The sequence below is a fragment of the Cervus canadensis genome, chromosome 25 (genome assembly GCF_019320065.1).
Source record: "Cervus canadensis isolate Bull #8, Minnesota chromosome 25, ASM1932006v1, whole genome shotgun sequence".
NCBI classification, from domain to species: domain Eukaryota; kingdom Metazoa; phylum Chordata; class Mammalia; order Artiodactyla; family Cervidae; genus Cervus; species Cervus canadensis.
In genome coordinates, this window is record NC_057410.1 from 32,729,184 (window position 1) to 33,631,502 (window position 902,319).

At 40.0% G+C, this 902,319-nt stretch overlaps 3 protein-coding genes, 2 long non-coding RNA genes and 2 other non-coding genes across 9 annotated transcripts; 5 read left to right on the forward strand and 2 right to left on the reverse strand.

Annotated features, from left to right (window-relative positions):
• The first annotated feature begins 110,112 nt into the window (after positions 1-110,112).
• On the forward strand, positions 110,113-233,022 carry EEA1 (early endosome antigen 1). Of its 2 annotated transcripts, XM_043446262.1 has the most exons (30): positions 110,113-110,360; positions 144,847-144,939; positions 151,346-151,471; positions 155,788-155,912; positions 159,957-160,011; positions 160,097-160,162; positions 162,169-162,208; positions 163,132-163,245; positions 163,870-163,991; positions 165,104-165,259; positions 170,748-170,864; positions 181,352-181,690; positions 187,769-187,918; positions 188,897-189,016; positions 198,458-198,661; positions 201,374-201,574; positions 202,632-202,745; positions 205,042-205,197; positions 208,483-208,622; positions 212,093-212,423; positions 213,496-213,597; positions 215,428-215,622; positions 218,331-218,513; positions 223,548-223,733; positions 225,057-225,188; positions 226,276-226,461; positions 227,606-227,844; positions 228,099-228,219; positions 228,778-228,876; positions 229,570-233,022. In XM_043446262.1, exons 1-30 carry the CDS (start codon positions 110,337-110,339, stop codon positions 229,690-229,692), a joined length of 4,359 nt encoding a protein of 1,452 aa, XP_043302197.1. In that variant the 5' UTR covers positions 110,113-110,336; the 3' UTR covers positions 229,693-233,022. The 2 variants fall into 2 exon arrangements, with proteins under 2 accessions (XP_043302197.1, XP_043302198.1); XM_043446263.1 differs by lacking the exon at positions 151,346-151,471 and having other exon boundaries at positions 110,114-110,360.
• On the forward strand, positions 174,026-174,132 carry LOC122427886. The gene has a single exon (XR_006265583.1). It is a non-coding gene; the product is annotated as a small nucleolar RNA U13 (small nucleolar RNA).
• Positions 233,023-233,860: 838 nt separating the features above from the next.
• Positions 233,861-324,370, reverse strand: PLEKHG7 (pleckstrin homology and RhoGEF domain containing G7). The gene is made up of 18 exons (XM_043446476.1): positions 324,300-324,370; positions 319,906-320,644; positions 319,348-319,370; positions 304,240-304,367; positions 301,632-301,672; positions 285,435-285,533; positions 284,388-284,531; positions 280,775-280,870; positions 279,818-279,919; positions 276,339-276,452; positions 252,909-253,083; positions 251,271-251,386; positions 250,826-250,919; positions 246,075-246,154; positions 243,568-243,721; positions 236,590-236,687; positions 235,488-235,639; positions 233,861-233,918 (listed from the first exon to the last, which is right to left on the reverse strand). Exons 1-17 carry the CDS (start codon positions 324,368-324,370, stop codon positions 235,532-235,534), a joined length of 2,382 nt encoding a protein of 793 aa, XP_043302411.1. The 3' UTR covers positions 233,861-233,918; positions 235,488-235,531.
• On the reverse strand, positions 280,405-280,508 carry LOC122427853. Its single transcript, XR_006265558.1, has one exon. It is a non-coding gene; the product is annotated as a U6 spliceosomal RNA (small nuclear RNA).
• Positions 324,371-325,830: 1,460 nt separating the features above from the next.
• LOC122427079 lies at positions 325,831-494,258 on the forward strand. Of its 2 annotated transcripts, XR_006265349.1 has the most exons (7): positions 325,831-325,948; positions 339,920-340,043; positions 373,606-373,680; positions 375,494-375,571; positions 454,861-454,958; positions 493,522-493,576; positions 494,202-494,258. It is a non-coding gene; the product is annotated as an uncharacterized LOC122427079 (long non-coding RNA). The 2 variants fall into 2 exon arrangements; XR_006265350.1 differs by lacking the exon at positions 339,920-340,043 and having other exon boundaries at positions 325,848-325,948.
• Positions 494,259-501,320: 7,062 nt separating this feature from the next.
• LOC122427078 lies at positions 501,321-629,086 on the forward strand. The gene is made up of 3 exons (XR_006265348.1): positions 501,321-501,433; positions 543,614-543,733; positions 628,813-629,086. It is a non-coding gene; the product is annotated as an uncharacterized LOC122427078 (long non-coding RNA).
• Positions 629,087-832,846: 203,760 nt separating this feature from the next.
• Positions 832,847-835,587, forward strand: BTG1 (BTG anti-proliferation factor 1). Its single transcript, XM_043446395.1, has 2 exons — positions 832,847-833,320; positions 834,276-835,587. The coding sequence occupies exons 1-2, from the start codon at positions 833,173-833,175 to the stop codon at positions 834,641-834,643; spliced, it is 516 nt and encodes a 171-aa protein (XP_043302330.1). The 5' UTR covers positions 832,847-833,172; the 3' UTR covers positions 834,644-835,587.
• The last annotated feature ends 66,732 nt before the right edge of the window (positions 835,588-902,319 follow it).

Below are 902,319 nucleotides of genomic sequence, written 5' to 3' on the forward strand. Positions count from 1 at the left end.
CCTCTTCTCCGCCTGTAGAACCCAGTTTTGAGTAGGGTGTGTTCAGTGTGTTCAAGGAAACTGAACCACTGTGACTGGTCTAAGATGATACTGGCAGTCTCATTCCTCTTGTCACCCATTGGTTTAAGTTTCTGTAAGTGATTTGATCCTGGACAATGAGATGTGGGGGAAATCTGGACAGACCTTCTGGGCTAGGGTTTCCCAACCAATAAAAAGAGACAAGTAGGAGGTGTACTTTTCTAGATTTTGAGATTTGTGTGTGGCATCTGGTATCATTTCAGTTTTGCAACCACAAGAGATGTTGCCTGCATGCCTAGAATGTCAGTGTTGGAGGATGGATCCTCCAGGATGTTGTTTTGTGGCTCAGCCAAACAACCCTGGAACCAGCCACTCTTTACCAATGGCTATGAGATAGGAAACCCCTACAGCTTAAGCACATTTTGGTTAGGTACTCTTAGAGCTGAAAGCATTCTGATGGGCACGGCAGGTAATGCCCTGAGCATAATGCCTAATATGTAATATGTGCACAAAAAAAGGAAACTACCATTATCACCATCATCATCATTAACAGAAATGCTGGACTTCTTATCTGTTAAATTTAGGGCAGGGTTTATAGTGCTGATCCTATTGCAAGATGTAGATACTCAAAAATAGTTACTGAAAGTTTGCATTAATTCTCCTTGGTTTCCATTCTTTGTTTCAACCTATTGGAATCATGGTGGTTCTATTATATGATGTTATGACTATATCTGCTCTCCTTCCCAGCCTAGAGTTTGTCACGAATTTGACAAATTTTTCAGCATTTAAAATTTTCGCTTAAATTTGGCCTCCATTGAAAGATCGTCAGGATTTGAATAGGAGAGATAGGCTTCCATATCAATAGGAGCACACTATGACTAAGAATTATTTAATAATAATAAGAAACAAGCCTAGTTTCATGATTTGTCATGGGTGGTCCCAAGTTAACCCCTGTGTAGGCATTTGGAGGGCAGCTTGTGGAATGTAAGGAGTTGAAAATTTGTCCCATGAATCCCTGGAGTTTTTTGTCTCATGAGGCATCTGGGGCAGTTAGCTGAAGTTAGGTGCCCTGCCCAAGGTCATTCAACGATGGTGTGACCAAAGAGGAATTAGAATTCATGGTCACAGTGCCTGGGATTCCTGTACGTGATGTTGCTTGGGGGCAGCAGCAACTATTGTGGCAACAGTATCTCCAGAGAATGAGGGGAGGGAAAATGGTGGAGTCAGTCTCATTGACTCATAGAATAGTACAAAAGCCAGAAACCTCAGGAACTGTCTGATCCAACACTCATTTTACAGAGGAAGAAACTGACATCCATAAAGGTCAAGTGACGTTTCCAAGGTTACATGGCCAACAAGTGGCAGAGCGGAGATGAGGACTTCAGTCTTGTGATGCTTGGCTTCCTGCTTTTTCCCTGTATCATTTCTGCAGAACTTATTTAAAAACACTCTTTCTAGAGTTTCCTGACATGAGAACTGCAAATATGTGGCAACATTGTAAAGCAGATTGCGTTCTCTTATTAGAGCCATTGCTTAATTTTAATTTATTTTACTGTCTAGATCAAAACTTCCTGGATTTCTTCTGAATTCCTAGCAGTTGTGCTAGGCAAGTACTTACTTGCATGACTGCTTTATCAAGCCATATTTGTGAAAAGTGTCCATAATGTAAAGAGGTAACCCTTTTGTGGCTCTAGAATTTAGTGTTCTTTATTTAGTGTTATATTTAAATGGCATATATGAAAATTGGAGAATTATTCCTTATGACTAGATTATCGTGGAGCACCAACTACATGTTAAGAATTGGTCTTGACACAGCACATATCATAATATGTCATTTTTATCCTTTTAAAAAAGTCTGAAGAAGTTTGTGCTCCTATGGCAGTTTTACAAATGAGAGAAGCAGGGATCAAGGTCATATAGCTTAAAACGGTACAGGTAGAATAAGAGGCCTGGTCCACTTGAATCCAGAACCCTTGATGGATTTGAGAAACAGAAGGAAAGGGAATTCTGACAAAGAAGTGATTTGGGGTCCAAGGCACAGACCACAGGAGACAGTGTTGGGAGTAGAATCATCAGGGTCATCTGTAGCAATGAGAACACTGAATTCCAGGAAGAGCAATCACCAGAAATCAAGAGGTTGGCATATTTCACAACATTGCCTGACATTGGCCCTGATTCTGAATATCTATCAAAAATATGTTTGGTTTGGAAAGCAACCTGGCACTATCCACCAGCCAGTTGGACATGCCAACTAGGAATTGAGGTTTTCAGACTGACATTTCATTAGCAAAGGAATTGTGTTATTGATTCTGTATTATGGGGAAGAAGGAGTCTCATCTGGCTTTGGCAGATGCAACATAGGGTGGGAGCTTAGAACACGGGCTATGGATTTAGACTTGATCTGTTTAGTGGCAGGTCACCAGTTACCAGGAATGTGACCCTGGACCAGTGACTTTCACCTGTAAATTCTCACATCTGAAACAGGGTAATAATAGCACTTTCCTCAGAGTCGTCTTGTGCGGTTTCAATGAGACAATGCACGTAAAACACTGGGGCACAGAGTCAGAGTCAGGCACGCAGTAAAAATAAGTGTTCACAGTTCCCACCATCATCGATGTTGTTACTCTGCACTAGGGGAACCAGGAGAGCAGGGCTCTACTTTTTCACTTCCTCTCCAGATCTACATTCCTGCTTTCTTCAGGAGGTCACACACGTTTTCAGGGCTATAGTGTCATGATAGAAAGTCAACAACAGTGTGTGCTTCCTGAGGCTTCACTGTGCCGCGTCAGAAGTAAGGCAGAGAGGAAGAGAGTGCCTGGTTACCATCGTGGGCTGTGTGTTATACGCACTCATGATAATTCTGTAAAAGTAGATTGTCTCTGAGCTAGACTTAAAGTCAAACTTCCATGTTTCTAAAATGACAAAATTTCATTATCTCATTTGTGCTCTGAAACAAGCACAAGGGTGGGATGATTTGGGAGAATAGCGCTGAAACATGTATATTATCATATGTGAAACAGATCGCCAGTCCAGGTTCAATGCGTGAGACAGGGTGCTCAGGGCCAGTGCACTGGGATGACCCTGAGGGATGGGATGGGGAGGGAGGTGGGAGGGAGGGTCAGGATGGGGAACACATGTACACCCGTGGCGGATTCATGTCAATGTATGGCAAAACCACTACAATATTGTAAAGTAATTAGCCTCCAATTAAAATAAATAAATTTACATTAAAAAAAAATAAATAAATAAAAAATGTAATCTGACAAAAAATAAATAAAACAAGCACAAATTCACTAAGGTGACTGGGTGATGACATGGAGATGCCGATACCACTGAAGAAGAATTTATTACTTACATTTCCTGAAAGAAGTGGCCATGCCTTGTCACACAGGGCCATATAGGGAGCACCAGGTTTGTCAGGAGGCAGAAAGGAGCCAGAGGAAAGCCTAGGCCAGAGCCTTTACTGGGGCTTCAGCAGAAAAGACACGACAAGGCAGAGTGAACAGTTGAAATGGGCGAGTTTGACTAATTCTGGGGGGCATGTGGCTACAGGGTGGTTGTAGCCCCTGCAGTTGGCCCTGGAATGATTTTGGGGAAAGGAAATATTGTCTGGGTGTGTGAGAGTTAGACAGAGGAGCTGATTGGAGGATATGGACTCAGGATTGGTTCGTTTGCATGTGAACATTGTGTTTATGGGTAAGATGTTATATGTAGAATTTAGCTAGTCCTGAAAGGGGCACTCTTTCTCTCCAGGTCTGTATGGTCCCCCAAATCTCAAAACATCTTTATATACACACATACAAAACATAATTCATACAACCATTCATGTGTTCCCTACTTTTGTTCCCTGGTCCTTCAAAATTCAGTGTTCTCTGAAAAATAGTTAATAGATGAAGTCACTTCATAGGCATCAAGGTCAGGTTAAGCAGTTTTTGGTTAAAAAAAAAAGAAACTCTTGTATGCTCTGGTAGATAATGCTAAAAGTAGCCTTGTAGTTCTCTCAGGTTCGGGGTGTCATGCAATTTATAATCTGTTTATAGCCTGCACAGAGAAAAGAAAACAAAAGGCAACAAATTCAGAGGAAACCTATGGCAGCCCCCTGAATCTTTTGGTAATGCTCCCAGGCAGCCAGCAAGTTTACATCAACCCTGTTGCTGGTTTAGAATCCTGTTTTCCATTTTAGAAAGCAGTCTATGTTATTACTGCAGGTTTCGCCACATAAAATGAGACAAAGGCAAACACCACTTAACTCCCACCTGCACAAGAGCATTCATGTTGTGAATTATTCACTGTGTCTGATTTTCTTTTATAGCAGCTATTTTTGCAGCAGGTGTAGAAGATTTAAAAGACTGAATCAAATCTCCTAGTGTAGTGTTTTGTAGGAACTCATTAACTGATGCACATATTCCCAAGCCTTGAGCATATTATAGAATTATGTTTCATGTATATCCACATTTATTGCCAAATAAACTGGAAACCTAGGCTTTGGGCCTACTTTATTATCACAGACTCATACTCGTTTCCAAGATGCTATTTCCATTGTAGTTTATCTTGCATGTGTTCGTGGGTGACTTGCTGATACAGGTCGTCAGGTTTTTGATGCAGTAAAACAAATCTTGAGAGCAGAGTGTTGACAGCATTGGATTTATTCTCAACCCTGCACAAGAGCAGTTTCGTTTTGTCTAACAACACTACTCATATATGTTGCTTTGACTTTTAATATATAATACATGATCTTTCTAAATATTTATTGAGCACTTACTAGATTATAAGGGCCTGTTCATATTTTTATACCCCTCTCACAGCAGTTAATTGCATTAGGCACATACTGGAAGCTATTGATAAAATGAATGCTTGATTAGATTATTGTCTTACTCCAGTGTTTCTCAGGGTGTTCCTGGTTGTCCACTGAAGGTCTGAAAAGATTCATCTGATGGGCATTGAATGAATTAATCAAACAACGAACGAATTAATCAAACCTTTCTATTCTAGAGTTCCCGGCTTTTCACTATTACATACTATGGCCTACCTAATAGTAAATAAGTGAGTTTATTAAAGGTGTCTAAAATTAGATGTTCATACCTTTATTGGGTTTGTCAGATATCCCACTAGAGAATTCTAGAATAGATTGCATGTTGCACTAAGACAGGCTGGTCATGTGGAATATTTCTCGACATTGCAAACTCCCCTTGGGTGCACACACATGCAGGCTGGTGGAAGGACTCTCCGGTTTATTTGGGAAGGGTTTTTGTTATCAGTGCATCACAGATTCTGCCTTAAGTTGGTTATGCTTTTCATTTGCTATTATCCTTGATTTAACTAACATTTTCAAATTTTTGTTTTTGTAGTCTTTGTATTAATTGAGTTTTTTCCTCTGGGAAGTAGAATTGAGTGGAATATACAGACTATAGAAACTTTGGCCCTGTCTAAGCTGTCCCTGGTCAAAAATGTGATGAGCTACAGTTCTGGACCTTAGTTTCTCAAGTCATAATTGATGGGATTAACTCTGAGTTGCAGTACAACATGGCGCTAGTGGTAAAGAGCCAGCCTGCCAGTGCAGGAGATGTAAGAGATGCAGGTTCGATCCTTGGGTAGGGAAGATCCCCTGGAGGAGGAAATGGCAACCCACGCCAGTATTCTTGGCTGGAGAATCCCAGGGACAGAGTAACCTGGCGGGCTATAGTCCACAGGGTCATGAAGAGTTGGACATGACTGAAGCAGTCTAGTGTGCCCACACAGTACAAATAAATCATTACTTCTAAAATTAAAATACCAAGTGGGTGAATGATTTATATTTTATGTATAAGTTAAGGAAGACTTAGGGTTAATCACGAAATAATCCATTTCTTGCTTTATTGCCTTGGATGTGCTTTCCTGGTGTTCTGTAGGAGTTGTTTCACATGAAGATGTATTTTTGATGTATTTGTGGGGAGGAAGGAGATCTCCACATCTTACTCTTCCACCATCTTGAAGGTCCCCAAGATATGCTTTCTTAAGTGGGAAAGATAGGGGAGAGAACTGTAAACTGGGAATTATATCTAACCTGAAACTACCTTCTCAAAGCCACATGCTGCAGTGAGTGACTTGCTGATATTCATAATAGTGACAATTACCATTTACCGAAGTGCTTATGAGCTGTGACTTTATGCCTTTTTCAAGTTTTCTAAAAAACTTCTTTCTCCCTGAATATAAGATATAAGTTGCTGAGGGCTTCAAGAATGTTTCCATGTTCTGAGCTGAATTGTAAATTTCATTTTGGCATGTGTATTCACGAACACACAAGCTCCATTTTCTTTTTAATTCTATCCATGAACAAATCTGTAATAAAGAAGAGGGCAAGAGAACTACAATGATTTCCTAGAACTGAACAGTCATAATCACCAAACTGCAGGCCCCCAGAATGAGATTGTGCCTGAAAATTCACGCCATCGTTTTTATTATTTATCAAAAATCTGTGCATAGGACACTTTCCCTTTTCAACAATACTTTCTGTATGTTTATTTTTAAATATAACTTATTCATTAATGTAACAAATTTTGGTTCACACATTATGTGCCAGACATAAAATTGTCAATGAGGTAGTCGGGGCTTGTCTCTTCTGAAACTTGTATTATGCTGGAATGTTGGGACAGGGGTGGGGACAACAAAATTGGGTGGGAGTGAGGGATGGGGGGGTAGAGGGATAGAGATAAGGAAACAGGCAATTGCAGTATAAGAGCCTTGGTAGGGTAAGTTTAGGATCCCATGGGGGCACATGGGGAAGGGCATATGGCCCCAAGAGAGGGAGTCACAGGGAAGCTTCTAAGAATAAAGTTATATATAAGTTGAGATGCAAAAACACACGCACACATACACACACAAAATAAAAATCATAAGAAACATAAGGGAAAAGAAAAATATATATAATCATGATAAGATATATTATCATTCCTCTGGGGCTATTTTATCAAGTGCAGAAAAAATAAGAATAGGAGCATCTTGAATGATGTCATTAATAATTTAAATATAATAAATTTCTCTTTATATTAATCTTATATCCTACACAAACATATTTAAAATTTTGTACTTCATATGTTGTTATTAGATAAAACAAATTGACATGATATTACCTCTCAGAGTAGAAGTCTAGGAAAAAAAATCAACGTTCTTTTTTCAAAATACAGCATTGAAACATGTATATTATCATATGTGAAACAGATCACCAGTCCAGGTTCAATACATGAGACAGGTGCTCAGGGCTGGTGCACTGGGATGACCCTGAGGGCTGGGATGGGGAGGGAGGTGGGAGGGGGGTTCAGGATGAAAGAAAAATAAAATTAGAAAAAAAATAGTTAAAAATTTAGATTTATTTTGGTATTTTCTTATAAGATATATATTCCTTTTTGAGAGCTTTATAAGAGATCTTAAAATGGCTGATTTCATTATTCACATGTTTGCAAAATGCTTCTAAATTCTACACCCCATTCTCATCTGTATCAAAATGGCACTATTTTATTTATTTATTTGCTAAAGTAGAAAAGGATAGCTTTATTGCTTAGTCAGGCAAGGGGGACACAGTGGGTTCCTGCCTCAAAAAACTATGTGTTGCAACCCAGGAGGATTTGATAGAGAGTTTTATAAAGAATACTTCCCATGGGTGGGGTTGCTGAGAGGACTAGAGAGTGTGAAGGGTCTCAGATTGTCAGGTTTCCTGATGTTGATTCTCCAATTCCTTTAATCTTGCCTCAGATAGTTCCTTGGCTGCTTCTCCCTTGATTAACAAGTGTTCAAATATCCCTTTGAACTCAGGAAAGGTCATGGAGGCTGGAGTCTTGAAAATGGCTCCATTTTTTTTTTTTGCCAGAAAATGCATTTTAAGATTTGCCTGATCTGTATATCCACCACAGGGGTGTGCCCTACTTGAGAAAACACTATCATGTGTATCACAGTGAGAAAAGATTGAGATTTTTTCACTCTATATTGATTATTTACTTGAGTGCTTACTATGTACCAGGCAGTATTCTTTCAGCTGGAGATATAACAATGACCAATGAAATGTCTAAGACTTCAGAGTACTCACATCTAGAGGGGAGGATAGAGAAAAATAATTTAATGTATAAAATGTCAGGTAAGGATAAAGTTAAAGTTAAGTCACTCAGTCGTGTCCGACTCTTTGTGACCCCATGGACTGTAGCCCACCAGGCTCCTCCATCCATGGGATTCTCCAGGCAAGAATATTGGAGTGGTTGCCATTTATCATTTTAAAAGACAGGTAGGGAGTGATGGGGTTGAAAGATGTTATTTTTGATAAGGTCTTTGGAGAAGATCCTACAATGAGGCGAGACGTTAGCAGAGACCTGAATGAAGTAGAAGAGTGAGCCACACAGTTTTCTGGAGAACATGTGTTCCAGGAAGAGGAATAGCAAATGCAATGACTCCGAGGTAGGAATAACCCATATTTAAAACTGGCTGCCCAGAAGACAGGTGGAAAGTGATGTGGTAGAACGAGGAATAACATTTGAGCCTAACATTTTTAGGAAAAGAAATATTTGCATGGTCTCTTAATTCTCAAAGGTCTGTAAAGGAGCTTCAAGATTATGCTTTAAAAAAAGTAACAGTTGTGTCCAGAGTCTAAATCATTGGTTCATATAATCCAGAGTATTTTTATTAATATTTCTGATATTTTATAGACCTAAAATAGTCCTCATCTTTTCTTTTGTTTCTTTTTCCTGAAGAGACAATAATAATAATAATTTAAGACTAATGTCAAAGAGCATACTACCTATATCTTCTTCTAGGATTTTGTGGTTTCAGATCTTACATTTAAGTCTTTAGTTTATTTTGAGTTTAATTTTTGTATATTATGTGAGAAAGTAGTCCAGTTTTAATCTTTTGCATGTAGCTGTCAAGTTTTCCCAACACCATTTATTGAAGAGGCTGTCTTTTCCTCATTGCATATTCTTGCCTCCTTTCTTGTAGATTCTTTGATCATATAAGTGCAAGCTTATTTCTGGGCTCTCTACTCTATTCCATTGATATGTGCCTGCTTTTGTGTCAGGACCATACTCTTTTGATTACTATGGCTTTGTGGTATAGTTTGAAATCAAGGAACACGATATCTCCAGCTTTGTTCTCCTTTCTCAGAATTACTTTGGCTCTTTGGAGTCATTTGTGTTTCCAGGCAAATTTTAGAATTCTTTGTTCTAATTCTGTGAAAATGTAGTCAATATTAATATAAACGATCATACAGAAAATTTTTTTGGAACTATAGGAAAAGAGAATCTGTCTTATACCTAGAACTGTTGAGAGGATAACATGTAGCTCAAGAGCCAATAGACACTGTTTTGTTATCATAAGAAAAGCATGACCTGAGATGGAGTCAACTCAGAGGTGAGCAGCGCTGTGATGTTGGTTGAGAATATGGAGCTGGCCCAATGTGCCTCTCTTTTCAGTTATATAAGCCAAAAAATTTCAAGTAAAATTCACATTTCTCTGTGTTTAAATTTTTTTTCTTTGCTTGGGATGGTTAGATTGGGTTACTGTTACTGTTGTAAGTGAAAAAGTATCATTTATTTGACTCCATGCTCACATGTCTCAACAGGATACTATAGCATCCAAAGAAGGAGAGAGGATGCAGGAAATCTGTACCCCTCAGCTGCCAAAAGGAAAAATGTGAATGCTGGATATATAATAGGACCATCTACAGCACATGAATCAGTTAGGTCAGTTTTGTGAGTTATTCAGTTCAGTTCAGTCACTCGTTCATGTCTAACTCCTTGAGACCCCATGAACCACAGCACGCCAAGCCTCCCTGTCCATCACCAACTCCCGGAGTCCACCCAAACCCATGTCCATTGAGTCAGTGATGCCATCCAACCATCTCATCCTCTGTTGTCCCTGTTTCTTCCTGCCCTCAATCTTTCCCAGAATCAGGGTCTTTTCAAATGAGTCAGCTCTTCACATCAGGTGGCCAAAGTATTGGAGTTTCAGCTTCAGTCCTTCCAATGAACACCCAGGACTGATCTCCTTTAGGATGGACTGGTTGGATCTCCTTGCAGTCCAAGGGACTCTCAAGAGTCTTCTCCAACACCACAGTTCAAAAGCATCAATTCTTCTGAGCTCAGCTTTCTTTATAGTCCAACTCTCACATCCATACATGACCACTGGAAAAACCATAGCCTTGACTAGATGGACCTTTGTTGACAAAGTAATGTCTCTGCTTTTTAATATGCTATCTAGGTTGGTCATAACTTTCCTTCCAAGGAGTAAACATCTTTTAATTTCATGGCTGCAGTCACCATCTGTGGTGATTTTGGAGCCCAGAAAAATAAAGTCAGCCACTGTTTCCACTGTTTACCATCTATTTATTACATTGTTCATTTTTCTCTGCTTCAACTATGATAGGACAAAATTCCTCCATGTCTAATCTGAGTCCTGATGTCCAAAAATTTTTACTCTTACAAAGCCAGTGTTAAAAGATATCTTCCAAAGAAAATACATAAATTGGACTTCGTTAAAATTAAAAATTTTATGTATCAAAGGACACTATCAACAGAGTGGAAAGGTAACCTATGGAATGTAAAACAATGTTTGCAAATCATATATACAATAAGAGATTAACATCAAGAATGTGTAAAGAACTTCTTCAACTCAACAATAAAAAAAGTCAACCCAATTAGAAAAATGGGCAAAGAACTTAAATAGACATTTCTCCAAAGAAGATATTCAAATAGTCAATAAGCTCATAAAAAGATGCTCAACGTCAATAATCATTAAAGAACTGCAAATTAAAACCACAATTAGATACACTTCACACCTATTAGGATGACTATCATTTAAAAAAAAAAAGTGTTGATGAGGACATGGAGAAATTTATATGCATTTGTGTACAAATACTTGCCTTAAGCAAGTAATTACAAATATAATGTACACTACCAAGAAGACTTAATCTCATTTGGAGAAAGTGATATTTAAGCTGAGAACTGAGAGACTGAATCAGATACAAAAGATGTTGGTCAGGCCTCTCACTTGAAGATTTGGGAACAGGTGGAGGCAAGGTTGTGTCTATGCTTTCTGGAATTCCTCCAGCAGTACTCAGCATCTTGCCCTGAACAAAGTCTTCAGTAACAAGTGTTTCTTTACTCGGTTGTAATAAAGGTATTTAGTTTCTTCCATACTGCTGACTGCTTCTGATAGAAATCTTCTTTAGTAACTATTTGTAAATCAAAGTCTTCACAGTGCCTGTGAGGTCACAGAACCAAATTCTCCTTTCAGTTACCTAAAAGTGACAGCCACTAATTTCAGTGGAAGCCACTTGTGTTTACTTGAAGGGGGAATTTGGTCGATGAGATATTGCAGAGTAATTAATGACAATTCTAAGCCCTTCAAATGCACATCTCATATCTCTAATCATTGTTTAAGAAGATTACATGCCACATGAATTAGAGGTTGTGGAGTCTGAGCCATCTCCACATTTTAGTAGTTGCTCATTCCTTATCCTGTTGCCCAGTCACTTTCTTTCTCATATTAACTCCAGGCTGTTTTTATTTTTTCTAACACCTCATTTTCCAGGTTTAGAAATAAGAACTAAAGCTAAAGAACTTTTTTAAAAGATGCAAGTCCTTTCTGAATTGAATTAGTAGGGGGGAAAATGCCAAATGTTTTTCCTAAAGATCTTTCCAAATTGAAAAGATGGTCCATCCAGAATTGACCAGCTGGGATCTGTCTGCTGTGGACCCCAGGGATCTATTCTGACATTGTGAGTCCATTCAGTATTTTCTTAGCACCATACTCAGGAAGGAAATGTTGTCCTTGCCTGCTTAGCCTGTGGTTTGGGATCTGTGAATCATCTGGGTAACCCTCTGTGTGTTAAAAAGTATTTCAAAAAAAAAAAAGTATTTCAAACAAAGAAAGAACTTGTAAATATTTAGCGACAGGAAGCTACAGGCTATAGGCTGCAATGTATCAAAACAAAAGCCTTTTTTAAAAAATCCTCTAACAATATTCTTATATACCTCCTATTGCATTTGCTTTGTTCTCCTTTCATTTTCTTCTCTGTCTCCTCCACTCACATGATATATTAGAAAAGTATTGGAAACAAGTTCTGGATGCAGTTCAGCTATTGACTTTGGTGCGTGCATGCTAAGTCACTTCAGTCGTGTCCAACTCTTTGCAACCCTATGGACCGAAGCCCACCAGGCTCCTCTGTCCATGAAATTCTCCAGGCAAGAATACTGGAGTGGGTTGCTACGCCCTCCTCCAGGGGATCTTTTCAACCCAGGAATTGAACCCACGTCTCCCGCACTGGCAGGCAGATTCTTTACCACTAGAGCCGCCTGGGAAGCCCGTTGACTTTTGTATCAGAGACAAGTCACTGAACTTCTTTTGAGTCTGATTCATTCTTCTGTTCATTGTCCATTGTACATAAATTATATCTCAATAAAACTTTAGAAACTGTTCATTCAGAATAAATGCTTGGAAGTTATAGAAAACAGCACATCCTACACAGCCATATTTGGCAATTACAGAGGACAAGGGAGAAGTTAGTTATCAATAGGAGAATTTGTGAGGTTCATTCAGGAGGAACTTCCATTTATAATGGAACCTCAGAAATCCTAGGCAGTATAGCACCTGGCCTGGGGTACTGTCTGGAAGCACAGGCAGAAATGTCAGGCACCAGAAATAGGTTTCTTATCACCCATACAGAAATCTGTCAGAGGCCACAGGCTGTGGCTTCACTGCTTTATCTGACTAGATAAGCCCTCAAGGGTTTCTCCCCATCTGCTCCCTGGAGGCCTGGAGGTGAGGGCAGAAAGTGTGGAACTGCCCTGTCTTACTGGTCTGGGTTAGAGTCACTGAGACGCTCTGTGCTCTCTTCACCGTGGACTTTCTGCAGCCTCCAGCCACTCACGCTCCCTCTGGTTAGAATGCCACATTTCCATCACTGCATGTTCTCTCTGGGACTTAGGTGTTTCCTGTGGTGCTGATTTCTTGAGGTCGTCAACACCCCAAGCTGTTCAGAACCAAGGTTCCACTGAGTGTCCTTAGCAGGAGACCTTCCAAACTCGGCTTGTCTCCCCTCCTCCACCGCTTAACCCGATTCTCTGCTCCTCTCCCAACTTTCTTCCCTTCCAATGTTCAACCGACGGCGCTCTCTCAGGGGGTGTTGAAAGACATGATTTCTCCCTGAAACCCTCCTGGTCTGAACAAGCATCTGAGAAACTCACTTATTTCTTCTTTCCACATACATGGATCTGTAATATCACACATTGCTGAATCATGTCTGACTCTTTGCAACCCCAGGGACTGTACCACATCAGGCTCCTCTCTCCATGGGATTTCCCAGGCAAGAATACTGGAGTGGGTCCCCATTTCCTTCTCCAGGGGGTCTTCTCGACCCAGGGATTGAACCTGTGTCTCCTGCATTGGCAGGTGGATTCTTTACCATTGAGCCATTAGGTAAGCCCCAATAGCACAAATCACTAGATCTAAAAAGAGTTTATAGGAAAGCTGGACCGCTGTTCTCCAAATTATCTTCCTCAGAGCTGAGAGGTGCTAATAGAGATGCTCAGTGGAATATAGATTTTATGACCAATACATTTAGTCAATGTCAGTTAAACAGGGTTCCGTACACTGAATACCACAAGAAGTTTCAATGTGCTCTCTTTGATAAAGAGCACCATGAAGTAGGAAGGAGTGGGGGTGGGGGGGAGGGGAGATGAGGGGCAGGGTGTGGGGGGGTGGTGAGGGATGTGATATAGAGTGATGTGATCAGAGAGACTTCTCTCAGATTATAGAACTGCACTATCAAATAGAAATATCCCGAGACCCATAACTGTAGTTACATACATAATTTTAAATGTCCTGGTAGCCACAATTCTTCTCTGGTGTGACTTCCCTTGTGGCTCAGATGGTAAAGAGTCTTCCTGCAGTGCAGGAGACCTGGGTTGGGAAGATCCCCTGGAGAAGGAAATGGCAATCCACTCCAGTATTCTTGCCTGGAAAATCTCATGGACGGAGGAGCCAGGAAGGCTACAGTCCATGGGGTCACAAAGAGGCGGACAAGACTGAGCAACTTTACTTACTAGCCACATTCTTAACAGTAAAAAGAAACAGGTTGGCCTAATTTTTTATATAAAGTAGTTATTTATCATTTTTAGTGCTGTTTTAGATTCACAGCAGAATTGAGCGGAAAGTACTGAAGGTTCCCATTTACCCCCCTGCCGCCACAACAACCACAGCCTCCCATACTATCTTAATTTTATTTTTTTTTCTTTTATTTATTTTTTTTTCCAGTGGGTTTTGTCATACATTGATATGAATCAGCCATAGATTTACACGTATTCCACATCCCGATCCCCCCTCCCACCTCCCTCTCCACCCGATTCCTCTGGGTCTTCTAATAGCATATTTTATTTAACCCAATATCTAAAACTATTATTTCAACATTAATCAACACAAAAAGTATTAATGAGATACTTCACATTTTTTCTATACACTGCCTTAGTTTTTACACTTTATTATTTTTCTTTTTTATTTTTTGGTGTTCCCTTTGTTCATTCTCTGTTTTCCATTTTAAGTTTATTTATTTATTTTTTTGATTGCCCTGGGCCTCTGTGGCTGTGCTGGTGCCTTCTCTAGTTCTGGTGAGCGGGACTTTCTCTTCGTTGCGGTGCACAGGTTCTCACTGTAGCGGCTTCTCTTGTTGTGGAGCAGAGGCTCTAGGCGCACAGGCTTCAGAAGTCGCAGCACTGGGGCTCAACAGTTGCAGCTTGCGAGCTCCAGAGCGTGGCCTCAGTAGTTGTCGCACAAGGACGACACATGGAATCTTCCTGGACCAGGGATCAAACCCATGTCCCCTGCATTGGCAAGCGGATTCTTGTCCACTGTTCCATTAGGGAAGTCCCTCTCTCTTCCTTTCTTTCTTTCTTTCTTTGGCTATGCTGGGTCTTAGTGGCCACACCCGGGACCTTAAATCTTCGTTGTGGCACGCGACATCTTTTTTAGTTGTGGCATGCAGGATCTTCAGTTGCAGCATGTGAACACTTAGTTGTGGCATGTGGCAATCTAGTTGCCTGACCAGGGATGGAACCCATGGCCACCACATTGGGAGTGCGGAGTGTTAGCCACTGGACCACCAGGGAAGTTGCTTTACATTCTAAAATGTGGCCCGAGCTACTATCCAGTGCTCAACAGCCACACACGGCTAGTGGCTACCCTATTAGAGCTGCTGCTGCTAAGTCACTTCAGTCGTGTCTGACTCTGTGCGACCCCATAGACGGAAGCCCACCAGGCTCCCCCGTCCCTGGGATTCTCCAGGCAAGAACACTGGAGTGGCTTGCCATTGCCTTCTCCAATGCATGAAAGTGAAAAGTGAAAGGGAAGTCATTCAGTCGTGTCCAACTCTTAGCGACCCCATGGACTGCAGCCCAGCAGGCTGCTCCATCCATGGGATATTCCAGGCAAGAGTACTGGAGTGGGGTGCCATTGCCTTCTCCAACCCTATTAGAGCAGATGAGGTCAAATGTCCCAAGGCACATAGTTTAGGAAATGCTGATCTATTCACACCCACCCACTGTAGAGATGAAGCTGAAGAGCACTGAAAGTCTGTCATAACTTTCCTGAGTTACAGACCCAATTAGTGTCAGAGGTGAGATCAGTACCCAGGTTTCCTGACCCTGACGGGGTAGCTCTTTTACCTTCCTCATGACTCAAAAAAGTCTTTTCCTTGGTAGGAGGGAGATTTCTAACTTCCTTTCTTTGCTCTGCAGAACTGTCTTCTGTTCCTTCTGGAGTGAATTAGAATGGATCTTAGTCTAAAGAAAGAGAGGCCTGAGTTTACAGTGACTATCCACTGCCTTTCATTCCCAGAAGCCTTTCATGCTTCTGGGAATCTCTGTATAGTCTTTTCTTAGGACTTGAACAGTATCCATTCTTATTCATGTCAGAAGTTCTTTGGGCCACAGTAGGCTAGGATCCCTTACCTCAAGATCATGGGGCCCTGGATTGAGGAGGGTGGGAAGAGTCTTCCATTCATCATTGATTCAACAAATACTTACTCAACACCTACCATGTACCAAGCCCTGATCTTGGTACTGGGGACACGCCAGTGAACAAACCAGGTCATAGGCCTCTGGAGTTTGGATTGTAGTGATGGGTGACAGACAAAACAAATATGTAAATATGTGACACCTTAGATGGGGGTTAGTGTTTTTGAAAGACTATGAGCGAAAAGAAGGGAAAAGGGGTATAAAGAACAGAGCTGGGTTGAAGAATGGTGGATTCTTTAAAAATTTTCTAGCCATGATGCTTGTAGATGGAAAGGGGGAATTGATTTAAAGAAAACATTCTTCTTAGCCTATATTATTAGTATATGTTTAAATGCCTTCAACCTTCTGTGAACATACAGGTGCTCTTAAGTAAATAATGAAAATATTTATTAACAACTAAAGCACATGGTATTCACGAGGCACTGTGTTGAGTACATGACACGCGTTTAGCGGTTTAATGAGAAATCAGGAGTCTTTGCTGCTTAGTATTCATCCTCTAAATGTCTCTAGTTAAGAGGTGTCAGGAAAGCAAAAATTGTTATCATGAGCTGGCCATTTTAAAAATTGGTCTTCAGACCAGAAACTATAAAACTCCTAGAGGAGAACATAAACAAAACACTCTCCGACATAAATCACAGCTGGATCCTCTATGACCCACCTCCCAGAATATTGGAAATAAAAGCAAAAATAAACAAATTGGACCTAATGAAACTTAAAAGCTTTTGCACAACAAAGAAAACTATAAGCAAGGTGAAAAGACAGCCCTCAGAATGGGAGAAAATAATAGCAAATGAAGCAACAGATAAAGGATTAATCTCAAAAGTATACAAGCAACTCCTGCAAATCAATTCCAGAAAAATAAATGACCCAATCAAAAAATGGGCCAAAGATCTAAACAGACATTTCTCCAAAGAATAAATACAGATGGCTAACAAACACATGAAAAGATGCTCAACATCACTCATTATTAGAGAAATGCAAATCAAAACCACAATGAGGTACCATTACACGCCAGTCAGGATGGCTGCTATCCAAAAGTCTACAAGCAATAAATGCTGGAGAGGGTGTGGAGAAAAGGGAACCCTCTTACACTGTTGCTGGGAATGCAAACTAGTACAGCCGCTATGGAGAACAGTGTGGAGATTTCTTAAAAAACTGGAAATAGAACTGCCATATGACCCAGCAATCCCACTTCTGGGGATACACACCGAGGCAACCAGATCTGAAAGAGACACGTGCACCCCAATGTTCATCGCAGCACTGTTTACAATAGCCAGGACATGGAAGCAACCTAGATGCCCATCAGCAGACGAATGGATAAGGAAGCTGTGGTAAATATACACCATGGAATATTACTCAGCCATTAAAAAGAATTCATTTGAATCAGTTCTAATGAGATGGATGAAACTGGAGCCCATTATACAGAGTGAAGTAAGCCAGAAAGATAAAGACCAATACAGTATACTAACACATATATATGGAATTTAGAAAGATGGTAACGATAACCCTATATGCAAAACAGAAAAAGAGACACAGATGTGCAGAACAGACTTTTGGACCCTGTGGGAGAAGGCGAGGGTGGGATGTTTCAAGAGATCAGCATCGAAACATGTATATTATCTATGGTGAAACAGATCACCAGCCCAGGTTGGATGCATGAGACAAGTGCTCGGGCCTGGTGCACTGGGAAGACCCAGAGGGACTGGGTAGACAGGGAGGTGGGAGGGGGGATCGGGATTGGGAATACACGTAAATCCATGGCTGATTCATGTCAATGTATGGCAAAAACCACTACAATATTGTAAAGTAATTAGCCTCCAACTAATAAAAATAAATGGAAAAGATAAATAAATAAATAAATTCAATTTTAAAAAATAAATAAAAAGCTTTAAAAAAAAATTGGTCTTCATTCAAATATCTCTGTTTTACTTTAGCATCTGTCCTGACTAGTGGGTCAGTCACTTTTATTGGTCTTTATCAGATATCGATAACACAAGACTCTACAATGAAACTACAAAGCAGAAAAATTACATATGGAAAAAAATCACAGTCTGCTAAACATTTAGAATTTCATGAAGTTGATGAACGTGATACAGGAAAACTGCTAGAGTTACCTGCAAAGCCATTGGCAAATGTGGATTTGGCAAGATTTATGCTGCAAAGAGGAGGATACAACACCAAAGGAATTGGAAAGGTTGCTGGAAACCAATTAAGCCCCAGAATGGTTTCGCAAAATGTACATCCTGTTACTGTTTCTTTAATGGTCAAATATACAGTGAAAGATGTATACGTGCTATCATGCAGTTTTCTTTGAAAGTTTTAACAAAAATCTCCTGAGTAATTTGTCCTTTTCTGAAAATAACTATATAGTTGAACCTTTAAGTTTGGTTAAATGTCAGATAATTTTAATTTGTACTATTTTTTAGTTCATTTTCCAAGGAAGTGCTCTAATTAACACCTATTTTTTCAGCGACATTTTGGTGCTCTTATTGTCGGTGTGTTTCCCAGGTAACAGTTTGCCCTTGAGTGATAGGAAATACTCTGTGCCATTTGTGGCTCTATTTTTCAGGTGACAAAACCGAGATATGAAGAATTTTAGTAATCTCCTCAAGGTCACATAGGTAGTGAAGGTAGAGTCTTCTAGAAACCCAGCTGAGCTGAGTTCAGACCACGTCTCTACTACACAACACTGCCTCCTAGAGGGGTCACGCTGGTTTAGCTCGACAAAACTCAAACTAAAAGCCTTGCATAAAAAGATGTTTAGTACCCATTTCTTGTGGACCTCACAGGTAGGAATGATTTTAACATTAAATATTTCATCTCAAAGTGGTTTTGAGCAGTAAGTGAGCACATTATCCATTGTCTCGCCACCATAGTTTATACAGTCTAAAAGGTTTGAAGTCTAAACCACCTAACTGCTAGTTAAAGTCTATTATGTTTGTGTTTGCCTAACCCTCTGCAGGACATATCAAGGAAGTTCAACATGTCTGTTATAAATGTTGGGTATCTAATTGCCTTACCTTATAGCTCAGCCAGAAGGCAGACACTAAATAAAGAAAACCATCCGTCTCAGAATGACATACTGTCTTTGTACATTTTTTAAGCAGAGGAAAGATAATGGCCATGTATGATTCTAGGCAAGACTGCTGATTTGCAGTCTCTTCAGGAAATTGTAGTGTTTCCGAGGACAATATTCCTAGTCAAAATAGATTAAGCCTTAAGCCAAAGTGATGACCACAGTCAAAGTTAATGATACTGCAAGTTTGGCTGGAAACAACTGGAGGAAAAATAAGTTATCATAGCAGACGATCCACCCTTTCATCCCTCTTTATTCTCTGGCTCTTATCACCAGGCGGACAGAGGAAAGTAGTTTTCTGTCTGAGTCCTTTGCATTTGTAGGTAGGGCAGAAAAGCTCTTCACTGTGATGAAATGGAGTCTAGGGTAGGAGGAGATATGTTTTAGTAGAAGCTTTGCTCTTAGCCAGTTTCACATTTTTAAAGACTGAAAGGCGACCCTACGACATTGTCAGAGACAAAGAAGGGGGATGGGGGCTGCCGTCTGGCAGCCACAGACACAGCAGCCTGACAGAGGAGACGGGAGAGAAAGTCCACTTTCATAATGCTGAGAAACTGTCAAGGTCTACTGACCACCTGCAATTCCACTTCTTGGTATACAGCCCCAAGGATTCTACACAGGAGCTGGAAGGGGCACTTGAACACTCATGTTCATAGCAACCCTGTTCACTATAGCCGAAATGTGGAAACAACCTACAATATCCATTTACTGAAGAATGGATAAACAAAATGCTGTAAATGCATACAATGGAATATTATGCAGCTTTAAAAGGAAGGAAATTCTGACCCATGTTACAAAGTGGGTGAATCTTGAGGACAGTAAGTTAAATAATCTCGTTGCAAAAGGACAAATACTATATGACCCCACTCGTGTGAGGTACTTAACGGTAGTCAAATACATAGAAGCAGAAAGTGGAATAGTGATTGCCAGGAGGTGAGGGGAGGGGAGAGAAATGGAGTTATTGTTTAATAAACTTGGGGTTTTAAGCGATTGAAAAAAATTCTGGAGGTGAATGGTGGTAATGGGACACAAAAGTGTGGCTATATTTAATGTCACTGAACTATACACTTAAAATGGTTAAACTAGTACACCTTTTGCTATTGATATATATAAAATATATAAATGTAATATATAATTAATACATATATATTTTTAGGGGGCCATGAGTGGTGAAGGTGGCGCTATCAAAGGTGATGGTGGTAAAAGTAATGAAAAAGAGCAAAGAAACACAGCTATAAGATTATTCCCACTGTATTATGGCATGAAAATGATTTAAAAGAGCATCTCACCAGGTGCTCATAGTAATACTTTATTGAGTGTTCACTCAAGGATTTACACTAGGGATTTTACATGAATTAACCTATGTATTCTTCACAATGACCTCATGAGGGTGGAAACTACTGTTATACTCTTTTGAGATTTAGCAAAATTAACCACCTGATTAAGCCATGGAACCCATGAGTGCCAATAGAGTTAGCTTCCAACTCAGGATGCCCTGTGAGCCCAGGGGTTCTCAAACATCAGCGTACATTAGAATCACCTGTAGGGCTTGTTAAGCCAAGATGGCTGGGCTCAATCTTCAGAGCTACATTGGTTCTGAGATGGGCCCAAGGGTATTTGTATACCTAATAACTTCCCAGATAACTCATGTGGTTGGTTGGGAACCATACTTTGAGAATCAGTGTAGCAGTTTATCTTTTAAATTACCGCAAGGTAATAGTAGAAGGACTGGTTCTGTCCGAGAGGATTCCTGGATAACTGATGTGTTGGAAGGACAGGTAGGCAGGGTAAAGGAGCAGAGTTCACTACCCTTTCTTGGCTGTGCCTCTCTGCTGTAACACAGGTGGTGGTTTAGCCTAAGTCGTGTCCAACTCTTGCAACTAATCCACCACAATTTCTTGGCTGTGCCTCTGTCTTTTCTATAACACAGAGGCAGCTGCTAATGTCTGGTAACAAGATAGGAGTTTTAAGGTGTTTTTCCCTGAAAAGCATTAGCAAAGACTGACAAAATCATACGTCCTCATTAGTCTCCTTCCTCTAGTATATCCAAATACTCTACATCCTTCAACCTCAAGATGGTACTCCATCTAAGGTTAATCTCTTGGTTTTCACAATTCTAATTACTTTTAGACTCACTCTTACACAAGTTAGAGATGATTAATCTCTGATAGACTTATCTTGTCCATTTAGTTTAAAAGTTTTTGAGATTGAGGATAGTGGCTTACATTTATCTCAGGCTCCCAATGTGGTTAAACAGTCTTAGACTAGCTGTATAATCAATGATTATTGACCAAAAAAATGGTTTAATTAGATATTACCATTACATCAAAGTTAATAAAAATTAGAATGAAATACATTAAATATAATGAAAATATTTCATAGTACTAAATGTTGGTTAGAAGCTGGCAGTCCTGCCATTAGTCCCCATGATGATTTTGGAGGAAACAGAGGCATCTCTGTTCAAGACATCTAACTGGCATCCACACAAATGTAAGAAGCCTACAAGGGGATGGTGAACACTGGAGCTGTGCAATATACACCTTGCACAACTCTAAGACATGGCCCTGTATATCAGATGACTCATGAAGGTTCACTGCTCCCTTCCAAGGCAGATGACAGTCTTAACAGATATTAGTCCAACAGTTCTCCAGTCGTACATTGTACATAAATCTATAACTGGATTCACAATATTCTACAGTGTTCTATCCCTTGGTCTTTCTCTATTATTTTATATAATGACTATCCTAAGTGTAAGAACTGTGTCTTTGTATCCCTTGTGTCTAGGGAGGTATACTGCATGTCATACACCTTCACAGTAAACGTTTGTTGAATGAAGTAATAAGTGAATAAACATAAATTGTCATTGTCAAGTTATGTAAAGATCTAGATAAGATAATACAGTAAAATGCTTTGGAAATTGCTTGGATAAATAGCAAGACAATAGGCAAGCTCAAGGGAGAAAAGGTTGATAGTGCCCTCTGAGTTTTGGTGGTTTACTTTTGCAGAGTCCTACAAAGAGTTTTCCTAGCATTCTCACCAATAATCCAGACAGCGAGTGGATGAATAGTTTCTTCCTCCTCCTACACATGAGAAAATTGCTCTTGTCCCAGTTATATAAATTCCATAGTTTTTTGGTATTACAATAAATCCCCTACATATGAATGAGTTTGGTTCTAAGAGTGCATTTGTAAGTCCATTTTCTTCGTAATTCCAGTTTGTTCATAAATCCAACAAAGGTCGCCTAGGTACCCAACTAACACAATCAACTATATAGTACTTAACTATAATAGGTTTATAATACTTTTCACGCAAATAATGTGAACATAAAAAGCAAACACAAAAAATAAAGAAAACATTTTTAATCTTGAAAAGTACAGTAAAGTACAATACAACAGCTGATGTACAGGGGCTGGCACACACATTCGCATCTCTAAAAGTTTGAAACTTGAAGGTTCAGACGTAGGGGACTTATCTGTATTTTCCCTTGATGATGTTGTCAGGTCAGGACACCTATTTCTTCAAACAATTGTGATGTTCATGTTGAAGGTCTTTATTGGGATATTCTATCTGATAGATTACTGTGGAAATAAAGCAAAGTTCCTAAGTACCTTATTCTCTTGAACATACTCCTTCATGACTCCTAAAAATTCCCACTTTTCTCTTGGCCTTTGTGTTAGTCACCAGTGCTGTTTATCAGGTGTTCTCAATACCCTATCTTCCCTTACCAGCATTTGGCCAGACCTTACTTCCCTGGAAGTTAGGTCGGCCACGTGACTTTCTCTGGCCAATGAAATGTGAGTAGGGGACGGTACGTCACTTCCGGGTGGAAGCTTTAGGAGCCAGCGGTCGATTCCCCACTTTATCCTCCTCATTGTGCTGATGATGGGTCAAATTGAAGCCTCCATCAGCCCAAGGTCTCTGAGTAGTTTCTGTGAGTAATATCTTCATATTTATTATTAATGAGAAGTCAGAATGATCAAAGGAAATGTTTCTTTGAAGTGCCTTAGTGAAATAACTGGCTTAGAAGTGTATGCTTCAATTTCCCCCCTTTTCTTTGAAGACGTTACTTCATAGTGCATTATGATTTGTGTGAGCGAGGGCGGCTTCAAAGGCCTGTGCAGGGTCAGCAGTCCTTCCCAGAGTAAACACGAGTCTGCAGTGTCTTTGATTGGGGCCTTTCACAGCCATCAGTCCCTGTCATTGTTAGGGACCCCAGACTCTCAGAATTACAAGTTTTACTCAAAAGACAGACATTTTTAAAATTTTAGTTTATTGAGGTATAGTTGATTTACAATGTTGTGTTAATTTCTGCTGTACTGTAAAGTGATTCAGTTATATATATGTGTATATATATACCTTCTTTTTCATATTCTTTTCCATTATGGTTTATCAAAGGATATTGAATATAGTTTGCTATGCTATACTATAGGGCCTTGTTGTTTATCCATCTTACATGTTTGTATCTACTAACCCAAACTTTGGCCCTTCCCTCTCTCTCCCCCTCCCCCATCCATGGAAACCACAAGTCTGTTCTCTGTGAGTCTGATAGAAGAAAAGCGTTTATTTCTCAATCCAAAGAATTAACTGAGAGTTGTCTCTGTTCCTTAGTCCTTGCTACTAGGCCATTTTTTTTCTCTCTTTTGTTCTTGATTTTTCCACATTAGCTCCATGCACAGAAGCCTACTGCTGTCTTTGCTTTGCCTGTATCTGGGGCTGGGCTATGAAGGATTCTCCTAAAGTACAGGTGACTGGCTAACCATTGGACTTTGTGGCTGCTGGCCTTGCCTTGTCCCCTTGGGTTTAGAGCCAGGGCTGAGCTTAGACAAAGTATTTAGTAGGTTAGCATTGTTCTCAGGCTCACACACCCCTGTTCACACTTGGGTGACAGCACTGTTAGGCTACTGGGAATTGAACATTACGCTGTACTTACTAGCAGTACAGCCTTGAGCAGATAAAATCTGTAAACCTCAGTCTCCTGATCTCTTAAGTGTTGGTATTAGTCCTGATCTCAAAAGATGGTTGTACTGTGGTAAATATACACCATGGAATATTACTCAGCCATTAAAAAGAATTCATTTGAATCAGTTCTAATGAGATGGATGAAACTGGAGCCCATTATACAGAGTGAAGTAAGCCAGAAAGATAAAGAACATTACAGCATACTAACACATATATATGGAATTTAGAAAGATGGTAACGACAACCCTATATGCAAAACAGAAAAAGAGACACAGAAGTACAGAATAGACTTTTGAACTCTGTGGGAGAAGGTGAGGGTGGGATGTTTCGAAAGAACAGCATGTATATTATCTATGGTGAAACAGGTCACCAGCCCAGGTGGGATGCATGAGACAAGTGCTTGGGCCTGGTGCACTGGGAAGACCCAGAGGAATCGGGTGGAGAGGGAGGTGGGAGGGGGGATCGGGATGGGGAATACGTGTAACTCTATGGCTGATTCATATCAATGTATGACAAAACCCACTGAAATGTTGTGAAGTAATTAGCCTCCAACTAATAAAAAATAAAAAAATAAAAATAAAAAAAGATGGTTGTAAAGATTAAATAATGTAATACAGATAAATGCTTAGCACACTATACTCTCTCAATATATTTTCACCTTTTCTTATTGTTAGTAGTAGTAGTACTGCTATGCTGTGCTCAGTTGCTCAGTCGTGTCTGACTCTTTGCAACCCCGTGGACTGCATCCCGCCAGGCTCCTCTGTCCATGAGGATTCTCCAGGCAAGAATACTGGAGTGGGTTGCCATGCCCTCTTCCAGGGGCTCCTCCCCAGTGAGGGATTGAACCCAGGTCTCCCACATTGCAGGCAGATTTTTTTTTTACCATCTGAGACACCAGGGAAGCCCAAGAATACTGGAGTGAGTAGCCTATCCCTTCTCCAGGGGATCTTCCCTACCCAGGAATCGAACTGGGGTCTCCTGCATTGCAGGCAGATTCTTTACCAGCTGAGCTAGCTGAATCTTAGGGAAGCCCTAAGATTCAAATGACTGACAGGGCATGCACGTGCACCTTTCGTGCGGTGGGGTGCCTGGTATACAGGAGGCCATGTGTGTCCAGAGAGAACATTGGTGACAGCAGAGCATGGACACCTCCTCTGAAATAGTAAGCACTTCATTTCTCAGTGAGAACAAATGTCTTTTTCTTCTTTTCAAACTTCTTATTTTGTATTGGAGCATAGTCGATTAACAAGGTTGTGGTAGTTTCAGGTGGACAGCGAAGGGACTCAGCCATACATATACATGTGTTCATTCTCCCCCAAACCCTCCTCCCATCCAGGCTGGTAGATAACTTTGAGCAGAGTTCCATGTGCTATACCATAGGTCCTTATTGGTCATTTTAAATACAGCAATGTGGACATGACCTTCCTAAAGTCCCTAACTTTCCCTCCGCTCTGACAACCATAAATTCATTTTCTAAGTCTGTGCAAGTCTCTTTCTGGAAAACAAAGTTTTAAAAATGGTATCAGTTGGTGCCAGGAGTACAAATAAAGGAAAAGTGACGAGCTCTGTGAAAGTGATGGTTCTTAGAAAATCATCAGAAATTTGGGATCAGTGCAAAGTGGGACGTTCAGCGGGGCCTTACCCAGCACTGATGAAGGAATGAATCCACCACACACACTCTGTAAAGAAAGGAAAATGTGGTTTGTGAAACTGGTCTAGTAAGGACTCCAGCTAGCACAATAATTGCTTATCAAGTAAGACACAAAACTGTAGGGAAGGCTGGGAATGCAGGAGTGGCGTGAGACTGTGTGCAAAAGCTGCGAGTCTTAATAAAACTGAGACGTGGAAGAAAGCGATAGGCCTGTTCACAGACAGGGATTCATGTTAAGTGTCAGGCATGCTCCTGTCCAAGGGTCAGTTTTACTTCGCTGGCTTGTGTCTGCTTTTGCATTGGCCAGTGGGCTGCTGAAGGGGAGGATTCTGTAGGCATCACTGTTCTCTCTCCAAATCTAGCCTGGTGCCTGGTGTGCAGTAGGTGTTGAGTGTTGCATAAGTGTTCAGTGAGTGAGTAAACGAGTGGATCCATCTTGGGAACAGGTTCTAGAGACTAAGCAGAACCAGCAGAGAGAAAATTTGTGGTCGATTTTGAACAGCGTGGGTGGAGGCACCTGGAGTAAGTGGAGCCCTCCGTGAGCCATTCCAGGTGAGAAGTTTGGAGTTCTGCACAGACCTTGAATCCAGCATTGCAGAGGTTTACCGGTTGCATTAATGAAGATGCTGGAGAACGTGGCCTGGAGACCTCTGGCAGAGCCAACCAGGAGATTAGAGGATACCCACGGCTCTGTGGGAAGCATGGAGGCAGCCTGGTGCCCAATCCTCTCCTGAGAAGGATCCTTCCCACATTTTGCTTTGGGGATTAAGTTCTCCATATTTAGAGTAAATTTTAAAACTCCTTGGATGAGATACCCAAGGCTCTTACCTGGATATGACAAGGACCATTTATTGAGTACCTCCATTATGCTAAGTGTTTTCTTTACCAAATTTAATTTGTGCAATAATCCCAAAGGTGGGTACCATTGCTCTCATTTTAAAGATGAGAACTGAAGGTTAATAAAGTTAAGCAACTACTATACCATAGATCAGAGATTTCAAATCCATGATTATATGACTGCAAATTTTCATGCCATCAACCAGTAGGAAAATTCCCAGCTTTATTTTTAGGTTAGGGTGTGTGAGTATGTGTATAAATATAATACAAATATCCTCCCTCATTTTATGGTTCTCCTACAAACATTTGCTTCTGTAACTTCTCAGCCATACCCTTAAATTTTTAGGGCTGGGGAGATATTGGCTGAAGCAGAGAAGCTTTATGGTGGCCTCCATGAACTCTGCCTCCTAATGCTCTCACCCACATATAATCCCTTCCCCTTGAGTGTAGGTAGGACCTGTGACTTGCTTCTAACCAATGGATGGTGGCAGAGGATGGCATATCACTCCCTTGATTGTGTTAGGTTATGTAAGTTCATCTTCCCGGTAGACTCACACCGAAGTCCCTTTCCCTCTCTCTCTTCCTGACTTTGAAGAAGCGGCTTTCCACGAATCCTATAGTAACAAGGAAATAAATTTAACAGCCTGAGGGAATTTGGAAGTAGATCTGTCCCCAGTTTAGCATCTGATGAAAACTCAACCTTAGCCAACACCTAGATGCAATCTCATGAGACCTAAGCAGTCAGGACCTAGCTCAGCTGTGTTCAGACCCCAGACCCACAAGAACTGGAAGATAATAAGTGTGTGTTGTTTTAAGTCACTAAGTTTGTGTTAATTGATATCCAGCATAGAAAACTAACATAGAGATCGTTGCTTGGGGGAAGGAAATTCTTGCTGTTTGATGACTAAGTAAACATGTACATAGGGTTCAGAGGATGATGCAAACCCATTCTTGGGTTTTTTCCGTTGATGGAGATCAATCCATAAGAGTCCTCCTCTTCGGTGGGTGACAGGGGCCTGTGTCTCTGTTCTACCCCCTGTGCTCTCAGTCGGCCCTCTCCTTGGCAGTGGTCCCTTGGGAGAGACCTTGCTCTCAAGCACTCAGTAGAGCCGGGCAGTGGAGGGAGGGTCTCTTCCATCTTGCCCCCTGGAGGGTCATAAGAGAAAATGGCTTGCCTGGTGGCCTCAGAGTGGAGCATCTACAAGATGAGCATTTTTAATCACTTATTGCGCATTTTTTCTGCATTATTACGCTAGAAGATTCTCTTTCTCCCATGTTAGCAAAACCCGCTTTTATTGTTTTAGATGGTATAAATCAGAGTCCAAAGGAGCTGTGAGTTGATGACCTCACCCCACAGGGGAAAAAAAGAAAATTCCACCAGGCTTCCCCTCTTGTCCAGGAAACGGTTTATATTACTGAGAGTAGGCAAACTGCAGGTTAAAGGCTAAATTCTTTTGACAATAATGTAATAATAAAACCTTCTTTTTTTTAAAGGATCAAACAAAGCCTGTGCTTAAACCAATAGCAGGTGCAAATACAATTGCTATCCTTCTCGCTGTGACATGTTTGTGCTAGCTGAACTCTGAAGTATTCTAAGACTGAACTGCACAGCAGTTTGGGTGGAGGGCTGATCCTGAGCAGAGAGGGCAGGTGACCTACTGACTGCCTTCAAATTCCCTCCCTGCAAGCAAAACATTGGTGCCACCTTCATTCCCCCAACAGCTCAGTCAAGGGGCAGTGGGAGAGTGTGTGTTTTGCCTATTTTGTTGCAAGGAGGAAAGGGAGTGTTGCTCTGTCCTAGATAAGGAGGCAAAGGTGACATTCCTATATTTTTGTTGGATCTCTTTGCATGAACAACCTCACCTGTCAAAACATGATGAAAAATGGAATTGGAACAAAGGAGAAAGAGGCAGGAACCAGTGAGAAGATGGATTGAACCAACCAAGGCCTTAAAACACCATCTGTAATTTCACTTTATAGCTACTGATCTTACCATTTTTGGCTAAGTTGTATTTGTATATGTGCGTGTATGTTCATATATTTATCTTTTATGACTAACGATAGAATCATTGTATCTAGGCCAATGGCTATCCTAAGATATTGTTGTGGGTGTGTAGATGTAATCATAAATGAGTAACTTCTAGACTATGGTGGAGAAGGCAATGGCAACCCACTCCAATACTCTTGCCTGGAAAATCCCATGGATGGAGGAGCCTGGTGGGCTGCAGCCCACGGGATCGAGAAGAGTCGGACACGACTGAGCGACTTCCCTTTCACTTTTCACTTTCATGCATTGGAGAAGGAAATGGCAACCCACTCCATTGTTCTTGCCTGAAGAATCCCAGGGACTGGGGGGCCTGGTGGGCTTCCGTCTATGGGGTCGCACATAGTCAGACACGACTGAAGCGACTTAGCAGCAGGAGCAGCTAGACCTTGGGGATCAAACATATTAACTGGATTTGTGCAATGTCTTTGGCCACTTGACTATATGTATCTAATAATTCCCAGATTTTCAAGAGGCAATTTTGTAAACAAAGTGTTTTCATAGTTATATCGTTATCTTGTTCAGTGGCCTGAACATTTGCTTACCCTCTTCTTTTCTGAAAATTGTTAGTCATTCAGTCATGTCTGATTTTATGCAGGACTATAGTATGCCAGGCTCCTCTGTCCACGGGATTTTCCAGGCAAGAATACTGGAATGGGTTGACATTTCCTTCTCCAGGGGATTTTCCTGACCCAGGGATCAAACCTGGATCTTCTGCATGCAAGTGAATTATTTATCATCTGAGCCACCAGGAAGTCCTCCTCTGAGGATGGCCCTCAGAGAAGGGCAGAACTGCTTCTCTTGCTTCCAGGCCCAGTCCAACACTTGTCTGTCCCTTAGGATTTCATGAAGTCTGTCCCTGTCTGTCTCTTGGGCTCTCCTGTCCATTTGGACACCAAGCTCTCCCCACTCCCAAAACTTCTGGGACTCTGCAGCTGACCCTCCTGCCCCTCACTCTGTGATCAGCTAATGCAACATTTTCTCCAAATATTCCTTTGCTCTGTTTGCCTTAACAGAGACCCAGAAGTCTCCTGAGGACATTTCTTCCCCTACAGCCTCTTCCCAACAAGTTTTTTGTTTCACTTATTGTTTTTTGTTCTTTCTTTCTTTTCTCCCTTCTATCTTAAGGCTGAGAAGAAGAAAAAGCATCCTCCTGGCTCCCTGTTGGTGACTGCAAAGCATTTGTTTCCCTCCCTCCTGAAATTACCCTCTCTCACCTCTTCCTCCCACCTTGGACCTGTCATTTCCTTGACTTATCCTTACTCCTGCTCCCTCAAGAACCTCTTAGAACACCTCTTGTAGAAATGACCAGCTTCCCTCTGTAAGGTAGGGAGGGCCATAACGGTTCTGTCCTAAGAGTGAGGAGCAGTGACTAGTGGCCATCCTTATTTCCTGTGACCCCAGCTACTCATCTGGTCTTCCTACTTGCCCACTGTGGCCAGGTGGAAGACAGGGCTTAGAAATGTGGGAGCTATTGTTCCGTAGCATCTTGGTTTGTCTGGACTATTTCAAATCAACTGAAACAATTTTAAGACTGATTTCATTTTTAAAATTCATTTTGTTGAAGTACAGTTGATTTACAATGTTGTATTAACTTCTGTACAACAAAGTGACTCAGTTGTACATATATGCATCCTTTTTTGTGTTTTTTCCATATGGTTTATCATAGGATATTGAATATAGTTCCTTGTGCCTTACAGTAGCCTCTTGTTGTTTATCCATTCTGTATATAATAGTTTGCATGATATCATTTTTGCTTATATCATGGTGAATTTTTGATAGTGGTAGTGATGAATATGAAACAGCAGAACAAGTTTCACTCTTCCCCCTGGGCAAAATGAAATGCAGGTGTATCAAATACATACAATGCTACCAAATTAAAAGAAAACCTATCCCAAGGAAACACAACATAATAAAATAAATTTTAATGTTGTAAATGTTTCTGTATTTTCATAAAACTATAAATACATCCGTTTAAAATAATCTCTGGTTAACAAATAGTGTTTTTTGGGACGAGCTTTCTTTTGTCTGAAATTATGAATTTCCTACATTTTTGGTGTTGAAATTTCCTTTCCTTTTTGAAAGAATGGAAATGGTAGCTTTTTGTGATTGTTGTTTTTGGCAAAATGAACAGTTTGGCAGCTCTGTTAGCTCCCAATTGCTTTGGGAAGTTTTATCCTCCTGAGAAAGTTAAGTCTGGGAACCACTAATCTAAAAATGCTATCAATTATGAAATACAAGAGGACTAAAAAGACAGAAAGAAAAAGAATTCTATGTAAATTAAGAATTCAGAAAATTTGGCTGATTTCATAAGTGTATTTCATATAATATAATGTATAAAATTTCTCTTTCATCTGCCATTTCTTTACTAGGTTATTTTTATAAACAACAAGTCTTAAAAAGACTTAAAATGGTAGAAATTGAAATATAGTGTAGCTACATAGTATTTCACAATGCTTTAGAATATATATTGTTCAAGGATTAATATGTTACAAAGGATTTTTTATAATTATATTCATTTTTTTAATTGAAGAATAATTGCTTTACAATATTGTGTTGGTTTGTGCCAAACATCAACATGACTCAGCCATAGGTGTATCTATGTCCCCTCCCTCTTGAACCTCTGTTATAAAGGTTTTATTTTGATTGTTTTCATCTGTTGTTGGTGTGTGTGTGTTTGCTTGGATAGTTCTGCTCTTGCCATTATATGAATCCTACACAATAGTGAAGATTGCAAAAGTTTCTCTGTAATGGTCACAGTGGTTTCTTATGTTTATACCCCGACCCCCAAAATTAAGCTGATTAAAAAAAATGAAATGCGCTTCTGACATTAGTCATTTTTCTCACTTTACATTGTATAATTTAAGCAATATGACCATTCCATGAATACTGAAAATAATTTCCTCATGAATTTTGTATCCTATTGGGACATTTTGAGTATGGGTGTACTTTTGCTCTGCTCAGGCGCTCAAAGACTTTGTAAGGATGTCAAAACTGGGGCACTGATTGGATTTTCTGTCCGTGTCCCAGTTCAAATGAATTACATTTTGCCTCATTAGAAAGCAGATCCTTTTACTCCATCCCATCCTATCTCCATTTCAATGAGCTGTAGAAGGAAAACACAATTTCCATGACACTTGTGGTTTCAGAATGAGATCATTTGCAGAGGTTGAATGTTTCATCCACAGCAGGTAGTTTTACAATAACCTGTATTAACAGCAAAGTTGGAAAAGGTAGCTTGTAAGCAGCTCCCTCTCAAGCTGGAGGTGGAAATATGCCACATTGTGTCCTCTATTTTTCTTTGAAAGTTCTTTCCCCTTTGGATTACTTGGGTGTTCCAAAATCTACTTGGACTATAGTCTTTACTGTTTTTATTTAGAAACAATTTAACAATGACTACTTAGAAATAAGGTGTTGCAGTTATCACAATTTAATTACAAATTGGTTTTTAATACAAGTAAGTAGAGGAAAAGTCTTAATTTGGGTAGCTCCTTATATCCAAGTAGACAGCAAATTCTTTATTGGTGTCAAATTCTTTCAAATCTTGAAATATCTTATGGATATTTCTTTGTAAAAAAAAGTGATTTAGGAAATACGAAAATATTGGTGAGGTTGAGGACAGTAAGAAAATGAGATTAAGATCTCAATGATACAGGGACTTCCCTGGTGATCTAGTGGCTAAGACTTCACACTCCCAATGCAGGGGGTCCAGGTTTGATCCTGCTTGGGAAACTAATACCGCATGCTGCATGGTATGGCTTAAAATAAAAACATTTTTAAAAGAAAAAAAAGAATAATTTTTAAAAAGATCTCAATGATAATGCTACATGAAAATATGAGATCAAGAACATTTGGAGACAGGAGATCAAGTTTGGAGATTTGAAATAAATATGTAGAAAATCACTGTAAGACACCAAAATTCCCAAACTTTCACATGTATGTATTAAGTTCTCACTAAAGAGTAGAAGGGGTTAATATTTTTAGCAGGAAAGAACTCTTAGCAAATTCACAAATTATACTCTTATTTATTCTTCCATTGTGAAGGATACATATTTGTTGGCTTAAGTAAGATCTCCTGCCTTATACAGTTTCACTGTGGAAAAAATAATATTGACCAAGCCTCTGATCCTGCCTGACATGAAATTGATACAGACTTAGAATCATGGAATTTTTCAGCTGGAGTAAACCTTTGGATGAAATTTAAAGGCATTAAATAACTTTGACCTTCACCACAGTTAACATTTGCAAGAAGTAATGATACATGTCACAAAGACAGAAAGTTGAGATAATTATACCGAACAATAGTACTCAAGGGGTCCTAGTTAATGAACTTGAGAGTTCTCTTTCCTACTACTGGGTAAAGCCCTTGCAGAGAATTCTAAACTTTTTGAAGTGGGCAACAGTTTGGAGATGACAGCCTGGCTGTGCGCAGAGAAGGTAACAGAAAAGAGAAAGACTTGACAACACGAAATCTCAGAGCCACTTAGAGATAAAGCCAAGTTCAGCAGAAGGAAAGACCATACGTAGCTTTTCTGCCCATGGAGAATGAGGGCCCCTAACCAGGGAAGCAGCCTCCTGCCATACATCAGGGGAGGTGCTGAGGAGGGCGAGACAACTCTGAGGAAGTCCAAGAAACCTAGAGATGAGGAACCCAGCCCAGACTTTGAAAGGCTCTTTGTTTGTTGATCATCTCCTTGGTGAGAAAGACTGTCAACTTATATCAGAAACTGCCAGACCATGATTTATAGCTTGCAGTATACAAAGGAACTTAAATTAGCTGTTTGGAAGCCTGGAGATAGTGTACTTAAGTGGTCAGGACCTTGGGCCCTGAGTGCCAGCTGTCAGGGTTTGTCTGTAGGGTGAGAGAGAGAGAGGAAATGCCGTGCTAGTCTTTGTAAGTCATGCCAAAGATTCTTGGTTTTAATCCTAACAGCATTGAGAAACAGTTTCCAGCCAAGAGTTTGAAAGTGGAGAAGGGTGTGTGTGAATTTGAACCTGAAAAAGAGTCTGCAATTCCTACTGCTGTCCATTACTAGTTGTGTGAATTGGGGTGAATTATTGATCCTGCTGTGCCTTGGGTGTTCCATCTGTAAACCGGCCCTCATCTTTTACTATTGATGTGAGGATTAAAGGAGACCATGCTTTAATGCTTTAGTGCCTAAAGCAATGCCTGGAACACAGCAGGCTCTCAACGGATGACAATGGCATTCAGCGTGGTCCGCATTAGGACCGAGTGGTCATAAAACGTGGGAAAAAGAAAAAGGCCCAAGGGGAACAGAAAACTTAGTGATAGAGTGAGAAGAGGAGAACATGAAGAGTGTTCTCTGGACTTGTTCAGAATTAGTGATAAGTGGGAGACTTAGAGGGGGGACACGCTGGGTTTTGAAACTGGACTTCAGAGAACTCTCACCTTTCATCCACAGCCCTTTGAACTACTGAGTCATCCATAAAGAGCATCCTTTTGCTCTTCAGTGTTGATAAGTTTTCAGCAGCTCTACTTTGAACTGGGCTGTTTTCTTGGAATGTCTAGTGGCCCATTTATTCTCTCAACTATAACAATAATCGGAAAACTCATGTGGAGGAAAGACTCTCTGTTTGGCAAATGAAACTTACTGAAACCCAGTTCCAACTTGATTCAAGTTCCTACAGCCCTCTCAACCCAAGGGATGCTTAATTGTATTTCAGTGGTTCGATGTTAATCCCAGGTTTCCAACATGAAGCCATCAAGACCCTTCCAATCCAGCTTCTGCCTATGTCTTCCATGTCATCCCACATACCCTCACAGCAACACTAAGGACCTGCAGTTTCTGTTCTTTCTCCTATACTGCAGGAGCATCTTCTAATCTGTGCTTTTGCTCAGAAGTGTCCTGTCTACCCTGCCTGCCTTTTCTGACTCAGGTAGTTCCCATTCCTACTTTCCTCCACCAGGAAGCCTTCTCTGATGCCTGTGACTGGCAGAGGTACCCCTCCCCTCATATCCTGCCCTCACAAATCACATTCCTGTTTTCCTCCTGTGGCTTTGAGCTCTTTATATCAGTTGTAATCAGTGCCTGGCTTAGAGTAGGCTTTTGTTACAATGAGTGCGCCCTTTGCTCTGTGCCTGATGGCCAACACTCTGTCCCTAGGCTTATCCCCCTTGTTGGTGTAAATTCCTTTCATTTTCTGGATTACTAAAACTCTTGCTGTATGTATCATGTGCCTTTTTGTATTGCTATCCATTTCACTATCTGTGAAATAGGCTGTTCTCATAAACCAAGTATTTGGAGAAAGACAGTACTTTGTATATCTCTTTATCCCAATAACTTTAATGTCCAGCTCATGGGATGCTTGGTAAGTAGTGGTCAGAGATGCTGCTGCTTTCTGTCTTCACTCTGGTTTCTGTCTTCCATCTACCAAATCCCTCTGTTCCTTGAAGTCTCCCCCTTCCATGAATTTCTGCAATGTTTACTGCTTTTATTTTTCTTTGAAACACTTAATCGTTCACTGTTATTTACTCTTATTTAGCTACTGTGTATATCATACATCTCATATGAGTTTTGTTGTTGTTACTTTTACCAGAATTGGGTCTGTGCCTCATATTCCTTTTGTAACTCTTCCCTCCCCTAATATGTAAAATCTTTCTCGTTAATCTTGTCAGATTGAGATGAGCAGGAAAGGAAACGATAAAAAAGCAGGAGAATGCCTTGTGTATACACATGTTTGGGAGAATATGATGTGTGGGTCTGGTTGGTTTGAGAATGATAATGTGTAACTAAAAGGGCTTTTTATAAAACTAAATCCTAGGATTAGTTGCTTAAATAATTATTGTCTTTATTCATGAAATGCTGAAAAGACTTCAGAAAAGTGGAATGAAACTAGTCAAAGGAAAGAAGCATAAACCATTAGTTTGGCTAGAGAAAACAGGGACACGTGGTGGGTAGAGCTTGGGCTCTGGCACCTGTCTGGGCTCCATTCCCTACTCTCCACATCTCTGTGGGACGAAGGTAAGTAATGCAATCGCTCCAAACCTCAGCTCCTTTCCTGTGTAATGACCGACCGAGAGTACCTGGCCCAAAGGATTACTGTAACAATTAAATGAGCTAACGCATACAGAACAGTTGATTTGAAGCCTGGGACAAATTAGCTATTGATGATGATGATAAGGATGAAAGATAAGGATTAGGATGCAAGAGACTGAAGGGTAGAATTATTGTTGGTTGGAAATTTAGGATGCAAGCTTCTCCTGGGACCTAAGAAGGGGTATGAATGAAACTGGAGATAATAGGGAAGAAAGATAAACAGTGAAGAGCTGCCCACTGAAGGGGCAAGTGCCTAGGGGAAGAAAAATTAAGGAGAGGAAGATCAAGATGTGCAAAGTTAATACTGGGACTTATTAGAATGGAGTTGAGGGATTCCTTAGCTGTCCAGTAGTTAAGACTTCACCTTCCAATGCAGGGGGTGTGGGTTTGATCCCTGGGTGGTAAGCTAAGATCCCACATGCCTCGTGGCCAAAAAACCAAAACATAAAACAGAAGTAATGTGGTAACAAATCCAATAAAGACTTTTAAAATAATCCACATCAAAAAAAAAAAAATCTTAAAAGAAAAGGAAAGAAGTATAAAGAGAAAAGCAGTGAACTAGGGTATGGGAAAACACCTGAACTACACAGAACCGCCTGCCACTCATTCAAGAAACACTGAGGGCGCTCTGCCCCTAGTCAGGCAGCATGAAAACCAGCTGATCCAACACGAGGTAATCCAACTAGGGCAGTGAGTCACGTTGCTATGGAGACTGCGGTCAGGGAGGCAGAGAGACAGAAGAGATCTCAAAGGTTACTTAATGACTCACCTGGCTCTGCCCTCTTACCTTTAAATCTATGCTCAGTGCTACATAAATAAACATTTCTAGTCCAGCAATTTACCTACCAACGCCCAGAGAAATAGCATTTGGAAAACACTGCAAATTCTTCATATTCGAAACAAGTCCCCTTACCATCTCTCCAAAACTCTTCAGCACCACCTCCTTCTCTATCTCGCTTAATGGTGCCAATTCTCCTAAACTCTGGCTAGAAATGTTTTCTTCATCTTCTGTCTTTCCTTCTCTCTCAGGTTTTGGCATCTGGTCAGTTGTCTCTGCCCTAACTCTCACATTCATCTTCTTTTTTCCTCTCTCACTGCAGCTCCCTTAGTCTGGGCCTGCATTTGTCTAGAACTTCGGAGCCAGAAGACACTTAACAGAGATTCACAATGGTTAAGTGACTTGCCTAAAGTCACACAGACAGCCAGTGGGCCAGTCAGACCAGTATGATGAGCCAAGCTTTCTTCCAGTTCCTGTTGTTTGAGGTGCATAGGGATATTCCCACAGCAAAACTGAGTTTGGAGACCTCAGAGTCTCCAAGGACAAGCTCGTGACTTTAACTTGTGCCTGCAGCAAGTGACTGCCGAGTCCATCCTCCATCCTGAATCTTTTCCTGGGCTTAGCTTCACATTCCTACAGCCTGCTGGGCATCTTCAATCAACTGTCCTGCCAACACTTAAAACTCAACATGTCTAAATGGAAATTCCTTACTTTCCTCCCCTTCACCCAGAATGGCAGAGTATAGTGATGAGTTAAGAATTGGGATCTAGATTTTATATCATCTCAGGCATTTACTAAGTTAACCCCAAGCAGCCTCAGTTTCTTTAGTTATAAAATGGAAATAACAATAATACTTACTTAATAGAACTATTGAGAAATAAGAAACACAATAATTATATTATGCATTTACCAAGGTATCCATCATGCAATAATTTCTTGGTAATATTAGAAAGTGTATGTTATCTTCAACGCTTCTTTCTTCCCAAATCCAATCAGTTGCTGAGTCCCATGACTCTAGCCCTGACGTATTGCTTGCATTCAGCTACTCTTCTCTATTCTTACTGCCAGAGAAATGAGAACCTTGGCTGATAATTTATGGACCTACAAGTAATCATACCTTGACTGCCACAAAAATAACTTTCTTCTCCCCCAGTTTTTCCCTCCCCTCCTCTAGTTTTCTCTAGGATGATGTGGGTTGCTCAGGTGGAAATCACATGGATTAAGTTTTATTTGAATAGCTCACCGTGTAGCAAAGTAATGACTGCACATGATTAAATAAATCAGTTCAAGTTTTCTTCCATCACAGCACTAACATCCACGTTTAATTTGTTGCTTTATGTAACACAATTCCTGCTTTCAGTTGAAAATAAATAAAAAGGAACATTGGCAGCAAAAAAAAAAAAAAAGCCCAATGTGCTTTGCTTTGCCCAACCCCATATTATATGTCAATTGTTTCATTATAGTTTGTTTATAGGGAAGCTGCCAGCATCTGAGATGTAAAGCATTCAGAACATTGTTCAGACAATGGATTTGCAGTACCTAGAATCCCTGTGACTCAGTTTTCCACAAATGTGCTATTAGGGGAAATGCTTACGGATCAGCAACTGTGCCCTTTTGCTGGCAGCACAGACATTGCTGATGTGCACAATTCCAAACTGCAAGCGGTTTCCCCAGTGGAAACAATGAGGACAGAATCACAGCATTAAACAGTTGGCAGAGAATTTTAGAGATAACTTAATCTAACCCTTTGTTTTGGACACAATCCCGCTTTAAACTATTTTGAACAGATAAAAGTCCATGCTGTTTTAATGAGTCTTCAGTAACTGTCTCCAAATATCCCTGCCCCCCAAATTAGGGAGGAATTCCTTCTGTCTGGAGCAGACAGTGTGGTTGCTTAGCCAAAAGCCTTTGCCCACTATCTCCTATTTGGAAAAGAGCCAGTTTGAAGAGGTTGCTCATTCCTTGCCTATGTGTCTCAATTCTGGCTCAATTGGGTTGAACCGGGGTTCAGTTCTGGTTAGTCTGAGATTGCCAGTGATTGGTTTGAAAGGGGCAGGTGATCTGGTTCTGTGCAATAAAATGTAATGAGAGGCCAGTGAAAGAGAGCTTCTGGGAAAGATTTCCTTGCTCCTAAAAGCACACTTCCAGGAAAATCAGTCCTTGTTTTTTGGCTGCATGTGATACTCAGAGCTGTGGGAGCTCCCTTATATCCATACAGGGAGCCAGCCAAGGTCAAGGCCAAATAGTGATAACGGCAGAGCATAAATATGGAGCGACTCTGGCTCTTCGATAATATCACTGAGATACTAACTGAATGAACCTGGGAGCCAGGTTCCAGAAATCCTACCCCAGGATTTCTTGTTATGTGAGATAGTAAGTTTTCTTTATTGTTTCTGCATTGCTGACTATAAATTGGTGGCTTTTTTGTCCAGAACTTTGCAGGAGATGGACATTCAAATCTCCATATCGAGATAAAAGTCATTCCAGAGAATGGAACAATATTTCATATGCAAGCATTTAGAGAAATGAGTGATAAACCATTCTTGGCAAACTTTGACCAAGTGTGCCAAGCTAAAATTATTTCTTTTTTTGATAAAACTTTGACTCTTTGCAATCCCATGGACTGCAGCACTCCAGGCTTTCCTGTCCTTCAGTTATCTCCCGAAGTTTTCTCAAATTCATGTCCAATGAGTCAGTGATACCATCCAACCATCTCATTCTTTGTCATCCCCTTCTGCTGCTGCCTTCAATCTTTCCCAGCATCAGTGGGCTGTTTGCCCATGAGCCAGTCAATCCAATGAGTTGGCTCTTTACATCAGGTACAAAGTATTGGAGCTTCAGCCTCAGCATCAGTCTTACAGTGAATGTTCAGGGTTGCTTTCCTTCAGGATGGACTGGTTTGGTCTCCTTGGTGTCCAAGGAGCTCTCGACAGTCTTCTCCAGCACCACAGTTCAAAAGCATCAATTCTTCATCACTCGGCCTTCTTTATAGTCCAACTCTCACATCCATACATGACTACGGGAAATACCATAGCTTTGACTATACAGACATTTGTCAGCCAAGTGATCTTTCTGCTTTTTAATATGCTATCTAGGTTTGTCACAACTTTCCTTCCAATGAACAATCGTCTTTTAATTTCATGGCTGCCATCAGTGTCCGCAGTGATTTTGGAGCCCAAGAAAATTAAGCCTGTTACTGTTCCCATTTTTTCCTGTTCTATTTGCCATGAAGTGATGGGACCAGATGCCATGATCTTCATTTTTTGAATGTTGAGTTTTAAGCCAGACTTCTTTTTTGTCTTCATCAAGAGGCTCTTTGTTCCTCTTTGCTTTCTGCCATTGGGGTGGTGTCATTTGCATATCTGAAGTTATTGATATTTCTCCCAGCAATCTTGATTCCAGCTTGTGCTTCATCCAGCCTGGCATTTCACATGATGTGCTCTGCATATGAGTTAAATAAGCAGGGTGACAATACACAGCCTTGACATACTGTTTTCTCAATTTTGAACCAGTTTGTTGTTCCATTTATAAAATTAGTAGGTAGGAAATTACGTTTGAATGAATATTTTAGTAAACATCAGATAAAACTGCTTATAATATTTTGGTCAATAGGAAAATGTTGGACAAAGGGGCAGATGTTTAAGAAATTCAAAATACTAAAGGAAGACAAACTGATTGGTAGGCAGGTCATGGTATTTTAAGGGTACTGTGACAGCAAATAGATGACCATACAGACAAGCAATTAGCAGAGAGTGATGCCCAAATCTTGGCTCTCTGTTCACCAATGCCAAACAGAAATATGGAGACAGTTAAGGAGGAGGCGGAAAGAGTGGCTTTATTTCTTTGCCAGACAAAGGGGGGACACAATAGGCTAGCACCTGAAGAACTGTGCCCCCCTCCTTGGTGGATAGGGAGAGTTTATATAGTCAGGCAGGGGTATGTGATAAGAATCAAGGCAGCAACAGTCTTGCACTCTTCTTTCTTCTGCAAAGTTTCAAAAGAGTGGGGTTGCTGACAAGATTGGGGTGCATGCAGGGTCTCACGTGGTTGGGTCTCCTAATCTTGATCAGCCTCTCTGGTCTCTTTAATCTTGCCTCAGGTGGTTTCATGGCTGCTCCTCCCTTGATTAGCATTTGTTCAAATCTGCCTTTTAGAACTCAGGGAAGATCATGGAGCCTGGAGTTTTCCCACAAGAAATGGGGGACCAAAGGGCCTCCAAGCCCGAAGCCTCACAGGGCCTTGCTTGGCATCAGGAGGAGGCTGACAAGTGTCTAGTACAAATGGTGGGACATCCTGAAAGATGGACAGTGTACTAGGAATAGGGTGAAAGTAGTCACTGGAAACCTAGGTAGGCTAGAATTGACATCACAGAAAAATTGACAGATTGCAGGCTTCCAATTTTTGTGTTGGGTTTTAGGAGGAAAAAACTTCTTATATGGGGACTTAAGGGACATGGATAAAAAGAACCCAAGTTTAACTATTTTTAAAAGATGGAAGTGCTCTAATCATAGAATAACAGGGGTTAAAAAGCAGCTCATCAAGACGGAGATTTAAGAATAGGCCACATGCAGAAGGCTAGCTGATACACCTTAGAAAGGAGCCAATACAGTACTAGGAGGAAACATGACCCAACTCTGAGTTCTAGAGCTTAAGTCTGAAGACCTTCAAATTCGTAGGATTGTTCCTAGAGACATGGGAAGGCCAAGCTCAGAAATGGAAATCGCTATAGCCTGGGCTATAGAGTAGATATTCAGAGGGATGGAATCAGGAAGGGCCTTACCCAGTGCTGATTAATTAATGGATCCGTATCAGGTTTGTGGAAAATCTCTTAATTATTTGTCTGAGACCTTTGTCCATGACACTGACCTTTTCAAATATTTTTATTATGAACTTGAATAAAAACAGAAAAGATGTGAAAATCAGATTTGTGGACAACACAAAGCTGGAAAAAAAGTGCTAATATGTTGGAGTCAGTAATCAAAAAGTGGAGTCAGTAATCAAAAAGTTGAATGTAGTTGAATTTGCATTTGGTTGGGAGCTGTTATGTGGCTCTTACCAATTTTACAATAAAATTCTTACAGTGATAGAAAAATTTTGAAAGCTCACAATGCAACATGCTGGGACCATGTCCAAGGACTGGTTCATTGTGAGAAACTCAGAGGAATTTCCATGAATTAGAAGACAAAGAGAAAGTAATTGAAGGAGGGAAGTGGTAGATCCCATGTACTTATATGGGGAGTCATCCTGATGGAAAGGGTCTCTTATCTGCATTTGTCTCTGAATAAGAAGCCCAAGATCAATTCCATCCAGAAACACAGTCCATTGCAGGTCTTTTGCTCTGTGTGTGTGTGTGTGTGTCTGTGTGTGTCTGTGTCTGTGTGTGTGTGTGTTAGACTTATAACTTTTATCTTGTCATTGGTGAGTCATTTTTCTACATACTATTTACCAGAACAATTTACCTTTTCCCTACTAAGTTTTGGTGCCACCTCCTTCATGGATCAAGATCTAGAGGTCTGTCTCTGAACTCTGTGTTCTGTTGTCCTATTTATTGTGTCTTCCTATACCACTAGTAGATTGTGTTTTTTAATTACCATGGTTTTGAAATGTGCCTTAATATATAGTGGGGAATTTGCTCCCACACATATTTTGCTCTTTTTTCTAGAGAAAAAACTTTAATTTTTTTCATGCAAATTGAGCAAATACTGCAGCGCCCAAATTTTATTGGGATTTTGGTGAGAATTACATTAAAATCAAAGGTCAGTTTGGAGAAAATTAGAATTTTTATCATGGTTAGGTTTCTCCACTTAAGCATGTCTATATTTCCATTTATTCTGTAACTACTTCCATACTGTGATATTCAAAGTGTGGTCCATGGACTAGCTGCATGAACCTCAGCTGAATTTTGAAAAGCTCACTCTTAGGCTCTACCCAGTAACTGCGAAATAAAAATCTGCTTTTTAAACAAGATCCCCCAGTGCTTTGTATGTAATTAAAGTTAAAAAAAATACTATTTTAGTAGAATTTTATAGATTTCTCCAAGAGATTTTGTGCATATTTGTTAGGATAATTCCTAGGTTGATACCAATAGTTCTAAACAGTTTTTCTGTTGCATCTCTTTTGAGTTTTCTGTGAATATTTGTATCACCTGAAATAATGACAGCCGAGCCTTTTGACTCTCTTTTCCTTCCATATTTATGCTTCTTTCTTTCTCTTGATTTATTTTAGTGGCCAACTCTTCTGATACCCTGTGGACAATAAGGGTGAGAAAAGGCACCCTAGTTTTATTCTCAACCTTAAAGGAAATGTTTCTAATATTTCTTCAATAAATATTAAATTTGCTGTTAAGTTTTGGTATATAGCCTTATCAGCTTATCTCTATTCCTTGTTTTTTAAACAGCTTTTTCAAAAGTTCAAAATTGACTTAAACTTTATTTTCTGCATATATAAGAGAAAATCTTGTGATTTTTGTCCTTTGGTCCATTAATATAAATTACACTGCTGTAATTTCTGCCTTTGAACTATCCTTACATTCCTGGAATAAATCATATACTGTTATAATTCACCCTTACTCTCTTTTATTAGATAATGTAGAATAAAGCATGTTGCTCTTCATATTAATTAAATTATAGGAGTTAAAGTGCAACTGAACTTAATTTTGCTGACTGAAAAAAAATAATTTGTTCTTATTCTCTGTCTCTTTAGTCAAAAGAACATAGGCCAATACAGACACATAAAACTTCTCAGGGAAATAAATTACTCATTTGTGACCTCAATAAATATTAGGAACAAAGGAATGAATATAATTGCTATCTTTTCCCCATGGTTTTTTGGTTCAATAATCTAGATAAACTTGGAGATTGATTCACAGAGATGAACCTTCTCATGTGCTGCTCTTTCCAAGGTATGACAAGGTAATTAAACTTGTGCTCAAGCTCCTCCTTTGCTCTTTGTATCAAAAGATGATGCTGTTAACTTCAATTACCATCTCTGTATAGGTGCGGCATGGAAGACCCAAAACACAACCCCCTGATACACTGTTCCAACAAGATCTTTTTTCTGTGGCTGAAACTGATTAATAAAGTCCAGTGTGTTTACAGTTAAGCATAGAGCGGACTGAGGCCGCCCCATTGCTGCCGTGTAACATGCCAGGCCAGGGCTGTCTGTTCTTTTGATGCAAGATAGCTGAACAAGATCCTTGGCAGTCAGGCATCGGTGGATTCTTATCTGTTGACTGACTGTAACAGTGCTGTTCCTCCCTTCCCAGTCGCTGAGTGTCTGCTTTGAGCAGGGGATCTTAATTTTTCAAGAATCCACTGGAAGCTCTTCCAGAAAAATGAAAAAGAAAAAAAAGAAAAGCACATTTTTTCTGGAAGTTCACAATCATTATTTCAGTCATGATCTGAGTAGGGGTCTGTGGGGTATAATTTAAACCCCTGAGATAGAGCCAGATTAGTAAACAAGCTGGGAGCAGTGGGGTCGACTTTTAGTTTCAGAGGAACCACTCAAAGAATATGCTTATTTTCTTGACAGTTCGGATATTTTAGGTGAGTAGTTCAGCTAAGCTGAACAGCAGCTTGCCTTGGAGTTGGCATTTGGGCTGTGGTTCGATGCCGGGAAAGATTGAAGGCAGGAGGAGAAGGGGACGACAGAGGATGAGATGGCTGGATGGCATCACCGACTTGATGGACATGAATTTGGGTAAATTCTGGGAGTTGGTGATGGACAGGGAGGCCTGGCGTGCTGCGACTCATGGGGTCGCAAAGAGTCGGACACGACCGAACAACTGAACTGACTGGGGATGTAAGAAAGTCTTCCGTGGTGGCTCAGACGGAAAAGAATCTGCTTACAATGCAGGAGACCTGGCTCAGATCCCTGGGTCAGGAAGATCCCCTGGAGAAGGGAATGGCAACCCACTCCAGTATTCTTGCCTGGAGAATCCCATGGACAGAGGAGCCTGGCAGGCTTTTGCCCATGGGGTCACAAAGAATCGGACACAACTGAGTGACTAAGTACCCAGGGTGTAAGGAGTGCAGAGTTGCACAAAATCTTATCAGGCCTTCAGGCACTTTGAGGAATAGTGCTAAGAGCCAAAAACATCCGTAACTTTTTGCAGATTTACTTTTGTACAAGCTTCCACACAATAGTCATCATGGATTACTCCTGGAAGACCAGACAAAAGCTGTGGATGACATTCAGCCTTCCCAGAACTGGGCATTGATTCTAACACCAGTTTTCCAGTCATTTGTCATATCCTGGGTTATGGCCATCTTCATTCATATGCTGACTCATATCGTCATTCATTTATCAAATATTCAGTATCACCATAAATCCAACTAAGCCTATTAATGGTGAATTTTCATCTTCTTTGCCAGGAAGTGTACAATGGAAAAAAAAAGAGACAAACCACCCTTTGGGGTGAAAATAGGCTAAAGAGAAAGAAATATTATTTCCATTTAACTGCCACAGCCAGAGTCTTTAGAGAAGCAGACAAGTACTGCAGCAGAGCAGGGTGTGGGAGAAAAGTAGGATGAAAGGTCTGCAATTCATTTTTTATGCCTGACATGTTGTGGTGGGAAGAACAAAGTAACAGTGATAAAGTGATTTTACACTTAATCCTAGTCTTAGATTTTAGATATTGAACACTTGCATAAATTTTAAACAAAGTAAAAAAAATATACCAAGGGAGAAATGCACAAGCTTTAAAATTTTGGGAGAAATAATAGAAGGGCCAAAGCATATGCCCTCAATTAGATTTTAATAAATCAAATTACGTTTTAATTAAATTCATTTCTTGTTTCAAAGATCTTAAATTAAAACCATTGAATAAGATACCCTACTATTTGTAACCTAATGATTTATACTTTTAATTAACTTCAGAGCATGTAGTTATTTTATTTGGGCTCTGAAGAGTTTTCCTACCCAGGTACAAGAATAAAACCAGTGCTAGAAACCACCACTGATTACATACTAGAAAATCCCATGAGGTTCAAATCTGATTCTTGCTTTGATTTAGTTTTGTGATTTAATTTATATGTGATTTACTAAAATCACATTTAACTTTTGAATTGAGAGTAGCTTTTTTTCCCCATTTTGGAAAGCTATTAGTAAAAGCTTTTTCAGAACTAAAGTTTGGAGGAATTTTAGAAAGGACTGATCTGTTTTTTCTTGCTCTAGAACCTTCAAGGATATAAAACTGAGATATTATACCCTCAATTAAGCTATTAATTCTACCAGTTGCTAAAATGTAATACTGTTTTTGAACCAGTTTGTTGTTCTATGCCTGGTTCTAACTGTTGCTTCTTGACCTGCATACAGGTTTCTCAGGAGGCAGGTAAGGCGGTCTGATATTCCCATCTCTTTAAAAATTTTCCACAAAAATAAAAAAATAAAAATTTTCCACAGTTTGTTGTGATCCACACAGTTAAAGGCTTTAGCATAGCCAGTGAAGCAGAAGTAGATGTTTTTCTGGGATTCTCTTGCTTTCTCTATGATCCAGCGGATTTTGGCAATTTGATCTCTGGTTCCTTTGCCTTTTCTAAATTCAGTTTGTACATCTTTAAGTCCTCAGTTCTTGTACTGTTGCCTAGCTTGAAGGATTTTGAGCATTACTTTGCAAGCATGTGAAAAGATTGCAAGTGTGTGGTAGTTTGAACATGCTTTGGCATTGCCCTTCTTTGGGATTGGAATGAAAACTGACTTTTTCAGTCCTGTAGCCACTGCTGAGTTTTCCAAATTTTCTGTCATATTTAACAGCATCATACTCTTTTTATTGAATTTCTTCAATCATGAAAAGTACTGACAAAAAAAATTTTATATAAGAAAAAAAGAGATTAGAATCGATGTGTACATTAAAGAATTGATATATGTACGCGCATGACCGATTCACTTTGCTGTACAGTAAGAAACTAATACAATATTGTAAAGCAACTGTACCCCAATAAAAATTAAAGTTTTCATTAAAAAAAAAGAAATGATGTGTACATTAGAACAATACTACCTATCATTCTCTTAGACCTGCCCTGTCTAATACTGTAGCCACTAGCCATATGTGGTTATTGAGCACTTGAAATATAGTATGAGGAAGGAAAAATTACCTCTATCCTTTTAGGTTCAGTCTCTGGGGACCTGCAAAATAATAGAAGACAGACTGATAAGAAAAAAGGTACATAATTTTACTATTATTGATGTGTACAGAAGTTCACAAAAAGGAAGTGAGATTCAAAGAAGTGGTTAGATTTGGGGGCTTATATACCATTTAAACAAAGGAAAGGGCGTTTGGATTTCAATCGAAAATAAATCATGGGGAAATGACTAGGAAATATTTGGGGGAACTAATGGAAGATAAGGATTATCTAGTAAGGCCTCTTGGTACAAATTCTTCTCCAAGTGCCCAGTGATGAGAGTTGCCCTTCTCTTCCTGATGCAGGCAGGAGAGCACCTTCATAAAAGATAGTGTGCCCTGCTTTTAGGCAGATTACAGGAGGGCAGAGAATTCACCCTGCATCTGTTGATTCTCAGGTAGCTGCCTTCAGTTCAAAGTCATTTTTTTGCCGAAGTGGCATATTTTGGAATGAGTTGAATTGTTCAGTCACTAAGTTATGTCCTACTCTTTTGGGACCCCATGGACTGTAGTCTGCCAGGCTTTTCTGTCCATGGGTTTCCCAGGCAAGAATACTGGAGTGGGTTTGCCGTTTCCTTCTCCAGGGGATCTTCCCAACCCAGGAATCCAACCCACGTCTCCTGCATTGCAGGTGAATCCTTTACCACTGAGCCTCCAGGGAAGCCCATATTTTGGAATGGTATATCTCAACCCTCTTCAGCAGAAAGTCTGAGCTGAGATATAGCTTAAGTATAAAATACACACCAGATTTTGAATACTTAGTATAAAGAAAATAAGAATGTAAAATATCTCACTGATAATTTTTTACATTGATTACAGGCTGAAATGATAGTATTTTTGATATATTGGGCTAAATGAAATGTATTATTAAATTAATTTCATCTGTTTCTGTCTCTCGTTTTTAAAAATATGTCGACTACAACCTCTACAGTGGCATGCAGCTTGCATTACTGTGAAACAGTGTTGTTCTGGACATTAAATAGATGACTCAAATTGAGGGTATATTTGGTTTTCAAAAGAGTGGCCTTCATTGCCAGATGCACAGCAGATGTTAGCTAATTTACTAGAATGACAACAGTTTAAACTCAAAATTGACTTAAACAATGGGAAAACCTCCTGGGATGCTCAAAACACTGGAAAGCATTTGTGTTACTGGGTTTGTTGGTTTGAACTTTCAGTGATATATGGGGAGTCTATTTGGGGTGACACTTTTCATGTCCACTTCAAAGTTAGCCCTCAGTTCCTTAGACTGTACGACAAGGGCAATAAATCCTGAGTTAAACGGTAGGGGTGAGATCATGTTAAACAGGAGAAGGATCTGATGAAATGTTAACTGAAGGGCATTCCTTGGTGGCCTGCATCCCTATAGAGAATGTGCCAAGGTAGAGCAGTGATAAGGAACTCGCCTGCCAATGCAGGAGATGCAACAGACCTGGGTTCAATCCCTGGGTTGGGATGATCCCCTGGAGAAGGAAATGGCAACCTGCTCCAGTATCCTTGCCTGAAAAAATCCCATGGACAGAGGACTACAGCAGGTTACAGTCTGTAGGGCTGAAAAGAGTCAGACACAACTGAGCTGAGATCCTAAGAATGTAGGTACTATGATTTTTGGGCTTCCTAAGTGGCTCAGTGGGTAAAGAATCTGCCTGCAATGCAAGAGATGCAGGAGTCGTGGGTTCAATCCCTGGATCAGGGAGATCCCTTGGAGGAGGTCATGGCAACCCACTCGGAGAATCCCATGGACAGAGAAGTCTGGCAGCTACAGTCCATGGGTCACAAAGAGTTGGACACGGCTGAAGGGACTGAGCACACATGCATGCACTGTGATTTTAAAAAAAGATTTTGCTGTGTTTGCATATATCAAAGGGACTTCAAAGATGTAGGCCATCAGCAGAGTGTTAGTGTCTTAAGAACAGTGCAGTCAGGAAGCCCTGGGCTCCAGGAAGCACGTGCCTGTCTGAGTGTCACCTGCCCCAGGGTGGGGTCACTGTCCTGAGCTTCATATTCCCCCCACTATCGGGATTGCTCAGTGGCAGGACCTGAGCCAGGTTCAACCCCAGATTTCCATCATGTGGTTCACACCATATTGAAAACATTTAATTATTTAGCATAACTTTTAAAAAGCAGGAGATTTCATATACATCTACTGACTTTTCTTGAAAAATGGGACTCAGAAACATTGTTTTGCACCTCCCCGAAGAGAGCAAGCCCTCATAACTGGCCTGCTTTGCTCATTGACATGACTTTCTGGCCTGTGGCCTTACATTGTTAACCCCGACCATGACATGGAGCAAATGCTGTTTTCATCATTTGGCTGTTTTGATGTCAAAATCAAATGCAAAGTGCTGTGCTCCCCACCCCCTGCCCCATAAGACCTCAATAATTGCTACTTCTGCATCCTTACCTGTTGGTGTTTAGGCTTGTGGGCTGTGGTGTTTAGGCTCTCAAGTATTTAAATAGATTTTCTACTTTGAGAACATGGCTAATGGTTAAAAATAACTACGAAAGAGAAGTGAGAAGTGAGTTTGAGATGAAGCAAATTTTTAGGGAAAAAGCAGCAGACTTCAAAATCTTGAAAATTTTGAAAGACAAACATTCTTTTTTAAGATTAAAATCTTAGACTGTAGCTATGTCTTCCAAATGAAACATTTAATCAATGAGATAGTTCATTGGGAAAATAGATATTTTCCCTACACTGTGCCCAAAAAACAGATTTAATTGATTTCACAGATAAATTGAAAGAGGTGGCTGATTGTTTTTACAAACTCATTCCTTGTCCTTTATTGATTTGATTTAAAATTTAACCATTGAACATTATAGTAAAGTATTTAATCTACCTTGAACTGACAAAGGCAAGGACAGTATTAATAAGCTGTGTCACAGCTCTTATAGATTTTTAAGTCCAGATTTCCTTGAAAATTCGTACGTGATCACTGAAAGCTACAGTACTAGGATTATGAATCTCTGCCTTGAGGTTCTGGACTATCAGAGCTGTCTCAAGTGTTTGTTCACTCTAGAGGGTTCTAAAGTTTTCACTGAGAACTAACTGGCTGGTTTCAGTTCCTCTCCTGAACATTTTTTATCAGATCCAAACCTTGAAGAGGCTTCTCCTTCTTACCAGGCTTCCCTGCTGTTGTTCCCACAAAGCCTACTGTGATCAAGTACATATTTCAAAGCTCTCAAGTAATTCTTCCTCCCCACAAGCTGAATCCTAAACCTAGGGTCAGTTTCACGATTAATGTGCTCAGTTAAGCAGCTGAAGGAAGACCGCTCCTATCTTGAGAGTCTAAAGGCATCTCACACCAGGCCTTTAAAGTCCTCATTTCTCAGCATGAAGGGTGGGGTGGAATTTAGCAGAGGCCTGCCAACCTCTCCTCCAAGACTTGCAACTTCTCCCAGCCTTAATATTCTCTTTCACAATATACACAGTATTCTCTACTTCTGGATATTTCTCTTAGCCTGGCTTCTCTCCTTTGCATCTGAAAAATAATGTCACTTCTTTTCTCCAGGGGAAGTCTTTGACTCCTTCTGGCATTTTCACAGATTGTTTTTTTCTTTTTTAAATTTAAACTTTGGTTATGAAGCCAAATGTGGCAAATTTAAGCATTTTATTAGCTGTTACTAAGCTGCTTCCATGCTGCTTTGTAAACTCTTTCCAGTACCCAAAGAAAGTTTCAGTTCAGTCGCTCAGTCGTGTCCGACTCTTTGTGATCCCATGGACTGCAGCACACCAGGCTTCCCTGTCCATCACCAACTCCTGGAGCTTACTCAAACTCATGTCCATCGAGTCAATGATGCCATCCGACAAAGAAAGTTTAATCACTAATATTAGTTTTCTGAAGTGAACTAGCACCCTCTGTAGGCCAACCATTTTATAAGTATGAGAAACCATATCTCACATAATGTTGCTTCTAATGTCAGTGCCTAAGGCAAAGAACACACAAGAACTGTCAAAATTATCTGTGAAAATCCCTGAAATTATCAGGCAGCGTAAAAGCCACCAGTTAACTTCTTTTGTTTATTTTTTAACGTCCTGGTTGCCTCCCTTTTTCTGGAGCAGTGGAAGAGGCAGAAAGATTAAATGAATAAAGAGATGGTCTCTTTCTCAACTCCTCTTTTTTTTTTTTTTTTTTTTATTAGTTGGAGGCTAATCACTTCACAACATTTCAGTGGCTTTTGTCATACATTGATATAAATCAGCCACAGAGTTTTGAACTCTGTGGGAGAAGGTGAGGGTGGGATGTTTCGAAAGAACAGCATGTATATTATCAACTCCTCTTTTTAAATCTCTCCTCCCTGCCACTTACTTTGAGAAATTCAGACAGCATATTCATTCAGCAACATTTATCGACTATCTCCTGGGTGTCAACCAGCATTACAGTTTCCAACACCTAGAGACCCCTGCTCTCGTGGAACTTGTATTCTAAAGAAGAGATTAAAAAAAAAAAAGTTAAAGACTAGATTTTGAAAAGACATACTTTTTTTTCTGAGAGTAAGAAGTACTCTGGGGATAATAAAACAGGAGCATGACTTAGAGAGTGATGAAGGCAGCTGGTTTTAAATAGTTACCCCAAGCTTCTAGAAGGAGGTGACTTTAAGCAGAGATTTGGATGAAAAAGCAGGTCTATAAGCTTTATGACTGTTGCAAACTATGGAGAGAGGAGTTGAAACTATCCCTCGGGCACTTTTAGCTCCCTTGTCTCTGAACGTAGTGGTTTGAGTTTGTTTGTTTACTGAATATCTTCTTCAAGTTTGTGGTACAGCTTTTCATTTAGCTAACACATTGTTGGTAACAATAAACAGATTGTTCATATTTATTTTAAATTATAGGATGCAGCTAATGATTCTGAGCTGTTCTTACCTGCAGGAAGTGAGGCATGGGAGTTAAGAGACAGGATGAGCAAGTCATCTCAGGATACACATGGTATTTCACCCTTCGGGGTGAAACAGCAAGTATTCCTTCATCATTTGTCCTCCATCCCGGGAGCACGACTCCAGGGTAATGCCCTGCCTTTGCCATTCTTGTCTGAGGAGGCTCTTCCACGACAAAGTAACAACACTGTTGTGATCTTGCAGAACCTAGGGAACAGGAAAAGTAGCAACCTATTGATGGTGGCCATTTGCAGATCTGTTCCAAATTGTGTCTCTCCAACAGGGAAGAATAGAACCCCCCAGCAGAGTGAGAATGAAACTCCAGTCCCAAGGAGAGAAGTGGCAAAAGAAGAGAAAGTGCTCAAGAGGGGAGGTAGAAATAAAACCATCAGAATGAGAATCAAGCCTCAAAGGAAGTAGGATGCTATTTCATTCATTCATTTATCAAATGTCTACTGAACACTTGCCAAGCACTGTGATATTACCGGGGATATATTACAGTGAACGAGACTTAGTACTGAATTAAAGATTCAGAAACAGTGCATGCAAAACACTGTCAAGACCATCAAGAGGTCTTCTGTGACAGTATAATCCTGAAGCTCATGTTCCCTGCCCCTAAGGCTGCTATTAGACTACCCGGGGCTCTTCTAGCTTAATGTACCTTGCCTTAGACACCTCTTCCTCGTCTACCTTCTTCTTCCGCCAAATGCTGGCAGAGAGCAGAGTGATGATTGAAAGCAGGGGCATTGGAATCCAAGGGTCCTGGTTTCCGTTTCTGACTTGGCCACTTACTGGACACCTCACACGACTTTCCACACCTTAGTGCTCTCATCTCAGCACTGAGGATTAATAACAATTTCTTCATAGAGTTTTCATGTAGACTAAATGAGCTAATTATATATAAGGCTGAACCAATTATTGGGCCCAGAGTGAGTCAGGTAGCCTTAATAATGACCCCCAAAGATATCCAGGTCTTAATTCCTGAACCTATGAATGTTGCCTTGTATGGCAAAAGCATTCTGCAGATGTGATTGTGTCCTCTTGAGATGGGGAGATTATCTTTGATTTTCTAGTGATATCTTAAATGTAACTATAACTATCCCTACATTAGGGAAACAGAGGGAGATTTGACTACGAAATTTTCAGATAGAAGGCAATCAATGATAGAAGCACTGAGAGATTTGCAAATAATGTACTACTAATTTTGAAGATAGAGGAAGGGGTTGTAAGCCAGTGAGTGCATAGAATACAACTATCAGTTCAGTTCAGTCGCTCAGTTGTATCCAACTCTGCAACCCCAAGGACTGCAGCACACCAGGCTTCCCTGTCCATTGCCAACTCCCGGAGCTTGCTCAAGCTCATGTCCATCGAGTCGGTGATGCCATCCAACCATTTCAGCCTCTGTCGTCCCCTTCTCCTCCCACCTACAATCTTTTACGGCATCAGGTCTTTTCTATTGAGTCAGTTCTTCACATCAGGTGGCCAAAGTATTGGAGCTTCAGCATCAGTCCTTCCAATGAACACCCAGGACTGATCTCCTTTAGGATGGACTAGTTGGATCTCCTTGCAGTCCAAGGGACTCTCAAGAGTCTTCTCCAACACCACAATTCAAAAGCATCAGTTCTTCAGAATATAGCTATAGAAGCTAGAAAAGGCGAGGAAATAGACTTTCCCCTAGGGTTTGCAGAGGGAACCAGCTCTGCCTGCATCATGACTTTAGCCTAATGTAACTGATTTCAGATTTCTGGACTCCAGAAATGAAACAAATTAAGTTTTGTTCATTTAAGCCACTAAATTTGTGATAATTTGTCATAGGAGTAATAAGAAATAAGCCCAGTAAATATTTGATAAATTGTAGGTATTCAATAACAGAGGATGAGATGGCTGGATGGCATCACGGACTCAATGGACATGAGTTTGAGCAAACTCCAGAAGATAGTGAAGGACGGGGAAGCCTGGAGTGCTGCAGTTCATGGGACTGCAAATAGTTGGACACAACTTACTGACTGAACGACAACAACAAGGGTATTCAACAAATGCCTATAAAAGGCAAACATGTCCCTGCAAAATATTAATAATTATGATTTTCTGAGAACATAGTATGGTCTACATACTAAGTACTTTAGTCTAAGTACTCCACATAAATTAAGCCATTCAATCCTTACAAACTTGAGTTAAATATTATTATTTTCTTTTCAACGTATGAAGAAATCTGGGGCACGGAGAGGTTAAGTAATTTACCCAAGATTACATAGCTACAATCTTTACTGAGCTGGGATATGACCACAAGCAGTCTAACCCCTAAATTTCAACTCCTAGTCTCTACGCCTACTGCCTCCTCCATGTTATATGTTTAGTTATGCCACATGAATCCCATAAAAGAAGAGATCATGGAGGACAAAAGGGTAGGGTGGGAGGAATGAGAACTAAAACATTTGGCAGATCAAATTGGTCTCTTCAAGGGCTGTTTCCAGGTTCAGAGTTGCTCATTGTAGTCATAAGGCAAAATGATTGACTGATGCCCAAAAGAGAAATGGCTTCTGGAAAGACATGAAGGTAGATATCATGTGATAAGTGATCAATGAATGGTTAATGAAGAAATACGTAAAGCATTTGGGGTTAGAAAGAGTATCTGAATTATGCCATGTCATAGGTCACACTTTCTTAAGGGTCCTTCGAAATTGCTTTTTGAATGATCAATGTTTTTACAGATTAAGTGAGAGGTTTGCAGTGGGTTGAAATTGTATGTGACTAGAGCAAAAGTTGCCTGTGAGATTTTTCAAGGCCTTAATTATGTCTATAAGGTGGGGGTTCTTTTGTTGTTATTTTTCCCCCTTATTCTTGAATGCACATAGTATGTGTGAATCATTATTCTGTTTTGAGCGCCTGTCTTTCTTGGTGATAACTATATTCCAAATTACCTAGTTTGGGTCAATTTGGTAATTGATTATTTTAATAAATAATAAATTTCAAGTTATGGAATAGGCTGTTGCTTGCCACTTAATTACCTAAATCCACCCATCTATACCTATATCTATCTATAACTCGTCAGTTCTGCTGAAAGACTTGTGTTCCTAATCTGGATGTTCTGGTTTTCTGGAGGACATCCATGAGTGTATTTGTTCAATATTGGTAGTATTTCAGGAGGAGAGCTGAACCTGTAAGTCTGTTTTTACAGATTAAGAGCGTTGATTATTTATAAGTAGGTTATCTTAAATATAATTTATGAATGTATGACAAATATGAATGATGACAGGCTTCCCAGCTAAAGTTAACACTTCTTACTCTCTCTTGCAGATGGCTATGGCTATGTGGCTAGTTTCTTGCTAACGGGATGTGAACAGGTGTTGTATGTCATTTCCAGATCACCCTTTAAAAGGCATCCCCTTGTGACCAGATTCAGCTTACACAATTAAGCAGATTCACCTCCTCTCCTCCTCTAGACCTTGCCGTTTACCCTGCTTCTGATATGTTTCACTCCTGTGGCTGTCCCTATGATCATTTTATAAGATCAGCAGTTGCTTCAACCTCCCAGGTTCTGTGGCCTCCATAGCTTTAGGAGCATCCTTAGCACCCAGATCCAAAAAGGCTTAGGTGTCTTTAGTGGTTGCCTGAGGAGGCAGTCTTCAACTCAGAAATCCAGAGGAGGGTTAACATTCCACGAGATGAACTTGACCAGTGAGAGACAAAAAAATCAGAAAGTGTTGCTAGGTAAATTGCTCGCCTCTCCTACCCCAACAGACTGTTCTAAGACCTTAGCTATGTTGCCTGGACCTGGTAGCTTATTAGAAATGCAGAAACTCAGGCCAAACCACAGACCTGTTGAATCAAATCTGAATTTTAACAGGCTCCCTGGGAGAGTCATTTGCACACTAAGGTTTGAAAAGCCTTGCTCTGAGGCTTGATCCACAAACAAAACAAACTCAGAACCTAGACACATCACTGTCAAACTACTGAAACTCAAGGATAAAGAGAAGTCTCTAGGGCAGCCAGAGAAAATAAGACCCATTAGAGATGAACGAAGATGAGCATTACAGCAGTCTCCCTGTCAGAAGCCATGCCAGTCAGAACACAAGAGATTGACATCTCTAATGCACCGAAAGGAAAGAGCTGTCAGAAATATCTTTTTAGAAATGAAACATAAATACTTTCCCCAGCAAACAAAAACCAAGAGAATGAGTTGTAAAGCAATCCCACACTCCTAAAAATGTTAAAGAGATTTCTTTAGACAAAAACAATATTCTGTCAGACAGAAACTTGAATCTGTGGAGTAAAATAGTGCTAGAAATGGCAAAAATGAAGGTAAAACAAAATATTTTAAAAGTTTGTTTTCTCCAGGAAGATTGATGATTTGTCAAAACAAAAATAGTATCACTGCAGTATGAGTATTTAGCACATGTAAAATGAAATACAGCACAAGAGTAGCACAAAAGATGGGCGAGCAGGATTTGGAAGTATACTGTTGAAGACATAATATTACTTGAAGGTAGGCTATAATTAACTAAAGATCAACCAACTTGACCTAAGTGACATTTGTAGAATGCTCCACCCCAAAAAGAATGCAAAAATATGCTTTTGAGCCACAGCATAAATAAGCTAGATGTTCATAATCAGAAAGATGTCTGGAAAATCCTTAAATACTTGGAAATTAAACAGCCCTCTGTTAAATAACCCATGGACCAAAAAAGGAAGTCACAAGGGAAATTAGAAAAAATTCTTAATTAAGTGAAAATGAAAAATATAGGAGACATGCAATCATTTTATTGGTAAATGATTAAATTATGGATATCATCCATTATCAAGGCCCTCCTGTTGGTTTCTAGGTCATTTCCTAGGTTCTTCTTTGTTATGTAGAATCAAGGTAATAGGGTAAAGGAAAGAGAAAGCTTAAAAATTCAAAGAGTCTCAGCTGATATCCACGTAAGTGAACTGAGGACAAATTAAAGAAGGTGTCAAGTAGAATTTTCTGAAATAGAGGTAGACAGCGGAGAACATGATTTTGGGAGAAGCTACTGCAAAGCCTATAAGAAAACCTGATGATGAGAAAGGTGTCTAAACTCTAAAGTATATTTCAAAAAGTTTGGCTGCATATTAAAAAATATACCCCAATTTCAATATTTCATCAAAAGACTGAGCAAAGATCTAAATTTCTTTTGATTTTAGTTTTTGGGAGATAGCTGTTTCTTTGACTGTGGATCTAAGACAGAATAACATGAGACCCAGTACAGCCAGAAATAGCCCTTCTTTCTTTCATCCATTTCAGTCCCCCCTTCTTTCACATTCTCCTTAGGCTGCAGGTTGTTCTTTTATAATTTATGTTCTTCCTGAACGCCTTTGTGGATATCCTCTTTAGCTTCCTTTAAAAAAAAAAAAAAAAAAGGAAAATCCTCCATAAGAAAGAAACCCCATGTACTTCCCTGCCTAGGAAGGATTGAATCCCGCAGACCTTCTAGGAGTGACCCTGGACATTTCACACTTACTTTGAGAATAAACAATCTTTTATTTTCATTAGGCCTCTGGATGACTTGAGCATTGTATATCCCATATGTCCTCCTCCCACCCCTCCAATCCACTCTTACCCCTCCCCCTCAGTCAAATGATGAGGACTTGACTCAAATGGACCCAGGAATTTGAAACTAGGGCAAACAGACACACAGATGGAAGATGACTGGAGCTGAGTCATTTTGCTGGCAGTCTCCAAAATGTACTATTCCAGGAATTCATGGTACTGAGATCCCTGGAGCTGCCCTGATCTGGTTCTCTCTGAGACTGGTTTTCCGCTTCAATTCTGCATTTTCTGGTATTATTTCAATCACTTAGTTCAATTACTGCTTGAGTTAGCCAGAATCAGTTTCTGCTGTTTGCAACCAAAGGCCCACAACAGAGACAAATGACAACATAGAAACGGTACTGAGTGCTGTTCCAGATTCTTCTGAGCTGAGCCCGCTTGTGTCAGTGTGGGCTGTGTGATGACTCAGTCTCCTACAAATTTCTCTACTTATTCTGCTGTGAAACCTCTGATCTTAAGAGTGGGCAGTATCTTGAGACATCATTTGTCCCTTACTTGGTGCAAAAACATGCTTTAAGTCCACATTTGTCCTTTCCTCATTGGTCTATATGTCAAGAAGTGGTACTTGACACCATAAGAAACCATTTGAGTCACAAATAACACCCCTCGTTTATAAAGTGACCATTTAAATGATCCAGAGTATATTTATATTATTTTTTGACATTATCATGGAGATGAAAGCACATTATTTAAAAAGCTTGAAGAAGTCTGCTGTGGTAGACTGTACTTTATGCTGTATTTCACAGACTTTATTATTCTCCCTGATACCTCAGTGGGGGTCAGATTCAGCCTTGACAAATGAGTCATTGAGTACCATAAGCTTAAGAAGTCAGTGTGCAAGGACAGGAATAGAAAATTCACAAAAAAGGGCACACACAGGTCATTAAGCATAGGAAAATATGTTCAATCCCTTTAAAATCCAGGATGTTTAATGCGTCAGTCAGGATGGTCTAAGTAATGCTGTAGTAACTCAGCATCAAATCTCAGTGGCTTAAAACAACAAAGCTTTATTTTTTTTGCTCATATCTGGCATGGCCTAGCTGAAAGCTTTATCCATGGAATTAAAATGATATGTCCCTGGGCCATGGGACTCAGACCACCTTCTGGAATATTGCTGGCAGCTGATAACCAAAGTCAAAGAGTTCTGTAGGATCTTGTATTGCCAATGAAATACTCAGCCCAGAGTGATGCGTGTTATTTCTAGTCACAATTCAATGACTAGGACAGGTCACATAGCCCTTACCTAACATCAAATGCCATGAAATTCAGTCCTAGTATATGCTCAGAAGGTGATAAGTCAGAAATATTTGGTGGACAGTATTAACGACTGTTGTTATTCAGTCATTAAGTCATGTCTGACTATCTGCAACCCCATGGACTGCAGCATGCCTGGCTCCTCTGTTCTCCACTCTCTCCCGGAGTTTGCTCAAATTCATGTCGGTTGAATCAGTGATGCAATCTAACCATCTCATCCTCTGCCGGCCCTTCTCCTTTTGCTTTCAATCTTTCCCAGCATCAGAGTCTTTTCCAATGAGTCGGCATCGTGTAATTAAAACAATAATAAGTTATTCTTTTTCAACCTATAAGACTGGCAACTTTGTAAAGATAATAAAACCTTGTCTCTGCTGCTGCTGCTGCTAAGTCGCTTCAGTTGTGTCCGACTATGTGCGACCCCATAGACGGCAGCCCACCAGGCTCCGCCATCCCTGGGATTCTCCAGGCAAGAACACTGGAGTGGGTTGCCTTTTCCTTCTCCAATGCATGAAAGTGAAAAGTGAAAGTGAAGCCGCTCAGTTGTGTCCAACTCTTAGCAACCCCGTGGACTGCAGCCCACCAGGCTCCTCCATCCATGGGATTTTCCAGGCAAGAGTACTGGACTGGGGTGCCATTGCCTTCTCCGAAACCTTGTCTCAGCTGGTGTGTAAAAATAGGCAGTCTTGTATATCAGGAATGAGAATTTATACATCATTTCTGGGGGGAATATACACCTATACTTACGAGTATGCTCACACACACATAGTGTGCATATATATATACACACATATATATATATATATATTCTCTACCCTACAATCTCACTACTAGGAATTCAGCCTAACCAGATAGTCACAATTGCAAAAAGACGGGTTTATAAAAACATTCATTAAAGCATTGTGTATAACAGTGAGAAATGGAAATAACTGGTAAATGCAAGGTCAGAGCTATGGCTGAACAGCTCATGTTACAATTGTTTGATTAAATATTGTGGATCCATTAAAATTATGCTCACAAAGAATTTGTAATTAAGTAATATCTTTACTTTATAATAAAGAAAGCTGAGCAATGAGGAATTGATGATTTTGAACTGTGGTGCTGGAGAACACTTTTGAGAATCCCTTGGACTGCAAGGAGACCAAACCACTCAATCCTAGAGGAAATCAGTCCTGAATATTCATTGGAAGGACTGATGATGAAGCTGAAGCTCCAGTACCTTGGCCACCTGATGTGAAGAACTGACCCATTGGAAAAGACCCTGATACTGGGAAAGATTGAAGGCAGGAGGAGAAGGGGACAACAGAGGATGAGATGGTTGGATGGCATCACCGACTTGATGGACATGAGTTTGAGAAAGCTCCAGGAGTCGGTGATGGACAGGGAAGCCTGGTGTGCTGCAGTCCATGGGGTCGCAAAGAATCCGACACGACTGAGTGACTGAACTGACTGACTTTATAGTGTTAAATGACAAAGCAGCCTATACACTTTGAGCAGAACTTCTCATTACTCTGCAAGTGGAAGAAAAGCACCTCAGAGTTCTCCCTGATGTTTCTGCCAACAATTACAGCTCCTTCAGCAGAACCCGTATATTTCCTATTAGAGACCCCAAGTGAGGTTGTCCTTCCATGGGTGACTATTAGGCTGCTTTAGAGCTGAAATGTTCAGCATCCACAGAAGCTATGCTTGGAGCAGGATGGTGGGAGCAGTCTGTGCACAGAGCAGCCTCCACTTCCCTGGAGGCTCGTTTATGCTCAGGACTTGGGAAGAGGTGGAAGACCTGACTCCATTCTCAGAGTCCTTATGGTTGGGTTTTCCTTTCCTGAAGATCCACCCTGCTTTCCAGGGATTAGCAGAGCACCCTGATCTTCTCACTTGGATTTTTCTTTTTCTTTCTTCCTCTCTCCCTCCCGCTCTCTTCCTTTCTTTATTTCCTTCCTTCCTCTTCCTTTCTTCCTTTCTCTTTCTTTCCTCTTCCTTCCTCTTTCCCTTCCATTTCCTTCCTCCCTTCCCCCCTCCCTCCCTCCTTCCTCTATCCTTCCTTCTTGTTACCTTGAAAGAAACATTTAATGAACAGTTTTAAGTTTCAGGCACTGTTTCCAGCACTGGGAATACCACAATGACCAAAATACTCTCTCTGCCCTCATTGAACATTCTATGCATCCACTAGAGAAAAGAAGGAAAAGAGGTGATTGCAGTGTATCCTTGTGATAGGAACCTCTGCGATATCTCATGACCTTCCTGGTATTCATGCTCTATGTAATCCCCTCTTCTGAGTGTTGACTGGACTTAGCAAATTGCTTCTAACAAATAGAATATGAGAGAGCAATGGGATGTCACTTCTGAGATTAGGTAATTAAAAGGCTTTGGCTTCTCCCTGCAGTCCCAGAACAATCGCCCCCCAGCAACTATTAGAGATCCATTTGGCCTGAAACAAACAAACAAAAAAAGGCTCTGGCTTTGAACATGGTTTCCCCCCACCACCGTCACTCCCCATTTTCTCTCCCCTGGCTCTGGGGGTAGCAGGCTGCCATGTACTTCACCACTGTCCTACACAATGTTATTAGTCAGAAATGGATGGTAATTGTGGATAAGTCCCTGACAGTCCAGCGGTTAGGACTCTGCGTTTCCCCTGCAGTAGGCACAGGTTAGATACCTGGTAGGGAAAGCTACAGTGCCACAAGCCGTGCAGCATGGCCAAAATAATAATAATAATAACAATAATTTTAAGTACAGTCACAAGAAAACAAAAAACGCTGTTAAATCCTAACAAAACAAGTTTGTCCTTTGAAAGTTCTAAATCTAAGATCTCCTTGCTTCCTCTCTCTGTGTCACTCTTCAAAAGAGAGGTAATAAAAACTTAGTACTAAAATGAATTTTTCTCTTTGATGTGACCTGAAGGATTAAAGAGAATTGAAAAAGGGAACCTATGATTCTATTTTAGTTACTGCTGTTGTTCACATATGACTAAAATTCATCTCTTATTCATGAAGCTCTTTGAAAACACTACACTAATCAGCTAAGACCTTAAGCCACAAGTTTGGGTCAGTGCTCAGATAGAGAAAGCTGTTTCTGTTTTTCTTTCTTTATTGAAGTATAGTTAATTTACAATGTTGTATTAGTTTCTGGTGTAGAGCAAAGTGATTCGCTTACATATTTTTTATACTCTTTTCCATTATAGGTTATTAAAAGATACTGAATATAGTTCCCTGAGCTATACAGTAGGATCTTGTTTATTTATGCACATTAGCTTGCATCTGCCAATCTCAAATTCCTAATTTATTCCCCCCCCCCGCCACCTTTCCTTTTGATACTAATAAGTTTGTTTTCTATGTCTGCTTCTCTTTTGTAAATAAGTTAATTTGTGTCATATTTTAGATTCCATCCATAAGTAATATCATATGATATTTATCTTTCTCTGTCTAACTGACCTCACTTGGTATGATAATCTCTAAGTCCATCCATGCTGCTGGAAATGGCATTCTCTCAGTCTTTATGACTGAGTAGTACTACTCAGTGCACAATTGCACTCATCTCACATGCTAGCAGAGTAATGCTCAAAATTCTCCAAGCCAGGCTCCAGCAATACGTGAACCGAGAACTTCCAGATGTTCAAGCTGGTTTTAGAAAAGGCAGAGGAACCAGAGATCAAATGGCCAATATTCGCTGGATCATCAAAAAAGCAAGAGAGTTCCAGAAAAACATCTATTTCTGCTTTATTGACTATGCCAAAGCCTTCGACTTTGTGGATCACAATAAACTGTGGAAAATTCTGAAGGAGATGGGAATACCAGACCATCTGACCTGCCTCTTGAGAAACCTATATGCAGGTCAGGAAGCAACAGTTAGAACTGGACATGGAACAACAGGCTAGTTCCAAATAGGAAAAGGAGTACAGTAAGGCTGTGTATTGTCACCCTGCTTATTTAACTTATATGCAGAGTACCTCATGAGAAACGCTGGGCTGGAAGAAGCACAAGCTGGAATTAAGATTGCCGGCAGAAATATCAATAACCTCAGATATGCAGATGACACCACCCTTATCGCAGAAAGTGAAGAGGAACTAAAAAGCCTCTTGATGAAAGTGAAAGAGGAGAGTGAAAAAGTTGGCTTAAAGCTCAACATTCAGAAAACTAAGATCATGGCATCTGGTCCCATTACCTCATGGAAAATAGATGAGGAGACAGTGGAAACAATGTCAGACTTTATTTTTGGGGGCTCCAAAATCACTGCAAATGGTCATTGCAGCCATGAAAATAAAAGACGCTTACTCCCTGGAAGGAAAGTTATGATCAACCTAGATAGTATATTAAAAAGCAGAGACATTCCTTTGCCAACAAAGGTCCGTCTCGTCAAGGCTATGGTTTTTCCAGTGGTCATGTATGGATGTGAGAACTGGACTGGGAAGAAAGCTGAGTGCCGAAAAATTGATGCTTTTGAACTGTGGTGTTGGAGAAGACTCTTGAGAGTCCCTTGGACTGCAAGGAGATCCAACCAGTCTATCCTGAAGGAGATAAGTCCTGGGTGTTCATTGGAAGGACTGATGCTGAAGCTGAAACTCCAGTACTTTGGCCACTTCATGCGAAGAGTTGACTCATTGGAAAAGACCCTGATGCTGGGAGGGATTGGGGGCAGGAGGAGAAGGGGACGACAGAGGATGAGATGGCTGGATGGCATCACTGACTCGATGGGCGTGAGTTTGAGTAAACTCCAGGAGTTTGTGATGGACAGGGAGGCCTAGTGTGCTGTGATTCATGGGGTCGCAAAGAGTCAGACAGGACTGAGCGACTGAACTGAACTGAATATTTCACTGTGAGAAGATTCCACATCTTTACCCCCTCATCTGCCGATGGGCGTTTAGATTGCTTCCATGTGTTAGCTATTGTAAACAGTGGAAGCTGTTCTGTTGTTGTTGTTATTTTAAGTCAAACTTAAGGCAGTAGTTCTGCATATTGATGTTCCATGAATTTTCATTGTGTATTACCAGATTTTGTTCAGCATATAAAACTGATTTCCACCTCCAGCCGAGGATATGTATTTTTTTGTATATGTGATGGGAGACTAACAGTCAGTTGGACTATGTGTATCCCATTCTCCATACTTAAGAAGTATCACTGGGAGGGGAGTTCAAGATGGGGAACACATGTACACCCATGACGGATTCAGGTCAATGTATGGCAAAACCAATACAATGTTGTAAAGTAAAATAAGTAAATTAAAAAAAAGAAAAAGAAGTATCACCTCTCCATGAGAGCAGTGAATTGGAACACTTGTCAGATCTCTAATTACTCAAAGGCTACATAGTAATAAAGGATGACCCAGTAAGCAGTAAAATAACTCTAGAAAGACTTTTCAAATTTCCAAAACTTGTTTTTTAAAAATCGTCATTCATCTTTTAATGCTTTTGAGCACCCTGTCCAGACTTCTAGAATTCAAAACTGTGCCTAATCCTCCCACTTTAGAGTTGAAGCCTCAACCCTAAAGTATTAAAAAAAAGTCATTACTTGAGGTCAAAGGTAGAATCCTTCCACTAGGAACCATATAAAATTTCAGAATTTTTGCAATATGGGTTATGCTTTTAGGGGAACAGATGTTTCCTATTCATTTGTTCTGTCCAGGCAATAAAATATGGCTAATGATTGCAGAGATAAAGTTCTCTCTGCAATGCTTCCTAACATGCAAATTAATATTTTTTTCTAAGATATGTTATGAAAAACACTTTAAGCTCATAAATCATCTGTTGCAAGTGACAACAGAGAATAACATTTCCTAAAGGAACAGTATTTTCCTTTCTCAGAATGTTGTAATCTGCCTGATAGATTTCTAAATAAATGGGATCAAACAGTACAGTCATGTCCTGAAAGTGCAGAGGTGGGGGAAGAGGAGGTACAGGGAAGCCAGCTGGGGGTATAGTTTCATTCATAAGAACAAAAGAAGATACCGGCTTAGGAAATTGTTATTATTTCTCCTCCAGTGCAGAAATGGGTCATATTTAGGTGCCTGAGGTGAGCTTGGCAGAAAATCACTTGCATCCTCACGCTGTTATGTTCCACAGGACTTTTTCTTCAGATTACCGTCTTGGTGAATGGGCTATTTTTTTAAACTAAATGCCACAATAGTTCCATATATCCAAATTAGAAGAAATAGGCTTTAAAAAAAAAAAGAAGAAGAAGAAGAAATAGGCTGACTTGAAATATGAAAATCCATTGAGATGTTAGACAACTTTGTCCTTGTTTAAATTTCAAAAGAGATACTTGCCTAGTATCCCCCAAATGATTTTAAATTAATATCTATCTTGAATTCAAGTCTTTGAGTCCCAGGCAGGGGAAAAATAAAAAGAAGTCACAGGAGGGGATTTACCTGGTGGTCCAGTGGTTAAGAACCCACCTTGCAATGCAGGGGACGTAGGTTCAATCCCTGATTGGAAAACTAAGATTCCCACGTGCCTCAGAGCACCTAAGCCTGTGCCATAACTCTTGAGCCCCCACGCCACGACTGGAGAGTTTGTGTGCCTCAACGAGAGATCCCATGCGTTGCAACTAAGACCCGATGCAACCAAAATTCATTTTAGATAATAAAAGAAATCAAGATAAGAGATTGAACAAATACCACTTCCTCTCTTAAGAAAGATGTAATGACTCCCCGATTACCACTTCCTGGCCCCTTAAGAAGGCGCTTTCTCTTTAATTTAGTTATGTTTTTGGCTGCACTGGGTCTTTGTTGCACGCACAGGCTTCCTCTAGACGTGGTGAGCAGGGGCTGATCTCATTGTGGTGGCTTCTCTTGTTGTGGCACGCAGGCCCTAGCGTGTGCAGGCTTCTGTAGTTGCGGCTCACAGGCTCTAGACCTTGGGCTCAGTGGTTTTGGCACACACGTTTTAGTTGCTCTGCAGCATGTGGAATCTTCCCCGACCAGGGGTTGAACCTGTGTCCTCTGCCCTGGCTGGCAGAATTCTTATCCACTGTACTACCAGGGAAGTCCATAAGAAGGAGCTTTCAGAGAAGCAAATTAAGTTCTATTTGCTTAAAAAGTTCAAAATAATAACAATTATATTTAATTGGAACATAACTGAGGAAAAAAGACAGATTATCATACCCCAGCAGGTCAGCCTTAGTGTATGTAGGACCTTGGTGAGTGACTGCTGGAGAGGAGGTGGAGGCTGGACCCAAGCTCAGAAATCATAATATGGCTGTGACTCTGACCCCCAAAGACACTGGGTGATAATCCAAGTTGATGTTCATAGAAGAATAGATGCTCATATCTCAGGGGGTCCAGTTTACAGATGGAGCATGTTAGCAATGGTCTCCATGATCAGGTGATGCTTCAAGTTAGCAGGAAACTAGTATCATGTTTATGAATGGTTCATCTTTTTAGAGTATTACTGCAATCAGCAACTTGAGGGTCAGTGAAATGACCCCAGTACCTCAGAAAGGGGAATGGTGAGATTTGTCAGTGCTCGAGTAGAACCAGGCTCTATTCATCAGAGAAACTGAGGCAGCATCTAATCACACAAACTAGACTCCTACTATGAGATTTAGGACTCAGTGAACCCACCACAGCCATTGCAGACACGAGGTATACAGAAAGTCAACTATGTCCAGAACCTACCCACTTGCAAAGGTGGGCCTAGTGATGCCAGCTTTGAAGGCAGGAACTGATATTGTTAGAAAACCAAGTGGCTTTGCTATGGCAAGGAGGATCAGCAGTATTCACTGGGCGTGAGCTTGATGATAGCTCTGGGCTACATTTCCTGGACAGAAACTGTAAAAGCATGTATAGAATCCCAAATGGCCAATGAAAGACACCCAACCTCAGTGGCAATCAGGGAGATACAAGCTAAAACCACAATTGGAACCATTTCTCACCCATCAGGTATATATAAGATTGTTACTGAAACATTATGAAAAACTACAATTACCTAAACATTCATCAATAGAACTGATATTTGATTTAGTAATGTATTTATTATAACAAATTTTGTATTTTGCAATGGAATGCTATAAAAATGCTATCAAAAAGAGAACATGAATGAACATGAGCTAGTAAAGAAAACTGAAGCACATGCATGAAATACTACAAGCTTAAATTATAGCGTACATCCAAATACCTAAATTAATACATAAAAGCACTTTGTTCCTACTTCTAACAGAACTCTCTAGGTTCTAGTTGGAAATTTTTATTTAGGTGCCCAGTCACCCAATATGACAGTTCTTTGAAGGCCAGAACCAAGCAGATTCCCATAACAGAGTAGGTGCTCAATAATGTTAGTTGAATGAAATCTTGCCATTTGCAACAACATGGGTAGACCTTGAGGGTATTATGCTAAGTGAACCAAGCCAGATGGATAAAGACAATCACTGTATGATTTCACTCCTATGTGGAGTATTTTTAAACTTTTTAAATTAATAAATTAGTAAACCAAGCCAAACAAAAGGAACACATGGATACAGAGTTGTGGTTACCAGAGGGAAAGGGGGGTGGGGGGGTAAAGTGGGTAAAGGCGGTCAACTATAGGGTGACTGATAGAAGCTAAACCTTTGCTGGTGAGGATGCTAGAGTGTAGACAGAGATCGAAATATAACATAGATTGTACACATAAAACTTTTATAACTTTTAAAAAACTTTTATAAACCAATAAAAAATAATAATGTTAGTTGAATAAATTAGTCAGTAAATGACTGAAGACTTAAGAGACACAATTGTGTCAGTTGCTTAACTGTCATTATTTAGACCCAGGTCAAAGCCATCATTGCTATTCCTTGGCCCCTGCTCCTCCTCCTTCCAATCTGGTTTTTTTCTGGAACCCCTGTCCTTCCCTCTTTTCGCATTTGTTGGACCAGTCAGGGAAGCTGGGAAAGAGATGATCTATCCCCATAGCTCACTTTCTATCCACACTTCGCTCTCTCAACTTGGACAGCTTATGACCACTCCCAAAGAGAATCAGATGTCTTTGAGGTAACCTGGAGAATAGACCATCTTTTTTCTCTGATGTCTATTTCTGTATACATGGGTGTTCTCACATGTATGTGTATAAAAGACCAGCAAGGACTGAATGAGCTTTCCTTCTACCATATTATCCCACATTTTGAGAACACACAGAGCATTCTCAGAGCATTTTGATGGGCCTTTACCATAAGATGTATCTGGAATAAACCCAAACAGTAGCATGTGCCAAGAGAGACTTTTGTTCAGTTGCTAAGTCGTGTCCAGTTCTTTACCCCATGGACTGCAGCATGCCAGGCTTCCCTGTCCTTCATCATCTTCCAGAGCTTGCTTAAACTCATGTCCATTGAGTTGGTGATGTCATTCAAACATCTCATCCTATCATCCCCTTCTCCTCCTGCCTTAAATCTTTTCCAGCATCAGGGTCTTTTCTAATGAGTCCATTCTTTGTATCAGGTGACCAAAGTATTGGAGCTTCAGCTTCAGCATCAGTCCTCCAGTGAGTATTCTGGGTTGATTTCCTTTAGGATTGACTGGTTTGATCTCCTTGCTGTCCAAGGGACTCTCAAGAGTCTTTTGGAAGGGACTGAGGCCCTTAAGACATTCTTTTAAGTATTGTCTTTTTAAATAATTTTTAAGGAGGGACTGAGGCCCTTAAAAATTCTGTGAAAGACAGTACCTAAAAGAATATTCAACCTGTATTTGAAGCAGGAGAAACAAGAAAAGAAATAAGTCCACTGCCAAGGGAATATGGTGCAGCATTAACAGATGGCATGGGAGAATGGGAAAAACCTCACTTTCATTTTGCTTTGACTTTCAAAAGCAGCCTTTCCCAAAGTGGGTGCCACAAAATGCTTGTTCTTTCATGGGTTTTGCAGAAAGAAGAGTTCCCAAATGCATTTGGGAAACGTTAGGAAAATACACAAATTTCTTTACTGCAGGACTTTTCAGGTGCTTTAAGATGCTACCGTGTTCTCTGAAACACAAAGAGAGGGGTAGAGTCTTCACTGCTACTCAGACCTACGTAATAATTGCCATTTTTAATCTGGAAGCACCTCATGGGACTTGTGCTCTGGGAAACACGCTTGGGAAACAATCTTTGAAATCAAGGGGTATGGTCTCTAACAAAAACAAGTGGAATAGACAAAGAACAACGTAGTTCTGTCTTTGAGGACATTTGAGAGGAAAAAAAGAGTATTTAGCTGTTTCAAAGATTTCAAAGCTTTCAGCCCAGAAAGTACATTCCAATGACTAAAATCAGTTTTGAGAAATAAAGGAAAATGTTAAGGTTCCCATCAGATTGGAAATAAACAAGTAATATATCCAAAGAAATGTTTTTAAAACTTGAGACCAAAATGTGATCCCCATTTAGAGCTAATAGATTTTCACTCCACTATGATCCTTCTATTGCAAGTGACAGAAACTACTTCTGACTATTTGAAGGAAAAAGTGAATGCACTCGTGGGACTTTTACTTGGAGGGAAGATGAGAGACTAGAGACTTAGGCTTGAAAACAGGGCAGGAACCAGGGAAGCCATGCGCACTGGAACCTCAACTGCCATGGCTGACATGAGTTCCTTCAAGCATTTCTTCTCTATCAGTTACTAAAGATTTTAAGTTCCAGAAGAGAGAGAGTTAGGTTGAAATCGTTTTTTCTCATGCCAATCCCTTGGCCAAGGGAGAGCTGGGCATCACGAATGCACACAATGGGAAGATGTATTACCCAAAATTAAATGGGGAGGGGAGGCAGTGGGTGTAGATGTATAACTGATTCACTTTGCTGTACATCTGAAACTAGCACAATGTTGTAAACACTATGCTCCAGTTAAAAAATTTTAAAATAAAAGGGGGGATGGTAGGAAGGGAAAATGGATGATGAGTGCCTGAAAATTAACAAATTTCCATTACATGTTCCCTAAGAACCAGCTATATCAAATTAATCTAATTGCTTGAGTGTAGTAGAACTCCAGAATGACATAGAAGAATGCTATTCGTTATGTTTAATTCATCCGTTTATTTGTAAATCTTCAATACCCAGCAAGTAAACATAAGGCACCATGGTTTACAAGTCATATTAGCTCCCTACTTAGAACCTTCAGTGGTTTACAACTTAGTATAAAACACAAAATCCCATGGCCCCGCAGTGTCTGGACCCCTGACTGTCTCCCATCCCTCTCCCCTTGCCCTGTCCTTCCAGCCCCAGTGCCCCAGGCTTCCCACACACTGTTGCATCTTCTGGGCACACTTTTTCTACTCAAACCTGAAAAAGCTGAATAACTCGTAGTCATAGTGGGCCTTGTTAAGTGTTGGTTCCTCAGAGAAGTTTTGCTAAACTCTCAGTTCGACTCTGTCTCTCCTTTTGTTCTGGTTCCTGCCTCCCTGGTTTCTTCCTTCAGGACACAATCTGTAGTCTCCTACTTTGCTTGCTGACTTACGTAATGACTCTCTTCCTCCGTAGATGACACACTTCCACAATCCAAGGACTGCATCTGTTTTGCTCATTTCTAAATGCAGCATCTAATGCAGACCTTGACCAGTGCTGGCACACACACAAAAAAACAATGTTTAATGTTTAGTGAAGATTCAGAATGAATATGAACTCTGTTTATAGGGAATCTGTACTCTAGAGACAAGAAATTATGATCATCGCTGTGGTAAGCTCAGTACTAGAGGGTTGTAGAAGGTACCAGAGGAACGCCCTGAAAAGGAGGGTGACTTAGGCCGTGAGACAATTTCACAAGGTCTCCCTGGTGTCCTTGTAGATTTGTCCAAGAGGGGGCTTGAGGCTGGTTGACCACACCAGGTGGGAAATGCACAGAGGGAGGGAGAAGGGGGAGAGGAGTTGGAGGGGTATGCCTTTAGGTGAGTGCCACAGGACCTGGACTCTGACCCTCTGGGCAGCATTTGTATCCAAGACTTGGATGAAAACAGAATAATTATGAAATCTTCACATGACACAGAATTGGGAAAAGTGTGTTGCCTTATCCTGATTTTCTATTTCATCAGGTTGGCTCAAACATGCATTCTATGCTGCATTCCTTAATGGAACATTTGCTTCCTATTAACTGGAAGTGTCTTTGTGTTTAAATACATTTGCAATTTAATTCAAATGACTTGGAAAATGGGGTTGCTAAAAGAACAAGTCAATGACTTGATATTTTTGGAATGTTAACTATGTTGCAAAGTTAATTCATGACTGGCATAGTTTAAAAAAAAAAAACAGCATAAAAACTAAGCTTAGCATTCCTTTTTCAAACTCATCCGCTGTCAACTTTTCAATTATTACCATAACATGATTTTTTATTAAACTCTTACTTTTCTTTCATTTGCGCAATTAGGCCTGAATTCAGTGTTTTAACCACACCATGAGAAGACTATTAGCCAATTTATGCTTACTCAATTGTTAAAATGAGGTAATAAAAGCAATTTCCCAGGCTGGTCTACCCTCCTGCTCTTCTTCCCCCTTCCTTCCTGCCTCTTCTGTGTTTCATTTCCTCCTCACTTCTCTCTGCCTTCTTCCTTCTACAGGAATTTATTAAGATCCTAATATGAGCCTGGGCCTCTGCTGGGTGCACACAATATGAATATATAGTACTTGGATTTAAGTACTTTTAACCAGATACAACCAGAGTTTAACATGATTTTATCAGCCTATGATAGCACATCTCCAGAAACATCTCGCACGTTTTTAAAATTCCTATTTCAGCCCAATCTGATGTAAGAGCATTGACCTCCCCCTGCACCCCTCACAATCTCAAATACATCCACTGATTCACCGCCATACAGTACTTGATTAGTTTATTGTTCACTCCAACTTCAGCAGAGAGCAAAATAAAAATGCGCTCAGCTTACTCTTCAGTGAGTCAGCAGGCCTTCTTTTTATTTCCTAATTTGAGTTCTAGTTAAGGCTGGAATAAGCAATTCTCTTCCCAGCAATTGTAATTAAACATATTTACTTTAAAAATACACAGAGACCTTAACATACCAATTAAAATGGTTAAAGGTGGTATCTAATGTAACATGGAAATCAAACAAGCACATAGCTCTACATATGACATCGACTGGGTGCATTTAATTTAGCTGATAAATCACTGTGGACCTGCTTCTCCTCTGCTGTTTTTGGAAATGTTTTCCTTTTCTTGCTTTGTTGTTTTTGGTGTTTAGTAGACCACACAGGGCTGCCTAAATAAGTACAGGAGATGATAATGTGTTTGCCTTGTGCACCGTGTTCCCCGACATCACAGTGACACATGAAAAGATGTCCTGGAGAATATTATTTGAGTTTCTCCAAATCATTCATTTTAAAATAAGCTAGGAAATTCCATGTATTTAGCAGAGTTACTTTATGAAGTTAAATTGAGGGTAAATCTTAGTAGACCTATATGGGTGTAGTCTGGGACTTTCCTGTTGATTAGAGTAAGATTCAGCCTCACTGGTGTAAACAGTAGGTAAGAAGCAGTCCCTTGTTTTAAAGAAGGGTCCTCAAGACATGTCATGGGTCCCACTATGACTTGGACATTCTGGTTCAGCAACAATCACTCCCTTAGCCTTTAGCAGAGGAAGATGGGCATGTACATCTTTAGGGGGACTTCCCAAGAGGAGGAGCATGGTGACATTTCTTCTCTGGTCTGAATGGGCCATTGTTGTTCCCACCGGGGCCAAGTGAAGGGAGGCAGTGAGAGGTCCCTTCACTCAGCACTGGAGTGCAGGCAGGAAAGGGATGTGGGACTTTCAGTCCCTAACCAGATGCTCGCCTGGCTGGAGGACTGTGTATGCTGGAGGAATGGGAGGCAAGCGAGACAGGCAAGTTTTGAGAAGCATCTGACAAGGGTCCTTTGGATTTTGAGGGATATAGAGAGATCTGCACACTAGAATCTGGCTGGAGCTGCCCCTAGTGGCTGGGCGAGGATGGAGGGTTGTAGGTTACACTTCAACCACCTGGCTGGGCAGGGACGCACAACGCTTCCGAGGGGCTGAAGCATCGCGAGTGGAAGGAAAGGCCGTGCTTGGCGGCTCTACTAGGAGGCAGCGGGGAGGAGGGTGATTTGAAATGGATGAGAAATTAAAGTTTAATTTACACTGGGCTAGAGTTTTCCGCAGCTGAAAGTGAGACTCTTCTCACATTTGAGAATGCCCACAAAGGTCTGGGATCTGCCTGAAAAGCCCTTAAGGGCACAGTAGGGAGCTCTGCTTGTTTGGAGGCAACAGAGAGAGAAGACAGGTGTTTACTGATTATAATCACTGATTCAGCACACTTAATAAATCAGTTACACAATTTATTTAAAAAGTCAGCTATTATAACACCTATGAAGTATTCTTGCCAAAGTTTAAAAAAAACTTTTTAGCTTAATTTAATCAAATCTCCTGAATTAACTAACAGCTTCCAAGACAGGAGATTCAAGAACATGTTAATATCACTAGGAGGGTACCATCAGCCAAATCCAAAACGTTAGACACTCCACAGGACAAAAGCCCACTTTTTGTTCAACACGCACATGGTGCAGAGGAAGAAAGAGAAGGGAAACTGTCATAAGCTAAAAGAAACTTAAGACTATCTGATATATGTAACGTATGTGCTGTGTTTGAATTTTTATTTGAACTGTAAAGATGTTTCTGAGACAATCAGGAAAAGTTGAACTCGGACTAGGTATTGAAAGTATTAAGAAGGGAGGTTCAAGAGGGAGGGGACAAATGTATGCTTATGGCTGATTCATGCTGATGTTTGGCAGAAACCAACAAAATTCTGTAAAGCAATTATCCTTCAATTAAAAAATAGATAAATTTTTAAAAAGGATTAAGGAATTGTTATTAATTGGGGGATATGATAATATTATAATTTTCTTTTAAGTTCTGATGCACTAGAAAAACACATTATAGTATTAGAGTGAAGGAAGATTTGTTTCAAAGCACTCCAGGATAAAAATAATTTAAAAAAACAAACATAGATTTCTTAAAAAGAATAAGTAAATAAAATATACTCCAGGATAAAAGAAAATAAAGTGAGTTCGGAGAGAGGATTGATGAGAAAAGAATAGTGAAATGGGAATAGTTGTTGAATTTGGGTTATGGTACTGTCAACTACAAACTGGCACTTAGCAAGAGCATTGCCAGTGACTGAACAACAAAGGCGTTTGCCATCTGCCTCTGTGGAGATTGAACCCCACGATGCTATAGCTGTTGACCTTCAGCAACCCTGAGGGAGGTCAGGGTGGAGTGAGGCACTCTGGGCTCCAGGGAACCTGCTGGGACAGGTCTTTAGATAGTTGGATGTTTTTAGGAACAGAGTTTATGATCTCAATCCTTGCATCTCCTCATATCTAGAGAAGCACTAAATCCCTTCATGGTGACATCAGACCCTCATGACTAACAAAAAACCTTTTGTAAATTGAGCGCTTCATGGTACTGAACTCCCCCTTCACCAAAACCTTTTATATTGACTTTCCCCCACTGCTGCTTTGGAGCAGTTTCTCAGAGCTATCTGAGATGCTGCCTCCCAGGCTGCAGTCCTCATATCGCCCCAGATAAAACTTAACTCACAACTCTCAAATTGTACATCTTTTTTAGTCAACAGTACCTTAAGGCTTTATTGTGCCATTCTTTCTATTTTTGTATAGAAAGATATTTTGTGTGAGACTTTCTAATAAGATACAACCTCAAGTAAATTGATAATAAATGTTTAAAATATAAAAATTAGGTTAAAAAAATCTGTTCAAATCATAAATATTTTTATTAAGGTCTAGTACAGTATAATGATTAAGAGTTCAAGTGCTCAAATTCAACTTAGTTTTGAATGCCGGCTATAACCATTGACCTTCAGAAAGTCACTTAACTTTATAAACCCTTTACAAACCCCATCTGCAAGATGGGAATACTGATAATGCCTCTTACTGTTGCTACAAAGATTTAACAAGATGATATATATAAAATATTAACAAAGCACAGAGTTGTTGCAGCTATTAATCATTAATCTCTGCAAGTAAGCACAAAGTAAGTGTGACTATTAGCATAGTCAAATTTAATTTTCACTTCATTCTGTTTCTTTTTCTTTTTTCAACCACTTCATGTGATGTTCAGAATGTTAGTTCCCTGGAACCAGGGACTGAACCCGTGCCCCCTAACCACTGGACCATCAGGGAAGTCCGTCTGTTTCCACCTTAAAATGCTATTTTTGAGAATGTAGTTGTCTTGTTACCTTAAGTCTGAAAGACTGTAAGGCAGAAGTGAAAATTTCTTAGAGATCCTTGGGGGTTGGGAACTGGTTTTTTATCTCCTTACCTTGAAATGCATCCAGAACTGACCTTTGATCACTTGAAAGTGAACGTGAAGGTCACTCAGTCCTGTCCAACTCTTTCTGACCCCATGAATTGCAGGACACCAGGCCTCCCTGTCCATCACCAACTCCTGGAGTTTACTCAAACTCATGTCCATTGAGTCGGTGATGCCATCCAACCATCTCATCCTCTGTCATCCCCTTCTCCTCCTGCCCCCAATCCCTCCCAGCATCAGGGTCTTTTCCAATGAGTCAGCTCTTCGCATCAGGTGGCCAAAATATTGGAGTTTCAGCTCCAGCATCAGTCCTTTCAATGAACATGCAGGACTGATCTCCTTTAGGATGAACTGGTTGGATCTCCTTGCAGTCCAAGGGGCTCTCAAGAGTCTTCTCCAACACCACAGTTCAAAAGCATCAATTCTTAGGCACTCAGCTTTCTTTATAGTCCAAGTGGCACATCCATACATGACCACTGGAAAAACCATAGCCTTGACGAGACGGACCTTTGTTGGCAAAGTAATGTCTCTGCTTTTTAATATGCTATCTAGGTTGGTCATAACTTTCCTTCAAAGGAGTAAGCATCTTTTAATTTCATGACTGCAATGACCATTTGCAGTGATTTTTTGAGCCCAAAAAAATAAAGCCTAACATTGTTTCCACTCTCTCCCCATCTATTTGCCATGAAGTGATGGGACCAGATGCCATGATCTTAGTTTTCTGAATGTTGAGCTTTAAGCCAACTTTTTCACTCTCCTCTTTCACTTTCATGAAGAGGTTCTTTAGTCCTTCTTCACTTTCTGCCATAAGGGTGGTGTCATCTGCATATCTGAGGTTCTTGATATTTCTCCCGGCAATCTTGATCCCAGCTTGTGCTTCCTCCAGCCCAGCATTTCTCATGATGTACTCTGCATATAAGTTAAATAAGCAGGGTGACAATATACAGCCTTACCGTACTCCTTTTCCTATTTGGAACCAGCCTGTTGTTCCATGTCCAGTTCTAACTGTTGCTTCCTGACCTACATACAGATATCTCAAGAGGCAGGTCAGATGGTCTGGTATCCCATCTCCTTAAGAATTTACCACAGTTTATTGTGATCCACACAGTCAAAGGCTTTGGCATAGTCAATAAAGCAGAAATAGATGTTTTTCTGGAACTCTCTTGCTTTTTCAGTGATCCAGCAGATGTTGGCCATTTGGTCTCTGGTTCCTCTGCCTTTTCTAAACCAGCTTGAACATCTGGAAGTTCATGGTTCACGTATTGCTGAAGCCTGGCTTGGAGAATTTTGAGCATTACTTTACTAGCATGTGAGATGAGTGCAACTGTGTGGCAGTTTGAGCATTCTGTGGCATTGCCTTTCTTTGGGATTGGAATGAAAACTGACCTTTTCCAGTCCTGTGGCCATTGCTGAGTTTTCCACATTTGCTGGCATACTGAGTGCAGCACTTTCACAGTATCATCTTTCAGGATTTGAAATAGCCTCAACCGGAATTCTATCATCTCCACTAGCTTTATTCGTAGTGATGCTCTCTAAGGTCCATTTGACTTCACATTCCAGGATGTCTGGCTCCAGGTGAGTGATCACACCATTGTGATTATCTGGATCATGAAGATCTTTTTTGTACAGTTCTGTGTATTCTTGCCACCTCTTCTTAATATCTTCTGTTTCTGTTAGGTCCATACCATTTCTGTCCTTTATTGAGCCCATCTTTGCATGAAATGTTCCCTTGGTATCTCTAATTTTCTTAAAGAGATCTCTAGTCTTTCCCATTCTGTTATTTTCCTCTATTTCTTTGCATTGATCGCTGAGGAAGGCTTTCTTGTCTCTCCTTGCTATTCTTTGGAACTCTGCATTCAAATGAGTAAATCTTTCCTTTTCTCCTTTGCTTTTCATATCTTCCTTTCACAGCTATTTGTAAGGCCTCCTCAGACAGCAATTTTGCTTTTTTTGCATTTCTTTTCCATGGGGATGCTCTTGATCCCTGTCTCTTGTACAATGTCATGAACCTCCGTCCATAGTTCATCAGGCATTCTGTTCTGGAGTGGGTAGCCTTTCCCTTCTCCAGGAGATCTTCTCAACCTAGGGATCAAACCCAGGTCTCCCACATTGCAGGCAAATTCTTTAACAGCTGAGCCACAAGGCAACCCAAGAATCCTGGAGTGTGGCCTATCCCTTCTCCAGGGGATCTTCCTGACCCAGGAATGGAACCAGGGTCTCCTGCATTGCAGGAGGATTCTTTAACTGAGCTATGAGGGAAGCCCTCTTTGATCAGTTAAAGTTCTATAATTCCTAGTTGCACAAACCAATTCTAAACAACATAATTGGTGGGGGAAAGGATATTTTACAGAATCAAAGGAAAATCTAAATCTCTGAAGGTAGACCCAGGGCAAGTTCAGGAACCAGAAACCTAAGAGATCTAAGTAGAGTGAAGCCAAATGATTAGCTTCTTCAGGTCACCGCAGTCAGGATGAATGAACTTTGAAGGCTGTGGTCCGTGTGATTAGACTCGTTAGTTTCTGTGATTGTGAACAGTATGAAAAGACAAAAAGATAGGACACTGAAAGATGAACTCCCCAGGTCAGTAGGTGCCCAATATGCTACTGGAGATCAGTGGAGAAATAACTCCAGAAAGAATGAAGAGATGAAGCCAAAGCAAAAACAATACCCAGTTGTGGATGTGACTGGTGATAGAAGCAAGGTCCGATGCTATAAAGAGCAATATTGCATAGGAACCTGGAATGTTAGATCCATGAATCAAGGCAAACTGGAAGTGGTCAAACAGGAGATGGCAGGAGTGAACATCGACATTTTAGGAAACAATGAACTAAAATGGACTAGAATGGGTGTATTTAACTCAGATGACCATTATATCTACTACCATGGGCAAGAATCCCTTAGAAGAAATGGAGTAGCCATCATAGTCAACAAAGTACCAAAATGCAGTACTTGGATTTAGTCTCAAAAATGACAGAATGATCTTGGTTCGTTTTCAAGGCAAACCATTCCATATCTCAGTAATCCAAGTCTATGCCCCAACCAGTAATGCTGAAGAAGCTGAAGTTGAACGGTTCTATGAAGACCTACAAGACCTTTTAGAATTAACACCCAAAAAAGATGTCCTTTTCATTATAGGGGATTGGAAAGCAAAAGTAGGAAGTCAAGAAACACCTGGAGTAACAGGCAAATTTGACCTTGGAGTACAAAATGAAGCAGGGCAAAGGCTAATATAAAGTTTTGCCAAGAGAATGCACTGGTCATAGCAATCATCCTCTTCCAACAACACAAGAGAAGACTCTACACATGGACATCACTAGATGGCCAACACCAAAATCAGATTGATTATATTCTTTGCAGCCAAAGATGGAGAAGCTCTATATAGTCAGCAAAAACAAGACCAGGAGCTGACTGTGGCTCAGATCATGAACTCCTTATTGCCAAATTCAGACTTAAATTGAAGAAAGCAGGGAAAACCACTAGACCATTCAGGTATGACCTAAATCAAATCCGTTACAATTATACAGTGGAAGTGAGAAATAGATTTAAGGGACTAGATCTGATAGACAGAGTGCCTGAACTATGGACGGAGGTTCATGATATTGTACAGGAGACAGAGATCAAGACCATTCCCAAGAAAAAGAAATGCAAAAAAGCAAAATTGTTGTCTGAGGAGGCCTTACAAACAGCTGTGAAAAGAAGAGATGTGAAAAGCAAAGGAGAAAAGGAAATATATACCCATTTGAATGCAGAGTTCCAAAGAATAGCAAGGAGAGCTAAGAAAGCATTTCTCAGTGATCAGTGCAAATAAATAGAAGAAAACAATAGAATGGGAAAGACTAGAGATCTCTTCAAGAAGATTAGAAAAACCAAGGGAACATTTCATGCAAAGATGGGCTCAATAAAGGACAGAAATGGTATGGACCTAACAGAAGCAGAAGATATTTAGAAGAGGTGGCAAGAATACACAGAAGAACTGTACAAAAAAGATCTTCATGACCCAGATAATCACAATGGTGTGATCACTCACCTGGAGCCAGACATCCTGGAATGTGAAGTCAAATGGACCTTAGAGAGCATCACTATGAACAAAGCTAGTGGAGATGTTGGAATTCCAGTTGAGCTATTTTAAATCCTAAAAGATGATGCTGTGAAAGTGCTGCACTCAGGATGCCAGCAAATGTGGAAAACTCAGCAATGGCCACAGGACTGGAAAAGGTCAGTTTTCATTCCAATCCCAAAGAATGCTCAAACTGCCACACAGTTGCACTCATCTCACATGCTAGTAAAGTAATGCTCAAAATTCTCCAAGCCAGGCTTCAGCAATACATGAACTTCCAGATGTTCAAGCTGGTTTAGAAAAGGCAGAGGAACCAGAGATCAAATGGCCAACATCCGCTGAATCACTGGAAAAGCAAGAGAGTTCCAGAAAAACATCTATTTCTGCTTTATTGACTATGTCAAAGCCTTTGACTGTGTGGATCACAATAAACTGTGGTAAATTCTTAAGGAGATGGGATACCAGACCACCTGACCTGCCTCTTGAGAAATCTGTATGCAGGTCAGGAAGCAACAGTTAGAACTGGACATGGAACAACAGGCTGGTTCCAAATAGGAAAAGGAGTACGGTAAGGCTGTATATTGTCACCCTGCTTATTTAACTTATATGCAGAGTACATCATGAGAAATGCTGGGCTGGAGGAAGCACAAGCTGGGATCAAGATTGCCGGGAGAAATATCAATAACCTCAGATATGCAGATGACACCACCCTTATGGCAGAAAGTGAAGAAGGACTAAAGAGACTCTTGAAAGTAAAAGAGAAGAGTAAAAAAGTTGGCTTAAAGCTCAACATTCAGAAAACTAAGATCATGGCATCTGGTCCCGTCACTTCATGGGAAATAGATGGGGAAACAGTGGAAACAATGACAGGCTTAGTTTTGGCGGGCTCCAAAATCACTGCAGATGGTCATTGCAGCCATGAAATTAAAAGACGTTTACTCCCTGGAAGGAAGGCCAGCCTAGACAGCATATTAAAATCAGAGACATTACTTTGCCAACAAAGGTCCGTCTCGTCAAGGCTGTGGTTTTTCCAGTGGTCACGTATGGATGTGCCACTTGGACTATAAAGAAAGCTGAGTGCCAAAGAACTGATGCTTTTGATCTATGGTGTTGGAGAAGACTCTTGAGATTCCCTTGGACTGCAATGAGATCCAACCAGTCCATCCTAAAGGAGATTAGTCCTGGGTGTTCATTAGAAGGACTGATGATGAAGTTGAAACTCCAATACTTTGGCCACCTGACTTGAAGAGCTGACTTATTTGAAAAGACCCTGACGCTGGGAAAGATTGAAGGTGGGAAGAGAAGGGGACGACAGAGGATGAGATGGTTGGATGGTGTCACCAGCTCAAAGACCATGAGTTTGAGCAAGCTCCGGGAGTTGGTGACGGACAGGGAAGCCTGGCATGCTGCAGTCCATGAGGTTGCAAAGAGCCGGACAGGACTGAGCAACTGAACTGAACCGAACTGAGTGATAGTCCTGGTGGCTTAGTGGTAAAGAGTCCGCCTGCTACTGCAGGAGACACTGGAGACACAGGTTCCATCCCTGGGTGGCGGGATCCCCTGGAGAAGGAGATGGCAATCCACTCAGTACTCTTGCCTGGAAAACCCCATGGACAGAGGAGCCTGGTGGGCTATAGTCCATGGGGTCACAAAGAGTCAAACATGACTTAAGGACTGAACACAACAACAATAATAGTCCTACCAAGACTATATCCAAAGATTGTTATCCCTACCAATATTTCCTGTCTAGGAAACTAGTTGTTCCTTCATATTTATTCTTCCCTTCTTCCATGGTGATAGGATTTTAGCTGGCTAATACCAGCTCAGATAAAGGCTATATGTCCAAGCCTTCATAGACATTCTATGTGGCCAAATGACTAAGTTATGGCCATGGGCTATCAACAGAAGTAATATATAACACAATCAGGTTCTACCCTTAATAGAATTGGATACTTCCTCCTCAAGTCTCCTTAATCCTTCTCCTGAGAAAAGGCTAGAACCTTGAACCAAAAATAGAAGTAGGACTGTGCAGTTCAGCAAATAAAAATACATGACATTCAATTACATTTGAATTTCAGATTACCAAGGAATACTTTTCTAAAAAAACAAAATATGTGTGTTCCATGCAATATTTGAACATAGAGAGGCTCAATGTATAGAGTTAAGTGAAAATAGAGCATAAGACTTATATGGTTAGTGGTCTATATGCTAGTGTTAGTATATGTTTAGAAAAAATATCTAGTTTATGTTTAAATATGAACATTCTGGCTGTGATTAGAATAGCAATTTACAGAAAAAGGCAAAAGACAATGGTGGCCCAGACCGTGTGGCAGCATTCAGAATGGAAAAGAGTAGAACTTATTACTCAGGGGATCTTCCCAACCCACTGAGCTTAGTGCATAATTAGCTCCCAGTCCCCTGGAGAAGGGAATGGCAACCCACTCCACTACTCTTGCCTGGAAAATCCCATGGACAGAGGAGCCTGGAGAACTATAGTCCATGGAGTCGCAGAGTCGGACAGGACTGAGCAATTTCACTTTCACTTTTTCAAACATAGTTGCAGAAAATGGGCAGAAGACATGAAGAGAAAAGTCCAAAAGAAACACCTATTTCCAATAAACTGAAAACATTCTACCTCCTTAACAGAAGAGAAATGCATGTGACAATTTGTTCTGCACAAATAACAACAATAACCATTATTCCTGGGTATTTAAAATGTGCCAGGAGAGTGTTAAGTGCTCACAAAGTGCTACTGAAGGGAATACTACTGTTCATGACATTATAGCAGCAAAAAACTAAGGCTTAGAAAAGTTAAGTAACGTGCTAGCCTTTCTGTATTCACATGGGTGGAACGTCTGAGATTTAAATGACTCAGAAGCACTTCATTCTTTTTTTTTTTTTACTTTTTATTTTCTTATTGCAGTATAGCCAATTGACAATGTTGTGATAGTTTAAGTTCAGTTCAGTTCAGTCGCTCAGTCATGTCCAACTTTGCGACCCCATGAACCGCAGCACGCCAGGCCTCACTGTCCATCACCAACTCCCGGAGATTGCTCAAACTCAAGTCCATTGAGTCGGTGATGCCATCCAACCATCTCATCCTCTGTCATCCCCTTCTCCTCCTGCACTTGATCTTTCCCAGCATCAGGGTCTTTTCAAATGATTCAGCTCTTCACATGAGCTGGCCAAAGTATTGGGGTTTCAGCTTCAACATCAGTCCTTCCAATGAACACCCAGGACTAATCTCCTTTAGGATGGACTGGTTCGATCTCATGCAGTCCAAGGGACTCTCAAGAGTCTTCTCCAACACCATAGTTCAAAAGCATCAATTCTTCAGCGCTCAGCTTTCTTTATAGTCCAACTCTCACATTCATACATGACCACTGGAAAAACCATAGCCTTGACTAGACGGACCTTTGTTGACAGAGTAATGTCTCTGCTTTTATTTTTTTTTATTTATTTATTTTTATGTCTCTGCTTTTAAATATGCTGTCTTGGTTGGTCATAACTTTCCTTCCAAGGAGTAAGCATTTTTTAATTTCATGGCTGCAGTCATCATCTGCAGTGATTTTGGAGCCCAGAAAAATAAAATCAGCCACCGTTTCCCCATCTATTTCCCATGAAGTGATGGGACCAGATGCCATGTTCTTAGTTTTCTGAATGTTGAGCTTTAAGCCAACTTTTTCACTCTCTTCTTTCACTTTCATCAGGAGCTTCTTTAGTCCTTCTTCACTTTCTGCCATAAGGGTGGTGTCATCTGCATATCTGAGGTTATTGATATTTCTCCCGGCAATCTTGATCCCAGCTTGTGCTTCCTCCAGCCCAGCATTTCTCATGATGTACTCTGCATATAAGTTAAATAAGCAGGGTGACAATATACAGCCTTACCGTACTCCTTTTCCTATTTGGAACCAGCCTGTTGTTCCATGTCCAGTTCTAACTGTTGCTTCCTGACCTGCATACAGATTTCTCAAGAGGCAGGTCAGGTGGTCTGGTATCCCATCTCCTTAAGAATTTACCACAGTTTATTGTGATCCACACAGTCAAAGGCTTTGGCATAGTCAATAAAGCAGAAATAGATGTTTTTCTGGAACTCTCTTGCTTTTCCAGTGATCCAGCGGATGTTGGCCATTTGATCTCTGGTTCCTCTGCCTTTTCTAAACCAGCTTGAACATCTGGAAGTTCATGTATTGCTGAAGCCTGGCTTGGAGAATTTTGAGCATTACTTTGCTAACGTGTGAGATGAGTGCAACTGTGCAGCAGTTTGAGCATTCTGTGGCATTGCCTTTCTTTGGGATTGGAGTGAAAACGGACCTTTTCCAGTCCTGTGGCCACTGCTGAGTTTTCCGCGTTTGCTGGCGTTTTGAGTGCAGCACTTTCACAGCATCTGCGCAGCAAAGCCCTCAGCATGTATCCTTTCTCCCCCAAACTCCTCTCCCTTCCAGTTGCCATGTAACATTGAGTAGAATTCCCAGTGGTGTCTAGTAGGTCCTTGAGAAACACCTCCTTTTTCACCGCTGTGCTGAATACTTTATTCAGGTGTACAATATGCCAAAGTTAACTAAACATCAAGTATTAGGCACTAAATTAGGAACTGTGGGTACAATAGTGAGCATTATAATATAGAGCTGTGTGTTGACTTCAAGAGACACACCTAAAATCAGTAGGGTACTGGAGCTGCCTCGCTGTAGTTCTTACCAGCCTTTAGGAGCAGACTATTACCGCAGCATTATTTATAAAAGCCCCAAAGGAGAAACAACCTAATGCCCATCAACTTATAAAGTATCCATAAATAAATGTGGCCTATCCATACAGCAAAATATTATTCAGTAATAAAAAGGAATAAAGTATTGATACACGCTACTATATATGGACTTTGTAACATTTGCTAAGTGAAAGAAGATAGTCACAAGAAACATACTGTTGTGATTCCATCTATATGACATGTTCAAAGACAAAAAATAAATTAAAGGTTACCAATTAGGAATGGAGGTAGTGGTTAAGGTTAGTGGCTGCTAATGAGTCTTTTTGGCATGGTGAAAATGTTTTAAAATTGGTTGTAGTGGTTGCATAATATGTAACTATTAAAACCATTTAACTGCACATTTAAATGGGTGAATTGCATGAATGTTGTTGTTCAGTTGCTAAGTTGTGTCTGACTCTTTGTGACTCCATGAACTGCAGCATGCCAAGCTTGTCTGTCCTTCACTATCTCCTGGAGTTTGCTCAAACTCACATCCATTGAGTAAGTGATGCCATCCAGCCATCTCATTCTCTGTTGCCCCCTTCTCTTGCATCTTTCCCAGCATCAGGGTCTTCTCAAATGAACTGGCTCTTTGCATCAGGTGGCCAAAGTATTGGAGCTTCAGCTTCGGCATCAGAGCTTCCGATGAATATTCAGGGTTAATTTCCTTTAGGATTGACTGGTTTGATCTCCTTGCTATCTAAGGGACTCTCAAGAGTCTTCTCCAGCACCACAGTTCGAAAGCATCAATTTCTTGGCTCTTAGCCTTCTTTATGGTCCCACTCTCACATCCATGCATGGTTACTGGAAAAACCATAGCTTTGACTGCAGTATGGTATGTGAGTTTTATCTCAATAAGTTCTTTTTAAAAAGCAAGTTGTTAAAAAAAAAATAAAAAGCAAGTTATTGTGGACATCTCCCAACTTTGCATTCAATGATATCATGTTGGTGAGAGTAGGGTTGCCAGATTTAGCAAGTAAAAATACTGGCAATGGTAATATTTGAATTTCAAATAAACAGTAAATATGTTTTTTCCCCACAATATTTCAATACTTTTAAAAAAAATTTCTATACTTTTATTTCAAGAAAGTTATATAAAGGGAACCATATAGCTTGTAACCTTTTGGGATTGGATTTTTTCACTCAGCATAATTCTCTGCAAACATATACCTGCTATTATGAGTATCAGCAGCCTGTTCCTTTTCATTGCTGAGCAATACTCCATGGTGTACACGTAGGGCCCATCCCACCCAGGGCTACTGGACCCAGTACAGAGATTAGCAGGGTACCTGCACTCATCTTGAGGGCCTGCTGTGAGCTAGTCTGTGTCCAGCTCACCTCTGGAGCTTTTAAGAAGAGGTATTTCCTGTCTCTGTGCTCCTTATAGCCCATCCAAGAAGCAAATGTGTGAAGTGCCATCATTATGGAGTTTGGAGCCAAATGAATTTTGCAAACACTCTTCTAACAAACTGCTGTATTTGCAAATAGCCATCTTTGACACAATCTGGAAAACTTGAATATGGACTAAATATTAGATATTTTTAGGGTTATTTTTGTTAGGGGTGATGACAGCATTGCAGTTATGTAAAAACCTGTCATCCGTCTTGTGGCTGGCTGAAACAATCACTAGTGACACGATGGTGCATCTGGGGTTTGCTTTAAGCACTCCAGCCTCAGGAAAAATGTGGGACAGGGAGAGCGGAAGTACAATTGACCCATGTTGACAATAGCAGAAGCTGGGTGATTGATACCTAGGGGTTCATTATACTAGTCTTTCTACTACTTCTATGTATGTTAGGATGTTTCCATTAAAAAAGTCTTTGAGAATGTGGACTCACATTCCACACCTTGAGAGAGGCCGCCTTGTCCTACCATAGTGTCTGGACTGTGGCTTCCATTGCTTTGTGTGAAGCCACAGATTCTAAATACAATGAAGATTGTATTTAGCAATCAGGGACCATGAGACTCCTGGCTAGAAACAGGGCTGTGAAATCTCCAGTTATGAATGGCATCAGCCTCGGTCATCCTGTCCTAGTGTTGTCTGGTTTGCAAGTATATTTCAGTGCTTTAGGAGGTGTCAGCTACCTCTGCAGGTCTTGGAGGATCTCCTGGGATGTGAGTGGGCTGTGGCTCACTGTAGAGATAAGGACACTAGTGGCAGAGGGCCCAGGGAATATTCCTTGGCGTGATCTCCCCAGGAGGTCCCCATTTTGGCACTGATACAACAAATATGTTTTAAATGTGTATTCCATGCACTATTTGGGATACACTTATATTAAAAATAATTAATTGTTTATCTGCAGTTCAGATTTACCTGGGCAGCCTGAACTTTATCTAGCAATCTCAGGTGGGAGTATTGATACAAAAGAAATCAATCAATTCTACAAATCAGATTCTACCTTGCCTTCCCAGAGAGCTGGTTGTTAAGCATTTGCCAGTACACCACTGTCTAAATCATTAAAAGAGAGACTAAAATGCAAAGGGTGTTAAAAAAAAAATGTACTAAAACAAATAATGACCAAAATAAAGGTGAAGTGAAGTGAAAGTTGCTCAGTCATGTCCAACTCTTTGCGACCCCATGGGCTACAGCCTGCCAGGCTCCTCTGTCTATGAAATTCTCCAGGCCAGAATACTGGAGTGGGTAGCCGTTCCCTTCTCCAGGGGATCTTCCCAACCCAGGCATCAAACCCAGATCTTCCTCACTGCAGGTGGATTCTTCATCTGAGCCACCAGGGAAGGGGCCTAAAGTAAAGATGGTATGACTATATTCACTTTAGACCTTAAAATTTAAAAAAAATGTTACTGAAATAATGGTAAAAACATTGATAGATGATTCACATCATCAAAATTTGATAATTCTAAAGTTGTAAAGGCCTCTTAGCACAACTTTAAAGGACATAAAGCAGAAACTTCCCTTGTGGCCCCAGTGCTTAAAACTCTGTGCTCTTGATGCAGGGGGGCCTAGGTGTGATCCCTGGGCAGGTGGCTAGATCCCACATGCTGCAGTGAAGGTCTTGTGTGTGTGAGACCCGGAACAGCCAAAAAAAAAAAAACAAACACATAAAGTAAAAGTTGCCAGAACTATAAGAAGAATTAACAAATCCACCAGCACAGTGGGAGATTCTGATATATTATATCAAGATTTAATCAAGCAATCATAAAAGGCATCAGTAGGAATATAGATGATTTGAAAAGTACAGTAACAAACTTCATCTATTGGTTACATATAGACCCCTACACCTGACAGCTGGATTCCATACATTCCTGTCAAGTGCCCCTAAAGCATTTATGTGAAAACTATTCAGGTATATGGCCAAACTGTTTGGGCAAGTTTGAATAAGTTTTTTTAAAAAACTGGTGTATACAGACCATATTCTTTACAAACAATGCAGTTGACTTAGAAATGCATTTTAAAAGATTTTTTTTTTAATAGTGTATGTTTGAAAATTTTAAAAAATACTTCCTGGAGAGGAAAATGCATGTTTTCAATGCTTATGTTAGAAAGAAAAGTAATGCCTGAAAGTTAATAAGCTAAGCTTCCAATCTAAGAGATTAGAAGAGAGAACAAAAGAATAAAACCAGAGATCGTGGCAGAAAGGGAAATTATCAAGATACACAGAAATGAAAAGGAGAGAACACACAAATGAACATTTAGGAAAAATTGTTAAAATGTAATCAGCATTTAAAAATCTTCTCATGCCTGCAAAGAAAATCACCAGGCCCATATAATTTTATAGGTGAGCTCTAACACACTTTCAAGGAATATAAAAAAGGGGATAGGAGAGAAGAAACCCATTTTCAGAAGTTGGGTATGTAAAATTAATCAATGAGTGAGGAGGCCAGAAGGGGGAGCTCCCACACCCTGCCACTATAGCAGAGCCCCAGAGGAGAGGAGAAGCACTTCTTTCCTAGCAAGGACTCAGCCAATGAAACGCCAGGGACTCTGTTTACTATAGCCCTCCCAACTTCCTTTCCCTCTCTTTAAAAGCATTCTCCTTCCCTGCTGCGCCAGGACTTGTACCTATCTTGCCATGGTTTCAGAACCCGAATTGTAGAAATGTAGTTCTCTGCTGATCAAGTAGAAACCCATATTTGCTGGAGGAATATCTAGCAGTCTGCTTCCTTCAGGTCAACAGGTGTGAGGGGAATATTAAAACCAAACAATTTCAGTGTAAGAAATGTAATTTATAAAAAAAAAAAAAAAGAAATGTTATTTATAGATCCCACATACTGCAGCTAAAGATGCCACATGCCTAAACGAAAATGAAAAGTCCTGCAAGCCACAACTAAGACCTGGCATGGCCAAATAAATAATTATTTTTAAAAAAAAGAATGTGAGCATGTCCATTTGTTCAGTTATGGTCTATGGCTGTTTCACAGAACAGTAGCTGAGCTGGGTAGTTGCTACAGAAACATATGACCTGCAAAGTCTAAAATATATACTATCTGGTCCTTTAGAAAGGAAGTTCTTCCAATTCCTGCTGTGTAGTTCATGTCTTATCACAATTAAAAATAAGTTCATATATAAAAATATTAACATTTAAAAAGTTATTTGAATTACTATTTTATTTTAGCAGATGCCTCTAGACAAGATTTGAATCTACAATAACAAGCTTCTAGGCTAAAGACCAAATAAAATACCCTATATGTATGGTATTTTTGAGGATGCAAGGAACAATTTAAGAGCTAAATTTTCTCTCGTGTGGTATGAAATAAGTCTCTGATTGAGACAGCAAAATGTTTGCATGTTAAAAAGATTGTCAGCTTGGATTTATCTCAATAAAGTCCTTCTTTTCATCTAGTTGTCAAATGGTTTGAACTGAATTGCGTTAATATATTACTGTTAAAGTGATTAAAGATTATTTAGGTGACAGCCTTAAAGATATCATGTTAAAAATATGACCACATTTTCAGAGTAGATGCCAACAAGGGAGGTCAAGTGGCTGGAAAATACAGGGGAGGAAAAATCTCTTCCCTCTGCCTTCTTAGGTTCAGTGGCTGGGGCCATGCACATTGAACTGGCAAGAGATAGGTTAACAGGAAAAGAAGATTTATCAAATGTGCATGTCCGAGGTCTAACAGAAATGAAGTGAACACACCAAAGGACTGATCAGACCCAAAGGCTTATATGTCATTTCAAGAAAGAGCAATACATTTGTGAAGGACAAGACAAAGGGGAAGGAGTTTGAGTTTCTGGGAATATGGAAGTCAAGGGTACTTGTGAGGTTTGTCATTTAGATTGCTCTTGGTATCAGTCTCTGGGAAGGTAAGAGTCTAGAACCATCTTCAGTGATTAAGAGTCCCTGGGGAATGATAGATTTCTTAGTACAGGTGAGGGAAACACTTTTACAGATGAAGATGTATGTTTTGCTCTTGGCCAGATGGGGCGAGGGCGAGAGGTTTTTTCCTCGTTGCTTGCTGTTTCTTAACTGCCATCAGCTCAAAATAATCCTTATGCCAAAGTGGCATATTTTGGTCCCTTCAGTAGCAAGTGGCTTTTTGAGGTGGAATTAATTTTGCTAAATTTTACAATCTGGGTCTGGTTCTTCCCCGAGCCCCAGCTCTCTTCAGAGAGGACATGGTGGTTTCATCTCTACTTTCACCTTGAGAATGTGAAGCTAGCAGATTTTCTACAGATGCTGCTTCGCTGCTTGTTTCTCCATCTCATCATATGTCATTTCTATTAATCTTTTTGCAGAAAGTTGGGCTGGAAAATTTCCTCTATCAATGCACCAATATGAGGGTTTAGCTATCCTTCAAGCAATTTAGTTTGTTCATTGTTGTTCAGTTGTTAAATCATGTCTGACTCTTTGCGACCCTGTGGACTGCAGCACACTGGGCTTCCCTGTCCTTTATGATCTCCAGGAGCCTGCTCAAACTCATGTCCATTGAGTCAGCGATGCCATCCAACCATCTCATCTCTGTCATCCCCTTCTCCTTTGCCTTCAATCTTTCCCAGCATCAGGGTCTTTTCTAGTGAGTTGGCTCTTTGCATCAGGTGGCCAAAGTGTATTCAGGGTTGATTTCCTTTAGGATTGACTGGTTTGATCTCCAAAAAGTCTTCTCCAGCACTGTACTTTGAAAGCATCAATTCTTTGGCATTCAGCATTTTTTTATGGTCCAACTCTTAAACATCCATCCATGACTACTGGTAAAACTATAGCTTTGGCTATACAGACCTTTATTGGCAAAGTGGTGTCTCTGCTTTTTAGTATGCTGTCTAGGTTTGTCATAGCTTTTCTTCCAAGGAGCAAGTGTCATTTAATTTCATGATTGCTGTCTTCATCTGCAGTTATTTTGGAGCTCAAGAAAATAAAATCTGTCACTGTTTCCACTTTTTCCCCATCTATTTGCCACGAAGTGATGGGACCAGACGCTAATTTACTCTGGACTTGGTTACTTTACACTTTTCCTCTTAATATAGCTAATGTTTTTAAAGTCAACCAAATCTTTCTTTCTTTTTTTTTTTTAACTCATTTATTCATTCAACACATATTTTGGGTACCTACCAAGGGTCAGACACTATTTTAGGTGTTGGGCATACTGCAACACACAAAAGAGGAAAGACTTTTGCCTTTATATTCTAAATGGTGGGAACAGACCATAAACAAGGTAAATAAGTAAAATATGTAATGTGATAGTAATAAATGGTAAAAGTAGCTGTAAGGGTAGATTTTAAATTGAAGAAAACCAGACAGTGTTTGACACAAATAGTGTTTTTTTAGCAATGCAGATAACTTTGTCTCATAGAGATACTTATGATTTGTGTCCAGTAAAAGAGCTTGGGTTGAAACTGAAAGATTAGTTTTATTGCCCAATGATATATTAACCAATTTTTGTGTAATTTAGTAATCTTATTCCCGCATTCTTTCTCCTCTCAATGACTGTAAATACCTTTGTCTTTCTATGCTCCATTTGAGCCAGGTTTATTAATCTGCTGGTTCTGTCATTAATAAGGTAAGCAACTAGGAGAGTCATGATTTTTATCTTTTTGAAAATTATGTATTAACATACAGAATGTGATTTATGTAGTTCTGATTTGCTAAACACCTTTAGTGAGCAAACAAACAAAAAACTGATATAAATATATAATAGTGATTTTTAAAATTCGTGGGCTGATTTTTTTTTTTTAATTTTTAAAATGTGTTTACTTTTGGCTGTGCTGGGTCTTCATTGCTGTGTGTGGGCTTTCTCTAGTTGCAGTGAGCGGGGGCTACCCTTGCAAGGACTTCTCACTGTGGTGACTTCTCTTATTGCAGAGCCCAGGCTCCAGGGCATTCAGGCTTCAGCAGTTGTGGCATACGGGCTTAGTTGCCCTGTGGCACATGGAATCTTCCCTGACCAGGGATTTAACCCCGTCTCCTGTATTAGCAGGTGGTCTCTTAACTACTGGACGACCAGGGAAGTCCTTTGGGTTGGTTTTTAACATTCTAACATTGATTTAGACATTAGAAGTGAAAATTATGAAGACCATACAGTTATAGGAGATAAAAGTTTATGAGAATGTTTTTAAAATACATATTTGGTGTTAAAAGATAAACTGAGGCATATCAGCATTTTTAAGAGTTTATTTGAACAAGTCTATTTTAATCAGGCAGTACCAAACTAGAAGTGATTAGGTGCACTCTATCAGTGGAAGCTAGTGGAAAGATTTTTATAAGAAAGAAGCAGAAGCCAAGCAAAAAATTATTTCATTAGCCATAGCTTAAGTGTTTACCTTACTTGGAAAACCATAGTTCGATGTTTATGATTTTGATTTTGATTTCTTAGCCTTGAAGCATTTCAAGCTTAAGTTTTGGTTTGGTTAGGTAGGCTGCTAAGAATAGAACCACCTCAGTCTAATGGATTCCTTATTTAAATAATTATTTTTACAATATGTAAGTAAATAAAATAATTAAACTCCTCTAATGATTGCCTATTTTACTGGTGTTTTTCTGCCAGTCCAGTAAATATTCAAATATTTAAAATCATTAAGAGAACAGGCTTTGGAGTAAGACTACCTGGCCCTACATTCTGGATCAACCACTTCTTGGTCTGGGCAAATTGTTTAAGCCTCAGTACTCTTTATCTCATCAGATTATTGGGAGGATAAGTGACATATAATAATGTAAGCAAGAAGTTCAGAACAGCACTGGTAACTAACAGCTACGTGTAACGTGTAAGCTACAAGATTTCTGTTTGCAATGAAAACTTGCAAAATAGTTCCCTGGTGGCTCAGGCGTAAAGAATCCACCTGCCAATGCAGGAGACATGGGTTCAATCCCTGGTCCAGGAAGATCTCCTGGAGTAGGAAACCAGTCCAGTATTCTTGCCTGGGAAATCCCATGGGCAGAGAAGCATGGCAGGAGCCAGTCCAAGGGGTTGCAAAAGAGTCAGATATGTCTTAGCACAATTGCAACTTTGTATCATTGTGTAAAACACTTTTAAAACAACATACAATGCTTGCAATATTTAATAGAACATTTTTCAATGTAGAAAAGGTTTACTTACTAGCAGGCTCCTTTCAAGTAAAAATGGGTTAATTCTTATCTACAAAGATAGTCCTGTATTTTGCCTTTATTTTATTTTATTTTTCTTGCCTTTATTTTATTGAACATTTTGTAGAACATTTTACAATCCCAGGTGAATTTTGTTTTCTAGTCAGACCTATGTCTCAACAGTTAGTATTTCTTTTACATGGAAAAAAAACTTTTAAACTAACTGTTGTTTGAGTAAACAACTGACAATACAAGAAAAAGATCTTGCAAACATTTATTTAGAGGATTGGAGTAAAACCATTTCTCCCAAACTTTAGTAGTTATTAATTTTCCAAATAAATGAACCAAAAAAATTTAAATACAATAAAATGGAACAAGCCAAAAATAATTGTAGTTCTTTTTAAACTGTTGGCACAGTTAGTCAAGCCAACATCTTAATCAGGGACAGCAAATACTATGCAGGCTTAAAAAATGAGTTGGCCTTTCCAAATGTACTAAGGCTTGAAAAATGGCTTGGTCTTTCTATGTGTCTTCAACTTTCCAAGTCAGAGCAAATGATACAATGGATTCTTTATTCTTTTCTACCTCACAGTATTTTAAAGTCACCAACATTCTCAAAATCGAGGGACAGGAATACTAATTTACCTAAGAATACCTACACCTTTTCAATTGTAAATTACTCCACTAAATTGGTTGTATGTGTTAAAAAACCAAAATTCAACCAAGTAAACTTGAAGATTCGAATTGGCTTTATTCAGTGAGTCGATTAATCAGGAAGCAGGCTGTGTAGAAACTAGAAGAGCACTCCAGGGAATGAGACAAAGTGGAAGGCTTTTATAGCAAGGAGGGTGGGGCAAAGAAGTTATTTCCAAAAGAAAAAGAATTATTTGGGGCCAGCACCTCTTTTTAGGGGAAGGAGAATTACAATAGCTTTTATCATGCAAATTGCTTCTTCTTCCTCTGGGGGCTAGAGGGCTCACATGACAGATGACCTCACTGGTGATGACCAGGAAATTCCAAACTGGTTGACTAAGATTACATTTCTGAGACAGAGGAAACACACACACACACAGAGGCAACTAATTTATGACAAAGGAGCCAAGAACATACCAGGGAAAGAAGGAAGTCTCTTCAGCAAATGGTGTTGGGAAAACTGGACAGCCATATGCAAAAGATTAAAACTAGATCCCAATCTTACATCATATAAAAACTGCCTCCATATGATGACTCCATCATATGAAACTGACTCCTCCAGAGACAAAGTTCCTCTGCTGAGTTTATGATTAAACTCTCTACCCAGAACTGTACTCCCTTTCTTGTCCTGTACTTATTCCTCGCAGGACAGAGGACTATCAAAGAAAAGGGGACATTGAAAACGAGCAAGAGCCTGTGAGGCTCTCCCCAGTACAGAAGCCTTTCCAGAGCTCCCCTTCTTGCTTGTAGAAAAAGTCTTTGGTCTCTAGTAGGCCTTCCCTGAGTTCTGTTGTTGTTCAGTCGGTAAGTCGTGTCCAACTCTCTGTGACCCCATGGACTGCAGCACGCCAGGCTTCCCTGTCCTTCATTATTTCCTGGAGTTTGTTCAAATTCATATTCACTGAGTCAGTGATGCTATCTAACCATCTCATCCTCTGCTGCCCACTTCTCCTTTTGCTTCTATCTTTCCCGGCAACAGGGTCTTGAGTTCTAAAGAGCAGATTTAAGCAGTTACTAGTTAGGGAACTGAGGGAATGCAGAAATAAAGAAAAATAGTCAAGAAACAGTAGTTCGGTGATAAATCAGTCCTAGTTCCTCCTTGAGGGATATACATAAGAATCTGATACATGTAAAGAGCCTCTTGATGAAGGTGAAAGAAGAGAGTGGAAACCTGGCTTAAAACTAAACATTCAAAAAACTAAGATCATGGCATCTAGTCCCATCACTTCATGGCAAATAGATGGAGAAAAAATGGAAACAGCAACAGACTTTATTTGCTTGGGCTCCAAAATCACCGTGGACAGTGACAGCAGCCATGAAATTAAAAGATGCTTTCTCCTTGGAAGAAAAACTATAACTAACCTAGACAGTGTATTAAAAAGCAGAGACATCACTTTGTCAACAAAGGTCCATATAGTCAAAGCTATGGTTTTTTCAGTAGTCATGTATGGATGTGAGAGTTGGACCATAAAGAAGGTTCAGTGCTGAAGAATTGATGCTTTTGAAGTATGGTGTTGGAGAAGACTCTTGAGAGTCCCTTGGACAGCAGGGAGATCCAACCAGTCCATCCTAAAGAAAATCAACCCTGAATACTCATCAGAAGGACTGATGCCAAAGCTGAAAATCCAATACTTTGGCCACCTGATGCAAAGAGCCAACTCGTTGGGAAAAACCCTGATGCTGGGAAAGATTGAAGGCTGGAGGAGAAGCAGGAGACAGAGGGTGAAATAGTTGGATGGCATCATTGACTCAATGGATGAGTTTGAGCAAATTCCTGGAGATAGTGAAGGACAGGGAAGCCTGGCATGCTGCAGTCCATGGGGTCTCAAAGATCAGACACCAGTGAGCGACAACAATGTATCTTTGAGATGCTCTGCAGGAAGTAGGGCCCACCCAGGTGGAAAATGGTGACTGCATCCTGAGACCAAAGGTTGATGACTGAGATTCCTGGAACATCACCCTGTTATGTCACCACACATCAATCAGAAGTCAGGTCCCCTACAGCCCTCACCCCAAATGTTGCCTTTAGAAACCTCTTGCCTGTGGAATTCCTTGGCAGTTCCATGTTTAGGACTCCTTGCTTTCCCTGCTAAGGGCCCAGGTTTGATTGGTGGTAGGGAAGTAAGATCCCATAAGCCACACAGTGCAGTCAAAATCCCCCAAAACCAAAACCAAACCAAACCAGACAAACAGACTCTTCCCAGAAATCCATCAGCGAGTTGGGTATTTTGAGCAGAAGCTTCCCACGCTCCTTGTGTGACCCTTCAATAAACCTTTCTCTGCTCCAAACTTTGACCTTTTGGTTTATCTAGCCTAACTAGGCACGGGGCACATAAACATGGGTTCAACAACAACAACAAACACCCCAGTTTAAAAATGGGCAGAAGTGACTTCCCTGGTGGTTCAGAGGTTGAGAGTCTGCCTGCCAATGCAGGGGACATGCATTCAATCCCTGGTCGAGGAAGATCTCACATGCTGCGGAGCAACTAAGCTCATGTGCCACAACTACTGAAGGCCCCATGCCTAGAGTCCATGCTCTGCAACAAAAGAAGCCACAGCAATGAGAAGCCTGTGCATCCGCAATGAAGAGTAGCCACCCCACCAAACCTCCAACTAGAGAAAGCCCGCATGCAAAAACAAAGACCCAGCACAGCCAAAATATAATAAATTAAAAAAAATTTTTTTAATGGGCAGAGTTTTTCCCAAAGAAGACATATAGATGATCAACAAGCATATGAAAAGATGTTCAGCATCACTAATTATTGGGGAAATGCAAATCAAAACCACACTGAGCTATCACCTCAAGTCTGTAGGATGGTTATCATCAAAAAGACAAGAAATAGCAAGTGTTGCAAGTGTTGTTGAGAATGTGGAGAAAAGGAAACCCTCCTGCACGGTTGGTAAGAATATAAGTTGGTGCAGCCACTATGGCAGTATCTCAAAAAATTAAGACTAGAACCACTGACTTTAAAAGCACAATGTAAAAGCTGTGAGTCAAATTTATTCAGTGTCTTCAGTTCAGTTCAGTCTCTCAGTCATGTCTGACTCTTTGCAATTTCATGGACTGCATCACTCCAGGCCTCCCTGTCCATCGCCAACTCCCGGAGTTTACTCAAAATCATGTCCATTGAGTCGGTGATACCATCCAACCATCACATCCTTTGTCATCCCCTTCTCCTCCTGCCTTCAGTCTTTCCCAGCATCAGGGTCTTTTCAAATGAGTCAGTTCTTCGCTTCAGGTGGCCAAAGTATTGGAGTTTCAGCTTCAGCATCAGTCCTTCCAATGAATATTCAGGACTGATCTCCTTTAGGATGGACTGTTTGGATCTCCTTGCAGTCCAAGGAACTCTCAAGAGTCTTCTCCAACACTACAGTTCAAAAGCATCAATTCTTTGGCAATCAGCTTTCTTTATAGTCCAACTCTCACATCCATACATGACTACTGGAAAAACCATACCTTTGACTAGACGGACCTTTGTTGGCAAAGCAATGTCTCTGCTTTTAAATATGCTGTCTAGGTTGGTCATAACTTTTCTTTCAAGGAGCAAGAGTCTTAATTTCATGGCTGCAGTCACCATCTGCAGTGATTTTGGAGCCCAGAAAAATAAAGTCTGTCACTGTTTCCCCATCTATTTGCCATGAAGTGATAGGACCAGATGCCATGATCTTAGTTCTCTGAATGTTGAGTTTTAATGTTGAGTGTCCTACTGAGAACTAAAACCCCAGAGACAGACTCTCAGATAGCTCTGAGAAACTATTCCAAAGATGTAAGCGGGGAGGTTACCAGGAAATGTCTGGTAATAAGGGTAAAATTTCTCATGCACATTTAAGTAGGTATCTTTTCCCTTGATAAGATACTTTTGTAATTTAGTCATTCAATTTGTTAATAAGGTGTATCATATTGATTGATTTGCAGATATTGAATCATCCTTGCATCCCTGGGCTAAATTCCCCTTTATCATAGCATATAATTCTTTTAACATATTGTTGAATTTGGTTTGAAGATTTTTGCATCTATGTTCATATCAGTGATATTGGTTGGCAATTTTCTTGTTGTGATAACTATCTGGTTTTGTTATCAGGGTGATGATGGTCTCAAAGAATGAATTTGGTAGTGTGGTAAATTTAAATTTTGCTTTTTGGAACCTTCTGGAATTTCTTTTTTTGAATATTTTCAATCCATGTTTGGTTGAATCTCCAGATGTGGAACCATGAATACAGAGGGCCAGTTGAATATTTATTCAACAAACCCTGAATGCCAAACCAACTCTGGGCCTTCTAACCCAAACAAGTTGGACAATATGGCAACAGTCCATCAGATATTCCCTATCCTATAAAAACTTTTTGCCTTCCACCTCATTTTGTAGTTCTCCAAAGGAGACTGTGAATCTGTGAAGCATTGAAATTTGTTTGTATCACCTAAATTATCTTCTTTGATTTTTTTTTTTTAACAGTGCTGTCTACCCTCTTTTTGTTTAAAAGCAGGGCATACATTTTCCCCCTCTATGGTACCAGCAAGAAGAAAGAAAGAAAGTGAAGTTGCTCAGCAAGAAGAGAACTATCCTTATTGCTTGTTCAAAGATATACTGAGCCATAGTAAATATTTTAAGGGTGTATTTGAGCAAAACTTGATTTGAATTGGGCAGTGCCTAATTGAAAGTAGTTAAAAACATTTCACCAACAAGAGCCAGGGAGAAGACTTTTACAGAGAGGAGGAAGAAGCAAAGCAAGGATGTTATTTGGTTAGCTACAGCTTGAGACCCAGGTTCAATCCCTGGGTTGGGAAGATCCCCTGGAGAAGGAAATGGCAACCCACTCCAGTACTCTTGCCTGGAAAATTCCATGGACGAAGGAACCTCGTAGGGTATAGTCCATGGGGTCGCAAAGAGTCAGGCATGAAAGTGACTTCGCTTTCATTTTGCCTCATAGCTTGAGCAGTTGCACTAATAGAGAAAGCCTGGTTGGCTGTTTGTGACAGGTTGTCCTTAGGTTCTGAGTTCTTAACCTGAAGGCATTTCAGTATTCGGTTTTGTGTTTTGGTTTGTTTTTAAATTTTAATGTATTTATTTGCTTGGGCTGGGTCTTTGTTGCTATGCACGGGCTTTCTCTAGTTGCAGTGCTCGGGCTTCTCATTGCAGTGGCTTCTCTTGTGCCGCATGGGCTCTAGGCACGCAGGCTTTAGCAGCTGCAACATGTGGGTTCAGTTTCGCAGCTCAAGGGCTTTCGAACTCAGGCCCAGCAGTTGTGGCCCACGGGTTTAGCTGCTCTGCGGCGTGTGGGATCATCCCAGACCAGGCATCGAAACTATGTCCACTGCATTGACAAGCAAATTCTTACCCACTGCACTACCAGGGAAGTCCAGACTAAGGTTTCGGTTTGCTTATGTGGGCTACTAGTTATTGCCTACTGTTTAATTAATTTATTAATGGTCTGCTTCTTAATTAACTTACAACGTTGGCGATGGAAAGCTGGCACTGAGATGAGTTTGCATAAACAAAACACTAAAATAACACTTATCCTCCATTCCTTCTACTCATATATTTTCTAGTCAGTTCCCCCAAAATTTATCTGCCCTAGAAGCCCAAACTCCCTTTGCTTTGTCTAGTAACTTCTCTACAATATACCACCATTTGTTAAAATGATATGTAACCCCCTAAGTCTAACCACTTCTTTGGATTTTTCACTTCTTTTTCTAGGGGGAGAGGGGGTGAAGTTATCATGCACATGTAAATATTAACATTAATAAAACTTGTATGCCTTTTCTCCTGTTAATCTGTATTTTATTAGTTTAACTTGTACCTCTGCAGGTACTTGAGCTAAGAGGGTAGAGGAAAAGGTTTTCTTTTTTTCTTTTTTTTATATTGTAGTGGTTTTTGCCATACATTGACATGAATCATCCATGGATTTACATGTGTTCCCCATCCCAATACCCCCCTCCCGCCTCCCTCCCCATCCCATCCCTCTGGGTCTTCCGGAAAAGGTTTTCTTTCCCTACAAGGTAAAAGGGAGAAGAAGGAGATGGTATTTTCCAAAAATTGTTCTTAATTTTCTTTCCACACTAATTTGTTAGCTTGTTTTTTGTCAACTAAGTATACATTTTATATATTAACCAAAATCTGTCAAGTGAAATTTATTTTTGGATCCCACTTTTAGCCAACTAACCTGTAACAAGCATGGTTCTTAAAAAAACACTTTAAAAAAGTGTACAAAAAAAAAAAAAAGTGTACAATGCATTATTTTTTATGTAATCTTGCAATGCTGACATCAAGTATACCATTGTAATATCATTTAGAAGTGATAACATGAATAAGTGATTGCCCTGAGTTATTAGGTAGATTTTTTTCTCCCTTAATTTTCTATTAAGTCATCTATGGACTTAAGCAACACACTGAATTAGATGATCTGTGGAACCTTCTATCAGTGAGTTTCTATCGAATCATAAGAGAAGATAGAAGTGCAGTCAGTCTAAATTCTATACAACTCATCTTTCTGATTATACTGCCTAGGGAGGCCAGCTGGCTAGCTGTCAAGAGACCTCAGGAAGTGTATTTACACTGGTAAATTCACTGTGGTATAAGCTCTGAATCTTTGCTTTGCAGGCCCAAAACTTGAATTTTTGTCAAACACGTTGAAAGTAAAATCTTCTCTTGGCATACTCACTTTATTCATGCTTACAGAGACTGAAATGTCATTTTATTAATTTACAATGGGCAATAAAATATTCATGTGGATTGTTCTGCTTGCCTCAACAGGATAAGTGCATTTACTCTTTAAAGACAAAACTACCTGGGAAGCCAATTATAATGGAAAACTTGAGGGGTCTTTATTCAGAACAAGAGGAGGTAGCTGAATGATGCACCTCAGGGACAGAATTTTCAAGTAGCTCAAAATGTTTTGAGTCTGTAATGTTCCCTTCTCATCCTTAAAAGGGTTGAGTACAATATGGAGATCTGTATAGACTCCCGTAGCTTAACTAGGGGCAGGGTGAGAGTTCGGAAAGAGTAGGAATTAGACAGACAAAAGGAGGATGAATGTAGCAAACATTCAGCCAAGTGGATGGTATGTCATGGCCCAGAAGTCAGGGAGAGACTGTGCTGAGCAAAAAAACTGCAGTAGTTCAGCATGCCTGAAGCATATAGTGCAAAAAGAAAATAACATCAAGTGACATGGAAGGTTTTGCAAATCACAGTTTGGGGTTTTTGTCCTCAAAATGATGGGGACTAGTGAGGAATTTTAAGCTGGGGAGTAATGAAGATCAGGTTTGTGCTTTAGTAACATCACTCAGGCTGCAGGGTAGAGAATGCATTAGATGGACGCAAGAACAAGATAGAGAGGAGTTGCTCCTAGGTCAGAAAGGAGTGACTTGAAAACCCGGATGATGTGAAGCAGAATTTACAGAACAGGGTGATTAATCAAATGTGGGCAGAAATAAAAGGAGAACAGGCAAAGATGGCAGATTTCTAGCTTGGGTATGGTGGTGCCAGCAATGGTATGGGAACCCAGGAGGTCATAGGGAAGTGAGTGAAGGGCGGGCTAAAAAGGCACGTGATGAGTCAGTTTAGAGTTCAGACGTTTTGAAATGAGCTTGAGGATTCTGTGCCCCTGCAGTGGAAACACATTCTTAACCACTGGACTGCCAGGGAAGTCCTGGAATTTGTCTTTCTCTGTCTGACTTCACTTAATATGATAATCTCTGGTTACAGTCATGTTGCTACAAATGGCATTATTTCATTCTTTCTTTATGGCTGAGTACTATATAGCAACCCACTCCAGTACTCTTGCCTGGAAGATCCCATGGATGGAGCAGCATGGTAGGCTACAGTCAGTCCATGGGGTTGCAAAGAGTCGGATATGACTGAGCAACTTCACTTTCTTTTCTTTCTTTCACTATATATATATATATATATATATATATATTCACACACACATATATATGAATAGTATATATGAATGTCATATATATGAATAGATGAACACCATATCTCCTTTATCCATTCATCTGTTGATGGAAATTTAGGTTGTTTCCATGTCTTGGCTATTGTGAATAATGCTGTTATGAACATAAGGATGCATTTATCTTTTTGGATTGGAGTTCTGTTTGGATATATGCCCAGGAATTGCTGGATCATATGGTAATTCTATCTTTAATTTTCTGAGGAACCTCTGTACTGTTTTCCATAGTATGGAAAGTAAGTATAGCTGCCCCAACTTACATTGTGCAAGTCTCTCGGTCATGTCCGACTCTTTGCAACCCCATGGACTATACAGTCCATAGAAGAAAACTGGAGTGGGTAGCCTTTCCCTTCTCCAGGGGATCTTCCCAACCCAGGGATTGAACCCAGGTCTCCCATATTGTAGGTGGACTTTTTACCAGCTGAGCCACAAAGGAAGATGGGAAGTTTTGTTGTGCCACTTCTACATGATTCTACGGTCTATTTTGTACTTTATCAGTTCTTGCTGTTGTTCACTTGCTAAGTTGTGTCTGACTCTTTGCAACCCCATGGACTGTAGCCCACCAGGCTCCTCTGTCCTAAGCTCAAGAATACTGAAGTGGGTTGCCATTTCGTTCTCCAGGGGATCTTCCTTGACCAGGGATTGAACCTGCATCTCCTATACTGGCAGGCAGATTCTTTCTCACTGAGCCAGGGAAGCCCCTACTGACTTTATTTGAGGTTTTAATGCAATAGACTTGACCATGACCATATACGTATATGAAGTGAAGTGAAATGAAGTCGCTCAGTCATGTCCGACTCTTTACGACCCCATGGACTGTAGCCTAACAGGATCCTCCGTCCATGGGATTCTCCAGGCTAGAGTACTGGAGTAGGTTGCCATTTTCTTCTCCAGGGATATATGTATATACAGGCATATATATACATACACATATGATTTTTAATACATTTTAAAACATAATTCCCTAAACCTGCTTCCAAAGAAACTCAGTGGAGACCTGATACTTTTCTTAGAGTTAAGTCAACTAGAGTATGGAGAAAATCAGTAGGGACTTCTGGAGAATTCATGTATCTCCCCACTGCTTTGAAGTTCTTGCCTTTGCCTCCCTCCTCATCCATCCCTCAAGGGTTGAAAGAAACACAAACTGATACTAGACTTCAATTAGTTGGTTCAATGATGCTAATATAATTTGTTAAAACTGAACAATGCAGTTGAGAAGAATAAAAACTAATCACTGCCAAATACCTGGTGAGTAGTCCTCTGTGCATTCCTTAGAATCCTTAAACTGTCTCTGCCTTATTTATACAGTCATCATCTGCACTTTACTTATCGTGCTGTGATTTTTCATACATTTGCTTCTACTTGGGAATGAATCATTTGGTGGTCACACATGAAATTAACAAGGAGAAAAATGGTCTGATTTACAGAAGGCAGAGAATAGGTTGTGTCTCATAAATATTGGGAAATTTTGAAGAGTTAAGAAACATGCACTCAGTCACTCAGTCATGGCCAGCTCTTTGCAACCTCATGGACTATAGCCTGCTGGGTTCCTCTGTCCATGGAAGTTTCCAGGCCAGAATACTGGAGTGGATTGCCATTTCCTTTCTCCAGGGTTAAGAAACATACATACATATATATTATACCAAAAGAAAAAAGACTGCTGAGTAGGAACAAAGATGTTGGATTGCTCTCAGTACTGTTGGCTTTGAACCACATCTTCACAAGTAGGAAGATATTAGTTTATGTACAAAGATATTAGTTTGTAAAGCAATTGTTTTGCAAATGATCATGTACCCTTCTGTCTTAGTTTAGGCTGCTTTAACAAAATTCCACAGACTGGGAGGCAGAAATCGATTACTCATAGTCATGAAGGCCAGCATGGCTGGGTGAGGGGCCACATCTGAGTCATTGATTTCTTGTATCCTCACATGAAGGAAGAGACCAGAGAGTTCTTTATGGTTTCTTTTATAAGAACACTAATTCCATTCTTGAGGGCTCCACCCTCATGACCTACTCATCTCCCGAAGGTGCAACCTAGTAATACTGTCAGTTTTGGGGGTTAGAATTTCAATATACGAAGTTTCTGTTCTGTTCACTCATTAAATTGTGTTTGACTCTTTGTGAACCCAAAGAGTTCAGACTGCAGCAAACCAGGTTTCCCTGCCCATCACCAACTCCCGGAGTTTACTCAAACTCATATCCATTGAGTCAGTGATGCCTTGCGACCATCTCATCCTCTGTTACCCCCTTCTCTTCTTGCCCTCAATCTTTCCCAGCATCAGGGTCTTTTCCAATGAGTCAGCTCTTCACATCAGGTGGCCAAAGTATTGGAATTTCAGCTTCAGCATCAGTCCTTCCAATGAATATTCAGGTTGATTTCCTTTAGGATTGACTGATTGGATCTCCTTGCTGTCCAAAGGACTCTCAAGAGTCTTTTCTAACACCACAATTCAAAAGCATCAATCCTTCAGTGCTCAGCCTTCTTTATGGTCCAGATCTCACATCCATACATGACTACTGGATAAATCATAGCTTTGACAATATGGACTTTTGTCAGTAAAGTGATATCTCTGCTTTTTAATACGCTGCCTACGTTGGGTCACAGGTTTTCTTCCAAGGAGAAGGCGTCTTTTAATTTCGTGGCTACAGTCACTATCCACAGTGATTTTGGAGCCCAAGAAAATAAAATCTGTCACTGTTTCCACTTTCCTCTATCTATTTGCCATTAAGTTATGGGACTGATGCCATGATCTTAGTTTTTTGAATGGTGAGTTTTAAGCCAGCTTTTTCACTCTCCTCTTTCACTTTCATCAAGAGGCTCGTTAGTTCCTCTTCGCTTTCTGCCATTAGAATAGTATTATCTGCATATCTGAGGTTGTTGATATTTTTCCCAGCAATCTTGATTGCAGCTTGTGAGTCATCCAGCCCAGCATTTTGCATGCTGTACTCTGCATAGAAGTTAAATAATCAGGGGTACAATATACAGCCTAAATGTACTCCTTACCAGTTTTGAACCAGTCCATTGTTCCATGTCCAGTTCTAACTGTTGCTTCTTGTCCTGCATACAGGTTTCTCAGGAGACAGGTAAGGTGGTCTGGTATTCCAATCTCTTTAAGAATATTCCACAGTTTGTTGTGATCCATACAGTCAAAGGCTTTAGTGTAGCCAATGAAGCAGAAGCAGATATTTTTCTGGGATTCCCTTGCTTTTTCTATGATCCAATGGATGTTGGCAATGGATGTTGGAATTTTCTAGTTCCTCTGCCATTTCTAAATCCAGCTTGTACATCTGAAGTTCTCAGTCCATGTACTGCTGAAGCCCAGCTTGAAGGATTTTGAGCAGTACCTTGCCAGCATGTAAAATGAGTACAATTGTGTGGTAGTTTGAACATTCTTTGATATTGCCCTTCTTTGGGATTGGAATGAAAACTGACCTTTTCCATTCCTGTGGCCACTGCTGACTTTTCCACATTTGCTGGCGTATTGAGTGCAGCACTTTAACAGCATCATCTTTTAGGATTTGAAATAGCTCAGCTGGAATTCCATCACCTCCACTAGCTTTGTTCGTAGTGATGCTTTCTAAGTCCCACTTGACTTCACACTCCAGGGCATCTGACTCTGGGTGAGTGACCACACCATCGTGGTTATCAGACTCATTAAGACCTTTTTTGTATAGTTCTTCTGTGTATTTTTGCCACCTCTTCAATCTCATCTGTTTCTGTTAGGCATGAATTTTAGTGGGGGCAGAAACATTTAAATCTTCCTTTCCTCATTCATCAAGAAATATTTATTTATTGCTAATCATGGATTGAGCATTGTTTTAATTATTGGGGATACAGCAGGGAACAAGAGACAAGATCCTTGTATTCAGTTTTCTCTGCTATACAGAGAATTAGAATGGGTAATCTGATAGATTCGAGACCCTGTTAATGACGAGGTGATCCTTGAAGATATCTCTGAGGAGGTGACTTTTAAAGTACAATATGAATGCCAAGAAATTAGTCACAAAGCATTTCTTAAATAGGAATTGTTTGAGCAAAGGCAGGAATAAGCTTTTTGCAATTGAGGAAAAAACAGTTCAAGGAGGCTGAAGCAAAGTAAGCTAAGTGTTGTAAGTAGAAGGCGGAGAAGCAGGAGGGACCAGATCAACAGGTTGTGTGAGCCAGGATGAGGTATTTAGACTTCATTGTGAGTGTGATGAGAAGCTACAATCAAGGAGGACAGCGATGTTACTTAATTTGCATTTTAAAAAAGTTGTTTCTAGCTGCTGTGTAATGAACAGATTATAGGGAAGTCAAAGGAAAATCAAGGGAGATCAACCAGGAAACTCTTCCAGTAGTTTGGACGGGAGATGAAGGTGCTGTGGACTGGGGTGATCATGGAAAGAAGTGGCAGGTTTGGTGTATGTTTTGGAGGTAGACCTGCTCGACTGGATGTAGAGAGACATGATGAGACAGACAAAAAAAAGATGATGCCAAGATTTCTGGCTTGCTCCAACTAAGTAGCTGGGGATAGGACATAATGAGACAGGAAAACTGGTGAAGGAGCACTTTTGAAGATAAAAATGAAACAGTTTTTGGTGGGCCATGTTAAGTTTGAGATGCTCGGTAGACATCCAAGAAGAAAAATGAAGCAGCTGGTTTGTCATCCAAGTCTAGAAACCTGGGGCGATTCAGCACTGGAGATGTAGACTCGGGAAAATGGATGAAATTTAAAGTCAGGAGACTGGTTGAGATCACTTCTAGGCCATGTGGGAGAGATGAAAGGAGGGGTGTTAGAACATTAAGGAGGCACTGTAAGATACGCAATAGAGAAGTCTTCAAACAAGTATTAGGAGGAATGGCCATTGAGAAGAAAAACCAAAAAGTAAACTGTCAAGGAAGTCAAGAATAAAATATGGAGAGAACAGTCTAGAGTTCTCAGTGTGAACAAGAGTCAAATAAAGTAAAAGAAAAAAAAATTTGTCACTGGATTAGGCAACATGTATGTTGTTAGTGATCTTAATATGAAGAGTCTCATCAGAGTAGATAAGAAGGCAGCGTGATTGGAGTGGGTTAAGAAGCAAATGAACAAAGACTGAAGGAAATATAGGTATGAAAGCCACCATGGGGCATCCAGAGAAAGAAGACAGGAGGAAAGCATAATAGGAGTCTGCTGGGCAATGTTGAGTGCCTATTGGAGCTCTGTGACTTTTAATGTAAAATGAGTCCAATAGTCCCAGCTGTGTGTTTGTACCTCTAGTGATATCCAGCTGCTCCTGTATGGCATGGAGTAGTTGGGCAGTCATGTTTGGGTTCTGCTAGATGAAAACAATGGAGGAAGAGAGAGCTGAAGTTAAGCATATTTGCAAAGGGTGGGGGTGCTATAAAGTTGGATCATAGGCTTTAAGTTGGGTTTTGATAGAAATAAGGATGCTAGGAAAATGGCAAATTTCGTGAGACAGTGAAGAACAGAGAAGCCTGCCATGCTACAGTTCATGGGGTCACAAAGAGTCAGACACAACTGAGCGATTGAACAAGAAGAAGGGGAATGGCTGATAGGAAGTAAGAAGGGCCAGTGAACTGGAGGTCTTGATGGAGTCAAAGAACTGGTGAAATATGGATGTAAAAGAGTTAAATTGATAGAAATTAGCAGCCAGAGGGCTTTCCAGGTGGTGCTAATGGTAAAGAATCCACCTGCTAATGTTAGGGGAAGCACACTGATTGAAACCGCCCACCCTGGCCAGGCACCATAGTAACTATTTGGATGAGTTGTTTTATGATGGGAGATCCTAAGGAACACAGAACTAATAAGCCACGGCCAACCAGAAGAGTTCGGGAAAGGTCAAAAGGAGACACCGCATGTCCGTCCACTTCCCAGAATCCCTCTTGCTAGCATCCATCTTGGCTGAGCAATGCATGCGCCACCAGGAAAGACTCTGAATTAGAATGATTGGCCAAAGACCACCAGGAAACTAATCCCATCACCATAAAATCTGAGACTGCGAGCCAAGTGGCAGAGCAGTTCTCCTGGGTTCCCTTCTCCTACTGCTCTCCACTCGGGTGCCCTTTCCCAATAAAATCTCTTGCTTTGTCTGCACATGTGTCTCCTTGGACAATTCATTTCTGAAGTGTTAGACAAGAGCCCAGTTCCGGGCCCTGGAAGGGGTCTCCCTTCCTGCAACACTAATGCGGGAGATGCCTGAGATCCGGGTTTGATCCCTTGGTTGGGAAGACGCCCTGGAGAAGGAAATGGAAACCTACTTCAGTATTCTTGCCTGGGAAATCTCTTGGACAGAGGAGCCTGGTGGGCTACAGTCCATTGGGAAGCAAAGAGTCACACTCGACTGAGCACGCACGCACTTGCTATTTGCTTGCTACGGTAAACTGGACTGTTTTGTGTGGGAAGCTGCTAGATTACAGTGAAGGATATTCTTACATGATGAAATTTCACCCACTGCTTATTTTTCCTTTGGAGTAATTAAGTTCTCTAGTATATTATTCCAGTGGTGGAGTTATCATAAGCTGCAGGGAAGAACACAGATTTTTTTAATAACCCATCTTGCTAAGCAGTAGATGAGAATCTATTATATTAGTCAAAAGAGTCCACTGGAGAATTTCAGTGGAGAAGGCCTTAGCATGTGACATCAATAAGCAGCTTTAAACTAATTTTTGAAAAGATAAAACAAATGTCACTTTAAATGTAAAAAGCTGTTTCCTTTGCTTACAACACTTGTGATGTCAAATGTGTGTTTTTTTCCATTCCAAGCAATTCTCCAGTTCTCCAGACACCACCCAGGTATCCTACAATTTAATTCACTCTTGGTCCTAACAACCCAGAGTTAGCATAGACCCCATAGGCTAAAGGCTCAGTCCCACCAAAAATGCTCCTTACTTCAGATACCACTTGAAAGTCCCAGGTTGTCACTTGTACTTTGGGCCAACTGGTTATAAATTGGGGGTTCCCACAACACTCTCCCCAGCTTATACAATTTGCTATAATCCCTAACAGCACTTCCCAGGTGTTGCTATTGGTAAAAAAACTCCCCTGCCGATGCAGGAGATAAAAGAGAGTTCGATCTCTGGGGTGGGACGATCCTCTGGAGGAGGGCATGGCAACGCACTCCAGTATTCTCGCCTGGGAAATCTCATAGACCAAGGAGCCTGGTGGGCTACAGTCCATAGGACTGAAACAACTAAACACACATACATATATAATTGCTACCAGAACTCACAGAACACTTTACTTACTCTTATTGGTTTATTACAGAGGTTACCACTTCATAACAGCCAAACAGAACACAGGTATAGGGCAAGGTATGGGGAAAGGGGTGCAAAGCTTCCCCATACCCTCCAGACAGGTAATCTTCCAACACCTTGATGTTTGTCAATCTGAAGTTCTCCAAACCTCACTATTGAGGGTTTTTATGAAAGTTTCATTATATAGGTATAATTGATTATATCATTGGCCAATGGTGATTGTCTTCCAGTTCCTCTTCACTCCAGAAGGTGGAGGGGGAATGTGGGCTCGAACATTTCAACCTTATAATCATGATTTGGTTTTTCTGTAGATCAGCGCCCATCCTAAAGCTATCTAGGGACACCCAACCATTCACTAGCATACAAAAAGACATTAAAGACTCTGGGATTCCAGGGGTCTTAGAAGCTCTGGTTTCTGGAACCAGAGTCAAAAATCAAACATTACAACAAAAGATGCTCTTATTACCCTATCACTCAGCATATTACTCAGGGGTGGGGACCAAATATATACTTATTATATCACAGTTTTATCACTTTTATGTTGGTGAAAATATTTCCCATATCATCTGGCCATAAAGTACCATTGCTTTTGTCTGTTTGCCTGGAAGTATTTAAGGGCACTGTCATCAATAGTGATTAAGAATATATTAATTGTAGGCACGACTGTTTTCTGCACTATACACACACACTAAAAAGCAGACATGTTTGGATAGAAACATATTACATCATATAATGCTTTATTTACATTTTTATAAAACATTTTTAACCTTAATTAATTGGAAAATAATATTTGCTATGTTTTGTCAAAAGATCTGTATTTTCTAATAAGCACTCCATTCACTGCTTGGTAGACTTCAGATCGGCACCCCCAGCAAGTTAATTGCATTCTTCTCTCCCCATTCCCTATTTAAGGGCTTCCCTGGTGCCTCAGATGGTAAAGAATCTGCCTGGAATGCTGGAGACCTGGGCTCAATCTCTGGGTCAGGAAGATCCTCTGGAGGAGGGAGTGACAACCCACTCCAGTATTCTTGCCTAGGAAATCCCCATGGACAGAGGAGCCTGGAGGGCTACAGTCCATGGGGTTGCAAAGAGTCTGACAGGACTGAGCGACTACACTTTCCCTGGACAGGACTACACTTTCCCTTTTTTTCACTTTCCTTATTTAAACACTTGAGAGACCCTTGGACTGCAAGGAGATCCAACCAGTCCATTCTAAAGGAGATCAGTCTTGGGTGTTCACTGGAAGGACTGATGCTGGAGCTGAAACTCCAGTACTTTGGCCACCTCATGCGAAGAGTTGACTCATTGGAAAAGACCCTGATGCTGGGAGGGATTGGGGGCAGGAGGAGAAGGGGACGACAGAGAATGAGATGGCTGGATGCCATCACCGACTCGATGGGCATGAGTTTGAGTAAACTCCAGGAGTTGGTGACGGACAGGGAGGCCTGGCGTGCTGCAATTCATGGGGTCGCAGAGTCTGACACGACTGAGCGACTGAACGGAACGTCTCCACCCCCACCCCCCACCACCAAGTCGAACCTCTTAGCTTGTGAATACTGGCAGAATGGAAGGATTTCGCAGCTGTGATTTTTGAGTGTAAATAATGATGTCGTGCCTGGAAGTCAGTTCCAGGCCCACTTCCAAGTCCACGTCCTTATTTTGGCAAACTGTTTATCTGTGACCTCATTATTTTTCCTTAATCTATGAAACAGACGCATTAAGGTCGATTCACTTCATATACATCTGTTATCAGAAGGGGATTTAAAATTCCTTAGGAGAATGGACCAAGCATGGGCTTTAGATAGTGCAACATGTTAACATCACCCCATTAAATATTGCTGTTATAGTCCAAAACAGACAACCCCAAACTTCTCTTGCTAAGTAAAATTCCAGTTTCTTCCCACCCTTTCTTCCGGCTCCTTACTTTCCCTTCGGCTGAAATTAGGAGCAGGAAGGGAGGAGAAAGGAGCCAGGGATTGGACCAGGGGAGAGAAGCCCATCGGACCGGTTAATCGTGTCTGTGATTTTCTCCTTTGCTTCCACCCAGGGACTAAGCGCTTCCAGCAGAAATGACGGTCCCTTTCTGGAACGGTCAAGGCCAGGGTCACACTGACAAATTTTACAGAGTCGTCTGAGGTGCAGTCTGGGTACCTGCCCCGAGATCCCTCTTGGTGTCGCGGTCACGGACCCCCACCGGTTCCCCCAGCGGGTACGCGGTCTGAGCGCGGCAGCGTCCTCGGACGGAGCGCGGCGTGCGCCCGGCGGCCGTGGCGTCCCCAACCAGCCGGAAGGAGCGGCGGCGGCGCCCACGTCCTGCCGCCTGTCCATCACGAAACTACCCACGCTGCCGCCGCTTTCGATTGGTCGCAGACGCGGGCCAGGCCCCTTCTAGCCCCGCCTCCCGTGGATGGACAGGCCGAGAGGGCGGTGCGGCGGCGGGTGGGTCCGCCCCGCTGTCAGTTACGGGGGAAGACCTGGCAGGCGGGCGGCGCTCGCTGGCTACCTCGTCGTTCTGTCGTGCGCGCTCCCTCTCGCAGCTTGCGGGGAAGTCTGGGCCGCCGGAGCGGCCGCCGCCACCGCCTCGCCCCGATCTCCTCGCAGCCCTCTCGCGGCTCAGTCCCTCCCGCCCGCGCACCCCCGAGTAGTGAGAGGCCCCCGCGGAAGGTTCGGAGAGTCTCCGCGGCGGCGCCGGTGGTGTTTAAACCATGTTAAGGAGGATTCTGCAGAGGGTAAGAGAGACAGCCCGTCTTTCCAGGAGCACGTGAGCGGAGAGCCGGAGCCCGGGGACGCGGAAGCCGCCCCCTCCTGAGCGCGGGCTCCTTCCTTCTTTAGGCCCCGCAGCCCGGGCGGCGATTAGGCCTCGGTCGTCTGCTCCGGGGGCGGGCCGCGGGGGCAGGGAGGGCGGGCGGGCGGGGCGGCGGCTGGGCAGCAGGCCGGGGCCGGGCGTCTGGTCCCCCGCGGCTCCGCACGCCCAGGCCCCGGCCCGGCTCTCGCGCGGGCTGTCAGTGCGCGCGGGAGGGTGTGGTGCCGGCACGTTTCTTCCAGAACCTGGAGTGGCTGTGAAAATGGAGAGTTAGTGCCTGCGGGTCCGGCCCATCATCCGCGCGCCAGGCCGGAGAACGCTTGGTAGGAGCCCGGGGGAGGCGGGCTCGCCTCTTCCCCCAGCGCCCCGCCCAGCGTGCCCCCCAACTTTCCACGACGCGCACCTGCCACACGCGGCTTCGTTATCTCAGCTGGGCGACCCCGCAGGGTGATGTGGTGAAGCCTGGCCTAGCATCGGCCCAGTGGCGGTACCGACACCTAACTGGCAAAGTCAGCTGCGAAGGAAGATATTACTCACAGTTGGCAACTTTTTTTTCTCCTCCAGTTAAAAATGCGTTTTCCTCTCCCAGCCTAGTACCTTTTTCGAGTTATTCAAGAATAAATCAGTTGTAAGCTTTACCTAACGGAATGCCCCTTTACTTTCTGCCAATTCTATGTCCTTTTCAGATCTGGAAAAGCCTTAAGATATAAAGATTGAGTATTGGAAAGCTGGAGGTGTTTTGTTTAGGAATCAGTTCCTAGAATAAGAATTAAAATGTTGTCTATAAGAGTTACTGTTAACTCAAGTGTTTGTTTTGTTTAGCTTTTTGAAAAACTTTTTGAGACTAACGGGGGTGCAACAAAAAGGTAAATGGTTGAAAATTTGGTGCCGAACCCATTAGTTGGTTCCTGAGGGAGTAGAATAACTAATTCAAGCACAAAAGGACTTTATTGAACTTGTAGTATGCAGTCCAGGAAGGTGCTAAAGAGAGTTGAGTCATCCCCTGTATAGAAAGGGAGTGTCCTTGCGCCTGCAGAGCTTTGTGAAATGTTCAAGTCTCCTGAAACTTGGCCATATATCAGGGGGAGAAATAGTTAATTTCTGTATCTGCCACCTTGTATTGACATTTGATAGTTTTTTGCAATGTTTTGTCAGTTTTTTGAAACCTTGGTAAGTGCTGTTTTTGTCAGTAGCAAGGGCATGCGCTTTACTCTGGCCATCAGTTCAGCATTAAAGACATCTGTGCATGATTTACTCTCACTGATTAGAGAGTTTTCTTTTTTCACACCTGAAGGAACTCATTTCCTCATGCCTCAGATTTTTTTCTGTCGTAATTCCACAGCTGAAGATTATCAGTAGTTTGCCTGTGGTTTGCTTTGAAGTTTATAAATGAAACAAAGTGTTTACTGACTTAAGAATAGCGTCTAGTAGTTATAGGTTAGTTTTCAGAAATGCAGCAGCTTTCAGGTTCTCTTGGTTTAGTGTTCTTAAGCATTACATTTGTATAAAGGTCATTTTGAGTGTTGGTGCATACACATCAATGGTTACAGAAGTTTCAGGTGAAACTACAAGATTGGAATTTATCTCTGGTTATTGCTGAGATGTTACAAGTCATTTGGCAACATGGCATTATTGACATTTGTGAGCAGATAATTCTTTGTTGTAGTGGGCTGTGGTTTGCATTACAGGATGTTTAGCAGCATCCCTGGCTTCTATCCACTAGATGCCATAGCACCCCCATGCCCCCCAAACCCTTACCCACTCTTGTGACAACCAGAACTATCTGAAGACTTTACCAAATGTCACCTAGGGGCAGAATTGCCCTGGCTGAAAATCACTGTCTTAAATTTATATATTCTTTTATAGGAAAGTTTGAGTTGTATCTCATAGCTTACTACGTTTTTTTCCCTTCAATATCCTTGAGTGGCAATAGATGCAAAGTATCTGCTAGGGGCCTAGGAACCTGTTAAATAAGATATGGGTCCTCCTTTTAGAATTCATGACTGGTTGGGGGAATGGCCATTTAAAAGTAATGGAAATGCTTTGTAATGGAAGAATGAATAGTGCCTGGGGGCCACTTCCTTGGAGGGTATTAGGGTGATCAGGCAAAGCTTCTGGGAGGAGGGTATATTTGCAACTCAAAAGATGGGAGGGCAGGTTGGGCTGAGGGAGCTGTGGCTGCCTAGACCAGAAGTCATAAAATGGGCATGTAATATTAAGGGGAGCTTGAACAATTAAATTTAGGTGGGCAAATGATGTGCAGGGATTGGAAGGAGGTGAGGCTGTAGCAGGCAGACGTAGAGTCCCGTGGGTGGAATTTGGCTCTAATCTTATAGATGGGTCAGTGTTAATGCTCAGCAGTTAGTAGGAGCATTTGGATAAATCGTTAAAGAAACCTTGTAATTTGTATTACTAGTTTAAACTCCACAGGTGGTATTTTTTTTTTTTTTAATATTTATTTATTTACTTATTTGGCTGCACCAGGTCTTAGTTGCAGCATGTGGGATCTAGTTCCCTGACCAGGGATTGAACTTGGGGCCCCTGAATTGGGAGCCTGGAGTCTTAGCCACTGGACCACCAGGGAAGTCCCCCTAAACTCCACAGGTGGTATTTACTGACAAGTATAACTTGAATCTTTATGTACCATGGCAACCATTTTATTTTCTCCCACCTTGATAATCTTATTTCTCAGAAGAGGTCATGAGAGATAAGATTAAAACTAAGGTGACTCAGAGGAGAAAGGGACGACAGAGGATGAGATGGTTGGATGGCATCACTGATTGAATGGACATGAGTTTGAATAAGTTCTGGAGTTAGTGATGGACAGGGAAGCCTGGCCTGCTGCAGTCCATGGGGTTGAAAAGTGTTGGACACGACTGAGCAACTAAACTGACTGAAGTGGCTTATTTAATTTGTTTGAAATAGTGTTCATGCTTTGAAATTAAATTGCATACTTTTTTAACTCTTTTACATGACCTTTTCATTTTAACTCTTGTAATTTTCCTCTGAATAGTGTACTTTAAATAGCATTTTTGAAAAAAGAAACAGTGTACATATAGTCAGTTGTAACTCAGAATCTTTGAACATCACCAATAAGGTAGCAGGGTACTTTATAGAAAATTTAATTTGTTTTTTTTTTCTTCCATTAGCTACTAAAAGGTGTTTCTTTGAGGCTTGTAAAAGTCTGAAAAAAAAAATTGAGGTAGCTCTAATATGTTTGTATTGATTGTTTTGCTTAATAGGCTTTGAAGAGAAATGTGGATTTAAAGAGCTTCATGGCTGGAAAGACATCAGCATTTAGTACTTCATGCAGTTTATATAAACTTGGTTGCCATTTCTTTCTTAGGGGTTTTACTCTGATTTAACTGAGATCTTTGAGTGTATTAGATTTGCTTTTATTGCTAATACTGCTAAAGAAAAAATGGATTTAATTCTAGAATTGTGGAAACAGAAGGCTTCTTTCATGGTTAATGAGTCTCTCTGATTTTAAAAATGAGGAAGTAGAAAGGGAGAGATTAAGTGTTTTATCTAAAGCAACACAGTAGGTGTCAGAACTGAGACTAAAGCCAAATTGTCTCAATCCACAGCCCCCGCCTCCCCCCGCCCCCCCACCTTTCATCTGCTCCTCAACTGATATGGTTAGCACTGTGCCAGTCATTGTGGAAAATATGGGGAAAATATGAGATCTAAATTCTCTCTCGGGGAACTTACATGATTAAGTGCCAAAATGAACTATATAGAAAATGAAGGCTGTAGTAGTACAGAGGAGAACTGATCAGAACGAACCTGTGTGAGTGGAGAGTCTCCTTGGAGGGGTGGGGTTTTGAAGAAGATGCTTAGCAGAGGAAGAGAGTTCCTTTCATTCTAGGAAGGAGTTTACAGTATAAACAGACTCAGAGACTGATTTCATTCTTCTGCTAGTCCTGCATTCTTTGCATATTGCCTTTCAATAAACAAATGTTTAATATTAAATAACACTGGATATGTGCTAGATACTGGAGGTACAGCAGTGAATAAAACTGAATCTTACCCTTAAGTAGCTTAAAACCAAGTGACATAGAGATAGAGGTCTGCTTACAGCAGAAAGAAATTGAGAGAGAAACTTACAAAGATTGTGTGACACCTCATCATGGAGATTCTTGACCATCCAGCTCAGCCCTGTCCAATGCAAATATGAGTCACATATGTGATTTAAAGCTTCTAGTAGCCACATTTAAAAAAAAGTGAAGAGGGACTTCCCTGGTGCTCCAGTGGTTAAGAATCCACCTTGCAGTGCAGGGTATGTAGGTTTGAACCCTGTTCGGGGAACTAAGATCCCACAGGCCGAGTAGTAACTAAGCCTGTGTGCTATAACTGCTGAGCCAGAGAGCCACCACTAAGACTCAACGCTGCCCAGTAAATAAAGATAATCACTGTCAAGGAGAGATTTTTTAAAGTGAAGAGGTGAAATTAATTTTTAAAATAGATTTCTTCTGACCCAATATATAGTCAATATAATGATCCAATATGTCTAAAATATTTCAACATATAGTCAACATAAAAATTACTGAGATACTTTAAAAATAACTGATGAGATTTTTTTTATACTAAGTTTTTGAAATCTAGTTTGTATCTTGCACTAACAGCACGTCTAGTTTTGGGCAGGCCTTATTTTAACTGTTAACAGCCTTATATAGTTGGTGGCTACTGTATTGTATTCTAGTTGAATAGATATATACTTTTAAACTTTTATTTGGAACTAATTTTAAGCTTACAAAAAGTTATAAGAATAAAATAATACAAGAAACAGCTGTGTACTCTTTATCTAAATTTGCTTATTGTTCACATTTTATCCTGTTTGCCTTACTATTTGCATGCTTCTCTCTCTGTATATGTCTAATTATTTTTTTTTTTTCCTTGAATCACTTGAGGACCAGTTACGGCTTTTCACCTCTGAAAGCTTCAATGAAGAACAGGGATGTTCTTTAACATCACTATAGTATAGTTTCCAACTTCATAAATTTACATTGATTCCATTTACTGTTCATAATTCCATTTTTTTTCAGTTGACCTGATAATGTCCTTTGTAGTATTTCCCCCTTACTAGTGTAGGGTCCAGTTACATTTATTTATTTTTTAAAAAATAATTTGTTTATTTTTGGTAGTGCAAGGTCTTTTTTGCTGTACAAGGGCTTTCTCTAGTTGTGGGTGGAGTGGCTTCTCTTGTTGTAGACCATGGGCCCTAGGCCCATGAGTAGTTGTGAAACAAAACATGTGGTGTCTTCTTGGACCAGAGATTGAACCCTTGTCCCCTGCATTGGCAGTCGGATTCCTATCCACTGTACTACCAGGGAAGTCACAGTTAGGTTTAGATATTATATGTAGTTGTTAGCTTCTATTAATCTGAAACATTACCATAGCATTTCTTTGTAATTTATGACATTTTTGAAGAATACAGATCCCCTCTTGCTTCCCCCCATCACCCCTGCTAGAGTGTACCTTATGTCATGTTGCCATTGTGAGTAGCATCAGGTGGCCAAAGTATTGGAGCTTCAGTCTCAGCATCACTCCTTCCAGAGAATATTCAGGACTGATTTGCTTTAGGATGGACTGGGTGGATCTCCTTAAAGTCCAAGGAGATCTTCTCCAACACCACAGTTCAAAAGCATCAATTCTTTGGTGTTCAGCTCTCTTTATAGCCCAACTCTCATATCCATATGTAACTACTGGAAAACCCGTAGCTTTGACTAGATGGACCTTTGTTGGCAAAGTAAATTCTCTGCTTTTTAATATGCTGTCTAGATTGGTCATAACTTTTCTTCCGGGCAGCAAGAGTCTTTTAATTTCATGGCTGTAGTCACCATCTGCAGTGATTTTTGGAGCCCACCAAAACCGTCTGTCACTATTTCCACTGTTTTCCCATCTATTTGCCGTAAAGTGATGGGGCCAGATGCCACAATCTTTAATTTCTGAATGTTGAGTTTTAAGCCAACTTTTCCACTCACCTCCTTTACTTTCATCAAGAGGCTCTTTAGTTCTTCGCTTTCTGCCACGAGGGTGGTGTCATCTGCATATCTGAGGTTCTTGATATTTCTCCCAGCAGTCTTGATTCCAGCTTGTGCTTCATCCAGCCCAGCGTTTCTCATGATGTACTTGGCATATAAATTAAACAAGCAGGGTGACAATATACAGCCTTGATGTACTCCTTTACTGATTTGGAACCAGTCTGTTGTTCCATGTCCAGTTCTAGCTGTTGCTTCCTGACCTGCATACAGATTTCTCAAGAGGCAGGTCAGGTGGTCTGGTATTCCCATCTCTTTCAGTATTTTCCAGTTTGTTGTGATCCACACAGTCAAAGGCTTTGGCATGGTCAATAAAGCAGAAGTAGATGTTTTTCTGGAACTCTTGCTTTTTCTATGATCTGATAGATGTTGGCAATTTGATCTCTGGTTCCTCTGCCTTTCTAAATCCAGCTTGAACATCTGGAAGTTCACAGTTCATGTACTGTTGAAACCTGACTTGGAAAATTTTGAGCATTACTTTGCTAGCGTGTGAGATGAGTGCAATTGTGTGCTAGTTTGAGCATTCTTTGGCATTGCCTTTCTTTGAGATTGAAATGAAAACTGACCTTTTCCAGTCCTGTGGCCATTGCTGAGTCTTCCACATTTGCTGGCATATTGAGTGTAGCACTTTCACAGCATCATCTTTTAGGATTTGAAATAGCTCAACTGGAATTCCATCACCTCCACTAGCTTTGTTCATAGTGATGCTTCCTAAAGCCCACTTGACTTCACATTCCAGGATGTCTGGCTCTAGGTGAGTGATCATACCATCGTGGTTGTCTAGGTCATGATATTTTTTGTACAGTTCTCCTGTGTATTATTCTTGCCACCTCTTCTTAATGTCTTCTGCTTCTGTTAGGTCCATACCATTTCTGTCCTTTATTGTGCTCATCTTTGCATGAAATGTTCCCTTGGTATTTCTAATTTTCTTGACGAGATCTCTAGTCTTTCCCATTCTATTGTTTTCCTCTATTTCTTTGCCCTGATCACTGAGGAAGGCTTTCTTGTGTCTCCTTGCTATTTTTGGAACTCTGCATTCAAATGGGTATTTCTTTCCTTTCCTCCTTTGCTTTTCTCTTCTCTTCTTTTCACAGCTATTTGTAAGGCCTCCTCAGACAGCCATTTTGCTTTTTTGCATTTCTTTTTCTTGGGGATGGTCTTGATCTCTGTCTCTTTTATGGTATGAACTTCCATCCATAGTTCTTCAGGCACTCTGTCTATCAGATGTAGTCCCTTAAATCTATTTCTCACTTCTGCTGTATAAGCGATTTGATTTAGGTCATACCTGAATAGTCTAGTGGTTTTCCCTACTTTTCTTCAGTTTAAGTCTGAATTTGGCTATAAGGTGATGATCACCAGGTGATCAGTAGGTATTTAGCATGTGGAACAGAATTTAATTACTGCCCTTCCCTGGATCTGAGTGCTGATAATTTATCAGCCTAAGACACATTCCAGGAATTCAGGATGATGGAGTGGGTTGCTTACTGAAAACAAGACCAAGGTCTCAGGGCTGTACACTACTGCCTAGGAATTTCTACTCAAAAGGAGGGTCAGAGTGTTCTTCTTGGAGTTGCTGTTTAAGCACTTTTAATTAAAAATAATCAATATATCAAAGTGACATATTTTAGGGTTACATATTTTGGTTTCCTTCAGGCACATAGTAGGAGTTAATGTTTGCTGAATGAGTATCTAAAAGAATGTTTTAAGAAGAAATTAATTTGTCAGTGTTGCATGTGATGCATATTATAGAACCATAGGAGAGTATAGACAGAGATCAGAGGAGATTGGTTTTAAAGTCAAAGCAATTATGATTTGCCTTATGATGATGGCAATGTGAGCAGAACAAAGAGATGAATAGGAAAGATCTGAACATATCTCCTCATACATCTTTGTGTCTACTATGTGATGTGGATGCACTTATGAGTAAAATAGACGTGAACCCCTGTGGAGCTGAGTAACCAGGGCGAACTGTGGAACTGTTCAGACAGTCCTAGTTATGTGGTCACATCCTTGGGTGAGTGATCCGAAGGAAAAGCAGAGAGCCCCTGGAGCAAACACCAGGAGGGCTCTGATCTAACTAAGGTGTTCTGGAAGTCCTCCCAGATTAGTTACGCATTTAAGTTTGATCAAGTTATTACTCATTTACTGCAGCGAATTTTGAGAAGTGGAATTTTCTCTCACTGTGTAGATTTATTTTTAGTGTGTTAAGAATAAAAAAGAGATTAAGATATGAAAGAACCAGGGCTAGAACTGTTTTCTTACATGGGTGGTCTTTGCTGGAGCTGAAGAGATAGTATAATTGGTTAAGAATCTGAACTCTGTAGCCAAACTGCCTGGAGTGGCATCTGCACTCCATTTACTAGCTGGGTAGCTTTGGGCAAGTTTCTTGAGTTCTCTGTGTCTCATTAAAATGGTCATGATAATAGTACCCTTCTAATAGAGCTGTGAGGATTAAGTGAATTAATACATGTGACACTCTTACTACAGTATCTGGCTCAGAGTAAGTTCTCTATAAATGTTAGCTGCTGTTAATGTTGTTGTTTTATTATTACCTACTCCAGATTTATTGGAGAAGGAAATGGCAACCCACTCCAGTATTCTTGCCTGGAAAATCCCAGGGACAGAGGAACCTGGCAGGCTACAGTCCATGGGGTCGCAAAGAGTCGGACATGACTGAGCGACTTCACTTCACTTCACTCCAGGTTTATTCAAGGAATGCTTTTCTTATCACTCGCTTGTTATTTATTTTTTTATACTGTGTGTGTGTGTGTGTGTGTGTGTGTGTGTGTGGTCATTTGTCACAGTGTTGAACATCTATTCTGTACTAATTACTGGATGGGCTTAGGATATTAAAATTCTTGCAGAGTTTTAATGGAGTGAGACAGATACTTAAATTTAACTAATTACAAAGCAATGTCATGTGTCAATAGATATCCAGAGGAAGAATGTGATCACAAAAGAAAAAGTAATTCTATGGTGTAAGGGGGAGGGCAAGAATACACAGAAAAACTATACAAGAAAGATCTTCATGACCCAGACAACCACGATGGTGTGATCACTCACCTAGAGCCAGACATCCTGGAATGCGAAGTCAGGTGGGCTTTAGGAAGCATCACTATGAACAAAGCTCGAGGAGGTGATGGAATTCCAGTTGAGCTATTTCAAATCCTAAAAGATGGTGCTGTGAAAGTGCTACACTCAATATGCCAGCAAATGTGGAAAACTCAGCAATGGCCACAGGACTGGAAAAGGTCAGTTTTCATTCCAGTCTCAAAGAAAGGCAATGTCAAAGAATGCTCAAACTAGCACACAATTGCACTCATCTCACACACTAGTGAAGTAATGCTCAGAATCTTCCAAGTCAGGCTTCAACAGTATGTGAAGCGTGAACCTCCAGATGTTCAAGCTGGATTTAGAAAAGGCAGAGGAACCAGTGATCAAATTGCCAACATCCGTCAGATCATAGAAAAAGCAAGAGTTCCAGAAAAACATCTACTTCTGCTTTATTGGCTATGCCAAAGACTTTGTCAACAAATTGTGGAAAATTCTGAAAGAGATGGGAATACCAGACCACCTGACCTGTCTCTTGAGAAATCTGTATGCAGGTCAGGAAGCAACAGTTAGAACTGGACATGGAACAACAGACTGGTTCCAAATCAGTAAAGGAGTACATCAAGGCTGTATATTGTCACCCTGCTTATTTAATTTATATGCCAAGTACATCATGAGAAACGCTGGGCTGGATGAAGCACAAGCTGGAATCAAGGTTGCTGGGCGAAACATCAATAACCTCAGATATGCAGATGACATCACCCGAGTGAACTGAAGTGTACTGAAGTGGGAGGGAAGGAGATAAGGAGTGGAGATGTGCAAGGCCTTGCAGAAACCTGAGTGCCTCTGGCAAGGATGAGCAAGGGACAGAAGGCATTTTTAGAGTCTGGGACCAGGCAGATGCAAAAACCTGAAGCAGCCTAGGACAGCTTAGGGAAATTATGAACAATTCTACATGTCAGTGGAGATAGTTATAAGAAATGAGACAGAAGATTTTGGATTTTATAGACAATATTTAATAGACAATATAGAGCCACAGAAAGTTCTTAATCAAATTTGTAATAAGGAAGACTCTTCAAAAATACTTTTCCCAGGTAGTCTTTATAAAAAGTAAATCAGGTGAATGAATCAGTCTTCTAAAATTTGTTGGTGACTACTCAGTGCCCATAGGAGGTGTCTGGACTCTCTATGTTGGCTTGCAAGGCCCACATTGCTCTGGTTCCTTGGGGAACAAAGATTCCATTTCACACTCATCTCCATCTACCTCTCTGTATATTCATTGACCACAGCCTCTATTTGGTGGGTTTCCCACAACTTTCTCTCTTCTCCCATCCCTTCACATCTCTCTATAAGCTCCTTATTCTGCTCCAATTTTCCCACTGTTGCTTGTCCATATTGCTCAGTTTAGGTGATATTTAGAGTTAGTATCACCTAAGAAAAAAAGTTGCTTGCTTTTTTTTTCTTCTCCCAAAGCAGCCCATTCTAACTAAGAGAATGGGTTTTTGGAATTAGACCAAGATTTCAAGCTCTCTGGTACCCACTGCTTTATCTGTAAATTGAGCCAAATATGTACTTTACAGTATTGTAGAAGGATTAAATGAAAGTTCATGAAGCACTCACCACAGAACCAGCATTCAGTAAACACTTAGTATATTATATAGTAGTTTGGGCTTCCCAGGTGGCTCAGTGGTAAAGAATCTACCTGCCAAGCAGGAGACGTGGATTCTATCCCTGGATTGGGAAGATCCCTGGAGAAGGAAATGGCAACCCACTCCAGTATTCTTGCCTGGGAAATCCCATGGACAGAGGAGCCTGGTGGGCTACAGTCTATGGGGTCAAAAAGAGTTGGACGTGACTTAGCAACTAAGCCAACCAACAATCCATATAGTAGCTTAGAATACTAAAACGCTTAGTATATAGATCTCTGCAAAACTTACTACATTGTTTTTGTGGTACTGGACTTCACTGCTAGACTGAGTTCCCTTAGGGTGGGGATTTTGGTTTTTTTTTTTTCCTTAGTGTGTAAGACTCTGATGCTGGGAAAGATTGAAGGCAGGAGGAGAAGGGGATGATAGAGGATGAGATGGTTGAATGGCATCTTTGACTTGATGGATATGAGTTTGAACAAGCTCCGGAAGTTGGTGATGGACAGGGAAACCTGGCATGCTGCAGTCCATGGGGTTGCAAAGAGTTGGACACGATTGAGCAACTGAACTGAACTGAAAACCTCTGTTAATATTTGATACTTGGTGTATTGAGTTGAACAAGACATTGTTTGGTTTTTTCCTGTAGCATCTTACGTTGAAACCTCAACAAACCTTTTGGCCAACCCAATATTTTTAATGATGTATGCTGACTTGGTAGCTGTGTAGAGAGGATGTCGCCATAAAGGGAGAGGCTGGCTAGAAGGTAGTAACTTTTTAATTCCTAAAATTGTTGCACATTGGAATCATTTGGAATCCTTTAAAAAAAAAAAAAGAAGAAAGAAAGATAGCCATGTCCCTCCATTGAATCAGAATTTCTGCATCCCAGGGATTGTCAAAAGCTTGAATCAGACGATGGCTTTGGGAATAGAGAAAGGATAGATTTTCAGGAAAGTTAAGAGAATTAATAGGACTTACTGACTTGGAAAAGGAAATGGCAACTCACTCCAGTATTCTTGCCTGGAGAATCCCATGGATGGAGGAGCTTGGTGGGCTACAGTCCATGGGGTCGCAAAGAGTCGGATACGACTGAGTGACTTCACTTTCACTGACTTGTGAGTAGTCTGGGTGGAATGGACTAAGATGAAGAAGAGAGGAGGAGGAAGAACAGCTTTGGGGAGAAGATGAGTGTGAACTAGAGGTAGGTACTCAATAGGTCCAGCACTTAGGAGACAAGTGGAGGCAAATATTAGAGACGTGAAGTCAGATAAGGATTGAAGAGTGTCCACTGATTGGAATGGTAAAGAACTCTGGAGCCAGACTGAAGCTGAATGGGTGGGTCATACCTAGTTCAGTTTCAGGAGGGTCATAGGGAGAAATGACTGGCTGGGAAGGAAAGGCACAGGAACAGGAGCCCAGACTCACTTTTCCCTGTTGTATGGAGGAGAGGAAACGGTAGCCAATTATATTTTAAATTCGTGAATGTAATCTGTCATCCTTGGACAGTATTCTAATAAGTGCTTTTTATTTTCAAGGATTATAAACTTCCTCACATCGGTCTAAATTGAAAGGATTTATTGTAAGCTTTCAAAGTGATCTAAGAACAAGAATTGCTGTACAGTTGGGTCTCTAGACAGTGGGACCTAGAATGGTGTCAGGAGGAGAGGCTTCTCTCTATCTCACACAATCTCATGGACCAGTGGCATTTGGTCTCTGCATCTCTGTGTCCATCTCCCTTGCTGTTGCTTGCTTAATATGCTCAAGACCTCAAAGGCCATTTGGCCACATGATTGTACTTGCTTTTCACCTTACCTTTGCATAGCCAACTGGCCAGATGTCTCAACTTCCATACCTCAAGAGAAGAATCTAAGATGTCCTCCTTATCTATTCTTATTGGGTCATGTGTAAGAGTCTCTGGGTGGCCAATAATAGAGATGTTTCCTCTGGGTCAGATGTTCACTGCTGGTTTAGTCAACTGAGGTTGGGAGTGGAGTGAGGTCATTTGATTCTTAAGATTCTTCCTTGTAGGAATTGTGATACCATGAAACACATCTTTTACAGATCATTCTAGACATAAGCTTTACTCTGCCTCAGAAACAGTGATTATAGTCCTGGTTAGGTTCATTTGGTGCTAGCTGATTTTCTTGACTCTCTAGTTTTTCTCTAAGAGCTTCTGCACTCTCAGGAAGCAGTGGTGTTTTGGCTGGATTATGCTCTTATTCACCTCCTGGCTGCACTGTATGTCTGTCTAGTGTCAGTTTGTGTGGCTAATTAGTCATTTTTCTCCATAGTCTGCAATTTAAAGGCCTCCGCTTGAAGTCCAGCAGTAGTTCATTCTGCACAGTGGGGTTTGATTGTTTGCTTTGTCACTGAGCCGTTTTTATTGCTTGCTAGCTGGCTTGTGGATGACTGCTCTTGGGTCCAGGTGATCACATTTGGTCCCTTGGCAGTAGACATGGGATCATGTAACCTGATTGTCTTGGACTATGTTCTCAATGTGAGCTATGGTATCGAGGATAGGGTATTTTACATTAGGAGAGATCCCTGGCCATTGCATGCACTATGATTGATATATTTAATACAATAACATGAATAACCTAGTTGCATAGACATTTGTTTAAGTATTGCATGGCTCATACCAGTAGATGAAATTTAAAAACACGTTTCCCCCCTCATTTTAATTTTTAATATTAGACTGTGGTTAAGTTTTACATATGTATGCTAATATAAATTTTTTCTAGAGTCTCAGTGATACTTTATTAGCTGAATAATATTTGGATAATGTTTTAAGAATTTCTGTCTTTGTGTAATGCCATGCCAAAATGCACTGTTGTGGGGGTCAATTAAGAGGTAAATCATATTTAGTCAGATCTCTGATAAGGAAGTATGTATTTATTTTGTTCTGTAAGGCATTAATGTTTCTGATATAATCTTACTATATGTTTTCAACTTCTAAATATTTAAAGCAATGATTTAGTTTTACAATATTTAGAAATAATAAAAGAACATATTTTCTGGTTACAAATATAAATCATGTCCATCATGGAAATCTGAGTTCAGAAAAGGAAAATTGAGAAGAAGCCTAGGGCTTGTAGCATAGTGGACTGTTTAACAGCATTTTGAAGTCTGGTGAAATCCCCTCTCTGTGCAATATTACATTTGTAATTTTTTTTTTTAAAAACATTTATTTTTAATTGGAGGTTAATTGCTTTACAATGCTGTGTTGATTTCTGCTATGGATCTACATGAATCAGTCATAGGTATACATATGTCCCCTCCCTTTTGAACCTTCCTCCCACCTCTTCCCACCCTCTAGACTGTCACAGAGCCCCAGGTTGAGCTCCTTGCATCATATGGCAAATCCCCACTGGCTATCTGTTTTACATATGTTTTACATATGGTAATTATATGTTTCAGTGCTGCCCTCTGTTGCGCCCTGTCCTTTCCCGGCTGTGTCTTCAAGTTAGTTCTCTACATCTGTGTCTCTCTTGCTGCCCTGCAAATGGGTTTCATCAGTACTATTTTTGTAGATTCCATATATGTGCGTTAATATACAGTATTTGTTTTTCTCTTTCTGACTTACTTCACTCTGTTTAACAGGCTCTAGTTTCATCAACCTTACTAGAACTGACTCAGATGTGTTTCTTTTTATGGCTGAGTCATTCCATTGTGTATATGTACCACAACTTCTTTATCCAGTCATGTTGATGGACATCTAGGTTGCTTTCATGTTCTGGCTATTGTAAATAGTGTTGCAATGAACATTGGGGTACATGTGTAGAATTGTGGTTTTCTCAGGGCGTATGCCCAGGGATGAGATTGCTGAGTCATATGGTAGTTTTATTCCTAGTTGTTTAAGAAATCTTCATTCTTTTCTCCATAGTGACTATCAGTTTACATTCCCACCAACTGGGCAAGAGGGTTCCCTTTTCTACATATCCTCTTCAGTGTTTATTGTTTGTAGATTTTTTGATGATGGCCATTCTGACTGGTGTGAGGTGATACCTCATTGTAGTTTTGATTTGCATTTCTCTTTTTTTTAATAGGCGTTGTTTATGAGTTGTATGTCTTTATCTGTATCTCTTTGGTGAAATGTTTATTTAGGTCTTCTGCCCATTTTTTGATTGGGTGGTTTGTTTTTCTGACATTGAGTGGCATGAATTGCTGGTATATTTTGGAGATTAATCCTTTGTCAGTTGCTTCATTTATAACTATTTTCTCCCATTCTGAGGGTTGTCTTTTCATCTTGATTATGGTTTCCTTTGCTATGCAAAGGACTTCCCTAGTGGCTCAGATGGTAAGGTGTCTGCCTACAATGCGGGAGACCCGGGTTCAATCCGTGGGTCAGGAAGATCTCCTGGAGAAGGAAATGGCAACCCACTCCAGTATTCTTGCCTGGAAAATCCCATGGATGAAGGAGCCTGGGAGGCTACTGTCCATGGGGTCGCAAAGAGTCAGACACGACTGAGCGACTTCACTTCACTTGCTGTGCAAAAGCTTTTAAGTTTAATTAGGTCCCATTTGTTTATTTTTGTTTTTATTTCCATTACTGTAGGAGGCTGGTCACAGAGGATCTTACTGTGATTTATGTCAAAGAGTATTCTGCCTGTATTTTCCTCTGAGAGTTTTATAGTTTCTGGTCTTATTTTTAGGTCTTAAATTTTTGGTTTTAAATTTAACCCCAGAGGCAAAGGCTTGATCTCTGGCCGTGGAACCAAGATCCCACAGGTTGTCTGTTATGGCAATTTGCTGGTGCTCAGTTGTGTCCAGCTCTGTGACACCCTCTTCATTCTTACTGGAATGGCAGTAATAGGGATTAAAACAAACAAAAAACCAAGAAATAAAAAATGTACCCCAGACAAATGGTAAATGCAAAATCAGACAAATAGAAACAAAAACAAAGGAACATACCTCCCCCACCCCCCACAGACATACACACCAACAAAACCAAAACAATCCAAAGAAGACAAAATGTAAGAGTGACCTGGTGAGCAAATGACACCAGAAATATCAACCAATTGAAAACAAAGCCAACTAAAACACAGAACAGAAAACAAGACCCAAACAGAGTGCTAACTGTGGAATAAAGCAAAGAAAACAAACTAGCAAACATAGTGAAAAAAATTAAAGAATAGAAAGCAAAAAGTTAAATAGAAGTCTATAAAAAAAAGGTTTATATAATTAAAGAACAACAAGAAAGAAAGAAAGGAAAAAAAAAAAAAAAACGGAAAACCCTGCAGACCCGCAGAAAGCCAGTATAGAAGTATATAAAGGAAATAAAACTGTGATTAAGAATAAAGTTCTTAAATGTCTAGAGACGATAATAAAAACAACCAGAGCAGCAAAGAGGAACAAATCCAGAAAAAGCTACAGAACAAATTAAAATATAAGAATAATAGTAAATGTTTTTTCAGGTCTCAGTGGTCAGTGTCCTTCCCCGCCACACCACCCCCCTCCCGCCGACAGCGTACCTCTCCACCTAGCTAGCGGGCCCTCCACTACCAGGGCGGGGCTGGTCCCTAGACCTCCTCTGGGGACAGCTCAGACTAATCTGGCCCTGCTTCTGCGTGTTCTTGCCTTGTGTCCACAGCTGCCAGATAGTAGGGTGTTTTCTTTCTACTGAGTTCCCCCTCCCCCCCACCCCACTCCCTTCCCCCAGTGTGTAGCCCTTTATACCTATCTCAGATACAAATAAGATAGATTTATTGCAGTGGACACTTTGGTGTGCAACATAGATCCCCCTTCAGGATAGAGGCACATTGTTTTAATTGCTTGGAATCATGGCTTCCTCATCCAAGTTTCTGTCCCCTTCCTGGAAGCAGCCTACATTTCATCCCTGGTTGATGTAGGGATGCAAAGAATCATCCTCTTGTCTTCGTTAGGGTCATTCCAATTCTACTACGAAGGGTCATTCCAGCTTTAGGACCCCCGGTAGGATCACTGAGACTGCTGTTAGCAACTGTGTCCCTGACCAGTACTGTTCAGCCTCTCCCTTGGTCCAGTCCTGCCTCTGTGCCCGCACAGTGCTCTTGAGGGCACATTCCAATAAACCTGCCTGCAGATTTCCGTCTCAAACTGTTTCCTTGGGAACCTGAATTACAAGTCGTCTGCTATTTGGATAGTCTTTCTCAGGGATTTTTGCATTATAAGAGATGATACTATTCAGGATGGATTTTAATTTTATGAATTTTGTGTTCTTCTTTGAAACTGACATTCTACATATCTTTTAAAACAAGAATTCATAGCCAAGTAGATTAGAATTTTTATTAGATTCTGGAATTTTACATAGAAGTTCTTCAACACATTCTGGAATTTTTGAGATGGCCAATAGATTCTTTAGGAGATTTTATTATTTCTCTTTCCTAGTTCTCTCAGGTGTTCTTTAGTCTTAAAAAATGAGGAGTGGTGCCAGATGGACGGTAGGATGGTGGTGGGAGTGTGGGTTGTGGTTGTCCCCCAGCACCCAGGAGCCCTGAGACAAGTGGGAGGGCTGTGCTGAGCCCTCACGCCTAGGGGGTGGGCCCTGGGGGAGCCGCTGCAGGTGCAGATGCTGGTGGCGGTAGCAGATATTCAGATGAGAGCTTTGAAGACCAAAGTGGAGAAGGGTTCCAATGTGAACAGCAGTTGAGCATGGGTCAGTTGGTCCTGAGAGGCAGCAAGTGCCTAAAATTAAAAAAAAAAAAAGTTCTCTTTTTAGAACTAGACTATGAATTCTTATTTTGATACATTTTTTTGTGTCTGTCCATATTTATTGAATCAGGCAAGTCTAAACTTGCTTAAAATGTGTAGATCAGTTTTAATTATATGTTAGATATTTAAAAACTGTTCTATATTAAAGTCTTTCATTTCACTTAGTATCAAGTTAATTGTTTGATGTTTGTAAACCCAATTTAGTTACAAGTAACTTAATTTGTAATTAGTTTTGATATTCTCTCTCTCTTATTGACTTGGCTACTTTTTTCCTGGCTTGACTGCTTTCATGTAACTATTGATAATTAGTAACTAAATTTTAGAGTTTTGAAAGTATCTACAAGAAAGCTAAGTATATATAAAGATTGGAAATATATTTGACTTTGTTTCTATGGGCATGCTTTTAAGTTAGCCAGTTTAGGGCCCATGTGAATCATGGAATGAGAATTTTGGAGCTAGAAGGACCCATGATCTTGTCCTATACCTATAGTTTTGTCATTGAAGAAGTTGAGATTAGAGAAGTTAACTGTCTTGATGGATATAAGAGAGATGGCCAGGAAATATTTGCGATAGTAAGGATATTGAATTAGGACTTGGAAACCTGAGTTTTAATTGTAACTCTGTCATTAGATAGGGTGGTGACTTCAGGTAAGCCAGCTCCAGTTGCTTTCTAGAACTTTGTTTCCTCATCTACAGAGTGTTGCAGTTGGATTGTGATTTCTGAGATGTTTTCCAGCTTCTAAATCTTGATTCTAGGTCTTTTTTTTTAGGAGCAGTGCTCTTAGTAATAATGTAAGTATCTACTTTTCATACTGTTCATGGGGTTCTCAAGGTAAGAATACTGAAATGGTTTGCCATTCCCTTCTCCAGTGGACCACATTTTGTCAGAACTCTCCACCATGACCCATCTGTCTTGGGTGACCCTACGTGGCATGGCTTGTAGTTTCATTGAGTTAGACAAGGCTGTGGTCCGTGTGATCAGTTTGATGGTGACTGTAGCCATGAAATTAAAAGATGTTTGCTCCTTAGAAGAAAAGCCATGACCAACCTAGACAGCATATTAAAAAGCAGAGACATTATTTTGCTGACAAAGGTCTGTCTAGTCAAAGCTGTGGTTTTTCCAGTAGTCATGTATGGATGTGAGAGTTGGACCATAAAGAAAGCTGAGCACTAAAGAATTGATGCTTTTGAACTGTGGTATTGGGGAAGACTCTTGAGAGTCCCTTGGACAGCAAGGAGTTCAAACCAGTCAATCCTAAAGGAAATCAGTCCTGAATATTCATTGGGAGGACTGATGCTGAAGCTGAAACTCCAATACTTTGGCCACCTGACGCAAAGAACTGACTCACTGGAAAAGGCCCTGATGCTGGGAAAGATTAAAGGCAGGAGAAAGGGACGACAGAGGATGAGATGGTTGGATGGCATCACTGACTCCTTGGACATGAGTTTGAGCAATCTCCGGGAGTTGGTGATGGACAGGGAAACCTGACGTGCTGCAGTCATAGGGTCGCAAGGAGTCAGAGAAGATTGAGCAACTGAACTGAACTGAAGTATCTGCTGTTAATAGTAGATCTAACAAATGCCAGGTGCTGATTTAAACATTTTACATGTGCTATTTCATTTAATCCTGACAACAGTTCCACAAGGCTGACATTATTAGTTCTATTTTGCAAATGGGAATTTGGGACTTACAGAGCTTGAGTACTTTTACAAAGCTTCTAAGTAGGTAAACTGGAAGTTGCATGTAGGTCTGTGTGACTCTAACTACTATATTCTGAACCAGTATTCCCAGATTTAGATGCACTTTTGTTTTTGGAACACTTGACATGCTATGCTGAAAGCAAGAGCCAATTGTATTTAGATAGGGCTTCCCTGGTGGCTCAGATGGTAAAGAATATGCCTGCAATGTAGGAGACGCGGAATGGATCCCTGGATCGGGAAGATCCCCTGGAGAAGGGAATGGCCACCCATTCTAGTATTCTTGCCTGGAGAATCCCATGGACAGAGGAGCCTGGCGGGTTACATCTGTGGGGTCACAAAGAGTTAGACATGACTGAACAACTAACACTTTCTCCTTTCATGCTTCTCATCCTGTTTTCTGGCATACTGTATTTATTTATTTATTTTTGAGTTCTATATCACTAGGTTAGACAGGGGGTCTTAGGATGCAGAAGTATATTGTGTGCTAGCACTTGAGAAATTTGGAGTGGGCTGGAATCTGATGCAACAAGGGAGATATAGCCTCTTAGAGACCACTTATAAAGACAAATTGAATAGGGATTGCACTCAATTTGGCATTAATAACTGAATAACATGGGTGACTATTTGCATGCTTATTAAAGTTGTTAATGACTCTAGGTTAGGTGGAACTGCTCACATTTAAAAGAATAGGACTTGTTTTCAGCTGAAAGCTGATATAAATGAATTAGGGTTAAATGTTATTTGTAAAGAAGCTTATTGTTGTACATGGATTTATGATGGATAGAAAAACATCAGTGGAGTCATATAGTGGGTTAAGGTCATATTGGAAAAGTCTGAGTAAGCCTTCTACATCAGGATTTGGTACAGATCAGGATCTATTCAATTTTAAGAAGAAGGTATAGAAATGAGAAGGAACTCAGAGGACGAAAAGTAAAGTAATTACAAAGATGAGTTGTAAGACAAGTTTAAAGGCATTAGAATTATAATGTAGATTAGAACAAAGAGTAATAGTGATCATTTCAAGGCTGAAGTTTGAGAGCAAGCATGAAAGGACTTGAGACAAATTTTATGTGAAGCTTGAGGCTGACAGGAGTTAAGGATTAGCGGCATAGAAGCTATAAAGTGAGAAGTAGAAGGTCCTTCCCAGTAATTATTCCTAATAGCTTCTTGTATATTTTTCCACAAAGTTTTAATGCAGATATATGTTAACGTTATGCGGTATGATCATACTCTTCTAAGAGTTTGACTTTTTTTTTTCCAGTTAATATAGTTTGGAGAGCTTTCAGTATCAGCACTTTCAGTACTGCCTCTTTTATTATTTGTAATAACTACATTATATTTTATTATATGGCTTACTCAAGTTTAGTCATTTCTCTGTTGAAGGACATTTAGTTTGTTTCCAGTTTTGCTGTACATACCACTGCAGTAAACATGCTTGTATACAAGATCATCTAATGAAATTGTCAGCTCGGTAATTTCCTAGCAGTGAATCAAAGAGTATATACAGTTTTGGATTTAGTTATACTTCCCCAGTGGCTGAGTGGTTAAAAAAAAATTCCACCTGCAATGTAGCAGACACAGGTTTGATCCCTGGGTTGGAAAGATCCCCTGGAGAAGTAAATGCAACTCACTCCAACCCACTCTGCCTGGGAAATCCCATGGACAGAGGATGGGCTCTCAAGAGAGTTGGACATGACTTAATGACTAAACAGCGACACTCCCACAAGCAGTATTTGAGAGTGGTGGTTTTCCAACACTCCACAAAAGAGTATTGTCAAAGAGAAAAAAAAAAATCTTTATTCAGATACCCTGAAAACTAGAGTGGCCATTTAGTTCTTCTAGTCTCTTGTCTAACTTCAGTTCAGTCGCTCAGTCATGTCTGACTCTTCGCGACCCCGTGGACCACAGCACGCCAGGTCTCCCTGTTCATCACCAACTCCCAGAGCTTACTCACACTCATCTCCATTGAGTCGTGATGCCATCCAACCATCTCATCCTCTGTTGTCCCCTTCTCCTTCTGCCTTCAATCTTTCCCAGCATCAGGGTCTTTTCAAATGAGTCAGCTTTTCATATCAGGTGGCTAAAGTATTGGAGTTTCAGCTTCAACACCAGTTGTCCCAATGAACACTCAGAACTGATCTCCTTTAGGATGGACTGGTTGGATATCCTTGCAGTCCAAGGGACTCTCAAGAGTCTTGTTTAACTTAGAAAGTTCAAAAAAGAATCTATGGAAAAGAGAATAATGTAAATCTTGGAGGAGTTAATTCTTCTTAATGTAATATGAGAAGTATTATGTAGTAAACTCAGGTGGATGCCTATATTGTGTCCTCACTAGGAAATTTGATAAATACCTGTCTTATAGGGCTCCCATCCTCAAAAAGATTCCTTTTCTTTTGTGGAGAAGATACATTATATCTGTTGTAACTAATTGTATCTGTCGTAATGTTGTTTAATTGTGAAGTGTGTCTGATTCTTTTCCACCTCATAACTGTAACCCACCAGGCTCCTCTGTCCATGGGATTTTCCAGGCAAGAATACTGGAGTGGGTTGCTATGCCCTTTTCCAAATTCTATCTGTTGCTGCATAGTAAACCATCTCCAAACTTTGGCTTAAAACCAACAGATTTTATTTGCTCTATATACTGTAGATCCACAGTTGGGGCTAGGTTAAGCTGAATGATTCTTCTGCTGGTCTCTCTCAGAGTTACTGGTACAGTTTTGATTGGGATGATACTCTAACACAGTCTGTGTCAGATTGCCAGTAGTGTTCATTGGGTCACATGTGTCCAGGGTTAGCCTGGGCTTGCATGGTGATAAAGGAGTTTCCAGCAATGAGTGAGCAAATCCCACTATGCACTCGACTTGTGCCTCATTTGCTATACTACCGTGAGGCAAGGCAGGTCTCACGGCCAGAGCCCACAGGGAGAGGATTAAGCATGAGAATTACAAGGGCATTAAAGCATAGGTGTGAGTTACTGACGGTCATTAACTGTAATAGTCCACCACCACTTTCTTCTTCCTTATATTATGAGTGTTACAGAAGTATGAATAAGAAATATAATAGGACAGAAAGATTTCTTATTTAAGGAGAAGTTATACAATAACAAGTTGGAAAGACTGATTTCATCAATAGTTGCAAACTTGATTTTCTAGATTTTTATTTCTTTTGCATATATTAGCTGATATTTTTCTGTAAAGAACGTTTCAGTTTAAACCCGGACTATCTGGTTGCCGTGAATTTCAGTGTATACTAGATGGTCAGGTTACATGCTTAATTCTTTTTCTTTAATTATGAATTTTCAGAATAAGAGTTGCTACTCCATTAGTGATCAATGAGGCTTGCTTTTTTGTCTTTTTTGTTTGAACTCATGAATACTAATCCTCATGAACTCAAGAATTTATATATATTTAGTGGGTTTCACTTAATTGAAACCATTGTGATTTTTTTCATGTGCACCTTGCCCTAGCTTTGCCTAGTGGAAGTGCATTTAAGTTGGCTTTTGTCATTTTGACAGGACCCTGTTAAGTATTTGATAACTTACTTACTTTATGGCACAACATGTCCCAGATTCATGTAGTAAAATTTCTCCTCCAGGCTGGACTCATTAGGGTACTCATTGCTTCTGTGTTGTCATTGCTTTTAAGCATTGAAGATAAGAACTAGGATATACATGCATACACAGAGATATTTAAAAAGCAAGAAAAGAGAAAATAAGCAAAACAACATGAGGGCAAATATTATAAAATATTTTCTCTTCTTTGAGTTTATATTTTTAAATTTTATCCTGAATATCTTGGCTGTTAGCCTTAACATAATTATTTTTCCTAAAATATATATATATATATAATTTTAATAATACTAGCATTGCTATTAATAAACTTACTGAATCAATTTTGCTAAATTTTTTTTAGCAGTTCTTTTTGTCGTTATACTATAGCTCACTAAGGCTATATAGTCAAAACACTGTTCTTAAAACACTTGAAATAGTTCTCTGTGTGACTATACCATTAACTTGAGATTCAGTTTTAAAATTTAAAAATTATGGTAACAAAATTTAGCATTTTTATCATTTGAAAGTGTACAATTTAGTGGCATTAAGTACATTCATATTGTTGGGCAACCATTACACCTATCTATTTCCAGAATGTTTTTATCATTCCCAAACTGAAACTCTCCACCATTATTCCCCCTACCCCTAGCCTCTGGTAATCCTTATTTTACTTTCTGTCTCTATGAATTTGATTACTCTAGGTACTCATATTTGTAGAGGTGTACATATTGCTCCTTTTGTGTCTGGCTTATTCCATTTAGCCTAATGCTTCCTGTATTCATGTTGTAGCATGTATAGAATGTCATCCCTTTGAAAGACTAGATAATATTCTGTTGTATTTATATACCACGTTTTGTTTATGCAAACATCCATTGGTGGACTTTTTCACTTTTTTTTTTTCTTTGTTTACACATTTTAGTTGTGAATAATGCTTCTCTAAACATTGGTTTATAAATATCAATTTGAGTTCAATTGGGCCTAGCCAAGGTTTTAAATAAATGAGGATTATTATTAACTAAGCTAAAGAATATAGGAGGAAAAGAAAACTTTTTTCCTGGGAGGTAAGTGGTTTGATTTTGGATATGATTCATTTGAGGTCCTTTGGGAAATCAGTTAGAAAGCAACTGGAAATGTGGTGAAGAGATCAGTTCAGTTCAGTCGCTCAGTCGTGTCCGACTCTTTGCGACCCCATGAATTGCAGCACACCAGGCCTCCCTGTCCATCACAAACTCCCGGAGTTTACTCAAACTCATGCCCATCGAGTCGGTGATGCCATCCAGCCATCTCATCCTCTGTCGTCCCCTTCTCCTCCTGCCCCCAATCCCTCCCAGCATCAGGGTCTTTTCCAGTGAGTCAACTCTTCACATGAGGTGGCCAAAGTACTGGAGCTTCAGCTTCAACATCAGTCCTTCCAATGAACACCCAGGACTGATCTCCTTTAGGATGGACTGGTTGGATCTCCTTGCAGTCCAAGGGACTCTCAAGAGTCTTCTCCAACACCACAGTTCAAAAGCATCAATTTTTCGGCACTCAGCTTTCTTCACAGTCCAGTTCTCACATCCATACATGACCACTGGAAAAACCATAGCCTTGACGAGACAGACCTTTGTTGGCAAAGGAATGTCTCTGCTTTTTAATATACTATCTAGGTTGATCATAACTTTCCTTCCAGGGAGTAAGCGTCTTTTATTTTCATGGCTGCAGTCACCATCTGCAGTGATTTTGGAGCCCAGAAAAATAAAGTCTGACACTGTTTCCACTGTCTCCTCATCTATTTTCCATGAGGTGATGGGACCAGATGCCATGATCTTAGTTTTTTGAATGTTGAGCTTTAAGCCAACTTTTTCACTCTCCTCTTTCACTTTCATCAAGAGGCTTTTTAGCTCCTCTTCACTTTCTGCCATAAGGGTGGTGTCATCTGCATATCTGAGGTTACTGATATTTCTCCCAGCAATCTTGATTCCAGCTTGTGCTTCTTCCAGCCCAGCGTTTCTCATGAGGTACTCTGCATATAAGTTAAATAAGCAGGGTGACGATATACAGCCTTGACGTACTGCTTTTCGTATTTGGAACCAGTCTGTTGTTCCATGTTCAGTTCTAACTGTTGCTTCCTGACCTGCATAGAGGTTTCTCAAGAGGTAGGTCAGGTGGTCTGGTATTCCCATCTCTTTCAGAATTTTCCACAGTTTATTGTGGTCCACACAGTCGAAGGCTTTGGCATAGTCAATAAAGCAGAAATAGATGTTTTTCTGGAACTCTCTTGCTTTTTCTATGATCTGACGGATGTTGGCAATTTGATCTCTGGTTCCTCTGCCTTTTCTAAAACCAGCTTGAACATCTGGAAGTTAAGAGTTCACGTATTAAAAAAAAAAAAAAGAGTTCACGTATTGCTGAAGCCTGGCTTGGAGAATTTTAGGCATTACTTTGCTAGCGGGTAAGATGAGTGCAATTGTGTGGTAGTTTGAGCATTCTGTGGCATTGCCGTTCTTTGGGATTGGAATGAAAACTGACCTTTTCCAGTCCTGTGGCCACTGCTGAGTTTTCCTAATTTGCTGGCATATTGAGTGTAGCACTTTCACAGCATCACCTTTCAGGATTTCAAATAGCTCAACAGGGTTCTAAATTAAGTTTCTTTAATAATCCAGGAGAGAGATGATGACATCCTGAACTGAGTTAATGACAAAGAAGATGAAGAAAGGATAGATTAAAGTTTGTGTAGGTGATTGAATTAACTTAGTGACTGGCTGTGAAGTTTAGGGAAGAGAGGAACTAAGGATAATGCTCTGAATTTAGGCAAGATGGGTGTGTGATTTCTCTGTAATTTTGGGTAGAAAATGCAAATGGATAAAAGGTTGTGAGAAAAGATAGTGAATTTGATTTTGAATAAAATGACTTGAGATATTTATCTTTTTTTTTTTTTTTTGACTTGAGATATTTAGAGGTATTTAGCAAGATAGGAAAATATATGAATTTGAAGTTTAGCAGAGATCTCGATTAGATTTCTTTAATAAAATTTTATTTTTGGTTGCATTGGAAGATAATTAAAATTAAGGGAGTAAATGAGATCACCTAACAATGAATGGTGCTAAGAGATTGAGCGTGAAAATTCCCTGCCTAGTGCTGTAGTGCTTTCCATGAAATAAAAAAAAATTGTTATTTGCAAACATACCTTCAATTAGGGCCCTAAGAAATCTCTGATTATCCATTTATTGTACAAAGATCAGGTAATGTATTTAAAGCACCCTTCTTAAGGTCTGAATATAGTAGATGGCTTTTCAGAGTTTTTGAATTTGTGAAAATATTCCTAATTGGTATTTATGATAAGCGGAGGGTGAAATAAAGTGACAAAATCAATGCTGAAAGGTGCATTTTGTAAGAAATTCTTACAGATGTCTTATAAGTCTCCAAGGTTTTGAGGTGGTTATGTCATTTAATTTCTAATACTTGTATCCTTTCCAGTTTCAGAAATAATTTTGCCAAGTATAAGGTGTATTTAGTATCCTACATTTTTCCCCAAAGATTTTCGTAAAAGCAGTAATTTATTTCTAGTCAGCTCACCTTTTCCTAGCAATTAATCTGTTAGCAAGTCAGCCTTAGCTGGTTTGCCTTGCTTCCAGTTGGTTTCAGCTAGAGAGGTGCGGCTTGTGCATTTACTTTAAATTCAGCATTTACTACATCTCTTCTGTGTGCAAAGACTAGTTATCCTTTTAGTTGATTTTAGTGCTTTGAAGATAGATGAATTTTAGAGAGGCGGTTCTTTAAGTAGCAGTCAGCTTGTGGAACTGTTATGTTCTCCGTGAAATTCTTGCCATCTTCATGCTTGAACTTCTCGGGAATGAGGTCACATGTAGCGGGTTTGGGGTGGGGGGGAGTCAGACGGAGGGAGAGAATTTTGGAAGCTCTGACTCAGTGTATCACCAGATATTAGAAAAACTTTTGTCATCCATCTACGAAATATATATACTTATATACCACTTATATAAGTAATACTTATATACTATAGGATACACTTAATATATTACTAGGTGTTTTTGATTCTGTTTTTCTTTGCTATTAGATTTTCAGTCATAACTGGAAAGCATAGTTATTGGTTGCTTTGGATTACAGCAGTGTAGTTATTTTCAATAAATAACTAGTCTGAAATAGATAAAATATGAATTTCAAAGAAATTTCATGCTGTTAAAACTTGTGTGATAGTAATACTTTCAAGGTATCGCCTACAGTAACAGTAACTTTTTCACCCCCTGGTTAAGTGCTGTTCTTAGGGCCTCCCTTGCGGCTCAGCTGGTAAAGAATCCGCCTGCCATGTGGAGGACCTGGGTTTGATCCCTGGGAAGATCTCCTGGAGAAGGGAAAGGCTACCCACTCCAGTATTCTGGCCTGGAGAATTCCAAAGGGGAAAAGGGTTGCAAAGAGTCGGATATGACTGACCGACTTTCGCTTTCACTTTTTTCAAAAGCCTGTATGTGATTTTTGAAAGCAGTTTTTGTAGAGACTGATGCTTTTTGTTGATCTTATAGTTGTTGGTAGTAGGAATTATTTCTATATTATCAACAACCTGGAGTAGCCAGTTATACTACTGGCATCTATTCTTATTTGGTTGAAATAAATACTTTAAATACCATATAAACTTTTTCCCCTATGTTTCCAAAATTTGATCTGTTTGGCTGGTGCCACTAAGCATTAGTGATAGATGTTTGATAACTATAATCATCTGGATCTTTTTACAAGCCCAAATATTTTTTAATTTAAAAAAATCTGAAAATTAAAAAAAAAGATGACTACACTAATGAGGAGATGGGCAGGTGGTTAATTAAATCAGTACAAATACTATCCTTTCAGTTACATAGGGGAAAAGCAGTAATAACAAATATAGCCCTGACATAAAACACATAGTCTCTGTGTTTGTATCTTTACATAATTGAAACCATAACCATAATATATCCAAACTTTGTATTTTTCCCCTTACAAATTCAACATTATATCACATACATTGTAATTTCTGTATATAGTCTTCACCCTGTCGCTGAAAAATTTTTTTCACCATGCTACATAGCATGTGGGACCCTGGTTCCCCAACCAGGGATTGAACCCACCGTGCCTCCTGCAGTGGAAGCTTGGAGTCTTAACCACTGGACCACCAGGGAAGTCCCCCATCCTTGTCATTTTTAATTGTCAGGTTTGTTGAGTTGGGTATGTCATAATTTAGTTAACCTGTTCTTTGTTTTGAACAGTTAGTTTGTAATTTTTCACTTAAAAAATTTAAAAATTATATAAGCTTGAAGTGTACAGCGTTGAAACTTGACATCTGTGTACACTACAAGGGATCACCACCTCAAGTATAGCTGCTGCCCATCACCATGCAGTTGATCCCCTTCACCTGTTTTGCCCACCTTCCAATCCCCTTTCCCCGTGGTAAACACTAATCTGTTCTCTGTATCTTTGAGTTTTAGTTTTTATTTGTCCGTTTGTTTTGTTTCTTTAGATTCCATGTATGAGCAAAATCTTATGGTGTTTGTCTTTCTCTGAGTGACTTCATTTACAAATGGGCAAAATTTCATATTTTTTTTAATTTTAAATTGCTTAGTAGTCCAGTGTGTGTGTGTGTATATGCCACATTGTCTTTATCCATTCATCCTTTAGTGGACATTTAGGCTTTTAAATATCTTGGCTATTGCAAATAATGCTGTAATGTATATGTGTGGATCTTTTTGATACATGTGCAGAAGTGGAATAACTGGGTCATACTGGTAGTTTTTAGTCTTAATTTTTTGAAGGCCCTCCATACTGCTTTTCATAGTGGCTGCACCAGTTTATAGTCCCACCACTAGTTTGCAGCGTTCCTTTTTCTCCCCAGTCTCTCAAACATTTTTCTTTTCTGATAGGTGTGAGGTGTTATGTCACTGTGGTTTTGATCTTCATTTCCCTAATCATTGAGCATCCTTTCATGTGCCTCTTGGCCATCTATGTGTCTTCTTTGGAAAAATGTCTGTTCAGATTCTTTGACATTGTTGAGTTGTGCAAGTTCTTTGTAGATTTCAGATATTAACCCCTTATTGGATATATGATTTGCAAATATCTTTTCCTATTCAGTAGGTTGCCTTTTTGTTTTGATGATGGTTTCTTTTGCTGTGCAGAAACTTTTTAATTTGATATAGTCCCTTTTATTTTTACTTTTCTTTCCCTTGCCTTGGGAGTCAGAGCCACAATAATATTGCTAAGACTGATGTCTAAAGTTTTCTTCTAGAAATTTCATGGTTTCAGGTCTTACATTCAAGTCTTTAATCCCTTTTGAGTTAATTGTTTCATCCTTTTGCTTGTGGCTGTCCATTTCCCCCAGTACCGTTATTGAAGCTACTATCTTTTCTCGATGGTATGTTCTTTGCTTCTTTTTCATAAATTAATTGTTTATACATGTGTAGGTTTACATTTTTATGCTCTCAATTCTTTCATTGATCTGTGTGTCTGTTTCTGTGCTGGTACCATGCTGTTTTTATTACTGTAGCTTCATGTGTGTTAGTTGCTCAGTTGTATCCAGCTCTTTGCGACCCCATGGACTATAGCCTGCCAGGCTCCTCTGTCCATGGAATTCTCCAAGCAGGAATATAGGAATGGATACCATTCCCTTCTCCAGGGGATCTTCCTAATTCTGGGATCGAACTCCGGTCTTCTGCATTGTACGCAGATTCTTTACCATTTGAGCCACCAGGGAAGCCTTGGAAGCTTTAGAGTGCGGTTTGAAACCAGGGAGCATGATACCTCCAGCTTTTTTCTTCTTTTTCAAAAGGATTATTTTGACTATTGGGGATTTTTTTTGGGGGGTTCCATACACATTTTAGAATGATTTGTTCTAGTTTTGTGAAATATGCCATTGGGAGTTTTGATAGAGATTGCATTGAATCTGTAGATTGCTGTGGGGAATATGGATATTTAAAGAATGAAATGGTGAAACCACCAGTCCATGAATACAGAATACCTTTCCATTTGTTTGTGTCTTCTTCAACTTCATTCATCAGTGTCTTAAAAAAAGTTTATGTATTTTTGGCTGTGCTGGGTCTTGAATGCTGCGCTGGCCCTTTCTCTCGTTGCGGTGTGTGGGCTTCTCGTGGTGGTGGCTTCTTGTTGCCGAGCACAGGCTCCAGGGCGCTGGGATTCAGCAGCTGTGGCCCGTGCTTCAGTAGCTGCGGCTCCCGGAGTCCAGGGCACAGGCTCAGTAGTTGTGGCGCGTGGGCTTAGCTGCTCCACGGCGTGGGGGATCCTCCCAGACCAGGGGTCAGACCCGTGCCTCCTGCACTGACAGGTGGATTCTTTACCACTGAGCCACCAGGGAAGCCCCCATCAGTGTCTTATAGTTTTCATTGTGCAAAGGCTTTCACCTCCTTGGTTGAATTTATTCTTAGGTATTTTATTCTTTTTGGTGCAGTCATACATGGGATTGTTTTCTTAATTTTTCTTCCTGATAGTTCATTATTGGCCTAGATATGCCACAGATTTCTCTGTATGTTGATTTTGTACTCTGACTTCACTGAATTCATTTATTATGTTTATTAGTGACAACAGTGTGTGTGTGTGATCTTTAGGGTTTTCTTTACAGATCATGTCATCTGCAAATAGTGTGCCAGTTTTACTTTCTGATTTGGAAGTTTGTTATTTCCTTTTCTTTTCCTTTCTTGCCTAATTGCTTTGGCTAGGAATTCCAATGCTATGTTGAAAAAAAGTGGTAGTAGCGGACATCCTTGTCTTGTTTCTTGATCTTAAGAGGGAAAGCTTTCAGTTTTCACTGTTTAGTGTGAAATTAGCTGTGGGTTTGTCCTATATGGCCTTTATTATGTTTCTTCTGTACCCACTTTGTTGAGCATTTTATCATAAATTGATGTTGAATTTTGTCAAATGATTTTTCTGCATTTATTGAAATGACCATATAATTTTTATCTTTCATTTTGTTAATGTGATGTAGCATATTGATTTTGTGGATGTTGAGCCATCCTTGCATCCCTGGAATAAATTTCACTTAATCATGATGTATGCTTCTTTTAATGTATTGTTGGATTCAGTTTGCTAATATTTTGTTGAGGATTTTTGCATCTGTTTTCATCAAGGATATTGGCCTGTTATTTTTTATTTTTATTTTTTTGTGGTTTTCTTGACTGCTTTTCATTAATGTTGGCTTCACAGGATGTATTTGGAAGGCTTCCCTGCTTTTCAGGTTTTGGAAAATTCAGAAGAATTTGAGAAGGATAGGGATTAAATCTTTGAATATTTTGTGTAATTCATTAGTGAAGCTATCTGCTCTGGGCCTTGGTTTGTTGGGAGATTTTTGATTGCTGTTTCAATCTCTTTAGTAGTAATTGGTCTATTCAGATTTTCTGTTTCTTCATGATTTAGTCTTGAAGACTGTGTTTTTAGGAATGTATCCATTTGTTTTAGGTTGTCCAGTTTGTTGGAGTATATTCATATAAGAAATCCTTTGTATTTCTGTGTGTTAGTTATAACATCTCTTTTCATCTCTGCTCTTAAGTTTGAGTCCTCTTTTTTCCCCTGGTGAGTTTAGCTAAAATGTTTGGCAATTTTTTTTTTTTAATCTTTTCAACCAACTAGATTAGTTTCATTGATCTTTTATAGTGTATGTGTTTGTGTGTGTGTATGTTTAATATCTGTTTTATTTCTCTCCTTTATTTCCTTCCTTTTACCAATTTTGGGCTTTGTTCCTCTCTAGTTTGTTTAGGTGTAAGGCTGTACTGCTTATTGGGTATTTCTTATTTCTTGATGTAAGACTGTACTGAATTTAGTCCATTTACATTTATGGTAATTACTGATAATCATGTGCTTATTGCCATTTTGTTAATTGTTCTCTGGCTGTTTTTATAGTTCCTATCCGTTCTTCCCTCTTTTCATGTTATAGTGTGAAATTTTTTTTTTTTAGTGTCTTGTTGAGATTCTTTTTTCATTTTCTTTTGTATATTTTGTGTAAGTTTTTTCCTTGTGGTTACTGTAAGGTTCACCTATGATATTCTATGTAAGTAGTAACCTGTTTTAAGTTTCCAAAGCTTTGTCTTTTACTCTCTCCTGATGACACATTTTGTTTCTTTTTATGCATCATTTAACCACTTAGTATAATTTTAGTTGTTTTTAGTACTTTCGTCTTTTAACCTTTGTGCTTGCTTTATAAGTCATTGATCCTCTACCTTTATCATATATTTACCTGTAGCAGGGAGTTTTTTTTACTTTGTCATTTTTTTTTAAATTAATTAGTGCCATTTCTTTTCAGCTTAAAGAAGCCCCGTTAATATTTCTTGTTAGATCAGTTCAGTGGTGATGAACACGTTTAGTTTTTGCTCATCAAGAGTTTTCTTGATCTTCAATTCTGAATGAAAACTTTGCTGGGTAGAGAATTCTTGTTTTTGGTTGTGCTGGGCAGCTTGTGTGATCTTAGTTACCTGACCAGGGATGGAACCGGCACCGCTTGCGTTGGAAGCGCAGAGTCTTAACCACTGGACTGCCAGGAAGTCCCCAGGTAGAGAATTCTTGGTTGGAAGTTTTTTTTCTTAGCACTTTGACTATGACATGCCACTCCCTTCTGCCTTCAGAGACTCTGCTGAAATCTCTGCTATAGTACTCTAGGGTTTCCCTTGTGCAGAACGATGTGTTTTTTTGTCTTGTTGCTATTAGGATTCTCTCTTGACCCCTTTTACGGTTTTAATTATAGTGTGTCTTGGTATGTGTCTCATTGGGTTCATCTTGTTTGGAGAATTCTCTGTGCTTCCTGGACCTGGATATCTGTTTCCTTCCCCCTGGTTAAAGATGTTTTCAGCAACTATTTCTTTAAATAGGTTTTCTGTCCCTTTCTTTCTTTTCTTTCTTGCAGCCCCTATAATGAAAATGTTACTCTGTTGATATTGCCCTAAAGGCCCTGTAAGGTGTCTTCACTTTAAAATACTATCTTCATTTTTCTGCTCTGTCTGGGTGAGTGCCATTGTCTTATCTTCCTGCTGGCTGATTTGTTTTTCTACTTAATCCAGTTTGCTGTTGAACCCCTCTAGCATATTTTTCAGTTATAACTTCTGTTTTGCTTTTGTTGAAGTTCTCACAATGCCAATTTTTTCTTCACCTGTATTTGGCTGTTGTCTTTACTACCATTCCTTTTGAACTTCTTATCAAGTAGATTGCTTATCTCCATATTGTTCTTTTTATGGGTTCTGTCTTACTCTTTAGGTTGGAATATCTTTATCTCCTCATGTTGCTTATTTCTTTATATTTGTTTCTGTATATTAGGTATATCAGCGGTCTCTCCTAGTCTAGAAGGAGTGGCCTTATTTAGGAGATGTCTTGTGGGTCTCAGAAGCACAATCCTGCCTGGTCATCAGGGGCTGTTTCTTGGCCAGCTATGAGACCCAGCCGAGGTGCAGTGCTCTCCCACTGGTGCCGATAGGCGGGGTGGAGGATTCCAATGTGGAGCCTGCCAATGTTAGTATAGCAAGGTAGCCTGAGATCACATAAGTGGCTCCTTCAGTGGATCAGACCCGTGGAGCACTCCAGCTGGTTCCTCTCTCTACAGCAGATGTTTCAAGATGAGTAGGTGAGTCCCCTCACCTGTGGTCCATACACTTTTCTTTTTTCCATGTTAGCTGTTTTATTTAGCTATTTAGTTAGCTGGTGTGTGTGTGTGTGTTTTTCCCCTTGGAATCTGTGTGGTCCATGCATTTTTCACTCTGGTGTTTTTACCTTTATTTTCAGGTCAAGTCAATCTGTATGCAAGTCCTTTAAGAGTAGGTTTTCTATTCCCTGTAGTTCTGTGGTTTTCCTGGACATACTTCACATGGTTTTTCAAAACCAGGTGTTTTGGAGGCTCATCTCTCTTGTGAGGGATTTTTTCTTCCACTTACTGGTCATGTGACTTGGAACAAGTAGCTTAATTTCCACACCTTTATTCTCTCTTGCATATGGTGAGAATAATGATAGTTTGCACTCAGTGTTTTTTGATAAGGATTATTGAGTCAGTTCTTGTACTCTGAATCTGTCTTTTACCTGATGTTATAGTAGATTTCCAGTTCCTTTAAGGTCATAACCTAAGTATAAAGAATAATAATGTTGCAGGAGGAAAAAAGACCTTTAACCCTCCAAACTGTTTCTTTGATGGTGGAATATTAAATATTGGAGACAGATTGGTAATGGTTGGCATGGGTAGTAGGTAGGTGGGTGACTAGATAATGTGACCTGTGTTGATCTTTTTAGCTCCTCTCAAATCGTAGTTCAGTTGATATAGTGGAGAGCAATGCAAGAGGCATTAGAATTACAGCATTTTAGTTCTGTTTCTTTCTGCTTTTTATTAACAGTGCAATCTTGAGAAGTCCCTTAGCTGCTTTGAATCTGTTTTCTCATCTATAGATAAAGCGTTTTCCCTGCATCTCTCAGGGGTATCACTATGATTAAATAAGATACTCTGTGAAAGTGAGGTGAAGATGATAAAGCACAATCAAAATAAAAAGTTGATAAAGGTAAACTTTTTGTTAATTTAGAAAGACTAAACCTGAGAGAATGCAGATGGAGACATTGACACAGTGTTAGGCTCAGTCTTCAATGAAGGGGAGCTTCTAGTGCCGTTTGTTACTGAGAGGGCATCTACTTTGATGTGTAAAGGCTAGCCCTGATTACTGTTTAGTTGTTAAATAGTTTATGAGTATATTGTTGATATTTACTTTGATTTCCCCCCCCCCCCCCTTTCTGCTTGTGTTTCAGACTCCTGGGAGAGTTGGCTCTCAAGGTTCTGATTTAGATTCATCAGCAGCTCCTATAAACACAGTGGATGTCAATAATGAAAGCTCTTCAGAGGTATGAGAATAATAATTTGGCAATAAGATTCAGTATTATTTAAGGAAAAATAGCAAATGTTCAGAGTAACATTTGGTAGTTTAAACTTTTGTAGCAAAAGATCTCATAAATCTTTCTTACAAATTGGATCCACACTGTAGGTAGATAATACTGCTTAGTTGTGAGACTACAAAAGTGTATATTAAGACTAAAAAATAATATTGACAATTTATATTTAATATTAAAGTCATCTCAACTTAATGAAGATTTAAAAATCTGTTTGTAAAGAATTACCAGTTAATTAATAAGTACTTATGTGTTTGTACTGTCATGAACAACTAAGCTAATGAAAAATTAGATAAGCTATGAAACTTTCATTATTTGTCTTCATTTATAATTTGTAAGAATGTTTATGTTTGATAGCTTCTTAAAAATTAATGGAGAAAGTAAGTCTAAAAAAAAAACCTCATTTTTTGAGAAGTCAGCCATAGAAGTTACTTTATTACTATCATTGTTTTTAATGAATAATATATATACATTATAGGAAAAGGAGATTAGGTGAGAGAAGAACATAAAAACCATCCGTAACTCTTCCCCTAAGAGACGAACACACTCACATTTCTGACCTGACAGTTTTTGTCAGTTGCCTTTTTCTGGGCCCAGCTGTACCACCTCCCCAGTTCCCTGTTCCCTACTCTTGCCCATCTCTTGGTTGGTGAATCTGTTGTGTGTATGTTTCTGTGAATGTCTTTTACCATTCATCTCTCTCTGTTTTGTCTCTTTTTGCCCATGTGTCTTTCATGTGTGTGTATATTAACCGTAATAAGATATAACAAGACAGAGAGTGAGAAGAAAGGTATCAGTTGAACTTTATGAAGAGCAAGTTTAAGGAAATGTCTTTAAGGAAAACATTCCAAACTGTGTTTATGATAAGCTCAACAAGCTCAATTGTAACCCTGGAAAGAAATTTAGTAATAATTGTTGACCTCATTCAGACCAAAACCAAAAAAGTCTGCAGTGGTAGTGAGCAGTGCCTGGTAATCCTGCTGTATTTTCTTATTAGGGTTCCTTTTCTACTCTGTGATAGTTGTACGCTCTTCTTTGTCCTCAAACCTTTCGTGTGTCTTACCTTATTCCTGCCTTCTCTCAGTCACCTTCTATCCCATTGAGAAAAAAGGAATCATTAGAAGAATGTTTTCATTTTGTCACTAAAACTATGCTTAAGTCTCTATTCTCTTTATCACTTCAGTATATGGAAGACAGATCTCTTTTCCTATCAGATTTCATACCTTTCTCTTGCACTTGGGATTCCATTCTCTCTCACATTCTCAGCTTGTCTCTTTTTCTGCAACTTTGGTTTTTGCCTGTGACAGAAATTATTCCCAGCAGCATACAAACAGTGTTGTAGAGGTCACTCTAACCTGGGGCTCTGTTAAATTAAGTTCCATACTTGAAATTTTTCCTATTACCAACTAGTGTAAATTTCAGCTACTAACCTAATTGAGGGCTATTAGTGATGATTAATTCTCAGAGGTTATTTTTTTCCATGCCCAGTGCTCAGGTGTTAACTGGTTAAGGTTTCAGTTGAAATCTCTCACTGTGTCTCTCAATTTCTCATTTTCTCTTAATCTTTCCCTTTTACCCTGAGGTTGGCTTCCCACTTTGAACAAATTCTAGGTTTTAACATTGTGCCCTTAGCAACCATCTAAATGGAATTTGAAATACCATGGTCTCCAGGATTTTAAAGAAATAGTCAGAAATAAAACAGTGTCCTGGTTTAGTACTCATTTATATCATATTTTATATATTATTGCACATCATAATATATAAAATAGTATCTACGTACAGGCTATTATAACAAAAATACTGAGATGCTTAAACAATAAGCATTTCTCACAGTTCTGGAGGCTGGGATGTTCAAAGGTCTGGCAGATTCTGGGTCTGATGAGGTTTGCTTCCTGGATAAAGATGGGCGTCCTCACATCGCGGAAGGGGCAAGAGAACTCTCTGGGGTCTCTTTTGTAAGGATACCTATTCCATTCATTAGGACTCCACCCTCATGACTTAATCTTATCTCCCAAAGGCCCCATCACATTGGAGGTTAAGATTTCAACATACGAATTTTGAGGGTATACAGACATTCAGTCTATAACAGATATACAATATAGATAATACATAATGTAATGGGGTATCTTATATCATTTGTTCTCATCAAGACAGTTGGTTAGACTATTTAGTGTATCACATTGCCAAAGCATATTCTTTGTTTACTCTTTGTCTCTTTCTAATCTGACGTCTATCCTTAGTACCCACTGAAGGCCCTCGGTAATGACCAGCATATAACACATCAGATTTTCAGTTTCCTGCTCAAGTGGCTAGAGAAGACTTTTCTTAGGGCTTTTTTTACTAAGTGTCCACTGAAGTTTTCAGGTTGCTGGCTTTGCCAACACACAGTTCAGAATATATGAAGTGAAAAGAAAACCCAGCATACTCACCATTGTCTCAGTCCTTGGCTCCTGAGAACTTAACTGGTCTGCCTTCTTCTCTTCACCTTTCAGCTTTTTATTTTTCTTGTTTTTTATATAATGCCTAGGGATTTCAGCTGTACTTAGCAGGTAGAATAGAGAAATGTAGCTGCTCCATTTTGTCTGAAACTGAAAATCCAACCATTTTGAGAATTGGAATATTTATCTTTATATTTTAATGAATTGTAAGAGTTCTTTATTCTCTATCAATGTTTTGACTGCTTCCTACTCATTCCATTGATGAGGGAAGGATTCCTGTTCTAGGCTTATGGGGATGGTTCAACACATAATTAGACAAATGAGATCAACATAGTTTGTTATACATACTCACAGCCCAGGGGGAGAGGACACTGTGTGCCATGCAGGGCCACACGAGAATTGCACTTGGAAACAAATTCAATAATCAGGTGTGTGACAGGCAGGCATTATGGTGTGAGGTATAAGGTATGGTATCAGGGAGGTAAGGCCCCTCCGCCCCATCCCACTCCTCCAGGAGATGTGAATGGCTTATTTGAGTAATTCCAGGGGCTGGCAGGGAGCTGAAACTGGCTGCATAGGGATAAGCAGGCCTTGTGAAGAGGAGAAGCTGTTTGGATTGAGGACCCTATCTGTGGGAACGAGTGGTGAGGGGAACTTGCAGTTAGGCCATTTGAAGCCCTTCCAGTTTGACCAGTTGTCAAAGCAGTGTGTATTGGGCCTTAATTTTAGGCCTTAGGCCACAATCAGAAATATGTGATGTGTATGTTTTTTTCTCAGTCTGTGGCTTGTTTTTCATTTTGTTAATGGTGTCTGTCAAAGAGAAATAGTTTTGTCAGCCTTTTCTTTTATGGTTTTTGCTTTTTGGGTACTACAGAATTTTTGGCCTACTTCAAGGTTGCAAAACTATCCTATGCTTGCTTCTGGTTAAAAAGAAATCAAGCAACTTGGAAATATTGTACAAGACAGGGAATATAGTCAATATTTTATAATAACTATACATGGACTGTAACGTTTAAAAATTGTGAATTACTATGTTGTAACCTATAACTTATAATATTGTATATCAAATACACTTCATTTTTATTTATTTATTTTTTTTTTACACTTCATTTTTAAAAAGACTGAAAGATGAAAAAGTCTTTTAGCTTATACATTTCAATCTTTGACTTATTTTAAATTATTGTGTATGATCTGAAATTGTGGTTGAGGTTCATTTCTTCCATGTGGATATGGAAACCACATTTTTCTATATCCTTGTTGTAGTAACCATTTGCTGAAAATGTTACTTTTTCCGCTTGAATTGAATTTTCACTTTTGTGAGAAATCTGTTGACCTTATATGTGTGGTTATGTTATATCCTTTGATCCAGGCGTAATGAACTGACTTTAAGGTGTGCCGAGTTATTTCTTATCTTTGAACTTTTGTGTGTTCTAATCTGTACGCCTTACCTAGTCTTACTTTTTCTTGGTTAACATCTGATTATCCTTCAAGTCTCATTGCAGATAATTGCTTTTTCCAGTCACCTTTCCTTGTCTCTGATGTGAGATAGATGCTTCTTCCATGTGCTTTTGTGGAAAAATATTGCCTATCCTTTTGGTAATGACTGTTATTGTGAGATTCATTATCGAATATTTATTGAAGCCAGGCACTGTTCTTGATGCTGAAGTATGGCGTGAGTGAAACAGTAAAAGAACCTTTATCCTGATGGAATTTAGATTCCACTGGGTGGAAACAGGCAAAACCCAAAACATACAGAGGGAGACAGTTGGTGTTACTGAGAAGAATAAAGCAAGGAAAAGTGAATAGAAAGTGTTTTGTGTGGATGCAATTTCAAATAGAATTTGGTATTTCAAATAGAATAGATGTCAGGGAAGACATCTCTGAGAAGGGAATAGCTCAGAAAGAACTGGATGAAGGGAGGAAATGAATCATGTGGCTTTCTGGAGCAAGCATGTTGCAGGCATGTGGAACAAGTCTCTGAGGTGAGGGCATGCCTGCCATGTTGAAAAATAGCCAAGAGGCTAGTGGCTCCAGCACAGTGAGTGGAAGGAGGTTGGGTTAGTGAGGTAATGAGGCCCACTTCATGTAAGGCCTTAGAGGCTTTTGTACAGACTTCAGTGTTTTACTCTTGCTGAGAGAGAAGTCATTGGAAGGTTTGGAGCAGGGAAATGACAAAATTTATCTACATTTTCATAGGGGTAAGGATAGAAGCAGAGACTGTTGGAAGGCTTCTGTAGTGATCCATATACACTTTGAGGGTGGCTTGGATCAGGGCAGTAACAATGGAGAGATACTCAGGTTCTTTAGCCAATCCAATAGTGCTAATAGGATTTTCTGATTAGTGGGGTATGAAGTGTATTTTCTTTTGCAACTTTTTCAAGAAGTCTGTAAGCTTAAAGGATGAGGGCTTTGCTTTATTTTACCATTGTGTTCTCACTACCATAGCATAATGATGTAGTAAATACTTCTTGAATGAATGGTTGAATGACCATGTGGAAACTTACAGTGAAGAAATAAGTAAAGTGGCAGGCAGCATAAAGTTATCACTGTTAAAAAAACCTGCATTGTTCTTTAAAAAAAAACAGATTGTTCTGTAGTTTTAGTGTCTAGGACTGTGGTTTCCAGGAATACATCCCTTTCGGAATGTGATCCCTTGCTGTGATCCTAAGGGACGTTAATGACTCAAGGAACATCTTAGCCTCCCAGTTCTTAATGTTATCAATGCCAGTGATCTTTATTACTTTTCTAGTTTCTCAAGGCCATGGCAGTACCTTCCCTTTTCTTATCAGACAGAATAGTTTTATCTGGCATGTTGAAATCCTGTCTCTGCATACCTCACACATACCTGTGTGTCAAAAACTTTCTCATAGTCATACTTCTTAACTTCTTTGGTCTTGTTGGTTATTTTAAATTTTTAATTTCTATTTTTTCTTATAGTCTATTATCCTTTCTTGTCTTCATTTCATTTACTCTCTAACCATACATCTGATGACAGTTAATACTTGTTGAGCACTTACAATGTCTCAGGCAAGGAATACACTGTAGAATACACTCTAGATGAATAGGTGCTAATATTAGCTCCATTTTATAGGTGAGGAAACTGACATTTAGCAAAAAAGTAAAGTGATTTTTTAAAAGTCACGTAGTCAGTTTTGGTTGAGACTCAAACCCATATTTATTTTTGACACCAAAATTTGTGACATAAATTTTGTAGCCTATTGTCCTTCACCACTGTCTTCATTTAATTTACTTTATCCCTGACACTCCCAACTTCTTTATTCTCTTATACTTTTACTGTTCCTCTCTGACAAAACTGCAAACCATAGATCAGTGTAACAGCCCATATTTTAAAATACAGATATTGTTAGGCTATGGGGAGTTTGGGAGATTGTTTTAAAATGATTTTACTTAGCTCATAAAATTAGAAGGGGAGGTCACTTGCTGGGAATTGTGGGTGTGGGCAAGAATGGGATCTTTTTCTGGTGGAATATGGTGAAGACTGAAAATTGCTTTCATTATAAGAACTTTTTGTTGAGAACATTATCTTACATAAAAACATATGTTAAAACTGCCAGTCATTTCTTGATCCAAAGTAAAAGCTAGCTTGGCAATACTAGCTCTCACATAAATAAGGACAGAGTATCATAAGCAAAATGAATAATAAGATTCCAACAAAAGCAACTGTTTACTACAATAAAATTGACCAATGGGAATTTATAGCATTAAGGATGGAAACTGATTTCAGAGTCCTACTTGGGATAGCAGCCTTTCACCCCTTGTATAGTTACTACTTGCAAATTTCCCTTCCATATAATAAAAAGAGATATACTAATTATTTTCCTGGTATGTCTATTTTCATTGTCTCTGTTTTGTTTCATAAATAACTTTTTGTGTATATCCTCCTAAAAGTTGTTATTTCACAGGGTTTCATCTGTCCATTATGTATGAAAAGATGTATAACTGCTATTGATTTGTCGGAGCATTACCAGAAAGTGCACGCTGAAAATGAGACAAGAGGACAGGAACTTCTTAATGACTCCAGTGTTACTGTGGGTCCTGAATATTTTGTTTTAGCAGCTTGGTTATGGGTTGCTCAAAACAGCTTTGTTTTCCCTTGCCTTGATGTTGCTTAACTTTTTGTGCTACATGGGAGTATGGATTGCTTTCATTATGCATGCTCTAAGAAGGTTCAATAAGGAAAAGATGCTCTTGGGAAGTTGGCTTGGCTGTTCTGTTTGCAGCTGTCTTTCTGTGAATCTGTAAAATACATAAAAGTTTAAGCTTATTTTTGCTTAAATTTTGCCATGAAATTTGAAATATAAAGTGAATGTTTTTTATTTCATCATTTGTAAGTTATATCTTTATTGTATAGTTACTGTTTTATTAATGAATGTATTAAAATGCTTTCAGTTAAGATGCTTTACTCGTAAAGAAAAAGAGGACCTTGCGTGTGAACTGTTACTGTCTTTATTTGGGAAGATACACAGCATTATATACAGCAGATCCAGAGTCTGGATCTACCTCTGTTTCAGTCTTTTCCCCAGACCTGTTGGAAGTTACAGAATGGTACACACTTGTCATTAATAGTGCTCCCTCACATGTTTCCCTGTAGTGTGTGAGGCTGGTGCGAATCTAAGGCTGGGAGTGGGAGCCAGTGATGGGAAGTGTTGTCCATTTTTAGGCTGGAAAAAGTTTTTCAGATGATCTTGATATACTTACTTTGAAAAGCATGACAGTATTCTAAAAACAAAGAAACATAGCTTTTAAAAAATTTCTTTTATGAATCTTATAAAAGGAAACTTTTTATTTATCATGAAAGATAAAAAATCAGACTTTTTGCTGTAAGGCAATAATGTATGAGAAAATGATCTCACCAAACCTTCACTTACTTAACATATTAATGGAGTACCTCTAATGTGCCAGGTATTTTGGTAGGTAAAGGAGATAAAAAGGTAAAGAAGATATGATCTCTATGCCAGGGAGTTTTTATTGTAGATATTTGCAGAAAGAGTGTAGTGTATGATTCAACTTGAGGGGAACCGCAGAAAAACTTGAGGGGGGGAGCAATTAAACCAGACATTCTCTAGTGTGGTAGGAAAATGAGTACATATATGAGGACACCAGTTAAACTACAGAAACAGTGTGGCCATAGAGGCATGAAAGATTCTTGGAACTCTGCTTAGTATTTTACCAGTTGTCTTTCTTCCAGAGCATATGGGTTAACTTTTCTTTATGGGTTAGCCAGAATCAAAAGTGACTGTCTTACCTATCTGTCACTTAAATAAGAACTTTTCCTTTTAACTGAAGGAATATTTGATACAATAGGGTATCATAAATATCAAGTTAAGCTAAGTTCTTTGCTACAGTAGATTTAAGAAAAGATTACAGATAACTGAAAACTTAAGAGTAAGGAATTTAATGCTTTTATTCTTAAATCAGCTGTGTGTGTGTGTGTATGAGGGAGAGAGACAGAGAGGGATAGTTGGCGAGATGTTTGGAATGATTAAGGGAAATAAATATAGCTGGCTATTTTAGTGTTTTATTGTTGCTGTTTTACTGTTTGTAAGTTATCTAGCAACCTCAATTCCCATGAAGAAGTTTAGAAAAAATAAATAGAGGAGTCTCTTAATATCCAGAATTAGCATCACAGAGTCCATGAACTAAAAGATCATGCACTCTATTCACAGGACATCTTTCAGATACTCATTCTGAGGTTACTTTATATACTTTGTTTTAAGTGAGTGATGTGGTTTTAATAAAGTTTTTCCCCTTAATCTAGTCTTCCCATCCATGTCAGGCTAGGATTGCTAGAAATACTATGTGAGTAAGTTTTAAAAATAATTCTTGAAAGATGAACAGGGTGTAAGAAAGACTAGAAAATGTGGGCACAGGAATTAGAGATTTGCCAAAATTAATACAGTGGAAGGCACCCATTCAATGATTAATATTTATGCTCCTGAACATTAAGCAAAGGTTTAATATCATCAGATTAAGAAGGTTGAGGAAGAGCATGTATATATTTTAGAATTATTTTTATCAGAAATGTCCTAAAATTGAAGATTTATTTAAACATGCCGTGTCTAATCCCATGGAAAACTCACTTAGATGGAATATTTCTGCAGCTAAAAATGTATTACTGAATTTCTAAAGCTTCTCTTTAGGGATGAATCAGTTCTTTCTGGAGTATTAACCTGATAATATTTAGAAGCGTTAAGAAGGTATGACATACCTTCATGTGATCATTAGCTTTTTGGCATCTTTTAAGTATCTAGAGACAAAACCTGAAAGTAAAGACAAGAGTCAGAAAGCCAAAACTGTGAGGATTAAATAACATAATTGGGGTGTGGATTCCCTGAGGAACAGTATTATTTGCTTTTTAGTTACTAGCAAAAGCTGAGACACAAGAGAAATGCCAAGCTAAATATTATAGGGGTTTATGTGCTGTTGCATTAAAAGCATGTTAACTAAGTGTGGTACTTTATTTACTGGGCAGAAGTTATAAGAATGCCCAAGAAAGCTTTTAATATAGAGCCATTATTAAACATGGTGGTAGATAACTGATGGCTTTCAAACAGGAGTGTAACACCAGCTAGATTAATACAGACAGTGCCGAGCATCACGTGTCTCTGGATCCTAAGGGCGTTATTCTGATGTTCAAAGGCACATCCTCAGTACCGCAGTCTTTGCTCATTTTAGGTGTTCCATAGCAGATCATTGCTTTCCTTCACCTTTAACAGTGCCCCTGCCCTTCGCTCTGGCTCTGTGATCAGAACATACCTTTGTTTTCCAAATACAGCATGACTATATTTTATACCTCTTCTATACCTTTGTTCATGCTCCCCTATTTGCTTAGAGTGCCTTTATTTTCTGACAAGTAAATTCCTATTTAGATCTATTTCTAGTGACTCATATAGACATATGTCAACATATACACAAACACATATGTATGTGTGTCTGTGGATTTTTGGGGCAGTATTAACTGCTTAATAGTCAGATTTGGATACTTCTCTTGTATTCCTATAGTTCTTTATATATACTTCTGTTATACAATTGTCTGATAATGTCATCCTCATTGAGCCTTGAATCTGCCATATAATGTGAATAAGTGATGTGAGGGTATGTTATTTGTATAGCACCCACAAAGGAGAAGAAGTAATACATTTATTTTTAGTTTTTGTGTGTCTGGAATATTTATTACTTAGCTCAGTCTATCCCTTGGAAGGTTTTATAATCTGCAACCTGTTAGGCTTTTCTGTTTGTTTTTTTTTTTCCTGCAAAGTTATGCCCTGCTAGGTTCATTTGTATTTCATTAAATAGATACACAGAGTAGAGAGTATATGGTATGTTCAAAGTTCTACACTAGTCACTAGGGAAACACAGAATAGCTTTGTTGTGTTATATTATTTGTTGTTGTTGTTTGGTCTCTGAGTTGTGTCCCACTGTTTTGCCACCCCGTGGCCTGTGACCTGCCAGGCCCCTCTGTCCGTGGGATTTGCCAGGCAAGAATTCTGGGTTGCCATTTCCTTCTCCAGAGGGATCTTCCTGACACAGGGGTCAAAGCCACATCTCGTGCATTAGCATTCAGATTCTTTATCACTGAGCCAGTCACGTGGGAAGCCTGATGGTAATGCTGGAGGAAAAAAGCAATATATGCAGAGGTGTAGAAGTGTGAGACACCATGATGTTTTCAGGGAAACATAGATACTTTAGTATAGCTGAAGCATTTTGTATAGAGTAAAAGTGTCCTGAGATTACACTGGGTGAGTCACTGGGGGACTGCAAATGTAGGACCTTATATACCATAACCATATACTAAGTTTTTAAGATTTTATAGGACTGTTTATTAACTTTAAGCTTTTATAGTGTTAATCTTAGGTTAGCAAGGGATTTACTGATTAGCACATACTCTGTGGTAATTACGGGTTATTTATATTACCTTTTTCCCTCAGTGATCAGATTGCTTCATGTTCTTAGTTTTTTGGTTGTCATTCCTGTGCAGTAGATTGTAGCAGATATTGTTTTACTGTGGGAGATATTTAGAGAGATGGAGGATCTGATGGCATGTCTTCTCAACTAGACTTCTAGGTTAGAGCTAACTTCTCAGAATTCTGTACTATAGCCATTAATTTATTCAACCTAAAAGATGGTTATAAGGGTCTTAAAAAATATTTTGTAAGCTGCAACCAGGATAGGCAGTGATGTACCTTTGCACAATACCAGAATTTAGGCTTTGCACTGTAAATTACAATTTACTTAATGGCCTTGTTGGTATGAATGTTACATTTGACTACATTTCATAACATACGAATGATTATTTTGCAATACAAAATGCTATTTTGAAACCTTTTGCTACCTCTTTCTGTAGGGTTTCATATGTCCGCAGTGTATGAAATCTCTTGGATCTGCTGATGAACTCTTCAAACACTATGAGGCAGTCCATGATGCTGGTAATGATTCAAGTCATGGAGGAGAAGCTTTGGCTCTGAAGCGGTACAGTATGCTAGCTTTGAAGTGTAATGTAACAAATGCACGTGTTACCATTCTTTAATCATGAATACTTAGTTCTTGAAGAGTAGTGTGTTTATATTTTTTGATTTAAATCTACCTTCAGTTAGCATAGTTTTCATCTTTTATTGTTATAATTTATTCAATCCTTGATAAATAACGAGCTATACCAACATCTATAGCATGTTTCAGACGTTATATTTTTAATAAAGATTGTGATTTTTTAAAAAAAGGTTAAAGTATATTTAGCATATTCTGCTTATTAAAGAATGATATGCTTTGTTTAAAAATTTGTCTTTTGTGTTCACCAACATAACAGCAAACAAACAAAACACATTCTGCCTCATAGCAATTTTACCTGACCATTTTAACAATTAAACTAAAATATAATTACTTAGAATAGGATTCAGCAGTTAACTTTGCTTTTGTTCCATTGGTGAGAACTCTTGTCTTAAATTCCCACTAAGGAAGAAAGCTTGATTTTATTCTGTTGCTATGCTGTTGCTGATTAGTTGCTAAGTTGTGTCCTGACTTTGCCAGTACATGGCCTGCAGCACTTTCCTCTCCTTCACTATCTCCGGGATTCTCATGTCTGTTGAGTTGGTGATGCTATCTAACCATCTCATCTTCTGCCTTCAATCCTCCTGCCTCCAGTCTTTCCTAGCATCAGGGTCTTTTCCAGTGAGTTGGCTCTTTGCATCAGGTGGCCAGAGTGTTGGAGCTTCCGCATCAGTCCTTCTAATGAATATTCAGGTTTGATTTCTTTAGAATTGACTGGTTGGATCTCCTTGCAGTCCAAGGGATTCTCAAGAGTCATCTCCAGCCCTGCAATTAGAAAGCATCAATTCTTTAGCTCTCAGCCCTCTTTATGGTCCAACTCTCATATCTGTACCTGACTACTGGAAAAACCATAGCTTTGGCTACATGGACCTTGTCGGCAAAGTGATATCTCTGCTTCTAAATATGCTGTCTAGGTTTGTCATAGCTTTGCTTTCAAGGAGCAGGCGTCTTTTAATTTCATGGCTGCAGTTACTGTCCACAGTGATTTGGAGCCCGCGAAAATAAAATGTGTCACTGTTTCCACTTTTTCCCCACCTATTTGTCATAAAGTGATGGGACCAGATGCCATGATCTGACTTTTTTGAATGTTGAGTTTTAAACCATCCTTTTCACTCTCCTCTTTTGCCCTCATAAAGGGGCTCTTTAGTTTCTCTTTGCTTTCCGCCATTAGGGTGGTATCATCTGCATATCTGAGGTTGTTGATGTTTCTCCTGGCAATCTTGATTCTAGCTTGTGATTCATCCAGCTTGGCATTTCACATGATGTACTCTGCATATAAGTCAAGTAAGCAGGGTGACAGTGTACAACCTTGACATACTCTTTTTCCCAGTTTTGAACCAGTCTGTTTTCCCATGTCTGGTTCTAACTGTTGCTTCATGACCTGCATACAGCTTTCTCAGAAGGTGGAAAAGGTGGTCTGGTATTCCTATCTCTTTAAGAATTTTCCAGTTTATTGCGATTCACACAAAGGCTTTAGCATCGTCAATGAGGCAGATGTTTTTCCAGAATTCTCTTGCTTTCTCTGTGATCTAATGAATGTTGGCAATATGAACTCTGGTTCCTCTGCCTTTTCTGAATCCAGCTTGTACATCTGGAAGTTCTTGGTTCATGTGCTTTTGAAGCCTAGCTTGGAGAACTTTGAGCATTACTTTGCTAGCATGTGAAATGAGTGCAATTGTCCGATAGTTTGAACATTCTTTGGCATTGCCCTTCTTCGCGATTAGAATGAAAACTGACCTTTTCCAGTCCTGTGGCCACTTCTGAGTTTTCCAAATTTGTTGGCATATTGAGTACAGTGCTTTAACAGGATCATCTTTTAGGATTTGAAATAGCTCAGCTGGAATTCCATCACCTCCACTAGCTTTGTTCATGGTAATGCTTCCTAAGGCCCACTTGACTTCATACTCCAGGGTATCTGGCTCTAGGTGAGTGAGCACACCATCATGGTTATCTGGGTCATTAAGACCTTTTTTGTATAGATTAGTACAGAAAAATAGTCTCTGCATATATGCAATATGCTTATATCTGTGTACATATAAAGAAATGTATAAATGTATATAATTACATAAATGAGCAGTTCTACATTGTCCTATACCTTTTGTTTCTGTCTGTATCTATGGATTGTTTCTTATCATTGTAGATAATTATCTTATTCTTTTTAATGACTGCATGAAATTTTACCATTCTCCTGTTGACAAGTATTCAGGCTATTTCCAGTGTTTTGTACATATAAATGTTGTGGTGGTATCTGTCCCTGTGGACATATTGTTTGCATGTATTTGATTGTATCTGGAAGATCTAGTTCCAGAAATGGGATTTCTGGATAAAGTTTCCCTTTAAAATTTTGATAGATGCTTCCTAATTTTCTTTTGTCAATATCCTAGACTGTTCGATCTGTTAAATGTTTCAGAAGATTTTCTTTGCTAGACAAGTTACTTTCAAAAATTTATTCAGTGGCACTTTTTGAAAGATTAATTGGAGTAACTGAGTGCACCCAATTGGAAGTTGAATTAAAATTACCTCCCTTGCAATTTCATTCAATTTAATATGAGCCATTCCTATATATTGTTATTAATTCATCTCTTCATCATTTTGTTTTATACATGGAGTTGGAATATTAATAAAGAGTAGGGAAAACTTAAAACCTATACACACATTTTTATACACATATTAAGACCAAGATTTCTCCAGTTAGCCTGTGGTTTCTCCAAATTGAATAAGTTCATAGGCCCACGTGGAGGAGAGAGAGGGAAGGGTGGGGACACACACAGAGAACAGAAGAATGAAAACTCATGAAAGTGTCATAGAAAGGCAAATTTTAAGAGACAAGAAAAAAACAGGAATGTATTATCTAGTTTTACTTTTGTATTCAGAGATTAAAGAGGACACCTTAAAGTTTATCTCCATCATGAAGTGCTTCTAGGTAGAAGTGATCACTATCTTTATGCTTCTGTTTTCATTTCTTTGTAGAACTAATGGCCTGTTACTCTTCATGTGTTTTCTTCCCCCATTAAACTGAATGACTTGAGAGTCTGGCATAGACGAGTTCTGTTGAATAATGAATTCTTTGCGTCTGAATGGCTTTGAAAGGTAGAGGTTCCTTCTCTACTGTTAACCATGTTTCACAGGGGAAGCTGACTTCGTGTCTTCAGCCTATCTTCACTCCCATCCTAGAGAACAGTTTTCCTACAGTATGTCCCATTATGTTTTACTTTCTGATATGCTTTGTGCTGGTGTGGACTCGGTCTGCTGCATCATTAGAACTGATCCTGTTCTTTCCCCTTTGTACTAGAATCGGTGCACGTGAGTATTCCCAGTCAGCTCACTGCAGTCTTCTACCCTGGCAGCCTGGATCAAGGAGAGTTCCTTTTTCTGCTGTTTATAATCCAAGAGGATAAGATATGTTCTTCATATCTAGGAGAATAATTGCAAATGTGTTTTCTCATGGAATCTCTGCTGCATAAGGGCTTCGAGTTGTCTGCTCAACCATTGTTTGTCAGACTATTAGAGAAGGGGAACAGAAGGTGAGGTTTTGACACGAAAGAGCATTTCAGACTCAGGAAACAGCAAGGAGCCAGCATTGCTAGAGCTAAGTGAATGAGGGTGAGAGTGGTAAGGTAGGGATTAGATTGTGCAGATTCTTATGGTCCTGGTTAAAGAGTTTAGATTTTATACTAACTGCAATAGGAAGCTGTTGATGCTTATTGCTGATAAATTAATGGGAGACCTTTTGCTTTTGTCTCAGTACTTGACAGTCAGTTTTATTGTTTCCATGATGTGTTCTTCCATTGATCGACAGTATGCTTAGGAATAAAATTATTTTCCCAAGGACTATATATATGCCACTAAATATAAAATCTATAGTATCTTTTTAAGAATTAGGAAAACTAGAATATTAATATATATTCACTAGCCATGATTTGTTAAAGCAAATTAACCATTAATTCCTTTTTTCCAATTTATGTTTAGAGATGATATAACACTACTCAGACAAGAGGTCCAAGACCTGCAGGCTTCACTTAAGGTAAAATAAAAATGATTATTCTTGTTTATTTTCAGTGTATCAGATAAGTAAAACCTTTGCTGATTAAAACCTTTTCTTTCCTTAGGAAGAAAAATGGTACTCGGAAGAATTAAAGAAAGAATTAGAAAAATTTCAAGGGCTGCAGCAGCAAGTAATTGCTTTTAAATACTTAAAGTGTGTTATTGGTTGTTCATTTTCTTTTTTTTTTTTTTTTTTTGTTCATTTTCATTGTTTTAAATTAAGTATAATGCTTTTTTGTAAACAAGTGGCATGGTATGAATAGCTTCCTAATTGTTTCTCTGTGCTTAGTAGCCTACATATGTATCCTTTGAAATTCAAATGAATACAAACCAATATAACTAATATATGGAAAGCTCAGATGTAACTCCTTAAAAGTGCTCGGGCCTGGTGCACTGGGAAGACCCAGAGGGATCGGGTGGAGAGGGAGGTGGGAGGGGGGATCAGGATGGGGAGTACATGTAAATCCATGGCTGATTCATATCAATGTATGATAAAACCCACTGCAATGTTGTGGAGTGATTAGCCTCCAACTGATAAAAATAAATGAAAAAAAAAAAAATAAAAGCAATAGGAAAATTAAAAAAAAAAAAGAAGAATCTCAAAAAAAAAACAAAAAAAAACAAAAACGTGCTCCATTAAGAATCATTTACCTATGGGACTTCCCTGAAGTGGTTAAAAACTCTGTGCTTCCACTGCAGACAGCGCAGGTTAGATTCATGGTCAGGGAACTGAGATCCCACATGCTACAGTGCGGCCAAAAGAATCATTTACCTATGGATTTGTTTTTCATACCAGGCCACATTATTCTTATTTTCTGACAATACATGTAAGTGGTTAAAAAATACAGGTTCAAACAATAGTGAAGCACTTCAAAGTACTTGTGTTTGTGACAAATTGGAAATCACTAAAATGTCTATTAGTAGGGAAAGAACTATTATTAACTGCTTATAGTTTATATTAGTGGTGATTGTTTGAAAGCATGGGAAAACTGTTGTATTCATGTTAGATTTCAAAAGACAAATATTGTGTCTTTGTACACAGATGTGTACATACCATACAACTTTAACTTCATAAAAATAATATATACAGAAAAGAACAAGAAAATCACTGTAGTATCCAAAGTGGTTATTTTGAGTGATTTCATTTGATATTTCAGATTCATTATATGTACTGTTCTTTAATGTATTTTCTAAAAAAAGTTTTAACATATTATGATTTTTATACTAAAGTTATTTTGACTTTTATATGAACATTACGTAAAAAATCATAGAATGATGAATTTTACCAAATATATATATAGTTTTCATTTCTGTGAATAAAAATGACACCCTTTAACAATAGCTTTAATACTTTTATAAAATAGTGATCCCTCTGCACATTATCTTAGACATTAAGATAGCACATGACATCTTAGCACATGACTCCCAGTCATCTTTGCCTTTTTGTCTTTTCCCCAAAATTTGTCATTTGGACTAGAAAAGAAAAATAAATGGATAACAAGATATCAGTCTTATTACTACTCAGCTTCTATAATTGAAGGTGCATTAAAGAGGGTTTTAGTAATCTAAAATACTTACAGTTCACCTACTCATGTTATAGGTGGATGCCATTAACAATCAAACATGTACTGTATTAATATTATTTTCTGTACTTGAAAACACAGGAAGTTGTTTACTACATTTGAGATGACTATTTTACCTTTATAGTAGAGACTTCCCAGATGACACCAGTGGTAAAGAACCTACCTGACAATGCAGGAGGCATAAGAGACGTGGGTTTGATCCCTGGGTTGGGAAGATCCCCAGTAGGAGGGCATGGCAACCAATTCCATTATAATAACTTATGTTATTACTGAATTTATGGAATTTAAGATGCCATGTTGGTAAAGCTCATGAAAATTTAATATGTTAACAAATTCTTAGAGGCAATGAGCTGCAGTTAAATTATTATGCCAGACAGCCTAGTGGTATCTTAGACATCTAGAAGGATGTAAGTAGGCCAAAATTTGATTTTCATTAAAATCTTGCCACTTACCTGACAGAATCTATTTCAGAGATTTTTTTTTCACACTGACAATTGTAACAATGTAGTCTTTTCCTTTTAATACATTTGTTTATGTTTTTTGTTTTCATTGAGGAGTCCAAACCTGATGGATTAGTGGCTGATTCATCAGCAGGTAACTTTACTTAAAGCTGTTTTTTTTTCATTTTTCTTCTTTGTCATCCCTTTTTTACTTCTTTCTTTTCCTCTGATGCCTGCTACATGAATTTTGTTTTATGGTTTTACTTCATGGCACTGAAACAGTGAAGGTAACAGTCATATTCTAGGTTGAGAGTGTTTATTACCTGTGAACTTTGTAATTTAATCAGTTATTGAAATCTTAATCTATTATAGTTCATTATATTCTGAAGTTACACACTTTTGAAATATTACATTAATATGGTGGTTAATGAAAGTTTAGATCTATATTAAACAGTGATGTACTTTTTTTCCTCTTGAAATTAAAAAAATGAGATTAGCATCTTTGTAATGAACTTTAACTGGAGGAGTGCTCAATGAATAATAAAAATGATATTTTGAGATTAGCTGTTGTATTTAATGTCTCTCTGAAGTTCCTTTATGAGAATGAAGTAGTAAGAACTGACTGCATATTTTAATTGATTATTTTATTTAAGACCTTGATTGTTCTTAAGACATTTCTAATTTCAAAACATTTCATCAGAGGCACAAAATACATTTTTTGGTCAGTTGACAGATACAGAAAAGTAACTGTGAAATGTGAAATTAGAATACTCTTTAAACAAGTATTTATAAATATTTTAGGTATGATTGCTAAATATTTCTTTCATTTGTTTTACATGTTTGTAAACTTTGACTTGGGCCTTAAATGTGTTGGCTGTGCTTCTTCTTTTTTTTTTTTTTTTTGAGATATGATTAATTCTTAAAATGTGAAGATATTAATTCTTAAAATGTGAAGATACTCTACTTGTAATTGGTTAGTAGATCATGTTGATTGTCTTTAACTCCTACAGTGATTATAAGTAATAACAGGTTAGGAAATGTAATTCACACTGTATTTGAATAACTACTTTTCTGTAGAACTACAGTCTTTGGAGCAACAATTAGAAGAAGCCCAAACAGAAAATTTTAATATTAAACAAATGAAAGATTTGTTTGAACAGAAAGCAGCCCAACTTGCCACTGAAATTGCAGGTAAATTAATTCAGAATTTTTTTTATCCAGTAAATCAGTCTCATTACCTTTTTGCCATTGTATTTTGTATAGATAAACATTGTATTTTAGTGTGATTAAAGCATTTGTTATATAGACTATTGTGGTGATTACTGGCATTTAATGATAAGAGTTGCTGTGTAAGTTATTTTAATTGTTCTCCCACCTCCTCCCTTTGAAGAACTGATTTTCCCTGTAAAATTCTTCTTGAATTTTAGAGAAGATGAATTTTTGAGGTATGCTTAAAGATTGACAAGTAACATTTTGAAGAAGTTAAATGATATGGTATGGATTTAACATTTGGTTATGCTAGGAATTGCATGTAATTTTTTCAACTACATGCTTTTAGGTAAAATATTATATGTGATTGAGTATACATTAAAATGCTAATTTAGTAATTGAGTGGATTTTATGTAGACAAAGACATTTGATCATTTATCATTGAATATTATCAGAAGTATAATTTTATTGTGTACATTTATGGTTATCAAAGGAATGTGAATTTGAATTAGAGTGATATTTAGATAGGCACTGGATATACAAGAATTTATAACTTATCTTCTCTAGAATTAATGTGATGTCATCTATGTAACTGTCCTTAATTAGATATAAAGTCAAAATATGATGAAGAAAGGAGTCTTAGAGAAGCAGCCGAACAGCAAGTGACACATCTAACAGAAGAATTAAACAAAGAAGCAGCTATGATTCAAGATCTAAAGACTGAACTGGTAACCATTTATTAGGATGTACCTTATTTGAAATGGATAAATGAAATACATATGCTGATGAAACATTTTTAAAAGTATAGCTTGAATAGAATGGAGGAAATTTAAAAAAATTCCCTGTAGTTTTACCACTTACATATATATATATATATAGGTGTGTGTGTGTGTGTACACTATAGATGATTTTTTTAAAGTAAGAATGGAATTTTATGATACATTATGACATTAACATTTTTATTGTTTTTGTTTTAATGTCACCTGTCATTTTTGGTAGTTTCCATATCAGCTTCTCTGATCTTACCATTCCTTGAACTTTAGTTTTGTAAATCCATCTAGGACACTTCTAAAAGGAGAAGCGGGCAGCAGAGGGTGAGATGGTTAGATAGCATTACCAACTCACTGGATATGAATCTGAGCAAACTCTGGCAAATAGTGACGGACAGGGAGACCTGGCGGGCTGCCGTCCATGGGGTCGTGAAGAGTTGAACACAACCTAGTGACTGAGCAACAGCCACAAGGACTCTTCTAATTGCATTTCCAGCTTTCATTTCAAATTCAACAAGTGTAACATTAAGTCACCATGTTCCTGTCATTGTTGCCATATGTTTTTAATCCTCTCCCCAGGCTTAACAATCTTGGATCTGTCCTTGCTTCCTTTCTGTCCTTTATTACCACGCAATAAACATATGAATATGCGAATCAATTAGATACAATCTGCAGCAAACCCTAATTATGTTTATATCTGCTCCTTCATTTTATTACCAGTTTCATAGGATAAAAAAAGAAGGGATTTAGCATTAACAAGTGATTGTTATTTGAAGTGGGTGTAGTTTGTGAAGGAAAGGAAAGCAGTTAAAACGCTAAGGATAATTGCAAATTTGCTACTTTGTACCGTGAGTGGTAATACTGTAAATATGAGAGAGAGCTCTTATTTAGCTCTATGAAAAAAGGATAAAGATTGTTGGGGGAAAACATCTGTGTTCAATGTTTGGAATCTAGTAATTGATGTTAGAAGATTGTTTTATTTTATTTCTTAGTAGTAAAACTATTTTAAAAATGTCTGTTCACTAAACAGTTTCACTGTTTTGTTTTAACTAAAATGTGTTGCTTCACAGCTTCAGAGACCTGGAATAGAGGATGTTGCTGTGTTAAAGAAAGAACTGGTCCAAGTTCAAACACTAATGGATAACATGACCTTGGAACGTGAGAGAGAATCTGAAAAACTCAAAGACGAGTGCAAAAAGTTACAAACAGAATATACTAACTCAGAGGTAATGAAATTTAGTGCACTTAAATAAGACTGATGTTAATTTGTTTAATATGCACTGTTGAGTAACGCCAGCATTTTTCTGAGTGACTCAAACACTACTTGCCTTTCTTTCATCTGGTCTCAATAATATCTGTATATAGTCACTATGGGCTGATAATATTTTTATCTTTGCTTTATGAAGTTGGACGCTTAGAGAAGAATGTTTGCATAAAGGAGTATTACTCTGTTTAATAAATAATGTATATTGTGGAGAAATATTTAAATTTGCTCCAGATTAATAAGTAGTAATGTATTTCAATTTGGTAGGGGTAAAGGAAGTATGATTTCGTTTTCTTCATTTGTATTACTTATGTTGCTTAGAAAAAATATTTAAGACTTATTATCTATTAGACTTGGTTTTCATTTATCAATTATTCAGTTATGTGGTTTAAGGAAGTCTTAAAAATCTTCTAGTCTAACACTCCATCTAGGAGTTCCCTTTATAGGTCTCTGATAAGTGATCTACAACTCTTGGTATGTGTTGTAGGGGTTGCGTATTTCTTCCTAAGTCCGCCATTCCATTGAGTTGGCATTTGTTTCCCTATAATTTACAATAACTGGTTCCAGTTCTCAAATATTACACAGAATAAATTGTTCTTTTCCACATGAAATATTTGATGACTGTTCATATTTACTCTGAATTTTCTTCTTTTCTAGGATAAACATTCTCAGTTCTTTTATTTATTACATGACTTTTGCCTGTCAATCCCTTATATAATTGTCAGCATATGACAAGTTCTAGGATATGTAGTAAATATATTTGCTTAAAAATGCTGGCATTTGTCTATCTTACTGTATCATAGGTGGTATTTTTATTATAGCTACTACTGTGTATAGTTCTTAACTCCCTTATATGATATAGACCTGTGTTTTCCATGTTTTCAGTTTAAAAGTTAAGTTATAGTGACATTTCAACTTGCATCTCAGATTTTTTCAGCCACTATTCATAATTATTAATGAGCTATGGAGTATAAATGTTATAGATAATCCATCTGTTCCTTTTATCACTTTCTCCTATGTCTTATCAGTGGAGGACTGGTGAAAGTTTATGGGTACAACACACATAGGCATGTGAGTCTTTGTAATGGTTAACATTTCAAACTCTCAAGTTGATGAACTTCAGGTGCAGATTTCCCAAACATGATCTTTGTAGCCCAGTAATAAAAGTCCCACAAATTTTCAAATAATTTTAGGGAGTTCATGAACTTATCAAAGCCAATAAAAATCTCCTAATGTGTAATCTAGGAGAGGCTGAATCAGAGAAGTTTCATGGGGAAAAAAATCCCATTCAAATGCTAGGTTAGAAATTTCTTTTAACCCTGTAAGTTAAGTATTAAGTTTGTTTTATGTTTAAGGAATCTGGGCTTCAATGAGATTAAATAGCTTGTTCAAGTTCATGCACCTAATGTAAAGAAGCTAGGATTAGAACTCAAGTCTATCTTGAAGCTTATGTCTTTCTGTATCATGTCGTGTCCCATTTTTGGTGGTCTGGTGATTGTGTTAGAAGTAAATTAGTGTTATTAATCATAAACTAATGCTTACTGTTACTACTTTTTGCATTTTGACATACTGCATATTTGTATTGAGTATAACTTAAAATACTTTGGAGTTGCGTCCCATACCATTTCCATATGAAAAAATGACTGTCTAAATATTCCATCTCATTTGTTTTTTACTGTGTTTTTAGCTTCTACTTACTCCTTAGTATATGGTGTGTATTTTATTAAAATTCAGTTTTATTTATTTTCACTTATGTTAGTGAATTATATAACCTAAAGAACTAAAAGAAAAAAAATATGTATTACTGCTTTTCTGAACCTAAACAATGACATCAGAAATAAAACAGTAAAAGGAATTAAAGAAGCTAAAAATGCAATGATTTGTTTTCTATTTCTAGTCAAGGTTCAAGATACATAATCTGATATACATTGTTAAGTATGTTCCATTCCTTTCATTAAAAATATAACTTAGGAATTTGTTGTCATTTAAAAAATCTATTTTGAAAAGCATATGGAAAAATAACTCAGTCTAAAGCATTTAAAAGTATTTTAAAATAACTTTTCTTTAGATCAGAAATTAAGGTTAATAAAAGTATTATTCCTGTAAATCTGCATTATTAAAAATGTCAGAGCTGTAACTAACATATTTGGTGTTGTCTTTAATGGAAATGATTTTTGATGAATTTTATTTATATTCCAAATATCTTCATTTGAATCCTAATTTTTAAAACTAAGAAGGTTACAAAGAGATGGAATAAATATTACATTCATTCAGGGTTATTAAAGAGAGCACTTAAATGTCTTTAAAACTTGCTAGTGTAAGCGATCAGATTAAGTGTTTGTACTTTTTATTGTATGTTCAGTGTGTACTTTCGTCAGTTTTGTTTCCCATGTTTCATCCATCATTTTATTTTTTCTGCTTTCTAATGGAGATGCTTAAACTTGAGGTAATGTCTTTATGGAAGACTTTTCATATTAGTACTGTTTTTAATGTAGTATCTTCTAGCACCATATGGCAATTTTGTGTTTTAAGACAATCTCAGAACTTCAAATATATGCTCCTTTTTGTTTTATTAATCAAGCCAAATTTTAACCATCTTTAAAATGATTATTTACTAAAAGTATTTGGCCATTAGGACAATAATTATAATCCTAATTATAGCAGGAAGTTTCAAAATATCCTTCCTTAATTATTTTGTAACTTGAAATTTTTTAGTAAAAATTCAATGTTAAATTCGGTAATGTGGCTTCAAGGAAATGCACATTATTTTATAGGGTCTTATATATTTGTTTCCATGTGCAGAGATACTGTGCAAGTATCTGTTAACTTCTGGGAGAATCACTCCTCTCTTTAGTGAGTATTTTTTGAATGCCTGAGTGATAGCAGCTGGTATACATGTGGGGAATAGAATAGTGAATATGATACAGTGCCTGCTCTCATAAAGCTTGTATTCCTTTTGGAAGCCAAACAATGTGAAATAAACCAACTCACAATAGAAAGTCAGCTAATCCTAAGTGCTATGAGGAAAAGCCAAGCAGGATATGGGCAGTAGTGGGGCTGTCAATAATGTGGATCAGTTTTAGATAGGGTGATCAGGGAAAGCTATCCTCAAAGAGGATCCATGGGAGAAGAAGGAAGTAAGCAGGAAGCAGAGTGAAGAACTGGGAGCAGCATTCCCAGGAGGAAGGAGTGCCTCAAGTGCTAAAGCCTCTGGGCACGGATGAGCTTGTCCTGTCCACCAGTGAGGACTGTCTGTGTGGCTTGCAGAACCTTCTTTGTGAATTTCACCTAAAGTGGTATCTCAATAGTGAGTGTATTTCCTTAGAAATTTTGTCTTTCTTCAATCTTAATTTTTTAAAAATAGAGCTATAATACATGATCATTGTAAAAAGTTAAAATGACTCAATATACAGTAGAGAGGGAAAGCTTCCTGTGATTCATTCCTCTTTCTTCTCTTACCCATAACTAAAATTTATCTTTAGGTGTATACTCTTCCTACATCTTTCTTTTTTATCCTTGAGTAAACTAAAAAGTTTTAAGTGCTTGCTTTTGTATTTTTAAAAATTCAAGTTAAAAAATATGTATTTAGTGTACAACAGGTACATTGTAAGATATAACAAATAATTTTGGATACATTTGCTTTACATTTTCTTTGTTTAGTTTCCTTTGCATGTTGGAATTCATCAGCAGAATAGATACTGGATATATGTTATACATGGTTAATCTTATAATCTTTAATGTGGAATCATGGTATTTTAATGAAATATACTCAAAATTTGCATTTTAGTACATACTTGTTTATTATGTGTGAAAAACTCTAGTAATTTCTTTGATAAGATAGAAGTAGAGATTTAGATATAATTTTTCTTGTGATAGGTGATTAAAGCATAGTAATTTAAAGTAGCTGGATTGTTCCTGATATTTTCATTACCATCCATAATGTTAATAGAGAATAATTCTAAGATTCAAAGTTGTTAGTCATAGCAATTTAAAGTAAACTCCTAATACATTTCAAGGTTACACAGCCAGTTTAAGACAGAGCGTTAAGATACGCTTTAACTTGAACACAGTTGAAAATACTTGAATATTTAAACATTTCCTTCTTTGAAATATGTTTTATATACATGTTTTCCTTAAAATGTCAGGCCATGAACATATCTCAGACATGTTGCCATTACCAAAAATATTTTTGAAACCTCAAAATTTTTGAAAATATTTTGAGGTCAACCTTTTTATTGACCTCAAACCAGTTTGGAAAACACTCAAAACACTGATTTCAGTTATTTATGGTTATTAAAATAAGCCCAAATGTTTGATTGTTCAGTTAGGTTGCCTTGTTTACTAGTTTTGTTTCTAAAACTTTATACCGTCATCCATTTACAGTGGATTTGATCTTATTACAGTGAGAATCCTTGAAACAACAACAAAAATATGCCACAAATCCTAGAGCAAAAGATCCCTTGGCATTAATTAGTGGCTTTCTTATATTTTTTCCTTCTACTCATTTGTAATATACAAAAGTACCCATTTGTAATATACAATATAGGTAATGCTGATGTGTTTATTAAAAATAATTAGATTTATTGTATTCATGTTATAAAATTTATTTACTAATGAAAGATATAGACAATGAAGATAATTGTAACATTAGGAATGTAAAAAGTAAACCTGATAAGCAATATTAGAAATACAGAGGTCTCTTATTAACATCACTTTCAGGAAAACAAGTCACCCACTTTTTAGTGGTTGAAGCTTTCATATATAATAAGTTTGTATTTCCAGGTTCTTTGGTTATCTTTCTCTTACCTTACTTATTAAATGATTAACCCATTGTTTTAATAATAGACATTAATTTTCATTTAAAAAATGGTAAACACATTAAAGCAAATTGCCCGGCTATTATCCATGATCATAGAGAGATCCAGGTTAATGAAACTATATATAACTTCTGTTTGACAGCTTCTTTGGCCAAATACTTTCTATTACAGTAAAAGTAAATAAATGATTAGCCACCTTCAAAGGTAATTCTGTGTTGGTTGTTTGCATTTAACATGATTTTGAAATGTGCTATAGAAGTTGAGAGAAAATTTAGATATAACTTGCATATCCTTTTTGAATTGAGAAGGATTAAATTATAGAATTTAAAGCCAGTAAGTTTAAGTTTGCAGTTTGCTGTTTCAGACACATAAAATAGGATGCCAACTTTTCATTTCATGTATTATTAAATAATGAAGTTGTAAAGTTTTGGATACATTTTGAAAACTAATTTTTAGCCAAAAAAAGATGTGGGGAAGCAGTGGGGGTAGTAAGGTAAAAAAAGAATCAAGTTGAAATTTCTAACATTATTAAAGTTTAGTGACAACAGTGACAAAAATCTATGTAACCTTAAAACCTCTGGATGCTTCCATTTCCCTTTTTGTTTTAGTTTTCTGAATTTTCTTCCTGTCTAGGCCATAATAAGCCAGCTGAGGAGTGAACTTGCCAAAGGCCCCCAGGAAGTTGCTGTATATGTGCAGGAACTACAAAAACTTAAAAGTTCAGTTAATGAGTTAACACAAAAAAATCAGGTGAGAATTTAAAAACTACATATAACGGTGAATTGATTTTATAAATTTTAAATTCTAATCTTGTGTATGTTATTTATATATTGGCACAGTACAGTATGGCTTATTTTGTGTTATTTTTTATTGCTATTTACATTCACATTGTTATGCAACCAACTTTTTTCATCTTGTAAAACTAAACTCAGTTATTATTAAACAACTCCCCATTTACTGAATCTCTGCCCCAAACCCCTTCTGCTTTCTATATCTATGAATTTACTATTCTAAATAACTCATATGAGTGAAATCATACAGTATTTGCTTTTTGTGCTTGGCTTGTTTCACATAGGATATTGTTCTCAAGGTTCATTCATGTTACAACATGTGTCAGAATTTCCTACCTTCTTAAGGTTATATTACACTTTATGTATATATCATATTATCTATCTGTTGCTTCCTTCTTTGTGCTCTTTCTTTTGTGGATAGAGCTGTTTTGAACATGGGGATACAAATATCTATTTGAGATCCTGCTTTCAGTTCTTTTGGGTAGATACCCAGAAATGGAATTGCTGGATCATACTAGTAATTCTATTTTCAGTTTTTTGAAGAAGTCATCATACTGTTTGCCATAGTGGCTGTTTCCTTTTAAATTCCCATCAACAGTGAACAAGGATTAAACATCTTCACATCCTAGCCAACATGTTATTTTCTGTTTATCATCTGTTTTTTTTTTTTAATAGTAGCCATCCGACAGAGTGCTAAGGTGATACTCATCATGATTGATTTGCATTTCCCTAATGATTAGGATGCTTGAGCATCTTTTCATATGCTTGTTGGCTGTATGATTTTAATTGGGTTGTTCATGTTCTTGATGTTGAGTTGTAAGAGTTCTTTATATGTTTTTGATATTAACCCTTTAATCAGATACATGGTATACAAATATTTTCTCATTTTTTAGGTTGCCTTTTCACTCTGTCGATTGTGTCCTTTTATAAAGGAAAAAACAGTCCTGTTTGTTTCCTCTACTCTCAGTACTGTACTACATACAGCTTCACTTCTGATATCAGATGTTTAGATGTTCCGTATTTCAGCAGTTCTGAAACACCAGCTGTGTGTCCTACCATTTAACTCAATTCTTACTATTTACCTGGAGCTGGTATTCTTGCCTGGAAAATCCCACGGACGGAGAAGCCTGGTAGGCTATAGGCCATGGGGTCGCAAAGAGTCGGACATGACTGAGCGACTTCACTTCACTTCTTCAGCATCACATTCCATGGATTCAGGGTGACGTCCTGTAGAGCTGTGCCTGAGCACCCCTCAGCCTCCCTCCCCAACAATCCCAGTTCAGATACCAACTGAAGTCCAGCTTGTTACTTGTGCTTCTAACCAACTGGTTGTAAATGAGAGGTTCCCAATTCTCAGCCTCCTGTTCAATTAATTTGCTAGAGTAGCTCCCAAAACTTGGGAAAAGTTTTTACATTTTACTTACTAGTGCTGTGCTGTGCTTAGTCGCTCAATCATGTCTGACTCTTTGCAATCCCATGGACTGGAGGCTGCCAGGCTCCTCTGTCCATGGGGATTCTCCAGGCAAGAATAATGGAGTGGGTTTCCATGCCTTCCTCAAGGGGATCTTCCAAACCCAGGGATTGAACCCAGGCATCTTGCATTGCATGCGGATTCTTTACCATCTGAGCTACCAGGAAAGCCCATGAATACTGGAGTGGATAGCCTGTCCCTTCTCCAGTGGATCTTCCCGATCCAGAAATCGAGCCAGGGTCTCCTGAACTGCAGATGGATTCTTTACCAGCTGAGCTACTGTGGTACTTACTGAACTACTTACTAGAGTACTGACTTACTATAAATGACTATAACTTAAGAACAGTGAGATGGAAGAGATGGGTGGGGCAAGATATGTGGGGAAGTGTTTGAAGCTTCCATGCTCTCTTTGGGTGCTCTCCATGTGTTCACTAACTTGGAATGTCTCAAAACTCTTTCTTTCCCTATGTGGGCATGATTGATGGAATCTTTGACCACTGGTGATTAATTCAGCCTTTTGCCCCTCTTCCCTCCTTGGAGGTCAGGGTGGGACTGAAAGTTCCAACCCTTTCTTGAAGGTTGGTTCCCATGTCAACCAACCCCCATCCTTTGGAATTTCTAAAAAAATCTCATTAGTACAAACTCAGAGGTGGTTATAAAGGGCTTCTTCTGACTAACAAAGGATATCTTTCTTGCTCTTATATCATAGGGAATTCCTGAAGTTTAGGAACCTGGATCCAGAAATGGGGACCAACTGCCAATATCACACATTTGATACACAGAAGTTTTAAATTTTATACAATCTAGTTTATCTATTTTCACTTTTGTTGCTGAGCTTTTGGTGTTATATCCAAGAAGTCATTGCTAAACTCAGTGTCTTGAAGCTTTTCACCTGTTTTCTTCTAATAGTTTTATAGTTTTAACTTAGGTTTAGGTCTTTGACTCATTTTGAATTATTTTTTTAAAGGTAAGGGTCAGTTTTATTCTTTTGCATATGAAAATCCAGTTTTCCTAGCACCATTTATTGAAAGGAGTGAGTATCCTTCCCTTACTGAATGATCTTGGCACTCTTGTTGAAAATTGTTTGACCATGTATGTGAATGTTTATTTCTGGGCTCTTTATTTTTATTCTTTTGGTCTATATATCTTTCTTTATGTCAGTACCATATTGTTTTGACTACTTTATTTTTCATTAAGTTTTGAAGTCAGGAACTGTGAGACCTCCAACTTTGTTCTTAGTCTGTGTTCTGTAAAGTTAATATTTTCCACCTTGTTTCTTTAAAGATGAGCAACAGATAATAGTTTTGGAGGTAGGGCAGATGTTAGTATTAATTTATTTCCCCCATGTCTTTACTTTTTGGTGCCAGAGGAAAGGGAGTTATTAAATCTTTTTAGTCAAAAGTATTGTGAATTTGTTAGCTTTGCCTTAACAGCTTAATTAAATAACAGGACAGATGGATTGTCATATCTGCTTTTGCATTTAAACTGTTGTGATATATTTGAAGTGTGTTAAAATTTAGTCTAACTGATATGTAGTGTAGTTGGAAAAGGGAGGCCTATCTTAATAGCCTTTTCAGATAATTGTAGCTAAAATTGTTTGATACTACACTAAAACCAGATAAAGTATAGTTTCTCAAAAGTTAATTTCAATCCTTTTGTAGTTCATGAGCATGATGATTGGGTGTTCACGCTGCTGCGTGACATGTGCCTCCCTCACTAAACCTTGTTACGACATCGGCACATTACCTGTCTGACGTGAAAAAAAAAAAAAAAAAAAGTTAATTTCAATGTAGAATCTGAAACGATATCAGGGCAGTTTTTGTACTTTGTAACATTGAAATTTTTTCTTCTGTCTTAACTTTTGAGTGGGTCTTTCCTGGGCATGATTTTGTAATATGCATTAGTCATGTGGAAAATATTGGTTCACTGAGTTATGCAAATTTTTTCCAAATATTAACACATTTCATTGTATTATGGTGGCTTAGTTGCTCAGTTGTGTCCAACTCTTGCGGCCCCATGAACTGTAGCCCCCCTAAGCGGCTCTGTCCATGGGATTTCCCAGGCAGGAATACTGGAGTGGGTAGCCATTTCCTTCTCCAGGGAATCTTCCCGACCCAGGGATCAAACCCACATCTCTTGTGTTGTAGGCAGTCTGTTGCATTGCAGGCCGATTCTTTACCAACTGAGCCACCAGGGAAGGCCATTTCATTGTATAATATAACACAAATCACATTTGTCAGTATCACCATCAATCTCAGAATATGCTTTAAGTACAAGAAGTGTCAAGCTCATGGTGATGGATGCAAGTTTTCTAAAATTCTAAACTTCCTTTGAAAGCTTGAATTTTATCATTGGCAGCCAATACTGTCAGTTCTATCCTTCCCATAGTTTGTTGGTCATTCTTGTTGTTACATTCTTTACATTAAAAATGATGTTTCATAGAAAAAAGCAACTAACTCTGTTGACAACTATATTATTTGGTATGCAGCAGAAGTGACACATATATACTTCCTATTTATTCACACACTTTTTTCTTTTTTCTTGCTATTTCAAGTGCTGGAGCTACAAACATTCACATAAAAATCTCATGCATTGGTGTAAGAATTTCTATTATATACCCTCATGTGAAATTGCTGGGTTGTGAGCTATATATGTCCTCAAATTTACTAGGCTATCCCAAGTTCAGTTCAGTTGCTCAGTCGTGTCCAACTCTTTCAGACCCCATGAACTGCAGCACGCCAGGCCTCCCTGTCCATCACCAACTCCCAGAGTCCACCCAAACCCATGTCCATCGAGTTGGTGATGCCATCCAACCATCTCATCCTCTGTCATCCCCTTCTCCTCCTGCCCTCAATCTTTCCCAGCATCAGGGTCTTTTCCAATGAGTCAGCTCTTCTCATCAGGTGGCCAAAGTATTGGAGTTTCAACTTAAACATCAGTCCTTCCAATGAACACACAGGAATGATCTCCTTTAGGATGGACTAGTTGGATCTCCTTGCAGTCTGAGGGACTCTCAAGAGTCTTCTCCAACACCACAGTTCAAAAGCATCAATTCTTCAGCGCTCAGCTTTCTTTATGGTCCAACTCTCACATCTCACATACATGACCACTGGAAAAACCATAGCCTTGACTAGATGCACCTTTGTTGGCAAAGTAATGTCTTTACTTTTTAATATGTTGTCTAGGTTGGTCATAACTTTCCTTCCAAGGAGTAAGCGTCTTTTAATTTCATGGCTGCAATCACCATCTGCAGTGATTTTGGAGCCCCCCAAAATAAAGGCAGCCACTGTTTCCCCATCTATTTGCTATGAAGTGATGGGACCAGATGCCATGATCTTAGTTTTCTGAATGTTGAGCTTTAAGCCAACTTTTTCGCTCTTCTATTTCACTTTCATCAAGAGGCTCCTTAGTTCTTCTTCACTTTCTGCCATAAAGGTGGTGTCATCTGCATATCTGAGGTTATTGATATTTCTCCCTGCAATCTTGATTCCAGCTTGTGCTTCTTCCAGCCCAGCATTTCTCATGATGTACTCTGCATATAAGTTAAATAAGCAGGGTGACAATATACAACCTTGACGTACTGCTTTCCTATTTGGACCCAGTCTGTTGTTCCATGTCCAGTTCTACCTGTTGCTTCCTGACCTGCATACAGGTTTCTCCAGAGGCAGGTCAGGTGGTCTGGTATTCCCATCTCTTTCAGAATTTTCCGCAGTTTATTGTGATCCACACAGTCAATAGCTTTGGTATAGTCAATAAAGCAGAAATAGATGTTTTTCTGGAACTCTCTTGCTTTTTTGATGATCCATCGAATGTTGGCAATTTGATCTCTGGTTCCTCTGCCTTTTCTAAAACCAGCTTGAACATCTGGAAGTTCATGGTTCACGTATTGCTTAAGCCTGGCTTGGAGAATTTTGAGCATTACTTTGCTAGCGTGTGAGATGAGTGTAATTGTGCGGTAGTTTGAGCATTTGTTGGCATTGCCTTTCTTAGGGTTTGGAATGAAAACTGACCTTTTCCAGTCCTTTGGCTATCCCAAACTATTTTTGAAAGTAACTATACAAGTCTGCCATTGTCCATTTCTCCATCACCTCTTGGTGCTGACTGATTTTTAAAATATAATCTTTTTTATGGCTTATAAAAGCCTCATTGCCTCCCTCTCTTTAAAAAACATGTTTTTTATTGGAGGATAATTGCTTTATAATGTTGCACTGGTTTCTGCCATACGTCAACACGGATCAGCCACAGGTATATATATGTCCCCTCCGTCTTGAACCTCCCTCCCATCTCTCTCACCATCCACCCCTCTAGGTTGTCTCAGAGCACTGGATTGAGCTCCCCGGGCCACACAGCAAGTTCCCACTGACTGTCTGTTTTACGTATGGCAGTGTATGTGTTTCCATTTACTCTCTGTATCCGTCCTGCCCCCTCCTTCCCTACTGTCTTCTCTTCCGCCTGTCTGTGTGTAGACAGTATCCACGTAGACTTTAATTTTATCTTTGTCTCTGTTTGACTTTAATTTCTCTGAGATCAGAGTTGACCTTCTACCTCTTGAAAACTGATCAGAGTTGTGCATGCAATAGATGTCTATGATCAGTGTAATTTATTTTGTATTTCTGAAGCATTAAGCTGTTAGTGAAGGATAATGAAGCACAGATTGTGTGTATGTGTGTGTGTATATATATATTCACAAATGCATGCATACACAGTATTAAGGAAAGTACTGTGTCTTATGAATAATACATAGAATCAAGGTGATTTAGTATGGTAAAATGGGAATAGTTTTGATTAGGGAATAAGAATTTTCTACTAATCTTCCTAATCTTTACATAAGTGAGACTTCACATTTTTTTCTTTTCAGTGTTTACCTGTTTAGAATTTTTTCACCAGCAGGTACAGAGATGCATCTGCTTTTTTTTTTCCTATTATCCTTGCTAATTGTTTCCCCCACCTCTCCTCACCCTTGTCTTTGGCAAACCATAATTGTTGACAGGGGTAATATCCAAGTGTTATGAATTTGGAAATCTTGTGCCTGGTCTCTTGAAGGCACAATGAAATGCCTTGGATACGTTTTGTGGGTCATAGGCAACATCAAGGTGGATAGATGACATTATGAAATATAATGAATTGAAAAATAGTTGCTTTTGAGTTAATGTCAAGATTTTCAGCATTAAACCTTTGTTTTTAAATTACTGGCTTTGAAAACTTAAAAAATAAGACATAAATCTTGAAGACATTTCCTTTTTGGTTTCTAGTAAGAATCACATTCTGACATTTAAACAAAAGTCTGCAGCTCAGTTTAGCTATTTCCAGATAAATTCTGAACAAAATCATAGCTTATTTAAAGCTACTAATATGATTAATATAGGTCATTGTCAGAGACTGAGTTATATTTTGGGTCTCACCTCTCACCCATTTTCCATCCTTTGTTGCTCTCCCTCTCTGCTTTCTGATAGTCTCGGATTTAAGGTGCTCATAGGCCAAAGCAGAGGCCAGTTATGGCAAGTGGTTGTATTGCTGTGTGTTACCACTGTATTGCAAAGTGGTACATTGACACAAACAGTATAGAGCAGTGGTCAAAGGCATGCCGCTGACTGGCTGTGACATGCAGCCTCCGATGTCCGGGTCCTCTTTTGCTACAAAGTGCTATTACACTTACTTGCCTCTTAGGGTGATAAGAGCACTGAAAAAAAATTTAATCGCTGTTAAAGTGCTGAGATCACTGCCTGACTTTCAGTAAGCACCTCAGTGAATATTTCTTGTTACTGTTTTTATTTATTGTGTAATTTTTGTAATGCAGAGTTGAGTCAAGAGCAAGATGGGTGTTTTCCTAACTTATTGCCTAGTAAATCAGGAAAGACTGTTGAAGACATAAATAACTTTTTAGCTTAGTCTTTAAGAATGCTTAGGTGTATATCACATGGCAGAGGGATAATGGTATTTCATTTTGAGAGCTACATATACTGAAGGTATGGGGACATGTAAAAGCACAAGATACAAGATGTTGGAGAGCTACAGGTAGCTCAGTTTGTTCTTTCTCACAAAGCTGTTTTGAGGAATAGATGAGATCCTGAAACCACTTTGTAAGGTATCAAGCAGTTAAAAATGCCATTCTTTTTACATTTCTTTTTGTTCCCTGGGCTAGAAGCATGTGAATTTTATTGTTTAGTTGCTCAGTCATGTCTGACTCTTTTGTGACCCTCAAAACTGCAGACTGCCAGGCTCCTCTGTCCATGGAATTTTACAGGCAAGAAAACTGGATTGGGTTGCTATTTCTCCTTCTCCAAGGGATTTTCCCAACCCAGGGATCGAACCTGCATCTCCTGTGTTGCTGGTGAATTCCTTATTGTTGAGCCACCAGGGAAGCTGAACAAATGAATAACACAGCCTAATACAGGGAAATTGCCCCTCAAGAAAACATGATGAAAGAGCAGTTAATAAGGAAGTGAAAAGAGAACTGGACCTTCAGAAGGAAAGAATTTAGCTTACTCAAATAATTATGAGTTAAGCTTAACATTTGTTTTATAATTTAACCTTGAATAGTATATGTTTGGGAGAGCATGAATTGACTCACTGTGTGCCTGAATTGTGTTGTGAAAAATATTTGACTTAATCATAACATGTGACTCTGCCACCTGGCCAAGTCATATCAGATTCTTTTAATGTTAACTTCTTCATCCAAAGAATAGGGATGATAATGTCTATTTCATCTTTTGTTGTAAGGTTAATATGGAATGTGCAATTATATTCTGTTTAATGGAATTCTGCTATACTTACTAAACTCAATCTTCAAAAACCTTGTATTCACTAGACTCTGCCTCAGATTCCACGAGAAGGCCATAGTAAGAATGAAAAGTTTGTGATACTAAATATAGTTGTATAATGTGCCATAACCTCTGGGTGCTCTTTTTAATTTACATATAAAAATAAATAATGTGAGTGGATTGGGTTCTTTTTATTTTATTTTTTTATTTTTTGGATTGGGTTCTTTTTAAAAGACAGTGGTTTAGGTTCTTTTAAATAAGATTTATTTATCTTTCTGTGCAGTTAAACAGACATTACTTTTTTAGGATAAGTGAATTTTAAATAGTCAATGGTTAAGTATTTTTGCTCCTTAATGAAACTGAGGGGTCATTTATGTATAGACCTGGTAGGATTACTTGATCACTTTTTAAGTAAGACTGGAGGAAGAAGACTCACTACCTCATTACTGACCTTAATTTTTGTAGCATATTTTACAGTTATATCCTCTCCAAGTTCTTAGTATTTGTGAGCATGGTTGCTTTCATAAAATTTAGTAACTTAGAATTTTCTTTAAAAAGGTGTAAGACATTCATAATGATCAATGAATAGGTTTAATTTAGCTTATGAATTTGAAAATATTATTTTCTTAAAAGAAAATGTGTAAAATTAAGAAATATGTGGAGTTACTAATGAGTAAGACCAAAAAATGCTTATAAAAAGAGAATTTTCCTAACTAGCAATTTGACTAAAAATTATTATTATTATTCTTCTGCTAGCCTTTTGGCTTTACTCTTTTGTTAGTTTCTATTGGTTGGTCAAGACACATCTCTTTGCTAGTTTTGCCATAACCCCTGGGTGCTCTTTTTACTGTATCTCCATCTTATTTTTCTTACATGTACTTTCATCACCTTTCTGACACTGTTTCTATAGTATATTTCTATTTGGTGATTTACATAGTGAACTTTTTCTTAGACAAGTGTTCGAGAACCAGGACTGCTGTCTCTCTCCCTCTGGTGCCTGCACTTACTCCTCCCCTTGAGGGAATAGCATTTGCTGTGTCCGCTTGTGCAGCTTCTTTGTCTGTTCCTTTTTGTACATGAGTCATGAATACTTATTACTTAACTCCTTTTGCCACTTTACCAAGTTCTGACTTTGTTTTCAGGTGACTGTAACTTACTAGTTAGCCCCACCGGACTTTGCTCTTTTCATTTTTTAAAAAGTTGTGCACTCAAGAAATTTAATGCAGCTTTTGTAACTAATCTGTGTTTGCTTGTGCATTATGTTTCGACTTTCTTAGAAAATGTTTTTTAAAATGTGTGTTCTTAAAGGCCAGAGGCTTTGCCTGTCCTCTACTATTTTTGTATTATCCCCTTCTAGCACACTGCATATAAAAAAGTGAGTATAATAAGTGTTCATGAATGACTCTGACTCATCAGGCATTTATAGTGGCTTCTTACCCTGGCTGTCTTTCTTATAGAATTGAGTCAGAATTCTGATCCATGCCTCATGTGTAAATATCTTAACTAAAAATACTCAATATTAATTCTAAAAACTCCACTTTGACTAGGCTTTGACATTTGATTAGGCTGACTGACCCAGATCTTTGATCAGAGGTATATTTTGTACTTCATAGTATTGAGTAAAATAACAAAATATAAGGTAGGTAAGTGATGTTTTTTAGATCACTGTTTTACACACCTAGAAAGAAATTTGAATGAGTCTTAAACTTGTGCATCTTAAAAATGTGCTCATCAAGAAGAGCAAAAATGAGGGATCAGTAGTATTAAGCATACTAGAGCAGTAAATGGTATTGTTGTGCTAAAGCTGTTACTAGCTATGAAATTGCAAAGCCAAAAATCAGAATTGCCATACTGTTATTTAAAATAATTTTTAATAGCAGAGGGATAGTTTTAATTTTTAGCTCAAATGGGAGATTATAAGTATGTTACATACCCTAAAGAATCTAGTCAGTAGATTTTAGTGTTTTCATTTTGTGCCAAAATTTTGTTGGTAACCCTTAAATTATATTAGTAGAGCTTAGTGAAGTGGAACAATAATAAGACCGTAAGTTAGTATATAACAATTTAATTTTTCTCGTTTAAAATATTTTCACTGTTTTTATACTATTGACTAAAACATTTAGTAGGAAATGATATTGCTCTAAAGATTGTTTGAATAATTGGAACAATTAAAAATATTAGGAAAGGAAAAAAATTGTTAAATTGGTATTTCAGAACTTGACTGAAAAGTTGCAGAAGAAAGAACTGGACTATACTCAGTTAGAAGAGAAACATAATGAAGAATGTATGAGTAAAAAGAATATACAAGCAAGCTTTCATCAAAAAGACCTGGATTGTCAGCAGCTTCAGGCAAGGTTATCCGCATCTGAAACCTCCCTGCAGAGAATACAGGCAGAGTTAGGTGAAAAGGGAGAAGCTACTCAGAAGCTCAAGGAAGAATTGTCAGAAGTGGAGACCAAGTACCAGCATCTCAAGGCAGAGTTTAAACAGCTACAGCAACAGAGAGAAGAAAAGGATCAGCATGGGTTACAACTGCAAAGTGAAATTAATCAAGTAAGAGCTGTTACTGTTACTTACTGTACTTCCTCCTATGGTTTCTTCATGTGTTTGATCATAATATAGTTCATTAAAAAAATTCTTTTAATTTTTTATATCCTGTCTCGTTGAGTTAGATCTCATTTCGGTTCCCCCTAAAATGATAGTATCTATCATATAGTATTGTTGTGCATTGTTTATTGGTTATATACATACAAATTGCTTAAGATGGTACCTGTCACATGGTAGGTACTCAGAAGGTATTAGTTACTGCAATAATTCATGTTGTTGATCATAAAATTAAAATTAAAAATTAAAAAAATTTTTGTCTTTTTTCTTAGTAATTTTCAAAATATACTTACTATTAAACCAATAATATAAAAATTAGATATTTTAAAAGAAAATTAGTTCTAACAGCTGTTCTTTATTAACTATTTTTTATATAAATAATATCTATCAGATGAAGTTTAATGGAAGTTTTGACTTTGCTACTAATTTATGAATTTTGTGTTCTAATTATTTCTTATAGGTACCATTAAAAATTAGTAGGCAAATGGAAATTTGAGGGAGATTAAAGTCCTCAGCCACTTTTTTTGAAAATTTTCAACTATTTTTACTAAGATGGCAGTGATACTTGCTTCTGTGGCATTAAGCCTCTTCTTAGCCTGAGATACTCTTCCTATTTCTCTTCTCCTTGATAAATACTACTTCACTTGTCACATTTCCAGAAATCTTTTTCTACATGTTGCCACTTCTCACCACCCCCCACTGCAGAGATGGCTTAAGCTTGTACATATCTCGATTACTTTACTTGTCATAGTCTAACATATTATCATAGCTTAGGTATCTTCACTAGACTCTAAACTCTTTGAGTGCAAAGACCATGTTTGTTTTTTATCCCAGCTACCTGACATATTGCTTATCAGCAGATGTTTAGTGAGTAAGTAAGTGAATGAATAAATATAGGCCATCATAATAGAAAGAAACATAGGCTTGGGGATATCAATGAATAAATTAAATATGACTTAGATATTTGCCTTTTAGTTCAAATATACAGATTGGGCATTTATGGTTTCTAAAAGATACGATACCTTGTTTATTAGAAGTTACAGAGACAGAAAGGGAAATAGGACCTACCTTAAATGATTTTGTAAATCTCATTGAGGTTAAAGGCAAGTACTATCCTACTGCAGTGAATGTGAAAATTAAAATGATTCCATATACTATGGGAATTAGGAAGAGCTCCTCTCCTGCTTTCTTTCTCCTATAGTACTTCATATTGTATAATTATTTAGCTGTTAATGTGATCAAGAAAAGCTTGCTGTGAGAAAGAGGTGGTGCTTGAAATTGTGAATATTGGCTAGGTTTTGACAAGTAGCAGTTTGAAGGTAGGAGGGTCTTCCAGGCAGAAAAATAAACTAGAGGTGTGTGTGCTAAGCTGCTCCATTTGTGCCCGACTCTGGGAGACCCCCTGGACCATAGCCTGCCAGGCTCCTCTGTCCATGGGATTCTCCAGGCAAGAATACTGGAGTGAGTTGCCATTTCCTCCTCCAGGGTATCTTCTCTACCCAGGGGTTGAACCCACATCTCCTGCATTGTCAGGCAAGTTCTTTACCACTAGCACCACCTGGGAAGCCCCAAACTAGAGGCAGGGGTGTATTATAAGAACCAGTGACAGGCGTTTGCTCTGAGGATATGGTATATGTAATATCAGTGGACTATTTTGAAGACTTTTTTATGTAGAGTCTTGAATAGCAGGCTGAGGAATTTGAGTTTCATTCAGTGAATGGAGGGGCAACAGGAATTTTTGTATTTGTAATTATTTGGTTTAGTCACATTTCTGTACAAAATAAAGAGGTCATGCTGAAGACCTTGAAGTGATACCATTTATCTTCTTCCCTTCAGTATGCTGTCTGGATTCTACCTTCAAAATGAAAGTGAAAGTTGCTCAGTCATGTCCAGTTCTTTGTGACCCCATGGACTATACAGTCCATGGAATTCTCCAGGGTAGAACACTGGAGTGGGTGGCCATTCCCTTCTTAAGGGGATCTTACCAACCCAGGGATTGAACCCAGGTCTCCCTCATTGCAGGTGGACTCTTTACCATCTGAGCCACCAGGGAAGTCCCTGCCTTCAAAGCCTGACTCAAATCTGTCTACTTCTCTTCATCGATACTGCTACTGCCCTAATCTAAGCTGCTGCCCTTGTTCACCTGGTCTACTGCATTAGCCTTTTTATAAGTGTCTTTCTTCCAGGGGCCCTCCTTTGTCTATTCTCCATACAGAAAAAGTGAAAACTGGAAGTGAGTTGCTCAGTCACGTCCGACTGTTCGTGACAACATGGACTATACAGTCCATGTAATTCTCCAGGCCAGAATACTAGAGTTCCCTTCTCCAACAGATCTTCCTGACTCAGGAATCAAACCGGGGTCTCCTGCATTACAGGAAGATTCTTTACCAGCTGAGATACCAGGGAAGCCCATTCTCCACCCAGAAGCCAGAGACATTGTTTTAAAGTGTGAAGGATGTATCTTTATTTCTCTTAACCACCTCGCATGGTTTTGGTTAGATTTTGAATCCAGATGTCGTCTTGGTCATGTAAGCATGTGTGTGTAGAATGGTCCACACTGTCTTCAGGCTCCTCTTCTACCAGGTGAAGCCATGCTGGTCTCCTTTGAGTTCCTCAAGCACACCGGCACTTCAGCAGAGAGCTTTCCTGCCTTAGGTCCTTTGCCCATGTTTTTTTCTTAGAGTGTTCTTTATTTCATTTGCTTAAGCATTGTTTCTTCAATAAAGCCTTTCTGGACCTCTCTAAAAGGTTTCTCAGGTGGGGCAGTGGTAAAGAAGCCACCTGCCAATGTAGGAGATGCAGAAAATGCAGGTTAGATCCTTGGATTGGGAAGGTCCCATTGAGAAGGAAATGGCAACCCACGCCAGTATTCTTGCCTGGGAAATCCTGTAGAGAGAGGAGCCTGTTGGACTACAGTCCATGGGGTCACGAAGGAGTAGGACACAACTGAGCATGCATGCATGCAGGACCTCTCTATTTAAATAGATTGTTTTCCATTTATTCTGGACCCTTCTTTATTTCAGCAAGCTGCTTCTTAATATTTTTTATTGTATAGTTTTTTTTATTGTATAGTTCTTTGTTTACTTGCGTATCATATACCATTCCCTTTGTACAGTAAGCACCTTAATTTGAGAAATTTGTTTTATCCTGTACTCCATCTGTCTCTATACCTAGAGTTTTTAGTAAATATTTGTTGGAAGAATGGAAATGAACCTTACTTTAAGCCTTCTTTCACTGTCCTTAAAAGAGGGTAGGGATGAACTGGCTCTGTGTTGCTCTTTGCTGCATCCTCAGCTCCCCTTTCAGTGCTAACAAAAATAGATAGCAGGCAGTTGTCAACAAAGGACTTAAAAAAAAGAACCCCATATTCTTCGTATTTGTATCTTGAGCACTTTTAAAATAGCCAATAGTGCAGATAATGTTACATAATCAAAAGATTGGATATAACGAGTTTACTCTTTTTAATTAAAAAAAAATTTTATATAATTTTTATTTTATTTTTGTTTTTTTTTTTTTATAATTTTTAAAGGTTACTTTTCATTTACAGTTACTGCGAAATACCATAAGCCTGTGTAACACCCAGTAGTTTGTATCTCCCACTTCCCCACCCATATATTCAACTTAACCTTGAAAAATTATCTAATATGCCATCTCAAATAGCATAGTGGTTTGTGAGTGTGGATTTAAGAACCGTCTCTCTGAGTTCCAGTTCTGTGGTCTACAAACTGTGTGAGCTGGGGCAAGTTATTTATTTGTACCTTAGTTTGCTCATCTGTCAAATAAGGATAAGAATAGAATTGTCTTCACAGGATTATTATAAGGATTAAGTTAGTTAATATTTGTGAACCTTTTAAAATAAGGCCTGGCACTTGACAAACATTACAGACATAATGAATAAAGTATGTGAGTTTACAAAACTGAACATACACATATATATGTATATCTCAAAATGTAACTTTAGGCTAGACAATTCTATTAATGATTCCAACATGTATTATTTTTACTCTAAACTTATTCTTTTCTGTAACACATTTACTCTAAAATGATATAGGCATTATTGGTTAAGGGATTTTGGCCTGCTTCCACTCTTGTTCAGCTTTGATTTGCAACTCATTTCTTTATTAAAAATCAGGGATTTATCAGAAATTGTAAAGCAGTGAATGGCAGTTAATTATAATATACAGTATCTCTTTTATTTACTGCTTTAGTAAATCTTCACTTCAGAGCAATAGTTACTTTTAATTTGGTGGTTCACTCTGTCTGCAATCAGAATCACCTGGGGAAATTTAAGAAATTATCTCTATCAAAGCCTCACCCTTGGCTCAGTTAAGTGATAATCTCTGGCATAGGCCCGGGTATTGGTTTTCTCTGTTATTGTACTGTGTAGTTGAGATTGAAAACTGCTGCTTTTTAAAGTGTTGCTTTTTGGCAAATGATTCCTAAACTTTCCTGAAGCTCAGTATTCTCTAATTCTGTTGTTAGGAAACATAGATTTCTGGGCTTCAGCTCAAATGTACCAAAGCTAAATTTTAGGGGACAAGTCTCATTATCTCTGTGTTAATAATGACATTGGAAGATTCTTATCCAGCAAGTTAGGAACTCCATGAGGGGTGGATGTAGTGCTTCTAAGAGATCACACATGGGGATTGGACCTACTTTTGAGGAGGAGAGGGTTTGGGTAGTTATTACAGTGCTAATTCACTGCATTTTAAGAAGAGGCAGGGGAAGAAGAAAATGTCAGCCGAAGGATAAGAATGTAATAAATGACTAACTGTTACTGATTCCTGTTTTATAACTAAAACAGGAATGGAATGTATGTTTTACTTTAGAAATTCACTTCAGTTTTCTTTTTTTTTTGCGTCCCTGGGTGGACCTGAAACTTTAGTTTTCTTTGAGTAAAGAATATATTTTGACAGTCACATGTTGTTTCATAGCATAGGAAAATAGAGGGTGTCCACTTTTCTGATAGAACTTTATTTTTTCTTTGGCAGCTGTGAATTTTTTATGGAGAAATATGAAAGTATAAAGCATATCAATGTATATATGACATAAAGGCTATAAATCCGTAATATTTTCAGATATGACATGAATAGGTTTGATTGAAAACAGCTGTATAGGATGCTTGTTATTAATCTTCAGCGTTGCCGAGGCACCTGCTGAAATTTGACTTGATGTGTTGTGAAATCGGGGTGCACTCTGACGGTGTAAACCTTGCCAAATGTCTTGCTTCCTTATCTTCCTGCTCCTCTTTTTTGTTCTGCACTCCTAGCACTTGTGCAGTAATTCTTCTAAAATTAATAAAAATTTTTTTTTTAAACTGGATCTACCGCCCCCCCCCCCCCCGCCGCCCACCCAGCCAATCCCACAAGAGAAACCAGCTGTTCTTTCTGGTAAAATTAGAGAAAATAAGGAATTCCAGAAAGTGACAGCTCTTAGCCCCCAGACAAGTTTCTTCTTTAGTTTTAGCTAGGTGGCAATTTTAAAGTTAATGAAATCACCTAATATTTTAATAAATATTCATTCCTCTATTTTAGAGATTGTGTACCAGTTTGAGGACTTGAGAATACCTTGTGCTCTATTCAGTACCTAAATGTAAGAAGTCGATTGTGGTGGTTCATGACTATGGAAAAACAAGAAGAATCATTTTGGATTTTTAAAAAACTAGTGGGAGAAAAAAAACAACTAGTGGAATAGGTCTGAGTGTGTCTTAAGTGTCTTTTAAGTTTTGTTTTAAGCTCCTCAAGTGATTGCAACAGTTATCTTTAAATAAGAGCCTCAGGCTCGCTGTGTGTGTGTGTATGGTTTTTAAAAGTGTAAAAAACCTGAAACCTGTGATATGATTAGTTTTATGTGAGTCATAGTTTATGTGATTAAAATTCAATTGGATCTTAGGTTCCTCTGAAGTACCATGAAAATTAATCTATTTCTATTGATGAAAAATAAAACATTGTTTGGAAAGTAGGTGGTAGTAGTAATGATGATCAACATGTTTATACATATATATGTACTTTTTTTCCTTTTCTGAAGTTACATAGCAAACTTCTAGAGACAGAGCGCCAACTAGGAGAAGCTCATGGTAGACTGAAGGAACAGAGACAGCTTTCAAGTGAAAAGTTGATGGATAAAGAACAACAAGTGGCTGATCTACAACTCAAACTTTCTCGTTTAGAAGAAGAGGTAAAGTCACATTTCAGATGAGTTTATGTTAGTACCTCTATTGATAGATTTGAGGCATCTTAAATGTTGTTGTGTTTAATCTTTTTATGGTCATGAGCTTTAATTGAATTTTTTTTAAGTTGGATAAAATTAAAACATCTCCAGTAAAAACATCCTGTTATTAACTACATTAAGTCATTTTTGTTGTGATTGTATTCCCTAAAGTTCTCAACAGAATTGTACAAAGAAGGCTACTCTTCAGCTTCAGGCAGGTTAAATCCTTGGGGTAAACCTGTCAGGCTGCTCAAGAGGAGTCTTTCTACCCAGGAAGGACTGTTTCCTAATGAAACTGAAAAATGAACAGCTGCTCATAGCTTTATTGACACACAATTGGTGCATATAAACTGGGTTTGCACTTAAGGATTTTCTCTTTTAAAAATTAAGCATACGATTGAATGCTATCCTAATTTTAATCTGTGGTTGCCAAAAATGGTTAACTATTATTTGGTTCAAGTAAAAGTTCATTAAACTGTGTCTTTTATTAGAATTGAACAAACACTGAGAGTTAAAATCTATAGCTGCAGCAAAAGATTTTCTCCTAGATCCAGATATTAATGTGTAGATTTTGCTGTTGTTTCCTAATAAGTAACAATTATGATTATGAAAAAAAGTAAAACATACTGATACTGTTATTTAGATTATTGTTACAAAAATTTGTATATAATTCCTTGATCATATTAGCGTATGAAAACAACAATAAACTAAATGCCAACCTGGAGAAGGAATTTTATTCTTTTCAGGATGAGAATCTATTCTTAAGGAATAATTTCTTAAATTTTGAGGTTAAAATTCTGTAAGTAATGAGATATTGCTTTTAAAGTTATAATTTAATTTTCTATTCAGACTTGAGAATTGTGAGATTTGAAATAATACCAGATGTTTATATGATAGCATTCTGCCCTTAAATTGTTAACTGACAGTCTACATTTTTTTTTTAAGTTGAAGGAAAAAGTAACCAGTTCCACAGAATTGCAGCATCAGTTGGATAAAACAAAGCAACAGCATCAAGAACAACAAGCTCTGCAACAAAACACTACGGCAAAACTTCGAGAAGCTCAGGTAAACAGCATTTGAAGTGTTAGCCTTTTAAACAAAGATGAACCATCATTATTCTTTTGTTGTGAAGTTGGATAATGCAAAGCACTTGATAATGCAAAGCAGATGATTTTTAGTATCTGGATAATTGGAAAATTCTTTTCCTTTGATTGCTGTGTTGAAAAAATTTTATAAATATAAAAATGTTACTATAAATATATCACTAAAATTTATATAAAAATTAAAATTTATTAAATTTCTTTTTAAAAAGAAATTGATACTATATTTAAGATATTGTTTAGATTGCTATTTATACATAACACATTATTTATTAAAAATGACTTCTGAAAAATTTAAAAATGACAAATACATTTCTTAGTTTAGTTAACTCAGTAAAATATAACATTCTGTATTTCCTGTGATGGAACTTACTATTTATTGGCCATGTCTTTCCCTGTCTCAGCACTGTCATATGAACATTAGAATTGTAGTTATAGGAATGTAAGTGATTGAGTTAAATTTGTACAGATTCTATAGTATAGCTCAAAAAATTAAAAAGTTAAATTTCTGTTTTGATATGGGGAGAGGAAGGTGGTACCCAGATGTTTGAAGTGAATTTGAATTTGACATTGATCTATTCTGTAGTCTTCATTAATTCCTTGAATATTATGGAACACTGTGTCAGGCACTGTAGTAAGCACTGAAATTAGAGTGCAGAGTCAGACATAGTGCCTGCTTTCTGGGAAATGGCAATCTAGTGATACGCAAGCTAATGCTGGAGTTGAAAGGAGGCAGGAAGTAATACGCCTGTCTTTCTTGTCTGTCTTTGGATAGTAGCAAGGAGTCAGGTGAATAGAGATCCAAATATTAAATTCGTTTATTTGTTCTTTCATTCAGTCAGTCAACAAATATATATTAAAGTCTCCTCTTAGCCATGGAAGTGATTTTGTGCATATGGTGGCAGAGAAAACAGACAAAAATGTCTGTTCTCGTAGAGCTTAGTGAGGAAGACAAACAGTAGCCAAGGTAAATAGGCAAAATATATAGTATGTTAGATGTGGTAAGTGGTATGGAGATAAGGGTAAGTGGTATGGGAAAAAGGGATGGGGAGTGGGAAATATCTGGAGAGCTGGAGGTGGACTGCACTGTTGTATAGGGTTGCCAGGGAAGACCTCTCTGAAAGATAAAAGATCTAAAGGAAGAGAGGGTGTGAGCCATATGGATATCTGAGAGAAGAGCATCAATACTTTAAAAGACCCTGAGGCAGGAGGAGTACTTAGGAACATCAAGAAGCCAATGGCTAGAGTGATGAGAGAGATAAAGGGGCACAGTCGTAGAGATCACAAAGGATCAGAACATGTCGAGCTTCATTAGTAATTTTAAGGATTTTATTATGAGTGAGATGAGAAATCATTGGAGGGTTCTGAGCAGTGGGATAGCATGATGGTACTTATAATTTCACAGGATTACTCTGTTGTATTGAGAGTAGACCATAGGGACACATCAGTGGAACAAATAAATGAGCTAAGAGACTACTTTAAAAATTAAGAAATGGTGTGGCTTGGAACAGAGTGTAAATAGTGTAAGTAGCGAAAATTAGTCAGATTCTAGATAAACTTTTAAAGGTAAGGCTGACAGATTTACTGATAGATTGATATGGGGCACCAACAGAGAAACCAAAGATGATTCTAGGGATTTTGGCTTGGCTGGTTGGCAGGAGGGAGGTCAAACAAGATGAAGACTGGGAATCCTTTGGATTTGGCAACATGAGGTCATTGGTGACACTGATAAAGAGGAATTTGTAAAGAGAAGGAAGGTCGAAAGCCTGTTAGAGGGAGTTCCAAAGAAAATGGGAAGAGAGAAATTTGATATAATGAATATAGATAACTCTAGAAGTTTTATTATAAAGAGTAGCAGAGAGAGAGTGTCGTAAAGCTGAGATAGAGAATTCGGCATAGGTCTGCAGCCACGTGGACTTTATAATAATGTGCCTCAGAATTAAATTTTTTCATCCAGTCACAGACAAAGCTGGGAGGGGCTGAATTAAACATTCTTAGTTCCTTATTCCAAACTTTCCAGTTAGTTATATTCTAAATCCCTGGAGAGGAATAAGAGAAGGATGCTAAAGAGAACAGGCAGAGTTCTCATGAAAAGTCCTAAAAACAAAGAGATGTGATAAGTATAGTTCTAGGTGTATATATGTGTATAAATTATTATGATAGCATAGACAGGACAGTTATCTAACTCAGATCTGGAAAAGAGCAGTTACTGAAAATTTCCTTATAAGAGCAATCTGTTGCAAAGTTTGTGTAAATGTTTCTAGGTTACAAAGATGGTGATAATGAGTAGCTCAGATGGTAGAGAGTCTGCCTGCAATGTAGGAGACCCATGTTCAATCCCTGGGTCAGGAAGATCCCCTAGAGAAGGAAATAGCAACCCACTCCAATGTTCTTGCCTGGGAAATCCCATGGATAGAGGAGCCTAGTGGGCTACAAGTACATGGGGTTGCAAAGAGTCAGACACAACTTAGCGATTAAACAGCAACTACAGCATATTCCTGGTAGAAGTTATAAGGAAAAGAATACTGAAGCTAGTATGAACTAAACTGTTAGGTTTGCTGGAGCCTAAAATGTAATTTGGGGTAATGAACTCATCTGCTAATGCAGAAGACACGGATTTGATCACTAGGTTGGGAAGATCCCCTGAAAGAGGGCATGGCAACCCACTCCAGTATTCTTGCCTGGGAAATCCCATGGACAGAAGGAGCCTAAAGGGCTATAGTTCATGGGGTTGCAAAAGAGACACAACTTAGTGACTTAACAACAACAACAAAGGTGCAATTTAAAAATGAGTTGGAGAAGAGGCCAGAGCATTAGATGTTAATAAGTTTATGAAAGGCCTTTCTGTCTATCCTTGAAGACAGAAAGGTATTGAAGGTCTTAAGATAGATGTGCCATAGCCAGATGTGATTTTTAAATAGATTATTCTCATGCTTTTGTGAAACATGGATTTCAGAGAGAATAGTCTGAAACAGGAGATCAGTTAAAGGACTTAATATATGTAGTAGATTAGATGAAAAATGATGGTCTTAGTTGAAGCAATTGCTAAAAATTACCATAGGGACAAATATGAATAATACTTTGGAGGTAAAATAAATAGGACTTATTGACTTCATCGTTGTAGGAAATGACAGAAAGGGAATGACTTTCAGACTGATAACTCTGGCTGTATGATAAATGGAGGTATTGTCCACTGTGTTAATTAACATGAGAAAGATGGTCAGTGTGATGAGTTCAGTTCTGGACATGTCTTGAGGCACCTATGGGATGTATTAATTTAAAGCCTGTTGGAAGGGACCATGTTATTTATTAGCTGTGAGAGACAGTATTTATGGGGTAAATGAAATTATTAGAAGTGGTCAACCAGGGAGAGAGTATAATGAGCAAAATAGACGAGTAGTAACACAAGACATTTAAGGGTTGGGTGAGTAGAAGAACAGCCCAAAGAAAGGGAATGATCAGAGTAATTAAGGAGAACTTGCAGAGTGAAAGCCAAAGGACTAGGGAGAGTCAGCTTGGGAGTAATCAGCAGCTGTGAGGATGTGGTGAGGACCCCCAGTGTGATAAATGAAAGATAGCACCAGATTAAGCACTGAAGAATCAGTGACATTGTTAAACATCATTTCAGTAAAGTGATAGATCTGAGTGTCTGGTTTTTGACTAGTAAATAAGAAATGAGAGAGTTGAGAAAGTAAGTATGCATTACTTTTGAAATTTAAATGTGAATTATGTAAAGACTGGGCAGAAACTGGAGTGGAACTTCATCTAGGAAGTGTTTCTTCCTAGAAAACCAGAGATACTTGAATATGTTTCCAGTCTAGGACAAAGGGACTAGTAGAGTGAGGATAATTGAGGATAGTGGAGAGTGGGGGGTGACCGAGGAATGAGGTGTTCATCAACTGTGATGTCACTGGTAACACTGGGCGGTGGTGAATTCACGCTTAGCCTCTGAAGGGTAACTGAGGAAAGGGGTGTGTGTGTGTGTGCGCGCGCGCTGTGCTTGGTCGCTCAGTCATGTCCCACTCTTTGCAACCCCATGGACTGTAGTCCTCCAGGCTCCTCTGTCCATGGGGAGTCTCCAGGCAAGAATACTGGAGTGGATTGCCATGCCCTCCAGGGTATCTTCCCAACCCAGGAATGGAACTGGGGTCTCCTGCATTGCAGGTGGATTCTTTACCTTCTGAGCTATCTGGGAAGCCCGTGTGTGTGTGTGTATGTTTTATTCATTTATTTATTGAGTATAATTGACTTAGTGTTAGTTTCACATGTACAGCAAAGTGATTCAGTCCTCTCCTCTCTCCCTCTCACTATATATATATACACACAGATACATATATATAAAATCTATAACATATAATAGATTATACATAGAGTTTATATATATGTACACATATGGTTTATCAGGGTCTTTTCCTTTATAGATTATTATAAAATGTTGAGTATAGTTGCCTGTGCTATAAGTAGGTTCTTGTTGGTTATCTGTTTTATTTATGTTGTTGTTCAGTCGCCAAGTTGTGTCTGCGACCCATTGCGACTCTTTGCGACCCATTGGACTTCACGCCAGGACTCCCTGTCCCTCGTCATCTCCCAGAATTTGCCCAAGTTCATGTCCATTGAATCGGTGATGCTGTCCAACCACCCTCTGTTGCCCTCTTCTGCCTTCAATCTTTCCCAGCAGTAGGGTCTTTTCCAGTGAGTTGGCTGTTCACATCAGGTGGCCAAAGTACTGGAGCATCAGCATCAGCCTTTCCAAATAGTAGTCAGGGTTGATTTCCTTTAGGATTGGCTGGTTTGATCTCCTTGGTGTCCAAGGGCCTCTCAAGTGTTCTCCAGCACCGTAGTTTGAAACATCAATTCTTTGGTGCTCTGTCTTCTTTATGGTCTTTCACATCCATACATGACTACTGGAAAGACTGTAGCTCTGACTATACAGATTTTTGTTGGCAAACTAATGTCTTTGCTTTTTAATATATTGTCTAGGTTTGTCATAGCTTTCCTTCCAAGAAGCAGTTGTCTTCTAATTTCGTGGCTGCCGTCAACCTCCACAGTAATTTTAGAGCCCATCAAGAGGAAATCTGTCACTGCTTCCACCTTCTCCTCTTTTGTTTCTTGACCCACATACAGGTTTCTCAGAAGACAGGCAAGATGGTCTGGTATTCCCATCTCTTTAAGAGTTTTCCACAGTTTGTTATTATCCACACAGTCACAGGCTTTATAGCATAGCCAATGAAACAGAAGTAGATGGTTTTTTTCTGGAATTCCTTTGCTTTTTCTATGATCCAGCGAATGTTGGCAATTTGATCTCTGGTTCCTCTGCCATTTCTGAACCCAGCATCGACATCTGGAAGTTCTTGGTTTACATATTGCTGAAGCCTAGCTCGAAGGATTTTGAGCATAATTTTACTAGCATGGGAAGTGAGCACAATTGTCTGGTAGTTTGAACATTTTTGGTTAGGGTTAGGGTTAGCCCTAACATTTTTGGTACTGTCCTCCTTGAGAATCAGGATGAAGATTGACCTTTTCCATTCCTATGGCCACTGCTGGGTTTTCCAAATTTGCTGACATATTGAGTGCAGCACTTTAATACCACCATCTTTTAGGATTTTAAATAGCCCTGTTAGAACTCCATCACCTCCACTAGCTTTATTGGCAGCAGTGCTTTCCAAGGCCCATTTGACTTCACACTCCAGGCTCTAGGTGAGTTCCTACACCATCTTGATTATCCAGATCATTAAAATCTTCTTTGTATAGTTCTGTGTATTGTTGCCATCTCCTCTTGATCTCTTTTGCTTCTATTAGATCTTTACCATTTCTGTCCTTTATTGAGCCCATCTTTGCATGCAATGTTCCTTTGATATCGCCAATTTTCTTGAAGAGATCTGTAATCTTCCGCTTTCTGTTGTTTTCCTCTATTTCTTTGCACTGTTTACTGAAGAAGGGCACCTTATCTCCTTGCTTTTCTCTGGAACTCTGGATTCATTTGGATATACCTTTCCCTTTCTCACTTGCTTTCCACTTCTCTTCTTTCCTCAGCTATTTGTAAAGCTTCCTCAGACTACCGCTTTACTTCTTGCATTTCTTTTTCTTTGGGATGATTTCCCTGACTGGCCTAGTGCCTAGTAGTTTTCTCTGCTTTCTTTAGTTTAAGACTGAATTTTGCTAGAAGAAGTTCATGATCTGAGCCACAGTCAGCCCCAGGTCTTGTTTTTCTGACTGTATAGAGCTTCTTCATCTTCAGCTGCAAAGAATGTAATCAGTCTGATTTTGGTATTGACCATCTGGTGATGTCCATGCGTAGACTCATCTCTCGTGTTGTTGAAAAGGGTGTTTGCTCTCCCCAGTGTGTTCTCTGGCAGGATTCTGTTAGCCTGTGCCCTGCTTCATTTTGTACTCCAAGCCAAACTCGCATGTTACGCCAGGTATCTCTTGACTTCTGCTTTAGCTTTCCAATCCCCTATTGATGAATAGGACATCATCTTTTGCTGGTAGTTCTAGGATGTCTTATAGGTCTTCATAGACCTGATCAGCTTCTTTGGCATCAGTGGTTGGGGCATAGACTTGGATTACTGTGATGTTGAATTACTTGTCTTGGAAATGAGCTGAGATCATTCTATCATTTTTGAGTTTGCACCCAAGTACTGCATTTCAGACTCTTTTGTTGATTATGAGGGCTACCCCATTTCTTCTTTGGGATTCTTGCCCACAGCAGTAGATAATAATGGTCATCTGAATTAAATTTGCCCATTTCCATCCATTTAATTCACTTATTCCTAAGATGTTGATGTTTACTCTATTGCCATCTCCCCATCTCCTTGTCCACGTCCAATTTACCTTGATTCGTGGACCTAACATTCTAGGTTCCTATGCGATACTGTTCTTTACAACATCACATTTTACTTTCATCACCAGACACCTCCACAACTGAGCATCATTTCTGCTTTGGCCCAGCTGCTTCAATTTTTCCTGGAGCTATTAGTAGTTGTCTTCTGCTCTTCCCCAGTAGCATATGGACAGATTCTGACCAGGGGGACCCAGGTTTTGGTGTCATATGTTTTTGCTTTTTTATACAATTCATGGGGTGATCATGGCAAGAATACTGGAGTGGTTTGCCATTCCCCCTCCAGTGGACCACGTTTTGTCATTATATATTATTACATTACATTATATATGAAATTTCATAGGTAAGATGAAGAAAAATCATGGTAGAGCATTCCTGAAGATAACCCCTCCCCTCCTTGGATACAGTTGGAATGGTAATGGTTTAATTTCAGGTAGGCTGAGATTATTAGAGATTAAGCTTTTAAGCTGATGTTCAGGGGTATATATGAGGACGAGAATTCCACTCAGTGACAGGAGTGAAAAAATTATTCTGAATATGTAATAGAGGTTGGAGTCTAGAAATCTGTGGTGGCGTCAATCTATGTAGGTTTGTGATTTTGCTCTAATACTACTTAGAAATGTAGGCTTGAAGAAAGCAGATTGCAACATTGATTTTAGGATTGGGGTTTTTTTGGGTGGCTGTTTTGGAAATTTGTGGGTAAAAGGAAATGGAGAATGTAGATGAAAGAATAGTTAAGGTAGTTCGTATCCATATGTGAGGTTCAGGAAGAAAAGTTGGGTATATACTAAATAAGCTAGAAGAAAATTGAGGTGAATGTCTCCTTGAAGAGCAAAAATGAGGTCATGAAATTGGAAGACAGATAGGAAGTTGTGTTCACAGAGTAGGAGAGTTGACATATTTTTATCCAAAATAAGTTCAGGTTATTAGAAGATCCTGCATGTGGGTGATTAAGTAGGATGAGTAGAGGTCCAGGAATTAAGATGCTATGAATGCTGAGGCTGTATTCTTAATTCTTTATGTATTTTGTACTTCCCAGGAAATTGGCAGAAACTGAGATTGAGAGAAAGACTAAATCAGGTCTCAAGTCTTCAGTGAATGAGGTAGGGATTCATAGATGATGGCAACACAGCATAAGATGTAGGAAATGAATACATAATTCCCGGAGCAGCTTAAAACTTTTATTTGAGGGAGAGATTAATGGCAGTGAGAAAAAATCTAGAAAAAGTCAACCTCTTTTGCTTGCCCAACAGAACAGTGCTTACATATCAGAGAGGGCTGACAGGGAATTGGCCCCTGTACAGGGAGAAACAAATTTCATTTTGGAAATAGAGTGATAGTTCTAGAAAAAGCTCAGGCCTGGAGCTGTGGTTCCAGAAGATTAGTGGATTGTGCGGAGAGGGGTCTTAGTGGCAGGAACAGAGGATGAGAGCAGAGAGGTGAGGTTGCTTTTCATTGTTTCGTGATTGAAACTTCGAGGATGAGAAGCATGTTTGAAAGTGACTGACCTCACCTGTTTTAATGTTGGCGCACATTGTTGAGGGTACCAGCTGGCTGCTGGCTCTGTCTCAGCAAGATAGTGTGGGCTGCTGTGAAGCTTGCGGAAGGGCTCACTAGGGCCTTTTCTGAGTAGAGGCTCTCTGGCTCTCTCAGAATGATTAAGGCAGAGGCAAAGACTGTGACTCAGATAGCTCTCAACATGAATGAGTGTTGTTCTGGGTGTGGTGGGCTACTGCAGGTACAACATGGAAGCCCTTGGTAAAGTGAAAAAAAGGGATCCCTTGATGTAGCTATAGAAGAGTCCAATTGGGGTGTTGAAATGAGCCTTCATGAGTGTATATGCATTAGAATTCAATCACCTATTTTTCTGTTCACTCAGTATCTTAGAATATGTGTGTCTTGGATACATTGATGAATAAAACAGACAAAAATCTTCACCTTCTTGGAGCCTACATTCTTATGACAAGGTAGTGAGAGGCAGATAAACATGAAAAATAAGCGAATTATTTAGTGTGTTAGAAGATAAGTGCTATGGAAAGAAAAACTATTTACTAGAGGGAGTACTGAGAAAGGCTGCAATTTAAAATGTAACGATCATGGTAGGTATGATTGAGAAGGTGGCATTTGAGCAAACATTTGAAGAAGAGGGAATGAGCCATTTGACTTTTGGGGAAGTGTGCCGGGTAGAAGAGATGATTAGTGCAAAGGTTCCAAGGTGAAAGTGTGCCTCGTGTGATTAGGAATAATGAGGAGTCCCATGTGTCCCAAAACGGATTAAACAAGAATTGTAGTAGACGGTGAAGCCAGAGTGTTAGAGTAAGAATGTGGTTATTTGAAGGTTTTTATTGGTTATTAAATTCTAGTTTATTATCAGTAATGTAGGTTTTATTGTTAAATATGTAGTTCTAGTTATTTAAGTTTGCCATGTTAAAACGTAGATTAGTAAAAAAAAAAAAAAAAAAACTAACACTAAGAGTTTGAGTCTTAAAATTTATTATCAGTCATTTTGTTTGAGGAATAACTTTTAAGTTCTCTATCCTTAAGGCAGTAGTTTTTGATTCTTTACAGAATGATTTGGAGCAAGTACTACGTCAAATTGGTGATAAGGACCAAAAGATCCAGAACCTTGAAGCCTTATTACAGAAGAGCAAAGAAAATATTTCTTTACTAGAAAAGGAGAGAGAAGATCTTTATGCAAAAATTCAGGCTGGTGAGGGAGAGACTGCTGTTCTTAACCAATTACAAGAAAAAAACCATACATTGCAAGAACAAGTAAGCTTGCAAGTGTATTCTGTTTCTAAAATTTACTTTTATCTCTCTAAATCTTACTAAGTGGTTTATCTAAATAATTCTTCTGTTATTTTTAGTACTTTTAAATTTATTTTGTGTTTCTGACAGATAATTCATTTACCTCAGAGGTGGGTTGCTACTGTAGTGAAAGTAAATTAACATGATTTGATGAAAGAATTCTGAGTTCATGTCCCAGGATGTGATTTATTACCTGTGTGACCATGAGCAAATCATTTCACTTTGTTGGCTCATTTGAAAAGTATAGTTAACTCATATTGAAAAGTTACTAATGATACATTCTTATCTCATGGCATTTTGTGATGTTTTGGAAAAAAGTGAGTAACAAAATATAAACTGAACTACTAGTCAAGTGTTGGTTGTTACTGTGTATTGGTTAATATCTAGGCTTAGTGGTTACCTATATTTTAATGATGTATGTTTTTGGAATACATGGCTGTTAATGATTTTGATAACTAGTTGCCTTATTCTAACATTTGTATGTTAGTTTAAATGAAGCTTATAAAATTTAGCTTAATACATTTTCAGACTGTAAAGAACAGTTGCTTACCAAATAGCCACTTTTTTGGGAAGAATTGTCCAATAAGGGAATTGTAATTATCTAAATGAGAAAGTATTAAAGAATAAGTCGTTTCAGTTTTCTAATTTGAGTATTAGAATATGACACAATTTTTTCCCCACAGATTTCAAAGTTAGCCTTAGTTACCAGTTTAGACTAGTTTTTGGTTGAAAGTTGCATACAAATTAACTTTGCTTATTATACAAAAATGATCAGAAAAGCATACACAATTTTGAAGAAAGAATAAATAAAAGTAAGTTTATGTAGTTCTGCTTTTGGCCATGTTGGAGTAACTGATACCTCTTTAGTCCTCCCACTATAAACAACTGGAAAAGTGGAAAAAACTGTGTAAAACTAGTTTTCAGACATTGTACAACAAATGCACAGGGTTTTCATCCCTGAGAGAAGAGAAGTAAGCAAAGTGAGCCTTTTGAGCATTCCAGCTTTTGACCTGGAGACATTTTTCAGACTGGTGCAAGGTGAGGGAATCCAAGGAAAACACAGTGGTCTCTGAACTAAAGCATGCGAGATTTGAAATTCAGGGAGATTGAACTCAAATTTGCAGACAGAATGTCAGAGACGAGGGAACAATGTAGAGAAAAAGGTCCAGAAATCTGGGTAGGGATTTGCTTGAACCTTTAGTTGAATGCTAACCTTTACACTCTTCAGGAGAGATTCCACGAGGCCAGACAATGACCAGTTGTTAGGAGCTGCAACTGAAAAATGATCAGAACTCAGAGAGCTTGGAAACATTCAGGTCTTAACCAGTCAGAGAAGACAGACACTTGGGGGCATTCAGCAGAAACCCCAGTAATGTCACACCTTAGAGTTAAAGCTGAATTAGCCCTAGAGTAAAAGCTAGTGTGCATAAGCATGGGAATGAGCCTGAAAAGGATCCAGGTGAACCACAAGTATATTAACTGCCTACTGGAGCAAAATTCAATATTCTTTGAAAGAAGACAACAAATTTCAGACTTGTCATAACAAATATAAAAAAAAAATTACTAGATAACACAGAGTGGAAAACATATGAGCTATAAGTAAGAGAAAAGTGATTCAATGGAAATAAAACCTGAAATAAGAGAGGATAGAGTCGTCATATAAGTACTTTAACACAGCTTTTAAAATATATGGATTTAAAGAAAAAACTATAATAATGGAAATAGAAGTGGAAACAAAAAATAGAACTGTTAGAGGTTAAAAAAATACCTAAAATGAAAATATCACTGAATGACTATATTGTGTGGAAAAAACAGTATCAGTGACCATTAAGACAAGGTAATTGAAACTGTCCACAATGAAGCCCAGAGAGACAAAAAATTGGAGTAAAAAATGAAGAGTGCCTTAGTGACCTTTAGGATAGCAACATGTAGTCTAGGATATATGTATGTTTGTGTGTGTATGGTGTATACATATGTTTGTGTGTGTGTGTGTGTATATATATATAATTTGTGTTAAAGAAAAATGTTTATAGAAATAATGACTGAAAAATTGTAAAGTTGATTAAAAATATGAAAGCACAGATTCAAGAAACTCCTGATCCATCCAGAGTACCCCAAAGAAACATCAGATGAGTTGGATTTCACCTAAATTAAAAACAGATGCTCTTCAAAAGACACCATTACAAAAATAAAAGCTAAGACACAGATGGGAGAAAATAGATGTAGGACATACATCTGACAATTGAGAAACATCCAGAATATATAAAGAACTCTTAATAGTCAGCTCAGTGATTGTCTGGGGCGAGATGAGTGGAGGGTATTGAGTGCATGAAGAAGCTTTTGGGGGTAATCAGAAGGTTTTCTTGTTTGTCTGTGGTAGTTAAATGAATGTACATATTGATTAATCCTCAAACTGTATAATTGAATTGCATAAATTATATTTAAATTATAATTCAGTAGAGTCGGTTTTAAAAATGGTAAGAATTCTGAATCTGATATTGTTTGTTATGATTCTCAGAGGTTATATTTACTTATTTTTGGAAAAATGTGAATAATTTTTCTTGAAAAAAAAAGTTGAGATAATCTATCTTAGGGTATTTTAGCATTCTTATGGGTTTCTTCATTCTTGTTATATCATTTGTGGCCTTCATAATTAGATCCCTGCTTATATGACAGGTAACTCAGCTAACAGAGAAGCTGAAGAATCAGTCAGAAAGCCATAAACAAGCCCAGGAGAATTTGCATGACCAGGTGCAGGAGCAGAAGGCACATCTTAGAGCTGCACAAGACCGTGTCCTTTCCCTGGAAGCCAGCATCAGTGAATTAAATAGTCAGTTAAATGAAAGCAAGGAGAAGGTTTCCCAGCTTGATATACAGGTAATATCGCATTGTGCAACTTGCTTGTATGAATAAAACACCAGTTTTAAGCTATCACATTTAAATTATTTTTCTCTCTTCCTCTCCATCCCCTGCCTTAATTATTAATTGGAAAAATAGAAATAGGAATTAGAGTTGTATGTGGACAGTTTGTTAAGCTTTTCTGTTTGCCTTTCTCCCTACCAGAGATTTTTACTTTTCTCTTTTTCCATGAGGCCCTTACTACTGTTTTTGAAGTTCAAAGTAGTTTGTTATTATACCGTTAGATTTCTGTTACAGATGTTTGAGTTTATTTTGAATTTGATTTTTTAATTTTACTTTAAATGTTTGATTTAAAAAAAAAAAAAACAAAACCCCCAAACTTTAGGGGATTCCCTGGTGGTCCAGTGATTAGGACTTGGCGCTTTCACTGTTGAGAGCCCAGATTCAGTCCCTAGTTGGGAAACTAAAATTCCTCAAGCTGCATGTGCAGCCAAAAAATAACTTTATATAGTACAATTATGTATTTTAATATGTTTTCCTTCAGAGGCTAATATGGAAGCATTGCTCAGTGAGTCAGTCACGGGGTGGGGGATTAAGATATATTTCTTTCTCCATTCTCATTATTGTTTTTTTATTCTGTACTACAATAGAGAAAGTTTTAGAAACATTTGTAAGCCTTAGTTTTATTTTAGGAGAATAATTCCATTAAAACCAGAAATAATATAATAACAAGTATACTATTAGAATTTGGGAAAAAGAGGATACACCTTTCTTTTTAAAATTTATTAGATGAGTTACAGATAATTCAATATGTAGATGTCCAATTTAAGAGAGAAGGGTGTACTTTGGTGTTCTATAGGGACTTTTTTTTTATCATTTATTAAAACATTATTAGAGGATTCTCCCCTATTCACTCCTGTTTGGGGGATTATCACATATTTATTTTTTAATATCTAAATCTTTGTTTTCTGCTGAAAGATTTAATTTTAAAAATTAATGAGAAAAGTATTGTACACTCATCAAGCGGAAACCAAGAACTAAATACAAATTAAATGAGTTGTAAATTTTGTTACAGGTTAAAGCCAAAACTGAATTATTACTATCAGCAGAAGCAGCAAAAACTGCTCAAAGAGCAGATCTTCAGAATCATTTGGACACAGCCCAAAATGCATTACAAGATAAACAGCAGGTAGGAGAAGTTGATGCAGTTTCTTATCATAACCTAATGTTTTGGTAGATAGATTAACTGGAAAAATATGTGAAAATGATACTTTGATATAATATTGTGATTGACTTGCTTATTCTCCTTAATTTCTCCTTGAATTCAGAACCAGTGAGTGGAATATGCAGGAATTAGACAGATGGAGATAAAATATAATCTTTGGGAATTTCCTGGCAGTCAGTGGTTAAGACTTGGTGCTTTTGCTATGGTGGCCCGGGTTCAATCCCTGGTTGGGGAACTAATAATCCTGCAAACTGTGAGGTGCAGCCGAAAAAAGAAAAGTATATCATTTATGTTCTTGATAAAGTTCAACTTGTGCAGTTGTGGTTGAGCTTCTTAATACTGTTGTTCTCCCATAATAGAGACCTTGGTGTGGTGAAATATTTACTCCTAATTTTTGAATTGTTTCTTCATCCTATTAAGTGGCAATGACTGGGAAAGACAGACAGACTTCCACACCTGTTTTAAGTGGACAGTCAGGCGGTGACCCAGGTATACTTAGCTCTTGGCAGGAAAAGAGCAGCATGTATTCCTCTTTTTTCCTGGGGGTAGGAGTAAAAGTGGGGCTAGAAAGAATACCAAAGTTACTCTTTTCAACACTTCTGATAGAATAAAAGCTTCCTACTTCAGGGTCAAGGTTAAAATGTTGGTAGATTTTTCTTACCTTTGACCAGGTAGGAATTTAAAAAATTTACTTTTTATTTGAGAAGCAATATGGTTGTTGATCCAAAAAGTTTTATTAATAATATACTAGTATATATCAAGTTAATAAAACCTTTCTCTATATTTACCTTTAACTGCAATCCATTTTTCTCCTTATATGGAAATTTTGCTTTTAGGTTTGGTATATTTCCTTCCAGACTTCTGTAATCATTGAAGAAAAAATGTGTGTGTGTGTGTATGTATGTGTGTGTGTACATACAGGTCTTTTGTTTTATACACATGGTTTCACTATGTATGTTCTACAACTTGCTTTTTACTTTGCATTATTGCTAAACACATCTATAAAGTATTTTCTAAGAACTAAATCAGTGCCAAAAAGTATAATGGAAAAAGTATTTATATGAATAACCACATAAAAGTTGAAATTTTTATTTGTCCAAAATATTACTAGCAAAATTCTAAAGCAAGCAGCAAAAGAATAGAACATTTTCTGAAGTATGTCTGATGAAAGATTGATATTTTTGTTTAAAACATTTTTACATAAGAAATAAATCTACAAAAAGAAGTAAAAGATCAAAACTATATTAGGAAATCTTCATATTCATTAAGAATTAATTGCAAATTAAGACAGTAATATGCCCTTATTAAGGTAAAATGTTTGTGTGCATGTGTTTAACACTGGAAAGGCTAGACATGGTATAGAAGAACAAGTCACTTCCACATGTTGCTTGCAGTTCAGCCTTTTGATGGTAATAGGGAAAGCTGGTTGGCAATATATTTAAGACCTTTAAGATTTTTCATATTCTTAATCTCACTTTTAGTCCTTTACTCTAGGGAAATAATCATAGTTTTAAGGATGGTGTTTGCATATCTGTTGGAAAGGTTTATAGCAATCCAAGAATACAACAGAGGGCCTTTGGCTAAATAATGATCTATATGAATAAAATAAAAATTTATGCAGTCATGTATAATGATAGTTTAGAAGATAATATCACAGTTTTATGATGCTTTGTTATAAAAACAAAGGAAGTTACAGTGAAACTGTATGTAAACTGACATCCTTTATCTGAGAAGTAGAAATAAAGAAATAGAAACTAACATACAGAAAAGTCTAGAAGGAAGGTTATCAAAACATTAATAGTATCTATGGGCAGTGGATTTCCTAATAATCTTATATTTTTTGTTCTGCAATTAGATATTCCAAATCAGTTGAACAAGTATTATAATGTAATCAATGTAATTAAAAATATTTTAAAAAATGGTATCTTGAACATTGAAAATATTTAATTATAGGATAAAAGCGTTACTTTGTTGTTAGCCTACTTAATATCCTGTTGTCTCTTTTGGCTTCTAAAATAACTCTTCCTAGAAAAAGTTATTGAGCAGTTAAGTGTATAAATGTAGTATCTCAGAGTGTGTACAACTTCAGTTCAGGTCCTTTATGTTGATGGGGAAATATAATCTCATATATATTATTAGGCTTATCTCTGGACTTACTCAAAATACTTTCTTAGAGTTTTCTGCTTTACTTTGAGCAAACATTTGGGCACTATAGTAAAGTAAACGTCACCAAAGTTGTCTTTAATTATACTTTCTATAGGAGTTAAATAAGATCACTACTCAGTTGGATCAGGTCACTACAAAGTTGCAGGACAAGCAAGAACATTGCAGTCAGCTGGAAAGTCATCTTAAAGAATATAAAGAGAAACATCTGTCTTTAGAACAGAAAACTGAAGAATTAGAAGGTCAAATCAAGGTTTGTATAAAAAACTAGCTATATTTTCTGTTGCTATAACAATGGAAGTTGATGACCTAGAAGGAATCCAAGATTTTAAATTTGCAAGTGAAGGTCAAGTTGTGATATAAAAATTATTTGTAATTTTTCATGTCTTAATTTTGAATTCCACCTTTACTTTTAATTTCTTCACTAATGGATGGCTTTACAAATAGCAGTTAATATATATACTGGTTCCATTGTAAAGTGTAAATGTTTCAGAGAGATAGTCGACTAGGTGTCTACTCTGTAATTACAGGGAATTTGTTTATGTTGTTCTTGTGAAGTCTCTTCTACCTCATCATTCCTATCTCCTTCCCTCCTTATTCCAAAATAATACTCAGTTATGGTATCTTTCTTCTGTTTTACATTTATACCCTTTGGATTTTATTTCTGATTAATATTATTAAAATTTTCACTGTGGTAAACTGTTTTTCTTTAACTCAACTTCAAGTGAAAGTGTTGATTTATATTAAAGAAATTAAATAACTACATATATTAGAGAAGGATTTTACCTGAGTCCTTTGCTCTTTGAATTAGAGCTACTATAAGTAAAACAAATTTCTCAAGTTACTATATGTGAAATTTACACCTTCACAGTCAGATGAAGCACTTCCCGTACAATTGTAGAATCATGGGCTGTGTGTATGTATAGATGTGCATAGAAGAAGAAAATTACATTTACAGTTCTATTTATGGGTTCCCTTTTCTTTATGGTCAGTAATAATAGTATGACAGATTACATGGTGTAATGATTGAAAAGAACAGAAAAAATTTTTTTTTGTCTATTTGTTTTTAGTTGAAGGGCATGTAACGAGGATTCTGTTTGAGTATCTTTTTGTTGTTGTTGTTTAGTCACTAAGTTGTGTCCAACTCCCTGTGACTCCAGGGACTGCAACATGCCAGGCTCCTCTGTCCTTCACTATCTCCTGGAGTTAGCACAAATTCATATCCGATGCTATCTATCCATCTCATCCTCTGTCGCCCCTTCTCCTTTTGCCTTCAGTCTTTCCCAGCATCAGAGTCTTTTCCAGTGAGTTGGCTTTACACATCAGGTGGCTAAAGTTGGAACTTCCGCATCAGTCCTTCCAGTGAATATTCAGGGTTGATTTACTTTAGCATCGACTGGTTTGATCTTTCTGCGGTCCAAGGGACTCTCAAGAGTCTTCTCCAGCACAATTCGAAAGCATCAATTCTTCAGCACTCAGCCTTCTTCATCGTCCAACTTTTCACGTACATACGTGATTACTGGAAAAACCATAGCTTTGACTATATGGACCTTTGTCAGCAAAGTGATGTCTCTGCTTTCTACACTTGTCTAGGTTTGTATAGCTTTCCTTCCAAGGAGCAAGCATCTTTGAATTTCATGGCTGCAGTCATTGTCTGCAGTGATTTTGGAGCCCAAGAAAATAAAATCTATCACTGCTTCCACTTTTCCCCCTTTATTTGCCATGAAGTGATGGAACTAGATGCCATGATCTTGGTTTTTTGAATGTTGTTTTAAGCCAGCTTTTTCACTCTCCTCTTTCACCTCATCAAGAGGCTCTTCAGTTCCTCTTCACTTTCTTCCATTAGCGTGGTATTATCTGCATATCTGAGGTTGTTGATATTTCTTTTGGCAATCTTGAGTCCACCTTGTGATGCACCCATCCTGGCATTTTTTATGATGTACTTCCCGTGTACATTAAAGAAACAGGGTGACAGTGTAAGCCTTGTGTGCTCCTTTCCCAGTATTGAACCATCAGTTGTTCCACGTAAGGTTCTTACTGTGGCTTCTTGACCTACATACAGGTTTCTTAGGAGATAGGTTAGGTGGTCTGGTATTCCCATCTCTTTAAAAATTTTCCACAGTTGTGGTCCACACAAAAGTCTTTAGCATAGTCAATGAAGCAGTAGTAGATGTTTTTCTGGAACTCCACCCTTGCTTTCTTTTAAGATCCAACAAATGTTGGCAATTTGATGTCTGGTTCCTTTGCCTTTTCTAAACCCAGGTTGAATATCTGGAAGTTCTTGTTTCATGAACTGCTGAAGCCTAGCCTGAAGGATTTTGAGTATAACCTTCCTAGCATGTGAATGAGCACGATCGTATGGCAGTTGGAACATTCTTTGGCATTGCCCTTCTTTGGGATTGGAATGAAAACTGACCGTTTCCAGTCCTGGACCTTTGGACCTATGGATTACAGACCTTTGTGGGCAAAGTGATGTCTCTGCTTTTTAATATGGTTTCTAGGTTTGTCATAGCTTTCTTTCTAAGGAGCAAGCATCTTTGAATTTCGTGTCTGCAGTCACTGTCCATAGTGATTTTGGAGCCTAGGAAAATAACATCTGTATCTGCTTCCACTTTTCCCCCTTCTGTTTTCATGAAATGCTTGATTGGATGCCATGATCTTTGTTTTTTGAATGTTGAGTTTTAAGCCAGCTTTTCACTCTTCTCTTTTACCTTCATCAAGAGGCTATTTAGTTCCTCTTCACTTTCTGCCATTAGAGTGATCCTATCTGCATATCTGAGGTTGTTGATATTTCTCCCAGCAGTCTTCATAGCAGCGTGTGATTCATCTAGCCCAACATTTCATATGACGTATTCTGCAAATAAGTTAAATAAACAGAGTGACAATATACAACCTGTGGTACTCCTTTCCCAGTTACAGTTATTAAGAAAATGCATTGCTTATAGATGTTCAAACTATACATTCAACAATTTGATTTTGTAAATTTGTAAAAATAGACAGTTATATGTATGTATATGAGATAGAAGTCACACTGTAAAGAATAATAATCTCTAAATGAAGAGATTATAGATGCCAAATCCAAATTTAATTGGCTTCATATTTATGGTCAAGAGGTATTAATGAGAAGGATGACATGACAACTCCATTTTAGTTTTGAATATTTATATCAATATTTATATTCAGTTGTTAACTGAATATAAAAGATTATAAATTTTAATTGGGCCCTTTGTTTTTTCATACACGAGTTAATAACTTTTATTCAAGTAATAAATATAATTATATTAAGTTTATTCTCTTATTCAGTTCATTTTAAAAGTTAAAACTTAGTGACTGTCTCATACATAAAGTCTGCTACTAGATCTTGTGAAAGAGTCCAAGGTAAATGGCTCCTTTATTCAATAATGAGTTTAGAATATGTTTTTTGTTATTAACACAAGTATTTTTGTGTGCTAGCATCAGTTTGAGTATAAACTAATGTAGTAATGTTTAGTAGATAATTGCTGACACTAAATGGTTTTATATTATATTTCTGCCACAGAAACTAGCAGCTGATCTGCTTGACGTTAGAGCCAGCAAGGAGCAAGCCCTGCAGGACCTGCAGCAACAGAGGCGGACGAGCGCGGATTTAGAGCTTCGAGCCACAGAACTGAGCAAGCAACTCGAGAGGGAGAAAGAAATGTGAGCTAAACTACTTATGGGAGAGGACTGTAAACCAAGTATTAAGTTTTTCATAAGATTTCAGTTTTTCTATCACAGTGCTTAAAGATTTACCTTGTAAACTGCTGATATTAATGTGCATGAAAAATAAAGCCATCACAATTTGGTTAAATAGGATGGCTTATATCCAGTCACATTTCAGTAGACTTTGTCTTTAAAGGCCAAATATGGAGTTGACAGATTGGATCTTTGTCAAGAGGGTGAGGGTTTTTGGCTGTCAGTAGTAAAGATGGAAGTCGATAGCCTGGGAAAGGTGCCTTTCAGGGTAATGAGATTAAAACCCATCAAAGTTGAGGATAATTAAGTTGTTGTGCACTTTCATGGTTTCATCCTTATGTTGGGAGTGATGACCGACAGTTCTGTTTTCATGTCTCGTAAATCGGGTCCTGATGTTAGGAATGTGAGGATACACAGATGCATTTTGTGCCTCAAATGGCATTTCTTGTCACTCAACATTGTAGTTTCCAGTGCCTAGGTATTTGGGGAGTATATCTGATCCTTTTTTTTTTTTTTTTTTTAATGATTTTATTTTATTCATTTATTTTGGCTCTGTTGGTGTTCATTGCTGCACGGGCGTTCTCTCGCTGTGGCGAGCGGGAGTTCCTCTCTGGTTGCAGTACTCGAGCTCCTTGTTGCGTGGCTAGTCTTGTTGCGGAGCATGCACGGTAGCCTGCACGCGGCTTCGGTAGTTGTGGGTGCAGCTCCTGGGCTCTAGAGCACAGGCTCAGTCAGCATTTGTGGCGCACGGGCTTAGTTGCTCAGCAGCATGTGGGATCTTCCCGAATCGAAAATCAAGCAGGCAGATTCTTTTCCCGCTGAGCTACCAGGGATGCCCCCCTGAGCCTTTGATCCCCTACCCAGTGATTCGTCACCTCTGGAACCAGTCATGTGACTGTGAAGATGACCTTTGAGGTGGTACTTGTTCTCTTTTCTGAGGCCCCTATGGGCCCAGTAGTTCTTTCCAGTGTGGAAACTTTCCATTTCTAGTAAGGTTTTTTTTTTGTTTTTTTTTTTTAATTTTTGCCTTTACATTTAATGCAGACATATTTTATATGGGGTCCTGCATTTTTAGGGTACCAAGAAAGGAGGACTGGGCAAACACATCTGAGGTTTGACTAAACCCCACTCCTGGTCACAGGACTCAGCCCACATAATGGGGTCCAGGGCTCCCCTTTCTCAAGGACACTGCACGCAGCTCTTTCCCTCCACTTTCCATCTTCTATTTTCATTACTCTGCAGTTTGTGTTTTCAAATATCCTTTGTGATTTTTTTTCTTTGCTCTATGGGTTACTTAGAAGTATATTGTTTACTTTTCAACTATTCAGGGTTTCTTTAGATGTCTTACTGTTGCTGGTTTCTCGTTTAATCCCATTGTGGTTATAGAACATACTCAGTAAAACTTGGACATTTCAAACTCTTATTCAGGGCACAGGGTCTGGTTTATCTTGGTTGAGTTTCCTTGTGCACACCTGTGTTTGGTTGGGTAAAGTGTTCTGTAAATATCAGTTCGCTTAAAGTGGTTGATACTGTTGTTCTAATCCTCTGTATCGTTGCCATTGTTTTCTCTGGTCATTTCTATCAGTTTCTGAGAAAGGGGTGTTAAGGTTTCTCAGGTTGTGGATTTATTTATTACTTCCTTTAGTGATGTTTTAAAAAAAATAAACTAAGTTTTATCATCACTGTGCAAACCTTTATTTCTTTATGCCTTCTTTGATTCACATAGTCCTATGATTTTATAATAATTATTTACAGGAAAGTTAAGTAGCGTAGAAAATATATCAAGTTCCAATTTTAGGGTTGCTTGACAGGGATTTTAACTATATTAAAATGATCAAGTAATAGTCATACAACAGCTTTTCTGTCTAGCCCTTTAAATATCAGTGAGGTACAGGATCCTGTGAATGTACTTCATATGTTTTAGCTACTTTTTTTGAAAATAAAAGGTTCTGGGGCTAAAAGTTAGAAAATTTCAAGGTATATATGCAGTTCTGATATTAATACCCAGCTTCAGTTATGTGGCTGGTACATCTTTTAATAACCTTTCCTTAATATATTGAATTTATAATAAAGTACATTGGAAATAGTATGCATTCTAGAAATATTACTTTGAACCTGGTTTTATTTTCATTTTAAAAAACGGTTAATCGGTTAATCTCTAATGTGTGCTTTTCTTTTGCTGTGTAATATGCATAATTTTATTCATTTTATGAAAACAAAGTCTTTAACTTTCTTAAGCAATATCTTCATTTCTTCATTTTTTTTGAGCTTCTTTAAAACTTTTTATTTTATGTTGGGGTATAGCTGGATTAACAAAAAAATGTTGTGATAGTTTCAAGTGAACAGCAAGGGGACTCAGCTATACATACACATGGATCCATTCCCCCCATTTCCTCAGTCTTACAACATTTCTGTTTTATAAAAAATTGAAGTATAGTTGATTTATAGTATAATGTTAGCTTCGGGTTCTTGAAACTTCTTAATTCATTCAGGTGTAGAAAATTTATGTTAGAGGACAAATGATAAGTCTCTTAACATAATCTACTAGGCTCTAGGATTAAAGTAAATCTTTTGTCTTTTCTCCATGTTTGTTTATCATTTGTTCTCTAACATAATTTTTCTACACCTGAATGAATTAAGAAATTTTAAGAATCTGAAACTAACATGATGCTATAAATCAACTATACTTCAATTTTTTAAAAAACGGAAAAGTTGAGGAAATGGGTTGGAATGATTTTCCTGATTGAGCTTCCCTGGTGGCTCAGACGGTAAAAAAAATCTGCCTGCAATGCAGGAGACCTGAATTCGATCCCTGGGTCAGGAAGATCCCCTGGAGAAGAAAATGGCAACCTATTCCAGAATTCTAGTCTGGCAAATCCTATGGACAGAGGAGCTGGCAGCTGCAATCCATGGGGTTGCAAGGACTCAGACAGGACTGAGTGACTAACACTTTCACTTTCATTCTTCCTGGTTATCTTATGTGTTTTGAAGTTTAGGACCTGTCAAATACACAATGTGTTTTATTTTTTCAAGTAAAGAGGCAAATTTCTTTGTCCTTGGGGGCAACATAATAAATCGGTTCTTTAGGATACATGGAACAGTATTTCTGGCTGTCAAAGACTAGATGGTTTGCTGCATGCCCAGATTTCTTTGGGGATAAACTGTGGTTAGACAAGACTGGATTAAATCATGGGCTTAGATGGTCTTGGCTTTACCACTAATTTATTTGACTTGAAGAAAACCATCCTTATCTCTTAAATGACCAAATCAGATGTTCTAAGGCATTTTTTGTTTGTGTGGCTTTATGACATTAAATTATTAGTTTTACTTCTTAACTACAGAAGAAAGTTTTAAAACTCAATTTATTAATGTGAATGGTAGATTAGAAATGATAAATTATACATTATTAAAGAAATTGTTTCTTAAATATTTAGAGTATCTAGTACAAAGTTGGATCTACAGAAGAAATCTGAAGTGCTTGAAAATACTAAGCAAATGCTTACCAAGCAAGAAGAAGAAAAAACAATCCTTAAACAAGAAATTGAAAATTTAAGTCAAGATGCAAAGATGCAGCACAAGGAACTGAATGACAAGATTCAAACAGCAGTAACAGAACTACAAAAAGTGAAGATGGAGAAAGAATCTCTAGTAGCAGAGCTTTCTGCGGCAAAAGAGAAATTATCAAAAGTTTCTGATTCTTTGAAGAACTCCAAAAGTGAATTTGAAAAAGAAAATCAGAAGGGAAAAGCTGTTATATTAGATTTGGTTAGTAGTTTATGTTTATTTTCTTAGGTAGAAATGATTTTTATTTAAAACTTATTGACTTTTCTGCTTAATTCATTGTTGACTTGTCATCCTGCATTTAAATGATCCTAACTGTTGTTATGAGAAAAGGAATGGAGATTATTTAACCTGAGAAAAAGATACTGGTGCTTGTGTGTGTAATTTTCCAATGGCCCAGAAAATTTTCAGTTGAATATATATTCTCTCTGTTGTGGGTCTGATGCTAGATTTGGGCAGGACTGCAGCACGTTTGTCCTTCGGGACATTTCTGCCGAGAATATAGCTACTAATTGAAATGTTTTTCACCTGACTATAAAAAAAAGAAAGAAGATCAGAAAGATCTTAATGACTTCTAACTCTGGTGCTATAAACTTTGATTCTTTCTTCAATTTTCTGAAACTCTAGAAAATACCATGTCTTAGAGCTATTGTAAACAATATTTAAACTATAGAGAAAAACACTTTGAGTCTCAGGAAATACTTATAGGGCAGTGTATCCTCAGAAATATTTTAACCCAGAGTAACGTGGAATAACAGCAAAAATGAAACTCTTGTGTTTTTAATATAAAGGTCAGTGAAAGTGTTGAACATAAAAAGCATGATTTTCAATTGTTACTTTTATATTCTGTTTGGAAAAAATATCTGTACATCTTCCCTCTTAAGTTATATGGGATTATTTTTATTTATTGTTTCCATACTTTAAAAAACTTCCCTCCATTTTTTTGAAGCTCATTATTCTACTTTTAAAATAGCATAAGTTAGTTAATTCTGTAACATAAAAACGTGGTTTCCAAAGTATTCTAAAATCTTGTCTAAATATTATTGAAAGTATTTATTGTGACTACTGGTTGATAATAGAAACTTTTAGCCTCTCTCCCCATTTACTGCTGTAATATTTTTGCCTGTTTTTATTACTGAAATGGATGATTCTATCCCATCTTAAATCATCAGTGATTCTAGTTTATTTCCTTTTGTGGATCTTATTAAGCTTTTAAACCTAAATTCTTAAATTTACTACAAATATTTTCTGCATAATGTAGTTTCCACTTTTTTAGGAGAAAACTTGCAAAGAATTAAAGCATCAGCTTCAAGTACAGACAGAAAGCCTGCATAAGGAACAGAATGAAATGAAAAAGTCACTTGAAAAAGAAAAGGAGGTAAGATTTTCTATAACAGAAATATGTAAAGCATAATAAGGTTTTATAGTTTTGAAATAGTTTCAACAGTAGATTCTTAAGTCAAAAAGTTTATTTCCTTTGTGTTCTACCAACTGCTAAAAGGATTTAAGCTAAATTATAATAAAAGGCCCAAAATAAAGGATTATAATTAATAATAATAAATAAATAGAGTCAACTAGCTAGAGTTATTTAATTAAATTATCAAAGTTAAGGAACATTAGTATGGATAAAAAACAGTCTTCACAGATTTTCCATAGAAATGACATTTAAGTGCTCTTTATTTTATTGACATTTATGTTAATGGAATATTTGATAATGGTTATATAACAATTAAGTGATTGTTCTGTGGTTAATGCTTCTGTTGTTTTCCATCGAAACAAATGAGTAAATAAATGGATATAATATATATATATGTTGTTATTATTCTCTGAAGACATAACCCCTAGCAGTTAGAGTCTAGGCATGTAGCTTTCTAGAGATCTGATTTGATAAGGCAGCGAAACATCATCCCAACAAGTCTTCAGTGTGATTGTGTTCTGGTTGTTGATTGAAAGAAGACATCTGTGTTTTATATGCCAGTCATAGTGGCAAAATTATGGTGATTTAGTGCCCAGGCTGTGAATCCAGATTGTCCGAATTTATATCCTGACTGTGCCAATTATTAGCCATGCTGTCTTGACTTCTCTCAGGCAGATGGCTCATCTCTCTGTGCTCCAGTTTCCTCAGCGGTAAGATGGGGCTGATAGTAGAATCTGTCATGGCATTATTGTGAGAAATAAATGGGTTAATGCATTTCAGAGTGCTTAGAATACCAACTGTAACCAAATAAATGGTTAGGGGTTAGCTATTACTTTATCATTGGTTATCATAACAATCATCAGTATTGTTAATACTACTTGACTCCTGTTTTGCACAAAATATTTCCCTTTGTATTGGAGACAAGCTGAAGCATCCATATATACATAGCACTGAAACTTTTCAAAAATAACTTTGAGTGGTCAAATGCTCAAATTAGGTCTTTAATGAAATATGCATAAAACATGAAAATATGACTTTGGTTGGAAGGGTGAGATGTAGTGTAGTTCACCTTGGCCACAGAAGCACCTCAGTGTGACTTCTATATGATGATTAATTTTGAACAGAAATGTATCCTAATAAATTATGAAAACAGGTAGTAGCAAAGTATGCCTCAAATCTCTAAATGAGGACATGATTTGTGTGGTTTAGATACTAAAGATGTTTGCCAAAATTATTTTGGTTTTATCATAGTTAATATGAAATTATCTTTTCTGATTCACTTTGACTAGTAGACTCAGTTAGCATTTTAAAAATTTTATTTTGCTTTTTTTGGCCCCACTGTGCTGCTTGCAGGGATCTTAGTTCCCCAACCAGGGATTGAACCCAGGCCTGGCAGTGAAAGTGCTGAGTCCTGACCACTGGAGCACCAGGGAATTCAGTTAGCATTTTGAGAATATTCAAGACAGTAGACATAATCTAAAGATTGTTGATTTTCCCTTTTCTATGGTATAAGAGAATACCAATCCTGTTCATTTGCAAGCTCTATCCCAATATATGTTAAAAAGGAAGGCAGGATTAAATATCGATCAGTCAGTCCATAGTCTGATCCGATAGTGAATAGTGTCAGTTATGAAAGCTCCATGAGGGCAGGGATTTTTCTTTTTGGTTTACTACTGAATATTTGTGGTCAACAGACTCAGTAGTTTCTATTTAGAGTAATGCTTAATAGGTACTCAATAAGTGTGTGTTGAATGGAGAAATGAATGCTGAACAGATTGTATTTTCTTTCAGACTTCTCATCAGTTGAAGTTGGAGCTCAGTTCAATGCAGGGACAAGTCATACAGGCCCAGAATAGTTTAAAACAAAAGGAAAAAGAAGAACAGCAGCTTCAGAGTAAAATAAATGAGCTAAAGCAATTGACTGAGCAGAAGAAAAAGCAAATTGAAACACTCCAAGGAGAAGTTAAAATTGCTGTTTCACAGAAGGTAATGATATGATATTTGTTTACTTTTTATGGGAAGAAAAACTCTGCAGTTAAAATAACCAAATGATAGTTAACACAAGTGAGTTGCAACAAAGAGAATTTTACATATATGCCCAAATTTTCTTTAAGTAAATGTATAATGTACTTAATTATCTGATTAAATATCTGTCTAGATTTCCATTCACTATAACCATGTTGTTAGATACTTATTTAAAATCTTAGCACTAATCATTTGTCTGATAGACATAAAACTTTTTATGTCTATTTTACAAAAACTTTTTGTAAAATAACATGTAACTAACAATGTTAAGAGAATAATTTATACAACATTTTTAGTGTATTAGAGAATTTAAAAATAAGTTATCCTTATTAAGGGAAATAACCAAGAACAAAAATCACAAAGATATTTAAATATTTAGTAGTATAGGTTTCATATAGTTTTTTGTTTTTAAGTTGTATCATAATGGTTTGTTTCCAAACCTATGCTAATTTATTATTAAACATCTGTCCTTCATTCTTAAGTATGTTTTAATGTCCAGACCAAGAGTTGATAAAAGTGGATTGAGCTTAATATTGGAACAAAAGCAGGTTTTTCCCAGTGTTGATATGTGCATATTAATTCATCAATGGAGAAGAGAGATATAATATCCCTAGTATGTGAAACAAAGTATATCATGTTATTAATAGTTGGTTTGTCACATTACTAGAGGGGAAAAAAACCCACAAATACATAATTTATGTTGACCACTGTTTTTATGATTATTACAGCCACTTTACAAAAAAGTAATTTTCTTATAATACAAACAGGAGTAGACAAATTTGTCTATCCTTTTTTTGTGTGTGTTATCATATATATAATCATACATCAGGATATAATTATCACAGTGTGTATTTTGTTCTCTGAGTTGACATCTTGAGGTCATTTTTCTCCCAAAATCTAGTAGCCTCATATTCAAGTTTTCTTAGACCTTCATTTCTATATCATGATTTAGTAAATTAAAAAAAAAAGTCAACAACTATTTTTAGTACATTTTCTCTTTAATTTAATTATTAGTTATAATATTTCTTCCAGATGTATAATTAATGTATATTGCCAGTACTGTGCATGGCTTTATTAAATGGTTGTTCAGTTGGTAAAGAATCTGCCTGCAATGTGGGAGACCTGGGTTTGATCCCTGGGTCGGGAAGATCCCTGGGAGGAGGCCATGGCAGCCCACTCCAGTATCCTGCCTGGAGACTCCCCATGGAGAGAGGAGCCTGGTGGGCTGCAGTCCATGGGGTCACAAAGAGTCAGACACGACTGAGCGACTAAGCACAACTCAGCATGTTAAATAACATGTTAAGGATTTTGAGATTTAGAGGAAATGCTCTTATTGGTAGTTGTCTTGCGTGGGACTGTTATAATGAAAATACCACAGGCTAGGTGGTTTAAATAATAAGCATTTATTTCTCACAGTTCTGGAGACTGGGAAGTTGAAGATGAAGGCAGCTGGCATATTGAGTGTCTGGTGAGGGCCCACTTTCTGGCTTGTAGACAGCTGTCTTCTTGCTGTATCCTTATATGACTGAGAGATTGTATTTCTTCTTGTGAGCCCACTAATCCCATTCATGAGGGCTCTACCTTAGTGACTGCCAAAGATCCCTACATCCAAATGCCATCACATTTGATCTAGGCTTCAACTTGAATTTTTGGGAGTCACAAATATTCACAGCAGTAGTTACTTGTATTAGTATATAGATGCTAGAAAAAGGAACACCTTTATAACTTGGGGAAGACAGCATTTTGGAGGAGTATTGAGTGTATAGCCAGTCTCTGTAAATTAGACTTGGAATTTGGAGTACCTAGAGAATCATTGAAAGGCAATAATAATTTGGTTTTATTGAGGAGTAGTGTACTTTCATGGAAAGAAGGTACATTTTAGAGCCAGATAAATCTTAATTCAAATTCTGTGTGACACATATCAGGTTTATGGTCACAGGAAAGGATCCATCTTTCTGAGCTAAATAAAGTGAGGTCATGGAGTTGTGAAGACGGAGATAATGTATTTAAAGTACCTAGTAGTATGCCCAGTGCCATGCAGAAGCTAAATAATTGTTGGGTGTTAAATAGAAGTATAGCAGACTATGATTGAAGAGTGTCCATGTGCATGGTAGACCATACAGTGATGGTCTATGGAAATTTTTCACTGGGCCACAGCGAAATAGGAAAAAGAATACATATATATACATTTTTTAATGTGACTGAGTCACAAAGGATTCAGCAAGCCTATAAGTCATCAGTTCCTGTACTAGGAAACCTAATGTGGGAACACAGAATGAATAGGATATGGCCTCTGTTCTCAAGTAGCCTATATAATTTAATGAGGAAGCAGATACATAAAGAAAACTCTAATAAAAAGGAGAATGAGGAAAAATTAGAACTCCGTGGGAATTTTGACTGGTTTTCTAGAGGAGCTAGCATTTGAACTGTTTCTTTGAAGATTATTATAATTTTGAAAGGTTAAAAAAGGAGGGAATTAGATATTTAAAAGGAGAGTAAACAATATTAGCCAAGTTTGCAAAGCTTAAATGCTGTTATAGATTTGCTGTTGGAATACACGGTAAGTGGAGAAGTGAGGAGAGATAAGGCTGTAGAATTGGATGAAGTCATTCTCTCTGTAACCTGTTTTTGGCGTGCATACTATTTTAAGTAACTGTTGTATGTTTCAGACAGAACTTGAGAATAAACTACAGCAGCAGTCAATGCAAGCAGCACAGGAACTTGGAGCAGAGAAACAAAAAATATCAGTGTTACAAAACACCTATGAAAAAAGTCAGGAAAATCTAAAACAGCTTCAGTCTGATTTCTATGGGAAGGAATCTGAACTGCTTGCCACAAGGCAGGATCTTAAGGTATAGTGAATTATGTTATAAAAACCAATAACTTGTTTTATAGACATTCATTAAAGGATTGATTTGAACCCAAATGGGCATTAGAAGTCTTAAGTGTTTGTGGAATATCATGCTTGTTGTTTGTTTAATTATTATTTTTGGAGAAACATGCTTTTTAAAAATTATTTTATATGATAAAATATATAGTAAATATAGGCATTTACAAATAACATCTTTAATAGCGAAATAATTTGGAAATATGCTAGTTGCTACATTAGCTTATCTAAGGACTTTGCTGCCTTTAAGAAAAAAAACTTGAGCTGTTGTTAGAAAATCTGAGTTTTAAATGTAAACCACTTGTGAAAATGCAAGGAGATTTATTGTTGCTTGTCAATATTGACTTTATGTTTGTCAACTTCCCAAGACTATTGTAATGCATAATATTAGGAGATTATAGCTCAAAGTAAACTTAAATTGTCTAAACATATATGGATACTTTGGCCTTGGCAATACAGTTGGATTAGATGAAGTAATCATTTTTACTAAAATGAAGGATATACAAAAAGGGTAAATAATTTTTATGTAGCATTATCAGTTGTCTAAGGGAAATGGAACATTTGTATTCTCTCACAGAAGGTTTAACCAGTTCTCTCTTTTTTGCCACAGTGAAATTAGTATGCCTTTTGATTCTTTCCTGTGTCTGAATGTTTGTTTCTTTGCTTAATTTAAAATGCTTTATTGAAAAATTCCATTGAAAATCACAGAATATTTTTATATATAATGTATAAATACACTATTTCTATACTTTATTCATAGGTTGCTATAGGGAAGGCTTTATGAAGGAGGTAGAACTTGCCCTGGTCCTGAAAGATAAGAATTTGAATACAGAGAGTCTGAGAAAGATCAGCTCGCTCAGGGGACACTGAGGAAAGGAGTAGCAGGGGGAATCAGCAAAGCCAGGAGGCAGTCACCATAATTGGTTTGTTAGAGCGCTGGTTTGTGTTTGGAAATTAAAATTAAAAGGGCTGGGATTAAATTGTGTGGTACCTTAGATGTCTAGCAAGGGTGACTGACTGGACTTTATGTTGAGTTGGAGGTAGCAGGGAATGAAGAGTCTAAGCAGAGGAGTAAAAGGAAGAGAATATATACTTAACCCGGAAGTGGTTTACAGATAGCTTGGTTTGGATCTGGTGTAAACTAGTGCTGGGGGGATTAATTAAGAAGCTGTCTCCCTTTCTTCCTCCAGTAATCTAGCTGTGAGTTGATTAGAACTGGAGTTAAAGAAGATGGAACAGAAGAGATTAATTGGAGAGAGAAGATGAAACAAAAGGGCTGAATAATATAGAGTGCAATGGAATGAAGGAATCAATGGTGACTAATGATCTGACAAAGCAACAGGAGATTGGGGAAAAGAATTTCCATAGGGCCAAACAGTAGATATTTATATGTATATATTTAAAGCTCAAAATTAGCAAGAGTTGTTTAAAAAAAAAAAAAATACCACCTGACATTTAGAAAGTGTCTTAACTTATTATATTCTCTTTCTTTTTTTCCCTTTACAACACTATTGAAAGTCAGGGAAGGTTGTTGAAAAGTTTGGACTTGATCCTGTCGGCAGGAGGGAATCACTGAAAGGTTTTGTTGGAATTTGTATTTTAAGCCAACGTGGCTGAATGTGGGGATGAGAGAGGAGACTGCAGTAGTCCAAGTGCAGATGATGGTAGCTTGCGATGGTAGAGTAAGGATGGACAATGTGAATGAATTTGATGGACATTTAGGTGATAGAGAAGTTGAAACCTAATGACCGATTTAAAAATCTTTAGAAATCTTTTTCTTGATATGGATGTGTTATTTACCGAAGAGCATAACATAATAACAAGACTTAGATCTTTCAGATCAGTATTTTTTCATTAAGCCAACAATTATTTTTATTATGCCTGAAAGCTATAAAATCATGTTCTAATTTTATACATGAAAGAAAAATTCAAATGTAAACATGGGTAAGAGAAAGACAGGGATAAGGCTGCTGTGGAGTTTAATGACTGTTGAGAGGCTGTGGATAGACACTGTCTACCAAAGCTTTCTTTTGCAGATGAAACTGAGGCCCCCCTTGGTTGGTGACAGGCCTAGTGTTTTGCACAGTGACAGAAGCATGACTGGGTCTCAGCTCTTCTGATTTATAGACCTTTATTCTTTTACCATCATTTCACTAGATTTTTTTTTTTTTTCATAAGATAGGATGTTGACAGATTCTATGCTAATCCTTTCAAAATGACATCTGAACTATTTAAAAAAAAAAAAATCCTCAGAAAGTTCAAGTGATATTTATAGGCCAAAATAAGGGATCAGCCATTCTTTTTCTTTTGCTTCAGTGATTATTAAATAATCTTGTGTAAAAGAGAGAAAGGGAGCGGTTCAGAACCTTGTAACATGACACCTAATCAAGACTGCCATCTGTGGGCTGATGGTGTTACCAAGACACCAGTAGAATGGAAGCTGAGCTGGCTTGATCTATGCCTTTAGCCCCATCTGCTGGATTACTTATGAAGTACCAAAGTTTGTTGACTAGATATTTTAAACTGGCTATGCTGGGTGCTATTCTTTGATGTCCAGGAAAGGTAGAAGTGGAATTTAACTAAAATTTGCACCCTCAGTGAAGTGAAAACTCTAGGATAAAAAGTTTACAATTAGGTATAAATCTTCTTAGCATAGTACTATTCCTTGTGTCGTTTCACCCAGGCATCAAGAAAACGTAATAACTAAAAATTTTAGAGGTTTATGTTGAAAGAAAAAAGGGGAAAATTGTTTAACAGACCAAAAAAAACAATAGCTACCATGGAACAGTGCAGAAAATGTTTTGTTTGCTAGACTAGTACAATGTGATTGGGGTATTCAGATCAGGGTGGTGCTTGATCTGTTCAGGGATTTGCTTATTCCCGTGGCAGTGGGTGAGTTAAAGATAACCCCAGTAAACCATCAAGTGGGAGAGGGAGTTCTCCAAGGGAAAAGATGCTAAGCAGATGAAAATAGTGCAGGATGCAGCAGAAAAGGTAAAAGGAGTGATCTGAAATGGCAGTATACTGCTGAATGTCACAGATGAATATCCAGAGGCAAGTACAACAGTGTGTCTTGGCTCAGAAAAGAGTAGTGCAGATTTTTAGCTTGACTTTAAAGATTTAGTCATTAGGATTCTGTGAGTTCAGAATTTCATAGGCTGTTATTTAGAACATGGGCATTTTGGAGTTCTTGTCCTTTTAGGCTCTAGCAAGAAGTGGTATTCTTTAGCACTAGATCAGGACCTCTGTTACCTAATTACAGTTGTGTAGACCTTATTGGCTAGGCTTTGACAAATTTTATTTTTTCCTCTGAAAAGAGTCTTACCCATTGTGATACTTAAATCAGTTCCCACATGCCCGTGGAACCTTCTTTAAACATTCCATAGAGAACATTCACATTCATTTTTCTGTGCATCTGGCACATAGCAGATGCCTGTACAACTTTGATTTTACACTCTGGTTCTGTTTTCCAGTTCACATGGCAAGCTTCTTTCAGGGCCATCTTTTACTGTCCTGTCTACCTTCGTAGTATATTCAATTAATGCTTAGCTGCTTGATTAGTAAAGGACTAGCGGCTTTAGGTCTTTACCCAAAAGGAAGGTTTATGGTTCTTAGTGTTTTACTGGATGCCATTAAAAATGGAAATTTAATTAGAAAAGACTTCTGAAAAAAAAAAAAAAAGACTTCTGAACTGAGTTATTTGTAAGGAATTATCTCTTTCAGGAAGCTTAAGTCCTTTAAATAAGGTTTTCATTCATTTTTCATCTATCCTTTACTGAATGCTTTTTTTAAAAAAAAAAAAACATTTTGTATTGGAGAATTTATTAATTAATTAATAATGTCGTGATAGTTTCAGATGGACAGCAAAGTGACCCAGCCATTGTTGTTGTTCAGTTGTGTCCAACTCTTTGCGACCCCATGGACTGCAGTATGCCAGGCTTCCCTGTCCATCACCATCTCCCTGAGCTTGCTCAAACTCAGGTCCATCGAGTTGGTGATGCCATCCAACCATCTCATCCTCTGTCGTCCCCTTCTCCTCCTGCCTTCAATATTTCCCAGCATCATGGTCTTTTCTAGTGAGTTGACTCTTCACATCAGGTGGCTATGAATGCTTACTATAGCCAACCTTAGACAACAGTGATTCCTCCTGAATTATATCTTCTGCCTTTTTTTCAAAGAAACTATATCTCCAAGATAAGAAAGATAAGTTTTTTCTAGATAGAAGAAGAACATCTTAGAATTATTTCCCTTAGCAGCTGAGAGTGGCAAAGTTCCTGCCATTTTCCATTCTCCACCTGTTACCATATCTACCCCCAAATCAAAACCTAGTATGTCAAAAAACTTGTTTTTTCCCCAGCTTCAACTTCTTGAAATATCTGGGCCTTCCTACAGTTGGTAACTATGAATTACATTAACTGACAGTGCTACTTACACCACATAGATGAGAAGTTAAGTTGGATGGGGTGAGCCTTGTCAGAAGTAGAGCCTCTGATGTCTGGTTGACTTTCCTGTTTTAGTTCACTTGGTCAGATTGGTGATTTAAAATACATTTTCCTCCCAAGATAAAAAAGCTTATCTATAAAATAAAGCTTTTAGTATGCTAAGGGTCATCATAGATCCTACAAAACATATATGTATATATAATGTATGTAACTCTTTTTAAATTGCTTTTTTCCCACATGTCTCTCCATATATTCATAACTATGTTTGATATGGTTCCTACTTATTTGCTATTCTTTATACCACTTAGCCAGTAAATACTTACAGATTATTCCTAGCAACTTTGGAATTGCTTTAGTTTTATTATTTTACAATACAGATATTTTCCATAGGCAAGAGCGTTCTCTCTCTCTCATTTTACTGAAGGGTATAACATACTATCTTTTTAAAGTATTTCTTTCCATTATGCTTATGCATAACTGTCATGTATATTAACCATTATGTTTCTGTTGAAATTTACTAAAAATGACATAATAATTTGGGGAAATTGTTTTTTAAGTCTGTAGAAGAGAAGCTTTCTCTAGCACAGGAGGATTTGATATCAAACAGAAATCAAATTGGAAACCAAAATAAATTGATTCAAGAACTGAAGACCACCAAGACTACTTTGGAGCAAGATTTAGCAAAGAAAGAACAGCAATTGAAGGAACAGAATAAAGCACTACAAGATATGCAAAAAGAAAAGGTATTTTATTTTCTGACTAAATCTAGAATCTTAAGAGTTACAATGGCTATAGAGATCTAGTCAAATCTCTCACCCAGTAGAGGCATCACCTTTATTTTTAATAGCTCTCTCAGACGGACTTCTAGTTTCTTATAAAAGAGTTTTGGTAATTGGAATTCTAATGTTAGGAAGTTCCTTGTCATTTCTGTCCATCTTCTTACTGCTTTTTAAGTTTTACAAACAAATCTGGTTTCTTAGGTGTTAGGCCCTTGGTTATTCAACAACAGATATTATAGCTCCTCAACTATTTCTCATGTAACATGTTATCCTCTGGATTTATTAATGAGGTAATAAAAGGTCTAGGAATAATTCTTAAGCTTGTTAAAAATTCTTGAAATTAAGAACCAATTTTTTCTAAGGGGAAGTAGGGGTGTATTTTGTATAAATGATGCTAGGTTATGAAGTTGAAAGCACTGTATTATGCTTAGTACATTTAATGATCAGTTAAAATTTTATATGAAAGGGAAATTCAGATTCTAGGAAATATTTTATTTTTGGTTTTATAATTGGAATCATATATTTCCATTAATTGATATATTCTAAAGTGTACAATTCCTAAAAGTTCTTGGTATATCTTAATTATGCAATTCCTCAATTTTTTTTTTTTTTTTGCTATACCAAAAAAACCTGGGCTCTCAACAGTGAGAGAGTGGAGTCCTTGAATTACCTTTAATTTAAAAATTGGATGGAAAATAATTGGGGGATATTTTTGTGGTGATGGCACTGGTGAAGCTGGAATGAAATTTATAATTGGTGCCTCAAGTTAGAAAATTCTGACACAACTGTATAGTTTAGAGGCCTTTAATTACAAGGGGTTTAGATCAAGTAGATCTTGTTTTAGTTTTTGATTCTACTTCTATTTATCTTCTCTGAGTCTTGGAGAATTAAAAAAGGAGAATTAAAAAGAGCTACCTGGTGTAGAGATTAAGTTAGATGATGTATAATATTCCTCCCTAGGTGCCCTATATAAAGACAGTGATATAAAGATAATCTTAATAAGTGTAAGATGGTAGTTTTGGCTACACTTTAGCCAGACAATTTTACAGTATTTACTATTTAATCCTTTATAACAGTCTTATTGTTTATATTGTATAAATAAGAACACAGAGGTAAGAGAAGGTAAGTAACTTGCTTAACTTAGGTCGCAAATAGTCGGACACGACTGAACGACTGAACTGAACTTAGGTAGAAAGGGGCAATGACAGTCATAAATAGAAGCAATCATTTTTGTTACATTAATTTTAAGTACTTACTTTAAAATTATATAAATCATTTTTTCTATAGTCACTAAAAGAAAAAGAACTAGTAAATGAAAAATCTAAATTGGCAGAGACAGAGGAAATTAAGTGTAGACAAGAAAAAGAAATTGCTAAATTGAGTGAAGAACTTAAGTCTCACAAGCAAGAAAGCATAAAGGTATGTGAAGATTGTTTTTCCTTTTGTACTGTATTAGTGTTGTTAAAGAGATACGTGTATGTATGTGTGTGTGTGTGTATATATATCTATATGTGTTTGTGTGTGTAGAGATATACACACGTACAGGCTGTATTTATCCGTTTATTTAGAACATAGTATGTGCCAGGCACATTTTTTTTAAATTGGAAGGTGACTGTTTTACCGTATGGCGCTGGCTTCTGCCATACACCAACCTGGGTCAGCCGCAGGCACACACGCTGTTCTTGACAAATACTCCTGCTCTCCCAGTGTTCTTAGACTGTAGTGTCTATACACATGTTGAAACCATGTTAACTTTGCTTCCAGATTATTAAATAAGGTAACCCCAGAAGTTTAAATTCTGTTGAGATGATAATCAGGAGAGTTATCCATTAAGCTTATAGATAGTAAACTTCAAAATATGTGAGTTTAGGATTAGGATTTTAAGGGATTCTGTTTTTTAAATTGTTTTTCTTCCCTAAAATCCTTTAATCTGTTATTTAGAACATTTTTCTTAGCATTAGCATGGCTGGCGTGCACTTAAAGAAATTGAATTGCTTATAATTTGCTTTTAAAGTGTTACTCATTTTCATAGAGAAAGGTTAGATTTTTCTCAGGTGGTATCATAATTACCTCTTCTATCTATCAATATACTTGCCGGTTTACTTTATAATTATCTCTTTAGATCATTATGTTCTTCTAGACTGACTTCCTAAAAGCAGGGAATGTATATAATTTATCTTTTATGAATATCCCTAGAACCTAACAGTGTGTGATGCCTAAATGTTGACCAGTAAATGCTTGCGAAATGAAGAAAGGGAAAATAGGGGGGGTAGAAATTTTTCATATAATTTAATCAAAACATAGGCATTGCAAAGCATCAGCTAAATTTGATTGCTGAGCAGCAAATACATAATCTTGCACCTTTTTAACTGTTTGAAATACTGAACTTTAAGAATTTCATAAGAGTCTAAAACTCATTGTTTGTATTGAGATAAGCTGTATAAATTTCAGCTTTTTTTTTTAAAAACTATAAAGGATGATTTATTTTGGTCTTACTTTTTCATAGGAAATAACAAATCTCAAGGATGCCAAACAGCTTTTGATTCAGCAGAAATTAGAGCTTCAAGGGAAAGTAGATTCCCTGAAGGCAACCCTTGAAGAGGAGAAGAAAACCCAGCAAATGCTAAAAGAGCAGATGAAAAAGGAAGAAGATGAGCTGAAGAAAGAGTTTATGGAAAAGGAAGCTAAATTGGTAAGTTAATGGTGGGAGGTGTGTTTTCCAATCGATTTTCTAAATTAATCCATTAAGAGAGGATTTTTCTGCATAAAAGTTATGATTCAAATGCTTACCTAACATTTTTTTAAATTTTATTTTTAATTGGAGGATAATAACAATATTGTGTTGGCTTCTGCCAGTACAGCAACATGAATCAGAATGGCCATCATCAAAAAATCTACAAACAGTAAATGCTGGAGAGGGTGTGGAGAACAGGGAAGCCTCTTGCACTGTTGGTGGGAATGTAAATTGATACAGACAGTATGGAAATTCCTTAAAAAACTAGGACTAAAACTACCATATGACCTGGCATTCCCACTACATTTTAATTTTTGATTTAAGATAGAAGATGTGGTTTGTTTAAATAGCTAACATGTGATTGGAAATGTTTATTCTGTAATTATATTTCAGTTTATATAAGTGAAAGTTCAATAAAACAATTAAAAAAAAACACTTTTAGTGTCAGAAAAACAAGCCTATAACTATGTAGACTGAGGTAGATGACATGAGTGCTGATCATGTTAAACTTGTTTAGTTAACTGAGTGTTGATGTGGGCGAACGGAAACTGCAGCTTGGCCTTAACGCCGACTAGAGTCTCCTTTTCCTTCTCTAACTTGTGCATGCCAGATAGGAAGCATCTGGCTTTCCTCTGTTGAACTGAGTCCAAATATCCCCAGATAATTTGACTGCTAAATGTTTTCAGTGAAAAATTGTAGTTTCAGGTTCATGTGGTGATTTGAAGTAGTAGTAGTATTTTTTGGCAGTTTGATAGAGACAGGAGGATACATTTGGAATTTGAGACATAAGAAAATGCCAGCTTTGTCTCCAGGGCACTTGCTATCCCTAACTATGTGTTCTTCCCCTGCTCTAGTGGGAAAAAGGAAAATCTCCATTTGCTTTACTTTAGCTTGATTTTATAAGAGGCTTGCTGCCTATCATTTCAGTCTTAAGACTTTTAAACCAGTTCAAATTATGCAGATGTTTGTGGAATCAATTTTATTAGTGCCTGCTTTCCTGTAGATTATTATTTTTGCGCCATTATTTAAAGTTCAACAACTTAAGTTTATTTTGCACTACTTTTGTAGTAGGTTTTTTACCTACTGTTGTTCCTTTTCTCAGCATTCCGAAATAAAAGAAAAAGAAGTAGGAATGAAGAAGCATGAAGAAAATGGGGCTAAACTTGCCATGCAGATTACAGCATTAAATGAAAACTTGGGCACCATGAAGAAAGAGTGGCAGTCCAGTCAACGGAGAGTCAGTGAACTTGAGAAACAGACGGATGACTTACGGGGTGAAATTGCAGTACTGGAAGCGACAGTTCAGAATAACCAGGATGAAAGGAGAGCACTACTGGAAAGGTGGTTGATGTCTAGTGAAATTAGTTTATTTCCATGCTAAGTGATAAAAAGATTGTATTTCACATTAAAAAAAATAGAAGTCTTGAGAGAAGTGCTCCTACAGGTTAAGCAGCCGTTTAAAAACTAACCCTTCCAACAATCTTATAGATGAAAGTAATGTATTATGTTTAAAGTCACTGAAGTGGTTATCTGTATACAGGGAGGGTCTGTAATGATTTTTTTTTTTTTTTAATTATGTTTGCATTCCATTTTAGGTGTCTTAAAGGAGAAGGTGAAATAGAAAAGCTTCAAACCAAAGTACTAGAATTGCAAAGAAAGCTGGATAATACAACCGCAGCAGTGCAGGAGCTAGGCAGAGAGAATCAGTCCCTCCAAGTAAGTCACCTGCTAACGTGAGGCAGTTGTTTAGCCTAGAACTTCCCTTAGTGAAAAGCGTATTTTTCACATTAAAAAAGAAAACCTCATATTTAATAATACTTTTAAATGGCTACTGAGTTGTAGCAGTACTGTAGGTGTTAATGGATAATTAAATATAAGATTTATAGAATTTATCTGAGAGACCTCAAGAAGTGGAGAGCCATGTCATTCATGAGTTGCCATTATTGGGAAAAGTCAAGAACACGAATGAATGAGTCCCTGTATGTTGAAGTGATCTCACTATATGCTCAGCGTTGCGAGGAAGGATTGCTTGATCCTTAGGATTAGAATGCATTGGAAATCATCGAAGGTTAGAAATTACCAACATCTTTGAGGAATAACATTTGCTTTACTTATTGTCATTCATTTGTAGCAACTTTTGATAATGAAAGTTGACCAAGGTATTTCTAATTTTTAAAAATGTATCCGTTTTAAAGCTTGGGCACCTAGTTAGAAATTATAAATCATTGTTTATAGCTTGGAGTACTATTTATTGAAACTTTTCCTCTTTAATAGATCAAACATACACAGGCGTTGACTAGAAAGTGGGCTGAAGACAATGAAGTACAAAACTGTATGGCCTGTGGGAAAGGCTTTTCCGTAACAGTGAGACGGGTAAATGGTTTTATTACTATGGTTCTGGATTTTATTCCTTGGTGACAGTGTTTTGACCATCAAAAGTGTCCTGCATTTGACAGACTTCAAAAGTTTTGCCATTTATTAATTTAAAACTACAAAAAATAATTAAATTTCATGCACTCTAATTTCTTTTTAGCCCATGTATTTCAATTTTAGTTTTAAATTGAATCATTGTCTTCCTACTGAGTTACTCTCTGGAATAATCATTTTCTGAACCAGTGCATTCATGGTCAACTCATGTTTTAGTCATCGCTGCGTTCTCTTAAAGGAGAAAAAAGAGATAAAAAGAAATTCTGAATAATGCCATTATGTGATGTATCCTATAGAAGAAATTATGCCCAAAACATTTTGCAAATAGGAACAGTTTTTCACTTGATAGAGGTGCTTTATTAAGTACTTTATTAAGGCATTTATTAAAATCCTCTGAAGGTGGTTCTGAGAATTCCAAGATAAATTCCATATTTAATGTTTAGCATTTGATTAAATAGGAAGCATTCAAATTAACTAAAGGGATTAAATTGATATTGAAATTTTATATTATTAAATAGTACATCAATCACTTGAAAGTTAATATACTTTCACAGTGCAAGTTTGCTTTCTTCTTATAGTCTCATAATACTTTTGGTATAGTTTTTATGCTTGAAAATGTTTAATTTTTGTCATTTACAGCATCACTGCAGACAGTGTGGAAATATCTTCTGTGCTGAGTGTTCAACCAAAAATGCCTTAACTCCTTCTTCCAAGAAGCCTGTTCGTGTCTGTGATGCATGTTTCAATGACTTACAAGGATAATGGGTTACGACAACTTCAAAGTAATATTACAGTAACATTAGATTTTTAATAAATGCACTTAATAGAGGTCCTGGACTACTACTATTTGATTTGGACAGTGGTTGCAATACTAAACCAAATTAGAATTCGTATATTTTGGAATGTCATCAAGTAAAATTCTTCTATTTTTGTGAGACTTGAGTTCATCTTTCTCCATTTACCCCTGGAACAGCTTTCATGCCAAGTTTAGAAGTAGCCAATGAAATGTAAATAAATTTTGGACGGAAAATAGCAATGTATTTTTTTAAATATAATTTCATTGTTCAGAAATGATATGAATACACTTCCGTAGCTGCTTCTTTCTCCCAAATTTAGTGTATGGAAATGTATATGGGTGATGTTACCCTATCAGATATATCGCACAATAACACATCAATTATATTAAATATTCTCATTATAAAGTCATGCACAGAACTATAAAGCTTTCTTTTTTTCTTATATATAGGTCCATAGCTCAGTTGCATTGTTACAAATTTACTACTCAAGTGTTCTAAATACAGATTATGTTTAAATATGTATTAACCATGAATTCAAACATGGTTTTTATGTTAACTATATTAAGTTCTCTTGGGTGGATTTTATGGCAATCTCTTTAAAATTAATTTGCTTATTTTATAACTATCCATATTTTATCCGTATTATGGCTATTCTCGGGTTGTATTTAAAGATTAGGGTTAATTTTTCTTTTTTGTCTTTCTAACTCATTTTTAAACTCCCACATATTCTTAATTAAAAATCCTACAAAACTTACCAGCCTCACCCCCAGTTGGAAGGTGAATAACAAATTGTGTAATGGTCCTATTCTGTGTTTAAGTAGGAAGTCTTCTGAGATTAGCTTTCATTTTATATCCTTATTTTGTCTCTCCAGCATCTTCAGGAATCTGAATTTGCTTTTTTTAATGGATCTTCTTTTTTGAAGGTAATTTGGTTTAACCTTCTCTAGTATATAGCTCAGCTTCACTGTAATTGTGTTGTAATTTTGCATCTTAAAGCTAGTAACTGGTATTGCTATAGACTTATCTGTAAAAACAAATATAAATCGGCAAGGAGATGTTAAATATCCTGTTTTATATTTTCTACTTAGCTAACAGGGAAGGGTTTTTTAAAGTTTTGAACTTGACTTAAGATTTTAAAGGTTCTAAATTTGGGGTTTCATATCAACTGTGTATCTGTTTACTTCACAAAAATAATGCTATGAAATTACCTTGAAATAACAGTTGGATAATAGAGTATCGCCAAAAACAAATGTGTTTAGGAACCCCTATATTAAAACCAGAACTGAAACAGAATGACTAATTGAGGGTAATTAAAAATTGGCTTATTTGTATGCTAAACAGTGGAATTAAAACTTTACCATAGTCTTAATTTGGAAAATTGGAAAACATCTGAAGAGTCATTAATATTTGTGTGTTACTCTGAGAAGAAATGTACAGTTATGTATTCTCAGTGCAATCATTCGGTAATGGGGGAGGGTGGGACCTAATAATTCATTAACAGTAAGTGCTTTCAGGTATCATGCTGAAATGAAATTATCATGTTATATTCTTCCTATAATGTATACAAACTAAAAGAGATTGCCATATATTCATTAATTTAAAAAACCCATTTAAGTTAATTGTTGTCAGTAGCTATTGAGGACCCTGACTGAGTCCCTGGACTCAGATAAATAACATACATCTTTGAGCATAAATATTGAAGAAATACAATGGTTCCTTATTAAAAATATGTTTGATGATAGAAACTATGCATTTTCATATACTTATAATTCAAATACTCTTAATTCTACACTTATAATTAATAAGCATGTTGGAATAACATTCACAGCACAGTTGTTCTTTTTAATGATAATGAAACTTCATGAGAAATTTCCTGGATTAGAATATTTGTTCACTTCATCTCCTAATTGGGTGCACTGAAGGCCTTTCCCTGTCTTGTTCCCCCTGCCCACATAGTCATAACAAATACATATGTGTTTGAGTATTTTCTACTTTTCATCTAGCTAATCTTACTTTGTAAGCCCCAAATAATTTGACTACATATTAAGTAGAAGTGAAACCTAAAATTTAGCTATTAGTCTCACCAACAAGGTGTTTTGGAAACAGAAGGTTTTTTTTCTTTTAATTAAAAAGTCATCCTCTTAGTGCTTACTGGTTCTACATTTTAGATGTCTACTAGTACTCTGTCAGTGATTTAGAGCTGGCACATACGGAGTCCCAGCTCTAATGCAAAGCATATTGGCATCACACGTTAGTAAATTCTAAGCCCCAGCACAGAAACGGGAGTTAATAATCAAGTCTTGCTGGGTTAGTGTACAATAAACTATACCTACGGAATTTTTAGTAGAAGACAAAGCTGCTGTTATAGGATTTATTTTGAAGAAAAAAAGAGGGAAACAAACACAAAAACCTCAACGCAGTGTATAATTTTGTTCAACTACCTCTTAATGCGGAATTAGATAGTTTAACAGTTTCCTCACAGTAATGTTAAATAGTAACTGCCAAATTTGTTAGTTCCCCATCTCTGTTGAAAATTATGATTATTTTATAGTTTGGAGAACTTTAAAGACACTTTTTTTTTTTACCTTGCATTTGCATAAAGATGTTTAGCTTTTAAGTGGAGAGCAAATTATGATCATATATTTTGATATTATTCATGACCTATTTGACTAGTTTTTTTTTTTTAAATGCACTTTGGCTATGGATGATTTGATCCATAAGATTTAAATGTGCCATTAATTTAGTATTCCTAGACATGAGCTTGATGAATGGTATTCTGTGATTATATAATGTGCCACACATTATTGTCTTAATTGCCCTTTGCCTGAATTTTAATGATCAGTTATTGTTGCAGATGTGAATATTGTGTATAAACTTACTAAATTTATGTAAAATTGTATAAAATAGAATTGGAAATAGCTAGGTTCTGTGTAGAAGTAATGAATTTATTGTAACATGACGCAGTTATGTCTATGACATTCTGTACTTTCTGAACTGGATCATATTCATAACTTCTGTAGATACTTTTGCATGAATATTTTTTCCTTTAGATTTTGGATTCATTGTATTGTTTACTATTTGTGATCATGTAGTTGTGCCTTATTTGTGAGAGAGTTTAGCTCAGTAAATACTGTGATTTCTAAACTCAGTGAGTGGAAGGTTATTGATTATAAATGTAACTGATAAATTACATAACATTTAAATCTGTATAAAGAACAATGGAAGGATCCTTTACTGAATTGTTGCTTTTTAAAAAAAAATGCTAAAGACATTAAAAATCATTTCTTTTAGTATATTCTGTGACCAAATTATTTTGTCAAATTATTTAAAAAGATAATGTAAAATGGCTAATATTTATAGACTTAGAACTTTGCACTTGGATATAGACAGTGGATGTGCTTTAATGTTCAACTTAGAATAGTAATTAGGTTCATAACTTCAAGAGAAATTACTAGTGCTATTTTGCTTCAGACATCTCCTTTTCACTCCATTATTGCAGAGAATTAGCAAAACTAAAAAATATTAAATAATATTAATCCCTTGTTTCATTGCACATTTAAATTTAATAGCTAGGCAACCACTTAGATACTTTTCTGATGGCTTAATGTACTGTTGCTTTTTACTGTCCCCCTACCCTCAGGAACCAAAGTTTTAGAAGTGATTTTTCATTTTACTCTAATGTGTTTTCCTCTGAAGAGAATGTACATATCCTCAAACACTTATCAGATGTGGTCTTTTGTGAGCTTTATAGAATTCCACTTCAAATACATAGCATATTATTCTTTTAAATTTTATTGTGGTAAGAACAGTTAGTATGAGATCTACCCTCTTTTAAGTGTACAGTACAACAGATCTCCCAAGCTCACTCATATTGCTTAACTGAAACTTTATGCCCAGTGATTGATTAGTAACTCCCCATTTCCCTCTACCCCCTGGCAACTATCATTCCACTCTTTGATTCTATGAACTTGAGTATTTCAGAAATCTCACATAAGTGGAATCATGCAGTATTTGTCTTTCTGTGACTGACTGACTTCCCTTAACATAATGTCCTCAGGCTTCATCTATGTTGTTGCCTGTTTCAGAATTTTCTTCTTTTTCAAGGCTGAATAGAATTCCATTGTATGTACATACCAGTTTCTTTATCCACTCATCAAGGTTTTTTCCACATCTTGGCTATTGTGAATAGTGCTGCAATGAACATAGAAGTGCTAAGATTTCTTTGTATATAGCATATTCTAAAGCTGTTTTACATCTTAAATAATTAAATTTACATGTTAATTTAGTCAATCTTTTTTTTCTCCCTTTGATGAGATTTAAGGGAGAAATCAGTTTTGATACATACGTGTTTACTGGCCTCATGGAACTAAAAGGAATCTTGAGAGATCACCTAGACCTACCTAATCCACTGCTCTTTTCCTAGGTTGGCTGATCTCTAGGAATCCTTGCAAGATGATTTTTTTCTAAAAAATACATAAATTAGTTTTCATCTCTAAGAACTTAAAATTTGTTCTCCTGTACCTTTGCCTTTTTTCTTTCTTAGGCACTGACAGTAGTTACTGGTTTTCCTTTCATTTTCACTTACTCCTAATAAATACGACTTTATTACACAGAGGCTGTGACCACCGCCACCCCCCCCCCCCTCCACCTTCTAATAGTGCTTGGCCCTTTAAAAGTGTTATGTTGCACTTGTCTGTACTGCCTGGTTCACATGGTGAAACGTGCATTCTTCTCCAAGAATTAAGTGTTCACATGCCTTCCCCAAGCGTTATCCTCTCTATCCCATTCTCCAGCTTAAGGAGATCAGTTTAAGTATCATTTGTCTTGCTGTCTGAGTTGATAAATATTACTACTTCCATTTTGGAAACTGTAGAAGGTACTATGTCTGAAATTGTCTAAAATGAAAATCACAAATTTCATTCTGAGAATAAACTAATTCCTTACCTGCAGTTAATAGTATATTCTATCATGATAATAATTCAACCTGCCTTTCTTGGTAAGAATTCTAATGATGTTTTCAGTCCTGCCAAATAAGATGCAGTGATGGTATTGTGCTAACTCACACACACATTCAAACCAGAAAGTTTTATGAAAAACTCCATTATTCAAAAAGTGAGATTTACAGAAAGATATGCTACTGTTTCTATGAAACCTCCCAAGTAAAACTTAACTAGTAAAATTAGAACAGATAATTGCTTTTTTCTCAAAACAATGGAATTTAGTCTTTTGGGATTTTCTCCAAGTTAAGAGTATTATAAAGTAAACCTGAGATAAGTGTTGGAGACCAGAAATTTAAAAACCGCTACTAAGATGAAGACATTATTATTCATTGCTTAGTATGTTAAAAGAGCAATCCAACTTTGTATGAGGTAGGCTTGTAGAGCAGTAAAACTGATTTACAAACCAGGTAGGAGACTTGGTTTCATTACAGATACACAAAGAATCAGATGCTAGAATTCATCTCAGACCCAAGCAGTGGGCACTGTTTCCCACCTGACACTGCAGCCACCTGATTATCCATTATGAATTCTAGTAGCCACATACTTCCCTCACCCCCTTTTCAAGCCTGCCTGAAGCATTATGAGATACTCTGGGATATCAACATGTGTATACTTAACAAGAAATTCTCAGGGTTCAAATTTGCTGAAGTCATTATTACTCTACCCTGAGGAGTACCTAGCTCAAATTCTGAAACTTCTTTAAAATGCTTATTCTAGGTCATCCCTAGGTTAAGTGCTGCAAGTTTGAATGAAAGAATACCTTAGTCCCTAATGTCTAAAAGGTGTGCCACTTGATTTAGGTCCCTAAATCTCCGAGGATTCTGCAGGCAAACTGAATGAGGACATTTTCTTGGTTTCTTGACTCTTGGTGAAGCAAGAGATTGCTGCTGTTATTTGTGCTATCCATGTTCTCTGTTAAAGAAAAAATATAGTGAGAATGTTAAACTGAAAATTTCTAACATATTTGGATTAATATTTTCCTTTGTATTTGTTGACTTGCTCTTTAAAACTGAAGACCGATGAAACATTTGCCTGTCTCCCATTTTCTGTCTTAAATAAAATGTATCATAAATACCTCCAATCACATGAATGCAATGGATTAGATGAGTATGGTATTCTGGATAAACAGTTGTGAGTAATCAAGAAACCATAATAGTTAAGGATGACTAATTACAAAGATGAGTATTGGGAATGTAAGTAGTTTGAAAGTTGAATTTCTTAAATATCCACTTTGTGTGGAAATAGAAGTTCTTAATCAGCTGGCATAACTTGAAAAGCAGGCTGAGGGAAGAAATCGAGTCCTTGAAAATAATGCAGGCTTCCATTAATTGGCCACACTGCTGTCCTGATGAAAGCCTACCAGGGAAAGACGAAAATGGAAACTTCTAAGATAGAGACACCAGAGTCAGATATAGGCAGCCGCTCTTCAGCTCCATAGCTGTAAAAACTGGGGCCTATTTTCAAAGAGTGAAGAGAAGACTTGGTGGTTCATTACTGCAGGAGCCCCTCACTTAAGCTGGCATCATACTGTTTGCATACGGGGCTTTGAAATTGATTAGAACATCTTAAAAGCATGCAATCCAAAGCAGTTTTACCCTCATTTCCTATAGGCCTCCCAGAAGTCAGAGGCAGCTCTTAAGCTGCTGCTGAAGGAGAAACAAGGGAGGCTGTGTCAACACTGGGGATATAAGAAAATGGTCAGTGCTGAGGTTTCTGAGCCTGATGTGGTTAGATACTCATGTCCTTCCTGTCCTCCCAAACTTGACAAAACTTTTCTTTCACTGTTCCTTAATGAGTTTGGAGTGAGATTTTTTTCCCTCTTACATCTGAAGAATCAAAACCTACAAACCTGAAATACCTACCTTGATGTTTTCCGTTTGGGCTTGTAATAAGAACGCTGCTATACATTGTCGATATCTGTTTTCATGTTGTATGAGGAAAGCATTTTTCAGCCCAAAGACTAGAAAAAGATGAAGGACAAGACAACAAAGCATTCAATATGAAATCCATAGTTTCTGAGCTTAAGAACTTGGATTTTTGTTTGTTTATTAATGTGTGGGAGTTTTCTGTCCTGTCTATGAGAGTGCCCACTTAACTATGCAGACCTTTTTCTTCCCTAGCCAACAACTTCCGGGACTTGATGAAATACATTTGTGGCTTAAGTGATGGAAAATGTGTTCCTCCCCAAAGAAGAAATTTAGTGTATTAGATAGACTTTGTGTAAAATAAAATACTAATATGAAAAATAATCAGTTTCTTTGACCACCCCCCGCCCCCCCACCATTCCTTTTTTTGTACTTAAAGGCAAGTTAAACATCAAGACAAGGGTTAAACAAATTAAGATGTGGCAAACATACAAAAACCACCTGAATGCTTCACAGCAATCCAAGAAAAGCAAAAAAAAAAAAAAAAAGGACTCAAAATCCAACATCCACCAAATTATGTGAAATGTAAAACAAAAACAAAAAATGTTGGCGTGGTTTCTGTGTTTGAAAAGAAATGGTCCGTTCTGTCGTTTCCTAGCATCTCTTAAAGAAACAACAGGAGATTTTCCCGGGAAAGCAGATTTCCTTTCTTTTTATTACTACAGCTGGAGCTCTTAAAATGAAAGTTTGTCCTTGAATTATTGATACAACCCTAGGGATAAAGTTCTCCAGCCTACATATTCTTCCTATAGTCAGTTTATGTCTAGGAACAAAGCCAAGCCAGGTCGCACCGAGAACTACAGAGGAGGACGGGTGCCTCTTCCTGGCTGACCGTTAAGCTGACGCTTGCTCACAGCTGTTTTTCCTGTTCCTTGAAGTTCGTGGGTTTAATTCAGACTCACTGAGGCAAGTTGAGCCTCATTTCAGAATTGAAGCAAATATGAGACTTTTATTTTCTTAACTGTGAACTACTTAACTCTTACAAACTGTTAACAGTCCATCCCTCATAATTCCTAAATTCTACCACAACAAAGCCTGACGAGGTCATGAAATTCTGTCCAGCTTTTCTGGGGTGAGAGAACTTAAACCTATTAAAATGACTTTCTGGAAAAAAGATCTGGCTGTGTTTGTTTAACTTCCTGATTTTTCTCCTTATAAATTCCCTGCAGCAAGTGAGGCTTTAAAGATCAGGTGGTTGTTCTTGGCTGGATTTCAGAATCCATTTTCCTCATAATCTGTAGTTCTCAGTTATTTAAGGTATCCCTCATCTGTTTGGTTTGTAATATAACTACTAAAGACTTCATAAGCAAAAGTATCTTGTATGGCGAGGCTTAGAAGATAAAATAAGGTGATAAAAAAATTAAAAAAGGAGTAGCTCTTTTCTCCCTGATGTTCTAATAATTAACAATAGTTGACATCATTTATTAAGCACTTACTATCACTAGGCACAGTGCTATGTATTTTTCCTTACTGTCATTTAAACCACACATCGACTTTATAAGATAGGAAAACAGCCCAAATCACCAAAACAATCTTGAGAAAGAACCACCTCGGTGCTGGAGGAATCAATGCTCCCCGAGCCCAGACTATACTGCAGTGACCGAAAGAGTGTGTATGGTACCAGCACAAAAACAGACACATAGATCAATGAAAGGACAGAAAGCCAGAAATAAACCCATGTACTTATGGTCAATTAATCTACAGCAAAAGAGGCAAAAATATATAATGGAGAAAGACAATCTCTCCAAAAAATGAGCTGGGAAAACTGGACAGCAATGTGTAAAAGAATGAAATTAGACCACTACCTAATACCATATACACACACACAAAAAAAACCCCCTCAAAATGGATTAAAGACTTAAAAGTAAGACTGGATACTATAAAACTCCTAGAGGAAAAGATAAGTGGGATACTCTTTGACAAAAATAGCAATATTTATTTGGATTCATCTCCTAGAGAAATGGGAACAAAAGCAAAAATAAACAAATGGGACCTAATTAAAAATTTAAAAGCTTTTGCAGAGCAAAGGAAACCATAAAAAGAAAACCTACAGAAGAGGAGGAAATATTTGCAAATGATGCAGCTAACAAAGGATTAATTTCCAAAATAAACAGCTTATACAACTCAGTATCAAAAAAGCAAATAGCCTAGTAAGAAATGGGCAAAAGACCTAAACAGGAATTTCTCCAAAGGAGACATACAGATGGCCAACAGGCACATGACAAGATGCTCAACATCACTAGTTATTAGAGAAATGCATATCATAACAACAATGAGGTGCCACCGCACACAGGGCAGAATGTCCCATCATTAAAAAGTCTACAAATAATAAATGCTGGAGAGGGTGTAGAGAAATGGGAATGGGAATGTAAACTGCTGCGTTCACTATGGGAAACAGTATGGAGGTTCTATAAAAAACTAAAAATTACCAGATGACCCAGCAGTCCTACTTCTGGGTATATATCTGGAAAAGACAAAAACTGAAATGATACATACACCCCAATGTTCATATCAGCACTATAGTAGCCAAGATATGGAAACATCCTAAATGTCCATCAACAGATACACACACACACACAGGAATATTACTCAGCCATAAAAAAGAACAGTGCCATTTACAGCAACATGGATGGACCTAGAGATAAGTAAAGTGACATCTTAACAGAAAGACAAATACAGTATTTCTTATGGAATCTAAAAAAGGGATACAAATGAGCTTATTTACAAAACAGACTCAGAAAAAAAATTCATAATTCTCAAAGGGGAAAGGTAAGGGAGGGATATATTAGGAATCTGAGATTAACAGATACACACTACTATATCAACATCGTGTCTGACTCTTTGCAACCCCATGAACTGTAGCCTGCCAGGCTCCTCTGTCCATGGAATTTTCCCGGCAAGAATACTGGAGTGGGTTGTCAATTCCTCCTCCAGGGAATCTTTCTGACCCAGGGATTGAACCTGCATTTCTTTTGTCTCCTGCATTGACAGGTGAGTTCTTCACCATTGTGTCACCTGGGAAGCCCCACTGTATCAACATGTGAAACAGAAAAAGAGGCCTTCCCTGGTGGCTCAGTGGTAAAGAATCCACCGGCCAATGCAGTGGACACGGGTTCGATCCCTGATCCAGGAAGACCACACATGCTGTGGGGCAACTAAGCCTGAGCGCCGCTACTGAGCCTGTGCCCAAGAGCCCAGGAGCTGCAGCTGCAAGGCCCGCATGCTGCAGCCGGCTGCAGAGCCCGCATGCTGCAGCCGACTACAGCTGGCTGCCCTGGAGCCTGTGGTCCAGCAGAAGCCACTGCAGTGAGAAGCCTGCACACTGCAATTAGAGAGTGGTCCTCACTTGCCGCAACCAGAGAAAAGCCCACGCAACAACAAAGACCCAGCACAGCCAAAGAGAAATAAAATTAAAAGACAGATAAACAAGGACCTACTACATAGCACAGGGAATTAAATTCTTCAGTACCTTGTCATAACCTACAATGGAAAAGAATCGGAAAAAAATGTGTGTGTGCGTGTGTGTATAAAATGGAATCACTGCTGCATACTTGGAACACTGTAAATCCACTATACTTCAATTTTTTAAAAAAAGTCAACTAATTCCAAATAAGGACACAGATTAGGTGTAGTTTTCTAAGGTCACACAGTTTGTGAATGATACAGCCAGGATGTGAAACTAGGTTTCTGTCACTTCAAAGCACAATCCCTTTTTTTCAGACTTTATTCTGTTTCACCCTACAGCTATTCTGACTCAGGCACTGTATCTGAACAGTTAAAATAATTTAAATTATTTAAAAATTTAAAATAATTTAAAAACAAAAATGAAATGGTCGTGGCAAATTAAAAAGTAACAAAACATGGTGGAAGTATGGTTTTAAAAAGGTATTGATTTAAGAAAGAAAAGGAAAAAAAAGGAATACAAAAGAAAAAACATGCCTCTCCCAAGGGAATCCTAGGATGTCAGGGCTAGGGATGGCGGGGCTGTGGCTGACCTGAGCCCAAGCTGCTTCCCTCTCCTGCTGGGCGATCACACGCCTTCCTCGGCTCACATCCATAAATCCTGGCAGAATCTTCTAACTACAGCCACTCTAGTAAGAAGGCTGTGTCCCTCTGAGATGCCCCTTTCTAAGCTTGCTCAGGAAGGCTCTCTGGTTTATGCAGATTTTGGCCTCTGATCTAAAAGGCCTTAAGGCCTCTCCAGCTGTTTTTCAGCAAAGCTGCTATTTCTTCTAAGTAGAACAGACAAGGGAAGCAGAAGGCTCTAGTTCTGGATGCAGGTTCCTCCCACCCCACTGGAGCCCTGCTGCTCTTGGGGAGAGTTTGGATACACTGAGGATTTAAACATTCAAATATAAAACCTAGTTGCATAACATGCTGATGTACACTGTGGCTATTACTTGTTGGTGTGTTCACGGTGCAATGTTGCCGTGCCATGTATAGGCTGGTCCCCTGCTACTGACTAGGGACCAACCAGCCCAGGGCTGCTGGACTGGGTGCTACAGGGCTTGGACTGTCGTCCCTGTCCTCTCCTCCTTGGTGCAGGAAGGCACTCCCCTCCTACTGTCTTTGCTGGTCTCCTATGAGCCTGTACCCAAGGCAGAAAGAGGCCTGATTCCTTTCGAACACTGCTGCCCTCCCACCCAGTACTAAGTCAGCCAAGATGTCCTTCAAGTCCCTCGGAGACCCAGGGCTTTCCTGAAAGGATGTATTGATCTTTCATTGTTCTGAGGACTCCATCTTTGTGACTCCGAGGCACTTAGAGAGTGCCTGGTTCTCAGGAAATGCTTGAAAAACAAAAATATATATTTCTGATCTATACACATGTGTATGTATGTACACATATTTATATGTTTATTTCTGGCATTTTTCTATAGAGCAATTGCAGTAAAATATCTTAGGCTTTCCTAGCATGTCTTGGTTTACCAGTGCTTTAACAATAACATTGGTACTAAAATGATTAACAGACCTAATAATAGCCATCATTTACTGACTGCTTTACCTGCATTATTTAGTTCTCATGACAACCAACTGGGGAAGATATTATCTTGATTTTATCAAGATGAATTATGAACAAAGCTATTGGAAATGATGGAATTCCAGCTGAGCTATTAAAAATCCTAAAAGATGATGCTGTTAAAGTGTTGTACTCAATATGACAGCAAATTTGGAAAACTCAGCAGTGGCCGCAGGACTGGAAAAGGTCAGTTTTCATTCCAATGCCAAAGAAGGGCAATGCCAAAGAATGTTCAAACTACCATACAATTGCCCTCATTTCACATACTAGCAGAGTTATGCTCAAAATCCTTCAAACTAGGCTTCAGCAGTATGTGAAGTGAGAAACTTCTAGGTGTACAAGTTGGGTTTAGAAAAGGCAGAGGAACTAGAGATCAAATTGCCAATATTTGTTGGATCATAGAGAAAGCAAGGGAATTCCAGAAAAACATCTACTTATGCTTCATTGACTATGCCCTTGACTGTGTGGACCACAACAAACCGGAAAATTCTATAAGAGATGGGAATACCAGACTGCCTTACCTCTCCCCTGAGAAAGCTGTATGAAGGTCAAGAAGAAACAGTCAGTACTGGACATGGGATGACTGACTGGTTCACACTTAAGAAAGGAATAGAACTGGACATGGGATAACTGACTGGTTCACACTTAAGAAAGGAATATGACAAGGCTATATGCTGTCACCCTGTTTTTTTAATGTATATGCAGAGTGCATCATGCAAAATGCCAGGGTGGATGAATCACAAGCTGGAATCAAGACTGCCAGAAGAAGCATCAACAACCTCAGATAGGCAAATGACAACCACTCTAATGGCAGAAAGTGAAGAGGAACTAAAAAGCCTCTTGATGAGGGTGAAAGGGGAGAATGAAAAAGCTGGCTTAAAACTCAACATTCAAAAACTAAGATCATAGCATCCAGTCCCATCACTGCATGGCAAACAGAAGGGCAAAAAGTGGAAACAGTGACAGATTTTATTTTCTTGGGCTCAGAAATCAGTGTGGATTGGTGACTGCAACCATGAAATTAAAACACTTGCTCCTTGGAAGGAAAGCTATGACAAACCTAGACAGTGTATTAAAAAGCAGAAATATCACTTTGCCGACAAAGGGCCATACAGTCAAAGCTATGGTTTTTCCAGTAGTCATGTATGGATGTGAGAGTTAGACCATAAGAAAAGCTGAGTGCCAAAGAATTTCGATTTGTAGGACTGGAGTGCTAGAGAAGACTTGAGAGTCCCTTGGACAGCAGGGAGATCAAACCAGTCAATCCTAAAGGAAATCAACCCTGAATATTCATCGGAAGGACTGATGTTGAAGCTCCATACTTTGGCCACCTGATGCAAAGAGCTGACTCACTGGAAAAGACCCTGATGCTGGGAAAGACTGAGGGCAGGAGGAGAAGGGGATGACAGAGGATGAGATGGTTGGATGGCATCACCAACTCAATGGACACGAGTTTGAGCAAACTCCAGGAAGTAGTGAAGGATAGGGAACCCTGGCATGCTGCATCCATGGAGTTGCAAAGAGGTGGATATGACTTAGCAACTGAACAACATCTGTGGCTTAGAAAATTTACATATTGAATTGGCCCAAAAGTTTGTTAGGTTTTTCCGTAAGATCTTACAGAAAAGGCAGAATGAACTTTTTGGCCAACCCAATACCTTGCACCCACAGTCACACAGTTAGCAAGGGGCAGAGCTGGGTCATCCAAGTGTTGGAAGCAAGTCCAGTACTCTTTCCATAACTAGCCTGTAGAATGAGTGATATTTAACTACATAGAAACTCAGTATTATTTTTGTTGAAGATTTAAATTGGATTCATGTCCTGCTATCAAAAAAAGGCCAACATAATACTCTGGGATGGCAAAGAGTTGAGCTGAATGATGGAAATAAGACACATACCTGACACATGGAGTGGATCGAGACCTCTGACAACCAGTCTGTCTAGTGGAATGGGCTGGTCGATGACTGTACATGAACCACCTTCTTTGATTACTGCTTGCAGCTCAGGAGTAAGTGAAGGGCACATTAAGCCAGGGTCTGAGCCTCCAAGTTTCTGAAATTTAGGGGGAAAATAATGCAAAAAGTAGGAAATAAATACTGACACACACACTTACAGTACATCCTTAAATAAACTGATTTTTAGAGACAATTGTTTGAATCCAGCTTACTGTTTTTTTAGGATCTTGAAAAGCATTTCCCAAAGTACACAGTGATTTAAAGCAGTGTTTCTGAGCCCCAAGTTTAATCACCTGAGTAAATAAATGGTTAATTCCACAGCCTGGAAACATTAAATCACCATCACATCACTGGAAAGATCTTCATTTCCAGTATCCCTCTGTAGTACTGAGTTAAATGAGTGAGAAAGAGGAGCCTCATCTAGGCCCACTCTATCTATGGGATCTTACACTAAAATCTAAATAAATAAGACTCCGTGCTCTATGATTTATAAATAACTGAAATTATTTTGAATATATATGCTAAATTAAAAGAAAAAGGATGTCAAAAATTGTGATGTACATGAAGCAATTTGTGCACTAAATAGCAAAGAGAAATGAAAAAACAACATTCCTTATTTCTTTTTCCAAAAAAAGAGTGACACCTGATGTCTTCTCTGGGTGGTTATTTCTGCTCCTGTGAAGTCAATAAAATTCTCAGATTTATCAGAGAGAAGAATTTAAAGGGGGATTTAAAACAGGTAACATTCCTTATTTCAGAATCAAGTTGTGAAGCATGGAAGCAGAATACTATAACATGGTCAGTAATGAGTCATGGGCTCTGATCTGTGCCACTATGTAAAGAGAAGGTAAGCTGTGCTTAATGTCAGGTTTTGGAAGGGGACAGAGATTTTTCGGGGCTTGACCTGTTCAGACATGCTAGTCTGGCAGCTAAAATCAGGAGGCCATCCAAGTTTCGAAACTGACTCTTAGTGTCTCCAACAGCCACTCCCTCCCCAACCACCGATCAACTATTCACAGATTGATTAATGGGTATCTATTTTATTGCTTGTGAGCTAAGTCACTTCAGTTGTATCTGACTCTCTATGACCCTGTGGACCGCTTCTCTATCCATAGGATTCTGCAGGTAAGAATACTGGAGCGGGTTGCCATGCCTTCCTCCAGGGGATCTTCCTGACCCAGGGATCGAACCTGCATCTCTTATGTTTCCTACATTGGCAGGCGGGTTCTTTACCACTAGTGCCAAGTGGGAAGCCCATTTTTTTTTTTTAATTGAATATAGGCTCTTAAATTATTTAGCTTAACTAACCAACATGCCACATTCCTGGTGGCTCAATGGTAAAGAATCTGCCTGCTAATGCAGGAGACACGGGTTTGATCCCTGGGTCAGGAAGATCCCCTGGAGAAGGAAATGGCAACCCAACTCCAGCATTCTTGCTTGGGAAATCCCAGGGACAGAGGAGCCTGGTGGGCTACAATCCATGGAGTCGCAAGAGAGTTGGACACGACTTATGGACTAAAACAATAAACGACAGAGACCAACACGCCATCTGGGAGCTTAGAGTATTAAAATATCCGAGAGATCCGGTCTCACGGTCTCAACTTCGGGGTAAGGCTAGCCACTGAGTGAAAGAGCGAGTGGGTTAGAACATTAAGTATCTCTGATGGCCAAGGAGAAACTGCAGCTCTTCCCACCTCTAAGGGCTGCAGAAAAGGCCCCTTCCTGAAAGCACTGGCCTCAGTCAGGGAACAGACTGTGAAATGGGAAAGTGGTGGACCATGAGACCCATGGCTTAACGGGGAGTAATGACAACAGTGGTAACAATTAACACTTAAAAGAGGAAAATCCCTAGTCTTAGAAGAGATTTTGTGGCTCTAGCCCTTGGTGACTCTTTTTTTCCCTGTGATGCCAACTGTACATCTGTTTGGCATCTGCAGTTCTTAACTACAGGTAGACTCTGAGAGACCAGGGCCCCTTCCCACCCGCAGCCCCCTACATCATCATTTCTCAGGAAGGAGGTGCACTTTCAAACTAGAATGCATTTGGCAGATGGTTTCAAGAGGCCCCCTGCTCTGACAACTTTCACTGTGGTGGACAATGTGGATGAGGAAAAGGCTGATATGGACAAAAGGATCTGAATTTCATTTGTTGAGGCTGGCCAGGCATAAAGTCCTGTGGCTTCTGGGACTCCCCTCAAAAGTATATGGACTTGAGTCATTCTAAAAATACACACACCCTTTGGCATCCTTATGAAATGGGACTTGCTTTTGTTACTGACGTTTTTCAGTTCAGAACTCTATGACAGAAAAAGTCAATACTTTTAAATGCCTCCATTTTATGGAGGGTAAAGTCCAATTTGAAGTACATGAATTTTTTCTCTTTTTAACAACTTATTCAGAAATATCTCCAAACTCATTCAACAGACTTATTTAGAAACAACAGATTTTTACCTTTTTGTTGCGCTTAGTTTTCGTAACTAAGAGGAAATCATCAAAGAGAAACAGATAAACATCTAGGAATCTTGTGCTTTCTGAGGAAAGAAAGAAGATGAAATTGGGGCTGGAAATGGCAAGCAAAAGTTTTTTTTTTTTTCTTTTTAAATCAAAGAAACCCTTTAGAAAACAACACAGAACAGGGATCTGGGTGTAGGAGACTCAGGGGGCTCCAATCATGTGGGTCAGAAAACTGCATTACAACTGAGCTGATTTCTACCTAAAGCAGGGACCTGATGTGAGCTCACACTTTCAACTTTAAAGATATTAGTGATGCATTTCATGTGGATCTAAGATAACTTCGGTGATATTTGTAGCGGTCTCAGTTAAGCCAGGACACATCTATTGACCAACAGTACACCAGCATTTTTGCCTCCTGACTCATCCGGGTGTCACTGGCAAAGGTATACATTACTAGAGAAAAGGCACTTTGTCACTGACGTGGACTGAACTGCATAGCCCCCTAATTCTCTGTGGAAGCCCCAACCCCCATTGTGTACTCGGAATAAGGAAGTAATTAAGGTTAGATGAAGGCTTAAGGGAGGACCCCGGTGAATATCATTCAAGAGGACACACCAAGGCACGCTCGCGCTCTCTCTGCCACGCATGGACACTGAGAAAGCTGGAAAGAGAGCTCTCACCAGGAACACATCAGCAGGTGACTTGATCTTAGACTTCCACCCTCCAGCACTGTGAGAAATAAACATCTCCTGTTTAAGCCACCCAGCCGGCAGCATTTTGTTATGGCGGCCCTAGCTGATTAAGAGTCATTAAAACAATTTGTTTCTCGAGTTTTGCAATGTGTCTATACATGTTTAAAGTCTTCATGTAGCTTTACATTTACAACCTTTTCTTTATATAACTTTTGATGATAACTGAAGGCAAATAGGCTTTTCTGCTTTTCCCTAAGGAGACAGCAGTAGAAGGGGAAAATATTGGAGAGATCGCTCCCCTTCTTGATTTAACTCTATCCCTTAGAAATTAGAAATGGTTAAATTTAAATGATTTTAGAGGAACGGACAGTCCTTTCAGAGGGGAATATGACAGGCACTTAAAGGAAATATAAGAAAAATCAAGTAAATATTTTTTATTATTCTGTTTGTTTATATTATTCTAGAAGTTCTCTCTTGTATATCCTGGAAACACAATGTCTAAGATTAAATTAATAGATACAATATCTAACACTCCCCTTCTTTAAGTTTAGAGGAAAGATACTTCCTATATTTGCCCCGAAGAGAAATTAGATATTTTATTCAATCTTGAATTATCCTTGAATATTTTTTAAGTGTTTTCCATCACTACTAGAAATTCCTTTTGGCAAACTGGGCTGTGGCACAGACTGCCGGTGGTCTCTCAAAAACAATTCTTATTTTGTAGTAATGAAATTTCCAAGTTTTAGTGGGTAGATGTTTACTGTGAACAAATACATGTGCCAACTCTCCTTGTAGCTGAATGTGACCAAGTGACTGAATTCTAACCAATGGGATAGGAGTTAGAATGCGGGCAGAATTCAGTCACTTGGTCACATTCAGCTACGAGGAAAGCTGGCACATATACTTCCAAGCAGCCACCTGTGCATCAATGATTAAGGCAGAATCTTGCCTTCTAAGAGCTTTAACTGTAATAAGAGCAGACTCATAATAAACACAGACAAGATTTGAGATAAATTCAAGAACCGACAGTGCTAAAGTAAAGATGGGATTATGAAAAAGGATGACTAAAAGAGGGACATTGTAGGCCTAAAGCCAGAGTATTCATATTTGCTATACCGGGAGTCTGAAGCTACGGGTCACACAACCAGTTCTGAGACTAACTAACTGGTGCGGTTCTAGCTCGGTTCGGTCTTTCTCTCACAGAGCCTGAACTGTGGGGTTCCCATCGCACTGCGGGGCTTCCCTGGTGGCTCAGCTGGTGAAGAATCTGCCTGCAATGGGAGAGACCTGGGTTCGATCCCTGGGTTGGGAAGATACCCGGGAGAAGGGAGAGGCTACCCACCCCAGTGTTCTGGTCTGGAGAATTCCATGGACTGTACGGTTCACGGGGCTGCAAAGAATTGGACATCACTGAGTGACTTTCACTTCACTTTATCACACCGCTAGGGGACAGAGCAGCCCCACCGGCTCACCCCAGCTCTGCAGCGGCCTGGACAATGGGTGTTCTCCAGGTGCCACAGCTGGCTACTTGGCCATCATACTGGCTTGAACTTCACTCACTTCTATTTAGAAACACCAATCTGTGGGGGGCAGTGCATCTGTGGAAGTTATGTGCTGACATGAATTCCAATGGGAAGCTGGTTAAACTTCAAAAGTTATAAAAACGTGTACCTTCTGGGAATGAGAAAATGCACTTATTTAATCTTAACACCACAGTTTTTAAGGCTAGAACAGATTCTGAAACATATTAGTAGTAGGTATCATCGTTATCACTGTTATCACCACCGTCATCACCAATATTTACAGAAGAGATTAAGGAAATTTAAACAATTTCCCTAAAGCCCACCATTGGTGCTAAAGCACCTAATTCTTGGTCCAGTGCTTTCCCCATTCAAAACAATACCCTATTTCTTCTAATATTATTACCCCCACCACATTTCCATACCAACTCTGAGTCAAAGTCCCAGTGACTTTAAACTTGATAGGACACTCCTGTATGACGCCGCCTCCCCCTCTGATGAAACCTGACTAACAGCATATACTGTTAGACAGGAGCCTGGTGTTACTAATATTTACACAGGTCTTCCTTTTTGATCCACACCCATTTCTAACATTTTAGGATAGGCTAGTGCAACTCACTCTGTTGGGGAAGTTGGTGGACACAGGGAAGAGGTGAAATAAAATCTCTGATAATTCCAGGCAGAGGCCAAATCTTGGAGGGAAAGTCATATGACTGCACACAGAACTGTGTTTTGCTTCCTTACTTTTGGTTTTGGTTGGATCTGGCTTTGTCACAATGATATAGTTATTTCTGAAATTGTAATAACATTAAAGGGAGTGTAAAACTGTTATCTTTTCAAAGGCAAGTGGGGGCAGGGGGAGTCTACAGGTGGAGAATGGTTGAGAAACAAAGACCCAGACTCTTCCCACCTCACCCTGCTTCACTGGAGCCTTCAGGTTGGTCTCTCTGCTTTGTCTCCTCCAGCCACTTTGCACACTGCTTTTCAGAACTTGTTCTTCAACAACTTTTAACCCTATTGTGTCCCTGTGTGAGGACCCAGTGGCTTCCTGCTATCTGCAGTCTCCTGGCTGGATCCCTCTGGCTTCCAAGGCAGTCCCTAAAATTCTGGAAGCCAGCTAGGTTGAGGCAGCCTGTTGGCTTGGGTCTGAATGCTGCCATTAACTTGCCAAGTCACCTTGAATGTGTTATGGAACTTCCCTGTATTTGTCCTGTGATGTGGGATTAAATGTAACTTCTCTGCATAACTCACTGGCAGGAGAAAATGCACGTAAAACTCCTTTGCTGTGAAACATCAGGCGTGTCTGAGTGGGCAGGGCTTATGTCCCAGGCTGACATCGAACACTGTCTTGAAAATAGAGCAGATTTCTCAACAGATGTGTCCTGAATAAGGACTTACTGCCCAGCAGCCCCTACCGACAAGATCTCAGACGACTATAAACATGCAATCTCACATCCTACAGGGCTTCACACACTGTAGGTGCTCAATCAAGATTTTGTGAAGCAATGAATCAATGAATGAAAGCAAATCTTACTTCAGTTGGGCAGCCTTTCTGATCATGACATTTACTGAGCGCTGATTCTCTACCAACTATTCTTCCAAGAGCTACCTACATTCAATAGCTCACTTAAAACCTCACAACAAAGAGGGGAAACTGCAGTGTGGGGAGACTGCTGAACAAGGCTCCTGGTTACAGAGACAGCAAATGTGGAGCTGGGAAGGGAGCCTGGCGGTCAGCTCGGGGCACACCCTCTAACCATGCTGGGAGCCTGTTCTTCCAGGTGGCCTCTGCCTCCAAGCCTTTTCTCGTGCTGTGCTTTTCATTTGGGATGTCCTCCCTCCTGTCCTCCCACTGACCTAACATCCTTCTATTCGCCAGAGTCCGCCCCCTCCAGTCCCAGGGACCACAGGGAGCCTCTCCGGGGCACTCCAGCATCGGACTGTCCTCCGGACTCAGACTGCAGGTCTGCTTACTGGGGCAGACCTTCTCAGCTCGAGGGAGAGGATTATCCAGGATAGTGATTCTCTATCCTGTAACCCCGGGCAGCACAAAGTGTGTTACATAACAGATTCTCTGTCAACACTGACAGTCTGACTGCCCAGCTCAATGAGGGTGGGAACGGCTGATGTCGAGTGTTTACTAGATTCCAGATCTTGAGCTTGGAGAGGGAAATGGCAACTCACTCCAGTATTCTTGCTTAGAAAATCCCATTGACAGAGGAGCCTGGTAGGCTACAGTCCACGGGGTCACAGGAGTTGGACACGTCTTAGCGACCAAGCCACCACCACCACCAGACCTTGAGCTAAGCTCTTCACCTGGACTTCAGTCTTGTAAGATACACACAGTCACCCCGTTTTAGAGGCGCCCTGTGGTCTGATCAAGCTGGAGTCTGTGTGACTCTGCAGGATGCTGATTCACATCTGCTGTCACCTCTGCCACAAGCAAATGCAGTTCCTGCCACCCTTCTGTTAGCCGCAGCTGGACAAGTTACAAGGGAGCAAAGGTGTTGGGTTTGTAAAGGAAGCAGTTATTTACCTGCAAGAGTTAACTTTCCTTCATAGAGAAGGTGTCTGTTGGTTGGTGACAGGATGTTTTCTGCCATGTGTTCTTTAAAAATGTGTTTCAGGCACTGGAAAAACAAGGGAGAAAAATCAAAGAGAAGTTAGTGATTAGAAGACAGCATGTTCCAGGAGCTAGGGCAATCCAACTCTGTCTACAAAGTTGGAGACGTTTGGAAATGCCAGTAAGTGGCCATGGGACTGGGGAAGAATAGGAAAACCTCTTAGAAGGACCAGCCCAGGAATGGCGTGATGATGCCAGCCTCCCCACCACACACAATGCCATGTGGATGAAGGCTTTACATCAGCAAGATTTATAATTCTGGTGGGCAGCTGGGGACTTTGTAATAAGATTAGTGTATTTCCACCCAAATGCCAAACGTCTGGAAAGGGACATACGTTCTAACTGATCCCTTTTGTACCTCTGGAATGAAAAACCTTTTATCTCGATCCCAAAGTGGAGGCCACACTACAATCTCCTGTAGATGTCTGAACTTCTGAAAATTGTCAAGCCACTTCACTTTTCCTTCAAGATCCCCTAAAAGACAAGACACATCCAATATATTTTAAAATGCATGAGACATTACAGCATAAAATTTAACCAAGATCCATAGAAATCATTCAGACACTGAACCCCCTGGAATCAAACTACATCTTAGGTTCATTTAACATATTTCTCGCTGTTTGAACACCTTAGAAAAACTCACTAATTTGAAATCAGCCTCTTGCAGAGAAAATGAAGTTGAACTAATTCAGTAAATTGTAAATGTGCATTTTTATTTCAATAATACTAATAATGCCCCTGGTAGCTCTCTCATATTCCCTGTATCATACAGCTGGTGATTACAGGAAGGAAAAAAAATCAGACTAACAAGGACAAGCATGTCTTTTTGTCTTAATCATAAAACACACATTCCCTTTATGGTAAAGTTGATTATTTCTTTTGGTAAGAATGTGTTTTTTCTTCAAAGGTTTGTATTAGTTTCCCAATATTTTTAAATAACATATCGCTACTGAGGTTTTCAAATGATTTTTGAAAATATGGAGGGCAAGTCGTAGACCCACAGAATTAATGGTTAGGGGAATCTATGAGAATTCACTATCTTTAAGCTCATAAACTCAGAGGAAGGCCACAGGGATGCCTTTCCTCAACAAAGAAAATTCAGATTTTATTGAGAAATTCCTGGAAGAGATGTTATTATCTTCCTCACAAACCTATCAAAATGAGTAATAATCTTCAAAATTACTTTAAAATTTAAAAAAGTCTGTCTTTAATTGAATTTTCTGTCAATCAATTTGATAAACTTAATTCTAGTTCCTTGGGTCGGTCATTAGAGAATTTGAACAAAAACTTAAAAAAGGAGTGGTCATTTTACTTTTAAACATGCAAAAGAAAAAAATATATCATTTCTGTACAGCTGATAATTATCAATTTGAATTGTTCCTTTTTTGATGCTCCCTAGGAAATCTTTTATGGACACCTATCACGGATTTCTTTATTTGGATTTGACTATACATAGCTACCCAAATAGACTTAAATTATTACAGGGCTTGCTCTTTTATCTCCTAATTTCAGTTCTAAATATTGCGGTTGGCGTTATATTTAGATTGGCCCTCGATTTCAGTGACCTAAAAAAAAAATGACAGTGGTAATTTATCCTCCAGAAAGGCTTTTCATGCTGTTTACTTCCATTGCTTTGTGTGTGGGTTCAGTATGGATGTTAAAAACAAACTGCCTTCATCATCTGGGAAGTAGAAGTTTTCCTGCCTGAACTCACATCTGAAAATCGTGGAGATGGAGCCAAGTCCTGCGTGAACCCTTAGGAGTTAAGAGTTCTCACAGGGTTGGCCAGGATGTGAGTGGAGCCCATTGTTTTGAGTGTGTTTGATTTACATTGCAAACTCAAAGTCAAATCCACATTTCCAGAGCCAGTGACCTCAACCCAATGGAATCACCTCCTAGGTTGGAAGCCCAGCTGGTTCCCAGGAGCACCAGGGCCCCCCAACTCTTTGACTAGAGCTGACACTGGGGCTTTGGGTCCCTCATTTCAGGGACTTACGGATTGACTTTTCCACCTTTTCCTTGATGGAGTAGATCATGATTTTCTCCGTAGAGTCTGTACTCCTTTTCCAGATATTCTTCAGCAACAAGGGGTATCGAGTCAGCCTGTGTAGTGGGGCCACGAGCAGCTCAGGTAAGTGAAGGCGTCTACACTGGTCATTTTGCTCACACCACTGGGGAAGGCAAAACCAGGCCCATCAGAACATCGTTTCTCCTATTGGGGCACTGAGGAATCTGGACACAAGAAAACCTTAAGAGATCTCACTCAGTAATGACATAACACCCCTGTGAGCTTGCTGGGAAAAATTATAAGGACTGAATATTCATTGGAAGGACTAGATCTTGCTTTTGAAAATTCCTTATTAAACCGTCTTAGCAAACATTTATCTACTAGTACTGAATTCAGGATCTCAAATGGGTTTTTTTTTGGCAATGTGCCTAAGAAGTATTATACACATATTCCAGCCTTGTTTACCCTTCTGACTGACTTTAGTTTTCCCTTTTGCTCTTCCCTGGCCCCTGGGGTTGATTTCTGGGTTTGCCAACTCTGCTACCACCTTTGCTACAGTGCAGTTAGGAAAACTGAGAATCAACAGTGGATGGGGAGAAAGGAAAAAGAAGGATTTTTGCTTATTGGGTGAGTTCCGTAACTCTCCTTTGTTGGAAGGAATCAGAATAATGAAAAAATGAGGCTAAAGAGGCTAAACTGATCTACATCACACAGAAGAGAAATGAGAAGAAAAAAGACACAAACGGTTGTCAATAGCGAGAGTTTGTTCAAGGAGGCGGCTGCCAGGTGTACATGCAATGGGGAAGACATGAAAGGAAATTTTAGTAAGTACTGCTACATGTTAGGCCTTACAAATAGCTGAGAAAAGAAGTGAAAGGCAAAGGAGAAAAGGAAAGATATATTCATCTGGATGCAGAGTTCCAAAGAACAGCAAGGGGAGATAAGAAAGTATTCCTAAGTGAACAATGCAAAGAAATAGAGGAAAACAATAGAGTGGGAAAGACTAGAGATCTCTTCAAGAAACCCAGAGATACCAAGGGAACATTTCATGCAAAGATGGTAACAATAAAGGAGAGAGATGGTATGGACCTAACAGAAGCAGAAGATATTAAGAAGAGGTGGCAAAAATACACAGAAGAACTGTATCAAAAAGGTCTTAATGACCCAAATAATCAAGACAGTGTGATCACTTACCTAGAGCTAGACATTCTAGAGTGTGAAGTCAAGTGGGCCTTAGGAAGCATTACTAGGAACAAAGCTCATGGAGGTGTTAGAATTCCAGCGGAACTATTTAGAATCCTAAAAGATGATGTTGTTAAAGTGCTGCACTCAATATGACAGCAAATTTGGAAAACTCAGCAGTGGCCACAGGACTGGAAAAGGCATTTTCATTCTAATCCCAAAGAAAGGCAATGCCAAAGAATGTTCCAACTACTGCACAATCACACTCATTTCACATGCTAGCAAGGTAATGCTCAAAATCCTTCAAGCTAGGCTTCAATAGTACGTGAACCAAGAACTTCCAGATGCTAAAGGTGGATTCAGAAAAGGCAGAGGAACCAGAGATCAAATTGCCAACATCTGTTAGATCATAGAGAAAGCAAAGGAATTCCAGAGAAACATCTACTTCTGGTTCATTAACTACACTAAAGCCTTTGCCTGTGTTCATCACAGCAAACTGCGGAAAACCAGACCACCTTACCTGCCTCCTGAGAAACCTATATGCAGGTCAAGAAGCAACAGTTAGAACCAGACATGGAATAATGGACCGGTTCAAAACTGGGAAAGAAGTATGCCAAGGCTGTATATTGTCACTCTGCTTATTTAACTTCTACGCAGAGCGCATTATGAGAAATGCTGGGCTGGATGAATGACAAGCTGGAATCAAGACTGGCAGGAGAAATACCAATAATCTCAGATATGCAGATGATGTCACCTTAATGGCAGAAAGTGAAGAGGAACTAAAGAGCTTTTTGGTGCAAGTGAAAGAGGACAGTGAAAAAGTTGGCTTAAAACTCAACATTCAAAAAATGAAGATCATGGCATCTGGTCCCATCATTTCATGGCAAACAGGTGGGGAAAAAAATGGAAACAGTGACAGACTATCTTCCTGGGTTCCAAAGTCACTGTGACGGTGACTGCAGCCATGAAATTAAAAGATGCTTGTTCCTAGGGGGGAAAAAAGCTATGACAAACCTAGACAGTGTATTAAAAAGCAGAGACATCACTTTGTTGACAAAGGTCCATATGGTCAAAGCTATGGTTTTTCCAGTAGTCATGTACAGATGTGAGAGCTGGACCATAAAGAAGGCTGAGCACCCAAGAATTGATGCTTTCGAGCTGTGTTGTTGGAGAAGACTCTTGAGATTCCCTTGGACAGCAAGGGGATCCAACCAGTCAATCCTAAAAGAAAGAAACCCTGAATATTCATTGGAAGGACTGATGCTGATGATGAAGCGCCAATACTTCGGCCATTTGATGCAAAGAGCCGACTCTTTGAAAAAGAACCTGAGGGCAAGAGAAGAAGGGGATGACAGAGGATGAGATGGTTGGATGGCGTCACTGACTCAATGGACATGAGTTTGAGCAAACTCTGGGAGATAATGAAGGACAGGGAAGCCGGCGTGCTACAGTCCATGGGGTTGTGAAGAACTGGACACAACTTAGTGACAACAAGAACACACATGGAAGTCACAGCCACCACCCACCACCCCATTTTGCTGGCTCCATTCTTTTCTCTGGAAGAAGAGAGCTCTTTCTCTTTCTCCCTGTCTCTTCCCTTCTCCAACTGTCCCCCTTTTCTCTCCTAGCCTCAAGCTTTGCAATTCTCCTTGTCTTCCATACCCTCCTACCCTAACAGCTAGATCACATGTCTTCTAAAAACTTCCAGGACTCTTCCTTATGGGAATTCTGCCATGCATGATCTTTCCCACTTCCCCACATACAGATGGCAGGTCAGAAAAGTGAGCCCAGAGGTCCATGGAGGATGGAGCTCTAGGGGCTAGGCTTTAAGGCTGAGGGACCACCTCCCCTCTCTGCACCTCAGACTCCTCTTCTATAAAATGGGAGTAGGTATTAGACGACTTCCTAGTTCTCATCCAGCTCAAAATGGCTGTGATCCTCACTGGGGTTGAAGGGATGCAGGAAGCAGAGACTGCAGCCATGAAAGGGCTGGGAGCAGAAAGAGTGGAGGAAAGAGGTGTGGGAAGGCCATCATCGTTTGTGGCCTTCAGTTCAGTTCAGTTGCTCAGTTGTGTCTGACTCTCTGCGACCTCTCTGTCCATCACTAACTCCCAGAGATTTAGTGGCTGATTGCTGTACTGAGTCACCGGCAGCAGCACTGCGCTACCTGCTGGTCCTTGTGGGAAGCTGGGGAGCTCCAGCAATTCACTTCTCATCAGCAGTCAGGGATTCCCTCAAAATACACAGCCCTGGGTCACTGCTCCAAATTTCCATGCCGTGGGCAACAGCTTTGGTGGCCAGCACCCACTGGTGTTCAGGGTAAATATAAAGGCACTGAATCTCCCCCAGATATCAATCAGAAAAGAAATACCAGTGGTAAATAATTTAGACAAAGATCCAGGCAGAGATACACAAAATATTTATAGTGTTTTGAAAGGTCTCAGAAGAGCAAAAAAAAAAAAAAAAAGATATTTGATAATTCTAAAAGTGAAACTATTTCTTTCATTTCTCTGTTGGCTTTACTTTTCATGTCTATTAGGGAAAGAAAAGAAACTCTCTGTCATGAGAAACTGGATATACAAGTCCTTTCCTGGATGGGTCTAGATGAGTGGAATCTGCTTCAGTTTGATAATAAATAAATTTACATATAGTTGGGAGATCAAGATCGTGGAATAGAAGGACATAGACCTCACCAACTCCTACAAGTACATAAAAAATACACCTACATGTGTACCAATTCTTACAGAATACCTACTGAATGCTGGCGGAAGGGCTCATAGAACCAAAACTGCCAGGAAGATCACCATGCAACAAGGTAGGATGGGATGGGACCTGTACTCCCGGGAGGGAGCTGTGAAAGAGGAAGGGTTGCTTGCCCTAGGAACAAATCTTGCTGTCTAGATCAGCCAGAACAGAACGGAAGCTGCAGAGGCTCAGAGAAGAGTGCAGCAGTTGGCTGAAGCAGGTAGAAAAGAGAGACCGGCACACCTGATCGCAGCCACCTTGCTGCACTCCCTGGCTCCATGCATGTGTCTGCGAGTGCAGGTCGGGGGTGGGTGCTGAATCTTGGGTTTCAGCAGACAGATTTGGGGAGAGCACTGGGGGTGGCTGTGCAGAGTCTGAAGCGGCCAGAGTGTGGACTGGGTGGCAACTGGGGCTGTGTGTGGGATGAAACTTGGGTCTGTGACAGAAGCCCTATTGTTGACGAGCACCTGAAGGGAGAGGTGGGGCCCCACAGAGTGCTCACAGAGGGCAGGGCTCTGGGAGCACGTGAGTACCTGCTGTTCCCCCACACAGAGGTGGGGTTGAAATCTGAGCTGTATCAGGAGAGTTCGGGACTTTAGTGGCTTTAGGCTGCCGGTGCCTCTGTAAGTTAAGTGACTGTGGGACATCCAAGCAGAGGACTGATGCTCCCATAGCTGGGGCAAGTCCAGAGTCAGCAGCTGCGGGTTCTGCAGGTACACATATGTGGAGGTGGGGCCAGGGTCTGTGCCCGTCCCGTAGCTCGGAGGGGGTTGAGGAGCATGACTACAGGCAGCTAAGAAAGGTCCTGGGGCCTGACTTCAGGGAATCTGTGCCCACAGATCTGAGCTGGTGGCTTCATGAGCACAGCACCTGAGGGACATCCAGCCCAACCGCCTGCACTCCCGTGGCTGAGGAGGAGGTGGGGGCCACACCAAAAACCGTGTACTCTAAGCACACACAGGGGGTGACAGACACGACGGAGCGCATTTCAGCGGACAGCTCCTGATGCGGGACACTCATGGTTCCTCTCCCAGTGGTGATGCTTCAGGACTGCCTACCCCACACCGCAGCTCAGAAACAAGATGATCTGGGGGCTTCTACTACAACTGGGAGCAGACTGCGCTCCCAACAAAGCTGTGACCGCAGACCAAATAGGAGGCTCTGCTCACCACAGGAACAATCACACTCCCTATGAAGGGGAGAACCACCAGCACACAAGGAGGAAGGACACGGGAGGCACCCATACTAAATGCAGCCCTGGCACCAAAAATATAAAGACTCACTCAGATGACACAAGGATGCTCCTACATAAAAACAGCTCTTCAAGACCATAGGAAATAACTGTTTCTCCTAAATCCAGGGGCAAAGAAATAAAACTGAAACCAAGAAGCAGAGGAACTATTTCCAAAAATAGGACAGGAGAAATCTCCAATAAAACAGAATGCTCTACCAGATTCTGAGTTCGAAAAGAAGATAAGGCTTCCCTGGTGGCTCAGTGGTGAAGAATTCACCTGCCAATGCAGGAGGCATGGGTGTGATCCCTGATCTGGAGTCATGAAGCAACTACAGAGCCCACAGGCCACAGGCTACCAAGCCCTCATGCTGCAACTACCAAACCCACTTGCCCTTGGAAGAGCTCGTGCTCTGCAACAAGAGAAGCCACCACAAGGAGAAGCCCACACATCACAGCTACACACTAGCCTCTGGTCACGGCAATGAACTCAGCACAGCCAAAAATAAATAAAATTATGAGAAGAAAGTAACAACCAACAAATTAAGAAAGGGCATTGACATAAATGCACATCACTTTAGCAAGGAACTACAAATATAAAGAGAAGCCAATGAGAATGAGAAAATGTGTATGCTGAGATAAAGGCAAGCTAAAGGGCAATAAATAACAAACTAAACAATGCAGGGTTTCCCTGATGGCTCAGCAGTAAAAATAATCTGCCTGCTAATGTTGGAGACATGGGTTTGATCCCTGCTACAGGAAGATTTCACACGCTGTGGATCAACCAAGCCTGTGTACCACGACTAATGAGCCAGTGCTCTAGAGCCTGCACATCACAACTGCTGAGCCCACACACCTCTACTACAGAAGCCCGCATGCCCTAGAGCCCATGCTTCACAATAAGAGAAGCCACAGCAATGAGAAATCCGTGCACCACACCAGAGAGTAGCCTCCGCTCACCACAACGAGACAAAAGCCTGTGCAACAACAAAGACTCAGCACGGCAATCAATCAATCAATAAATGTATTAAAAAAACAATGTAGGACAAATAAGTGATCTAGAAGACAGAATAATAAAGGAAATCAATCAGAAAAGTAGACAGAAAGTCAAATGAAAGAAAGAAAATACATGAGATTTATGGGATAATATAAAGTGAGCCAATCTACAATCTAACCTACCACTGGAAAGAAATAGAAAAAGAACAAATAAAGCCTAAAGTCAGCATAAGGAAGGAAATAATAATAAATCAGAGAGGAAGAAATAGAATAGAGATCAAAAAATAGAAAAAAAAAACAAACCCAAAATCCAATGAAACCAAGAGCTGGTTTTTTTTTGAAAGGTGAAACAAAACTGGGGCTTCCCTGGAGGCTCAGTGGTAAAGAATCTGCCTGCAATGCAGAAGATGTGGGTCTGATCTCTGGTCAGGAAGATCCCCTGGAGAAGGAAATGGCAACCCACTCCAGTATTCTTGCCTGGGAAATCCCATGGACAGAGGAGCCTGGCCAGGCTGTAGTCCACTGGGTTGCAAAAGAGTCAGACATGATTTAATGACCAGAAGAACAGCAACAAAACAAATTCACAAACCTCTGGCCAGGTTCACCAAGAAGAAATGAAAGGACCCAAATAAAACAAGAAATGAGAGAGGAAGCATAACAACTGATTTTGCAGAAACACAAAAATCTGTGACAGACTACTACAAAGAATTATATGCCAACAAACTGGACAACCTACAAGAAATGGATAAGTATTTAGGGACAGACAGCCCACCAAAACAGAATCAAGAAGAGATAAATAATTTAAACAGATTGATCACTAGAAGTGAAACAGAATCTCTAATAATAACAAAAAAAAAAAAAGGTCCCAGACTTCCCTAATTGTCCAGTGGTTAGGAATCTGCCTGCTAATGCAGGGACATGAGTTTGAAACCTGGTCTGAGAAGATTCCACATGCCTCAGGGCAACTAAGCCCATGCATGTGTTTGCTGAAACTAAAAAAACCAAAAAAAAACAATCCCCTGCAAACAAAAGTCTAGGATCCAATGAGTTTGCTGGGGAATCCTACCAAACATGCAATGGACTTATACCAATCCTTTTCAAACTCTTCTTTAAGACTGAAGAGTAGGGGATACCCTAAAGTCATTCTATGAAGTTACTATCACTCTGATACCAAAACCAGAAAAAGACACTATGAAAAAAGAAAATTATAGGTCACTATCTTTGATGAATACAAATAAAAAACTTCTCAACAAAATTCAGCAAACCAAATACAACAAGTAAAAAGGATAATAATATACACGATCAAGCTAGATTTAACCTAGAGTCACAAAGACAGTTCAACATAAGCAATACACCACATCAACAAAAGAAAGGACAAAAAACCCCCATGATCATCTCAACAGATGCAGAAAAAGCATTGGATAAAATGTAACATCCCTTTATTATATATATTAAAAAAACTCTCCAGAAAGTGGGCACAGAGGAAACCTTCCTTAACATAATAAAGCTCATATATTACAAATCCACAGTTAACATCATTCACAAAAGTGAAAAGCTGAAAGCATTTCCTCTAAGATCAGGAACAAGTCAAGGATGTCCATTCTTGCCACTTTTATTCAACTTTAGTTTTAGAAGTCCTAGCCACTGTAATCAGAAAAGAAATGGAAATAAAAGGGATTCAAATTGGAAAAGAAGTAAAAACTTCACTGTTTGCAGATGACAGGATACAATATATAGAAAATCCTAAAGATGTTACCACAAAAATGCTAGAGTTTATCAATGAATTCAGTAAAATTGCAGGACACAAAATTAATACACAGAAATCTGTTGCATTTTTATAAACTAACAACAAAAGACCAGAAAGAGAAATTAGAGAAACAATCTCATTTACCATTGCATCAAAAAGAATAAAATACCTAGGAATAAACCTACCTAAAGAGCCAAAAGATCTGTATTCTGAAAACTATAAGATGCTGATATAAGAAATCAAAGATGACATAAACAGATGGAAAGATACACTGTGTTCTTGGACTGGAAGAAGCAATATTGTCAAAATGACTATATGACCCCAAAGCAATCTACAGATTCAGTGCAATCTCTATCAAATTACCAGTGGCATTTTTTATAGAACTAGAACAAAAAAATTTATAATTTGCATGGAAACACAAAAGATCCCAAACAGCCAAAGCAATCTTGATAAAGAAAAATGGAACTGGAAGAATCAGATTCCCTGACTGCAGACTATACTACAAAGCTATAGTCATCAAAACAGTATGGTACTGGCACAAAAACAAATACATTGATTAGTGGAGCATGATAGAAAGCCCAGAAATAAACCCATGCACCTATGGCCAATTAATCTTTGACAAAGGAGGCAAGAATATACAATGGAGAAAACATAATCTCTTCAGCAAACGGTGTTGGGAAAGCTGGACAGCTACATGTAAATCAATGAGATTAGCATACTGCCTTACATCCTACACAAAAATAAACTTCAAATGGCTTAATGACTTAAATATAAGGAAAAAAAAGAGTAAATATAAGACAGGACACCATAAAACTCCTAAAAGAGAACATAGGAAAAAGATTCTCTGATATAAATTGTAACAATGTTTTCTTAGGTCAAGTCTCCTAAAGCAACAGAAAAGCAACAGAAATAAAAACAAAAATAAACCCATTGGGACCTTATCAAACTTATAAGCTTTGATAATCAACAAGGTCCTATTGTGCAGCATAGGACACTATATTCAATATCTCATAATAAATTATAATAGAAAAGAATGTGAAAAAGTATTATATATATAGGTAAAACTGAATCACTTTCCTGCACACCAGAAATACATTGTAAATAAACTATATATAATAAGCAAAAAGTAAATTTACACATAAATCTTATAATTTATAAAATTATATTGATATAATTTATGTATAAATCATTAAAAATTCAATGTGTTCAGGGGAAGAGTGAAATGGATTGAGGGACCCAAATAAAACCTCGTTCTCCAGTCGTGGTGGGATGCAACCACGGTCTTGGGCACCCATTATTCTTGGGAACTTGGGAAATTTACTTAAGTTCTCTAAACCTCATCTGTGAAATGTGGATAACAAGCGTTGCCTTAACCGGGTGATGAGAGATTTTAAGGAGATAATCCACACACAGTGCTGACAACAGTGCCTGACATGTCTTGAATATTCAGTCCACAGCAGACAGATTTGTCGGCAACTGCTAACTGAGCAAAGACTAAGAGCCCTGGTACCAGGTTCCCAGTGTCTTGTTTTCTGACTTTTCTTGGCTGTGTTGGAGTGTCTTCTTTTGGGTGTCTTTGTTGCACTGTGTGGGCTTTCTCCATCTGCGGCAAGCAGGGGCTAGTCTCTAGTTGCTGTGCATGGGCCTCTCACTGGGGTGGCTTCTCTTGTGGAGCACGGGCTCCAGGGAGCTTGGGCTCAGTTGCCCTCTGGCATGTGGGCTTAGTTGCCCTGTGGCATGTGGGATCTTCCCAGTTCAGGGATCAAACCTATGTCCCCTGCATTGGCAGACAGATTTTTAACCACTGGACCACCAGGGAAGTCCCCCAGTGTCTTTCTCTGCATCACTCTGACTGACTCTGAAAAAGTGAGGGAAATTCTACTGTTGTCAATGCCCATAAAGATAATGTACAGATATTTGCAAAAACCAGCCCCACATGGTGTAGAGAGTAAATTCACCCCAGTGCAATCAGAGCCCAATTCCAGGCAGTCCATAAAATGACAAAGATGTTAAGTGCATTAGTTGCTCAGTTGTGTCTGACTCTGTGACCCCCCATGGACTGTAGCCCACCAGGCTCCTCTGTCTATGGAATTTTCCAGGCAAGAATACTGGAGTGAGTGGCCATTCCCTTCTCCAAGGGCTCTTCCCAAGCCAGGGAATGAATCTGGGTCTCCTGCACTGCAGGCAGATTCTTTATTGTCTGAGCCACTAGGGAAGCCCACAAAGATGTAAGTTTTCCAACAATGTTTATATCAAAGCCTAGGAGAAAGGTGGTCAACTTGACAGATTTGAATCCTGCCCCTGCCCTGAACAAACTTGCTTAAAAGCAAGTTGCTGAATTCTTCTAAGCTCCTGAAAAATGAGGATCACATCAAATCCTACAGGGTTATTGTGCAGACAGAGAAATCAGGGATGATCAGCATGCAGCACAGTGTCCGGCCACAGCCAAAGCCTGCAAACTAGTCACTTTTAGTATTATCATTTTTGTATTTGTATCATTATTATTGTATGTATAATCATTATACATTATTATTATTAATTATCTGTGATGAAGTTTTGTTCTGTGCTCTGGGGCTGTGGAAGGCAGATTTGCCTCCAAGCCCTCCCAAAGCCTCTCCCTGACCCTTCAACCTTTGTTTCATGATTCTAACAGTTCCTTTGCAACAGGAAGTAGGCCTGAGGAGTTGTAAATAGTCCTGGAGTAAAGTGCACTGGAGTGTTTTGCCTGAAGACCTTTATCCAGGTTCTTTTATTGCCACCTATTGGTCCTGTGATCTTACAAAGGTCACATAACCTCTCTGAGTCTCAGGGACATGTGGGGACACAATGTAATCAACTTCACAGATTTGTGGTAAGATTTAAAAGGATGTTTGAGAAAGTGCTTGGCAAAGCATGATGCTTATAAAAGTATTACATGTTATCATTACAACAGTGCATCCTCCATTCTTTCTCCTAAATATCTTTGGATGCCATATATATCTCATACATGTAAACTTCTGTGTCACAATTGTTAACGGACTTCCCACAGTTATTTGAAAACAGTGTCTGAACCTTGTGCTGGCTTGGGAGGGAGAGGAATGAACCTGGATTCTCCCCAGTCTGGCAAGGAGTCTCATCCACCAGCTTCCAGGGACAAGTTTTGCAACAAGTTTATTCATGAAATCTAACGAGCTTTCAGGTTTTGGTTTGAGTAGCAAAGAAAACACTGAAAGGCTAAAGCTACTAAAATAGGGCCATGGCTCTTCCCAACATCATTTATGCCACACCCTGGTTTCCTGGCACATTCTGGCCGTGGCAAAGATGCTCTGATTCACAGCAAAAAGTTATTGGGAGCTCTGTGTGGTGGCTCTTCCTTCTATGGCTCTGAGGTGATGCTCTGACAGGTGCTTCTTGCAGCTGCATGGCTTTCTGGAATGGCATGGACCATTTTCTTGGGTCATAAAAAGAGTTCTGGCATAATACTGAAAGGTACAGTTCAGACTAAATATATGTCAAAAAAAAACCCCAAAAAACAAAAAAACAAACTCCAAAAAACCAGTGGGGTGGGGGGCAGGTGGTTCAAAGGAACTAGAGAAGTCGAGGACAAATTTTTCCAGTTTTGCTTATTTGCAAACACTGAAGGTCCTGAGCACAAATAATCTGTTCTGAAACGGGTGAATTTAACTCAGATGACCATTATATCTACTACTGTGGGCATGAGTCCCTTAGAAGAAATGGAGTAGCCCTCATAGTCAACAAGAGAGTCCAAAATGCCTGTACCTGGATACAATCTCAAAAACAACAGAATAATCTCTGTTCATTTCCAAGGCAAACCATTCACTATCACGGTAATCCAAGTCTATGCTCTGACCACTAATGCTGAAAAGCTGAAGTTGAATGGTTCTATGAAGACCTACAAGACCTTTTAGAATTAACACCCAAAAAAGATGCCCTCTTCATTATAAGGGACTAGAATGCAAAAGTGGAGTCAAGAAATACCTGGAGTAACAGGCAAATTTGGCCTTGGAGTACAGAATGAAGCAGGGCAAAGGCTAAGAGAGTTCTGCCAAGAGAAGGCACTGATCATAGCAAATACCCTCTTCCAACAACACACGAGAAGATTCTACACATGGACATCACCAGATGGTCAACACTGAAATGTGATTATATTCTTTGCAGCCAAAGATGGAGAAGCTGTATACAGTCAGCAAAAACAAGACTGGGAGCTGACTGTGGCTCTGATCATTAACTCCTTACTGCCAAATTAAGACTTATATTGAGGAAAGTAGGGAAAACCACTAGACCATTCAGGTATGACCTAAATAAAATTCCTTACAATTATACAGTGGAAGTGAGGAATAAATTCAAGCAGTTATATCTGATAGACAGAGTGCCTGAAGAACTATGGACAGAGGTTCGTGACACTGTACGGGAGGCAGTGATCAAGACCATCCCCCCCGCCTCAAAAAATGCAAAAAGGCAAAACGGTTGTCTGACGAGGCCTTACAAATAGCTGAGAAAAGAAGAGAAGCTAAAGGCAAAAGAGAAAAGGAAAGATATACCCATCTGAATGCAGAGTTCTAAGGAAATGCAAGGAGAGATAAGAAAGCCTTCCTACGTGATCAATGCAAATAGAGGAAAACAACAGAATGGGAAAGACTAGAGATCTCTTTAAGAACATTAGCACTATCAAGGGAATATTTCATGTGAAGATGGCCACAATAAAGGACAGAAATGGTATGGACCTAATAGAAGCAGAATATATTAAGAAGAGGTGGCAAGAATACACAGAAGAACTATACAAAAAAGATCTTCACGACCCAGATAACCACGATGGTGTGATCACTCACCTAGAGCCAGACATACTGGAATGTAAAATCAAGTGGGCCTTAGGAAGCATCAGCTCATTTCAGTTGCTCAGTCGTGTCTGACTCTTTGCGACCCCATGAATCGCAGCACGCCAGGCATCCCTGTCCATCACCAACTCCCAGAGTTTACCCAAACTCATGTCCAACAAGTCGGTGATGCCATCCAGCCATCTCATCCTCTGTTGTCCCCTTCTCCTCCTGCCCTCAATCCCTCCCAGCATCAGGGTCTTTTCCAATGAGTCAGCTCTTCACATGAGGTGGCCAAAGTATTGGAGTTTCAGCTCCAGCATCAGTCCTTCCAATGAACACCCAGGATTGATCTCCTTTAGAATGGACTGGCTGGGGGAGGAGCTAAGATGGCAGAGGAATAGGACGGGGAGACCACTTTCTCCCCTACAAATTCATGGAAAGAACATTTGAACGCTGAGCAAACTCCACAAAACAACTTCTGATCGCTAGCAGAGGATATCAGGCACCCAGAAAAGCAGCCCATTGTCTTCGAAAGGAGGTAGGACAAAATATAAAAGATAAAGAGAGAGACAAAAGAGCTAGGGACAGAGACCATCCCGGGAAGGGAGTCTTAATAGAGGAAGTTTCCAAACACCAGGAAACCCTCTCACTGGCGGGTTTGGGGGAAGTTTTCAAATCTCAGAGGGCAACCTACCCGGGAGGAAAAATAAATAAAACCCACAGATTGCATGCCTAAAAGCAACTCCCAGCAGAAAAGTACCCCGGGTGCTCTCATCTGCCACCAGCAAGTGGGGGCTGAACAGAGAGGAGCGGACGGCAGTGCTTAGGGTAAGGACCGGTCCTGAATGCCCTGAGGGCAATTGGAGGGAGCTAACGTGAGATAGCAACTTAAACTGTGGGATAGCAAGAGAGAGAAAATTAAACTGCGGAAAGTGCTAACCGAACACACTGCCGGTCTGCAGAACAAAGGAAGGACTGAGCAATTCCAAAGAGCTACCCGTTGGCGGACCGGCCCATCCCCTGCTGGAGGCAAGAGGCAGGGGGGAGGGGAAACGGGCAAACTCGGCCCCAGAGACAGCGTCCTCTACCAAACTGCAAACAGGCTCCCAATTTCTAACCAAAGACTTCCTGAGAGTCTGGATGGTTGACATCCGGAGGGAGGGTCGCAGCTAGAGTCCAGCTCCCCAGAAGAGACACAAGGCACACCCAACTGGCGCGCCTGGAAACTGAGGCCGGGACCGCGGAGGGGAGAAGGCGCACTGCACCCGGGGAGAGTGTGCCCGTCAAGCTCCTGGCTGCCTGAGCTGCTCTGGCCAGGCAAGGCACAAAATGCAGGCCCAGCCAAGTCTGTGCTTTTGTGGAGTACCCAAAAACTGGAACCTGAGCGACTTAGGCCTGAGAAGTGCATGCAATGCAGGGCCTGCTCCCTGGAGAGCAGCCGGGAGCCTGAGCAGTGTAGACGGGGAAGCACACACCCGTGAGCGGGGCAAACCCAGTGTGGCCGGAACACTGCGAGTGCTCCCCACACATGCCAGTGACATCTGCCTGCAGCGCCCCTCCCTCCCCACAGCAGGACTGAACAAGCGAACCTAAACAAGAGACCACCTCCGTCCGCCTGTGTCAGGGCAGAAATTAGACACTGAAGAGACCTGCAAACAGAAGCCAAATAAACAAAGGGAACCGCTTCAGAAGTGACCGGTGCAACAGATTAAAATCCCTGTAGTTAACACCGACTACACCGGAAGGGGCCTATAGATATTGAGAAGTGTAAGCTGGAACTGAGGAGCTATCTGAAACTGAACCGAACACACACTGCCTGCAACAGCTCCAGAGAAATTCCTAGATATATTTTTACTATTTTTTTTAACTAAAAAAATTTTTTTTTAAATGAAAAAAAAATTTTTTAAGTCCTCTATTACTACTTCATTACTCCTTAATTTTCATTTTCATAACCCACTATAACCTTGCAAAAAAAACACCCTATTTTTAAAGCAAACTTCATATGTATTTCTTAACTTTTTTTTGTTTTTAATATTATATTTTTAAGAGTCTAACCTCTAATCCAGATTTTTAATCTTTGTTTTTCAGTATTTGATATCAATTTTGGACATTTAAGAATCCAACATTCAGTACCCATTTTTACTCAGGAGTGTGATGATTACTCTCTCTTCCTTTTGACTCTCCTTTTTCTCCCCCAGATCACCTCTATTTCCTCCCTCCCCCTTCTCTTCCCAATCCAATTCTGTGAATCTCTGTGGGTGTCTGGGCTACGGAGAACACTTTGGGAACAGAGAATTGCGTAGATCTGTCTCTCTCCTCTTGAGTCCCCCTCTTTCTCCTCCTGCTCATCTCTATCTCCCTCCTCCCTCTCCCCTTTTTCATGTAACTCTGTGAACCTCTCTGGGTGTCCCTCACGGTGGAGAATCTTTTCACCATTAAACTAGAAGTTTTATTATCAGTGCTGTATAGTTGGAGAAGTCTTGAGGCTACTGGAAGAATAAGACTGAAATCCAGAGAGAGGAGATTTAAGCCCAAAACCTGAGAACACCAGAAAACTCCTGACTACGGGGAACATTAAGTAGTAAGAGACCATCCAAAAGCCTCCATACTTACACTGAAACCAACCACCACCCAAGAGCCAATAAGTTCCAGAGCAAGACATACCACAAAAATTCTCCAGCAACGCAGGAACATAGCCCTGAGCGACAACATACAGGCTGCCCAAAGTCACACCAAACCCATAGACCCATCTCAAAACTCACTACTGGACACTCCATTGCACTCCAGAGAGAAGAAATCCACCAGAACACTGACACAAGCTTCCCTAACCAGGAAATCTTGACAAGCCAATTGTCCAACCCCACCCACTGGGAGAAACCTCCACAATAAAAAGGAACCACAGACCACCAGAATACAGAAAGGCCACCCCAAATACAGCAATCTAAACAAGATGAAAAGGCAGAGAAAACCCAGCAGGTAAAGAAACATGAAAAATGCCCACCAAGCCAAACAAAAGAGGAGGAGATAGGGAATCTACCTGAAAAAGAATTTAGAATAATGATAATAAAAATGATCCAAAATCTTGAAAACAAAATGGAGTTACAGATAAATAGCCTGGAGACAAGGATTGAGAAAATGCAAGAAATGTTTAATAAAGACCTAGAAGAAATAAAAAGAGTCAATTAAAAATGAATAATGCAATAAATGAGATAAAAAACACTCTGGAGGGAACCAACAGTAGAATATGGAGACAGAAGATAGGATAAGTGAGGTAGAAGATAAAATGGTGGAAATAAATGAAGCAGAGAGGAAAAAAGAAAAAAGGATCAAAAGAAATGAGGACAACCTCAGGGACCTCTGGGACAATGTGAAACGCCCCAACATTCGAATCATAGGAGTCCCAGAAGAAGAACAAAAAGAAAGGCCATGAGAAAATACTCGAGGAGATAATAGCTGAAAACTTCCCTAAAATGGGGAAGGAAATAGCCACCCAAGTCCAAGAAACCCAGAGAGTCCCAAACAGGATAAACCCAAGGCGAAACACCCCAGGACACATATTAATCAAATTAACAAAGATCAAACACAAAGAACAAATATTAAAAGCAGCAAAGGAGAAACAACAAATAACACACAAGGGGATTCCCGTAAGGATAACAGCTGATCTATCAATAGAAACGCTTCAGGCCACAAGGGAATGGCAGGCCATACTTAAAGTAATGAAAGAGAATAACCTACAACCCAGATTACTGTACCCAGCAAGGATCTCATTCAGATATGAAGGAGAATTCACAGACAAGCAAAAGCTGAGAGAACTCAGCACCACCAAACCAGCTCTTCAACAAATGCTAAAGGATCTTCTCTAGACAGGAAACACAGAAAGGTTGTATAAACGTGAACCCAAAACAACAAAGTAAATGGCAACGGGACCATACCTATTAATAATTACCTTAAATGCAAATGGGTTGAATGCCCCAACCAAAAGACAAAGACTGGCTGAATGGATACAAAAACAAGACCCCTATATATGCTGTCTACAAGAGACCCACCTCATAAGGGACACATACAGACTGAAAGTGAAGGGCTGGAAAAAAATATTTCACGCAAATGGAGACCAAAAGAAAGCAGGAGTTGCAATACTTATATCAGATAAAATAGACTTTAAAACAAAGGCTGTGAAAAGAGACAAAGAAGGACACTACATAATGATCAAAGGATAAATCCAAGAAGAAGATACAACAATTATAAATATATATGCACCCAACATAGGAGCACTGCAATATGTAAGGCAAACGCTAATGAGTATGAAAGGGGAAATTGACAATAACACAATAATAGTGGGAGACTTTAATACCCCGCTCACACCTATGGATAGAGCAACTAAACAGAAAATTAACAAGGAAACGCAAACTTTAAATGACACAATGGACCAGCTAGACCTAATTGATATCTATAGGACATTTCACCCCAAAACATAATAACTTCAACCTTTTTCCTCAAGTGCACATGGAACCTTCTCCAGAAAAGATCAATCCTGGGCCCATAAATCTAGTTCTTGGTGAAATTAAAAAAAAATGAAAAATCAATTCCAGTCATCTTTTCTGGCACTGTGCAGTAAGATTAGATCTCAATTACAGGAAAAAATTATTAAAAATTCAAACATATGGAGGCTAAATAACATGCTTCTGAATAACCAACAAATCATAGAAGAAATCAAAAAAGAAATCAAAATATGCATAGAAATGAATGAAAATGAAAACACAACAACCCAAAACCTATGGGACATTGTAAAAGCAGTGCTAAGGGGAAGGTTCATAGCATTACAGGCTTACATCAAGAAACAAGAAAAAAACCAAATAAATAACCTAACTCTACACCTAAAGCAATTAGAGAAGGAAGAAATGAAGAACCCCAGGGTTAGCAGAAGGAAAGAAATCTTAAAAATCAGGGCAGAAATAAATGCAAAAGAAACTAAAGAGACCATAGCAGAAATCAACAAAGCTAAAAAGCTGGTTTTTTGAAAAAAGAAACAAAATTGACAAACCATTAGCAAGACTCATTAAGAAACAAAGAGAGAAGAACCAAATTAACAAAATTAGAAATGAAAATGGAGAGATCACAACAGACAACACTGAAATACAAAGGATCATAAGAGACTACTACCAGCAGCTCTATGCCAATAAAATGGACAACTTGGAAGAAATGGACAAATTCTTAGAAAAGTATAACTTTCCAAAATGGAACCAGGAAGAAATAGAAGATCTTGACAGGACCATCACAAGCAAGGAAATTGAAACTATAATCAGAAATCTTCCAACAAAGAAAAGCCCAGGACCAGATGGCTTCACAGCTGAATTCTACCAAAAATTTAGAGAAGAGCTAACACCTATCCTACTCAAACTCTTCCAGAAAATTGCAGAAGAAGGTAAACTTCCAAACTCATTCTATGAGGCCACCATCACCCTAATTCCAAAACCAGACAAAGATGCCACAAAAAAAGAAAACTACAGGCCAATATCACTGAGTGACATAGAATGCAAAATCTCAAACAATTTCTAGCAAACAGAATCTCAACAACATATTAAAGATCATAACACCCATGACCAAGTGGGGCTTATCCCAGGAAATGCAAGGATTCTTTAGATATCGGCGCAAATCAATCATGTAATTACACCAAACAATTTAACAAATTGAAAGATAAAACATATGATTATCTCAATAGATGCAGAGAAAGCCTTTGACAAAATTCAACACTCATTTATGATTAAAACTCTCCAAAAAGCAGGAATAGAAGGAACATACCTCAACATAATAAAAGCTATATATGACAAACCCACAGCAAGCATCACCCTCAATGGTGAAAAATTGAAAGCATTTCCCCTGAAATCAGGAACAAGACAAGGGTGCCCAACCCACCACTACTATCCAACATGGTTTTGGAAGTTTTGGCCACAGCAATCAGAGCAGAAAAAGAAGTAAAAGGAATCCAGACAGGAAAAGAAGTGAAACTCTCACTGTTTGCAGATGACATGATCCTCTACATAGAAAACCCTAAAGACTCTTCCAGAAAATTACTAGAGCTAATCAACGAATATAGTAAAGTTGCAGGATATAAAATTAACACACAGAAATCCCTTGCATTCCTATACACTGACAATGAAAAAACAGAAAGGGAAATTAAGGAAACAACACCATTCACCATTGCAACAAAAAGAATAAAATACTTAGGAGTATATCTACCTAAAGAAACAAAAGACCTATACATAGAAAACTATAAAACACTGATGAAAGAAATCAAAGAGGACACAAACAGATGCAGAAATATACCGTGTTCATGGATTGGAAGAATCAATATTGTCAAAATGTCTATACTACCCAAAGCAATCTATAGACTCAATGCAATCCCTATCAAGCTACCAATGGTATTTTTCACAGAACTAGAACAAATAATTTCACAATTTGTACGGAAATACAAAAAACCTTGAATAGCCAAAGTAATCTTGAGAAAGAAGAATGGAACTGGAGGAATCAACCTGCCTGACTTCAGACAATACTACAAAGCCACAATCATCAAGACAGTATGGTACTGGCACAAAGACAGAAATATAGATCAATGGAACAGAATAGAAAGCTCAGAGATAAATCCACGAACCTATGGACACCTTATCTTTGACAAAGGAGGCAAGGATATACAATGGAAAAAAGACAACCTCTTTAACAAGTGGTGCTGGGAAAACTGGTCAACCACTTGTAAAAGAATGAAACTAGAACACTTTCTAACACCATACACAAAAATAAACTCAAAATGGATTAAAGATCTAAATGTAAGACCAGAAACTATAAAACTCCTAGAGGAGAACATAGGCAAAACACTCTCCGACATAAATCACAGCAAGATCCTCTATGACCCACCTCCCAGAATATGGAAATAAAAGCAAAACTAAACAAATGGGACCTAATGAAACTTAAAAGCTTTTGCACAACAAAGGAAACTATAAGCAAGGTGAAAAGACAGCCCTCAGATTGGGAGAAAATAATAGCAAACGAAGAAACAGACAAAGGATTAATCTCAAAAATATACAAGCAACTCCTGCAGCTCAATTCCAGAAACATAAATGACCCAATCAAAAAATGGGCCAAAGAACTAAACAGACATTTCTCCAAAGAAGACATACAGATGGCTAACAAACACATGAAAAGATGCTCAACATCACTCATTATCAGAGAAATGCAAATCAAAACCACAATGAGGTACCATTACACGCCAGTCAGGATGGCTGCTATCCAAAAGTCTACAAGCAATAAATGCTGGAGAGGGTGTGGAGAAAAGGGAACCCTCTTACACTGTTGGTGGGAATGCAAACTAGTACAGCCGCTATGGAGAACAGTGTGGAGATTTCTTAAAAAACTGGAAATAGAACTGCCATATGACCCAGCAATCCCACTTCTGGGCATACACACCGAGGAAACCAGATCTGAAAGAGACACATGCACCCCAATGCTCATCGCAGCACTGTTTATAATAGCCAGGACATGGAAACAACCTAGATGCCCATCAGCAGATGAATGGATAAGAAAGTTGTGGTACATATACACAATAGAATATTACTCAGCCATTAAAAAGAATACATTTGATCAGTTCTAATGAGATGGAGCCCATTATACAGAGTGAAGTAAGCCAGAAATAAACACCAATACAGTATACTAATGCATATATTTGGAATTTAGAAAGATGGTAACGATAACCCTATATGCAAGACAGAAAAAGACACAGATGTATAGAACAGACTTTTGGACTCCATGGGAGAAGGTGAGGGTGGGATGATCTGAGAGAATAGCATTGAAACATGTATATTATCAAGTGTGAAACAGATCGCCAGTCTAGGTTGGATGCATGACACAAGTGCTCGGGACTGGTGCACTCGGATGACCCAGAGGGATGGGATGGGGAGGGAGGTGGGAGGGGGGTTCAGGATGGGGAACACATGTAAATCCATGGCATGTGGATTCATGTCAATTTATGGCAAAAACCACTATAATACTGTAAAATAATTAGCCTCCAACTAATAAAAATAAATGAAAAAAAAAAAAAAAAAGAATGGACTGGTTGGATCTCCTTGCAGTCCAAGGGACTCTCAAGAGTCTTCTCCAACACCACAGTTCAAAAGCATCAATTCTTTAGCACTCAGCTTTTTTCATGGTCCAACTCTCACGTCCATACATGACCACTGGAAAAACCATAGCCTTGACTAGATGGACCTTTGATGACAAACTAATATCTCTGCTTTTTAATATGCTAGCTATCTAGGTTGGTCATAACTTTCCTTCCAAGGAGTAAGTGTCTTTTAATTTCATGGCTGCAATTACTTTCTCCAGTGATTTTGGAACCCAAAAAATAAAGTCTGACACTGTTTCCACTGTTTCCTCATCTATTTCCCATGAAGTGATGGGACCAGATGCCATGATCTTAGTTTTCTGAATGTTGAGTTTTAAGCCAGCTTTCTCACTCTCCTCTTTTCACTTTCATTAAGAGGCTTTTTAGTTCCTCTTCACTTTCTGCCATAAGGGTGGTGTCATCTGCATATCTGAGGTTATTGATATTTCTCCCAGCTATCTTGATTCCAGCTTGTGCTTCTTCCAGCCCAGCGTTTCTCATGATGTACTCTGCATATAAGTTAAATAAGCAGGGTGACAATATACAGCCTTGACGTACTCCTTTTCATATTAGGAAGCATCACTATGAACAAAGCTAGTGGAGGTGATGGAATTCCAGTTGAGCTATTTCAAATCCTAAAAGATGATGCTGTGAATGTGCTGCACTCAATATGCCAGCAAATCTGGAAAACTCGGCAGTGGCCACAGGACTGGAAAAGGTCAATTTTCATTCCAATTCCAAAGAAAGGCAATGCTAAAGAATGTTCAAATTACCTCACAACTGCCCTCACCTCACACACTATCAAAGTAATGCTCAAAATTCTCCAAGCCAGGCTTCAACAGTACGTGAACTGTGAATTTCCAGATGTTCAAGCTGGTTTTAGAAAAGGCAGAGGAACCAGAGATCAAATTGCCAACATCTGTTGGATCATCAGAAAAGCTAGAGAGTTCCAGAAAAACATCTATTTCTGCTTTATTGACTATGCCAAAGCCTTTGACTATGTGGATCACAATAAACTGTGGAAGATTCTTCAAGACATGGGAATACCAGACCACCTGACCTGCCACCTGACCAGACCACCTGATCTGTATTCAGGTCAAGAAGAAACAGTTAGAACTAGACATGGAAGAACAGACTGGTTCCAAATCGGGAAAGGAGCATGCCAAGGATATATATTGTCACCCTGCTTACTTAACTTATATGCAGAGTACATCATGTGAAATGCTGAGGTGGATGAAGCACAAGCTGAAATCAAGATTGTTGGGAGAAATATCAATAACCTCAGAAATGCAGATGACACCACCCTAATGGCAGAAAGCCAAGAAGAACTAAAGAGACTCTTGATGAAAGTGAAAGAGGAGAGTGAAAAAGTTGGCTTAAAACTCAACATTCAGAAAATGAAGATCATGGAATCTGGTCCAATCACTTCATGGAAAATAGATGGGGAAACAGTGTCAAACTTTATTTTCTTGGGCTCCAAAATCACTGCAGATGGTGACTGCAGCCATGAAATTAAATATGCTTGCTGCTTGGAAGAAAAGTTATGACCAATCTAGACAGCATATTAAAAAGCAGAGACATCACTTTGCCAACAAAGGTCCATCTAGTCAAGGCTATGGTTTTTCTAGTAGTCATGAATGGATGTGAGAGTTGGACTATAAAGAAAGCTGAGCACTGAGGAATTGCTGCTGTTGAACTGTGGTGTTGGAGAAGACTCTTGAGAGTCCCCTGGACAGCAAGGAGATCCAACCGTCCATCCTAAAAGAAATCAGTCCTGATATCCACTAGAAGGACTGATGCTGCAGCTGAAACTCCAATACTCTGACTATCTGATGCGAAGAACCAACTCACTAGAAAAGATCCTGATGCTTGGAAAGATTTAAGGCAGGAGGAGAAGGGGACGACAGAAGATGAGATGGTTGGATGGCATCACCGACACGATGGACATGAGTTTGAATAGGTTCCGTGAGTTGGTGATGGACAGGGAAGCCCAGCGTGCTGCAGTCCATGAGGTTGCAAAGAGTTGGACACGACCAAGTGACTGAACTGAATAACGCTTGGGACCCACAGCTGCCATGCTGGACAACTTCAGGGGCAGCATTTACACTGTGTGCTATGATGTTCTCTAGGAGGCGCCACTCACGTAGAATACAATGGAAATGGTGCACCAAGCTTTTGGGCAATAGGACCTTGCTGGGACCAAATCCTACAAGACCCAGACGTGTATCACAAATAAAGCCTCAATCCTTACTTGTAGTTTTCTCACCAATTTCTTCTAAAAACAAACCAGTGGACAAATAAAACATTTTAAATCCCCAGTTAAAATGTCAGGAGGGACGTTAAGTGATACAATGTTTCCAGATAAACACTATTTAAAATCCTAATGCTGCAGTGGATGATGTGTTCCTACAGAAAGCAGGTTTGCAGTTAAAATGTATGCCTGATCACTTATTTCCCTCCTGTTCCATTTAATTTGGGTCTAATAGTTCCTAGTATCTGTTATAGCCAAAGAGTCTCAGGAAAAATATAAAAGAAAAAGGTACTTTACTTTTAAATAAATTCCAAAGTCATGTCTCTGCTTCAGGCTCTCAAGATAAAAGACAGCGGCCGAGTAGTTCAGGCAGTAGGTCTGGTGGCTCTGACACAGGCTACCTCGGAAATACTGCAAGAGGAGAAGGGCACGGGAGAGTGAATGGATGAAAAGCACAGAGAGACCTTCTCTTCACTTTTATCAGTAACCAAAGCAGGGAAAGTTGGGGACACACCATTATCAACCATGTATGCATGGAGAGAAACAGGTGATCGTCAAAATAAACACTATTAAAAAATGGTAGCCCCATAATAAACCATTAACTCCTCAACTGGAAAGCTTGATGCTGGAGCTGCAGCTCCAGTACTCTGGCTACCTGATGCAGAGCCAACTCACTGGAAAAGACCCTGATGCTGGGAAAGATTGAAGGCAGGAGGAAAGGGGGTGACAGAGGACGAGATGGTTGGATGGCATCACAGATTCAATGGTCATGAGTTTGAGCAAACTCAGAAGATAGTGAAGGACAGGGAAGCCTGGCATGCTGCAGTTCATGGGGTCGCAAAGAGTTGGACACAACTTAGTGACTGAACAACAGTAACTCCTCAGTAAATTGCCTTTTTTTGCCTGTATTTAAAAAAAAATACTATTTGGGACATCTTGATTTAATTCACCCTTTACTTGCACTTATGCTTTGTTGAGGCCTACACAGGCTGCATGATACCTGGTAACAGACATTGCCTCAGCCTGTGTTCATAGTATGTGATTAAAGTAACAACATCTAACTTTTCATCAAATCTTCTGTAAAAATATCCATAAACTGAATTCTCCTGCCAGCTTCTAAAAAAGAGTCAAATCTGGGGCACCTCATTAAATGTACTGTTTCATAGTGAGCATTTTATGTCCTTGTTTTACCTAATCTGACACTTGCCTTTCCCTTTCTTCACTATTTTTATATAATGTCTTTTTGCTATAATGACTACACATTCTTAAGCCACTTCAAATTTATATTAGAATAAGGCAGGTGGCCAGTGTCTAAGTATACACATTCACATTACCTAAATTACCACTGAGGGTAGGCCTGGTCATGGGACTTTCTGAGGCTGATGAATGTGAACAGATATGCCAGCAACTTGAAGAGTCAGTGAGCATTCTGCCTCAGTCTCTTATGTCTTTGCCCCGGAGACGTGGTGACATTGCAGATGGTGGCTGCTCCTTCAGCGGGGGTCCCAGAGTGAGGACAATGACAAAGCAGGAACACAGCGTGAGTGAGATGTGAACCAAGCCACTGAGATTTGGGGTTTCTTTCCATGGCACAACTGAATTTAACCTGACACGGGCCTTTTTAAATTTAGGAGAAACTTTTGCAGCCCACCTTTGCACATGTGCAACATATCAGGAAGCATTCATATATGGCTATCACTATAGACTTTCAGTGAAGAGTCCATGCTTTACTAGGCTATAAGGACATGTATACTATGGTCTGAACAGCTGTGTCCCCCTCAAATTCAAATGCTGAATCCTAATCCCCAAGGTGATGGTATTGGAGGAGGCGGACCCTTCCGGAGACGATGAGGTCCCAAAGGTGGAGCCTCCATGAATGAAATGAATGCCCTTACAAAAGAGACCCCGGACGGAGTTGTCTGGCCCTCTCCGCTATGTGAAGAATACAATGAGAAGCCTGTGACCAGAGGAGGGCCCTCACAACACCGGCTGCCACCGTGGTGTTGGATGTCCACCCTCTAGAACAGTTAGAGATTGATTTCTGGTGTTTACAAGCTACCCAGTTTGTGGCACTTTGTTACACAGAGCCTAAACAGACTAAGATAGACTACTTAGGTGTTTTGATGAAAAGTTGGTATTTCTTCAGACTATTCACTAAAAACTGAATTAAAAATTATTTTTAGGGGGCCAGGTCTTGTTGCTAATGTCCCAAGCAAGATGTCAGCCTTCAGATGGATACTCCCGGATATGTCTGCCACAGCATCTGTGTCCCAACAGAGAGCCGCAGCTACCCCTCACCCTTGGAGATCCTCCAAGACCAGCAGAGGAATGATATACTTGGATCTATAATGGGTGTTGATGCTCAATTGTGCTTCTTCTCATTACTATTAGAGGAGTATGGCCAGGTTAGTCCAAGGAGATGGACCAGGTCAGTCCAAGGAGCCAAGTGGAGAGAGGCTACCAGTTGTCCTAGCCCTTGATGGAGTACAGAAATTATCAAGAAAACCAAGGGGACGTCAGACCCTGAACCAACACACATCCAAACAATCATGCTCATTATCTAACTTACTAAGGGCTCTGCCCTTTGTTTAACAAAAATAAAAAATGTGTAGCATGTAATGGTCGAAAAAAAATAATTTCTGACTCTAAAGGAATTGGGAGATCCTGAGATTTTAGCTAATTTCCAATACTTGACATTCTTTCTCCTGTTTTTCAAAGCTTTTCTTATTCTAATCTACTTTCAGAGTTCACTGAAGGATCTCCCCACTTTATGCCTAGTTTTCTGCTTGTTTTGCCTTCTTAAATAGTCCTTGTTCATATCTTACCTCAAGCATCACTGCCTCAGGAAGAATTTCCTAGCTGTAACTACCTCACCATCTGCCCCAAACTAGAAGTTTCCTTTCATAATATCTATGTATCTTTTTTCCCCAGCACTGATCTCAATTTTACTATATAATCACTGGTGTCATTAGTTGATTAATTTCTTTCCCACTAGAATGAAAACTCCCCCAAAGTAAGGGGCATGTCTAATTCTGCACATTATCACATACAGGTTATCAGCCCCACATGTAAGTACTTCGTAATGCACACTACTTTTTGCTTTTCAATTTTGATACTTGCCCTTTGCAAGAACATTAAACATAAACCTGAGTATAATTTTTACAAGTCAATACATCTTAATCTACATTTTAAAAAATGGATTATAACAACTTAAATCTTGCTAAATGACGACAGGTAGAAACAGGATTCAAAAGCTCAAAGTAGGGGAGAAAGTTCAAATTATCTACTCAAGGTAAAAAATAGCATTTATCAGACCAGGGGTACAAGTCTTCCTTCCTTTCTCCCCCTTTAATACACAGAAGTCTTATTAAGGGTGCTGATGGATTTGAAGGTTTATTTTATTCCTTTCAGAAAGCCTGGCACTTTTGTTAGAACAACTACTGAACCATGTAATTAGCCTGCACAAACTATTGCTGTGAATATTGCTTTAAATTGAAGTCATTTGAAAAACAGACTTGGAAATGGCTTTTCCATGCATGCAGATTTCGTATTAATAAAACTCACACAGGAGAGATAACAATGGAAAAAGAGAATCTGCAACTTATTTTTGAAAATGTTGATTGGTGGAGAAAGGGATGGTTCCCTTGTGGGAGGGTGTTGGCAGAACTTTCCCAGAAATAACAATGATGACGACGGTCGAGGAAATATAAACAATCATCCTGAGAGGTGGGTGAATTTATCACACAGAAGCTGAGATACCCCAAAGAGGATTTTACCTTTGTGAGCACGGAAATAAAATCCAACGATGGTGAAGTCTCACAAGTGTCAATGTAGTCCTTGAAGATACGGAAAAGACTGTTCACAAAACCAAAGCTTGTCTAGGGCCAGGGAGAAAGGAAAACAGAGTAGGCACACTTGCAGGGGTAAGAAATAAATATCTGGGGAACTTCAAATTTTGTTCCTGCAGATGCTTCCTACTTCCAATTTATCTCCCTGGCAAAATTTAAAGATTTATTTTCCTCTACTCTCTAATATATTTTCTTATAAATGAATTCCTGTAGTATCTCTCTTCACTTCCTTTTTAGAGGAAAGATGGCTTTTATTTATAATACACGTGATAAAGAACATTCATTTGAGACTAGTCATTTATGATGATGGAGCACTTAGGAATATGTTTTTCTCTTTCTTTGTATTCAACATTATTTATTGAGGAAACTCATGTACCCAACATTACTTATTGAGTCCTTCTATGCACAAGGCACTATCTGAGGTCTTCTGGATAAAACGGTAAACAAGATGGGTTTCTGAGTATACACTAGAAGGTATGTACTTCTAGAAGGTGTTCCAGAACTTGTATTCTAGAAAAAACATGGAACATATCCTGAATCTGTGTGTCATTCCTGCACAGAATCCATGCTAATCTTTGTCTCATTCCAATTTTAGTACAAGTGCTGCTGAAGTGAGCATTCTGATTATTTTCTTAAATAACCACAGAAGAATTTAAAAAAAAAATGTTATTGAAGGCTAACTGATGGCTGCAATCTATTGGAAAGATTTCCTTCTTATTAACCTGAACTCCTGACCATAAGATTACATGGAGAAGAAATATGGAAGAAACCATATTCCATACGTTAACATGGAATACAAACCACAAAAAGAGACAGGCATAAATTTTCATGGTCCCCTGGTGATTTTTAAAACATGGCTACTGGAATCTTCCTACTTTGGCTCACCTGACTTAGCTCCTCCAGGTTTGCAAAAAGTCTCCATAAATCCACATCCAGGAGATATTCATGAGTCTGTAGATATTTTAATGTATTCATGAAGATCTTAAAAGAAATAAACACACATTACTTTTTGCTTTTAAATTTTGATATTTGCCCTTTGCAAGAACATTAAACATAAACCTCCTGAGTATAATTTTACAAAACAACTTAGAGATAAGTATTTTCAATGGTTAGGAATTGTGCTAAACACAAATAATGACATTTAAGCTCCACAGAACATATGGGAAATGTGCTCTTCCGTATGAAGTAGTCGTTGCCGTGTGAGCCCTAACAACATTCCTGTAGAATATAATTTATTCAAGCAAACTTTCTCTCCTCCCAGTGCCAAAGAAATTTCCAAGGTTCTCTTCTTCCCAGCAGCACTTACTTGAGACCAAAACAACATTCATTCTCAGTTTTTATTTATTCTTTCTCTGCAAAAGACTTGAATGTCCTTTACTTTCAGGAAATTGAAAAGAGAACTAATGAGTGAATATCCAATAACTGGTAAGATGTTTAGATTTGTATAAAGCCATTAAATATTAATGAAAACATTAAGAGAAGCTTTATGTTACTGTTACTTGATCGATGTTTTCCTACAGCAAGTCAAGAAAAAACTACAATCCTTACAGATAACCTGTTCCTCACTCAATAAACTAGAGAGAGATCAATTTATTGAAATAGGAATACTCTGTATCAGTATGATGAAGCATTCGGAGGGGCCAAATAAGTCAAGAATTACAGGTATGAAAAGATAGGGCTTTAGATCACCAACATTTTCCAATTCCTATTTCCATATTACTTAATCAAGGCAGTAAATGGTTCTTGAACTTGCATTAGAATCATTTAGAGGCCTCGTTAAACCAGAGATTAGCAGGCCCTATCCCAGGCCTTTCTGATTCAGAAGGTCTCTGATGAGATATGCGAATATGGATTTCTAACAAGTTCCCAAGTGATTCTGATGCTGCTGGTTCAGGGACCACACTTTGAGAACCACTGGTTTAGAGCTTCCTGCAATCTAGGGAGCACCATTTGTCTACAAATCTGTCAGTATCTAAGCATTTAAAACATATAGCAGTAAGAAACAGAAATCATGATTTCAGATAAATTGGAGACATTTAGAAGAAATCATCTTTGTGCTATGAGATTCTCTGCTTTAACTGTTTACAATAGCCAGGACATGGAAGCAACCCAGATGCCCATCAGCAGACAAATGGGTATGAAAGCTGTGGTACATATACACAATGGAATATTACTCAGCCATTAAAAATAATGCATTTGAATCAGTTATAATGAGGTGGATGAAACTGGAGCCTACTATACATAGTGAAGTAAGTCAGAAAGAAAAACACCAATACAGTATTTTAATGCATATATATGGAATTTAGAAAGATGGTAATGATGACCCTATATGCGAGACAGCAACAGAGACACAGATGTAAAGAACAGACTTTTGGACTCTGTGGGAGAAGGTGAGGGTGGGATGATTTGAGAGAATAGCATTGAAACATGTATATTATCATAGTGAAATAGATCGCCAGTCCAGGTTCGATGCCTGAGACAGGGTGCTCAGGGCTGGTGCACTGGGATGACCCAGAGGGATGAGATGGGGAGGGAGGGTCAGGATGGGGAACACATGTACACCCATGGCTCATTCATGTGAATATATGGCAAAAACCACCACAATATTGTAATTAGCCTCCAATTAAAATAAATTTTAAAAAATTCTTTGCTTTATAGAATTTTTTGCCATTTAAGAAAAATATCGAGTCTTTCAGTGAATTTGAGTTACAAAATTCCAATCTACAAGCAACTTTGGGAAATTTATATTGATTGCATAAAGGGAGGTACTTATATACTCTAAATACCAGGGAGGGGGGTTGAAAATAAACACTAATTGAATTTCTTTTAAACAGAAAATGCTAATTTAAAAAGCTTATGTAGTTGACAGTGGGACAGGAAGTTTCATCTTGTTTATTAGGGCAAAGGAAGGCCGTGGAGCTCATGCGGTGAGTGCTCTGCAGTGAACATCGATCAGTCCCCACCCAGCTTAAGTGCTCCCCTTTCCCGAACATCATCCCAGCTGTCACCTCAGTATCCACCCTTCCTCGTTCCTTGAATGTGATCGCCTTAAGACAATGAGCACCCTCCTTCCTTAACAGGGTAGCTGGTTCAACAGTGTGCATGTGACTTAAACCACTCCAAACTGAACGAAAATCAAGACTCTGGCTATGAATGTTAAGAAAAGATTTCTGTCTCTTTCTCTCCCTCCCTCCCCTTTCTATTTCTTACTCTTTCCATAGCCTCAAGGACAACAGCCACTCTGTGACTATAACAGAAGCTGGCCATAGGATGAAGCTCAGATCAGGGAAGACAGGGATGAGAGACGAAAAGAAATTTTGTCCTTGATTTTGAGCCCCTTGATCAAACCAACCTTGTATTCCCTCTCACCTCTGGGCTTTATGGTTACATGGGTCAATAATATACTGTCTTACTTAACTAGTTTTCCGTATCCTAACTGAAACAATCTCCAAGTTTTACCTTTCTAAGTGTCTTTGCTGTTTACATTTTGCTGGTAAAGTAATTAGCAATGACTGATACAATAAATATTACTTACAGTAAATAACTAACATTTGTATAGCACTTCCAAGATTTCAAAGGAAACTAATCTGGTCATCACAATGATCGTATCTTATGGCATTGTCATCCCTCTTACAGCTTAGAACAGGAATAACAAAAGACAAGCTGTGGGATAAATCGGGTCTGCTACCCATTTTTGTAAACTAGGTGTTATTTTAACACAGCCACACACATTTCTTTACAAATTATCTATAGCTTCTTTTACACTGCAACAGAAGAACTGAGTAGTTGCAATAAAGACCACATGGCTGGCAAAGCCCAAAATATTTACTATCTGGACCTTGACAGAAAGAATCTTCTGTTTAACGAAATGGAAGACTAGACTTTCTTAAGTTTACAAGGCAAGTCAGAGGCAGACCTAGGAGTTGAACTCATGTCTCCTAAGACAGTGCCTTTTCCTGGGTATGAGAGATGCCAGGATTCGAAAGTGCTTATGGGCAGACACAACTTCAGGGGCACCATTTTCCTGACAGACATCATGAACACACTGTATAATCCAAGTCCCTTGTGTTACACATGGATGGTTGTCTTGGAAATCTGTGACTGTGGCTCCATAGCTGACAAAACGCCTGGGGCTGACCATAAGGGAGTAAAAGAGCCCAAAGAGCAAGCTGATCAGAGATGGAATGGCTGCCTTGAGGGTGGTTGTGAGCTTCCCGACTTGGACAGCATGTAAACACAGGGTGCGAATCAGGCAGAAGAGATTCAAACATCACATGGAGCGCTGCACTAGTTTACGGAGAAGGTCTCACCCAATCCTCAGAGTCTATGTTTAAGAAAAGAATGGAGAGAAACCAAGTTGCAAATAACCAAAGATAAATAAAATTTCCTTAAGATTCCCTGAAAGAGGGGAGGCTCCCACCTTTCTTCAGCATGGAAAAAAAAAAAGTCCCCAAAGAACCAACGTTTTCCATCTAACAAAAATTAAAGCCAGCATTACCATCTTAAGAACTAATAAATGGTCCAAAAAATAAGTGCATTCACTCGTGAAGAGTTCCCACACAGCCTCTTGCTGCTTTCTCAAGTCTAATTGATTAGTAGGAAGTTTCTGATGCATTTCCATGACTTCATTCCAGGTCTTATCCTGTATGTGGGAGAAAAAGAGAGAACAAAATGTTTCCACCTCGATGGGCTGACCTGTTGTCCTTTCTTGGACTTGCAGTGCAGCAGAAACAAGCAATCCCTCAAATCATGATTTCCCATTGCGAGCCCCAGGCACCCCTCTGGATGCAAGTGAAAAACTGAAAGTGTTAGTTGCTCAGTCCTGTCTGACCTTTTGGGACCCCATGGACTGCAGTCTGCCAGGTTCCTATGACCATGGAATTCTCCAACTGGAGTGGGGAGGCATTCCCTTCTTCAGGGGATCTTTTCAACTCAGGGGTTGATCGTCCTGACCCAGGGATGGAACCTGGGTCTCCTGCATTGCAGGCAGATTCTTTACTGTCTGAGTCACCAGGAAGCCCATCCCTCTGGGCAGAGGCACCCAAACCACAGTTCTTTCTGCACGACTTTGGGATATCAATTCCTCCCATGCATGGGATGGACACGTTATTTACAGTTTAAAAAGAATCCCAAACCCAGAACTGGGAAATCTGATCCAGGTTCCACGAGTAACACTTGCTGAAATTAACTACTAAAGAATCATGAAATGAGAGTTTAAAGAGACCATCAGAAATTGTTTTATAAAAACCAGCTTATTTTTCAAATGAGGAAATGAAGGCCTACTGAGGAGAAGAGTTGTAACAACTATTAACATTTGTACAGGACTTCATGGTTTACAAAGTACTCTCATGTCCATCACTTTATTTAAGATAAAATGACATTCCCGAGGTTTCAATGTACTTTAGAGAGAGCAGACCTCCTTCTACCCTGGTCTGGGCTTCTCTCCTGCACTTTGCTATTATTATGAACAACACAATAATCTGACATCTTATAATAGTGATGAAAATAAAAAAAGAAGCCACATAGAAAACAAATCAGGAGATACCTTCAGGGTGTGGAACTCATAATCCCTGAAGTCTGTAATCTTCAAAGAGGACAGGCAGTCTTCCAGATCAGATATAAGCTTGTGCTTGTCTTTGCCCTGCTAAGAGATTGTAAGAACAGGATTTTCAAACTTGAATTCTTTTAATGATACACCTCTGGTAGACTCAGCATCTTTGTTTCACGGTCCCACATGCAGGAGATCAGGCTGCACATTTTGTCTATGAATCACTAACAGGTGAAAAGCCGTTTCTGAGCGAGTCTGACCCAAAGGAGTTCAGAATGTCAGATGTGGAGGAGAAAGGCTGGTGAACATGGCTGATACAAACCTCTCATTTTACTAATTAAAAAAAAAAAAGCTGGAGCCATAAAAAACAGATCGATTTCTGTCTAGTGCGCACCCTGCAAAAGCCAGTCCTTCACAGTCTAACTTTTCTGATGGACTTTACCATCAGAAGGGACCTTGGAGATCTTTGTTCAACCCCTCATTTAGCAGATGACTAAATAAAGTCCAGAGTATTAAAGGAACTTCCCAATACAGTAATTCTCAGCTGGAGAATACCAGGATCTGCTAGAAACTCTCGTTTCCTTAGAGTGGAACACCTATTTATTTTAGTTATAATTTTTATTTTTAAATAATATTAGTCAAAAGAATCAGGTTCAAAGGTGATATATGGTTTCTGTAGAAAACTTGAGAAACAAAACTACAAAGAAAATCAAAGTTACCTGTAATCTCCACTGGCTCCCCACACCCCCAGGTAACTACTGAAAACATTTTTCTTATTGTATTTATAATTAATTTTTAATGGTATCACATTCATATATCCTTTTGAAACTTACTCTATTGTGACTTTTTAATTTTTCTGACTCATTCACTATTCTCTTGCAACATCATGAATTACTCATTTTAAGAGTTCATTTTAGCAACTAAACCAGGAAGAAGCTATCAAATAACAATGTGAGGCTTTCTAAAGTCAACTTGGATGACTTTCAGATGAATGTTTATCACAAAGGACATTTTAACTTGCTGTATTGCTTCAGGGTTCATGATGCTAGCTTGGATCTAGTGGTTTGGTAGACATCATTCAACTTTAGGTAAAGGAGCCAGAGAAGGAAGGCTTATCTGCTATTGTGGGGATGTAGCTCCCTGTGTGTCAGAAAGGCAACCCTGTAACAATTTGAGAAAGTGCTAAAGGGCTATGGCTGAATTCTCTGCTAGGTTTATGGCACCAAAAGAAGAAACTTATTAGAGACTTATTAACTTCATAGTAGCAGAGAAATCTTGGAGCTGGTTGGGGACCTCCTACAGCAATTGGGACATGTGCCTTTCGTTGATGTCTGAAACCACAGTGACTGCATGTTGTGGAAATTAAAAATCAGCAGTCAGTTGGAAAATATGGAAGCTGAGGCAATGGAAGACGGACTGGACATGGGGAAAGTGGGCGCCAGCCCTCTACCTTGAAGAACACTCACTGTGGCTAAGGATCTGACCAACCTCCTGACCAAAGTGCTTGGTGGATATGATAGCGAGAAGGGAAGGGACAGTCCTCTCAAAGGAAATGCTAACTTTAGAGTTACAGACCCATTACTGGAAGTTGTGCTCCTTCCGCTATGGTGGCACTGGCTTCCGGTGGAGAGGCAATGAGAAGATGTTAAGGGTATTTGAGAGAACATAGAAGATAAAGAAAATAAGTCAAGGTTAATTCTCAGGGCTCGAATTTAATAACTAAGAGGTGGGGGGACTTTCAAGATGGCAGAGGAATAAGATGGGGAGATCAACCTCCTCCCCACAAATACATCAAAAATACATCTCCAAGTGGATCAACTCATACAGCACACATTCTGAATGCTAGCAGAAGATCCTTGACTTCCAAAAAGGAAAGCCAATCTTCTCAGAATGAGGTAGGGCAAAAGATAAAGATTAAAAAAAAAAAAAGATTTAGGGATGGGGACCAGCACTCTGGGGAGGGAACTGTGAAGGAGGAAAAGTTCCAGGACATTCAGAAATCTTCTCACAGGTGAGGACAAGGGGGAGTTTGGAAACCTCAGAGGGGAACAAAGCAACAGGTGCTCAGAAGGCAAACAGAGAGAATTCACCACAGAGTTCGTTGCCAAACAGCACTTCCCAGCTGAGGAGTGGCTTGCACTCATGCCCACTGTTGCGAGTCGGGGCTGGGGGCTCAGGCTTCAGGAGCAGGACCCCAGGAAGAGCACCAGTGTTGACTGCTCTGAAGATATTCTGAGAAGGCTAGTATGATACAGCTGAGGGAGTCCAGGGAAAAGACTGGGCCTCTCAGAGAGGCAAGAGATCATTGCAGCAGGGAGCCTCTAACTCCCTGCATTGGCGGATCACAGGAACTCACCTTCAAAAATGCCATAGGTGGGATGAGCAACAGCTGTGAATTGCCCAACCCCAGAGGCAGATATATACAGATATATACAAAAAAGGTCTTAATGACCCAGATAACCATGATGGTGTAATCACTCCCCTACAGCCAGATATCTTAGAGTGTGAAGTCATATGGGCCTTAGGAAGAATTACCATGAACAAAGACAGTGGAAGTGATGGAATTTCAACTGGGCTATTTCAAATCCTAAAAGAAGATGCTGTTAAAGTGCTGTGCTCAATATGCCACAAATTTGGGAAACTCGGCAATGGCCAAAGGACTGGAAAAGATCACTCTTCATTCCAATCTCAAAGAAGGGCAATGCCAAAGAATGTTCAAACTGCCACACAATTGCACTCATTTCACTTGCAAGGTAATGCTCAAAATCCTTCAGGCTAGACTTCAACGATACGTGAACCAAGACCTTCCAGAAGTACAATCTGGATTTAGAAAAGGCAGAGGAATCAGAGATCAATTTACCAACATTTGTTGGATCATAGAAAAAGCAAAGGAATTCCAAAAATACATCTACTTCTGCTTCATTGACTATGCTACAGCCTTTGGTTGTGTAGATTACAACAAACCATGGAAAAGTCTTAGAGATGGAAATATCAGACCATCTAATCTGCCTCCTGAGAAACTTGCATGCAGGACAGGAAGCAACAGTTAGAACTAGACATGGCTATTTAGCTTATAAATAAGAGTACATCATGCAAAATGCCAGGCTGGATGAAGCTCAAGCTGGAATAAAGACTGCTGGGAGAAATATCAACAACCTCAGATATGCAGATGATACCACTCTAATAGCAGAAACTGAAGAGGAACTCAAGAACCTCTTGATGAGGGTGAAAGAGGAGAGTGAAAAACTGGCTTGAAATTCAACATTCAAAAAAGTAACATAATGGCATCCAGTCCCATCATTTCATGGCAAATAGATGAGGAAACAATGGAAACAGTGACAGACAGGGCTTGGGCTTCAATATTACTGCAGATGGTGACTGCAACCATGAAATTAAAACACGCTTGCTCCTTGGAAGAAAAGTTATGATAAATCTAGACAGCATATTCAAAAGCAGAGACATCACTTGGCTGACACAAGTCCACATGGTCAAAGCTATGGTTTTTCTAGTACTCATATATGGATGTGAGAGTTGGACCATAAAGAAGGCTGAGCACCCAAGAATTGATGCTTTTGAACTGTGGTGTTGGAGAAGACACTTGAAAGTCCCTTGGACAGCAAGGAGATCCAGCCAGCCAATCCTACTGAAAATCAACCCTGAGTATTATTGGAAGGACTGATGCTGAAGCTTCAATACTTTGTCTACCTGATGTGAAAAGCCGTCTCACTGGAAAAGACCCTGATGCTGGGAAAGATTGAGGACAAAGAGGAGAAGGGGGTGACAGAGGATGAGATGGTTAGATGGCACTACTGACTCAATGAACATTGAGTTTGAGCTAACTTTGGGAGACAGTGAAGGACAGGAAAGCCTTGTGTGCTGCAGTTAATGGGGTGGCAAAGAGTCGGACACAACTTAGTGACTGAACAAGAGGTAGATATGCCTGGCCAAAGCCACCACCTAAGCCAGTGAGCACCAGTGGCAGAACTAGACACAACTGCAGTTTATGATCCCAGAGTGGGGAATGCAAGCCAAGTGGCCACTGCCAAAGCCACGGAGAAGGCCTGAGGTAGGGGACAAAATACTGCTACTGCAGTCCCAACTCTAGAAGGAGCAGCTGTCATCAGGCTGTGAGCAGGCACAGGTTACAACCCATACCTCCCTGGGAGCCCATGCAATTAGCTCTACTGAGAGACCCAAGACTTGGGCCAATCCCCTGGGAGAATGCATGACCCACATCAGACTGTGGAAACTTCCCATAGGCTTTGGCTGCAGCAGGCACTCCCCATCTGAGGCTTCCAAAGCCCTTCTTCTTGCCAGCCTGACTGAGCAAGTGAGTCTTAATGAGCTGCTACTTCTGCCCCCTCTGGTCTGGGTGGGGAAGACACTTGAGGGTGGCCTACAGAGGTGGGCCCCAAACCAAAGTGGAGCACCAGGGGCTGTGTGAATAAAGAGGAGGATGGGAATTCACTCCTGTATCCATAAGTGCAGCAGATTAAATCTCTGCAATTAGCCTGAGACTCTAGACTTTGGGGGAAACTGTGGATTTGGGGAGCAAGCGAGAGTAAGGTCAGATCTGAGTCTGAGCTGACCCCACAGCATCCACAGCAGGTTCAGAGACTTTCCTAGAAATACTGGAGGACTTTCTGAGCAGGCAGACTGGTGCACACCGTGTGGAGAGGACAATGGAGGACTCAGGAGGACATTCTTCTTATACCACTCTCTCCGTTTGTACTGTAATGTTCTTTATTATTCCTTTAATTTTTACTTTTTAACTTACTTTTTCCTTTTTAAAAAACACCTTATTTTTAAATAAACTTACTTTTTTTCCCTATTTTTACAATACTCTTTAGTTATACTGCATTTCCCCCCATATTTTTGATTTTGTCTTTTTGCTAGTCTAGTTTTTAGTATTCATTTCCATTTATGAGTTTCTTTATTGGCTTGACTGCTCTCTTTGTTTTTGATTCCTGTTTTTATTCTTTTTTCTCTATTCTCTTTATAAGTCTGTCAGTTTCTTTGGGTGTTCTTGGTTGGTGAGTGTTGCTTTCACCAACTGTCTTGGAGTTTTGTCTTCTGTGTGGCCTGTGAAGTCTTGGTGCTACAGTAAGAGGTCATGCTTGAATCTCCAAGTTGCAAGACCCAATTCCAGGACTTTGAACCACCGAGAATCCCCAACTCCATGAGACATTATTTGGCAAGAGTTCTCCCAAAGGCCTTTATCTCAACACTAAGACTAGGCCCCACCCAAAAGCCAGTAAGCTTCAGTGCCAGACGCCTCATGCCAACCCTTCAGCAAAATAGGAACATAACCCTGCCCATTAGCAGACAGGCTGCTGAAAGCCACACCAAGACCAGAGACACCCCAAACACACTGCTGGACAAAACAAGGCCCTTCAGAGAGACAAGGTTCAGTTCCATCCACCAGATGACAGGTACAAGTCCCCTCAATCAGGAGGCCTTCTTCACAAGGCACTGGTCCAATACCACCCACGGGTGCAGGTTCCACAGACAGGAACTATGCCCTCCAGCCTGCAGAAAGGAGGCTCCAAACACAGCAAACTACACGAAATAAGAAGACAGAGAAACATGCAGCAGATGAAGGAACATGGTAAAAACCCACAAGACCAAACAAATGAAGAGGAAACAGGCAGTCTACCTGAAAAAGAATTCAGAGTAATGATAGTAAAGATGACCCAAAATCTTGAAAATAAAATGGAGGCACAGATAAATAGAATGAAGGCATGGATCAAGAAGATATAAGAAATGTTTAACAAGGACCTTCAATGAGAAGAACAATAAGAAAGTCTTCATAAGGGAACAATGCAAAGAAAGAGGTGAAAACAACAGAATGGGAAAGACTGGAGATCTCCTCAAGAAATCAGAGATACCGAGGGAACATTTCATGCAAAGATGGGCACAATACAGGACAGCAATGGGATGGAACTAACAGAAGCAGAAGATATAAAGAAGGGCCAAGAATACACAGAAGAACCATACAAAAAAGGTCTTAATGACCTGGATAACCACAATGGTTATTACTTACATGACTCACTTAGAGCCAGACAGTCTAGAGTGTGAAGTGAAGTAGGCTTTAGGAAGCATTACTAGAAACAAAGCTAGTGGAGGTAACTGAATTCCAGCTGAGTTATTTCAAATACTAAAAGATGATGCTATTCAAGTGCTACACTCAATACGCCAGCAAATTTGGAAAACTCAGCAGTGGCCATAGGTCTGGAAAAGGTCAGTGTTCGTTCCAATTTCAAAGAAGGACAATGTCAAAGCATGTTCAAACTACTGCACAATTGTGCTTATTCCACATGCTAGTAAGGTACTGCTCAAAATCCTTCAAGCTAGGCTTCAACAGTATGTGAACTGAGAACTTCCAGATATACAAGCTGGATTTAGAAAAGGCATAAGAATCAGATATCAAATTGCCAACATCCACTGGATCATAGAAAAAGCAAGGGACTTTCAGAAAAACATCTACTTCTGCTTTATTAACTACGCCACAGCCTTTGACTATGTGGATCACAACAAACTGTGGAAAATTCTGAAAGAGATGGGAATACCAAAATACCTAACCTGCCTCCTGAGAAATCTGTATGCAGGTCAAGAAGCAACAGTTAGAACCGGACATGGAACAACAGCCTGGTTCCAAATTGGGAAAGGGGTATGTCAAGGCTGTATATTGTCACCCTGTTTATTTAACTTCTATGCAGAGTACATCATGCAAAATGCCAGGCTGGATGAAGCTCAAGCTGGAAGCAAGATTGCTGGGAGAAATATCAACAACCTCAGATATGCAGATGACACTACCCTAATAAGCAGAAAGAGAAGAGGAACTCAAGAACTCCTTGATGAAAGTGAAAGAGGAGAGTGAAAAAGCTTGGCTTAAAACTCAATATTCAAAAAACTAAGATCATGGCATCCTGTCCCATCACTTCATGGCAAATAGATGGGGAAACAATGAAAGCAGTGACAGACTTTATTTTCTTGGGCTCCAAAATCACTGCAGATGGTGACTGCAACCATGAAATTAAAAGAAGTTTGCTCCTTGGAAGGAAAGCTATGACAAACCTAGACAGCATATTAAAAAGCAGAGACATTACTTTTCCAACAAAGATTGGTATGGTCAAAGCTATGGTTTTTCCAATAGTCACGTATGGATGTGAGAGGTGGACCATAAAGAAGGCTGAGTGATGAAGAATTGATGCTTTTGAATTGTGGTGTTGAAGAAGACTCTTGAGAGTCCCTTGGATTGCAAGGAGATCAAACAAGTCCATGATAAAGGAAATCAGTCCTAAATATTCATGGGAAGGACTGATCCTGAAGCTGAAATTCCAATACTTTGCCACCTGATGGGAAGAAGTGACTAATCAGAAAAGACCCTGATGCTGGGAAAAATTGAAGGCAGGAGGAGAAGGGGACAACAGAGGATGAGATGGTTGGATGGCATCATTGACTCAATGGACATGAGTTTAAGCAAGCTCTGGGAGAAGGTGAAAGACAGGGAAGCCTGGCCTGCTGCAGTCCAAGGGGTCACAAACAGTCAGACAAGACTGAGCAAATGAACAACAACAGAAGAAGAAGAGGAAAACAAAGGGTCTGAGAAAATATTTGAGGAGACTATAGTTGGAAACTTCCCTAACATGGGAAAGGAAGCAGCCACCCAAGTCCAGGAAGTCCCATACAGAATGAACTCAAATAGAAATATGCCAAGACATATTAATCACAGCAATGATAGTTAAACACAAAGAGAAAATGTCAAAAGCAGCAAGGTAAAAGCAAAAAATAACATATAAGGGGATCCCCACAAGGCTAACAGCTGATCTTGCAACAGAAATTCTGCAGGTCATAAGGGAATGGCAGGATATACTGAAAATGATGAGAGGAAAAAAATGTACAACCAAGATTACTGTATCCAGCAAGATCTCATTCAGTTTTGAAGGAAAAATCAAAAGCTTTACAGATAAGCAAAAGAGAATTCAGCACCACCAAATTAGCTTTAGAGCAAATCTTAAAGGAGCTTCTGTAGACAGGAAACACAAGAGAAACAAAAAGCCTATTAAAAAAAACACCCAAAACAGAAAAGTAAAAGGTAACAGGATCATACATATTAATAATTACCTTAAACGAAAATGGACTAAATGCTTCAACCAAAAGATAAAGACTTGCTGAATGGATACAAAAACTAGACCCCAATATATTCTCTCTACAAGGGACCTAATTTAGACCTAGGGACACATACAGACTGAAGGTGAGGGATTGGAAAAAGGTATTCCCTGCAAAGAAAAATCAAAAGAAAAAGGGAGTAGCAATACTCCTCAGATAAAATAGACTTCAAAATAAAGACCATTATAAGAGATAGGAAGGATACTACATAATGATCAAGGGATCAGTTGAATAAGACATAAAAATTATAAACATATATGTACCCAACATAGAGCACCTCAATACATAAGGCAAATGCTAACAATTATTAAAGGAGAAATCGACAGTAACAAAATAGTAGTGGGGGACTTTAACACCCACTCACACCAATGAACAGATCATCCAGAGAGAAAATTAATAAGGAAACATAAGCTTTACATGATATGTTGGACCAGTTGGACCTAATTGGTATCTACAGGGCATTTCAATCCAAAACAGTAGATTTCACTTTTTTCCCAAGTACACACGGAACAGTCTCCAGGATAGATCATATCTTGTGTCATAAATAAAGCCTTGGTAAATTAAAAAAAACTGGAATCATTTCAAGCATCTTTTCTGACCACAATGCTGTAAGGCTGTGTTTATCAACTACAGGGGAAAAAAACAAACAAACTAAAAAACACAAACATATGGAGGCTAAACAATATGCTTTTGAATAAACAAGAGGTCACTGAAGAAATCAAAGAGGAACGACAAAGTGAAAACATGACAACTCAAGACCTATGGGATGCAGGAAAAGCAATGCTAAGTGGGAAGTTTGCAGCAATACAAGCCTACCTCAAGAAACAAGAGAAACATCAAATAAACAATGTAATCTTACACCTAACCCAATACAAAAAGAACAACCCACCCCCAAAGTTAGTAGAAGAAAGATTTTTAGAAACACATGACAGTGAAAACATGATAACCCCAAACCTATGGGATGCAGTAAAGGAGTGCTAAGAGGGGAGTTTACAGCAATACAAGTCTACCTCAAGAAACAAGAGAAACACCAAAAAAAAAAAAAAAAAAATCTAACCTTACATCTAAAAAAAAAAAGAAAAAACAAACAAAAAAAAATAAAAATTTGCATTTAAAAAAAAAAAAGAAAGAGAACAAAGCTCCCAAAGTTAGAAGAAGGAAAGAAATCATAAAGATCAGAGCAGAAATAAGTGAAAAAGAAATGAAAGAGACAAAAGCAAAGATCAATAAAATTAAAGCTGGTTCTTTGAGAAGACAAAAATAATCGACAAACTATTAGCCAGACTCATCAAGAAAAAAAGAAGACTCAAATCAATAAAACTGGAAATAAAAAAGGAGACGTTACAACAGACAATACAAAGATACAAAGGATCATAAGAGCAACTATATGCAATAAAATGGACAACCTGGTAGAAATGGACAAATTCTTAGAAAAGTATAATCTAACAAAACTAGGCCAGGAAGAAATAGAAAATATGAACAGATGAATCACAAGCATGGAAATAGAAATGGTAATTAAAAATTTTCCAACAAACAAAAGCCCAGGACCAGATGGCTTCACAGGTGAATTCTGCCAAAAGTTAGAGAAGAGGTAACACCTATCTTGCTCAAACTCTTCCAGAAAATTGCAGAGGAAGGAAGATTCCCAAACTCATTCTATGAGGCCACCTTTACCCTCATACCAAAACCAGACAACAATAACACAAAAAAAGAAAATTATATGCCAATATCACTGGTGAACAAGATGCAAAAATCCTCAACAAAATTCTAACAAATAGAATCCAACAACACATTAAAAGGATTACGCATCATGATCAAGTGGGCTTTACCCCAGAGATGCAAGGATTCTTCAACATATGCAAATCAATCAATGTGATACACCATATTAACAAACTGAAAGGTAAAAACCATATGATCATCTCAATAGATGCAGAGAAAACTTTAGATAAAATTCAACACTTATCGTTCAAAATTCAAAATTTTTATTATGATAAAAACTCTCCAGAAAGTAGGCACAGAAGGAACATACCTCAACATAATAAAGGCCATATACAACAAACCCACAGAAAACATTATTCTCAGTGGTGAAAAACTGAAAGCATTAACTCTAAGAACAAGAACAAGACAAGGGTGCCCACTCTAACCATTACTATTCAACATAGTTTTGGAAGTCCTCTCCTAGCCACAGCAACCAAAGAAAAGGAAAGAAAAGGAATGCAGACTGGAAAATAAAAAGTAAAACTCTCACTGTTTTCAAATAACATGATACTATACATAGAAAGCCCTAAAGATGCCATGAGAAACTTATTAGAGCTAATCAATGAATATAGTAAAGCTGCAGGATATAAAATTAATACACAGAAATCCTCTGCATTCCTATACACTAAGGACAAAAAATCAGAAAGAGAAATTAAGGAAACAAGCCCATTCAACATTGTAACAAAAAGAGTAAAATATCTAGGAAAAAACCTATTTAAAGAGACAAAAGACCTCTATTTCTGAGAACTATAATACATTGATGAAAGAAATTAAACATGACACAGATGGAAAGATACACCATGCTCTTGGATTGGAAGAATCAATATTGTAAAGATGACTATACTATCCAAAGCAATGTACGGATTCAATGCAATCATTTTCAAACTACCAATGGTATTTTTCACAGAACTAGAACAATAAATTTCAGTCTGTAAGGAAACATGAAAGACCCTGAATAGCTAAAGCAACCTTGAAAAGGAAAAAACAGAACAAGAGGATTCAATCTTCCTGACTTTAGACTATACTATGAAGCTACAGTCATCAAGACAGTATGGTACTGGCACAAAAACAGAAATATAGACCAATGGAACAAGACAGACAGCCCAGAGATAAACCCATGTACCTATGGGCACCTTATCTTTGACTAAAGAGGCAATAATATATAATGGGGCAAAGACAGCCTCTTTAATAAGTGGTGCTAGGAAGACTGGACATATGTAAAAGAATGAAAACAGAACACTTCCTAACACCTTACACAAAAATAAACTGAAAACGGATTAAGGACTTAAATATAAGGCTAGAAACTATAAAGCTCTTAGAGGAAAACTTAGGCAGTACAAGTAAATCACAGCAAGATTCTATTTGACCTACCTCCTAGAGTAATGGAAATAAAAACAAAAACAAACAAATGGAACCTAATGAAACTTAAAAGCTTTTGCACAGCAAGGGAAACAATAGACAAGATTAAAAGACAACCTTGAAGATGAGAGAAGGAAATGGAAACCCACTCGAGTATTCCCATCTGGGAATCCCACGGACAGAAGGGCCTGGCAGGCTACGATCAATGGGGTCAGCAAGATTTGGACACGACTGAGCACTAGAGAACTCAGAATGGGAGAAAATAATGGTATATGAAACAACTGACAAAGGATTAATCTCCAAAATATATAAGCAGCTCATATAGTGCAATATCAGAAAAAAAAAAAACCAGCCCAATCAAAAACAGGCAGAAGACCTTAACAGACATTTCTCCAAAGACATACAGATGGCCAATAAACACATGAAGACACTGAATATCACTAATTACTACAGAAATTCAAATCAAAACTACAATGATGTATCACCTCACACCAATCAGAATGGCCATCATCCAAAAACCTACCAACAGTAAATTCTAGAAATGATGTGCAAGAAAAGGGAACCCTCTTGCACTGTTTGGTGGGAAAGTAAATTGATACAGTCACTATATGTAACAGTATGGGAGATTTCATACTGATGTATGGAGAACAGCATAGGAATTTCTTAAAAAACTAGGAATAAAACTACCATATGACCCAGCAATCCCACTACTGGGCACATACTCTGAGAACACCATAACTGAAAAAGACACATGTACCCCAAAGTTCATAGCAGCACTATTTACAACAGGTAGGGCAGAGAAGCAACCTAGATGTCCACTGACAGATGAACGGATAAAGAAGATGTGGTTCGTATACACAATGGAATATTCCTCAGTCATAAAAGGAAACAAATTTGAGTCAGTTCTAGTGAGATGGATGAACCTAGAGCCTGTCATACAGAGTGAAGTCAGAAAGAAAAAAAAAATATTGTATATTAACACATATACATGGAATCTAGAAAAATGGTATCAATGAACCTATTGGCGGGGCAGAATGGAGATGCAGATATAGATAATTGACTTCTGGACATAGTGGGGGAAGGAGAGAGTGGAACAAATGGAGTGGGTTTATCTCTGGGCTGTCTATCTTGTTCCATTGGTCTATATTTCTGTTTTTGTGCCAGTACCATATATACACTACCATGTTTAAAATAGGTACCTGGTGAGAAGCTGTTATATAACACAGGTTACCCAGCTAGATGGTCTGTGATGATCTTGAGGGGTGGGATCAGAGGAGGGGATGGAGGCTTAAGAGGAAGGAGGTATATGCACAATTATGACTGATTAGCACTGTACTACAGAAACCATCACAACATCGTAAAGCAATTTTCCTCCAATTAAAAAATACCTAAGAGGTAGGTGGGATGAAAGTTTGTAGTAGACACTGGTGATATGGAACTGGAATAAATTGGTATATAGTCAGCCCTCAGTATCCTAGGGGGACTGGTTCTAGGACCTCTTCAGATACCAAAATGTACAGATGCTAAAGTCCCTTATATAAAAAGTATTTTCATATAGTCTACACACATCTTCTCATATACTTTAAATCACCTCTAAAGTGAAAGTCACTCAGTTGTGTCTGACTCTTTCTGACCCCATGGACTATACAGTCCATGGAATTCTCCAGGCCAGAATACTGGAGAGGGTAACCTTTCCCTTCTCCAGGGGATCTTCCCAACCCAGGGATCGAATCCAGGTCTCCTGCATTGCAGGCAGATTCTTTACCAACTGAGCTATAAGGGAAGCCCACTAGACTACTTACACCTAACACAATGTAAATAGTATGTATACTGTTGTTGCTGCATGGCAAATTCAAGTTTTGCTTTTTGGAAATTTCGGAGTATTTTTTCAAATATTTTTTATTTGCAGTTGGCTGAATTCAAGGATACAGAACCTACAGACACAGAGGGTTGACTGTATGTGAATATGTGGACTTCCTAGTGGTTGACTTGAATTGGTGAGGAGAGACAGGATCTTTGAGAGCTGTGAAGATGAGGAGGAGGGAGGGAGTACCCAGGTCTGGTTATAGACCCCACAGCTGGAGCAGCAATTTGGTATGGGGGCTAAAACAGATTCAGAGCAGTGCTGCCCGGGGCTGCTGAGACATATTCCCACTGTCACTTATGAGCTGTGCGATCTCAGGCAAGCTATTCAAACCTCTCTGAACCTCAGTTTCCCCATTTGCAAAATGGGGATGATAATGTTACCTACCTTGTTGGTTTGTTGTGAGAATTAATGAGCTAACATATGTAAACTATGAAATACTTAAACAGGAATATGTAAACAGAAACACTACCTGGTAACATGGTAAAAATTATATATGTGCTTGCTTTTATTACAGATATTGTTACTGATGGTTGGGAAGAAAGGAAGGAGAGAAGAAAGAAAGGTAAGGAAAGGAAGTATCTGTGATAGATTGGGGAAATACATTACAATATGGTAGTGTGTGATATTGATGTGGATTATCATTTACATAGATATGAACTGCTCAATAAAAAAGGCTAAAAAGATAGAGGAGTAGACACTAAATTTTAAGGAGACCAGACATTGTGTCCCTTTAAAAGTGGGCCTTTAAGAAATGAATTTCCCTCCATTACTGACTGAGAACATTTACTGAAACATTTTGTCATTTCACTGATTGTTCTTTGTGTATCTCCACCTCTGCCTATCCACCTCCAACATTATGCAAGCCATTTATCTAATTTTTTTCCAATTTACATGTCAGTCTGACCTTCTCAACTGTAAGCTGAGAATGAGCATCTTGGCATCTTACGTACCTAGTCCAGCATTTGGCACATACAGTTATTCAGTACATGTGGAACAAATTACTTTATGGGAAAAAAACAGATGGATCATAAAAACTTGTAAGTATATCCCTTCCTTAGGTAAGTCTTCCCTTCTGAAAGCACAATCTAGCTTCCTGCTCTGGAGGAGCCCTCAGGAGAGCTGATGGGAGATGCCCCTTCCACTCATCTTAGAGAAGGAAATGGCAACCCACTCCAGTATCCTTGCCCGGAGAATTCTATAGACAGAGGAGCCTGGTGGGCTACAGTCCATGGGGTCACAAAGAGTTGGACACGACGGCATGCATGCTGAGACCCCAGACCTGACTAACAACTGACTCTGCCTCCATTTAAATAAGCAAGGATCCCAGGAGAGGCGGCACCACAGGCCCTGCCTCAAACCTGCCAGGAAAACAGTCATATCATGTCCCTAAAGAGGGGCAAAATGAGAATGACTGGTGAGCAACAGCCCTGGTGACAAATTATAGTTTTACTAACAGTTTATGATTTTCAATTTGTGATGTTTAGACTGTGTCCCTATGGACTGAATGTTTCTGTTCCCCTAAAATTCATATATTTAAAGCCCAAACCCCTCAGTGTTATTTGCAGGTGAAACTGTTGGGAGGTAATTAGGTTTAGATGAGGTCATGACGGTAGGGCCCTCATGATGACATTAGTTTCCTTATAAGAAGAGGAAGAGACAGCAGAGCTCTCTCTCCACATGTGAAGACACGGTGGAGCAGGCCATCTGGAAGCCAGGAAAAGATCTCTCACCAGAACCCAACCATGTGGCACTCCGATCTGGGACTTCCCAGCCTCCAGAGATGTGAGAAATAAATATTAGCAGTTTCGGCCACCTGGCCTGTGGTATTTTATGGCAGCCCAATGTGACTAAGACACTCACACAAACTTTTTCCCCTTGAAAAAATGTGAAAGTCACTCATATACTTCATTATCAGAACAAGTAATGTTCCAAACCGTGGTCACAAATGATACTCTCAAAAATATGGCCAATACTGATTTTTTGCAGATGCACCCAGTGCTGGGATACACTTCAGATTCATTACTTATTTGTCACAACCACCCTATGAGGCTGGTACTATAACCATCTGCTTTTTTTTTCTTCTTTCTTAAACAGGGAAGGACTTGGAGCTGAGGGAAATGAATTCATTTGGCCAAGGTCACAGAGCATTAAGTGGAGCAGCTGGGATTGAAATCTCAGAGAGCCTTTAACTTAGCTATGGTACTTAAAAAAAAAAATCAAAGTATGTGTATCCATAGAACCTCCAAGGTAGATGTCAGCAACTGATGGCAAACTGATTGGAGAGGCCACGTGAGCAGATTTTTCTTTTGTTTTTTGACACAAGGAGGTGCAGTAACTACTCATCAGGCCCTCCTGGTGCTGCTGGCTGTGGTGTGTAGGTGTCGTGGGGTGAACACAGTCAGTTCCTCTCCTTCCTCCTCACTCCAGGACTGAGGAACCCTCCTTCCCTCTGTCCTCAGCATGTTGGCAGGGAAGGTTTCACTGTGGCCAGCTCACGTCCTAGGCAGGAAAGAATCAGGCACCGCTGATTTTCAATTTATAACTCTTCAATAATTGAGGGCACCAGGAATTAAAGAAAATCCACTAGGATTAATCCAACTGGCTTTCCCAGAAATAGAATGTATCTGTGGAATCTGTGTCTGTAATATCTCATTAATTTTTCAATGTCCCCAACATGCTCGACACTGACTGCAAACTGGGGCATACGCTTGTGCAAGTTTTCTCCATCAAGTGAGCCGTTTCCTAAGCTGTGTCAAGTTATAAATTTGGAGCTGTAAGGCATCACAATATTAGGACTGCTTTGTTTTCTTGCAGAGCTCATTAACCACTGGCAATTAGCACTGTATCACTGTACCAAGTGGCATCATTTGGCAAGTTCTGTATCCACTACTACAAACGTGATGATATAATTTAAACTTCCTGTGCCATCTGCTGTCACAAGAAGGTAAAGTATGATGAAGAGGCTTTTCAGACATTCCTTCATTTCCCAGCTACTGGCGGCTTAATTAAAACAAAAATGACAATTGCTCAACACTCACCACTCCTCTCTTGGAGAAAGGCCATCTTGGCTTTTTGGATTCTGGTGGGTGAAGAAATTAGAGAAGATATGTTAGTACTTTGAGGAACTAGTGACAAATCAAGGCAGTGCTTTACAAAACCCGCTTTTCCAAAGGAGCCAAACAGAATTTTTCCTGCTTTAACTCTCCCTCTCTTGAGAATGCACAGAATGAATATTTGTATTTATGCAGCTGAGTGAATGAAACAATGTTGCAACTGAAAGGCTGGTGTTCTATTGCTACCTTCTGGTGATACTGTCCTGTTTCAGCCTCTTTTCCCCCTACCGTTCAAGGAGAAATCTATAAAATGCAATAAAATGCTGCATAATTAATTTTAGACAGAGTTATAGGACTTTGGGGGCTGAAAGGGCTTCATTCTAACACTGGAAACCACCCTAGCATATAACCCCCAGGTGTGGATGAATGCAGACTCCTGAAATAGGGGGACATCAACAGATCAGGGGCTTATTGTCTCTACTGGACATCATCCACAGAGTCCTTAGGAGTTGCCTCAAATCGAGAAGTCATTCAGTAATACATTCTTTTGATGATCAGGAAGTAAAGAGATTAGATTGTGGATTCTTGATTTTTATGTCATTTTCATTAATTTTTAATGCAACCCAGAAAAAGCTGGGAATCATCTCTTAGGTTTAGGTAAGATGTTCTGATAATCCACACACAAAATGGATGTCTTAAAGGTTTGTCTCTGTTTCTACTCATTCATCAGGAGGTTGTGCATAATATTAATACTTCCATCAGATGAAAGCATTTACCAAAAAAGAGTGTGCTTGAGGGACTTTTCCCATTGGAACCCTGGAATCCAATCAATTACCTTGCTCATTCTGACCACCTTATTGATCTTTCTAAAGGGGAGACTAGGTGGAACCTCCCTTAGAGACAAATCTGCTTTACCACTCTCAGCTTTCAAACATCTGGAGTTAAATTATGATGTCCAAATTGAACTGCGATAATTGGTATCTCTGGAGAAGCACATGAGACCATGGTTTGGGGACATGAGGACTCTATTCTAAACTCCTGGAGATGAGGGCATGGAGGGATATGGTGAAGAATGCTCCATATCTTTCACTATGTGGCATCTACTGCGATGCCAGGCACACCCGCCTAGCAATGAACAAAGAATATCATGCAGCAATTGTGACCTTGTTCCTCAGCATAGTGGATCTCAACCTTTAGCTGGCAAAAGAATCACCTGGGGGCTTATTAAAAAACATACTGCTGGGCCCCATTCCCAGAGTTTCTAGTTCAGAAGGTCTGGCATGGGACCCCAGAATTTTTCAGACAATGCTGAAACTCTTCATCTGACAAGTACTGATTTAGTTGTTACTCAGTTTAGAGCATGTGCAAAGTATTACAGAACATGGTCTAACTCTTAAGGCTACACTGTGGTTAGAACTAGCTTTAATGTCAAGGGGCCCGGCCTTGAGTCCCTTGAGTCCACTGAATCCCTTTTTGTGTGTTCATTTGGATGGTTGTATCCTATGAGACAGATGGTCACTTGGATTGTTGTGTTATCTAAGACAGTAGATGTGAAAGGGGTTTACAAAGACTGAATGGCTCTACGAATGTCATTTATACTTTATTCACTTACAGCTGAGTTGCTTACATAAGACTAGGGCTGCCTGTACAACAGGTGGCTGGTACAGGCTGGTGGAGAGCTCACTGGGCTAGCCAGCAGTCAAGAGTCTGAATCCCGTTCCTCCGACACCAGCGGGCACCACGACCAGGTCACCCTTCCTTGCTGGGTCTCACCTGGCACACACATGGGAATGAGGCAAGAGCTGGGTGGTTTCCCAAGGATGCTGCCACAGGTGGCCCCGCGCTTCAGGGGAATGCCCTGGAGGTGAGTCTTTGGGACTCGCCCCATTTTCAAGCACTGAAACTCCATCTGGATCTGTTTTGTGGGCTGGATTTCCAGGTAAGGACTCTTCTGTAAAAAAGGGCTCTGCTAAGAACAAAGCCAGTTTAAAAACTAGCAGGGTGAATGATAATACTCAAGTATCCTTTTAGCTCTGAATGGCTACCATTGGGACCATGGGAATGTGTCCCGAACACTGCAACTGTTCTTTTTTTTCCACAACTGACTCCAAAATGCAGAAGATCCACCCTTAAGGCTGCCTCCCTCTAATCTGCTCCAACAGTAATCTGCTGTCACCAGGGCCTTTGTCTCCACGGGTACCACCCTCGTTGGAGACACTGGCGTGGGGCTGAAGGCCAGGAGCAGGGAGTGGATGACGGCAATGGCAGGGATGCTGCCCACCAGCCCAGACAGGGCATCCTGCTCCAGGGAGGTGACCATCACTTGGTGCACCTGCTCCAGGTCCTGGACATGAGGTATATTATTTGACAAGAGGACCTTTTGAGGAAGGTCCATAACTTATCCATCTCTGTAAGTGGGACGCCCAATTCAGTTGGTTCCCATAATTCACGGCTGATGCTTGTCCTAGTTGGTGAGATATCTAACTTGTTAGTGTGCATGTTCTTGTAGTCATTAAATATTCTGTAAATATCCTCTGCTTATTATAACATCCACCCCATAGTGGGCATGTAATAAAAGTTGAACGGACAGGACCTGAATTCAGCAGCAGAAGTGGATGGCACAGGTAGTCCGCGGCTCCAGCTGACACCAGAAGGTCCCCGGGGAACACCTCAAGGCCAGGTAAGTTGAGCACCACAGAACTCCTCCTGTGCTCGTAGAACCTGTGTTCAGGAGATGGAAGAGGAGTGCTTATAGCTGACATGCGGGGAGTGGTATCACTCAGACCAACCCTAGGTACTCAGAAGTGACTGCTGGCAGCTCAATTAATGCTGGCTTTCTTAGGAGGCCACTCCAGGCATGGAGGGCTGTGATGACCCACACACCCCATGTTTGACACCTTTTTGAGCCTTACTGACTGTTAATGGTTTTTGACTAATTCAAAGCAGAAGAGTTTACCTGGAAGTGTCAACACAAATATACCAGATGTGTTCTGACTCAGGAGGACACTAGGAGAAAGCCTTTAAACACAAGAGTCCTTGCAAGTTACTCACATGACCTCAGAGGGAACAGGATGCACGGGTACCACCACACACACCCCTAGATATCGGAGGCTCATTGTTTAAAGGCAACACTTTTATTTTTCCCAGGGAAAAATGGCAACTGCTGTTGGAAAAGCTTAGCCAACAGGCCTATCTACCTTCTCCTTTCTTCTACCCTATTTCACGAAACTTCCTGTCTGTCGGATGTGCACAAAATAAATGGCTGACATCAGACACAGTGCGGAGTAGCCGCAAAACCACTAGGCGTATGATCAGTGATTTCTAAGCAACAAAAGGAGTAAGGAATGACAGCATTCAATTGTAGGGATTTTTCACAGTTTCCGCATCGGAGCTGTTCAGATAGTCCTTTAGTCTATTCTGAGGATGAGGAAATGCAATTCCCTCTACTTACCAACCTATGTAATATCTAAATTCCCTTTTTAATCAAATAGCTTAGCATATCATTTACTTTATATACAGAGGAATTTTGTCTCCAACAAAAAGTATAGCTATGAATTTGCCTTGAATGTTTGGAGTCTGGGTCTGTCATGTTCCTTTGGCTATGATTTGGGTTACTGCCACGCAGCTTTCCTCTTCCAACAAAGAGGCCTTGCCTGGAGCCCCTTGAGGCTCCCTAGGCCAGTCCCTCCTCTGATCCTTCCACTTTCCCACCTGCCTATAGCGTGAGTCCTCAATGCCTTGTAGCCAAGTGCCATGCTGCTGACTTTTTTGCAGGATTGATGCCCTTTCTGCCTGTACTTTCATCTCTTGTCTCATAACTGAATATTCTTGGCTCTCATGCTCTTCTTCCTATCAATATATCTGCTGCTGGGGTCCTGCTCATGTCATGTCAGGCCTAACATGCTGTTGACCAAAGCCTGGTATTAGAATAGCCAGTGGAATTTATTTTATTACCCATCCCCAAGTCCTAACTCTTGGCTTCTGATCCAGTAGGTCTGAAGGTGGACCTCTGCATCTGCGGTTTTAAATTGCTACAAAATCTATGAGGTAAGAATGCCTCAGATTCTGAAGACAGATGACAGAGGCATAAAAGAAAGTTAAACTGTCAGTTATAAAAACCTGCTTCCTCTAAGAAGTCTCCTCTGATGCTCAAAGAAATATTTCTTCATATTTGTGTGCTGTCTGGCATCCCCTAGACCAGGTCCTCAATGGCTTCCATCTGTATTAACGCAGTTGTCTCATCACTTTTATCTTCACCTTCTGCTCCATCATTTTTGTCCCATCCCACACCCAGTCACTAAATGTAAGTTATCCAAAATATAAGTCTGGCCCTAGTCCCTCCCTAGCTTCAGATAAACATGTTTTTAAAGAATCCATGTAAGCCTTCCATGAACCGGCCCAGTAACCTTCCTAATACTCTTTACTTTGCCATTTCTTCTCTGGGAATGGATTGCAATTTCCCACACAAAATGCTTCACATGTCAGTGACTTAACTAGGAATGCTTTGTACTCTCTCTGCCCTCTCCAAACCTCTAACTCCTATTCATCTCATGAGATTTAGGGCCATGGATTATCTAAGGAACTTGAAAGGAAATTACTTAGATAAAATCAGGCTCAGATTTATTCAATTAGCTGCATTTCCTAGGGTTTAAAATTTTATTTTGACTGGCTTCTCTCTGTTCCTTTTTTTTTTTAATTGGAAAATTTTAGAATAATGTTGCAGAACTGCTAGCTATCAAGCCAATATGCCTGCCCTTGTCAAAACACTGCTTGTCAGGGGTGCCATGTGCCGAGTTAATGCACTGACAACCCCTGATTCCCTTGCAGCTAGCAGAGGCTATGTGACACAAATTTGGCCAGTGAGATTTAAACTGAAGTTTCAGGGTGTAGCTCTTGGGAAAATTTTTCAAAGGGGACAAAGGAGGCTAGATTCACCCTTTTCCCTTATTGTTGTCATGAACATGTCTTGATACCTGAAAGTATACCAGTAATCTTACAAATGAAACAGCAGAACAGGAGAAAAGAAGGGGCCTGACAGGATTGGTTATGTTACAAGAGAATATCCTTTACTTGCTTATGTTGTTTTAGTTGGGTTCTGATATGCAGACAAAGGCTGTCTTAACTGACACACATCTCCTCATCCTGAACGTCCTTCTCCAAGAATTCTGCACTCTCATTTGACTTTCTCACCACCTGTTTTTGATGAGGTTTTTAACAAAATCATTAGAGTTACAACTTTTCACAACACTCCCACTTTTGTTATTTGCCAATCTAACGTCCATGGTGGTTATGAGGATGGAGGGGTCTGAGTTAAGTGAAAGCTGGAAAACTTACAGTAATTTGAATGAGAAATACAATTCTAGTTTCTTCATTTTGCAAACAGAACACTGGAACTGATATATAATGAATTAGCAGTACACAAATCCAGCCAGGAATCTTCACAGTGCTATCCAAAAGGTATTAGGTAGCATACTGGGAGGCCCAAGAGGTCCCCTGAAAACAAGTATTAGAAGCTTCCCTATAAACTTGATACTATTCCTGATAAAGACCTTGGAAGCATATAATGAGGTTTGGTATTTATGGAGATAGAGGGGATTGGAAAAAAAAACAGTAATTTAAACAGGAAATGTAAGTTATGTAAACTTTGGGGGAAAAAGTTTAGTCTTTTGAGCTTAAACTCTACATGGTATACAATCTGGTAAGTACTATGAATTTGGCCTAAGGTTCTATAAGCTATCTTTATATTCCCTTGGGACTTTGAGAGGACATAATGAATGGTGGAATAGAAGAATCTGTCTTCCCTGGCCTCTTCCAAGCTGGCTTATGCATTTCTCTTCCATGCTTCTATAGTTCTCTAGAACAATGGCTAAGAATGTGGAGTCAAACTGCCTGGATTTTAATCTTAGCTGAGTGACCTTGACTGAGCAAGTAATCTCTCTGGTCCTGACTGCCATTTGTGAAATGTAGACAATAATCATACCTACTTTTTGTGTGAAGATCAACCGATCAACATACGGCACTTAGATCTGTGACAGGAACTTAGTAAACAGTCAGTAAACATGATTATGCTGGTCGTCGAATATACTATAACATCATGTTCTATTTATGTGTCTGTTTATCCTACTAGAATGCCATCTCCTTCTATTTAAGAAACATGTCTTATCATTTGTGTTGGTGGGTGCTCCTTTAGTACTCAATCCATGGTTACTGATGAACATGAATGAATAAAAGACTTTTCTGAGGTTGTCCTCCCTTGTGGAAGGTATCTTACTTTACAGGATAGTTATGCACATTCACTTCTTATCTACTCCTCTCTCACCCTAAGTTCCTACCTCCTGGTCTAAATCCTTGTGTTCAGTAAGGGGTCAATAAATATTTCTTGACTACATGAACAATAACCAAACCTGTGCACACCGAGCCATCGCTCTCCCTTTCTGACACAATCTTCTGCAGAATGTGTACTCCAGCAAGGGCTGACTACTCACTGTTTAAACTTACCCAGCACGTCACGCCTCCATGACTTGGCTCAGGCAGTTCCCATCTGCCTGCCTAGCTCCACTTTGCCAGGCACACATACTCAGAGGCATCGCTAAATTCTAGCTTAGATGCTCTCCCTCCAGAAATCTTTTCTAATCCACCCAAAAGAGAGCCACCTTGCCCTACTTCCTCCCACTTCCTCCCACTTTGCCTCTACAATGATTTCGCTGAAGGCTCATACTGTGCCTTATTATCACAGAATTTCAGCACCAAGTACAGAATCTGACATAGAATAAATATCCAAATAAGCTTGTTGAATAAACAGCCATGTTGATCTATAGAATGATATACAGATAGATTCCAAATGAATTTGCTCTTCCATTCTGGATCACAAATGAATAAAATTGTATGCATACATAATACACAGAATGCAATTGTGAGTTCCTCCACCTTTGAAAGTGATTCGGTTACCCGCATCCATTTCTTTCGTGTCTGGGATACCTGCTGACACGAGGCATTCTTTGGAGAGCACATCAGGGCAGGTTTTGGCCTTCAGTGTGCACACATGGGACAGGGGGGAAACAACTGCCTGGTACTAGGCTTGAGTCATGACCTTGGCCTTGTTGCCTTGGTGCCTAAGACCCAGGGATGCTCATTCTAGAAAGGTAGGCATGCCCATGGAATGGTGTAACAGAAGCTCTGATGACATTCTTGTGTTCATCAGAAGAGGGAATGGGTTAATAAAAATACCAAGAATTACAGCTGTAACCACATGGAGACCTAGGAAAACAACAAGAAAGAACATTTGCACATAATAAATGAAGAGACATGAACTGGGACAGAAAACCTGGGCCTGGCAGCAGACTAGATTTCTGGGCACTCTGCACAGGAACCCATGCCTGTATCAGCCAGAGATGCCCAGGTTATTGGGTTAGTGATGTTAATGCAATTGCAATGAATTCAGAATGACTGTGCATTTAGGTCTCATGGGGGGGAGGTGCTGGTGTTTCCAAAGTTAAAGTGTTAGTCACTCAGCCATGTCCGACTCTCGTGACCCCATGGACTATAGCCCACCAGGCCCCTCAGTCCATGGAATTACCCAGGCAATAATACTGGAGTGGGTAACCATTCCCTTCCCAAGGGGATCTTCCTGACCCAAGGATCGCATTTGGGTCTCCTGCATTGGAGGCAGATTCTTTACAACTGAGCCACCAAGCAAGCCCCACCTACTTCTTTTAGTAACTGCTAAAGGATAGTAAACTCATCACTGGCCTTATAATAGCTGTCCCCGCAATGGGGCTGACCACAGATGCGGCCCAGACTAACTGAATAAGAATCTGAATGTGTAATGTCAGGCTTAAAATGTTTTAAAAGTATCTCTTTAAGTAATCCTTAGAGCTGTATCAGGATTTTGTATCTTATTTTTGCTATTCTAAATGGGACTGCTTCTTTTAAGACATAGCATGCACACAGGGTCACTGTGTCCAGTTCTAAATTGATTATTCACTGGAAGCAATCACTGTAATAAATTCAGACTTATCTCCCTTCCCCAAATGAAATGATATGTACACGGGGTCATGGCATCCTGTGTGAAGAGGATGTGGTAGAGAATTTTTTGGTACCCAATTTCCTCATAGGAAGATTAAACTAAGGAATGAGTTGAGAATAACTGTAAAATGTTTGGGGAGTGGCTGGGCTTGCCACTGTCACTGTTAAGTACAGTATAGTCTCTTGCTATCCTTTAGTAGTTTGGAGAAGCAAACTAAACAACTATGAGAAACTCTTTTTTTTTTTTTGGTCTTTTGGTTCTGTGCTTGGCTATTCTGGCTCTTTGTTTTAACATAAAATTCTGGACCCAGAAGGTTGTATAACTAATCGGGTGTCTGACCCAGACTTCACAGTCCTCTTTGGCTTGCCAGACCCCCGCCTCCCCTGCACCCAAACCCAGACAAAACCGCACTTTCACTAACCCTGCGTTGTGATGCCCCAGGCCGGTCAGATCTGAAGGAACTAGTCCCATGGTTGCTGGAATAATCTTGTCTCCTTACTGGTACCAGAAATTCTTCTTACTGTCTTCCGCTGAAGATCTGAAGGTCCATGGTATGGGCTGGGGTGGCAACAATGTAGAGAATCCAGAGAATTCTCTCCCACAGTTGAGCAAGCCACACACCCAGGCATCACATTCAGCAATGAGCCTATGATCACATGTCAGTGCCAGAGAAGTGTCTGGCTGGTGGAAATGTGTCCCCTAGTGGACCTCAAATACATAAATTTTATAAAGACTAGATGGTTCATGGTGCATATTATTCTGACTTAAAGTCAGCGGGCACTTCCTGGGCATCAGCTCTTACTGGACATTTTGTTAAGAGCTTTACACGCACTAACATTAATTTTGACAAGTACTCTATGAAGTGGAAATTACTGTTCTCATTATAGAGCCGAGGAAAACTGAAGCTTAGAAGGACAGATAGGCAGTCACTTAAGGTCTCACTGTTATCGAACAACAGAGCAAGAATTCAATTTAAATACCCAAGTCAGACTCCAAAAAGACTGGGAAATATGAAGATGAGAAAACGGTACTATGAACCATTTAACATATTGTTTTTTTAAAAAATTGATATATAATGATGGTTACTATTTTAGATGAAAACCCACCTGCAATGAAGGAGATGTGGGTTCAATCCATGGGTCGGGAAGATCCTCTGGGGAAGGAAATAGCAACCCACTCCAGTATTCTTGCCTGGAAAATTCCATGGAGGAGGAGCCTGGGGGTACTCTGTCTATGGAATTGCACAGTCCAGGGGGTCACAAAGAGTTGGACACGACTTAGCATCTCAACATCATCATGGTGGGTTGAATGGAAACACATGTCCATCCTTTTAGCCCTGGAGCCTGTGAATGTGTTATATGTAAAATGAGTTTTTGCAGATGTAATTAAAAGACTTTGAAATTATTCTGGATTATCTGGGTGGGCTCCAAATCCCATGACATGTGTACTTATAAGAGATACACAGAGAAAAGACAGAGATGAGAGAAGGGCAAGTGAAGACAGAGGCAGATGATTAAAGTGATGGGGCCACAACCAAGGAATGTCTGCATGAAGAAGCAAGGAACAGTCCTCCCCGACAGCTTCCAGAGGAAGTGTGGCTCTGCTGACACCTTGGCTTTGGACTGTGGCTCCCAGAACTCTCAAAGTGTATAACGTCTTTTGATTTAAGTCACTAGTTAGTGGTACTTTAATATGAAGCCACAGAGACGAATAAGGGGGCAATACAACTGAGTGGCAGGTTACCTGACTTAGGATTGCGATTTCCAACCCTGATGTTCATTATGTGTGACCTCGGCATGTTGCTTCCCAAGGCCTCAGCCTCCTCATGTGGAGAGCAGCTGTGAGTGAGACCCTTTCCACTCCTTACGATTTTTAAACCAAGGCTTTAGGGTTGCTATTATTCTCCCCACCAGTGGCCAGTGGGTGGGGCAGTAATTATGTGATGATCTTTACCTTGGCAGAAATGTTTAAAGATGAATAATTAAAGCTCCTCCTTTAAAAAACAAGACAAGTACATCTTTGGCATTTTTAAAAAAAGATTCCATGGGATTAACATACAGACACCACTATATATAAGATAGATAACAGGAAGAACCTACTGTATAGCACAAGGAACTATACTCAATATTTTGTGATAACCTATATGAGAAAAGAAACTGAAAAAGAATGAATCTATGTATAACTGAATCATTATGCTGAATATCTGAAACCAATACAACATTGTAAGTCAACTATACTCCAATAAATTTTTTTTAAATTGCAGTGAAAAAAAAAGATTCCTCCTGTACAGTAGGCTTAAACCAAGGACTGCTGACCTTTAATTCCCAGGTGCAAATTTTAAAGAAAAACAAAAGACCCTAGAGAATATGAGTGGGTAGCAACTGAGGGTAGCAATTGTCCTATAGTGATATGTGTGTATTAATGGAATAAAAATCTTTTAAAGTTTAGTAAGATAACACAATGTTGTTGTTGTTTTTCTTTTATCAGGCAGGCTTATTAGGCCTTGTTTTGTCTGATACTAAAATTCATGATAAATGTACCTTTTCCAGCAGGTGGTTTTCCAACAACTGTGTGACTGGAAAGTTTCAGTTCAGTTGCTCAGTCATGTCCGACTCTTCGCGACCCCATGGACTGCAGCATGCCAGGCTTCCCTGTCCATCACCAACTCCCGCAGTCTACTCAAACTCATGTCCATCATGTCGGTGATGCCATTAACCATCTCATCCTCCGTCGTCCCCTTCTCTTTCTACCTTCAATCCTTTCCAGCAACAGGGTCTTTTCCAATGAGTCAGTTCTTCACATCAGGTGGCCAAAGTGTTGAAGCTTCAGCTTCAGCATCAGTCCTTCCAATGAATATTCAGGACTGATTTCCTTTAGGATTGACTGGTTGGATCTCCTAGCAGTGTTCTGTTTTAAGAACCATAGTATTCTACCTTATGCAAGAGATATAGTACAAACTGGAATGCTTGCTTAAAATTGTGAGTTGATTACACAGGAACAACCAATTAGAATCAGTAACAATCTTTAAAAAATCCCCTTTAAAAATAATCAATAGAGAAATGACAACTCAATTGCCACTTATGGAAGTATAGCTCTCTTGGTTAAGGTCTGTGAAACATTTTTCTCATTATGAGTTTGTCAAGATTGTTAGAATCTTTTCTTTACATGTTTGACTATAATTTCCAGTTTTCTACCAAAATGTTACCAAAATCCATATGAGAAGGGAGAACGTATGGGGAGCCTCTAGCTTACTCTCCAGGGCCTGGCACAGACTGGCCACTCGATGAATGTGGGGTGAACAAATGGGACTCATCCCAACATGTCACTTTGAACACAACAGAGACAAGCTTTGGAGTTCCAACAGCACAGAAAATACACCATGCGGTGACATCTTGGGCTCAGTCAGTGAAAGTTATTAAATCCGCATGTGCTCAGAGCAAAAGAGTGGCTGCTGGTATTGGTAACTGCCTAGAACTCTGTCTTTTGAGGCTACTACTGCCTTTTCTGGACAAGAGTCAAAATAATTCCCAGTATGGGACTTTCCTGGTGGTACAGTGCACAAAAATCCATCTGCCAATGCAGGGGACATGGGTTCAAACCCTGATCCAGGAAGACTCCACATGCCACGCACACAACTAAGCTCACATGGCTCAACTGCTGGAGCCTGCTCCCTCTAGAGTCTGTGCTCCGCAACGAGAAGCCACCACAAGGAAAAGCCCGCGCACCACAACGAAGAGTAGCCCCTCCTCTCTCTCCTCTCTACAACTAGAAAGCCCAAGTGCAGCAACGAAGACAAGGACAGCCAAAAATAAGTAAGTAATTAAATTTAAAAAATATTAGTCTGTTAAAAAATATACCACCCAGTATGATCCAACCATAGTCATACAAATCCCCAATAATCCAATGAACACTCAAAAGATGAACACAGAACTGATTAGGAAGGTGGTGGAGGTTGAAAGGAGCTGAGGGAGTTAAATTGCTGGAGGCGAAAATTACCAAAAAGGGATGATACAATTCCCCCACCAGGCTTGACCTAACCTTGACCTAACCTGACCTAACCTAACCTAACCTAACCTTGACCTAACCTAGAGCTAGAGGGAGTTAAATTGCTGGAGGAGAAAATTACCAAAAAGGGATGATACAATTCCCCCACCAGGCTTGACCTAACCTTGACCTGACCTAACCTAACCTAACCTAACCTAACCAACCAATGCATTTCTTTTTTTTCTTCCTTAAAGTTTCATTGAACATCTACGATGTGCCAGGTGGTGTTCGAGGCACTAGGGATATAGCAATGAACAAAATAGGCACAACTCCTGCTGTGATGGAGTTTACACTCTGGGGGAGCTGATGCCAGTGCAAGAATAACACATGGCTCCTGATGTGAAAGGAAGCTGCCAGTTCCCCCTCTAGCCTCCAGCCAGGTCCAGATCAAGAAGACCTCCATGACACCCTGAGGCCTCTAACTAACTAACAGTATTCACATATCTCATCACAAGGAGAAAAAAAAAAAAAAGTACATGTGATGATGGATGTGAACTAAACTTATTGTGGTAATCATTTTGCAACATGTACAAATTTCAGATCATTATGCTATACACCTTAAACTTATATAATGTTCTATGTCAATTATACCTCAATATAATTGGAGGGAAAAAGAAAACAGCAAAATATGTTATGGAGGGCTGAGATTTACAGCAACTACTAAAGCCTGTGCACTTAGAGCCTGTGCTCTGCAACAAAAGAAGCCACCACAATGAGGAACCTGCACACTGCAACTCGAGAAAGCCTGGGTGAGGTAATGAAGACCCAGTGTAGCCAAAGACAAAGCAGCATGTACATGTAAATAAAACAAAACCAACAAATGCAAACAGTGATTAAACAACCAACATGCCGTCTAATAACTGGTGGTGACTAACTTTCTACCAAGATTTCACACTTAACGGCTGGGACAGTGCCAGCTATACAACAGGTTTTAAGTAAAAGTCTGGGGAGGATTTAACATTATATTGAATTTAATGTTTAGACACATCAGATGAACTTCTTGTGATTTATCATTTCACTCTGGGGTCAGAATATTTTAGAAAGAGTAAGTCAGTGATCTGCATACAGGGAGTGCCGAATGAATGAATGACCCAGTTTCCTAAAAAAGGTAAATTTGAGTTATACTATTTATCATATCAAAAGCTTATTAGATGGGTACTATAGTTGAACAACACAAGTTTGAACTGAGCAGGTCCACTTACACGCCGATTTTTTTTTTCCATGAAATACTACAGTACTTACACCATCTGTGGATGGTTGAATCCACTGACTACTGAACCTCAGATAAGGAGCGCTGACGGTAAAGTTATATGTGGATTTTGGACTGCACAGAGGGTCAGCGTCCTGAAGCCCTGTGCGGTTGAAGCGTCAGTTGCATTTCCATCTCCACTCAACAGATGAGGGAAGCCACAGGGCTTCCCTGGTGGCTCAGGTGATAAAAAATCTGCCTGCAAAACAGGAGACCTGGGTTGGATCCCTGGGTTGGGAAGAGCCAGCTGGGCTACAGTCCACGAGGTCGCAAAAAGCTGGACACTACTGAGTGACTTTCAACAGATGAATACTTTTGAGGTTTTGAGTTGTTCAGAGACTCGCCCAAGGTCATGCTGCCAGACAGAAGTAAATACAGGATTCAAATCCAAGGAGTTGATTCCAATAACTCTTAATATTATGTTGTGCTGCCCCTGTTAAGGGCAATTCCAGATGAAACTAGCTTTAGATGACTCTCCAGATACTTTACTGGCATTCAGTATTTTTGTCTGGTCTCTCCCTTGTCATTTGGTTTTTCATGTTTTGGATCTATTTAGTTTTTTTCTGATTACTTTTGAGCACTGGAAGGTTAGTCTGTTCTCATAAATGCAGTATGTTCATTTTCCTTCTCAGTTTCAAGGCTCATTGAAAAATTAGGTGGGATAGACAGTTTTCTGGGAAGATTGATTTTAAGTGGTGTGAGGAAAGTGTGCCTGTCCACAAAATCTTCCCCATTGTTTCACAATGTTTAAACATTGTTTCACGATGTTTAAAATTCCAGTAACATGGTTTTACTGCTTGGCTTCAAGTCATATCCTCTGTCCAAATTCAAATACACCAGGGACAGGTAAGTAACACTGTAAGCCAAGCAGCCTGCCACCCCTGGCTGTCATCCTTCCATCCATCCTTTTCTTCAATAAACATTTTGGAGACAGACTCTAGCTGATTAACGGCTGTTGAGATGAAGTGTAAAGTAAGTGGTCTCGGAACTCAGAAAGGTCTTGTTTCTGAAAGGAGATGGATGTCAGAGAAACACATTTGTTTTAGATACTATGATGGAGGCATTTATGAGGTATAGGGAAACCCAAAAGGGGATAAATATACTCCTCTACTTGGAAAGATGAGTGTAAATATGCCTTAAGCTTGAAGTCCTTCACACTTTAGTAAGAATAAATTGTAAAGACTGTTTTCCAGGAGGTATATTTTGGTGACAGGAGAAAGAATCTGAAGTGAGTGTGCATTCATTGGAATGTTACACACAGACAGAGGAAACAACAGTGAGAAAGAAATTCCATAAAGAACTTGGAATCCAAGTCCTAACACTGAGCTTATTTCAGAACTGAGAGTGGATTGGGCCCTTCTCACTTACATAGCCTACCCAATTGTCAGGCTATGTGTTAAGAATTTGTAATAAAAGAAAAATTAGTTTTTCAAAAGGGCTACAAGCAAAGAAAACATTGCTGTGATTGACTGATGGCCACAGAAGCAAGCATTTCTTAACTGAATATACCAGGGTCAGCAAACCTTTTTTTATAAAGTGCTAGGTAGTAAATATTTTAGGCTTTGTGAGCCATATGTTCCCTGTAGTGGCTACTCACTTCTGTGGTTACAGTGTGAAAGCACTCATGGACAGTATTTAAATGAATGTATGTGGCTGTGCTCCAATACAATTTTATTTACAAAAACAGGTGGTGGGTTGAATTTCTGCCATAGTTTGATAGACCCTGGTTTATATCATTTCAAAGGCATAGTAAAAGCCCCAAGTTAAAGTATGTTTTAAATAAAGTTTCAGTAAGTTTTTGGAGGTGAGGGCCCCTCAGTTCCCTCAATGGACAGCAGGGCCTCATGTAAAGAGCCCTTTACCTTACACTGTCTGACAGCATGGCCTGGGAAGTAGTCCTTAGAACAAATGACAGGAATGAGAGAGAGAGTGCGCCAAAGACAGGCAGGCAGAGGATCTTTGTGCCAAAACTGGCTAGCTAGCTACCAAAAACTCATGCTTTCAGTGAATTTTGTTGGTTTAAAAAGGTACAGACTGAGTGGCCTGTGGCTGATGCAAAATTATTTCAGTAGCAATGCTTGAATATTTATTAAACATATGAGTAGTTTATAGTAACTTACTCTTTCATTTATTCATTCAAACATTGCCTACTACACGCCAAGTACTGTACTAAGTCCTGAAGAAACAATGTTGAATAATTCTGGGTCATCACCATATAGCAAGGTGTTCAAAATACTTCATCTTTGATTATCTGTTGTGACTTTCTGTAACTTTTCACTATTTTGTATGTGATGGTGACATACGGAAACTCACCCTTTTTAAGGCCTCAAGCCCTCTGACCAAGTTTTCCCTTTGAATCACTGAAGACTATTTCTGTTACTGCCTCACAAAGATTCTGCAGGTCAGTAATAGTTACCTGCACATCATCTTTTGCAAATAGTTTGGTGCACCCCATCAATTAGCCTTTGGGTCTACTAACTCCACATTACATGCAAAGTTGGACAGACTTTACGTGGTCTAGGAAGCATTCCTTGATTAAAGACTCTCAGATATAGATATCCATTCATTATGCCTTCTCTAGTTAACGACCCACTCACAGTCTCTACTCAAATGTTGCATAGGTCCTCAAATTCAACATGTTCAAACTTTCATCCCACCCACCCACATCCCTTTCTCCCCTCCAAGGTTGCCTATATCAGTGAATGGAGCCATCTGCCACCCAACAGTGCAAGCCAGAAGCTTGGAAGTCATTCTTGACAACTTCCTCCCCCTCACCCCTTGTGGTCTACTATTCACAAATGGTAGGTGGTGGTATCTCCTAATAATCTCCTGAACTGAGATATTTCTTTCTAACTCCACTGCCTTCACCAGAGCCTAATCCTCCAACCTCTCATATCTGAATATTCTAATTGTTCTGCTAGAGTCCACTCTTATCTAAATCTCATGTCTACCCTATATCCATCTGATCTGATACCCTATATCACATCAATCCATTCAGTGGTTTCACGCTGTTCTTAGGGTAAGGAACAAATTCCCTAAATACTCTATTAGACTCTGCATGATTGACTCTAATCAACATCATCTTTCCCTGAAACTATTCTCTTTTCACTTTCTCTGACACGTCTGAATTAGGTGGTCTGCACCTGTAGAGGATTTCCATTAATGGCCCCTTTCTTCACCAACCCTTGCATCCATATAGTTTGCCACATAATACTGGTGACACATAATTTCTTGCCCTTGAGTTCAGGTATGTGACTTGTTTCGATCAGCAGAATTGGACAAGGGACAGAGCCCAGGGTCCAAGAGGCCTTGCAAGTTTCCACTTATCCCCTTGAACCACCCCTTCAACATAAGAACATGCCCAGGGCAGCAATTTGGTCCCATGAAAAGATGAGGGACACATGGAGTGAACTACCCAGCTGAGTTCAGGCTAGATCAACTGACCCTCAATTAACACACAGATTTACAAGAAACAATAACTAGTTGCTGTTTTAAGGCACTCAAGTTCCAGCTGGTTTGTTACATAGCAATAACTAGTTGACATTAACATAATACTTCGCACTTGCCTATGGCTTTGTAAGTATTCTCTACCTAAGATACATTTAGGCCAACTAGCGTTAAAATCTACAAGCCAAAATCAACAAAGATTGCACAGATGGGTCTCTTGCTTGAGCAAACTCTTGCTTGAGGATTGAGGGCCAGTAATAAAACAATGGCTAATTCCCTGAGGATGACTTTCCAAATGAAATGAACGCTTTCTCACCAATCTTACAAACTGGGTGGATGAAACTGGGCTTGGATTTTTCCCTTTCTACCACAGAAGCTCTTCATCCCTGAAAGAAATAGCAAATCCACTGGCACAGCTGGGCGACCAAGCTGAAAGTCAGAGTTGGTTTCTGAAGTGACACAATCTACCTGCATTCTAGATAAAAGCCTAGTCTGTTGTTACAGGCATATTAAAGGTTGCCCTAGATTTAAACAGCACATCTTGTTCCTTTTATCCTTGTCCTCTGAATTTCTCTTTAAAAAACTGTTGAATGTTTCTGGCCTTTACATCTTCTCTACCTGACAAGAACTACTACTAAGTGGATGTTAATTAAACCACAAGGCCAAGTCATTGACAATTGAAAATGAAAACCATGGCCACTTGTGGCTGTCATACCCTACCCACAAATACCCCAGCCATAGCAAAATGCTGGGCTCTTAAAGGAGACTCTGGAAATTAATACTGTTTCACCCATAATATGAAGAGTGACTCAGGGGCTGTAAAACAAAAGTACCCTGATTAATACACCATTGGGTCTGCTATGTCAGAACAGAAGATGTAAAAGTAAAAAGTCAACAGCTTTCATAGCACTGGAGAAAAGTAAAGACACACATACCTGTACTGATGCAATTCTTCTCTCTGAAATAAATTGGAAAAATACACGTTTTAGTCTTGCTCAAACCCATCCAAAATTCCAAAGCAGACATCTTGAAGGGAGAGGTCATGAACTTCCCCAGGTATTAACGTTTTTGAGTTTTCTTTTTTGGGGGAGAAAGTTAGAACATTAGAAATTTGAATAATTTGTTCTTTCTGCCCTTTTAAACCAGCCAAGCCTGGTGGTCTTCACACAGCCTGGACTTGCAAGAGAGCCATCTTTACTCTCTAATGCCTGAGTGACCATTTCTAATTCGGGTCCTTTCTTCAAGTGCCTTCAAGGATACTGAAGGAGAAAGTGAGCTCGACCTCCATCTCCTGCCCCAAACCGCTGCACCCCTTTTACGCGACAGCCAGCTGTCCTAAAGACTCTGTGTTCCCCCAGCTCTATGACTTCCTGCGTTGGTTCCCTCAAGGAGGCGCCGCGGCCTTGCCCCCCATCCTCGCCCGTTTGGCAACCCAAGACCTAATATGCTTTGCATTCACCAAGTGAGAGGCAAGAGGCTTAAAGCTGTGTTACCTGAGGCCCGGGAGGTCCTGGGGTGTGGCTGGTGGCTGGGTGGTCTCCTCTCCGTTGAAAGGAGGCCTGAGGAAGCGACCCCTCCTCGAGGTGCTGACGCACGGGAACGGCAGGCTCTTCACCGGGCCCCATTTGGAGCTCAACCGACTCAGCTGCGTCGAGGGCCCTTTCAGAGTCCAGAGGCAATCTTGAGTGGAGTCTCAGGGGCCACAGGCAGTGAGAAAACTCCTCTGTGCTTTCACATACCTTGTTGGAGAGGGCACTCGCGGAGCCAGGCGACTCCTGTGAGACGCCCCCGGTGTGCACTTCCAAGGCCACGTGCGGAGGCGGCGCATGCGCAGTGGCAGTGCCGCGCGCACCTCCGCGCTCACTCCCGCAGCCGCGGCTCCTTAACCTCCGCAAAGTGGGCGAGGTGGACAAGCGGCCAGGGGCTTGCCGGTCAAAGTGGAGGAGGTTACCCTGGTTCTGACAGTGCTTCTTCGACAGGCTTTCCAGGGAGTACGGAGGAGAGGCGTCGCAGCCTTCAGGCTGCACCTCTGGGCGGGATGGCTCCATCTTCTCCAGGCCACTAAGAGGCTGGAAACTTACAGGCGACGTCGTCAGAGTTGCTCTTCTGACCACACTCGGGTGGTTCCGTTTCCGTCTGCAGATGCCTCTGTTCTTCAGTGTGTTTCCATCCTTTTCCAGAGGATAATTGCAAGCAAGTGGCTGATCAGTAAGGGAGAGCAGAGTGCGGAATCTATTGAAAACAAGGAGATGCAGGTGACAAAAAAGGTGTCTGAAATTTCCCATAGAAGCTTCTAGTTAGTCAGAGGAGCTAACGAATGCTACTTAACATTAGTATCTGTTATGTTTTGTAGGTAATTAAGATAAGTGAGTCCAGCCTTCCAATCTATAAATTGTTTATGTTTTGAAATTTGTTTGTTGCCAAATTAAGTCGTTTGGACCCTGCTCCCTGTCTCCTTAAGGGAGGGTTCCTTTTTTTTTTTTTTCATTGGGTTTTCAGTAGATGAATAAGAAACTCAAGCTGAGATGGACAAAGTGCAAGCTTTACTCAGTGGCCAAAGAATGACTAAGCAGAAATTGTGTTCAAAAATCAATTTCTGGCCCTGCAGGTGGGCAACAGTGATTTAAAGAATAAAAACAAAGGGAGGAGGAGTGAGGCTAATAATAGGGACACCTATGCATTAGTTTGGAGAAGGAAATGGCAAGCCACTCCAGTATTCTTGCCTGGAGAATCCCAGGGACAGGGAAGCCTGGTGGGCTGCTGTCTATGGGGTCGCAACAGAGTCAGATACAACTGAAGCGACTTAGCAGCAGCAGCAGCATGAGTTAGTTTACCCTGAAGGGTCAGGCCTTTTTCAAAGGGAGTGGGGTACCACCCCCTTTTTATCCTTTTTTGATCTTTAATGTCTGGTCCTAGCAGCCAAAAGTAGGTGTGTCATATACTAAGCTAATGTAAAATCAACGTGTGAGACTCAAGACCTGTCGGAGGTCAGCTTCATGCCATCTTAGTCCCAGCTGGTTCCATCTGCTTTCTTGTTTGTGTCTTCCTTTCTTATCTCTGGACCCTTTAACTTAAACCTGTGTGTTCACTCCTGCTAACGGCAGTGTGGAGTGAGTTGGCAGGCTTTGAGCAAGGACACTCCTCCTGTACAATGGCCACTGATGTGGTGGTGGTAGTGGTTTAGTCCCTAAGTTGTGTCCGACTCTTTGCGACTCCATGGACTGTAACCCACCAGGCTCCTCTGTCCATGGCATTTCCCAAGCAGGAATACTGCAGTGGGTTGCCATTTCCTCCTCCAGGGATCTTCCAGACCCAGGGATCCAAACCTGAGTCTCCTGCATTTCAGTGTTACCACTGAGCCACCAGGGAAACCCCCATCAGTTGTTTAGGGGGTCATAATGTCAGGCTCTCCTAATTTATTTAATTTTTTTATTTATTTATTGGGCATGGGTTTTGAGCAAAGACCTGGAGCAGCCTTGGCAACATTTATTGTTCGGTAAAGAAGTCGCCTGCAGTGCAGGAACTGCAGGAGCCTCTGGTACTATCCCTGGGTCAGGAAGATCCTTGGAGGAGGGCATGGCAACACACTCCAGTATTCTTGCCTGGAGAATCCCATGGACACATGAGCCTGGCAGGCTGCAGGCCATGGGGATATGAAGAGTGGGACGGGACTGAGGTGACTTAGCATGCATACACTTTTTACTTAATATCCCTTCTAGATTCAAACAAAAAAACTTTTAAAAACCTTGGTGATCTAAGAGATTAAGAGACTTCTTAGAAGTCACAAAGCTCATCACTTTTTAGTTCCATTTTAAGAGAATCAAATATACATTCCATTTTCCTTATATTCTGCATTTATGTATGTATGATTGTATATATGTATATGCTTTGGCATATACCAGGGATGTAAGAATAAGAAAAACAAGGCCCTGTTCCTCAAGGTTTAAACTACAAAATGAGACATGAGTTCAAAGATAGTGATGCAAAGTATTTGGCAAAACACATTTTAGATTTTATCCATCCCCATGTTTTGGAAAAATAACTTGCAAATATGAAAAAAAAAAACCCAGATGTCACTCAGATGCTCTGCCATGATTAGAGGAGCTGTCTATGGTTCACTAGTGCAGAATTACCTCCTATCTGTTCTTGTGTTCAAGCAAATCTGATTCTTTCATTTGCCAACTTGATTCATGGTGACATGCAAATGACTTACTGCTATTTCATTATTTTGTAGTTTTCCGTATGAAAAAAGTAGTTTCCTGTGGAAAAGCATCAATCCTTACCCATCTATCAACTATTACTTAAGGGTCAACTCCTGATTATTCACACGTCTGATGTGGGACTGTGGAAAGATAATATAGCCATCTTCCCTTGCCATGGGCAACGTGGGAAATGGTTTCAGATGATGCATGGCTTGTTGGTTGAGGAACATCAGTAGTTGACCACATATTCTGAGATTTCCAATAATAACTTCAGCAAGTCTGTAATCCTTTATTCTGTTGGTTGCACCATGTGGCTTGTGGTATCTCAGCTCCCGGACCAGGGATTGAATCCACATCACAGCAGTGAAACCACAGAATCCTAACCACTGGGCCATCAGGGATCTCCCAGCGAGTCTGTAATTCTAAAGCAATCTGTAACCCTTCAGGAATGGACAGCCCAATTTTAGGGATAGCTAATTTGTTCTTTTAGTGCTGTATAATTTTAATTGCATTGACAATACTTTTTAGTAGAACTTTTTCTACTGTGTATTATTTACATCCTCAATTTGATAATAGAGAATACTGCTACTGCTAAGTCACTTCAGTCGTGTCCGACTCTGTGCGACACCATCCCTGGGATTCTCCAGGCAAGAACACCGGAGTGGGTTGCCATTTCCTTCTCCAATGCATAAAAGTGAAAAGTGAAAGTGAAGTTGCTCAGTCATGTACGACTCTTCGAGATCCCATGGACTGCAGCCTAGCAGGCTCCTCCGTCCATGGGATTTTCCAGGCAAGAGTACTGGAGTTGGGTGCCATTGCCTTCTCCGAATAGAGAATACTGGATACCCGTAAATTCTTGATGACCTGTCCTGTGTTGATTGTCACTCATGAGATTAGCTAACATGCACTGTTATGACTACTGACTGTAGTTATATGGAAACTACTAAGTAATTGCTGCAGGTTTCTATAGCATATGATTGTTTACCCCATATGAAATGGCCTCACACTGATGTACTCCCAAATTTTTAGTCATTAATTCTAATTATAGTTTTGTACTTGCCTATGGCAGGTTCTTTCATTCCTTTGTTTCTTCTAATCTGTTTCAGGCATAGAAGTCCAATAATCCTGTGTCAAGAGAATTAATAGGCTCTTAGATTTACTCTTATCAGTAAACGGGAGGAGCCCAACATCATGATATTGTTATGACAATGCTGTGACATTGATTTAGGGGGACTCTGTTCTCTTACATTTATTCCCTGGCTCTCCTCTGGTTTAAAGCCAAGTGAAACTACCAGATACTGGATTTTACACTGGCGAGTTGTTTAAGAAACTACTTAGATACCAGCTGAAATTAATAGACTCTTATTTACAAAAGAAACCTGAGATTCTTAATGCTGGGTTTGCTTTAACTGACTGCCACACACTCAAAATGTTAACATTTTGAGCTGAGTCTCAAATGTTAACAGAGCTTCACATGTAGAACAAAAATGCATGAGGTACCCTTATTTGGGGGGCAAAGGGAGAGAGTAACACCTGCTAGGAAACTTCACATTCTAGTTACGGTGAGGTTGAATTGGTTTTGATTTTAGATTTTAGGTACTTTCTGGGTGATACCATCTTCTTCATAGGAGAAGAATGATTACTAATGAAAACAGGTGTATTAGGTCTCTCTTCAGGTCCTTTACTGGAGGTCCAGTTCCTCATTCTCCTGACAAATGGCTGAGCTGAGGGCTGGAGTTACAGGTACTCTACACATGTGCACAATTGGGGGATTATATTGTTTCTCAACAAAGCATTGTTCTAATTCCAGGCAGCAACATGGCTAAAGGAGTTCAGAATGTTTACATAGGCACTTGCATAATAGTTCTCTCAGAATTCTTAGTCCTTGGGTTTCTTGTATCCTCTTTCTTCTCCTTAGAGGGGTTAGGACATTGCTTCAGATTGCCTTCTAATTGTCCTGACTTAGGGTGTGGCAGTCAGTATGTGGTTATTATACCCAAGGGTCATTCAGTTCAGTTCCTCGGTTGTGTCAAACTCTTTGTGACCCCATGGACTGCAGCATGCCAGGCTTCTCTCTCCATCATCAACTCCCGGAGCTTACTCAAACTCATGTCCATCGAGTCGGTGATGTCATCCAACCATCTCATCCTTTCATCCCCTTCTCCTGCCTTCAGTCTTTCCCAGCATCACCATCTTTCCCAATGAGTCAGATCTTCACACCAGATGGCCAAAGTATTGGAGCTTCAGCTTCAGCCTCAATCCTTCCAATGAATATTCAGGACTGATTTCCTTTAGGATTGACTGGTTTGATCTCCTTCCTGTCCAAGGGACTCTCAAGAGTCTTCTCCAGCACTGCAGTTCAAAAGCATCAATTTTTCAGCACTCAGCTTTCTTTATAGTCCAATTCTTACATCCATACACGACTACTGGAAAAACCGTGGATTTGACTAGACGGACCTTTGTTGGCAAAGTAATGTCTCTGCTTTATAATACGCTGTCTAGGTTTGTCATAGCTTTTCTTCCAAGGAGCAAGCGTCTTTTAATTTCTTGGCTGCAGTCACCATCTATAGTGATTTTCAAGCCCCGGAAAATAAAGTCTCTCAATGTTTCCATTGTTTCCAAGGGTCATTAAGTACTATTTACTGGCCAGTGACTCAAATATTGGAACTAAGACAGTAGTAACTGCTGACATCCCTCACTGTGGAACTGAAGAAACTTTTGCTACAACAGAGCTTTGGGAGGCCATTGCTGAGAAGAGGAGCCCAGGCTCTAGAGTTAACCATCTGCTGGCTCTCTCTGCCTAAGCACCAGCTAGCCCTGTGACCTGGGACAAGCCCCTCTGCCTGAGTCAGCCTCCAGGCCACATTTATGAAAGGATAATAAAGTCCCTCCCTCACAAGCTCCTTGCAGGAATAATAGGTGAGGCTCCTGGGAGGCCCTCTCTAAATGATTATCCCCATGGATCTGGTAAGAAGCCAAAAGTTAACCAAAAAGTTCAAGTTCTCTCTTCTTCTTTACTTCCCTAGAAGACTGAATCAATAAATGATTATTATAAAGTAAATTCACCAGGCTTTGATCACCCAAGCTTTAAGAAGGCAGTAACTACCACCCACACTGTTGGGGAAAGCGATCTCAGTGTACCTGAAATTAAACCGCACAGATTAATGATTCACCCACTATGCTTAGACCTGCGAGACCAGCAAGACAGGACCACAAGAAGCTGGTAGCAACAGGATCTGAACAAATGAAAAATGCAAGAACGGAAGCCAGCAGCAGCTGAACGTCACCTCTGATACCTGTGAGATGGTCTGCCTCTGAAGGTGACAGTGTCCAGGTGGGTCCTGACAGGCGAGCCCGCAGACCTCAGAGCAAGCTGCCAGGCGAGGGTTCGGAAGAACAGGTTCCACGCCTGTAACAGTGAACCCTCCTGGCTGAGCACGGGCACACTTGACGGGAGCTGAAAGGAGGAACTGGCCTCTCCCCTTCTTAGAGATGTTTCTAGTTATTTGCTTATGAAAAGTTCTCAGGGAAAGCAAGTTCAGAATCTAAGACTGCCCAGGTCAGGTAATTTGTTTCTACTGAACAGTGACTGATCCAATAAAGGGAGGATGCAAATGTGGCTTTTTACTTCCCCTTTGGTGCTCAGTGAGCGTCATTGATAGCTTAGTGAGACAGTTTTAGGTATCTTATCCGTTTGCTTTTTCCAGAGTTGTAAGAAAACATTCCTTTCAACCTTACAGTGCTTACATCCTAAAACATTTTGTGTTTATTTAGTGGAATGTTTTAATAAGCATTGGCTTCCCTCATGGCTCAAATAGTAAAGAATCTGCCTCCAATGCAGGAGACCTGGGTTCGGTCTCTGGATGGGGAAGATCCTCTGGAGAAGGAAATGGCAACCCACTCCAGTATTCTTGCCTGGGAAATCTCATGGACAGAGGAGCCTTGTGGGCTACAGTCCATGGGACTGCAAAGAGTTGGACCCAACTGAGCAACTAACAGTTTGGTTCACTTCAGTGGAATGTTTGGATAAGAATTGAATAATAGAAGAAACAATCATTGTACGTGGGAACACATTTGTGAGCATTAATTTTCAAGTAATTAAAATGCAAATGGAAAACATTTGTATGTACCGGTATTCTATTAGAGCAGTACCCCAGAAAACCTTTGGTGTCTAGGTGGAGATACGGCATACAATCCCAGGAATGTGCCCAATCTTAAAAAATATTTCTGCAGACTCTTTACAAAAGCAAATTCAAACAGATTCTAATTTGGTCTAATTTACTGGTTTTCATTGTTGAGAATCATTAAAGATACTTACTGTGAAGGTTTCTTTAGGTCAGTGGTTCTCACAGTGGGCTCCCTGGGTCAAAAGCATCAGTATCACTAAAGTTTGTTTGAAAGGCGAGTTCTTGCCCCTCCCCACCTCCTGAGTCAGAATATCTAGGGGTGGGGCCCACAGTCTCCCAGTGATTTTTTTACAGATTAAAGATTTGAGAGCTGCTGCCTTAGGGGGAAAAAAGATCTAATTTATAGATGTTTGCCTTGTGATAACCTTTGCATTAGTCCTTAATCCTTTCATATTGGTCTCTTTAGAACATCATTTACTTAGAACTTTGAAAAATGACTTGACCTTCTCACTTTTACTACTGACTGTCAAGCCCAAACTGCAGTATCAAGGGCATTTCTCTATTTTGCAAGCATGGAGCCAGCATAAATAGTCTGAGCTCCTGCCAAGGCTATCTAGCAATGAATTGTTTTACTTGAGGAAGAAAGAAAAATGAATCAAGTATTTTAGCTTTTGGTTTGTAAAAACGAAGGTCGAGCTTCATCGGCAAGTCCCCTCACGCAAGCCTGATTGTAAAACTGTCTCTCCTGGGGGGTGATGATAATGGGATATTTGACACCCATCCAGAAACTTTCAACCTCTGGTTGTATCTTAAATAAGAAAATTAAGAGTCTACAGAAAGGTCACAAAGGATTATCAGGGGGGGAAAAAAGATAATTTAACCTCTAAAGAATAAAAGGGGCAGGGAGGCGTTTTGATTGGGGAAGGGTTGCCATGGTGGAGAGGGGATCCTGAGGGTCAGCTTCCCTCTCAGGACCTGGGGCAACCTCCTTGAAACAAAGGTGGGCATTTATCCCCCATTGTGATACAATACTGTGGAGGGGGCCGCTCTTTCCACGCGTCTCCCTCCTCCTCGTTGGATCAGGGTAAGTCTTGACGTGGGATGAGCCCCTTACAAAGTCTTAAAGCCTGATAAGCTCTTTGTGTATCATGAATACCTAGATCTGAGGCTTCAAGCTGTAGAATTCTGACTGGCCTTCTAGGTTTTTTTTTTTTTTAATTAGTTTTATAGAAAAAATTGGAGAATAGTTGATTTACAATTTTGTGTTAGTTTTCGCTGTATGGCAAAGTGATTCGGCTAAACATGCATACACCCACTCTTTCTTAGATTCTGTTCTCATGTAGGTCGTGTTGAGTAGCATTCCTTGTGCCCTACAGTAGCTTTCCTACTAGTTTCCTGTTTTATATATATTACTGTTTGTGTGTCAGTCCCAACCTCTCAATTTATCACCCCCCCCCCACCTTTCCCCCTTAGTATCCATGCTTGTTTTCTATATCTGTGTGACCTTCCAGTTTAAAAAAAAAATCCCACATTAAAAGTTAAGAGTTTTTGTAGAAAATTTTGGATTGCAAGGTTTTGTTTGTTTGTTTGTTTGTTTTTTGTTTTTTTGATTGCAGGTTTTATTTTTCAGTGAACCATTCTGGCAACACCACATTCCTATTCCCACACTTCCGTATCTGTATAAAAGGGCTAGAGCTGAGAACAGGCTCCCTGTTTTAGGGAGGACAAGCAGGGTCCAGTTCACTGTACTCCCAGTCTGCCGGACTCAGGCCGATGCTGGCTCTCATTGATCTTTGTGTTGACAGAGTTTTCTTTCTTCTAACAGAACCAGAGAATGGCCCTAGACTGCAAACAATCCCAATGTCTATTTTTAATAGAATGTCCGTCATCAACAAATGCATTGATGTATTAGACTTTGAGGGTGAAGGAACAGTTGCTCTCGTCCCAAACATGAAGTTCAGAGAAAGAAGCCAGACTGTATGTTTGTATTTATAATAACAACAAGAGTGGGCCAAGTTAAGTTACAGTATTAGAAGTTAGAATTGAGATTTTTATTTGGGAAGGGACAGTGGCTGTGAGTCCAGAGTGGGGCTTCTGGGATCCCTACATGTTTAGCCTCCTGAGCTGCGTGCCGGCACCTGGGTATGTTGTCTTTGTGGAAATTCATTCAGCGGTCCCTTCCACTGTGTTCACTTTCCTGTTTACATATGTTTTGCTCGAGTAAAAGTGAAAGAGCGTGTCTGTGCTAACGTTATGTCCTGGCTTGCTTTCTTGTTTACACTGACTTCTAGGCCACTATGGGTCTTCAACTGAAAAATTTCTAAAAGAGGATTGTTTTTCTAGTGCTTGAAAAGAGGTATATTTCTTTTCTTTTTTTAAAATTTTTAAAAAATATTTATTTTTCAATTGAAGTTTAATTACTTTACAGAATTTTGTTGTTTTCTGCCAGTCATCAACATGACTCAGCCATAGGTATACATCAGTCCCCTCTCTCTTGAACCTCCCTCCCATCTCTCTCCCCATCCCACCGCTCTAGGTTGGTAGAGAGCCCCTGTTTGAGTTCCCTGAGACATATGGCAAATTCCCACTGGCTATCTATTTTACACATGGTAATGTTAGTTTCCATGTTACTCCCTCCATACATCTCACCCTCTCCTCCCCTCTCCGCGTGTCCATAAGTCTGTTTTCTATGTCTGTTTCTCCATTGCTGCCTTGCAAATAAATTCATCAGTGCCATCTTTCTAGATTCCGTATACATGCATCAGTATATGATATTTATCTTTCTCTTTCTGACTTACTACACTCTATAAAATGGGCTCTAGTTCATCCACCTCATTAGAACTGACTCAGATGCGTTCCTTTTTATGGCTGAGTAATATTCTACTGTGTGAGTGTACCACTGCTCCTTTAGCCGTTCATCTGTCAGCGGACATCGAGGTTGCTTCCGTGTTCTAGATATTGTAGGTAATGCTGCAGTGAACATCGGAGTACATGTGTCTTTTTCACTTTTGTTTTCCTCAGGATATACATCTAGGAGTGGGACTGTTGGGTCATATGGTAGTTTTATTCCTAGTTTTTTAAGGAATCTCCATACTGTCTTCTATAGTGACTGTATCAATTTACATTCCCACCAGTAGCGCAACAGGGTTCCCTTTTCTCCACACCATCTCCAGCATTTATTGTTCGTAGATTTTTTGATGATGGCCATTCTGACTGGTGTGAGGAGTTACCTCATTGTAGTTTTGATATGCATTTCTCTAATAATGAGCAATGCTAAGCATCTTTTCATGTGTTCATTAGCCATCTGTATGTCTTCTTTGGAGAAATGTCTGTGATTGGGTTGTTTGTTTTCCTGGTATTGAGTTGTATGAGCTGCTTGTATATTTTGGAAATTCATCCTTTGTCAGTTGTTTCTTTTGCTATTATTTTCTCCCATTCTGAGGGTTGTCTTATCACCTTTTTTTTTATAGTTTCCTTTGCTATGCAAAAGCTTTTAAGCTTAATTAAGTCCACTTGTTTACTTTTGTTTTTATTTCCATTACTTTAGGAGGTGGGTCACAGAGGATCTTACTTTTTTTATTTATGTCATCGAGTGTTTGCCTATGTTTTCCTCTTAGAGTTTTATAGTTTCTGGTCTTACATTTAGGTCTTTTATCCGTTTTGAGTTTATCCTTGTGTATGGCACTAGGAAATGTTCTAATTTCAGCCTTTTTACATGTGGCTGTCCAGTTTTTTGTCCTGCTTATTGAAGAGGCTATCTTTCCCCCATTGTATATTTTTGCCTGAAAAGAAGTATGATTTTTTATTTGAGCTATTTTTTAGGTTTTAGGGTTAAAAAAGTGCAGTGCAGCCATGTTTAAAATGATTGATTTCAGTGTCTACAGATACATCTCAGTATGTTTGAGTTGTTTGTTCAAGAAAGTTTTTCTAGACAGTACATTTTCTGAGCCATTTCATATCTGCTATAGCATATGAATGCTGGACGTAGAATTCTTGAACTACAATATTTTTCTTTAAAAGTCTGTAGATATTTTTATAAGATTTTCAGTCAATATTATTTGTGATAGGAAGCCAATACACTTGTTGCTCTTTGGTGGGTGCTTTTTTCTTTGTGATGTATGTATTTTCTAACTATTAAATTTGTTCCTGTATTTTTTCCTTTAAAAAAATTGTTTCTTTATACTTGAAATTAGGCATATTCAGTCAGGATATGTAAGAGTGGGTTTAATTTTGCCTAGGATTTGGTATGTACTTTATGCTTTTCCCCAATAAGAAATATTTTCTGTATGATTTGACAGTCAGTTCTCTCTCTTTTGTTAGTTCTCTTTCTTTGGGGGACATCTGCTATTATCGCCTGACTCTGATATTTCATGCCTTCTCTACATTATTTTATTATTTATCTATATTATTTTACCTTCTCTTTTGTAGTTGGGGATAATTTCCTGACATCGTTCACTGTTTTGCTTGTTCCATTTTCTTCAGAGTCCAAGCTGGATTTTAACAGCTTGTGTAATAACTTTGCTTCTCAGATGGCTCACTGGTAAAGAATTTGTCTGCCAATGCAGGAGATGTGGGCTTGATCCTGAGTAGGGAAGATCTCCTGCAGGAGGAAATGACAGCCCACTCCAGTATTCTTTGTTTGGGAAAGCCCATGAATGGAGGAGCTGGGTGGGCTACAGTCCATGGGGTTGCAAAAGAGTTGGACATGATTTAGCAACTAAACAACAACATAATGATTTTAACATCCATTTTACTTTTAAGATAAAGAGGACTATTCCACTGTCACTCTTTTTTTTATTGCAAATGTTTCCTTTTCCATGATGATATACTGTAGGTTCTTGAGTCATGTTCAAATATGAATTATTTAGTGTATCATAAATGGAGGTATATGCTACATTCTGCTGTACACTTGTGATCTAAAAATTTAAGCCAAAGAATCCTGAATCAGATTAATCAGATAATTTCTGATTTTTCTATTTCTTGAAATAACTCAGTTTCAAAGAAAGACAGCTCTACTAGCCATCTCAGAATCTTTTTATTTTATTCCCATGTTGTATAGACTCTTTTAATGGGCTCTGTAGTTATTCTGTTTACTGTTATTGTAAAGGGAAGTATTTACTTGGTTGGTCTCCAATAAGCATTGGGCTGGGTTCTGATAATGTGTGGATTTATGACAAGCTATCTCAAGTAAAATTTGTTTGAAGGAAGAAATGAGAAAAATACAATTATATCATCAGATTGCTTGCTCAATGGTTTTTAAGACTAAGGGGCATGGAGAAGGATCTCGAGCTGCAGCTGCAGTCACAACTAGCTTATTCTGCCATGGCGCGCATGCAGGGCAGAGCAGCACCCCGTCGGGCTTAGTCTTCTGCTCACTGAGACTTTTTACGGGAAGGAAGTCTGAGGCCTTCCAGTGCAGCAGCTGTTCATTATTAGCTGAGGTGAGGGGGTCCTAAGGGCTGGACATAGCAGTGAGTTCCCAGTGCCCTCCTTCCTGAGTTACAGGGCAGCACCAGACGCACCTCTTCAGGGTGGGGTTTTAGTTCACATTTGTCAGTAGCCTCCCTGGATCCTTGACCTCTTCCCCTTTCCAAAGCCTTGTGACTTCCATTTAGGTTTTATGTGTTTCCATCATGTTTGTTCCATGCCCAGTTTGAAGGATGGAACAAATGACCTTTGTTAAGCCAACTATGGTTTCCAACCCCCTGGCTTTGAGGATTGTTAGGAGGATGGCTTGTCAACTAAGCCAGTCCAGTCCAGTCAACGTGACTCTTGGGAATTTTGCTGAGAATACAGAACAACTCTCTTTTCTGATGGATGTGAAAGAGGAGGTGTGTGGCATTGGAACTGTTGGCAGCTGTCTTGAAACCACAGGGTGAAGAAGCCAGTCTTAGGATATATCTGACACCAGGGCTGGGAAATTGCAGTTAGGAAAAAACAAAACAAAACTGGGCCTCAATGACGTCATTCAATAGCTGAAATAGTTGTCATTGGACTCTAGAAAGACATTCTTCTACATTTATCTTTTCCCAAGTTATTAAATTTCCTTTATTGCTAAGTCATTTGAGTTATGGAGGAGGACATGGCAACCCACTCCAGTGTTCTTGCCTGGAAAATCCCAGGGACAGAGGGGCCTGGTGGGCTGCTGTCTTTGGGGTCGCACAGAGTCGGACATGACTGAAGTGACTTAGCAGCAGCAGCAGCACTTGAATAATGCTTTCTTTGCTTGCACACAGATGGATCCTCAATAGTATAACGGCGTCATTGGGGGGTCTATTAGTTCCTCATCCTACCATCTAGAAACATTGTTCTCAGAAAGCAGGCAGCTTTCGTCATCTTTATTTGATTCAGGACCGCTTAGACTGTATTTGGAGATTAAACTGTAGATTTCTGATCTGTAAGTGGCATCAATCCTTGATTTCTAGTGGTTATGCAGATATTTTTTAATATGATTGTTTTGTTGGTCACTGTATTCATTTTCTATTACTGCATAACAAATTACCATAAGTTTATTGGCTCAAAACAGTTGACATTGATTATCTCAAGTTACTGTGGATTAACAGTCAGAGCAGAGCTTATCTGAATCTTCTGTTCACTGTCTCACAAAGCTACGATCAAGATATTGGCTGAGCTGCATTCCTTTCCAGAGTTTAGAGTCTTCAAATCTTGCATAGTTGATGAAAGAATTCAGTTCCCTGTGGTTGAAAGACTGTGGCTCTCAGGTCCTAGAGGCCAACTCCAGTTCCCTGCCATATGCTCTTCTCCACCGGCAGTTCACAACACAGTTTGCTTTGTCAAGGCTAGCGGGATGGCCTTTCTATCCAATTTGGTAACATGGAGTCTTATAGATATGTGGTGGTTTAGTTGCTAAGTTGTGTCTGATTCTTGGGACCACATGAACTGTAGCCTGCCAGGCTCCTTTGTCCTCTGTCCATGAGATTTTCCAGGCAAGAATACTGGAGTGGGTTGCCATTTCCTTCTCCAGGGGATCTTCCCAATGCAGGGATCGAACCTGGGTCTCCTGCACTGCAGGCAGATTCTTTACTGATTAAGCCACCAGGGAAGCCCATATTGTATAGCATAATCTCAGGAGTGACATTCCATCACTTTTGCCATATTCTATAGGTTGGAAGCAAATCACAAGTCTCATCTATAATAGCAAGGAGGGAGATACTCATTGTGACTTGGGGGTCACATTAGACTGTGTCCACCACACTCATTTCAGTCAATTCAGTTGCTCAGTCGTGTCTGACTCTTTGCGACCCCATGGACTGCAGCACACCAGGCCTCCCTGTCCATCACCAACTCCCGGAGCTTGCTCAAACTCATGTCCATCAAGTCGGTGATGCCATCCAACCATCTCATCCTCTGTTGTTCCCTTCTCCTCCTGCCTTCGATCTTTCCCAGCATCAGGGCCTTTTCTAAGGAGTCAGTTCTTTGCGTCAGGTGGCCAAAGGATTGGAGTTTCAACTTTAGCATCAGTCCTTCCAGTGAATATTCAGGACTGATTTCCTTTAGGATGGACTGGTTTGATCTCCTTGTCATCCAAGGGACTCTCGAGTCTTCTCCAACACCTCAGTTCAAAAGCATCAGTTCTTCATTGCTCAGCTTTCTTTATGGGCCAACTCTCACATCCATACATGACTACTGGAAAAACCGTAGCTTTGACTATATGGACTTTGTCAGCAAAGTAAAGTCATTTCAACAGTAATTTAGTTTTTTTTTTTAGAATTGGGATGTGGCTAAAATATGTCCCCAACTTTTCACACTGTACTTTGTTTGACTCTTTGACATCAGATTGAAAAATGATTTTAGGGTTTCTGAGAGAGAGAGGAGTCAATATGGAAAAGTGAAAATAAAGCAAAACTGAACATCATAGAAGCCTGCAAGAAAGGCAGAGCTAGCTATTCACTTAGGCTGCCCTGGATGTGTAACAACCCATCTGTGTATGCCAAGACCCAACAGAGGCACAGTGGGGTGTATTTCTTCTGTTCAGTTTTAGTGTGGGCTGCTTTGAATTTTACTTTGTTATTCAACAGGGGCTCACACTAATGCTCAAACTTACCTGAATGAATTTGTTCTTATGTTGACTAATCTAGAGTCAAATCCCCTACCTTGGAAAGTGTGGAGATGAGATTTAGGTATGAAATTCATTTCTGAATTATGCTAAAGTTATAAGCTGCTGTTGATTTGTCCAGCACATTTTACCCAGCTCAACTCAACCAGTTTTTAGTGATGACATTTTTTAAGTGACCAGTTTGCCTCTCTCGTCAAAATTCTAGCTGTGAAGAAGTTACTGATTACAATAACAATCTTAGAAGTAAGTTTTAAAAGCCCAGTAGAGGAGGAAAAGCAAGCCTGTGAATTTTAGTCTTCGATGTAGTGACACTAGAACAGATAATTTGGAATAAAATTATTCTGTTACTTCTTAGTGAATTAGGGCCCACTGTAAGACTTCATCCACTTCCCTGTGATCTCTGTCCCCAAGTCATAATTCTAGCATGATTATGTCAAAATTATCTCCACAGTAGTCAATTGTGGTGTTATAAACAGAGAATTAAGGCTTCAGGTGGTGAATAAGCAGAAGCAGCAGGAGTCCTAGAAACGGAGAGGCATAAACCTTCTGCTCTTCCAAAAAATGTTCCTGAAGACTGCAGAGTGAGGGAAGAGAAAAAACATGGTTTGTTACATAAGCCAGAATCATTTCTAAATGGAGGGAAGATGGATCTGATTTTCTCAAATGGTGCTCATGAAATTGTTCTCAAGCAAAGGCACTCCGTGAGATGGGTCATATTACTGTCACATTATCTATGGATGTTAAGCTTTTCAAAACACAATACATACTCTTTCCTATACCACCTACAGTCATTATATAAGATAGTCATCTTCAGACTTTTACGACCAAAAAACATTTTACCTGATTTTGTTGTCTTTGCATGCAGATATATTTCTTAGGTTACTTTCTATGGGATTACATAATCTGATACTAGTGCATGTGTAATAGCCTAGTAAGTGCATTTATTGAGGAATAATCAGTGCACAAGGCTGATACTATCATATTAGAAAGTTAAATAACCACTTGCAGTTAATTGGTTTTATTTCTGTCAGCAGAGGTTGCTGTATTCGGTGGCTATGCCTTTTGTTTAGCCCTAAGAGTGCCCTTTGTGTGTGGTTAAAGACTCAGCATGTCACCAGGTCAAATAGATTAACTCAGGAAAGATCACAGGGATCCGTAGAGCCTTGTCTGAAAAACATCAGTGTTTTATATTCTTACTTTCTGCTTTTCATAGATAAGGAGAATGTTTTAAAAATATGTTTATTTTTAATTGAAGGATAATTGCTTTACAATACTGTTGTTTTCTGCCATCATCAACATGAATCAGCCATAGGTATACGTGTGTGCCCTCCCTCTTGGACCTCCCTCCCACGTCCTACCCCATCCCACCCCCTACCCCATCCCACCCCTCTGGGTTGTTACAGACCCCTGGTTTGAGTTTCCTGAGTCATACAGCCAATTCCCACTGGCTTTACATACGGTAATGTATGTATAGCCACTTTACATACGGTAGTGTATGTATATTTCCATGCTACTCTCTCCATTTGTCCCACCCTTTCCTTCCCCCATCCCATGTCCATAAGTCTGTTCTCTATGTCTGCATCTGATAAGGAGAATTTTTAAAATATGTAGTATATTTTAATTTTAATACTGTATGTGACAAAGATTCTCCTGCTGTCTTTCTGGGCAAGATGGGGAAACTTGGGCTAAACTGGAGTTCAGGTAGGTTAATGGGGATCAGCTGTATCCCAAAAGGGTTCATGTGGAGGACAGGCTATAGAGGGGTCCACAAGTTCCTGTTTGGTCTGTGTTGATCAACGTTTTTATCAATGTTTGTGTGATGACATAGAAATCCAGTTTATCAGATTTGTCATTGCCACAATGATAGACAATGTGGTCAGTGAAATAGACAAATGAATCAAAATTATGCAAGACAACCTGTTCACTGATGAGGCTAATGAAAGAAATCCAAGAAGATGGTATATGACTGGGATACACACTGAAGAGATTTAAGTTTCTCTTTAATTTTTGATATTAAAAATGTTTAAAAGTCATACAAAAAAGTTTCTCATGCACTCACTTTCTAAATGCCAACACTTTGGCATGTTTTCTTACTTAAAAAAATGTGTGTGTATTCATGCTCATACATATAGCTCTACTGATATATTTTGGGTGCATGTAATTAATATAGATATATGTTGGCCTGTGAAAAAATATTACAGGTAAAGCTAAGTCCTGCTACAGTCTGATGTTTCCCCCCCGACCCCGCCATTCCTATGTTGAATCCTAACTTCCAAGCATGATCGTATTAGGAGATGAGGCCTTTGGGAAGGTAACTAGGTCATGACCCTCATGGTTGGGCTTAGTGTTCCTACAGAAGAGACTCCAGCATCAGTCAGGGTTCAGCGAGGACCCAGAGGGCTTGGGGCGATGGTGTGGGACTTAGAGAATGGGGTTCAGTTCTGCAGACTGCCCTCTTTTTGTCCAGGTGCTGAATAGTATAGGTCATTCTGGCCCAAGAATCTGGAGCTCTGATGCCCAGCTCCCAGCAAGGCTAAGGGCAGACTCTGTGCAGAGGGTTCAAGGGACAGGCAGACAAGGTGAAGATGGCGGGAGGATTGGTCGTCTGGGGGCTCTGACTTTTACAGATGAAACAATTTATATAAACTAAGCAGAGCTGTCAGCCTTTCCTCAAAAAAATAAAAGTCCCCAGAGAGATCCGTATCCTTTTCATCACGTAAGGACATGCAACAAGAAGGTGCCCTCTAGGAAGCAAGTCCTCAGCAAACAGTCTGCTGGTGTCTTCATCTTGGCTGTCTCAGCCTCCGACAGTGAGAAATGAGATTTCTGTTGTTCACAAGCCCCCCAGTCTGTGGTGTTTGTTATAACAGCCTGAATAGACAAGACAAGACCTCCTTGACTTTCCTGATTTTTCACTTCCCAACCTAATTCTCAAGGTTTAGTTTGCACTTTAAGAACTTTTAAAACAGGATGTGGTATTGTTTTGTATGTGGCAAAATTTATAGGGATGGCATCATACTGTATAATCATTATTTGTGCTCTTCACTTAACAGTATTTTTGAGAGATAAGCGTGGTGATGCATGTCCTTTAACTGACCGTAAAAGCCGAAGTCCTGACAAACCTGTGCTCTCCCCTCCCCGCCTGTTACTTCCAGGTCCTCAGCTTCTGTTGCATTGCCTCTCTTGCCACAGTGACCTTCTTGCTGCTTTTCGAACACGTTAGATATGCTTCTGTTAATACCAGGGACTTCACACTCTCTGCCTCCTCCATTTGGGCTGCTCTTGCATTAATATACTAGGGCTTCCTCAGGGAAGAAAACAGCGAACGATCTCAGTTCACATAGGGAGGTCTTTTCATTTTATCTAGTATTGCAGCTGAATGATGGCTTGCTGCTACTACTGCCTCCTACCAGGGATGGGATGAAAGGGAGGTCTTGCCCAGTAATTCATAGCAGCTTCCTCGAACCACCTCTACTGTGAATTCATACAGAGCCAACATGTTTAAGCATCCTCTAAGTCACTTGGAACTCACAAACTAATGGACATTCAATCAACTTCTTGGCATTTATTTTTTAATCTCCCAGGACTATGCACATGCATTGGGAGCATGCACATGCAAGTTACAAAAACAACAGTTTACTGAGCACGTACTATGTTTTAGAGTCTAAGCCCTTTCTCAAACACTCCATGAGGAGGGTATCATTACATCCTTGTTTTACAGGTGTAGAAACTGAACTGGTAAACTGAACTGAAGAGGTAAAGTAAATTGTCCACAGTCACTGTGTGTGTCCGCTCCACCATGTCTAGCTTTGTGACCTCACAGACTATAATCCGCCAGGCTCCTCTGTCCGTCGGATTATCCCAGCATGAATGCTAACATGATCTGCTATTTCCCCTTTAAGGATATCTTCCCTACTGAGCAGTTGAACCTGTGTCTCCTGCAGCTCCTGCATTTCAGGTGGATTCTTTACCACTGGGCCACCCGGGAAGCCCCCAAAGTCACTTAATTCTCAGCCAATAAATGGCAGAGCTATCATTCAAACCAGGTCTGTCTGACTTCTTAATCATTTTATGATAAACATTTATAAGAGGAAGGACATTAGATCACAGAACATAATAATGGTGCCTTTGTAATACAAAATGAATATATCCATATGGAGAAATAGATAGGCATATGTCCATACACTACCATGTTTAACTCTCAATTAAAGTCATATTGTGAGAAACATGTGAATAATATCTTGACATTTATCAGGAAAAAATCCTTCATACAATTTATTTCTGGTACTATTTCAAATGAAGTCTTGCTATTAAAGATGTGGTTAAATTTTAAAGTGTTTAAGTCCCAATATTTAAACACTAATTTGACTTCTTCATACTTTCTCATTAGCAAAATCGTGTATTTTTTAGTTTGTGAGGGAAAGAAAGAAAGTGAAGTCGCTCAGTCATGTCCGACCCTTTGCGACCCCATGGACTGTAGCCCACCAGGCTCCTCTGTCTATGGGGTTTTCCAGGCAAGAGTACTGGAGTGGGTTGCCATTTCCTTCTCCAGGGGATCTTCCCGACCCAGGGATTGAACCTGGATCTTCCTCATTGCAGGCAGATGCTTTACCTTCTGAACCACCAGGGAAGCCCTTTAGTTTGTAGGAAGGACTTAAGAGTAATTTCAGTTCAGGGTTTTCATAGAGTAAGGCTAGAAGGAGATGTGGGTTCCATCCCTGGGTGGAGACGATCCTCTGCAGGAAGGCATGGCAACCCACTCCAGCATTCTTGCCTGGAGAATCCCATGGACAGAGGAGCCTGCAGGCTATAGTCCATGGGGTTGCAAAGAGGCGGATGTGAATGAAGTGACTGAGCACGCACACAAGGCTAGATTTGCTGTTTTGTAAAGTTTTGGGTGTAGCCGTTCTTTCCTGACATTAGTATCACCCAGAGGTGAGGGACGTGGAGGTGGAGCTCCTTCGTGCTTTGCTCCTGCATGTTTCCCTTGGTTCCAAGTGTGGCTTTACTTAATGCTTTTCAGACAGTTGTTTCATTAGATGGTCCGTGGCTGTGTTATCCTAGTCTCACTATATATATTTTCTCATATTTTAACTTCTAGATGCCTTTGGTCGAAACCCCCATGAGTGCTTCTTTCTGTTCCCATGGTTTGCTTGAAGCAAAATGAGTCTCAGAAATTTCCAACCAGCAGAGAAAAAAGGGAACGGCACAGAAGAATACAGATGGTAACAATACCTGCTCCTCTTGGAACAAGTTTCTCAGGGGAACATACTTCTTAGACTTCACAGGCAGCAGAGAATCAAACACTGGGAGAAAGGTACAGAGTCACCAGGGAAAAACCCTTCATTTTTCAGTTGTAGAAACCAAGAGTATATTTGGAGTATATATGGAGTATATGGAGTGTACTGGAGTATGGAATATATTGGAGTATATGGAGAGTATATTTGACCAAGATAATTTAGCATCTTGTGTGATGCTGATACTAAAATCTGGGGTCAGTGTTCTTTCCAAAAGCTCATTGTCTACCAGGCCCTTGTTATGAAGTCATTCAAAATAATGCCAAAGAGGATGATACCACCATTTGCATTTTAAGACTTGTTCCTTTACAGAGTAACATTTCAGGAATCCTTATTTTACTTTGATATTTCAGGTCCAGTAAGGACCTGAGCACCTTATAACCGTTATCTGTGATATCAAAGAACTTAACGACAGCATTTTTTTTCTGGTGGCTTTGTCTTTGACCCTTTTTAAAGAACTGTGTATCATGCAAAGGTCTGAGCAACATACGGCGATCTTTCAAATCAGAACTGGAGCATTGTCTCAGTATCCAGCTGTGTGTAAGTCCACAGCACCTGTATTGAACCAAAGAAATGGTGAGGAACCAGGGTCTTTTGATGTGTGAGAAGCAAAATGAAGGTGCAGTCATAAAATATCTCTATTTTATAGATGTAGTTATTGAATATATCTATTTTTATTTTATGTATTTACTATTTTAAAAATTTGGTCTGGATCCCCACTTCTTTCGTTGTCTCCAATAAGCTTACCGTTCTAATTCTAATATCTGGCTCTTTAGTTATAGCATTTTGTAATCAAATCATGCCTCTAAAATACACCAGTAAAAATCTATTTTAAAAAGCATGTTTAGCTTATACTTTATCTGCTTTAACCCTTTTTTGTTGTGTTCCAGTGTTATAAGAGTTCCATATTGAAAGCAAAGTTCTACTGAAGTTAGCATACTAATTTACTAGTTCCATTTAACAAGCATTTAAATAATAACAACAACAATAGTATTAACAGCACTCATAGAGTTCTTACCTTGGGTCATGATTTAGAGGCAAACAGATGAGCAGGACATCTTGTTGGCTAAGCAGAGAGGAGGTAGAGCCCTTTTAAATAAAACTTGCAGTTGAGTCTGAACAGGGTGAGTAGACGAAGGTCATGGGCATGAAGTGGTGATCGGACAGAAGGGTTCCTGCTGCCAGGGCAAGTTCAGCAGGTGTGGGGTCAGCCAGCTCTCTCCACTGACAGGGCCAGGATGAGGCAGCACCCCGCGCCGGTTTATGTAAGGACCCCGATGCCCAGGAGAGGACACCAGGAGAGAGCCGGACGTGGCATTTCACTCCCCAGTGTCTTGGAGTAAGAAGAAGAAGATGGTAACGTTTATTTTTTGAACGTTTACTGTGTGTCTGATATTTTCCATACGTCATCTCTTTGCTTGCCAGACACATTTTAGGTATATTAGATTCCATCTACTCACACTTAACCTGGGCTGCAGTTGTATTTTGTTTGGTTCTCACAGAGGTTAATTGACTTGCTTGAGGTCATACAGCTAGTATTAATAAATAGCAGAACCAGGTTTAATACCCGGTCTGTCCATCTCCAAGGTACAAATAGTCTTGTGTACAAATAGCTAGACTGCCCTCCCTCCCTAAATATCATTCCTTAAGACACCTGCACAATTGGCTGTTCTTGGTCAAGTCTGTTCACAGGAGTGTCATTGGGCTGACATACCCTAAAACAGTGGAAAACTATCAACTGCAAAATCTTAATTAGTAGATAATCAAAATTATTGATAGCAGAGCAGACATAAGAGAGCCATCCTCTTCCCCTTGCTTCCCATCTTCTGGTCTCAGAAACTGTTAAGGAGCTTCTTAAAGGGTCAAGGAAATGGTCTGGAGAAATCTTGAACCTGAACCCCATGGTCCTCCTTTGTTCTGAATACACATTTCTTGCTATTGTGGAGAGTTATTTCTGTGCTGATAAATGATCCCCTATATTTCTTGTCTCTCCACTGAGGTGGTAAAATAATTTCCTGTTCAAAAATAGCTTCCCATTTCCTATGGAATGGAATGGAGATTTCTTCCAACCTGAACATCCTGTCTCCAGTGTGCTTTCCCAGTCTTTTTTCTTCATTTCTATCCCTTTAGGTCTGAGTCCTGAAAGAAGCGTTTTCCCCTGACATATGCCAGTAGCTCTTCTTTGCCCATGCTGTCCTCTTTGCCTGGAATGCCCTTCTTAAATCCAACCTTCTCACTTAAGATTTCATCAATATCCATAACTGGAAGTAATTCTATTCCTTCTCTCTGAAAATTTATTTTATCTTCTTGGGCTTATCAGATCAAGCTTGTAATAATACAGTTGTAGCAAGGTATTTAGTGGATTACCTTAACAGTTGGCACAGAAATAACCCTCAGAGAAGTAAACACATTGATATACTGATAAGGTACACGTGGGAAAAAATGGTTCTGGCTTCAGCAGGAACCAAGAGAAGAAAGGTGATGTTTACACTCTTTTGAAGGAGCCAATGAGATGAACATCTGTGAGCTTTTGAGGAGAAAAATGAAAGGAGAGAGAGGACAGAAAATGCAAGGTTTTTTGAGCAGTTAGAAAGAACCCCAGCAGACTTGTGCTCTGGCTAGGTTTGTTTACTTGGGGGTGAAGTGGCTTAGTTGAAGTTCCTAGATGCTTGGTTGGCTAAAAGGTATCTCAAGAGCAGAGAAACCTAATGTCTAACTTACAGTTTAGTTTGAAGTGAAATATACCAGAAGATGTTAACCTCTCTTTGGTAAATTCTGCCATAACCAGAAATCTTTTTGGTGTGAGGTCCTGCATGTTTGAGAGTGTGTACATGTTTTTGCGAAAATACCAGAAGGGGCTGAGTTTACAGCAGTACCAAACAGGGCCAGCATAGATGGCAAAGGAAGAGCCTAGAGCCAGACATAGCCATACCAAGGACCCACCGGAAGTGGCAGAAGTCTTGGGACCTGGTGTTAAACCATGGAAGGTGGCTCAGATCAGCCTCATTCAGGTCCCAGGAGAGAGTTATTTTTGAACATATTTGCTAAATGGTGTGCTCCTGGAAGGCAAAGTCCACATATGTTTTGTTCATCATGAGAATCCTAAGATGTAACATTAGGGATAATAATAAAAATAATGGAGACAGTGATACCCTTGCATCTTTGTAGACACATTGTAGTTAGATTCCATCTACTCATCACTTGCGAATGATAAAAGTGGCATGAGCTAGATTTAATCTCCAGGTTTTCTATCTTCTAGTGATGTGTCTTTAGACATTTTTTCCTACGAATCCCTGGTTTCACATCTACAAAATGGAAAAATAGCAGCTCTAGCTCATAGTTTGTTGTGAAAGTCAAATTTAGTTGTTCACTGAGCAGCGCCATTGTCACCTTCTACGTGCAGAGTTCTCCCTCCTCAGTCTTTCCTGTCTCTTTCACTGCAGTTTCCCTGCTGTTTTTCCGCTAATAATGAGGTCATGCTGTTGTCCCTCTTGACGTCACCCTGGATGACTTGGTTGTCTCAGCTTGGTCCCGACTGCTCTCTATTCCGGTGGTTGTCCCATGTTAGCAGGCGTAAGGGCTTTCATTGGAAAAGTATTGAAATATTTCTTCTTAAGCTTCCAGACCTGGTCATCACACTCTTAATTTTATCCTGTGCTCCTGAAGTTATGATCTTTGTGTTTTACCCACAATTAATGCCTGATACAAAATCTGGCTGAGCTGGGAGGAGAGAGAAGTTCAGTGACACTGTGGTATCAAACTCCCAGCTCCACCCACTGTCCTGTGTCCGCAGGACCGCTCTCCTTTTCTCAAGGACGTATGCTTTCCTTGCCTGATGTAGTGCTAGAGTTTACAGGTTGGGGTCTTTGTTCTTTTCTTGTTTGGGAGTCAGCCCCAGAGGCTAACCTTCAACTATAACCTGCCATTGTTCTTGCAGTCAGGATGATCCTTGACATGCCTGATTCCAGAGGAGTCACTGAGAAAAGGTTTCTTTTAGGAAGCTTGTTACACTGGGGTATTTGTTTTCCTTTCAATTAAAGATAATCTCTGTCGTCAGAAAGCAAAGATAATTTCCAGGTGGGTCTCTTTTCCTTAGCAAACATTTGTCGAACACTTATTTTGTCCTGAACACATTGCTGAGCATTGTACAAGGATTATCTCAATCAATTCTCTGTAAACCCTATGAATTAAGTACTCTTGGGGGTCCACGTTTTGCTGAGGGTAACCAAAGCCTAGAGAAGTTAAGCTACTTGCCCGAAGTTTCACACAGCAGAGTTGATTTGAACCCAGATTCTCTGACGCTAGGGCTCTTTAACCATTTTGCTCTTTTGCATGTGGTCCTGGGCTCTGGGCCTTTATCCACAACTCTCCAATGGGGCTGGATGTGGAGTGACAGGATTCAGCCACATCAGTGTGATGATAATCTTATGCTTGACTTGTCCAGGAATTCTATTCTGTTGAAGAAGTGTTGCAGAAGATCACGACAGAACCAGGAGTCTCTGGAGAGTTTGGCACAATCCAACTAGGGCACTTGTAAGGCACAACCTCTGACTTCATGGGCTTCTTGACCCCCAGGTCTTGTGCCTTGAATGCAGGGGCTGGATTTGAGGTTTTGGTAAGCCGTTTGAACCTGCAGCAAAGTGGACAAGGCCAGCCTAAGAGTGATGGGCTTCAGTCCTGTGGCATTACAAAGCCGTCTTGGAGGTGGCTAGGCTTTGCTGTTTTGTCGTTCTTGGTATGCATCTGAGGAACTGCAGAGCTCACAAACCCTTGGAGATCACCTGGTCCCAGCCCCCTCATTTAGCAGCTGTGCATAAGCAAGGGCAGCGTGTATCTGCACTGTATTGCCTCCTTGTTAATGGTAACCTGGCTATCTGTTTTTCCATCTCATTTGCATAGATGACTCTAATGAGACGGAAATTGCACCACATGGAAGCATTGTGAGGAAAGGGTCAATCTGGCCATGGTTTTATACACAGAGCTTGTTTCTGGAATGTGCAAATGTGATCCCCAAAGCATGAAAGTCAGTGCTTCATTTGCCTTATGAGTCTGGTATTATACCTGCCTTCTCATCTGGGGAAGTTAATGTGCTGCTCTTGGCATTACAGTCTGTCCAGCTTTGGAAAATCATTTGCATTTAGGAGGTCTTAAGCATCACCATAATAATCAGCCATGCCCTGAGAGTCAAATCCTTACGACTGTTCAAATAGTAATTGGGAAAAATACAGTTCCTTTGGGGGAAGGGATTGAGAGGGGGAGAGAGAGAGAGGGAGTGTGTGTGTGTGTGTGTGTGTGTGTGTGTAAGAAAAGGAATATACTATATTCATAGTGGTGGTCATCCTTCTGAAAGATGGGTTAATTGCCTTTTTACAGTGGGGTTAATTTACAGAGGATCCTTATTATCTCTTTTCCAGTGCCAAATGTAGTCATAAACTTTTCAGAATATGAGAGTGGAGTTTGAATAAATGGGAGAGAGAGGGAGTATTCATCTGCAAAGAGTATTTCTTTATGTGGAAAAAAATAAAATTCATAGGCGATTATAATGCAAAAGTGACAGATGCTGGAAATGACTCTTAATGATTAACTGTTTAATGATGAAATAACTCAGTGATTTTTACTTTCATAGTCTGTCAAGAGATAAATTGTTACATGTGCTGCAAATTGGCTCCAGTTCTATTTGGTAAAGCAATGCCAGTTTTTATTCCTTTTCTGCTAGAGTACTTACCATTTAGCCCCATAACTCTGTAGTCTGTGAATAGAGACACATCTTTATTAAGTATTCAATATGTTTTAATGCATTCCTGTTTGTTTATTCATATCATTTTGAGCTGACAGTTTGTGTCAATATATAAGGAAAATATATTGCATATATGTTTCTGTATGGATTTACAGGTTTAAAGAAGAGCACAAACACACACAAAAGGTAATAATTTAATAGAGGGCTTCAGATATGCAGATGTTGGAATAAGACATTAATTTGCTCCTCTTGAAGAAGCAGGTCCTGGACATTAAGGGCAGTGAATGGAGAGCTCTTTATACTTAAAATCTCAAGTGCTCAGCTCAGAAAGCCTTGCTCACCATCATATCACAGACCTACAAAATTCCACTGTTCCTCCACAGGTAATTACAAGGACAAGAGCCCTAAAAGGAAAGTCTGCTGGGATAATTTGAGGTCAGCATTTGGTGCTCATCCATGGACTTGTCTCCTAGTGTGCCTGTTATTTGTTGTGGCAGAACATTATCCCCTAAGTTAGTGACTTAAAACAACAAATGTTTATCACCTCATGGTTTCTGCAGGTCAGAAGTGTAGGTTTAGCTGGGAGCCTCTGACTCAGACCTATCACGAGTCTGCGGTCAAGGTTTGGTAAGGCTGTATCATCTCAGAGTTCCATTGGAAGAGCCTCTGCGTTCATGCTCACTCATATGGCTGTTGGTGGCCTCAATTCCTTACTCGCTGTTGACTGGAGACATCACTACCTGCTAAACAGACCTTTCCACAGGGCAGCTCACAACACGGCCGCTGGCTTCACTTAGAGCCATTGAGCCAGTAGAAGGTGAGTATGCAAGACAGAAGACACGGTCTTTTTATAACCTAGTCTTGGTAGCTCAGCTGGTGAAGAATCTGCTTGCAGTGCAGGAGACCCCGGTTTGATTCCTGAGTCAGGAATATGCACTGGAGAAGGGATAGGCTACCCACTCCAGTGTTGTTGGGCTTCCCCGGTGGCTCAGCTGGTAAAGAATCCGCCTGCAATGGGGGAGACCTGGGTTCAACCCTTGGGTTGGGAAGATCCCCTGGAGAAGGGAAAGGCTACCCACTCCAGTATTCTGGCTGGAGAATTCCATGGTCCGTGGGGTCACAAATAGTCAGACATGACTGAGTGGCTTTCAGCTTCTTGGGCGTGGCATCTCATCAGTTTTGCTGTGTTCTATTCTTAAAAGTGAAAATTACTGGATCCAGCCCACAATTAAAGAGGAGGAAATTACCCTGGGCAAGAATACCAGGAGGTGAGGATCCTTAGGTTGACCTCAGAGGCTGCCTCCTATACCTGTCGATGCCCCTCTTGCTTAATATGGTGGAATTGGAATCGGTCCCCCAAAAGCATGCAAGAGGAGAGCCCAAGGAGGGAACAGGGGCTGAGAACCGTCCCTGACTCCTGCTCTGTGGGCTCCTCATTGTATTTGCCTCTGGACATTCCAGATGTAGCAAACACGGGATTTATATCAAGCTCCTGCAAGTGGTGTCTCCAGCCCTTGGTTCTTTTTCCAGCTCTGAAGCTCACGTCAGCGGTGGCCGGGTGCAGCTGGCGCAGCAAGCTGTCAAGCAGTGGTGTGTTCCGCTCCCGCTGGTAGCAGCTGGAGCACTGTCTAGACAGCTTAGAAACGTCTCCTAGCACAGGGCCAAGCCACTGACGGCTTTCCTGGTCCCTGGAAATCAGAAGCACTGACATGTAGAGAACTTTATCTTAGAGCCTGTAATTGTAGACAAAAAAGTGCTTCTTTTAAAACTTAATTCTTACAGACATCAGACCTTTGGGTTTACATACTGGCACCATTTTAAGGCAGTGCAGCAAAGTGGTTGAGATGTTTTCAGGGTCCAAGTTGAGTTGGAATGCTGGCTTATTCACTGGGTAAATGTGAACAGGTCAGTAAACCTCACAAGGTCTCTCTTTCCTCACTTGGGAGGTAGGAATGACATCAGTGCTGCCCTCCCAGGGCTGGTGGGAGTTTGGGCGTGGTCTGTGTGAGGGCTCCGCCCTTACATCTGTGGTTGTAATAATCATGATGACGTCTGTGGGAGATGTATTCATCACCCCCCCACGTTTTGGTAGAAGGGCTGGGATTTTCACGCCAGTTCCCAGAAACAGACCGGGAAGAAACCTTCCGGTTTCTCTCTGTCCCTCACTCCCTTCCTCCTAGAGTAGGAGGCCTGGCGTCCTGACTGCCTCTGGGGAGGAGGAAGGGGCACACTGCGCTCCCTTTTGTCGGCCTCTCTTCAGAGAGAGGATTTGTTCATTAGCTCTCCATGATACTTAGAGCTTACCCAGGCAGGTTCTGCCTTGTACAAGGAAGCCATACAGTTTTTTGTTTTTTTTTTTTTTTGGAGTGGGGAGTAAATTTTTTATGGAGGGGGATATTCAGGAATTCTGTCATGGTCACACAGGCTTCCCCGATGGCTTAGTCAGTAAAGAAGCTGCCTGCAGTGGGGTTGCACATGTCAGACATGACTTAGTGACTAACCAACCAATGTGGTGACATTCTCCCATCCAGCTGTTATCAGTCATAAAAACTGTGAGTGTGACCTTAACTATCCCTATTTTAAAATTAATTTCAAACAGATGGGAGGGGTGTCACTTCTCCACTGCCCAAGCCCCCAACAATGGCCATTAATAGTGTTTAGTAAGCTGTGCAAATGCACATATATGTGAAGGTGGAAACATTCCTTTATTTGGAACAAGCTCCATCTTCCTTTGAAGGGCTTCCCTGGTGGCTCAGGCAGTGAAGAATCTTCCTGCAATGCAGGAGACCCAGGTTCCATCTTCCTTTGTTTCTCAGGAGCCCTCTTGCGGGCCAGATTCAGGGATTAAATTATCCACAGTGCTTTTCTGGGGTTCTTCTGTTTGGATTGTATAGAGTGCGTCTGACTCCTGAAGGCAGATGGTATTACTACAGGCCCGGAGGCCCTCTCGCACAGTCCCCCTCCTCCCAGGGTGGGCCTGTGGGGAGTGAGCTTGCCTGACGCTGCAGCTGGGAAGCTGGGCAGGTGGCCAAAAGGGGCTTTAGTACTTGATCATTAAATCTTCTAGCTCCTGTCTCTCCAGTAAGAGTCCTTTGAATACAGAATTATCTCATCTGTGAGCAAGCTGTCATTTCATCCCTACTTTGAGGGGAAAAAAAAAAACACTTTCTAAAATCAGGCATTCAAGTTGATCACAATTATAGCATTGTAGGGCTTCCCAGGGGGCACTACCAGTAAAGAACATGCCTGCCAATGCAGCAGATTTAAGAGATGCAGGTTCGATCCCTGGGTCGGGAAGACCTGGAGGAGGGCATGGCAACTCACTCAAGTATTCTTGCCTGGAGAATCCCATGGACAGAAGGGCCTGGTGGGCTACAGTTCGTAGGGTCGCAGGGTCAGACATGACTGAAGCCACTTAGCATGCACAGTACACATCATCTGTGAGCATGCTGTCACTTCATTCCTTCTGCTCTGAGGAAAAAAAGATACTTTCTAAAATTAGCCCTTTACGTTTGTCATCATTTTAATTACAGCATCACCAAAAGGCCACCCCTGAAGGGGCAGAGAATGACACAGAGCTTTTGCTGATGGATTTTAAATGCACCCCTCATTTTTAAAGAAAAGTACCCCCCGCCCCTTTTTAAGAAAAGTAAACAGGAACGGAAAATAACACTAGTGAAATTAATTGCTAGGAATTTAAGATTTATATTGGATGGCTTCACTCCGTCTTTGCTAAAATGACATGAAAATTTATTTTTACCTGCTAATGATCCACTAAATTCAGAGGAAACTTACAGGGAAAAAGATAAAATATGTGAAGTATTTAATGTCAGGCACCCATGGCAAATTCTCAGTAAATAGTGAATAGTAGTAATACTGCAATAGGACAGTCATTTCCATTGCTCCGAGGGAGGCAGCCTGTGAAGTTCTGTAGGAAAAGTCAGCAGGTCAGCCCATCCGGCAGGAGACTCTGTTCCTTCAGGGATATGTTTCACATATGTTAACATCTGAGTAGCACAGATCTTCTCTGGAAGAGGGGACAGCAACCAGCTCCAGCATTCTTGCCTGGGAAATCCCACAGACAAGAGGAGCCTAGAGGGCTCTAGTCTGTGGGGTCACAAAGAGTCAGACACAAGGGAGCAACTCAACAATGGCAGTGCAGGTCTTTTCTATGTTTCCCAAACTGGTGTTCCAGGGAATAATCTTTTAGAAGAGAATACATGGCTCAAAGGGGGAAAAAAAAAAGATCACGAGTTCCATGGTCAAACACGTTGGTGAAAATCTGCATCCTGACTTTTCCCTCTCGCTCAAGATTCATAACACATGTTCCATTTCTGCAGCCTTTGAGGTGTCCCACAAGAAAGGGAGCATAGTCCCTTTATTTAATCCCATTTCCCAAATTAGCAAAGACCCTCCACATTGTCGCCAGAGGGATCATCTCGAAAGACAAGTGTGTTACCCCTTCCCTGCTCAGAGCCCTGCAGGGTCTTGCCACAGCTCTCAGGAGGAAGTTGAAACTCTGCACCATGGCCCACAAGACTCAGCCTGTGTGGTCTGCACCCCCCAACCCACCCCCACTCCCAGTGCGTTAGCTTCACCTCCCTCCACACCGCCCTTTGCTCTGGGGGACACTGGCCACCTTTGAGATCCTTGAGCATGAACGTGGTCCTTCCTGCTGTTACAGAAGGGGGACCCCTTTCAGGACCTGAGAGTGGGTTCTTGTTTAGCACTTGGAAACGGATTGTCTGAGGAGACACACGTGCTGACAAAGCAAGAGATTTTATTGGTAAGGGACACGCGGGTGGAGAGCAGGAGGGTCAGGGAACCCAGGAGAACAGCTCTGCCAAGTGGCTCGCAGTTTCGGGTTTTATGGTGATGGCGTTAGTTTCCGGGTTGTCTTTGGCCAGTCATTCTGACGCAGACTCCTTCCTGGGGGCGCACTCATTGCTCAGCCAAGATGGGTGCCAGCGAGAAGGATTCTGGGAGGTGGTTAGACACGTGGCATCTCCCTTTGACCTTTTCCAAACTCTTCCGGTTAGTGGTGGCTTATTAGTTCCGTGTTCCTTCCTAAGACCTCTTGTCGTAAAATAACTCACGCAAAATGGGTACTATGGTGCCTGGCCAGGGTGGTGGATTCAGTCAGTGCGCCTCCCTTAAACTGCCATGGGACCTTCAGACAGCTCTGTCCTCGTGAGGAGGAGTTCCCTGTCCCCTCTTCACACTCCCCATCCCCCTCACCTTCCTTCCGCTCTGTGGTCACTGTCTCAGATCTCTGGTCTTCGCCTGCTGGCTTCCTCACACTCACGGTGTGCGCTCACTGCGGGTTATTTACCTGCTGCCCCCAGTACTGTAAAATGGATGAGGGGACCCCTCCTCTGAAGTCCTGTCTGCAGCTTGGAAGTGCTCTGACTCGCCTGGAGGGACTTCACATCAGGTGGGGTGGACCAGTGAACTCCTCTTTCTATTGGTTTTGTTTACTTTTATTAAAACTCTTTATTATTTCATCCTGGGAAACACTGGAGTCCAAAGTCAAATAGGATGAGGGTTCTATGGGGGTGTTATAAAAAAGCAAGGCTTTGGGGACTTCAGGACCCAGTTGTTAAGAATCTGTGTTTCTACTGTGATGGGCAGGTGTTTGATCCCTGGTTGGGGAACTAAGATTCTACATGGGGCCTGGGGGAGTTGGGGTGAGGTGAGGTGGGGCGGAGAGTGGGGAGCAGGACTTTGGATGTATTTGGGCAAGAGCACTATATTAGAAGGTAATCCTGATGACCCACGTACGTAGATGTTCTGTGGGCTGGGCACTGTTCTAAGCACTTTTTAGTATTTACACAGATAATCCTCACTGAAACTCTATGGGGCTTTTACAAATGAGGAAACTCAGGAAGAGGTAAGATGTCAAATGGCACTCTTCTTGTCAGTGAAAGAGCTGTGATCTTAACCCAGGCTGTTTGAATCTAGAACCTGCCAGGTTGATAGTAAGAATGGCTTCTCAGGGGAGGTGGCCTTTAAAGTGAATCTTAAAAATGAGATAAGATATGGATTTCAGGAGACTGGTGGTAGTTGGGAGTTTAAGATATTACAGGTGAAGACAGAGACAAACATTGGGGTCGGGGAGAGGAGAGTTTGGCTGGAGTGGAGGGTAAGGAAGGAGAGAGAGAGTGAGCGAGCAAGTATGTAGGGAATGGCTGGGGCCAGAGCCTTGAATGCTGTGTTCTTGAATGCTGCGTTAAACTCTGAATCTTTTGTATAAGCTGCATGGAATTTGAGAAGCTTCGAGAAGGTTTTCACTCAGGGTCGCACAGTATCAGAGCTCAGCTTTAGAGGGTTCGTCTGTCAGAAGGCCTGGGATCAGTGTGAGCATGTATTCAGGATAGACCCGGATTACACCTGTTGTCCCGAGGTAGTGCCCCCTTTGACTCTTCAGTGTCCTGGTTTGAATGATAAATGGTCAACCCAATAGGGCAGGGTTGGAGGTAGGAAAAGACTACTGGCTGGGAAGTAACCAAGAGCAAGGTAGGAGTTTTGAGATTAAGGGGTGGCTTGCACAAAGAGAGAGAAAGGGATGGGTTCATGAGCTGCAGCAGGGACAGGGTGATGGCGTTGCACAAATGTGTGGATATTTAGGGCAGGAGAGACTGAAGGAGCACAGGTGATTTGGGGTCTTTGTGAGGCTGAGCAGGTGGACAGTAGTCATCATAGTGTAAGTCAGCAGCATAGGGGAGCGAGCAGACTTGGATGGGCAGGTGGAGAATGGCTCTGGGCTCTGCATGTGAGTTGCTCTCAGGAGAGTTGGGTGGAGCTATTCACCAGAGACCGAGCCAGTGAACCTGGGCTGGGGGACAAAGTCCTAGGACCGAAGACTCAGGTTGGGGGATCCTCTTCACAGAAAGTTAAATCCAGGAGAGTGGTTGAGATGAAGGCCACCCTTGTTGGTTTATTTATGTGTGTGTTTATTTATTTACTCCTACTTCTTAGAAAATTGGTTTAGAGTGGCTTAAGAAGGGTGAAAAAATCCAAACCATTTAAAGAGAAAAGAGATAAATAATAAAGGGAATAGGGGAGAAGGGGATTTGCTGAAGTTGCTGATAATATGGTAGAAAAAATTAGGATCAAGAATAGAACATGGAGAAGCTCTTAAGCGGGGGTCTATGTTGGGGGCAGGGTAGGAAAGGAGCTAAACTTCTTGGAAGGTCCGTTGACCACCTCTGTCATTGCTGTTTTTTTCTCTTTAGCTTTAAAACTGCCCTCAGTTCCTCTCTTGTATTCCCCAAACACTCTGGATGGAATCTAGGCTCCCAGATCAGCTGTCTCCTTAGAACTTCGAACTTCCTCTCCAGTCTATGCTTCTGACCTCACTGAACAAGGAGGAACAGTTGAGAGTGGGGATGAAGATGATTCCCTGTGGAAAATAGGGTCAGGGCACTTCAGGGAGCAGCAGCCCTTGAAATGCATTGATTCTCATCTTTTAATTCTTATTTCGTGTCTGGCTTGCAACCCTACTTTCTCTTTTAGTGGCTGGCAATCATATCTAATACTTCATCAAGAAGCCATGACCCCTGAAATTAATATAATGCTCTCTGTCAATTATGTCTCAATAAAAAAGAAATAGAAGCCAAGTGACTAAATTGTAAGATAATTTTTGTAGAGGGTTGCCAATGGGTGACCTTGCTAATTGAAAACTTTTCTTCCTCTTCTCTCTTGCCTCCTCCTTCTCCCCCTCCTCTTCTCTGGCCTCTCTCTTCCCTCCCCCCCCGCCCCGCCCCAGTTCTGTGGAGGAAATGTGCATTGATGAAATAAACCTTACATGTTCTGTGCACCTTCCCTGCCTTCACAGTTTTCACAGGGTCTCTCCAAAGAAGAAATACATGGTCTACTGAGAGGTTGGAATCATCTTCATAATTGTGTGGTTGAGGATTCCCGGCTAAATGTCTTCAGACCCTGCAGTTTCCTGGCCAGTGCTTATAGCACAGTGCCCTTTGCAAGAGTCATTTCCGAGTTCTCCAGAAATCTCCCTGGGGTCTTTGTTTTTGTAAAAGAGGTGAGACCCAGCCAAGAACTGCCATCACAGATGGGAGTGGAGTGCCAACCCAAGCACTGAGACCAGAGTTCGTGATTTCTATCCAAGGACTCAGGGTGGTAGTGGTTGCATTTAAAAGAGCCCTCAGTGGAACATGGCACTCAAACCAAAGGTCAGAGCTAATTTCTATACAGAAGAATCACTCTTCCAGGAATTATTTGTCTTCTTGACTTAAAATAAAATCCCTCTGTGTTAAGAACATCTTTTTCCTGGCCTCTATTTTCTTTTTCTAAATTATTATTTTATTAGCTAAACTTCAGTGTTTCTCACCTATGTTGAGATCATGTTGACCAATCTAGAAATCAGAGCCTTCTGAAGCTCCAACTGGCTATAAAAGAAAACTCCAGTCAAAGGATTGCTTTCCACTTAACAAGGGAATCCATGCATCAGTATCCTCGGGTTTGGTGGTCAATAGAAGAAAAAGAAAGGCCTCCACTTCCTTCTACTACCAGAATTCATGATGATGGGGTGAAAGCAAAGATGCTCATCTGAGTCAGGTTAAGTTGATTTCGGAGATTCAGAGGGAAGGAACTTATGATTTTCTTTGCAACCACATCTTTCCTGAACTCTCATCCATCAGCTGCTGTCAACAGCATAGTGGCTGGGAGTTAATTTCAGCCTTGCTGTTACTTTCTAAAGGCTATCAATTCTTCTGACACAATAATTACATGATGGTGTGGCACCCAAGGTCAAGGCTCATCAATATCCTAGAATATATCTAGAATATACACAAGGGGGGGTCATTAATAATAATGAAAATAATAATAGAAAAGTACTGACATGTCTACTCTCTTTTAGTCTGATTTCTTTTAGGCTCTTTTAATATATTTCATAATTTAAGACCCATTAACTTATGTTAATCCCAACGTAAGTTGGAAGCCAACTTCTTGTATTTCTGAAAGTGAAAAGTGAAAGTCGCTCAGTCATGTCTGACTCTTTGTGACCCCATGGACTATACAGTCCATAGAATTCTCCAGGCCAGAATACTGGAGTGGGTATGCTTTCTCTTCTCTAGGGGATCTTCCCAATCCAGGTATTGAACCCAGGTTTCCTGCATTGCAGGCGTATTCTTTACCATCTGAGATAACTGAAATCCTAAGCAAATGGCATCATTCAAGACCCGCAAGGACAGGTGCTCTGTTGGCACCTGCTGCAGTCTCTTAGCACGTCTGCTGCTGCTGCTGCTAAGTCGCTTCAGTCGTGTCTGACTCTGTGCGACTCCAGAGATGGCAGCCCACCAGGCTCCCCCCGTCCCTGGGATTCTCCAGGCAAGAACACTGGAGTGTGTTGCCATTTCCTTCTCCAGTGCATGAAAGTGAAGTTGCTCAAGTCATGTCCGACGCCTAGCAACCCCATGGACTGCAGCCCACCAGGCTCCCCCATCCATGGGATTTTCCAGGCAAGAGTACTGGAGTGGGTTGCCATTGCCCTCTCCCCTTAGCACCTCTGCAAGTGCCTAATCAACAGAAACTAAAGAGGTTTTGCAAATGTCTATATTGTTCCAATGATTTTGTCTCCTAGCTAGTATTGAGACAAAACTTGTTTGGTGTAACAAATCTTTATTGAGTCCACTTCCCATGTGCCCTTTTCATGTACTATAATGAAAACCAAATGAAGAAGCCTATTTTTGCAACTGTAAAGGTGACAGCTTAAAAAATACTATTAAAATCCCATTAGTTCTGTAGGATATGATGTATGCAAATTTAGATGGAAGGTGAAGGAATTGAATGTCATGTTATTTAGACATTACGTTTCGATTAATAAAAGTATAGGGATTCCTGGTATTCTATGAGTTGTCAGATGTATTTATCTCCTAGATCAGTCTCAATAAAATTTCATGAGTTCTTTTGTTGATTTTTCACTGCTAACAGAGTTGGATAATCAAAACTTACACAATATGCTAATTTCCAAGATATATTTTCATAAGATTTGTTCATTCTCAATACATTCTCATGTGCAATACAACATATACAGAATAAAAAATTGGTCAACATAACAAGGAACTATTAAGATTTCCCAGTTGGAAGAGAAAACTGACATTATGGCCCAAACTAGAAATCTCTGCAGACTCAGGGTCAATATGGATGTATTAGGTGATTAGAGAAGTAATTTTACCTCTTGCCTTAAGTACTGTAACAGTTTGGCAAGATGAGTACTATTTCCCTATGTTCCCCATTTTACAGATGGGAAAACTGAGGTCTAGAGAGAATGTCACTGTAGTAAGGGTGCACAGTTAGCAAGTGGCCAGTATGAATTTAAACCAAGTGTGAATCCAAATGCCTTGCTCTTTTCACTGCATGCCTTTCCTTCTTGGTAGAGGGGGTACTGAAAATACAGATTCTTTTAACTTTTCTCTTAATTCAGTAGGTTACAGTCATAGGCCTGTGTTTTGTATGATAGAGATCTTGAGCCAGTATTACTTAAAAGGAACTCATTTGTGAAAGAAAAAAAGTGAAATCCTAAAATGATCTCCTGGTGATATATATCTTGTAAGTTGAATAAGCCCACCCCATTGAGAGTATAACCTGTCTAATTCTGGAGCTTATGAAGGATTCAGGTGGTAGATGTTAAGTTGCTTCAATGTCATGCCCTCAGCCTGTCTCCAAGCTTGGTCATATTATGCATAGCACTAGAACAGCAGCGACTGAAGGATCCATTCTGCTTCTGTGCTGTTCTTCCTATTTTATAAAATGTGTTTCCATTGATTATCTCATTTCATCCTTGTACATGCATATAAAGCTAAAGAGCGAGTAAAGACGGACTTTAAGGATCCTCCATTTAGAGATGCAGAGGGGTTTCGAAGACTTGCTCTGTGTCCCGTAGACAGTGGGTGGCAGAGACAGGCCGTCCCCTTTGTCCCAGGAGGGCAAGTCCAGTGCTTTCCTGGGACCACCCTGCCTTTCACTCTTGCCCTGTAGCTCCCAGCGCAGCTCTGTCCTTGGGTTTTGCCTGGTGGGTAGGGTCACGTTTCAAAGCTGGCAGGAAAAACGTTTGCTTCTCCCCTCCTCATCTTCTGTGAAGGATGCAGTGTTGGCTGCCTGGGGTGGGGAGCTCCCCAGGATGGGAATTGTGCTACTGTGTTTTCAGCATTTAATATTTGGTGTTGGTGTGTGTATGTTAGCTGCTCAGTTGTGTCCAATTCTTTGAGGCCCCACGAACTGTAGCCCACCAGGCTCCTCTGTCCATGGAATTCTCCAGGCAAGAATGTTGGAGTGGGTTGCCATTTCTTCTCCAGGGGATCTTCCCAACCCAGGGATCAAACCCAGGTCTCCTGCATTGCAGGCAGATTCTTTACCATCTGAGTCACCAGGGAAGTCCCTGGTGTTGGTAACTAAGTGAAATCTGTTAATGGTGTAAGTATAATACTCTGTACTTATTAACAGTGTCTTAACTGTTCTCTATTCAGAATAAGGACATAATGACTTTTTCTGAATAACCTTAAAGAAGTATTCTGGTTTCTCTCCAGCTTTGCTTTACTCTATTCTGTAATATTAAGTTGACTTGGGGGGAATAGGAGATATTTTATGTCCTTTATCCAAAGGATTTTAAGGATGAAGGTGTTGTTCTTTTCAACTCTGGTTCCCAGCATTTGTGGTAGATATTCAGTCTCTGCTCTTATTTTTCTAAAACCTTGCCATGAGTCTCCTAAAACATCCCTGGCCAGTTCTTGTGCATTATTCCGGGTAATGCCATTTAGAAATTCTCTATTGAAATATTTAGTCTTCTGATTTGTTTCCAGTTAAAACTTTACAAACTAAAGCTACTACAGGCAGCAGCATAACTTTCTTGATTAACTCCTCTAGTTTTTAATCTGAATTTTAAATGCAAAAAGGAAATGCACATTTTTCAGAAGAGTACAGTGTTGTGTGTGTGTGTGTTCAGCTCTTCAAACTGAGAAGATTTAGTAGGATCAAAGTTGTTGACTTTGGTTTATGACCCTGGTTTTCACTTGGAAATGCCATATGTACTATTTAGCAATCAAACTTTATATGGTGTAACTTCTGCTGTTTTCATTCAAACCTTGTGTTCTATAATTGCTTTGAAAATCTCTGATACCCAGATCTCTTCCCAGAGACCTTTCCTCTGGTGCTTTCCCTCCCCTCCCCTATAGCTTAAACCTGTGAAAATATGGTTAAATGGATTATATCTCTTTTTGAAGCAACAAATCAATGGGGGACATTTTAAAGGAAGAATGCATGGATAAGGGGTGAGCAGAGACTCGGTAGAGTCAGGGAAGTAAAAAGTCATAATACGTGAGAAGTCAAGGTTGGTCCATGTGAAACCCATCTGGGTTTGCCAGCTGGCGCTTATCAAAAGCTCCTGCCTTCCCACAGAGGCTTGGAGTCAGGGGCCTTATCTTCAGGTGTTGGTTAGAACAAATGGGAAATTCTCCTGGCAGTCTGGAGTCTCCTCAGGCAGGCATTTTAAGGGGAACCAGGGTTATCCCTGCTGGCTCAGATGATAAAGAATCTGCCTGCAGTGCAAGAGACTTGAGTTCGCTTCTTGGGTCAGGAAGATCCCCTGGAGGAGGAAATGGCAACCCACTCCAGTATTCTTGCATGGAGAATTCTATGGACAGAGGAGCCTGGCAACTGCAGTCCATGGGGTCTCAAAGAGTTGGACACAGTGTAGCGACAACACTTTCTCTTTATTTCAGGGTCATCCTCGGGATCCAGACTTGAGTTGTTAGAAATTAGTTGGTGTTTGTTCAGGTCTTTTATAGGCCGGAGTTGGAAGCTAGTCCTGAGAAGAAGCTTCAGAAGAGCTGGCTAGAGTTTGGTCATAGAGAGAATATTGTGAAAACACATACAAAAATCTTGGGCTTGGTAGCTAAGACCTCATGTATTTAGATTTCCTTATATCTTGTTGGTGCCCACTAACCCCCTGATCTTTGTGTTCCGACTGCATTGATTTTTTTCCTTCAAATGCGTGTACTCTCAGACCTGTCCTTCCAAATGTAGTGATTCCTTTTCCTGAAATCCCCTTCCTTCAGCAGAGAAAAGTGAAACCGCTTCTCTGCGAAGTTCTTCCCAACTCTGGGGCCATGTATCCACTCTCTTCTGGATTCTTGAAGCACTTTACTGGTAATTCAAGCATAGACCACTCTACCTTGGCTTATTTTTTCTGTGTTTCTTTGCATGTCCTTCCTGCTGGCAAAACTGAGTGGTAAGAGGGAGGAACTAGGTTATTCTGGCTTTTGCTAAATGTCAGTATAAACTGTGTGCTTAGTTGTGTCCGACTCTTTGTTGCCCCACGGACTGTAGCCTGCCAGGCTCCTCTGTCCATGGAATTCTCCAGGCAAGAATACTGGAGTGGGTTGCCATGCCTTTCTCCAGGGGATCTCTCCAACCTAGTGATCAAATGCAGGTCTCCTGCATTGCAGGCGAATTTCTTTACCATCTGAGCCACCAGGGAAGTCCGTGAATACTGGAATGAGTAGCCTGTCCCTTCTCCAGGGGATTTTCCTGACCCAGAAATTGAACTGGAGTCTTCTGCACTGCAGGCTGATTCTTCACCAGTTGAGCTACCAGGGGAGCCCCAGTATAAAGCAATTTTTGCAACCATGATGTTTCAGTGAATGGCTGAAACTGAATATTGGGATGTTCAGGAGAAGTCAGTATCTACATCATATACTCTAGCTACATTTCCAAACGGTATGATGCCTGAACATCCTGTCGTAAACAGAAAAGATGCCAGCATCTGAGGCAGAGCTGAGATGGGACATGGTAGAGACAAGTAGAGAGTGTGGTAGAGATCTCACATCAGGGTGGACCCCTGTCCCCCACTGTGCCTGACATGCCGCTTCAGCCTTCCCTGGCATAAAAGCTAATTGTGCAGGTATTGCACTGTGTCTATCAATACCCATTTCCACCTCTGCCAGTGCACACAGCTAGGTTATAGTTCCCCGCCTCTTTCGCACTTAGATATGGATTTGAGTTCTCTCCAAATGTAGCTGGCACACAGATAACCTATTTCCAGGCTTAACCCATTAACACATCCCACAAGGGATCTTTTGTTTCTTTTCCCTACCCACTGGGCAAGAGGCTGAAGTCTTGGAGAAGGGTGGATCCTGTGGCCGTATGACTAGGATCAGTTCAGTTCAGTTCAGTCGCTCAGTCGTGTCCGACTCTTTGTGACCCTGTGAATCGCAGCACGCCAGGCCTCCCTGTCCATCACCAACTCCCGAAGTTTACTCAAACCCTTGTCCATCGAGTCGGTGATGCCATCCAACCATCTCATCCTCTGTCGTCCCCTTCTCCTCCTGCCCCCAATCCCTCCCAGCATCACGGTCTTTTCCAATGGGTCATCTCTTCGCATGAGGTGGCCAAAGTGCTGGAGTTTCAGCTTCAGCATCAGTCCTTCCAATGAACACCCAGGACTGATCTCCTTTAGGATGGACTGGTTTGATCTTGCAGTCCAAGGGACTCTCAATAGTCTTCTCCAACACCACAGTTCAAAAGCATCAATTTTTTGCGCTCAGCTTTCTTTATAGTCCAGCTCTCATATCCATACATGACCGCTGGAAAAACCATAGCCTTGACCAGACAGACCTTTGTTGACAAAGTAATGTCTCTGCTTTTTAATATGCTATCTAGGTTGGTCATAACTTTCCTTCCAAGGAGTAAGCGTCTTTTAATTTCATGGCTGCAATCACCATCTGCAGTGATTTTGGAGCCAAAAAAATAAAGTCGGACACTGTTTCCACTGTTTCCCCATCTATTTCCCATGAAGTGATGGGACCAGATGCCATGATTGTAGTTTTGCCACCATGGAGAAACCCAAATGTCCTTTGTTTTAAGACACTGAGATTTGAGGGTTTAACTTTGAAAGTACCCAGTGATTAATACCTTCACTAATCCATTTAGAAATTAACCTTTCATTTCTTAAGCTAATTTAGGTTATGTCTTGTCACCTGTAACACTGGCAAGGGTCCTGATAACAACACTTGGCCACTTGAATGCAATGAAAGCAGAGGAGTGGTAGTTTTGCAGTGGAAAAGTACTGGGCTTAAACTCAGAGTCCCCAGGTTCCTTGTCCTTGCCCTGTTCACTTTGTAATTTTCATTAAGTGTATTTGGGGCTTACATTTGTAAACTTACTTGCTTTCTCAGGTTTGACTTTTACCGTGACGGTTGAGCTAATCTAATCTTCACTTCCATTACTTGATTCCTCTGCTTCCACAGTGGCATGGTGAAATTTACTGGTTATTTGAGCAGATAATCAGGCCAGTGATCGTATTACACAGTCTTTCTATTTTGTGATTGCTTTCTTTTCAGATAGTTGAAAAAAAATCCCAGAAGTAATCTTAATAACTTCTTCCCAGGTGAAGAATGTTAAAAAATTATTTTGGAAAAGTTCCAACATACATACAAGTACAGAGAATCACATGATAAACTGATATGCAGCCATTACCAACCTTCAGACATCACCATAACATTAAGCCTATTCTATCTCCTGTTTCCTAGCTTTTCCTTTTTTTTTCTCCATTGCTAAAGTATGTTAAAGCAAATTCCAAGTTTTGGAAATGTTTCTGGGCACATATGCACATGCATGTGTGTATATGTACACATGTATTACATATATGTGTATGAATATGTTACAATATAGAAATATACATTTATGTCCCAAACCTAAGCACGGTTGGTGCCTTTATTACATCTCACAAAATTGGCAGTGACACCTCAATAAGATCTAATTCCATTTAAAATTTCCTCAATTATCTTAGCATTCCTTTTACAACTGGTTTCATGCCAGTCAGCATTGACCACAATTTCATCAACATTTCAACCACACATTGCACAAAATTGTTGCATCTTTTGAGTGTTCTCTAATCTAAAAGTGAGTGTAACAGTTACATTTAGCTGCTGAACGGCTGCACAACTTGGAGGTTTAAGTAAACAGTCTTTTATTTTGCACAGGATTCTGTGGTTTGGCAATTTGAGCTGGGTTCAAGTGTGATTTGGTGGGAGTCAGGGAGAGGCTGGCTGGGAGGGGGTCAGGGGCTCATCTTTGCTCTGTGCGGCCTCTCACCCCCAGGAGGCTAACCTAGGTTTGTTCACGTGGTGCTGGGTTTCCCTACCCAGTGCGCGGGAACTCCGTAGCTGCTTGCAGCCTCTGCTTGTGGTGAGCGTGCTGCCCTGTCACAGTCTAACTGGCCTAAGAGGTCAGAAGGGCAGCTCACACTCAGGAGGTAGGAAAGTAAATCTCATCTTGTAACGTGAGATGTTGCAAAGTCAGGTTACAAAGGACATGACTATATAAGAAGAACCCGCTTACAGTCACCTTCCATTTCTTCCCAGGCAAATAGATTTGAACTTCTGTAACCCTTAAAAGCCCTCAAAGAATACTTATTTCCTAAAGTTTATACATATATTATGTGTGTGTGTGTGTGTATATATATATATCAGTTCAGTTCAGTTCAATCGCTCAGTCTTGTCCGATGCTTTGCGATCCCATGAACCGCAGCACGCCAGGCCTCCTTGTCCATCACCAACTCCCGGAGTTCACCCAAACCCATGTCCATTGAGTCAGTGATACCATCCAACCATCTCATCCTCTGTCGTCCCCTTCTCCTCCTGCCCTCAATCTTTCCCAGCATCAGGGTCTTTTAAAATGAGTCAGCTCTTCGCATCAGGTAGCCAAAGTGCTGGAGTTTCAGCTTCAACATCAGTCCTTCCAATGAACACCCAGGACTGATCTCCTTTAGGATGGACTGGTTGGATCTCCTTGCAGTCCAAGGGACTCTCAAGAATCTTCTCCAACACCACAGTTCAAAAGCATCAATTCTTCTATTCTCAGCTTTGTTTATAGTCCAACTCACATCCATATGTGACTACTGGAAAAACCATAGCCTTGACTTATATAACTGAGGTATATTTACACTTTCAAGTATACCTAAGTTTATATTTTAAGTGCAAACTAACTCTTCTTGAACTAGGAGAAATTGATCACTTGTTTAATTTTGAGAAACACTGGATTAGGAGCCATAACATATTTTTGTTCCTATATAAAAATTTTGTCTTGTTTTCTTCATATAGTAAGTACAGTGAATGGATACATTTATTTCAAACACAGATTTGCAGTGTTTGAAAAAATTTCTTAAGCTATATAACCAGAGTGTAATAAAAGATTTTTAATAATTTTAATTTTAGCATATGAGTAGCAGATTTTTTTCTCTATCTAGAGGGTTACCAAATGCATGGGAACCATCAGGAAGGGAATTCTCTGGATCAAAGCAGTAATTCAGTAGGAGACAAAGAAAGTTATTTATAGAAGCTATCTGTAGACCAAGGGCCTAATTTATGTAGTGAGAACATTTCTGTCGAATAATTTGTAATAAAGATAAATTATCAATTGTTAAAGACTTTGCCAGGTCAGTTTAATTTGGTAGGAAAGGGAGATGATGAGAAGGTTGATAAAACAGCTATAAATCTTTACTGAATATACAACTTTAGTTGTCTGGCATTAACCTTAGAGATTTTACTTGTAACGCGCTGGAGCCAGTTTGTACCAGCTGGTGAGAGCCAACTGTATTTATCCCTTTCTAATTCCACGTCCAGAAAAGTCACATTGTTAGCTTAGGATTGGCCAAGGTGGGAGTATTTACACCCAAGTTAATGAACAGTCAATCGTTAAACATTTATAACATACCACTGGTCATTAGCCTCATAAGAAAAAATGACAGGCACCACTTCCTGGGAATATCGAAAGGAAGCGCCTTCTGCTACAGAGGACAGCCACAGAAGAGCAGAGGAGAGCTTCCCTTGGCGTCTTTCCCATCAGCCTGTGTCTCCAGATTGCTGGGAGTCTCGGTTTGCTGCTGTTGCTGTTTAGATGCTCAGTCTCTGCGACCCCATGGACTGCAGTAGGCCAGGTTCTTCTTTCCTTCACTGTCTCCCAGAGTATTTTCAGATTCATGATCATTGAGTCAGTGATGCTATCTAACCATTTCATCCTCTGCCACCCCATTCTCCTTTTGCCCTAAATATTTTCCAGCATCAGGGTCTTTTCCTCTGAGTTGCCTCTTTACATCAGGTGGCCAAAGCACTGGAACTTCAGCTTCAACATCAGTCCTTCCAATGAATATTCAGGGTTGATTTTCTGTAGGATTGACTGGTTTGATCTCCTTGCAGTTCAAAGAACATTTGAAGAGTCTTCTCCAACACCCACAGTTTGAAAGCATCAGTTCTTCAGCTGTCAGCCTTCTTTATGGTTTAACTCTCACATCCGTACATGACAACTGGAAAAGCCTTAACTTTGACTATAAGGATCTTTGTTGACAAAGTGATGTCTCTGCTTTTTAATACACTGTCTATGTTTGTCATAGCTTTCCTTCCAAGGAGCAAAGCATCTTTGAATTTCATCGCTGCAGTCACCATCTGCAGTGATTTTGGAGCCTAGTCGGATGTGAGTAAAGTAAGAGCACCTTTGAGAAATGAGAAGAAGCAGACACAAGGGAAAGGATAGGAGGTGTGCTTGGTCCTTTGCTTATCTTACCACCTTAGACTCTCATCAGACTCAAGCTAGATGTTCTTAAACATCACCTGAGTCTATTAAGGGAGAAAGGCAGAGATGGAGCGACTCTTTCTACATTAGAGGATCCTGCCATTCAACCCTCTGTGAGCTTCTGACCTGCCACAGGGTTTCTTATCTGCAAAACAGACACAGGATACTTGTTCCTCCCTTATTTTGCTGTGTGAATAACTTATGGTTAATACCACGTTGCCTGACAGTGTAGAGAAAGAAATGGAATAAGATGAGGTCGTTGAGAAGAGCCAGGGCTCTCCGGAGAAAGAGTTGGAAGTCATCAGTTGAAAGTTCATGGGACAGCAGTGTTGGCATCCCCAGGGAGCTTGCCAGAAACGCAAAAACACGATTCAGACCTCAGAATCAGAATCTGCGTTTTAACAAGATCTCAGGTGACTTTTATGCATCTTATACTTTGAGAGTGATCTAAGCGGTGGTTTGTTCATGGCACCAGAGAAATACCCACGTTACAGAGTGCATTTTAATCTTACTGCTATCTCCTTTTATTCCTTAGTCTTTGTTTTTCCACTTTGAGGTTCCCATTTAAGCTTCATGCTTAACAAACTGCTTCGCCTTTCCAGGAAAAACCTTTATATAATCATTGTAGTAGAAAGCATATATTGATTTACCTAAAATAGAGGGAGGATGGGGATGGTGAGTGTTAGCTCCTTATCGCTAGTAGCAGAAATCAATAAATCAGGTATAAAAATGGAAAGAGCAAGAGATAGCTCTCTTTTTATTATATTTATATGCCATGATGGATGTCAATCAAATCTGTTGTGATAAGCATTTCATACATAATATATGTAAGTCAAAGCATCTTGCTGCACATCTTAAACTTATGCAGTACTGTATGTCCATTATTTCTCAATAAAACTTGAAAAAAGAATAGCAATAGCAGCATCAAAGTGAAGTGAAAATGTTAGGCAGTTAGTTGTGTCTGACTCTGTGACCCTGTGGACTGTCGCCCCAGGCTCCACTGGCCGTGGAATTCTCTAGGCAAGAATCCTGGAGTGGGTAGCCATCTCCTCCAGGGGAGTCTTCCTGACCCAGGGATCGAACCATAGGTCTTCTGCATTGCAGGAGATTCTTTACCGTCTGAGTCACCAGGGAAGCCCTAATATCAGCATATTGTTAAGGAATATGAAAAATGATTTCCAGGATTAAAAAGAAATAGCAAAGTGATTTAAAGCATTTGTCTCTGGAAAGTGGAGCTGATAAAAAAATTCTGGTTGGACTTTTTAATTTTTAAAATGTGTGTATATATAACTTTGATTTTGATATCATTTAATGATGTCATTAAGTCTTGTATTTTATGCATTCCTATAAATCACTTTATATCTTTTTTGAGAACTAGGTAGAATATAAACAACCAAGCAAAACCAAAAACCTTCTCCAAGGAGAGCAAGTAGCCTATAATGGTGGCTAAAATAGGAAAGAGTGTTTTATGCAGGAAAAATAAGTCAACTACAGTAACAGAGAGAGGAAATGAGATATTCATACCAGTGATGACCTTGTATCAGTGACCTTGTAAGTGCAGGATGAGAAGAGGAAATCTGGGAATAAGAGGAGCGATAGAGAAGCCATATGAAGTCACGGTAGGATAATATTCCTAAAAAGACCATTTTACCAGGAGAGGAACTTTTCTCAGAGACCTTTCCCCTTGTAATTTATCTGCCAGAGTTGAGAAACCGATGTATCCTCCAAGAGGCAGAAGCAGTGAAATTTGGGAAAACAAACCACAGAACTTTGGAATGAACTTTACAATCATTTAAGGATGTAGTTTTCAAACTTTATTTTAGCTGTCAACTTTTTTTTTTCTTTCAATTGAGATCTTACTCTGAAATCCGATGTACTAAAACAGAAGCAAACAGAATTTCTGAAGCTGAAGTAGAGGGTTGAAGGTCTGTGGCCAGCCTGGTTCTGTGAACTTCTATCCTGCCTTCAAGATGTTCTAAGCTTTGAGGAACACAAGCAGAAAGTGAACTAAGTGGCAACTCACAAACATTCCTCATCTTACTAAGGCTTCAGGAGACAGTCATGTTCAAGGTCAATGGCAGAGCCCAGACTTGACCTCATTGTTCTCGACTCTGAGTCCAGTGCTCCTTCCAGTGTACCTTAGTGCTGCCTGTCATGGTTGGAGGGGCGGTTGGCTCCCACAGATTGTAAAGAAGACTGGAATTGGGTTTATTTCTTCACTGTTGTAGAATGCTTAGCCTCCGGTAGACCCTCCAGAAATATTTGTTGAATAAAGAATTAAATGACATACAGAATGTCATAAGTTGACTTACTCCTTGATGCTCTTAGGGAGCGAAATGGAGCTGAAAGATGTGAGAATCTCTTCTTCAGGAAGAGAGGTTAGTTCCTGGAAGATAAACGACTTACTGTATTTTCATCTCTGTTAAGCCTAACATGATCCTTTAGTACTCCTCAGCTAGAGAGTTTTCACTGGGTTAGGTTTAAGATCTTTTTGGTCTTCCTGTTTGAATTGCCCAGTATGCAAGGGCATTTTTTTAGACCAGCTCTTTTATAAGCTTTCTTTCTGTGGAGATTGACTTTAGCCGTGGAGATACATGGATCTCTTTTTGCAGATCCAGAAGTTGATTTGACAGCAGCCCAGCCATAGCATTTCAGAAAGATCTTTATTCAGTTTAAACCAAGCCCTCTTCAGTTTTTCATTTTGATACAAACAAGACAGGAGCAGCAGTAGCCGGACATAACAGTTCAACTGTGATCACTCACCGTAATTGCTTTTCAATGGCTTATCTGGAGAAGGGGACTTGGGCCCAGAATCTGTGTTGTATTGGTGTCAGTTTGCATTTAGCTCAGGTAAAGATGGCAGCTGATGGCAATCTGATGGCTCCCTCCTATGCCCTAATAGGTGCCTGTCCCTTTGAGGTGTCCTGGGCAATGACTGTAAGAATGAACATCAGGAGAAATGCACTGGGAGGAGAAAAGAAGGAGTAAGTTGTCAGTTTTTCAGGTATCAGAGTTGCAGGTATTAGCCTCGCTGCCGGCACACTCTCTGGGGCCCCCACGGTGTCCACATTCACTTTGTTTTTCTTTGGAAGAATTAGCAGAGGTACTGGTTGGCTGACCTCCCCTCTGCAGCCTGCGGCGGAAACTGCCTCTTTAGGTCAGAGTGAAATGGTTCGTTATTCCTCCATCCTATTAGTTATTCCTCTGCACTGAAGTTACCTTTCTAAAGAGGCAGCTACAAAGATCATTTTATCTGCTGCACCAAGGGGGTGGACCAGAGAAGGCACTGCCAAGACTTGGAGTGGCTGGGGTTGACTGGCTAGTTTTTCTGCAGGCGAATGGACCAGAGGGACGTTTTAAAGTGTCGGCACCAGGACTTTTTCTCCATTTTTTTTTTCTTACTTCTGACGATAATGAATGAAGCATGTTAGGCTTGTTTTCAATTATGCAACAAGTCTCCATTCATTAGAAACCAAGGCAGTGATCCCAGCTGTATTTCTGTGGCTTTGAGAGTGCGGCTTTCTACCTGACCCAAGGTTGAGCAGTTTCAGTGCTCAGCATCGGAGCTGCTTGCTCAGGTTATCCCGGGAGTGATTAAATGTGTGCATATTCAGGAAAGAAAGCTGACTCCCACTTGCATTTACAGGACTCAGGGCTTGTCATTTGTTTCTGGGACATGAAAAAATGGGAAATACAACAGCTCCAATCTCCTGTGTTGCAAAGGAAGGCAGCTGTCATGTAACCAGGTGGGTCAGACCCTTGGGTGGGTCCTCATGATGATTATTCCACCTACAAGACTGTGGTTTTGGAAATTCATGTTCTTATGGCTAGGAATATTCAGGGTATCACCATAAATCACTGGGGAGGATACTAGTAGAATCCACTTATGTTCCTTAGTCTTATGATACTGTCAAGTATCAGATATACCCCAATTTAGTAACATCTTTTTTTCTGGAGGGAGCTGGGACTGGAGAGAAGAAACAAACATACAAGTACATGTTGATTAAAAAAAATGTACTTCAATATCAGAAACATCACAATGTGAAAAATTGCATTTTAGTCTTGAGAAAATAAGTATATTATGAAATCATGGGGAAATAATTTTTTCTCTGAACTGCATAGTCAGTCACCAGTTGAATTGATTCTTTCTCTTCCAAGTGCCCAGTGAATCTTCGATGGTTAGTTCAGTTCAGGGGTTCAGTCGTGTCCAACTCTGCAACCCCATGGACGGCAGCATGCCAGGCTTCCCTGTTAAGATGAGCTTTAAAGGTTTCGTTGCTTCTTGAAGGATTGGAAAATTGGAATGAATAAATGTAATTACAGCAATAATAATGACTACCACATGGAATAATGACTGTGTGGAAGACAGCCAGAGGTTCTGTCTGTGTTGCTTCCAGTTCGTTCTGTCATCTGGAGACATGGGTATTATTCACCCTATTTTACAGATGAGGAAACTGAGACTTAGGAGGTTTACATGACTTGGCTGGGCTGGGCTGTGCTTAGTAGCCCAGTTGTGTCCGACTCTTTGCGACCCCATGAACTGGCTCCTCTGTCCATGGGGATTCTCCAGGCAAGAATACTGGAGTGGGTTGCCATGCCCTCCTCCAGGGGAGCTTCCTAACCTAGGGATTGAACCCAGGTCTCCCGCATTACAGGCAGGCTCTTTACCGTCTGAGCCACCAGGGAAGCCAAGGTCACAAAACTACTAGAGGCTTAGGGTGTGATTGGAAATGTCATCTGATGCCCCTAAAGCCACACTTGTAGGGTAGCAAAAGATGAAATGTTTAAGCCTCGAGCCAGAGAGCCGCAAAGTAGAAACGGAGGATCCTGGGAAAAGACAGGGGAGGGAAAGCTGCTTTGAGGCTTTGGAGAAGAGAACACGGTTCTTGTCTTGGCCTCATGAAACCAGCAGGGCTTATTATGTGGTAAGTTCAAGGCCAAGCACTTTGCACACATTGTCTCATTTAATTCTTACAACAGTCCTGAGAAGTTATTACTATTCCCATTATACAGACAGGGAAACTGAGACCCAAAGGAGTCATTTAGTTGCTAAGTGTAAACTGTGGTCTGTCTGCCTTCAAGTCCTGTGGTCATGACCAGTAAATAATTTCACGGCCAAATGGAATTCTGTTTTACGTGTTAAGTTAGGACGTCTCTTCTGTATTCTCTGAAACCTCCAGTCCGCCTTCAGCCGCTGCTGCCAGCCCCCCCGAGGTTTTACGCTGGTTTTCCAAGCCCCTGCTTTGCTTCTGCGCTTGCGTCACAGAACCACAAGGTGGCAGTATTACATTGTGCAGCTCCCACGTGAGGGCCAGGGCCACGCGTCTTACCAACCGCATAGACAGACAAACCGCTGTCGGCAAGACTGGCCTTCGTGGTTCATCCCGTTCTACATACAGACACATGGAAATCATTGCTCACTAGCTGATTCTAGGGGCAGGGATCCCGGAGACCTCAGCTGAGTGACAGTGGGGAGGCAGGAATAAGTGCTCCACCAAGACGTCTAGAAACCAGGAAAGGCTGTTCTTAAATTTTTATTTTAAAAATGTTTTGCATCCTGACCCTACACTCCCCCTTCCTATTTAGTTTTTATGGAATTGGTGTTTTAAAAGTATAGGAGTTGTGGAAAGAGTGAGGAGAGTAAGCAGAAAGCCAGAGAGCCCGGCTTTGTTGTCTAAGGACAGGGACTCAGAGCTCCGGCGCTCCTTTCTTGGTGATCTTAACCTTGACATCCAGTAACCCCTGTACTTGCCTTCTCATGCACGAAGTTGGAGGACAGTGTCTGCCTTGCACATTGTTGAAAATATTAAATAAGGCTTGAGACTTCCCTGGTGGTCTAGTGGTTAGGAATCTGTCTGCCAATGCAGGGGTTGTGAATTGGATCCCTGGTTGGGGAACTAGGATCCTGCATACCATGGGGCAGCTAAGCTCTTGTTCTCCAAGTAAACCCACTGTGGCAGCCACAAAGCCCATTATTTCTGGAGCCTGTGCGCCACAGTGAAAGATCCTGTGTGTCACAACTAAGACCCAACACAGCCAAAAACAATTAAAAATTAAGGCTAAGTTGTGAAATATATTTAGGTGCTTAATCATGGAGACCATGTGCGTTCTTCAAATGTTTGTTTCCTTAGCTTAGAGACATAAGGCAACTAAGAGAAAGACCAAGATTCATATCAAAGCAGGGAAGAGGATACTGCAACTGGGGTAGAAATAAATGCACAGTCTGTGGACAAAGAATTCCTGTTGAGCTAATAACAAAAAATATTTACAAGGTGACAGAACAAAAGGAATTCTGTTTGCTTCTCTCTGTACCATTTTGTAGATTGTCATAGCATAGCAGTGACAAAAAATTGTCAGTGTTTCTCAAGAGGAGTGGGAAGATATGCATATAGAAATGTGTTTGATTTCTAAAGGTTCTTAGGCACCACTTAAGTTTTATAGGTGTGTACCTGAGATCATTCTTTACATGTGCTAGAGTTATCTGAATATAGACCAAGATCAGGAGCTTTGAGCTCTGTTTCAAACCCACCTCTGTTATTTACTGGCTTTATGATTTAAGGCCAGTTGCTTAGTCTCAAAATTACAGTAGTTCCTGCTTTATAGGCTGGTAGATAATAGATAAAACTTTAGGATAATGCATGTAAAGTGCTCACCACATAGTAAGCCCTAGATAAGTGCTGATCGTTATTATTAATAACTTTGCCCAGTTACAATAATAATAGCAATTTTCATGAGCCAGGAATTCAGTCACAGCTGGGAATCTGGAAATACATGAAATTACTCAACAAACAGAAAGAACAAAAGCCTAGGCTCCCCCTTGCAGGTCTCTGCTGAAAGACTTCCTCATGTCCTTTCACATCCTCTCAGGGTACTTGTAGCAGTGCAAAGATTGTGGTGTCTTCTCAGACCAAACTGACTTCTCTTTGCACTTAAATTAGATTCTTGGGGACCAGTTGGGAACCCACCAGTGCTTTGAACTGGAGACTCCAGCAAGCCAGTAGGTTCTGGGGAATCTCTGGTTTCCAGTGATTCACAGATCAGAGGTCACCACAAATAACAGCACTTCTTAACCATCATTTCAGTCCCCTTATTTCCCACTCTTCACTGTTTACAGAGATGCTTCCATTTGAAATAAAAGCCTGGGACCATATGACTTCACAGGTGAATTCTGTCAAAAAATTTAAAGAATTTCAGTCGTTGTCAGACTCTTCTAAAAATTAGAGAAGAAGGAATGCTTCCAAATTCAGCATTTCCTAGATACTAAAGCCAGACAAAGACACTATTAGAAAATTACAGGCCAATATCCCTGAGTAACATAGGTGCAGAGATTTTCAACAGAATTCCAGCCAACGGGATTCAAGAGTATCTTAGAAGGATCATTCACCATGATCAAGTGGAATTCATCCCTAGGATGCAAGAAAAGTTCAGCATACATACATCAATGAATCTGACACATCACATTAGCAGAATGAAGGATAAAAAGTATATGATCATTTCAACAGGTGCAGAGAAAGCATTTAACAAAATTTAACATCCTTTAATGATTAAGAGCTTCAGCAAATTAGGTTTAGAAGAAATATTTCTCAACATAATGAAGGTCATATATGACAAGCCCACAGCTAGCATCACACTAGAAAGTTAAAATCCTTTAACTTAGTGGAAAGTTAAAACCCTTCTAAGATTAGGAACAAGATAAGGATGCTCACTCTCATCATTTCTACTCAACTTAGTACTAGAAGTCCTAGCCTTAGCATAGCAGTTAAGCAAGGAAAAGAAATAAAAGGCACTCAAATTAAAAGGAAGAAGTAAAAGTATCTGTTTTCAAATGATATAGAAAATCCTAAAGATGCCACTGAAAAAAACTGTTCTGTGCTTAGTCGCTCAGTCATGTCTGACTCTTGGCGGCCCCATGGACTGCAGCCTGCCAGGCTCCTCTGTCCATGGGGATTCTCTAGGCAAGAATACTGGAATGGTTTGCCATGCCCTTCTCCAGGGGATCTTCCCAACCCAGGGATCGAACCCAGGTCTCCCGCACTGCAGGCAGATTCTTCACTGACTGAGCCACCAGGGAAGCCTCTTAGAACTAGTAAATGAATTCAGTAAAGTTGTAGGATACAAAATAAACACAGTCAGCTGTGTTTCTATATCCTAAAAAAGAGCTGTCTGAAAGAGATATTAAGAAAGCAACCTCCTTTACAGGAGAGTCAAAAACAATAAAAATACTTTGGAATAAATCTAACCAAGGAGCTGAAAGACCTTGGACACTGAAAAGTGTAAGACCCTGATGAAAGAGATTGAAGAATGTACAAATAAATGGAAAGCTGTCCTGTGTTCTTAGATTTGAAATAATATTGTGATAATGTCCATACTACCCAAAATGATCTACAGAGTCAATGCAATTCCTCTGCAAATTTCAATAGCATTTTTTTTTATAGAAATAGAAAAAAGCTATCCTAAACTGGTATGGAACCACAAAAGATCCTTATCTTGTAATGTCCAAACATAGAAAGAAAAACCTCATATAACGCAGTAGCAAAATAAGCAAATGATCCAATTAAAAATAGGCAAAGAAGCTGAATAAATGTTTTTCCAAAGAAGATGTGCAGATGGCCAATAGGTAAATGAAAAAGTGCTCAAATGTCACTAATCACCACAGAAATGCAAATCAAACCCATAATGAGATACCACTTCATACCTGTTAGGTTGGCTATTATCAAAAAGATAAGGGCCCAGCAGTTTGTGTTTTAACAAACCCTCCATATGATTCTGGTGCCTGCTCAAGTTTGAGAACGCCTTCCTCCAGCCACCAAAATAGGTCAGTTCTTTGCCATGGAGATGCTTTGGTGCTTGTTTCCAGGGATCAGGCTATTGAGAGCAAGAGGCATGGTGTTGTTCTTTATGGTCTTATCTTTATTTTGTCATATTATCTCTTACTTTTCCTGTAGAGAAACTAACAGGATGCAGCATCCTTCTTACAGCTAAATCCAGCTGTGTTACTCTGCTTGCATATGCATAAATATATTAGACTTATTTCCCTCTATTGCTCATTATTGCAAAATGTGAGGTTGAAAATTTTAACTGAATTTAACCTTTTAAAAATTAACCAGTAGCATGCCATTTCATTCCCTAACAATCTTTTCTTTCGTGTGTTTCTTTTTTTCTCTTTAGGAAACAAAACACAGTATCTTCATCATCTTTAATCCTGAGGCTGAAAATTGAGAACTGGTTGTGGATTTTGCATGTGTATGTATATGACAACAGTTATGATTGCTTCAAGTATTATGGTACTGATAACACCAATGCCAAAACTATTAAATAAGGTTAATGCAGCCATATAACTTACAAAGCAGTTACATGTATTTTCTTATTTCATGCTTACTTTTGCTATAGATACTATTTTTATTTTAAAAATGAGGAAACTGATTTTCAGAGGGTTATAATTTAATTATTGAGCATCATGAGATTTTTTTTATGGGGCTTTCTAGGTGGTGCCGTGGTGAAGACTCTGCCTGCCAGTGCAGGAGACACAAGAGGTATGGGTTCAATCCCTGGGTTGGGAAGATCCCCTGGAGTAGGAAATGGCAACTCATTCCAGTATTCTTACCTGGAAAGTTCCGTGGACAGAGGAGACTTGTGGGCTACAGTCCATGGGGTCACAAAGAGTCAGACACGATGGAGCACACACACTCACCATATCATTCTAAACAGAGCTTTCTGTTGGAATACCAGTAACAACTAAAGCATACTGAGCACTATCTAAGACCTAGAGACTGTCATCCAGAGGGAAATAAATCAGAAAGAGAAAACAAATGTTGTGTGATACTGCTTATATGTGGAATCTAGAAAAATGGTACAGATGAACGTACTTGCAAAGCAGAACTAGAGACACGTGCAGAGAACAGCCTTATAGATGCCATGGGGCGGGGGAGGAGAGGGCGGGATGAAGTGGGAGATTGCAGTTGACATATATACACTAGTGTGTGTGAAATAGGTAAGTGACAAGATCCTAGTGGACAGCACAGGGGCCTCTACTCCATGCTCTGTGGTGACCTGCACGGGAAGGCGATCTAAAAAGAGGAGCTGCACCTGTATATACAAAGAACTGATTCACTTTGTTGTGCAGCAGGAACTAACACAACATTGTCAAGCAACTGGACTCCAGTAAAAATTAAAAAAACCATGCTGGGTGCTGTCTTTGTGCCAGGTATTGTGATAGATAGGTTCTGTTTTACTTGAGCCATAAAATAGCCCAAATGAGGTGGTAGATATTCCTCTTCCCGTCGTACAATAGGTAAACAAAGGTTAAAAAACTTGCTTTGTTTTTCAAAGGTTAAATTACTTGCCTGTATCATATATAGTCTTATGGAGCTAAAATTCAGTTCCAGGTTTTTAAAATCTGAAACCGCTTGTTATTTTTGCCTGTTACAGGATCTCTGGAGATGCTCATCTGAGTAGTATCTTAATCTTTCAGAAACTGTTAGTATTATGAAGGAAATTTCCCCTTCCCCTATATTCTGTACCCAGCAAGAAACATAGCAAGAATGAGCCAAAGAGTCTCCATCAAAGACTTGACTCCTTGAAGCCAGGGGACTTTGCTGTTGAGGGATGGAACAAGGAGTTACTAGCACCCAATTTATTATATTAGTTGCCATTGATGGTTCAATTTGTCAGTGCCCATCTCTGACCAGAAAGGATTTTTGGAAACCATAAGGGTCCATAAGAGATCTCCCATAATCCCGTAAGTGCCTCTATCTGCAAGTGGGAAGGATAGCCATTTCCTAAGAAGCCTGCCTCCAGCTGGGTTGTGTGTGTGTTAGTCACTCAGTCATGCCCAACTCATTCTGACCCCATGGACAGTAGCCCGCCAGGCTCCTCTGTCCATAGAATTCTCCAGGCAAGAATACTGGAATGGGTAGTCATTTCTTTTTCCAGGGGATCTTTCTGACCCAGGGATTGAATCCGGGTCTCCCATGTTGCAGGCAGATTCTTTATCATCTGAGCCATCAACTGGGTTATTTTAAGTTAATTGGGACATTCTGTTATTCTCATCATACAGGGGGCTCAAGTACAGTCCAGCTTGAGACATATACTTACCTGTTCAGCACAAGATTACTTTGAATAAGAAGCTTAAATGGTAAGTACAAACTGGTTTGCCAGGATTCAGTTGGATTTTTTTGTTGTTGCTGCTTAGTCACTGAGTTGTGTCTGACTCTTTTGTGACCCCATGGATTGTAGTCCACCAGGCTCCTCTGTCCATGGGATTTCCCAGGCAATAATACTGGAGTAGGTTGTCATTTCCTTCTCCAAGGGATCTTCCCAACCCAGGAATTGAACCCATGTCTCCTGCATTGGCAGGTGGGTTCTTTACCACTGAGCCACCAGGGAAGCCCATTCAAACGGTACAGAGATACAAGCAAAAATAAAATAGAAGCTTTTCTGTAATCAAATTTTAAACATTTGAATGCTTTTGAGCAAGTTTCATGGGGAGAAGACAAGAAGAAAATCCCTCTTCCATCCCCTAAACCAAGCATCACTTTGATCCTATTACAAAAGAAGCAAAGTCCACTTTCCCCTTGAGCTTTTGCCAAGTCTCTGGTCTACCAAAGGCTGAGCAGGCAGGATGAACTCGCTGGATAAACATGTTATCAGTTATCCTCTAATTGGGGTTGTTGATCTCCAGTTTCCAATAAGGACTGGTCTGTGCTTTAATCACCAGTGTGCAGCAATTCCCCTTTTTTTTGGTCCCATCATGATTCTTCCTTGTTCCTAAGGAGCTACTTGTACATGAAAGAGAGTTACATGTCATAGATGTATTAAGAATGCCAAAGTTCTGAGCTTAAACTAACTGTAAGTTTTTGGTTTTTCTGGGAACGGTTTTTTTAAGATACAATTCACATAGCATATAATTTCCTTATCATACAGTTTACCCATTTAAAGAACAAAACACCTGTTCATTCCCCTGTGGCACGGGGGAATAAATAGATTTTTCCTCCAGTCCTTAATCAGCAAGTATTTATTGAGACCCTCTGGTGGGCCAGGCATTGGGCTAAATGTTGGAGCCCTAACAGTAAATAAAATAAAGATGGTTCTTGCTTTCATAAAGCCTTTAGTCTAGGGACAGAGATATCATAGCCCAATAAGCTTATAAATAAAATAATTAAAATCATGGTAAGTGCTGCATAGGAAACATAGGAAATAATGAGTTGGACATCAGGAGGAATCTCAGGTGGACAGTAAGGGAGAAGACTCACATAGGACTGAGCCCCTGAGTGGGGAGAAACCTTGGCGTGTGCTGGGCACAGAAGGGAGGCAGAGGGGCTGAATTAAACCAGGATAGGGTGAGGGTGTTGGCGTGAGATGAGGCTGAAGAGGGAAATAGGAGCCTTCATATGTGTTTACGAGCTCATGTCCTGTACTGTTGAAAGAATTGAAAATGGGAATTATAATCCAGTGTGTGAACTTAAGGCTTTATGTTAATGTTGGAGCACTGTGCTTCAAGCTCTGGACAAACGTCATTCGGTGAATTAGAAACCCTCCAGCCCCAGGTGTGGCACACAGGCTTCGTTGCCCTGCAGCATGTAGGATCTCAGTTCCCCTACCAGGGATCGAACCTGCATCCCCCGCATTCCGAGGCAGATTCCTAACTACTGGACCACCAGGGAAGTCTTCCCCCCTCAACTTTTTGGGCTTCTCCGGTGGCTCAGTTGGTAAAGAATACGCCTGCAATGCAGGAGAATACCTGCAACACAAAAGACGTGAGTTCGATCCCTGGGTCAGGAAGATCCCCTGGAGAAGAAAATGGCTACCCGCTCCAGATTCTTGCCTGGGAAATCCCATGGACAGAGGAGCCTGGGGGGACTCCAGTCCGTGGGGCTGCAAGAGTCAGACATGACTGAGCAACTAAACCACCACCCCCAGCCCTAGAGCTGGGTTCTCTTCCCTTCCCTAGCAGACTTTCTGGAGAGTCTAGACTTTAGAAGGGTTCTGTCATGGTATTCTAGAACACAGTGGGAATGGCATGCCCTGGAGTTGGACACCAAGGATGTATTGACTGCATATCATCTCAAGTTCAGCTACTCAACAGGCCATTTCATAGCTAGCCCAGTTTAGATGGGGTCAGAGATTGCCCTGCATTGGACAATATCCATTTCTGTACTGTTATATAACAGTTACAATTGTTGATTCAAATGAAAATATTTAATTAGTTCTTATATGACTGACTTGGTCTGTTTGAGCCAGGCTTAGATAAGCTAATTTTCCAGGCCAGCAGATAATTCCTCTAGATCTTTATGGGTCACATAATGATGTGGGAGTTCTTATTAAAACACGCACACACACCCAAGTGCCTAAACAACTGTAGAAAACCTCCTTAAACTCAGCCATTAATATCTCATAGAATGTTCAGATGAAGAAGGGTGCTTTTGACAGCCTGTTCCAGAAGGTGCTCACATAATGTACATTAATTTTGGGAATTTAAATTTGTCACGTGAAAATAATTTAGACAGGAAAAAAAAAATCCCAAATCATCTCTCATACTTAAAAAGGCCCGTTAGTGAGCTGACAGGCATAGCTGAGGTTGAAGAGATTGCAGACTTGTGATGAGCAGGTCAGCAACGATGAGCTCCTCTGGGCCTGCAGTTTCCAGTCAAGGGCAGTTGGCCTGCTCGTGGCCACCTGCTGAGGATCGTAATAGCTGACACTTACGGAGCCCTTCCTAGGCCCTAAATACAGTGCTCAGTTGATTTTCATGTGCTTTTTACTCCTCACAACAGCTCAGTGAGATAGGCGTTAATAGTCACCCTCCTTTGATGGAGGAGGCGTTAACATGCCCACAGTCCCCCAGCTGATGAATGGCGCTGCTGGGACTTGAACCCAGACATCAGATGGGAGCTTTGCCCCGTGTTCTGTGCCCTGTTACTTCTTCACGCTGTGTCTCTCCCTCAGCTGCAGCTTTGCAGGGAGAGCAGTGACTGCCTGAAGTGAGGGTAGCAAATCCACAGCCTGGCAAGTAGTCACTGGTGGGGCCTGGTGGAAACAGCTGTGTCCGAATTGAAACGGGGGTTATTCACTAGGCCAGTCAGGTCTTCGCTCCTGAATATGAATAGAGGAATGTAGTAGAGTTATTACAGAAGGAAGGGGCTACCACCAAGAACAGCTATGGAGAGCTCAAGGAACTGAGGCCATGGGCCTAGAGGTCTAGAGAAGCTGTGAAGGGACCAGAGCGAGGACCAGGCAGACGTGTTAGTAAGCAGGGGTGTGAGTGGGAAAGACCCAGACTAGAGGACAAAGTGGATAGCCCTGGACGAGAGAGAGGGTGTTCCCGGTGGCTCAGTGGTAAAGAGTCTGCCTGGCAGTGCAGGAGTCACAGGGGACCCAGGTTCAATCCCTGGGTTGGGAAAGATCCCCTGGAGGAGGAAATGGCAATATTCTTGCCTGGAGAATCCCATGGACAGAGGAGCCTGGTGGGCTACAGTCCAGCGGGTCGCAAAGAGGCAGACGTGACTGCGTGACAGCACGCACGGACAGTAGAGAATAGGATGTGACAGAGCGCTTTGTGAACCCTGCTGGTCAAAGATGACAGAGACCAAGTCCAGGGTCACGTGCCCATTATCCCCTGGTGCCCAGGGATGCTCAACAAATGCTGGTGGGTTGAGTGGGGAAGGAAGGTGACTCACAGGAGGATGACGGGGCCCTGCTGGGGGTAGCACGCCTCACGGCAGTACAGAAACTCTTGCTGCTGAGAAGCTGAGACCGTTTCAGCCTCTGGAGCTGAGTGACTTTCAGGGGACACTTCTCTCTCTTCTGTGGCTCCTTTATTCTCATGAGACTTTCTTCTCCTTTATCTTTGAGTGCCATTTTGATAAAACTCTGTTTACGTTTTTTGACATTGTTTGAAGCTACTTTTTGGGGGGTGGGACAAGAACGCTGTTTATGTGAAAAGAGGAATCAATTTCTTGACATCCCCTTCAAATATTCCTTTGCTCTAGTTAGGGATAGGAGCGAGAATAATCAATTCCACCCAGAAGTGATTGCTTTTTAAAATCAAAGCATGTAAATCTGTTTGCCTAGATTTCATAACATCTTAAGTGTAACAAATTTCAAGTTGCTGTTCAATGATGAAAGATGTTTTGTTTTTGTTCTTTTGTAAAAATTCAAGATTGTTCATGCATTTGCATGAATAATCTAAATAATGACTTTTTATTTATTGCGTGCTCAGTGGTTCAGCCATGTCTGACTCTTTGTAACCCCATGGACTATAGCCAACCAGGCTCCTCTGTCCATGGGATTTTCCGGGCAAGAATTGTGGAGTGGGTTGCCGTTTCCTACTCCAGGGGATCTTCCTGACCCACGGTTCGAACCCAGATCTCCTGTGTCTCCTACATCTGCAGGCAGAATACATGAGATAGAGTAAAATTATTAAGATAATTTACAAAGTCTACTTCATGTATTCTCTTCCGTTGTCATTTATATGCTCAAGAATGGTGCTCAGGCCAGCTTTATATAAAAGTTTACACCCACAAATTTACTCCTTGGGACCTGGTCTTGAAATGTATTTAAAGAACCAGATAAACAACATGGGGGGCATGCTTCATGGGGAGAATACAAGATTTTTGAGTCAATAGTGCAGATTTCTAGTCCCAGTTTTGCTACTTTTCTTAGTGCATCTCAAGCAAATGACTTAATTTCTCTGAGCATCAGTTTTCTCATTTGTAAACTGGGATATGTAATAGTAAATTTAGCAATAACTATTTAACATGATTCTGTTTTCGATTTCATAGCAAATTTGATAATGATCTATATGCGAAAGCACTAATGTGATGATTATGGTTGTTCCAGACTTTTCCTTAATGCTGATTGTTGGCTACAAGCTACATTACTAATATTTGCTGCACATATTTGCTTTATTTACTGGCTGAGTGACTTTGAGCAAGTTGTTTAATATCCTGTCATTATTCTTTCAACAAAGAGTAAAGTCTTTAACATGGCTTGTCTCTCCTCAAGACCACATCCTTCTCTTGCTGTTAAGGCTCTGATCACACTGGCCTTTCAGGTTGGATGGAAGCCACGGATGGAAGCCACAGCTTTGCCCCTGAGAGCCTTGCCTGTGTTTCTTTGGTTGAAGTGCTTCCCAATTGCAGTCTTTCTCTACTTCTCTGCTCTCTTTGTTATGCCTATAAGTCTCAGTTCAAATGTCACACATCCGGGACAATCCTGGCCACCCACCAAATTAGCTCAAGTCTACGATTACGGGTGCTTCTACCAACTGTCTACTTCTTCCTTGTACTCTTTACTGCATGTTATTAGTGGGACAATTGCAGTATCTTCCTGAAAACAGAGACTATGTGTATGTTGCTTCCACTGGGAGCCTAACACATAACTAAGTGCCTGTCGTGTAGTAGAACCTTAAACATTTGTTGATTGAATACAGGGAAAATAACTTGAATATAATCAGTAAAATCCATAACGCGAAGTCAGCATATTTACTTAGTCAAAGAAGATCTATATATACTAACAGTATAGTAGTAGAGAGAGTGATCAAATGTGTGCAATAATTTATTGATTATATAGGAATTGAGTTTGTCGATAAGTATGTATAATTACAAGCTAACAAAATAGTTAAAAATTAGTATCTGAGAATATATAAATATACCAAGGCAAGGTCAGGTAAACAGATAGAATAAATATTTAGACTGGAAGGTTCAACAGGGTTAATAAAATTGAGCTGTAAATGTGATTCTCAGCTTGCCAGGGGCCATAACAAAAATAAATATATGATCTGTTATGTGATGGTCATTGACCTGAGGGAAAAACACTCCAGTCTTCTGGAGAAAAGACGGCTGTTCATGGTGCTCTTTTTTTCTGGAAAAAATTGCTTTGCAGGGAGAGAACTTATTTTCTCCCTGACTTCTTGAGCAGCTTGGCCACCTTACAAAACCTTCAACATTAGAAGGTCGGAGATTCTAGTCCCACATCTCCTCTCCAACTCTCCTGCCTCTTCTCTCCTCACCTTGTTTCTTCCTTGTCTCTCCTGAAATTTCTATCTCACTGCACTTAAACAGTAAACTTCAAGTGTGGTTTTTCCTAGAGCTAGGACAGTGGTGGCGGAAGGTCTAAATCTGGCAGGTCCTAATTTGGTGGTGTATGCAGTGAAAACAGTCCGACAGCCCAGCTCCAGCACTCACTCCACACTCCTGGACTGAATTACTTCATCTCATGGCTGCTCAGTTTTCGTGTCTACAGGGAGCTGCTGGTGCCAGCTTCAAAGGGCAGCTGAGAAGCTAACTGTGAACACCTGGGGCTGTGCCTGGCCGAGCCTCTGTCCCGTAAATGTTCTTTCTTACAGGTTTCTTCCTCCTTCTCGGAACTTGCATAAGGATCCATGGAGATAGTATGTGTGTTTGAAAAACTCTAGTAAATGTATTAGCTTGTGTATATTCTAGAGGTCCAAGGAGAGGAGAGACCCACTCTTCTAGCTTAACCAACAGCGAGGCAAGAGAGAATTGCTCTTGATTAATGATCTCCTCCCCGAATGTTATTATTATTTATTTACCTAAACCAAGACAGCGAAGAATGGATTCATAGCCTCTAATCTTTTCATTATATATATATATCATATATATGTATGGGGATTCTTAGGTGGTGCTAGTGGTAAAGAATCTGTCTTCCAATGCAGGAGATGCAAGAGACGCAGGTTTGATCCCTGGGTCAGGAAGATCCCCTCAAGAAGGGAATGGCAATCAACTCCAGTGTTCTTTCCTGGAGAATTCCATGGACAGAGGAGCCTGATGGGTTTCAGCCCATGGGGCTGTGAAGAGTCAGACACAGCTGAGCGTACACACATACACACCACACTATATATATATATATATATATATATATATATATATATATTTAAAAAATTAATTTATTTAATTGAAGGATAAATGCTTTACAGAATTGTGTTGGTTATGTGTACTTACAAGTAGTTTAAAAGTACTTATGCAATATATTTTAAAAAATTCCTATTTCTGCAAAATAAGACAGTGCATCAGTGGTACTTGCAAGTCAAAACAAAACAGGAAGTTATGGAACCAGCGGTATTCATAGCCAATGGTCAGGAATGACTTAACACTTGAGCTTTGGTTGGGGTTCCCCACCTTCACAACATTTTTACTGAAAAACTGAACTCTGACTTAGCTGAACTGAATTACTGCCAGAGTCCTCTTTCTTTAAAATTCTCAGATTTTTTGTTTTCTCTCTTTTGCTAAATTTCTGTAGTAAAATTAAAAAACTAAGCCTATCATCCTTGAGTAAATTCTTCTTGCCTTTTTAACTTATTCAAGCCAGATGTTTCCATTTTGGAAGGTCCTGAGGAATACACAGTTTCTATAGGACCCGCCTCAGTTATGGTGGTTTCTATGACAAAGCCTTGGGAGTGACAAAAGTATTTATATTGCCTGCTGGTTAGCGGCACAGTACACAGAGGGACATGATTATTTGCACAGTGATTTCCTCTAATTTTTTTCTTCTGAAAGAAAATACCCTGGTAGCCCACCAAATCTAAAATTGGATACTCTGTATGTATCTCATTATGGTTTTGTGGACAAAGGAACTAAAAACAATGGTAGTTTAAAAATAAAATTGCTTTGTTTCCTCTGGCTGTGTCAGAAATGTAGACTCTTTCAGGGAGGAGAAAAGGGTACTAATTGTGTGGTTGTAACACACTAGCAAAAATGTCTTTAGCGCCGAGCATTATAATTGGTAAAGTCTGAGTGGAAATACACAGAGAAATCCAGGATTTTTATCTCTATTTAAGAATATTTAGATTTAGTCATCTGCAGATATTATTGAGAAAGGTTTTAATGATCAATATCCATCCAGAATTGACTGGAAAACAATTCTGTTTTGAACATCTGGCATTTCACTGGGTTCAGCAGTTTTCTGTCTTCACAATTTCTAAACTTGGAATAGTAACCCCAAAGACAGCCAGTGAAGGCAGTTCTTTGTGGTCTGTGAAGCTCTATTGCACAATTCTGCATTGGAACTGGTGAACCAACATTTCTAGCTCTGGGAGGCTAACACGGTGTTTACTATGGTTTCTACATAGTATCTGTGTAACACGTAATAAAGATGAACATATATCTCCTTGTTGAGTGCTTACTATGTTTAGCACAACTCAAAGTCCTTCACCTATATCATTTAAATCTGAATTGATATTATTCCCATTTTACAGAAGAGAAATTGAGGTTCTGAAAGTTTAAGTGATGCCGGTGTGTATTTTGCAGCACACATTTCAATCCAGGAGTCTCTGGCTGTGGATTTGTTCCTTTAAGTTGCTCCATGTGTTGCTTCTCAATGTCTGCTTAATAGTTACTGTATTATCAGTAGGATAGATGAGTGAGGACTGGTTTATGGTCCTACACTACAGCTTTTTTTGTGGGTGACCTATGTGGCATGTTGTTTATTCTTTGGCTTTGGTTTCCTTATCAGTCAAATATATAGAACTGAACTGGATGGTTTTTAGAATTCCCTTTATCATCCTATTGTATGAGTCTATGATTAATATAAATTATTTGGGCAGTCTGGATAATTTGAGTAAGCAGTGACTGTTGTAATCTACATCATAGCATTTTATAAAGGGGAATGACTTAACCATGATACTGGGCATGATAGACAGTGGAAAGTACCCTGGACTTTCTGATGACCTTCTGGAAGGAAGTCCAAGGATCTGTGCCTGGCAAGGAGTAAGTGCTGCACAAATGTTAGTTGGAAAGCTATGGGGAACCTGCAATCTATTTAAGTGTGTGATGCAAATAGAGTACTTTTATGCTTATGACCGTAAGGAAGGCTGAACACCAAGAATTGATGCTTTTGAATTGTGATGCTGGAGAAGACTCTTGAGAGTCCCTTGGATAGCAAGGAGATCAAGCCGGTCAATCCTAAAGGAAATCAACCCTGAGTATTCACTGAAATGACTGATGCTGAAGTTGAAGCTCCAATACTTTGGCCACCGGATGCAAAGAACTGACTCATTGGAAAAGACCCTGATGCTGGGAAAGATTGAGGGCAGGAGGAGAAGGGGGCAACAGAAGATGAGATGGTTGGACGGCATCACCAACTCAATGGACATGAGTTTGAGTAAACTCTGGGATGCTCCTTATTGCCAAATTGAGACTTAAATTGAAGAAAATAGGGAAAACCACTAGACCATTCAGGTATGACCTGAATCAAATCCCTTACAATTATACAGTGGAAGTGAAAAATAGATTCAAGGGATTAGATCTGATAGAGTGCCTGAAGAACTATGGATGGAGTTTGTGACATTGTACAGGAGGCAGTGATCAAGACCATCCCCAAGAAAAAGAAATGCAAAAAGGCAAAATGGTTGTCTGAGGAGGCCTTACAAATACCTGTGAAAGGAAGAGAAGCCAAAGGCAAAGGAGAAAAGGGAAGATATACCCATTTGAATGCAGAGTTCCAAAGAATAGCAAGGAGAGATAATAAAGCCTTCCTCAGTGATCAATGCAAAGAAATAGAGGAAAACAATAGAATGGGAAAAACTAGAGATCTCTTCAAGAAAATTAGAGATATTAAGAGAACAGTTCATGCAAAGATGGGCTCAATAAAGGTATGGTATGGACCTAACAGAAGTAGAAGATATTAAGAAGAGGTAGCAAGAATACACAGAAGAACTATACAAAAAAGATCTTCATGTTCCAGATAATCATGATGGTGTGATCGCTCACCTAGAGCCAGGCATCCTGGAATGTGAAGTCAAGTGGGCCTTAGGAAGCATCACTATGAACAAGGCTAGTGGAGGTGATAGAATTCCAGTTGAGGCTATTTCAAATCCTAAAAGATGATGCGATGAAAGTGCTGCACTCAATGTGCCAGCAAATTTGGAAAACTCAGCAGTGGCCACAGGACTGGAAAAGGTCAGTTTTCATTCTAATCCCAAAGAAAGGCAATCCCAAAGAATGCTCAAACTATTGCACAATTGCACTCATCTCACACGCTAGTAAAGTTCAAGATTCTCCAAGCCAGGCTTCAACAGTATGTGAACTGTGAACTTCCAGATGTTCCAACTGGATTTAGAAAAGGCAGAGGAACAAGGATTGAATTGCCAACATCCACTGGATCATCAAAAAAGCAAGAGAGTTCCAGAAAAACATCTACTTCTGCCTTATTGACTACGCCAAAGCCTTTGACTGTGTGGATCACAACAAACTGTAGAAAATTCTTAAAAAGATGGGAATACCAGGAATATACAATGAAGAAAAGACAATCTTTTAACAAGTGGTGCTGGGAAAAGTGGTCAACCATTTGTAAAAGAATGAAACTAGAACACTTTCTAACACCATACACAAAAATAAACTCAAAATGGATTAAAGATCTAAATGTAAGACCAGAAACTAGAAAACTCCTAGAGGAGAACACAGGCAAAACACTCTCCGACATAAATCACAGCAGGATCCTCTATGACCCACCTCCAAGAATATTGGAAATAAAAGCAAAAATAAACAAATGTGACCTAATTAAACTTAAAAGCTTTTGCACAATGAAGGAAACTATAAGCAAGGTGAAAAGACAGCCTTCAGAGTGGGAGAAAATAATAGCAAATGAAGCAGATGACAAAGAATTCATCTCAAAAATATATAAGCGGCTCCTGCAGCTCAATTCCAGAAAAATAAACAACCCAATCAAAAAATGGGCCACAACTAAACAGACATTTCTCCAAAGAAGACATACAGATGGCTAACAAACACATGAAAAGATGCTCAGCATCACTCATTACCAGAGAAATGCAAATCAAAACCACAATGAGGTACCATCTCATGCTGGTCAGAATGGCTGCTATCAAAAAGTCTACAAGCAATAAATGCTGGAGAGGGTGCAGAGAAAAGGGAACCCTCTTACACTGTTGGTGGAAATGCAAACTAGTACAGCCACTATGGAGAACAGTGTGGAGATTCCTTAAAAAACTGGAAATAGAACTGCCATATGACCCAGCAATCCCACTCCTGGGCATACACACCGAAGAAACCAGATCTGAAAGAGACACGTGCACCCCAATGTTCATCGCAGCACTGTTTACAATAGCTAGGACATGGAAACAACCTAGATGTCTACTGACAGACGAATGGATAAGTAAGCTGTGGTACATATACACAATGGAATATTGCTCAGCCATTAAAAAGAATTCATTGAATCAGTTCTAATGAGGTGGATGAAACTGGAGCCTATTTTACAGAGTGAAGTAATTCAGAAAGAAGAACACCAATACAGTATATTAATGCATATATATGGAATTTAAAAGATGGTAACGATATGAGAGACAGCAAAAGAGACACAGATGTTAAGAACAGTCTTTTGGACTCTGTGGGAGAAGGCGAGGGTGGGATGATTTGAGAGAACAGCATTGAAACATGTATATTATCATATGTGAAACAGATCGCCAGTCCAAGTTTGATGCATGAAACAGGGTGCTCAGGGCTGGTGCACTACGATGACCCAGAGGGATGGGATGGGGAGGGAGGAGAGAGGGGATTCAGGATGGGGAACACATGTGCACCCATGGCTCATTCATGTGAATGTATGGCAGAAACCACTGCAATATTGTAAAGTAATTAGCCTCCAATTAAAATAAATTAATTAATTAATTTAAAAAAAGATGGGAATAACAGACCACCTGACCTGCCTCCTGAGAAATCTGTTATGCAGGTCAAGAAACAACAGTTAGAACTGGACATGGAACAAGAGACTGGTTCCAAATCAGGAAAGGAGTACATCAAGGCTGTATATTGTCACCTTGCTTATTTAACTTATATGCAGAGTACATTATGAGAAATGCTGGACTGGATGAAGCACAAGCTGGAATCAAGATTGCTGGGAGAAATATCAATAACCTCAGATATGCAGATGACACCACCCTTATGGCAGAAAGTGAAGAAGAACTAAAGAGCCTCTTGATGACAGTAAAAGAGAAGATAGAAAAAGTTGGCTTAAAACTCAGCATTCAGAAAACTAAGATCATGGCATTGGGTCACATCACTTCATGGCAAATAGATCAGGAAACAGTGGAAACAGTGAAAAACTTTATCTTTTGGGGCTCTAAAATCACTGCAGATGGTGACTGCAGCCATAAAGAAAGCTGAGCGCAGAAGAATTGATGCTTTTGAACTGTGGTGTTGGAGAAGTCTCTTGAGAGTCCTTTGGACTGCAAGGAGATCCATCCAGTCCATCCTAACGAAATCAGTCCTGAATATTCATTGGAAGGACTGATGCTGAAGCTGAAAATCCAGTACTTTGGCCACCTGATGCGAAGAACTGATTCATTGGAAAAGACCCTGATGCTGGGAAATTTTGAAGGTGGGAGGAGAAGGGTACAACAGAGGATGAGATGGTTGGATGGCATCACCGACTCAATGACATGAGTGTGAGTAAACTCCTGGAGTTGGTGATGGACAGGGAAGCCTGGTGTGCTGCATTCCATGGGATCGCAAAGAGTCAGACATGACTGAGCGACTGAACTGAACTGAACTGGGAGATAGTGAAGGACAGGGAAGCCTGGCATGCTGCAGTTCATGGGGTCACAAAGAGTCAGACATGACTTAGCTACTGAACAACCACAACTGTGTGTCAAGCACTATTCTGTACTCTAGGGAAACACCAATGAACACATTAGCTATATATTTTTGACATTGTGACGTATCTGACGTTGTGCTGCTCATATTTTAGTTGGTGAAAATAGATGATAGAAAAAAAAAAGTAAACATGTAGAATGTTCATGGGCTTCCCTGGTAGCTCATATATAAGATATAGACAGTGTTAAGTGCTATGGAGAAAAATTAGGTAAGGAAAGAGGAAAAGGAGTAGGGTGGAGAGTGTTATTGCAGTTTAAGGTAGGCTGGCCAGGGACACTCTCATTGTCTCATGGGGAAGGTGGTTTCTGAGGAAGGACTTGAAGCAGGTGAAGGAGCGAGCTCCTTGGCTCAAAGAAGGATGAGCAATCCTGGCCAAGGGGATGGCAAGTGAGAATTCCCAAGAACGGAGCTATGCCCAAGGCCATGGACCAATAGTTTGGTGGGCAAGCAGGGCGTCAACCAGGAGCTGGGAGAGGAGTCGTAGGAGATGCTTTTGGTAGCGAAGGTTCTGGTAGAGTAACACTTTTGACCTGTGTGCATGGGAAGCCATTTCAGGATTGCCAGTGGAGGACTCTTGTAACCTGACTTAGAATTTTCAAAGGATATGCTGGCCAGGGTGTGAACAGACTGAAGAGCAAAGTCACAGGCAAGAGGTCATTTCACTGCTCCAGGCATGAGGTGATGGTGAGTTGAAACAGGGTCCCAGTGTAGAAGTGTCCAGAAGGGTTCAGCCTCGGGTTCTCTTTTGAGGGTACCATTGACAGGATTTACTGATGGATCAGATATAGGATGTTGAGTGAGAGAGATGAGTTAAAGATGGCTCTAAGGTTTTTTGACCTGATAAACTGATGGAGTTGCCATTCATTCAGAGACTGGAACAGACACAGGTTTGAGGGGAATGGTTAAGAATCGGGGATTGGCTTGTGAAGTTTAAGATGCCTCTTAGAAATTTTAGTGGAGATAAGGAATTGGCGTATGGATACACAGGACTGGAGTTGCCGGGATAGCACTGGGTTAAAGGTGTAAATTTGTGTAAAAGTGTGTAAGTATAAATAGTATATGTAGGTCCAAGGGATTACGTAATGGAAAGGATGCTAATAAAAAATGATTGAGATACAATATTTTCCCTTAAATGGTGAAAAGCGTGGAAATAAAAATAATTAAAATAAGAAGGCAGAATGTCACAAGTACTTAATAATTAAAGGAAAAAAAGTTGCCATAAAATGGTATACTGGGAATTATGAAGATGTAGTGAACACGATCGGTGGAACATGATACAGGAGAATGTGATCAAAATGCTTCCTCAAGAAATCAAAGAATGCTTCAGAAAGAAGACTGGATTGTTTAGTCACTCTTAAAGGGAAAATAGAAATTTTGACAGGAAGAAATGGGTGGAGAAATACAACTCAGGCCAAAAGGTGGTGGTTAGTAAAAGCACCAAGAATGTGTGGAATGTCACTATAGTTGGCGAGTAATGAGAATTAAGGTTTTTGCCAGATCCTTGTCTCTATGGAACCTTAGATGCCGTATGAGGAGGAGAGCTCTTTAGCAGACTGTGTGCTGCCACTTCCTAAACTTTTGGTTAAATCGTTGTACAACATACATACTGAAAAATGCTTAAATCCCAAATGTATAGCTCAATGAAATTTTACCACACAAAAATACTCGTGTAACCAATACTTCAATCAGAAAACCACCAGCACCCCAGAAGCCTCACTATTCTATCCCTACACACAAAGGAAACCACAGTTGGAACTTCCAGCACCATAGATTAGTTACGCCTGATCAAGCCTTATCTGAATGAAATCATTTAGTGTTGTTACTCACTTGTTTCTACTTTTTTTCAATCATTGTGTTTGTGTTGCTTATAGTCATTGTCTTTAGGAGCAGTAATTTGTTATTTTTCATTTCTGTAAATAATGTAGTTTATTTTTTGAATCTACTATTGATGAGCAGTTGGATGGTTTTGAAGTTTTGGCTATATATATTATGCTACTGTGAACACTCTTATGCATGTCTGTTGGTGAACACATTTTTCTTGGGCATTTGCTTGAGAATAGAGTTGTTGGCACACAGGTAATATAAATGCTCAGCTTCGGTAGGTAATGCCAGTTTTCCAAAATGTTTTTACCAGCTATCATTAAACTACCACTAGACTGCATGAAAATTCTGAAGGAGATGGGAATACCAGACCGCCTGAACTGCCTCTTGAGAAACCTGTATGCAGGTCAGGAAGCAACAGTTAGAACTGGACATGGAACAACAGACTGGTTCCAAATAGGAAAAGGAGTATGTCAGGCTGTATATTGTCACCCTGCTTATTTAACTTATATGCAGAGTACCTCATGAGAAACGCTGGGCTGGAGGAAGCACAAGCTGGAATCAAGATTGCTGGGAGAAATATCAATAACCTCAGATATGCAGATGACACCACCCTTATGGCAGAAAGTGAAGAGGAACTAAAAAGCCTCTTGATGAAAGTGAAAGAGGAGAGTGAAAAAGTTGGTTTAAAGCTCAACATTCAGAAAACTAAGATCATGGCATCTGGTCCCATCACCTCATGGGAAATAGATGGGGAGACAGTGGAAACAGTGTCAGACTTTATTTTTTTGGGCTCCAAAATCACTGCAGATGGTGATTGCAGCCATGAAATTAAAAAACGCTTACTCATTGGAAGGAAAGTTATGACCAAACTAGATAGCATATTAAAAAGCAGAGACACTACTTTGCCAACAATGGTCCGTCTGGTCAAGGCTATGGTTTTTCCAGTGGTCATGTATGGATGTGAGAGCTGGACTGTGAAGAAAGCTGAGTGCCAAAAAATTGATGCTTTTGAACTGTGGTGTTGGAGAAGACTGTTGAGAGTCCCTTGGACTGCACGGAGATCCAACCAGTCCATCCTAAAGGAGATCAGTCCTGGGTGTTCATTGGAAGGACTGATGCTGAAGCTGAAACTCCAGTACTTTGGCTACCTAATGTGAAGAGTTGACTCATTGGAAAAGACCGTGATGCTTGGAGGGATTGGGGGCAGGAGGAGAAGGGGATGGCAGAGGATGAGATGGCTGGATGGCATCACCAACTCAATTGGCATGAGTTTGAATAAGCTCCGGGAGTTTGTGATGGACAGGGAGGCCTGGCGTGCTGCAATTCATGGGGTCGCAAAGAGTTGGACACGACTGAGCGACTGAACTGAACTGAACTGAGACTGCATGAGAATTACAGTTTCTTCACATTCTTGCCAACACTTGGAATTGTCAGACTTTATAAGTTTTAAGCCATTCTGGTGTGCATAGTGGTAGGTGGTTATAATTTTAATTTGCATATTCATGATGACTAATAACATTCAGCACCTTTTGATGTGTTTAATTATAGTTGATATTTGTAAGTGCTTATTCAGGTTTTTTTGTCAGTTTTTACTGGGTTGTCTTTTACATGCAGATTTATAGGTATACTTGATATATTCTGGGTACAAGTACTTTTACGGATATGTACATTGCACGTATCTTCTTTAAGTCTCAGTGCATTTTCTTTCTCTGAGTAATGTCCTTTAATAAACACACATTCTTGATGAAGTCTCAAGGATTATCAAATTTTCTTTAAGCTTTATGTTTAAAGATAAAAGTTGATATCTTCCTCCCTACATAAATTATACATTACATGTATACGAACATAAAGCACCCTTTCTAGACACACCCAGAATAATGTTTAATCAAATACCTGGGTACTGTGTGGCCCAGTCAACATGACACACAAAATTAACCATCACAATTATGTTACAGTTAGAAAGCTTATTTTTCATCATAAAATTAACACATGCAGTTATGGAATTTTGGAGAACTGATACAAGGGTCTCACAACTCAAAGCCTAACACACTATCTGGCACTTAGTAAGTTCTCCAGGAGTGTATGATAAATGAATGAAGGTGCTAGGAAAGAAACCTTTGTTAATGTATTAGCGCTTTTTTGTCTATCTGTTTTTTTTGTTTTCTACACTTTTGATACTATTTGATGTATTTTAAAGTCACCTTTTATTTGGACTGTTTGATTTTCTAAGTGTTGAGTCACTTCTTTCTACTAAACAAGTGTGAAGATTTATCATTTGGCGTTTTCTCATCTTCCAAATAACATGATGTGAAGATGAAGCATGGGTTTATCAATCCCTACTGCACCAAAAATCTCTTCGTGATAAACTTTTCCTGCATATATGTCTGTTTTGTCTAATGGAAAGTAGCTGAGGTGTGTAATCAAGCTGATTTGGGGGAATCTTTATAATTATCAGGAAAACTCAGGAACTATCTGTTAATGTGAATTTTCTGGCAATGTGAACTGTGGGAGTAAGAAAACATCTATTTTGATTTATTTGACTTTGGCTCCAGTTTCATGGGATTTGGGTTTCCTGTGATTGGGTCTAAATAAGGAGAATCATATGAGAAAATGAAAGATCAGAAAGCATGACTCAGAGCCTTGTTGGACAGGAGACTGAAGCTACAAAATGTCTCAGGCAGAAGAGCAATTCATTAATTACCAGTGGAAAGAAAAGTTGAATCCAGGATACAGTGTTTTTCTTGAAGAGGTGAGAAGGCCTTGGCAGTTGGAGTAGCAGAACTGAAAAGAAACACGTACATCTATTTACTTTGTTACCAGTACATTGGTTTCATAAGACATTTTTGCTTTCTTTACCATAGTTTCTCTACTGTAAAATGAAAAAGACATTTATGGGATTTAACTTTGAAAGCTTAATTCTAAAAATCATATTTTAAAAATATCAGTTATGGAAATCAATTCATTCAAAATATACGTTGGGCAGCTATGATGTACACAATATTGTATTTGTTTTTATAAAGTGCCAAAGCAGTGTAACCCTTCTGCTTTGCTCTGAATGTGTCCCCCAGAATTCATATTGACATTCGAACTCCCAAGGTGATGATGGTATTTGCAGGTGGGGGTTTGGGAGGTGGTTAGATCTGGAGGACGGAGCTCTCACAAATGGGACTAGAGCCCTTATACAAGAAGCTCCTCAGAGTTCCCTTGCCCCTTTCCATCCTGTGAGAGAACAAGAAGTCTGCAGCCTGCAACCTGGAAAGCTTTCACTAGAACCGACCATGCTGGTATCCTCATCTTTAACTTGCAGCTTCCAGACAGTGAGAAGTAAATTTCTATTTTAAAAATAAGCCACCTAGTCTGTGGTAGTTTGTTATATATAGCAGCCTGAATGGACTAAGATACCTTCCTCTTTCTGTGGTACCTCAAGCCGGGTTCTGCACACAGCAGGTGCTCAATAAGTGTTATAGAAGGGTTCCTACCCCCACGAAGCTTACATCCATTTAGGAAAAATAAAAGACACAGTTACAGATTCGACAGTGACATGGCAGTCTTCCAGCCTTGTGATACACATCAGACTTTGAGTAGCATCAGAGTGTCCAGGTGGAGAGAACGGTGGGCAAAGGTGGCTGAGGAAGCTTTCCGGGCCTAACAGGGAACAGTGATTCAGACAGGTGGGAGGAGGGGGAAGATGCTCAGGCACAGCACGCAGCCCCTGGCGATCCTGGGGGGGCAGAGCACCCACCTGCCGCAAGGAGCTGCTTTTAGAGAAGTAGTGGGAGATACAGCTGCGAGAATCTGGGCTGTCTGTCCTGGCCCTGGGCTACAGAATAGAATTTTGCTCTTTATCCTGTAAAGAGTGGCTACCTTTGTTTTTGAGCAGAGGAGTGACAAGATTGAACTAGCGTCTTTAGAAAGTTCTGTGAGCTGTCAACAAAAGGAATGAATGGGAGAGAACCCAAACCAGAAGCCGGATACTCTTATTATAGCAGATGAGGGTCTGGTTTTGGGAAGTGGAAAGAGAAAGTGGACATGTAATTGAAAAGCTTTATTAGTGATCGAACTAATAGAAAATTAACAGTTTGGTAACCTTGGGAAGGTGAAGTGGGAAAAGGAAGAACGAAGGAGGATGACATTTGAAACTCAGGTGTCTTGAAGCATAATGTTCGCCTTTGACAGAAGTAAAATAAAAGAAGAAAGGGAAGCCAGACAAAAGGCAAAGTGGATTATTTCATTTTTACACTAATACATCATGATTAATGGTAAGGCATCTTGTTTAGTGTTTATATAATATAGCTTACTGGGTGCTATCCCTGGGATAGTAAGTCATTTGTGATGATGCAGTAGTCTACTGGAAATCCACAGTTGGTTAGAGATATGCAAATACAGGTAGAATGTGAGGAAAAGGCTGGGAAATAGCTTATAACATCTCCCACATAGAAGTGTGCAGAGCAGACGGCACAAAATGACTCATTTTAATCTCCCATTTAGTTCTCTTAGTAATTTGTGTTATTTAGTTTGGAGCAGTGTATCTATGACTGAATGATTAAAGCGTTAATGTTCACTTCTTTCTGCAATAGCCAGTGAGTGATATTTTAAAATATTTTAAAATATCATCAACCAGCATTTTGAAATAATTCTTTCAAATAATGTTTACATCCCATCTTAGCATACGTTTGCCTTAAAAATGTTACAAGTATATATATAATATATGTAGATTTACATATATTTATATGTATATGAATAATTTCCATTTGTAGATTCAACAGTATACTGGAACAAAACCAAACAGGATCTGCTGTTGCATGTTTTTATCAGCTAGTGCTGGGGAGAGTGATTGGCAAACTGAATTGCAATGCTATTATTAAAATTCATGAACCAGAGAATTACCAACGTGTAATATTCAAAAGTATCTTTGACACATTCCCTAAAGCTTTAACCATCTTGGGAAAAAATGTTAGAAGTCTGTCAGGAACATATTGGATTTTCCTAAAGCATATGGTGATGAAATAGAATATCACTTTATGAGAAAATATTGTCATATTGGCTTCCTGGCCCAACATGTCATAGTCATTTTCTATTTCCATTTTTGTATTAGTAGTTGCCTTTCTCTTGTGCCCTTTCTTTCTAGGATGAATTTAGTTCCTGGTCTTGGAAGAATGTCAGTGTCTGGCCCCCCTCTCTCCTTTGGCCATTCTTTTGTTTTCATTCTTTCTTCTAGAGTCTTTTGTTCTCTGCAACAAAGTTTTATACTAAGTTTCAAGACTGGGAGGTGTGTGCTTTGATCAAGTTTTTGTTTTGACTGCGCTTAAGAGTTTTTGTCTTCTAACCCTTTCTCGCCTCCATAGTTTGTGTGCTGCCCTTTTATCCTTTTTTTTCCTGAAGTAATTGTTTTCATCCCAAACCTTGCTGGATGGCAAGAATGGAAGTAGTTATTCTCTAGCTTTCATTAAAAGAAGTCTGTTTTTATTTCAAGAAGATGATAGGAAAAAAAAAAAAAAAGCCACTGGACCCTTTTAACCACATTTTCTATTTGGTCTTCTTAGGCTCTTTGTGAGCATTGAAAATGTTCCCAGAGTTGGTCTAACCCACAGCACCCAGCTGGTTGGTTGCAGGCAGTGTTGTGGGTTGGCATCCTCTAGGGTGGTTGGTTGGTGAGCTCCATTTCCAAGTTCCTGGAATTGTCATATTAATCTGTTTTCTGAGGCAACTGAGGAGCAACATAGTCTTACCCAAGGGCTTTTATTGTTTTAGAGGCCAAGTGGGCATTTCTAGTTGGCTGTGAATTTCAAATTCTTTGCTGTGTCCTCTCAATAATTGAGACCTGGTGAACTTGGATAAACTGCTCTTCAGCACACACAGAACTCCCTACTTGAGGCAGCTGTGATGCATGCCATAATTCACCCCCTCCCCCGGTGAGGACAAGAGACGCCTCCCCTCAGAGACATTTAAGACAGCAAGTTTTAAATTTTGTACCAGGAAATGGACTGGGAAGACATGGCTGAAAGCTGGACCAAAACAAAATCTGGGCCCACATCACCTGGGGTACGGCCCAGTTTTTGATATTCATCCCGGAGCTGATTCAATCAGTTGTAGTACTGGGGGAGGCTTACGTTTGAGAAAAGAGACATAAAAGATAGAGACATAAAAATCACAGCCTATTCAGGGCAATTAGAAACAGTGGGACATCAAACATTTCTTGCAAGCGAGTTAATTCCAGAGGAATGATTTAGATATAAACCATTAGCCTCCAACTAATAATAAAAATAAATAAATAAAAAGAAAAAAAAAAAAGAAAAAGAAAAATCAAAGGGTGGAGCAGTATCAACAATAAAAAAAAACCATTTAAACAAATACTATTTAAAAAGATTTAAGCATTAAAAAAATATATCATCATTAAGTGATTTCCCAGCTTCCCTACTTTCTAGATTCAATCTGTTCTCCTTGATATTAACAGATATATCTTAACTTGCTGTTTACCCCTTTGGGATCTAGATCACACTAAAAGTACTTAGATTGGCCCATAAATATCACTGAAATACCTAAAATATAATACTGTTCATACAGAAATTATTTTCTGTCATGAAGTTAATTTAAAATGGTTAAATTCCACCAGTTCTTTCACTTCTCCATCTGTGAGCCACTTTGTGACCTCAGTTATACTGTACTGTCCAAGCTAATTCCTCCTGCTAGAATATTCCTCCCCCCACTTCTCACCTATTGAAACCCCTCTTGTTGGTTAAAGTTCAACTCAAATGCCACTTCTGGAAGATCTGCTTATCCAGTGCCTTCTCTGGACCAGATGGTATTCTGAGAGCTGGGGACACATCAGTGAATAAGAATAGAGTTCCTGCTCACATGCAGTTTACATTCTGGGAGTTGGCGATAGCCAGTGATAAATAAAAAAGCAAAATGGCTGTCTGAGGAGGCCTTACAAATAGCTGTGAAAAGAACAGATGTGAAAAGCAAAGGAGAAAAGGAAAGATGTACCCATTTGAATGCAGAGTTCCAAAGAATACCAAGGAGAGATAATAAAGCCTTCCTCAGTGATCAGTGCAAAGAAATAGAGGAAAACAATAGAATGGGAAAGATTAGAGATCTCTCTAAGAAAATTAGAGATACCAAGGGAACATGTCATGCAAAGATGGGCTTGATAAAGGACAGAAATGATATGGACCTAACAGAAGCAGAAGATATTAAGAAGTGGTGGCAAGAATACACAGAAGAACTATACAAAAAAGATCTTCACGACCCAGATAATCATGATGGTGTGATCACTCACCTAGAGCCAGACATCCTGGAATGTGAAGTTAAGTGGGCCTTAGAAATCATCACTACGAACAAAGCTAATGGAGGTGATGGAATTCCAGTTGAGCTATTTCAAATCCTAAAAGATGATGTTGTGAAAGTGCTGCACTCAATATGCCAGCAAATTTGGAAAACTCAGCAGTGGTCACAGGACTGGAAAAGGTCAGTTTTCATTCCAGTCCCAAAGAAAGGCAATGCCAAAGAATGCTCAAACTACCGCACAATTGTACTCATCTCACACGCTAGTAAAGTAATGCTCAAAATTCTCCAAGCCAGGCTTCAGCAATACGTGAACCATGAACTTCCAGATGTTCAAACTGGATTTAGAAAAGGCAGAGGAACCAGAGATCAAACCGCCAACATCTGCTGGATCATCGCAAAAGCAAGAGAGTTCCAGAAAAACATCTATTTCTGCTTTATTGACTATGCCAAAGGCTTTGACTTTATGGATCACAATAAATTGTGGAAAATTCTGAAAGAAATGGGAATACCAGACCACCTGACCTGCCTCTTGAGAAACCTGTATGCAGGTCAGGAAGCAACAGTTAGAACTGGACATGAAACAACAGACTGGTTCCAAATAGGAAAAGGAGTACCTCAAGGCTGTATATTGTCACCCTGCTTATTTAACTTACGTGCAGAATACATCATGAGAAACGCTAGAAGAAGCACAAGCTGGAATCAAGATTGCCGGGAGAAATATCAATAACCTCAGATATGCAGACGACACCACCCTTATGGCAGAAAGTGAAGAGGAACTAAAAAGCCTCTTGATGAAAGTGAAAGAGGAGAGTGAAGAAGTTGGCTTAAAACTCAACATTCAGAAAACTAAGATCATGGCATCTGGTCCCATCACTTCATGGGAAATAGATGAGGAAACAGTGGAAACAGTGTCAGACTTTATTTTTGGGGGCTCCAAAATCACTGCGGATGGTGATTGCAGCCATGAAATTAAAAAACGCTTACTCCTTGGAAGGAAAGTTATGACCAGCCTAGATAGCATATTAAAAAGCAGAGACATTACTTTGCCAACAAAGGTCTGTCTAGTTAAGGTTATGATTTTTCCAGCAGTCACGTATGGATGTGAGAGTTGGACTGTGAAGAAAGCTGAGCACCCAAGAATTGATGCATTTGAACTGTGGTGTTGGAGAAGACTCTTGAGAGTCCCTGGGACTGCAAGGAGATCCAACCAGTCCATTCTAAAGGAGACCAGTCCTGGGTGTTCATTGGAATGACTGATGCTGAAGCTGAAACTCCAATACTTTGCCCACCTCATGCGAAGAGCTGACTCATTTGAAAAGACCCTGATGCTGGGAGGGATTTGAGGCAGGAGGAGAAGGGGATGTCAGAGGATGAGATGACTGGATGGCATCACCGACTCAATGGACATGAGTTTGAGTAAACTCCGGGAGTTTGTGATGGACAGGGAGGCCTGGCGTGCTGCGCTTCATGGGGTTGCAAAGTGTCGGACACGACTGAGCAACTGAACTGAACTGAACTGAATGATAAATAACCAAAAATGCAGATATGTAACGTATCAAGTAAGTTGAGGAGATAAGTAATAAATAAAATAAAGTAGGGGAAGTGGCTAGAAAGTTGGGGGAAAGGTCAGTGAGGAGAATACAAACTCTTCTTTTGTGCTTCTATAAAATATAATCACACTTTAAAAATTACATATTTTTAATATGTGAGAAAATGACATTAACGTCTTAGTTGTAAGTTGCTTGCAGACAAGAAGTTGTTTGTCTTTGTATTCACCAGTGCCTGGTATACAGTAAGCATGTAATCAATGTGCAGTGTGTATGACGTTGGTGGCACATTGGAAGCTGACAGTTTATCTACAACATCACGCATGAATGTTGATGTTGTGTAAACTAAGTCAGATCAAAAGGAGAAGGGTGTCTTGTCAAGCAACTAGGGAGCAGGAGGGGACATTGGAGACAGAAGTCCACCTTCTAAGGCTGGAGATGCTCAGTGGGTGGAGGTCAGAGAAGTCCAAGGAGGCAAGCATTCAGCTGAGAGTGTGCTGGAAGGAAGGGGAGAGGCAGGTTGCTGCACCAGAGGGACTAGAACAAGGATCACTGCCGATGCTAATCTGGTAAAGGTCCCTCTTTGTACTAATTAGTGAGCCTGGGGACCGCAGCAGCAGGGACCCCCAGTGGTGAGACTTTGAAGCGCATACTGAGCTTCGGCTTCCATATGATATCCCTTTAATTTAATGTGTTAATTAGCTTATGTATCATTTAATCCCATGAATTAAGCATCTTTTCTGAATAAACTTTTTGGTAAGAGTACTAGCAAGGCTAAATCTGGCTTGTACTTCAGCTGTTTCCAGAAGTGTTAGAGTGGGATAAGAAGTGAGCGGGGAGTAGGCCAACCACGGAAATATTCTGTGTAGCTAATTACTCAGAAATTCACACTAGACTTTAGTACCACAGGTCTTTTTTTTTTTTTTAAACCAACAGGACATACGTAGAATTGACAGTGTGCGTGCTGAGTCACTCCAGTTGTGTCCAACTCTTGGCGACCCTGTGGGCTGTAGCCTGCCAGGCTTCCCTGTCCATGGGATTTTCCAGGCAAGAGTACTGGAGTGGGTTGCCATGCCCTTCTCCAGGGGAGCTTTCCGGTGTGGGATCAAACCCACATCTCCTCTGTCTCCTGCATTGCGGGCAGATTCTTTACTGCTGAGCCACCAGGGAAGTCCAGAATTTACAGTGTATCATGCACTATTTTAAACATTTTACTTACCAAATGATGTCTTGCGTTTGTGGTGCCCTTTTCAGTGTCAGATAATTCCATCTCTCTGCTTGATCTTTACAGCCTTGGGATGTGATATTCATTCCATCTGGCCTTCAGATATGGGAGGGTGTGGTCATTGCCAGTGAGCTGCGCAGAACTGCTCAGGTTCTGAGGGCTGTAGACTCCAAGACTCCAAACCCCAGTGCTCATGCATTGTGTTGAGCAGATTTGTGAATCTATAGATTTGAAATGAGAGCCAGATATTGGTCAAGGTATTTTGTTACTTTCTAACTTGAAAAGAAGCCAGATTCCTCTAGCCATCAGCTGCCCAGTTTAAATAGTGTGGTCAGGGTGTACTCATTTCAAAGCTATATTCAGGGAAGTGACCCTGTCTTCCTCTAGAAGCCTCTCAGCTTTTCCAGTTGTCAAAAAGTTATGCTGGAGAATGGGTTGTCTATTAATGGAATTTTTAAAAAGTTGGAAAAATTTTTGTAGCTTAAAGAAGGCAGTTAGTGCTTCTTTTTTTTCCTGGTGTCAATGTAGCTTTAACTAACTTTAGATGTTCAGTTCAGTTCAGTTCAGTTGCTTAGTTGTGTCCGACTCTTTGCAACACCATTGACTGCAGCACGCCAGGGCTCCCTGTCCATCACCAACTCCCGGAGTTTACTCAAACTCATGTCCATTGAGTCAGTGATGCCATCCAACCATCTCATCCTCTGTCGTCCCCTTCTCCTACCGCCTTCAATCTTTCCCAGCATCAGGGTCTTTTCAAATGAGTCAGCTCTTTGCATGAGGTGGCCAAAGTATTGGAGTTTCAGCTTCAGCATCAGTCCTTCCAGTGAACATTCAGGACTGATTTCTTTTTGGATTGACGGGTTTGATCTCCTTGCAGTCCAAGTGACTCTTAAGAGTCTTCTCCAACACGACAGTTCAAAAGCATCAATTCTTTAGCGCTCAGCTTTCTTTATAGTCCAACTTTCACATCCATACACGACTACTGGGAAACCATAGCCTTGACTAGACAGACCTTTGTTGGCAAACAAACGTCTCTGCTTTTTAATATGCTGTCTAGGTTGGTCCTAACTTTCTCGCAAGGAGCAAGCATCTTTTAATTTCATGGTTGCAGTCACCATCTGCAGTGATTTTTGAGCCTCCCAATATAAAGTCTGCCACTGTTTCTCCATCTATTTTCCATAAAGTGATGGGACCAGATGCCATGATCTTAGTTTTCTGAATGTTGAGTTTTAAGCCAACCTTTTCACTCTCCTCTTTCACTTTCATCAAGAGGCTCTTTAGTTATTCTTCACTTTCTGCCATAAGGCTTGTGTCATCTGCATATCTGAGGCTATTGATATTTCTCACGCAATCTTGATTCCAGCTTGTGCTTCTTCTAGCCCAGCGTTTCTCATGATGTACTCTGCATGTAAGTTAAATAAGCACGGTGACAATATACAGCCTTGACATACTCCTTTTCCTATTTGGAACCAGTCTGTTGTTCCATGTCCAGTTCTAACTGTTGCTTCCTGACCTGCATATAGGTTTCTCAAGAGGACGTCAGGTGGTCTAGTATTCCCATTTCTTTCAGAATTTTCCATAGTTTATTGTGCTCCACACAGTCAAAGGCTTTGGTGTAGTCAATAAGACAGAAGTAGATGTTTTTCTGGAGCTCTCTTGCTTTTTTGATGATCCAATGGATGTTGGCAATTTGATCCTATTTCCTCTGCCTTTTCTAAATCCAGTTTGAACATCTGGAAGTTTACTGTTCACATATTGTTGAGGCCTGGCTTGGAGAATTTTGAGCATTACTTTACTAGCGTGTGAGATGAGTACAATTGTGCGGTAGTTTGAGCATTCTTTGGCATTGCCTTTCTTTGGGACTGGAATGAAAACTGACCTTTTCCAGTCCTGTAGCCACTGCTGAGTTTTCCAAATTTGCTGGCATATTGAGTGCAGCACTTTCTTTCTTTTTTTTTTCCATTTGTTTTTATTAGTTGGAGGCTAATTACTTTACAGTATTGTAGTGGGTTTTGTCATACATTGACATGAATCATCCATGGATTTACATGCACTCCCCATCCGATCCCCCCTCCCACCTCCCTCTCCACCCGATCCCTCTGGGTCTTCCCAGTGCACCAGGCCCGAGCACTTGTCTCATGCATCCAGCCTAGGCTGGTGATCTGTTTCATCCTTGATAATATATATGTTTCGATGCTGTTCTCTCGAAACATCCCACCCTCGCCTTCTCCCACAGAGTCCAAAAGTCTGTTCTGTACATCTGTGTCTCTTTTTCTGTTTTGCATATAGGGCTATTGTTACCATCTTTCTAAATTCCATATATATGTGTTAGTATATCGTATTGTATTGGTGTTTATCTTTCTGGCTTACTTCACTCTGTATAATGGGCTCCAGTTTCATCCATCTCATTAGAACTGATTCAAATGAATTCTTTTTAATGGCTGGGTAATATTCCATGGTGTATATGTACCACAGCTTCCTTATCCATCCGTCTGTTGATGGGCATCTAGGTTGCTTCCATGTCTTGGCTATTATAAACAGTGAATGCAGCACTTTCACAGCATCATCTTTTAGGATTTGAAATAGCTCAACTTTAGATGTAGAAATAAAAAATCTTCAATAAAGTATGCTTTAAGTAAATAAATTAGGGCCTTGATTTAAAAATACATATATATTAGCAGTAGCCAGAAGATGTTTTCGAAATGATCCAAAGCTATTTTCTTTATCTCTCTCTGTCTTATGAGGTATAAGTGAGGCAAAATAAACCAAAGGGATTTACCCACATTTTATTGTAATAAAATTCTGGACATAGAGAACCTAGGTTGGGAAAAAAACACACTTTTCTCTGGTTCCTTTAATTTATATGAATCCACTACTGATTCATAAATTTGCTAGCATAGCCTTAAGAAATGTCTTACAAAATGGGGTATTGATTTCCTTGTTTATTCTTTTTCTCCTTGATACCTAGATTTTCTTTCAGTCCCAAAGTAGGGAATGGAAGAAAACAAAATCCTGAAATAATGAGTAGATATAAAGACTGGGGACAACAAATGCTAAAATGTACTAGCTTTTAATATTGTGTGATTATTATAGAAAGGTTTGTTTTTGTAGGAAAAAAGTTGCCTTGTATTTTGAAAATTACCATGTATAGTAGTTACATGTCATTAAGACAATTTTTTTTTTCAAAGGAATGTAACTCCTGAGCTTTACATAGATAGAATCACAAACTCAAATACTCACATAGGCCAAGTAATAGGAGAGAGTGAAGTGGGTCAAGGAGAGAGGATGAGATTTGAGGCACAGCACTCCCCCCCGCCCCGCCCCCCACCCCACCACTTCCGTGGTCTGGCTCTTCTGATCCAGCTGCAAATGTGGGCCTTGGGCAGCTAGATTTCCCAGTCTTCAAGCTGGGCATCTAGTTGTTGATGTGAAAGTCCCCAGTTAAAAATTGGTATGCAATTCACTAGTTGGTTTCTGGCACCAGAACATACCTATGGGCTGGCCTCAGCTTGAGAAGGGCTGAGGTTTAGCTTCTAAGACAGAGGATTGCCTCTGCACTTTTTTGTTGTCTAATTTTATTGCAAAGCCAGAAACAACAGCAATGAAGGCTTGAGACTGTGGGAACAACCATTCTTCCAATGAAGTTGTCTGTTCTCAAAAGTTCAAAGGAATGCTATTTTAAAAAGAGGAAAATTATAAAAAGGTACTTTATAGTCCAAATGAACAGCAGTTGCAGTGTTTGGGAAGTATACTAGGCAAGCAAGTGGAACTGAATAAAATTCTGGTAGTCTTTCAAGACCATTCTTAAACCCCACTTACTCTTGACCCTTTTGCTTTAAAACGAGCTGTAACATCTGTGCTGTGTACTGGAGGACTGTAATATTTATATCTAGAGTGATACCTAGCAAAAGGTTTAACAGTAGAATTATCATAGATAATGACCAGTCAGAATGTCTACAGTCTTTAAGAAATGAGTACAGATATGCAATGCATGTCAGCTAAGCACAAACCCTGTCTATTTTATCCTTGAGTATCCTAGAATTTTGTTACACAAAGGGTAGACCTCACAGCTGCATCAGCATCACCTTGGTGCTTATTAGAAATGCAGACTCTCAGGCCCCACCCAGACCTTCTGAAGCAAAATATGCACTTTAAAAGATTATTTTATTTTTAATTTATTTTTTGGCCGCACCATGCTGCATGTAGGATCTTAGTTTCCTGACTAGGGATCAAACCCAAGCCCACTGTACTGGAAGTGCAGAGTCGTAACCATTGAACCTCCAGGGAGGGTTCCAAAATACACATTTTAAGAGGATCTCAAGGTGATTGATACACACGTTACAATTTAAGAAGCACTGTCTTGGAACACTTTATAGCTCTCTTTGTCACCTACCATATCCTGCTTATTAAAGGTTTTTTTTTTTTTTTCTTTGTCACTTGTAGATTATTAATTTGTTGAAAGCAAAGTCTCCACCGGAAAAAATTCTACTACTGTGCTCAGCATCTTGACCACAGTAAAGAGTTAAAAAATTGTATTGAATTCAAATGGCAAATATATATATATATATAGTCATAGCAATACTTATAATTAGAATACCTCAAATTTATTGGATGCTATGTGTCTCATGCGATTGTATTTAATTTAGTGCTCACAATTGGTCAGAAGTGAAAATCATTATTAAATTTATGTTACAATGAGGGTGGGGAGGATTTGAAAGGTTAAGTACCTTCTGCTGGGACATGAAAGGGCAGAGAGGGGACAGCTTCGCCTGATGCCACGCCAGATCCCACACTGTTAGCAGGGGAGTAGTTGTGAGTGAAGGAAATAAGAGAAGAAGATTGGAAGAAAACTATTTCAAGTTTGTGAGACAAGGAGAAGGATGTTTTATTCTTCATGATATTAGAGGATTCATCAATGGCTGTCTTTAGGATCTTGTCCCGGCAACATCATGCTTCCTTTTATTAATACAACAGGAAATATCTGCTGGTGAACATCCATATTTGGCCAGAAGATGGAGCACTTTTGTCTTCATATTTTATTGATTCATCTGCCTGGAGATGAAAAGGCAAGAAAATTTTTTTTTCTCCCTCTGACAGCTGTTTTCCCTTTTCTCCTAAAGGAGTGAAAGGGATTAAGAACTTGGCTAAATGTAGGAAAGATGATTGAGTGTGGGGAGAGGAAAAAGAGAGGAGAATGTCACTTGGCTTTTCAGACCCTTCCAGTGGCAAGCAAAGAGCTTGATAGATTCTGTGGGACTAGAAGACCTAGTAACAATTTAATGGGACCATCAGACAGTACTATTATGGTGGTGATAGGCAGTATATAATTATTTTTAACATGCACGTATGGTTAGGGCTTGACATGTATCCTAGTGGTGTTCTATGAAGTACAGATGGAATGAACTAATGAAGTATAGATGGAATGAACAATTCTCCCTGTGTTCTGGCAAAGAAGCCAGCCTAATAACTCACTGAGGGATAAAAACATGCAATGAGGAGCTTAATGACATTAAGTCTCTGCATGAGAAAGGGAGATTCTCTTTTCATAAGCAAGCTTTGAAACTTTTCCTAATGCTCTTAGGAGGAAATGTATTCGATTGTTCACAAGACACTCACTTGGAAAGAATTGTCTCAAGCCTCTTTTCCGTCCTGTTTTAAGAACTAGATGGTGGTTCCTGCATAGATTTTTCCACCTGCCAAAAGTTGGCTTCAGGAGATATTTAGTTAAACATCACTATAAGCAAAACAAAACATATTAATGTTCATTCCATAGCTATGTATGCCATTGCGCCTACAATTTAGGCAGCCCTTCCAACAATATCCAAGAAGAATATTATCTGCAGAATCTCTTAGCATAAGTTAATTAAAAGACATAAAAACTTATATATGTATGTATATATATATATATATATATATAGTCAAAATGAACAGGTCTCAGGAGTCATTTCTTAGATTTCAAGATAAATTAATGTCATAATAATTTATTTAAAACCCACTTGCGATCACACATATGAACTTCCATAATTATCTCTTATGGGATAATAGTAAAGAATTTGTTCCCATTAAAATCTTGGCTTTGGTGGTTTGGAATCTAACATATTCTTATTGAATTCTTAGGTAATTTAAATGACACTTTTAAATATAAAGTCTTACTGTAAACAAATATTAAATTTGGTTTCAGGATGATATGCAAAGATTTCTAATTTGGGATTTAGAACAATTCAAATCATGGAAATATTTTTGAAAAACCTCACACTCTGTATTTCACTAGCTGTTGACATGAGTTTGTCGCTGGCGAGAAGGTAATGTTCATCACCTGTGCATCTCTCGGTGCCCCTGAGTGGGCTTCTAGAAGGGGATCCTAGAATGTGTTCACAACCTGGGTCGGGGCTGGGTCCTCTTACTGCTCCATCTCTGAACCTCAGTCAGACCAGGGGAGGCTTGATGGTCTGAAAGTCCTTAGCTCACACAGGCCTGGCCCCATCCCAGCAGCACAGGGGAGAAGGTTCCCAGTCCTCTCTCCCCTCCGGGAGCCCTGTACTTCATGGGGGAAGAGCTGGAATGGAGAGGAAAAGGTGAAATAAGCAACAGACAGAGGACACGCTAGACTCATTCAGTCTACAGATGTTTTTGGAGCACCTACTATGTGCCAAGGGGGCTTCCCCAGTGACTCAGTGGTAAAAGAATCTGCCTGCCTATGCAAGAGATGCCGATTTGATCCCTGGCTGGGAAGACCCCCTGGAGGGGAAAGTATGACAATCCACTCCAGTGTTCTTGCCTGGGAAATCCCATGGACTGAAGAGACTTCTGGGCTACAGTCTGTGAGGTTGCAAGAGTCGGACATGACTGAGCATGCGTGCAATGTATTTTATTTATGAAAATTAAAATTTATCACAAAAATACAGTACTTTAACTGTAAAAGGGTTTCATGCCTAAAAAATACTAGAGATTAGTAAGATACTGTTCCCACAATGCATCCAGAGACCTCCAAAATGGTTTATATTTTTCTACTTAGGATGTGAATCCAGAGAAAGACTCCAGCTGTCTGGCCTTGACTTTAGATTAACATTAGTTCTCCTTTGACGTCTCTCTGTCTCCCAATCCAGTTAGCCGTCATGCCTGCAAGCACCTTCTGTCTGCAGTGGAACTCCTGTGTCACAGAGAAGACTGCTGTTATGCTGGTTAGGAGTTTAAGCTCAGGAGACTAGCTTCAGATGATAGTTTTGCCACTTTACGGCGATGAGACCTGGGGCAGAAACTCTCTGGGTCTCATTTTCACTGTTTCATGAAGGGAGGATAGTAGCAACATCTACATTGTAAGAAAATTCTGTGGATTAAATGAGATAATGTAGGCACAGGAGTTATCAGAGTGTTCTTCTAGAAACAAATTCCCTCAAACAGCTATTTTTATTAATAGCAGGAGAATAGAACCCATCATCTTCACTAAATCAGCTTGTATTTTTACCATTTAATTTTATTTTTGAAATAATATTTTGTATGTATTTTATTACATGAGCAATATACAACCATTATTATAATTTCATGTAAGCAAGAAGGAAAAGTTATTTTAAATCTTACCATCTAGAGAAGACATTTATAATGACAGCAACAACAACACACGCACTTTTTTCCCTGTGCAAATATGTGCCTCCATTATGCATAAGTAATTCCATTAAACTAAAGTGAGATTAAAAACTCTATTAGTGTTTGTCAAAAGCACATGCACTGCAGCCAAACTGCCCCGGTTTAATTCCCGACTTTGCCAGTCAGTGGATTACATGACCTTGGGAAAATTACTGACCTCGTTTATGTGTTCTTCATCTGTAAACGGAGAATAACTAGCAGATGTCCCTCAAAGTGTTACGAGGAGTACGGGAGAATTTATGTAAAGCCTAGCACTCTTTATTATAGAAATTCCTGTGTCAGGATATATCTTTTAAGGATCCCGTTTTAAAGGCCCCTTTAAGGGTAACACATCAGGATCTAGTGTGAATCTATTCCCATTACTTTTCTCTCTGCTACCTTGATGCTCTAGCCCTTTAATTCTTCACATGACCACTGTTGTTACTGCTCTGGTTTATAGGTGATTTCTGGATGGAAAAGTCTAGCTCAGTTGAGATAGAGTAAGTACCTACAGTAGGATTATTTTTCCCAACAAGATTTAATCAGGTTGGGAGTAGTAACTGTATTTTACACTTCTTCATATTACCCATGTATATACATGCTATGCTTTGAATGTTAAAAATATGATTTTTGAAAGAGTACTTGAGAAGTCCATAAAGTAACATTCATCAACTGAGAAAATGTTTACTCACTGTTCTAAATGAGTTACTTGTATTTTTTCTTTTTTCTTTTTTTTTTACTTTGGGAAGAGGCAATTGAATGTGCTGATAAAGATTTTTTCTATAATGTTGCTTGAACTGTATTAGAATTTTTTTTTTTCCTTTTCTTGCAGGTCCTTAAGCATTAAGTATTTTTTCCTTCAAATTCACATTTGCTGTTTGCTATTTGTCTGTACAAAGTGTAAGCCAAAAGATGAAAGTAATACTCTAAAAAAACCTGAAATCTCTCCAAGGATGATTGCAACAAAAGTTATCCATTGCAACTTTATAATTAAAGTGCTTGATGAAATGCACATGTTGAATAAGTTTTTTAAAAAGTTCCCCTTTCTGCCTTCTCCCGTTTAAAAGATTAATTCATTTAACTGAAACCAACCAGAGGAAGGAAACAGTATGCAGACTTAAAATTTTGTTTGGAAACAATTAAGTTCTGTCTTTCCCAAAATATAGATTGTGCAATTAATAGGGAACTTGGCTAGAGCAAGACTGTTGACAAAATGTAGCTAGAAGATTTGAGCTATTTTTAGTTATTATGCTGTTTGTACTTAATAATTTTTAACATGAACATTTACTTATATGGAAGTTATTCTTTTAAGAGAAAATGAAGAAATAGTTGGCATATGTTTTGAGAAAATATCTTGTTTTTAGTAAAAACAAAAAAACAAAAAACCCAAGAAACCCTATACTTTAAGGAGATAAATATCCTCATTGACTTTAAGTGGGGGGAAATTGTTTTAGGACATATAACCCTCACTTAAAAGATTTATTACAGAGGATGAGGTGGTTGGATGGCATCATAGACTCAATGGACATGGGTTTGGGTGGACTCCGGGAGTTGGTGATGGACTGGGAGGCCTGGCGTGCTGCGGTTCATGGGGTCACAAAGAGTCAGACACGACTGAGCGACTGAGCTGAACTGACATGTAAAGCTTACTCTGAAGAAGTAAAAACTCTCATCTATAAAACATTTTAATACCTCTTTTGCTTTCAAATATATCTAGTCACTGAAAGTCTAATAAACTTTTGTCTGGTAGAGAAAATTAGGAGAATTACTGTAATAAATAAAAAGGATTTTTAATTAAGATTGTCAGTAAAAGAGGTCATTCTTCAGTTCTTGAAAATACTTAAAATCTCTTCCTCTCTTCAGTCAATTCTTTGGGACCCGGTGGACTGTAGCCCTCAAGCTCCTCTGTCCATGGGATTCTCTAGGTAAGAATACTGGAGTGGGTTGCCTTGCCCTTCTCTAGGAGATCTTCCTGACCCAGGGATCAAACCTGTGTCTCTTATCCCTCATACATTGGCAGGCGGGTTCTTTACCACTAGCACTACCTGGAAAGCCCCCTCTCTTCAATAGATGGTTTCAATTATGATCTTTCTTCCAGTGTTTTCCCTTTCATAGGTAATAAAAGACAGTTTGTGTTTTCTCCTTGTTAAGTACTGTACACCTTTGGTAAGTGGGGGAGGAAGAAATGAGATGTTAAACACCTCATTGCCATGACACTTCAGTATCTCCATCCAGCGAGAGTGGATATGTCAACAAAATCAAAGAGAGTAGGTGCCTTTTCTCTGGATCTCAGTTCACCTACTTGGAGCTCATGGTTTCCTCTTGTCCTGGCTTCTTCAGAAGAATCTGAGAGCTCTGGGACTTCCAGTGGATCGGCTTCACTGGAGCTCTGGCCTGTGCTCTGGATCCATTAGATGGAGCCAACCTGGGATCTAAGCAGACAGCTACAGGGTCCCCCTAGCACTGGCTGCCCCATTCTTTTTTTATTTATTTTTAATTGGAGAGTAATTGCTTTACAGTGTTGGTTTCTGCAGGTCAACAATGTGAATCAGTCACAGGTATATATATTTCCTCCCTCTTGAACCTCCCTGCCACACCATCCCACCCTCTAGGTTGTCACAGAGCACCTGGTTGAGCTCTCTGCATCATGCAGCAGATTCCCACTGGCTGTCTATTTGGCAGACGGTAATTACATTTCAATACGACTCTTTCAGTTGTCCCACCCTTTCCTTCCCCTGCTGTGTCTGCGAGCCTGTTCTCTGTGTCTGCATAGCAGCCCCATTCTTTTATTTTTTTTATTTTTATTTTTTTTAATTTTTTATTAGTTGGAGGCTAATTACTTCACAACATTTCAGTGGGTTTTGTCATACATTGATATGAATCAGCCATAGATTTACACGTATTCCCCATCCCGATTCCCCCTCTCACCTCCCTCTCCACCCGATTCCTCTGTGTCTTCCCAGTGCACCAGGCCCGAGCACTTGTCTCATGCATCCCACCTGGGCTGGGGATCTGTTTCACCATAGATAGTATACATGCTGTTCTTTTGAAATATCCCACCCTCACATTCTCCCACAGAGTTCAATAGTCTGTTCTGTATTTCTGTGTCTCTTTTTCTGTTTTGCATATAGGGTTATCGTTACCATCTTTCTAAATTCCATATATATGCGTTAGTATGCTGTAATGTTCTTTATCTTTCTGGCTTACTTCACTCTGTATAAGGGGCTCCAGTTTCATCCATCTCATTAGGACTGGTTCAAATGAATTCTTTTTAATGGCTGAGTAATATTCCATGGTGTATATGTACCACAGCTTCCTTATCCATTCATCTGCTGATGGGCATCTAGGTTGCTTCCATGTCCTGGCTATTATAAACAGTGCTGTGATGAACATTGGGGTGCACGTGTCTCTTTCAGATCTGGTTTCCTCAGTGTGTATGCCCAGAAGTGGGATTGCTGGGTCATATGGCAGTTCTATTTCCAGTTTTTTAAGAAATCTCCACACTGTTTTCCATAGCGGCTGTACTAGTTTGCATTCCCACCAACAGTGTAAGAGGGTTCCCTTTTCTCCACACCCTCTCCAGCATTTATTGCTTGTAGACTTTTGGATAGCAGCCATCCTGACTGGCATGTAATGGTACCTCATTGTGGTTTTGATTTGCATTTCTCTGATAATGAGTGATGTTGAGCATCTTTTCATGTGTTTGTTAGCCATCTGTATGTCTTCTTTGGAGAAATGTCTGTTTAGTTCTTTGGCCCATTTTTGAATTGGGTCATTTATTTTTCTGGAATTGAGCTTCAGGAGTTGCTTGTATATTTTTGAGATTAATCCTTTGTCTGTTTCTTCATTTGCTATTATTATAGTAAAGTTGCAGGATATAAAATTAACACACAGAAAATCCTTGCATTCCTATATACTAACAATGAAAAACAGAAAGAGAAATTAAGGAAACAATACCATTCACCATTGCAACAAAAAGAATAAAATACTTAGGAGTATATCTACCTAAAGAAACAAAAGACCTATACATAGAAAACTATAAAACACTGATGAAAGAAATCAAAGAGGACACAAACAGATGGAGAAACATACCGTGTTCATGGATTGGAAGAATCAATATTGTCAAAATGGCTATTCTACCCAAAGCAATCTATAGATTCAATGCAATCCCTATCAAGCTACCAATGGTATTTTTCACAGAACTAGAACAAAGAATTTCACAATTTGTATGGAAAAACAAAAAACCTCGAATAGCCAAAGTAATCTTGAGAAAGAAGAATGGAACTGGAGGAATCAACCTGCCTGACTTCAGACTCTACTACAAAGCCACAGTCATCAAGACAGTATGGTACTGGCACAAAGACAGAAATATAGATCAATGGAACAGAATAGAAAGCCCAGAGATAAATCCACGAACCTATGGACACCTTATCTTTGACAAAGGAGGCAAGGATATACAATGGAAAAAAGACAACCTCTTTAACAAGTGGTGCTGGGAAAACTGGTCAACCACTTGTAAAAGAATGAAACTAGAACACTTTCTAACACCATACACAAAAATAAACTCAAAATGGATTAAAGATCTAAATGTAAGACCAGAAACTATAAAACTCCTAGAGGAGAACATAGGCAAAACACTCTCCGACATAAATCACAGCAAGATCCTCTATGACCCACCTCCCAGAATATTGGAAATAAAAGCAAAACTAAACAAATGGGACCTAATGAAACTTAAAAGCTTTTGCACTACAAAGGAAACTATAAGTAAGGTGAAAAGACAGCCCTCAGATTGGGAGAAAATAATAGCAAATGAAGAAACAGACAAAGGATTAATCTCAAAAATATACAAGCAACTCCTGAAGCTCAATTCCAGAAAAATAAATGACACTTAAAACAGAAGGGCAGAGACTGCTGTTTCCTGGCCATTGACATGAAAGGTTTAGAAATCAGGCAAGTCTGAATGGGGTAATAGGACTCATCAAGGCCAGTAGGGGGCATCATGACTGCCTCCCTCTTCCCTGCTGTTTCATATTTGCTGGGCGTGTGTGTGTGTGTGTGTGTGTGTGTGTGTGTGTGTGTGTGTGTATGTGTTTAGATTATACTTCTATATAAAAAGATATACGTGATTCATAATCACAAAAAATGACAAAGTAATACATTTACAAGGATTTTAATAAAGACACTGCCCAGCCCTGCTTTACTCCATCCTGCCTCCTGTTTCTAATCCCTTACCTTGGAAATACACTTAGAAAACTTTCAGTTTTATATTTGGCATTTGCTTTCTTATTTCTAAGTAATAGCTACAGATATTTTTTGATTTCCAGTGTTATCTATTGACTATCTACAAATCTTTCAAATATAATGTTCCTCATAGCTGAGCCATATAGGGTACTGATTAATTTCCTTTCTTCTATAATTTTCCTTCCTTGATGTTAATATTGTCTCAGTTTTTTTTTTTTTGGTCCATTGCTCCATATTCTTTAATGAACATCTAAAGACACTCAATATACCAGCAGATTTGGAAAACTCAGCAGTGGCCACAGGACTGGAAAAGGTCAGTTTTCATTCCAATCCCAAAGGAAGGCAATGCCAAAGAATGCTCAAACACTGCACAATTGCATTCATCTCACACGTTAGTAAAGTAATGCTCAAAATTCTCCAAGCCAGGCTTCAGCAATACGTGAACTGTGAACTTCCAGATGTTTAAGGTGGATGTAGAAAACCAGAGGTCAAATTGCCGACATCCACTGGATCATCGAAAAAGCAAGAGAGTTCCAGAAAAACATCTATTTCTGCTTTATTGACTATGCTAAAGCCTTTGGCTGTGTGGATCACAATAAACTATGGAAAATTCTGAAAGAGATGGGAATACCAGACCACCTGACCTGCCTCTTGAGAAATCTGTATGCAGATCAAGAAGCAACAGTTAGAATCGGACATGGAACATCAGACTGGTTCCAAATAGGAAAAGGAGTACGTCAAGGCTGTGTTGTCACCATACTTACTTAACTTATATGCAGAGTACATCATGAGAAACACTGGGCTGGAAGAAGCACAAGCTGGAATCAAGATTGCCGGGAGAAATATCAATAACCTCAGATATGCAGATGACACCACCCTTATGGCAGAAGTGAAGAAGAACTAAAGAGCCGCTTGATTGAAAGTGAAAGAGGAGAGTGAAAAAGTTGGCTTAAAATTCAACATTCAGAAAACTAAGATCATGGCATCTGGTCCCATCACTTTATGGAAAATAGATGGAGAAACAGTGGAAACAGTGGCAGACTTTATATTGGGAGGCTCCAAAATCACTGCAGATGGTGATTGCAGCCATGAAATTAAAAGATGCTTACTCCTTGGAAGGAAAGTTATGACCAACCTAGACAGCATATTAAGAAGCAGAGATGTTTGTTTGCCAACAAAGGTCTGTCTAGTCAAGGCTATGGTTTTTCCAGTAGTCATGTATGGATGTGAGAGTTGGACTATAAAGACAGCTGAGTGCAGAAGAATTGATGCTTTTGAACTGTGGTGTTGGAGAAGACTGTTGAGTCCCTTGGACTGCAAGGAGATCCAACCAGTCCATCCTAAAGGAGATCATTCCTGGGTGTTCATTGGAAGGACTGATGTTGAAGCTGAAACTCTAATACTTTAACCACCTGATGAGAAGAGCTGACTCATTTGAAAAGACCTTAATGCTGGGAAAGATTGAAGGCAGGAGGAGAAGGGGATGACAGAGGATGAGATGGTTGGATGACATCACTGACTCTATGGACATGAGTTTGGGTAAACTCTGGGAGTTGGTGATGGACAGGGAGGCCTGGCGTGCTGCGATTCATGGGGTCGCAAAGAGTCGGACACGGCTGAGCAACTGAGCTGAGCTGAACTGAACTGAATAGTTCCTAATCCTATTTGGCAAGTGTACAGGCCCAGCTTTGTTGTGAATGGTTTGTAAGTAGGAAGTTAAGGGATGGAAGGTGGTACATGAAAGGACAAAGTTCAGGTTCTGTGCTGTGTCTTGTAAGATCTGGCCCCTGGCCAACCCCCTGGCTTCATTCCTCCTCTTTCCCTTTAGTTTGCTTTCCAGTCCCTCTTGACTCATTTTAGATCCCAGAATTTACCAAGCCAATCTTCCCTGGCCTCTTTACCAGCCTGTGGCTGGCTGAATCACTCTTCTGACCCTGTTACCTGCCACTTGGTCATCCTCAGGTACCAGTCTTCCATGACCCCTAAAAAATGTTAGTGGGTCCTGCGATGTATTCCTATAGCACTGTGCTCTTCTCACTCACCACTCTTCATGCTTATTTTATTACTTGGTTAACATCTGTTTTTCTCTCTGAACCATAAGCTCTGTGAAGGCGGGTCTGGGTGGTCTTGTTCCCTGAAGGGGTTCCCCACATTTGGCATCTACATTTTTGGCTATTTGTAAATTTTATATATTATATGATGGGACCTCTAAGAGAATGGCAGGGATACAAATGTACATGCAAACATTGCAGTGATTTAGGCTGAGAAAATCCTGTGTAAGGACAATGAATTTTTTACTCACATGAAGTAATTCTGTTTCTCCTTTATACGCTGCCTAACCTTAAACTGGCTGAGAGTTGTAACTACAGAGTAAAGGTGATGTGGCTTCAGAGATTAGAAAAGCTGGGTCTAAGAATTCAATTCTTACTCAGGTTTTCCAGATGCTGTTAGGAAACTTTGAAGAAGTCAGTTAACAGTTTGGAGTGTCAGCACAGCTGGCCATGAATTCTCCAGACTTCCATCTACCATATTGTACTGGAACGGTAGGACATGCCCAAAGCTCTGGTTCTCTGAGCAGTAAAACCAGAGAAACCAATGGGGGCTCTGCCTCATGGAGTCTCTCATCTAGGAAGGGAGACCGGTGATCTGCAGCTAAATATACACATAAATACATACTTACCGATGGAAAAGGTGGTGTCAAACTGAAGACAATAATGATGGAGAACAAAGAGGTAGCTGTACATACATGGCAGGGAGGAAAGCCTGAGGATGCATCACTGAAGTAAAAAAGTAGGACAATGGAGGAAAAGTAATTTTGAGGTGTCTAGGATAGGTAGCGGTTAAGGTCATGTCTCAAAGATAGCAGGATTACGTCTAGGACACAAAAGGAGTTCCTTGTGGCTGGAAGAGAGGACGCAAAGCAGGAGGGGGCTCAAAATGAAGTCTGAGATAGTAACCTTCATTATTTGGGATTGTGAAACCAGTGCTGCTGTATTTGTGGTCTGCACATGGGCCGCAGGTCTGCAAACTATCGGCCACTGTCTGTGATCAGAAAAAGAGCCATGCACATAGAAATCAACTATGCCACCTAGGATGCTTTTTTAGTATGCTTATACACACACACGCATGTAGCAAAGGCTTTCTCAGTAAGGGAAGGAGTGGGCAGCTTTATATTGATGTTATGATGTAAATTCCTTACCTTGATGAGGACTGACACTTTGAGCATGTGATGGACAAACACTGAAGGATCTTCAGGGCATATGAATGAGAATATGTGGTGGTGAGGGAGTTGGTGGGAGGATGTTATAGAGTGACTGGATTCACTTTTCAAAATAATTTCTGTGGCTATAGAACAGAGAGTGGAGTGGGAAGACGCAGGAGAAGCGTGAGTCAGGACCAGCGATCTAGGGAGGAGATGGCAATGGCCTGAACCAAGATGGTGGCGATAGAAGTGGAGGACTAGTGGACTGATCACTGTTTTCTTGGAGATAGGATCAGTAGGATTTTCTCCTGGATTGGAGGATGAGGAATTAAGAGGATCCTTCACTCTTAACCTCCATGTTTCTGCTCGGAACAGCCTTTTGAATATTCATGCTGTTGACTGAGATAGCGACAGTTGAGAAGGAACGAGTTTAGAATAGGGGAGATGGTATGTTCAGATATTAAGAGTGGTAGTTCTAATAGCGGATTTTTTGGGGGAAAAAGAAGTCTTTATGAAATCTTCAAATTAATAAATAATAGCACAGTCCACTTTTTTTTTTTTCTCATAAAATGCCTCTTTTGAGTTTTTATGTCTTCGGCAGTGGAAGCATGGAGTCATAACTACTGAACCACCAGGGAATTCCCATAAAATGCTTCTTTTGAGAGCAAGGAAAAGAAAGACAAAAAGTTGTGTTGAGATATAGATGTTGGGAGTGGGTTAGGTTCATTCATCAGCTGAGGGATCTTTTCAGCATAAGTGATTTAGCTCTGTGACTCAGCCAAGTTATATAGCTATCATGATCTTGAAGAGAGCTTCTGAATGGTTGAAATTATAAATGTTATACCCACGAATACCAAGGGGTATGTCCAGGGTGAGGAATAAGTTTCATTTTAACTGTCAACTGTGATTAATTTTTAGTGAGTGCTCTGAAAGCTCTTTTGGAGGCCGCATCTGGATTGAGTGAAAAGTCTGCTGTCATCAATTTTTTAGTGTGTACCTTGGATGCAAGAGGAACTGTGGCAGCAGACAGGCCAAGTATCTGCCGACCCTCTGTATCCTTCAGGTATAGAAAATGAATTGGATAAATGTCTCAGCATGTGTGGCGATAGATATATCATTCCAAAACCTGCAAAATGGAACAAGCACTAAACTTTGAAGAGGACTGTCTCTGTGATTAAAACTTGGGATGGATTCCAAGAACTGGAATACAGTGTTGTGACTGTTCCTTCCTTTGACCATGATACTGGAACCAAAGCTCACTGATAATAACTAAAATGCCCTCTGGGTTGTTAATGCAGTTTTGGTCTGGGATCCATTAGAGATACAAAATCAGCCTGATAAAGATTGGGCAAGTTCCACTGGTCTGCCAGGGCTAATTGCCATGAAGTCAAATTATATGGCTGCATTTGGTGATACAGTGGACCATTCTCAACTTCTCCCATTTTATTCTAAATGCACAAAGACTGTTTTGCTTTCTGTTTACTCATTTCAGTTTAATTTGGCTCTATCATCCCTTCCACTACCTCTGAACCTTTACCAGCAAATGATGGCTTTTTCTTCCCTACCCAAAAGAAGATTCTGGTGATTGTGTAAAATATTTTGGGTTGCCAGAGAAATGGAAGACTAGTTTGGATACATCAGAGAGTGGCAACATTTTGATGGAACCTTGGGTAGGGTGCTGCCAACCTCTGCTCAGGTTGTACAGATAGGAAGTCTGATTGGTGATATTAGAGTTGGCTGTCCAAGGACTCTGCCATGACTTCATCAATAATAATGATAATAATTTTCATGGTGAAACAGAAGGGGAATAATGACTTGAGGAAGTTGATAGAACAAATTACATCAGTTTTAGGGCCAAAATTCATGAACAGCTTCATTTTTCTAGTGGAGAGAAGACCCTAGTAATTTTCATAATTTAGATACCTTTGTCAAGGAGCTACCAAATCAGCTTGACATGAGAAAAAAATGAGTCAAATTAAAAAAAAATTACTTCAAATTTACCCTGAGATGTTTGCTATGGGAGTGCAAACTGAATTGAGATAACAAGTGAATGCTTGTTTATTGGTTAATATTTGGGTAGACTCATAGAGTTGGGGATGTTTGAGGTCATTCTGTCTACATGATTTCAAAGACTTTAATAGCACAACTTTCTTTTTTTTTTTTTGAACTTTTTGTTAAACTTCAGTGAAAAACAGGTAAAAGTAAAAGTGATTGTGTAAGCGATGGTGTAGCGAGCTGAGAGCATGACCCCCTTGGGTTTGTGACTGTCTCCACCCACCTGGTTTTTCCATGAGATACCACTGTTCTAAGGACTCAGTTTGAAAACTACTAATCTAATGCAGTGTCCTCATTTTATAAACAAGGAATAAGATGACTTACCCAGAACCATGCAGTTGGTTACTGGGTGGACCTGCTCCCCATACGTATGATCTTTCCATTACATTATACTTGGAGTGTCCGTGATGACCTTCCTGTGTCCTGCTGCTAAGCCTCTTCAGTTGTGTCCGACTCTGTGCGACCCCATAGACGGCAGCCCGCCAGGCTCCACCGTCCCTGGGATTCTCCAGGCAAGAACACTGGAGTGGGGTGCCATTTCCTTCTCCTGTTCCCTGAGCTCCACTCTAATCCTTCCTATTGCTCTTGTCAGCAGGGTTCTATTTATAATCTTACTCTTTCCTTGTTATTTAGCAGACTTCATCCCCACCACTGCAATTCTCATAACAGCCTAAAGAAAAACTTCTCTGACTCCATGTACACATGAGGGTGCAGTGAGGAACATCGGGTGTGACTTCCTCAAAGGCCGCTGCTCCCGAATGTGCCCTGTGAGCAAGGGTCCGATTCCATGATGGACAGTGGGTGGGAGGGGAGCGGGGAAGTGGAGTCTGCCTAGTCATCTTGTATTGTACTCCCCTGCCATGTGACAGAATAGAGTGATAAGAAACTCTCTGCAGGTCTTGGGTTGTTTGAATACTGCTGTCTTTCTAAGAACTGGCATTTTGTCTGGCCTCTGTTAAGTGTTAAATTCTTATATCCTGTTTTGTGAGATTTTTAATCATTTAGTTAATGAGCAGACTACTGCAAAGCATAATAGTGTCTGTCACCTGAATAAAAGAAGCAGTGTTAATTTTATGTGGACTTGTATTTCTAAGGTCACTGATTTTTGGAGGTAGATACGGTCTTGAATTTCTTCTCCATTTTTTTCTCTTACAATGAGGAAGCTGATGTTCGAAGTGGTGAAGAGCTGTGTCTGTGATGAGTCAGCTAGTGTGAAGCACGGAAACTCAAACTCAAACTCAGTTCTCCTTATTCAAGACCCATTGCTCATCCCACTGTTTGGTTTGATTTGCATCCTCTCACGCAAAATATCTGTGTGAGAGAGGGGGAGATTTTCCTATTTCTTTGATGGGGAGGGGTAGACAATAAAGACCCTCTGAGTGCTGAAGTCTTTACCACATTTACAGGAAACCTGCTTTCTAAAATCATTGTTTGCCAACTCCTTTGGTCATTTAAAAAAAATGTTTTTTTGAAAATTGAAGAAGGAAATGGCAACCCACTCCATTAGTCTTGCCTGGAGAATCCCATGGACAGAGGAACCTGACAGGCTACAGTCTGTAGGGTCGCAAGAGTTGGACATAACTTAGCAACTAAACCACCACCACCATGGGCAATAATATCTCTTGGAGAGATGAAGTAATCTATATGTGACAATGATGAGAGGGAGGAGCCTTTATTGTATTAGCTTTGTCCTTAAAGAGTAAATAGCAGTTATTTTTCCTATCTTTGAAAGCAGTCTATTAGCGATTAAGAGTTTGGGCTCTGGAGCTGGACTGCCTGGGTCTGAATTCCAGCCTTGCTTTTTAAAAAATTTCTTGGCTGCAGCACATGGCACTCAGGATCCTAGTTCCCTGATCAGGGATCAAACCCATGCCCCTGGCATTGGAAACACAGAGCCTCAACCACTGGCCTGCTGGGGAAGTCTATAGGCTTGCTTTTTACTGGTTACATGACCTTCATTGAGTTAGTTAACTTCATTGTGGCCAGTTTTTTTTTTTTTGCATTTGTAGAGTAGGTAAATAAGAGTAAATACTTCAGAATGTTCTGAAGATTAAATGTGTAAATATGTACAACTGATAGAATAGTCTAGCATATATTAATAGTAAGCACTTAATAAATATTAACTATTATTATTCTCGTATGGCTTAAAGGCATCCTCCAAATCCAGATGCACATCAAACTTCTAATTGTTTGAAACAGGATCTGGTAAGTATTTGTTGTTTGAAGCAGCTACAGCTTGAAATAATTTGTTATGCAGACATAGATAACCATACATCAACCATGATTAAACGTCACCACCAATAAATATGTAGACAGTCTAGACAGAGCACATCTGATGTCTAATTCTTGTTTTTTCATGTACTTATTCAATATGCATTTACTCTATGCTAGGCTTTGTGAACACAAAAGTTATAAATAATTTTTTAAAAAGACACTGTCCTTGCCTTCTCAGAAAAATAAGCTTGAAAAATTTGTAGCAGACGTATTTATGCAACTAATTTATTGTAAACTGTGACTTGTTTTGTTTAATTTGAATAATTTGTTAAATATGTAATTAAGTATCTTTACTCTATTAAGACAAGCAAACAAACCAGTCCTTCTGATTGCCATGGATTGCAACAGCCATCTCTTTCTACGTTCGGAAGCTTTTAGACATTGCCAACCACCGATATCCTCTTTTGGGATGACTTTGCTTGTTAGGGTCTTCCCTGGTAGCTCAGTTGGTAAAGAATCCGCCTGCAATGCAGGAGACACCAGTTTGATTCCTGGGTTGGGAAGATTGCTGGAGAAGGGATAGGCTACCCTCTCCAGTATTCTTGGGCTTCCCTGGTGGCTCAGCTGGTAAAGAATCTGCCTGCGATGCAGGAGACCTGGGTTCGATCCCTGGGTTGGGAAGGTCCTGGAGAAGGGAAAGGCTATCCACTCCAGTATTCTGGCCTGGAGGATTCCATGGACTGTATAGTCCATGGGGTCATGGGGTCACAAAGAGTCGGACAGGACTGAGTGACTTTCACTTTCTTTCACTTTTTGCTTGTTGGAGACCAGAGCTGGTAGAAGGTCTGTTTTCTGGACTTTATTCTCTTGACATGCTTTCTTGAGTGTAATTAACGTGGCACATCCCGAGTCAGGTGAACCGGGGGTGGGAGGAGGAGGGTGAGGACACAAACCTGAGTAAGATGTGGTTTCAACCCTCAGAGGGCTAGGCAGAGAGAGGTGGGGTAGGGTGGGGATAGAAATAAACATGGGATGGTCTTGCCTTCAAAGAGCTCATTGTCTGAGAGAGACGGTCAGTAAACAAGTAGTGACCGAGCGTGAGAATCCTGCGGAGTGCTGGGGGGGCATGCGGGAGGAAGTGACTAAGGCAGCCTGAGGGGATGAGGAAGGCTCAGACAGGAAGTGACGTGCAGAGTGGGTCAAAGGATGAGTCACTGTTGAACAGAAGAGAGGTGAGTTTTAAGTTGGGGAAACCTGCATGTGCAGAGGCACGGAGGCAGGGTTCACCAAGTGGTCAGTCATAGGGCACCGCCCAGCTTCAGTCATCACCCACGCTCTCAGCTCAGCCAGCAGATTCTGGTGGGAGCCAGTCCCTGTCCACCTCCCCAAACTGTTTTTACTTCATAACCACTAACCACATTAGCTCCTTTTTTTTTTCAGATTTACACTGCTGTCTGTTTCAGGAGTACAGCAAAGTGAGTCAGTTAAACGTTTGTATGTCCACTCTTGTTTAGATTCTTTTCCCACATAGGCCATTGCAGAGTATCGAGTAGAGTCTGGTGTACTATACAGCAGGTTCTAATTAGTTGTCTGTTTTTGCAGTGAGTATATGTCAATCCCAATCTCCCAATTTATCCCCTCAACCCACCGCCTGATAATCATGTTTTTTTTCTACATCTATAACTCTATTTCTGTTTTGTAGTAAGTTCATTTGTACCCTTTTTGCAAATTCCATATATAAGCAGTATCATATGATGTTTATCTTTCTCTCTGTGTCTGACTTACTTCACTCAGTATGACAGTCTCTACAGCTATCCATGTTGCTGCAAATGCATTATTTCATTCTTTTTTATGACTGAGTAGTATTCTGTTATATATAGGTAGCACATCTTCTTTATCCATTCCTCTGTTGGTGGATATTTAGGTTGCTTCCATGTCCTGGCTACTGTGAATGGTGCTCCAGTTAACATTGGGGTGCGTGTCCCTGGATCATCATAAGCATGATCACTTCAAAGGTGGTGTCACTACCCTTTAGGTTTTTCTATACTTTGCCTGTGTCTTTATAGGTAGTCTCTTAATCTCTCTTTAACTTTTCTATGCCAGTCTGTTTCCTGCCTGGATTTGGAGAGATAGTAGAGGGCTGGGGACGAAGTTAGGAAAGGCCTTGCATGCATGTAAGCAGCTTGGATCATGCTCATTTGGAAATGGAGAATTATCAAAGATAGATCTTTATGTAGGGGTATGAAATAACCCAAGGAGTGGAGTTAACACATGGGATCAGGGTAGATCATACTCTTTAAACTTTTGATGGTACACTCTGTTGGTGAAGAATGAGTATGACCTGCTAACATATGCATATCTGTTTATTTGTAAGTTCTATCCATGCATTCTTTTTTATTGAAATATAGTTGATTTACAATATTGTATTAATTTCAAGTGTGTAGGAAAGTGATTCTGTTTATACATATAAAATATATATACTTAGATATGTATATTTCAAATTACTTTCCATTAAATGTTATTATAAAATATTGAATATAGTTCCCTGTGCTATAAAATAAATCCTGTTGCTTGTCTATTTTATGTATAGTAGTTTGTACATGTTAATCCCATACTCCTAATTTATTTGTTCCATCTCTCTTTCCTCTTTGGTAACCTTAAGTTTGCTTTCTATACCTGTGAGTCTGTTTCTGTTTTGTATATAGATTCATTTGTATTATTTTTGAGATTCTATTTAAGTAATATCATACAACATTTGTCTGTCTCTGTATGATTTATTTCACTTAGTATGATAATCTCTAGGTCCATCTATGTTTCTGCCATGCATTCTTCTACTAACAACTTTTGCATAATGTAAAATATAAAAGTTGGTATCAAAAGGAGCAAGATAAACTATATTTAAAATATTTCAAGTTGATTTTCAATTTTTATGTTACTAAAAACCATGCTGTTTGTGTTCTGGCTGCTTCGTTTTTAAGTGTCTTGCTAAAATTGTAGCTAATGTTTCATTATACACTTAGAGTGTCCTTCATTGTTGTTTATATGCACTCTGGTGCATATAAATCCATTTTCCAAATAATCTTGATAACTTCTGTTGGGTAGAGGTAGGCTAATCTCTTGTTGGATCTAGTTACAATTGTTTTGGACATGTAGTATGGTGACAAATCACTTCAACCAAGAGTAGTTTGTTAATTAAAAAAATTGTTTTCCATATTTATAGCAAAGAAAACAAAGAAATTAGAACAATAGCAATTATTAAACACATAATTTGGCCCACGTTATTGACTACAGATGAATAACCAGGAATTTTAAGGTGCCATTTTAAACTCACACTGAAAAAAAAAAAAAAGACCAGGAGCTTTTGATACATGATCTAAATAAAACTTCAGAACAATCTTGCAAAATCAGCATTATTTTTAGCTTTTTATAATGAGGGAACTTCTTAGAAGCATGGAAAGATCAAGGAACTTTCCCAGGAGCTAATAAATGTCAGAGAATTCTTCAATTTAAACTCTGGTCTATCTGTGCCTGGAGAACTCCCTCACCTACCTATAAAAAGCTGATAAAGAAAAGGGAAATTTGGAATGCTTTTATCAGATGGCCTTGATTTTCTCAGTAAAATAGAAGAAGAGGCTTAGTGGACTTAAAAGGCTATGTTCAGATAAAACTGGTGTGAAATGTGATTAACTAGCTTGCAGACAGAACCCCCTTAAAAGCTGCTCTCTTCACTCCTTTCCACATTAAAACCGAGAATCTGACACTGTCCATACAGCCAATTCACTCTTATTCCATCCTGGTTTCTCTGTGGTTCCTTCCTTCGCAGCTGGAGGGACCATGCTTGGCACTTATAGTTAATGCTATAAGTGAGTAAGGACTTGGCCGGGGTAAAAACAAAGAATGCACATTTCCTTTGCTTGTTATTTTTGGCATATTGTTTCTGGGCCCAAGTTGCAAGATGTTAAGGTGCTTGTCAAAAAATGTGAAGAGTTCTCAGGGAGGAAATGGCTGGATGTCACTCACGACAACCCTTGAAAGGGAAGGCCACCGTTATAAGGTATAGAAACCTTGATGAGAAAGTCTGTTTTGATAGCTGGGCAGGTGATGTTAGCATAGTTCCTGTGGCGCTGGGGCACCATCATATCTGTATAATCTCTTGAGTCTGACAAGTCTGTGTCTTCTTTAACAGAGCCCAGCACTCTGAAAATTCATGATTATTGAAAGGGTTGGGGACCTGGGGGTATCCTCGTACAGGTAATAAGAGAAGATAGCTTAGAGAGTAAACAGTGTAGGGAGTGAGATGCAAACTTGGATGAACTTTAGAAGGACAACCATGGGGCTGAGGAATAGACCAAAAAGTCAACCAGAAAGGAACAGGATAACTGCTGACTTACACATGGAAACGTGAAAAGTGAAGTTGCTCAGTCGTGTCCGACTCTTGCGACCCCAGTGAACTGTAGCCTACCAGGCTCCTCTGTCCATGGGATTTTCCAGGCAAGAGTACTGGAGTGGCTTGCCATTTCCTTCTCTAGGAGATCTTCCTGACCCAGGGATTGAACCCAGGCCTCCCACATTGTAGGCAGACACTTTACCGTCTGAGCCACCAGGAAGTCCTATACCTGGAAAGAGCCCTTCTAATGTCCTAGCTTGTTAAACACTGGGTTTCCTACATGCTGTTCTGTGCACCTCCAGGGTAGGTGAGTGGAGAAACAAGTCACTTCAGTTCTTGATAAATGCATTGTTTTTTTCAAAGATTATAGTCTAAGGTGGGAGAGAAAACAAACAGAATTTTGTACCTGCACAATAATTCATAGTACTCCTCTGGGATGCCACGGGAAATTCAAAAGCATTATGTTAAGTGCATGAAAAGGTAGCACTTGTAATATACTTCCCATTATTTCTGACTGAATAGGTCAAGCAGTTCCTATTGTTGAACCCTGGACTTCTATTGTGGCTTGGGCAATTTTGGAAGGTGTTAGATGCTTTAATAAGCACACAGAATATAATGTTTCTACTGGGACACGCACTTGTGGTTCTCCATGCACAAAGGCACACTCCTAGCCATTGCTATCTTCTGCGATTCACCTGGTAGCAATAAAGAGTGCATCTCTGGGCCTTGCATTTGGTGGGGGAGGAGGATTGAGGGGTAGTGGGTGGGGGTAGGAATGAGGCAGGCTAATTCACTTACCTTGAGTCATTAAATGCTGTTGGAAAAACTCGCTAAACCTTGAGACCTGTCTGCTCTTTCCTATACTCAGTCCTCACCAAAGCTAAGTATCATTTATCTGTTTAATGCCTGTTGATTCCTTCTTCTGTTTCTTTGGTGGCCACTGTAATACTTGAGTGTTCAACTCGACAATGCATTCCTCACTTTTTCTTATCTCTTCCTCCACCCCACTTATTACACATTGCTGGCCTCCTCCTCTGATAGGAAATGGCACACCAACCTGTTTTCCTGGAAGATTGTTTAAATTTAGCTTATTTATTCCCCCCAAAATCTGCTTTCTCACTCTTCTATTCTGCGTCTCTTCTTTCCTCTTTGCCTGGATTCATGGTCATGTGTGTGTGTACTAAGTCACTTCAGTCATGTTGGAGTCCTTGGGACCCTATGGACTATAGCCCACCAGGCTCCTCTGTCCATGGGATTCTTGCCTAGAGAAGCCAACTCCAGTAGGTTGCCATGCCCTCGTCCAGGGGATCTTCCTGACCCAGGGATCAAAACCAACGTCTCTTATATCTCCTGTATTGGCAGCTGGGTTCTTTACCGCTAGTGCCACCTGGGAAGCCCATTCACGGTCACATCCATTGCTTATCCCAGATCTTTTCCTGCTGATATTAATTCCTCTAGGTAGGTGTATGCTCACATCTCCCATTTTCCTCATAATACCTGTTTCTTCTTGAAATTTTAGTTTTTTTTCTTAAGATACCAGCTGAACTCATAGCAGCGGAAGTAGCCATAACTGCTAAGGTTTCCAAAAAGCATTTATTTTATACTTACCCTTTCTGTTTCATGATTCATGACTCTTTTTAACCTCTTCCATTCTTTACCACCACATGTGGAATGGTTGAAGGACAGAGGGATACTTAGTTTGGAGAAGACTCCAGTTTGCCATGTAACTTGTGTTCAGATCCATAAGGTCTCTGAGATGAGGGACAGATTACTTTTCTTATAAGTCTAAACTGGAGAATTTGAATCAACAAATAAAAGCTACAATGAAGTAAAATTTTAATACAAATCAGGGTGGATTTTATTATCACTGGAATTACCCAGAGATGAAGTGGGTTGCCATGGGTAATAGCAAGTTTCCTGCTGCTGGAGGTATTCAAACTCAGGTTGTTGTAGCAATGATTCAAGCATCAGATGAGCTGTTAGACCAGGGTGCTTCTGAATCCTGAGATATTCAAACCTTTACTGTGTTCATGTTATGTTAATCTTTCTGTTTTGTGTACATACAAAAATAATAATTCCGGGCGCCTGTGGGGTGTAAAAAAAAATAATAATCATTATGAAAAATTTTAAAAAATACAAGGCGCACAAATGTCTATGTCCTCCTCTTTCTTCTCCATTCTTTCCCATTCACCAAGTCATCACAGCTAACTGTTTGGTGAGGATTGTTAGATAGATATATAAACATCTTTCTACCAACCTGTATATGCATCTTTAATAAAATAGACTTGTACTATATCTAATGCATCATAACTTTTTGTTTGTTGTGGAAAATGGAGGGCTGCCTTCAGGATCAGTATATAGTTCTTCCTCTCTGTTTTGATGGCTATATAGAATTCAGTAGCGTAAACAGGGGTCAGCAATCATTTTCTTTTAAAGATCAGAGAGTAAATATTTTTGATGTGGTCCCTACAGTCTCTGCCCTAACTGCTCAACACTGTGGTGTAGTGTGAAAGTAGCCACGGATAATACATAAATGAATGGATATGCCTGTGTTCCAATAAAACCTAACTTATATATACTACAATTTGAACATTGTGTAATTTTCGCATGTGATGAAATACCATCCTTCTGATATTTTCTACCACTTAAAAATATAAAAGCCATTCTTATTAGTTTGGGACTGCACAAAGACAGGAAGCAGGCAGGATTTGGCCATGGGATGTAATTTGCCAAACCCTGGTGTAAACGGTTAGGGAGGATTACTTATTCTTCACATTTTGTGCCCTTTCATGTGGGCTGAACGCAGCGTAAGAATTTGCTTTTTCTACCCCCTCACTAACTCTACACTTGGGAAAGGAAATGAGTGACTTGAAATGATTGGTGAGGTTACAAGAGAATGTGGGCATGCCCCCTTTCTCTTTTCTTTCTCTTTGGGAACCAGCTGACTGCAGGGAGCATGCACTTGCCATGAGATGGCCTCTCTGGACCAGCATGGCACAGTGGACAGTCTGTCTAATTCCGTGCCTTAGTATGAGAAAGTCCACTTGCCTTTCTTAATCAGATGTAAGCCTCTTCATTTAATATCAAGTTCATCAATAATAAAGATAAAATTTTGGTCTCTGATTGTTTTACTCATTTGCCTTATTTTTCAGGTGATTTAGGCATAGAATAGACATGCTACTTATTGCCATCTAATAATATCAACTTGGATTTATCATAATTTATTTAGCCATTCCTCACATTTTCATTTTTAACACTTTCTACTCCTTTGGTTAACCAATCATGATCAAATCTATGGATCGATTTTTTATTCCTTCTTGTTTGTCATGCCATCTAGAAGGCCCTTGTCTTATGGGTCTCTCTTTGAAAACTCTCATAGATATCTCTAGAGATGATCTATACAGTCTCTGTACCCTGTCTTTTTCCTCTTCTAGATTTATAGCCTGCTTTTACCAGCTTAATATTCCTACAAAATGACTTTGAGATGTCAGATATGTCATATGTATCAATCACTAATGAATCTCCATCAATAAGCAAATAAAGAGTAATTCGATAGATGATAGTCAAAGTTTTCTGCATTTAAACATTACTTATTATTTAGCTTGTCTTTTCTTATTTTAAAAAAGTATTATTACATGTAAAATGGTTATGATAGTACCTGGCATATTGTAAACACCCAACACGTCAGCTCCATTAGTCCATTGCACTTACTCTCATCACTTTACAGTCAGAGTGACAACTTACTATTTCCTGCACAACTTGCTTTTACTTGTATTTCCCCATTTAATCAAGTCATCAAGTCATTTTCAAGTCATCAGCTCTACCAGTTGAAATCTTAGCCAGTCTATAAAACCTGCCTGGTTAACTTCTACTCTGTGCATTATAAACTTACATTTTTAGAAATCTTAATTCAGCAGATGAGCTCAATAATGATGAGTTTTACAGAGAACTGTATGAAGGCCTTGGGACCCCCAAGATCACAATTATGTCTAGAAATTTCCATGTGAGCAAAAACTTGCTACACAGTGTCTGATGGTAAACTTTATGTGTCAACTTGACTGGGCTAAGAGATGCTCAGATAGCTGGTAAACACTGTTTCAGGGGGTGATGGTGAGGATATCTCTGGAAGAGATTAACATTTGAGTCAGTAAAGGGAGTAAAGAAGATCACCTTTGCCAATGCAGGTAGACATCGGTCATCTAATCCACTGAGGCCCTGAACAGAACAAAAAGGCAGTGGAAGAGTGAATTCACTCTCTTTGCTTCAACTGAGATATTCATCTTCTCCCACTCTCAGATATTGTTGCTCCTGATTCTTGGGCTTTTGAACTCAGCCCGGGAATTCAGCTATCAGCTTTCCCAATTCTCCAGCCTTCAGACTTGGATCAAATGACACCACCAGCTTTCCTGATTCTTGAGGTAGCAGACGGCAAATCATGGGACTTCTTGGATCCCGTAATGGCAGCATGTGTGTTTATTCAAAATTCTATTATTACTTGAGATTTGGCGCTTAAGAACTGCCCCATTACAAGCAGAGTGGGCTCCTGCCTGCTGAGATAGCCATCAGGCAGTGGAAGTCAGCAGTATTTCTCTAGGCATCCTTCTAGGTTTGTGGTCTTGAGTGAATGAAGTCTTTGATGTGTCCTGAGAATTCCAGGCACATTATAGGGATCTTCTGGATATCACAAGTGATTTTCTGTTTCAATGTCTGGCAATCTCCCCTGAGGACTCTACTGAAGTACTTCAAACAAGGCATAATTGTGGCTCATTGTAACTTCTACAGTGTGTGAAGATCAATAGTGAGAACATTGAGAAGGCATTTCTTCTGGTGGGAGAAATCTAAAGGCAGAACAACAGGCACAGAAAGAACTCTCAATGATTATGTGCCAATTATGTACCAGGCACATTTTAGTACACCTTGTCTAACTTAATGAGCTTAGTCATGGCAGGGACTTTGTGAAGAAGTCATTGTAGACCCATTTTGCAGGTGAGAGAATTAAAGAAAAGCGAAGCTTGTAGGGTGAAGTGCTTCGTCCAGTATCATGTAGTATATTAGTTATCTTTTGCCACATTAATGCTACATAAAAATGACTGCAAAGCCTAGCCTTAAAATAGCAACTGGTTAATTAGTTCACAGGTCTGCAGGTTAGTGATTTAGCTGGGAAGTTCTTTCAGTCTGCACTGGGCTCATTACATGTCTGGGAGGCAGCTGACTATCAGCAGATTAGAACTGCTTTGGCTGGGATGATTAGAAGGCCTTAGCTATGCTCCACTTGTCTCTCATCATCCAGTAGGCTAGCCCTGGCATGTTCTCTTGGCAGAGGACAAGAGCACAACCTGAAGCATGCAAGCGCCTTTTTAACCCTCTGCATACAACATATCTGGTAACAACCTAGCGAAAGAAAGTCACCTGGCTATGACCAGTGTCAGAATTTGGGGGATTAATGCAATCAGTCTATCAACTTGGCTAGTAAATGCCAACTAAGATTTAAATCTGAAGCTTTGGCAGGCCAATTTTTGTGTACCATGAAACTTTGTTAGAAAGTGCTCCATTTTAATTGATCCTAGGAATTGTCATCACTGGTTTCAAAGAAAGTGCATTTATTTAATCCTCTGCATCTTTGTGCTGTTTCCAGTTCACCTTCTGACTCAAGATGGATTTGACTTAATTCATTTAATTTTATATTTTACTTCGTAAAGAAGGAGGTGGTAAGCAGAGAAGCATTCCAATGCTATTGCTACTGATAGGAATCCTACTCAATGGCCCCTGGACTCTACACACCTCTTTGAAGGGTAATTCTGCATGTATACAGCTTTGTCTTTTCACTGTCATTTTGATATTTCCAAGAAGAGATGGAGCAATGAGATGACTGTTGCTAATTTGCATGTAAAAGGAACTTTCCTTAGAGTGGGAGCTTTGCCCAAGAAGATTTCAAGTTCAACATAAAAGGTCAGAAATAGTTGTCCACCACCCAAGATAGTGTAGCTAAGGAGTGCTGTGATTGTTCCCGCTGCCCTGGGAAGCCTTGATTTAGGAATGCATCCTTCTTCTTCTTCTTTTTATAGAAGAGTTGTGACCCAACACTTTGTGTCCTGGCAGGAGAAAAGAATAAGACGTGACCTCCTTTTGTTCTAACATGAGTTTGCAACTGCCTCGTTCCATTATCTCAACGTGTATCATCTGTCAATCGTCAACTCTCCTTCCAGGACAGAGCGGCATTCTTCTTGTGTTATCACTTTGCAATGTGGTGTCCTTTCTCATCTGGTTTCGGAATTTAAAGAGGGGGAGAAAAAAGAGACCATGAAGAATGTGTAAGTTGGATGCTATTCATTCACTTATTTATAAATAAATGGAAACTGACAGACACCTTTTCAGCAAATGTTTACTGTGTGGACAAGTGTTGATGACATGGGCTGAAAGACACAGTCTGGTGCCACCAGGGCCAGCTGCTCCTTCAGCAGTCACCATTGTGCAGTCTTGCTTTCGTTTGGGCTTGGCACATGCATTTTCAGCCTGCCTTACATTGTGTCTCCAGGATACTTTATCTCTGGCACTGTCTGCCAGAGACAATAGATGGGTCTTTTTACCAGGCCTGAAAGCTTGGGTTTTGTCTGCTCTTGATCTCTGGTATTACCACTGCTTACATAATGGACCTTGCCTGGTGCCAACAGACACATCTGCTGTTGGCCCAGTAACTTTGCTTCATGAAAATGGCACTCGATTTTCTGTTCTTCATGCTGCCATGCTGACATTTGCTAAACTGGACAAATGTTTTTGTTTCCAGTGGAGAAGAAACACTGCTTCTAGCTTCGCTAGGGAAGCAGTGGATTAAGCTGTTGGATTTACAGTAGATCTCAGATGGGCTCAATTCATAGATCCTGAAAGATGCCCTCCTCAGCTACCCCAAGAGGTACCATTTAGAGGCTGTTAGGGAACTGATGCTTGGGCTCCTTGGGAAAATGCTGCTCCCTGTATGGAGTCTAACTTGTACAGGCCTGTTACATGGTTACAACAGAGGAGTTAAGTCCTTGTTTGTCAGTCAATCAGTCAATCAACCAACAAGCATGTATTTAACAGCTGCATGAATGCAGGGCACCGTGTTAGGCTCTAATACAGAGGGGGATGGGTCACTATTCTTGCTTTAGAGGTTTATAGTTGGATTAAGAAAAATTACAATGCACACAAATTATACACACATACACAGGACATACACATGAGGTACATAAATGCATTCAGAGAGGGAGGAATTTTAATTTAATTAATTGATTTTTAAAATTACCATATAGTTGCTTGACAGTAACTATGTGTTAGTTTTTGTTGTCCAGCAAAGAAGGGATTTTAGAAAGTGAGAGATCATTGTGAGCTGATATGCTTGGGGAAGACGTCCTTGGGAGAAATGAAATTTAACCTGATATGAAAGACTAACTAATATGTTGAGGGTTGAGTGAACCCAGATGGATAAAAATACACAGTCATAAACAGCTATTCTCAGGTGTCCATTGGTGGTTTTAGAAATGAAAACACCCTATGCCTTAGAACATCATGTTTTTAATTCACAGGATGCACAGTGTCATTTGCATTTATTTGCTATAGCCTCCAGAGATCTGAATAAACTGAGGGGGAAGGGGAGAGGACTGACAGTCATTAACCACAGAAGTTTGCCAAGCGCTGTGCTATCTGCTTTACATATGTTATCCCACTGGATTCTTCTGCAGTCCTGCGAGCCACTCATCACTTCTAGTTATAGATGAAACTGAGGCAGAGAGAGGCTAAATCTCATGTCCAGGTCTCCTGGTTGTCCAGTTACAGTCCTCTGCATTATTTGCATCCAGCCAGTAACTTACATGATTTTTAAGGCAGTCAAGCTGCTGCTGTGCTTACTTGCTCAGTCGTGTCCCAGCTCTTCGGGACCCCACTGACTGCAGCCTGCCAGGCTCCTCTGTCCATGGGGATTCTCCAGGCAAGAACACCGGAGAAAGTTACCATGCTCTCCTCCAGGGGATCTTCCAAACCCAGGGATCAAACCCAGGTCTCCCACATTGCAGGCAAATTCTTTACTGTCTGAGCCGCCAGGGAAGCCCGAGAATCCTGGAGCAGGTAGCCTGTCCCTTCTCCAGGGGATCTTCCCCCCCTAGGAATTGAACTGGAGTCTCCCACATTATTGGCAGGTTCTTTACCAGCTGAGCTACCAGGGAAACCCAAGGTAATCAAGAGAGTAGGGAAATTCAGTATCAATGCTTTTTTCCTAAAAAAAAAATTTTGAACTGCTGCTTATTAGATTAATACATTTTGAACAATTATAAACATGGATTAAAATTTTTAAAAAATAACAGCAAAAAGAAATAAACTAAAACAATTGATGAGAATCCTTTTGGGACACAAATGTCATAGAGTATGGCACATGGAACAGTTAGAACAAGGGGTGTATGTGTGTGTGTGTGTGTGTTGTTGGGGCTGTATTCTTCTGAACTGGGTGCACTCCGCATATTTAGGTATTCACAAACAGGGTCAATATCTGATACATTAGAATTTTGTTACAAAATGATGAACAGTTGCACTTGGACTCTCAAGGCTGACAGATGTTCTATGGTTAAAATATTGCTTTGGGAAAACCAGAATAGACCCACTGTACCTAAAATAATCAGCCAAAAATATGAGGGAAAAAATAGAAAATGGAGACTTGTGGCAAAGGAGCACATTGTATTTGAGGGACAGTTCTCAGAATCTTCTCTGTGGTAGTACTCTGGCCGGGACAGTTTCTCTCCCAGGGGCTTCCTCTTGTAGACTCTCGGGCCTTTCATACTCTTGACCTTTGGACCCCTCCTGCTGCTGCTACTGCTGCTAAGTCGCTTCGGTCGTGTCTGACTCTGTGCGACCCCATAGACGGCAGCCCACCAGGCTCCGCCGTCCCTGGGATTCTCCAGGCAAGAACACTGGAGTGGGTTGCCATTTCCTTCTCCAGTGCATGAAAGTGAAAAGTGAAAGTGAAGTTGCTCAGTCGTGTCCGACTCTTCGAGACCCCTTGGACTGCAGCCTACCAGGCTCCTCCATCCATGGGATTTTCCAGGCGAGAGTACTGGAGTGGGGTGCCATTGCCTTCTCCGTTGGACCCCTCCTGTCCTAGTAAATGGGGCGATGAGGCTCCTGCACAGCAACCCCCAGAGCAGTGGCTCGGGGGCAGCAGACTGGGGAATGTACTGATGTTACTTGCACAAACGATTCCTTGTAGACTGTAACTTTGCCCTGGGTCCTTTAGCTATTCTTGGTGCATTTCCAGAGGCATAGGTCCTTATAGTAAAGCGCCCACCCTCCATGACCTCAGGCTGGAAACATCATCTGGTCTCTGTATGCTCTTGCATTTTGGGCTCTTATAGGGACCAGAGTGAGTAACCTGGGGCCTACAGCCTGGGCTGGGGAGAAGATGAGTTCATCTCATTCTCGGCCACTCTCTCAAGAATTTGTCCCTTTGTGTCTTGCTGAAAAGCAACTCAACATCAATGCCTTTTTCACCAGGACTACCAGCCTCTATCATCTATGGCAGGCTATATTTTGCTGCAGGAAATGGTGAGACTTTTCTTTGAAAACTTTTTCATTGTGACATATGACACACACAAAAATGCACTACACAAATTTATATCTTAACGAATTATAAGACGATACCACTCTAATGGCAGAGAGCAATGAGGAACTAAAGAGCCTCTTGAAGAGGATGCAAGAGGAGAATGAAAAGGTTGGCTTTTCAACATTCAAAAAACTAAGATAATAACATCTGGTCCCATCACTTCTTGGCAAATAGATGAGGAAACAGTGAAAGTAGTGACAGATTTTATTTTCTTGGGTTCCAAAATCACTGTGGATGGTGACTATAGCCATGAAATTAAAAAATGCTTGCTCCTCCTTGAAGGAAAAGCTATGACAAACCTAGACAACATATTAAAAGGAAAAGATATCACTTTGCCAACAAAGGTCTGTATAGTCAAAGCTATGGTTTTTCCAGTAGTCATATACAAATGTGAGAGTTAGACCATAAAGAAGGCTGAGTGCCAAAGAATTGATGCTTTTGAACTGTGATGCTGGGGAAGACTCTTGAGAGCCCCTTGGACAGCAAGAAGATCAATCCAGTCAACCCTAAAGGAAATCAACCCTTTATTCAGTATATTCAGTGGGAGGATTGATGCTGAAGCTCCAATACTTTGGCCACCTGATGTGAAGAGCTGACTCATTGGAAAATACCCTGATGCTGGGAAAGATTAAGGGTAATAGGAGAAGGGGACGACAGAGGATGAGATGGTTGGATGGCATCACCAACTTAATAGACATGAATCTGAGCAAGCTCTGGGAGATAGTGAAGGACAGGGAAGCCCGGTGTGCTGAAGTCCATGGGGTTGCAAAGAGTTGGACACAACTTAGTGACTTAACATCAACAGCAACAAATGAATTATAAAATGATTGCTCACATAATTACTACTCAGGAAGGACAAGGACATTGCCAGCACCTCAGAAGCTTGCTGAGCATTCCTTTCCAACACACCCACGTCTTTTCTCTGAAGATAACCCCTGTTCTGACCTGGTTGATAATCATTTCCGTGTGTGTGTGTGTGTGTGTGTGTGTGATGATTGTTTCATCCATTAAGCCTTTGACCCTCTTCAGCTTAACAAAGAAAGACTCCATAATGAAATCTGAGATGCTGCATGAAAGAGATTTTGGTCTTGAACAAGGCTGGGGGCAAACGCCTGCTTTGCCGTTTCCTAGCTGTACGGCTTCAACAGGCTTCCTCGGTGGCTCAGTGGTAAAGAATCCACCTGCCGAAGCAGGAGACACAGGTTTGATCCCTGGGTTGGGAAGATGCCCTGGAGTATGGCATGACAACTCTCTCCAGTATTCTTACCTGCAGAATCCCAGGGACAATGGAGCCTGGAGGCAAAGAGTCCATGGGGTCGCAAAGAGTCGGACATAATTTAGCAATGGAGCGTGCATGCATAGCTTCAACATAGGTCATGCGTAGGTCACAGATACTGCAGTTTCAGTTCGGTTTCCTTATTTATGCAATTGTGATGACAGACCCTACAAACACGGCTGTTGTACCAGAAGCGAGGTAACACACAAAGCTACCTAGCATGGTGTCAGATACTTGGGGGCACCTCTTGCTCAAAGACAATGATGAGAGGTGCCTTCTGATGACATATGTGAAGTCTTTCTTCACTGCTCCTGATCTCCATTAAAGATTCTACTTTTCATCTCCTGCCCTAGACAGGGTTTTGTATAGTTTGGTCACGCACCATTCATTCATTCAGGGCACTGGGGTAAGTGCATGGAGGTATACAGTACCTGACAAATAGTCATCATGGAATAATGCTGGCTGAGTGAATGAATTAGTGAATGGGTCACCTACCCTGGCGCCTTCTCGAGGACTTTATCGTTTGGTAGAAGCAGTACGACGTGCACAAAAATGACGAGAAGAACATTTATGAAGAGGCTGTATGGAGAACGGTTAAGAGTGCCAACCTAGGACTTCCCTGGAGGTCCAGTGGTTATGAACTTGCCTTGCAATGCAGGGGCACAGGTTTGATTCCTGGTATAGGAAGATGACCTATGCTGCAGGGCAGCTAAGCCTGTGTGCCCCGACTACTGAAGCTCGTTCCGCACCAAGAAGCCACCGCAAAGAGAAGCCTGCGTGTCCAACTAGAGAGTGGCTCCTGCTTGCTGCAACTAGAAAAAGCCCTTTTGCAACAACAAAGACCCCGTGCAGCCAAAAATAAACAGATAAATAAAAATTTTAAAAAAAGTGCCAGCCCAACCACTCCACTTACTAACTGGGAACTGGGATGGTTTATTTAACAGTCTCTGTTTAGTTTTTCCACCTGTAAAATAGAGCTAACAACAGTAACTCCCTCAGAGACTTGTTGTGAAGGAGAAATGAGGAAAAATGGGTAAAGTGCTTAAGAAGAGAGTGACACATCGTAAGTCTTAATTAAATGATTTTTGTCCTTGTTATCATTATGAAAGGGTGATAAAATAGTATAAGAATTTGCAGAAGGGATGTAGTAGAGGGATAATATCTATGGGGAAATTTTTAGGAAGTTTTCAGGAGAAGATCTTATTTGTGCTGAGCTTTGAGCTGATGTAGGATTTAGATTGAACGTCTTTTCCGTCTTAGGGTGCTCAGAGGTGCTACTTGCTCCTCTGAGTTCTCCTTTCTCCACCTTCCACACCTGGAATCCTACCCATCTCTCAGTGTCATTTGCTCCAGGAAGACTCCCCTCGATCTACCTGACAAGGTTAAGACACTTGGTCTTAAGACACATGGAGCCCTGCATGCTTGGTTGGTTTTTAGAGCATTGATTACAGTTTGTATATATAAGTTTATTCATGGATGTATTTATTTAATTTCTAATTCCCCTATTAGATTGCTGATTCTTCAGCAAATTGTTTGTGCCTTTGTTTTCCCCACTGCTTCATCCCCAGCACCAGTATATACAATAGTAGACCCCAATAAATACTGAGTCTGGAGAGCATCCCAATAAATACTTGCTGAAAGATCTCATTTATATAAATAGAAGTCATTTTGGGAAGAGGGACAAATACACAGAGTGGAGAAATAAGAGGGATCATAGATATTGTTTAATTAATCTAAGTAATGTGCTAAGAAAGAGAATGCTTCCTTTCGGAGAATACGCATTGCAGCTGTAATTCCACAGAGTCCCTGCCCCTACTGCTGTTTTGTAACCAACAAGAAAGTCTCAGGGGGAAGTGGGGAGGTCAGGCGGGGTGGGCAGAGGAAGTGGAGCAGACCAGGGCGTGGCCATCTGGGAGCAAAGCAAGTTGGTCCCTGGAAACCTTCCTTTTGCTGAGGGTGGCCCAAATGAAGGACAGTGTGGTGCCCTAGGAATGGAAGTGTGAGTGACTCCGTGCCGAGGCAGAGAGCCCGGTGATCGGAACCTTGGACTTAGGAGTCAGAGGCTGTGCCCTAAGCCCGTGTGTCCCTGCCCTGGTCCTCTCCACAAGAACCTGGGGTCATAGTGAGGATAAAGAAGATGACAGGCATAAGCCGCTCAGCCCAGTGCCCAGCATTTTGGGATCCGCCTCATAGTTTTTAGCCACAATCACTGTTTCCATATTTCTCCTATTCTGTGATGTGCATTCCCTATTTCATTTTAATGTGTCTAAACTTGGAACCAGACTTGCGATCTAAGTATACTTTTATTGTAACCTTTCCTTTTTATTTAATAAAGCTATCATTATACTGAAGGTAAATTCTAGGATCAATACTGTCTTAGAAGAGGATATTTAACTTTCCTGTTACATTTTATTTTCCTCAGAAAAATGGCTTATATAGAGTTGAATCTTTTTTTTTTCCTGCAAGGTCTTTTAAAGAATTTTTATTTATTTATTTTATTTTTGTCTGTGCTGGGTCTTTGTTGCTGCACGAGCTTGTCTCTAGTTGAGGTGCATGGGCTCCTCACTGCAGTGGTTTCTCTTGTTGCAGAGCACGGGTTTCAGAGCACAGACTCAGTAGTTGTGGCACATGGGTTTAGTTTTTCCGCAGCATATGGGATCTTCCTGGACCAGGGATCAAATCTGTGTCTCCTGCATTGGCAGACGGATTCTATACTACTAAGCTACCAGGGAAGCCCCTCGAGTTGAATCTTAATTTGAGAGGAAAAAAGAGAAATGTTTAAAGTTGTCACGGAAAAGTATTATAAATGTTTCTTGTGTGTGCTCAGTTATGTTCGACCCTTTGTGACCCCATGGACTATAGCCTGCCAGGCTTCTCTGTCCATGGAGTTTTCCAGGCAAGAATACTGGAGTGGGTTGCCATTTCCTCCTCCAGGGGATCTTTCTAACTCAGGGATCAAACCCATGTCTTTTGCATCTCCCACATTGGCAAGCAGATTCTTTACCACTGAGCTACCGGGAAGGCCCATTAATATTTCTAGGTATTTATAAAAGGAGACAATCTTGGGGAATCTTTCCAGAAACTGGTAGTTTGTGAGAATGGGCAGCTTTTGTTATTGTCCTATTGAGTCACTCGTGTAATACTTTTTAAGAAACATAAGACATTTACTCAACTAGTGAAGAACCCCATAGGATAAAATTCTAAATATAAGCACTCCTTTGCAAGAAGTTCAAAGTGATTAGCAGATAGTTTATAATAAACTCTTACAAAAGGCATGTCCAATGAGGACTGGGGTGGAGAAAAGTAGGAATGTAGGATTCATTTCTACTTTTCTGTTTGAGGACACATTTAAGTAACTTCTCAAAGGCCAGAAAAATCAGGGACAAAGCTGGGAGGGAACTAAGTTCTCTAATGCCAAACTTACTTTGTTTATTTGCTGAATACAGTTACTGTTTCATCAAGTATCTTTGTGTGTGTTATCCTCTCCATTCTACTTACTTGGACAAATTTTCAACTTTCGGTTAAAAACAATTTCTTATTTGTTAACCAGCCAGGTGAGCGATAACTGTGATTGGCAAGTTGCTTATCTTGAGTTAAAACCTAAACTTCTGAAAGTAATGTAGATGTCAATTACTATTAAAAACCTATTTCATAAACCTGAAAGTTGCTCACTCAATGTGTGTATCCTTAGATATAATTTTTTAGGCCAGTATTTTCAGAATGTCTATGCTAACTGATACTATAAGTACAAAAAAAAATATAGTTAGGCAGAAATCTGGGAGAAACCCATGTGTGTTGAGTTGTTTAAACAGTGGGCATTTCCTTTGAAATATCTGAAATTTACATCATACATCATTTTTGCTCTGAAACTGGCAAAGGCTAAATCACACAGTGTTGATCAAAGGAAGGGTCAGTTGTATTCTCACATACAAGTTGTGGGTATAAAAATAGTTGCAGCCTTTCTGGAAGGTAATTTGACAGTATGCATAAAATTGCAAAAGTGAAAAGTCTTTGACCCAACAATACCATTTCTAAGAAACTATCCCAAGTGACTAATTATGAATGTACTTCACGTTTTAGCTAAGGATGTTCATCACAGCATTGTTTACAATAGCAAAGCAATTATATGTGTCAAATATATTGATTAAGAAAGTTATGGTATAATCATATAATGAAATTCTGTGTTGCCATTAAAATGATATCATTTCATGTGATATCGGTTGATGTAAAAGATGCCAGTGGAAAGAGCAGATTACAAAATAGTGCTCAGCATGATCATGAGGATGTGTGAGGGTACGAGGTAATGTGCATGCATGTGTGTGGACACACATACATGCCCAGGAAATATCTGCAAGCATACACAACAAAATGTTAACAATCATTGTGTGTAGTGGGTGATTTTTATTTCCTCTTTTTCCTTATGCAGGTTTTCTGATTTTTTTTTTATCAGCATTTATTACTGTTAGAAATTTTTTTAAACTAAGTTTTAATTTTTCAAATATTTAAAAAGTTTACAGTGTCTTTTACAGGAACTGAATGGTGCACGCAGGTAGGTGTGTGCACAGAGTGCAGTATTGGGTCGTTTATCCCAGTAAGGAAGGGGCCTGCGATGGGAGACTAGTGCCTAAGAGCAGGGCCTGAGAATTTTATAGCATCTCCTGGGGAGCCTCAGGAACGTTAACAAACCACAAAGACGAAGTCACAAGCCCTGATATGTGGTGGCCCTGAGCACAGCGTCTCTTCTGTCAGTATTTTTCTTTGTATCCGTCTTCCCCAAAATAAAATGCTTTATTGCCAAGAAAATTTTCACATCTTTGGAAGGCGCAGGTGACCTTGCAAGTCACCTTCTGTTAGTTCTGCCTGTCTTCCTGTCTTCGCAGGAGCCAGAGCATTATGTGACTTCACTGAAACATTCGTTGTTGGCTCCTTCTTTGGAGAAAGTCGGCCCCTGTGCTCCGTCATTGGTTCTATTTCCGTTTTTTTTTGCCATGTGTGTACTAAGTCATTTCAGGTGTGTTGGATTCTTTGTGACCCTATGGACTGTAGCCCGCCAGGCTCCTCTGTCCACGGGATTCTTCAGGCAAGAATACTGTAGTGGGTTGCCATGCCCTTCTCCAGGGGATCTTCCCGACCCAGGGATCAAACCCGCGTCTCCTGCATTTCCTGCATTGGCAGGCGGATTCTTTACCACTAGCACCATCAGTGTTATCAAATTCATGATTTTTTTGATGTTCCATGTAGGTCTCCTGGTATTTCTCCTCCCTCCCTCCCTCTATTCCTTCCTTCTGTTATCCCTCCTTCCCTTTTCCCCTCCTTTCCTCTTTCTCTCCCTCCTCCCATCCCAGTAGAAGCAAGAATACCTCCCTTTATGCAGATCCACCCACTCGGTATCTCTGGAAAGCTCTAGACTAAGAGCTTGGACAACCGTCTTCCTTCACTGACTCCTCATTTGCGTTTTTGGTGTTTGGAGACTTGAGCAGTCTATGCCCGCGCCATTCCTTAGGGCACAGAAGCTAGGAGGAGCCCTTCAGAGTCGGGGTTAGACCAGGGAAGGCAGGGCTCCTGAGAGGAAACGAGAGCTCGATGAGGCTCCTTTTCATCAAGGAGAGGAGTGGCCCGCAGTGCCCCCACCACACCTTCAGAGCGTCGACGGCATGCTCCCATCGTGTCACTCAGGAAAAACCACTGGCTGAGAACTTGCTTTATACCAAACAGTGCTCACCACATTTCTTGAGGTGGGTATTGTCATTTCCTGTGATGGGTGCTGTGGTGCCCATGTCTCCTTTCCTACCCCTCACCCATCCATCCTTTGCTGCTGTGAGAAACATCGTTGGGGATCAGGGTTAGGGGAGCTCCCCTTGGCCAGTGGGAGGTGCCTCCCTACCCAGACCTCAGCCAATGCCAGGCTGACCTGGGATACAAAAGGCCAGTTCCCTTATCTCAAAGCAGAACTAACTCTCATGTAATTTATGCTTCAAAGTTTCCTTGTTTGGCTTTTCTAGCCACCCCATCCTGCTTCTCTCATTCCGCTCCTCCTGAGACTACTCTCCTAATAAACAGCTTGAACAGGAATCTCCAATTCAAGCTCTGCATCTAAACAGGGAGCCTGACCTCAAACACCACCCATTTTACAAAAGAAGGAATTGAGCTCAGAGTGGGTAAATTATTGCCCAAATTAACACAGAAGAGTAGGAATACAAAATCCAGTTCTGTGCTACTCTGTTTAGTTATTGTATGATAATTTTTTTTCCAATGTTAATTTGGAATTAAGCTTTCCCCCTTCAAGGAAATGTGAGACTCTAATGTCCACGTTAGCAGCCAGCTGGGCTCAAATCTTGAGGTGCAGGGTTGGCAGCCTGTGATCCAACCAGGGCGCAATCAGAGGGTGTGTGCAGGGTCTCTGTAGGGCAGTGCTTCAGCTGTCCCCACACTTCCCACCACAAACCAGACACAGTTTGGAAGGGTATATCCATTTCTTTTGTCACCAAGACTGTACAATTGTCTTAACATTGAATGAAGACAGCCAGGGATGTTAAAAATCCTGCAACCTAAGGGGCAGTTGTGCTCAGCAAAGAATTGTCTTGCACCCAAGTTTAGGAACACTTCAAAGTGCCCAGGGTCAAAAAGTAAGTGAGCCAAAAGCAGTCATCAAGTCCAAAGGGCAAAGGGATGACAGAGAAGAGACGACAGAGCCGGGGGCGGCTGGGCAGCCCCCAGGGCTGGGGCCAGCCGGGCTGAGCGTGGCTGCTGTGCCCTCGGCCGGCGGGCTTGGGCATCCGCACCGTGGGAACTGGGCCGCTTCCGAAGTTCAGGACAAAGGAGGAATCCGTGTGGATGTTGTGGGAATCCAGGCCGAGACTACGTGGCATTAGAGTCACTGCTCATTTATCTCAGTGAACAGGTGGTGATCATGTTATTTTCTGGTGCTGTAGTGAGCAGTAAGCAAACCCAAACATGCTGATAATTGGTGTGTTCTGAGTGCTCGAAAGTCATTGCTAAGAAGTTGCTGCAGTCATGATTCGCCGTATTCTAATTTTGGCTGCCCTGCATTTGAACCTTATCCTATGTAGGAATTCTTTACCTTTTAAGTCTTGCTGGGCTGGAGGCCATCTCTCATGTGAGAAGCTGAAAATGCCAGATATCCACTTTCCCAGCTCCCCTGTAGGCAGGCCTGGAGAGCTGTCCCGGATTTTAAACTGGGAAATTGTTACCAAGGAGCAGAGGGAGAGGGAAGAAGTGTTTTGCTGATGAACACTGGGTGCTGTTTGGGGCTTTGGTTTCTAGCCACAGAGATCTAGAATTTGGATCTTCAGGCTTCCTAGTGGTGCAGGAAACTACTGAGCCTTCTTGAATACATTCCTTTCTTGCTTAAATCAGCCAGTTAGTTTCTTTTGTGGATGGTTGGTTGGGCAGCATCACCGACTCAATGGACATGGATTTGAGCAAACTCCGCGAGATAGTAAAGGACAGGGAAGCCTGGCCTGCTGCAGTCCGTGAGATCACAGAGTCAGGCATGACTAAGCAACTGAACAGCAACCAGCACCTTCTAAGTACCAGCTGCTGGGAGAACAAAGATAAATCAGACGACGATGCTGCGTTCTTAGGAGGATGAGTGGGTAGAAGGTCAGACTGGGGGAGCGCCGCCATGTAGGCCGAAGCTGCCGCAGAAGGTCAGAGTAGGAGGTAATGATAATCCATATTGGGCTCAATTTGTAGGGGAGACTGAAAGCCAAGGAGACTAGTGTGAGACAGTGAAAAATAAATAAATAAATAAATGAAGGGCGAAACTCATGGACATTTTGTTACAACTGATGTAGAACTGAGTCATGGGATGCGGCAGATCAGCTTTGACCTTGGAAGGCAAATGCCGGAAACAGGGGTTGTGATGGGATGGTGACTAGAGACTGCTGGGTTCCTAGCCAACCTTCCAGGGAAGCAGTGTCTGTGGGCTCAGCTTTCTCCCTGATTTTCTGCGAAAGTAGAGGATAAAGAGCTGCTCATGACAATTTGTGGCCCAGTTTATCCATAACTTCCCAAAGATCGTGCAACTTCTTCCCCTATGTGTTTGAAATCCCATGGTTTACAGACTACAGTGCAGCCTGTTGTGGTCTGTGCTATCTTGTGTATATTAAGTAGAATTTTATTTTAGGGAAGTTGGGGTGGGGCATGCGTTTAATGCTCTGATTCTGTTTTGTGACATAACTGTCATTCACTGAGCACCTCTTCCATGCCAGACTCTTTGCCACATTTATCTTTAATCTTCAGAACAATGCTCTATGAGGTTAGTTTTACAGAAGAGGCCTAAGGACTTGGCCAAGATCACAGAGCTGAGCCAAAATGACAAAAATGTGAGTCCAAGTGACTCTGGCTCCAATCTTCCCTGCTTTCCATGACACACACACCATGATTTCTGCCTACCAGATATCCTAAATCAAGGATCATGTGTCCTACCCTAGGAATAAATATCCATTGATCCATCTTAAGTTCATAGCTCATACCTGGCAGGTGTGCCTGAGATACATATCAAGCATCCTTAAGGGGTTGATTAAGATCAGCTACATAATCTGGAAAGATCAGTGGTGAATAAGTCTTTCTGATTAAAAAAAAAAAAGCACTGATGGTTAAGATAAAATAGATTGTAAAACCTCTTCCAGGCCTGATTTCTCTAAATACTGATTAGCTTGGTTGGTGGGATAATGCTGTTGCTGCAGGGACAGGAGCTGGAGGGGGTGGTGATGGAAGGGGAGCTGGTGCTGTTCAGAGGCCAAAGGCACAGAAATTGACCTATAAGCTCAGATTTGTCAAGCCCTCACCACTGTGCCTGGGCTTTCCTTGTGGCTCAGCTGGTAAAGAATCTACCTGCAATGTGGGAGACTTGGCTTCAATCCTGGGTTGTGAAGATACCCTGGAGAAGGGAATGGCTCCCTGGAGAAGGGAATGGCTACTGTCTCCAGTATTCTGGACTGGAGAATTCCATGGACTGCATAGTCCATGGGGTCACAAAGAGTCAGACACGACTGAGTAACTTTCACCACTGTGCCTAGGGGGAATATGGACCACCTAGCATGAGTAGACTGTTAGTATTAGTGGTAATAATAATAATTAACATTTCTTGAAGACTATGTGTTTGTAGTGTATAATGAATGCATTATTTGTCTTTAGTCCTCTGCACAAACCTAGGAGGTTCCACTTTATAAATGAGAAACAGGCTCACAGAGGATCACCAACTACATCACACAGACAACTGATAAGCTCCTTGGAGGTTCAAATCCAGACCTTTCTGCCTCCAAAGCCAGAATCTGAGGGATCATGTGGTATTAACTGTAGATGAGCAGTTCCAGGTACACCTATGAAGAATTACTTTAAAGTCATTACCTGTTTATTCAGCAACTACTTACCACTGCTTATTTTAGGATGGGCAATAGGCTCCTACACAAAAGAGGCATGGCCTCTGCCATCATGGTGGAGGAGGAAAAAAAGTCAAATAATTACACACTTGAGCTTCTAACAACAAACTATGCTATGTGCTATGATGGAAAGGCACAGAAAGATGGATGAGTACATCACAAGGGGACCTAACCTAATTTAGCAGATCAGGAAAAACTTTTTGGAAGCAATGGTGACTGAGTAAATACCAGAAGGATGAGTGTAGTTAACTGGGAGGAAGGGAAGGGACCTGGGAGAAGAAAATTCCTGGCGGAATGAAGGGTATGTGCAAAGGCCTGAAACAGAAGGAAAGAACTTGTAGTCTGTGGTCACTAGACGCTGCTGGCCTGGGGGATAAATTTAGTTTGTAGATGTTTGTTTTGGCTCACAGACTCTTCTGGAAAATTTTGAGCCTTCAAGAGGAAATGTTGCATAAATATTCTGACTTCAAGCTCCTTTCAAAAAAGCATAAGGTCTGACAACCCTCGGCCCTCAGGGCTTCATGGCACCAGTGACAAGCACTGAGTGTGTGCCCAGTTTAGGTGGGGCACACACTGTCCATTTCACCAGTCTCTTCCACTCATTCTTGTCTCCCCAATGCTGAAGCAAGCTTCAGTTACCATCTGTCATCATATTTGCACTGTTGCAGTTCTTTTTTTTTTGTTGTTGTTGCAGTTCTTATACTGGAGAATTCTTTCTTTGTATCCCTGTCTTGATAATAAATGAAAGTTAGACCAAGAGAACCATGTGCTTTCCCTCAAACTCACCATGTACCGTATTTCTTGGTAAATGTGGGCATTTAAGTCCTGCTCCCACTCCTATTTTGGTGGAAACAGAATAAAGGCTAGTAGTATGTACCGTGTTAATGGCTTAAAATATGTCGACTTTCTTGTCAACCACAAATGCTTAGTGAGACTAAGATATGCCTTAGACACTGTGAACCCCCCACCATGATAGGCATGGAGAGCTGAATATAAATTGATTTTTTAGTCACAGATATAAAAAATGAGGTCTACATTTCTAAATGTAGGACAGTACCTGTTTTTAATTGCTACTCAATTTATTAAGCATTTCTCCAATATAGGAGAGGAGCATGATAGATTATAAGATAGCCCTTGTCCCAGAAATATATGTTACTCATTCCTTCCTTGGTCAGATAAATTCAACTTGCCATCTCCAAACCACTGCTTCTTAGCAAGACAGCACAAATTATTTCTGAACTTTTCCTAAACATTTATAAACATGTCAAGTAATGCAGACATCTCTGGTATGGTTTAAGAGTCCTGGGCTGTGATACAAGAAACCACTTTACTTTATACAATTAACACATTCCCACAGTCAGAGTGTAAGTCACGCCACACATGCAGAACACTAGAGAGACTCACTGAGGGAACTTGTGATGAATCATTTTGTAAAGCAGAGAATTTGAATGTAATACCCAACATCCCTCATTAATAATTTTTTGTAGGAGCAAAGGATTTAATAAAGTACATGTGCATCATACATGTAATATGATGCCTCAATGTCAGTTTCCTTATATGTAACTAGAATTAGTTGATTATGGTGTTTGCCTTGACTTCCATTCTTTTCTTCTTTCCTCATGTTGTCAGTGTGACTAAACCCTGTTACAAATCAAATCTTCAGCTCAGACTCAACCAGCAGAGGGTACTGTTTGAGCATTTAAGTGGACTTCCCATCTTTGTCTTACCCATCCAAAGAAACAATTTCTGAATAATAGTTAGGGACAGTATTCAATAGGCAAGTTCTGGCACGATAATAGACAGCAGTGATCATGTTTCAGCATCGTTTTGCAGGAAATTCCCTTTGTTCTCTGCTGCTCACAAAATGGACCTGTAGTTCCTGGTGATAAACGTCTATGAAAGGTAGATGAAGAAGGTTCATGGTTATAGAGTAGAATCTGCTTCTAAATTTACCAAGTACTTATATCCCTTTTAGGTTTAGGGTTCTGAATCAAGATATCAGCCCCACGTGTTCTCAGCTTACTGGTAAATGATAATGAATAATTCCTGTAGTAGCAAGTGACATAATTAAATAATCAGGCAGCCTGTGCACATTGTAAATCAATGAGCACAGATGTCTCCAAATGGAGGGGATATTTGAAGATGCTTTAGATCTTGCTTGGTTTGGAACACTTGAGGGTGGGTTAGCGCCTGCTTATTAAAGTGAGCATCTCCCCACTCTAAAATCAAGCTCAGCATTAAATATATTTAAAAATATTGTAGAAGACTTTATCCCTTAATATTTACATAACTGATCAATTTGTGTATAATAGTGGATCACACATTTCTTAGTAAAATTTCTGTTTGTATTTTTACATTAATAATTTAAACATTTTTATTGAAACAAAAACCACACATGATAACAACAACAAAAAAAGATAAAAACCCTTGCACTAAGAAACAGTGGTTCTCTGTCTACTCTTTCTTCAGTGTCTTCTCAGATACAACTTAACTTTTATAATGGGTTCTTTTGGTTATTTACTCCATTTCTTTAAGCAATATCCTTATACTGCTAAATCTTGGGTTATTAGTTTCGGGTATTATGTATTGTCTTTCTATGCTGATACATGAGAATGTAACTTGATTAAGTCATTCAATACCTCTAAAGTCATATCTCGACTTTAGATCTTTATTGGTTACCTGTGCACTTCTAGATACAATACTTATTCCCTTTGCAACTTTAAGTGAGACGCTTATTCTTTTAACAAGAGACTGTTTATTTTGTGTCCCTGTCTTTCCGGTTCTTCTCTCCCATGTCTCCCTCCCAATCTGTACGTCTTGTAATCTGTATCTCTACAATATCAAGACTATTAACATTTGCCTCTCATCATCATCCTACCATCTTTGTCTATAGGTTGATTCTAAAATTGTAAACTGATAAGTAGTGCTTATATTGAGACTCAATCTTGTTTATGACAGTATCACATCGTATACTATCATTATACTTCTTGCACAATTTTTAATTTTTCTGGAGTTTCTAATTGTCTTTTCCTTTTTTTCTGCAGTACTTGCCTTTCTCGTGTTTGCATTTTTTGGGGGGCGTTGGGGGGTGTCCATTCAGGGATTTTGTTAAGTTTCTCCAGAAACTACTTATTTTGAAGCTCTTCATCTTGCTACCCTTAATCAGTACTTGTTATGTAGGCTGGCGAACGGGAATCATCTTGGTGTTATTTTTCTTTGTTTCCTCATTTCTGGGATGTGAATCTTTTGCTTTCTTCATGGACTTCTTTTTGATGCAGTACATACCGATCAAAATTCCTAAGAAAGGATATGTGAGATGCAACTTTTTTGATTCTTTGATTGTGTGAAAATCAGCACCTGCAAGTGGGATCTAAGTTTACACTTGAGTAATAATTTAATTAGATACAGAAAATATGAAATTCCACAGAATTTTAAAGGCAGTGTTTCTTTTTCCTGGTCATCTGTATTGCTGATGTGAAGTTTCGTGCCTGCTTGATTCTCATTCTTTGATGATCTGCTTTTTCTTTCTGCTCTTTTTCTTTCAGGAAAAGTTATCAATAGAGGCTTTTTTACAATCACTGGTGGGCTGCTCCAATCTGAAATGTTTAGTCTTTCAGCTATCCAAAATTTTCCTATATTAATCCCTTCCATTTTTTCTCCCTTCCATTTTTGCTACTTACTTTCCATAATTCCTGTTAATTGTCTATGAGTTCTCCTGATTCAGTCCTTTTGGCTTTTAAAATTTTGTTTTCTGCGAGAATTTCTCAATTCTATATTCTAAAACTTCTTTTTCCTTTGACAATCATATTCTTTAAATCAAGTTTCCTTCTTAATCTTTGTTCTTTTTTCATAGTATATTGTTCTTGTCTTATGGATGCAATGTATTCTTCAATCTTTCTAAGGATGTTAGTGTTTCCATAAAAATTTCTGTTCTTCACATTATCTCTTTTTATTTTGGAATCAATATTTCCTGTTTGTTTGTTTTGGTCAGAATATCTCACATTAGGCATTTATTCAAATGTATGGGAGTCTTGGGTTTTCTGTTCACATTTCAGAGTAAGGCAAACACCATGCCTGGGTTTATGATTTATATAGTAGTGAAATCAGCTGTGTCATAAATAGAATTTTAATTGATTTCCCCTATTTTTCAGTCTTATGTGTCATTCCAACCCCTAGTGCATCTGAATTTTCAGAATTCTGAGCATCTCAATGGTTCTTCTGGGTAGCTTATCTCCACCTCTCTTACTATACCACCTACTTCCCTTTTATTTTACTCTAAGCTCACTTCTTTATAAATATATGCCTTTCATCTGTTAGCGTATTTCCATCTACTTGTCATTTCCCCAAAATTTAAGTCTTCCATCAGCTAAAGACCACTATTTATTCTTATCTCATGAGTTTATACCTACTTGCATTCTTCACTGACATTTTAATGGGCTTCTGGATGGAAAAAAACATAAATACATGTGCACACTCTGTCATCTTTATCTGGAAGTCCATGTTAATTTTTGAATGTGTTATTTTATGATCTGAAACTTCTAAATGCATATTCAGTATTCATTTATAGCCCACGTCATTTGTAAGAATGTATTTTCAATGGACATATTTAAGATATCTTTTGGCATGTGTCATTTCACTGGCTATTTTCTTTTCTTTTTTTTTGGCTATTTTCTTAATACGTGAAGGTAGAATAACAAGTTGAACATTTGTTTAATCTTTTGAGGTATCAATTATTTCAACTGATTACATTTGTTCTTTAAATCAACACTGTGGAATAGGTATTGCCACAATCCCATTTTATAGATGAGGAATGGATTTGAATGATAAGCTTAAGATCTGGTGAGTGCTGGCCTGGTTCTTAGATCCAAACCTTTCATTTCTTTTCTATGAAGACATATTATGTCTCTTAGATACCACTTAGTAAAATCCAGTAAATACAACAGCATAAATAAATAATGTAATCTGCCTACAGAATAAATTCCTACACTCATAAAGCTTCATGTGTTATGTTTTAGTTCTACTGTTTTTTGTACTTTTAAAATAATATTTAAAACTATTCCTGAATATTTGTTAAGGATATTGCATTCCAAGCTTCTTCTCCCAGTGAACTCCTGGATAATCTCCACTGATAAAATAAGTCATGTTGCATAAAGGAAAAGCTATTCTTTCAAAATGTCAGGGGCAGAGCTAAGGTAGAGTCAGACTCTTCTGATTGTCTTCAACTATTATATGCCTTACTAAATTTTAGGTCAGATAATTTGGCTCTTAACATTTAAAACTGTATTAATTATGGGATTTTATAACAAGGTTATGCAGTGTATGTTTGCCAATTGGGAAAGAAAGATAATTATGCTTGAATGTAGGTCACATTTAAGAAACTCTCTTAGGCCTAATGGGAACCATTTTCCCTTAAAAATCAAGAATTAATGATATTGAAGAGAGTGGTGTCTCTCTCATCCTGTGACCCAGTTCTTCTGGTCCAAGATTTTTTTTCTCTGCCTCTTTTTGGTGGCTGTTGTTAGGAAGAGGTTGTTGTGTGTGCATGCTCAGTCATGTCTGACTCTTTTGGAATCCCATGGACTGTAACCTGCCAGGCTCCTCTGTCCGTGGGATTCTCCAGGCAAGAATACTGGAGTGGGTTGCCATTTCCTACTCCAGGGGATCTTCCTGACTCAGGGATCCAACCCATGTCACCTGGGTCTCCTGCATTGGCAGGTGGATTCTTTACCACTGAGCCATCAGGGAAGCCCTTCTTAGGAAAAGAAACTTGCATAATTTCCTATAGACAGTTTGGGCCAGCAGTGGTAGCTCCTGAACTGGGCCCTGTTAGTTGTAAGAAACTGGTGGATGAAGAATTATCAATGAAGATATTATAGAGACATTTTTAGGGTTGATATCATAAGCAGATAATTCTCCTAACTCCTCCCAAAGTGTTTTATGTTGATTTGTATGAGAAGGAGTCTTAGTCTTTGCCCTTGAAAAACTGCTGGTATGTCTAAATTGTCAATGTTTTTTGCTTTCTTTTTCTCCTGAGCTTTTTGAGTTTCAGCATTGTCAAATGGCAAATCTAACGAACATCATTTAAAATGGGAGTGAACTCTCCTCAAAACTAAGGACTTGATACAATTGTGTAGCATCTAAGGAGCATCTAGGCTCTGTTGTATCTAATTAACCATTTTAATTGAGGCATGAAAAAATGCTCCACTCAGGGATTTGCCAACCACTGCTCTACCCCTCCCAAACTCACCCCTCACCATCAGGATAAAGGCTACAACAAAATAATGGACTGTTTAAAATTCATTGCATGGTCAAAAAACAAAAAAAAACAAAAAAAAACAGTTTTCTAAAGGTATATCTGGGTTTCCTTGGAATGGTGCAAAAACTTTGATTTCACCATTGTAATTTAAGTGGCTTAGTGTTTTAACTTATGTTGGGACTGGGACAAAAATTGCTTTTTAAAAAAGAGATAGGAGATCTAAATTTTAATTTATAATTTTAAATGGGCTAGGATTTGTATCAATTTGAAATGTGCTTATTTTCAGTTATTGTTTCATCTTTTCCTTATCTTATTACTAATGGAATTTTATAGTCAACCAGTAGCTATTGAAATATTCTGAGGATGATTTTATAGTTGTGTTTCTTTGTCTCCTTTCCATTTTTAAAGAATTAAGCTACTTTAACAAGCTGCTTTAAGGAATTAATAGTATCATAGAACACACTGTATGTTAAGATTATCAGGCATTTTTCACTACAGGTGCATATGAAGCCTTAGAAAGATATTTGAAGGATAATTGGGGCATTGGAAAGGTGTGGTCCTGAAGTAACTCCCCTGATTGGGTCCCTCAACCTTACCTCCAAGCAGTTACTAGGCCCACAGGACTGATGTTTAGCTAGCTGGAATTCAGAAGTGAGAAAATAGGCCTGGTTCTTCCCAGGTCTATTCAGACCCATTTGCTGTTAATTGCCACTTTAGAGTTCTTTTTTAATGGTGCATGATACCAGTGTGAGAGTTGGACCATAAAGAAGGCTGAGCACCGAAGAATAGATGCTTTCAAATTGTGGTGCTGGAGAGGACTCTTGAGAGTCCGTTGGACAGCAAGGAGATCAAACCAGTCAATCTTAAATGAAATCAACTCTGTATATTCATTGGAAGGACTGATGCTGAAGCTGAAGCTCCTATACTTTGGCCACTTGATGTGAAGAGTCAACTCATTGGAGGAGACCCTGATGCTGGGAAAAACTGAAGGCAGGAAGACAAGGTGGGGACAGGGGATGACATGATTGGATGGCATCACTGACTCAATGGAAATGAACTTGGGCAAACTCCAGGAGATAGTGAGGGGCAGGGAGGTGTGCTGCAGTCCATCAGGTCGCAAAGAGTCAGACACAACTTAGTGACGGAATAAAAACAACATGAGCAGTGTGTGAGTTCCTTAGGGTTTTGAGCCTTCTGTGAATGTGAAACTCTGAGATCAGCTCTTAGAAATAGGTGAGCTGTGGTACAGTGATCCGGCTGCTGCTTGCCTTTGGGGTGCAGTATGCTTAGCTAATCCTATCAACTATAATTCTAACTGGGTGGCTCTTGTTAAATCTTTGTGCAAAAGATGTAATCTTTAGGTGAAGGATACATGAAGAAAGTACTCCAGTCATTCTTGACACTTCCCAGGTCATAAAGCAAGAACGTGATTTATTTTTCTAAACAATATTTATAAGGTACCCAGACGGATCTCCACTTGAAGGATGAGGTTGGAATCTAACCAGGATAGTAGAAACACTGCCTTTATCAAAAAGGGCATTGTTCAGGGTTGTAAGGCAGGATGAAGAAGTAACGAATGTCATGCTTTAAAGACATGTCTAATTGCTAGGAGATCATTCAGGTAGCAACCCTATAGCTCTGCCCCAGTGAAAAACATCTACTTCTGCTTTATTGACTACCATAAAGCCTTTGACTGTGTGGATCACAACAAACTGTGGAAAATTCTTAAAAGAGATGAGGATACCAGACCACCTGACCTGCCTCCTGAGAAACCTATATGCAGGTCAAGAAGCAACAGTTAGAACTGGACATGAAACAACAGACTGGTTCCAAATAGGAAAAGGAGTACCTCAAGGCTGTATATTGTCACCCTGCTTATTTAACTTATATGCAGAGTACATCATGAGAAACGCTGGGCTGGATGAAGCACAAGCTGGAATCAAGATTGCTGGGAGAAATATCAATAACCTCAGATATGCAGATGACACCACCCTTATGGCAGAAAGTGAAGAAGAACTAAAGAGCCTCTGATGAAAGTGAAAGAGGAGTGTGAAAAGTTGGCTTAAAGCTCAACATTCAGAAAACTAAGGTCGTGGCATCTAGTCCCATCATTTCATGGCAAATTGATGGTGAAACAATGGAAGCAGTGAGACAGTTGGATTTTCTTGGGCTCCAAATTACTGCAGGTGGTAAGTTCGGTCATGAAATTAAAGGATGCTTGCTGCTTGAAAGAAAAGCTGTGACCAACCTAGACAGCATATTAACAAGCAGAGACATTACTTTGCCAACAAAGGTCCATCTAGTTAAAGCTATGGTTTTTCCAGTGGTCATGTATGGATGTGAGAGTTGGACTATAAAGAAAGCTGAGTGCCAAAGAATTGATGCATTTGAACTGTGGTGTTGGAGAAGACTCTTGAGAGTCCCTTGAACTGCAAGGAGATCCAACCAATCAATCCTAAAGGAAGTCAACCCTGAATATTCATTGGAGGGACTGATGCTGAAGCTGAAACTCCAATACTTTGGCCATCTGATGAGAAGAGCTGACTCATTGGAAGAGATCCTGATGATGGGAAAGATCAAAGCTGGGATGAGAAGGGGATGACAGAGGATGAGATGGTTGCATGGCATCACTGAATCAATGGACATGACTTTGAGCAAGCTTTGGGAGTTGGTGACAGACAGTGAAGCCTGGCATGCTTCAGTCCGTGGGGTCTCAAAGAGTGGGACATGTTTGAGTGACTGAACTGACCTGAATGATCTTTGGGAAGACATTCTTAAATGCTGGAGAGGAGCAAGATTTATAAAGGGGAAGGACTGTGTTTCTCCGTGTCTCTTTAAATTTTTTTTAAAGTCTTAGGATGACTTGTTAGTGTATGTACATGACAGAATAAATTTAAGTGTTTCTGGTACTCTAAGACTTTGTAAATAAGGGAATTTTAGGTAGGTCTACAGGAATATGAGGAAAGTTGGATAAAGAGTCTCACAGGGTGGAAATAAGTTAAAGATTCTTCCTTTCCCTATTTGAATAACATTCACTGGTTTGAAATTATAATTGTGGGAACTTGGGAGAGAACTTTAAACTCAAGAGCGAGATGTCTGTCTTAATATTCAACACAGCAAGTTATGTCTATGAGGAGATGAGTAATTTTTGGATGATTTTTGTGTTTTAAAACACTGTGTTTGGTAACCCTGTTATAAACTTTTGGGTATCTGCTGCACTCCGTAAAATAACTAAAACAGTTTGGATTTTTTTTTTAATGGCAAGAGCCACTATATGCTGTAGCACTTGGATCTGATCCATAATGCTTCATAGTCTAACAGCAATCTCTAGAGCCCAGAGCCCTGGGACTGATTCCAACCAAACAGTAGGTCAGCACTGGAAAAGAAAGAAACTGTTGCCCAGATTGCCACAAATGGAAATGAGAGAAGAGAAATGCTTATCAGGGTAAATAAACTCAAAGCCTTATTATTAGGAAGGGAGCGGCAAGGGGGCAGAAGGAGAAATAGACATAGGGCTGACATTTACTGAGGACTCACTCCATGTCTCATTTATTGTTAAATGCTTTTGTGTATTATAGTAGTTCACCTAATCCTCACTGAATCCTAAAGGTTGTATTATGTTCATCATTACAGATAAAGGAAGCTGAAGAGAGAGGTTACAATACTTGCCCAAGGTCACAAAGCAAGCATATGGTGATGTTTGTTAACTCAGGTGACTGACTCTGCCACAGGTAGGTGTAATTTAGGTGGGTTATTTGTGTCATTAGTGTCTGTTAGTACACCCGTAACAGTTTAGATCAATGTACTGTGGCTAAGGGTGATCAAATCATCCTGTTTTCTGAAGCTTTGAAAAGTCGAGGTAGAGATTCATGGAACCTTGATAATCAGAAGTATTGATACACCCTTGGCTTTGTTCACTCATTCACCAAGTATTTATTGAGGTCCAACTGCATGCCAGGTACTGAGCTGAGTAATGGTCCCACAGCAGGAGATGCAATTCTTATACTCTGGAAACAGTAGACAAGAGGTGAATACATTCACGTTCATGAAGGGACTAGTTCAGTGAGTGGAAATGTCATGTTATCCTGATGTACTAGGTTGCCATGGGAATGAGATGCACAAGTGATCTGAATGTTCTGGTTACCTACATAGACTTTACAGAAGTGGACCTGGCCTCACTGCATGGCACATCCACAGATGAGCATGCCCTCATTCATGGGTTGTTTCATCCATGGATTTGCTGCTGTAAAATTGTCCTCCTCATCCTTCTCTGTATACACCACTCACCCTGTTGGTCCTCCCATTTTTCTCCTAGTCTTTTCCTCTGGGGGATTTGCTTGATTCCACTGATAATGTAGAGCACTTCGGTAGGGCTGTATCATCTCCATTTGGGATGGGAGTAGTTTTTTCAAGAAAGGGAATGGAGTTTTCTTCTTTTAAAGGTCTTTAAAAGGTCACAAGAGATTTAGAATGCCCTTGAAAACATATAAATTATAAACTTGCAAGTTAATATAATAATATTTATTTAATAATCTATCAAACAATGCTGAATGTTTTTAAAGGTATATACATTATATGCAGAAAAAACTTATAGAAAAAGACACACCAGACCCTGGGGAGAAAGTTGGGATTGCAGCTGATGGCCAAATGGGATTTTGTCTAATTCATGCTATTATAAAATTTTATCTGGAGAATGTATTTGCATATTTTTTTTTTGCAAATTATTTTTATAATAAAAAATGATAATGTGAAAAGAGGTAACTTGAATGGAGAGCAGCTAGGAAGCTCTTGTAATAGTACAGAAAAGAGATGATTAAGACCTGAAATAAAAATGAAGACAGTGTTGCCTAGGGATTGAGAACCAGAGCTCTGAATCTAGACTGCTTGGTCTCAAATGTCTGCCCTGACACTCACTAGCTGTGTACCAGCTGGATAGATTACCTAACCTATTGTGTCATGGCCATTTCATCTATAAATGAATATGTAAAAAAAATAACACCTACTCATAGTGTTGTCATGATAATTAAGTGGCTTAGTATATATCAAGTGCTTAAAACAATGGTTAGTAAGTCCTCTGTTAATACGGCCACTATTTTAGAGGGGAATAGACAGCATTTGGTTGGGAGGAGTGGAAAGCGATGAATAACTGAAGATGCTAGTATCTTGGATACCAAATTGATGCTGAATATTTTGTCTTGTGCATCATCATGCTTTTATGAGCATCACTTCCCACTGGTTGCCCTGAGGTCATAGGGGTATAGAATGTCATAATGTCTCTCTATTAATTCTGTGGCAGGTACTGGAAGTTGGTTTTCTAATTATGAATTGCAGTCTGGAATGAGATGATTATATCACTTAGCCTCCTGTCTAGTGCTCTAATTAGTAAGTTGGTAACCATATCACTTATCTTTAGTGCTTGGATATATTTTTTCTATTAATAATGTGACAATACACATTTCAACAGACATGCAAGTTCCCTTCTCCACTTTTCCTGGCTTATCCTAAAGCATTTTTCAGTCTCTGATAAATCTGCTCCCCTAGATAATGTTTTGGGGAAACAAGACAGGTCAAAGGAAAAACATTACCTCTCAGAGTCCAATTGTGTGAAAACACAAAGATTAATATCACTCAGGGGGCAGTGGGCGCTGCTGTGACTCTGGCACGCTGCCTATCTCTCCGAATTATTTTAAGGATTCAATGAGCAAAAGTATGCTTTAAGAAAATATCAAAGACTGTACACATGAGTATTTTATCTGTTGGCTTTCAATTTGTCATTTTTTTCTATTCTGCACGATAACACTGTAGAGAAAATTCTAGATGGCTACATTCAAAAAACCAGCTTTCACTGAGTTCACATTTCTCTTCAGTTTTATCTACCTGTCTCACCTTTGAATTTACTAACTCTTGAGTAATTGTTTAAGTCTTGACATTTTATTCTCTGCAATTTTTAGAACTCTGCTAGGATAGCTGCCGAATCTTTGGAAAAGGGTTAATATTTAGTTTAGATGTTATCCTCCCTTCTCTATCCAATGTATATCTACATGTTTTTTCTCTAGTTATGACCCTAAATGACACTTTGATGGCATTAAGGCCTTTTCACCTGTGCTTAGGAAGCTCTTTGAGCGTTTCTTGAAGATCTTAATGTGGCTTGTAGTTGCCTTGATTTAGGTCATAATCTAGCCCATTTTCTAGCCTGTTTCATGCGTGCCTGCTTAGTTGCTCAGTCATGTCTGACACTTGGCAACCCCGTGGGCTGTAGCCCACAAGGCTTCTCTGTCCATGGGATTCTCCAGGAAAGAATACCAGAATGGGTTGCCATTTCCTCCTCCAGGGGATCTATCTGACCCGGGGATCCAACACACGTCTCCTGCAGTGTGGATTCTTTACTGGCTGAGCCTTCAGGAAAGCCTAGCCTCATAGGTAGATCTAAAATAATGTAATTCCACTCCTTTTTCTGTGCAGGCCCATATTCCAGGTCATAATGCCTTTATACTCCCTACCATAAGAAAAAAATTCTTCTGTTATTGATTGTTTTCTTCTTCTTATTTGTAAACCTGGAGTATTACTTTATACATTTCTGGGTTTTCGCTTCTACTGGATTTTGCTCACTTATATATCAGAAAATATCTTAATACGTTATTATAAATTTAAAGATGTATTTCTCAAGTGAGAAGATACTGATATTTTGTGAAATTCTAAAGTGTGCCTTAAAAAAAAATAACACTTTACTGAGGTATAATTGGCATAAAATAAACTGTACACATTTCAAATGCCCAACTGGAAAACAACTTTTGAGTAATAAATTCAATTCATTTTCCATAGAAACTCCAATTTAGGTACCAGCCTATCTTTCTTCTTGTCTTCAAAGCTAAGCATCTGAATTACTCATCTTCCAGTAGTTCTCAGTCCCTCTCAATCAGGTTTTTGTTCTCATTCCTCAGGTGAAATTGCTGTGGCAAGACTCCACTGCCAAATCCAGTGGACATTTTCCAGTCTTTTCAACTTGGATTCTTTGGGACTCTTGCCGTCACTGACCATTCTCTACCATGTTGAGTGTCACCTTTCTTGGCATCCACAGGGACACACTCCTCTGGTCCCTCTCCCACCACAAATGTGGTCCCTCCTCATCCTCCTTTCCCTCCCCGGCCCTGAAGCGGTGCAAGTGCCGTGGCTCTACCCTTTGCTACTCATCATCTCGACATCTGCACTCCCCCTGAGTGAGCGCATGCACTCAATTTGTCATCCTGAACAGATGCTGACAAGTTACAAATGAACAATTACAGCATAAACTCCTTTTCTGACATCCTATCCATACACATAAACTTCTTATTGGACATTTCTACTTGCATATACCTTAGGTATACAAATTTAGTATTTTTAAAACTTATTACCATTTTTCAAAACCCTTCTCTTCCTTCTCTGTTCCTTAGCCTAAGACATAGGCCTTTTCTTTGGGCAGATTACAGTGTTGGTGGGAAAACAACATAGAAGTGTGTGAAGCAATCACAAACAAGCTTGTGTTGTTTATGCCAGTTTGGTATCATGAAGCGGCAAAGGACTCTAGTGGTAGTAGTGTTAGTTGCTCAGTCTTATCCGACTCTTTGCGACCACTTGGACAGTAGCCTGCCAGACTCCTCTTTGCAAGGGATTCTCCAGGCAAGAATACAGGAGTGGATTGCCATTCCCTTCTCCTGGGGATCTTCCTGACCCAGGGATTGAACCTGGGTCTTCTGCATTGCAGGCAGGTTCTTTACCCTCTGAGCCATCAGGGAAGCCCAAAGACTCAGTGGTCCTACACAACTGTTTGGGGACGAGAACCCTCACAACTGAATTCCTGGTGAAAGGGAAGGATGGATGGATGCAGAGTATTCCGAGATGCAAGAATGCCAAAATGAGGCAAGAGATGTCAAAAAAGCCTTCACAGAGCCCACGCATCTTCATTCCTTCATTTACTCAACAGCTGCCTGTTGAGAATATTCCATGTGTTGTGAACTCTTAGGTTCTGGAGAAGCATTAGTGGAGAAGAGGCAAGACTCTTGCTCTCATGGAGCTTATTATATATTCTAACTGGAAGAATCAGACACTAAATATGTAAAACATTAATAAAAATATAAGGCTTCCCAGGTGGTGCAGTGATAAAGAATCCTCCTGCCAGTGCAGGAGATGCAGATTCTATCCCTGGGTCGGGAAGATCCCCTAGTGTAGGAAATGGCAACCCACTCCAGTATGCTTGCCTAGAAAATTTCATGGACAGAGAAGCCTGGTGGGCTATAGTCCATGAGGTCTTAAAGAGTCAGACATGACTGAGCACGCACACACAGTCATAAAAATAAAGCTTTAGAGATAAGTACTCCGGGGCAATTAATAGTATAATAAACTAGAAAATGATGGAATGGTGGGGAGGAGTCTGTTAGAACTTAGGATGAGGGAACCCTTTCAGTGATATTTGAGCTGTTTGTTGAATGAGTAAATGAATCTTCCTCTCTTCTTTACCTCTAAAGAGCAAAAGGTTTCAAAACCAAATTGCATCTTTAAAAGGAACCCACAGAGTGAATTTCAGGCACTGTGAGTTTTTTTGAAGTCTTCACAGCAAATTCAGAACAAATGTTTCTCTGTTTCACTTTCTCTTCTTCAGAATTTCAGATAAGATGCAGATTTACTGGGCTTGTGTCTCTCACTCAAATACTGCGTTTGTGCTGAGGAAACTGAAGCGTTCTCAGTAAAGAGACCTCTGTCTGGAGTGTCTGTGCTGTGAAATCCTTAGCAGTGTGCAGATGTTGGCCTCCTATTTATCTTTGATGGTATCCCCAGATTCTACAAGTTCGGCAACATATAAAGAAAAAAATAGAAGTCTTTGATTTATAAGTGGCGTCCTGCATGTTTATTCAGGGAATTGAATTCAGGAAGCTCATTTCTGGGAAAACAGCAATAATTAAGACAAATTCACATAAAGGTCTTACCTTCTAGCAGAAGGAAGCAGACAATAAACAAGTAAACAAATAAAAATAAAATGTCAGAGTGATAAATACTAGTGATAAAATAATGGGAGGAGGATAAGGAGAGAAAAAGTCATGGAGAGAGAGCAATCTTAGAAGGTATCTCCTGGGACAGCGGTCCCCAACCATTTTGGCACCAGGAATGGGTTTCAGGGAAGATGATTTTTGTACGAACTGAGGTGGGGATGGTTTGGGGATGATTCAAGTACATTACATTTTTTTGTGCGCTTTATTTCTATTGTGATTGCCTCAGCTCCACTTCAGATCTTCAGACACTAGATTCTGCAAATTAGGGACTCCTGTCCTGGGAGGTGATATTTGTGTGGAGACCCAAGAGATGAGAAGGTACCAGCCACAGGTGGAAAGGTAGAGCTGCAAACCAGTCAGCTAAGAGTCTGGTTTATTCAGCAGGGGGATAACTTCTCATTTCAGTACTTTGCTGTTTATACCACAGCACTTTCACAAGCATGACATTTAGACCAGAAAGGGAAGTCCATTTGACCTATAGATCTCTTACCTTAAGGATTTTTTTTTCCCTAAAGTTGTCTTATGATCTTGAATGAACTGATGTCCTCAAAAAGTGCATACTCAATTCCATCGTTGGAGACAAGATTCATAAAGACTTGGTGTTCCACGTATTTAGTTTTGCTATGAAAGCAGCAGAAGGATAAGAAAATGTAATACAAAGGTAGTCCTTTACGGTCTCACTGACTTTAAATTCAGTAAAATAAAATGGAAGAGCGTGAATGTGTACTTGGCCTTGGTAGAGGGAGGAAGGAGAGCATCTCTCCTTGAAGGTCGCTTTTTCTGAGCTCATGTCTCTGCTCCACCGTTGGAAAGCCCACAGCTCCCCTTGGCGGTTATAACTTTTCACATGAAATAAGGAAAAAGAACTAGGACTTGCTACCCCTGAAGAGAAGCCAGAAGCCATTAGTATTTGGTTTTCATTGCTTTTGGTTTCTTTTTGAAGATGCTTGTTCTTGGAGAAGGCATGATGCTGACCTGGGGAATTTTTGCTTGAGGTTTTCAGGTGACCCAGATGAGCTGGCTGATGAGACAGAAATCTTTTCTTTAAAAGGCATTTTGGGGAGAAGATAGGGTTTGGAGTGAGAGCTTGGGAATTGAGTCCTGTCACTATTACACTTGTTTGACTTTCAGTGAATCACAAAACTCATCTTCTGGGACAGTGAGGATGAGGCGATGACTCTGTGTTTGGTAATTGCAAGACACCTTGAAAATATTGCTTATTGGTTATTACTGTTCTCATTATCATTGTTTTTATTCTCCTGGTAGACTTCTCCCAGTGACTCATTTTACTCAACAAACTTAACAATTTGAGGTTTTCTGTACTGTCCTGTTTGAAGGAATGTGTCCTAATTAATTCAACACACAAATATTTAAATTTGAGAAAAAAGAAAAATAAATATTAGAAGGTGTTAACAAAACAGGTGAGGCATTAGTCTAAGGTGGGTTGGGGAAAAAGCCAGGAAAAAAGCATAAGTCAACAGTTAAAAGAATGTAACAGAGGGTATGAAGGGTGAATTCTGCCAGGAAGAACCACGGATATGTGGTGGCTTAGAGAGCACTCAGTTACGTACTCAGAGGTTAACAGACAGAGCAGACGCCTGGCCCGGAAGTGGCCTGACCGCCTGTGCAGGGGCAGGCGTGGGACCACGTGGGCGGGACGTCCAACGAAAGCGGCACGTACATCTGTGTCTCTAAGCGTGGAGGCAGTCAGCTGTGCTTCCCAGTTTAGCTGTCAACATCACAGGGCCAAGAGCAGGAAGGAAGGGCAAGTCCCCACAGGCCCAGGGATGGGGCACCGGAGTGAATGATAATAACAGCTCCTGGCAGCCAGGCAGCAGCTAATCAGGACCAGAAAATCTGGTGTCAGTAGCAGGGTCCCTGAAAGCTTTCCCACCATGACTCTATTACTCCCAGATCCATAACCAAACTCACACACATGCGCGTGCACACCACACACACACACACCACCCCCTCTCCCTTTTATTAAAAACGACAGCTATTTATCAAGCATAGCCACAAGAGTCAGAAGGCCTGTTTTGAGTCCTGGTTCTGCCATCTATTGGCTGCGTGACCTTGGGAACGTTTCTCAAAGCCTCTATAACATGGGTCTGCAGACTGCAGGGCTCCCCAGGACAAGGGTGCTGAGAGGAGTCAGTGAGATCATGTACAGGCGGTGTTGCAGAGCTTGGCACATCATAGATACTCAATAATTAGGATGCATGAAAATGGAACCAGTGCTGGAGCCAAAACTGGGCCCACACTGGAGAGTCAAGATATTTCCCACAGTAAAGATGTCCTTGAACTTGGAACAGCAGCAGGACTCTGTTCATGCTGCATCTCATGGGGTGAGGTGAGTTACCTGTATGTCTGGACTGCCTGCCTCAGGGTGGGTCTGTAGGTTGGCACAGGGTTGTACTCCAGGTGAAGGGCAGGAAGAGGGATATAGGATCTGGAAACCGGGAGGGTCCTAGCACACTGCCAGGCAGAGGTGTGCGCGTTCTAGAATGGAGGAAGGCTGTGGCAGGGCCAAAAGCACATAGACAGGCCAGGAAGCCAGAAAACAAGGGCTGAGAGGTCAGGGGACCACTAAGAGGTGAAATCAGTGAGCCAACAAAGAGGTCCGGGCATAAAATTCCAGAGAGGTGGAGTTTGGCTGAAAAGACAAGCAAGCTTGAATGAGAACTCTTCAGGATCTGAGAGACTTAATTGTTGGTTTAGGAATAGATGATGAAATGAAAGTGAGGGTGAAATTAAATGAGCAAGAGAGAGCGAGATTGATGGAACAAATCTATGTAGGAGACCGAGAGGGATCACCTAGTTAGGTAGACTGACTTTTGGAATGAAGGAAGCTTTCCTCTCCCAAAAAGGCGGGTGAAGATGTAGAGAAACAGTGAGATAGAGAAGAGAGAAGTTGATGGAGCCTGTATCTCGTGGCCTCAGTCTCAGAGAAAAAGGAGACAAAGGCGTCTGGTGGGGAGGGTGGGGGCAGTGAGGCAAAGGCTTAAGGAAAAGTGTCAAATAGTGCCTGGGGAATTTGGTAGGAAGCCAACTGAAGATGAATCCCTCCCCTGTAGTGACTTCAGCATGTCTGGAATGCACCTAGCCAGGCTGCCTCATAAGGAAACTGAAAGTTGTCTATACCCAGGGCCTCAAATAGCAAAACCAAGCTCATCCTCCCCTGCTCCAGCTGATACAAAGCGCCCACACCTACTGTCCCCACTTCCTACCACAAACTCTCCCCTCCACACCCACTCCCCTCTCCAGACCCTACTGTCAGAGGCTGTCCAGGCAGCCTGGAGGCCATGATCCCTTTTCTCAGTTCTTATTGCTGTCCCTAGAGAATAAATATCTTTTCTTCTCCCTTCCCCTTACTTTCGCTCCCTTTCTCTGATGTCTTCAATGTTTTTGTTTAGACCAGCGTTTCTCAAATATGCGTACAAATCGCCTAGGGCAGTTTGGTAAAATGCATATCTTAATTCTGGAAGTCCTCCGAATCTACATTTGTAACAAATTCCAGGTGGTGCTGGTGTAGCAGGCTCTTGTGCCAGTTCCATGACAGGTTTCTAATTTTTCCCTCACCACAGTTACATTGCTGCTGTTTCTCCCACTGTATTTTGAGCTAGTTGAGGGTGGCCTTGGTATCTTTGTACATCTCTTTATTCTCCCAAGTGCCTGGCGCATTGTCTTGTTCCTGGTGCCCAGTAAGTACCTGGGATTCATGACATATGCTGAAACTATCTACTTTGTGTCAGGGCTTTTTTCCTCCCATATTTTTTCTTTATCACTGTCTCATTTCGCTTCACCTGAAATGTGTCACCTCAGCCCTGGGCCCGGTGTGTCACTGGAAGGAATCTCCATACTAAAATGTTAACTTGAACTATTACTTATCTCAAGAATATTTGAAGGAGAAATATCCACTTAGAGGTCAGTGTCTAACACACGATATACAAATCATCTATGCAGTGTTTCTCGTGTTCCTCTAGGTAATTAATTTCATAGTGTCTTGCTGAGTAACAACTCTCCTGACAATATTTGAAGCAGGGGAAAAGCATTCCCACCACAGAATGTTATTTAGAATTTTCAGAAACTGAAAACCCCTCATTATCAGAATGGTATGTGTTAGAAAGTGTTAAGTCACTCAGTCGTGTCTGATTCTTTGCGACTGCATGGACTGTATCCCTACAGGCTACTCTGTCCATGAAATTCTCCAGGCAAGAATACTGGAGTGGGGTGCCATGCCCTCCTCCAGGGGATCTGCCCAAGCCTGGGGTCGAATCCAGGTCTCCTGCTTTGCAGGTGGATTCTTTACTGTCTGAGCCACCAGGGAAACCCATGAATAATGGAGTGGGGAGCTATCCCTTCTCCAGGGGATCTTCTGACCCAGGAGTCAAACTGGGGTCTCCTCTGTGCAGGTGGATTCTTACCAGCTGAGCTACCCAGGAATCCCTCAGAATGGTATAGGTACTTACAATTCTTCTTTTGCCTTTGCTTCTGAATAACTTCCCACTCATCTCATAACCTGGAGGGGGAATTTGGTGATTCAGGCTTCACAACTTCCCACCTTCCCCCTCTCCTGGAACTTCACTGAACATGCTGATTTGAGTTCTCTCCATGGTCCATATAGCATCATGTAATATGCTCAGTCTTGGAAAATGGCAACAGCAATGACAAAATCCCTTCTGATTCTTCCCAGTGAAATTCCCGCCTGTGTCCCCCCGTGCTTCTCCTGAGGGCTTGTGCTGCTTTCTGCTTCGGTTGCTGCTTTTGAGAATTGATAGACCTTGTAGTCAAAGCATGAGCCTCCCAGGTGGTGCTCGTGGTAAAAAACCCACCTGCCAATGCAGGAGACATAAGAGACATGGGTTCAGTTCCTGGGTTGGGAAGATCCCCTGCTGGAGGGCATGACAACCCACTGCAGTATTTTTGCCTAGAGAACCCCACAGCCGGAGGAGCCTGGAAGGCTACAGTTCATAGGGCTAGGGCTTTACAGAGTTGGACATGGCCGAAGCAACTTAACATGCATGCACCTAATCAATGCATAGCCAGCTCTCCACCCATGGCTCCCCTTCAGCCAGTTCTGATGCTGCTGGAAAGGGAGGGAGCAATCAGTTCATTTTACAGAGGAGGTCACTTATTTTAGTTTTCTTTATCATCTGAAATACGGCTTCCTGGAGGGATATTTTTGACCCTCTGTGAGCCTCTTTCATCCTAAGTGTCTCTCTGCCCTCTCAGTCCTCCAGCTTGTGCTCCTCTCTGCAGTACATGCTTCAATGACTGTAAGGGAATAGAGAAACTGGATTCTCAGAAGGATTCTAAGACCTTCAACACTCAAGCGGTAAAGACATATTTGAACAGAGGGGTCTTTTCAGGTCCTTGAACCCACTCTATGTAGCCAGTCATTCCCTATGTGTATGTGCTAAGACGATTCAGTCATGTCCAACTCTTTGTGACCCTATGTACTGTAGCCTACCAGGCTCCTCTGTCCTTGGGATTTTCCAGGCAAGAATAACTGGAGAGGGTTGCCATGCCCTCCTTCTGGGGATCTTCCCAACCCAGGGATCGAACCCGCATCTTTTATGTCTCCTGCATTGGCCAGTGGATTCTTTTACCACTAGCACACCTGGGAAGCCCAGTCATTCCCTACACCTGTGCCTAAATTTCACTCTGACTGGAGGAGACCATCTCATTGAATGAATCATAACTTTTGGATCTCCTAGTCACAGTAGCATCATGTAGGCACAATAAAATTTCTGACTGTGGCTCTTTATCAGACTACTTAGCGCTTCCCACCTTGAACCACTGATGTTTAGAGCTGAATGTGATGTAGTACGTAGGGCAATTTTCCAATAGAATATCATAGATTGAGACAGAGAAGCCTTCAGAACTCTGTTCTTCAAAGAATCCTTGCCAATCATTTCAACCTTCCAATGTCCACCTTAGTTTTTATTCCATTCACTTTAATTACCATTTGCCCTTATCATAAAACACATGCGTCTTTGTGCATCAATATCATGCTTTATGTGATGGGGGAGGCTGCCACTCAGCCATTTAAAAAGACCTGTCTTTAAAAAGGACATGTTCAGGGTGTGGCCAAAGGCTCGTCTGAAACCCTAGAAATTGTAGGTGGAAAGTATTTCATGGGTTGTTTGAGCAAGGCTGCCTGGGGGAATTATAAGAGTCCAGAGCAATAACTATCATGTAGGCTGTTTCAGAAATTAACTGAACGGGAAAATAGATGCCATCTGACTTGCTTAAGTGTAAGGACAGGGAGCATATGGGCCCAAATTTGGCTTCAATTTCACTTTGAAGTTAATGGGCGTGGCAAGTGCTTATCTAATTGTGACACTTGGACCAGTGTATTTTGCACATTCAGGATTTTGTAATGAGATACAGTGACTATTTATGTTCTGTACTCTTCCCCAGAGACTGCAAAAATACCCTTTGCTCAACTCTGTCTAATCATTGCATGTGTCAACAGGCAAAGGTAATGACAAAAGGTAAGTTTATGGAGCAATAACCCTGTTAGTTGGTATAAAAGAGCTATTCCTGGAAAAAAGATTTAAGTAATCATGAACTTCAGTCTGACTGAGAGGGCCTCAGTAGCTTGGTGATCCTAACATAACCATCTTTGGTCAGATTGGTAGTCAATGTAGAAGTGAGGGGTAGGTGGGAAGGTGCAGTTGATGGTTATTTAACATATAGAACATGAGTCTCATGTTATTTCTTTCCAGGTCAAGTTTAAATTTCTAAATCTGGTGTCTCTGTCCACTATAACACTCACTGGTCACTTTCTAAATCAAGGTCTATTTATTAAACACTTACCAAATACCTACTAAATTCTAGATGCTGGGTTGGACCTTGGAGAGTCAAAAATAAGTGTGACTGAGCTTTAGGAGTTCTCTATCTAATACTGAATCCCTTCACCACAGTTCGCCTGGAATGTGATTCACAAACTTACTCATGGACTCATCACTGTCGCTTTTAAAATAGTGATGCCTGGATCTCTCCCTAGATATGTCAAATGAGAATCTCTGGAACTGCGCTCCCAAAGCTGTGTATCTCACAGGTTCTCAAGACAATTCTTTTTTCCCCCAAGACAATTCTTTTTTTAAATTTTTAAAAATTTTTTTCATTTATTTTTATTAGTTGGAGGCTAATTACTTTACAATATTGTAGTGGTTTTTGCCATACATTGACACGAATCAGCCATGGATTTACATGTGTTCCCCATCCCGATCCTCCCTCCTGCCCCTCTCTCCATCCCATCCCTCTCCCCAAGACAGTTCTTATGCAGCTGTCTCTGCAAGAGTCTACAGATCTGAGTTTGGGGACTGGTCACATATTTTGCTTGTTACACAACAATGTTATTATATATATTTTATTGATTGTCTTATAAGTCAAGCTCCTACAACCCAATTTAAAATTACTTGAAGAACTATGACTTCTAATATTCTCAAAGTCAATCATAGTATTGTGTTCAGACCTTTAATAAATCAGCATTTTTTAGCCCTGAGTGCTTTCTAGAATTTTTCAGAGCTTTTTTTTTTAAATGCTGAAGCCAGTCACTACATACCCAGTAAGTTAGAAACTCTAGACACTGGGTATTGACATTAAAACATTTCTCCAATTGATCCTAATACGAATCCAGATTAGAGACCCACTGGAATAAATCTTTGCTGTTGATGATAATGAGCATGATGAATCCTTATCTTCCTGGAACCAGCATGCACCTTTTGATAATTCCCTCCATTTGTATGATTATCCTGAGTGTTCAGAGTGCTTTCATCTTTCCACATGAATCTTGTAAACTCCTGGAAGAGGCCTGAGAGATGGTCTGTGTCAGAGGTCAGCAAATGGTTCCTGTAAAGGACTAGATAGTAAGTACTTTAGGCTTTGTGAACCGTGTGTCACAATTACTCTGCCATAAAATGAAAGCAGCCATAGACAATATATATATGAGCAGGCGTGGGTGTGTTCCAATAAGCATCATTTCCAAAACAGGTTGGAGCTGGATTTGTCCCTCAGGCTGTTATTTGCTAATCCCTGATCTGCACCAACACTCTTAGTTTACAGACGAGGAAATTGAGGTCCAATCATTGATGTGATTTGACTCAGATCTTACAGTTAGAAAAAGGCAAAAATAAGCCTGAAGTTTAGGTGGTGGTGGTGTTTAGTTACTAAGTTGTGTCTGACACTTTTGTCACCCCATGGACTGTAAGGCCTCTGTTCATGGGATTTTTCCAGACAAGAATATTGGAGTGGGTAGCCATTTCCTTCTCCGGGGGATCTTCCCGACCCAGGGGTCAAATCTGAGGCTCCTGCCACATCTTTTGCATTGGCAGGTGGGTTCTTTACCACTGAGCTGCCTGGGAAGCCCCAAAGTTCAGATAGTGAGGCTTAAAAAAACCAAACAAACCCAAACGATGATCCACAATCAGTGAATAGTGTTTTTGAAAGGTTTTCTCATCTTTGCCTTCTATGTTTGTATGGACTTACTATGTAATGGTGGCTGCATGCATGTTTATTCCTCTCCTCTGGCTGCAAGCTTCTAGAAACTAGAGCCTAAACTTGTTCTGTGCTGTGTCCCCAGGGTCCTGGGACAAAGTAGCGGCCAGTACCTGTCAGTGAATTGAGTCTATCAGAGCCATGCATTTGGAGCTCAGTTTCATGTGTCTGTTTTCAAGACATTCTGATCCTGGCTGGCTCATCAACTTCCTTGACTAACTTTTGTTAATATCTAGCTTACTAGGCTGTGCCTGTGCTCTTTGTAACTTCAAATAACATTTGCATAATGACAGAAAAAGTCTTGAGGTTGTCACAGTGGATAAAGCAAAGGTCAAGAGTATAATTACTTTGAAAAAGTCCACCTTCATGTTTTGCCAAAAAATGCTAAGCAATCAGTGTGAACACTATTCTCCCTGATATTGTTTGCTGTTCACTTTTTCCCTCTGTCCAGGCATGCGGGGCAGTTTATTTGTCTCATATGTTACATCCAGAACTGCCTTCCCACCCCCAGAGCCCCAAAGCACTGGGCAGACTCCCTAGCTTAACCTTGAGAGGTACTGTTTACAGTGGGGTGAACCTGGGGCTCTCCCTTCTTGATTTAAGCTTAGCAAATGGGCAAGAAGAACCAGCAGAACCTGTACAGCAATTTCAGTCTATAAACAAGCAATCCAAAGGGAATGAAGGTAGATATTACTTTATGACCGCAATTATTGTCTTCTCTCCCAAGGTTGTCAACACACCGGGCTGACCAGTGGCTTGAGAAAGTTGCTCACTTCTCAGGCAGGTTTGCTGGTTGCCATGCCAATAATACCATCCGGGGGGTTTGCTTAATTCAGGTGCAGTGGGCTGTTATCTTATGTCCTTTACTTTATCGAAGCATATGTTTTTCATACACATATACATGTTCCTTCACACACACACACACAGAGTTGCTAATGTTGCAGTACAGAAAAAGAGCAAGACAGAATGTTATGGTCTCACAAAGGCAAAAAACTTTTAAAAGATAATTCATACTGGGGAAGGATGGGTCAAATGCTTGGGAAATAAATGAAGGCAATTTAGCCATCAATACAAGGTGTGGCTCTAATGTCACATAATTTGCAAAGCCCCTGTACAGAACCATGTTATTTGACTTTTAATTTCTGTACCCTGATAAATAGTTTGAGAGATATTAAAAAAAAATAGATGACATGGTTCCTGACATCTACTAGTTGACAATCATTTGAGGAGAAAGGACAGTGCATGTATATGTCATTGAATGAATGAATGATTGATGTACACGTGTAAAAAAATGATAAAGACTCCCAATGAATGAAATAGGTGGTGCCTGTTACATGAATTCAGAGGGGAGGATATTCTGTGTGGAATGGAATGCCTAGGAGATGGTATTTACATTATGTCTTGAAGGATGGATTTGGATAGTAGAGGGGAGGTGAAGACCATGCCAAGCTGGATGGTGAATCAACAGGGCATAAGTGAAGTGTGCCATCTGTTTGGGGCAGTGCATTTCATGATGGTGCATTGGTTCCAGGGTAAGGTGGAAGTGGCTGTGGGAAACTAACAATGCCGTAGGTAAAGTCAAATCCTAGCTCTGCCGTGCTTCATCTATAACTTGAGAATAGTAGTTTAATCTCCCCACACCTCAGGTTTTTCTTCTATAAAACTGGCTGATAAAAATGTCCATCTCATGAGTTATTTTGCAGATTAAATGAAATTATCCATGTTAAACTGTGCAGTGCTTGGCGCACAAGAAGCACTCCATCAATAATAACTATTAAATTATGGTAGAGCCTGAAGGTCAACAGGAATTATAATTTCCCAGACAAGTTGGTACTCATTCCTTTTTAGACATCTGCTATGACCTAAAAATCTCTTCTCAGACTGCCACTTCTTTTCATTCTTGTCTGTGATCCAACCAAGGTCATTCCCATCGTGGAGAGCTGCTTCAGGAGTTCATGGTAGGGCTCTGAGACTAAACACCATGAGTCAGGACTTTGAAGCACTAATCTGACTGCTATGACTGACATGTTCTCTGGGCCTTTGATATCTAAATTCAACATCTATAAAATGGCCTTTGATGCTGATATAGGGAGTGAGTCAACATCACCCCACCACCATCTTCCACTCCCTGAAAGGTATAAAAGAATAATATTTCTCTTTGTGTACTTTATTGCATGTGTGCTAAGCCTCAACAAGGAATTATGAAAGAAAAAAATAGTAAGCTAGGGTGGGAGTATTCAAAAGAACCCATATGATGTCCCCTTAAAGAAGAGGTTTATAAAGGAGGAAACTGAAGCCCAAATGATGGCAACCCACTCAAGTATTCTTGCCGGAACAATCCCATGGACAGAGGAACCTGGTGAGTTACTGTCCATGAGGTCGCAAAGAGTCGGACTCAAAGAGAGCGACTGAGCACACCTGCTCGAAGCCCAAATGATAGATCTAACATGCTCAGGGTCACACCAAGCAGGAGATTTCCTGAAACAAGTTGGAAGGCTCCTTGTTTATCCTACTAATCCTACTTGCTGATTTATAGACGTATTGGCTGCTTTATTTTTCCAATAATTAGGACCCTCAGTTAGGACTGAGAGTAACTCTTATTATGGGGTCCAGAAAGAATTATGCCAAGGAAAGATTATTCATGAAACATTTGTTATGCAAAGTGCTGCCTTCCTAAGTAGAGCGATCCCACAGACAGCGTTCCCTCCCTGGAACTGCCAGTGTGTCTCAGTTGCCAGAGCATCTCCACCAGCCTACAGACACGGGCTGCTCCCTTGATGGGCTTGTCGTGGCTGTTTGATGGCCATGAAATACCATTTAGGAGATGGGTTAGTGTCTTTTTGTTGTTGATCCTTAGCTTTCATGGAGCCTGAGCCTCTGAGGGGTTTGCTTTCAGGCCATGTGCCCAGAAAGGGTTTCTCAGTCTGAGGCAGTCCATTGCTGGTTGCTAGGGTCAGGGTGTGCTGGTTACCGCTGTGTTTCCCAGCAGTGCCAGCAGGATCTTTTTCTTCCTCTCTGTGCCTCCAAAGCAGTTCTTCTGGGGTCGCTTTGTGTGTGCTCCTGCCTGGGGCTGAATGGTGAATGGCCTGGGGATGGATGCATCCTGCCCTTGCCCCCGTGTGTGTGAGCCTTTGGAATCTGACTTCCAGGGCAATTGCAGTTTGGCTACACTCCAGGGCATCCTTTTCAGAGTTGGCTATTTGTCCTGTGCTGTTTGGAGAGCCTAGAAAAGTCCCTTGGGAAGCTTATCAGATGGTCTGACGAGAATAGTTTCTCAGAGTCAAATTGCCATTTTCAGCATCATCTTTGCTATTGGGTTTCTCTTATAAGAAAGACATAAAAGATAAACAGACTCTTTTCCAAAGAAGTATGGACTTTGCTCATGATCGTTGCAAGGAGCCTCACTGTGTAAATACCTCTCCTCCTACAGTCATGTGGCAGCCTCTCTGTTTGCCTTGAGCCTGGGTGAGACCAGGTGGCTTTATTGATATAATCTCCCCCATCCCCTGTCATCCTTTACTTCTCACCCTCTGCTCTCCCTTGACCTTTCTGATTCCCAGAGGGTGCTAGGGCAGTGCCCTCCAGAATGGGTTGAGCCAGATAAGTTTCTGAAGGTATCTGGACATCTAAAGACTCCTGGCAGTCACAGTGACCACATCGTGGTCAACAGTTTCCAAGAGAGACAACTCAGGCCTGCGGTCCAGGAAAACCTGACACAATAATAACCATTAGCAAGTACTGAGCAGTTGCTCTTTTCAGGCCAGAGGTCAGAAGTTTATAGGAGTTGTATTAATATTATTTGATGTTCACAGCATTCCAAGAAAATTATTTCTTCTATTATTCCCATTTTACAGATGATAACATTGAAGCTCTAAAAGCTTAAATGAGTTGCCTGAAACCACATCCATTGTGGTTAGTGATGGTTAATCCATAGTTAGCCATGGGGTCAAAATTTGGTCTCCAGGGCTGTCGGACCCCAGAGGCCATAACCTTAACCACTATGTTATATACTGATTTAGTTCTGGTGCGTGGTAACTATTGCCAGTTTTAAGAATAAACTATATCTAGTTATAAATAAAGCACGAATATTCCTTTCAAACTCCAAAGGACAAGAGGTCATCCTTGTGACTTTGATAGGAGGCATAAGACAGGTTGTGGAGTGTTTTGGGTAATTCTGGGTATCTGAACACCTGTTCGGCTATTCTGGGATTCAGTGGTGGGGGTGAAGGGAACATGGGGAGGGTGAGGTCATTATTGCAAAAACCATTTCCTGAGAGCGCGACTTCAGGAAATGCTGGAGCATTAAAAATACCACTTGTGTGGGAGCGTGGTAGAAGCATGACTCATATTCGGCAATTGTGTCCATAGGTCACAAAGGATTTGGGGAACATAGGGGATATTCATACAAGATTGTGCTTGTAGGCGGTTCATTATGAAATTTTTAGTAGGTTGAGCAGCATGGTCAAATTTCAAGAAGAGTGACATTTAAGATTCTCCGTGAAAATAGTGTGACTTGACTCATCCATTTATACATTGATTCACAAACATCAATCGTCCACCTACTCCATGCAATGCGTTGTGCTGAGTGCCTTGAGGGGAATATAAGAGAAGTCAGCATGAGCCCAGCTCTTGGGCAAAGAGCTTATGAATTGGTAGCAGTGAAACAAGATGCTTTCTTTAACTCTTTGTTTCTTTGCTCCTTGAAGCCTTGATGAAAGGAAACCAGTCCTTAAAAGAAAGAACTTTGCATTATTTTCCAACACAAACTTCAAAAACCAGGTCTGGTAGCTCATAGCTCTTCTGAACAGGATATTGTGATTGTGAAGAGGAAAGAATCAGGAGTTTGGCATGGTTTACACACCTTTGATCACTTTAGGGTGAGTCAGGGCAGAAAGGATAGGAATTGTTCATTGCTTATTTGAAGTGTGCCCAGAGAATTCTTCTTGCTTTAATAGTTTAAAGTTACACTTTATATAAACTTTGAGACATACTAGAGTACAATAATATAGTGATGACCCGTGAAACTATATCCCGATGTAAGTACCAGAATAGTATCAATAACTTGCATCTCCCCGTACGTTCCTCCTCTAGCCTAATGCCCTCCCTCTCCACTCCCCTCCCCTCCCAGAGGTAATCACCACTTTGAGTTGGCATTTTCCTGACAGAGCTTGGATATTTCAGGTCTATTAAGCTGTACGCGATGCTGTATATGAAGAAACACTGGAGAAGTCACAGAGAAATAGCTTAGTGATCAGGGCCTATTTTGCCACGCTAGTAGATCTGTGACTATGTTGCTCCCATACAGAGAGGTTCAGTCTACTCACAGATGCAGTTCCTCTTTAAGGGGCTTCAGAGCCCAGGACTATGAGCATGGGCTGGAAGTGTGGGTTATAAGCACCGAAGTCTAGTAGATCTGTCTTCATTTCTAACCTCCGTTAGCATGAACCAGCTGTATGACCTCAGTCTAATAGCATAACCTCTTTGAGCCTCATTGTAAATATGGAGATGAAGGGACTTCCCTGGCAGTCCAGTGGTTAAGAGTTTTAAAATGGTCCACATTAAAAAAAAAAAAAATCTTTAAAGAAATGGAGCTGAAATAAGAAGTACCTGCATTTCAGTGTAGTGGTAAGAATTAAAGGAATAAATGTGCAGAAACTGCTTGGTTAGTACTCAATTAAAGGTAGTCAGAGTTTCAATTCAGCTCAAAGGAAGAACTAAATGACTCCTTGAAATACTGTAAAGTGTGCTAGTTATTGTTAAGGAAATATGCAGAATCTAAATTTGGTCATCTGTATTATTTCTCCTTTTGCTTTTTAGTTTTTCTCTTTTTTAATGGTCTTTCTCTCACTGCCTACCATTGGATCTTAACATGTTTGCCAATGTTTCATATAGGTCATCAAGAGAAAAAGAACTCAAACAGTAAATGTTTTTTTAGTCAAGATGTGATATGTTAGAATGCTAGGCTAAAAGTGCGACACTTTTAGTGAGCAAAACTAATACAGACAAGGGAATTCCCTGGTAGTCTAGTAGTTAGGGCTCTGTTTCCACTGCAGGAGGCATGGGTTTGATTCCTGGTTGGGGAGCTAAGATGCTGCAAATTGTGTGGTGTGGCCAAAAAATAAACAACAACAACAACAAAAACCCTAATGCAAACTAAATGTAACCATAAGAACTGATTTTTAATCATTTCTATATTGGTGGCATTGGATTAGCAAAATTTTGATGATTTAATGAATTCAATTAACTTTTTCAATTATGTTAATCTTTAAAATTTATAGGTAGCAGTGCATGAAAGTAAAACAATTATTTAAAAAGCCTTTTTATCTTTTCCCTAGCAAGCAAAGCTTTTCTTACTTTTAGAAACATTTTGGTTCTGAATAATATGTGTATACATGTTGCGTGTGTATGCACGCATGCTCAGTTGCTTTAGCTGTGTCTGATTCTTTGTGACCCTAAGGACTGTAGCCCACCTGGCTCCTCTGTCCGTGGGATTCTCCAGCCAAGAACACTGGAGTGGGTTGCCATGCCCTCCTCCAGGGGATCTTCCCGACCCAGGGACTGAACCAGCTTCTCCTGAGTCTCTAGCATGGCGGGCAGCTTCTTTAGCGCTGAGCCGTGAGGGGAGCCCACGTGCGTGTCTGTGCTGGGCTGTGCTTAGTCGCTCAGTCGTGTCTGACTCATTGTGACCCCATGGACTGTAGCCCACCAGGCTTCTCTGTCGATGGAGATTCTCCAGGCAAGAATACTGGAGTGGGTTGCCATGCCGTCCTCCAGGGGATTTTCCCAAGCCAGGGATCGAACCCAGGTCTCCTGCATCACAGACAGATTCTTTACCGTCTGAACCCCGACGGTGCATGCTGGAGTGACTAGCCTATCCCTTCTTCAGGGGATCTTCCTCACCCAAGAATGGAACCCAGGTCTCCTGCATTGCAGGAGGATTCTCTACCAGCTGAGCTACCAGAGAAGCCCATATGCATGTCTACCTATGTATACATGTATGTGTATGTGTATTTACTCAGCGTTCACGTTCCTTTTGCTGGATTTGACAAAGAATGTGATTTTCAATTGTGAATTGTTATCTATGAAATACTTGGGGGAAAAAATCTTAGAGACCTTTTGGAATTAACTGGGCTTATTCATTCAACAAAATATTCAGCAAATATTCACTGCATAGGTATTATGAAGTGTAATTTTAGGGGCTAGAGATGACTTATAAATTCCAGGAGATGTGAAACTGAAGATGCCTTTTGTTTTCCTATGTGATAGTTTCCAAGTTGTATTTTAATCACAAAGTCACAAATACATTTAAGAACTATCCATTTGAATACCCATTTATAATAGGAACATTAGAAATTTAGGAACAGAATAATGGATTTCCTTAATAGATAGATATATGGAATATAAAGAATAGATGGGGTTGAAATATATTGTCTCTACCTTATGTATCAGTGCACTTTACATATGACATCTCAGTTATTTCTATAGCTATAAGAGATAAATATTTATATCAACTTATTGATGAAGAAACTGAGAGATTGTGGATCTGTTACGGATTCCAAACTAAGAGAGACACCATCAGTATAAAGCAAACTTCAAGTCTTGTTCCAAAGTCTCCTTTCTCCTGTTAGAAACATCCCTGTTTAAATCAGTTTAAAAAAAAGACAACCTTTCTAATATGTGTTAAATATTGTTTTGGAGTTCTAGTCAGTGCAGGAAGATACAAAAATCAGAAGAATTAGTATTTGAAAACAAAATTAAAATGTTATCTTTGCATGCTGTGATTGTATACTTTTAAAAACTAAAATCAAAAGTCTTAAAAAAAAAACTCTAGGCATCAATAAAGCAGAAAGATGAATACAAAATGAATACATACAAATCCCAAAGAGCCTTTTATCTCAGGTCAGAATAATGAAAAAGCATCTAAATTATTTAATAATATATATTTTTATAAGGGAGTTGCATGTTTTATTTAATATAGACAAAAGTGTAAAACTTTAGAAATATTAGATAATATTAGAGAACACCAATGGAAAGATAAACAGTTATCCTTGAAAGTGACGATAAATCAGAAAGACTTCTATTTAATTCAGCCAATTTATAAGTTAGACATAACCCAACTCAAAAGCTGAATAGGATTTTTGAACTTAATGGTGATTATAATTTGTTTCTGCAAAAATACATATCATTCTGGAGCACTTACTATGTGATGGACATTATTCTAAATGTTTTACATAGAATAAGCACTTCACATAAAACAGTATCTTTATTATCTCCATTTTACAAACAAGGAAACAGAGGCCAATAGAAGTTCAGGTAACTTACCCAAGTTCACATGATGATTAGTAAATTGCTGAGCCAGGGTTCTAAAGGCCCAGTGTCCATGTACCACCACGCTCAGCTAGGAGCATAAACTAGCACTTTGCAAAGTGGAACATTAAAGTGGAGCTAGTCTTCCCAAATAAGCATGTGATGGTGGTGGTTTAGTTGCTGAGTCACGTCCGACTCTTGCAATTCCATGAACTGTAGCTTGCCAGGCTCCTCTGTCTATGGGATTTCCCAGGCAAGAATACTGGAGTGAGTTGCTATTTCCCCTTTCAGGGGATCTTCCCAATCCAGGGTTTGAACTCATGTCTCCTGCATTGCAGGTGGATTCTTTACTGCTGAGCCATGAGGGAAGTCCTCAGCGAGCATGTACAACATTTATCTCCACTGAGATAAATGGAATAGCATAGTCCAGAAATAAGCATATCGTATAGAAGGATATAATAATAAATAACAAGAGACATCTTAAATGAACAGTGAATGAATTATTTAATCTACATTACTTGAGATTCATAGCTACCACTTTTTTGAAAAAAGAAATCAGCTTCCTAGCCCAATTTCATACCTCATGATTGAAGTAAGTTTTGAATGGCTAACATGATAGGTAAGAGAGAACATAGCAGAACAGATAAGTTATTGCCTGTCAGATGTCTGGAGAAACCATTATTACTGTTATTATTATTTGTTTACTATGAAGTGACAGAAGAAATCACAAAGGGAAAAACTGACAGATTTGGCTACATAAAGACTTGTAAACACATGTACAACAACAAGAACAAAATAACTTAGGTCACCAGATGGGAAAGGATCACATCAGACATGACAGAGGCCACCATCTGTGGTGGAAACCCTCAAAGGAGAAGAGGAAGCAGTGAACCGGTTCTTTTCTCCATGCTGAGCTTTGGGAGCAGAGAAGACCCTCTTTCAAGCGGGAGCAGAGCTTGTGTTCTGGGGATGCACCTGGGGTGTCCGCATTGGACGTGGCCTGTGCCCAGGGAGAAGAAGGCTGACCTGCGGCTTGGTGAGCTCTGGCCAGGCTCTGGGGGGCTGGTGGATTGGAGTGGTCCTCGGGTAGGACAGAATGTGGCCACCCAGAAATTTTGTATCTTGGAAGGTCTTTGTCTCCAGAGGAAGAAAGGAAGGAAAAACTGAGAGGATACAGTCTGGATGTGGAACAAATCAGAAGAGCCAGCCTAGAAAATCCACCTCACTGGCAAGGAGAGTAACTACTTTCATGGGCAGAGAAGGTGGTGAAACGGTGTTTCCTATTGTTTCTCCGCTGGAAAATGGAAGGTCTGTAAGCAGGAGAAACAGGATGCCATGGGAGGTGGATTTTTCTTAGCTGTAAGTGAATTCTTTATGTGGTGATGACAGGACAGTGGTTTCTAAGGACAATCCCAGGACTCAGGAGGCCACGTGGGAACTTGGAGGGAAATAGAAGCTCTGAGGCATCTCATGAGCTTTCACATCAAGAACTCATTTAATACATGGGAAAAAAAGACATGAATAAGCAATTCATACAACAGCAATGACAGCCAACTAAGAAACAGAACACAGATCACCTTCACGAGTACCCAAGCACATGAAGCTGATACAGCACTTCAGGAAAATGACTTTTTGTCTGATAAACCAGCCTCCTTCTGCTAAATCTAAGCTCAGTGCTGACAGAGAGTTTTGGATTTTATTTTGTTGCTCTCCTATACCCCTAAGAGTGATTAGTCAGAGTAGTTACTCAATAAATGTTAAATGTAAAAGACAACACTTAGCTGCCCTGTTTGTGGCAAAAGCTTGATAATTCAAACGTTGCTGATGACATGCTAAATTGGTTCAGCATTTGGGAAAAATAAGAAAACAAAGTCATGTTTCACTGTGCATATGCTGATGTTCAAATCTTTTGAGTCCATCAGTGTACTCTTGGGAATTTGTTCTAAGAAAATAGTTGAACCTTAAAGCAAAGCTATACATGTGAACTTCTATAATACCAGGGAAAGAAAATAGAAACAGAGGTTAACAAACCTTACAGATTGTATAAGTAATGTTATTTATCCATTTAAAATGACATTTAAGAAGACATAGACATCTCCATAGAGATGTAGAGAAGGATTCCATAATGGTAAATGAATAAAGCAAAATATAGAGGAGCCTTTCTGCAGCCTCCAATGCCCTTTATGGAAGCACATCTTCCTGCCACTCTGAATCTTGCGACTGTAGGTGCAGACCCTGTAGATGCCTGATAAAGCTTCCAGTGTTACACGATGCCGCCGTTGCCCAGCAAGTGTGCCTGCTGCATATCACTAGATGTGATATGCTTTCATTTTTTTTTTCTTTGATATGCTTTTACTTTAGTGTCACATCTCCTACATTGAGGTCCCCAAATTGTACAACCTTATCTTCTCAAGGAGATCAGTCCTGGGTGTTCATTGGAAGGACTGATGCTGAAGCTGAAGCTCCAATACTCTGGCCACCTGATGCGAAGAACTGACTCATTGGAAAAGACCCTGATGCTGGGAACGATTGAGGGCAGGAGGAGAAGGGGACGACAGAGGATGAGATGGTTGGATGGCATCACTGACTCAATGGACATGGGTTTGGGTGGACTCTGGGAGTTGGTGATGGACAGGGAGGCCTGGCGTGCTGCAATTCATGGGGTCACAAAGAGTCCGACACGACTGAGCGACTGAATTGAACTGACCTTCTCAATTGGGTCAAAAACATTAAATGGTAAGATGTTATGTTGACCTTTGTCCTTATACTGTGTTCCAAATCATCACACTCTTCCCAACACTGTTTGACCAAAAGTATGTGTCCAATTCTAACTTGTTTACGTTAGATTTTCTTCAAAAGCCCTGCAGTTTCTTATGCAAATCAACCCCACTGGCTCTGACTCTATGCATGCCCATGCATGCCTGACTGCTACAGTGACGAGAACTACTTAGGCGCAAATTATGACCCACTGATGTGAAAAGAATTTTTTGTTAAGTGGTGAGATGTGATGTTTGCTCTTATTTGAACAATGTTTTTATATTTTATACTTATATTTTATGTAAAATATGATGTAATATATAAAATATATTGTAAAATACAGGAAAATGGAAATCAATTTTCATTAGCAAAAATCAGTCACTGATATCTGTTCATTTTTTGACAGTTCTTGAGTTACCCCTTTGTGTGTTATTCTTTTTTTAAATTTAATTAAAAAATTACTAATGTAAAGTCTGTTTGAAACCATTAGAATGTTTATATATAAAAAGTTGATAATCTTATTCTGTCCAATCCATTTTTCCTCCTCTGAAAAACAAATCTCAGTAGTTTAATGTATAGGTTTCCTCACATTTCTCTTTTTCTTCCTGTTTATACAAATAAACCTAAATTCACATCCTCATATATGGAGAAACTGTGTGTATTTGAATCACCCTATACACACGAATTTGAAGCTTGTTTTTTTCCACTTACTAACTCCTCTGGACATCTCTTCTGCTCATCTAATATGGATCCCACCAATTATATTTATAGTAGCACAATATTCTGTAGTATAAGTGATTCATAGTTTAATTGACTTAGACTTTTCCATTCTAAGAAAAGTCTAAATTTCTAGGGAGGGCCTTAAAAGCACTAATGATCACAAACTTCTTGAGAGGAAGTCCATATCTTATCTATTTGGTTATAACAAAGAGTTTAGTACATGTGTATGAAAAAGCCAATTTCTGGGGAAAAAAAATCTACCAAATACATGTATCCCTTTAGTGTCAGAAGCTAGAATTAATTTTATATGTCTCTTTTGTAATTACTTGAGTAGTTTTCTAATGAATCATAAATAAGAACCATTATTATACTGGATGCCATGAAAAAGGAGGCTGAAATTGAGGAAAGAGAATAAAACCTTTTGAACAGATACTCAGAAGTGAATTTATTATGCTAATTTTATATCTTGAAGGCTTTGATGCATCTTCTAAATTGCTTTTAAAAGATATTGCTCATGTTTAAAACACTTCTATCTGCAGATTAAAATCTTTAAGCCTTTTAAGTAAGATCTTTAAGTATCATGGTGTCTGCAACTAACTTTCAAATGGTTCAGCAAAAAATTATACATATCATGTGTATATATATACATATATATATATAAAATCACATATGTGTGTATACATAAACACACAGATATACATATGCATATACAGAGAGATAAAGCAAATTGGACAAATGTTAACAGTTAATGACTATAAATGAGAGGTACTTGGATATTCATTGTACTATACTTTTACATTTTTTGAAGCTTTGAAAATTAGCAAAAGAAAATATTAGGAAAAAGAATGCCAACAGTGTTTGAAAGCATGAATTTTAAAACAAATCTCAATAATCCTAATATTAAAATAATTTTGAAAAGATCTCTCATGATTCAAAAGAATGATATACAATTTTAGCTTTTTACTTCTTTAGTTATAAAGATGAGTATTTTTCATATGTCTCAAAGAACTTTAACTTTCCCTTTTATGAATGGTCTTTGTCCATGCCTCTGTGGAAGGCTTATTTCTGAAGAGCCTTTTATAAATAAATATATTGATCTGAAAATTTGAAAGTGAAAGTCACTCAGTCATGTCCAACTCTTTGTGACCCCATGGACTGTATAGTCCATGGAATTCTCCAGGCCAGACTACTGGAGTGGGTAGCCTTTCCCTTCTCCAGGGGATCTTCCTAACCCAAGAGTTGAACCCGGGTCTCCTGCATTGCAGGTGGATTCTCTACCAACTGAGTTATCAGTGAAGCCCCTAAGTATATTGATACTTTGTGGGCTTCCCTCATAGCTCAGTTGGTAAAGAATCCACTTGCAATGAAGGAGGCCCGGGTTCGATTCCTGGGTCAGGAAGATCCCCTGGAGAAGGAAATGGCAACTCACTCCAGTATTCTTGCCTGGAGAATCCCACGGTCAGAGGAGCCTGGCAGGCTGCAGTCCATGGGGTCGCAAGAGTTGGACTCGACTTAGTGACTAAACCACCACCACCAACTCTCAAACATATGTCATATGAAAATTTTACTTGGTAAAGTACAATAACCAATGTAAAAGGGAAAAATTGGAAAAGTTGGCAAATTCTCACATACACATATGTGAGCTTTTTTTTTTACAATATCTCACACTATTTTAATTACCAAAATTAAGGATATATAGTTAAGTTGATGCAAAAAAAGCATGAAATCTTAAAAACCATTGAAACAAATACAGATAATTATTAGTTGATCTTGGGAATGGGAATAACTTTCCATAAAAATGATGGCAGAAAGAACAAAGAAAAATTTGGCATTCTATTTGATTATATACAAATCTAAAAAAAACTGTGTGTAGATAAACACCAAAGAATTGAAATCCTTAAAATATCCCCTGGAGAAGGAAGTGGCAACCCATTCCAGTATGCTTACCTGGAAAATCCTATGCACAGAGGAGCCTGGTGGGCTACAGGTCATGGGGTTGCAAAGAGTTGGACATGACTGAGTGGCTGAACACACACACACACACACACAAATATTAAAAAAAGAAAACTACATAGACAAACACCAAAGAACTGAAATCCTTAGTATAAAGAGCACTCGAAATCAATAAAAACAATAATGTCACAACAGAGAAAAAACATAAAAAAAACCAAAAACCCAGAAGAAAGAAAATTCAAGTCATGAAAGAAGAACTCTAAATGCCTTTAAAACGTCGGAACATTTCTCTAATAATGAGTGATGTTGAGCATCTTTTCATGTGTTTGTTAGCCATCTGTATGTCTTCTTTGGAGAAATGTCTGTTTAGTTCTCTGGCCCATTTTTTGATTGGGTCATTTATTTTTCTGGAATTGAGCTGCAGGAGTTGCTTGTATATTTTTGAGATTAATCCTTTGTCTGTTTCTTCATTTGCTATTATTTTCTCCCAATCTGACGGCTGTCTTTTCACCTTACTTATAGTTTCCTTTGTAGTGCAAAAGCTTTTAAGTTTCATTAGATCCCATTTGTTTAGTTTTGCTTTTATTTCCAATATTCTGGGAGGTGGGTCATAGAGGATCTTGCTGTGATTTATGTTGGAGAGTGTTTTGCCTATGTTCTCCACACCAGTCAGGATGGCTGCTATCCAAAAGTCTACAAGCAATAAATGCTGGAGAGGGTGTGGAGAAAAGGGAACCCTCTTACACTGTTGGTGGGAATGCAAACTAGTACAGCCACTATGGAAAACAGTGTGGAGATTCCTTAAAAAACTGGAAATAAAACTGCCATATGACCCAGCAATCCCACTTCTGGGCATACACACTGAGGAAACCAGATCTGAAAGAGACACGTGCACCCCAATGTTCATCGCAGCACTGTTTATAATAGCCAGGACATGGAAGCAACCTAGATGCCCATCAGCAGATGAATGGATAAGGAAGCTGTGGTACATATACACCATGGAATATTACTCAGCCGTAAAAAGAATTCATTTGAACCAGTCCTAATGAGATGGATGAAACTGGAGCCCCTTATACAGAGTGAAGTAAGCCAGAAAGATAAAGAACATTATAGCATACTAACACATATATATGGAATTTAGAAAGATGGTAACGATAACCCTATATGCAAAACAGAAAAAGAGACACAGAAATACAGAACAGACTTTTGAACTCTGTGGGAGAAGGTGAGGGTGGGATGTTTCAAAAGAACAGCATGTATACTATCTATGGTGAAACAGATCACCAGCCCAGGTGGGATGCATGAGACAAGTGCGCTGGCCTGGTACACTGGGAAGACCCAGAGGAATCGGGTGGAGAGGGAGGTGGGAGGGGGGATCGGGATGGGGAATGAGTGTAAATCTATGGCTGATTCATATCAATGTATGACAAAACCCCCTGAAATGTTGTGAAGTAATTAGCCTCCAACTAATAAAAAAATTAAAAAAAAAAAAAAAAAGTCAGAACAGATATTTTAAATGGAGAATGCAGGGCATTTGTTCAGTTGGCCTATGGCAGTTTGTATGAGTGGGATTTAGCTTCAGCTGATGATGACCCAGAAAACTGGCAATAATACTTTTGGAAATGTTAATGTAATATTCAACTCTCTGTTAGCAAAAACATGGCAGGCAAGAGGGCAGATTATCCAGCCATATTTGGCATTGGTCAGGCCCTTATTAAAGTAATGCAATCAATATGGAGTTCCACCCTTTAACATGCATGTGGGGAAACTATAGAGGATCTCCTAAGAGGCATGGCCGAAATGATTACAGAGAAAGTCAAACTGATGGGGGAAGATTAAGGGGATTGTATTTATTTAGTCTAGAGAGGAAAAGCTAAATAGCAAATACATAGTTATTTTAAATTATATAAGTATGTGAATAAAAATGATTATCCTGAGGAAAGCTGGATTATTCCATCTGTATGTCAGACAATAAGCTAAGAGGAATATGCTTAAATTACACCAAGAGACTCTAATTAACTTTAGGCCTTGCAAAACTTCAGGGCAGACTAACAAAGAAACTAAGGAACCCTTGCCTTTGTATATCTTTCTGAGCAATTTAGACAACTGCCCATCTTGTGGCTTAGTTATAGAATAGCAGGTGGCTGGGTCCTTGATTAGAATTATAGGTTTATAGAATCTTAGAACTGAAAAATAGCTTCAGTAGATTAAAGTTTCTCATTTGTATGTTCTGTAGATTTCTGTTGCCACTCACCAATAGCATATACAAAGGAGAGAGTAGGCTATAAAGTGTTAAAAGTTACAGTTCTTTCGTGGTCAAATGACTGGAGCTTTTTAAAGCATCTACTCAGACAATGTGAACAAATATTAGTTATCTGGTAGGAAAAAACAAACTGTAAATTGGGTTTGGGGGGTAGTACTGTGATTCTTAAGCTTTTTCCAGGTTAGATAAAAACTAGTATTTATCTCCCGCCAAATGCAAGTAGTTACATGCACACAGGTCCCCAAACATAGAGGCCAAGGTGGAGATAGTGTGATATAGTGGTTAAGAGCACAGCCAATGGACTTCCTATATCTGTATTGAAATCCTACCTTTTCCAGTTACTAACCTTACAATCTTAAGAATCTTAATTTCTCCACCTCTGTGTCCTCATTTCTAAAGTAGGAATGGGGGCTTCCCTTGTGGCTCAACTGGTAAAATAGGGATAACTTATATTTTGGAATATTTTGATAAACATCAATTAAGTAACAAAAGTAAATTAAAAAATATTTTTAAGTAAATGGCCTGACCCAAAGCTGATGGTATAGAAAAATTATCAGTAGTAACATTCATTCAATAGGTAATGATTGATATTAAAAAATGAAAAAGAATAAAATGCATTCCTTGCACTTAGTAATTAATAATTACTTTCAATAGTTTTTTTCTGTTTTTAAAATATGTGTGTGTAAGATTGATGTGGAGCCCTTGTGTTCAGGTAGTGATAGATACATGATATTTATTATTGTAGGTCATGGTCAAAATGCTTGTAGTCATTATAGGTTATTACTTTTGATTTTTTTTAACCCCTTTAAAATTTTTTTCTAGTGTTTTCTATTGGAACATAATATATATCCCCACCTCATTTCAAATTATTTTGAAATAACATGACGCCACCTTGTACGTAAGGCACCAACCCAACAATATACTTCCATCCACCCTTGGTGGATGGCCTTGGTGCCATGAACCTTATACATTTTAATTCTACACATGTTACCAACCCTACAACATAGTGCTGTCTTTTTTGCTTTAAATGGTCAACTTTCCACCAAATAAACTGAGAAAAAGGTAAAAAAAAACCTCCATATGTATTATCTCTGGTATGCTTCAGTATTTCCTGTAGAACTGAACCTCTTTGCCCCCTGGTCCTCCCTCAACCTAAAGAATTTCCTTTAGCATGCTCTATCGTGAGAGCCTTCTGGCAATAACCTCTTTCACCCTTAACAGTCTAAAAACATCTCTATCTCATTCCCACAATTGAAGGACATCTTTCCTGGTTATAAAACTACAGACTGCCAATCCCCCTTCCTTAGGACCTCAAAGATGTTATCCCATTGCCATCTGGCCTGCTTTGCCTCTGCAGAAAAGCAAATATCCCTGTCTTTGTTTCTCTGTGTACAATGTCCCCTCTTAACTCATCGCATGTGGTTTTCTCTTTATCCTTGGTTTTCAGTAATTAGACCATAATATACACCAGTGTTATTTGGCTTGTATTCTTTCTGCTTGAAATTTACTGAGTTTCTTGACTTTTAAAGTGGATATTTTAAATCAAACTAGAAAGTTGTTCAGTCATTGGCCCTTATAATATTTTCTGTCTCTCCTCTCCTGAGATTTCCATTGTATGTCTATTGGGTCATTTGATTTGATCCCTTAGATCACTGACGTATTCTGTTCTTTTTTTCTTTCAATCATTTTTTTTTTTTTTGCTTTGGAAAATCTTTACTGATCTGTTTTTAATTCCACTGATGATTTCTTCTGAAGTATACAGTGCTTTTGTGTTTGTTTGGATTGTCTGAGAAAGCAAATGTAAAGATGGGATTCGATTTCCAAAAGATATGTTGGGAAAATATCTGTGAAGGATAAAAGATGAGGGAGCAGAAAAAAAAAAAAGAGAGAGAGAACCTTCAGATTGTAAAGTTTGGTGCCTGTGAAGGAGATGAAAAGGATATGGGAAAATGATTGTATGGGAAATTTAGACTTTGTTACCCAAAAGTAAAAAAGTTTTGCCAGGCTGATGGAAATTTCTCAATCCAAAGTAACCCATTGGAGAGTTCCTAGAACTCACAGAAAAGGGCCTTTTTAGCTGTCATTTTCAGCCATTGGCTGGGAGAAGCCCGTAGGAGGCTTGGCTTTTGTATGACTGCCATGAAAGATCCAGAGAACAGTTGCTGGGCTCTCAGTCAGTTTTGTTTCATACTGCAGGTCTGAACAGCACCCATTTGTGATTAACCTAGAGTTGTTGCTGCTGCTAAGTCACTCCAGTCGTGTCTGACTCTGTGCGACCCCATAGACAGCAGCTCACCAGGCTCCGCCGTCCCTGGGATTCTCCAGGCAAGAACACTGGAGGGGGTTGCCATTTCCTTCTCCAGTGCATGAAAGTGAAAAGTGAAAGGGAAGTCGTGTCTGACTCTCCGCGACCCCATGGACTGCAGCCTATCCAGCTTCTCCATCCATGGGATTTTCCAGGCAAGAGTACTGGAGTGCGATGCCATTGCCTTCTCCACTAGTGCTGTTAGGCCCGCCTAATTATTTTTAATTTCAGATATTGTGTTTTTAGTGCTATAATTTTCCTTTTGGCTCTTTTTAATGTTTTTGTTTCTTTCCTTAAAACCCCTATCTATTCATTTATTACATTTATTTTTTCTTTAAAAGATTTGTAATAGTTAAAAGGAATTGTTGTTCTTCAGTCACTAAGTTGTGTCCAACTCTTTGCAACTTCATGAACTGCAGCACACCAGGCTTCTCTGTCCATCACTATCTCCCCAAGTTTGCTTAAACTCATGTCCATTGAGTCAGTGATGCCATCCAACCATCTCATCCTCTGTTGCCCCCTTCTCCTGTTGCCCTCCTTTTTCCCAGCATCAGGGTCTTTTTCAATGAGTCAGTTCTTCGCATCAGGTGGCCAAAGTATTGGAGCTTCAGTGTCAGCATCAGTTCTTCCAATAATATTCAGGGTTGATATCCTTTAGGACTGACTGGTTTGATTTCCTTGCAATCCTAGAGACTCTCAAGAGTCTTCTCTAGCACCACAGTTTGAAAGTGTCAGTTCTTATGTGCTCAGCCTTCTGTATGGTCCAACTCTCACATCCATACATGACTACTGGAAAAGCCATAGCTTTGACTATATAAACATTTGTTGGCAAAATGGTGTCTCTGCTTTTTAAAACACTGTCTAGGTTTGACATAGTTATTCTTCAAAAGAGCAGGCATCTTTTAATTTCGTGGCTTCTGTCACCTTCCACATTGATTTTAGAGCCCAAGAAAATGAAATCTGACACTGTTTCCACATTTTCCCCATCTATTTGCCATGAAGTGATAGGACCAGATGCCACGATCTTAGTTTTTGAATGTTGAGTTTTAAGCCAGCTTTTTCACTCACCTCTTTCACCTTCATCAAGAGGCTCTTTAAGTGCCTCTTCACTTTCTGCCATTAAAGTGGTATCATCTGCATATCTGAGGTTGTTGATATTTCTCCCGGCAATCTTGATTCCAGTTTGTGATTCATCTAGCCTGGCATTTCACCTGATGTACTCTGCATAGAAGTTAAATAAGCAGGGTGACAATATACAGCCTTGATGTACTCCTTTCCTGATTTGTAACCAGTCTGTTGTTCCATGTCTGGTTTGAACTGTTGCTTCTTGTCCTGCATACAGATTTCTCAGAAGGCAGGTAAAGTGGTCTAGTATTCCCCCCTCTTTCAGAATATTTCAGTTTGTTGTGATCCACAAAGTCAAAGGCTTTAGCATAGTCAGTGAAGCAGAAGCAGGTGTTTTTTTGAAATTCCCTTACTTTTTCTATGATCCAGCATATGCTGGCAATTTGATCTCTGGTTCCTCTGCCTTTTCTAAATCCATCTTGTACATCTGGAAGTTCTTGGTTCACATACTACTGAAGTCTAGCTTGAAGGATTTTGAGCAAAATCTTGCTGGCATGTGAAATGAGTGCAATTGTACAGTAATTTGAACATTCTTTGGCATTGCTTTTCTTTGGGATTGGAATAAAAACAGACCTTTTTCAGTCCTGTGGCCAATGATGAGTTTTCCATATTTGCTGGCTTAATGAATGCAGAACTTTCACAGCATCATCTTCTTTTAAGATTTGAAATAGCTCAGCTGGAGTTCCATCACCTCCACTAGCTTTGTTCATAGTAACACTTCCCAAGGCCCTCTTGACTTCTCATTCCAGGATGTCTGGCTCCAGGTGAGTGACCACATCATCATTGTTGACTGGGTCATTAAGAGCTTTTTTGTATAGTTCTTCTGTGTATTATTCTTGCCACCTCTTCTTAATATCTTCTGCTTCTGTTAGGTCCTAGCCATTTTTGTCCTTTTTTGTGCCTATCTTTGTATGAAGTGTTCCCTCAGTAAGTCCAGTTTTCTTAAAGAGATCTCTAGTCTTTCCCATTCTGTTGTTTTCCTCTATTTCTTTGCAGTGATCACTTAAAAAGGCTTTCTTATCTCTCTTTGCTATTAACTCTGCATTCAGTTGGTTGTATCTTTCCCTTTATCCTTTGCCTTTAGCTTCTCTTCTTTTCTCAGTTATTTGTAAGGCATCCTCAGACAACCACTTTGCCTTCTTGCATTTCTTTTTCTTGGGAATGGTTTTGGCCATCATCTCCTGTACAGTGTTATGAACCTCTGTCCGTAGTTCTTCAGGCGGTCTGTCTACCAGATTTAGTCCCTTGAATCTATTCGTCAACTCCACTGTATAATCATAAGGGATTTGATTTAGGTCATAACTGAATGACTTAGTGGTTTTCCCTATTTTCCTCAATCTAAGCCTGAATTTTGCAATAAGGAGCTGATAATCTTAGCCGCAGGCAGTTCCTGCTGACTGTGTAGAGTTTCTCCAACTTTGGCTGCAAAGAAGGTAATCAATCTAATTTCAGTATTCATCATCTGCTGATGTCCATGTTTTAGAATCATCTCTTGTGTTGCTGGAAGAGGATATTTGCTATGACCAGAGTGTTTTCTTGGCAAAACTCTGTTAGCTTTTGCCCTGCTTCATTTTGTACTCCGAGGTCAGACTTGCCTGTTTTCAAGGTATCTCTTGATTTCCTACTTTTGCATTCCAGTTCCCTATGATGAAAGGGGGAAAATAATTAGTTTATTAATAAAAATATTTGTCTGCTAATTCCAATAGTTAGATCATCTGTCAGTCTGAATAGGCTATGCTTTTCTTCTTAAATATGGTCACATTTTCCTTTTTCTTTGTCTGTCTCATAATTTCTTACTGTTTTCTGGATATAGGAAAGAACGTGGAGACTGAGTTACATTATTTTTTGTTTGTTTTATTATCCAGAGAGTGTAAATTCTTTCTTTTGTTTTTTGATTACAGTGAGGGACTAGTAATTCATCTCTCTCCTATAGGGGTGTTCAGCTGGGGCTGAATCACAACTTTCATTGTATCGTATTCACCTGTGATTAACCACATTTCCAACTTCCTTCACAGACTTTTGACCTTGTCAGTATTTGAGCTGGGAGGAGGTTAGGCTGTAGTTTCATCTTTGAATCAAAATCTGGAGGATCCCAAGAATTTGAGCATCATGAGAATGTGAGAGACTTGGTAATTATGTTTTTTCTTCCAGTCTCCCTCTCATTGCAATCTGGGGGTATGTCAAGGAGAGCACTGTCAGACAGAGCAATTAGTTTTTCATCTAGGACTCAATCAGGCTCTAGTCTTCTCTGCTAGGCTTCACTGTTGAATAACATTTGTCTGATTTCTTTTTCACTCAAAACATCCCAAACTACAACAAGCTGGCTCCTCTGTCCTCCTCTACCCAGACTGTGTGCTCACACCCAGGTGTGGGAACTTACTCTGTTTATCTAAGAAGGCATATTCTCTGAAATTCAGTTCATCAAGTCTTCCTTGCACCTGCCACTGCACATCTTGCAGAGAAGTATGATTTTTATTTTGTCTAAATATTTCTTACGATTACCATATATGAAAAGGTCTTTTGTGTCTGTGTAAGATTACCTGGAAACAGAACTATGTTACAGTTTATTGATAAGTGGTAGATGAAGACTTACAGCTCACTGATCTATAGTTGAGCTTGAAGCTATTTAGTATTGATATAATATTAAATATTATTTATTAAAATTTGGTACCCAGATAGGATGAAGGGTACAGGTTTGCTTATTTTACATCATCTCCCTTTGGCCTGATGCTTCCTGCTGCTCCTTCCCACTAGTAAGTGGTGATCTAGCGGGGATGATCACTCCCCCTTGCATGTTTTCTCAGTGCTGTCTGAGTAACCTTAAACTCACATATTTTTGCTTGGCTATTATTGTCCCTCCCCAGAATTCACTTTTCCTCTTTTTCTACTACAGTGAACTCCAAAACCCACTTCATGCATACTCTCCTTTGAGAATCCTTTCCAAAATCTTTAAAGCTTTTTCTTAAACTTTGTCTGCTAAGGACAAGAAAATACTTTGTTTTGTAGACCCTTCTCTGTCAGCACTATTCAACTCAGCTAGTGAGGTAAGAAAGCTGCAGGTCATAAGACTTTCTTGGTCATTCTTGCTGTCTTGCAGGTTCCAAGATCACTACACTACAGATAAGATGTAAATGAATAAGCACAGCTATGTCCCCATAAAATTTAATTTACCAAAACAGCCAGATTGTAGTTTGCTGACACTTTTCCTAAAGAATTAGTAGACCCACATAATTGTGCTTGTCGAATTGTAAGGTGGTTGATTGTTCATTTGGGCTACTTTGAACACAGTTAATGTGCAGTGTACTCTGTTACTGGCATGTATGTTGGGCACACAGTAATTCTTTGCAGTATAAATGAAAGAAGGAAGAAATGGAGGAAAATGTGAGATGACTGTGGAGATGGAGAGACAGAAGAAAATGGAAAAAATAGCTGTCTTTGATGAACAATGCTAGTTCCCGTACCAGATGAACCCTTCAAGGTCAGGTCTCAGTTTCTTAACACAACAAAGATTTATTTCTTACATCATGTGTGCAAGAGAGCTAAGTCACTTCAGTCGTGTCTGACTCTTTGCGAGCCCATGGACTGTAGCCCACCAGGCTCTTCAGTCCATGGGATTCTTCAGGCATGAATACTGAAGTGGGTTGCCATGCCCTCCTCCAGGGGATTTTCCCAACCCTTTGATGGAACCTGTGACTCATGTCTCTTGCATTGACAGGTGGGTTCTGTACAACTAATGCCACCTGGAAAGCCCTCCTTCCCTCATAGCTCAGTGTGAAATGGTAGGGTTCAGTGGCATAGACTCTGTTCTGCACAGTCATTCAGGAACCAAGTCCTTCCACCTAAAGGCTCCACCATCTACTTTCGGTCAATCCAGACAAGAGAAGAGAGCAAAGGTCATGAGTAGGCGGTTCTCATGGCCCAGGACTGGAAATGGTACACATCACTTCTGTATATGTTCTGTTGTTTATTTTTTTTAAAAAAAAAAAAGAGTCTGAAAATTTTTTCCTAACTCTGTGCCTGGCAAGTAGAAGGGGTTATGGCTGTTGGTAAGCACTAGCAATATAGTTTGGGTTGCCTTGAATGAAGGCAATGAGAGAATAAAGCTGTTGACATGAGAAAACAATCAAAAGACACTTCCCAGAGAGAGGGAGCAGCATCTCCAACAATAGCATCCAGGTTAATTTTCTCAATAGACACTGCAGCCCTTGTAAAGGCTATCATTTGCAAATATATAAACTATCTTAGATAAATATAATTGTGTGCTAGTGTGGGAAAAAAGTCCACAAAACTATGATTGGCCACACTTCAAGATACATTGAAACAATATGGCAGATGTGTGGGAAGGCACCTGCCCTCAGTCTGGGTGAGGTTACAGGTACTAGATTTGGTTATTTTGAAGCCCATGGTATAATTATCAGTCTCTGAAAACAATTTTATCCTAATTTAATCTTAATTACATTGAGTCTCTTTCTCAGTAGCTGCAATTACGCCCTTTAGAATAATCCCACTGGCCATTTCTCAGAGTTATTGAGAGTGTTTTCTTATCAGAGCTGGTGGGAAATAGTGACAGGAGTGGGAAGGTAGAGATCTTACATATAAGAAAGCAGTTTATAAAGAATAAAAGAAAGATATTGATCATGTAACATGTGTAGTTATTAAAAGATTATTATTGTTATTTTAGTTTATTTATTGCAGTTGAATTGTTTATGGAGTTGAAATACCAGTCATTATACCTGCCTAAGGGAGATTAATCCATGAGAACTTTTTTTAAATGAAGGGATTACAGGGAAGCTGTTTTCCTGAGGATGCAAAACAAGATTGTGGGTCCCTCCCAAAATTCTACTTCCTTTAAAAATCTGGTTTCAAGATGGCTTTCCAGAAGAGTAGATAATTTACAGTAGATATGCTGTAAATAAGTTCCTGGGCCTGAATTTCCATTGTCAATGTAGTGGTTGGTGAACAAATGAAAAATATCTGCAATTAGATTCAGGCTCTGGAGCTGAGGCAGCTTGAAGAAAGCCACTAAAGGGGTCGGAAAGAAACCACTGCCCTTTAATTTACAAAAGGATGAGGCATTTCCACTGAAGCCTTGGTTTCTTAAACAGGCCCTGGAACTCCATCCTGACAGCTCACAAAGTATCTTAATACAGTCTCTCTTGCAGTTTCTAGCAGGGTCACCAGCTTTTCACAATTGCTGTCACGGCTGTGGCTCCCTTGGCAGAATGTACAGTCCTTACTGCCATAGAGCCTGGATATATTTAGCTCAGTAACCATGCTTAGGAGTTGGGCGGAATGTGTTGTCATGACTTTTGGTTTCTGTCCTGCCTTTTCTTTAGGATGTGAGTTATCTTGGCTGACACTGAAGAATGAAAGAATGCAGATGTAGTTTGGGTGAGTGAAGGCTATGCATTTTTTCATGATTGTTAAATTCTCATTCTATACTTTCAAGGAGTGGGCATGTGTATTGAATAATGTAAAATTTCCTGTTACAAAAGATTAAAATGACATGTTTCTAGGTGCTATCAGCTAATGATTGCGCTAACCAAAGAAAGGAAACATTAAAGAGCTAGTTGAGAATTGATTTCACTTTGGAAAGTAGAAATCCATGAGAAGAGTTCTAAGGAAAGTGTGAGCTGTATTAACTGGGTGCTTGGAAACACAGTTAGCTCTCAATAGATTATAGTCTTTAATAAAAAACTTCAGTTAACATTGATTGAGTGCTCATTATGTACCAAAAACTGTTCAAATGACTCTATGACATAATAACTCTATAATACAGGCAGTATTATACCCATTTTACAGATGATGAAACTGAGGCATAGATAATCTATAGATCTTGTCTAGGTTCACAAAGGAAGTTCAGAATTAGAATTCAGTTTCAGCCACCTTGACTCCAGAGCCTCATCTGAGAACCTTCCCTATATTCTATTGCCCACCAACCTGGCATATGGTCTGCTTTCCTATGCTTTTATTATTTTAATTTTTAATTAATTTATTTTTTTCTATCCTTCTTCAGTTCTTTCACCATTTAGGTTGTTACAGAATATTGAGCAGTTTCCAGTGCTATTGGAGAAGGAAATGGCAGCCCATTCCAGTATTCTTCCCTGGAGAATCCCATGGACGGAGGAGCCTGGTAGGCTACAGTCCATGGGGTTGCAAAGAGTCGGACCAGACTGAGCGACTTCACTTCACTTCACACTTCATGTGCTGTACAGTAGGTCCTTGTTGGCTATCTATTTTACTTAGTTTTTTTTTTTTTTTTAGAATATTTTTGATGTGGACTGTTTTTTAGAGTCTTTATTGACTCTATTACAACATTGCTTACATTTTACATTTTGATATTTTGGCCATGAGGCTTGTGGGGTCTTAGCTCCCCAATCAGGGATCAAACCAGCACCCCCTGCATTGGAAGGTGAAGTCTTAATGACTGGACCACGAGGAAAGTTCCGGCTTTTCATTTTTCTGGATTTTCAGGATGTAGTTCTAAGAGAAAGAGGGAACTGTCCTTTCTTAGGTGATGCCCATAGCTTTTCTACTCCTGTTCAGACGGCAGCCCTACCTCCAGGAGGAAAGGGCAACCTACTCATTGGGGAGGATCTGAGTCTGCAGCCCATGCTGAGTCAGGGTATCTGGAGGAGGTAAGGAGGATGTAGGCTAGTGGAGAAAGGGGAAATGAAAGGCTTTCTCTCCTCTCCAAATTTCCCCAAAGAACACCAGCACAGATTAGTTGGAATAGTTGGTTTGGAGCAGGTTGAAGAAACTTTTTTTTACTAAGAATAATTAAACCACAAATAACTTCCCCCACATCCTTAGCCACACACATTAATGCACACATGTAGAGTACACATTTGAATTTTATATTTCAAACATTAAGCAACTGAGATCTCTTCGCATTCTGGCTGCACTGAGCAGATGAAAATCATTACAGCTTAAACGTTTCTGCTTTTTCTGCACACAGAGTAAGAGAAGTAATAGTCCAAGATGTATAGCAGAATATTTTTCAGCTTTGGCTTCAAACCACTTTTAGAAAAAACTTAGAGGTATACTCATGCAAGCATGATATTGGTTATTTAAGTGAAAAAGAGTGATTTTTAAGAAGTGTGCCAAAGTGTGTTCATATCGATGAAAGCTGTCTCTTCCTGTAGTCAAGATTGGAAAGCCGTGTACTTATCCCGATGTTTTTATCATGGCCAATCAGATTTTCTTTAAATATTTTAGAGAACCTGATCAATATTCTTTCCAAGTGATCTTGGTTGGTAACAGATGGTTGCCCTTTGAAGACAAATTTCATTTTTTTAATAGTAGGAAATAATTAGGAGCTGAGTCTGTAGAAAAGCATCAGTGATTTTTAAAAAGGCCATAGATTTTTGATGAAACACAGGGTGTGACTATAAGAATCAGATTAAATTTGATTGTATAAGTTTATTGCTGTAAAGGTGATTTCCAAAAAAGCAAGTGCTGTATCAAAAAAAATTGTGACAATGTTGAGTTTGTGGTCTCTTGACCTAATAGTAATTTTTTGTATGTTTGAATTCACTTAAGTGTTTATAAGACTCCATTTCAAATTTTATAACCACATGATATATATATATTTGAACAATAGCTCTTAATTTATATTCAGATTTAATAATAGGAAAAATTATGTTCTAACATTGTTTGATAATAAGAAAAGTCAAATTAAGTCAGCACTTCTGGTTTAGAGATAATTTTATGATAAAACCATGTCTTTTTTTTTTTCCATATCTTACTATAATCCTTTAAGGAGTTTTCAGAATGGATAGGAGTAATGCAAAGTTACCCCAAACAGAAGATAATTTATGGAGTCATCTTGGTAACCTGATATATGAGTAGCAAGTCCTTTTTCCTATAGCAAAGGGGGAAAAAATGAACATACTTGAAATTTTTATAATAAAACCTCATTTTTGTTATTGCTGCTAGATTTAAAATTTCCAAGAGATATACTACAGTTTTAAATTTTAATACTAGTAAGAAGTTCACATTTTATGCTTTTTACTCCTGGGTTCAGTTTTGGGAAATGGTAGTTGTTGCCAAATGACGTGGGAGAGAGGAAAGCTCTGTGCTAGGAGTGACAGAGAAGGGCATAATCCTTTCTATATGTTTGTTATTGCTTTATTTGTACAGATAAAGAAGGTACCCCTATCTCTGGGCCTTAGTAATCGCATTATTAAAAATGAATAGAATAAACTACAAGATGTCAAATAGTTCTGCTCAGTTCTAACCTTTGGTCACTTCGTGTTCTCTAAAGTCATAAACTGGGGATTTTGTGGTTTTGATGACACAGATATCTGAAGGCTCTGTCTTACTTGTCATCTGGCATTAAAGAAAAGAGCCAGCTCAGCAAACCTGTTTTGTCTTCCCTCATGGTCTGAGCTGGGAGAGGGAATGACCTACCCAAGCTAAACAGGGTCATTACTCTCCTGGTGAGGCAACTTAACAACCAGCTTTTCTGTTTCCTGGTTGACATACCCAGGAATTATCATCATTATATGCTTCATGTATTGCTTAACTGATGCACTGTAGTATATTTGGAGTATTTTGCAATGCTCCCTTTCTCTTGGTGGTTTTAAACCATAGAACCACTATGAAAAATCAACTCTCACATATACATATATATATAATTGACTTTGAAGATCTATCTAATTATAATCATTCACAGTGGACTAGGGCAATTCAGAACAAAGAATAGTTCATCATATTCATGGTCATGAAATTGTAAATCGTTTACATTTTTTGTTAGGTTACAAAGATATTATATATAAAATCCTTTTAGGAATCCCTGTGTTCCAACCCAATATCCAGGACTCTTTGCCCTTTTTCACAAATTTACAAAATATTTGCTGAGTATAAAAGTAAATACAAAATATTTAGTGTGACTCATCAGATTACCAGAATACCTTTGCAGATTCAGACACCATGGCACATAAATCTAACTGCTTCTACTCCCAGTTTTAAATGGGTTTCACAGGGACTAAACACTGAGGTGTCTGAATTATACATAGATGCTCAGTTTCCAGAAAGTGACTTGAATGATTAAATGGTAAATCTAGCTTGGCACATGCAGCTTTTAAAAAACTTTCCACATTTTAGAGGTGGACAGTATTGCTTGACAATAGGAAGTAATAATTGGTAATGTATACCAAAATTCAAATTCAGGAATATTAGTGTGTGTGTTGGGGGGAGGTGCTGTTAAACAGGAATTGATCTTGGGATAAAAAGTTCATGACAAAAAGGCTCTTCAGTAAGTTAACCTGTACTTTCAAACTGCAAGTTGTACATGAAGAATTTATGGTCCTAGCAGGCACTCAAGAAAAGCTTATGAAGCTGAATTAAAGCTGTCCATGGCCAGCTAACCCTGGGGGAAATGGGAATATACTTCAGCATACTTAAAAGAAAATGTCAAAAGTCTCTTAAATTTCAAGCAGTTTTTAGAGAGTCTTTCAAGCTTTAGAGGTTTAGGGTTAAGCAAGTTCTTTTAATGTTTTTGAATTATGAACTGAACCCCTAGAAATAGTGGTATATTAATCTTTTGCTTTCAATCGGGATATATCTAAAATTCTGTATGTCTGTGTCTATTCATATCTATCATCTTTGCATCTTCCAAAGATGGCCATGAGTAGATTTTAGGCAAGGACAAGGGAGAAAGACAGAGAAGAGAAAAGGAGCAGTAACAGGAGGAAGTGGAAAGGAGACAAGAAGGAAGAAAGAGTGTTAAGCAAGAACTTCTGCCTATTTGCTCAGTCGTGTGTCTGACTCTTTGTGACCGCTCCAGCAAGAATCGTGGAGTGGGTTGCCATTTCCTCCTCCAGGGGATCTTCCCAACGCAGGGGTCAAACCTGCATCTCCTGAAGCCCCAGCATTGACAGGCAGACTTTTTACCACTTGAGCCAACTGAGGAGCCCACACAAGAACTCAGCCAAATTTTATAAACAGTTTTTTGTCTTGAATAAGTTTTTTTTTATTTCTTTACGAGATGATACTGTTAAAAAATTATATCATGATGAGATTTGACTCAGCTTTCTTTTTTTTAAAGTAATATCAGCAGGTTTATTTATTCATTGATTTTCCTTCCCCAGAAAGGAAATCCTCATCTAGTTGTCAGGCATCTACTGTTAGTGTTCCTCTCTAGCTAAAGTGGAATCTTCCTGGATGTCCAGTAGTGAGCTACAAGACAAGCTGGCTTCCCCATCTCTCCAGTCAGTGAGTGCAGAAATTAGACCAGTGGCCCCAGTAGTTGAGAATTCCACTTTCTCCCTTGTGACTTCTGTTATACTTTTTGATGCTGGGCACTTAGATAAAAATGGCCCACCCAAATAGTAATGATGATTCTTTCATTAGGCATATAGCTCTAAATTTGAGTTGAATTACATACAGTCATTGTGAAGGAGAGTTTATCAGTTGTCTTTTTCTGGGTAATGTTGCACTAGCAAACCCTCAAATATCCAGTGCCTTACAGGAATAAAAGCTAACATGTTGGTCATGTTACATGTAGGCAGTAGGTCAGTTATGGCTCTGTTCCTTATCTTCTTCACCTTGACATCCAGGTTGGTAGAGCTTCATTGAGGACATGGTAGACTTCTGTGTCAGAGGAAGAAGAGAGAGGTGGTGGAACCTCACAACAACTCTCAAAGCTTCTATACATGTCACTGCTACTGCTGTGTCATTTGCCAGAGAAAATCACATGACTGTGATTTGTAGGAATGTAAAATCCTCCCACGTGGAAGTGAATATTTTAAAAGATAATAAAATCTACCAGAGAGAGTATGAGACACAACTATTTAAGGTTTTGTTCTCCATATGATCCAGCGATTCCACGCCTGGGCATAAATCCAGAGAAAACTCTAATTTGAAAAGATAACATGGGCCACAATGTTCGCAGCAGCGCTATTTACAATAGCCAAAACATGGAAAAACCTAAATGTCCAGCAATGGTGGATGCATAAAGAAGATGTGGCATAGATGTGTGATGGACTATTACTCAGCCATAAAGAGTGAAATAAAGCCATTTGCAGCAACATGGATATGCCTAGAAATTACATACTAAATGAAGTAAGTCAGAGAAAGACAAGTATTATATGATGTCACTTATGTGTGGAATCTTAAAAAAAAATGATACAAAGGAACTTACTTACAAAACAGAAATAGACTCATAGAAAACAAACTTACAGCTGTCAGAGGGGAAACCGGGATGGAAGCAGGGGAAGGCCCTACCATCTAGCACAAGGAACTGTATTCAGTATCTTATAATAAATTATAATGAAAAGGAATCTGAAAAAGAATATATATGCATGAATATATTTATAAGAAATATAAGAATATGTTTATATACTCTTTATATATACAATCTTTTTATATTCTCTCTCTTTATATACATTTGCAAATATGTATTTAATTGAATCACTTTACTGTATACTAGAAACTAACACAAGATTATAAATAAATATATTTCAATTTTATGTGTGTGTGTGTGTGTGTGTAAAATAAAGTCTTGTTCTCTGCTTGGGAACTAAATGACATCCTGATTTTTGCCTTGTCACCTTTCTCTTAATTTATGGCTTTACCCTTGTGATAACAACATAGAAAAGCTGGAAAGCAAGATTTGTGGGGAAAATCTTTTGTTAGCATTCAGGCTACCAAATATATTTCAATAAAGGAGTTTTATAACGAGGCCTTCAAACTGTCTCCCCCAGGAAATCTTCCTGGATGAATCCAACAATCTCTTACTTACCAATTCCTTGTACTGATGGAGTAAGAGCAGTGGGGGTGCCCTTACTCCATCAATGAGCCCTTCCCTTTGTGGTAAGTATAAAATAATGATAGACACATGTTTTCCTACCTGTTTCTTCTCTTGTATCAGACGTTATCTAAGAGATTGCCGCACAGCGCAGTAAAGTCGTTGCCTAACTGTGAAGGTCCTTAAAATCATACCATTCACTAATTTGGTTATTCTATTCATTCCTCAGAATGAGAAAATAATTTGATTATAAGACCCTTCATCACTTCGCTCTTTCTTTCTCAAGATATAAAGTAAACCATAGGCAACAGTCGTTCATTCACTCATCCTCATTCATCCAATATTCAGTAAATAATGAATGCCCATTATAGTCCATGCGTTAAGCCAAGTGCTGAATTGTTGCACCAGGAGCTTACAGTCTGTACCCTCATGGACCTTCCTTTTGAGTGGTAATGACCCAGACAAATCAAATAATCACACATGCTTATAAACGATGATGATGACTAGGAGGAAAATTTACAGGGTGCTCTAAGAACATATAGGAGACGTGACTTACTCCATGTGTCTGTGAAGGCTTCTCTGAGGAAATGACCGTTGAGCTGAGATCTGGAGGAAGAGTGGAAGTTACCTGTATATATACAGAATGAAAGGAAAGCAACTTACAGAAGCCGCAGAGGCACGTGCAGAGGCCTGAGGTGGGAGGAAGGGAAGAAAAGGCCAGTTGGAGGGAGTGAAAAAATGGAGCAGCACGCAATGTTGGGGGGTTAAGTCTTTATCCACTGAAAGGTCTTTAGGAGGGAGTGACTTGAAAAAATTAGAATTTTTAGATATCACTCTGGTTGGCATGTAAAATGGATTGGAGAGTGGCAAACGGATGGCAGGATACCAACATAAACTCTTTTGCAGTAGTAGAGAGAAAAATTTCTGCTCAGCACAAAACTGGCATCTAAAAGTTGGATGACACGCTGCTGATATTCTGGATCTCTTAGTTATAGCATTTACATTTAAAAACTCAATCCAGCAAGAAAAATAATCTAAGTTTGTCCATGGTTCATGATTTACAACACTATTCAAAATATAACTCAAGCCAAATATGCCAGTTACACCAGGAGTATAGGTTTATGGCCCTCTCATTACTTCAATGATGGGCTATTTAGGAAGTCAATGAAGCTCTTGAAGTTCTGTGAAAATGGTGTGTGTTTATTATGCTTATATGTTATTCTAGGGAGAGAGTCCATAAATTTTATCAGATTCATAATCTCCCAAGCACTTAAAAACCACTGGTTTGCATTATCACTTGACCAACCCGTAGTTACTCTGTCACCAGGATGCAGGTGTGGGTCACATGTCTTGAAATAATGAGAAAAGGTCAACTGACTGCTGATTTGAGCTCCTCTTTTTTCGTGCAAAGTGACTGCTGGTAAGCTAGAGACTATTTCCTAGTCCCTGGCATCTTTGGAAGGGCTAGGGGGGTTATGACTACATACATTTTATTGGTGAGTAGTCATTTTGATTGCTGTTTGTGTGTAGAGTTGAATATGTATCTGATAAGCCTTTTCCATAATTTTCTCACTTTCTCTGGTGACTTTGAGGGCCACATTTTGAAACTGGCAGTATCACATGATGAAAGAATCCTTGATTACTGAGTCACAGAGGCAGCCAGGAGAGCTGTCCAGCTATTAACACTTGCACTGGATTTTGGTGATTAAGAAATAAATTTTATTGTCATATGCAATTGAGATTTAGGGTTGTTTGTTATACCAGTTAATCTACTCTGGCATATAAAAACAACATCTCATGTAGGAAGATACAGAAAAATGCTTTTGTTGGCTGGGGACAATTCTTTTTGGATTTCTTCCTGGAACCAAGAAATAATGCTGCCTTGCAGGCCATAGTTTCTTGGTGTCATTTGGCCACGTGTAGGTCGGACACGACTGAGCGACTGAACTGAACTGAACTGAACTGAGGTTACTCTAAGCTCAAATTTCTTGCAAATCCAATCTTTGGTTGCATGAGAAGATGATTACCATAGAGAACTATTAATAACGAAAATGTCTTTTAACCACATGAGAATAATTAAGGTAAAAGAGAGACATGTTTTAAGTGGGTAGAGATAGTCATTTACTCATTCATTTAATAAATATTTGTCTATTGAATTTCTTTAATGTGTTTTAAAATGTACCCAGAATCTTGTTTTAGTCAAATATGGTAAGATAACAGACACAGATACAACTGTTTTTGAAAGGAGCATTTTGCTTTTAGTTCCCAGGAAGAAAAGATACACCAAGCCATACAGGACCGCTGGAGAAGCAGCAGGTTTAGTCAGGAGGCAGAAGGAGTGAGGGGTGACCCTCGGGTGACTGAGGGCAGGGGGTAGTGTCCCAGATTGCAGGTGCCTGATTATGGAGGTGGGTGGGAGTATTGACTCAGCATGGGTTGGTTTGCTTATGAAAGGTATGCTTACAAGCACATTGTTTATCTCTAGGAATTAGCTAAGCCTGGAATGGGTAGGTCCTCCTCGGTCCACAAGGTCCCTGATGCCAAATTATCATGAAGTATAGAAAATTTAAAAAAAACATGATTAATATATAATGTTGTTGTTGTTTAGTCACTAAGTCATGTACAACCCCATGGACTATAGCCTGCCAGGCTCCTCTGTCTATAGGAATTCCCAGGGAAGAATACTGGAGTGGGTTGCCATTTCCTTCTCCAGGGGATCTTCTTGACCCAGGAACTGAACCTGGATCTCCTGCATTGCAGGAAGATTCTTTACCACTGAGCCACCAGAGAAGCCCAATATGTAATGTACCAGACATATTTTTAAAAACTAGTCACCAGGGTCTATGTAAATCAAATTAACTAATTACATAGATCACTAGCATTCAGTAGACATGGTTAGTGTCTCATTACTGTACACCACAGAAGTCATTTTGACCACTGCACATTTCTACCAAAATTATTCACTTAAATATATATCCAGTTGTTCAAGATTAAAATGCTGCTGCTGCTAAGTCGCTTCAGTCGTGTCCGACTCTGTGCGACCCCAGAGACGGCAGCCCACCAGGCTCCTCCGTCCCTGGGATTCTCCAGGCAAGAACACTGGAGTGGGTTGCCATTGCCTCCTCAAATGAAGCCATAGGTATTTAAAGTTATTAAAAGGAGGGTCTTAGAGAATTGTCTAAGGACTTCAGGGTTCAAATTAGAGTTTATACTAAAGCATGAACTCAAAAAGTTTGTAGTCTACATTGGTTCAGGAAGAGAAATGCAATCCCCTTTAATAAATGCCTCTAGTTCCCCAACCCCCTAGTCCCCACACAAACAGTGTTCTAGGATATAGTCCATACTTAAAACTTTCCACGGACTCCCTATTGCTTATTACCAACATTTTCAGACTTTAATCATTTATAAGCCACCTTCTTAATTTTTGCTGTATCTGCATAATACTGTCTCTTGTATTTTCTTAATTTTTACTAGAGATTAACTCACCATGGTTCTGTGTTTACTTTATCTTTAAACAAAATTGTATCTATATAGTTTTGGATTTAAGGTACTAGTTACATATTTTTCTAATTTGTACAAAAATAAATACAATCTTTAAAAATTTTTTAATTGAAGTATAGTTGATTTACAATGTTATGTTAGTTTCAGGTATACAGCAAGTGATTCAGTTACACATACATACATTTTTTTTCAGATCTTTTCCCTTACATGTTATTACAAAATATTGAGTATAGTTTCCTGTCCTCCTTGGTTATCTATTTATATAGTTTAGACTTCCCTGGTAGCTCAGCTGGTAAAGAATCTGCCTGCAGTGCAGGAGACCTTGATTTGATTCCCTGGTTGGGTAGATCCTCTGGAAAAGGGACAGGCTACCCACTCCAGTATTCTAGGGCTTCCCTGGTGGGCACAGACAGTAAAGAATCTGCCTGTAATGCAGGAGACCTGGGTTCAATCCCTGGGTTGGGAAGATACCCCTGGAGGAGGGCATGGCCATCCACTCCAGTATTCTTGCCTGGAGAATCCCCTGGACAGAGGAACCTGTCGGGCTGCAGTCCATGGGCTTCCGAATAGTCGGACACGACTGACTGACTAAGCACGGCCCAGCACCCACAGTGTGTATGTCAAACTCCTGTTTCATCCCTCTGCCACTCCTTTCCCCTTTGGTAACCATAAGTTCCTTTTCTATGTCTGTGGGTCTGTTTCTGAACATAAGTTCATTTGTATCATTTTTTAAAGAATTCCACATGTAAGTAGTATCATTTGATATTTGTCTTTCTCTGTCAAGCTTATTTCACTTAGTATGGTAATCTCTAGGTCTATCCATGTTACTGCAAATGGCATTATTTCATTCTTTTTTATGGCTGAGTAATAGTCCATAACATATCTATACCACATCTTCTTTATCCATTCATGGTTAGGTTGCTTCCATGCCTTTGCTATTGTAAATAGTGCTGCTGTGAACACTGGGAGGCTTGTATCTTTTTGAATTATGGTCATCTCCAGATCTATGCCCAGGAAGGGGATTGCAGGATCATATGGCAATTCTATTTTCAGTTTTAAAAGCTTTGTTTATTTCTGGCTGTGGTTGGCTTTGCTGCTGCGTGTGGGCTTTCTCTAGTTGGCGGCGAGCAGGGCTACTCTCTAGTTGTGATGGCTTCTCTTGTTGTGGAGCACAGGCTCTAGGGCGTGTGGGCTTCAGTATTTGCAGCGTATGGGCTCAGTAGTCACATCTCCTGGGTTCTAGAATGTGGGCGCAGTAGTTGTGAGGCACAGGCTTAGCTGCCAGGTAGCATGTGGGATCCTCACAGACCAGGGATTGAATCCTCATTACTTGCATTGGTAGGTGGACTTCCAACCACTGGACCACCAGGGAAGTCCTAGTTTGTTTTTTTTTTTAGGGAATCTCCTAAAAATCTTTAAAGTATTATTTGTAAACCATGAAACAGCACATTGACAACTGCCAGTGGGGCCCATGCCATCCTGTGGGAAACCCCAGCTAGGAGGATGATGTTAATCCCCTAAGGGTACTTTTAAAGGCTGTTCATCAATGGAGGTCCTGACTCCCTCTTTTCTATCTTCCTCTTCAGTTGTCTGGGCATCAGTCGTGAGTACTGACCTTAACTCCCTCGATATGCTCTGCTTTGGGACTTCCCAGGTGGCGCTAGTGGTAAGGAACCCGCTTGACGATGCAGGAAACAAATATAAGAATCGCGGGTTCGATCCCTGGGTCTGGAAGATCCCTTGGAGGAGGGCATGGCAACCCACTCTAGTATTCTTGCCTGGAGAAATCCCATGCACAGAGGAGCCTGGCAGGCTCCAGTCCATGGGGTTGTAAAGAGTTGGACATGACTGAAGTGACCTAGCATGCATGCACTCACGCTATGCTTTGTCTTGCCTGCCTGGACAGGTTCTGTACCTTTAACTCTGCCCTTAACAACCCAACAGCCCCTTAGCCTGCCTCTAAAAATACCCTACAGCTCAGTGCAAAGGCTTCTCCCTAGGCTCTTCCTCCTACCCTAGCCCCAAACCTGGTGTTTCTTCCAATTCCTGCTTTGCTATTGCTGCTTTTTTCCTTCCTACTTGGTCCCATTAGGGTCCTGTGTGGTTATTATTTTCCACTGGGTTTAATTCTACCTTTATTCCTAATTCTGCCCTTGGGGGCTCCTTGGTTTTAAACTCTGAAGTCCATGGGCCAATCCTGTCTCATTTCACTCCATTTTGCATCCTAAGTTCCTAGAACCCAAGTCAGAGTACACCATTGCAGACTTCCCACCTTACCCAAGGGGAAATCAAGACTTTTCCACGACTATTCCTTCTGCTTGGAACACTCTTTCTCTCCTTGGTCTTCTGGTGTGCTCCTAGTTAGCGCCAAAAACTCAGTTCTAATATCATCACTTCCTGGGTGCCTTCTGTGCCCTCTCTGTTCTGTTGTCTCATAAAACTTACCATAATTGCTATAGATATTGGTCTGATATGTCTCTCCTGCTTGTTTGAGGACATAGAAGGCAGGGGATATATTTTAGTTATCTTGGTTTCCCCAGCAGTTAACACAAGGCACAATACCTAGACAGTGCTTTTAAATGATATTTATTGAATGCATGGATAACTTAATAAGCTGGAAATATTAATCAATATGCACTTTGTCATAGAGTTTTGAGATTTAGTTCATAAATATGATATAAGAATGGGGAGAGAAGTGTGTTACTACACTAAAAATCATTGAGGAATAATTGTTTTTGAGCTCCCCCTACCCCCCAATCCCCACTCCTCACGCTCCTATCTCCCACTCATACCCCAACTGACTCCTGTGCACAGGAGACCCATGGGATCGGGAGAACTTTTAACTTACAGGATAGGACAGGAAGCCGCCTGTGACCCAGGCTGAAAAGTCTCCATCACACCTGATCCCCAGAAATTCACCAGACTAAGTCCTGTGAATAATTTTGTTAGGGCTAAATACTAGGAAAAACACTGGATATTTACATAGTACATTTCCCCTTCATTTAAGCTAAAGAAAAAAAAAATTGAAAAGAGGGGAAAAAGCCAAAGTTAAATAAGCCAGCTGGTTTAACTTCTCTTTTTACATATTTTCCATTGCAGTCCTCTCTCAGTCACAAGGTCTTTCTCAGCCATTTCACTGCTTTTCATTCGGCTGAAATTTTTCCATTTTTTTCTAGGTTAAAAAAAATGAAGAATGAAAGCTTGCGTGGATTGTGACTTTATTCTCTGTCTCCTGTATCTTTCCCCCTCTCGTTCACACACACACACACACACACACACACACACAATCCAACTGTGTTTGGTTAAAACCAGTTTCTGATAACAGCTACCCAGAAACAGTATCTCTGCTCTTTTTAAGAAACAAAGCCCATCTTTCTTGAGGTGCAGAAAATATTAGATGTCACTCCCCACACCCCCTGCCTGCCAGTGTCTCACCCTCCCTCCCCCGCATCCACTGCAGGCAAGGCTTCCGAAGGAGCTTGAAGAGCAGCTGCTACCCCACAATGGTTCCTTACAGAGCCAGTAAATAGACAAGGCCCCATTTTCTTGACCTTTGCCACCTCTGCTCCATCCTCAGAATGAGTGTTTTGAGTCTGGGCTGTGAGGGGGGAAGGGAAGGAGGATAAGCGAGGCTCCTTTCTCACTTTGCCATTCTCTGTCCTTAAAAATAAGAGAAGTGTTCATTGGGAAATTTTGCTTAGTAATTTTGTCCCCTGTCTTAAAAACAACCAAAAAAAAAACAAAAACAAAAAAAAACCAACACACAAAAAACGATGTCGTGCAGTGTGTGCATGTGTGTATCTGTTTCACAATCCCATCTTAAGAGGAGTTGCTTCATAAAAGAGGCCTCTCTTTCTTTAGGAGGCTGTGCGATTTGCTCAGTGGAGGAGAAGCTCACCGGCATTGTTCAAGCAAGTCACTGCACTTGGACGAGCTGGCCAGTGAGGGGGTACTCTGAACACGGGTAGCAGGTCAGCATTTCCAAGTGGGTAAAAATAACGTTAGCTCCTTCAGAGAAGCAAGTGGGAATCCATATGCTCTTTCAGCTCTCAGACAAGGACCACCCAATAACGCCTTTCACCATGCAATAAAGAAGCATTTCTTCCTATAGGAGCATTTCTTCTTAGCAGGTTGGGAACGTTTTATCTGCACAGAGTTCCAATGTGACCCTGGCTTGGTGGCTGTAAACTGCATTTTGGAAGCACCAGTCACCCCAATCCACTGCCGTACAAGCTTCCAACAGAGCAGCCCAATGTGATGGATCTTTTCTTTTTTTGAAAACGTCAGAGAGCAAGAAGTAAATCAAAGCTTCGAGCCTTGCCTGCTAGGCTGCCCCTGTGTATGGAGCTCAGTGGTGATACTGCTCGTTCTCTCCCCTTCGCTAACAAAAGACTCCCTAATCCTGAATCCCTTACACAAAAAACGTGTAAAACCAGCCTGGGGCCTGGAAATAAAACGAACACTGCAGGAGCAGCTGGCGCATTAATGCCCCCGAAAACACTAAACACCTCACTGGCACCTCACCCTGAAACCCAAAATCACCCTTTCTCCGTAGGGACTGGGGAGGGCTTTAGTTTTGCTACAATACAATGAAGTATATTTTTAACAAATAAACACAGTTTTAGCAGAGTAAAGACCCTAATGCTGGGAAAGATTGAGGAGAGGGGGTGAAGGGGACGACAGAGAATGAGATGGTGGGATGGCATTACCAACTCAATGGACATGAGTTTGGGTGAACTCCGGGAGTTGGCGATGGACAGGGAGGCCTGGTGTGCTGCGGTTCATGGGGTCCCAAAGAGTCGGACACGACTGAGCGACTGAACTGAATTGAACTGAGGCATAGTTAGCTAGTAAATGCTTTATACATTTGCTGTAACTGTCTGTACACCTTCCATCCTCAGTACCACTCCCCCTCCACACACACCCAGGAGTCATAGCTGAGGAAAGAAGTAATTGCCCACAAATGCATTAAATCAGAAAAGAATGGCTGTACCCCAACTTTACAATCAAATTATTACTTCCCCTTCTGATGAGCCACTGCCTGAACAACCCTCTGTAATTTTATTTTCATTTCCTGAAGGCTTGAATCTTGCCTTATAACTAGCAAGGCTTGTATTTGATCGCCACTTTCTGAACTCTGTCTCTTGTCAGCTTTGCCTTTTCTCAAAGTAAACCCAGCCCAAACTTCTGGGAAATCTAAGTACCGCGTCTTCAAGGTGGGTTGGATAAAGAGTTGTGTTTAGAGAGCTGTGTAGTTTTCTTTGCGTTAGCGTCAATGTCTGCTGATTCTTTGGGGACAGAGGATGAACAAGGTTGAGGAACACAGTCAGCTTTTGCTAGTTCCTCAGCCACATCCCATGCTGGGAATTCACAGCTGCTCTGGGGGAGATTTATTGGGAAAGAGTAAGTTTTAGTTAATTCCAACTGCTCAGCAGAGTCACATGTGGCTCTCACCCAAGAGTCCAGACCCTCTCTTTAAGGGAGAGATAACCGTGAGGGAAAAGTGAGAGGAAAATGCCGAAAGCAGGCAAAAAGAGTGATGGAAGAGAAATAACATTCACTTGGGATTCAGGCTGCAAACAGGGAAAATTGCAGAGAAAGAAACCCTTCTTTTTTTCTGAATGCTGCTCCCAGCTCCCCATGGCTCCAAGCCTCTTGTAATTGAGGTCTAAATTGGAGAGCTTCCCAAGGCTGCTGAGTGTGATCACACTTAATTTCAAGTAGCAAAGTCCATTTCAACCCATATTCTCACACTGACAGGGTGAATCTGAATAATAGTGGTATTGAGGCTGGTTTTTGAATGACTTGCCTGGCCAATATGAATGTTACTTTTTTAGAAGAGAATGTGTTTAATAGTTCAGAAACATCCTTTTGCTGACCCCAGAATCATCTCAGGAATTCCGTCCAGTGCAGCTCTTTGAAGCTGCACTTTGAATCAAAACGATGATTGTCTACCAGTGTGCCCTCCCAGGTCTAGCTCAAATCTGTCTCTACTGGGATGTTTCACCCTGGCCCAGGCTGTCCGTGTCTGTCTTCTTTTCAGTTCCCTGGTACCTCGGTCTCAGAGGCTAACTTGATTTTCTTTATCTTCCTAGCATCTGACCAGCCCTTCTCTGTGTTTCTTTGGTTTTGTCTCCTCTTTCAGATCTCTGAACTGGAGTAATTTCCCAAGGCTTGGTTTCTGGTTGTGTTACCGGATGCCCTGGTGAAGCCTGACTCTCCAGGGGCCCAGGATGGCAGAGCAGTTCCAGGTTTCATGTCAAGACAGAGACAGAACAACTTCTAGAGGAAAACAAGAGGCCATCTCCTCTCAGACTTACCTACAAGCTTCTCAGTGGACTTGTCAGATCTCGTTGCCTATATTTGTGTCCCATGCACATTCCTAACAACAATAATGGCCACTATTGGCTTCAACTAATGGAGATCCACCTTCTGGATCTGGGTACAAGTTGGAATAAAGCTTATAGCTGAGAGGATGTGGGATAAGGGAACCAATTAAGAATTCAATTAGGAAGGTCAAGGTGGGGAATAGTGGTTGGGAACCCACTGTGTCAACTACACTGCTTTTCTTCATTTTTCTTGGAGACTCACAAACTCAAGATTTTAATTGCCTTAGTGTAGATGAATCTCATCACCGCCTTTGACCAAGACCCCTCTTGATTTCTAGTTACATGTGCATGCGTGCTAAATTGCTTCAGTTGTGTCCAACTCTGTGAGACCTCATGAACTGTGGCCTGCCAGGCTCCTCTGTCTGTGGAAGTCTTCAGGCAAGAATATTGGAATAGGGAGCCATTCCTTTCTCAGGGAACCTGTACTCATATTGGTCAATGCATTAATTATCTATTGTTGCATAACAAATTGCCTCAAAAAACTTAATGGCTGAAAATAATATATATCTCACAATTTCTGTGGACCAATAAAACTGTATGTGGCCTAGCTGGTGATTTTGGCTCAAGATTTTTTAGTGAGGTTTCCCTCAAATTGGTGGCAGGGACTGAAGTTTCATCTGAAGTCTCAGCTGGGATGAGGGATCTATTTCCAGGCTCACTCATGGATGTTGGCAGATGTGAGTCCCATACCTTACGTGCCTCTGCACTTGAGAGAGTACACCCAAGTTGAAAGCCATGTTTTTAAATACCCTAATTCCAGAAGTGACATTCTGTCACTTCTGCCACTATCTATTTATTACAAGTGAACCAGTAAGGCCATACTCAAAAGGGGGAGATAATATTGATACAAGGGCATGAATAGCAGTGGGCAGGATTCACTGGTGGCCATCTTTGAGCATTCCTACTATAGTCGAAGGGGTTTCACTAGTGGCTTAGTGGTAAAGAACCCACCTGCCAATGCAGGAGATGCAGGTTTGATCCCTGGGTCGGGAAGATCCTCTGAAGAAAGAAATGGCAACCTACTCCAGTATTCTTGCCTGGGAAATCCCACAAACAGAGGATCCTGGCGGGCTACAGTCCATGGGGCCGCAAAAGAGTAGGTCACGACTTAATGACTAAACAACAACCTTAGTCAAGGACTCTTGGTAGACAGGAAGTTAGCTCAAATTATTTTAAGAAAATAGGAAATTTATTGGAAGGAAATAGAAGTATCCTATAAAAACTGAAAAAAGAGGTACAGAAACAAAGGGTCTCAGGAACTGCATATAGTACATCAACCATCCCTTCCTTAATGTTTTCTCTACATTAGTTCTAGAACATGGCAGCCTACTTGGCTTTTCTTCTACTCCTTGAGATGGTCATTCTCAGGTTTCTTTACTAATTTTTCACTTTTCCTGATTTTTAGATGTTTAAGTGTCTCAGGGATTAGGCTTCAAACCACTTCTCTGCTCTGTCTAACCCAGTGGTCTCCAAACTTTTTGGCATCAGGGACTGATTTCATGGAAGACAATTTTTCCATGGACCAGAGGTGGAGTGGGGGGATAGTTTGGGGATGACTCAAGAGCATTAACTTTACTGTGTACTTTATTTCTAACCTAATGCTGCTGCTGATCTGACAGGGGATATTGGTCTGTGGCCCAGAGGTTGTGGACCCCTGATCTAAAGCCACTCCTTTGGATATGTCATGTAACCTCATGTTTTAAATGGCATTTTTACATTAAATATTCTTCATTATTAAGATAATGCTAGCTGCCATAACAAATTCAGGCTAATGCAGCCTGGTAGACATCTATTTCTAGAAAGTTCAGCCTGGGTGTTTTTGATCAGTTGACAGCTCTCCTCAGGGTGGAGATTTAGGCTCCTTCTATTGTATGGTTCTGCTGTCTTTAACTTACAGCTTTTAAAGTTGTCATATTTGTTTGTAACAAGCTAGAAAAAGTTTAAAGAGTATGAAGGCTCTGGCACAGTAGATTCTCATGGACCAGGCCTGGAATTGTATCTATCATTTACATTTATATGCATGGCTAGAATTGTCATCTGGTTAGATTAGGTTAAATTGCAGAGGTGGCTGGAAAGGTGAATCCAGATCTGAACCCAGGAAGAAAAACAGATAGGTTTGCAGATGAGTCTGTAATCATACTCATAAGTTTTTATCTTTTTGCCTATGGCCACAAACTTTCTTCTTTTAACTGCTACTCAACTTACGTACTTGCCTAATTGCCATCAGCCTGGGTAACATCCTACACACTATGCAACTAGAAAGGAAAAATAATTTATCTTTTGGAATTTAAGTTTCAAATACCCTGGGGGAAGACTCTTCCTGGCCCTGGTGGGTGGCCTGACTACAATTTCCCATGGCCAGAGAAATGGGATGTACTGATTGATCTTGCCCTCTCTGTGGCTAAGAAGACTGAAACCAAATGAATTGGGGGGCACACTGGAAGCATTTCTTTGAGCCAGGCAGATGCCACAATTTGTGCCTTCCTCACAAAGTAACTGGTGATAGAAAGTGTAGAAGTTGAGGTACATATTGCTAGAGCACAGACTTTAACTCATCAAGTTCATTGGTCCTATGTGATATCATGTAGCAAACAAGTGTGCCTGCTAAGATGCTTCAGTCATGTCCAACTCTTTGTGACCCTAGGCACTATAGCCTGCCAGCTTCCTCTGTCCATGGGATTTTCCAGCAAGGATACTGGAGTGGGTTGCTGTGCTCTGTGACATTAATTAAATTAATAATTAACTAATTAACTAAGTGTTCATTAAGGCCCTGCTATATACAAGACCCTGTGTGAGATGCTTAGAGTACTCTTAGTGGTGAGGAATAGAGTAGGCACTCAGAAACTACACCCGAATCAGTCATGTTCTTGTGACTTGGAGATTCTTCTCCTCCGGACAGGAAACTGTCCTGTTTGACTCCTGCACACCAGGACTTAGTCTGATTATTGCTGTCGCTGGAATCTTTAAGGGTTTCTGTTGGCGGTTCTTAGATTCTACTCTTGGGAGGAGCCATAAAACCTAAGATTTCTGTCAGTGTGGCAGTTGAAAGGTCATGTGTTTCCTGATTCTTTATCAATGAAGATTGCTGAGGAGAATCTTATTTCAAGCCTGTTTCCTCCAAGAGTGATGAATAAGCTGCACTTATTTATAAATGTTTGAAGCAGTATCTCCTATATCTCAATTTTGCCACCTTCTCCCTCAAAAAGGTGATCTGGGAGGTGCTGGTAGGTTAGGGTTCTATGTCACAAGCTGATTGCACATTTACCCTCCCCCTCGCCCCACTAAGAAGCATTTCAGCTGCAGGACTGAACTGATCAGATGAAGCACATTCTCCTTTCCAATGAAAACTTAAAAAGGCTGTCATGGTGGGTTCTCCAGACCAATAGGATCAGCAGCATCACCTGTAAGCTTTTTAGAAATGCAGATTCTTGGGTCCTGCCTCATGCTTGCTGAATCAGAAGCTCTGGGATTGAGCTTATTGAGCTTATTTCAGCAGATTGTTTCAACAAGCCTCTCTGTTCCTTCATTCCCCCACCAGATGACAGGATGTCAGCGAAAGTTTTAGAACCACTGACTCCAGGTTCTGTTCTACAGAAGTGGTTTTTCTGATGATGGGTAGAAATTCCACAGAAGTGATTTTTTTATTTTAATCTCTTCTTGGCTCTACATTTCTGATGATATTTTCTCTGAAAATTGCGGTAGTGTTAGACTAGTCAGTATCCTATTTTAAGTGCTGACTCTTCCTATATGACAATGAAGAAATACATTTGAGTATTGGGTGTGGATGGTTTACATTTTGCTTGGCTTATTCAGCCTGGTATATATAATATATATCTAAACCAAAGCCAGAAACAACAGTACCCTTTCTGAATAAAGGAAAATGAGAACATTATAATCTGGGATCCTCTGGTGACCACGTAAATTTTCCAAATGACATTTGACTATGCATAGATATTCATATGGAGAAAAAAGAAAAGGATATCACCTCAGATCATTGGAAGCTGCTAAAATCATGGGGAATAATGGGAATTGCATTCCTTCCAGGAAGGCTGCTTTAAAACTGATGAGGAATCTGGATTTTTCACTATTTTTCAATGCATTTGTTTCCACAAAACTATTGTTCCCAGCAGAGTTCCCCAAGTGATAGGACTCTAGCACTTGTTCTTTTTATGACTATTTTATAACCAGGAACAGAAAGCTGGTTTGTTGGCCTTTTGTAACTGAACCAAAGAACTTTAAAAAGTGTCAGGTGCAAAGTTTTAAATTCACTGCTCAAGTCATGGTTAATAAGCCATGGTGTCTCAGTGATTGCCTTCAGACCATCTCCTATCTCTAGCAGCAAATATTAATGGTGGGACTGATCCAGTGGGCTGCTGAATTACAATGTAGGTTGAATCGATAACTTCATCAGATCTCTCAGGTAAGAGTCATCAATAAAATGTATTGAGATAGTCTACATTTTTTGTACTAAGTTTTCAAACTATGATGTGTATTTCACATCCCCATTACAGCTTAGTTCAGGTAAGCCATGTTCAAATGCTCAGGAGCCACGTGTGGCTAGGGACTGCCATGTTGGACAGCTCAGGTATGGGCAGTTGGGCTGAGCAGGCCAGTTAGCATTCCAGCAGTGAGACGATTTGATAATTGGAGTAAGGAGAGCACAAAGACCTCCTTACTTGAGTAAGTGAATGAGTAGGAGACACATTCCAAGGATTCCTACTCTTCCTTTCCACCAGCTCTACTTTAATCTGCTCCTAAGGGTTCTTCTTAGGGATGATTTTGGTCAGTGCCTCCTGCAGAATATTACAAACCTCTGTCCATAGTTCTTCAGGCACACTGTTTACCAGATTTAATCCCTTGAATCTATTCGTCACCTCCACTGTATAATCACAGGGGATTTGATTTAGGTCATACCTTGACAGGCCTAGTGGTTTTTCCTGCTTTACTTTATGCCTTGTTATGGCACCCCAGGCTAAGATAATAAGGAAAGAAATACTCTGCTAATGCCTACCTCAGCTGTAGTTGTGAAAGATAATGGACAAAGAACTTCCTAGAGTAACTGGTGTTGGGGTCCCAAAGGACAATGGACAAGGGAAACTCTCCCAGGGATTAGGACCAAGGGCTGTCAACTGGGTCAACAGTCAACCTCCCCTTGCCACAGTCCCGTCATGGGTGTGCTGTTCTGCCTGCCCCTCAGAATTTGCTTGTTGCTGGGGGACTGTGACAGCTGTGTATTTCCTTTTTGTTCTTCCCCCAGAATTCTTTATTGCAGTTTCCCTATTGCCTTCACTACCATTTTCTATTTGGCTTAGTGGGGGTAATAACTTGTCTTTTAGTCTTGTAGCAGCCACATCTGAACCCAACAGACAGGAAAGCACACAGCGACTAGGTTTTCAGCACAATGTAGCAAACAGATGAACTTTGTTCCAGGCGTGAGAATGGGTACATAGACGTGTTTAGGTGGCTTAGAGGTTGGAGTCCACTACTCGCTTCCCAATAGCCTTTCCTCTCCTCTTAGTAATGGAACCCTGGGCCATGGCCAAGTTCAATGGTATAAGATAGGAATAAGCCCTGTAGAAAGTAGTGTGTTTGTGATAGTTATTCACATACTCTTGAGATCATACTTAATTCATTTTTCTTTTCAATGAAGTGATAGCTATGAAATCGTTCAAGGGAAAACTGTGGTAGTTGTCGACTGGGCTTTTTAATTAATCAACTGTCACAAAATGTAGTGGAAAATTCAGTGAGATTTCTAAATGCCCAGTAGCATCTGATTGTCACATCTATAAATGCTATTTGTAATGAGTATTTTTCAATTGTGAGAGTTTGTTCCCACTACATCTCCCAGACAGAATCTAGGTATAAGTTGGTTTACTCCGGTTATCAGAGTTCCAAAATGAGTCTGTTTTAGTGTTGAGATTGGAACACAATAATTTTTTTTTTTTTCTGTCTTGGACCCTCAAATCATACACACTGACATAGTTAGGAGGCTTAATGACTTTTCTTATCCCCATAATATTCATGTAATATTGGCATCATTCAGTAGAAAGTATATCACTTTGTCACTCTCTAATCTCAAAAACAAGGGGATATTGAAATAGAGTGGAGTGTCTTAAAGATGGTATTCCATTGCTCTTATTGCAAGACTCCACTAAAAATCTCAGTTAAGCAGGCTGTTGTCATAAAAATGGGGTGTGAAAACATCCACATAGATAGTTTGCCTTCCATTTTCTTAATTTTAAATAGTAGATTTTCAACATATGGAATAAAAAGCCAACTTCAGCATAAAAGTAGAATTTCTCTTGTTTCTTACATAGCTACCCATTTAAGAAGGATTTTTTTTCCAAGGAATTCATGCACTGAGTATAGGGCTCAATCTTACATACATACTTTCCCACATGTGATCCTGAATAGGCTGCTGAATGATAAGATGATAAGATGAACAAAAGCAAGACCAGAAGCTTTTCTTTCTTTATTTCTTTTTTTAAAGAAGGAACAAAAGCTTTATTGTGCAGGCCTCCAAATGACAAAATAGCTTACTAAAAATGCAAGTTCAAAACTAGTTGATGTTTCATTGCTGTTTAAAAGCTCTTTCCAAGCTATGATTAACACATTGATAATTGAAAACTATCTGGACACGTTATATGTTCTAGATACTAATCTGAGGCTTTCAGGAGTCCCTATACGTTCAGACTAGCTAAGCTGCCTTAAATCCTTTCTGGAGGGAGGAAGGGTAGAAACAAACCCAATGGTTGAAATAAATAAATACAGTTAGTTGTTCCATATTTGTTGAGACAGCTTTCAATCCAGAGAGTATTTGTTCCAGTTATCTAATCAGCCTCATTAAAAGCTGCAGCTGCCCAGAGCAGCTTTATGAGAGTGATATACCCTGAAATAATCCAAATTAATGATTTCTTAGGGCAGTGTTAAAGAGCTTCCAGATAGTTGTACATGTCATGAGCCAACAGGATTAACTTCATCTTGTCATTGACCTTTTTTATGTAAAAAGATGGAAGTTGTTTTTTGTGGAGAGATGTTTACTGTAAGATGGTTTGCTTACATTTATTTTCATATGAACATAAACATCTCCCAACTGCAGAATTACAAACATATCAAAAAAAAAGGAAGGCTCTACCAATCATTGGCTATTGTGATTGGCAATGGGTTTTCTGGAGCTTGTACAATTTTAGTGACTATGGAGGCTTGAATTTGCGTACTTTGAATACATTGCTAAACTAGGAATGTACAACTCCTGAACCCCTTAATTGAGTATGGTGTTTCTCCAGGTAGTTTGCTTAAAATGAGTCTCTAAGGCTTGTAACTACTAGGCTCATACCTCACATGCATGAGACCTGTTGTTTTCCGTGAGTGTCTGTGTTAGTCGCTCAGCTGTGTCCGACTCTTGTGACTCCATGGACTGTAGCCCACCAGGCTCCTCTGTCCATGAGATTCTCTTGGCAAGAATACTGGAGTGGGTTGCCATGGCCTTCTCCAGGGGATCTTCCCGACCCAAGGATCGAAACCCGGTCTCCTGCACTGCAGGCAGATTCCTTACCGTCTGAACCACCAGGGAAGCCTGTTCCGTGAGTAGATGTAACCAGACTCTGACTTGTCCTTTTTCATACCCTACTTAAAAAAAAAAAAAATCTTCTTTGGGCTGCTTCTTTTAGTTTGTTCCCTTGCCTTAGAATTTATATGAACCAGCGTCTGAGAATATAATTTTAAATTTCAAAGAAGGAATTGAACTTGAAAGCACTTTTTTATTTCCTCCACATTTGGTCTGGGTGGTGATTGTATTAAATTAGGCTTTTATGGAAACGCTATCATTAAAAAAAACAAACAAACAAAAAAAACTTCTCATAGTCTCTAGGGACAGGACTTGGAAATCTGACGCAGGCCTTTCTGATCAGGGGTATGAGAACTCCCACTTGTTAGCAATGGTTTTGTCTTGTTTTTGATTTATAATAACTCCCAGCTAATGGTCCTGTTTTTAGAACTATTTAAAGAAGTTCTAAACTAAAATTGTAAAGGAACTAGATGAAAAACATTAACAAAAAACATTAACACAACAACTAGATTTGTGTCTCCACCCCGGCAGTGCACAACCTGTCAATGCTGTCTCCTTATTTTTCTACCCTTTTCTTCAATTTGTCTTGCTGCCTCCTTTTCCCCTTCCCTCTTCACCCCTCAGAGGGCCTGGCCATTTCTCTGGGCTCTAGAGTCTTAACTCTGCTTCCTTTCATTCTTTCTCCCATGATCCTCCAGGTCCTCAGTTCTGTTCTGTCCTCCCACTAATTTTTCCCGAATTTTCCATTGCCTGATCCTCTTCTGGGCTGCTCCGCCATCCTTCTCTTCATTCCCCTTTGGCCTGAAGCCTCTTTTCCTTGCCTTTCTGTTCATTCTGCTGTTAGTCAGAAGCCACCTCTTAACCTTGGAGGGACTTTTGATTTGTTTTGATTTTTTTCCCCTGAAATTAGTTCAAATTTAGGCAGATCTTTTTCGGGAACTTTCAGAGCAGGAATTTCCTAGCAAAGCCAACACCAGAGCATAAGATGCTGTGTTTCAGAAGGAATTGTTTTGGGCTAAGTGTGGTAATTACACATGCCCTTTCCCACCAGGAGCTATGAAAACTAAACAGATGACAGGAGGTGGATGGGAGATGAAATAGTCACTATTCCTAATAAAGCTGGACTAGTGACCCTGACTTGACCTGTGGTCAAAACCAAGCTTCTACTTTAAATTATCTCTTCTGGCCACTGGCAGAGCAGCCAGCCAACCAAATGTTGTGACCTTTCCCAGGTATCTCTCAGTATGAGGAGGCACAAATGAGGGTCTGCTGAGAACTCTTGTTTTTCAGCCTTGGCTGCTGCTGCTGCTAAGTCACTTCAGTCATGTCCGACTCTGTGCGACCCCATAGACGGCAGCCCACCGGGCTCCCCCGTCCCTGGGATTCTCCAGGCAAGAACACTGGAGTGGGTTGCCATTTCCTTCTCCAATGCATGAAAGTGAAAAGTGAAAGTGAAGTCGCTCAGTCATGTCTGACTCTTAGCGACCCCGTGGACTGCAGCCCACCAGGCTCCTCTGTCCATGGGATTCTCCAGCAAGAGTACTGGAGTGGGGTGCCATTGCCTTCTCCTCAGCCTTGGCGATGCCCCTCTAATTCTGTCCACTCCTGGAACATGATGAATGCAAGTGCACAGTGAGTGCTCATGCTCAGTCCCCAGTTTTATCCATTAGATCAGATCCTGTGTAATAATTAATTTAAATGAGTCTGTCCTTTTACCTAATCCAAATTAATAACATGCATTTTTATACAATTCAATATATTTTTCTAAAATTCTGACCGAACACCTGATAACTTTTTGGGCACCGAGGGCACAAAAATGAATTGGACATGGATGACTTTGGCCAACAAAGAACAGGTGCAGGAAAATTAATTAGACATAATTGTATGCAGAAACATTGTTATCTAGGAGTCCTGTATGAAAAGGCCTCGTGGGGGAGGACCATCTCTGTTTTATAAGTACCTTTATTAGGATTTATAAAATGATAGGTTTTGTAAAGCTGATGGAATTTGGAGTGCCCTTTTTGAGAAAATATAAAATTATCAATTCAAAATCAGATTCAAAAGTGACTATCTAGAATAAGAGTAGAAACCATAGAGAAATTACTAAAGCCTTGGAGATACAGGTCCTTGGTTTCTGAGTTCTTTTGAAGCATTTCTCCAGAAATGCTCCATTTTGCTATCTCGTTTTTTGCCTAATGGAAAGAACTCTGTAGTTCCTGGCGACTTCCAGAACTCATGGGGTATGTGAAATTGGGGCCTGAAAGGTAACTCTCACTGGCTTCATGGTAGATCTGCTCTGGGGCAAATTTCCAGAGCTTGAGTGTTGGTTGGATCATGGCTTCAAATAATGGAGGAATAACTGTGCAAAAAAGGGGAGGGGCATGGAAGAGCTCTGTGCCCTGTGACTGCTCCCCAAACCCCCGTCAACCTTCAGGAAAAACTGCAAAAATCACAACAGGCCCACTGTGTTTGTTTCTTCTGAAAATGGTGAAAAATTACTTCTGCATTTTGATTGGTGTGAGATCAAAAAAGAGTTGAGACGTGATTGACATAGGTGTTATCTATGTTGCAGTATCTTAAATGCCATGATCTTTTTCTGAACTGTGTTAGCTTATGACGTGTAACAGTATATACACCAAACCCTGCAAAATATATGGTTAGGATATTTGCATTTGTATCCAGTACTAGATTAATTTATGCCACATTATCTCTCAAACTGAAAATATCTAAAATCATATATATATATAAATTTCTTTTTCTGAATGCTTCTTACTATTTCTGACCTCAGTTAATGGCACTTACATCCATTTTGTGTATACAAAACAGAATCCAAAGTCACCAAGTCTTGTCCATTGCACTAATGACATTTCACATTTAAGTCTCATTCCTCTTTCCCCTATCTTGACCAGAGAGTCAAGATATCTACTTCTGCTTCATTGACTATGCCAAAGCCTTTGACTGTGTGGACCACAACAAACTGGAAAATTCTTAAAGGGTTGGGAATACCAGACTACCTGACCTGCTCTTGGGAAATCTATATGCAGGTCCAGAAGCAACGGTTAGAACGGGACATGGAACAACAGACTGGTTCCAAATAGGGAAAAGAGTATGTCAAGGCTGTATATTGTCATCCTGCTTATTTAACTTATATGCAGAATACATCATGAGAAATGCTGGGCTGGATGAAGCACAAGCTGGAATCAAGATTGCCAGGAGAAATATCTATAACCTCAGATATGCAGATGACACCACCCTTATGGCAGAAAGTGAAGAAGAACTAAAGAGCCTCTTGATGAAAATGAAAGAGGAGAGTAAAAAAGTTGGCTTAAAACTCAACATTCAGAAAATGAAGATCATAGCATATGGTCCCATCACTTCATGGGAAATAGATGGGGAAACAGTGAAAACACTGATAGACTTTATTTTCTTGGGTTCCAAAATCACTGCAGATGGTGACTGCAGCCATGCAATTAAAAGACGCTTGCTCCTTGGGAGAAAATTTATAACCAACCTAGACAGCATATTAAAAAGCAGAGACATTAGTTTGCGAACAAAGGTCCATCTAGTCAAAGCTTTGGTTTTTCCAGTAGTCATGTATGCACTTGAGAGTTAGACTGTAAAGAAAGCTGAGCACTGAAGAATTGATGCTTTTGAACTGTGGTGTTGGGGAAGACTCTTGAGAGTCCTTTGGACTGCAAGGAGATCCAACCAGTCCATCTTAAAGGAGATCAGTCCTGAATATCCATTGGAAGGACTGATGCTGAAGCTGAAACTACAATACTTTTGCCAGTTTGGCAAAGAACCGACTCATTGGAAAAGACCATGATGCTGGGAAAGGTTGAAGGCAGGAGGAAAAGGGGACGACAGAGGATGAGATGGTTGTATGGCATCACGGACTCTATGGACATGAGTTTGAGTAAACTCTGGGAATTGGTGATGAACAGGGAAGCCTGGAGTGCTGCAGTCCATGGGGTCGCAAAAAGTCAGACACAACTGAACTGAACTGAACTGACCAGAGATTGCCCTTTTAAAGAGCCCTATTGCCTGCTGAGGTGATGTCATTCATTGCTAAAATGATGAAGGGTGCATATGGTAGACAGAATAATGTATCTCCATCAAGTATGTCTATATCCTAGTGCCTGGAAACTGTGAATAGGTTACCTTACATGACCAAAGGGACTTTGTAGATGTGATGAAAGATACAGACCTTGAGATGGAGAAACTATCCTAATTTTTGGGGTGGGTCCTGTTAAGAGAGAGGCAAGAGGCTCAGATTAAAAAGAGTAGGAAATGTGACTCTGGAAACAGAGAAAGGAGAGAGGTAGAGGTGAGGAAAAGGGAGTTTTGAAGATGCTACATTACTGACTTTGAAGATGGAAGAAGAGGCCACCAGGCAAGAAATGTAGACAGCTTCCAAAACCTGAAAAAGCCAGCAAAGCAAATTCTCTCCTAGACCCTCTAGAAGCAGCACAGCTCCAACAAACTTTAATTTTAGCCCAGTAAGATCCAGTTTGGACGTCCGACTTCCAGAACTGTAGAATAATGAACTTGTATTGTTTTTAAGCCACTATGTTTGTGTTAATTTGTTATGGTAGTAATGAGAAACTCTAAGAGTGACAATAATTCGTTCTTTGCCACTGTGGTCAAATGGTCCATTCATCAGCCTTGAGTATTGAAGAAAGCTGACATTGTAAAAAAAAAAAAGGAAAGAAAAAAATTGAATCACTATAACCTTCGCTTTTCTCTCCCTTGAGGCTTTTCTCTTTCTGTAACCCAGAATCTCAGGACTCAGTCTAGAACAAAAAGGCCAGTGCTGCAAGAGAGAGGGGACTCTGATCCACCAGAGGTGGCTGTGGCTTTCACAGTATCTCAGTGCCAACAAGTGACTATAGCTGTGGTTATGGCCTTTCTGGGCCAGAGCCTTGGTGATTCAGGTAAGGATGATCTTGGCCTCTCCGAGGGGCTCAGCTATTTATCTGACACTTTCATATTTAAAGGAGGTGCCTCCAGCATTAGCCACTCTGTGCCAGAACCTCCAAGCCCTGACTTAGAGGTGTACAACTAATCCAGACATCTTTTCCCTAAGAAAGAGCCCCTTCTTTGGTTCCTTTTACTGCCAAGAGGCTCACATATCATCCCAATCCATTAATGATTTGAAAGTCCATTTAATCTTCAAGGAAAATGGTTGGAATTATACCCTCTCTCCTTCTAAGGAGGTAGCTTGGTTCCAATGCAAAATTCCTCCTCCATTCCCTGTGACCTTCACTGGGAATATTAGGAAGAGACACAGAGATGTTTCCACGTTCCCTACCACAACAGGTGCTTGTTCCCCTTACCTTACATAATTGTACAAAGGCAGGAACAGCAAGTTACCAGGAAGCCAATTTTCAATATTATAGAAGAAACAATTTGTCTGCTGTGGACTGTCACTGAAAGAACAAAACGTAACAGTTAAAAACAGTAGCATCCTCAGTAGGAGAGATGTGTGCCCCACAAAGTTCCAGTCACTTTTGTGACTTGAAGTCTAGTCGTTGCCACAGTCCCAAAGAGCTGTCACTATATATGTGTCCTCGGGGGGTTTCTGCCTTTAGAAATAGTAAACTGGTGGAATCACCTCACAAATACTCCAGTTTTATGGAAGATGACTGTCAAATGCTGCATTTCAAATGGTCTTTTGGCAATCTGAAAACTGACTTTTAAAACATTAGTTCATTTACTGTTACCTTCTGCTTTTTAGAAGCATATCAGACTGTCTGGGGTGACTTGATTCTGTTAAACATTTCCTGTTATTCTTGTTTTTAAGATATTTTAAGTTTGGACTTTAATGACAAGAGAGCAAATCTATCTTTATATTTTCAGTAACATCTATTCTTTGTCGTAAATTTCTATCCCAGGCTGTCATCTAGGCAAAAGTAAATAAACAAAGATGCAAATAAAAGCCCTAACAATTTTAAAGAAATTTATTGAAAACATTGTCTTCTAGGCATCAGGCCAGTTGCTAAAAATAGAAAAATGAGTTAAACTTAGTCCCTTCTCTAGAGAAGCTCCGCATGTTACCACCATAAAGTACAGAACCACTCAATTGATATTTGAGTTCATACTTTGTGTAAGCCTCTGTAGTTTCAGAAATAAACATGACAGACATGAAGCTGGCCCACATGTAGCTTAGAATTTGGTGAAGGGAGCAGCCTTTGAACTAATTTTCACAAGTATAACCAGTGTCTCAGTGGAAAACCAAAACACTGTATGAAAATGCTTAACAGGGCCACCACTTGACATTTGAAGGGCAGGACCAATATTGGTTAGGAAAGAGTGGAAACATTTGGGGGTGGGATGGGTGAAGTGGGCAGAGAGAAGATTTCAACATAGCAGGTGCCAAAAAGGCTAGAAAAAGTATGAAATGTCTTGAAAACTAAAGGCCCTTATTAGGGCTGCAATAAAGAAAGGCAGTGGAAGAAGATTGTGTGGGTTATGTTTTAAAATTAAGCATAGATGAAGTCTCTTACATATATGCCAACATTAAGAACTTTTAAAGAAAAGCCAGTAAAACCATTGTACATTGGTTGTTTAGGCACTTGCTCATTCAGTGAACACTTTTTAAATGCTCATTACGTGCCATCTCTCTGATAGGCACTGAGCATAAAAAAGAAGAATAGACAGGGTCTCTATATGTACTCTAAATAGTTTGTATTGTGATGGAGGCAGATATAAGATAGGATGAAAGCCAGAGATGAGGAAACAATCCTGTGTTCATACCTTTTTAAGAAGAGTTACAATTTTCATGCAGCTATTCTAAGATGTCCGGCTCAAATCATGTCTCAAAATAATAGGAGAGTGCTGAATGGCAGTAGAACTCCCATCTAGTTACACATCTGAACCTGGGCAGGTTTTACTATTGCAAGTGCCTGACTTGCTCCGTAGATCTAGTGAATTTCAATCTGTGGAGGTGAGACCCAAGAATCTAGAATCTTTAAAAGCATCCCAGTGACTCTGTGTGTGTTCTGCAAATGGCATCTGGGAACGACTGAGACAGAGTGTGACCTGGGAGGTCGCAGTAACATTTCCCAGCATGTGTGCTGCAGATGATATTTGGACAGAGGATCGAGGGGTGTAATGAGTTGAACTGTGTCCCCTCCCCTCCCAAAAGTCCTGATTCTCAGAGCCTAAGGATGTGACCTTATTTGGAGACGGTTTTATGAGGTTATCAAGTTTAAATGAGGTCATTTGTGTCGACTCTCATCCAATATAACTTGTGTCTTACCGAAAGGGGTGCTCAGACATGGACAGACATGCAGGGAGAACAGCATGTGAACATGAAGATGACATCTGTAAGCCCCAGAGAGAGGTCTGGAACATCTTTCCCTCACAACACTCAGAAGAGACTGACTCGGCCCACACCTTCATCTTGGCCTCCTAGTCCCCAGTACTGGGAGACAAAACATTTCTGTTGTTTAAACCATCTCTGGGTACTTTCTTACAGTGGCCCTAGCAAACTATTTTCATACCAGTGGTTAAATAAATTTGGGAAATTCTGAGTTAAAAGAGTTAAAAGAGTTTTTCTGCTACAGGACCGAAAGAAGCTCAGATGCTAATCTCACATGCTAATGTGACCCGGGGCCCTCAGAGAGAGGGCAAAGTCTGCATCTCATTTCAAATTTGATAACAGAGTGCTTTTCATTCATTGCAGAGGATTTCGAGAGACTGGTATTGTGTGGTTCTGACGCAGGCAATGTTGGGCTCTCTTCTCTGGAGGAAGTAGTCATGCTGTGGGTCTTGATACTGGAAGGTCAGCCTCATGGAGTTTGGCTTTTTCAGTAAATAAGAGCAGGGTGGGGGTGGAACTTGGGGGGTGGTGAAAATTTTTGAATGCATTCCTTCAAATCCATCACATCTCCTGGAAAAAAATCAGCTCCCAGGGTAGGACTTACTGGAAATGATCAGAAGCCATCTCTCTTGATCCATGAATCCTTTGATTCCTGATGTTTTACTTCAGTGATGCTGGAAGCCACTTGTGGAAGGGAAAAAGGGCAAACAGTGCTATGTTGTCTACCTTTGTGGTTCAGGAAATGCAGGAGAAAAATATGGAAAGGTGATTCTATTAAACTGAGCACACCACTTCACCTTTGCCTTCCAAGGCCTCCATTATTCCTACTGTTGTTCCCTCATACCTTGCTAACCTGGTGATCCATCTTTGTTGAAATGGAACGCTGGGAGAGAAATGGACACTTGTTAGTGTAGGGATTAAAAAAAAATAAGACTGCAAAAATTTAACTTGCATTATTTTAGTTATTAAACACAGAGTGAGGGAAATGTGGACTTGATGGGCCCAGACTTTTTAAAAATTTTTTTAATTGGAGGATAATTGCTTTATAATGTTGTATTAGTTTCTACTGTACAACAACATGAATCAGTCATAGCTTTATATATACATATATAAATACATATATCCGCTCCCTTCTGAGCCTGTCTCCCTCCTCTCATCCCACCCCTCTAGGTCATCACAGAGTGACAGGCTGAGCTCAGGCTTTTAAAATTTTTTCAAAGTTGAAGTACTTCAATTTATTTCTCCAAAGTGTTTTACATTATTTAAGACTAGACTTATACCTAAGAAAGTTTTAGACTTGATAATTTGCTCTGCAATCATGACAAAGGTTTGTGACTATTCCATGAAAAGTGGAGATCGTGCAAACCAAACATTCGTTAATCTTTGTTTCATATTTGTAAACCATTATTTAAAAACCCTGAATGGACTTCCCTATGGCTCAGTTGATAAAGAATCCACCTGAAATGCAGAAAACATGGGTTCGATCCCTAAGTCGGGAAGATCCCTGGAGAAGAAAATGCCCACTGACTCCAGTATTCTTGCCTGGGAAATCTCATGGACCGAGAAGCCTGGTGGGCTACAGTCCATGGGGTCATAAGAGTTGAACATGACCTAGTGACTAGACCATCACACCATTTATAAACACTACCCATCCATCATAGTCAAATTCAGCTCCCTTTCAACCACCCCCACAGGCTGGTGATCTAACTTATTCTGTGTTTGCTCCAATCTCAACACTTCCCCATAATCAGTGCTCATCAAACAAGAGCACTGCCCACCTCAAACAAAAGTGCAGTTTCTTTGGCTCTACTTCGAGAGTTTCTGATTTTTTAGGGCTGAGTAAGTTGAAAATCTGTATTTTTAACAGGCTTCTCAGGTAAGACTAATGGCCAGCTCAGTTTGAGAATTCAAACTACTCCCTGGGCATTTACCATATCCTGCCTCATACTGTTAGGGAGCCTTCTTCATCTGGGATTATCTTTTCCTTAACTCAATTAAATTTTTAAAATTTAAAGACTGTGTTTTTGAGTGCCAGAAAATTATTCTAATGCTGCTTTTACATTTCTGTAAGTGTGTTTTTTATTCTTTGTTAAAGTGGTTTTCTGTATCCTCTGGAAGTTTTATGTTAACAGAAAATATTCATCTTGGTGTGTGGATTGTTTTTCCCTGATCTAAGTCCCCTTGGGGGTGTTCATTATCTTCACTACTGACCCCTGCTTCTAATTGTCTGGCTTAGCATTTAGGACCTTGAGTTGCAGGAATGGAGGGAGCTATATCAGTCCTGGTTCCTGTTAGCAAATTGTCACAAGGAAGTCACTTTCCCACAAAGCTGCAAGGTGGTCGATCAGCCTCAAGGGCAGAGAGGACTTGAGCCCATCTGTGCAGCTTCCCCAAAGTGAAAGAGACCAGCAGGTACCCTTCAGACTATCCCTCAAGCGGCCACACTATCCTGTAAGGGTTCGCAGATCCCGCAGGGCCTCACTGTCTCCAGGTGGACGCTCACAGATGAGAGGTTTGACATGCATCCTCCAGACCCCACCCATCACCCTGCCCCAAAGATGCTCTGCTTAATATAGGGAGAAGTTGATTAGAATTGGAATGGAGTGGGAAGACAGGAGAGGGGGGCATCAGGGTGGGTGCTTGGGCCACCATTTTCCCAGAATGTTTGAACTTTGCATCTCTGTTATGTCTGATCTCTCCAGCTAAGGGATTTTAAATATATATTTTGAAAGCAGAGATGATAATAGCCTCCACATAAAATTGGCATTGAAATCACAGCTACCACCATTGCTCTCTTTCTGTGCCAGGCACCTGGCTGAGTGGTTTACATGTGTTAGTGCCAAATGAGATAATACAATTGATGCATCTAGCTCGTTGCCAGGAACAGGTGGGTGTTCCATACATGCCAGTTGTTCTCCTCTGTTTTGCTCTTAGCTGCTAACCTCATTGAGGGCAGATGCTGTCTTGCACACTTTTAAAGTCCCTCCTCCCCTCTGCACTTTACACCCTACCTTGCAGAGAGACACTCAACTTATTTGTTGGTTGAGTAACTGAACAGATCATATGTTTCCAAATGGCAATTTCCTATTTTCTCAGCGTATGGTCAGTTCCATTCATTTTACATGCTTCTAAAAGCCCTAGCTAAAATTCACTTCTTTTTGCAGAACTGCATGTAGTTGCTGTCCTCTGATCAGTTGAGTTCACTTCAGTCGCTCAGTTGTGTCTGACTCTTTGCGAAACTATGGACTGCAGCATACCAGGCCTCCCTGTCCATCACCAACTCCCGGAGTTTACCCAAACTCATGTCATTGAGTCGGTGATGCCATCCAACCATCTCATCCTCTGTCATCCCCTTCTTCTCCTACCTTCAATCTTTCCCAGCATCATGGTCTTTTCCAATGAATCGGTTCTTCACATCAGGTGGCCAAAGTATTGGAGTTTCAGCTTCAGCATCAGTCCTTCCAATGAATATTCAGGACTGATTTCCTTTAGGATTGACAGCTTTGATCTTCTTGCAGTCCAAGGGACTCTCAAGAGTCTTCTCCAACACCACAATGGCAAAGCATCAATTCTTCAGCATTCAGCTTTCTTTATGTCCAACTCTTGCATCCATACATGACCACAGGAAAAACCACAGCTTTGACTCTGTAGCATGTCCTTTGATAGACATAGGACATTTTTCTCATAGCATGTCCCCTGATAGAATCTCACTACACATAGGTATTTATCCCCAATCTATCTTAATATTCAAGTTATTTATGCATATGAAGATCCCTTACTAGAATCCATACCTTTTTTGCTTCAAATCAAGGACTGTTCTATATCTGAAATTCCTTCTTAGGAAACCCTGCCCCTAAAATCTGAGAGAATTGTCATAGGAAACCAGAGTTAGAGAAATTCTGTCTTTGTTTCTTTGAGAGAAAAAGCGGTCAAATTGGGAATGGATCATGTGGAAGCATGTCCACTGAGGGTGGATGTGCAGGAAGAATATAGTAGAACACCATGGTTAAAGTGTTGTGTTGACCTGCCTTGGGCATCCTGCACTCTTGTGAGGACTTTTAAAAATGACTTGTTTTCCCATTAATGCTCATGGGCTTTTCTACTCAAGTAAATCAGCATATCCATCTCAATTGACTCAGCTTTTCTTTCTAAATGATTAATCAGTTTTTTAGTCTAGGCACCCCATATTTTAGAAAATCTTTCTTTAATAGGTTATTGTGGTTATTTGTCCCCCTTTTTGGGGGGATATAGTTGCTTTATAATGTTTGTTAGCTTCTACTGTACATCATGAATAAGTCATATGTGTACATATATCCCTTCCCTCTTTGAGCCTCCCTCCCACTCTCCACTGCATCCCTCTAGGTCATCACAGAGCACCGCGCTGAGCTCCCTGGGCTATTCAGCAGCCTCCCACTAGCTGTCTGATTTATACAAGGTGGTGTATATATGTCAATGCTACTCTCTCAATTCGTCCCCCACCTCCCCTTCCGCCCATGTCCACAAGTCCATTCTCTTCCTCTGTGCCTGTGTTCCTGCCCTGCAGATAGCTTCATCAGTACAATTTTTCTAGATTCCGTACAGCTTTTTGTGAGTTGAAGTCAGGCCCTGATGTCTGGCCAACAGCTACCCAAGTCCCAGTAGGTGCCAGGGTTCTGTTTGCTATAATTGTCTGGTGTGGGCTCTGCGCTGTGAAAGGAACTTTTAGGAGAACCAGACTTGAGTCCTGCCTCAAGTGATTAGAAAAAAGCGGAGGTCAGGAGGTAAGAACATGGATATGAACATTTAATCAGGGTTTGAGTCCTGAAATACCACCTATATACCCTCTGGATCCATGTGAGCTTGACATACAGCAAACTTTTAATACATATTAGCCATTATTATTGATAATGAAATAAGATACTTGGAAAATTTTGCTCAAGTGCATGCTGCTGGAACACAAGATCCCAGTTTGATTTATTTTTGAAAATTGCAATGCCCAGCACAGTGTCCTATCATAGGTATTGTAAACATTCCCAGAGTATGAAGCTGTCACTGGAAGGTGGCTGCCCCATTGGGAAATACACTTCACATCCATCTCACATCTAGGGGTGACTGTGTGATTTGTTCATTTTAATAATGTGTGAGCAGAAGGTGTTACAAGCAGGGGACCCTTCACAAGAAATTTTTCTCTTATCTGGGATAAATGTGGAAGACTCTGAGGCTCTAGAAGGTGCAAGAGACACAGGGAGAAGGGATTCTGACTCTGAATCTAAGTCACTCTCATTGCACTACTTCTGTCAATGATAATTAAACCTTTATGGTATTAAAATTTGCCCATTGAAATGTGAGGGTTTACATAATATGTCCATTTGCATTGCCTTAACTGATACTACTGTTCAGCACATTTGTTGAAGGAGTAAGTGGGCTGTGTAACTAAACCACTCCTAGGACAATGCCATTTTATACCTAAATATGGGTATATGATATACCTGTCCATCTTATTTCATCAATCTGTCAGTGGTCTCAAATAAAATCAGTGACAGTCAATCAGAATTTGAAGTGGGGGCAGTGAGACAGAGTAGCTTTGAAGCAATATAATAGCTTATCTTTTTTATTTTAAAAAATACATTAGCCCCATGCTATAAAAAAGAGAAGGAAGTTGAAGAACCTCTGAGTGAGGTGGCAGTGGGGAAACTCTTATACATACATTGTGGGTGTGTTTCATCTTAGTAGTCAGCTGATGGATGAAATGGAAAGCATTTGTCTGTATGTTTTCTATTCAATCTGTTGTATATTTTTGTCTTTTTATATAGGAAATAGAGTCAACAATTCCCTTACTAAACTGAAAGAGAATTAGAAAAGGCTGCTAATAGCTTTTGTGTTTAGAAGTATAATATCTTCCCAGGAGTTATTTTATGGGTGAAGTGCCTGGAATTGCTTATAAATACTGGGTTATAGATTTTTTTCTTTCCTTTTCCTTTTCTCTCTCTCTCTCTCTCTTTAACTAAGAGAACTTAAACATCATATTAAAAAAAACATTTTATCAAATGGTAGAAATGTCAGCCACATTTCAGTTCACTCTAAGGCATCCCCTAAAAGGAATGACTTTTAGACGTAACAATAGTCATGTTTTTATAAGTGGCTGGTAATATCTGCAAATGTGTAAGGCGTTCATTTTCCAGGAGCTCTTTTCTCCCTGGTAACACTCCAGGAAATACAGAGCGTTGTTATTTGAATTCTTTCTCATGCTCTGTCTCCCAGATGAATTGAAATTCAACTTCACAGTCAAATGAGTAGCCATTTAAAGCTCAGGTGTGTATTTCCTAAGACTCTCTCAAAGGATATATAGCTGCTTATGTCTTTCCTAAAGACAGTGAACTGAATTTTAATTGGACCTTGCCACTCCCAGGAGATCACTATACCTCTACTCCAAGGCCATATAAAGCTTCAGTATGAGTTAGAACATGGAGTCTGGGTTTGGGTTTAATATTTAAAGAATCAGTTATAGTAGCTGACACCTGGGTCATTTCGGCCACTCCCCAACCACAGTTTTACTCAATTTGAATCCCTCAGAAGGTGAATGAACACACACACACACACACACACACACACACACACACAAACTTGCATGTCAAAATTCCATACATTTTCAGATTATGAAAAGCAATTTGTTTTCTCAGGAAATAAGTCTCAAATGAGACTCGTTCCAAACTTTTCTTATCTCAACCTCACCTTGACCTTATCAGATAGATTTTTAAAAAAATGATATAGTGGTTTTATATATATATATAAACCACTAGTTTAGTTTATATATATATAGTAAAGATGGGTCAGAACTGGGCCTGGGGGAACTTCATGTGGCCCAGCATGGCTGGTAGAGACACAACCAAAGACCATCTCAGGCATCAGTGCATCTCCAACTAGTCTTTTTCTGTTCTAAGAAGTAAATAAAACATCTGAAAGAAAACCCAAAGACTTGTGTGGTTAGTTCACCAACACTAAAAAGCACAGCTATATGGCTTCCCTTTTCTTTAGGAATCCATGTAATTTTCTTGATGTCAATCAGACTATGAAGACCAAGGTTAAAAATACTGTGAAAATACGCCAGAGCATGCTAAAGAGTGGAATTCATACTTTAAAACTCTTAAGGGGCAGTGTTATGGTCTTGCCTTATACCATAACAAAGTGGATCTTTGTGTATTATATGTAGTTAAGATTAGCTTTTTTCCCCCTGGAAAATTCAAGTGGTATCTTTATTCCAGATTTGAATGTTTTAGAAGTCTGGATTTTGTTTCCCCTTAAATTTGTAGACATAGAGTTGGATTGGCAATCAGGGTACTGTGATAGAGAGTATGTCTCTTAGTTTTTTTCTAAGACGTGGTTTCTTCAGTTATAACATTAGAGAATTGAAGTAAGTGATCTCTAGACTAGTTAGAGTTATAACATTTCATGGTTCTAAATTTTGAGTAGTTTTTCTCTATTTATATATACATCTTTAATTTCAGCGTTTTTCTGCCATGAAGTAAAAGACTATTTGGGATACATACTCAGTGCTGGAGTCTTAGACAGGCTTCAGTCTGCCCATTTATTTCTACTTAATTATCTTCCTCTGATAATAGACCTCTTGCTTCAACCTTTTTATCTCTCAATAGTATCAGCAGCTTCTCAGTTACTAGGCTCAAAATGTTGAAGTTTTCCTGAATTTGTTCATTCTCCTCTGTCCCTAGCATTAAATCAATCATACAGTTTTGGGGGGTACACCTCTGTGAAGGGTCAGACTGGTTTTACAAAACAGAATAATAGAATTGCAGAATTAGAGGGGACTCCATTTTTTGGTTCAGATTTTATAGCGTTGCTTTGAGGATCTGAAGAAATATATGCACCATCTCTCTGGGAGGGGGATGGTGAACACACACACACACACACACACACACGCTTTTGAACTGTGATGTTGGAGAAGATTCTTGAGAGTCCCTTGTACAGCAAGGAGTTCAAAGCAGTCAATCCTAAAGAAAATCAGTCCTGACTATTCATTGGAAGGACTGATGCTGAAGCTGAAACTCCAATACTTTGGCTACCTAATGCGAAGAACTGACTCATTGGAAAAGATCCTGATGCTGGGAAAGATTGAAGCAGGAGGAGAAGGGGACAACAGAGGATGAGATGGTTGGATGGCATCACTGACTTGATGGACATGAGTTTGAGGCAGCTCTGGGAGTTGATGATGGACAGGGAAGCCTGGAGTGCTGCAGTCCATGGGGTCGCAAAGAGTCAGACGTGACTGAGCTACCGAACTGAACAGAACTGATACAGACATATAAATTTTGCATATAATTTCTAGAGATTCAAGACTTCATGAAGCTCACCTAAGGAACTCAAATTAGGGATCCCTCAGCTAAGCTAAATATCTCCGAAAGCACAATTTCACTCTGGAACAACCCTACTGGAAAGGTCTCTACATCTGCTGAGTACTTCTAGTGATGGAATGTGCTCAGTCCTTTTGGAGCTTTTTCTTCCCTTGTGTGTAATGAAACTTTTATTGTTGGAAAATTTTTTAGGGTTCAAATCTGCCTGTAGCTTCCAGTTTACCCTTTAGGTCTTAAGTTTTTGAAGATATCTTCCATATCCATCTAGATCTTCTATTTTTCATGTTAAATGTTTACTATCTCTTCAACTATGCCTTTTATTGCATGACTTCCAGACTCTTTACCATCCCAGTCATCTTTCTCCAGACGCTCATTAATGTTTTCATTTAATTTTGTTTCCTTAAGATAAATAACATTTTTCATAGGTGATATGAGTAGCTAATGCAAAGTTCTTAAAAAATTTTTTTCATGAACGGCACCCAGCCTTGACTGAAGTCTTGACTCTGCTATTTGCTAGCCATTTTGACCTAGTGCTGGTTACTCCGTCTCCTCCATTTCTCATCTGTAAAATGGGAATAGTTACACCATCATTATAGGTTTCCTCCCTAAGCACAGAGAGGTATTCAGTAAATGCCAGATGTTATTTTTACTGTTAAATCAGTTTAAGATTACTTGGGATATTTTGGAGGTTACATCACATCTGATGATGGACAATAGCAATCTCCAAAATATTTTTAGCCAGTATTAAGTTTGGCTTCTCCTTCCCCAAAACTATATTGCTTTTTGAAACTTAAATGCAGAATTTCATAATTAGCATTGCTAAATTTTATCATCTTGTGTTTGGTCCACGTGTTGTGCTCTTATGTTATTACTGAATCCTGATCCAGTCATTCAGATGTGTTACCTGCCCTTCCTGGTTCTGTGATCTCCAATCAGGAATAGGGCCAAGGACCAAGCTCAGCCCCACACATTAGCCACTTCCCCACATGAACTTTAATTGAGTAAAAAACTCTCCGTTAGGAGCATCAAGACCAGAGTTTGTCATAATGTCTTGCTGACGTATGATATACTATGTATTTGGGATTCCCCTGATCTACCTACCAAAAAAAAAAAAGAAAGAAACTCACCATGACTCAGTTGTTTTGAGTTTTTTTTCCCAAGTCCCCTGAGTCAGAACTAAACTATATGAAGAAGGCAGAGCATGCACCTTATTTGTACAGATTTTGCAGTACTTCCCTAAATGTATAATAGATTGCTTCTTTGACTCTCAGAGTGAAGACAGTTTCAAGGGAAAGTGAAGGAAGAAAGCCTGGGTCTTCAATGCATGGTCCAGTTATCTCACGAATATAGTGTCTCTTAGTTCTTCCAAAGAATGGCCAGGGACCATGATGATGGAGATCATCAGCATCTCTAAGGAGAAGTGTGGCTAGCCAGCTGTGAGTCTTCTGTCCTCCCCACGCTCAGAAACAGGAGATGGAGAAATAATAAACCAGGCATTCATACCTTCCAAAAGATCTGCTAAGCTGAAACTCTGAGAAATCCTTCAACAATCTTTATGAATGAAATTTTTTGAAAAAGTTCCTTAGATGTATATTCCAAACATCCTTTAGTGCTGGAAAAAAAAAAAAGAGGACTCAAAGCTAATACACTTCTTATGAGCTCAGTCTGTTTTGTTCTCGCCTCCAGCTGTTGCATGAGTTAGGGTCATATTTGGAAGGACAGCTTATTTGGCTGGGAAGGTCCTGGAAGGGAGTGTGGAAGAGGAGGGGCACAGAGATGCCAGACAGACGGGCGAGCCAGCAGACGCACGTGGACAGACTCAGCGAGCTCCTCTTACTGTTGAAGTGTGGCTGCCTGAGATGGAATCCACAGATCCGCCCCGGGAGTGCAGGAGAACCATGGCCTCTCTGTGAACCTGACGGTGAACTCTCCTAGAGAGGGCTTTTTCTCAAGGTCCCTGACTCTCAGGGGGGCTTCACTTTGAATTTAAATTAATTGAGAGCTCTGTTAATATAATTGAATACATCTTTCCATCCCTGCCATCTACAGGGAAAAGGACATTAAAAAAAAAATTTGCTCTTATTAAGGTCCATCCTGAAGTTTTAAGGTATGATAAAATGTAAGATATGTAAAGTTTCACTTTCTCCAGGGGAAGATGCAATAGCCAATCAATATATCTCTCTTATCTTAACCTAGGCTTTTACTTCAAGCAAATAACAAATGTCCAAAAACATCTGGCTTTCATTTCCTGGGTAAAATTCAGGAATGGATTGAATTCCCCCAATACATAAACCTCTCCCCACAAATTAGCACATATTGGAATAAGGCAATGATCCTTTCAGATAAGTATTTAGTATATGAAATGAATGCCCCTCAAAAGAACACATAAATGGCACCCTAGGACAAAGCAAGGAATTAATTTAGCTCTCCCCAAACCCTTACTTTTCAGGAATATATTAAGCTATGGATGAAATTGGCACTCTAAGTTCTATACGACTCCTTTGAAAAGGTGATTCTTTTATATCCTCTATGCTATTTTTAAAAAATGATATTTATCTCTTCTTTGTAAAGTAGATAACTGATGAGAACCTACTGTAGAGCACATGCCCTGTGGTGACTTAAATAGGAAGGAAATCTCAAAAAAGAGGGGTTATATGTACATGTACCGCTGATTCACTTTGCAGTATAGGAGAAACTAACACAACATTGTAAAGCAGCTATACTCCAAAAAAAGTTTTTTAAAAAAGTGATATTTATAAAATTGTGTGGCCCAGGGCCACATTTTTTATGACTCAGGTTCCTAATCTGAAAAAAAAATGCACGTCATTCCTACCTGGCAGACTTGTGAGTATTAAAAATACCACATATCAGCGCAGTTCTGGAGGGTGCCCTCAGCAAACGCCAGCTTATCATTCTTCTAATAGGAGACTTTGAGAGGCAATGACCTGGGGCACTAGCCTTGTGATGCCTGCAGTTCTGTTGCAGAGACCTACTGGGGTTCCCTCTTGCCTTGTCCTGTATTATAGTAAGCATTGTTGGTACTTTAGTCATAAATTCCTCTTGAGTTGATCCCATGCTGAACCTCTCATGCTGATGTCCGTTAATTTTAAGAAATACTGTGTATTTGAATTTCGGAGATCATGGAAATCATCTATTCAAAGTGGTTTTCCTTCTGGTGCATCTGGGATTTATAAGGACTTGAGCCTTTCCTGAGCATCATAAGATATGACCGTGAGTGTTTTTAGGGAGATCTTTAACTCAGGAAAGGCTACCAGAGTCCAGGAGATGGTTGGAAGGATGGACCCATAGGAGAATATGTGTTTGTCTTCCTTGATGGTGAATGCCTTTGCTGATAATGGTTCCTGGGACTCAGGGGCAGTGAGTCACTACTGACTGAACCCAATTTACTTAAGAGAGGAACTGAATTTAACACCCAGATATTTGAGGAAGGCCATCTCCTGTTCCTTCACACAGCAGCAACAATCAAATGTGATGATAATACAGAGAGGTAGAATAAGAGACCTAGAAGACGATATTTCTTAACTTGGGTTTTCATTTATAGATGTGAAAAAAAAAAAAGATGGTTATATTTCAAATTTTATCTTCCTCCTTTGACTCCTGTATCTGCCTCTTTGAGATTATAAAATCTGCAGATTCTATTGAGGGAATAAATGTTTTGAAGAAATAATCCATTGATCATTTCTTCTGACTTGACATGTTTAACTAGACAGAATCAATACTTCTTAGAGTAGCAATGGCTTTGTTTAAAAAAAAAAGGCATAAATTGGGTGACATGAAACATAAGAGGATAAAAGAATCCCGTAGACAAAGTCTTTCTTTCTTCCTTATCCTATCTGTGAATATCTTTGACTAAAAATCTTATGTGTATGTGTATACTGGATATATTAAGTTACCGAATTTATGGAGTCAGGGCACAAAGGAATTATTTTTCTTCCAGTACATTTACTTGCCAACCAAGCTGCCTTAAGTGGCACACATGAAAACAAAGAATTTTAATTTTAAACCAAGTCAAAGAGATTGAAAACATAACTCTGTTAAACATCAAAAGTTCCATTTTAAAAAGAAGTTGCTTAATTTTAGAGTATTTAGAAAACAGTGCCCCTGCTTAACACACTTATTCAATACATCAGCTCACAGGCTTTATTCCCTGCCATTCAAGGAGTACAGTATTTCAACTGGAGAACTTGAAACAAACACAAACAAAGGCTTTCAAAAATGTTTAATCCCTTCAGAGAAGACAATCACTGCTTCATTTTGATTGTCACCTGGATTCAAAACTGTGCAACCAAAGACGGTTTCATATGGACAGATGGCCCTGGCAGTTAAGAGGGATGGTGGGGGGAGGGAGAAATAAATGAATACTCTGTTTTCTGTATAAGCAAATAAAAGGGAAGAGGAAACAAAAGAAATGAGCCAGCCACGGCTGAACCAGAGAATTCCTCTAAACATACCTTGACTTTCCTATAAGAGATCTACTGCCCCAGCACAGTTTGCAAAAGCTCCTGCCGCTGAACCTAAGAACGCTTGCCTGTCAGAGATTAACGCTGCGCGTTTGCCCGGTGCGCAGAGGTTGCTGAGACTCGACAACGCTGTGTGCGATAACCAGTAATGGAATGCTGATGGAGTCGGGGGACTTGAATCACCCTCCTTTGATTGGAGTGAATTGCACATCGTGGGCAGCATTTGGTCGAGGGAACGTTGCATGCAAAGACCCCAATTCCCCTGCGCGCTGTCGGGGGGACTGAGCCTAGGGGGATTTGAATGACGTCGACATCCGTGGTGGGGAAAATGCATTTGAATGTTGGCTGTTGAATGGCGCTGGGCATCAGAGCTTTTGTTTACTTCATCCTCCGTGTGAAGCTCGCAGCTGTTTCTTTCAGTTAAAAAAAGAGTAGAAGAATGCAGCAACCTACCTCATATTTTCCCCCTCCTCCAAATGTTTGTGGAGCCCAACAGCTGTCTTTGCAAATCCTGCCACTCAGGATTGGAATGGCTGTACATAATCAAGAATGGAGTGGTGAAACTAAGATTGTTGGCTGGCTCCAGGCGGCAGGTGGGAATGAACTGTTCTCTTAATGGGCTCACATGGTCGGCTCCTGCAGGGATTGACTCAAAAAAGAAGAAAAAAAAAAACATTTAAAGGAGGCTATGAAGAGTTGAATACATGCGTCTTGTATTTCATACTTATAGATCTCAATGGCTGTAAGGCATGAATTCACTGGTTGTTAGAGCTGGAAGGGATTTGAAAGGTCCTCTTGTCTAGGAGTCTTCAAATTATTTTTAGCAGCAGACTTTTTTCTGCCCAAACACATCTTGGACCTGGAGTGTGGGCCTCCCTGGAGTATCATGTCATAAATGAAAATACCCATATAGAACAAGCAGGAACATTAATGGTGGAAAAGTGGTGAAGTATAAGAAGCACAGCTCCAATAATGAACGAACCCAGTGTTAGAAACACAGTGGGAATGGTGGGGACTATGGCAAACTGGATAACCAGATGGAGCAATTGCTATTCCCTCCTAGTATATTGTCATCTTTGCCAGGTGAGGATTCATTCATCCATTCATTCAACTAATAAATATTTATTAAATGCTTACTACATACTGGGTACCGTTTTAAGCACACACAAAACAGACAAGATCCCTGCTCTTATAGTGCTTTTGTTCAAGGGAAAGAGACAGCAAACAAAAAAGGGTATACGTAAAAACATATATGTTTGTACTAAGTAATGATAAATGCCAAGAAGCATGCAGGAGGGTAAGGGATAGGGAAGAGGAGGTATTAGAAAGAACTATCCCGGAGGGACTTTTTTATGTGTGTACTACTTTAGAAAAAAAAATTATTGGAGCATAGTTGACTTAAAATGTTGTGTTTTTTTCCTACAGTACAGCAAAGTGGATTAGCTATATATATATATATATATATGTATGTATATATATATATGTATATATATATATATCTCCACTTTTTTAGAGTAGTTTCCCATATAGTCATTACAGGGTACTGAGAAGAGTTCTCTGCGCTAAACAGTAGTGGGAGGGACTTGTAAGGGAGTGCTTGACTGAGTGCATGACTCAGCCGCTTCAGTCATATCTGACTCTTTGTGACCCCATGGACTGTAGCCCACCAGGTTCCAATGTCCTTGGGATTCTCCAGGCAAGAATACTGGAGTGGGTTGCCGTGTCCTTCTCCATTTAAGGGAGTACATGATAGCAGAGAATTACATGATGGGAAAGAATGAGCTATGCACAGATCTGCAGGTAGGGTCAGAGTTGGGGGGGGGGTAAAGTTGGGGTGGTGAGCATTCTAGGGAGTGGAAAAGAGAGTATGAATATCCTGAGGCAGGCTTTGCTCTTCACAACCACCCCACTAACGGAGCACAATTTGGATTTCTATCTTAAGTCAATCTTTTGTTTACCCTAGATAGACCAGAGAGGTAAAGATGATTGTCCAAGGTCACACAGGGATGTGCAGGGACTGGAAGTCAGGTCTTGCAAATTCTACCCAGTCCACTTCCCTTTTGCTTAAAAATATATGTTTAGTCAACATTTTCTCCCATGCTCCAAGGGAGGGATAGTCTTAATAAATACTACATGACCAAGGCTGGAATGACTAATGAACAGCAACTCATATAGTAGCAGTTTCCAATTAGAAATTCAAGGAAGACATTTAAATTTTTATAGAGTTCTGTCCCAATTCGCCTAGCCAGATTCTCAGGGTATAATTCTATGTTGTTTACAGCCTTAACATCTTTTCTGTGCTTTTTGTAAATATGATTACAGTTTAAGTCATTTACTCTTACCCAATAGATTAAATCCCACAGCAACAGAGGTGTCTGGAATATAGGAAAAAAATCCAAATTACTAATAAAGAAAACAAAACATATCAGCTAAGTCTGACCAATTTCAAGAGGCACACTGATTTTTTTTTTAAAATATACTCAGATGATCTGGCTATCTCACATTCTTAGCTCATTTTTCACTCTACTGTTAGGTCAGCCAGGAGATGAAATAACAGTCTTTGATTATCTCTGGGTTCAAAGAACGGAATACAACAGATTGCTTCTGCTCAGTCAACCAGGTTCTTGCTTTCCAGTCACCCTGACATCAACTTCAGGTGGAGAAAGAATATTACATATCAGAACAAATAAAACTGATGGCAGGGGTAAGACCCCTCTTCCTCACCCTCTACTTATCCACATGTCTATAGCCAGAACCAAGGCTTGACTTTGCCTGTTTTGAAGGAACTTGACTTAGAAACTGACTTGAAGACAAAAATGTATGTTCTTCTTCTGGAACAGGGCAAAATATTCCTTGATATTAACAACCTACAACTCCTCTCTTCTCATTTCTTAAATATAAATAAAATTTGCCTTTCATTCACACTGTAACTTTTTAAAAAACATGTAGGGTTGAAGACTTACAGAGAGTATCTTTTTCTATGTTTAGTTTTTCTCTCTAGACAGGAGATGTGAAAGGTCGAATTATGCCCTACTCATTGAAATCTTTTGTGATGTCTTAGTTAGACTTTCCCGAATCTTTTAGATGACAGTAAAGGAAACTGTTAGCTCTCTTTCCAGGTGAAAGGTGTTTGATGATCTGATGTATCACTCGTTTTGTTTAACCTAGTAGAAGGTAGTCTGTTGTTAAATATTTGCTATAATTCATTCTTGGGTGTTTATAGACACTTCAGTGGCATATTTTACTTATAAATATCAATAACAATGACAATACTAAAGGAGGAAAAACAAAATATGAAATTAAAGCTTTCCCTTTTATTAAAAGTACAGTGGAGAATTATCTTGAGATAAGCACAGACTATGGGTTGGACATATCTCAGAAACATGTTGAGTTTTTTGCATCTGTACTTTGGGCTTATTTCAGTTTAATTAAGTCTATGAATTATTTTATGAAGAATTTAGTGGATTTTACAGTGTGGGAGGTAGAGAAATGTGGGTGCAATTTTTTATGATTGCCAGTGTTCTCCACAGAGGTTGGACTAACCCATAAAATGTTAATAATACAAGTATCATCAAGTATGACAAAATTTGTATTATGAAAATTCTAAAGGCTAAAATTACTAGGGAAGAAAGAATTCATGGAAAATTAAGGTTGGGTTGGATCTGAGATCACGAGTAGAATTTGGATCTGTGGAGAGAAATGAAACAGCAGACAGACAAGCAATGACCAAGACACAGAGCAGCTCTGTAGATGAAGGGTTGTGGAGAGGACACATCATAGATACTAATAGGGCCTTCCATGTCCTGGAGAAGCTTGAATCTCAGGCAGAGAATCTCACCTTGTTTGGAGAGTCACTGGAGAACCTGGAGGCTTTGAGATTACACTGACAATGATATACAGAAAAAATTGGAGGGAAGTAGGATCAAAATTTCAAAATCACCTGGAAACAAAAAAAAAAAAAAAAAAAGAAAGAAAAGAGAGCTAAAGAAAAAGTAGATGGTAGAGTGATGCTTGATTCCAGGATACTTTTATTCACAGGTATGATTTGGATACCTCCCTGTGTTATAAATATCCAGTACTGCCCCTGCCCTCATAGGGCATAAATAAGCTCTAGGAGACCATAACCAGAACTGAATTTAAGACCTACATGTGGATTTTTAACAAAATGTTATGTCAAATGACTCTTGCAAAAGGCGAGACAGAGTCGAGAAAAATAATGAAAGCACACATTACAAGTGCTTAGGCTGGCCTTTGTCCTTAGAGAGCTAGGTCAGCATGTAGGAAAAACGCCAAGGAATAAGATGTGTTTGATGAGCCCACATCTCCATCAGCCTCAGCAATGGATTGAGGGTTGACCTCTGAACCTCCAAAGCACCATTTCAAAATCCCAGTCATCTCTTTGGTATCAAAACTGATGGGGAAAGCTCTGGAGCAGTAAGTCTCCTGATTTGAGTTTTAACTCTGCTACTTGCTTAGTAGTGTGGTCTTGGGAAGTTATTTATATTCTGAGTCTCATTCAACTTCCTCATGTCCTGGGTTGGCCAAAATGTTTGTTTGGGTTTTTCCATATGGTGTAATGGAAAAACCCAAATGAACTTTTTGGGCAACCTAATATAAAATGAGACTAATGGCACCTGCCCGGCAAACTCAGAGGATTATCAGGAAGATCGAAGGAGAAAATATATATAGATGCCATTGAGCATAATGATGATGATGAGGGAGTGGAGGGATTAAAGAACTCTCTTTAGTAACTCTTTGTCTTGTCCTAACTGTCAGGGTGTGATTTTTTAAAGGTACATAAGAATCATTCTCATACTAGTGATTTCAAGCCTTGGTCTTGAAAAAAAAAAAATCATTAAAGAAACAAACTGCTCAAGTTAAATGTTTTTGTTGGGGAATGCCTTTTTTAGCTCCAAAGGAAACCTGACATGAAACTTCAATATTTAAAACAGAAAACAAAACAAAACAGTGAGTCATTTTTGGTATAAAGGTTTTTTAAAGTAAATTATAATATGTACTTATTATAAAGTCAGTTATTGAGAATAATGAAGTTTTTCTGATTAACACAAAGTTAGAAATGAGAATTTTATATCCATGTCAACTTCTAACTTTCTACTTTTTTTTAACTTTGGTTGCACAATGTGAAGACAATTCTGATTCACACAGATAAGTAGTTAAAAATGGTCTTACCTTGAATTCACTGCATAATCTTTAAATAAACAGGAAGAACAGGAAAAGCTTTGCTCTACTATCTGGGCACAAAAAAAGCTAACAGCACAAGATAAAACATAGAAGAAGAAAATAGATTAAATTTGGTATGCATTTCTTTTTATTCAAGTGTTTTAAATAGTGAAAAACAACATTGTTTGGGTCAAATATTTGTGGAAACTTTGAGAGAACTCTCTGGAGCCTTAAGTGTCTACAGAATTGTTTTTGTAGCTGGCCACACGCATTGAGCACAGGATGGTGTTCCAGACACTATTTGTGGCTTATTAATCCTTACGACCATTGTCTGAAGCAGGTGAAGACACTGGGACACACAAAGGTCGAGTCATTTTCCATAAAGCACATAGTTAATAAACAGCTGAGGCAAGATTCAAGCCCACGTTGTTAAACTCCATGGTCTTAAGTCCTAGAGGAGAATGAATTCATGGTCTCACTATAGAACTTAGAAGCTAGGTAATTTCAGTTTCACATCTGAAACCAAATATGGATCAGTTGTAAAGTTTAGTTATGACACTATCTGAAACCCTTGACATTTAGTAGGTGTTTAATAGATGTGTGTGGACCTGGAATTTACCCTATGGCTAACTCCCTTTCACAAAGCCATCTATGTCGTGATCATTTCATGCAGGGGTTGGCAAACTACAGCTGCGGGCTAAATCCAGCCCATAACCTGTCCTTGTAAATAAAGTTTTATTATAACACTCCTACTCGTATCTTTTTATGTGTAGTCCATGTAGTTGTGGCAGAGACCGTGTGACTCACAAAGTCTAAAGTACTATCTGGTCTTTTATAGGGAAAGTTTGTCACCCCTAGATCTAATATAATGACCGTATTTTCTGTCAGCTCCCCATAACACAGAACCATCTAAGGCAGCAGTTCAGGCGTGTGTAGCTGAAGATGGAAGGTTGAGGCCTCGTGAATGAGCTTGCATGAAACCAGAATTGATGAAGTTGTTTGGGTGCAGTAAGTATTCTTCTTGCTACCACCCTGACCATGCTCGGTCTACTGATACATTTTGGTTTGCATTAAAAAACTTTTAGCTTGTCTTGTACATCATAAAACATGGCTATGTTTATTAAGATTTTTTTTTTTAAATTGGGATTAAGAAACGAGCTAGTGATGACTCAGAAATGAGTTAATTGTTTATTAATGTTTCCAAAATTGAAGAATGGATTTCTTTTAAGGAAAAAATGCGGGCTGCTCTCCATCGTGAATGAAAACCAAACGAAAGAAATAGTATTAAATTGATTGTTACTAAGTTAAAGTATTTCATTTGAGTTTAAATTTTATGAAATTTAATAAAGTTTATGAAATTTCTGTAACTTAAGGAATAAATAATTTGAGGGAGGTAGGGAAGTGATACAAGTACTACATTCCATGCTACTAAGTGAACAGGTCCTTTTTAGTAAAAAAATTTCATCATTATATTTATTAATAATATCACATTGATAGCTTCAAGCCTCACACTCCATTTTGGTAACATATCTGAAAAGTATTAGTAAGTGAATGTTGGCAGAATGTTTTATCATTCTAATGCTTACATGCCTAGAGAACTGTGGGTGATGATTCCCCTACCTATGGAAATATGTGTGCATTTAGAATATAGGGGATATTATTAAGGTGTAAGTGTATAGGCATCAACTAAAAATTTGAGTAGAAATTCCTGTCATTCATTCATTCAGTAAATATATATAGAATACCAATGATGTACAGTATGAACCACTGGCTAGAGATGTTATCTGGCCTAATGGAGTTGAAGAAGACAGATAAGAAGTAACACTTAAAAATATTTTTTTTTTGCAAATTTTTATAAGCACTATAAGGAAAATAAACAAGATGAAGTGACAGGGAAAAAAATGTTAGAAACCATATAAAAATGGATTGTGGTGGTTGGGGGGGTGGGCAGGAAGAATTATCTGGATGTGCAAAGGCCCCGAGGCACAATGAATAGACTTGAGGTGTTCAGTGAACTGAAAAGATGACACCATGGTTGGAGAAAGTGGAAGGAGGTAAGGTTGGAGAATGAACAAAGGGCCTCCTGGGCCATGTCAAAATTGAGGAACAGTTAAGGTTTTATATATGAAAGGTTGAAGACAGGAGGAGAAGGGGACGGCAGAGGATGAGATGGTTGGATGGCATCACCTACTCAATGGACATGAGTTTGGATAAACTCTGGGAGTTGGTGATAGGCAGGGAGGCCTGGCATGCTGCAGTCCATGGGGTCACAAAGAGTTGGACATGACTGAGCAACTGAACTGAACTGAACTGATATTTAAGTGAAAATGTATAGCTTCATTTATTAAATGAGACCAGTTCAAGGAAGCTTGTGTGGATGAATTTTTGATATCTCTTTTGAGTGACACCATTTCTCATCTATTTATCTTTGAAATGTCCAGCTAAGGGAAAGAAAGGTAGTGATGGTGTAATATGACACACCCTTTTGTGGATAATTATATAATGCCACTAGGGTAAAAGCATTTAAAGAGAGAAGGAGGTAATTTTACTCTTTTCAGCCTGGAATTTTTAGTAGATAAAACATTTCAAGCTTCTCTAATACAGTGCCATCTCTTCAGAGAATCAAATTACTCTCCTTTCTCTCCTTTACAAAAGACTCATGTCTTAATTTATCACATGAAATAAAACATTTACATAAACCCTGAAAATTGCATCCCTGAGAAACCACAAAAATCAAGAGAAAGTCATTAAGGCAGGATTAATCATATATAGTATATTTTTAACTTTCTAAAAAGCCACACAGTTTGGCAATTTATGATGCTATAATAGTGAAATTGATAGGGAATTACAACTTCTGAGATATTCATGTTTAGCAGCTGGTAATTTATGACAGTATCATTTAGTACATAGAAGAATATGATCTCAGTAGGTATTCCTGACCACATTAAAATTTAGGGGATTCTTGATAAACTGATAAAATAATGATGATGATAATTATTAGAATGAAAGCCAGTTCTTTTCAGCAGCTGAACAGAAAAGAGAGGTCAAGATTAATGATCCTTTAGAGCCAAGAAAGAAACTCAGCGCCTTCTGTGTTGTGGGTTACTCTGCTTTGTAGGGCTTGGCTGTGAAACACTAGATGTAGGATGTATCCCCTTAATATCACTAACCATCAAGTAGGATCAATACAGAAATGTAAAAGGTAGAGTTTCAAGTGCTATAGTTTCCACCTGCAATTTCACTGCTAAGTGAAAAGCCTGGGTTGATTACTTCGAAGATTAAATTGCTATCACTGTTAAACCGGCATGGGGAGCAGATCACATTTCCTTTGTTAGTGTGCTCCGCTTGGAGAACCTGTGTGATGTATTGGAAAGAGCTGAGTTGAAAGTCATAAGACTTACTCTTGCTCACAGTAGACTAAATATGACCTTGGCCAAGTCACTTAATCTCTATTTGTCTGATTCCTCATCGGTAAAATGAAAACCAGAAAATATCATTGCTTTTGCCCACTTCACTAGATTTTTGAGGTTAAAACAAAACACCTGGTTATCTGTGAAGCACTATACTTCTGCACTGATCACTATATTTTGTCATACAGCAGAGATCAGGAGATTGCTATGTAGTCACTGTAAGTGTGGTTAGTGTTTATGCCATGTCATACTGATTCACCCACCCACATTTTGGGAATCCAAGGGACAGCTGTACCTTAGGAGATATTACATTGTAGGAGAGGCATTGTGGATGTATTTGGGTTGGTCAAAAAGTTTCCTCAGGTTTTTCTGTAACATGTTATGGAAAAACCCAAGCAAAGTTTTTGGCTAATCCAATACTATGTCTTTTTGGTCTCTTGTAGAAGCAACTCTAGCATACTTCCTTTTGCTTATGATTCTATGGTGTGATTAGAAGAATAGAATTCTTCGAAAGAGAACAAGGCAGCAAGATGGGTCTCTACCAATTGAAACTTTCATCAACCCAATTATACACTCTCATTGGTGGTTACAAAACTGTAAATATAGCAAACCGCCTAGTTGGATGCCTTTTCTCATGTCTCACTCAACATGACTGCAACTAAGTTTGTTTATCTTCCTTCTCATAGTGAATAATAACATTATCATCTCTTTCATTGCCAAACCCAGAAACCTGAGATTTGTTCTAGGTTTTTCTTCTTGTTCAACTCCCACATCTACACCCAGTATCAATCCTGTAGATTCAGTTTCCTTAATTCATTGTACAGTCATACATTCCATTCTGTTTGTGTTGTCTCTGACGTGATTCTGGTTCTTATGTTTTCACAGCAGAGTTACTGCAGTACAGTAACTTCCTAATTGGGCTCCTCTGTCCAGAACCAGCTCTTGTAAGTCATCCTCTTCGGTGATGACTAAGTTCCTAACTTAGAGAGTTGACCGAATTACTCTCTTGCTAAGAATTTGTTAACACTCCCTAGAACCCAAGTTACAGGTTCTTGGCATGTATGGCTTTTACTGTAGCTCCTTGTTCAATCAAGCCTGCTTATCGCATTTCTCTCAGTGTATCCTTCACTCTGTCCATATCATGCTTTTCCTTGCTTCTGTATTTTCTCACATGATGCTAACACAGTCTAGAAAATTCTCTTCCCGGTTATAATGCCTACTAACTGTTTTTCAAGCTTCAGCTCTATTGCCATCTCTTTCCAGAAGCTGCCTTGGTGTCTGTTCATTTAAATGTTCCTTCTCTGGGCTCTGCCATTGCCTCGCTTATGCTGGTGCTATATTCACTAGTCCTCAACAATCCTCATCTTAAGGTTTTCCTGAATATCCCTGGGCACTAACAGTGACTGGCTCATGACGTGGTATTCAATGCACTTCTTTTACATGGATAAGTCCGCACAATCTATATTTGGCAGCCATACCAGAGTGAAGATGAAAGCTCTACACTGACTAGGTTGAATGAAAGAAGGGACATCCAACTGTAAAGACATTACCTGTGAAGGCTTTAGAGTGAAGACTTAAAGGGAATAAACTGAGCAAGAGAGAGAAACAAGGAGATGAAAAGTAGCTTAGGATGAATCTTACAGTACTCTAGCCAGGGCTGACACGTCCATTAAGTTACAGCCGCATCCTTAAAGTTAGGAGATTGCAACAGACATTATTGTATTTTGCAGTATTTGAGAGACAAGGAATAGACGATGCAAAGGCAAGTCGTATGTTTGAATAACATGTGAAAGGCCCATTTGGCTGGAGCAGAGTGAGAGAGGGTAATGTGGGCTCAACTGTATCCCCTCAGATTTCACGCTGAAAGCTTGACCTATGGTACGTGAGAACATGGCTGTGTTAGGAGACAGCTAAGTCAAACGAGGACTTCAGAGTGGGCCCCAATGTTATCTGATCGACGTCCTTATTAAAACAGGAAAGACCATGGGAGGACGGAACGAGGAGGTGGCCATTTTTAAGCCAAGGAGAGAGACCTCAGGAGAAACCACACCTGGTGAAACTTTGGTCTTGGACTGTGAGAAAGTAAATTCCTGTTGTTTAAGTCACCCATTCTGTGGTGTGTTGCTATGACAGCTCTAGCAAACTAGTACCGAAGGGAAGAGTAATGGATAAAGTCAGCAAAATGATTGGGGTTTGGGCAGAGGCAAAGGGGGAGAAAGTTGTGGGGCTTTACAGGTCGTTGTAAAGACTTAAGATTTTATTCTAGTGAAACGGGAAGACATGGGAGGATTTGGAGCAGGTGAATATTATTTTTTTTTCATTTATTTTTATTAGTTGGAGGCTAATTATTTTACAATATTGTAGTGGTTTTTGCCATACATTGACACGAATCAGCCATGGATTTACATGTGTTCCCCATCCTGATCCCCTCTCCTGCCTCCCTCCCCATCCCATCCTTCTGGGTCTTCCCAGTGCACCAGCCCTGAGCACTTGTCTCATGCATCCAACCTGGGCTGGTGATCTCTTTCACCCTTGATAGTATACTTGTTTCAATGCTATTCTCTCAGAACATCCCACCCTCGCCTTCTCCCACAGAGTCCCAAAGTCTGGAGCAGGTGAATATTATGATCTGATTTTTACTTTTGTGGAGATTGGGAATTGATAATCAGAATAATACCGATCAGCTAGTTAACACTGTCAGTTGTGCAGAGGGTGAGAGGGGAAACAGTCAACAACAGGGAGAGAGCATGGGATATGTTTCCTCGCTCCCATTAAACAGCTGAAAACACTAAAGATCCAAGGAGGATCCCCAAGTGACTTGCCCAAGTTGACAGAATAATTTAATAGTGGTCCTGGGAATAAGAATCAAGCATCCAGTTCTCTTTACTACTTGTGCTTGAAGGGAGATGCATTTGGCTTCTCCTGTAAGGAACACAAGTTTGGTTGCCTAGTATTTGGGGGAGGCTAGGTGTATCCTTGTGAGCAGTTTTTAACACTTGAGTGAATTATAGTGGCCATGGCATATGCTGTGATGCTTTCAGCTACCTGCCCATGTCTCTAAGACTCAAGGACACGTAGTGTAAGAGACTGGCAGGAACAACTGGAAATTATTCATGGGCTCTAGTCACAGACTGTGTTTCCACAGATGTCCTTCATGGTAGATCATTTCATTGACAGAACAATTTTCAGTGATGATAATAGCAATGGCTGAACTCTAAACTGTCCTCCAACATGCCAGGAGCCTTACATGCTAGGAATAGGACCTTTTGGTTCTTGGTTGATAAAGAATTTGTATGTGTGTCTGTGTTTATACATATACACATATATATTGTGTATATATCAATTATATATTGTATACACATATATACAATATACTCATATGTTTGTATGTATGTGAAATGCATATGTATATATGCATATTTTTTGTATTATATACTGTATCATATATATGTATTATATAATAGAAATATCAAATTTGAAGAGAATAAAATATTCTTAATAGTATAAATATGCTCAATTAAATCTGCAGGATGTTGCATAGAGATCTAGGTTTAAATCACAATTCTGTCTCTCAACTCACTAGATGGACTTGGGAAAGTTATTGAACCTTAGCAAGGCTCAATTTCCTCATCTGAAAAGCATAATAATGATGACTAAGTTTAGAAAAGATACTTGGACTTAAAGCACTTAAGACAATGCCTGGGTCGTAGTATGTGCTGAACTAGGGTAGCTTTTATTATTTTTTTTTCATTCTGCTTGCTCAGATGGTAAAGAATCTGCCTGCAGTGCAGGAGACATGGGTTAGATCCCTGGGTCAGAAAAATCCCCTGGAGGAGGAAATGGCAACCCACTCTGGTATTCTTGCCTGGGAAATCCCATGGACAGAGGGGCCTGGTGAGCTATGGTCCATGGGGTTCCAAAGAGTCAGACGTGACTTAGTGATTAAATAACAACAACAGACTTTGGGTTTAATTTCCTCTTCTTTTTCTAGTTTCCTAAATTGGAAGCTAAGATCACTGATTTATCTTGCTTCTTTTCTAATGGAAACATTTCATGCTATAAACTTCTATTTAAGCACTGTTTTTGTTGCATTCCACAGATTTTGGTATATTGTGTTTTTATTTTCATTTAGATAAAGACATTTAAAAATATCTTTTGTGATTTCCTTTTTGATGCATGGGTCAATTTCAAAATATTTGAAGAGTTTTTTTTAGGTATATTTCTGTTATCAAATTCCAGTTTCATTATCTTATGATCAGAAAATATACTTTATAATCAGAGAACATAATATCAATCCCATTCAATATATTGAGAGTTGTTTCATAGCTCAAAATAATGTCTGTTTTATTTTATTGAATGCATCTAGGTATCTTACTTCACCTGCAAGGAGAACAGAACCTTGGATTTTGCCCTATTTGAAGGGAAGGTCTGTGTGAGTGTGTCTGTATGCATGTGCACATATACATGTGTACATGCCTGTGTGTACATGTGTGTTAGACTGAGGAAGAAGCAAGTTAAGTGCCCAAAACTATCCAGGAATATTCACCAACATATAACTAAAAGTTCTGTGGATATGTCTCACGGGAAGTCCTAACAAATTCAAAGATTGATATCAGATCTTTTCTGAGTGAACAGAGGAAGAAACGGGGGTGTGATGTCTGATACATACGAAGGCGTCAGGACCAAGAAAAAGAGAAGTGGAAAAGCTTTGTGACTTTATCAAAGTTTCCATCCTAACTAAAACTGACCAAAGATAGAAAAGGAAACTGAAGCATTTGTGTCATACTTGATTGTGAATGTATGTTTATTCCCTTTTACAAAAATGTGTCTCTTCTTTTTGCATATACATGTGTATATTCTTTTTCAGATTCTTTTCCCATTTTATATTGTTACATAATATTGAGCAAAGTCCCCTGTGCTATACAGTAGGTCCTTGGTGGCTATCCATTTTAAATATAGCAGTGTGCACATATCAGTCCCAAACTCCCTAACTATCCCTTTCCCCCATCTTTCCCTGCTGGTAACCGTTAATTGCATTCTCTTAAGTCTGTGAGGCTGTTTCTGTTTTGTAGATAAGTTCATTTATATCATTTTTTCTGCACATAAGAGATATGATATTTCTTTCTCTGTTAAAAAAAAAAAAGACCTCTCACAAGGCAGTTTCATTCTCAGGTGATTTGTATACTTGTGTTAACGAATAGCTTTTCAGTGGCAGAAATCTGGAAATGGCATAGGGCAGGTCTCTTCTAAGAGAATTCTACAGAAGAAAGGACTCAGCTAAGCAGTCTGTTAGATTATCATGTCTTTTAGGGAAGGGATGATGTCTTATGTATTCAGTTAATCCCCGACTCCCATGCCTGCACACAGTAGGCATTCAGGAAATATCTATTGAATGAAAACCTGAAGTTTGAAGAATAAGAACATTTAATGAACAAGTGAATATGAAACTGCTATATCTTAAACCCCATTTTATAGATTTCACAGTGTGTATTAAACTATTAGAGACTCTTAGAGTGCCTACAGCAAGAAAAATCTATTTATTTTTTGAGAAAACTATTTTTTTGCCAGTATCTTTGACCATGGAACTCTTCGTAGGAGCCACCTGTTACCATTCGCAGAAATTCTATCATAACTCAATGTCTTTGAGGTAGCAAAGCTGATGACAAAGATGAGAATTTGAGCAGATGGTTGTGACATCACGTCTCACCCTGGCTAAACTGACTCCACACCACAAAGACCTTTTCAGTGTTCAAGTTAAACTGGCTTCTTGTCTGAGCTGGACTTGGTGGGTCACACACAGAAAGCAATTTTAATTTTGCTTCTGCTCCTTCGAAGCTGCTGTTTTGACTGTTCACTCTGAACCCCTAGATTCCACTAACCAGTACAACTCTGGGTAGCTGTCCATTGGCGTCTCTGACTCCCAGCAGGTAGTAAGTGATGGTAAAATGTCTAGTGTAGTAGAAAGTCCAATCCAGGTACATGTTAGCTCTGTTTTCTCTTATAACTATTACCATCAGGCTGGAGATCCAGGAAGAGGAGAAGGGGCAGGTGGGTCCGTTCTCTTTCCCCTCTCACTATTTTCTCTCCCTTTTCTAGCTGTACTTTCTGACCATCCAGCAATAGGGGAGGCGGGGGGCGGGGGGGAAGCAAGGCTCAGGGGGAAAGGTGGAATGAGCTTGACCGGCCACCATAATCTGCCATTGTGATCCTCTATATGTAGTAGAGTCCCAATTGACTTTTCCCTCAGGGGGCACTTTGGTGAGTTGTTGTGAAGATATCTCCTTTTGCCTGTGTTACAGGGCATGCTTCAGGAACTGTTCTGATGCTAGTTATGCCTTCTCAGGCCACTGATGATTTCTTCATTCTCTTGGCTTCTAGTGGTACATCCTTCCTAATGAGGTCATGTCAGCCATCCAGGAAATCTCTTCCAAGATGACCCACTCTGCTTTTTCTTGAGTAGATCCTTAGTTGCCCCACCAAATTCTGGAAATGCTGCTTATTCCCCACGTCCTGAATACCAGAAAAGGCTAGTTCAGGCCACAGTCCCCTGTATTTTTAAGTGTGGTAAAATGTCTAGTGTAGGCATTTTATGCCTACTAGACTAGACTAAAATGTCTAGTTCAGGCATCAGTCCCTATGACTCTTAAAGACTGGAAGACATGTAGCAAGCTCTGCATGGCGCCATTGATATGCCTCTCTTTTGGTGTGTGTTAAAGAAGAAGCACTTCTCTCTGGAGCGGAGGGTGAGGATGGGAACACTTGCTGAAGTGATAACATCGCCCAAAGAAATCCTTATGCCAACTTCTTTAAAGTCACTCTCTATAGGCTGGAAGTTGCCAGTGTGATTACCTGGGTAGAACCACTTCCATAACCTCTTATAGGGTCCCTGAAGCTACCATCTAGTTACAGAATGTGGGCTTTTTGGCATAAACTATATTGGGCCTGTTCTGAGACGTCTAGAAAAGAGGAACTTCCCATTGCACATGACTTAATGTATTTAATCCACACTAATACCTTTTTTGAGAAATATAGCAAGAGAAACCAAAGCTGAAAAAAAACTAGCCAGAGATCTAACCACTGACAACTAATCATGTTTTTTTTATAATGCATAAAACCTACAAAATAAGGAAGAAAAAAATGGAAAATACGAGTTTTATGTACCAATTATTAGCTTCATATGGTGAGTTTTATAGGTATTAGGATACGATAGAGATTGAATTTCATTTGTGAAAGACTCAGTTTTCTCTGTCCCCTAGTTCATGGCCATCAGACAACAAATTAATTTCCCCTATAAATACTTATTTATGCTTAGGCTTGCGCTTGTCCTTTGGTTTTTGTGGTGTTTGACCTTTATAACAATAGAGCAGCCTTGTTTGCCCAGAGATCTCCTGTTGTCAGCACTGGTTCTTAATGAGCTCAAAGACATTAAGGCCACCAGCAATGAAGCTAGACTTAGGAGTCCCAGCTAAAAGCAGAAAAAGAAGTTCATAGTGAATGTTAACTCTGACTGATGTTCAGGAATTAACTGTACATTTTATCAAGTTAAAACACACACCTTTCTGAAATTCTTCCACTTTTTAAAAATAACACTCTAACACAATGCCTCTCAATTGGAATTGCATACTAGAATCACCTGGGAGTAATTAAAAATTCTAGTACTCAGACTGCAGCCCTCTGTAATTAAATCAGAACCTTCATGTGGGGACCCAGATATCAGTGTTTTTAAAATTTCTTGGTATTCTAATGTGCAGCCAAGTTTGAACAACACTGCTAATACCTTCTGCGTGTTGTGTAGCTTCTATTCATTCATAGCAGAGCACATAATTAAATTTCTTATGAAACTCTGTTCCATCTTTAGGTAGAAGAGATGGGGAATGTATAGCTTAGCCTGTGGTAAGTTCAGTTTGTCTGTTCAATGCCTCTTTAAATGTTGATTAGACTCCATCATTTAAAATCAAGTTCTAATGACAAAATTTTTTATTGTTTAGTTTCCCTTGAAAACACAGTTGTTCAAGCCACAGTGGCCTGCTTCTCCTCATGACAAGCAGCTGGCGCTGGGTTGCAGCAGATGGCTTTAGAGGGGGCCCATACTTCCCCCTTTGCCCACAAGCCTCACTCACTGGCATCTCCTGCCTGGCCCTTATAGGCCCCTATAGGTAGAGTTCTGGATGCCTGCCATTGTCCAAGTTTGGAGAAGTCTTTTAAATCTTAGCCTCTTCTGTGTTAAAACACAGGCAACTCCAACTTACTCCAAAGAGTCCTCTTTGATCTAAATGGCTCAAACAGTCCCTTAACCCCTGGATTGTTTAAAAGGTTATGTGTTTTCTCTATTCCATTCTCTGCCAGCTCATTTTGTACCCACCCTCCCCCCGCCCCACGAGAGAATTTGTTCTGTTCTTTCGCTTTAAAAAGGAAAACAAAGTGTGACTACACATCTATTCTCCAAAGGCCATAGCTTCTCAAGGCTGAGAGCCAGATGCCTGATTTGTTTTCCATCCAGAGCTGTACATACAGAGAAAGTCGGCAGCACAAGGCCATTCTGCTTTTGACCTTCCTAGGGCTGAATGCATGGCTGGTCAACAGAGGAGCTGAAAATAGAACCCAGGACTTTCAAATCATTGTTCTGCTCACTGGGCTGTGCTTCCTCCCATAAGTGCTTGGTAAAACAATGTCCTGTTTTGCAAAAGTAGGAATCATAATATACGTATGAGAAGTTGGGCACAGAAGAACTGCAGGCCTCCCCCTCAGGAAGGATGGCACTGTAACATAGAGGAGCGTGAATTCATTTCTAGCCCTGAAGCACAGAGGCTGGACACACTCAACAGTGTGTGTTGAGTCATCATCTGTGTAATGTGTGATGTTTTGAACAAGAAGCTTTCACTGAATGCCAGGATATATTTGCCTGACAACCCCAGAAAGGAAATTTAAAATATTAGAAAGGTTGTCATGAAAATGACAAGATCTGTGTATAGAGATGGTCGGGGACCTGGAGTCTGGGAGTGGCTTTTCAAGATAGGGTGGCAAGTATTGTGGGGAGGGACCAGAGGTTTGGTAATGCTGTGGTTCTCAGCTCAGGGTATGTGTGTGGCCCACAGAAAGCAGAGGAAGCAGTTCTGAACAATAGAAGGATTAGGAGTAGCTGACACTTGCCCAGGCTCCAGGGGAGAGCTGGGAACTGTCTGTTGTGTGCAGAGAGCTTACCTCTCTTTTAGGGAGACTGCACTGATTTTCAGTGAGCTTTCTGAGGGCTTCCCACATCATGCTAGTGGTGAAGAATCCCCCTGCCAGTGCAGGAGATATAAGAGACATGGGTTTAGTCTTTGGGTCAGGAAGATCCCCTGGAGAAGGGAATGCAACGCACTTCGGTATTCTTGCCTGCAAAATCCCATGGACAGAGGAGCCTGGGGGGCTCAGTTCATAGGGTTGCAAAGAGTCAGACATGACTGAGCACACACTGCTACTGAGAGGGCAGGGGCCATCTGTCTCAGGGCCACCGCCTCCATGCCTGGCGCACGCAGGGGGACGAAGGCAGAGCTCAGAACCACTTTCTGAGTCTGAGCCCCAGCTCGACAGCCTCCCATCCTTGAGACTTTGGACAAGTGTGTTTTTTATCTCTGTGTTTCAATTTTCTCATTTGCAAAACAGACATAGTGGTAATGGTTCTCACCTCAAATGGTCATTGTGAAAATTGAGTTACTACACATTAAGTCACTTCAGTCGTGTCTGACGCTTTTTGACCCTATGGACTGTAGCCCACCAGGCTCCTCTATCCACGGGAGGCATGAATACTGGAGTGGGTTGCCATGCCCTCCTCCAGGGGATTTTCCCTATCCACGGATGGAACCTGGGTCTCCTCCATGGCAGGTGGATTCTTCACCGCTGAGCCACCAGGGAAGCCCTCTTAGAATGGGGTGTGTGTGTGTCAGTTGCTCAGTCATGTCCAAGTCTTTGTGACCCCATGGACTGTAGCCTGCCAGGCTCCTCTGCCCATGGAATTCTCCAGGCAAGAATACTGGAGTGGGTTACCATCTTACACTTTGGTACATAGTAAACATCACTAAGTGTTAGTTATTAGAGGCCATCAATACGTTAGTAATGAAGGATAAATAGTAAACGATATAGAAGAGTTAGACCAGGCCAAGTGACTTGAGAAGCACTTTTCGTGGATTACCTTATTTAATTTTAAAAACAAGTGCACAGAACATTACTCCTATTGCTCCACGTTACAGATGAAGCACAGAGGGGTTAAGTCACTTACGGTCACACAGCTGGTGACAGGAGGAGGAGTTGAAACAATGTGGACTAATGCCACATCTTTCACCACTCTTCTGCCAATTAAGTATTTCCTAGGAGAAATTCTAAGGTAATAGCTGCTTTATGATGGTCTTTTGAGGCTTAAATATAACTTATTGACACTTTAAAAGTAGTAAAAATATGTACACATATGTAAGATGATGGTGATGACTAATAAACGCACAAGAAATCTGCCCTTATTAGCCTCACTTAGCATATCAAAGGGTGTTAACAATAATAATTGGCTTTGGGAACCAAAAAACAAGTGAAACCAGTCATTTTGACACACCAAAATGCCATTTTATATGCGGGTGTCACCTACTCAAGATAACAGCCATTGAATAAATTAACAGTTCTTGTTGAGAACTGAAGTGCCATGATCCTTTCCTTGTTTTTTTGCTAAAATATACTTAGTTATGATACAATTTACTTATTTACCTGCTTTATCTCTGAATAGTTTCCCCAGCCATAAATATGAGGAGAAATGATGAAATTTTTTTCATTGCAGGAATTATTTGGAGTGTTGTGGTATCATGGAAAGCAAACCAAACTTGAGGATGGGAGATGAGGTTTCTGGCTCTGGCTTCATCATCATTTAATTCCCTCTAGAACCTGAAGCAAATCTCTTAGCTTTCCCGGGCCTCAGATTTCTCTGTTGGAAAACAGAACTTTGGATGCCACTAGTACCAAATTCCTAGTACCTTTAGAAATCTTTGATTTCTCTCCTGGAAATTTTTAGTGTAGAGCATACCTTTTCCTGGGCTTCCCCAGTGGCTCAGACAGTAAAGGATTTGCCTGCAATGCAGAAGACCTGGGTTCAATCCCTGGGTCGGGAAGATCCCCTGGGGAAGTGAATGGCTCCTCACTCCAATGTTCTTGCCTGGAGAATCCCATGGACAGAGGAGCCTGGTGGGCTGCAGTCCCTGGGTTCACAAAGAGTCAGACACGAGTGAACAACCAGTGCTTCACTTCAGCTTTTTCTATCCCCATCCCCATGTATATATTTCATTATTTTTGAAATCAGGTTATTTCACAAATAAAACATACATTAAATTTAATCTTTACCTTCTGCTTCTTCTTCCCCTAAAATATTAACATTAAATCAATAGTGTGTCTTAGAATTAAGGCAAAGAAGTAAATCATCTACCACCGTAAATAATAGCTGAAGCTGTTCCAGAGGCTTGGTTGATGTGTGAATGAACTTGTGTCCTAAAAATTAGAGAGAGAAAGAGCACTTAACACATTCCTACTGCTTAATTTCTTCAGAGTTCAGGCCCTGTTCCAAGGAATAAATTATATTTTCTCTGCAGCAGCCAAGATCCAGGGGTTTCCTTTGCCTGTATCAACAGCACCCTATCACAGACAAATACTTGTAAAAACTAAAATGTCTCAGTACATCGACAATAAAATGTCATCTGTATGTCCCTGTGACTGATCTGTACAAAGTCAAGTCATTTCTTTGAAGTCAGCTGAGAATATAGGGGCCCTTCTTTCCTCCAGACACATGGAAGTGGGGGAACAGCTGTTCTTTGTTCAGGAAAGGACAGGGCGAAGGTTAGTTCATGGGTAGAGTTTCCTGTTTGTAATGTCTGAATCCAAGGGAGGTGCCAAGAATTTTGAAGGTTTTATTCAAGGGAAGATAGTTTCTTGTTGGGGCAGAATTGCAATGAAAGTACAATTTCCTCCCCAGTTGATGCCTTGGTCCTTCAGAAGTATGTAAGATTAATCATACAGTTGTCTTGCTATTGGCCATTTGATGGTTGTCCTTTTTCTACTAGGGAATGTCCAAACACTTTAGCCCTCTCCAAACTCCACCAAGAATTATATGCAATTCTGTGAACTCTTCTTGCTTCTCTGTGCTTGGAATGGCTTTTCTACAGCCTCACCTGGACAACTCACCTGTTAAGATTCAGCACAGCTTTCATCTTTCCTCAGTAGCCTTTTGGTAATTATCAGTTAGTATTTGAGCCTTTTCTTTGTGGTCTCCACGCATCCCATGCTTTCCTCTGTCTAGAGTGTTCTCCAACCTGCCTGCAGAATGGAATCACCTGGAAATTTATCAAAACACAACAATACCCAGACCCTACTGAGGGACTTTGATTCCACTGGTCTAGGTTGGAGTCAAATTGAAACCAGGCAATTCTAATGTGCAGCCAGTGTTGAGAACCACTGATTTATTGTAGACCTTATGACATATTATATTAAAAGCTTTGTGTTTATCTTCCCCCAGATTAAGTTTCTTGAGAACTCGAATTATTTTATATTGATATGCATGTCTTCTGATATTTAAAAATGCCAAGTACTAGGAGGTGCCCAATAAGTCATTTGTGAAGAATGAATGAATGATTAGCATATACATATCCCAACCTCCCTTTCACTTGTGTTTAGAAGCTCATTTATGTGCGTGCAGTTGCTCAGGGTAAGAAAACTGTGGAAAATAGAATTGATATGGATCCCAGGTGTTCGGGGACAAAAGATACATTCTAAGAGAGGTGTCTGAGGAAACACAATAAGGCCTGGAAAAAAACCTGGGAAATTTTGAATTAATTGATAGCAGGTGCTAAAATAACAGAACCAACCATGCAATCTGACCTGAACAGAATTTGGGAAGAGAGACTAATGCAAGAGATTCTGGGTTGGAAATCAGAAGGGAACAACCAACTTAAAATGTAGGAGACTGAGAAGCAGTTTAATTCTGCCTACACAGGATAGAAATAGAAGACACATGGACTCTCTCCAGAAGAGACTTAGCTTTCCCTTAAGCCCCAGGGTCCAGAGGCTATAAGTTAAGGTATCCTAGTAGCTTGAAGGAGAACCTGCACAATAAGATGCTTGAGCATCCCTGGACACTGCTGTACCCTAAGCATGCTGTCAATCTTTGTTTTGTGGCTCATAGTATGTGCTCAGTGCTTTATGTATTTTCCCACATAATATGCAGGATTAGGCTTATGAAGGAGCCTTTATCTTATCAAATTTTATAGATGAGGACACTGAAGTTTAGGAGAATTAAGTCCCAAGCCACCTGTACTACAACGGGTAGATGTCACCTCTTACATGGCCAGTGAGCCTTCCTGATCAGATGATTCTCTGTGGAGGGGAGTTACTGGAGAATATGGAAGGATGAACAAGAGCTCCAGGGTCTCAATCCAAGAAGAGAGGTTTATCCTTCAAGTCCTGCCAGTGGACCAGGAGACGGCAGGTGAAGGAACTTTTTGTGGATGGTTGGTGTGAGTGTTTTGATTTTAAAGAAACTCCTATTTGTGTGTGCCCGGCACCGTGAAGTGGCCTTGGACAGTGAGAACACAATGCTGTCTACTTCTGGACTCGTAGTGAATGTATTTGCAGAAAGCATGTGCCCTTTTTCAGAAGAGGGAAGATGAATGAGAACACTTAGAATCTTTCAGTGATTCTACAAGATGGAAGAATGTTTGGGTATAAAGTTTGGACTGTTTTAAAGGATGACCTATGAACTCATTACTTTCATAACATGGGATTTGGTTTTACTTTCTATAATATGTCATCAAAATTTTAGTCTTGTAATATTTGGTTTCTCATTTTAAGCGGAATTTCCTTTCCCACAATCTCCCTTTTGACTATTGACAGTCTATGTTTCAGGAAGCTTCTTCTCTCTCATCTTAATAAACTTTTAGGGTCCAAAACAAAGTCTGATCTTAACTATTAGTTTAACCAATCAGTTTAGTCTGTCTACATAATGGTGCAATGAAGATGCTTGCAGATATTGATTCCCTAAAGTCAACTTCCCTTACCAGTCAGCTGTGATGACTAGTTCGTCTGGAATAGTTCCTGCAGTTCCAGCCTTTGTGCCAAGCACGTTGCAGCTGCTGGCCTTCCCCCCAGCCCTGTACACAATTCCCGTCTGTGGAAACTATAATCACCTGCTGGAAGAGATACTTGCTTGTCCACACGCCAGGAGGAGGCTGGAGTTGGGACGTTTCTTTGGCTTGCTGGGAAATAACCTGGACTTTAGACTTAGCTGAACCTAGGTTCAGATCCTGACCTTGCTGTTTGTAAGCACTTCCAGGGCTAAGGGAGGCTCAACAAATGTTGCTTTCCTCCCTTGTCTGCCTGTGAGAAATAGTGCAACCTTCTTTCCAGTGGATCATTTCTGTGATCCAACCACATAGACATTCCGTCCAGCACATCCACACCAAGAGCACATGGTTATGAATTGTGCTCTCTGTTGCCTTTGGTTCTTTTTCACAAAGCCTGCATTTCAGAAACAGCTCGTGAACAGTCTGTATTTCACAGTGATTTTTTGTCTCACCTTTCTCTAGATGTGGATGTTCTATGACTCCTGGCTTCCTGACATGTGAAAAAATATATTCCTTCTCTCTCAGTCTGTGTCTCCTGATAACAAGTTCAGACGAGCCTTTTCTAAATAATAAAAGAGAAGGTGGCTGCCACAGGGCTTTTATCACTGACCTTATTTCAGAATTCGGTTGGGTAACTCTTACCTCACTTTCCAGAGAGAGGCAGTGTGTGTCATGAGAGAGAGTGTGTGTGTGTGTGTGTGTGTGTGTGTGTGTGTTAGTCACTCAGTCATGTCCGACACTTTGCAACCCCATGGACTGTAGCCTGCCAGGCTCCTCTGTCCATGGAATTCTCCAGACAAGAATACAAGAGTGGGTTGCCATTTCCTTCTCCAGGGGATCTTCCTGACCCAGGGATTGAACCTGGGCCTTCTGCATTGCAGGAAGGTTCTTTACCATCTGAGCCACCAGGGAAGCTGAGAATCTCTCTAGAGGTAGTCAAAACAAATGGCAGTCCCTAACCTTGGCATGTTCCCCTGGCCCTCTGTGGTCCTGTGTTTCCTCCGCTTTGTGAAAGGCAGATAGTGCTATGTGACATCCAAGGTCCCTTCCTCCTCTAAACCTTCCAGCCTCTAACCCGAGGCTACTTCTTGCTGATTTATAAGAAAATATATTGACTTGCTTGAAGATATTAAATGGCAAATATTTAAGAAAACTGGTCCTTCTCCACTTTTTTATGTCTAGGTTATAAAATGATGATAATGATTACTTTTTCATTACTCACCTAATCCCATAAAACACCTCTCACTATATAAATGTACATAGCCTTTTTTCAACAACTATTGCTCACTTTGTTGAAGGGAATCAGGTCCTTGCTCAAGGCCAGTAAGAGAGAGCCAGCTTTCTGCTGGTAGACTTTACATTCCTCTCTGGGCAAAAGGTTTACCGTGGCTGAGACCAATACAGCGTCACCAGTGGTCTTCTCCTAAAGGAGAGTTACCAACTGCTCATTAATTGCTCCAAATGCTGGTAACGTGTGCCATGAGGGTGAGGAGAATAGAAGGAACATTTACTAGAAAGAAAAATTTAGATATAATAGGTTCTTCCTCCTGGGTCTCTCTCTACTGCTTACTGTTAAATTGAAACCTTTTACATTGAAATCTTGTTTTCCTTTTTTATACTCATGACCACGTTTCAAAGCAAGTCTTATACCTCTTTTATAGCTGAGAACATGGAGGCTCAGAGATGTTAATGAATATCCCAAGCTCACCCAGGTCTCTGGCTATAAAACCTGTGTTTATTTAATGTCATTAACATGACCCCCACCAGGAATTCCTAAGTGTGTCTAAAATGGATTAAAAAAAAAAAAAAGGGATGTCTAGGATATGGAGAAACCCTGAAATGATCACATCACTAAGGCAAGCCTGCCATAATGTTGTTTTCCACATTTGTAAAGTTTCAAGGAGGTACCCTGTGAACTGGAAGCAAATACTGAGATATTTCACACCCCTATATCAAGAGGGTTTTGAATCCTTTTCCCTAGTAGATTCACAGAAATCAGGCATTATTTGAGATGTAATAGTAATGGATGCCATTGATTGAACTCATTATGCTCCCAGCTCTGTGCTAACCACTTGATAAGCATCATCTCATTTACACAGACATTGTTCCATGAGATGGTTACCACTGTCTTATGCAGACATGGGCACTGAGACTTATATAGAAGTGTCACTTACCCAAGTGTCATGGATTGAAAGATTGGGAATCCAGGTAATATCTGAATCTAAAGCAAATTGCTTCTATTGATTACTCAATAATGCCTCGGCACTGCAGGGCAGAATGGGACAAGGGAACCCCGTTCTCTCTCCCTACTGGATCTGCACTTCCATATGGTAACTTGAAAGCCTGCATAAATCAGTATTGTGACTAATGTCCACACCTGGCAATAGCAATTATAATGACAACCACCCCTGTAAGTTCTCACCCTACTTTCATTCATTAAAAATAGAAATTAAAGGGGAGGAAGGCAGACGGGAAAACCCCTGTCCCAAATGGTCATTTGAGCAATAGAACAATCTCTGTAATTATTTAAAGGGAAAAAAACCTGATTATTTATCAGAAATAGAACTATGAAAAGGCCGCCTCCAGAAGCACCTCCGTTGCAGCATTTCCCAGAAAGATTACTTATTGTTTAGTTTAATAGTTTCAAAAATATCAAGGAATAACAAGATCTGCCAAACTAGATTGACTAGAAGATAAAAGATTCCCAATAATGGAATGCTTTCAGTTGATTACACCATAGTCAAGCCAAAGCTAGCAAGTCATCATTAAGAAAGAGTATGTAAATTCTGACCTTGGGTTTTGCAGTCACAACACTTACACAATCATAGCTTCATCCAAGTTTGTCACAGGATGCTAGACTTTTCATATCATGACTTTCACTTCTCAGCTGAAATCTGTTTATGACAGCAGTCCTTTTCCTGGGAATTGAATAAGATTAAAATATATAGTGACCTGATAATTGTGGATTAAAGAAATGAGGTCAGAGATAGGAGATGGATCAGGGTTGGTAAACAACTGTGGCCACTTGTGTTGCAACTGTGGAGGATGAAAGGCGGCCAGTGCACTCTCTGGAGTCCTGTAGACTAGACTGGCTTTCAGGCATCTGCAAAGCCTTTCTCCTCTGATCTCCAGCACTCACATGACTTTCTCAAAATGGCAGAAACAAGAACTTCTTTGTTTGTATCCAGTCTAGAAACATCATCATCCCGAACTTCTAACTCAGGTTTGATGTCTATCGGCATTTTAAAAGGTGTTCAGTTCAGTTTAGTTCAGTTGCTCAGTCGTGTCCAACTCTTTGCGACCCCATGAACTGCAGTGCACCAGGCCTCCCTGTCCATCACAAACTCCCAGAGTCTACCCAAACCCATGTCCATCAAGTCGATGATGCCATCCAACCATATCTTCCCCTGTTGTCCCCTTCTCCTCCTGCCCTAAATCTTTCCCAGCATCAGGGTCTTTTCAAATGAGTCAGCTTTTCTCAGCAGGTGGCCAAAGTATTGGAGTTTCAGCTTCAACATCAGTCCTTCCGATGAACACCCAGGACTGATCTCCTTTAGAATGGACTGGTTGGATCTCCTTGCAGTCCAAGGGGCTCTCAAGAGTCTTCTCCAACACCACAGTTCACAAGCATCAATTCTTCGGCGCTCAGCTTTCTTATAGTCCAACTCTCACATCCATACATGACCACTGGAAAAACCATAGCCTTGGACTAGATGGACCTTTGTTGGCAAAGTGCTGTTTCTGCTTTTTAATATGCTGTCTAGATTGGTCATAACTTTACTTCTAAGGAGTAAGCGTCTTTTAATTTCATGGCTGCAGTCACCATCTGCAGTGATTTTGGAGCCCAGAAAAATAGTCAGCCACTGTTTCCACTGTTTCCCCATCTATTTCCCATGAAGTGATGGGACCAGATGCCATGATCTTAGTTTTCTGAAGGTTGAGTTTTAAGCCAGCTCTTTCACTCTCCTCTTTCACTTTCATCAAGAGGCTCTTTAGTCCCTCTTCACTTTCTGCCATAAGGGTGGTGTCATCTGCATATCTGAGGTTATTGATTTAAAAGGTGATGGGAAAACAAATACGTTTCTTTCTCAAATATTTATTGAGTACCTACAAATACACTGGGCACTGTGGAGCATGTGGTATATAGATGCAGAAGCCGGACAAAGCCACTGAAAAACAAACAGCACTGCAAAATGGTTCACGCTCAGTACCAAGGGAGGCCTGGGCCGGAGTGTAAACACAGGAAACAGCCACTGTGGGCAGACACCTGATGCTTTCCAAGAATTACAGACCAGATACACTCAGAGAAGTGAAAACTTCCTTGAAATTAGAATGTGCCAGACAGTATTCTTTTTCTGAAATGATCTATTTATTAAATTATGATTTAGACATAAAAGAACCTCGAAAGAAGTCTTTCAGACTTCTTGAAAGAAAGAAATTCATCCACCTGATCCCACAACAGTAGCACTGTGAAAGGACTTAAAAGAAACATTAGTGCAAAGATATTTTCTGGTTTTAATTCACTTCTTATCCAAGACACATACAGCATAGGTGTCATTTTTAGTAGAAGAAAACTTCCACTTAGTGCTTCTACACAGAACAGGAAAGTGAGGCTCAGAGGCACCACATCTGGTGGACCAGGAATAGAGTAGCAAAATTCAGGTGTTACAGGTCTGTATTGCCTCCTTAGTCTTATTATGACTCTGAACTTGGTTACTCCTGCACAAAAGGTATGGGATTCTCAACGAAAAGATAAATAAATGTTAATTATAATAGTAAAACAACTGAACCTCTGATTGACTGCTATCCAGAACAAAAATAAACAAGGCAGAAAAAATAATATGTCCTGTAACTTTCTGAAAGGCATCAGGAATTTAGAGCAAGCTTTCTATTTGCATTTGCAGAACAGGGCATGAAAATATTGATTACTGTGAAGCAGAGAATTGCCTGCCTGCCTTCAATAAAACACATTCTGCAAGTCTGATATTCTTGGAACATAGCGTTACACCTTGGAATTTCCCTAAATCTGAAAAGAGTGGTTTTTGACTTTTTCTGTTCTAAATAGCATATTTGTTGTTGTTGTTCAGTTGCTCAGTTGTGTTCAACTCCTTGTGACTCCATGGACTGCTGCAGGCCAGGTTTCCCTGTCCTTCACCATCTCCTGGGGTTTGCACAAACTCACATCCTTTGAGTTGGTGATGCCATCCAACCATCTCATCCTCTATTATCCTGTTCTCCTCTTGCCTTCAATCTTTCCCAGCATCAGGGTCTTTTCCAGTGAATTGGTTCTTTGCATTAGATGGCCAAAGTATTGGAGCTTCAACTTCAGCATTCCTTCCAAAGAATATTCAGGGTTGATTTCTTTTATGATTAACTGGTTTGATCTCCTTGCAGTCTAAGGCACTCTCAAGAGTTTTCTCCAACACCAGAGTTGGAAAGCATCAATTCTTCAGCATTCAACCTTCGTTATTGCTCAAGTCTCATATCCATGCATGACTACTGGAAAAACCGTACCTTTCACTATACGCACACATTTATTGGCAAAGTATTGTCTCTGCTTTTTAATATGCTGTCTAGGTTGGTCATAACTTTCCTTCCAAGGAGTAAGCATCTTTTAATTTCATGGCTGTAGTCACCATCTACAGTGATTTGGGAGCCCAAGAAAATAAAGCCTGTCATGGTTTCCATTGTTTCCCCATCTATTTGCCATGAAGTGATGGGACCAGATCTCATGATCTTAGTTGTTTGAATGTTGAGTTTTAAGCCAGCTTTTTTCACTCTCCTCTTTCACTTTCATCAAGAAGCTCTTTGGTTCCTCTTCACTTTCTGCCATTAGGGTGGTGTCATCTGCATATCTGAGGTTCTTAATATTTCTCCTGGCAATCTTGATTCCAGCTTGCGCTTCCTCCAGTCCAGCATTTTGCAAGATGTGCTCTGCATATAAATTAAATAAGCAAGGTGACAATATACACCTTGATGTACTCCTTTCCCAATTTTGAACCAGTTCATTGTCCCATGTCTGGTTCTAACTGTTGCTTCTTGCCCTTCAAGAAACCTATTAAAGACATATTCTAACTTCCTTAAAAGGATGGATCTACGTGTGTTAAGAATTTGATATCTTCATTTCCTCTGGATCCCAATTTTCTCTCCAAATGCACATCCTCACATGGTTTATATCATCACCTTCTTTGAAAAGACTACCATCTCTCTCCTGACCATCCACATAGGTCAGCTGCTTCATACATGAGATGTTTCTAAAATCATTGGTAGAAACCAGTTGCATCATTAGAAGTTTAGATTGCCTTTCCTGCTAAAATGAATAACCCTTCAAGCATCTGAAGTAGTGTTCATATATGTCTATGAATTGTTTTTATCAGAAGAAGAAATCAAGAAGGGGAGTCCATGTCCCACCTGTTCCTTAAATGTGGCAGGTCTTTGTGACTGCCTTGATGATAGAGTGCCAAGGAGGAGATCTGGGTGACTTCTGAGTCTGAGTTGGAGAAGTCCATTGACTCTGCCAGTGTCTCCTGGGACACTCACTGTGGGAGCTTTTGCCCCATGTAAGAAGTTGATCTCTCCTGTGTCCACCACGTGGAAAGATCATGTGGAGATAAAGTGGCACCTTAGAGGCCTCCCAGCTTAGATGTCAGATGTGACTGATGAAGCTTTGGTGATAATTCCTGTTGCAGGCACTGTGATAGCCTCGTAAGATCCTGAGTGTGAACCACTCATCCAACCCCAGTCAAACCCAGGATTTGTGATCAAAATAAATGGTATTCTTGTTTTAAGCCATGGTTTGAAATGTTTTGTGCATGATAGTAGATATTTAGAACAGATTGTGAGAACTGAAAGTTGGGTTCTGGTGTAATGAAGCCTAAAACATGGGACCCTGACTCTGGGACAGAGTGGTGGGGAGAAGTTGGGAGGGGTTTTGAGGGACTTGAGTAAAAGCCTGATGGCACTTGAGGAGAACAGTAGAAAAGTAAGCAAAACTGTCACCTGCAGTGACATGAAAAATGCAAAAGATAACTAATGAACTGTAGATTTGGCTAAAAAGAATTCCAGCTGGAATGTTGAGACTGCCCAATAGCTTCTTTTAGTCACATATAAGTATGAGAGAGATGAGTTTAAAAAAGGAACTGTTTTATTTTCAAGAAAACTTAAAGAAAATGTGTAAAAGATCCAGTACTTGCTACATTCAAATATAAAATTATTTCTCATTCCCCATTTCTCCATAGAGAAGATTTTAAGATTAAAAAATGGTATCAGGCCAAAGATCAAATCCCAAAGCCAAAGAATCTTTGTTAATAGCTTAGAAAGATTTAGGGTAATGGTTCACAGACCCTTTGAAACAAAGTTCCTCTAAGGATCTTGAGGGCATGCCCGGCAGACTCTCTTAGTTAAACAATGAGGCTTCTAAAAATCTTAAAGAAATGGTCCCATCACAGCTTTATAGAAACCCCAAGCAGAGAAGGACTTAAAGAGATTTCTAGGGAGGTTTTTGTCTAGTGGAGTAAATGACAATAAGAGTGATGAGAAATCCACAGACAGCTTTTTTTCTTTGGTTTGTTTTTTATTGATATATGATTGACATGTAACATTACTTTTATTTCAGATGTATAACATGATTCAATATTTGTGTATATTGTGAAATGATCACCTCAGTAAGTCTAGTTGAGGTTCATCACCACAATAATTGTAATTTTCTTTTTTTTAAATTAATAATTATAATTTTCAAAAAGTACAGTGATAAAATTGTGTTGATTAACATTTTGCTAGCATGGACTAAAAGGGACCGAAGCAGTTTGAAGCAAAAGGAAGTCTTTAGATTTCAGATTTCCATGGGCAGGAGACAAGCTGATAAAACTATTCAGCTTCAGATACAGGGCACATTTTACATAAAAGGAAAGATAATTTAAAAGGTGGAACCCAGAACTTAAAGGGGAGCCCTAGAACTTCCAGATGTTCAAGCTGGATTTAGAAAAGGCAGAGGAACCAAAGATCAAATTGCTAACATCTGTTGGGTCATCGAAAAAGCAAGAGAGTTCCAGAAAAATATCTACTTCTGCTTTATTGACTACGCCAAAACCTTTGATTATACGGATCACAACAACATTCTGGAAAATTCTTAAAGAGATAAAAATACCAGACCACCTGACATGCCTCCTGAGAAATCTGTATGCAGGTCAAGAAGCAACAGTTAGAACTGGACACGGAACAACAGACTGGTTCCAAATAGGAAAAGGAGTACGTCAAGGCTGCATATTGTCACCATGCTTATTTAACTTATATGCAGAGTACATCATAAGAAATGCTGGGCTGGATGAAGCACAAGCTGGACTCAAGATTGCTGGGAGAAACATCAATAACCTCAGATATACAGATGATACCACCCTTATGGCAGAAAGTGAAGAACTAAAGAGCCTCTAAATGAAAGTGAAAGAAGAGAGTGAAAAAGTTGGCTTAAAGTTCAACATTCGCATCTGATCCCATCACTTCATGACAAACAGATGGAGAAACAGTGGAAACAGTGGCAGACTTTATTTTGGGGGGCTCCAAAATCACTGCAGATGATGATTGCAGCCATGAAATTTATGACCAACCTAGACAGCATATTAAAAAGCAGAGACATTACTTTGCCAACAAAGTTCCGTCTAGTCAAGGCTATGGATGTGAGGCTTTTCCAGTAGTCATGTATGGATGTGAGAGTTGGATTATAAAGAAAGCTCAGCGCTAAAGAATTGATGCTTTTGAACTGTGGTGTTGGAGAAGACTCCTGAGAGTCTCTTGGACTGTGAGGAGATACAACCAGTCCATCCTAAAAGAAATCAGTCCTGAATATTCATTGGAAGGACTGATGCTGAAGCTGAAACTCCAATACTTTGGCCACCTGATGCGAAGAGATGACTCATTTGAAAAGACCCTGATGCTGAGAAAGATTGAAGGCTGGAGGAGAAGGGGACGATAGAGGATAAGATGGTTGGATGGCATCACCGACTCAATGACACAAGTTTGAGTAAACTCTGGGAGTTGGCAATGGACAGGAAAGCCTGGCGTGCTGTAGTCTGTGGGGTCTCAAAGAGCCAGACACGACTGAGAGACTGAACTAAACTGGACTGAAAAGCAGTGGGAAAATCCTTCCTAGGAAGTTGGACTGAGACCTGAAGAAGAAACAGGCTGTGATTTCCTGGCTAGACTTCAAAATTGCAGTGAACCAGTGACTGTTGTATACTTCCATTTCCCCCTATTTTCAGCAAGAATGTCTATAGTGATTTTTCCATTGTGTAGCACACCATTGTCTGTTGCCTATATAGTCTTTGTTCACAGGTCTTAAAACTGAGAGGAATAATACACAAGAAACTTAACCCAAGGGGCTTCATTTGTTTTTTTTTTTTTTTTTTAAGGGGCTTCCTTTGTACCTAGATCTGATTTAGATGATAAGATTCTGAACCTAGAACCTAAGCCTGATGACACATTGAGGTGTCCTGGAAAGGGTGAATTTATGCACTTTTTTTGCATGTGGAGGAAATAGAAATCATTTGTGGCCAGTAGATATACTTTTGAATTTTAAAACATATTCACAATTTTTTGACAGTCTTCTTGTCAAGAGATGGAGTCTAGAGGGTGGGATAAATTGAGAGTAGCATTGACAGATATGCACTACCATGTGTAAAATAAATGGCTAGTGGGAAGCTGCTCTGTGGCACAGGGAGCTCATTCTTGGTGCTGGTGATGGCCTAGATGTGTGCGATGGGGGTGGGTTGGAGGGAAGCTCAAGAGGGAAGGAATATATGTATATGTATAGCTGATTCATGTTGTCGTACAGCTGAAACTAACACAACATTGTAAAGCAATGATACACCAATTTTAAAAAAAGAAATTAAATGGAAAAAAATATAAATGTGGAAAGAAGAGAGAGATGGAGTCTAGTTCCTATCCCCTTGCATATGGACTGGACTCACTAACTCATTTCTAAAAAATAGAGTGGGATGGAACTGGTGCTATGTTAATTCCAAGCCTAAGTCTTTAAAGATGATACAGCTTCCTCCTGATTCCCTCTTGGAACACTCACGCTTGCAACCACCTCCTCCCTGAAACCTATGAGAAAGCCCAGGCCAAAGGGAGAGTCCAGGAAATGAGCCAAAGCCCCAAGCCCTCAGCCCTAGCTGAACTCCCAACTTCTTGGCCACATGAGGGAGCCACTTTGGACGGAGATTCTCCAGTTCTCCATCAAGCCGATGCCACATGGAGCAGAGACAAGTCTTCCCAGACAAAGTCGCTCAGTTGTGTCCGACTCTTTGTGACCCCATGGACTACAGAGTCCATCGAATTCTCTAAGCCAGAATACTGGAGTGGGTAGCCTTTCCCTTCTGCAGGGGATCTTCCCAACCCAGGGCTCGAACCCAGGTCTCCCGCATTGCAGGCAGATTCTTTACCAGCTGAGCCACGAGGGAAGTCTAAAAAACAGCATTCCCAGACAAGTGCTGTCCAAATTGCAGATTTGCTTGTAAAATAAATGACTGTCGTTTCTTTGAGCTGTTAAATTTAGAATAGAAATTCTAATCCTATATCAATAGAAACAGGAATAATTTCTCTTATCAGGTCCATATACAGTTGAATTAGCCATGCTGACCCTCAGTGTCATTGAAAATTCACATACAACTTTACAGTCGGTATAGCCTCAGATTCAACCAACCACAGATTGTGTAGTATTGTGGTATTTGTTATTGAAAAAAAAATCTGCCTTCAAGTGGACATGCACAGTTAAATTCTGTGTTGTTCAAGGAGGGTTAACTGTGTATATCTCTGATGTTTATTAAGGAGTTAATATTGGCGACGCCCTATTTTATATGCATTACATATGTTAACTTATTTCATTCTAATAAGTCTATGAGGAAAATATTTTAATATCCCCATTTAATAGATAAGAAACAGTAGATAAATCATGAAGAAGTTGACCAAGTAACTTGACCCAGGTCGTATAGCCAGAGGGCCCAAGCCATTGACCTAGCTGATCCAGTGTCCAGAACCATTGTGCTTCTCTGAATCTTATAATAGTATTGTTTACTTTAATATTTCCACTTACATTAACACCAGGGAGCCTCTTCTCCATAGCTCTAGCCTTTACCTTTAGTTGAGGGAACTTCTTGCTAAATAGGCAAACTGCAGTTTAAATTTTGTCCCTAAATGACAGTTTTGCAGAGATAAGTCAGCTGTGGCCCATGGGCCAGATCTGGTCCACTACTGCTTTTGTAAATAAACATTTTTTTTTTTTTAACACAGCCATTCTTATTCATTCATGCTTTGTTTTGGTTGCTTCTGCACTACATTGCAAAGTTGAGTGGTTGTGACAGTGGCTGTGGCCCACAAAGCCTAAAATTTTACTTTACAGAAAAGGTTTCCTGACTGCTGACTTAGATCCCTCAAGTTCCCTTTCTCACTGAATTCATAATATGTCATAAACAGAATGCATGAGACTTTTAGACAGACTGATCTGGACTAAAACCCACTTCTATTTTCTATGTGTGACCTTCAGAGAATCTCTTAACTTCTCTGAATTTTAGTTTTACAAAAATTGAAGAGAATATGTGGTAAGACATACCTCATGCGAAGAGTTGACTCATTGGAAAAGACCCTGATGCTGGGAGGGATTGGGGGCAGGAGGAGAAGGGGACGACAGAGGAGGAGATGGCTGGAGGGCATCCCTGACTCGACGGGACACGGGTTTGAGTAAACTCCGGGAGTTGGTGATGGACAGGGAGGCCTGGCGTGCTGCGGTTCATGGGGTCGCAAAGGGTCGGACACAACTGAGCAACTGAACTGACTGAACTGCGCTGAAGACACTGAGACACAACGTTACCCCTGTGTTAGAGGTCTCCGAGTCTTCTATGACTGGAGCCACGTTTAGGGGAGCACATGCTGCTGCCGCTGTGTCACGTCAGTCGTGTCTGACTCTGTGCGACCCCACAGACGGCAGCCCCCCAGGCTCCCCCGTCCCTGGGATTCTCCAGGCAAGAACCCTGGAGTGGGTTGCCATTTCCTTCTCCAATGCATGAAAATGAAAAATGAAGTCACTCAGTCATGTCCGACTCTTAGCAGCCCCATGGACTGCAGCCCACCAGGCTCCTCCGTCCATGGGATTTTCCAGGCAAGAGTACTGGAGTGGGGTGCCATTGCCTTCTCCATGGGGGATCATATAATTCAAGGTACAAGAAGAAAATGCTTAAGATTTTATTTTTGTGTTTATTCGTGTTATTCATAACTGTTAGGGCACACAAAGGAAAAAAAGTGGCAACGGCTTCTGTTAGGTGTAAGACACAGGTGGGAATCAATGGTTTGTGAAAGTCCAGGTTGTGAATTTCCTTCTATCGTCCAGATTTTTTAAGAAAAATCCTGCAGGAAGAGGTGACTTCACAGGAAGCAGTTTTCTAACCCCAATTTCTGATTGATTAAATATCAAAATTTGGAGAAAGAACTTTTGGTTGCTTATTGAGCTAAAATAATCATATTTTCCCCACTATAATTGGATATTTTTCTTTGAGAATATGAGTAAATTTAGAATCCTGAGGCCAGAGTGACTTGACCCAATTAAAAGTATTTTTTTTTCCATGTCTACAGTTACCCCAAGCCACTCTCACCAAGTTGGTTATTTCATCATTTCCGCCAAAATGACTTAATATCATGGGGGTTGGGATTTTAAATAAATGATCTGGGTGGCCAGTTGAACTGTTTCTGTCCTGAGAGGTGACGGTCACAAGCTGATTTCCTGGAGAACAATGAGAACCAGATTCTAGCAGAGTGATGTCAGGGGCATCCATTTTCTTTGCTATTGTTGCCTCGAGACTTTTCTCTGTCCTCGGCGTGTCAGCTGTGGAGTCAGAGCTTATCTCGGCTCCCAAGTGACGCAGGTCAGCTTTATAGGTTTTGATGGCATATCTGTCTAGATGCAGGTGACATTGGAGTGTGGGAGAGGCTCTGCTCTGTGTGAGGAGCTGGGGCCTGTCACACACGAGGGGTGTGAAAGGAACAGAGACGCCTCAGGGGCCCTGATGAGAGAGGTAGAGTGGGAATCAGATAAACACCACTTGCAATCTGCTGTGAGGATTCTGGTTTTCTTCACTCGAATTTCTTTTTTTATTTTTTTATCCCCTCTTTTCACTTGTCACACACATAAAGGGCAGTGAAATGCCAACCTGGCCCAACTGAATATCTGGAGATATGAAGCTGTGAAAGAAGATAACGATTAGACACTTGTGGAGTTGACTAGAGACCCTTGATAGCATGCTTTATGTTCCTGGTTAACCTTTTAACTACAAAAAAACCCCCTCTCATTTAATAGACATGGGCTCCTTGAAAGAAATAAAGGAAGGAAGAAAGAAAGGAAATGAGGGGAGAAGGAGGGAGGGAAGGAGAAAGGGAAGGAGGGAGAAAGAGAGGAAGGAAAGAATAGAAAGAAAAAAACAGACATAATTTTGTCTCAAACTGTCACATTTTTAGTACTGTACCATTCCAATGTATTAGTTCAAAGAAATCATAGAACCTAAAGGTAGAAAATTCCATAGACGTTAGTTTGTCCAAATTTGGACACCTGCAGAACTCTGCTGAGTAACTACCATGGTAGGTACATTAATTCTTTCCATGATGTTTTCTGAACCTGGTCTGTCCCAGGTATTTTTTTTTTCTTTTTGTTTTTTTTTTTTGAAAGATAATTGCTTTACAGAATTTCGTTGTTTTCTGTCAAACCTCAACATGAAGCAGTCATAGGTATACATATATCCCTCCCTTTTGAACCTCCCTCCCTCTCCCTCTCCATCCCACCCCTCTAGGTTGATACAGAGCCCCTGTTTACGTTTCCTAAGCCATACAGAAAATTCCTGTTGGCTATCTATTTTATATATGGTAAATGTAAGTTTCCATGTTACTATTTCCATACATCTCACCCTCTTCTCCCCTCTCCCCTCGTCCATAAGTCTGTTCTCTATGTCTGTTTCTCCATTGCTGCTCTGTAAATAAATTCTTCAGTACCATTTTTCTAGATTCCGTATATGTGCATTAGAATATGATATTTATCTTTCTCTTTCTGACTCACTTCACTCTGTATAATAGGTTCTAGGTTCATCCACCTTATCAGAACTGACTCAAATGTGTTCCTTTTTATGGCTGAGTAATATTCCATTGTGTATGTACCACAACTTCTTTATCCATTCATCTGTCAATGGACATCCAGGTTGCTTCCATGTTCTAGCTATTGTAAATAGTGCTGCAATGAACAATGGGATGCATGTGTCTTTTTCAATTTTGGTTTCCTCAGGGTATATGCCTAGAACTGGAGTTGCTTGGTCATATGGTGGTTTTTTTCCTAGTTTTTTAAGGAATCTCCATATCGTCTTTCATAGTGGCTATATCAAGTTACATTTCCACCAACCATGCAAGAGCATTCCCTTTTCTCCACACCCTCTTCAGCATTTATTGTTTGTAAACTTTTTGATGATGGCCATTCTGATCAGTGTGAGATGATATCTCATTGTGGTTTTGATTTGCATTTCTCTAATAATGAGTGATGTTGAGCATCTTTTCATGTGTTTGTTAGCCATCTATATGTCTTCTTTGGAGAAATGTCTGTTTAGGTCTTTTTCCCACTTTTTGATTGAGTTGTTTGTTTTTCTGGCATCGAGTTGTATGAGATGCTTGTATATTTTGGAAATTAATCCTTTGTCAGTTGTTTCATTTGCTATTATTTTCTCCCATTCTGAGAGTCGTCTTTTCACCTTGCTTATAGTTTCCTTTGCTGTGCAAAAGCTTTTAAGTTTAATGAGGTTCCACTTGTTTACTTTTGTTTGTATTTCCATTACTCTAGGAGGTAGGTCATAGAGGATCTTGCTTTGATTTATGTCATTGAGGGTTCTGCCTATGTTTTTCTCTAAGAGTTTTATAGTTCTGGTTTTATACTTAGGCCTTTAATCCATTTTGAGTTTATTTTTGTGTATGGTGTTAGGAAATTTTCTAATTTCATTCTTTTACATGTAGCTGTCCAGTTTTCCCAGTACCATTTATTGAAAAGGCTGTCTTTGCCCCATTGTATATTCTTGCCTCCTTTGTAAAAAATAAGATACCCATAGGTGCACGGGTTTATTTTGGGCTTTCCATCTTGTTCCATTGATCTGTATTTCTGTTTTTGTGCCAGTACCCTACTGTTTTGATGACTGTAGCTTTGTAGTATACTCTGAAGTCAGGAAGGTTGATTCCTCCAGCTCCATTCTTCTTTCTCAAGACTGCTTTGGCTATTTGGGGTCTTTTGAGTTTCCATATGAATTGTGAAATTTTCTGTTCTAGTTCTGTGAAATATGCCATTGGTAATAATGCCATTGGTAATTTGATAGGGATCACATTGAATCTGTAGATTGCCTTTGGTAGTGTAGTCATTTTCACAATCTTGATTCTTCCTACCCAAGAACATGGACTATTTCTCCATCTGTTTATGTCATCTTTGATTTCTTTCATTAGTGTCTTATAATTTTCTGTGTACAGATCTTTTGTCTCCTTAGGTATGCTTATTCCTACATATTTAATTCTTTTTGTTACAATGGTGAATGGGATTGATTCATTAACTTCTCTTTCTGATTTTTCATTGTTAGTATATAGAAATGCAAGTGATTTCTGTGTATTAATTTTGTATCCTGCAACTTTGCTAAATTCACTCTAGTGAATTTTCTGATACTCTAGTAATTTTCTGATGCTATCTTTAGGGTTTTCTATGTACAGTATCATGTCATCTGCAAACAGTGAGAGCTTTACTTCTTTTTTTCCGATCTGGATTCCTTTTATTTCTTTTTCCTCTCTGATTGTTGAAGCTAGGACTTTCAGAACTATGTTGAGTAATAGTGGTGAAAGTGGACACCCTTGTCTTGTTCCTGATCTTAGGGGGGAATGCTTTCACTTGTTCACCATTGAGAATAATGTTTGCTGTAGACTTATCATGTATGGCTTTTGCTATGTTGAGGTAGGTTCCTTCTATGCCCATTTTTTTTGGAAAGGCTTTTTCTGCATCTATTGAGATTATCATATGGGTTTTAGCTTTCAACTTATTAATATGGTGTATCACATTGATTGATTTTCATATATTGAAGAATCCTTGCATCCCTGGAATAAACCCAGCTTGATCACGGTGTATGAGCTTTTTGATGTGTTGCCGAATTCTGTTTGCTAAAATTTTGTTGAGGATTTTTGCATCTATGTTCATCAGTGATATTGGCCTGTAGTTTTCTTTTTTCTGTTGTCTTTGCCTGGTTTCAGTATCAGGGTGATGGTGGTCTCATAGAATGTGTTTGGAAGTGTTCCTTCCTCTGCAATTTTTTGAAAGAGTTTTAAAAGGATAGACACTAGCTCTTCTCTAAATATTTGATAGAATTCACTTGTGAAGGCATCTGGTCCTGGGCTTTTGTCTTTTGGGAGATTTTCTATCACAGTTTCAATTTCAGTGCTTCTAATTGGGTTGATCATAATTTCTATTTCTTCCTGTTTCAGTCTTGGAAAATTGAACTTTTCTAAGAATTGGTCCATTTCTTTCAGGTTATCTGTTTTATTGCCATATAGTTGTTCTTAATACTCTCTCATAATCCTTTGTATTTCTGCATTGTCTGTTGTAACCTCTCCTTTTTCATTTCTAATTTTGTTGATTTGATTCTTCTCTCTTTTTTTCTCGATGAGTCTGGCTAACGGTTTGTCAAGTTTATCTTTTCAAAGAACCAGCTTTTAGGTTTATTTATCTTTACTATTATTTCTTTCATTTCTTTTTCATTTATTTCTGTTTGGATCTTTATGATTTCTTTCCTTCTACTAATTTTTGGGTTTTTTTGTTCTTCTTTTTCCAGTTGTTTTAGGTGTAAAATTAGGTTGTCTATTCAATGTTTTTCTTGTTTCTTGAGGTAGGATGGCTTTGCTATAAACTTCCCTCTTAGAACTGCTTTTGCTGCATCCCATAGGTTTTGAGTTGTCGTGTTTTCATTGTCATTTGTTTCTAGAAATTTTTTGATTTCCCTTTTGATTTCTTCAGTAGTTCAGCTCAGTTTACGCACTCAGTTGTGTCCGACTCTTTGCAGCCCCATGAACCACAGCATGCCAGGCCTCCCTCTCCATCACCAACTCCCAGAGTTTACCCAAACTCATGTCCATTGAGTTGGTGATGCCATCCAACCAGCTCATCCTCTGTTGTCCCCTTCTCCTCCTGCCTTCAATCTTTCCCAGCAGTAGGGTCTTTTCAAATGAGTCAGCTCTTCTCAGCAGGTGGCCAAAGTATTGGAATTTCAGCTTCAACATCAGTCCTTCCAATGAACACCCAGGACTGATCTCCTTTAGATGGGCTGGTTGGATCTCCTTGCAGTCCAAGGGACTCTTAAGAGTCTTTTCCAACACCACAGTTCAAAAACATCAATTCTTTGGTGCTCAGCTCTCATTATAGTCCAGCTCTCACATCCATACATGACTACTGGAAAAACCAAAGCCTTGACTAGATGGACCTTTGTTGGCAAAGTAACATCTCTGCTTTTTAATATGCTGTCTAGGTTGGTCATAACTTTTCTTCTAAGGAGTAAGTGTCTTTTAATTTCATGGCTGCAGTCACCATCTGCAGTGATTTTAGAGCCCCCAAAATAAAGTCAGCCACTGTTTCCACTGTTTCCCCATCTACTTGCCATGAAGTGATAGAACTGGATGTCATGATCTTAGTTTCCTGAATGTTGAGCTTTAAGCCAACTTTTTGACTCTCCTCTTTCACTTTCATCAAGAAGCTCTTTAGTTCATCTTCACTTTCTGCCATAAGGGTGGTGTCATCTGCATATCTGAGGTTATTGATATTTCTCCTGGCAATCTTGATTCCAGCTTGTGCTTCCTCCAGTACATTCTCATGATGTACTCTGCATATAAGTTAAACAAGCAGGGTGACAATATACAGCCTTGACATACTCCTTTTCCTATTTGGAACCAGTCTGTTGTTCCATGTCCAGTTCTAACTGTTGCTTCCTGACCTGTTGGTTATTTAGAAACATGTTTAATCTCCATGTGTTTGTGTTCCTTACAGTTTTTTTTCTTGTTATTGATATCTAGTCTCATAGTGTTGTGGTCAGAGAAAATGCTTGACATGATTTCAATTTTCTTAAATTTACTGGGATTTGACTTGTGACCCAAGATGTGGTCTATTCTGGAGAATGTTCCATGCGGACTTGAGAAAAAGATGTATTCCTCTGCATTTGGATGGAATGTCCTGAAGATATCAATGAGATCCATTTCATCTAATGCATCATTTAAGACTTGTGTTTCCTTATTAATTTTCTGTTTTGATGATCTGTCCATTGATGTGAGTGGGGTGTTAAAGCCTCCTACTAGTATTGTATTACAGTCAATTTCTCCTTTTATGTCTGTTAGTGTTTGTCTTATGTATGGAGGTGCTCCTCCGTTGGGTGCATAGATATTTACAACTGTTATGTCTTCCTCTTGGATTGATCCCTTCATCATTATGTAGTGTCCTTCCTTATCTCTTGTAATCTTTATTTTAAGGTCTATTTTGTCTGATATGAGGATTGTTATTCCAGCTTTCTTTTGCTTCCCATTTGCATGGAATGTATTTTTCCATCCTCTCACTTTCAGTCTATATGTGTCTTTAGGTCTGAAGTGGGTTGCTTGTAGACAGCTTATATATGGATCTTGTTTTTGTATCCATTCAGCCAGTCTGTGTCTTTTGGTTGGAGCATTTAATCCATTTACATTTAAAGTAATTATTGATATATATGTCCCTATTGTCATTTTCTTAATTGTTTGGGGTTGATTTTGTAGATCTTTTCTTCTCTTGTATTCCTTGACTATACAAGTCCCTTTAACATTTGTTGTAAAGCTGGTTTGGTGGTACTGAATGCTCTTAACTTTTGCTTGTCTGAAAAGCTTTTTATTTCTCCATCAGTTTTGAATGCTATTCTTGCCGGGTACAGTAATCTTGGTTGTAGATTTTTCCCTTTCGGTACTTTAAGTATATCCTGCCATTCCCTTCTGGCCTGCAGTTTCTGCTGAAAGATCAGCTGTTAAGCATATGGGGTTTCCCTTGTATTTTACTTGTTGTTTTTCCCTTGCTGGTTTTAATATTCTTTCTTTGTGTTTAGTCTTTGTTAGATTGATTAGTATGTGTCTTGGCATGTTCCTCCTTGGGTTTATCCTGTATGGGACTCTTTGTGCCTCTTGGGCTTGATTGACTATTTCGTTTTCCATGTTGGGGAAATTTTCAACTATAATCCCTTCAAAAATTTTCTCATACTCTTTCTTTTTCTCTTCTTCTTCTGGGACCCCTATAACTAGAATGTTGATGTGTTTGATATTGTCCCAGAAGTCTCTGAGACTATCCTCAGTTATTTTTATTCTTTTTACTTTTTTTCTGCTCTTCAGAAGTTATTTCCATCATTTTGTCTTCCAACTCACTGATTCATTCTTCTGCTTCAGATATTCTGGTATTGGTTCTTTCTAGAGTATTTTGAATTTCAGTAATTGTGTTGTTAATCATGATTGCCAGGAGAAATATCAATAACCTTAGATATCCAGATGACACCACCCTTATGGCAGAAAGTGAAGAAGAACTAAAGGGCCTCTTGATGAAAGTGAAAGAGGAGAGTGAAAAAGTTAGCTTAAAGCTCTACAGTCAGAAAACTTAGATCATGGCATCCAGTCCCATCACTTCATGGCAAGTAGATGGGGAAACAGTGGAAACAGTGGCAGACTTTATTTCTTTGGGCTCCAAAATCACTGCAGATGATGATTACAGCCATGAAATTAAAAGACGCTTACTCCTTTGAAGGAAAGTTATGACCAACCTAGACAGCATATTAAAAAGCAGAGACATTACTTTGCGAACAAAGTTCTGTCTATTCAAAGCTATGGTTTTTCCAGTAGTCATATATGGATGTGAGAGTTGGACTATAAAGAAAGCTAAGTGCCGAAGAATTGATGCTTTTGAACTGTGGTGTTGGAGAAGACTCTTAAGAGTCCTTGGACTGCAGGGAGATCCAACCAGTCCATCCTAAAGAAGATCAGTCCTGGGTGTTCATTGGAAGGACTGATGGTGAAGCTGAAGCTCCAATACTTTGGCCACCTGATATGAATAACTGACTCATTTGAACAGACTCTGATGCTGGGAAAGATTGAAGGCAGGAGGAGAAGGGGACAACAGAGGATGAGCTGGTTGGATGGCATCACCAACTCAATGGACATGAGTTTGGGTAAACTCTGGGAGTTGGTGATGGACAGGGAGGCCTGGCATGCTGCGGTCCATGGGGTAGCAAAGAGTCGGACACGACTTGGCGACTGAACTGAACTGAATTGTGTTGTTTGTTTATTCTTACATACAGAGACCGTTCTCTGTATGTTTATTCTTTAATTATTTGAGGTCTTTGTTAATTGATTCTTGCATTTTCTCCATTTTGTTTTCAAGGTTTTTGGTCATCTTTACTATCATTATTCTGAATTCTTTTTTTCAGGGAGTTTGCCTGTTTCCTCTTCATTTACTTGGAATTCTGTGTCTCTAGTTTGTTCCTTCATTTGTGTAGTATTTCTTTGCCTTTTCATTATTTTTTTTTTAACTTATCGTGTTTGAGGTCTCATTTCCCCAGGCTTCAAGGTTGAATTCTTTGTTTCTTTTGGTTTCTGCCCTTGTAAGGTTGGTCCAGTGGTTTGTGTAAGCTTCATATAGGGTGAGATTTGTACTGAGTTTTTGCTTGTTTGTTTTTCCTCTGATGGACAAGGTTGAGTGAGGTGATAATGCAGTCTGCTGATGATTGGATTTGTATTTTGTTTGTTGTTTAGATGAGGCATCCTGCACAGGGTGCTACTGGGGGTTGGGTGATGCCAGGTCTTGTATTCAGGTGATTTCCTTTGTGGAGTTATCACTATGTGATACTCCCTAGGGTTAGTTCTCTGGCAGTCTAGGGTCTTGGAGTCAGTGCTCTCACTCCAAAAGCTCAGGGCTTGATCTCTGGTCAGGAACGAAGATTCTACAAGTGGTTTGTTATGGCATTAGGTGAGATTAAAACAAATATCCAGAAATGAGAATCCAAAGATGAACCCCAGAGAAATGGCAGTTACAAAATCAGGCAAATAATAATTAAAATAATGGAATATGCACACATACATATATACCCAGGACAAAGTTAAAACAGTCCAACAAAAATAAAGTACAACAGATTGACCCAGTGAACAAAGGAAATCAAAAATCGTATTTACCAGTTAAGAACAAAACTAAAGCACAAACTGAAAAACAAAGCTAAAGCAAGGTGCCAAATGGGGAATAAAGCAATGAAAGGAAAACTAACAAATATGTTGAGAGGAAAGTAAAGAAAGTAAAGAAAGAAAGAGTAGATATGCAAAGTTAAATAGAGGTAGATAAAGAAGAATTATATACATTAAAAATTAACTGCAAGGGGAAAAGAACCGTAGGAAAAGCAAGCAAAGGAATAAATGTAGAAAAAATAATAATAGGTTTAAAAAATTAAAATTAAAAAAAAGAGAAAAGAAAAAAGGAAAACTTCTCAGAACTGGAAACGCCCAATGTAGAGGCAGAGGTTTGTAACAATAAAAAATACGACTAAGAAAAAAAAAAAGCTTAAAAGCTTAAGTAGATTTCATAGTGCCAATAAAATCAACAATTACAATAGAGAAGGAAAAAGAAGGAAAAAAAAATCCAGAAGAATCTACAGAACAAGTCAAACCATAAGAATAATAAATGTTTTTCTTGAGTCACTGCTGTCAGAGTCCTTTCCCTCGGTGGGAGTCACAGTCCACCTCACCTCCCTAGGATGTCCTCCAACACATGCTGATCTCTGGACCTGCTGTGGGGGCAGCTCAGACTCTAATCTAGTCCTACTCCTGTGTATTCTTGCCTCCAATGTCCACAGCCATCAGAACTAGTGCGTTTTCTTTTGAGGGAGCTCTCAATGACCTTTCATATATTCCACAGACACAGAGTCTGCCTAGTTGAGCGTGCGGATTTAATCTGCAGCTTGCACAGCCGGTGGGAAGGCTTTGGGTCTTCTTCCCTAGCCACAGCGCCCCTGGGTTTCAGTTGTGGATTTATTTCCCCCTCTGCATGTGGTCGTCCACTGGGGTTTGCTCTTGAGGCTGCCCTGGAGGACTTGGGTTTGCCCCTGTGAGGGCCGGGTGTGGAGATGGTGCAGCTGCTTGGGTCGCAGGGGTTCTGGCAGCACCAGGTACTCAGGGGGGTTGGCGGCTAGGGCAGCAGGAAATGCAGTGTTTTAGAAGGGTATGGCAGCCAGTATTGGCCAATACGCTCCAGTCTTCTTGCCTGGAGAACGCCCCTCCTGACAGAGAAGCCTGGCAGGCCACAGTCTACAGTGCCGCAAAGAGTCAGACACAACGGAAGCAACCCTGCACGCATAGACGCAAGACTTTCTTTGCCTGTGGCAGCTCTGCCCCAGCGAGAGTTGAGCGTGAAGGTGGCACAGCTGCTTGGTCTGCAGGGATCCTGGGCAGCACGTGTTCAGGGACATGGACTGCCTCAACCTCAGGAGTTATGGCAGTGTCTTTTTTTGAGCCTCTTGTATCTGGCAATCAGAAGATCTCTTTGGCCAGTCTTTCTCCATAGCTCTGCCCATTCAGGCACTTAGAGGGCTCCCTTGCCTGGGGTCCTTCTCTGTTTTTTGGTGCATCAGGCACATAGAGGGGCCCCCTGGCTGGGGTCCCACTCTGTAGTTTGGCACATCCAGTCACTTAAAGGAGCCCCCTGGGTGGGGTCCTACTGTGTAGTTCACTGTGTCAGGCACTTGATGGGACAGCCTCTCTATTGTTCAGCTGCCAATGCTGGCGTGTAGGGGGAGAGAGGCTATGGGGATGGCTCCACCCGCTACGTGTGACTCAGCTGTATCGCCTTGCTTCCATGGGTGCCTGGCTTTCCTCCACAGGCATTTCCCACCACAGTCTCCTCCCTCACATCCCCCCGATCCATCTCTCTGCAGTCAACAATCCCAGCCCTCGCCCTGGGATTGCTCCACAGTCTCTAAAGTCCGGCTCCCAGCCTGTGCACCTTCCAGGGGATCTACGTCCCTGTCCAGGGTGTGTATGGCTGTGACAAGGACTGTCTGATTTTCATTCCATTTAGGCTGCCACAGACCATCTGTTTTACTCTCAGCCTTAAATGTTTCTCCTCTGACTCATACAGATGCACTGATGTGGGGATTGGGCCCCTGCTTCAGTTCCCCCACCCGCCGAGGGCAGATCCAGTCCAACTAACACTCCCATTTTCCACCCTAGTTCTTTTGTCCTACTGAGTTTTGTGGGGGCCTATATATTCTTTTCCGCTGGTCAGGTACTCCTGTCAGCTCTCAGTTGGTGTTCTGCATGCACTTCTGTGTTTGAAGGTGTAATCCTGACGTATCGGTGGAGAGAGATATACTCCACGTCCGCCTACTCCTCCGCCATCTTGTTCTCTCTCCTGTCCCAAGTATTGATCTTGGTAAAGGCCCGAACAAAAGAGATAAACATTCTTGCCTTCATGGAGTCAGATTGCATTGCAAGACCTGTGCTTGAACATTTCCAGTGACCAAGAGCTGTCAGTTTAGAAGGGAATAAATCAATTCTTGAGATTTTTATTTATTAGCAAACTCTTATGAAACTGAGGTTTAAGAACATTACAGATACTAGCTCATCTAGTGCTCTTTTTAAAAAAAAAATTTTATTTATTTTTTAATTGAAGGATAATTGCTTTACATAATTTAGTTGTTTTCTGTCAAACATCAATATGAATCAGTCATAGGTGGACATATGTCCCCTACCCTCTGGAACCTCCCTCCCATCTCCCCCCGCATCCACCCCCTAGGTTGATACAGAGCCCCTGTTTGAGTCCCTGAGACATACAACAAACTCCCACTGGCTGTCTATTTTACACATGGTAATGTTAGTTTCCATGTTACTCCCTCCATACATCTCACTCTCTCCTCCCCTCTCCACGTGTCCATAAGTCTGTTCTCTATGTCTGTTTCTCCATTGCTGCCTTGTAAATAAATTCATCAGTACCATCTTTCTAGATTCCATATATATGCATTAGTATATGATAATTCTCTTTCTCTTTCTGACTTACTTCACTTTGTATAATAGGCTCTAGGTTCATCCACCTTATTGGAACTGACTCAAATTCATTCTTTTTTATGGCTGTTAACTCATCTAATGCTCTTAATAATGCAGATGCTATCACCATCATCCCTCTTCTACAAATGAACAAATTGAGGCACAGACAGTTTAAGGAATGTCCCAGAGATTGTCAGTACCAAGAATTGAAAAAGGAGAGGATGAGGAAGTTGGGAACATGAAAAAACTCATGTGGGGTCTTCTTAAAGACTGCCTTCCACCAGAGCCCAAGCAATTTAACAATCCTTCACCAGAACATAAAACAGGTCTATCAAAATAGGTTTGTTGCCTTGGGTCTGGAAAAAAAAACCAAAAAAACAGAACTATGCTGTCCCATCATGGAATAGGAAATAAGAAGGAGCTAGACAGGAGTTTGAATAGGGCTGCAATACTTCGGAAATTGTTCTGAGTTAACTCATCTGTTGATTTAATCCTTTGTTTGAAAGAAAAAAAAATGTCAGATGTGTTCTTCTTTTAAGTGGAATTGTCTCAAAATACCCTCTAACATCAAACCCCCATGATTTCTGGATTATCACTCATGACTCTTCTTCCTGTCATTGATAAGATTAATGCAGTCAACTTTCTTTAACTAGTTTACTGGTCTCAGAGATCTCTGCCAATGAAGCTCAGCCAAGATGACATCCTTTCTCTTACCTAGTCTTCCTACCTGCAAATGTGGGCTATAGAAAGTAAAATTCCTCTTCCATTCCCTTTTCTGCTCTGTCATTCCAAACAAGAGGCTCTTCTGTTCACATAAATCCTGCCTTAAAGTTTATCTTCTTTTGCAGATACTTCCAGGAGGCTCTTCTGAACACAACTTGCTCCCCTGTCTATTGCTCCCCATTTCAGCCTTAGATGTATAACCACTACTTATCTAGTAAACCAGTGGACTCAATGAATATTTCCATGTAGAGTGCTGGTCATAGCTGTTGTTCTTTTTCTTACTTCTTCTTTTTCTGGCTTTACCATATGGCATGCAGGATCTTAGTTTCCTGGCCAGGGATTGAACCCAGGCCCCCTGCATTGGGAGCACATGGAAGATTTTAGTTTCCTGACCAGGGATTGGACCCAGGCCCCTTGCATTGGAAGCACATGGAAGATTTTAGTTTCCTGATTAGGGATTGAACCCAGGCCCCCTGCATTAGGAGCATGGAATCTTAACCACTGGACCATCAAGGAATTCCCCATAACTGTTTTAAAACCAAAATAATTATCATAGCCAGTGTGTAGGTATCTAGAAAACAAAAACAACAGTACTTAATGTGGACATTTCAAAAGATTATTTCTATGAGTTTGTGAAAGACAGTACCCTTTAAAGATTTTTCACATTACATGGTCCTTAATTTTTATTCAACAAAACCTTGAAAGAGTCATACACATCCGCAAGAAGGGTTTTTGAAATTAATAAATTTTAGATTCCTTGACACCCATCTGTGAAACATTACTTTTTCTAAGTAAAGAGTATTTGGCAAAAATAATTTGAGATGTTTCCCATAATCTCTTAAAGAATCTGGCTCAGAATCTGAGTCATGGGACCAAATACAGATACTGACAAGTCAGGTGGGCTCCTATTTCATCCAGATGAGTTTGTTTTTCTTTTTCCTGGATGGATATTTTTTAAGTGCCTGCTGGTTATTAGTCAGGGAAGAGGGGTGTTATAGGCCATTAACTTAAAAAAAAAAGGACATTTCTTCTCTTGAATTTTTCCCGAATGCTTTGGATGGATTTCTGTTGCATTATTGGTTGTGTCTATCCTGACATGATAATCTACTTTTAGTAGCTTCATTTACATTAGCTATGACTCTGGGGAGCCATAGTGACAGGCCACTGAATTACTCGAGAGAAATTGCTCTTGAAAGTAATCATTGTGAACGAATTTTCATCACTTGGTCTCATCATTTCATGCTGTTTCATCTTTCTTTTTTGCCCCTGACAAAAGTTAAGCACAAAGAGGCCTTTGTTATTATCTCATTCTCCTCAGAAAACTTAATCTTATTAATATAGCAGTCGATTTACACAAACAGCTGAAGAGTATCACATATACACACACACTCACCCCTGCAGAGTTTTTGAAATGAGTTTCATCTTCTTGTGGTGAGCACTGTTTTATTTTACTTTACTCTACAATATCTCTTGTAAATTCGGTTTTTATATAACCTAATTGGTGCAATTTTAAGTACAGGGGCTTGTTTCAAGCAGGAGAATTGGACTTATTTCAACAACAAAAAAAAATGAAATGTTAAACTCTTGGAAAGAAAACTTAGAATATAGAAGAAATAATATTCAAAAAGTATTTAACAAATACTTAATGTTAGGTGCTATTTTAAAAGATTCTTAAAGGGGATTCTTGTTACTGTTATTTATTAGTTTTAAATACTTTCATTTGCCCCCATGAATTTGATGCTACAACTTTTCTTATTTTCCTTATTTTTCAGGTGAGTAAACAGGATTTCAGCAGATACATAACTTGCCTAAGCTCACACAGTTATCAAACAATGGATCCAGGCTTACAACCCCAAAAGTCTGATTTCTCAATCTTTCTACTACATTCCCTTATATGGTATCTGCTAAGGAATACTAAAGTGAGTGGGGAAAAAAGAAATTAAAATTCTAGTTAGTTACTACTTATATGAGATTGTAAAGCTACAGATGATGACTGACCTAGTTGCTGAACTGTTGAAAAGGTTTCTCCCCAAATATAATTTGCCATTTAATCGAAATGAAATTAAGTTTCTACATGGTACCTAAAAACTGGAAGTTCTGGATTTTTTTGTTTTTTGTTTTTCTTTTAAAATATCTAAAGAATGGGCCAACAATGAGTAACCACTGGGGAAAACAGACACCAACAGCTGTTTTCTTCACCAAAATACACTTGTGTTCAGGGTCACATTCAGCTGTACAAAGTCAGAGTTTCATATGTTAAGAAACTGCTAGAAATTTCGGCCAGACTCAGTTTTTTAAAATAGAAACTTGAAGTAATAAGTGATTACAAATGTTACTGTTTTAATTGTTAAATTTAGTTATCAGTACTGTTTCCAGATGTCTGCTCTGTATTTACTCCTTTCAGCAGATGGCCGTTGACACCTGCTCTGTGCCCAACTCGGCCGAGGCCCCAGGAAGACAGTGGTAAACAGAACAGATGACTGGCTTTCAGAGATTCTGCTCCACTGAGGGAAACACTAATTGACAAACTAAAAAGAATAAACATGTAATATAACATCAGGAAGTGGTAAATTCAGTGAAGAAAAAAATAAAACTGGGCAAAGCAATAGCGACAAGGTAAATAGTGAAGCTTTCTCAGATACAGTGATATTTGAAGGCCTTCTCTGAGGGCTTCCCTGGTGGCTCAGATGGTAAAGAATCTGCCTGCGATGTAGGAGACTCTAGTTCGATCCCTGGGTCAGGAAGATCCCCTGGAGAAGGGAATGCCTACCCACTCCAGTATTCTTGCCGGGAGAATTCCATGGACAGAGGAGCCTGGCAGGCTACAGTCCATGGGGTCACAAAGAGTTGGACAAGACCAAGTGACTAACACTTGCACTTTCTGAGAAGGTCACAGAATCTATACAAAAGGGTAATGGTTCACTTAACAAGGTGAGGCGTGGGAGAGGCCTTTCTGCATATTTTGCAGAAACATGCATAAGATTTGAATGTGAATGCATTGGGTTTTTAACTCTCTGCCACTACCAGCCCCTCCCCTCAAATTGTCTTTTTAAAGCTCCATTCAGAGTGTAAGTTAATAGTTGCTTTGCAAAGGGCTGGCCCTTGAGGTCTTATTAATGTTCGGTTGTTTTATTTCCCACATGTGGAAAAGAAACATGATTTAACCAAATATTTGTGAATTCTTTTTCATCTTACAAATATTGTTAAAATTCCAGTGTGCTTTGATGCAACATTTGATATTTTCATTTCCCCAAGCATTTGCTAATCATCCATTTTGAGAGGAGATGAGGTTTCCCTTCATGGTTTTTAGGAATGGGGTGCTTTGACAAATGTCTTGCTATTCGATATGAATAAACTTAGTTTGGCTTCAGATTTAATGATAAAATATTCTCTGGCCTCTGTTTATAAACACACACCTTTAAAGCTAGTCATTTGTAAAAACAAGTAAGGGTCCCAAACTTCATCTTCCACTCAGATCTCCTTTCTTGAGCCCTCATTGAGTCAGCTGTTCTTGTTTCCTTGGGATTTCTAACCCTACATTTGGTTCTCTCCAGTCTAACCACATTGGGAGCTCATAAAGCAGCAGTGTATTATGTCATGGATTCCACAGAGCTTCTGCAGCCTTCTTTCCCAACAAAAGTGGTTGCAGCAGCTCTGAGGTCCTCCGTAGCTCTGTTTTTCAAAGATTCTCCTTGTGTCATAGAGGGGCAGCACTTACAATGGAAGGATATACAGCTGGGACCTGGGCATCCGGAGGTTGAAGGAAAGGTAGGTTTGAGGGTTAAGGAGTTACAGCCCCAGTAAACGGATTACCCCAATGGAATCATAATGGAAATCAGGTGCTCCACACATCTGAGTGGCCTGTGCAAGGAAATCTTGCTTCTGTTTAGTATTCATTTCCTTTCTCTCAGATTGAGTGGGACCTCCCAGGGTGACCAGATAGCCTGAACCGGTCAGTTCAGAGCATTTGAGACCCCTGCCTCAGGAGGGGCACCTCCTAAGCTAGGCCTGTGTGGTGAAACATACTCCCAGACCTTCGGCTGGACTGTGGGGAGACAGAAGTTGTCCTTTTGGAAATACTAAGATGGTATTGTATGTATCTGGGGCTACGGGAGGCTATTTTGCCAAGTCACTGGAGACAGCCTGTCTGAAAAAGAATCCAGTAGAATGAAAAGCATGTAAGAGGTTGGAGATGTAGGATCACGTTCTGTCACGTCATCTGGTCTTGGATCTAGCTAGTTCTTTTTCTTTCTTTAAACATTTATTTATCTACTTATTTATCTTAGCTGCACTAGGTCTTAGTTGTAGCATGCAGGATCTTTAGTTGCAGCATGAGAACTCTTAGTTGCATTGTGTGGGATATAATTCCCTGACCAGGGATTCAACCAGAGCCCCCTGCATTGGGAACATAGAGTCTTAGCCACTGGACCACCAGGGAAGTCCCTGGATCCAACTAGTTCTAAAGCCAGTTTTACTCATGGACTTCTTGGTTCTCTGAGCTCATAAATTTTTGCAATTTGATCTGGGTTTATGTCACTTACAGCTAAAGGACTCCTAATCAGATACTAACTAAGGGAAAACCAAAGACTGGTAGGCAAGCAATCTGTCAAAGCAGAATGAAACAAAAAGGTCTAGGTGACCAGTGGCTTGGGATTCACTGATTGCATGTTTTGAGATGATCATAACCAGGCAACAAAAATGCCACCTGATCCTAGGGTAGGGGCTACTTACCCTCTGGCCTATTTTTTTGCATGGTGGCTCTGAAGTTACAGAAATCTAGGGTTCAGCTGGAACTGGAGAGAGAATCTACAGAGGTAGATGTGATCTAGTCCTGTCTGGGGCCAGCCAAGGACAATTGGAATTATTAGGTGATTCTTCCTACTCCTTTGCTTGATTTCAGAACAAGCCTGGAGTTTCTGTTGTTTACTACCTGTGACCATCAATAAAGTATTTCATGCTTTTTGAGCTTATTTTCCTCTTTGAAATGGAAGAAAGTTCTATTATTACTTGACCCTTGAAGTAGTTCTAGTGTTATCCAAAGTGGGATATTTCATCATGATGAAGGGTTGTTGTTGTTCAGTTGCTAAGTCGTGTCTGACTCTCTGCGACCCCATGGACTGCAGCACGCCAGGCTTCCCTGTCCTTCACTATCTCCTAGAGTTTGCGTAAACTCATGTCCATTGAGTCAGGAAGATGAAGAGCTAGCCAGCCTCAATTAGGGCTGTTTCAGGCAGATCAGGACCTATGGGACCCCCTTTCTGAGTCATTTCTCCTGGTTCTTTTCTGACTGGATTTTTCACACCTATCTTCTCCCTTCAATCTTTTTTTTTTCCCCCCAGAAAAAGAATTCTAGGTGATTTCTCTTTTTTGCTGTATATACAGCTGGCTACATCATGCTGCTACTATGAGTCAGGTCCTGTTTTATACTCACTTAGCATGTCTCCTTGCATCTTCCCAGCATTGCTGTGAGGTAAGAATAATTTAGACTTGAGAAACAATCCTGGAGAAGTTGAATCCATGCCCTCTGCACTGCCAGGCAGCAGTGGACCTGCCCTATAGAGCAGGCAATCAGAAGCCAGAACCTTTGCTCTGCTCACAGTGCCTGGTTGCCTCTTTGTCATTCAGATGTGCAGATGAGAACAGTCAGCCTCATTTTCCTCTGTATCATTTTAAAGCCCGGGGGTTCAATAAAAAGGAATGAAATCTTGCTATTGGCAACAACGTGAATGGACCTAGAGTGTATTATGCTAAGTGAAACACGATAGACAGAGAAAGATAAATGCTGTATGATTTCACTTACATGGGGACTCTAAAAAAAGCAAAGCAAACGAACAGACATAACTAGACAGAAACAGAGTCATAGATAAAGAGAACAAACAGGTGGTTGCCTGAGGGGAGGGAGTGCATGGAGGAGAGAAATAGGTGAGGGAGATTAAGAGGTATGAACATCCACTTGCAAAATAAATGAGTCAAGAGTATGAAATTTATAATGTGGGCAATATAGTCAATAATTATGTAATATCTTAGTATGGGGATGGATGGTAACTAGACTTATCATGGTGATCATTTTGAAATGCATAGAAATACCAAGTCACTCTGTCATGTAACAGGGACTAACATAGTGATGTAGGTCAATTATACTTCAAATATAAAGAAGCAAATAAAATCATAGGAAAGTAGATTAGATTTCTGGGTACCAGAGGTGGGAGGTGGGGGGAGAGAGAATTGAATGAAGGTGGTCAAAATATACAAACTTCCAGTTATAAGTAAGTTCTAGGGATGAAATGTATAGCATGGTGAATATAATCAACCCTGCTGTGTGTTATATATGAAAGTTGTTAGAGAGTAAATCTTAAAGAGTTCTCATCGCAAGGAAGGCATTTCCCCCTCTTTCTTTAATTTTGTATCTGTATGAAGTGAATGTTCACTAAACTTATCGTGCTATCATTTCATGATGTATGTAAGTGAAATCACTATGCTGTACACCTTAAACTTATACAGTGCTTGGTGTTTAGTCACTAGGTTGTGTCCAACTCTTTTGCAACCCCATGGGCTATAGCCCACCAGGTTCCTCTGTCCATGGGGTTTCCAAGGCAAGAATATGGGAGTCAGTTGCCATATCTTCTCCAGGAGATCTTCCTGACCCAAGGATCGAACCCATGTCTGCACCAGGGAAGCCCCAAACTTATACAGTACTATATGTCCATTATATATCTATAAAAATGGAAGAAAAAATGTCTGGGAGATCATAATTTTCAAAGATAGAGGTAATATTTTTTAATATCAGAGGTCTCCCTCAAAGTCTTTCCACTGCAGCTTCTGAAGGCTGTGCTAATAAGAAAAAGAAGAAGGTTCCCCTTGAAGTGTTGATGGAGCCTGGTTCTCTGGGCTCCAAGTGGTGATCTTGGTCTCCTGTGGCCCAAGCTTTGCCATCTGTCACAGAGCCTTCTAGGAGGGTGACAATGAGGGTGAGCTCCTAGTTTCATCTTAAGCGTTCCCTGGAGGCTTGTGTGCCTGTGTGTTTGACACTCAAATGAAGCATTTTCTACACCCTCTTGCTCTATTCCCCGAATTTATTTTCAGTAATAATCCTATAATAATCAGTGAAAATTATTCTTTTTTTGACTTGTTCTTTAGTTTTAAGTTCAGTTCAGTCGTGCAGTCGTGGCTGACTCTTTGCGACCCCATGGACTGCAGCACGCCAGGCTTCCCTGTCCATCACCAACTCCCGGAGCTTGCTCAAGCTCATGTCCATTGAGTCGGTGATACCATCCAGCCATATTATCCTCTGTCATCCCCTTCTCCTCCTGCCTTCGATCTTTCCCAGCATCAGGGTCTTTCCACCTTGGCAACAGGTGGCCAAAGTTTACTGGAGCTTCAACTTCAGCATCAGTCCTTCCAATGAATATTCAGGACTGATTTCTTTTAGGATTGACTGGTTTGATCTCCTTGCAGTCCACAGGACTCTCAAGAGTCATCTCCAACACCACAGTTCAAAAGTATCAATTCTTTGGCACTCAGCTTTCTTTATAGTCCAACTCTCACATCCATACATTACTACTGGGAAAATCATAGCTTTGACCAAATGGACCTTTGTTGGCAAAGCAATGTCTCTGCTTTTTAGTATGCTGTCTAGGTTGGTCATAACTTTTCTTCCAAGGAGCAAGCATCTTAATTTCATGGCTACAGTCACCATCTGCAGTGATTTTGGAGCCCCCCAAAATAAAGTCTGCCACTGTTTCCACTGTTTCCCCATTATTTGCCATGAAGTGATAGGACCAGGTGCCATGATCTTAGTTTTCTGAATGTTGAGTTTTAAGCCAGCTTTTTCACTCTCCTCTTTTACTTTCATCAAGAGGCTCTTCAGTTCCTCTTCACTTTCTGCCATAAGGGTGGTATCATGTGCATGTCTGAGGTTTTGATATTTCTCCTGGCAATCTTTAGTTGTAAAGCAAATGTCAATTCTAAAAAGAAAGGAAATTATACTTTTAATGATACTGTGGAAGCTTGGAAAAATATTTCAGGTATTAAAAATTTATGCTTAAAAACCAAAATATTACACCTTGCACTTCATGCTGCTTCACTGTTTGAAATTTTAAATACAAACAAAAATTCCAAGCCATCCCACCAAATGACACATTTGAAGCAACTCCAGTATCTCTGTCTTTACAGTTACTGTATTATTTTTGCTTATTTTGAAGCCATGTTTTGAAATCAGGAATACATGGTACCAAAGTACCACACAGACCAGGGCCATGAATTTGCCCTTATAGTCTGTGTAAGTTGAAGGCTGATTGTATGCCTGGATGTTTTCCACAATAATTTTTATGTCAGAGTTAATTAAATGATAAATAATGAAACTGTGCTAATTTGATGCTTATTCATCTAATATACAACACAATGGAAATCACAATAATTACTTAAACTATAGACCAAGAAAAGATTTCTTTCAGTGAGGAGTATTTCAGCACCGAAGGAGTATTTCAGCACTGACATTGTTTGGAATTATGATGCATGGCAATAATGATCGACTGGATTATTTTTGCTTTCAAATTGTCTACAGTGTGATCTGATATTGCCTGGATCAGAAAATCCTGTGGCCTTGAACTTGGAACTTGACTGCCTAGAAGAAATGAAGATCAGTGTTCAAAAGTACTTCAGTTCAGTTCAGTTGCTCAGTCGTGTCTGACTCTTTGCGACCCATGGACTGCAGCACGCCAGGCTTCCCTGTCCATCACCAACTCCCGGAGATTACGCAAGCTCATGTCCATTGAGTCGGTGATGCAATCCAACCATCTCATCCTCTGTCATCCCATTCTCCTCCTGCCTTCAGTCTTTCCTAGAATCAGGGTCTTTTCAAATGAATCAGCTCTTCACATCAGGTGGTCAAAGTATTGGAGTTTCAGCTTCAGCATCAGTCCTTCCAATGAAAACCCAGGACTGATCTCCTTTAGGATGGACTGGTTGGATCTCCTTGCAGTCCAAGGGACTCTCAAGAATCTTCTCCAGCACCACAGTGCGAAAGCATCAATTCTTTGGCACTCAGCTTTCTTTATAGTCCAATTCTCACATCCATACATGACTACTGGAAAAACTGTAGCCTTGACTAGATGGACCTTTGTTGGCAAAGTAATGTCTCTGCTTTTTAATATGCTAGCTAAGTTGATCATAACTTTTCTTCCAAGGAGTAAGCATCTTTTAATTTCATGGCTGCAGTCACCATCTGCAGTGATTTTGGAACCTCAAAAAATAAAGCCTGACACTCTTTCCACTGTTTCTCCATCTGTTTACCATGAAGTGATGGGACCAGATGCCATGATCTTATTTTTCTCAATGTTGAGCTTTAAGCCAATTTTTTCACTCTCCTCTTTCACTTTCATCAAGAGGCTTTTTAGTTCCTCTTCACTTTCTACCATAAGGGTGGTGTCATCTGCATACCTGAGGTTATTGATATTTCTCCCTGCAATCTTGATTCCAGCTTGTGCTTCATCCAGCCCAGTGTTTCTCATGATGTACTCTGCATATAAGTTAAATAATATACAGCCTTGACAATATACAGCCTTGACATACTCCTTTTCCTAGTTGGAACCAGTCTGTTGTTCCATGTCCAGTTCTACCTGTTGCTTCCTGACCTGCATACAGGTTTCTCAAGAGGCAGGTCAGATGGTCTGGTATTCCCATCTCTTTCAGAATTTTCCACAGTTTATTGTGATCCACACAATCAAAGTCTTTGGCATAGTCTATAAAGCAGAAATCGTTGTTTTTCTGGATCTCTCTTGCTTTTTCAATGATCCAGTGAATATTGGCAATTTGTCCTCTGGTTTCTCTGCCTTTTCTAAAACCAACTTGGACAGCTGGTAGTTCACGGTTCATGTACTGTTGAAGCCTGGCTTGGGGAATTTTGAGCATTACTTTACTAGCATGTGAGATGAGTGCAATTGTGCGATAGTTTGAGCATTTTTTGGCATTACCTTTCTTTGGGATGGGAATGAAAACTGACCTTTTCCAGTCCTGTGGCCACTGCTGAGTTTTCCAACTCTGCTGGCATATTGAGTGTAGCACTTTCACAGCATCATGTTTTAGGATTTGAAATAGCTCAACTGGAATTCCATCACCTCCACTAGCTTTGTTCATAGTGATGCTTCCTAAGGCCCACTTGGCTTCACATTCCAGGATGTCTAGCTCTAGGGAGTGATCACATCATCATGGTTATCTGGGTCATGAGGATCTTTTTTGTATAGTTTTTCTGTGTATTCTTGCCACCTCTTCTTAATATCTTTTGTTTCTGTTAGGTCTATACAATTTCTGTTCTTTATTGAGCCCATCTTTGCATGAAATGTTCCCTTTGTATCTCTCATTTTCTTGAAGAGATCTCTAGTGTTTTCCATTCTATTGTTTTCCTCTATTTCTTTGCACTGATCACTGAGGAAGGCTTTCTTATCTCTCCTTGCTATTCTTTGGAACTCTGAATTCAAATGGGTATATCTTTCTTTTTCTCCTTTGCTTTTGGCATAATTAGTCCTCATTCCAATTTTGTCCATTAAATGTCATCTGTAGTAAAGCAATGGGTACTGGAAAATTTTTTCATATCTTCTAAGAGATCTTCAGAGTGCTTTGTTACAAAATACAGTTGTTGAACCCCTGACATGCATAGGCTAATGGCCTGGGATTCTCTCAAATGATAAGTTAACTGCACCCCCATAAGCAGGACAATTATCCCCGATTTACATGCCTCCCCATCTTCACATACATTTAATTAAAACCCTGAATTTTGAACTATAGTCAATATGAGTTTTGAACTGTAGTCAGCATACACACTGACTGATTAGTGACTCCTTATTTCTTTATGTAATTGGTAGTGAAGACTTGTAGATGGTCTATGTGCTTGATTTTATAGTGACCCAAAGGTTATAATCAGTCCTCAGAACTCGATTTTGTTCATCCCAGCTCAGCCTGAACTTGAACTTCAGTTAAAAGTGATGAGGCAGTAGCAACATAGATCAACTTGCAGAGTATTATGCTAAGTGAAATAAGTCAGACAGAGAAATATAACTATTGCCTTGGCCAAAAAATTTGTTTGGATTTTTCCTTAAGATGTTACAGAAAAGCCTGAACAAACTTTTTTTGGCCAACCCAATACTATATGATTTTCACTTATACATGGAATCTAAAAAATATAACAAACTAGGTAATACAGCATAAAGGAACCAGACTCATGGTTGTAAAGAATAAACTAGTGCTATTGCTGATTCATGTCAATGTATGACAAAACCCACTGGAAAAAAAAAAAAAAAGAATAAACTAGTGGTTACCACTGGGGGAGGGGCAGCATAAGGGTAGGGACATGTGAGGCCCAAACTCTTGGGTGCAAGACAGGCTCAGGGATGTATTGTACAACATGAGGAATGGAGCCAATATTTTGTAGTAACTATAAAGGAGAAGTAACCTTTAAAAGTTGTATCATTTTTTAAAAAATTTAAAACCTAGAAGGAAAAAAAAAGTGATGATTCAGTGAGTTCTTGGATCTTGTTCCTGGGAACTAGGAAATGAGAGTGGTAGTAACATTTCCTTTCGATGGAATTCTCTTCTCAGTGGCCTTGCTAAAAAGTTTGCCTCCCAAGCAATGAGATTTCAGGGCAAAAGCAAAGAACTGCCTATGTGTACATTGTTATTGTTCAGTCACTAAGTCGTGTCCAACTCTTTGCGACCCCATGAACTGCAGCATGCCGGGTTCCTTTGTCCTTCACTGTCTCCCAGAGTTTGCTCAAACTCAGGTCCATTGAGTCGAGGATGCCATCTCATCCTCTGTCACCCCCTTCTCCTCTTGCCTTCAGTCTTTCCCAGCTTCAGGGTCTTTTCCAATGAGTCAGTCCTTGGCATCAGGCGGCCAAAGTACTGGAGTTTCAGCTTCAGCATCAATCCTTCCAATGAACATACAGGGTTGATTTCCTTTAGGATTGACTGGATTGATCTCCTTGCTGTCCAAGGGACTCTCAAGAATCTTCTCCAGCATCACAGTTTGAAAGCATCAATTCTTTGGCACACAGCCTTCTTTAGGGTCCAACTCTCACATCCATACATGACTACTAGAAAAACCATAGCTTTGACTATATGGACCCTTGTTGGCAAAGTGATGTCTCTGCTTTTTAATACGTTGTCTAGGCTTGTCATAGCTTTTCTTCCAAGGAGCAAGTGTCTGTGTACATGAGAGCAGGCAAAAGAATTGTGCAGAGAGGATGCTTTCAGGCAGTGTTTCCAGGGCGATGGCGGCACAGGAGGAAAAGTGAAATGTGCAGGCGAGAGTAGGAGAAAGATGTGTTGTGTGGGAAAGCAGCCATCATAACAACAGCAACACTGATTTGGAAACTAGAACCAGTGCACACAGCGTACAGATAAAGCCAATGAAGCCTGAGAATGAAACCACCCGACAAGAGAAAGCACAGCCACAGCGGATGTTTCACATGACAACTCAGAACCAGGTGACTGACCCCGGCAGCAGAACACGAGCAAGGGGAGAAACGGCCCAGACCTGCACATTTTGACTCCTGGACTTGAGTCCAGACCTGTGTCAGAAGGATTAGTGACCACAGGAGACTATCTTTGGTTTAATGATATAAGTAAGAATATAACTAATTTTATATTTAGCCACATACGTTTAAGATCTTAATTTGTCTTTAGTTAAATCATAATATATATTAGATTCAATCCTTTGAAATTGCAAATATGCACTCTTTTTTTTTTTAACCTAGAAAAACTACAGTTTTGCATGGTTCAAGCTCACAGATCTGAAGATATTCTTTTTTTAATTGGAGGACAATTGCTTTACAATGCTGTGGTGGTCTCTGCCACACAGCAACGTGAAACAGTCATAATTACATATATACCCCATCCTTTTGTGCCTCCCCCACCCCATTCTACCCTTCGAGGTCGCCGCAGAGCACCAGGCTGGGATCTCTGTGTTATACAATAACTTCTGTCTAGTTATATATTTTACACATGATCGTGTATATATGTCAAGGCTACTTTTTCAATTTGTCTTACCCTCTCATTCCCATGTTATATCTACCAGACCATTCTCTATGACTGTGTCTCCATTTCTTCTCCGTAAATAGGTTCATCAGTACTATTTTCTAGATCCCATATATATGCACTAATATGTGATATTTGATTTTCTGGCTCTAGGCTCATCCACCTCACTAAAACTGACTCAAATTTTTCCTCTAGATGGCTAAGTAATATTCCATTAGGTACCACAAGTTATTTATCCATTTATCTGTTGATGGATATATAGGTTGCTTCCAGTCCTGGCTATTGTAAATGGTACTATAATAAACATTGAGGTGCATGTGTCTTTCTGAATTGTAATTTTTTTCAGGGTATATGCCCAATAGTGGGGTTGCTAGATCATATGGTAATTTTATCTCTAGTTTGTTAAGAAATCTCCATAATGTTCTCTGTAATGGCTTTAGCATTGCAAACATTTTGGTTTTCTTTTGAAGTCCATGTTGGAGACCCAAGGAGAACTTTAGCCTTTACTAAGATTCCTCCCTTTTCCTAGAGTTTGTAATTTATGAATTTCATGCCATCTGGGGAAGTGACAAACCCATGGTGTCCACTCTGACTCTGCCCTGGATATGAAATGAAGCTGGGGAGAAAGAAAAGTTCCAGCATTGGATAAGCTGAAGGAGGTGGTTGTAGCTTCTGTACCTGTTTATTTCTTTTTATTGCTTTGTTTTTTATTTCTAACTCATTTGACTTGGGGTTCCAGATTTGTTTTTCTCTTTGTAAACTAGATTTTGAAATTATTATCCAGCCCATCTGTTTGCTTCTCTTAAATGAAACATAAATTGGCTTGTTTTAAATTTCAGGTACTTTAGATTTGATTCTACTATTCATCTCCTTTCGGCCTTGGCAATAAATTTTTTGCTGCCAAGAAAAGAGAAGCTTTGCTGTTTAGAATCTTTTTCTTTAAAAGAATGTACATTTGAGTATTAAAAAGAATTCTCAGTTTTTAATAGTTTGATTTCTTTCTTCTGATCTTATGTCTTCTTTCTTTATTCTCATTCTTTCCTGTCTGTGACTCCACATTTATGCTACCTTTCATGTATTTTCATATTCTCTGCTTCCACAAGGAATTCAAGATGAGATACTATCTGTTCCTGTCTCAAAATTTTTTTAAAAAGTGTGGGATCAGGCTGATTCCTGCGGGTCCCTGGCATAAATGACCATGGTGCATTAGATAATGACCCATCATTGGCCAATCAATAATTATTGAGCGCCTAGTTTGTGTAGAATCCTGTACACACAATAGTGTGGGTAATAATGGAAACACATTTCATGGGAGACATTGAAATATTCATGGACATGGACTTCCTTGCTACAATTGCTTTTGAGATCCATTTATAATGGACTCATATTTGGGATGGAAGGAAGCTTGAGACTCTCCGAAAGGTCTGATACAGTGCCTTAGTAATGAATCTAACCATTACGAAGCTTGGCATTATCTGTATATCCATCACCGTTTACCACTGGCGGTGCCTTGCTGTGTAAGGCAGGCAGGTTAATAGGCAGACAGTTGTTCTGAGGGTGGGGAAGGTTCTGCCTTACAGAATATTCTCTCCTCCCCCCACCTCTGTCATACTACTAAAATGCCTTCTTGAGGATTATCTTAAAGGTACGTTCTTCTACATAGTTATTTTATTACCTAGAAGAGGTACTTCTCAGCTAACCACACATTAAACAGAGCAAGTGATCTGCTTCACATGGCAGGAAACAAGGCCATAAGCAACTAGGACCAAGGATGATTTGACTTTTTTTAATAATTAGTATATAGTTTTATTTTGGAACCATGTACATGCTTTACATAGTTTAACAAATGAAATAGAAGACTTTGACCTCGTAGAAGTTGCTTGGGAAAGAGCTTAAAGAAAGGTCACTTTGAACTGCTCTTGGGAAGGAAAAAAAAAATGTCAGGACCTTCAATAAACAAGGGTAGTGAGAAGGAGGAACAGATGCCAAAAAAAGGGAACTGAAGCAACACCACCGAAGCATCCACTCTTGTTGCAGTTTAGCTTTGGGCCAACCTGAGCAGGGAAGTTGTGTGAGCAGTGCAATAACTTGCTGGAGTGCTTGGGGAAGCTTTGATTGGCCATCTAGATGGGGAGATGCATGTGCGGACACCAGCTCATCCAGGTTTGCCTAGGACTTCCCTGGTTTTAACACTGAGAGACCCACATCCCCCAGGACCCCCTCAGTCCCCACGTGCCCCTACCTCATACCCCATATACTGAGAATACCACTCTCTTGTTCACAAATGATTTTGCCAGGAAATCTGCATGAAAGTCATTGTTACATGAGCTATGTGAAATAATGTGATTCAGACTCAAATCTTTTGTTTTTTTTCCTAAGGTTTGGGACCGTCCTTGTAGGTTATACTGTCTTTTGTTTTTGGATAGCATTAGCCTTTCCTTCTGGTAGAATGTTACCTCACCCCTCCTCACTCCCCACAATTGTTTTCCTTTTTAATTTTAGAAACTGATTCATTCTAGGAATATCACCTCTTAAAGATATTGTTTGTCGCTATGTGAGCAGATTCTCAGAGGGCTCTAACAGGCACTGTGAAGCTGAGATATTTCAGAGGTGTCATTCTCACTAGAATCCAACAGTGGCCACCTATTTCCACGTGGAGATGAGTGTGAAGTGTGCTGTGACTTCAGGGACGTCAGGTCCTTGGTCCCAGGAGATAAGCAGTTAGTGATTTTCTCCCAAGAAGCATAGACTGCTTCAAGATACACAGCATTTATAAAACATGTGCTTGCCTTTGTCCTGACAAGTCTTTGTTTAAGTTATAGTTTACAGAAAGACATTAAATCCTGGTTGTAATCTTATATGTTTACATGAATCTGTGGTGATATCATAAAATCATTTATACATTTCATAACTGGAGAATGTTTTTAGAAAATTTAAGCCAGATTAAATAATTCACTGAAAAATCATTTGGGTGAAATCTAATACATTCTACTACCTGAAAATAATTATAATAAAATTCCATCCCGTGCAGATATTTTGTTACAAGATAGTCAAGTATTAATGTCCTTAACAGGAAAGACAATGAAAACATTCATAAATTAGGATTTTGTTCATAAAGTCAACTTTCATTAATTCTATTAAGAGTGGAAAGAAAATGCATTGTTTTGTTTTAAGCTGAATTATAGTTAAAAGTTGACAAAAAGTGGTACAAAACTCAGTTAGTTAAAAATGCATCCCATATTTAGAAACACAATTACTATTGAATAGAGATCATCCCAAAGTAGAAAATTAATATAAGTCACTAAGTTTAGCAGCATTAGACATTACATAAACTCTTGGTGAGGGGAATATGTGTGAAGTGGGGAGACTAGCTGTAAGGTTTTGATCTGTCAAAATAATCTACCACTGTTGGTGTTTCTCAGCTGAGCACTTTTTTATTCAAATATTTGAATAGTAAGAATCCTAATAACTAAAGCATATTGATTTCTATGTGAAACATGTAAAGTTTACTGGGTTTGCTGGTTTTTACTTGCATATAAAGTCTCATTTAAATCATCTAACAATCATATGAGGTAGGTACAGCTATAATTCCTTCACATTTACATCTTGAAGTCTAGAGGATACCTACAAAGGTACATACTATGTGGCGCACACCTTCTGAGTTAGTGTCTCTGAAAGTAAGCTCAGGAATCCTCATTAACAAGTTCCCAGATAATCTGGATGCCCCCAAAATGAAATGTGTGTATGTGTATGTTTTGATAGCTCAGTCATGCCGATCTCTTTGCGACCTCATGGACTGTAGCCCGCCAGGCTCCTCTGTCCATGGAATTCTCCAGGCAAGAATACTGGAGTGGGTAGCCATTCCCTTCTCCAGGGGAGCTTCCTGATTCAAGGATCGCACCCAGGCCTTCTGCACTGCAGGTAGATTCTTTACTGTCTGAGCCGCCAGGGCAGCCCTAGTAATTAGAGGCGTGTTATAACCATTGTCGTTGCTGTTTTTCGGTCACTTAGTCATATCTGACTCTTTGCGACCCCATGAACTGCAACATATCGGGCTTCCCTGTCCTTCACTATCTCCTGGAGTTGGCTCAAACTCATGTCCACTGAGTCAGTGATGTCATCCAACCATCTCATCCTCTGTCATCCTCTTCTCCTGCCTTCGGTCTTTCCCAGCATTAGGGTATTTTCCAGTGAGTCGGCTCTTATTATTACTCTCCAGCGACATCCCAGAATTAGGCAGTACCTTGCTCTCATTTTCAGACAGAGCAGATACACTCATTTCTCAAATTAGTGTATGGTGTAGAAGAGTTCTTAACATGAGAGGAAACTTTTCTTAATAGAACTTATACAAAATGTGGACATAGGAAGTATGAGAGAGAGGGAGAGTTCATTTTTGATTCTCGATCTCCTCCAACAAATGCCGTTACTGGTAAAGTTTATGAAGAAGTTGACACTGAATTGCATGAATATCTTTGTAAGAATATCATCTAGGAGGTTTATTTAAAGACAAGAAACACATGGAGCTAAAGAGAACTCAAGAGCCGACTCAGTGGAGAGACTGGTTAATGTAAGGTCAGAGAGTTTTGGCAGAAAAGCATGTTCCTTTATGTGGCTTGGAGAAGTGGAACAGGTGTTTTGAAACCAGGGTTTTGAGAAATATTTCATGGTGTGGACTAGCTTTCTTTTTTAAAAAACTTAAGTAAATATTTACTGGCCTCCCCCCCACCCCCACTCCCCCACCCAACACATATTTACTGTCATATAAACCTGAACTTCCAAACTCAAATTTCTGGACATACCAACAAGGGTGAAAGTGCATTTTGTTCAACATGGCCTTTTAGGAATTGCCACCTCTCAAATTATTGCCTTCTGTAGTGCAAAATCCACTGCTTACCTGCCTGCCTCTCTTCTTCCTCATTCCTCCTGCCAACTTGTTTTTCCTCATTTCTTTCTTTCCCCTGTTCTTTCTCCCCTCTTCCACACCTCTCTCACATTTTTTTTTTGTTTGGTTCTTCTCTCTGAATCTCATCCTTTCTCCAGGCTCATGGCAGCTCCCCATCTCATCTTGCCAGCCTGCTCCAGCCTGTAGTGATGTCTCCTTTTCCTGGTTCATCATATTACTGAATGTCTGCGCCAACGACTTTGGCTCATGGTTATTCTAACACACGGTGTGTTGTCCAGTTGTATTTTATGTATAAATCCAGTTCCCTCAATTAGATCCTAAATGTTTGAGGCCCAGAAAGACAGCATACATTAATTTTACATTTTCAATAAGAATACTTAACCAATGTTCAGGAAAGATACAGTATTTTGAATCACATGGAATTTTTTCCCACTTTCAAACTCAAATGTATTTCTTTCCTTGTTCTTATCCTGCCATGCTAATTTTAACTTGTGACTCCTTTGATACGCTGAGGGAGGGAAAAGGAGTTAAGAATCACAATCAAGTTATTCATTTGTGGAAAGCAAAGTGTTAAACAATATTACTATTGATTTATTTATTAAAGAATATTTATTTCTTCATCAAGGAATAAAAAAATAACTATTAAATTTAATTTAGACTGAAAATTTGTTCTCAGTTCACACAAGGGAAGTGAAGACAGTTATATTTCAATTAATGTTAAAAAGTTGAATGGCAATAGACAGCAGTCAGCAGATAGATCCCAGATACTACCTAGAGAAGCTACAGATTGGCAAGATAAGTTTCTGCTCAATGAAGTAGACATGTAAAATGAAGAAAGAACTGTAATTTATAAAAACTCCTTTCCTAGTAAATTTGATCATTGCTTACATTTGATATGAAGACTTTTTATGTAATTATTAAATGTTGCATACTGAGATTAGCCATATTGTGGAACATGTCTGTATGATTTCCCCCTTTATAGTCAAATAATTCTTTCTGATAACAATAAAACATTACCAATGGAGAGTAGAGCCCCAAAGGAGGGTAGACAGTGATAACAGCCAAAGGACAAGAAGTTAGCAGGCTTTCAGTGAACTTACTGAGTTGAGTGTAAGACTTTTAGAAAACACATATCCAATAAATACTGGAAATATATGAGGTCAGATTTGTTTATGATTCATTTCCCAGTGTTATGAGATGAGCACAAGCTGGGGTGCAGAAGAACTTCAGTTCAAGCCCCATTTATCTGCTTTCTGGCTGTGAGACCTTGGGCCCAATACTTAATGCATTTGAATATTAATTTCCTCATCTGCAAAACATGTAAGAGTATTTAAGTGGGTTTTTGAAAGTTACATTAGAAAAATCTGTAAGTACTTGGTGAGAAAAAAAAAATTGTAGGTGCTTTTTGAATGATGTCATCCATACCTCAACTTCTCCATATTGCATGGGATCAGACTGACAAAGAATGCTATAAAACAGAGATAATAAAAATTTACAGCGTGCGACTCAAAGATCAAGAGAGATGACTTAAGGATTAAGAACTGATCTATGAATTGAATCTGAAAAATTGTGCTTCTCTATGTGTCTGTCATCAGGGAAACTAACATTCGCTATTTACTCTGTGAAAAATGGCCAGAATTAGCATGTAGGTCTACAGCACAGACCACAGTAAGGCAGGCTGGGGGCTGCTGATAGCCCAGGGTGCTCAAGTACAGGAAGCCTGATGGAAAGCAGAGTGGGCAGCTACCCATTGTGGGCAGCAGTGGCGCAGAATCCCCCGAACCAGCAACAGCATGGCACATGCAGCTCTGAAGTCAGGATTGCCCTCGACAGTCCTGTGGACTGACCCCTAGCCACAGTTCACGTCTTCTTAGCATTTACTGCATGCACTGGCTTCCCTGGTGGCTCAGATGGTCAAGAATCTGCCTGCCAGTGCAGGAGACACAAGAGGGGAGAGTTCAATCCCTGGGTTGGGAAGATCCCCTGGAGAAGGAAATGGCAACCCACTCCAGTATTCTTGCCTGGAAAAGCCCATTAACAGAGGAGCCTACAGTCCATGGGGTTGCGAAGAGTGGGACGCGACAGAGCGACTGACACTTTCACTTTCACTATTGCAGGCAGGCATTGTGGTCTGCATCTCTTTTCTCACTTCATCTGCTGAAAAACCCCATGAGGTAGGTATGCCTGGCATCGTCTACTTACCAATGAGTAAATTGAGGCACAGAGAGGTTATGTAGCTGGTGCTAAGGCGCACACCTAGGAAATCAGCAGTAAGAGTCGAGCCCAGGCCATCTGCATCCACAGGCTGCTCCCTTAAATCCTTCTGAAAGGAAAACACCTTTGGTACCTTTACACGAACACCAAGAGAGGTGGCTCCAGGATCTGGGACGGGGTGATGGATGTATGAAGGGAAGGGCCGTCTGGTCAGGTGGCCCTGTGTGATTTTGTCAGTCTGGGGTGCTGCCTACACGGCAGAGAATCTGCTTGCAGACGGATGCTGGGTGAGAACGTCTGGCGATAAGAAGGGCTGTACGTGCTGTGTGTCCCAGCCACTGGGTGGGTTGTCTATTTCCAGGGCCTGGGGGCAGCTCTCCTTGACTTGACCCAGATAAGTGCCAGACATGGGAGCACAGTTGCAAGATCAACTGGTCTGCTTCTTGTGTGGAATTTTCCTGCTCAAAAAAAAGGAAGGTGCAGGAAAACAACAGCTTCCTATGACCTCATTCTGCTCAAAATTCCTGGATATGTCTCTGTTTCCCTTCTGGTTCCAGACTTTTTCTTACTTACTTTTAAACTAAATTCAGCTTCTCTTGAAAGGAAACAAATATCAACTTTATAAAGATGTGGCATTATTTTTTTTCCAGAACATTTTGAACTATAGAGCCCAGTTATCTTATTTAATTGATCCCTGATTAAATTTTTTCCCCTGATGGTCAACCTTTTCTGAGAAGGTGATTCATATACTTTCTGCATTCGATTCAGAGGGCATGTTCACTAAATTCAGCCATTGATTTATCAAAGCTATTTACTGAGTGTATAGTATGTGACAGGTGTTATGTTAGATGTTGATTGGTGGTCCTCTCCCCACACCTTCTGAATTAATATCTCTGGAGTAAATTCCAGGAATCCTCATTTTTTTTTAACTTTATTTATTTATTTTTTTAATTGAAGGATAACTGCTTTACAGAATTTTGTTGTTTTCTGTCAAACCTCAGCATGACTCAGCCATAGGTATACATATATCCCCTCCCATTTTGAACCTCCCTCCCATCTCCCTCCCATCCCACTCCTCTAGGTTGATACAGAGCCCCTGTTTGAGTTCAGGAATCCTCATTTTTTAACAAGTTTCCAGATGAATTTTATGCCCTCAACGCTTTGAAGACCACTATCCTTTATTATAAACTCTTCAAGTATAAAGCTTGGGGTCTTATGTAACTTTGTTTCTAGCCTCTAACAGATTGCCTGGAAGGTTAGTGTTGATGTGTGATTGGTTACAATTCAGTGAAGAAAAGAATTTCCAAACTTACTGCTTAGAGTGATAAAGGAAGATCAAACCTATCATTTATTTTCTTAAAATATTTATTTATTTATCTGGACTGGGTCTTAGTTGCAGCACTCCAGATCTTAAGTTATGGCATGTGGGATAGTTAGTTGCAGCGTGCAGGGTATTTTTAGTTGTGGCATCCAAACTCTTAGTTGCAGCATATGGTATCTAGTTCCCTGACCAGGGATCGAACCTGAGCCCCTTGCATTGGGAGCAGAGTCTTAGCCACTGGACCACCAGGCAAGTCCCTGTCATTTGTTCTTGTTCATGTGTTTATACTTTTTAATTTGCTGGTCCCGGACCTAATTTAGAGAAGGAAACGGCAACCCACTCCAGTACTCTTGCCTGGAAAATCTCACAGAGAGCGGAGCTGATAGGCTACAGTCCAAGGGGTCGCAGAGTCATACACGACTGGAGAACGTAGATATTCTAACACCTGTAAGTCAAAAATCTATTTATTTCAGAGTTTTGATTTTTATTTTGTCCAGGAGGATATCGATCATCAGATTGTGTGTTTCTTTATTGGGGGAATTCTTAAAATCCACTTTGCTTTATTATTCACAAATTGAAGAGTGTCAAATTTGAATAGACTTTAAAAGAGAAGAATGCCAACCTCTCATCAAGCACTTAAATTCTCCCCACAGTACTCTCTTTGTATTAGTTAGAACAGGGTTACTGCTTTAACAAATAACCTTAAAATTTCACTGGCTTCATCACAATGAAGTTTATTTCTCACTCACAACTTATTCCAACGCAGATAGCAAGAGGAGGCAGTGTCCTTCAGGGACCGAGGTTCCTTCTATCTTGTGCCTCTGTTCTCAGTTAGAAAACCAGGGTCTTCCCCATTTTAGCCAGCAATGGTGTAAGGGGGTAAGGATCACGCGGTGATTGAAAGGGCAGCCCAGCATGATGGGTACCACTTCCACTCACATTTCATCAGCCAGAACTCACCCACTGACTGCAGAGGATACTGGCACATGCAGTCAGAGTGGGTGATCAGATGCCCCCTGTCTTAGCCTCCAGGTAGTTATATGGCCTCCCTAGTGACAGAGAACTCACTACTTTTTGAGTAAGATAACGTATTCTTTAAACATCCCAGACAGTTAGAATTCTTGCACTGAATTAACGTATATTTTGCTGCATTGGCAAGATTCCATAGTACTTAAGAGTGTGGCCTCTCAAACCAGACGGCTTCAAACCTCATCTTGTATCCAACCTCATCAACTTTGGCCAGTTACTCATTTCTTGGAGTCTCTTCCTCATAAATTAATCCATGTTTTTGCCTAGGCTTGTGCTTGATAAGTAACAAATTCTCAATATATGTGAGTTGTTAATGCTTGGTATATTGGCCCTTGTTCCACCTCTGTGCTCACAAAATAGGTATCTTTGTCCTTGGATATTTAAAGGTATTTCTGCCCCCTCTTCTGAGCATCTTCCAGAATCTTCAGCTGCTCCTTATATGACCTTACTTAACATTCCTTCTTCATCCTGGTCACTCTTCTCAGGTTGTGATCCAGTGTATCTATGGCCCTTTGAAGAGAGTAGCCCTCTTACTGGAAGATTCTCATATGCTCTGATCAAGGAAAAGAGCAGCAAAACTATAACCTCCTTATTTTTAGCTGCTATACATCTATGTGTGTAGCCTAAGATCATGTTACTTTTTCTGGCTGCCATGTCAGTTGATACCTATTGATCTTATTTTCTACTAAAATTTAAAAATTTTATATAAATGTAATTGTTGAGCCAAGTCTCTTTTATTGTTGTAGACTTCTTTGGTTTCAAGAGAAGATTCTTATATTGCTAGCTGTACATTTCTGGCATATCCTATTTGATCTTCTATTTTCAATGTTTTTAATCTGAAAGGAGGAGTTACTGTACCCTTAGGGCTCTTCTGTTACCCAACAGTGGTTAATACAGGTTAACTCAACATCCAAGGAGAGTGACTAAGACTCACCTGTAAGTGTGAATTTCTTTTGGTTCAGCGCTTGTGAGCATGAGCTCAGTCACGTCTTTGCAACCCATCAGGGTCCTCTGTCCATGGAATTTTCCAGGCAAGAATGCTGGAGTGGGCTGCCATTTTCCTCTCCAGGGGATCTTCCCAACCCAGGGATTGAACTCTCCTCTTCTTGTGTCTCCTGCGTCGGCAGGCAGACTCTTTACCACTGAGCCGCTTGGGAAGCCCTTTTGGCCCAGAGTACTTGAGAAAAGACCCCTAATGTCAGAGATATTTACTAAGCTGGTGTTTGGGATTTTTCCCCCCTCTGTTTATGAAAAGCTGAAAAAAAAAAAAGACAACACCAGCTCATTTTCTTGACGTGTAGACTTGAATCACTGTATTAACCCAAATTTCTTTGGCCTTTTCTTCTTTATGGGCAGGAGTTTCTGCATGTGTTGCCACATCATGTGGGTTTAGGGAAGGATAAGAAGGAAGGAAAAGATGGGGTGGGATAAGCAGGCAGATACTGCAGATGCTACTTCGGGCAAGCTGCATCCAGCAGGCTCCTTGGTGGCCCTGATGACTTCTTGGAAACCCATGATTCTAAGACTCTGTATCATAAATAAGTGGAGTCCAGCTCCAGAAGATTCAGTGTACCAACCTGGAAAATGGGAACATTCTGATTTTTTTAAATCCTTCTAAGTACTCTCTCAAGAATGATCTACTTTCTTTTTAATAATTCCTCTGTGATCACTCTTCTACACTCACCCTCTTTATTCTTGTGAAAACTTGAACTTGGAGCTTAATCCATCAAGCTTTCTGGTCTTCTTTACTAAAGTCAGTCTTTGGTAATGATTTATTTGAGACTGGTACACTGGCCTTTTCTGTAACAATAGCAGAGAAAATAATAGTAATACAATAGCTAATATTGATTGAGTACATATTAGCCACATGTCATAGAAGAGGAAATTGATAGATAGAAAATATAATTTGTCCAGGGTTACATAGCAGGAGAGCCAGTTAAATAGACTTTCCAGCTGTAGAATGCAAATAACCACTCACAAATGAACAAAGGCCCCACCATTCACCCCCAGATGGCTCAGCTGCCAGCCTGCCGCAGTCAAGTCTCAGACCACATAACATGCCCTTTTGTGAACACTCTTCACTAAACTTACTTGACTTTGATATATCACGCTTCAAAGTAGACCCTATTAACCCAGTGGTTGATAAGAAGCTAAAATGGTACTTCGGTGTAATTTCCAAATGATCAACATCGAGTCCAGGACAACACTTGAATCAGGGGCACTTCAAGGAACATAGGGAGAGATTTTATAGCATATTAATGTGATGACTTAAAAAAAAAATTTCTTACAGGACTGAGGCTACTAATCCCTGAGCTGAGGGTGGGGAAACCCCAAGAAACAGAACAATCCAATCACCTTCTCCAGTAGCCCACATGCACAGCTGACTTCTGAGAAATGAATTTAACTTTTAGAGGTTTCATGATCAGCTGCTGGACAACATCCGGCACCAACCTAACCACTAATCTCAGATCTCATAGCAACACAGATCGTCTGGAACCCAAAATAGTCCTGCCTCGGGCTCTTTTCACTTCTTATCACTTGAGCAAGAGCATGTGTAAGAAAGGTGTCTGTTAGCCGACAGCTGCTGATTCTCAGAGAAATGAGTGGATGTGTGGCTGCTTCCATTTAATCAGTCACCATCTATCTCAGCAGTATAAATGCTTCTATTTTATACCAGATACATCCCTGAATGTGTATTTCTTTTTATCCAAGAGTCCACTGGACTTTTTCAAATTCACTCACACGTGATATTTTCATAGGGCTTGATATTGAATGAAATCCTCTTTAATCCCAATCCTTCTCCACTTTATTTTGTTTCTTAACATTTTCCTTTTGTAGAAACACTAGGAAGTCTGACTTTGCTAGAGGATCTTTAACCTGCCTGGAGCTTTGATATCTTCTGATTACAGCTCCTCCTTTTTTCATCCTTTGGCCTCAGTTAGAGACTTTGCCGCCATAAAGTGGATTATTTCTGAATAAGGGCGTAGTGTCCACTGTGATAAAGTTCCTTTCATGCATGATGGCTGTGGGACTGGCAGCCTAAGAACACTTCGCTTGATAGTAGGTACCATTTAGTTTTGACTAGAATTCTTATCTAAACAAAACTCTCTGGGCTTACTCAAGGACAGTTTACGTCAGCAAGAGAAGTCAATAAAGAAATACGAATGGAGAATATGGTGGGAATTTGTTGCAAAGGTGTATTGTTTTATGATGAAAAACCAATAAAGATTTTTTAATTGCATATTTCTAGATTACCTAAATAATTAGCTCCTACACTAAGTTTAATATAAGGAGACAACATGAAAAAAATTGTCATTTTTCCTTAACTTCTGCCCCTCCCCTCTAGTTATAGGCAGACTCCATGTACTTTCTCATCCTTTTCTGTCCATCTGAAGCTATTACAACATTATTAATCGGCCACACAATACAATATAAGCATTTAACAAAATACAATAAAAAGAAATATTTAATTTAAAAACCAAATAAAGGCAAATAAAGAATACAAAATTTCTACAAGAAAAGAGAAAGCAGTTGGATAGTTATATTTGTTCTCTACAATCCCCATATGTTCTTGCTTTAAGGTAAAACTAAGGATACTTTGTTATTTGCTCCATAGGAACTAAAGACTCAGAGTTGAATTTAAATTAAACAAAAAGAGATCATCAAGCTCCAAGCAAATCCTGGTATGTAAGGGTATGTTTATAAAGATCAAGAAGAACTACTATATTGCAGAGATACCAAGGGTTTGGTAGAATACAGTTCAATCCTTAGGCAATCATTAATCATTTATGATGAATAAGCCATTTTTTCAGTTAAGAATCCTGCCTTTAAAGCACATTTAAAGGAGAAGAGGAAAGGAGGAGAAGAAGGAAGGAAAAGGAGAAGACAGTGGTGATGACACCACCTTGTTAAAGAATCAAAAAGTGGACCTGTTCGTCCTCTCCCCCACCCAGCCACCCAATCCCTGGTGATGTCCCACTTTGATATTCACCAGGGTAGAGGAACAGAGGCTGGCAGGACCCTCTTAGATGCCTGCCTCGGCAATATTACCAAGTACCATCCCTTCTTGAGGTTTTAGAAGGGAAGTAATGTTTACTGGGCTCTTTGGCACTTTATGTGCCTTAGATACATGGTTTTGTTTCATTCTCAGACAAGTTTGTGAAGGAGGAATGTTTTCCCATTTGTATAGATTAAGTGTAAGAGGTTGAAAAACTTGCCCCAGATCACATAGCTAACAAGCCAGGAGCTGGCATCCAAATCCGCATTGGGAATGCTATGCCTGGGCTTGTCCCGTCATCTCACATGCACTTCATCTCTGCTCTACCAAGAAATTAATCTAGCATCTCCTTTCCAACCTGGTGCCCTGGCTCTCTGCCATAGCTTGCCCTAAACAACGTTTCCTGCACTGCGCCATGACCCTCTACCTCACTGGCAAGACCCTGCCCAAGCATGTGAGTTCTGCTTTGGCCAATCAATTCTCCCAATGTGGCTACGCATTTATGTTTCTCACCACTTCAGACAGACCCTCCCTCAGACGTAAACACTGACAACACAATGGATACACTGACAGTTGCCACACAGGTCGGACAACTCTCAGTGGAAATGAAAATGCTGGGGAGAATATGGAAAGTGGATAAAGGCGGATTTTGTGTGATTTAACAATGCACACAATATTAATAAAATACTATTTTAAATAAATATTATTAATACATTTTAATAAAATATATCTCCCTTCTTTACTTCTGATCACATCAGAAAATGCTGTCATGCATGTTGCTATTTTGAGCTGTGAGTTTTTAGAGTCGTTTTTTTTTTTTTAATGAAGTAAGGGCTTTTTTCCTGGGTATGCCAGGGCACTTTGACTGAAATGGAAGAAATCCTCCCCCAAGATTGTTGAATTTGACATAATATTTTTCAAAGGAAGAATGTCAGGGGAAAGATATACCATCATAATCCATACTAAGGAGAGGGGAAAATGAGTTGACTGCAAGAGGACTTTAAATTTATCAAATGCTCATTCTGTGCCTTGGTTTCACATGCAGCCAACTTTATTTTCTTTGTTCCTCTCAACAATTCTGGGAGATATAAATATTCTACGTACACTACCATCACTACCACTGCCAAGACTCAAGGAGCAACACTTGGTCCAGGCTCCAACAGCTGCTGAATGGTAGAGCTGGGATTTGAATCCTTGTCTTCCTGGGGTAATATCACTACACTGTGCAATTTCTTAATGAGCAGGGCTCTATTTAAGGTCTGGGGAATAAAAGAGTGACAAAACATACACCCTGTACTCAAGAGGCTTACAATTCAGTAAGGAGACAAACAGATTTAAAAGATCAATAACTATATATACTTGCCCAAAAATATGACTAAGGAGAACCTCAGGAAAGGTATAGGATCTCAATGGAGACATTGATTATGGAGACCCTGAGTGGTGAAAGAGTCCTGGTGAAGGACAGAGATTTGAATGAGATTTAGAGGGAAAACTGAGAACTTAGAAACGGAGAAGAAGCTAGCAGTTGTCTAAAAATGGGGATCATCCTGAGCTACGAATGTGCATGCTGGATTCAGGAAATAAGTGGGAAGTCATGGTGGTTTTCATTGTTGTTTCCAGAAGTGAACATAGAGGAGGAGCTGAGAAGTGACTTTTTGGAAGGTGCATTAGGCCTTTTCTCCTCGAAGTGTGGCACCAATGTCATCTCCATCATCCGGGAACATGTTTGAGATTCAGAATCTCAGGCCCTGGGCCAGATTCATGGAGCCAGAATTCTGCATTTTCAGAGGATTCCACATGTGATCCAGGGGCACATTAAAGTCTAAGAAGGACCACCTTAGAGAAGTAGATCTGCTCCTCTTATTGTCCTTCTCATAAATCCCAAAATAAGAATGAAAAGAGGACAGAAAAGTTCTTTCTGCCCTTCTGCCCCCTTCTTTTCTTTCTTTCTGTAGAAGCCCAGGTGGCTGTTGCTGAAGTCAGGGACTTGAATGGTGCTTCCTTTCTGCTGCTTTGCCTAAAATTCAACATCCTCTTTCTGTAACTTCTGTGCGTCATTCTCCTCTTCCTTTTCACTAGCATTCACTGACCTGTGAATGTCACACTGAAGAATGTGGAGCAGATGCATTTTGTACACAAATGTCTACGAAATGGAGCAACTCAATTGCCTTTCCGGGAGGCAATCCTGAACAACTGGCCTATCTGTGAAACTGGTTGATCTCCACACAATAGGACGTCCTGTGTGAACACTGCCCATTTTCAACAGTGGAGTTTAAAAGGTCAATGCTTCCCTTAGCGAGACTGTTTGGAAACAGAGCACCTCAAGAAGACAGAGGCAGCTTCAAGATGTGAGCCCTGCCTTGTGATTCACCCAGTTTGTTTAATTCAGACTCTTTATTCCTATTAGTTAATGTTATTGATCTTCTCACTTGGGACTGCCGCTACCATTTTGGGAAGAGATCAGGTTTAGGAGAAACTTGGGAAAAGGAACATTGTGTACATAAACTGGGGGCACTTCTAGTTTCTGGGCTGACACATAAAGAACTTGGAAGTCTTCACTTCCATCCATACAACAAGAACAAAACAGAACAAACTGGAAACCAAGAACTCTTCTTAGATCTCGCAGGTAACTGAAGTCACAGGACAAACCATTGTCCCCCAAACTGGACAGACAGATAGATATGGAGAATTACAGCTTACCAGGAGCAGAAGCTTTTCAGAATCAATACCAGAGAAGGACAACCTAAACTATAATTGATGACTTACCAGAAGCTCTGTGTAGAGAAGTTTGAGAATTAAAAGCTCGTAGGAGGGCCACAGTTCTATGAGCTTTACCTCCAGGAGCTCCATCAGGTTCCCGCTGTGAAGATGAAGGAGGTGGGGGGTTGGGGCGGGGGTCATTCTCTCCTGTTTCCTGCAGGGGGAAGACAACAGTGGCTACTTACTACACCTTCAAGTACCCGCCCAGAGCCCTCCACTCTCCTTAACAAGACCTGCCCTAAAGGAAAACTACTTTATCAGAGCCTGATCCACTGGAGTTTCACCAAAGGACTTGAAGGAGGGAATTGTCCAACTCAGAGTCAGTGAAAAACAGACCTAAGCATTGGACTTTAGAATGCTTCCCCACCCCACATCTTACCAACCTGTCTATAGTGCTCCTGACTAATAACAAGAGATTATAGCTAGAAGAACGGGGTGGGAGGGGAGCTTGGGGGAGAATGGGTACATGTATATGCATGGCTGAGTCTCTTTGCTGTTCACTTGAAAACTATCCCAACATTATTAATTGGCTATACACCAATACGAAATAAAAAGTTTTTTTTAAAAAAGAACTGCAAGCCTCAGACTCTAATTAAGGTCTCTGTGGGAAAACTCAAAGACAACCTGGGTGACTAAAATGACATGAGAAGAAATTTTAGCCTCTGACAACACATAACATAAACACAGTCTAGCTTAACATAATAGCTAAGTAATAACTTAACAGCCAACTAAATATAAAACATCACACCAAATACTTATCTACAATCAACTGGGGAAAATTTGTAATGTAGGTTGCACTTAACCAGATGTAGTCTCTGCTCATGTAGCAGAGTGTTCTAGATTTTTTGCTTAGGAAGGAAACAAAGGACAGAGAGAAGCAGTCATATGAATTTCAGATTTAGACAGAAGAGAGAAGCACCTTCCTGCCTACAGACTCTACCTTCTTTGAATTTGACAGCTGTCATCTAGCCACAGGCAATTATTTACCTGCAGTTCTTGCCATCAGTGAAATAACTTCAGCTGATATTTTAGACATTACAGAATCCAGGGGGTTCATTTGTTGCAAGTCATCAAGATTTCTATGAAAGTTTTGTAGTTGATTATAGTAATGAGTTAGGTCATTAATGCTGAATATTTGTAGGGATAACTTTATTTTGACAAATCTTGTGTGTTCAAGTGTTTCACCAGCCCCTTTGTCAGACCTGCTTGCCAATGTGTGGGTGTCATGGGAAAAAAACAGGTTCCTGAGAGCTAAGGACATCTAGCTTCTGGTTCTGATTTTGCCAGGCATTTGTTGTATAATCAAGGGGAAGTCACATGTCCTTTCTGGGGCTCAGTTTTCCTAGCTGTAATGCAGGATAATAGTAGGTAGACAATTTCACCCCCAAAGACAGAATCCAGTAAAGTACTAAGATGTCATTTCAATGCACAGTTATTAATGTCTGTAAGCTTGTAAGTATATATATACACAAAATGGTGGCAGTAAAAAAGAATTATGAGGATTAAACCTAATTCAGATGCAACTTAAAAGCGTGTCCTCAGAAAATATGGATATTTTTGTAGAAATCATGAGTTTCTCTAAGTTTCACTTTATTTTTCTAATTTCTGCACCTTCTTCTCATGCAACTGTATTTCATCTCTTTTTAAACCTCTCTTCAGACCTCTACTTATGTTTTGAAAGTATTTGGGGAGAAATCGAGTTTTGAGATTTGCAAACATCTTTGAGGCATGCTAGTCAGCTTAAATTTGGCTGTATGTGGATTTTCTCTAACAGGAAACCAAATAAACCACTCTTGACAGGGCAAACAAACAGTCATCCTGAGGGCAATATTTTTAGGAGCTATGTGTAAATGAATAAAAAAAAAATTGATAGTGATTTGTTTTCCCTGAAACATAAAAGGAAGCTAAAAAATAAACATCTCATCCCAAATGCAATTTGGATCTTATTGAATTGAAAACAATTGTGCAAAGTATTGAGGCCATTTGAGGATCACATCAGGCAGTTGGATCCCACATCCGCCTAGAAATCTTACCTCTTATATGTAACACACAATTACTGGTTCACTGAGCAAGAATAAGTCATTCCAGTGATCCAGGAGAGGACAAAATTGGAAAAACACAGCATTAGTCACCTCTCGCCAGGAATGCTCATGAAGGCAGACCTGTGAAGGGAAGACATCAGGCTTGGGATTGGTCCAGCTGTTCATGTGTTAATGGGAGGTGGTAGATGAGCCCAGGACTGATAGCCCGCCTATGGGTGAGGATTTGGAACTTGAGGTGAGTTCCATGCAAAACTGACTGTTGATGAAAATTAAGGAAATGGATCAATGCCAGGACTATTCATGTCTTCAAAATAATGTAAGCTGACATACAGGTTCAAACAGGGCTGTGAACAATGAGTCAAGCATTAAAGGAATCAGTTTACCAATGGGTTTTTGTCCACTACACCCACTTTTTGGAAGTCAGGAGAGCACAGATGTTAATTAAGAAAGTGGGTTCTGGAGTCAGATAGTAAATTCCTAAGCGTCCTTGCCTAAGTGTCCTTGTCCATAAAAGAGTGATCGTGATAATGATAGTGCCCAACCCATTGGGTTGTTGTAAACACTGTAAGAAAAGAATTTGAACAAAGCGAAGCACCTGGACTTGTGTCCTATCCGTGGTGATTATTGTTACACATTCCTCTTTATCTGTTCTGTCCCAACACTTCCCAGCTGCCCTTCTTCCCTCTTCACAACCTCATCTGGCCTTAGGATTCCTTCTAATAGCCTGTGCTCTAAGCATATCCCAACTAAGGCCCTTTTATCGTGTGTGCTTGCTAAGTTGCTCAGTCATGTCTGACTCTTTGCAACCCTATGGACTATTGCCCGCCAAGCTCTTCTGTCCATGGGATTCTCAAGGCAAGAATACTGGAGTGGGTTGCCATGCCCTTCTCCAGGGGCTCTTCCTCACCCAGGGATGGACCCTGCATCTCTTATGTCTCCTGTATTGGCAGGCAGGTAATTTACCACTAGCACTACCTGGGAAGTCCAAGGCCCCTTCATACCTTCCTCCAATTCAACTTTACAAAGGTTTTGTCAGACCAGCATTTTTCAACTCCAGTGTGCATATAGGACTTCTTGGGGAATCCAGATAAAATGCAGATCCTTATTTAGTAGATTTGAGTATATCCCTGGGACAGTCTGCCTTTCTAACAGGCTTCAGTGCTTTGCGTCTTCAGGCCACACTTTCAGTAGCAAGTCACTAGTTATCCCAAATAACCAGCATGTTCTTTTTCTGATCCACTTGAATGATTGAGTTTTTCAGTCAGATACTAGGTTACTGTCTGTAATCTACAAGTAGTCTGATCCTCATTCAGTCATGGAATCCAGTTGTCAGATAGATTCCTCACATGGCTTCATTTCTCTGTATGCCAAATTTAAAATTAACCATGTTAATTTAAACTGAGGTATGTGTGAGGAATGACACCTTAATTTGTGGACCAGCCAGCAAGTAATTTCACATCTAAGGAAGCTTGGTCTAAGGCTCAAATGTGAGACTAGTAATTTTAGGTAGATATATGTAGAGGCAAAGCTACTCTTGTTAGCAGTCCTGAAATTACTAGACAGGTATTTACAACGTCAAGCCGTCCCATAGTGGTTGGGAAAAATAAATGGTGAACACAGACAAATATTTTTTTCCTGTAAATATTTCCACACAGTTCAGTTTAGTTCAGTTAGTTCCATTTAGTTCAATTCAGTCTCTCAGTCACGTCCACTCTTTGTGACCTCATGGACTGCAGCACACCAGGCCCCTCTGTCCATCACCAGCTCCCGGAGCTTGCTCAAACTCATGTCCATTGAGTCGGTGATGCCCTCCAACATGCAGGACCTTATTTAGAAATAAGGTCTTTGCAGATGTGTTTAGTTGAAATGAGTCCAAATTGGATTAAGTGGGCCCTAAACCGATCATTGGAGTTTTCACAAGAAGTGACACAAAGAGCTGAGGGTGATAAGACACGAGGAGGACACCATATGGAGGCAGAGATTGGAGTTCGCTGCCTTAAGCCAAAGAATGCTGATGATTACCAGTGATCACCAGAAGCTGAGGAAGAGCCAGGGAACAGACTCTTCCCCTGAGCCCACAAGAAGGAACCGACCCTCAGACACCTGCATTGTGAACTTCTAGCCTCCTGAGCTGTGAGAGAATGAACTTGCATCATTTAAGCCATCTTGTCTGTGGTAATTTGTTACATCAGCCGTAGGAAATGAATATACCATCCATGAAGGGACACGTTCAGTCCAGGTGCCGACTGAACCCTTGGTGTTCAATGCTCAAAGGCCCTCTGCCCTTTTGATCTCCGGCAGCTGAGCTGGCAGTGGAGAATTAGGGGATACTGCCAACATGGATGCCTTAGTCCTCTTTGCTCTCTTAGATCAAGAGTAACAGGGGAGAAGGGGAAACGTTTTTCTCTTTGGTTTGAAGACGAATCCTTTCAAAGAAAAGATAATTGAATGCCCATAAAAGAGAGTTCAACCAGTCCCTCAGCTTTCACATCTGGCTGAGTTGCCTGACCACAAACCTCTCCATGTGGTCAAGTCTCAGGTGAGGCAGGTAAGGAAGGAGAGGCAGTGGTATAGGAGGCACTGAATGAAACCTCCTGAGGATGATACCTTGGACACAAGCTAATGGAGGATGATCAACGATGTCCGAGAGGTGAGGGAGAATGGCAGTGAGTGGATGAGATGGAAGCAGTCTAATCCATCAGTGCTATTTTAACTCCCCCCATCCCAGCATTTGCAGGCACTTTGGTTTGTGCTTCTTGCCTCTGCCTGGGTACCAAGGCTTGCCTCCTAGGCTTTCACAATCTCAGACAACTTGGAAACTTTTGCTTTGACTAGTGAGGAGCCTGAGATCCACATTTATCTCAAGAAAACATACTCAATTAAGGAAAACAGACTCCTTACCCATGATTATTCTATATTCAGTAACGCTGGTTAAACATAGGCCTCCTGCCAAAAAAAGTCTTCAGTCTGTTTAAACAGAATGAGGAAAAGGCCTCAAATGATTCTTTTCCCATTTCCAGCCCAGTGTACTCATATCTTCTTTATTCTACTGTGTGGTTTAAGGAAGAACAAGGGAATCAGGAAGAACCTTTTATCTATAGAAATTAAAATAACCCTGTTGAAGTGCTCTAAACACACTTTATTTTAATCTGCTAAGGTTGGCTGAAAATGTTATCACCAAGTGTTTGGGGGGATTGCCAAAGTGAATATGTGCATCTGAGGAAATTAAAGTCCCATCCTCTGTCTTGAGTGGATCTGGGACTTGAGCTGCAGATTTGGAGTTGAAAGGACTCTCTGAGCTCAAGATCTGCCAGTTACTAAGGAACCTGAGAACATTTCTTCAAAGTCTCTGAGTGACTCAGTTTATTCCACCTAAAGCATTGACTACTAAGTTTGCAGAGAAGACTTTATAGCAGATTTATAAGTCATAATAGATCAGCTCACCAATAAATCATTCACACTCATCATCTGAGTGCAAAGATAATGAAGAACGAACTTCACTTTGAGCAGTTTCATCATTTTCATCATTTATGAAACCATCCTTTCTGTTGGAAGTTCTTCTTTCTCTGATTTTTTTTTAAAAATTATGTGGCTTGAACTATATTTACAATGGCATCAGCCCACCTCACTTTTTTTTTTTTTTAACCAAATATGGCTTCATTCATGATATACTCTGTATCTTTAGTCTGGGTTTAGAGACATATCTCTAGAGTTCTCTGCCCACCTTTTCCTCTGACCATTTAGATAATCAGGAAACACATGAGTATTACTTCTAGAAGCTTCTGGTGTTGGTGGAGTTTGAACTGCAGTCTCAGCCTTCTTTGGTGATTGAAATTCACTTTTCTCAACCATCATCATGGAGAACAAAAGCAATAAAATATTTTGATTGTTATACACATAAAATGAGGCATTATATTTAAACATCCATTTAAAACTTTTAAAGCTCTCTAGAAATGTATTAAAAATTAAATGCCTTTTTCATTCAGTAAAAAACTTTTTGAGCAAGGGAACCTGGCTGAGTTCTCCCATGTCACACTCTTCAGCTGTCTAGGCTTACTTCTAGTCTTTGGTTGTATGGAAAACTGTATCCTGAGAGTATTAAGGATGTGTATATTTATTTAACAAGTATTTTCTGGGCACTTATTGAATAACCAGTACTTCTCTAAGCTTTGGGATAATACAGAGAGAAAGAAGTAAGTCATAATTTCTGCCCTCATGAAACCTGTGTTCTAGCAGTGGAGACCAGTAGTAAGTACACAAACTAATATAATCATTCCAACTAGATTTTGTATGATGAAGAAGATGAGAACAGAAGCTAGAAAACCAGGAAGGAAAACCTTTATATGGTCCATCTGAGATGGCATCTCTGAAGAAGGATGTTTAAGCTGAGACCAAAGGACGACAACGATAGACCTGTGTGAGTGACTTCCAAGGAAAGGATGTTCTCGAAAGAGAGATTTGTCTGAAATAGCAGCTGAACAGAGAGAGACGCAGCTGCAGTGTGGTGAGCTGTAGAAGGAAGCTCGTGGGGATGTTAGAGAAGGACCAAGGGTCAGATCCTACAAGACCCTTCAAGGGCCATGTGTTGGGTTTTATTTCAAAGTCAATAGAACGCCATTAAAGAACATTAAGCGCAAGTGTAATGTAATTTGGTTTATATGTCAGTAAGACCACTCAGAGTTCTGTGAAGAAAATGAGCTGGAGTGGGGACAAGAATGAAAACAGAGAACCAGTTAAGGAGTTGTTGCAGTGCTCCAGGCAAAAGGTTCTATTGGCCTGTATTCTTTTTAATGTACAAAGATTTTATTGGAAAAAACTCCTATGAAAGGTAAGGGGAGGGAGCTGAGAAAGGCTGGAGAAGCTATCAGAGCACCATGGAGCCTAACACAGGGTGATAGTTGGAGGGAAGGAAGTCGGTGCCATGTTGGCTTGTATGGACCTGGCTGCAGAAGAAAATGTAGAAAAGCAGATACAACTGAAAAATTTTGGAATGGAGCTGAACAGGACTCACTAAGGGATTAACTAATAGCAGAAGTGGGGATGAAAAGAGGGATGAATTAGGATTTGTCTATTTAAAACAATGCCTAGCACAAGGTAGATGCTCAGTAAACATATTCAAGATTTGTTTTCCTCCCATAAAAGCAAGATCTCCCAAACTGATAATCAAGGAAAGAACAGAGGCATTATAGAAAATAGATAGATGGATAGGGAGAGTGAGAACCCAGAGGATGAATAAAGGAGGAAAAGACTCAAATTTCCTTTTGGTGAAGCTAGATAATGACTTTACTGTCAGTGGATCAAGGTTAAAATCTTCTTCCATGTGTCTCCCTCCAGACAGCTTTTCAATAAATGTCAAAAGACATCCTCCCAGGGCAGCAGAGGCAGAATTGAATATTGCACGGTGAATAAGCGACGGGACTATATAGAGAAAAGACATTTTTAAAGTTATCTTGTGATCTAGGAAATAATTTTTCATCATTTCCTTGGTTAACTTTGAAGAGAGAGCTTAAGAATAAAGAAAAGACTGTGAAGCATATAGTCTGAGAATGATGGAACCGAGCAATTCTGTCTTGGTCCATCGATTTGTATATTACAGAGGCATTTGTTAGCACTCCACTTTAGCATAAATATCGCATACATGCACAGCCACGTTCCTTTTGAACAAGACCACTAAAAAAAAAAACAAAACCCTGAAATAGACAACATAATCCTTGCAAAGATTTTAAATAGGAAGCACAAATATTCCCACACTTCAGACTGGCAAGGTTAGAAAAAAATAGATGAGGGTCATACATATTAAATACTAATGTAAGTGATTGCAAACACCCATGCTTTAATTGGCACCTGTGGTTTAATTCAGGACATTTTAGAAATTCTGATAATCTTAGAAAGGAGTTTCAGACATCTATATTTGTCCTCAGTCTTTCTTCCAAGCTTCAATTTATGGACCATTTTTAAAAATCCTGCTAGCTCCTCACATTGTGCCTTCTAAATTTCCTCTAAATGAACTTAAAAATAAAATGTACTTGCCTTCATGCTAATACCATGTGGAGTCTAAAAATGGTGTTCATGACTTTAGTCCTGCTCTTTCTCCTCTGGCTGTGGTTTTTAGTCTCCTGGATGTGATTGACACTCTGGGAAGGGACCACATCACACACATCTTCGTTCTACTCAGAACAGTGATGCTCAAGGGGTCTGCTTATTCTCTAACTATAGTTCCTTCACTACCTTTTCAGCCAAATGTTATCTGGAATATCGATAGCTTTGAAAAAAGTTATGTTTAAAAAGGGATGACCCAGCCATTACAGGGATTAAAGGAAATTGTTGTTAGGTTGCTCAGTCATTTGGGACTCTTTTGCAACCCTATGGACTGTAGCCCACCAGGCTCCTCTGTCAGTGGGATTTCCAAAGCAAAAACACTGGAGTGGGTTGCCATTTCCTTCTCCAGGGGATCTTGCTGACCCAGGGATCCAACCTGCATCTCCTGCATTGGAAGGTGAATTCTTTACCACTGAGCCACCAGGGAAGCCCAAAAGGAGATAATAAAGGCCTTTAAAGGGAGAGGAAGAATACTTCTAAGCATTGGGAAGTGGCGTCAATAAACACTGACTTAGAGGCTGAAAGGTCTTTGGAAGGGTCCCTCACATTAAGTATCTGACTTGCTGTTCACTTTATGCTGTGGTCAACTCTGAAACTAAGACCTTCTCCAGAGGTGTGTTGTGTGCATCTACAGGCGCAGTGTGGGGCCAGCGTCCTCCCTGGTACATCAAGGGCCACCCATGTTGACTTGTAGCAAGATTTCTAAAAATGCACTGGGTAGTCTTACCTCACTTTGCAACTGCCTTCTTTTCCCCAGCCTGGAGTGACAGGACTGAAGATTTTAGAAAATTTGTGTAATTGATGAGTAGTCCATAGCAGATATTTCTTCTTCTTTGTTTTTCTTGGAGTATAATTGCTTTACATTATTGTGTTACTTTCTGCTGTACAAGAATGTGAATCAACTATAAATATACATATATCCCCTCCCTCTTGGACCTTCCTCCTACCCCTGCCCCCATCCCAACCCCCTAGGTCATCACAGAGCACTGAGCTAAGTTCCCTGTGTTGGCAGCTTCCTACTAGCTATCTATTTTACCTATGGTAGTAGTGTATATATGTCAATACTAATATCTCAGTTTGTCCCACCCATCCTTTCCCTCCCTGTGTCCACATGTCCATTCTCTATGTCTGTGACTCTATTCCTGCCCTATCTTTTCTGACCCCCTACTCCCTCCTTAGGTGGCATAGATGACCCCATCCTTTGGATCATTTGGTACCTGGGCTTACTCCCCTACCCTCCTACACACAATACTTTATTGTATTTATTCATATACTGTGTTGTCTCTTTTCCCCACTAGTCTCCTTAGCAGAAGGGATTGAGCTTTATTTGTACTTTCATCCCCAAATGCAAGATGTAGGTGTCTAACCCAGATGAAAGGATCAGGAAGCATTCTCCACTGTATGAAATCCTGCTCCCTTGGGACCTTGTAAAGTTGATATTCACATAGTAGAAAGAGACAAACACATTAATTCTTCCCTGTTCCAAATCATCACTAGTTTGGAGGTTTGAATGGACCTACATGTACCACACAACATTTTTATCTCTTGTCCTAATGATGAAGCAAAAAGGAGAAATATAGGGGGTCCTGACTCCTCCAGGCTGAATTTGGGGGAGCTTGCTTCTGGCTTGAGAGAACCAGTGTTGAAATTCCACAGGGTCAGCCCGCCTCACAGCCCTGCAGAAGTATAGGCTTGCTTCCTTATTGTTATCATCAGCCAACACCTTATCTTAGCAGAGGTGGGGATGTTCTGCAGCTACGGAGGAACCAGTGGCGTTCATTTATCTTAAATGAACTTTCCTGAGTTCAGCCAACACTTCTGATGAATTTTAAGCCGCAAACTCAGAAACCCAGAAGTCAGTGCCATCATTTCCAAAGGACAACCTTAGTCAATTTAACTCATTACCCTTGACTATGCAATCCCTGAAAATGCAGCATTTAAACCTTCATTTCAGAATAATTTATTGAATGACAAGGGCTGCTAATGTAATCGTCTGATTTAATCAGCACTACAGTTTCTGGTCAGGAGCAAAGTGACCCTTTAAAAAAGAAATTTCTGGTGTCACTGGAGATGATGCCCAGTACATGTTTGGTGAAGGAATGAATGAACCAATGAATGACATCTAAGTTCAGTTTTCACTCTTTCACTCAGCACTCTGCATAATCACCTCTCCTGACAGCAGGTGCTCATGTGTACTCGGCATCACTGTCCAATTTTAGTTCTGCTGCTGCTGCTAAGTCGCTTCAGTCGTGTCCGACTCTGTGCGACCCCATAGATGGCAGCCCACCAGGCTCCGCCGTCCCTGGGATTCTCCAGGCAAGAACCCTGGAGTGGGTTGCCATTTCCTTCTCCAATGCATGAAAGTGAAAAGTGAAAGTGAAGTTGCTCAGTCGTGTCTGACTCTTCGAAACTCAATGGACTGCAGCCTACCAGGCTCCTCCATCCATGGGATTTTCCAGGCCAGAGTACTGGAGTGGGTTGCCATTGCCTTCTCTGGATTTTAGGTCTAGAAGACAGTAAATGTAAAGAAGAAACTTGACTGCTGGTATCACAAAAGATGCATCCTATGAACCTAGAGCCTATTATAGAGAGTAAGTCAAAAAGAGAAAAACAAACGTTGTACATTAATGCATGTGTATGGAATCTAGAAAGATGATACTGATGAACCTATATGCAGGGTAGCGATGGGTACTCGTAGAGAAGAGACTCATGGACTTGACAGGCATGGGGGAAGGAGAGGGTGGGATGAATAGAGAGAGTAAGTAGCATGGAAACATACATACTACCATATGTAAAATAGACAGCCAGTGGGAATCTGCTCTATGATTCAGGCAACTCAAACGGGGGCTCTATGACAACCTAGAAGGGTGGGAGGGAAGTTCAAGAGGGAAGGGACATAAGTGTACCTGTGGCTGATTCATGTTGATATATGGCAGAAACCAACACAACATTGTAAAGCAATTATCCTTCAATTAAAAACAAATACATTAAAAAAACAGTGCATCCTAAAGATTTTAGATGACTCCCAGAAGGTGGCTTTTTGAAATTACTATTTTTTAATCAACAGAAGAGTTGGAGAAAAGTTTCAGCCCTTCAAAAGATTAAGGGTTGATAGGTTTATAGTCTCTGTCCCTTGGGAATATCAAAGTATTATATACATGAAGAAACTTGCAACACCAAATAATTTTTAAAAAATACTGGATATCTTTCTCCAAAATTTCAGAATATGACATTAGAAGAAACCTCTGAATGATTCCTCAACAGATCACTTCACTCATGGTACCATCTGTATCTTTTGTCACTTGTGTCATTAATTCCTCTTTCCTTCCTTCTTCCCTTCCTTCCTCTCTTATTCTTCCTTTCTTTCTCTCCCTCTCATTTCCTTTTTTATTAGTCACTAGGTTTAGATGTATTCATAAACATTATATAGTCCTCACAACAATGAAATATAAGTATTATTGTAATTATTTTTACAACTTGAGAAACTGAGTCTCAGAGACATTAAATAACTTGTCCTGGGTCACACAGTACACCCAGAATTCAAAACCAAGACTGAAAGACTCCAAGGTCCATGACCAGTCCATTTTATCAGTTTGTTTCTGATATTGTTCTTGAAGTGACTGTTGAAAAATGGTAATGTGGTTTGGGGTTTATTAAAAGCTAATGAAAAAGAAGAAAAAAGTTGAAAAATATAAGATAAATCAGAAACATAGCATATTTTTATAGCCCTAAGCAAAAGACAGAGAAAAGCAGAATTAAACAAAAATTAAATGCTATTTCCTTCAATACTTTTCTTAATACATTGTAAAACTTGATCACGTGCCCTTAAAAGGCCATAATACAATTATCTGGATGCAATTGTTTGACAATGAAATGCAATTCTTTGAGTCTATTTTGATATTCAAAGACAGCCACAATGGCCTCTAGGGACAGAAAATAAAAATACAGATAGAGACACGTAAAAGGATGTCATTTACAGAGAAGTCTCAAATATTTTACTGCTTTTTTTTTTTTCTTTTTGCTGTTGTTGTTGTTGTTTAGTCACTAAGTCATGCCCAACTCTTTGCTACCCCATGGACTGTAGCCCACCAGGCTCCTTTGTCCATGGGATTTCCCATGTGAAAATACTAGAGTGGGTTGCCATTCCAGGGGATCTTCCCAACCCAGGGATCAAGCCTGTGTCTCCTGTGTTGGCTGCCAGGTTCTTTACCACAGGGAAGCCCTCTTCCACCACTAACCATATTAATTTTTTCCAGAGTACCATGTCCATGTTCCTTCCATTTCAAAATCTGCACCTTTTCATTATGTTTCCTTTGCTCATCCCCACCCTTCATTCCCATTCTCCCCTATCTTCTCACCTCTTCTCACCCCTTCTTATTTATCCTTCATGTCTCAGCTTACCCTTTCCTTAAAGAGTCCCCCCACACAGCATCTGCTAAGTGTGTCTCCCCACCACAAGCTGAGCACTTGCTAGTTCCAGACACTGTTCGAAATATTTCCCATGTGCTGCCCTTTATTCCTCACAACAATCTTTAGAGGGAGGTACTATTATAGCCCCATGGCATAGCTGGGGAAACTGAGGCACAGAGCAATTAAACAACTGGCCCCCTGTCTCAGGGCTGGTATGAGGAAGGACAAAACTGGAGCTTCCTTGTTATAATCCAGAGCCCATCATTCTCTCAACCACTTGGCTATACTTCCTCTCTTAGGAAACCCTGTCTGCTCACTCCTAGCATCCATGAAGAACTGATCCTCACAATTGTTTGTGAAATTGTTTGTCTTTTTCCAATCTTTTCCACTATACTTTATGAAAGCAAGGTCTAATTTATAGATCATTGTCCCTTCATCTAGCATTTGTGCCTGGAGTATAGGAGATAGCTAATAAATATTTGAAGAGTAAATAAATAAATAGATGATCAAATGGAGGGACAGATGGATGGGCAGATGAGTGACTTGGTTGGCTTATGTCTTTAAAAAATGGTGCCAGTGAATCTTGGATTTTAAGCTTTATCCCTGTCCCTGGGGTAGCAATATCATCATCTTATATGAAGAGCAGGGTGTTTTGGACAGACTGGGTCTTGGTTCATCTTGATTTTCTTTTTCAGTGGGAAACACTGATATAGAATGTAGAATGTCCTACATCCAGCTAAACTTTTAAGAGGTCAACAATAAAACTGGGATGAGGTAGAGAAGAAGTCAGATAAAATGGTATAGTATTTTTTAGCTAAAAGAGACCATAAAGATCACCAGATTCAATTTCTTTGTGTTACAGGAGCTGCTGTAGTAATGATCCTTAGGTACTTAGGCCAGATTTCTCCAACCTCACCTTCACCTGTTTTCAGCATAGGTGACAGGATTCAGAACTGTTCTGCCAGTGCCGTACTGTCTGGCGTGCTCAGATGCTGTCAGATAAAGGCAAGACATGGGCATTTTAGACAAGCCATATGACTCTGATATGACCCTTTCATCCAGCTGTGGAAGACACAGTGACTGATAATGACTTCAGAAACATCACCTACTTACCAGGTGTCTGAACTCAAACATAAATCAACAATCTGAAGGGATAAAGCAATTATTTCATTGAAGTGTGAGGTTTGAACACAGGTTTCTGAAGGAAAAGGATTTCACAAAGGTATTCCATTTGAAAATAGTATGGCAATTTTTGTTAAGATCAAAGGCTGATATCAAAGGAAAGACCTCTCTGAATATTTTCATTATTCGGGTGTCTGACCTGCATAGAAATACAACTCCAAACCCAAGTTTGCCTAGGAAAAAACTGCACAGAGAGCAGTATTTGATGCCCGAAAATTGTCCTCTTTCTAGCTGTGACCTTGGGAAACCACTTGACCTGAGTCTTAGTGTCCTCGTCTCCAAACTGGAGCTAGTCCGTTAACAATTACCTCTGTGGTGTTTTCTTTGGGTGAAGTTTACAAAAGATGGCAAGTGCTACCATTTCTCAAGTGCATACCATGTTTTGGGAACTTTACCTACATGACTTCAATCTGTCCGCAACAAAACCCTGTTATCGAGACACTGGAATTGCAGCTTGGAGAGTTATCAACACAGTGAGTGGAAAAGCCAGGATTCAAACTCAAGTTTGTTGACCCCAAATCATTGCTTCCTCCACTCAGCTTCATATCCAGGCTCTTGTAAGAGAAAGGGCTTTGAAAAACTGTGAAGGGCTAGGAATGTGACTACTATTGTGTTTGTAGGTGGCCTTAACTGGATTTAGGCTCCCCACTAAATCCGTTTTTTTTCTCTTTTTTTCTCCCATTTTTATCTCAAAGGGAAATCCTTACCGAAATTTTCTTTACTCTCTGCAGCTCCCTGGAGGAAACCTGGAATGGAGCTTGCAATAGCTTTGCCTACCTGCCTGTCCTGTAGCTCTGCCCAGCTTCTTCCATCTTTCCAAGAGGAGAAGAAGAGTTGTGAGGGCTTCTTCACACCCCACAGGCTGAGATAACAAGCCAAGCCCTCCTTCTCTTTCCCTCTTCCCAAGTGTCAGAGTATCTTCAGGCAGGAGCCCTCATTTCCTGGCAAAATCTTACACTTTGGGGAGCACTTATTCTCCTGAAGATAATCTACCATTAAAGGTCTTGAATGTTTTAAGTATTGATTATTTTAAATTTTTCCAGCTTTATTGGGGTATAATTGACAAAATTGTATATATTTAAAATGTACAACAGGATGATTTGATATGAGTATACATTGTGAAATGATTGTCACAATCAAGTTCATTAACATATCCATCACCTCATATAGTTACTTTTTTTTCTTTTTGGTGACAATGCTTAAAATCTACTCTCAGCGAATTTCAAGTATACACTATAGTATTATTAACTACGATTACCATACTGTACTTTAGATACTCAGAACATAGTCATCTTATAACTGTAATTTGCGTCCTATGACCAGTATCTTCCCATTCCCCCCCATCCAATGCCAACCCCTAGCAACCATCATTCTATTATACTATGTTTCTGTGAGTTTGACTTTTTTTTAGATTTCACATATAAGTGATACGATACAGTATTTGTCTTCCTCTATATGACTTATTTCACTTAGCATAATATGCTCTAGTTTTATCCATGGTGTTGCAAATGACAGGATTTCCCTCCTTTTCATGGTTGAATAATATTCCCTGATGGGCTTCCCATTTTACTCTTCCTCAACTCTGCTCCCAGATAGGCTTTTGTTTTCTCAAATAGAGTCTTTACTTGGATTCTTCAATTAAACAGACCTGAATTTTGATTCTATCTTTTCAATTACTAGCTATGACAGTATTTAGGCAAGTTGCTTAAATATCCCCAATTCTCTAATTTCTCACCAGTGAGGTAGGGATAATAATAGTACGTACTTCATACAGTATTGTGAGAATGAAATGAAGTAAAGCGGGTAAAATGATTGACAGTGCCTAGCACAGAGCTTGTGTTCAATACACATTTGCTGTCTCTGTGTGTGTGTTTGTGTGTGTGTGTGTGTTCAGTCACTCAGTCATGTCTGACTCTTTGCAAGTCCATGGACTATAGTCCACCAGGCTCCTATGTCCATGGAATTTTCCAGGCAAGAATATTGGAATGGGTTGCCATTTCTTACTCCAGGGGATCTTCCTGACCCAGGAATCAAACTCGAGTCTCTTGCATCTCTTGCAGTGGCAGGCAAATTCTTTACGACTAGCAACATTTACTAGAATTACTAGCTATTGTTCAGTGCTGATAAAAAGGCAGGGGTTATATTACCCCTCATATTTTACCCCAGAAGACCAATAAATATCTAGAACAACATCACTCAGTGCTCCCAGTAAATTGATCCCTTTTCCTGTTTGACTTGTACTCTCACACTCCTAGTAATGTCTACCGTCTGTTATGCCCAACTGAACTTGTTATCTATTTCCTCTCATTCTTTTCTTCTTCCTATCATTGATACCTAGGACTGCCTCACCCGTGGAACACACTCAGTAATTCAAATTCCACCAAGAGTGAGTTACAAAAGACTGTCCAAATTCTTTGCAACTCAGTAAATAAATGCATCACTTTGTACCATGTCTTTGAAACTACGCCCATCGGCTCCTGTGGACGGGTGAGAACACACTGGAAGAACACACCAGAACAGAGGTCTGGCCTTGGGTTGAGTAGGTCCACAGTCTGTTGTGCTGGGCACAGCACGTGAACTGAAGTGGAAAGAACGAGAGTGTGGGACACAACCTGCAGTGTTTCCTAGCACCTCTACCAGCTTTGAGACTTCGGCAAACTTTATAACACTCATTGCGCCTTGCCTTCTTCAGCTGAGAAGTGGAAATGATAACTATATTTTTAGTTAATCTAAGATAAGTAATGATATCAAGTATGTGACATGTTAGTGGGAGTACAGTAAATGGTAACTACTGCTCTCCTGGACTTAAGAGAGGAGGTAAGAATTCCCAGCAAGGCTAAGATCAATTTAGAAGTTCAGCCACAAAGCAGCTTAGTGGGAGTTATCAACATGCTGAAAGCAGAAAACAGGAGAAACCTTGTGTTGAAAGTTGACCAGAGGGTGGGGAGGTAGGTGGGCGGGTGGGGAGGCACTTCACATGTATACCTGTGGTTGATTCATGTTGATGTATGGCAAAAACCATCATGCTACTGTAATTATTCTCTATTAAAATTAATTAATTAATTAGAAAAAATAAATCTAAGACTGACCCAAGATTGCAAAGATAAAAAAATAAAAGAAAGTTGATCAAGTTTCAGAGCAAGGGTCAGACAAAATTAATTAGAAAAAATAAATCTATGACTGACACAAGATTGCAACAACAACAACAAAAAAGAAAGTTGACCAGGTGACCAGGTTTCAGAGCAAGGGTCAGACTTCTGCCATGAAATAAACCCAAATCCCCAGCTCAACATGGGCACCCAAATCATGTTAACCAAGGCATTTTGCTTGTACATCAACCTTAGGATAAATGCTACCTTTTAAACTCTAGCCTTACTACCCAAAGTGCAGTCCAGGGACCTGCAGCTTCAACATCACCTGGAAGCTACTCTCAGAAATGCAGGTCCTCAGGCCTTACCTCAAACCTCTCAGTCAGAATCTGAATTGCATGATGATCCCCTAGTGATCCACATGGAATGTTCCATAGGTCACACAGATCAACCCCAGTGCAGACTGGGCCGGGATGGGGGTGGGGGGCAGTACACAAGGGTATGAATGCCCTTAAGGAAGGTGGGGAGGTGGAACTAATGAAAGGCCACCTTCAAGTCTGGGTCCCACATGTGTGTACCTTATGAAACACTTAAAACAGTGCCCTGCACATACCAGCATTTCGGCCAATATCATGACCATTATTTGGTATTTCAAGCATCTGGGGAAAAGTTTATTTATATCTCTTGAGCATCAGGATGTCTCAGTGAAATCAGTTTTAGTTGAGAGGACAGAAGAGGACAGGGAGAAGAAATATACCCTTCAATAAGCCAAAGAGGGTAAAAGGACCCAGTCTGCCAAGAACAGAATGAGGCAGTGAGAGCTCTGGCCAAAGAAAGGGGAGAATTTGACAAATGGTGGAAGGAAATAGAATTAAAGCATGCCACGCTGGCAGATAGGGGTATTTGAGCACACCTACTGACTATAACGACCCACCCTCCCTTGGTTCTCCTCTTCCTTCTCAGACTGAAATGTTTTGAACAGCTCTGCAGGCTCATTCTTCTTTCATCCTGGAATGACCTTCCCTACTTCCAAGACTGACGACACCCCCGCCTCTCAGCAGTGTCTATCTCTCAGCTCTCACAGTGCATCCTTTGTACCCGTGACCTCTTATTTTGTTCTGTTTGACTTGATTGCTAGTTTACCTCCATCTCTAACATTACATTTGAGCTTCCTGAGCCCAAGGGCTGTGTCTTATCTAGTCTGAGACTTTCCGAAGTGCCTGACACGTAGGAGATCCTCTATATATGTTGGTGGAAATGACATGTGACTGAGATTCAAGTTCTGTGTTCTCTAATCTAAAATGTACAAAGACTCACGGTCTTCTTATTAACCACCAAATTAGTCAACCTCCAACAGAAAATAATGATTCCCTCTTCTCACACACAGATTCCCTTTTTGGAGCCTGTGACTATGCAGAATTAAATCGGGGAGTATTTATGACTTTAGCTATGATGGTGACAGTTGATGTTGAAATTAAAAAGAAAACTATAAAATATTCTTTTTTATAACTTTAAAAAATCTTTTTATTTTGTATTGGAGTAGAGCCAGTTAACAATATTGTGATAGTTTAAGGTGGACTGCAAAGGGTCTCAGCCATACATATTTATTCTCATGTGTTTATTCTCGTCTAAACTCCCCTCCTGTCCAGGCCACCACATAAACATTGAGCAGAGTTCCATGTGCTATAGTAGGTCCTTGTTGGTTATCCATTTTAAATATAGCAGTATAGTTTTCTGTGTAAAAGTCTTCCTTCATAGGATTTATTCCTGTGTATCTGATGATTTTTCTTGGTACTGTGTCATTTTTAATATTCATTTTCTAATTATTTTCATATGGAAATATGATTTATGCATATAAACCTTAAAAAGAAAAAGGGCACAGAGGGACAGATTACCTCTAGACAAAGAGGAAGCCTGGTTTAAAAAGAGACTATTTCAGACAGCTGTGGGCCAGTCAGGAACTGAAGCAAACACTTCATTGAGTTTTTCTTATAGTTGTCAGTTCTTGTACATTTTTCCATTTATGTATCTAAAGCCGTGTGCTTATAATATTCCTTAAGCACCCTTTTCATTATTACCTGCTTTTACGTTTCATTACCTGCTCCTGGTAATTCCCCAATTAAAAATCCATCATAATACCCAGCTTTCTTTTTTTGACTTGAAGGAAATTTTTATTTACAGCAAATGACTTTCTATTACATCTTTGCCATTTGGGCTACATGATATCCTTTTCTTCTCCTAGGACCTGGAGTCCCAAGTACTTTGTAAGGTCTGTTCATGGACAGGTACCCTGGGGCATAGCTTCAAGGGCTTTCCAGGTTGGGAGAAAAAAAATCACAGTGATCTCACTCTTGGAAGTGCAAGTAGGCCAAGTGTCCCAGGACAGACCCTGTCAACAACACAGAATTCAGTACATGTGTCCTCAATCTGCCCCGTCGTTGGAGTCCTTGTCCTGAGACTCCAACTCAAACCTTGTGAGTCAGTCTTGACTAGTTGAAACTACGGTGCTGTGAGCCCCACCCATGGGTGGACTCCAGCATTAATTAGTCCTGGTTGCCCATCCTGCCATCTGTGTATGCCTTTTCCCATAACCTGCAGGGCATTTACAGGCATCAGTCAACATGAGTTAGGGCTGAGTATTAGGATGGGACTTTGTGTTTCTCTTTTCCTCCCAAGTCCTTTAGTTGGGTCCAGAGTGAGAGGCAATGTGATATACTTAATAGAAAGAACCACAAATCTAGAGTCAAGCTAATCTAGTCTTCCTCTCACTTCCATCTCTTATTATTGTTTGGTCTTGGACATATTATAATCTCTTTTCTCACTTGGAAAATGGGAAGAATAATACTTGCATTATTATTCATTATGATAATTAAATGACCAGAGGGATGTGCAGATGGTATTATTTTTGTTTCTGTCTTCCCTTAGACTGAAGTTCTGTCCTTCCAACCCAGGGGGTCCAATGAGGACCTGTCCTCTGGTGCAGTGTCCACCCGCCAGTTCCCTCCATTGATAACTTGACTGCCACTTGAGTCCACTTCCATAACTCCTTGGAAGTGACTGCAGCGCAAATAAACACAAGGTCATTGTGTCCTCTGGACTTGTTATTCTGGATTGGTGGTTGCTTTCCTTGGGGCAAAGTTTGGCTGTTGATTCAGTTTTCCCTCTCTTAGCCTTAGCTGGTTCCAGACCCTCCCATCCCTCTGCTCAAGGCCAGTAAGACACAGGCAAGCAGAGTAGAATAGTGAGTGTTCAAGTTTACAGGCTTCAGGGTTGCACAGCTTGAGCTTAATTCCCAATGCCACCACTTTCTTACTGTGAGACTTTAGGCAAGCCTCTCAACTCCTCTAAAGCCTCAGTTCTTCCATCTTGAAAGAGAGCTTCAGAGTATTATGTAACTCTAAGACAGTGGGGAGAGTCACATGAAAAAATACATATGAAGCTCTTAGCAAAGTTATTGTTGTTCAGTCACTAAGTCATGTCTGACTCTTTGTGACCCCATGGAGGACAGCATGCCAGGCTTCCCTGTCCTTCACTGTCTCCTGGAGTTTGCTCAAACTCGTGTCCATTGTGTCAGTGGTTAGCATAATGAATGCTCAATTAATATTGGCTACTATCTTATGCTTTGTGGCTGAGCCCAGCTGTGTACTGATAATAAGCACTAATCATGAAGCAGTATTTCTGTCTTGAATACTGCTTACCTGTCAGTATTGGAATCAGGCCACTACTGTTGTCTGTCAAGTTAGGCAGTTTCAGTTTTCTGTGATGTATTTTGAGTGAAGGGATGAGTGATTCATTGGCCACATATACACTGGAACATGGTTTTTATTTGCTTTACCTCCTCTAGTCACAACTGACCTCAGAGTTTAGGTTTGAGGTAAGGAAAGAGTAATCAGTCAAGATTCTTACTTTATCTCCATTAGTATGTCCATGTTGTGTTGTTCAGTTGCCAAGTTGTGTCCAACTCTTTGCAGCCCCAGAAACTACAGCATGCCAGGCTTCCCTGTCCTTCACTATCCTCAGAGTTTGCTCAAACTCATGTCCACTGATTCAGTGATGCCATCCAACCATCTCATCCTCTGTTGCCCTCTTTTCCTATTGCCCTGAATCTTTTGCAGCATCAGGGTCTTTTCCGATGAGGCAGCTGTTCGCATCAGGTGGCTAAAGTATTGGAGCTTCAGCTTCAGCATCAGTCCTTCCAATAAATATTCAGGTTCATGAGGCAAAAGGAAAAATTTGAATCTAGAAGAAAAGTGATCTGTAAGCAGTCTATTGTGATAATCTCAGTGAGAATCTCTCAAGGCCTCAGCTAAGCAGAAGGATATGAGAGAAAAAGTCCCCATGAATTCTGGGCTTTAGGGCACCCTGCATGTCTAACTACACTGATGAAAGAACACCTGGGAGCCTCTGTGACTTGGAATCCTGCACTCTGGACTGGCAACCACATGACTGAAACCCAAGACACCGTTCTTCTGCTAACACCGCTGGAGCTCTCGGAAAATACTTCTCCAAGTCTGTTGACTTATGTCCTTAGAAGAAACGACAATTGCATCATATGCCATAAAGGTTTGTGGATTGTGCCACTGCTCAAGTGGAAGTCAGAAACTGTTTAGAAAGACAGGGAGTCCGGCTGGCAGGAGCACCCAGATAAAAAAAATAAAAACCAATTGTTTAATTTGTCAAATTCTTCCTCTGTGAAGCAGGTGTGAAACAAGATATTGGTTCCTTACACAGCAGCTAAATGTAGAATGGTATTTGTTTTATAAAAGCATTTAATAATCTTGTGTAACTTTTTAAAGAAAATAAATAAAACAAATTTTATTTAAAATTTTTGATTTATATTTTGATACTTCTTAGTTATAACTTGTGTTTGCCTTTTAATTTTAATAACTTGATGTTTGACAGACAAAATGACTTTTGAAAGCACATGAAAAATACTATTTTACATTTTTTGTTTGCTTTATTCTGTATTTTTTATTAAAATATATTCAAATTTGACATGATTTGGACATAATTACACTTTCATTTGTAATGCCTTAGATCACTATTATTAATGGAATCAAACTCTATGAAAATTTTGAGAAGAATAATAAATGTTGCTGAAAGGAAGGCAAAAACATGAATTTCATGAAATAAATATACAATAATTTTTTATTATGTATGCTTAAATTATGTATGCTAACAGAAGCAGAAAATATTAAGAAGAGGTGGCAAGAATACAAAGAAGAACTATACAAAACAGATCCTCATGACCCAGATAACCATGATGGTGTGATCACTCACCTAGAGCCAGACATCCTGGAATGCAAAGTCAAGTGGGCCTTAGGAAGCATCACTACAAACAAAGCTAGTGAAGGTGATGGAATTCCAGTTGAGCTATTTCAAATCCTGAAAGATGATGCTGTGAAAGTGCTGCACTCAATATGCCAGCAAAGTTGGAAAACTCAGCAGTGGCCACAGGACTGGAAAAGGTCAGTTTTCATTCCCATCCCAAAGAAAGGCAATGCCAAAGAATGCTCAAACTACCGCACAATTGCACTCATCTCACACACTAGCAAAGTAATGCTCAAAATTCTCCAAGCCAGGCTTTAACAATATGTGAACCATGAACTCCCAGATGTTCAAGCTGGATTTAGAAAAGGCAGAGGAACCAGAGATCAAGTTGCCAACATCCATTGGATCATCAAAAAAGCAAGAGTTCCAGAAAAACATCTACTTTTGCTTTATTGACTATGCCAAAACCTCTGACTGTGTGGATCACAACAAACTGGGGAAAATTCTTAAAGAGATAAAAATACCAGACCACCTGACCTGCCTCCTGAGAAATCTGTATGCAGGTCAAGAAGCAACAGTTAGAACTGGACATGGAACAACAGACTGGTTCCAAATCAGGAAAGGCTGTGTATTGTCACCCTGCTTATTTAACTTATATGCAGAGAACATCATGCAAAATGCTGGGCTAGATGAAGCTCAAGCTGGAATCAAGATTGCTGGGAGACATATCAATAACCTCAGATATGCAGATGACACCACCCTTATGGCAGAAAGTGAAGAACTAAAGAGTCTCTTGATGAAAGTGAACGAGGAGAGTGGAAAAGTTGGCTTAAAACTCAACATTGAGAAAAATAAGATCATGGCATCTGGTCCCATCACTTCATGGCAAATAGATGGGAAAACAGTGGAAACAATGACAGAGTTTATTTTGGAGGGATCCAGAATCACTGCAAATGGTGAGTGCTGCCATGAAATTAAAAGATGCTTGCCCCTTGGAAGAAAAGCTATGACTAACCTAGACAGCATATTAAAAAGCAGAGACATTACTTTGCCAACAAAGGTCCATCTAGTCAAGGCTATGGTTTTTCCAGTAGTCATGTATGGATGTGAGAGTTGGACTATAAAGAAAGCTGGGCGCTGAAGAATTGATGCTTTTGAATTGTTGTGCTGTAGAAGACTCTTGAGAATCCTTTGGACAGCAAGGAGATCCAACCAGTCCATCCTAAAGGAAGTCAGTCCTGAATATTCATTGGAAGGAGTGATACTGAAGCTGAAATTCCAATACTTTGGCTGCCTGATGGGAAGAACTGACTCATTGGAAAAGACCTGGATGCTGGGAAAGATTGAAGGAGGGAGGAGAAGGGGATGACAGAGGGTGAGATGGTTGGATGGCATCACTTGATGCAATGGACATGAGTTTGAGTAAGCTCCGGGAGTTGGTGATGGACAGGAAGCCTGTGGTGCTGCAGTCCATGGGGTCAAGAGTGGACACGACTGAGTGACTGAACTGAACTGATGGTTTTATTTGGGCTTTCCAGGTGGTGCTAGTGGTAAAGAACCTGCCTGTCAATGCAGGAGACAAAAAAGAGCTGCTTTTGACCCCTGGGTTGGGAGGATCCCCTGGAGAGAAGGGCATGGCAACCCACTCCAGTATTCTTGCTTGGAGAATTCCATGGACAGAGGAGCCTGGCAGGCTATAGTCCATGGGATCCCAAAGAGTGGGACATGACTGAAGCGGCTTAGCATGCACACACACATGCTTTTGTTTATTTACTCACCCTAACTTTGGCAGCCCAACTGACTGTTTAGACATGTAAATATTTTTAATTAACTTCAGCCATCCTTGATAGTTTTTAGACTTTCAAGTGTACGAAAACTATAGCTTATATAGTTTTAACAAATTTGTCATTACAAAGATAGACTCTTACTAAGGTAGGTGATAGAATCAAGAAGATAGTATCAAGCAGTCTGTATGCTTGAGTTGTACTTTTACTCCATTCATACTCCTGAAGTGAGAGCAAGGTTGGGATCTGGTTTATAAGTCTTCCTATCCAAGAATGTTGAGACTGAAACAGAAAAATGAAGGCAGAGACGACAATTTGAAAACCAATCAACTAGCCAAAGACAGAACAGAGAACAACAAAAAGCAGTCACTGAATCTGGTTCCGTCTGCCCACATAATGGACTTTACATCCTAAACATAGGCACTCTGAACTCCAAATGCATTGCCCATAAATTTTAGGCAAATTTGTCCTTTATTAATTTTTTCTTTTCTTTTCTTTTTTTTTTACAAGAAAAGGTAGGCACAACCTACAGAATGTTTCATTCCTGATTTGCTCATGTTTGCTTGCTAACAGTGGAATTCAGTTGTAATGCACTGAATTCAGAAAGCCAATATCCAGGTATTTTGACATTCTTAGAATAAGAATGCAGTCATAGATAATGATTAAAGATGACCAGGGACACAGAGCTCCAGTTAAGAGAGATTGACCAGACAAATTTTCTGGTTTAAAATGTTCAGAGATTAAAGGACAAATTTCTCATCTTGTGTCCCTCACTGACTCATTTCAACACTTTTCAAATAAAGAGGAAAATGAAAAAGCTGGCTTAAAACTCAGCATTCAAAATACTAAGATCATGGCATCCAGTTCCATCACTTCATGGCAAATAGATGGGGAGAAAGTGGAAACAGTGACAGATTTTATTTTCCTGGGCTCCAAAATCACTGTGGACAGTGACTGTAGCCATGAAATTTTAATGAACAAGATTAACAACAAAATTTTAATGAACAAGCCATGAACAAGATGCTTGTTCCCTGGAAGAAAAGCTATGAAAGACCTGGAGAGCATATTTAAAAGCAGAAACGTCACTTTGTCAACAAAGATCCATATAGTCAAAACTATGGTTTTTCCACTAGTTGTGTATGGATGTGAGAGCTGGACCCTAAAGAAGGCTGAGTGCCAAAGGATTGATGCTTTTGAACTGTGGTGTTGGAGAAGACTCTTCAGAGTCCCTTGGACTGCAAGGAGTTCCAACCAGTCTATCCTAAAAGAAATCAGTCCTGAATATTTCATTGGAAGGACTGATGCTGAAGCTCCAATACTTTGGCCATCTGATGTGAAGAGCTGACTCACTGGAAAAGACCCTCATGCTGAGAAAATTGAGGGCAGGAGGAGAAGGGGGAGACAGAGGATGAGATGATTGGATGGCATCACCGATTCAATGGACATGAGTTTGAGCAAGCTCTGGGAGACGGTGAGGGACAGGGAAGCCTGGCGTGCTGCAGTCCTTGGGATCACAATGATTCAGACATGACTTAGTGACTGAACAACAACTTGGATACTATTCAGATGTCAAGTGACATTACATTCTGTACCACCAAGGACAGCACTGCCTTTCCAGAACAATCAGGTGGTCATCAAGGTAGAAGGCACCTAAAATGTGCAACAAGCAAGACCCCCCCACCCCCCCACACACAGATACATGCATAGTTACAAATGAAAAATACCATATCATTGGTTCAGGGTTCTGAGTTGACAAAGATCTGTGCCAACAAACTTTGTAATTTTAATGTTCTACAGGGCAGTGGATAGAAAGCAAATTTATTCTTCCTGAAAGTAGGTATTTAAGAAATTAGCAAGGATTAGGAAAGCCTTTTGTAAATATCTCTTTGGTCTTATTTTACAGGGTTCTGTGAAACAATGAAATCAGTGTTCTGCATTAGAGTCTGATCTCCTTGGGTATAACATTTTACTATCTGGTTCCATTGCTTTGTAGCTGAGTGTGTGTTCAGTCTGAGGTCTATGTAGAAGGCACAGGGACGAATGGGTCCCTCCCATAAGTCCTCACTGCCACATTCTATATTTGTAATCAGACAATCAATATGTCTAACCCATGCCACCTTCCCTGGAGGAGAGTGAGTGATCGTGTTAGAGATCCGTGATACTAGAGAAATAATGTGAAGAAGCCGTGTGAATGGGACTCATTGTTTGCCTGTATTTTAAATGTTCTCATTTTTCGTAACATTTTATGGAGAGCTCTTAAAAGGCCTATACTGATAGAGATACTCATTAAATGTCAATTTTAAAAGAGGTGCTGTTGATGTAGTGTAATATAATCTACTTTTGCATAAGGCTTTTCATCCCAGTGTTTGAGGAGTACTTTGCCAAACCAATCCTATCACCAAAATCCCAGACATAATTCATAGAAGCTAAGAAAACTGCCTTCTAGATTTAAACTCAGATGCATGGGACATTTGTTAGATCCAGTACCCAAAAACTACTAGCATAAATTTAGTATGTGACTTTCTATCTCTGTGATAATTAGACATCACATTCAGATATCATTTATTGAGAACCTACCATATACCAGGTGCAGTGCTGGGCAGAGATTTAAAAAAGCTAGTATTTTTACCTTATGATGACAGGAATGGACTTGTGGGTACATTGATAACAATACAGAGTGACAACTGCAATTAAGTGCAGTTTAAATAATATAAGAGCAATGTAAGAACCTATGCAAGTTAGAGAGTTTAAACAGAGCATGTGTGTGCTAAATCGCTTCAGTCATGTCTGACTCTTTACGACCCTATAGACTGTAGCCCACCAGGCTCCTCTGCCCACGGGATTCTCCAGGCAAGCATAACTGGAGCGGGTTGCATGCCCTCCTCCAGAGGATCCTCCCCATCCAGGGATCAAACCCACTTCTCCTGCGGTTCCTGCATTGCAGGTGGATTCTCTACCTCCAAGCCATGAGGGAAGCCCATACATAGAGCACTGATTCTCAAAACATGGTCCCAGGCCCAGCAGAATCAGCATCATCTGGAAACTTATGAGAAATGCAAATTCTCAGGCTTCAGAACTACTGAATTCTAAATTTAGAGAGTAAACCCTGCAATCTCTGCTTGAACAAACCCTCTAGTGAAACCTGATCCTTGCTCAAGTTTGAAAACCACTGGCCTAGACCAATCACCTGGAGAGTCCTTAAAACTCCCAAGGCTCAGGCCACAACCCAAGCCAATTAAATCAATCATTGGGTGTGGATAAAGCAGTATCAATGCCAGGGTTTAAAAGCCAAACAAGATATTTCCAGGAAGACAGCGGGTCTTCCCTGTGGTTCAGTCAGTGAAGAGTCTGCCTGCAATGCAGGAGACCCAGGTTCAATTCCTGGGTCAGGAAGATTCCCCTGGAGAAGGAAATGGCAACCTACTCCAGTATTCTTGCCTGGAAAATTCCATAGACAGAGGAGCCTGGTGGGCTACAGTCCATGGGATCACAAAGACTGGGACACGGACTGAGTGACTAACTAACACACACACAGGAAGACAGTGAGGTGTTTCAGGCAGAGGGGAGGTTCCACAAAGGCTCAGACGCAGGGAACAGCTCTGGATATTGGAGGTAAAATCAACACTGTTGCTGAAATATAAAGTTTGAAGGGAAAAGTAAGGGGAAAATGAGCTGGAACAGTAGGCAAGGGTCAGGTCACAGAGAGCTGTGACTTGGAGGATGAACTGAATTTTGGTTACAGGGTTTTTTTCTGTTCTTTATTGGGACATTGGTTTGGGTTCCATCTTACTACCTACACCCATTTTGCTTCGTGGGCTTGGCTTTCCTAGCATTAATGAAATCCTTTCTCTCAGCTGAGGCTGTTTATAATTAAGACCAGTGATTACTTAGCGCCCAGTAGAGCTCAGCCACTGGAGAAGGAAATGGCAACCCATTCCAGTATGCCTGCCTGGGAAATCCCATGGACAGAAGAGCCGGGTGGGCTATACAGTCCATGAGGTCGCAAAGAGTCAGACGCAACTGAGTGACTACTACTCCTGGAACTCAGCCACGTGCTGCCGAGTGGAAGGAGAGAGAGGACTGGGAGAAGACAACAGAAAAGAGGATCCGGGACCAAGGGAAGGAGCTTCAGAAAAGAAAAGGGTTGCTTCAGATTTCTGGTCCCAGTTGCTGTTGTTGCTGGTTGCTGCTGAATCAGGGAGCGACTCTGGAATATGTGCACCTGCCCTCTAAGAAATCAAAGCCAGACACAGGAAGTGGCTGGAAGAGCCTCAGCTGCCACACGCCTTCGTCTGCGGTGGGCGCAGTGGCTGCACAGGCCCCTCTTGTTGGGAGACAAGACAGGACCCCTTCAGTCCCATGACCTCAACCTCCTCTCCAAGGGGAGAGAAGAGGGAGATTGAAATTCTTCCCTGTGACTGAGTGCATGAGAATATGACAGTTATTTAGGGTAACAGGTTTCCTGAGGGCCGTGGCGGCCAACAAGGGTGACTGTGTGGGGCAAGCACCCCCCCGGGCTTGTGTCAGGAGAGGGGACAAGGAGAACGAGGAGGCAGGCGTGGTTCATTCCCTGATTTGCAGAATAGGAGTGCGGGGAAGTCGCTCAGTGGCGTCCGACTCTGAATACTTCTGATGGGGATTTTCAGGGTGTCCACATCTCTGCCGTTTGAATTGGATTCAAGGTCAACTCTAACCAGGTGTTCACATTTGCTGCAAATTGATGAGGTCAGAGTGACTGTGAATCAGCTGTGAAGATAAAGGCTAACAGCCAAGCCAGTACTGACTTTATTAGACCCAAGTTGCCACCGTTAAAATAGATATGGAGGGAAAGGAAACATGTGAAATGGAAGGAAGCGGGGATGCATATGCTTTGGACAGGATGTACCAACTAATTGAGCCTGAGATTGTGATGAACAGTTTTAGGCTCATTTGAGCTTATTCCCAATAAGCTCATCATTTGATGTTGAATTGGGCCCTGTCAAGCTATTTCAGCATCATCTCCCATCTCCATACATAATACCACAGCACATATCTGGGATACAGTGCCAAGTCGGTTTCCTTCTGACAGGTTATTTGGTTTTCTTCCTCAGTTAATTTTGAATGTAGCTCTTTTGACTGACTTTATTGAAGCCTTACTCTGTGCCAAGTTATGATAAGCACTTTGTATGGCAATATGATAGCATAGTTCTTAAACTATAGGCTGCAGAATCATTCTGCTAGGTTCAGATCTCAGCTTTCTCTCTTCGGGCAAGTCACCTAATCTAGCCTAGCTTCAGTTTTCTCATATGTTAAATAGGAAAACAATAATAGCACTTGCCTCCTTGGACTAATATGAGAGTTAATCAGCTTATTCATATGACATTCTTACTATAGTCGCCTGACACATAGTAAAGTGCTGAAAGAATGTTATTACTGTCATGAACCATTGTTTTCACTAAGTATGTATTGTTTGCAAAGCAGAGAGAGGAAGGGGACTGAGAGAGCTGAAGTTCTAGTTCAAAGTTACACGATTTGTAAGTGGAAGGGAGGGTGAAGATTCACACTCAGCACTGTAGGTGGAGTCTGTCTTGTTCAACACTACACTTGACGGTCTCTGCCAGTCACTTTTTAAAAAAATTATTTGATTATTTAAAGCTGAGTCTCTTTCTCAAAATGATTACCAGTTTGTCCTATGCATAATTTGTTCTCAAATCTTACACTTTTCTGCCCCGATTTGATTCCTCTTCTCAGCTTGCAATTTTACTGTTGTGTTTCTGCCTTGTACTCACAACAGTTTTAATGCCGTCTGTTAGAAACTAGTCATTTTGCTTCCACGCATTCCTAAAGATAAGACTATTTCTTAAGAAAAAATAGAATAAAGCAAGAACAGATTCTCAGATGTAATCATCATGATGTGCAATGAATTTCTGAGCGCTTACAGGCTCATTACACTTTCAAATATTCCTTTTCTGGTCTGCGTGGCAAAGACTCAGTAACGCTTTCTAAAGACAGCTGGCTATTGTAGTCTAAGTGAAAAGCTTCACCAATAGATCTGTGCTCAGTTTAACAATGAGAGAACAAACATGGTGTGAGTTTTAGATGTGCATGCTAAGTCACTTTAGTTGTGTTTGACTCTGTGCGACCCAATGGACTGCAGCCCGCCAGGCTCCTCTGTCCATGGGATTCTCCAAGCAAGAATACTGGAGTGGGTGGGTTGCTGTGCCTTCCCTCCAGGGGATCTTCCTGACTCAGGGATCAAACCCGTGTCTGTAACATCTCTTGTGTTAGCAGGCAGGTTCTATACCACTAGAGCCACCTGGGAAGTGTACACATATGTATCTACATTTATATACACATGTATATGTGTACATATATATGCATTCATGTATGTACATACACACCTGTATAATCACTTTGAACTATTAGAGAAGATACGGTTGGGCTCCACCAATAGATCTGTGCTCAGTTTAACAATGAGAGAACGTATGAGGTGTGAGTTTTAGATATACATGTACATATATGTATATAAATATATATATATATATATGCATTCATGTATGTACATATACACCTGTATAGTCATTTTGGGCTATTAAAGAAGATAGAGTTGGGCTCTTATAGGCTATGTCCATAAACCCCCACCATAAACTGAAAAACCATTCAGTCATTTACCAACTTATTAAATTGAAACAATTGAAACTGGACAGTTTCTCTGGGACTATTAAGATGTTGATAATTTGAGAAGTCAGTTATTGGAAATCAATTGTTATTACATGTATATGATATCAAACAGATTCATTTTGGACTTATGGTATCAAATAGGTTCTTCACCGTTATGGCAAAACATATTTTATAATGTCCAATGCTAATGAATGCAATATATTTGTAGAAATGTTACCCCTTACATCTTTTTCTGTTTGAGTGAGCCATTTAGCTGTGGTTTCATGGAGACAGGAGCTATACTTTGCTTGTATTTTTTACACCCCCTCCAGGGTGTAGTACTTGGCATACGATTTTTCACTCAGGAAAGATGTACAATTAACTGAAACTCATTCTCTCTTTTTTTCAACCTACTGTTTAACTGGTTAAGAAACAAGTTAAATTTTTTTTTTCCTTAGCCCTTTAAAAGGAGTTAAAACACACACACACACACAACTAGTCAACATCTATGGGGCACTCACTGTTTGCAGATGTGCTTTAGAGAAATGCAAAGTGTTAGACAGAAAACAAGTAAGCCCATCCCTACCTTTAGTTAGCTCCCAGACCAATGGCACTATAGGCCTGATCGAAATCATTATCAAGCTGCAGATCTTGTCACTGGGCTGTGAACTCACTGTATTCTAGAAACAGACTTAGCATTATTTCCTGTTAGGCTTCACAAACAGAAGAAATCGTGTTCTTTCTTGACAAATCCCCTGTTCGTCACTTTTCCTTAAGTTAGCTCTTTCAGGTTGCAGAAGAACTCAGGAAAACCGCATAAGAGGAAGCACAACTTCTTTTTGGTTTTCAATGTATGAACATACTAGATAACATGAATTATTAAAAAAAAAACAGCTCTCTGTTGACGCAGGCTGTGGGCCCCATGCTCACCCTTTCTCTAGTGACCTTGCAGAACTCTGTACTTTATCCACTGAGATAGTTGTCACAAAGTTAGGAGATTCCAGAAAGGGCATGTCCACTGACAACTGCACTGTCCCCATTCAGTAATCACAGCGACCACCTCTGGAGGATTAATGGAGGGAAAATGGAGGTTCCAGGTAGCTTGGGGCTCTAAAATGGCTCAAAATGATCATTTTATGGACATGACATCTCTGGAATATTTCATCAGAGATCTGCCTCTTCTGTTATTTATTCTATACACACTTACTTCACTGTCCCAGGTTTTGTTTACATGTCAAGGACCCATGCACGAAAAGATACAGATCCTGTTCATAAGGAATTTATATGTCTGGCTAGACTATTTGAAGGCCCCAGATGTGTGGCACCCACTCCTAACCATTCTGAAGGAACAACTGTTAGATTCTGAAACTAGATACAGTATTTGCTTTAAGAGACTACAGCACAGGAAGTCCTGAAATACACCACAGAGTATGAATAGCTTGTGAATAATATTATGCTGTGGCTTAATGCATACTGTAGCCAAGGGCAAGATATCTCATAACTAATTATATTTATTTTGCATTTAACAGAGACATTCAAAATACAGATCTTAAAATGTGTAAGTTGAACTTCTGTTAAAATTACACTCTCCCTGAGGAAAATAGCTCTCTTCCCTTGTTATATATTAGGCTACATTTACAGGCTGCCAAAACACTTCATTTAATTTGGAGGAGAAGTCTGTCCAACTGTTGTCTAGGATCACGTAACAACCGGTTGTTTTGCTGATTTTTTTTTTTTAAACCTTGTAACTGTATGTTTGCATTTTGGTGGCCTAGCCTTAGGCTACTTGAGAGAGATGGAATTGAAAGAGTCAATTCAAATAGGCAATGAAAAAGAGAATGTGTATCCTTAAAGAGATCTGGAGTTTATAACACTTCCACATGTATTATCTCATTTCACTATCCCAAAGGCTCTGCAGACAGAGGTACTATTATTGTCCCTAATTTTTAGATGGGTTATTATTTGAAGAAAAGAGAAAGAGGTAGAATGTACAGAGGTGGCATGCCTCAAAATCCTGTTTTCCCCCCGCATCATATTTCTAATGTCCAGTGTGTGTTGGGATAAATCTTTGCTAGAACCATGTTTTCAATCTGATTGCTGATGCCATAATGCCAGTGTTGCTTAGTTTTCTCAACTAAGGATCGTTCCTTGCGGGACCCAGACTCTCTAGTTGGGGTGCGTGGGCTCTGGGGTGTGCGGGCTCTCCAGTGTGAGGGCTCAGAAGCTGCAGTGTGTGGCTTAGTTGCTCCACGGCATGTGGGATCTTAGTTCCCCAACAAGGGATCAAACCCATGCCCCTCACATTGCAAGATGGATTCTTAACCCCTGGACCACTCTATGTCACTTTCAAGAGCAATGATGAGAGTTATCCAAAATGTTAAGAATATATGAAATATACCCTAGGATAGAGAACCTGTGGTTCAGATTTCATTCTCCATTGAGGAAGATCTATTTTGTTCTCATCCTTGACTGGACCACACTAGACAACATGAAGCTTTTTATCAATAAACGGAACTGCAGAGTATTCATTGTATCTTGGTTGAGGGTCTGTATTTCTCTCTGATTCTGTTCTTATTTCCTCCTCCTCAGACTGATGCGGGCATTCATGTGATGCTTAGGAAGTGTGATGCTTCTGAAACAAGAACACGTTTTACAAAAATGGCCCCTAAAAACACTTTCCCTTCTCTATTCTTGCCATGAAGGTGCATTTTGGTGTTAAAAATATAAATTCTAGGCTGGTTCTCCTGTGAACAGTCTTTATCTGATTATTTAAAGGCTTCTGCTCTGTGGTTACTTCCTGTATTGGGCCATTAAATCTCCTACCCATAGAGTCCTGTCCCCATCTTCCATCTATTTCACAGATGTTTTAGAAGAAATTCTTTGTTGCCTCACCAAGGTATTTATTTTTAAGACTTTAGTGTCTGCTTACACAAGAATTACACTAGGTCCTGTGAGTGATAAGAAAGAAACAGTAAACAATGGCTTCTAACCTTAAAAGAGTGGCCACACATTATAATTTGCTTGGGCAGTTCAGGTTCATGCCTGAACTGAACTATAATTATTAATAACATCTCTTTTTAGTCTCAAAAGTGTCCCAATTTGGATAACACATTATATGACCCCTAGACCTAACAGGAAAAGGCTACTAATGCAACAAAGCAATGTGTGATGCATGCAAAGTATATGACCTGTACCACCAGTGAATGGAACCACATTTTTGAAGCAGAAATTGCAAGGGCTTGAAGACTGACATTGGCTCTTAAAGAGCATGTCAAACTCAAATAGGCTGTGAAGAAAGAAGTTCGTGCAATAAACCCTTTTCTTGAGACTCTGCTAAAATCAAAGCAAAACATAATTTTTTCAATTTGAATAAGTGCTTGTAAAAATTATTCCCTCTGCTCTTCAAAGCAAGCTGATGTCATGGGCAAACCAGCTTGGAGTCTTGAGCAGAAAAGCCATTTTAGTCTATTTAAATATGTGAGTGTTTTCCAAATGTTCACTCTGGTTCCCAACCACATGAATGAGCCATTTGCTTTGCTAACATAATCACTACCCCATGGTTACGGAGGGACCAGAGCATGGGCCCAGGGAGCCCCAGAAGGTAGCCTGGGCTTCAGTGGCAGTTCCAAGGTGTGGAGTTGTACACATCATGCATTTCCTATTTGACTCATGTTTCAATGATCTCTTGATCCAACTGGGTTACAGGGACACAGTGAGAAGGAAGTGACGAGTAGGAACATACATATATAAGGCTACAGCTCAATTTTCAAAGGCTTCTAAAGGAAGTGGTGAAATGTGTACACCAGTGTTACTTATTATTCAAAATATCCATAATGAACAGAGTTAAGTTTAAGGCTTTTGAACCTAAGGTGTGAATATCACAGTCATCCTGCCTTTTTTGAGCATCATTCTGTTAAATTAAGCACATGTGGCTGTTCTATTCTTAGAGATTGAGTACATCAGTGGTTTTTACATTTTTTCCTTTAAGGTTTAAAACCTTTTATTCAAACAAAATATTGGAAACGGTGATAATTTGTATGTTACAGAACCTGCTAGTTACTAGTCCAAAAGTCATGCTCTTTTTTTCTTATTAACAAAGCTCCAATTTTTATTGGAGACAGTAGTATGCCCAGCTTAAATCAATAAAAAGTGAATTACCTAGTTTTCATTTTACCTAACATAGCCAAAAGAAGACACAATATGATGTGTTCAAGAAAACTCTTCAAAGAGGAGTAAGTCCTCTGATATATACCCTTTGGCTCTTTCCCTCTAGTCTTAATGAATAGTGGATATGATGGCTGGAGCTCTAATAGCCTTCTTGAGGACATGAAGATGGGGCCATATTCTAAAGATGTGAGAATAGAAAGCTGTAAGAAACTTGGGTATCTAATGATAACCATGGAACTATCATTCCAACCTCTAAATGTTATACTTTTGGACTTATTTGAGAGAGAAAAATTTCTCTATGTTACTTATTATTTGTGTTGCTCAGTCACTCAGTCGTGTCTGACTTTGTGGCCCCATGGACTGTAGCCCACCAGGCTCCTCTGTCCTTGGAATTTTCCAGGCAAGAATACTGGAGTAGAGTGCCATTTCCTACTCCAGGGGACCTTCCCAACCCAGGGGTAGAACCAACATCTCCTGCCTTCTTTATGCTGTAATTTAAAAGTTTCTGCATTAGCAAAAAAGGGCCAGTTTTAATATTAAACTGTTAAATTGATCCATGTTAATCTGTTGAATAGGAATCTACAAATAGGAATAGGAATCTACAAATAGAAATAGGAATCTACAAATAGGAATCTACAAATCTACAAATAGGAACATTATCTGATTATAGGTAAATGGAGACCAGAGTTCTACCTAACATAATATTTGGATTCTAAGATATTTACTAAGCAACTTTGAGTTAATATTGCATTTGTGGAGGCACTTAATAATATAAAGGTCTTACGTAGCTTACTTAATCTTACTAGAATCATAGCCCTCTGTATTGACTGAAGATTGCTCTTTGAGGTGCAAATATTAAAAGAAAATAAAATTTGTTTCTCTTTTATTTCAGAGCAAGTGCTAGTAAATCTGGAGGGCTTTAATTCAGACCTTCATCACTATTGAATTAACTGATTGGCCTTCCCTTGATTTAAGTGTGTGTGTGTGGGGGGGGAGATGCAAAAGAATAAAGAGAAAAGACTTTTTTTGAGTATCACTTGCTGGTCATTTAATCTGTATTATACCATTTAATCCTCACTACAAACCTATAAGGGAGAGAGACTTTACACTTTGCCCAGATCTAACAGACACCATTCACAGAGAATACAATGAAGAGCGGGCCTGCAGCAGCTGTGTAATACAGCACCCCTAAATTAGAGGGCATAACCACTTTTGTTTGTCTAGTGTTCCTCCTTTTGGAGAACTAGCCTCCATTCTGTAGCAGTCCTACACCATCCATGTTATTCGGCGAGCCTGTTTTCCTTGCCACGGGCCTCAGTTTGGCCATTTGACCCAGACTTGGCCTGACTCTCCTTCTGTTAGCCACAGATGATTCAAAAATGTTCTTAACAGAAGACAGACCGATGAGAGTACCTCCTGAGACATTTCAGGAGCTTTTCTTCCTCTTGACTCCTGAGTTGTAAAGAACATGTGATCCTTTAATCTTATAGTGGCCATCTCATTGCTCAGTAGCAAGAGCCTCCCTACAAATGAAGCTATATCATTATTTGAGGATGCAGATCCAGTAATGTTGAAGACACTGGGCTTTTTCAGTTACATGAGTCCATTAATATTTTTTTCTGATAAAGCTAGTTTGATTTCTTTTTCTGTCACTTGCTATCAAAAAGTTTCAACTAATTCAGGTAGCTATTACCATCTCCATGAGGCTGAGAAATTAAGTAACTTGGCCATGCTGAGTCAGTAATTGATGCAAACAGGATTCTAATATAGGGCAATCTGGTATTCACATCCATCTTCTTTTCATTGTGCTATGTTGCCTCCCCAAGCCAGTGAAAATCAATCACAATTTATGAAAGTCATGTTGATTTATCATTAGGCTTTCTAAAATAGAATATCATTTCTACAAATATAGTTTCCATGTCTCAAATTTTATGCCAATTCTAGCTGGTAAGTTTGTGAAGCAGGGTTATTATTCTTTGTTATGGAAATATTTCCATTTTTACAAAGCCTTAGAGAATGTTTCAGTGGGACTTGTCAACAAATCCTTTTAAACACCTACTATGCACATGACATTGGATTAGTTATTAACAAGGAAACAAAAGAATGAGTAAATGGTCTAGAGCATAACACATATTTAAGTCACTGTATATCTAGATGGAAAGTGGTAAGTGCCATAACACCAACACATATAAAATGCTATCACATAAAAGGGTGGGGGACTTCCCTGGTGGTCCAGCAGCCAAGACTCCATGCTTCTAATGCAAGTGGTGTGGGTTCGTCCCTAGTTGGGGAATTAAGATCCCACATGCTGCAAGCCATGGCCAAATAAAAGGGGGGGGGGGTCAAAGAAGGAGGTGTTATTTGAGCTAGGCAGTAAAGATCATATAGGATTAAATGTGAGGCAAGGTGAGCAGCATATTCTAGGCCAGCACCATTCAACAGAACTTTCTGCAATGATGAAAATATTCTGTATCTTCCCTGTGTAACATGGTAGATACTGGCCACATATTTCTACTGAACATGTGAAATGTTAACTTGGCAACTGCATTTCTCATGTCTACCATATTGGCCACTGCAATACTAGACCAAGAAACAAGCATTTAGCACCAGCAAAAGTATAGGATGGGAAGGAAGAATGGAAAGTATAGGGTTCACATGAACGGTTAAAACAAGTTGTCTATTTTAGCTGAAATTGAGCTCATAAGAAAATAAGTAAGAAAAGATATTTGGTAAAGTTGAGTAGGTCCAGATCATGAAAGATTTGAATTTGGGCCTTTGTCTTTGGTTAATAAGGAGGTGGTGGTGGCTCCCAAGCTAGGAAGTGGTATGATCAGCCCAGCTGTGGATATGTGGAACTCAAAAGGATACAACATGGAAGTAGAGAAGCCACATATGAGACCACAGTGAGAACCTTGACAAGTTAATGAAAACCTGGACACTATTTAATGAAGACAGTGATGAAATGTAATTAAAAAAGAGAGAGAGAGACGTGAAATACATCATGAAAGTAGAAACAACAGAACTAAGAACTGATTAAAAGAGCTGGAGAGCAAGGAAGAAGAATACATTTTGGAGAATAAAGAACAGAAGGGACTTCCCTGGTGGCGCAGTGGATAAGAATCCACCTGCCAATGCAAGGGGCACAGAGTCGATCCCTCGTCCAGGAAGATTCCACGTGCCACAGAGCAGCTAAGCCCATGTGCTGCAACTATTGAGCCCCTGCTCTAAAGCCTGTGAGCTTCAGCTGCTGAGCCCATGTGCTACAACTACTGAAGCCTGCATGCCTAGAGGCTCTGCTCTGCAACAAGAGAAGCCACTGCAATAAGGCCCGCATACCGCTGTGAAAAGTAGCCCCTGCTCACCGCAGCTAGAGAAAGCCTGGGCAAAGCAACGAAGATCCAGGCCAGCCAAAATAAATAAATAAATTAAATGGAAATGAAAAGAATGGAAGAAAAATTATAAGAGAAACAGATGTGGTGGTATAATCGTATGATCTATACAGATATTCTGAGTTTTATTTTTTAATATTTTGGATTTAAGGTACTAGTGTTCGAAATATATTTAAAGGGAAATGTTAGAATTAAAGAGAAATATTTTAAAATGTAGTAGAAATTTGAATTGGAACCTGTATGCAAATAGATGAGAAATCAGCTATCTACAGCCTTACAAACTATAAGACCCTTCTAGCCCAAATTAGCCTTATAGTTTATCTGGCCTTCCACCTATTTTTTAAGTAAAGTTTTATTGGAATGCAGCTACTCTCATGTATTTACATATTATCTGCAGCTGCTTTGCAGTATAAATGTCCAGTAGTTTCAACAAATTGTTATGCCCACAAAGCCAACATTATTTACTATCTATCCCTTTACCACATACATTTACTGGCCCTGATATAGATGGTAGGAACCACCAGAATGCATGAGATTCTAATAACTTTGCTATAGGAAATTATATTATTCATTAGAATTCAAAAGTACTTTGTTGACTATTATTATTATTACATTGACACATCTATAACAGTATTCAGAATGAAAATATACAGGCCTCCATGATCCTAAACAATCTCTTGGATAATCAAGAAAATAGTAAATGATTCTCTATATAAAAAGATTGTTCATTGTATTGTATTTTTGTCTAGATATTTGGAAATTGGTACTCCTTTCATGGCTTATATTTGACCAACTGTTAATCATAGTATTTTATTAAGCAGAGCACTTCATTCTCTGTCTGTGAGACATAATATATATTTTAAGCCATGTGGAATTCTTACCTCATTAAAGTTTCCTCAATTCATGGAAAGTAAAATCAGAAGTACAAGTTTTAGGATCAAACTTGTGGGCCAAAGGAGTATGGGCAGCTATTTATATCTTACAGGGAGAATATATTTAAGTATTAGGATAATAAACAAATAAAAGAAGGAAGGGGAGGAAGGAAAAGGAAGGAAAGAGGGAAAAATACAAGGACTTCCCTGGTGGTCCAGTGGTTAAGACTTCTTTCTCCAAAGCAAGGGGTACAAGTTCAAGATCCCACATGCCTCATGGCCAAAAAAACAAAACATAAAACAGAAACAATATTGTAACAGATTCAATAAAGACTTAAAAAAAAAAAAGAGGAAGAAATACAGGGATAAAAGAGAAAAGGCAGATTAATCTATGGTATATAGTTGACCAGTTAAAAGGTCACACACAGAGTATATCAGGGTAGCTGTTGAATGCCTCAGATTCAGAGAAATAACAAATACCTCCAGAGTGTAAGAAAAAATATAAGGAACAAAACCAAACAACAACAAAAAAGGAAATCATAGGGTATTGAAATAGTACAGAAAGTAGAAAGAAACTTCAAAATGTTACAGTTAGTATCCCCAGAGGGATAAAATGTTTAATAAAATGAAACGATTAGGATAGGAATGAACAATGGAAATTTAAAGCATGCCAGCTGAATTAAAACATCAAACTAAAAGTTTGGAGAATAATATTAGGAAAATTTCCCCAAAAGTAAGCTTGTGACCTTTGACCAGCATCTCATTTCCCTCACTTCCAGACCCTGACAACCACCATCTACTGTTTCTATTAGGTTGGTGCCAAAGTAATTGCTATTTTTGACTGTGAATTTTAAATCAAATAGCTAGGCCCCAGCACATCTTTGTTAATTAACATAGGAACCTTTACAATCAACACATCTTTGCCAACAAGAAATAAGTTTGCTTATTCCTGTAGCATAAAAATCCATGCTTTGGGATTCTGTGAACTCTTGGAAAGCATTTTCTGCATCCTACTGGTGGTTGTGGAATCATTTTTCTGGCCAAAAAAAGTTGTCAAGATGCTTGAAGAAGTGGTAGTTGGTTGGTGAGAGGTCAGGTGAATATGGAGGATGAGGCAGAACTTCATAGCCCAATTCATTTGCCTTTTGAAGCCTTCCTTGTGCAATGTGTGGTTGGGTGTTATGGTAGAGAAGAATTGGGCCCATTCCGTTGACCAATGCTGGCTGCAGGTGTTTCAGTTTTCAGGACATCTCATTGATTTGCTGAGCATAATTCTCAGATGTAATACTTTTGCCTGGATTCAGAACACTGTAGTGAATCAGACAGGCAGCAGACCACCAGTGACCGTGACCTTTTTTTGGTACAGGTTTGGGTTTGGAAAGTGCTTTGGAGCTTCTTAGTCCAACCACTGAGCTTGCTGTCTCCAGTTGTCATATACAATCCACTTCTGTCGCGCATCACAATCCAATCCAGAAATGGTTCACTGTTGTGTACGAGAAAAGATGACACTTCAAAATTAGTTTTTCTTTTTTTGTTTAATTTTCAGTCAGCTCATGGGGCACCCACTTATCACCTATCCAATTTGTCTCAAATGCTGAATAACTGTAGAATAGTCAATGTTGAGTTCTTACGTGTCTTCTTGTGTAGTTGTAAGAGGATCAGCTCCAATGATTGTACTCAATCAGTCATTGTCAACCTCCAATCACTGGCCACTATGCCCCTCGTCATCTTCAAGACTCTCATCTCCTTTTGCAAAAATTTTTTAACCACCACTGCACTGTATGTTTGTTAGCGGTTCCTGGGCCAAATGCATTGTTGATATTGTGAGTTGTCTCCACTGCTTTATGACACATTTTGAACTTGAATAAGAAAATTACTTGAATTTGCTTTTTGTGCAGCATCATTTCCATAGTCTAAAATAAATATGAAATAAATAGCAAGTAAGTAGCCATTCCAAAGAATAGCAAGGAGAGATAAGAAAGCCCTCCTCAGTGATCAGTGCAAAGAAATAGAGGAAAACAATAGAATGGGAAAGACTAGAGATCTCTTCAAGAAAATTAGAGACAGCAAGGGAACATTTCATGCAAAGATGGGCTCAATAAAGAACAGAAATTGTATGGACCTAACAGAAGCAGAAGGTATTAAGAAGAGGTGGCAAGAATACAAAGAAGAACTGTACAAAAAAGATCTTCACAACCTAGATAATCACGATGGTGTGATCACTCACCTAGAGCCAGACATCCTGGAATGTGAAGTCAAGTGGGCCTTAGGAAGCATCACTATGAACAAAGCTAGTGGAGGTGATGGAATTCCAGTTGAGTTATTTCAAATCCTAAAGGATGATGCTGTAAAAGTGCTGCACTCAATATGTCAGCAAATTTGGAAAATTCAGCAGTGGCCACAGGACTGGAAAAGTTCAGTTTTCATTCCAATCCCAAAGAAAGGCAATGCCAAAGAATGCTCAAACTACCACACAACTGACTCATCTCACATGCTAGTAAAGTAATGCTCAAAATTCTCCAAGCCAGGCTTCAGCAGTACGTGAACCGTGAACTTCAGGATGTTCAAGCTGGTTTTAGAGAAGGCAGAGGAACCAGAGATCAAATTGCCAACATCCGCTGGATCATTGAAAAAGCAATTGACGATGCCAAAGCCTTTGACTGTGTGGATCACAATAAACTATGGGAAATTCTGAAAGAGATGGGAATACCAGACCAGCTAACCTGCCTCTTGAGAAATCTGTATGCAGATCTGGAAGCAACAGTTAGAACTGGACATGGAACAACAGACTGGTTCCAAATAGGAAAAGGAGTATGTCAAGGCTGTGTATTATCACCCTGCTTATTTAACTGATATGCAGAGTACATCATGAGAAACGTTGGGCTGGATGAAACACAAGCTGGAATCAAGATTGCCGGAAGAAATATCAATAACCTCAGATATGCAGATGACACCACCCTTATGGCAGAAAGTGAAGAAGAACTAAAGAGCCTCTTGATGAAAGTGAAAGAGGAGAGTGAAAAGTTGGCTTAAAGCTCAACATTCAGAAAACTAAGATCATGGCATCTGGTCCCATCACTTCATGGCAAATAGATGGGGAAATAGTGGAAACAGTGGCAGACTTCATTTTGGGGGGCTCTAAAATCACTGCAGATGGTGACTGCAGCCATGAAATTAAAAGACGCTTACTCCTTGGAAGGAAAGTTATGACCAACCTAGACAGCATATTAAAAAGCAGAGACTTTGCTTTTACTTTACTTTACTTTGCCAACAAAGGTCCGTCTAGTGAAGGCTACGTTTTTTTCCAGTAGTCATGTATGGATGTGAGAGTGGACTATAAAGAAAGCTGAGCACTGAAGAACTGATGCTTTCGCACTGTGGTGCTGGAGAAGACTCTTGAGAGTCCCTTGGACTGCAAGGAGATCCAACCAGTCCATCCTAAAGGAGATCAGTCCTGAGTGTTTATTGGAAGGACTGATGCTGAAGCTGAAACTCCAATACTTTGGCCACCTGATTCGAAGAGCTGACTCATTTGAAAAGACCCTGCTGCTGGGAAAGATTGAAGGCAGGAGGAGAAGGGGACGACACAGGATAATATGGTTGGATGGCATCACTGACTCAATGGACATGAGTTTGAGTCAACTCGGGGAGTTAGTGATGGACAGGGAGGCCTGGCGTGCTGTGGTCCATGGAGTCGCAAAGAGTCAGACACGACTGAATGACTGAAGTGCACTGAACAAGTCATTAGCAAAAAGCATAAAGCGAAAAATGTGCATTAAAATGATGTATAATATAACCACATTTATTAAGAATGTATTCCAATATCAAATGCAAATTTCAATAATGTAAAATCTGAAATTACATTTGCAGCAATCTATATGAGTTCATCTTTTTTAAAGATTCTGCATATAAGTGAGATCATGCAATGTTTGTCTTTTTTGGTCGGGCATTCACTGGCATAATACCCTCAAGGTCCATCCATGTTGTCACAAATAGCAGGATTTTCCTATTTTTATGGCTAAATAATATGGTGGCACTAGTGGTAAAGCACCCACGTGCCAATGAAGGAGACATAAGAGACACAGGTTCGAGACCTGGGCTTGGAAGATCCCCTGGAGAAGGGAATGGCTACCCACTCCTGTCTTCTTGCCTGGAGAATCCCATGGAGAGAGAAGCCTGGTGGGCTCTGGTCCCCAAGGGGAGAGCGTTGGACACGACTAAAGTGACTTAGCACAATGTTTCATTTGTATATACACTAGCAGGACTGTAGTGTAACATTGCACTAAGTCACTTTAGTCGTGTCTGACGCTGCCCCCCTAGGGGACCTAGTCCGTGGGGTCGCAAAGAGTCGGACAGGACTGAGCAACTTTCACTTCACTTTACTATATGTGTATACACACACACACACAAACACACACACACACTACTTTTTGTACCATTGTAAATATTCTGCCTTGGCATTAAGCTTCTGTTCTGAAAATGAGAATTCTAAATTATGTTCAGAGATAGTTGGAAAACTTTTATTAAAATTTTAAAAAGTAAAGGAGCTTCCAACTGACTTTTGAAACTTTTGGTAATTGCTGTTCTAAAAATAAACTCTGCAGATGAAAATACATTATAATTTATTTCTACAAAAGCAAGGAAGGAATTGAACAAATTAGATGATGACAGGATGGTGAACAGAATTTAAGTCCGAAATTTTGTAGTTGTGTTTTGAAATATTTCTACTTGTGAGAAGAACCTTTTTATGGACTTCTTCTTCAGAATGGAATGCAATAAAATTAAGAAGACCTGTGACATTGCAGCATCTAAATGTGGCAAAAGATTAAAATAATTGCAAAAATGGGGAAAACTTATTTGATGTGTCTGGATTCCTAAAAATATTTGAAAAAAGAAGCCCTCTGAATGAAGGGTAGAAGGCAGTATGATTAAAATAGTTAAAGTAAGATATTTATAAAATTCAATAAACTCCCTTAAGACTGTCCTTCACTGAGCAGAATTTACTCTGAAATTACAAAATACCTCAGTAGCTTTAGAGAGAGTATTTTCTCAGTAAAAAATTTATGGTCAACAGAGAAAAGTCAATTAAGGTTTTCAAAATGTCAAACTTATTAACCACTAAAAAAATGCAACTTTAAGGAAGACTGCAGGCAATTTTGTGGACAAAAACTAAAATAATAAGACCATTAAAAATTATACTCTTCCTGAATTTTCCAGTGTCTTGATATTAGATCTAGGTATAAGTTTAAATGATAAAATTACAGAAATAGGTGCCAAGAATAATCATTCTTATACTATTTTTAATATTGATATAATCATAAAAGTGTTTTTAAGCTTTACATGAATACATATTATTTTGAATTTTTAGACAAAATTTAAAAACTATTTTTTGAATAGAATTATTTTATAGACCAAGCGATATATATATATATATGTATATATATATATGTATATAAAATAATTGTGTAGGCCTGGAGTACTGACATGGAGCTTCTCAGGTAGCACTAGTGGTAAAAGAACCTGCCTGCAAATACAGGTAGACATAAGAGACATGGGTTCGATCCTTAGGTTGAGAAGATCCCCTGGAGTAGGGCATGGCAACCCACTCCAGTATTCATGCCTACAGAATCCCCATGGACAGAAGAGCCTGGCGGGCTGCCATTCATAGGGTCCCAGAGAATCAGACATGACTGAAGCGACTTAGCACGCACGCACACACAGTGTTGACATAGCCCCGATGCCCACCACCATCACCAAAGGCAGGCTCAACAGCTATGACCTCCAGGCCCTGCTTCATCTGAACTGGAGGAGTCTGGACACTGTGTCGACTTTTGAAACCTTGAACTCAGTCTATATCTCAGAGAGAAACAAAGAGAGGCCCGGAAGACCGGTTATCCATAGAATTGTAGCTTGATGCTTAGGTATATATTTTGCATTTCTAATTTGCTGCTTAAACAGTAATTTCAAGCAAAAATGAGTAGCCATGTTAAAAAAAAAATCATCATTCCCTTCAATTTCCCCCCCTTTTTTCAGTCTTTTGACCTGTCCTCACATTTCTGGTTTAACAAAATTTGAATAGAATCATATTAGGTCTATGGGGGAAGGGGTTGAGCTAACAGAGAGAATCCTCATTTTCCATACAGAAAATCATTATTCAGTAGGCAATGTCTAAAAGTTTTTAAAATAATCAAAAAGCATTATAAATGTATTGTATTAATATGGAAATAAAAGATACTTCTAAAATGGTTGAAAGTGGGAACGGATTTGGGACTGAGGGAGAGAGAAGTTGGTAGTAAAAGTTTTGTTATAGTATCTGTGTTTTAAAATTTTGAATATGTATTGTCTTGATTTTTAAAAGGCAAACAAGGTTAAGTTTTTAATGAAGTGCCTGATACACATAGTAAGAAACTGAATTTTTCTTTCCCTTTCATTCCCAATTTTCACAAATCTCTACTTATGCATCTAATTTCCTCCTGTTTTCTGGCAATTTCTGTATAAGAAATTACTAATTCACTATGATCTTGAGGCCATGCAGTCTGACCTAGATAATCTTGGAATTGCTAAGCCATTATGAAAGGTTATCTATTGGTTAAGTTTCAATCCCTTTTCCACTCAAAATTTTGCTAACTCAGAGCATTTTTACAAATCCACAGTTGATTGGAATCTGGAAAAATAGTATTGGGCTTTTTGATGTTCTTATTTGGCATTTCCAATGTCATACACTATAACTAATTAATTTGAAAGGTTACTTCCTGCTCCCAGATATTCTTCTCACCATGTTCAAAGAAAACAGAGAGCACCCTCCTCTAGTTTCTCTTCTGGAAATGAGACTTATGGATGCATTATTACAAATCAAGGTCAGTGGTAGGTGGAAATTCTAGGATTCAGTAAAAGAAGTTGTGCCCAAGAGTAAGCTTGTTCATGAAACATTTTTTTTTTTTTTTTAATCACTGACTTCTCCTTCCTCTAGTTTCTGGGTAAACAAGTTAAGAATGCTAAGTGTTGTGGGCTGGTCCCTTGGTTTCCCTGCAATACCTTGTCTGGACTCTAATTACTGAAATGCACGTCATTGTCTATATGTTTGCCCAGAGGCCTGCTGGAGCTGTTGTGACTTGCTCATTCCCAGTGTTCAAATCTGCCAGCTGTCGTGTCAACACTTTAAGGTCAAGTCTCTGATCACGGCTGGCCAGGCTCACTGTTTATTATTGGCAATAGAATCTCTTTCACTGTGATCAGACCTCAGATCAGCCTCTGTCCCAAACAGACTTGATCAGCAGTGAAAAGTAGAACCCTTCATGTTGAAATTGGCAGCAGAGCAGACATAGGGTCACGTTAGGGTCTGGATAGAGTTTCACAGCAGGTTGAAAATGGTATCAAGTAAAAAATGTGAGTTGATATTGAGGGTGATTATCCATTACCAGCCTACTCCAGCCTCTCCTATAAGAGTAAGAAAGTAGCTGATCATAATCACAGTACATTCACCAAGGATTATAGGGGGTCCAGACAGGCTGGGTTAAGTGGTTTTTCTGTCTTATCTCATGTAGTCCTCATCATATCCGTAGGTGGTATTTCCTTTTCATGAGATTAAACAAAAGAAGGCCCTAAACACTTAACACACTGTCTGAAAATGCATAAGGAACTATTAGTTTACTGTCTTCACTGGTCATCGATAAAGATGCATTGATGTGTTGTGATTATAAAGCTGAGTCTTTTAAAATCCTACCATTCAAGGTAGACCTTTTCCGCTGAGGAAAGAATGCAAGTGGTAGAATGACAAACTGTCATGCAAGTTTACATTTCCCTGTTTTGGTGGTCAGTAATCTAAACAAGTGAGGGCAAGACAAAAGATATTTTTCAATACCAGTCTTTGTTCCTGAAGTACATCCTGTATCCAGGTATCAATTACATGTGACTTTCCTGGGCCAGTGCTTCCCCTGTCTAACACCAACGTTTTTCTCAGTGACCAGACATTAAATCTCAAAGCCTCAAGTGTCCAAGGAGGGGATGGGATACTGGGGCAGACAGTGGGAACACTTTGTTCAAAAAGAGGTGAAGCTTGATAGCAAAAATGTTATAGAGGAAATTCCAGCATCAAACTAAATGCCCTTTAATACCACATCTTACTGTGAGCGTTTATGATGTTAAGAACACATGTTGATAACGTTATTAAAGGATTAAAGTAAAGACTCTATCACTGTATTGCTAAGTGTACATTTTGGAAATAAATCTTAATGAAACCCTATATTTAACTAAAACCTTTAACTTTGAAAATGATTGCCTTAAAAATAGACTCTAAAAAAAGTTCAGCATTACAGTCCTGAGTGGCTACAGTTGGGGTGGACAAGGGGCATGACAGAAGGGTGTGATTAAATCATAGCTTTGGTATAGGCAGATACGACAAGGATTAAAACATGACCTTGAGTCCAGCTAAGCTGTGTGATCTTGAGAAAGAGGTGAAATCATCCCTTTATATGTGTGCTTTTGGGTCAGTGGAATGAGATACTTCAAAGAGTTTTTATGGGGATTACATGAGATTACATGTATAAAACACTCAGCACATATTAGATACTAAATGAATGACAGTTATAATGAAAATAATAAAGGAGGATGAGGAGACCCAGAAAGCACCTTAAACTCCATAAATTCTGAACAACAGAGGAGGAATTTTCAAGTCACTTATCATAAACAGTTTTCTCATTTTGCTAAAATTTCAATCATGCCTAACCCCTCCTATCCTCACAAAATAGCTCAGAAAAATGCAATCCTGTACAAGAAAGAGCTTCCCAGGTGACTCAGAGGTAAAGAATCTGCCTGTAATGCAGGAGATATAGGCTCGATCCCTCGGTCAGGAAGATCCCCTGGAGAAGGAAACGGCAACCCACTCCAGTATTCTTGCCTGGAGAATCCCATGGACAGAAGAGCTTGGCAGGCTGCAGTCCATGGGGTCGCAAAGAGTCAGACACAACTAAATGACTAAACAACAACAACAACACAAGAAAAATAGAGAGCTACATTAAGTGTTCCTCATATAAGTAATACCTCAATAAACAGAACAAGCAGAACAGGAACCACATGTAGCATTAACAGCATTCCCCGTAGGAAATAATCAGTGTTTCTAAGTTTCCCAGAGGACAACAGGGAGGTGGAAGTCACTTATGCAAATTCCATGGAATTTGGAAATTATCCCTAGTTAATATGCAAAGGGAAACTAACCATTTCAATATGTCTGGATGATTACCAGAAACACAGATGACAAACATTAGGAGACACAAAATCTGGAGATGGACAGATAAGGGATTCTAGGCCACATAAGGCAGAGAAATGACCGAATCCCCAAAGAGGAGGAACTGGATGTTAACACTATGCCCACCCTTTCATCATGTGTTACACCATTAACTTACAGTGAATTCTCATATTGTAGTATACGCAATCATCCTCAATGATTCCTTTCACTAAAAAACCCCTTCTGTTACTGTTAATGACACCTGGAATAGCTGAACCCCCAAATGACATTTTAATATCAGTCTTAGGATGGACAGTCCAAGCTCAGTAGACTCCCCATTTTAGCAAAACATTGTTTTCATAGGGTTTAATCAAATCTGGGTGTGATAAGTGTTATATTTCATACCAATTTGTCTTCAATCTCAATACTACCTTTGTAAGTACGTAAGGAAACCGATGACTCAGCAGGTAAAGAATCTGCCTGCAGTGCAGGAGACACAGGAGATGAGGGTTTGATCCCTGGGTTGGGAAGATCCCCTGGAGAAGGAAATAGCAATTTCTCCAATATTCTGTGGACAGAGGAGCATGGTGGGCTACAGTCCAATGGGTCATAAAGAGTCAGACACAACAGAGTGACTAAGCACAGGGAAAGTAGTGTCAAACCAGTTTACATATGACAGAATGGAGCTCCTTGGCATTTTAGTTAATTTATCAAGTTTACAGAGTTTATGTTAGAACTGCCAGCAAAATCCAGGCCAAGTCCAGTAAAACCAAATCCCAGGACCTCTCCTCTTTTCCACATAACCTTCTGAGAAATACTTTTGTGAATAATATGGTGCTTTTACTTGCTTCTGCTTTCAAAATGTTACATCTCAAAATCCAGTTTGGATTTAAGTCTACGATGTGTTGAATGGGCTTCCCAGGTAGCTCAATGGTAAAGAAACTGTCTGACAATGCAGGAACCATACTGAGATGAGGGTTCAATCCCTGTCTCAGGGATTGAGACAGGGAAGATTCCCTGGAGAAGGAAATGGCCGCCCACTCCAGTATTCTTGCCTGGAGAATCCCATGGAGAGGAACCTGGCAGGCTACAGTCCATGGGGTCATAAAACAGTTGAACATGACTTAGTGACTAAACAGCAACAACAAATATGTTGAATATTTAATCTCTGAACTGTGAAAAGCCTTGTGATATCCTAAGACAAAAATCATTTAGAAAGGAAATGATGAATGAGTTGTATCTTTAAAATATTCATTTCACACAAGGAAATGTTTTAGAATTAGACTCCACACTAATATACTACAGAAAATATTAATATCAATAACTCTTCAGGATGGAATTAAGGCTGAAATTTAAACCCAGCCTAGCCCTAAAATTTCTATGAGTAACATTGATTGCAGCAGGCATACTCAGTCACATTCTGAAACTTGTGACTTGTTAAATTGGAGTGTGTGTATATCCAGACAGGCTAAGAAATGGAAGTGTAATATAGTTTTCACATGTTATGTGTGAAAATGTTCTCCTTTTGGTTGGTTGGTTGGTTATGGAGATTTTGAATTCACAGACCCTGACACCTGCAGATATATGCACATTTGCAAATGGTAATTGGAGCCTTCTCCCCCACCACCTCTTCCAGTATCTTCACCTTTTGTTTATGTCTGCAGGGCTCACAGGGAGGAAGAAGAGGCTTCTGTACTGGCACATTCTCAGGTCTGACTCTGTCTTCCCTGTTGTTTTGAACCAGCTGCCTTTTTGCCTTTGGGTTCAGAAAGGTTAGAGTGGGTCTCATCTCCCCTCCCGAAAGATATGAAGACATCAGCCCTGAGGGAGTAAGCTGGGTGGTCGAGGATGAGTCAGTCATTTTGTGTAAGGAACAGTAGGTGCATGTCATCAGGTCAAGGTCTTTGACACCCTTTATCAATTCCGTCCTTTCTGAGTTGCCTTTTAACGATGCTAGTAGAACAACTGCTTTAAATGACTTATTGAATTTTCCAGCCCAGGAAGAGCTTAGGGATTATTGAATGTCATTTCTATCATTTTATGGAAATAAGAGGCCCAGAGAAGTGACATGCTTTTCCCAAGGCCACATAACTAGTTGTGACAACTGAATGGGGAAGTAAGTTTATTGCCACCCTTTTGCTTTAAACTCCACCTTCCATGTCCAGGCAAATGAGTGACTGAGCTGAGGTGGTCAGCAGTTGTTTTGATTGAACTGGTCTAATCAATTAAAATTCCTGCAACTAGGGTTTATTTTTCAGTTGAACTACAATGCTGGTGAACAGACTTGAAGCTGATTAAGCATTTTTAATTCAATTCTTTCTGGATTCCTTGGGCCATTCTCTCATCTGAGCCCCAGAACATTTTATTCCTTAAAAAACGCAATTAGGCATGCCATGTAAAATGTATAGTCTTGTGTGATTATAGGAATTTTGCCATTATATCCTCTCAGCAAAAGATTATTTTATTACGTAGAACTGAATTGAAGTCATGTAAATGGAAAACAGTTTTTTAAAAACATCAAGAAAGAACCACCACTGTAAAGAATGTAATAACATCTACATCACATAAATATTGGGTTTTGACTAAGACTCAGTGTTCTTTGGAACTCAGAATAAGGAATCCGTGAAGGAAATAATCCAGCACCACCTTAAAATTTCTCAAGCGTGTCTCAGGGAAAAATGTAGTTAACAAGCATTCTGATAATCATCATAAAATAATAGATTTCTTTCAGTTGTAAGACAAAGAAATTTGTGTCAACAAAAATGGGATATTGGATATAAAGACTGACACTTCTTTCTGTAGCTTCTGGCCTGGTGTTTTAAAAGTTAAGAAGTGTATTTTTCATTCACAGCCATAGCAAGGTATAATTGAATCAATCATAAAATTGTTTAAACAAAGGCATTTATGAAAGCATGCAAAATTGATGCAAAGAGAGAAAGTTAGATCATCAATGTGTCTACCATAAACATTTATTGCATCTACGTACATGTACACATGTTTCAATTATAGCCACATTGATTTTTTGTTTAATCTTCTATTTTCAGCAGCAAGTTCATTCTTCGTTTCATGCCAAGTTCCTTTTAGGATTTCCACGTGACATGCATTAGCATTTTTGGCTTCAAAAGTACCTCTAATGAACCATTTACAATTTTTTTGAGAGTGCTTAAAAAAATTAGGTTGTGACAGTTACCCAAAGCATAATTTGATATGCTATTTAATTATTTAATACATTATTTAAAAATTGAAGTGTGGCCTCTGATTGGTTGGTTGATACAGTACCATTAAGGTGGATTTGAAGCCCTTTCAAGACTATAATTATCAGCTGAGTCCTTCATGGTTGGGATTTAGAAATTAGATTGTGTCCTAATAAAATGCAAATTCAAAAATGTCAACTTCAGTGTTTTTAAAAAATATATCCTTAAAATATTACTAAACAGCTACATCTTTAAAAAATAATTACCAAGGAAATAGAGTAAAATATTCTATTAAAGTGAAAATGGACTAATCCATATAGTGCTTCTTATTATGTGCATTCACATTGATAGCCCATTTTCATATTCTCAAGAAAAATACATGATTCTGTTTTACAAAAATATTTGTTTACCTAACATGGTCCAAATCCAAGGTGGGTCTTGAAGCAAACCTCATGATAGCTCTCAGTCTCTTCTAACAAATGATGATCGAACATCATGACAAAATTTCACAACTCTCTTTACAGGAGAAAAATGAAAGTGATGAATAGCTCTCTCTGCAGCGGGTTATCAAATTGTGCTTCTTTTTGTGAGACAAAAATACTGCATTTTTTTTCTGGGAGTAACACAAATGGAAATGATAGTGGAAATATAAAGCAGCTTAGTTAAATATCTTTTTTCAAATTGGAGCATAATTGCTTTATGATGTTTTGATAGTTTCTGCTGTACAATGAAGTGAATCAGCTACGAGTATACATATATCCCTTCCCTCTTGAGCCTCCCTTCCACCCGTATCCCACCTCTCTAGGTCATCACAGAGCACCAATCTGAACTCCCTGTGCCATGCAGCAGCTTCCCACTAGCTATCTATTTTACAAACATTAGTGTATATATGTCAATCCCAGTCTCCCAGTTTGACCCATCTTCCCCTCCCCTGCTATGTCCACATGTACGTATCTATGTTAAATATCTTTTGAAGAGTACTCTGAAGACCTCTACATTAGGCTTACCTGTCATTTAAAAATGCAAATTATTGGCTTGTCTCAGGCCTATGGAATCAGAGGGTTCTCTAAAATTTGAAAACCAGTGATTAAGATGCTTAGCGATATCTGTATTTTTTTCTCTGAAAAAGAATAGGTATGTGTGTGTGTGTGTGTGTGTATACACATAACTGAGTCACTGTGCTGTACAACTAAAACTAACATGACATTGTAAATTAACAATACTTCAATTAAAAAAAATAAATTTAAAAAGTCATCCCTAATCCTCAAAATCAGATAACTGTATTTTTCTTTCACTTCATAACCCTTACATCATAATTACTGCTGAGACAGCAAGGGCTGTGTCTTCTCTGCTGTGTTCTCAAAGCTTAGCACAGTAACTGATGCATGGTAAACCCTTAAGAAACCCTTTGTTGCATCAGTGAATGACTAATTAATATAATGTAGACCGCTGGCCAATGTGAAGCAGAATTCTTGAGGATAATTCAATTTCCCAAGGCACAGACAAAAATGATTTTAAATAAGTAATGACTCCTTCCCTCTCCCACCACTTATGTACCACCCCTTTGGAGAGGAGAGTGTTCTTTTTAACTATAATTTTCCAATCCACCACCTTTAAAACTGAACTGTCATGTCAGCAGTGATATTGAAGCATGTCTACATCTCTCCCATCATTCAAGCCAAATGCTTTTGCTAATTCAGGTTTAGACCAGAAACTCTCCTATATCCTTGGCATTGAAATCAAGAATGCTCTTAAGAGAAGGAGTTAAAAATGCAAGACAAGAGAAGTTCCATACAGTGAAGTGGTTGATTAAGGGTTAAGGGAAACGGAAGAAGTCTCAGAACTAGAGGATTTCCCTTTTGGCTCAGCTGGTAAAGAATCAGCCTGCAATGCAAGGAGACCTGGGTTCAATTGCTGGGTTGGAAAGATCCCCTGGAGAAGGGAAAGGCTACCCACTCCAGTATTCTGTCCTGGAGAATTCCATGGACTATACAGTCCATGGGGTCACAGAGAGTCAGACACGACTGAGAGACTTTGTTTTATTTTTGTTTCACAGACACTAGAAACCTTGTATAATTTTTTGAGGTTAAGTCCAGAAATCAGTTAGAAAACCATAGTTAGAGAGTTTTGAAAATTTTTGGCCAAGCCTTCAAGATTAAGGGGCATATTTTATTTACTTGAATATACAGTTTGTGTTAAAAGCATCACCCCTTAAAGTGAGAGCATGAAGGGACTTACCTGGTGATCCAGGGGTTAAGACACTGTGTTCCATTACAGGGCACATAGGTTCCAACCCTGGTCAGGGAACTAAGATCCCACATGCCATGCAGCATCGACAAAAATACAGAAGGATAACAAAACAAACAAACAAAAATGGAGAGCATGGTGGGCTGATCTGGGAAAATGACCCCAGTGCACCTGCCCTTATATTTATGACATAAACCACCCTTCTGGGATAGAAAGGAGTCCAGAGAGGGAGATGCCTAGATTACTTCTTAATTTAAATGATACATTTAGTAATAATGTTCCAGACTCAGAAGCCTAGAGCAGGACTGTCTGGAAGTCAGTGACCACAGCATCTTTACCTTAGCACCCTCCTCCCCACCCCCAACCAAGAGCTCTTGCTCATTCAAGGCAGGAGCTACTTGGTCAAGGTCTGTTGAATACAAACAAAAAGAAAACTCACATAGAACAAAGAACAGAGAATTTTAAGTAGTTGATCTTTCTATCATTGAAATTTCCTCTTGAGTATTATACTAAATTCTAGACTGACCCTAAAATTACCTATACTAAACTATAGACCCAGATGGGGAGAGAAAGGTGAATATGGACAAGACCATGTAGGGTCTGAAGCCAGAGTGTAGGGTGGGAGATTGGACACTGGGAAGACATGTACAGTTGCTGAGATCAGAAACAAGTAGAGTTTATTCTGAACATCTGAGATAATGGCCTGAGACTTCTCTTTCTCATCTAAAGGACTGGCTGAGTTAAAGATTTTCAAGTGGGATTTGAATCCTTGGCCGAAGAAGGTTGGTAAGTGTTTAAAGGGACTGAGACATAGGAAAGCTTACACAGTTTGACTTGTAGAACCTTCCTCCTTTCGCCTCCAGATTAATAATTCCTAGGAAGGGCCAGATTCTTGGGCATACCACCTTATACAGCTTGAGGGGCTCTATACTTGCTTCAGTGCTGTGCTATTGCCATCTTGAAACTCTCCAGAATCTTATTTTAGAACTTTTACTTTATAAGCAAGGCTCTGTGGGGCAATGGATTGTGCACATGAGCAGAGAGGATATGCACAAGCAGCATGTCTGCCACCTCATTTGCATATAGTGTTTAAGATGCCCCGTAAGCATAGACTTCTGAGGGACCCAAGACACAGGCAAGTTCAGCAAGGCTGAAAGTGAGTACAAGTAACATTAAAACTGAGTAATCCAAGGGTGCTGACAGCCCAAGTCTACACTTTCAGCCTGAACCAGAACATGCTTTGAACAGAAAAAAAAAAGCAGTGGGATTCTAAGAAGCATCAGCAATTTAAGAATCCCATCATTTTGCATTCATGTTATTCTCTTGCTTTAGCCAAACACTTTCGCCAAAAATGATGACATAGGAGGAAAGGGAGAGATAGGGCAACACATAGTTCCTTCTTTCAGTTCCTCTTTACTCAGCCGAAAGGTAGAGAGTGTGGGTACAAGGTGTATATATCAAGACATGATGTAAACACAGTGCAGCATTTCCAGTCTTCTGATAAGAACAAAATATGTAAGTATGTGTGTGCGTGCTGAGTCACTGCAGTCACGTCCGACTCTGTCATCATATGGGCTGTAGCCCACCACGCTCCTCTCTCCATGGGGATTCTCCAGGCAAGAATACTAGAGTGGGTTGTCATGCCTTCCTCTGGACATATGCAAGTACAATCTACAAGTTATAAATTGTGCCATTCCAGTGATTCTGAATATGATCTTATATTTATGCTTAACACTGGCATTGCATGATATAAAAATGAATGGTAAAATTCATGCAAATAATTTAAAAATTAATATCTTTCTACTTAGAATGACATTAAATAAAAATAAAGAACAGCATGACAAATCAAGAAAGAAGCCCTAGAAGGAAGAAAATGTGTTTTAATACCTTTAATAGCATTTTACCCCTGCTCTTTCTTACTTTCTCTTTTTTTTTAGTTGAAGTATAGTTTATTGACAATGTAGTGTTAGTTTCAGGTATATAGCAAACTGATTCAGTTATATATCAGTTATATATATATTTATATATATTATATATATATTCTTATTCAGTTTTTTTCCCTTACTGGTTATTACAAAATATTGAGTATAGTTCCCCCCACTGCTTTTTCTTTTTCTTTTTTTAATTTATTTTAATTGGAGGCTAATTACTTTACAATATTGTAGTGGTTTTTGCCATACATTCGCATGAATCAGCCATGGGTGTACATGTGTTCCCCTCCTGACCCTCCCTCTCACCTCCCTCCCCATCCCATCCCTCAGGGTCATCCCAGTGCACCAGCCCTGAGCGCCTGGTCTGATGCATCGAACCTGGACTGGCAATCTATTTCACATATGATAATGTACATGTTTCAATGCTATTCTCTCAAATCATCCCACCCTTGCCTTCTCCCCCAGAGTCCAAAGTCTGTTCTTTACATCTGTGTCTCTTTTGCTGTCTCGCATATAGGGTCATCGTTACCATCTTTCTAAATTCCACATATATGCGTTAATATACTGTATTGGTGTTTTTCTTTCTGACTTACTTCACTCTGTGTAATAGGCTCCAGTTTCATCCACCTCATTAGAAGTGATTCAAATGCATCCTTTTTAATAGCTGAGTAGCTTTTTAACAGCTTTCTTATCCATTCGTCTGCCAATGGACATCTAGGTTGCTTCCATGTCCTGGCTATTGTAAACAGTGCTGTGATCAACATTGGGGTATAAGTATCTCTTTCAATTCTGGTTTCCTCAGTGTGTATGCCAAGCAGTGGGATTGCTGGGTAGTATGGCAGTTCTATTTCCAGTTTTTAAAGGAATCCCCACACTGTTCTCCATAGTGGCTGCACTAGTTTGCATTCCCACTAACAGTGTAAGAGGGTTCCCTTTTCTCCACACCCTCTCCAGCATCTATTGTTTGTAGACTTTTTGGATAGCAGCCATTCTGACCAGCATGAGTTGGTACCTCATTGTGATTTTGATTTGCATTTCTCTGATAATGAGTGATGTTGAGCATCTTTGCATGTGTTTGTTAGCCATCTGTATGTCTTCTTTGGAGAAATGTCTGTTTAGTTCTTTGGCCCATTTTTTGATTGGATCACTTATTTTTCTGGAATTGAGCTGCAGGAATTTCTTGTGTATTTTTGAGATTGATTCTTTGTCAGTTCCTTCATTTGCTATTATTTTCTCCCATTCTGAAGGCTGTCTTTTCACTTTGCTTATAGTTTCCTTCATTGTGTAAAAGCTTTTAAGTTTAACTAGGTCCCATTTGTTTATTTTTGCTTTTATTTCCAATATTCTGGGAGGTGGGTCTTGGAGGATCCTGCTGTGATTTATGTCAGAGAGTGTTTTGCCTATGTTTTCCTCTCGGAGTTTTATAGTTTCTGGTCTTATGTTTAGATCTTTAATCCATTTTGAGCTCATTTTTGTGTATGGTGTTAGAAAGTGTTCTAGTTTCACTCTTTTACAAGTGGTTGACTAGTTTTCCCAGCACCACTTGTTAAAGAGGTTGTCTTTTCTCCATTGTATATTCTTGCTTCCTTTGTCAAAGATAAGGTGTCCATAGGTGCATGGATTTATCTCTGGGCTTTCTATTTTGTTCCATTGACCTATGTTTCTGTCTTTGTGCCAGTACCATACTGTCTTGATGACTGTAGCTTTGTAGTATAGCCTGAAGTCAGGCAGGTTGATTCCTCCAGTTCCATTCTTCTTTCTCAAGATTGCTTTGGCTCTTCGAGGTTTTTTTGTATTTCCATACAAATTGTGAAATTATTTGTTCTAGTTCTCTGAAAAATACTATTGGTAGCTTGATAGGGATTACATTGAATCTATAGATTGCTGTGGGTAGTATACTCATTTTCACTATACTGATTCTTCTGATCCATGAACATGGTATATTTCTCCATCTATTTGTGTCACCTTTGATTTCTTTGATCAGTGTTTTATCGTTTTCTATATATAGGTCTTTTGTTTCTTTAGGTAGATTTATTCCTAATTATTTTTCAACAAAGAATTGTGCATTTTTATTTTGCCCTGGGCCTGCATATTATATAGCTAGTCTTGCTCTCAGGCAGGTTTTCCAAGGAGCATCATCTTGGAAAATTTTGGAAAGGAAGAATGCACAGCAGGGAGCCGAAGCCTGAAAATTTATCTAACCCCCTTCCCAGTCACCGGGCAGTTAGAGGGCATTGTCAGAAACTCTGATGAAATAGGCAGATCTGGGCTCTGCTCCTTACCTATGTGGTCTTCTGAAAGTTGCCTAACCTTTCTGAGCCTCTGTTTCTCCATCTGTGAAAGTGGAAAGTAATGTGCATGGGTGCTGTGAGGGCTAGACATAACTCATGCAAAGTGTTTACTACATGGTAAGCTCTTAATATATAATAGTTATTAACACAGCTATAAAGGTCTATTATTTCTGGAACCCATAGGATGGTCCTTATATATGGCAGATAAAGGATTGCTTTTGTGAAAGGATTTGAAGACATACTGATTTCCTCCTGATGCCTGAAATCCCACCACCAATCCACTCCTGTTTATTCTCTCTTTTCCATGTGCCTACCCAGAAAAGGTATAACACAAAACCTGAGCATCTCAGTGTGAATGTAACAACAGATAGAGGAAGTATCTGCAGTGGAAGGTGGAGTGGAGGATGTTCCTGAAAGAGAAAAGTGCCCTAGATTGAACACATGAGGGATGAGTAGAAGAAAGGACAAAAACAAATTCCACCTTCTTAGAAGCTAGCTACATGTTAGACTTATGATCATCAAAGTGGGCAAGCTTGAGCAAACTGAACATCTTCCAACCCATCAGTCTCAGTTTCATGTAAAATAATAGGTTGATTATTGTAAAAATACCTTCACAACCTAAGATTCAAAAATTCAACAAGCATTCATCAGTGGCTAGTTCTATGTGTGACATGATACTAGGCACTTTGGAAGACACAAAAAGGAATAAAGAAATATCCCTGCCCTCAAATATCCCTGCCCATGTGGGAGACAGGATGAGATCAACACCTGCCATATATAAGGCAGGAAAGAAAAAGTGCTCTGGAGAGAACAGAGACTAAGATACAGAGAAAAGAGCAGGCGTCTTTGTATGTTGAGCTGAGGTGTTTCTTTCTCTAGGGCTTCCCAGGGGCAAAGAATTTGCCTGCAATGCAGGAGACCCAGGAGACATGAGTTCAATCCCTGGGTTGAGAAGATCCCTTGGAGTAAAAAATGGCAACCTACTCTAGTATTCTTGCCTGGAAAAATCCCATGGACAGAGGAGCCTGGTGGACTATAGTCCATGGGGTCATGAAGAGTCAGACGTGACAGAGTAACTGAGTGTGCACATGTCTTTCTCTTTACCTTTCCTGTCATATTCTAACCTACATAAACATTTTTGTTTTGCTACAAACTAGGAACTACGTTTTTGGGAGGCACATAAACTGTATCAAACATTATGCCAAAAACTTTCACCTATATCACATCAGTTAATTTGTGTAAATACTGCTAGGATGAGAAAATGGACTATTAGAAGCTAAGGACTTACTCAAAGTTGTACAACTAGTGAGTATCAGAGTCAGAATTCAAACCTAGGTTAATCTGATTGCATAGACCAATTAGTCTCTTTCCATTTGTTTCTGTAAGAGCCTTCTCAAGTTTTCCCAAAGAGACCATGAGGTTATGTTCCTCTATACCTTTGCATCTGTTCTTCCTCTGTCTAGAACAACTTTAATCTCTTGTCTCCAGGGTAAACTCCTATACATAATTTCAAACCCAACCCAGCTATTAACTCTTTTTACCTACCTCTTCAGCCCTCCAAAAGATTAATAATTCTCTATTCTCTGCTTCCAGATATCTCCTGAATATGCTGTTATCTACTTATCATATTGTAGAGGAGTTCACTTATAAATTTGTCATCAATTTTAGACAGCAAAATCTTTGAGGGATGGTTCATATCTTTTGTGTTTATATATTTAGCACATGGTAGGAGCTCAACAAATTTTTGCTAAAACACATTGAATTGGATATTCAGTTAAGGGAATTAGTATTGGGGATTAGAATTATTATTATTTTTTTTTGTAAAGGACAAGAAAATAAATATTTTAAGCTTTGCAGGCTATAAGGTCTCTGTCACAATTACTCTGCACTGCTGTTTCAGTGCAAAAACAGCCTTAGAAAGCATGCTGAAAAGAATGAGCTGTGAAATGAATGTGACTATCTTCCAATAAGACTTTATCGATAAAAGCAGTCTGGTACACCAGATTTGGCATTCAGGCTGTAGTTTGCTAATCCCTGATGTACTGTATGCCATCAAGCTGATATTAGGAGTGGGAATAGGCCAGGCCTTCCCAAGTGGAATAAGTAACATGTGCAAATGCCCTGTGGCAGTATTCATTCAGGGAAAAACAAAGACCAGTAAGGTTGGTTTATGCTGTGCAAAGAAGGGAGTCATAATAGATATATCTGGGAAAGTGGGGTAAGACTATAGAGAGCCTCAAAAGCTAGAGTAAAGTCTATTCTAAATCCAGTAGGTATGGGAATGCCATTGATGTTTTTGAACAGATTGATGACCTGTGGTGACTAAACATTAGAAATTAAACTGCCCACACATGTACTAGACACACAAAGATCAAGACCTTTGTAAAACAATCTAAGCAAAGGACTAGCAACAGTGAAAATGGAAAAATATGGGCAAATGTAAGAGTGACAGAGGCAAAGTGTGCAGGAATTGGTAACTGATTTCACATCAGCATGAACAGAGTAAAAGATGACTTTTCTAGCCTGGTGCCTGGGAACACAGTAGACTCAGTAATAAAATAAGGAAGGGCAAGAGGAAAAACAGACTTCAGAAAAAAAAAATAATAATAATCAATTTGTTTCAGACATGTTAAGTCTGATTTTAATACTTGTTTTGCCTGGTCAAAGCCCAAGTTTAAATTCTGTGAATTATAACGGCATTCCTTTCCAAAACTGGATTAAAATATTTCTGCTCTTTGGCAGGGAAAAGACTTATAAGTTTTTTCCAAAATATACCTTTCCATGATGTTTGATCTCTGTTTAATTTTCATTTTAAGCTCCACTTGTCCTAACAACTAAAGAATACTTAGAGTTTTCTCTCCTTCCCTGTGTCTTCTAATTTTCCAGTAATGGACTATGTAACTCAGACCATTCACTTTAGGTTCACATTTTCTCCATATAATGGGATAAATTAATGGAGACATGAATTCAATCCCAGGGTCAGGAAGATCTCCTGAGAAGGAAATGGCACCCCACTCCAGTATTCTTGCCTGAAAACTCCCATGGACAGAGGGACCAGGCAGGCTACCATCCTTGAGGTAGAAAAGGGTCAGACATGACTTGGCAACTGAACACCCACACATGCTGGGTAGGGATTTAGGTCTTTCTGTATGCGCTGTGATTATTGAGATAAGTGGATTAAGGGTACAGTCCAATGATAAGAACACAAAAACCTAAATGTCAAGCTTGAGAGACAATTGAAATTGAATTCCAGTCCATTTGGAACATGTCCCAAAGGATCATTGATGTGGCACGTAGAAGCTGAGGTCAGGAACTTGCAAATTCTGAGTCAGGTTGCATGATCTTGGTGAGAAGCGTCTGAGAGCAGAGTCAGAATGACTAAGTCGAGTCACACGGTTGAGATTCACATAGAGAAACCAGGTGAGGTTGAAAGTGAAGAGCAGCAGAAGGGAGAATGTCTGGATCTTAACCGACCATGAGCAACCAGGAGGTGTATACTCAGCCCAATGCAGCAATGTTTGGAGCCTTGATGTCAGGCAACAACAGTGGTGGTTAAGTATATAACTTAAAATGGAAAACTACGTTCAACTCCCTATAACATTAAAAAAAAAAAAATGTAGATCCACCACTACACAACTAATAGAAAGGCCAAAACCCTGAACAGTGACAACACCACGTGTTGGCAACAGGAGCTCTCATCCTTTGCTGATAAGAATGCAAAACGGTACAGCCACTTTGGAGGACAGTGTGGTGGTCTTATAAAACTAAACATATTCTTACCATATGATTCAGCAATCGTGCTTCTTGGTGATTACCCAAAGGTGTTGAAAACTTTTGTCCACCCTGAAACCTGCATGTGGATGTTTAGAGCAAATTTGGAAGCAACCAAGATGTTCCTCTTTAGAAGAATGGATAAATGCTGTGTGGTGTGGTACATCCAGACCATGAAATATGATTCACCACTAAAATTAAATGAGCTGTTAAGTTATGAAAAGACATGGAAGAACTTTAAGCACATATTTAATTTTCTTAAAAGTGAAAGAAGCCAGTCTGAAAAGGCTACATACTATGTGATACCAACTATATGACATTCTGGAAAAAGCAAAACTATGGAGATAGCAAGAAATATCCATGGTTGCCAGGAGTTGGCAGGGAGAGCTGGGGTTAAATAGGAAGAGTGCAGAGGAATTTCAAGGAAGTGTAACTATTCTATGTGATAATACAGTGGGGGATACATGATATTACACATTTGTCCAAACTCATAGAATATATAGCACCAAGAGTGAATCCTAATATAAATTAGGGACTTTGGGTGATGACGTGTCAAAATAGATTCATCAACTATAACACATGTACCATTGTGTTAACGATCACTGATAATGGGTGAGGCTTTTCATGTGAGGCGACAGAGAATATATGGGAAATCACCGTACCTTCCTCTCAGTTTTGTTGTGAACCTGAAACTGCTTTAAAAAACCAAAGCCTTAATAAATTAAAAAAAAAAAAATCAAGTTTACTAAAAGAATAACAACAAAAAAAGATCCTAAAAAGGATGATAAAATCAAAAGTTACAAGAAAAACTTACAAATAAAAATTGTGCTACAATCTGAACAAAGTCTGTAGTTTAGTTATTAGCATTGTAACAAAGGTACTTTCTTAGTTCTGACAAATACAGTATGGCTAGGTAAGATGTTAACATTAGAAGAAGCTGAATGAAGGTAAACAGGAGCACTCTGTTGCTATCTTTGTAACTTCTCTGTAAAATCTAAAATAATTCCAAAATTAAAAAGGCAAAAAAAAAAAAAAAAAAATCTCCACATAGCTTCCTGGATCCACCATTTACAGAGCTGAAAGATTAGTCATTGCTTAGGATGGCTTTTCTTCCAAAAGCCCTCACTGCAATGAGTCAGTCAGTTGCTCAGGGCACAGAAGTAGAGACTGATGGACCTCGGTTCCAAGCCTGGCTCTGTCATTTACTAGCTGTGTAACTTGGAGCGAGTTTCCTTAACTTCCGTAAGTCTCTGTTTATTTCACCTATAAAGTGAGTACACTAATACCTGCCTATTACAAAATAATCCAGGGTGCTTTGCACATTGCCTAACACATGGATAGTGCTCTTCATGTGACAGTTAGTAGTACTGATTGATATCTGTATGTATGTATGTGTGTGTGTCAGAATTTAACCTCTCCATGGACAGAGCTGCCTTCATGGCACTCAGCGTATCTCATCAGTGCCCCAGATGAAACGCTACACTTGTTTGGCTGTGCTCTGGGTTCACAAACAGAAGGTTCATCCAGCCTTCTCTCAGAAATATGATTTCCAACTCAGCCCCTCTTTTATATTAAAGTAAGCACCGTGACCAGATGGTCCCTGTTCTGGAGTTCCAGAATGACATTAAAAATGAGTGGGCAGAGGGATTTTATTAGTCATTTGTTGGCATCAGAGCAGCCATTTCCATGAAATTATAGGACAATGACAAAATTAAAGCAGCTTAGGCTGGGCTTCGGAAAGCTGGTCTCTGTCTGCAAATACTCACAGGTCAGGAATGTGGAACAGGGGCAATAAATTGAAGAATTACTGCCTGACGATCCCAGGTCCTTTTGGCTGAGAAGCCAAGACCTCTCTGGAGCTGGGCCCTGAGGAAAATAGTTTAATGACAGGAAATACTGCCATGCTGGAGGAGGCCTGCAACACCTCAGCTTTATGGTGAGCATGACGCCACCAGTGGAAGGAGGTAGGTCTTAATGGGCTGTGGGAAACTGCCCATGAGCTGGATTTAGTAGGTGAAGAGAAGCTAGAATCAAACCTGGGACTTGAAGCCAGAGCATCCAGGTAGAGGGTCTGGTTCAAGTCTTCCCTAGCTGGCCAGTGCCCTGCTTACACTTCATCACCTTGGACCCCACCTCCTTTCTGTCCTGTCATTCCTCAATGAAGCTGCCTTCCCACCACTTACACGCCCCTCCTCTAGACTACCTCCTCACCCCACCCCCACCCCCTGCCCAGCTTAGGATCTCAGAAGCTAGTGGCAGATACAGTGGAACAAATAAATATGGAGCATAGAGACTCCAGACCTGAGTTCTGATCCTAACTCCACCACTTGCTTATGCAACAAAAAGGGAATGAACATCTCTCACCATTCCAATTTTCTCATGTTAAATAGCTTCCTTTGCATTAAAAACAACAAATTCCTCTCTTGGTCTGTAATTTCCATATGTGATTGTTGGGGGGTTTAAATGAAACAATATGAAAAGCATCTAGTACCATGTATTCAATCAACATTAATTCAGTTCAGTTCCATTCAGTTGCTCAGTTGTGTCCAGTTCTTTATGACCCCATGGACTGCAGCACACCAGGTTTCCCTATCCATCACCAACTCCTGGAACCTACTCAAACTCATGTCCATTGAGTCGGTGATGCCATCCAACTATCTCATCCTCTGTTGTCACCTTCTCCTCCTGCCTTCAATCTTTCCCAGCAGCAGGGTCTTTTCAAATGAGTCAGTTTTTCGCATCAGGGCCAAAGTATTGGAATTTCAGCTTCAGCATCAGTCCTTCCAATGAATATTCAGGACTGATTTCCTTTAGGATAGACTGGTTGGATCTCCTTGCAGTCCAAGGGACTCTCAAGGGTCTTCTCCAACACCACAGTTCAAAAGCATCAATTCTTCGGCGCTCAGCTTTCTTTAGAATCCAAATCTCACATCCATACATGACTACTGGAAAAACCATAGCTTTGACTAGACAGACTTTTGTTGGTAAAGTAATGTCTCTGATTTTTAATATACTGTCTAGGTTGGTCATAGCTTTTCCTCCAGGGAGCAAGCATCTTTTTAATTTCATGGCTGCACTCACCATCTACAGTGATTTTGGAGCCCCTCCCCCCACCCAAAAAATAAAGTCTATCACTGTTTCCATTGTTTCCCCATCTATTTGCCATGAAGTGATGGGACTGGATGCCATGATCTTAGGTTTCTGAATGTTGAGTTTTAAGCCAAATTTTTCACTCTCCTTTTTTACTTTCATCAAGAGGCTCTTTAGCCATAAGGGTGGTGTCATCTGTGTATCTGAGGTTATTGATACTATTTACCTTCCTCTTATTATCCACTGGGGAACTTTAGCAAAATACCCAGGGACGGGTAGCATAATTTTCACTGTCATTGGCTTAAATTTTGGCCTTGCTCATAGCACAGTGGAAAGTAAAATGTCTTAGAATTCTAAGGAACATTGCCTTTTGAGATTTTTTTCAAAGCCAAGTGAATATCAAATTTGAATTGTCTGCTCTCTGAGCTCAGATTTTTTTGACAGCAACTGATTTTTATTTTTATATCAGAGTATATAGGAGGTAATTAGTGAATTGAAGGAGCTTCTTTCTTAGCATCCATATGATATTTGCTTGAATAATTTTCCAACTCTTTCCGTGTATAGTTTCAATCTGAAACTGAAAAGAGAATAGTGAATGCATCTTGGTTGAGATCTTATGTCTCCTGAAAAGCTTTTTATGATTATCTTCAAGATATGCATCTTCTTTTCCAAAAGAAAAGATATAAGAGATGATTAGAATCCGCTTCTCCTAATATTATCCATTTCTTTAGCAGCTCCTAAAATTTCTAAAGGGGATAGAAAGTCTGCTTTTGTATATTTTGGAGAATGACAGGGAGGTAGAAACCATTTACAAGTGACAAAATGGTTATATTAACTTTTCAGACTGCCTTTTCTTTAAAATCTCATGTTTGATTGATTCTTAAGTACCTTGGTTCCAAGGCAGACAAGGGTCAGTCAGCTGTTGTTCTTCTCGGACAACATGTTAGTGGCATCAGAGTAACCATAATTTTTTTGTGTGATAACTTCACCATGGAGCTCATGCATGTCTGCACACTTCAAATTTCTGAACTCAACAGCAATTGATTAAATGCTAACTAAACTTATTGTAGTGGTTGTTTTGCAGTTTTTACAAATATCAAATCATCATGCTGTACACCTGAAGTTATATTTAAATTATTCTTAAAGAAAAAAATTTTAATGTATTTTTTCCTTTACCTTATATTGTACTCTGGTCTCTATTTAGCTTATAGAATAAATCATATTTTAGTGTGTTTGAAAATTTTTGTTAGAATGATGATTAGGTTTTGAATGAAGGAAAAACATATTAAAATTTTTTAAAAATGAAAGGGCAGTTAATGAGATGTAGCAGGTAAAAGTTAAATTCAATGTGTGGTAAAAGGGAAATTGTTTTAGGATGAAGAAGAAGAGAAGAATGTCATAAAAGTAAAAAAAATGTAGAATAAAAAACAAATATTGTATATTAACACATATATATGGAATCTAGGAAAATAGTACTGATGAACCTATTTGCAGGGCAGGAATGGAGATACAGATGTAGAGAATGGACTTGTGGACACAGTGGGGGAAAGAGAGGCTGGGACATCTTGGGAGAATAGCATTGAAATATACAGAACCATGTATAAAATAGATAGTGGAAAGTTGCTGTGTAACAGGGAACTGAACCTGGTGCTCTGTGACATCCTAGAAGGGTGGGATGGGGTGCGGAAAGGAGGCACAAGAGGGAGGAGATATATATATATAGATAGATATAGATATATATACTTTATAGCTGATTCACATTTTTGTATGGCAGAAACCAACGCAACATTGTAAAGCAGTTATCTTACAATTAAAATTTTTTTTAAAAATTAAAAAAAAATAATTATAATATCAGCTAGGTATTAGAGTGGTAGATGCCCTAGGTTCTCAGTGGAGATCTACCCATATTAGCTGTGTGATTTTTAAAGACATTACTTAGCCTTTCTATCTTAATTTTGTTACCTATACCAGAGATGATGTGCTAATAGCATCTAATAAGGTTATAAAAGGAGTAAATAAGTTAGTGTCTATCACATAGTAAGTACAATATAAATCTTTGTTAAAATAGAGATAATAATGGCATAGTAGGTATTTGACACAATGCATTTGTCAAAACTCATACAAATTTACGGCACAAAGAGTAAAATTTATGAACCACTCATTACATGATGGGTACTTTCTACGCATTAACTTTATAACTCCAAAATAACAGGTACCAGGGAAAAAATGCCACTTATAATGAATCAACCAAAACTAGGGTCTTAAGTTTTATATGTTAGTCGCTCAGTCATACCCGACTCTTGGTGACCCCATGGACTGCAGCCTACCAGGCTCCTCTGTCCACGAGATTTTCCAGGCAAGGATACTGGAGTAGGTTGCCATTTAAGTTTCATAGTGAGGAGTAAAACCAAAAATTGTGAAATTAACCTTATTAAAATGCTCATTTAAAAAATGTATAGTATGCATGTATATTCATATGGGAGTTCTTTAAAGAAACAGGTAACAAATCAACTTGGGTTTGTTTTAGCATCATTTTTGCAATCAAAATATTTGATGTCATGAAATGGCATCATAAAAGCTTGATCTTAAAGAGGATATTTTTACCAAAATAATTTATGACTTGCTTAATTTTCCCAATATTTCCCTCATCTTCTGATGTTCAAGTCATTCTCTTCTGAAGAAACTGTCTTGTCACCATCCTTTTCCCCCATGAAATCCAACTAGATCCCCTCACTTATTCTTTTTCTGCCTTTGACTTCCAGGGCCTTTTTCCCCCTCCCTGCTTCTCTGATTAACTTCATTTCATTATGTTGGGTATTAAAATTATTTGTTTAAATGCCTTTCCTTTGCCAGAAAATGATATTAAGAACTGTAACAATGTCTAAGTAAGCTTTATGTTCTCTACAGCACCTAAGGTGGTGCCTTGTGTTCAGTCAGCCTCAGTTTCCCCCTTTATAAACTAGAGGAGGGACTTCCGTGGTGGTACAGTGGCTAAGACTATGCTCCAATGACGGGGGCCCAGGATTAATGCCTGGTTCAGGGAACTAGATTCCACATGTTGCAACTAGGAGTTTGTACACTGCAACTAAAGATCCCTCATGCTCCAAGGAAGATCAAAATTCCCATGTGCCACATCTAAGACCCAGAGCAGCCAAATAACATTAAAAAAAAAAAAAAAGAAAAGAAAGAAAGAAACAAAGAAACTAGAGGAGAGTAACAAAACCTGAAACTCCTACTTCAAAGATTACTGTGAGAACTGATGAGACTGTCCTGTCCCCCAGGCAGGGCCAGGAGCCCATTGGCACTTTTCCTCATTTTCCCTGAGAATGTCAATCCCTCTGCTTCATAAGCTATGGCAGGGAGAGTTTAGAACTTTCTCTTTTCCCAGTAGAGCAGGTTAGTCAATACATTTCAACCTGCATGCTCATTCCAATATCCTGACCTCTGACCTCTGAGATACAGCACCAAGAACAATTCTAGGCCAAATGGGAGAGACTGCCATGATGAGATAGAAATGTCTGCCATGACTTTAGGATTGAGAACTGATGGTGTGTGATCTGTAATCTCAAAATATCGCCACCAGCGGTTACTCAGGCCCTGAGCATGCATGCTACTTCTCATATCAAGGAGAAGAACTGATTTCCTCTTCCTTTGAATCTGGGCTGGCCTTGTAACTTGCTTTGACTGAATTTGGAGGTAGTGATACGGGACTTCAGAAGCCAAGCCTTGAAAGAGATTAACAGTTTTTGCTTCCTCTCTTTTAGAAGCCAGATGCCATCTAAGACGTCTGACTAACCTGAGGCCACCATGTTATAAGGAAGCCCAAGATAGCCATGTGGTGAAAGAGGGGCCATGCTGAAGATCACTGAGGTGCCTGTCATGTGAGTGAAGCCTTATTGGACCTTCGGGCCCATTGAGTGCGGCTGAATGACTCTAGGTGACACTATGTGGAACTGGAGAGCCAGCCAGATGTGCCCTGCCCTGGTTTCTGCCCCACAGAGTTATCAAAAAATGGCTTGCCTGGTGGCTTACCCAGAAAAGAATCTGTCTGCATGCAGGAGACCCGGGTTCGATCCCTGGGTTGGGAAGATCCCCTGGAGAAAGGAATGGCATCCACTCTAGTATTCTTGCCTGGAGAATTCCATGGGCAGAAGAGCCTGGTGGGCTACAGTCCATGGGATCAAAAAAAGTCAGACACTGCTGAGCGACTAACACATTTTTTTTCACTTTTAAGTCATTTACATATTGGGATGGTTTATTGCACATCAATAGATAACTGAAATGTGGTAGTTTGGACCAGAGTTTTACCATTTCCAAATTAAAGGGTACTGGTTATCTCCCAAACCCCTAATCCAGGTAATCTAATTCAATTGCTTAGATACTGGTATATTTTAAACCTCTCCATCAGACTCTCATATAGAATTAGAGTTCAGAATCACTGGTCCAGGTAGAATCGTAAGTGGATACCCTAAATTAGAAAGTCAAACTGAGCTAAAACAGAGGGATAAAATTCAGAAGTCATGAACATCTAGGATTAGCTAGATAAACAAAATAAAACAAAAACTCCTTAGTAATCGACAACAAGCCTCATTATGTCGGAGAAGCTGCAAAGGTACAAACTGAGAAGAACGCAGCAATGAGAGATTAGGGAGGAAACCGAAAGATAAAAGAACCTTCCTCTTTTTTTCTGAACAAATATAATTTTTCTATTTTTTTTTTTCTATCTCATTTTTTTCTGTGTCTGTACTAAATGAAACTTACCTGGAGTTGGGTGACAAAGGTCTGCATTGCATTCCCATTAATGTCATCTTAAGCTAAGTTTACAGTGTGTTCGAGTCCTCTAGGTCCTTATCCTCAAACTCAGGCCCAGGATCACCTGAACTGCAGCAAAATTAGCCACACAAACAAGATATAATAGATGATAGACAGACAGACATCTTTTTTGGCCAAGATTTTCAGGATTGTAATGTTGTGCCTCATATCATATTTTCAACTGAGATTTGGATAGCAAAAAGGTTTGAGAGTTTTTGGTGAAAACACAAGAGGAAGGAGCTTAAGGCTCTCTGATGTGTGGAGTGCTATTTGATATATTCGAATTACACTGGCAAGTCATTAAGGAAGTACATATGCCAAGCCACACCATCAATTTCGAGATATTGACTCTAACAGAGATGTCAATATTCTGGTCACATCAGCAGAGTTTAACCTCAACTAATGTCTACTGACATATAATGCTTTGCCTGCCCTTTAAACCATTTATATCTTTGCTTTAGGCCAAATGCATTCTGTCCCTATTGATATATAATTAGCAAGTACTTGAATCTAAAACTGTAAACATAGAAGAAAAAAGGAAAGAAAGAAAAGAAAGTTTTGTTTGCATTGGAGGCATGTCTGCCTTTGAAGCTTCGTATTTCAGAAGCTGAAATAAGAGTCTCCGGTGGTTTTGATTATAACTATTGCTATGTGGTCCTCCAGCTTTCCAGGGCACCTCTCATAAGACCACGTGTCCAATTGGCTGAATAGCGCTGATTAGTGAATGAATATGACAGAGGAAAGCCTAGAGGTCTTTCAGCCCCCGGCCACTTTCCAGGAGGGGAAGAACATGCTCTGGGCCAGGCACATTCAGTCTTCGGATGTGTTAATATGAAATACTTTCATCGCTCCAATTTCCACTCATGTGGATTTTTCCTGGCTCCAGCTCAGTGACCTGATTCTCTCATTTTCCCCCCTCTGAGAACATACTTTTTCTTAAGTTATTTTTTCTCTGAAATCCACACCGCCTCTCCTCCCTTCCCTTTTGATTTCTTATTCAGCCTGGAAACTACCTCACCAGTTGTAATTAGCCTGAATACTGGAGGGAGGAGGGGAGGGCTCTCCATGGGAAATAGCCGAAATAAAGCAAGATTCCTCCTTCTAAGACTCGAGAAGAGAAACCCAGACCTATGGAAGCTGATTAAATTGCTCTTTGCTTTTTTATCTATTGTAAAGCACCAAACTCTGATGAGGGCCTATTCTCTCTGCTACTTTATAACCTTAATTGATCCATACCACACATTCTTAACTTGTTAGGAAAGATATACCTTCTAAAATACTTTTCTGGACAAAGTAAAGAGCAGAAATATACAATTCTTAAGTGAAAACAGCTTTCTGGATTTTTCTATCTGTCTTTCCTGTGTGTCTATTCTAATCTAAATGAAGCTTGCCTGGAGTTGGGTGACAAAGCTCTTCATTTAATTCCCACTAATGTCATCTGGCACTAGTTTTGCAGTGTGTTCATGGGTCCATTAGAACCTTACAAATAGTATTTCTGTGAAAAAATTATCTTTCCTATGTTTTCGCAAGTCAGTTTGTCATTTTTAAAAAATCGTGATAGCTATGATTTCTGCATGCTCTGTTCAGCTTTTGAACTGCTTTTTCTCCAACAGTCACCCCAATAACTGTGAAAGTAGTTATCAATATCCCCATTTTACAGATGCAGGTCTGAAGCTTAGAGCTAAGTATATAATAATTTGCCTTAAGGGGCACAGTTAGTGTCAGACCTCAGTTTCAAACCCAGGACTCTTTAGCTCCAAACCTTTATGCTAAGCACTACGTTCAACTGCCTTTCAAAAACATGCATGACCAGCTTGAAAACTGTTGAAGAAGAAGAGAAAAACAATTTTCTTTTTAAAAACAGGAAAGAAAGTAAAAGAAATGAAAAATTTCCCTGTTTGAGCATAGTAGAAAGGTAATAGAAGGGAGAACGAAGGAGTGGCTGTTTAAACCCAGGACAGGGCAGGGCAGAAACACTTTGGTTTACACAAAGCTGATTTAATACAAGAATGCATGTTATCTAGATACCCAGTTTCCAAGAATAGTTACAGGCAATGTCTGTAAAACTGTGTTGAAAAACTGGTTGCTGAATTTGATGCAAACTCCACCTAACTCTAATAAACAAGAAATCACTGAATTGAAGTGCAATCTCCTTTATCAATTGGTGGTCTTTGGAGAAGATATTGCCTTCTCCCTCTTAATAAAGAAACCATAAAATTCTAGTCTGCTAACATAAAATTTCATACACATTCTCTTGACCCTTTAATAAGGATAAAAACTAGAAGAAATGTAAAGACAGAAGCCTACTTCATCATGTTTACGCATTCCCCACTGCATGCTAAGACCATCATATTTTATTCTTTTATATATTTTTCAAATTCTAAAACTATTATCTGTATAATTATTAGATACTGATTTTAAGCATCTCTGGTGATTTGTATTAGTTTATCTAAATTGATGATGACGATAATGGGCACTGGCCATGACTGCATTATTGACAGATACTCTCTTTAGTTGGACATGACTGAAGCGACTTAGCACACACACTCTCTTTAGATCAAGGACTCCTGACTGAACAGCCTGTTACACTGACAGCAAGGAACTTGCTCCCTGATCTGCATAAGGTAATTATTTTGAGTGTTCAAAAGACATTTATGGTTGCAACCTCTTGGCTTTATCATTGATTTAGCTCCTGATATTTTCCAGAGCTGAGTTTCCAGAGCACCTAGAGCTGAGAGTTGGCTGGCTGGCTGGAACAGAATCCCGAGGAAGTACGTGAATGAAATCATGGGAGACCATGGTTACTGGTCAACGGACTCACAGAAACCTAAGGGAAATGTAATTTTGTTTTACTTTTGAGCTCATGTCAAGAAGATCTTTCACTTTGTGACCAGGGCACTGAGACTTTTCTTTTTTTTTTTCAATTTCCCGTAGCTTAAGGGCTTTTCATGCTGCATTAAGTGTCTGTGGTGTTTAAATAGCATTATAGCCTATTAAATCCACGACCCAGAAAATAAGGAGCTAGATAAACACAAAAGAGTAATTTGTAAGAACAGTTTTTTATAAAGTTATTTCTCTATAAAACAGAAAAAAGAAAGCCTTTATGTAAAGTCAGAATTTGGGTCTTTGAGGCCTTGATAAGTAGAATATAAAGGGGAAAAATTTTCAACTGTTTCTACCTAATTGCCTGTCACATGTTTTTGGCTTCTTATAGCAAATGTGTCTATGGTGTTACATATTCAAAGCATTAGTAATCATTGCCTTAAAATTCATGACTTCTTACTTTCCATGCTGAAGTTTGACCACACCTGTGTACCTAGGACGCAGCAAGAAACCTTCTCGTTGCAATAAAAATAGCTTCAACCAGGGGCTGCTCTAATTTTGCTTGGCTTTGGTCTTATGAAATGACTCACTTAACACTTTTTAAAACTTCTCCCCACATATTGAATAAATAAAATGTAACTGAATCACTAATTTGCAGTAACTAACTGCACTAGCTAGCTCTCACTTGGAAATATAAAGATTGCAAAATTTTATGCTCTAAAGTGAATCTATTTTTTTTTTTAATGGGCCCTTGGAAAGTCACCATTTGACTTCTGGACACAGTGTTTCAGATTCCAGTGTTAATTTTATTAAGCAATATAATCAGAAAGTCACTTGAATCATCATGTAATAATTTGTGCTTCTGGACCTTAATAGTTATGGCTCTAAGAACTCAATGTTCAAATAATTATTCCAAAAAAGAGAGAAATAACAAACTCAGTGTTACTCAGACCCCAAAGTAACTCACTTTAGTGATTCTTGCTTTTTAAAAATGTAATCTTAAACTACAGAGAGAGAATAAGGAACTAGGCATTTTTGGAGACTTCCTACAACAATGGTGAGTTGGTAACTTTGAAAATTTGAAAGGAGGTAAGAGACATTTTACTTAATCTTACAAGTACACAAACTTTATAGGAAGGGGGTAAATCTCCTAATTTTATAGATGTTCACTCTACTCTTTAACAAAATTGAACTAGTTGTACTGAGGGATCTCACCATACACTATGGAGAATAATTTATGTATAATTTAAACACAAAAGTAGTATAAAACACTCAGGGAATAAACCCAAATATCTACAGTGTTACAACACTGTGTATAATATATAGCATCCATCACCTTTCCTTTTAAAATCCCATTTATTAGTGTTACTTTTTCTGGTCTAAATGGTGTACATGCATGATCAGTTGCTTCAGTAATGTCCAACTCTTTATGACCCCATGGACTGTAGCCCACTAGGCTTCTCTCCATGGGATTCTCCAGGCAAGAATACTGGAGTGGGTTGCTGTGCCCTCCTCCAGGGGATCTTCCCAACCCAGGGATCGAACCCACATCTCCTGCATCTCCTGCATTGCAGGTGGATTCTTTACCCACTCAGCAACCAGGAAAGCCCAGTCCAAATGGCACTCATATTCATTTATATGAAAGCTTTCTTTCTTAGATTACAGTTTCACATTCATTTGACAAATATTTAATGAGTGTCCCATTCTGGGCTGTATAGAGGATGATGAACAAGGCTCAGCATTCAGATTGCTCACAGAGTAGTTGCAGAGATAGAAATATAAGCTAATAATTGTAACTCTGAAAAAATGTTATGAGAGTATTAAGCATTATGGGGTCCTAGGAGAAGGAAGGTACTATTTGGGCCTCTCCCATTCTCTGTTATACACACTCCTTACAAGCTTTCATACTCACCAGTCCTCACACTGTTCTTATCCAGGACAACAATGACTCCCACTTTGCTGAATCTGGGTAATGTCTTAGTCCTCATCTTGCTCAATATGTCAGTAATATTTCACACAGTTGTTCATTTCCTTCTATTGAAAGGCTTGCTTCACTTGGCTCCTGGGAGGCCACTCTTGCTTCATTTCCTGTCTCATGGTCACTCCTTTTAAGTCTTCTGTGTTGACTCTTCTTTATCTTCCCAAACTTTGAACATGATGTACTTCAGAACTCAGTACTTGAACTCTGTTCTCTTCTCCCTTTTCTCTAAGTGTTCCTACCTCATTTCAGGGCTTTAAATATCATCTATTTCAGACAACTCCCCAATATGCACCCCTACCCATGATATTCCCATTGAACTCCAAAGCAGTTATGTCCTATAACAGGCTACCTGAAATTTACACTTACAGGTTTAGCAGGTATCTTGCACATAACATAATTTTTTTAAAATCTTGATTATCCCCACCCAATCTGTTCCTTCTACAGTCTTTGCCATCTCGATAAATGGAAACTTCATCCTTCCAGTTCCTCAGGTCAAAAGTTCTTGGCATTATCCCTGTTTCCTTCACATTTTACTTTGCTGCTTAAAATATATTTAGAACCTAAAAACTCTTAGCACTTCCCCTCTTGTCACCCTGGGAAACATTTGTCACCTGGATTATTGTAAAATGCTCTTATCAGGTCTTTCTGCTTTTATTCTTGCCTCCCTGTACTCTATCCTACACATGGCTAGAGGAGAGATCTTATTAAATATAAGGCAGATTATTTCAGTCTTCTGCTCTCTACCCTTCAGTGGTTTCTAGCCTTATTCTGAATAAAAATTAAAGTCCTTTCCATGGCCCCACGAGGCCCTACAAAATTTTGCCCATCGCTCCCTCTCTGAGCTCATCCCTCCCTCGTTCACCTCACTCCAATCACACTGGCCTCCTATCACTTCCTCTGAAATACCAAGAAGGCTCTGCTTTGAGCACTGCGCTTGCTATTCCCTCTGCCTGAAATGCTTTTCCTACCACCACTACCCCTTCTATATCCACATTGACTGAATCCATGCTTTATTTTCATCTCTGCTCTCATATTACTTCATCCGAATGGCCTTCCTCAACCACTATTTAAAATAACATCCTCAGGACTTGCCTGGTGGGCCAGTGGCTCAGACTCCACATTCCCAGTGCAGGGGCCCAAGGTTCAATCCCTGGTGAGGGAACTGGATCTCACATGCCACAGCTAAAGATCCCACATACTGCAACCAAGACCCAGCACAGCCAAATAAATATTTAAAAAATAAAATAACATACTCACTCACCTACCCTCCCTTATTTTTCTTCATCCTGGTTCCACCTGGCATGCATGCTGTTGCTTGCTACTTGTTTATTGTTCATTTGCTTCCATTAGAATTCAAAGTCTATCACTGTTGAAAATGTCTGTTTTTTCATTGTTGCATCTCTAGACCTTAGAACAGTATCTGGCATCTAATAATCTTGCAATAAATAATGAATTTTAATGAATTAATATATTTGAGCTGAGATAAAAGGACAAAGGATCCCAGGCAGAAGAACTAGCACCTACAAAGGAATAAGTTTGGTCTATTTAAAACAAAAGTGAGCAAACTAACAGCTTGGAGACCAAATCTAGCCTGCCATCTGTATTTGTTAGTAAAGTTTTGTTGAGGACGTCCCTGGTGGTTTAGTGGTTAAGAATCCACCTTCCAAAGTGGTGGACCTGGGTTCAATCTCTGGTCTGGGAAGATTCTGTGTGCCACAGGGCAACTAAGCCCATGTGCCACAAATACTGAGCTCACACTCTAGAGGATGTGCTCTGCAACAAGAGAAGTCACCACCACAAGAAGCCCCTGCGCCACAACTAGAGAAAGCCCTCAAGCAGCAACGAAGACCCAGCACAGTCATAAATAAATATATGTATTTTAAAAGATTTTTTGAAATATAACCAGACTCATTCATTTACATTACTCCTTATGAATGATTTTGTTCTACAATAGCAGAGTTAAATAATTATGAACGAGACCATACAGCCTGAAACCCTGAAATATTTACTATATGACTCTTTTTACAGAAAATGGTTGCCAATCATTGGTCTGAAGGGTAGGATGCATGGCACACATGGTGGGAAGATAGAAGAGTCCCTGAGGACAAGCTGGAAGGGGTTTACATGAGTTTGGGTGTCACATATAAGTCATGAGAGAGTGAGATAATGGGTGCTTTTAGGCAAGGGATCCCCCGTGGCTCAGACGGTAAAGAATCCGCCTGCAATGCGGGAGACCTGGGTTTGGTCCCTGGGTCGGGAAGATGTCCTGGAGAAGGGAATGGCAACCCACTCCAGTATTCTTGCCTGCAGAATCCCATGGACAGTGGAGACTGGCAGGCTACACAGTCCATGGGGTTGCAAAGAGTTGGATACGACTGAGTGACTGACGCTTACTTACTTACTTTAGGCAAGGGAGTCCCTGAAAGGCAGGAACTCTGTCTAATATATTTGTGCATTAAAGACTGCTTGCAATTTAAACCTGTTGACCCAGTGGCAGCTGCTGCCCGGACTCCTGCCTTAAAGTCATTGGCATATCTGGGTTTAGCTCTTGACGCAGGGATCAAAAAGTGGTGAAAATCCCTTTGCTTCACCCACCCTCCTATACTTGATGCTGGTTTGGAAATGATCCATCTCTTGGGGTAAGTCTAGTGCAGACGGCTCCAGCAGAATCCATTATCACTTCTAGATGACTGGCCTGGACTGATCTCCAGAGTCCCAGACACATGAGGATAGTTCTTTAGGGTCGCTAAGAGACTTATGTCTCCTCAGACTTGTTGGTCCTACTCTAGGAAGCTTCTGGAATTTGAGAAACTGTGGAATCATTTCTATAGAGGGTGACAAACAAAGCTTTAAATTTTCAGTGGTTTGACAGCTCATCAGACCTTTTCCAAGTTCTCTAAACCATGTGGATCAGTTAGACTTTGCCTCTAGGTGAGGTCAAAAGATTGCTGATCCGTTTTGCTTTTACTCAGATTGGATTTCACAATAAAGCAGCCTTTCCCCTGCTGTCTTTGGCTCTTATGATTTTAGCTCCAGCCAGACCCTAAGTGAGGACAAGAGTAAATTTTAGGAAAAAAAAAGAATTAAATATGTTCTGAATTTCACAGAACAAAGTGGAGCTCTGGCTTGTGGTGGAGCTTGTGAGTGGATGCCCCTCCACCCCTCTTCCCTCCGAGAATGCAGTGGTGAAATCAGGTCTGCTCCAGTGAAACTGTGGCATTTGGGTTTAATTTGATAGATCCCAGTGTGCCTACTTTGGTTGGAGACTTGATTCTGGCCTGACTTTTTTTTTTTTTTGGTCCATCTCTCAGTGTGCCTAGGCAGGGAAAGCCAAGTTTCCACTTGTGTACACTGATCATTCAATTAGAAGTGCATGGCCCTTACAATAGCTAATGGTGTTTACTGGCTTGCCTTTAAAAATTCAAAGCATGGGTTATCTGAAAATTGATAGGTTATCATTTGAAGGAGGCAGTGGAAAGTGCCAAATAGACACCAGTCTAGCCCTAAGTGAAAGAAACAGAACTGTGATTTCTACTGTAGCCTTTGGAGCCCACCCTTCCTTTTGGCTTTACAGTAGATCAGAACCTTTTTTCGGTGGCGGGGGGCGGGGGTTAATTTAATATTTCACTTTTCAGGAAGGAGCCAGATCAAGCTTTTTAGGCATGATCCACCTGGGATGTGCTGAATTAATTGCAGGCTTCATTTTGTAAGAGTCGCTATCAATGGATGGGGTGCTAGCTCAGCCCTTTTGAAAGTAACAGACGGAGGTGGCTCCAATAATGACATTAAGACCGTGGATATACACTTGCCTTGGGGATTTGGAGTTGGGCTTAATCAAATCTGGATTTGACATTTCACAGCCACATCAAGGATTTCTACAAAGGAACATCAGAGCATCGCCGGCTATGCTCCTGCCCGGACTTCCTGCCTCCTCCTGGGTAACCGAGCAGGCCTTGTGCTAATCTTCTTCATGCTTTGGCTGCATCTTTGCCCTGCTGCACAACACTCAGAGCTTCTTCAGGCCATAGTTTCTTTCCATCTGTGAAAAAGTGTTTAGTGTCTATCACACCCTGGGGCCCTGGGCGAGGATCCGGGATAGATGCGATGGTAAACAAGACCAACTTGTACTCTGAGCTGCATTCATAAACATTACAGAGAGTAGCAGCTACAGAAGCTCAGCCTGTGGCAGAAGAGCAATTAACTCTTTTTAGTCATTCATCACCAACCATGTCCTAATAGATGATGCCTGCCCTTGCGGAGTTTAAAGTCCAGTCCAAGTGGTTCGCAGCTTAAGTCAACTAAGAAGCCCTGGGTAGGCCTATTTCATATGGGAACAAGCCTTCTGCACTTCTCAGAGGCAGATATTTTTATTTATTTATTTATGACTGTTCTGGATCTTTGTTGCTGTGCATGGGCTTTCTCAAGCAGGGGCAATTCTTTCTTGTGCATGGGTTTCTCACTGTGGAGGCTTCTCTGGTTGTGGATCATGGGCTTCAGTAGTCACGGCTCCTGGGCTCTAGAGCACAGGTCCAATAGTTGCAAGGACTTAGTTGCTCCAAGGCATGTGGGAACTTCCCAGATTAGGGATCAAACCCCTATCTCCTGCATTGGCAGGCAGATTATTTTACCACCGAGCCACCAGGGAAGCCTCAGAAGCAAATATTTTTGAGGCACTTGTTCTTCAGGCCATATGTAGAGAAATACTGATATATGGAGAAGTGATGTAAAAAAAAAAAACAAACAAAAAAACATTGTGGAAATAGAGTAATAAATGCTGCATCTGTCACTGTGGAGGCTCCAAGGTGGGAGAGCACAACCTGGTTGGTAGGGAGGCCAGAGAAGGCTTCCGAGATGAAGATCTAGAGCTTACAGGATGACGAGGGCTTATCAGGCAGACGATGCCACAGGTGGAGACAGGTGGGAGCAGGAGAGAATTCCAGGTAGAGAGGAGAGCAGGTGAAGCATACCACGGTGGAGAGCATAGACCCTTTTAGGTGCTTTGTGAGCACAGAGCTGGGAGGGAGAGTGAGGGAGTATGGTGCCAGAAAGTAGGCTGGAGGCAGGTCATGGAAGATCTTGAAAGCCAGTGTTGGGTTGGGAAACCGTGAGTGAGAAACCATTCTATAATAGGGAAATAACAGGATCAAATTTGCATATCAGACAGAGTAGTCAGGGGCAGTGTGGTATTGGATGGGGAACAATGTAGGAGACGGGGAGCAGTTAGGGGTTCTTCATGAGTGATTTCCTAAAGGAAATCAATCCTGAATATCCACTGGAAGGACTGATGCTGAAGCTGAATCTCCAGTACTTTGACCACCTGATGCAAAGGGCCAACTCAACGGAAAAGACCCCAATGCTGGAAAATATTGAAGGCAGGAGGAGAAGGGGACAACAGAGGACAAGATGGTTGGATGGCATCACTGACTCAATGGAGTTAATGGACATAAATTTGAGCAAACTCCAGGAGCTAGTGAAGGACAGGGAAGCCTGGTGTACTGCAGTCCAAGGGGTCACAAAGAGTCGGACACGACTTAGTGACTCAACAACAACAGCAGTGTGACTGTAAAAACAATAGGGCTGTTGTCAGGATATACACACAAAGTATTCTTTGGCAGTAAAGACATACATGTAAAGAAGCAGCCCCCCAGCCTCAGGAAGGGCAGGAATCACAGAGTAGCCGACTGCCAGAACCTTCCCTTGGGAGCTCTGCTGTTAGCACTAGGCAGGTACTGTCCTAGCACCTGCTCACCTTTCTCTCCATTCACTGGCTTCCTCTGTGTTCCATCTGGCTCAGACATTCTTCCAACTCCTAATTTATACTCGTTAAGGAGTAAAGGGAAAAGATGCAAATTGAACATGTGTGACAAATGGGGTAACTGTAGGAGGATCCTCGGAATCTCCCCAAGTTGCCCCTTCACTTAGCAGGTGACCTTGACAAAGCCTTTCACACATCAGTGATCCATTTGTTAGTGGACCCTGAATTTATTTATACAATGATGATCCTTGGCTTTTTTTAAAAATTATATATTTTTTTCTAGTGGAAAAACCTATGTGTTGAATTAATGCCAAGTAATTGATTTTTTGAGCCACAGCTGCAAAGGAGTATGAAGATGCATAAATGTAGGGTTGTTTTTTTTTTTTTATTTCTCTAGCAAGACGTTGCTAATACAGAATGATTGGGAGAAAACAATTAGTAGCATAAATATGTTCTAAATTGTGACTCATTATAAAGCAGTCAGTTTTATTTTCAAGTGTAAAATTTAAACTTAGTTCCTGTTACAATTACATCTTTGAGGGCCTCCTTAAATAAATTATTTAGAGTGATTCATAATGTACATATAAATTTCTTTTTATGTAAACAGATCTTCCACATTTTTAAATGGTATATTATTTTGTACAACTTTAATATATTCTCCTTGCTAAAGGTAAATGCAAAAATGTCAGAATAAGTAAGTTTTTTCTGCGTTAGCCACAGCAACTTTCCAGAGGTCATTATCCTGGTCTCCAAGACTCTAGGTCAGCCTTGGATTCTGATTTCAAAAGCCTTTAGTTCTACAAACATCCAAAAGTCATGAAAAATTCTTATTAGCCCATTGGCAGTGTTCCTTGTAAACAGCAACTTCCACTTCTTCCCACAAGGCTGGGCTAAGAGAATTTACTGCCCGAAGTAAATACATACCTGGCCTCCTCACTACACACAAGTTCCCATGAAAAGCAAGCAAAAACAGGACCGACAGGAGAAGCAAACACAGAGATAACTATCTATTCCCTGTGCTTCTTTGGTTCATACCTGATTTCTCTGAAGCTAGTGCTGATTTGCAAGCCTTGGAAGGAATGTGTTATGAAGGTTTTTGTCAATTAGAGGGAAGCCAAGCCTCCCTGTCTCTGCCGCTCCAGTGGAGCTGGTTGCCCTGTGGTTCTGGATATTCTTTGGACTTCCCTGGTGGTTCAGATGGTAAAGAATCAGCCTGCAATGCCAGAGACCTGTGATCAATCCCTAGGTAGGGAAGATCCCCTGGATAAGGGAATGGCAATCCACTCCAGTATTCTTGCCTGGAGAAGTCCATGGACAGAGGAGCCTGGAGGGCTACAGTCCATGGGGTCGCAAAGAGTTGGACACGACTGAACAACTAACTTCACTTCACTTTCTGGATATTCTTTACCTCTTTCTCCATGGTGGCCTCCGGGGTGGTGAGCCACGTCTCTGTGTAGCTCACATGAAGGCAGAGGAAAAGCATATAATCATCTACAGGCAGAAGGTGTTTGCTGCTGCTGCTAAGTCTCTTCATTTATGTCCAACTCTGTGTGATCCCATAGACGGCAGCCCACCAGGCTCCCCCGTCCCTGGGATTCTCCAGGCAAGAACACTGGAGTAGGTTGCCATTTCCTTCTCCAGTGCATGAAAGTGAAAAGTGAAAGTGTTTAAGTTCTCCTAAACAATCTCTGATAAGTTTCAAGTGAGGTCCCATCCCCGGCATGTGTACCAGTTTGAGGGACTCAGTCCATGTCCTCCAGTACTTTAGAAACTTTGATCTTATTCCCTCTTAATAGGAATCTCTCAAGGCCTGTCTTGATTATTCTATTCTGTCTTCACAGGGTTATCTCTTAATCCACTGCATCAATTTAACAACCTTTTCTTAGATTTCAGAGCTCTATCCTGTTTCTTTTGAGAATTCAATTCAGGGAGCCACCTAGCATAACATGGCACTAGTGGTGAAGAACCCACCTGCCAATGCAGGAGGCCCAAGAGACATGGGTTTGATCCCTGGGGTTGGGAAGATCCCCTGGAGGAAGTCACGGCAACCCACTCCAGTATTCTTGCCTCGAGAATCCCATGGACAGAGGAGACTGGCAGGCAGTCGTCAGTAGGGTCTCGCAGTTGGACACGACTGAAGTGACTTAGCATGCACACATGATCCTTGGCATTTGCAATTCACAGATCAAGCACAGGCTCTGCTACTGAATTGCTCTGAGATCTGGGATGAAGTGCTCAACTTTCCTGAGTTTGTTTTCTCATTAGTAAACCCAGAAGACCAATAGCACACTTTTTATCAAGTTTTTTTAAGGATTAAATTAACAGATGTATTAATACCTATTAGAGTACCTGGTCTGGAAATAATACATACATAACTAGATGACTGAGTTATCTTCTTTACATGAATGTTTGATCAACTACAATCTACATATTTGGTAGGAATACAATCCTAGAATTTTTCTGACCCAGAATAAAGTGCAGTTAATGCCATCTAAATTTAAAGACAAAGGAACCAGAGATCAAATTGCCAACATCCACTGGATCATCGAAAAAGCAAGAGAGTTCCAGAAAAACATCTATTTCTGCTTTATTGACTATGCCAAAGCCTTTGACTGTGTGGATCACAATAAACTGTGGAAAATTCTGAAAGAGATGGGAATACCAGACCACCTGACCTGCCTCTTGAGAAACCTGTATGCAGGTCAGGAAGCAAGAGTTAGAACTGGACATGGAACAACAGACTGGTTCCAAATAGGGAAAGGAGTACATCAAGGCTGTATATTGTCACCCTGCTTATTTAACTTATATGCAGAGTACATCATGAGAAACACTGGGCTGGATGAAGCACAAGCTGGAATCAAGATTGCCTGGAGGAATATCAATAACCTCAGATATGCAGATCAGTTCAGTTCAGTTCAGTTGCTCAGTCGTGTCCGACTCTTTGCAGATGACACCACCCTTATGGCAGAAAGTGAAGAGAAACTAAAAAGCCTCTTGATGAAAGTGAAAGACGAGAGTGAAAAAGTTGGCTTAAAGCTCAACATTCAGAAAACTAAGATCATGGCATCTGGTCCCATCACTTCATGGCAAATAGATGGGGAAACAGTGGAAACAATGGCTGACTTTATTTTTGGGGGCTCCAAAATCAATGCAGATGGTGACTTCAGCCATGAAATTAACAGACGCTTACTCCTTGGAAGGAAAGTTACGACCAACCTAGATAGCATATTAAAAAGCAGAGACATTACTTTGCCAACAAAGGGCCATCTAGTCAAGGCTATGGTTTTTCCAGCGGTCATGTATGGATGTGAGAGTTGGACTGTGAAGAAAGCTGAGCACCAAAAAATTGATGCTTTTGAATTGTGGTGTTGGAGAAGACTCTTGAGGGTCCCTTGGACTGCAAGGAGATCCAACTAGTCCATCCTGAAGGAGATCAGTCCTGGGTGCTCATTGGAAGGACTGATGCTGAAAACTCCAATACTTTGGCCACCTGATGTGAAGAGTTGACTCATTGGAAAAGACCCTGATGCTAGAAGGGGTTGGGGGCAGGAGGAGAAGGGGACGACAGAGGATGAGATGGCTGGATGGCATCACCGACTCGATGGACATGAGTTTGAGTAAACTCTGGGAGTTGGTGATGGACAGGGAGGCCTGGTGTGTTGCAGTTAATGGGGTGGCAAAGAGTCGGACACGACTGAGCAACTGAACTGACTGAACTGAACCTTAAAGTTGTACATTCCATACATAGGACCACACGTTGCATCTCACTGAAAGCCACATGCATTATTTATCATTTGTTCAATGCCTACTCTTATCCAGGCACTGTGTTAGGCAGTGAAATATCAAAGAAGAACAAACCAAAGCCTTTACCTTAGAAACCTTAGAGTGCTGCCCATTGTATGTCCATAGTCACTGTAAGCATCACCCTGCTGTGTTAGTACCGTAACAAACAATCCCAGTGGCTCAGTGAAAGTTTACTTCTTACTCACGTTGTATTAGTTATTTACTGCTTGGCAGCAAATGACTCTAAAACTTAACAGTTTACACAACAAACACATCAACTCTACTTCAATTTATAAAAGGAGGAATTTTCTCACACAGTTTTTGAGATTTGAGACTCCAGGAGCAGCTTCACCGTGATTGTAGCTCAGCATCTCTCACAACACTGTATTCAGGCTACGGCCTGGAGTTGCCATCATTTGAAGGAGCATCTGGAGTTAGAATTCTTTTCCCAACTCACTCACCTGATTACTGGCAAGCTTCAGCTCCTTGAGGAGTTGTTCGCTGTTCGGTGGAGGAGGTTTCCATTCGTTACTAAGTGGGCATCTTCACAGATGTAGCCCCTTGGTGTCCCTGAGAGAGAACGAAAACAATCGAGAAATCACCCAAGGCAGAAGTTACAGTCTTTCATAATCTAATCTCAGAAGTGGCACACCATCACTTCTGCCATACGCTATTGGAGATAAACACACAAGGGTATGAACCCCAGAAGATGTGGCCACTGGAGACTGGCTACCACATGATGAACGTGCGTCATAGTCGTTCGTGAGTTGTTGGTCAAGGGAGATGGATGGGGCAGAGTGTGCTCTCCAAGGTTTTATTCTAGGACCCCCACCTCCTTCCATTCTGAGGCTCCTCCTTATACCCTTAGTGTTCCCTCCTGATCCTCTGCATCTCCCCAGGAGGTCAAGCTAAGGGAAACACGCTAGTGTAAGCGCTGCACAGTAGATCCTAGTGGCCAGACTTGGACATTGTGTAAATCACTTTCGCCCACGGTCCTCCAGCCAGAAATCACCTAACTGCAGGGGAGACTGGGAAATGTGTTCTCTTTGTGACCCTGGGTTAAAGGAAATGGGATTTGGCAAATGCATAGCAGGCACTCTGCCACACCCTTTATTTGAAAAGAGATTGTACATTTAAACAGCTTAATTTTTTAAAAAAAAACCAGTCTGTTTAGTTTTAACACAAGGACAAAAAAAATATGATTGCCTGCCACTCTGCGACAAAGCAGCTGATTGATTGCATATTTTCACCTTTTCAATGCATTGTAAACGCAGCCCCTCTTTAAGGGGCCTGAAAGCAGGTGGTGGAGAGCAGTTCCTGAACCATTAAGTTTGCTGCTTTTTCAGGAATACTATTAGGATGCTGGCAGAAACAAGTCTTGCCTTGTTTCCCAAGTGGGGAAAGAAGAAAGTCTTTGTTCCCAAGCAAATGAAAATACAAATCACAAGACTAAAATTATGGATGCAAAACAATATATTAAAATGTGGCTCGTGTGTAGTATTTGCATGCATTTTAATATGCATCTGTCATTCCCTTTGCTAAATTCAGCAGGCTGAAAATATTAAGCAACTGAGTATACTTAATAATTAGAGGAATTGTTTTGAAATATATTTTAACCCATTTATGTTCCTGTTGCCAAACCTCTTGGTCTTTAATGGCTCTGAGATGTCAAATCAGATCATCTTATTGGTCAGATCACTGTGACCTAAGAACTACTCGCCAAAGTATTTTCCATAAACTGACGTGATAACACTCAGATAATCATTGGCACGACTAAAATCACTCCTAGGGTAGAAAATTTTCATATCCAAATTTGAAAGCTGAAAAGGCTGTAGAGAGCCTGGGGATTCGTTATTCCCATCTCTCCTACTCATTCGGAGATCTGACCATGTCGATTTTCAAAGAACCTGTGAGACATTTAAGATCACTTTTTCCAAAACCCCAATTTGCTGAGCCTTCTGCTCCAGTTATCTCTGCAGCTGAAGTTTTCAGAATCGGTTTTCCCCTTTTCTGGGGTTCATTTGCCTGGTTTCCTACGTTGAGCTATCCCCAGAAAGCGAGATCACTTTTAGGGCCATAGCAAAAAATGAACCAAATTTCAACCACACGTAGAATCTTTGCTCTCTAGCACATCGAGGCTTCTGGGCTAGAGAAGAAGAATATATTTCATGAGAACCCAGCTCTAAGTCATAAACTTGAACACATCAAGCTCTTTGTTGTTAATTGGCACTTACCTCACCTGAAGGCTTTTGCCAAGAAGAGCAGAGGGTTTTAATGGAAAGGAAGAAAGGAAAGGGCCTGGAGCTCTGGAAAACAGCCCCAGCCACATGTGATTTTTAGCTGAGGGGCTTCCCACCCCCCAGGACGCTAGAGCAACAAAGTAGCCTGTGTGCTTTCTCAAACCCCCGGCTGTTTGTTTGGGGGGTAATGCTCAGACTGGGGCATGAGTGATAACTGCTTCGTGTAATTACGAAGACAGCTCGAAAACTATGCCCCTCTTTGTTTTGGACTCCAGATGACGGCTGTCTAACCGCTGTTTGTGCCAGTTTTATTTCAAAGCGCTTTTCTTTCCATATTTCAAAGGTCAGTGTGTTTACTGGTGGCCAAAAAGAGCCTGTGTGTGAGAGAAAGAAACACATGTGGTTGAGTGGTAGAACTGTATGAGGGGTCAGAACTGGATTCCCATCCTAGATTGGCTTCTAGATCAGTGAGAGAAGTGACATTATTTGACCTTCATGTCTCCATTACCAGAGAAAGGAGAGGAAATAAATGGTATCTGTGGTCTCTCCTAGGTGAAAAAAAAAATTTTTTTTTAATTCTGAAAGTCTGATTCAGGGAGAAAAAATAGAGGTATTTCCAGTAAAGAAACATCATCGAATACATAGCCAAGAAAATGTTCATTTCATCTCTTCAAAATGGAAATATTTCTTCCTTCAAAGAAAGCAGGCTGGGGAGCCTGGCTACCCTTGGAAACCTTGAGATTGTTTTTGGTCAAGGAATATTAGCACAGGGAAATAAAGCAAATACCAAACACTTTTCAGGAGTCTCCAGCACTGGCTTTCTGACATCATTACTGAGAACATTAAAGCTGATCAGACTGAGATACCTGCCCTTTTATAAAACAATTGTGTTTCTATTATGAGTATTTGGAAACAGCATCAAATTTCACTTACATAAGCTCAGTACCTATTTCAGATGTCCTTCATGATCCATTTTCTTCTAATCTGTGTTTTCCACGTCCATCTTCCCTCAGTTTTCTATATATTGAGCTGCTAGGGAAAGGAGATGAAGAAGCTTCAGAAATGGTAGAGAGCCTGTATTCTGACAGTACCTTTGTTGTTGCTGCTGTTTAGTCGCTAGTCTCTGTCTCATTTGCAACCCCATGGACTGTAGCCCTTGCCACCCCATGGACTATAGCCCATCAGGTTCCTCTGTCCTTGGAATTTCCCAGGCAAGAATACTGGAGTGGGTTGCCATTTCCTTCTCCAGGACATCTTCCCGACCCAGGGACCAAACCCTGTCTCCCGCATTGGCAGGCAGATTCCTTACCATCTGAGCCACCAGGGAAGCCCGACAGTAAGTTTACCTGGGCTCAAATTTTATTGCCATGTATTAGTTGTGTGATTCTTGCATAATTTGCTTACCCTCTCTGTTCCTCAGTTTCCTTGCCTACTAATCCAAGTTCTCACTTCCTGGTGTTGTGAGGATGAAGGTGATTGATATATAGAGTAATGCCTGACACTTAACAGGCATTCACATGTCAGCTAATCATGAAAAACACTCCCTCTTTTGAAATGAATTCTGCACTTGGAAAATATCTTCTTTTTTGTGCCACCATTTCTCTTCTTGAATCAATCCACCTACACCTGTAGAAATAAAAAAGTAAATTTGCAAATGCCAAGGGAACAGTGCCCATGTTATAAAAGGGAGGAAAAGTAAAATAGAAAAAAAGAACAAACAAAATGTCTAAAGCCTAATCTTCCAGTGAGTGTGAATTTCCAGCTTCCTTTGAAGTGAGGGTATGCTTTACCTTGAGTTTGTACAAGGCAAACAGAATTCTCACTACTTGACCAGGAAAAGGCATGGTAGTTCTTGGCTATGACCCAAGAAGGAAGAAGTGGGGAAGGGAGGGAGCACAAAAAAAGAGGAACTACAGTCTATTGACGGAGAAGGCAATGGCACCCCACTCCAGTACTCTTGCCTGGAATATCCCATGGACGGAGGAGCCTGCTAGGCTGCAGTCCATGGGGTCGTGAAGAGTCAGACATGACTGAGCGACTTCACTTTCACTTTTCACTTTTATGCATTGGAGAAGGAAATGGCAACCCACTCCAGTGTTCTTGCCTGGAGAATCCCAAGGATGGGGTCCCACAGAATCGGACATGACTGAAGTGACTTAGCAGCACAGTGTATTGAAGACCTTGGCTAGGCTGTGCATTTTCATTGCATTCAATTCATTAGTTGAATATTATTACCTCCATTTTATAATCAAAGAAAACAGGGTTTAGGAAAGTTAAGTGACTTTTCAAAGTCTATTCATATTCAGCCAGTCATTGATGTCACTGGGATTTAATGCTGGAGAAGACTCTTGAGAGTCCCTTGGACAGCAAGGAGATCACACCAGGCAATCCTAAAGGACATCAACCCTGACTGTTCACTGGAAGGTCTGGTGCTGAAGCTGAAGCTTCAATACTTTGGCCACCTGATACGAAGAACTGACTCAATGGAAAAGACCCTGATGCTGGAAAAGATTGTAGGCAGGAGAAGGGGACAACACAGGATAAGATGGTTGGATGGCATCACCAACTCAATGGACATGAGTTTGAGCACACTCAGGGAGATGATGAAGGACAGGGAAGCTTGGCATGCTGCAGTTCATGGGGTTGCAGTCAGACATGACTTAGTGACTGAACTGAATTGAACTGAAAGCCACTTCTATTAGATGCCAGGACCCCTGCTTTTGTGTCCTTTCTGTATGGCCTTCTTAGGAAGGATTCAGCTAGGACAGGGTTCAGAGGGGCCATCAGCAGTGTAGGCTGAACCAAGAGTCCAGATGATCCATTACCTATGCACAATATTAGCAGGAGACTAATATTTGTAAGCCTTCTCTACCCTGTGACCAACTAGACAGCATATTTAAAAGCAGAGATACTTTGCCAACAAAGGTCCATCTAGTCAAAGCTATGGTTTTTCTAGTAGTCATGTATGGATGTGAGAGTTGGACTATAAAGAAAGCTGAGCACCAAAGAATTGATGCTTTTGAACTGTGGTGTTGAAGAAGACTTGAGAGTCCCTTGGACTGCAAGGAGATCAAACCAGTCCATCCTAAAGAAAATCAGTCCTGAATATTCATTGGAAGGACTGATGCTGAAGCTGAAACTTCAATACTTTGGCCACCTGATACAAAGAACTGACTCACTGGAAAAGACCCTGATGCTGGGAAAGATTGAAGGCGGGAGAAGAAAGGGATGACAGAGGATGAGACGGTTGGATGGCATCACCGACTCAATGGACGTGAGCCTAAGTAAGCTCCAAGAGTTGTTGATGGACAGGGAAGCCTGGCATGCTGCAGTCTATGGGGTCACAAAGAGTTGGACACGACTGGGTGACTGAACTGAACTGAACCCTCTTTCAATTGAAGTAGACTCATGAGAGTCTTCACCGCGAGCCACATAATTTTAGGCCTCAAGGAGAGGGGAAGCTTTGGGGAGTAATACCCCTTCATTGCTAAAGTCAGAAATTCCTCTTCTGTCACAGCCTTTCTCACAGTAGTCCGCACCTGCTTTTCAAGGTCTTCAGCATCTCTGCAGAGCAGAGATCAGGCTGACCTCCACTTGGTGCTCACGGGAGCTGGGGCCATGTCTGCCACAGCAGAGCCACCGAGGGAGCTCCCTGGTTGTGGCTCCGGGGTGGCGATGTCCACCCAGCACCGAGGAGAGTCGCTGAGACACAGTGATGGTAGGTGGGTTAGCAGAAGACGACTCCCAGATCAGCCCTGGGCCAGTCACCGGGGCAAGTCTCAGCTCTGGGAAGGCAGCCTGGATTGAGTTAGGGAAGTTTCCAGAAGAGACACGGCCGGCAATAGGAGTGACTCCAGTGGCGGCAGCAAGCTTCAGCACAGATCTCTGGCCAGTATCCCTGGAGGGCGAGACACTGACATCAGCCTAGTTGATGTCAGACATTGGCAACAATGGCTGGAGCTGCCCCTGGAGGCTTCTCTCCGGTTTTCCGTAGGTGTAAGAGGTAACATCACCACTTTTCCTTTCATAAATGTACTGTTGCATTTGGTAGTCAAGTTTGGTGCCACCTTAGTGGGTTCCTCCTGCAAGGAGTTTGGGACATTCTCTTCCTTTATTTGCAGGACATCAAAGACTTCTAAAATTAGAAACACTTCAGTTTAAGTTACAAGGGGAACCCAGAACAATGCCTTATGGACCCCTCTCTAGGTAGTAGTGGAAAGTGCAGAACTTTTTTATGAAGATGAGGAGAGCTTGGACACACAAATTTCCTTCCTGGTCATGACTTGACCCCCCTACCCCCTTTATTGCCTTAGACCATGTATGGTCCTTGTTGATAAACATCTAGCAAAGAAGCCTGGGTTATTTTTTTTTTTCATACTTAATGATTTCATTAAATTCAACCAGGTTTTCTAAACCTGTTTGTGTGTGTTTAGACATATGGCGTAAGTAATTTGTGAGCATTTACTGAGAAGCCTTATCCAAATTCCTTTTAAGAAAGATGCCAAGACCTCATTCTCAATTCTGTTACTGAAGCTGTGATTTTTCCATTTTAGAGTTGAGATGCTAAAGCTAAACACGAATATGGATTTCACTTTCAATAAAATCACTGGCTGCTAAGACCCAAATTAAAGCAGAGCATTGGAAATCAAGCTGCCTTTTTCTATTAGAACTAACAAAAGCTGTTTCATTTTCCAAATCCAAAGTTCTAGATGCTGAAATCCTATTTGTTGGAAATGCTAGGTGTTATTAAAAATGCAGATAGTTATCACAAGCTGGCATGTTTTCTTGTGGTTGCCAGGATGTTTTAACGACAAAGCTAAGGACAGGTGCACGTAATAATATATCAGCATTTTAATCAAAGAACAAAGAAAAGGGAGAAGACGTGAAATGCTTCAAAGCATTTAGGAAAAATAATTCTTCCTCTGGACACTTGGCTGTGATTCATTGTTAGGACAAAAGCTGTCTAAAACACATCTCTTTCTTTATTATCTCTTCTTGAAGTGAAGTTTGACTTAAGTCAAACTCAGTCGTGTCTGACTCTATGTGACCCCATGGACTGTAGCCTACTGGTCCTCTCTCCATGGACTTCTCCAGGCCAGAATACTGGAGTGGGTAAGCTATTCCCTTCTCCAGGGGATCTTCCCAACCCAGGGATCAAACCCAGGTCTCCTGCAAGCAGGCAGATTCTTTACCATCTGAGCCACCAGGGAAGCCCATGATTACTGGAGTGGGTAGCCTATCCCTTCTCCAGGGGATCTCCCTGACCGAGGAATCAATCCGGGGTCTCCTGCATTTCAGGTGGGTTCTTTTCCAGCTGAGCTACCTGGGAAGCTCTATCTCTTCTTCTCTATTTATATATCTCTTCTACCTATAGTTCTTCATCATAAAACAGCAACTATAATCATAATAATAACAACAACAAAACTTCATTTTGCCTGGTGAGCCCTTTCGTCCGTATCTAAAAAAGAGATTTTTAACCTGAGCTCTATATTAACCTATATATATATTCTTTTAATGGTACTTTTCCCCCTGGAAATTAGGTTCATAGCTTTTGCAAATGTGCAAAGTACTTACATCCCTCCCAAAGAAGTTAAGACAAAAAAATAAAAAGGCAAACACTGAAGAAATACAGGGTACCCTTCTCTTAGTGCATCTCTCTTGTACTGCCAGTTGTTTCAGGTGGACTTTTGATAAAATCAAATCGAAGTTAAATTTTCTGGTCAGAAAAGATATGGTGCTGCTCATTACTTTGAGTATTGTAGAAAGATGGAATTGCTCAGATACCCTGCTAACCACTTCAGTTCAAGTTTATCTTCCCTCCAACGCCATTTCCACTTTAACAGGGTACCACAGCCTCCTCCTCTTAAGCACCATTGCTTGAGATCGAAGTTTTCTGGGAATCTTTCCTGATCTTTCTCTCTCTGTCTAATCAGTTGTCAATCCTTTCAGGTCACCTTCAGAAGTCTCTTACACACAGCTCTTCCTTTTGTTATTAAAAACCTGCATTAGTGATTTTTACCACTGACTGAACCTGAGGATTACATAGAGAGCTTTTTACTTTATACTGAAGCTTAGACCCTAGACCCAGAATGTTCCATATGACTACTTAGGGATAGCACCTGGGCATTTGAAATTCTTAAAAACTCCTTAAGGTGCAGCCAGTGCTGAGATTCACTTGCCTAACCTATCTTATTTGACTATGTGCATGCTTAGTTGCCTCCAACTCTTTGTGACCCCATGGACTGTAGCCCGCCAGGCTTCTCTGTCCATGGAATTCTCCAGGCAAGAATACTGGAGTGGGTTGCTGTTTCTGGTCCAGGGATCTTATTTGACCACACACACACACAGACACACACACACACATATGTATTTTAACTATTCTAGCTATTTGACCTTCTAGCTGGTGATCCTGTCCAATCTTGCTACTGTCTTATTCCACATTACTTTCCTCTCCCCCAGATTAATTGTCTCAGCATCTTAATTTCCTTATGATTTTTTTTAATGCTTTGATTTTAGTTATTTATTTGGCTACTTTGGATCTCAGTTGCAGCATTTGGAATCTTTTGATGTGGCATGTGGGATCTAGTTCCCCAACCAGGATTGGACATTTGCCCCCTGGCCTTGGGAACATGGAGTCCTAGCCACTGGACCATCAGGGAAGTCCTAGGTGTTTTTTTGTTTGTTTTTTGTTTTAATCAGGAAACCTGGTTACCTTCCATTGCATGTCTGTTGAGGCAGTTAAATTTCTCTGCAGGGCATTAGGAGTTCTCTGACCGGGGGAGGATGAAGGGAGAGTGTTCTGAAACCTCTCTCTCTCTCCTAGTTTTGCTAATGCACTCTCCAAGGTAGAGTGAGTCAACTTGCTTACAGACACAATCAGTTAATGGCCAAGATGGATCTCGACCTCAGATCCCCTTACCCTTGGCCCCTTTTTTGAATTCAGAAAACTGCCTATCCCAGGGCTGTAATAATGGGTGATCGAAGCCAGCGCTGGGCTGTTGCCATTTTCTCCATCTGTTAGCTCTAATCTGCAATCTTGGCTTTCCTCTGTTTGGAACATCTTCAGCAGGTATATCTGTGTCTTCTGTAAAATCAAATATGACTGAAAAATTTGGCTAGTCCAATTTGTCATGATTTGTTGACAGCAACCCCAGGAGCTGTGGGACCAGGAACACTGGGACCTCAGCGCCACGCTTGTCAACTTTATAATGCTGTGTTTAAACACATGTTCTGCTTTTGCCTCAGAGTCGGTCTCTGATGCTTCATATTAAGCAGGTTAACTTTAGGACAAGCTCTAAAGGTTATCTAAATAGCAGCTTATTTGTGATTCAAAGAAAACCAATGGTCAACCTGCCCCCAATTTTTTTCCTTACCTCCCTCCCACAATACCTGAAGTTCTTGGTTTTGGTCACTCCTCCTAGTGATAAGGCAATCTTCAATTTGTAAAATGTAAATGTGACATCTTGAAAGCATAATATTTACTTATCAGCATTCATTAAGATCTTAAACCAGATTTGATTTTTTTTTCTTCTTATATTATCACCTGGTTTGGAGTGAAGTCCTAAAGAAATAGAACCAGTGTGAATAAAAGTTGATTGGGGAAGGGTGGGTATAGAGCAGAGGAGAGCAAACAATCTAGAGCTTGGGTGCAGTGCTATAGAGGGAACCTGGACACTGACATTAGTAACAGGAGAGACAGAATTGGAGAGAGTACCAAAGAATAAGTTCTGCTTGATTCCCAGTTTTGCCAAATTCAACATTTTCTCCAATGTTTTCCTTGGTTAGCTCACTTTCTTTATTGATTTTGCCTGGCATTGGCTAAAATGCTGAAAATTTGGGAATAATATCAACTTATTTCATCCTCCCCCGCAACATTTGGAGGTGCCGTTAACAGTCCATTTCACAGATAAGGACACTGAGGCCAAAGGCTTGGAGAATTTCTTTAGGATCATCCAGCAAGTAAACAGTAGAATCAAGCTGCCAACCCAAGCAGCCTGCCTCCAAGGCCTATATTCTTAACCCTTGTGATCTACTCTCTCCAAAATCACTGCATTTGTTTTATTTTTAATTTTTATGTATTTTATTTATTTTTGGCCACATCATGTGGTTTGTGACATCTTAATTTCCTGACCAGAGATGGAACCAGATAGTGAAAGCACCAGTTCTAACCACTGGACTGCCAGGGAATTCCTGAAAATCGCAGCATTTGTAAGCAAATGGTAGAGTGAATCTTCAAATAATCTTCAATGGGGGAAGGGATGGTTAGGGAATTTGGGATGGCTATAGACATACTGGTGTGTTTAAAATGGATAATCAACAAGGACTAACAGCATATGGAACTCTGCTCAGTGTTATATGGCAGCCTGGATGAGAGGGGAGTTTGGGAGAGAATGGATACATGTATATGTATGGCTGAGTCCCTTCACTGCTCACCTGAAATTGTCACAGACTGTTTGCTAATCAACTATATCCCAATACAAAATTAAAAGTTTTTTAAAAATCTGCAAATATAGTCTAATTCCAGATCTTTCTACTATAATGCTCCCTGGACTCTAATAGATTTTTTCAGTCAGACTTTTACAGTCATAGAGACTCTTGTGACCCAGAGAAAGTTTCTTGGTTTAGGATCTTCCTAAAGTTGTGCCAGTCCGGTGTCTTAATAACAGTGCTCTATTGTTTTAATATAAAATGCCCATCTGACAAAGGTGGTTGAGTGTAAACCTCACAAGTGCTGGGCAAAGTCCCTGCCTGGCTGTTACTGTCCTAGACTGAAATGGAGAATTCAAGCAAAATTACTTCTTGTCTCTATAAAAGGTCAGCTGAAATAAAAATTGGTTAATATTTCTCCTCCCTCTATATAGCTAAACACTGCTAAGTGTCCAGGGAACATCAAAAGTAAACCTGAAATCCTGGATTTAGGAAATCAAGGAACAATTTTGGTTGTATTTAGCAAGGCTCTCTGAAGGGCTTTTTGGATATTATCTAATGAATTCTCACAGACATTCAGCCAAGTGTTTATCTCTTTACCCCTTGGAGTGCCACCTTCCCGCTAAGAAGAACTTCCTGGAAGTAAAGCAGATGGCAGGAGTTGGATTAATATAAAAATGTGGTTATAGTTTGGAGAAAGACTTGCTCAACTCATCTTCTCCCCTCTAATGATAGAAGGAGTACTGGGATGATGGTCCATTTGGGGGCTGGATAAAGAATGAAATGTGCTCTAGGGCAGTGCTACTAGAACTCAGCTTCTCAATGGTTGTCTGGGAGCTGAGAGAATGGAATCAGAATTGCTGAACGGAGGTGGGAAGGGCCAGCAAGCTTACATGACTATAAACTATGGGGCATCATCTTTGAAATTCTCCCCTCTTCTTCTAATAGCTAGTTATTTTCATACTCAGATTATTTCTCCCTATTGTTCAGTAAATAAATGTGAAACAAAATCAAACAAGTAAACCAAAATATTTATTTTGTCAGAAAAGATTCTTTTCTGTTTTTCTCCAGGTTTCAGGAGGAAAATGCCTGGCCCACTCTCTTAATAGATTTGACCCGTCTTTGCTTGTGAACATCTTTCATCTTTGTTTCATGGCTTAAGGAGACAGTGAGACATGACAACAGGGATTCCCAATCTTTTTGTTAAGAGAAGCTGTTTGTCATTTCCCCAAAAGCTTTATAGCTCAGTTGATAAAGAATCTGCCTGCAATACAGGAGACCCCAGTTCGATTCCTGGGTTGGGAAGATCCACTGGAGAAGAGATAGGCTACCCACTCCAGTATTCTTGGGCTTCCCTTGTGGCTCAGCTGGTAAAGAATCCGCCTTCAGTACAGGAGATCTGTGTTCAGTCCTTGGGTTGGGAAGATCCCCTGGAGAAGAGAAAGGCTACCCACTCCAGTATTCTGGCCTGGAGAATTCCCTGGATTTTATAGTCCATGGGCTCGCAAAGAGTCGGACATGACTGAGTGACTTTCACTTTCATTTTCAAAGCTTTAAGGTCAAGTGATAGGGGTGGGGAGATTTTAGTAGATGTTTCACTCCTCTGTGGGCAAGCTGTCAACCCCCAGGCCACTGACCTGAGCTCTATCAGATCAGGCTTCGAGATCTACCAGCAGATTCTCATTGACTGGTTGAGAACTCACATACAAGGATTCTTCACTGGCTGAGACATGGAAAACCTCTTTTTAAAAAAGTGGCGGGGTGGGGGGCATATAACTTGCTCCTTCACTTCTCCAGAGCATGTTCTGAGAACCAGCTAAACTCATTTCCTTCCAGATTCTTGAAGTTGATACACTTTGGCTTCTATAATTTCTTAGCTTTGCACCATCCTTGTACGTATCCCAGACTGAGTTTCAAGTTTCATTCTCTTGTTGCCCTAAGTTGAGTTCCAGGCTTACCATCCTGATTGAATGGGACCTTCGGCCAGATTTTCACCCATTGTGGTGTCATCTTCCTTCTAAAGTTCTGCAGTAAGAACTTCCTTGGAAATGAATCTCTGACTATAGGTGCTCACAATCCCCACTGATTACTCTTAAACCATTCATATTTCTTGAGTTTTCAGGGTACAAACTATGCTCTGTTCTGAGTTGGAGGACATGTACTATGGAGATGGAGAAACTGAGTTGTCCAAGTAGCCATGCTGGGATGATTCCCTAGGAATACCTTATGGAGGAGAGTATGGGCATCGGAATTCAACCCATAGAATTTCGGATTTTATAGTTAAAAGGAATTTCAGTAGATCCTTTGATCCAGTCCAAATGTCTTACATATAGTGACCTTATTTTACAGATGACACAGAGGCCTGGAGAGAGCTAAAGGTCATATCTGAGATTACCTGGTTATCTTCTAAGAGTTCTGAGGGCCTTGATCTTCTGCCTCCTACTTTATGCTGCTGCTGCTGCTAAGTCGCTTCAGTCATGTCCGACCCTGTGCGACCCCATAGATGGCAGTCCACCGGGCTCCCCCATCCCTGGGGTTCTCCAGGCAAGAACACTGGAGTGGGTTGCCATTTCCTTCTCCAATGCATGAAAATGAAAACGGAAAGTGAAGTCGCTCAATCGTGTCCGACTCCTAGCTACCCCATGGACTGCAGCCTACCAGTCTCCTCTGTCCATGGGATTTTCCAGGCAAGAGTACTGGAGTGGGTTGCCATTGCCTTCTCCATACTTTATGCTACTTTATAGATATTTAAAAGGGCCTGTGATGCCAACATGTAATCACTTATGTACACGTGCTGTTTGCAATGGAGAGAAAAAGAATGGAATACTTAATAAAGCTGGTAGGTAGTTAGAATAGGAAAAGGGAGTCCAAAATGGTGGTGGCTAAAAGACAAAGAAAGAGAAAAGCCCGTGAAAAGGGAACAAAGCAAAAATCCTCGGACCAGAGTAAGAAACTCAGGTAAAACAAACATGCCCCTTCCTGGCTAGCCCTAATTTGCATAGGGCAGGCGTAGCGGGGAGGAGACAAAACATATAAAAAGCGGGAGCCAAGATGTGTTGAGATCTCTCCTTTGGGGTCAGCCCACCCTCACACCTCTGGGTGTACTATCCTTTGTTTGCTGAATGCAACTCTGAGCTGTAACTGAGCTGTAACACTGGTCTGCCGTTTCAAATCCTTACTGTGGTGAGGCAGAACCGAGGACATTACACACTCCCCCAACAATGCAATATAGGAAGTCTTATGATATCAGTCCCTTCTCATTCCTAGCCTAGTTTGACTCCTTTAAGAATCTGGTCCAAACTCAAAGTAGTGCCCTGTTGCATAGTCAGTGTTTATGGGTTAATGGTTTAGATGCCTGACTTTATGGCATAGAATGTTGCTTCTTATTCTATTTTTGTTAACTTTATTCCATACTGGTCCTCTGCTAAAGTCTCCTCCTATCCTTCCCCCATTTGCCACATGACTTGCCACCTCTACTTGGTTTTTTGCTTTTTCTTGGGTCTTTAGCTGAGTGATTCTTCAAAAGTCAGATAAGTAACACCATTCCTGGGTCAACCAGGTTCCCAGATCTTACCTCCTATATTCTGCTTGTAGACAGCCCCCACCCAGTCTATAATAGACATTGGTGAGTAGTGAAGAGCTTTTCTGGTGACTGTTATTGTAATTACTAACTCCAGAACTACATACAAATTGCTTTTGTTGTCACTACAGTAAAGATAGATAGAACTTAAGAAGAATGAGAGAGAGAAGAAAACAAATAGTGGGGGTTAGTTTCATGGAGTTCCCAGTTAGTGTATGTCTTTGCAATAACAAAGTAGTATCTGGAGTGCTAGATATAGAGTTGAAATATAGATTCTGTACTTGAACTATGCATTTTGAATTGCTGCAGACAGAGACCAAGAATGTTCTTCACTTGATGTAAAAATACCTATTCCCACACAGACAAATGTGGCAGAGGGAACCATATGGAACCTGAGAAGGAATGGCCATATTTCAAATGAAATGCAAAGAAAAGATACAAATGGCATCAGGATATAGACATTTTTCTTAACCCCAATAGCTTTGGGTTAAGCTTTGTAGAAAACCTTTCCCCCCACCCCCGTTTGCTTTGTATAAAGGAATAGAAGCTTGTCTTGGATTATTATTACTATCTAATATTACTGTGAATTCATCTCATTCAGTATTGTTGTAAGTTTGTACATATATATAGTTATGTGTGTGCTCAGTCACTCAGTTGTGTCCAACTCTGGCCTCATGGACTGTAGCCCACCAAGTTCCCCTGTCCATGGAATTTTCCAGGCAAGAATCCTGAAATGGGTTGCCATTTCCTACTCCAGGAGATCTTCCTGACCCAGGTGTCAGACCCACGTCTCTGGCCTGTCCTGTTTTGGCAGGCAGGTTCTTTATGACTATGCCCCTGGGGAAGCTCATATGTAGTTATACTATATTCAATATCTATTGCCATATAATGAATTAGCCCAAGATTTGGTGGCTTAAAACAACCACCATTTATTATCTCAGTTTCTGAGGGTCAGAAATCCCAGAGTGACTTAGCTGGGTGGTTCTGGCTCAGGGTCTCTTATGAGGTATGGTCAAGACACCAGCCAGGGCTGCATCATCTATAGACTTGGATAGTCTGGAGGATCTGCTTCCAAGAAGGCTCACTCTTTGGAGTCACCAGTTCCTCACTGGAGTGTCCAGAAGTCTTACTTACTTGCCATGTGGGCATCTCCACAGAGCTGCTTTGGTGGCCTCAAGACATAGTAGCTGGCTCTCCTAGAGTGAAATGGTCCAAGAGACAGACAGAGAGAGAGAGACAGAACACTCAACATGGAAGGTGCAGTCTTTTGGGAGAATTTTTTTTTTTTATTTTGGTAAAAAATATATAACAGATTTATCATTTTAACCATTTTTAAGTGTATAATTCAGTGGCATTAAGGACATTCAGTTGTTGTGCAACCATGACCACTAGCCATTTCCAGATCTTTTCATCATCAAACAGAAGCTTTATATACCCATTAACAATGATTCTCTATCCACCTACTCCCAACCTCTGGTCATCTCTATTCTACTTTCTTTCTCTATGAATTTGCTTATCCTAGGTACCTCATATAAGTGGATTCATATAGTATTTGTCTCTTTGTGTCTGGCTTATTTCACTTAGCACAATGTTTTCAGGATTCATCCATATTGTATCATGTATCAGAATTTCACTCCTTTTTATGCTGAACAATATTCCGTGTGTATATACACATTTTCTTTATCCATTCATGTGTAGAGGGACATTTGGGTTGTTTCCACCTTTGCAGCATCTTTTTTAAAATCTAATATGGTAGTAACACACTGTAATCTAGTCCCTGGAAGCGAGTCTGAATCGAACCCACTCTCAAGTGGAAGGGGAGGAGAGGAATATCAAAGAATTTGTAGGAGTATTTCTAAAAGAATAAAAAAAAATTACTTAAATTAATTTTACTGATTGCACATGATTTTTTTCATGGGGTTTGGTCATTGTTCTTAATTCTCTTGTTGGTTTTGTAAAATGCTGAGTTTGAGAATCTTTCCAAGGACTGTACCTGGAGTAGCCCCAACAGAGCAAAGTGATGAAAATGGACAAACCAGAAGAATGACATGCCATATACAAATTGCCCTAGTAAGGTACATTTTGATACATAAGATACCAAACAAATACAGACCTAATTTCTATGCTGCTCTTAGGCCTGCATATACCAGCAGGAGGAATCAAAGTAGGTCTGCCTCATGTTTCATTTTATTGCATGTGAGTGGGAACCATTTAAGTAGCAGTGACCATGGCATATGTTTTTTGAACACATTCAGAGTTATTCCTGTTTGAGTCCGTCTTTGTATGTGGTTAAAAGAAGTAAAAATAACAACAAAGGAATGATCCCTCTGCATCCCCCCCATAATTATCCTTTTTATTAATCCTGTAAATGTTGTTATTTCTTTGTTTTAAAACTGGTACCACAAAGCTGAGCTCTTTTGCCTTTTTAATTTATTACACTATTTCAATTGTCTATTTTGTGATGCATGTAAAGAATTTGGAAGTAGTTTGCAAAGATGAAGGCAGGGAGGATAAAAAAGCAATTACCTCATGCCAATTACACTGGGAAATAGTGGAGGTGCCATTCCCGCAGCATTTCTGTCCATTTTTCTTCATTACTGTAATGGTGGCCACTCTTCTCATTAGCTGACACATTTCTCTTCATTACCAGCTGTGGTGATGGGGGTGATGATGAACGCTATTTACAGCTGGAATTCTGTGAAAGGCCAAGCAGATGAATAATAATTATTCAAACAGATATACAGAGGCCAAAAAAGGCGAGTGGTTAAAGTGAGGCTATTATGTCCCAGAAAGGCAGAGAGATAATTTCTTTTGAAGAGGGTTTGGTTCATGTTCCTCAATCAGGGGCTGTCCTACAGAGCTGGGCTGGAATGGCTTATCTGAAGTAATCAGTGTGTTCTTATAAGAACTGAAGGGAAAACAATGAATTATGTATATCATAAGACAAATGTCTATTCCCATGGAACCCTAGCTTCATCTGTCAGGGAGGGAGCAGGGCTTTCATTGAGTCTATGCTCAAAAACTAACCAACCCCCAAACTTTCCATTCCATCCCTCAACCCCTAAAACATGCTACCTATCTCTCTATAGTACCTATCTATCTGAGTCAACCTTGTTATAGCAATACTTATAAAGCATGTTAACTATCATCTATTTGTGTATCTAGGTATGTATATATGTGTATATCTATCTGGGGAAATTTTGTTATAGCAATACTTTAAAAGCATATAACTATCATCTCTCTGTGCATGTATGTGTGTATGTATGTATCTGTAAATCTAGCCAGCTAACAATTTTTTTTGTGTGTAGTCAGAGTTCTCCAGAGAAACCAAACCAGCAGGATGTATATAGAGAAAGAGAAAAAGAGATTGATCTTTGTGAATTGGTTCATGTGATTGTGGAGGCTTGGAGCGTTCAAAATCTAATGGAGTGAGCCAGCAGGCTGGAGACTCAGGAAAGAGTTGCAGTTCTAGTTCAAAGGCAGTCTGCTGGCTTCTTGTTCACAGGATGACAGCCTTTGTTCCATTAAGGCTCTCAACTGGTTAGATAAGGACTACCCACATCATGGAGGGTGATATGCTTTAACCAAAGTCCACTGACAGACTAATCTCTGGCTAATCTCATTAAGGCTAATTTCATTCAAAAAAGCACCTTCACAGAAACATACAGAATAATGTTTGACCAAATATCTGGGCATCGTGGCCCAGCCAAGTTGACACATAAAAGTAAACATTATTCTATCTATCATCTTCAAATCTAGACCAACTAGGTACAAAGAATTTGTGACTCACAAATAAAGGTGGTGATTGGGTTTTTACCTAATGGAGAGTATTTGAGTTGGACCTTGCAGAGTCTTTTGGAGGTGGGGCCAGTTGTTGAAGAATCCAGCCTCTCTAGTCAGGAATGGAGCTCTGCTTTCCAGCCAGCCTCCTTCCAGACACTTGAATGGAGGGGAATAATTGCTCTAAGGGCAGGAGAGGATCTATAAGTGAGTTTGAAAGAGGGGCAGAGTGTACATATCATTGGGAACTGTGGTGAATTGTTTCGTAAAGAACATCTTTCAATTTAATCATCTAATTGCTCCTCTTGCTTTGACTTTCTCCCTAGCAATGGCCCTCACAGTTATCCCATGAACCCCGCTCAATCAAACATGGCATTGTTGAAACAGGCTGCAGAAGTTCCAAGCCAGACAAGTAGGAACACGTTGGCTTCCCAAAGAAGGGCTCATGGGCAGGACTCTAGTTAACCCATGCTGGCCTGGAACATTTGGGAATGAGGCCCTGAGAAGAGATTTCCACTAGCGGGGCATTGCCATTTGCAGACTCTGATGGAGTGTGCAGCCAGTTAGGAATGATAGAGGCAGTGTTCCAGCACAGCAAGCTTTCAGTATGAGACAGAGGCATGAAAGGAATACAATATGAAAACAGCAGGTGAGAATGGATGTATCACACAGGGAAAGGATGTTAGAGGAATATTGAGGGTTATTAATTCTCCCCGGGTCCCCTCAAATTCAGTAGCTTTGGCAAAAGCAAAGATAGGCTCTTGAATTAGGCCCAGCGTCCTAACAAGTGCCATAGCACCATCTGCTTAGTAGCAAAAGGCATAGGAGGTGGGAAAAACAGACCTGCATGCCAACCGGTGATATTTTCTTCAATAACCTTGATTTCCTTAGGGGCCTTCACAAGCTGTCATGTGTGGACAAGCTCAGGGAATTTGATGTTTCCTAAGTGATGCTTCTCCAGAGCTACTCCTACAGGCAAGATGGCATTTGCCCACTGGCTTTGGGATAGTTTGCACTTTGCTAAGGGCTTGAAACAGACAACAGAAGTAGCACCTGTTTGGCACCTGGAAAGTCCTTCCTAATGATTTCTGTCTGTAGAGGCTTCTCAGTTTACTGTCTATAGGCAAGTTATTAGACACTGTCCAAGACAAATGGTTCACCATTGAGAAAGAGCTTGATATTGTACCTTCCCACCTATCTCATTATAACTTTAATGAAACAAGGACCCTACCATGTAGGGGTGCAAATCAACTATATCTCTGATAGATAGAACTCAAGGATTTCCTGAAATAACGCAGTCTTTTGGACTAGGTATTTGACTTATTTTCCTCAGGGTTTGAGCAACCTACCATTTGTCTAAACCAATGTCCTGAGCCTCTGAGATTATAACAATTATTATGATTATTATTATAACAAATATAATTATTATAACAATCTCCCCTAGGTAGATCCAGCTGGCTCAAGTCCATCACGACTCTGCCCCAATTTGGCATCAGATATCCATCGGAAAAATGTGCGTGCTCTAATTTCACCAGGCCTCTCCCCACTGTCCCTGGGTAACCTCTAATCTCAAGGATTCAGCTGCCACTTATAATTGGTGACTTCTAATCCATATCCCTCTTCTGAGCCCTGCATGTAGAACAGATACCTGAAACATATCTAAAACTCACCCCAAGCTTGCTCCTTTCATTTATTTCTTGGCTCTGTTATTGGCATCACACTTGACCATTTACTAGAATTAGTTACCCTTAACTTCTCCATCTCTACCCACTCTCACACAGGCACATTTATTATCAAATTATGCTGATTTCACATTCTGAAGAGCATTTTTTTTTTCAGTGTATCTCTTTCTTTCCTTTCCATTCCTACTATTGCCATAGCCCAAGCTCTTAGAGTCATCCTGATTTGCTCATAACTAGTCCCTTTGCCTCTTGCCTTAACTCGTTTAAGGCTACATAGCAGCTTGAATCGGAGAAGGCAATGGCACCCCACTCCAGTACTCTTGCCTGGAAAATCCCATGGACAGAGGAGCCTGGTAAGCTGCGGTCCATGGGGTCACTAAGACTCAGACATGACTGAGCAACTTCACTTTTCACTTTCATGCATTGGAGAAGGAAATGGCAACCCACTCCAGTGTTCTTGCCTGGAGAATCCCAGGGATGCGGGAACCTGGTGGGCTGCCGTCTATGGGGTCCAACAGACTCAGACATGATTGAAGTGACTTAGCAGCAGCAGCAGCAGCTTGAATCGGGGAAGGCAGTGGCACCCGACTCCAGTACTCTTGCCTGGAAAATCCCATGAACGGAGGAGCCTGGTGGGCTGCAGTCCATGGGATCGCTGAGTCAGAAACGACTGAGCAAATTCACTTTCACGCATTGGAGAAGGAAATGGCAACCCACTCCAGTATTCTTGCCTGGAGAATCCCAGGGATGGGGGAGCCTGGTGGGCTGCCGTCTATGGGGTCGCACAGAGTCGGACACGACTGAAGGGACTCAGCAGCAGCAGCAGCAGTAACAGCTTGAATTATCTTACCTAAAATACTTAAAAATCTTTAAAATTTCCCCATCATTTACAAAATGAAACACTAAAGTACTTATTCAGGTCCTCTTTGACTTCTTTCCAAGTGTTATCTCCCAATAACTCCTCCTGTCCCTTTCTCCTCTTGTAATATCCTTTTAATTCCCCACATGTGCCCTGCTGCTTCCAGCTCCAAGCCTCTGCGGGAGTTATTTCTTCAATTTTGAACACTCATCCCACCCTTCTCCACAGGCTAATTACGTCTGACTCATCTTTAATACTCTGCTAAAGCATTATCTCTTCCAGGAAACCTCTTGTGAACTCCCAGATGGAACAAGGACCATGCCTCTCTACTCTTCCCTCTAAGACTCTGTGGCTATCTCTGTCATTATCTGCCATGTCTGTCTTTCTCACTGGATTTTAGAACATTTTTTTTTTTCAATCCTTACCTTCAAAATTCTTAGAATAGGACTGCAGTGGCCACTGAAAATTTTTATTTTGTGCAGAATTCCTATATCTTTGCATTTTTAGACCTTCAATCATGGAATATTATTAATTCTACCAATACATTTATCTGGTTCACTAAGACATCCTAATATCAGTTTACTGTACATGGAACATTCCTATCTAAAAATCTCCAAGTATTTTGAATATCTCCATTCTCAAAAGCCATGCATCTTCTCTATAACCCACATCTACTTCTCTAGTAACACTGATCGAGTGTCTCTGTGATGTATGTTTCCAGTATGACTGATCTTGTGGGCTTACTCTCTGGGCTGCAGTTCTGGGACACCGCAATCATCAGAACATGAAACAAACCAAAGCAACCTAGCACCATTATGTCTGTACATGTTGCTTCATTTCTCAGGTGATTCCGATACATACTCAGATGTAAGAATCATTGCCTTAGTTTTTCTTTCCATGCAGCCTAAAACTCCATTAGAATTTTGAAATCCCATATATGCTGTCCCAAACTGATCAAAAAGCTAGGTTAAAATCTACTTTTTCCTTGTAAATTCAGCTAAACCAGGTCTCTCTCAATCTGTATGGAATCTATGAGACTTTCTTAAATTCATAACTTTGTGTTTCTGTTCTTTTATATTTTATGTGCTAATTTTGGAAGCTACTTCAGGACTGCTCATTTCATTGTGGATCGATAACCTACCACAGAAGACCTCAGCTAAGATGTATGTACAAATATGGTCATGAAATCTTATGTCTCTGCAGACTTTTCATCTAAATTTCTGAGAAAGATGATGAGTACTGAATCAAGAACAGAGTTCTTTATCCACCCCCCGCCCCAATATAATCCATTTCCCCATATGGCAGTCTATGATCTTTTAAAATCATAAATCAGATCACATCATGCTTCAAATTAAAATGCTCTGGTGAATTTCCTTATACTCTCTATGGTCTTCAAGACTTCCCTGAGGAACTTCCCTGGTGATCCAGTGGTTAAGACTCTGCTTCCAATGCAGGAGGCACAGGTTCAATTCCTGGCTGGGAAACTAAGATCCCATATGCCTCACAGTGTGACCAAAAAAAAAGTCTTCATTCAGGACTGCACTGACCTTTCCTATCAGACTTCATCTGTCTCATTCCTCCAGCATGCCAGGCTCATGGCCAGTCCCAGGCCTTCATATACTGCTCGTCCCTTGGTCTAGAATGCCCTTACATAGGTCCCCTTGTAGCTCCTTCCCTCTCAATAGTCAGGTCTTGGGTCAAATGTCAACACCTAAGAAATTTCCTCTCCTCGCTGTAACTAATGTGCATGGTTTATATTTTATTTGACATCTGTAATTATCTTTATGCATTTAGTTGTTTTATGAGAGCAGAATATTGTCTTGTTCATCAGTGTATTCCTAGCACCTGGAAGAACATTAGACTACAGGGATGCTCAATAAACATTCTTTGAATGAATGAAAGAATAATACCTTTTTGTTTATTTACAGTGATCTGTTAATCAACCCCCTTTGGATATAGTTATTCAATTAGCTACCAGTTCTGCTTATATGTCCATGTTATCAACAGGCATAGCAAGAAAGACTTTACCAGCACTTCCCTGAAAGTCCAGTGGTTGAGAATCTGTGCTCCCACTGCAGGGGGCATAGGTTTGATCCCTGGTTGGGGAACTAAGATCCCACATGCTAGGTGGCAAAAAAAAATAAGACTTTCCCAAAATTCATTCTTGTTACTGACATTCGTGTGTGATGCAGCTGTGGTGTTTTCCTGATATCCATGTGTCCATCCAAAAGGAAACACAGGTTCATTTGACAGAACATTTTCTTAGTGACCCCACACTGGTTCCTTGAGATCATCCTTTAGCTCTCTAATTTAAATTTTCCAGGAATTTCTGTCAGTTGCACTGGAGTTTATTCTGTTGATTCCCCTTCCCTCAATCTTTTTGAAAACCATGGGGTTTGTTCATCATCTCTCCTTCTACCCCTCTCATACTTCATGACTTCTGAAAGGTCACTTACAGAGTCCTACACTCACATTTATCTGGTCTTTAGTGTGATGGAGATAGCAAACCATATGATTGAGTGACAGAGTATGGGCTTTGGAGCAGTAATTCTGATTGCAATGTACAATGCAATGTGACTTTGGAGGAGAACACAGCAACCCACTCCAGTATTCTTGCCTGGAGAATCCCATGGACAGAAGAGCCTGGTGGGCTATAGTCCATAGGGTTGCAAAGAGTTGGACACAGCTGAAGTGACTTAGCATAGCATGGCACGGCACAATGCAGTTTAAGAATTACCTGGAGGTCTTATTAAAATGCAGAGATTGATTCCATAGGTCTGAGATTCCACACATCTAACACGCATCTGGGTAATAAAAATGCTGCTGATTTGTGAACTGGATGCTGACTGGAAGGCTCTAGAATCAGACTGTCTGGGTTCAAATTTCAGGCCTGCTGTGAACAAGCTATTCAACTTCCCTGGGCCTCAGTTTTTACATCTGAAAAGTGGGAATATACCACCATCTGCCTTCTAGGTTTTTGTGAGGACTAAGTTAGGGGATATATATCAGGCGCTTACAGCAAAACTGTAAATCTGATCATCAGTATTTTCCATGATTATCACTACCTTAGAACGCTGTTCATCCTGACTTGAGTTCATATAATTGTGATATGCTTTCTTGTCTATCTTGGGCTTTGATTCTCCTTTGAACAGAATTTCTATTTTCCATATTTTCCAGTTTACTACCTTTTGATGGCAAAAGAATGGAGAACTTGTTTTTGCCACATATTAGTCACGTACCCTCTACCCCAAGTCAGCTTATCCTTCTTATGTTTTTCTTCTTGTTCCCAGGATACTTTGAAATATTCTATTTAATATTCTTGGCATTTTGGCAAACTCTAATTCATTCTGACACGACTCAATGTCAGGAGTCTGTTTACCAATAAAAACAGAAGCATTTCATATTAGTTATTGAGATTAGCTAAGTGATTTATTCAAACCTATTTTTGTGGCATAAATGAATAAGAGCTTCTCACAGTCAGTATCTTGCTTCCCAGGTAAGGAAGCCAGATAATAACAGGTAAAGCTTTCAATTACTTCTGTTGTGGGCCAGATAGAACAGGTTGTGGAGTTTATTGTCAGTTCTCCAAGAATTCACCACACCCTTGTTTAAAGACAATTTAGAAAATGGGGATAGTGATGAATGGGATCATTCCAAGGTGCACATTATATCAATTTTTACAAAGTTGTTGCCAAATTTCAGTTTATTTGGATAAAAACTGACTTAGGGTTGTAATGTCATGTACATGTCTTACAAATCATGGCCGTGGTAAGTGTTATAAAAATTAAAGTGATAAGTCTGCAATTCTCATGAGACAGCAATCATCAGATTTTATGATAAATTGAAGATCATCCACATCTAGGCCAGGGGCTGAGAGCAGGCAGAGTCCAAAGCAAACTATGCTGTGTGAACTGTAAATAATAAGGACAGCTTGCATTTGCATTCAATTTAAGAGATTATAAAATCTTCCCACATATATTATTTTACTTGAGCACCCCAGTGGAATCTCAAGTAATTCCTCAGACACACTTATTTCTTTCCACTACTTATGGAGGGGTGGTCAATAGCTCGGGCTCTTAAATCAGATTACCCGATTGTGTTAATTTAGGCCCTCCAGAAAACAGATGCCAAAATGGATTCAACATGCATGAGTTTTCTTAAGGGGAAATGCCTGAATTGGAGAAAACAAGAGAGGGAGCTGGGATAGGCTGGGCAAGCCGTTATCAGTGATGCATGTCTGACCCTGAGTGAAGAGAGAGGGAGGGAAGTTGGGTGGAAGCATCTTAATCTGCTGTAAAGTCCAAGAAAGACATGGCAAGGATCTTAAGGAGTTCTTAAGGCAAAGTGAGCTGTCAGAGAAACCGTGTCATCCAGGAATGGCCCTGCACAGCATGCCTGCAATAGATTTCGGTGAGCTGTAGCTGGGCACCCTGGTCAGTAATGCATCCCGTACTTGAAGATCATAGGTGCCCCGTGGTTCAGATTGTAGCTCCACCATTAATTAGCTGTGTTATTTTGGCAAATTACTCTACTTCTCTCAAAGCTGCATCTTACTCTTCTGTAAAATGGTCATGATAGTGGTACTTCCTCTGTCATGTGGCTTAAACCCTCACTGCACCAACGGCTTCAATAAAATAGGGGATCCAAGCCCATCCTACTGCTTGGCATGTGATCATGGGCTTTCTAATCTCATCAGGAAGCATTTAAAATATTTTACCTTTTGACTTTTGAATATAGTTCTCTCTTTAGAAAAATAAATGTATAAAGAACAAAGAGATAATATACTGGGAACAAAATGAATAAAAATCTCAGAAACATGTAAAACTAATATCAAAAGATCTAATATTGTGTCCTTGGAGTCCTGGAAGGAGAGGGGAAACACATAGGGCTGAAGAAGTGCTCAAATACCATGGCTGAAACTTCCAAAATTTGGCAAAAGACATAACCTACAGGTTCAAGAAACTGAGCTAACCACAAACACAGAAATACAGAAATCTGCATTAAAGGCACATCATAGTCAAATTACTAAATATTAAAGACAAAGAACAATCTTGAAAGCAGTGAGAGAGAAACAATACTTTACCTACAGGGGAAAGACAACTTGAATAGAAGTGGATTTCACATCAGAAATATGACAAAAGGAAGCAGTACATCATTTTTCAAGTGCTGAAAGAAAAGAACTGGCATTGAAAAATCCTATATCCAGTGAAAATACCTTTTAGAAATGAAAGAGAAACCAAGAAATTCTCAAATGGAGAAAAACAAAGAGAATTTATCACCAGCAGAACTTCCTAAAAGAAGGATGGGTAACACATGTACACCCATGGCTGATTCGTGTCAATGTATGGCAAAAACCACTACAATATTGTAAAGTAATTAGCCTCCAATTAAAATAAATAAAAAAAAAGAATGGCTATAGAAAATTCTCTAAGGAAAAGAAATGATAAACAATGGACTTTGGAATGTTAGGAAAAAAGAAAGAACATGATTAGCAATAATAAGATTAAATACAATAAACTTTTCAGTTTTCTAAATTATGTTTGATGGTTGGAGCAAAAATTATAACAACATCTCATGTGAGTCTAAGTGTTTATTGAGGAAATATTGAAGCTAATTACAGTTTAAACAGGTAATAAAGGGCATACAAATTAGAAAGAAAGAAAGAAAACTTCCCCTATTTCCAGATGATGTGATTTTCTACAAAGGAAAAAAAGACCTCCTAGATCTAATACATGAGTTTCTCAAGGTACAGGATTCAAAACGCATTTAAAAATTCAGTTGTATTTCTATATATTAGCAACTAACACATAAACACTAAACTAAAAATAAAATACTATATGCGTGTGTGTGTGTTAGCCTCTCAGTCATGTCTGACTCTTTGCGACCCCATAGACTATAGCTCTCCAGGCTTCTCTGCATGGCATTCTCCAGGCAAGAATACTAGAGTGGGTGGCCATTCCCTTCTCCAGGGGATCTTCCCAACCTAGGGATTGAACCTGGGTCTCCTGCTTTGCAAGTGGATTTTTTACCATCTGAATCATCAGGGAAGCACAGTCAATCAAAAATGATGCACTTTGGTACAAATCTAATAGAATGTGTATGAAACTTACATGCTAAAAATTACAAAATGCTGACAGAAGAAATCAAAGAAGACCTAATCAAATGGAGAGGCATACCATGTTCATGTATTAAAAGATTCAAGCTAGGAAAGATGTTAATTCTCCCCAAATTGATATACAGCTTTTAACCCAATTCCTATCAAAATCCCAGCAAGAGTTTTATAGATGTAGCCAAGACTATTTCCTTTTTTTTTTTTTTTAAGGCATGGGAGCTAAGCTAGATAAATCAATTGTGAAAAAGAATAAAGTGGGAGGGTGGGGGAGGGGGGTGGAATTCCCTGGCAGTCTAACGGTTAGGACTTGGAGTTTTGCTGCTGGGGCCTGAGTTCAATCCCTGGTTGGGGAACTAAGATCTCACAAACTGTACAACACGGCCTAAGCAAACAAAGTAAGAGGAATCATGTACTTGATTTCAAGACATATCATAAAACTTCAATAATCAGAATATTTGGTCATGGCAGAGGAATAGACACAGAAATGTGTCAGCAGGACAGAATAGAGAAGGAACCCAGAAGTCAATTCACACAAATATGCTCAACCAATTTTTGACACAGGTGCAAAAGCAATTCAAAGAAGGAAAGACAGCATTTCCAATAGTCCTGGAGAAACTAGAGATATACAGGCAAAAACTGAACCTCAACCTGTCTGACACCTTATATAAATGTTAACTCCAAATAGATCATAGACTTAAATGTAAAAAATAAAATGTAAAAGCTTTTAGAAAAGCAATGAGAGAATTTTCAGGATCTAGAGCTAGGCAAGAAATGCTTAGATTTGACATCAAAGGCAAAAATTATAAAAGGAAAAGAATTATTATGTGAACTTAACTAGACTTAATCAGAATCATACCTTTTGCTCTGAAAAATCCTATTAAAAGGATGAAAAGACAGGATACAGACTGGCAAAAAATATTTGCAAACCACCTATCCAAAGGACAAGTATATGGGATATGCAAACAACTTTCAAAATTCAATAGTGAAAAAACAACAATCCAGTTAGAAAATGAGCAAATGACATGGAGAGACATTTCAGAGAGCATATAGAAAGGAATTAATACATGAAAAGATGTTTGACATCATTAGCCTTTGAATGAAATTAAAACCTCAGTGAGATAGTACTACACAATTACCTACTTAAATATCACATGTAACCTATGGGCTTAATATTGAAACCAAAGTATTAAAATTTATAAAATATACAGCAAAATCTAAGGGACAAATGCATGAGGCACCCCCGTGCTTTATACTATTCGTCAGATACGCTCATAACACTTTGCAACAGTAATTTAGAAGGCACATAATCAGTGTTTTCTAGTTAAATGATTAAATTATCAGATTATTGAATAGTTGAATGAATAAATGAATGTATGAATAGATGGATGGTGCTCTAGACTGAATGTTTGTGTCCCCCTAAAATTCATACGTTGGAAACTAATCCCTAATGTGATGGTATTTGGAGGTGTTTGGGAGACACATAGTCTTGAGGTAGCATCCTCATGGTGGTATTAGTGTTCTTATAAAAGAGACCCAGACAGCTCCCTTGTCGCTTCCACCAGGTGAAGACTCATCAAGAAAACAGCCTTCTATGAACTAGGAAACAGGCCCTCCCTCTCCACACATGGAATCTGTCAGCCTCCAGAGCTACAAGAAATGAATGTTTGTTGTTTAAGCCCTCCAGCCTATGGTATTCTACTATATATTTTACTATAGAAGCCCAATGGACTAAGGCAGATGGATGGATAGATGAATGTGTAAGTGGATGGATGGTTGGCCATTTGAAATCAGTGAAGTATGGAACAATGTAAAACATGTTAAGACATAAGACATTTACAAGCATGACGTTAAAGAGCTTTTTTTAACTGAATTCTGTTCACAATACCCATTTAAAGGCACAGGGCCAGGGCAGAAGGAAGTTCAAGAATATCAAAAATTTGTCATACCTTGTAAATAAGAACTCACGTTATAGACATCTTTGGGGTAATGTGCATGACTTCTTGGAATAAGTACGTAATACGATGTTTTGTATAGAACTTTTCCTATTATCTGCTGCATAATCTGGTCATTAGTGGGACTGGTATCTTTGATCTCTCAGACTTTTGGCTGACCACACCTTGGAAGTCAGTTATCTGTATTCAGCATGGCGGGAAATGCAATGGCAAGCTTCCTGGCAAGGAAGGCCAGTAACAGAGCAACATGTGGGCTGGCACAACCGTTTGCCTGTCTTTGACTCTTGACAGGACTTGACCTCCACTTCTGAGCATTCTATTTCCTAGCTTTGGATCAGAGGTCACCACACTTGACCTCTGACCTCAGTGTGACCCCTGACCCTCCCAACTCAGTTTTGATTGTTCTGCATAATCTGTAGTTCCCCAGGGCCCAGAAGCACTCTTCCACCAGCTCCCACCAGCTGTTGCCACCTTTGTTCTCTGTCTCCCCTGGTCCCGGCTGACTGAAATCCACAGTTCCTAACAATGGCAGGGTCCCTCCAAGTTGCCTTGTGTGCTGACTTTGATTGAATGCTAATAATTAGTATTAGGAGTGCCCCTTTTCTGAAATGCTAACCGTGCTACTACATTCAGCATCTCATTTAGCATTCAAGAATCCCATGAGAAAGATATCATTTATCCCTGTCTTTGGCGATCAGGAAACTGAGGCTCAGCAAAATTGGATGTAACTGGTCTAAGTTCATACTGCCAGAAAGTGTCAGATTTAGGGCCTGCCATATTTCACTCTAAATCCATTTCCCATGCTTCCTATTTATTAAAGATTCTCCAGTCAGCCTTCCATTGTTCCCTGAGTACTGAATATACGCAGTGTGAAAAAGCTTTGTTTTAGTTTTAAAAGATGTTCAATTTGTAATGCACCAGACATCTCTCATGTGAATTTTAAGTCCTTTCAATTCTACCACTAATCTAACCTCAGATGCAGTAACTAGTTCCATGAAGCTTTGACCAGTTTTAGCAGGTGCAAGCTGGCAGCATCTCATCTCAGTTCTCTGATACTTAGGACATTTGTGGGAAACCATACCACTCATGCTTGCACGATCCAGAAGTATCTGGGAGCTAATGCCCATGAGTTCACCCTTGACCAGTGTGGGGTGGGAGCCAATGAACCACTTCCTCCTTACATCACCCATGGCCAGCTCCCAGATGCCTCTGTTAAACCTCCTCCAAAGATCTTATAGCAGCAAGCACCAGTTAACCCTAGCAATGGTGAACTGGAAAAGCCATTTTTGTGTCAAGTTCCCTTCTTCCTTGTTTCAATTATCTTGTCTCTCACTCCTGCTCCCTGGAATCGCCTCTCTAAAATAACTACCCACACACAAGATTGACTTAGGATCAGATTCTGGAGGTTTCCAGGCTGGCTCTTCCTATGAATGAGTCTGAATTAGTGAATCCTTTTTTAAATCTGTACATCATCATTTTGCATCTTACATGTCTGTATGACTGTGCACAAGGAATAATCCAGTTTATCTGACTTAGCTGATTTGGCTTTGACAATGGTTTTATAACAATGTGAATAGATACCTACATGGAAGGTATTACCAACATATTTGTGTAAGCATTTCTTTTCCATTCATAAGGAAACTTTAGTGAACTGCTAAGTAAGAGGACTCAAGTTGGTTCAGAAGTTTCCCAGCTGGCTGTTCATGGTTCTTATGTAAATGACAACTAAAATCTTTCCTTGATCAAAAAAACCCACACTAACAAATAGCTATTCTTTCACATTCCTCTGCCCCCCGTAAGTACTCTTCTTGACAAGATGTATAATGTCTGTACCCGAATGATTTACGGCTCTTTGCTCCCTGTAGGAACATACTCCCTGGCCATTTTAGCTCATTTGATCACTGGTTCTGTCACTGGTTGAGGTTGAGGAGGGAGGTGAAGAGGGATGTGCACTTTGGAAAAGTTTCCTGACGGTTCTGAAACTGACCCAGTCCAGACCTTCCCACCACCCTCTGCTCCTCCACACCACGCATGGTCTCACACACCTGTGGTGCAGGGCAAGCCCAGATGCAAACAAGGTGATGATATGATAAAATCATTTCCTTAGATCACTGCCTTCAGAATCTCTGTGCATTAAAAAAGTAAAACCAGATGAATGAAGTCGGTGGAGGGAAGAAAACTGAAAATTGAATGCTTCTCTTTCATTTTATATATATATATATATATATATATATATATATATATATATATATATCTCCTTAAGAGACCCAGAGTTAAATTGCTTTCTATGAAATCTCCTTAGCAAGTAAATTTGTACAAAAGCAGATAAGCTTAGAAATTCTCACATCTTTCAGAGAATCAAATATTCCAGGTAATTATGATCTAGGAGTCTGGGGAATTGATGGTTGTGGTTTATTCTGAATGGCAAGGCATAAAAATATACGAAGAGAGATTATATATAGATTATGCACCACAGCTAATTCTGTTTTCTTTTTCCTTTGCCTTGAACAGCAGTCCTCTAAGCTGTATAAATTAACTAGTACAGTTAGCACAGAGCTGCATTATTTGACCAAACAGCAAGATTAGTCATATCAAAATAGTATTTGAAAGCAAGGATTCCATTAGCTGCTTTATTGTCTTTTGTGTCTGATACAAAAGATAGCTTCGCTGTTCATGTGGGAGTTAAGTCAGTGAACACTGAGCTTCCAGAAAGACTTTCTGAATTATCCAAGGTAAAAAATAAATTATAAAAATGAAAATACACACACATACATTGGCATGCATGCATGTACACATACATACAGGATTAGCAAGATGATTCCACGATTTTGTTGTTCAGTTGCTAAGTCATCTGACTTTTTGAGACCCCATGGAATGCAGCACATCAGGCTCCCTGTCCTTCACTATCTCCTGGAGTTTGCTCAGATTCATGTCCTTTGAGTCAGTGATGCTATCTACTTAACCATTTCATCCTCTGCCCCTTGTTTATCCTTCTACCTTCAGTCTTTCCCAGCATCAGAGTCTTTTCCAATGAGTCAGCTCTTCTCACCAGGTGGCCAAAGTATTTGAGCTTTAGCAATAGTCCTTCCAATGAGTATTCAGGATTGACTGATTTGATCTAAGAGTCTTCACCATCACTACAATTTGAAAGCATCAGTTCTTCCGCACTCAGCCTTCTTGATGGTCCCTCTCTCACATCCATACATGACTACTGGAAAAGCCATGATAGATGAATCTATTTTTTAAATTGTAAATGAAAGCATTTATTAAATTATTTAATATCAGCTTCTATGTGACACTTACCAAAACAATACAAATTTCTTCTTCTTATACTTCTTTCCAACCTCTACTGTAGCCTTTATGACATTTAAATCAAAGTTTGTTACACATCACCCTTCTTCCCAAAGAGATTGTAAGAGTATAGAGGACAGATGCTGGCCTGGTCAACCCTGGCAGGTGCGTGGCACAGGATAGACAACAAGTATGTGCTTTGGGGAGTAAATTAGTGAAAGATTAAAAATTATTTGATAGTTGATCTATCCTAAGTGGTATCCAAGCTTTCCTTTTGATCTGAGGACACACCTTGACTCATCACTCAGAAGTTCAGTATTTTGAACTTACCATGGTTCTCCTTGTAGTTTATATATAAACTGTTAGCTTAATACAGAAGACAAACTATGCAAAATTTTTTATAAAATACATGGCACACACCATAAAAAAAAATGGTGGTGTTTGGACCATGGTGCTTGGACCATCACTGAGCCCTGTTTGGAGTGTATATTATTTACCAGATACTTTAATGCACCTTCTCTAATTTTACCCTCACAGCCCTTTGAAGTGGTCATGTCCTCCATTTCCAGATCAGGAAATGGGTAATTCAAGCAAGTTGCCCAGAAGTACACAGCTAGGCACATGATGTAAGCTTTCAGAATCTATGCTCAGGGCTCATTTTACTGAAATGCAGCTGCTTCCTTCCTTTAAGAGTATTTGTTTAGACAAATATTCCAAGGGGGAAAATAGCCAAACTAACTGCTTGGCCTTGCATTGGTTCAACACGAAACAACCTGTTGATGAGATGAATTATTCACTCTTCACTCGATTATTTTGTCATCTTGTACACACAAGCATACTCTGGTTAAGAATGAAAAATGTCTTTCATAAGACTGTTCAGCTCTGCCCCTGGCATGTTCTGTTCAGTACGATGTTGTTATTTTTCTTTTAAATCTTCATGCTTCTTATTCCAAATGCAAAACAATCCAAGCTCCTTTGTGTTCTCATTCTGTAATTTAGTCTTGAAGTTATTCCTCATGTTTTATTTAAAATTTTTAGGTTTTTCTTGTTAAATGTAGGTGTGAGGCATATATAAGTTTTAATAAGGAGGGTGGATTTTTTCCACCTGACAAACATACCTTTAATTTTACAGATATCAATAGACAGCTATGATTTGCTATATTGAAATTCACCTTATGAACAACTTTTTAAAAGGCATGCTATTCTGCAAAATGCAACACCTGTTCAGACCAAGGGACTAAAAGGAGCAAAGGTATAAAAATTCCTCTTGTAGCACTATGAATGCTCTGATCGGTTGTCACTTTTCTAAATGCAATTTCCCCCCATCACTACATTTCCAAGCATCCAAATGGAGAATTATAATTCTGGACAGTGATGGAATGAATTGGGCTCCACAGATGCTGAGGCAGCCGGTTCACTATTAGATTTCAAAGGCAACATTCCCAAACTGATGCCTGAGGAGATTTGTTTTTATTTGGATAAGAGAGAACTCGAGATGAATAAAATGATAGCTTTATAAGTACTATCCAGCACTACTATGTAAATAAGTAGCTTACACAGCTAGACTTAGTGATAAACAAAGGAACATGTCAATTGACATTCAAATCTCATTACTGCATTACTGTAATCTTCCTAGGTATGGGGTGAAATGATTTCTATAAATGTGTATAGAGGCACAGAATAAAAAATCTCCACATACAAATTTTCAACAATTTATCCTGCAACAATAGACTCCTCGAAAACACATGCTAACAGTGTCTTATTCTTCTTGCAACGTTTTAGCTGTTTCCTTTATTTGAGCAACTAGAGATTTCTAATGACCCCTCATCACATCAGTCAGTGGTAGGACTGACCTCATTCAGCACAACCAATTGTTCATAATCGAGTTTTGTGAACTGTGCTGAGTACTAGGTGCTCTCCACTGAAAGTGTCTTCTGCGTGTGATTCCCCACGAGTCCCATCCGTTTCAGTTTTTTGTTTCTATCAGTAATTTGGTCATGCTCAGAGCTTCAGAATCTTCACAATATGATAAAGGGTGGAGTGTTGCCATTATCATGTGTAACAGCATGTCTCTGTTCTGGGTGGGGATCTGTCTGCTCTGAGATGAAGTCAGGAGGATTAATAACTGTAAGCTATTTTAATTCTGAAATTCCACTCCTTGGAGTCATTCTATGAAATAATGGAGGCCATAGATGCTAACATGTTGGTTTTGAAATCCCTACTTGAATAAACTAAGGATTAACAATTTAAGTCTGAAATATTCATTCCAATCCCAAAGAAAGGCAATACCAAAGAATGCTCAAACTACCGCACAATTGCACTCACCTCACACGCTAGCAAAGTAATGCTCAAAATTCTCCAAGCCAGGCTTCAACAGTACATGAACTGTGAATGCCCAGATGTTCAAGGTGGATTTAGAAAAGGCAGAGGAACCAGAGATCAAATTGCCAACATCCATTGGATCATCAAAAAAGCAAGAGAGTTCTAGAAAAAACATTTACTTCTGCTTTATTGACTATGCCAAAGCCTTTGACTATGTGGATCACAATAAACTGTGGAAAATTCTTAAAGAGATGGGAATACCAGACCATCTGACTTGCCTCCTGAGAAATCTGTGTGCAGGTCAAGAAGCAACAGTTAGAACTGGACATGGAACAACAGGCTGGTTCCAAATCGGGAAAAGAGTATGTCAAGGCCGTGTATTATCACCCTGCTTATTTAACCTATATGCAGAATACATCACGAGAAATGCTGGGCTGGATGAAACACAAGCTGGAATCAAGATTGCCTGGAGGAATATCAATAACCTCAGATGTGCAGATGACACTACCCTTATGGCAGAAAGTTAAGAAGAACTAAAGAGCCTGTTGATGAAAGTGAAAGAGGAGAGTGAAAAAGTTGGCTTAAAGCTCAACATTCAGAAAACTAAGATCATGGCATCTGGTCCTATCACTTCATGGCAAATAGATGGGGAAACAATGGAAACAGTGAGAAACTTTATTTTTGGGGGCTCCAAAATCACTGCAGATGGTGACTTCAGCCATGAAATTAAAAGACACTTGCTCCTTGGAAGGAAAGTTATGACCAACCTAGACAGCATAATAAAAAGCAGAGACATTACTTTGTCAACAAAGGTCAGTCTAGTCAAGGCTATGGTTTTTCCAGTGGTCATATATGGATGTGAGAGTTGAACCATAAATAAAGCTGAGTGCCAAAGAATTGATGCTTTTGAACTGTGGTGTTGGAGAAGACTCTTCAGAGTCCCTTGGACTGCAAGGAGATCCAATCAGTCCATCCTAAAGGAAATCAGTCCTGAACATTGATTAAAAGGACTGATGCTGAAGCTGAAACTCCAATCCTTTGGCCACCTGATGTGAAGAGCTGACTCACTGGAAAATCCCTGAAGCTGGGAAAGATTGAAGGCCGGAGGAGAAGGGGGATGACAGAGGATGAGATGGTTGGATGGCATCACCGACCCAGTGCCCATGAGTTTGAGTAAACTCCAGGAGTTGGTGATGGACACAGAGGCCTGGAGTGCTTCAGTCCATGGGGTCGCAAAGAGTCGGACACGGTTGAGCGACTGAACTGAACTGAACTAAACTGAAGGATTAACAACTATGTGTCAACTCCACAGCTATCTAGACTTTGCTGGTCTATAAAATGCAAAATTTACTATCAAAAATTTTATTCAAAAATGTGTTGAGCAAATTATTCTTTGAATAAAATGTAAAAATAATAAAGTTTCATGGGTATTTCACAGTTAAATCCCAGATGCGGTAAACATCTAATTGTAAAAGCAGAACAGTAAAAGCCATTGGAAAAACTAAGTAGTAAAATATTATCATCAGACTGAGGAAAACTTCTAAGTAACACAGGAAACCCAGTAACCATAAAGGAAAAAAATGTGAAAGTACAGATTTGACCTTAAGAGTTTTAGTTCTCAGAAAGTTTATTATCCAAGTCCCTTTAGTTTCAGCAGAAGTCAAAATTTGCTTAATACAAACATGTTTATTAAATATTAACACCTCTGCTCCTTCCCTGAATAGAGTTCATGTTCAGTTGCTTTAGTCATGTCTGACTCTGAGACCCCATGGACCATAACCCACCAGGCTCCTCTGTCCATGGGATTTTCCCCAGCAAGAACACTGGAGTGGGTTGCCATTCCCTTCTCCAGGGGATCTTCCCCACCCAGGGATCGAAACTTCCCAACCCAGGAATTGAACCCATGTCTCCTGTGTCTTCTGAGTTGCAGGCAGATTCTTTACTGTTAAGCCACCTGGGAAGCCCTTCCCTAACTAGTATACTAATACCTATTTCTACCCATTATGTCAGTGAACTAAGTATTGTCTAATGTTGCAAACAGTGAATAAACAATTCAAAACAAACTGATTGCTAAGTGAAGTTACACATCTTATAAATGTTTTAGGATTTGCACTTAAGTGATTACAGTGATGCTAAAGAATTATTTGAATCATAAGCAACGTTGCTGGCAAATGATGATCCAGAAGAGTCTGAGCAGTTAACAGCTACTTTAGAGATCCTTAGGCAAAAGAATAAAATCCTCTAATATTTCTACAAAATAGATCCTCTTTATGACCATGGTGGGAAAGCACTTATTCTGTGGAGGGCTTTTTAATGGGCTAGAGTACAATCTGACTTACATCTAACCTACTATCAAAATAAAATAATTGTATTTGAATGTTTTAAAATTAGCTAATTGGGAGACTTCCCTGGTGGTCCAGTGGTTAAGATTGTACTTCCTCTTGCAGGGGGCAAGGGTTTGATCCCTGGTCAGGGAACTAAGATCCCACTTGCCTCATGGTGTGGTGAAACAATAATTTTTTTTAATTGGCTAATTTTTAGAATTAAATTTAATATAAGAAAAATATCACCTTAATTCCTTGTCATTTTATTTTAAAGTTGACTAAATCAACTTAAAAATGTATTTTCCATGACATTTTGTTCTATTTTTAAAGTGAAGTCACTTAATTTAGACTTATTGTGTCAGATCTCCTTGAGACCACCTATTCATAAACGTACGTGCTTATATATAGAGAGAGAAAGATAAGCAAAGACTGGGGAAAAGTACTGGAAGCACCTACTACTGGTAAAAAATTATTTTCTTTAATATAAAAAGAGTATCTACAAATTAATATGTATAGGATAGACACCTCATGTAAAATACTCATGAAGAGCATGAATTCAGAGACTAAATTATGAATTCAGAAGAAGAAATATAAATAAAGCTATGAAGAGATAGCTAACTTCACTAGTATTCTAGGGACAGTAAATAAACTAAGCAGTAAGCTAAGTTTCACCCGTTAAATTGACAAAAATGACACAAACACATTCATCACATTTTGGCAAGAGTGTGAAAAAATAGCAATTTTATTGGAGTGTGAAAATTTAGATTTCTTTTGCTGACTCATTTGTAATCTCTGCTAAAATCTAAAATAAGTATATTACTTAATCTAACAATTCTACGTCTAGTACCTATTTTGTATAATATCTTCCCAATCTAGGATCGAACCCAGGTCTCCTACATCTGCACTGCAGGCAGGCTCTTTACCTCTTGAGCCACTGGGGCTTCCCTAACATTAGACAGAATACATAAAAATATGTATACAGGATATTCATTGTAGCATTATTTGCAATGACAAATAAAAGAACTTACTGGAAAACTTCAGTAAATGTGGTGTATTCATACAATGGAATTTCAAAGACTCATTAAGTCAATGAAAGATGATTTTTTTAAAAAAATATACAAAGTATAGTATTATGTGAAAAAAAAATCCAGGAGCAAACAAATTTGTTCAGTATTATTCCATTCCTGTGAATACATAGGTTTAGCACACATGTACACACACACACATGTTAAAAATCAAGCATGGTACTCACCGAATTCTTAACAGTGATTATTTTTGGGAGATAGAATTGTTAGAGAAGGGGGTGATTCTTACTTCTTGCTTTGTATTTATTTTTTAATGGTGTAATAACAGGTGAGTATGCTTTTCATGTGTTTTTCAGTATTAAAAGTTCATAAATGAATGCAGTTGCTGAAAAAAGTTCTAGGACCTTATTTAAGGCTACAGATGTTATCCAAGTGATTTCCATGGCTGAAAATACACTTACAACCAAGATTCACTTGCATGCCCTCCTGAGCACATGCCATTTCTCATCGTCTCATTCCATTATCTTCATTTGGGGCCCAGGGATCTGCAAAGATCTATGTCTAAAAGTAAGGGGGTCTGTGAACTTGAAAGGGAAAAAAAATCACATCTGTTTTTTTTTCTAACCTCTAATTGAAATGTAGCCATTTCTAAAATCAAGGGGCAACAAATCTCAGAATTGTTTGTAGTACCTGCAACTTTGTTACCAGTAGAAATCATAGTCATTTTCATATCTCACTGCAATTGTTAGAGACATCTGAAAACATTATTTATGAATGTCTCTGTCCTCAGAGCAAATCATTTCAGACCCTCCATTAGATGTTGTTCTTTAGCACAGGGATAAAGAAGCACATACATTTGTGTACTGTGTGTGTTCCGTAGCTCGATCTTGTCCAACTCTTTTCGACTCCATGGACTGTAGCCCACCAGGCTCCTCCACCCATGGACTTCTCCAGGGAAGAATACTGGAGTAAGCTGCCATTCTCTTCTACAGGGGATCTTCCCAACCCAGGGACTGAGCCCACATTTCTTGTGTCTCTGGCATTGGCAGGTGGATTCTTTACCATTGCACCACCTGGGAAGCCATTACTATTTCACAAATATCATGTTTTTAAATACCATTTTGATAACTATATATAGCATGACTGGCTTCCTTTGTAATCTGTGTGTGTGTGTGTGTGTGTGTGTGTGCGCGCGCATTTAAACATTATTCAGAAAAGGAATCCATAGGACTCATCAAACATCTCCCCCTACCCCCCACCCCAGGGGCCATGGCTCAAATGTGAAATGTTTAAGAATCCCTTTAGGTGTATTGGACTTCTGGAGAAAGACACTGGAATGTGGTAAATATGACACTAGACTATAATTTTGAAGTTTGTGGCTTACTCTTTACATTCTGCCCAAGGATGGGTTTTAAGCCTTTTGAAAGCCTTTGCTTTGTGCCAGGCACTTTACCAAGTGCTGAGATGATGATTTCAGTGAACAGGTAAGGAGCGGTTCAATGAGCTCTCATGGAGCTTCCTTCCAGAGGAATGAGGTGGGCAGAAGACAGATAGTAAGTTCAGTTCAGTTCAGCTGCTCAGTCATGTCCGACTCTTTGCAACCCCATGGACTGACTGCAGCATGCCAGGCTTCCTTGTCCATCACCAACTCCCAGAACTTGCTCAAACTCATGTCCATTGAGTCAGTGATGCCATCCAACCATCTCATCCTCTGTCATCTCCTTCTGCCTTCAGTTTTCCCAGCATCAGGGGCTTTTCCAATGAATCAGTCCTTGGCATCAGGCGGCCAAAGTATTGGAGCTTCAGCTTCAGCATCAGTCCTTCCAATGAACACCCAGGACTGATTTCCTTTAGGATAGACTGGTTGGATCTCCTTGCAGTCCAAGGGACTCTCAAGAGTCTTCTCCAACACCACAGTTCTAAAGCATCAATTCTTTGGCACTCAGCTTTCCTTATAGTCCAACTCTCACATCCATACATGACCACTGGAAGAACCATAGCTTTGACTAGATGGACCTTTGTCAGCAAAGTAATGTCTCTGCTTTTTAATATGCTGTCTAGGTTTGTCATAGCTTTTCTTCCAAGCAGCAAGTGTCTTTTAATTTCATGGCTGAAGTCATCATCTGCAGTGATTTTGGAGCCCAAGAAAATAAAGTAAATAGGAGATCAAATAAGTAATTACAGATAGAAATAAGTTCTATAAAGAAAATAAAAGATCATGGATGGGCATTTAGATTCTTTTGTAGGTGCATCAGGAAGCTATTGTATGTTTAAAGCCAGGTGGGACATTGATTGCAGGAGGATAAAACATAATGGTGGTTTGGAATATAGAGATGGATTCGTGGAAATGGAGAAAACTAGAACAAAATGAATTACGTTTTGTTGCTGACCAATAGTTTCCTCATTCCACTTAAGGAATAGAACATCCATTCTAGAGATTGTAAAACCAATCCTCTCAAATCACTAGTATATTCTGTAGATTAGACAGTAAGATACCTGAACAGTAGCATTAAAGCATGAATTCAAACTGGTCATTTGACATGATACAGAGAGGCAACAGGATGGCTGAGTATAAGCTTCGGCTGATAGAGTTCCTGCAGAAGATGGGCTCACATCTCCTTTGTAGATACAAGGAAAACGAAATCATATTCTGTGAGAACAAACATGTTGACAAAGCGCATGCCATTCCAAACCACCAGAAAAAATTAGGAATCGTATCATATTCAAAAGATTAAGGACAGAATGTCTTGGGATAGAGCCATGTTTTCAACAAAGGCACACATGACCACACTTGCAAGGTGGAAGCCTGCTAACCAGTTCCTAGCAATGCTGGGCATCTTTCATAACAAGGAGCCTCTCAGCTCCATGACACACAGCCCTCATCAGCAACAGCTGTGTGATCATTGTCAAGGCCTGGCAGCCTCAACGTGTTGGCAAAACGCCTTGTGCAATGATACTGCCAGAATTATCTACCAGGGATGTGATACAACAGCAATTATGTTGCTGCTTCTGGTGTTGTTCATGTTGCCGTTCCTATCGCTCCACTTATTGAGTGCCTACTCTGTGCCTTCCAGTTTTCTAGGAACTTTATGTATATTGTCATATTTAATCCTCAGATGGGTCTCAGACTCATCATCTTACTGTCTGATGAGTTCAATGTATGTGTTGTTTGTATTACATATATAACGTATGCATTGTGTGAGTAAAAATCAGTCTGTTAGTCACGTAGGACATTTCCATCATTGTAGAAATTTCTGTCTGACCGTACTGGATGCTAGATGCTTAACCAAAAGTTCTATGTGTCCAGTTCAGTAACTGCATTAGCTATTGAGCTTTTGAAATGTGGCAAGGCAAATGAGGAACTAAATTCTGATTTTTATTTATTTAAATTGTATTTAAAATGTTTAATTTTTTGGACTTCCCTGGTGGTCCAGTGATTAAGAATCTGCCTGACAACGCAGAGGACATGGGTTCCATCCCTGGTCTGGGAAGATTCCACATACCACAACTACTGAGCCTGCTCTCTGTAGCCTGTGCTTCTGAACAAAAGAACCCACTGCAATGAGAAGCCCTCGCACCACAACCAGAGAGCGATCCCCACTTGCCACGACTAGAGAAAACTCCAGTGCAGCAACGAAGTAAAGCAATTATCCTTCAATTAAAATAAATAAGTTTTTAAAAAAATGAGTAGTAAGTGGGCACTCTGAAAGATGCTATCATTTTGCACCATGAGAGCATTTCAGTGAGTGCTTACAGCTGCTTTCTGCTCTGGGAGCCTAAATTCTGGTGCCTTTAGTAATCTGTCCTGAATATTCTGTACTCACAGGCAGTTTCATCTGCTATGGACACTTTGGTATTGTTAACAGAGCCCCCTGGTTATGTCCATCAAGCTAATCAAATGTGAAGGTAGGAAGTAAAGCTAAAAGAGAAACTACTGGTGCTAGATATTTTCTGTTTGTCCCCCTGATCTACACCCTGCTGTTCTCCACTCTGCTCTGGGTCCAGAGGCCTGACAGTCTACGAGCTGTTTAACAGGGCTTCCTTGTCCTGTGGCTTCTGGTTGGATTGAGCCAATGGCAGCCTCTACTCAGAACCTGAAGGGTAGGGAGAGAAAGAGATCCAAGTCTGCATTCCTCTCAGCTTTCTCTGCCAGGCCATTGTTCAGCAGTGGCTGCATAATTTTACTTGAGGGCACAGCTGCTAGTGAGCGTGTCTCTGCTCAGATGCAGGTGTCACTGGGTTCCAGTAATCACTCCTATTTCCCCTTCTGTTAAAACTCATAACAGCTTCCCACTGATGCTAGCCCTCGGGTGCTTCACTGAATCTTCTTGGTTTTCCTTAACCCTGTCCCCACTTCTGCAAACAATTTCTTTACTAAACTCCTTTCTGCCAACCCTTTTGAATGTCAGGTTCCTCTGTTCTCCACCATCTCCTGGAGTTTGCTCAAATTCATGACCCTTGAGACAGTGATAATATCTAACCATGTCATCCTCTGCTGCCCTCTTATCCTTTTGCTTTCAATCTTTTCCAAGATCACGGTCTTTTCCAACGAGTTGGCTCTTTCCATCAGGTGGCCAAAGTATTGGAGCTTCAGCTTCAGCAACAGTCCTTCCAGTGAATATTCAGGGTTAATTTCCTTTAGGATAGACTGGTTTGATCTCCTTGCTGCCCAAGGGACTCACAAGAGTCTTCTCCAGCACCATAATTAAAAAGCATCAATCTTTTGGCACTCAACCTTCTTTATGGTCCAGCTCTCACATCTGCGTGTAACTACTGGAAAAACCATAGCTTTGACTATAATGGACCTTTTGTCGGCAGTGATGTGTCTGCTTTTTAATATGCTGTCTAGGTTTGTCATAGCATTCCTTCCAAGGAGCAAGCGTCTTTTAACTCCATGGCCTCAGTCACCATCTGCAGCTATTTTGGAGCCCAAGAAGATAATATGTCACTGCTTCCACTTTTTCCCTTCTGTTTGCCATGTAGTGATGGGACCAGATGCCATGATCTCAGTCTCTGAATGTTGAGTTTTAAGCCAGCTTTTTTCACTCTCCTCTTTTACCCTCATCAAAAGGCTCTTTAGTTCCTCTTCACTTTCTGCTGTTAGAGTGTTATCATCTACATATCTGGGAGAAAGAAATGGCAACCCACTCCAGTATTCTTGCCTGGAGAATCCTGTGGACAGAGGAGCCTGGAGGACTGCTGTCCATATAGGGTCGCACAAAGTTGGACACGACTGAAACGACTTAGCATGCATGCATTGGAGAAGGAAAATGGCAACCCACTCCAGTGTTCTTGTCTGGAGAATCCCAGGGACAGAGGAGCCTGGTGGGCTGCCGTCTATGGGGCCGCACAGAGTCAGACACAACTGAAGCGACTTGGCGGCAGCAGCCACAGCATCTACATATTTGAGGTTGTTGATATTTCTCCTGGCAATTTTGATTCCAGCTTGGGCTTCATTTAGCCTGGCATTGTACATGATGTACTCTGTATGTAAGTTAAATAAGCAGGGTGACAATATATAGCCTTCTCATACTCCTTTCCCAATTTTGAACCAGTCTGTTGTTCAATGTCCACTTCTAACTGTTGCTTCTTGACCCGCATACAGGTTTCTCAGGAGACAGGAAAGGTGGTCTGGTATTCCCATCTCTTGAAGAATTTTCCACAGTTTGCTGTGATCCACACAGTCATAGACTTTAAAGTAGTCAATGAAGCAGAAGTAGATGTTTTTCTGGAATTCCCTCACTTTCTTCGTGATCCAATGAATGTTGACAATTTACTCTCTGGTTCCTCTGCCTTTTCTAAATCCAGGTTGTACATCTGTAAGTTCTCAGTTCACATGTTATTAAAGTCTATTTTGAATGATTTTGAGCATTATATCTTGCTAGCATGAGAAATGAGTGCAACTGTCCAGTAGTTTGAACATTCTTTGGCATTGCCCTTCTTTGGGATGAATGAGAACTGACCTTTCCCAGTCTTGTGACCACTGCTGAGTTTTCCAAATTTGCTGACATATTGAGTTCAGCACTTTCACAGCATCATCTTTTAGGATTTTTAAATAGCTCATGGAATTCCATCACCTCCTCTAGCTTTGTTCACAGTAATGCTTCCTAAGGCCCACTTGACTTCATACTCCAGGATGTCTGGCTCTAGGTGAGTGATCATACCATCATGGTTTTCCAGGTCATTAATACCTTTCTTGTATATGTCCATCAAAAGATGTATGATTAGATTAGAGTACTTGTTTTATCAGGAAAAATATATAGTCATTAAAAAGAATGAAGAATATCTTGAAATACCAAAATGGAAAGATTTCTGTGACATACCTTTGAGTGGAAAAAAAAAAAGTGTCAAACTGTACATACCATAAATTGCAATATTTCTAAAAATAAATGAGACTTCATGTATGTATTCTACAAATATATTGAGTACCTACTATGTGTCAGGCATTGTTCTAGGCTCTAGGGATTTAGCAGGAGTCAAAACAGACAAAAATCCCTGTCCTTCTGGGGCTTGCTCCCCATTGGAGGGAAGGCAGACAATGAGGAAATTAGTCAAACATATAGTATGTTAAGAGTATGAAGAGTATTTAGTATGCAGAAAAAGGGGTAGAGAGTGTTGTTCAGGGGCCCTAGTGTTGGAGAGTATGGTAAAGGAAGGGCTCACTGAGAGGTGACATTTGCATAATGACCTGATGGAGATGAGAGGGCATAACTGGGAAAAGAATATTCTGGTAGAGGAGATAGGAAGTGCAAAGGCCCAGGGGTCAGGGTCAGGGTTAGGAGCACACTTAGTGTGACTGAGGTCTTAGAGAAGGGGTTGTGGAGGGCAGAGTGGCCGAAGCAGAGTGAGTGGAGGAGGAGAGTCGTAGGAAAAAAACTTAGATATTTATTTAACTACAAGTGTTTATATGTGGATCTTAAAATGTCTAAAAGTACCCACCAAACTCTTAACAGTAGTTGTTTCTGGGGAACTGGGAAAAAAAAATCCTTCTTTTTAAAAAGCAGTCAGATTTTTTTTTAATTGAATTATAGTCAGTTTATAGTTTTGTGCTAGTTTCGGGGGTATAGCAAAGTGATTCAGTTAGTTTTATCTATCTATATTTATATATTCTTTTTCAGATTCTGTTCCCTTATAAGTTATTACAAAATATTGAGTATATTTCCCTGTGTTATACAGTAGGTCCTAGAGATTTCAGTTTTAATTTTATATGCTGATGTATTTTTTTAATCTTAACATAGATGGGGCTGGCTTTTAACATTTTAAACCCATTTGATTTTTGAAAGAAGCAGCAGAAAACAAAAGACCATATAGAGGCCTCATATTTGCCAAAAAATTAAAAATAACTCTCCAAAAGCAACAGTATTTCCACAGAAAGTGACTCAAGACATTTTTGATCAAAATTACACAGTGATATTTCAGGATTATTCTGAGTGTTAACCTCAGTGCAGTGAGTTCCATTTTAAACGCCTGCTATGCCAATGACAGCCCCACAGCAATTACTTACCTCCCTTGTCTTCCTAGATGCTGTGGCCTCTGACAGTGGATTTGCATTTATTTCTATTGAATTTAGGGAATTTGTATATGAGAATATTATGAGATGTCACCATTGTGATTCATTAAGTGAACTAATAGCCTTAATAAAAGCTAAGGATGCCCTGAAGCAAGTTGTTAGAAGAAACTGGCCAAAACAACTTGTTAGAGTCTTCATTCAGTGTATAATTGCATATTCAACAGAAGTCCTTCTGGGCTCCCACTGAGACACAAAGGCAAAGCTCACTTCAACTGACCTCCATAAGATTAAATCGAGATCTCATTCCCTTACTCTTTGCTCTTTTTTTGAGAATAGTTGTTCTTTTCAGGAACTGTGGGATCTCTCTCTGCCTTCTTCCCTCACTTCCTTTTTTTTTTTTTTCTCTTTCCTTCTCTACCCTCATTTTTCCCTTTGCCGCGTAGGTGGCACATTTCTCTCCTTCCTTCCAGTCCCGGCTGGCACCTCTCACGTCTGGGCTCTCTCCTATCTCCCTGTTCCTTTTTCCCATGTACCTTTTTGTTTAATTCATATCCAATGGTTCATAACATGAAACTGAAATATAATAGACTTTTTACTTTTTCATCTTCTTTCTTTAAAAAGATTGGGAAAACACTGTAAAATACAAATAAAGTGCTTTTCACTTTTTTTTTTTTAACATGAAGGAATATGAGGGTTTGCCCAGATGGGTTTCTATCACTGTAACTGAGGACAAGGTGTATACCGGACAAGATGAGACTGAGGCTAACTCTCCAGGGTGTTTGTTCTGCTGACTAACAGGAAGCCATTAATTAAAAGGGAACTTTTAGAAGAAAACTGGTATGGGATACCTGTGGTGCCGATTTCCATTCTTGTGCCCTTAAAAGATTCCGCCAACCAGTCACTGCCTTGCCCCTTCAGGGATGCAGTTTCCAGGTCCTTCTCAACACAGAAGTTCAGGCAGCCATTCATTGGCATTAAGGGTGAAGCCTAGTGATCATTCTGCATTAGAAGCATCTCTTTGAAGGCCATCTGACCCTGAGGCTGGACTGTACCACTTCTCCAAAACCACAAGGTTAAGACAGAAGCAGTAAGTCTCCTTGGTCTTGGGGAATTGCATCAGAGTTCTCACTTGGATGAGCTGGTCAGGGCTTTGACTCAAGACACCAAAATTTAATGAATAAAATTTTTTAAATTCTATAGCTTTTCCTTTTCTATTATTGACTCCATAGCTATAGGGAAGAGATTCTTTTGGCCATATCCAGACCCTTTAGTAGCTGATGTACTGTATGGAAGGAACCAGGGAGCAGAAGTCAAGGGCAGGTTGTCCATGGCTCAAGTTCCCTGTCTCCTCTTTTGCTTCCCCCCTCCCATCCACAGCCTGCTTTAAAATACCCCAGGTTATTCCAAGCTATGTTTGTGTTGCCCCAGATCAAGATTCCTGGAAGATATATAGAAAGTGAAGAGGAACTGAAGAGCCTCTAGATGAAGGTGAAAGCGGAGAGTGAAAAGGCTGGCTTAAAACTCAACATTCAAAAAACTAAGGTCATAGTATCTGGTCCCATCACTTCGTGGCAAATAGATGGGGGAAAAAATGAAAACAGTGACAGACTTTACTTGCTTGGTCTCCAAAATCTCACTGCGGATGTTGACTGCAGCCATGAAATTAGAAGACTCTTGCTCCTTGGGAGAAAAACTATGAAAAACCTAGACAACATATTAAAAAGCAGAAATATCACCTTTCTGGCAAAGGTCCCTATAGTCAAAGCTATTGTTTTTCCAGTAGTCATATACGAATGTGAGAGTTGGACCATAAGGAGGGTTGAGTGCTGAACAATTGATGCTTTCGAACCATGGTGCTGGAGAATAAGTTCCTTGAACAGCAAGGAGATCAAACTAGTCAATCCTAAAGGAAATCAGTCCTGAATATTCATTGGAAGGACTGATGCTGAAGTTGAAGTTCCAATACTTTGGCCATCTGATGCAAAGAGTCGACTCATTGGAAAAGACCCTGATGCTGGGAAAGATTGAGGGCAGGAAGACAAGGGAGCAAGAGGATGAGATGGTTGTATGACATCACTGACTTAATGGCCATAAATCTGAGCAAACTTCAGGAGACAGTGAAGGACAGGGAAGCCTGGTGTGTTGCAGTCCATGGCGTCACAAAGAGACATGGCTGAGTGACTGAACAACAAGATCCCAGTTATTGCTAAATGTATCTCTAGAGTTGCTTGGTCTTTTTTTTCTTTTTCTTTTTTTTTCCTACTAGATAATGAAACTAGTCTCACTACATTGCATGCATGCTAAATCACTTCAGTCATGTCCGACTCTGTGCAACACCATGGACTGTAGCCTGCTAGGCTCCTCTGTCCATGGGATTCTCCCAGCAGGAATCTTGAAGTGGATTGCCATGCCCTACTCCATGGGATCTTCCCAACCCAGGGATTGAACCCACATCCCTTATGTCTCCTGCATTGGCAGGTGGGCTCTTTACCACTAGCACCACCTTGCTACATTAGTACCTCCTTTTCAGTGTGAATTGGGGATGTCTTAGAGGTACAGCATAATTTGAAAATATGAATTAGAAGCCTTAAAAACACCTGTCTCTTTAACCTAGTGCTTCCAATTCTATAACCAATTAAAAAAACAAAATTTTAACCACACACACAAGTTATTCATCTGAGCATTGTTTACAACAGAGAAAATAGGAAGCAATCTAAATCTTGAATATTAATGAACAAAAATTCCATATGGAGTACCACAGGAAAACTTAACCCCATGACCTATTTATTATCCTTGTACTATACTGTGAAGCTGTAAAACAGAGTAAAATTGCAAACAGTAAAAATTCTGTCATCTGTTTTCAAAAGCACTGAATATGAAACAACTAAAAACATTGATAAATAACATCAAAATATTACCAGTGGTATCTCTGAGGGGTGGGCTTATGTATTATGTTTACTTGCTCTCTTTTGCTTATCAATAAGTGGGTTCTATATTTTTCAAGACGAATCTAAAACATTTTAAATATAAATAAAATGCAATAAAAATGTTATTTTAATGAAAACCTTTTCATTGGTGGTTATATTAAGTGGGGAAGAATATTGAGAATGCTGAGAGTGTTATGGTGCAATATTAATACATTTATTTCATCTTTGAGTTCTGTAGTTCTCACTAGGGTACTTTGGAAGGAGGAGGAACACTGGAGTTGCCCCTTATTAAAAGGGTTGCTTGTTTCAACTCTTTATTCTTGATTGATTTATGAGATAGGGATGGTTTTGTTTATTCTTATTGCTACCAAATATAACAATATGGAAACACCCACTGAACATGTGGTTTTGAGGAAGGAATGGACCTGAAATTAGAAAGTCCTTTTTGGACAGTGTGATTCTGTACAGACACACAGTGCTACTAAGGTACCATCATATAGACTAAACTCACTGGTGGAATATTTAAACTGGTCCTTTTGTAATCATGGATGCACAACTCCATCTGAGTAAGGAATAGAACAACCACTTCAGATACACATCACTAACTGTTTCTTGTGCCCCACGTCTCCTCTCAAACCTAAATTAGCATGTTCAATTGACTGTGTCTTTCTTCTGAGTAAAAACAGCACAGGGTCAAAACAGTTCAGAATAAAAAGTAGAACGCTAACAAACCCCAGAAGATCGGTTAGTTTAGTGCAGTTGTTTCAATGTGTTTCCTATCAGCTACAGCAGAAGCACTCAGGGCCACAATGTGACTTTTGAGGGCAGGGGACACTTTTGCCTTCATGTGCCCATCCCTTCATTAAATCAATCCATAGATAAATAGGACTTCCACGGTGATCCAGTGGTTGGGAATCCGCCTGCCAATTCAGGGACACAGGTTCGATTCCCCTTCCAGGAAGATTGCACATGCCTCTGAGGAACTAAGCTCCCGCACCACAACTGCTGAGCCTCTACCTACAGCCTGTCCTCCGCAACAGGAGAGGCCACCGCAGAAAGAAGGCTGCGTGCTGCAACTAAAGAGCGGCCCCCGCCCCTTGCTGCACCTACAGAAAGCCCACATGTCGCAAGGAAGATGCAGCACAGCCAAAAACAAATAATAATAATTTGTAATAAATAAATAATTTTTTAATAAACTCTTGAGAGTCCCTTGGGCAGCAAGGAGATCAAACCAGTCAACCCTAAAGGGAATCAGTCCTGAATATGCATTGGAAGGACTGATGCTGAAGCTGAGGCTCCGATACTTTGGCCACCTGATGCAAAGAACTGACTCACTGGAAAAGATCCTGATGCTGGGAAAGATTGAAGGCAGGAGGATAAGGGGGCGGCGAAGATATGATTGGATGGCATCAGTGACTCAATGGACATGAGTTTGAGCAAGGTCTAGGAGTTGGTGATGGACAGGGAAGCCTGGTATGCTGCAGTCCATGAGGTCGCAAAGAGTCGAACACAACTGAATGACTGAACTGACTCAACTGAATAAATAAACACATTTTTTAAAAAAAGATACAGAAATAAGAAGGAATATTTTCAGACTTCATTGATGTAAAGATGAATATAGTCCAGCTTGGATTCATCATTGTATATTGTTATTTTCTTTTTTATTTTAAGAGTGGAGTTTGGGGGGGGATGGATATACATGTTTGGCCGAGTTCCTTCCCTGGTCACCTAAAACAATCACAACATTGTTAATCAGCTATTCTCCAATACAAAATGAAAAGTTAAAAATAAATACATTTTAAAAAGTGCTTTTCATGGACCTCTGAAAAGCAAAGTGAGCCACAGGCCCTCTGCCTACTGTGCCTAGTGAATAAGTTGGTCCTGGCTTCACCTGGAAACATGTAAATGCAAATTCTTGGTCCTACCCTAGAGTTAATGACCAGAAACTCAGCACTGTATGTTTTGACATGACTTTCAGGATATTCCAAACCACATTCAAGTTTAGGAACAACTTGTTTAGACAATTCAAAGCAGGATAGCTTGAACTTTACTCTGTAAAAGCTAAAAATTCCCCTTATCAGATCCAATTTTACTGCCAGGTGAGGCAGTAAAAAAAACAGACCTGCCACCATCACAGGTCTGTTTTTAGAGGTCAGGATGGACGGTCATCCTTTGACTATTTGTCAAATTCAGCTTTATCACATAGACAATGTTTAAAGCCTTGAAAAGCAACATCTTAAAAAGGACCAAACCAGTCAGACTTTAAGTGGGTTTATACTTATGAATTTTATCTTGGGAAAGAAAAAGTCATATGCCTTCTCGTGACTATATATGCATTAATATCTGTATACTGTGATACATGTGTTTTAAAAATCACTACACTACGCCAAGCCATGCAATAAAAATCACAGGCAATAAGAAGTTGGACCCACTGTTGTCAGTGACACATGAAAAGAGGGAATTCCCTGACAATCCAGTGGTTAGGACTTGGTGTTTTCACTGCTGGGGGCCTGGGTTCTATCCCTGGTCAGAGAACTAAGATCCCACGAGCCACACGGCATGGCCCAATAAAGAGAGAGAGACAAGAACCTAATAAAAGCAGTAATACATTTCCCCCCATCCAGGATAGTTAATAAATGCACAAATACTACAGCACCTATGGCATTTTGTCTTGAAAGGGACTGAAGTTTGAAGTGAGCATCAAAAGAATTGTAGCTTGTGAGTTGTTGTGAAATAGTGGAGAGTTATCTGAAATGTGACAGAATGTGGTAACACTCGGTTTGGATGAATGTGGCTCACAAGTGGTAAAATAATAGCTGGTAAATGTTGGAGGTGTGTGTGTGTGTGCATTTTATGTATTCGCATGTAGCTTAGTTCATCTGGGTACAGTTTTCTGTATTCACATAGTGTTTCTCTCATGTGAAATTGTACATAAGCAAATGCAAAATTTGCATTATGCTCAAATTGTTCCCTAATGGGAAAAATTCATATTCTCAAACACGCATTATAGCAGAGCTGACTCTGTATGTGTGTATAATGTTATAGTTCCACATATAAATTTCATATGCAAGTGTTATTCCCGCATCTGAGAGCTGACTTTGTATGTCCTATGAGTTTAGTGCATTGTTTTCTATACAACATTAAGCATGAATTGACAAGAGACAGTATATGTGTGTGTATGTTTATTATGCTAATGTACAATAAATCATATTAGGAGTAATAATGCATTACTCAGATGTGATTCCAGGAAATTTAATTTGTGAATCAATCCAAAACATTTTGATTGTGACTTTGATCGATAGTTATATTTATTAATTCTAAGGAGTGACTGGCCATTAGATGAGCGTTTTTCTTAATCTTCCACACTGGAAAAAATGGGGAATGAAATTACACTTTTATTTGTGATTAAAAATTGAGACATAAGCTTTGTGATACACAAAAATATTTGTTTCTAGGTTTTCAGATTCTGACACCAACCATGGCATTTGAATTTTGCCGCAACAATTGTGTTAAAGAATTAAATACAGGCAGCCCTGACTTTCCATGGTTCTGATATGCACATATTTCAGTTACCATGGTCTAGTTAAATAACACCAGTCCCCCAACACCTCGGTTCAAATTTTAGTTACCATGGTATTCTAGCTGTGAGTAATTGTATAAAGTTCAGACTTCACCAGTAGCTCCTCAGTCCGAAAATCACTGTGTGAATAACAGATTCACATCACAATCAGTGACTAATCCTGTCACGTTTTCTAATTTATAATTTTATTGTCCCTCAAACATCTGTTATTCAGTTCGCATCTAGACAGCAAAGCATATAGTTGTGTTACCTCCTTCTCTCCCAGTGATAAACCCAAATGAGCATTTTACAAAAACAAACGATTGAAAGAGGGAATTGGCCAACAAGGTGATGGAAATGTAACAAAGAAACCAATAGTTTTATTGACTGGACGTGAACTTTGACTTTACCGTAGATAGAGTTATAGAAGAAATTAGCTGACTCTGAGAAGGCTGATACCACTGCAGTTGAAGAGTCTCTAAATATCTCGGTAGAATTTAGTGAAGGCTTCCCCAGTGGCTCAGTGATAAAGAATCCATCTGCAACGCAGGAGATGCGGGTTTGGTCCCTAGGTCAGGAATGTTTCCTGGAAGAGGGCATGGCAACCCACTCCAGTATTCTTGACGGGAGAATCCCATGGAGAGGGGAGCCAGGCAGGCTGCAGTCTGTGGAGTCACAAAGAGTCGGACATGGCGAACAGCATAGCCCAGATTAGTGTAGCTAATTTATCAACATAAATCGGAAAGGGGGTTGGGGCCAAAGAATGAAGATGTCCCAGAGGAAGAAACACATTAAAGAAATCTTCACATTAAAGAAACTATCTGAGATATTTCACTACAAAAGATAAAATATTGGAAGCTAAGGAAAACATCAAAAGCTGTGTAACAATTTTTTATTTGTATCACACCAGGCTCTTCCGTCCATGGGATTTCCCAGGCAAGAAAGCCACTGGAGTGGGTTGCCATTTCCTCCTCCAGAGGGTCTTCCCAACCCAGGGATCAAACCCGAGTCTCCTGTTTGGGAGGCAGATTCTTTACATTGAGCCACCTGGGAAGTCCCAATTAGCTAAGGTATAGAAAAAATGTTTGCTCCATATAATAAGTTATGTGAAGAGAATAAGACAAGTACTGTTCAAACTACTTGATATGTTGTTTTTACAAAGAAATAAAATACCTTAGTTCCAATGCTTTTAATGTTTTAAATTATAGTATAAATGTTAACTTTACTGCTTTTTAAATTATCTTCTACATTTATAACCAGTAAGCTTCAGTTCAGTTCAGTTCAGTCGCTCAGTCGTGTCCTACTCTTTGCCACCCCGTGGACTGCAGCATGCCAGGCCTCCCTGTCGATCACCAACTCCCGGAGTCCACCCAAACTCATGTCCATTGAGTCGGTGATGCCATCCAACCATCTCATCCTCTGTCGTCCCCTTCTCCTCCAGCCTTCAATCTTTCCCAGCATCAGGGTCTTTTCAAATGAGTCAGCTCTCTGCATCAGGTGGCTATCAGTCCTTCCAATGAACACCCAGGACTGATCTCCTTCAGGATGGACTGGTTGGATCTCCTTGCAGTCCAAGGGACTCTCAAGAGTCTTCTCCAACACCATAGTTCAAAACCGTCAATTCTTTGGCACTCAAGCTTTCTTTATAGTCCAACTCTCACATCCATACATGACCACTGGAAAAACCATAGCCTTGACTAGACAGACCTTTGTTGGCAAAGTACTGTCTCTGCTTTTTATTATCCAGTCTAGGTTGGTCATAACTTTCCTTCCAAGGAGTAAGCGTCTTTTAATTTCATGACTGCAATCACCGTCTGCAGTGATTTTGGAGCCCCAAAAGATAAAGTCTGTCACTGTTTCCCCATCTATTTCCCATGAAGTGATGGGACCAGATGCCATCATCTTAGTTTTCTGAATGTTGAGCTTTAAGCCAACTTTGTCACTCTCCTCTTTCACTTTCATCAAGAGGCTCTTTAGTAAGCTTAATGTTATGTTAATAGTAACATTAGCAATACCGTTAATATTTCAACAATTTTAAAGGTCACATAATAATAATTTCTTAATTGATTTTTAAGATAGCTTTGCACATTTCAGCTTGCCTCTTATTTTTACCATCCTGCAGTATGTGAAGTGAGGAGTGCTTGTAAAAGCCATGGAAGATGTGAACTTGCAGTTATCTCTGAACTATTGACAATAACAATAAATGTGTGTTAAGAAGAGGTTCATTGTTTTGAGAACACTAGGGTAATTTTGTGTTGTCTATTGCCAAAAAAATCCATCCAGAATTGCTGGTCTCAGACTTCTGTGATGGACCAGTGGCCAAAAGTCCACCTGCCAATGCAGGGGAGCCAGGTTTAATCCCTAGTCTAGGAAGATGCCACCTGCTGCAGAGCTACTAAGCCCAGGCGCCACAACTATCGCACCCATGCTCTAGAACTTGGGAGCCACAACTGCTGAGCCCGGGTGCCCTAGAGCCCAGGCTCCACCACAAGAGAAGCCACTGCAATGAGAAGCCTGCGCACCGCAACCAGGGAGTAGCCCCTGCTTGCTGCACTACGGCTAGCTCATGCACAAAACGATGACCCAATGCAGCCAGTCAATCGATCAATGAAAGATTCTCTCTCAGTGCATAGCTGTACCAATGACAAAATTACTGATATCATTTTCATACAATTACTTGTTTAAACAATACCTGAGGTAACCATTGCACATGCGTTCTGATCCCATCTGAAGTCCTCTAAGGCAATCAATTATTTTGGTGGAACAGGAGAGAGCAAGTGACTGAAGAAAAATGTCTAGTTTTTAAATTTTGTCCCATCAGCTATGAGACGTCTTAGCACCAAGCTAACCTATGTTCACTGAATTTTAGGCTAAAAACCTTTAGTTCAAATAAATATCTTAGTAACATGTTCCACAATTTATAGATCATTCTGACCATTTGTGAATAATCATATCTGATAAAAATAAGAGAGAAATGTTTAACATCTCCTTTACCTTAGGATACTGTATCATAATTGCCAAAAGGAAAAAGAATTAAGGAAAACTAATGGCTTTGGGATAGTAATTCTTTTTTTTTTTTTTTTGGGATAGTAATTCTTTATGGTTGCTTTGTAAATCATTACTAATTTACCTTGGGCTGAGCTCATTTCAAGAAAAGTACTACCAATTGGTGCTTTACGCATTATCTTCTTAATAACTACCTTCTCTGCCTATGTGTATAATTTAGAGATAAGAGTGTTTTGCTTTAATCAGATGACCAGCATCATCTTTAATCAGTTGTGTAAGTAGGATTTTTAGATAAGTTATTAATTAGATTTACACACAACTGCCATCCTGGGTATTTCACATTATAGGATCAGTTCAGTTCAGTTCAGTCACTTAGTTGTGTCTGATCTTTGCCATCCCATGGACTGGAACACGCTAGGCCTCCTTGTCCATCAACAACTCCCAGAGTTTACCCAAACTCATGTCCACTGAGTTGGTGATGCCATCCACCATCTTATCCTCTTTCATCCCCTTCTCCTCCTGCCCTCAATCTTTCCCAGCATCAGGGTCTTTTCAAATGAGTCAACTCTTCGCATCAGGTGGCCAAAGTATTGGAGTTTCAGCTTCAACATCAGTCCTTCCAATGAACACTCAGGACTGATCTCCTTTAGGATGGACTGGTTGGATCTCCTTGCAGTCCAAGGGACTCTCAAGAGTCTTCTCCAACACCCAGTTCAAAAGCATCAATTCTTTGGTGCTCAGCTTTCTTTATAGTCCAACTCTCACATCCATACATGACCACTGCAAAAACCATAGCCTTGACTAGATGGACCTTTGTTGGCAAAGTAACGTCTCTGCTTTTTAATATGCTGTCTAGGTTGGTCATAACTTTCCTTCCAAGGAGGAAGCGTCTTTTAATTTCATGGCTGAAGTCACCATCTGCAGTGATTTTGGAGCCCAGAAAAATGAAGTCTGACACTGTTTCCATTGTTTCTCCATCTATTTCCCACGAAGTGATGGGACCAGATGACATGATCTTAGTTTTCTGAGTGTTGAGCTATAAGCCACTTTTTCATTCTCCTCTTTCACTTTCATCAACAGGCTCTTTAGTTCTTCTTCACTTTATAAGTGAAGAAGTGCAATAAGGGTGGTGTCATCTGCATATCTGAGGTTATTGATATTTCTCCCAGTAATCTTGATTCCAGCTTGTGCTTCATCCAGCTCAGCATTTCTCATGATGTACTCTGCATATCAGTTAAATAAGCAGCGTGACAATATACAGCCTTGACATACTCCTTTCCCGATTTGAAACCAATCTGTTGTTACATGTCCAGTTCTAACTGTTGCTTCCTGACCTGCATACAGATTTCTCAAGAGGCAGGTCAGGTGGTCTGGTATTCCCATCTCTTTAAGAATTTTCCACAGTTTATTGTGATCCACACAGTCAAAGGCTTTGGCATAGTCAACAAAGCAGAAATAGATGTTTTTCTGGAATTCTCTTGCTTTTTCAATGATCCATTAAATGTTGGCAATTTGATCTCTGGTTCCTCTGCCTTTTCTAAAACAAGCTTGAATATCTGGAAGTTCATGGTTCATGTATTGCTGAAGTCTGGCTTGGAGAATTTTGAGCATTACTTTACTAGTGTGTGAGATGAATGCAATTGTGCAGTAGCTTGAGCATTTTTTGGCATTGCCTTTCTTTGGGATTGGAATGAAAACTGACCTTTTCCAGTCCTGTGGCCACTGCTGAGTTTTCCAAATTTGCTGGCATATTGAGTGCAGCACTTTTACAGCATCATCCTTTAGGATTTGAAATAGCTCCACTGGAATTCCGTCACCTCCATTAGCTTTGTTCGTAGTGATGCTTCCTAAGGCCCACTTGAATTCACATTCCAGGATGTCTGGCTCTAGGTGAGTGATCACACCATCATGATTATCTGGGTCGTGAAGATCTTTTTTGTACAGTTCTGTGCATTCTTGCCACCTCTTCTTAATATCTTCTGCTTCTGTCAGGTCCATACCATTTCTGCCCTTTATTGAGCCCATCTTTGCATGAAATGTTCCCTTGGTATCTCTAATTTTCTTGAAGGTCTCTAGTCTTTCCCTTTCTGTTATTTTCCTCCATTTCTTCGCACTGATCACTGAGGAAGGCTTTCTTATCTCTCCTTGCTACTTCTTGAAACTGCATTCAAATGGGTATATCTTTCCTTTTCTCCCTAGGTGCTGGCTTTTCCTTGGAGGTCAAGTTCACTTAGGAAATAATACCTTTGAAGTACAACCTCTGTTCCTCCCACCAAAAGTTACCATCAGTATGTGATTCATCTTGTTTTGCTATATTGAGATTGCAAGAATTTCTCATTTTTCAATGCTATTTATTGCAAGTAATTGTTTGTGTTCTCCACAATTGTGCCTACATTTACACAACAAATAAATAATCTGGAGAAAAGCAAAATATTTCATTCATAAATCAGTTGCTTACTCTGTACAAAACTCAAAAATCAATTTGATTCCCCCACCCTGTCTGTATTTCCCTTGCAAAACGACAGCAGTTTGTACTGAAATGGTTGAATTACCACCTGTTTTGACATTGTGTAGACATCACTTCAGCCAACAGACCAAATGTTATAGAAGAAACCTTAAAACTCAGACAAATTATTCAAAGACTTCTAAACTACCACATTTTTATAGTGTGAATGATTGATTGAAATTTGTTGGGATTCCAGAAAAACTAAAACCATCTCAGTGAAAGCAGTGCATGATTTGAATAATTTATAAGGCAACTGGCAATTCTGCAATATGTTTGCTTTAGCAGAAGCAATTAAAATAACAAAAATAGAGAATTGTACACAAGAGTGTGGAAAGAATAGACTGAGGGAAAATAGAAGTGAAATACATTAAATCACACTCCTGTTTGTTTATGTTTCTACATTGTCATCAGAGATGATTCACATGGAATCTTCGGAGTGTTGCATATATATAACATGCCCTTGTATGATGCTCTTATATGTTCCACATTCAGATATCCAACTCTGATTTTGAAAACTGGAAGAAAATTATGACTACTGTAAGTATGTAAAGCAGCATGGTTAGCTGGGTTCTCTCAGGAAACATTAGATGTTAACACTTATCATCAACCTGGCTGTCCTTTGTGGGACCATTTTGAGATCAATGGGAATGTTTAGTGGCAGACTGTAATGTGAATGTGACAGCTGAGCAAGCCAAGTGGTTGCTTCCTCTGATTGTCACATGTAGAACACTGTTTCATGAGGAATGAAAAGGAAATGGCATTCTGTTAAGTATGTACCATGTACAAAATACTCTGCCATTCACAGCCTATGTTATTTTTAAAATCTTTTTGATTGTAGTATAGTTGATGAACAATAGAAGTCACAGCTGTACAATATAGTAATTCACAATTTTCAAAGCTATACAATATTTATAGTTACTGTAAAATATTGTCTCTATCCCCTGTATTGTGCAGTATATCCTAGTAGCTTCTTTTGTACATAATAGTTTATACCTCTTAATCCTCTATTCCTATTTTCCCTTACCCCCTTTCCTCTCCCTACTGGTAACCACTAGTTTGTTTTCTGTGAGTCTGTGAGTTTGCTTCTTTCTTCTTATATTCATTAGTTTGTTATATTGTTTAGATTCCACATATAAGTGATTTCATACAGTATTTGTCTGTCTCTGTCTAAATTATTTCACTTAGCATAATACCCTCCAAGTCTACCCATGTTTTTGCAAATGGCAAAATTTCATTCTTTTGGATGGCTGAGTAGTAGTCCATTCTTTGAATATACCACATCTTCTTAATCCATTCATCTGTTCCAATTAAAAAAGTTTTTTTTATTTAGCTATAATTGATTTACAATATTTTGTTAGTTTCAGGTGTATATCTTCAGATTCTTTTCCTTTATAGGTCATTACAAGATACTGAAGGTAGTTCCATGTGCTGTATAGTAAATCCTTGTTTTTTAATCTTTTATTTTATTAAGATCTCATGGCAACCTTATGCAATGTGTCTACTGTGCTCCTTGTATAGAGAAAGAAACTAAGATTCAAAGAGTTTATATGATAAATAAATCTTCTAAACAGAAAGTTGAATTTAAAAAGCAATCACTGGGGCTTCCCTGGTGGCTCAGTGGTAAAGAATCCATCCACCAAAGAAGGAGACTTGTGTTTGACCCCTGATCCAGGAAGATCCCACATGCCGTGGAGCAACTCAGCCTGTTGGCCACAACTATTGAGCCTATGCTCTAGAGCCCGGAACCTCAACTACTGAGCCTGCATGCCACAACTACTGAAGCTCGGTGCTCTTCAACCTGTGCTCCGTGACAAAAGAAGCCACTGCAATCTGAAGCCTGCACAATACAATGAAGAGTAGCCCCGCTTGCTGCAACTAGAGAAAAGCCTGAGCAGCAACAAGACCCAGCACAGCCAAATATAAATAAAAATTTTAAGTTATTATTTTTTTTAAAAAAAGCAGTTACAGAGGATATCCCCAGGATAACATAATCTAACTATTTTATTTAAAATCCTGCCAAACAATATACATACACCCTAGACACAAATGCAGATATAGTAAATGTTTAAGAATATGGATAGGAATAACAAGCACCAAATTTAAAATGATTCTCAGACTTCCTGGATTGTACCGTGGATCAGAATCCACCTGCCAATGCAGGGGACATGGGTTCGAACCCTGGTCTGGGAAGATTCCTCATGCTGTGGAACAGCTAAGCCCGTGTGCCACAGCTACTGAACCAGAGCTCTCAAGCCCATGTGGTGCAAATACTGAAGCCTTAGGGCCTAGAGTCTGTGCCCAGAAACAAGAGAGCCACTGCTGTGAGAAGCCCATGTACCGCAACCAAGAGTAGCCCCCACTTGCTACAACTAGAGAAAGACCATGTGCAGCAAGGAAGACCCGAGCAATCAAATAAATAAATAAATAAATAAATAATATAACATGATTCTTTTGTAGTGGAGTTGAAAATGGGGTGAAAGTACCCAGAAGAGCTTTCATTTCATTGCCATGCTTTATTTTTAATCTGAGAATTGAGCATATGGGTAATCATTATATCATTCCCTTCACATTTGGGGAGGGGGGTGGGCTGAAATATGTTGTAAGGATTTTAAAATAAAAGTTTGGCAACGTGGAAAGTCAACAGCTATTAAAGAGGAGGCAGAACTGGATTCAACCCCAAGTCTGTTGACCCCAGAAACTGCATTCTGTCTGCTGTGTCTTACACTTTGCACCAGCTCGGCGATGCTAAAGTGTTCATGGGGAAATAATTTGTCTAGGAATGCAAAAGGCGATACAGTATCTCCCTAGGACCATGTGTGCTCAGTCGTGTCCAACTCTCTGCAACCCCATGAACTGTAGCCTGCCAGGCTCCTCTGTCCGTGGAATTTTCCAGGCAAGAATACTGGAGCAGGTTGCCATTTCCTCCTCCAGGGGAAATTCCCGACCCAGGGTTCAAACCTGAGTCTCTTGCGTCTCCTGCATTGGCAGGCAGATTCCCACCGTGCCACCTGGGAAACCCCTTCCCTGGGACTACACACCATTAAAAGGACTATTGCACCATTGAATAGGAATGGAGTAAAAAGGAGGAAACCAAGTGGGCCTGTGTTTTTTGGTGAAGAAACCCGTGCCGCTTAGAAGGATGATTAAAGAAACTCACTGGAGTCTTTCCTTGCTGCTGTTACACTCAAGTTTCCCCAGACAAGGGAACGAGATTTTATTAAAAGAAAAAAAATTAGCTAGCTTATTAACCACTTCAATACAGTAATAAAGCTAAGCAAATAAGCTGTAAAATTCCATCAACTTATAATTCTTCTGAGAGATAATGTCTAGGAGAAACTGGATGCTGGCTGCAAAATTAATTTGTGATGCACTTTTGAATGGCTGCTACACTAAAATTCTTAAAAGCGCCTTCACAGAATGTACCTTTCCTCCCCATTCCTCCCTCCCAGTCACTTACATAGTTCACAGAGAACTATGATTGGAATTGAGCCTAGAAAATATACATATCTTTGCATATTTTACTATACCCGATAGATTTACTATCTCTGACTCAACTGATCAGTATATTCCTAGCTTTGAGCATAGACCCTGGCACTTGGTAGGCAGTCAACAAATATTTGCTGAGTTGAATATGAGAAATACTGTTATTTGCATTATTTACTTCTGTAGGGGAGGCACGGGGTATAGTGATTAACTCTTAGCAAGGAGTCAGCAGTTGGGAAGGAGGCCAGGGGAGTCATTGGAACTTTTTGAAATCCTTGCTCATTACTTATAGCACTTTGGTCTAACTACTTAACCCCTCTATATCTCAGTTCAGTTTCAGAAAAATTGGGATAATATTAGTGTCTTTTACTTAAAGTTTGTTGTGAGAATTAAATGAGGTAATGCCTCTAAATTGCTTAGAACAGTGCTAGGTACAATAACTAGCACTATGATGTGAAAGTGTTAGTCACTCAGTCGTGTCCAACTCTTTGTGACTCCATGGATAGCCCGCTGGGTTCCTAGTCCTGGAATTCTCCAAGCAAGAACACTGGAGTGGGTTGCCATTTCCTTCTCCAGGGGATCTTCCCGACCCAAGGATGGAACTCGAGTCTCCTGCATTGCAGGCAGATTCTTTACTATCTGAGTCACCAGGGAAGCCCAGCATTATGGTTAAGTGCAAATAAATGTTAGCTGTTATTGATATCATTTTTGGTTCCTGCTCTATAACTTTTGTTTTCATGATAGAAGTAAACAATGTTTATGTCTCGTTGCTCTCTGCATAGGTTTTTGTTTTTAAAATACCTTATGGAGCCCATCGTTTTTTTCCTTATCAAAATTTCTCTTTCTTAACAGCAAAGTCACCATTTGCCTACTATTGCAGAAGAAAAATGACTTTACTCTCAAAGGCAACATTAAAAATAAAGAAAAGGAAAGTAAATCAATAAAGGCAAAGGTCATAGAAACAGATGATTCGAACATACACCAATATTCCTGAGTGTTTGAGTTATATATACAGGTTTAAAAAGAAATACATAAATAAGCAGGACATCTGGAAAAAAAAATACATGCCTTGGATGCCAATGTCCAAACAATTTTACATGTCAAACTTTTTAAAGAGGACATGTAACTGAAAAGTGGTAAAATAGAAGACTATATCCAAAGATTTCATTCTCTAGTAGTGTGCTTTCCTCTCCATAGGAGCCAGATTAAATAGTCTTATACACACACACACACCATGCCCCAAATCACTTACATTCTCCACCATGGAGAAATGGACAGCTTAGAGGTTGCTTTAAGGAAGAAAAAACAAAAAAACAAGATAGTAAGGCTGAGGTTAGGGTAAGCTTGTAATTTCCTGTTGCTCCCGTTCATCATCAGATATGGCCAATGTTAGTCATTATAAAATATTTGCTTTAATCATCTTCAGGATTTTTTCAGTGATTATATTATATATAGGAAGAAGTTACAGAGATTTATCACTTAGGGCAGGAGCTTTGAAACATTTTTTACCATGATCCCAATAAGGAATGCATTTCACTGCAACCTAAGGGTTCTATTTTACTTCATTTTTAAAATGTTATTTGTGACCCACTACATTTATTTTCACAATCCACGAGTGGGTCATGACCCACTGTTTGGAAAACACTATCTTAGAATGTTCTGTTCAGACTTCCCCATTGAAGTACCCAGGGCAGCAGGGGAGAGGGAAAAGTTTGGAGGTGGGGGTTGGGGGAGAAGTTTAAGAGAAGGAATATGAGGGCCTCACCCAAGAGCAAAATTTTGTTCAAGTTTCCTTATTTCACCTGTAAGATTTATCCAACGTTGGCATCAGACACCAAACACCATTAGTTTTCTTTAAAAGGCTTTAAATCTCCCAGTATAATAAAACAGATGCTCCAGGGACACAGACTGTGTTCTTCTGGGGCTACGTCTCCTGCTAAGGGTATGCACACATTACAGTCTGCAAAGCAGGCAGTCTTTGATGATAAATGTACCCCTAGATAGTTGGTGAATTTACCACCGGCTCGGGGCCTTTTCACTGTCTGGCAACCATTCAGCACAGGTCTTGTGATGATCTCAGTGAAAAGATGAGGCCATTCCCCTTTTGCCCGTGGACACATGTCTAAGTGTGAGCCCTTCGCCTTCCTCCAGGGCTTCCGGGCCTGATGGCGGGGAAGGTGAGCGCCTAACTGGATGACTCAGACCCTCATTAGCCGACACCACACATACAGAGCCTCCAGGCAGCCGCTGCGGGAGGAAGGGCAGAGCCGTGCTAACAAGGTCACCCTGCAATGGGCTGAGAAGAGCCGGCCATGATGAGCCAGATGATGAATGTGGAGCCGTGGAATCAATCATTTTGAAGGGAGAACATGTTAATTCTTCTTTGTCTAGGCAATTGGCTTGACAGCAGCTTGACATCATCCTTGCCCTGAATCAGCCATCACCAAAATCACAGTGGGGCCAGAAGGAAAATGGAGAGAAAAAGTAAATAAACCGAGGGAGGGAGAGCCTTGGGCATTTTTTAAGCATTTCCTTTTCTTACTTGGTATCAAAGGATCCCAGTGGCAGTGTAGGATCCAAAGATGAGATGAAATAAGTATTGTGTTTTCTCGAAGAGAAACTTTGTGAAAGCTCAAACTTTTCCTTTGTGAACTCATACCCAGAAATCTGGTTTTAGGTATATATATATATATATATATATGCATACATTTATTTAAAGAAAAAAAAAGAGAACTTCAATAGAAACCCAAGAAAGATCTCCTTGACTGATGGTTATAGATACAAATACACATAGACATTAGCAACAGAGCTTAAGCAAAAAACTTTTTTCATAAACCCAAATTGAAAGATTGCTGCAATAAACCATTTAAATGTGAGTATAAACTATGTCTCTCTCGCTTTCTTTTTTCTTCTACTATGCTGGTTATTATTCTCAACCATAAACCAGGCCCTATAACTAAGGTAGATTTCAGCAGAATGCCTTAATGTAGCCATAAAAAGGACCCTGCAATTTAAAAGCCCAAGCTTCTTCTGTTTAAAAGTACAAAGGGTTTTATTTCTTTCATCATTAAAAGAATAAAGTACATATGTGGAAATCTGGGCTTTGGGGAACTTGAACCCTCTGTTTCTCTAGCTGAATTCATAGTAAATGAATTCCAAGTTTAAGAAATTATTTTAGGCAGAAGTAGCCTCTGTAATAATATTTAATTACCCTCAAGAAAAAAATACTTAGATTGGCTACAGAACTTGAACATGAAGTTATAAAATATAGGGACATGAATCTTGTTGCCTTCTGGGACATTTCTGACTGCCAGACATGTTAAAATCCTGAATTCAAAATGTATAATCAAAGATATTTCATCAGAGAATGTTTTTTAAAAAAAAAAATATATATATATATTTTTTTTTAATTTTATATGTATAAAATTTGAAAGGCTTACCAGGTGGCTCAGTGGTAAAGAATCTGCCTGTCAATGCAGGAGACACAGGTTCAATCCCAAAGGCGGGAAGATCCCCTGGAGAAGGAAATGGCAACCCATTCCAGCTTCCACTGCAGGGGGTGCGGGTTCAATTCCTGCTCGAGGATCTAAGATCATACTTGTTTCTCGGAGTGGTGAAACACATATTTTTAAATAAAAAAATTTTTTTTGATTAATTTTTTAAAAGATTTAAAAAATTATTGGGTGACATGTAAGTATGCTCTTGGATGACTTATGAAATACAACTAAATGACATGAATATACTGAAGCTCATAAAATGCAAGATTTTTTTTTTCAAGCAACATGGATTCAGGAATAGAAAGGGAAAGACTATCATTTTTACCTTTTTATTCAAACTTCCTTCCTATATAGAGCCTTTCCTCTGACCAGAAGTCCTTATAGCCATTATCAGCCACCTACCAAGATTTTTAGTATCTAGAAAGTAACAAGTCTGTGCAGATTACTGGTGTATGGTAAAGTCAGATTTGAAACAGATTATCAGGGATGTTAGCATTTCCTAGAAATTGTGCTAATTTTTAAAAATGTATGTATTTTTAATTTTTATATCTCATTTTCATTCATACATTCACTCATTGGATCTCTTCACAACAATTACGTGAAGCAGGAAATATCCTTCCCATATTTCAAGTGAAGAAATTGAGATGCAGAACTGTGTCATTTTCCAGGCTAGGCGACGTCCCCTTTCATAAATTTTCATAGCACTGAATGTTTCCTTCACAGCATTAACCAGAGTCAAATTAAGTAAAAATATTTATCTTGCTGCTTCCTGAGAGTGGGAACCTGCCCCCCTTGCTTATCACTAGATCTCAATCACCTAGCACAATGCCTGCCATAGAAGGGTTCTAGAAAAAGATGTAACGGGGGACTTCCGTGGCAGTCCAGTGGTTAGGACTCCACACTCCCAATGCTGGAGGCCTGGTTTCGATCCCCAGCCAGGGAACTAAGATCCCCCACAAGCCATGCAGCCAAATAAGTAAATAGTAAAAAATATAAAAACACAAAACCCTTAACAAAAGGGATTTCTTCACCATCAGTATGTGAAAATAACTTTGAATTTTTTTCAGTGTCCTGAGTACAACCTGAGGATTCAGAAACATGATTGTTATTTCTTGGTGGTGGTTCAGTCACTCAATCATGTCCAACTATTGTGACTCCATGGACTGTAGCCAGCCAGGCTCCTCTGTCCATGGGATTTTCCTGGCTCGAATACTGGAGTGGGTTTCCACTTCCTTCTCCAGGGAATCTTCCCAACCCAGGGATCAAACCCTGATCTCCTGCATTGCAGGTGGATTCTTAACTGATTGAACTACCAGGGAAGAAACATAAGCTTTTCTGAGTCATCCCAAACTGACTGAGAAAGACTCTCAGGCAATGAGTTCCCCAGGTGTTCCCATGCACACTAACGTTTCAGCCAGTTAACTTCAGAGAGAAATTGAATTGCTGTCACAGGAGTTCAGGATCAGTTTCCCAACTGCCCATTGACAGAAGTTTACCAGTGGCTAAAGATTTCAGCCAGGGCAACTGGAATCCATCACGGAGAAACCAGAACTGAGCAAATTGTCCCACTGCTTTTCTGATGAAGTTAATTCAGTTTGGGCATTAATCCAGTTTAAGTGAATGAATCGGGAGATAGAGAAGGTCGACTGCCTCCTCTGTCATGTCTTCATAGTTCTAACATGCTCCCATCCATTTCCTCTTCCTCCATTCCTATAGGATTTATGGCTAGCACTCTAGTACTCCAGCATGAGTTCTCATTGCACATTGTCTCTCATTGCTGCTATTTTAAGAGCTTTTCCCATCATATTAAAATATTAATATGATGTTTCATTGGCTGATCCTTCTTTGTCTTGCATAGAAGAGATGCTAAACATGCAATAACATGCAAAGTACATCTTGTGGATTATTTCTCAAATAACAAAGCCTGGTGTCTCAAAAACCTATGGTTAAAATGGGAAAGGAGATGGGAAGGAGGTTCAAAGGGAGTGGATATATGTATAACTATTTTGGGGGGCTCCAAAACCACTGCAGATGGTGACTTCAGCCATGAAATTAAAAGACACTTACTCCTTGGAAGGAAAGTTATGACCAACCTAGACAGCATATTACAAAGCAGAGACATTACTTTGCCAACAAAGGTCCATCTAGTCAAGGCTATGGTTTTTGCAGTGGTCATGTATGGATGTGGGAGTTGGACTATAAAGAAAGTTGAGCACCAAAGAATTGATGCTTTTGAACTGTGGTGTTGGAGAAGAGTCTTGAGAGTCCCTTGGACTGCAAGGAGATCCAACTAGTCCATCCTAAAGGAGGTCAGTCCTGAGTGTTCATTGGAAGGACTGAAGCTGAAGCTGAAACTCCATACTTTGGCCACCTGTTGCGAAGAGCTGACTCATATGAAAAGAACTTGATGCTGGGAAAGACTGAAGGCAGGAGAAGACAACAATAGAGGATCAGATGGCTGGATGGCAACACCGACGCAATGGACATGAGTTTGGGTAAACTCTGGGAATTGTTGATGGACAGGGAGGCCTGGCGTGCTGTGGTCCATGGGGTGGCATAGAGTTGGACATGACTGAGCTACTGAACTGAACTGAACTGAACTGACAGCTGATTCATGTTGAGGTTTGACAGAAAAAAAATTCTGTAAAGCAATTATCCATTAATTAATAAATAAATTTTTAAAGAGGTATTTTTAAGAGTCCGAATTCTAGATTTACACTATCGAAGTTCAAATCCCACTCCTCCTCCTTAGGGCTCTACACTCCATACCAACACAATTGATCTATTTATTTAGTTTCCTCATCTGTAGAAGTGAGGATCATAATAATATCTAGCTTAGAGGATTGCCAACAGGATTGGACAAAATACACTGTGCAAAGCACAGTCCTGGAAATTTAATGAGTTCTATCCAACAACACAAGAGAAGACTCTACACATGGACATCACCAGATGGTCAGTACTGAAATCAGATTGATTATATTCTTTGCAGCCAAAGATAGGGAAGCCCTATAGAGTCAGCAAAAACAAGACTGGGAGCTGACTGTGGCTCAGATCATGAACTCTTTATTGCCAAATTCAGACTTAAATTGAAGAAACTAGGGAAAACCACTAGACCATTTAGGTTTGACCTAAATCATATCCCTTATGATTATACAATGGAAGTGACAAATAGATTCAAGGGATTAGATCTGTTAGACAGAGTGCCTGAAGAACTATGGATGGCAGTTCATGACATTGTACAGGAGGCAGTGATCAAGACCATCCCCAAGATAAAGAACTGCAAAAAGGCAAAATGGTTGTCTGAGGAGGCCTTATAAATAGCCGTGAAAAGAAGAGAAGGGAAAGGCAAAGGAAAAAAGGAAAGATATACCCATTTAAATGCAAAGTTCTAAAAAATAGGAAGGAGAGATAAGAAAGGCTTCCTCAGTGATCAGTGCAAAGAAATAGAGGAAAACAACAGAATGGGAAACACTAGAGATCTCTTCAAGAAAATTAGAAATACCAAGGGAACATTTCATGAAAAGATGAGCACAATAAAGGACAGAAATGGTATGGACCTAACAGAAGTAGAAGATATTAAGAAGAGGTGGCAAGAATACACAGAAGAACTATACAAAAAAGATCTTAACAACCCAGGCAACCACGATGGTGTGATCACTCACCTAGAGCCAGACATCCCGGAATGTGAAGTCAAGTGGGTCTTAGGAAGCATCACTATGAACAAAGCTAGAGAAGGTGATGGAATTTCAGTTGAGCTATTTCAAATCCTAAAAGATGATGCTGTAGAAGTGCTGCACTCAATATGTCAGAAAATCTGGAAAACTCAGCAGTGGCCACAGGACTGGAAAAGGTCAGTTTTCATTCCAATCCCAAAGAAAGGCAATGCCAAGGAATGCTCAAACTACTGCACAATTGCACTCATCTCACACAAGCAAAGTAATGAATGCTCAAAATTCTCCAAGCCAGGCTTCAGCAATACATGAACACCTTCCAGATGTTCAAGCTTGTTTTAGAAAAGGCAGAGGAACCAGAGATCAAATTGCCAACGTCTGTTGGATCATCAAAAAAGCAAGAGAATTCCAGAAAAACATCTATTTCTGCTTTATTAACTATGCCAAAGCCTTTGACTGTGTGGATCACAACTGACTGTGGTAAATTCTTAAAGAGATGGGATACCAGACCATCTGACCTGCCTCTTGAGAAATCAGTATGCAGGTCAAGAAGCAACAGTTAGAAATTGACAAGGAACAACAGACTGGTTCCAAATAGGAAAAGGAGTACGTCAAGGCTATATATTGTCACTCTGCTTATTTAACCTACATGAAGTATATATCACACAACATGCTGAGCTGGATGAAGCACAAGCTGGAATCAAGATTGCTGAGAGAAATATCAATAAGCTCAGATATGCAGATGACACCACCCTTATGGCAGAAAGTGAAGAAGAACTAAAGAGCCTCTTGATGAAAGTGAAAGAGGAGAGTGAAAAAGTTGGCTTAAAGCTCAACATTCAGAAAACTAAGATCATGGCATCTGGTCCCGTCACTTCATGGCAAATAGATGGGGAAACAATGTAATCAGTGACAGACTTTATTTTCTTGGGCTCAAAAATCATTGCAGATGGGGACTGCAGCCATGACATTAAAAGACACTTGTTCCTTGGAAGAATAGCTATGACAACCTAGACAGCATATTAAAAGTCAGAGACATCACTTTACCAACAAAGGTCTATCTAGTCAAAGCTATGGTTTTCCCAGTAGTCTCTTATGGATGTGAGAGTTGGACTATAAAAAAAGCTGAGTGCCAAAGAATTGATGCTTTTGAACTGTGTTGTTGGAGAAGTCTCTTGAGAGTCCCTTGGACTGCAAGGAGATCCAACCAGTCCATGCTAAAGGAAATCAGTCCTGAATATTCATTGGAAGGACTGATGTTGAAGCTGAAACTCAAATATTTTGGCCACCTGATGTGAAGAACTGACTCATTGGAAAAGACCCTGATGCTGGGAAATATAGGAGGCGGAGGAGAAGGGGATGACAGAGGATAAGATGATTCAATGGCATCATTGATGTGATGGACATGAGTTTGAGTAGGCTCCAGTAGTTGGTGATGGACAGGGAAGCCTGGCATGCTGCAGTCCTTGGGGTCACAAAAAGTCAGACACAACCGAGCAACTGAACTGCACTGATCCATGCTAGACATCAATTAATTTAGTTATTATTGTTGCTTATATTTTAAAATCTATTATTCTAAGGAATTTAAAATTATTATTAATATACTTAAATCATTATCATCAGTACAGCTTAATGATGGAGAGTAAGGATTCTGGTTGCCTGAGTGGGAATCCTCATTCTGCTGGACTAGCTGTGTGACTTGAGCAGTTACTCATTCTTTCCTTATTATTCCTACCTGAGAAATGGGGATAATTGTGCCTACTTCATAATGTTGTGAGGGTTATAACAATATACATGTAGACTCCATATGATAAGCGCTGTCTGTGTGAGCTAGTACTACTATTACAAGTATCACTACTACAAGTATTACTACCATTGCTACTGTTACTATTCCTGTAATTTTAATAGTAATAGCTGCTTTAAATCACAAACTTGATTCAGCTTGGTCTAGGCCAGATCTAATTCTTTTTCTTTTCTTTTTTTTTTTTTTGGTTGAGCTGAGTCTTTGTTGCTACGTGAGGGCTTTCTCTAGCTGCAGCAAGCTGTTGCTATTCACTAGTTGTGACTAGTTGCGGTGTGCAGGCTTCTCGTTGCAGTAGCTTCTCGATGCAGAGCACAGGCTCTAGACACATGGGCTTCAATAGTTGCAGCACATATGCTCAGTAGTTGTGGCGCATGGGTTTAGTTGCTCCACAGCATATGGGATCTTCCCAGACCAGGGACTGAACTCATGTCCCCTGCACTAGCAGGCAAATTCTCAACCACTAGGTCCAGGCCAAACTTAATTCTTAAATGCTAAATATTCTTTTTTTTTTTTTTTTTTAGTTACTTATTTTTAATTGAAGGATGATTGCTTTACAATATTGTGTTGGTTTCTGCCATACATCAACATGAATCAGCCATAGGAATACATATGTTCCCTCCATCTTGAAACTCCCTCCTACCTCCTAATCCCATCCCACCCCTCTAGGATGTCACAGAGCCCCAGTCTGAGTTCCTTGAGTCATACCAAATTCCCACTGGCTATCTATTTTACATATAATTGTGTATATGTTTCTATCTACTCTCTCCATTCATCCCCCCCTTCTCCTTCCTCCCCACCATGTCCACAAGTCCTCTATGTCCATGTCTCCATTGCTGCCCTGCAAATAGGTTCATAGTACCATCTTTCTAGATTTTATATATATGTGCTAATAGGTGATATTCATTTTTCTCTTTCTTAATTACTTCACTCTGTATAATAGGCTCTAGATTCGTCCACTTCATTTGAACAGACTCAAATGTGTTCCTTTTTATGGCTGAGTAATATTCCTTTGTGTGTATGTACCACAGCTTGTTTATCCATTCATCTGTCAGTGGACATTTAGGTTGCTTCCATGTCCTAACTATTGTAGATAGTACTTCAATGAACATTGGGGTACATGTGTCCTTTTCAATTATGTTTTCCTCAGGGTTTATACCCACTAGTAGGATTTGAGTCATATGGTAGTTTTATTCCTAGTTTTTTTAGGAATATCCATACTCTCTTCTATAAGCATGTATGTCTTCCATCAATAAATTGGCTGCACCAATTTATACTCCCATCAACAGTGCAGAGGTTTCCCTTTTCTCCACACTCTTTCCAGCATTTATTATTGGTAGATTTTTTGATGATGGCCATTTTGACCAGTGTGAGGTGATATCTCATTGCAGTTTTGATTTTCATTTCTCTAATAATGAATGATGTTGAACATCTTTTCATTTGTTTATTAGCCTTCTGTATGTCTTCTTTGGAGAAATGTCTGTTTAGGTCTTCATACCACTTTTTGATTGGGTTATTTGTTTTTCTGGTAATGAGTTGCATGAGCTGCTTATATATTTTGGAAAGTAATCCTTTATCAGTTGTTTCATTTGCTATTATTTTCTCCCACTCTGAGGGTTTTAAATGTAATATGTTCTTAAGCAAGCAATATTTGTTAAATTATGTTTCTCGACATTCAGTTTCTGGGCTCATGTGCAAGACAGCTTTCAGAGTTACATCTGAGTGTAGCTCAAATTCCAAGAGCAGCAGAGGTGGGAGAAGATTTGAGCCAACAAGTACATTTATCCCAAGTTGGGACCTGAACACTCCCTGGATTGTAACTCATCTCTTAATCTGCCTGAGTGCTCCCAAATTGGCCCTGTTGGGAGTTGCCTTCTGGCTCTGACATGCTTCCTGAGACTTGGCAAACAGAGAGCCATCCTTGCCAGTCACCCTGACCATGTGCATTTCACAGCCTCTGTTTTTACTGAATCACAGGGCAGGAATGGAACAGGGAGAGGCAGTTCCTTCAGAGGGCAGACAGGAGAGGCATCCAGCTCAGCTAGGAAAGTGTCCTGGGTTGGAACCCCCAGTCCTCAAATTGTCATCTCTTTAATCTTGAGTGAGTCCCCTAACCTCTCTGAGACTCAGCTTCCTAATCTGTAAACCTGTTTGATTTAATATGTACCTCATGGGATTATTACAAAAATTTCATGAGTTCGTTGAGCTATTTGAAAACCCATTGCAAGATGTCTGGCCCTCAATAAACATCAGCTGAACCTGAATCCTAAATCTAAGCCCTTTGATGACCAGCATCCAGTAAACTTTTCTTTTGCTCTCTGGAAGCACCTCTAGAAGAGGAACCTGCTCTGTTGCCCACAAACATGCCCCCATCTGCCAGGGTGGATTTGGATCTGTACATATTTGCATTTTTCATCCTATTCAGTTCCTTCTCCAAAGAGACCTACCCACTTCATACTCTTCCTCTGCTACCTACCAGGGATCTGTCTTCTAAATTCCCAGCTTCTTCTAGCCCTGCTGTGCACATCTATATTTTCAGCCAAGATCTCTGCCCTTCCTCATCCTATCCCCCATCCTCACAGGTCTTCTAATTGTTCCTTTCTTGCTTCTTCCCTGTAGCATAACCTCATTCTACTGTACACTCCATTATGTAGGTACCACAGGGAATGTCAAAGTCCCCACTGCTGCCTACTGCAGCTGTCTAAGTTCTTTTCACTCTTTTCAATCCCTGATCTCATGATTCCAGTCTTGGCACATGACTACATCTCTCTTTCTGCTGTGCAATATGGAATTATCTCTGTGTAATTTTCCACAAACACAGTTTAGCTTTGTTCCAAAAGAGAGAAAAAATTATTTTTTCTCACCCATAGAACTCCCTTGACACCATTATAAAATGCTTCTAACTATGAATGTTTCTGCTAAAAAGCTGGCAGTAGGAAATAGTTGGTTTATCATTAAATCTATGAGAAGTTAGTGTGCAGGTGAAAGATGATGCACAAATAGTTTCTTGCCATTCCTAGGGCTTCTTGGCTAGGATTTAGAATAAGAATGGACTTTTTCCTAAGATGAAAGCCCATTCATCTTTTTTTCTTTTAGCTCAGGAAATAATGGCTTCCTTTAGCTAGATAAATAACTTTATAGAGAAATGAGAAGGGATGTGTATAGCTTAGTGTCATTAAATGGCATTGAGGGTGTCATTACTTAGGACAGAATTTAATGTTGAATAATGCATTAATCCACCTCTTAAACAGTGTTAGATGATTCTGAAGTTCCCCAAAACTGAAATTATAATCTCTGAGGGCCTGTGATGGTCCCTTCATGGAGTTACTAACAATAAGGCTTGGTTTGGCATACAGTTCTTCAGGCATGTCTTATTCTTTCATTTCAACTTTTCTTACGAAGTAATCTGTCTGATTCTCTTTTCTCACATGTGAAGACACCTATATTGTTTTTAACACATACTGAAAGTGGTGTTTGGGGTCATGAGGAAATGAATCTAATACACAATGTTGATCCCAGTGTAAATACTAGCTTGTGAAGGATCATCTTAGTTGCCGCTCTTCAGTCATTCAGTCGTGTTCAACTCTTTGCAACCCCATGAACTTCAGCACGCCAAGCTTCCCTGTCCTTCACTGTCTCCCGGAGTTTGCTCAGACTTGTGTCCATTGAGTCGGTGATGCCATCTAGCCATCTCATCCTCTGTCGCCCCCTTCTCCTCTTGCTTTCAATCTTTCCCAGCATCACGGTCCTTTCCAATGAGTTGGCCCTTCACATCAGGTGGCCAAAGTATCAGAGCTTCAGCATCAGCATCAGTCCTATGAAAAGGATCATCTGTAGCACCATAAATGCAGAAAATTATGCCAACCCTAGACTTGACATCCGACATAACTGATCTGTCCATACTCCAGGATCACTGCTGATACTGTCCTTAAACATCAAAGATCATGTCACTGTGTCATTTTAGAATCTTCTATGAGTATAAGCAGTGGAAAGCACACATCCACCAGCATCTCACCCACAACCTTTCCTAAGCACTTGCTGACCTCCCTTTACCATCCCAGTTTCCTCTTCCTACCATCTCTGGCTTTGAATGTGGTGTCCCAGCCCAACTGAAATATTCATGATGCTGTAAACACACCAAGTCCTTTGGTTTCCATGCCTTTTCATCACAGTTCTGGAATGTACCCCCATGATTATACACCCACAACCAGCCACTTCCTTTTGATCAGTACTTGACTATCCTTCAATTAAAGAAAAACCTCTACCTTTAAAAGAAAGCATCTCTAAGTCATGGCGATGAGAAGCCCATGCACCTCGAATAGAGAGTAACCCCTGCTTGCTACAACTAGAGAGAAGCCCATGCAACAATGAGGACCCAGCACAGCCAAAAATAAACAAATAAATAAAACTTGAAAAAAGAAAAAAGAAAAAAAGCACCTTTTCTCTAAACCCTGTTTTGAGTCTTCAGTCCTTGAATAGATTATGTCCTTCCCTTCCCTCTCTCCTTTGTGCTACTCTAATCCCTAAGAGCTGTGTCTGGACCTCAGCATGTTGCACACTGCACTGAAATCATTAGTTTGCCCCACTCTTGACTTGTCTCTGATAAATTTAAGTCATAAGCTGTGCTTATTCATCACTGTCTCCCCAGTGAAAGACCAATGAGCACCAAGTAGTCAATCAAAAACTGATAAACTAATGGTCTGTATTTTTGTCATCAAAGCCAACAAACTAGGAACATTTTTAGAAAACTGGAACTGGAGATATGTGACATAAAAAACAGCACATGAATGAAAGCAGATGCTCCAGGGGTCACCAACTTCTTAATCTATTAAAGGAGAGCCACCAATTAATTATTCATTTTCACTGGGAAGTTAAGTTTTTTGACTGTTAGATTCAAAATAATGTTAATATTTAGTTTGATTTTAAGAATACTATATGTTAAAGATATCTCATTAAAGTTGTTAAAAAACTTTTAAACTTCAGCAACAAAACTATAATCCATTAGAAGCCTATCAATGTATCGAGAAGATCCCCTCGAGAAGGGAATGGCCACCCACTCCAGTATTCTTGCCTGGAAAACTCCATGGACAGGGGAGCCTGGTGGACTACAGTCCAAGGGGTCACAAAGTGATATTACTGAACACACACACACAGTTATCATATCCTATATGGGACTGGACTATAAACTTTAATAAGAAGAACCAAAAGCTTAGAGTTGGCCAACAAGAAGAAATAATAAAAAAGTTTGAAGCAAATTATTTCAAGGTAGATAGGCCTGTTGTTTACTAGTTATTATTGACTTTTAATTAAGTGTGGAGCCATGTGCTTTTGGAGAAGGCAATGGGAACCCACTCTAGTACTCTTGCCTGGAAAATCCCATGGACGGAGGAGCCTGGTAGACTGCAGTCCATGGGGTCGCTAAGAGTCGGACATGACTGAGCGACTTCCCCTTTCACTTTTCACTTTGACCCATTGGAGAAGGAAATGGCAACCCACTCCAGTGTTCTTGCCTGGAGAATCCAGGGACGGGGGAGCCTGGTGGGCTGCCGTCTATGGGGTTGCACAGAATCGGACACGACCGAAGCGACTTAGCAGCAGCAGCAGCAGCAGCAGCATGTGCTTTCATATATAGGAGATATTGTGATATTATACCTAAGAGCTTAGACTCTGGAGTCATCCTGCCTGGGTTCAAAATGCAACCCAGCCACTTTCCATAAATTTTAAATCTTAACTAAGATAATCAACCATCCATGTCTCAATTTGCTTCATCAGCAAAATGGAGCTAATAATAGTACTTCATAGCATTAGTATGAGGATTAAATTAGGAAATCCATCTAAAGAATTCAGCAAGCAGTCAATTTTCAGTAGTTATCAGCTCTTATTATAATTTGCCTACTTGAAAGAAACAAGAAGAGTTTACTTAAACAAAGGAAGAAGGAGAAGGGCTCAATGTGTTAGAATACAGTAGAGGGAGCACAACTGAAACAGGGATTCTCAGAACCTGCTTAAACGATTAGTCCTCAAAGAAGGGTTGGGAGGAAAGGACTAGAATTCTTTTAGAATTCCAGAATGACTTGGCTAATTGCCCTCCTATGGTAGGAGAGGAACCACAGTGAACAGCTGTACATTGAATGCAAAACGGTAGCCTAACCCTGCATCAGCTTCAGAGGTAGTCATTCCTACTTGGATGCTTTCCTTCTGCTCTGCAGAAAAGGGGAAAATGGGAGTGGTTTCCAGAGGTGGGGGGTGAAGGGGGGCAAAATGGGTGATGGAAACCAAAAGGTACAAACTTCAGTTATAAGATAAGTCCTGGGGATGTGCTATACAGCCTGGTAACTGTAGTTGCTAATTCTGTATAGTATATTTGAAAGTTGGTACAAGAGTGGATCTTAAAAGTTCTTATTACAAGAAGAAAAAAAAACGTAACTACGTGTGGTGATGGATGATTACTAGACATATTGTGGGATCATTTTGCAGTATATACAAATGTCAAATTATTATATTGTATACCTGAAGCTAATATAATGTTTTGTCAATTATATTTCAGTTTTAAAATTTGGAGGATAAGATTTAGAAAGGAAGTATATTTCTAACATTGTGTTAGTCGCTCAGTTGTGTCTGACTCTTTGTGACGCCATGGACTGTAGTCCACCAAGCTCCTCTGTTCATGGAATTCTGCAGACAAGAATACTGGATTGCGTTACCATATCCTTCTCCAGAATTTCTGACATTAGCAACCACAAATTATTTGTTGCAGATATCATATAAGTGGAATTTTTCCTAAATATTAGCAAATTTAGGAGTGCTAGGCATATTTCTATTTCCAAGGTGGAAGGTCTTTTCTTTCTTTCTTTAAAAATAGCAGGTCCTTGAGGATTTACTATACTTTTCTCTCTTCTTTTGCATATGTTTGACGATTTTTAAAAGTCAGTGTCAAATGTAAATAGCACCACAACAGAATTTTTTTATTACAAAAATCTTTCTGCTTCTGAACTTTGCTTATACTCAGATGGACCAGATGAAATTTGATTTTCCTTATGTAAATAAAATCTTCCCTTCTGTTTTTCTGCTTGGTCTTTTCATTCTGATGTTATATTGAAAGTTCCTTCTTGCACTTAGGTCAGTTTTCCTTTATCTAGTTGATGCTTGTCTCTCTTCCCAATTTTTTTTTTTCTTAATTGTTGTTGCTTCTACTCCTGAGAAAATGGAACCTCTAGGGTCCATTTTAGAACCCTCTCCCATCAGAGCTGACTCAGGAAAGCCCTCCCCACCGTGGCAGACAAGTTCCAGAGGTTCTGAGGCTAGCCGTGTGGGACAGGTTACTTCTCACTCTGTTTTCCAGAGGACCTTAAGAATAGTCTAGGGTTTCCCTTGTGGCTCAGTTGATAAAGAATCCGCCTGCAATGTGGGAGACCTGAGTTCGATCCCTGGGTTGAGAAGGTCCCCTGGAGAAGGGAAAGGCTACCCTCTCCGGTATTCTGGCCTAGATAATTTTATGGACTGTAGAGTCCAAGGGGTTGCAAAGAGTCGGACACGACTGAGCGACTTTCACTCACTTAAGAATAGTCTCAAGGTCTCTGTCCATGCAGAACAAAGGTAAAAATTGAAACCCGACTAAAGAGTTGATGGCAGATCCAAAAATAAGGCCTAGTAGCAAACAGTGAACAGAGAGGTCATGGCATGGGCTTCCCCTTAGTTGCAGTGTTCTTCCTTTGGGCTCTAAACCTCCTGTGTGTGCATGCTAAGTTGCTTCAGTTGGGTCCGACTCTGCAACCCTATGGACTGTAGCCTGCTAGGCTCCTCTGTCCATGGGATTTTCCAAGAAAGAATACTGGAGTGGGTTGCCATGCCATGCTCCAGGGGATCTTCCCAACCCAGGGACTGAACCCACATCTCTTATGTCTCCTGCATTGGCAGGCGGGTTCTTTACCACTAGTGCCACCTGGGAAGCCCTCTAAGCCTAATAGTTTGGTCTAAATGGTAAAGAACCTGCCTGCAATGCAGGTGACCTGGGTTTAATCCCTGGGTCAGAAGAATCCCCTGGAGAAAGGAATGGCAACCCATTCCAGTATTCTTGCCTAGAGAATTCCATGGACAGAGGAGCCTGGCAGGCTGCAGTCCATGGGGTAGCAAAGAGTCAAACAGGGCTGAGTGACTAACACTTTGTAGAAACTTTAGCTGCGACATGTGGAATCTAGTTCCCTGATCAGGGATGGACCCCAGGCTCCCTGCAATGGGAGCTCAGATCTTAGTCACTGGACTACCAGGGAAGTCCTAGCACAATCTTACATGTCCAAAGTTATACTCCTGATTTTCTACCCTACTGAGCTATTTCTCCTCCAATTTTTCCATTTCAACAAATGGCAGCTCCTTCCTTGAAATGCTCAAGGCAAAAACATGCAGATCATCCTTGGCTCCTCTCTTACTTTCTTACCACATCTAAATCCTCAGAAAATCCTGTTACTGTGCTAAATATATGTAAAATCTGAGCACTCTTCATTGGCTTCACCTCTCACACCTCGATCCAAGGGAAAAATGACCTACCATTTAGTTTAGGTACTATCTGATGGTACATCAGAATATCCCAGAAATTTAACACCAAAGATGCTTGTTTTGCACTCCTGATCAATGGCAGCTGTCACCAGAGTGATTCTGGGATCCAGCCTCCTTCACCCTTGTGTCTCTGACCTTCAGCATTGGCATCGAAGCTGCAGAGGGAAAAGAGCATGGAGGATTTGTGGGTCAGGCCTGGAAGTGGTGTATACCACTATTTTTCACATTTCATTAGTCCTAGGGAGGGTCATCCTTAACTACAAGGGAGGTTGGGAAAACTACAGAAGAGAAAACATTTTGGTAACTAGGTAGGCAATCTCTTTGACTTTCAATCTAGACTTTAATTAACAAACCTTTTGTAATTAGGTTTCCTGTTTTTACTTTTGTGTTTCTACAGTTTTTTCCTCAATATATCAACCTAATGATGCTTTTAAACTTAACTCAGATTGTGTCCATCCTTTGCTCAAAGCCTTCCAATTGCTTTCCTCCTTCTTGTTTTTCGAAAGTGCTTTTCAAGGTTTATATGATCTACCTTCTACCAACTTCCTTGATTCATTTCTTACCACTCTCTGTCCTCTTCACTCCCTTATAACCGCACTGGCTGCCGTACTAACTCTCCAATAAGCAGCCACTTTCACATTTCCTCTTCCCTTCGCCTAGAACACTTGTCCCCTTAGATATTCTCAGGGCTCCCTCTCTTACTGCCTTCAGATCTATGTTCAGACTCCGGTTTGTTAAACAGCCTGTGTTGAATGACCTATCCCAGAAGATGCGCTTAACCATCCTTTCTCTCTACCCCCTTTTATATCTCACTTAACTCATTATATATTTGCCTCTAGGCTTACTGTCTCTCTTCCAAGATTCAAATGTCTTGGGAATTCCCTGGTGGGCCAATGGTTGGACTCCAGGGTTTCACTGTGGAGGGCATGGGTTTGATCCCTGACTGGGGAACTGAGATCCTACAAGCTTTGAAGGATGGACAAAAATGAGTAAATAAATTAAATTAATGATTTTTTTTTTAAGCCACTAAGTTAAAAAAAAAAGTCTTCTCTCATGGGAGAAGAAACTTTGTTTCATCCCCAGCTCCTTAGTAGTAAGAATAATACATGGAACAGGGGCTTAAGAGATATTTTTCTAATTACTGAAAAGGTGAATGAATGAGTGAGCAGATGAACTGTTTAGCACATCACCTGGCAAAAAGTAATCAAAAAATGGTAGTGTTGCTGTGATAAACAAGTTTTTCTCTTAGATTGGAAAGAATGTTGATTTTTTTTCCCCCTTATTTTATTCCTATTTCTGTAACATGATCTCTCTATTCTTTCAACTTTTCATCTTTATACTTCTACTTCATTGCATGAATGTGTCCTACACCTACAGAATGAGGTGAGAGGGATCCAGATAAAGAAGAAGAGAGTAAACTTAACCATTCAACATGCTGCTGCAAGTAAAAAGAAAAAGAAAGTTAAATGATCACATTTTTTTAAAGTATGTGTTTATTTATTTTTGACTGTGCTGGGTCTTCGTTGCTATGCATGGGCTAAGTTAAATGACCACATTTTTAAAAGTGTATATTTATTTACTTGTGACCGTGCTGGGTCTTCGTTGCTCTGCGTGGGCTTTCTCTAGTTGTGGAGAGCAGGGGCTCCGCTACATTGTGCTGCATGGGCCTCTCATTGTGATGGCTTCTCCTGTTGCAGACAATAGGCTCTAGGCGCCCAGGCTCCAGTTGTTGCGGCACAGAGATTCATTAGTCGTCGCTCCTAGGCCCTAGAGCACGCAGGCTTCTGAAGTTGCAGCTCCCAGGTTTAGAGTCTGTGGCACACAGGCTTAGTTGCTTCACAGTTTGTCCACTGCACCCCCAGGGAAGTCCTAAATGACCACATCTTATGCTAAAAAGGGATAATATAGAAATCACAGCCAAATATAATTTCTGCTTCATTAAGAGAATTGAAAAATAATTTGTATGTTTATTCAGGGCCTCATTTTCTCAAACTAAAGCAACAACCATCTCTATGACTGGAAATAAAGTGAAATAAATATGACTTTTTATTTTACTTTATGAGAAAAAAAAAAGAAAACTCCCAAAGCATTTCCAAAATTTCTCAGACTTTCATTAAGCAAAGTATTTCACCTGATATAGTTTGTAGACAGGGGGGATAAAAAAAAAATCACATCCTGAGACTAGTCTAACCAGGGATCAAAGGTAAATCAAGAATAGAATTTTTGAACTGTAAAAAAGATATTAAAATGTGACTTTCAATTAGCTCAGAAATGAGCTCTAACACTCTATAACTATATCTTCAGAAGTGATTCCTTTTGTTCTTCTAGTAATTGAGATGTCAAAGGGTAATTTGAGGCTACTCAGAAAGATTGTGTCTGATTTTGTGAAAAATTCTAAGCTAATTACTGGTACATAATGAAAAATTACTAGATAGCCCTGAATTCTTGACAGGTAAAAACATTCTTAAGAAATTGTGATAAATAAGAATTCTAATATTCATTTCATAACTTTCTTCAGAAATATTAAAATCTGTTCAAATTAGTGAAACTTTATTCTTTTTGTATGTGAGATGTGAGTGGGGGTGAAGGAGGCAGTTGAGAAACCTGCAAAGTCCATTGTTATATTAGTGAATATATGTTTTACGGTAGGATAAGAATAACACTGATTTTCAAAACACTTTGAATATGCTACTTCTAGAGTCTAGTACTTTCAAAGGAAGAGACTATTTGTTTGGAAATGACAATAACCTTCTTAGATCATTGTGGACCAGATGTTCAGTTGCTCCATCAACCGTTTTCTGGCAATGACAGTAGGAACTACTCACCCATTCTCAGTGGTCCCTACCAATTCCTCCAACTAAATGATAGTCAAGTCTCAGCTAAGAAATGAGTCTAGATCACAACCAGGTTGAATTTGCTGAGCACTGTGTTAAGAGAGTCAAGGGGAACTTCCCTGATAGTCCAGTGGCTAAGACTCAGTGCTTCCAAGGCAGGGGCCCCATTTCAATCCTTGGCTAGGGAACCAGATCCCACATGGCGCAACTAAGAGTTCACATGCTGCAACTAAAGATCCCTCATGCTACAACTAAGACTTGGCAAAGCCAAATAAATAATAATTAAAAAAAAAAGAGTCAAGAGAGGGCAATAACAGATATGGAAGGGGGTTAAAATCATAATCATCTAAAAGGAATTCTGAGCATGAAGTGAGTAAAAGGTCCACTCCAGAGAGTGACTGATAAGTTAGAAACTAAAGTCTAAAGGTGGAACTGTGGGCACAAGTGGGAAAGCAAACTTGGCTGTAAGACTGGTTGATTTAGAGCTCCTGGAGTCAGAGGAGATGAAGGGCAGCAAGACCAAGCTTCACTTGCCTGGGCATGACCAAGAAATGAGAAGAGGGAGGAGGGGAAGGAGGAAAAATGAGGGGAGTGGTCAGGAGCATGTGGTGAACACAAGAACTTGCTGGATGTTCTCCTCCAAGTGTGGCTTTATGAATCACTTGCCTGAGACTCAATCCCTTGGGAAGCGTGTTTCAAACACAAATTCCCAGGCCCCACCCCAGACTTCCCGAATCAAAGCAATGGAAGAGGAGCCTAGGAATTTAGACTTTTAATAGTTTCCCCAGGTATTGTAGGCACACTTACATTTGTATGCTTAATTTTTTACCTGTATTGTTTTGCTTAATCTTTCAAAAGCTTTTGTGAAACCAGTACTATTATTATTATCCCCTCCCTAAACAGGAAACTGACTCTGAGAAAGTGGCCCAAGGCAGAACATTTCTGCAAGGCAAAGCCAGAATGCAAATTTATTCATCCTGATTCTAGATTCTGTCATTTTTAATCAAGCTAGACCAGGGGTCCTCAAACTTTTTCTGTAAAATGGCCAGGTAATAAACATTTTAGGGGTAGTCACCTAAATGGTCTCCATTGCAACAGCTCAACTCGGCTGAAGACAGCAGGTAAGGACATGGGCGTGGCTGAGTGTCCAATAAAATGACAAAATCAAGTGGCAGACTTGATAACACTCTAGACTCAGAATTGCTTTTCAAAGTGTTCAGAACAGCAGCATCTTGGAAGCTTGTTAGAAATACAGAATCTCAGCCTGCTCCAGACTTACTGAATCAGAATCTCCTTTTCACAAGGTCCCCAGTGATTTTTATGCACAGTATAGCACGAGAGGCCTACTGCAGGACATTTCTGAAGAGCTTCCCCCAAAGCTGTGCTTTTGGCATTTGATATCCATCCTTTCTGGCATGTGAACTCAATTTCTGATAGTGAGTATGCCAGTCACCTCCCAAAAAATTTTAAATAAATAAAAGTCTTTAGTCAAGGGTCTTCCCTATAATGGCTCAGTGATAAAGAATCTACCTGCCAATGCAGGAGACATTGGTTCGACCCCTAGTCCAAGAAGATCTCACATGGCCACAGAGCAACTAAGCCATTGTACCACAACTACGGAGCCTGTAGCCCTGAGCCCATGCTCCACAAGAAGAGAAGTCACCTCAATGAGGAACCTGTGCACTGCAAGGAAGAGTAGCCCCTGCTTGCCACAACTAGAGAAAAGCCTGAGAAGCAACAAAACCCAGCAGAGCCAAAAAAAAACACATAAATAAAATTTTTTTTTTAATCTTTAATCAGGAAAAAAACTTTCAACTGCTGCTGCTGCTGCTGCTAAGTCACTTCAGTCGTGTCCGACTCTGTGCGACCCCATCCCTGGGATTCTCCAGGCAAGAACACTGAAGTGGGTTGCCATTTCCTTCTCCAATGCATAGAAGTAAAAAGTGAAAGTGAAGTTGCTCAGTCCTGTCCGACTCTTCGCGACACCATGGACTGCAGCCTAGCAGGCTCCTCCGTCCATGGGATTTTCCAGGCAAGAGTACTGGAGTGGGGTGCCATTGCCTTCTCCAAACTTCCAGTTAAACTCTATCAATTACTCTTCCTAGACTCTTTCTGTCTTTATTCTTTCTAGGACTTACAGAGGCAGTATTCATCTCCTGAAAAAGGAAAGAGTGGGAATCAGGTTATTATTTAACTCTTTATTTGGTATCTACTTAAAGTTTCAAGGCCAGTATAAGCAACGCCTCTCTGCCCAGATTAATTAATTTTTACATTTTGGCATCATTTGCTTCATTATAGTGTCTCCATCTATGTAGAAAGAAGATGATGAAGAGAGAGATAACTTTTTTCTTCCTCAAAACTGTTTGAGTAGATTGCAGAAATCATATCCCTTTATCCCTACATACTTTGGTATGGACTTCTTAAGAATAAGATAATTCTACTACATAGCTACACTTTAGTGATCAAAATCAGGAAGTTTAATATTAATACACTACTACATATTATCTAATCCACAAAGTCTATTCACATTTGTCATCTGTCCTATCCAGGGTCATACATTGTATTTAGTTTTCATGTCTCTTTAATCTGGAAGACTTCCTTAGTTTTTCTTTGTGTTTCTTGACCTTGATATTTTTTGAGGGTACATTTTAGTTTCTTGGCTTCCAAAATAGCTCAGTTGGTAAAGAATCCACCTGCAATGCAGGAGACCCCAGGTCAGTTCCTGGGTTGGGAAGATCCGCTGAAGAAGGGATAGGCCACCCACCCTAGAATTTTTGGGCTTCCCTTGTGGCTCAGCTGGTAAAGAATCTGCCTACAGTGTGGGAGATTTGGGTTTGATCCCTGGGTTGGGAAGATCCCCTGGAGAAGGTAAAGGCTACTCACTCCAGTATTCTGGCCTAGAGAAATCCACTACAGTCCATGGGGTCACAAAGATTCGGACATGACTGAGCGACTTTCACTTTCACTTTCACTTTTAGTTACTTAGTAGAATGTCCTTCAGTGTGGGTTTGTCTGATGATTTCTTAAATTCAGGTTGTACATTTTGAGAGGAATATCACCCAAGCACCCTTGTGTTTTTCTTGATGCATCATGTCAGGAGGCACATGATATGTCACGTCATCCTGATTTTGGTGATACTAGCTTTGGTCACCCAGCTAAGGTGGCGTCTGCCAGATTTATTTACTATAGAGTTACTATTTTTTCCTTTATAATTAATAAACAATTTGAAAGTATATAAATATCCCATTCTTCGCCAAATCTTTACCACTAGTTTCAGCATTTATTGATGATTTTCTAACTAATTTCTTCAGGTTTGTCTCACTGCAGCAAAGATTTGAAACGGTGGACCAGTGTTGCAGCTCAGTTGCAGCTCAGAGTTTTATTCCACAAATAAAGGATAGTACACCCTTGAGGTGTGAGGGCTCGCTGGCCTCAAAGGAGAAGCCCCAATTCATCTTGGCTTCCTCTTTTTATACATTTTGTCTGCTCTCCCCTAAGCCTGCCCTATGCAAACTGAGTTAGCTAGGAAAGGGGCATGTTTGTTCCACCTGAGGTTCTCACTCCAGTCCATGGGTTTTCTTTTGTTCCATTTTCACAGGCTTTTCCCTTTCTTTGTCCTTTAGCCACCGCCATTCTGGACTCCTTTTTCCTATTCCGACTACCTAAACTACCATTCCTTCCATATGTAGTAGCTGGCATTCTACTGTAAGTTAGCGCTGTTTCTTCTCTCCTATTTATTTATTCATCTATTAATTTATATCATTATAGACTCATGGATTCTCGGAGATAATATTTGCATCAGTCAAGGTGATCTCAATGCATACAGAAGTTTGAGAACCACTTTTGAATGAAGAAAGTAATTTCCATAGAGGTTAATAGGGTTACCCAAGATCAGAGTATTAGTGGAAGACTAAAACTCTCTCTCCAAACCTAGTGTTTTATTCTTATTTTCTTCTTATTACTCCAATTCTGAAGAGTGAACAACTACTGGATTATCTAAAGGTGATAACCTTTAAAAACCTTGAAAAACCTGTTAAAATGTTGCTTCCAGGGATTCTGATCCAATACATCTTGCACAAGGACTTCCAGTTTGTACCAAAAAAAGAACTTAGTACTTTCTATCTATCCACTTCAGTGCTTTTTAGAAGGAAAATATAAATCATGATAATATGTCTTTGATTCTAAGATAACATACATTTTAAGAAACATCATCAATTTAATAATGAATCAGTGCCACATTGAATGCAAAGTTTAAATGTATACATTATATACATTAAGGTTTCAGAAAGATTGAAATATGAAAAAATACTCATTTTAAGCTTGTGGAGGGCTTTCCTGGTGGCTCAGTTGGTAAAGAATCCACCTGCAATGCGGGAGATCTGGGTTCAATCCTGGGTTGGGAAGATCCCCTGGAGAAGGGAAAGGCTACCCACTCCACTATTCTGGCCTGGAGGAGAATTCTAAGAACTGTATAGTCCATGGGTTCACAAAGAGTCAGATACAACTGAGTGACTTTCACTTTTTCACTTTAAGCTGTGCTAATAAGTATATAAAAGATCTTTGAGAACTATAAATACAATAATTAGGTGACTATTCTGCTTCATAGCACTTATATTAGTGCAATTGTTTTTTTATTACATTATATGGTAATGACCCCCCTCAGTGATAGACAGCCAGTTCTGTAAGGTCAGTCTCAGTATTTAGTTAGTACTTATTTTAGTCAATATTAGTCAGGTTGGTTTATTACCACGATGGTCATAGGTGTAAAGCTGGATTTCACAACCATGCATGATGCTATTGTTGTTCAGTCACTAGGTTATGGCTGACTCTTTTGTGACCACATGAACTGTAATCTGCCAGGCTCCTCTGTCCATGGGATTTCCCAGGCAAGAATACTGGAGTGGTTGCCATTTCCTTCTCCAGGGTATCTTCCCTACACAAGGATCAAACTCATGTCTCCTGCGTTGGCAAGTAGGTTCTTTACCACTAAGCTACCTGGGAAGCTGTCTTGTGACATTAGGAACTAGATAATTCTTTGTTGTAGGGGACTGTCCTGTGCATTTTAGGATGTTGAGCAGCATTCCTGACTATGGCCAGGAATGTCTCCCATATTCCGTACCACCACCCACACAAGTAGAGCGGATCAAAAATGTTTCCAGACAGAATGACTCTGGAGGGAAAAATTACCCTTGCTTTGAGAACCAATTGTGTTGAGTTGAATAGTGATTTCTCAAACCATAATTTCACCAGGAAGTGACCTGTAAATGTGATCTTACTTGGAAAAAAGAGTCTTTACAAATGTAGGTAAGGATCACAAGATAAGATAATCCTGGATTTAAGTGGGCCCTAAATTCAGTGACTGGTGTCCTTCTAAGAGACAGGGGAGATTGGTGAGTCATAGAAACTCAGATAGAGTGATACTAATAACACAGGCAGAAACATGTAAACCACCACAAAGTAAGGAAACCCTTCAGCTGCTACAAGCAGGAAGAGACAAGAAAGAATTCTCCCTTGCATGGCTTTATTTTGGACTTCTGGCCCCTAGAATTGTGAGAGAATAAGTTTTTGGTTTTAAGTCACTACGGGTACAGTTACTTATTTTTGCAGCCCTAGGAAACTAATACACCAATGGTCTCAGGCGGAAAGAAACTTCAGTTTATATTGTATGTATATTTATTTAGATGTAACTGTTATTTAATCACAGATGATAGGAATACAATTTGAACTGGCAGCAAAATGTATTCATGGGAAGCATACTGAGATATTTGAAGTAATCAAATAAAGGCTGATTGGTCAAACTATGCAAAAGTTGGGGATCTATTTAAGCCCTAGAAAAAATCAGAAATAGGTATTTATACATTGCCCACTCTTTTTCTTCATCCCCATCTACTGTTTTCTCTCTTCTCTCCTTCTCTGTGCACAATGGCATGCTCTACAGCAGTGGACGGTCCCCAACCTGTTTGGCACCAGAGACCGGTTTCGTGGAAGACAATTTTTCCATAGACCCAGGTTGGGTGGAGTAGGGCAGGAATGGGTGGGATGTGGTTTCAGGATGATTCGTATAAGGAGCACACAACCTAGACCACTCACATGTGCAATTCACAGTGAGGTTCACGCTCCTATGAGAATCTAATGTCACTGCTGATCTGACAGAAAGCGCAGCTCAGGTGGTAATGCAAGTGATGGGGAGCAGCTGGGAATGCAGATGAAGCTCTGCTCACTCACCTGCCACTCACCTCCTGCTATGCGGCTTGATTTCTAACAGACCATGGACCATGGCTGGGGGGTTGGGGACCTCTGCTCTATAGTACAGGAACCAAGCCATCTATGGCCCCCAAGGTTTATACCTGGAGGATCCCACAGCCAATGAGAGTCTGACTTCTCTGCCCTCAATTGAATCTTTTTGATTCTGGAATGAGAAAACATTTTGATCCTACCTTGCTTGTTCAGATGCTTATACTGAAAACAGTCAGCTACAGCACAGACAGGTCATGGTTGTGTAAAAACTTTGTATTCCTTATACAACCATATGGACGAGATTAGAAGGCCAGTAGTTTCCAGGAGAAAAAAATAAAATTCTGGGCATCCAAGCCTACAAATATCTACCATAGTACATAAATCAATATGATTAGCATAAAAGTATAATTTTCTTATTGACACAGCTTTTGGAAAGCATGATGTCAAGTTAATGTTTCTTCCTACTCTAAACTTAGTCATTTGACCAGTTGTTTAGATAGGCACAGTGGTAGCAAAAAAAAAAAAGTCTTGGAAAACATACATAGAAGTACCCAATGACTTTTAATGTCATAGAGACCCAATAAGTGGAAAAATAATTGAATCTTCAACAAAATCCTGGCTATGGAAATCCCACAGCATTTAGGGGTAAATGCCTCAGCTTTGGGATCCAAATAAAGCCTGTAATGAATCATTCAAATGTCCTCAAAAAAGATCTATTTCCAACTTGATTAGAAATGATGAAGCATGTTGTCATCGTTTATTGAATGAGATAAAAAATAAAGTAGGGTAACTTTTTAATTCTCCTCTAATAGTTCTCTGTTTTTCATTAATCCATTACATCCAGTTTTTAAAGGCTCTGAATTTCATGCCTCATCCGTTTTAGTGCATCAAATCCTTTCCCAACCTGTGCTGACAACACAGCTCTCTTGTCTCAGTGCCCTATTGGATCACAGAGATTACTGACACATATCCTGGGGTCTGTTTGTTTAGAGATTTAAAATGCACCATATGGTTTTTCCAGTGGTCATGTATGGATGTGAGAGTTGGACTGTGAAGAAAGCTGAGTGCCAAAGAATTGATGCTTTTGAACTGTGGTGTTGGAGAAGACTCTTGAGAGTCCCTTGGACTGCAAGGAGATCCAACCAGTCCATCCTAAAGGAGATAAGTCTTGGGTGTTCATTGGAAGGACTGCAGCTGAAGCTGAAACTCCAGTACTTTGGCCACCTCATGTGAAGAGTTGACTCATTGGAAAAGACCCTGATGCTGGGAGGGATTGGGGGCAGGAGGAGAAGGGGACGACAGAAGATGAGATGGCTGGATGGCATCACTGACTTGATGGACATGAGTTTGAGTAAACTCCGGGAGTTGGTGATGGACAGGGAGGCCTGGCGTGCTGCGATTCATGGGGCTGCAAAGAGTTGGACATGACTGAGCAACTGAAGTGAACTGAACTGAAAATGGAAGTGATGGCCTCAACATATGGATTTTAGCACCTCGTTTGGACAGTGGAAGTGAGACTATAATTGGTAAATCTTTCAGTCACTTTTTGCCAAAAGGAATATTTTCCATGTAGTGGACTATGACTAAGAATCTTTTCCAAGCCATAGGAGCCAGTGGATATTATGAGATTAAAGGAGCAAAGGGAAATGTTTTAAAAATATGCTATTTGCATGTTTTCACCATTGACTTCTCTGTTGCATAAGTAGCCCTTTGGTCAATATTTAGTTAGTTGTTGTTGTTTAGTCCCTAAGTCATATTCAACCCTTTTGCAACCCCATGAACTCCACTCCACCCCAGGCTCCACTGTCCATGGGATTTTCCAGGCAAGAATACTGGAGTCGGTTGCTGTTTTCTTCTCCAGGGGATCTTCTGACACAGGGATTGAACCTGTCTCTCCTGCATTGGCAGGTGGATTCTTTACCCCTGAGTCACCAGGGAAGCCCAGTTACTACAGTGATGGATTAAAAGACACACTCCTGACTCACAGAGTGGTGGATGCTGTGAGGCCCAGGTCAGGTATACCCTTTCAGACCCAGGGACCCATTCTTTCAGTTGCTAGGAATGCTGGCTGCTGACTTTAAAAGGCCCTGCATTGCCCCAGGTTATATCCTCTCCTGAATGCAGTCTGCAGCCTGGATTCATCCCGGATGGAGGGGCACAAAGGCCCCACTGCCAGATTGCTCATGATCAGTGGTAAAGAATCTGCCTGCAATGCAGGAGACCTGGGTTCGATCCTGGGGTCAGGAAGATCCTCTGGAGAAGGAAATGGCAACCCATTCCAGTATTCTTGCCTGGGAAATCTCATGGACAGAAAAGCCCAGAGAGCTACAGTCCATGGGATCATGGAGTTGGGGATGACTCAGTGACTTAGCACACAGGAACGCATGCCTTGCCTCTACTTGGGACAACTCTGAAGGGCCATCCTGGCAGTAGAGCTTCTCGGGTGGAGGATGGATAGAGGCCCCAATGGCATCTGCGTCACAGGTCAGAGTCTCCCCCTGCCGCACCCTGTTGCTCACACACCCACACGTATTATTCCCACAGCACTCCCCAGGTTACCACTGGTATGTACCTCGCTGCCTCAGGCTCCTTGAGGACCCCAACCAAAGACAGAGGATTATACTGAAAATATTGGACCCAGAAGCAGTGGATCTGAAACAGCTGAGAAAATTATTCTTGCAAGAAGGTGCATTCAAAGAGAGCTCTACACTAACTCTCTAGCTACTTCCCAGCAACCAAATGAGTGAACACTTGAATTTTTGCACAATCTCTGGTTCTCTCAAAGGGAAATAAATTGAAAAGGAGAGAAGAAAGGGACATAAGGAGGAAAGGAGCCAAGTTGCTGCTGTTCAGTCACTCAGTCGTATCGGACTCTGCGACCCCACGGACCGCAGCACGCCAGGCCTCCCTGTCCTTCACCATCTCCCAGAGCTTGCTCAAACTCATGTCCATTGAGTCAGTGATGCCATCCAACTATCTTGTCCTCTGTCGTCCCCTTCTCCTCCTGCCTCCAGTCTTTCCCAGCATCAGGGTCTTTTCTAATGAGTCAGGTCTTTGCATCAGGTGGCCAAAGTATTGGAGTTTCAGCTTCAGCATCAGTCTTTCCAATGAATATTCAGGACTGATTTCCTTTAGAATTGACTGGTTTGATCTCCTTGCAGTCCGAGGACTCTCAAGTTCAGATCATGAACTCCTTATTGCAAGGAGGCAAGGGGGAAGAAGCAAAGAAGAAAAATGTGAGCTGAATAAACAAAGTCTATTTTGCAGTTTTACACTTTTAAGAATTCTTTTTAAGTAATTGCAATAGTTATTTTTAGAGCATAGTTACCATTCATTGGATACCAATTATAGACCTACTACTTTACATGCGCTATTTCTAAACCTAAAAAAAAATACTGCAAGGGAGATAATATTATCAGAGAACTTAAGTGATTTACCCAAGGCACAGAGCTAGACAAAAGACAAAACAAGAATTTAAAATAAGCTTTAGCACTAAATCCTGCTGTCTTTTCTTTAAGTAAGGTGCTGCCTCTCTTCTCAGTGAGGAACTCAGACCCACACCAGGAGCAAAGTTTGGCTTTCTTTTGAAAGATAGCTACTGTAATACTTGGGACTCTTTTCCCAGCAAGGGACAGAGACTCAATTCAAACTAGCTTAGATGATAATTTATTATGAATGAGGATACTGAGATGTTTCATGGAATCCAAGAAAAGATATTACTTGATCTCAGAGAAAAATTGCAACCACGGACAACAAAACTTTAAGAATTCACTTTCTCTTTGCCACATGTGGAAAACATTATAGCCAACATTTTTGGAACTTTACAGCTCTGAGTAGAAAGACCAGCTTATTTTCTTTGTCCCAAGGGGAAGAAAATATCCCACTTCATTAGCCAACCCCAAACCAGTCACCTCTGACCTGGGATCAGAATTACAATGTAATATGTTTGTCTTTACTATACCCTGTGGATAGAAGCAGTAAGAAGAGAGTAAAGATTCTAGAAAAAGGGAAAGGGGGCAAGGAAGCTAATAAATATCACCATATAGATTCATTATACGTACTCACAACTTAACAAGCTCCATAAATTTGTACGCAGAGTAGCATTTTGACTTTTTTAGATATCTCTGAAACATATCACCGTACAATTTGTCAGTTCAGTGAAAGAGGGGAGGCAGGTTTAGCTTGGAAAGCAGCTCTAAGATTATAACCTTATCATGACAGAATGTGTGTGTGTGTGTGTGCGCCCAACCCAAAAGAAAGGGATGGAAAAGATAAAGCAGGAAGTAAAATCTGGTTCATTGGGGAAGCTAAAACTTGCCTCACTTAAGCCGGAAATTAATTTCTTCTTGATGATGATGACTGAAGGAGATTGAATAGAAATAGTAGGTGATGAAAAAGCTTAAGATACATTTTTCTGATGGCATTGCGCACGAAATTCTAAGAGAAATTAAGAAGTGAGCTTATGCCTCCCTTGGAAGTGAGTTGATAATCAGATATATACTTTATTAACATAGGCTTCAAACCATTTCCACTCCAGCCTGGCCAAAGGGGCCCCCAAAGGAGCAGGGTTTCTCTCCAGGCCCTAGTTGCAGGCTGGGTTGCACACCCACCTTCGCAGTGCGCAAGAGAACAAAAGGGCCTTTCATTCTATCCTCCCTAGAAGGACTCGAGGTTGAAAATGGCTATTTGTTCCCTCTGCGACATATATGTCTGATAATATGCGTGGGCATGCATAACTGACTGCCTGCATTATGTATGAATCAGACCCCACTCCTGTTCAGCAACAGCTGGAGAGATTTTTCTCCTCCAGATACCCAGCTGCAGTATAGCCCCTCCCCCACACACGTGCCTGCACCACACACACACCCTATACATGGGCACTGGGGACAATTGCCCTAATTTACCAGAACCTAAGGACCACTAGAGCCAGCGCATTGTGTTTTTGAGTTGCTTTCCTTTTATTAAAATGTGTTTTTCTTCCATAGTCACTGCTGCCATTTTATTAATGGAACAAAGACTCTGGCCAAACAAGCACCCTAGTAATCACCTCAATTCATTCTCACAACCAAAGGCTTCTAAAAAACAGTTTTTTTTTCAAGCTATTGGTTGGATGATCCCCCTGGGGAAATGCTTGCCACTTTTAAAGATGTTTTGAGCCAAGAGAAACTAGGATAAAGGCACTATTGGGTAGTTTTTCTTGTTGCTGAGTCTTTGTTTTCACAATCCATTATCACCAAGTTCCTGATCTCTTTTACTGAAAACAAGATGTTGTTAAAAAAAAAAAAAAGAATTATAATACCACTTACCCAGGCCTAAGTTGAAGCACCATCTAAATAATATTTTTAGGATGAAAGTTTTTAGGATGAAAGCTGCAAAACCACTGCGAAAAACAGTGGTCTCCTGAAAATTCAAATTATCTGGCCATTTGCAAAATAGTTTAATGAAATGAATATTAAAACATTTTGGGGTTAGAAGATCTGAGTAAATTGCTTGAATTTTGCAATTCCTGCTGGATGTGTGCCATCCTACAAAATAGTTTGTATGTCAAAGAAAGAAACATTATATGTTAGAAAATGTTATGGGGAGTGATGTAAGTTTGTTTCACTCTATTTAACAGAAGGGAATGTGTTTGTGGGCTTATAAACAACCTAATCTATGGGCTGAAAATATCCTGCCAAAACTGACCCCTGGCCATCTTCTCTCCCCAAGAAAGCCTCCTAGAGTAAGCTCCTTGTAAAATGTTTCCCAAATAGACCAGGCTTTATACAGTGGCCTCCCGAAGATTCAAAGGAAAACATAATAATCTTTGATAAACTTGGCTGCCTAGTTGAAAAAGCTATATGAAGAGTCTAATGACTGTTTTCTTGCGGGAATGTCCTCTATAGCAGAGGTCAATCATCCATCCACTTTCTCCATCAGACAGCTTGAAAGAATAAGAACATAAAGGCAATCTCCTCTATCTCACCAGATTTCTGAGGTCAAAGCATTTATGCAGTGAGGTCTTTCAATACCATTAACCGTGAAAATAGCCAATATCAAAATAATTCTGAATTTCAAAACCAATTTGAGTTTTAATCTGAGTATTCAGGCTATTCACCCTTGATACTGATGCATCCAACCATTGGTTCACCTTAAATTGGTCAAATTGATGAGGTCAGTGACATTCAATAAGAGACTGCAATGTACTGTCACCATTGTTTGTAAGACTGTGTTTTGCTTTTTTCATTCTTCCCTCAGTACAGAACTTTGAGATGGTGGATTGGGAATATATCAGAAAATTTGGTGGCTTCTGGATGTTTCTGGCTCTGTGCCTTCCCTCCCTTTCAGCAATGGTGTGAGGGTCATGGAGAAGGTGAGCCTATTGGAGAGGTAAATGGGGACAGAGGGTTATTTAATGTTAGGGGGAACATGGAATAGCATGCATCAACATGGTGTTGAGCCAGACCATCCTTGGTATTAAAAAGACATGAGTTTTAATGTTTAGCTTCACTCACAACAGATTTTTCTCTTAGCCTCATTTCTTTTTTCTTTTTTTCTGCTGCACTGGGTCTTCATTACAGCACGTGGGTTGTTCATTACTCAGTGGTTGCCCAGTGGCATGTGGGATCTTAGTTCCCTGACCAAGGATCAAACCCAAGTCCTCTATGTTGGAAGGTGGCTTCTAAACCACTGGACCACCAGGGAAGTCCTTGAGCCTTGCTTCTAAAACAGAGATAACATCTTCCTTTTTAAGTATTAAATCTGATCTTGGGAGGGAAGTGCCTAGCCTGGTGCTTGGCACAGAGTAAATGTTCAATAAATCTAAGTTACTCTCTACACTGCCGTTCAGTTGTTTGCTGCTCACATCTAGAACTCCAGCCTATTTGTCTCAGTTCAGTTCAGTTCAGTTCAGTTGCTCAGTCGTGTTCGACTCTTTGCGACCCCATGAATCGCAGCACGCCAGGCCTCCCTGCCCATCACCAACTCCCGGAGTTTACTCAAACTCATGCATCGAGTCGGTGATGCCATCCAGCCATCTCATCCTCTGTCGTCCCCTTCTCCTCCTGCCCCCAATCCCTCCCAGCATCAGGGTCTTTTCCAATGAGTCAACTCTTCACATGAGGTGGCCAAAGTATTGGAGTTTCAGCTTCAGCATCAGTCCTTCCAATGAACACCCAGGACTGATCTCCTTTAGGATGGACTGGTTGGATCTCCGTGCAGTCCAAGGGACTCTCAAGAGTCTTCTCCAACACCACAGTTCAAAAGCATCAATTTTTCGGCACTCAGCTTTCTTCACAGTCCAACTCTCACATCCATACATGACCACTGGAAAAACCATAGCCTTGACCAGACGGACCTTTGTCTAGGGCCCTGTAAATCACCATTTTTATATACCATCTATTTTAATTCTTACAGGAATCAAAAGAAACAATTATTATATCACCATATTAGAAATTAAGATGCTGAAACTTAATTTGCCAAACTTGAGTCCAGACATTTCTCTCCAGAGTCAGGATTCTTTTGTACTGTAAAAATTTTACATGATAGATTTCACCACTTCTACTTGCCATTATAACCCTTTCATTCCATGTTTTCTAATATTGGATGTATAATGCTTTTGAATACAAATGGATAAAAGGCTACAATTCATTGCATATATTGTAAAAAGGTCTCCCTGGGTAACTATGCAAGGAACCAATTAAATTCATTTAACTAGTCTATTGAGGCCAACTTCTCCATTCTCAAGCTCAAAACACATTGTATTCTAAGCCCATGCTTTGAAGAAATCTAGTAATAAAGAGTTGTCTGTGGGAGGTCTGTTCCTTGTTGTTTCTGAATTATCATTAAGTGGACATATGGTAAGTTGAATTCATACCAACATTTCTGAACCTATTCAATTTTTTTTAAGTGAATTAAAGGGTAACATCAGTTTGTAAGCATTTTCAGAACTATTCCACTGAAACTAGGTTTTACTGATTCCAGTTCTTCTCATGATATGAATTAAGAGTTGAGTATAAAAGAAAATGGATCTTTTCAAAAAGATAGCCAAATCAAACATGCCAGGTATAGGATTTCGGATTATGTATGTTGCTCCTAAATTAAATGCTTTCAATGGTGAGCTGTCATTAAAAATTACAGTTTTAGCATTGCTTTTCCAGCATTTGCAAATCACGAAGATGACTTATGGAAAACAATTTTCTTCAGTGGCTGGGCTCTCCAGCTGCCTGTAATTTGATTATAAATTTCAAATATACTTTGTGTGGCAGAGGATATATGCTGAGAAAGGAGTGTTAGTGGGGAAGGAGGCAGCGACTGTAGTCTTTCCTTAGTAACGGAGTAACAGAAGTGAGCATTAGATATTTACATTTAGCATTTCAAAGCCTATAGATCAAGGGTGAATTTTCACCATCTTGATAACATTAGTCTCAGTAAACACTATTCCCTTTGTGCCCCAGAGGAAAAGATCAAATTACCCCAACAAACTTATACAGTTGAGAGATTTTAGTAATTTTTCCATCCTATTTTCTCTCTCTCCCTCTCTTTCTCTCTCATAGATAGCATAAATTGCTCTTAAGGAAAGTTATAATGTGATGAAATTAGATTAATCTTCAATAATAAATGATTATTCAAACCTTTTGGAGACATGTCATTCTATTGTACACAATAGTAGATCTCCTTTGTGTTTTTGGAGAATGAGACAGGGCTTCTGAAAGAGACATGGAGTTCCAGCCTTTAATGGGCTTTGAAAAATACCAGACTTGAGGGTAGTAAGTTGACGCCATTAGGAAAATTCAATAATATTCTTATTTTCCTATTATCATAGAGGCATCTGCTGCTTGGGGGGAAATAATGAGATAAAGGTTTCTTTCCTACACATCAGTGCCATTCAGAGATCTCATGGAAACCTGTTTCTGCAGCAAAGAAAGTGTAATTCTGCAAGTCAAGAGCAGAGAGTGCCCTGTCCAACCAGACACACTGACTCCTGCCTGCCTAATATTTAAGTGGAAAGTTGACACTTGGCTCTCTGACACAAGTTCTGACCTGACGAAGCAATATAATCTTCTCAAATAAGGTCAGAATAGCTAGAAAAACTCAGCTTTTTACTGTTGAGCTGATTTTCAGAGCCAAAGAGCTTGTTTGTTTTAAAACAACATTCTCCCATCAACCTTGCCTTCAAAAATCCATAAACTTGGAGAATCCCTGAGATTTTTTTTCCAAATTATGAACATCCTTCTGATTTTACTCTGTAATTTGTACAGCACAATAAAGATAAGTGTAAATGCATCTCTTTTCAAAACAGAATCTCAACCCAACCAGAATTCACTGTTTTCGATTATGATTTCCAGTGGATCTCTTTTCTGGGGATCAGGTTTTAGAAAGCAGAATAAATTAATGGCAGATACTAGTCAAAATTCTGTGTTCCTTCAGGACCCAGTTTCAGCAAACTCCTCTTGGTAAAAAAATTAAAGACACATTAAAGTTCACTACAGTAAAGGGAACATATCAGTAAAAATCCCTGCTCAGGGCATTTCGTTAATATGTTTGGAATTGTAAGAGAGAGGGGATTTTCTCTTCAAACTCCAGCCTCACATACCTTGGAGCTGATGAATTCTGCACATCCCTGGGATTTGCAGGAGGTTACAGAACAAGATTACGCACCCTGGTGATATATTTACTGCAAGGACAACCCGGGCACAGCTGCAGCTTGAAACCAGAAATGTGTGGAAAGAGTCTAACCGTGAAATACTTAAGGCTATTATTTCTTCGGAGCATCCTCCTGTACCCAGGAAATGAAGCCGATCAATTTTGCTTTTCTTTTTCATTGTTGTTGTTAGTTTAATGCAATTTAGTCTGAGAGGATGAAAACTGGTACCTGACTTTATTATTTACGCATGTAAAATCAGGGCCGAAGAAAAGTCGGGTCAGGTTGATAGAGATGATATGTAGTTAACTGATTTGCAAAGAATGAAAAGCAGGCAAAGCTCGCTGTTTGTGGTGCAAGAACGGATGGTTTGCCTCTCCTTTCAGGATTAAATTGCAAATATCATTTAATGTTGAAAGGCTTTTTGGAAATAATATCACCCTGGATTTCTAAAGTGGACTCCCCAGATTTTATTATCTCCCAGTTCCTAAATAATTATGCCGAGAGCACCACAGATAGAGCAGCTAACAAAGACAGACAATGCCCTCATGGAGTCCATAACCTTGCAAGGAAAAGAGACTTTAAAAGGAGAAGAAGGACATAGATAATAATAAAGACACAAGCCTTGATAAAGCTAGAAAGACTAAGTACTCCAAGAGAGTGCATTACAAGCCTTGCATTTACATGTTAATTTGTCTGCTTTCTCTTATCAGTCTATGAGATTCTTGACCAAAACAATGTGTTACTTAAAATAATTGCTTAAAAACTTCTATTTGCTAGCAATCTGTTCCCAGAGCCTTGCATCATGCATGGCACATGGCAAACACTTAGTAAACTTGGTTAGTTATGTTTGTTGAGGAAAATTACGGTTACTAGCATTACTCATGGAATCCTTACAGAAATCCCAGGAACTAAATATTTCAGGTATTGAAAGTATTAGTTGCTCAGTCCTGTCTGAGTCTTTGAGACTCCATGGAGCCCGCCAGGCTCCTCCATCCATAGAATTCTCCAGGCAAGAATACTAGAGTGAGCTGCCATGCCCTCCTCCAAGGGATCTTCCAGACCTAGGGAATGAATCTGGGTCTCCTGCATTGAAGGCAGTTTCTTTAGCATCTGAGCCACCAGGAAAGCCCTTTTCAGGTATTAATGATCTCATTTTGTTGCTGTTCAGTCCCTTAGTCGTGCCAGACTCTTTGTGACCCCATGGACTGTAGCCCATCAGGCTCCTCTGTCCATGGGATTTCCCAGGCAAGGATACTGGAGTGGGTTGCCATTTCCTTCTCCAGGGGACCTTCCTGACTCAAGGATTGAACGCATGTTGCCTGCAGGCAGATTCTTTACCACTGAGCCACCAGGGAAGCTGGTCTCATTTTATTGATAAGAAAACAAAGGAAAAATGAAATGATTTGCTCGAACCATCTCAGGTGATAAAACAGAATGAAAACAGGTCTTTGAATTCTGAAACCAGTGTTCTTTCACCACACAACACTGCCTCCAGAAAAAAATAGATAAGATAAAGAATGGAAATAATACTAAGACTATGTATGTGTTTGTTTGTATGTTCATCAAAGGGGGGAAAAAAACAAGGGGGGGGGGAACTTCAGAGTTGTACATGAATTAAAATGAATTCAATTCATCTTCACATAAAAATACTATGGGATAAAAACCAAAAACTTTCCTGAGAATTTCGTGTCTCCAGCCACCTATATTTAAACAATTGTAATTCTTTTTAAAGAGCCCTTCTATTCAAACTTTTCAAAGAGAAGATTTGCCTTTTAATAGGAAATCTCTTTTCCATCATAGAGGTAAAATACAACTTCACAAGTTTAATTTTAGTAGACTTCCCCCCCCCCCAAACTACCAAATTTAGTATATAAAAGAAAAAAAAAGTGCAGATTGCAATATATTTGAGGCCAGACTGGAAACGTCCATAGGAGGCGTCTTAGTCAACTTGGGCTTGCCATGACCAGGTACCAGAGACTTGGTAGCTTAAAAAACAGAAATTTATTTCTCCCAGTTCTACAGACTGGTAAGTCCAAGCTCAAGGTGTCCGCTGGTGACAGTTCTTTTCCTGGTTTGCAAAGCTGCCTCTCTTGCTGTGTCATTATGTTGCAGAGAGTTGTCTCTCTCTTCTTCATCTAAAGCCACTAATCTTATCATTAGGGCCTTACACTCGTGATCCACTCTAACTCCAGTTACCTCCCAAAGGCCATTGTTCAGCTGCTCAGTCATGGCTGACTCTTTGCGACCTCATGGACTGCAGCACACCAGGCTTCCCTGTCCTTCACCATCTCCTGGAGTTTGCTCAAACTCATGTCCATTGAGTCGGTGATGCCATCCTCTGTCACCCCTTTCTCCTCCTGCCTCTGCATCTGGAGGCCAAAGTATTGGAGCTTCAGCTTCAGCATCAGTCCTTCCAATGAATATTCATGGTTGATTTCCTCTAGGATGGACTGGTTTGATCTCCTTGCTGTCCAAGGGACTCTCAGGAGTCTTCTCCAGCACCACAGTTCAAAGGCATCAGTTCTTTGGTGCTCGGCCTTTTTTACTGTCCAGCTCTCACATCCATACATGACTACTGGAAAAACCAGAGCTTTGACTAGACAGACCTTTGTAGGTGCCTCCCAGGACTGCTGTTGCCAGAGCCTCTGTCCTCCCTGTAGGACACTGCTGACTCATGCTCTGCCTCAACACTTAAAAGGCAGTCGGGCTCAGTCTCTTGTGGGGGTCACTGCTCCTTTCCCTGGGTCCTGGAGCACACGAGGTTTTGTTTGTGCCCTCCAAGCGTCTCTGGCGGATATGAGGTTTGATTTTAAACATAACTGTGCCTCTCCTACCATCTCATTGTGGCTTCTCCTTTGCCCTTGGTCATGGGGTATCTTTTTTTGGTGGGTTCCAGCATTCTCCTACTGATGGTTGTTCAACAGCTAGTTGCAATTTGGGTGTTCTCGCAGGAGAAGATGAGCACACATCCTTCTACTCTGTCATCTCTTATCCCAGATTTGCCTACAAAGGTCCCACAATCCACATCTCCAAATATTATCACATTGGGAGTTAGCTCTTCAAGATATGAATTGGAAGTGGGCCACAGGGGAGGGCAGGGGAGGCAGAGGAGAGACAGAAACATTCAGTTCATAATAGGAGGTATAGCTAAAAGAAATAAAACCAGTTCTATTTTACAAACACACACACACACACACACGAGACTTTGTCATACTCCACACCTTTGACAAGAAAAGTCAGGGATGAGATGATGCCTAATCTTGAGGAACTACATCTGAATAATAGAAACAAACAATCCACAATGAAAGACCAAAGAAAGCTAAACTGGAATGAATCATGCATTTAACATTATTTTTAAAGAAATCAGAAATATTCAGACAGAAGTAAGTCAGCAGGAAAGTCAAACACTGATATAACTGGCCCAGAAGAGCCTTTTGAATTTAACTTGAGTATCTTGGAGCTATAAGAACTGAAACATCTTCATCTTAAAAGGGTACAATATTCATAGAAATAGATCATGTTTGAAATTTAAAACTACTCTATTGACTATTACCAAAGTGGAAAAAAATGAGCATGTTTCACATTTTGCTATGTTCTACCTAATTAGCAAAAACCAAGCTAAGAGGGACTTCCCTGGTGGTCCAGTGGTTAAGAATCCGCCTGCCAGTGCAGAGGACTCAGGTTCAACCCCTGAACTGGGAGGATTCCTCATGCAGCAGGGCAACTAACCCCACGCGCCACAACTACTGAAGCCTGGGGCTCCTCGGGCTCATGCTCTGCAACAAGAGAAGACCATGCCCCACAACTAGAGAGTCGTCCCCATCCATCATAATTAGAGAAAGCCTGCACGCAGCAACAAAGACCCAGCACAGACCAAAATAATAATAATCATAATAATAACCAAAGAAAGCACATACTGTAACACTGCTTTATTTTGGGCCTTGTAAACAAAGGTTGATGACCAATATAACCACCAGATAATCAAAAACTTGTCTTGGTTAATTGTGATATTAAGGATAAAACCTTGCACATAGTGTGTATTTATCTTGATTTGTGTCTCGCCTGCTTTCAACTAGAATTTGTGGTGGTAAAAAAAAAAAAAAATCACTATATTTGTCAACGCACATTGGATTGCATGATCCCCAAAACCCCAACTCCTATGCTTTAAGCATAAAAGGGAATTTATTGGCCCACGTAGCTGAAGTCTTGAGGTAGAGCCCACATCTAACACAAGAATTCAAAGAGGTCAACTGGCCTTGGCCTCCCTATCTTCATATCTCAGATCTACTTTCCTTTGGGCTGGCCCCATTCTCAGGTAGTCTACTGAGGAATAAGATGGGGTCAGAAGCTCTGGTTTTTTCATCCCATTCTGTTGGCCATTCTACTGGAAAATCAACACCTCCTTTTCAGTGATGCCCATAAAAACATTTGAATGTGCTCTAATAGGCCTGATTTGTGTCATGTCATGGCTTCGTTCTTGATCCAATTACTGAGGCCAGGGCAATAGAGCACAGTGAATGGCCTGGTCTGGGTTATGTTTCCACCCGTGGCTCTAAAAACCTAGAACGAATTCCCTCTAAGCCACAAGGACTGAGACTGGGGTAAAGACAATAAGCAAGAAGTATTGAAATTATATTATCACAAAAGAGGGAAATATTCTTCATGTAGTTAACACTATGGATGTCTACCATGATCCATACAATAAAATTGAATCATTGACAAACACTAGAAAGCAGAAGTCATGTATAAATGAGGTGGTAGTCTTGAGAATAAGGGGAAGGCAGGGGAGATGGTATGTCATATAAATATGGATTGAGAAAATTTGGAATGGTCAAGTATAAAACTTTGCTCTGGGTGTCTTAGAAGCCAAGGCAGAGAGACATTCAATGGAAAGAAAACACCTCATCTAAACAAAGGAAGTTCCCAGCTTGCTGGATGATATAGATACTTTTCTGCCTCTGAATTCTCAAAAGAACTTGTTTCCAAGACCTTTAAATAAGACTGAGCAACATAATGAGGTACTATTTTTTTTTTTTAAAGCAAGTTTTTTAGAAGACGTGGTATACATTCTGCTCAATGAAAGCCAAGGACAAAGCATTACACAGTGGCTCTGGAAAGTCAATTATTCAAAAGGCGGTAGTGACTCTGTCCAAGTATGTAACCTAATGAAGGACTCAAAGGTAGAAAACCTGCAGTGAAATACTAGCCCTGCCACTTATTAGCAGAGTCACCTTAACTTAGTCCTTCTCATTCCCTGAGCTTACGTTTTTTAAGTGTAAAGAAGTGGTAATAATACCAATACTTGCTTTGTGTGAGAATTAAATTAATATATAAAAGTACTTTTAACTCTCTAATATATATGCAAATAGGTAACATATTTTCATCAGACAAACGATCCTCTAGGATCTTCCAGATAAAGGATAAAGTCAGATCAGGTTATACATACTTTATAATTAATTGCACAAAATGTTCAACCAATGAGTCATTAAATAGTAAAAGGTTATTTTAAGTTTTCATTGCAGCTCTCATAAAAACCTTTTTTACTCCTCCCTACTTATTATTATTTTATTATTTCCCATGTTTCAAATAAGTGAGATGTCATCCACCAAAAAAACAGTTGTTTTCATTTGTGAAGTATTTTAAAACAGTTTGAGGACGTTATTAGCAATGTGATCCCTACCACCACCATTACTTCTGCCAATTGCTACAATTTATTGAGCATTTACTATGGGTGAGGTAGGAAACGAAATGCTTCGTATACATTTAAAACACAATCACTGAACTAGGAGTGAGAAGAGTGAATTTTATAATGCTCCTCAAGAGCAGTAAAACATTAGACTAATTACTTATCTCTGGCCCTGGTTTTCTGTAGGCTTGGATCAATATTGATTCTACATCTTAAAAGTTTCCTTCCAGACTTCAGTATTCTATTACTTTGTTAGGGTCAACTTCATGGTGCAAATTCTCACATTCATGTCTTTTTTTTTTTCCTTTTGCCATAAAGTGAGGCATATGGAATCTTAGTTCCCCAACTAGGGATCAAACCTGAGCCCATGCAATGAAAGTGCAGTGTCTTAAACACTGGACTACAAGGAAAGTCCCTGTGTTATAAGTGCTTTTACCTCAATTATGAATTTATGCTTTTCTTAGAATGTTCTCTTTGGTACTGTATCAAAAGCAGCACCATCATTTTTCTTCAACGAACCTGATGGGATAGTCTTCCCGAACAGAGAAGGACACGTTTACTGCAATTTGTGGAATTTTGTGGGATGTGTTCCCTGAAAGAAAATAGCAAGGAGTCAATAAGTTTGCATTATTGCCTTAAATTAGTGAGTGGACATTGTATTTCAAGGGAAAAAAAATGATTTTTTTGCCTTTATTTAAATTTAAAAATTTGAGATATAATTGGCATAACATGATTTCTTAACCCCCCTAGCAGTTCAGCGGCTTTCCTCAGTTAGGATCACGATTATCAGTAATATACCAAAATGGTACCTACCAGTGGTTTCTCAATTTTGGCTACACATTATAGTCACTGGGGAATTTTTTAAAAATATAAATGCCTGAATCCCATCACAGAGATTCTGCTGATATTGGTCCAGGGGGCATATTGGATATTGGGATTATTTTTGCCAGTGCTTTTCCAGATGATTCTAACGTAGAGTCAAGACTGAGATTGACTGGCCCATCTGGTGTTATCAGTGAGGCAGGGCACCACATACTTAAAGAAGATGTGCCAATCTGGAAGAGGTGGGGGATGCTCTGTTGGAAAAATATCAGTAGGATCAACCAATTGAGCCTCTCCAATACTTACATGCTATGCAACACAGGCAGTACAGAAAATGTTTGATTTTTAAGAAGGATTTTTTTTACTTATGTATGTTACTTGGAAAGCTCATTGACTGAGTGGAGAAGAAACGTTATGTCATTTCTTCAGTGGGAGCCTGTGTCCTTTTTCTTTTTTTCTACTGGTTTTTTAATTGTCAAAAGCCAGAGGTTAAGAATCTGCCTTCCAATACAAGGGACACTGGTTTGATCCCTGGTCAGGGGACTAAGGTTCCACATGTCACAGGGCAGCTAAGCCTGAGCACCACAACTCGTGAGCCCTATGGGCTCTGGAGCCTGTGTGTTGTAACTAAGACCTGGTGCAGTCAAATAAATAGATAAATATGTATTTTTTAAAAGACTTAGGAAAAAAAAAAAAAAGCCCTCTGGGGCTCCTGGGTAGGGTGATTTTTATTTACCACATTCTCCTGACCCTCTAACCCTTATTGGGCATCAAATTTCTTTTTCTAATTCCCAGGGTTTTTGGACATGGTTTATAGTATCATTGTATCCTGCAAGCTCTATTTCAATTGACAGAACCAATAGACACAAGAAATCGTGACCAAAATAAGAAACCAACTCAAGTAATCCCTTGGGGATTGCTTTGCTTTCTTAAATAAAATCCAACACATGGTCCTGCTCAGGCATGTTTGGGAAATTACGCCCATTATATCTTTTTGTTTGCTTTTAAAACCTGCTTCTTTCATTTCTTGCAAATTTTTCTGTCCAAAGCTAAATTGATTCTGCACAGCAAAGATAAACTCCAATCCAGAAAATGGAAAGAAAATGTTTATGTGGTTGAGGTGCACATTTATAGAATTCCTGATTGGGTGGTGAGACCCAGAAGATCAGCAGTCCAGCTTCTGGTGGATACAATAGCCCTTTTTTAGTTCATTGACATGAGAGGTTTTCATCTCCACCATGAAGCTTGTCAGGTCTGGTCTACAGATGGCTGATATTTTTGATCTTTCTTATATCTGCTGTGACTTCTTAGATGAAATTTTGAGGTTACATGTATAAATAATATGGAAGGAAGTGAATGCTTGAGGTTGATGTTCGCAGGAAAAACCAGAGAGGGGACTTTTTGCTAAAGGGTTTTTTTTGAAAAGCTGCTCTACTTTCTACAGACTGAGGTAGTAACCCCAAGATAAGGGGTTTTCACAAATTTTTTTTCAGTTTTTATAATGAACACAAAACTATATCCCATAATCTGAAGATGAAATATTCAAATGAGTCACAGTGTTATACAAATTTTTGTTTGTCTTTCCATTTTACAATATGATGAGAGAAAACTAAGATGTTTCAAAAAGCAAAAGCAAATAAATAAATAAATAAATTTCCTTCATTTAAGGGTTAGAAAAAAAAGGCCACTAATAATAAATCATATACTCACTGACTACTTGAAGCTTTCAGAGTTTTTATTTTCTTGTATTGATTTTCCTATTGGTAAGAGTCTTTAATAATTTTCTCATGTCTCAGCCTTTATCACTATTAAATTATCTGTTAGATGTTTGTGTGTGTGTGTGTGTGTGTGTGTGTGTGTGGTGTGTTGGACTAACACAGTGTTGTAGGTTGATTGTACTTCAAAAAGCAAATAAACAGATTTGTAGAAAAAGAGATCAGAGGACCTTCCCTGATGGTCCAGTGCTTAAGTTGCTGAACTTTCTTTGCAGGAGACAAACGTTCAATCCCTGGTCAGGGAACTAACAGCCTGCATGCTACACAGTGTGGCCGGAAAACAGAAAAAAATTAAAATTTTTATAAAAATGTAAAAAAAAAACAAAAAACCAAGAGATCAGACTTATGGTTACCAGAGACGATGGTGGGGGAGAAAAAACTGGATAAAGGCAGTCAAAAGCTACACATCTCCAGATATAAAATAAATAGGGATGTAATGTACAACATGATTAATAGAATTAGTACTCCTGTATATTATATATGAAAGTTGTTAAGAGAGTAAATCCTAAGAGTTCTCATCACAAAGAGAATGTTTTTCTTTTCTTTTGTATCTGTATGAGGTGATGGATGTTCACTAACTTTTTGTGGTAATCATTTTGTACTGTATGTAAGTCAAATCATTGCGTTGTACATCTTAAACTTATACAGTGCTGTATGCCAATTACTTCTCAAAAAAACTGGCAGAAAAAAAAGAAGTTTGGGCTATAAATAATAGAAACCAAATTTTGGTTAGTTTAAGCAAAAAATGAAGCTTCGTTGCAGAGTAACTGGGATTATTTCATGGTACCTAAGAGCTAAGATACATCAGTGTTTTAGGGTGCTTTTAAAATGGTCTCAATGATCCCTGACTTCTGGTATTTACACTGTGTATTATCTCCTCCCCATGAGTGTAGACTAGAAATAGTGGCTTCTAACAAATAGAGTACAGCAAAGTGATGGGATGTCTCTTCTAAGACCAAGTTATAAAATTCTGTAGCTTCCACCTTGTTCTTACTCCTTCCACTCTGATGAAGGCAGATGCTGTGATGTGAGCTGCCCTCTGGAAAGCTTACATAGCAAGGAGTTGAGGACAGCCTCTGTCCACAATTTAGAGGAATTCAGATTCTTGATTGTAACAGCCTGCAAGGAACTGAATCCGGCCGACAACCATGTGAACGCTTGGAAAATATCCTTCCCGAGGTGAGAATTCAGATGAAGCCACAGCCTTGGTCAGCGCCTTGACTGTAACCTTGTGAGAGACCCTGAGATTGGAGGGTCCAATTAAGCCATGTCTAGATTCCTGACCCGCAAAAATTGTGGGGTAATACATGCTGTTGTGTTAAATCACTTGGTTTTGAGATAACGTGTTACATAACAATAGGTAACACAGTCAGCAACAGAATGCAGGAACACTGGGGGAATCTATAAAATATTTCTTTCTGCTCCTTGATTCTCTCTTCCTCTGGTTGTCTGTCTCACTGAGCTCTCATTACCAAACCACTTTGGTTTCTCCTCAGTGCAAAATGTACCAATAGTTCCACATTTACCTGCTCTCTGTTTCTGTCATACAGAAAGTAATCAGTGTCTTTTTAGGTACATTTTCAAGACTATCATGGCAGGAATCAAACTGGCTGATCTAGGTTCAGAAGCCCATCTCTGAACCCATCATCTCTTTCAGGAGAGAAACATACAAGGGAGAGATTGTGATTGATCTTGCTTGGATCAGGTGTGCTAATGCAGCAGTGTTTATAGCAGCTATGAAGACTGGAGAAGGTAGATTTGTAATTTGCTTCACAATTTTGCTCACTTTGGCCTGTTGTTTAAATAATTTGAATTTCTAACATGTGTTATAATATATTTAAATGAATAATCTAACAGGCACCATTACTCTAAAAAGTAAACATAGGGGAAAAAAAAGACCTTTAAAAATTACCCACCTAGAAAATGCATCATATGAAACTTGGCATTTGTGCAAGAAACATGCCAAGAAGTAGAAAGTAATAGACACTGACATGCTTGATTATTCAGGAAGGATATGGTTTGACATTTATGCCAACTGAAGGTTCTTACTCCCATTGTATCACAGGATCCTTTGGGCCTCCACTCTCTGCCTATTGTCCTACATGTGTAGAAAAACTGATAAAATTCCAGCAAAGTGGGGGTGTGTGTGGGGGGTGTAAGATGAGTTGTTAAACCAGGATGGTGAGCATTTACCAAGCTATGGTGTTTCACCAGTTACAGTTGTGTAATTGTGACACATGAAAAGATGCCTTCAGAACTGCCAGTATGTAAAAGAGCAGAACACTGACTATGATCAAACAATGTGACAAACCAAAGTGGCTTTGCTGCTCTCTCAGTGGGATGCAAACAAAACAAATGATGCAAGATTGTATTATATATTTGTTTATTTTTTCTTTTTTTTGAGGGGATACCCAGATGGTTATATTTTGACCATCAGATTTGCTTTGTGTATCAAAAATGTTTTATAAAAATTAGCTCTGGAATCAGAGAAAATAAGCATATTTTTCTGCACTTTTGGTGTATTTTGGAGGTGAGAGGCTTCCAAAAAAAAAAAAGCACCCTGTTGGAAATGGCCAGGGTTATATAATCATGTGTGCATGATGCTAAAGGGCAGTTAGTCTGCGCATGGGCCGCCTTTGGAATCAGAGGCAGGAGTGGTGGGCTGATGAGCACACAGCATCCATATGCAACACAGCGAACGTCTGAGGCACCTGGGCTGTAGAACCACTTGGGTTCAAGCCCTGCTTTTGCCAGGTACTAGACTTCGGGCACATAGTTTATATTCTGTGCCTTGGTTTCTTCACCTTTGAAGTAGGGAAAAATTTCAGAGTACCTACCTATACACTCTTGTTGTTAAGATGTGATAAGATAATTGATACAAAGAGTCTGGCACAATGCCTAATATATACCAAGCACTCAAACGTTAGCTAATATTATTACTTAAAACTTTTTGATGATATCAGTTATTTAAACTCCCTCAACCGTTAATGTCCACATTTGTCAAATAGGGAACTGATTGTAGCAATGGCATATATAAAGTTAGGTGTGTGACCCAGCATGTGATACTATGCACACATTTCATCTAATATATGTTTTCTTAATTCTTTGAAAGTGAGATGGGAAACTGAGCTGAGAGTTGCTTTGCAATGATCTAGGGTCACAGCTGCAGTCAACATGGTAGTGAATTAGTTTTCATGACAAAGGACCACAAACTAGACGGCTTGACACAACAGAAAAGTATCCTTGCTCAATTTTGGAGGCCAGGAGTCCAAAGTCAAGGTTAGGTTACAGCAGGGCCATGTTCCTTCTGGAGGCCTTTGGGGGAGACTCCTTCCTGGATTCTTCCAGCTTCTGGTGGTTCCTGGTGTTTTTTGGTCTCTGGCTGAATAACTCCAGTCTCTGTCCCTGTCTCCACATGGCCATTTTCTCTGTATGTTGTAGTGATGGTTTAGTTGCTAAGTCATGTCTGACTCTTGTGACCCTATGGACTGTCTATTGCCAGGCTCCTCTGTCCCTACAATTTCCCAGGCAAGAATACTGGAGTGTGTTGCTATTTCCTTCTGGGGATCTTCCCAACCCTGGGATCGAACCCGCATCTCCTGCATTGCAGGCAGCCTTCTTTTACCGCTGAGCCACCAGGGACGCCCTCTTCCTTGTGTCCTGTCTCCAATCTCCAGTCTGTCTACTAATCTCTTATAAAAACACTAGTCATTGGATTTAGTCTCCACTCCAAATCGAGTATAGTTTCATCTGGAGATCCTAAACTGATTACATCTGTAAAGACTTTATTTTCAAATAAAGTCACATTCTGAGGTTCTGGGTGGAAATTATTTTGGGGGAGGGCACTATAGTATCTAGCTCACTAGATTGGTGGTATTTCTGGACACCTCCGCCTCTTTGCCATTTATCTTACTTTTACTTCAACCCATTTACTGAACACACGTTTGGGGAGTACCTACTGTGTGTCAGATCCAGGGACACAAAGGCAGTTCCTTAAAAGAGTTCATAATAATTTGAGAAAGATGCACACTAAACAAGTCTATAGTGACAGAGAGAGAAAAGTGGTGTTTTATCTCCAAGTGGTTAGAGAGAGCTTCCTGAAGGAAGTGAAACCTGCAGCTGTCACAAGTTCTTTGCTCATCTATACTCGAAGTACACATGTCAGATGAAGGTATGTGAGAGGAAAGAAAAAAATGGACTTGATCAGACCAGCCGCGCTTTCCCTCTGGATAATACAAAACTAGGCAACAACTAGTACCCAAGCAACTTACATCACGTAGAATTGCATCCAAAATTCCAGGCAAATGAATATCAATGAATAGCAAATTAGAACACTGGATTGTGACATTTAATTTAAAATACGGCATTGATGTTGAATCTTCTAAGCAAGAGAAATACATATTTATTTAAAAGGGGGAAAGTATATTGCAAAATGTATCTATTTCTGATTATTACTTCACTGGGACAGAGTGTCACTGATTTCTAAGTTATTTCTTTAATTGATTACAGATTGCCATAATACATGGTGATATTTAAGCTCTCCTTATAGTTATGTTTCTTTTCTTTTTTTATAAATATAATTTCATAAATATGATAGCTTAAAATACGCCCCTGCAGCTAAGTGGTAACTTAGATGTTAACTTGTCATTGCACCTCATTTTGCAAGAATAACTTTGGAGGTGCAAGAACACTTATTTTCAGTGCTTGGGATGTGACAAATGTGTTATCTCTAGACTTTGTGAAGTTCACCCCCACTTCCCTCACGCCACCTAGATTCTTAGTGAGTGTAGGTGTTATGTTTTTTATGACAGAGGATGTGTCCTCAGACAAAATCACATGTGCAAGGTGTGTCACAAGGATTCTATTTCTACAATGACTACTTCACAGCTGCCTTAGGCTATGGCACTCCAAAACCAAGCTTTGGAGCCATATTGAAGATGCTCTTTCTTTGGTATCTACTAAGAGTGATTTTTTAATTAATTAATTTATTTGGCTGTGCTGGGTCTTCGTTGCCGTGCTTGGGCTTTCACTATTTGCAGCAAGCGGGGGGGTTACTCGTCGTCGTGGTGCAAGGGCTTCTCATTGAGGTGGTTCCTCTTGGTGAGGAGTACAGGCTCTAGGGTTTGCAGACTTCAGTAGTTGCAGCACATAGCCTCAGTAGTTACGGCTTGCAGGCCCTAGAATGAGGGCTCAGTAATTGTGGCTCATGGGCTTAGTTGCTGCATGGCATGTGGCATCTTCCTGGACCAGGGATTGAACCTGTGTCCCTGCATTGGCAGGTGGACTCTTATCCACTGCATCACAGGGAAGTTCTAAACAGTAATTTTTTAATCTGAGGTAGTTAAACAGAGAGGACAGACATTGAATGAAATTGTAAAGTATGTAAAATTTTTCATCATCTTCTTGCTTCCTGCTCTACACTCAGTATCTGAATAGGCGAATGGAACACCAAGATTTTCAAAGAGGGTTAATAAGCCTCGAATATACTTAAAGTTGCAATTAACCTTTTGTTTTAAGAATTAGAAAAATGGTAAGGAACCAATATGGCTGCCATGAAAAATAAATGCAACAATGACATCTTATTGCTTACAAGAGCAAGCAGTGTTTTTCACTGTCCTTCAAGGCTGATTTTTACCTATCCAACCTTTAGTCATGGCCATCTTTACGATTTCTTTAAAATATGATAGAGGATATGGACTTCCTCATGAAAATAATGCATAAGTACAATTTTAAAATATTTTCAGTGGATTTTTAATAGATCCCCATCTCCCTGCCCTAGGGATCAAGCCCATTCTCCTACCACTTTAAGACTCAAACACACCAGGGGATTGGGGCTGGGGTGGCAGCAATATTAACATTTCTCCTCCCCCAATTCAGACTAGCTTCTGAATATCTTCTTCCAAGTTGTCACTGCAGGCAGACCCACTGATTCTTCTTATTTTAGAGGTTTGTCTGTCAACCCTAAGGAAAAGCACTGTGGGGAAACAATAGCAGGAGGATTCCAAAAACAATAATAGGGCAGTTAAAAAGCTTAGCTTTTAAAAGGCCCTCACTCCTTGCTGAGAGGGTTATAGAAATGCTGCTGCCTAATTTTTTTTCTTTCAAGATGGATCTCTTCTGATGAGCTTGTTGGTTGAATTCTTTCTCTTTCATCCTAGGAAAAACTCGAGTGTTTTGAAAGTAATCCTAGGAGAAGATTTATCTCAAGTAGATACTTGGCATCCCTGAGCTTCTATGGGCTGGGTGACCACTACTTAATGGCTCTGGGGAATTTTTCAGAACACAGATTCCTTGATCTTTTCCCTAAGGAACAGATAAGTGTCATGAAAGTGAAAGTGAAAGTCACTCAGTCATGTCCGACTCTTTGCGACCCCATGGACTATACAGTCCATGGAATTCTTCAGGCCAGAACACTGGAGTAGGTAGCCTTTCCCTTCTTCAGGGGATCTTCCCAACCCAGGGATCAAATGCAGGTCTCCTGCATTGCAGGCAGATTCTTTACCAGCTGAGCCACAAAGGAAGCCCAAGAATACTAGAGTGGGTAGCCTACCCCTTCTTCAGCAGATTTTCCTGACCCAGGAATCGAACGGTGGTCTCCTGCATTGCAGGAGGATTCTTTAAAAACTGAACTATCAGGGAAGCCCGTGAATTCCTTATAAAAGAAAGCCAATGGTTTTTAAGAACCTTGTAAGTACCCTGGAGTAGGAAATGGCAACCCACTCTAGTATTCTTGCCTGGAAACTTCCATGGACAAAGGAGCCTGGTGGGCTGCAGTTCATGAGGCCGCAAAGAGTCGGACATGACTGAGAGCATGCATGCACACACACACACACACACACACACACACACATAAGGGCACTGGAAAGAGAAATATCTTTAAGGAAAGAATTCATTCAGTCAAAACACAACTTAATGCTCATGTTGCAGCCTGGAATAAAAAGAAAACTACCCTTAAGGAACTCATAATCAAAATATTCATTGTTTTCCTATCTTTTTTTATCTTTTTCGCATCTTTTTAAAAAGAGTTTATTTTAAATAATATTTTATCATCTTATTGTTATTTATATATTTTCATTTTTTGACCATGCTGCATGGCATGTGGGATCTTAGTTCCCTGTAATCGAACCTGCACCCACTACATCAAAGCACAGAATCTTAACCACTGAACCACCAGGGGAATCCATGTTTTATTTTATTTCTTACATTCTTCACCCACTCAACTTAATTGTGTTTTGACCTGAGTGTTTCTTTAGCTTTATTGGATTCTTTTTGAGTTTTAAAAGAAGATGCTTCCCACTCTAACTTTCCTACCTTTTTAAGTAAAAATCATTGTTTAGATTCTTTTTCTTCATAACTCCCCTATCTCTGGTTGCCTGATTTAGGGATAAAAAAACACAGGACACACAGTTCAGTTTGAATTTTAGATAAACAGCAAGCAATTTTTTAGTATGAATGTGCCCCAAATGTGGTATGGGACATACTTATACTTAAAAAAAAAAATGGTGTTTATCTGATTCTGACTTACCTGGGCACCTTGTATTTTACTTAGCAACCTTACCCTTACCCCAACCTACCTCTATAGAAAAAGTTGGCATTTGAGTTTAGTGACATCAACACACTTAGAGCATCTTCTTTATTCTGTAATCCTGATCACAGAGGAACATGGTAAACTCCCTAGAAAACTGAACACCCCCTGCCAGATGGCACTAACTTACTCCCCTCTGACACAGACCCTCTCAGCTGAATAGGACACTTCAGCCACTGCAACCCCGCATAATATTGTTAGTGACTGGAGGACATATTATTTCTTCCCTGTATATCATAGATGTGAATTTTTAACTTCATTTTTCTGTAAAACAAATCCTGTGGGTCTGGTTCGCCTATCACCTATCTTAGTTTGTCTTTCACATTCTGAAAGGAAACTAAATGAGGATAATGTTGGTAATTACCAAGCACAGATCTTCAGAGTCTCTTGTGTGACAACAATGCAAGAAAGACTAAAGTCTGTAAATAAATTAAAGCTAATTTTTAATCTTCTTCTCTAAAAAGCCAAGAAGAAAGTCCTGGGCAGAACAACTGATTTGAATGTCATTTCTGTTGTTTCACCTGCTCACTTATAATCTGGTAAGATTTAGAAGGTTTCAAATGAAGCCTGAGCTCCTCTCTGAGAGAGTTGGCTGTTTTGAGCACAACAGATACCATAGTTATCACGCAGAGAGGTGAACACCAAATATGTAATTTATTTAATGCAGCACTTTTACAGGTGGAGTACCATGCCAACAGATATGATTTTTTAAATTGAAACCTAACTGTAATTGAAATATGTGATCACTAATATCTGCAATCAGCCGTTTCTACGGTAGTTTAATATGCCGCTGCTTTGAAATGTGCTTGCAGATTAGCAAAATGTCAGACCCCACTTTCAAAGAAAGCTGTCTTCTGGGACATCATTTATTCTTGCTCATAACTTTAATATGATTACCTCCCACTGTAGCAAACCAATTTTTTTATAACATTCTAAAGAGATGTTATGCACAGAAGAGCCTGGGATATTTCCAGTTAAGATGGCCATCTCTGAGACAGGTAATAGAGACTGAAAAATGCCATGACACCCATATCCTGGGTCCTTGTTAGATTAATTAAACAAGAAGGCCATTAGATGAGGTGGTTCTAACACCTTAACAGCCTACATGAGCAAACCAAAACCTGACTATAAATGCCTCGTGATTAAGAAATAGAAACCTCAGGACAACCAGTCACAAACAGCCAGCTAGGCTTGTCCCAAATCACGCTTAAGCTGTAATCAAAGAACTTCTTTGCTTTGCTTTTTCCTTTTTTCTGTAAGTCTTTCCCCTGCTCCTGTAGTTGGAGCACTTCTAACCACTTCTGGTTTGTTGCTACCTGGTTTTAATAGATTTTTGATCAAATAAACTCAACATTTGTAATATGCCTAAGTTATTCTTCTAACACCATACAGAAGTCATTTATGGGTCTGGCATTTGGATGCTCTGAGAAATAGGGTGTAGGTCCAGATAATTATTCCCCAAGAGCAGAGTCTAAAATAAGAGGGCCGTTTGTACCACTGGTAGGTAAACCTCACTTTTTAGGGAAACATACAAGGGCTCTACAGTTCTGAAATCTGCATGTGACTTTGTAGGGGTTAAGGAAAAGTTAAGAGAATTTGCAAACAGCTTAAAACTTGCAAATGAGGCTGTTCAAACCCATGAGTAAATTAGAATGCACAGCCTTTTAGGGCAGTCAAAGAGAGTTGTAAGGCCTGAGACTGGAGGCATTAAGCACCTTGCCTTGTAACCTGATTAAGAAATGCCCCTGCCTTCCTATCTTATCTGTTTCTCAGGATAAGTCAGGATAAGTCGCAATGCCTTTAGCTATTTCTGATTTAGGCCTGGCTGGGTGTGGATCTGTACTATTTTGATTGTATCTGCTGGTTCTGATGATCTCATTACTTTGTTAATTAAATTTCTGGCTTATTTTAATCTCCCTTTAACAGTGCACTTTTAACCATGGGGAAGAGGAAGTAGCTCCTCAGAGAATAGGGTCTGCCCCAAAGGTGGTTCTGCAGGCTTCCTTCCTGTGCTTCAAATTATAGCCTCCCCGTCAGGTCTGCCAGAGAACCCCTAAGGCCCAGGTTAAACATATTCATTCAGGGGATTCCCCTGGTGGTCCAGTGGTTAAGAAACCACACTTCCACTGCAGGGGATACAGGTGTGATCGCTGTTTAGGGGAACTAAGATCCTGCATGTTGCAAAAAATAATTATCCAGGGACTTCCTGGTGGTCCATTGGGTTAAAATCTAACTCCCATTGCAAGGGATGAGGGCTCGATCCCTGTTTGGGGAACTAAGAACCCACATGTCGCCAGGCACCTAAGGCCGGGTGCCACAGCTGGAGAGCCTGGGTGCTGCAACACAAGATCCCACATGCCCCAACGAATATTTCGCTTACTCCAGCTAAGACCCAACACAGCCAATAAATGAGTAAAATAAGTAAATATTTTAAAGAAATTCATCCAGGTAATTTAGGAAGACCACAAATTACACTTCTGGAGAGAAGTGCAAATAGCCCTAAAACTCTCAAAATTGCCAGAATGAAATGCCCCAGAGGCTGTACATGGACCAAAAGCAAGGCCTCCACCAAGTGTCATTGTCCCTACTGTTCTTCTGTTTGTACTTATTCCTCTCTCCCTCACCATTCGATTTTGTTTGGGAATTATCTGTTCATATCCTCTGCCCATTTCGTGGATGTACACTGCATGTATTAAGTTGGCTTTTCTGTGTGATTTATCATTTGCGATACAATGCTAGCTCCCTGATTGATCTCTTCAGGCTGAAGACAGACTCCGAAAGGAGTCTCTTCAGGTTCAGTTACCTACTAGCACCTATTCTTGCCACTTTATGTAGTGCTAATGCAAAATATATGCCCCTACACACTGGCTTTTTTAGATGAATAGGAAAAAAAATGTCAGCTCCTTGTTCATTCTGTCTAGGCCAACACATTAAGAATATCAACTCTGTTAAAGCTTAAAAAATATTTTTGCTTTGTTGTCATTAGTCCTTCCTTTTGTTCCTTGTGGGGTTTGGTGACTAGAGGTTTTAAAGTTTCATGCAGTCAAATCTATGCTTCTCATGAGAGTGTACTTCCACATCAGAGTTTCTTGCAGTTCCTGCTTTGAAAACCATTATGAATATAAATCTTAAAATATACAATTAATAAAAAACAGTTTAAATACTATAACTATATATTACATGTGCATGATTGTATATATACGTAATTATAACATATAGCTATAATAGCCCAAACCAGCACAGTGTTTCCTAGTGTTTAGCAGTAAGACAATGGACTGACAGAATCAGGGATTTGCTTGTCTGATCTCTAACCGCACGCCTATTGTATGTTCTTGATGTTCTATAGGAAACTCTTAAGAACCTTCCTTTTCTCTTCCTTCCTTTTTCCCCAAAAAATTCAGTCCTAAAGAAGTAGAATTGAGCAAAGTAGGCACAGGCTTCAGGGCAGGACTGTGGGGGCTGGGGAGCTGGAGTGTTCCAGGGCTACTGTCAGAGCACAAGTGGAAAGGGGGCTTCCCTGTCTGTCCAGTGGTCAAGACTCTGCCCTTCCAATGCAGGGGTTGTGGGTTCAATCCCTGGTCTGGGAACTAAGATTAATGTTATTAATCTTTTTAATATTCATCAATCTGATAGGTATTAAATGCAACTTCTTTTGTTTTGCATTTTCCTGACGACTAGTAAGATCGAGTATTTTCTACTTTATTAATTATCCACTTTCCTTGTTATTTAATCAATTTCTGTTCCTTTATTTTGGCTATTTTTCTCTTGTTGGTTTTTGTCAACTTGTAGGAGTTCATTGTGCAAAGATATTTATTACATTTTAATTTTTACTATATATTTAATATTAATAATAATTTCTTGGGGTAAAACTCCTTGGTGGGCCTGTGGTTAGGGCTCCATGCTCCCATCTCTGGGCACACTGGGTCAAGCCCTTGTTGGGGAACTAAGATCATGAGTGCCCTGTGGCATGCCCAAAAGATAAATTAACTTTTAAAAATCTGTTTTTCGCATGTTTCCAAAGATCTGCTGGAGAAGTGATAGGCTACCCACTCCAGTATTCTTGGCCTTCCCTTGTGGCTCAGCTGGTAAGGAATTCACCTGCAATGTGGGAGACCTGGGTTCAATCCCTGGGTTGGGAAAATCCCCTGAAGAAGGGAAAGGCTACCCACTCCAGTATTCTGGCCTGGAGAATTCCATGTACTGTATAGTCCATGGTGTCGCAAAGAGTCGGACACAACTGAGTGACATTCACTTTCTTTATAGAGGCGTATCTTACAGCCTTAAGAAAAATTTCCCACCCAAACCTACTCTTGTGGATCTATCTGCACATTTTAAAACTTTTCTTCTACTGGTTTTTATTTCAGTGATGTAGTCCAAGTGGATTTTATTTTGTATATAATATAGCAGTCTAACTTGCAGCTGGAAACCCATTATTCAGGACTACATAAAATAAATCAATCTCTACCTTTCCGCAATGTTTGATGTTAAACTTAGACTTTTTCCTATCACATATAATCCTTTGATATGTGTATGTGTGTGTATGTTTACATGTACACACATACATACACAAATACTACACGTTTACCATGATGTTTTTGTTTTATTCTTCTTCAGTTTGCTTTCTTTGCTTAAAATGCTGAGAAGGAATTCCAGTGTATGGCTCCACCTCATTCTTCTAAAAGCATGTTGTCTTAAGAATTGACAAACCTGACTCATTAAGCCGTAGCCAATTAACTGTTCCCAGATGAAGAAGTCCCCACGGTAACGTTTTCAGCTGCCCCAGCTTTCTAGGTCCTGCCCTGAATTGCTGCTGTTTAGTCGCAAAGTTGTGTTCGACTCTTTTGAAACCCCATGGACTGTAGGCCACCAGGTTCCTCTGTCCATGGGATTTCCCAGGTGAGAATAACCGGAGTGGGTTGCAATTTCCTTCTCCAGGGAATCGTCCCAACCCAGAGATCAAACCCACGTCTCTTGCATTGCAGGCGGAGTCTTTACCCCTGAGCCACCAGGAATGCCTGCTCTGAGTGGTGAGCCCAAATCTCTCCAGGGTTCTTTACTCAATTCCCCAAGGAGGGAATCACAGTACCTGCCTCTACAAAAAAAGGACAGCCTTCTACTGGGTCACCTTCCATCAGTCAGCTCCACAGTCGCCCAACATTCTGTGCTTGGTGGCTTTCTTAATGAGTTGCAGGTCTGACTTCTCCCTGCATGAAAAAGGAGAATTTAAAGCACCACTGTTCTACTGCTGACCTTTTTTGGTGCTTTTTAATCTATGGGAGGTTGGGGGTAGATATAGTTAAAAATAACTGAAGACTCCTGCAATATTTATTGATCTCTCATCAATCTTTGATTCCATAGACAGGTACCACTTAGCCAAGCCATATGATTTTGATATTGATTCAAGGTTTTTAATCTTCCCTCAGAGCTTTTACTGCCACAGAATTGCAAGCAGGGTTCATTCATTCCTCAAATATGTATTGATGCCACTGTTTACCAAGCCCTGTGTTAAGTACTGTGTATATACTGGTGAGCAGAATCATCACAATGCTGGGTAGTTATGGATTGCTTTGAACAAATTCTAATCCCAAATGTGATTAAAAACATACTTTGTCCTCAACTCTCCTTTGAAGCATCTATTTAAATATTTGATGCAGATTTAGCCTCCCTTATGTCTTCCTGCCACAAGAAACAACAAGATCAGCATCTTTTCCTATTAAAAAGAGAAGGTATTTAATGCTGTAGGCACCACCACGGCACTTTCCAAATGATTTTTGTCTGAATAGTTTAGTGTCTTTTTAACAGAACTAATATTGTTGATATGGGTTAAAGATCATTTGGTGTTCAAAAAATATTTATTGAGTCCTTATTATATGTTAGACACACTATTCCAGGATCGAGACCCAGAGGCTATTTTTTTTTTCCTGCCATGGACTCCTTTAGCTTAAATATATGAACTCCTTCTCAGAACAATATTTTTATAAATTCATAAGTTAAAATAGATTGTGCTAAAAAAAAAATACATTGTGCTGCAAAGAAAACCAATCGCCCTATACCTTGGTTAACAATGTTAACTCATTTATTTAAGCCCTGATATTGTCTTTAAATTAAAAAAAAAACTATTAATTTTAATGGGAAATTTTATTATGAATTACATCTTACATCTTAACCTAAGACAGTCAAATAATTTTCAAAGATTTAAATATATATGGGATATTTATACAGATATATATCCTATATAACCAGACATGCAAATGTAATAAAACTTTGTATAAGCAATAACAACAAATTTGAAAGTAAGCTAACAAATAATCCAATGAAGGCTTATTGTACTCACTCAAAGAAGGAGTGAAGACTGGATAGATGATGTATGTACAGGGAAAGATGAGGGCGTTTGACATTAGAAATCTCATTATTCTTTGTACACTATTTTCTTCATAGACTTTTCAATCTTCTGGAGGTTCATTGTTATTGAGGTCAAATTTTGCTTAAAATAAGCTTAACATTTTATCTCTACAGCAAAAATAAAAGCAAAACACATGCACACAACAGACCAAAGGGTTGTAAGAAATGAAGATGCTACGTCTTCATCTCCTGCTCGGTTGTCGTCGTTCCACTGATAAGTCGTGTCCAACTCTGCGACCCCATGGACTGCAGCACGCCAGGCTCCTGTGTCCCCTACTATCTCCTGGAGTTTGCTCAAGTTCATGTCCATTCACAGGCAAAGCAAACATGTTTGTATTCATCAGAACAGGGCAATTTGTTCTGATATAAATTTGTTTCCCAAGATACTCTGACTACAAAAACCTCTTTTGAGTGAATTGATGAGTGTGTCTTCGCCTGCAATCACAATATTGACACAATTTCTCATACTGTGTATATTTAGTGTGTTTTGGGTAAAATTTTCTTTACATTGGGCATAAAACAAAGTTTGCCAAAAGACTTTTTTACAAGTTATATTGCTGAAAAGTCATTAACTGAACATTCATTTGGTGAGATACATCTATTAGCCATTAGCATATAATTCTATAGACAAAACTTGAGAGTCCACGGATTCAGCTAGGGGTTAAAAAGAAAAACTGAACAAAACAGACACAAATACTTGCCTCTAAGGATCTCATATTCCTCACAATCTACACAGATGATAATTCTGTTCACAAGGTCAATTTGTTCAGCTCATAGGAGGTGCAATTTGTTCCTTTTTATAATACCAAGTCCCAAGTCCCAACACAGTCCTCCTCAAAATCAAAGTCCCAAGGAAGTACAATTATTCTGTTAAAGGTTTGTTTACTTAGATGTTTGCCATAGTCTCCAAAATCTTCCATCCAGATCATGTCTTTGATGCTACTTGATCTAGATCAAGGATAGGCAAAGTATTGCCCTAGGGCTAAACCCATTATCTCCTGTGTTTTGCAAACAAAGTTTCATGGGATCTACACTACACTAGCAAGAGTTGAATACATGTGACAAAGATCCTCTAGCCTACAAAGTCAAAATGTATATTCTGACTCTTTATTTTAAAAAGTTTGGGGAATACATGTAAATCCATGGCTGATTCATGTCAATGTATGACAAAAACCACTACAATATTGTAAAGTAATTAGCCTCCAATTAATAAAAATAAATGAAAAAAAAATATGAAGGGAAAAAAATAAAAAAATAAAAAGTTTGCCCATCTGACCTAAATTTCTAGAGTTGCAAGTGTTATTGAATATCTGAGCAGATCTAAAGAAGCTTCTTAAGAGAAGTGGCCTTGGTTACAGATTTTCCTATAGCTCTTACAAAGCAAATAAGAAATAAAACTTCTTAAGAATGAATCGTCACTTTCTAATTTTCTAATACCAGAATTCTCATTGCTCTGGTGCTTAATGGATATAATAATACACTTAGAACTCTTGGGTGATTCCTTCCTTATTCTTTGGATAAGATTGACATCTTAAATGCAATTTAAATGCAATTTACAAGGTGCCTCCTGTTCTAGCCTCACATACTTGGTCTGTTTCTTCTCACTACCCCTGTTAGGACCACATGATTCTGCTTTGGGCAAACCTGTGTCCTCCTTGTAAATTCGTTTCCTTAGTCTAGACAGCAATTTTCACCCCCCAGGTCTTATGTGGGTTAATTCCTACTCATTTTCAGATTTCTGACTTTTTGTTGCTGTGGGAAAGATTTTTCTGATTGTTTTTTCTGTCCCATCTCTCTAAAAGTTAGACGTTCAGAGCACCTGTATGGCTCAGCAGCAATAAATCCACCTGCAATGCAAGAGGTGCAGTTTTGATCCCTGAGTTGGGAAGATCCCCTGGAGAAGGAAATGGTAACCCACCCCAGTATTCTTGCCTGGAGAATCCCATGAACAGAGTTGCCTGTGGTGGTCACAAACAGAGTTGGATAAGACTTAGTGCCCCAAAACAACAACAAATTTCTCTTTTACAGTAATTTTCAGAATATGCTATAAAAACATATATATTTACACTATTTAATTTCTGTCTTCCTATCAGATTCCATAATGTGTGGGACCAGTCTGTTCTGCTTGTGGCTAGATCTTCAATGCTTAGCTAGTATCTTATTAGTTAATCAAATTTGTGAAATGAACTTATGAACACCACAGAACACTCATACATCAGATATTTAACAGTGAATTTATTCTCAGCTCTTGCTAGGAGGATCAATGTAAGAATGTAGCACCTAAATGTTTTCCTGAATTTCTTATACAATTATGTAAAATTGTTCCATATTGATAAATGTATCAGAATTTAATGCTAACATAGTTTGGAGGGAATAGTGTCTGTTTTTTTTTTTTAAGTTAGCAAAAGAACAATATAGTTTGTTGTGTTTCTCTTTCTCCTGGAAGCCAAGAAGTTCAAAAGTAAATGTAATTTTTATTTACAGGAATGTTCTCCAAACCCAGATTCCTGGTAAAAATTCTTTCTTCTTTCTTTACATGTTGTGTGAGGCTTTTATTCACTTTACAAATCTGTTAGATATTTGCTTTATGTCAAGTTGCCTAAATTTTGAGTAATTATAACTTGATCCTGTTTAAGACTCATAACTTTTCTCACTAGAGCAAGTCCAGATCTGAAAAATTGCTAAGAATGAAAGCTACAACTGGTGGTTCTGAGTGTCCTGAATTAAATTATATGACTGACTTCAATGCGGGAAAGGGGCTGGGGAGGGATGGTGTCCTTGAAGTCACTTTTTTTTTTTTACAGCAGCAAACTAAACTGGAGTCAGTTATCCACTCCTCATGGAATTCAAACAACTTATTAGTACTGATTAGTACACTGCGGAAGCAATTCAGCAAAAACTCAGAGCTTCTTGAGCCATAAGTGTGGGACAGAGCCTTGCCTCTGTGTATCTAGTTTGAAACTAGGACCTGCTGGGCCACTTCTTGCTTCCATGATAGGCTGGTTTTCAAATTACTTCTCTTGCCTCCTTAAATAGAGCCAGGGGGTGGGAGTGGATGGGAGAGAAGGTGACTTAAAAGAGCTCATCCCTTTAGGAGGTGGGGGAACTTAATCACAAGTCTGCACTCGCTTCAGATGATTAAACAATGAGTGTTTATGAAATCAAGAAAAATATTTTCCCTCCAGAGTTTTCATTTCAAAGAGTTCTCTGTGCGTTCTGGCTAATTTAAAAAGAGCCCCATAGGGTGCTTATTTTTTTTACACATATATTGCCAGAGTAGTTCCTGTTTTGGTTTAAATGTGTTCCTTCTTTTTAGTCAGATGAAAGAGAACTTTCTTTAAAAAGAACTTGTCTGCTGATCCTGTTTGTTAGAATGAGCCTAAATAAAGCTTCTGTTAAGAGTTTAACTGTTGAGCTAAGTCCTCTCAGCTAAATTATCTGGCAATTTTCATTCTTAGTTGGGCTGTGTAACTGGAGTGCCCTTATTATCCTCTTTCCTACCTGCAATGTCTGCCTCCCCTGAGGACTCCTCTGAAGTAAATATCTTGAGGAAAGGGCTTTTTCTCTCAATTTAGTTGGCTTATTCTGCCTGGAGTGTGATGTTGGGGTGTGTGTGTGGGGAATATGCTAGGCACCTTAAGTGAGTAAGTCATTAATTCTGCAGCAGGCAATGACCTAAGAGAAGAGTGGCTCAATCAACCCGTGAAAAAATGTAACCTCGAAGGCTTTAGACGAATGTCTAAAGGGGAAGGGCCATGGAAAGAGGAGGTAGAAGCCCCCAGAGTTGGCCCCCATCAGCCTTGCAGGCTACTATAACAAGAAGCTTTCAGTTAAGAGGAAATTCTGGTATGATACAACAGGAAAAAAATTAAACAAGCAAGCAAGCAGAGAAACAACACACTGAACATGGATGAAACTCAAAACTTTATGATAAGTGGAAGAAGTCTGATAGAAGATACAAGTCTGAGATAGGGGGCAAGAGGACAGGGCACAACCACTAAAAGAAAGACACAGCTGTTACGGATGCAACATAAACTGGTTAGAACCTTCTAGGTGCAAGATGGCAGAAGATTCGACTTCCTGTGGACCTTGAGCCTCATTATACGCTCACTGTAATACGTCAGCATGCTGAATGACATGCCCACCGACACCATGACAGTTCCAAGGCCAACCATAAAAAGCCAAAAAGTGGCCGAATTCTTCGAAATTACTGCTCCTGGTTCAAAATAGGTGGGCTAATCCTGCCATTCGTTAGCCTATTGCCCAGTCATAAAAACTAACCACCCCATATTTGGTGGCCACTCTTGCCTTCTGAAATTCCAATGCTTTGGCCACCTGATGCAAAGAACTGACTCATTAAAAAAGACCCTGATGCTGGGAACGATTGAAGGCAAGAGGAGAAGGGGACGACAGAGATGAGATGGTTGGCTGGCATCACTGACTTCATGGACATGAGTTTGAGCAAGCTTCGGGAGTTGGTGATGGATAGGGAAGCCTGGTGTGCTGCAGTCCGTGGGGTCGCAAAGAGTCGGACAGGACTGAGTGAATGAACTGACTGACTTGCCTTCTGAGAAGCTTCCCAGGTGGTGCTAGTGGTAAAGAACCCGCCTGTCAATGCAGGAGACGTAAGAGACGGGGTTTTGATCTCTGGGTCGGGAAGATGCCCTGGAGAAGGAAATGGCAACCCACTCCCGTATTCTTGTCTGGAGAATCCCATGGAGAGAGGAGCCTGGTGGGCTATAGTCCGTGGGATCACAAAGAGTTGGACACGGCTGAATGACTAAGGACGTGCCTTCTGAGATGGACTGCATTCTGCCTATGGAATGTGTATCTCTCTAAATAAATCCCTATGGTTCGCTTTTGAATTCTTTCCCGAGGGAAGCCAAGGAACCTCACTTGGTGGCCTGTCCCAGGGCCTCGCCTGAGACCTGGGACATGACCATCCTCTCTGTGTCCTATTCTCCTGCAACAAGGCCATGGATTCTATGATTGCCATACATAAAAAGTCCAGAATGAGCAAATCTATAGACAGAAAGTAGGTTATTGGTTTCCTGGGACTGGGACAGCCAGGGTTAAGATTGAGATTTTGTTGAGGGAGATGAAAATGTTCTGAAACTGACTATGGTGATGGTTGCACAAGTTGATAAGTTATCTCAAAATCACTGAAAGGTACACTTGAAATGGATGAATTTTATTTTATGTAAAATATATCTCAATAAGGCTTTTTTTCAGAAAGGTGAGATCTCCATTCAAGGGGACTAAGGATAGAATTTTCAAGGATAAAGATAAAAGTGCACATTGTAACTCTCATAGCCCCCACCATCTAAAGATTGTATAGAGAGGTTTGTTTCTACAGGGAGATCCATTCCTGAGTGCTGTATCTCTTATTACAATTTCAATGTCTGAATCTACTTGTGTAATAAAGAGTAAGGTCAGACATTTAAAACAACAGGGAGACAGACCATTTCTCGCATGTGACGGTGGTCATCACAGTCAAACTTCAAATCAGTTTTCAGAAGATGAGAATGTTTCCTGTATTTTGTTGAAAATGATGGAAAGATTTAGAGACTGCTATTAAAACACATGCAAATATAGAATGTTTTCAATACATGCAGTAATGCTAATAATGGACCCTTTGCTTTTGCATTCAACTAAATCAAACTGTATTATAAATATTATCTAGGCTGAAGATTGGTTTTGCTTCACTTATAAGAATTTACTAGCCAAGTGGATAAGAATATAAGATAATAGGAAGTTTCTTACTTTATTTCCTGTAGCAAATATAATGCAATTTGATATGCTAATCACAGCCTTCCCATTCCTTTTTTTTTTCTTTAGAGGATACTCCTCTATAGCTAGGACTTCGCTGGTGGCTCAGAGGGTAAAGCGTTTGCCTTCAATGCAGGAGACCTCTATAGCTAGAACATAAGTCTTTTCAGGAATTTGTATCTAACTTGCTATGCCTTACAGATGAATACATCCTAAATTGCATTTTCCAATGGGATTTTAACCCTTTTATTCCTGCTAAAGTATATCCAAATGCATGATGATGGTTTTCACAGTCACATCAGATATCTATATGTAGGGTTTCATATTTATTTATCACACTTACTTTTGCAACTTGGATGCTCCTTTCTTTTAGTTGGACATTTCATTTGAAAGGGATGAGGTGACATTACTTAATGCATGTAAACCTTAATTTACTTTGAGATTTTATCTATTTATTTATTTTGGCCACACTGAGTGGCATTAAGGATCTCCAAGTGGGCCAGGCCAGGGGTCAAACCCATACTCCCTGCAGTGGAAGCCTGGAGTTTTAACTATTGGACCTCCAGGGAAGTCCCTACTGTTTTAAATTCAAGTTCCTTAAAAAGGACAAACTGCTGCTTTTCCTAAAAGTGAACAAAGGCATGGACTATACCAACATTTGATTAGATGATTACCTTATCAAGCTTCCTGAGTATTAGCTTCTCTTTTGAGAGTAACATATGGACATCACTATATACTCTCACTTGCCTATTGTTTCAGAAGCTGAGAAAAATGCATTTTACCCAGACTGCAGAACCTCAGAAAAGCAAATATGTTCACTTAAAACATATTTGATACTTAAAAGGCAGCTTTTTACAGAGTGAAGTAAGCCAGAAAGATAAAGACCAATACAGTATACTAACGCCTATATATGGAATTTTAAAAGATGGTAACGATAACCCTATATGTAAAACAGAAAAAGAGACACAGATGTACAGAACAGACTTTTAGACTCTGTGGGAGAAGGCGAGGGTGGGATGTTCAGAGAGAACAGCATTGAAACAAGTATACTATCAAGGGTGAAACAGATCACCAGCCCAGGTTGGATGCATGAGACAAGTGCTCAGGGCTGGTGCACTGGGAAGACCCAGAGGGATGGGATGGGGAGGAAGGTGGGAGGGGGTTTCAGGATGGGGAACACATGTAAATCCATGGCTGATTCATGTCAATGTATGGCAAAAACCACTACAATATTAAAAAAAAAAAAAAAAAAAGGCAGCTTTTACGTATTAAATTAGTATGCTACTTTTTTTAAGGGACAAGATTTCTATTTGAGATAGTATATGCTTGGATATGAAGTTTGTTTGCTGGTTTTATTTATTTACTTATCTTTAGTAAGAAGAGAGACTTTATTTATTTACTTAGTTTTTGGCTGACCTGGGTCTCCATTGTTGCACATGGGATTTCTCTAGTTGCAGTGATCGGAGGCTACTTTTTGTTGCAGTGCGCAGGCTTCTCATTGCTATAGCTTCTCTTGTTGTGGGCATAGGTTTTAGGCATATGGGCTTCAGTAGCTGTGATGGCGCAGGGGCCCAGTTGCTCCGAGGCATGTGTAATCTTCCCAGACCAGGAATCAAATCCATGTCCCTTGTATTGGCAGACGGATTCTTTATTCACTGTGCCACTGGGGAAGTAAGTCCTGTTTGCTGAATTTAAATTGTAGAATGTTGCCATTACTTTTTAAAGCAGTTGTTCTGAAACATTAGTGCTAAACTGTTTCTCATTTAGTAGGTCTAGAGGCAAAAGTTTGCATTTCTATCAGTTTCCTGGGGTGATGTTGGGATGGCTAGCTCAGGCTCACACTTTGAAACCTGGCTGCCCTATTGGTTTGGCAGGAAGGGGAGGTCCATGTCTTCCATATTCAGAAAGTTATAACTACTATAGGCCAGGGCCATAACTTACAAGAACTTTGTATGATTCCTTAAGGCCTTCAATTTTCCAAAGTCGATTCTTATCATCTGTCTCTTTCCCCACACTATTGTTAAATGGTAAAACTGAAGTAGACTCTTGGTGCTGGGAAGACACAGATAAACATCCAACAAGCCTGAACAGTGGGGGATTGCCCCAGAAGACAGAGTTGATGGTGGCAGCTTTGAAAAGAGAAAAAAGTAAGTGAAGTCATAGGGTCTGCTAAAAGGAAGCATGAGAAGGAGAAGCATGTTACACCCTCAGTCCTGTCTCTTTGTGACTTTATTGACTGTAGCCCGCCAGGCTCCTCTGTCCATGGGATTCTCCAGGCAAGAATACTGCAGTGGGCTGCCATGCCCTCCTCCAGGGGATCTTCCCCACCCAGGGATGGAGCCCCTGTCTCTTGCATCTCCTGCACTGCAGGAGGATTCTTTACCACTGAGCCACCAGGGAAGCTGGCGAGAAGACAGACACAAAAGCGACCCTTTCTGCTGCTCTCCAGCTCTTTGACCTGAGCCCTCAAAGCTCACCGGACTCTGCTTAGTTGTTGGAGGACTGTGGGACCAACCCACTTCCCAGTTCCTTCTGCCAATTCAAGTCAGAGGAGAAGCGATATGCTAAAATAGTCTAAAATAGAAGCTATTTTTTTCTGCTTTCTCTTATCTGCCCCTAGGGATAGTTTTCATTCCAATGAACTTATTTTATTTGGCAGATTAATGTTTTAATATGTCCTTTGATTCATTTTTCAGTGAGCCTTTTAAGAAATATAGCTGTATTTTCCAGGATATGTCAACCATGAGAACTCTCCCAAGCTGCCTTGAATTTTATTTTTTTTTCCTTTCTACTATCTCTACTAATTTCTAAAATGTTTTATACCTTTATAAGGTTTTATTTCTCATGATCCCTTTAGAAAAGGTAGTATCAGGAATTCACCTCCAAGTTTTGTAGTATAGACTTTAGGGTTTAAATCTGGTTGTAAGACCTTGAATAAATTACTTATTTTCTTTAGGAATGAAACCTCCTATGTTAAATGCAGACAATTATACTTACCTGGTGGTGTTTCTGGGAGAATTAAATGGGATGCCTCTAAAATACTTAGTACAAGGGAATTCTCTGGTGGTACACTGGTTAGGACTATATGGTCTTACTGCTGAGGGCCCAGGTTCATTCCCTGGTTGGGGAATTAAAATCCCACAAGTGGAGTGGCATGGCCAAAAATAAATGGATACATAAATAAATAAAAAGTAAAAATAAAATGGGCTTCCCAGGTGGCACTAATGGTAAAGAACCTGCCTGACAATGCAAGAGATGTAAGAGATGCAGGTTTGATCCCTGGGTGGGGAAGATCCCTTGGAGAAGGGCATGGCAACCCACTCTAGTATTCTTGCCTGTAGAATCCTATGGACAGAGGAGCATGGCGGGCTTCAGAGGAGCCTGGGAGGCAAATAGTTGGACATGACTGAATTGACTTCTCAAATGCAAAAAAATAAAATAAAATACTTAGTACAGTGTCTGGTTCACCTTCAATGATGTTAATTTGTATGATCATTGTTTAGTTCAGTCGCTCAGTTGTGTCCGACTCTTTGCCACCCCATGAATCGCAGTATGCCAGGCCTCCCTGTCCATCACCAACTCCCGGAGTTTACTCAAACTCATGTCCATCGAGTCGGTGATGCCATCCAGCCATCTCATCCTCTGTCGTCCCCTTCTCCTCCTGCCCCCAATCCCTCCCAGCATCAGGGTCTTTTCCAATGAGTCAACTCTTCACATGAGGTGGTCAAAGTATTTGGAGTTTCAGCTTCAGCATCAGTCCTTCCAATGAACACCCAGGACTGATCTCCTTTAGGATGGACTGGTTGGATCTCCTTGCAGTCTAAGGGACTCTCAAGAGTCTTCTCCAACACCACAGTTCAAAAGCATCAATTTTTCGGCACTCAGCTTTCTTCACAGTCCAACTCTCACATCCATACATGACCACTGGAAAAACCATAGCCTTGACTAGATGGACCTTTGTTGGCAAAGTAATATCTCTGCTTTTTAATATGCTATCTAGGTTGGTCATAACTTTCCTTCCAAGGAGTAAGCGTCTTTTAATTTCATGGTTGCAATCACCATCTGAAGTGATTTTGGAGCCCCCCAAAATAAAGTCTGACATTGTTTCCACTGTCTCCCCATCTATTTGCCATGAAATGATGGGGCCAGATGCCATGATCTTAGTTTTCTGAATGTTGAGCTTTAAGCCAACTTTTTCACTCTCGTCTTTCACTTTCATCAAGAGGCTTTTTAGTTCCTCTTCATTTTCTGATCATTGTTACTGCTACTCAGAAGCAGCTCTTTAATCCTTTTTCCCAACTGCTTTCACAAGAACAGTTTTGCCCCAGATCTATACTTGTCACTGTCTGGTTTCTAGTTCTCTTATGTTTCTTGATCTAAACTAGTACAAGGGTCTTAGTTTGTGCCCTTGAATTCATATATAAGCAAAGCAAAGAAGGTTGGCAGGTGGGGAGGCTCCTAAAAGTGGTCTGCTTCCCATGGATAATGAAGAAAAGAATAAACAAAAGGCATTAAGTCTCTAGTTGAAGAGATGAGCCCATATGAAAGCTAAATTATTTAAAGATTTAAATAAGAATTAGAGACAAAAAAAGAAGTCACTTCAAATGACCCCAATTTAATTCATCATCCTTAGGACTTTCCAAAAAATAAATCTGATCATTTCACTTCCCTGCTCAAAACACTCACCCTCCCCTCACTGCCAGGTACCAATGGCCCTCTCTACTCACCAGTTTTTTCAGCAATATTTATCTTCCTCAGAGTGGTTTAAGTCTTTAAAATACTTCCAGATCAGGTCTCCTCTTTTTCTTCCTTCCAGAGACCTATCTGTGGGCCAACTTTACTGATCAGAGATCACTTAGCAGAGATCACTCACTTTGGGGACTGGCTTCCTTATCTCTTTCTGCCCCATACACACCCCAAAATAAATACCCTGTCTCTATTTGCTATTAACACTCTGTAAAGAACTCTCCTGCTTGAGCCTGTACTTGTTGATTTAGCTGTGAGTTTTCTAAGGCAAGCACCAAGGACACCTAGGACTCTGGAAGTAAATTCACAACAGAGGACACCATAGTTAATACTTTAGTGAATGCCTTCAGCAACAAGGAGGCTCATCCAGTTCAGCAAGGGAGTCTCTGGGCCTGAAGGTGCCTTTGGGGAGGGAGGGGCCAGATAAGGAGCAAGGCCTTTGCTGAGTGGGGATTATAGGGAGGGGGACCTTTCAGAAAAGGGTGGTGGGGGAGGCCTACTGTACAACCTTGTGAACTATAATACAGCCATTGAAAAAAAAAAAAATCTGGGACTTTCCTAGCAATAATGCAGGAAGCCAGGATCACAGGGATGAAGTGGAAGCCTGGAGTTTAGGAAGGACTCCTTGTGAACAACTTCAGGATAGAACAGTAATGTGAGAGAGTGGCAAATGACACCCCTGTGTAATCTGATATATAAAAATACTAAAATGTGTCTACATAACACGTGGAGAAATAACACAAGAAACCTTAAATGGGAGCGATGTGGACACTACCACAATATTTCTTAAGCAGCATATCCAAGTCACTTTGGTCTCCATTTCCTTTGCTTTGGAAATGCAGCCTATCCTAAAACATTTATCTAAAACACTATGGAGTAATCTAACACTTATGGGAGCCAGAAAGACAGGGCCACAGAGGTGAGTTACTTATCTTCTCAAATATTGACTGTCCGATTTTAAGCAAGACAACTTGCTCTGTGTGATCTGTCAGCTGACAAACTGCAAGTCACGTTGTTTTTGTTATCGGTTGTTTTTTGTTATTGTTTTTTTTTTTTTTTGTGGGTTTTGTATGTGTGTGTTTGCAAGTCATGGTTTTGATGGACTCATTTGTATTTAGATGTCTAACATCAGTCAACAGTATACTATGTGTTAGCCTGTTTCTTAGGCATTCACAATAGTAAATGACAGAAGATGCCTGCCCTTTGAGAATTTACAGACCAGAAAGGAAGAGGGATTAGCAAACACAGTAAATCTAGTATGTCTGATCAGTACCAGGGCAAGGACAAGAGGAAGCAGAATACTGTAGACACACAAGTCCAGAGAGTCAGGGAAATCTTGGAGGATAAGCAGATATTAGCTAGGAAAAAAAAAAAGGGAGGCGATATTCCAGGCAGTAGGAATAACATATCCAATGAATAGCATAAAAGCCTAATTTAGTGTTCTCTTTTTGATGAGTTCCCAAACACTGAAATGCAAAAGGTGACATTTAGTAAGGTGACATACTTAAAATGTATTCACTTAAAAAGACCATGTTTTATTTTCTGATATGGATACCTTTCTTACTTTGGGGGTGTTAAAATGTCATCTTTGCCACAAAATGATAGTGACAGCAGATGATAATGTAATTCTTTAAATAACATCTTTGGCAAAATAAGATTTTCAAACTTGTGTTGATTCCTAAATTTTACTAGTCTATGAAATAGAGAAAGAAGTTCATTCCCTCACCCTATATAAAATTTTCTTTTTTTCTCTCTCCATTTTTTGGTTAACACAATTACTCAAAAAGTCTACAGGGAGCTGTGATTTGTTAGTCCAGAGCAAACTGTTCAGGTAACAATTGAACTAAGGGATGGGAATGTAATCCAGCCCTTTGAGGATTCTAGTTGCCTGATAGTTTCCTCTATAGAAAGTACCTTTTGAACTCTTAAGCACTCCAAAGATCTGACATTTGTCACTTACAGATTTATTTTGAAATCCAGGTTCTTGGATTGTTTTCACATATTCCTTAAGGTTGTTTTTGTTTTTTTTTAAATAGTGCTTTGATTAAAAATTTTATAGGTTTTAGAAATTAATTTGATAATTATATATATTATCACAGGCAATTTAATATACCTATCTATCTATCTAAGGACTTCTCTGGTGGCTCAGACAGTGAAGAATCTGTCTGCAATGTGGGAGACCCAGGTTCGATCCCTGGGTGGGGAAGAGTCCCTGGAGAAGGGAATGGCAACCCACTCCAGTATTCTTGCCTGGAGAATTCCATGGATAGAAGCTACAGGCCATAGCGTCGCACAGTCAGACACGACTGAGTGACACTTTCAGAAGGCAGGAGGAGAAAGAACAGCTCTCACTCCTTGCCTCACTCTCCGGGTTTTTTATCTATGTATGTGGCTTCCCTGGTGACTCAGATAGTAAAGAATCCGCCTGAAAGTGGGAGACCTGGGTTCGATCCCCAGGTTGGGAAGATCCCCTGGAGGAGGTCATAGCAACCCATTCCAGTATTCTTGACTGGGAAATCCCAAGGACTGAAAGAGCCTGCCAGTCCATGGGGTTAAAAACAGTCAGACCCGGCTGAGCGACTAAACAACAAAATTATTCCACTTAGTCCTCATAACAACCTTTCCATTTTTTGGAGATTACGATGCAGAGAAGTTAAATAACTTGCCTAAGGACACAGAACGAAGAGTTGGGTTTGTAAGTAGTTGGGAGTGCCCTGTAGTTGAGCATATTAACAAGATGAGAAAGTCCTTTACAAATTCAAAATGTCAAGAAATACCTCCTAGGTTCTTGGATGGGAACAGCGTTACTAAACTTCTGGAAAAATATTACTAAACATATATATGTCCAGATTTGAAAACCATTAGCTATTAACCTTGTCCACTATCTAAAGCTTGCATTTAGGACCAATATTTACCTCCTTTTTCCCCTCCTGAGTACTCCCTAGATCACCCTAGTGTAAAAGAGTAATTTCTTAAGTCCATTTATCTCTTAAAGGAATGATTTAAAGTGGGAAACACACACATACAATAGAAAACAGTGGGAGGAAAACCCCTTCAAGAATATGTGAGTTCAACTTTCTGTTAACTCTATTCTACTGATTTTAAGAAGCATTCAGAAAGGGTCCAGCTGCTGTCTGGGAAGGCAGTTAAAAGTAGTGGCCATTTCATAATGTATGCAAATGTTAAATCATTATGTAGTACACTTGAAAGTAGCATGATATTGTACATCAAATACATTTCAATGAAAGAAAAAAAAAGTAGTGGAGAAAACATGGGCTGGGAGACAGGAATGAATTTGGATCCTAATATTTTGTTAATTTCATTATTTCTATTTTGTAGATGAGTCAGTTTAAGCTGAAAATTTTTGAAGGAGAAAAACTCACCTGATTTCTAATCTAATGCTCGAATGACTTGATGGTGTAAGGGAAATGAACAGAGCAGATGAGTAAGAGAGGTGGGGGTTAGAGGGATATCAGAAAATCTAGATCTAGGACTATGGTAATTTTAAGGATTTACTTGTTTCCCTATCTCCATTTTGAGTAGTGCAAGAGGTTTCACATCCCTAGGGAAGTAATTACCATGACATTTACTTTTAAGCACAGTTCTATCTGTAGAGTCCTAGAAGGAAACGAATGTATCTATTTACCATTATTTTTGATGCACTGATGCATTTATTCAAAGAAAACACTTTCATGTCAATGCTTTTAAATAATTCAGTTTTACTATCTTTTCAAGTATTTATTTCACATATAACTACCTATAATTATTGTGTATAAATGAAAAAATAACCTAGAAGCTATTCTTTCAAGCCCAGTTTTACATATTTCATTCAAACAACAATTTTTTTTCTCCTACTGCTTTATGGTGAATTGTACTTTTCCCTTCATTTCTATACCTTTTGGCTCAGTAGTGTTTTGCAATATTGATGACCAGCTAAGCTCAGGATATTTATTTCCATCTGGTAGAGTTCAACTTCTGCCTCTTGTTTGCTTTCTCCATCTGCCCAGCTCACCATCTTTTTTTTTCTTTTCCCCTCCTCTTTAATGGAGTTCGGGTTAACCCTCTCGCAGGCCTAATCGTTTTAGCAGGCTCATGCCTTCGTATTCCCCCCCTCCCCGCCCACCCCCAGTTTGGCAAGTAGGACTTCAAGTAACCTTAAATGTCTGTGCCTAGTACTTTCACAACCTTCAAATTTTATCTTTTCTTGTTTTATAAAGGACAGCAAAACGCGAAGGCTGAGACAGTTACTTAAAGAAAGAAACAACCTTTGGTTTTGTGCATAAACGGTGTAAAATGCATTCTATAGATTTTTTTCTGTTTATAGATTAAACGTTACGGTTACCATACTTATCTTCAATAACAGGCTTTCTTATCAGTTTTAAGATGGGTTCAGTAAGGACTCCATTCTTCTCTCCTTTTGACTCTTGATGTCACTAAACAGCAACCATAAAAGGCTTACTAACCCTCGAGAGCCGGTTCGCTCCACTTTCCTCCACACTCCCTGTATCCTCAGCACTGGTACCCGCACCCCGCTGCTCATCCTGCCCGTGGAGCCAGCCACGTAGACTCGGCGTCGGGGACAGGATGTAAACACCGAGTACAGTCAGCGGGCCGGGCAGACGTATCCGTGCCGCCGGCGCGGGTGTACACAGCCTAAGCCGGGCTGCTTTTATCTCACTGCATTAAGCCTCCTCGCAGGCTAGCCCGGGCAGAGTACTCTTGCAGAGGATGCGCTGGAGCGGAGCCTGGAGTTGCCGGAGCGGGAAGGAGGAGCTAGGGCTGGGGGGCGGGGCTTTCACACGCGCACCCCTGGTTTCCTCCTTCCCCCGCCACTTGCTCCCCCTTCTCCGGCTGCCACTCCGGGGTTTATTTGTTTACAAGCGGATTACGTCAGCTCCTCCCTCTCTTCCCAGTCTATGGACCCGCCCCCCTGGCCCCTTTTTCCCGCCCCCTCCGACTCCGAATCTGCTTGCGTCACAATGGTGCGATCTCTGGATTGGCTGGAGACGGCCGTCACGCTCCAGCTACGCCACTTCCTTTCCGCGGCTCTATAAAAAGTGCTGCACCACCCCTTTATCTCTTAGCCCGTCGGAGCTGGAAATGCAACTGTTGGGAGCTTCGGAGGCTGCGGAGCTGGAGGCGGAGGCGGCTGGGGAGGTCCGCGCGATGTGACCAGGCCGCCGTCGCTCGTCTCTTCCTCTTTCCTGCCGCCTCCTGTGTCGAAAATAACTTTTACTATAAAGAAAGGAGAAAAAAAGTAGCCGTACGCCGCTCACGCTCTCTCTCCCTCTTAGCCCTCTGACTTGTGAGGGAGCCCGGGGTGGCCGCTCCTCCGTCGGGGCCGCGCCGCCGAGCCCCGGCCGCCCCGGGCCGCCCCCGCCCGCCGCCCCCATGCATCCCTTCTACAGTCGGGCCGCCACCATGATAGGCGAGATCGCCGCCGCCGTGTCCTTCATCTCTAAGTTCCTCCGCACCAAGGGGCTCACGAGCGAGCGACAACTGCAGACCTTCAGCCAGAGCCTGCAGGAGCTGCTGGCAGGTGAGCGGGCCGTGGTGGCAGGAGGGCGAGGGACGCCGGGGAGGGGGGGGGGGGACGCGGCCGCACTTGCCGGGGCCGAGCCGTCGGGGCCGCGGGAGTCTCCGCAGCGCCCCGGGCAACCGCGCTCGAGTCCGGCCGCGGGACAGTGGCTGGCGTGCCGGCGGCCGCTAACGGCGGGTCCCAGGGAGGGTTTGGGGGTTGGGTCGAGGGCGCTCCCTGGCCCCCCGCGGTTGGCCAACGGGGGGGGGGGGAGAAGAAAACTGACGCACAACAAAGAAACTAAAGCCGACCGAGGCGGGAGCTGCGGTTTTCGGACGTTCCGCGGATTTGGGGGGACAAAGGAGCCGTGGGGCTGGGGTGGGTTCGACGCCCCCTCCCCCCACTCCAGTCCAACCGTTGCGGGCTCGGCTGTCCGGCCCAGGGGGTAAAACGGCGCGGCTGCCCCGAAGCCTGCCCGGGACGGACGTGCGGTCTCCCCGCGCCTCCTACCCCTGCCCATTAATCATCGGATTTGTCACCGGCACAATTACAGCCCTGCCCAGAGCGTGGTTTAGGGTGGCTTGTTTTCCTTTCCTTCGGGGTTAACACTCCGGTGGCGCTTCTCCTCCAAAGTCATAAACCCCATTGTGTGCGGCCAGGGTGGGGTGGAGAAAGTAAACAGGTTCCCGCCTGGCCGCCGGTGCCGTCCGGCTGGCGCAGGCTGCGCGCCCGATTCCCGTTTTGGCGGCTCAGCCGGTTGGTTCCCGGAGATTGTTTTGTCCCGTGCAACTGTTATTTCTAAAACCTTGCCCTGCTCGTTTTCCATCCACGCACATCCGCGAAGGCGATGCTGGGCTTTTTAAAAAAAGTTGATACTCGGCGTTTTCACTCAAAGGAGCCAACGGAAGAAGGAGACGAAGGCGGGAGCACAGTAACGGCGTCTAAGCATTGTTTTCTCTCTTCTTTTCTTCTATAGAACATTATAAACATCACTGGTTCCCAGAGAAGCCCTGCAAGGGATCAGGTTACCGTTGTATTCGCATCAACCATAAAATGGATCCTCTGATTGGACAGGCAGCGCAGCGGATTGGACTGAGCAGTCAGGAGCTGTTCAGGCTTCTCCCAAGTGAACTCACGCTCTGGGTTGACCCGTACGAAGTGTCCTACAGAATTGGCGAGGATGGCTCCATCTGTGTGCTGTACGAAGCCTCACCAGCAGGAGGTAGCACCCAAAACAGCACCAACGTGCAAATGGTAGACAGCAGAATCAGCTGTAAGGAGGAACTTCTCTTGGGCAGAACAAGCCCTTCCAAAAACTACAATATGATGACTGTATCAGGTTAAGATATAGTCTATGGATGGATCATCTTATAATGGATGGATAAATTTGATTTTTGCTTTGGGTGGGCTCCCCTTGGGGATGGATTATGGAATTTAAACCATGTCACAGCTGTGAAGATCTGGCACAAGATAGAGTGGTAAAAAAAAATTTTTTTTTAAGTGACAGTGCCATAGTTTGGACAGTACCTTTCAATGATTTTAATAGCCTGTGAGTCCAAGTAAATGATCATCTTATTTGCTAGGAGTGAAGTCCTAGGATGGTTTCAGTTTCTCCCAGACATGATACCTAAATTTTTACGTCAGTCCCTTTAATGCAAATCTGTATTTCTCTGCAGTAGAACTTGCAGAGAAAATTTGCACTATTACACTTAAAAGTTGTTATCCTTTTTGGCAGCTCAATAGGAAAGCTCAACATTTTAAACATGGTAGTACTGGAAATTTTATGACAAGACTTTTACCTAGCACTTAAATATGTATAAATGTATATAAGACAAACTAGTAAGCATGACCTGGGGACATGGTCAGACCTTGTATTGTGTTTTTTGGCCTTGAAAGTAGCAAGTGACCAGAATCTGCCTTGGCAACAGGCTTTAAAAAAAAAAAAGACCCTTAAAAAGACACTGTCTCAACTGTGGTGTTAGCACCAGCCAGCTCTCTGTACATTTGCTAGCTTGTAGTTTTCTAAGACTGAGTAAACTTCTTATTTTTAGAAAGTGGAGGTCTGGTTTGTAACTCTCCTTGTACTTAATTGGGTAAAAGTCTTTTCCACAAACCACCATCTATTTTGTGAACTTTGTTAGTCATCTTTTATTTGGTAAATTATGAACTGGTGTAAATTTGTACAGTTCATGTATATTGATTGTGGCAAAGTTGTACAGATTTCTATATTTTGGATGAGAAATTTTTCTTCTCTCTATAATAAATTGTTTCTTATCTTGGCATTTTAATCAATCTCTTGTCATGATTATAGAGGTTCAGCTAAAAGAAATACATTTCTCAAAAGACTTAGGTTCTGTAAGCCATGTGAATGTCAGTTGCACACTGGTCATGCTGAAAAACATTTGTTAAGGAGTAAAGATGATTTTTGTATACAAATTTAGGTGTTAGAGGGGTAACATACTTTTCTAAAAGTTCTAAAGTTGAAACATTGGACACAGTCCCAAGCTAATGGCGTGAAATGAGGATGAGACAAAGGTAACATCAACCAAAAAAAGTTACTCAAAGGATTACATTTCACTGCTTCCCTGTTGAAGTGAAGAGATAAACGTTCCATTCTGGCCCACCTTTGAAAAAGTTATTTTGCCCCATGGATTCCTTGTTCATTTAGAAAATCCTGGGGCAGGTGACCCATAGTCTTAAAGACCAGACTAATCACTGCAGAGATTGGTTGCTTTTTGCCTTTCGTCAGCTGCAAGATTTACATAAAAAATCACTTAAGCTGGAATTCAACAAAAGGTATGTTTGAATTTTTATTCTCAAGTTGAAATGCTGAGTTCTTGCATCATTTTCAGACTTCAGATAAATACTAAGAACCTTAATGAAACAAATGAACACTTCGTGCTCGAGTGTAGACTGCTCCACTAACCCGAATGATAAAGCTTTTTTTTTTTTTAAGCTGTTCTATAATTCTTTGGCTTTAGGAAGAATAACATGGTTTTTCAGTACAAGCTGAAAATGAAAAATTTCTGAGTTTTTCTCTACTCAAGTATGTTACTAACATCGTGTCTTTTGGGTGGTATTCATGTAAACATGCTCAAACTGGAAATACACAATCTAGGTTATTTGGGAACCGGTAGTCTGAAATAAGTTTGGAGTTTTATTTCTCCCAGTGCATTCTGATTTTTGTAGCGACAAAGGAATACTGGTTAAACAAGCAGGTATTTAGAATACAAAGGATGTTTGTGCACTTTACCAGCAGGCTGTCCTTGAGAGTTTGAATTACAACCATAACACATGGACTACCCTTGCCACTTACTAATAGTGTTATTTTTCAGTCTGTTCTTAGGAATTCTATCCCCACCCCCTCTAGTTTTTCAAGCAGATTTACAATAAAATAGCTGGTAGTATGGTTTTTACACAGATCTTACCCCCAGAGCTGACTGCTGCTGTTTACCAACTGCATTTCATCTGGTAACTCATTTGAAGCTGTGTGTGCCTGTGCTCAGAAGCTAGGAACTGGTAAAGCTTTGCACGCTGGGACCTGGGGCGAAGGATGACTTGCGGGCAGTTTAGGGGGATGTATTTTAGTACCTGAAAATTCTGTCAAGCCTTTTCTCAGATTGGGGAGTCATTCTTGAAGATACTGACATCAGACTTTTTGGTACTTTAAAGAAATTTGATGCGAGGAGAACTTAATGAAAACAGAATTCAGGTGATACCTGGCGTATAAGGAACCGGTAAAAGTTCCTCTTTAAAAGGCTTGCAAACATCACTAAGACCTATCATCCAGCTGTTTCCTGTGACTTGAACCTTAACATTCCCCAGACAATTGTCTCCAGTTTAGTAACTATTTAATACATCTTTTTCATTGCTTCTGAGAATGTTGTACGGAGCCATTTTGATAAAAGCATTTGAGTCTGTTGTATGTGTGTACAGGTGTGTGTCAGGCCTATACACGTAGACATTTGTAACTGTGTGTTGTGTACCTTTTTAAAAAAACTTTAATTGTGATAGAATTTTAAAGGGCATTTTACACTGCTTGAGTTAAGAGTTTCTTGGGGATCCTTTTTCTTAAAAGGATCTGCTTTTTTTCTCTTTAACTGCTTTCAATATTGTTAGTTGCCACTGGCCCCAAGATTCATATTTATTGGCACTAAGTTTAGAAATAATTACTTTGAATTTTAACAGGTAGTTTTAAAATTGCTTGCTTTTCTTCAAATGTAAATACTGTCTTCCTCTATAATGCAAGAATGAAGAAGGTTTAAAGTGGATTGTATAGAGAGAGTTACCCTAGTTCCTGCAGGATAATGGGGCTGTTTGCTTTCCCTCTGCAATCTGGAATGACAGTCACATGTTAATCACTCTTAATTTAATTAATATTTTTGTAATGATAGACTGGGTAGGCCACTAGAAAATTGCTTTCTGGTACAATTGCACAAATGATTTCTCCCGCATTGTAGGCAGACACTTTTACCGTCTGAGCCACCAGGGAAGTCCTTCCTTGAGTCACTATAACTCAAATTGCAAGTAATGTTTTTTTGTATAGGTGTTACACATCACAGGATTGGCCTTCAAATTAAAAAGAAGTACTATTCCTGACTACTCTTGAGTTTCATGACCAAAGGTTTCAAACTCCCTTTAATCTTAGGAACAAATAAATCTACTATTGACATTTTCTTTGGCGATTTTTAACATATCTGATACTGTCCTTCCTCTTTGCAGAAAAAAACAAGATAACTGCAACAGTCTTCTTCGGTCTATTGAAGTTTAAAGATACTGGCTCTCCCCTTTGCATCCTTATTTCAGGCGATATGATAGTCTATTGATAAGCTTTGTGGGGAGATTTTGTCCATAGTTACATATATATATATATATATATATATATATACTTCAAAAAGTGTATTTTGGATTGTCTGAAATGCTGGATTTTGTACTTATCTGAAGGTATGCAAATAATTTAGTCTCGTCTCTCAGTCTCTGCCATCAAACTTTTGTATATGACTGCTGCCAAAAGTATAGCAATTTGTTTATTTTTCATGTTTGAAACCTAACAGTTTGAAAAAAATCTTTTGTAGTGAAATGGTTAGTAGTTTGTGCTACTAACCAAATCAAAACAAGCTGCTTCACTGAGTCCTTAGGTCATTTACATGAATGCAAAGGTACCAGAGGAATTCATGGGTTGAATTATTTCTTGTTATTTCTATAAATCTGTTTTCTTCTGAAAGTGAAGGAAAATCATTAAGCAAGATGTTAAGTTTGGTAATTTTGAGATGCTCCTGAGCAAGTAAGCCTTAGATTGTATTAATAGTGAGGGTTGACACCGTTTCCTCAACAGACAATTTGTGGAGTATAATTGACAGTTATTTTGACTGCCATCTTGACTTGATGTACCAGTTTTTTTTGGCATTGATCAGTGCGTCAAACAGTGGAAAAACGGTAAGGCTTCCGTCATAGGATACTCAATTTTCTTTTTTTTTTCCTTAATGCTTTGTCATCTCATAGTTGAATAATCTTACAGGGAACATTTGGGAGTTCAATTTCTGACTTTTATATGAGTCTTTTCATGTTAATTTGTCATTTTAGTGGGGACGATGCAGTGATCTTTTGGGAATTCTGTAATTATAGATTATTAATACTGAGAGAAGGACTGATTCAAGTCCAGGGTTGGATACAAAGGGAAAGGATGGAGAAAATGAAAAGTAGGAAACAGCTGAAATGGAGGAATTTCAAGGTTTAGTAATAAAAATGAATTTGCTGTGGTCGTAGATGTTCATCAAGAGAGGTTTATGCACCTTGGTCTTTGGCAGACAGTTTGGGAAATACTACTGTAGGGATTCTGTAACTCATGAATCTAGGACAAAGTCTACATTCAGTTTGTTTGTGAACAAGCGGGTCAAAGTGGTAGGTTTATGACCCATATTAAGTGGAAACTGAGCTTGGGGTAAGAGTGATGAGAAGCATAAATAAAGCACATTCCTACAGGCATTTTTAAAGAAGTTCAAATACAGTGCTCAATGCCTTTGTCTCAGTGTTTTATAAAGGGAAAAGATTTAAGCTGTCTTAGAGACTTGGATGATGATAGCCTCGTTCCTGGTACCTTTAAGTTGTGAAGGCATTTGTGACTGCATTCCTGATGATAGAAGGATAATTGAGTGTAGGCCAGACACCTGTCATCATAATAGGGGCCACAAAACGGAGAAAAACCGTCATTAACTGCATTCCTGTGTTTGGAGAATATTACATCAAACACTAATTATTTCAAACTGTACATTGATAAAGACATATTTACTCATGAGTATACTTTAGTAATTAGATAGGTCATCCCCAAAGTTATGTTATTCTTTTAAAATATTGTTGCTTGTGTTTTCATGTGTGTATGCAAAAGCACATGGTACATTTTATAAATAGATGTATGTATATTGGGGATATACTAAAAACTTTATTGATGTGGTGCATGAACAAAAAACGGAAACTATTTCTCTAGATTATCACTAAAGTAGATGAGTGTTTTTTCTCTCAAGAGTAAGCTGATTATTATGTTCTTTAAGTGATGATATTGTCTTAAAAGAAGAAGCTGTTGTACCAATCCAGAGAAAGTTGTTTAATTTTTGTTAATCTGCTTGAGTGCTTAGTTGTAAAATTAAGACTTCTTTTAACACCCAACAGGTACCCCAGATTAAGTGCTAATACCAATTCAAAGTCCATGTGCTCCTGTATATTAAATTATGTGTTGACATGTTTTCAAATTCAAATTTTATGTTCTTAGAAATTTTCTTTTTAAATGTTAGGGTTCTTGTAACCCTTTCATTTATTTGCATGATTGTAAAAGAACGGACTTAATGTAGTAGTAGGTCAGTGCTTATTTAGTTTTTGCAATTATGATTTAGCCAGCAGTCTCGTTTCTTTTCTCTCTTGTTCTGAGCAATCCCTAAATTTTTAGGAAAGAAAGATGACTAACCAACTGGACTTTATTTGAGAAGATTCTATATATGGGCATAAACCTAAAATGGTAATATGTAACAATTATGCTATAAGTTAGACTGAGTGCATTTTTCAGTCTTGATTTATGGCAGTTTGTTCCCTCAAGTCAATAGACTAAATGGAGTTGTATTTTCTGTAAGTTGCACTTGTAAGCCTTCAGGTTACCAGTGTCCGTTTTTATTTGACCACACAACAACTGGGTGAGATTGGCAGGCAGGTAGGTCAGTATTTTTAATCTTTATTTTATGGATAGAAAACTTGAGGTTTAGGGAGTTAAATTCGCACCAAAGGTAAACAGCTAGTAAATGGTTAATTCATAGTTTGAACTCAGGCCTTACTGAACCCAGAATCCAAGTTGTTAACTCTTAGTATATTGTGATATAGATTGATTTATCTTGTTTTCACATTGTTAGAACATGCATGCCTTAACTTCTCATGGTTAATTAGTCATCTTTGGTCATTTTCAGCCTTGAAAATCATAATCTTTTTACTCTCTATGCCCAGGAAGCATAAAACTGTCTTAAACTAGGCTTCTTTCTTGAGGAGGCAGTTAGAATTTAGTATAAAGAATACTTGTCTTGGACTTCCCTGGTGGCTTAGATGGTAGAGTCCACCTACAATGTGGGAGACCTGGGTTCAATCCCTGGGTTGGGAAGAGGAGGGCATAGCAACCCACTCCAGTAGTCTTGCCTGGAGAATCCCCATGGACAGAGGAGCCTGGGGTCGCAGAGAGTCAGACATGATTGACCGACTAAGCACAGCATAGGGTCTTGGACTTGAAAGAATGAATAGGAATCCAAGCCTGTACCAGCTTGTGCCTTGTGGCTTTGGACAGATTGCTTAGCCTCTCTGGGCCTATTCACTTCATATGTGAAACTGGAGATAAAAACCAGTTTGTTGTTAAGGTCAGACACCTAGGAAAACACTGAACACGAATGGCTGGATTCCTAGAAGTTGGGTGTATACTCTGTATCATGGAAGCAGATGAAGTATGGAAGATGGTTTTCTTGGTTTCTTGAAAGTTAGATGGTGTCTCCTGACAGTGCTTGGAGTTTCTTGAAAGTCTTGCTTTAGCCAATAGCTGTGAGAAATATGATTGTGTTTTTGAAATAATATAGGAAGGAAAATGAACTGCCCCTCCCCTGCTCCCCTCCCTCTTGTAAGGGTGAAAGTACAGATAACCTAGGTCTTGCGTATTTATTTTACAGACTTTTCCCTTAACATTGCGGTTTTCAGAGCTATATTCTCAGTAAAGTTGGGTGGGGGGAGAAATTTTCCCGATCTTTTATTTGTATTGAAGACACACTTTAAGTTGGGACAGGGAGTGAAATTATCAATTACCACTATCCGTGTATAGTGTATAGCAGTGGGACCCACACACTACACATTTGCATCCAGTATCTTGTATAATCCTTACAGCTCTTTGCTATATAAAATACGTTGACTTTTCCCAGGGTTTGCAGTCCTTTGAGCCATATGTATTTGGCTGTGTTTTTGCAAGAGATTTTCAAACAGAACTCAGTGGTTCTCAATCTTCTTAATCTAGAGTGGTTTGAGGGCCTCCTTTACTGCAAAGAAAAGCAGTCTTTTTTAATGAGCTATCAGTTTGGGTTTGAGTTTCTTCTTGTGATGTAACCTGATGCAACGTTTGCTTGAATTACTAATAATATAATTGATTTTTTTCTAGTCAGTCATTGGTGACTCACTGACCGTTGAGTTCTTTCTGGTTTTAAGCTCAAGTCCCTTTTTCTGTGAAGATGTCTTCATTGAGCTAGGTTGTGTAACACTGCATAACTCTATGAAGTAGGCACACTCAGCCAGCAGAGTTTCTTGCTAGTTTACTTTGCAATAATATATATTGGAAACTATTGGAAATATACACACATATATATATGTATATATATATGAAACAAAAGGCTTCAAGAGACTCAGAGGTAAAATTCCTTAAACCCTTTATAAGTCTTGCATTTTAAAGCTCCTGTGTGGTTCAGACCTTGCTTGGAGTTGTGTGTAGCTTTGTAAATTAGTCATTGTGTTCCTGTCATGTTTAAGATTGCGAGGTAAGACTAAGCGTTGGGAACTAACTGAAACAAGGTTTGGGTGGCCAGTGTTGTCAGAACAGTTATCCCATGAGACAGCAGTTATGGTTGTGGAGTTAGAGATGAGGTCCTTGTGTAATATTGAAATAAAAGATGTCTGCTGTCTTCTAGTTCCCAGATTCTTGCCTTTCCTCATTTCCCTGACCTTTTAAGTCAACCGGGATCCTTTCCTAGTGGTTAACAAATGATCAGTGTTTTGTTCCGTATCTGTTACGTTTATTGAACAAATACTTGCTGAGCCCTTCTATGTGCTAAGTACTGTGCTATAAGCACTGAGGATACAAAAGTAGTCACTGTCTCTGCTCTCAAGGGGCTTGGAGTCTAGTGGCAGAGAGAGAGTTACCTAACAAATGTAAAAATTGGGCCTGAGAGATACTCAGGGAAGGAACATGGTAGAGTGGTGTCCTGAGAGAATGACTACTGTAGAAAGACTTCCCAGAGAAAGGGCTACTTGAGCTGAGACCTGAAGGATGAGTAGGGGTTTTCAGTGAAGAAGGTAGGGAAGAGTTAAGTGTGTGGCTGAATTTCCAGGTGGTTCAGTTCAGTTCAGTCGCTCAGTTGTGTCCAACTCTTTGTGACCCCATGGACCACAGCATGCCAGGCCTCCCTGTCCATCACCAACTCCCGGAGTTTACTTAAATTCTTGTCCATTGAGTTGGTGATGCCATCCAACTATTTCATCCTCTGTCATCCCCTTCTCCCACCTTTAGTCTTTCCCAGCATCAGTGTCTTTTCAAATAAGTCAGTTCTTTACATTAGGTGGCCAAAGTATTGGAGTTTCAGCTTCAGCATCAGTCCTTCCAATGAATATTCAGGACTGATTTCTTTTTGGATTGACGGGTTTGATCTCCTTGCAGTCCAAGGGACTCTCAAGAGAGGGACTTTTGAACACCACAGTTCAAAAGCATCAATTCTTCAGTGCTCAGCTTTATGTATAGTCCAACTCTCACATCCATACATGACTGCTGGAAAAACCATAGCTTTGACTAGACGGACATTGTTGGCAAATAATGTCTCTGCTTTTTAATATGTTGTCTAGGTTGGTCATAACTTTTCTTCCAAGGAGTAAGTGTCTTTCAGTTTCGTGGCTGCAGTCACCATCTGCAATGATTTTGGAGTCCCAAAAAATAAAGTCTGTCACTAATTCCATTGTTTCCCCATGTATTTGCCATGAAGTGATGGGACCAGATGCCATGATCTTTATTTTCTGAATGTTGAGTTTTAAGCCAACTTTTTCACTCTCTTTCACTTTCATCAAAAGGTACTTTAGTTCTTCTTTGCTTTCTGTCATAAGGGTGGTATCATCTGCTTATTTGAGGTTATTAATATTTCTATCAGCAATCTTGATTTCAGCGTGTGCTTCTTCCAGCCCAGCGTTTCTCATGATGTACTCTGCATATATGTTAAATAAGCAGGGTGACAATATACAGCCTTGACGTGCTCCTTTCCTGATTTGGAACCAGTCTGTTGATCCATGTCCAGTTCCAACTGTTGCTTCCTGACCTGCATACAGATTTCTCAAGAGGCAGGTCAGGTGGTCTGGTATTCCCATCTCTTTCAGAATTTTCCACAGTTTGTTGTGATCCACACAGTCAAAGGCTTTGGCATAGTCAATAAAGCAGAAATAGATGTTTTTCTGAAACTCTTGCTTTTTTGATGATCCAGTGGATGTTGGCAATTTGATCTCTGGTTCCTCTGCCTTTTCTAAATCCAGCTTGAACATCTGGAAGTTCATGGTTCACGTACTTTACCAAGTGGTGCTAGTGGTAAAGAACCTGCCTCCCAGTGTGGGACACCCAAGAGATACAGGTTCGATCCCTGGGTCACGAAGATCCCCTGGAGGAGGGAATGGCAACCCACTCTAGTATTCTTGCTGGGAGAATCCCATGGACAGAGGAGCCTGGTGGACTACAGTCCATAGGGTCTCACAGAGTCGGACACAACTGAAAGCAACGTGGCGCAGGTATACGGAGGAAGACCAGTGTGTTTGGAGAGGAGAGGAAATAAGGAATGAGGCCAAATCATGTGGGGTTTTCCAGGTAGAGGAGTGACCATGTAATTTGATCAATAAGTTTATCAACCAGACTGTGACTCTTTAGAATAAAACAGGGTGCTGTTAATAATTAAACCCAGACTATGAGCATCGGCCAGAACATACTCATTTTTATGAGCCATGTTGATAGGATCTCTTTGAATAAGGGCTGGGCAACCATGGGTGCCTCTACTTCCTAGTGAACAGGTCAGAGGATTAGAACACCTTATCCAGTCCAAAAGGAACTCAAAGAGAATTCAAAGGCGTGTTTTCCAGAACAGTTAGATTTATGGTTTGCTTTAGTACGGACATAAGTGACTTTCATGTTATTAACATTTAGCATGGAAAGTTGGGTTTTCACGTGAGGTACTTCCATGGTATATGATTCAAACATTTCTGAAGTATTTTCCACATTTTCATTGTTGCTGTTATAGCGCTTGTCATTTGCAATGAGTGTTTATTTAAATGAAATTTTTTAAAGTTTCATTCTGGGTTTACATTTTGAGTATTAGTGAGCCACTTAAATTTTTTTCCTTTAAATTGATGTAAAAACTTTATATATACAGTTACATGTGTCGAGTCCAGTGAATTTTGCACACCTATGTAGTCCACACTCAGATCCAGAGATGGAACATCTCTCTTTTACCCCAGAAAACTCCCTTTTGAGGCACTTAAAATTTGATTAAGAAATATGGTTGTGAGATCTGAAAGAGACACGTGCACCCCAATGTTCATAGCAGCACTGTTTATAATAGCCAGGACATGGAAGCAACCTAGATGCCCATCAGCAGATGAATGGATAAGGAAGCTGTGGTACATAAACACCATGGAATTTTACTCAGCCGTCAAAAAGAATTCATTTGAACCAGTCCTAAAGAGATGGATGAAACTGGAGCCCCTTATACAGAGTGAAGTAAGCCAGAAAGATAAAGAACATTACAGCATACTAACACATATATATGGAATTTAGAAAGATGGTAACGATAACCCTATATGCAAAACAGAAAAAGAGACACAGAAATACAGAACAGACTTTTGAACTCTGTGGGAGAAGGTGAGGGTGGGATGTTTCAAAAGAACAGCATGTATACTATCTATGGTGAAACAGATCACCAGCCCAGGTGGGATGCATGAGACAAGTGCTTGGGCCTGGTGCACTGGGAAGACCCAGAGGAATCGGGTGGAGAGGGAGATGGGAGGGGGGATCGGGATGGGGAATAAGTGTAAATCTATGGCTGATTCATATCAATGTATGACAAAACCCACTGAAATGTTGTGAAGTAATTAGCCTCCAACTAATAAAAAAATTAAAAAAAAAAAAAAAGAAATATGGTTGTGGAGCCAGGCCTCAAATTAGAAATGAGTTGTTTTCTCTCTCCTTTTATAATGTTATTTTTGCTTCCTAAACATGCGGTAGCGGTTTCTTTAAACATGAAGGAAATTGTCCCCAGAAGAAACCGTTGCCTTTCAACTGGTTATGATTTAGTGGTTACTAATATGGTTCATCCCTGCCCAACTGGCTATGGCTTTTTAGTCTTTTAAAGTGAGTAGTAACATTTGAGTCATATCTCTATCACTGACTCACAAACTTACTAAGGGTTGCCTAGTATTTATTATTAGACTGAAATTTTAGAATCTTGAGCAACTGAAAAAGATTGTGATAATGCCAGATTTACATAATATTCTCCCCTGGCCCCCACCTTTTTTGTTTAGCCCAATGATGTCAGTCAATAGTAGACTTGGCAGGTACGGAGAGGAGATAAGGCAATGTTAAACCTGTCTGTAGAGCTGAATCCTTGCCTTGAGGACTTCCATCTCAATGTTCTCAACTCCAGGTGCCAAGGAGCAGTTAGAATATCGACCTGAGTTATAGCACAATTAATTGTGAAATTGATTGAATTCAAGAGCTGTATGTCACTGTCTTTAAAGATTCTTAAACGTGGAGATGGAAAGACTTGTTCTGAAGAGACTGTTAATGAGTTTGGGATCTATGGAGGGTTGGGGAAAGGGGGTCATTCATCAGTGACTGAAAAGGGAGTTTTTACTCCCCTTTTCCCCATAGCTTTAATGTTCTAATTTGTAGCCTGATCTGGAACCAGACCTTTTCTTCCCCCAACTGTACCAGGTCTTCGTTGCGTCCCTTGGGCTCTGTAGTTGGCGATACGCAGGTGCTCTAGTTGGGGCACATGGGTTCTTAGTTCCCTGACCAGGGATGAACCACATCCCCTGCATTGCAAGGCAGATTCTTAACCATTGGACCACAAAGGAAGTCCCTGGAAGCAGGTCTTGAATTAACTATTTTTATTTTTCCTAAGGAAGATAATGTGTTTTCTTAGCAAGCCCTTTGCTGCCAAAATAGTGCTGTGTTGTGATGGTGATGGTGGTTAGTGGCTTAGACATTTCGTTCTCAGGGCAGTACTACCTAATATTTCAGTACTAGTTGGACTTTCCTCCCCGCTTATACTGCATTTTAAACAGTGAGTTTAGATGTATGGAAGGTTAAAGCCGTATTTGGTTAGGACGAGACTTGTCAATAACACTTCCAGTTGGAGAGGCTGCTACTCTGATCACATTACTAGCAGCTTCATTCCTCATTTTCAAAAACTTCTGTGCATTAAGCACAGGAAAATTGAATACAGCATTTCCATTGTATGTACATTGAGGAATTTTCCTTCCTTCTTACTGCAATCCTCTTACTGGCAAGCCTTCTGGTAGCACCAGACAGCTTTAGACTTCCTGCTCTGCTTCTCCGCTTCCATGAAAATCAGACCTGAAGCTTCAGGCACTTCCTGTAGACTTCCTGAGTGCCAGGACTGTGCACCTATGTGTCCCTTCACTGACTCCTCATCACTGGCCTGTAAGATAGACAAATTGTTACCGTCGTTGTCTCTGATTCTGGTGGTATAGCGATGTTATAAAACTTGCCCAGGTTCACAGAGCTGTGGGACAGTTTGAGGCTGGAATCCAGGTTTGTTTGAGGTTAAGCACCCCTGGAGAAGGAATTGGCAACCCACTGTAATATTCTTGCCTGGAAAATTCCATGGACAGAGGAGCCTGGTGGGCTACAGTTCATGGGGTTGTAAAGAGTTGGACACGACTGAGAAGGCACGCAGCAACTCCTAACTGGTATCACATCCCAGTGTCTTGCTGTCTGAGCCCATAGTATTGTAATGGTTTGTATTCATGTCTGATTTTCCCATTAGAAGGAAAATCGTAAAGTCAGGAACTCAGCCAGAGCTTTAGAAGAGGTTACAATTGGTAAATGTGCTGATTCATAAGTATTTATTGAGCACCTACTCTGTGCTCAGCATTGTTCTAGGCACTTGGAGTTACAGCAGCGAACCAAAGCAAAATTGTACCCTTAGAGCCGGAGGGAAGGAGGCCAGTAAAATGTACAGTATCTCAGACTGCTGGTGCTTCGGAACACAAAATTTGTGTTGGTATGCGAATATTGCTCTGTGGGGCTGTGATCTCAGGAAGGGGTGCTTGGGGAGGGGGTCAAATTGCTATTTTAAGTAATACAGTCAGGAAAGGCTTTACTGATAAGGTGACATTTGAGCAGAAACTTGAACGAGACCAGAGAAACAGCCTAGGAGATATCTGGGAAAAGAACATTCCATTGAAATAATTGAATGAATTCCCAAATCCTTCTAGGCTCATTTCTCCCCAAGTACATAATTGTAATTTGGCATTCTTGGACACCGTTATAATGTCAGCTCACCTGGTTTATGGCAGTGTTTTGTTGATCACTTGTTAGTTTTCTGGTTGCCCCAGGAATCAGCACAACTTTGATTACTGGAAAACTCAGCTGGATTTTTTTTTTTTCCCCTTCTCTCCATCTTAGAGAGAATTGCAAATCATAATAAACAGGCTGATAAAAAGACTTGAACTTTTTACAAAAAGGGTCTGGTTTCTTTAAACTCTGTACCTACAATAAGTATGAAATGGGAACTGATGCGTGGTGTGATACAGCAAGGTGCTCAATATTTTGTTAGGATGTTTAGCTAGGCAAGCTGACACACAAGCCCTGAAAACACAAAGGTTTTTCTTGCTGACATTTGGATAACTGGAAAATTCAGTTATCCAAAATGCCTAGTTCTTATAGAATATCAGATAACAGAGACTTGTTATCATTTAGAGCCCCAGGTCTTTCATATATGAGATGTGATAAAAGCAAGGGTAACATTACCTTCATCATACAATCACTTAAAAATCATGGAATACTTACTCTTTAAGATTCTGGAGGGGAATCTGGTCTATTCTTGAGTTATGGAAAGTCCCTGGTGTTAGGATATGAAAATGGATGTTTCTTTGGTTCCACTTGCCTTATCAAAGATGAGTGAAATGTACTTTCTCAAATATGTTCCCCATGAATTTTACCCCATTCTTGATCCCAGCCCAAGAAGTAATATATTTCTTTCAGTTTGAAACTTGCTGTATCCATCCAGTCTAGGTGGTCTTCCTCTTGCTGTGTAAAAATTGGAGTACTTCAGGTATTTCAAGGTTGAGTCCAGATAAATACAAGATAATTGTGGCCATTTGATTAAATATGGTGGGGTGGAATTGTGGGAAAAGGGGAAGAGAATGAATTTAAAAAGGGAAGTACACTTTGAAAAGCAATGGCGATCTTATGTAGGATTTCATGCAGAACTTTATAAACTTTTTATCCAAAGCATTGTGCTAAATGCAAAGTCATTTCAGTTGTGTCCAACTCTTTGCAACCCTATAGACTGTTGCCCGCCAGCCTCTCCCCTGTCCATGGGGTTCTCCAGGCAAGGATGCTGGAGTGGGTTGCTGTACCTCCCTCCAAGGGATCTTCCCTACCCAGGGATCAAAACCCACGTCTCTTAAGTCTACATAGGCAGGCAGGTTCTTTCTCACTAGTGCCACCTGGGAAAGCAAATAATTACGAAGAGTGCCATGAGGCCTTTTTGGGGGTCAAATAAGTAGACTCCCCCAGACTTGTTGCTCTTGCAAATGCTAACTGATCTTGTACTATCTAATTATCTTCATTTCTGTGTATTTGCCTGATGATGACAGGCCCACAACCAAAGTTCCCTAATATTGCATTTGGGGACAGAAATAAAATAGCCATGTTATCTGAAACTTGGTATATATACAGATAGTGATTAGAGCCTATGAATCTGGTAATAATGCTGCCGCTGCTGCTGCTAAGTCGCTTCAGCCGTGTCCGACTCTGTGCGACCCCACAGACGACAGCCCACCAGGCTCCCCCGTCCCTGGGATTCTCCAGGCAAGAACACTGGAGTGGGTTGCCATTTCCTTCTCCGATGCATGAAAGTGAAAAATGAAACTGAAGACGCTCAGTCATGTCTAACTCTTAGCGACCCCATGGACTGCAGTTTACCAGGCTTCTCCATCCATGGGATTTTCCAGGGAAGAGTACTGGAGTGGGGTGCCATTGCCTTCTTCACTGATTCTAATAATTATTGCAATAATCTGTGACTTCTGAAAGATCTGCCAGATTCATCTGTGCGGATTAACATTCCTTCACTTATCAAGATGCTGGCTATGATTCTTTGGCTATGAAAGGTGTGTTTTTGCCCTTCTGTTTCCACGAGAAAAACCCTGCCTTCATTTCTTAATGAGCGTGCCCTTTGTTTTTCTTCCTTCCACCTACTCACACTGAACTTGTCAATTTAGACAGGAAGACACACTACTGTGTAGGATAAAATAAAAACATTTAAAAGTGTGGTTGGGCAAACTTATTTTTAACCTTTTGGTGTAACACTTTGTGTTAGGCAGTAACTGAAGTTCTGATAAAGCTAACTGAAATGGAGTTCTTTCTGTTGAGTCTTTCATAGTTAAAGGGCTTTAGGGTGTTGTTAGAGTAAAACTATATTTCAGTATCTTGAGTATAACTCTCTGACCTAGTATATTTTTTTTTGTGTGAAAACTCTTGTTTCACTAGAAATTTATTTCGGGGGAATAAAACCCAGAAAGTTTGTATGAGTGGGTGTGTTACATATGTTTGCTGGAGGTTTGAGGTGGGTAGAGAGTAAGCATTGGAAAGAGAGGGTAAAATTCAAGAAACAGTACAAAAGGAACATTTCTGCGTCCTGTGGGTGTCACATGTGTATGCCTGTGTATGATCTTAAACCAGTGCAGGGAAAGAAATGTACTGATAAGCTTCAATTTTTTTTTTTAATACTGTTTATACTGATGCCTGGCGACTGATTTTGATAAAAGCAAGTAACAGAGAAAGAACAATATTTCTTTTACCCTAGTCTATCATCACACCAGGAAAGTATGCCCCTGGGTCCATACCACTTAAAACCTTATCCTGTTTGGTTGAGACTGGCATGCCTGACAAAGTATGTGAACCAGGAGGATAGAACTCGCATAAGCTTTTCAAACCACCAACCTTTAGGAAGCGCCTACTATACGCAGGGACTCTCCTTTTTAGAATTGAGTTTTCCATGTTGGAAACAGCAGTGTACAACTTGGCAAACCCAAAAGGTCCTAGTCAGTGTTGGCGGTGAAAGACCAAAAGCTACAGCATTAAAAAGGATAGAATAGCAAATGGAACCTTCCATTACAGAAAGAAGAGGTGAAGTTAGAACTCCCCTTTTATCCTTAGACCTGGATGAAATGTCCATCTATGAACTCAACTCCCAAGACAGTAACGCGGGGATCTGATTATAAGATGGGCTGTTCAAATTTCAAGGACAGAAGGCTGCTGTGCCCATGCAAGCCTCTGATTCTGTGGGCTTGGGTTTTTTTGGCATTAGTTTGGCCACCAAGCTCAAGTTTTGCTATTCGGATTTTCAAATTTAAAATGCCAATGATAGGTCTCAACCCTTTTCTGCTTTTCTAGGCCCTGGCAAATAGCAATCACAGACCACCTGTTCCCATGATCATTTCAGGATTATGTGTAATTTTGGATACACTCCCTTCTCTCCTGGGAGAAACGTATTAGAACATAGGAGGGAAGAGTAACGGTGTTGTAAGTACCCTATCTCTGTATGTGAAAAAGTTAACCCTCCACACACCACGGTACCTGCTATAACCTTGATGCCCCCCGGGGTCACCTGAGAGCTCAGGAACTGGATCGATCAGACCTCCATTCTTCTGGTGTGATGAAATCCAGTGCCATTCTCAAGTTTTCTCACATCCCTAGGCAGCTCACCCTCTCCTCTGAACTCTGCCCTTGAACCCCACCTCTGCTGGACCCCACACTGAGGTCGAGTGGCTTAGCATTGTAGTAGCCTGCATGGACTGTTGTGCCATCCAGCCCTGGAGCTCAGCCCTGGAGCTCAGCCTTATCTGCATTTTGGCGTCTTCTCTCATAGAATTAGAAGCATCTCTTTGTGCATCCGGCTTTAGCAAAGGAACAAGAAGATGGAGGAGACTGACACTGCAGCAGCTAAGACATTGTGAATTCTTAGGATTATTTTTTTTCTTTTTTTTAATGCTTTGGTCACGTCTGGATCCCAAGCCCTGCTGCTAGTGCCAAAGGACAAGGCACATTTCATCCTCACCTTCCAGGTTCTTGGCCTGGAAAATGGAGTTGAGAATATATCCAACCTTTTAACTCCGAAATTCAACCACTGAAAGTAGATTTGGGGTTTTCTTCCATCCAGATTTGGCAAAAACATTTTTGGCAGTCAAACCTGACCTGATGTGAAGGAGCAACCTTCTTTCTGTCTCTGTCCGCACATTGTGCTGCAGGAATGTTCACGTGGTTCATTCATACCATGTGATACATGATCCGTATAGACTCTCCAACATCTGAAAAGTGCTGAATTGCAGAAACTCAAGTGGCCCTTAGGTGTGGAATAGAGTTATCCAACTCAGAGGGTATTGTTGTTTATCGCTCGGTCGTGTCCAACTCTTTGCAACCCCTTGGACTGCAGCCCACCAGGCTCCTCTGTCCAGGCAATTTCCCAGGCAAGAATACTGGATTGGGTTGCTATTTCCTTCTCCAGGGGATCTTCCCAACCCAGGGATCGATCCTACGTCTTCTTTACCTCTGAGCCCACCAGGGAAGCCCTCAGAGGGTATTAGGGGATAGCTAATAGCTGTTGGAGGAAGCTGTTGGAGGGGGTTGGAGGATAATCATTTAGTGTTGGCCACTTTTGCCATCACACTGTGCTCTTGAATGACAGTGGGAGGCTATGTCTAGCTCAAGGAATAGCTACAAAATTTTGTGTTAGGAAGTACCTGTGAGCTTGCAGTTTATACTTTGGCTTATTTTATTTCTGTTGTTTACATTTATCTTGAGTGTTGAATTTTTATTTTATTTTAAATTTATTTTTAATTGGGTATAATTGCTTTACAATGTTGTGATAGTTTCTGCTGTAGAACGCCATGAATCAGCTATAAGTATATATATTTAAGGATAAGCTATAAATATATGTGTATATACCCTCTCTCTTAAGCCTCCATCCCACCCCTCTAGGTCATCACAGAGCACTGGGCTGAGCTCCCTATATTACACAGCAGCTTCCCACTAGCTATCCCACTAGCTAGCTATTTTATACATGGTAGTGTATATATGTCAGTGCTCCTGAGTGTTGAATTTGCTTGCGATTTTCTTTGGGGAAGGCTTCTCAGTGCTCTCCAGCTCCATTTTTTTATGAGGAAAAATAGCATTTTCTCTTTTCCCCCCATTTCTCTCTCTCTAGCACTTAAATGCCCTTTCTTCCTGATCACAGGGAACCAGAGAGCTGATTACGGGTGATGCATCAGAACCTTTCTCTGACAGTGGTGATTAATGGTCAAAAGATGCTAAATGTGAAACAGTAATTCAGAAAAGCTCTCAGGACATTTTCTCTGGAGGCGGGTGCTAAGAACTTCTCAACAGGGACAAATTAGTGGGGCAAATGGAAAATGAACACACACGATGTAAAACTTTGGCTATAAATATAAGCTGATTGCGGGAGAGAGTGGTATTTTGTTTGATGTTTTCTCTGTGGTATAGTCTGTTGCCTGAGGTAGCTAAAATTCTTTTTCCAGCACATAAACTTAGTAGCTTGAGTATGAGGAAGAATAAAGGGAGCTAAGGTAGAAGAACTTGATTGATTGAAATAAAAAATTAAACACTTTTTGTCCCATGGTGATAAGATAATCAAAATATCCTTCTATTGTGAGAAATGTTGGTGTTTAGTGAAAAACAAAAGGAAAAGCAGGCAGAGAGTAGTGGATTAATTTTCCCTGTTGAAGCCTGTTTTCCAAACTCTTACTGAATGGAGACTGTTTTCTGAAAATGCATTCTACCAAATATTTCAAGTTGTTAGAAGTATTTTTGTTTTTGTTGTGTTTTGTTAAGATTTTGGCTTCTCGGATTCTGAGGTCTCAATTTGTATGTTGTTGTCTTCATCAAAAACAAAACAAAAAATGTAAATGAGCAAAATAAATCATAGTAGGTGGAAAGGAGATGTAAACAGCAATGAGAACTTAAAATTTTAATAATGTTTTACATTTACTTTGTAAACTTAGCCACAAGTCCTGTCTTTTCTTGCTGTTTTAGAGGCCAAAGAAATAAATTTGTCTTGAGCACAGTTACTATGAATTTTTCATAGAATCCATATTTTTTCTCTTTAATTGTCATGGCTTTCTAAGTTCTGAATGGCACACAGCTCCCCCACTTCCCCAGGTTATATTGTCTCAAGACAAATAGAGAATTTGTTGAAAATTGAAGCACTCACAATTGATGTTAGAGGAAAAGGAGAAAATCACCAGAGCTCTCTCCTTTTCCTGTGACAGAAGAGCACAGGTAACCATGTTTTGTTGGCCTTCTCTAAGGGTGCACACAGACCATGGAATCAACTTGAAAATAAATCAGTATTACCCACTCCCCCCAGCCCCCACCCAAAGTGATCAGGGCTGCATTTATATTCGGTCCTTAGGTATGGTACCACACCAGACAAAAGTCTGATCTTCCCCTCAAACACAATAGAATTTAATCTCTTGTTTCTTAAATGTCTTTATAAATTTCTGAGTCTTTGTTTCTTAATTTTCTTTTTCATTCAATGACTGTTTTTCATTTTGATTTTTGATAAAAAGTAAATCTACCTCCCAGTGTCCTCCTCCTTCTGTACTAAAAACACATCCATGATAACTTTCCGAAGAATAAGGAGAAAATAGCTCATTCCTGAGTGATGTGTTCAGTAGAAAAAGAAGTTAGGATCTGCAGTGTTTCTAATATATATGAAAGGATCTGCACAATCTCTTGAGAGAGGACTTTGAGGTTTTTAAACTTTGTTTCAAGCTGTTGTTGGGTCCACTTTAACCAGTGCAGGCCTACTTATTGAATCTAAACCTCTTTTCCTTTCCTTTATTTTTTTTTTTTTAACTAAAAAAATTATTTATTTACTTGGTTGTGCTGGGTCTTCGTGGCAGCACTTGGGATCTTTAGTTGTGGCATGTGAGATCTATTTCCCTGATCAGGGATTGAACCTGGGCCCCTTGCATTGGGAGCTTACAGTCTTAGCCACCAGGGAAGTCCCTTCTTTCTCTGTAAATGTGTGTTCAATATCTGACTTTATGAGCATCAACCAACGTGCAGGATTTGGCTCAGTTGAATTCAAAGGTCATAACAACATGGTTTATAATCTAATGCAGAAAAGGGATGTGACAAAAATCTCACAGTAAGAGTATTTTGTGTCATGATAAAGGTACAGAATGAAATGTCTACTTTAGGGAAGGTTTCGTAAGGGAAGTGCCATTTAAAGAAACCTGATGGGTTGAGGGAAGCTGATAGTGAAAAGGGAATGATGTCAAGACTGAAGGCTTGAGTTCAGTGAACAGAGTATTCCAGTGTACCTAGAGCTCCAGGTATGTGTTTAAGACCTTGTCCTAAAAAAAAAAAATCAGAGTCTGGTGAGGGAGAAATGTAAATAAACGAATGAATGCAAGTACATTTTGCGCTCTGAGTTATGCACAAAGGCCTTTGGAACATCGAAGAAGAAACCCTAACTGTGATGGAGACTGGGGGTTGCTTGGAAAGCTTCACTGAGATTTGAAACTTGAAGGAGTAGTAGTTTGCCCACAGAAATATTAATAAGGGGAAAGTGCATACAAGTTCCCCTTGTCCTTTGAACTTGTAACAGACACACAACTTTTCTGGGACTTTCTAAAGAAATTTTATTCCCAGATTCTGCTAGGCATTAGTTCTCCCTTCTCTGAATTGAAGTGCAAGGATGCCAAGTTCTGCTCTTTCTTTTCTTACTGATTTTTCTCAGTTTTTTCTCTCACTGTTATTTTTGGTATTTATCTCTTTTCTTTCCTCAGCAAAGGTCCATTTGCTTCTCGGCCTGGACCCTGTAGGCAGCACCCATGCTGTTTTACCTTCCAGAGGAGACTCTCAGGTCATCTTCCCCAATATCCCTTCAGTTTCATGAAGCAAGAAACCTAGTTATTACAAAAGCGTGGCGGGACCCTTGCTTTCTGTGGCAGAGTGGTATAAGAGACGTTCTTAGGATTGCACCCGGAGATGGTGTTTCAAGTTGAGGCTCTGAAGTCCGATTGCTCAGTTCTGCCACTTACTATATGTTTAATCTCAAACTAGTTTCTCAACCCGTCAGTGCCTCAATTTCCTTTTCTGTAAAATGGAAACAATATAGTACCTACCTTATAGGGTTATTGTGAAAATTAGATGAGATAATCCATGGAGAGCATTTAGAACTGTGGTTAGGATGTAGTGTAGTCACATTTTAAGAAATACTGGCTGTTATTTAAATTTTTTGATGAGCCTTGTAGCACTTTCCTGCTTTGTATGCTGCATAATGCCAACCTTTGATAAGACTGTAGATGTTTTCGGTGTCGCCTCGACTGGGCCCATGGGATGCTCAGATAGATTGTTAAACACTGTTTTTGGTTGTATCCGTGAGGGTGACTCTGGAATAGATTAGCATTTGAATAGGTGCCCACAAAGACACGGCTGAGCAACTGAACAATAACAGTGTGGCCTGAGTAAAGCAGATGGCCCTCTCCACTGTGGGTGGGCATCATCCTATCTGTTGAGGACCTGGAATTGAACAGAAAGACTGAGGAAGGCTGTTCTGCTGACTGAGCTGAGGATCAACCAAGCTTCTGCCCTTGAGGATGATCAAACCTTTGAACTACATCCTAGGCTTTCTTGAATCTCCAGCTTTCAGACAGCCCATGTGGGACTTCTCAGCCTCCATAATTGTACAAGCCGATTCCTCACAGCAAATCTCTTTATGTATATTCCTATTGGTTCTTCTCTCTGAAGAACCCTGACTAGTCCGCAGCCTTTCTAATCAAAGTGTGGTTTGCAGCAAGCAGCATCAGCATCATCTCGCTAGTTCATTAGGAATACCAGTTCTCAGGCCCCAGCTTGCAGTTTTAACGAGAGTCCCGAGTGATTCCCATCCACATTAGAGTACACAGTTCCATGTTCCCCATGAAAACTTCATGGTTGTCTCAATGCTCCAACTATGGAATAGCTGCAGCCTCATACCCCAAATTGAGGATCTGCCAATTAAAGACAATTTCAGCAAAGACACAGAATTAACAAAGATCTAGCCCTATTTCAGATGGTACAGTTCTTGGGAAAAAAATTACATGGGTTTTTAAGGCCTAACAACTCCGGAAAGATGAGAATAGGAGGAATAGGTCCATACTTTGATCATAGTTCCATACCATGGAGGGGAAGAGAAACCTAGTGACCAGGAGCAGTGTTCTTTACCCTGCTCTTAAAGAGGCAACCTATGGGGCTTCTCTGGTGGTCCAGTGGTTAAGAATCTGCCTCCCCAGCCTGGATGGGAGGGAAGTTTGGGGAGAACAGGTACGTGTATATGTGTGGCTGAGACCCTTCACTACTTACCTGAAACTGTCACAACATTGTTAATCGGCTATACCCCAATAAAAAATAAAAAGTTAGAAAAGGAAAAGAAGGGATCTGCCTCCCAATGCAGGAGATGCTGGTTCCATTTCTGGTTGGGGAGCTAAGATCTGACATGCCTCGGGACTACTGAGCCTGCAACTACCGAACCCAACAACGAGACATCACAATGTGAGTGATGCTGGGAAGACCCAGTGTGCCACAACTAAGACCCAACACAGCCAAATAAATGAATGAATAAATAATCTTTTTTTTTAAAGGGGCAACCTAGAAAAGAATGAAGGGATCTGGGGAGAGGAGTACCTAAAAGTCAAGCATCTACTGAGGAAAGCTGACCAGAGATAAGTTAAGAACTAATAAAAGGCCTTTGAGCCAAGAGCTCTTACACTGACCTGGTTTCCTGTTAGTTAAACTTTTTGCCAAGAAAGGGGAGAATGACAAGAACTTAAGAGGTATTTTTCTTAATGGGATTGACTGGGATGGGAATCAAGACATTTGTTGGGAGAGGTATCTATGTCTACCTTCCCTTCCCTCCTCAGTTTTCCGAATGGCTGAAAATAAACCACACTACATTCTCTCAAATGTTCAGATTTCCAGCCGGAGTCCTCAAGAACTATTCAAGAGGACCAGGAAAACATTGAACGGATATGATGGTAATCCTCAAAGCTATTGGGCAATATCAGGACCAGATGAAACTGTGTCCAATAAAAGTTGAATAAGCAGCAGGAAAAGTGGAATATCCTTACAAATCATAAAAAAAAAAATGAAAAAAGAATGCGACATGTGAAAGAAATAATATACATAATATACATACATAATAACATGACACATAATACATGTTAAAATAGTAATTACTTCAGGAAATTAAAAACAATAGACTAAATTTCCTCCATCTTCTCAGAGGAATTTTAGTGCTGGTGAATGGATAGGCGAGCTGGCATGCTGAAGAAGGGAAGAATATGATCAGTTTTGAAGTGAAAATGGCTTTAGAAGCAAAGAAGAGCAGAATCAACATGGAAAGAAGATCAGAGTTATGGAGGGTAGGCACGAGAAAAACCACACAGAAGGCAGTGGAAAAATAGCAGGCAATGAAAGAAATTAACTTGGAGCCCCTAGAAGTGGAGAACCAACACAGGGAAGATGCAATGCAAATCTAGAATGAGCTGTTTTTAAAGATTAAAAACATACTTCTGTATGTATAACATGTTGTGAAAATATAAAGCAATGGATGGAAATAATAACTCCTAATGTGAAAGAGTGACTACCTCGAGGGATTGGGAAATGGAATCTGAACTGTGTACAGGGTGATGGCACTGGTTATGTCTTATTTATCTTTCAGGTAAGGTAGTGGGAGGATGGGTATTCACTGTGTTATTATTTATAACTCTTTGTTTTATGCTTATGAAGATGTAGTAGAACAGACCTCCTCATACTTTATAGATTAGGAGTTAAGTTCTAGTAAATTATTTCTGGAACTCAGCATTTTCCAAATTCATATTCAAAAATTTCTTTATTCAGAATTTCTTCTATTTTTATCTTAACATTTTTATATTATAAAATGTTTATAAAGTCTATAACCAGGTTTAAAGAAAATCTTTTGAAATTGTAGTTGTATTAATTTTATATTCTTTTTGAAAGGATTAACATTTTAATGACATTAAGTCTTTCCATCTAGGACATGAAAAGTACTGCAATATCTGATCATATTTGGTTTCTAAAGTTTGGATGAGAAAGCCAAATAATCTGTTCTTAAAAGTTGAGAGACTGAAGAATTTGTTAAAGTTTTCTGAATATATTCAGCTCCTAAACTGTATAGTGAGAGCTGAGGTTAGTAAAGAGAACTATCTGAACTTTTACTTGTTATTTTGCAAGTTAAATTCTGCAGTAAAATGAACTGTCTAATGGTAAATTGTTCATGAGTTTCTTCTTTGGTAAAGAAGAGAGGGAAAGTGTTATTTTTGTTTTACATTTTCTCTTTTGTATTATCTATATCTCTATGTCTTTGCTTTTTTTGGCGGGGGGTGGGGGGGGATCTTCATTGCTGCATGCAAGCTTTCTCTAGTTGCAGCCAGCGGGGGCTTCTCCAGTTGTGGTGTGCCGGCTTCTCATTGTGGTGGGCGTGTGGGCTCAGTAGTCGTGGCGCATAGGCTTAGTTGCCACCCAGAATGTGGGATCCTCCTGGACCAAGGATCAAACCCACGTACCCTGCATTGGCAAGTGGATTCTTAACCACTGGACCACCAGGGGTGTCCACTTTGCTTATTTCTATTTGCTCAATTCATCAAATTCTCATGCAAAACTCCCCACTATGGCTTTGGTTTCTATGATGGTTACACCTGATTTTGTCAGAGTGTTGCTTTATGTATTTTGCTGCTGTAGCTTTTGGTCTGCAGGAATTCATTCATTATACTTGTAGACGTCATAATATGCCTCTTTTCCCTGCTTAATGGTCTTGAATTCTTATCTGATCTTGATTCTGCCATTTCTGCTTGCTGTTTGCCTACATTTGCCTGGTAAAATTTTTTACAAGCTTTTGTTTTCAAGCTTTTTTTAATCAATCTGTTTTAGGCGTGTTTCTTGAATACCACACAGGGCTGGTATATCTGTTAGGATAATTTGGGTTGCAAATAAGGTGCACTGGTTTCAAAAGGTAGAGGAGGATATATTTGGTCCTATATAGTTGCAAGATAGGTTTCGTTTCAAGCATGGCTTGTTTCGGTTTTGCTGCTTGATTTCTTTCAGTTTTTTCAGCTCTGCGTTCCTTTGTATATTGGACTGTTTCACTCATGGGAGCAAAATGGCCAGAGAAGTCTCAGGTCTCCCATGTCTTTATACCTCACAGTTCAGAGAAGGAGAAAACTCTTCTTCTGAAAACCTTGACAACTCTTTAATCATGTGTCAAACCCTTTAAAAAAAAAAAAAAACAAAAACCACTATGACCAATGGTGTGCCATGCCCGATTGAGTCTGGTCCTGTATTACCCATCCTTAAACTAATCACTTTGGGGAAGAGATTGGTATTATGTTAAATGGTAGTTTGGGTGAAATAAGCTTCAAACCTATGGGACTTCCCTGGTGGCTCAGTGGTTAAGACTCTGAGCTTCCACTGCAGGGGGCATGGGTTTGATCCCTGGTTGTCTGCCACATGGCATGGCCAGAAAAAAAATCTCAACCCTAAAGCTGAAATTTGAGACTGATTTCCAGCCAAACTAATGTGCCATTATTCAAGAGAACAGAGTAAGTAAGTATTGTATAGAAAGTTAGTACAATTCTCACTAACAAATAGCAAAATCATTGTATATCTTCAGAAGTCAAAAGGGTCAACTGATAAAACATCCCAGAAATAATTAAAAATAATAAATAAGAGTGTTGTCGTAATATTAACATTCACAAGGAAAAAAATAATAGTTTTCCTATTAGAAAGAATAACCAGTTAGAAAATATAATTGAAGAAAGTATTTCATTTATAAAAAGTATAAAATATATTGGAATATATTTATTTAGAAATATGCAGTATTTATATCAAAACATATGAGTTTTTAGATTTAAGATGTTTCTAGCTAGAGAAACTTAGTTTTGTAAAGTTATCTGTCCTCTTTAAAATACTCTTTTTTGGGTGTGTGATGGCGAGACGCGGTTTGGCAACTGAGATAAAAGATTTAAAAGTGCATCAAATAAAATGGATTGTTATACCATCCAGAAAACTTCTAAAAAAACCCCAAAACATGTAATGGGCCTGTGTGGAAGAAGAAAGCCTTTTGTCACCAGATACATAAACATAGTATACAGCTAGAGTAATTAAAAACAATGGTGTGCTGGTGTAAAAGCAAATAAAGAAAATAGCTAGACACAAAAGAAAAATCCAGAGAAAGACTAAAGTAATGTAAAGATGGCTTAGAACATTAGCACATTAAGTATGTATGTATATGTGTGTGTCTATAAATCCAAAAGTTATGAATTATTCAATATATAATTAGACAATAATTAATTATTTGGGAAAAAATACAGAGCCAGATCCTTATCTCACATCATACTAAAATCAGTACCAAATGTAATTAAACTCTAAATTGAAGTAGAGTAGGCCTTCCTATGAATGATGAGAAAACCAATCAAGAAATATGACTATGTAGGTTTTAATTTTTTTTGTGAAAACAAATACATTAGCAAACAATCCTTTCCCTCTAGCTAAGAAAACTATAAAATCTGAACAAAATTTTAAGAGGAAAAAACGATTTAAATCACCAGTGAGCTAATAAGTCAAAGGAAAAAAAGGGGGAGGGGGGAAAGAAAGAAATAAAAAGGAAACCCAGAGAACTGAGATGCCCTGGGATTCCCTGGTAGCTCAGATGGTAAAGTGTCTGCCTGCAATGCGGAAGACCCAGGTTTGATCCCTGGGTCAGGAAGATCCCCTGGAGAAGGAAATGGCAACCCACTCCAGTACTCTTGCCTGGAAAATGCTATGGACAGAGGAGCCTGGTAGGCTACCATCCAAGGGGTCACAAAGAGTCGGACACGATCGAGCGACTTCACTTTACTTTACTTTACTTTTACCTTACAGAGAACTGAGATGAGCACATGGAGTAGAAAATGGCAACCCACTCCAGTACTCTTGCCTGGAAAATCCCGTGGACAGAGGAGCCTGGTGGGCTACTGTCCATGGGGCCACAAAGAGTTGGACACAACTGAGCAACTGAACCTGCACACTCCCAGAGAACTGAGCTTTGCATTTGAGACTGCTTTACCCTAGGGGCATCCACCAAGTTTGGAAATTAAGCAGGAGGCTGATAAGGTGAACTGAAACTTTAAAGTCTAGTGAACTAAATTTTAAGATCTAGGGGAGGAAAAGAAGTTCAATGCTGCCAAGGAGGGAAACCTAAACTCATAGGTTTTAGGTTGCGACTCCAAACTAAAGAGCTACATTCCGTGAATAAGGGTGGTCCTAAATAGATCTTTCCCAGAAGGGACTGATTTTGTTATCTTATGATTGAATTAGCATTATTTAGGATTGTCAGTGTCCCTAGCCACCTGTCAGAAACAAATAAAGTCTTCTCTGAAGGAAGGTAGCATTTCATGTTCAGTTTAGTTCAGTTGCTCAGTTGTGCCCAACTGTTTGTAACCCCATGGACTGCAGCACGCCAGGCCTCCCTGTCCATCACCAACTCTTGGAGCTTACTCAAACTCATGTCCATCTAGTTGGTGATGCTATCCAACCATCTCATCCTCTGTCGTCCCCTTCGCCTCCTGCCTTCAATCTTTTCCAGCATCAGGGTCTTTTCCAATGAGTTAGCTCTTCGAAGTGGCCAAAGTATTGGAGTTTCAGCTTCAGCATCAGTCCTTCCAATGAAGATTCAGGACTGATTTATTTTAGGATTGGCTGGTTGGATCTCCTTTCAGTCCAAGGGACTCTCAAGAGTCTTCTCCAAAACCACAGTTCAGAAGAGTCAATCCTTTGGCACTCAGCTTTCTTTATAGTCCAACTCTCACATCCATACATGACTACTGGAAAAACCATAGCTTTGACTAGATGGACCTTTGTTGGCAAAATTACCTCTTACTAGTTTTTATATAGAAATTACCTCTTACTCTTTTTCAGATAAAACACATCTGACACTCAGTCAAAAATAACCAGACATATAAAGAATCAAGATAGTGTAATGGAAAATCAAAAGAAATAGCAGTTGGTGTAAGGAGCCCACCAGGTATCTTAAAATTGGAGTTTTCATGCAATGGATTTTAAATTAAATATAATGAATATAACTGAGCTAATAAAACTTGAGATTGGTAATTTCAACAGATAACAGTAAATTATAAAAACATTTACAATGGAAATTCCAGAACAGGAAAAACTGAAATCAAGACTTTAATGAATAGGTTTAATATGAAGCTAGGCAAACAGAAGAGAGAATTAGTGAGCTGAAGATAAACGTGAAAAAATACACAGAATGAAGTACGAAAAGATGAAAAGATTAACACACAGAGACAACAATGTAAGAAGCATAGAGGAACTAGGGAAAAGTTTTAAGCTATATGTTAAGATTCCCAAAAGGAGAAGAGAGAGACAATAAGGGAAAAACAATATTTAAGGAGACAATGAATGATAATTTTCCTAAAAAAATCTCTGAACCCAAGCCAGATGAATACAAGTCATACAAGCTATGACTGTTATAACAGTGATGAAAATAATAGCATGAGGAATAATAATGCCATGTAACATTGCTTGACAGCATTTTATGCATCAGGAATTACTGTAGAATCTTTTAATTCCATTAGCATATTTAGTCCTCACTTTGAGACAGATACTATTGTTATGCATATCAAAAAACATTTTATAAGCCAGTGAGAAAACTAAACCAGTGGTAATGGTAGGTTATGTTATTTTCTTTATATGCACAGTAGACCTCACCTGCCTCTTATTTTCCTTACATATGCATCTTTTCTCTAGTTTTGTGCCATAGGCTAAAGAGAAAAAGAGAGACAAAAACACAGGAGAAGGAGAGGGAGAGGGAAAGAGGCAAAGACAAGGAGGAAGAGAAGAGGGAAATGGGGAAAAGGAAGATCTTTGTGAAGTTATTATCCCTAACTGCAGTTTGAGTTTTGTTTTTCTTTTTAAAAGTCATTTAGGGAGAGAGAAAAAACAAAAAGGCAATGCTATCATATAAGAGTATTATTCTGTCTTGCTGATTTTGCCAGGTTGAGATTGGTAGGTGCTGAATTAGAGATTCTGGAAGACACATGGGGTTTAAAGCAGATGGAGAGTTTGTCTTCTGTACTTGCCTATCAAGCCAGACTCAAAGTACATGCTATAATGCAATTCTCCTCCTCACTCACTGCATTTGCTCAAAATCAAGTTCTTAAGTACCAACTCAAGGCAATCACTAACTTTCCACATAGAACTTTTACCTGGTTATTGGAAAAATTAGAAATGGACTTTTGAGGCTCTCAAAGTACTTTTAGGAAGATATTAGTGGACAGCCCCTTAAGATTGTAATTAATTCTGCAGAAAAATTATGATGGAATTGTCCATTTGGAAATTTAAATTTTGGAGTTAGATTAAAAATTTTTAAGAAGAAGAAAAAAAGACAACCTTGCATAAGCAGGGATTCACTTAGAGTTCTTTTTAATCCCTAACAACTGTGGGTTTAAGAGTTTTACAAAACGAGAGGAACAAAATGATGTGTAATTTTCTCATCTGCACCAGTCTCTCTTTGCCCAGTCCTTCCCAAATTTCAGCTGCCTGGCATGTCAGCCAAATCCTTCAGTGCACGTCACTTTAGAACAATCTAAATGGGGAAACCACAGAGCTCCACTTCTTTAAAATTATGCACCAAAAAAATAAATAAATAAAAAGAAGATACAATAAAATTATGCACCAACAAACTGAGAATAATCAGAGGAAACACAAAATAGATAGATTTTCATCTAAAGTGGAATTTAAGACCAGTCACAAGCAATAGATTCTCATTCTAGGATGATCTGAGGACAAAAGGTTATTTGACGTCAACAAAATAGCAGGTCACTATTTTAACAGTAGTGTCAAGCTAGAACCACGAAGACCTTTGCTGATAGAACTGATCTATTTTTTCATTTTGCCACCACTGTACCACCCCCTCTGTTTCAGTACCTGCTGCCCTCTGTTGCAAATCCCAGTTTATGTATGCCTGTCTCCACTATTAGGTTCTGAGTTCCTTGAAAGTAGGAATCTCTTCTTCTTCACGCTTTTCTTTATTTCTTTTTGGCCATGTTGGGCTTTTCTCTAGTTGCGCTGAGCAGTGGCTGCTCTAGTGGTGTGTTGTGGCTTCTCTTGTGTGGAGCATGGGCTTTACAACGTGGGTTCAGTAGTTGGATCACACAGGTGTAGTTGCCCCATAGCATGTGGGATCTTAATTCTCTGACCAGGGGTCAAACCCTTGTCCCTTTTGCAAGGTGAATTCTTAACCACTGGACCACCATGGACATCCCTAATGTACTTTTTTTTTTTTCCCTTCTCTTATTTTGGCAAAGATTTCAATTACTCTCATTTCTGGCTCATTTTCTTTCTTTCCCACAGATTCTTAGAGTAAGAAAAGAAGTGAGGAAAACAGTCATTGTATTAAGGATATTGAAGGTCAGAAAAAGTTTAGTTTTTTCTTTCTTATTTTTTTTCAAAAAGTAGTTCTTAATCCTGGCTGCTAGGGGCTTCATTTCTCTGAGTTGTTTCCATAGCAGCCTAAAGTAGCAAACTGGTCTCTTAACGGTGCTGTAATTCTACTACAGTTTATGACAGTGATGGGAGACACAGTGGGAGAGGTAGACCACATTGAATTTTCTGAGAAAATTTCAAACCACAGGTTGGTTATTGGGTGATATCTCCTTTTTAAAATCATCTGGACTGTAGGGTTTCCCTGGGTGGCTCAGTGAGTAAAGAATCCGCCTGCAATGCAGGAGACGCAGGAGATGCGAGTTCGATACCTCGGTTGGGAAGATCCCCTGGAGAAGGAAATGGCAACCCACTCCAGTATTCTTGCCTGGTGAATCCCATGGGCAGAGGAGCCTGGAGGGCTACAGTCCATGGGGCTGCACAAGAGTTGGACATGACTGAAGCCACTCAGCATGCACATGCACTCATGCACGCACGAATTCTATGTACAGGCAACAATTGCCCTAGAAAATTTCCATGCTTTGGGAAAGCTTACATAATTGCTTATGCGGATTGCAAAATCATCCCTTGATGTGAACTTAACCCAGAGGAGGAAAAATCCTACTTGAAATTTCAGGCTTCCCCTCCTGCAGAGATGGAAGCAGGGATGGGGGAGTGTTGTAAGGGTGGAAGAGGGAGGGTTTTGTGTAATGAGTGGAAAAAGCATTGAAGAGTTTATAAACAGTCACAGTGCATTGAGGCCACTGCATCTGAGATTTTCCGGTGGGGATGGGGGGGAACACAAAACCATAAACTCAATCATTTGTCCTCATTTCAGCAGAGAAGGAGATTGTCCATTTTGTGTCTTGTTCTTTTATGTTTTGAAGATTGATGTCAAAATGAAAGCACTGAGCTACTCTTGGTCTTTTCTTTCCCAATTTGTCAATTGAAAATCAACTTCTGAGGTGGCGGGATTTTGCGTGTGTCACAGATGAGTTTTATTCAGAACCTCTGCGAGTTGTGACTTCAGAAAATTCTTTCTCTTTTTAATTTTAAGAGAGCCAATGGAAGTCTCATGGAGAAGCTTGTTACTGGAAATCAGTTTAGGAGTCTCTGATTTGGGAGCGGGTGGGTGGCTTGTGATATCAAATCCAAGGTGGGAAGGATTTTTCAAAATTATTGAAAGCAGGGTAGGTGCAGAAGATATTAACTCTTACTATTAATAGGGGGTTTCAAGGCCAGTTACTTTGTTTTCCCAGACAGTCTTGTAGCTTGGAAAGGAGAGCATCTCTAAATCCTGGTCTCCTCCTTGTGCATATGTGTGTGTGTGTTTTGCTAAACAAAAAGACAACGCCCCTTCCCCCAGATCTCCTGAATTTTGCAGGTTCAGGACGGCTTGCCCTGTGTAAGACAATAAATATGCAAGATAGCAACAGGGCAGTTACTCTAAGGCCTTGGCCTTTGTTGGGATTAACTGTTACACCAAGAGGCAAAACAGGGCGGCAGGGTTTTTTTCACCACTGGCCTTTGCTGTTCCTGGGTGCCAGATGGCATTATATCCATGAAAAAAAAAAAACAAACTGCTGCAAGTTATAATGTTGACCAGGCACTGTTACTTCCACTTGATCACACTGTTTGGGACACGCTTTGATGTACAAAACACTCCTAAGATAATGAAATGCGTTGGCAGCTGGCTAATGGCTGGGAAAGTGCAAACCCTGCATTGAACTCTTCCTCCAGACTATTCAATGGCGAGGTAACGACAGGCCGGGGCTGGACAGGGAGTAAAGAGGCTCGTTGCCAGGCAGGCCCGGGACTCCTGGGCGAGCGGCTGTGGAGTGGCTGGTATTTTTCTCCCTTCAATAGATGTGGTCTGTGCCGGCAGCAAATGAGAAAGAAATCCATCAAGGCCAAGCTCAGGCTGATTTTGAAGCAGCTGCTGGAATTTTCATAAGAGCCTGGTGCACACAGGTAAACAAAGTTGGACCGAAGTGGAGGTGATCTGAGAACTGTTAGCTTTTGTTTCTCTACAAAGTTGGGCCTCATCTTTATGCAAAAAAAAAAAAAGTCTTTTGAATTAAATTTGACTTCGCTGCCGCTAATCTTTTCACTGGCCTGATTCACTGGGAAAGTAGAGCATGCATAATTGGACAGGGAGGCATTTGCTCACCCCTCTCTCCTCTGATGCTACAGGCCAGCTCCATGGAGGTACATCTCGGGTGGGTACCAGCCCTGTTGGGAAGTCCTCCTGTACTAATACCCTTGGCCCAACAACCCTACCCCACCCTCCACTCATTTGCTGGCCACCAAAATTTCTTCTACCACCCAGACTTCCCCCATCTAAAGAGAAACCCCATTTCAAATGCCTCCTGATTCTCCAGTCTGTGCTCTTATCTATGTTGTCAGAACATAAACTCAGGGCAGAAACTCTCCTTTTAGACCAAAGGTTGGGAAATGATGGGCCAGCCCTGGAACCAGATCCAGCTGGCCACCTGTTTTCGTACAGCTCAGAGAGCTCAGAAGAGTTTTTATATTTTTAAAGGATTGGTAAAAGTCAGAGGAATAATATTTGGTGGCACAAGATCATTCTATGAAATTCAAATGTTCATGTCAAGAAGTAAAGTTTGATTGGCACCCAGCCACACCACTCACTCGTTGTATGTATGGGCTGTGGCCGCTTTTCACCACAGCTGCAAGGCTGAGCAGTTGCTTCAGAGACACTAGAATGGACCGCCAAGCCTAACATATTTACTAGCTGACCCTTTACAGAAAAAGTTGGATTCCTGCCTTAAGCTTTCTGCAGAGCCACAGAGGGGGTGCTTAGTACACCTTTCCGATCCTTTCTGAAGTCTGAGAGTAGGTTTAGCTGGGTGAAAAGTTCTCCACAATCCCAGTGTTTGCATCACCTTTATCTGCAAAGGTTGTTAGTGTCACCATTTGAGACACTTTCCTTCCTTTCTAGCTTCAAATGGAACCAGTTTTTGAAGCTCTTGCTAAACCTTCCTTTCTGTACTCTTGTTTCTCCACTGTCAAACTATGTGGCCTTTAAACAAATACTTCAGGTTTGAAATGCCCCAAGGGTGTCTGTTCAGCTGAAGTGGAAATCTGTGGGGGAAAGTTGGTGTGGGGGGAATCTGACGATAAAGCTTCTTCTTGTGGCATTTACACTTTGCAGATGCCTTCTGCCAATCTACAACCTTGGGTTCACAGCTCAAGGCTGGAAGCTTCTCTGAGCCAACAGAAATGGATCTGCCCATCCCATCGCTAGTGTCTGTTTCTGCTCGGAGCTCTGCCTGTCTTAGTTTCAAAAGTGTCTTCTTCAAAAAAAGTCACTGACCATATTTTTGTTTCCTCCTCATCCTGTTTGTCAGAAGGTTCTGCATGTGGTCTGTAACTTCCTACCTACTCCACTTTATCTTACAACGCTGGGACCTTCTTTTTGAACCCTGGCTTCGCAAGATTGTGGGCCACAGCTGTTCTATGTATAATACATAGAATCTTTCTTTATGAAAAGATATAGCAGTTGACTTTCTATGGTAGATTATGGATGACTATTTCTTTCTTGTGCTTTTTTGTGTTTCTTAAGGGGAACATGTATTTCTTTTATATCAAAGAGGAAAAAGAAGGTTTTAAAAGGAAAAAAAGGGAAAAAAGGTTTTTAAAAATACTATTTGGTAACAATTGCTACTTACTGATGAGTGTCTCAATTCCTTCCTTCCTTCCACTTCTTGAAGTGTGCTCAGATGTGTACAGATAGTATTTAAACCCATGAAACAAAATTGATCAACTTTGTATATTATGATTTCATCAAAAAATTATGTGTGAGACAGAATATCTGAGACTGTTGTATTTGCGTTATAAACCAAACAAAACTGGACTTTTAGTTTCCAAGGACAATAGGTAAAAAGCTGAAAAAAACTGAAAAAGAGACCTGTAATGATTCTTACAGAATAGCAACAGTAAGTATCTCTGTACATAGGTTTAGGGGGGATGGGTACTTTTAGTTCATGCTAAACTTGAATTGTTTTAAACTTTTGATTGTGATAAAGTATTGCATTTGGAATGGTAAACAATATTTGGAAATAATTTTAAAACTCCAATCCTACATATATTTTCCACAGACTCTTTGAATATCCGTTGTCCCCACCTACATCTGTTATTAATCAGTCTCTCACTCCCACCCCCTCCCACCCTCCCACTCCGACTCTTAGACCCCCTCAATCACCCTCCATGGAACATCTGAAAATTGCGAGTGTTATAGCTCATCTGGGATGGGAAAGGGAATCAAACTTCCTTTATGGCTTCAGAGTTTTGAGTTATGCATAGAAAACTCTCTTTACTCCAAGGTTATATTATGTATATATAGTCAGCTATGTTTTCCTTTGTTATTTGTGCTGTCGTACAATTTCTAACCCATCTGGAATTTATTTGTGTATAAATTGTGAAGTAGGAATCTGATGTAGGATGTTTCAATCCCACCATTTTGTAATCAACACAAATTAAAGCTGACAGTTACAAGTGCGCATGGTAAAATCAGTTACTAACTAGTTGCTTCCAGAAGAATAAATCTTCTTGACAAATTTATATCTGCAGTATTTGACTTGGGGAAAATTGGATTTGATAGCAACAATGGTCATAGAGAAAAGCTAAGAGTGGCAGAAGTTTTAATTAGTAAGATCTGGTAAAGATAAAGGAATGTTTTGTAAGCCATTTATAAGATTTACATGACATAAATTTTTGGTCTCAATGAAAATCATTTTTGATAAGAAAAATGGAAATGATAATTAGAGAAATGCTTTAAGTATGTTGTGTAGCAAATTCATCAAAGAAAATTAAAATTGTTTGATTCCAGAAAATTTTCCAAGGAAAATTCATTCCGTGTTGGTAAAATCATTATTTTTTTAAACAATAATTTTGTTTATTTACATTTTATTTTGGGCTTTGCTGGGCCTTGTTGCATCGAAGGCTTTTCTCTATTTGTGGCAAGCAGGGGCTAGTCTTCCCTGCAGTCTGCAGGCTTCACATTGTGGTGACGTCTCTTGCCATGGAACAAGGGCTCTAGGGCATGCAGACTTTAGTGGTTGAGGCACGTGGGCTCAGTAGTTCCGGGCTCTAGAGCGCAGGCGCAATAGTTGTGGTGCACAGGCTTAGCTGCTCCGTGACATGTGGGATCTTCACACACCAGAGTCAAACCTGTGTCCCTTTCACTGGCAGGCAAATTCTTCACCACTGAGCCACCAAGGAAGCCCTAAAATCATTATTTAAAAAAAATTGTTTCTATTGATAAAACCAGAATGAAAAGGTTCTCTGGTCATATCAATGGCGTTAAGATGCTGCTTTTTGTGGAGATCATCCTTTATCGTTCTACATGAGTTTCTTACTTTTCTGACACCATGTATGTACGCACTGATCATTCTTTAGAACTACTTTGAAATAAAACTTTTGCATTCACTGAATTCCCATACGTGGGTCTAGAGCTGAACTCTTTAATTTCATCAGTCTGCTTTGCCTCATCTGCACTGTTTTTAATTATTGTAGACTTAAAGTACTACTGATAACTAGTGAGTAAGCTTCTTCTGCACCTCTAGTGGAATTATTTTTCAACATGTTCTTAGCTGCTCTCTCACTTTTGTTCTTCTAAGGAACCTTAGCATCAGTTAATTAAATAGACCAGATTTTTTTTTTTTTTAATGTGTTTATCTGGCCACATCGGGTCTTAGTTGCAGCACTTGGATCTTCATTGTATCTTGCGGGATCTGTCATTGTGGCGCATTGACTCTAGTTCTTCCATGTGGGCGCAGTAGTTGTGGTATGCGGGCTTAGTTGTTCTGTAACATGTGAGATCTTAGTTCCCTCACCAGGAATTGAACCTGTGTCTCCTGCATTGCGAGGTGAATTCTTCACCACTGGACCACCAGGGAAGGTTCTAAATAAGCCAGGTTTTTAATAACTCATTGGCGAGCTGCATGTTATTGTTTAGGCAATAAGTCGCATCCGACTCTTTTGTGACCCTATGGGCTGGGGCCCACCAGGCTCCTCCTGCTGGAGTCGTTGTTGTTTCCTTCTCCAGGGGGTCTTCCCGACCCAGGGATTGAACCTGCACCTTCTGCTTGGCAGGTCGATTCTTCACCACTGAGCCACTAGGGAATCCCTTGACCAGCTGCATGATATAGATATTTTAGCTTTAATCTCCTACTTGGATTAATTCTATATGTGTTTAGGTCTATTTAATCTTTGGGCTTCCCAAGTGGCACATTGGCAAAGAATCCCCTTACCAATGCAGGAGACTCAGGTTTGACCCCTGGGTCAAAAGATCCTCTGGAGCAGCAAATGACAACCCACTCCAGTATTCTTGCCTGGAAAATTCCACAGACAGAGGAGTCTGACAGGGCACAATCCATGGGGTTGCAAAGAGTCAGACAGAACTGAGAAGACACATCTAATCTTTATATATCTTTACATCTGCATATATATATATATGTGTGTGTGTGTGTGTGTGTATGTTTGGTTTTTAACTCTTAATCAAATATATTTATTCTATTTTTGGTTTCAAACTTGTTTTCTTTTTTTATATATATTATTTATTGGAGTATAGTTGATTTACAGTATGTTAGTTTCAAGGGCACAGCGAAGTGGTTCAGTTATCCATATACATCTATTCTTTTTTGATTCTTTTCCCTTATAGGTTATTAGAAAGTATTGAGTATAGTTCTGCAGGCTTGTTTTCACATTTTGAACCTTTAATGATCCTTTGTTGTTCATTTCATTTGAAGATAATTTTTGGTACTATGTTATATGTTGTCCAGTATCTGTTTATTTCCAAAAATGATAAGGCCTGAGAGCCCTAGGATCTTCCATATGAGATGATTTTGGCATCTACTTGGAAGTAAAAGTGGCAAAGGTTTATTTTTTTCCCCTGAAATTCAGTATGTCCTCTGAGTGTTGATGACGGGCTAAGATGTTTAAGTGTCCTTGCTAGTGGGATTTCCCTGTCTTCTTTCTCTTTTCCAAAGAATAAGAATCTATTATTTATCCTGTCCTTTGCTGTGTCCTCTAAATTCTTGGATGAAATTCACAAGGAGCTTTTGAAGTCTACCTCCCCTTTGATGAGAGCTGGTGGCTTGAATTTGCATTCTAATGTCTCTCCTAAGAGGACAGCCTTAACCTTCACAGTGCTATACTTTACAGATGTGATGCTAGATAACGGACAATTCTTTGAACTGTTGTTTCACTTATATATCACTTGTTTATGGTTTATTAGGGGGCTCATCATGTGACCTTTGGGTTTCTGTGGGTTTTTTTTGTTGTTGTTGTTTGTATTTTTTTTAAAAACTCCTTTCATATACAAGTCATATTCCATGAAGGCAGAAATTAGTTCTAATTCTTAATTCTATTCAGTGTATGAAATACACTCCCTGGTATACAGTAGGTACCCAGAAAATATTGTTGGTTGACTGACCTGTGTTCTTTTATTTCCAAATACAACTTTGAAAAAAGCCAGCTTATCACAATTAGCTATTTGTCTGCCCCAGATGTCATTATGGCATATCTGAAATGAATCTGACATCCCCAAGCCTTTGACTCTTCTTATTCCCCAATTCTGAGTGTGTCCTCCTCACGATGTTGAAGCTCATCCTTTTTCAGTTGTTGTGATCCCTCTCTCTTCCCCACCTGCCTTCACATCCCCAGAACGTGTCAATTCTACTTTACAGCATCTCTACACCTGTTCCGTTCTTGTGAGTCCCACTGCCCTAGTTCAAGACATTGTTTTGTTTCTCTTGGCTGCTCATATTTCCCCTTAATCATTATCCCTTCCTTATCTCCTCCCTCTTGTTTCACCAAAATCCACTTTAATATTGCTTCTAGAACAACCACCCTTGAACAAGTATGACCCCATCCCTATATGCCTGTGATTTCTTGTTGCCTCTAGAATGCAGTTCAAACCCTCCAACCTGCTTTGTTTATTCTTCTACAATGTGAAGGACCCCAATTATTATTTCCAGTTTATTCTGTCTCCTGCCATGCACATTTTTCTCTAGCCTGGGTAGGGTGCTGTTGGGGCTTCCCTGGTGGCTCAATGGTTTGATCCTTGGGTCAGGAAGATCCCCTGGAGTAGAAAATTGCAAACCAGCCTAGTATTCTTGCCTGGGAAATTCCATGGAGAGAGGAGCCTGGTGGGCTACAGTCCATGGGATTGCAAAAGAGTCAGACACAACTTAGTGGTTCAACAACAACAGTGTACTGCCATTCCATGGACAAACCCGACCATCTCTATTGCTGATCTTTGTTCCATGTCTGCAAGCTCTTTTCAGTTAATTGCCTCCAAGGCCTCTCCCACTGTAGACTTGGCCAGCTGTGTCCTCCCTGACTGGTCTGCCAGCTGCACTTGGTTGTTTAACTGTCATTCATTCTCCCGATCTCATTCCAAAATCACTTCACAGGACTGCCTTCCATGATCCCTTTTCAGAGATCCTTCCCTGATTCCCATTCGTAATCTAGGTCAGATGAAATAGATCTAGGTCAGATCATAGCTCTAGTATTAAAAAGTATGCGCTATTATACACATATTCATGGGATTATTTGATTAATAACTGGCTCCCCCACATTACTTTAAACTCTGGGTGAAGAGATCTGGACCACTCTGCTCACCACTGAATCACCCCTTATACCCTGCACAGGAGTACACGCTAAATTCTTAGTGAATGAATCTGACACTGTCTACACAAGTCTTAGCCTGCTACTTACCCCATCTCAGAAACAATCTGAGATCCCTCATTTCAAATTCATCTCCCATCTCTTTCTACAAAATTGGTTTTCTTTCTTTTTTTTTTTTTGGTGGCATAGCATGCGGGATCTTAGTTCCCCAACCAGAGATGGAACCCTCGCCCTCTGCAGTGGAAGGTCAGAGTCTTAGCCACTGGACTGCCAGGGAAGTCCCAGAATTCATCTCTTTCTCTCTGATCCCACCACACTTAACCACTTCTCCAGTAGGTGGTAGTTTCTAGAGAATAGCTATCTGTCTTATCTACACCGTAGACCCTGCTAGGAAGACAGAAGAATGATCAAGTTTGTGTTTAAGGAAGAGCACTAACACAAGGTTTTGTTCAAGGGAATAAGTCATAAAGGTTTGTAAATGTTGAAATATTGGTTCCATTTGGAATGCTCTGAGTATTATATCATGCTTCTAATGATATCGAGTTAGGGTCAGAAGCCTATCTGAACCAGTGTCCTCCACTTATACCTCAATCTTAGGAGTCAATTCACAGATGTATGAGGATACTGATTAGAGTGACTGGAAGGGAATATGTGATGAGTTCAGTGGGGATCCATTCCTGCTAGTAGAAACCTATGCCCTGGTGCTTGTGGGTTAAGAATATCTTCTTACATTTTTATTTGGTCTTCTTTTGCATACCTCACTTGATAATCTTGTTAACAAATTCTAGTGGGTAATGAGACTCAGGAAATGGTAGGAAATGATGCTTAACTAATCTGTGTTTATCCTATCAACTTCATCCTAGCTGAGGACCTAAACATTCATGGAAAAATTTGGCCTTTGTCTATTTAAGTCTGTCTTCACAAAAGAAAGGTGGTCCTTGAGTTTAACCAAAATGAAAGTGAAAGTTGCACAGACATGTCTGACTCTTTGTGACCCCATGAACTATACACAGTCCATTGAATTCTCTAGGCCAGAATACTGAAGTGGGTAGCCTTTCCCTTCTCCAGGGGATTTTCCTAACCCAGGGATCGAACCTAGGTCTCCCTCATTGCAGATGGATTCTTTATCAGCAGAACCACAAGGGAAGCCCCACGGCTGCAGGTTTATTGCTCTTAATTCTACTCACAGAAAAATGAATTGTCCTTCAGTCTGCTTTCGCCAACTATGTCATTTTGGACTATAGGATGATGTATTTTAAAAAGCCGTCAAGAAATGTTCAGAAAATGATATAACACAATTGGTTTCAGATTGCCACAGAGAGTTTGGAGACTTTCCTGGGGCCTATGCATTAATCTGAAGTCACAGTAAAGAAAATGGGAAGGGAAGGGAAAAGTTATACTCTAACCTCTAGCTGCCATGGAGGTAGATATCAATGGTGTGGTGCAAAGTTGCATTCTATTTTTTTTCTTCTTGAACTTTTTATTTTGTATTGGGGTATAGCCAGTTAACAATGTTGTGATAGTTTCAGGTGAATAGTGAAGGGATGCAGCCATACATATACATGTATCCAAAAACAGAGATGTCATTTTGTCAACAAAGATCTATCTAATCAGAGCTATGGTTTTTCCAGTAGTCATGTACAGATGTGAGAGTTGGACCATAAAGAAGGCTGAGTGCTGAAGAATTGATGCTTTCGAACTATGATGCTAGAGAAGACTGGAGTCCCGTGGACAGCAAGATGAAACCAGTCAATCCTAAAGGAAATCAACCCTGAATATTCATTGGAAGGACTGATACTGAAGCTGAAGCTCCAATGCTTTGGCCTCCTGATGTGCAGAGCCAACTCATTGGAAAAGACTCTGAGGCTGGGAAAGATTGAGGACAAGAGGACAAGACGGGGACAGAGGATGAGATGGTTGGATGGCATCATTGACTCAATGGACATGAGTCTGAGCAAAAAGATAGTGAAGGACAGGGAAGCCTGGTGTGCTGTAGTCCATGGGGTCACAAAGAGGCTGACACGACTTAGTGACTAAACAAAAAGCAATTCTCCCACCAACCCTCCTCCCATCCAGGCTGTGACATAAAGATGAGCAGAGTTCCATGTGCTATACAGTAGGTCCTTACTTATATTCATTTTAAATATAGCAGTGTGTACATGACCATCCCAAACTCCCTAACTATTCCTTCCCCCTGGCAACCATAGTTCATTCTCTTTCTGTTTTATAAGTTCATCTATATCATCTCTTTTTAGATTTCACATATAAGGGGTGTAGTATGATATTTCCCCTTCTCTGTCTGACTTACTTCACTCAGTATGGCATTCTGTTTTTTTCTATCTTAACCATTAGAAAAGTAGGGTATGTATGTGGGTAGGTTTTAATAGCAGAAAATGTACTCATTTATCTTTCTCGCTCTTGTGAGAAAAATTCCTAAGAGATATCTTTCTGAAAGTCAGAAAAGGTATTTTCCAATCTCCATAGGTGTCAGAGGTGCAAATTCCTCAATTTTGATCATAGCACCTAGTGTGTTTCTTAATTGTTTCCTTGATAAAAGGAGAGCTTTCCTGGAAGATAAGGGCCAGGAGAGGGAGAAGACAAATTTCAGTGCTCTAAAAGAAAAAGCTGAGATCACTGGGATTTCAGGTAACCTGCTCAATGGGGAGGGGAGGGCTGTCAGATTCTTCAGGTCAGAAAGAAGGACAGTGAGATCATTGTCAGGTTCTGAGACTTTTGTCACCTCCAGGTTTGCTGTGGTGGTCCTTTTCCATCCCCATCAGGACCACCAGAAAAATGCTTAAAATGAACATTATTCATGGGCAATACGTTAATATCTCCCCTCAGGAAGCTTCCATAAGCCTCTTATCCTTATCCATCAGAGGGCAGACAGAATGAAAACCACAATCACAGAAAACTAACCAAACTGATCACATGGACCACAGCCTTGTCTAACTCATTGGAACTATGAGCCATGCTATGTAGAGCCACCCAAGATGGACAGGTCATGGTGGAGAGTTCTGACATACCATGGAGAATACTGAAGTGGTCCACTGGAGAAGGAAACGGCAAACCACTTCAGTATTCTTGCCTTGAGAACCCTGTGAATGGTATGAAAAGGCAAAAAGGTATGACACTGAAAGATGGACTGCCCAGGTTGGTAGGTGCCCAATATGCTACTAGAGAAGAGTGGAGAAATAACTCCAGAAAGAATGAAGAGATGGAGCCAAAGCAAAAACAGCCCTCAGTTGTGGATGTGATGGGTGATGGAAGTAAAGTCTGATGCTGTAAAGAGCAATATTGCATAGGGACCTGGAATGTTAGATCTATGAATCAAGGCAAATTGGAAGTGGTCAAAGAGGAGATGGCAAGAGTGAACATTGACATTTTAGGAATCAGTGAACTAAAATGGACTGGAATGGGTGAATTAAACTCAGATGACCATTATATCTACTTCTGTGGGCAAGAATCCCTTAGAAGAAATGAAGTAGCCATCGTAGTCAACAAAAGAGTCCGAAATGCAGTACTTGGATGCAGTCTCAAAAATGACAGAATGATCTCTGTTCATTTCCAAGGCAAACCCTTCAATATCACTGTCATCCAAGCCTGTGCCCCAACCAGTAATGCTGAAGAAGCTGAAGTTGAATGGTTCTATGAAGACCTACAAGATCTTCTAGAACTAACACCCCGAAAAGATGTCCTCTTCATTATAGGAGACTGGAATGCAAAAGTAGGAAGTCAAGAACTACCTGGAGTAACAGGCAAATTTGGCCTTGGAGTACAAAGCGAAGCAAGTCAAAGTGTAACAGAGTTTTGCCAAGAGAATGCACTGGTCATAGCAAACACCCTCTTCCAACAACACAAGAGAAAACTCTACTCATGGACATCACCAGATGGTCAATACCGAAATCAGATTGATTATATTCTTTGTAGCCAAAGGTGGAAAAGCTCTATATAGTCAGTAAAAACAAGACCGGGAGCTGACTATGGCTCAGATCATGAACTCCTTATTGCCAAATTCAGACTTAAATTGAAGAAACTAGGGAAAACCATTAGACCATTCAGGTATGACCTAAATCAAATCCCTTATGATTATACAATGGAAGTGACAAGTAGATTCAAGGGATTAGATCTGAGAGCAGAGTGTCTGAAGAACTATGGATGGAGGTTCATGACATTTACAGGAGGCAGTGAACAAGACCATTGCCAAGAAAAAGAAATGCAAAATGGTTTTCTGGCGAGGGCTTACAAATAGTTGAGAGAAAAAGAGAAGCTAAAGGCAAAGGAGAAAAGAAAAGATATACCCATTTGAATTCAGAGTTCCAAAGAATAGCAAGGAGAGATAAGAAAGCCTTCCTCAGTGATCAATGCAAAGAAATAGAGGAAAACAATAGAATGGGAAAGATTAGAGATCTCTTCAAGAAAATTAGAGCTACCAAGGGAACATTTCATGCAGAGATGAGCCCAATAAAGGGCAGAAATGATATGGACCTAACAGAAGCAGAAGATATTAAGAAGAGGTGGCAAGAATACACAGAAGAACTGTACAAAAAAGATCTTCATGACCCACATAACCATGATGGTGTGATCACTCACCTAGAGCTAGACATCCTGGAATGTGAAATCAAGTGGGCCTTAGAAACAAAGCTAGAGGAGGTGATGGAATTCCAGCTGAGCTATTTCAAATCCTGTAAGATGAAGCTGTAAAAGTGCTGCACTCAGTATGCCAGCAAATTTGGGAAATTCAGCAGTGGCCACAGGACTAGAAAAGGTCAGTTTTCATTCCAATCCCAAGGAAAGGCAATGCCAAAGAATGCTCAAACTACCGCACAATTGAACTCATGTCACACACTAGCAAAGTAATGCTCAAAACTCTCCAAGCCAGGCTTCAACAGTACATGAACCGTGAACTTTCAGATGTTGAAACTGGATGTAGAAAAGGCAGAGGAACCAGAGATCAAATTGCCAACATCCGTTGGATCATCAGAAAAGCAAGAGAGTTAAAAAAAAAAAATCTATTTCTGCTTTATTGATTATGCCAAAGCCTTTGACTGTGTGGATCACAACACACTTTGGAAAATTCTGAAAGAGATGGGAATACTAGACCACCTGACCTGCCTCCTGAGAAATCTATATGCAGGTCAAGAAGCAATAGTTAGAACTGGACATGGAACAACAGACTGGTTCCAAATAGGAAAAGAAGTATGTCATGCAGGGTACATGCAGAGTACATCATGAGAAACGCTGGGCTGGATGAAGCACAAGCTGGAATCAGGATTGCAGGGAGAAATATCAAGAACCTCAGATATGCAAATGACACCACCCTTATGGCAGAAAGCGAAGAAGAACTAAAGAGCCTCTTGATGAAAGTGAAAGAGGAGAGTGAAAAAGTTGGCTTAAAACTGAACTTTCAGGAAACTAAAATCATGGCATCTGGTCCCATCACTTTATGGCAGAAAGATGGGGAAACAATGGAAACAGTGAGAGACTTTATTTTGGGGGGGGCTCCAAAATAAATGCAGATGGTGACTGCAGCTATGAAATTAAAAACATTTGTTCCTTGGAAGAAAAGTTATGACCAACCTAGACAGCATATTAAAAAGCAGAAACATTACTTTACCAACAAAGTCCATCTATTCAAAGCTTCGGTTTTTCCAGTAGTCATGTATGGATGTGAGAGTTGAACTATAAAGCAAGCTGAACGCTGAAGAATTGATGCTTTTAAACTGTGGTGTTGGAGAAGACTCTTCAGAGTCCCTTGGACTGCAGGGAGATCAAACCAGTCAATCCTAAAGGAAATCAGTCCTTAATATTCATTGAAAGGACTGATGTTGAAGCTGAAACTCCAATACTTTGGCCACCTGATGTGGAGAACTGACTCATTGGAAAAGACCCTGATGCTGGGAAAGATTGAAGGTGGGAGGAGAAGGGGATGACAGAGGATGAGATGGTTGGATGGCATCACCGATGCGATGGACATGAGTTTGAGTAGGCTCTAAGAGTTGGTGATGGACAGGGAAGCCTGGTGTGCTCTAGTCCATGGGATCACAGAGAAGCTGAGAGACTGAATTGAACTGATTGAACTCTTAAATATGGTGAATTAATTATTTCAACCAATTTTTTTGAGTGCTTATTCTGTACCAGGGGTTCTTCCAGAGCCTGGTATTGAACACAGTGACAATCTGTGCCTTTGCTGAGCTAGCATTCTAGTGGCAAAACACACAGTGAAATAAATAAATAAAATCTATAGATTTTTAGATGCTGTTAAGTGCTACATGGGTGGTGGGGGTGGGGAGGAAGGAGAATAGACATGTTGAAGAGGAGGGTTGCAGTTTTAAATATGATCATCAAGAAATGTTTCATTGTGTTGGTGCCATTTAAGTAAAGATCTGAAGGAAGGCTTACCTGTGTGGTTATTTGGAGGAAGGGTGTTTCAGGAGGAAGAATGCAAGGTTCAAAGATGAATTCTAAGTTAGAAAAGCAATTTATTGACTCATGGTATCTGAAAACTCAAGAGTTCAGGCGTGACTTGATAAAGGGATTGGGAAAACATATTCTTTTTTTTTCTCTAGGTGCTGGTTTCATTCTTGCATAGATTGGTCTTTATAGTGGTAAGAGAGTTGTGTCTCCTGTTCTTACTTCCTTGTAGTCCTTACTTCCTTGTTCTTACTTCAGCTATATGGGAAGAGTAAAGGACTTTGTGTCAGCATCACCAGCAAAAATTTTATATTGCCTCTGCTCTGATTGGCGCATTGCAGATTTCTGAATCAATTTTTGTGATCAGAGCAAATGCTATGTGTTGATTGTCTTATACTTGTTTTACTTGTCCCACTGGAATGGCAGGGACTGCAAAAGTAAACATGTGTCTTCTTTTTTTTTAAAGGAGAGTGTCAGGGGGTGTTCCCTTAGGGAAATTTGGGGAACGAAGAGAAAGGTGAGTGGATTTAGAAGAGCAAAAGCAGAAGGAGTCCATTATACCTTATCTTGAAGCTTTAATGAAATTTTTTTTTTTTTAAATTTTTGGCTGCACCCCTTGGTGGGGGAATCAAACCCACACTACCTGAAATAGGGAGGTGGAGTTGTAACCACTGGATTCCTGGGGAAGTCTCCTTAAATGAAATCATTAATAGAGCTGTATCTGTCACAAAATTGCTGGGGAAAGTAACTTCATCTGTATTATATCTCATTTCTCTTTCTCAAAAATTAAAAGATTAGACCCACGAACTTTGTCATATCTAGTTTATACTAAGTGTATTTCTTAAAGTCTTAAATTATGTTATTATAGTATGATATTACACATATAATGTGTTGGAGAAAAAGTAAAAAGAGAGAATTTAGTCTTTATTATGGCTGTTGATATTTGCCATAAGGGCCAACATGAATTTTTTTTTTTGGCCATGTGGCACGTGGGATCTTAGTTCCCCAATCAGGGATCGAACTCACGACCCTTACAGTGAAAGCTCAGAGTCTTAACCACTGGACCAACAGAGAAATCCCATGAATTTTTGAGGATAAGATTAAAATGCAAGTTTCTTAAAAGTTGGTGTGATCAATCCCAGATGATTTTGTACTTTGATTTACTGTTTCCTCTACTTGATAAGCTACTGGAAGAAAGAGACAAAGAAAGGTTATTATATCAGAATTCTCTGCTGGGTGAATTTCCAGCCTGGAGTTGGGGGACTCTGTTGACAGACCAGCTCCAGGAGCATGTTTAACACAGCTTTCTATATTTGAAATTGAGAATGGAGAGTCTATGCACTCATTTGTGTTGGTCTTTGTGGCATTATGATAATGTGAGCATAAGATCCCCGAAAGAGAGGAAAGCCCTGTGACTCATTTCCTGAACTTTCAGGACCGCACAGCCCTTAGTGCTCGAGTGGAGGGAGAACGGGCCAAAGAAGTGGCCTGTCCCCTGTGCGGCATCTTGAGCCCTCGACTCTCCTAACAGCTGGGATTTCCAACAAGAGGTCTTCATAGCTGTTTTGCCTGTGAGGAATATCAGAGCTCAGCATTTTATATTAAACTTGTGAATGTGTGTGTCTGACATATGGCATTGCGTCATAGAGGCCAGTATCTCCTTCAAGCTTTCTACATGATTTGGGCAACACCTAAAATACCTCCGTGTACAATTTCCAAGTGTCACACACAATGTACTTAGGTAACCTGAGACCCACCTCTGGGAATATTTCCTTGGAAATTTCCATGCACTTGAGCACAGTGCACAAAGACCATATCAGACCGAGCATATCCTTCTTCCTCTACGACAGATTCAGGGATTTATGCCCTTCTTGGGTTCCTTAGCCAAATCAAGATAAATTCCTATCTGGTTTCAGGAGGTCTTCAGGGTTCCATGAAGACCATTTGCTTTATTGCAGCCAGGCTTTGTCTCAACCTGGAAGGACAATACTTCAGAGGAAGTGGGGTCCTGCAAACTTGCTCCCCACCCATCCAAAATATTCTTCTTATTGTTGTTTTTATGTGATTGACTCATCAGAGTGATATTTGTGAAATATTTTCCTAAAATAAAATATATGTAATAATTTATTACAGTACACCACGAACACATATTGTTTCCACACTCAGAGTGTTATCATGTACTCTCAGCCAAGAGCTGACCCAGCAAACTAGACTATATGTGTTTGATCAATGGTTACTATTCTGTGCTTACTGAATGTGTCTGCAATGTGTGTTGTTTCTTTTATTGTGGTCTCCCTTTCTGTCATTTCTTTTTTGTGTGTGTTATTTTCATGGCTTACAGAAAAAGGAATAGCAATAGGTTGGCTGGAAAGAAAAATTGCAATAGATGTGAAAATGTAAGTTTTATCAAGAGATGAGATGAGAAACCAGATTGCAGAGAAAATATTTGCAAGAGACATATCTGATAAAGGCTGTTATCTAGCATATGCAAAGAACCCCTAAAACTCAACAGTAAGAAAGTAAAAAACCTGGTTAAACAGTGGGAAAAAGACCCAGATAGATACCTCAGCAAAGAAGATATACAAATGGTAAATAAGCATATGGAAGGATGCTCACCACCATATTCACTAGGGAACTGAAAATTGAAACAACAATGAGATGTCACTACATACCTATTAGAATGGCCAAAATCTTGAACACTGACATCAAATGCTGGTGAGGATGGAAACAGCAATCTCACTCATTGCTGGTGGGAATGCAAAGTGGTTTAGCCACTTTGGAAGACAGTTTGGCAATTTCTTACAAAAGTAAACATATTCTTGCCAAATGATCCAGCAATGGCACTCCTTGCTAACTACCTAAATGAGCTGAAAAAATCATGTCCATACAAAAGTCTCAACAAGAATGTTTGTAGAAGCTTTATTCATAATTACCAAAACTTGGAAACAACCAAGATATCCTTCAGTAGGTGAATTGATAAATAACCTGTAGTATGCCTAGACGCTATGGAATATTATTTATTCAGTGCTAAAAAATAATGAGCTATCAAGTCCTAAAATAGACTTGGAGGAAACATAAATGCATATTACTAAGTGAAAGAAGCCAAACTAAAAAGGCTACATATTCTATGATTCCAACTATATGATGTTCTGGAAAAGGCAAAATCATCGACAAGATAAAAAGGATCAGAGAGGAGGGAGGGGTGTGTGGTCCCGAGCACCAAGGATTTGGGGGCAGTAAAACTATTTTGTATGACACTAGAATGGTGAATGTGTGTTATACATTTGTTCAGACCCATAGAATGTCCACCACCAAGAATGAACCCTGTTGTAAACGGTGGGCTTTGAGTGATAATGATGTATCTTCACGTAGGTTCGAGGATTGGAACAGTTCATGGGAGATAACAGTGGAGGAGGCTGTGCCTGTCTTTGTTAGGACAGGGACTATATGGGAAATCTCTATACTTTGCACTCATTTTGCTGAGACCCTAAAATTGCTCTAAAAATAAAGTCTATTAAAAATGCAAGTGGTGGTCCAGTGGTTAAGAATCCACCTGCCAATGCTGGAGACACAGGTTCGATCCCTGGTCTAGGAAGGTCCCACATGCCACAGGGCAACAGAGCCTAGGAGCCACAACTACCGAGCCCATGTGCTGCAACTACTGAAACCTGCACACCTAGAGCCTGCGGTCTGCAGCAAAAGAAGCCACCACGAGAAGCTGGCCACCCGCACGTAGAGGAAGCCTGTGCGCAGCAACGAAGACCCAGAGCAGCCAACAATAAAGAAGAATTAGAATTTTTTTGAGATATGCCATTTATATGGATTTTTGAGTTGCCTTCTTTTTTTTTTTTTTTTTTTGTTTTTTGAGTTGCCTTCTTGTGGAAATTCTTTGATATGATAAAGGGTGTCATCACCACATCCTAGAAAGACTAACACTCAGCTCCACGGGAAAGGGAAGGAGAAGAAGGCAAGGGGAAAGCAGCTATGGTGACAAGGCCTGATCCAGCAGCCACGGGGAGACTGACAGTGCTTCTCGGTAAGGGCTGTGCAGTGTCCGCCTGTTGAGAGCCATTCAGATAGCAGGTTAAGCTTTCCCAGCCTCACCCTATGCCTGAGTCTCTTCTTCCCACAAAACCAAGGACGGAGAGTGGAGATGAATGCTTCTCACTCTGGGTTTCCAAAAGGCTTTCATGGGAGGTCGTTCCCCTCCCTTATCAGAGCTGGGCTGTATCGAGTCCTGCCTTATCTGGGAGGACAGCCCAATTGCAGCTAAAACTGTTTTCCCAGCACAGCTGCTGTAGCCGCAAGGGCCCACTCCCCTGCTCTTCCCTCTCTGCCTCTTGCTAGCTGGACAAGGAGGAGGGTGTGCTGAGTGACTTCAGCTAATAATTATGGTGACGGCCAGCATGTAATGATTGCACATGTTGTGCCAGGCAGAACGCTAAATGTTTTATATGGCTGTCTCAATCTCAGAAGAGTAACAGCCAGTAGCTCTTAGTAAATGTCAGGCACAGTTCAGACATATTATCCTGATTTACTTCTATGAGAACCCTAAAGAGGAGGCTCCATTATCTTTCCTGTTTGACAGATGAGGAAACTAAAGCTTATAGAAACTGTGTCACTTGCCCAGAGTCACCCAGCTGCCAAGTGGTGGAAGCCAGTAATCAAATTTGAGGGCTCTAGAACAGTCTTTTAATTTATAATTGTGCAGAGTTGTCCCACTACAATTTTATTCTCTCTAAAATATTTTCTAAAAATAAAGGGTCTCTAAGAATCCCAGGGGCGGGGGAGTTGCACAGAGTCAGACACGACTGAAGCGACTTAGCAGCAGTGGCAGCTAGAATCCCTGATATGACCATGGGCACATGTGTTTTTCCTCTGCTTTTGGTGTTCCACATGATCTTGGCCAGTGAGAGCTAGTGTAACAAACTCCACCACACACAAGGTGATTGTGTCCCACTCTGATTGTGAAAGTCCAGAAGAGAAGCAAAACCAAAATTCGATATACAAGCAGGATCCCTATTAGTATGCCAAATGCCGTTTAGATCTATTTCTGCCTGTTCCTCCATGTTTATCCCTTCCAGGTGTTAGGGTGTCTTCTTTAGCTTCATTTTTATGTGCTTTATCCTGTAGTCACTTCTCTTTTCATTTTCCATCTGAGCTAGTTTGAACTTGCCGGCCTCTAATTTTAGGCCTTTCACCCTCCCGTCCAAATCACTTTTACCAGAAACACACTACTGCCAGAATGTTCCTTCTAAAGACCAGAACGTCTGGATAATAATCTTTATGGTTGGACCCAGGTTTTCCTTCCCAGCCAGACCTTCTAACACTTCCCAACTTGTCCCCTAAGACCAGCCACACACAATCACTTGCTATCCCCCCACGTTACCCCTCCTAGCTTTGTGCCTCTGTTCAGATTTCCCCTCTGCCCAAAGCATTTGGGTCCCACAGGGAGCTCCTTTCCATCCTCAGTGCTCAAGTCAAGCTATGCTACTCCAATTTCACCAGCCTCTTTTCTTTGAAATCATGGAACCTTGGACACGCCTTAATCTTGGTGCAATAGGTACACATTTCGGCTAACAGTTTTTGTTTTTTTTTCTACTGACCCATTTAATTCACATTGTGAACTCTCTGCCTCTTGTTGGATACATGCTAAGGCAATGTACTCCTCCCATCTCTTCTCTGGGGTTATGTCTAAACCCATGTGGGTTCATATGGCTCATGTAAACCAGAGCACTCAGGTTGGGGAGTGTGGTCTTGGCCATCACCTCTTCCAGCTGGCCTCCACTTGATGCCCGATGTCCTTTGGCTGTCAGCCCAGACAGGTGGCTATGGTATCACTCTCCCTCCCATCTTTGAAGGCCTCTCAGGTTTAGCAAATGCCCTGCTTTGGTGCCCTTTTTCTTGGGCATGCAGACATGTACGTTCCTAGGCTGTGCTGGGCAATGGGAAAGTTTAGGGTGCCAAGGCCTGCATCTTTCTGGCTCACTCTCAGAAACATGAACCCATTCTGTTAACTCAGGGAGGCTTTCCTAGCTACAGCTTGCATTTCTTCTGTGGGGTCTGAATACTCTTCCTGGGCTCCCTGAGAGACAGAAACACAAATTGTTCCATTCCTGGAGCTCTCAGTTACGGGTGGGAGCCCTGTCGTTTGGTCTTGCCCTGTCCACGGGCCCTTTTTGCAGTCCTGGTTGCATGTAGGTTCTGCTGTGTTTATTCTGATTCTTCTTCCTCCCCACACTCTGAGGAAATGTTATTCAACAGTCGGTGAGTTGGGTGGAGGGTGAGGGGAGGGTGTGGGAAGTCTAGCTCTAACCCCATCCTGTCTCTATGTCCTCAGGCCTGGCCTTTTGAAACTCAAAAACTTTTACCCTGTTTTTTTGCTATCACAGCCTTTTGCAATGAATCCCATAATGCTAAAGTGGGGCAAAACCTGGGGGTTCTAGAGATATATCTTTATCTCCCTGTCATGGTATTCACCTTATTTGGATAATAGTATTCACTACATTAAAGGAAAACTTCTATCTTTCCTTTATGATACCTTCTAAGTCATGGAAAAACCCCAGAGAAAAGATGAAGTACGTGGATTTGTCTGACCTTAGTATCTATCAACTGGAGAAGGAAATGGTAACCCACTCCAGTATTCTTGCCTAGAGAATCCTGTGGACAGAGGGGTCTGGTGGGCTGCTGTCCATAGCGTCGCACAGAGTCGGACACGACTGAAGTGACTTAGCAGCAGCAGCAGTATCTATCAACAGGCAGAAGGAAGGATCAAAATGTAAAATTCTTTTTTTGTACTTAATTTTACTTTATTTTCTTCCAGCTGTATAGAGATAGAACTGACATACATCACTGTGTATGTTTAAGGTGTATAGCATAATGACTCAACATATGTATACACTGCAAAATGATAGGATTTACTCTCTTATAACTTTCAAATATTCAAAGTGTAAATTAAATTGAGCAATAGAAAAAAAAAAATACTTGAGTTGAAATGTATACCTAGTACTCTAAGTAGGTATGTCTGGGGTCCCCTGAAGGCACCGGGAAGGAGAGTAGGAACACAGTGTCTGGTGAATGAATCAAGCAATTAAATGATTAATGCTAACAGATTTTGTTTCTCCAGTGCCCACCACACGCCAGGTACAAGCTAGCCTTCTCAAAAATCTTACAACATTTCCCTTGTTTATACTTAAGGAAAGCAATATAGCTCAGAAAGGCAACATATTTCATCCTGGATCAAACAGCTAACGAGCAGTAAATACAGAATTCTGACCCAAATCTATTTGATCCCAAATTCTGAATTTTTTCCTCTAGGCACACTATGTAATCAAATTTATTTAACCTTTGAGGTGCTTACAGGTGTAAAATCCCATATGAAATGTATATATATATATATATATATATATATATATGCATGTATATACAGATACATATATATATGTATATATGGTGAAGTCTCTTGCTTTCTAAGAAATTAAATGCACTTTCCAACCACTGGAAAGGATTGTTTAAAAATATTTTCTTGCTCTGCTATTAGGATTTTTTTGTGTTATTATTTTCTGGGAAGCTTATTGATCCTGCTAATATTTACTGCCTCACTTATCAATAACAGTAGGATGCAATATCACCAGCTTACACTTGGAATCTTAACATTTGCAACTGTGGTATATTTCCATCAAATGATGTATTTATCATGTACACCATTTAGATGTTGGTGAAGATGGAGAAAAAAATGTTTGTGTGAGTTACATGGGGATAAATGTTTTCTTTTTGCACTGCCTGGCAAGATGGTGGCAGTATTTTTTACAAATAAGATATGTAATTGTGTGTCTATTCCAAGCAGCTTGTTTATATTTTCCCTCAGGGTTTGACTTTCTTAGATGTCTAAAACACTCTGAGGGGAGGGAGGGAATGCCATAAATTTTTACAAACAGACATTGTCCTTGTTTCCCAGGCAAATTCAATGCACCTTCTGTTGGGTAATTGGAATCCAAGAAGTAACATGGAGTGTTTTAACAAAATGTGAATGAGCTGTATTTATAATGAAACGACAGAGATTTGGAAACCCAAACTATTTATGTGAGAGAAAGTGATTAAAAAGACACAGTGAGAGATCAGAGTGTATTGACTCAGTTATAGAATTTGGCATTTAACACAGTAAACATAGGTGAATGTGAGTAAATATTTCCAGAAGATGGGTCCCTCAGCCTTTCTATTTCTGGGGTAGCATCCCACTGTGTTTTGCTGTTGTTGCATTCTTTTTTGGGGGTGGTTGTGGTTATAAACTGTACTGTTAAAAATGGGCTGTAAACAAAAAGTGCATCTCAGTGGTTCCTTTTCTCTTTCTATTCTGGGTTAAGTTGATCAGAAAGAGATCTTGGGGGAGCTGTGAATAAGCTTCATGTTACTTTTTTGGTGCAGTAATGGCCCCTTTTGCAAACAGCCATGTGTCCATGTGTCTGTAATTGTGTCTTTAGAACATCTGAGCTTCTACTGCCTTATAAATGCAGTCCCTTCATATTTGAGACCATTGTCCCAAGCAGTGCCAAGAACTGAAGGCAAAGGCCAGATGCCACGTTGCTAGGAGAACCAGGTGACAGGGTTGGGCTGTGCAGTGTGGTGGGAGGAAGAGAGAAATGCAGCTGGTTATGTCAAAAGCTCCGTGAGCTTTCCATTTCCTTTGTTGTTCATTTTAGAAACAATTGTTTGATGACTGTTTACTCATATGAAGATATAAATATGCCTGCCGCCCTCCCTCTCTTCTTCCGAGTCATTCATTCCAATTTTCAGCTTTACTGATTGGTTGTCATATCTCTCAAAATTCTCAGGTTACTGTTTCTTCCATGTGAGAAGAGTGGTTTTCAACCTTTGGAGAGTCACATACCTCGGAGAATCCTGTGAATGGTAGGAACTTTCTCTTAATTTACACATAGTCAGAATATTAGGGGTTCAGAGATCCTCAGACGTTCATCAATGGACCCCTGGTTAAAACCACCATCCCCTGTGACCTCCTTTCCCCATTTATCTGTAATGCCACACCCTGGCTTCGTGTCCTTTTTTTTAATATAAATATTTATTTACTGTTTATGGCTGCATCAGGTCTCAGTGCGGCAGGCAGGATCTTTGATCATGGTGCGCCAGCTTCTAGTTGAGGTGCCCAAGCTTAGCTGCTCTGAGGCATGTGGGATCTTAGTTCTCCAGTTAGGGATTGAACCTGGATCCCCTGCATTGGGAGGTGGATTCTTAACCACTGGACCACCAGGGAAATCCCTTCTTGTCCTTTTATAACACCTTTCATTTGCAGTGTGGCGAATTGCTCTGTTTCTAGTGTTGGTTGAACAAAGGTGTGTTGTTTCATTTGTATCATAGGAGAGCAGGCGGTGTAAGTTTCTCCAGTTCTACACTCCTTTAGTATGAATCTTTTCCCCATGTTATTCTGGAAGTGGTGTCTAATGCATTCTTCTTTCTACTCGGTGATGATGACACATATGCACAACAGTAGAAAATGATTATTGAGTTGAAATGTTAAGAGATCTTGTATATGACTATCTGTACTTCTGAACATGGACTATCTTGAATTCAAAGTATTTACACATATTTGCAAAATGACGTCCCCATCTGATGGAGTCTTTGATGGTAGAGCTAAATATAGTTAACTGGTTTCACGGGAATCCAATCTCTGATTAGACAATAGGTCTTGAACTGCTGGAAAAAAAGCTAAATGTGCTTCTGAAACTACAATATATCTGAAAAATAATGTAGATTTTCAGGATTGTGTGTCCATCCACTCCAATTTGAAAAGGGCTGATTTATGAGGCTAAAATCTTATTCTAAGAAATTGTTTTTTAGTTGCTATTTATAAATGAAAAAGAATTCTAGTGTTAGGCAGAATATTGTCTCTCCTCCCCACCCCCCACCCAAGAAGACATCTGTACCCTAATCTCCCAAACCTGTAAATATGATCAAAGGGACTTTGCAAATGTGATTAAGTTTAAAGACTCTGAAGTAGGGAGATTTCCAGTTGGGCCCAGTCTAATTACCTGAATTCCTTATACTTGGAGAATCTTTCCAGGCTATGATTAGAGAAAGAGATACAGTAGCAGAAGCAGGGTTACAAAGACGCTACATCACTGGCTCTGAAGATGGATGAAAGAGGCCACAAGCCAAAGAATGTGGATACCCTCTCAAAGCTGAAAAGGCAAGAAAGTGGATTCTTTCCTAAAGCCCTCAGAAAGGACCCCAAGCTGGCTGACATCCTGACTTTAGCCCAGTGAGACCTGTGTCCAATTTCTGACCTTCCAAACTAGAAGATGATGAATTTGTGTTGTTTTAATCCCCTAACGTTATGGTAATTTGTTGCAGCAGCAAGGGAAAGGCAATGCAGTTCTGTTGTTACGATTGTGAAATAGTGGGAAAATATACAATTAATGTAAATATGCAAATGTTTAAAAACTTTGATGTGATTCATGAACCCTTGGGTCTCAGAGTGAGAAACACGGCTGTATTTAACTTTTTAAGAAGTTGGTAAGGGGATCCGTAGCTTTTCTTCATGTGTGCTTTTACTGGGTGGTTTGGAAATTCTTTAATTTAGTGCTTTAAATTTGGTGAGCCCATTTTGGGAAACAGACATCTTTCCTACGTGCTGAGCCACCTTCCCTTATATTGTTTGAACTTCTCATCTCTCAGCACTCGGTTACCTATGAATGATGTAACATGGTATCTAGTGATGTTTTAGTAATAAGTAATACATTTTTTAGTAATAGGTAATAAGATCTTAGTAATGCATTCTATAGTCACCAGAAGCTCTGCATTCCTTTTTTTTTGGAATGATTCACATTTACTCTGTTTAGGATGAAATAGCAGTTTGGTTTATCTGCAGTGATTCTTTAAAAAATCTAATACAAATTTAACTAGTTGTTGTTAGTAATATCTTGAAATGTAATTGTGTTATCTCTAGGAATAACTCATTCCCTCATTCAAGAGGGAAAATATGCACCTCTTTCAGATAATATTGTTGTCTCATCTCTGTCAAAATTTATTGATAAATTGATTTTAAGAAAGAGGAGAAAGAGAAAGGAGAGAGAGAGACAGAGAGACTAAGAAAGGATTTTGACAGGCCGTCTCTTTCTTCGGGCAGAAATGTATTTAAGAGACCCTGAAACACAGGCTCAGTAACCTGACCAAAGGCACATCCTAGGTGAGTCATAAAGCTGGGATGTGGACCCAAGTGGGCTGATTCCCAACACAACGCTGTCTGTCTGCACCGGGCTGGCTTTTATAACCTACTGCTGGGCGGGATGGGAGGTCTTTTCACTCCTTTCAGCATGACATGGAAAGAAAAGAATTCAACAAGTTGTTTCATGAAGAGTGATAAGTACTTTGATAGGGGAAGTAGAAATGCTGTGGGGACACCAGGAGGAAAGAGTTTCTAACCTGAACAAGAAAAAATTAAATTCTTCCCTAAGGAAATCATAGTTAAGCTGAACCCTGAGGGAGGAGTAGAAGATAACCAGATGAGGATGGGAGCACGTCCACAGAATCATAGCCCCCAGCCCTCAGTCAGCAATTGCTTCAGAAATAAGTCAGCTTCATGTAGCAACCTCTTCACGTAGGTCGCCACTAGGTTCATGCCCCAACTGCATTTAGATCTTGACTCAGATGTCACGTCTCCTTAAGGTCTTTCCTAACCACCCTGCTTAACATGATACCACAGCCCCCAACCTTCCCAGTCTCTTTCCATGGCATCTGTTTTCCTCTATGGCATCTATATAACTTACCACATCTTATTTATTCATTGCTTTATTTATTTATTTATTTTTATTAGTTGGAGGCTAATTACTTCACAACATTTCAGTGGGTTTTGTCATACATTGATATGAATCAGCCATAGATTTACACGTATTCCCCATCCCGATCCCCCCTCCCACCTCCCTCTCCACCGATTCCTCTGGGTCTTCCCAGTGCACCAGGCCCGAAGCACTTGTCTCATGCATCCCACCTGGGCTGGTGATCTGTTTCACCATAGATAGTATACATGCTGTTATTTTGAAATATCCCACCCTCACATTCTCCCACAAAGTTCAAAAGTCTGTTCTGTATTTCTGTGTCTCTTTTTCTTTTTTGCATATAGGGTTATCGTTACCATCTTTCTAAATTCCATATATATGTGTTAGTATGCTGTAATGTTCTTTATCTTTCTGGCTTACTTCACTCTGTATAAGGGGCTCCAGTTTCATCCATCTCATTAGGACTGATTCAAATGAATTCTTTTTAACGCTGAGTAATATTCCATGGTGTATATGTACCACAGCTTCCTTATCCATTCATCTGCTGATGGGCATCTAGGTTGCTTCCATGTCCTGGCTATTATAAACAGTGCTGCGATGAACATTGGGGTGCACGTGTCTCTTTCAGATCTGGTTTCCTCAGTGTGTATGCCCAGAAATGGGATTGCTGGGTCATATGGCAGTTCTATTTCCAGTTTTTTAAGAAATCTCCACACTGTTTTCCATAGCGGCTGTACTAGTTTGCATTCCCACCAACAGTGTAAGAGGGTTCCCTTTTCTCCACACCCTCTCCAGCATTTATTGCTTGTAGACTTTTGGATAGCAGCCATCCTGACTGGCGTGTAATGGTACCTCATTGTGGTTCTGATTTGCATTTCTCTAATAATGAGTGATGTTGAGCATCTTTTCATGTGTTTGTTAGCCATCTGTATGTCTTCTTTGGAGAAATGTCTGTTTAGTTCTTTGGCCCATTTTTTGATTGGGTCATTAATTTTTCTGGAATTGAGCTGCAGGAGTTGCTTGTATATTTTCGAGATTAATCCTTTGTCTGTTTCTTCATTTGCTATTATTTTCTCCCAATCTGAGGGCTGTCTTTTCACCTTACTTATAGTTTCCTTTGTAGTGCAAAAGCTTTTAAGTTTCATTAGGTCCCATTTGTTTAGTTTTGCTTTTATTTCCAATATTCTTGGAGGTGGGTCATAGAGGATCTTGCTGTGATTTATGTCGGAGAGTGTTTTGCCTATGTTCTCCTCTAGGAGTTTTATAGTTTCTGGTCTTACATTTAGATCTTAAATCCATTTTGAGTTTATTTTTGTGTATGGTGTTAGAAAGTGTTCTAGTTTCATTCTTTTACAAGTGGTTGACCAGTTTTCCCAGCACCACTTGTTAAAGAGGTTGTCTTTTTTCCATTGTATATCCTTGCCTCCTTTGTCAAAGATAAGGTGTCCATAGGTTCGTGGATTTATCTCTGGGCTTTCTATTCTGTTCCATTGATCTATATTTCTGTCTTTGTGCCAGTACCATACTGTCTTGATGACTGTGGCTTTGTAGTAGAGTCTGAAGTCAGGCAGGTTGATTCCTCCAGTTCCATTCTTCTTTTTCAAGATTACTTTGGCTATTCGAGGTTTTTTGTATTTCCATACAAATTGTGAAATTCTTTGGTCTAGTTCTGTGAAAAATACCGTTGGTAGCTTGATAGGGATTGCATTGAATCTATAGATTGCTTTGGGTAGAATAGCCATTTTGACAATATTGATTCTTCTAATCCATGAACACGGTATGTTTCTCCATCTGTTTGTGTCCTCTTTGATTTCTTTCATCAGTGTTTTATAGTTTTCTATGTATAGGTCTTTTGTTTCTTTAGGTAGATATACTCCTAAGTATTTTATTCTTTTTGTTGCAATGGTGAATGGTATTGTTTCTTTAATTTCTCTTTCTGTTTTTCCATTGTTAGTATATAGGAATGCAAGGGATTTCTGTGTGTTAATTTTATATCCTGCAACTTTACTATATTCATTGATTAGCTCTAGTAATTTTCTGGTAGAGTCTTTAGGGTTTTCTATGTAGAGGATCATGTCATCTGCAAACAGCAAGAGTTTCACTTCTTTTCCTATCTGGATTCCTTTTACTTCTTTTTCTGCTCTGATTGCTGTGGCCAAAACTTCCAACACTATGTTGAATAGTAGTGGTGAGAGTGGGCACCCTTGTCTTGTTCCTGATTTCAGGGGAAATGCTTTCAATTTTTCACCATTGAGGGTGCTTTTGATTGTCTATTTCTTCCCATTGGGATACATGCTTTATGCAGGCAGATTTTTTTTTTTTCCACTGTGTTTTGTTCACGGGTGAGTCTTAAGAACTTAGAACAGTGCTTATAACATGGTGGGCTCTCCATAAATACTTACTGAATGCACGTTGAGATATTCACTTGTTCCTGATTTCATGACCACTGTGTCCTGTGAATCAGAGACGCTCACTCGGGCGCTCTTGCTGAAATCTTCCTGATGCCCTTCGGGTGCCATACTCTATTCTAGATAGCTTGGGAGCTGCCAGGCAGTGTGGTGGGCGGGCACCTTTCAGCAGGGTATTCCTTGCTCCACAAAGTCTACGAACAGATCACTCACAGAATTTTCTCTAACTTTGTGTGGAGCCGAGAATCTTAGTGTTCATTTCCACCCATCACCTGAGCACTCTCCTTTCCATTTTCTTCCTCTGCAGAAACTTGTTTCTAGATCTCTTTGCCTGGTTAGTCCCTTGAAGCTCACCCCTGGGAAACATTTCTGTGCCCTGATGTTTATTATACCAAAACTTAACATTGCTCTTTCTTATTTTCACTTATCTGGTAAGACCTTTGACTTTTGGTGACTAAAAATGTTTACATTTAAAAGAGTGTACTATCAACAATATTTGGCATAGCAGAGTTACCAAATAGATCCTGTTTTGTCTAAGTTTACAGCTTCTTTTGTTTTCTCAGATAGGCTGGTTTACTTTCCAGACATGGGCTGACAGTTTCTGGCCCTTTTTTGTCCAGGTGGAGGAATTCAAGCAGAGAGCCCAAAACGTGTGTGCAAAGAGCTCATGACTGCAAAGGAATCCAAAGACCTTAGAGATGAGAGTCACTCATTTTATGAGAGAGACAGAAACACACACACAGAGAGAGAGAGACATAGAAAGTATCCAAATGTAACAAGTACTGTATAGTGGTTGTCTGACCAGGAAACTGCAGAACAAAATTATTTCTCCTTTACCCTTCCTGCATGGAAGTTTCACAGAGGTTGTTTGGAATTTTGTTGCTCTAGTGATGTACTAACTAATGTGAAAAGATTTTGCTTACAGTTACTCTGTGACCTTTGGGGATAGTTTGTAGAATCAGTGGTTAACTAGGTCAACTCTATCCATATGGTATCATTATGGTCATGATGCCCGGAGAGGAATGGCAAACTAGAAATCAAAGCTAGAAAGAAAAGTATGAGGTAACATTCAGTCTCTGACTGCCTGAGTGACCTGAGCTTCTGCCCAGTGGTAGCCATACCTAGAATAGGTGGGGAAGGCCAAGGTTAGAATAACAGACTGCTCCCTGCTACTACTTCCCTACTAACCTCGTTCCAGATCTTGGGTATAAAACAAGCTTGGTTTTCAATTTTCCCAGCTGCAGAAGCATCACCTTAAGGCTCCTTTTAGGTGGTCTGCCTCTTGTTCCTCCAATATTAATTCAGAAAAAAAGCAGAAGATCATCTCTAAGTCTTTTAATCAACTCATTAGATGTTTTCCTTGGTATCTGAACAGACAATTACCACGAATTCCTGAAGGCCAAATACATAATTCTGAACAAAATATTGAAGACAGTTTCAGGTTTCATAACTTGAATTCGGGGATAATTGTTTCCATGTGTTTCCTGCTGATGAATCAACCTATAGTCATTTAATAGGTTGATTTAAAACATTTTTTTTTTCTTTTCACAGTTTTGTTTTTCTATTACATATGTGTTTCTCTTTATCCCACATGAAATATTCTGTTCTCCAAGAGCATTCATGAATGGGAAAGAAGAGAGGACAAAGCGATGCAGTGCTGAGCAGGGGGTCAGTTGGGGCAAGTCCTAAGGTTCTTCACACGTGAAGTAACAACAAGGGTGGAGTGTGTGTCTGGTGGGAGCACTTGGTGGCTGAGTCATGTGGGGACTAGGGTTCCAGACTGGGATCAGAAGCTCTTGGCAGATTGGCAAGAGTTTATCTCTGAGTGTTTTCTGAGGTCACTGGGATGCCTAAACCACGCCCTCTAATCACACAACAATATCACATCCCATGACTCAACTTTTAAGACTCCTTTGATTCATGGTCCTTATTGCCCCATAAAGATCATTTCCTGAACTGTTTATAGTTTAGAAAAAGACATGCAAGAAGGTTGAAAAGTACAAGGTAGCTTCTAGAGTTAGTTACTTCGTTCAGCATCCATGTGCGGAATACCTGATATGTTTTGGCCCTGGTTTTTTTTTCTAGGAACTAGAGATAGTAATGGGTCCCTTATCCATGAAGCTTACATCTTAGTGGTGGGTGGGGAGTGGTGCAGATGGACATTCATCAGATAAGTCAATAAACAAATATGGTGATTTCTGATGGTAATGTTTACCAAGGAAATAGACCTGGGAGTTATGATTGCAAGCGATGAGAATGAGGTGGAGGTGGGGGAATTCCAGGCAGAGGGAACCGAATATGCAAAACCATAGCAGCAGACAACAGTGACTTCCATCCTTGCTTCATCAGCCTCAAAGGGTTTCTGGAAACAGTGGCAGAAGTTCTGACACCACCAAGGGGCAGGGCCCTTGCTGTCAGTTGTTTCACATCAAGGGAAATACAAGCACCCCAGGCAGCCTGGCCTCAGCTAAGGACAAAGAAGACCATGGAAAGAGGTCAATGGAAATTCACCCGTATCCACTTCTTCATTTTACTATTTCACCTCTCCTTTTAGCTCTAGCCACTTCAGGGGAAAAAAAAAAAATCTCTTCTTTACGGCAGCTGCATACACAGTCCCCAGGGAAATGCTGAATAAAAGTGTTTGAGGAACTTGTGTAAATAATTGTGTGAAGTGATACTGTAATTACACTGGGTTTTTAGATAAAATGCTTCATTAGGGGATGGTGAGCTAGAGTCCATGAAGCCAATGATCTCAATGGGGGTGATCCTTCCTCACCCACAGGGGACAGCTGGCAAAAACTGAAGATAATTTTAACTCACAACTTGAGGTATCAGGTATCTAGTGAGTAGAGGCCAGAGATGTTGCTGATCGTGCAACAGTGCGCTGGATACTCCCCACAACAAAGGATTACCTGATCCCGCACTAAGTGCTGGATTTGGGCTCTTCTAGTTCTTCTTACTACCATGGGTTTAATCCTCCACACCAGTATTCCAGTGTTTCAGGGGACAGAGGAGGTGAGGCACTTCTGAAAACTGCTCATCTTCTATGTCCATCATGTGCGCATGCTCAGTCGCTTCCGTCATGTCTGCCTCTTTGCGATCCTATGGAGCGTAGCCTGCCAGGCTCCTCTGCCCCTGGGGTTTCTCCAGGCAAGAGTACTGGAGTGGGTTGCTGTGCCCTCCTCCAGGGGATCTTCCCGACCCACATCTCTCACGTCTCCTGAATTGGCAGGTGGGTTCTTTACCACTAATGCCACCTAAGAAGCCATCACTGGCGTTCCAATCCCAGCTCTGCATCTTACTGGATGTATAACTAAATGTGTATATGAGACCTTGGCAAGCCACTTGATTTCTGCATTTCTGTTTCTTTTAGCTGTAAAATGGAGACAATGCAAGTCATAAAGTGACTTTGAGGAAAAAGTAAAGTGATGTATTTGATTATTAATGAAGTCTGGCATACAATGGTTGCTCAATACATGTTAAATATTGTGTGTGTGTTGCAGTTGCCTGGTTTCTGGGAATGTGATTGGTAAATATCAGGAGAGAGTAGCGTGGGGCTCGCTTACTCAGTATATACCATCCCCCAGTTCAGTTCCATCCCTTCTCTGATTAGCTGCTTCATGCCAGGCATTCTGCTGGGGATTTAGGGATGGATGACGAATATGAAGTAGATAGACATTGTGAAAGTTTTCTCCTTGGGTGCAGCTACATGATGACCCCGGAGAAAATCAGTAGACATATTTGTCTTTCCCTTGAAAAGGGAACTGATGTATTAAAGCCTCACTAAACCATGTTGTCTATTTGAAGTGTGTGTGTGTCATTGCACCACTAGCTGCTGCAGCTAACCCTGAAGCATTATTCAAACTGAACTTAAATTATCTTTGGGATCTGCCAGAAGGTTTATTAGACAGTTTCTGGGGACAAATCCCTAAGTGAGTGTATTAGTCAGGGTCCTCCAGAGAAAAAAGAACAGGACGTGCATACATGTAGAAAGAGATTTATTTCAAGGAGTTGACTCCCATGGTTATGGAGGTTAGCAAGTCTAAAGTTTGCAGAGTAAGCTGGCAGGCTGGAGATTCAGGAAGGGCCACTGTCGCAGATGAGGTCCAAAGGCTACCTGTTGTCAGAAATTCTTCTTCTTTGGGGAGGCTCAGTCTTTTGTTCTAGTTGGGGCTTCACCCGATTAGATGAGGCCCACCAACACTATAAGGGTAGTCTGCTTTACTTAAAACCCATCATTTAAAATGGCCATCTCATTCAAAGACACTCTTACAGAAAAATCCAAAATAATTTTTGACCACATATTTGACATCATGGCCCAGCCAAACTGACACAAAGAATTAACTCTCACCGTCAAGAAGGCAATGTGGTACAATACTGGTCCAATACTGAAACCACCTAGGTTTCAAAAGCACTGCTACCTCTAAAGTGTCGCTTGGAGGAATAGGTCAAGTGGCAAAACTGGCTTTTCAATTGCACATGTTATCTGGCAGAAGAAACCTCATCACAAAAAGTGCCAGCTCTCTTTTTCTAGAACACTGGAGAACCTCTGGTGTTCTCATTGGCAGATCAAGATCTCACCTTTTATTAATGTCATTCTACACAGCATTTTTTCTGTGATTTTGTCATAGCTGGAAAGAAACAAATCTTCTTTGTGTTTGGATAGTTTTCTTAGATTCTCCCATCTTTTCGAGGCTTATTGATATGGGTAAGTTGAAACCTCATTGTCATATTTGTATCTCTTACTCTCTTAGAATAGTGATTTAAGAGGGTCAACTCTTACAGGAAATTTCTCCGAGGAAATTGAGCAGAGATAGGAAAATTAAATTGTCATTTGTTTATAATCAAATTCATTCCCCTTTAATAAATTTTGCATTAGAAGCTGCCAAATCTAGTCTCAGCTTCCTATTTCTCCTGCAACCTGGATACAAAAGTGTTTCATTCAACCACCCCTCCTAGTGATTGATGCCTTGCCAGGAACTCCCAGCATGCACTGCCATCTGTTCACCTCTCAGCTGCTTGAATCCACTCCCCTTTCTAAATTAATTCTAAAATCCTTTCTTCCAAATGCCAGTCCTTTGCCTAGTTTTTTTAGGCAACAGCTTACTCCAACCTGAGATAAAGTTATCGGTCTCCATCCACTACTCTCTAGGAGGAAACAACAGCAACACAACAAAGAAACCAAACTTGTCTTCAAGGTATGTTTAGCTCAAATAAGTTGCTTAACAACAGTGCTGCAATCTTGAAGTGTATATCCCTAACAGAATATCTGAGTCTAATTATGTTCTTTGATATGAGATTTGAACTGAAGGACCCTTTAGAGCCACATCCTGTTTTTCTCTTCCTCAACTGCTGCTGGATCATCCAGGCACAAGAGTCCTTAGTGCAAGCCTTTGGGGGAGAAACGCTCCCAGATCACTAGTTTTTCTGTAGAAACTAACACAGCATTGTAGAGCAACTATACTCCAATAAAATTAATCAAAAAGAAGAAAGTTATTCTTTATTTTTAAATAGTTAAAATAGTTCTTCTTTATCTTTCTTCCTACTTGACTCGGGTAGAATTCGCCACTTACTGTTATGTTGGAAGTTTCTTATAAACACCTCTTTGGAAATTAGGAAAGACTGGATTCAAGAATGGAGAAGGAAATGGCAACCCACTCCAGTACTCTTGCCCAGAGAATTCTGTGGACAGAGGAACCTGGTGGTCTGCTGTCCATGGGGTCACACAGAGTTGGACACGACTGTAGGGACTTAGCAGCAGCAGCAGCAGCAGGATTCAAGGAGGAGGAGAAGATGGAGGGAAAACCTATCTCTTCTCAAGTATTTCTCTATCCTTTGAAGATGTCATGTGAATAAAGGACTGAGAAGAAAGATGTGTGGTTGCAGGAGGTGACCTTGAGAAAATCCAAGTGTATATATTTGCTAGGACTGCCATAACAAAGTAGTTGGTTTAAACAACAGACCTGGAGACTAGAGTCCAAAGCAAAGGTGCCAACAGGGTTGACTTTTTCTAAGGGCAGTAGGGCTTCCCCAGTGGCTCAGCAGTAAAGAATCTGCCTGCCAGTGCAGGAGATGCCAGTTTGAGCCTCGGGTTGGAAGATCCCCTGGAGAAGGAAACAGCAACTCACTCCAGTATTCTTGCCTGAGAAATCCCATGGACAGAGGAGCCTGGCAGGCCACAGTCCATGGGGTTGCAGAGTTAGACACAACTGAGCAACTAAACAACCACAAAGACTGTGCGAGAGAATCTGTTCCCTTCCTGCCTCCTAGTTTCTGAGGATTTGCTGGTCATATAGAGTCTTCCCGGGCTTACGCATGCTTCATCCTGCATTCTGCCTTCATAGTCACATAGCTGTCTCCCTGTGTGCATATTTGTCTCTGTATCCACATTTCTCCTCTTTCATGAGGGCACAGTCATATTGGACTAGGGCCCCACCTAACGACCTCACCTTCATGTGATCATCTGCAGACCCATGTTTCCAAATAAGGTTACATTCACAGGTACTGGAGGTTAGGATCTCAACATCTTTGGGAGGGAACAATTCGGCTCATAACGCTTGAATTGACTGGAGGTGGAAAAATCCATTTTCTTCTTCTGTATTGAACTTGGATATGGAGGTTTTGGGGCTGTGCATGAACGTTACCTGTTGCTTAGCATTACAACTCACCAGTGCAAAGGCTGCTCTTTTCCACCTGTCTTGTGTTGTATGTTCTCCTATATAAAATTGCTTATTGCTTTGTTACTATCAGTACAACTTTCTCCAAGAGAATGATTATGTATGGTTTTGGAAAAGACTAATGAAATGAAATTTTCCATTTCAACTATGAGAAATTGATCCAAACCATAGAGTACTTCAGCAAGTAAGAATTGCTTTTAGATTCTTGCTGGCTGTTCTTTCACTCACAACTCCCCATCTCCATCCCATGCAGGCATTCACATAATTCTAAAGCACACACATGCATCTGCATGCAGACAGACAGGCAGACAGACACACACAGAAAGTATGGTTTCCCAAAAGAAGACCTTGCTTTGATCTGAAACAAGGCTACCCAAACAAGGTATTGGTTTTAATTCCTCTGATATAAAAGATTCCTTTTATGTTCTTCTTTGTCTTATTTTTTGTTGTTGTTTTTGTCTGTTTGGTTTTGTGTGTACGGGTGCGTGTTTTGTCTGTTCGGTTTTACGTGCATGTGAGGGTGTGCACATGTGTCTTATTAACCTCCACTGGTAGATGATTGTCTCTTAGATGCCCCACCAGCTGTCTGCCGGCAGTAGAGGAAAAAGATAAACCTCTACTGGTTTCCCCCAGAGAAAACCTGCTTTATCTCAAGGAGCCGAGCTGCCAGGTGGGGTTGAGTAAACTCTGGGGTTACGATACAGTTGAGGCAGAAAGTTCACCACCAACGTAAACCAGCCCAGTTCTGCTTTTTAATGAGCTCTAAACTGACAGAGCTGAGCAACGTAAACAAGGGTGAAGCAATAGCTTCAGGAGAAAAAGGGGCCGAGACCTATTGACCACTAATGGGTGAATGACCACTTTAGCATCTTTATGCTTGGAATACCATTTTGTTAACTTGCCCACAAAACTTACTAGGAAATTAAGGCTGAGAGGGGAGAAGGTATGTGGAAATTTTAAGAGAGAAATTGTCTGTTGCCTGCTGGGCTTACAGAGTTAGAAGGACTTTATTATTAGA

Bases quoted from the DNA above. Each gene is read 5' to 3' on its own strand.
- PLEKHG7 (XM_043446476.1), bottom strand. From the start codon at position 324,370: ATGTGTAGAGTACCTGTAACTCCAGCCCTCAGCTCAGCCATTTGTCAG. The intron at 320,645-324,299 runs GTAAAGGACCTG...TGTTTTCAATAG, and splicing joins AATGAGGAACTGGACCTCCA to ATTCCGCACTCTGCTCTCCC. The intron at 250,920-251,270 runs GTACAAAAGGGA...TTGTTTTTCCAG, and splicing joins AAAGGTTTTTCATTCCAGAG to TGCCTGAAACACATTTTTAA.
- BTG1 (XM_043446395.1), top strand. From the start codon at position 833,173: ATGCATCCCTTCTACAGTCGGGCCGCCACCATGATAGGCGAGATCGCC. The intron at 833,321-834,275 runs GTGAGCGGGCCG...TTTCTTCTATAG, and splicing joins CCTGCAGGAGCTGCTGGCAG to AACATTATAAACATCACTGG.
- EEA1 (XM_043446262.1), top strand. From the start codon at position 110,337: ATGTTAAGGAGGATTCTGCAGAGG. The intron at 202,746-205,041 runs GTAGGAGAAGTT...TACTTTCTATAG, and splicing joins CATTACAAGATAAACAGCAG to GAGTTAAATAAGATCACTAC. The intron at 226,462-227,605 runs GTAAGTTAATGG...TCCTTTTCTCAG, and splicing joins TGGAAAAGGAAGCTAAATTG to CATTCCGAAATAAAAGAAAA.